Below are 1,088,837 nucleotides of genomic sequence, written 5' to 3'. Positions count from 1 at the left end.
ATAGACATCACGTCATGTGTGTTTGTACACTCCTTTGCCCGAGTCTATATATACTATGCGCAACTTTATTCAAAAAGAATCAAGAGCGCTATTTTCTTTTTAACGCACCAACACATAGCAGCTATATATGTTATCTGTCTACCAAGAAAGTTGCAAGAAGAAGATTAAGGTCAAGTTGTAGCTGAATAAGGAAAGAAAGGGAAAACTTCTGGTGGGGAAAATGTGGAAATTAAGGGCAGCATTGGGCGAGTTGCGCGGGAGATTCAACACGGAGATTGCTTCGGAGGATTAATGACTTGTGTCCCGCTCCCGTTCCCGCGGGAGAATACGCTTCAGACACGATGTCACATTAAATGTCACGGCCAACAACCCCAGAAAAATGTGTATAGAAATCCCATCAAGTTGGATGGGCTCCTCACTCATCTGAGGCTTTCCGGCATTATGTAATATCGCATATGCTGTGAGACGGTGGGCCGGATGTGCAAAATAATAGGGAGACAGTGCTGCGGTCTCTGATTGCGTTTATTATTTGTGCCTTGCATAATACTAATACATATGTCAACAAGTCCTTCAAAAACTTTTGAACAATTGGGGAAAATTCGGCGTTGGATAATCATGACTTGTTTGATTTTCTACCTTTTGTCGTACATCAAAAGGCTTCAAGAGAAAAGAAGCAACGAACTAAAAGTTGGGATAGTTTTTCCTTGTACACCTAAAGTTGCTGCCATGACATCAAATCATTATTAACCTCTTATTGTTATCATAAATACTACTGGAATTTGTTTTTCCCCTTTTTTTTTAAGTTACAACAACTTGTTATTTTCTATTGTTATGTCTGGCTACTCTGGCATGATAAACAGACAAAATTGTCGATCTTTGTCGGTTATTTTCAAACGAAAGCTGGCTAAATAATGCAGATAACACAGACAGTCGTTGATTTGCTGGAACAACTCCTTTTTGGGTGTGTATCTCCCTTATCATCATCTCTCTTTGTAGAGCACCTATATACAGCGCGGTGCTGCTGCGGTGATGCTTCAGCAGCTGGATTAACATATTCAACTATTTGGCAGCTACCAGCAACGGCTAATACAAATTCGTTTTGTCAATTCTGCAAGCGTCGTACTATATAATTTTGCTCCAGCGTCGTGCTGTTGGTCCCGAGACGTCGCCATATGCGAGTCACATATTCGTCGGGTACGTGACCTCAATGGAATACCAGAGACAAGCCGCGACAAAAACCCTGAAACATATGACAACTTATATAAGACCGCGCGCGCTATAGCTGCTGCATGTATTCGGTGTTCGTGAATTTATACAATAAAACTTTTGAAATTCATGGAACCAACCATAGTCCCAATTAGAGCAGTGCGATCAGGAGTTCAGGATGTTGGCATATCTAACGTCGAATGCTTAATTAGCAAGAATTTTATAGTGCGCAGCAGCCGGTTTCCTCAAACTTCTGTCTGCTGTTTGAATTCATTTTTTTTTTCTTCTTATTTCATTATTTGATATCGAGTCGTAACATTTATTCTGTGGGTATAGCAATTTCTCGGAGTACATGTTCTTACAAAATTGGGATCGTCTAGTCTCTCCTGCTGCGCACTCTTCAAAGTTGAATTTGGCGCTACTGAATATTGCATATTGAAATGAGGTGAGAAATGAGAGACGGCACAGAAGGATATGTATGCTGTGCGTATTACGTCGTTCGCGTTTGACGCACAGCAGCAGCAGGCTTCACAGAGATCTTGTTTTCTTCTAGTTGCTTGCTGCGTGCATGGATATATGATGAAGACATGAAAGATGAAACGACAAGGGAGATGAATCTTTGTTCTTTATAATGTTCTTCAAACTACTTTCGCGTCGTACCCAATAATCTCTCGTTGTCTATACGCAACAGCGTATAGACAAAAGGTTAACAACAACCCTTTTTTTTTTTTCTCTTTCTCCTTCAGCGCCGTTCCATTCATATCCTTTTTGGGCACTGCTGTAATTTGATTCGCTCAACAGCTGCATTGATATAGAAAGAGATATTATGTACGCGGCCGCGGGGAAAAAACGATATCGGAAAAATACTATAAAACATTGTCGTATAAGGACATACTGATACTGATGGATATATAGTGGACTAGGCCCTATATCAAATGAAAATGTATTTATAAGTTATATTATCTGTGCCAGCTAGGTGGCATTATTGATGGGTAATGTTCAAGAATGATGTCCGATATTACATTTTCAAAGAACGACGAATCAAAAAAGGACGCAGGCTGGCAACCTAATGGGGCACGGGGGAGCGAAGATTGATCATGGAAACGTCACGAACAGCAAACCAAGCAACAAATCTTTAGACCCGTTATTCGGCGCTATATTCACAGCAGTCGGCGTCGACTATATACACAGCAGCGTCGTAGAGATATGTATATGGGCTTCAGAAGTAAAGGTTACGCGGACGAGGAGCCCTAATGTATTTTTAAGCGTGATCAAACATTCCGTCTCTGTCGAGAGAGAGAGATCCGCTGTCGAGACCTTTGCGATTCCATTGTGTATTCACTAGTCTTAAATGGCACCTGTGCACCAATACAAGGGTCGCATTTATCATCACAGAAAAGTAGACCAGCGAAAGGGGGGGGGGATATAATTTTCATGAGAGCTCCTAGATAGTTAGAAAAAAAAGAAAAGAAACAAATTCGAAAGGATCAGAAGAGGTCGTCCGAGTCGCATATCTTTCAGACGAATGAAGACGAACCAAACAGACGCGTATAGTACATCAACGAGGATGTTATTATTTGAGCGTCAAAAGCTCTCATCGAAATTGGGCGAGTTTTTTTTTTTAATATTGCGTTTATGAATATTATAGCACGTAATACCTTCTGGTATTTCCCATCTTTGTCTAGTTATAATCATTTGGAAGCATATATGAAGTCAAAGCGCGCCAAATGATTTGAGAAATACCATTTCACGAAATATCTCACCTGCAATATTTGACCGAGATTTTGGCTTCTAATTTCCATTTACTGGAGAATCTTTCAGTGGTGATGGAAAAATGCCAATGAATTTTATGCGGAGATGGTTTGACGAATCCACTCGAATTTGTATAGCCTATAGAGGTGTGGTGGTAATACCAAACGCCAACATTAAAAATCAAAAGAATTTATACTCGTGGAAAAAGGATTGATGGTGTACCTTTCCTGTAAAACATTGCGGAGTAAGCAGATTTATATACCGACCCCGGTTTGATCTCAGATTAGACTAGAGCCTTTTTTTCTAAAAATTTAGATATCCCTTTGGCTTTTTTCTCTGGAAACGCAGGGCAATTACTTTGCGCCGGAAATCACTTGAATAAGCCATGGCTCAATCAGTTAAGAGAATTGATTGAGAATTGAAAGAGAACTGATTGGAGATTTGCTAGATTGAAAGGTGGAATTGGTCTTGGCGGTGAACAGTGATGTTTAGCCAATGCCGATGAGGCTCTTGGGAGATTGCACGGAACGATCACTACAAGACAAGATAAATGTTAATGTTATAAGACACGAAAATGGACAATATTATCACTTGGCTTCCCGCGCATTTTCAACATTTCATTCAGCTGTGTGAATTTGTAGCGATTATTTAAGTTATTGAACGGCATCCAGGATTTAAAATGTTATACATTTTATCAGTTACTTGTCCTTATGGCAGACTTTAATTACGCAATTGCATCATCAGAATGGTTTAATAGTTCACAATATAATAACATAAGGCTCAAGAATAAGTAGGTCAGGATATCCGAATAGAATTTTTTTCCTTTTTGGTCGGAAATGATCTTATAATGGGCGTTGCGATTATTAGATTTCTTTCTTCGTCATCTTTTTGTTCAAGTCTGTAAATGCCTGTATTATGTATAGATTTCCTTTATAGCACTTATGACGCAATATAGGGTATATAATGCATCCATAAATGTCAGATCAATATACGGACTCGACAAGACCATTTGCTATGGGACTCATTTCACGTGTTTTGTGGTTCGCCATTCATTGTCCACGCCTGTGCACAGCATTCCTGATGCTGGCTTTATTGTTTGCTTCCCTCCGTTCTAAAGCGTGTATAAAACAAAAATTGAATGGCGAATAAAACTCATCATCAGTTCCATGAATTCGCCCTGTTTATATGGTAGAATCAAGCGGAAGATGAGAGCGCCACTTGGAATCTCACATTTGTCTTCTATCCGTTGAGACTTGTCGGAAGCGCGTCCCATCTTGAGACTGAAAACCCATTGGATCGAGTTGGGAAGACAAAGTGATCGGCACTATAACTGGGAGGAAATGGGGTCTGTCACGCAAGATTGCTTCACTGTATAGGGCTGCACACGAACCCAAATCATTATTTATTTTATTTTGGAGAGCACTTTGGTTAGGTTGGGAATTTTTATAACATGTTGCCAGCACTGTATATACCTCATTCTGACGTTCAGTGACGGCGATGATATTGTCCTATTATGTAACCGAGTTATAATATTTGCTGGTCCGCTGTTTTCGTATGCAAAAGAACTATATTGGAACCCCAATTTGTTTACTAAAACAAATCGAATGAGAAATCGAATGAGAAATTCGATTTCGTTTGTAGAATTCTTGGAATGAGAAACTGTACAGGCCTATCTTGCAAGTCTAAAAAGGTTCTTTTTACTAAAGATGTATAGGCCGCGCTATATAGTCGCTTAATACGATTTGTAGTAAAACCGGCACAGGGAGAGGCCAAACAAAAAGTATATAAGGAACACGAAGTGAAGAGCAAACAATAGAAGTAGAGAGACTCCTTCGCTCGTAACTAATGGATCCCTGGTGGGTAAATTGACTTTTTTTCCGTACATAGTGCATACACATACAACGTCACAGCTATACATTTGAAATTGAATTTGCTTTTGATTTCGGTCGGCTACATGTCGCCTACATGTAAACTATCTAGGCTTGCATAGACGGCAGAATTTGAGATGCAGCAGAACCAAAAGGCTATGTAATGTGAAATGGGAGAGGACTCTATTACACGGTAATGCGTAGCCTGATATAACATTTACAGCTAGTGGTAAAATGCGTAAAATATTTGTTATCAGTGTTTTTGTTCTCGTAATATAAAACCCAATAATAGGAAATGAAATTGGGAAACGGAAGATATATAGCTGATGAATCAGAGCACAGCAAAGTAATAAAAGAAGATCCATTTTCGCCTTCTGTTGAGTGCTGAAGCCTAGTTCGAATGAATACAATTTTCTTAGAATTTGTAACTCTTAGTATCAATTCAAACTTAAATCATTTAGTGCATAATAGAACGATGCTCATAATGAAGTTGATAGCGGATAAATCGTAATCCATCAAATTGCATAGCGCTTCGCAGTGCAGAAGCAACCGAAAGCAACATAAGTAGTGCGTGTTTGCCATTGCAATCGTATAATGCCTTGATTGCTCGGCGACTTATCATATGTGCTATCGTCTCAGTGGTTTCAAATTTCTTAATTCCCAATAAAGTTTCAAGTTAATTTTCGACTGACTGAGAATAATTCTATTTCGGAGAATAATCTAAATTAAATTGTGAGTTAGAGATAATTTTAAATGCTGCTGGTGTAGGCTAGTTTGGTGTTGATGGATTTGGCCGGATTATCCCGAATAAAATGCAAGACAGACATGCTATGGTATTACAAAAACAGGGCAACAAATAAAGCCGACTTGACATGTTTGAATTGCACGTCAAGTTAAAAGATGTATCTTCGTCCATCACATGCCATTTATCCAATCGCATAAGGCATAAGGAAGCGAATCTAGCAGCGCTTTGGGATGTTGCATTTCTTTGTGACTCAGCAAAAACAACGCAACACACTGTATGTTCGATCGTATGTTCTCACTTATTAGTTCTGTATATAACAAAACATACAAACAAACAAACAAAAATAAAATGGAAATTTTACTCTGCAGCATTCAAGATTTAATCAAACAAAAACAGCACTCAAGCGAAACTTCTCTTCTCGCCAGCATCCAAACTTTAATTAGCCGCTAAAAAAATTAAATGATGATGCATGCAAGTGGAAAAGCATCCAAGCATTCTGATTCCATGCACATGATATATAATTATTTATACCGTTATTACGTTATATAGGCTAAAGCAGTTTGCGGCAATTCTATATAATAATGAGTCTGCGAAATATTGACCGGCTCTCTCATTTGCATAATTGCACTTGCACAACACACTGAGCACATCAAATATTCAACGCCTTGATTTACACTCCCTAAAAACAAACATCCCTGCTGATGTTGCCACAGTCGATTTCCATATAGTGCAGCTCGTCCAAACCAGTCTACACAACTTACCATGTGTACCCTACACTAAGGCAACGATGCTGCCCACGTAATTTATTTATATGACCAATGCATTAAAATTGCGTCTTTGAAAAGATAAATCACGGGTGAAATTTGATTCGATCTTTTTTACCTTTGAAGTTTTGGTTGCGCTGTAGAAAGGACTCGATTATATCGAACCGTTTGATCTCCTTCATTCTTGTCCACTTTCGTTCTATTTGCGCTCAATACGACTTGACATTATATTGACTGGTGTTGCCTGTAACGCGCATTTTTGGCCTAGTTTCATGTCTCACATTTTGAAATGGATGATACTTTCATTCGAATAGCTCGTCAAGGCACTCGAAAACATTGCGTTGGAATTTTCTAGTGTCCGAACTCTGATAAGAAAGAGATGTGGTGGGTTAAATAGCTTGTTTTTCTGACTGAAAGATAGGCTTCAGCAACATATTGGTCTGTCTATACGCAGCTGATGTTTATCGTTTAATAGGAGAGACGCGATTCATATAAATGATGAAGTAATATTCTATTCCTGCCGTTGTAAAAAAAATCAAGTGATTAATAATATCCAACACTTTGACAAGTGCCAAGCTTTCCCTTTCTGAAATCTGCCAGCCATTTTCTAAAGCCGTATGACGTCAGCAAGCCCGTCGAACGAAGAAAACGAATGGCACTTTTGGTGGAACTGAGTGAAACAGTCAGTGGTTATAGAGACCCTGAATCAATTTGTCGGTTTTCTCAATCCCTGAAGCTCCGCAAACGATTTTGACGTTTACAAAGGAGAGTTGTCATTACAATCGTGTGAATTGGCGGAAAAGAAATCGACTCTGCTGCGCCCTGGCTCAATCACACTTATTTCCATCTATCACGCCGACACGCTGAAAAACAGAAATAAAAAGGATGAAAGCGAGACAGGCGCGCGGCGGCATCATCAATCCAATCGAATAACAGACGAGAGTGATGAAACACGACGTTAATTTACTTTTCTCACTTTCTCCCGTTCTTTTTTTTCATCGGAGATCGTTTTGACGAATGTAATTAAATCAGCCAAAAAGAAGAGTTGAGGCTGAAAATAACATCTCAAGTAATGAAACGGTGTTTTTGGCACCTTATCTAACTTGAATGTCACACAGACCATTGAGGAAATAAATTGACTTGGATTCTGATGAATGAACAGTTTTTCAGAAACTGGTGGATAGGTCCAAAAATAGTAAACAGCAGATCTTATAAAAACCGGAAAAACATTTGGCAGTCGACGTCCAAATTGGTTTGCGCTCTCAGATCGGATAAATTCAGAAACTATTAATTGATTTTACCAACAGTGACAAAAAATGCCGTCAACGACGCGTGAATCTAGACGCTAATAATTACATCATAACTTGCCAGATCCAACATATTTGGTTTTTCCTCTAATTGAAGTTGCCAGTCACGATATAGGAACAATACATCCTATAAAGTATACATTTTGTCGTGCTTTATGTTGTCGGAATCTGTCTACAATTCAAATTGCGATGGCGCCGCCGTTTTCTCCTTATCTACACTCCAAACTCTATTTCTTGGAAGTCATCGATCTTTTCAATCAATGGAAAGAAACCGGGGACAATAAAACTGATGGAAAGATAGTGCCCTTATTCTGTTTTAGTACTAGGATCGTGAAGTACCGACGGCGGGAGCGGTTAAAAGTGCCTGACATGATGCGAATGATATAGGGACCTGAATTCCGTGAAATTATTCGGTCCTCCCAACGGAACGCGACCTTTTGCGCTGGATTGTTTTTATTCGTCTCTTCGTTTGGTTTTCAATTCGCCAAACGAAATGTCATGCGAGCATGTTCAAAGCAAACCGAACATCAAAATAACAGCGAACCATCTTCATTCTCATTCAATGTGTGTTCGCAACAGCTGCTCTTTAGTTACTGCCATCCCATCGCCACTGTTGGGTCCACATACGCGGAATAATTTTATTGATTTAGTTTACGACTGAGGAAGCCAACTGCTGCATTCGTGACTCTTTCTTTGGTCATGAATGTAATCGCTTCCGCATATGCTTCCGTTTGTTTTGAAAGGAATAAGCTGATTATTTTGCGATTATTTACCGAATGGCACAAACGAGTACTGAAGGAAGAAACAAATAAGGCAGAAAAGGAAAAACGCAGTTTCTTCATAGAAAACAAGCTGGTTGTTTTTCAGCTAGACTCACAGCCCTGACGTTGACGCAGAAAAATAAGATCAACTATTGACGAATGTAAGAATATGCGTAGATCATAGGTTGCCTATGGTGACGGGCGGTTTAATCAATTTGTCAACCTCTTTTCGTACGTTGCCCCGCACCTCGAAAACTTAAAACCTTCATTTCACAAGGATTTCTAATTCAAATACTACAGAATAACAATAAATACGACAGACTTTTTTAAAAGACCGAAAACGTACAAATGAAATGTCTCAAAGAAATACCAAATTTTGTATTTGTTGGTATCCGTTTCAGGGATCAGGAAGACAGGAAGAAAAATTTTGTTAATCCCTTTTTGGATTTCACTTGTTGCTGTCGTAATCGTGGAGTTGATTGATGCTACTAATTTACCACACAACAACATGGACAGCATGGTGTCGTGGACGAACGACACGGGAGACATGCCGGACTTGATCGTCAACGACTACGAAATTCCTCTGCTGGGCGCGTTTCTCTTTTATTTTGTTCAGGTAGTCTGATGGCGATAAATGTTTGGTTTTCCCTTAATTTAACTTGATTTCATTTTATTTTTATTCGACACCAAAGTGTTTGTATGGCACTGTCTTTGTCGTAGGTCTCATGGGCAACACTCTCGTCATCTACGTCGTCTTCCGCTACACCAAAATGCAGACAGTCACCAACTTGTACATTTTGAATTTGGCGGTGGCAGACGAATGTTTTCTCATCGGCATTCCATTTATTATGACGACAATGGGCCTGGGATATTGGCCATTTGGCAACGTCATGTGCAAGGTGAGATAACTCTAACGCCCACGATATTTTGTGACCGATTGAATTGCCTCGTCTATTTTGTCGTGATAGATTTACATGACGACGACCTCGGTCAATCAATTCACAAGTTCCTTGTTGTTGACGGTTATGAGCGCTGATCGTTACATAGCCGTCTGCCATCCGATCGATGCGGCAACAGTCCGGACACCTTTCTATGCCAAAGTAAGTCCACCCATTTTTGTTCGCGAATGCGGTTTAAGTTTTCTTTTTTGGTTAATTTGACTGATTTGATGTCGCTTGATGTAAAATTTTACTTATTGTATGGGCTTCGCATCGCTACTTTTTTTATTGATGACAAATTCGTCCCGCTTGATTTTCCCGAAATGCATTTATACCAGCCTAGAGAGAATCGTGCTCCACGGTAATATTGATACGGAACACGAACATCAGTCCCTATTATGGTTCATAATAGTCCTGGTCCTATTCGGAGACGGATCGCACGGCATTTAATCGAGAAAAGGAAAATCTCATTAGAACCTTTTTTCCCCTTTCTCTCAGTTGCGTTTTCTTCGATTATTCTGTCGCTGCTGATGGTCTTGTACTTTTTGTATATTGCTGGATCGATTCAACGTCCAACACGTCACAGATCGATTTCCAAAGTTTTCTCAAAGGGAAATCAAAACCTTTTTAGGCGTATCGTTTCTGTTGGTTGGTTCAATGCCATATCGCAACCCTTGCTGATTTGGGAAGCGATCCAGGGAAATCTTTGAGCTTATAGACCACCGTGATATTGGGAACAGTTTTGATTTGTGTTTCCCATTGTCAGACTTCTCCCCTTTCCTTCCGCTGTTCTTCTTTTTCCAATTCTTCCTTTCGATGCCTTAAATATTCCGTGGTCCGTGGCGACAGTATAGGGCCATAGGGGGAGATGTGATATGTGACATTTGTAGGGTCTAGCCAAAGGTCTAGCTATCGTTTGTGTTGAAAAATAAAAAGAAGAATAACGATCCGGCTGGGTAAAACGTGATCAGAATCCGGTCAATAAACTATTGCGCAGAAGACGATTAATCTTATTCAGGCTTGGCTTCACTCGGCTGCGCAAGAACTTCAATCACGTCAATAGAAAATTCTAAATAGCAGAAGCGTTGCATTCGGTTGCATAATCATTTCATTGCATTTTCCCTTCGTCTGAACTTACAACTTTTCCTAAAAAACTCGATTGAAAATTGAAACTGAACCAACTTTTAATGGCGCCAAATATTCAATTCCCGGTACTTACGTCATAGAATAAAATGTCAATAAATTTACAATCGACAGGTCGTGTCCATGACAACCTGGGGCATTTCTTTCCTCATGATTGTGCCAATTTTTTTGTACGCCCACACACAACAAGTCCATTCGGACTGGGCCATCGGCAGCATCAACGATTCCGGGGTGGTCGACACTTTGTATTGGTCAAACGGCTCGGCCACGACCATCGCTTCCTGGATCACCAACAACACGTTGGCCATGTCGTCTATCCTAACCGGAAGTAGCCTCGAGGATGGGACCGAGATTCATCCGGCCAGTCCCATCGTCAGCTGCAACATTTACTGGCCAGAAAACGAGTACATGAACGGACAGGCCGCCTTCACCCTCTACACTTTCACCTTGGCCTTTGCCATTCCACTCATCCTCATCTTGGTCTTTTACATCCTCGTCATCAGAAAACTGAAAGTATAAAAGATTCGTTGGTTTTTCATTCGCCAATTCAACTTTTGATAAAAATTGATTTCTTCGCTTTATTTATTGGCGAAATAAAAATAAAAATTACAGACGGTGGGACCGACCAACAAATCCAAGGAGAAGCGCCGCTCCCACCGCAAAGTGACTCGACTGGTCCTGACAGTCGTCACCGTTTACGTCCTCTGTTGGTTACCTTATTGGGTTTCCCAAGTGTCGTTAATATTCACTCCACCCAAAGCCTCGCAGTCTCCGTACATCGTGGCCATTTTCCTGCTGGCCGGTTGCCTGGGCTACTCCAATTCGGCCGTCAATCCAATCCTCTACGCTTTTCTATCCGACAACTTTAAGAAAAGTTTCATGAAGGTTGTCGCCATCGCTGTCGATTATCTGCCTCCATTTTCTGATTGGTTTTTGAGCTTCTTTTTTCTCCCTGTTGTGTAGGCGTGCACATGCGCCGAGCGGATGGAAGTCAACAAGGCGCTGGCCGGCGAGAACAGCGTCTTCACACGTCGCGGACGTAACTCGGAACGCACTTTTGGTCACAACGACTCACTGCGATCGCGAGTTCCACCAGTTCCTGGGCCTACCGGCCGGTCGTACGGCCCTCAGGGAACAATTGAGCTACCGAATCCAATTCTCGCAACAATCCAACAGGAAATGTGCGTGTCTTTCGTCAACCGATCTGATGACGAGTGTTGTAACGGCAGCAGCGCTGAAAGAGAAATTCCAGATATCGCAAACGGTTCGCTGAAAATGGACGAGCCTTTCACCAATGGCCGGAATTCAGCAAATGCGGACGGTAAACAAGAAACTGTAACACAGAATGGTTTCTATTGAAATTTCTTGAATTCTTCATTTATTGATTTTGATTTGATTCCACATTTTTTCCCGGTCTCTTTTCCCTTGTTGGCACTTACCATGCAGTTAACAATCATATTTATAAAATTAATACTTATATCTCATATGTATGAACTAAAGCCACTAGTGAATCTTTAAAGAGGAAAGCCTGTTTTTGTTTGTTTTTTTTCGTTTTTTTCTTCTTCTTCTTATGTTTAGTTTTCTTTAACACCGAAGTCATTTTTATTGGAACGTTCGCCGCTTCGTCAGGAACCCCGGAGCCAGCCTTTCCCCCCGCTGAACGCGTCGGCCATGCGAACGGATCTAGTCACGTTCTTCATAGCGACCTTTAAAATGAGAATACCACGACCAATACAACAATAAACGGATTGAACAAGGTTGGGTTTAGCATTTAAAAATAAATAAAATATTAAAATAATAATAATAATAATAATACTTTTGCATCAACGAGTCGGTGCTATCTATTTCTGCCGCTATCTGGAATTTTTATTGACTTAATTTTTCTGTGCTATTCTAATGCGGGTAAACGAATATCTCGCAAAATACTAGTGCAATAAAGGAAACGGGAAACACATTACAGGCGGAGAATTTTAGCGGAGGAACACCAAATATTTGAATCACAGAGTAAATTGCTGTTCACTTTAATTATACTTGAAGCAGGGAACTAAATAAAAATATTAATTTCTATACAGAACTACTACGTGTTTGGTGTATATCTTCACTTGGAAATGTCAAGTGATCATTCGCTGAACTTCAATTGATATCACATTACATTCCTTGAACAGGCACCCATTATATCAATCCTGATTCAACGTCCCTTATTTTCATCTTGCCACATCACCGACCAAGCTGAATCCGTTTCCCTCATCAAGTCAATATGTAAACGTTTGCCAGGCCAAATAAAAATAAAAATCATTTTCAAAATTATTGTTCCAACATGATATCATTTGTATAACGTGAATGCAAAAATGTGAGAAAAGATTGATTCAACTGTTATATTCATCTTTTAAAATAGTGTATAAATACTCTTCTGCATAGCGAAATCAGGTTAAAAAACTGAATCAACCGGCATTTAGAGCCCTCGAGGTTTAGTCACAGATGTGCAAAGTTCAATAGGGTTGCTCGCGTGATGGCGAGTTGATCATAAAACTCGTTGAACTTCATGCTCCGCGTCTATACTTTTCGCATGTAAACAGAAAACAGGGCGTGGTTGGCGGGAGGGGGGCGCTTTCAAACTTTTGGCGACGCCAACCCAAAAGTCAACTGGCATCCAATTCATTTCAAAAACATCACAACGCCCACAACCTGCACGCAATAAAAGCCTGAAGCGTGTGTGTGTGTGTGTGTGTGTGTGTATAAGGAGACGTCCACAGCATAAAACTGGTCGGCCGCCATCCGCCGAGCGAACAACAACCACTTGGAACGTGTTTGCAAATTGGGGCCATGCAGAAGCACAACAACAGGCCTTATATATATGATTATTATGGCCAACTTTTGAGCGTGCACTGTACACTCACGCGGTCGAGTTTGAGCCCGTTGTTCGTCCCCCCCCCCCCTCTCCTATGGCTTATTTCGACGTCTATAAAGTCAGACGAATAATACGCCCTTATTTCCGATAGGGAAAAAAAGGAGCCATCGAGAGCTTATTCGCAAAAGTTAAATTCCGCAACTTGCTGGCATTTATGTCAAACGCCCACAATTCAGGAGAAATTTAAACTGCTGCTCTGCCGTTATTAATAAGAAAAAGAAAAAGAAAGAAATGTCGGTAAATCAACAATCAACGATCGATCGCGGACGGACCGAAGAAGCAAAAGTTACGAATTATTACACGGACAAACTGGACTTTGAATTCTACATCTAATTGACCTCCACGTGACTAGGGGAGAAAGCTTTGAATTATTATTCAAGCCGTCTCATGGCTCTCCCACGCTGCTGATGCTGGCCAAGTTACTTCACTGTTGTACATCAAACACGGCAGTTGCCTTACTACTCTCCAAGGCACCAATTTCATTGCCATGATTCTGTCCTTATAAAAACAGAACTTTCGTTTCACCGACAAAGGAATTACTATACACAGCACATACGGGAAATATACTTAATGACTCTGCAAGTAGGGGAAGTGTTCTTCCTTTTATCTCCGCCATACATCATTCACGTTGCGTTAACCGAAGCAACTCAGCACAGCACGGCTAGGTGCGCGTTTGATAATATCCCTCTTCCGGAGCAGCACAGATATGAACCACTTCAATAGTCAGCGTCTAGCTTATTATATAGAAAAAAAGAGAAATGAAATTATCAGCAGGATTGCTGCTGCTGCCACAAGTTTCCTTTTCCATTATAAATAATTGAATTCATAAATGTACCGGCAAGTGTGTGCGGCTGAGTGAAACCTTCTTTATACAAATATGCCACTCCATCAACATTTGATAGATGTGCGAAAACTGCTGCAGATGAGGTCCTATATGTATATTATTTGTGTTTATTAAACAGCAGCCGAGTGGGCGTCATCATGCAGTTTAGAAAAAGGTAAGAAAGAAAGTCAAAGAGTCTGGAGGGGACAAAAGTCTAGACGTTATATGAGATGATGTTTGCTCAAACTTTAGACCGGTATACATACACTGTATACGGGCCCAATAACCGCATAGCAACGGCTCACGCCCGAGTTGGTTCACGTTTGTTTCTTGACAACTTTATACGCCAGCGATTTGCGATGAAATAAACTATTTGAACCCTTTTAATTCTAAATGTTTTTATTTTTTTTTGCAATATCGGAGTCTACTTTTTCCCGCCGTATTTGAGTTATAGATGCGAGACTTACGTCGTCGTCACGGTATAGAGCCGATGTGGCGAATTATCACCGCACACTCCATTTCGTTATTGGGCGCAGCAACGTTTGTTTCTCCCAATTTCTTATTTTGTTCGGTCCAGAAAGGCTATATATGCTCGGATACATTTTTTTGTTTTGTTTTTGTTTGCAGTATACTATTTTATGTGTGTGCATTGACATTTATTGAGGCTATCCACTTTCAGAATCATCGGAGACGCGGTAACATATAAAATTGGCTTCTCCGATACAACTCAGCCCCATTTCAACATGGATATTATATTGCAACGCACTTCTTTTTTACGATGCGGTCAATCCCATTCGACGTTTTCCTTGTCCAGTTTTTCAAGATTGAGAACAATCACGGTAGTTTTTGTTTTTGTTTGGGATACCCATTATTTTCCAACGCGCGTGCTGCAACGGCCAGTAAAAAATCCGACGGAAATGAATGAATGAACACGCAGGAGGCAATCAGGTTTCGGCAGATTTATACTTACGGCAATTGACTTTTGAAACTTGTTTGTATAGTTTTATGCTGATGGCGCCAAATAACTGCAACTTTCGGATCCAAATAGGAAAGTGTAGTAGTAGCCGTGTCGCCAGCATCGCTGATCGATTGGCTCATTATATTCGCTCGTGAATGATGAGCAAAGAAATGCCTTCCGTTTTCACGCACTTCCTCTGATGATTTTCCCTTTTTTTCCCTCCCGGCTCTATGCCGGGCGTCGCCAATTACTGGCGATGATCAATCAGCCCGTTGAAAGGTGACGAATTTTATCGACTCTTGAATGAAGCCGTATATCAGATTGATGATGGCCCAAAGTGTCAAGGCCAATATAGAAGAACGAAGGACTAGCTAACCTTTTTTCGTAGAAAAGATCGTTGCCGTTATTATAATTCACGCCCGGCGAGCCCTTAAAGATGTTTTAAATAGTTTTCGCATTTATAATTTAATATACGGGCGCGCGTGCCGTTAGAGATTGACGCGGGTCAGGCCTGAGAGAGTTGGGCGCGTATAATAAAAAAAATTAAAAAAAACGCGGGGAGTCTAAAATACGAAACGAACGGCACCGTTTTATTTGGCCTCTGCCCATTTCAAATTTTTTATTTCCTCACGTTCCACATTTTATTTTTTTATTTTTATTTTGTTAGTCAATTTTGCTGCTCCAGATGCAATAACACACAGCAGAGAGAGACAACCGTAAAAGTTCTGAAATGCGACGACGCATGTCGTTTTCAATTATCTGACGTGTGAATCGAAACAAACGAAAAAAAAAGTGAAATAAATAAAATGTTTAAAAAAGAAATACCCGGTAATCTTTTTCGGCGAAAAGCAAATCAAAGTCTCTGGACGAACAACACAGCACTCGTTTATTTCTCTGCCCTTTTTCAGGAAGTTTGGAATGTCATTCAGAAATGTCGTTAGTGTATCCCGTATGGAAATGAGTCAATGAAAATCACTGCAGATCAATGAAAAGCATAAACAAATCAATGGACAGTCTGAAATGTCATAGAATGTCAGTAAGAATGTCACGCAATTATCACTGGCGATGATTTTCTATGATAAATCAATTTACAAAGTCAGTAACAAATCGTTGGAAAATCAAAGATATTTCAAAAATTAGAACAGAGTCCAAAAAACTCATTGGTTTATCATTAGATCCAGAAAATGAAGTTTTTGGCAGTGATTAAACTTAACTTAGTCATTGAACTAATCAATGAACATAACGTAAAAATCCATGGAATATTTTCTTTTGAAAAATTACTGATTCTCTACTGATATTTACATTTTCAGTACTTTTCAGTAAACCTTTGAATTTCTTATCATTTTATTGCCATACTTCATTGACACCTATAAATCAATAATCAGCATCTATTTATCACTAAGAAATCATTCCAATGATTAATAAATGATTATTCAATGAGTCCCAAACGGCAGTTTTGATTTTATAATGATTTTTATACAGCTTGCTATTGATTTTTATAATTACTTCTCAGTTCATATCACTGAGCTTTCCTCAGATTTCAGTGATATTTCAGGGATTAGGCTACCACTGAGATTATCACTGAGAATGATTTTTTATCCAATGATTTCTATTGATTGATTGAATACTGCTCCGTTTAAATCACTAAGTTTTCCCAACATAAATTTTAATGATATTTCAGTGGCTAGCAGCCTAGCTAGTTGACAAATATCACGACAGGGATTTCCAGAATCATTGGATTTTCACTGATTATCAATGTAAATCATTAGTTATCCCGATTAATATTTTCCTGATAGTTCATTGACTTTATTGCCGATTATTACTAAATAGTGAACATAGTGAATGAATACCATTACAAATGATTTCTCAAATATCAATAAATTATCACTGAAAGGCCTTTGGAATGCTTTTCACGTTCTTCTTATGAAGAATCATTGACTTATATTATTTTGTTGCGTCGAAATCAATGATATTAAGGGTGAATTTCCATATGTAAGAAACATACGGCGTTGTCAACATGGTTAATATAGAATCGAATGTGCAACCATAGGCCAATGGTTATCGCACGCTCCTATGGATCGAAAGGTACCGTGTTCAATCCCAGATCGGGGCTTATAAATATGAATCAATGAAAATAACTCTGAATATGATTTCAGTTGGTATCTTCTTCATATGATGATGGTAAGACGGGTGGTAGTCTTGGTTTAACGCGAAAGCGACTCCTAGGCGAACAGCGCAATCATCGTAAATATGAAGGTAGATACCATAATTTTGAGACCTACTTTAATCGATAATATCCTAAATGACAAATGATGTTTCTAGTGATAAATGAATGATTTTTTTCGGGCTCGGTTATAATTTCTATCCGCTAATTGATTTTGCAATGACAAATATTTCGTTACTGGACTCTATCCTACTTCTAGCATTTTTCTTATATGTTATTTCATGATTTTGTGAAAGATTTTTAATGATTATAAAAATACCAAACACACCACCAACACGTTTTTCTTTTTCTTCGAAAAAAAAATTGTTTATCACAACGCCCTATATAGATACGTATGAATTAGATACTTGAACTGACTAAATTTATCGAATGTCCAACGTCATAGGTAGTTGGTTATAGAGTCTGGCTACCACTCAATGTTGCGATGGTTCAAGCCTCGATACGGAAAATTTCAACCAATGATACAATTAATTCTAACAGATAATAGGTAAGTAAGTAAAATAGAAAAGGAGAACAAGGGTAAGGAAAACCGACAACAGGAGTTCAAAACTGGTAGAGAAAGAAAACTAGTATAGTAAAATTTAGCTTTTGAATTTTATAAAAAAAGTCATTGGATACAAGCATTGAAAAATCAATCCATAAAAAAGCATTGAAAAACTAATCAATAAAAAAGCATTGAAAACTTCACTTTAAATCAGTCAAAAGTAAGTGAATATATGATTTGAAAATCAAAGAAAAACCATTCATTTCTCAGTGATAAATTTATGCTAAGTCAGTAATAATCATGTCCGAATTTTGATGGCGAAAATCATTGGAAAATTAATCAAGCTAATATCCTTCAATTATCAGTGATTAATCAAAGGGGCGTTTTCATACGGGTATCTACTTCAATAGCGTACAAGAACTCTGGACAAATAAAGTCGACAGACTTATCTGGATACATACAATAAAGGAAAAGAGAGAAAGTTTCCGCAAAACTTAAATCAAACTGAATTGAACGTCGAAAAAGAATAAAAGAAAAGAAAAAGAGTCCAACTGAAATTCAACTCCGCCAAATATAAGTAAGCACAGTCTCAGCGCAACAACATTTGAAAAATTGGTCGCTACTCGGAATTGCCGAATATAACGCGAGCCGGCCAACCCAGCGCACGATCATACATAGAAACGGACTCTGGGAAAAACTCTGATGCAACTGTGTATAGAATACTACATATCATGTAACACACGCAAAGGGGGTCGAGCACGAATGTGTAATGCTATCGACTTTATCATACTATAAGAGACGGTCCGACACCAGCCTATAGTCCGACAGTTCCTATGTGTACAGCTGAATAACCGTCTGAATGGAAATGGGACGATCTTTTCTGCTTAGGCCATGCATGTAAATTGCATCTAACCCTTATTTGCGTGTCGGTCGCTGGGAAAAAGAAAATTCGAGCCCGCTGGTCATGTAAATGCGTCTAAACCAACCCAAATCCGCCGGAGAGAAGCGCAAAAAGCACAGGGAGAATAGATGGCGTGAAAAAAAAGGGCGGGGTGGTGGTGGTTTGCTGGGCTCAACCCCGAGGAAGATGTATATCATCCATTCAGTTGATTGCATTAGATTCGCTTTGTTTTTTGAACCTTTTGTCTCATCGAGTAGTGACTGGGCCCTGTGCCGACCCTCATCCCCCCTCGGCCGCTCTTTAGCGTCCCTCGCCCGAGTTGAGACTTATGGATATGTGCGATAGACGCGGGCAGACCTCTCTCTCTCGTATATATATCGTTTCGTTACGTATATATCAAAACCGCCTATATGGTTGAAAGACGCTAGAAGACATGCGCAAGAAATATAGTCTCGTAGCCTGCTCGCCCAGCTCAGCTCAGCTATAGCACCCGCCGTCGCTCTAGCTCTTATTTCTTCTCTCCTTTAGAAGCTGGCAGTAGTTGCAGCAGGAGACTGGAAAAGTTTGGGGTTCTTCAAGTGCTGGCGCTTGTCGCTTGTCAGCCTTAGTGTTTCGCCAGCAGCAGCGTCGAGACAAGTTTCACGATTGACCGGAACCCACCCAGCAGCAGCAGCAGCATCAGAAATAAGAGCTCGTTGCTTCTTTTCTCTCTCTCAAGTTGGAAATATACTTTTGGTTAGACACGCGTCATTTGTAAACCCCTCGGTAAGTCTCTCTCTCTCCATTATCAACCAAAATTGCAATTTAGTAAGAAAAAGTTATTTAGTAATTTAATACTTTTATATATAAGGCCACGGCTGATGCTATTCAGCATTTGCCTTTGATTATAATATAATAGCCTATACCGATTCTGGGATTATCATTATAACTCTCATGAACATTTTCTCGTTTGGTTAAAGTTGGATGTCTTGTGTATAAGTCTTATTTGACGTCAGGCAAGTCAGATCAAGTCAGGCTCATGCATCACGGGTTTCATCTCGAATAATGTCAAATGAATGGAATTTGGAAGACTTAAGCCGGCCCGGCCCGCTTCTCTCTAAATTATATATATACTCCTCCGTCATAGTCAAAAGTCGTGCAAACCGAATTTCCTTTATATAACAGCAGCTCAGAAAGTTTTAGCGGATTTATTGCGTACCGGTAACGATTTCCCGTGTGCACAGTGCACAGCAGCAGTGCACAGCAGCAGCCTTTTTACTTTTATTCACGTTTGTTTTATTCTGTTGTTGACATCCCGAGGCTATATAGTCGATGATTGCGAGGTTATATTGGCGCATATAATACTATATGTTTGAACAACTTGAAATTGAGAGAATGGATTGAAACTCGCCTACGCCCATCAAATGAGACCCTCTTCCCGTTTCGGGCGGGTGCAACACTCGAAAATATGTTCATTCTTAGAATATAAGGAAACTTATTCAGGGCTTATATAGCCGTTGAGGCATATACATAGAACTCGACTCGGCTGTGTCGAAACAACTTTTTCCATCCCACACGAATTCGGATCGACTATATATACTATTAGGCAACTTGGATGCAGTCACCGAGGAATTTTTTATTATCAGATTTAATATACAGGGCTCTGCAAAGTTGAAATGTCAACTTGCAGTTGTTCACATTACTTCTTGGCATGTCTAATAATGCAAGATCTCACTTGAATTAATACACGCAAAATACCCTGTGACACAAAGTTCAACTCTACAGCATTTCTCTTATTGGCCCAGTTTCCAATTTCTGATCGAAATCTAGCCAGGAATTTTCTTCTTATTTTCATTCGTTAGGTCACAACCAATTTTTTAAGAAATAACAACTCTTCCATACAGTGTGTCTTATATGTACATGTTACATACCCTCTTGGGATGGCGACAAAATCCAGCAGCTGTGAAAGGCCGAATGATGAACGGTTGTTGAAAAACCGTGAGCGTGACAGCAGCAGCACAGCGGCAACGGTGAAAACCCCCTCAAAAAAAGATATTACGTCACATATGCCGATTACCGAGCTAGACAGAATGAATAACAGAAAAGCTCCATCAAGGCACAGATATAATGAGAAACCGTAGGAGGATAACGCGAATCTGAAGACAAACGGTCGACTGTCAAAAAATATAATTAAAAAAACGACCAACTTTTTTTTAAAATGATAAACCTATTTCCGACCGCGGTACTATTTAAACACACCCAGTCACACAAACAGGCAGCATATCGGGCTGAAAAAAAAAACAGCTCAACAGTTGTTGCGCAAGATTTGTATTGTCTCTTTTGTATATTTTGGTGTTCTATAGGTCTAATAGGGCTATACAAATCATTCGTGAAATTCACTGGAATTTTGTGGCGTTTCATTCTGTTTTAAATTTCCCCGAAAAGTCAATTTCTCGATTAAGCGCACGCCCCTTGATGAAGCCGTTTTGATTAGAGAATAGAGGTACAATACGGAATTGTCTCTGTATTGTTGCACTGTCTAGACGGCGGAGAACAATATCGAAATTCGTTTCGAGCAATTTGGGCTGTGTCTATAAGAGATACACGCTCAGGGACTGGCGCTGTCGAGCCTCGCCTCCTGTCAACACTCGAGAAAACGTGTAAACAGGAGTAAAACCGAAATAAAACAAAAGATAAAAAAAAGGGAAAAACAGGAGAGAGAGAGAGAAAAAGGGCCACCCATGGCCGTGTATATATACGTACACACAGTTCTTTCCGTTTCCTTCGCAAGCTTGTTGGACATTTCCCCTTTGTTTCTATGCCCGGCCTCTTTTTTTTTTTTTTTTTTCTCTGTGTACGACTCAACGTAATGCAGCAGCCGAAAGTGACATATTCGTTATATAATCTAGACCACGCTGTTTCTGATCCCGCCGGTGATTCCTACATATATCTGATCCCGAATTCCTGTTGGGAATTGGCGATTTTGATTAGAGTTCCATTCCTTGGCAAGCAGTCAGACACTCTTCGATCGGGTTATTCCAGATGATACAACTATACATCCTATAATATTATAGCTCATAGAGACGATTGGTTCATCCAGTTTTCAAAGCAATCGGGATTTCTCAGATATTTGGCGCGCGGATTTCCTCGTGATTGATTTATTTTTTTCCTGGGGAGGGATTCTCTCCCGTTATTCTTCGCCTGAAAAAAATAAAATAAAATACGGCGACACACACAAAAGCTCTGGACAAAAGCTTTTCTGTGTATCTTAGATGCCTATATAATATAGGCCTATATATCCAAAGCTATGCGGACCCGCTTTCCTTTGAAACCGAGTTTCCCTTTGTTGCGTAGACGATTGATATAAAACTTGCAAAGTCCGTATAAAAAGAGAAAAATAAAATAAAATAAAAATATATCCAGACACATAATCCGCACGGAAAAACGGCTGCAGCGGAAGGCCGGTTTTTATACACTACTATGGATGGATTGTGTGTTCATGTGTGAAGTATGGAAATATTCACTCACCAGGCCAGCAGCGCACATCCTCCGAGAGTCTTCCGAGTCTCCGCAAAACCGAACTGGGTGTTATATTATCGCGGAGAACTTTTTGTTGAAAAATAATGCGAAAAGAATAAGCTATAGATCTTATTTTAAGTGTTTTTGTATCGTACCGCATCTCGATGCTGGCAGCGCGGACAGTGCTGCTGTGTCTGTGTGCGGGCTCGCCACCACTTGACTATGTAGTATCTTGGACGCTGGCCAAAAAATGCGGACGTGTGTGGTGGTGGTGTCTAATGTATTAACGTAAATAAGGCGTGATTTCTTTCTTGTTGAAATGCACTGTTTATTCTCGCTTGGAAAATGCTGGCTCCCATAGCCGAATTCCGCATTCGATATCATTCGAAATTTTATCAAGATGGAATATAGTCATCTTGATTTGCAAATTGGCTGTCGTCTCTTGTTATTTATGCACTCTGCACTTTATGTGGTGTATATGCAGTCAGCATGTAACTTTACACAAAAATAATGATTCCCTATATTATATAAGGATAAAAATTGAGAGGAACTTTCTATGTTTTTGAACTCTAGAATTGTATAATCTGAAACCAACCAAAAAGTGCATACGAAAACTTACAAAAGTCTACGGATGCGGAAAAATTTGTAACTAGGTACTATTTAATTGGCTCCGTATAGTGTGAAAGTTGATTTAATTGGTCTCGTTTTCGGTACCTACACATCCGATAAGAATACTGCTAGATATTCTTTAATCTTTAGAAGAAGTCCACAGTTGAAAATAAAAGTCAAATCAGATATTTGCCCACGGCACCGGGTACCAGTAGCCATAGCCTAGAAACATCCAGACAGCAAAATTCAAGAATTTTCAATAATGATGTAGTCAATTTGAAGCCTGTCACGCCGAATTATCAACTGCAATTTTTCCTTTAATGAATGGGTACGTCGAGAAGCAATTGTTCGACGAATCATCGAGTTATGTGCATAGTTGGACTTTGCCTGTATAGCTGAACAAATGTATTAATACAAAAGAAAAAAGTTCACTCAACGTGCACGAGTTCTTCGCTAGTTGGATCTGGCATTATTGGCTACAAGTATAGCTAATTTAGCCTAGAAATTAACTCTGGCAAAGACGTTGTGTAGTCTCTCCTATTTCTCTTCAACTTACACAGAACGCGGTGTACGCACACTGTCTGTATTCCCAGGGCTCTACTTCTTCCCCAACAACCGAGTTACATTCATCGAAGAAATAAAACCTGCCGAGGAAAAACGAATCGGAAGATCACGATGGCGAGGGTAGCAATGCGGAAAAAGAAAAAAAAGGAGGAAAAATAATAATAATAATTAAATAAATAAATAAATAAACCCAGCAGCTCAATAAGTGTCTTTAGTCCTCTCCGTTTGTGTATAGAGGCGGAACTTTTCAAGTGATATGGTCGGCATCCGGCATCCGGGGAGAATGCGGTCGAGCTGCAGTTTATACATATGAGACGGACATACAGCGCAGCAGCATCTGTAGGGTAATACGTTGGCAGCATTATATTTACGCGGAAGAGAAAAAAGAAAAAAACTGGTCCGGTCCGTTTAATATTTCATGTCGACCACACCAAATTGTTTTTTTTTTTTTTTTTTTTTTTTTTTGTTGTTGTTGTGAAATTGGCGAGAAAAAGATGTGGTTCTTTCTCCGCTGTTGGCGAAATAATAAAAATGCTGACGCTCGGCCCCGCGATAAATTGGATTGGTCGGTAAACGTGGCAAACATTCGAAAGTCTCTCCCGCTAACAAGCAGCTCGCAGCAGCACAACAACACATGTTTATTTCGACCGCATCAGAAAGCCGCGCGTGTTGGTGGAACAATGCAGAAGGGGGCGCCCCGTACACATTCAGATGCGCGTGTATACATATAGCCAATAAAGGAAAAGTTGGCGAAAACATCAAGGAACTCGTGTTAACGAACCTGACGAGAGTGCGAGAGAAGTAGTATATATAGGAGCCCTATATATTATTGGGTGACTAATGCGCAAGCTGACAGCTCGGCCATCTATCCCGTGTTATAGTGTTCAACTGAATTGATTTATGTACGGAATATATGTAGACCTGCTGGATCTAGATTGATTGCGTAAGATATATAGGGCAATATTAGAGAGAGATCGAGGTCAACACAGGGCATTCATACATCAAAAGTTGGTTTTATCCCTATATAGCTGATGCGGTTATGCCCCCCACTCCCTGTGTAAATCAATACTCCGATTCCAGTCATTACTCACCATACGAAGACTTTGGCTGGGCTCTATAATGGAAAGAGAAAAGTTACCCAATATATTTAGAATGCTATATGTACACTGGAACTCCTCCCGCGCTAGAGCAATTTTGGCTGCTGGCGCCCTATTCTTATTAAGTAGCTTAACTTCACGGCTGCTGTACAGCCTGTTATGTTACTATTATATCAAAGAATAGATTATGCCAAAGTGTTTTTTTGTTTTTTCCCCCCGGCTGATGATGTTTATTATCTTCGGCCTAGAGACGTTAGGGATGGCCTTGATGCGTTAACTGAGCAAATGCAATGAAAGTATCATATAAAACGGCTTCTTCCTTTAAGTCAACGTATATATTCCCAAAATGTCACGATTCATTAAGCGCTTGATGTGGCGTAAATGAAAGGCAACAGCGGGATCTCGAGAGCAATTAGGCATTGCTGCCTAGACTATATTATACAGGCTTATCTCAAAGAAGTGGCATTATGTGTCTAAAGAGCGTATATATATTTCCTTAGAGTTGGTACTGTATACACTATACAGTATACATATAGTAGGGTGTATCATCTTCAAGCACCGAATTCAAGTGCTGAGCTGAATAAAAAAACGACAGCTCAACAGCGAGCTATAATATACTGTAGAGCAATTAATGATTTATCTACTAGATGACAGACTGCCATGCACTTGGCGGACGGGGTTATTACGAGACCGTCGTGTGGTGGACGTTCCAAGAGACATTTGCACGACTGCACAGAAAATAACATATCGATGCCGAATTCGCATTTCTAAACCGATGGGAGTCTTTTCAAATTGTAAAGGCCCTTACTCCAGTTTCTCGACTCGCTGGTTTGGGTTCGACTGAATCAGCAATGGAATTTTTTTTTCAACTTTGCGTCATCGATAATTGAATTTTCTTAAAAAATATACAGTATATATATATATATAATTTAGAAGCGCCAGCGAATTGGTAAAGTTGGAATAAGCCGACTCAAGCTAACAAGCGCTATTGTCGTCTAGGACGAGGGAGCTTTCGTTAACCTATAGGAAGAGACTCTGTTGCATTTCTTTTATCATAGCGTTATATAATATTGACATAAATATGCCAGTGATAAAACTGCTTTTTTGTTAGGCTCCTTCGTTGTTGCTGTACTCGCTTGATTAATACCGAATACAGGGCCACAGTTTTCTAAAGTTAACTCTCGTAAGAATATGGAACATCAAATAATACGACAGTGTTCATTAACGAAGACTAGAAGGGCCGGAATGAATATAAGAATACAAAAGAAGCTGAAGATCTTAGCGATACACTTTTGATTAAATGTGCTTTATGCTAATTTGGCATCACAAAAGAACAGAAGCGATTGCTCTTCACGAGATCAGGCCATTCGGATTCCGCGAAACAGACGAAAAAACGCAAGCGCACAACGATCTAAACATCTAGATTCATAAATACAGAAATCTAGCGCATCAAATTATTAACGACATATCATGAAATACTGAACAGTCTTTGACAGTGTATAATACCCGCCAGTTAAAGGGAATAGGCATCGATTAATCGACTTTATCCGAGGGAGCGATGATATATAGTTGATATCTCAACTCGCGGTCACATAACATTATAAAGAGTCTATCAAAAAAAGGCCCTTTGTTATATACAAGTTGGTTATGGCCTTATGGGTCGTGGTATTGAAGACAGCACAAGAGTCGAGTGTGTGGGAGTCCCAACTAATATATAGATATATCTAGCGCTTTTCACAGATTTGATGAAACTTTATGGCTTTGATGGAGTGCTGCGCCCCGCGTCGAGAAAAATCAGCAGACATACCCCAAAAGTGTCGACTCGGAGTGTGTGCGGCTTATCTGCTGGGCCAACGGAAGAATAGGCGCGGGGGCGAACATTGAGACGGCGGCATTGTCTCTTTTGGTCTCTCTACTTTCGATTTCCAGTCCTTGTCGGTGATCCTGTGTGATTGGAGGACCGGCCTTTTTTCTTTTTCTCGTAAACTTTGGGAAAGAAACGGCGGCGGGGAGAAAGAAGTTGACTTAGCCATAGGGAAAACAAACGATCGCGCTCTTTTTTCTTTTGAGTGTGTGGCAACGGCTTTTTTTTTACCAGACACAAGGCCTCTCCTGGGCAAATGTTTGAATTCACCCCCAATATCCCAATCCAAATCCCTGACCACTTCTTCTTCTTGCGATTTGTTGGGTCTCTCTTGTTGTTTATAAGATCGCCTGGTCTCCGAACGCGACTTTGCCATTACACCACCACCATTCCCTGGGTGTGCGTAGTGTGTGTGGACACAATGGCCATTCTGGGTATATCTCAAAGTGAAAATGAAGCTTTTTTTGCTTTTGATATTGACTCTGTCCCACAACTCCGAACTCAATCGCGGGAAAACTCAATTAAAGAATTCGGCTCTGCTAGCTCTGTATGTGTAGGTTCTACCCTAAATATCTTTTCGTCTTTTGACCCAGTTTTCTAAAAAATAAAACATGGTTACATCGCTGAATCTATAGTACACTACACATTGCCTTTTCATTATTGATAGTGTTGGTACCGGTGCTGGTGCGTACATATCGCTGAATCTATACTACTATACAGTTCCTATTCATTATTGATAAAGTGTTGGTGGCCGCGCCCAGTTGGAATTATTAACATCCGTAGGTTTTTCGGGATTCAAAGCTATTCACTTCAGTCTAGGGTTGTGGACGGTTGTGGAGACGAATAATAAATGTTGTTTCTAACTCTACAGGGTATACAGCATACCGAACCAGACGACTGGAAAATAACATGCTGTAATATTAGCCTTATAGTTATGTAACACTGCTGTGCGGTCGATATGGCAACTTGACGATTTCAGCGCCCAAAATAAAACTCGCCACGTTCGATCAAGAATGGAACGTCTGGTTGTTTTCCAAATTTTATTTCAAGTAACTTTTGCATCCTATAAAAATAAGTCAATTGATCGTGAAACAACCAACCAAATTATAATACCTAGGATACCAGGATACGAAATTTTCCCGCATTTATACCAAAGTTCGATTGTGGCTGCAGCTGTCGTGGAATTATAACGTTAAATCCAGAATTAATTACCATGAAAAATTTCGTAATGTTTCTGTTGAGACTATATATACAGCTCCCACGTATAATGAGGATTTCACAAGAAGCACGCACATATGTATAGGGACGACGAGCGAATGTCTTGGCTCATATTCACGCAGAGCGCCCTGCTCTATACAATTACACAATTACACCGAACTATAAGGGCGTGCAGCATGACCGTTCCTATAGTAGCATAGCAACTATGGCTTACTTTTCTCTTTTCTTGTGGTGTATACACATCACGTCATGCGAGTCTATACTATATGCAAGTTTATTCAAAAAGAATCAAGGGCGCAATCTTCTTTCCAACGCAACAACATAGCAGCTATATATGTTATCTGTATACCAAGAAAGTTGCAAGAAGAAGATTAAGGTCAAGTTGTAGCTGAATAAGGAAAGAAAGGGAAAACTTCTGTTGGGGAAAATGTGGAAATTAAGGGCGGCATTGGGCGAGTTGCGCGGGCGGAATGTTACGCAAAGAGATTCAACACGGAGATTGCTTCGGAGGATTAATGACTTGTGTCCCGCTCCCGTTCCCGCGGGAGAATGCGCTTCAGACACGATGTCACATTAAATGTCACGGCGAACAACCCCAGAAAAATGTGTATAGAAATCCCATCAAGTTGGATGGGCTCCTCACTCATCTGAGGCTTTCTTATATATTATGTAATATCGCATATGCTGTGAGACGGTGGGCCGGGTGTGCAAAATAATAGGGAGACTGTACTGCGGTCTCTGATTGCGTTTATTATTTGTGCCTTGCATGATACATGTCAACAGTCCTTCAAAAACTTTTGAACAATTGGGGAAAATTCGGTGTTGGATAATCATGACTCCTTTTGTTTGATTTTCTACCTTTTGTCGTACATCAAAAGGCTTCAAGAGAAAAGAAGCAACGAACAAAAAGTTGGGATAGTTTTTCCTTGTACGGCTAAAGTTGCTGCCATGACATCAAATCATTATTAACCTCTTATTGTTATTATAAATACTACCTTGGAAGAATTTGTTTTTCCCCATTTTTTTTAAAGTTACAAAACAACTTGTTATTATCTATTGTTACAGTATGTCTGGCACGATAAATTCCAAAATGAAACAGACAAATTATTCGATCTTTGTCGTTTTTTTTTTCAAACGAAATTTGATTTGCTGAATTACGCAAATATGGCTGGCAAACACGGACAATCGTTGATTTGCTGGAACAACTCCTTTTGGGTGTGTCTCTCCCTTATCATCTCTCTTTGTAGAGCACCTATAGCGGTGCTGCTGCGGTGATGCTCCAGCAGCTGGATTAACATATTCAACTATTTGGCAGCTACCAGCAACGGCTAATACCAATTCCTTTTGTCAATTCTGCAAGCGTCGTATATAATTTTACTCCGGCTTCGTGCTGTTGGTCCCCGAGACGTCGCTATATATGCGAGTCACTTATTCTTCGGGTACGTGACCTCAATGGAATACCAGAGACAAGCCGCAACAAAGACCCTGAAACATATGACAACTTATATAAAACCGCACGCGCTATAGCTGCTGCAATTCGGTGTTCGTGGATTTATACAAAAATTTTGAAATTCATGTCACCAACCATAGTCCCAATTAGAGCAGTGCGATCCGGAGTTCAGGATCTTGGCATATCTAACGTCGAATGCATAATTAGCGAGAATTTTATAGTGCGCCGCCGGTTTCCTCAAATTTCTGTCTGCTGTTTGAATTCATTTTTTTCTTTTCTTATTTCATTATTTGATATCGAGTCGCAACATTTATTCTGTGGGTAGCAATTTCACGAAGTACATGTACTTCAAAAATTGGGATCGTCTAGTCTGATAGTCTCTGATGCGTACTCTTCAAAGTTGAATTTGGCGCTATACTGAATATTGAAATGAGGTGAGAAATGAGAGACGCGGCTCAGAAGGATATGACGTCATGCGCGTTTGACGCACAACCTCTACCAGCAGCAGCAGCAGGCTTCACAGATGAGATCTTGTTTTCTTCTAGTTGCCTGCGTGTACATGGATATATGATGAAGACATGAAAGATGAAACGACAAGGGAGATGAATCTTTGTTCGGTCTGCTTTTTATAATGTTCTTCAGACTACTTTCGCGTCGTACCCAATAGTCTCTTGTTGTCTATAGGCAACAGCGTATAGACAAAAGGTTAACAATAGAATGAAGTCTGAAAGAGGCTGAATTCGAGAGCGATACAGGCGTGTATTCACTCTACCAACGAGACGAGACCAACTGACGCTGTGATCAGAGGGAGGGGAGGGGGGCGACGTTGCCGAGTCATAGCATGTCTTTTTCCCCGTACATGAACGGAACAGAATTTCTGAATTGTAATGTGGAACACCCACGGCGAGAAAACACTCCCAAGGAAAAAACACGGGGAGCAAAAAGATAGGGGGTAATTGCTGAATTAAGATAAGAGCGGGTCTCAAAGCTGACGAAAGAGGAGATGGACTCAAAGAAGAACGAACGAGAGAGACAGAGAAACAAAAAGACAACATAATAATTTAAGAAGCGATCTTGGCGGCAAGGCGACGCGAACGACGGAGAATTGATGAAGGCGCTGTCGGAGGGGCTGGACCAGGCCGCTGGCAAGGGGTAGACGTAGTTGAAGCGCTCGATGGAGGTTGCGGCTGCGGCGTTGGGGGGGAGATGACACGAAGAAAACGCCGATTGCGGCGGAACAGCCGACCAGCTGGCGTTTTGACGAGATAATCCCGGAATGGTCCCACCTCAACGATGACACCAGGAGTGGACCAACGTTTTGACTTGTGGTCTTGGATGAGCACGCTGTCGCCAATCACCAGGGGTGGGAGGGGGTGAGCGGTACGGTTGAAGTGCTGAATTTGAAGTTCCTTTGCACGTTGAGCACGCTTTTCCAATAACTCGGCGGCTTGCTGCCATTCCGGAGCGAATGAACGCCTGTGTGCGGGAAGGAGATCGCGCGTTGGGCGGCTGAAAACGATTTGCGATGGTGAAGCTCCGCCTGACATAGGCGCGTTGCGGAAGAGAAGCAAAGCCTTGCCAAACTTGTCCGGATCGAACGATCCTGACGACCAAGAGCCTGCGATGAGCTTCTTCATCGATTTGACGGCTGATTCCGCGTAGCCATTGGACTGGGGATGGTGGGGCGATGAACGGCCGTTACTAATATCCCAGTCGCGAAGGAAGGCGAGAAATTCGTCGGACTTGAACTGCGGGCCTCCATCCGACCACAGTTTCACCGGGGCTCCAGCTCCGCACGTGAAAAATGAACGGAGGGCGTCGATGACCCGTCGCGTTGACGTGTTGGTGTCCGGGAACGGGAAGACTTGAGGCCAACCGCTGAACTGATCGGCCACAATTAAAAAATCACGACCGCGGTAGGCGCCTAGATCAACGAACACAAACTCGAACGGTCTGGAAGCCGGAGCATGGGGAAGGAGAGGCTCCGCCGGATGAGACGGGAGAAGCTCTGTGCAAGATGGGCAGGACTTTGCGGCAACGACGATATCGTTGTCCATGGAGGGCCAGTAGATGGAGAGACGGGCGCGCTGACGGAGCTTAGTGGCTCCTTGGTGCATTTGAAGTAAGCGCCTGATGATCTCCTGGCGCAAGGAAGTCGGAATGACTACTCGAGGGCCGACAAGGATGAGACCCTCCGCGTCGTCGACGGACAGCTGGCTCCGCACCTGCCAGAATGGACGAAGCTCTAGGGGAAGATTACACTTCTCGTTCGGGAATCCCTCCAGGACTGTCTGTCGGAGGGACAGCATAACCGGATCGGCCGAGGTAGCCGCTGCAACGGAGGACAGCAACACGTCGGGATTGGCGTCGTTTGATCCCTCCATTGTATCCAACAAACTGATGCGGGCTGAGAACGATTGCGGGCCCTCCGCGATCTCGTCGGAAGCGGAAGGACGATCAACCGGGGAGCGCGACAGGGCATCAGCCATCACATTGTTCTTCCCCGGCACCCAAACAGCGACGAAGGAGTACCGCTGCATGGACAGGCGAAGACGTAAAATTCTGGGATTATCCAGCTTATCCAGGTGATAATCGTTGAGGATCGGAATTAAAGGGCGATGATCGGTAACGAGCTGGAAGGAGGGCAGGCCTTCGAGAAACTGGCGGCATTTGCGCATTGCCCAAGCCGCGGCCAGGCATTCCAGCTCGATCATCGCGTACCGGGACTCTGCATCCGATAGAAAACGGGAACCCGCCTGCACGACATTCCAGCTCCCATCGGCTTTTTGTTGTCGGAGGATAAAACCGAGGCCCCGGAGGCGGGACGCATCGACGTGAAGTGAGGTTGGGGCAGCCGAGTCGTAAAATGATAGTTCGGAAGACGAAGAAAGGGACTCACGGGCTGCTTTGAAGTCCTTCTCGTGTTGCATCGTCCACTCCCATACAAAATCCTTTCGAAGTAGAGGCGCCAGAGGGCGAAGAACGAGAGCCAAGTCGTCCGAAAAGTTCCCAACCTGCTGGCAGAGCCCGTGGAAGGCTCGCATCTCTGAAACACAAGTGGGAGCCGGGAATTCACGGATGGCCCTCAGTAAATCCGGGCTGGGTCGGAAGCCACTCTCGCCTACTACGTAGCCACCGAACAACACTGACGGTTGAGCAAAGACAACCTTGCGAACGTTAATGGCGATCTGGTGATCAGCGGCGAGGCGGAAAAGGCGACGGACGAGGTCGACATGTTCTTCCCAAGTGGCGGAGAAAACCAGGATATCCTCGACTACACGGCGACAGTTCGGGAGATCGTCGAAAATGTTTGCGAGACGTCTGCCGTAGTCATCGCCAGCCAACGAGACGCCAAATGGGAGACGGTTGTACTTGAAGCGGCCAAACGGAGTGGAAAACGTCGTCATGGCACTTGACTCCTCATCCAGCTCCACCTGGTGATAGCCCTTGAGGGCGTCAATAACTGTGAAGAACTTCATCCCCGTCGGGATGGTCCGGACCGCCTGGAACGGAGTCGGGGAATCAAAGGTGGGCCGGATGATGCAGCGGTTGAGTGACGTAAAGTCGCCGCATATGCGGATCCCACCATCGTCCTTTGGGACAATGACGATTGGGTGGACCCACAACGTCGGCTCAGGCACCTGGCTGATGATGCCTTGTTCTTCCAGCGAGTCCAGCTCCTGTTTGACCCTTGGCATGAGAGGCACTGCAATGGGACGGGATCCACGGATGGCCGAAGGGACTGCGCCCTCCTTTAGTTGAAAGTGGCATGGAGGACCACGCATGGGCCGGCACACTCCATCGAAAATCAAAGGGCACTCCGCCATAAGAACGTGCAACGTAGCCATGACGTCATCAATTTGGGTTGAAGCTGGCAAAGGCGGAGGCATAACCGCAGCTAACACGCATGAATGCGGATACTGAGCCGGTAGCATGCCGAATTGTTTTTGAGACGCCTTGGAGAGCACCGGCTGTTGAAGGTCACGTAGGACATGAATGGTTGTGGCCACGGGGAGGGATGATCCGCTGGACCATGACAACGAGGCCGGGAAGTGACCAAGTGACGAAATTGCCGCCCCGGTGGCCGTGACTGCGTTTGGTCCGCCATCAATTAGTTGAACGTGCTTGAAGTGACTCCAAAACATGGCGGCCGGGATTGCATCAATCGACGCCCCGGTGTCAGGGAGCACACGGATGAAAATAGTTGAGTTGCTGGAAGCCGGGACGACACCAAGCTCGACCATGTCATCAGGGATGATTGATTGGATCGTGATGCTGCCAGCCATCTCAGGTTTTGGGGTTGAACTGCCGCCTTGGGTGCAAACGGCCTGGAAGTGGCCCGTTTTGTGGCAACCTAGACATTCCTTGCCGAAGGCGGGGCAATCCTCCTTAGCGTGACGAGAGGCCGACCCGCAGTTCCAACACCCATACGGCTTAGTTCCGGGCGGATGCCAACGAGCTGCTGGACGTCCGCGCTGCTGATCCCGGTGTTGAATGGCCGGCTTGCCCATAGGTGGTTTTGCCGTAGGAGTCTTTAGCTGGTGGACGGGGGCCGCGCCACCCTGTTTGATAGTGGACGCCTGAAGCCGGGTGGCCTCAGCTGTACGGAGCGTTGTTAGCGCTATATCCAGGGTTAAAGTGGCGCCCTGTTCCAGTAGCTTACGGCGGACCTCGTCGTCGAACACGCCAAAGACAACTTGGCCCAAAATGCGCGTGTTCTGGCAGGCCGCACAGCAATCTTTTTCAAATTCACATTTGCGCGCGAGATCACGCAAGTCGCTGAGCCAAGAATCAGCCGATTCGGTGTCACGCTGGGCGCGGGATGAGAACTTCTGGCGCCACACATGACAATTGCGGCCAGCATTACACCTCTCCTGCAGCTTCCCAATAATGATGTCTGCATCTTTTAACTCAGCGGCCGCCAAACCCATGGTGAGCACAGCCTTCAGCGTCGATTTGGAGAGGCAGGACAGCAAGATGTTGGCAATATATTCCGGTCGGTCGCCTTGCGGAAGTGCAGTGTTGATGGTCGAAAGAGCGAGGAATATATTCCACTGCTGGTGCCAGATCTCGAAGGAGTCTTTGAATTCCTCGATGTCTAGTGGAGGAGGCGCGCCGTACGGCTTGAATGGCTTAGGAGGCATGGCGAGGCACGGATTAACCCAAGACCTGGGTGACACAAGGGGACCACTGAACACTGCACGAAGGGTGGCACCGGCGTAGGATGAACACGGCAGCGGAATGAAAATGAACGGAGGAATGAAACCACGGTGGGTGGGAGAATTGAATACACGGAGATGAACGTTAAAGAAACGAGGAGCAGAAAACACAAAAAAAATGAATTGAATGGGGAGAGCGTGTGAAGTTGAATTGGCAATATGAGTGGTCGAAACGAGGGTGTGAAACAAGAAAACAGCACACTAGAAAACAGAATGAACGGCAATGTGGAAATATATGACGATAGGGGGATGAATAGTGGGAGAAACTAAACCGCGGGATGAAATCCGCGTGGAACGGGTGGACGTGGGATAATTACGGCCAACAAACAAACAATAAACGCATATATGACGATAGGGGGCTGAATGGTGGGAGAGACTAAACCGCGGGATGAAATCCACGTGGAACGAGTGGACGCGGAGTAATTACGGCCAACAAAAAAAAAACGACAAACGGATTCTCAGCAAGAGAGACGGCCAAGAGAGAAACGAAGCCAGAGAGAAAAAAAAAATGGTGGGCACGCAACATGTGGGCCCCTCACTATAGACAGAAAATGCGTATGGGCCGAATAGAAAAGAGAAATAAAAAATGGCGGGCACGCAACATGTGGGCCCCTCAATATAGACACGACAATGAATCACCAAAAAAAATTTAAAAAAAAAACACATGAAATATGAAAAACAGTGGGTGAATGTGTGCCAAAAGTGCCAAATATGATCGGCGGATAGGATAACTCGCAGGACCACAAACGAACAGCATATGCACCACACGAGACAAAGGAAAACAAGATGGCGGCCCCCACAAACCACGCTGGTTGCTGGGAGGAGGGGGGTTAGCAGCAATGGGCGCACCCAAGGGCCGGGGAAATCAACACGAAACAAAATAAAACTGAACAAAAAAAACACTGAGGGATCGAGTGATGAGAGCAGGGGGAATGAATTGGATCGAAAACACAATCAACTGCGCCATAGAATGAAGTCTGAAAGAGGCTGAATTCGAGAGCGATACAGGCGTGTATTCACTCTACCAACGAGACGAGACCAACTGACGCTGTGATCAGAGGGAGGGGAGGGGGGCGACGTTGCCGAGTCATAGCAAACAACAACCCTTTTTTGTCTTTCTCTTTCTCCTCCAGAGCCGTTCCAATCATATCCTTTTTTGGGCACTGCTGTAATTTGATTCGCTCAACAGCTGCATCGATATAGAAAGAGATGTTATGGTACGCGGCCGCGGGGAAAAAAACGATATCGGAAAAACACTATAAAACATAGTCATATAAGGACATGCTGATGGATATATTATAGTGGACTAGGCCCTATATCAAATGAAAATGTATTTATAAGTTGTGTATTATCTGTGCCAGGTGGCATTATTGATGGGTTATGTTCAAGAATGATGTCCGATATTACATTTTCAAAGAACGACGAATCAAAAAAGGACGCACAGTTTTCACGCTTGGCAAACCTAATGGGGTACGGGGGAGCGAAGATTGATCATGGAAACGTCACGAACAGCAAACCAAGTAACAAATCTTTAGACCCGTTATTCGGCGTTATATTCACAGCAGTCGGCGTCGACTATATACACAGCAGCGTCGTATAGAGATATGTATATGGGCTTCAGAAGTAAAGGTTACGCGCGGACGAGGAGCCCTAATGTATTGTTAAGCGTGATCAAACATTCCGTCTCTGTCGAGAGAGAGAGATCCGCTGTCGAGACCTTTGCGATTCCATTGTGTATTCACTAGTCTCAAATGGCACCTGTGCACCAATACAAGGGTCGCATTTATCATCACAGAAAAGTAGACTAGCGAGAGGGGGGGGGGATATAATTTTCATGAGAGCTCCTAGTTCGAAAAAGAAAAGAAGAAGCAGAGGAGGTCGTCCGAGTTGCATATCTTTCAGACGAATGAAGACGAACCAAACAGACGCGTATAGTACATCAACGATGATGTTTATTATTTGAATGTCGGGAGCTCTCACCGAAATTGGGCGAGTTTTTTTTTTTTTAATATTACGTTTATGAATATTATAACACGTAATACCTTCTGGTATTTCCCATCTTTGTCTAGTTATAATCATTTGGAAGCATATATGAAGCCAAAGCGCGTCAAACGATTTAAGAAATTCCATTTCACGGAATATTTCACCCGTAATATTTGATCGAGATTTTGGCTTCTGCTTTCCATTTACTGGGGAATCTTTCAGAGACGATGGAAAAATGCCAATACATTTTATACGGAGATGGTTTGAACAGTTTGAATCCACACGAATTTGTATAGCCTATAGAGGGTGATGGTACCAAACGCCAACATTAAAAATCAAAAGAATTTATACTCGTGGAAAAAGGATTGATGGTGTACCTTTCCTGTAAAACATTGCGGAGTAAGCAGATTTATATACCGACCCCGGTTTGATCTCAGATTAGACTAGAGCCTTTTTTTTTCAATTTTTAGATATCCCTTTGGCTTTTTTCTCTTGAAACACAGGGCAATTACTTTGCGCCGGAAATCACTTGAATAAGCCATGGCTCAATCAGTTAAGAGAATTAGCTGATTGGAGATTTGCTAGATTGAAAGGTGAATTGGTCTTGGCGGTGAATAGTGATGTTTAGCCAATGCCGATGAGGCTCTTGGGAGATTGGATGAGCTACCACGAAATGATCACTACGTAATATAAGACAAGAAATGTTAATGTTATTAGATACGAAAATGGACACAATATTATCACTTGGCTTCCCGCGCATTTTCAACATTTTATTCAGCTGTGTGAATTTCTAGCGATTAAAGTTATTGAACGGCATCCAGGATTTAAAAATGTTATCATTTTCTCATTTTACTTATTCTTATGGCAGACTTTAATTACGCAATTGCATCATCAAAATATTTTAATAGTTCACAATATAATAACATATAAGGCTCAAGAATAAGGAGGTCAGGATATCCGAATAAAATTTTTTCCTTTTTGGTCGGAAATGATCTTATAATGGGCGTTGCGATTATTAGATTTCTTTCTTCGTCATCTTTTTGTTCAAGTCTGTAAATGCCTGTATTATGTATAGATTTTCTTTATAGCACTTATGACGCAATATAGGGTATATAATGCATCCATAAATGTCAGATCAATATACGGACTCGACAAGACCATTTGCTATGGGACTCATTTCACGTGTTTAGTGGTTCGCCATTCATTGTCCACGCCTGTGCACATTCCTGCTGGCTTTATTGTTTGCTTCCCTCCGTTCTAAAGCCTTATAAAACAAAAATTGAATGGCGAATAATAAAGCTCATCATCAGTTCCATGAATTCGCCCTGTTTATATGGTAGAATCAAGCGGACGATGAGAGTGCCACTTGGAATCTCACATTCGTCTTCTATCCGTTGAGACTTGTCGGAAGCGCGTCCCATCTTGAGACTGAAAACCCATTGGATCGAGTTGGGAAGACAAAGTGATCGGCACTATAACTGGGAGGAAATGGGGTCTGTCACGCAAGATTGCTTCACTGTATAGGGCTGCACACGAACCCGAATCATTATTTATTTTATTTTGGAGAGCACTTTGGTTAGGTTGGGAATTTTTATAACATGTTGCCAACACTGTATAGACCTTATTCTGACGTTCAGTGACGGCGATGATATGGTCCTATTATGTAACCAAGTAATAATATTTTCTGGTCCGCTGTTTTCGTACGCAAAAGAATTATATGCGCTGGAATTGGAACCTCAATTTGTTTACTAAAACAAATCGAATGAGAAATGAGAAATTCGATTTCGTTTGTAGAATTCTTGGAATGAGAAACTGTACAGGCCTATCTTGCAGCAGCGTTCAGTCTAAAAAGGTTCTTTTTACTAAAGATGTATAGGCCGCACTATATAGTCGTTTAATTCGATTTGTAGTAAAAAACCGGCAGGGGGAGAGACCAAACAAAAAGTATAAGGAACGAAGTGAAGAGCAAACAATAGAAGTAGAGAGACTCCTTCGCTCGTAACTAATGGATCCCTGGTGGGTAAATTGACTTTTTTCCCGTACATAGTGCATACACATACAACGTCACAGCTATACATTTGAAATTGAATTTCCTTTTGATTTCGGTCGGTTACATGTCGGCTACATGTAAACTATCTAGGATGGCATATAGACGGCAGAATTTGAGATGCCGAACCAAAATGCCATATAATATGAAATGGGAGAGGACTCTATTACACGGTAATACGTAGCCCTATATAACATTTACAGCTAATGGTAAAATATTTGTTATCAGCGTTTTTGTTGTCATAATGAAAGACCCAATAGGAAATGAAATTGGGAAACGGAAGATATATAGCTGATGAATCAGAGCACAGCAAAGTAAAAGAAGATCTCTTTTCGCCTTCTGTTGAACGCTGTAGCCTAGTTCGAATGAATACAATTTTCGTCGAATTTTTAATTCTTAGTATCAATTCAAACTTATCATTTAGTGCATTATAGTACAATGCTCATGATGAAGTTGATAGCGGATAAATCGTAATCCATCAAATAGCATAGCGCGCGCTTCGCAGCGCAGAAGCATAACCGAAAGAACATAAGTAGTGCGTGTTTGCGATTGCAATCGTATAATGCCTTGATTGCTCGGCGACTTATCATATGTGCTATCGTCTCAGTGGTTTCAAATTTCTTAATTCCCAATAAAGTTTCAAGTTAATTTTCGACTGATTGAGAATAATTCTATTTCGGAGAATATAATCTAAATTAAATTGTGAGTTAGAGATAATTTTAAATGCTGCTGGTGTAGGCTAGTTTGGTGTTGATGGATTTGACCGGATTATCCCGAATAAAATGCAAGACAGACATGCTACGAAAACAGGGCAACAAATAAAGCCGACTTGACATGTTTGAATTGCACGTCAAGTTAAAAGATGGATCGTCGTCCATCACAACTGTGCCATTTATACAATCGCATAATAAGGCATAAGGAAGCGGATCTAGCAGCGCTTTGGGATGTTGCATTTCTTTGTGACTCAGCAGCAACAACAACGCTATATACTGTATGGTCGATCGAATGTTATCACTTATTAGTAGGCCTACTGTATGTAACAAAACATACTAAACAAAAACAAAAATAAAATGGTAATTTTACTCTGCGGCATTCAAGATTTAATCAAACATAAAACAGCACTCAAGCGAAACTTCTCTTCTCGCCAGTATCCAAACTTCAATTAGCCGCTAAAAAAATTAAATGGTGATGCATGCAAGTGGAAAAGTATCCAAGCATTCTGATTCCATGCACATGATATATAATTATTTATACCGTTAGTACGTTATATAGGCTTAAGCAGTTTGCGGCAATTCTATATAATAATGAGTCTGCGAAATATTGACCGGCTCTCTAATTTGCATAATTGCACTTGCACAACACACTGAGCACATCAAATATTCAACGCCTTGATTTACACTCCCTAAAAACAAACATCCCTGCTGATGTTGCCACAGTCTATTTTCCATATAGTGCAGCTCGTCCTTGAGCTCGTCCGAACCAGTCTACACAACTTACCAAAGGCAACGATGCTGCCCACGTAATTTATTTATATGACCAATGCATTAAAATTGCGTCTTTGAAAAGATAAATCACGGGTGAAATTTGATTCGATCTTTTGACCTTTGAAGTTCTGGTTTCGCTGTAGAAGGACTCGATTATCGAACCGTTTGATCTCCTTCATTCTTGTCAACTTTAGTTCTATTTGCGCTCAATATGACTTGACATTATTGACTGGTGTTGCCTGTAACGCGCATTTTTGGCCTAGTTTCATGTCTCACTTTTTCAAATGGATGACTTTATTCATTCGAAAAGTTCGTCAAAGCACTCGAAAAACTTGTTGTTGAATTCTAGTGTCCGAATTCTGATGTGGTGGGTTAAATTGTTTGTTTTTCTGACTGAAAGAGGCTTCAGCAATAACATATAGGTCTGTCTATACGCAGCTGATGTTTTTTGGTTTTTCGTTTAATAGGAGAGAAGCGATTCATAAATGATGAAATAATATTCTATTCCTGCCGTTGTAAAAAAATCAAGTGATTAATAATATCCAACGCTTTGACAAGTGCCAAGCTTTCCCTTTCTGAAATCTGCCTACCATTTTCTATAAAGCCGTATGACGTCAGCAAGCCAGTCAAACGAAGAAACCGGGAAAAAAGAATGGCACTTTTGATGGAACTGAGTGAAACATTCAGTGGTTATTGAGAGGACCCTGAATCAATTTGTCGGTTTTCTCAATTCCTGAAGCTCCGCAAACCATTTTGACGTTTACAAAGGAGAGTTTTCATTACAATCGCGTGAATCGGCGGAAAAGAAATCGACTCTGCTGCGCCCTGGCTCAATCACACTTATTTCCATCTATCACGCCGACACGCTGAAAACAGAAATAAAGAGATGAAAGCGAGACAGGCGCGCAGCGGCATCATCAATCCAATCGAATAACAGACGAGAGTGATGAAACACGACGTTAATTTACTTTTCTCACTTTCTTTCGTTCTTTTTTTCATCGGAGATCGTTTTGACGAATGTAATTAAATCAACAAAAAAAGAAGAGTTGAGGCTAAAAATAACATCCCAAGTAATGGAACGGTGTTTTTGGCACCTTATCTAACTTGAATGTCACACAGTCTATTGAGGAAATAAATTGACTGGGATTCTGATGAATGAACAACTTTTCAGAAACTGGTGGATAGGTCCAAAAATAGTATAAACATCAGATCTTGTAAAAACCAGAAAAACGTTTGGCAGTCGACGTCCAAATTGGTTTGCGCTCTCAGATCGGATAAATTCAGAAACTATTAATTGGTTTTACCAACAGGGACAAAAAATCCCATCAACGACGCGTGAATCTAGACGCTAATAATTACATTAATAATTTGCCAGATGCAAGTCATCCAACATATTTGGTTTTTCCTCTAATTGATGTTGTCAGTCACGATGTAGGAACAATATACGTCCTATAAAGTTTACATTTTGTCGTAGTTTACGTTGTCGGAATCTGTCTAGTGTCTACAATTCAAATTGCGATGGCGCCGCCGTTTTCTCCTTATCTATACTCCAAACTATTTCTTGGAAGTCATCGATCTTTTCAATCAACGGAAAGAAACCGGGGACAATAAAACTGATGGAAAGATAGTGCCCTTATTTCTGTTTTACTACTAGGATCGTGAAGTACCGACGGCGGGAGCGGTTAAAAGTGCCTGACATGATGCGAATGATATAGAAACCGGAATTCCGTGAAATTATTCGGTCCTCCCAACGGGACGCGACCTTTTGCGCTGGATTGTTTTTATTCGTCTCTTCGCTTGGTTTTCAATTCGCCAAACGAAATGTCATGCGAGCATGTTCAAAGCAAACCAAACATGAAAATAACAGCGACCCAATGACTCATTCTCATTCAATGTGTGTTCGCAACAGCTGCTCTTTAGTTACTGCCATCCCATGGCCACTGTTGCATGGGTCCACATACGCGGAATAATTTTATTGATTTAGTTTTGTTTACGACTGAGGAAACCAACTGCTGCATTCGTGACTCTTTCTTTGGTCATGAATGTAATTGCTTCCGCATATGCTTCCGTCTGTTTTGAAAGGAATAAGCTGATTATTTTGTGATTATTTACTGAATGGCACAGAGTACTGAAGGAAGAAACAAATAAGGCAGAAAAGGAAAAACACAGTTTCGTATTAGAAAACAAACCGGTTGTTTTTCAGCTAGACTCACAGCCTGTGTGACGTTAACGCAGAAAAATAAGATCAACTATAAGCCTGAATGTAAGAATATACGTGGATCATAGGTTGCCTATGGTGACGGGCGGTTTAATCAATTTGTCAACCTCTTTTCGTACGTTGCCCCCGCACCTCGGAAACTTAAAACCTTCATTTCAGAAGGGTTTATAAATCAAATACTACAGAATAACAATAAATACGACAGACTTTTAAGACCGAAAACGTACAAGTGAAATGGATCAAAGAAACACAAAATTTTTACTTGTGGTTTCCTTTTCAGGGATCAGCAGAAAGGCTTTTTTGTTCATCCCTTTTTGGATTTCACTTGTTGCTGTGGAGTTGATTGCTTCTAATTGACCACACAACAACATGGACAGCATGGTGTCGTGGACGAACGACACGGGAGACATGCCGGACTTGATCGTCAACGACTACGAAATTCCTCTGCTGGGCGCGTTTCTCTTTTATTTTGTTCAGGTAGTCTGATGGCGATAAATGTTTGGTTTTCCCTTAATTTAACTTGATGTTATTTTATTTTTGTTTGGCACCAAAGTGTTTGTATGGCACTGTCTTTGTCGTAGGTCTCATGGGCAACACTCTCGTCATCTACGTCGTCCTCCGCTACACAAAAATGCAGACAGTCACCAATTTGTACATTTTGAATTTGGCGGTGGCAGACGAATGTTTTCTCATCGGCATTCCATTTATTATGACGACAATGGGCCTGGGATATTGGCCATTTGGCAACGTCATGTGCAAGGTGAGATAACTTCAACGCCCACGAAAATTTTGTGACCGATTGAATTGCCTCGTCTATTTTGTCGTGATAGATTTACATGACAACGACCTCGGTCAATCAATTCACAAGTTCCTTGTTGTTGACGGTTATGAGCGCTGATCGTTACATAGCCGTCTGCCATCCGATCGATGCGGCCACAGTCCGGACACCTTTCTATGCCAAAGTAAGTCTACGCATTTTTGTTCGCGACTGCGGTTTAAATTTTCTTTTTTGGTTAATTTGATTGATTTGATGTCGCTTGATGTAAAATTTTACTTATTGTATGGGCCTCGCGTCGCTACTGTTTTATTGGTGGCATATTCGTCCCGCTTGATTTTCCCGTAATGCATTTATACAGCCTAGAGAGAATCGTGCTCCACGGTAATATTGATACGGAACACGAACATCTGTCCCTATTATGGTCCATAATAGTCCTGGTCCTATTCGGAGACGGATCGCACGGCATTTAATCGAGAAAAGGAAAATCTCATTAGAACCTTTTCTCCCCTTTCTCTCAGTTGCGTCTTCTTCGATTATTCTGCCGCTGCTGGTCTTGTACTTTTTGTATATTGGATCGATTCAACGTCCAACACGTCACTGATCGATTTCCAACGTTTTCTCAAAGGGAAATCAAAACCTTTTTAGGCCTATATCGTTGCTGTTGGTTGGTTCAATGCCATATCTCAGCCCTTGCTGATTTGGGAAGCGATCAAGGGAAATCTTTGAGCCTATAGACCACCGCGATACTGGGAACAGTTTTGATTTGTGTTTCCCATTGTCAGACTTCTTCCCTTTCCTTCCGCTGTTCTCCTTTTTCCAATTCTCCCTTTCGATGCCTTAAATATTCCGTGGTCCGTGGCGACAGTATATAGGGCCATAGGGGGAGATGTGATATGTGACATTTGTAGGGTCTGGTATGCCCAAGGGTATGGCTATCGTTTGTGTTGAAAAATAAAAAGAAGAATAACGATCCGGCTGGGTAAAACGTGATCAGAATCCGGTCAATAAACTATTGCGCAGAAGACGATTAATCTTATTGAGGCTTGGCTTCACTCGGCTGCGCAATAAGAACTTCAATCACGTCAATAGAAAAGTCTAAATAATTCTACAAACAGTAGCGCTGCATCCGGTTGCATAATCATTTCATTGCATTTTCCCGTCGTCTGAACTTCAACTTTTCCTACAAACTCAATTGAAATTAGAAATTCAACCAACTTTTAATGGCGCCAAATATTCAAGTCACGACACTTACGTCATAGAATAAAATGTCAATAAATTTACAATCGACAGGTCGTGTCCATGACAACTTGGGGCATTTCTTTCCTCATGATTGTGCCAATTTTTTTGTACGCCCACACACAACAAGTTCATTCGGACTGGGCCATCGGCAGCATCAACGATTCCGGGGTGGTCGACACTTTGTATTGGTCAAACGGCTCGGCCACGACCATCGCTTCCTGGATCACCAACAACACGTTGGCCATGTCGTCTATCCTAACCGGAAGTAGCCTCGAGGATGGGACCGAGTTTCATCCGACAAGTCCCATCGTCAGCTGCAACATTTACTGGCCAGAAAACGAGTACATGAACGGACAGGCCGCCTTCACCCTCTACACTTTCACCTTGGCCTTTGCCATTCCACTCATCCTCATTTTAGTCTTTTACATCCTCGTCATCAGGAAACTGAAAGTAAAAAAGATTCGTTGGTTTTTCATTCGCCAATTCAACTGTTGATAAAAATTGATTTCTTCGCTTTCTTTATTGGCGAAATAAAAATAAAAATTACAGACGGTGGGACCGACCAACAAATCCAAGGAGAAGCGCCGCTCCCACCGCAAAGTGACCCGACTGGTCCTGACAGTCGTCACCGTTTACGTCCTCTGTTGGTTACCTTATTGGGTTTCCCAAGTGTCGTTAATATTCACTCCACCCAAAGCCTCACAGTCTCCGTACATCGTGGCCATTTTCCTGCTGGCCGGTTGCCTGGGCTACTCCAATTCGGCCGTCAATCCAATCCTCTACGCTTTTCTATCCGACAACTTTAAGAAAAGTTTCATGAAGGTTTTCGCCATCGCTGTCGATTATCTGCCTCCATTTTCCGATTGGTTTTTGAGCTCCTTTTCTCTCCTTGTTGTGTAGGCGTGCACGTGCGCTGAGCGGATGGAAGTCAACAAGGCGCTGGCCGGCGAGAACAGCGTCTTCACACGTCGCGGACGCAACTCGGAACGCACTTTTGGTCACAACGACTCACTGCGATCCCGAGTTCCACCAGTTCCTGGGCCAACAGGCCGGTCGTACGGCCCTCAGGGAACAATTGAGCTACCGAATCCTATTCTCGCAACAATCCAACAGGAAATGTGCGTGTCTTTCGTCAACCGATCTGACGACGAGTGTTGTAACGGCAGCAGCGCTGAAAGGGAAATTCCAGATGTCGCAAACGGTTCGCTGAAAATGGACGAGCCTTTCACCAATGGCCGGAATTCAGCAAAATCAGATGGTAAACAAGGTATATCTAAAGCTAAAACCATTTGGACTTTCATTAGTTAAGAAATCTGTTAATTGTATGAATAAGAGACTAGGCTAATCACTTGAGCAACTCAAATCGTCTTTTCGGTTCGTTTTGAAATTATAGAATTTTTTTTTACTTTTCCGTTTGTATCCGTAGTAACAATCGCTTCATCGGGAACCGTGGACTCGGTGATTTCCTGTCAGCACATCACCGTCCAAGTCAACGGGTCCAGCGATGTTCTTCATAGTGACCTCTAAACTGCGGATTGACCACAAAGAAGCCGGTCGCTGGATATTATAGCAAAAGCCTCAACACCACATAATCTCTTCATCATCAACTTCCCCCTTCTCTGGTGAACCGTTCGCAACTGAATCACCATATATTGATCCCGTTTTAGTGGTCCATCAACTTCCTGTTCTGCTATAATTGACCCATTTGTGTTTTGAGAACGAATAAGAACACGACCAATTTTTCAATTATATGTCACGTGAAAATGGCTTTTTTCGGAGATGATGATTATGCTGTCCTCCCTGAAACTACCCTCATCTATTACATGTCACATTTCTTGTCCTCTTTATATATACGTCTGTGTGTACATTCATCCAATTGATCACGCGATCGAAATGTAAATATTCAACGTTTATTTTCTATTATATCCCGCCGTGTACATATTTGCTGCTATTTTACTCATCTCCTCCTTTTGGGTATACGTATTGATCGCTTGTCTCATATCCCTGCTGGACCCGTTTGGTGGCGGCTTCTGCTGTCCTCTTCGTCGATTCCTTTTCATTTTCTTGTTGACCATTCGCACGGGTTTATCGACAACCACGACACATATTTTAAGTGAGTGAAGCAAAATCAATGTCGTGATTGCCGAAAAACCAATCATTGCCACTGTGTTACACGGAAATGAATCGAACCCCCACCTCCTCCCAGTTCCATATATTATCGCAGGAAGTCACTCTGTATAGCAAAAAGCACCAAAGTACTACTACTACCGGGCGTCCGATGGCCTACAAACAAGTTAAACGCGCAGCGTGTGTGCACGTCACAACTGAGCCCGTAATTGTGCACACATGCAGTGGATCTCACACGGCTGTCGGAGCCATTTCTTCTTTATTTTTTTGTTTTTCGTTCAAGACCCATACCCATACACATCAATTATACTTCCTCATCACGTTCCTCCCGCGTTCAAACAGTGTATAAACGTATATATACAAAAAATCCATCATCATTTCGTTGCACTTTTATGTGAAAAACTGTTCCACCGTACGTACTACGTTATATTCATGTCTTTATTGTTTCGTTTGGGCAACGAGGATATAACCGTCCCGTTGAAATTGGCAATCTAATACATCAGTACCTAATGCCCCCCGATGGCGGTGAATACAGCAGCCTATATATATCGTCTCTATCGTGACTAATATGAGCGGCAAACGATTCAACAAACATTCAAAACGGCTGAGCACCCGGTATAGTTTCTCGAGCCGCATATAATAAAACCATCAAATCCTGGCGAAATGAGAGCTCATACGTATATATTATGGTAGTAGCAGCTATAATAATTTGGAGGAACTTGCGCACCGTTCAACTTGCCAATTAGAGCTACGCGGGCGTACGCGGGCATCGGTAATAAGAAATGCAATTGAAGCTTCTCAACTCGGGAGAAACGAATAAGCATAATAGATCACACACGCACCCTTTGGCTGATTATTGGCTCATTTATACGTGTTTGCTCAATGGTCCAGACCGTTAATTTCGTGCCGATTGATCAAGCGCTCACGAATGAAAATTGGGGTCTTAGACGTGAAATATGTATAAGCGATATGAGAAAAACCAATCGAAAAACTCCTTTTGGCAACGATTATTATTAAAAAAGCCTAAAGTGGCCTGTTAATGCGCCAAAGCGGGTATACAACACAATAATAGTGTATACCCGCGGACTTTTGTATTATAACGGCATTTTGTGATGATTGCAAGTTGTGTCATGTATCTATGTCAGCACGAAGACAAACGCGCCCACTCGGGACGGGAGTTTCTTGTACGTCACTGGCGATTCTTCTTTTCGGGGATCATGTTCTTCTTTTGCATGTGGATGATGCAGCAGTAACGCTTGGCCATTTTTGTTTGTGTTCAAACAAACTTATCGCTAGAACACTCATTTTTTTTTGTTGGATATACACTGCGATTGTTTTGTTTTTCTCTGCTCCGTTTCTTATATGCCGGAACTAATCCTCAGTGGAGCTATGTGAGAGACAAGAATACAGTGGCGGAATCCGAGGGGGATATCGCCATTGTGGAAAGTGCTCGTCAATCCCGACGTGTCTTTGTATAGTTGGGACTCTTGCCATTTTGTTATTCTCTGTTTTCTTTTCTTCTTTCTCTCGTCTTATATTCGGCGCGTAGTACGTCGTCGACCTTTGATATGCCTGTAGAAATAAGATCCTTGTTTTTATTTCGATACGGAGCGGGGGAACCACTTCCTTTTTTTATTTCCGTGTTGCTCGACGGAGAAAAGACGACGATACATTTTCGTAGACCGCTGCTGCTTGTTATGTTTGGGCATCACGTACTGAATAGTCTTTCACTCTCGCTTTTATCGCCAACCGCTAATCATAAGCGCGTCCAAGATATACCAGCGTTGTTGCGAGTCATTCAATTTGATACGAATTGGCTATGGCACTTGTGTACAAGGACAGTTTTGTGGAAGTGAAATAGATCTGAGTTTACAGTCAGATATTACGGTTGCACCGTGCATAATATTGAATGCTGTCAGAAGGAGAAGGAAGCTTAGAATGTTGTGCTTTTTAATCTTATAAGCGGACTGTAATGAAATCAATAATAGAGTTGCAAGGAAGAAGCTAACGAAAGAAGAAACAACAATTAATCTGAACTACGTAAATTATTCAATCTTAATTCAAGAGTGCTGCTCACTCAGTGACTAAACTTGATTATTTTTCTTTTGTAGTTAGTAAAAAAGTTAGGAATCGTCGCTTACCAAGATAAACAGGAACTGCAGATAATTTAGTAGTTTCTTAAAAGAAAAAAAGGAAAGAGCGGCAGATTATATTTTTTTTTTGCGCAACTAACAAATTGAAATGGGATTCAAAGAAGTGGCTCACTTCCGGCCTAAATGTTATAACACGTGACTGTAAATCCTTGGGGGAAAAAATACCACGGAATAGGCGATATGGCGATTCCACAGCAACGGATGTTGTTGGGTTCACGAAATGTCTTGACATTGCTTACATTTTCGTCTCGACCTTTTATCTGATCAATACTTCCGAGTGCTCAACGAAAAGGACTTCAGGTTTGATCGATCCAGCAAATTACTGTGGTCACGGAAGAATTATTACAGCTTGGAACATTATGTAGGCTTCAACGCGGAGCATAGAGTACGTTCTCCCTAGGATGAGAACGAGGTGCAATTTCCAGCCTAATGGCTTCCCACGCTGAATTTCTAAAATGGTTTTACACAGCACAATTAGGACGAAAAAGAATAAAACACAAGACTTGCAGCAATAGTGAATAGCGCCAAGAAATTCCATTTGATCTGATCCGCTATTAGATAAATTAACTCCTTTGTATTGGAAGAATAATAACAAGGTATATGCTGTACCTCGTTGAGTAATTTGATCTTGATATGAATTACGGGAATCCCAATTCGGGCTAATGCACACATGTGACATGTCGAATTATTGCGCGTATGTGTTGTGCTTGCGAATGTCATAATATGATCAGACTGGAGATACGTTGTCTCGTGATCGATGGATAATATCCAAACAAAAGGCTCAATTCAATATGTAGCAATAAGCACCACCGTAATTACGTCATTTGTGCACGGGTAAACATTTGGTACTTGCAGCAAAAAGGAACCATCAACATTGATATATGTATCTAAAAAAAATCATCACGACAGTTACCAGGCAACGGCAGGCTTGCCATAACGGAACGCCTCAACGAGTTTCAATTTCAAAATTTCCATTCGATTTCTCCGGATGTATGGCTGGTTGGGAAAGTCTACGGCATAGGGTGGGGCTGTGTATAAACTCAATATTTTCCCTAATTAAAATCGTCAGAATAAATCAGGCAAAGTATTGATCTCTTTGGAAATATGAGCCATATATATTCACAAAAAACCACCACAACAAATGTCATCGAGTTACAATATTTTATTCATTTTCACTGTAGTTTTCCAATTTCATGTCGTTCAAACCGAGTTCTTCGTTGTCTTCGAAAGTTCGCTCATAATAGACGATCTCCATTTCTGGATCATCTTCTGGAGCGTATACATTCTGCAAGTAGCTGTTACCGGCTGGGTCGTCCAGAATAATACGACTTCCCAACGATTTGCCACTAATGATATCGTCCAATTTTAGGTTGAAATGTTTCATTTGTTCTGAAATGAAATAATTCATTTCACATTAAATGCAACACGCTACGATTTGGTTTAACAATGGTTCAACATACCCTTCAAGGTTGACGTGGCGCTGTCGCCGCACATCAGTGGGTTCTGTCCGCTTAGTTGGTCCTTCATGGCAACCAACAAACCTTCTAGTGTAGTGAACTTTCCGCCTAAAGTTCCCGCACCGACTTCAAAGTCTAGTTCGGGGATGGACAGGGAGCAAGTTTCCGATTTGAGCACGTCACGCGACAGATCAATCAGATCCGTGATGCGCAACGTAATTTTCACACCTTTCTCGTTGATGCCAGAACCTGATTTCACCTCATTGGTTCGGTGACCGCAAGCATCGCAGTTGGTCGCCATGATAATGACCTCCTTGAAATAAGGTATGCCTGGAAATAAACAGATAGGGGGTGATCTAATTTAACTGTAAAACCTTTGACTAGTTCAATTTTACTTGTGAGTTTCATATTTGTCTCGCATGGCGCGTTGCATGACGGGCAGTTGGTACCAAAATGTAACACTTCGTCTGCCAAAGTATCATGAGATGCATCATCTTCGGCTGTATAATTAAAATATGCAAGAAAATACAATGGCCTCTGATTTAATGAAACAATTTTGATTCCAAAATACCTTGGGTTTCTTCCTCTTCTTCTTCCTTGATTTCTTTTAATTCTTCTTCGTAGATGCCGACGAGGTGGTTTTGTTCCTTGTTTCGCTCGTAATGAGTTGTTGTCAGTGCAGGGTCAACAAGAGGGGCATTCAAATTTTCAACATAGCTATTTCCAGAAGGGTCATCTATAACCTAAATATATTTCCATTAATCAGTGTTATGTTGTAAAAAATAGGATGTGAAACCTACAATTGTGAAAGGTTTTTCACATCTTTTTGTATCTTTCAACACTTGTATAAAGGTGTCAATTTTTTCAGCTGAATCAGGATCTAGGGCTCTCCTTGCTGGTTGGTCTTGCTCTAAGCCTGCAATGCATTTGCTTAAGATACCTTCAATGGTAGTTATTTCTGTAATATAAGTCACAAGTTTAATAACACTTAGCTTTGAATGAAACAATCTACCATTTACCTCCTCTTTTGGATTGGGGTGGGATTTCAAACTCAATCTCGGGAATCTTAACAGTGGCATAATCAGATTTGATAACCTGCCTGTTGAGATCTTTTGTGGAGGTGACAGAAACCTGGATTAGTGCTCCTTTTTCTTGAATCTTGTCACCCGACTGCACTTCATTGTTTTTAAGCCCGCAATGACCACATTCAAATGACATCAATATGATCTCTTTATAGAAAGGAATTTTTGTCAGCAGCAACCTAGTCATGCCCTACAAAGAAAACAAATCAATTTTTTGCTGGCACACACATCAATTATGCCGAAATTTACATCTTCGCCGCAATTGAAGCACAGTGAACTTATTTCCGTGATTTCGGGATCAGCATCATCGGCCTGCAAATCCCTAAAAACTGGTTTATTGGTTGCCTCAGTACTCATTGGAAGAAAAGTTTTTTAAAAAAGCTAAAGAACTGTAAACTTCTAGAACCAATAACGCAATCACGTGTCATTGACAGATTTTGAATATCGTCTGCTTGTTGTCGAAATTCACAAGTTCACAACGCCACCACCAAACTACAGCTTAGATGCCATTGCAAATATGATTTAACTAATTAAATGTTAATACAAAATAAAACGAAAAAATAATAAAGAATCTTTCTTTAATAATTTTAGTGGCTGAAATTAATGATAACAATTAATTTCACAAATTTTATAGGTGGCGCTGTACATTGATAAGAATACACTCGGCAACATTTCATGTGAGCGCTAAAGGATCGGCCATTTTCTTCCGGCTTCTGGCTTTCGTTAAACGAAGTATTTGCTGTCAATCTAGCTGATCTTGTCATCAATATGGGTTTCCAAAACTTGTGGTATTCTCACCCCCGTAAATACGGAGCCGGATCTCGTACTTGGTAATTTTTTTTTTACTTGTCTAGTTTTATTTTTGTTCGTTGTAAAATTCGTCAAATGTTTGCTACAAAACGTGGTACTACCTCACCGTTGTAAACCATTCTTTTCCACGCAAACCCACGTTAAATTGTATAGTTTCATAGAGGCTTTAATTGTATTGGGTTTCCTGGACTTGAATAAATCAATAAAATTTTCAGAAATCTTCAATGTTGTAAAGACATAAAGAAAGCTTATGAATAATTCTGTTTCTTTTACATTAGCCGGGCATGTGCCAACAGACATGGTCTTGTCAGGAAGTATGGCCTCAACCTCTGCCGTCAGTGCTTCCGCGAGTACTCGGCTGATATTGGATTCAAGAAGGTAAAAAATTTTAAGATGGTCTCATTTTATGCATTTTCTGATTTTCTGTTTTATTTTGCAGCTCGACTAAGGACCCTGTGCTCTGAGAATATGTTAATGCAGTTGCCGTAACATCTAAGCCTGAATACATATTCTTGGTGTCTCACATTTTTTTGAATGGTTTTCTTATTTTTCTTAGTGGGAGATAATCCTCCAAAATACTGGAAACATTGGTAGTAACAGTTAGATTTTTGGTAAAAGATTTGTTTGGTATCATGTGCATCATCATATGCAGAACTTTTAGACGTAAAGATTGTGGAAGCAACAGAGATGCTATTTCCTATTAGAGTGCAGCAACAATTAGGACAAGTCATCTACTTTTCAAAAGTGGAACAGTTTGTGCCCAAATGTGTAGAAACGTTTCTGTTCGTAAATTTTTGTCATATCGAAGTCGGTATACCAGCTCTACTCAAGTTACATACGTTCGTTTTATTATTGTCATATTATTCGGCAATCACACTAGACGTCAAGCAAGTCATCTGTAAGAACTCCGCTTAGTGACCAGTGTTTTGCAGTAAGTGTGCAATCTTGATTCCGCTCATTAGTCATGTTGAAACATACCAACGCAATTCTTTGTTACCGAGCGTTCAGGCAAGTAATGCTAAGTGACTCGTGAGATGCCGTCACAGTATTTTATTGGTTAACATGCCGACGCATAAAAGATTTGTTGTAAATGTTGAGTACTGATGTTTTTATCAGATTGCAATCGAGGTGTTCAATGTTTAAAAATAGAAATGACCTCAAGCTTGAGCTGGATTTTCCTTTTGTTGTATTCCAACCTGTCAAACCACGACTTTTTTCTTAATTCTTTGTCCCCTTATCCCCTTAAAATAATAAGTAAGCAAGTGGTCAATATAAATTGATAAAAGAAAAAATGACTAAACATTTCCACAGATATCCTTCCTAAGAATGTCTTTAATTCTTGCAATGTTTTTAGAAGCAAGTTTATTGAATTAGCAGCGCACATTTTAAAATTGCTTGAATTTATCGCAAAATGTTTTACAGAAAATCATAAGAAATACATAAAGCAATAAATGGTTTACTCTTCTGCGTGCCCCATATAAATACTGTTAGTTATACTCGAGTAATTTAATCGTTATATTTATAGAAAGTGTATCAATTTCAAAAGAATTTCACACAACCGTAGCCATCCGAATGTATTTGCGAAGCATAATCATCTAGTGGTCAGGTATTTTTTTTTTCATTTATCCGTATTGCACTCAAAATAGACCACTAGACTAGAAATGGCAGATAACATAAGATAGGAGACAGGATTTTTTGAGAATTGAAGGTGAAGTCTTTGGATTTTGATGCCGAGTATATTGGCGCCCATCTCAAAGGATTATCTGATGCTTCAAATAGATATAACAACTATTGTTCCAATCAGCCTAATCCTTATTTAGGATAAAACCGCTTAACGGTCTTTATACGGAAAAAACGCGGATAAGTCCTTTGGGTGCCAAGGTCGTCTCAACGAAAGCGAAATTTAATCTCTCATTTCCCAAGTCGTCGTATTAGTTGACTTATATGTCTGTGTGTTTGCTATCTTAAGAAAGCTGCTAGATTTTTTGCTGTATCACTGTGCATCGCGTTATTCTGCATTGAGTTTAGCCCTCTGGTTGTCTTCATCAAGGCCGCACAGACACAAAATCAACAAATGTCGTTTCTGTTAAATACAAACCCTCAGAGCGAACCGCAAGAAACTTTGGAATTAGAACGGTAGAGAGAAATTTTCGGTCGCCCGGACTCTCTAAGCTGCACTATTGATGAAACGGAATAACCCCATTTTAGCATGCATGACGGATTGCCTGTTGAGCATCGGTTAGGTTTACAAACCAACTATAGTGACTTTCGTTGGCATAATTTTAATTCACAACATCACAGCTACATGTATTGAAACACGGGACCATGACTAGGCCCTTTTATCTAAATAAACTCATTTTGCTGAGTAATACTCAATAGTAATGGCTTTAAAAAGAATCAATGCATTTGTCGTGTGTATCAACAAATAGGATACGACGACCTCTGTTAAAAGTTAAAACAGGATGTAGAATTATTTTTATATCATTATTTTGTGCTTTTTTCCGATCGTGTTTTTAATCCCAAACCAACAGCTGAAATCTCAGACGTTAACGACAGTTTCCCTCTTGTCAAGGAAGATGACTGATAAGATTTAAAAAATATTTGGGTGATAATTTGATCACGAGAAGCAGCTGTAACCCCCTATCGGTCCATCACTTTCCATCCGAAGATCAGGAAGAAAGTGTTAAAGAATACACCTTTCTCTAACAACCTGCGCTAATGACGGACGTGGAGAGAGCAAGGTCAACCTGGTGATGGACATGGTGAAATCAGGCTTGACGTCATACATATATGCGCCTAATAAATTGACTGCCTAATCATTGAGAAATCGAAACGATGGAGAGCCACGGAATTTCTGCCAGTCCACAATTTCTTCTCTCTCATGATGGGTTTCATTATTATGCTTCATTTATCTTGCGGCAGAGGATTTTCTCTTTCATGGTGGAAAACCACACTGATGATGATCCATCGCATCGCCAACAAATTCAGCCTACAGCAGGAGTTATATAACTCTATTCGTTCAAGTCGACCATCATACGAGTCAATCCGACTGCAATAACAGCTGATGTTTGAGAGTACTTCTAATAAGGCAATAACTCGAAAATCAGGTTATTTACTCCACTATACGAATAGGTGTCCAAGGTTACCTAAAACAAACCAAGAGCGCCTGTAGTTGTCGCCGTAACCATTTCATTGGCATTAAAATTCAATTGATTCGACAAACCGGCTGAAAAGTCACGCTGTGTTAAGAGAATTGGTTCGGTGAAAGTGAGCTACTTAATGTGGTTGCAAATCCATCCAGCAGCAGTGGTACCTACAATAATAAGGTCGTCCGATATATCTTTAGAAAGTATGAGCAAAAAGAAACAATGGAAAAACAGCACATGTATGCTGGTCATTATAGTTTTAAAAACTAAAATCCCCTCGGTGTTTTTGTCAATAGTTGGACACGTGAGCGCCATAATAACGCGCATTCGTCAATAAGTGTTAACAAAAAAGAAATTTTGCAAAGCTCCGTTATATTCTAGTGAAAGTACTTTTTAAATGTTCACTTATAACTAAAAGAAGTAATCATAGACGGGGATTTCCCCTTTCATTTTCTTCCAAAGGTCAAATAACCCCTCGTAAAAGAATTAAACCCAAATGTTGACCGAGCATCTGCCCACTCAAAAGTGTGGGAAAAAGATCGTAGGTCGTGGTCCATCTCTTTCAATTTCCAAGTCAATCGACATGTATAGTAGATTGGGGTCAACAGAGAGACGTGAAAGGTTGTTGAATGTGAATATTGAAGTTGGCAATCTGCGTTTTCTAAGATAGGAATTTTTTTCAAAAAGAAAGTGTTGGTTGACCAACTTTGCGGTGCACTAGAGCGAAAATCGCGGAAGCATCTGCCAGGCTGAAATACCTGTTAAGGAAACCAGAATCGAATCCCATATCCCGAAATGGAAATACCGATAAATTGGAAAAGAAATCTCGGAAGAATGTGTGACGACGACGCGCATCGAATCTGGGAATAACGACGCTGTATATAGCAGAGAAGGACGTTTTGAAACGATCCTCATCTTTAAAAAAAGGATCCGGCTTCTCTTTTTCCTACGTCCACGTTTGAAAGTTTTCTTACGTCACGGACTAATGGATCATCACAACACATCATCATCCTGGTGAAAGTGGACACCGGAACGTGTGCTGCCCGCATCGAATGAAGAAGGAAAGTCAACACATTGGCCGTCCAAACATTGTTAGAATAGGTGAATTGGTATTTTGCAGCAGTCAAGCGAAGCTTCTGTGTATAATAGAGAAAGAGCTGCAGAGTTTTGATGGATGTCGTCTCCCTATATGTCTATTTACAATAAAAGAAACGGACAAACAATAAAAATTTACGACAATTTCACTTTCACTTGGAAACGTCATGAACCAAGCCCAGTTGTCACTCACTATGCATAAGCTATGCTTTCATTTGAGGCTACACTATCACGTGCATAAATAGTAGTAAAAGAGAGCGCGCGCGTTTGCATCATCATCTGTTTGCCAACGGTACCAAGGAACCTGCGTGCATGGTTTTTACCATTTACACCATCATGTGTATATTCTTCGACTCCATAGTGTCGCGCGCACAGCATCGAACGAAAAAATAAAAGCAGCAATGTGACGTTGAAGCGGCTTGGACTCGAGAGCACACGGGACATGTGGGTCAAGGTAACTTTGGTAAAGTTTTCCAATTTTCACCACCTGACCGATGGTGGTGGTGGTTGGGCTTAAGTTTTTTTTCGGGAGAGAGGGAAGGGGAGGGGGGAGAGTTCTTATCTCCAGCCCTCTCTCTCCTCCTCCTTTCCCCCCCACCTCTGGAATTGATAACCTCCCCAGCTCTATACACAACTCGCCTCTAAATACCCCTTAAGAAGGATTCATACGACCAGTAGATCCGCTAGTCTATCTCTCGACTTCAACCCAACCGGTAGCTCTCCGAAACACTCTCGTCCGGAATTCATTCATTGGTTTCTCTGCCATCAAGTAAGTCAATCACTTATTTTGTTTTATGATTACTTATTTTTATTGTGAGATACAGTTATAAGATTATGGTGTATTATTAGAAAAGTTATCACAACATTAGTGAAAGCGTGTTTTGGGAATGTAACTCACGTTATACATTCTGGTATCTTATTTTAATTGGGTCTTGTCTCTTGTGCGATTTCTGGACAGGATCTAGTTCACTTTGCCAAAAGAATTGTCTTTTGTTTTCGACGTGACATAATTAAAATCAGATCAGTGAAAGCTGCTGTGACGATTTTAGATTCTCTGTTGGAAACAACGACACACTTGTCTGTATACCGCGAGTTCATTGGAGAAAGGGGTTTTGTTTATCGCTTAACAGCCACACGCTTTCACCTGTTCTCAGCTCTAAATCTAAAAATAAAATTAGCGGCCACAAGAAAAGTGCCAATCTAACCAATCACGAAAAGTGTATTGTTATTTTTCACTCGTGCTTATTCTTTTATGTTTTTCTGTTATTTTTATAGAAAGCGGTACTCAAGCCACCACCAGCCGTTGAAGACTTTTTCCTATTTGGTGCGGTCGCTCCATTCCAGAAAAGAACATTTCACCTGCGAAATTTTACCAACTTTCTAGTTGAACAGAAAAAAATGGCTCGTTTACAACTGGTATGGCAACTAGCGTTGGTCTGCGTTGTTCTCTTCTTGGCTGGACAAGCACAGGCACAGTTACCCGCAAGCAATGCAGCCGTCGAAGCGGCCATTCGTAACCCGCGCTACATGCGCCGTCAGATTAATTGCCTTCTTAATGAGTCACCCTGTGACAACATTGGACGCACTATGAGGCGTAAGTACAATCACAACTAATTTAATTCATTATGCATGTAAACGAAAGTGGCGCAAATTTCTAAATTGTTTCATTTCTCTATGCAGAACTGGTACCAGCACTCATCAAGGGCCAGTGTCCTGGATGCTCTCCGCAACAACACCAACAGGCCATGAAAGTTATGAATGTGGTCTCTCAACAGTACCCACAGGAGTACTCGAGGATCTACTACACCTACAACCAGCAGCAGGGATAAATTAAATTAAATATTTTAATAATACAGTAAACTATCTATATAAACCCGATCCTGTTCATCCTTCCTACCAATTTCCGAAAAAAATACGAAACAAAAAGTGCATTAAAAAAACTCCGAAACCTTTAAAAATTCTCCCTTTATCAGTTATTAATAATCAAAATGCGTGACGGACTATTTGATTATTTTGGTGGCATGCGTGAGTTCGAAATTTCCATAATTCGATGGAAAATGTGTGTAACTTTGTATTTCATCATTTCATTTATATGAGAAAGTAAAATCGAACAAATACATGTAATTAAACGTCTAGATTATTACGCAAAGTGAGAGTCAACTAACAACCCGTTTGGAACAGCCTTTGCGAAAATAAGGGAACAAATATAGAAAGACATTTTAGGAACTATTTCGAGGTTGAAGGGGTCCGCCGCCGTTCTCCGCTCTGAAACGACCATCCGGTCCTTGTTTGTACCTAACAACCAATGACTCGATTACGTAAAAGAAAACTAATATAATTTATGCACTCTTTACTTGAATCGACAGTTGCCAGCGAGGGGAAAGATTTGGTGAGCGTTTCCCAAATGATTTTTGAGTGAGTTCGATGCCTGAAAACGAACTTGACAGACGTGACACTCGTACAATGGATCCACATTTCCTTCGTGTATTTTGCGCACATGTTTCTGAAGTGTCGCCGAATTACGAGCAGTGAACTCGCACCCACTCACCTGCAAGATAAACATGGTTTTAAATTTAACGTTGATTTCATCAGACAAACAAAATGCTACTTACTTCGCAACAGTACCACAGCGTATTTGCGTGAACTTCAAGATGTTTGCTCAAATCTGTTTGCGATTTCGCACTGTAATTGCAATCGTCTTCGGGACAAGAAAATGGTCGGGAATCACTGTGACAATATGATATATGCGTTGCTAAAGAGTGAGTGTTGGGGAAGCTCCGACCTTTTCCCTCTTCATCAATTGGGCAGTGAGAGCATGTGTAGACTAGACGGTGATATCGAACGTGCTCTCGCAACAAACGTTCGGTAGGTAATAGTTTGTTGCATTCGGAACAGCGGAATTCATTTGCTGTAAAAAGATTCAGTTAGTATGATCATTTAGTGTAAGTTTACAGATTTGAAATAAAATACCAACCATCTAAAGGAAGTTGCCTCAAACAATGGTCATGAAGTTTGGTACGAGAGGCAAACAGGCTGCCACAGGTTGGACAGGCTAAGGATCTTTCTTGTGAATGACTTTTTAGGTGATCCCTGAGCTTGAATTTGTTTGAAAAGTTGCTCTTACAATTTGTCCACAAGCATTTCTTCTCTTTTCTCTCGCCATCATCATTAGTTATGGAGTGTGTGTGGACATGCCAATAGAACTGTTGAACATTGAGGAATTCTAGTTTGCAGTCATCCCAGCAGCAGATGAGGGATCCTGATAACTCTGGCACCGAATTTCTGGTTTGAGGATCTAGTTGGCATCCTTGCAGTGCCAGTTTTTCAATAAGATTAGCACCCAAACATTTAATCTTCGTATGATAAGCATGATAGTATATGTGCCGAAGAATTTCCTTATCATCAGAAGTTTCAAATCCACAGTCTTCCCAAATACAAGTAATAGTTGATTCTTCACCTGTGGTGACAACAACCACTTGCCCAGCATGATCAGCTACATGAGACAAAAAAAGTTCCATATTTTGGTATAATTGCCTACAACTTCCCCAATCACAAATGAGGATAAGTTGCTCATCTTGAAGAAGAGAAGGATCATGCCTTGGACGTTTAGCTTTCCGATGCGCCATTTTAACAAGCAAGGGAAACAGTTATCAGACTTTCCCGCGCAGATAGAATCGCACTTTTCTAATCATTCATCTATTAAAAGAACGTACTTGAAAGTTTTCTATGTTTGGGTGCGCACAAAGCAAGAATAAAATGAAAAAAAACTGATAGCGATGTATGAAAAAAACTACATAATACTTCAATGTACGGTAAGTACAAGAGAGAAAGAGAGATCAACTTGACTTGAGCAGAACAAAAGTACAAGCACCATGTAAACAAGTTGAAGTTGTCATTCTCAATAATAGTTTTAAAAATTCGCGTAAAAAAGCCTGTAATAATTTATTATTAAGTTAAATTAAATTTTATAAAGAACGACTGAATTAATCACAAAATAACGCAATAAATTTTAAATCTTGAAACATTTTTAGTTCAAATTTTCTGTTATAACTACTTGGCAACGCCATGTCGCCAAATCTAAATGTCGGCTGTCGAAATCGTTTCCACGAAAATTTTTCAATCGCTTGTTGAAAAGTGAATGTACTCTTGGATTTAAAAACCGTGAATATTTTAAAATGTCACTATTTAAGAAACCAAAGAAAAATTTGCGTCAAAGAACAGCAACAAGTGATGAAGAAGATGGAGATAACCATGCACAATCAATTAATAAGGTCGATGGTGTCCCATCTTCGGCATCCGGCAACAACAAACCATCGGGGAAACCGCCAAAAGCAGCTTCGTTGGAAATAAAAAAGAAGACGAGTATTCTTAGCTTTCAGGAAGACTTGGAAGAAGATGAGGGGGTCGAGACATTCCAGATCAAGAAATCTTCCCAGAGTAGAAGAATTGCTAAACGAATGGAGAGGGACCGGAAATTGAAGGAGCAGGAGCAGAAAACCATTGTGAAGCCGGTGGAAATTGTTCAAGAAGAAAAACAGACACAGCCTGAAAATCATCCACCCAAACCTGAACAACCAAAGAACCTCATCCTGAGTGGACGTGAAGCAGAGATGGCTGGATATCGATCAGATTCAGAAGAAGAAAGTGCTGATGAGGGCGTCAAATTTAGACGACCTGACCCGTTCAGGAATGTCCTGGAAAGTAGGGCAAGAAAACTTTTTAAAAATAGTTTGGGCTGAATTTTCCTCTGATCTAATGAATCTCTCTTTTTCATCAATGATTTTTTTTTTGTTTGGTTCATTTTTATCGTTTTAACCATGGAGAGGTTATAATTTTTGAAATTGGAATTTTCTGCAGATGGTGCCATCCCAGATGCAGCGATGATTCATGCGGCTAGAAAGCATCGTCAACAAGCTAGAGAGCTTGGTGGTCTGGCTGATTACATTAAAGTGGATGAAATGCCGGACTACGAAAAAGATTCCCAGCAGACCTCATCAGTCACATCCGCGAGACTCGTGCGGGAAGACGAAAACGATAAGAGCGATGAAGACGAGGCTGAAGATGGAAGAATGGGTTTTGCTGTTGATCTGTTGACCAAAGACAAGCAAGAGAGAAGAGAAGCATTTTTAGCAGCCGAACGAGAAGGTAACGATTTATTTAGATTATTTCTTTGAAGTGTATTCAAGCGATATCCTCCCTTTAATACAGATGACGAAGAAGAAAGCGACGACGAAGACGATTGGGAAAAGCAGCAATTCCAGAAAGCCATTCGTCAGCGCCAGGTTGAGTCAGCTTACCAAGAAATGACTCTCCAACATAAATACATCGATGAAGGGCCTTCAACTTCTTCCAGGTCACTGGTCAAAGAAAAAATTACGAAAGGACCTTTGGCCCATGGTCTTCCAACCAAAACTACCTTATCAGCTCCAGATCTGAGTAAACTAGCCCCACTGCCCACACCTTTAGAGTTGAAAGAAAAGCTCCGTGAACGGTTAGTATAAACAATGCAATCATCATTTTTATTAACTATAAACGAATGAACTAACTCAACCGGAAATTTTAGTTTGTCTGGATTGGATGAAGTTCACAGACGGCATGTTAGTGATATGGAACGAATGGAATCGGATCTTTCTCAATGTCGATTGGAAGTGCAACGTCTCGAGACAGAACGGCCTCAATTATCCGAGAGATATCACTATTTCCAAGTCACTCGCGGTTACGTTCACGATCTAGCCGACTGCCTCACAACTAAGGTACATTTATTTTTTCGTCTATGTTAGTTGGTTCTCAACATTCATTTTTTGTATTTTACTTTTTATTTCCTCGCAGTACTATGAAGTGGAAACTTTGGAAAAGCGTTGGGTTGCACAGCTTGGTCGGCGGTATCGTTATTTGGCGGAACGACGGCGCGAAGATGTTCGTGACGAAGCCAGTGACTGTGCCATTCAGTCTGTGATCGTGCAATCTATTAATCCTGATAAACTTGCTCGAACGGCGGAGCGCGAAGCTCGTCGAAGGCGTCGACGCAACAGTCGCAAAGACTCGGCTAAGCACAAGGAAGGACTTTCGTCCGACGATGAAGTTGTTGAAAAAGAGGCAACGTTATTCAGCGTGGAGAAAGGTGAGTCAAGTAACTAATTTTCTTTTATCCACGATAACTCATTTATCGTTTTCGCTTTATAGACAAAATCCTAGAAGAATCCGGTCGATTGTTTGATGACACTTTGGATGAGTTTTGCTCAATCGAAACGATCACTCAGCGGTTTGACGAGTGGCGTACTCGTGAGAATGATTCTTACAACAACGCGTACGTTGACTTATTCCTGCCTCGCCTTGCTGGCTGCATCGTGCGTTGGCACCTGCTACAGGCCTTGTGGAATCCTCTCGAGCATGAAGTGACACTGATCAATAAAACCAAGTGGTTCCAGACGATAACCCAGTATGATATGCGGTCGGAAATCAAGGAAAAGAATCAGAATCCGTTGATCATTTCAAAAACGATTGAATTGTCCGTTGTTCCTTACGTCGTCGAGGTAAATTACCAATTTTATCTTAGCAATTTCGAGTTTTTTTACAGATATTTTAATGACAGGTTGTAAAAGCGGCATACGACCCCTGCTCCACAAGTCAAACAAATCGTTTAGTCAAACTGGTGAAGACTTTAACTGAAGAGCATCCCATTCTCGCTGGCCACAAAACTATTCAATCCTTATTGTCTGCCGCTGTTGAAAAATTCGAAGGTGCTGTGGATCAGGATGTGTTTATTCCTTTCCACTTTGCGGCTCAGAATCCTGGATTCGTTAACCGCCAATTCTGGTCAGCTGCTAAACTTTTACGAAACATTCTTCATTGGCAGGTATATATTCGTAAAGTTATCAAAACTAATTCATTTAATCAACAATTTTCTGTTTTTAGACTGTGATTGATGACTCGCAATTGCGAAGCGTTGCCATTGACAAGCTTTTCAAAAAGTACATGCTTCTACCTTTGACGAAAACGACCATTCGAGGCAACGCTAGCGATCCCGACACCTTGGACAAAATACGGTTTATCGCCGAGTCATTGCCGAAGAATTGGTTAGGACCTATGGCGCCGGGCGCATCTCAACTTCAACCACTAATCGACACAACCATGTCGTTGGCTTCAAATGCCGACAGTACGACTAGTGCCGGTCGGAAACATGTAAAAGACGTCGCTGCTGTACTTCAGAAACTTGGTGCTGCAGCCGAAGCCCAGGAGATTCTCGTAAAATACTTGTAATGTTTTTAATATGTTGCATTGTTGATTGTTTGTTTCCCCCAATCAGCCTTCACGTTGAAAAATAGAAAAAAAAAACGCCTTCGTCAATTTACAAATTATAGTTAGAAGACACGAATTTTTATTTCAAACGGAACCCATTTGACAAGTGGACAAACATGAGTGTTAATCGTCACTGCAAAAGGCACTGCTTCCACACAAAAAATACGATGTGGCAGACCAAAAAAAAATTGGGAATTATCCTATAAGAATTAGGCAGAATGAATCGTTAAAGAAACAAAGAAATAATCAAAAACATAAGGAGGGGCATGTGCAAATTAATAAATCCGTGAACTATATTCAATGTGTGATTAGGCCACTCGGGGAGATAGAAGGAGGTGCCCATGCTTTTCTGGTAAGAGGAGAGAAAGTTAAGAGATCATTTTACAGTCACGACGAATCATCTGTCTATGAAATATGAATTAAATTGACGTTGAAAGTGGTTGCGAGGGAGGGAAAGGGTGCGGGTTGAAAGAAAATGGAAGTTATGTCTAGTGGAAGGTGAGGTATAGGCGGCGGCAAGGAAATACACTTCATTAATTAAAACACGTCACACTACTCAATCCAGTGTGACACACGTCAACAAGGTATGTGTTATAGTCGAATTGAGATGCCTCGAGTGGTGTAGTAAATATATCCATTTGGTTTTTTTTTAAGAGAGAAGGTTGTTCATTCAGAATAGGAATCCTGGTGGGAATGATTGATGATTTTGCGAAGCCTTCCTCGACTGCTCATGGCGTAGGTGGGCATGGAAGGTACATCCTCATCTTCAGACGACGAAGCAAAATCCGTGCGTAACCTCTTAGTTGCTTCTTGAGCTGACTGTCGACTACATCTTTTGACACTTCCATTCTGTTGCTGCTTGACACTAGGATCCTCGTTTTCATGATCATCGTCGTCGTCGTCGTGATCATCGTCGCTATTGGTTTTTCTCGCCAATCGGCTACTACTACCTCCTTTGGTTTCAACTGATTGGCGACTGTTTCGCTTTTTGGCTTCGTCCTCAGAGTCTTCACGGTAGCGGACAGTTCGCTTGCCACCATTACGAGTGCGAACGGCTCCTCGAGGATTTTTTTTACCGTCAGCTAGTGCAGGGGCTCGATCTTCATTTTCACTGGGCTCTGAATCCAAAGGCCTTTTAGGTTTACGCCGGGCACGACCAGAACGCCGTAAAGAGCTGCCATCTTCGCATAGACTACCACTATTTGAACTATTGTTTTTGCTGATCGAGCTGTTGTTTGACGAACTACTCGACGGCCGTGCATCCTCTTCTTTAATCATCGTTACCGAAACCTTCGCCATTGGCATTCGTCTCCTTTGGCTGATACACACACACACAAAAATCAAATTAGAAAATCAAATAAAGCCAAAAATATTTTTACGTTTTGCTAACCTAATTGGTTTTTCATCCTCCGAGCTGCTTTCTTCTTCTTTAATAGCTTTCAGAACGGGTGGAGCAGCATCTCTCCTTTTTAGCGCTTTTCCTTTAGTCAGATCTTCTTGAGATTTGGTTAGATCCGGAGGTTCAAGACTTTCTTCGTCTACTCCGGGAACATTCAACGATACATCGTGACCATCTTCATCTTCATCTTCTTCGTATTCATCATCACTGACGATCCTACGTTTCAGACCACGTTTCCCTAAACCGTTTGTTGCCGGTAATGAAGTGGAAGCAGACAGACCACTGGGACCTGGTTTCGCTTCGATATCTTCACTGACGACAGAGTTCCCGTTGGGGATAGCCGAGGTACTGGAAGCGCTGGGTTCATCTTCTTCAAGGATACGTCTACGAGCTCCGCTAACTCCCGAGTCACCCGGTTGGGACGATGTACTTGGCTGGACGACGATCTAAAAAAATAAACGAATGATAATCCACAATTTCCAGAAGTCCAATCTGAATCCCTATTCTTACCTGTCCTTTATTTACACGACTAAGAACAATTTTGATGTTCTCTCTGGGTTGTTCAACCTCACTTGCTACTTTGATGCTCCTTGTCGATCGCGAGGGAGCTAAAGATTTGCCCTTCTTGGAGGACTTGGCGCTTTTCGAATGTGAATGTGGACTCTTGGATGATCCTAAAAACGAGAAACTCATTAGCTACTGGAAACAAGTAAATGTGATCAACATCGAGACTTACTATCCGAGCTTTTACGGTGTTTATAAGAAGCAAGGATGCCGCGAATGTGCTCTTCAAAAGAGGCCGATAGTCGAACAGTCATTGCAAAAATGCGCGACTTCTTGAGGGTGTTGTATTTTTTTGAATTTTCAAAGATGAGACGGACGTCCTTGGCAAAATCCATCGGTGTGGCGTAGTTGCTGACCTGCAGCTGTTCACGCACCGTCCCCAAATCCATCGGATGATCGATAACTTGAAGGTAATCCGGTACATCGAGGATACTGACAGGCTCGCGAAATGGTCCAGCATCTTCCGACTGACACAATGTTTCAATCAAGTCTTTACATTGCTGTTTCCAGCTAAGAGCAGCAGCTTTGGCAATACGAGTATTGATTCTCTTCTCCTAAAATTACAAAAAGAATTGTAGCCAGGGATTCGGTCATCGTTCAACAATCTGATTCTTACCTTTGATTTCCCATTTTCTGTTCCATTTCTGCTTTTAGTTTTGGAAGACGTGTCTTCAGACTCGGAGTTCGTGTGTTGCGAATTACGACGACTCCTGGAACGAGTATTGGGAGTATTGGGAGCCGAACCATTCCGCTTGGTACTACCACCACTCTTACTGGGACCTGCACCCGCAGCATTCTCATCCGCTCCTTCATCTCGAATCTTGTACTTTTCCACCAGTTGATGATACAATGCTGTAGCATCAACAGAATCGCGATTGCGGATTATCTCCAAACACAAGTCGGATATGATGGAAGCCGAACGAACAATATCCGATTTTGGCTCGTTGAATTTGCAGGCGTTGGTGTAGACGTAACGCACATCGTATTGGACGGCAGTCACACGTCGATAGAAACGATTTTCCAGCCTCGCTTTGATTGTTGAGAGATCCATAGGATATTCAACAACGTAAGCATAAGATGGATACAAGTTGAGGTCGACGGGTGCAACAAAAGGTTCAGCTATTGCCAGACCCATAACTTGGCTAAGTCCGGCAGAGATGCGATCGCATTCCGAATCCCGATCACCTCCTGGAGGCCAATCTTCAGCCCGTGGTTGGTACAACGTCATGGCAATCTCGGAGGGAATTACTGGAACACCCGTTCCTGGGCCCGTAGGTCTCCTCTCCAGATCAATTTTTTCCAAATCCCATGGACTTACGCGATCAACTTCATCGTTGTCCCATCTTTTAAAATAAAATAAAAAATAGGTTATAAACTTTTCTCAAATGAATAATCTGGAAACGGACCTGATGCGGTAGCAGAGAAACATGGAATCAGGACATTGAGCTTGGTAAGGTTCACGCGTCTCCAACTGGCCTTCCCACCACAAGTCATCAATGATACTACGGAAGCGATCCCCTGGCTGCCAGTTACGCTGGATAGCCAAATCGTAGTTCTGCTTAAGAACCAAGAAATCTAGAACGTCTGCGACGTCATGATATTTCAGAATAAACGATTCGCCAGTTAGAACCCCGGTAGCCGGATCCATTAATCCAAGCTGGAAATAAAAAATTGCAGCTTTAAAATGAGTTTTTCTGTGATTCAAATCATTTTGAAATTTAACACACCTTCAAACAACAAAGCCTTGGAGGTTTGATTTCGTACTTGATACCAATGATCTTAACCAACTCTTGTTCACGAATAGTCTGACTGGACCAGGGAAGTGAACGAGGATTGAGTTCAAAGAGTTTCTTCTGATTGATGGCATCCACGTACTGTTCGTGACCTAGATTACGAAAGTGGAGATTTTAGCGTCGAGTGTTGTATGATTATAATGTAGAAGAACAAACCTTGTCTAAAGTAAATAACTTCATCACCCATTTGGGGATAAAAAGGTTGTCTGCGAGGAACGACAGAAGATAACCACTCAGATGGGCGAAAGCTTTCGGGAATGCGATCTAAACCACCAGAACCGGCTTTAGGAATTGGACCACGTCTCTTCTTCGGTCCGGGTTGACTTCCTTCACCTTCTTCTGCTTCATTGGCCGGCTGAGCGGAAGTTGATGGAGCAGCCGTCTAGGAGTAATAATAATTCATTAATAGCCAATAGAAGAAAAATAAAATGATGTATTCTTACCTCTTCCTCACTCGACAGACAACGAGGTCTACGATAGACTTTCTTCCTGGTCCGCTTAGGTGGCTCCAAATTCACTCCTGCTTCGGCCGTCCAATCGGAATATTCGGAAGACGACGAAGATGATGATCCTCGAGTTTCTGAATCGGATTCGTCGGAATCTAGCAAATCACTTGCCAGATCACTTTCACTTTCGCTGTCATCCGAATCACTCGTGGACAATGCATCGCCGTCACGTGGTTGCTGACGTCGAGCATTGCTACGGGTCTGACGAGTTTCTTCCTCGTCCCCGGTGTCGTTATCCCTTGGTGAAGTGCGACGGCTGCTTCTTCTCTCTTCAACTTCGACGTCCACCTGTTCGTCTTCATCAGTCGACACAACTCTTCGTACGACGCGCCGGCTTCTTTCCCTAGTTCCGTCACTGGCACCTTCTCTGACGCGTTCTCTGGTTCCGTTGGTTGTTCGATTAGCTCTGGTCCTGTAGTTGTGCTGGTTGTTCGGTTGAGGCGGAGCCATAACAGCAGCAGAAGTCCGCCTTGCAGGTGAAACAGGTGGCATTCGTGAACGGGCAGGCGAGGAGACCACATTGCGTTCTCGTTGATAAGTTCGAGGTGGGCGCGAGGAATGAGCGCGTCGAGGGCGGGAAGGCGACCAGCCGTCATCACTGACACCTCGTGAACGAGCTGCCAACAAGGCGGTGATACCCGGAGAGACCGATGTGTTTAGGAAGATGGTGGGCGACTTGCGTTGGACTTCCTGGTAGAATAGAGTCACTTCCTCATCCGCACATCCTTGCCTTTCGTTTTTAATGCTGATCAGTTGTCCGATAGTAAGCGGTTTAACAATGACGCGTCGGCTGAAACCAGGCAAGGATTCCGATGCAGTAGCTTCAGTCGAGAGGTTGACAGAGTCATCATCTTCAGGAGCTTCGTCGGCGGCCTCACCCGGCTCTGGTTCAGGTGTAACGGAGGCTCTAGGAGAGTTGCCACTGCCGGATGCGACCAGTAATGGGCGGCTGTGGGCGGTATGAGGTGTACGAGATGTGTAAGAGTGATCACTGTTTGGCGGAGCGGTGGAAGTTGATGGGACGGCAGCTGCAGCCACTGCAGCCGTGGTGGATGAGCGAGGTCGGTTTCTTTGTCTCTCTTGTTGCTGGGCCAGCTCGGCAATCATTTGATCGATATTGGAACGAGTGCGCTGAGGAGTGGGCTGTGGCGGTGTAACGACAGCTGGCGGATTGTTGGGGACCTCATCACCAGGAGGTGGAAGAACTTCCACACCAGCTAAAATTTCTTGCTCCCCGTTAGCATTGACCACCACAGTAGGGACCAGCTGATCATCCTTGAGATTTTCACGGCCAGGCACCAACCTTTGCATGTTGGGAGGATAAGGATTGCCTTCGCTATCAACCAGGAAAGGAGGAGGCATCAGGTGGGGCGCCAATTGCGTTTGCTCATCCAGTACATGGTGATGGGCATCGCGAATCAATGGTCGGTAGTCCGTGTGGAAGAAAATGGCTTTGGGCAATTTTTTGAACGATTCACTGGGCCCTAAAAAATCAATAATAAAGACGTCAAATCAGGGTCTGTAGTTGTAACATCATTAGATCTTACCGATGCCGTAGATTGACAAATGACCATGCGAGTCTGTGGCTGCAATAGTTGAACCAGACGGATTCCATTTGGCGTCAAAAACTGCCCCATGTCCTTGCCCATCGATGAAGTTCAAGAATGATTTCATCACTTCGCCTTTAGCCATATCCCAAATCAATAAGCGACCATCATGCCCGGCACTTAATAGCACGTTGGGATCGAATGGATGAGGTTCCAAAACAAACGCCTCGCCTTCGTGTCCTCTCAGCTCTTTATGCAAAATTCCTGAGGACAACAAAAATTATTTACTCCAACTGTCAAATTAGATCGGTACAATCTTAGTATCTTACCAGTAGAGGAATCCCAAATTTTGATGGAAAAGTCACTGACGGCTGTAATGAGGTAACGATCATCGCGGCTCCACGTAACCATTGTCACTTTAAGTTTCTGGCTCAGTTCTTCGGCTGTTGCAGTGCTGGCTCCTTCAAGTCGGCAGCTCATCCGTAACCGGACGGTTCGCCACTCTTGTTTCTCGTAACGCCAGATCAAAGCTGAGCCGTCTTTGCTTCCTGAAATGAAGCGCAGACCTGTGTTGGCCCACTGGATGGAATCTACTCGATCCGAGTGAGCTTCCTGCTCAAGAATACGCTCCGGACCTTCTTGTCCAAACATTGCGTACACCCTAAGAAGTAAAACAATCCATTTATTGTCTTTCTCTATCCTCCATCTTAAATTAGTCGTTTTTTAAAGTTGTACCTGACGTGGTGATCTGCACAACCTGTAGCCATGAACGATCCACCAGGGCTAAAAGAAGCGCACAACATCTGAGCCTGACCTGGTCGAATCTTCTCATTGAACTTGTGTGGTCGTGGACTAAAAACGGAAATACTTGGATTAGAACAATTTCAATTCAATGCCACTCCAATATTAAACTTACAAGAATTTCGGTGTTTGTCCTGGTTCTGTGACATATTCCCAGAAGGAGACGGAGCCGTCGGAACTAGTCGAAGCCAGGTAACGGACGGAACCTCTATCGGCGGGACAAAAGTTGATGGAAGTGATTGTACCTCCATGACCAGTCAACACTGCAATCTGAAAAAACAATTGAACGATTACAATTGAAATGCGCTAAAAATGATCAATAAATTTATGCACTTACAGGTGCAGTAGTGCGAAGGCACCACACGCGGACAATTTTGTCACACGATCCGGCAGCCAGTAGCGTGTTGTCGCAACTGACAGCGAGATCGGCAATCTCAGCTGAGGCACCGCGTAAAGTAGCTAACAAGCGACCCGTAACAACACTCCATATTTTGATCAATAAATCATCAGCTCCCTGCAAGTAATTGATTTAATATTTAATAAAATTTATACTTCAATAATGAAGATATCCAACACACCGTAAAAATATATTGGCCGGTCCGATCAAAAAGGACGCAATAGACAGCTGAAAGGTGGCCGAGAGTGCGGCAAAACAGTTGAACACGGCTATAAAGTTTAGCGGGTGTTGCACTCTGTGTGTCAATAGCTCCCGTAAACTCACGACCCAACAACAAGGGCACTTTACGATACAATAAAATAAAATCAAGTCATTATCCTTTAAAATTATGACAATAATAATCTATTTTACCATTGTTAGGTGGGTGGACGATGTCGTGCGGAAACAACCGTGGTCTTTTGTTCTGACGAACAACATAATGCTCGCGATGGAGCTTCCTGATGATATCTGAATATAATAATTAAAAAAAAACGTTAATTATCTGAAATTGCTTGATAAAAACTATTTGTTCTTTACCCTCTTTGCGACGGAGGATTGACTGTCGTCCGGCGCCCAATAATGAGTGAACACCTTGGACATTGGTCGGCACTTCTTTGTCTACCAAGGGACCTAATCGCCTACACAATTCCAACAAGTGGTTGGGACCAACATGTGAGAAACTTTGGCACTAAATAAGTGAATCAGGAAAAAAAAACATTAAAAACCTATAATTTAAAATGATTAAAATTTCACCGATTTCCGGCTTACATCCGCATAGATGTACACTATGGATATATTTAGCGTGTCTCGGGTATAGCTTGGCTATGGCTTTTAGTCTCGACCAATGAGAGTCGAGCTTTGATCATGAGAATATAGCCCGAGGGGCGTGTGCTCTCTCCTGTGCTCGCGAGTCTTTTCTCGTGCGCAGGGTCCGCCATGTTTCCCCTTTCGGGGGACAACAGAGAGAACCGTAACGGCGCAAAAAAGTATCTTCGTTCCGAGCTGAGCATTTCAGAATTAATTTCTCGAGAATCCCTCCCCCCCCTCTCTTACTTTCTCATTCGCTTTCTAGTTTGATGTTTCCCATAGAATAACCGTAGACAAGCTTTGTTTTTCACGTCACCATGACTCAACTGAAACCACCACGTACTTGCGATTGACAATTCAACTTAAAAATGATGAATGAAAACTTACCACTTGGGCATAAGTTTGATCGTGTTCATTCCCGAGCCAATCGATCCTTTTCGGTAACAACTGAAAATGATAAAATGGAAAATGAATCTTAGGGTCGAAAAACGGGATGATTGATCGGTTCGGCGACAGATAATGGGACAAGAAACAAACCAATAAGATTTAAATAGAAACAAAACTAAAAATAGGCATCATTTCAGGTGTATGTAATGTTTTGGTGGATGGAAAAGCACGTGCAGTCCACGTTGCGACGCGGACTCGAACGGACGGACCCTTTACACTTGTCTGTATGTGAAAACATAGGCAAGGTCAAAGTATTGCTATGCACTCACCCCATGCATCTCCAACTCCCGTTGCAGCGCCTAGGTCCATCGGCGGATCACACGAACGAGACAAAAAGACGAGTCAGTTTAGCCAAACTCAATTCGATTCAAACAATCATAATGATGAAATATCACCTCAGAAGCATTTTGGCAAGGCCCATGGCTGAGTAATCGGGCGATCAAGAAGTAGAGTTCTGTGAGACGGCGACCAAACAAGGGTAGGGCAAACAGAGAGTTTCACTCGCCATTACAAATATGTTCTACACTCTACATGTTTTCCAATCTTACCTGCTGTCACAGAAGAAGGTCCATCACTTTGTCTACTTTGATTTGCGTAGGGTTTGATGTCCATTTTGCATAAACTTAAACGAAAACTGAGAGAACCACACACACTTATACACACACACACAAGTTCGACATGTCTCGTTCCCCTTAGAACAGAACAGCCATTGGGTTCTTGTCTGCTACTGCTATACTCTCTCCCCGTACCCAGAGGCGATTCAATATGACAAGGCAATATCGGATGAATAACGAATTCACCCTATCCTTCAAACTCGACTATTACAATTGAAATATTTAAACGTACGTGATTGAATACAGCTCATTCCGCTACATAGTTCTAATGAGTCTTTATAGGAATTTATATAATTTTTTTACAAAAAAAAAGAAAAGAAAAACGGTTACAACGGCGGAGGGATACAATGTAGTATTAAACTCTTGCTGAGGTGGTCCTAATTCTTGTTTTTATTTTTCTCATTGAATGAGCGGAGTGATGAAACCGATGAAACATGAAATGAAAGTTACAGAACTTTTCTTTGACGTTTGAGAATTTTTACGTTAAAAATAAACTGTTAGACATTGTCATTTAACAAATTTCCAATCATGAAACGATCGGCTTCTGATGATGATGGAGCCGGAACAACAAAGAAACAATTCTTTTCTGGTAACGCGAAGAATGGGTCTCTTGTTTTTCCAAAGTATTTTGTTTAATGTATTTTTTGGCTCTGTAGGGTCTTTTCCAGGTCAAACTTCAACTACTGTCTATCACGTGGGGGAATTGCATAATGAAAAAGAGGTGAAAAGAGCAGGACCTTTTGTCATAGGGCCTAGACTGGGAAACTCTCCTGTCCGCAGCATTACACAATGTTTGGCAAGGAGATCAAAAACCGATGAATTTTACACACTCAAAGTGGGTTAGCAATAGCAATAGCGATATTTTATGTCCACAATTTTAAATAATTATTTTTTAGATGCTTATAATGAAAACCCTTAATGAAGAAACTCAGGATGAAAAACAGGGGAAAATGTTGCTGTTAACAGAATATAGTCTCTTGTCCCTTCTGCATGATCAACCTGGAGTCATCCATCACCATGGGTTTTTTAAAGTATGATGTCATCAATCAATCTAGTCTCCTCAAGTGTTAACAAAACATTCAAATTACTTCAGGATTTGGCCTATGAGGAACAAGAGCTTCGAAATGGAACTGTAGTCATTACTGGGAAGAAAGTTAAGAGGCTAAATCTTGTTCTTGATTGCCTCTCACCCAATGACTTTTGTCCCCACTCCCACAACTATGTCAATCTCCAGCAGTATGTCATCAAGGAGAAAAAGTTGACTGAGCAAGAAAGCCTTTGGATATTTAGGGAAATTGTATCTGTTGTCAACAGCCTTCACCAGGTAGATATACTGTTTTTAATATTATTATCAAGAATTTCATTATTAAAATGAATCCGTTTGTATGTAATTTTAGAGGAACATTGTCCACAGAGATTTGAAACTGGGAAATTTAGTGTTGAATCGCCAAAACCGTCGTATAACGCTCATCAATTTCTGTCTGGGAAAGCACCTAGCCAACGAGGAAGATCTGTTACGAGATCAGCGAGGATCTCCAGCTTACATTTCTCCAGACGTTTTAAGCGGCAAACCGTATTTGGGTATGTAACTTTTTCTTTCTTCTTTATGAACGTTTATTAAATTTACTCTTGGATACAGGAAAGCCTTCTGATATGTGGGCTCTTGGTGTAGTTTTGTTTACTATGCTCTATGGTCAGTTTCCATTCTACGATTCGGTGCCTCAGGAACTCTTCCGAAAAATAAAAGCGGCCGACTTTACCATTCCAAGGTTTGATGGAATAAAATCTGAATTCTTAAAATAATTTTAAAAACCTAACTTGATGCAAATCTAGAGATGGCCGTGTTTCAGACAGTACAACTCGTCTGGTTCAAAAATTATTGAATCTGAATCCTCACCAAAGACTAAAGGCCCACCAAGTAGTCCATGCTCTAGATTCTACTATAGCCACAGGGAATCTTCCATCTTCATCACCTGATCGATCATTGTTACAGGTTTGTGTCAAACTCATAAAAATTTTCATTAAGTTAAGAATCGATTTGATTACTTTTTGGGCTGTAGGTTGTCCCCGATATTGATTCTGATCAACTAGGCGAAGAAATAGAGACCCCAGCAGCCAACCTTCCTCGAGGGGTATCGGAATTTGAAAGTGTTTTGCAACGTCTTCATGTAAAAACAAAATATTCAGTTATAATTAAATTCGGAAACAAATATATATTTGATTTTCTAGGCAATTGAGGAGTCAACAGGTAGTCTTCTGGCATACCATTCAGTCACTGTTCCTGGATTAAGTCCATTTCAAGTGGTCAAAAAACATGGAAACTCTAGTGCTCATCATGCTCATTTAAATCTCCTCTCGTCACTCGGTCGCCAACAAGGATCCATTCGAGCTTTAAGTACCGAACAGATGAATCGTTATCGGCACTTGTTACCTCCACGGATGATGACTCCCCATCAACAATTCCATGAAGGAACCAGCGCCACCGCTGTCCAAAGAATAGCTTCGTTTTCTTCTTATGTCGCCCAGAGCCCGCCGTCCTCTTCCTCTTTACCTCAATCCGCGCAATCATTACGTAAGGAATCTCATTATAATAAATTGCGAGTAATTGTTCTAATATTGAGTTTTGTATTTTAAGGAGTGGTGAACCCTGCATTTTTCCCACCCAATTTTCTTACTCAACGATTGCAGCAACTGCAACAACAACAACAACATGCGCAACAACAGCCTCCGGCTCCGGCTCCTTTAGCTTCAATCAATGGCACTCGTCGAATCGCTATCGACTCTCCGATCTCTTCGTCATCTCGACAGGAAGACCCATCTGAAGAGCCGGATTGAAAGCTTATACATCGCTGTGATTCTAATTGCTCTAAATAATCCCGCCAAGCTTCATAGTCTTTATACCAAGCCAAACGTACGCTTGTTTTCTGGAGTGACCATTCCAGCTGAAAGTATTTTATAATATCATTTATAAATTTGCAATAAAAACAAACTAGTGGGTAAACATTTTATTTCGGTACTTTTGTGCCACGACAGGCATTAGCGCATTACTAATAGCCGTAGAAATTCTTGAAAGGTTTGTTTAGGGACCAAGACTTGTAAAAGTTCATATAACCGTTGGGGTTGGATGGGATTGGATTGGATGGAATTGGATTGGATGGGACGCATAATCCAGTTTTGGTGTTGTATAGATAACCGTCAGGACAGTGTGGAATTGCTATTCCTCCGGGTTGCGCTTCGTTTCTGCCAGGTGGACCAGGAGGGCCAGGAGCGCCGTTTCTGCCAGGTGGACCCGGACGGCCAGGAGCGCCGTTTCTGCCAGGTGGACCAGGAGGACCTCGAGGACCAGGGACTCGACAACAAAGAGGTGGTGTAGTAGAGACTGGTCGCGCTGTAGTAGGCCTAGTAGTAGAGACTGGTCCCGCTGGAAGAGTAATTCGAATTTTTGAGCCACTAGGAGCTGCGATCAAATCAGGTGGCGCTGGGCCGTCGCAGGGGCAAACTTCAGGTAAAATCTCAGCTGGATTCTGCTCATCTTCTACTGATAGACTTGTAGGATTCTCAATGGATATTTCGACGCTCTCGGCCGTGGAGTAACCTGCCACTAAACCAATCAAAACGATAAATTTGAACATGTTTTAGGTGAGTGGTAGCAAGACAAATTTTTAGCCAACAGTCCAGCTTCACTGAGCCAACTGATAGATAACCTCGAAAACTACTGGTATTTATACGAGGATTTACTTGTCGTTAATAGCTCATTTTTCCAACGACGATGATCGTCGAGTTTTCTCTTCGTTCTTCGTCGAAATAGCGAAAGTAGGTGAAAAAATCGCCAGAAGTAAAAAAGATCAGTCGTTCTCACCTCCAATTTCAGACAATGAATCGGTTGCAAATTCCTTGAGATGCATCAATACCACAAAAAACGTTTCATCCATCCCGAATGGATGAAACGTCCATTCGTTTCGTATGATAAAATTTAATGAAGTTGAATTAGTAGATTTTTCAAAATTCTTAAACTATTAGATTTATTAAGTTCGCATTTCTTGCGATTCATTAGCAATCGAAAGGTAACAGAAATGTATCGACAATAGAGTTCTCTACAGACAGATTCGTAAATTTATTAACGAAGAAGTAGTACGTAGCCTACTACCTTTTCCGCTTAATTTACATCGTCGCATATCTTATTTACTGTTAGTGATATTATGGCACCTCGACGCAGGCCACCATTTCCCTTCAGCTTTCTTCGACTAATGCATTGGCTTCATAGATAAAAAGCACGTCTCCCAGAATTAAAGCTTAATATTTCAGTTTAAATTTAAAAAAAAAAAACTAGACTGTATTGTTTTTATATCGATTTTTCGTGGGTTTCATTTTCATTTTTATGGCGAATTGACACCGGAGAAAAGCAAGAAATTCGAGTCAAAAAATATTGTTTGAATGGCAATTTGCCCGTTTGTATTCCATTAACAAGTTTCAAAAACTATACATCAACTTCGCTAATCATGACATTCATTTACGCAAGCCAAAAAGATTCTTAAAAGGATTATTTGGAGTCAATGAACTTGGCGACTGGGACATGGACCAATAATAAGTTCCAAATCCAGTAGCGTAGTTGGAAGCGTAGTTCGGCTGGATGGTGCATTCGAGTGTGTAGATGTTGAACTGATAACCAATCGGACAACGTTTTCCAGAGGGCCGTTTCTTTCCTTCAGTTGGTCGGCGTGTCGTTTTCGCCGGACGGCTGGTAGTGGGCTCAGGGGTTTGTTCTTCCGTCGGTTTGATGCTCGATTTTTCATCTAAACAGGGTTGTTTCGGAATTTCAATATCGATGACAATCTCCTTTTGCTCAGGTTGTGATTGATCAGTTGAAAGAGTAATAATAATGGTGTTACCAGGAGGAAGCAATTTCGATCCTTCGGTCGAGGATTCTTTTTCTTTTATAGTTGTGGTCTCTGTTGCTGTAGTAGTTTCTGTTGTGAATTCTTCTCTAGGAACTTGTGCTGCAGTGGTTTCCGGCTGGACAGGAACTTCCGTTGTCATTTGAGGTTGTGTCGGGAGTTCAGCAGCGGCTTCTTTGGTAACTTCTGTGGTAGGAACTCTTGTAGGAACTTCTGTGGTAGGGACTTCTGTGCTAGGAGCTTCTGTGCTAGGGGCTTCTGTGGTAGAAACTTCTGTGCTAGGAGCTTCTGTGCTAGGGGCTTCTGTGGTAGAAACTTCTGTGCTAGGAGCTTCTGTGGTAATAGATTCTGTACTTGAGGCTTCTGTGCTAGGTGCTTGTCCCTCTGCAAGTCGAAGATCTTCAGGCTGAGGATTGAGGAATTCTTGGCCTTCACGTGGAATGACTTCAATATTAACATTTCCCTCCTCTTGATATTCGGCTGGAACGCTGATGATAATACTGGACCCACTAGGAGCTGTAATCAAATCGGATGCTTCCTCAGAAGATTCGCTGCTTTCGGATGAGGAAACGTTCATTTTCTTCTCCTCTTTGACAGGTGTTTCTTCAGATTCCTGTTCTCCTTTTTCTTCTCCGGATTCCATCTTTGGCAGCTTGTCATCTTCCGGCTGTTCTAATTTTTCTTTAATTTCTTCAATAACTTTCTCCAACGATTTCTGTGTGGTTGAACGTTCTTCTTCCAATTCTTTGACGCCCAATTCCGGATGTTCTTCAACTGGCGCTTTCTCTTCCGGCTTGGTCGATTCCGGAAGCCCCGGCACGCGAACTTCTATAATGACGTTTTCCGGTTCTTTAACTTGAATAGTAGTTTCTTTTGGCAAATTTTCCTTTTTCTCTGGCGTTTGTTGTTCTTCAGTTAACTTTGGTTCACCTTCTTGATTTAAATCTTCTTCGCTCTTCGGCATCTTGGAATCTTCTTCTTCTTCTGGCATCTTCCTTTCACCTTCTTTTTCTGCAGTGGGCTCTTTCTCGAAATGTTTCAATTCTTCTTCATGTCGAACTCTGATTTTCTGCAGCTTGCTGTCGATTTTCTGCATCTCTTCCGACAATTTTCGGAGGAATGTCTCTTGGATGTTTTCTACTTCGCGGATAACTTCGCTCAAATCGGGTACTTCCGGGTCCTCGACATCCTTCGGATCTACTTGGTCGTCGCTAGGCAGGTCGACGCTTTTGGCTATAGAATAACATGCTAGTAAACCAATCGACAAGACAATTTTGAACATCATTTTCAATGCAACTTGGACGAAAAAGTAAGAGATAGTTAGATATTTAACCAGAGGTCAACTGATTGAAAATTTTCAAGTACAAGCCTTTATATACCTGATGCAGCTTACCTGTGAGTAGAAGCGTTTTTCAAACGTATATTAGGCCTATAGAAATTTTGGGGTTTTCTTATTTCGTGGAACTAGCGAAAGTTGAACAATTTAACAACGTATATTTATCATATGTACCATACTGCGCGATACTGCTGTACTTAATTAAATACTGCTAAAAATAATTAAAATAACTAAGAGGAAATGATAAGTTAACGAGATAACGTCATAACGACATGCTGTTAAATTTACACTTTAATTACAAATGTACTTAATTCCGCTTAAAAAATTATTTCTGAAATTGTGATAACACATTTTCTGTACTTTTAACAAAAATTTTCCATTTTCTTCATCGACGATTATTTAACGTCACGACGACGACGATCTACTATCACTTTTTTTAGTAGTTGAAATAGATCAGTTAAGAAAGACTAATATCCTCCGGGAATCTTCAAGTCCCATTTGTACTTGCTTTTTTATTCTTGGACTTTGACGTACGCCGCTAAAAGAAACAAAAATGAGGTTACTTTCCAATAATTTGAATAGACGTATTCAAATGTGTTAAAAATTGGTTTGAATGCATATTAGAGTATTATTACTACGATGATTTAATTTGACAAAGAAAATGACCGAGTCATCGGATCGCGTAAAATCGACCCTTGAGGCATCATGTGCGGATGAAGCAAAATGAACGCAAATTTGAATAAATCGACCCGATTACGAATTTACCCTACATACACCCGGATTTACTAATTAAATTTGAAGAACAAAATTTCTGATCACTGCGGTTGACATGTCGGGACCCGGAAGAAACCTGATGTGCTTCTCGTGAACAAACAAAAAGCTTCCTCTGCTGATGTCACATGTAAACAGTTATACCACGGATAGAACGCGTGCAGAGATTAAAGAAAACGGACCGTGGAAAATCTGTTTTTTTTTCGAATAATAATGAAAGGAGGAGCGAACGTGAGAAGATTTGTCGATGCCCAGTCAACGCGTGAGAGTCCAGTATACAGGAAACTTGTCTCAATTGTGCACATAAACGAAGGGAATAGAAAAGATGAACGACCCGGTTCAGCTGCAGAAGCAGAATAGACTAGTCTACCAAATATTTTTACCAAACACAATCATCAAATAATTATAGTTCTAACTCATCATGTAAAGTCAATAAGAATCATAAAAGATCGTCTTTTATCACGCCTTCCCGAAAACAAACAAACTATTCTATTGGCACAATAAACACGCAATTTGTCCTTTGATACCTTTTGTAATGGGTTAATCACTTGGAAAAACGGGCACCGCCTCTTTCCGACCCACAAACGTTATAAGGTCCAGTCTACTGTCATCAGTCTTGTACGAGTAAATCAATCATGAAGACTTGTAAAATTGAATCTCGGACTTGCTCTTTTCCCGTCACTGTTGTAGTGGTACTTTGTTTATTGCTCGTTTTAGTGATGAGCGATCAAAGTTTTGATACAGTTAACACTACATCAAGTTGGTCCACAAACGAGATGTTGTTGTATTCACCGCGATCGGGCAAGAGTATCCCCGGTAAGAAATGGACGGACAAGTTACTGGCCCCGTTTCGTTCCTTAATGGGAGCCCGAGCTTACGATCCATGGCGCTATTTTATGTCAGTGAAACGACGTCAGGTGAACGAACGGAGATCGTTATCATCGCCATCGGGATTTTACTCATCGTCGATCCCGGCCGAGTTTGACGCCCGTCTTCGCTGGCCCAACTGCCCTACAATCGGGGAGATCTTCGAGCAAGGATCTTGCGCTTCCTGTTGGGTATTGCGCATCTCAATCACGCGTTCAGACTGCAGAATTAAACATTTTTGCATTTTCAAAAGGCTGTGGCGCCGACTGACGTTATGAGCGACCGAATTTGCATCCACTCTGGAAGTCGACATATTGTACGCCTTTCCGCTGGCAATTTATTGAGCTGCTGCAAATTGTGCGGAAAAGGATGTAAAGGCGGTTTTCCTGGAGGGGCGTGGATGCACTGGTCAGTTCATTTTTAATAAGGTTGGTTTATAGTGAATATGAAATATTATTTTTTTCTATCCTTTTTGATAGGAAGAAACATGGCATCGTAACAGGGGGATCATACTCTTCAGATTACGTAAATATCAACAAGTTTTTTTTTTAATTTTAAATTTAAAAATTCTGGGATTGATTGAATTTCATTTCTCGACAAAGGGTTGTCAAAAGTATCAATTCTTTCCTTGTTACCAACCTAGAACAAAAGGATCGATTAAAAATAAATGTCCAAAAACTGACAACACGCTACTCGAATGCCGGGAGACTTGTAGAACATCGTACAATAAAAGTTACAAACAAGACCTCTATTACGGTAACTCTAAATGTTTGCAATTCGTTTATGTGAGATCAAGGAATTTTAATTTAACCTGAATCAGGGGAGAGCGTTTACAGAATAGCTAACGACGTTCGGGCCATTCAACTAGAAATCATGGAGAATGGGCCTGTTCAAGCCAATTTAAGGATTTACGAAGATTTTCTACATTACAAATCCGGTTGGTATAATTATATTAAACTCTTCCGCAAATGGAATTGTTTGAGTAAATTTGTTTACCGGTAGGTGTTTACCGGCATGTACATGGGCAAGGATTGGAATACCACGCTGTCAAGATTTTCGGCTGGGGAATCGAAGGTGGAACTCCTTATTGGTTAGCGGCCAATCCATGGAGCAAGCGTTGGGGAAATGGAGGATTTTTCAAGATTCTTCGAGGATCCAATCACGCAGAAATCGAGGATCATGTTATGGCAGGAATCCCAAAATTGGATCCAGTTGACGAAGAAGAGCATTTTAACTTAATTTAAAGGTCGTAACTCTACAATTTTCCATGAACAAAATTTTATTACGAAAAATGTGCATCAAGACAACTGTTTTATGGATCGAGCGTGCGAGATCATTCGTTTTGAAGATATCCTACTGTATCAACTACTCGTGAGACGGAAAATAAGTTATTTAAATTAAAACTTAAGCTATTAAGTACCACTAGACTGTCAAGACATTCACAATACTGCTACAAAAAAACTGACTTAGTTCAAAGAGAATATTTGTTTTTTGGCTTCAAAATTGAGACTATTCACTCTTTGCCAGTTTGGCAGGGATGTTTGATGGTGTGGGTCCCGTACTAGGCGGTTTGAGTGCTGCTGCTGCTGCTTTTGCAGCTTCTGCTTTGTCCTGGCGCTGAATCTGCCACTCCACCACCAGGCGGCAAGTCAACATAAAGAAAAAGACTAATGCTGGAGCTGACCGTTCAAGCTTGTCATCAACAGCCCAGTGCAAAGAAATTGCTCCAATCATCAGAGAGAGCAAAATCCAATTGGCGACCTGCTTGGTACGCCCTGATGAGAAAAAATATAATTAAATCATATTGGCCTACTTGATGTAATAGAGAACTGACTTACTATGAGGAATGAAAGTAAGAGCAATGCCACAAACAATTTCAAGGCCACCTACAATGCGACGATACCATTTTGAAGGTATCTTGACGTTGAACCAACGGGCTAGTGGTATGATTTTAGCATATTTGACGTATTCTTGTCTCTGAAAGTAAGTCGTTTTGATTAAACAGCGGCAGTCGAGAAGAAGAAAGCCATATCTTTAACTCACCAGGTCCTTGTGAAGTTCTTTGCTAATGTTAGGAGTAATCTTCATAATCCCTACAAAAATAAAAAACAACCCCAGAAATATAGACAAACTTTTTAATACGATAGACGCCATCGAGAAATTTTTCACTTTTGTACAATCTATGAGTCTCAAGTGTCAAAAAAATTGCTTGTATTACTTATTACAGCGTTGCCGTAAACAATTGCTCCTCCCTTTTCGGAACCGTTAGCCGGGCTGGCCGGGTGTCGCGGCAGACCCATTTATACTTTTACCCGGAAGGGCGGAAATGTTTTATTCCGTTTATTATGTTTTATTGGGGATCTATTTTCAATGCGGGCTTAAAAAATAAGACTTTTAAAAAAGGGAACTCCAGGCAATCTAATCTTGACTAGAAGATACGTATTCAATCACAAAACTGTCATGAGTCATGAGATGACCAGGTGATGATTCATTTTGTGCGGTTGAAATATAATTTCTCCTTCATCTGATAAAGGTAATCAAACATTCCGGATTATACTTCTATCATTATCTCGACGTCTCCGGCTGCCATCGTTAATTCCTAGTTTTATTTTTAATGTTTTCATTTCGAGTTTTAATATGTTTCCATTTATTTATGTATAGCAATTAGACAAAATATACAAACTACTTCTCGAGGAGAAGGAATTGAGGATCAAGTTTCGTTGACCGCAATTCGTAATCTCTAATCTTGATGGCCTTACAAAACAAACCAATTTCTTTAAGTAAAAAATGCCTAGAGTGGCTTTTCATTGTATTAAGAACCTGAAAAATGGAACGACAGAGAGATTATACCTTTATCGTTATATTCGCCTTTTGAATAGAATTGCAAACAACCGAATTATCCCGGTCGTTTGAAGACACACATTCAACGATGAGAATTGAAATACGGATTTTGGGGTTTTTCACGGTTCATGAGGGAAATTTGCGGTTGAATTGTCTTGTATTTTTTTCCCGGAAATTACTTTGAGTGGTGATTAAAAAGATCCTGTACATTGTGAAAGTATGTAAATGTCAGTCATGTGGTTATGAATTTTGGCTGATATCCTACAAGTGAATCAATAGTATAGCATTACGGATGTGAGCAAAATGCGATAAGCAAATGTAGAATGTTGGTTATTTTCCCCCCAAATTTCCCAAATTGCACAAGAAAATAAAAAAACTACGTGACAAAATTAGTTGTTGCTTTTGCGGATAGGTGGCATGAGAGTCGCACGAAATTTTAATTCAGGAGAAAAGGAGTTCCTCGCCCTTCTGCTTGTGTGAGAATTTTTCGTTAGTTGTGGTCGGCTCGTGCAACGAACGTGAACGCCCTACGCGATCGTGAAACTTTTTTTTTTATTATTTGTGAGACGAAGATACACTTTTGGTCCGAAGTTCCTGTCCATTTGGTGTATGTGTGTGTTCACGACATCTTCTTTGTCCAAGACCTTCTGTGTGTTGTGTGTGGTGGTGCTGTCAGTGGACTAAAGGTAAAATTAACTCTGAAATTCCTCTGTAGATAAAGCCATGTTTGTGAGATTGGAAACATGATAGAAGACATCAAGTTTCATCAGTCATATCATCACAAAAAAACGTAAATGATGGTTCATCCCTTCGGCCTTTTTTAGTCGGAAACGTTAAATGTAGTGTTGCATTGGATGAGGAAGGGCGATCCGTCTTCTGCTAGTCTTTTTGTGTGTGTGTGTCGAGCCGTTAAAAAAGAACACAACACACACAAAATATACGAAGAATAAAAAGCCTGTGCATGCAAGTTGACATTTATCTCTTATCAAAAAAGAAAAGATTGAACCCAATCTTGGGAGCCACACTAGAAAATGTTTTTGAAACTTCTTGGCCAATGAGAGAGATTGTTGGGAAAAGATTAGTAACAGTCAGGTGTGTCGTTCGACATATATTCTGAACGCACCCATATAAGGTCAGAAATCTTCCCTCCGGGCATCGATGAAGCTTGAAAAACTTGGGAAAAAAAGAAACGATTATCCCGTTGTGTAACCCGCGCTCGCCCGCCTAGGCACATTTGTGACTAAGAGGCTGTCCGGGATCGTGAGTTGCTCATTATTATTCACGAATCTATTGGTTTTCTTCTTTTGCAGCCGAGAGAAGAAAGAGGATGAAGCCACATTCGGCGGAGGATAATTAACGCCGAAAAAGAAAAAAACAAGGCCGTTGCAAACAACAAAAATGTACGCCAGCAGCAGCGGTGGTGGTGGTGTCGCTAGAGTGACCTCTCCTGATTCGGCACTGGCCTCGGATGTCTTCGACAAGTTCTGCAACGCTGTCACGTTCAAATCGATTCTGAGCCTGTACCGGCAGCTGTGTGATTTGCTCCGGCTAAAACCCACTTACTTCCCTCTTTTCTATCCCAAACTCAAGGTCAGTTATCATAACATAGTTTCGGTGACGCTTTTTAAATTCCCATTTGGACAAGAAAGTCCATTTGCTTCTTTTGGTCGTCGTCGTCGTGTCACCGATGATGGAGTGTTGACTCTTTTTTAATAGCTTGTTGTTTATTATTTTTTCTTTGATTCATTTCCCCGACAGGCAAAGTTACGCTCGTGGAAAGCCCAGGCGCTATGGAGTAAATTCGACAAACGGGCAGCTCATCGGTGCTACAATCGAGGAAGGCCTTGTTCAAACACACGGGTAAACACGATTTGAAAAATAATAATAATATATAAAAGACGGTTTTTCTCCTTTTGTATAATATCGGGTTTTGGTGGCGTGCCATTTGGAGCGCTCCTTATCAGCTCAGCGACATGTCCTCCAAGGAGGTTCCCTATATGGAGCGAGTGTCTTTGGATATCTCGTCTTCCCAACAGACGTTCATTGTGCTCTCATAATTCCGTCACGTACCAAAAGAAAAAAACGACTTAAAAAAGTTAATCTTCAAGGGCGATTCTCTCGGATGAATAATTTCCCCCTTCGGGAGTAAAAAACAGATTCCCTTTTTTCTTTCAAGTCGAGCCAGGATTTTTATTTTATTTTACACGCGTGTGCGTATGCACCCCTCGATCTTAAAAAACAAGGATCTATTTTCGTTGTTTGGCCAGCAGCCTCTTTCCGTTCCACTTTGGTTTTTTTGTCGGGACTCCCCCGAGTGTCTTCAACAGTTGGGAGGCTTTTCGCTGCTTTGAAACGGCGTAACCCCAGCGCGAGATTTTCTGTTTTTACACACACACACACACACAGATGGAATTGCAGTTGTGTAGTTTGTAACCTTTGCCAGAATCAATCGCCTGAGCTATTTTTCGCAACCAGGCCAGTCTGATAAGAGGTGACTGGACGGCGGCGGCGGCGGCCTTGTTTACATCAAGATGTTGTTGCCTGCTGGCTCATGTCTTTCATCACGATTCGGGGGGATGAGTCACGCGGACGACGACTGATGTCATTTTTTTCTTCCTTGTGTAGGTGCTGATCATCGGTGGCGGACCGTGCGGTTTACGGACGGCTATAGAAGCCCAGCTGCTCGGCGCCAAAGTTGTTGTGGTGGAAAAAAGAGACCGGTTCTCTCGCAACAACGTCCTGCATCTCTGGCCGTTCGTTATTCACGATCTGAGGGCGCTCGGTGCTAAGAAGTTTTTTGGCAAGTTCTGCGCCGGATCTATCGATCACATCAGTAATTAAATTGGACTTGTTCCTAGTTTTTTTCCATTGCGTCATCACTAGTCCCCCCTTCTTTTTTTTTGTGTGATAAATCCATTATTTAGGTATCCGCCAGCTGCAGTGCATTCTACTTAAAGTCGCTCTACTTCTGGGAGTTGAAATTCACGAGAACGTGACGTTTGAAGGACTCGCTGAGCCGCCAGAAGATCAGTCGATCAGTAAGTAGCAGCAGCAGCAGCTTTTTGCGTCTCAGAAATGTTATGAGACGTCAGTCTGGATTTTTATGTTTGTGTGTGTTTTGTTTCGTCAACAGAAATAGGTTGGAAGGCTAAAATTAGCCCGGCGGATCATCCAGTCTCGCAATATGAATTTGACGTGCTCATTGGTGCTGATGGCAAGAGAAACACATTGGACGGTATTATTGGAAACACTTAGCCTTGTCCTAAATTTCATTTCTGACGAACGAATTTTTAAAAATTTCTTTCAGGGTTCAAACGCAAGGAATTCCGTGGACGACTGGCCATTGCCATTACGGCCAATTTGGTTAACAAGAAATCGGAAGCCGAGGCACGCGTCGAAGAAATTTCGGGCGTGGCTTTCATTTTCAATCAAAAGTTCTTCAAAGAACTCAACGCCGTCACTGGCATCGACCTGGAAAACATCGTCTACTACAAAGACGAAACCCATTACTTTGTCATGACGGCCAAAAAGCAGTCGCTGCTCAGCAAAGGGGTCATTATTCAGGTATATAACATTTGGCAGCTATTCCAATCTTGGAATTCCATCCTTGAAAATCATTGACGTCTATACTTGTTATCTATTAGGACTTCCCGGACACGGTGAAGCTATTGTCGATCGAGAATGTTAATAAAGAGGCCCTGATGGACTATGCTCGTCAAGCGGCCGATTTCTCCACCAATTATCAGCTGCCACACTTGGACTTTGCCGTCAATCATTACGGCCAGCCGGATGTGGCCATGTTTGACTTCACTTCCATGTTTGCGGCCGAGAACGCTTCAAGGGTGCTAGAAAGACACGGCCACAAAATGCTCATGTGCCTGGTGGGTGACAGTTTACTGGAGCCGTTCTGGCCGACAGGCTCGGGATGTGCGCGTGGCTGGCTGAGCTCTTTCGACGCCTGCTGGGCCATCCACTCTTGGTCGAGTGGTCGGATGACTCCGCTGGAGGTCCTCGCCGAGCGAGAGTCCATTTACCGCCTGCTGGCTCAAACAACGCCCGAGAACCTGAACAAAGATTACAGTGCCTACACCGTCGAGCCTCAAACACGCTACCCCAATCTCAACATACGAACCTGTCTCGATATCCAGGTCAAATCACTCTACGACACGGATAACTTGGCCGAGCTGGCCAGACCTGTCAAAGCTCCCGTCGAGGAGGGAACTCGGAAAAGAACTAAACGACGTAAGATTAAGAAAAGTGAATTAACGTTGTTGGGATTAGACATTGTTGTTCATTTTTGATTTGTTTCTTTTTGCAGCCGACTCTTTCATTCACCCAGATACGTTATTGGTGTGGCTCAAGAAGCAGATTGCACTCTACGATATCACCATCACGGATATGACGAATTCATTTCAAGACGGCCTTGCCCTCTGTGCTATTATCCATCGATATCGCCCCGATCTACTGGATTTCGCCTCACTTGATCCAGCGAATGTGGCCGTTAATAACCAACTGGCTTTCGACATCCTTGAAGAACTTGGCGTTCTTCCTGTAAATACCTTTAATCGAACTATTGACCGGGAATCGGCATTAACGCACTCGATTTCTCTTTTTCTTTTAGGTGACCACCGGTTACGAAATGGCTCAGTTGGCCGTCCCTGACAAATTGTCCATGCTGTCCTATCTGACACAAGTTCACGAATTGTTCCGTGGGGAAATTCCTTGCGTCAAACAACCTAAAAGGGTCAGTAGTTTTTGCTATGAATCACGCAACAACATCAACAACTTTTTCTTTTCGCAGGAACTGACCGAGTCTGAGGAGGACATTTTGGGAGCAACTTCTCTGAAACGGCCAACTGCCATTTGTTCTGCCGGCCAATACCAACGCGCCGCAGCTCAGAGCAAAGTCACAACGCGAACGTCGACGTCCAGCAAGCGGAAAACGTTGGAACGCGTAGCGACGGCAGAGGCGCCCAGCAGCACACTCAACCGGACCGGAGGTGACCGCAACAAGGCCGACATGTCTTTGCGCAAAGCCCGCAAGCGTCGCAGTACCGACCGTTCCTTACACAACACCGCGGTAAGTGCTGATACTCGCCCCCCCCCACTGGCGGGCTTTTGTTTCTTTCCCATTCTGGTTATATTATATACACAGTGAACCGAACAATGGTAGTACATCCAACAAACAAAATCCCAAACGGGCCTGCGAGCTCATATTTTTCCCGGTTTGGCTGCGTGCCCAAATTTGGTGCGAAAATTGTATCCTCCTCACATGTTGTTAAACGTGCGTTGGGGGTTCAGGAACGCGGTCAAGTCCAGCAAGAGATAGCCGCAAACCGGTTGGACCGAAAGCAACGGGCGGCAGCTTTCCTGCGCCTCCGATTCGATAGAAGTATGCAGATGTTGCAAGCCGGTGGCGATCCGGACGACGAGCCGGGCGGATCCAGCAAGGCCACGGAAAGACAGATGAAGGCTGATCGCGACCTCCAGGATATTTCCCTATTCATTTACCGACTCGAGTCAGATTTCGAGGATAAGAGGTGCCGACTGGAGAAGATGTTGTCCGGTTTCAACCCCACCGTAAGCCTCCAAGGCAATATCTGTGCCTTTGTGCATCCACAACATGCTATCCACATTTTCATTTTTTGAATAGAAAGCATGACGCACAAGTTGAAGCAAGCCAGCAGTCGACGCGTTTGCTGTACAATCCTTTTTCTCCCACTTTCGTAACACACAAACCCCCTCCGGCTCCACGTGATTGGCAGTTGTTGTATTGTTGTCGGGAACCAACTATAGCTAGCCCCGAATTTCTAGACATGCATCTAACTCATCCATATTCAATCTGCCGGATTGAAAATATCTAACTCCCTTACCTCCCATGGCGAGCATGCCCAGTTTGAATACTAACTCGAGAGAGTGGCGCACGGTGTTTTCTTTTTTGTGTCTTGTGTACGTTCATTTGTTTTGCGCTGGAAAATGTTCGCCAAAGTTTGACGTCGCCGTGTTTCCGTTTGATCGATTGTCTTGTTTCTTAATTTTTCACTGGTTTCTCTGTTTTACAGGACCGCAATGCCAAGCCCGGCCGTGGTAGCGGTGCAGAAGGTAGCGAATCGCTGAGTAATAAAGTCCGTGATTTGGAAGCCAAGCTGAGAGGCAATCGCCCAACTGACAAGAAACCCAAAGATCTAATCCGAGCCATAGGTAACACAAAAATGACTTGTTGTTTGTTTTTAGTTTTCTTATCTTGTTGTCCTCGAGCTCGAAGATGAATTGCCATTTTCTTAACTTATTTCATGATTTATTTCGTAGGAAAATTGGATAGGAGCGACTGGCAACTTTCTGCTTTGGAGAAGAAGATTGAAGAGAACCAGACACCTGGTGGGGTGAAAGATCCGCACATGCACGATAACAAAGTTCCCAAATGGAACAGGGACGCGTTCACTGATAAGGTATCCCGATTTTTAATTTTGTGACATCTGGTCCCGTGTCGTCATATTTGTCTTTTTTCCTTTTTTTAAATTTTAGTTCGAAGCGATCAATCGCCGGATTCACGGTTTACCCGCAGAAGCCATCAACGAAAAGTACGTCAACCTGGAACGCGGTATGAAGCAGCTGGAGAGGAAGCTCAAAGAAGGCAGTGTGCTGGATACGGGCCATCGAGGCAGCAATAAGGTTTCCGCCATGGCTCAGCAGCTGTCCAAAAAGGTGCCGGAAGTGTCCAGTGTGAATGATCAGGCGGAATCTTTCAGACCCAAGCCGGTGCTCAATCTTCCTCAGCAAGGAGGCTCGGAGACGTGCCATTTCTGCAGCAAACGCGTCTACCTGATGGAACGCATGAGCGCCGAAGGTCGATTCTTCCATCGCGGCTGCTTCCGTTGCGAGTACTGCGCTTCGACGTTGCGACTCGGAGGCTACGCTTTCGTCCGCGACGACCTCCTCGGTGGCGTCTTTTTCTGTATGCCGCACGTGTCCATGTTGTACTACATGCGCAACAAAATTTTGACGGGCCGTAACGGCGAAACTTGCGTTGACGGCCAAATTGAACGAAGAATTGCCCAGCCCGTTGCTGCCCAACCAAACAATCAACTTCTCAACATGTAACTAAATTTCCGTCTTATTTATTTGATAGAAACCGTAGTAATATTTAAAAAATTAAATTTTTTAGTAGTGCGGATAAGCCAATCGTGTTTGAGCCGATCAAGAGCCCTCTAGTCCAGGCTGCTGTCCAGGCTGCCGATCTCGACTTCCGGCGAGATGGCACTCCGGAAAGAGTGGAATTTGAAAATTCCATCGCCGACGAGACGGCCAAAGAAGATCAACTGAGCGAAATCGACGAAGACGAATGGACTGACCACAATTTCGGCAATTCCGTCCATTCTGGTACGGAAGATGAAGCCTCTTCTTTGGACGATTCAAGGTACATTCCATCTTGTACTCCATTAAATTTTGGTGTGGTTATAAATCTGAGTGATCCTGTTTCTAGTTCCGACGATGACGAAGACGACGAGGAAGGAGGAGAAGAAGTTTCCAACGAAAATCTGATGGAATTTGACAGGCCTTTGACTGCAGACGAAACTCGAAGACTTGCCGAATCGTGGAAGAAACGCTATTCGACCGAAGCGTCCGATCGCAATCCACAGGAATGTCAAGAACCGCTTCACGAAAGCATTCCTGAAAGTACGTTTTGATTTAGAAGTTATATGCATCGAAAAAATATTGACAATTGGTTGAGCTTAGACGAAGAAGAAAACAACGTCCGGATTGATGTCCCGGCCTTCCCACTTGCATCCGAACCCATCCACAAGAAATCCAGTGAAGAAGCAACCAGTTCCGATACAGAGGTATAAACCTTTGAGTTTGCATCATTATCAGTTATTATATAACTGATTTGTTTGGTTTTACAGATGGGTTCCGATGAGGAGTTGGAATTGGAAGACGAAGAGGAGGACGATGAAGGAGAGTATGAAGAGGAGAGCGAATATGAGAATGGCGAAGAGGAGGAAGACGAAGATGATGAAGACGAAGAAGATGAAGAGGATGAAGAAGACGGCCGAGATTCTGCTACGGAAATTGAAACTGATTCTGAATTTGATCAAAACAGCAATGCCGATGTACGTTTAGGACTTCAAGGAATCCCTACTATCGTTGTCAACGAATCAGAGGCTGAGCAGTTGAAAAAGAGCACTGACCAGCTGGCAAATGGTAATGGATTGGACAGTCATCCGGTAGCGGAAGTGGAAGCCGAACCATTGGAACAGATGCCACCCACCAGATCCACGAAGGGAGATCCCAAACCCATCTACGTTGATCAGTACATATCACTTGAAAATGCTCGGCCACTCCAGCGGACGCTATCCCATGAAGATAGCAGAAATGCTGATTCGGCGACCGCACCTGGCCGTTCGGGAGTCTTGGCCTATTTGCGTCGCCACGAACAGCTGGAAAGGTCGCCTTCTACCGATATGGTGGCCTCTAAGAACTCGCTGGAACTCAAGAAAAAGTACATGATGGATTATGGAGGCTCTACAGGCTCGCTGGCACAAAAATCTGCTTCGACCACCAATCTCGATAGTAAGCTGAGGAGCTTTGTGGACACCATTTCCGAGGCCCAGAAAAAACTTAATCCGGCCCCTCAGCCCAGCGTTCCCATGCAGGTTGGAATTCGAAAATATTTTATTAAAGTGGTGATTTGACTTTGATTAAACATTTCTTGTTGTTTTAACAGGTGTTCTTACAGAACACGGCCAACATTTTCCAACCAGGGCCACGTCAAGTGCCAAACGTTTTACCCGTCGAAAAAACTAACGAACCTGCTGAACCGGTTCTCAGTATTCCAAAAGAAATCCCGCCAGAGGATTTGGAGTGTTTTGAAAAGGAACCTCCAACTCCGACCAACAGTGAACCCCCAGCTGAAGCGATTGCTGCAATCGAATCCGCTGAAATTGTAGCGGTCACGCCGAGCGACAGCGGCTCCGCCCAAACAAATGGAAACATCGCCAGCGAAGTCACTAGCAGTGACACCGAATCAGAAGAATCCAAGGAGGAATCTAATCGGGACGCAACTTCAGATTTCGACACGGATTCTGAAGCGGATTCATCCGAACCACCTTACGAAGCGCTCAACCAGTATGTTGCTTTGCCCAGTGTCGTCGTGGAAGAAGACGAAGAACCGGCCGTTGTAATCCTTCAGGACGTGCAAGAATTACAGTCGCCCGAGTCCACCGACGAAGCGCCACCACGACCACCCCCTCATCACCCGAAATTGGCAATGCAAGAGGATTTCGACTTGAGTCCATCCAGCGAAAAAGTTGATCTTCCAGAAAAACTCACGACCTGGGCGCGGTCGCTTTCTAAAGAATCGGTCGATTCTTCCAAATTTGCAATGACCGAGACGGAATTCTCCGACTGGGCCGATAACAGTTTAGGTGGCGATTTGGATGCCGAGCTCAACATTGACCCAGAGCCTGTCAAACAAACGGCAGCCAAAGAACAAGCTCGTCCATCAGAGACTCCAGCTGCAAAGCCTGTCGTTTCTGGCAACAATGGCTCTACCAATTTAGACGACATCGAATATGCCGATGACAGCGAGGAACGAGTTGTGGATTTCAAAGGCTACACTAATTTGGTCGAGGAAACTCCCACGCCAGAAAAACCAGACACTCCCGTGGTAATGCTACTTTTTTATAGCCTTTAAAAAAAGAAAAAGTGTTGTTGTTCACGTGTCAATTACGTGCTCGTTTTGTAGGCCGCCGAATCACCGGAAGTTCCCAGTTTGATGTTCAGTCGCATTAGAGACTCGATCGCAATGTCGCGTGACCGACAGTCACCTCTATTTTCACCCATCAAAGACGACCGCGTTCACAAAGAGATTCAACGTCGTATGCTGGAGAAGAAATACGAATCGTCACCGAATTTGGTCCGGAAGAAGGAAGCTATTTCTCAGGTATTTTATCTGCCCTTTTATTTTGCATGAACCACTCGTGTCTTATCGTGTGTGAACTAATTAGGAGCGTGAACGACAGGGTGACTTGGTGCGCGATATGGTCCTCAGTCGCATTCAGCGCACTAGTCCGGAGAAGACGAGGGAGCGTCGAGGATCTTACGGATCCATGACGCCCCCTGGATCTTCACGAGCTTCTCGATCCGATTCGGAGCCGAGGAGCACCATCACTCCAGATCGTCGAGACATCTTCGCAACACCTCACTCGTCTCTTCGATCCGTGGCGGAAGTGCCGCCGGTGCTTCACAGCGAATTCGTCACGCCGATGAGCAGCATCAAGAAAGGTAAAAAGAAAACATTCTGAACATTTTAAGTTGGCTGGGAATTTCACGGTGTCTTTGTTTTAATTCCAGATTCCGATAAAAACAACGAAGGTGGTCTGATGGCTGTGAAACGTGAATTGTTCGTATCGACACCGTCGATTAGACCGACTGACATTGGTGAATTCAAGACGCCCAATTTCAAAGAATGGCAAGATGCAAACAGACAACTTGATCGCCAAAATTCGGCTCGCATTGAGGCTCGAGCCAAAGCTCATGCCAAAGCTGATCAAGATCTGGGGTTGAGTCCACCGGATTATATCGAAAATCTGAAAGACAAGCTGCGCCGCAAGCCCAGCGTCGACGAGGATAGCAACCAAATGCTACCGGCCCGGACGCGCAGTTTCTCAGAACCGAACGTTGATGCCGACAAATCGTGGAATCTCCCAGTTCATCCCAATAATGTTGCCGGGCAGATTTCATCTGAAGTTGTCGATGTACCACCTGCCAAACCTCCAAGAATGATGGTGCATGCTCCGACTGTTGCTCCAGCCAACAAGGTGGAGTCTTCGCGAATCTCGGACACTACCTCGGCCGTTCAACCGTTCAATTCCGTATTGAAAAACTCCAAATCAATGTCGCAAATTGTTTCTCCTGCCGCTCCGGTCTTGCAACCTCCCAGTCCGCGGACAGATGTTATCGGCAGCATGTTTGTACAACAACACAACCGCCCGTCCTCATCCAGCCCGACAAGTCCACCACAAAGCCCACGATCCGTCGGGTCATCTAAATCCACCAGTTACCTGTGGGCCGGCCTTTCACCTGCCGAATCTCAAGCCAAACTGGACGCCGATTCTGCTGCTTCGACGTCTTCTCCATCGACAACGAACAATGTAAGACAAGTCTCATTTTTCACATCAAATGTCCGTAACGTCATTTCAATAATAATTTTCTTTTGCAGCAGGGCGTCAAGGTGAAGAAATCGAAAGACCGTGAGCGTCGACGCAGTATTATCCAGACGATTACCGGACTGTTTAGCAGCTCCAAGAAAGAAGAAAAGAAAGACGAACCAAAGGAAGTTGATTCCTCTCCCAGTAAGAAATCCAGCCCACCCAAGTTCCAGTTGCCGAAATTTTCGGGAAAGAAGGACAAATCTAACAAGGTATTTTTAATCCTACGTGAAAATCTTTGAAGTCTGTTCATAAAATATAAATAAAACATTAGGATAAATTGGCGTTGGATGACTCCTACGAAGAAGGTCGACTGCGAGCTGCTAGTTCTCCTGTCACGCCCAACAACGGTAAGAAAATCAACTGAATTTTCTACAAAACTCAATAAACTTTACCTTTCTAACCAACAATGTTCAATTGTTCACTTCTTCAGATGTAAAAGATGGTGTCAAACCACGAGCATCGTCTCTTCTCGCTAGTCCAACCTCGGGAAGTGAAGCCAATACTCCCACAACCAGTTTCGGCCTGGAACAGTACGGCGATTCGGCAGGAACTCCTACCGGAGCGTGGTCAGCTTTCTCTTCGAGTAGCAGGCGACAATCGAAGCAAGCCCGCCAAGTAGCGCGTCAAACGGAGTTAAAGAGGTACGATTTCTTGGTGCATAGCGGAACGAAGGTGAAGGGATCTCATTTTAATCATGTTCGATTTGCAATCATTTCGCCAGACTGCGCATGGCTCAATCTATACAGCGACAGCTGGAAGAAATTGAAGTGAAGCAAAAGGAACTGGAGGACCAAGGCGTCAGACTTGAAAGAACTTTACGTGGTGAAGAAGGAGGTGATTATTTTGAGCCATTTAGTTTCTTTTGTGTGTGTTTGAATGAATTCATTTCTATTTTTTAAATATTTTTTTCAAGGAGTGTCCGGCCGTGACGAGTCTGCCCTGATGCAGGAGTGGTTCCAGCTAGTCCACGAGAAGAACGCATTGAGTCGGTACGAGCAGGAGCTGATGGTTCGTGCTCGTGAACTTGAGCTGGAAGATAGACATGCCCGGCTTCAGATGGAGCTAAAGGATCGCATGTCATTGGATGGTATAGCGTAGACCCCTTCACACACGTTTTCACTTAGAAATGACCTCACATTCAACTAATAATCAACAGCTCCAAAGTTTTTTATTATTTTTTTTTAACGAACTAACTTATTCAGTAATTTTATTCATGAACGACTAATCGAGGGTGATCCACTTAACACATGTGTGCTCACACCTGCTTCACGCCACTGCTCTTAATTCAATTGTTTAAACCCCCATCCTTGTTTTAGACTGGGAAGACGACGTCTTTATCGCTGATGGCTCATTGGGGCCAGGTAGGATTGAATTGAGTCAAACACTGGCATCCGGTGATGATTGCATGAAAGAGCATGGAGGCGTGGCTTTTTCAAAAAATCTTGATAACAAATTTCGTCCTTGTATACCTTCAAATGCTATTTCTTTTTTGTGGTGGTCATAATGGCGATTCTACGTTCTTATTTTCATTCTAAAGTTCTATTTGTCAAACCACCGAGTTCATAATTTAATGCCAAGATTTCCATCATTTTGCAGAGACGGTGAAATCGCCAGCCGACGTGGACAAGGAGGGAGCCATTCTTTCCGAGATGCTGGAGATCGTGGAGCAGAAAGACTCGCTGCGCAGCATGCTCGAAGAGGACCGGCAAAGGTGGGCAGTCTTTTTGAACCTGATTGATCTGGCTCAAAGTAGTCTAGAGGATGATGTTTTCGCGCCTGACTCTGCGGATGAACAGGAAATCACAGATGAATCCGATGGGGAATGTCAAGCGTACTCGGACCAGATTCCGGCGCCCAAAGCTTCGGATTCCGAAGTCTGGGATATTCGGGACGGCCAGCCGGAAGCAATAGACAGCGATCTTGAAATCGAGGAGGAATTTGAGCACCTGTTCATCAATGACCATTCAGACACTTCTTCTCCCTGTACCGGCTCGATAAGCGATTTTCTCGAATCGGATTTAGTTGTATTAGATCCTATTGAACCCCCTGCGGAATTGCACGAACAACCGGCGCATCCAGCAAAGATTGCTTGGAGTCCGTCTGTCGAATTTGAGGGGAAAACTGTTGAATTGAACGAATTGGTTAGCCAAGAAGAAATTGACCTTTGGTCTGCCGTTGCCGTTGCCACCACCATCGAGAATGAAAACGCAATTGACGAACAAGAAGTTTTAGAATTTGATCAACTTGTCCAAGACTTGTCTGACGATGACGTGGCCAGTTTAGGTAGTTCCATCGAAGAGAAGCGCCCGGATTCGATGGAATTTGAAAGCCAGACGATCGAGTTGACGGACCTTAATAGTCAAGGTGAAACCGAGTTCTGGTCCGGCAATGACGACGACTCGGCAGCCAACAGTGATTTTGAACGGCCTCTGAGCTCGGACGGAACTGATTACGAATACTTTTATGAGCAACGGCAAAGCATGGCTGCAGACGTGAAACAAAGGAAAACCTCTGAAATTCTTCGGGAGAAAGTCGAAGTCTTTGACGAGCTGGACAGAAAGGCGCGGAAGCGCGTCGAGGCCGTCGAAGAGGAGAACGATTGGGGCACGCTCGGAGTTAAATTTGAGAACCGCGGTGTGGTGCGCGATCTTGTTTGGATGTGGGAGTACAACCATTTGCAACAAAGTGGCCGCCGAGGGGTCTACCCTGATCTGGACGAGCGTCCAAAGACGAAGGGAAAGAAAGACGATCGGTCAAGTAGCCGGAACGACCTCGAATCAAACCCGCAGCAACAGACACAAGAGCCACCTCAAAAAACCAGGAAGAAAAGAAAGAAAATCGTTCCAGAAATGGAATTGGAGAGGAGAACAATTTGCTCATCCGATCCAGCCGGCGGATGGGCGTGGTGGCAGATTGGCATCCTTTTCTGGCTGACGGTCTTCTCGTTTTTCATCTTGTCGGCACTTCCGGCCGACAGTTGGCCCTCATTCTTTTGATAGCACATTTCTTTTTTTTTCCTCCTCCCGTTGTTTCACACATTCTTTTGTTTCTCCTCGCTCTCTGTTATTTTCCTTATTTAATTCTTTAATAGTGGTTGTGGTTTCGTTTCACTGCCGTTCTTCCCGCTCTTCGTTTTCCTTACCCAGTAGTAGTAGTAGCTTTACCTTCTCTGTTATTATGCTTATTCTTTCAAATCGACCTGCGCTCAAATTTCTTTTTTCTACGTTACCTGACAATGTTTTAAAGTCGGCCTCCGGGAGAATTTTTTTTTTTTTTGTTTTGTTTCTAATCTTAGTCAATCCTACCGGTAAATCTTATTATCTTATTCTTTATTTTGCGTCCCGTCTGAATCGTTTTCTATTTTGGGCTTTTCAACCACCAAATGTGTCTGACGAGCCAAGTGAAGTTAATATCCGAATTGCTTGATTGGGATGCCAAAATGACATGCAATCTAGTCTAACTAGAAACTATCTGCTGGATAAAAACAAGCGCAAAAAAGAAAAGAAAAATCCATCCCCAAAGAATCGAGTTGTAATCGTAACGCCGTGAAACAGTCCGATCAGCTTTTAAAAATCGCCGTTCAATATTGCCTTGAAATAATCTTCGTGTCCGTTAATTTTGTTTTCTTGTAATTTAAATTTAGAATAGTGAAGTGTGCTTTTATCATTTGCCTGTAAGCGCTTTTGAAGGAATAAGCAGTCGAAGATAATTTAGACTTGTCAGAGACACAATTAACCGGAAGCAACCTCTTTCTCTTGTGTTGTCTGGCTCTCCCCATTGCAGGTACCGTGAAGAGGACAAAGACCTGGAAACTCAAATGCTTGCCAAAGGCTTGCGGCTAGCTACGCTTCGCCAACGAAAGGAATCCCAAGTCTGATGATTATGAAACCGTCTAAAACACCACGTTTTAAAGAGGAGGATGTTTGTAAACATTTGAATTTTTTTTTCCCTTTTATTTCTATCCTCCTCTCTTATTATCGAGTCTCTTCTGTCCATGGGATTCCATCCGTTCTGCGTAAGAACACCTCGACTTAAAACAAAAGTAGTCAATTTTTTTTTGTCAAAATTTTTTTCATGAGAGGCCGCTTCCAAAACGTTGGTTAAATTGCTAGTCATTCATTGAAATGAATTGAGCCTTTGGACTGAAAAATGAGATTCACGCAGTCTGCGCTCCTTGGTGGCTGTCTTAAAAAAAAAAAAAAAAACACATAACCTTGTTTGATGGAATAATAACTTTGTTAACAACAATTTTTTGGGGGCTAGACGTACGTGAGGGGGGTGGTTATTAATGATTATCAGCCAACCGTGGATAACGCGTGCTGTAAGATGGGGTGGCGGCATTATCAGTGATAATAACTCATCAATTTGTGCATGTTGTTGAGCTTTTTTTCCTGTTTGTTGAATTAACGCCGACAAAAACTCGATAAATTGTTTCATTTCTCCCCTCCCTCGAAGAGAGTGTGCGTGTTGTGCAATGCTTTTGGCAGCTGGACCTCATTGTTTTTCATGTCATTCATGAACCGAAGTGAAGTTACCTTTTTTTTAACCTGCCTTTTTCTGTTTCTCGTTATATATCCTCTTTTATGGTTTTTCTGTATCCGTCGCTTTTCAACTTAACCAAACGATTTACTTCTTCGTATATACCTTCATGAAACAAACTGACTGATCAAATGTTTCCCTTTTTGTCTTTTGTTCCTGATCGATTCGGACTTACCATGAGATTGATACTCCTTAAATTTTTGTTTTTTCCCCCCTTATTTGTTTGTTTCATCCTTTTTTGAAAAACAAATTAAACATTGCCGAGTGCTAAAAAGATTGGCTTTGCCGTCATGCCTTGTATGACTTATGCAAGCAGACCCTCCCAAATATACATGACATCATTCGATCCTGAAACGAAATTATAATCATTTTAAAAAACATTTGTATATTCGTCTGAGCGATCGGATAAGACGACTTGTTAATACAGCAAAGATGTATCAATCACTTTCGTTTGTCTCGCTCCTGTCCTTGTATACCTAAAACTAGACAAATATTTTAAATTTCCAGGACGACGGGTGTCTCTGGTGCCTAAGACGACGAAATATCTCCACTTGTCACGTCAAGGTTAAAACGTCCAGACACATAAAAAATTATGCTAAGCAACTGTGATTGCTATGGTTTGATTATATCATTTTAAGGCAGTTATTCAATTTTGAATTTTATTTCTGGTTATCACTATCACGGAACGGGTTAGATAGTGCTTTCCATCCGCAGTTTTTCTTAATTTATTCATTCAAATGGTTTCGAATGAGAATTAGGAAAAGTGAAGGGAATCAACGAAAAATCAATAACAAATTTACTGGCAAAGATAACTAATTGCACTTTTTCTAAATTCATTGACCTGAAATTAGTCTCGATGTGCTTGACAAATGAGATTCTTTTTACTGCGACGACTTAGAGCCATGGAGACGTGACAGCAGCAATACATGACCATTACAATACACAGGAGCCTCAAGATTCCGCCTGTGAAAAAGCGTGGATAATAAATGCATTTCAATGCACCAATCAATTATGAATACCTTCGTAAACAGCTTTTTGGGCCAAGACGTAGCCAACTTTGGCATCCGTAAAGAAACAAAAATTGGAAAGTGCTGACACGAGGAGAAGTGGTGAAGCTACAGCTGCTTGGAAACGTAGCCAATTGGGCGTGGACCAGTTTGCCTGTCAGAATACCAACAAAAATTTATTCTATTACATAACATGAACATCAGCTCCGTTCAAGTCCGTACTTTCCAATTTGCAATAGGCCAGCAAGTAGAGGAATATTTGGCCATTGTTTCCAGACAAATGCCAAAGTAATTTGACACACACCAAATCACCTAAGTAACAATAACAATTTAAACCATTGGAAAATCTAGAGATAACTAGAAAAGGTTGTACCACTGCAGTTGAAGCTCCATGCCATATACAGACAAAACCAAAACATAAAGCCGTTCCCATCAACTTCGCCCAGACTTTGTCTGAAGTCCCTTTGAATGGAATGTAGATGTAACTAAGAAATAAAATGAAGTAAAATCAATTACAAAATGAAATTTATAATTAAGCTTATGGTTTTTTACTGCAGCATGAAATTGTACAGTCCTCGATCAAAATCGCGCCACATTTGGGAATAGAGATGAATTCGTCCTACACATTTGGGAGGAGGAGGTGAATCAATATGATCCAATTTCGCCAATGAGGATGGCAATCCGTACAAAACCAAATATTTGGTCATGAAAAACTGCCCAAGCGTGTAACCGAGTCCTGCAGCCGACCAAATATCCAAGTGCCGAACAATTCCTGGTAACGAAAGAATTGTGATGCTACTGCACTGCTGTATTATAGTAAAATCAAAATGATGAAAATACCAATGTGATACTGCAACGCGCTATGATAAAAATAATGTAAGGCAAACTGGTGAAAGAACCACCAAAAGAGGTAGCGCGCGATGAGTGCTATGCTCCTAGTTACGTGAATTAAACTACAATTCTGACTCACAGGATTTTCTAGCTTCAAAAAGGGAAAGAAATACAAAATTCTTCAGAATCATGAAACTGTTAAATACAGATGTTGTACTTACAGATGTTTTAAAATCCCGATAAAGCATTAACGGCCCCGTTGGCAATAAGGGAAGATAGAAGCAATAGTGGTAAAACTTCACAAATCTATTTTTGTAAGCATCGGAGCGACTATCAACCAAATAACTGATTGAACGAGCATGAGTCCATGCCAGAATTACCGTGAATAAATACTCTTGAGTAGAATTATCTTCAAATAGATCTGTCTTTCATTCAAAGTCTGTTTTTAACTTCAATGAATAACTTGTAATAATTTAATTCAAGATTATCTATACTTACTTTGAGCTCTGAGAATAAAGAAGAGTGCAATGTAAGTGTAAAGCTTATACAGACAAGCCAAACAAAAGCTAATGAAAAGAATTTTAAAATCCATAGGAATAGCACTGGTTGGATAAACATGAAGACTGTTAGTTGCAGTCCAAGCATGCTCCATAGCCAACAAAAAGACATGGCTGTACTGATTATAGATACTGATTGTGGATACTTTCTTTTGATTGTCAAACTAATGATTAGGTATGGGATGACAAATTTTAACCACTTAAAAAAAATGGGAGTCCACATTTTCCATTCGAAGTCAGCTGTATCTACCTGACGACCAATCCATTTCCAGCCAGAGACCAGATCTTCTGCAAGATATTGGGAAAATCCTAGTTTATAAAAAGGAAATCATTGAAATAGCAACTGGTTTTTAACTTAAATAAAATAATTTTATATTTTTTACTGTCACTGGCTAAATGAAACTGATACATGGAGTAGAGCACCGATCCTGTCCATGTAAGGACATAAATAGTTAACTCTATTGAACTTTGATCTGTCATTTCATATGATTTAAATACACAGAATTTTTGACGTCCTATTTATTTGAAAGCTCTCCGCGCCAACTCAAAGCAAATGTATTGTCATCCGTTGATCCGAATCGTTTGTTATTGTTTTATACATGGTTTGAGTTCGTCGTCTGCAACAACGTTGCCAAGCACACAGCCACACACAAAAAAAACTGAGCGAGAAGCGGGTAGGGTCTGAATTTGCTGGTCGTTTTCCAAATGTAAGGGAAGCGAAGCAATTAAAGTTGTGTTTACCTTCAAATTGAAATAGCATGAAAGCAGAAATAGGAAAAAACAATAAAATAAACATTCAAATTCAAATGCATTGTAATTCACAATGGTCGAGATCTGTTATTTACACGCACAAGACAAGCTCCGTTCTGCACAGGATTAGTTTTCCCCCCAAATATTACAATCATCATTCCATTCACAGAAACTCCATGGTATATTTCTACAATGGCTTTGTCTAGATCTTTCAATTTCGCTTTGCAGTCCAGCTCTCCTTTTTCCAAAGAAGTATGAACAAGGGTGAAGTTGTTGTTGAAACGTGAACGTGATGTTACTGTTACGGCTTCATTTAAATCACTAGCAACGAGCATTTGAACAGGCTCTGCCAATGATTCTTCATCTTTTTTTCTCTTGACAACAGCCGAATTGAGTTTAAGTAATCCTGGGCGATAAGACTTTTCTACAGAAGGGTGTGTGGTGATTAACGTTGCACTCTTGTTGTGACTTTGAATGAAAGTAAAGAGCTTCATATGAATGAGATTATCCTGGTTATTTCCCTGTAAATAGAACACGTGAATCAAATTATCCACGCAACTCACGCAAATGTGTACACTGTGTTATACGGTGTGAAATTAAACGAACCTCCGCTGACGAATGAGGAAAGGAATCCCTAATTAGAATAACATCTCCAAATTCTGTTCCCATTTTCATCTTCTTTTGTACTAGCTCCATTGCAGCAATTGCATCTTCTGTCGGGTCATGACCATCTGAAGAATCCTGAATGCGACGGCCACAGAATGAAGCCGCCAACACTTTGAGTTTGCTTTTGAAGGAACGCGTGCCGGTCATATTGAAAATCACGGAAGTGTCGATGATGTACGGATGAAACATCTGTCAATAACAAGAATTTAGTTCCATAACAATATTTCTCAAATTAACGAAGAAAAATAAGCTTTTTTTAGTTGAATAACAACACCATACTTTTAAGGCTTTTAAATCAGACTGTAGAGATTGGCCAACAAGAATGGCGTCAGAAGGTAACAAATTTCGTAAATCCTGCTGAACATCAGAAGGGGTCTTCTTAACATCCAGGAGTAACTCTTCGGTAATTCCCGAATATCTCGTAAGGTAATCCGCAATCGCCAAATCTGGTTTGACGTAAGTGTGATATAAAGTTTTCAAATTTTCATCAACAACAGCCACGCGAGCCAAACCATATGATCCTATAGTTAGAAACAAGAAAATTCTAATGATGTATGCGATACAAATGTAGGGAAGGAGGGCATGATCACTCTAATATTGAGCAAAAAATATTTACCATCAACACAAGTGCACCATTCGCAGTCTATCGAAAACATGGGCGACTGATCAGTGACAGGATCGTATTCATTCTGAGTGAAAACAAAATTGCAACACTCTTCGTTGCCAGGCAAAGGATACAGTTCGGAGATAAGTTGAGAGGCGTTTAACAACAACTCAAGTCGACTACATTTGCTTTTGTCTTCCTGGGTAATGATATCTAAACATGTACCGCCGTTTGAAGACGTTACTTCATTCAAATTAGCCTGCTCCTGTACTCTTGAGGCTACATCAGTTTTTATCAGATCTGATTCGTTGCACTGCCTTTTTTCCTCACTCATCACATCACCCGTCACTACATTTCCCTCTTCGGTGTTATTCGACAAGCAGTTCCTACTTGTTTTTTCTCCATCTCTTTCGGTTTTTGCCTGTGAAGAAAACAAATTTAGATTTATTATCACTTGGAAGTATAATTTCAACTCACCTCTGTTGTTTTTTCTTTCAATCCTGAAACAATTTGTTCTGAATTTATAGTTGGAATCTCTGATGAATGGCTTTCAGCAGATAATTTATCAGTATTTTCTTGAACTGGTGAGTCAGTAACTCCATATATGTACCCATCCTTACAGGCAGCTTGCAAGGAAGGATAGCCTGGAAATTCAATAGAGATTCTAGATCATTAGATGTTGGGCAAAAATTACCTACTTTAACTCACCTTCCATTACTCTTCTCTTCATTGCATAACTGAGTGGTACATAGGCTAAGGCAAGATCAAGACTAAAGCCATCACTTGCTGGATTACTCATTTCTACTACATCTTCAAAAATTTTCAGAGTCCCTGAGAAAACATCAGTATTATTTTCTAACTCATCCACTGATACATCTTCAACAATCAAAATCAGTGTTTGTGTCAGGTTATTCCATTTGTTAAGACTGCACCACCTGACAATTTTTCAAACAGATTTCACAGATTAATGTCATTACAGTTCAGATTCAATTACTTTACTTACTTATAGTGGTCATAGCGGGAATCCCCAATAATAGTATACAAGAAAAGGGTTTGCACATCAGTCACAAGAACAGGAATGCGAGAAGCCTTGGGGACATTCAAACTGGCAGTGAGGCCTAATTGAACAAGTCTAAATACAGGGGTATACTAAGAAAACTGAATTTGATAAAAGTTTTGACTCAAGAAACTAACTTTAAATAAAAAATAAATGATTACCTGTGTCAATCTGTTTCTTTCCCTGAGTTTCGTCCTAAGTGCTTTGTATTCTTCGTCACTCAACTGACTCAACTGCAACTGCTTCTCTGGTGGCTCATCTCCTTGTTCTTCTTTCTGTGCACTCGTTATTTCCTGGAAACAAACGACAATCACAATAAAGCATACCTGCAAGGCTGCAACACGATATCTGTATGCCTCACAATTACCTCTGGCTTTTCGTCGACTTTGAAAATTGCTGCAACTCGGGATTTACGTCGCTCAATCCGTGCAGCTCTTTTCCTTGACATCACTTCACCACTCATTTTCTTTTGAAACAAGACCAGCGAAAATGTGTAAATTACAATCTATTTGATTTATTTCACTGTCAGTTCTCAGTTGCACATGGCACTGCATGCTGTTTGTAAAGATATTTTCGTCTGCTATCCATATTCCATGGAGGCAGAAAGAAGGAGGAGCAACTCTTCGTTAACCCGCCCTAGTCGCACTAAAACTGCCTGCTACGTATTTGACTCAGACTATTTCAACGGATTCATGAATCGTCAAAAACGCAAACCGATGCTAATTAAAAAACTAATAATAACTAATTGTAATTGCTTCAATAACTGAACCAGTCTGATTTAGGCTCGTCTGAAAAACAGAAAAATTATAGGCGTGTCGTGTGCGGTTAAGCAAGTACTAGTAAACTTGCAATAAACGATTCGAAACGATTCAATTGGACGATGTTTAATGTAGTAAGTCGAAACCTTTTTTGGTGGGCCTATTTGAAGACACCAATCTGTGTGCCGTTTATGCTAGTCGTGTCTCACCATCATCATGCCCAAAAGGATATTCAGCTAGCACGTCGCATCCGAGGATAGAAATTCAAAAGCTTATAATTCCTTTTCTTCTTTCTCTTCCAAGCAATAATTCCTTTTCTTTTCTTCTATTCTCAAATATTCTCGCTTAGCTTCTTGCCCTGCTGCACTCATCATTGCATCGGCCCAGTCCGGTCCGTCCGGTCATCAATTTGAGAGATTGGGACTCGGATCATTACCACAAGTTTACTTCACTATTGAGGCTCGCACTCTGGAGGAATTTTGGCCGTCGAAGTGGACGGAATTATCCAACGAGCTGTCCGCCATCGACTTGCAAAATCAAATGCGAAGAATCCGTCAGTCGTTATACACTCCTCGAGTCGCGGGAAATTTACACAAGGTTTTGCACTGCTGGACTCACAGGAATGTGTTCGCACTATACGGTCGAAGAAGCACATCATCAGCATCTTGAAAGAGTTGTTCAGCTGCTGGGATAACTAGCCTACTGCAGCTCTTGAGTGACAACGAAGAACTGCTGCGACGGACGTATAGCAACACCAATTAACACACCAAAAGCTGGCTAATAAGCTCGCTAATAAGGTTTTCCAGCAGTGAAACCGTGTCGCTGGAATCAGCAGCATCGAAGGCCGTTTTGAATGATGAGTGGACATCAGCTTGTTGGTCCAGGCCTTGCGTCACAGTCCATTGGCTTCTGCTGCTAGTGGACAACGTCAACCTGTGCAGTTCTTCTGTTCTCGATTGACTCAACGAACTCCTGGACCCCGGCGGCCATCTGCTGGGCTTGTGCGAGCGGCGTGTCGTCATATCCCCACACAATATCCTAGTCGTCAAACCTTATCCGCAATTCTGGTTAGCCCTGCTGGAGTAGGCTACTCTGACACTGCATCAACATCAACAGATTCTTCTTCATTTCCATCAGTGGGGTTGTGTCACGGATCATGGCTTATCAGCAGACGGAACTCTTTCAGGCGGCTTCGGTGATGGTGACCACCCATCAGCGATTGAAAATGTTTACCCGTTACATCATGTTCTCGCTGCCGGTAGCTATAGCCCCGTACTGGCAGCTATGTTTCAGCATTATTTTAAACAAAAATAAGGCCTGCGAGAAATTAGGCCTACGGATATTGAGCGTTCTCACGCATTCTCATTGCGAAACTACTTTTTTTCATATGCAAAATTGGGCTTGTTATTGGTGATGAATTTAATTCCCCTGATGTTTTGAAAGGGCGTTTAACCCCGAAATAGTTGACAAGTTTTTAAAAAGTGTAGGTTTCAAATTTCCTATAGCTACAAACGCTATTATGCCCAAACAAATATTGCGTGATCCAAATAGAATATTAAATAGCCCTGGGGAAATTTTATTGGTTCCTCCTCCTTTATTTAATGAATAAAGACTGTAATATTTGTAATCAAACGTCTTACGTACGTTTGATTATTGTTAGGCGGTCCACCTCTCCCTGAATACCCTATTCAAGTGAGTGTACGCGGTTATATCGCCCGCATCCTATATTAGGCTACATGGCGTCATTTAAATACTCCTGGATCATGGTATTTACGCTTTCGTTTCGGAAAATATTCGATGCTGGCTGAGACTGCATCATCACGGCTTTGTATAGTATCAAGACAACCGCAGCATGCATGCATGCTGTCAAACACCCAGACAAACGAGTACTTCAGTACTTACAGTATCTCAGCACTTACAGCATCTTCAGTACTTAGTAGTATTTCAAATGGCATTTTTCAGATGCCATTGAAAACTCGAATCACCCAGGTGTGTTATTCCCTCACAGTCCAGTGTACAGCTAAGTAGAAGAGTCAAAACTGACAAACTCGAGAGGATCCAGCTTCTTCTCGACACTAAATAGCAAACACTTAATCTTGATTGAAAAAACATGACATAGCACTGACTCGCATGCCTGACTCTCTCGGTGACAGCAGCCAATTCAACTACTCTGCTTACTCTGCTGCATTTCTTCAATATAAGGCCAATTTTCAATTATTAGGTCGTAAGTCTCCTTATAACTCTTAAACATATCTTCTCTCTCCTGCCTGTCTGATTCGGCCAACTCCATATGTCGATCAGGATGATACTTTCTACACATTTTTTTAGAAGCCCTCTTTACATCTGCAAAAGAACAATTTTCGTCCAGTTCAACGATTGCAAGTACATTTTTAAATGCTATAAAGAATGCGGAAAATAATGCTTCGTCCGTTTTTTCAGTTTTGGGTTTAGGTGGAATAGCAGATAGTCTCTTTTTTTTGTCTTTTTTTTCTTTCATTTTTTTTTTAAATTTGTCAATAACTTGTTTAACTTCCTTTATTTTCATTAAAATTTTTGTCTGATTCTTTTACCATTCGTTAGTATTTTTTTCGGATTTTTTTTCAAATAAATTGAAAATATTGTTTGTTTTTTTTTCTTTTTATCGACTTGTTTCCCAGAATGTTCATTCTCCCTTGAAATCGACGGAGACGATTTTTCGTCCTCAACTTTGTCCGCTCCTTTGGAAATGGGAGGCGGAGCCAAACGTTCTTCGCATTCTTGCTGCATCAATCCTTGATCGTCGCATCCTGATTGTTTTTGTTGGGAAGAAGAAGACTTCAAAGTCGCCTCGTTTTTCATCTCAAATATTACAAAGGGATCTTGACGCTCGTCACCCGATTCCTCAGCACTATTATCCGTCTTTGGCTGGCAGATCGAGTCGACAACATGCGACAAATCGCCGCTGCGAATAACGTCTGATGTGACTATAGTGCTTTTTAACTCCGGTTCGTGTTGCACTTGATCTGGTAAATTTGGCTGTTGCCCCAGCAATTGGTTTGTTGCCCCAAAAACGTCGTTGCGGTTTTGTAACAGTTGCTCTTCTTTTTGGGAGTCCGGAGGAAGCTCCGGTTCGGTATTGTCAGGCAAAGACACACTATCGGGTAAAATGGCAGCGTCCGGTTTACTTTTCATTTCTCTTCTAGGCCTAATGTCAACATTTTGAACGTTGTCGTCACCGAAACTAAGTATATTCTTCACATTTATTTGATAAGGTTTGTCGCCACATTTTCCTTTTTTCTTTTCGCTAGTGATGCTGTCCGGTTTAGTTTCATTTCTCAAATCGTTTATAGTCGGGTATTTTTTTCTCCATTTTAGCCATGTTAACTGCGTTCGCTAAAGCTGATTTTTCTTCATCGAATTTGGATTTATTTTGGTCAAAATCCGTTTTTAAATTTTTAACCTCTGTGTTCGTTTCATCCAAAAGTTTGGAAATTCCCTCAATAGAATTCTCATGGCCTATATTGATGTCTGGTTTTATCATCATATCTTTTTGGGATAGAGAAAGTTGGTCTTTCTCCGGTTCGGTATTCTCACGCAAAGACTCAGAAAAATCGGAAGAAAAATCGGGTAAAATGGCAGAGACACGGTCAGGTTTCCACATAACGGGTTGAGGTGTTATGCGGATCTGCTGGTCGGTTTTCTCTTGCCTATCGGCATATCCGGAACTCGAGTTTGGTTTGGTTCCGGTTTGTTGGATTCTGGTTTGGTTTCTGTTTCGGTAACAGATCTGAAACACATCCGAATAATCCATATATAATAAAACAGCAAGCTTTTGGGGGAGGAGCCTGTGTCTGTCACGGATAATGTCACGGATAATGTCACGAACATTTTGGGGGAGGAGCTTATTCATGTCAAAACATGCCCAAACATGCCAATCACCACCAGATGTCTATAGCATCGCCGCGATGACGCAATCTTCAAGTGAGGTACTGACTGGGCAGTTTTCCCACGATAAAATCTATTACGGGCAGATGATTAAGCTAAAGAGAAGCGAATAGCAAAGGAAATCGAATTTACGCTAGACCAAAGTTCACCGGATTCTAACGGGTCTCAGTTTCTAGTAAAATTTATAAACATGTTACAATTGTTATTCCTCTTAAAAGTTTGTATAAACAAAAAGAATAACCAAATTTAGTAGAAAAATTTGTGTTGATTTATTTTTCTATACAGTACGTGCTTTTGTTTCTTTAGCAAATCTTTAAATAATATTTCTCCCGCAAAATAACCGAAATATTGTTTTCGAAACTAAATTTTGTCCTAATATTCGAAAAAAATCGATAAAATAGAGATTAAGAAATAAAGAAGATAAAATTATTGCCAGATTGGATCCAATTCCTTCCGTCAATGGTCTGATGAAATGTTCATGGTACAAGTTAGTATTACGTCTGTCTTGCCCCGATGCGTTATCCATTCGAACATTGAGGTTCAAATGACTTCCATTAAAAAAAACTAATCTTTCCTTCCAATCGAATAAAATTTTTAAACATGTTACAATTGTTGTTCCTCTTATAAGATTGAATACAACAAAAGGATAACCAAATTTAGTAGAAAAATTTGTGTTGATTTATTTTTCTATACAGTACGTGCTTTTGTTTCTTTAGCAAATCTTTAAATAATATTTCTCCCGCAAAATAACCGAAATATTGTTTTCGAAACTAAATTATGTCCTAATATTCGAAAAAAATCGATAAAATAAAGATTAAGATACAAAGAAGATAAAATTATTGCCAGATTTGATCCAATTCCTTCCGTCAATGGTCTGATGAAATGTTCATGGTACAAGTTAGTATTACGTCTGTCTTGCCCCGATGCGTTATCCATTCGACCATTGAGATTCAAATGACTTCCATTAAAAAAAACTAATCTTTCCTTCCAATCGAATAAAATTTTTAAACATGTTACAATTGTTGTTCCTCTTATAAGATTGAATACAACAAAAGGATAACCAAATTTAGTAGGAAAATTTGTGTTGATTTATTTTTCTATACAGTACGTGCTTTTGTTTCTTTAGCAAATCTTTAAATAATATTTCTCCCGCAAAATAACCGAAATATTGTTTTCGAAACTAAATTATGTCCTAATATTCGAAAAAAATCGATAAAATAGAGATTAACATATAAAGAAGATAAAATTATTGCCAGATTGGATCCAATTCCTTCCGTCAATGGTCTGATGAAATGTTCATGGTACAAGTTAGTATTACGTCTGTCTTGCCCCGATGCGTTATCCATTCGACCATTGAGGTTCAAATGACTTCCATTAAAAAAAACTAATCTTTCCTTCCAATCGAATACAATTTTTAAACATGTTACAATTGTTGTTCCTCCTATAAGATTGAATACAACAAAAGGATAACCAAATTTAGTAGGAAAATTTGTGTTGATTTATTTTTCTATACAGTACGTGCTTTTGTTTCTTTAGCAAATCTTTAAATAATATTTCTTCCGCAGAATAACCGAAATATTGTTTTCGAAACTAAATAATGTCATAATATTCGAAAAAAATCGATAAAATAGAGATTTACATATAAAGAAGATAAAATTATTGCCAGATTGGATCCAATTCCTTCCGTCAATGGTCTGATGAAATGTTCATGGTACAAGTTAGTATTACGTCTGTCTTGCCCCGATGCGTTATCCATTCGACCATTGAGGTTCAAATGACTTCCATTAAAAAAAACTAATCTTTCCTTCCAATCGAATACAATTTTTAAACATGTTACAATTGTTGTTCCTCCTATAAGATTGAATACAACAAAAGGATAACCAAATTTAGTAGGAAAATTTGTGTTGATTTATTTTTCTATACAGTACGTGCTTTTGTTTCTTTAGCAAATCTTTAAATAATATTTCTTCCGCAGAATAACCGAAATATTGTTTTCGAAACTAAATAATGTCATAATATTCGAAAAAAATCGATAAAATAGAGATTAACATATAAACAAGATAAAATTATTGCCAGATTGGATCCAATTCCTTCCGTCAATGGTCTGATGAAATGTTCATGGTACAAGTTAGTATTACGTCTGTCTTGCCCCGATGCGTTATCCATTCGACCATTGAGGTTCAAATGACTTCCATTAAAAAAAACTAATCTTTCCTTCCAATCGAATACAATTTTTAAACATGTTACAATTGTTGTTCCTCTTATAAGATTGAATACAACAAAAGGATAACCAAATTTAGTAGAACAATTTGTGTTGATTTATTTTTCTTTACAGTACGTGCTTTTGTTTCTTTAGCAAATCTTTAAATAATATTTCTCCCGCAAAATAACCGAAATATTGTTTTCGAAACCAAATTATGTCCTAATATTCGAAAAAAATCGATAAAATAGAGATTAAGAAATAAAGAAGATAAAATTATTGCCAGATTGGATCCAATTCCTTCCGTCAATTGTCTGATGAAATGTTCATGGTACAAGTTAGTATTACGTCTGTCTTGCCCCGATGCGTTATCCATTCGACCATTGAGGTTCAAATGACTTCCATTAAAAAAAACTAATCTTTCCTTCCAATCGAATAAAATTTTTAAACATGTTACAATTGTTGTTCCTCTTATAAGATTGAATACAACAAAAGGATAACCAAATTTAGTAGAAAAATTTGTGTTGATTTATTTTTCTTTACAGTACGTGCTTTTGTTTCTTTAGCAAATCTTTAAATAATATTTCTCCCGCAAAATAACCAAAATATTGTTTTCGAAACTAAATTATGTCCTAATATTCGAAAAAAATCGATAAAATAGAGATAGAGATATAAAGAAGATAAAATTATTGCCAGATTGGATCCAATTCCTTCCGTCAATGGTCTGATGAAATGTTCATGGTACAAGTTAGTATTACGTCTGTCTTGCCCCGATGCGTTATCCATTCGACCATTGAGGTTCAAATGATTTCCATTAAAAAAAACTAATCTTTCCTTCCAATCGAATAAAATTTTTAAACATGTTACAATTGTTGTTCCTCTTATAAGATTGAATACAACAAAAGGATAACCAAATTTAGTAGGAAAATTTGTGTTGATTCATTTTTCTATACAGTACGTGCTTTTGTTTCTTTAGCAAATCTTTAAATAATATTTCTCCCGCAAAATAACCGAAATATTGTTTTCGAAACTAGATAATGTCATAATATTAGAAAAAAATCGATAAAATAGAGATTAACATATAAAGAAGATAAAATTATTGCCAGATTGGATCCAATTCCTTCCGTCAATGGTCTGATGAAATGTTCATGGTACAAGTTAGTATTACGTCTGTCTTGCCCCGATGCGTTATCCATTCGACAATTGAGGTTCAAATGACTTCCATTAAAAAAAACTAATCTTTCCTTCCAATCGAATAAAATTTTTAAACATGTTAAAATTGTTGTTCCTCTTATAAGATTGAATACAACAAAAGGATAACCAAATTTAGTATAAAAATTTGTGTTGATTTATTTTTCTTTACAGTACGTGCTTTTGTTTCTTTAGCAAATCTTTAAATAATATTTCTCCCGCAAAATAACCGAAATATTGTTTTCGAAACTAAATTATGTCCTAATATTCGAAAAAAATCGATAAAATAGAGATAGAGATATAAAGAAGATAAAATTATTGCCAGATTGGATCCAATTCCTTCCGTCAATGGTCTGATGAAATGTTCATGGTACAAGTTAGTATTACGTCTGTCTTGCCCCGATGCGTTATCCATTCGACCATTGAGGTTCAAATGATTTCCATTAAAAAAAACTAATCTTTCCTTCCAATCGAATAAAATTTTTAAACATGTTACAATTGTTGTTCCTCTTATAAGATTGAATACAACAAAAGGATAACCAAATTTAGTAAGAAAATTTGTGTTGATTCATTTTTCTATACAGTACGTGCTTTTGTTTCTTTAGCAAATCTTTAAATAATATTTCTCCCGCAAAATAACCGAAATATTGTTTTTGAAACTAAATTATGTCCTAATACGAGTAACCTGAGCCCCGTTCAAATCCGGGGAACTTTGGTCTAGCGTAAAGTTGGACTCTTGCTATTCGCTTTCCTAGCTGTAGCACGATCTGCCCGTAATAGATTTTATCGTGGGAAATCTGCCCAGTACTTGAAGATTTCGTCATCACGGAGATGCTATAGACATCTGGTGATGATGCTAATTGTTGGGTCATCAAAGATTGCGTCATCACGGCGACGACATCTGGTGGTGATTTGTTTGGGCATGTTTGGGCATGTTCCATTTTGGGGGAGGAGCCTGTGTTGACACATTGTTGACACAGACACAGGCTCCTCCCCCAAAATGTCCGTGACATGAATAAGCCCCTCCCACAAAAGCTTGTTGTTTTATTATATATGGATTCGAAAAAAATCGATAAAATCCATAGGAAGGAAGGAAGATGAAGGGATAGGAAGGAAAGATTAGTTTTTTTTAATGGAAGTCATTTGAACCTCAATGGTCGAATGGATAACGCATCGGGGCAAGACAGACGTAATACTAACTTGTACCATGAACATTTCATCAGACCATTGACGGAAGGAATTGGATCCAATCTGGCAATAATTTTATCTTCTTTGTATCTTAATCTCTATTTTATCGATTTTTTTCGAATATTAGGACATAATTTAGTTTCGAAAACAATATTTCGGTTATTTTGCGGGAGAAATATTATTTAAAGATTTGCTAAAGAAACAAAAGCACGTACTGTAAAGAAAAATAAATCAACACAAATTTTTCTACTAAATTTGGTTATCCTTTTGTTGTATTCAATCTTATAAGAGGAACAACAATTGTAACATGTTTAAAAATTTTATTCGATTGGAAGGAAAGATTAGTTTTTTTTAATGGAAGTCATTTGAACCTCAATGGTCGAATGGATAACGCATCGGGGCAAGACAGACGTAATACTAACTTGTACCATGAACATTTCATCAGACCATTGACGGAAGGAATTGGATCCAATCTGGCAATAATTTTATCTTCTTTATATGTTAATCTCTATTTTATCGATTTTTTTCGAATATTATGACATAATTTAGTTTCGAAAACAATATTTCGGTTATTTTGCGGGAGAAATATTATTTAAAGATTTGCTAAAGAAACAAAAGCACGTACTGTAAAGAAAAATAAATCAACACAAATTTTTCTACTAAATTTGGTTATTCTTTTTGTTTATACAATCTTTTAAGAGGAATAACAATTGTAACATGTTTATAAATTTTACTAGAAACTGAGACCCGTTAGAATCCGGGGAACTTTGGTCTAGCGTAAATTCGATTTCCTTTGCTATTCGCTTCTCTTTAGCTTAATCATCTGCCCGTAATAGATTTTATCGTGGGAAAACTGCCCAGTCAGTACCTCACTTGAAGATTGCGTCATCGCGGCGATGCTATAGACATCTGGTGGTGATTGGCATGTTTGGGCATGTTTTGACATGAATAAGCTCCTCCCCCAAAATGTTCGTGACATTATCCGTGACATTATCCGTGACAGACACAGGCTCCTCCGCCAAAAGCTTGCTGTTTTATTATATATGGATTATTCGGATGTGTTTCAGATCTGTTACCGAAACAGAAACCAAACCAGAATCCAACAAACCGGAACCAAACCAAACTCGAGTTCCGGATATGCCGATAGGCAAGAGAAAACCGACCAGCAGATCCGCATAACACCTCAACCCGTTATGTGGAAACCTGACCGTGTCTCTGCCATTTTACCCGATTTTTCTTCCGATTTTTCTGAGTCTTTGCGTGAGAATACCGAACCGGAGAAAGACCAACTTTCTCTATCCCAAAAAGATATGATGATAAAACCAGACATCAATATAGGCCATGAGAATTCTATTGAGGGAATTTCCAAACTTTTGGATGAAACGAACACAGAGGTTAAAAATTTAAAAACGGATTTTGACCAAAATAAATCCCAATTCGATGAAGAAAAATCAGCTTTAGCGAACGCAGTTAACATGGCTAAAATGGAGAAAAAAATACCCGACTATAAACGATTTGAGAAATGAAACTAAACCGGACAGCATCACTAGCGAAAAGAAAAAAGGAAAATGTGGCGACAAACCTTATAAAATAAATGTGAAGAATATACTTAGTTTCGGTGACGACAACGTTCAAAATGTTGACATTAGGCCTAGAAGAGAAATGAAAAGTAAACCGGACGCTGCCATTTTACCCGATAGTGCGTCTTTGCCTGACAATACCGAACCGGAGCTTCCTCCGGACTCCCAAAAAGAAGAGCAACTGTTACAAAACCGCAACGACGTTTTTGGGGCAACAAACCAATTGCTGGGGCAACAGCCAAATTTACCAGATCAAGTGCAACACGAACCGGAGTTAAAAAGCACTATAGTCACATCAGACGTTATTCGCAGCGGCGATTTGTCGCATGTTGTCGACTCGATCTGCCAGCCAAAGACGGATAATAGTGCTGAGGAATCGGGTGACGAGCGTCAAGATCCCTTTGTAATATTTGAGATGAAAAACGAGGCGACTTTGAAGTCTTCTTCTTCCCAACAAAAACAATCAGGATGCGACGATCAAGGATTGATGCAGCAAGAATGCGAAGAACGTTTGGCTCCGCCTCCCATTTCCAAAGGAGCGGACAAAGTTGAGGACGAAAAATCGTCTCCGTCGATTTCAAGGGAGAATGAACATTCTGGGAAACAAGTCGATAAAAAGAAAAAAAAACAAACAATATTTTCAATTTATTTGAAAAAAAATCCGAAAAAAATACTAACGAATGGTAAAAGAATCAGACAAAAATTTTAATGAAAATAAAGGAAGTTAAACAAGTTATTGACAAATTTAAAAAAAAAATGAAAGAAAAAAAAGACAAAAAAAAGAGACTATCTGCTATTCCACCTAAACCCAAAACTGAAAAAACGGACGAAGCATTATTTTCCGCATTCTTTATAGCATTTAAAAATGTACTTGCAATCGTTGAACTGGACGAAAATTGTTCTTTTGCAGATGTAAAGAGGGCTTATAAAAAATGTGTAGAAAGTATCATCCTGATCGACATATGGAGTTGGCCGAATCAGACAGGCAGGAGAGAGAAGATATGTTTAAGAGTTATAAGGAGACTTACGACCTAATAATTGAAAATTGGCCTTATATTGAAGAAATGCAGCAGAGTAAGCAGAGTAGTTGAATTGGCTGCTGTCACCGAGAGAGTCAGGCATGCGAGTCAGTGCTATGTCATGTTTTTTCAATCAAGATTAAGTGTTTGCTATTTAGTGTCGAGAAGAAGCTGGATCCTCTCGAGTTTGTCAGTTTTGACTCTTCTACTTAGCTGTACACTGGACTGTGAGGGAATAACACACCTGGGTGATTCGAGTTTTCAATGGCATCTGAAAAATGCCATTTGAAATACTACTAAGTACTGAAGATGCTGTAAGTGCTGAGATACTGTAAGTACTGAAGTACTCGTTTGTCTGGGTGTTTGACATGCATGCATGCTGCGGTTGTCTTGATACTATACAAAGCCGTGATCATGTTTATCCAACCAGTGCTATTCCTATGGATTTTAAAATTCTTTTCATTAGCTTTTGTTTGGCTTGTCTGTATAAGCTTTACACTTACATTGCACTCTTCTTTATTCTCAGAGCTCAAAGTAAGTATAGATAATCTTGAATTAAATTATTACAAGTTATTCATTGAAGTTAAAAACAGACTTTGAATGAAAGACAGATCTATTTGAAGATAATTCTACTCAAGAGTATTTATTCACGGTAATTCTGGCATGGACTCATGCTCGTTCAATCAGTTATTTGGTTGATAGTCGCTCCGATGCTTACAAAAATAGATTTATGAAGTTTTACCACTATTGCTTCTATCTTCCCTTATTGCCAACGGGGCCGTTAATGCTTTATCGGGAATTTAAAGCATCTGTAAGTACAACATCTGTATTTACCAGTTTCATGATTCTGAAGAATTTTGTATTTCTTTCCCTTTTTGAAGCTAGAAAATCCTGTGAGTCAGAATTGTAGTTTAATTCACGTAACTAAGAGCATAGCACTCATCGCGCGCTACCTCTTTTGGTGGTTCTTTCACCAGTTTGCCTTACATTATTTTTATCATAGCGCGTTGCAGTATCACATTGGTATTTTCATTATTTTGATTTTACTCAGTGCAGTAGCATCACAATTCTTTCGTTACCAGGAATTGTTCGGCACTTGGATATTTGGTCGGCTGCAGGACTCGGTTACACGCTTGGGCAGTTTTTCATGACCAAATATTTGGTTTTGTACGGATTGCCATCCTCATTGGCGAAATTGGATCATATTGATTCACCTCCTCCTCCCAAATGTGTAGGACGAATTCATCTCTATTCCCAAATGTGGCGCGATTTTGATCGAGGACTGTACAATTTCATGCTGCAGTAAAAAACCATAAGCTTAATTATAAATTTCATTTTGTAATTGATTTTACTTCATTTTATTTCTTAGTTACATCTACATTCCATTCAAAGGGACTTCAGACAAAGTCTGGGCGAAGTTGATGGGAACGGCTTTATGTTTTGGTTTTGTCTGTATATGGCATGGAGCTTCAACTGCAGTGGTACAACCTTTTCTAGTTATCTCTAGATTTTCCAATGGTTTAAATTGTTATTGTTACTTAGGTGATTTGGTGTGTGTCAAATTACTTTGGCATTTGTCTGGAAACAATGGCCAAATATCCCTCTACTTGCTGGCCTATTGCAAATTGGAAAGTACGGACTTGAACGGAGCTGATGTTCATGTTATGTAATAGAATAAATTTTTGTTGGTATTCTGACAGGCAAACTGGTCCACGCCCAATTGGCTACGTTTCCAAGCAGCTGTAGCTTCACCACTTCTCCTCGTGTCAGCACTTTCCAATTTTTGTTTCTTTACGGATGCCAAAGTTGGCTACGTCTTGACCCAAAAAGCTGTTTACGAAGGTATTCATAATTGATTAGTGCATTGAAATGCATTTATTATCCACGCTTTTTCACAGGCGGAATCTTGAGGCTACTGTGTATTGTAATGGTCATGTATTGCTGCTGTCACGTCTCCATGGCTCTAAGTCGTCGCAGTAAAAAGAATCTCATTTGTCAAGCACATCGAGACTAATTTCAGGTCACTGAATTTAGAGAAAAAGTGCAATTAGTTATCTTTGCCAGTAAATTTGTTATTGATTTTTCGTTGATTCCCTTCACTTCTCCTAATTTTCATTCTCGTGCGGTAACCATTTGAATGAATAAATTAAGAAAAACTGCGGATGGAAAGCACTATCTAACCCGTTCCGTGATAGTGATAACCAGAAATAAAATTCAAAATTGAATAACTGCCTTAAAATGATATAATCAAACCATAGCAATCACAGTTGCTTAGCATAATTTTTTATGTGTCTGGACGTTTTAACCTTGACGTGACAAGTGGAGATATTTCGTCGTCTTAGGCACCAGAGACACCCGTCGTCCTGGAAATTTAAAATATTTGTCTAGTTTTAGGTATACAAGGACAGGAGCGAGACAAACGAAAGTGATTGATACATCATTGCTGTATTAACAAGTCGTCTTATCCGATCGCTCAGACGAATATACAAATGTTTTTTAAAATGATTATAATTTCGTTTCAGGATCGAATGATGTCATGTATATTTGGGAGGGTCTGCTTGCATAAGTCATACAAGGCATGACGGCAAAGCCAATCTTTTTAGCACTCGGCAATGTTTAATTTTTTTTTCAAAAAAGGATGAAACAAACAAATAAGGGGGGAAAAAACAAAAATTTAAGGAGTATCAATCTCATGGTAAGTCCGAATCGATCAGGAACAAAAGACAAAAAGGGAAACATTTGATCAGTCAGTTTGTTTCATGAAGGTATATACGAAGAAGTAAATCGTTTGGTTAAGTTGAAAAGCGACGGATACAGAAAAACCATAAAAGAGGATATATAACGAGAAACAGAAAAAGGCAGGTTAAAAAAAAGGTAACTTCACTTCGGTTCATGAATGACATGAAAAACAATGAGGTCCAGCTGCCAAAAGCATTGCACAACACGCACACTCTCTTCGAGGGAGGGGAGAAATGAAACAATTTATCGAGTTTTTGTCGGCGTTAATTCAACAAACAGGAAAAAAAGCTCAACAACATGCACAAATTGATGAGTTATTATCACTGATAATGCCGCCACCCCATCTTACAGCACGCGTTATCCACGGTTGGCTGATAATCATTAATAACCACCCCCCTCACGTACGTCTAGCCCCCAAAAAATTGTTGTTAACAAAGTTATTATTCCATCAAACAAGGTTATGTGTTTTTTTTTTTTTTTTTTAAGACAGCCACCAAGGAGCGCAGACTGCGTGAATCTCATTTTTCAGTCCAAAGGCTCAATTCATTTCAATGAATGACTAGCAATTTAACCAACGTTTTGGAAGCGGCCTCTCATGAAAAAAATTTTGACAAAAAAAAATTGACTACTTTTGTTTTAAGTCGAGGTGTTCTTACGCAGAACGGATGGAATCCCATGGACAGAAGAGACTCGATAATAAGAGAGGAGGATAGAAATAAAAGGGAAAAAAAAATTCAAATGTTTACAAACATCCTCCTCTTTAAAACGTGGTGTTTTAGACGGTTTCATAATCATCAGACTTGGGATTCCTTTCGTTGGCGAAGCGTAGCTAGCCGCAAGCCTTTGGCAAGCATTTGAGTTTCCAGGTCTTTGTCCTCTTCACGGTACCTGCAATGGGGAGAGCCAGACAACACAAGAGAAAGAGGTTGCTTCCGGTTAATTGTGTCTCTGACAAGTCTAAATTATCTTCGACTGCTTATTCCTTCAAAAGCGCTTACAGGCAAATGATAAAAGCACACTTCACTATTCTAAATTTAAATTACAAGAAAACAAAATTAACGGACACGAAGATTATTTCAAGGCAATATTGAACGGCGATTTTTAAAAGCTGATCGGACTGTTTCACGGCGTTACGATTACAACTCGATTCTTTGGGGATGGATTTTTCTTTTCTTTTTTGCGCTTGTTTTTATCCAGCAGATAGTTTCTAGTTAGACTAGATTGCATGTCATTTTGGCATCCCAATCAAGCAATTCGGATATTAACTTCACTTGGCTCGTCAGACACATTTGGTGGTTGAAAAGCCCAAAATAGAAAACGATTCAGACGGGACGCAAAATAAAGAATAAGATAATAAGATTTACCGGTAGGATTGACTAAGATTAGAAACAAAACAAAAAAAAAAAAAATTCTCCCGGAGGCCGACTTTAAAACATTGTCAGGTAACGTAGAAAAAAGAAATTTGAGCGCAGGTCGATTTGAAAGAATAAGCATAATAACAGAGAAGGTAAAGCTACTACTACTACTGGGTAAGGAAAACGAAGAGCGGGAAGAACGGCAGTGAAACGAAACCACAACCACTATTAAAGAATTAAATAAGGAAAATAACAGAGAGCGAGGAGAAACAAAAGAATGTGTGAAACAACGGGAGGAGGAAAAAAAAAGAAATGTGCTATCAAAAGAATGAGGGCCAACTGTCGGCCGGAAGTGCCGACAAGATGAAAAACGAGAAGACCGTCAGCCAGAAAAGGATGCCAATCTGCCACCACGCCCATCCGCCGGCTGGATCGGATGAGCAAATTGTTCTCCTCTCCAATTCCATTTCTGGAACGATTTTCTTTCTTTTCTTCCTGGTTTTTTGAGGTGGCTCTTGTGTCTGTTGCTGCGGGTTTGATTCGAGGTCGTTCCGGCTACTTGACCGATCGTCTTTCTTTCCCTTCGTCTTTGGACGCTCGTCCAGATCAGGGTAGACCCCTCGGCGGCCACTTTGTTGCAAATGGTTGTACTCCCACATCCAAACAAGATCGCGCACCACACCGCGGTTCTCAAATTTAACTCCGAGCGTGCCCCAATCGTTCTCCTCTTCGACGGCCTCGACGCGCTTCCGCGCCTTTCTGTCCAGCTCGTCAAAGACTTCGACTTTCTCCCGAAGAATTTCAGAGGTTTTCCTTTGTTTCACGTCTGCAGCCATGCTTTGCCGTTGCTCATAAAAGTATTCGTAATCAGTTCCGTCCGAGCTCAGAGGCCGTTCAAAATCACTGTTGGCTGCCGAGTCGTCGTCATTGCCGGACCAGAACTCGGTTTCACCTTGACTATTAAGGTCCGTCAACTCGATCGTCTGGCTTTCAAATTCCATCGAATCCGGGCGCTTCTCTTCGATGGAACTACCTAAACTGGCCACGTCATCGTCAGACAAGTCTTGGACAAGTTGATCAAATTCTAAAACTTCTTGTTCGTCAATTGCGTTTTCATTCTCGATGGTGGTGGCAACGGCAACGGCAGACCAAAGGTCAATTTCTTCTTGGCTAACCAATTCGTTCAATTCAACAGTTTTCCCCTCAAATTCGACAGACGGACTCCAAGCAATCTTTGCTGGATGCGCCGGTTGTTCGTGCAATTCCGCAGGGGGTTCAATGGGATCTAATACAACTAAATCCGATTCGAGAAAATCGCTTATCGAGCCGGTACAGGGAGAAGAAGTGTCTGAATGGTCATTGATGAACAGGTGCTCAAATTCCTCCTCGATTTCAAGATCGCTGTCTATTGCTTCCGGCTGGCCGTCCCGAATATCCCAGACTTCGGAATCCGAAGCTTTGGGCGCCGGAATCTGGTCCGAGTACGCTTGACATTCCCCATCGGATTCATCTGCGATTTCCTGTTCATCCGCAGAGTCAGGCGCGAAAACATCATCCTCTAGACTACTTTGAGCCAGATCAATCAGGTTCAAAAAGACTGCCCACCTTTGCCGGTCCTCTTCGAGCATGCTGCGCAGCGAGTCTTTCTGCTCCACGATCTCCAGCATCTCGGAAAGAATGGCTCCCTCCTTGTCCACGTCGGCTGGCGATTTCACCGTCTCTGCAAAATGATGGAAATCTTGGCATTAAATTATGAACTCGGTGGTTTGACAAATAGAACTTTAGAATGAAAATAAGAACGTAGAATCGCCATTATGACCACCACAAAAAAGAAATAGCATTTGAAGGTTTACAAGGACGAAATTTGTTATCAAGATTTTTTGAAAAAGCCACGCCTCCATGCTCTTTCATGCAATCATCACCGGATGCCAGTGTTTGACTCAATTCAATCCTACCTGGCCCCAATGAGCCATCAGCGATAAAGACGTCGTCTTCCCAGTCTAAAACAAGGATGGGGGCTTAAACAATTGAATTAAGAGCAGTGGCGTGAAGCAGGTGAGCACACATGTGTTAAGTGGATCACCCTCGATTAGTCGTTCATGAATAAATTACTGAATAAGTTAGTTCGTTAAAAAAAAAATAATAAAAAGCTTTGGAGCTGTTGATTATTAGTTGAATGTGAGGTCATTTCTAAGTGAAAACGTGTGTGAAGGGGTCTACGCTATACCATCCAATGACATGCGATCCTTTAGCTCCATCTGAAGCCGGGCATGTCTATCTTCCAGCTCAAGTTCACGAGCACGAACCATCAGCTCCTGCTCGTACCGACTCAATGCGTTCTTCTCGTGGACTAGCTGGAACCACTCCTGCATCAGGGCAGACTCGTCACGGCCGGACACTCCTTGAAAAAAATATTTAAAAAATAGAAATGAATTCATTCAAACACACACAAAAGAAACTAAATGGCTCAAAATAATTACCTCCTTCTTCACCACGTAAAGTTCTTTCAAGTCTGACGCCTTGGTCCTCCAGTTCCTTTTGCTTCACTTCAATTTCTTCCAGCTGTCGCTGTATAGATTGAGCCATGCGCAGTCTGGCGAAATGATTGCAAATCGAACATGATTAAAATGAGATCCCTTCACCTTCGTTCCGCTATGCACCAAGAAATCGTACCTCTTTAATTCCGTTTGACGCGCTACTTGGCGGGCTTGCTTCGATTGTCGCCTGCTACTCGAAGAGAAAGCTGACCACGCTCCGGTAGGAGTTCCTGCCGAATCGCCGTACTGTTCCAGACCAAAACTGGTCGTGGGAGTATTGGCTTCACTTCCCGAGGTTGGACTAGCGAGAAGAGACGATGCTCGTGGTTTGACACCATCTTTTACATCTGAAGAAGTGAAAAATTGAACATTGTTGGTTAGAAAGGTAAAGTTTATTGAATTTTGTAGACAATTCAGTTGATTTTCTTACCGTTGTTGGGCGTGACAGGAGAACTAGCAGCTCGCAGTCGACCTTCTTCGTAGGAGTCATCCAACGCGAATTTATCCTAATGTTTTATTTATATTTTATGAACAGACTTCAAAGATTTTCACGTAGGATTAAAAATACCTTGTTGGATTTGTCCTTCTTTCCCGAAAATTTCGGCAACTGGAACTTGGGTGGGCTGGATTTCTTACTGGGAGAGGAATCAACTTCCTTTGGTTCGTCTTTCTTTTCTTCTTTCTTGGAGCTGCTAAACAGACCGGTAATCGTCTGGATAATACTGCGTCGACGCTCACGGTCTTTCGATTTCTTCACCTTGACGCCCTGCTAAAAAAAGAAAATTATTATTGAAATGACGTTACGGACATTTGATGTGAAAAATGAGACTTGTCTTACATTGTTCGTTGTCGATGGAGAAGACGTCGAAGCAGCAGAATCGGCGTCCAGTTTGGCTTGAGATTCGGCAGGTGAAAGGCCGGCCCACAGGTAACTTGTGGATTTAGATGACCCGACGGATCGTGGGCTTTGTGGTGGACTTGTCGGGCTGGATGAGGACGGGCGGTTGTGTTGTTGTACAAACATGCTGCCGATAACATCTGTCCGCGGACTGGGGAGTTGCAAGACCGGAGCGGCAGGAGAAACAATTTGCGACATTGATTTGGAGTTTTTCAATACGGAATTGAACGGTTGAACGGCCGAGGTAGTGTCCGAGATTCGCGAAGACTCCACCTTGTTGGCTGGAGCAACAGTCGGAGCATGCACCATCATTCTTGGAGGTTTGGCAGGTGGTACATCGACAACTTCAGATGAAATCTGCCCGGCAACATTGGGATGAACTGGGAGATTCCACGATTTGTCGGCATCAACGTTCGGTTCTGAGAAACTGCGCGTCCGGGCCGGTAGCATTTGGTTGCTATCCTCGTCGACGCTGGGCTTGCGGCGCAGCTTGTCTTTCAGATTTTCGATATAATCCGGTGGACTCAACCCCAGATCTTGATCAGCTTTGGCATGAGCTTTGGCTCGAGCCTCAATGCGAGCCGAATTTTGGCGATCAAGTTGTCTGTTTGCATCTTGCCATTCTTTGAAATTGGGCGTCTTGAATTCACCAATGTCAGTCGGTCTAATCGACGGTGTCGATACGAACAATTCACGTTTCACAGCCATCAGACCACCTTCGTTGTTTTTATCGGAATCTGGAATTAAAACAAAGACACCGTGAAATTCCCAGCCAACTTAAAATGTTCCGACTGTTTTCTTTTTACCTTTCTTGAGGCTGCTCATCGGCGTGACGAATTCGCTGGGAAGCACCGACGGCACTTCCGCCACGGATCGAAGAGACGAGTGAGGTGTTGCGAAGATGTCTCGACGATCTGGAGTGATGGTGCTCCTCGGCTCCGAATCGGATCGAGAAGCTCGTGAAGATCCAGGCGGCGTCATGGATTCGTAAGATCTTCGACGCTCCCTCGTCTTCTCCGGACTAGTGCGCTGAATGCGACTGAGGACCATATCGCGCACCAAGTCACCCTGTCGTTCACGCTCCTAATTAGTTCACATACGATAAGACACGAGTGGTTCATGCAAAATAAAAGGGCAGATAATCAATTACCTGAGAAATAGCTTCCTTCTTCCGGACCAAATTCGGCGACGATTCGTATTTCTTCTCCAGCATACGACGTTGAATCTCTTTGTGAACGCGGTCGTCTTTGATGGGTGAAAATAGAGGCGACTGTCGGTCACGCGACATGGCGATCGAGTCTCTAATGCGACTGAACATCAAACTGGGAACTTCCGGTGATTCGGCGGCCTACAAAACGAGCGCGTACAATTACGCGTGAACAACAACACTTTTTCTTGTTTATAAAGGCTATAAAAAAGTAGCATTACCACGGGAGTGTCTGGTTTTTCTGGAGTGGGAGTTTCCTCGACCAAATTAGTGTAGCCTTTGAAATCCACCACTCGTTCCTCGCTGTCATCGGCATATTCGATGTCGTCTAAATTGGTAGAGCCATTGTTGACGGAAACGGCAGGCTTTGCAGCTGGAGTCTCTGATGGACGGGCTTGTTCTTTGGCTGCCGTTTGTTTGACAGGCTCTGGGTCAATGTTGAGCTCGGCATCCAAATCGCCACCCAAACTGTTATCGGCCCAGTCGGAGAATTCCGTCTCGGTCATGGCAAATTTGGAAGAATCGACCGATTCTTTAGAAAGCGACCGCGCCCAGGTCGTGAGTTTTTCTGGAAGATCAATTTTTTCGCTGGATGGACTATATCGAATATTATGACATTATTTAGTTTCGAAAACAATATTTCGGTTATTCTGCGGAAGAAATATTATTTAAAGATTTGCTAAAGAAACAAAAGCACGTACTGTATAGAAAAATAAATCAACACAAATTGTTCTACTAAATTTGGTTATCCTTTTGTTGTATTCAATCTTATAGGAGGAACAACAATTGTAACATGTTTAAAAATTGTATTCGATTGGAAGGAAAGATTAGTTTTTTTTAATGGAAGTCATTTGAACCTCAATGGTCGAATGGATAACGCATCGGGGCAAGACAGACGTAATACTAACTTGTACCATGAACATTTCATCAGACCATTGACGGAAGGAATTGGATCCAATCTGGCAATAATTTTATCTTCTTTATATGTTAATCTCTATTTTATCGATTTTTTTCGAATATTAGGACATAATTTAGTTTCGAAAACAATATTTCGGTTATTTTGCGGGAGAAATATTATTTAAAGATTTGCTAAAGAAACAAAAGCACGTACTGTATAGAAAAATAAATCAACACAAATTTTCCTACTAAATTTGGTTATCCTTTTGTTGTATTCAATCTTATAAGAGGAACAACAATTGTAACATGTTTAAAAATTTTATTCGATTGGAAGGAAAGATTAGTTTTTTTTAATGGAAGTCATTTGAATCTCAATGGTAGAATGGATAACGCATCGAGGCAAGACAGACGTAATACTAACTTGTACCATGAGCATTTCATCAGACCATTGACGGAAGGAATTGGATCAAATCTGGCAATAATTTTATCTTCTTTGTATCTTAATCTTTATTTTATCGATTTTTTTTCGAATATTAGGACATAATTTAGTTTCGAAAACAATATTTCGGTTATTTTGCGGGAGAAATATTATTTAAAGATTTGCTAAAGAAACAAAAGCACGTACTGTAAAGAAAAATAAATCAACACAAATTTTTCTACTAAATTTGGTTATCCTTTTGTTGTATTCAATCTTATAAGAGGAACAACAATTGTAACATGTTTAAAAATTGTATTCGATTGGAAGGAAAGATTAGTTTTTTTTAATGGAAGTCATTTGAACCTCAATGGTCGAATGGATAACGCATCGGGGCAAGACAGACGTAATACTAACTTGTACCATGAACATTTCATCAGACCATTGACGGAAGGAATTGGATCCAATCTGGCAATAATTTTATCTTGTTTATATGTTAATCTCTATTTTATCGATTTTTTTCGAATATTATGACATTATTTAGTTTCGAAAACAATATTTCGGTTATTCTGCGGAAGAAATATTATTTAAAGATTTGCTAAAGAAACAAAAGCACGTAGGTACTGTATAGAAAAATAAATCAACACAAATTTTCCTACTAAATTTGGTTATCCTTTTGTTGTATTCAATCTTATAGGAGGAACAACAATTGTAACATGTTTAAAAATTGTATTCGATTGGAAGGAAAGATTAGTTTTTTTTAATGGAAGTCATTTGAACCTCAATGGTCGAATGGATAACGCATCGGGGCAAGACAGACGTAATACTAACTTGTACCATGAACATTTCATCAGACCATTGACGGAAGGAATTGGATCCAATCTGGCAATAATTTTATCTTCTTTATATGTTAATCTCTATTTTATCGATTTTTTTCGAATATTAGGACATAATTTAGTTTCGAAAACAATATTTCGGTTATTTTGCGGGAGAAATATTATTTAAAGATTTGCTAAAGAAACAAAAGCACGTACTGTAAAGAAAAATAAATCAACACAAATTTTTCTACTAAATTTGGTTATCCTTTTGTTGTATTCAATCTTATAAGAGGAACAACAATTGTAACATGTTTAAAAATTTTATTCGATTGGAAGGAAAGATTAGTTTTTTTTAATGGAAGTCATTTGAACCTCAATGGTCGAATGGATAACGCATCGGGGCAAGACAGACGTAATACTAACTTGTACCATGAACATTTCATCAGACCATTGACGGAAGGAATTGGATCCAATCTGGCAATAATTTTATCTTCTTTATTTCTTAATCTCTATTTTATCGATTTTTTTCGAATATTAGGACAAAATTTAGTTTCGAAAACAATATTTCGGTTATTTTGCGGGAGAAATATTATTTAAAGATTTGCTAAAGAAACAAAAGCACGTACTGTATAGAAAAATAAATCAACACAAATTTTTCTACTAAATTTGGTTATTCTTTTTGTTTATACAAACTTTTAAGAGGAATAACAATTGTAACATGTTTATAAATTTTACTAGAAACTGAGACCCGTTAGAATCCGGTGAACTTTGGTCTAGCGTAAATTCGATTTCCTTTGCTATTCGCTTCTCTTTAGCTTAATCATCTGCCCGTAATAGATTTTATCGTGGGAAAACTGCCCAGTCAGTACCTCACTTGAAGATTGCGTCATCGCGGCGATGCTATAGACATCTGGTGGAGATTGGCATGTTTGGGCATGTTTTGACATGAATAAGCTCCTCCCCCAAAATGTTCGTGACATTATCCGTGACATTATCCGTGACAGACACAGGCTCCTCCCCCAAAAGCTTGCTGTTTTATTATATATGGATTATTCGGATGTGTTTCAGATCTGTTACCGAAACAGAAACCAAACCAGAATCCAACAAACCGGAACCAAACCAAACTCGAGTTCCGGATATGCCGATAGGCAAGAGAAAACCGACCAGCAGATCCGCATAACACCTCAACCCGTTATGTGGAAACCTGACCGTGTCTCTGCCATTTTACCCGATTTTTCTTCCGATTTTTCTGAGTCTTTGCGTGAGAATACCGAACCGGAGAAAGACCAACTTTCTCTATCCCAAAAAGATATGATGATAAAACCAGACATCAATATAGGCCATGAGAATTCTATTGAGGGAATTTCCAAACTTTTGGATGAAACGAACACAGAGGTTAAAAATTTAAAAACGGATTTTGACCAAAATAAATCCCAATTCGATGAAGAAAAATCAGCTTTAGCGAACGCAGTTAACATGGCTAAAATGGAGAAAAAAATACCCGACTATAAACGATTTGAGAAATGAAACTAAACCGGACAGCATCACTAGCGAAAAGAAAAAAGGAAAATGTGGCGACAAACCTTATAAAATAAATGTGAAGAATATACTTAGTTTCGGTGACGACAACGTTCAAAATGTTGACATTAGGCCTAGAAGAGAAATGAAAAGTAAACCGGACGCTGCCATTTTACCCGATAGTGCGTCTTTGCCTGACAATACCGAACCGGAGCTTCCTCCGGACTCCCAAAAAGAAGAGCAACTGTTACAAAACCGCAACGACGTTTTTGGGGCAACAAACCAATTGCTGGGGCAACAGCCAAATTTACCAGATCAAGTGCAACACGAACCGGAGTTAAAAAGCACTATAGTCACATCAGACGTTATTCGCAGCGGCGATTTGTCGCATGTTGTCGACTCGATCTGCCAGCCAAAGACGGATAATAGTGCTGAGGAATCGGGTGACGAGCGTCAAGATCCCTTTGTAATATTTGAGATGAAAAACGAGGCGACTTTGAAGTCTTCTTCTTCCCAACAAAAACAATCAGGATGCGACGATCAAGGATTGATGCAGCAAGAATGCGAAGAACGTTTGGCTCCGCCTCCCATTTCCAAAGGAGCGGACAAAGTTGAGGACGAAAAATCGTCTCCGTCGATTTCAAGGGAGAATGAACATTCTGGGAAACAAGTCGATAAAAAGAAAAAAAAACAAACAATATTTTCAATTTATTTGAAAAAAAATCCGAAAAAAATACTAACGAATGGTAAAAGAATCAGACAAAAATTTTAATGAAAATAAAGGAAGTTAAACAAGTTATTGACAAATTTAAAAAAAAAATGAAAGAAAAAAAAGACAAAAAAAAGAGACTATCTGCTATTCCACCTAAACCCAAAACTGAAAAAACGGACGAAGCATTATTTTCCGCATTCTTTATAGCATTTAAAAATGTACTTGCAATCGTTGAACTGGACGAAAATTGTTCTTTTGCAGATGTAAAGAGGGCTTATAAAAAATGTGTAGAAAGTATCATCCTGATCGACATATGGAGTTGGCCGAATCAGACAGGCAGGAGAGAGAAGATATGTTTAAGAGTTATAAGGAGACTTACGACCTAATAATTGAAAATTGGCCTTATATTGAAGAAATGCAGCAGAGTAAGCAGAGTAGTTGAATTGGCTGCTGTCACCGAGAGAGTCAGGCATGCGAGTCAGTGCTATGTCATGTTTTTTCAATCAAGATTAAGTGTTTGCTATTTAGTGTCGAGAAGAAGCTGGATCCTCTCGAGTTTGTCAGTTTTGACTCTTCTACTTAGCTGTACACTGGACTGTGAGGGAATAACACACCTGGGTGATTCGAGTTTTCAATGGCATCTGAAAAATGCCATTTGAAATACTACTAAGTACTGAAGATGCTGTAAGTGCTGAGATACTGTAAGTACTGAAGTACTCGTTTGTCTGGGTGTTTGACAGCATGCATGCATGCTGCGGTTGTCTTGATACTATACAAAGCCGTGATGATGCAGTCTCAGCCAGCATCGAATATTTTCCGAAACGAAAGCGTAAATACCATGATCCAGGAGTATTTAAATGACGCCATGTAGCCTAATATAGGATGCGGGCGATATAACCGCGTACACTCACTTGAATAGGGTATTCAGGGAGAGGTGGACCGCCTAACAATAATCAAACGTACGTAAGACGTTTGATTACAAATATTACAGTCTTTATTCATTAAATAAAGGAGGAGGAACCAATAAAATTTCCCCAGGGCTATTTAATATTCTATTTGGATCACGCAATATTTGTTTGGGCATAATAGCGTTTGTAGCTATAGGAAATTTGAAACCTACACTTTTTAAAAACTTGTCAACTATTTCGGGGTTAAACGCCCTTTCAAAACATCAGGGGAATTAAATTCATCACCAATAACAAGCCCAATTTTGCATATGAAAAAAAGTAGTTTCGCAATGAGAATGCGTGAGAACGCTCAATATCCGTAGGCCTAATTTCTCGCAGGCCTTATTTTTGTTTAAAATAATGCTGAAACATAGCTGCCAGTACGGGGCTATAGCTACCGGCAGCGAGAACATGATGTAACGGGTAAACATTTTCAATCGCTGATGGGTGGTCACCATCACCGAAGCCGCCTGAAAGAGTTCCGTCTGCTGATAAGCCATGATCCGTGACACAACCCCACTGATGGAAATGAAGAAGAATCTGTTGATGTTGATGCAGTGTCAGAGTAGCCTACTCCAGCAGGGCTAACCAGAATTGCGGATAAGGTTTGACGACTAGGATATTGTGTGGGGATATGACGACACGCCGCTCGCACAAGCCCAGCAGATGGCCGCCGGGGTCCAGGAGTTCGTTGAGTCAATCGAGAACAGAAGAACTGCACAGGTTGACGTTGTCCACTAGCAGCAGAAGCCAATGGACTGTGACGCAAGGCCTGGACCAACAAGCTGATGTCCACTCATCATTCAAAACGGCCTTCGATGCTGCTGATTCCAGCGACACGGTTTCACTGCTGGAAAACCTTATTAGCGAGCTTATTAGCCAGCTTTTGGTGTGTTAATTGGTGTTGCTATACGTCCGTCGCAGCAGTTCTTCGTTGTCACTCAAGAGCTGCAGTAGGCTAGTTATCCCAGCAGCTGAACAACTCTTTCAAGATGCTGATGATGTGCTTCTTCGACCGTATAGTGCGAACACATTCCTGTGAGTCCAGCAGTGCAAAACCTTGTGTAAATTTCCCGCGACTCGAGGAGTGTATAACGACTGACGGATTCTTCGCATTTGATTTTGCAAGTCGATGGCGGACAGCTCGTTGGATAATTCCGTCCACTTCGACGGCCAAAATTCCTCCAGAGTGCGAGCCTCAATAGTGAAGTAAACTTGTGGTAATGATCCGAGTCCCAATCTCTCAAATTGATGACCGGACGGACCGGACTGGGCCGATGCAATGATGAGTGCAGCAGGGCAAGAAGCTAAGCGAGAATATTTGAGAATAGAAGAAAAGAAAAGGAATTATTGCTTGGAAGAGAAAGAAGAAAAGGAATTATAAGCTTTTGAATTTCTATCCTCGGATGCGACGTGCTAGCTGAATATCCTTTTGGGCATGATGATGGTGAGACACGACTAGCATAAACGGCACACAGATTGGTGTCTTCAAATAGGCCCACCAAAAAAGGTTTCGACTTACTACATTAAACATCGTCCAATTGAATCGTTTCGAATCGTTTATTGCAAGTTTACTAGTACTTGCTTAACCGCACACGACACGCCTATAATTTTTCTGTTTTTCAGACGAGCCTAAATCAGACTGGTTCAGTTATTGAAGCAATTACAATTAGTTATTATTAGTTTTTTAATTAGCATCGGTTTGCGTTTTTGACGATTCATGAATCCGTTGAAATAGTCTGAGTCAAATACGTAGCAGGCAGTTTTAGTGCGACTAGGGCGGGTTAACGAAGAGTTGCTCCTCCTTCTTTCTGCCTCCATGGAATATGGATAGCAGACGAAAATATCTTTACAAACAGCATGCAGTGCCATGTGCAACTGAGAACTGACAGTGAAATAAATCAAATAGATTGTAATTTACACATTTTCGCTGGTCTTGTTTCAAAAGAAAATGAGTGGTGAAGTGATGTCAAGGAAAAGAGCTGCACGGATTGAGCGACGTAAATCCCGAGTTGCAGCAATTTTCAAAGTCGACGAAAAGCCAGAGGTAATTGTGAGGCATACAGATATCGTGTTGCAGCCTTGCAGGTATGCTTTATTGTGATTGTCGTTTGTTTCCAGGAAATAACGAGTGCACAGAAAGAAGAACAAGGAGATGAGCCACCAGAGAAGCAGTTGCAGTTGAGTCAGTTGAGTGACGAAGAATACAAAGCACTTAGGACGAAACTCAGGGAAAGAAACAGATTGACACAGGTAATCATTTATTTTTTATTTAAAGTTAGTTTCTTGAGTCAAAACTTTTATCAAATTCAGTTTTCTTAGTATACCCCTGTATTTAGACTTGTTCAATTAGGCCTCACTGCCAGTTTGAATGTCCCCAAGGCTTCTCGCATTCCTGTTCTTGTGACTGATGTGCAAACCCTTTTCTTGTATACTATTATTGGGGATTCCCGCTATGACCACTATAAGTAAGTAAAGTAATTGAATCTGAACTGTAATGACATTAATCTGTGAAATCTGTTTGAAAAATTGTCAGGTGGTGCAGTCTTAACAAATGGAATAACCTGACACAAACACTGATTTTGATTGTTGAAGATGTATCAGTGGATGAGTTAGAAAATAATACTGATGTTTTCTCAGGGACTCTGAAAATTTTTGAAGATGTAGTAGAAATGAGTAATCCAGCAAGTGATGGCTTTAGTCTTGATCTTGCCTTAGCCTATGTACCACTCAGTTATGCAATGAAGAGAAGAGTAATGGAAGGTGAGTTAAAGTAGGTAATTTTTGCCCAACATCTAATGATCTAGAATCTCTATTGAATTTCCAGGCTATCCTTCCTTGCAAGCTGCCTGTAAGGATGGGTACATATATGGAGTTACTGACTCACCAGTTCAAGAAAATACTGATAAATTATCTGCTGAAAGCCATTCATCAGAGATTCCAACTATAAATTCAGAACAAATTGTTTCAGGATTGAAAGAAAAAACAACAGAGGTGAGTTGAAATTATACTTCCAAGTGATAATAAATCTAAATTTGTTTTCTTCACAGGCAAAAACCGAAAGAGATGGAGAAAAAACAAGTAGGAACTGCTTGTCGAATAACACCGAAGAGGGAAATGTAGTGACGGGTGATGTGATGAGTGAGGAAAAAAGGCAGTGCAACGAATCAGATCTGATAAAAACTGATGTAGCCTCAAGAGTACAGGAGCAGGCTAATTTGAATGAAGTAACGTCTTCAAACGGCGGTACATGTTTAGATATCATTACCCAGGAAGACAAAAGCAAATGTAGTCGACTTGAGTTGTTGTTAAACGCCTCTCAACTTATCTCCGAACTGTATCCTTTGCCTGGCAACGAAGAGTGTTGCAATTTTGTTTTCACTCAGAATGAATACGATCCTGTCACTGATCAGTCGCCCATGTTTTCGATAGACTGCGAATGGTGCACTTGTGTTGATGGTAAATATTTTTTGCTCAATATTAGAGTGATCATGCCCTCCTTTCCTACATTTGTATCGCATACATCATTAGAATTTTCTTGTTTCTAACTATAGGATCATATGGTTTGGCTCGCGTGGCTGTTGTTGATGAAAATTTGAAAACTTTATATCACACTTACGTCAAACCAGATTTGGCGATTGCGGATTACCTTACGAGATATTCGGGAATTACCGAAGAGTTACTCCTGGATGTTAAGAAGACCCCTTCTGATGTTCAGCAGGATTTACGAAATTTGTTACCTTCTGACGCCATTCTTGTTGGCCAATCTCTACAGTCTGATTTAAAAGCCTTAAAAGTATGGTGTTGTTATTCAACTAAAAAAAGCTTATTTTTCTTCGTTAATTTGAGAAATATTGTTATGGAACTAAATTCTTGTTATTGACAGATGTTTCATCCGTACATCATCGACACTTCCGTGATTTTCAATATGACCGGCACGCGTTCCTTCAAAAGCAAACTCAAAGTGTTGGCGGCTTCATTCTGTGGCCGTCGCATTCAGGATTCTTCAGATGGTCATGACCCGACAGAAGATGCAATTGCTGCAATGGAGCTAGTACAAAAGAAGATGAAAATGGGAACAGAATTTGGAGATGTTATTCTAATTAGGGATTCCTTTCCTCATTCGTCAGCGGAGGTTCGTTTAATTTCACACCGTATAACACAGTGTACACATTTGCGTGAGTTGCGTGGATAATTTGATTCACGTGTTCTATTTACAGGGAAATAACCAGGATAATCTCATTCATATGAAGCTCTTTACTTTCATTCAAAGTCACAACAAGAGTGCAACGTTAATCACCACACACCCTTCTGTAGAAAAGTCTTATCGCCCAGGATTACTTAAACTCAATTCGGCTGTTGTCAAGAGAAAAAAAGATGAAGAATCATTGGCAGAGCCTGTTCAAATGCTCGTTGCTAGTGATTTAAATGAAGCCGTAACAGTAACATCACGTTCACGTTTCAACAACAACTTCACCCTTGTTCATACTTCTTTGGAAAAAGGAGAGCTGGACTGCAAAGCGAAATTGAAAGATCTAGACAAAGCCATTGTAGAAATATACCATGGAGTTTCTGTGAATGGAATGATGATTGTAATATTTGGGGGGAAAACTAATCCTGTGCAGAACGGAGCTTGTCTTGTGCGTGTAAATAACAGATCTCGACCATTGTGAATTACAATGCATTTGAATTTGAATGTTTATTTTATTGTTTTTTCCTATTTCTGCTTTCATGCTATTTCAATTTGAAGGTAAACACAACTTTAATTGCTTCGCTTCCCTTACATTTGGAAAACGACCAGCAAATTCAGACCCTACCCGCTTCTCGCTCAGTTTTTTTTGTGTGTGGCTGTGTGCTTGGCAACGTTGTTGCAGACGACGAACTCAAACCATGTATAAAACAATAACAAACGATTCGGATCAACGGATGACAATACATTTGCTTTGAGTTGGCGCGGAGAGCTTTCAAATAAATAGGACGTCAAAAATTCTGTGTATTTAAATCATATGAAATGACAGATCAAAGTTCAATAGAGTTAACTATTTATGTCCTTACATGGACAGGATCGGTGCTCTACTCCATGTATCAGTTTCATTTAGCCAGTGACAGTAAAAAATATAAAATTATTTTATTTAAGTTAAAAACCAGTTGCTATTTCAATGATTTCCTTTTTATAAACTAGGATTTTCCCAATATCTTGCAGAAGATCTGGTCTCTGGCTGGAAATGGATTGGTCGTCAGGTAGATACAGCTGACTTCGAATGGAAAATGTGGACTCCCATTTTTTTTAAGTGGTTAAAATTTGTCATCCCATACCTAATCATTAGTTTGACAATCAAAAGAAAGTATCCACAATCAGTATCTATAATCAGTACAGCCATGTCTTTTTGTTGGCTATGGAGCATGCTTGGACTGCAACTAACAGTCTTCATGTTTATCCAACCAGTGCTATTCCTATGGATTTTAAAATTCTTTTCATTAGCTTTTGTTTGGCTTGTCTGTATAAGCTTTACACTTACATTGCACTCTTCTTTATTCTCAGAGCTCAAAGTAAGTATAGATAATCTTGAATTAAATTATTACAAGTTATTCATTGAAGTTAAAAACAGACTTTGAATGAAAGACAGATCTATTTGAAGATAATTCTACTCAAGAGTATTTATTCACGGTAATTCTGGCATGGACTCATGCTCGTTCAATCAGTTATTTGGTTGATAGTCGCTCCGATGCTTACAAAAATAGATTTGTGAAGTTTTACCACTATTGCTTCTATCTTCCCTTATTGCCAACGGGGCCGTTAATGCTTTATCGGGATTTTAAAACATCTGTAAGTACAACATCTGTATTTAACAGTTTCATGATTCTGAAGAATTTTGTATTTCTTTCCCTTTTTGAAGCTAGAAAATCCTGTGAGTCAGAATTGTAGTTTAATTCACGTAACTAGGAGCATAGCACTCATCGCGCGCTACCTCTTTTGGTGGTTCTTTCACCAGTTTGCCTTACATTATTTTTATCATAGCGCGTTGCAGTATCACATTGGTATTTTCATCATTTTGATTTTACTATAATACAGCAGTGCAGTAGCATCACAATTCTTTCGTTACCAGGAATTGTTCGGCACTTGGATATTTGGTCGGCTGCAGGACTCGGTTACACGCTTGGGCAGTTTTTCATGACCAAATATTTGGTTTTGTACGGATTGCCATCCTCATTGGCGAAATTGGATCATATTGATTCACCTCCTCCTCCCAAATGTGTAGGACGAATTCATCTCTATTCCCAAATGTGGCGCGATTTCGATCGAGGACTGTACAATTTCATGCTGCAGTAAAAAACCATAAGCTTAATTATAAATTTCATTTTGTAATTGATTTTACTTCATTTTATTTCTTAGTTACATCTACATTCCATTCAAAGGGACTTCAGACAAAGTCTGGGCGAAGTTGATGGGAACGGCTTTATGTTTTGGTTTTGTCTGTATATGGCATGGAGCTTCAACTGCAGTGGTACAACCTTTGAAGATATCTCTAGATTTTCCAATGGTTTAAATTGTTATTGTTACTTAGGTGATTTGGTGTGTGTCAAATTACTTTGGCATTTGTCTGGAAACAATGGCCAAATATTCCTCTACTTGCTGGCCTATTGCAAATTGGAAAGTACGGACGTGAACGGAGCTGATGTTCATGTTATGTAATAGAATTAATTTTTTTTTTGTATTCTGACAGGCAAACTGGTCCACGCCCAATTGGCTACGTTTCCAAGCAGCTGTAGCTTCACCACTTCTCCTCGTGTCAGCACTTTCCAATTTTTGTTTCTTTACGGATGCCAAAGTTGGCTACGTCTTGGCCCAAAAAGCTGTTTACGAAGGTATTCATAATTGATTGGTGCATTGAAATGCATTTATTATCCACGCTTTTTCACAGGCGGAATCTTGAGGCTCCTGTGTATTGTAATGGTCATGTATTGCTGCTGTCACGTCTCCATGGCTCTAAGTCGTCGCAGTAAAAAGAATCTCATTTGTCAAGCACATCGAGACTAATTTCAGGTCAATGAATTTAGAAAAAGTGCAATTAGTTATCTTTGCCAGTAAATTTGTTATTGATTTTTCGTTGATTCCCTTCACCTTTCCTAATTCTCATTCGAAACCATTTGAATGAATAAATTAAGAAAAACTGCGGATGGAAAGCACTATCTAACCCGTTCCGTGATAGTGATAACCAGAAATAAAATTCAAAATTGAATAACTGCCTTAAAATGATATAATCAAACCATAGCAATCACAGTTGCTTAGCATAATTTTTTATGTGTCTGGACGTTTTAACCTTGACGTGACAAGTGGAGATATTTCGTCGTCTTAGGCACCAGAGACACCCGTCGTCCTGGAAATTTAAAATATTTGTCTAGTTTTAGGTATACAAGGACAGGAGCGAGACAAACGAAAGTGATTGATACATCTTTGCTGTATTAACAAGTCGTCTTATCCGATCGCTCAGACGAATATACAAATGTTTTTTTAAATGATTATAATTTCGTTTCAGGATCGAATGATGTCATGTATATTTGGGAGGGTCTGCTTGCATAAGTCATACAAGGCATGACGGCAAAGCCAATCTTTTTAGCACTCGGCAATGTTTAATTTGTTTTTCAAAAAAGGATGAAACAAACAAATAAGGGGGAAAAAAACAAAAATTTAAGGAGTATCAATCTCATGGTAAGTCCGAATCGATCAGGAACAAAAGACAAAAAGGGAAACATTTGATCAGTCAGTTTGTTTCATGAAGGTATATACGAAGAAGTAAATCGTTTGGTTAAGTTGAAAAGCGACGGATACAGAAAAACCATAAAAGAGGATATATAACGAGAAACAGAAAAAGGCAGGTTAAAAAAAAGGTAACTTCACTTCGGTTCATGAATGACATGAAAAACAATGAGGTCCAGCTGCCAAAAGCATTGCACAACACGCACACTCTCTTCGAGGGAGGGGAGAAATGAAACAATTTATCGAGTTTTTGTCGGCGTTAATTCAACAAACAGGAAAAAAAGCTCAACAACATGCACAAATTGATGAGTTATTATCACTGATAATGCCGCCACCCCATCTTACAGCACGCGTTATCCACGGTTGGCTGATAATCATTAATAACCACCCCCCTCACGTACGTCTAGCCCCCAAAAAATTGTTGTTAACAAAGTTATTATTCCATCAAACAAGGTTATGTGTTTTTTTTTTTTTTTAAGACAGCCACCAAGGAGCGCAGACTGCGTGAATCTCATTTTTCAGTCCAAAGGCTCAATTCATTTCAATGAATGACTAGCAATTTAACCAACGTTTTGGAAGCGGCCTCTCATGAAAAAAATTTTGACAAAAAAAAATTGACTACTTTTGTTTTAAGTCGAGGTGTTCTTACGCAGAACGGATGGAATCCCATGGACAGAAGAGACTCGATAATAAGAGAGGAGGATAGAAATAAAAGGGAAAAAAAAAATTCAAATGTTTACAAACATCCTCCTCTTTAACAAGCAATCCACCACTCAACCGCTCCAAATCCATGGACCCCACTTTTTTTTCCCATTCCGCTATAGGACCTAAAAATCTGAAATAATTCAGGCATATATAGTTTTCTACTCCGGATTCATCTGTTTTTGCAGACATTAAATTTTCCCTGCCGTTCGGGAGATATTTAATGTTAAAGTTTAGGTTTTTTCAAATTTTAACAATTTTGGGGGGTCTTTGGTATCGCTTTTTGGGAAAATGCTAACCTTAAAAAAAAATCGAATTCTCCCAAAAGTTTGCTCGGCCATCCCTCAATTCCAATCCAAAAGGAATTTACATTCTGGATTAGATTGGCCGAGTTATTCCTAATCTAGTAAAGTGTAATTTTGACCAGTTTCCCACCCAGCCTAGTCGCCATTTTTTATTAATCTCTCTCGCGTTCCTGGCGGATGACAGCCGAAGCTACGCTTTCCTGGCCTTCACTTTAGAACGGGGGACATACTGTAGGCCCTTTCCTATAGTCTAGTGGCCAGCAATATGAAGCCCGAGGTGCAGAGAACTCGTATGTTTCGGCTGTAAACTTTAACATTAAATATCTCCCGAACGGCAGGGAATATTTAATGTCTGCAAAAACAGATGAATCCGGAGTAGAAAACTATATATGCCTGAATTAATTCAGATTTTTAGGTCTTATAGCGGAATGGGAAAAAAAAGTGGGGTCCATGGATTTGGTGCGGTTGAGTGGTGGATTGCTTGTTAAAACGTGGTGTTTTAGACGGTTTCATAATCATCAGACTTGGGATTCCTTTCGTTGGCGAAGCGTAGCTAGCCGCAAGCCTTTGGCAAGCATTTGAGTTTCCAGGTCTTTGTCCTCTTCACGGTACCTGCAATGGGGAGAGCCAGACAACACAAGAGAAAGAGGTTGCTTCCGGTTAATTGTGTCTCTGACAAGTCTAAATTATCTTCGACTGCTTATTCCTTCAAAAGCGCTTACAGGCAAATGATAAAAGCACACTTCACTATTCTAAATTTAAATTACAAGAAAACAAAATTAACGGACACGAAGATTATTTCAAGGCAATATTGAACGGCGATTTTTAAAAGCTGATCGGACTGTTTCACGGCGTTACGATTACAACTCGATTCTTTGGGGATGGATTTTTCTTTTCTTTTTTGCGCTTGTTTTTATCCAGCAGATAGTTTCTAGTTAGACTAGATTGCATGTCATTTTGGCATCCCAATCAAGCAATTCGGATATTAACTTCACTTGGCTCGTCAGACACATTTTGTGGTTGAAAAGCCCAAAATAGAAAACGATTCAGACGGGACGCAAAATAAAGAATAAGAGAATAAGATTTACCGGTAGGATTGACTAAGATTAGAAACGAAAAAAAAAAAAAAAAATTCTCCCGGAGGCCGACTTTAAAACATTGTCAGGTAACGTAGAAAAAAGAAATTTGAGCGCAGGTCGATTTGAAAGAATAAGCATAATAATAGATAAGGTAAAGCTACTACTACTACTGGGTAAGGAAAACGAAGAGCGGGAAGAACGGCAGTGAAACGAAACCACAACCACTATTAAAGAATTAAATAAGGAAAATAACAGAGAGCGAGGAGAAACAAAAGAATGTGTGAAACAACGGGAGGAGGAGGGAAAAAAAAAGAAATGTGCTATCAAAAGAATGAGGGCCAACTGTCGGCCGGAAGTGCCGACAAGATGAAAAACGAGAAGACCGTCAGCCAGAAAAGGATGCCAATCTGCCACCACGCCCATCCGCCGGCTGGATCGGATGAGCAAATTGTTCTCCTCTCCAATTCCATTTCTGGAATGATTTTCTTTCTTTTCTTCCTGGATTTTTGAGGTGGCTCTTGTGTCTGTTGCTGTGGGTTTGATTCGAGGTCGTTCCGGCAACTTGAACGATCGTCTTTCTTTCCCTTCGTCTTTGGACGCTCGTCCAGATCAGGGTAGACCCCTCGGCGGCCACTTTGTTGCAAATGGTTGTACTCCCACATCCAAACAAGATCGCGCACCACACCGCGGTTCTCAAATTTAACTCCAAGCGTGCCCCAATCGTTCTCCTCTTCGACGGCCTCGACGCGCTTCCGCGCCTTTCTGTCCAGCTCGTCAAAGACTTCGACTTTCTCCCGAAGAATTTCAGAGGTTTTCCTTTGTTTCACGTCTGCAGCCATGCTTTGCCGTTGCTCATAAAAGTATTCGTAATCAGTGCCGTCGGAGCTCAGAAGCCGTTCAAAATCACTGTTGGCTGCCGAGTCGTCGTCATTGCCGGACCAGAACTCGGTTTCACCTTGACTATTAAGGTCCGTCAACTCGATCGTCTGGCTTTCAAATTCCATCGAATCCGGGCGCTTCTCTTCGATGGAACTACCTAAACTGGCCACGTCATCGTCAGACAAGTCTTGGACAAGTTGATCAAATTCTAAAACTTCTTGTTCGTCAATTGCGTTTTCATTCTCGATGGTGGTGGCAACGGCAACGGCAGACCAAAGGTCAATTTCTTCTTGGCTAACCAATTCGTTCAATTCAACAGTTTTCCCCTCAAATTCGACAGACGGACTCCAAGCAATCTTTGCTGGATGCGCCGGTTGTTCGTGCAATTCCGCAGGGGGTTCAATGGGATCTAATACAACTAAATCCGATTCGAGAAAATCGCTTATCGAGCCGGTACAGGGAGAAGAAGTGTCTGAATGGTCATTGATGAACAGGTGCTCAAATTCCTCCTCGATTTCAAGATCGCTGTCTATTGCTTCCGGCTGGCCGTCCCGAATATCCCAGACTTCGGAATCCGAAGCTTTGGGCGCCGGAATCTGGTCCGAGTACGCTTGACATTCCCCATCGGATTCATCTGCGATTTCCTGTTCATCCGCAGAGTCAGGCGCGAAAACATCATCCTCTAGACTACTTTGAGCCAGATCAATCAGGTTCAAAAAGACTGCCCACCTTTGCCGGTCCTCTTCGAGCATGCTGCGCAGCGAGTCTTTCTGCTCCACGATCTCCAGCATCTCGGAAAGAATGGCTCCCTCCTTGTCCACGTCGGCTGGCGATTTCACCGTCTCTGCAAAATGATGGAAATCTTGGCATTAAATTATGAACTCGGTGGTTTGACAAATAGAACTTTAGAATGAAAATAAGAACGTAGAATCGCCATTATGACCACCACAAAAAAGAAATAGCATTTGAAGGTTTACAAGGACGAAATTTGTTATCAAGATTTTTTGAAAAAGCCACGCCTCCATGCTCTTTCATGCAATCATCACCGGATGCCAGTGTTTGACTCAATTCAATCCTACCTTGCCCCAATGAGCCATCAGCGATAAAGACGTCGTCTTCCCAGTCTAAAACAAGGATGGGGGCTTAAACAATTGAATTAAGAGCAGTGGCGTGAAGCAGGTGAGCACACATGTGTTAAGTGGATCACCCTCGATTAGTCGTTCATGAATAAATTACTGAATAAGTTAGTTCGTTAAAAAAAAAATAATAAAAAGCTTTGGAGCTGTTGATTATTAGTTGAATGTGAGGTCATTTCTAAGTGAAAACGTGTGTGAAGGGGTCTACGCTATACCATCCAATGACATGCGATCCTTTAGCTCCATCTGAAGCCGGGCATGTCTATCTTCCAGCTCAAGTTCACGAGCACGAACCATCAGCTCCTGCTCGTACCGACTCAATGCGTTCTTCTCGTGGACTAGCTGGAACCACTCCTGAATCAGGGCAGACTCGTCACGGCCGGACACTCCTTAAAAAATATTTAAAAAATAGAAATGAATTCATTCAAACACACACAAAGGAAACTAAATGACTAAAAATAATCACCTCCTTCTTCACCACGTAAAGTTCTTTCAAGTCTGACGCCTTGGTCCTCCAGTTCCTTTTGCTTCACTTCAATTTCTTCCAGCTGTCGCTGTATAGATTGAGCCATGCGCAGTCTGGCGAAATGATTGCAAATCGAACATGATAAAAATGAGATCCCTTCACCTTCGTTCCGCTATGCACCAAGAAATCGTACCTCTTTAATTCCGTTTGACGCGCTACTTGGCGGGCTTGCTTCGATTGTCGCCTGCTACTCGAAGAGAAAGCTGACCACGCTCCGGTAGGAGTTCCTGCCGAATCGCCGTACTGTTCCAGGCCGAAACTGGTTGTGGGAGTATTGGCTTCACTTCCCGAGGTTGGACTAGCGAGAAGAGACGATGCTCGTGGTTTGACACCATCTTGAAGAAGTGAACAATTGAACATTGTTGGTTAGAAAGGTAAAGTTTATTGAGTTTTGTAGACAATTCAGTTGATTTTCTTACCGTTGTTGGGCGTGACAGGAGAACTAGCAGCTCGCAGTCGACCTTCTTCGTAGGAGTCATCCAACGCCAATTTATCCTAATGTTTTATTTATATTTAATGGGCATACTTCAAAGATTTTCACGTAGGATTAAAAATACCTTGTTGGATTTGTCCTTCTTTCCCGAAAATTTCGGCAACTGGAACTTTGGTGGGCTGGATTTCTTACTGGGAGAGGAATCAACTTCCTTTGGTTCGTCTTTCTTTTCTTCTTTCTTGGAGCTGCTGAACAGACCGGTAATCGTCTGGATAATACTGCGTCGACGCTCACGGTCTTTCGATTTCTTCACTTTGACGCCCTGCTGAAAAAAGAAAATTATTATTGAAATGACGTTACGGACATTTGATGTGAAAAATGAGACTTGTCTTACATTGTTCGTTGTCGATGGAGAAGACGTCGAAGCAGCAGAATCGGCGTCCAGTTTGGCTTGAGATTCGGCAGGTGAAAGGCCGGCCCACAGGTAACTTGTGGATTTAGATGACCCGACGGATCGTGGGCTTTGTGGTGGACTTGTCGGGCTGGATGAGGACGGGCGGTTGTGTTGTTGTACAAGCATGCTGCCGATAACATCTGTCCGCGGACTGGGGGGTTGCAAGACCGGAGCGGCAGGAGAAACAATTTGCGACATTGATTTGGAGTTTTTCAATACGGAATTGAACGGTTGAACGGCCGAGGTAGTGTCCGAGATTCGCGAAGACTCCACCTTGTTGGCTGGAGCAACAGTCGGAGCATGCACCATCATTCTTGGAGGTTTGGCAGGTGGTACATCGACAACTTCAGATGAAATCTGCCCAGCAACATTGGGATGAACTGGGAGATTCCACGATTTGTCGGCATCAACGTTCGGTTCTGAGAAACTGCGCGTCCGGGCCGGTAGCATTTCTTTGCTATCCTCGTTCACGCTGGGCTTGCGGCGCAGCTTGTCTTTCAGATTTTCGATATAATCCGGTGTGACTCAACCCCAGATCTTGATCAGCTTTGGCATGAGCTTTGGCTCGAGCCTCAATGCGAGCCGAATTTTGGCGATCAAGTTGTCTGTTTGCATCTTGCCATTCTTTGAAATTGGGCGTCTTGAATTCACCAATGTCAGTCGGTCTAATCGACGGTGTCGATACGAACAATTCACGTTTCACAGCCATCAGACCACCTTCGTTGTTTTTATCGGAATCTGGAATTAAAACAAAGACACCGTGAAATTCCCAGCCAACTTAAAATGTTCCGACTGTTTTCTTTTTACCTTTCTTGATGCTGCTCATCGGCGTGACGAATTCGCTGGGAAGCACCGACGGCACTTCCGCCACGGATCGAAGAGACGAGTGAGGTGTTGCGAAGATGTCTCGACGATCTGGAGTGATGGTGCTCCTCGGCTCCGAATCGGATCGAGAAGCTCGTGAAGATCCAGGCGGCGTCATGGATTCGTAAGATCTTCGACGCTCCCTCGTCTTCTCCGGACTAGTGCGCTGAATGCGACTGAGGACCATATCGCGCACCAAGTCACCCTGTCGTTCACGCTCCTAATTAGTTCACATACGATAAGACACGAGTGGTTCATGCAAAATAAAAGGGCAGATAATCAATTACCTGAGAAATAGCTTCCTTCTTCCGGACCAAATTCGGCGACGATTCGTATTTCTTCTCCAGCATACGACGTTGAATCTCTTTGTGAACGCGGTCGTCTTTGATGGGTGAAAATAGAGGCGACTGTCGGTCACGCGACATGGCGATCGAGTCTCTAATGCGACTGAACATCAAACTGGGAACTTCCGGTGATTCGGCGGCCTACAAAACGAGCGCGTACAATTACGCGTGAACAACAACACTTTTTCTTGTTTATAAAGGCTATAAAAAAGTAGCATTACCACGGGAGTGTCTGGTTTTTCTGGAGTGGGAGTTTCCTCGACCAAATTAGTGTAGCCTTTGAAATCCACCACTCGTTCCTCGCTGTCATCGGCATATTCGATGTCGTCTAAATTGGTAGAGCCATTGTTGACGGAAACGGCAGGCTTTGCAGCTGGAGTCTCTGATGGACGGGCTTGTTCTTTGGCTGCCGTTTGTTTGACAGGCTCTGGGTCAATGTTGAGCTCGGCATCCAAATCGCCACCCAAACTGTTATCGGCCCAGTCGGAGAATTCCGTCTCGGTCATGGCAAATTTGGAAGAATCGACCGATTCTTTAGAAAGCGACCGCGCCCAGGTCGTGAGTTTTTCTGGAAGATCAATTTTTTCGCTGGATGGACTCAAATCAAAATCCTCTTGCATTGCCAATTTCGGGTGATGAGGGGGTGGTCGTGGTGGCGCTTCGTCGGTGGACTCGGGCGACTGTAATTCTTGCACGTCCTGAAGGATTACAACGGCCGGTTCTTCGTCTTCTTCCACGACGACACTGGGCAAAGCAACATACTGGTTGAGCGCTTCGTACGGTGGTTCGGATGAATCCGCTTCAGAATCCGTGTCGACATCTGAAGTCGCGTCCCGATTAGATTCCTCCTTGGATTCTTCTGATTCGGTGTCACTGCTAGTGACTTCGCTGGCGATGTTTCCATTTGTTTGGGCGGAGCCGCTGTCGCTCGGCGTGACCGCTACAATTTCAGCGGATTCGATTGCAGCAATCGCTTCAGCTGGGGGTTCACTGTTGGTCGGAGTTGGAGGTTCCTTTTCAAAACACTCCAAATCCTCTGGCGGGATTTCTTTTGGAATACTGAGAACCGGTTCAGCAGGTTCGTTAGTTTTTTCGACGGGTAAAACGTTTGGCACTTGACGTGGCCCTGGTTGGAAAATGTTGGCCGTGTTCTGTAAGAACACCTGTTAAAACGACAAGAAATGTTTAATCAAAGTCAAATCACCACTTTAATAAAATATTTTCGAATTCCAACCTGCATGGGAACGCTGGGCTGAGGGGCCGGATTAAGTTTTTTCTGGGCCTCGGAAATGGTGTCCACAAAGCTCCTCAGCTTACTATCGAGATTGGTGGTCGAAGCAGATTTTTGTGCCAGCGAGCCTGTAGAGCCTCCATAATCCAACATGTACTTTTTCTTGAGTTCCAGCGAGTTCTTAGAGGCCACCATATTGGTAGAAGGCGACCTTTCCAGCTGTTCGTGGCGACGCAAATAGGCCAAGACTCCCGAACGGCCAGGTGCGGTCGCCGAATCAGCATTTCTGCTATCTTCATGGGATAGCGTCCGCTGGAGTGGTCGAGCATTTTCAAGTGATATGTACTGATCAACGTAGATGGGTTTGGGATCTCCCTTCGTGGATCTGGTGGGTGGCATCTGTTCCAATGGTTCGGCTTCCACTTCCGCTACCGGATGACTGTCCAATCCATTACCGTTGGCCAGCTGGTCAGTGCTCTTTTTCAACTGCTCAGCCTCTGATTCGTTGACAACGATAGTAGGGATTCCTTGAAGTCCTAAACGTACGTCGGCATTGCTGTTCTGATCAAATTCAGAATCAGTTTCAATTTCCGTAGCAGAATCTCGGTCGTCTTCTTCATCCTCTTCATCTTCTTCGTCTTCATCATCTTCGTCTTCCTCCTCTTCGCCATTCTCGTATTCGCTCTCCTCTTCATACTCTCCTTCATCGTCCTCCTCTTCATCTTCCAATTCCAACTCCTCATCGGAACCCATCTGTAAAACCAAACAAATCAGCTATATAATAACTGATTTAAACAGAGATGCAAGCTCGAAGGTTTATACCTCTGTATCGGAACTGGTTGCTTCTTCACTGGATTTCTTGTGGATGGGTTCGGATGCAAGCGGGAAGGCCGGGACATCAATCCGGACGTTGTTTTCTTCTTCATCTAAACTCAACCAATTGTCAATATTTATTCGATGCATATAACTTGTAAATCGAAACGTACTTTCAGGAATGCTTTCGTGAAGCGGTTCTTGACATTCCTGTGGATTGCGATCGGACGCTTCGGTCGAATAGCGTTTCTTCCACGATTCGGCAAGTCTTCGAGTTTCGTCTGCAGTCAAAGGCCTGTCAAGTTCCATCAGATTTTCGTTGGAAACTTCTTCTCCCCCTTCCTCGTCGTCTTCGTCATCGTCGGAACTAGAAACAAGATCACTCAGATTTATAACCACACCAAAATTTAATGGAGGACAAGATAGAATGTACCTTGAATCGTCCAAAGATGAGGCTTCATCTTCCGTGCCAGAATGGACGGAATTGCCGAAATTGTGGTCAGTCCATTCGTCTTCGTCGATTTCGCTCAGTTGATCTTCTTTGGCCGTCTCGTCGGCGATGGAATTTTCAAATTCCACTCTTTCCGGAGTGCCATCTCGCCGGAAGTCGAGATCGGCAGCCTGGACAGCAGCCTGGACTAGAGGGCTCTTGATCGGCTCAAACACGATTGGCTTATCCGCACTACTCAAAAATTGAATTTTAAACATTATTACTACGGTTCCTATCAAATAAATAAGACGGAAATTTAGTTACATGTTGAGAAGTTGATTGTTTGGTTGGGCAGCAACGGGCTGGGCAATTCTTCGTTCAATTTGGCCGTCAACGCAAGTTTCGCCGTTGCGGCCCGTCAGAATTTTGTTGCGCATGTAGTACAACATGGACACATGCGGCATACAGAAAAAGACGCCGCCGAGGAGGTCGTCGCGGACGAAAGCGTAGCCTCCGAGTCGCAACGTCGAAGCGCAGTACTCGCAACGGAAGCAGCCGCGATGGAAGAATCGACCTTCGGCGCTCATGCGTTCCATCAGGTAGACGCGTTTGCTGCAAAAATGGCACGTCTCCGAGCCTCCTTGCTGAGGAAGATTGAGCACCGGCTTGGGTCTGAAAGATTCCGCCTGATCATTCACACTGGACACTTCCGGCACCTTTTTGGACAGCTGCTGAGCCATGGCGGAAACCTTATTGCTGCCTCGATGGCCCGTATCCAGCACACTGCCTTCTTTGAGCTTCCTCTGCAGCTGCTTCATACCGCGTTCCAGGTTGACGTACTTTTCGTTGACGGCTTCTGCAGGTAAACCGTGAATCCGGCGATTGATCGCTTCGAACTAAAATTTAAAAAAAGGAAAAAAGACAAATATGACGACACGGGACCAGATGTCACAAAATTAAAAATCAGGACACCTTATCAGTGAACGCGTCCCTGTTCCATTTGGGCACTTTGTTATCATGCATGTGCGGATCTTTCACCCCACCAGGTGTCTGGTTCTCTTCAATCTTCTTCTCCAAAGCAGAAAGTTGCCAGTCGCTCCTATCCAATTTTCCTACGAAATAAATCATGAAACAAGTCAGAAAATGGCAATTCATCTTCGAGCTCGAGGACAACAAGATAAGAAAACTAAAAACAAACAACAAGTCATTTTTGTGTTACCTATGGCTCGGATTAGATCTTTGGGTTTCTTGTCAGTTGGGCGATTGCCTCTCAGCTTGGCTTCCAAATCACGGACTTTATTACTCAGCGATTCGCTACCTTCTGCACCGCTACCACGGCCGGGCTTGGCATTGCGGTCCTGTAAAACAGAGAAACCAGTGAAAAATGAGAGAGACAAGACAATCGATCAAACGGAAACACGGCGACGTCAAACTTTGGCGAACATTTTCCAGCGCAAAACAAATGAACGTACACAAGACACAAAAAAAGAAAACACCGTGCGCCACTCTCTCGAGTTAGTATTCAAACTGGGCATGCTCGCCATGGGAGGTAAGGGAGTTAGATATTTTCAATCCGGCAGATTGAATATGGATGAGTTAGATGCATGTCTAGAAATTCGGGGCTAGCTATAGTTGGTTCCCGACAACAATACAACAACTGCCAATCACGTGGAGCCGGAGGGGGTTTGTGTGTTACGAAAGTGGGAGAAAAAGGATTGTACAGCAAACGCGTCGACTGCTGGCTTGCTTCAACTTGTGCGTCATGCTTTCTATTCAAAAAATGAAAATGTGGATAGCATGTTGTGGATGCACAAAGGCACAGATATTGCCTTGGAGGCTTACGGTGGGGTTGAAACCGGACAACATCTTCTCCAGTCGGCACCTCTTATCCTCGAAATCTGACTCGAGTCGGTAAATGAATAGGGAAATATCCTGGAGGTCGCGATCAGCCTTCATCTGTCTTTCTGTGGCCTTGCTGAATCCGCCCGGCTCGTCGTCCGGATCGCCACCGGCTTGCAACATCTGCATACTTCTATCGAATCGGAGGCGCAGGAAAGCTGCCGCCCGTTGCTTTCGGTCCAACCGGTTTGCGGCTATCTCTTGCTGGACTTGACCGCGTTCCTGAACCCCCAACGCACGTTTAACAACATGTGAGGAGGATACAATTTTCGCACCAAATTTGGGCACGCAGCCAAACCGGGAAAAATATGAGCTCGCAGGCCCGTTTGGGATTTTGTTTGTTGGATGTACTACCATTGTTCGGTTCACTGTGTATATAATATAACCAGAATGGGAAAGAAACAAAAGCCCGCCAGTGGGGGGGCGAGTATCAGCACTTACCGCGGTGTTGTGTAAGGAACGGTCGGTACTGCGACGCTTGCGGGCTTTGCGCAAAGACATGTCGGCCTTGTTGCGGTCACCTCCGGTCCGGTTGAGTGTGCTGCTGGGCGCCTCTGCCGTCGCTACGCGTTCCAACGTTTTCCGCTTGCTGGACGTCGACGTTCGCGTTGTGGCTTTGCTCTGAGCTGCGGCGCGTTGGTATTGGCCGGCAGAACAAATGGCAGTTGGCCGTTTCAGAGAAGCTGCTCCCAAAATGTCCTCCTCAGACTCGGTCAGTTCCTGCGAAAAGAAAAAGTTGTTGATGTTGTTGCGTGATTCATAGCAAAAGCTGCTGACCCTTTTAGGTTGTTTGACGCAAGGAATTTCCCCACAGAACAATTCGTGAACTTGTGTCAGATAGGACAGCATGGACAGTTTGTCAGGGACGGCCAACTGAGCCATTTCGTAACCGGTGGTCACCTAAGAAAAGAGAAATCGAGTGCGTTAATGCCGATTCCCGGTCAATAGTTCGATTAAGGGTATTTACAGGAAGAACGCCAAGTTCTTCAAGGATGTCGAAAGCCAGTTGGTTATTAACGGCCACATTTGCTGGATCCAGTGAGGCGAAATCCAGCAGATCGGGGCGATATCGATGGATAATAGCACAGAGGGCAAGGCCGTCTTGAAATGAATTCGTCATATCTGTGATAGTGATATCGTAGAGTGCAATCTGCTTCTTGAGCCACACCAATAACGTATCTGGGTGAATGAAAGAGTCGGCTGCAAAAGAAACAAATCAAAAATGAACAACAATGTCTAACCCCAACAGCGTTAATTCACCCTTTTTAATCTTACGTCGTTTAGTTCTTTTCCGAGTTCCCTCCTCGACGGGAGCTTTGACAGGTCTGGCCAGCTCGGCCAAGTTATCCGTGTCGTAGAGTGATTTGACCTGGATATCGAGACAGGTTCGTATGTTGAGATTGGGGTAGCGTGTTTGAGGCTCGACGGTGTAGGCACTGTAATCTTTGTTCAGGTTCTCGGGCGTTGTTTGAGCCAGCAGGCGGTAAATGGACTCTCGCTCGGCGAGGACCTCCAGCGGAGTCATCCGACCACTAGACCAAGAGTGGATGGCCCAGCAGGCGTCGAAAGAGCTCAGCCAGCCACGCGCACATCCCGAGCCTGTCGGCCAGAACGGCTCCAGTAAACTGTCACCCACCAGGCACATGAGCATTTTGTGGCCGTGTCTTTCTAGCACCCTTGAAGCGTTCTCGGCCGCAAACATGGAAGTGAAGTCAAACATGGCCACATCCGGCTGGCCGTAATGATTGACGGCAACGTCCAAGTGTGGCAGCTGATAATTGGTGGAGAAATCGGCCGCTTGACGAGCATAGTCCATCAGGGCCTCTTTATTAACATTCTCGATCGACAATAGCTTCACCGTGTCCGGGAAGTCCTAATAGATAACAAGTATAGACGTCAATGATTTTTCAAGGATGGAATTCCAAGATTGGAATAGCTGCCAAATGTTATATATACCTGAATAATGACCCCTTTGCTGAGCAGCGACTGCTTTTTGGCCGTCATGACAAAGTAATGGGTTTCGTCTTTGTAGTAGACGATGTTTTCCAGGTCGATGCCAGTGACGGTGTTGAGTTCTTTGAAGAACTTTTGATTGAAAATGAAAGCCACGCCCGAAATTTCTTCGACGCGTGCCTCGGCTTCCGATTTCTTGTTAACCAAATTGGCCGTAATGGCAATGGCCAGTCGTCCACGGAATTCCTTGCGTTTGAACCCTGAAAGAAATTTTTAAAAATTCGTTCGTCAGACATATGAAATTTAGGACAAGGCTAAGTGTTTCCAATAATACCGTCCAATGTGTTTCTCTTGCCATCAGCACCAATGAGCACGTCAAATTCATATTGCGAGACTGGATGATCCGCCGGGCTAATTTTAGCCTTCCAACCTATTTCTGTTGACGAAACAAAACACACACAAACATAAAAATCCAGACTGACGTCTCATAACATTTCTGAGACGCAAAAAGCTGCTGCTGCTGCTAATTACTGATCGACTGATCTTCTGGCGGCTCAGCGAGTCCTTCAAACGTCACGTTCTCGTGAATTTCAACTCCCAGAAGTAGAGCGACTTTAAGTAGAATGCACTGCAGCTGGCGGATACCTAAATAATGGATTTATCACACACAAAAAAGAAGGGGGGACTAGTGATGACGCAATGGCGAAAAAACTAGGAACAAGTCCAATTTAATTACTGATGTGATCGATAGATCCGGCGCAGAACTTGCCAAAAAACTTCTTAGCACCGAGCGCCCTCAGATCGTGAATAACGAACTGATTATTTCGCCTTTTCTCTCCTTTTAAGCAACTAGACAATAAACAATTTGAACATTAATATTTTCTAATTGGCATATTAAGAAATAAGAAAAACAATAGAAATTGATAAAAAATTACAAGTAACAGATTATTGACTCGTGATTTCGATTTAGTGACAAATAGTGCACAGCAGTTGTTGCCGTGTCGGAGATGCTCACTCGACTGATTTCAACGCCTTTTCTCTCGCCTTTTATACGACTTTTTCTCACCCTGACCCACCTCTTAAGCCTTGCGGATATTGTACCTGCTTGATAATGATGCAACACGTGTCGTCCTCACCTAACCTCTACCCCGTCGCATGACACGTTTTACGTTATGATCTCCGTGACCTTCGAAAGTAAAGGAAATGCAAACTGGCCTTTCCTTCTGCAGGTTGACGTGGCTGGGGATGTGTCTACAAAAACCAATATCAAAATGAATACCAAATGGTTTTGTAACACAAACCGTTCTCACCCAACCTCTACACAACTGCATGACACGATTTACATAATGATCTCCGTGACCTTTGAAAGTGAAGATTATGCAAACCGATGCAAACTGGCCTTTTCTTCTGCAGATTGATGTTGCTGGGGATTGGAACGGGTCTAGAAACTACAACAACATTTCAAAATGAATGCCAAATGGTTATATGGCTTAAAACTCACTTGCTTTCTGGGCCCACCTACACAAATTGTCCAATTAAATCAGAGATAAAAAATTCATACAACTGCCTTTTTTGTTTCGTTTTAATTTTTTACTAGGCCAAAGTAAAAACAGCCATAACAACAAACATGATGTTGCAGGGCGCCACCAAAATTGTGAGATTCAGAAAAGATCCTATCAGCATGAATACCTATGTTAAATGAAAATCTGAATTGTAATGGTCTTGTAGCAATGATGGGGAAATACCTTATCTCGGCACATTTGTATTCCAATATAAATGTGCTTCAAACATGAGTTTTAGGCTTTCGACAGCATGATGGGACCAATGGATGGAAATTGACTGAGCGCTAAGTCAACTTGTTGGAATGACTGACAGCATATGCATTTAGAATTTGAACAAATAAGTTGGTACAGTATATAAATGAGGAAACTAGGTCAAGATAAACCTAGATATGATATGAAGTTCAATTTGGTATTTTAAATCACAGGAATATAAAATTAGCTACAATTTGTTTCGCTCATTTCGCCTCGTTTCACTGTAGTGCTGAACCACGTCACTCTGCGTCTCCGCCACCTGGTGGACACATGACTAACTTGACAGCTGAAAATGATCAAACGCTATGATAAAGCCATTAAAAAAAACGTGATTTGAAACCGTTTGAAACCCTTCGGGTAACATGATGAAGATAAATCAAGTGTTGCTTTTGACTCGTAAACCGCAATTAGGTATCACACCGGATCACTTTCCAACTTACGATCACACACGACTTGCTGATGCCTGACTTAAGGTGTATAACTAAAAAAAAAGGATAAAAATTTCAAAGTTTTCATCAAAATTTTTTCTGTAATCTTGGCTTAAAACACATACAAAAAACAAACGAAAAGTAAACATCGTACAACGACAGCACACAGCAACGTACGTAAAAAAATGTCTACTAATTAAAGTTTAACGCAAGCAAACTGACTCCATGCATCCAGATTATTAAGTTAAAACACTATACCATAGGGACGTGATATTCTGGAACGTCAAAAATAAGTGGTCTTGTTTTGAGTGGAACGGTGCTTTCTGTTTTGTATATAAGCTTAAAGGAACCCGTTCCAATTGACATTGGTGATCCCATGATGATGCATTCACTAACCCCAGTAATCTCATCTTCTTGGCCGTAATATGCTGCATCAAATAAATGTTCGGAGGTGCACTCAAACTAGCAAGAAATAAGAGTTATTGGTGGAATGTTGAAAAACAAAATCTGTTCCAATACTTACCGAGGCCAAGTTAAGAACCGACTCTTTCATCTTGGCCAATCCATGTCTCGTGACTCCCAGAATTTCACCACGATGACTCATGAAACTTGAAAGAAGGGCGACGTGACGACGATCGACACTCATGCCGTGGCTTTCCATGGTCGATTTAATTTCTTGGGCAATCGTTTCCCTGAGTTAATTATTTAACAATAACTTATTAATTATATTTATAAAGAAAAAAAAATAGATAACTTACTTGGCAGCTTCGATTCCCAAAGTATTGAAAACTTCAAAAATATTGCTTGATGTAGTCGAGGACCCTTTAACACCGTAAGTCGCCATCACTTCTCGCATGTTGTTACCTTCAACAACTAAGGAATACATCGGTGGGTTTCTCGTATCGTCAGTGTTTATTACCACTCGAGTGATACTATCGAAGCCATAAAAAAAAGAAAAAATAATTATGTATTAAAAATTCAAAAGAAATCTGAAGACCGCACCTTGATGACTTGCTTGGGCAACTCTCTCTTAAGATTTTGCATAACGTCATTCATCGACAATTTCGTGGATGCAGTGCATCTGATTATAATTTCCGTTTCATTGAGGACTGCAACGAAACTCGGTTTAATCTTTAGCTTTCCATCGCAGAGGCTGAAATGATTAAAAATAAACAAATAATAGCAATTTATACCTCAAAATTTGAACATTGATAATTAATTTTACCTAAGTCGAATGGAACTTGCGTTCACTTCCAATTTAAGCAATCGGATCCTATTCACGTCCAACTTAATCATTAAAAAGCAACCGTTGTGTTTATAGACTTCCTCGAAGTATTCCGTTACCTTGAAACATAAAATTTCTAGTTAACGAAGATAAAACGACTAAGATATTAGTTTATATACTTCTCCAAGCGTAGTCTTTTCTATCCGTCCTTTTACTCGTCGAGCATACTCCGGGTCATCATCTTTTAAAAGCTGAGTAGAAATGACTGGCGTACTGATTGATTTATAAGCATCGATGATTTCCTTAATTCTAAAATAATTCCATTAAATGAATCATCTATTGTCACTAAAGTAATTTTTTAAAAATGGCACAAAATTGAACATACCGAGGAACTCCCGGTATCTTGGAAGCAACACCAGCAAATGGATTACACGTCATTTTTGCTAAGGGTTCTCCAATACTTTGAGCGCAAAGAGCTCCAACGGCAGTACCTGCAAAACATGATTTTAAGCTATTTTTCTAAGGGGGGGGGGGATTTCAAATTTTTACCTGGCTCAATTTTAGCCCTTTCGTACTTTTCCTTCGCCAAGTCACAGAACTCAACCAATTGGCCAACGGTTATCCGCTCCAGGTGTTTTTCCACTGGATGTAGTGCTCGTCCCACCATTTTGTACATCTCTCGCACCGATTTAATCCGTTTGACTTGGTTCTCGACAAAAACTCTATATTCACGACGTTAGAAATACTACTAAAAAGGATTATTAAAAGTGAAAAGTAACCTGAGTTCATGTTTAAAATCAATCCCAAGCGTTTTAAACTCATCTATTTCCATAATCGAGTCAAAAGATCCTTTCAGTTCAATATCATCCAAAGGTTCTTCATCTGGATAAGGGGAAGCGGCTTTGGTATGATCAAGAGTTCGCTGGAAGTCGACCGGGCGATCTTTGGCTTCCATGTAAGTAGGATCTAGCCCATCACCTCCATAATCGAACTGAATGACCTCTCCGGAGGAGTTCCTCACAGTCGAATCGTATCGGCAACAAAAGTTTTCCAAGGATTTACTTAGTCGCCGTCGCGCATAACTTTGAAAAAATACAAAATTAATCACATCACTGCAGTCAATTAGTGCCAATATCGAATAACCTACCCAACATCACTTGTTTTTAAGGCTTTATCTACCAATCCTTCACGCCCACCCATTCCGTGGAAGAAAAATTCCGTGGGAGAAAGTCCGGAGTAAAAGCTGTTGGAGACAAAACCTTTTGCAGCTGGGATTTTCGAATGTAGATCAAAGTGAGGGAGACTACGGTCTTCAAAACCATTGGGCACTCGTTTGCCGTTTAAAGCTTGTTGTCCTACGCAGGCAATCATCTGAGAAATGTTGATTAGTGATCCTTTCGAACCACTTTTTGACATGACCAACGGGCTGTTACTCGGATGCAGCTCCTTTATGCACACTTCTCCGACCTGGTCACGAATCCCAGAAAGTTCTGTGTTCCACGAGTAATAAACCAAATGTTAACATATTATTTGAAGTATTAATTCAGTACTGACTACTATTTAACAAACCTTTCAAGATTTTCGATTCCAAAGATTCCTCTTCATTGCATCCCGGAAGGCAAGGTAACTGACCGATAGTGAGTAAACGAATGTATTCGTCGCACTTGGAATAACCAGAGTCCAAGAGATTTTGCTTTTCTTTCAGCAAAGTTTTACCTAAGTAAATTATCGAAGGAATGTTACGAAACAAAAAAAATGAATAAATAAAATAAATAATGATTACCAGGAGTTACATCACCAATGCCGATAGAGAATCCTCGGTTCATCATATAATAAGAAGCTACTCGGCAAAGTTTCCACATTGCCTGAATAGCGAAATCCTCTCCGTAGTCGCGAAGAAGTACGTAAAAAATGTTGATTTTTGAACAAGATCCAATGGTAGATTTGTCAACGCATCCTGCTAACACCTCAGAATTACGGACCAACAGAAACCCGTCATTGACGCAAAACTCTTCGTTCTTCTTTGAATACTCTTTTCCTTTGGTTCTCAGGTTAACTTTAATGCGATCTCCAGGATTAGGACGAAGAATCAAACTGAAAATCTGTTTTCCTGACCATAGGGCTGCGGGTTTTTGGATACACGGAGGTGGAAGTTTAATGACCATGTTTACCTCGTCACCTATTAAAAAGGCAAGTTGATTTCAGTAAAACAAACTGAAAGAAATGAGAGAAACGTACCTGCAAGCATGGATGCAACCATTTGGCAAGTCTTGGCTCGATCGAAGAAAGCATCCTTCAACGTCAGTAAATAAGCTCCAGTTATGAAATCCTATTTTCAATTTAAATTACACCAATCATTTATGCACCATTGATTGACTAAATTATTACTTGAATAGCTGCTATCAATAATTGGCCGTTTCGAGGAGTCACTAAGTTAGATTTTGTCCCTAATAGGATCAAGGCTTCTGCGCGGGCTTCTTCTGTTTGAGGAAGATGAAGATTCATCTCGTCACCGTCGAAATCTGCATCGTAGGGTGTACAGACGCACTCATTAAGGCGGAAAGTGAGGCCCGGCAAAATCTTGGCTCGGTGACACATAATCGAAAGTTTGTGCAACGAAGGCTGATGGTTGAGCAATACGATGTCTTCGTCCATCATATGCCTTTCAACCAAATCGCCGACCTGTAGGAAAATGTCGTTAACTCGTTAGTCATTCTGTTTAACATGTATTTTTTAAAACAATAATTTACCTTCAGGTTTCGAGCTAGGGTTTCGCGACGATTTCCGTACTTCAGGAATATTGGCAATTTTGAATTTTTTTCCTTTAGAAAAATGGCGCCAGGATGGATATCTGGTCCGTTTCTTATCAATTTTCTCATTATTTCGATATTGGCTTCATTAACAATAGTAGGGTAAGTCAAAAGTTTCGCAATCAATTCCGGGACACCAACTTCATCAATCCGCAGATTCGGGTCAGGCGAAATGACTGTTCTAGCGCAAAAGTCGACTGCCTTCCCCGAAAGATTTTTTCGAAAGCGTCCTTCTTTTCCCTTTAAGCGTTGAATTAAACCACGAGATGGTGTTTTTGGCTGCAGGTTCGGCGGGATTCCGGGGAGTTCTCCGTTGATGTACAGGGCGCATTGCAGTTGCAAATCGTCAAAAGTTTCCATAAGACTGGAGCAACTTTCACCGTTAATCAGTTTCATGGTCACTAACTCGTTTAAGTTGACAATTTCTCTAAGTTTTCTTGTTAAATCGTCCTCTATTGTTCCCGATTTAGAAGATATTGCAGGTCGAATGCAAACAGGAGGAACTGGAACACGGGTGAGAATCATGTCCTTTGGGTGCCCGTGTTCGGGGTTCATCAGTATGTACTGAACGTCTTCGTCTGGTATTCTCTTAAGAAGGCCAAATACTTCAAGAGGATTCAAAATGTTGATCAAAGCAGATGACAACATTGGTTCAATCTCTTTGTTGAACTGCACAGCAGTATCGTAGGCCACCAGTTGTTTTTGTATCGTAGAACTGTCTCTCTTGAAATTTTCAAATTTCTCGTGGGAGATCTTCAACATTCCACACTTTTTCACCGTGCCATTGATATCATTGCAATTGGGGCAGCGTGTTACTTTTTTGCATTTTTCTACAATTTGCTTCCTCAGTGCTTTCTTTTGAAGATAGGGCAAGTTGTGGGTTCTAAGCTTAGCTCGATAAATCTTTCTCATCTTCTTATCAAGCAAAACGTGAGAGCAAGTTTTGCAAATAGTTTGCAAGGCAGTTATCGTAGCTTTGAAAAATCCAACATGGAAAACGGGAAGCTGTAAATCAATGTAACCAAAATGACCTAAACAGTTTTGAAGCCCTTTTCCACATGTTGTACAAAGTGGACCTTCAACATTTATCCCCTGAAAAAAAAAAAAAAAATGTATTGAATGATTTCAGCGCTATGTCATTAATTTTAAAATAGTCAGTCACCATTCTCCTGTCCAGCATTCCAAATTGCACAGGTGTTCTAGAATCGTGATTATACAGCTCGTTTGCCACTATTGGAATATGGGCCTGTTGTTGTATTTGTTGTTGGCTTCCTATCCCAAAGTTCACTTTAACACTGTCAATGTGAATAGAAAAAAAAAGTGGTTAGTTCTTAACTTTAAAAGATTTTATGGAAACGAAACTTACACTTTACTGATCACATCAGTGTCGCGAAACTGCTGCTTGGGCATTTTTCACCGTGTACACTTTTACCTTCTTTGAGCGTGGTAGCACCCTTGGGCTGACAGTGCTCGAATGGGGTTTTGTGCTTCCAATTTGATTTTCTGGGATACCGGATACGCCGGGACGTTGCCAAAAAACCTAATCTAAAGTTTTTTTTTTAAGTGCCCAAAAAAACCCTGCTTTAAAAATGAAAAAACCCCGAAAAACAATAGAATTTTGTTAAAAAAACCCTATAACATTTTATATTTACATCCTTTGCATGAAACTATTTAAAAAATGTTTATATCAATTTCGCTAAAAAAATGGAAAATTGTGGAAAAAACTAAAGAGAAAGTATTTCTCTGCCTTGAACCGCTCTTCCAACTTAGCTACCACTTTCCGACTTAAGGATTATTTCTTTCGTACCTTAACGTAAACTTTAGAACCATTTAAGTCAATCAATTAATTTTTTCTTCCTAGGTTGTTGGACAATTGCAATTCAAGGAAATTAGCTGCCAAAGCTCTCCAAGAAACTCATTCTGAACTTCATCTGGCTAATTTGATCCGAAAAAGGAAAAAGTGGTTCGATCGAGGTCAATGGAATTGTGTTGGCAGTGCTTGACCATTCGGTTGACGTTGTCTTAATTTATCTGGAAATCATTCGCCACCTCTTCATAGAAGTAAGTTGAATTTTTACTGACAAAAAGGTTAGCATTTTCGTTTAATCGGCTTTTGGGTTTATCCGATTTTCGTTAAATCCGCTTTTTACTATTAAAAACTACCATTGAAGATGACACACGAGAAGTACAACGGTATTGGGAAGTTGACTTTAGTGTGGGATCCCGAGTCGCCTGGCTCCCAGCCAACTCATCAAATCATTTCTGTTTTCAGTCTTTTACAGATCCTTCTCGTCCCACACACTGAAAACGACAAACTTGATTTCACTCTGGTATTGCAGGACCAAATTACATGCAATAAATTTCTTTAAGTCGTTTCCAAGAACAATTGGTTTAAAGATCGGCTCCAATTTCTTTGTTTCCTTGTTTGTTTTTGTTATATCTCTTTTTTTTTCTTTTTCTTACTTTTTTATTTTTTTCTTCCTGTCGGCAACTAAAGAGGAGCGTTCGTTTCTTTTTCGCACAGAATTTCTACGTCACACTGAAATTTTGTCTCGTGGAAGCCAGTTGCATTGAATTTTGTTTTCTGTTTTTCACTTTTCTTGACCTCCTATTTTGATTTCCTTGTGACCTACTGTTTAGAAAGTGAATAATTTGGCACTTGCGGATTTTTGTGATTGACGCTTATTTTGGGTGTAACACGCACTGTGTTGTCTTCGATTTGTTCGCTAAGATTTTTCCAACCTTCTGAAATTTTGAACTTAACAATCTTGTTAACTGCTTAACCTTTCGTATTGAATCGTCCACAGGAAATGTTTCAAACTGTTGTAAGGAGATTCGTGGAATAATTCGGATGAAGCTAACTAATACACACTATTGTTGAAGGACCCTGTGTTTCAAAAGCGTTTATTTGAATTGGATCCAACATTTCACAACTTCTTTCCTGCACTGACTTAACGACTAATTGGTTTGTGACCTCAAACCTCGTAGGAGAGGCGTGGTTAGTCTCCTTTTCCAGCCTTCTCGATTCCTCCTTTTGGGCGTGTGTTTCCCATCGATCATTCTTTCTCTTGTTGGCAATGGGCCGACCATTTCGAGGTGGACAAGGGGAGAAATTTAATCAACGCTGGTCAACAAGAAAGCCGTTCGATTGCTCCCCATTCCATTTGCCCGTGCTCATTCTTTCAGATTTTGGTTGTTATTGTTCTGCGCATTGTACTTGACGGTCAGAAAGTGGACGCGGTTCATCACGAGACGGCGAAAAAGGGATTTGCTACTCCTGACTAATGAGTCTTCGCGAAGTCTGATGAGTGATACCGAGATCGTGTGTCATCATGCACAGTAGCTTTATTTTAAGCGGAAAAAGGGAAAAAGATGTCGGGACCGTTAAACCCTTCCCCCTCGTCTACGCATCGATTCGTAATGGGAATCGTCACCTTCAACGCTACATACCATTACCAGCATCTTGAACGTCAATTTTCCGTTCCGTCGGTTGATGAGATATTTAACGAGGTTGCCACCTTGGCTGCTGCTGTGCATCTGCCTGCGATATTCTTTTCACTTTCCACCCAAAATCTCCCCGGCCATCGATTCAATGTTATGCTTATTGCTCGCCGTGATTCGTCATTTTTTATCGAGAAAATCATCGAAATAGAAATCCCTAAAATTTTATCCAAAAAGATAGAAATTGAAATCGTGGAAATTCAATGCCAAATAAATGACTATATTTTCACCCAAAAGCTGACGACTCTCGTTCCCGCTAGAATTTGTGTACTTTCCCCTAGTGATATATACGCTTGAGAGTGTGAAACTAGAAAGTAAAAGGTGCAATGGCCCGATTGCCATCAATCGAATACGCAAGCGCGCACTTCAGAAACCGCCTTTTTCTTGATAACATCCGCTGGACGCGGAACATCTTGAGACTTTGTATCCAGAAGGTAAAAGAGAAGCTGACCGCGCCTGTATAGGTCTTTATTTCCTTGTTCGACGTCTAGTCCACTCGACCGTTGGTTATATCCGGAAATCTCATCTTTTTGTTTTATCAAAGTCTTTGCCTCTTTAGTGTGAAATTACGGCGATGAAAACAGCGCGTTTTCTAATTGTCATCGTCGTGTTGCTGATCACCTCATCAGGTAAAATGAAAATCAATAAAATTGGTTGAACTTTGCAAGATATTTTAAGTTTATTTAATTTCCTCTAAATTAAAGCATCTTAAGTAAAACTATTCATCATAACTGAGTACTGCATCAATAAAAATAGATTTTCTTTCTGGTTTTAATTCACTGTGCCGTTTCGTGTATTGGGTTGTAATCCAGATGAAAAAGCTACTGTAACCATATACTTGCGTGTTTCTGACACGTGTCATTACCGTTGCTACTATACAAGAGGACAAATCGAAAAAAAAATGCTGTCGCATAGGCTATGTGTACTTCCCATCTGTACACATAAAAAAAACCCTGTCAAATATTTATGCTATAAAAAGTGATTTGTTTTAAAAAGCCACGGTACAAACATACGTAGTCTGGAATCCCATACCGGCTTGACGCGCTAGCGTGCAGATTGTAAAAAAAAAAATCGACTCGATTATAAAAGAATAAACATTTAGATTAAAAAAAAAAAAAGAGAAAAAAACCTTTTCGTAATAATTTTGCTATACACAGGCGGCACTGACCATGTTGCAACACCCGAGTCGGCCGCGGGCTTCGCCAGCAACTCTACTATTACAGTCTCACCGCTCCCGAACGTATACTCGACACGTAGTCACGTACTTCAATATTCTTTACGGCGGCTTCTGTATGTCTTCGCCAACTTTCAATGGTCTTCTGATTGTTAATACTTGTCAAGCATCGGTATTGTCGATCAGGATTGTCGACAAGAGTTTTTTTTTTCATTTTAATATTTCTTCTAAAAAGGAACAAGAGTTTTTTTAACATTAGTTTCTGACATTTTGGCTGCCACAAAATGTATGATAGAAAAATATTATAAAATATTATAAATGGGGAGAAGAAAAAAAACTAGACAATAAAGAAATTGCGTAACAGAGAAGCTAGAGTGTGCTGTCTGTATTCCCACGCGTCTCGTTGCTTGCATGTTCCGTCATCCAATCTTTTATTTATCCAACCTAATTCACTGCGAGTGGCATCAATCCTTTGAGAGTAGGCGGCATTGTTCGCTTCCAGAGTTTCTAACCCAAGAAAAAAACCCACCCTCAACGTTAAAACAATATTGGCTAAGAAAACAAAATCGCCTTCTTATAATACAATAGACCCAAGACTCGATGGATCTGTTTTCAAATAGCCGGATGTTCCGCTATTTTGACAATGAGCTCCAGAACTTGTTCACTCGCCTTGGGATCGATTAATTCCTAGTTGGGAAAATATTATGGCGACAATGAAATATGATGGCGCTTTTAAAATATTCAACGTGAGAATAAAAACACTCCAGATACCATTGCGTCGAGTACAGCGCTTCTCCCGCCTTGCGAGTCTAGTGCTTCATGGTTTTTCTCTAGCGGTGCCTTTTGGGATACAAAAAAAAAAAAGAGTGAAGAAAGAGCCTTTATTGACGTTCGAGATTCATAGTCGAGATGACCCGGAGACAAGAGAAACGACGTACCCGATGACAAAATGACCATTCTTTCGAACGTAACTAGTGCCGACGTCGATATCTCACCTCTTCCTTCATTGGAGACGACTTTCCAGCGATGGAGGGACGTCCTGTTCGCCTCCACCGTTCCTAAAGAGCCTCGACTTTTTCACCCGCAACTGGAGGTTTCGGAGAATAATAAACAAACCGGGGAATCAAAGATGGAACAAAGTGTCCAAGGGCGATATGGGTCCTCATCAAATCTAATCAATCAGCCAGAGCAGCTCCGATCAGAAAAGAATTTTGAAGAACGACTCAACGAAATCGAAGAAGAGCTGAAAAAGTTGACGAAATTCAGCCGCATGATGCCGCTTAAATTGAAATACCTGGCCAACAGAGCAGGCCACCAGCAACAAGAAAAACGAACCAAAGCAAAGACGACCAAAATATTCTTGAAGAATTTGGCTTCTCAAAATCAAAGTGGCGCGCTGGATGATTCAACGCCAGTCACTAAAAGTCATCCCAAGTTCCTGTACCATAAAGTGCACAATACCACTAGTCAACCCGGGCCAAGTAGTCTGCTGGGGCCGAATTTCTGGAAGAAAATTGCTTCGCTAAAACACAATGGTAGCAATCCGACATCTAGACGCAATTCTTTCGTCGCTGTTTCAATATCACCCCCGACCAGTGACAAATCGAAGCGTGACGAACCGTTAATTGGAAATGGACAGCATGAGCAAAGGATACTAGCAACGGAGCAGGTAAAACTGGAATTTACGAAACCCTGTAAGAAAATTCACAACATCCGGAAGCAAAATAAACACAGCAGTCATCAAATCGTCTGCTATTAACAACGAATAATTGGCTAATGATAGACCGGGAAAAAGTTATTCAATCGTCATAACGACATATAATATTTTATCCTTAATGGGATTTATTCTTTCCATGATTGAAAATATTGGACAGTTATTGAACCATCATGCACAATTTTATTGTCCTGAAAACAATACAGGTCTGAATCGTCATTATTTAGTTTTTGCGCAGATATAAAACAGTTTCGCACTTTATCAAATTTTACTATTTGTCGTTCACTTACCGCGGTGTGCATCTCGTAGCTATAAACACGTGAAAGATACACGTAAATAAACTTGTTGTCCATTTCTAGCTGTATACAGTTTTTTTTATGTTAATGATTTATGTACCGCGATTGTTGCATTCAGAACGATTCAGAATATAGACTTTAAATGGATGCTTATTTGACTAATACCATTTTTAACCCTTTACCAATTTGCTGTTAGTATTTCAATTGACGATTATGTACTATTTGACTGAATATGGGTGGATACTTATCTTAATAATTGATCCTTTACACAACCAATCTGGGTGTTACCGGTAACGCGTAATTCCAGAAGAGTTAATTTAATTTAATTTAATTTTAATCATCATTTTCCAGGTAATAAATTTTATTAAAAATTCCTGTAGGGGTCTGTAAGTTTAAATCCACATAATAAGTTACTACGCCAGATCATTCGCATTATTGATGTTCGTCTCGTTGACAAGATGTGCATTAATGAATGAGCACATAAACTCCCCAACGATCAAGAAATTTTAATAATAATAATAACCCTATCTTTGAACTCTTTCTCTTGAGTCTTGAGCAGTTTTGATTGTCGACGACTTGACGTACGATTACGATTACGATTTACGAATTCAAACAAATTTGAATTTCCGATTTTTTATTTTTGAATCCTTTAACCTGGCAACGACGCATAACATAAAATGGTCGGCAACGTTGTTAACGTCAAAGTCAGATTTGAAAATCAACTTTAATTTTAAAAAATTACTATTTGTGCTACATTTTAACTTTTCCCTGTGTAATTTTGTTCGTGATTTCTTGATTATGTAATAAAAATGTCAAATAGATTGGCTTATTTATTTGTGCCTTAAAAAATTGTTTTTTTAGACACCCTTTCTCGCTTATTTTGTGACGATTTATAATGAATCGTGAAACGATGGATTCTTGTGTCGTTGAAGGAAAGGACAATTTAGGCGCCAAATGAATAGTCTATTAGTCCAGCGTTTCACGATTCACTATAAATCGTTTGTTTCTTACTTTGTTTGTTTTGTACTTTGTATTAAGTTTGTGTTAGCTCTTAGTTTCTCTTCTCGTTTTACTACAATTTATAATTAGTCTTAGTTTGTTAAGTTCCCGTTTTACTTTTAGTCTTTGTTTAAGTTGTAAGTTTTTGTAGTTATTGTTCTTTCTTTTTGTTTGTTTTTTACTTTGTATTAAGTTTGTGTCAGCTTTAAGTTTCTCTTCTTGTTCTTGTTTTACTACTTATAATTAGTCTTACTTTGTTAAGTTCCTGTTTTGACAATGTCTTTGTTTGACAGTTTAGTGGTTGGTAAGAATTTTGACAGTTACGATGATGTACTGGAATTTGCTGACGCTCTTGCAAAAGAGAATAATTTCCCTTTAAAAATTAATGACACTGTAAGTATTGAAGCTTACAACGCTAAAGTTAAGAATCAGTTAGACCCTAAGTGGAAGTTTAAGTTTGTGTTTATCACGTGTTCCCACTATATGGGCAACACAAAACAAGAGCAACTGGTTTGAGGCCAAAGGCAAGAAGCTGAATTCTGTCATAGAAGCGTTGCTGGACATTGCTACGACTAGATTGCTTGATCGCGATGTCAAGTCTCTTGAATCTGAAATTAGGTTCCTCATCTCTATTTTACCACCGAGATTGGCCGCGCTAAGAGAATATTTAACACCTTTTGGATGGAACCTAGTCCAGAAACAATCAGAAAAACCCACAACAACATACGCTATGATAGTGGTAACTATTGGTCAATATCTAAAGAAAAAAATCTGTTGCTAAATGTGAACTACTTTTTAGACGCAGGGCCCTACGTCATATGTAGTGTCTTCGAAGTCGGGAGAGCACAACATACCAGCAAACTTCGCAAGTTGTACATGTTGGTTTGCAACATCTTACCGACTTCCCTGTTCGCATCTGCTGTTCGTGGTTGAAAAGGTAGAAGGAGTGCTGCCTAACTATTCTAGATTCGTTAACTAGAAATTTTATGTTTCAATGCTTTGTATGCCGTGGGAGAAACGGGACGTGCAGTTTGGTCATGGACTCCGGTAGAGTACTGGTGCCGGTAGAGTTTAAGTTAAATTCTTTAAAGTCACTAGTTTTAGTACATAAATTCTCATAATCAGCCGAGGAACCGCAAATAACTAAGATGGGGTGTTGATTCAGTGCTTCGGTTGTGCTAAATAGAACACAAACTTATGTTATACTTTTAACTTTAAAGAAAAATTTGTTCTTGCAAATCCACTTGGAGCGTATGCAGCATGATAACGATGATAACATGTCTTATGTAAACATTTAGTACGCATTCAGACGAGATACTCTCCGTCGTAGGGTACTTCAAATCGGTTAGCTCAACTCAGTGGTAGAGTGGTTAGATTCTTTTTCTCATAAAAATTGTTTATTCTTAACGAATAACGAATAAGCGTTGCTGGACATTGCTACGACTAGATTGCTTGATCGCGATGTCAAGTCTCTTGAATCTGAAATTAGGTTCCTCATCTCTATTTTACCACCGAGATTGGCCGCGCTAAGAGAATATTTAACACCTTTTGGATGGAACCTAGTCCAGAAACAATCAGAAAAACCCACAACAACATACGCTATGATAGTGGTAACTATTGGTCAATATCTAAAGAAAAAAATCTGTTGCTAAATGTGAACTACTTTTTAGACGCAGGGCCCTACGTCATATGTAGTGTCTTCGAAGTCGGGAGAGCACAACATACCAGCAAACTTCGCAAGTTGTACATGTTGGTTTGCAACATCTTACCGACTTCCCTGTTCGCATCTGCTGTTCGTGGTTGAAAAGGTAGAAGGAGTGCTGCCTAACTATTCTAGATTCGTTAACTAGAAATTTTATGTTTCAATGCTTTGTATGCCGTGGGAGAAACGGGACGTGCAGTTTGGTCATGGACTCCGGTAGAGTACTGGTGCCGGTAGAGTTTAAGTTAAATTCTTTAAAGTCACTAGTTTTAGTACATAAATTCTCATAATCAGCCGAGGAACCGCAAATAACTAAGATGGGGTGTTGATTCAGTGCTTCGGTTGTGCTAAATAGAACACAAACTTATGTTATACTTTTAACTTTAAAGAAAAATTTGTTCTTGCAAATCCACTTGGAGCGTATGCAGCATGATAACGATGATAACATGTCTTATGTAAACATTTAGTACGCATTCAGACGAGATACTCTCCGTCGTAGGGTACTTCAAATCGGTTAGCTCAACTCAGTGGTAGAGTGGTTAGATTCTTTTTCTCATAAAAATTGTTTATTCTTAACGAATAACGAATAAGCGTTGCTGGACATTGCTACGACTAGATTGCTTGATCGCGATGTCAAGTCTCTTGAATCTGAAATTAGGTTCCTCATCTCTATTTTACCACCGAGATTGGCCGCGCTAAGAGAATATTTAACACCTTTTGGATGGAACCTAGTCCAGAAACAATCAGAAAAACCCACAACAACATACGCTATGATAGTGGTAACTATTGGTCAATATCTAAAGAAAAAAATCTGTTGCTAAATGTGAACTACTTTTTAGACGCAGGGCCCTACGTCATATGTAGTGTCTTCGAAGTCGGGAGAGCACAACATACCAGCAAACTTCGCAAGTTGTACATGTTGGTTTGCAACATCTTACCGACTTCCCTGTTCGCATCTGCTGTTCGTGGTTGAAAAGGTAGAAGGAGTGCTGCCTAACTATTCTAGATTCGTTAACTAGAAATTTTATGTTTCAATGCTTTGTATGCCGTGGGAGAAACGGGACGTGCAGTTTGGTCATGGACTCCGGTAGAGTACTGGTGCCGGTAGAGTTTAAGTTAAATTCTTTAAAGTCACTAGTTTTAGTACATAAATTCTCATAATCAGCCGAGGAACCGCAAATAACTAAGATGGGGTGTTGATTCAGTGCTTCGGTTGTGCTAAATAGAACACAAACTTATGTTATACTTTTAACTTTAAAGAAAAATTTGTTCTTGCAAATCCACTTGGAGCGTATGCAGCATGATAACGATGATAACATGTCTTATGTAAACATTTAGTACGCATTCAGACGAGATACTCTCCGTCGTAGGGTACTTCAAATCGGTTAGCTCAACTCAGTGGTAGAGTGGTTAGATTCTTTTTCTCATAAAAATTGTTTATTCTTAACGAATAACGAATACATTTTCAGATGGAAAATGGTTTTAACTTCCCCGAAATTTTTCAAATCCCGTAGCCTGTATGTATTTTTATTTATCGCCACCATCTTCTTTACAACAATCTATTTCACAAATCCTGTAAAAATCTCTGCGCCTGCTGTTGGACAACTGTACACGTCAGCTATCGCTGAAAAGAAACGCGCCGAAAAGAAGCCTGACGATACGGAATCACACAAGTCAATATTCGACAATTTCGATAATGTGACAGGTGCCGAGCACTTTATTGTACCCAACATTATACACTTCATCCGCTTCCAAACATTCGAGTTGAATTTTGTCAATTACATGGTGCTGCTAGCTGCCATGCGCAATCACAAACCGGATCAGTTTTTCTTTCACACCGATGTGGAGGATGTTCAATTCACAGGGAAGTACTGGGGCTTGGTTAAACAGGACGAGGATCTATAGTCACGGATTAAAGTGTTCTTTCTTGAAGCTCCCGCTGAAATCTTCGGTCAAAAATTGAATGAAGGATGGCGCTTTTACCACGGAAGTGATATTGGCCGAATACATGTTTTAATGAAATATGGAGGAATCTATCTTGACAACGATGCTTACGTAATTCGTTCCTTGGATAAGTATCGCAAATTTGAGTTTGTTATAAACTGGGATGAAAATCAATTCATGGGAACTCAAGTTATAACCGCACACAAGGACGCCCGTTTTCTTCCACTTTGGCTCGACTCTTATAGGGATTACCGATCGGACAAGTGGTATTGCTCGATGACGCAAAATATCGCTCTACTTGAATCCCGTTTACAAGATGTAGGTGGTGAAACAGCCCAAATGTCTCGTATCATCGATGACAAAACGGAGGAAATCGCGCGCTTAGAAGGAGAACTGGCTCGATTACACGAGCGGCAACGGGCGGCTTCATTCTGTGGCCGTCGCATTCAGGATTCTTCAGATGGTCATGACCCGACAGAAGATGCAATTGCTGCAATGGAGCTAGTACAAAAGAAGATGAAAATGGGAACAGAATTTGGAGATGTTATTCTAATTAGGGATTCCTTTCCTCATTCGTCAGCGGAGGTTCGTTTAATTTCACACCGTATAACACAGTGTACACATTTGCGTGAGTTGCGTGGATAATTTGATTCACGTGTTCTATTTACAGGGAAATAACCAGGATAATCTCATTCATATGAAGCTCTTTACTTTCATTCAAAGTCACAACAAGAGTGCAACGTTAATCACCACACACCCTTCTGTAGAAAAGTCTTATCGCCCAGGATTACTTAAACTCAATTCGGCTGTTGTCAAGAGAAAAAAAGATGAAGAATCATTGGCAGAGCCTGTTCAAATGCTCGTTGCTAGTGATTTAAATGAAGCCGTAACAGTAACATCACGTTCACGTTTCAACAACAACTTCACCCTTGTTCATACTTCTTTGGAAAAAGGAGAGCTGGACCGCAAAGCGAAATTGAAAGATCTAGACAAAGCCATTGTAGAAATATACCATGGAGTTTCTGTGAATGGAATGATGATTGTAATATTTGGGGGGAAAACTAATCCTGTGCAGAACGGAGCTTGTCTTGTGCGTGTAAATAACAGATCTCGACCATTGTGAATTACAATGCATTTGAATTTGAATGTTTATTTTATTGTTTTTTCCTATTTCTGCTTTCATGCTATTTCAATTTGAAGGTAAACACAACTTTAATTGCTTCCCTTACATTTGGAAAACGACCAGCAAATTCAGACATCAGACCCTACCCGCTTCTCGCTCAGTTTTTTTGTGTGTGGCTGTGTGCTTGGCAACGTTGTTGCAGACGACGAACTCAAACCATGTATAAAACAATAACAAACGATTCGGATCAACGGATGACAATACATTTGCTTTGAGTTGGCGCGGAGAGCTTTCAAATAAATAGGACGTCAAAAATTCTGTGTATTTAAATCATATGAAATGACAGATCAAAGTTCAATAGAGTTAACTATTTATGTCCTTACATGGACAGGATCGGTGCTCTACTCCATGTATCAGTTTCATTTAGCCAGTGACAGTAAAAAATATTAAATTATTTTATTTAAGTTAAAAACCAGTTGTTATTTCAATGATTTCCTTTTTATAAAATAGGATTTTCCCAATATCTTGCAGAAGATCTGGTCTCTGGCTGGAAATGGATTGGTCGTCAGGTAGATACAGCTGACTTCGAATGGAAAATGTGGACTCCCATTTTTTTTAAGTGGTTAAAATTTGTCATCCCATACCTAATCATTAGTTTGACAATCAAAAGAAAGTATCCACAATCAGTATCTATAATCAGTACAGCCATGTCTTTTTGTTGGCTATGGAGCATGCTTGGACTGCAACTAACAGTCTTCATGTTTATCCAACCAGTGCTATTCCTATGGATTTTAAAATTCTTTTCATTAGCTTTTGTTTGGCTTGTCTGTATAAGCTTTACACTTACATTGCACTCTTCTTTATTCTCAGAGCTCAAAGTAAGTATAGATAATCTTGAATTAAATTATTACAAGTTATTCATTGAAGTTAAAAACAGACTTTGAATGAAAGACAGATCTATTTGAAGATAATTCTACTCAAGAGTATTTATTCACGGTAATTCTGGCATGGACTCATGCTCGTTCAATCAGTTATTTGGTTGATAGTCGCTCCGATGCTTACAAAAATAGATTTATGAAGTTTTACCACTATTGCTTCTATCTTCCCTTATTGCCAACGGGGCCGTTAATGCTTTATCGGGAATTTAAAGCATCTGTAAGTACAACATCTGTATTTACCAGTTTCATGATTCTGAAGAATTTTGTATTTCTTTCCCTTTTTGAAGCTAGAAAATCCTGTGAGTCAGAATTGTAGTTTAATTCACGTAACTAAGAGCATAGCACTCATCGCGCGCTACCTCTTTTGGTGGTTCTTTCACCAGTTTGCCTTACATTATTTTTATCATACCGCGTTGCAATATCACATTGGTATTTTCATTATTTTGATTTTACTCAGTGCAGTAGCATCACAATTCTTTCGTTACCAGGAATTGTTCGGCACTTGGATATTTGGTCGGCTGCAGGACTCGGTTACACGCTTGGGCAGTTTTTCATGACCAAATATTTGGTTTTGTACGGATTGCCATCCTCATTGGCGAAATTGGATCATATTGATTCACCTCCTCCTCCCAAATGTGTAGGACGAATTCATCTCTATTCCCAAATGTGGCGCGATTTTGATCGAGGACTGTACAATTTCATGCTGCAGTAAAAAACCATAAGCTTAATTATAAATTTCATTTTGTAATTGATTTTACTTCATTTTATTTCTTAGTTACATCTACATTCCATTCAAAGGGACTTCAGACAAAGTCTGGGCGAAGTTGATGGGAACGGCTTTATGTTTTGGTTTTGTCTGTATATGGCATGGAGCTTCAACTGCAGTGGTACAACCTTTTCTAGTTATCTCTAGATTTTCCAATGGTTTAAATTGTTATTGTTACTTAGGTGATTTGGTGTGTGTCAAATTACTTTGGCATTTGTCTGGAAACAATGGCCAAATATCCCTCTACTTGCTGGCCTATTGCAAATTGGAAAGTACGGACTTGAACGGAGCTGATGTTCATGTTATGTAATAGAATAAATTTTTGTTGGTATTCTGACAGGCAAACTGGTCCACGCCCAATTGGCTACGTTTCCAAGCAGCTGTAGCTTCACCACTTCTCCTCGTGTCAGCACTTTCCAATTTTTGTTTCTTTACGGATGCCAAAGTTGGCTACGTCTTGACCCAAAAAGCTGTTTACGAAGGTATTCATAATTGATTAGTGCATTGAAATGCATTTATTATCCACGCTTTTTCACAGGCGGAATCTTGAGGCTACTGTGTATTGTAATGGTCATGTATTGCTGCTGTCACGTCTCCATGGCTCTAAGTCGTCGCAGTAAAAAGAATCTCATTTGTCAAGCACATCGAGACTAATTTCAGGTCACTGAATTTAGAGAAAAAGTGCAATTAGTTATCTTTGCCAGTAAATTTGTTATTGATTTTTCGTTGATTCCCTTCACTTCTCCTAATTTTCATTCTCGTGCGGTAACCATTTGAATGAATAAATTAAGAAAAACTGCGGATGGAAAGCACTATCTAACCCGTTCCGTGATAGTGATAACCAGAAATAAAATTCAAAATTGAATAACTGCCTTAAAATGATATAATCAAACCATAGCAATCACAGTTGCTTAGCATAATTTTTTATGTGTCTGGACGTTTTAACCTTGACGTGACAAGTGGAGATATTTCGTCGTCTTAGGCACCAGAGACACCCGTCGTCCTGGAAATTTAAAATATTTGTCTAGTTTTAGGTATACAAGGACAGGAGCGAGACAAACGAAAGTGATTGATACATCTTTGCTGTATTAACAAGTCGTCTTATCCGATCGCTCAGACGAATATACAAATGTTTTTTAAAATGATTATAATTTCGTTTCAGGATCGAATGATGTCATGTATATTTGGGAGGGTCTGCTTGCATAAGTCATACAAGGCATGACGGCAAAGCCAATCTTTTTAGCACTCGGCAATGTTTAATTTTTTTTTCAAAAAAGGATGAAACAAACAAATAAGGGGGGAAAAAACAAAAATTTAAGGAGTATCAATCTCATGGTAAGTCCGAATCGATCAGGAACAAAAGACAAAAAGGGAAACATTTGATCAGTCAGTTTGTTTCATGAAGGTATATACGAAGAAGTAAATCGTTTGGTTAAGTTGAAAAGCGACGGATACAGAAAAACCATAAAAGAGGATATATAACGAGAAACAGAAAAAGGCAGGTTAAAAAAAAGGTAACTTCACTTCGGTTCATGAATGACATGAAAAACAATGAGGTCCAGCTGCCAAAAGCATTGCACAACACGCACACTCTCTTCGAGGGAGGGGAGAAATGAAACAATTTATCGAGTTTTTGTCGGCGTTAATTCAACAAACAGGAAAAAAAGCTCAACAACATGCACAAATTGATGAGTTATTATCACTGATAATGCCGCCACCCCATCTTACAGCACGCGTTATCCACGGTTGGCTGATAATCATTAATAACCACCCCCCTCACGTACGTCTAGCCCCCAAAAAATTGTTGTTAACAAAGTTATTATTCCATCAAACAAGGTTATGTGTTTTTTTTTTTTTTTTTAAGACAGCCACCAAGGAGCGCAGACTGCGTGAATCTCATTTTTCAGTCCAAAGGCTCAATTCATTTCAATGAATGACTAGCAATTTAACCAACGTTTTGGAAGCGGCCTCTCATGAAAAAAATTTTGACAAAAAAAATTGACTACTTTTGTTTTAAGTCGAGGTGTTCTTACGCAGAACGGATGGAATCCCATGGACAGAAGAGACTCGATAATAAGAGAGGAGGATAGAAATAAAAGGGAAAAAAAAAATTCAAATGTTTACAAACATCCTCCTCTTTAAAACGTGGTGTTTTAGACGGTTTCATAATCATCAGACTTGGGATTCCTTTCGTTGGCGAAGCGTAGCTAGCCGCAAGCCTTTGGCAAGCATTTGAGTTTCCAGGTCTTTGTCCTCTTCACGGTACCTGCAATGGGGAGAGCCAGACAACACAAGAGAAAGAGGTTGCTTCCGGTTAATTGTGTCTCTGACAAGTCTAAATTATCTTCGACTGCTTATTCCTTCAAAAGCGCTTACAGGCAAATGATAAAAGCACACTTCACTATTCTAAATTTAAATTACAAGAAAACAAAATTAACGGACACGAAGATTATTTCAAGGCAATATTGAACGGCGATTTTTAAAAGCTGATCGGACTGTTTCACGGCGTTACGATTACAACTCGATTCTTTGGGGATGGATTTTTCTTTTCTTTTTTGCGCTTGTTTTTATCCAGCAGATAGTTTCTAGTTAGACTAGATTGCATGTCATTTTGGCATCCCAATCAAGCAATTCGGATATTAACTTCACTTGGCTCGTCAGACACATTTTGTGGTTGAAAAGCCCAAAATAGAAAACGATTCAGACGGGACGCAAAATAAAGAATAAGAGAATAAGATTTACCGGTAGGATTGACTAAGATTAGAAACGAAAAAAAAAAAAAAAAAATTCTCCCGGAGGCCGACTTTAAAACATTGTCAGGTAACGTAGAAAAAAGAAATTTGAGCGCAGGTCGATTTGAAAGAATAAGCATAATAATAGATAAGGTAAAGCTACTACTACTACTGGGTAAGGAAAACGAAGAGCGGGAAGAACGGCAGTGAAACGAAACCACAACCACTATTAAAGAATTAATAAGGAAAATAACAGGGAGCGAGGAGAAACAAAAGAATGTGTGAAACAACGGGAGGAGGAGGAAGGGCAAAGCAACATACTGGTTGAGCGCTTCGTACGGTGGTTCGGATGAATCCGCTTCAGAATCCGTGTCGAAATCTGAAGTCGCGTCCCGATTAGATTCCTCCTTGGATTCTTCTGATTCGGTGTCACTGCTAGTGACTTCGCTGGCGATGTTTCCATTTGTTTGGGCGGAGCCGCTGTCGCTCGGCGTGACCGCTACAATTTCAGCGGATTCGATTGCAGCAATCGCTTCAGCTGGGGGTTCACTGTTGGTCGGAGTTGGAGGTTCCTTTTCAAAACACTCCAAATCCTCTGGCGGCATTTCTTTTGGAATACTGAGAACCGGTTGAGCAGGTTCGTTAGTTTTTTCGACAGGTAAAACGTTTGGCACTTGACGTGGCCCTGGTTGGAAAATGTTGGCCGTGTTCTGTAAGAACACCTGTTAAAACGACAAGAAATGTTTAATCAAAGTCAAATCACCACTTTAATAAAATATTTTCGAATTCCAACCTGCATGGGAACGCTGGGCTGAGGGGCCGGATTAAGTTTTTTCTGGGCCTCGGAAATGGTGTCCACAAAGCTCCTCAGCTTACTATCGAGATTGGTGGTCGAAGCAGATTTTTGTGCCAGCGAGCCTGTAGAGCCTCCATAATCCATCATGTACTTTTTCTTGAGTTCCAGCGAGTTCTTAGAGGCCACCATATTGGTAGAAGGCGACCTTTCTAGCTGTTCGTGGCGACGCAAATAGGCCAAGACTCCCGAACGGCCAGGTGCGGTCGCCGAATCAGCATTTCTGCTATCTTCATGGGATAGCGTCCGCTGGAGTGGTCGAGCATTTTCAAGTGATATGTACTGATCAACGTAGATGGGTTTGGGATCTCCCTTCGTGGATCTGGTGGGTGGCATCTGTTCCAATGGTTCGGCTTCCACTTCCGCTACCGGATGACTGTCCAATCCATTACCGTTGGCCAGCTGGTCAGTGCTCTTTTTCAACTGCTCAGCCTCTGATTCGTTGACAACGATAGTAGGGATTCCTTGAAGTCCTAAACGTACGTCGGCATTGCTGTTCTGATCAAATTCAGAATCAGTTTCAATTTCCGTAGCAGAATCTCGGTCGTCTTCTTCATCCTCTTCATCTTCTTCGTCTTCATCATCTTCGTCTTCCTCCTCTTCGCCATTCTCGTATTCGCTCTCCTCTTCATACTCTCCTTCATCGTCCTCCTCTTCATCTTCCAATTCCAACTCCTCATCGGAACCCATCTGTAAAACCAAACAAATCAGCTATATAATAACTGATTTAAACAGAGATGCAAGCTCGAAGGTTTATACCTCTGTATCGGAACTGGTTGCTTCTTCACTGGATTTCTTGTGGATGGGTTCGGATGCAAGCGGGAAGGCCGGGACATCAATCCGGACGTTGTTTTCTTCTTCATCTAAACTCAACCAATTGTCAATATTTATTCGATGCATATAACTTCTAAATCGAAACGTACTTTCAGGAATGCTTTCGTGAAGCGGTTCTTGACATTCCTGTGGATTGCGATCGGACGCTTCGGTCGAATAGCGTTTCTTCCACGATTCGGCAAGTCTTCGAGTTTCGTCTGCAGTCAAAGGCCTGTCAAGTTCCATCAGATTTTCGTTGGAAACTTCTTCTCCCCCTTCCTCGTCGTCTTCGTCATCGTCGGAACTAGAAACAAGATCACTCAGATTTATAACCACACCAAAATTTAATGGAGGACAAGATAGAATGTACCTTGAATCGTCCAAAGATGAGGCTTCATCTTCCGTGCCAGAATGGACGGAATTGCCGAAATTGTGGTCAGTCCATTCGTCTTCGTCGATTTCGCTCAGTTGATCTTCTTTGGCCGTCTCGTCGGCGATGGAATTTTCAAATTCCACTCTTTCCGGAGTGCCATCTCGCCGGAAGTCGAGATCGGCAGCCTGGACAGCAGCCTGGACTAGAGGGCTCTTGATCGGCTCAAACACGATTGGCTTATCCGCACTACTCAAAAATTGAATTTTAAACATTATTACTACGGTTCCTATCAAATAAATAAGACGGAAATTTAGTTACATGTTGAGAAGTTGATTGTTTGGTTGGGCAGCAACGGGCTGGGCAATTCTTCGTTCAATTTGGCCGTCAACGCAAGTTTCGCCGTTGCGGCCCGTCAGAATTTTGTTGCGCATGTAGTACAACATGGACACATGCGGCATACAGAAAAAGACGCCGCCGAGGAGGTCGTCGCGGACGAAAGCGTAGCCTCCGAGTCGCAACGTCGAAGCGCAGTACTCGCAACGGAAGCAGCCGCGATGGAAGAATCGACCTTCGGCGCTCATGCGTTCCATCAGGTAGACGCGTTTGCTGCAAAAATGGCACGTCTCCGAGCCTCCTTGCTGAGGAAGATTGAGCACCGGCTTGGGTCTGAAAGATTCCGCCTGATCATTCACACTGGACACTTCCGGCACCTTTTTGGACAGCTGCTGAGCCATGGCGGAAACCTTATTGCTGCCTCGATGGCCCGTATCCAGCACACTGCCTTCTTTGAGCTTCCTCTGCAGCTGCTTCATACCGCGTTCCAGGTTGACGTACTTTTCGTTGACGGCTTCTGCAGGTAAACCGTGAATCCGGCGATTGATCGCTTCGAACTAAAATTTAAAAAAAGGAAAAAAGACAAATATGACGACACGGGACCAGATGTCACAAAATTAAAAATCAGGACACCTTATCAGTGAACGCGTCCCTGTTCCATTTGGGCACTTTGTTATCATGCATGTGCGGATCTTTCACCCCACCAGGTGTCTGGTTCTCTTCAATCTTCTTCTCCAAAGCAGAAAGTTGCCAGTCGCTCCTATCCAATTTTCCTACGAAATAAATCATGAAACAAGTCAGAAAATGGCAATTCATCTTCGAGCTCGAGGACAACAAGATAAGAAAACTAAAAACAAACAACAAGTCATTTTTGTGTTACCTATGGCTCGGATTAGATCTTTGGGTTTCTTGTCAGTTGGGCGATTGCCTCTCAGCTTGGCTTCCAAATCACGGACTTTATTACTCAGCGATTCGCTACCTTCTGCACCGCTACCACGGCCGGGCTTGGCATTGCGGTCCTGTAAAACAGAGAAACCAGTGAAAAATGAGAGAGACAAGACAATCGATCAAACGGAAACACGGCGACGTCAAACTTTGGCGAACATTTTCCAGCGCAAAACAAATGAACGTACACAAGACACAAAAAAAGAAAACACCGTGCGCCACTCTCTCGAGTTAGTATTCAAACTGGGCATGCTCGCCATGGGAGGTAAGGGAGTTAGATATTTTCAATCCGGCAGATTGAATATGGATGAGTTAGATGCATGTCTAGAAATTCGGGGCTAGCTATAGTTGGTTCCCGACAACAATACAACAACTGCCAATCACGTGGAGCCGGAGGGGGTTTGTGTGTTACGAAAGTGGGAGAAAAAGGATTGTACAGCAAACGCGTCGACTGCTGGCTTGCTTCAACTTGTGCGTCATGCTTTCTATTCAAAAAATGAAAATGTGGATAGCATGTTGTGGATGCACAAAGGCACAGATATTGCCTTGGAGGCTTACGGTGGGGTTGAAACCGGACAACATCTTCTCCAGTCGGCACCTCTTATCCTCGAAATCTGACTCGAGTCGGTAAATGAATAGGGAAATATCCTGGAGGTCGCGATCAGCCTTCATCTGTCTTTCTGTGGCCTTGCTGAATCCGCCCGGCTCGTCGTCCGGATCGCCACCGGCTTGCAACATCTGCATACTTCTATCGAATCGGAGGCGCAGGAAAGCTGCCGCCCGTTGCTTTCGGTCCAACCGGTTTGCGGCTATCTCTTGCTGGACTTGACCGCGTTCCTGAACCCCCAACGCACGTTTAACAACATGTGAGGAGGATACAATTTTCGCACCAAATTTGGGCACGCAGCCAAACCGGGAAAAATATGAGCTCGCAGGCCCGTTTGGGATTTTGTTTGTTGGATGTACTACCATTGTTCGGTTCACTGTGTATATAATATAACCAGAATGGGAAAGAAACAAAAGCCCGCCAGTGGGGGGGCGAGTATCAGCACTTACCGCGGTGTTGTGTAAGGAACGGTCGGTACTGCGACGCTTGCGGGCTTTGCGCAAAGACATGTCGGCCTTGTTGCGGTCACCTCCGGTCCGGTTGAGTGTGCTGCTGGGCGCCTCTGCCGTCGCTACGCGTTCCAACGTTTTCCGCTTGCTGGACGTCGACGTTCGCGTTGTGGCTTTGCTCTGAGCTGCGGCGCGTTGGTATTGGCCGGCAGAACAAATGGCAGTTGGCCGTTTCAGAGAAGCTGCTCCCAAAATGTCCTCCTCAGACTCGGTCAGTTCCTGCGAAAAGAAAAAGTTGTTGATGTTGTTGCGTGATTCATAGCAAAAGCTGCTGACCCTTTTAGGTTGTTTGACGCAAGGAATTTCCCCACAGAACAATTCGTGAACTTGTGTCAGATAGGACAGCATGGACAGTTTGTCAGGGACGGCCAACTGAGCCATTTCGTAACCGGTGGTCACCTAAGAAAAGAGAAATCGAGTGCGTTAATGCCGATTCCCGGTCAATAGTTCGATTAAGGGTATTTACAGGAAGAACGCCAAGTTCTTCAAGGATGTCGAAAGCCAGTTGGTTATTAACGGCCACATTTGCTGGATCCAGTGAGGCGAAATCCAGCAGATCGGGGCGATATCGATGGATAATAGCACAGAGGGCAAGGCCGTCTTGAAATGAATTCGTCATATCTGTGATAGTGATATCGTAGAGTGCAATCTGCTTCTTGAGCCACACCAATAACGTATCTGGGTGAATGAAAGAGTCGGCTGCAAAAGAAACAAATCAAAAATGAACAACAATGTCTAACCCCAACAGCGTTAATTCACCCTTTTTAATCTTACGTCGTTTAGTTCTTTTCCGAGTTCCCTCCTCGACGGGAGCTTTGACAGGTCTGGCCAGCTCGGCCAAGTTATCCGTGTCGTAGAGTGATTTGACCTGGATATCGAGACAGGTTCGTATGTTGAGATTGGGGTAGCGTGTTTGAGGCTCGACGGTGTAGGCACTGTAATCTTTGTTCAGGTTCTCGGGCGTTGTTTGAGCCAGCAGGCGGTAAATGGACTCTCGCTCGGCGAGGACCTCCAGCGGAGTCATCCGACCACTAGACCAAGAGTGGATGGCCCAGCAGGCGTCGAAAGAGCTCAGCCAGCCACGCGCACATCCCGAGCCTGTCGGCCAGAACGGCTCCAGTAAACTGTCACCCACCAGGCACATGAGCATTTTGTGGCCGTGTCTTTCTAGCACCCTTGAAGCGTTCTCGGCCGCAAACATGGAAGTGAAGTCAAACATGGCCACATCCGGCTGGCCGTAATGATTGACGGCAACGTCCAAGTGTGGCAGCTGATAATTGGTGGAGAAATCGGCCGCTTGACGAGCATAGTCCATCAGGGCCTCTTTATTAACATTCTCGATCGACAATAGCTTCACCGTGTCCGGGAAGTCCTAATAGATAACAAGTATAGACGTCAATGATTTTTCAAGGATGGAATTCCAAGATTGGAATAGCTGCCAAATGTTATATATACCTGAATAATGACCCCTTTGCTGAGCAGCGACTGCTTTTTGGCCGTCATGACAAAGTAATGGGTTTCGTCTTTGTAGTAGACGATGTTTTCCAGGTCGATGCCAGTGACGGTGTTGAGTTCTTTGAAGAACTTTTGATTGAAAATGAAAGCCACGCCCGAAATTTCTTCGACGCGTGCCTCGGCTTCCGATTTCTTGTTAACCAAATTGGCCGTAATGGCAATGGCCAGTCGTCCACGGAATTCCTTGCGTTTGAACCCTGAAAGAAATTTTTAAAAATTCGTTCGTCAGACATATGAAATTTAGGACAAGGCTAAGTGTTTCCAATAATACCGTCCAATGTGTTTCTCTTGCCATCAGCACCAATGAGCACGTCAAATTCATATTGCGAGACTGGATGATCCGCCGGGCTAATTTTAGCCTTCCAACCTATTTCTGTTGACGAAACAAAACACACACAAACATAAAAATCCAGACTGACGTCTCATAACATTTCTGAGACGCAAAAAGCTGCTGCTGCTGCTAATTACTGATCGACTGATCTTCTGGCGGCTCAGCGAGTCCTTCAAACGTCACGTTCTCGTGAATTTCAACTCCCAGAAGTAGAGCGACTTTAAGTAGAATGCACTGCAGCTGGCGGATACCTAAATAATGGATTTATCACACACAAAAAAGAAGGGGGGACTAGTGATGACGCAATGGCGAAAAAACTAGGAACAAGTCCAATTTAATTACTGATGTGATCGATAGATCCGGCGCAGAACTTGCCAAAAAACTTCTTAGCACCGAGCGCCCTCAGATCGTGAATAACGAACTGATTATTTCGCCTTTTCTCTCCTTTTAAGCAACTAGACAATAAACAATTTGAACATTAATATTTTCTAATTGGCATATTAAGAAATAAGAAAAACAATAGAAATTGATAAAAAATTACAAGTAACAGATTATTGACTCGTGATTTCGATTTAGTGACAAATAGTGCACAGCAGTTGTTGCCGTGTCGGAGATGCTCACTCGACTGATTTCAACGCCTTTTCTCTCGCCTTTTATACGACTTTTTCTCACCCTGACCCACCTCTTAAGCCTTGCGGATATTGTACCTGCTTGATAATGATGCAACACGTGTCGTCCTCACCTAACCTCTACCCCGTCGCATGACACGTTTTACGTTATGATCTCCGTGACCTTCGAAAGTAAAGGAAATGCAAACTGGCCTTTCCTTCTGCAGGTTGACGTGGCTGGGGATGTGTCTACAAAAACCAATATCAAAATGAATACCAAATGGTTTTGTAACACAAACCGTTCTCACCCAACCTCTACACAACTGCATGACACGATTTACATAATGATCTCCGTGACCTTTGAAAGTGAAGATTATGCAAACCGATGCAAACTGGCCTTTTCTTCTGCAGATTGATGTTGCTGGGGATTGGAACGGGTCTAGAAACTACAACAACATTTCAAAATGAATGCCAAATGGTTATATGGCTTAAAACTCACTTGCTTTCTGGGCCCACCTACACAAATTGTCCAATTAAATCAGAGATAAAAAATTCATACAACTGCCTTTTTTGTTTCGTTTTAATTTTTTACTAGGCCAAAGTAAAAACAGCCATAACAACAAACATGATGTTGCAGGGCGCCACCAAAATTGTGAGATTCAGAAAAGATCCTATCAGCATGAATACCTATGTTAAATGAAAATCTGAATTGTAATGGTCTTGTAGCAATGATGGGGAAATACCTTATCTCGGCACATTTGTATTCCAATATAAATGTGCTTCAAACATGAGTTTTAGGCTTTCGACAGCATGATGGGACCAATGGATGGAAATTGACTGAGCGCTAAGTCAACTTGTTGGAATGACTGACAGCATATGCATTTAGAATTTGAACAAATAAGTTGGTACAGTATATAAATGAGGAAACTAGGTCAAGATAAACCTAGATATGATATGAAGTTCAATTTGGTATTTTAAATCACAGGAATATAAAATTAGCTACAATTTGTTTCGCTCATTTCGCCTCGTTTCACTGTAGTGCTGAACCACGTCACTCTGCGTCTCCGCCACCTGGTGGACACATGACTAACTTGACAGCTGAAAATGATCAAACGCTATGATAAAGCCATTAAAAAAAACGTGATTTGAAACCGTTTGAAACCCTTCGGGTAACATGATGAAGATAAATCAAGTGTTGCTTTTGACTCGTAAACCGCAATTAGGTATCACACCGGATCACTTTCCAACTTACGATCACACACGACTTGCTGATGCCTGACTTAAGGTGTATAACTAAAAAAAAAGGATAAAAATTTCAAAGTTTTCATCAAAATTTTTTCTGTAATCTTGGCTTAAAACACATACAAAAAACAAACGAAAAGTAAACATCGTACAACGACAGCACACAGCAACGTACGTAAAAAAATGTCTACTAATTAAAGTTTAACGCAAGCAAACTGACTCCATGCATCCAGATTATTAAGTTAAAACACTATACCATAGGGACGTGATATTCTGGAACGTCAAAAATAAGTGGTCTTGTTTTGAGTGGAACGGTGCTTTCTGTTTTGTATATAAGCTTAAAGGAACCCGTTCCAATTGACATTGGTGATCCCATGATGATGCATTCACTAACCCCAGTAATCTCATCTTCTTGGCCGTAATATGCTGCATCAAATAAATGTTCGGAGGTGCACTCAAACTAGCAAGAAATAAGAGTTATTGGTGGAATGTTGAAAAACAAAATCTGTTCCAATACTTACCGAGGCCAAGTTAAGAACCGACTCTTTCATCTTGGCCAATCCATGTCTCGTGACTCCCAGAATTTCACCACGATGACTCATGAAACTTGAAAGAAGGGCGACGTGACGACGATCGACACTCATGCCGTGGCTTTCCATGGTCGATTTAATTTCTTGGGCAATCGTTTCCCTGAGTTAATTATTTAACAATAACTTATTAATTATATTTATAAAGAAAAAAAAATAGATAACTTACTTGGCAGCTTCGATTCCCAAAGTATTGAAAACTTCAAAAATATTGCTTGATGTAGTCGAGGACCCTTTAACACCGTAAGTCGCCATCACTTCTCGCATGTTGTTACCTTCAACAACTAAGGAATACATCGGTGGGTTTCTCGTATCGTCAGTGTTTATTACCACTCGAGTGATACTATCGAAGCCATAAAAAAAAGAAAAAATAATTATGTATTAAAAATTCAAAAGAAATCTGAAGACCGCACCTTGATGACTTGCTTGGGCAACTCTCTCTTAAGATTTTGCATAACGTCATTCATCGACAATTTCGTGGATGCAGTGCATCTGATTATAATTTCCGTTTCATTGAGGACTGCAACGAAACTCGGTTTAATCTTTAGCTTTCCATCGCAGAGGCTGAAATGATTAAAAATAAACAAATAATAGCAATTTATACCTCAAAATTTGAACATTGATAATTAATTTTACCTAAGTCGAATGGAACTTGCGTTCACTTCCAATTTAAGCAATCGGATCCTATTCACGTCCAACTTAATCATTAAAAAGCAACCGTTGTGTTTATAGACTTCCTCGAAGTATTCCGTTACCTTGAAACATAAAATTTCTAGTTAACGAAGATAAAACGACTAAGATATTAGTTTATATACTTCTCCAAGCGTAGTCTTTTCTATCCGTCCTTTTACTCGTCGAGCATACTCCGGGTCATCATCTTTTAAAAGCTGAGTAGAAATGACTGGCGTACTGATTGATTTATAAGCATCGATGATTTCCTTAATTCTAAAATAATTCCATTAAATGAATCATCTATTGTCACTAAAGTAATTTTTTAAAAATGGCACAAAATTGAACATACCGAGGAACTCCCGGTATCTTGGAAGCAACACCAGCAAATGGATTACACGTCATTTTTGCTAAGGGTTCTCCAATACTTTGAGCGCAAAGAGCTCCAACGGCAGTACCTGCAAAACATGATTTTAAGCTATTTTTCTAAGGGGGGGGGGGATTTCAAATTTTTACCTGGCTCAATTTTAGCCCTTTCGTACTTTTCCTTCGCCAAGTCACAGAACTCAACCAATTGGCCAACGGTTATCCGCTCCAGGTGTTTTTCCACTGGATGTAGTGCTCGTCCCACCATTTTGTACATCTCTCGCACCGATTTAATCCGTTTGACTTGGTTCTCGACAAAAACTCTATATTCACGACGTTAGAAATACTACTAAAAAGGATTATTAAAAGTGAAAAGTAACCTGAGTTCATGTTTAAAATCAATCCCAAGCGTTTTAAACTCATCTATTTCCATAATCGAGTCAAAAGATCCTTTCAGTTCAATATCATCCAAAGGTTCTTCATCTGGATAAGGGGAAGCGGCTTTGGTATGATCAAGAGTTCGCTGGAAGTCGACCGGGCGATCTTTGGCTTCCATGTAAGTAGGATCTAGCCCATCACCTCCATAATCGAACTGAATGACCTCTCCGGAGGAGTTCCTCACAGTCGAATCGTATCGGCAACAAAAGTTTTCCAAGGATTTACTTAGTCGCCGTCGCGCATAACTTTGAAAAAATACAAAATTAATCACATCACTGCAGTCAATTAGTGTCAATATCGAATAACCTACCCAACATCACTTGTTTTTAAGGCTTTATCTACCAATCCTTCACGCCCACCCATTCCGTGGAAGAAAAATTCCGTGGGAGAAAGTCCGGAGTAAAAGCTGTTGGAGACAAAACCTTTTGCAGCTGGGATTTTCGAATGTAGATCAAAGTGAGGGAGACTACGGTCTTCAAAACCATTGGGCACTCGTTTGCCGTTTAAAGCTTGTTGTCCTACGCAGGCAATCATCTGAGAAATGTTGATTAGTGATCCTTTCGAACCACTTTTTGACATGACCAACGGGCTGTTACTCGGATGCAGCTCCTTTATGCACACTTCTCCGACCTGGTCACGAATCCCAGAAAGTTCTGTGTTCCACGAGTAATAAACCAAATGTTAACATATTATTTGAAGTATTAATTCAGTACTGACTACTATTTAACAAACCTTTCAAGATTTTCGATTCCAAAGATTCCTCTTCATTGCATCCCGGAAGGCAAGGTAACTGACCGATAGTGAGTAAACGAATGTATTCGTCGCACTTGGAATAACCAGAGTCCAAGAGATTTTGCTTTTCTTTCAGCAAAGTTTTACCTAAGTAAATTATCGAAGGAATGTTACGAAACAAAAAAAATGAATAAATAAAATAAATAATGATTACCAGGAGTTACATCACCAATGCCGATAGAGAATCCTCGGTTCATCATATAATAAGAAGCTACTCGGCAAAGTTTCCACATTGCCTGAATAGCGAAATCCTCTCCGTAGTCGCGAAGAAGTACGTAAAAAATGTTGATTTTTGAACAAGATCCAATGGTAGATTTGTCAACGCATCCTGCTAACACCTCAGAATTACGGACCAACAGAAACCCGTCATTGACGCAAAACTCTTCGTTCTTCTTTGAATACTCTTTTCCTTTGGTTCTCAGGTTAACTTTAATGCGATCTCCAGGATTAGGACGAAGAATCAAACTGAAAATCTGTTTTCCTGACCATAGGGCTGCGGGTTTTTGGATACACGGAGGTGGAAGTTTAATGACCATGTTTACCTCGTCACCTATTAAAAAGGCAAGTTGATTTCAGTAAAACAAACTGAAAGAAATGAGAGAAACGTACCTGCAAGCATGGATGCAACCATTTGGCAAGTCTTGGCTCGATCGAAGAAAGCATCCTTCAACGTCAGTAAATAAGCTCCAGTTATGAAATCCTATTTTCAATTTAAATTACACCAATCATTTATGCACCATTGATTGACTAAATTATTACTTGAATAGCTGCTATCAATAATTGGCCGTTTCGAGGAGTCACTAAGTTAGATTTTGTCCCTAATAGGATCAAGGCTTCTGCGCGGGCTTCTTCTGTTTGAGGAAGATGAAGATTCATCTCGTCACCGTCGAAATCTGCATCGTAGGGTGTACAGACGCACTCATTAAGGCGGAAAGTGAGGCCCGGCAAAATCTTGGCTCGGTGACACATAATCGAAAGTTTGTGCAACGAAGGCTGATGGTTGAGCAATACGATGTCTTCGTCCATCATATGCCTTTCAACCAAATCGCCGACCTGTAGGAAAATGTCGTTAACTCGTTAGTCATTCTGTTTAACATGTATTTTTTAAAACAATAATTTACCTTCAGGTTTCGAGCTAGGGTTTCGCGACGATTTCCGTACTTCAGGAATATTGGCAATTTTGAATCTTTTTCCTTTAGAAAAATGGCGCCAGGATGGATATCTGGTCCGTTTCTTATCAATTTTCTCATTATTTCGATATTGGCTTCATTAACAATAGTAGGGTAAGTCAAAAGTTTCGCAATCAATTCCGGGACACCAACTTCATCAATCCGCAGATTCGGGTCAGGCGAAATGACTGTTCTAGCGCAAAAGTCGACTGCCTTCCCCGAAAGATTTTTTCGAAAGCGTCCTTCTTTTCCCTTTAAGCGTTGAACTAAACCACGAGATGGTGTTTTTGGCTGCAGGTTCGGCGGGATTCCGGGGAGTTCTCCGTTGATGTACAGGGCGCATTGCAGTTGCAAATCGTCAAAAGTTTCCATAAGACTGGAGCAACTTTCACCGTTAATCAGTTTCATGGTCACTAACTCGTTTAAGTTGACAATTTCTCTAAGTTTTCTTGTTAAATCGTCCTCTATTGTTCCCGATTTAGAAGATATTGCAGGTCGAATGCAAACAGGAGGAACTGGAACACGGGTGAGAATCATGTCCTTTGGGTGCCCGTGTTCGGGGTTCATCAGTATGTACTGAACGTCTTCGTCTGGTATTCTCTTAAGAAGGCCAAATACTTCAAGAGGATTCAAAATGTTGATCAAAGCAGATGACAACATTGGTTCAATCTCTTTGTTGAACTGCACAGCAGTATCGTAGGCCACCAGTTGTTTTTGTATCGTAGAACTGTCTCTCTTGAAATTTTCAAATTTCTCGTGGGAGATCTTCAACATTCCACACTTTTTCACCGTGCCATTGATATCATTGCAATTGGGGCAGCGTGTTACTTTTTTGCATTTTTCTACAATTTGCTTCCTCAGTGCTTTCTTTTGAAGATAGGGCAAGTTGTGGGTTCTAAGCTTAGCTCGATAAATCTTTCTCATCTTCTTATCAAGCAAAACGTGAGAGCAAGTTTTGCAAATAGTTTGCAAGGCAGTTATCGTAGCTTTGAAAAATCCAACATGGAAAACGGGAAGCTGTAAATCAATGTAACCAAAATGACCTAAACAGTTTTGAAGCCCTTTTCCACATGTTGTACAAAGTGGACCTTCAACATTTATCCCCTGAAAAAAAAAAAAAAAATGTATTGAATGATTTCAGCGCTATGTCATTAATTTTAAAATAGTCAGTCACCATTCTCCTGTCCAGCATTCCAAATTGCACAGGTGTTCTAGAATCGTGATTATACAGCTCGTTTGCCACTATTGGAATATGGGCCTGTTGTTGTATTTGTTGTTGGCTTCCTATCCCAAAGTTCACTTTAACACTGTCAATGTGAATAGAAAAAAAAAGTGGTTAGTTCTTAACTTTAAAAGATTTTATGGAAACGAAACTTACACTTTACTGATCACATCAGTGTCGCGAAACTGCTGCTTGGGCATTTTTCACCGTGTACACTTTTACCTTCTTTGAGCGTGGTAGCACCCTTGGGCTGACAGTGCTCGAATGGGGTTTTGTGCTTCCAATTTGATTTTCTGGGATACCGGATACGCCGGGACGTTGCCAAAAAACCTAATCTAAAGTTTTTTTTTTAAGTGCCCAAAAAAACCCTGCTTTAAAAATGAAAAAACCCCGAAAAACAATAGAATTTTGTTAAAAAAACCCTATAACATTTTATATTTACATCCTTTGCATGAAACTATTTAAAAAATGTTTATATCAATTTCGCTAAAAAAATGGAAAATTGTGGAAAAAACTAAAGAGAAAGTATTTCTCTGCCTTGAACCGCTCTTCCAACTTAGCTACCACTTTCCGACTTAAGGATTATTTCTTTCGTACCTTAACGTAAACTTTAGAACCATTTAAGTCAATCAATTAATTTTTTCTTCCTAGGTTGTTGGACAATTGCAATTCAAGGAAATTAGCTGCCAAAGCTCTCCAAGAAACTCATTCTGAACTTCATCTGGCTAATTTGATCCGAAAAAGGAAAAAGTGGTTCGATCGAGGTCAATGGAATTGTGTTGGCAGTGCTTGACCATTCGGTTGACGTTGTCTTAATTTATCTGGAAATCATTCGCCACCTCTTCATAGAAGTAAGTTGAATTTTTACTGACAAAAAGGTTAGCATTTTCGTTTAATCGGCTTTTGGGTTTATCCGATTTTCGTTAAATCCGCTTTTTACTATTAAAAACTACCATTGAAGATGACACACGAGAAGTACAACGGTATTGGGAAGTTGACTTTAGTGTGGGATCCCGAGTCGCCTGGCTCCCAGCCAACTCATCAAATCATTTCTGTTTTCAGTCTTTTACAGATCCTTCTCGTCCCACACACTGAAAACGACAAACTTGATTTCACTCTGGTATTGCAGGACCAAATTACATGCAATAAATTTCTTTAAGTCGTTTCCAAGAACAATTGGTTTAAAGATCGGCTCCAATTTCTTTGTTTCCTTGTTTGTTTTTGTTATATCTCTTTTTTTTTCTTTTTCTTACTTTTTTATTTTTTTCTTCCTGTCGGCAACTAAAGAGGAGCGTTCGTTTCTTTTTCGCACAGAATTTCTACGTCACACTGAAATTTTGTCTCGTGGAAGCCAGTTGCATTGAATTTTGTTTTCTGTTTTTCACTTTTCTTGACCTCCTATTTTGATTTCCTTGTGACCTACTGTTTAGAAAGTGAATAATTTGGCACTTGCGGATTTTTGTGATTGACGCTTATTTTGGGTGTAACACGCACTGTGTTGTCTTCGATTTGTTCGCTAAGATTTTTCCAACCTTCTGAAATTTTGAACTTAACAATCTTGTTAACTGCTTAACCTTTCGTATTGAATCGTCCACAGGAAATGTTTCAAACTGTTGTAAGGAGATTCGTGGAATAATTCGGATGAAGCTAACTAATACACACTATTGTTGAAGGACCCTGTGTTTCAAAAGCGTTTATTTGAATTGGATCCAACATTTCACAACTTCTTTCCTGCACTGACTTAACGACTAATTGGTTTGTGACCTCAAACCTTGTAGGAGAGGCGTGGTTAGTCTCCTTTTCCAGCCTTCTCGATTCCTCCTTTTGGGCGTGTGTTTCCCATCGATCATTCTTTCTCTTGTTGGCAATGGGCCGACCATTTCGAGGTGGACAAGGGGAGAAATTTAATCAACGCTGGTCAACAAGAAAGCCGTTCGATTGCTCCCCATTCCATTTGCCCGTGCTCATTCTTTCAGATTTTGGTTGTTATTGTTCTGCGCATTGTACTTGACGGTCAGAAAGTGGACGCGGTTCATCACGAGACGGCGAAAAAGGGATTTGCTACTCCTGACTAATGAGTCTTCGCGAAGTCTGATGAGTGATACCGAGATCGTGTGTCATCATGCACAGTAGCTTTATTTTAAGCGGAAAAAGGGAAAAAGATGTCGGGACCGTTAAACCCTTCCCCCTCGTCTACGCATCGATTCGTAATGGGAATCGTCACCTTCAACGCTACATACCATTACCAGCATCTTGAACGTCAATTTTCCGTTCCGTCGGTTGATGAGATATTTAACGAGGTTGCCACCTTGGCTGCTGCTGTGCATCTGCCTGCGATATTCTTTTCACTTTCCACCCAAAATCTCCCCGGCCATCGATTCAATGTTATGCTTATTGCTCGCCGTGATTCGTCATTTTTTATCGAGAAAATCATCGAAATAGAAATCCCTAAAATTTTATCCAAAAAGATAGAAATTGAAATCGTGGAAATTCAATGCCAAATAAATGACTATATTTTCACCCAAAAGCTGACGACTCTCGTTCCCGCTAGAATTTGTGTACTTTCCCCTAGTGATATATACGCTTGAGAGTGTGAAACTAGAAAGTAAAAGGTGCAATGGCCCGATTGCCATCAATCGAATACGCAAGCGCGCACTTCAGAAACCGCCTTTTTCTTGATAACATCCGCTGGACGCGGAACATCTTGAGACTTTGTATCCAGAAGGTAAAAGAGAAGCTGACCGCGCCTGTATAGGTCTTTATTTCCTTGTTCGACGTCTAGTCCACTCGACCGTTGGTTATATCCGGAAATCTCATCTTTTTGTTTTATCAAAGTCTTTGCCTCTTTAGTGTGAAATTACGGCGATGAAAACAGCGCGTTTTCTAATTGTCATCGTCGTGTTGCTGATCACCTCATCAGGTAAAATGAAAATCAATAAAATTGGTTGAACTTTGCAAGATATTTTAAGTTTATTTAATTTCCTCTAAATTAAAGCATCTTAAGTAAAACTATTCATCATAACTGAGTACTGCATCAATAAAAATAGATTTTCTTTCTGGTTTTAATTCACTGTGCCGTTTCGTGTATTGGGTTGTAATCCAGATGAAAAAGCTACTGTAACCATATACTTGCGTGTTTCTGACACGTGTCATTACCGTTGCTACTATACAAGAGGACAAATCGAAAAAAAAATACTGTCGCATAGGCTATGTGTACTTCCCATCTGTACACATAAAAAAAACCCTGTCAAATATTTATGCTATAAAAAGTGATTTGTTTTAAAAAGCCACGGTACAAACATACGTAGTCTGGAATCCCATACCGGCTTGACGCGCTAGCGTGCAGATTGTAAAAAAAAAATCGACTCGATTATAAAAGAATAAACGTTTAGATTAAAAAAAAAAAGAGAAAAAAACCTTTTCGTAATAATTTTGCTATATACAGGCGGCACTGAACATGTTGCAACACCCGAGTCGGCCGCGGGCTTCGCCAGCAACTCTACTATTACAGTCTCACCGCTCCCGAAGGTATACTCGACACGTAGTCACGTACTTCAATATTCTTTACGGCGGCTTCTGTATGTCTTCGCCAACTTTCAATGGTCTTCTGATTGTTAATACTTGTCAAGCATCGGTATTGTCGATCAGGATTGTCGACAAGAGTTTTTTTTTTCATTTTAATATTTCTTCTAAAAAGGAACAAGAGTTTTTTTAACATTAGTTTCTGACATTTTGGCTGCCACAAAATGTATGATAGAAAAATATTATAAAATATTATAAATGGGGAGAAGAAAAAAAACTAGACAATAAAGAAATTGCGTAACAGAGAAGCTAGAGTGTGCTGTCTGTATTCCCACGCGTCTCGTTGCTTGCATGTTCCGTCATCCAATCTTTTATTTATCCAACCTAATTCACTGCGAGTGGCATCAATCCTTTGAGAGTAGGCGGCATTGTTCGCTTCCAGAGTTTCTAACCCAAGAAAAAAACCCACCCTCAACGTTAAAACAATATTGGCTAAGAAAACAAAATCGCCTTCTTATAATACAATAGACCCAAGACTCGATGGATCTGTTTTCAAATAGCCGGATGTTCCGCTATTTTGACAATGAGCTCCAGAACTTGTTCACTCGCCTTGGGATCGATTAATTCCTAGTTGGGAAAATATTATGGCGACAATGAAATATGATGGCGCTTTTAAAATATTCAACGTGAGAATAAAAACACTCCAGATACCATTGCGTCGAGTACAGCGCTTCTCCCGCCTTGCGAGTCTAGTGCTTCATGGTTTTTCTCTAGCGGTGCCTTTTGGGATACAAAAAAAAAAGAGTGAAGAAAGAGCCTTTATTGACGTTCGAGATTCATAGTCGAGATGACCCGGAGACAAGAGAAACGACGTACCCGATGACAAAATGACCATTCTTTCGAACGTAACTAGTGCCGACGTCGATATCTCACCTCTTCCTTCATTGGAGACGACTTTCCAGCGATGGAGGGACGTCCTGTTCGCCTCCACCGTTCCTAAAGAGCCTCGACTTTTTCACCCGCAACTGGAGGTTTCGGAGAATAATAAACAAACCGGGGAATCAAAGATGGAACAAAGTGTCCAAGGGCGATATGGGTCCTCATCAAATCTAATCAATCAGCCAGAGCAGCTCCGATCAGAAAAGAATTTTGAAGAACGACTCAACGAAATCGAAGAAGAGCTGAAAAAGTTGACGAAATTCAGCCGCATGATGCCGCTTAAATTGAAATACCTGGCCAACAGAGCAGGCCACCAGCAACAAGAAAAACGAACCAAAGCAAAGACGACCAAAATATTCTTGAAGAATTTGGCTTCTCAAAATCAAAGTGGCGCGCTGGATGATTCAACGCCAGTCACTAAAAGTCATCCCAAGTTCCTGTACCATAAAGTGCACAATACCACTAGTCAACCCGGGCCAAGTAGTCTGCTGGGGCCGAATTTCTGGAAGAAAATTGCTTCGCTAAAACACAATGGTAGCAATCCGACATCTAGACGCAATTCTTTCGTCGCTGTTTCAATATCACCCCCGACCAGTGACAAATCGAAGCGTGACGAACCGTTAATTGGAAATGGACAGCATGAGCAAAGGATACTAGCAACGGAGCAGGTAAAACTGGAATTTACGAAACCCTGTAAGAAAATTCACAACATCCGGAAGCAAAATAAACACAGCAGTCATCAAATCGTCTGCTATTAACAACGAATAATTGGCTAATGATAGACCGGGAAAAAGTTATTCAATCGTCATAACGACATATAATATTTTATCCTTAATGGGATTTATTCTTTCCATGATTGAAAATATTGGACAGTTATTGAACCATCATGCACAATTTTATTGTCCTGAAAACAATACAGGTCTGAATCGTCATTATTTAGTTTTTGCGCAGATATAAAACAGTTTCGCACTTTATCAAATTTTACTATTTGTCGTTCACTTACCGCGGTGTGCATCTCGTAGCTATAAACACGTGAAAGATACACGTAAATAAACTTGTTGTCCATTTCTAGCTGTATACAGTTTTTTTTTATGTTAATGATTTATGTACCGCGATTGTTGCATTCAGAACGATTCAGAATATAGACTTTAAATGGATGCTTATTTGACTAATACCATTTTTAACCCTTTACCAATTTGCTGTTAGTATTTCAATTGACGATTATGTACTATTTGACTGAATATGGGTGGATACTTATCTTAATAATTGATCCTTTACACAACCAATCTGGGTGTTACCGGTAACGCGTAATTCCAGAAGAGTTAATTTAATTTAATTTAATTTTAATCATCATTTTCCAGGTAATAAATTTTATTAAAAATTCCTGTAGGGGTCTGTAAGTTTAAATCCACATAATAAGTTACTACGCCAGATCATTCGCATTATTGATGTTCGTCTCGTTGACAAGATGTGCATTAATGAATGAGCACATAAACTCCCCAACGATCAAGAAATTTTAATAATAATAATAACCCTATCTTTGAACTCTTTCTCTTGAGTCTTGAGCAGTTTTGATTGTCGACGACTTGACGTACGATTACGATTACGATTTACGAATTCAAACAAATTTGAATTTCCGATTTTTTATTTTTGAATCCTTTAACCTGGCAACGACGCATAACATAAAATGGTCGGCAACGTTGTTAACGTCAAAGTCAGATTTGAAAATCAACTTTAATTTTAAAAAATTACTATTTGTGCTACATTTTAACTTTTCCCTGTGTAATTTTGTTCGTGATTTCTTGATTATGTAATAAAAATGTCAAATAGATTGGCTTATTTATTTGTGCCTTAAAAAATTGTTTTTTTAGACACCCTTTCTCGCTTATTTTGTGACGATTTATAATGAATCGTGAAACGATGGATTCTTGTGTCGTTGAAGGAAAGGACAATTTAGGCGCCAAATGAATAGTCTATTAGTCCAGCGTTTCACGATTCACTATAAATCGTTTGTTTCTTACTTTGTTTGTTTTGTACTTTGTATTAAGTTTGTGTTAGCTCTTAGTTTCTCTTCTCGTTTTACTACAATTTATAATTAGTCTTAGTTTGTTAAGTTCCCGTTTTACTTTTAGTCTTTGTTTAAGTTGTAAGTTTTTGTAGTTATTGTTCTTTCTTTTTGTTTGTTTTTTACTTTGTATTAAGTTTGTGTCAGCTTTAAGTTTCTCTTCTTGTTCTTGTTTTACTACTTATAATTAGTCTTACTTTGTTAAGTTCCTGTTTTGACAATGTCTTTGTTCGACAGTTTAGTGGTTGGTAAGAATTTTGACAGTTACGATGATGTACTGGAATTTGCTGACGCTCTTGCAAAAGAGAATAATTTCCCTTTAAAAATTAATGACACTGTAAGTATTGAAGCTTACAACGCTAAAGTTAAGAATCAGTTAGACCCTAAGTGGAAGTTTAAGTTTGTGTTTATCACGTGTTCCCACTATATGGGCAACACAAAACAAGAGCAACTGGTTTGAGGCCAAAGGCAAGAAGCTGAATTCTGTCATAGAAGCGTTGCTGGACATTGCTACGACTAGATTGCTTGATCGCGATGTCAAGTCTCTTGAATCTGAAATTAGGTTCCTCATCTCTATTTTACCACCGAGATTGGCCGCGCTAAGAGAATATTTAACACCTTTTGGATGGAACCTAGTCCAGAAACAATCAGAAAAACCCACAACAACATACGCTATGATAGTGGTAACTATTGGTCAATATCTAAAGAAAAAAATCTGTTGCTAAATGTGAACTACTTTTTAGACGCAGGGCCCTACGTCATATGTAGTGTCTTCGAAGTCGGGAGAGCACAACATACCAGCAAACTTCGCAAGTTGTACATGTTGGTTTGCAACATCTTACCGACTTCCCTGTTCGCATCTGCTGTTCGTGGTTGAAAAGGTAGAAGGAGTGCTGCCTAACTATTCTAGATTCGTTAACTAGAAATTTTATGTTTCAATGCTTTGTATGCCGTGGGAGAAACGGGACGTGCAGTTTGGTCATGGACTCCGGTAGAGTACTGGTGCCGGTAGAGTTTAAGTTAAATTCTTTAAAGTCACTAGTTTTAGTACATAAATTCTCATAATCAGCCGAGGAACCGCAAATAACTAAGATGGGGTGTTGATTCAGTGCTTCGGTTGTGCTAAATAGAACACAAACTTATGTTATACTTTTAACTTTAAAGAAAAATTTGTTCTTGCAAATCCACTTGGAGCGTATGCAGCATGATAACGATGATAACATGTCTTATGTAAACATTTAGTACGCATTCAGACGAGATACTCTCCGTCGTAGGGTACTTCAAATCGGTTAGCTCAACTCAGTGGTAGAGTGGTTAGATTCTTTTTCTCATAAAAATTGTTTATTCTTAACGAATAACGAATAAGCGTTGCTGGACATTGCTACGACTAGATTGCTTGATCGCGATGTCAAGTCTCTTGAATCTGAAATTAGGTTCCTCATCTCTATTTTACCACCGAGATTGGCCGCGCTAAGAGAATATTTAACACCTTTTGGATGGAACCTAGTCCAGAAACAATCAGAAAAACCCACAACAACATACGCTATGATAGTGGTAACTATTGGTCAATATCTAAAGAAAAAAATCTGTTGCTAAATGTGAACTACTTTTTAGACGCAGGGCCCTACGTCATATGTAGTGTCTTCGAAGTCGGGAGAGCACAACATACCAGCAAACTTCGCAAGTTGTACATGTTGGTTTGCAACATCTTACCGACTTCCCTGTTCGCATCTGCTGTTCGTGGTTGAAAAGGTAGAAGGAGTGCTGCCTAACTATTCTAGATTCGTTAACTAGAAATTTTATGTTTCAATGCTTTGTATGCCGTGGGAGAAACGGGACGTGCAGTTTGGTCATGGACTCCGGTAGAGTACTGGTGCCGGTAGAGTTTAAGTTAAATTCTTTAAAGTCACTAGTTTTAGTACATAAATTCTCATAATCAGCCGAGGAACCGCAAATAACTAAGATGGGGTGTTGATTCAGTGCTTCGGTTGTGCTAAATAGAACACAAACTTATGTTATACTTTTAACTTTAAAGAAAAATTTGTTCTTGCAAATCCACTTGGAGCGTATGCAGCATGATAACGATGATAACATGTCTTATGTAAACATTTAGTACGCATTCAGACGAGATACTCTCCGTCGTAGGGTACTTCAAATCGGTTAGCTCAACTCAGTGGTAGAGTGGTTAGATTCTTTTTCTCATAAAAATTGTTTATTCTTAACGAATAACGAATAAGCGTTGCTGGACATTGCTACGACTAGATTGCTTGATCGCGATGTCAAGTCTCTTGAATCTGAAATTAGGTTCCTCATCTCTATTTTACCACCGAGATTGGCCGCGCTAAGAGAATATTTAACACCTTTTGGATGGAACCTAGTCCAGAAACAATCAGAAAAACCCACAACAACATACGCTATGATAGTGGTAACTATTGGTCAATATCTAAAGAAAAAAATCTGTTGCTAAATGTGAACTACTTTTTAGACGCAGGGCCCTACGTCATATGTAGTGTCTTCGAAGTCGGGAGAGCACAACATACCAGCAAACTTCGCAAGTTGTACATGTTGGTTTGCAACATCTTACCGACTTCCCTGTTCGCATCTGCTGTTCGTGGTTGAAAAGGTAGAAGGAGTGCTGCCTAACTATTCTAGATTCGTTAACTAGAAATTTTATGTTTCAATGCTTTGTATGCCGTGGGAGAAACGGGACGTGCAGTTTGGTCATGGACTCCGGTAGAGTACTGGTGCCGGTAGAGTTTAAGTTAAATTCTTTAAAGTCACTAGTTTTAGTACATAAATTCTCATAATCAGCCGAGGAACCGCAAATAACTAAGATGGGGTGTTGATTCAGTGCTTCGGTTGTGCTAAATAGAACACAAACTTATGTTATACTTTTAACTTTAAAGAAAAATTTGTTCTTGCAAATCCACTTGGAGCGTATGCAGCATGATAACGATGATAACATGTCTTATGTAAACATTTAGTACGCATTCAGACGAGATACTCTCCGTCGTAGGGTACTTCAAATCGGTTAGCTCAACTCAGTGGTAGAGTGGTTAGATTCTTTTTCTCATAAAAATTGTTTATTCTTAACGAATAACGAATACATTTTCAGATGGAAAATGGTTTTAACTTCCCCGAAATTTTTCAAATCCCGTAGCCTGTATGTATTTTTATTTATCGCCACCATCTTCTTTACAACAATCTATTTCACAAATCCTGTAAAAATCTCTGCGCCTGCTGTTGGACAACTGTACACGTCAGCTATCGCTGAAAAGAAACGCGCCGAAAAGAAGCCTGACGATACGGAATCACACAAGTCAATATTCGACAATTTCGATAATGTGACAGGTGCCGAGCACTTTATTGTACCCAACATTATACACTTCATCCGCTTCCAAACATTCGAGTTGAATTTTGTCAATTACATGGTGCTGCTAGCTGCCATGCGCAATCACAAACCGGATCAGTTTTTCTTTCACACCGATGTGGAGGATGTTCAATTCACAGGGAAGTACTGGGGCTTGGTTAAACAGGACGAGGATCTATAGTCACGGATTAAAGTGTTCTTTCTTGAAGCTCCCGCTGAAATCTTCGGTCAAAAATTGAATGAAGGATGGCGCTTTTACCACGGAAGTGATATTGGCCGAATACATGTTTTAATGAAATATGGAGGAATCTATCTTGACAACGATGCTTACGTAATTCGTTCCTTGGATAAGTATCGCAAATTTGAGTTTGTTATAAACTGGGATGAAAATCAATTCATGGGAACTCAAGTTATAACCGCACACAAGGACGCCCGTTTTCTTCCACTTTGGCTCGACTCTTATAGGGATTACCGATCGGACAAGTGGTATTGCTCGATGACGCAAAATATCGCTCTACTTGAATCCCGTTTACAAGATGTAGGTGGTGAAACAGCCCAAATGTCTCGTATCATCGATGACAAAACGGAGGAAATCGCGCGCTTAGAAGGAGAACTGGCTCGATTACACGAGCGGCAACGGGCGGCTTCATTCTGTGGCCGTCGCATTCAGGATTCTTCAGATGGTCATGACCCGACAGAAGATGCAATTGCTGCAATGGAGCTAGTACAAAAGAAGATGAAAATGGGAACAGAATTTGGAGATGTTATTCTAATTAGGGATTCCTTTCCTCATTCGTCAGCGGAGGTTCGTTTAATTTCACACCGTATAACACAGTGTACACATTTGCGTGAGTTGCGTGGATAATTTGATTCACGTGTTCTATTTACAGGGAAATAACCAGGATAATCTCATTCATATGAAGCTCTTTACTTTCATTCAAAGTCACAACAAGAGTGCAACGTTAATCACCACACACCCTTCTGTAGAAAAGTCTTATCGCCCAGGATTACTTAAACTCAATTCGGCTGTTGTCAAGAGAAAAAAAGATGAAGAATCATTGGCAGAGCCTGTTCAAATGCTCGTTGCTAGTGATTTAAATGAAGCCGTAACAGTAACATCACGTTCACGTTTCAACAACAACTTCACCCTTGTTCATACTTCTTTGGAAAAAGGAGAGCTGGACCGCAAAGCGAAATTGAAAGATCTAGACAAAGCCATTGTAGAAATATACCATGGAGTTTCTGTGAATGGAATGATGATTGTAATATTTGGGGGGAAAACTAATCCTGTGCAGAACGGAGCTTGTCTTGTGCGTGTAAATAACAGATCTCGACCATTGTGAATTACAATGCATTTGAATTTGAATGTTTATTTTATTGTTTTTTCCTATTTCTGCTTTCATGCTATTTCAATTTGAAGGTAAACACAACTTTAATTGCTTCCCTTACATTTGGAAAACGACCAGCAAATTCAGACATCAGACCCTACCCGCTTCTCGCTCAGTTTTTTTGTGTGTGGCTGTGTGCTTGGCAACGTTGTTGCAGACGACGAACTCAAACCATGTATAAAACAATAACAAACGATTCGGATCAACGGATGACAATACATTTGCTTTGAGTTGGCGCGGAGAGCTTTCAAATAAATAGGACGTCAAAAATTCTGTGTATTTAAATCATATGAAATGACAGATCAAAGTTCAATAGAGTTAACTATTTATGTCCTTACATGGACAGGATCGGTGCTCTACTCCATGTATCAGTTTCATTTAGCCAGTGACAGTAAAAAATATTAAATTATTTTATTTAAGTTAAAAACCAGTTGTTATTTCAATGATTTCCTTTTTATAAAATAGGATTTTCCCAATATCTTGCAGAAGATCTGGTCTCTGGCTGGAAATGGATTGGTCGTCAGGTAGATACAGCTGACTTCGAATGGAAAATGTGGACTCCCATTTTTTTTAAGTGGTTAAAATTTGTCATCCCATACCTAATCATTAGTTTGACAATCAAAAGAAAGTATCCACAATCAGTATCTATAATCAGTACAGCCATGTCTTTTTGTTGGCTATGGAGCATGCTTGGACTGCAACTAACAGTCTTCATGTTTATCCAACCAGTGCTATTCCTATGGATTTTAAAATTCTTTTCATTAGCTTTTGTTTGGCTTGTCTGTATAAGCTTTACACTTACATTGCACTCTTCTTTATTCTCAGAGCTCAAAGTAAGTATAGATAATCTTGAATTAAATTATTACAAGTTATTCATTGAAGTTAAAAACAGACTTTGAATGAAAGACAGATCTATTTGAAGATAATTCTACTCAAGAGTATTTATTCACGGTAATTCTGGCATGGACTCATGCTCGTTCAATCAGTTATTTGGTTGATAGTCGCTCCGATGCTTACAAAAATAGATTTATGAAGTTTTACCACTATTGCTTCTATCTTCCCTTATTGCCAACGGGGCCGTTAATGCTTTATCGGGAATTTAAAGCATCTGTAAGTACAACATCTGTATTTACCAGTTTCATGATTCTGAAGAATTTTGTATTTCTTTCCCTTTTTGAAGCTAGAAAATCCTGTGAGTCAGAATTGTAGTTTAATTCACGTAACTAAGAGCATAGCACTCATCGCGCGCTACCTCTTTTGGTGGTTCTTTCACCAGTTTGCCTTACATTATTTTTATCATACCGCGTTGCAATATCACATTGGTATTTTCATTATTTTGATTTTACTCAGTGCAGTAGCATCACAATTCTTTCGTTACCAGGAATTGTTCGGCACTTGGATATTTGGTCGGCTGCAGGACTCGGTTACACGCTTGGGCAGTTTTTCATGACCAAATATTTGGTTTTGTACGGATTGCCATCCTCATTGGCGAAATTGGATCATATTGATTCACCTCCTCCTCCCAAATGTGTAGGACGAATTCATCTCTATTCCCAAATGTGGCGCGATTTTGATCGAGGACTGTACAATTTCATGCTGCAGTAAAAAACCATAAGCTTAATTATAAATTTCATTTTGTAATTGATTTTACTTCATTTTATTTCTTAGTTACATCTACATTCCATTCAAAGGGACTTCAGACAAAGTCTGGGCGAAGTTGATGGGAACGGCTTTATGTTTTGGTTTTGTCTGTATATGGCATGGAGCTTCAACTGCAGTGGTACAACCTTTTCTAGTTATCTCTAGATTTTCCAATGGTTTAAATTGTTATTGTTACTTAGGTGATTTGGTGTGTGTCAAATTACTTTGGCATTTGTCTGGAAACAATGGCCAAATATTCCTCTACTTGCTGGCCTATTGCAAATTGGAAAGTACGGACTTGAACGGAGCTGATGTTCATGTTATGTAATAGAATAAATTTTTGTTGGTATTCTGACAGGCAAACTGGTCCACGCCCAATTGGCTACGTTTCCAAGCAGCTGTAGCTTCACCACTTCTCTCGTGTCAGCACTTTCCAATTTTTGTTTCTTTACGGATGCCAAAGTTGGCTACGTCTTGACCCAAAAAGCTGTTTACGAAGGTATTCATAATTGATTAGTGCATTGAAATGCATTTATTATCCACGCTTTTTCACAGGCGGAATCTTGAGGCTCCTGTGTATTGTAATGGTCATGTATTGCTGCTGTCACGTCTCCATGGCTCTAAGTCGTCGCAGTAAAAAGAATCTCATTTGTCAAGCACATCGAGACTAATTTCAGGTCAATGAATTTAGAAAAAGTGCAATTAGTTATCTTTGCCAGTAAATTTGTTATTGATTTTTCGTTGATTCCCTTCACTTTTCCTAATTCTCATTCGAAACCATTTGAATGAATAAATTAAGAAAAACTGCGGATGGAAAGCACTATCTAACCCGTTCCGTGATAGTGATAACCAGAAATAAAATTCAAAATTGAATAACTGCCTTAAAATGATATAATCAAACCATAGCAATCACAGTTGCTTAGCATAATTTTTTATGTGTCTGGACGTTTTAACCTTGACGTGACAAGTGGAGATATTTCGTCGTCTTAGGCACCAGAGACACCCGTCGTCCTGGAAATTTAAAATATTTGTCTAGTTTTAGGTATACAAGGACAGGAGCGAGACAAACGAAAGTGATTGATACATCTTTGCTGTATTAACAAGTCGTCTTATCCGATCGCTCAGACGAATATACAAATGTTTTTTAAAATGATTATAATTTCGTTTCAGGATCGAATGATGTCATGTATATTTGGGAGGGTCTGCTTGCATAAGTCATACAAGGCATGACGGCAAAGCCAATCTTTTTAGCACTCGGCAATGTTTAATTTGTTTTTCAAAAAAGGATGAAACAAACAAATAAGGGGGGAAAAAACAAAAATTTAAGGAGTATCAATCTCATGGTAAGTCCGAATCGATCAGGAACAAAAGACAAAAAGGGAAACATTTGATCAGTCAGTTTGTTTCATGAAGGTATATACGAAGAAGTAAATCGTTTGGTTAAGTTGAAAAGCGACGGATACAGAAAAACCATAAAAGAGGATATATAACGAGAAACAGAAAAAGGCAGGTTAAAAAAAAGGTAACTTCACTTCGGTTCATGAATGACATGAAAAACAATGAGGTCCAGCTGCCAAAAGCATTGCACAACACGCACACTCTCTTCGAGGGAGGGGAGAAATGAAACAATTTATCGAGTTTTTGTCGGCGTTAATTCAACAAACAGGAAAAAAAGCTCAACAACATGCACAAATTGATGAGTTATTATCACTGATAATGCCGCCACCCCATCTTACAGCACGCGTTATCCACGGTTGGCTGATAATCATTAATAACCACCCCCCTCACGTACGTCTAGCCCCCAAAAAATTGTTGTTAACAAAGTTATTATTCCATCAAACAAGGTTATGTGTTTTTTTTGTTTTTTTAAGACAGCCACCAAGGAGCGCAGACTGCGTGAATCTCATTTTTCAGTCCAAAGGCTCAATTCATTTCAATGAATGACTAGCAATTTAACCAACGTTTTGGAAGCGGCCTCTCATGAAAAAAATTTTGACAAAAAAAATTGACTACTTTTGTTTTAAGTCGAGGTGTTCTTACGCAGAACGGATGGAATCCCATGGACAGAAGAGACTCGATAATAAGAGAGGAGGATAGAAATAAAAGGGAAAAAAAAAATTCAAATGTTTACAAACATCCTCCTCTTTAAAACGTGGTGTTTTAGACGGTTTCATAATCATCAGACTTGGGATTCCTTTCGTTGGCGAAGCGTAGCTAGCCGCAAGCCTTTGGCAAGCATTTGAGTTTCCAGGTCTTTGTCCTCTTCACGGTACCTGCAATGGGGAGAGCCAGACAACACAAGAGAAAGAGGTTGCTTCCGGTTAATTGTGTCTCTGACAAGTCTAAATTATCTTCGACTGCTTATTCCTTCAAAAGCGCTTACAGGCAAATGATAAAAGCACACTTCACTATTCTAAATTTAAATTACAAGAAAACAAAATTAACGGACACGAAGATTATTTCAAGGCAATATTGAACGGCGATTTTTAAAAGCTGATCGGACTGTTTCACGGCGTTACGATTACAACTCGATTCTTTGGGGATGGATTTTTCTTTTCTTTTTTGCGCTTGTTTTTATCCAGCAGATAGTTTCTAGTTAGACTAGATTGCATGTCATTTTGGCATCCCAATCAAGCAATTCGGATATTAACTTCACTTGGCTCGTCAGACACATTTTGTGGTTGAAAAGCCCAAAATAGAAAACGATTCAGACGGGACGCAAAATAAAGAATAAGAGAATAAGATTTACCGGTAGGATTGACTAAGATTAGAAACGAAAAAAAAAAAAAAAAAATTCTCCCGGAGGCCGACTTTAAAACATTGTCAGGTAACGTAGAAAAAAGAAATTTGAGCGCAGGTCGATTTGAAAGAATAAGCATAATAATAGATAAGGTAAAGCTACTACTACTACTGGGTAAGGAAAACGAAGAGCGGGAAGAACGGCAGTGAAACGAAACCACAACCACTATTAAAGAATTAATAAGGAAAATAACAGGGAGCGAGGAGAAACAAAAGAATGTGTGAAACAACGGGAGGAGGAGGAAGGGCAAAGCAACATACTGGTTGAGCGCTTCGTACGGTGGTTCGGATGAATCCGCTTCAGAATCCGTGTCGAAATCTGAAGTCGCGTCCCGATTAGATTCCTCCTTGGATTCTTCTGATTCGGTGTCACTGCTAGTGACTTCGCTGGCGATGTTTCCATTTGTTTGGGCGGAGCCGCTGTCGCTCGGCGTGACCGCTACAATTTCAGCGGATTCGATTGCAGCAATCGCTTCAGCTGGGGGTTCACTGTTGGTCGGAGTTGGAGGTTCCTTTTCAAAACACTCCAAATCCTCTGGCGGCATTTCTTTTGGAATACTGAGAACCGGTTGAGCAGGTTCGTTAGTTTTTTCGACAGGTAAAACGTTTGGCACTTGACGTGGCCCTGGTTGGAAAATGTTGGCCGTGTTCTGTAAGAACACCTGTTAAAACGACAAGAAATGTTTAATCAAAGTCAAATCACCACTTTAATAAAATATTTTCGAATTCCAACCTGCATGGGAACGCTGGGCTGAGGGGCCGGATTAAGTTTTTTCTGGGCCTCGGAAATGGTGTCCACAAAGCTCCTCAGCTTACTATCGAGATTGGTGGTCGAAGCAGATTTTTGTGCCAGCGAGCCTGTAGAGCCTCCATAATCCATCATGTACTTTTTCTTGAGTTCCAGCGAGTTCTTAGAGGCCACCATATTGGTAGAAGGCGACCTTTCTAGCTGTTCGTGGCGACGCAAATAGGCCAAGACTCCCGAACGGCCAGGTGCGGTCGCCGAATCAGCATTTCTGCTATCTTCATGGGATAGCGTCCGCTGGAGTGGTCGAGCATTTTCAAGTGATATGTACTGATCAACGTAGATGGGTTTGGGATCTCCCTTCGTGGATCTGGTGGGTGGCATCTGTTCCAATGGTTCGGCTTCCACTTCCGCTACCGGATGACTGTCCAATCCATTACCGTTGGCCAGCTGGTCAGTGCTCTTTTTCAACTGCTCAACCTCTGATTCGTTGACAACGATAGTAGGGATTCCTTGAAGTCCTAAACGTACGTCGGCATTGCTGTTCTGATCAAATTCAGAATCAGTTTCAATTTCCGTAGCAGAATCTCGGTCGTCTTCTTCATCCTCTTCATCTTCTTCGTCTTCATCATCTTCGTCTTCCTCCTCTTCGCCATTCTCGTATTCGCTCTCCTCTTCATACTCTCCTTCATCGTCCTCCTCTTCATCTTCCAATTCCAACTCCTCATCGGAACCCATCTGTAAAACCAAACAAATCAGCTATATAATAACTGATTTAAACAGAGATGCAAGCTCGAAGGTTTATACCTCTGTATCGGAACTGGTTGCTTCTTCACTGGATTTCTTGTGGATGGGTTCGGATGCAAGCGGGAAGGCCGGGACATCAATCCGGACGTTGTTTTCTTCTTCATCTAAACTCAACCAATTGTCAATATTTATTCGATGCATATAACTTCTAAATCGAAACGTACTTTCAGGAATGCTTTCGTGAAGCGGTTCTTGACATTCCTGTGGATTGCGATCGGACGCTTCGGTCGAATAGCGTTTCTTCCACGATTCGGCAAGTCTTCGAGTTTCGTCTGCAGTCAAAGGCCTGTCAAGTTCCATCAGATTTTCGTTGGAAACTTCTTCTCCCCCTTCCTCGTCGTCTTCGTCATCGTCGGAACTAGAAACAAGATCACTCAGATTTATAACCACACCAAAATTTAATGGAGGACAAGATAGAATGTACCTTGAATCGTCCAAAGATGAGGCTTCATCTTCCGTGCCAGAATGGACGGAATTGCCGAAATTGTGGTCAGTCCATTCGTCTTCGTCGATTTCGCTCAGTTGATCTTCTTTGGCCGTCTCGTCGGCGATGGAATTTTCAAATTCCACTCTTTCCGGAGTGCCATCTCGCCGGAAGTCGAGATCGGCAGCCTGGACAGCAGCCTGGACTAGAGGGCTCTTGATCGGCTCAAACACGATTGGCTTATCCGCACTACTCAAAAATTGAATTTTAAACATTATTACTACGGTTCCTATCAAATAAATAAGACGGAAATTTAGTTACATGTTGAGAAGTTGATTGTTTGGTTGGGCAGCAACGGGCTGGGCAATTCTTCGTTCAATTTGGCCGTCAACGCAAGTTTCGCCGTTGCGGCCCGTCAGAATTTTGTTGCGCATGTAGTACAACATGGACACATGCGGCATACAGAAAAAGACGCCGCCGAGGAGGTCGTCGCGGACGAAAGCGTAGCCTCCGAGTCGCAACGTCGAAGCGCAGTACTCGCAACGGAAGCAGCCGCGATGGAAGAATCGACCTTCGGCGCTCATGCGTTCCATCAGGTAGACGCGTTTGCTGCAAAAATGGCACGTCTCCGAGCCTCCTTGCTGAGGAAGATTGAGCACCGGCTTGGGTCTGAAAGATTCCGCCTGATCATTCACACTGGACACTTCCGGCACCTTTTTGGACAGCTGCTGAGCCATGGCGGAAACCTTATTGCTGCCTCGATGGCCCGTATCCAGCACACTGCCTTCTTTGAGCTTCCTCTCCAGCTGCTTCATACCGCGTTCCAGGTTGACGTACTTTTCGTTGACGGCTTCTGCAGGTAAACCGTGAATCCGGCGATTGATCGCTTCGAACTAAAATTTAAAAAAAGGAAAAAAGACAAATATGACGACACGGGACCAGATGTCACAAAATTAAAAATCAGGATACCTTATCAGTGAACGCGTCCCTGTTCCATTTGGGCACTTTGTTATCATGCATGTGCGGATCTTTCACCCCACCAGGTGTCTGGTTCTCTTCAATCTTCTTCTCCAAAGCAGAAAGTTGCCAGTCGCTCCTATCCAATTTTCCTACGAAATAAATCATGAAACAAGTCAGAAAATGGCAATTCATCTTCGAGCTCGAGGACAACAAGATAAGAAAACTAAAAACAAACAACAAGTCATTTTTGTGTTACCTATGGCTCGGATTAGATCTTTGGGTTTCTTGTCAGTTGGGCGATTGCCTCTCAGCTTGGCTTCCAAATCACGGACTTTATTACTCAGCGATTCGCTACCTTCTGCACCGCTACCACGGCCGGGCTTGGCATTGCGGTCCTGTAAAACAGAGAAACCAGTGAAAAATGAGAGAGACAAGACAATCGATCAAACGGAAACACGGCGACGTCAAACTTTGGCGAACATTTTCCAGCGCAAAACAAATGAACGTACACAAGACACAAAAAAAGAAAACACCGTGCGCCACTCTCTCGAGTTAGTATTCAAACTGGGCATGCTCGCCATGGGAGGTAAGGGAGTTAGATATTTTCAATCCGGCAGATTGAATATGGATGAGTTAGATGCATGTCTAGAAATTCGGGGCTAGCTATAGTTGGTTCCCGACAACAATACAACAACTGCCAATCACGTGGAGCCGGAGGGGGTTTGTGTGTTACGAAAGTGGGAGAAAAAGGATTGTACAGCAAACGCGTCGACTGCTGGCTTGCTTCAACTTGTGCGTCATGCTTTCTATTCAAAAAAATGAAAATGTGGATAGCATGTTGTGGATGCACAAAGGCACAGATATTGCCTTGGAGGCTTACGGTGGGGTTGAAACCGGACAACATCTTCTCCAGTCGGCACCTCTTATCCTCGAAATCTGACTCGAGTCGGTAAATGAATAGGGAAATATCCTGGAGGTCGCGATCAGCCTTCATCTGTCTTTCTGTGGCCTTGCTGAATCCGCCCGGCTCGTCGTCCGGATCGCCACCGGCTTGCAACATCTGCATACTTCTATCGAATCGGAGGCGCAGGAAAGCTGCCGCCCGTTGCTTTCGGTCCAACCGGTTTGCGGCTATCTCTTGCTGGACTTGACCGCGTTCCTGAACCCCCAACGCACGTTTAACAACATGTGAGGAGGATACAATTTTCGCACCAAATTTGGGCACGCAGCCAAACCGGGAAAAATATGAGCTCGCAGGCCCGTTTGGGATTTTGTTTGTTGGATGTACTACCATTGTTCGGTTCACTGTGTATATAATATAACCAGAATGGGAAAGAAACAAAAGCCCGCCAGTGGGGGGGCGAGTATCAGCACTTACCGCGGTGTTGTGTAAGGAACGGTCGGTACTGCGACGCTTGCGGGCTTTGCGCAAAGACATGTCGGCCTTGTTGCGGTCACCTCCGGTCCGGTTGAGTGTGCTGCTGGGCGCCTCTGCCGTCGCTACGCGTTCCAACGTTTTCCGCTTGCTGGACGTCGACGTTCGCGTTGTGGCTTTGCTCTGAGCTGCGGCGCGTTGGTATTGGCCGGCAGAACAAATGGCAGTTGGCCGTTTCAGAGAAGCTGCTCCCAAAATGTCCTCCTCAGACTCGGTCAGTTCCTGCGAAAAGAAAAAGTTGTTGATGTTGTTGCGTGATTCATAGCAAAAGCTGCTGACCCTTTTAGGTTGTTTGACGCAAGGAATTTCCCCACAGAACAATTCGTGAACTTGTGTCAGATAGGACAGCATGGACAGTTTGTCAGGGACGGCCAACTGAGCCATTTCGTAACCGGTGGTCACCTAAGAAAAGAGAAATCGAGTGCGTTAATGCCGATTCCCGGTCAATAGTTCGATTAAGGGTATTTACAGGAAGAACGCCAAGTTCTTCAAGGATGTCGAAAGCCAGTTGGTTATTAACGGCCACATTTGCTGGATCCAGTGAGGCGAAATCCAGCAGATCGGGGCGATATCGATGGATAATAGCACAGAGGGCAAGGCCGTCTTGAAATGAATTCGTCATATCTGTGATAGTGATATCGTAGAGTGCAATCTGCTTCTTGAGCCACACCAATAACGTATCTGGGTGAATGAAAGAGTCGGCTGCAAAAGAAACAAATCAAAAATGAACAACAATGTCTAACCCCAACAGCGTTAATTCACCCTTTTTAATCTTACGTCGTTTAGTTCTTTTCCGAGTTCCCTCCTCGACGGGAGCTTTGACAGGTCTGGCCAGCTCGGCCAAGTTATCCGTGTCGTAGAGTGATTTGACCTGGATATCGAGACAGGTTCGTATGTTGAGATTGGGGTAGCGTGTTTGAGGCTCGACGGTGTAGGCACTGTAATCTTTGTTCAGGTTCTCGGGCGTTGTTTGAGCCAGCAGGCGGTAAATGGACTCTCGCTCGGCGAGGACCTCCAGCGGAGTCATCCGACCACTAGACCAAGAGTGGATGGCCCAGCAGGCGTCGAAAGAGCTCAGCCAGCCACGCGCACATCCCGAGCCTGTCGGCCAGAACGGCTCCAGTAAACTGTCACCCACCAGGCACATGAGCATTTTGTGGCCGTGTCTTTCTAGCACCCTTGAAGCGTTCTCGGCCGCAAACATGGAAGTGAAGTCAAACATGGCCACATCCGGCTGGCCGTAATGATTGACGGCAACGTCCAAGTGTGGCAGCTGATAATTGGTGGAGAAATCGGCCGCTTGACGAGCATAGTCCATCAGGGCCTCTTTATTAACATTCTCGATCGACAATAGCTTCACCGTGTCCGGGAAGTCCTAATAGATAACAAGTATAGACGTCAATGATTTTTCAAGGATGGAATTCCAAGATTGGAATAGCTGCCAAATGTTATATATACCTGAATAATGACCCCTTTGCTGAGCAGCGACTGCTTTTTGGCCGTCATGACAAAGTAATGGGTTTCGTCTTTGTAGTAGACGATGTTTTCCAGGTCGATGCCAGTGACGGTGTTGAGTTCTTTGAAGAACTTTTGATTGAAAATGAAAGCCACGCCCGAAATTTCTTCGACGCGTGCCTCGGCTTCCGATTTCTTGTTAACCAAATTGGCCGTAATGGCAATGGCCAGTCGTCCACGGAATTCCTTGCGTTTGAACCCTGAAAGAAATTTTTAAAAATTCGTTCGTCAGACATATGAAATTTAGGACAAGGCTAAGTGTTTCCAATAATACCGTCCAATGTGTTTCTCTTGCCATCAGCACCAATGAGCACGTCAAATTCATATTGCGAGACTGGATGATCCGCCGGGCTAATTTTAGCCTTCCAACCTATTTCTGTTGACGAAACAAAACACACACAAACATAAAAATCCAGACTGACGTCTCATAACATCTCTGAGACGCAAAAAGCTGCTGCTGCTGCTAATTACTGATCGACTGATCTTCTGGCGGCTCAGCGAGTCCTTCAAACGTCACGTTCTCGTGAATTTCAACTCCCAGAAGTAGAGCGACTTTAAGTAGAATGCACTGCAGCTGGCGGATACCTAAATAATGGATTTATCACACACAAAAAAGAAGGGGGGACTAGTGATGACGCAATGGCGAAAAAACTAGGAACAAGTCCAATTTAATTACTGATGTGATCGATAGATCCGGCGCAGAACTTGCCAAAAAACTTCTTAGCACCGAGCGCCCTCAGATCGTGAATAACGAACTGATTATTTCGCCTTTTCTCTCCTTTTAAGCAACTAGACAATAAACAATTTGAACATTAATATTTTCTAATTGGCATGTTAAGAAATAAGAAAAACAATAGAAATTGATAAAAAATTACAAGTAACAGATTATTGACTCGTGATTTCGATTTAGTGACAAATAGTGCACAGCAGTTGTTGCCGTGTCGGAGATGCTCACTCGACTGATTTCAACGCCTTTTCTCTCGCCTTTTATACGACTTTTTCTCACCCTGACCCACCTCTTAAGCCTTGCGGATATTGTACCTGCTTGATAATGATGCAACACGTGTCGTCCTCACCTAACCTCTACCCCGTCGCATGACACGTTTTACGTTATGATCTCCGTGACCTTCGAAAGTAAAGGAAATGCAAACTGGCCTTTCCTTCTGCAGGTTGACGTGGCTGGGGATGTGTCTACAAAAACCAATATCAAAATGAATACCAAATGGTTTTGTAACACAAACCGTTCTCACCCAACCTCTACACAACTGCATGACACGATTTACATAATGATCTCCGTGACCTTTGAAAGTGAAGATTATGCAAACCGATGCAAACTGGCCTTTTCTTCTGCAGATTGATGTTGCTGGGGATTGGAACGGGTCTAGAAACTACAACAACATTTCAAAATGAATGCCAAATGGTTATATGGCTTAAAACTCACTTGCTTTCTGGGCCCACCTACACAAATTGTCCAATTAAATCAGAGATAAAAAATTCATACAACTGCCTTTTTTGTTTCGTTTTAATTTTTTACTAGGCCAAAGTAAAAACAGCCATAACAACAAACATGATGTTGCAGGGCGCCACCAAAATTGTGAGATTCAGAAAAGATCCTATCAGCATGAATACCTATGTTAAATGAAAATCTGAATTGTAATGGTCTTGTAGCAATGATGGGGAAATACCTTATCTCGGCACATTTGTATTCCAATATAAATGTGCTTCAAACATGAGTTTTAGGCTTTCGACAGCATGATGGGACCAATGGATGGAAATTGACTGAGCGCTAAGTCAACTTGTTGGAATGACTGACAGCATATGCATTTAGAATTTGAACAAATAAGTTGGTACAGTATATAAATGAGGAAACTAGGTCAAGATAAACCTAGATATGATATGAAGTTCAATTTGGTATTTTAAATCACAGGAATATAAAATCAGCTACAATTTGTTTCGCTCATTTCGCCTCGTTTCACTGTAGTGCTGAACCACGTCACTCTGCGTCTCCGCCACCTGGTGGACACATGACTAACTTGACAGCTGAAAATGATCAAACGCTATGATAAAGCCATTAAAAAAAACGTGATTTGAAACCGTTTGAAACCCTTCGGGTAACATGATGAAGATAAATCAAGTGTTGCTTTTGACTCGTAAACCGCAATTAGGTATCACACCGGATCACTTTCCAACTTACGATCACACACGACTTGCTGATGCCTGACTTAAGGTGTATAACTAAAAAAAAAGGATAAAAATTTCAAAGTTTTCATCAAAATTTTTTCTGTAATCTTGGCTTAAAACACATACAAAAAACAAACGAAAAGTAAACATCGTACAACGACAGCACACAGCAACGTACGTAAAAAAATGTCTACTAATTAAAGTTTAACGCAAGCAAACTGACTCCATGCATCCAGATTATTAAGTTAAAACACTATACCATAGGGACGTGATATTCTGGAACGTCAAAAATAAGTGGTCTTGTTTTGAGTGGAACGGTGCTTTCTGTTTTGTATATAAGCTTAAAGGAACCCGTTCCAATTGACATTGGTGATCCCATGATGATGCATTCACTAACCCCAGTAATCTCATCTTCTTGGCCGTAGTATGCTGCATCAAATAAATGTTCGGAGGTGCACTCAAACTAGCAAGAAATAAGAGTTATTGGTGGAATGTTGAAAAACAAAATCTGTTCCAATACTTACCGAGGCCAAGTTAAGAACCGACTCTTTCATCTTGGCCAATCCATGTCTCGTGACTCCCAGAATTTCACCACGATGACTCATGAAACTTGAAAGAAGGGCGACGTGACGACGATCGACACTCATGCCGTGGCTTTCCATGGTCGATTTAATTTCTTGGGCAATCGTTTCCCTGAGTTAATTATTTAACAATAACTTATTAATTATATTTATAAAGAAAAAAAAATAGATAACTTACTTGGCAGCTTCGATTCCCAAAGTATTGAAAACTTCAAAAATATTGCTTGATGTAGTCGAGGACCCTTTAACACCGTAAGTCGCCATCACTTCTCGCATGTTGTTACCTTCAACAACTAAGGAATACATCGGTGGGTTTCTCGTATCGTCAGTGTTTATTACCACTCGAGTGATACTATCGAAGCCCTAAAAAAAAGAAAAAATAATTATGTATTAAAAATTCAAAAGAAATCTGAAGACCGCACCTTGATGACTTGCTTGGGCAACTCTCTCTTAAGATTTTGCATAACGTCATTCATCGACAATTTCGTGGATGCAGTGCATCTGATTATAATTTCCGTTTCATTGAGGACTGCAACGAAACTCGGTTTAATCTTTAGCTTTCCATCGCAGAGGCTGAAATGATTAAAAATAAACAAATAATAGCAATTTATACCTCAAAATTTGAACATTGATAATTAATTTTACCTAAGTCGAATGGAACTTGCGTTCACTTCCAATTTAAGCAATCGGATCCTATTCACGTCCAACTTAATCATTAAAAAGCAACCGTTGTGTTTATAGACTTCCTCGAAGTATTCCGTTACCTTGAAACATAAAATTTCTAGTTAACGAAGATAAAACGACTAAGATATTAGTTTATATACTTCTCCAAGCGTAGTCTTTTCTATCCGTCCTTTTACTCGTCGAGCATACTCCGGGTCATCATCTTTTAAAAGCTGAGTAGAAATGACTGGCGTACTGATTGATTTATAAGCATCGATGATTTCCTTAATTCTAAAATAATTCCATTAAATGAATCATCTATTGTCACTAAAGTAATTTTTTAAAAATGGCACAAAATTGAACATACCGAGGAACTCCCGGTATCTTGGAAGCAACACCAGCAAATGGATTACACGTCATTTTTGCTAAGGGTTCTCCAATACTTTGAGCGCAAAGAGCTCCAACGGCAGTACCTGCAAAACATGATTTTAAGCTATTTTTCTAAGGGGGGGGGGGGGATTTCAAATTTTTACCTGGCTCAATTTTAGCCCTTTCGTACTTTTCCTTCGCCAAGTCACAGAACTCAACCAATTGGCCAACGGTTATCCGCTCCAGGTGTTTTTCCACTGGATGTAGTGCTCGTCCCACCATTTTGTACATCTCTCGCACCGATTTAATCCGTTTGACTTGGTTCTCGACAAAAACTCTATATTCACGACGTTAGAAATACTACTAAAAAGGATTATTAAAAGTGAAAAGTAACCTGAGTTCATGTTTAAAATCAATCCCAAGCGTTTTAAACTCATCTATTTCCATAATCGAGTCAAAAGATCCTTTCAGTTCAATATCATCCAAAGGTTCTTCATCTGGATAAGGGGAAGCGGCTTTGGTATGATCAAGAGTTCGCTGGAAGTCGACCGGGCGATCTTTGGCTTCCATGTAAGTAGGATCTAGCCCATCACCTCCATAATCGAACTGAATGACCTCTCCGGAGGAGTTCCTCACAGTCGAATCGTATCGGCAACAAAAGTTTTCCAAGGATTTACTTAGTCGCCGTCGCGCATAACTTTGAAAAAATACAAAATTAATCACATCACTGCAGTCAATTAGTGCCAATATCGAATAACCTACCCAACATCACTTGTTTTTAAGGCTTTATCTACCAATCCTTCACGCCCACCCATTCCGTGGAAGAAAAATTCCGTGGGAGAAAGTCCGGAGTAAAAGCTGTTGGAGACAAAACCTTTTGCAGCTGGGATTTTCGAATGTAGATCAAAGTGAGGGAGACTACGGTCTTCAAAACCATTGGGCACTCGTTTGCCGTTTAAAGCTTGTTGTCCTACGCAGGCAATCATCTGAGAAATGTTGATTAGTGATCCTTTCGAACCACTTTTTGACATGACCAACGGGCTGTTACTCGGATGCAGCTCCTTTATGCACACTTCTCCGACCTGGTCACGAATCCCAGAAAGTTCTGTGTTCCACGAGTAATAAACCAAATGTTAACATATTATTTGAAGTATTAATTCAGTACTGACTACTATTTAACAAACCTTTCAAGATTTTCGATTCCAAAGATTCCTCTTCATTGCATCCCGGAAGGCAAGGTAACTGACCGATAGTGAGTAAACGAATGTATTCGTCGCACTTGGAATAACCAGAGTCCAAGAGATTTTGCTTTTCTTTCAGCAAAGTTTTACCTAAGTAAATTATCGAAGGAATGTTACGAAACAAAAAAAATGAATAAATAAAATAAATAATGATTACCAGGAGTTACATCACCAATGCCGATAGAGAATCCTCGGTTCATCATATAATAAGAAGCTACTCGGCAAAGTTTCCACATTGCCTGAATAGCGAAATCCTCTCCGTAGTCGCGAAGAAGTACGTAAAAAATGTTGATTTTTGAACAAGATCCAATGGTAGATTTGTCAACGCATCCTGCTAACACCTCAGAATTACGGACCAACAGAAACCCGTCATTGACGCAAAACTCTTCGTTCTTCTTTGAATACTCTTTTCCTTTGGTTCTCAGGTTAACTTTAATGCGATCTCCAGGATTAGGACGAAGAATCAAACTGAAAATCTGTTTTCCTGACCATAGGGCTGCGGGTTTTTGGATACACGGAGGTGGAAGTTTAATGACCATGTTTACCTCGTCACCTATTAAAAAGGCAAGTTGATTTCAGTAAAACAAACTGAAAGAAATGAGAGAAACGTACCTGCAAGCATGGATGCAACCATTTGGCAAGTCTTGGCTCGATCGAAGAAAGCATCCTTCAACGTCAGTAAATAAGCTCCAGTTATGAAATCCTATTTTCAATTTAAATTACACCAATCATTTACAAACCATTGATTGACTAAATTATTACTTGAATAGCTGCTATCAATAATTGGCCGTTTCGAGGAGTCACTAAGTTAGATTTTGTCCCTAATAGGATCAAGGCTTCTGCGCGGGCTTCTTCTGTTTGAGGAAGATGAAGATTCATCTCGTCACCGTCGAAATCTGCATCGTAGGGTGTACAGACGCACTCATTAAGGCGGAAAGTGAGGCCCGGCAAAATCTTGGCTCGGTGACACATAATCGAAAGTTTGTGCAACGAAGGCTGATGGTTGAGCAATACGATGTCTTCGTCCATCATATGCCTTTCAACCAAATCGCCGACCTGTAGGAAAATGTCGTTAACTCGTTAGTCATTCTGTTTAACATGTATTTTTTAAAACAATAATTTACCTTCAGGTTTCGAGCTAGGGTTTCGCGACGATTTCCGTACTTCAGGAATATTGGCAATTTTGAGTTTTTTTCCTTTAGAAAAATGGCGCCAGGATGGATATCTGGTCCGTTTCTTATCAATTTTCTCATTATTTCGATATTGGCTTCATTAACAATAGTAGGGTAAGTCAAAAGTTTCGCAATCAATTCCGGGACACCAACTTCATCAATCCGCAGATTCGGGTCAGGCGAAATGACTGTTCTAGCGCAAAAGTCGACTGCCTTCCCCGAAAGATTTTTTCGAAAGCGTCCTTCTTTTCCCTTTAAGCGTTGAACTAAACCACGAGATGGTGTTTTTGGCTGCAGGTTCGGCGGGATTCCGGGGAGTTCTCCGTTGATGTACAGGGCGCATTGCAGTTGCAAATCGTCAAAAGTTTCCATAAGACTGGAGCAACTTTCACCGTTAATCAGTTTCATGGTCACTAACTCGTTTAAGTTGACAATTTCTCTAAGTTTTCTTGTTAAATCGTCCTCTATTGTTCCCGATTTAGAAGATATTGCAGGTCGAATGCAAACAGGAGGAACTGGAACACGGGTGAGAATCATGTCCTTTGGGTGCCCGTGTTCGGGGTTCATCAGTATGTACTGAACGTCTTCGTCTGGTATTCTCTTAAGAAGGCCAAATACTTCAAGAGGATTCAAAATGTTGATCAAAGCAGATGACAACATTGGTTCAATCTCTTTGTTGAACTGCACAGCAGTATCGTAGGCCACCAGTTGTTTTTGTATCGTAGAACTGTCTCTCTTGAAATTTTCAAATTTCTCGTGGGAGATCTTCAACATTCCACACTTTTTCACCGTGCCATTGATATCATTGCAATTGGGGCAGCGTGTTACTTTTTTGCATTTTTCTACAATTTGCTTCCTCAGTGCTTTCTTTTGAAGATAGGGCAAGTTGTGGGTTCTAAGCTTAGCTCGATAAATCTTTCTCATCTTCTTATCAAGCAAAACGTGAGAGCAAGTTTTGCAAATAGTTTGCAAGGCAGTTATCGTAGCTTTGAAAAATCCAACATGGAAAACGGGAAGCTGTAAATCAATATAACCAAAATGACCTAAACAGTTTTGAAGCCCTTTTCCACATGTTGTACAAAGTGGACCTTCAACATTTATCCCCTGAAAAAAAAAAAAAAATTGTATTGAATGATTTCAGCGCTATGTCATTAATTTTAAAATAGTCAGTCACCATTCTCCTGTCCAGCATTCCAAATTGCACAGGTGTTCTAGAATCGTGATTATACAGCTCGTTTGCCACCATTGGAATATGGGCCTGTTGTTGTATTTGTTGTTGGCTTCCTATCCCAAAGTTCACTTTAACACTGTCAATGTGAATAGAAAAAAAAAGTGGTTAGTTCTTAACTTTAAAAGATTTTATGGAAACGAAACTTACACTTTACTGATCACATCAGTGTCGCGAAACTGCTGCTTGGGCATTTTTTACCGTGTACACTTTTACCTTCTTTGAGCGTGGTAGCACCCTTGGGCTGACAGTGCTCGAATGGGGTTTTGTGCTTCCAATTTGATTTTCTGGGATACCGGATACGCCGGGACGTTGCCAAAAAACCTAATCTAAAGTTTTTTTTTTAAGTGCCCAAAAAAACCCTGCTTTAAAAATGAAAAAACCCCGAAAAACAATAGAATTTTGTTAAAAAAACCCTATAACATTTTATATTTACATCCTTTGCATGAAACTATTTAAAAAATGTTTATATCAATTTCGCTAAAAAAATGGAAAATTGTGGAAAAAACTAAAGAGAAAGTATTTCTCTGCCTTGAACCGCTCTTCCAACTTAGCTACCACTTTCCGACTTAAGGATTATTTCTTTCGTACCTTAACGTAAACTTTAGAACCATTTAAGTCAATCAATTAATTTTTTCTTCCTAGGTTGTTGGACAATTGCAATTCAAGGAAATTAGCTGCCAAAGCTCTCCAAGAAACTCATTCTGAACTTCATCTGGCTAATTTGATCCGAAAAAGGAAAAAGTGGTTCGATCGAGGTCAATGGAATTGTGTTGGCAGTGCTTGACCATTCGGTTGACGTTGTCTTAATTTATCTGGAAATCATTCGCCACCTCTTCATAGAAGTAAGTTGAATTTTTACTGACAAAAAGGTTAGCATTTTCGTTTAATCGGCTTTTGGGTTTATCCGATTTTCGTTAAATCCGCTTTTTACTATTAAAAACTACCATTGAAGATGACACACGAGAAGTACAACGGTATTGGGAAGTTGACTTTAGTGTGGGATCCCGAGTCGCCTGGCTCCCAGCCAACTCATCAAGTCATTTCTGTTTTCAGTCTTTTACAGATCCTTCTCGTCCCACACACTGAAAACGACAAACTTGATTTCACTCTGGTATTGCAGGACCAAATTACATGCAATAAATTTCTTTAAGTCGTTTCCAAGAACAATTGGTTTAAAGATCGGCTCCAATTTCTTTGTTTCCTTGTTTGTTTTTGTTATATCTCTTTTTTTTTCTTTTTCTTACTTTTTTATTTTTTTCTTCCTGTCGGCAACTAAAGAGGAGCGTTCGTTTCTTTTTCGCACAGAATTTCTACGTCACACTGAAATTTTGTCTCGTGGAAGCCAGTTGCATTGAATTTTGTTTTCTGTTTTTCACTTTTCTTGACCTCCTATTTTGATTTCCTTGTGACCTACTGTTTAGAAAGTGAATAATTTGGCACTTGCGGATTTTTGTGATTGACGCTTATTTTGGGTGTAACACGCACTGTGTTGTCTTCGATTTGTTCGCTAAGATTTTTCCAACCTTCTGAAATTTTGAACTTAACAATCTTGTTAACTGCTTAACCTTTCGTATTGAATCGTCCACAGGAAATGTTTCAAACTGTTGTAAGGAGATTCGTGGAATAATTCGGATGAAGCTAACTAATACACACTATTGTTGAAGGACCCTGTGTTTCAAAAGCGTTTATTTGAATTGGATCCAACATTTCACAACTTCTTTCCTGCACTGACTTAACGACTAATTGGTTTGTGACCTCAAACCTTGTAGGAGAGGCGTGGTTAGTCTCCTTTTCCAGCCTTCTCGATTCCTCCTTTTGGGCGTGTGTTTCCCATCGATCATTCTTTCTCTTGTTGGCAATGGGCCGACCATTTCGAGGTGGACAAGGGGAGAAATTTAATCAACGCTGGTCAACAAGAAAGCCGTTCGATTGCTCCCCATTCCATTTGCCCGTGCTCATTCTTTCAGATTTTGGTTGTTATTGTTCTGCGCATTGTACTTGACGGTCAGAAAGTGGACGCGGTTCATCACGAGACGGCGAAAAAGGGATTTGCTACTCCTGACTAATGAGTCTTCGCGAAGTCTGATGAGTGATACCGAGATCGTGTGTCATCATGCACAGTAGCTTTATTTTAAGCGGAAAAAGGGAAAAAGATGTCGGGACCGTTAAACCCTTCCCCCTCGTCTACGCATCGATTCGTAATGGGAATCGTCACCTTCAACGCTACATACCATTACCAGCATCTTGAACGTCAATTTTCCGTTCCGTCGGTTGATGAGATATTTAACGAGGTTGCCACCTTGGCTGCTGCTGTGCATCTGCCTGCGATATTCTTTTCACTTTCCACCCAAAATCTCCCCGGCCATCGATTCAATGTTATGCTTATTGCTCGCCGTGATTCGTCATTTTTTATCGAGAAAATCATCGAAATAGAAATCCCTAAAATTTTATCCAAAAAGATAGAAATTGAAATCGTGGAAATTCAATGCCAAATAAATGACTATATTTTCACCCAAAAGCTGACGACTCTCGTTCCCGCTAGAATTTGTGTACTTTCCCCTAGTGATATATACGCTTGAGAGTGTGAAACTAGAAAGTAAAAGGTGCAATGGCCCGATTGCCATCAATCGAATACGCAAGCGCGCACTTCAGAAACCGCCTTTTTCTTGATAACATCCGCTGGACGCGGAACATCTTGAGACTTTGTATCCAGAAGGTAAAAGAGAAGCTGACCGCGCCTGTATAGGTCTTTATTTCCTGGTTCGACGTCTAGTCCACTCGACCGTTGGTTATATCCGGAAATCTCATCTTTTTGTTTTATCAAAGTCTTTGCCTCTTTAGTGTGAAATTACGGCGATGAAAACAGCGCGTTTTCTAATTGTCATCGTCGTGTTGCTGATCACCTCATCAGGTAAAATGAAAATCAATAAAATTGGTTGAACTTTGCAAGATATTTTAAGTTTATTTAATTTCCTCTAAATTAAAGCATCTTAAGTAAAACTATTCATCATAACTGAGTACTGCATCAATAAAAATAGATTTTCTTTCTGGTTTTAATTCACTGTGCCGTTTCGTGTATTGGGTTGTAATCCAGATGAAAAAGCTACTGTAACCATATACTTGCGTGTTTCTGACACGTGTCATTACCGTTGCTACTATACAAGAGGACAAATCGAAAAAAAAATACTGTCGCATAGGCTATGTGTACTTCCCATCTGTACACATAAAAAAAACCCTGTCAAATATTTATGCTATAAAAAGTGATTTGTTTTAAAAAGCCACGGTACAAACATACGTAGTCTGGAATCCCATACCGGCTTGACGCGCTAGCGTGCAGATTGTAAAAAAAAAATCGACTCGATTATAAAAGAATAAACGTTTAGATTAAAAAAAAAAAGAGAAAAAAACCTTTTCGTAATAATTTTGCTATATACAGGCGGCACTGACCATGTTGCAACACCCGAGTCGGCCGCGGGCTTCGCCAGCAACTCTACTATTACAGTCTCACCGCTCCCGAAGGTATACTCGACACGTAGTCACGTACTTCAATATTCTTTACGGCGGCTTCTGTATGTCTTCGCCAACTTTCAATGGTCTTCTGATTGTTAATACTTGTCAAGCATCGGTATTGTCGATCAGGATTGTCGACAAGAGTTTTTTTTTTCATTTTAATATTTCTTCTAAAAAGGAACAAGAGTTTTTTTAACATTAGTTTCTGACATTTTGGCTGCCACAAAATGTATGATAGAAAAATATTATAAAATATTATAAATGGGGAGAAGAAAAAAAACTAGACAATAAAGAAATTGCGTAACAGAGAAGCTAGAGTGTGCTGTCTGTATTCCCACGCGTCTCGTTGCTTGCATGTTCCGTCATCCAATCTTTTATTTATCCAACCTAATTCACTGCGAGTGGCATCAATCCTTTGAGAGTAGGCGGCATTGTTCGCTTCCAGAGTTTCTAACCCAAGAAAAAAACCCACCCTCAACGTTAAAACAATATTGGCTAAGAAAACAAAATCGCCTTCTTATAATACAATAGACCCAAGACTCGATGGATCTGTTTTCAAATAGCCGGATGTTCCGCTATTTTGACAATGAGCTCCAGAACTTGTTCACTCGCCTTGGGATCGATTAATTCCTAGTTGGGAAAATATTATGGCGACAATGAAATATGATGGCGCTTTTAAAATATTCAACGTGAGAATAAAAACACTCCAGATACCATTGCGTCGAGTACAGCGCTTCTCCCGCCTTGCGAGTCTAGTGCTTCATGGTTTTTCTCTAGCGGTGCCTTTTGGGATACAAAAAAAAAAAGAGTGAAGAAAGAGCCTTTATTGACGTTCGAGATTCATAGTCGAGATGACCCGGAGACAAGAGAAACGACGTACCCGATGACAAAATGACCATTCTTTCGAACGTAACTAGTGCCGACGTCGATATCTCACCTCTTCCTTCATTGGAGACGACTTTCCAGCGATGGAGGGACGTCCTGTTCGCCTCCACCGTTCCTAAAGAGCCTCGACTTTTTCACCCGCAACTGGAGGTTTCGGAGAATAATAAACAAACCGGGGAATCAAAGATGGAACAAAGTGTCCAAGGGCGATATGGGTCCTCATCAAATCTAATCAATCAGCCAGAGCAGCTCCGATCAGAAAAGAATTTTGAAGAACGACTCAACGAAATCGAAGAAGAGCTGAAAAAGTTGACGAAATTCAGCCGCATGATGCCGCTTAAATTGAAATACCTGGCCAACAGAGCAGGCCACCAGCAACAAGAAAAACGAACCAAAGCAAAGACGACCAAAATATTCTTGAAGAATTTGGCTTCTCAAAATCAAAGTGGCGCGCTGGATGATTCAACGCCAGTCACTAAAAGTCATCCCAAGTTCCTGTACCATAAAGTGCACAATACCACTAGTCAACCCGGGCCAAGTAGTCTGCTGGGGCCGAATTTCTGGAAGAAAATTGCTTCGCTAAAACACAATGGTAGCAATCCGACATCTAGACGCAATTCTTTCGTCGCTGTTTCAATATCACCCCCGACCAGTGACAAATCGAAGCGTGACGAACCGTTAATTGGAAATGGACAGCATGAGCAAAGGATACTAGCAACGGAGCAGGTAAAACTGGAATTTACGAAACCCTGTAAGAAAATTCACAACATCCGGAAGCAAAATAAACAGCGAACAGCAGTCATCAAATCGTCTGCTATTAACAACGAATAATTGGCTAATGATAGACCGGGAAAAAGTTATTCAATCGTCATAACGACATATAATATTTTATCCTTAATGGGATTTATTCTTTCCATGATTGAAAATATTGGACAGTTATTGAACCATCATGCACAATTTTATTGTCCTGAAAACAATACAGGTCTGAATCGTCATTATTTAGTTTTTGCGCAGATATAAAACAGTTTCGCACTTTATCAAATTTTACTATTTGTCGTTCACTTACCGCGGTGTGCATCTCGTAGCTATAAACACGTGAAAGATACACGTAAATAAACTTGTTGTCCATTTCTAGCTGTATACAGTTTTTTTTTTCATGTTAATGATTTATGTACCGCGATTGTTGCATTCAGAACGATTCAGAAATGCGAAATTTGACATAATTTGCATTTTTCCTGTTGCTGCTATTAACATGTCCCAGAGATGTATAAATAGAAAAATGAACAATGTATTCAACGAATCATTACATCAATTGATGTAATTCAGTTTTCATAATTCCGCAGGTGCATGCGATACCTACAGTGTGCAATCTAGATATGAAGCCACTGCACATCTCTTAGCATTACCCCTTAAGACATCATGTTTTTTTTAGTTTAAATAAGGTGCTTGTTCGGCGTGATTAATTCCTCATCTGATGGGAATTCTTTCGTTGGGAATCAACCGGCCGTTTCCTATCAGGGTAATTCATTTAACCGGAATGATCCGCGATAAGCACTAAAGCGTAAAATAATTGGATGAAATTCTTTATGTTTATAGCAATCCGGTAAGGGATTTGAATAAGCTAGATAATAATAGTGCAAGCGGCAACCATCAATACTTTCCTTCAAATAAGAAAACACAATCACATCAACTCATGTACTAGTGTTAAGTGCACATTGTTCATTTTTCTAAAGTCATCTATGGTATAAGTTAATAGCAGTAAAAGGAAAAAATGCAAATTATGTGCCAGTTGTCATATGCCAGTATGTTATTGGCTTTGTCACGGATAGGGGCTTTTAGGTTGAGATTTGGAGCTGACATAATTTGCCTTGTTACTGTTGCTGCTATCAACTTATTCTAGATATGTAAATATAGAAAAATGAACAATGTCTACAACGGAGTAGTCCATCGATTGGTGCAGTAAAGATTATAGTTTCACAGGTGCACATAAATAAACGTAATATGCCCTCTAGTTAACAAGTCAATGCACTTTTGACGGTAATAATATATAAGAAGGCACACGATAGAAAATTAAAATATGATTGAATATCGTCAATGTTCATCTTCCGGTAAATTGAATTTCTTTCCCTGTTTGATCCAAGGTGCACTTGCATGACAACTTGATTTTCACGTGTGGAAATACTATTCAATTTCCCTATTTGAGGGAGATCCATGTTAATCGTTATCTTACGTCTTACGTACAATTATTAAAATTAGATTTCATCTAAATATAGTCCACTGGAAAAGTATTTACATATTTACATAAGTATTACAAAGGTAACAATTGACACACGGAAACTATTAATGTGCATTTACGGAATTTCGAAAGTCCTATAACACCAAATCATGTACTAGTGCCTTGCGGACATTGTTCCTTTATCTAAAGTCAAATATCCGACATAATTAAGTATTGTATAGACTTTAAATGGATGCTTATTTACTAATACCATTTTTAACCCTTTACCAATCTGCTGTTAGTATTTAAATTGACGATTATGTACTATTTGACTGAATATGGGTGGATACTTATCTTAATAACGAGTAACCTGAGCCCCGTTCAAATCCGGGGAACTTTGGTCTAGAGTAAAGTCAGACCCTTTTGCTATTCGCTTTTCTGTAGCTTAATCATCTGCCCGTAATAGAATTTATCGTGGGAAATCTGCCCGGTACTTGAAGATTTCGTCATCACGGAGATGCTATAGACATCTGGTGGTGATGCTAATTGTTGCGTCATCAAAGATTGCGTCATCACGGCGACGACATCTGGTGGTGATTTGTTTGGGCATGTTTGGGCATGTTCCATAAAAGCTTTTGGGGGAGGAGCCTGTGTTGACACATTGTTGACACAGACACAGGCTCCTCCCCCAAAAATGTCCGTGACATGAATAAGCCCCTCCCCCAAAAGCTTGTTCTTTTATTATATATGGATTGATCCTTTACACAACCAATCTGGGTGTTACCGGTAACACGTAATTCCAGAAGAGTTAATTTAATTTAATTTAATTTTAATCATCATTTTCCAGGTAATAAATTTTATTAAAAATTCCTGTAGGGGTCTGTAAGTTTAAATCCACATAATAAGTTACTACGCCAGATCATTCGCAATATTGATGTTCGTCTCGTTGACAAGATGTGCATTAATGAGCACATAAACTCCCCAACGATTAAAAATTTTTAATAATAATAATAACCCTATCTTTGAACTCTTTCTCTTTAGTCTTGAGCAGTTTTGATTGTCGACGACTCGACGTACGATTACGATTACGAATTCAAACAAATTTGAATTTCCGATTTTTTATTTTTAAATCTTTTAACCTGGCAACGACGCATAACATAAAATGGTTGGCAACGTTGTTAACGTCAAAGTCAGATTTGAAAATCAACTTTCCTGAACGGCTTTAAATTTTTTAATGTCGAATTACGAAAAGTTAGTTTTAATTAAGAATAAAGGCCAGACCGCAAAAGTGAGAGTGAAATTCTTTTTGTAAGTGGTTTTTGATTTGTTATAATTATAAATGATCACCAATAGTTAAATGATAAATTTTTTTATTGACAGTTCCTAAAAAATGGCAGACAAAATCCAAGTGGCCGTTCGAGTTCGGCCAGTATTATTTCAAAAGAAAGATGTCGAAATTCATTGGTCTTGGTCAGAAGGTGTGGTATTTCAGTGTGAACCTGGTACCCCAAAGAGAATTGGAAACCCCTACTTATTTGACCAAGTTTTTGGAACAGAAACTCAAAATTATCAAATTTTTACTAAATTGGTTCAGCCCCTTATTGATTCTGCTATGAATGGGTTTAATGTAACAGTTTTGGCATATGGGCAAACAGCATCTGGTAAAACATATACTATGATGGGCAGCCAAAAAGAGCTTGGTATTGTTCAATTGGCTGTTAATAGAATCTTTACTCTCATCGAGCAGTATCCTGAACGAGCCTTCTTACTTAGATGCTCTTACATTGAAATCTACAACGAAACCATTTCTGATCTCCTCTCTTCAAACCCACAAAAGCTAAAAGTACAAGAACTGGCAGAAGGTCATGTGGTGGTCCACAATTTGATTGAGACTAATGTGAACACCCCTGATGCTGTTCTCAAGCTAATGCAACAGGGTAACAAACAGCGAAAAGTAGGAGGAACAAGTGTGAATGAAAGAAGCTCTAGATCTCATACTATCTTCAGAATAATTGTGGAAAGTTTACCTCGTGATGAAGCTGATCGCTCTGATGCTGCTGTCATAGTATCACATATCAACTTGGGTATGATATTTTCTAATATTTTTTTACATTCATTCAAAGTTAAAGAGTTTTTTTTCCCCATAGTTGATCTTGCTGGTTCTGAAAAAGCTTCCCAGACCAACGCCACTGGCGATCGCTTTCGAGAAGGCTGTGCTATTAATACAAGTCTATCTGCCTTGAGTTTGGTAATCAAGCAGCTAAGTGAAGGCGAAGGGTTTGTTAACTTTCGTGATAGCAAGCTAACCCATATTTTACGTGCATCACTGGGTGGGAATGCTCGTACTGCCATCATTTGTAATGTTACTCCCACAGTCCTGGAAGAGACATCCTCAACTCTAAAGTTTGCTTGTAGTGCAAAAGCTGTACAGAACCAGCCTCAAGTAAACGAAGTTCTCTCCGATCAGGTGTGTTAACAAAAAACAATTTTAAGTTTTAACAGTTCACCATAAGTAACTTTTTAACATAAATATTTTTTTAAAAATCAGGCCCTATTACGCAAGTACAACAACTACATCAAAGATTTAGAGAAGAAACTGAAGGAGAAGGAACTGGAAAAGAAGCCTGAAGCAATAGAAGAAATGCGACGACTTCTTCAGGAGAAAGATATGAAAATCAATGAGCTGAAAGAACAGCTTGTCGTTTCGAGTGACGTAGTATCCGGACGAGCAGAAAGTAGTCTTACGGTAAATAATATTATTTGATAGAACGACTCGTAACTAATTTTTCCTTTCATCAACTTCACAGAGTGCCCAGCGAAGTTTGCGGCGAATGACATGGGGAGGTAATCGTTTGAAGCAAGAATTAAATTTGCTCGGTCCAGCAGTTTTTGAAGTGAACACACCCCCGGTTCCATGTTCGGAAAAAGTTTCACGAACAGGTGATTTATTTATTTTTTCTTTACCTTACATGGAAGTATCTTTTATCTTCCCTGTTTTGGCTGTTAAATGAAGTGTGAATATTTTTATTTTCATTTAAAAATAATTTATTTCTTTTTTTCATTTTGTAGTTGCACAAGTATTTGCAAGTCGCCAGCGCACCAGCAACACCAGACGCTCTGAAACGCTTGATGAGGTAGCCCTAGAACTCGAGGACCTTGACTCGGAGATATTTTTGCCAGCTGAAATGGTCTTCAGTAAAGACTACAATCCTATTGCTAAAGTAGACGTAGCAACAATGACAGATGTCAGAGAATCGCCTTTCAAACAGCCTGCCGTGCCTTCTACCCCTGTTCCAGTTTTGCGTGAGCAATTACAGCGAATGCGCATGTCGTTATTTAATAAGGAACAAGAAAGTGAAACTCTGAGAGAAGAATTAGAAGACTTGAAGAATTTTACACGATTAGAGCAGGATATTGGCGTTCATGCACTAGCTACAGCTAAAAGCGTTGATTCCCCGGTATTTATTTCAATCTCGCATTATTTGTCAACCACCTTAATCAATCATATATTTTATTTCTCCTGTACAGGAATCGGCCGATAAGTTACATCGAGCTCTGCAGACGGCGAATGACATGGAAGTGTTGTACTTGGATACACACCGTAAGCTAAGCGAACTCAAAACGGAATTTCAAACCAAAGAAGCCGAACACGAAAGTGAAATCCACGCGATGCAATCTGACCATAAACTGCAAATCGAAACCAAGCTCACCGAAAAGAAGCGTCTCGCCAAAGAACTGGTGAGAATAGAATGTCTTCCTTACAGCCGATGCATCAGTAATTGAGTTTGATATGTTAATTTTTCTCAGGCTGATCTCAAGGATAAATTCGAGCGATTAGAAAAAGATCATTCCGAATCAGATACTCATCTTCTAGTAATTAGTGAACGACATGCTAAGCGAGAAGCTGATCTTCGCGAGACTCTTCAAGTATTAAAATCAAATGTCTATTATTGAATTTTTATTTTATCATTGTTATTCTTTCTTATTTGTAGGAAGCGTGGGGACAGTTGGAGCTTCTTGGTCAAGATCCAAACGCAATTAAAGAAAACTATAATTCCAAGCAGAAGCTAACGCAAGTGGAGCAAGAACTTCTCGAAATGTAATATTGAATTATTCGTTTAATCTCTTTTCAACTTGATGGTAAAGTGTTTTATTATTTACAGGCAAAAGTTCAATAGTGATGCTCAATCTCGAATTGCTTCGCTTACGGAAGAGTTGCGACAATTTAAAGAATCTGCTGTGCCAGTACCGCAAGCCTCAGTTAAAGGCGACGATGACAGGCATAATAGTTCTCTGATCGGAATGTGCATGGCAGATGAATTGCGCGATGTTTTTATGAACCAAGACTGTTCTTTCGCTCCTCGCTCTATCAACCGAACCCGCAAACGTCCTAGTTCAATTTTGTCTGTTGCGCTGGCAAAGATGGATCAGTCAGTATGCATGTTGGACTCTACCGAACACGAAATGGAACCCAGCAAAAAGACCCGACTATCGATACAGTCAGACGTGTCTGAAGAATTGGATATATCAGAAGTCAAGGAGATTCGCGAATATCTCGTTGAATTACAGGTATATAATTGTTTTCGTTTATTACATATTACTTTTGCTGATCCGTTTCGTATTCATTGTAGTCTGTGCTGGTACGTTACGAAGAAGATTACGAAATTCTCAGTCAAGAAAAAGAACAACTGAACAGCCAACTTCTCAACGCCCAAACCGAAATAGAAAGCCTTCGTGAAGAGAAAAACAAAGTCGAGCAAGTAGGGAGACTTCAAGATGAAGAAAACTTTGCTAAAAAATCAGACACTTCAGAAGAAATGTTGGATTCCAGTTGCTTCGTTGGCGAACCGTCGATTTCAACTTCCGTAATCGATATGGAACAGTCGTGCGAGTCAGACGATCAGTTCCTTAGTTTACGGGATCAGTTTACAGACACGCGTGGATCGTCCATTTCCACCGAAATTTCAGAAGCTGCAGCACAAAGAAAAGAAAAAGTAGAACATTCCAACAAAATCAAGCAGTTAGAAGAAGAATTGGTCCAACTGACTGCGAGACTTGAACTACTTCAACAAGATGTCGAAGAAAAGACTTCTGCGATAGAAGAGAAACAACGTTCCATTGAAGCTGCCCAATCGACTATAGAGGTTCTGGAGCAACGAGACGGAGAACGGCAGAATTTACTATCAATTCTCGACAAATTGAATGAAAAAATGCGTTTATTAAGTGAGGATTCTACTTTGGTGACCAAAGAGTTAGAAACAGCCCGCCAAACTCTTGAAGAAATCCGTGCTGAAGCTCGTGCATTATTCGTCGCAAAGGAACTCTTGGAATCTCGACTTGAAAAAGCAAACGAAGAGCTCGAAGCCGCCCGTACTGGATTCGATTCAGTGGATCGAGTAGCTCCTCCAAGCCAGGTGGATCAAGAAGCTAATGTGAGGTATGAAAAAACTCTTGAGGATCTCAACCTTGCTCACGATCGCGTCAAAGCACTGGAATCTGAGTTAGAACTCAAGACAACTGAACTCAACGCCGCTCTAAACGCTATCCAGCAAGCTCGCTCGAAAGAAGATGAACTGGAAGAGAGTTACGTGGAAAAAAATCAACTTGAAGAGCTTGTTGAAAAATTAACTAGTCAACTCGACGGTCTGCAAGATGATTTAGATTTGAAAATTCAAGAACTCAATGAAGTCCAAGGAGCTAAACAAGAGGTTCTTCTCCGAAATGAAGTGTTGGACGCAGATGTTGAACAAAAGAAGCTTGAGATCAATCAAGCACAAGCAGAATTGGTCGAGGTGCGCTTGAAACTTGAGGCTACTGGTGCTGAACTTGAAAGAGCCAAGCAGGATCTCCTAGAAAGCTGTGCAAGAACTGAAGAACTCGTTCGTATGAACGAACAGTTAGAAAGGGAGAAGAAAGACGCTGTTGCCTCGAAGGAGACGATTGAAGAGGAGCTTCGAATCAACGCTGATGCAGCCTTGGAGAAAGCTCGACTATCAATGGATGCAGTACACCGTAATGATTCTGAAGTGCATGCACTACAGGATTCACTGGACAAAACTCGAGCTCAAGCTCAACACCTCCAGTCGTCTAATGAAGAACTTTTGAGTGAATTGAATCTGGCCAAGACAAAAATTGACGATCTTTACAACGATTTACAGTCAGCGAATGCTGCTCTTTCTGCTCTCAACGAAGAAGCTGCTTCAAGAAATCAAGATTATTCAGCTGAATTGGACAGGAAGACGCAAGCTATCCAACAATTGGAAGTCACTCTTAAAGAAACTAACCTTCAATTAACTGAGCTCCAGTCTATACAAGAAGTCGTTCAAACTGAACTCAATGAATCGAAAAGACGAATTCTTGACCTGGAAGAAAATTTGGAATGGGAATGCGACGTTCGTGTAGCAGTTCAACGTGCTGCCGCAGAAACCGCTTCCGTTGCTGCTGTGGCGCTTCGCGCGAATGTTGAGGAAAAGGAGAAAATTTACCGAGAACTTCTTGAATATCGTGAAAGAGTCGCTAGGCTAACTCTGGAACTAAGTCATTCCACTTCCGCATTGGAATCCGCAAAAGCCGAAGTACTTCAGCTGGAGAATTCTAGCCGCACTGAGCGAGTGCCGCGCGAAGAGCTTCATGCGTTAACTTCAGAACTAAAGGAGGCACTTCAACGAGTGTTTCAGTTGGAAGAGTCACTAGAAGAAAAATCGACACAGTTAAACGTCTCCTACCAGAAACTGGAAGCGGCTCAAGCTAGGATTCGCGCTCTGGAACAAAGTGAAGTAGCTGTCTTAAATCAAGCAGAATCTTTCGAGTGCACTATTAAAGACCTATCAGCTAAAAATGTGAGCCTCAATGAAATAGTTGCCCAATTCCAGTCTGATCTTCAGTCAAAGGAAGCTGAGCTGATTAACCTTCGCTCGATGACGCAAAATATCGCTCTACTTGAATCCCGTTTACAAGATGTAGGTGGTGAAACAGCCCAAATGTCTCGTATCATCGATGAAAAAACGGAGGAAATCGCGCGCTTAGAAGGAGAACTGGCTCGACACGAGCGGCAACGGGAGCTGGACGAAATCCGGATTTCTCTCCAATCTATGCAAAGTGTCAACGATGACTTGGTCGCGAAGCTGAGCGACAAAGAAAACCTTAATGTCGATTTGCGTAAAAATCTGGAGAACAGCACCCAAAGATTTGACTTGTTGCATTCAAAACTGGAATCAGTTCAGTCGGAGAAATCGTCTCTAGCAGAGCGCGTTCGTTTGTTGGAATCACAATTGGAATGCCAAGAACAAGAAATTGGAGACCTCCGGCAGGGACTCAGTGAGGTACACAATGAGCGTGGATTATCAACTCAACTAAAACAACGTCTCAATTCATTGCAAGCTCAATACGACGACGCCGTCAGTCAGTGCCAGCAACTAGCAACCAGCAACCTCGTGAACGCCGATCAGGCGATCCGAAAGTTTATTTTCAACAATATTCGGCCTAAGCGGCCTTAGGTTCATGTTGATTTAAATTGTTATCGAAGGAAATTTTTCAAGCTTTAAATGGGTTCTGTCGAAATCCCTCTTCGGGATACCGACGAGGTAAATAATTTCATTGATTACTGCCTTATCAATTTTACAGCCAACATTCTATCACGTCATTTATACATGTTATTGATGATATGTTTACCTTGTTGAATAGGTCATTGAGCTGTTCTTTGATCAACTTCCTGATGGGGATGAAGTCATCCAGATTCTCAAGTCAAGAACATGCCCAAATTTATATTTGGGTTACTCTGGCGGTAATATAACTACTTGAATTTCATATGTTCTGTTGTAATCTAATTCTTGTACTTCTGATCGAAGGTGGAGTATAACAACCAAAACAAGATTGCAGATTTTGTTAAGGTGTTAGAGGCATCACGTACAGAGTCAAATATGAACTATAAAGATTCAGAAAAGGATCAAATGAAGGCTCTTGATACTTTAGCTGCTCACTATGTCCAACAAGAAAAATTGAGAAAAAAATAAGGACAAAAAGCGTGAACTTTTCACTAAAGCAACACACCTCTACACAACTGCTGACAAAATCATCATGTATGATCAGGTAAAATATACTTCTGTATTTGTAATTAATGTGCTTCTCATAATGTATTTCTTTAATATGCAGAACCATCTGCTAGGCCGTGCCTATCTCTGTTTGTTGGAGGGTGATAAAATGGATCAAGCTGATGCTCAGTTCAACTTTGTATTGAACCAGTCTCCAGATAACATTCCTTCTCTTCTGGGAAAAGCCTGCATCTGCTAATGCAACCTGTCCAGCTGGTATTTGAAATTGTGAAGTCTCTTTAAGTTCAATATTTAACCTGAATTTATTGTTTCAGGTGTGCGATTGGGTATGGGTCATTGTTTCCTCAAACTGGGCAATGCTGACAAAGCAAGGTTGGCGTTTGAAAGAGCTCTTGATTTGGACCCAAAATGTGTGGGAGCTTTGGTTGGAATGGCTATTCTGGAGTTGAACTTGCAAGAATCAGATTCAATTCGCAACGGCGTTCAGCTCTTATCTCGAGCTTACGCAGTAGACTCAAGTAATCCTATGGTTCTTAACCATCTTGCAAACCATTTCTTCTTCAAAAAGGTAAATTCTTCAACTTCAACAGACAATAAACTACTCATGTTATTTCAATTTAAATTCTGCAGGATTACTCTAAAGTTCAGCATTTGGCGCTCCATGCTTTTCACAACACTGAAAATGAGGCAATGCGAGCTGAATCGTGCTACCAAATGGCTAGAGCTTTCCATGTTCAAGGCGATTACGATCAAGCGTTTCAATATTATTATCAGGTACAAAAGCAGGTAGACCTTGTTAAGCATTATACTAACGACATGCTTTCCCTTAGGCTACTCAATTTGCATCCACAAATTTCATCTTGCCACACTTTGGTCTTGGCCAGATGTATATTTACCGTGGAGATACGGAAAACACCGCGCAATGTTTCGAGCGAGTGCTTAAAGCTCAGCCGGGTAATTACGAAACAATGAAAATTCTTGGCTCATTGTACGCAGCTTCTAGTAGTCAGTCGAAGAGGGATATTGCCAAGACTCATCTCAAGAAGGTTCCTCAGTATTTCAATTTTTGACCTGAACATTTCAAAAAAATTTAAATCGTGTTAAAGGTTACGGAGCAATTTCCCGATGACGTTGAAGCATGGATTGAGCTTGCACAGATTTTAGAGCAATCTGACTTGCAGGGCTCCCTGTCAGCTTATTCCACTGCAATGAAAATTCTTAAAGAAAAAGTCCAGGCAGATATTCCTCCTGAGATTCTTAACAATGTCGGAGCTTTATATTATAGGTAATTGAACAATTAAAAATTTGTGAGCTTACTTTTAACACATTCATTTCTGATTTTACCAAAGATTGGGAAACTTGGAGGAGTCAAGAAAATATTATGAGCAGTCAATCGAGCGTGCCAAATCGGATGCTGAGCAAGAGACCCCCGCGGAGAACTCTGAGCAGGAACCACAGGTGGAAAATGCTATTTGCGTTACGACAAACTATAACTTGGGTCGAATTTATGAGGGGCTGTTCTTGTGTGACAAAGCAGAGAAAAACTATAAGGATACCCTTAAAGGTAATGTTTCTATTTATCGTTATTTCTGCAGGATTGTTTAATAATACAGATTTTCTTGTTCAGAACATCCTAACTATGTGGACTGTTATCTGAGGCTTGGTTGCATGGCACGAGACCGCGGTCAAATTTATGAAGCGTCAGATTGGTTTAAGGAAGCCCTTCAGATCAATAACGAACATCCAGATGCCTGGTCTCTTATTGGCAACCTTCATCTTGCTAAAATGGAATGGGGACCTGGCCAAAAGAAATTCGAGCGCATCCTTAAAGTAAATATTTTGTGGTTTTTAGTATGTAACAAGTTACTTTTTTAAACCGAGAAAAACTTGTCTCATCACTCTAGCAACCTGCTACTGCCACCGATTCATACTCGTTGATTGCGCTTGGTAACGTCTGGCTCCAAACTCTGCACGTACCTACAAGAGACAAGGAAAAGGAAAAACGACATCAAGACCGCGCACTTACACTGTACAAGACAGTTCTGAAGAATGACCATCGTAATATTTGGGCTGCGAATGGTATCGGCTGTGTGCTAGCTCACAAAGGCTGTATTCCTGAAGCCCGTGATATCTTTGCATCAGTAAGTGAATTCTTGTGATTCCCCCTCGATTATTTCACGTAATCGGAACAATTTTTTTTTTTTTTTTTTTTTTTTTTAAGGTTCGTGAAGCTATTGCCGATTTTTCTGATGTATGGTTGAACATCGCTCATATCTATGTCGAGCAAAAGCAGTATGTTTCGGCCATTCAGATGTACGAAAACTGCATCCGCAAATTTTTCCGACATCCGCATGTTGAAATTCTTCAGTACTTGTCACGCGCACACTTTCGTGCCGGTAAACTCCACGAAGCAAAACTATCCCTACTTAAAGCCCAGCACGTCGCTCCACACGATACGGTTCTCCTGTTTAACACGGCTCTCGTGCTGCAACGACTGGCAACCCAAATTCTCAAGGATGAGAAGTCGGATCTGCAAACGGTGTTACAGGCTGTCAGTGAACTCCAGCTATCGCACAAATTCTTCCAGTGGCTTTCTGTCAATGGCGATCGCATGCGCTATGATTTGGCTTTTGCTGCTGCTGAAGCAAGACATTGTGGAGATCTTCTCTCTCAGGTAAATTGATCTTTTATCGTGTTAATTAAGCGTAGTTGTAAACTGAATTATTTTCCAAAGGCACTATATCATGTGGCGCGCGCTCGCAGTCTTGCAGAGGAAGAGAAGCGCATGAGGAAGAAACAGGAAGAAGAGAGAGAGGCGTTCCGTACGAAGCAGCGCGAGGAACAGCATAGACTTGAAGAAAGTCGTAGACAAGAGCAAGAGAAACTACTCAAGTTGCGCGAAGAGTTCATTGAAAAAACCAAGAAAAACGACTCAATTTAACGAGATGCCATCAGAAAAAGCCGAAAAGGGCAAGAAGGTACTGAGACTTGATTATTGTAAATAGAGAAAACGTTTATAAATCTTCCCTTTTGTAATATTTTAGAGTCGCAAGAAGAAGGATGACGAAGATGGATTCGTTACGGACGGTAGTGATCGCATTCAAAGTGGCGATGAGGGTGCTGGTCCGCCATCAAAGAAACGTAAGGCAGAACGGAAACCGCGCCAGACTGAGACTAAGTCACGGAAGAAAGGAAAAAGCGGCGAAGAACGGGGACGGACGAAAGAGAAGAAAGGTCGAAGTGAAGGCAGAGGAGCCAAGAAGGGAAGTGGGAAAAAGTCATCTAACGATGTCGACGATGGGCTTAGTTCAAAGCAGAAAAGCAAAGTTGTATCTAAAGCCATTGTTTCCTCCTCGGATGATGATTCGTCGGAAGAAGGTGGTAAACTGCGCATCGCTAGCGGGTGAGTAACATTTGAATTTATAATAAAATCGATAGCTCCTAATAAGCAGAAGAATTTATTTCACCGACCCCAATTACTTTTGTTTTCAGTGGAGAGGAAAGTGGTGGTGAAGGAGCTGGAACTAGCCGACGAAGGAGAATTGCTTCCGGATCAGAAAAGAGCTTCAGCGGTCGGTCTGTCTCTCGTTCTCCAGCAAAATCGCGATCTCCGTCCGGGTCTCGATCTGGCTCGGGTTCTCGTTCGGGATCAGGATCTCGTTCACGTTCACGTTCCTCTGGACGATCGAATTCAAGATCTAAATCGCGATCCGGATCCAAATCGCGTTCGCGTTCAAATTCCCGATCGAAATCTAGGTCCAAATCCCGTTCCAAATCACGATCCAAATCCCGCTCTAAATCCCGCTCTAAATCCCGCTCTGTCAGCCGATCATCCCGTTCTTCGCGTTCTTCTCGGTCGTCACGTTTCAGGTCAAAATCGAAATCCGGTTCACGTTCGCGGTCAACATCTCGCTCGAAATCTGGATCTCGTTCAAAAACACCAAAATCTGGCTCTGATGATTCGGATTAAAAACCTTTGTTCATGTAACACTAAAACCTTGAGAAATTCGACAAATAAACCTCTTCCTTTCTTTCGCAGTTTAATTACGAAACCGTTAACTTTTTTAAGAGTTTATTTAGATTTTTCAAATGCAAAATTCATCAACTGTCGTACGACACTGAATGAATGACAAATACAGTACAGAAAGAAAAATTAATAGTTAGTAAGTATAACGCGCCAAATATTCTGAAATTTAAAAATAAGTTATGCCGAACTTCCCGTATCATCATAAGGGAATGAATAATCAATATTGCACTCTGATACTCATTCAGCTTATCCAATATCCACCTTTCTTTTTTCATACACGAATAATTTAAATATTTTGATTTTTAGCCTATTAGCGTCTCAGCAATCAAATTAAAAATTATTAGATTGAAATCTACTTTAAAAAATAAAATAGCTTGTCCAAGGATTTGAACCACTGACGGGGACCCTCGATGGGCTATTTTCGTAAACTCCTCGAGGAAATTGAAATAATAGAAAATTAACAGGAAAACTAGGAAATACTTTAGATTAGAAATGATGAAAATTTTTCAATCATGCAATGATGAATTCGAAGACAAGCTCATGCTCTTTCAGAGCGTTGAGAGACTGGTTGTAGCACTTAAGCACTACGTCTGGGTCCTCCTGCAATTTTTTCGGGCCTAATAGGCTCCCGCTTCACTCTCAACGGGCGGTCCCCTTTATACAGCTAACTACAGGGTTATAACTTATTTATTATAGACCCAAGCAGCGCCGTTCATGGAAGGGGAACATAAGTGATCACATTTAGTCACTATACCATTCATCACATGTGTGATGAATGGTTAATTGTCTTGTATGCCGACGCCCTAACCACTAGACCATGGGCGTATTATTATTTTCTAGTTTTTCGATCTATACTTTTTTGCTTTTGCCCTTTCCATTTTCTCGAACTCTAGGAATTCAAAGAAACAGTCTAACGCTGTATAAATGAGAAACTGAGTCTAAATCAAATAAAAAATATTCTAGATTCAAAAATGAAAACATTTAAAAACTCGATACTCGATATTTTTTTCGAATCGATTCTTAAAACTAGCAGACGACACAATTGCTATGATACTCCAGCGTTGCCTTAGCTCTAAATAACTTAATCAATGCTGTTAATTTGTAATTCAGTCAAGTGTATTCGTATTCTTTGAGTTTGAGATTGTTAAATATGGTTTCATCATCAGTCAATAATTCCAGTAAATTTGTCGAGAACTTCGCGAGCCATGTCTCCAATGGGGTACTCGTATTCACGTATGTTGTTTTCGTCGAAGACGGGCGTCTTGTTAAAATGTAGATCCACTTCATATTCATAGTAATTTTTTTAATGCTTCATTACAATGTTTTAGTGCCAAATATGAAGTTAAGTTACGGTAATAGCGATGGCTCGTAAGCAAGTGAAGAGCATCGTAACTGCGCCAGTCAAACTTTGGGTTGTAATAAATTTGCATTGAAACATTTACTGCAGCTCCAAAATCGCCCTTTACTCGATGAATTAACTCTGGTTTTCGATGCAGGATTTCAGTAGTGGGTTGTTCTCCAGCGTTGTAGTACCTAATGTGAACACCATTAATTCGTCATTTCAACCGCAATAATGTAAACGATCGGTTTACCACTTGTCCGATCGGTAATCCCTATAAGAGTCGAGCCAAAGTGGAAGAAAACGGGCGTCCTTGTGTGCGGTTATAACTTGAGTTCCCATGAATTGATTTTCATCCCAGTTTATGACAAACTCAAATTTGCGATACTTATCCAAGGAACGAATTACGTAAGCATCGTTGTCAACATAGATTCCTCCATATTTCATTAAAACATGTATTCGGCCAATATCACTTCCGTGGTAAAAGCGCCATCCTTCATTCAATTTTTGACCGAAGATTTCAGCGGGAGCTTCAAGAAAGAACACTTTAATCCGTGACCATAGATCCTCGTCCTGTTTAACCAAGCCCCAGTACTTCCCTGTGAATTGAACATCCTCCACATCGGTGTGAAAGAAAAACTGATCCGGTTTGTGATTGCGCATGGCAGCTAGCAGCACCATGTAATTGACAAAATTCAACTCGAATGTTTGGAAGCGGATGAAGTGTATAATGTTGGGTACAATAAAATGCTCGGCACCTGTCACATTATCGAAATTGTCGAATATTGACTTGTGTGATTCCGTATCGACAGGCTTCTTTTCGGCGCGTTTCTTTTCAGCGATAGCTGACGTGTACAGTTGTCCAACAGCAGGCGCAGAGATTTTTACAGGATTTGTGAAATAGATTGTTGTAAAGAAGATGGTGGCGATAAATAAAAATACATACAGGCTACGGGATTTGAAAAATTTCGGGGAAGTTAAAACCATTTTCCATCTGAAAATGTATTCGTTATTCGTTAAGAATTGTTTTAAACAATTTTTATGAGAAAAAGAATCTAACCACTCTAACCACTGAGTTGAGCTAACCGATTTGAAGTACCCTACGACGGAGAGTATCTCGTCTGAATGCGTACTAAATGTTTACATAAGACATGTTATCATCGTTATCATGCTGCATACGCTCCAAGTGGATTTGCAAGAACAAATTTTTCTTTAAAGTTAAAAGTATAACATAAGTTTGTGTTCTATTTAGCACAACCGAAGCACTGAATCAACACCCCATCTTAGTTATTTGCGGTTCCTCGGCTGATTATGAGAATTTATGTACTAAAACTAGTGCCTTTAAAGAATTTAACTTAAACTCTACCGGTACCAGTACTCTACCGGAGTCCATGACCAAACTGCACGTCCCGTTTCTCCCACGGCATACAAAGCACGAATTTTATCTATATAAGTACGCCTGATAAGGATTGCTGTTCATCTGTTTTTGGTGACGTTTATTAACGTGCACTCTACTGGCATTTCAAGAGCACACTTTCTGTCTCACTAACTTTAAGAAAGTTCTACATTACTCAGAACCATTCAAGCTTTAATTCTAAAATCGATTACATTAAAATAACGAACTTTTTTTCGTGAAATATAATGAATTCCCTTTAAACTAGTGATCCAGAATGATATAGCTAGAATCATTCCGTAAAAAACTTGGGCCATTTGCGGCAACAATTGGAAAAACATTTGTATAATTTTTCTTTGCAATTGTTGAATAGCAGGAATAGTCAGTAGATAGACTGTACTCAAGCGTGTATAGTCTTAGGCAGTCTTTGTAACTCCTTTATGTAGACTCGGAAAAATGAAGAACACAGCGCAGGAGATCAATCGTCGTATTTTCGCGAATATTTAAATGTTCCACGTCATGATCTCAATTTTTTTTTTCGCAAATCAAATCAGCGGAATTTAATTATTAATGTTCAAAAGAATGTATCGCGATAAATTTAATTTTAATGTTTATATCGACGATTTGAAATCATGGATTGAAGGTAGTGAGGTACTCGAAGAGCAAAAAGTCGTTCGACTTTTTGTCGACTAGTGCGCACCGTAGTGGTGGTTACTTGGACTACTGCTGATACTGAGACCACAATCCACATCATATGAAACCCACCGGTTCCCCGTGCATCTATTCTGTTTGTTTATAGCGGAGGAAGAAGCGGAAACGCAATTTTTTCACATAGATTGTGGTTGGTCATAGAAGGACTGAATAAACGAGACCACAACTTCTGCGTGAGGGGGATGAGGTTTCATATATGTACATATATAAATATTTGATGCTTCCCCGCCGGATCAATGTCCACCAGCAGGCCAGCAGGTCCGGCTGAGCCGATGAAAATTTGGTTGCTTTTATACTTGATGCGTACACGCAGTTGAAAACAGAATTCAAAAAAGTCTCGCCCGATTAATCCACATATTAATCCATCATCCAATCCACCATCATCCAAGCGTTGTCAAAACAAACCCACGAGACCTAAGATGATCTCGCACAGATCATCATCGAAAAGCCTGCGAAGTGACTTATTTGGCGGCGGCCAGCGAAGAGCCATACTGGCCTCTCATGCCGGCCAGCTGGTGGTTGAGGCCGTCCAGCTGGGCGTTGATTTAAAAAAAAAATTTAAATTCAAAATTCAAGGGAATAATGGCAGAATTAACCGGCCGGAGGCAGATGGGCTTGTTCGACGTTTTATGTAGTAACGTTGTTCCCAATCATAAAGTCCACTATACAATGAGACAGCAACTCATTTGAAATAAGACTCTGAATTCAACCAAAAGTTATGGCGGTTCATTCAAAAATTCGAACCAGAAAACCAGTATGTCAAACTACAGGGAAGCTCTGTATAATTTCGGTTACATGTCAATCATTGCCATATAATATATTATTGGGAAAAAGAAGAGATTGGTTAGGACAATTTCCTTGGAATGCTGTTTGGAATGCCCCCGCGACAACATCATCAAGACAACAACAATTTGTGTGCGCTTCTCGTTAATTTTTATCTTCAAAATAGAAATTTTGCGTCAAAATAAAAAAAAGGCTTCATATAATAGCGAATAGGCGTTTTTTTTTTTGCAATTTTGCAATTTTGGAATTTCAATTCGATTTTCAGTTTTTTGTTCCGTCCATTTTATTGTTTTCCGTTTTTTTGACAGTGATGCTGGAATTTTTGTTTTGCTTTGCAATGCTTTCTTTATTCCCCCCCATGGCGTTTTCTTCTTCATCTTCTTCTTCGGGAAAATAATAAGTTGACACTGGGGTTATGTGCTTTACATGTGCCGAGTGTTGCCGAAGTTGAGGCCACTTTGATTGGCTCCCTTGTTGGATCCGTACTGGAGGGAGATGACAGTGTCGCCGGCCCTCAGCTGCTCCTCTGAGAATTGGCGTTCATTCTTCTCGGCTTCCTTGGGGCCGATTGAGGGTTGACCATATTTGGAAGCCTGCGTGACACGAGAATTATGATAGGTATATTTATTCCATCTCACTTGTGGGCATTGCTGGGTATACTACGTGTGTAGTATTGATTAGAATATAGCTAGTATACCTTGCGACCGAGAGCCTGGAGGCAGATGACGACAGAGTTCAGGTTCTGCCTCTCCCACAGATCGACGGTCTGGAAGAGCTCCTGCGATGGGACGCCGAAAGTTTTGGCGGCTTCCAAGAATGAATTAATGTTCTCCATGCACTTGAAGGCCATTTTGCTCTCCTGGACGCGCTTGATAATCCCCGGTTGCATCACGTTGGCCAATCTGTAGGTGTTATTTTTTTTTAAATATAGAGATGATTTCATGGACTAATCTATACACAACAACAATCTTATATTATACTTGCAAAGGAGCGTTCCGTCACGCAAGTGTTGGTAAATGTTATCGGGATCGCCGGAGGTGTTATCAGGCTCTCCGGTCAGTTCACGAATCCATTCCAGAACCTCTTGTGCGTGCTCTTCACTGTACTTGCTGTTGATCTGTCAGGAAAAGGTGAACAAAAATGAATTGTGATGTATTGACATTAGAGTTTGTAATTGACAGTTTTATCGTTTAACTCTAAAGGGCATTCACGTCAAACGGGTTTATATAGTTAATATCCAGGATATTTGTTGATCCTTGGAATCTCTATTTGTATTTGCGCTTACGTATTTTAAAGGAATGAAAATCTTTAAGTAGAATCGAGAATCGACTGCGCGTGAATAAATAAATTTCTAATGCAATCAGCCCTGCGAGTATATATAATTGAGCTTTTTCTTTGTTATACACTGCCGTTATTATAATCTCGGTTTGGCTGTTCTTGATTTGGCTGAGAATGAAAAATAAAAGTGAGAGACTGGAATGGGGGGGAAAAAAATTAGGTTACATTTCAATAGCCGACGCCGAGCCCCAGCACGTAACGATTTCCATTGACCGAAAAAGGGGCGTCGTGACCGTTATTGGCGTGACCAAATAAGGGTTAGATGACTGTCGAGAAATATGTGTGCGCTGTGTGTGTGTGTTTGTTAGCTTGTTCCATTTAATATGTTGAGAATATCCTATATAACGCTTACATTCGTTTGTCGCTGTCTGGCTGAAATACCCTTTTGGAATGTTATTAGACTAACGCCATTATTTCTAATAGTACTATACTTCTGTATGTATTTTTTACATGTTTGCCGGTAGGCAATAGCGTCTCTCTTTCTTTTGAAATTTCGTAATTGAATTTTATTCTTTTTTCTTTCAACATTATATTTCGAGCTGAAGGCTATATACATTTAAATTCCTTTGAATGTTGAGACGATAGACAAAACAAAAAACCGGCCGACGCGCCTGTTTTTTTTGTTCGTGAGAAATGCACAGCGGAGAAAAAACACTTGCCGGATATACATACGTGACGTATATATATGCATAGCTAAGTAGCATAGCAGCACTCAAAGAAAAATAAAAATAAATAAAAAAAGGCTCGGTATATCACGCTGAAAGCCAACCCCATAAACTCTAATAAAACACGATATCTTCTCTAGCGCCCAACATCCGGTGCAATTCTCTGCGGTGAACTGTGCAACAACCAGCAACAACAATGAGAAGTAAATTTATTACAAAAAAAAAAAATTGCGCAACCATATCTTGTGATATTCTTTTTTTTTTTAAATTTGTCCATATGTCTATACAAGGGGGGAACTAACCTACATGTTTGTTCCCTGCTGTGGTCGTTGACACGGGAGTTAGTCTATACACCACACCGCATACGTGTGCGCAACACTGATAATGGCGTTATCCGAAACCTTCCCAAATGCTCACAGACACACTCACGTCACATCCAATACATATAGCAGCAGGTAATAATACTACAGAAAGGGAACTTTATCATCTTGACAACTTACGGTGGAATTATTTCGCAGTTGAGATTAAATGGATCAGAGAATGAAATGCCGTCTTTTACAAAGTGACACTTTTAAGCCAAAGACGATAATTGTTGTGAAATGACTATAAAGATCATTTCACTATCATTTCTGCTCTAATCCAGTAAAATTTCACTTTCGAAATGCCAGCAGATTCAAATAAATAATTTAACCGCGCAAAAATAATTTGAAAAACAATTCAAGTGATTTAGTTTTTACCTTGGCTTGAGCTTCTGCGGCGAAACCGGATTTAGTGGCTCGGATGGACATGGTTGAGTCAGTGTATATGGCTGATGTGCTGAGGGATTTGAAGAATTGGTTATATATACTTCACCAAAGAGCGGGCAATATACAGTTCGATCGTGAGCGGCTGGCAGCTAGCGACTGAAGTCCCGACCCACAGTGCACTCTCCCTTTAGTATGGTAACTTTGGTTTCACTGGGTGGTGGTGGTGGTGGATGGGTGGGTGGTGGTGAGCAAGGGGGAGGCAACATTTTATGCCGCAATAGCGACGACAACCAAAATTTTTTTCTTCTTTTCAGAAAATCAGAAAAAATGGGCAAAGTTGCTGTGCTGTTGTGTCTCGGCGGTTTTTCGAGTTTTTCTTTCGGTGGATATCCGCCGGTTTCAACAACCGCACCGGTTGTTGCTGCTGCTGCTGCTGCCGTCGCGGGTGATATCATCAATAAGAATGTTGTCGCCGCTTATTGGTTAAAGTGTGACATCACTCTATCGCAATTTTGTCGAAACAAAACGCCTCTCCCCCGGCGACAATCGAAATGGAAAAATAAAAAAAAGATGAACTTTTTTTTAAAAATGAACGTTGTTCTTTCTTTCAGCCGCGATTAGTCAGCGTCATATTTAGTCCTCCCGTTTAGATATATGGTATTTCATCCGGACAGAGAGATGAGCAGAGAGTATCGTTAAAAACACCACACCTTCCTTCTTATTATGCTAATTTCCGTAATGTACCTTTACATAAGCCGGTCGAACGATTTGTCATTATTCTTTACTCCCCCCCTACACGTCAAACGATCATCTATTTTACCTGATTTGGGAAAAATAAACGACAGAGACAAATGAGGCAGTTGCTGCAACCCGCTGGGCCGGAGAGCATGCAGCAGTATACATTTCCTGTGTAAATAACAAAAGAAGCGCAAGTGTAATATAATAACCACAGCAAACCAGGGCGATAAATAGTCGAACAAATCGTCTTTTTCGCTCATCACATGCCAAATATTTATTCCATATCCAGCTCGGACGCTTTGTATTATAGTATTGATTCTGGCTTTCTTTATTCTTTTTTGGCTGTTGTGTGTCTCCCCCATCTTGTCTTATTCCTTTTTGGGGTGTGTCTTTTCCCAGTGGATGCTGGGTGATGAGATAATCGATAACGTCTACGTGCCAGACCAGCTATATTATAAGACATGGATAGAGAGAGAACAGAGAAAAAGTGATAGTCAAGCCAAAATGTTCTATCGTCCAGCAAGCTGCCCAGTTTCAAAAATGAACGGTCACTCTGGTTGCTGGAGCAGGTCTTTCAGATGGCAGCTCAGCCAAATAGAATATTTGGTGATTTTCTCGAATGAGTCACCACGCACAGCAGTTTTTGGAGGACAAGTCACCTTTGGACTAGTTGGAGGGCTTGATTTTTCTTTATTCTTTTTCTTTAAGGGTCCGCTATCTTCACGTCTTGGCCAGAATAAGGTGGGAGAGAGAGAGGACAAGGGCAGCAGCAGCATACACACGAAATGTATTCTAATAGGCAGCAGAGAGTCAAACATCTTTGAAAAAGAATAAGAGAGAAGAGGGCCAGCGACGAGCAAGCGCGAGGTTCTTCGTTTTATGGCTGGCGTCAGATGTGCATATGCATCTCTTCTCCTTCTCTCTGAAACTGCTGATGGCGACTAGAGTCAGATTGTGGCCTTATATGGTCAAGGAATATCCCCACCACCATGCACGACCATCACTTGGTTTATTCTCTACTGCTGGGCTCTGCTCTCACGGCTCGCAACGGAACCTCGTCCTATATAAATTCCCCCCACCACCACATCTCTGCTTTCCATCTTTCTCTTTCTATATACTGACATTTTTTCACTTCTTCTTCTTCGTCTTCTCATTCGTCCTTTCTCTCTTTCACTGCGCGCAGCGTTGCCACACGACTTTTTGGGGGCCACCGCCGGCTGCTGGCTGCGTGACTCGACCGTTCGACTGAATCACCTCAGATTATTCTCTGAACGTGCAACACGACATCTATACCCCAGCACCAACTCTTATATATGTTTGCTACACATCTTTCGAGCTATCGAGTCCTTTTGATGACGGTCTTTTGGCTGTTGGAGTTGATGTAACACCCACCATATTTTCTGTTGGGGAATTTCGGTTGATTCATTCATTCTTCCACACAGCTGACGGCATGTATAATAAGCAGAGCGACTACTCTATATACATTGCGGGAGTCGTTCCGAGAATTCCCGCACAATCACCTTGACGTGTTCTGGAAAATTAGTCATCGGCCAGTTATCACCTCTACCGATTTGGAGCTAACAGACGATTACCATCGCGCCCACTCGCGTGATTGGCCTGTCCGAATACAAGCAGGTGGTGGCCTCATCTTGTATCGTCTTGTATGTATACCTAATAGAAAATCGGTCGCCGTTTTTTTGTGCGTGTGTCTGGATGTTAAAGAGACATCCCAGCAGATGAAACATCGCAAACTTTCACTTCTCTGGAAAGTTCACGCTATATGTGTGATTATCTCCTTTTTGTGTCTATTTTTCTGATCGTACTGTGAATATAAGCTCCTTGTTATTGGCCGTGTTATGTAGCCTAATTGAATGTAACACGAAATCTCTTTTTTTTTTGTTGTTGCTCGGAGAAAGTGCGGAGGTTTAATCGTTTGGCATTTCTCAATCAACCGAACAAAAAATCAAGGGGGGAAATACCTATAAGGATACCAAGTAACTACACGTCGTGAGAGTCGCACGCGGATTTATTCGTTTCTTGTTTTTTCTTATCCAGCGTTCGCGCGGATGAGCGCTGAGTGGAAGGGGTTGGCTCTCTTGCTGATGCGGTGGTTGTGCATAAATCTTTACCTGAAGTGGCCAGGTAGGAATATAGAGGAGTCCTTTTTTTCCCTTACATGGGCCGGGTGTATTCATCTAGTAGAGCGTGAGTCTCTCTTGCGGGAGCCCTTGGGCGGTGCCCTGGCTGGCCGTGCGGTAAATACACGCATGACTCTCTCTCCTCTCTATCCGTTTCTTCCTATTCTTCTTAGCACCCAGATACTGCTATAGAGCTGCGAGTCATCATTTTCTTTTTTCTTATTCTCCCCATATCGCTTAAATCTTCTTTTTCTTCTTCCTACTATCCCGCGTTAACATCCAGCCTCCGTCCGTGTCTAACATAACTCGGGAAAAACATAAAAAATTCCGGCAGAGTTTAGTAAATATATATTGTGTATATAACTTCTATTATATCTCGCCCAGCTATCTGGGATGAGCTTTATACTCGGAATGCGATGCTGTAAAAGATTAAATATTATATAAATTTTTGGGGTTTTTTGTCCTCTATAATTGATTTTAATTATAGAGTTAATATGAACTGCAATTAATTTTGTCATTTATTGTTTGTTTGAATAAATGGTATCACATCGAATATAGAAACACTGAAGAGCGAATAGAGAGTCTCTGTCAATAGTCAATCGTCAGTTGGGCGAAATGGATAGACGCGCTGGATTTGAATAAAATAAGGAAAATGGCGTAGGATGTACACAAATGAGCTATGCTCTTTCCTCCGTTTGCTATGTAATGGAAGACGGGAAAACCAATGGGGGTAAAATAAAGGAGATGAATAAATCATAAACAAAAACACAAGAGAGAAAGAGAGAGAGAACTGATGAAAGAGAATTGAAAGCTAACAGGACTTTGATGTATATATACAAACAACACAGCCACTGTGCATAATAATAAACGAGTGCGGAGAACATTATACACATGTGGGAGTGCTGGATTTAATATAATGTATGTATAATATAATAAAGATTTATAGCAATATAATATTGATCCATAGCCTACCGATTGACTCTCAGGCTATACGTATGTATATATATGTCGGCTATTATTATACACATGGCTGGAATAACGCAAAGTATATAAATACAAAAATGTCTATACAAATTTTTCATTTTTTAAAAAATGACATTCATTTTAATAGCGAAAACTGAAACATGCAACAAATAGACGCCGGCGAAATAATATCGATTCGTCAATAAAAGAATAGACGTGTAAATAATACAGCAAATTACGTAATGTAAACGTGTTTTTTGAATTAGACTCGAGCGCAATTGCTGTTGTGCTACCTTATCGTTCGCCCGTTTTATAGTACATACCAAATATTATCAAATTCCCACACGTCATATATCGTCCTACATGTCATTTGAGCTTGGCAATCGACCAGCAGCGGAAAGAGACGCTTGAGCTATAGAAAGGTTTTTTCTTTTTTTTTTTTTAAATAAAACTTTTCTTGATTTTGCCATTTTTAAATATATTTTTTGACGATCCATTTCACCTTCTTTTTTTTTTATCAATTCAAAAAAATTATTTTCGTAAAAAAGAGAAATTTGATTCGACGTAACGGACAAGAAAGGAGAAAAGGGGAAAAAAATATATGCATAAAAATGGATTCAACAGCTGTCGCTCGAAACGAGTTTTCAGTTGGAAAACAACCCAAATCTGTCGAAATATTTTAATAAAGTAGGGCAGTTATATAGCAGCCGACGTTTGCGTCAAACGGAAACGAAAGAAGCAATTTTTTAGAAGAACGAGGCTCCTGATGGGCGACAATGGATGGATAAGTTCGCCGGACATATAGCAGTATATATGAGCTAATGATGACGACATCTGAAGGCTCAGATAGCCGAGGTGGCCTCTATTGATGAATGACCCACCGTGCTACTCCGGACGTACCTGCCAAAATTGGGAGAAATAAGACAAGATCATTGACATTTGCACATTCATCATTTTCCAGAATTTTATGCTATACGTAATATGCAAAATAGATAGATACGCCTGTTTAAATGCACGATTTCTAAGAATATGATTCTTTTCTTTTTTATTGTAAAAGCGCAAAATCTGTGCGCAGAGATGACCAAATATGGCCAGCCCGTTATTAGATACACACACACAAAGACCCCCATTGCAAACTGCGGGAAATTAATGTACCGGTTAAACATTTATGGCCTGTAATTACGCGCAATCATCGGCCGTTTAATTGATCACCCGCGCCGTTTTCAATTGAAAAAAACAGAAACATTTTAAACATTAAATTTTTTTAAATCCAACGCGATGAAATCTATGACATAACGAAACACACAATATTATTAATTCCGTTGGTAATAGGAACATTTGCCGCAGAAATTCCAGCGTGAATGGTTGCTGGAATTCCAGAATTTCTCAAAGGTCGAGCCATAATAAGTCACGATCGTGTGAGTTGTTCACAAATTATTCACAAAACAAATGACAACAAGGGAGCAGCAGAGGGGGCCTGATGTGATGATACTCCTCCTTTTTAGTCATACCTTTTTCTTATTCTATTGTTATGTTCTATTACTAGAGACATCCACCATTGGAAAAGAAGAAGAAGAAGAACTGTGGCTGTGCTGATGGCTGGAGTTGTAACCAGAAAATGAACTGAGAACTGGGGCTGTGCAATTCTCTGCTTTTTTATTCAAATGTTTGCGGTTACCGCAGGGGAAAAAGAAAATAACAATGTCGGTGATTTTTTAAAAAATACCCGAGGCGGTAGAATATGTATAGACAAGGACGTGCGCACTTGGAGCTCTCGCAAACCCAAAATAATAAACTTCTCCAAAAGAAGTAATAGATTATACACGAAAATCGACTTGACATACACACACGGCCTTCCATATATAAGATATTATAATATCTGTATATGCTGCGAGAGAGTCAAATGCCTGGCTCATTGTATATATACGCACTCGTCTCTTCCTCTAGTAGCAGACACAGCCTTGACACGGATATATTCTTTGTTGGATATAAGGATAAGGATTTTAAAAAATTCGAATATTATTTTTCTTCTACCCCCACGTATATAAAAAAGCTTATCCCTTTTTTCACGAATATTCACTGATCATATCTTTTTGAGTTTCTTTCACCCGCCCCGTTTAGGAAATATACACGTGATATGCTGGAAAAAGTCACCGAGTCACGGGTGATTGTATTCCGGTGGTCCAGCACACGCCTCTATGTGAGTGTGGTACAACAATAATGGCATATAGTTAGTTGTGCGTGAATAGTTTGCTCATATAGGGTTCGTTATTGTTGGAATAAGATGATGTATATGTGCCACAGCTCGATACTTGATTTTGCCAATGGTCATTTTCGCCTATTGTCGTTAATTTTCTAAAGACAAAGACGAATTTACCTGCTGCTCTTAGAGAGTTTGAATGGCGAGCATTTTGCAGCGTGATTTATTTCAGGCACGCGACACAGCACACCGTAAGGATGACGACGGCCATTTGAAAAAATTTCTCCCGATGACTAGACGCAAACGCGACGACTTTCTGTTGCCCGTCTATATAATAGTTCTACATTATGAATCAAAGTCGCGCTGTTGACGGAAACAAATTCTCCCGTTCGTTCGTTCACCATCACGTCGACACATTTCCAAGAAAATCAACAGAAAATAGAAAATGCAAAAACACATTGTAACTGCTGTTTGATTGTTATAATTCAATATTGAACCGGTCAGCTTACACAAAATAATTAACCTTCTTATTCACAGCTGTAGATACTATACGTGTCACGCTATTTTTTTTTTTTTTTTTAAATGAGGTGTGTATTCGCCGAAGGCGAATGTTACCAATTTATTGTCATAGGCATGGTAAAATACAAGAGTCACATTATTATGAAGAAGAGATAAAATAAGGATAAGAGAGGAGGATGGGAGAAGAGAGAGGGAACCGAGAAGAAAGATTAGGCAGAAGATCGAAAGTAGAATTGGGATTCTGGAAAGTGAAGCGGAGCGGCACGAATGAAAAACTGAGTAAAAAGAATAAGAAGACTAAAAAGAATAAAAAGACGCCGCTGCCGACCCCCCAGATAGTCCGGTGCGACGAGATGCTGATTTGGATGTCACCAGCACCGCGAAGCAACGGACGACTCTTACGGCCACGGCCCGGTTAAGGCGCCCGCTAGAGCCTGAGGATGAAAGCAGGGTTAAAAGCGCCAGAAATTAGGGCACGAGAGACTCATGGGAACCAAAAGAGCGGCCAAAATGCACGAGTAAAAAGAATAAGAAGACTAAAAAGAATAAAAAGACGCCGCTGCCGACCCCCCAGATAGTCCGGAGCGACGAGATGCTGATTTGGATGTCACCAGCACCGCGAAGCAACGGACGACTCTTACGGCCACGGTCCGGTTAAGGCGCCCGCTAGAGCCTGAGGATGAAAGCAGGGTTAAAAGCGCCAGAAATTAGGGCACGAGGGACCCATGCAAAAATGTTCAGAGTACCAAAACGCAACTAAGAGAAGAAATAAAATATAAAGAACTGGGAAAAGGTGGTGGTGGTTAAAGTCTTTTGATAGAACATAGGTATTTAACAAGCGCTGACCAAAGAGTTTTGGATTGGGAGAAAGCGTCTAATGGAACTGGCCACGACAGCTTTAACTCAGCCGCAGAATTAATAAGGCTGACTCTGTGTACGGCGTGGCTGGTACAGACAAACAAAATATGAGCCACATCTTCCACTTCCCCTGACAGGCAGGGACAGAGCGGTGACGGAGACTTTTTGATTTTAAAGAGAAAATTGTTTAGGCCGCAGTGGCCCGAGAGAAAGCTGCAGAGAAAGAACGGTAATTCCGAAGAAGACAAAATCAAGGCTGATTCCACTGAGGGAAAAAACAAGCGGGTCTGGGCACCCGTACTAGCGTTTTGCCAGGCTGAGTTCCAAAAGGAAAGCATTTCTGAGCGCAACAATCTTTTCCTGTGCAGACCAACAGGTATGCCTGCTGGGGTTTCAGACTTCAGAATTTTGGCCGAAGTTTCGCCGGCAATTTGTAATGACGAGGGAGGAAGAAGAGCAGCAAGGGCAGAGAAGGATCTCTTTAGAACCGTTTCAATTATTTTGAGGTGCAGAGGGAAGATGTTGGCGAGGATGAGAGCCGCATCAGTGGACGTGGACTTGAACAGTCGGCCAATTGATAACGCAAAGGGGCGTTGGGCGGATTTCAGGGCTGCAACAACACGTTTCCTGCGGATGGCCGAAGCCCAAACAGAACAGTTGTAAAGTATTGTTGGGATCACCGTTGTTTTGTAAAGAAGAGAGATTGCATTGCGCGAGAGTCCCCAAGACAGCCGACAACATTTTAGAATAAGGAATAAGAGTTTTTTTACCGCAGAGCATTTGTTTGCTATATGGATGTTCCAACTGAGCTTGTCGTCAATGGTAAGACCAAGGTATAGGCACGAGTGTGAGCGAGACACGCATACGTTGTCTACTTTCAAGTGCAAAGACGGCAAGTTTTTTTTTGAGGAGAAGACCCTGAAAACTGATTTTAGGCCGTTGAAAGTTAGCTTGACCGAACGACCCCATGCAACAGCAGAATCACACATTGATTGAAGGTTGGCCAGAGCAGTTTCAAAGTTTTTGTCCATAGCACAGAGAACAATATCGTCGGCGTACGCTAAAATAAAGAAGGGAAATGGGAAACTAAGACTTAACAGCTCCTCTATAAGAATGTTCCATAGAAAAGGCGATAGCACGCTGCCTTGTGGACAGCCAAGCTCAGTATTAGCAGTGAAGGAGGACGAAGCATTTGTCAGAGTACTAGAGCGAGAGCTGAGGAAGTCGCCCAAAATCTTTACTAAAAAACGGGGGCAGCCTTTTTTTATTAGGCTGTTTAGAATTGCCGGGTGCCAGGCTGCGTCAAAGGCTGATTTTATGTCTAAGAATGCGCAACAAGTGATCAGTTTTTTTTTTTTGTTATCTTCAATTAGTTTGACGAGAGAGAGAGATGCTGATTCAGTAGACAGGCCTGCCCTAAAGCCATGTTGACATGGGCTGAACCAGTTTTGCGCAGCGGCCAAACACTTTAATTTAGCGAGAATGACTTTTTCGAGGATCTTGGAGAGACTATTTAGAATACTGATGGGGCGGAAGCAGTTTGGATGAAGGTAGTTTGGTTTGTTGCTCTTTTTTAGGATGACGATAGAAGCCGTTTTCCAGCACGTTGGAAAATGGCTAAGCCTAAGGCAGGAGGAAAAAAGGGCCACCAGATGGTATTTAATAGTGTCGAAGCAGTGGCTAAGCCAGACGGATGAAATGCAGTCAGAACCTGCGGACTTAGAGAGACGTACGCTGTCGAAAGCCTGCTTCACATCGGATAATGTGACAAGGTTTTCTTCAGGGGAGAGAGGTGCAACGCAGAATGAAAGAGAGGAGTTCAATGCGGCTTTGTGAATTGCATCATCAGGAGGATTGGACGGGAAGAAATGCGAACTAAAGGCAGCAAGGATGTCCTTTTGGTCGGTGAGAGAAACTCCATCGATAATTAGTTCGGTGGGGTGTGCATTTGACGGAGCGGAGATGGTTAACTTCTTCAGTTCGCCAAAGATATCTCCGTTTAGATTTCTGGTGCAAAAGGATTTCCAACTCTCTTTTTTGGCAGATCTCAGCGACCGTTGGTATTCCGCTTTGAGACGAGTGTAAGAGTCCCTATTAGATTGAGAGGGGTTTTCGCGACTGAGCTTGTAGGAGTCTTTCAGTTTCTTACGAAGGGACCAAAGATTAACGGACCACCAAGGCATCTTAGAGGGAGCTCTGGAGGGATGAAAGGGGAGTTTGCTTTTTAACGCCGCCGACTTGATTGCCTCCGTTAAGGAGACAATGAAAGTGTCGATATCCGTAGGGGAGCTGAAAGCTTGAATAGTCTGTGGGCAGTCAATTATGTCAAGTGCGGCCTCAAGATTGGTAAGAAAGAGAGGCAGATCGCAGAGGAGGGGGGACGGTAGACGGACAGACGGGTGAGCAGGCGGAATAGTACCTCGACCATTGATCACAGAAAAAGAGATAAAGGGGTGGTCGGAGAGCGACGGATAGGCTGGGTACTGCCAGCCACCGAGAGAAACGGAGTCCCCAGACAGTGTGACGTCGACAAAGGACGTGTTGGATGGCTTGTGAGAAAGTAGGTTGAGGTTTACGTTTGAGATGGAGAGAGCGTTATTCAAGAAGCAGAACTCAAGATCGGTGCCGTTTTTGTCTGCTCTCAAACTATTCCAGGCCGGACTTTTGGCGTTGCAGTCAATGCCGAAGATGGCGTGTTTTTTTACGGCCGGTGGAATAGAGTTAAAAGTTGACTCAAGGTGTAAAGGGATGGATACCAGAGACGGTCTGCAATAAATAGAAAAGAGGAAGACATCGTTTGACAGCTTGACGCCACAACAATTGTTTGATGGGCAATAATTGCAGAGTGAGGCGTTTAGAGAGCTCCTAGCAATAATCACGGAGCCGAAAGCATGCTCGGAAGAGAGACTGTGGAAAGAAGAGTAGCCAGGGGGAACGAATTTAGGCTCAAACGAAGAAGACTGGGGGGACATAGCTGCATACGGCTCTTGAATTAAAATCACATCAATATCAAGATCCAGTATCAATTGCGAAAGATTAAGCGCAGCGCAACGAGAGTGCCTGAGGTTGATCTGAAGGCACTTGAGTGGGGCAGACGCTTTACTGGTGTTGTGATGGGCGACTGGCATATTCACTCGGTGGAAATGTAGGCGAGGTATTGAGCTACGGCTTTGGACAGAGCAGGACAAGCGATAGAGCCAACTTGGTGGTTTTGCTGACAGTTAGCACATTTGAAGTCTTTAGGGAATGATGTACAGGAATGAGTCGCATGGTTCTGCGAGCATTTCCCACAGACTAAGATAGGGGAATTACAAAAATGATGGATATGTCCATACTTTTGGCACTTTGAGCAGTGCCGAACCTCTTTTCTTGGGTCAGACTCGACAACCGCATGAGTAATGCCATCCAGGAGGATTCTGCCATTTTTTATCAGATGCTCACAGAAGGGCTTGGAGGAGAAAGCAATTCGGACAAGGAAAGAGTTGCTGTTTGGGCGTTGGTGGAGAACTCGCACTGACTGTAAGTGGCCCCTTAGGCCAGGATTTTGATCAACAAGCCTACATTTAAGAGCATTCTCTTGCGCAACTCGAGTAGCCTTATTTTCAGCGCCTTTTAGATGGGAAATTCCCTGTAGCTCTCGAAACCTTACCAGAGCAGGAAACAGTTTTTGAGGTACCGAAACAGAACGAAACACGTTTTGGGCTGAGTTATTATTGAAAAGATCTTCGGCTTTGTCGCGCGAGGCCACGTCTAAAAAAGACAAAATTACTCGTCCATCGATTTTCTTTATGTTTTGGACAACAGGACCGTCACCATCAAGATCAAATAACTTGTCGATTTTGTCGTTTGAAATCTCACTCATCGGCAGACGGTTGCTACCTCCTACATGAGCGATCAAAACTGGTTTTTTAGATACCTCCGCATACAGGCGGGTATTTTTCGGAGCCGAGGGATTGCTAGTTGGAGGGTTTGAAGCTGGATGGGGTGTGATCAAAGACGGAGTCCTAGCTGATTTGACAGATGATTGCAGCTCAAAAAGCCGGATGTCTTTGTCAGCTAGAGATAGTTTGGCAGTTAAAAGATCTTTTTTTGCTAGGTTAAGTTCGCTTTGGAGGGTGGCTCTATTTTCGATTGCTTTCTCCAGCTTCTCGATTTTTTTTGTCATTAGAGACTTTTCTGATTTGACACTGACTGCTTCTTCTTCCAATTTGGCAAACAAGGATTTCAATTTGAGCGTCTGCTCTGCTGGGTCGAGATCAAGGAATGAATCTACATCCATTCCGAACGCTTTATCAAATAGGAAAGGAAAATTATCATCCTTATCGTCTTTCTGCTGTTTGGACAAATTTGTCTCTTGGAGGGAAAACTGAGCTGCAGAGCTATCCCTCTTTGTCCCGGCCGCTTTCGGTCTTAACAACATTGCGGCTTTACAATCCACGCAATATTTGTATCTCGAATCAATCGGGGCAAACGGAAGAGCGCAAGATTTGCAAGAGATAGTTTGACTTTGAGACGGGGTGTTGATACTGAGAGCAAGGGAAGTATGGCCCCAGACGGAGGTATCTCCGCCTGGATCATCATCGTCATCTCCCATCAATCTTAGGGAAGTGGAGAAAGTTAGTGGCTAGCAATTAAGATCAGGGCCCTTGTAAAAAAAGGGAAACAAAAAAAAACGAGAAAGAAGAGAAAGAAAGAGATGGATGATCCTCTTCGACACTGGGAGGGACAGGCAAGACGAGTACGGCGTCTAAGAGATTACAACAATCCCCAGTTCCCTCACCCCTCAAACCAAGCGTGAGCAGAGTGACCAGTACTCAATCCCCCCAAGGTCTCCACCAGAAGGTTTCCGGCGCTCCACTCGGAAGCCCACGACACGAGAACGGATTGAGAAGCTGGCCTTGCCACTCGCTCAGGGAGGAGGAGCAAGATCACCGGAGATCTTAGCTCTTTAGAGCAATAAACTAGGGGACCAAGCCTTTTCCAGTTATGCTTAGAACCAGACCGGACGGGGTGGAATTTCACCACACACTTCCTGTTTAAAAAAATTTGAAACTAGAACTTCGCAACTTACGATTGATGAATGAATTCCTTTATAGCTGAAGAACGATCACGATCACGATCACAAGAGAGTCTACTAATTGGGAGCGAAACAAAAAAACACAAATTAAGCCAACTGATATAAGAAGAAGAATTAAGACGAAGTAGAAAAAATAAGAAGGCAGCAGAAGGGTGTGATACAAAGATAGAAGAAAAGAAATGAAGAGAAACACTGAAAAGACAAACTTATCCGTCAGGCCACTGACAGATCAGCTGGAAGGGGGGGGGGGGGCTTTTATACACAGACAGTAGATCGAAGGAAAAAACGGGAAAAGGGTAAATAAAGAAATTGAGAACTATAGAAAAAAGATACTCTGCAGAGTCCAGATTCTCTCGCAAACGAGATAAATCCAAGACTACTGATGAAAACAAACCAGAAAAAGCACAAAATCCAAAAATTCGGGAGCACAGAATCACAACACGTCGAGGCTGTAGCAGACGTCGTCGTAAAAAAATGTGTCACGCTATAAATATTATATTTGAGAGCCGTCAATATAAACCCAACAACCGCGATACAATCTGGTCAATAGACGAGAGTGTCTACAGGATTTGTCCGAGTTTGAAATGAGTTTTTGTATGTAGAGAAAACTATAATGGACAGGTTTTTGTTCTTTCCAATTTTGGCATCGCCGATATAGAATTTGTATGTTCGGTATGCGTGCGCTGCTGTTGCTGCCGTCTGTTATTGTGTCTAGCGGTTTCGCAAGTTTCCATATAAAGAGGAAACGACAGACACAAGAAAGAAAAAGTGCTGGGAATTACAAGAAATCCGCAGGAATAAAAAAGAAAAGAAATATATATTATACTATGTACGGCGCGCAATCTCTTTTTAATTATTTGGAGGACTGATCAATAATCCGCACGTCAGCAGGGCTCTTATTCTTCTTCTTCTTAGCTATTATATAACCTACATGCTATGCGGATATATATATATACGCGCTTAATCTCTTCTATATATATATTTATATCCGAAACGGTTATTATTATTAATCGGACGCGCCCCCCTGGCGGAGATTCCCGACATTCCTTTCAAATCGTTTACACGGAGCTGAGAGGCTATTCCCCTCTTTTGTTCACGTTTTTTTCTTCTTCTTCTCTTTCTTAAACGCGTTTCGTGACTATTGTCGTGAGGTGCCTGTTTTCTACATTTTTCCTTTTTTCTTTCTCTCGTCATTAAATTGGCTGGTTGTTGTTGTTCTCCCTGGAATTGCCAATGTAAACGAAAAATGGTTGTAAAAATCACCTTTTTAGCTATATTGATCGAAACATTCCTGACGTGTCGACCGGTGTGAGATTTGCATATGGCGATATCAAAAATGGACGTGTCGACAAATCTCACCGAAATTCTCCATTCGTCGTTCATTTTGCCTTTGGAAATGTGTTGGGAACTTTTGATTTCTTTTCTTTTGATATACTAACAAATGCTGGCCATTGTTAGTAGTAACTACAATTCGTGATGTCAACCGTTTCTCTCGGCTTCTTATAACATATAAAGCGCGTTTATATATCCACGGTATACTTTGTTGGATGTATATACTATCCGATGATGCCAAACAGCAGATGAAGAAAAGCCTTGACCCGGTGGAGGTTAGAGCAGCAGCAGAGAGATTTCTTATTTCTAGCCCTTATATATTTTCTAACCGGCAGCAGCAAACATCTTTTCACGACTTTCCGACCGCAATAACATCGTCGGAGCAAAGTGTGTGAGAGAGAGAGAAAGACACATTTTCTTTTGATATAATCTGCTAGTGGGGATGTAGTCTACCGCCTCTTCTTATACGTCAGAAATAATAAATCTGGTACTACTGGCGAATTAATATTACATCTTTCATATAGATATTTGATGTCGACTGCAGATGATTATTATTGGCTCGTGGCCCCGTTCTTGTTATTTTTTTAGTTTGACGCAACTCAAAATGGTGCTGCGCTTGACACAAGGCCGTCTGTGTATCAATTAACGACGTATACATGTCAAGCCGATTGCCGAGAGATTGAGAGAGAAATAACCTGGCGTGGCGTTTTCACACAGCAGCAGCAGCAAATAACTCCAAAAAACAATTTGAATATTATGACATCATTTATAAGAGTCTGTCTGAGCTTGTGAGAGCCTTTTTTGATAGTGTCCAGACAGTTTCCATTCGACCGTGTGTGTATACATGTATACACAACAGATTCGTGCCGACACTTGTGCATCCAGCATATACCCCCCACCTGTGACTGTGCCATATTGCGGCTATATATCCAACCTATAATACATTTTCTCTCTGTTTAATCTATTTTGATTGGCGAGAGAGAAATACATTGTGGTGGTGATAGCGATCGAGTCCGTTTCTTATACATTTCCCTTTCACCGTCGTAAAAAATAGAAAAAAAACAGAACGAGAAAAGCCAAGCACTCAATAAAAATTGTAAATCTATTCCATCGCCACCTATGTGTGTTTTTTTATTATAGAACCTCTCAGGGTTTTCTGGTCGAAAAAATATTCAAACCCGTGACATTCTAGATTCTCCTCTGCGTGTTTCTTTCAATGAATAATTCTACGAATTTATACAATCGATACTGCGTAATCATTCCGAAGAAGAAATGGTCGATTTCGTGAGTCTATTTATATAGTAGAGTTGAGTGATTCTACCGCTTCATAGATGTCGCTAGTTTACGGGATAAAAGAAAATGAAGGAAATTAAAAAGAAAACGGTTAAATCAACCAACGTCAAAGGAGCGCGGATCAAAGCACACAGCACTGTATAGTGAATGTATAGGCATAGAAAATCATCAAAAGGAGCAGTGGGTGGGAGGTGTGTCGCTCTCCTTTGGCACACAACGATATCTTTTCCTAATATACACTGGTATATAGCTGCTCTGCTGCGCCAAAGTTTTCTCCTTACACTTTTAATTTGGATCCAACGGGGTGGCTGAAATTCGAACCAAGTTTCGGTACCTGATGATATATACGACACGCATGTATAGGCCTATAAAGTTTGATAAATGATAGCGGGCAAACAGCCAAAAGAGACGTCAAAGGGAAATGACTCCCGTGAATTGTTAAATTATATTCCTTATTATAGTTCAAATGAGCTCTGTACACACATGTACGGGGAGTATGTACGAGGAGCGAACTAAATTACAAATACGCCAACGCGTCAACTCGTTTGTGAGATGTCTGCTGATCAATAATATACAACGCCAGAGGCTAATTGGATCCCCATGTCAATCATTGACTGCTGTATATAGATATAGAGCTATACAGCACAACTATCAAGCTATACATATAGGAATATAGCAGCTTGATATTTTCTAGCTGGCCCAGTTCTCTCTCCTTGTTCGTCACACTCGTACTATCTCGAATAGAGTCGCAGTAAATAAATCTAAAAATAAGAAAAGAAAAAAAAAGCCAAAAAGAAATTGATTGCGCCAAACTCAGAGTTATAACAAGGGTCGACCCTCGGGTTGTAAATGAAGTTGATCGACCTAACGCCAGACAGCCCAGACCAATAAGGGGAAAATGATGGCGAATCGCGGATCTTTCGATAATAATTGGATTCACAAACATGTCAATTATATTCGGATGTTTCTTCTTTCCGTCTGGAGTCTACAGTAGCGGATTATTATTATTTAAAAAAGAAAAAAAGGGAAAAATAATAAAAGTTACGTATATATGTTCGCAAAAGACGTGTAATTCGGCTCAAAAATTTGTTGCGTTATTTCATCTAGTTATATAATATAGCTGCAAATCATTCTTGCCGACAAGTTTCCCCCCGGCAACGGTTTACGTAATATACATGTACATCCAACCTAATAAGTTACAATGTATTTAATGATACATCCCCCACGTTGCACGTTCTTGTCTTATTGTATAATAGAGATTATTATATACGTTTCCCATCACGTATTCGAGACGATTGCATAAATCGACAAATTCAACCGACAATATAGTTTTGATCTTTTCGTTGTTTGACGATGACACCGAGGGTCTATATTGGCCATAGTATAATAGACGTATAATAACTTGTGCGCATTAGATAGTAAGCAGTTCACTCGGTCCACAATTCGAATACTCAATGACTTGTGCTCAACACAATGCCCTCTCAGGCTTTAATTATTTAAAGTTTGAACCACTTGTGAGGGGGAGGGGGCTGCTAGTTGTGGGTTCTGTCTAGAGTCTAGATCAACTCAAACAAAACAAGAAAAAAGGTAGTAAATACAGTAGTTTACAGTCGAAATGTTCGGCATTTGAAAATTAATTTAAAAAAAGAATTATGCGCATTTATCTCAATCACCTGAAAATCATTTGAACCTGAAAGACCCCTTCCCCCTAATCCCAAAACACGGGATTATAATTGGCCGAATTGCATAATGAAATAGCTTGGTGCCGAATTGAAGCGTGCGCCATTTCTCCAAAGAATTGCTGCTTCATCTGAATTCCTGAAAGCAGATCGAATAAGTAGCCCAGCAGCAGCACATATAGCTATATGAGAGCTTCCACGGAAAACACAGCACACGTGCTCCAGCATATAAATATACTGGAGAGCTAAACATCATATGATGACATGATATATATGACATGATGTATTATTATGGTCCGACTGATATTGCGATCAAATATTAATTAGCGAGAGACCCCTGATGGGCTCTCTCCCAGACTATTTGTAATCAACAGATGTTGGAGACATCGTCGGAAATGCTGTTTAATATTGCACGCATATCAGCCTTTATAGCTTCATTCCAAAAATCTTAATGATAAATGCTCGGCAGTCGTGTGATCCATTAGGAGGCTAAAGTCTAATAGGACGAATATAATCCAGAATGTATTAATAGCTTTATATAATAATTCCTATATCTAAAACAGCATATAAGATTTACTTATTCATTTCAACAAAAGAGCTGCTGCTTTTGGCTGTTAATCAACGCCCTTGGATGAAATGTCAAGCCTATTTCAATAGCTCTATTATACATAACATCGTCGTCTATAAGTCTAAATGAGATATGTATTAATCAAACTCACCCGGGATCTTGCAGTCGGATTTGGGTGGTGAGGCGTGAATTGTTGGAAACGTGTGAAAACTTGTAGACGGAGCGCTGCCTGACGTTCCTGATGCACACGCCCATCATCGTCAGCACAAATAAAACACCTGTCATTAATTTTAATGGGCCGCCTGATTCGGAAAAACAATACACGCGTCCACCCTTGCACCAACACCCCCCCCCCCCCACCCCACCACCCCCCAGCGCAAAAAGTTGGGCACAAGTCGTACGTCTGCCAAAAGCTTAGATAGAATATTCGTTCGTGCATCTACATACTATAAAATCCCCCACTAACCTCGGATTGCGATGACAGCAGCAGCAACTGGTGCAGCAGTAGCAAAAGTACGGGATGCAGCTTTTGGATCGCAGCCTCAGGGCCGCCTTGAATCCTCGCCGGAAATTCTTAGACATGAACCCGTAGACGAGTGGGTTGCAGCAGCTGTTGATGTACGACAGCAAGTGGCTGTTTGGCATTTAGCGATAATTGGTGCGGCGTGGGTTATGCATGAATAAGTAAAAATACACAATAGGAAAGAAAGAAAGTATATACGATAAATTTTGTTATCTAGAATGATTAAGCAGCTTAATAAAGGAATAACAGCAATATCGCTTGTTTAACCAATTTGAAATTCCCGCCAAACTCGAATTTTTAAACAGAGCTGCAAAACTTCCCCAAGTAATTACTATAATAAAGGAATAACAAAAATAAATAACTATTAACTAAAATAAAGGAATAACAACAATATGACTTATTTAACCAAAATTCGAAATTCCCGCCAAAGTTGAATTTTTTAAATTTACAGTCGCAAAACTTCCCCCGTAATTCTACAACTATTTTAGAATGGATCAATGGCGATTTACAATGCCATTTTCATGTGTTTCATCGGTCCGGTTCTGGTGGTGGGCAGGAAAGCGAAACTGGTGAGGACGTTGTCAATGAGGTACGGCGACCAGCAGACGGCGAACAAGATGACGACGGCCACCAGCATTTTGACAACCTTGTTTTATTTATTTTTCAAAAATAAAAAAGGATTCAGCTTCATGGAAAATGTGAATAAATAAATATTATAATCATCATAAAAAAGTTAACTCATACTTGACGGGCCGTCTTGTGATCGGCTTGAGCACGTTGCGAGGCCGGAGGGGATCGGCTACTATTAGCATGATTGCTACTGCTGCGTCGCTTATTTCTCCTGATGAGGATGGTGTTGCTTATTTTGACGGAATTGTTCTTACCGCCAGCTCCTGCTGCTGCTACGGCTGCTACGGCTGTTGCTGCCTCTTTATTCTGCTGCCCGCCGACTCCCGCCGTCCGCCGGGTCGTTGGCAATCCCCTGGCACTACTCGCTTCTCTCTTGTTAACGACTCTGAATAATAAAACAAACATCAAAAGCATCAAAAAGGATGTAAACATAAATATGAAAACCCTTTTCATTCGAGCGAGTTAAAAACACACACACATTTTCAACGGAAAATGATGTGTAGGTCGTCACGTCGAGGCCCTTAAATAACGTCGTTCAAATTTAGACTTTTATTTATTTATAGATTCCGGCCGGATTTTTAGATTTATGGAAAAATAAAATAAAAAGTTTGGAATTTCGCTTTAGACGTTGTTTACTTTTCTTTTTTTTCCTGGAGCAATTAATGGGTATACGAGTACGTGCTAGCTAGCTACTTCGGTGTTCATGACGCACTCTAGACATCTTTCTGTGTCTATATAACAATTGCAGCCTCAAAAGTTTGCGTGATCACAGCACCCTTTCAAAAAAGAATAGAAGTTTTCGGTTGGTTGATTCTTGTCGTGTTTGAACGTCCCGCGAGTGCTGCTGCTATACTGTGGATAGCTGGGAGAAAACGGAAGCGCGCCATTCAAACGATGATATATAATAATAACATACTTTTGCAATTCTCTTGAAAACGAAAAGTAAAAGAATAATGGCACCATTTTTTTTTCTTTTGAAATGAAAGTGTTGGCAAGTGCCATTTTCGCTATTCGTGTCGTCGCCTTTTTATATAAAGGAGCGCAAATAAAAATTCGCATAGCAACTGACGACGAGCAAATGTCTCGAAAAGAAATGATTTAACAACGACGTCGTAAATGAGTAAAGTATAGCGCGTCTTTTGTCAAACATTCTCACAATTCACTTGGTCGTAAAAAAGTCATCGTATTATAAAAACTAAAAGCTCGAAACCAAATGCAATTCAAACAAATGTCACACAGTTTCTTTTGCTTTGGGACTTTCGCCTGCTGTGAAAGATCTAGAAATTATAAGACGCATTATTTGGTATGCTATTACATTTTAGCAGTATAGGCTACACATAATTCGCAAATAACTATTTTGAGTGTCAAGTGCTCGCCGAAATCCCTCCTTGTTTCACATCTTGCAAGATATTATTGCGAGTCTATTTACGTACGTACAACAGCACCCAGTGTCGAAAAAGTCCTAGCTATCCTATATCTATATCTATCCCCATGGCGACTGGATTTCTCGCCATGTGAACACGAACACACCTTCTCCATTTTCTATTCACACCACCGCCACTCTCTTGCATGTTGCCTATATTATAATATACGTGTCGTCGAGCTGTAGGTATATGCTGAACAAGGGAAATTCAGCATCACAGTTGATATATGTATGCTGTTGCGAGGGCGTTGATGCTGATGGTATGTCGTCTAACAGGCAGTGACACAAATGGATGGGTTCACCTTTAAATATAACTGGGAAACTGCGCAAAGCGGCTTATAATACACATCGGCTGTTGCTGAAGTTATGTCTATATATACATGTATAGTTGATGTTACTGGTAGCGAAAGTGGCTGGTTTATCGACTGGTTGCCAAGTCGTTCGTTGATACCTAATATATAATACGCAATATAGACTGTGACACACGTAGATCAACAGGCTCCAACGGGATGACAACGTACAGACACCCTGGGTGATCAAGTCAAACCCTGAAATATATCGACTGGCAGTTTGATGTTCAGCGATGATAACAGCACGCGGGACAACAGGAGCGTAATACAACATCTGCTGTGGCTCAATTTTTATAAGTGCTGCTGGCCAGCAACCATCAAAAGCGTAAATAAAACATAATTCACGATATTAAATATTATAGACATTTGCCACTCACTCGTTTAACATTTGACAGGCTTCTGGGCCAACGACGTCGGGCAGATCGGCCGGAACTTCGCCGCTGCTGATGGCCGTCGTTGTCGTGCTGATGGCCGTGGCGGTGGCCACATTTCCCGTCAGCATCGCCGCTGGAACTACTTCGGTATTCGGGTCACTTAATGGCAATAATAGATTGATAAACGTATAGATATATACACCACGGGAGAAACGAAAGGAACATTTATTCATATAATCAAAAGTTAAATATAATGGTGTTATATAATGGCTAAACGCGTTTGCTGCTGGCGCTATAATGCGTCTCGCCGGACCTCGATTAACTATGCAGTGCACATAGTATAGCTACTAAATGGCGAATAGATATAATATAAATATATAAGGTATTTACACACTTGGTCATGGACGAACGGAGGTAAGTGACGCGCCAGACTTCGCGGCCGATGGCTCCGTAAGTGCCGGCCATGATGGACAAGGGCAGGACCAGAACGAGGACGAACATGTAAAGCTCGTAGATCTGCCAGCTGATTGGACTGTCCCAGTCACGGACGCACCAGAAAGCCGGCTTACGCACTCCCACCGGCAAATGGACCTACATTTAAAATATATAGGATAATGCCAACCGGAAGTCTATTTATATGTAATATTCAGATTCCTCGGGGGCGTCATATACCTTAATTATTATATTGCGAAATTGAAAAATGACCAAAGTCCTTTCAGTAGATATTATACAAAATTCTTACTTGAAAATTCATTTGAAAATAGTTGTTATTTATTTATTCTATACTTAATTCGACTAATTTACCGTCAAGAAATTGCCAAGTGCCAAGTGGAATTATTAGACACTCTATTCATTACTAGCGGTTATATAACACATTGGCGATTGAATTATACAAATGAAAAGATGAAATAGTATATACTATCTATCCTTTTTAATTCTTATCTGTCAGTCTCGATGATAGAAATTGAACGTGAGATGCGACTATTTACGGCGTCGAGTCGATTTGCAATGGAGATCCGTTTCGAGTCGATGATAATTGCGCAGAGTTTTGAGAAGCTGCTGCTTCTACTGCTGCTCAGTCGGGTTAAGCAACCATGGCGAGACGCTGACATTGTATAATAAAAAGAGCCCCGACCAATCGATGGGCTCTCATTTGATACAGGAGGGACGGAAAAGAACCCGTAAGGATATCCAGCGCATAATTCAACATCCATCTCGCGCTGAGGCCTCATCTGCTGACGTGTAAGACTAGACTACTGGTCGGATATCCAATATCCAACATCGTCTAGTGGTCTCCATCCATCCAAACATGTGACACTAGACGTATATTATATCACTAGGCCTTTGGCAGCTGACCATCATTAAATTCTACAGATACATTTAGACAGATATAAGGCCGACAGCAGCATCATTCTTTACTATATCCCAGCTCTCGTGGACCCAGCACGTGCTGCTATAGCTTTTCTATGAATTGGACGGTGAGTAAATATATTATTTAGCTGCTCCCGCCAGCAGTATACATGCTATAAATTAGAGATGTAGGACCCGGCAACATTAATTCCGTTTTATGTACGCCATTCACTATATCTAATAATTGTTTAAGGCCGCGGCTAACGAGCTGGCAACCAGAAATGAGCTGTTCTGCACCGCACATCATTATTCATATTATTATTCGCATGTTGGCTAGCCTATATATTTGAATTGATAGCTATAACATGTAAATCTATTTAGTGAACCAAAAAATTTGGTTTAAATTTCGCGGTCTATTTAATTGAATTATTACATGATGAACTTGTGATGCGGTATGATATTAACCGCATCATCACGAACATGTTCGTGCGCTGTGTCAAAACCCAATATTTAGATATATACAGTATATACTATAGCTAGGTTATGTAATATATAGATGGAGCTGTTGTTGATGTTTTGTATTATATATTACTTGAATCCAGAGCGTTGGCGTGGCCAGGGTGAAACTGGTGATCCACGTAGCCGTGATGACTTTCCGTGCCTGGCTCAGGGTACACAGGTACTGGGCACGCATGGGGTGAACGATGGCATAATACCTACACTTATTGATACCCCCGAACGAAAGAAAGAAGAAATGCAATATATAGAGGCCAGCAAGCGAATAAATTGAGTATATAGAAACTATAAGGAAAGAAGAAAGGCTGTGTATAGGCCTACTATATAAAAGGGTAATCTATTGATATACTTTTAGAAAATGTGATCATATAGACTATAATCCTGTTGAACAGGGCGGAATGAAAGCGATATTCGCGATGAAATATTATATTATATTCGTTCTATATAACTAAATCCAGTCAAGTAAAATTTGAAATTGGCGCCTTTTTTTTTTACCGTTCGATGCTCATGGCTGTGAGAGTCAGGACGGAGCAGATGGCCGACACGTTTTGCATGTAGTGAACGAACTTGCAGAGGAAAACGCCGAACGTCCAAGCGAAAGAAAAGAGTTTGGCTACCTGCGCAATTTCATTAGCCGATTAGGCCTATATAATGGCATTACGTAATAATATTTGTAATCAGCTATAGACACAAATCTCGGACCTTATTATTCCGGCCGAATTATTAATTATCCAGAAATCAATGAATTTTTTTAATCTCTATTAAGAACTGGACTATGTAGACGTTGGTGAAGATTCGATGCCCATTTATTAAACCAGATGCTGTTCGTTGTGATGTAATGGTTAGAATATATTAGTAGTACTCCTATAGTTTTAAGCTCTGACGTTATTCCTTTGTGCAATTTGTATAAGTCTTTAAAGTTCTTTCTATCTGCTGTGCTGCCGAGTGGTTTTTTCTTGCGTGAATTTCTGATCTAAAATTCTAAATTTACATAAATAAATATGCTCTGGTGGTAATGTTTGAGTTGAGGTAGATAGACGTTATTATGCAGCGCCGAACCTAATAAAATTATGATAGGAAGAGTGCTCGGCACTTTAAGCTTTTAGCGTATATTTTTAGTCTGATGCTCCACAGCTGTGCCGCCAACACAAATCGAAAGGAATGAGATCAAATATTTAAAAAATCGTTACATATAGACGGCGTCTTAGGCTCTACTCCAGGATTCTCTCTCTAGCTCTCTCTCTAGATTCAAATTCCTTAGCGGGAAAAAAAGAAAGTAATGAAAATTCTATTTCCACGCCTACATATATATTAGCTAATAACTACATTTTTGTTTTGTTGTTTTCCAAAATCAATAAAGATGTGTATATCTCTTTTTCTATAGACGGTTAAGATAAGCTCTGCTGCGCACATTTTATGTGCGCAGCACATAGCACTGCACATATATATATGTGAAAAGACTTTCAAGCATGTAGGCTATAATAATGGCAATGTCCCCCATACGTATTATGATAAATAGCTGGAAATCCTGGTCCGATTGTAACCACATTTTATGGACCGTCAAGGATCTCTCGTCTGTGTTTAGAAACGAGCACGTATTATGTTTTTATTATACTAGATAGGCTTGATCTATTATGCTACACATAATAAGAGTGCGGCAGCATCACAGTCCTTTTGTTCAATGGGTTGGTTTTCGATTTTCTGTGAAAAGTCTAGCATCAGTTGACTAGTTCATTTCACTATTTCAGCTGCTGCTGCTCGGATTGATTTCTTGTAAACAACTTTGGACAAAGGAAATGAAAGTGAATTGCATGGAGAACGAGGAAGAGATACTTCTTCTTCTGCCTTCTCATCCGACATCGGACATTAAAAAAAAATCGGATAAAAAAAAACCTTTTTTTTCATTTTATTTTTATAATGAAATGGAAGAAAAAAAAAGTAGGGAGAAGGAAATAGGTCGACGATTGTGGGTGAAGGTCTTTTATATATATTCTATTTCCAGTCACATCAAAAGAAAACCCAAGGATTGCCTAATTCAAACAGTGTATAATGGCTTTATATTTATTCTGCCATCAGATGAAATTTGTTTATTCGAGTCGTGTTATATACCCGCACCTCAAAACAATATGGGTCTATAAATATTGAAGTAGCTTTATCCCAGTTTGATAGACTCGTATATATACGAAATCATTATTATGAGAATATTCTACATAGATAGGTATCGATTGGGGTGACTTACATTAACAGGAACGCAGATAATGACGAGTAGCAGGTCGGCCGAGGCTAGGCTGGCCAAGAAGATGTTGGTGATGGTTTTGAGTCTTCGATATCGGGCGATGGTAAATATGATCAGCCCTGCATAGATAATTAATATGACAATGTAGTAGGGCCCAATGATTTATATAGACTGCTCCAACGAGCTGGGTCAATATATAGCTACATCCGTTTGATGATAGACATCATCTCAGCCCGTCTTTGATGCTGTGCCCGATATATTATATTATTATGTATACACGAGCTTTATAATATTACAAAGTGGAAATGTGGGTCCGTTCGTTACGACAAAGATTTTCTGGGTCATCGTTTTATTATTACATTTGATGTGCTCTTGAAGCGCAACACATTGCCGGGTTGGTTTTTAGTCGGGCGCGTAATAATATAACATCAACAAATGAAGAGCGAAGTTGCGTGCATATTATATTCATTATAGAGCGCGGTTGCTGATGGCCGCTATATAAATGGTTAATTTCACCTAGGCGAAATAGATTTATCAACTCTACATTTTATATACTTGCGCGCTTATAGCAAGTCGGAAAATTAGCCGCGGTTAGAGTATTACGTATAATATACGCCCTGGTTGCTGGCTATATAATACTACCGGGAATAGCTTTCCCGGGATGGATAATATAAGTGATGGCAACGTATACTATAGTTATTTAAAAAAACCAAGTATATATAATCATATATAATTATCGATAGATGGAATAGAGGGGAAAACGAAAGCCCGCCCATTTTGAAAGATTTAAAAGGCCAAAGTTTGATTGTGTCTGTCGTTATACTTGATGGAATAGAGAGGAATCGATTTAAAGTTGATGTGTGTGTGGACATGAAAAATAGATGATCTATATACCGTTTCCCGAGATGCCAAAGAGGAGGACGAATGAGTAGACGACGACGGCGGGAATCAATTCGGCCCAGTCGTAATTGTCGAACGACGAGTCGATGTCGTAGTCGTAATCTTCTTCCGTCGTGTTGTTGTTATTGCCTCCACCGCCGCTGCCGCTGTTGCTGAGACTGTCGTTGCGCGAATTGTTGTTGCCAAGCAACAACAGGAAAATCGGCTCATAATATTCGGTCAATCGTTCATCACCACCGACGGCACTCATCATCGTCGCCGTCACCAGGAAGTCCCTCTCTCCTGGCAATTGCCGCACCCCTTTTAAAACTCTTCCGGATAATATCAAAAAATCATAATGAAAGAAAGAAGGAAAATATTAAAAGAAAAAAAGTGGAATTTCATCACTTTGAAAGGTTCTTATAGTTTCTATTTTCAATCTTTGTGCTATATGGATGGCATTATATATATAATGTAAAATTAGATTGCTTTATTTATATAGGGGGTCTAGCAGCTCTACATTGATTGGCGAAAGAAAATGTTTTTATTGACTTTTGGCTGGCGGCCAATTTCGATTCGAGTTCCAAATGTTATTATAGATTGACTTGATAATAGGATTTATTGGGACGGCCGGCTATATATATACTGCTGCGCTGGCCCTGTGGTATAATCGTCCCTCTTTTTCTTTTGTCCGACTAAATCAACAGTCGCGGGACCAGCAGCGTATATATTTCCAGCGGAAATTGCTATATAGTCAATTTTCAATCAAATCCCCGCCAAAAAATCAAATAAAATAAGAAAAGATACTCATCGTGATTTATATATATATTGAATTGGAAACAAGAATATATATCTAACCGCCCAGTCAAAGAATGGGAGGAAAACCACACACTCCAGCCTAGCTCTCTATAGCTATTTCTTTTGGGCGACTATGTATAACTTTGAATTTCCGGAGAAGTAAATTTCCATTCGAAAAGACGGGCTCCAACTTTGTCTGCCGCGCAAAAAATTCAATATGTAAAACTTGAGATAGATAGATATACAGTAGGCCAGATGGGCGGGCAATGGCCTTGGCAATCAATGTATTTTGCATACGAAAGACTTAATATAAAAAGAAACTTGGATTTCTTCGTTGGAGATATATTAGCCAACTGTTTAGATTGTGTCTAGTGTATGGTGGTGAGGGCTCCTCCGCGTTCTTTGTCGGAGAAGAAAAGCTGCAAACGTCTATATTCAATGTGGAACATCAAACAGTCTAAATATATATATATATCCTATATAAATTCATGGTCGCATTTTCCTTCTTTCTGCACATTTTCTCCCAGCCTTATAGATAGATAGTGCCACTCTGCCAGCAGCCACCGTTTTTTCTCTTGCTCTTATATCACGCCCACTTGGCCATTCACGAAACTATTAAACTTTGATGGCTGCCCATTCGACCCCTGCTCCATTTCAAAATAGAATCGCAGGAAGAAAACTATATAAAGTTCCTTTGTTTGTTTTTCGTTTGTTTTTTAAAAGATTTTAAACCCAAATTTAAAAAAAAATTAGGAAATAACTCTTCAAAAATGATTCGGTTGACGACTAGCTTACCTTGAATTGATTCAAGTTGCTATAGAAGAAGAACTCAAAAAGATGAACCCATCAATGCACTGGATTGGAATATTATTTTCGATGATGTAACAATAATGGTATATTATAGGTATATATAGGCCGAATCAATCGGAGCGACGCTTGCACTCCGGGTAAGAGTTACGGGGCGACTGAGTGGCCAGGGAACTCACCTCACGTCTGCCACTCTTGCGCCTATAGATGGGCGATGCCCGCCCGCCCAAACTCTACACACATCTTCGCGTCGGTTGTGCGGCATTTGCGCAGCGGCGCAACGCGGAATAACCTGCTTTAGTCATATGTATAACTCAACATGGCCAGGCCAGCGCTGTATATCTGTCTTGTCCATATTTACCGTCAAAACCAGCTAGCCTAGCCTATAGCTGTATATTACACCGTCTAGATGTTGGTTTATTTGGCTTGTTTTGTTTGTTGTTGCGCGGGCGAATCAAAGCAAATAATTAAATTGAGAGCCATCGCCATAGCGACAGCATCAGCGAAACCTCATCGGCCGGATTTCCGTTGGTAGGACAGAATAAGCAATTTATATATAATCTTACATCCTGGCTAATATTATTAAACACCTTTTTGGAAATGAATTAAATTAAATGTTGGATGGAAAATCCATCGTCTGGATTTATTTGTGTTACATGTGTAGGAAATGTACGGCTTGTTTGCTCTCTCTATGCGCTTGAAAGACTATAAAGTCTCGCTAAATGTATTTGTGGTAGAGTTGCACTCAAGAGAGAGAGAGAAAGATGATGTAGCATTTGACCTATATCGTCTTGTATAAGAAGAGAAGCGCGTGAGAATCACACGCACGTCAACCGCTACGTGATTGTTTACACTTCCGCACACTCTCTCGACGCCCTTTGACAAAAGATCCAACATGCGCAGCACAACACGGCGGCTGATTTATAAATTATAATACGACCGTCTTACTGCAAATAATTCAAAAACCTGTGTAGATTATATCACTGCCCTCCATCATTGCGTGCACTCCGTCACGAGACGCGTGCCAACATCAGTATATAGCGTCATTCGGTACTATACGTCGAATGTAATCAATTCGTATAGTTTATTCGCCTTAATACAAAGGACATGAAATGGCGGGGAAATTTGAATTAATCGCAGAATCCATGTTCCGAATTTCAGACGAGAAGATTTAGTTTCAGAGAAATGATGACGATCGTGCGAAACTAAATTAACTTGCAAATGATGACGACTAAAAAAATACAATTTGGATCCCGTCTGTTCCAGCACACGTTTTTGCATTCTTGAAAAAAGAAATCAAATGTCCCGTCGAATGAATCTGGCGATGCGGAAAATCCCATTATCGGCGAAGCTTTTATTGGGCCAAAGATATTATGGCGGACAAAAATTCAGATGCGAAATATCTTTTATCTTTTCTTCTTCTTCTTTATTCTTTAGAGAGAGACGACGACGAAAAGATGGTCTTTAAGGTTCTTTATCGCTAGGTGTCTCGCCCAGCTGCAGGCAGCCCCTACTAAAAAAAAAAATCTAATTACATTGATTATATTTTTAAAATGCCATTCCCCGAAGCAGCCCGCCAAATCGATATTTTCACCAAACTTTTTAAAAATTAAGGAAAAAATATAAAAAAGATAATTCCCATTATAATTACCGAGCTGTTATATACTTCCTGTGTTCACCAAATTTGTCCATTATTTGCGCAGCAAGAAAGAGCACTTGACCAATTATCGTAAGTGGTTGACGATCGACCGAGTATAAGAGAGATGCGGTATCTAACTTGAACAAGTAAATCGATAACCTTTCCGATCGGCAAATCGGCCAAACTGCTGCAGTACGACTTGTAATGATAGTACATAACAACAGAGAACATGTAACATGTCATCAAGCTAATCAAATGAAAACCCAAGTCTATCGGGGGGTATTGCGTAGTGCCTTATATCGAACTTATCTTTGCTGGATGTGAAGGAAAAGCAACGAGAAATGACCGATGTGTACTACGTATATATAGACAAGTGCGTCATTCGGAGCTATAGTGAATAATACCAACCTGTTAACAATCAGTCATTATATTCTTGAGTTTGGGATATTGTCTAATCTACTATGATCGGAGCACACTAGAAAGTTGAAGATCTTAAGTGATGCCGTCGGGTGCTGAGTGTGTGTACGGCACGCTTGTGTGCCACATGACCTTATGGTTCGTTTTACCGTGTCAAAGTTTCTTACACACAGACCAATCGATATGGGAGATCCCCTTGGAGCGGCTTGAGTGTCTTATCGAGTCACTATCTAAAATTAACTCACTCGGCGTACAAGCAACTATATACTCTATAGGTGAACTATTCCCAGTTAGTCGGAACCGTACTGTATACTAGCTGAAATTAGAAAATCAAATTTCCAAGTTTGAAACAAAGAAATAAAATTAAAATCAATTGATTTTCGGTTTGATTATCATATCTCCGCCGAGTGTGATGCTATTATTTTTTTAGGGGGTTGATGTATATAGGTAATGAGACAGCGCGTACTAGTGACTGATTGCCTAACATTCCTCGTCGAGGTGTTATTGGAGTGAATGTCAGGCTAAGCGCGGTGAAGGATGGCGACAGGCCGACAGCCGACAGGCCGGCAGCAGCAGATTATGAAGAATTCACTTTGCCAAAACTCCGGCGTATAAAAAACGGCTCTGCCACATCAATCACCAGCTGTACATATACATAGCAGTGCGGTTATGGGTCGAAACATGAACGAGGGCAGTTTACCTATTCAAATTCCCAACACAGACTCCATTCAAATGATTGAAGAGAAATCAAATTTTAATTTTCTTTGCAAGTCGAATATTGTAAGTAATCTGGGGATTTGAAGAAAGCAACAAGTTTCACCGGCCTATCGCGATCGATGAATAGCGCCTAGATTGCATGGGCGTTCATTATGGCGAATAAAAAGAACGGGAAATGGAATCTGGGAATTGAAGCTCCCAACTCCTTTTTTTTTTCTTTTCTTTTAAGATCTTTAGCAATTCTGACGCACGACCAAGTTCAAAGGAACCCCCCAGTTCGTTCGTCCTGTTCTTTCTGACGGTGTGTTATATGTACTTGACATGTCTATGCACATTTAATTCACCATAAATATTGGACATGACTTGGTGGAGAATCTAGAGAGAGAAAAAAGGGGACAAATGTTTGCCATTTATCACTGCGGGGTGGCTCCTTTTTTGCAAATGGCACACGGCCGCTAGGAGCCGAGCAGTCTAAATATGTGTGTGTGTGTCGTGTGTGTGCCCTAGATTTTCTTATCTCGAGTCCAGCGCTATATTCTTTTATGTTAAGTGATTGAAAACAATAGGAATCCTTTTCTATATATTCCGGCGACATTTGTGTGAGTATATAGGACGTTTGTTTTTCGCGGCATCAGCCTCGGTGTTTTAGCTCCTGCTAATCAATATACCCTCTCTTATACACGCACGTAGTATATATAGACGCGTAGAATGGCGCTGGCTTTTATCCCTTTTATAACCAAGAGTCATGATTGTGAGCTCTGAGATGAAACTAAGCCAAAACCAGTGGGCGTTGCCAAGAAAGAAAGAAGTTGCCTGTTGTCTATTATGTGTGTGTCTAAGCGGAGAACCGCCACGGATATATAGATCTTATGTCTCTACATATAATGGCTTATTACTTTGTTCTCTGATCGAAAGTCGTCAGCTGCAGATTTTCTCTCTCTCTTATCAAGACCATTCTTACATGTATATATATAGCAGTGGGCTTTAGATTTTCGCTTCTGGGGTGATATCGCTATATTCTTATTTTAGCTTCTTTCTTATACACCACAGTGTTGCTGGTTCCCACCACAACTTTCATTTTCACACAAGGACGACCACACGTGTAATCGCACCCCCCAAAAAATCCTGCACGTTGAAAAATGATTCTTAAGGGACGAACACTTGATGTTTATTTGCCATTGGAAAAATCGCGCGAAGAATTATCACGCGTTATTGGAATTATTCGCGTAATAGTTTGGATTATCGAAAGGTTTCTTGGAACGCCGTTGCAGGTCGATCGCATCCGAACGATCCAATTTCTAATATTGACTGTGTAAAAGACGAAATGGTCGAGCTGTCACAACCAGCAGCAACCGCGGAGCTTTGGCACACTTGCGTGAGACGCCCGTCATAGACGTCGTCCCATGTATTTTATAAAAAGGGGAAAAGCGATTTATTCAGGAGAGCTTGAAATCGAATTCGGGTGAGAAATGTACACTTGCCCATTCGATTTATTTCTCAACCAACAAGAGCATTGTCCACTGGCTTTTTTCCAACATTTTATTTTTATTTTTTGTCAAATTGAGAACACGGTATAACCGTATAACCCTATTGATCCTTCTTTGATTCGGCGACTATACACAGGAGATTCGCACGGATTTAACAACAAAGCTGGAAAACATTTCCCGAAAATTGTACTTGTATACTTCAGCTCTCATTTCCCCCGTTGACTGAGACACTAATAATAAGTAGACGAGAGAAAGAAAAATAGATTTTTTGAATTAATTAGTTTCTGCGTTATTAATCACTATTATATACGGACGTCACAAAAGATAATGATTTTTTAAAAAAGAAAATGGTCACTATGCGATGGTGGAACGGTTCTTGTGTGTTCACGTCGGAAAGTGCAATCAAGAAATAGCCAGAAAGGACTTTTTTTTCTCATCACGTGTTGGGGTCTTCGTTATGACAGAATCCAATTTCTAGCTCTTTGACATGTTGCTTAGCGGAGGCTAGAATGTTGGCAAGGATTATATTCGTATAAAGGATGCTCCAGACGCTCCTGACAACAAGAGTCAACGTGAAAGAGCTACCAAGGCAACGGTGGACAAATAAAAAATTGGACAAGAATAATTAATTTAAGTCAACATCTCAATTGGCGTTGGGTGAAAAAGTTGCAATATTTTTAAAATCATTTTCTTATTCTTTTTTACAAAACCTAAAACGACAATGTCATCATCCGGAAACAAAATTTATTCGTATTCTTATACATGGTAATGAAGCGCTATCATCGACAAGAAAACCTCATAGCGCCGAAATAATTGTATACAACACCCACGAGTTATGAATTAGTTCAGACAGGTGAATGGTGGGCGGTAAACTCACTTTTAGTTTAAATTTCTCCAAGGTCTTTTTTCTTTTTTCGTCGTAGAGCGTTATGAGTGAATTTAAAGGAACTCCACATTTAGAGATGGATTGAATCATTAAAAAACAGAAACTTTTACATTTGACGTAGGCGGGCTAAGCGTTGCGTCAATTCATCCTGTTCGGTAGAGGCTTGTGTGGAAGATCCAACGGCGACGCTCGGGTTCAAAGTGCTCGTATTGCCTTGCGGGAGTTCCATATTGAGCTCAATACTGTGTGACGTAACAAAGTTTTGTTATCTATTGAATATTTCAAACATTCAAATAAATTATTACCCCGCTTCATCTGCAACTTGTTGCATAAGGAAGTCGACGTCATTTTGGGGAACGCTAGTGGTTGTCGTTTGAGACATGGCCGTATCCATGCACGAGCTCTGAACGTCCAGATCTTCAAACTGCTTTTCGAATTTGTCCATTAGAGCTGAAATCTTCTCCAAGTTCATGGATCGCATGGCACTGTCCATTGCTTTGACAACACCAGCCATCGATTGGGTGACCTTTGGGAAATAAACATTACAGGGAATCGCTGCCATAAAGGATATGTAGATCCAAAGTGCACCTTCTTAGTGGTCACGGCTGTTTGCACTCGGCTGGCTACTGCATCAATTCGTGCCGCCATTCGAAGAAAATTGAGAGACTGATTTTTTTGGCGAATAGCATTTTCGCCGTGAATGCGTGCAACCTCCATGTTCCCTTTTTGAATGGCTTTCTTCAATTTGGTCCTCTCCAGTTTCTCTTCTTTGTCACATTTCTTTGAATTCCTCTCAAATTCTTTGACCGTAAATTTCAAGCTAAAAAGGTGATCTAAATAAAACTTGGGTTAAGGAAAATTTGAACAATTTGAAGCTATCGTTAATGAAATCACTGAACAGAAAATGCACAGCCGTAATTGGCATTAAATATTTGGTTTTATAACTGTAAGAGATACAATAGTATCGTGGACAGAAAATACATCTTCTTAAAAATTAATAAAATGCTAGTGTTAAGTTAACAAAGCATCAACTATTGAAAAGATGAATTTGTGTTTTTGAAATGAATAAAACACGAAAGAAGACAATAAACGATATAATCATGCTAATACTATCCCACAAAAATTATTATACTATTTTGAAAAGGATACTCTCCATTTCGACAATACGAAATGACGCACAGTGAAACTTCTGAGGTATTCGATTCGAATACACTGTCACGACAATACAATTAAGCACTTCACCAGGATTGAGGATTATCAGATCAGGCAGTCAATTATGACACGGAAATGTTGTGACTCAGGTTTGTGATGAAATTTTCCAGCTGAGAGTGTCAGTAGTGAAAAAGAATACTTGCAGGATGCCATATTTATTTAAAGAGGAAAAAGCAAAAAATTCTGAAATTTTATTCGATAATAACTAATAGATTAATGAAGATTTTTTAAGCTATTAAAATATGAACATTAATTTCTGAATTTGCATGCACATTTTCACTATATTATTATTTCATTATTTACTGTAGTCACAACATTGCTTTGGTGTAAATATGAAAATACGAGTGACAGAAAACCATAGCAGAAAACGTGGTAAAACCAAACAAACGAATCCCAAAATAAAGTAGATACACTTTTCATGAGTTCATCTAATCATGGCGAAAAAAGGTAAATTTGTTTGTGTTTTGGAGGCAATATAAGAATTAAATTTTTGTTTCTTTAACTAGCAAGCCGCAAAGAGCTTGCTGAGTCCATATTTTACGAACCTTTACCTGTCGATGCTCGTATTACTCTGGAACAACAATCACATATATTGGGCTCAACTACTAAAAATTTAAACAAAGATGAAAATTTTCTGATTGAGTACATGAAGCCTAAAACTGTAGCAGACACAGAGGAATTGACCGTTCAGTTTAAAAAGGTAGCTATATAGGCTACAAATATTTTTGTCTCTCTCTAATCATTAACAATTTTTTGTTATTTAGAACTTTCCCTTGAAGAATAACAAGACTCTGAAGGATAATAAGAGTAAACGAACAAAAAAGAAGCTTCTCACTTCGATTGAGAAAAGAAAACTTGGCCTCCATAAGTTGCCAAAAACAGGCATAAAATATGCATCATTAGCCCCATTGCACCAATTGTGGGTAGAGTACATGGAAAATAATCTAAATTTGGAAATAAGGTATGTAATACTACCCTGAAATTAGCAGGAAAATACTTTCATGTATTATTTTTCAATTTTAGTGCTACTGGAGCCAATAAGGATGGGCTGTATCAAAAAATTGCAAAGGCTGACTATCATGGGTGTTTGCTCATGGTAACAAGGTCCAAGTGCCCATCTTATATTGGTGCAAAGGGCATTGTTGTACAAGAAACCAAAAACACCTTTCAAATCATTTGTGAGGAAGATAAGCTCAAAAGTAATTTAACTGAACCACAAACTTTATTATAAATACTAATTTTGTACTTTTTCAACACAGTTATTCCCAAGAGAGACAGTGTATTCACGTTCAACATTAGCAGGTGGACTTTTACATTGTTTGGTAATCATATGAACATCAGACCTAGTGAAAGGGCATCAAGGAAATTTAAAAGTCGGCCGACTATAGATCTGTGATTTTTTGTTAAGAATAAAATTGGGAATAACTTCTGGAATTTTCTTGTTAGTTTTGTTTAAAAAAAGTTTGTAGGTGTTTCAATAATATTTTTTTCTTCAAGATCAATGTACGCTAGTTTTCTTGGAACACGCAGGAATAACATACATTTCATTTTTCTACTTAACAGATTAACAGTGAATAGTTACGTCTCGCAGCGTAAACGGTAAAAAAGGAACTACACTTAACAGAACCACTCATTGGTACAAAATTGTCCTTCCGGTTAGAGTTGATTGCTAACATTAGACTTGCGAATCATTACCCAAACTCGCTTGCGCATAAATGGCAGTTAAAGCATCCACAAAACCTTAACGAACGGAATTGACCGATATCTATTTAGGAAACACTCACCGATGTTCTACGGGACTAGATCTCATTCACTAATTGCCAACAACTGAAACATTTTTCAATATCACAGAGACAAAACAATGAGTATATTACTGTGCTAAGAGTTTGAAAGCTGCAAGCCTCTCTTTCATCAGTTCTTCCATTATGGAAACATTGCGCTTTGCACCTCTTGTGAGAAACTTTGTTGCAAACACTTCAATGAGCCAGCTCATTCTTCCAAAGCCAATCATTTCTATTACACCTTCTTGTGTGAACAGAGTCCTGTAGACACAACAACAAAAACAGGTTAATTTGTCAAGTAATCTCAATATATTGGTTCTATTTAATATACCAATTTGGGTTCTCAGAAGCTTGTGAAAAAGTAGAGCTTTCAGTCAATACCGCATAATTCTGGAAGCCTACTGGTCTACTTTTGAGCTGTGCAAATCTTTTCTTAGTGTCAATCCAGCATTCTTCTTCATAAAGAATATTTGGGACATCAAGAACCTTAAGCTGTAAAGAAAATCCAATCCAGTTAACTGCACACACCCTTGAAACACAGGAAACTTTTTACATACCTTTCGAAAAACACTTGGGAGCACATTCAAACACGTTACTACAATTTTTAAGTAAATTTGATTTCCAGGCCCTTTTGATGTAACACAAACACATTGTAGTCATCTTAATATATAAAAAAAGAAATTCAATGAAATACAACCTTTTTTTGCATCGGTAATTTGGGTTCCAACAATATTTTTTTCTTTTTCAGTTGGATATTTTGTCAGATGTGTATGTGTGACTAGTTCCCAGGGGAATTCATAAATATGTTGAAAGGTAAATTTCCCCATGTTCACGAATATATAAACCTGAATCGGATCTGAAGAAAATAAATACCGTTCGCTTTGGCAGTTTGAGTGTGATTGCTTTGACAGTTGACACTCAACATAAAAGCCGCACGTCCGCCTCCGTGTGGTTGTTTTGGAATTTTTCGTCTGTTGCCAGCGGTTGCCAGTGTTGCTGCAATCATGTCACAAATGACGAAATGAGAATGAATACCGCAATTATGATCCGACATTTTCGATAATCGTTCAACGTGCAAAAAATTTTAATTGCAGAGTACTGTTTGAACGTCAAACATCCATTGAAAGTAAAAAAAAAAAAAAAAGCGGGTGAGATGTGAGCTGTGATCGTTCGGCTTATTTTTAGCTCCACCTATCTAGTGTAACTTGCGTGAACAAGCGGCCTAGGAAGAGATAACTGTTCTAGCCGTAGACACCAATCTTTGTTAAGAGATCGGATGCCCAGTCTCTTCGCCTACATTGATAAGGTATCTTGTCGCATGTGACTACAGACAACCTTATTCACCAGACCGACCACTGCAGACATCCCTTGGGTATGGAAACGATTATACTCACCAGGGGAATCGAACTCACGGTCTCAAAGTGCTTCGTTTACTATGTGACGCGTTATCCGACTCACCTACCCGACCCGCTCTCGATTTGTATTATTAAGAGACGTATTTGTAGGCCTACTTTATTTTATACCTTGATGTGGCGTGTTCATCTGACTATCAACTCCCAACGACTCTTGTATGGTCATTTTAGCATTTAATCCCAAAATAAATTGTAATTAGATTTCTGTTTTTAATTAGCATTTTTTCTCACTTTCTTTCTAAATAAGAACTAAATAAGAACTCCTTTCGAGTTTTAACTTTACAAGTTTTAACTTTTTCAATTTCAGCTCAAGAAATTACGAAATTACAAGAAAAAAAAAATTGAGTAAGGACTGGGGCAAGGACATTAACCAATTTTGGCAACATTGGTGCAACAATTAATCGTCGTCTGCCGTTTCAATTTAGAGTGTGGTGTTTGGACACCCGAGGAGGAGAGAACCTACAAGAAAACTAAACATCCAATATTCCAAGTCTTCCTTAAACATTACTGGTAAATATGTCAGTGAAAACTAAGAACGCCTGGTGGTGTTTAATCTAACAAACTTTTACATCGGAATACCTAAAAAAACTGCTCGTGATATTTGGGAGTACCACTTGCGTTTTCCTAATGGTGGTCAAACCATGCAGCAATCACATCTATAAGAACTATTAGTGCAGATGGGAAGGACTTTGTATCAATTGTATGTGGTATTCAGATGAAAATTGTAATTGTGTTATTCTGTTAAGAGGATCCCCTGAATTTCACTGGGGTTATTATTCTTATTATAATTAGCAACACAGGTGACAGGTACACAGCCCTTAAAAAAATATCTCTTTTTACTCAATCCACAATGCTAAAACATGATCTCCTTGCCTGTTCAGTGCATAGCTTAAACTGTATAAAGTTATGGGTGAAACAATCTCTTAATTATATGTTCAAACATCTATTGACTAAGTCCTCTTCGACAGAAGGTGACTTCAGTAAAGTACTTTGGATTTTTATTTTATTTTTAAATTAAGTTAATTCTAAACTTATTTTGGTTGAGAACCTTGGGTTTAATTACTTTGTTCCTTGTGTAAAACATAGCAATACTTTCTGATTGATGAAAACAATGTTTACAATGTTTCTTTTTCTTAGTAAGTCTTTTATCAGCTTTTATTATGGTTTAGCCAATTCAATGTAACATTCATTCATTTAAATTTTTTTGTTCTTTCTCCCAGTTAGTAATCATTCGTCCGGCCATCAAATCAAAGGTAAAACTCAATTCTTTGCGCTTTCTTTAATTTTAAATTAAATTTTAAATACATCTCCAGTATCATGCATCCGCATTTTCATGGCGGCCATTCGTAGCTCGTAGATTTCCCTCTTGTCCATATTTTGTTGCTTCTCCATCTGCCGGAATCAATTTTGCATTACCAGGTACATTTCGGGTCTTTGTGGCGGAGGAAATAGGTGGTGAAACTCGTTTCCGGGATACCTTTGAGGAGGAGGTGTTGGTTGGGTAGCCCATTGAATTGGGATGTGCTTTAGGTAGGAATAATACGGGTCTGCGCAATCTCCTGTAAACCGTCCAGCTGTTGCCGTTACTGGAATTGGGGGAGGAGGGAGTTGTGGCCTTTGCCCTGGATTTGTTGGGCCAGTTGGGTTCGCTACCTTTCTGGTTATCTTCTCCCAAAAGCCAAGAAGTAATCCAATTGAAAACAACAGTCAACACTCAACATTGTGGCTGGTGACATTTTGGGTGAGCTAAGTTTTCTCGGACGGTTTGTCAGAAATCCGAAATCAAGTCACGTGGGGCTTCCTCTTATGTGAAGTACTGATTGCATCACCGATAACGAAAGGCCGATAACGATCAACCTCATAACAAACAGGCATCGCAATATTTTTTCATTATTTTTATTCGTCTGATTTTTTTATCAAGAGAACAAAAAAAGATCAGATCGGATTGAATAGCTGTCTTTCTTGGGAACAGGTTAACTTTTGTTTAAATGTATTACTTCTCTTTTACTTACTTTTGTGCTTCATTTCACATGTTTCTGTTTTTTTTTTATGAATTAGAATTAGGGAAGGACATTTATTGCTTCAACCCATGTGCATGTGCTTCAGTTGTACCGTTTAATAAATTCAGATAAATACCTAACCTGGAATTTTCGAATGACATCCAAACATACGTTCTTTGGCGATTAGTAGGCCTGCAGCTTTATCTTTGTCATCGTCGTACTTCTGTGCCCAAGTAAGTTAGCGAATGTCACATCTCTCTTAATAACCCCATCTTCCCATCGGCGTTTTGTTTATATTATGGATTGTCATAGATGGCAAAAGACTAAAGCAGAGTATTTTTGAAACCGCCAGATCAATGTTAACTTCATCTTGAGTTCTGAGCCTACGCTTTTTAGGACTCAAAGAACCGCTGTATTCAGTTAACCATAGATTAAGAATTAACCGATCGGTGTGAAACAGCTATGTTCACCAGTAGAGTCGAACTCAGGTGTCAAAGTGCTCTTGCGATCACTAAGCCACGCCTTATCCGACTCACATACCCGACCTCCCATTGTTTGTATATTAGTTCAGTTAGCCTATTTAACTTTCTTTTCATTTTAGGCACATTTTATTATCTACTCGACTTTCAGATTCATTCTTTAAACGTCGTTATTTCTATCGTTAACATAAAAAAAAAATTATGTGCTTTGCTCTTCTTTTTACATCGAAAGAAAACAAAAAGTTCGGATGTGACTACTAGATGGCAACTGCAAATTTAGTATATTTAAATATGGCTGGTAGGTGGCGTCATGCGCTCTCAGGGGGTAGTTAGCACTAGCAGTCGACGAAAAATGGAGAATCGGCCGAAACCTGAAAGTAAGCTCAAGCTTGACTAATTCTTTCTATTAAACTATTACAGCGCAATGTTTATCTATTAATTGTGGCCAATGGTGAAGTTGATGTGTTAGGGGAAAATCATTATACAACTGGCATTCAGTGGTTATTTTGATTCTATAACTGTTCATTAGCACCAACGCTTAATCCAGTCCAGCATGGTAGGCCTTAGTATGGGAATCCATTATTACAGTGGCAGCAGTGTCATTTTAGAAATTATTTTGCAACCAGTGTCATGTCCTTTGAGCACGCTTTCAGAAAAAATAAGATTCTCAATTCGTTGTATGGGAGAGATCTATTTGTTTACACTCCATTACCTCCACACAGCCTATAATTAACACTTCTTTTTCTCGTTTGCAAGGAATACTGTTTTTGAAGGACTAAGAATATCAAAAGTACCATCCTTATTGACAGAAACATCATTCATAGTCTTATTAACTAGGTAAGCTTGATTGTTGTTTTATTGATTGCCTCTTCTTCTTCAATGATTATGATAAATGGTTGCACTGGACGTATTCAGATAACTAACATCACTCTTCCTCTTCCTGATATGGTTGTTTCAAAATGTTTTTTAATTATAGTTGTTTGCGAGGTCAAATCGAATTTCTTCTGTTTGTGATTTGTCATTTTGGTTAGCTGTTTAAAATAGAATTTTATTGTGATGGCATTTTAATCATTTTTTTTTTATTTCTTCATTGTTTCAGGTTGACCTTCCATTTGATTGGAGGATCCGGCGACTTCTTCATCACCCCTTCCTGGATTTTTCCCTTTCCTCGAGTCTTCGTGTACGTTCATGTGAATGTGAACGTATTCACGGGGACGTCCTTTTTTTTGCATTTCTCCTCATTGTTTCACGTTCGTACCCGTCGGAATTCCATTCCTCGAGTCTTCCAACCAAGGTAGGAAAGCAAACTTGATATTTTCCTTTGTCGCGTGTACCAATCTTTTTTAAGGGAGCATGAGAAAGCCGATTTTTTCGACCACATTTGAACATTTCTCACCAAAACTGCACTCACCTATAACAGACAATTAATCCATAGCGCTAACTAGCGCTAGTATGAAGTTTTTTTTCCATAACAACAACAGAAATCGTTAATGCCACTGATTTATGTTTCAAAATTGTTGTTGTGAAAATTGTACCACTTTTAAACAACTATTGCATTAGCGGAATGGTCCATTCTTTCATTGGTCAAACATTCACCAGAAATTCAGAAACGGTTTCTTTTTCTGGTTGAATGTCTACTTCATCTGAATATCACCACGTTACTTTCTTAATATTGTAAAGATCGTTTCGTTTTCGGGAAGATTAGGAAATGCTCATGGCAATCTTTCAGTGAGTGATCCGTTTGGCTTGATATTTTGTAAGCCTTTGTCGCCAGTCTCCTTGACAACAATTAGCCTTATCAAAGCCTTTTCAAGAATCGTGATGTCATCGTGATTTAGAAAGATTCGATTCATCCGTTTCCCCCTTCGGAATTTCATTGATATTTTGGGCAATCAAACAGTGCAGGCGAACAGCGTCTATTTGTTTCCATAACGATTGTGGACTATGAAACTTATTATTCGTTACTATTAGTGGTCTATTATTATCAGTGGTCTATTAAACCCTACTGCTAAGGTCAAATTTTTACGTTGAGGATATTGCTGTGAGTATGTTGTTGTTGTCAGCTTCTATGTTTGTTTTCTGATCTATTGCTTGGAATTTGCATTTGCTTGGCCTTCTGCCTTGAGTGGATATCAACTTTTTTTTTCCGGAGCCACGAATGCTTGGATCGATGTGATCACGGCATTTCCCACTTTGTTGCTTATTTGTCAAACGGAATGCCCATGCCGGCATTCTTGTAGTTCCCTGAGTGTTGATCTAAATAGAGATGAGGGGCTTTACGTTTAGCCTACGGAAACGATCGATTTTTTTAATTCTGCGGCTAGGCAAAAAAATGAATTTGGCTGAGATTTACTTTGTGTGGTGTATTTGTTCTTTTCGTGAGATTAAGTCAAAGAAATGTAAGCTATTGATACAAAGAACAGTAGAAGAAAGAATCAGTCTTGATGCATTTTTTTTTAAAGAAAATTTACGGAAACATCTTTTTCCTATTTCCGATGAGACACGGTAATAGAATATGTTTAGGTGGTTCTTAGCTAATTAAAGCGAATCAGATATTTCTTCGTGCAGAAGAAAACAAGTGAAATGTTGATGGTGATAGTTACTGTCCCACATTTTTATACCAGGTGAAATGGACCAAATCTGCATAGCGAGGATGTGTGACCAGTGGTCTTTACCTCACCTACCTCAACCGTACTGAGGAAATTGCCGTTGAAGTAAAAAAGTGATTTTCATCCTCATTAAAAAAAATTTCATTGGACGAAGCAGGTGTTTTGCTCTGAACGTCGAATTGTTGTTTAGTGTCTTGTCTTCTGTCAACGCAATTCGTTTGTCGTCAGTTTTGACGAAGCAGCAACTTGGACGAAATCTGCTCTTTCACGGCTTGTTTACTGCTACAAAAGGGCCACCTTCAAACGAAAGGTGGAAAAGGAAAAAAAGAGTAACTGTGTGTTATCAATTTGTGTATGGGCGAAAATTGGCCACTTGCTCAATGAGACTGGAAATTTCTTCGTGTGTAGCATTAGGGTGACAAATAATCGTTTGTAGAATCAGCCCTTTTTAGTTTCTAACGAAGAGAGATTTGGATCATGCGCATATCACGTACTCGGTGTGTGAATTGATTGAGATGTTAATTTGAAATTATCGGAAATTATTATTGATTGCAACCAGATTGCAACTAGCCGTTGTTTCCTGTGAGATTGACGGAGTATTCGGGAGTAAAGGGAAACCGGAAAATACGGCCCGGGAATGGAAGACGGATGAAAACACGACTTTCTTTTTTTCTTTAGATCCTGCCGTTGAATCGATTGTTTCTCCATGGGAATGCCTTTTTTTCAGTTTTCAATAGTTGGACGCCAATCCAAGTTGTTATTTAACCACTCAACAGCGGCTTCATCCGAACTTCTGCTTGATTGATGATTGCCGGGTGATTGCCGCGCATCAAATGTTGCTGATGTAATTGAATTAGACGAAAAATCAGTGAGCAGATTTAAATGAATAGTGAAGGGAGGAAAAAATTAATGAACCAAACGGGGCGGGATGTGAGCTTTGGGCGTTCGATTGATTGTTAGCTCCAACTATCTAGCTTGAACAAGCGGACATGGAAAAAACTTCGGCCTCAACTGTATTTGATGCATTTGTGATTCCAGTTTTTTCGCCTACGTTGATAATAAGGTTCTTAGTTTTGAACAGAATCAACTAATAGGGTATGTAATCACGGGTGACTGTAGAATACGCTTAAACACCAGACTGACCTACTTTAGGCATTCCTATCCCATTAGTGTGGTAAGGAGTTTGGATTTTCCATGAAGGATGGAAAGTTGAAAAAAAAAGTAGTACCAATCATTTTCACCGCCAAGGGAACCATTCGCTTTTCTTTTAAAACAAGTAAATTTTCATTCAAGCTAAAACGAGAAATGTAGTCACGATCATTTCTTATTTACAGTATATCTTGTTTGGGGAAAATGAAATTAAAATGATGAGATGAAAAGAAATTTTGACATATTTTATTGCAATTCAAAGCAAAGCGATGGGAAAAGAGACAATTTATAGTAAGTAAGGCTACACAGGAAAACCTGGTGGTCGTTGCATAGTGTTTAGTTGTGGGACGCTGCCGGGAGCTGAATTGAGGAAAAATTCAGATGCAAGTAAAAATTCCATCAGTTGTTAGCTCTAACCCGCTCTAACCTTACGTTTACTTTTGTACGGAGATCTCTAGTTTTTGCAGCATCGAGTTGTGGGAGGCAATTCGTCAATTTGGATCGTCTGGTTGATGGTCTTGCGTCGCTACGTTCCAAGTCGTAAACTATTTTGACTCTCTTAGCCTCTGAATCGGGTGGCGGAGATTCAGCCGGATATTTTCTTACCTTAACATGTTCCGGTTTCGACCGAGTGGTGATATGTTTGGCCGGCCGGCTGCCGCCGACGTCGTTTTTGCAATCGTACACTATTTTTGTCCATTTGGGTACTGCGTTACGTACGACTGGTTGATTGAGCGGCTTGATAAACTTGATACCTCGAAAAATCGAATTAAAGTTGAGCTTAAGTAAATCAAACCAGTTCGTACCCAGAATTGCCGGAATGATATTGCTGTCGGCAATTAGAAGTGGAAGTTGAGCATCTGTACCGTTGTAGTTTATCTTAAGGGAGCACTCACCTAGAATTGGGATGGGCTGGTCGCTGGTGCTTTTAACTGAACGTTTAACCGAGGTAATGTGAGGCTCACCCAACTCTTTCCATTTCGCTAGGCCAGCTATGGAGCAAGTAGCCCCCGTATCCAAGTTCATTAGGAAATGCTTGTCGTTTACTAAGACATTGACATGGAAAGGTAACGATTTCAACCTGAGTGCGTCATCCATCAATTCTTCCTTATTGATGTTATCAGGAGTCGAATCAGACACCATTGTCACCGATCCATCTGTAAAAAATGTGTCCCAGTCGAGATCGAGCAGAAATGGTAACGCTCGTCGGCCAATAAGGTTTCGTGTGCTGTCATCGTCTGACACTAGAACGTGACATTGAAATTCAATCCCAGAAAAGTTCATTTGGGCTAAGAACCCGCCCTTTAGCGGAATGGCTCCAGTCGCCGATCTCCTGGTCTCGCCATTACTCACCAAGTTTGGCTCTCCCATCTCGGACCACAGGGCTGTATTGATCAGTGGCTGATCACAGCCGGAGTCGAGTTTTAAACTTACCTCATGGTCGTTCATTTTAAGATCAAGAAAATACTTCTTCAATTCAGTCATTTTGGAGGTAACTATATAGAAAGACTTTGGAGGCAAAGTAAAGGACCCTCTGTAATGCTCATTTTCACGAAATTTGCGCTGCTTATGTAACCTCCCGTTCGTGAAAATCAACTCGCAACGACTCGAGTTCCCTTTCCCGTTCATTATCTCTAATTTTTCTTTTGTATAATTTCATCAAAGTGGAGATTTCAGCTGATTAGAGACTAAAACGGATATTATTCAATCATTTAAATGTAATATTGAATCGAATTGAGGGAGATATTAACTAATAAATATCCTCGCTGGACTCATCCCTGGTAGACCCGTGGCAGTGGAGTAAAGCGTTTACGTCATATGTGTGACTCTTCCATTTATTTGATTTCATGAAATTTTGCAAACAAATGACATTAAGCTACTCAAAAACATTTGCAAACTATTGATATCGTTTGATTGTGACCCGACGTCAACGTTCACGTTAAGACGCAATCGTTGACGTCATCTTATACCCGAGTTGTCCGGTTCCGCTGTTGGTGGCGCTTTTGTATCCATTATTCGATGGTATAATACCAGACCCACTCCGATTAACAGGCACTACTGCCATACTGGGTCTTGTTTAATCCATGTTATTTACTTGAAATTTTAGTTTCGGACTTTTGTTGTTTGAGTCATTCGTCCATTTGCGGCAAACATCAGCACTGAAATGTCGCCAAATCGATTGATGACTTCGGCTTTACAAATTGAAATCGCTTTTCTTTCTATAGTGTAATCTAGCCAATGTGTTGAAAATCGTTTTCAACGATTATTCTTTATCGTTTTGGTAGCGTGATTCTGGTTGTTTTAGATTTCAAATTAGTTATTCCAGTTGAACTTGACATGTGTCCTCGTCAAACTGCCGTAACTGGTCCAAGTCGATCAATTATTATTGTCCAGATAAAATTAGTTGTGGAGATGAGAGAACTCAATAGCTTTAGTCATTCCCGAGTCATTCCGTTGTCTTTCTTTCGAGATGGTCCTCCTACCTTGAAATGTCATAGAAAACCTTTTTCCGGTTTCACGCCATCCAATTGAATCGCGACCAGAAATTTTGTCGTCTTCGTTTTAGGCTCAACACGGTACCTAAATTGCATCTCACATATCTATTTGATCTATTAATTTGACCCTTCAAAGTGTTGACGGTCATTAAATGTTATCTTTAATACCTGATTGATTTATTTGTCGAAAATGACGAACGTTTCTATCTTTGCTCTTAATCTTCTCCTTCTAAGGATTTAAAGATTAATGATCGATGCCTTTCGATTGTGAACGCGACTGAGGCAAAGGTGTCTGCAATTCGGTCGTCCTGTGCCTCATACGGTAGTGGTTACATCTCATTGACTCGCCTTTCCAGCACATTCCTGTGGCCAGCTTATCAGAAGCCGTGTTGTTTTTCTATATTGTAGGGATGTCGATTGGCTGCATCCTTGTGGTTGGGATGACGCCAATTTTTTTTGTTTTTCTGCTATTTTTGTTTATTGGTTTTCATCCGACCCTTTGTTAGTGGACCGTTTTCCGCTCTTGAAGGGAACAGAACTCAAATCGTTTTCAAGTGAACCCGCTCTCAATCGTTGCTGTGAAAGATTACAGGTTGGAATTGCGTTAGACTTTGTTTTACTGATAACAAAAGTCGATGTATTTTCCATCTCACAGTGTTCACGTTTGACAAATTATTGCTTCTTCCAATTAATGTATCCCGTCAATTGAGTCTCGTGATATGTCATCTACCATAGAAACGGACGCCCGTAGACATTTCTTGCATTTCTTTTATCTTGACCCAAATTTCATCGCCTGTTCGCAAACTAAGCGTCGATTGGAAGGTCTACGGACTTTCTTGACCATTTACGGTATGGTTATTTTCGACAGGGCTCCCATCGATGTAATTCCCGTTACGATGAGACATCGACTCTTAACCTTGAAAAGATGGCGACGTGGGTAATTGGGCGTGTTAAGTAAACGAGAAGAAATACGTTCCTTGGACAGGTGCCATGAACTTCCCTTTCGTCAAATTCATGGCGTTCCCGATGTTCAGTTGGGAAATATGAAACGGAATAGAAACATTTGTCATGTTGAAGGTAGAATCGGGTAGAATTCCACTGGACGTAGCAGTAGACAGGGTCCGACTTGACATCGTCGTATCCGGTCCATTTCTGGAAACCTGTCATTAAATTGAATAAAACTGAATTAGAAATAAGTGCACTTTAGTATAAAAAAAAATAAGATGAATGTCGCCCAATTGCTTAACTTGGTGGTTTGGCGAAATCGTAGTCAAGACTTTCGACTATTTGAACTCCTTGAACGGAATAGATTCCGCTAAGGGTGTGGCCGTTCCTCTTTAAGTCTTCCAACGAAGTCGGCATTCCAGTGACGGCCACTTGTCTAGTGCTCATTCAAACCGGCCCAGTGTTCGGACATCGAAAGAAAGTTCTTGTCCTGTTCGGCCGAAATTCAAGCGGATCTCCTTATCATTAATGACTCCTGCAATTCGATTGATTGATTCGGTTTATCTATTTTTATCTATTCGTTTAAATTGAAATCATGTTACCGCCATCGGTTTGATTTTTAATTGCACCGGTGCATCGGAGTCAAGTTGGATTTGTTGAAAGATTCGATGCAACTTCCGTCGATGCCATGCACACTGGCAGGCGTGAACGTCCGTGTTGGCGCCGGCCCAGAAGAATTTGGCGTTTCCATCTCGTTCCACCAATAAAATGCGATTCCTTCAAACTCAGAGAGGAGCGTAGAGGCAATCGTACTTGAAACCGAAAATACGTTCATTTGATTGAATAATTAACATGATAAATTTTCGTTCAATTGATTTAATCGAACTTAAATCAGCTTAAATCAACTGGTGGCATTCGCTAGACAAATTCACTAACGCAATTTGCCATTTGTTGAGTCTTGCTTTATGAACGTCAAACATCCATGAAAAATAAATAAGGAAAATAAAATTGGGCGGAACGTGAGCTGTGGTCGTTCGGCTTATTGTTAGCTCCACCTATCTAGTGTGAACTTAATTTCTTTTAACCATTCTTTTATAAACCAAGCGGCTATTGGAAAAGACGGAACTCCTCCTCTCCAGACTCGGAGTCACTTTGGTATCGTCTTTTCGCCTACATTTGTAATAAGGTACTTAGTTGGGAACAGAATCAACCAGGGTCATGCAGTCGCGAGTGACTACAGAAAACCTTATACACCAGACCGACCTACTGCAGACATCCCTTATGTGTAATGACTAATGGTGCGTGCCCGAATGAGGAAGCAACTATGCTCACCAGGGGAGTCGAACTCACGTCTTTTCAAAGTGCCCCGATTACTAAGAGACGCCCAATCCGGCTCACCCACTCGAACCCCTTTAATATCTCAATAAAGAGAGATGTTTGTACTTAATTTTATACCTTGATGTAGCGTGTTCATCTGGCTATCGACCTCCAACGACTCTTGTATGGTCATTTTAGCATTTAATCCCCAAATTAATTGTAAATAGATTTTTGTTTTAAATTAGCGTTAATTTTACTTTCTTTCTAAGTAAAAACCTAAGGACAAAATTGTACGGTTGGATTTTATAGCAATTAACAATTTAAAATTCATGGATGGGATACATATAGGAGCATATTTATTTTAATACTAATTAAATTTTTAATAAATGTACTGATACCTTGTGTGTTAACAAACATTTGTTCAACATTTTAAATACATTTACTATTTTAAAATTAACTTAACAGTTAACAAAATCAGCGAAATTATCATTTGAAAAAAAAATTTAAAAACGTCAAATCATGGACGGCGCAGTTCTAGAAACTAATGAGGCTCGAGAACTGCCGCATCTATCTGGTCCGATATCCCCAAAACCCGGTGCCCGGTATATTGTGGTTTGTGGAGGGTGTAGACTGCTTAAACAACAACAAGTCTCTTCCAAGTAATGAATTTTGGATTGGCGCATTGGCATTCGTATAGAGCAACGTAAAGAAGGAATTGAAGAATTAGAAAAGTCAGAATCCAAAATGAGGAGAAATGTCCTACAATCTGAAAGAACCTGACCCTGATTTTGGGACCAGCAAGTCGAAATCAGAATATTCATTCTTCATTTGCGTATCGAAAACGGGTGAGATCAAAGTGGGACTTCAAGTCCCTGTGAGACCCGTTTGCAGACCTAAACATTTACTTAAAAAAGTTGAAAAAAATACCATCTTGAAGTTTTTTTGCGTTACTAACAATGATGACCGCCGTCATCTACTATTCCTAAAGTTGATTAATTACCTCACTTCTTTATCTACCCATATTCCTACTTTATAGGGCATACATTTTTCCTATTTTTTCCTGTCGTTACAATCGACAGCTGCCGTTCCACTACATTGTTTTGACATTTTTCGTCTGTTTCCAGTGTTGCCGAAATTATGTCACAAATGAGAATGATCTCGCAATTCTGCCCGATGATCCGATATTTAATTCGATAATCGTTCAACGTGCAAAAAATTGCAATTGGTAGAGGCAGAGTGCTGTTGGAATGTCAAACGTCAAACATCCATTGAAAGTTAAAAAATAAAATAAAAAAAGCGGGGGAGATGTGAGCTGTGGTCGTTCGGCTTATTTTTAGCTCCACCTATCTAGTGTAACTTGCGTGAACAAGCGGCCTAGGAAGAGATAACTGTTCTAGCCGTAGACACCAATCTTTGTTAAGAGATCGGATGCCCAGTCTCTTCGCCTACATTGATAAGGTATCTTGTCGCATGTGACTACAGACAACCTTATTCACCAGACCGACCACTGCAGACATCCCTTGGGTATGGAAACGATTATACTCACCAGGGGAATCGAACTCACGGTCTCAAAGTGCTTCGTTTACTATGTGACGCGTAATCCGACTCACCTACCCGACCCGCTCTCGATTTGTATTATTAAGAGACGTATTTGTAGGCCTACTTTATTTTATACCTTGATGTGGCGTGTTCATCTGACTATCAACTCCCAACGACTCTTGTATGGTCATTTTAGCATTTAATCCCAAAATAAATTGTAATTAGATTTCTGTTTTTAATTAGCATTTTTTCTCACTTTCTTTCTAAATAAGAACTAAATAAGAACTCCTTTCGAGTTTTAACTTTACAAGTTTTAACTTTTTCAATTTCAGCTCAAGAAATTACGAAATTACAAGAAAAAAAAATTGAGTAAGGACTGGGGCAAGGACATTAACCAATTTTGGCAACATTGGTGCAACAATTAATCGTCGTCTGCCGTTTCAATTTGGAGTGTGGTGTTTGGACACCCGAGGAGGAGAGAACCTACAAGAAAACTAAACATCCAAGATTCCAAGTCTTCCTTAAAAATTACTGGTAAATATGTCAGTGAAAACTAAGAACGCCTGGTGGTGTTTAATCTAACAAACTTTTACATCGGAATACCTAAAAAAACTGCTCGTGATATTTGGGAGTACCACTTGCGTTTTTCTTGTAATGTTAATTCACAGCATATGGCAAAGCCATTGACAAGTTCTCACACTTGTTGATGCGTTTACCATACGCACCGTCTTAATTACTTTAACAGGCATGGCTACCATCAGACAAGCCATCGCTCATCATCCCGTATATAAATCGGACATTCGATCTATTTGAGGTCTCGTTGAATACGGTCACTCGCTTATGCTTGTAATCGTGTTACAGTTGTCTTGGTTGTTTCTCAATACACCTTTAACCGCACCTCTCGCGTTTGACTCCTGTGACTCATCATCACAAATTGGTGAACGTGCCAGTTTGGACTTCAAGACCTGCCGTGAGTCAACGAGAAGGAACATCGCCCCCAGCTGCCACACCACCTTGGACCAGACGACAGGACGACCAGACGACCAGACAACCCACAACGAGATCATCTACATCGAGGAAGGAAACATCAATTTTCTCAAAACTGTAAGTGAATGACGAATCCTCAAACAACAATTAGCGACACTTCGTTTACAGCTATTAATGAGTCTTTAATTGATGAGATAGACCTAGAAGAAGACGCGTACGTAAATTCCTTAGCTGATAGTGTACTAAAAGTTAGAAACAATTTTGTTACCCATTGGTCAAATTTAATAAGTCTTTGTAAAAGTACTATAGATGAAACCTCAGATAAACGCTTAACACGAAGTAGTTATATTGCAAAAAGAAAGGAAGTCACAGGTCAAGTTTATCATTTTTTGAAACAGTATACATTTGAATTGCATAAAAAGGAGTTTGGAAGTTCAGTTTATCTTACCGGTGAGGCTAAAGAAAAAGTTTTAGAAAAATTAGGGACATATTTCGTAGAATTAAAAGCAGACCCCAATAAATTTAACCCTTTGTTACAAAATGTTAGAGAAGCTCATAGTCGAGAAGTAGATTTTCGGAATAAAGCATTTAAAATATTTAAGAGGGAACTTCTTTTCAAACAATTAGCATTAGATGAGTATGCAAAGAATCTTGAACAAGACGTAGCGAACGAAACGAAAAAGATTGAAAAAGAGGTAGATAAAGTAAGGAGAGAATTTTCAAAGAAAGTAGCTGATTCTTATCTAGAAAACACCCGTTTAACAGCAGAAGTAGAAACATTAACCCGAACAAATTTTAAACAAGCAACTTTAATAGCAGATTTTAATAATAGACCCAAAGAAAGTCAGGCAAGCGATGAGAGTAAAACATTTTTGACAGAATATGAGACAGTTAAAACCAATCTAGAAAAAGCTAAGAGCGAAATCATAGGACAGAACGACTGCATAAATGATTTAAGGGATTCTCTATCACAACTTAAGGAAGATACTGAAGATAAAATAAAACAACTAAACCATAGCTACAATCTATTAGACAACGCACACGAAGCTTTGAAGAACGCAAGTAAATTAACAGAAGACGACGTAACAACACTTACAAATAAAAACCAAGAACTATCTCAAAAGCTAGACACATTGCAAATTGAAGCCAACTCCAAAGAAGCAAGCATAAAACTTTTGAAAACAACCAAACGAGACTTGTCCAATAAAATCTCTGACCTCGAACAAGAACTTAAAGCTAAAGATTTATACATTCAAAAACATTTGAAATCAACTTTAGTAGCAGATACGCAAACCCATTCAAAGCCCACCCAAACAACTAATATTATAACCATGACATTAGGCAATAGTAATGAAGATGCACCAATAACTAAGAGCCATTTACGCGAATTATATTCACAGGACGAACGTAAATCTATCCCGATTTTCAAAGGCAAAAGAGGAGAGCAGTTAGTTAATAATTGGTTAAAAGATGCGGAAAGAGTCGCACAAAGCGCAGGGTGGGAGAAGAAAGATAAAATTAAATATTTTTCAGATAGACTAAGAGGAGATGCTGCGGATTGGCATAGTGATTATATGGAAAGAGCACAAGATGAGGAAGATTACGATGCATGGGAAAAAGCTTTAATAAATAGATTTCTTACAGAAACAGAGTTAGAAAATTTAAGAAAACAATTAAACGAGCTTCGGCAGACCCCCGATCAAAGCACACAGACTTTCGTTAGTAGAATTAATCAGTTATATGACATCATTCATGGAAAAGAAATTACATTAGGTGACAAAGCGACGAACGAAGCTAAGGCATTAGCAATATCTCTGAGTCAAATGAGAGGCGAAGCTAAACAAAAAATTCTTTTAAAGGGTCTCTTGCCAAAAATATTGAAAATAGTTTGGAGCCGCATGGATGTTGATAGTGCTTACGAAGACGTATGCGAAAACGCCTACGCCGCAGAAACTTTAGTTAATAGAATGGAACAGAATGAAGATAAGAGTTTAAAGGCCACTATAGCAGGTATCTCTGCACACGATAACGAGCAAGATATAGAGATCTTGCGGCAGAAAACAAAGATTGTTCATTTAGAGAAACAGTTAGCCGGTCTAACTATCGGAAAAAATGCTCCACAGGAAAACAACGAGATTGATTTTCCCTCAATAGCAGTTGCCGACGCCTTTAACAGACACAGATCACCTTCCGGCGATCGTAGACGGTCCAATTCGGAAAATCGGATCCGTTTTCAGCACCCCCCAAGCCGCCAACACAGCGCGGATAGAAATATTCCTCGATCTAGAGGTACGAATAATCAACACCATAGATCACGTAGTTCTAGTGGTAACAGATATAATGATACACTAGATAACCGTCCGAGAAGAGAGCCAACTCCACCACCACAAAATTATTCAAACAGATCACAAGGACAATTTCAGCGTCCCCAAAATTTTAATCCTATGTTTAATCCTCGTCGTAGATTTCAGAATTTAAGTGAATATCCCCAGCATTTTCGAAACCAAACGTTTCGTGCCCATCAGGTACCGCGCCAAAATAACTTCGTTACCTCAGGTCCCCCTGGAGCTAGGCCACAGCATAACGCTTGGTATAACCCAGCCCAAGGATTTAGAAATAAGAGACATATAGAGTGTTATGCTTGTGGAAAGCGAGGCCACTACGCGCGAGAATGTCGCAGCGTGCCCCCGCCCCCATCAACAGAACAGCAGTAGGTTTATCGAGTAACAGTGTTGTAAATATAAATATACCCGTAATATGTAGCGTTACGCAGTTAATGCGTATACCAGTGAGTTTTTCTGGTCTAAAGACACAAGCTTTAGTAGATACAGGTGCCTCAGCTAGTTTCCTTGCACATCGACTACTTATAAATGTACCCTATGGAGAAGTTAAAGAAATAAATACCGCCAACGATAGCACACAGCTTTTTAGAACAGTATCAGGAGAGTTAGTCAAACCACGAGGATGCTACGAGCTAAATATTAGACTAGCTCGTAGACACTCGTTTAAACATCCATTTTATGTAATGTCAGAGTTAGAAGAAGGATGTATTTTAGGTTACGATTTCTTGGCAACCAACGAAATAATAATAAATCCTAGCGAACGATCGATTAGCTATAAACAAGACAACGAGTTAAAGAAACTTATAATACCGCCATTACAGATTAACTCAATTAGCATAGTTGATCCACCCCAATTTAATTTAGAAGGCATACCAACAACACACAGAGAAAATTTAAAGAACCTTTTAATTTCAAATTTTTCGCTTTTTACTGAGAATTTAAATGAGCTAGGAAAAGCAAAATCAGTCAAGCACCTTATACGTACAACCAAGCTTCCGAACGTTATGCCTATGAGGAGAACGCCTGAAAGGCTACGACTTGTTGTAAAAAAACAAATAGAAGACATGTTAAAACATAATATAATTAGGCCCAGTACAAGCCCTTTTGCATCACCTATTCTTTTAGTAGCTAAAAAAGAAGAAGGACAGATGAGATTTTGCGTGGATTATCGTGAGTTAAACAGTGTAACCATAAAAGACAGGTACCCCATACCAAACATTCAGCTAATTATTGATAGTCTACACGGTGCCAGGTATTTCTCGACTCTAGATTTGCTCAGTGGATACTGGCAAATCGAGATCGAAGAAAAACATAAATATAAAACAGCTTTTATTTGTGAGTATGGCTTGTATGAATTTAACTGTATGCCATTTGGTTTGTGCAACGCACCAGGCACATTCCAAAGAGAAATGAACAATGTATTAAAGGACGTGCTGTACGAATTTACACTTGTTTACCTTGACGACATCATCGTTTTCAGTAAAACGCTTGATGACCACATAAAACATTTGGAAATTATTTTTAAGCTTCTGGCAAATGAAGGATTAAAATTAAAATTAAGTAAGTGCGATTTTTTCAAAACAAAAATTAAATACTTAGGTCACGTGATTACAGTAAATGGTTTTCATCCAGACAATAAGAAAATTACATCAATTCTAAACTACCCCGAACCACAAAACGTAAAGCAACTACTCTCGTTTTTAGGATTAGTTAATTATTATCGAAAATTCGTTCGAAGTTACGCAGAGATAGCGCATTATTTAACAGAACTGACAAAGAAGTCATCGACTTGGATTTGGGAAGAAAACGAAAGGGACGCCTTTCGACGTATCAAGAATTCGCTAACCAACAATCCACTCTTAAGGTATCCCGATTTCACCCGGGAATTCTTGGTATACACAGATGCCTCAGGATACGGGATTGGAGCTGTGTTAGCACAGATACAGAACATACCCCCCTCAGAATCAGATCCAACACAGGCCCACGGAGAACAGGAAGTAGTTATAGCTTATGCGTCAAGACATTTAAACGAAAGAGAACGAAATTGGAATGTATCAGAAAAAGAATGTTTAGCGATTGTTTATGCATTAGAGCAGTTTAGACCATACTTATACGGAAGAAGTTTTAAAGTATACACAGATCACAAACCATTGGAGACATTAATGAAGAAAAAAGATCCGCATGGCAGATTAGCTCGTTGGTCGTATGAAATGCAATCATACGATATGATAGTCCTACATCGTCCTGGCCAGGAAAATCAAAATGCCGATGCATTAAGTAGGACTCCATTACCATCAATAGGATCGATAATATTAGTAAAAGAAGAAAAGGTTCAAAATGATATAATATTAGCACAGAGAAATGATAATTATTGTAAAGAAATAATACAGAAACTAGAAGAAAGCAATAAGAAAGAATATAATGAATTCCGTTTCAATAATGAAGGCATTTTAATAACAAATGAAGGAAAAATAGTTGTGCCAAAAGAGAAAATAAATGAAATTTTAGAATTGAATCATGATCATATTTTAGCAGGGCATTTAGGGATAGCAAAGACGCTAGCGAGAGTAAAACGCCAATTCGTTTGGCCCGGACTAGGCAAAGACGTTACTGAATATGTAAACAATTGTATTGCATGTGCAAAACGTAAGGCCTATGGGTCGACTAAAGCCCCACTTAAGCCATTGCCTTTAGTAGCAAACATTTGGGAACAAGTCGCAATGGACATAGTAGGGCCGGTTACGGAAAGTAGTGAAGGAAACAAATATATTTTAGTTTTGTCTGATTACGCAAGTAGATATGTAATGACCATACCAATGAAAGACCAGAAAGCGCATACGATAGCAGAACATTTAGTGAAAAAAATCTATACAAAATTCGGTCCTCCAGCAAGAGTATTGACAGATAAAGGAACTAATTTCCTTTCAAAACTCATTTCAAAAATATGCATTCTTTTTAAAATTAAGCAAATTAAAACTACAAGTTACCACCCGCAGACGGATGGACTAGTGGAAAGATTCAACAGGACTCTGTGCGATATGCTCGCATGTTATGTGAACGATGAACCAGAGTCATGGGATAAATATCTCGACTTTGTAACTTTCGCATATAACACTGCAAAGCAAACTAGTACAGACTGTTGCCCTTTCTATCTATTTTTTAAACGCGAAGCAGTAGTGCCAAGCGATATTTCTGTCAATGATGATATAGACGTTTTTGAAGATGATGCAGATGAATACGATAAACAATGGAAAAGAGCTCTAAAACGTTCGAAAGAACGATTAGAGAAAGTTCAATCAAAGCAAAAACGACTATATGACAAAGGTAGTAAATTAGTTAAGTATAACGTAAACGATCACGTACTTTTAAAAGCCCATTCTACCCCAGGAAAATTTAATAATAGATGGTTAGGACCGTATAAAATAAACAGAAAAATATCGGATCTTAACTATGAAATTATCAAAATAACAGACGAAATAAATAACACTGAGGACGAAGGGAAATATATAGTACATGTAAATAGGTTAAAATTAGTAACCAGCACTCCCAATAACATAACAATAACTAACCCAATAATTATTAAGAAAAGACGTAAAACCATTAAGAAGATACAAACTAAAGTAGGAAAGAAAAGAGGTAGGCCTCCAAAAGTAAAAGAAGTCGTAACAGCGATAAAAAGAAGAGGTAGACCTCCGAAGATAACAGGGGTTGTAATTCCCCCACAACCAAAACGTGGAGGTAGACCCCCAAAACAACCAAAAGTTACAGATCAGGAATTACCTAATAACAACCTCGTAATTCCACCGACACAAATACGTGTGTCACATAGATATCCACTTAGAAATAGAAATTAAAGCTTAACAAACAGTAATCGTATTTTGTTTTTCCAAATTAGATGGGAAACAACGCTGTTCTTATCACAGCATGCTACTTGTCGATTGTCTTTACGCCTATTTTGACGCTTAATATACAAATTTGCGACTGCTCGAAACCAGTCACGAGAGGTCTGCTTGACCTTACAGACCCAGATTATTGTTTCAAAAATCAAACTGATAAAGAGGATGAACAGAAAGTTATGAGCAAATTAGTAACCTATTATGTGGCTACTAAAATACAAACAGACCTGCGAGTAGAAGGACTCGTATGCTCGCAATGGATAGAAACGAAAAAGATCACAGGATCATTTTGGGTAGGATCATATGACACGGAGCATTTTCACACGACGAAAGAAGTCAGTCCCCAAGAATGTTGGGAAATGAAATCGCTATTAAACTGCGCAGGAAATAAGAATATAGTTAACGGCAAAACATATAGTTATAGACAAAAACCAGTAGGTGAAGGAAAATGGATGTCAATAAAAGAATATTCAGTAGTGAATTGTTTAGCCCAAGACATTGAGATTAGACAAGAGTCCACCGATGGACCACTTCTATCACCATTTGGATCGCATAACGTATCGTTGAAAAACGAACACCTTATCGTTAACCACAATACTATTGTGTGGCGCATACCAAACGTTCCTACAACAGTCGAGGTAAAATGTCAAGAAAAGAAACAATTTAAGGGAACAGGTAAAATATCTCTCATTAAAATAGACAGAAACCCAAGATTAAAACAGATAAAGACAGGTAGAATATTAGATACCGAAAAACAAGTTGAAATTTTATTTGGTCCCGAAAAAGTCAACCTTTGCGCCGGTATGTCTAATTCTTACAAAATAATTGGCATACCGGATACCCACATAGTTTTTGAAGACGAGATCGAAAAATTCTTCTTAACAAACCCAACGTCAAAAACTCGACACACAAGACAGCTTCAACAAATTAACAACAAAAATAGCCACGTGTTTGCATGGGGACACCTTAATCCCCTTGCATCATTTCCACCCACCGAGTTCGACGAGAAATATGAAGACAAAAGTTACGTGGTAACAACTTCCGACATCGAAAATCATCTGTTCCTGATGCCTCGAGTTCCAATCAACAAAACTACATGGAGCGAGCTAGGAATCTGGCCGAAAACACAGCAGTTTTTCGAATTTTCCACGGACTATTCAATTCGTTTTACAACAAATGGAACCAGTTACTGTCTGACAGTAAACAACCCAAACCACCTGCTCTTCAAAGATTGTTCGATACCCCACTCGACTTGGATCTATGATGACTACCGAATGTACATCATGGAAACGCAATCGAAAGGATGTCTTACAGCAGTCAAGGACCAGGTGTCACTTGAACCTTGTGAAATGGAGCCCCATTCAATCAAGCAGATGTGGAGATTTGATCAACGTAATACGGACTACAACCTACGTCAAGCATATCCAAACATCACAATAGAAGAATGGGAATTCGTCCACGAAGAATTCAGAAGCAGCCCTGCAGAAAACCTATTAAATATAGACCATATATTTAATTGGGGACAACTTATGAACAAAAACAAAAATGGAAAAACGCCGATGTGTATGAACAATATACACGGAAAATTAAACATCTCTATGAAGCCATGTCAATCACCAGGAGACCCGATGCAGTTTCCAGATCAACTGTTTGAATACGACATCGACTATACCATCAGGAAGTTCGATACCAATCATTGTTTAAGAATAAACGAAAAAAACGCAGTTCTCGAGCAATGCAACCCAGATAGTATGAGATGGGGAGCCAACGAGATAACTGGACAATTAATGGATGTAAACTCAATCAAATGCATTGAATTTCACCAAGGAAAGTTAAGATTAGGATTATGCAACGATGACCAGAAACCCAGACATCAGAAATGGAAATTCGAAGCATACAACCCTAATCTAATAAATTCCGAAGAGCATCCCACCTTAATACCTTCCAGGATTCTCGAGTGGCATAAAAACTTTTCCATTCATGATATGCCATTCCCGACGATGCCGCCAATCTTCCAGAATCGAAATAACATGAGCCTCATTGAAGATGAAACGATACCAGAAACAACGCCAGTTCCAGATACAACAACGGAGACCAACAAAGAAGAAACAACGCCAGTTCCAGATACAAAAACAGAGACCAACAAAGAAGAGTACCCTGAAATATTGGAGATAAAAGCCGTAGAAACACCGATCATAAATGAAACTAAAGTTGCAGCAGCGTCACAAATCAAACAACAAAATCTAGGGAATAATCAACAGAAAAATCTAACAACAGTCTTCGCAGGCGAAATAGCGAGGCCAGATGCAGGAATCAATAATAATTCAAGCAACCCTCCAACAATGAACCCAACAAGACCTACAGATCCTCCAGTACCTGCACCGACAAAACCTGCATCAAAAGTGACATCAACAACAACAACCACAACAACAACCACAACAACAACAACGACAACGACATCGACAACAACTTCAAAACCCATACCTTTAACCGAACCAACAAAACCACCTGTACCACGCCCACGTAATTCTACACAAAGCAACACTCCACCCCAAACAAAAACAACAAGTCCCAACCAAAAAGTTACGAAACAACCCTTACCCTTACCTCATCCCACCAGAACCATCATACCTCACCAGAACGATTCCAAAACTATACCTATACCAACAAAAGCCACATTACCTTACCTGAACGACTCAACCGACAAAAGCAAAAACACCACACAAAATAAACCAACGACAGCAAACAAAGAAGAAATCAGCGAGATCATCAAACCCATCATCCAATCCTTCCACGAGCAATATAAGCAGAACATCGAGATTCAACACGAAAATGAGCTGGCAAGAGAGATACGACAAATATACTGCCAGGTGTCTGTGCTGAGAAGATTGCAAGCCATGACACTGTCTCAAACAAATGGAATTTTAGCCGCAGCAGCATTGGAATTACCAACTTGTTCACGACTTCAAGGACTCGGACAATCTCTACTACTACAGGAATGCGAGAAGAAACAAGTTACAGTCGGAGCAATAGAAACGAAATGTGGATTCCAGCCATACACGGTTTACAAAAATAACAACTATACAATTGGAACAGATGGATGGTCAATCCACCCGTTTTCCAATTGTTTTTGGAAAACAAACCTTGTCAATCTAAACGGAAAAACATTTCACTGGGAACACAATACAACCCACGCCGATTGGACGGAGCAAACGCCGAATATACACACACCAAATTTAAATCTTGTATCGCAGTTTGAAGAGCTCTCCCTTAACGATTTTAACTACGCTTTAAAAGGACACCCAGCTCATTCAGTAACAGACTTAGAACGACTCAATGTTTTAAACGAATTGATAGGTAGGATAGAGGAAACGCACGACAATTCGTTAGCTGGAATGATAATGTCAGAGAAACAGGATACGAAAATTGGAGACATGTACTCTTGGACAGATTATCTAAAAATTATCGTTTTTACTACGATAGGATTTATAATGTTTATCCTAGTCGCGTATATTTTTGCACGAGTCAACCCTATACCAGCCATGATAGATTCGTTTCAACAACGCCGAAATCGCCGTGCAGCAGTAGAAATACCAATAGAGCAGAGTCATCACATGGCCTATGCCACAAACCATCCAGTTATAATGCCAGGAAATATGTATCCATATGTTATGCCACCAAGTGCGCCTGTCGAATCAATAAGCCGAGCAAATAGTTTCCTTAATCAAATTCATCTGTAACTGCTGACAATTGACAACATACTTATCGCCGCATGGAGTAGAGTAGAAATGCTTTGAATAACTATATACAAAAATATGTTTAAAAAAAAAAACCCACCTTCTAATATCCAAAAAACCATATCATCATAGAAAAGAAAAGAAAAAAATGAACCAAGAGGATTTTGCAACGACCCCCTCGGAACGTCAACGGATTTGGACCTTTAGCACTACCCACATGAGTAGGAGAAATGCTTTTCCTCCCAACCGGAAACATGGAATTGAAAAAACCACCCCGAAAATTCACGAACTGGTTTTGATGGACAGTCACACCGAGCTGAAGTATTGGCTTACGCGACACCCAGAGGACATTGAGAACAGCTATCGACAAAAAACGCCTCTTCTGGTAGCTATCAAACATAATTCGTACAAATGTTTCAAGATTCTCCTAGAACACGATGCAGACGTCGAAAAAAGTAACTCAAAGAATGAAACGGCGTTAGTGACCGCGGTACGATTACACCGAATTAACATGATTGAAGACTTGATCTACAAGGGCGCCACAATCTACAGCGGAGATCGATTGGCTAGAACAATCACAGAAATACTCATCTCACGGGATGACGTAAATAGTATACGGTTCGTCCATATTTACAAGAAAAACCTTTTAGAGCACGATCTGGTTAATCAGGAATTTCCTTTGACTTTGGCAATAAGCCATCAGGCTAGGGATTGTATCGATTACATCCTCAGCCAAAACCCAAAAGTCGAGTCATTTCTAATCAACAGAAAATTCAGCTGCCCCATTTCAGTGGCTATAAGAAGAAACGACATCGAAACCATAAGGGCTCTAGTAAAGCTAGACAGATTCCAGCACATTGTCAACACAAAAGTGCATAAATCTCTTTCTTATATCCATCTAGCAGTGGAAAAAAACCGCCATGAAATTGCCGACATCCTACTATACCACGGAGCACACGTAAATCTACAGGACAATAACGGAAACACGCCCGCGCACTTCGTGAACGATATACCTACGTTAAGGGTATTGATTTCTCACGGAGCCCGCCTGGAACTTGGAAATCGTAACAACGAAACTCCAATCATGGCCGCAGAAAAAGATGGCAGGAATGCCGTCTATCAATATTTACGCCTCTACAACCATGAAAATAGGAAAAAGGTCTATAAAACACTCGACACTAGATTTTATTACAATAATTCTGACAGAATAGAGAAAGCGATAGCAGCCATGAACATAATGTCGGACGAGACCTTCCAAAAAGGAAACTACGAGGATATGCCAGACTTGGAAGAAATACCGGCAAATAAGCACATCCCTATTCCGCCACGAAAGGTCAACGAGAACATCTACCCTACAAGAACCGAAATGTCACGCCTAGACGACGGTGCACCAAGTCTCAAATTACGGAATTTTAAACGCCTAATAGACAAAGCCAAATCGAAACTACCCCCACCACCTGGATACCGACGGGACTATTCTTTGATAACAAGCGAATCAGATAGCGACATCGAGAAAAACATTATTGCCGACAACAAAATAACGCCTTCCGAGAATGAAGATGACGACGATCTAAACGAATTGGAATAAAGAAATTGAAAAAAAAAATTATAATAAAAAGAGACAATGGTAGCAGAGCGCTGTAGTAATCACCAGTAGCAGCTAATAGTTGTTTACAAACAAAAAAAAAAAAAGAAAAACCTAAAAAAAAAAGCCAGTAACATTTAATGCTTAAAAAAAAAATAATAATAATAATAAAAAAAATAAAGAAAGATGCTAATTAGCCAATAAATCGTAGTTACCAACTTTTTAGTCATTGCCTTGACATAGCATCACTAATGAATCGATTTTACCCAAGCAGCTTACATGGACGCCAACGCAAAAGTGCTAAAGAGAACGTTCGCGTTAGTAGCTGATAGAAAAGAAAAGACCGTGGTACTCCTGGACATAGAAGCAAGAGTAAGGAAAATACCAGCGGAAGTAATTAGCAGCAGCAGCGAAACTGTAGTGTTTCAAACAGAAAGGAGATTTATTAACAACAAAGAACAAATCGACCTTGAAGCAGATTCACTAATAACACTTCACGAAGCGGATCCGGAAGACGAAGATCCACTACACAGCGACGACTTTTACTACGATGACGTAAGTTCAATCGATAGCGGATCGACGGAGCCGAACCCTGATCTACCACTAAACTTCGCCTCGGACGAGAAAGCAGTTTCCCCCCTTCCACCAGGACTCCCCAACAACGAATGCAGCGGGGAAGCTGAGCAGATGTACGCTCCCCCAATTCTTCTCCGAAGCGAGGAGGAGTATCAGCAAAACAGGAAGGACCTCATTAACCAATACAACCACGACAGCCGTGAACTATATCGACGTTTTTACTCCCAGGCCCAGCAACTGAAGCAAGCACGAAAAAGAATTTATTCATCTTAGCTACTTTACTCTTCGACTTAGCTACTGTCTTTGACAGTGACTAATGACTTTGACGTCATTAAAAAAAAAAAATATATAGATTCATCTTGTCTGCACCTTCTTTAAGTTAGTTACCACCCCAACTTCTCTCTTGCGATCTTCTTCGACTATCTACTATAAATATCGCTGTAAAATCTTTTCTTTCTTCACTTCGCTACCGCATATTTTATCCTATTCATCATGGCCGGACGTGGTCGACTTCTTCTTGGACCTAACTTCATCCACGACGAAGTGGAACTCACTACGCCACCAGTAGTTGGCCGAGTAATTGAATGGCCTCTTCCTAGGACCGAATACCGGAGTTATCCGTCTGATGACTTACAAACTTCACCGTCTCCATCGAACGATCCGGAGCCGGAACCTGGGACATCGACTTCGTACACTTCTCCTGACGACCAGAAAACACGGGGCGTTAAGCGGCCGTCTACAGCACGTTCTTCTAAATTTAAATACAGCCGCGTTGTATTTTCGCCTCCCCCCTATTCATCAGACGACGACGATGAACCTTCCCCGGTTCCGATTTCGAAAAATAGGACTCGACAGGTCATAGCAGTGGTCCCCTCCATAAGACCGCAGGCTCCACGACCCGTTTCCACCACCGTCCAGACGCCGGAGCAACAGCCTGCCGCCCCTGCCGGCCCAGCAGCTTCCCAGACTAACACTCGTCCGACGCCCGAGAACAATCCGGCCCTTGCGCTGGAACAACTGAATTTAATCAAACAATTCATAATCGACCAGGAGGAACTGAAACAGCGGTATTTTTCCGCTCTCCGCAGCCTCAACCGTCGATATGGAGACGATCGTTGATTACAAACTTTAAAAAAAAAAAAAAAGGGGAGAAAAACATAACAATAATCACCAGTAGCATTGACCATTTACCTTTATGCAGATTTTTGCCACTCTTGCCTGTTTAGTGATTTTTACCATTCTTGCCTGTTTTAGTGACCTTATATGTAGCAATGTTGTGCTTTTAATCTTACATGTAGTGATGCTGTGCTTTGCCAATGTTAGAAGATCACGCCCCTTCCCAGTTTGGAACATCTCCAAGCAGGGGAGGAGTGTAATGTTAATTCACAGCATATGGCAAAGCCATTGACAAGTTCTCACACTTGTTGATGCGTTTACCATACGCACCGTCTTAATTACTTTAACAGGCATGGCTACCATCAGACAAGCCATCGCTCATCATCCCGTATATAAATCGGACATTCGATCTATTTGAGGTCTCGTTGAATACGGTCACTCGCTTATGCTTGTAATCGTGTTACAGTTGTCTTGGTTGTTTCTCAATACACCTTTAACCGCACCTCTCGCGTTTGACTCCTGTGACTCATCATCACATTCTAATGGTGGTCAAACCATGCAGCAATCACATCTATAAGAACTATTAGTGCAGATGGGAAGGACATTGTATCAATTGTATATGGTATTCAGATGAAAATTGTAATTGTGTTATTCTGTTAAGAGGATCCCCTGAATTTCACTGGGGTTATTATTCTTATTATAATTAGCAACACAGGTACACAGCCCTTAAAAAAATATCTCTTTTTACTCAATCCACAATGCTAAAACATGATCTCCTTGCCTGTTCAGTGCATAGCTTAAACTGTATAAAGTTATGGGTGAAACAATCTCTTAATTATATGTTCAAACATCTATTGACTAAGTCCTCTTCGACAGAAGGTGACTTCAGTAAAGTACTTTGGATTTTTATTTTCTTTTTGAATTAAGTTAATTCTAAACTTATTTTGGTTGAGAACCTTGGGTTTAATTACTTTGTTCCTGGTGTAAAACATAGCAATACTTTCTGATTGATGAAAAAACAATGTTTACAATGTTTCCGTTTCTTAGTAAGTCTTTTATTATGGTTTAGCCAATTCAATGTAACATTCATTCATTTAAATTTTTTTCTTTTTTTTCTTGTTTTTTTCTCCCAGTTAGTAATCATTCGTCCGGCCATCAAATCAAAGGTAAAACTCAATTCTTTGCGCTTTCTTTAATTTTAAATTAAATTTTAAATACATCTCCAGTATCATGCATCCGCATTTTCATGGCGGCCATTCGTAGCTCGTAGATTTCCCTCTTGTCCATATTTTGTTGCTTCTCCATCTGCCGGAATCAATTTTGCATTACCAGGTACATTTCGGGTCTTTGTGGCGGAGGAAATAGGTGGTGAAACTCGTTTCCGGGATACCTTTGAGGAGGAGGTGTTGGTTGGGTAGCCCATTGAATTGGGATGTGCTTTAGGTAGGAATAATACGGGTCTGCACAATCTCCTGTAAACCGTCCAGCTGTTGCCGTTACTGGAATTGGGGGAGGAGGGAGTTGTGGCCTTTGCCCTGGATTTGTTGGGCCAGTTGGGTTCGCTACCTTTCTGGTTATCTTCTCCCAAAAGCCAAGAAGTAATCCAATTGAAAACAACAGTCAACACTCAACATTGTGGCTGGTGACATTTTGGGTGAGCTAAGTTTTCTCGGACGGTTTGTCAGAAATCCGAAATCAAGTCACGTGGGGCTTCCTCTTATGTGAAGTACTGATTGCATCACCGATAACGAAAGGCCGATAACGATCAACCTCATAACAAACAGGCATCGCAATATTTTTTCATTATTTTTATTCGTCTGATTTTTTTATCAAGAGAACAAAAAAAGATCAGATCGGATTGAATAGCTGTCTTTCTTGGGAACAGGTTAACTTTTGTTTAAATGTATTACTTCTCTTTTACTTACTTTTGTGCTTCATTTCACATTTTTCTGTTTTTTTTTTTATGAATTAGAATTAAGGAAGGACATTTATTGCTTCAACCCATGTGCATGTGCTTCAGTTGTGCCGTTTAATAAATTCAGATAAAAACCTCCACCTGGAATTTTCGAATGACATCCAAACATACGTTCTTTGGCGATTAGTAGGCCTGCAGCTTTATCTTTGTCATCGTCGTACTTCTGTGCCCAAGTAAGTTAGCGAATGTCACATCTCTCTTAATAACCCCATCTTCCCATCGGCGTTTTGTTTATATTATGGATTGTCATAGATGGCAAAATATTAAAGCAGAGTATTTTTGAAACCTGGAGGTTGAATAATGATCAGAAATCTAAGTTTAAACAATTAAACAATAATTAAAAAAAAAAAAAAAAATGTATGGGGTTTTTCACTCTTTAGACCAATACTGGCATCGCCAGATCAATGTTAACTTCATCTAGAGTTCTGAGCCTACGCTTTTTAGGACTCAAAGAACCGCTGTATTCAGTTAACCATAGATTAAGAATTAACCGATCGGTGTGAAACAGCTATGTTCACCAGTAGAGTCGAACTCAGGTGTCAAAACATACCCGACCTCCCATTGTTCATATATTAGTTCAATTAGCCTATTTAACTTTCTTTTCATTTTAGGCACATTTTATTATCTACTCGACTCTCAGATTCATTCTTTAAACGTCGTTATTTCTATCGTTAACATAAAAAAAATTATGTGCTTTGCTCTTCTTTTTACATAGAAAGAAAACGAAAAGTTCGGATGTGACTACTAGATGGCAACTGCAAATTTAGTATATTTAAATATGGCTGGTAGGTGGCGTCATGCGCTCTCAGGGGGTAGTTAGCACTAGCAGTCGACGAAAAATGGAGAAATATGCCGAAACCTGAAAGTAAGCTCAAGCTTGACTAATTCTTTCTAGTAAACTATTACAGCGCAATGTTTATCTATTAATTGTGGCCAATGGTGAAGTTGTTGTGTTAGGGGAAAATCATTATACAACTGGCATTCAGTTGGTCAGTTTTATTCTATAACTGTTTATTGGCACCAATACTGAATCCAGTCAGCAGCATGGTAGGCTTATTGGAATCCTTTACCGTGGCAGCAGTGTCATTTTAGAAATATTTATGCAACCAGTGTCATGTCCTTTGAGCACGCTTTCATAGTAAATGAGATTCTCATTTCGTTGTATGGGAGAGTATTTGTTTACACTCCATGACCTCCACACAGCCTATAATAACACTTCTTTTTCTCCTGTGCAAGGAATGCAGTTTTTGAAGGACTAGAACATTAAAAGTACCATCCCTATTGACAGAAACATCATTCATAGTCTTATTAACTAGGTAAGCTTGATTGTTGTTTTATTGATTGCCTCTTTTTCTTAATGTTGTTATGGATTCAAATAGGATGAGACAGGGACACAAGCTTTGTATCAGCATTAGTTTTATACTCATTTCGAAAATTTAAGGTTGCCCTCGTACATCTGCTTGTGCTCTTGAGCTTCCATAAAACTAAGCATAAAATTCAACACATGTGTCAAAAAGTGAGTATCCAAAAATCCCACATCTTTCTTAAGATTAAGCTATTTAATCTTCCTTTAAACCTGACCTACCACAAACTGAAACCTTGATCAGTACGAGATGTGATTGTCCTAAACTGCATGGAGTAAAATACATTAAGCATTTAGTGTTAAGTAGCCTTAGCCCTATGGGTTAAGGCGTCGGATAGTTGAGGATCCCCGGTTCTGGATGAGGCCAACGGGGATTGAAGTATTGTATACGTGGAAACACGTTATACATGGAACCCGAACCGTAGGTACGAGTCCTTGGGTCAGATCCTCAAATTTTGTTGAACGTAAAGGGGGAAAATTAAACAAACATCCTTTAAAGTGTTTAAAATAAGTCCTTTGCTTATGGTTTCTTTTCTTTTGTTTAAGTAGACACGTGAACATTATAGGGGTACCTTTGTAACTGGGTCGAACCCCTTTCCGTGGAAAACTTTTATTTTTAAAATAAAACCTTGTTTTCATGGTTTGAATTGCGTCTCGGGGGCTTCCGCATTCTGAAAGAACATATCCAATCAATGTTTCGGCTTAAATATGAATTAAAATCGTGGAAGACCATGTAACGGACTGAGGAGAAGCGAGCCAAATTTAAGTAGCTCTAAATCGTATTGGCTACTAGCTAGGCGTTAGCTATCTTGCCTAAAATCGCATCATGTTTGATCATTTATAAATCGGTGTGAACGAATCAAGGGAAAGGTAATACCGAGATCGGGGCGAGATCTGTCCAACCTTCGAAAACTCTTGTGGAAATCAACGTCCGATTCTTCCATGATTTTCGGAGTTGCTGTCAGGCAAGTGAGCGAAATGTGAACTAAGAGAAAGTCGAAACTAATTTTATTTGACAAAATTATCACTAGATTATCGTTCAAAATTTTTTGTTTACCAGCATTTATTTTTTTAAATTTTTTTATTTTACGTATTTATTTTTATTTCATGTTGTTTCAATTTAGGAGCTTGACGAAATTACATAACCAATAGTAGCCATATTTGTTTTCGACACTGGAAAGACCGCCGAACGCCCGAACGTCATTTACGATGAATGACAATGCTTTCTTCACCAAGAAAAACAGTAAATATTTTGATCACTTTCAGTCTGTATTAATTACGTTACTGGAAAGTGTAGCATGTCGTGCGGTACGAGGTGGAGGTGATTATGATGGTTTGGTGTTTTATCGTCTTTGTGCTGACACTTTTGACATCCTTGCAGGGCCAATGGAATCCATTTGTGTTGTGTAGCGTGCACTTTGATTCTGTAGAAAACATTTTAATTTTTGAAATGGAATCCTAGTAGGACTTTTCTCTTACTGTAAGTACTAGTTGTATGAGTAGGCCTACTCCAGATTGTTTTTCGATTTTAAATCTTATCTTATATTTTGTAATACTATTTATGTGTGAAATTTAGGTTAGTATCGATCAGATTACTAGACTTCATGCACCTTGGACGTCAGAGTCTAACCAAGAGGTATCCTTTCATTTCTATCAGTAAAGCATTAAAAACAAATACATCCTTAGTCCTTTTGAACACTGAGGTTACGAGGCACGAAATAAGTCGGACTCTAATACTATGATTTGTTCTTCATTGCATCTTTTTGGACGTTCAGGTTTGCTTCCGGAGCAGAAGAGAAAGTCATTCCAGTTTTCGAAGCACATCACAATTTTCTACAGAAATTTGCCCGGATCTGTCGTATTCATCAGCCAATTTCAGAAAGTAATATTTTCTATCGACTTTCCCACATACCTATTCTAATTTTTATTGAAGCATGCTGGGTGTTCCTCAGGGTAATCCTGTTTTAGTCTTGGGTCTTTCCAATAAACCCGTTTACCATAGAGCCGAGTCAGAAGTTCCGAAAACTCCACATTAAAAAAATGTTTCTATTCTCCCTTCAGATTTATCCTTCGCAAATTTTTCGTGACTGAATCCATGGGTGGAAACTGAGCGAAAGATTTATAAAATTCAATGCCGATATTTATGATAGTGTTAAGTTCTTTAGGTTTTTTTTTTTTTCTTGTTTCTTATTTTATTACCCGAAGGGTTTCTGAGTGGATTTTCGTTTTGCTGGTATGGGTAGTTTTAGGTCTCAAGTGTAGCGCTAGGTGATTACTGTTTAATTAGAAAATCAAAAGAAAAAATGGGTTTTCACGTGAAGGCATTTCAAATTTTAATTCGAATTCTTGTCTAATTATAAACCTTAATAATTAATGCCGCCAAAGAAAGTTTCATTTTGCCTGCAAATCACGCAAAATGTATTGCAAGTTTTCTTGCTGGTAATCCGTAATGTTAATGGGAAATAAATAAATAGCTAGTAGAGTAGTAGTTGAGAAAATTGTCATTCAAAAATGCAAAGAATACAGTTAATAATTTATTATTGAATGATTATGATAAATGGTAGAATTGTACATATAAATAGTATAGATAACAAATGTTTTTGGTTTATGAAAATGCAGCGACTTGCTGAAAATTGAAATTTGAAGAGAAATACTGTTGATCTAGTTTTGGCTAGCAGCTTTGTCGCGGCATGAGCCCCACTCGGGCACTCACCGACGATGACTTATCTTAAAGCAACATAACGACGAATCGGACGTTTTCCATTGAAATGGAAATCATTTCCTGGGAGTGTCCAAGGGCTTCAGTTCTCTCAGACTACGAGTTAACAATTGAAGTTTAATTTGAAGGATGGGTGAACTGCTTGCTCCATTTAATTTAATGCTAAACAAAAGAACCTGACCCTGATTTTGGGACTAGATAGTAGTCGAAATCAGAAAATTCATTCTTCATTTGCACATCAAAAACTGTTGAGATTAAAGTGGGACGTCAAGTTTAGTTAGTGAATCTATTTTTCCTTTTTTTTCTTGTCGTTACAATCGACAGCTACCGTTTCACTACATGTCCGTGTGGTTTTTTTGGCATTTTTCGTCTGTTGCCAGCGGTTGCCAGTGTTGCTGCAATCCTGTCACAAAGTAGAATGACCCCGCAATTGTGCCCGATGACCTGACATTTAATTCGATAATCGTTATTCGTTCAACGTGCCAAAAATTGCAATGGCAGAGTGCTGTTTGAACGACAAACATAAATTGAAAGAAAAAAAAAAAAAAAAGCGGGTGAGATGTGAGCTGTGCTCGTTCGGCTTATTTTTAGCTCCACCTATCTAGTGTAACTTGCGTGAACAAGCGGCCTAGGAAGAGATAACTGTTCTAGCCGTAGACACCAATCTTTGTTAAGAGATCGGATGCCCAGTCTCTTCGCCTACATTGATAAGGTATCTTGTCGCATGTGACTCCAGACAACCTTATTCACCAGACCGACCACTGCAGACATCCCTTGGGTATGGAAACGATTATACTCACCAGGGGAATCGAACTCACGGTCTCAAAGTGCTTCGTTTACTATGTGACGCGTAATCCGACTCACCTACCCGACCCGCTCTCGATTTGTATTATTAAGAGAAGTATTTTTAGGTCTACTTTATTTTATACCTTGATGTGGGCATGTGGCATGTTTATCTGACTATCAGTATCAACTCCCAACGACTCTTGTCGTTCGACTCATTTAATCCCCAAAAAATTGTAATTTGATTTTTGTTTTTAATTGCAATTTTTTTTTTTACTTTCTTTCTAAATAAGAACTAAATAGAACTCCTTTCGAGTTTTATCTTTACGACGTGACGTTTCAATTTCAGCTCAAGAAATTACGAAAATTATAATAAACAAAAATTGAGTAAGGACTGCTGGACTGGCTGGACTGGGGCCTGGGGCATAAAGGACATTACTCAATTTTGGCAACATTGGTGGTGGTGCAACAATTAATCGTCGTCTGCCGTTTCAACTTTCAATTTGGACATTTGGAGTGTGGTGTGGTGTTTGCCTGTTTGGATACCCGAGGAGGAGAGAATCTATCATCCAAGATTCCAAGTCTTCCTTAAAAATTACTGGTAAATATGTCAGTGAAAACTAAGAATGCCTAGCGGTGTTTAATCTAACAAACTTTTACATCGGAATACCAAAAAAAAACTCCTTGTGAAATTTGGGAGTACCACTTACGTTTTCCTAATGGTGGTCTCGTTTGAAACCATGCAGCAATCACATCTATAAGAACTATCAGTGCAGATGGGAAGGTCTTTGCATCAAGTGTAAATTGTATTCAGATAAAAATTGTAAATGTGTTAATCCATTAAGAGGATCCCCTAAATTTCACTTGGGTTATTATTATTATTATGATTAGCAGCACAAGGCTATTGTTCCCTGATTAGTTCCGTAAAGGATTCAGGAAAATTTAGTCTGCTTTCGCCATTACCTTGCAAAAAACTGAGCATTTCGACTCGTGGTGAGCATTGCATTTGTGTAAAACCTTTTTCAAGTGTCTTTTTACCAAGCAGCTGTGCATAGACTTTTTCAAAGGAATGAGGGTTAGTGCTAAATAAAAAGAAGTATTAAAATTTTAGCAAGCTAATTAATATCTTGTGCAGACATCAGAGAACCCCATGTGAAGTTAACACTAGTAAGGGTGTAGCAGTTTCAGACAGCAACATTTGGACCTCCATCATGTGGTTACTGTTGTTAGGCTACTGTGTTTCTCCCCCACTCCTCTTCAGATGTTGGAATCTGGTTATTTATGATTGGTATTTTCATTCTGAATTTCCAATGAAACACTTGTTTAGAACTGTAAATGCATCAATCATTTAGAATACTATTATTGTTACACCTTAGAATTCTATTTCATAGAAACTAATCATGTATAAGATTTAAACCTAGCTTCCATATTATTTGCCTATTGTACCAACATAATTCAATTGTTGAATTGGATTCAGGAATGCCCTTGTTGCAACATTGGATTGGAGAATTTCATATTAGTGAAACAAAGAAAGATCAGATCAGATTGAATAGCTGTCTTTCTTGGGAACAGGTAGAATTTGTTTAAATGTATTACTTCTCTTTTACTGTGCTTCATTTCACATTTTTCTGTTTTATGAATTAGGGAGGGGCATTTATTGCTTCAACCCATGTGCATGTGCTTTAGTTAATCTTGATGTTGTGCGGCCTTGCTAAATTGATAGATACTTGGGGTCTGAAATGCTACATCTCTCCCAATTTGCAAGTGATTACTTATTTAACTTTTTAAACCATTTTCTAATTTGTCTGAAAAAAGAGAGTAATTTTCCTGCCTGTGGCTGTGTGAGGCAGCAGCAACAGTTATTTAATTACAGTTTTCACTAACTTTGACATCAGTTAACAATTAATCTAACATAATCTAACAGTTAACAAAGATCTCTTGGTTTGTGTGAGCATTTGGACATGCTCATTTGTAATGTGTATTATTACAGGTAATGTGTATGTGTATTTAGAATTTTTTTAGATTCAAAATTAACTGTTAACTGATGTAAAAAAAAAAAGTTAGTTAGAACTCTAATAATTTGATTTTTTCATAACCCCCTCTGTTAGTATTATGAATTTTTATGTTGAAAAAGTTAAGGAAAATCTAAAATAACTAACTAAATAATGTGTATGTTCTGTCATAGATAAGAGCTCTGCTGGAGTAATCTAGTCTCCATCGCACTTGACTCATTTCATTTTCTGGATAGTTTAGGAAACCTCATTGGTGTTATCAAGGTGACTTCAGGTGGCATGTAAGGGAATGTAATTCTGTTATTCATTTTTTTCTTCTTCATTTTGCCATCAAGTTAAAATGACCGAGAGAATACGGCCTACCGACTGTGAACATCAGAAGGGTGTCAGCATCTCTACGTCATAGACTTAGCGCTGACATCGAACATCGGAAATCTTGTTTACTGTAGACTTATTCTTTGTAAAATTTCTTGTATCAAAATAATTTTGAGGGACTACTTAATTCAACTTTACTTCTCCTGTCATGTGTTGCATTAGAAATCTAGCTGTTCCCTAATAGTAATTTCAGTTTGTAAGTTGTAAGTATTAGGTTTAACAGCCAGGTGAAATCTCTTCTTCGTTGGTGTCCAACACAACACATTTCTAAAAAGGCTCAACTGTGTGCACATCATCAATATTGATTGATCATTTGTTTGAAACTTAGACAAGGTTGTAGAGGAATATTTTCATAAAAGCCGACTGTCCTTCAAACAGTTCAAAATGGAAGATTTATTCATCCACCGAAGAAACGAGTCAAATGACTCAAAATGTCAATTGGTAAAAAGTGAGTAACGTTTTAACCTTAACCATTTGATATTCATTTTGATATCGGTTTTTGTAGACCCATTCCCAGCTCAGCAACGTCAACCTGTGGAAGGAAAGGCCAGTTTGAATGTCCTTCACGCTCGAAGGTCACGGAGATTATTACGTAAAACGTGTCGTGTGGTGTAGAGGTTGGGTGAGAACGGGAAGTGTTCCATATTCATTTGGTATTCATTTTGATATTGGTTTTTGTAGACCCATCCCCAGCAACGTCAACCTGCAGGAGGAAAGATTTGCATTTCCTTCACTTTCGAAGATCACGTAGATCATTAAGTAAAACGTGTCATGTGGTGTAGAGGTTGGGTGAGAATTGGACGTGTTTCATAATTATCAAGCAGGTACAATAGCCGCAAGGCTTAAGAAGTGAATAAGGATGAGAAAAAGTGGTATAAAGGGAGAGAGAAAAGGCGACAGAGATCAGTCGAGTGTGCATATCTCCGACCCGGCAACAACTGTGGTGTACTATTTGTCACCAACAGCATTCTTCCTATTCGTAATTGTTGGTAAATATTCGATTGCATTACATGGAGTGTTGAATCAATTCAACTTTTTTTTTGTATTTGTTAATATGCCACTTATAACTGAATGGTAATGTTCAAATTATTTTATGTCTAGTGAACTATGGCGTCGTTCTGCTGTTGGTAATCGTTGATGGATAGGTCGACCACTAGGGTACCGATGTCTTCTGGGGATGGATACCAGACCGCCACGCCGCCGTCTTAGTACAAGACAACATCAAACGCAACGACCAGTTACTACACCGACGCCCCAAGTACTACACTGAGAAGGCCGAATGTTACACAGCCACATATGCTGCCCCAGTTTACTACACCGATGGGCCCAAGTATTACTCTACTACAACTCTCCAAACTATTACTAGTCAGAGGCTTCTGCCGTTGGTTATCGTTTATTGCTGGGTTGACCACTGTTGTACCGGTGTCTCATGGGATGGCGGATACCAAACCGCAACGTCGCCGCCCAACTACACAACGTCATACGTAACAACCAGTTACTACACCGAGGCCCACAAGAACTCCGATCCCAGCTACTATACCGAGGCCCACAAGTACTACACCATCAAGGCATCGGAGTATTTCACCACAACCTACGCTGCCACAGCTTACTACACCGAGGCTCCCAAGTATTACTCTGCTCCAGCTTACTACACCGGGACCCCCAAATATTACTCTGCATCCAGCTACATACCCACAACTGAGGCAGTATTTATTACTACACAGCTTTTTTTTCATCGTTCTACGGTGATCCGAATTATTACTCCGAGGTTCGCAGTTTACTACACCAAAATCTACGCTGCCCCCAGCTACTACACTGAAGCTCCTGTTTACTACAATACTAAGGCACCCGAGTATTATACCATTACTTACCGAAGCTCCGAAGTATTACTCTGCCCCGAGTTACTGACAACACTAAGGCACCTGAATATTATATCACAACCTATGCCTCTCCAGCATTCTACAAGAAGATTTAATACCCTATCCGAAATGTTTATATGTAAATCAAATTTGATTTTAATGAGGATAATGTTTTTTATGCGAGTAATTATCTTGTAAATTCTTAACACCTCCAAGCCTTTTAACATTGCAACTTATTTGATTTTTTTTTTAGAAGAGCTACTGTTGCTTCAGTCGCTTCGAACGAGCTTTTGACGGTGCTTGGACGAATTTCATTTTCTGGGCAAGTTACGAAAGAAACATACTGTTAGGTGTTTGTTCTAAACTTACTCTTAAATTTTTAATCAACTGCGTAGCAAATGGACTTTCAGGCAAATATTGTATTCAGTTTTAGAGTCATTGATCTACAGACTCTTAAAATAAATTACCAAGTCCCTTTGAAACTAATGTATAAAATTTAAAACTTCAATCTTCTGTTACAAACTATTAAATACACAATGAACAAACATTTAAAAAAGAATTGCTTTATCTCCACCCACAATTCCACCACATTTTACAGTCACATACATACATACACATTACACATCATATACACACATACACTTAAGTTAACCCGTTGGCTGCCACGCCATACAACCCGTAAATTATACTCTCTATACTACTCTACGCGTCACGTCCAAGCGACTGTCCGACCCCGCGGCATGAAAACCACGAGACCGAACAGCGCGGCCCGTGCTAAGGAGCTAGGGGAGAACAAAGGCGTGGCAACCAACGGGTTAACTAACACTAACACAAACGAAATTATACCGACAATAAGATGATACACGTTGATGATGAGTCTAGGTGCCGGTCGCGATTGTCCCTTTCCACTGCCAGTGATTGTCCCTTTCCATTGCCAGTGATGGTACCTTTCCATTGCCAGAAGTATTTTGTTGGCGCATTCTAAATCAGATTTTAAAAAATTGGATAGGATTAAAATACAATACAAGGTTACAAAACAATAATCAGGTTTTTTAGCTCAAAGATTTAAAAATGCAATTTTTTAAACGTAAAATCAAGCTTGCAATATTGAGAACTGAACACATAAAAAAGCTCACTTGCTAGTCTTTTAAAAAATTCCGGAAGTATACCGGAAGTAACCACACCGCCTTAACCATTGAGCTGTCATCAAATTAAACTATATATTCGTGATCTCCATGAAATTTGGGGTCGATTAGGTGTGATTTAAACGAAATCCAAAATTTGGTCAAAATCGAGAATTTTCCTGAACTATAGTTCAGGAAAATTCTCAAAGCCGGAAGTACGAAAACGTACAAAAAAAACATGAACTTAACCACAAATTTGACGAGGATCACGAATATGTGGTTCTTTTGTACGTCAGATGAATATTAACTAAACTACTGACAGAAATGAGAAAACCGGAAGTAGAAAAAAAAACACATTATTAAAAATCCAACAAGTGAGCTTTGTTGGTGGAATAGTTATTGTCAGTTTTCACTAAAAAATTTTCACACATTAGCTGCCGATAAATGTTTAAGAGATTTGCAAAGTAACTGGGACAGTAACTCGACAGCTGAAAATTATCGAAAAGCCATCTAGTGTTAGATAAAAGAAACGTCTAAGTAACACTTCTTTGCGCTTGCGCGTAAGAAGGGCCCGATTTAGGAATTCTTAGTTTCTTACACAGACAAAGAGTTTAAAGCAAGTATAATACTGGTAGATGATCTACAAAAATAAATGAATTGTCGGGTACCTGGGCATAATCCCGTGGTGAGTGACTGCAGGTGTGTAACAGCGGACGGAAGCGATCACTGAAGTGGTCCAGAAACTCGCCAAGTCGCCAGTGAAGTAAAACAAATTGTGTTTAGAAGCAGGGAAGCTAGATGAGCGTGCGTCATTAAGATAATGATGGAGAAGAACGTTGGTGGAAGTCCCTCTTCCGTCATGGACAAAGGTCAGCATTGGCACAAGAATCTCCGTGCCTGCCAGAACCATACGATTCCATAAAGAAACTGCGTGTTCTGTAAAAAAAAAATGTTTTTCATTAATGAAAATATATAAATGAATAAAGCATATCAATCTTTACCTTTTTTAAGAAGCACACTGAAATGTTCATGATGAAAAAACCGCAAAAATGGAATTCACAGCAACCAACAGTATTTCTCCATATTGAGATAAATTTCCTGATGCTAAAGAAAGTGTCATGAAGTATTGCATTAGCGTGGTGATAGGTGGTATTGATGCTTACCTTTATCATATAGGTGATGAATTTAGTAAGGCATTTGACTTTCATCAAGCAGATCTGGTATATGAACATACTCATGGCAGGTTTCACTTCACACTCTTCATAATGTCTCTGAAACTCTAAGTGGAAATGGGACAAGGAAATTCTACATTATTTACAAATTTACACAAATTTACCTATGAGAAATAAAACAATACCTATCTCTTAGCTGGGTTGCCTTCTAAACCAAAGTAAAAACAACCATAACAACAAACATGCTGTTGCAGGGTACGCCACCAAAATTTCAAGATTCAGAAAAGATCCTATAGTTCATGAGCAAGAATAGTTAGAATACCTATGTATTATGAAAATCTGAAAATTTTGTAATGGTCTTGTAGCTCATCAGGTAGCAGTATTGGGGAAATATCTTATATGGTTGAGTCTATTGCCACGACTTTCCGTCTGCTTTTTCGTTACGCGACGGACCTCACAGTCTATTACCACGAAATAGTTTTCTTGTCAATAAACAACAGATTGTCTATTGCCACGAAAGCCTAGCGTCCCTCTCTTTTCTTGGTAATTGTCTCAGATTTGTCTTTTGCTACGACATGCTCCGACATCTTTCGTTACGGTTTATAAGCGTTTGTCTATTGCCACGAAATTTTTTTAAATTTATATTTTTTATTTTCTAATTAGGTGCTTACCTAGGTTATTATTGTCATTATTAATCCTTCATTTAAGCCTAGCATTATTGGTATATTATATTTACCTAGAATTTGACGTTAAACACAACACAGGATTCTTGATTGCTTTCAAGGATATGACGTTAAATATACTGTGGTGTGTTCAATCACATCTAAATTGGAAACTGAAGGCGCTTTGAGCATGTAATGGAAAGGCGCCATATAAATACGTACATTATTATTATTATTATTATTAAACTGATTTCACACCAAATTGAACACACGGCTTTTTTTATGGCAAACGTTCTACTCATTTCAATATGTGCGTGCGTGAAAGTGTACCTTATTAATGTTTTTATGTTTGCTAAACGAAAGATTTGCGAAAACGTTATTATATCTCGCTTTGAATAACGTTAGATCGCCATATTTGAAATAATTCGGAAATAATCAAAGAAATAATCAAATCTGAGCAGAGTTGATGGCTGAACAATTCGACAGAATTGAGGTGCTTTAAAGCAGGTGAGGTGGTAGTCATTAAAATAATTGGTTTTAGTTTAATTAAATGGCAATTTTATGCAGGCGGCAATCGAGTGAATGTAGCCTATCGCCGAACATTGCCGTCACGCAAACCGTGATTTTGCGTGAACATAATCGAATTGCGGCGGATCTGAACGATTTGAATCCGCACTGAAGCGACGAGCGTCTTTATCAGGGGACTCCTCATTGGTCAATAGCTCGGCCTGTTGCTCCTCAAAAATGTTTAATCTGGGTTTACGATAAAAATGTCAATAGTTCCATTTTGAAGGAATTTTATAGGGCGCGGCTTTCCGTTACGGCCACTACCTGGTTCCTGGAAAGCAAGAGCAAGTTTGTGCTTGAATCTACTTTTTCGATTTTCATTACCGATACATTTTTTTTTGCAGTCTCATTCAATCAGCAGAGATCAAAGAGAAAGATACGCCAACACTTTTTCAAGACGCAGCAAGAGGTTTTACTCTCCTGTTATGCTGTGTCCGGTGACCTTGCCCTTCTTAACATTGATAGCCTCTCCAGAGGTTACCTAATTACGTTACTTCCAAGAATTGATATGGAGGGATCAATCTCTGAGATTTATACAGTCTTCTACATCGCGCTGGGCTATGTCTGTGTCACCAATTTTGGCATACTGGGCTTGGTGTTATATTTTTTCCGTAATTTCATGTTTTTAAAGAATTCTTATTCTGATCACCCTACGTGCCTTTTTCTATAGTTGTAGTAGTAGCTTTGAATTCCAGATGGGAAAGTATCAAAAGGTATTTTTTTTTCTAAATAAGCCCATCTGCAATATTTTTTTGTCTAAGTTATTTTGTACCTCCGATTGACTTAATTATTTTAAAGAAAATGAGTCAGGTTATTACTTATTAGTCCAAACTGTTTAAACAGTGTTTAAGATAGCATAAAAAGTTTCGAAAAACTGCGTTTTGTTATCTAACGTTATCTAATCAATTAATCATTTATGTCTTTGAAAATAAAACTGATTTTATAAAATAACGAATTTAATTCTTTTTTCAAATGAGGTACTTATTTCTATTTCTATGAAACGATATTAATACAACTGCATATTTCGTGTTTTTTTTTAATTTTCGTGGCAATAGCCATTTTATTATACGGCTACAACGATTTTGTAAGAAGGGTCTTTTCAAAAGGATAGCGTGCTTGCAAGTTACATGCCTCAGGCACAATTAATTTGAATTTTGACACTTGTACGCCTATGGCAAGTTTTTAGTGCCACCCAGTTCACCCTCAACCCGGGGATTCAACCCTTCATCTCAACCCGGTTATTCAACCCGGTGACTCAACCCGGGGATTCAACCTAGCTGTTTTTTGGCGCCATCTAGCGGCCAATACAATAAATACACCTACAAACTATAGAGACCGGCATCTCCCTCGATTTTTCCCTCGACTTTGACACCAGTAGCGCCACATGCTGCGGGATTTTTAACGAGCCGTGCGCGGAACAGTTCTTCCTGTCAGCTGAGTTCATACAGTTCATAGTTAAAATGTCTGTTTTATTCGAAGAGTGCCTCATTTGTGGGGCATGGAAAGACGACATGGAATGTGGAACTTTCTGATGTAGCTTACCACCCTCTGGCTATGAAAAGTAGGGGATGGGAAGGGGTAGGCGCTGGGAACCATTCGGCAACAGGGATATAGCCAGCCGATGGGCCGTTCATTATAGTAGGCCATGGTAACGTGTTTTTCGCGGATGGAACTTCTATAAACTATAAGTGCCCCACAAATGAGGCACTCTTCGAATAAAACTGACATTTTTAACTATGAAGTATGAACTGAGCTGACAGGAATAACTGTTCCGCGCCCAGCTTGATAAAATTCACCAAGCATGTGGCGCTCGTGGTGTCAAAAACGAGGGAAAAATCGAGGGAGATGCGGGTCTCTATAGTTTGTAGGCGTATTTATTGTATTGGCCGCTAGATGGCGCCAAAAAACAGCTAGGTTGAATCCCCGGGTTGAGTCACCGGGTTGAATAACCGGGTTGAGATGAAGGGTTGAATCCCCGGGTTGAGGGTGAACTGGGTGGCACTAAAAACTTGCCATAGTACGCCATCTATCTGTTGTTATTTATTTTTTCGTGGCAATAGTCAACGGTTTGTTTATTGCAACGAAATGTCTTGGCAATAGCCATTTCAGACGAAAAATTGTCACGAAAACAGAGGACTAGTAGGCTTTCGTGGCAATAGACAAAGTGCTCTGATTTGACACGAAACAATATCGTCAGATTTCGTTGCAATAGTGAGTCGAACCTGTCGTGTCACGAAAACATTTTCGTGGCAATAGATTTAACCATCTTATATCGATACATTTCCTCGATCCTCTATTCCAGTATATCTCAATATGTGAGCTTCAAACATGAGTTTTAGGCATTTGACAGCATGGGGATCTAATGGATGGAAATTGACTGAGCGCTAAGTCAACTTGTTAGAATGACTGACAGTATACATCTAGAATTTCAAAGAAATAAGTTGTTACAGTATAAAAATAAGGAAACTAGGTAAAGATAAACCTACATAAGATACGAAGTTCAATTTGGTATTTGAAATCAAAAGAACATAAGTATAAATTAGCTACAATTTGTTTCGCACATTTCGCCTCATTTAACGATGTAAGCATGGATGTAAGAACAACATAGCCTGAAGAACAACATAACATGGGCGACACTGGCGACATCTAATAATGAGTTTTGAATCTTAAGTTAGTTGCACAGCAGTCACAAATTTCAAAACAAATTTAAAAAGTTTAACAACGGAGATCGGATAACAAGTGGGTCATGGACGTTCAGAATCAGGCCCCGGCGTTCAAGCCCTACTTTCTATGTGGGCCTGCCCTGAACGTCCAGCTGTTGGGCCTGAACATCGATTTGTAACAAACGATTTTGATAGGAAATAATTTTAATATTATGTTGGGTTTACAATTTGGGATTTCGATTGCAATATATCCCATCATTTAACATAGCTTCATGTTTCAATTAAACGAGCTGCGCATCAGAACTTTCTGTTTTACACTGTATCACTTATTTCCGTGTCCAAAATTTCTTAACGATCATTGAAATTGAACTGATTGAACTGAATTAAGGGCATTTAAACTACCAAACAAATTTACCTTATCTAACTTGCCTACCTTCCGCGCATTTTAGAGCGTATATGCGTGAATGTTAATCACAATAAAATCTACTCTATTCTATAAATTCTAAATAAATTATTATACATACAACACTGCGAATTAATTTGAATTAACACAAGCTATGCATTACACATTGCAAATCTTTTATTTGCTTTGAGCTGCAATTTATTGATGAATCTAAATGGCTTCAGTTGATTCAGATGTATTAGGTTGAGAATGACGGTGAGGGTTTACCTGTCTGATGATGCGGCCAGAACAGGCATTATACAAAGAAGTTTAAAATATCGGGTAATTAGAAAGTTTAAGTACGTTATTATTTAATGCGATACAACATTTTCCTCTGCATACGGTGTTGCAACTCTCCGCGGCGAATCATACAATGAATCACTTTAAAAATAGCTCTTTCAGGATATTTCTAAGATAATTAATGGAACATCAGTGAATGCTTAATAAAATGATTTGGACAATGTGAGCTACCTGACGAGTGAAATCCTGAACGATGCTATTTTCCGACACCTGCGAACCAATAGCAAAACGACGTTTCAGTTGTTTTTCAATACGTGAAATCACCTCTTGATCTTCTTCTGAAGTGAATCCTTCCGCACCTGGAATCAGACACCAATTGAAATTTCTGTGATATCAAGATTAATAATTTTGCACAAACCAGCTAAACTTCCGGACATGGCAGCGTCCAAAGTGGACACTTGGAAAAGCCTCAAGGCCTCGTCGACGTGGGTTTCGGAAGCGAACGACTGGAGTTGCATCTTTGCCAAGGATTCAGATAACCGAATCACAGCCTCCAGCTGCCTACAATCGAGAATGATAAAGTTAAATATTGGCAATACATGAATTGTGAAAATAAATCCTAATTTTCTTGTCAGTTGGCCCCTGTTATGCTTCAGAAATCAGATAACGCCTTAAGCTAATAGGAATCATCATAATCTAATTAAATTTATCAACCAAGGCTGAACAAATTACCTGACAGTGATGGGAATGTTTAAACGCTTTTCTGTTTCCATTTCGTGTTCTCGTACACCACTGCGCATGAGGACATATCGGTTCTTCAGCTTTTCGGCAGAAGCTTCGGAGAGCCGGGGTCCGCAACGACTGAAACGAAAAAAGATCAAGATGACAATTCATCCAATTGAATACAAGGGTAAAAAAGGTTGCCTCATACCTTCGACAAAACCCGATGTATTTCTTGAGCAAAGAGAGACTCAGTTCTCCTTCCTTTAAATCTTCACCAGTTTGAACAGCGTTCATGTGAATACCCATAACGTGTTTAGCTAAAGTCTGTTGAAGGAGCAAACTATTAAAATACAAAACATTATTACGTGTTTGAAATTTTTCTAACCATATCTCTGCGCTCGTTATGTTCATCTTTAACAATGAAGATAGTATCGAAACGCGACAAAATAGTCGGCATAAAATCGATATTTTCTTCACCCTTACTGTCGTCCCATCTCCCGAAAACAGAGTTTGCCGCAGCGAAAACTGCACAGCGTGAATTTAATGTGGTAGTAATACCAGCCTTAAAAAGAAAAGGGCACTCAGTTAACCTGCTTATCACATTTTCTAAAATAAATAGTAATACTTTGGCAATCGAAATGGTTTGCTGTTCCATAGCTTCGTGAATTGCTACACGATCATCTTCACGCATCTTATCGAACTCGTCGATGCACACTACTCCGCCATCAGCAAGAACCATAGCACCTCCTTCCATAACGAAATTGCGCTATAAATAATCTGTGGTTAAATTAAGAATCAAATACATTATTCAGAATAGTTATTTTACTGTTGAAGGATCGCGGATGACGGAAGCCGTAAGACCAGCAGCCGAAGAACCTTTTCCAGACGTGTACACTGCTACGGGGGCCACTTTTTCAACAAATTTTAGCAACTGCGATTTAGCGGTACCTGGATCTCCCAGAAGTAAAACGTTGATGTCTCCACGTCGAGTTAGACCATCAGGCATGCGTTTGCGAGAACCTGTTAACGCATCGAACGTTAGACGAAAATTGATCATTACTGATAAGTTCAATCGACATACCTCCAAAGAGAAGACAAGCAGCCGCTTTCTTAATATCTTCGAACCCGTAAATACTAGGAGCGATACTTCGGGCGATGCGTTCATAAATGTTGGACGAGGCAGCAAGACGACGAAATAGTTCTTCTTCGTCGGATGTAATGGGGACAGTACTGCTTCTACCAGCTCCCATATTATCTACTTGAATACCAACTACGCGTAGATAACCACTGCGAACACCTACGGCAATTTTCTCTCGAGCCGAAGTCTGTATAAAAAACGTATAAAACTTTAAGTATTCAACTTCATTTAATGTGAAAATTTATATATAAAGCCATACCCTGGTGCTTTTACCAGCTTTTTTGATAGCATAGATGCCTAGAATAGTTAGTCGATTTCCCGGCACTACCTTTTCGCAAAGATAACGGTCACAGAAGAGTTGCAAGTGTCGTGGCATTTCACCTTGTGGTACAGCATCAGGCAACTCTTGTAATTTCAGAGTTTGGAAATCTACACATTCACACTTATCTGGCATAATAAAATAAGGATCCAATAGACATTTGGCTCCTCCTGCTTGCTCTCTTTATAAAAAAAAATTTAATTTCAAGTTGATGCATGAAGGCAAAAAAGAAAATATATAACTTACGAGGCACATTTGCGAGGAAGAATGTATCCCTCGAGACCAGGTTTAATAGTCAAGTTTGGAACTACATTACGACACGATCGGCATTGGATAGAAATCTTTGTGGCTTTGGCTTTGATACCAGTTGCAGACACAATGATACCAGGGATTTTAACCAACTGTGACACGAGTTCTGACTAATGTAACAAAAGTAAAAATTAATAGCTGGTCTTTTAGAACAAAATGTTACTTTCTCCATACTTTTAAATCTCGAACAGAAATAGAATTGGCATCTGATTTCAGTAAAACTTGAATGTCTTGGACAACCGTTTCCCCTTCAGGCCTAGGAGCAGTTATTTCATCTGCAACTTCTTTAGCAGCTTCTTCTAACTGTAATACAGCATAAATGTTACAAAATAACACATTTTAATATAAATTTTAAGAGATATACCAAAGGCAAGTTATCTGATGGTTGCTTTTGAAGCTTATGAGCGAGCAACTCATCGAAGCTAGAAATATCTTCAATTGAAACTTCCAAGAAATATTGGCCAAGGTTATACTGTTGTTTAAGGGCATCCCTAAAATTTCACAAAAATAAATTAAAAGGTGTCAAGTGATACTGATAGTGCAAACTACCTGTATTTGTAATTAAAATTTCCCTCGTGAAATTGCCGAATGAAGTCCTTAAATTTTTTCTTGATAGCTTGGTTGTTGACAGCAGTTTCATTAGCCTGTTCTTCTGAACCAAAGTTATCTGAATAATAAATTCCCGGATCGTCAAACCCTTCCATTTTCAGCAAAATTTTAAGTCTATCGCCAAACTTGATAGGAGCCAAAGCCAAACAAGAGAATGAGGGACAACTGTTGCAGAAGGAGATTGGAGCACTTTTACTTTGTCTCGTTAGCGCCAAAATATAGGTAGTTGCCGCCTGAGTTATACTTTTGAATATCCATTGAGCTTAAATTGTCATTCCATTAAATCATTAATAATTATATTTTTAAAATTAATTTATATCCCAATAGTTTTTAATGCGTATGATTTTATTTATGACGAAATAATAGTTGTGTCAACTACAATGTTGCATCTGAAATTCTGATGCTATTGCAGACGAATTGACGTGGAAATTTTGAGAGTCACGTCAAATTGTAGATTCCCACCTTCTTCAAAATAAAAAATCAGTTTGATAAACCATGGAAACTGAACGGAAAGAATTAAGTGCTTTGAACGACCAGCTAAAAATTGAATACCAGAAAGGTTTCACGGATGTCAAGAAGTGTTCTGAGATACTTGAAAAACTAAAGGTAATTCAAATCACTATTCCCCTTAAAATCACTTACTGTAACAAGAGATGTTTTTGCATAGGTTGGCCTTACACATATCGCCTATTTACCGTCAGTAGGTGCTCCTCTGGTGAAAGCTGATCTCGAACTTGGTCGTAAGTATTTTAATTTTACTGACTATAACAACTTAAACTAAAATATAATGATGTAAGGTGGTGTCTTGGAATTGGGTGCCTTGTTCAGCATCTCTGCCAAAGATATTCCAGCATTTGAAAGATATGTGGCACAGCTGAAATCATACTATTTGGACTACAGGTTAAACCAAATTTCTTTACAGCAATTTGAAACCACAATTAATTTTCTTGTTAATTTTTAGCAATTTCCTCCAGGAATCTTCTTTGAAGTATGAGCTTCTTGGTTTGAATTTGCTTTGGCTACTTACCCAGAACCGTGTGGCAGAATTTCATACAGAACTTGAACTTCTTTCACCCAATGATATTCAAAAAAATGTCTTTATCCGGTATCCTGTTTCTTTAGAGCAATATTTGATGGAAGGATGCTACAATAAGGTATTTAGGTTTGCAAGCTATTATTATTGATTACTTTAAGCCTTGGTATGTCGGTTTGTGTTATCAGATATTCAAAGCAAAAAAAGATGTCCCTGCTCCAAGCTACAGTTACTTTCTCGACATTTTGGTGGACACTATCCGAGATGAAATAGCTGCATGCATGGAGAAATCGTTTGATAAGATCCATTTCAACGAAGCTGCAAAAATGTTGAGCATCACTAATATCAACACTATGAAAGAATATGGGAACACGGTACGTACACATTTTTAGGTCATTGACAGATTGTGAGGTAATAATTTGTTTTAAATTTCATCCACAGAGAGAATGGTCCATGAATTCTGGCGAATATTATCTATTCCAAATTGACGTCAAAAAGAGTGATGAGTCGTTGACTGCGCTTGATTTAGCTAAGCAGACAATAGAGTACGCTCGTGAACTAGAAATGATCGTGTAAGATTGTATTCTCGTTAAATAACTTGAATGTACTTGAAAATTTCATAAAATAAAAAGGCTGCGTTTCTCATTCAAACTTGAGATTTATTATCGTTAGAAGGGTATTTGAACATTTTTAAACTGGCTTGTAATCAAGTTTCGACTCAAGTTTCTTATTGTCTGCCACTTTACGAACTGCTTTCATGAAATCCTCTTCAATCACATAATCTCTTTCCGCGCGAATAGCAAACAGACCAGCTTCGGTACACACATTTCGCAAATCCGCTCCGTTAAAGCTGTCAGACAACTTCACCACAGCCTCATAGTCGATATCGCCATGCTTCGCGATAGGTCCGGCGTGAATTTTCAAAATCTCCAAACGTGCTTGTTCGTTGGGTAAGGGAATTTCAATCTTTCGATCAAGACGACCTGGACGAAGTAGAGCAGGATCTAGTGTATCTGGTCGATTCGTAGCCATGATCATTTTTACCTATAATGTTATCATTGATCCCGTCATTAGTTGCACATTCGATAAGGTAAAAAACAAAAGAAGCTAACCTGTCCCAACGAATCGAATCCGTCCATTTGATTCAAGAGTTCCATCAGCGTACGTTGAATCTCTCTGTCAGCCGAAGTACCTTCGCTGAAACGGCGTCCACCTGTTTAACCAACTATAATGAGTAATGGCATTTTAGGAAGACAAAAAAAAACTTGCCGATTGCATCAATTTCGTCCATGAAAATAATGCAAGGTTGATGATCCCTTGCATAATTGAACATTTCACGAATTAGACGGGCACTCTCGCCGATGTATTTGTCTACAATGGCGCTGGAAACGACCTTTAAGTGCCATTTAAAAGAATTGTGTAAAATCGAGTAGTTTTGGTTTGCAATGCTTTAACCTACCTTCAAAAAGTTGGCATCGAGTTGACTAGCAACGGCTCTCGCAAGGAGAGTTTTTCCAGTGCCTGGTGGTCCATACAACAAACATCCTTTGGGTGGAGTAATGCCAACACGTTGAAATAATTCAGGGTTCAACAGTGGTAGCTCAATCACTTCTCTTAACTCACGAATCTGCTCACTCAGACCACCTTTAAATTTGTGTTAAATTGTTATTATGTGGTTCAAATGTCATCCTCAATTTATATTTGTTTTTACCAATTTCAGAGTAGGTAACATCTCCCGGATCTTCATGAGACATGTTGTACACTAATGGATCAACTTCACGTGGAAGATATCTCATGATAGTCAGTGTTGTCATGTCCAGAGCTACACGAGTTCCTGACTTTAGTCTAGCCTTATCTAACTGACGTCTACATCCAACAACATAGCGAGGCCCATTGGTAGCTTTGACAATGACTAAATCAAATAATAAAATATTATTATTTACAACTCTAAATTCTGTATAAAAAGGTCAACAAAACTTTTGAGAGCTTACATTTTTCCTCCGTCAGCTGCTTTAGGACTTCCCCAACAATCTAAATTCATGAGAAAATAATATCAATTAAAATTTTCGCTGTAACTAAGACAAAATTAATTTCTGTTTTACTTGGCCAACACTTTGAAGTGCTTTCAAATCATTTTCCGATTTATCGTATTGCTTTGTAAGATCCTTCAACAGTTCTCGCACTAGAGGTGATACACAAAAAGTGTTTGAATTCAAGTCAACCCATGAACTAAGATTTTTAATTGAAAAACTTACTCTCTTTAAGTCTTCCTTCAACTTCAGCATGTTCCAAAAGTTTTTTGCGATAATCTTGAAGGCCTTTTTCTCGGACGGGGTCCATGTTGAGCGGTGAAAATGAAAATGACAGGGCGAAAATGTTACTGAATGCATACACAATTGCCAAACACAGACGTGGTTGCCCTAACGTTCTTCTAGCGTAGCGCAGTCGTAGTCGCCGAAATGGCGATTGGCCGCCCGCACGACCGGCACGGGCACATCAAGCAGCATCAAGTCGTAAAATAAAACATTTTAAAAATATCAATAGGCCTAACATTTATTTGGGAATTTTGAATAACTGTTTAAATTCCGAAAATTTAATTTTTTTTACCTAAGCAGCGCATTTTGCGAATTTATGAATAATTTAAAAAAAATAAAAATATTCAATGGCATGTGTTCTTGTGTTTTGTTTTCAAGTTTACAGTCGGTTAAAAGATTTAAAAAATCACATAATTTTGTAGTAATTTGCAAGGATACAAATCAATTTTAGTATTAGCGGGGGTATTATTAAACGAAAATGAAGCAATCTGTTGTAGGATTTCAAAAATTAAAATCCCGTTTCCGATATCATCTCGAATAATTTATTTGTCAAACATAATAACAAGACATTTTCATAAATTTTTTTCAAATTCACATTTAATCACGTTGTCGTCTAATTGCTAGCACCCACGACCGGATTCTGCGAGCAAACACAACCGAGGGAATGGCAAGAATAAGAAACACAACGCTCAGGTAAATGAATCTTATATTTCTCAGTTGGTCGCATATGAGTGGATAACATCCGCGCGTGTGTATCTTCTCCTCGATGCGGTTTTTCCTAGACGCGTCCACACCACACCGTTTGATCGGTAATAAACAGCAGGAATCTGGAACATCGGTCCTCATTTCGTTCGGTGTGACGAACCAGTCTTGGTAATCATCGTAACCGCAACATTTCAACTTGCGGTGCGTCACATCCCATTTTTTCGCATCATGTAAATTATTAGTGCGATCGTACTGCATTATGGATTCGATTAGCTCCACTTCCAGGTCGAATCTCTTATCAGATTGATCTTGCATAACTAACAAGACGATCCCGATAACTAACTGGAAAGTGTAAAATGCATTGACCAAGGTCCGAGGGGGTGATTTCATGCAGGCAATAAGACATCCTATCACACTGGTAGGGGCTAACGTGAAGAGAAGCGAAGAGTAAAAGGCGTAGGATGACAGCGATCCACCGGTTAAGGGAAATGTTAAAAACAAAATGTCTTTGACGAACGGTGTCGAACTGTTCAAAGTCTCTACGGAAAAGACTAGCGATAAAGTAAGGAGGATTGTCACCGCATAAACCAAGGCGAAAAGAATTGGCAACACCTTCCACTTCATTATATTACGCTCAGCACTTTTTTGTCATTGATACTCTCACTGGTATTCACTTGGAGATGATGAAAACCAAAATGCTGTTTTATTTTTCTCCAACAGATAGCAAACGGTTATACGAGATAAGAAAATGCCTCGCCCTCAACGCCCTGACGAGAGATAAGAATCTTGAGCTTAATGGCAAACATTATGTGATGTAGATTTCGTTTACAGATGTGTTGTACACGAAAAATCGTCCACCGCGGCTATATTTATAGTTGTTGATTTTTATTTTAACGAATATTAGCCTAAATGCATTATCAATTAATTCTGAGATTTTTTTTCAATAAAGTAGGCTATTGTATTGTAATATTGCTAAATGGGTAACTAAAAAGAGAAATGGGGAAAGGCAATAAGAACATTTATCTTAACGAAATGCAGTTAAAAGCTTAATAGTGAAATTAGAACAATTTGGGTGATTGCTGATAATAACATTGTGAAATCTTTCACGTACATCAAGTAAGATAATTGTGCATGATAAATAAGTGATCAAATAGATACTTGGAAAATATTTGCTCATCGCGGATTTTGAAAAACGTTATTTTAAAAACTTCTATAAGATTTAAGATGATTTCTTTTGAGTAAACATTCAAACCATTTTCGTGAGCTCTTAAAAAATCAATTCTAATTCCTCCGGAATCTCTTGTTGCTGACGGCATCTGCTGCCGTCCTTTCAGGTTGTCGTTTCCGGAAATACGACTGGATTGTTGAGAGAATCAATTGGGGAACGGCAGTTGCGTCAGCCAGACTCTTGAATCGTTCCCTGTTTTGTGACATCGTGTTAGTTTTCTCACACCATTTGTTACCAAGAAATAAATTCAGCTGTTCAGCTTCCACTTTGCACCCCAAAAAATATTACTCGCGTTAAACTTTGAATGTAAAAATGTGGCAATAAATTCGTGTAAATTTACCGCTAATTGGTGGCAGTTGATGAAGTTTTGTAAATACAGTTCGGCGCCATAATAGATAAGCTAAATGATTTCTGAGTAGTCCTTTAAGAAAAAGAAAAAATTAATAAAGAAAAAAAAAATTCTTGCTCAAAAGTTGCGTAATAACCTTCCATCTCTCTTGGACTGGAAACCCCCAAACGCAGCTGATGGCTTGTAAACTCGGCGAAAGAATCCAAAACCGCTTGGAAGTCTGTGTCTGTTTTAAAAATTGAAAAATCAAGGATAATATTACTATTATAAATGAATTATAGAAATGACTTTACCACTGAGAAAACCTAACGACCGGAGAGACTCCATAGACAAATCCAATTCAATCCAGTCGTCAAAAACTGAACATACGACTTGATCGGCTGGGTAACTGTTGTCTTCTTCACTATCGATCGGCGAATCGCCTTCGACTTCGCTGTAATAGTCACTATCTGTGGAACTCATTTCCACTGGTGGTTGCTGCTGCATTTCTACGTCATTATTCACTTGAACATCGTTGGCTGCCTCTTGTTCGAACATCCTGCAGCAGTTATTATTCTTCCACAATTCGAAATACACCACAGTCTGCAGTATCAGTAGATTTAAAATGATAAAAAACCCCAATTCCTGTAATCAAAGTTAAATCTCATCACTGGAAAAATGTCCGAACAAATCCAGGAAAACACAACTTCTCGAAAAACGTAATGACACAACTTCAATTGAATTGAATTACCTTGTCTGCCAAGCACAAACAACGTAGCTACAATGGTGGAGACTGAAGTGATACTGACTGGCTTGAGCGCGTAATTAAAAATGATCCTCTTTTGTTTCTTTGTCCTGCTAAATTGAATCGATACAATTTTTAATAATACTGATCAAATCCGCGGTTGCGAGGTTGTGACCTTTTATTTCTGTTATTCATTCATTTTGCCATTGATGAGATTCCCGCCAACAAAAGCGGATTCTGAGCTTAAGAAATACTGTTGCTGGAACCGCGGTTTTTTCAATTTAAACGAATTTAATTGCCGAAGGCTTTTCCATCCGCCAGCAACTTTGTACTATTTTCCTGATGAGCTATTCAGTAGTCGGCGGACGAATAATATTTTATTTAAATATGTATTTGTCTTTTTATTGAAACCCATATAGTCTAGATTGTGTAACATAACTTTCCTATTCATTTTGGTTATACTGACATTTGGTTATACTGACATGTGGTATATTTGTCCGTCCATCAGCACGTCCACTATACAATAGATTCTATAACCGTTTGTAGCCTAATACTTGTAACTTTATATAGCTCTGTGCGACAACTGCGTAACAACTGCGTCTGACAAATCGGTAACAAAGTCTCGCTTATTATGATAGCTACATCTATCTACCTACACATTCTACACTGCTTTAAACAGCTGCTGGCAGCTGTATCCTGTTTCTTTTGTGAACAATAAGACACTTGCACATTACTCTTAAAAAATGTTTCGTCCAGGGATTGATAGAAATTTCGTCGGTATAAATACGGGACCGTTCGATACTGCTCCGTCAGTTACCGCTTCATAGCGTATATTCCAGCTTTGTCTGATTTCAGTCTAGGCTCAATTCGCTGAAAAATGAAATCATTTGCTATTGCCAGCTTGATTGCTGTTTTCTTCTCGGTTGCAGTGGTAAGTGGAAATAATTATTTACTACCCGCAAATTACCAAATAATTAATTTAAGTCACGTCACGTATAAATTTTCTATGCTTAATAATAGGATGCACAGACATTTAAGCCATCTCGACCACCTTCACTAAAACCATCTCTATCACCTTCTCTTAAACCATCCCTAAAACCATCTCTACCCCCTACCGTAAAGCCATCTCTACCACCTTCACTAAAGCCATCTCTTCCACCGACCCTCAAACCATCTCTACCATCGAGTCTCAAGCCATCGCTGCCACCAACGCTAAAGCCATCTCTACCACCGTCACTAAAACCATCTCTACCACCTACCCTAAAGCCATCTCTACCACATTCACTGAAACCATCTCCACCTACGCTAAAGCCATCTCTTCCACCATCTCTCAAACCATCGCTACCACCAACTCTCAAGCCATCTCTACCACCTTCTCTAAAACCATCTCTGCCACCTTCATTGAAGCCATCTCCACCACCGACGTTTAGACCGACAACTGTCAAGATGTAATTGAAGACAAACTAACAACCCTCATGTCGTCTCATATTGGGGGGCACAGGTTCTTAAATGATCTAAATTTATAGTTTTTAACGTATTTTACTGTTTTTACATAATTATTATTTTTATGACGTAAGTATTGGATGACTACGACAATAGCAGCAGCCTTGGTGGATCATTTGGACATATGGCGATGACAATTAAATATCAATCAGATATTAATAGACTACGAATTTTCCACATAAAAAATACTAAAAACTATGTAGATGTTTCAATAAAGAAAAAAATTTGCATACCACTTTCACATTTATTTTTTTGCTAGTCAAATAAAAGTAGCCTATCAATTTAATCAAATTGGTTGCTAATCAAATAATAGTAATCAATGTAATCAAATTGGTTGCTAGTCAAATAATTTAGTAATCAAATAATAATGAAACCGTCCAAAAAGTTCTGTTGGTCATTTTTCTCGATTTTTCTGTCATCAATTTCAATCAGCTGTGTCTGCATCTGTCACGTAGGTGTATGAGAACGAAATTATTTGCACAGTCAAATTCAATTAGTAGCTATTAATATTTACCGTAGAACTAGATTAGACCAGACTGTGTAATTAGATCCGGATCTGCATATGATTGAACAGAACGTATGCAGCCCGCACATGACGCACATCCACATTTACCGGAACCACCTTTCGATTAATTAAGCTAACAGAAGGCCGAGCACCGAACCGATTGACACGTTCAAATCAATTACGTGGTGACGAGTATAAATGACAGCCCATTCGATAGTGGCGATCCACAGCATCATTTGACTCCTACCGACCGTGCGCTGAAAAAATGAAGCTCCTCGCAATTTGCGTCCTGATCGCCGTCTGCCTTGCCGTCGCCTCGGTAAAACCAAATTTGACTTCCGCTATTTTTGGTCCCATTGTTATCCATTTTATGTTGCTCAAATTTTTTTTAAAATTCACGTTTGACTCTTTTTCATTTGCGTAACAGGAGGCTAAGGTGACCAAAAGGCCCAAACCGACTTTAGCACCAAGGCCAACGGCAAAGCCCAAACCGTCAGTCAAGCCCAAACCATCGGCTGCGCCCAAGCCAACGAAAAAGCCGGCACCAACTCGTAAACCGAGGGATCTTTATGAAGATGAGCTTCGCCAAGATTCAACTCGTCGCCCTCGTCCATCCCGCCGCCCAAGGACTGAAAGGCCCCACCCATCCCGCAGGCCCAGAACCGGCAGGCCCCACCATCCTAGCCGCCGACCCCGCCCAGCATCTCGCAGACCGAGAGATCTCCAGGATGTCCAGCAGGAACTTCGCCAAAAGACCCGTGCGCCAAAAACTCCCAAGCCTTCCAAAGCGCCCCGTACCCAAAAGCCTAAACTGACTAAAGCGCCTAAAACCCGCAAGCCTAAAGCGACTAAAGTCCCTAAGACCCTTAAGCCTAAACCGACTAAAGTCCCTAAGACCGTTAAGCCCAAACCGACAACTACCACTACTCCGGCGCCTTAACTTGTGACGGCGTGGTAAATGAATCGCCGATATTCCTTTAATCACTCAATTTCAGTCACAAATGTATTGTGTCTAATTGAAGTGTTGATATTTCAGCGAAGATTATTGGATCGGACGGTTTTTTATGACATTGGATAAAATATATTGGCAATTTCTAAAATGATTTAGACGACGCTTAATAAAATTGGATAGTACTGAACACTTGGCATTTCTGGTTGTTTTCTACTGAACAGTTGAGGGTAGAAAATAATTACCCTAAAACCAAAAGTATATCATCTTTCCAAATAAGTCCTCAAATTGAAAACATAGTTTTTACAATAAGTTATTCTACTAATTTAGCTGTATATCAATTTGATGGACATATAATCCAACGAATTCCACCAATATCCGGTTATAGCTAATTAAAATATTTAAACAACTTTATTGTTGTTGTTATGTGGTTAGTGACATTGACTGATGAGAGGTAAAGACTCTAACTCCCATTGGCCTTCGACGTCCTCAAAGGTCCTCAAAAAATCCCCAACTTCATAACCCAATTCTTTTTTTTTCTTCTTTTAAAATTCGTTATTCAATTGGATAGAGGTGGCTATGGCCTTCTTGTATTGGATCATGGACTGGTGGTGGTCGATGGAGTCCACTATGTCCTTATATCCAAGTCCGCTAACTAATATAAAATCCCATCGTTTGTTGTATCACACGTACGTGCCCACTATACATTATACGGCCTCGATCGGCTGTGTACAATTAAAATGTCGGTGAGCTACAAAGCAGCGGTTTGATCGACCTTGGAAACCATTAGCGCGGTGGCGAAATTGCTTTATTCCAGCGTACGTACTTCATCATTCCGTGTAAATCGACTATAAATCGATTGTTTTAAAAAATCAATTTCTTTTTTAAAGTAATATAGTAGTGCGACAAACTAATTTCTGATCACCATCAATTAATTCGCTTGCCTTGTTCAGTATACCAGCCCAGCACGCACATGTTCTTAAATTTAATCGTATATAAAGCTCTATATTTACTTGGTATAAAACGCTGCTGTGTATACATCTACCTACGGTTTCCATTTGCCCTTGGTACACATGTGTCCGAATTCGCAGCTGCATGCTTGCATCCGTGTCTCACCAGCAGCTCCCAGCCCAAAAAAATAAAACCTTGTCGCGGTTTTCCCATAGCTTCGCTCGGAGCTGTGAACAAAATACACGCGACGGTATTGAAGCGGAAATGACCACGCTGACTTTATTTTTTGTTTTTATTTTTCTGATTGCTATATAGTACACCCGTAGCCTATCATTATAATTGTCACGGACGGACGGCGATTGATGATCTATGGCCAGTATAAAACGTAGGCGCTCATATTGGAGATTGTCACAATCGAAACTGCTTCCTTAGCGAATTGAAGCATCTTATCGCTTACGTAATAATAGTGCTGTGTGTTGTTCTACAGTTTGAACTCTCGCTGGAAAATGAAACAATTCCCCTGGATTATTGTCGCCTTGATCGCTATTTGCAGCGTTCACATAACCGTTAGTCATTTCTATTATTATGTTCCAGTTTAATTTATACAACCCAAATGAATTATGTCGCCCCCATTCAGATGGCGAACTTTCAACGGAAGAATTCGACAGATGTGTACATCCCAGCGCCGACCCTTTTCCGATCCGCTTTTGCCGGTCGCCCCATACAAGGTTATCCGAAAGATCGTGATACTCCTGTTCAGACTGCCAATAAGAAGGAGGATGAGGATGAGGAAGATAATCTTCTCGACGCAGCAGTCGAGAGAAACAAAGTCAACACCGAGGACGCCGGAAGCAAAGAAAGTGAAGAGGACGACGACAAGAGCAACGAGAGCCGGATCAAAAAGAGCGCCAGCGACAGCGACGAAAGTGGCAGCGACGAGAGCGACGAGAGTGACGAAAGTGACGAGTCTGACGAAGAAGACGACGGCGACGATGACAAACCCAAACGCAAACCGAGCCGTTGGCGTCAAACTCGATACGGCAGCTCGTTCCGCATCCAAGCCGTCGGACGACCCATCAACTACCGTCACGACAGTCGGAACCCGGAAACTTCGAGATATTGAAAGTTCTCCGACTGTCTGATACTATACACAAATTGATGTAGGGTGAAAAAAATGCTCAGTACTAAATTATTTCATGACCGAATTATAGAGTTTTTTAGAAATACCTGAAAATGATGAATACAATTTTTTAACAAAAACACGTACGCTATTGGCTCGAGTAACGTATGCTGATGTAAGACATATGCAAATTTCCTTCTTTTTCAGATGCAACTTTTTTCCAACGCAGATTTCAATTTAGGTGTCTTAGGCATCTTAACAAATGGTAATTTAAAATTGTTACCTTTTGCTCGTGTGGCCCAAAAAATGGCTCGTGATTCTCTACCTTAATAGTTTCCGTATTTTTCTCATGTGACATGAATTAAGAGACCATATAAACACAGCAATCCGTCCAAAAATAGTTTAACTTTGAGTTTTAACGCGGTAACAACATGCACTATCACTCCTGACTTTAAAATCTACCTTTGAGTTAACGACTGTGAGTCTGTAGGTAATAAAATAATGGCGTGATTATTAAACTCATACCGCAAGAGTCAAAGTGTATGTTCGTGTCAGGGATTAAAATGATTTACTGGATCACGGGACCCCGGGTATATAGACTGCAATAAATGGCCGCATATGTATACTGTTGGGGGAGTTTTATCATCAAACGGTGGCGCTATCCCCAAGTCGTAAATTAGTAAAAATGTATATTACTTATTTATCTCTTAAGCTCAAACACGACAGGGAGTTGGTAGGCTGCGCTAGGATGACTTTCAAATATTTTTCAAAACGTCTGGTGCTCTGTTGCTGACTCGGTACAAGACCGCATATTGGATAAATAGCAAGTGAGAATAAAAATGGTTTCATTATACAACAATCAGGAAAGCATAGTATACCTGTTAAATATGATTCATAATCAACCGAGAAATCTGGATTAAGGGACAAAGTAAATGTTTGGTGCGGAAAAGTCGGTGTTCGAGAGGAGATCACAGCTCAGAGTAAAGTTCAAAAAAGAAATCTTCCAGCAATTCGTGAAGGGCAATAAGAATCCAAATTCACATGTCTGATTACAGCAGTAAATATTATGGCAGGATAATAACGTTATCGGTGAGCAAACAACAGTATAATCACGAGGAAAACAAAGCGTGCACTATATAAATGACAAGAAACACATTTGCTAGCTCCAGGTCATTGGAGTTGTCTCCATCAGCATAACAAGGTGAGTAGAAGCACTTTCATCTGTTTACTGTTACTATAGAACAATATTTTGAAAATTAATTTACTAATTTTTTTTTAGTTATTTCAACAAATCTTCCCAAACGCGTCAACATGGCCAAGTATAAACTTGACATTTTTAAATTTTTAAATCTTATTTTGAACTGAATTTTGGAACACTCTGTTTCAGGTTTTCTGTGGTAGCACTTGCGGCAGTCTGTTTCATCGCCATGCTCGGCATGAACGACGCTTACGTCATCCAACCTCGCACCATGCAGAAAGGTAAATTTCTTAAGGAAAATTTAATTTCATATTCCAACTATTTTTAAGATAATTTGATGGGCGTTTATAAATCTAGTTCTTCTGGATAAAGCAAGGATCACTAAAAGTAATTCGGCACCCTTGATAACAGCTGAGGGAAAAGCACTTTGCACCACAACCGAGTGCGTCGTCGCAGGTAAATACTTTCCTCAATTTTGTTTCGAAACGTTGAAAAACCAACTAGGGAAAAAAAAAAACCAAACATTTTTCATTTTGAAATATTTCAGCGTCCAATTTGATTGAATCAATGGATCTGACTGCCGACCCATGCCAGGACTTTTTCCAGTACGCTTGCGGCGGATGGATCGCAAAACATCCGATTCCGGAATCGAAATCCAGATGGACTCAATTTGACGTTTTACGCGACGAACTGACCGAAACTTTGAAAGGTAATTTGATTTTTAATTGATACACAACCGCCATTTTATTCACGGGTAATAACATAATTTTTTAGTAATTCTACGCGAGCCCAACAACCCAGATGACGCCATTCCCGTCAACACTGCCCGAGACATGTTCACCGCTTGCACCGACACCGGTAAATTTTTTACAAAAACAAAAATTCTATAGTCTGTGTGTTGTTCAAATTTTACCAAATATGGCCATTATTCATTTATATTGCAGCCACGATCGAAACTGTTGGCCTGAAACCTCTGACTGATCTTCTGGGTCTCTTTGGCAACTGGCCAATGACCCAAAGCACCTGGGAAGAGGCTTCATTCGACTGGAAGGAAGCCACCGTTGCCGGCCGCCAGTTGTACGGCACTAATTACTTCCTCAGTGTCTTCAACTATCTCGACTCTGAAAATACTGATCAAAGCACCATCTACGTAAGTTTGCCGATTCCTTATGCTTCAATCAAATTTCTGACAGCTTAACAATCCTTTCAAATTTAGATTGATCAAAGCTCTCTGGCTCTGCCCCGTTCCACCCTGGTGAATCCTTCCGGTTCTCCGGAAATCATGACGGCTTACTCCGATTACATGACCAATGCCGCCAAAGCCATCCGTGACAACATGGCCACTGGTGCCACTGACGCCCAGATTGACGCTGACGTCTTGGCTACGTGGACTTTCGAATCCGAGTTGGCCAAGGTGAAATCTCTTTTCCAAATTTATTTTGACTATTAATTACAAAAGTTTGATTATTCATATGATGGATTGATTTATAGATTACAACTCCGGCTGAGGACCGTCGTAACATCACCCGCCTGTACAACCCCCTATTGGTTAGCGAGGTTCAAGGTTGGACCGACAGTGTTCCCACCACCACTAACAACGGAAAGGTCGGTTAAAATTGAATGAATAAAAAATACAGAAGGATTAAAGTTTATCGTCCTATTTTACGACAATGTGTAGATCGACTGGGAGAAATATCTGACCGATATCTACAGTTTGGCTGAGATTACAGTGCCGTCCACCGAGCGTGTCATCGTCACCGAGACCGACTACTTGAAGAAATTGGTCGCTCTTTTGGATGACACACCCACTCGCACCATCGGTACGTAAATCAATTTCAAATTAAATCATCCAAATAAGCGTTATTTTGACATTTCTCATTCCCATCTTCAGCCAATTACATTCACTGGCGTTTCGTCAAGGATCTGGGAGGCTACACAACTCAACAGATGATCGATCTCGCCTTCGCTTTCTCCAGTGTCTTGTACGGCACCAGCCAACCCGAAGCCAGGTACAATATCCTTAATTGAACTAAGCCGCAACTGTTTAGAATGAATTGACATTGAAAAATCAAGGTCGACGACATGCGCCAACCAGGCCAACAACTTGGTGGGTTACGCTACCGGTGCCAAGTACGTCGAGAGAGCTTTCGACGAGGCTGCCAAAACCGAGGTGAATAATTAATTAATTACACACAATTTAAAAAAAAAAAAAAAAATTATAATATAGATAACGGAGGAAGAGAGTGTGAACCGTGAATTTTTACACGATATTTTTTTTGTTTTTCTAATTTAAAACAATCAAGACCACGTTGATGATCGCCAACTTGAAAACAGCCTTTAAGACTTTGGTCGATGATGCTACCTGGATGGACGACGGAACGAAAGCCATCGCCCGAGAGAAGGCTGACTACATGAGTGAATTTGTTGGTTACCCGGATTGGATCAAGGATAAGACCGCCCTTGAAGCTTACTACGACGGGGTAATTATCAGTTATTTCGCAATAATAACACCAGTCGTTTATATCTTTTCTTCGATTCTCTATACTTTCACTGAATCGCAGAGATATACTAGTGTTGTATGCCTGGGAATTGTATTTAATCGCAGTTGCATTTATTTTTAATTCTCGAAAACAGTTGACCGCAACAACCGCGACACACTTCCAGAACGTGCAGAATGCCAACTCGTTCCTGAACAAGAAAGATTTCCTGACTCTGCGAGGGCCCACTGATCGCACTAGATGGAACACTTACCCTTCAATCGTCAACGCTTTCTACGAGCCCCAGCTCAACTCCATCAGTAAATATTTGAATAATTGTAAATGACTTTAATTGACTTTCAACCAAAATTATAATTACAGCTTTCCCCGCTGGCATTTTGCAACCTCCTTTCTACGGATTGGGTCGCTTGTCGTAAGTTTAATTTCAAATTCATTCAATCTCGCAACTGATATAATTTGGTTTCATTATTTGATACTTGCAGAAATATGAATTACGGAGGCATCGGTTCCGTCATTGGACACGAAATCACTCACGGCTTCGACGATCAAGGTCGCCAGAGTGACAAACTCGGCAACACGGCCAACTGGTGGACTCCCGAAACTTTGACAAACTACCTGGAACGTGCTCAGTGCTTCATCGATCAGTACAGCAACTTCACCGTCGCCAGCGGATCACACGTCAGTTCCTTTCCAAAGCCTTTCAACATCATTTTAAAAAATAATTTAAAAAGGCTGTAATTAATATCCGATTTCAACGATGAACAGGTGAACGGAGTGACAACTCAGGGCGAGAACATTGCCGACAACGGCGGTTTGCGTGAAGCTTACCGAGCCTACAACTTCTACGTGGCCGCCAACGGAGCTGAGCCGCAGTTGCCCGGTTTGGAGCAGTTCACGGCCGATCAGATCTTCTTCCTCTCTTACGCCAACTTGTGGTGCGGAGTCGAAACACCCGAGCGTCTCGAGGAGCAGATTCTGACCGATCCGCACAGCCCGAGCCGCTTCCGCGTCATCGGCCCGCTCTCCAACAACGAGGATTTCGCCCGCGAGTTCAGCTGCCCGGTCGGAAGCCCCATGAACCGCGAGACCGATTGCATTTTGTGGTAAATTGACTTTCGCTGTTTATTATTCACCTACAGTGGCGATTGTGTATCCCACGTATCGGTGAATGAATATGAACTGACATTATAATCCAAAGACTAAGCATTTGTTGTGCAATATGAGATACATTGAATAATACAGTATAATACAAGTGATTTTGCTATGCTGAAAAACAGAAGCGAGGGTTTCTTTATTGCTAATGGGGTATATTTTTAGGCTCAATCATTAAACGCTGGAACAAATTATGTCCTTCAAATATGACGCTTGGTTAGTAAAAATCGATCGAGCCGGACTTGTGCTGTAACGTAGTTATAGGGGATGGAAATGATTTTTAATGCGAGGAGGTTCCGGTGTGGTTGCAGGTCAAAAAAGTGTCTGCACTCTTGTTGCAATTTGCTTCAAGTGTTTAATGTTAAAATATTTTCAAATGTGATAACCCACAGAAAAAAATGTGAGGGTACAGAAAACAAAAACAAGCCTGATCTGCAGTCGTTCGACAAAGAGATTTTTTTAGTGAACCCTTACTGAGAAAAAAACCAAAACGGAGAAATAAAACAGTTGCAGCAGTCAACCGCCTAGCTCAGGAATAAACATACCCAACGTGACTACTTAACGACTTATAATCAACGCCAAAAAAAATTGACAAAAAGGAAGAATAGACATCAATTTTGTCCTACCTTTATGCCTGGGAAATACAGCCAGACATCCATCCATCCATCTGCTGAAAAGTTAAATTGCACCAGACAGGATAGGGTAAAAAGGATGTCCTCGTGAATACACCCACATTCACATGGGCGTACACGAGGACATTTAAAGAGAGGGGAAAAAGAGGGATCCGTAACTCGATGGACATCGTTAGTTTTCCAGTGTAATGGGATGCTTTTTATCTAAATGAAAATAGAAAATGGGTTACGAATAAATATTGACAGAAAGTCAGAAACAACAAGTCAGAAAAAGTCGAAATTATGAGACACTGGGTAAACCCATAAACCCTAATTTTTAATAAATAAGAGAATTAAAGGTTTACATGTTACATGTAATACCTGCATTGATGCAGGTAATGAAGCATTAAAATATCTAACTAGTAGGTCAATAAAAGTAAAGGAAATAATTACCCATAAGCGATGATCCCTAGATTGTTGCTGGTGACAGCTTCAACACCTCTGCACAAGAAAATCTTGCATCTTGTTGTTATGATGGATTATGATGCTGGATAGCTCTGGCCTCAAATCTGAAAAAAAAAAGAAAAAATGTTAGATAGTACAAACAAACTGCCATGCATTGATAGGGCAATTACATGATAAATGCTAGTCAAGAATTAACATTTCAAAAATTTAGAACAGATTTAACTTACTATTTGGTCTATTTAAGCTCCCATATAATCATTGCATTTAGATTTAGCTATTCTTAGTTTCATTTACCAACCAAAAAGCATCGAGTCGAGAGCATGGAGAACCGATGGAGAAACGCGACACAATACACTATACACATCACACACGAGACGATCACATTTTCGTAATTATTTGATTTGTTCTTGTTTGTTTTGTTTTTTCATTTCGTGCAGCCACGTACGTTTTCAAAAGAGTTATCGTTCGTTTTCTATTTAATCTAAAACTTTGTGGGCATACGCATGCTTCTCATTTCACTAAACCGAAAGCACTAAGCAGACGACACTTGTCAAATTTTAAATTTTCAGCATGATTACGATATTTTAACAATCTATCGATAGAAATGAAAAATGATAATAAATCAAACTGATCAAACTACCCCCTTAAAATCCAAACCGCTCAAAAACAATAAGGGCATAGGGAATATGTTTTAGTTGAAATCAAATACCATATCTGTTTGGTGTTTGGTATGTAATTTTCCGGTAATAATAAGACCCCACCAAAAAATCGACCCCTTCCCCTAAATCCAAACCGTAAAAACGATAAAAGCGGTTTAATCGCCAACGATCAACATCCGCTGAACGGATCGGGATTATTTTCAAGCCCACTCTTGACGGACAAGATTAAAATAAAAATAGTGATGAAACCCGCAGAATGGTGTGTATTTCTTTAAATTGTGAGTTACAAGACCAAAGCCTGAAACCATGTAAAACTATGATAAGTATAGACCTTATTAAGATCGAAAGGTATGGGTCAAGCCGACCCCTTTGCGTCGCGTTGCAGTGTGAAGGGGTGCCGTGAACAGAAGATTTTTATTTGGCTCGCCCATTGGTGTTCCCGGATAGACTTTACGGGTAAATCGTGCCCGAGGGAAGGAAAGGGTGGAAAGGAAAGGATGAAAAAAAGAGGGGACCAGACTTTCCTTTCCTCCCTATTCTTCCCTCGGGCACGATTTACCCGTAAAGTCTATCCGGGAACACCAATGGGCGAGCCAAATAAAAATCTTCTGTTCACGGCACCCCTTCACACTGCAACGCGACGCAAAGGGGTCGGCTTGACCCATACCTTTCGATCTTAATAAGGTCTATAGATTATAACTGTGATAAGACCTAAACAAAAATGTAGGTTCATGCAACTACAGGTTGACACCGTTGTCAAAGACGTCAAAGACACTACGAGCTGTAGAAATCCAATTTCTACTCATGTTCCACAGAGCATTTTGATTTGTTTTTAATTTTTACTGTTGATTGTTTTGGCGTGATTGGCGGAAAGCTGCAAATAAACCAAAAGCAGCTGCGCCAACAGCTAAAACAGCCGCAGTTCCAGCCACAACGCCCCCCAATCCAATTTCATCTGATTCTTGTTGCTGCTGTTGCTGTTGATGGGAAGTGCGAAATGAAGTGCTGCGTGAATCTCCTCCCGTTGGGTAACCGTAAGTGCTACGACCAGTGTTTTGATGACGCTCAGAAACAGCAGAATTCGGATACCAAGAATAATCACCATCAGAATCCGACTCTGATTCTTGCTGCTGTTGCTGGTAATAAGAGCGATATGAAATGCTGCGTGAATCTCCTCCCGTTCCGTAACTGTAAGTGCTACGAGCAGCGCTTTGTCGTTCAGAAACAGCCGGGTTCGCATTCCGAAAACAATGATTCTCATACACAAGATCAGAAAACGATCCAACATTTGCCTCTTTACCAAAATAATGAGTTATTTTTTAAATCACATAATAAAGTCAATAATTTGTCGTACCTGCACGTGTCACGACTGCCGCACAAGGAATATATTCTTCTTCGTCGCTGTTATCGGTATATCCAGAGTAGTAGGAAATGTCGCGCAGGTTAATTTCGCTGGGATTAAGCCATACATCTCGATCGCCTTTAGTTGGAATGAATCGCACAGTATCGAGGTCTTCTTTCTTAAACTTTAGATAACATTCTACAGTCTTATTGGCGTATTTTGGCTTTTCATGCACCCCATCTAGAATATTTTTCTTGATTGCTTCACGCCCCTTATCAGGTGTAAACGAAGTCAAGTAGACGCCAGTACCAAATCTGCCATTGGGGCCACTGGGTGACACACGCAGAATTTTTTCACGTAAAATTTTGTTTAAATCTTCTTGGTTGGTATAGTGATACAGAAACTGTAATGGTACCAAAATTATAATTGACGAATAAATATAATATTCATAGGCAATGGGTCTATATATTGTATTTGAGTGCGTAGAGAATAATGGTAAAGATTATCGTATAAACTTATACCATTTCGTTACTGCCAATGATGTCCAGTATATTTTGCAATTCAAATGTCAATCACTCGCGTAAACCTGAGTCAGTGTAGACGGAATCTGTGAAGGCGGGCAGCTTGAAAAAAAAAAAAACAGTTCAAAATTTAAATTTTGACATTCAGGAATATTGTTATTCGTTGCAAATTGACATACGCGACATTTCCTACTACTCTGGATATACCGATCTAACAGCGACGAAGTGATGGAATGTCCCTTTTTTTATGAATCGAATGAAATGAAATAGGATTTCTGAATATTAAGGTAATAATGGCATGAAAGAAAGATTGTCGTCTTCTAATGACAAGGCTTTTGCTTTAGGGAGTGATGACTGATAGAAGATGAGACGAAGAGAAATTTTATTCAATTTCTTTTTCAACGCACTTTTTCATAAAAGATTTGCTCAACTCCCAGACTCTATCCATATTCCATGCCTCAGATGTTTAAGACTTATTTGACAGTTATTGATTTATTTATGTAAACGAGATAATAACTTACTTAGGTTGCCGACTTTGATTTGAAACGAGTAATTAAAAAGTATGAAGAATCTGAACTACCTCACAAATTAAACTTGGACCGGACCACACTGTCATCTCTTATATAGTCCCATAGGCTACGCAGCGTATTAATAAAAGTCCTTGCGCGGGTTTTTATCAATTCTGGTGAAAAGGAAAGATGTTTTTATTTGGCTAGACTTGTTGAGCTTATAGATAAAGCTCCAGCATGACACGTACTGATGGAGCTGCACTTATTGAATCAACAATGATTCTACTCGCTCGGTATCATCGGTATGCGCCTTTTGTAGTTTGCACTTTCTGAAATACAGCGTTATCACTGGTTTTTTATTTCCCAATAACACCCAATTCTTCAAATGACAGACTAACTTTTTCTTACTCGTATATTTGGGTCTTATTCTGAACTTCACGTTATCTGTTAACACAACATATGACATGTACTTAAAAAAGCCAGCATAACGATTGTGTATTACTTTAAATTGTGAGTTACAATAAGACCAAAGTTGAAACCACCGACCATGTAATAAACTATAAATGCGATAAGAAATCAAAAGATGTTTGGGCTTATGCTACCACAGGTTGTCAATGACACTATAAGCTGTAGAAATCAAATTTCTACTAAAGTTCCATAGCATGTTTTCTATTTTTACTGTTGATTGTTTTGGCGTGATTGGCGGAAAGCAGCAAATAAACCAAAAGCAGCCGCACCAACCGCTACAACAGCCGCAGTTCCAGCCACAATGCCCCCCAATCCAATTTCCTCTGTTTGTTGCTGACCGGCAAATGCCACACACGGATGATATTCTTCTTCGTCGCTGTAATCGGTATATCCAGAGTAGTAGGAAATGTCGCGCAAGTTAATGTCGTTGGAATAAAGCCATACATCTCGACCGCCGTTAGTTGGAATGGATCGCACATCATCGAGGTCTTCTTTTTTAAACTTTAGGTAACATTCTTCAGTCTTATCGGCATATTGTCGAAAATGAGACCTCCCATCTAGATTATTTTTCTTGATTGTATTACGCCCCTTATCAGGTGTAAGTGAAGTCAAGTAGACGCCAGTACCATATCTGCCATTGGGGCCACTGGGTGATTTGCGCAGAATTTGTTCATCTAAAATTTTGTTGAAGTCTTTTTGGTTGGTATAGTGGTACAGAAACTGTAATGGTACCAAAATTATAACTGATGAGAATAAATATAATATTCTTACGTAATGGGTCTATATTTGTGCGCGTAGAGAATAATGATATGATTATCGTATAAATTTATACCATTCCGTGATAGTTAATATAGCTTATAGTGTCCAATATAGTATTGCAATTCGAATGTCAATCGCTCATCAGTATGTAGACGGAATGTATGAAAAAGGCGGGCACCTAGAAAGAACAAAAAGTTTAAAATTTAACTTGCGACATTCATAAATATTGAATTCGTTCCCAGGTAAAAAAGTACTGCCTTGCACTGTAATAAAATGATAGTTTATTTAAGTAAACTATCATTTTATTGTAGTGGACCCAGTAAAGTAGAAGTATCACCAAGTGGGAGTATTTTTTTTTTGTTTCAATGTCAATATTACTAAAGACACACTGCTATATCACTGGTAGCCTATAGTACTTATCCTATATATATATAGTACTTGTCCCAAAATCCTTCAGTATTACTTGAGTTTTCTCATATTATTATTTAAGTACATTCTAAGTACTTTTTCACCTGGGTTGCAAATCGACCTTCGCGACATTTCCTACTATACCCTGGATGGCCTGGATCCGATATATCCGATATATCTCTAATGACAAGGTCTTTGTTTTAGAGAGTGATGAGTGATAGAAGATGAGACGAAGAGAAATTTTAGTCAAATACTTTTTCGTACAAGATTTGCCCAACTCCCAGACTCTATATCCATATACCAGTTTGTTTTGTTGACGGATTTATCTAAATGAGGTAATAACTTACTTCGTTTGTCGACCTTAATTTGAAACAATTTACAAAAGAGTCTAAAGAATTTAAACTACCTTTTCACATAATTAATTTTTCATCGGACCACCACCTTCAGAGATCACTGTTAAAGACGAATAGGCTACTCAGCGTATAATCCTTGCACGGGGTTTTATTATCTTTTTGATGAAAAGGAAATATTTTTTGTTTGGTTAGACTTGTCGAGCATATAGATAAAAGCGTACTGATGGAGCTGCAAGTGTTGCGCAATGATTCTATTGCTAGCTAAGTACTATCGGTATTCGCCCTTTGTAGTTTACACGAATACATTGTTCAATCAAGTGACAATATCTTGTCATTGTCACACAGGTTTTGTAAAAATAAAATAAAACTTTTTCTTACTCTTATCGTTGGGTTTTATTCAGGACGTCACGTTACCTTTTAACGCAACTCAAAGACAAAGCACAAAGGCTACTACGCACTACCTATTGCTCCACCTGTTCCATACTATTTTCCACTATTGCAAAATTCTGCTTTCCCGCTATTCAATGCCGTCGCACTATGATTCTGCCTCGGGAAATCACCGTGGCGTTGCCAGAAAACCTAATCTACGTTTTCCTTTTATAAGTAACAGCACGCAGGAGGCAGCGACTCAGTGACGGTTTGGTATGAATAACGAAAATCCTCGTCGTTGAAAATTTTATTTTCAAAAAAAGTTCAATCAAATGCAAATTTGGAATGAAAGTATTGAACCTACACCAAAAATAGCGTGTCATAGAAAAAGATAATTAACAAGCTAAATAACAACAATGGTATTTCTGTGTATTAGCACAAACAAGTATGCCACGGACTAACGGTACACACATGTCCCAATCGCTCCAGGTATAGTTCTAACGAGCGCAACTTCTAGAAACCTAAAACCCGTTAAACTGTCAATGCGGAATATCTTGGAAATTGGTTGCATTTAGTCGCTGTCACTGACGTAACACACACCACGAGCCGACGACGCTTTGGAACGAGCCGAGCGAGTTGCAGTAGGAGCGGGAGTGGGTGTAGGAGCAGCAGGTACTACTCGCTGGGTGGCTTGCGTCGAAATCTGCGATTGCCGGGCAAAAGCCTGTGTGATTTGGCTGGAACCGGCTGTAGCATTTGATGCGACCGGAGCACGTCCTCCTGCGCGTGTCCCACGAGATGATTTGGCCGTTTGACGAGGTGTCGTTTGCTTGGGTGGTGGAATGAATTCTTCTTCGCTATCGCTGATCACGGTCACGTCCTCCTCAACTTTGGCTTCTTTGCTCGCTGCTTTAGCTTTGCCACGGCCGCGGGTACTGGTGGCAACTGCTCTGGCTCTACCACGGCCGCGTCCTCGACCGCGTGTTTGCACCGGAGATATGTCAGCTAGCGCATTACTGACGTCCATTTCACCATCATCGGATTGGCGTATTCCCTGTAAAAGCAAATACATAATATTACACATTTTTATCGTGTTCAGGGGGTAATACTACTTACAAAGTCGGCACCAGCAGTGGGTTCTCGTTTAACGGTTGGGACCTCACCACTTAACCAACTATGAGCCTAAAGACAAGGGCAAAAATGGTTAACGATCTAGTCGAGAAATCAAAATAAATCGAAAATTACCTCGTCGAGTATTTGTTGGACGTCAGCATTTCTCTGCTCGCGGATATCCGCAAAGGCATCACGAAAACTGGCCCGGTCCGTTCCCGCATTATTATTTTTGAGCAGTTCTTTAGTCTTGTTAGCTTGTAGACTGGATAAGAAACAGAAATAAAGAAAAGTCATTTCTTTCTGAAGCTGTAATGACATTAATTACTCAATCAAATCACGGAAGGCGTCGTCGTGAGTCTTTTCGACGTAATATCGAACGGCCTCGGCCAGCGTGCGCTCGTGCATCACCAGTAAAGGCTTTTTGCTCTCTTTGTAGTAATCCACCAACAAGTTTTCCAGGTGGCCTTCAACCATGTTGATCGACTATTATTTGCAAAAAAAGAAAATCGGGTCAATTAGAACAAATAATGATTCAGAAAAACATAAACACACCTCCATATTAAAGACTGCGTCCCAAGCTTCTTCATCCACATCAACTTTGATCTTGTCTTGAGCAGAGCGTTTGCGAAGGAGCTTCACTACATCCTCTGGATTGGCAACGAGCTTTTCGAGGCCCAACTCAACATGTAGGTCACGAGTATTGAGGAACTGTTGGTCGCTCTCGTGCTCAATTCTTAGTCGCAGAAGCGGAAGTGTAGGCTGGTCCGGATGTCCTGAAATACCAAGAAAATTATTTTTTAAATTTAACGATTTCGAAATATACGCCAGTGTTTGTTTTTACCAGAAAGTAGTGTTTTTGAAAAATCAAGCATGTCATTAATTTTACTTCGAATTTTCTCAACCACTTCGTCGTTAGCGAACTGATAGCCAATATCACAAAATTCGTCCAGGGAAAGTGTGTCAAACACGAACGGCCGAGTGGTTCTCAGTGGTAACTTTTCAATGCAGAAATCTTTCTTGTGGACTTTCAGCATACCGACATGTTTGGGAACAGCTTCGCCAGGCGAAAGGGATGTTGCTACGCTACTGCCAGGCTGCGTGATACGGAATTCATCCAGAGAGTCCTCTGGCTCGATCCGGCATTCATGTTCGTGACCCCATAAAACCAAGTGCATAAAGTGAGGCAAAAAGTGCTCGCCAGCATAACTTTTACAACCATGACGAGCACGGTTTTGATGGAGTACTAGAATGTTGAACCATTCATCCTCGAGTTCGGCGGGAACTTCGAAGAAAACCTAAAGAGTGTGCTTATATTTAAGGAATATGCAATGAAAAACAGACTTTTTGTAATATTTGACACACCTTTTCTTCTTGAAAAAGTCTGAAGAGGCGATCATCATTCATGGAACCAATACCATAAATTGAAACAAACGTGTCACCCTTCTTAAGCAAAATTGGTTGAAACTTTAACTCTTCTAAATTTGGGACTTTGCCAAAATAGTTTACAAATCCAGTTGCTGCTAGCATGTCCATTACACTGTAATTACCGTCACCTGAAGAAAGAAAACACTTTTTCAGCTCATTTTCAAACAGCAATGGTTATACTGATACATACCGCAAGGATCATCATGATTTCCATGAATGGAAAACACTGGTAAGGCTATTCGCAAATTAGGGTCTTCAAAGTTGACACCTGGAGTTGAGCAATCCTTAAAGTTTATATCTGGGTCACTTAAAAATTGCAAAGTGTGTTCATCTGGCCCCAAACAATATTTTCTCAGGAGATCCATGCACCTTTGCAAAGATTTTCGTGATGGCTTGTTTTCATGGAAGAGATCTCCACCGAGAAGTACAAAGTCTGCCTTCATAGTTTTCCCATAGTTCAATATTTCTTCAAAAGTTACAAAACTGTCATCTCCTAGTTATTTAATTCATTACTGTCAGTAAAAAGATTTGCAGTAATTTATGTTTTCATTTAATATGTTACCACGTAAGGGGTGTTTTTCCATAAACCCCAGGTGAATATCAGTAGCAATCAGAATATTGAATGTATTTTCTTCATCCACATCCCCATTTTCAAAACTAGTGTCATCCATGATGTCGCAAAATATTTATTCTGCTTATTAAATTCTAAGTTTCTAACTCACAAGAGTATAAGCTTAAGCTCCCACCATGAATTGCGTGAACGTGAAAATGAATGAAAATAATTGACGTCTGATTCTAAATTCGAAAAGAAAATAATAGCCACACAGCGTTGCCGATTTGCTTCGATTTCTATAGCTGTCAAAACAAAAATTCCCTCGTTCATTTCATTTTTATTCATTTTATTTCATTCCTTTGATTCAATTTGAAAAAATTATATAGATTATTTTTAAAAAATTAAATTTTCATATAAATCTTAACATCAGTTGTATTGCTGAAAAAGTAACAAAATGCAAATATTTGTTTCATGAACTTATTAAGAAACACAGTGAATTTATACAATTAACAATCAAATCAAATCACCATTCCTCGTTGGGGCAAGGCAATATAGATGGTCGAGGATTTTCGCGTGGATATGGATACTCCGGATGCCACCAATCCATTAGTATGCATCGCGTTATGGGTTCCAGATCAATTCGATTTTGAACCACACTCCCTCGACCAAGATTCTGCTTCATTTTTGCTACGCAATGTGTCGTTGTATAATCGCTGAAACCGAGCGATAATTTCTGGTGCCGCATATCTGATGTCAGCCCCAGATGAATGTTCGACAGATAACTGTATTGTGGATATGGGAAGCACACGAATTCGTTGCACGTAGCCTTTAGAACCCGACAGTCTGTCTCGAAGTTTTCAAAAAGTTCTCCTCTTCGATTATTCCTTTCGTGAGCATTTCGATTGATCCATTTGAAATAAAAATTCCAACTGCTTCCTTCTTTCTACAAATGTAAAACGCTAAAATTATTATCTAAAACTATAAAATGATGAACGGAGTTCTATATTGACAATTGGATTTACCTCGTGCCATGATAAGACCATGCGCATTCCTTGCAATGTGTAGGGTTCGTACCGTGCCGCCACAGGAGGTTTAATATATTTTATCAAAGAAGGACACCGCAAATATAACAATCGTATTCCACGAGCTCTCAGCCCGCGTCTGCTATCACAAATATTTTGTAAGTCTTTTGGAAGTGATGCCTCATCACCCTTGAATCTAATAGGAATGAAGACACTTGTCACATTAAAATTCAATTATCAGTTTAAAATGTCTAACCTATTGCAGAGCTGCTTCCAAAAATGGACTGAGAGTATCACACGATAGGCATCTTTGCATATAAGTGCAAATCTGGAGAGATCTTCAGGTGGAATATATTTTGCAATAAGGAACCAAATGTCTGAAGGGTAAACTGTTCCTCCAGTCAGTTTATCTTTTAGTTTGTTTTTTTTACTCTTTGGAGAGTGAGACATGGGTGCACTTTTTGAAACAGTCTCGTCAGATTCTGAATTGTCGTCAGAACAATAATCCTGTTCTGGTGACAAAGGTGTTACTGGAATATCAAACAGAAAATTTAGTTCAAATTTTTTAAAATGCTATCGCTTAGTTACCGATGCCTTTTAAATGAATTTTCACTTTTCTTCGTTCAATTTTCCGAGGGTTGTTGGCACAGTCATCGAGTGTCACGTCTAATAAACCCCAAAACATAAAAAGTTGTATCAAAATCTACGCGATTTGTATTTATCACTGTACCGGTTGATCAATTGAAGTACCTGTAAAGCTTTCGACGATTTTATTCTTCAAGTAACGTTTTGCATCACTTTTCCCCATTTCATTGCAATTTTCAACACCACCGGGTATTTTATTATTTAACGTATCGTAAGTTTAGCAGACGCCTAAGCAGACGACAAAACATAGCGGTGCCCGTGTGCAGTGTGTCAAAACAGTACACACAACACAACAAGGATTAGATTTTCCTTTGAATTACTGCTTTCATTATTGTTATCTTCTTCTCTATCATCAGTTTATAGTGTATAGTTTTATCAAGGGAAACTTGTAGTTGATAAGCATGATTGCATTCCACTCTTCGAAGTAAAGAACCAAAATGAATCGTCAGCACCAGTCTCGGAACAAGGAGAAGGATTTTGCCCCTAATCCAAGACATTTAAGAAATGAAAGAGAACGTGAATCAGATACAACATTGTCTGTACAACACCAAAATTTTAATGGTAACTTATTCTCAAAATTCTATTGTAATTTTTTCATACGTAAAATTTACATGTATTACAGGAAATTTCCCTACATTTGAGATGCCAAAAGCTGTAGGTACATTCTCTTTGGATATCCATAGAAAATATCATAGTGACTTCTCAGAGCTTCGATATCTTACCTTTGACATACCTGAATCTGGCAGCTGTAAGGTGAAATTTGATTTGAGAAAAGGCATATCTGATGCTATTGACAAGGATCAGGAATCAATAAAGCAGAAAATGCTTGATGATATGCTCATATGGATTCTCCAAGAAAGAAAAGTTGATAATGGATCAATTGTTGATCTTCAGCAACCATTAAGGCCTTTGCTTACAGAGTTTGTTTGCTTTCGTGGACTACTTACAGCACTTATTTTTACTCCATATGAAAATCAAGAAGGTTGGAAAATACTCGCTACAAAATTTCAAAATACTATCTATCTTTGGCAAATTAAAGAGCAAAGAGAAAATGGCAATAATTTTAGTAGAAATCCAAGAAATGCTAAGAGAATGCAAGAAATGACAATGTGGGGGTTTAAGTTTGAGCAATACCTATGTTCTGGTACTATAAAAAATTATTTTATGAATTTTTGGTGTGTGAGATTTAAACATTCTTGTCTCTTCTACACATACAGCTACTCCAGATTCAATTCCAGACCCCCGACAATCTCTCAACACCAACGCCGAATTTTGTTGCGTACTTAAAACAAAATTAGCTGGCAAATCTTTACTTTATGGCGCTGAAGTCGATGCATTACAAAAAGAATGTCAACCACCTTTTAGAAATCTCGAAAATTTTGTTGAACTCAAAACAAATCGACACATTGAAACTGAAAGGCAGAATGATAGTTTCCTAAAGTAATTCATTTGTCCTTTTATTCTCCATAGACTAACACAGCATTTCTGATTATTCATTCCTAATATTTTCCTTGCCCTTTCCTGGTTATAGGTTCAAATCAATGAAATGGTGGGCACAGTCTTTTATTGTTGGCATTCCAAAGATCGTCGTCGGCTATCGAGATGATGACGGAGTAGTGTCTCGCCTAAAAACCATCGAAGTCAAGCAACTACCAAAAGAATCCCAAGTAAACTATTTTTAATAGAATTTATTTTTATGATTATTAGATTTCGCACAGCTATAATGAATGTCTTCTCCGCCTAGGGTTTCTGGGAGGCAAAAGTTGGTATGAATTTTTGTCAAGGTTTCCTGGAATTTGCAAGGAATTGCATATCAAACGATTCCGATTCAAATATCCAATATTTATTTGAATTCAATCCGAGGAAAAGGACCGTCTCTTTTTGCAGGGAAGCTGGTGAAGCCTGTAGGAATTTACTACCTTCGTGGTACGTGGAGTCCATGCAGGAACCGGTTTAACATCGTGGTTGGTGTTTTTCCATTTTTTCTTTCTTGCTAATAATTACGTTTTCGGGATTATACCTGTTTCGAATAATCATATGAAAAGCGAGAAACTAAATTGATGATTTCTTGTTTCTGTTTTACGACTTATCGATTAAATACTATTAAGAACAGGGTTATTAGGAAAGTTGCGTTAAGGAACTTTTACGCTAAAACTCATATACATAACAATGACATATGGCAAATAATTTCAACGACTTTTACCGTAAATAAGAATTTTGGGTGTTGCTTACTAGTGTAAATATACTAGTGTGGGGCCAAAACCGGATATCTTCCACACTATTTCACGCTAGCAAGGTTTTTAAAATCTAGGTAAGCATGCTGCGCTGGGTGTTGCCAATATCGCTCCAAAATCGGATATCGCGCATATTATTTACATATTGCATTTGTGTCACAAATAGGACACATGTATGGCGCAACAAATTGTTTTGTTATTGGCACTTCCATGGGCGCCAATCCCTTTTAGAGCCTTAGCACCATTCCCTCGTAAGGTGACCCTAAAATTTAACTATTGATGGCCGTACCTTTTTCTGTAAAGAGCATTTTGGTTTCTGTGCGTATTTTGCAGCTCTTATTTTGGTATCAGGCATTATATTTACCGATTTCTTATTTTCCTTTGCCGAGTATTTGTGTCCAGATCCGTCCATTATTGGACTTCCATTTTACCCTTTTTGCCAATGCAAAATGCGCTGTCTCATCATTATAATTCCGAGTAGTCGTCCAGTTGGAAAAGAATGAAAGGAAGTCTCGCTTCCTTTTTATTTATGGACGGTTGTTTTTTGAAGGCCGCGGAGGAGAAATCTTAAAACTTCAGTCAAGAAATTATGCAACATCTATGCAAGCCCGATTTCGCCATTCAATTGACGGCGCCGAGTTGTTTACTCAAGACGCAATATAATCTTTTAGCGTCATGCGTTGACATTAATACCAAGAAAGAGATGTAGGTTACTGTATTTGTCGTTCAAATATAGAAATTGTATTATATAGTGCTCTGTACATAGTAAAAAAATGTGCTTAAGAATAATAGAGGAGAGCTTTTGGCTTGCAGTGGCGATCTACGTGAGGAAATCTACGGACGATATATCATTTGAGATAGAAGGTTGAGTGCAATTTTAAAAAAATATTGTCGGTCGTTTGAGATTGAAAACAAATTTTTTTTAGACAATTCTTGCTGGAATGGTGAAGCATGTGATTTTCTGTCTGTTGCTGTCGATCAGTTCCCACTGAACCGTGACGCTTGTCTAAGAAAAACAAACGTGAAATAGTTATTGTATGTCATAAAGTAATTCAGTTTGTGTCACTTACCACTGGATAAATCTGAAGAATAGGGAATGTGTTGGAGTAGGTGTAGACCTCTCCTGCCTTTGTGGTGCAGCCGACGGCCTGCCTGGATTGTTTAGCTACGATCCTGGGGCAAGCTGGCTGATTGTTTGTGCCGACGAACGGCAGCGGGATACCTCCAAGACGAGCGGTAGCTCCAGTGGTGATGCGGTTTGTTGCAGCAGCTAATCATTCGCGTGAAATAAAGAAGAAACGTGTCAAATTTGGAAGACATTATCATAAAGGTGCTAGGATTGAAATTACATGGAATGTAGTCGAATTCGACGGTGACTTGAGTTCCTTTTTGTAAGATGCAAGGGAAGTTGTTGTTGCAGTTGGAGACGCGCACCTCCAACAGTTTGCCTGTCATGGGAGCACCTGTTGAAAACCAATTCAATGACTCAATTAGAAAATGATAGGTACGACATTATTGCCCAAGAATTGTTCATAGTATTCAGCCGCCGGCTGAGGTGTGAACAGACGACTAATCCACGCGCTTACACTACGTATTAAAAGGAAAAAAGGAAAACCACTGAGACGGGTGCTTGTTTGCTTGCGAACGGTCACTCTTACTTTTTTCTCGTTTACGGGATATCGCGGGCAAGGACAAACCGACCAGTCGGCTGCTGCTGGTCAACGTGCCAAGCGCGATTTCCATTTCATCCCTTCCCCATTTCACAAAAGTCGACAGGTTTTTTAAATTTCGGCTGCCGTTTCTCCGGTCATTTTCACTTTTTATTTTTGTTTTTCGCTGTCAGTCGCTGGTGGGAGAGAGACGGAATTCAACCGAGGAAAATAATAAGGGCAATGGGTCAATCACATGATCAAAAAATGAACGGGTAAATCTCCACTGGGAATTGAACTGTAAATAACGGGAGAATTTCCAAGAGAATAGAGAGAGGCTAATAACCCTAACAACGTATGAACACGTTGTTCACCTTTCTCAAAATCGAACCAGCTAAGTTTGATTTTTTAAAGAAACGCCCTAAATTACGTATTCATCGTACGCGTTGGTTTGACAGGTGAAAACACAAATGAGGTGAATTTTTCCCATTCAAAAAAAAAATTAAATTAAAGTTTTATGTTGTTATTTACCACTGCAGGGAGCGATGGGAACGCGCGGATGCTGAGCCAGGACGCAGCCGGCGAAGATGACGAGGAGAATGACTAGTGAAAGGCTGCTGGATTGTTGCGGTGCCATCGTGTAGTGTTGATTTTTAAAATATCGTCAAAGCTTCTAACTTGAGTGACTTGATTTACTCTTTTCGTCCAAAAGTCTAGAACTCTTTTTATAACACTCGAAGGCTGTGGTGTCGGAGGATGCGGGAGCGATGGAGGCGCAGGTTGAGAGATGTCTGACCACTCCACGTCCGATGTCCAAGAGTTTTTAATGGAAAGCCACTCCTCTTGTCCACCTCCCTACTTGCCACCTGGATCACCTCCTCCCCCTCACTTTCTTGGGGTCCCTCAAGAAGTCGGTGGGCAACCCCCATCTGGCCGCCTTTAACTGGGCGGTCCGTACTGTGTCGCACGATCGCCCAGGTATATACCCAGACGCATTGAAGGGATATTAGAGAGAGAGGAGAAAAGAGAAAAAAGCTAGCTACCTCAAGGTCGTACCAGCCGGTCAGCCGGTCCACTGGGGTTTTGCTTTGAGAACCAAAAGGTTGGATATTCACACACAAACTAAATGACCAAGCAATAATTGAACAAGAAATATATGAGATGACCAGCTAAATAGGCGAGGAGACTCGTTTGAAAATCGGTCAGGCGCGAATCCAGTCTCACAGCAGGTGCTAAAAAAGTTAAAAGCGAAAAGAGTCGGAGGAAGGAAAACAAAATAGAAGAACGCCGAGAGGTCGAACTAGAGAGCGAAAATTTAGTCCAGTCGACTATACAACATTGTAATAAATTGGGTGTCCATCTTTCATTCGCCAACTCTCCTGCAAGCCCATTCGCCAAGTTGTGCCAGAGAGCGAACACAGTTGGACGGATCGCTAGCGTCCGTCAACTTTCTAATTTTCTTAAGCCATGCGCATTATCATACAAGAGTTTTGTATGTATATATACTAGTTTTGAAAATCGCATATTACGCAAGACAAACTTGTTGTTTTGGAAAGAAATAAAAACGCGTTTTTCAAGCGTACTTGACACTTGCCAATCCTTAATTTCAATTTGCGGAAAAGGTAGCTAATTAAGTTGCGGATTCCTTTGACAAAAAAACAGATTTGATTTTTTGCCAGCTCGCTAACAAATCAGACCAACATTATAGCCGCGATGTATACTACGTCAGCACACACGTGTGTGTTGACATAATTTTCTCACTAACCGGAATATTGGCAACTCGTTTCTGCTTTACTTTTACACACCTTTCCCCCCAACACACAAAATAAAAACAAAACATCGTTATAGCAGAGTGTGTACTCAGCAATTCCTTTTCAACATTTGGCATTATTAGACCAGTAAATGGATGGAAACGGAACGAAAGCGCGCGTTGTCGATTTGCTTTCGGGATTTTCCCTTGCAAAAAAAAACAACAACATTAACAAATGAGAATAAAGGCAGATTCAGGGCAGCCAGCAATTCTTTCACGCTCCGACGACTAGGCGAAATCGGGGTCTCATTTCAATTTTCATCGTTCTTATACTGTTTTGTTTGCCTTTCAGATTTGTCCCAAAAGTTTGGCTGTTTTTTTGTATTCTTCCAACAACAAAATGCTGACGCGCAGTTGACACGCTTGTAGCGTGACTAATGAAATAAAACAACAGCGCTAGAAAAAAGAGAAATCAAATTTAAAATGACGCGCTGGGACAACGCGGAGAAAGTGGAAATCTTCGTTTTTTAAAAGAAAACAGCTAGGGGATGAGATGATGACCGTGATGGTTATATATACGTGCACTTCACGATTAAAATCTTTTATTTTTATTAAATTTTTTATTTTTCAAGGCCTCGGTCTCTAGCTTAGATTTTCTCACTTCCAGCACCACCAGCGCCCGGATGGACTGAAATTCCAGGGAGACCATTGACATCGATGGGGTTCAAAGTCAACTTCTCGTGTGTGTTTGTATTATCGGATGATCGATAGATCGCTCCGGATTGTCTATGTTAAGATGCCAAGGGTAGAGAGGGCTGCTGAGGCCTTCGAATAGATGTTCTATAACAATCCATCAATCTCTCAAGCCATCAGAGAGAGGATGAAAAGGGAGAGTGATCACAGGAGAGAGAGAAAAGGGGGGTAGATATGTGTTTTTAACGAGTATCACGACCTTGACCAAGTCATGAAATAATCCTTATTCAACCTGCTGCTGCGAGGGATACATCTACTAGGTTTCACTGGCATTATATTTACGACACGTACCGTATCTAAGCAGAAAAGCAGGTTTTCTCCCGGAGTAACCGGACTCTCTTTCGCTATAGAGCTGTAGATTCCTTATACCTGGGCGCTGCCATTGAATTTCAATGCTGCAAACAACCAGCAGAGAGAGAGAGAAACATAATAGAGAGTCCGTTCTATAGTTATAGACTATACATATACATACATGACGACGTGTAACCCGTCTGTTTTTTTGTTTTGTTTCATTGACATTGGCGCGGTCGACTATGCGGAACGTATTTCATTTTCTTTCGCTTTAAAATATATCGTGTCAGCTCTGCTACCAGTGCGCTACTGTGCAGCCCTGCGGTTTCTCGACACTCTCTTTTGACATATGAATACAAATCTATAGACCTTATTTAGATTGGAGTGTGCTTTTTGCCCATTTCAGATGACCAGGCGCATTTGTTGATTTGATTCGAAATAAGGAGCGCGCGCGCAATAGTGAAAACTCGCGAGAGGATCCCATTTTTCGTTGGCGTAGCGTGACGATGCGAAACTTCTTTTTTGGCACTTTTACTCGGTTTGATGGTTTAGTCAAAGTCAACACGAATCTTCAATTATATGCCTGTTGGCTGCTGGTCTATCAATTTCGGGATTATCTTGAATGAAGTTTTATTGTGTTCAAGTCGCAATTAGCACAAATGTGGGATATAGAAGAGAAACCGAAATGCGCTATATCCCGATCCGTAAAGAAACTACAGTTCGTTTTGTTTTATTTTCTTTCCAGAATAGAATATACACAAACTAGTAGTATAATTCGTAGTACTACGCGATTTTTAGCCAAGGTTACCTTGTGAAAACAATGTCGTAACTTGCTGTTGTAAAACACAACCGGTTGTTATTTTTTTCTAACCACATTACGAGCACATGCACGGGTCCGTGAAACAAGTGAAAATCCCGAGTGAAGTTCCGAGTTGGAAAATAATAGTTTAGCCTACAATCATTTGACCGTTTCATAGTATATTTTCAAATAAGAATCACTTCATTCCACACCGGTAGATGTGCCCAGCAACATGTCGTCCCGCCGTGTAATTAATGAGATCGACTTTAATCCAGCGCTAACTATTTAACTTTCGTTCAACTTTAATATCGAAGCAAATTTTTGGGTTATTATACACCTGCTGTATCATTCGGTCATAAACTTAGACGTACTATGTAAACAGGAGCAGCGAGCAGACAAGATTACGACGCGGTTTCTCCCGTTGGTAGCTCAAGGTCTCGCTTCTTTTTTCTTTCTTCTTGACGCGAGGAGGAGCCGATGGCGGCCAGTTGATCTCGGGCTGGCCCTTGTAATATAGAAACGGACAAGAAGGTATAGAGCCGTCGCCGCTCCGATTTCAAAACGACGTACTTAACGCTGTCTAGCCCTTCGCCGTGGAGATGGCTGCTCTTGTGCTTTCGAATGATGTCGTCTCTGCAATGACGTAATCATATATCACTTGTGTGTATAAGGCCAGATGACTCGGCAGATATGATTAATTTGGGGTTGTATGCAAATTTATCTGCCGCTTACCGCAGAGGATTTGGCTGCTCTGGCGGATGATGGAGACTGTAGAAATAGCCGCCACGTGACAATTCGGGATACACTCGGTAGCTTTTGTTGCGGAGTCGGTTGCCGAAATCGTCGTCCTCGCCGCCCCAGCCCCAGAATTCGTTGCTGAAACCGTTGACATCCTCGAATTGGGATCGGCGGACGGCCAGGACTCCTCCAGCGTAGCCTTTGTAAGCTGAACTATTTTTATTTTTAGAAAAATAACAAAAAGAAAGAAAAGAGAAAGAGTACGATTCTAAGCGTGATTATCGAAATAATAACCGGTCCTAATTTGTAAATGACGACTTGTACAACATATTTCAACACAATTCCATAATTTTGCATTTTTTTTTTACAATTTGAAATCTATAAACACGAATTTCTTGGTAAAAAGACTGATAACAATTCTTTGGCAAATTAATAATTTCCATCGGCGTCCAAGATCCTAGCCGCTATTTAGTCCTATCGCCCCGCTCGGTTCTAATATGTAAGTATATAGGCCTACTCATAGCTAAAGATGATTAGTATTTTTTTTAAATCAACTGGTGTAGTGGACGGATACAACAGTCATATAAACTGGCTTGCAGTGTTCTTTAATCTTAATATGCTTATTTAAAAAAAAACTTACGACAGGGAATTTTGTTTTTCGAATTATTAAACTCTCGATTTTGAAAATGAAACGATAAACATTTTATAGCAGCAAAGTCGGTCGGGAAAAACTACGTTGATTGACGCAATTAGTCTAGTAATTGCTTCGTGTTATCGCGTTGGCGCTACGATGACAACTAGGTTCCAAAGTTCAAAATAACGATCACAGTAACACATAAATAACGTGCAGTATGTTTACTTTTTAAATCTCCTTCATACTAATGCCATCTCACGAGTTGTAAAGTGACTAGTATTATTCCAGCGGTAACTTTCGTTTTCAGTGGGATTTTAGAAGAAGAATGTAGCTGCGCTGTACTTATATACCAGCTTGTGGCTACTACTAATAATTACAGGTAATCCCTTTTGCTCTGATAGGTGGCCATTTGAAGGGCGAATTGGCGGTCTTCGTGGCATTTGTAAACGGCGTAATTGGTCTCGGGTAGCGTGTCGACGTCGTGCAAGATGAAGCAATCCAAATCGGGATGGATTCTTAAGGCTTCGATGACACCTGCGTTGAGTAATTTCCCGCGGTTGAAAAGATCCCCGTCTAAAACAGGAGTTTAGAAGAATTGGGATTTCTCATTAAATGTTTTATGCGACGTAATATCTTACCCGCTTGTTCGACGACGAAAATTGTGTAATGACGCCATTGGGAGACTAACACTTGGTGGAGATGCCTCAAGAAAATCGGCAGTTGATGCCAACGTCTTTTCATCGGGACAAAGATCCCGAGGCGTTGTCTTGGATGACAGTGTTCCGGATGCCAGTGCCCGCCCATTTGGATGTGCGGAAACAACTCGTTTAACTCTTCATCCGTCGGTAGGGTCGTGTTGATCACCAAACGGACTGTGAAAGGTATTTTCAAAATTGAATCGAATTTACTCTGATTCAAATCACCAAAAGAGAAAATAGAAATTTAATAAAAACAAACAATAGTTTAGAAAACCCACGAGAAAAATATTAACTATTCTACAAAAGAGTGGAAATTATTTAAAAAAATTCTGCCTCAATCAAATGAGTTATCGAGGTGTGTCGAATGCTGACTCGCGAAATGGGCCCGGATGTTGCCGACAACAAACGGAGCATTTATGAATAAAGTAGCCTATTAGTTATTCAATTCAAATTTCAATTGTGCAATTGAAAATGTAAAAAGGAAATTCAAAGAAAAGTTGACCTACTTGGACCAGCGGATAAATATTTGAAGCAAGGAGGTTGTCGCTGCTGGTGATCAATGATGGGGGTGCTGTTGACACCACTCGACGACTCACTGCGATTCACGTTGGACGGCCAGAGGATGTTTGTAAAAGCGTCCATCTTCGTCACATGAAAGAAAACCAAAAACAAACCGAGGGGAAGGAAGACTCGACGCAGGAGAACGCCCAATCTCGGCATTGTCATTTTCACAATTAATTTGAGCTGGAAATGCGGATCAACATGTAAGGCGCAAGAAATTCGTTGTGTAGCCGATTTCGACAGAACTGAACTAACTTCGGGTAGAACCAATAGAGCAATATAAAATTCCAGCAGGTACAATATGTGTCTACTGCGTACCGTCACAACTCAAAAGATACTACACCTTATAGTCATGGAATTTCGCTCATTCTCAAAACCGCTTTGGAGGAAGTGTAATTGAGGAAGCTCTTTTATTCCAACAACACAATACTGTTTCTTCTGACTTTTGTCTATCACTAAATGCAACGGTTCTTTCTCCCCTTTACAATGGACGCGAGTCATTCACGCTCGCGCCGCCAGCACACGTGTCGGGAAACTTATTCCATCCCAATGCCCTCGATAAAGCGTCGGTCCGTGTCGGTCATCAGAGACTTTTTTTTTATTTATTATTGTGTGAATCCACCAAACCTTCCTATAACCAAAAAACTAAAGGAATAAACTATACTGACAAATGATTTCGGTCTTGTGCTGCGGCCATCATTCCGGCAAAGGACGAGCGGTAATCGCCCAGGAGAACCAATGGATTGTCGAACTCGACCACGACGCCATCTCGGAGGACGAGGACTCGATCGCACTCGATGACCGTGTTGAGACGATGGGCAATCGTCAGAATGGTGCAATCTTCGAAAGCCTCGCGCAAAGTCTTCTGGACCAGAGTGTCCGTCTGCGTGTCGATGGCCGCCGTGGCTTCGTCCAACAGGAGTATCTATAGGCTCATCCGTTTTCCATATAACATGTTTTGTTCCAACACTTAATGAGCGATATAATACGCACCTTGCTGTGACGCAAAAGAGCTCTGGCCATACAGAGCAGCTGTCGCTCTCCAACAGAAAAGTTTTCGCCATTTTCAATGACTGCGCTGTCCAGTTGACCGGGCAGCGCTTTGATTTTCTCTTTCATGTTGGTGCGTTCGATGGCCTCCCAAATGACGTCGTCGTCGTATTTTTGAAATGGATCTAAATTGTACCTGTAATATCGTACGAGTTGATTTGTTCATTCAAAAAAGGCGATTGTTCTCATCAAATTGTCGACTCACCTAACGGTACCGATGAAAAGGACCGGATCTTGAGGAATGATGGACAGTTTTGAGCGCAGATCTTCCAAACCGATTTCTGAGATGTTGATTCCATCGATTTCAATCAAACCCGAAGCCAGATCGACCAACCTAAACAGGGCGACGCCCAGCGACGATTTCCCTGATCCTGTTCTCCCCACAATACCTGAATTAAGATGTTGAATTATTAGCATATGCGTAATTAGGATTTTGGACTCGAAAGATACCAATTTTTTCTTTGGGTCGAATGTGGAAGGAAACATTGTTAAGAACCAACGGCAAATTCGGGCGGTAACGCATTTTAACGTTTGAAAACAGGATCGAACCTCTTTGCGGCCAATCTTTTGGCGGGCGACGCTCTTGAATGACCGCAGGTCCTTCGCTTTCTAATGTCTAAAATGAGCAACCCAGTCAATTGTTTAAAAATTTCACTTGCTTTTTTTATTACAAATGAATAATGAACAATATGTGCATGTACCTGAAGAGAAGTTTGCATCCGTTGAACGGAGGTGAAGCGTGATTCCGTTTCGGAGGCCCATCTAACGGTGTTTTGCAGGATTCCGGTCAGTTGTCCCGCATAAGCCAATGCCAAACCAGCGAAAGCTGGCGGAATCATGCCCCGGAGACCCACGACAAGCCCACCCGTAATGCCCATGATGCAAACTGTGAGCAAAATAACAGCAAATAGGAGAATCACATTTCTATCCAATTGCAATGAACTAGTTTAAAGATATGAAGTTCTACCTGCTATGAAATCCAATCGCACAGCCAGCCAGCGCATACTGCACGTGAACAAGAAAAAAGTCGAAGAATTCTCGTCAAATAAATCCATAAATCTGAAAATATGACATAATAGATTCAATTGTTAATGGTTATTAAATAACTCTAGTTGAGCCAGTGATAATTATACTTGGAGACAAATTCTCTTTCTTTGCCGAAAGCGTGAATGGTGTTCAATCCACTGATACTAGCAGTGACGTGACTGTAAATGGGGGACCGTGACACGTTCTCCAGCCGCTTGAGATCGCGGAGAGCGCAGCGAAAGACGCGGCTGATGAGGACGAAGAAGATGGCCAGAAGGAGAAGAGCAATCAGGAACCAGGGAACGACCATAGCTATGAAAACCATCGACATTGTCACGACCAGCATATTCTGAGTCAGGGCCTCGTTGCACGAAGGTAAACGGCAATCGGCTGTTGATGAATTCAAGGTGTACGATACACGTTAGAATCAAACTAATAATCTAGAAGGGAATATCGTTTGAATACTTTCGTCCAGATCGCGTGAAAAGATGTTAAGGATCCGGCCGACTGGAGTGGAATCGAAAAAACTCATCGGGCTGTTGAAAACTTTGACGAGTAGACGATTATGAAGCAAATTTGATGCGCGTAAAGATGCCTTGAAAATAAATGTAAAAGTAAATGAGAAACAGTTAAATTACATACGATAAAAATACTTTGATAAAGAAGAAACTCCGCATCAAGCTGGATAAGACGATGACTAAGATAAACAGGCCATAAACTAATTCATAGTAATGAAGGTCCGGATGGCCTCGGACGCTCGGGTAGTATTCCGTCTGGTTGTCGACAATCCTACTAGCATTCTGTTTGAAATCAGTGGGACGAAATTGAAGTCTTGACATTTAAATTAATAATTTTCCCGTACTACTTACCACAACACCCACATCGAGCCAGTGAGCTAGCCACCACGAGCTCATAGCTTCAAGAAAAAAATTAATATCGGGTTTAATTGATTAAGAACTTTGAAGTTTCTATGTTTTAAATAATTTATACCAGTGCCAACCACATTGATGACGAACATGGAAAAAACAAAAATCGCAAGAAGGTATCCGCCAGCTGCTTTGATGTATGTGTTGTACGTTTCCATGGGGATGGAGCCGACTTCCACCTTTTCATCCTGAACCAGTCGGCCGCCAGTATCCACGGTAATATCCACACTGGGACAGAGTTCGTCGTCAATAGAGTGGTTGGCAAGGACTGATTCCTTTGACGTGGCGGAAGAATCCCGTTTCGTCGCGAATTGTTTCCTCTTCCGGGTGGCCGTTTCTGGGGAAATCTGAGACGGACTGCAAAAACCAAAATGTCTAAAAGTTATTTTGAAAATCTGCCGTCTGAGGTGATTTACTGATTTTCTGGTATGATATGGCCGTCGTCGACGTCGATTTCAATCAGGTTCTTTTCGTTCTCATCGTGCAGGAACGCGTGAATCAGCGATCCGTAGCGTTCGTTCTGCTTCATCAAGTCGACGTGCCGGCCCTGATCCAAAATCCGCCCACGGTCCATAAAGATGACTTCGTCGCACTGGCTCAAGTACTGCCATTTTCGATAATAAAAAATACGTAAAATGATGATAAAAAAGTAAAAATTAAAATAAAATTTCACCTGAAGTTGATGGGTTACGAAAATGACGGTCTTATCTTTAAGCGCACCGCGGATGCAGTAATTGAAAATGTGGTTACCGACGTGACTGTCGACGGAGCTCAAAGGGTCATCCAATAAATAAATATCTCTAATAAATAAATGTAGAAAAATAAGAATGATCAATTTTCTGACGTAAGCGTTAATCGCTGAAAAGAAATAATAAGTGAGATGGGAAACCGATTTGCGTAAATGGCCCGGGCCATGGCGACTCTCTGCCTTTGCCCGCCGGAAAGATTGATGCCTCGTTCGCCAATCTCCGTCTGATCGCCAGCAGGGAGGATACCAATGTCTTGATCAAGAGCGCATACCGTTAAAACGCGATTGTATCTTTGTGAATTAAAAAATAATTGGTTAGACTAAAAGATTTTGTAAATGAAATGAAGACGGTATGACTAACCTTTCAACGTCAAACGTTTCGCCAAAGAGAATGTTGTCTCTCAGGGTGCAATTGATGATCCAGGCTTGCTGCGAAACATAAGCGAAAGAGCCGTCAATCGTGACACGCCCTTGCGCTAAAATCATTTGACCGAGGATGGCCGAAATGAGCGATGATTTGCTGGATCCCACCGTTCCGCAAACGCCAACCAAACGGCCCTTACGTACAGATAACACAATTTCAGTAAAGTAAAATTAGTGAATTAAAACAATCGAGGAGGAATATACCTTAGGCACGATGAGATTAATGCTGATGAGAACAGGAATCGGTTTCGGCGGAATTGCCGTCGTGAGTACTTCCTTCTCAGGATCGTGGTGGCGACAACAGCAGCAGATGCGATCCCAACTGAATAGATAATAACGATAATAAATGAAACAATAATAATAAAATAGAAAAATTGCGGAATTCATACAAACTCATTTTGTTTGCTTTGGCCTTCTTGGCGGCAGTGTGCCAAACAAACGTTCCATTATAAATGGCCAGTGCGATGCTCCGATCTATTGGCTTTTCGGAAAAAGGCTGGATTTCTTCCATGGACAAAACGCTCTGTCAAATAATAATTTTTTAATTGAAAAGGAATCAACTAGAATTCAGAGACAAGATAATAATTAAAAAATTGAAATGAACACACCTTGATGCGCGGCCAGATGACTCTAGCCTCGTCCCAAGTTTTCAAAGCTTCGCGGGCACCGTTAAGCGACGGTCGAACTCTCGAGATCATCACCGCCACCACAGCAAATCCCTAGATGACGTTAAAATTATGTAATAAAATTTTAAAAATGTAAGACGACGTCATACTTCGGCAGGTGAAAGGTCATATCCAAATCCGATATGGGCCAGAAAAGTAACGATGACTGCGATGATGGGCACAACGGGCGTGAGAGCGACACTAGCGGACTGAACGTAGGCCGTGGCCTCCAGATATTTTTTCTCCTTCTCTCGGATGTCTAACGTTAGAAGATAAAGTCATTATAGTAAGATGGTATTTAAAGAAATAATTATCAAAATGAATTTACTTTTAATGCTCTTGGCAAATGGCTTTTCCCAGGCATACATCTTGATGAGCTTCATGCAGATCAGCAGTTCGTTCATGAGCTGGACGCGCTGATCTGTCGCTTTCAGAGTTTGACGACGGAAGTATCCAGTCAATCTGGAAACCAAGTACTGAACTGGATAAAAGAGGACGAAGACCAGCATACCCAATGCGGCGTGAGGCCCCAATAGCCAAATGGTGTAGCCGGTACCTTTTGATTTTATGACAAATAATAAACCGATAATTATTAAGTAACAGGAAATAAGTTTCTTGGTTGCTACTCTATACCTATGGCTGCCACAAATGGATCGCCGACGATGAACGGCCCAAAACTGGCCACTTCGTAAATCCTTTGCCCGTCGTTGGCAAATAAATTGATCATCTAAAGATTAATTTAAAACGAAATCAAAGTTGAGAGAAACTAAAAGGATCTATTTTTTGTTTGAGATAATTTACTTCACCGATGGATTTGTCGCCCAGGGTAGACAGTCGTATCACTTTCTTGTACAAAAGTGCCATGACGGCCGATCGGAGTCGTGAACCCGTTCTGTAGGCGATGGCCCACGACATGCCAAAGAGAAGGACGCGCATCAGTTCAGATCCGGCCATTCCGGCCGCCAAGATTGCGCCGTGCCACCACACTTTGTCGTTATCCTGGACAAATTGCACTAACCGGCGCATGAAGAAAATCTAATAAAATTAATGAAAACAGGCATTTAATAACTTTCTTACACGATTAAAAATTTAAAAGATCCTACCGGCCCTATGAATCCGAATACTATGGATGTCAAGTACAGGATGATGTTAACCAGAACGCGTGATCGAACGAATTTCCAGGTCACCCGTTTCAAAGACGCATCCTCAAGTCCGTGGCGTTTTACTTCCTCATTCCACATACGCCCAAGCCTATAAATTATTTGTCAATTCAGTGTTCCAAACTTACAAAATAAATCGTCAAAGAATAAAAGAATGTTTTGTACGACACCTTTGAGCTGCGTTTTCGCAACTGTCTTTTGTGGAGCAGAGAGGAATGTCATCTCTTTTGAGTCCCTGCTTGTAAGCTCGTTTCATGTACTTTGTCAGCCAACTGTACGTAATGAAGGAGAATAGGCCAGCACGATCCAACGGCATCGTTTCCTTGGTCCTAATTAACAACACTCAAAATTAAAAAAAGAGCTTTTGTGCTGTTATTTTCTTAATGTACCTTTCATCGTTGTCATTCTTTTCGGGAACAAGATTTTTAACCGACTGATTTTGAACCCAACCGCCAGAAGAAGCTGAACGTCGGCTTTCATTTTTCTCGTCCGATCGACTGAAAATGGTGTGTGATAAATCACCGAGGTCTACGTCGACATATCTTATTAAGCAGCCAATTCGATTTAAGAAATTTTGTTCAATAAAACAAGGAAATAAAATTAGTTGACATGTCTGAATATATACCCTTCGTCAACAGCGTCGTGAATTTCTCTCCCAGGGTCCATGAAGAGGTAATCGATGCGCTATCGTACAGAAATAAACGTCTATTCTTTTCATTCCATCAGTGGAATGAGAATGTCTATGGCTCCTCCGTCGATCAGACGTCCTTTTTTTGTTATCTCGTCGAACATACGTTTTCACTTTAATTGATATGTCAATGAAGAATTATTTTTTGTTGAAGTTGACGAAGTTGATGATTTTCTGAGATTTGAAATGGGCGGAAAAATTTGTTTTGCTCTTAACTGAAAGTTCGTCGATCTCTATTAAACTGACACACATTGGTACTAATAAGAGATAAAGAGATTGGCGGAAAAACCACAGTCAATTTGTTTTAGCTGTTAAGGAGTGTGTACACAATTAAAATCGTGTCCCATTGGGATCCAATCAAGGATCCACAACAGAGTTAGATATTCCCTGCTCCTTCGTCACACACAACGGACAGTAAATAATTGAATTACATCTGTTTGTTTAGCTTTAAAGAACGAATAATGAAACCAGATCTCGAAGGAATCCCGATTTCAATATTTCTAATTTCTATCGATATATAAATCGTCTAAATTCTTAAGCAGACTAATTAGAAAATTAGTGTCGTCTCACTCGTCTGCTTACGTTAATTCGTTGTTGTACAAGCAGGTCTCATGGTCTGTCTATTTGGTACAAGCAACGAAGTAATTTTCGAAAAAGAGACGAAGGTTATAGATTACAAAGGAAACGGAACGATAAATTTTTTGACAACGTACACATGGCTGAACGAAAAATAGGCCAGCAAATGAAATTACAAAAATGTGGTCATCGCGTGTCTAAACTCTGGTAGTTCTCTTTAACATAGAATCGCTTATTTAGTTAAGATTCCATGCTGTTCGGTAGGTAAATTAAACTAAGAATACCAGGAGAAGGATTATGGGAGCTAAAATAGAAGAGGAACCCTGTTCCAAATTTGTAAATGTTAGTTCCTGACTAGCATTTATCATGCTGTCAATGTATGGCAGTTTGTTTGCACCATATTAACCTTTTTCTTCATGTGCAGATTTGAGACCTGAGCCAGCCATCACAACAACAAGATATCAAGTTCTGTTTGACCTGACAGCAGCAACAATCTTAGTATCATCACTTATTGGGTAATGATTTTTGTTACTTATTTTATTCCTGTGACTGTGACCTACTAGATGTTTTATGATGCATGACTTGCATAAATGCAACTTGTTAACCTTATATTTTTAGGGTTTACCCATTGTCTCAGTTTTAACTTTTCCTTACTTGTTTTTTATACTGGAAATATTTTTTGTAACCCATTTTTTTTTTTATTTAGATAAACTGCATCCATCCATGCATCCATGATTGGAGAAACCACGATGTCATTTGAGTTACGGATCTCGCTTTTCCCCCATTTAAAATTCCCTCTGTCCTCGCGTACACCCATGTGAGTGCGGGTGTGGAGGTGTTAATGAGTCTGAGGCCCTTTTCCCATCTCGCCTGGTGGATTCTGCGGATGGAACACTTGGTGATGCCTGGCCGCATTTCCCGGGCTTAAAGGTAGGAAAAATATATCTATGTTCTACTTCTCCCTTTTTGACTATGGGGTGGCGTTGAGTGTATATCGTTACATAGTACGGAGTGCGATTATTCCTGAGCTATGCCCTGAGCCTTTTATAGATAACAACTTTTTGCGTGAGATGGCCATCGATCGTAGGGACCTTATATCCCATTAATATTTAGCGACATCCAGTTGTGGAGAGGGGGAAAAAATGCCCGTCTTTTTTCCTCTCTCATAAACTACTGCGCTTCTTCTTGTGCGTACAGCCCTGCCCCACTACTTTCAGTCTCATTCACTTTTACCGTTTATCACTCATTCTCATTTTACCTATTTAAAAAAAGTGAAATTCTTTTCTCTTGCCGTTTTTGTTTACCCCAGAAGGGTTCATGAAATAGTTCATTTATGGAACGACTATGCAGATCAGGCTTGTTTTATACCTCCCTAATTTGACTGTGGATAAACAATCGAATTCTGAAATATTTTAATTCTTCAAACACTTCAAGCAGAGTGCAACTAGAAAATATTGCCGTTACACCGGCACCTTCTCGTTACACTTTTAAAAAACAACAATCAATTTTTCATGTTTGTTTTATATGTGCGCAGTTAATAAAGGTTTAGGTAGTTTCGACAAAGTCATGACAAATAAAATTAAATGATATAATTATTAAGATTTTTGTTTCATTTAAAGGTTTTTTAAAAACATATTAAGGAATCAATTAAGTTCATTTTCTTAAAGCTCTAAGAGACAGTCGTCAGAGACTTCGGCAACGGACATCATTCCAGCAAAAATAGAATCTGTTTTGGCCATCAGTACCGACGGTTTGTCAAATTCAATCACCTGTTAACAAATTATTTAGTTTGTTATTAGCGTTCACAACTTATTCTGAAAAATTTGAATACTTTTCCGTCGTTAAGTACAAGAATTTTGTCACATTGAATGACCGTGTTGAGACGATGCGCAATCGTTAGAATTGTACAATTTTTGAAAGCCTCGCGCAATGTTTTCTGCACAAGAAAGTCCGTCTGCGTATCAATGGCCGCTGTGGCTTCATCTAAAAGTAGAATCTGCAACACACAATGTCGTTTAGCTCGTAACATCTTTGCGACCTTAAAATTCGTTTCAATTATTTCGCCAAAATTCTTGTTCGCACCTTACTGTGGCGCAAAAGAGCTCTGGCCATACACAGCAACTGCCGTTCGCCCACAGAGAAATTTTCGCCGTTTTCAGTGACTAGACTGTCCAGCTTTTGGGGCAGCGCTTTAATCTTATCTTTCATATTCGTTCGCTCCACAGCTTCCCAAATGGCCTCGTCAGTGTACTTTTGAAAGGGATCCAAATTATACCTGTGCAGACATAATAATACCGATTATCGATTGCGATTGATTCAATGCAAAAGTAGAATTTTAAACCCACCTAATTGTACCGATGAACAGAACCGGATCCTGAGGGATGATGGACAGTTTCGAGCGAAGATCTTCTAGTCCAATTTCCGAAATGTTAATTCCGTCAATTTTGATTAGACCTGACGTCAAATCCACCAGCCTAAACAGGGCGACCCCCAGCGACGATTTTCCCGAACCCGTTCTCCCGACGATACCTGAAATTAAAATAAGCTTGTGAGGTCTTCGTGATTGATAAATAATTAAGGATTGAAAAGGAGCCTACCAATTTTAGCTTGCGGTTCAATGTCGAACGAAACGCCATCCAAGACGAGCGGCAAATTATGTCTGTAGCGCATTTTGACGTTGGAAAACTTAATAGCTCCTTTAACCGGCCAATCCTCTGGCGGCCGTCGATCTTTCACAATAGCGGGATCTTCGCTTTCCAAAGTCTTTCCAAATAGAACAGCATTACGTATTTTTTTTTAAATTTCAAATTTCTGCCCTTTGATTATATTTGATTTTACCAAGAGATAAGTCTGCATTCGCTGGACGGAAGTGAAGCGCGATTCCGTTTCGCAAGCTAATCGGACGACGTACTGCATGATTCCTGACAGTTGGCTGGCGTAGGCCAAAGCCAATCCGGCTGAAGCTGCCGGAATCGTTCCTCGTAGTCCAACTATCAATCCTGCCGTTATTCCCATTCCGCAGACTATAATCCAAACCAAATTTTTATAGTCAAATAATTTCACGAAGTCTAAATTTCTGCTGTTATTTGTACCTGTAATAAAATCAAGTCGGACAGACAGCCAGCGGTGACTGCAACTTAAAAGGAAATAAGCCGAAGAGTTTTCGTCCTGCAGGATGACGTACCTTAAAGTACAATTTTTGTTTTTAGCTAGACATATGAACGCTTAATTCGCGGTGAATGTTAAACTTACTTGGAGACAAAATGGCGTTGTTTGCCGAACGCGTGAACCGTACTCAGTCCGTTAATACTGGCATCGACGTGACTGTAGATTGGGGATCGGGAAACGTGTTCCAGTCGCGTCAGATCGCGCAGTCCACGACGGAACACTCGGCTGTACATGGCGAAGATGAGAGTCAATGCGACCAGAGCGACTAGGAACCAAGGAACGGCCATCACGACGAAAACTATGGACATGATGACAATCAGAATGTTCTGAATCAGTGTGTCGGTGGATGATGGAATGCGGCTATCGACTACGCGGCAAACACAGAAACAAAAAAGGGATTTAATGAGTTTAGATGTTCATGCAGGTCAAATTAAATAGTATTATTAAATTACTTTCGTCTAAATCGCGCGAAAAGATGTTGATGATTCTTCCGACGGGCGTCGAGTCGAAGAAACGCATCGGGCAACAAAAGATTTTGACAAATAATTTGTCGTGAATTGCGCTCGATGCTCGAAGACATGTCTATTGAAAAACAGTTGAACGCTGTCGGTTTAATGAATAAATTATTCGTTTTATTACTTTCATGAAGGAAAAGCTTCTCAGTAAACTGGTGAGCAAGATGACCAAAATGAAGGCTCCGTAAATCGATTGGTAGAACTGAACATCCGGATGAGTCGTAACGCTCATGTAATATTCCGTTTCGTTCCCCACCATTCTTGTCGCATTCTGTAATTTTTTAAAGCCAAAATTTTTGTTAAATTAATGAATTAATTCAATTTGAATTTTGAATGTGACTAGTAAGTGGAGATATTACCGTTACACCGTTGTTGAGCCAGTGTGCAAGCCACCATGAGCTGAAGGCTGTATAAAAAGAAATATTTTTAGAGTTCGACTAAATTTTGATATTTAAACATTTGGGAGACGTACCGGTGCTGAAGATGTTGAGGATGAAAGTTAAAAGGACCAAACAGGAAATGATATAGCCGCCAGCAGACTTGATGTAGAGGTGGAATGTGCTCCACGGGATCGATCCCTTTTCCATTTTCTCGGCTTCCGTCAGACGGCCACTTACTGCGACGGGAACTTGTAAATCCGGAATTATGATCTCCTTGGCAGCTTTTTTGGACTGCGTGGATTCGTTAGTCCCAGTTGAAGGATTCGGCAGATTTAATCCCTTTGCAGGCAAAGTGGGCAGCGATTGAATAGGAGACACTCCGTTAGACCTATACACATTAAAGTTATAGTCAAGGATAAAATTCTCTATTCAAATTGTGAAACCAATTTGTGTCATTTTATACCCTCCGCTGATTGAACGAGAATTCTCAATTCCTTCTTCTTCAGTTTGCTGGTTCTCCTCTTGACTTAAAAATGTGTGAATGAGTGTCGAGTAAGGTCCACTGCGGCTCATCAAATCGACGTGCCGGCCTTGATCCAAGACACGGCCGTCGTCCATAAAGATGACTTCGTCACATTGACTTAAATACTGCAATTAACTTTGTTTTTAAAACGAGCGAGTCTCTTAAATTAAAAGCCAAATTACCTGAAGCTGGTGAGTCACAAATACTACCGTCTTTCCCTTTAGCGCTCCGCGGATGCATTGCTCGAATATGTGTTTACCGACATGCCCGTCCACTGCACTGAGCGGATCATCCAGAAGATAAATGTCCCTGTACATTTGATATCAAACCAAATGTCATTAATTTTATTTAGTATTTAATAAAAATATTTCGCTATACCTATCGGCATAGAGTGCTCTCGCCATGGAAACTCGTTGTCTTTGTCCGCCAGACAGATTGATTCCCCTCTCTCCGATTTCGGTATCATCGCCTGCAGGTAGCACGTCCAAATCTTGACTGAGAGCGCACGCTGAAATGACGTCGTAATACCTATTGATACCAATTGAATTTCGGCGATAAATGCTCGTATTAATTAAGGTTATTAAAATGATTGGCGCAGGGATATATACCTTTTAGGATCGAAAGCTTCTCCGAAAAGAATGTTATCTCGGAGGCTGCTGTTCATGATCCACGCCTGTTGCGAGACGTAAGCGAACGAGCCGTCGACCGACACCCGACCGCGGCTGGTTTTCATGTGGCCGAGAATGGCCGACAGCAGGGAAGATTTACCCGCTCCCACCGCTCCGCAAACAGCCACCAGATGTCCCTATAATTAAGTAACTAAAGATTAGCCATTTGCTGAATGCCATTTTGAATTTGTTTCGTTTACTTTGGAAATGATTAGATCGATGTCAATCAGAATGGGCGGTGGTGGAAACTGAAGCGGGAGAGGTAAGGTTTCAAGTCCGCCGGCTTTCTGGGTTTTCCTATAACAATTAAAACAGCGGTTGTACAAATCACTCGGGAGATCGGTAAAATAATTTTGAAAATCAATTCTACCGTTTTCGTTTCTGCTTTTTCGTCTCTTTGGACGGCGGTGCAAAGTGCCAAGCGAAAGTTGCCTCGGAGATGGCCACTGCCACACTCCGATCCAGCGGCTTTTGAAGACTTGATTTCATTTCCTCCAGCCCTAAAACCCTCTTAGGTCAATAAGAAATGATGGCGGTGTTGTTGAGTAAAATCAAAAAGTTGTAAAAGTAAACGAACCTCAAAGCGGGGCCAAACGACGCTGGCTTCGTCCCAGGTTTTTAAAGCTTCACGAGCTCCGTTCAAAGAAGGGCGAACTCGGGCAATCATAACGGCCACAACGGCGAAAGCCTTGGGATGGAAAAGGTAACGTGATCAATTCGATCATTTGTACCGTTTCATGTTGCATAATTAATTTACGCACCTCGGCTGGCGATAGCTCGTATCCTAGAGATATGTGAACCAGGAAAGTCACGATGACGGAAAGAACGGGAACGACGGGCGTGAGAGCAACGCTGATTGATTGGACGTAGGCCGTCATTTCCAGTAAGAAGCGTTCACTCTTCCGGATATCTGAATGAGATGATGATTCTCGGTTGGTTATATAACAAATCAGCTTTTGAATGATATTTACCTGTAATTGTTTTCGAAAAAGGTTTCTCCCAAGCGTACATTTTGATCAGCTTGACGCAGGTGAGAAGCTCTTTCATCAAGGTGACGCGCTTGTCGGTGATGACAATCGTTCGTCGCCGGCAGTATCCTAAATTTTAAATCATCCATTTTTAACATCAGGTAGAATGATTGACATTTGTTTTCCCTTACCAGTTAAGAAGGAAACGCCATATTGGACGGGGTAGTAAAGAAGGAACACGAGCATTCCGATCAGAGCGTGAGGGCCGAGCAAGTAAACGACGTAAAAAGTCGCAATGATAGCGACGAACGGACCGCCGAAAAGTAACGGGCCCAGACTGCAGACATCGTAAATTCGCTGACTGTCGTTTGCGAACAAGTTGATCACCTAAATCAATGCAATCAGTACATCTGTCAATTATAAGTAACTATGTATGAGCTTTTTTAAAATACTTCGCCGATGGATTTATCTCCCAGACTAGAAAGGCGCATCACTTTTTTGAAGAGCATCGTCGTGACGGCTGATCTCAACCGGATGCCCGTTCTGAATAGTTTCGACAAGAACTGCGATAAGTAAATGCGCAAACTAAAATTTGAACTAGGCATATGTACCTGTAAGACACGCCCCACGACGCTCCAAAAAGTAGAATGCGTATCATTTCAGAGACGGCCATTCCAACGGCCCAAAATGCGCCGTGCCACCAAGGCGCTTCTTCGTCTTGACAAAATCGTAGTAATTGCGTCATAAGATAAACCTATAGATATACCGAAATTTGTTAATATTTTCCTATCGGTTCAGACGGAGGAAATTTGACGACTAAGACTCACAGGCCCTAGAAATCCAAAGACTAGGGAGAGAAAATACAAGAAGATGCCCGTTAAAATTCTGGTTCGAGTAAACCTCCAAGCAACTCGTCTAAGTGAAGCCTTTTGAATGCCGTTGCGCAAGACTTCCTCGTTCCACATGAATTCCACCCTGTTGCAATCAGAAATTCCAGATGGAATTTAAAAACACGATCAAAGTTACAATCAAATCAAGTTATACCTTTGGGCGCAGTGATCGCACCCGTCTCTAGTTGAACATAAAGGGACATCTTCGGGTTGAAGGCCATATCTGTAAGCCTTTGTCATGTAGGGTCCAACCCAGCTGAATGTCAAATAGGAAAAGAATCCAGCCTGGTCCAATGGCATCTGATCCCGATTTCTGATGGCAAACAAATCAAATAACTGGCGTCAAATTGTAATAACTAGAAAGTAGAAAGGTGAAACTTACTTGTTACTCTTTCTAACGGGCATCCAATTTTTTAAAGATGCCTTGTACCTGCCCATGTCTCTGGAGGGCTTGTATTTGGAAGCGGGAGCTCGGCGTTCGTGCCTGTCCCACAATGCTTCCGGCAGAGTCTGATGCAACGTGCCCAGATCAAGGCCTCTGCACCTGCGAGCGAAAAGCTGTTAGAAATCTGGTAACAAACTTGAGAAGTTAAAAAACATAAATCAAACAGTCAAATACCCTTCTTCCAAATCGGGAGGGATTTCGCAAGCGAGGTCGACATCGTCAAATGAATCGTCAGAATCGGGCGAATCCGAGAAAACCATTTCGAAAGTGGCCCGGATTGAACTTGGAGTCGTAATGCGTCGCGTCAGCCCAGCGACAAAGACTTTCTCTCTCTTCTGTCTGCTGTGCAACACAACTGATGAAATGGAAATAACTAACAACGAATAAACGCCATGGCTTGGCAGACGGTCACTGGACTGGAAGATAAGATCGACAGACTGTGTGTGGGGTTCGTATATCCTATACATGTAGTGAACGTAATCTTTGAATGCAGTAATTGATAAGTTGCTGGTTATCTTGTACCGACTAGAGAAGAGTTGCACACACGAGTATAGTAGAACAGGCCTGTTTTAAAATGACGTCATGGGATCAGCATTTGCATTCCTGTCCTATTAGTGACTGTCACTTTCACACTACCGTGCACTGAATGCGCAAAAATTGAAACAGAAAATCACAAACATTTGTTTGACATTTTTAAAATCGAGTCAAAGAATAAAATCAAGTCCGCCAACGTACACTGCAACAGGAAGTTGACTGATTGAGAGCTTATACTATTTCATGAAAAATTGGTTGTGGTGTCAGCAAATTATTAGCACTGTCGACGCCAGCGCACGGCCCTTGATCCCGTGGTGGGCGATGACCTAACTGGCGCAGGCTGTTGGCTCAGTTACGTCGTTTTATTGCACAGTCAGTCTGTCATTTTGCTTTTTTGGCAACACGAAACGAAATAAACAAGCTGTTGCCGTGCGCAACGCTCTTTCACATGCATCGATGATCGCCAATCGATTTGATATCAACAGACACTTGGCCGCACTTGCTTTCATAAATATTTCAGATTTAAATCGCCGTAACTATAGTCACAAGGTGCAGCACAGAATCCGTCAACAAACTATCCTTGGCAGAAGCGCTACTGGACTGAAAACATCCAGTGAAAAAAATAAAGACCAGGAAAAAGAAGTTGACTGCACTTTTCCCTTTTGGGTTGAATTCAGCAGGGGGTACGGCCTTACGGTTATTTAGTGACGCAATGCACGCTTTGAGTTTTAACGGAATCTCGTAAAATAATACATGGGCGACAACATTTTCTTTTTTAAAATTTCCTTAACGGTAAGAATGATAACGGTCTGGACAAGGTCAGTGACTCAAATTACTTTTGGTTTTCTACACATGTTTTCTTCTTTTGGTCAATAATTTTCACCACGGGGCCACATTTGTTTTTGTTTAGTACATTTTTGTGAAGTTTAAATAAACTGGTACAATATATATGCAATTAACTGAGGTCATTTATTTAAACTATTCCAAGTATGTCATACAATATCTGTCTTTTGGCACTTACAGTCTGTTCGGGAGAGAGATCACAGTAAGAGTGGAGATAAGAACTTCTTGACATAAGTCACACAGAATAATAGAGTAGAGGGAGTTGATGCTAAACAGTCAAGATAGGAAGTTACCCTCTTGACTGATAGATGGCGTAGTTTGCTATTCTTACACTTTCCCTCAAACACGACATGCATATGAGACAAGAGGTAGTGTAAACGGGATAACGGGTTTGAAAAAACTTTCCCTCAAACATGACATCAGCATGGAGAGGATATGTTAGGAAAAATGAAGACAACCGATTATGACATGATTAACGAGTTTGCCATTGCCCTCTTGACTGCAAGATGGCGTAGTTTGCTATTCTTATACTTTCCCTCAAACACGACATACATATGAAACAAGAAGTAGTATAAACGGGATACCGGATTTGAAAAAAGAAAAAAAACTTTCCCTTGATATGTGGTCTGTGGGCTGCATGTTTGCTGGTAACGTTGCTGTCCTATTCAATTTTGTGATCAGTATTTCATCTGTTTAGAACTTGCCGGCGCGGGGCGACACCTTTTTCCTGGAGGCGATATTGACGACCAACTCAAAACGGATATTCAAGTTACTTGGTACGGAATTCTACAGTGGTTTACGGAGGGCAACCATATATCTATTAAATTAATCGATAGGAACTTCAAACGAAAAAGTTTGGCCTGGTATATCTCAACTGCCAGACTACAAGCCATTACCCATCTATCAACCAGCAAGTAGCTTCGCGCACGTTGTTCCAAAGATGAGTCCCAAAGGCAGAGATTTACTTCAGGAATTGACTACAATTATGATATTTCTCAAGATTTTTTTTTGACTTCCCTTTTGAATTCCATAGAAATTATTACTGTGCAATCCTGCTCTTCGGATTTCTGCAGATGACGCGATGGCGCATTACTATTTGCCGATTTACCTTCAAGTATAAAGCATCTATGTGAAGTTTAAATAAGCTACTAGTATGTTAAAAAATGTTACTTTTCAGCATTATTAATAGATCAAAGATAAAATAAAAAAAAATTAAGGAATTACTCAAATCCCCGATGACATAAACGGTAAAATTTAAATTTAATACCTCTGCTGATAGAGCGTGAATTTCGGGCGAAACACCAACAGTAGCGTAGTTGTCCGATACAGAAAAATTATTGACGGAAGAAACTTTGCCACTTTGATTTTCATGGAATGGAAAATTAAAATCTTGAGGTTGCAGGACGTGGCAGATGGTGAATCTTGAATTATCATGGATTTTAACACACTAAATATGACTGCAAACCATCCTCGTTGAAGCAGAGATTTTTGGGTTGAGACTTAGTATATGATGTAGACACTCGAGGCCTTTCTTCTGGTAATCAAACAGGAAATCCTTGTTCGAAGTGGCTTCGATCGTTGATAACTTTGACGGGTGGAAGGAGAACTTTCCTGGCTATTTCAGCTACTTCACCCATCGCTGATCGCTCACATTGATTTTGCAAAATGTAAAATTTAAAGTCCTTGAAGAAGAAAAAAAACGGCTTGAGGATGCCAATCGTCCAACACAATTCATAACCATTCGATTTAAAGGATTTTAAATTGAACTTTTGTAACTTTATTGATTTAGTAAGTGCAAAAGTAACGAAATTGGGAACAAGTTTGAACTGACCACTTGAAAAGAAAAAAGTGACAGCATGAGCAGACGCAATATTGCAGACGAAAATATTTCGCCATCTAGCGTTGGAAATTGCAAGTTTCAAACGGAAACTGTCAAGATTGATCCTGCCGGCGTCTGCCATAACAATAAAAAAAAAAGTTCGCTTTGTTGTGAGTGCGACTGCGAGAGTGTTTTAATTAATTTTGTTTTAAGTTCATTAAGAGTTTCCCGAGAATCAACAGGATTTCTTGTTCTATAATGCAGAAGTATGAAAAATTAGAAAGAATTGGCGAAGGTAATTTTCCGTACATGTTTGTTTTCCAACCGACACCAAGGATTAAAAGCATACAGACGTTTCACATGTGTGTAGTGAAATTAGCAATGATTTAATCTCCATCACTTTTCTTGCATTTCAATAGGCACATATGGAACTGTGTTTAAGGCCAAGAATAGAGAAAATCAGGGGATTGTGGCTCTGAAACGTGTCAGGCTTGTAAGTATATCACACATTTCTTTACATATGATATAAACTAACGGTTTTTATTGAAAAAAAGTTCAATAATAGGATGATGATGCTGAAATATTTGCATTTAGCAAACGACTTGGAGAAAATTTCAATGAAGCTACACTACGAACAGCATTAACACACAAGTCGTATGTTGAGAGGGAAAAATGCCAGATTGTCAGATATGGGAGTGGATTCCCATTTACAGATTCAAAACAATGAAGAACTTGCTGTAGCAGGTGGTGAAATGATAAGCAAATTTACCAATGGTTATTTCAGAGCAGTATTCACACGAGTCCCAGAAGAACTCATCATGTATGATTCTTATTCTATTCTCCCAAATGTGTGATTATGCTTAACTGTGAATTGGATGTTTTGTGTTTAGGGCAATGCATGACTTTCTGACTTTTACTTCAAATTTAGAAACAGTTGGCAAACATATTGGGCTTGGTGACTTGATGCTTTGCTCAGTAAGTTTCTCTTGAAATAGTCTTTACTTTTAAAATGTTTTCATAATCTAAATTCCTTGTTTAGGATTTTCCCTGTGAATCAGAAACCTATGTCAAGTCCCTCATGAAGCAGTTGTAGCTGCTTTGGCTGAAAGTTCAGGAGAAGAGAGGGCCAGGATTTTTGTTCAAGATCTGGTTGTTACACAATTGTATGGCTTAGATATAAATGAATTATGGAACCCTGCAGATCCTGTGGGAAATTTGACAGACATTCTTAAGTGTGAGTTTTTCTTTCATTAGCACAATTTTGTACACTTTTTATACTAAGCACATTTCTAAATAATCAACAGGTTCGATTGCGTGATGTCCTCCACAGTGATACAAAGTTTACCCTAGTATTTGAGCACTGTGACCAGGATTTGAAGAAATACTTTGATAGACAGTGAGCAAGTCCAATCACTGATGTAAGATACCCATTTTGTTTACAAGAATTTGCTGTAAATTAATTTTCTCAATTGTTTGAAGGTATCAACTTTTAAGAGGTCTTGCATTCTGCCACAGTAAAAGTGTTTTGCACAGAGATCTCAAACCTCAAAACTTGTTGATTAATAAGGTAATGTTAAAGTTTTGGGGGCATTTTTTTTGGCTTACTCATATGATATTATAACCCTTTTTTTTTTTTTTTTTTTTTTTTTTTTTTTTTTAACTACAGAGACACTTGTAAAGAACTGTGATTTGCATCACCAGATGAGCCTCTTGTTTTCTCAAAGTTTTCTAATTCAATCACTGGACCCTTTTGACTCAATAAAGAATCCTGACATTTCAAAGGTTGAACTGTACACAAATTTTCATGTCTGCACTCAGTCTTTCAAGAATTTTTAATAATTTAAGTGTTTCTATTTACTTTGACAGGAGGTATTTTGGGAAGCCGAACTGGCCGTTGTTTTGGGGAAAAAAGGAAAGAATATTGAATTTAGTTAAGCAAAAGATTACGTTTTCGGCTACACAGTTGCGAACGACTTGACTGCACTCGACTGGCACAAGGAAAAAAAAACGGTGGTCGGTGGCTACTCGGGAAAACAATGGATGGCTTCTGTCCCATAGGGCCAGACATCCTTACAGCTGACAAAGTTCCCGACCCACATAACTTGAAAATTTCATGTAGCGTCAATGGCCATATCAAACAAACAAGCAACACCAATCAGCTCATTCACGGAGTCTTTGACTGCATATCCTTTTTGTCAAATTATGTAACATTATTAACATGATGTCACCAATCTCATGTTAATATGTTGACAACCACCAGGTTTTGCACACTGCTTCCTGGTGATATAATTTTAACTGGAACACTCAGGATCTGGTGGATTTGCTAAAACCTTCACAATTCTTACAGGTGCATTTCGTATTTTTGTTACCCATTAAGAAGCATTCCTAAGACTTTCTTTCGACAACAAAAAATTTAAAGGAAGGAGACGTCGTGGAATGCGAAATTGAACAATTAGGAAAGATCCGAAACCAGATTGAATAGTTGTCATCCCGCATTGATTAGTATCCAATACAACAAGAAACTTCAAATTGTGTTTCGCTTACTTCTATCATTCAGCTTTCTTTCCTCTTCCGATAGTTTGGCTGTGAGATTAGCCATGGTCAGATCAGCCACTGGTAGACCGCTCCACATCGTCTCGAACACAGCATAACTTGGGGGTAGAGTTTGGATGATTTTGGACACGATTATATCAATAGACTGTGGCTGTCCCACACCTCTAAGCTCCTCTGCCATCTGCCTGAAGACATTGACATGGGTAGTGACCTTATGGTCTGGATTCATCCTGTAGCTGTTGAATTTACCGAGAGGTGATTGGACATTAGATGCTGCAACATCAGCAAACTCAGCCAGTAGCCTTTGCCAAATTTCCTGGGCAGTAACAGAGCCTTGATAGAGCTCTGGTAGGTCGGCTCGATGTTATAATAGATCAATTGTTTAGCTTGCAGATCTTTGGTCACCCAAGTTTCAATCACAAGTCACAGACAGAGGGAATTGTCTGTGCACAGTTAGATCAACGCGTGCTGTACGATCAGTTTTGCTCATTCACATAAGTGACCTGAGACTTGCATTCTGACTGCACAGATGAATTAACATGTGCCTTACAATCAGTTTTTGCTCATTCACATTAGTGACCTGAGACTTGCATTCTGACTGCACGGTTGAAATTAACACGTGCCTTACAATCAGTTTCGCTCATTCACATAAGTGACCTGAGACTTGCATTCTGACTGCACAGATGGATTAACATGTGCCTTACAATCAGTTTTGCTCATTCACATTAGTGACCTGAGACTTGTTTTCTGACTGCACGGTTGAAATTAACACGTGCCTTACAATCAGTTTTTAAATTCGGAGCTGCACAGACTTAGTTAGACTGCCCACATGAGCATGGTTCGACTGGCCACACTGGAAACACAAAGTTTGATATTTAACACGAGAGCACTTTTTGTTAAATGACGAGGCTTGGATTCAGTGCCTAAGACAATGTTCTCTAGTCTCAGCACCTTAAGCTTGAGCATGGTGGCATAGCGAAATTGTGGATTCGTTAGACATACTTTAAGTTACGTAACTCTGGGCCCATAACCTGTGAAGTTTAAATAAACTGGTACAATATATATGCAATTAACTGAGGTCATTTATTTAAACTATTCCAAGTATGTCATACAATATCTGTCTTTTGGCACTTACAGTCTGTTCGGGAGAGAGATCACAGTAAGAGTGGAGATAAGAACTTCTTGACATAAGTCACACAGAATAATTGCGAGCCCGAAGGGCGAAGCTAATAATCGCATACGCAGAAAAAAAAAGCCATGTCACTTTGTCTGTATGTATGTATGTATGTATGTATGTATGTAACGCTCCATAGCTCGGGCGTTTTACGACACATTTAGGACTTTTTGGTCTTAAAAATTAGACAAAAAATATGCGGTGTGACCAGAACAAAAATAATTTAATTTACTTAATTAGTTCTCCTGTAATTAATGAAAAACTGCTAAAATAACAGCTTAATGACTAGTGACATCTGGCGGTGGCGACTACAACTTTCTTACTTTAGGTCAAAATAAATCACCACCAGATGTCCATAGCATCGCCGTGTTGACGCAATCTGTGATGTCCCAACCATGACGCAATAACCAGATTTGCATTTATGTTTTGCAGTAATTAAACTAAAGGGTGGTTATTTTGAAATTTCAATCACTGAACTTTATGTGTAAAAATAGGAAAATATGAGTTGAGCAAACTAAACGTAATTAACTTGCAAGGATATTGAGCAGTGACGGAAAAATCCCGTTTTAAGACAAAAAGTCTGTGAAGAAAAGTGTGTATAACAGATTCACAACAGATTTCGGACTTTTTGGTCTTAAAAATTACACAAAAAATATGCGGTGCTGCCAGAACAAAAATAATTTTATTTACTTTGATAATGGATCGAATTAAATTTAAAAGACGAAAAATAGATTTTTGGTTATAGCGCTGCCGCTGTCTTGATAATGAAGAGGGTCATGGTTCAAGTCTCATTATAGATTTACTTTTTTTTTAAATAAAAATTTTGTTTTGACCCATGCCCTTTGTTAACCATGACTCAGACAAATCAAAATTTCACGATAGAATTTTTTTTCCAGAAAATTTCAGAGAAAAAACATTGAATTTATAGAAAAATTCTGAAAAATTTGGAAGGCATTTAGCAAAAAGTCCGACTTAACAATAGGCCCTGAATTTTTCATTTAAGACAGTTTTCAACTGGCTTACGACTATCCCTTCGCGGCGAGCTGATAAGCTTGCTTTTCTATCTTAGAGTAGAGGGAGTTGATGCTAAACAGTCAAGATAGGAAGTTACCCTCTTGACTGATAGATGGCGTAGTTTGCTATTCTTACAATTTTTTTTCGTCTGACTCTCCCCGGCTGTAAGCTGTGTGTCAGTAATTGCCGGTAATTGCATTCCGGAAAGCGGAAGAAAAAAAAACCGTAACGTGAGATAAACACAATGTCAATGCTTTTTGGTTTGAGGTTGCAACAAACTGGGATAACAAACATCCAAGATGGCAACCTCGAACCACTCTATAGCAAACCAGAATTATTAATGTATCGCTCAATACAAATCGCTATATTTTCTAAATCATGAAAAATTGCCAACCATTCCATTTATAGCGTGCTGACGAGATTGCCAATGCAGATGAAATCACCAATAGACTACTTTGTGATCATCCAGGCGGGGAAACTGTTATTTCCGGCATTTCCGGTTATTTCGTTGTTAGAACACAACATTTTCTCCGTGTAAATTAAACGGAAAATGCTGAACAACTGATTTTCCCAGGTTATTTATATGTTATTCGAATCAATTTTGGAATCAATCAAAGCGAAGGTTGGCAAGAGAGGATTAGGCCTATCATACATAGCCTTAAGGGAGATCTTTTTTTTTTTTTTTTATGTTGTTAAATTCAATTTCATCCCAAATAAATCTGATTGCTGCTTGTTATATTGTAAAATGATATTTCATATGATATAGGCTACGAGAGAAGGAAATGATGAAACTGTTAGTATACTATATATGTGTGAAAAGAAATCTGTGATGTATTATTCATTTGCGACATTTGAACATTTGATTGTGATCAGATTGTGATGCGCGGTAACATTTGTATTAATTGATTGATGCTGCATAATTGGAAATCCAACCTGTAATATCATCCCAGGCCAAACAGAAAACCACAGTTGAGCATAATCTCAGTCCGTAGGCCATGACGCTGTTGTGCATCTCAAGCAGTTGTCGTTCTAGTAGATCCTCGTCGACATTGAAATTAAACAATCGCGGAGCAGCAACTGGAATAAGGTCATCAGCACTTGGTGGCTGGTCGTATTTTACATACGTAACCGGGCTTCTGCACACGGGACACGTTGCTGATGATACGCTAATCCAGGTAACGATGCAACGGTAACAAAAGACGTGACCGCAAAAGGGCTTCGTCGCGTTATTATGAGGGCCCATGCAAATTGGGCATTCGCCGTCGTCCGGAATGTTGGCGAACCTGGCTAAAAATCTATTTTGTTCTTCCTCGTCTTCAAAATCATCTTCATTGTGGCTGACGTTTGCTGCGGGGTTTCTTCTTGTCGTGTAATAGTTTTTTATTGTCAGGTAGAGGTATATGATGGAGACCAGAGCAAGATAAAGATAGAATTCAGTCACCATGATGATGATTAAAGTCACCAACTGTAATATCTCTGCTCCATCGATGATCTGCAAAGCTTTTAGCGCTTGGAAAAGAGACGAAAGTCCGGCTACCAGGAAGGTTGTAGCCCAATAGCCGAGGTAGGCCCAACTAAAGGCGTTGAAAATCCATCGTATGTCTGGTCGACTAGCCGGAATGACGACGAAAATTAGGCAGATGGTGAGGGAAGACCATACGCAGGCAACGCAGGATATGACGCCGGTCCAGGAAAACTCCAGGTAAAACACTCCATGCCAAAAGAGAGCTGAGATAATCCACGTGAAAATCTTGGTCAGGAGCAGGGTGAAAGAGTTTTGTTCAATCATGTTGGTTTTCTAACATGAAAGCTCTATACGGAATATTGTTTTCGCAATATCTCGCTGTTGCCTTTATATATATGCTGTAGACTTTTGGTTGCACTGCAAACCTCCCGTCTTCTGATTTTTCGTCATTTACGATCAAAATCTCAAATGGAAATTAGCAGGAATTGACATGTTCAGTCAATCAGTAAATTTACGCATTTTATTCAAAATTAATTTCACACATAATTTGAAAAACAAATATGCAAAATCGAATTGAAAATAAATAGTAGCTTCAGTTATATCCCTATATGCGATGCGTGCATGGACCAATGTTGCGCCATCTTGTGTTGTTGCTTCATTGCCATTTCGACTGATGATGCAAGCGATCGTTGAAGGGCATGAAGGCATTTGGGGGCTTCGTAGGGGTGTCAAAATAATTAAATTAAATTAATAAATAATTGAATTCAAAAATAATTTCGTACCCCTCCATGATGAGACGTAGGTTAGTGAAAAATGCAACGACCCAGTATCAGCAGCAGCAGCATCGGTGTAATAAAGATCAAGTTTCTCTCTGCTCTTTTCTTTCTCTCTTTCTCCATCAGTCATCTTTGTTTTTGTTGCTTCTGAGAACTTATAAACGGTAAACTGAATAGTTACGATGACAATTTCACAAAATATGATGCAACTTCGGTAACACGAAGTCAGCACCAAGGAACGGCTAATTGAATTTGATGTAGAAAGATCTTTCACCAGCATAGGCTGCAACAACGTGCCACATCGGACAGCAATTACGCGAACATAAACGCGAAACCTATAACCATAATGAAATGAATTAATCTTCAGCATCCATGGAAATGCTGTAAATGAAAAGTCAAAATGTCACTTCATGTTATTTACAAGAGTTAACACAAATCATTAGCTTAATTACCATTAAGAAAATTGTGAATGAAAAATCCATGTGTGAATTAGACTTGAACGAAGAAGAAAGTGAAGCAAGACTTCAACTAGCTGTTAATCCTACTTGTAAAAATTAATTACTATCAAAGAATTAAGTGTGATGTGATTCTCACAAAAATGACAAGTAGGTCTATATAGCTTAACTACACATCCTCTCAGAACTATTCTTAGAACTGTTAAAAAAGTAACTTTAAATGAATCTACAGTCGACAAGCTTTACCAATGAGAAATACAATTAAATAATCAATTTAAATAATTACTTCAATAGTTCTTATAAGTGATTCTTCAAGGGACTGAGCACACGGCAGTCGATAGCTATGGTGGATTCGGCGGAGGATATGGTGGCGGCCATGGAGGATGTCCTGGCTGTTAATCATTGACTAAAACTGACTAACAAGATCTATTTTACCTTATTTTAACCTTGGGAAAATTTAATTTCCAATAACCATGTTGATTTTTTGATCTAAATTCAATCCACCCGAAGATTGTAGATCAATCTACCAATGATATTTTTTCCTTCATAAAAGCTTGTGTGATATAAGCTTCAAATACACCACTAAAAAGTGAATAATTCTATCTTGAATTTAAAAAAATAAATCCTACAATATATTGAATGAATCAAATGAAAAGAAAAAGAAAAGCAGTACAATAATAACTTGTGTTTAAAAGAAATGTATTGAAATCAACTGACGGAACAGTGCTGACCAAAACAGAAAGAAATTAGCTGAAATTTAATCTTGGAAATTCTTGACAATAACTCCAATCGGCGTCTTATTAAATTATTGACTGAAGAAAGTGGCGTAGAGCGGGCGAAACCTGGTCTTCGTCGAATAGAATTCCACTTTTGTGCAAGACTTGAGAAGCCAAGCACCTCAGAGACGGTGGCGGGACGTAGTTGATGATAAATTGAAGGTCAGGATCGGGATGGCCCTGACTGGCGAGTTGACTTTGCCATTGCTGGAAGAGCATCAAGGGTGTCCAGTTGCTTTGGTTCAATTGCTGCTGGTCAATGCGGGCCCCTTTTTCCAGCAGCAGCCGAGATTGGGCAATAACGCTGCCACGATTCATGGCCAGCAAGTGGAGGGGAGTCGCTCCGTGCAGGTTGGCGGCGTTGGGATCGGCTCCGAGTCCAAGGATCAACCGGGTCACAGACAGAAGCAGCTGCGAATCCTCGGCCCGAGTAATAGTCGGCTCTTCCTCGTCGCCATGGTTACTCATCACTTCCACAAATTCCGCGTCGTCACGTTCGTCCGACCACAGCTGAGAATCTCGGTGATGGGCACACGACGGACATCCGCTCACGTCAGTGCTGTAGTCGTAGTCGTATGGATCAATGACTTCATCCTCCGACAAATTAGAAGCGTCGTCGTCACGCACATTTTGGCTCTCATCACCATCAGCAGGAGCAGGGCTAATATCAGGGCTGTCAATCAAGTCGCCGCCAGCGTCAGCAGCATCACAGTCGCTGCTGCTGTCCAGGTCGCTCCCATCATTGGAGTTGCTCCAGTCAAATTCGCTGTTGTCGTCTAGCCCATCATCACTGTGGCCATAGCTGCCGGTGAGTGAGCCGGACACTTGGCTCCCGGAGTTGCTGCTGCTGCTGCTGTCGTCATTGTCATCCATGTCGTGAGGAATTTCAGCGACCAGCATGTTACCGAGACTCGTCAGATGGCAAATGGTGTGCAGGAGATTCTGATTGGCGTTTCCCCACTGGTAATCCTTGGCGATGAAGAGCGACAGACTGCGCTCAAACTGTTGGCGATCCTGGTGGCTCCATTGTGGCGTCATCTCGCTGGCCCAGAAAATCAGTTCGACGATGAAACCGGCCAGACTGACCAGAGTGTTGGGGTAGATGTTCTCGAGTCTGCGATTTGCCTGCAGATGAGACATGTAACTGCAAGCGAAATCGAAGGTGGCCATCAGACTGGCAAACGGGAATTCTTCCTGGCCAGCTGGCTTCTTCTGTCGCAGATGGGCGACACTTTTCGTCATGATGTCCAATGCCCAGTTGACTATACGACTCGTCTTCCATCCCTTCCACTCGAGTCCTTGCTCCGATTGCTGCAGAAAGAGCCTCAACGCGCGGATGCTGGCCTCGCCGCTCTGCTCTTGCTGGCCGAAGGAATAGACGGAAGCGCATCGGCACAAGTAGGTGAGATTGAAAATGTGCGGACCATCAGGATGCACCATGTCCAGCACTCGCTGGCTGACCAAAAGTCCTTGGGTGAAGAGCTCGAAGGTGTTGCTGGAGAGCTGCTCCAGTTGTTCCAATGTGGTAAACTCGGACGTCAAGCCAAAAGCCAGGCCAACTTCTGATGGAAGAATAGTTTTGGGTAGATCCTGCTCGTCGGCCGCTGTCGAGTGACGAAGATGCAGGGCTGCTCTCCAGTACTTGAGGCCGTTTTGCGGGGCTGGATGCGTCTCGTAAAAGTAAAAATTGACTGCGCCCATCAGTTCCAGAATGTTGATCTTCTCTTGTCGGCCGTTGGGACTGGAGACGATGGAATCGATCATTGGGTCGGTTTGATGTGATCTCACTTCCGCGGTAAGGAAGTAGGCGGCAATGTCCAGCTCTCCGCAAACGATAGCCGCGTACAGGGCTGGGACGTCCAGGTATTCGACGCCACCGCACACGAATCTTCCGATTTGCACGATGGGAACGTCCAGTTTGTCAACCAAGAATTGAACCATTTCCAAATTTCCCAGCTGGATGGCCACCAGCAGCGGCGTCTGCCCGTGTTCGTTATACGATGTCGACAATTCGGTGGTCACTGCCGGCCCGTAGGTTTGCAGAATGTCAGTCACATCTTGACTGGATCCTCCGGTTACAGCCTGGAAAAAGGCCTCGCAGTCCTCGTAAGTGATCAGCTGGGGATCCGTTGAAGGGAGCGGGTACGAGGCTGGTGGCGTATAATTTGCCGGGACACGCCTCAACACTTTTCGCCATTTCTTGATCATTCCCATCGAATAATCTTCGTCGGACCAAAATCTTCGCCAAATCTTTCGCCAAACCATTTTGACTTTCTCACGAGATTCCTCCATTTTGTTTGCACAGGTTACGTTATATCTCGAAGAACACAGTTAAGATAAACGATGGGATCCTTCAGATTTTCGATCCTTTTTATATCAACGGGAAGGGTCAGTTTTTGTTGGCAAGTCGACTTCCTCCTGCAATTACGATGATATCTCGAAAATGTGCCAACCGATTAACTTGAATGTTTTGGCGTTGAATACGTTTTAATTTTTCAAATATTAACCAACAGTTTTATTTCATGCAGAGTACTACAATTTAATTTGATAATCGTTTCAATTCAACGTTTTGACTCGCGCCGATTGGTGTAGTTTGCAATGTGGCCGCTTGGGGGTGAATTGCGCAACGGCAGCAATTAGGACATTGTGTCGCAATACATGTTGCACAACACATTGCGTCACATTGTGTCTCAATACATTTGGAATTTCGACCACCATCAGAATTGATCCCGTTTGCACCTCCATTGGTGTAGTTACAGGTATAGGTTGTTTTCCTGTTGCTGAAGATATCAAAATAACAAGTCACAAGTAACAATAATGAATGATAGATCAAAATACCCAGAAATACAGCTAGACTAATAACAATTTACAAGAACTTTCTTGTTAAATAATTGCACATAGTACGATTTTACTTGCTCACCTGTTGCTTTTTTCCACAACAACATGTACAGCACCATGAACATGCGATCACAAATGCCGCCATGCATGCAAAAATAAGTTCGTGATCCATAGTGCAAAGTTGAATAGGTCTCGCTGTCAAACTTACTATTGACTATACTGACTTGTTTTATTGACTTGAATCAGGCAAATAAGTCAAATTAGCTACGTTATTGGTCTAACTAGAAGTTTTTCACTCCTTTTTGGGGTGAGGCTTAGAGTTGAGACCGAAGCGGCTGTTGCGCTTCGGTACCATCGACATCGCCTAGGATGCCAACCGTGACGCACGGCTGATTCGTATAATATATCCCTAACCTCATCTTCTGACATAGTGAAAACCCATCCGAGACCCAATTCTGCCAACTGTCAATGCGTCAACCGTCAATCTGTCAACCGAAACCACATTGATTCAAACTGCTTCTTTTAGATTCTAACACAAATTAACTGGGCAATTTATTAAATCCATAAGCATTAAACACATACACGTTATAAGTTGCACAACGCAGGGGAATCTGTAGGTTCTAGTTTGAATTTGCGATCCATAATATGTGTCGGCTTGTTCTAATAACATTGTCCTTTTATGATGATGACCACCTCTGACTGGGGGATTGGATATTTTCTGATATTTCACGTGCGTTGCGATGACGTGTGTGATGCAATAATGCAATTACCAGAACTTTACCAATAAATTTATAATTTACAGATTATTACCTACTCCTACAGCAAGCAGAATTTCTTAGTTTCAGTGTGGCACGGAAATGTTGTCGAATCATTCGTTCATCAACCGAAAATAACCGAGTAGAGTCCATTTTCAATCCAAGTCCAAACGGGAGTCAACGCGCTACACTAACTAACATCAATAATTTGATCAGTCTAAATAACGGCTATTATTATTTCTCTCAAGCTTTCCACAGCCTCACACCATCTTAACAGAGACGCACACAGTAGGCCTACAGCCTTGGCAAACTGGCAAACGAATTGGCCCGCGAATTGGCGCACGCAGCATAATTTTACATGAAAGAACAAGTCTAGCTGGTAAATCAATTTTCTACTGTGTTCGGTAGCCTAGGTGAAATTATGGATTTTATTTGTCATCCCTTTTTGCATAGAACCCGACCAGCCGAGAGATTTGAGAGTCTGTTCCGGCCTGTTCCAATTCCATTTCTGAATGCCTTATAAAATGGAAACTGCCTCTTAATCCACTGGGATCGGTGTACGACACTTTACGCCGAATATACCATACAGATGATGGCTTGTCATGATCACGATCCCGTCAGGACCTTAGGTTGTAGGATAGGACCTTATGATTGACCAGGATAGGACCTTATGATTGACCAGGATAGGACCTTATGTTGGTACAACGGACGCTATGACATCCGCTCGTACCTAAAGAGTTTGCTTCCTCTCGGTAAATCCGGTACACAAAATGAAGTGTCGCTTATGAACACTAGATGGCGATTGATGTTGTTGATCTCTTCATGGCGAACGAATGTCAAAAGTTATGATTTGTCCTAGCTGTGTTCGAGTTTTCGTTGCTGTTGCAGGTATTCACGAAACATATTCAACTTCAATTTGATATGCAAGCAAGTCTTCTGTAGTGATTACCATAGTTTATTACACATGCCTGTAATTAAATTCTTAGATATTGAGTGTATGTTCTGCTGCTTCAGCAGGCCATATTTGTGGATTATACCAGTTTTCACAACAAGTTTCTACATGTCTGGTATTATTCACAACCTCAGTGTAGATTTGTATCTATATTTTTCTCAGTTACCAACACTTCTATAGTGTTTATTGTTGATAGTTTTAGTAATACGTTATTTCTTCCATTCACGGCATTTTCCACCTCCAAATGAAAAGCATGCAACCAACTTCCAGCAGCAGCGGCTGTTGAAATGGAGCTAGTGCAGACTTACAGTTCCACATTTGCCTATGTTGGTGTCCATGCAGTGTTGAACAGTTGGGCAAAATAGCAGATGTTGCATGATGACTGTCAGGCATATTTTATCGGCTGAATGTTGTCGTCTCTTGCTAGCTACATGTACCGGCGTTGAGGTAATGCTCGATGCACAGTCTCATTTAATTATTAACTTGTAATTAAATCTCCGTTCTCGTTTCAGTTCAATAGTTCACCGCCGTTTCATTGACGTGAAACTGAGGAGAGGTTGCTGAACTTCAAACATTGACATTCAAATCAATCATGCGCTTTTCAAGTTTTGTGAGTATATCTTAAGACCAGTCCTTCAAATACTGAGTTTTGAGACGGAGTGACAAATAGATTGCCTGTTGATTGTGTCACTTATTGTGTCAGTTATGGCTTATTGCGGTTTGCTGTCAAAAGTTAAGATATCTTTTCTTCGAAAATTACCAATGAATTCATAGGTGAACTCGAGTGATTTCGTCTGTAACTTGACGGTGATGTTCTATTCCGTGTATATGTTGAATAACCTTAATGTTTTTCATCAACTTAGAGTCGAGGAAACGTGAAAGTGGTGCAGCCCATACCATCAACTATTTTGTTCAAAATCACTGTATTCTGCTGAATGTTCCATCGGAATTATACAGGTAACAACCAACACTAGCTTTATATTTCTGAAACATATATTACACATCACATCACGACATATATTCTTCTCATCTTTTATTAGGATTCATCACAATTGTCTGCTGTTTGTATTGGACTTGCTCGTTCACCAACCCTGGCATGTACCAAGCTCTCATTCCATCTTCTAGAATAGTTTGGATAACTGATCATCACTGATCAGTGGTTTCATGTGTAAGTTCAGTTGTCTTTATTGCAGTCTAATATGTATTTAAAGTATTGATCTGCGCTTACACCTATCAAATGTTTAAGAGGCAATTTCGTTGTAATACTGACAACTATTTAATGAGAACAACAACAACTACTGACCGGAAGACGTCCATCCAGGAGTCCATCCGGTTTTGGCAATTGGAACGACGGACTGGCAAAGACCCACCCCGAGATGATCGTTGCCTTGAGCACTCCGCCCAACACCAACTTTATCCCTGCCATTGGGCGTCTTATTCCTCACGTCGGAGCGGCTCCGTTCCTCACGCCGTCTGCCCCCACGTCATCTTCTCTCTGCAGCCCATCGCTGCAGTTAACCGCAACAAGTTCCTTTCTGCTGTTCTCCGCCTGATCCTCAATGCCACTGAGACCACCGAGATCCGTATCGCCGCCGTCTCCACCATGTTCCACGTAAGTCCCAATCCAATCGAATCATAATAACATTAGTACATTGTTTTACTATCAACTACGCCGATTCCAAGCAATCCTTGCATGAAGCCTATTTGAACGTCGCTCGTGATGCTGTAAGAGCTCTGTTTTTACACCCGTTTCTCATTGTGTTCGCATTTAACGGATAAATGCATCAAAACCTGACTGGTATCTTTAAGTATTTAAGTCCTTTAAGTCATCCTGTTCTCACCACTCGAAATGGCTCTCCATCTCTGGTTTCCGATTTTGACTTTCGATTAGCAGAAGAGCTACTACGAAATGTAAATGGAACAAGAAGAAATATGTGGACATTTTTTTTTTCGCGGCTATGCGTCGCGAAGAAAGGAATTGTAGTATTTGCTTCTAAATCGGGTATTTTTAAAGCTAACCAGGCCTCACCAAGCATTTAGTTGTTGAGAAGTAGTTTTGATAGAGTGTTGGATTAAGTTCAAAAATAATTCACGTTTGTTGTCTTTTTCTGGTCCCTCCTCCGTTTTCCCTCAATTAAGACCCAAATTTAAGTAACTTGATCCATCCTTTGATTCACGGTGCTTATAGCTTTGAATGCAATCAGCAGTTTCCCAGAAAATGGAATGGGGGAAGGGTGTTTCATGTTGGAATTGACCCCTCCCACAAAAAAAAAGGTCCAGAGTGGCTCGGTTATATGTTATTCTGCGATATCGAAAACTAACAGATAAACTTTCTTTTAAAATTGTATTTTCATATTAGGTATCTGATTTAGGTAGTCAAGGAATATTCAATTATAAAATGTGTAAAAGAACTAAGTTGAAAGGAATTGTGTTTTAGTGTAAATGAGATCAAATTGATAAAAAGCACTAGCTTAAAAAATTAGGTACTTACAGACGCCGATGGGTTAGTGGATAAGGCATCGGCGTCGGCGTTTATCAGGATCTGGTCGCCAGGGTGGCTGATACTGGTTGGAACTCACGGTGACGGCTTCAGGGGGGGTTGGCGGTTAAAAGCGGGGTTGAACTGCTACTTGGCAACCTTCGGCATAAGAAACTCGATCCGTTGCATGCAGATTGTTCCTCAGACCCAATTCGATAACGTTTTGTTAGAATTTTCAATATTTCCTTTCGTTTTGAATAAAGACGGCAAATATGGGATGCGTCGTCACCTTAGAATCATGTCAGTGGTTCAAAACTTTGCACATGCAAAACTTTTTTCCAACACAGATTTCCATTTTGCTGTTCAAATCGATTACTTTTCCGCTTAGGATATGAAAAACATTATGTTGTAATTGTTTCAGAAAGTAGAAACTCATTTTGACGTGAGAAAAGATAGCTACTGAAAGCTACACCAAGCTACACAGTACACACGACACAAGCCCTTCCAATTAATTAATCAATCACGCTCATTATGGATTTTAAGTTTTTAACTTAATCAGCGCATTATTAAAATGCGTAAAATAATTTCGATTTTCAAATTAAGGCTTGGGGGAAAGTTGTATAATTGAGATAAAATTGAAAGAAAGAAAGACTAGCTTAAAAATATTAGTAGTAGTATAGACGCCGATGGGTTAGTGGATAAGGCATCGGCGTCGGCGTTCTTTGATTTGGTCGCCAGGGTGGCTGTTACTGGTTGGAACTCACGGTGCGAAGGCTTCAGGGGGGGTTGAAAGTTAAAAGTGGGTTGGAGCTGCTACTTGGCAACCTTCGGCATAAGAAACCCGATCCGTTGTATGCAGATTGTTCCATACTTAGACCAAATCCGACAACGTTTTGTTAAAATTTTCAATGTTTCCTTTTGTTTTGAATAAAAGACGACAAATGCGGGATACGTCGTCATATAACAATCAAAGTCAGCGGTTCAAAACTTAAAATATGAAAAAAAAATTTTAACTCAGATTTCTATTTTGCAATTTATTTTAGATTTCTTTCCTGTGTAAGAGTCGAAAAAACGTTGTTGTAATTGTTTCGTAACGTAGAAACTCATTATGGTGCGAGAGAAGATAGTTGCTGAAGCTACCCAATAGCCCTAATCGCGCAATAGCACAATTCCAATTAATTAATCAAGTTCGTCGTAATTTCAAGTTTAATTTATTTAGCGCATTTTTAAAATTCGTTGAATAATTTCGATTTTTTAAATGAAGGCTTAAGTAAAATAGTATGATTGAGATAAAGTTTTTAAAAATACTAGCTTCAAAAATAAGATAACTTTGGGCGCCGATAGCCTAATGGTTAAGGCGTCGGCGCCTACGTTGTCGGATCTGGTCGCCAGGGTGGCAGATACTGGTTCGGAACTCACGGTCACGGCTTTGGGAGAGGTCGGCTGCTGCTGTTAGTTTAGGATAGGGTGTTAGGTTAAGGTATAGGTTAGGGGTTATAGGTCCTCATCAAAGCCTGAACCGTTGCATGCAGACTATTCCTCAACAGACCCATCCGATAACGTTTTGTTAATATTTTCAATAATTTCTTTTGTTTTGAATAAAAGATGCGAGATACGTCTTCACCTTACAATCATGTCAGTGGTTCAAAACTTTGCACATGCAAAATATTTTTTCCAACGCAGATTTCTATTTTGCCGTATTTTTCTATTAAAATTTGATTTCTTTTCTGTTTAGGAGTTGAAATAAACATAGTTTTGATTGTTTGCTGACCTAGAAACTCATTTTGACGCGACAAAAGATAGCTGCTGAATAGAAGCTACATCAAGATTCAAGCTACACGCAAGCCCTTCCAATTGATCAACCACGTTTGGATTTTAAGTTTAATTTATTTAGCACATTTTTAAATTTCGTTAAATAATTTTTATTTTTTAAATTAAGACGATTAAGACTTAAAGAAAATAGTATAAAATTTGAGATAAAATTGATTGAAATATTTATTAGATCAAGATTCCAATTTTTCATGTTGTTACGGCTTACTTTATTCATCAGACTTGGTCAAATATTTGTTTTTATTTGTTTGTCTCACAATCAGTGTTGGTTCCACGTCGGGCACCCTTTCTACAACCAGCACGATGACAAGCAGCACTTCGAGAAGTCTTTTACAAAGTTGAAAACTACTTCGGCGCAAGTAATACCAACAACCACGTTGGTAAGCTGAGTAAAAATCAGGAAAGACGACTCGATAATATCCAGGCGTTCAATCATGACTATAATCATCAAGGGCTCAAGGCGTTGATGTCAGTAATTGAGGTAAACCAAGAAAAAAATCGAAATTATTCAACGAATTTTAAAAATGCGCTAAATAAATTAAACTTGAAATTACGACGAACTTGATTAATTAATTGGAATTGTGCTATTGCGCGATTAGGGCTATTGGGTAGCTTCAGCAACTATCTTCTCTCGCACCATAATGAGTTTCTACGTTACGAAACAATTACAACAACGTTTTTTCGACTCTTACACAGGAAAGAAATCTAAAATAAATTGCAAAATAGAAATCTGAGTTAAAATTTTTTTTTCATATTTTAAGTTTTGAACCGCTGACTTTGATTGTTATATGACGACGTATCCCGCATTTGTCGTCTTTTATTCAAAACAAAAGGAAACATTGAAAATTTTAACAAAACGTTGTCGGATTTGGTCTAAGTATGGAACAATCTGCATACAACGGATCGGGTTTCTTATGCCGAAGGTTGCCAAGTAGCAGCTCCAACCCACTTTTAACTTTCAACCCCCCCTGAAGCCTTCGCACCGTGAGTTCCAACCAGTAACAGCCACCCTGGCGACCAAATCAAAGAACGCCGACGCCGATGCCTTATCCACTAACCCATCGGCGTCTATACTACTACTAATATTTTTAAGCTAGTCTTTCTTTCTTTCAATTTTATCTCAATTATACAACTTTCCCCCAAGCCTTAATTTGAAAATCGAAATTATTTTACGCATTTTAATAATGCGCTGATTAAGTTAAAAACTTAAAATCCATAATGAGCGTGATTGATTAATTAATTGGAAGGGCTTGTGTCGTGTGTACTGTGTAGCTTGGTGTAGCTTTCAGTAGCTATCTTTTCTCACGTCAAAATGAGTTTCTACTTTCTGAAACAATTACAACATAATGTTTTTCATATCCTAAGCGGAAAAGTAATCGATTTGAACAGCAAAATGGAAATCTGTGTTGGAAAAAAGTTTTGCATGTGCAAAGTTTTGAACCACTGACATGATTCTAAGGTGACGACGCATCCCATATTTGCCGTCTTTATTCAAAACGAAAGGAAATATTGAAAATTCTAACAAAACGTTATCGAATTGGGTCTGAGGAACAATCTGCATGCAACGGATCGAGTTTCTTATGCCGAAGGTTGCCAAGTAGCAGTTCAACCCCGCTTTTAACCGCCAACCCCCCCTGAAGCCGTCACCGTGAGTTCCAACCAGTATCAGCCACCCTGGCGACCAGATCCTGATAAACGCCGACGCCGATGCCTTATCCACTAACCCATCGGCGTCTGTAAGTACCTAATTTTTTAAGCTAGTGCTTTTTATCAATTTGATCTCATTTACACTAAAACACAATTCCTTTCAACTTAGTTCTTTTACACATTTTATAATTGAATATTCCTTGACTACCTAAATCAGATACCTAATATGAAAATACAATTTTAAAAGAAAGTTTATCTGTTAGTTTTCGATATCGCAGAATAACATATAACCGAGCCACTCTGGACCTTTTTTTTTGTGGGAGGGGTCAATTCCAACATGAAACACCCTTCCCCCATTCCATTTTCTGGGAAACTGCTGATTGCATTCAAAGCTATAAGCACCGTGAATCAAAGGATGGATCAAGTTACTTAAATTTGGGTCTTAATTGAGGGAAAACGGAGGAGGGACCAGAAAAAGACAACAAACGTGAATTATTTTTGAACTTAATCCAACACTCTATCAAAACTACTTCTCAACAACTAAATGCTTGGTGAGGCCTGGTTAGCTTTAAAAATACCCGATTTAGAAGCAAATACTACAATTCCTTTCTTCGCGACGCATAGCCGCGAAAAAAAAAATGTCCACATATTTCTTCTTGTTCCATTTACATTTCGTAGTAGCTCTTCTGCTAATCGAAAGTCAAAATCGGAAACCAGAGATGGAGAGCCATTTCGAGTGGTGAGAACAGGATGACTTAAAGGACTTAAATACTTAAAGATACCAGTCAGGTTTTGATGCATTTATCCGTTAAATGCGAACACAATGAGAAACGGGTGTAAAAACAGAGCTCTTACAGCATCACGAGCGACGTTCAAATAGGCTTCATGCAAGGATTGCTTGGAATCGGCGTAGTTGATAGTAAAACAATGTACTAATGTTATTATGATTCGATTGGATTGGGACTTACGTGGAACATGGTGGAGACGGCGGCGATACGGATCTCGGTGGTCTCAGTGGCATTGAGGATCAGGCGGAGAACAGCAGAAAGGAACTTGTTGCGGTTAACTGCAGCGATGGGCTGCAGAGAGAAGATGACGTGGGGGCAGACGGCGTGAGGAACGGAGCCGCTCCGACGTGAGGAATAAGACGCCCAATGGCAGGGATAAAGTTGGTGTTGGGCGGAGTGCTCAAGGCAACGATCATCTCGGGGTGGGTCTTTGCCAGTCCGTCGTTCCAATTGCCAAAACCGGATGGACTCCTGGATGGACGTCTTCCGGTCAGTAGTTGTTGTTGTTCTCATTAAATAGTTGTCAGTATTACAACGAAATTGCCTCTTAAACATTTGATAGGTGTAAGCGCAGATCAATACTTTAAATACATATTAGACTGCAATAAAGACAACTGAACTTACACATGAAACCACTGATCAGTGATGATCAGTTATCCAAACTATTCTAGAAGATGGAATGAGAGCTTGGTACATGCCAGGGTTGGTGAACGAGCAAGTCCAATACAAACAGCAGACAATTGTGATGAATCCTAATAAAAGATGAGAAGAATATATGTCGTGATGTGATGTGTAATATATGTTTCAGAAATATAAAGCTAGTGTTGGTTGTTACCTGTATAATTCCGATGGAACATTCAGCAGAATACAGTGATTTTGAACAAAATAGTTGATGGTATGGGCTGCACCACTTTCACGTTTCCTCGACTCTAAGTTGATGAAAAACATTAAGGTTATCCTACACGGAAAAGAACACATCACCGACAAGCTACAGACGAAATCACTCGAATTTACCCATGAATTCCTTGGTAATTTTCGAAGAAAAGATAGCTTAAGTTTTGTTTTGACAGCAAACCGCCATAAGCGATAAGCCCATAACTGACACAATCAACACGCCATCTGTTTGACACGTTTCAAAACTCAGTTTTTGAAGGACTGGTCTTAAAATACAAAAAAAAACTTAATGTAGCATTTAAGATAGAATAAACATGAGATAAGCCAGATCGATTACGTACCGTTGGACGAGGAACAATCTTGTATACGCCGTTGTACTTGAGTGTTGATTACCGCTGTAATAGACCGATATGAGAGATGGCGAACCTGGAATGGAAAAATTTTGGCATTTTAATAAAAATAGGGAATAAATTTAAGCCATAAATAGTTCCAATGGAATTTTACCCGGTAGAATATCTGTTGTCCCCTCCGGCAAGAATACATAGCGTTCGAATTTCGGTTAATTGTGTCGGTTAAATGTGGTGATGTTGGAGTCCGATGCTTTGCAAGCGTTCAAACAAATAATGGCAAATTAGTGACACTAAACGGGCGAATTAAGTTCGTAATCCGTGTCTGACAATTTCGGCAGCTGTATTAAACTGGAGATCACTTTTAAAGATAGGGCAGCTGTTGCTGCTTCTTCTTCACTTACGTATATTGGTTCAAAGGGCATCAGATTGACGATTACTTGAATATGGGCGGCCAACCCAAGCGTTTGGCATCATCCATCTTTTATTTCTTTTTTGTGTAGTCTCTCAAGAATTGATTCCCCACCTGGTCTATGATTTGAAATCAAAATTAAGTTATCATGAAATTTTGAATGTGATGGCTGGTTATCTTCTTCTTGGTTTACCTCAATTACTGACATCAACGCCTTGAGCCCTTGATGATTATAGTCATGATTGAACGCCTGGATATTATCGAGTCGTCTTTCCTGATTTTTACTCAGCTTACCAACGTGGTTGTTGGTATTACTTGCGCCGAAGTAGTTTTCAACTTTGTAAAAGACTTCTCGAAGTGCTGCTTGTCATCGTGCTGGTTGTAGAAAGGGTGCCCGACGTGGAACCAACACTGATTGTGAGACAAACAAATAAAAACAAATATTTGACCAAGTCTGATGAATAAAGTAAGCCGTAACAACATGAAAAATTGGAATCTTGATCTAATAAATATTTCAATCAATTTTATCTCAAATTTTATACTATTTTCTTTAAGTCTTAATCGTCTTAATTTAAAAAATAAAAATTATTTAACGAAATTTAAAAATGTGCTAAATAAATTAAACTTAAAATCCAAACGTGATTGATCAATTGGAAGGGCTTGCGTGTAGCTTGAATCTTGATGTAGCTTCTATTCAGCAGCTATCTTTTGTCGCGTCAAAATGAGTTTCTAGGTCAGCAAACAATCAAAACTATGTTTATTTCAACTCCTAAACAGAAAAGAAATCAAATTTTAATAGAAAAATACGGCAAAATAGAAATCTGCGTTGGAAAAAATATTTTGCATGTGCAAAGTTTTGAACCACTGACATGATTGTAAGGTGAAGACGTATCTCGCATCTTTTATTCAAAACAAAAGAAATTATTGAAAATATTAACAAAACGTTATCGGATGGGTCTGTTGAGGAATAGTCTGCATGCAACGGTTCAGGCTTTGATGAGGACCTATAACCCCTAACCTATACCTTAACCTAACACCCTATCCTAAACTAACAGCAGCAGCCGACCTCTCCCAAAGCCGTGACCGTGAGTTCCGAACCAGTATCTGCCACCCTGGCGACCAGATCCGACAACGTAGGCGCCGACGCCTTAACCATTAGGCTATCGGCGCCCAAAGTTATCTTATTTTTGAAGCTAGTATTTTTAAAAACTTTATCTCAATCATACTATTTTACTTAAGCCTTCATTTAAAAAATCGAAATTATTCAACGAATTTTAAAAATGCGCTAAATAAATTAAACTTGAAATTACGACGAACTTGATTAATTAATTGGAATTGTGCTATTGCGCGATTAGGGCTATTGGGTAGCTTCAGCAACTATCTTCTCTCGCACCATAATGAGTTTCTACGTTACGAAACAATTACAACAACGTTTTTTCGACTCTTAAACAGGAAAGAAATCTAAAATAAATTGCAAAATAGAAATCTGAGTTAAAATTTTTTTTTCATATTTTAAGTTTTGAACCGCTGACTTTGATTGTTATATGACGACGTATCCCGCATTTGTCGTCTTTTATTCAAAACAAAAGGAAACATTGAAAATTTTAACAAAACGTTGTCGGATTTGGTCTAAGTATGGAACAATCTGCATACAACGGATCGGGTTTCTTATGCCGAAGGTTGCCAAGTAGCAGCTCCAACCCACTTTTAACTTTCAACCCCCCCCTGAAGCCTTCGCACCGTGAGTTCCAACCAGTAACAGCCACCCTGGCGACCAAATCAAAGAACGCCGACGCCGATGCCTTATCCACTAACCCATCGGCGTCTATACTACTACTAATATTTTTAAGCTAGTCTTTCTTTCTTTCAATTTTATCTCAATTATACAACTTTCCCCCAAGCCTTAATTTGAAAATCGAAATTATTTTACGCATTTTAATAATGCGCTGATTAAGTTAAAAACTTAAAATCCATAATGAGCGTGATTGATTAATTAATTGGAAGGGCTTGTGTCGTGTGTACTGTGTAGCTTGGTGTAGCTTTCAGTAGCTATCTTTTCTCACGTCAAAATGAGTTTCTACTTTCTGAAACAATTACAACATAATGTTTTTCATATCCTAAGCGGAAAAGTAATCGATTTGAACAGCAAAATGGAAATCTGTGTTGGAAAGAAGTTTTGCATGTGCAAAGTTTTGAACCACTGACATGATTCTAAGGTGACGACGCATCCCATATTTGCCGTCTTTATTCAAAACGAAAGGAAATATTGAAAATTCTAACAAAACGTTATCGAATTGGGTCTGAGGAACAATCTGCATGCAACGGATCGAGTTTCTTATGCCGAAGGTTGCCAAGTAGCAGTTCAACCCCGCTTTTAACCGCCAACCCCCCCTGAAGCCGTCACCGTGAGTTCCAACCAGTATCAGCCACCCTGGCGACCAGATCCTGATAAACGCCGACGCCGATGCCTTATCCACTAACCCATCGGCGTCTGTAAGTACCTAATTTTTTAAGCTAGTGCTTTTTATCAATTTGATCTCATTTACACTAAAACACAATTCCTTTCAACTTAGTTCTTTTACACATTTTATAATTGAATATTCCTTGACTACCTAAATCAGATACCTAATATGAAAATACAATTTTAAAAGAAAGTTTATCTGTTAGTTTTCGATATCGCAGAATAACATATAACCGAGCCACTCTGGACCTTTTTTTTTGTGGGAGGGGTCAATTCCAACATGAAACACCCTTCCCCCATTCCATTTTCTGGGAAACTGCTGATTGCATTCAAAGCTATAAGCACCGTGAATCAAAGGATGGATCAAGTTACTTAAATTTGGGTCTTAATTGAGGGAAAACGGAGGAGGGACCAGAAAAAGACAACAAACGTGAATTATTTTTGAACTTAATCCAACACTCTATCAAAACTACTTCTCAACAACTAAATGCTTGGTGAGGCCTGGTTAGCTTTAAAAATACCCGATTTAGAAGCAAATACTACAATTCCTTTCTTCGCGACGCATAGCCGCGAAAAAAAAAATGTCCACATATTTCTTCTTGTTCCATTTACATTTCGTAGTAGCTCTTCTGCTAATCGAAAGTCAAAATCGGAAACCAGAGATGGAGAGCCATTTCGAGTGGTGAGAACAGGATGACTTAAAGGACTTAAATACTTAAAGATACCAGTCAGGTTTTGATGCATTTATCCGTTAAATGCGAACACAATGAGAAACGGGTGTAAAAACAGAGCTCTTACAGCATCACGAGCGACGTTCAAATAGGCTTCATGCAAGGATTGCTTGGAATCGGCGTAGTTGATAGTAAAACAATGTACTAATGTTATTATGATTCGATTGGATTGGGACTTACGTGGAACATGGTGGAGACGGCGGCGATACGGATCTCGGTGGTCTCAGTGGCATTGAGGATCAGGCGGAGAACAGCAGAAAGGAACTTGTTGCGGTTAACTGCAGCGATGGGCTGCAGAGAGAAGATGACGTGGGGGCAGACGGCGTGAGGAACGGAGCCGCTCCGACGTGAGGAATAAGACGCCCAATGGCAGGGATAAAGTTGGTGTTGGGCGGAGTGCTCAAGGCAACGATCATCTCGGGGTGGGTCTTTGCCAGTCCGTCGTTCCAATTGCCAAAACCGGATGGACTCCTGGATGGACGTCTTCCGGTCAGTAGTTGTTGTTGTTCTCATTAAATAGTTGTCAGTATTACAACGAAATTGCCTCTTAAACATTTGATAGGTGTAAGCGCAGATCAATACTTTAAATACATATTAGACTGCAATAAAGACAACTGAACTTACACATGAAACCACTGATCAGTGATGATCAGTTATCCAAACTATTCTAGAAGATGGAATGAGAGCTTGGTACATGCCAGGGTTGGTGAACGAGCAAGTCCAATACAAACAGCAGACAATTGTGATGAATCCTAATAAAAGATGAGAAGAATATATGTCGTGATGTGATGTGTAATATATGTTTCAGAAATATAAAGCTAGTGTTGGTTGTTACCTGTATAATTCCGATGGAACATTCAGCAGAATACAGTGATTTTGAACAAAATAGTTGATGGTATGGGCTGCACCACTTTCACGTTTCCTCGACTCTAAGTTGATGAAAAACATTAAGGTTATCCTACACGGAAAAGAACACATCACCGACAAGCTACAGACGAAATCACTCGAATTTACCCATGAATTCCTTGGTAATTTTCGAAGAAAAGATAGCTTAAGTTTTGTTTTGACAGCAAACCGCCATAAGCGATAAGCCCATAACTGACACAATCAACACGCCATCTGTTTGACACGTTTCAAAACTCAGTTTTTGAAGGACTGGTCTTAAAATACAAAAAAAAACTTAATGTAGCATTTAAGATAGAATAAACATGAGATAAGCCAGATCGATTACGTACCGTTGGACGAGGAACAATCTTGTATACGCCGTTGTACTTGAGTGTTGATTACCGCTGTAATAGACCGATATGAGAGATGGCGAACCTGGAATGGAAAAATTTTGGCATTTTAATAAAAATAGGGAATAAATTTAAGCCATAAATAGTTCCAATGGAATTTTACCCGGTAGAATATCTGTTGTCCCCTCCGGCAAGAATACATAGCGTTCGAATTTCGGTTAATTGTGTCGGTTAAATGTGGTGATGTTGGAGTCCGATGCTTTGCAAGCGTTCAAACAAATAATGGCAAATTAGTGACACTAAACGGGCGAATTAAGTTCGTAATCCGTGTCTGACAATTTCGGCAGCTGTATTAAACTGGAGATCACTTTTAAAGATAGGGCAGCTGTTGCTGCTTCTTCTTCACTTACGTATATTGGTTCAAAGGGCATCAGATTGACGATTACTTGAATATGGGCGGCCAACCCAAGCGTTTGGCATCATCCATCTTTTATTTCTTTTTTGTGTAGTCTCTCAAGAATTGATTCCCCACCTGGTCTATGATTTGAAATCAAAATTAAGTTATCATGAAATTTTGAATGTGATGGCTGGTTATCTTCTTCTTGGTTTACCTCAATTACTGACATCAACGCCTTGAGCCCTTGATGATTATAGTCATGATTGAACGCCTGGATATTATCGAGTCGTCTTTCCTGATTTTTACTCAGCTTACCAACGTGGTTGTTGGTATTACTTGCGCCGAAGTAGTTTTCAACTTTGTAAAAGACTTCTCGAAGTGCTGCTTGTCATCGTGCTGGTTGTAGAAAGGGTGCCCGACGTGGAACCAACACTGATTGTGAGACAAACAAATAAAAACAAATATTTGACCAAGTCTGATGAATAAAGTAAGCCGTAACAACATGAAAAATTGGAATCTTGATCTAATAAATATTTCAATCAATTTTATCTCAAATTTTATACTATTTTCTTTAAGTCTTAATCGTCTTAATTTAAAAAATAAAAATTATTTAACGAAATTTAAAAATGTGCTAAATAAATTAAACTTAAAATCCAAACGTGATTGATCAATTGGAAGGGCTTGCGTGTAGCTTGAATCTTGATGTAGCTTCTATTCAGCAGCTATCTTTTGTCGCGTCAAAATGAGTTTCTAGGTCAGCAAACAATCAAAACTATGTTTATTTCAACTCCTAAACAGAAAAGAAATCAAATTTTAATAGAAAAATACGGCAAAATAGAAATCTGCGTTGGAAAAAATATTTTGCATGTGCAAAGTTTTGAACCACTGACATGATTGTAAGGTGAAGACGTATCTCGCATCTTTTATTCAAAACAAAAGAAATTATTGAAAATATTAACAAAACGTTATCGGATGGGTCTGTTGAGGAATAGTCTGCATGCAACGGTTCAGGCTTTGATGAGGACCTATAACCCCTAACCTATACCTTAACCTAACACCCTATCCTAAACTAACAGCAGCAGCCGACCTCTCCCAAAGCCGTGACCGTGAGTTCCGAACCAGTATCTGCCACCCTGGCGACCAGATCCGACAACGTAGGCGCCGACGCCTTAACCATTAGGCTATCGGCGCCCAAAGTTATCTTATTTTTGAAGCTAGTATTTTTAAAAACTTTATCTCAATCATACTATTTTACTTAAGCCTTCATTTAAAAAATCGAAATTATTCAACGAATTTTAAAAATGCGCTAAATAAATTAAACTTGAAATTACGACGAACTTGATTAATTAATTGGAATTGTGCTATTGCGCGATTAGGGCTATTGGGTAGCTTCAGCAACTATCTTCTCTCGCACCATAATGAGTTTCTACGTTACGAAACAATTACAACAACGTTTTTTCGACTCTTAAACAGGAAAGAAATCTAAAATAAATTGCAAAATAGAAATCTGAGTTAAAATTTTTTTTTCATATTTTAAGTTTTGAACCGCTGACTTTGATTGTTATATGACGACGTATCCCGCATTTGTCGTCTTTTATTCAAAACAAAAGGAAACATTGAAAATTTTAACAAAACGTTGTCGGATTTGGTCTAAGTATGGAACAATCTGCATACAACGGATCGGGTTTCTTATGCCGAAGGTTGCCAAGTAGCAGCTCCAACCCACTTTTAACTTTCAACCCCCCCTGAAGCCTTCGCACCGTGAGTTCCAACCAGTAACAGCCACCCTGGCGACCAAATCAAAGAACGCCGACGCCGATGCCTTATCCACTAACCCATCGGCGTCTATACTACTACTAATTGCGAGCCCGAAGGGCGAAGCTAATAATCGCATACGCAGAAAAAAAAAGCCATGTCACTTTGTCTGTATGTATGTATGTATGTATGTATGTATGTAACGCTCCATAGCTCGGGCGTTTTACGACACATTTAGGACTTTTTGGTCTTAAAAATTAGACAAAAAATATGCGGTGTGACCAGAACAAAAATAATTTAATTTACTTAATTAGTTCTCCTGTAATTAATGAAAAACTGCTAAAATAACAGCTTAATGACTAGTGACATCTGGCGGTGGCGACTACAACTTTCTTACTTTAGGTCAAAATAAATCACCACCAGATGTCCATAGCATCGCCGTGTTGACGCAATCTGTGATGTCCCAACCATGACGCAATAACCAGATTTGCATTTATGTTTTGCAGTAATTAAACTAAAGGGTGGTTATTTTGAAATTTCAATCACTGAACTTTATGTGTAAAAATAGGAAAATATGAGTTGAGCAAACTAAACGTAATTAACTTGCAAGGATATTGAGCAGTGACGGAAAAATCCCGTTTTAAGACAAAAAGTCTGTGAAGAAAAGTGTGTATAACAGATTCACAACAGATTTCGGACTTTTTGGTCTTAAAAATTACACAAAAAATATGCGGTGCTGCCAGAACAAAAATAATTTTATTTACTTTGATAATGGATCGAATTAAATTTAAAAGACGAAAAATAGATTTTTGGTTATAGCGCTGCCGCTGTCTTGATAATGAAGAGGGTCATGGTTCAAGTCTCATTATAGATTTACTTTTTTTTTAAATAAAAATTTTGTTTTGACCCATGCCCTTTGTTAACCATGACTCAGACAAATCAAAATTTCACGATAGAATTTTTTTTCCAGAAAATTTCAGAGAAAAAACATTGAATTTATAGAAAAATTCTGAAAAATTTGGAAGGCATTTAGCAAAAAGTCCGACTTAACAATAGGCCCTGAATTTTTCATTTAAGACAGTTTTCAACTGGCTTACGACTATCCCTTCGCGGCGAGCTGATAAGCTTGCTTTTCTATCTTATTTTTAAGCTAGTCTTTCTTTCTTTCAATTTTATCTCAATTATACAACTTTCCCCCAAGCCTTAATTTGAAAATCGAAATTATTTTACGCATTTTAATAATGCGCTGATTAAGTTAAAAACTTAAAATCCATAATGAGCGTGATTGATTAATTAATTGGAAGGGCTTGTGTCGTGTGTACTGTGTAGCTTGGTGTAGCTTTCAGTAGCTATCTTTTCTCACGTCAAAATGAGTTTCTACTTTCTGAAACAATTACAACATAATGTTTTTCATATCCTAAGCGGAAAAGTAATCGATTTGAACAGCAAAATGGAAATCTGTGTTGGAAAGAAGTTTTGCATGTGCAAAGTTTTGAACCACTGACATGATTCTAAGGTGACGACGCATCCCATATTTGCCGTCTTTATTCAAAACGAAAGGAAATATTGAAAATTCTAACAAAACGTTATCGAATTGGGTCTGAGGAACAATCTGCATGCAACGGATCGAGTTTCTTATGCCGAAGGTTGCCAAGTAGCAGTTCAACCCCGCTTTTAACCGCCAACCCCCCCTGAAGCCGTCACCGTGAGTTCCAACCAGTATCAGCCACCCTGGCGACCAGATCCTGATAAACGCCGACGCCGATGCCTTATCCACTAACCCATCGGCGTCTGTAAGTACCTAATTTTTTAAGCTAGTGCTTTTTATCAATTTGATCTCATTTACACTAAAACACAATTCCTTTCAACTTAGTTCTTTTACACATTTTATAATTGAATATTCCTTGACTACCTAAATCAGATACCTAATATGAAAATACAATTTTAAAAGAAAGTTTATCTGTTAGTTTTCGATATCGCAGAATAACATATAACCGAGCCACTCTGGACCTTTTTTTTTGTGGGAGGGGTCAATTCCAACATGAAACACCCTTCCCCCATTCCATTTTCTGGGAAACTGCTGATTGCATTCAAAGCTATAAGCACCGTGAATCAAAGGATGGATCAAGTTACTTAAATTTGGGTCTTAATTGAGGGAAAACGGAGGAGGGACCAGAAAAAGACAACAAACGTGAATTATTTTTGAACTTAATCCAACACTCTATCAAAACTACTTCTCAACAACTAAATGCTTGGTGAGGCCTGGTTAGCTTTAAAAATACCCGATTTAGAAGCAAATACTACAATTCCTTTCTTCGCGACGCATAGCCGCGAAAAAAAAAATGTCCACATATTTCTTCTTGTTCCATTTACATTTCGTAGTAGCTCTTCTGCTAATCGAAAGTCAAAATCGGAAACCAGAGATGGAGAGCCATTTCGAGTGGTGAGAACAGGATGACTTAAAGGACTTAAATACTTAAAGATACCAGTCAGGTTTTGATGCATTTATCCGTTAAATGCGAACACAATGAGAAACGGGTGTAAAAACAGAGCTCTTACAGCATCACGAGCGACGTTCAAATAGGCTTCATGCAAGGATTGCTTGGAATCGGCGTAGTTGATAGTAAAACAATGTACTAATGTTATTATGATTCGATTGGATTGGGACTTACGTGGAACATGGTGGAGACGGCGGCGATACGGATCTCGGTGGTCTCAGTGGCATTGAGGATCAGGCGGAGAACAGCAGAAAGGAACTTGTTGCGGTTAACTGCAGCGATGGGCTGCAGAGAGAAGATGACGTGGGGGCAGACGGCGTGAGGAACGGAGCCGCTCCGACGTGAGGAATAAGACGCCCAATGGCAGGGATAAAGTTGGTGTTGGGCGGAGTGCTCAAGGCAACGATCATCTCGGGGTGGGTCTTTGCCAGTCCGTCGTTCCAATTGCCAAAACCGGATGGACTCCTGGATGGACGTCTTCCGGTCAGTAGTTGTTGTTGTTCTCATTAAATAGTTGTCAGTATTACAACGAAATTGCCTCTTAAACATTTGATAGGTGTAAGCGCAGATCAATACTTTAAATACATATTAGACTGCAATAAAGACAACTGAACTTACACATGAAACCACTGATCAGTGATGATCAGTTATCCAAACTATTCTAGAAGATGGAATGAGAGCTTGGTACATGCCAGGGTTGGTGAACGAGCAAGTCCAATACAAACAGCAGACAATTGTGATGAATCCTAATAAAAGATGAGAAGAATATATGTCGTGATGTGATGTGTAATATATGTTTCAGAAATATAAAGCTAGTGTTGGTTGTTACCTGTATAATTCCGATGGAACATTCAGCAGAATACAGTGATTTTGAACAAAATAGTTGATGGTATGGGCTGCACCACTTTCACGTTTCCTCGACTCTAAGTTGATGAAAAACATTAAGGTTATCCTACACGGAAAAGAACACATCACCGACAAGCTACAGACGAAATCACTCGAATTTACCCATGAATTCCTTGGTAATTTTCGAAGAAAAGATAGCTTAAGTTTTGTTTTGACAGCAAACCGCCATAAGCGATAAGCCCATAACTGACACAATCAACACGCCATCTGTTTGACACGTTTCAAAACTCAGTTTTTGAAGGACTGGTCTTAAAATACAAAAAAAAACTTAATGTAGCATTTAAGATAGAATAAACATGAGATAAGCCAGATCGATTACGTACCGTTGGACGAGGAACAATCTTGTATACGCCGTTGTACTTGAGTGTTGATTACCGCTGTAATAGACCGATATGAGAGATGGCGAACCTGGAATGGAAAAATTTTGGCATTTTAATAAAAATAGGGAATAAATTTAAGCCATAAATAGTTCCAATGGAATTTTACCCGGTAGAATATCTGTTGTCCCCTCCGGCAAGAATACATAGCGTTCGAATTTCGGTTAATTGTGTCGGTTAAATGTGGTGATGTTGGAGTCCGATGCTTTGCAAGCGTTCAAACAAATAATGGCAAATTAGTGACACTAAACGGGCGAATTAAGTTCGTAATCCGTGTCTGACAATTTCGGCAGCTGTATTAAACTGGAGATCACTTTTAAAGATAGGGCAGCTGTTGCTGCTTCTTCTTCACTTACGTATATTGGTTCAAAGGGCATCAGATTGACGATTACTTGAATATGGGCGGCCAACCCAAGCGTTTGGCATCATCCATCTTTTATTTCTTTTTTGTGTAGTCTCTCAAGAATTGATTCCCCACCTGGTCTATGATTTGAAATCAAAATTAAGTTATCATGAAATTTTGAATGTGATGGCTGGTTATCTTCTTCTTGGTTTACCTCAATTACTGACATCAACGCCTTGAGCCCTTGATGATTATAGTCATGATTGAACGCCTGGATATTATCGAGTCGTCTTTCCTGATTTTTACTCAGCTTACCAACGTGGTTGTTGGTATTACTTGCGCCGAAGTAGTTTTCAACTTTGTAAAAGACTTCTCGAAGTGCTGCTTGTCATCGTGCTGGTTGTAGAAAGGGTGCCCGACGTGGAACCAACACTGATTGTGAGACAAACAAATAAAAACAAATATTTGACCAAGTCTGATGAATAAAGTAAGCCGTAACAACATGAAAAATTTGAATCTTGATCTAATAAATATTTCAATCAATTTTATCTCAAATTTTATACTATTTTCTTTAAGTCTTAATCGTCTTAATTTAAAAAATAAAAATTATTTAACGAAATTTAAAAATGTGCTAAATAAATTAAACTTAAAATCCAAACGTGGTTGATCAATTGGAAGGGCTTGCGTGTAGCTTGAATCTTGATGTAGCTTCTATTCAGCAGCTATCTTTTGTCGCGTCAAAATGAGTTTCTAGGTCAGCAAACAATCAAAACTATGTTTATTTCAACTCCTAAACAGAAAAGAAAATCAAATTTTAATAGAAAAATACGGCAAAATAGAAATCTGCGTTGGAAAAAATATTTTGCATGTGCAAAGTTTTGAACCACTGACATGATTGTAAGGTGAAGACGTATCTCGCATCTTTTATTCAAAACAAAAGAAATTATTGAAAATATTAACAAAACGTTATCGGATGGGTCTGTTGAGGAATAGTCTGCATGCAACGGTTCAGGCTTTGATGAGGACCTATAACCCCTAACCTATACCTTAACCTAACACCCTATCCTAAACTAACAGCAGCAGCCGACCTCTCCCAAAGCCGTGACCGTGAGTTCCGAACCAGTATCTGCCACCCTGGCGACCAGATCCGACAACGTAGGCGCCGACGCCTTAACCATTAGGCTATCGGCGCCCAAAGTTATCTTATTTTTGAAGCTAGTATTTTTAAAAACTTTATCTCAATCATACTATTTTACTTAAGCCTTCATTTAAAAAATCGAAATTATTCAACGAATTTTAAAAATGCGCTAAATAAATTAAACTTGAAATTACGACGAACTTGATTAATTAATTGGAATTGTGCTATTACGCGATTAGGGCTATTGGGTAGCTTCAGCAACTATCTTCTCTCGCACCATAATGAGTTTCTACGTTACGAAACAATTACAACAACGTTTTTTCGACTCTTAAACAGGAAAGAAATCTAAAATAAATTGCAAAATAGAAATCTGAGTTAAAATTTTTTTTTCATATTTTAAGTTTTGAACCGCTGACTTTGATTGTTATATGACGACGTATCCCGCATTTGTCGTCTTTTATTCAAAACAAAAGGAAACATTGAAAATTTTAACAAAACGTTGTCGGATTTGGTCTAAGTATGGAACAATCTGCATACAACGGATCGGGTTTCTTATGCCGAAGGTTGCCAAGTAGCAGCTCCAACCCACTTTTAACTTTCAACCCCCCCCTGAAGCCTTCGCACCGTGAGTTCCAACCAGTAACAGCCACCCTGGCGACCAAATCAAAGAACGCCGACGCCGATGCCTTATCCACTAACCCATCGGCGTCTATACTACTACTAATATTTTTAAGCTAGTCTTTCTTTCTTTCAATTTTATCTCAATTATACAACTTTCCCCCAAGCCTTAATTTGAAAATCGAAATTATTTTACGCATTTTAATAATGCGCTGATTAAGTTAAAAACTTAAAATCCATAATGAGCGTGATTGATTAATTAATTGGAAGGGCTTGTGTCGTGTGTACTGTGTAGCTTGGTGTAGCTTTCAGTAGCTATCTTTTCTCACGTCAAAATGAGTTTCTACTTTCTGAAACAATTACAACATAATGTTTTTCATATCCTAAGCGGAAAAGTAATCGATTTGAACAGCAAAATGGAAATCTGTGTTGGAAAAAAGTTTTGCATGTGCAAAGTTTTGAACCACTGACATGATTCTAAGGTGACGACGCATCCCATATTTGCCGTCTTTATTCAAAACGAAAGGAAATATTGAAAATTCTAACAAAACGTTATCGAATTGGGTCTGAGGAACAATCTGCATGCAACGGATCGAGTTTCTTATGCCGAAGGTTGCCAAGTAGCAGTTCAACCCCGCTTTTAACCGCCAACCCCCCCTGAAGCCGTCACCGTGAGTTCCAACCAGTATCAGCCACCCTGGCGACCAGATCCTGATAAACGCCGACGCCGATGCCTTATCCACTAACCCATCGGCGTCTGTAAGTACCTAATTTTTTAAGCTAGTGCTTTTTATCAATTTGATCTCATTTACACTAAAACACAATTCCTTTCAACTTAGTTCTTTTACACATTTTATAATTGAATATTCCTTGACTACCTAAATCAGATACCTAATATGAAAATACAATTTTAAAAGAAAGTTTATCTGTTAGTTTTCGATATCGCAGAATAACATATAACCGAGCCACTCTGGACCTTTTTTTTTGTGGGAGGGGTCAATTCCAACATGAAACACCCTTCCCCCATTCCATTTTCTGGGAAACTGCTGATTGCATTCAAAGCTATAAGCACCGTGAATCAAAGGATGGATCAAGTTACTTAAATTTGGGTCTTAATTGAGGGAAAACGGAGGAGGGACCAGAAAAAGACAACAAACGTGAATTATTTTTGAACTTAATCCAACACTCTATCAAAACTACTTCTCAACAACTAAATGCTTGGTGAGGCCTGGTTAGCTTTAAAAATACCCGATTTAGAAGCAAATACTACAATTCCTTTCTTCGCGACGCATAGCCGCGAAAAAAAAAATGTCCACATATTTCTTCTTGTTCCATTTACATTTCGTAGTAGCTCTTCTGCTAATCGAAAGTCAAAATCGGAAACCAGAGATGGAGAGCCATTTCGAGTGGTGAGAACAGGATGACTTAAAGGACTTAAATACTTAAAGATACCAGTCAGGTTTTGATGCATTTATCCGTTAAATGCGAACACAATGAGAAACGGGTGTAAAAACAGAGCTCTTACAGCATCACGAGCGACGTTCAAATAGGCTTCATGCAAGGATTGCTTGGAATCGGCGTAGTTGATAGTAAAACAATGTACTAATGTTATTATGATTCGATTGGATTGGGACTTACGTGGAACATGGTGGAGACGGCGGCGATACGGATCTCGGTGGTCTCAGTGGCATTGAGGATCAGGCGGAGAACAGCAGAAAGGAACTTGTTGCGGTTAACTGCAGCGATGGGCTGCAGAGAGAAGATGACGTGGGGGCAGACGACGTGAGGAACGGAGCCGCTCCGACGTGAGGAATAAGACGCCCAATGGCAGGGATAAAGTTGGTGTTGGGCGGAGTGCTCAAGGCAACGATCATCTCGGGGTGGGTCTTTGCCAGTCCGTCGTTCCAATTGCCAAAACCGGATGGACTCCTGGATGGACGTCTTCCGGTCAGTAGTTGTTGTTGTTCTCATTAAATAGTTGTCAGTATTACAACGAAATTGCCTCTTAAACATTTGATAGGTGTAAGCGCAGATCAATACTTTAAATACATATTAGACTGCAATAAAGACAACTGAACTTACACATGAAACCACTGATCAGTGATGATCAGTTATCCAAACTATTCTAGAAGATGGAATGAGAGCTTGGTACATGCCAGGGTTGGTGAACGAGCAAGTCCAATACAAACAGCAGACAATTGTGATGAATCCTAATAAAAGATGAGAAGAATATATGTCGTGATGTGATGTGTAATATATGTTTCAGAAATATAAAGCTAGTGTTGGTTGTTACCTGTATAATTCCGATGGAACATTCAGCAGAATACAGTGATTTTGAACAAAATAGTTGATGGTATGGGCTGCACCACTTTCACGTTTCCTCGACTCTAAGTTGATGAAAAACATTAAGGTTATCCTACACGGAAAAGAACACATCACCGACAAGCTACAGACGAAATCACTCGAATTTACCCATGAATTCCTTGGTAATTTTCGAAGAAAAGATAGCTTAAGTTTTGTTTTGACAGCAAACCGCCATAAGCGATAAGCCCATAACTGACACAATCAACACGCCATCTGTTTGACACGTTTCAAAACTCAGTTTTTGAAGGACTGGTCTTAAAATACAAAAAAAAACTTAATGTAGCATTTAAGATAGAATAAACATGAGATAAGCCAGATCGATTACGTACCGTTGGACGAGGAACAATCTTGTATACGCCGTTGTACTTGAGTGTTGATTACCGCTGTAATAGACCGATATGAGAGATGGCGAACCTGGAATGGAAAAATTTTGGCATTTTAATAAAAATAGGGAATAAATTTAAGCCATAAATAGTTCCAATGGAATTTTACCCGGTAGAATATCTGTTGTCCCCTCCGGCAAGAATACATAGCGTTCGAATTTCGGTTAATTGTGTCGGTTAAATGTGGTGATGTTGGAGTCCGATGCTTTGCAAGCGTTCAAACAAATAATGGCAAATTAGTGACACTAAACGGGCGAATTAAGTTCGTAATCCGTGTCTGACAATTTCGGCAGCTGTATTAAACTGGAGATCACTTTTAAAGATAGTGATCTTCTTCACTTACGTATATTGGTTCAAAGGGCATCAGATTGACGATTACTTGAATATGGGCGGCCAACCCAAGCGTTTGGCATCATCCATCTTTTATTTCTTTTTTGTGTAGTCTCTCAAGAATTGATTCCCCACCTGGTCTATGATTTGAAATCAAAATTAAGTTATCATGAAATTTTGAATGTGATGGCTGGTTATCTTCTTCTTGGTTTACCTCAATTACTGACATCAACGCCTTGAGCCCTTGATGATTATAGTCATGATTGAACGCCTGGATATTATCGAGTCGTCTTTCCTGATTTTTACTCAGCTTACCAACGTGGTTGTTGGTATTACTTGCGCCGAAGTAGTTTTCAACTTTGTAAAAGACTTCTCGAAGTGCTGCTTGTCATCGTGCTGGTTGTAGAAAGGGTGCCCGACGTGGAACCAACACTGATTGTGAGACAAACAAATAAAAACAAATATTTGACCAAGTCTGATGAATAAAGTAAGCCGTAACAACATGAAAAATTGGAATCTTGATCTAATAAATATTTCAATCAATTTTATCTCAAATTTTATACTATTTTCTTTAAGTCTTAATCGTCTTAATTTAAAAAATAAAAATTATTTAACGAAATTTAAAAATGTGCTAAATAAATTAAACTTAAAATCCAAACGTGGTTGATCAATTGGAAGGGCTTGCGTGTAGCTTGAATCTTGATGTAGCTTCTATTCAGCAGCTATCTTTTGTCGCGTCAAAATGAGTTTCTAGGTCAGCAAACAATCAAAACTATGTTTATTTCAACTCCTAAACAGAAAAGAAATCAAATTTTAATAGAAAAATACGGCAAAATAGAAATCTGCGTTGGAAAAAATATTTTGCATGTGCAAAGTTTTGAACCACTGACATGATTGTAAGGTGAAGACGTATCTCGCATCTTTTATTCAAAACAAAAGAAATTATTGAAAATATTAACAAAACGTTATCGGATGGGTCTGTTGAGGAATAGTCTGCATGCAACGGTTCAGGCTTTGATGAGGACCTATAACCCCTAACCTATACCTTAACCTAACACCCTATCCTAAACTAACAGCAGCAGCCGACCTCTCCCAAAGCCGTGACCGTGAGTTCCGAACCAGTATCTGCCACCCTGGCGACCAGATCCGACAACGTAGGCGCCGACGCCTTAACCATTAGGCTATCGGCGCCCAAAGTTATCTTATTTTTGAAGCTAGTATTTTTAAAAACTTTATCTCAATCATACTATTTTACTTAAGCCTTCATTTAAAAAATCGAAATTATTCAACGAATTTTAAAAATGCGCTAAATAAATTAAACTTGAAATTACGACGAACTTGATTAATTAATTGGAATTGTGCTATTGCGCGATTAGGGCTATTGGGTAGCTTCAGCAACTATCTTCTCTCGCACCATAATGAGTTTCTACGTTACGAAACAATTACAACAACGTTTTTTCGACTCTTAAACAGGAAAGAAATCTAAAATAAATTGCAAAATAGAAATCTGAGTTAAAATTTTTTTTTCATATTTTAAGTTTTGAACCGCTGACTTTGATTGTTATATGACGACGTATCCCGCATTTGTCGTCTTTTATTCAAAACAAAAGGAAACATTGAAAATTTTAACAAAACGTTGTCGGATTTGGTCTAAGTATGGAACAATCTGCATACAACGGATCGGGTTTCTTATGCCGAAGGTTGCCAAGTAGCAGCTCCAACCCACTTTTAACTTTCAACCCCCCCCCTGAAGCCTTCGCACCGTGAGTTCCAACCAGTAACAGCCACCCTGGCGACCAAATCAAAGAACGCCGACGCCGATGCCTTATCCACTAACCCATCGGCGTCTATACTACTACTAATATTTTTAAGCTAGTCTTTCTTTCTTTCAATTTTATCTCAATTATACAACTTTCCCCCAAGCCTTAATTTGAAAATCGAAATTATTTTACGCATTTTAATAATGCGCTGATTAAGTTAAAAACTTAAAATCCATAATGAGCGTGATTGATTAATTAATTGGAAGGGCTTGTGTCGTGTGTACTGTGTAGCTTGGTGTAGCTTTCAGTAGCTATCTTTTCTCACGTCAAAATGAGTTTCTACTTTCTGAAACAATTACAACATAATGTTTTTCATATCCTAAGCGGAAAAGTAATCGATTTGAACAGCAAAATGGAAATCTGTGTTGGAAAAAAGTTTTGCATGTGCAAAGTTTTGAACCACTGACATGATTCTAAGGTGACGACGCATCCCATATTTGCCGTCTTTATTCAAAACGAAAGGAAATATTGAAAATTCTAACAAAACGTTATCGAATTGGGTCTGAGGAACAATCTGCATGCAACGGATCGAGTTTCTTATGCCGAAGGTTGCCAAGTAGCAGTTCAACCCCGCTTTTAACCGCCAACCCCCCCTGAAGCCGTCACCGTGAGTTCCAACCAGTATCAGCCACCCTGGCGACCAGATCCTGATAAACGCCGACGCCGATGCCTTATCCACTAACCCATCGGCGTCTGTAAGTACCTAATTTTTTAAGCTAGTGCTTTTTATCAATTTGATCTCATTTACACTAAAACACAATTCCTTTCAACTTAGTTCTTTTACACATTTTATAATTGAATATTCCTTGACTACCTAAATCAGATACCTAATATGAAAATACAATTTTAAAAGAAAGTTTATCTGTTAGTTTTCGATATCGCAGAATAACATATAACCGAGCCACTCTGGACCTTTTTTTTTGTGGGAGGGGTCAATTCCAACATGAAACACCCTTCCCCCATTCCATTTTCTGGGAAACTGCTGATTGCATTCAAAGCTATAAGCACCGTGAATCAAAGGATGGATCAAGTTACTTAAATTTGGGTCTTAATTGAGGGAAAACGGAGGAGGGACCAGAAAAAGACAACAAACGTGAATTATTTTTGAACTTAATCCAACACTCTATCAAAACTACTTCTCAACAACTAAATGCTTGGTGAGGCCTGGTTAGCTTTAAAAATACCCGATTTAGAAGCAAATACTACAATTCCTTTCTTCGCGACGCATAGCCGCGAAAAAAAAAATGTCCACATATTTCTTCTTGTTCCATTTACATTTCGTAGTAGCTCTTCTGCTAATCGAAAGTCAAAATCGGAAACCAGAGATGGAGAGCCATTTCGAGTGGTGAGAACAGGATGACTTAAAGGACTTAAATACTTAAAGATACCAGTCAGGTTTTGATGCATTTATCCGTTAAATGCGAACACAATGAGAAACGGGTGTAAAAACAGAGCTCTTACAGCATCACGAGCGACGTTCAAATAGGCTTCATGCAAGGATTGCTTGGAATCGGCGTAGTTGATAGTAAAACAATGTACTAATGTTATTATGATTCGATTGGATTGGGACTTACGTGGAACATGGTGGAGACGGCGGCGATACGGATCTCGGTGGTCTCAGTGGCATTGAGGATCAGGCGGAGAACAGCAGAAAGGAACTTGTTGCGGTTAACTGCAGCGATGGGCTGCAGAGAGAAGATGACGTGGGGGCAGACGGCGTGAGGAACGGAGCCGCTCCGACGTGAGGAATAAGACGCCCAATGGCAGGGATAAAGTTGGTGTTGGGCGGAGTGCTCAAGGCAACGATCATCTCGGGGTGGGTCTTTGCCAGTCCGTCGTTCCAATTGCCAAAACCGGATGGACTCCTGGATGGACGTCTTCCGGTCAGTAGTTGTTGTTGTTCTCATTTAATAGTTGTCAGTATTACAACGAAATTGCCTCTTAAACATTTGATAGGTGTAAGCGCAGATCAATACTTTAAATACATATTAGACTGCAATAAAGACAACTGAACTTACACATGAAACCACTGATCAGTGATGATCAGTTATCCAAACTATTCTAGAAGATGGAATGAGAGCTTGGTACATGCCAGGGTTGGTGAACGAGCAAGTCCAATACAAACAGCAGACAATTGTGATGAATCCTAATAAAAGATGAGAAGAATATATGTCGTGATGTGATGTGTAATATATGTTTCAGAAATATAAAGCTAGTGTTGGTTGTTACCTGTATAATTCCGATGGAACATTCAGCAGAATACAGTGATTTTGAACAAAATAGTTGATGGTATGGGCTGCACCACTTTCACGTTTCCTCGACTCTAAGTTGATGAAAAACATTAAGGTTATTCAACATATACACGGAATAGAACATCACCGACAAGTTACAGACGAAATCACTCGAGTTCACCTATGAATTCATTGGTAATTTTCGAAGAAAAGATATCTTAACTTTTGACAGCAAACCGCAATAAGCCATAACTGACACAATAAGTGACACAATCAACAGGCAATCTATTTGTCACTCCGTCTCAAAACTCAGTATTTGAAGGACTGGTCTTAAGATATACTCACAAAACTTGAAAAGCGCATGATTGATTTGAATGTCAATGTTTGAAGTTCAGCAACCTCTCCTCAGTTTCACGTCAATGAAACGGCGGTGAACTATTGAACTGAAACGAGAACGGAGATTTAATTACAAGTTAATAATTAAATGAGACTGTGCATCGAGCATTACCTCAACGCCGGTACATGTAGCTAGCAAGAGACGACAACATTCAGCCGATAAAATATGCCTGACAGTCATCATGCAACATCTGCTATTTTGCCCAACTGTTCAACACTGCATGGACACCAACATAGGCAAATGTGGAACTGTAAGTCTGCACTAGCTCCATTTCAACAGCCGCTGCTGCTGGAAGTTGGTTGCATGCTTTTCATTTGGAGGTGGAAAATGCCGTGAATGGAAGAAATAACGTATTACTAAAACTATCAACAATAAACACTATAGAAGTGTTGGTAACTGAGAAAAATATAGATACAAATCTACACTGAGGTTGTGAATAATACCAGACATGTAGAAACTTGTTGTGAAAACTGGTATAATCCACAAATATGGCCTGCTGAAGCAGCAGAACATACACTCAATATCTAAGAATTTAATTACAGGCATGTGTAATAAACTATGGTAATCACTACAGAAGACTTGCTTGCATATCAAATTGAAGTTGAATATGTTTCGTGAATACCTGCAACAGCAACGAAAACTCGAACACAGCTAGGACAAATCATAACTTTTGACATTCGTTCGCCATGAAGAGATCAACAACATCAATCGCCATCTAGTGTTCATAAGCGACACTTCATTTTGTGTACCGGATTTACCGAGAGGAAGCAAACTCTTTAGGTACGAGCGGATGTCATAGCGTCCGTTGTACCAACATAAGGTCCTATCCTGGTCAATCATAAGGTCCTATCCTGGTCAATCATAAGGTCCTATCCTACAACCTAAGGTCCTGACGGGATCGTGATCATGACAAGCCATCATCTGTATGGTATATTCGGCGTAAAGTGTCGTACACCGATCCCAGTGGATTAAGAGGCAGTTTCCATTTTATAAGGCATTCAGAAATGGAATTGGAACAGGCCGGAACAGACTCTCAAATCTCTCGGCTGGTCGGGTTCTATGCAAAAAGGGATGACAAATAAAATCCATAATTTCACCTAGGCTACCGAACACAGTAGAAAATTGATTTACCAGCTAGACTTGTTCTTTCATGTAAAATTATGCTGCGTGCGCCAATTCGCGGGCCAATTCGTTTGCCAGTTTGCCAAGGCTGTAGGCCTACTGTGTGCGTCTCTGTTAAGATGGTGTGAGGCTGTGGAAAGCTTGAGAGAAATAATAATAGCCGTTATTTAGACTGATCAAATTGTTGATGTTAGTTAGTGTATCGTCTGTTACGCGACAGATGACAGTCTGATGTACAGACACACACTCGCAAGCGGTAACCATTGTTAGCTATCTGCGTGCTGTTTGCGATTTTTTTTTTATTTCAAAAATCAAAATAGCATAAAGACCTATAAAAGTTTGGAAAAATAAAAATAATTACATTATATTAAATCTACAAACGAAAATATCCTTTTCATTAAGGAGTTAGTAAGGACTTAAGGTTTAGTTCAAATTATGTACAATAGGCTTTGCACTGCATGGCTACATCATGTCGAGCATCGCGGGGCGCACTTACAAAAAAAAATAAAATCGTCGACACCCTTGAAACATTTTATAAATTCCGCATTCCGTAGAAGGAAGCATTCGTTCGCATATAACGTTTGAGTTCCTGGATGGAAGCGGCAAAGCGGCTTTGCGTTATTAGTATTAGCATTGTACGCACATTGGAGTCTGATTCATGTGAGCTGTTTGTCGTTAATTCCATGACGAAAAGCGGAAGGAAAACCGTAAAATGAGATAAAAGATATTGGAATTGTCGGCTAATTATTTTAAAACTGGTTAACCTCGGCCTTGTTATTTACTATCTGGCTTTTTTTTTTTTAATGTATGGTTCACAATTGCTTTGGTGCATGGGAAGTAGACAACTCAATTGGAAACCGTGTTATCGTTACGGTATATAGTGAATTTGAAAGCAATTAACTCTTTCATAATAATACGGTATTTATATATTTAATTCATCGTGTCCGCAGCTTGAAGTGAAAGTACATACGGATACAAAAACAACCCAACCGGAACTTGTATGTTGAAAGTCGTATGATTTAATAGGTACGTCAAAACAGATCTTATTTGTATTTCTTTATGTGAACTTTTTGCATAAATCCAGTCTAATTCAGAACAAGTTTTTTTAACGGTAAACTAAAATTGTTGAAATTGTTTTGATTCACTTTTATGCAAGAATAAAGATTATTCGGATGAAATTTCAACCAAGATTTCAACATTTGTCAAACAGTAACAGAAAATTAATTTTGTCTCGACATTATACTATTACAGCAACTCGGCATCGCACACTAATATGAATCAAGATCGCCTTTTGAAGGTAGTTGTCGTGGGTGATAATGAAGTGGGGAAAAATTGCATTTTCACCAAGTTCAAGGAGAGTTTCAGAAAAATACCTCTAGAACATGAGCCAACTTCGTGAGTTATATTTACTTCACAATATAATTCGATCTATTCTTGATGGCGATTTCTAAATCTAATGCTTGCCTTATTATTTTTCAGATTTGATAATTTTTCAAAATTAATTGAAGTGGATGGGATTATTTACCATTTATCTGTATCGTACACTACCAACTCCACAGGCTGCGACGAGTTGCGCATTCTCTCCTATCCCAATGTAATTTGGCTACGTAAGATTTGATGATTACTTCTATAATTATTTCTTTTATCAAAGACGGACGTGTTTCTGCTTTGTTACGCGATTGATAATCGACAGTCTTTTGAAAATATCTCATCAAAATGGATTCCCGAGTTGAAGCTTCATAGTCCTCACACGCCCATCGTTCTAGTCGGTATGCGAATAACATCAAAACGAGCCCTATGTGATTGAATAATTATTCACTCCAATATTTATAGCAACAAAGAAAGATAAGCGGAACAAAAAAGATGCCGATGCAAACTATGTATGAATATTCTATTTCTTTTTGTTGTGGTCACAGCACAGTCAACAGTATAATATCCCTTCCATTCAAGGTCTCCTACGCCGAAGGTCTAGCAATCAGCAAATACATGAGCGCTTTTGTCGAGTGCTCGGTCAAGACGGGAGAGAATTTAAGAGCGGTTTTCCGAGAGGCTGTTCGGGTGGCACTAGATAAACCCAAGGTTACATTAATTAAGTGTAGTCTTCTATAATAACAAAGAACAAATGACTACTGTCACACTGATAGACCCAGTTTTGTCTTAAAAGGTAATCAATGAGCTTGATTGCTCAATAGGTTTTCGTAAGTTTCAGACGATAATACCGGTTTAATAATAGAATCACCAAATTGCCTGTTTAATTGTTTCGATTTGAGTTATTTTACCGTATACGCTTGATATTGATTTCGTTAAAATAATATCGTACAAGCCCTGCTGTACAATTTAATAAAAGTTAGCAGTTTGCGCGTCTATAACTCTGTATTCTACAAACTGCGTGTTTCACAGTATTTCAGTACCTATACATTTAACGGCCCAAAATTTGAATAATTGATACAATGACAGTCCCAATATTTTCCCCTTCAAACGCTAGAATCAATTTGTAGCAGATGTTGCGGTTTGGTCGGTGCTCGACGGTTTAGTAAGTATGGCGTTGAGAGGGCGTACAAAACGGAAACCCAAACCTTCGAAGAACTTGGTGGAAGCCGTGTTGCCGACGACAATGTTGACGAACGGGAGAAAGCCGGACTGGGCCATTCGCTTGGACATGTAAAGTGTCACCAGCGTGGCATAACCTTTACGGCGGTGTCCGTCCATCGTGAAAAGACGACTCATGCCCATCGGAGCGTGGCCCATAATCCACGAAACAAGCTCGTCGTTATCCTTCAAGAAAAGACCAGCTGAAGGTAACAGATCAATTTCGTCGGCTATGTCGTCCACGGTCGTCGTGTGTTTGAACGCCGTCCAGTGCTCGTAAATCAGCGGAGCATGATGACGTTCCAAACTTTTCACGTATACCTCATCTGACAAGCTGAAATGGAACGACCGGCCATAATTATTTAAGCTACAAGAGGATCGCCATAATTTTTAAAATAATTTTTCTCGGTATAAAACCTCGTCGTCTGGAGTTTCATAGCTTCGGATATGTCGAGAACATAGCGGCCGGCAGAGTAGACGCGGTGCTCCGCAAGACGATCTAGATCCTCGAAAAACTTGAGAATTTTCTCGTGAGGATTGTGTTGCTTGTTGAAGGCGAATACTAAATCTCTTTTCCAGTCGATGTCGATTGCTTCGTAAACGCGAAGCAGAGCGTTTTCGTCAATGCTCCATTCGGTCAAGTTCCAGATTGTCTATAAGTAATTTTTGATTTAGATATTTAGCTAGCGTGGCAACTGTAATAACTTTATCCTTTTTAAATATTGAAAGTCCACCTGATTCTGTTGAGTTTGGCTAATCACATTTTCTTTCTTGATAGCTACAATTGCTGAATATGTGTCGTTCGAAGGGGATTCGTGGAGAAAGAAAACCTGATAGGAAGTGTTGGCAGCCAATAGCGCAGCCTTGACCACCATTTGAACCTGCGAATTCCATAAATTAAGATTTTTCATCGCATTAAAATGATTAATTACGTTAATACTTCGCAGTGTGCTGGCAGTTGAGAATCCAAGAAAGAGAGAAGACAGAACAGATCTGATCGGGAAGCTAGTGTCACCGACCCTGCCATGATTACACCGCGGTCCAGTCTGAAACAAATAGTTTATCGGCGGCGATTTTAGACCTTAGCTTTCTTGATAAGGGACGTAGAAAGCTGGTAAAGTACAGAGAGAAAGCTAATAAGATACCGGTATTAAATAACAAAATTCTATCTCTTCCGCGTTTCGAAAAGGAACATGGTTTGATCATTTACATTACAAAAGTTCGATGAAAGGCGGTGAAAGGCTGAAAGCAAGGTGAAAGCGAGTAAATGTTAACAATATTAATTTGCAACTTTTTGGGTTGACTCGTAGTACCTAGGAAAACGAAGGTGAGCAGAGAGCTACACTACCTTGCCCCGCAGCTGACACATTAACAGCTGCACAGCAGTACATTGAAACTAGTGCATACGTCAGTGGCTGGCCTTGTACTATACACACCAACAGGAAAAGGAGTGCTTTAAGCTAATGTTGGTGAACAAACTTTCTTTTCTTTTCACCTGTGCTGCTCGTAAAAAGAGAAAATTGCGTTCCCAGAATTCGCGAAATTCAGAAACAGCTCTGCGGAGCAAATTTGTTTACCTCTGGAGCACTAGAAAAACTGTAACTAAGTAGAATACCAACAGTCCAAATAACCACATAGCCGTGAGTAAGCATATAAAACAGAAGTAAACTGGGCATTAGTCAGACTTTTCAAATTTGCCGCGCTTCCGCTTGTGCCACCTTTTGTTAATATCTGAAACCTGTCAGACCCTTACATAGGTACGTGTAATATACAAAAACACATACGTGTACACTGTACACGTTGAAATGCTGTACATCGTACCGTATTGGATTTCATAATTATTTTAGAAATTTTTTAAAATTCTCGATTAAGAGATTTTCATTAATTCTTTCACATGCATCATTTGAGATTGATTCTAATGTTTGAACAAAGTGAAAAAATATGCCTCCTGAGAGGATTGAACTCTCGACCGCTGGTTTACAAGACCAGCGCTCTACCACTGAGCTAAAGAGGCTTATTTTCACCTGGCAGAAAAACATTCAAATCACAGAGAAATAGTAAATGACAGTCGGCTACTTCAAGTATCAATTCTCTCAAATCCTTTGATCAATTCCGTTGCACTTTCAAAGTTACATCGATGATAGAAAAATTTTTAAAAATATATATCAGTAGCAAACTTTGTACCGAACCAGGTAAATAATAATTTTTCACACTTATGAGATATTTAAGATGAAATTCAATGCACTGCAATATGTAACTCACACTCATCCATATTCCCCTTTATATTTAGTAGAGCGGTTGCGAAGCTAGTTCACATACCAAAACGAGTGGATTATATGCCGAGGTAAGTTATGCGTGTGGGCTTGTGAGAGACACGCGTTGTAAAAGCCTCCCAATAAGTGTGTTGGTGTTAATACTATCAGGCCCTCGTAATTTCTTTCAACGCCGTTTACAACAAGTCCTACAACATTTTCCTCGGCCAATCAGATAATTTAGGGAAACATATTCGGCAATCGTTGGCGTCAAAATGGAGCTGAAATAAGTTTTGCCAACTCGACAAAGCAAAGAAATTTTTCAGACTTTCATTTCCCTTTACTTTATTACTAGCGTTGTATACTGCAGCCCATAAGCGGTAATGGCTTGCCAAAAATCTGCATACCTTTCATACAAGCGACATAATCATGCCGTTAAAGATTTTTTTATTACAGCGAGATAGCTTTTAGGCGAACACATAAACATCATAAAGAAAACGTTAACTCAGTAGACTCAACTAGATTAAAGACCCTTTCGTAATATGAAAGAGACGTGATGACGTCATTTGTCCTTACGTCTTTAAAGTAGCCGCCCTTTCGAAAAAGCGGCTGTTTGGAACAATAAAAATCCTACAAAGGAATGCCAGAATACGGTATATACGTTCAAGTTAGACAAGATTGTGTCACTCGAAATTCGCATTAGGTATTTGGAAAAATTAAATGGAGGTCATTACGGGTTAAACGAGGAGGCGCCGGTGTGACGGCAGTTCTCTCTTGGTCATAAGAATTTGTGTTTAGAGTTAAAAATATTTTCTAATTCAATTGTTTGCCCACAGATAAGGTTGTGAGGTACAAAACCGGGCCCGATCTGCAGTCGGCCGTTGAGAAGTGAACCTTGAACCGTTGCCAGTTCAGTGAGGAACTGGGGGTAGTGTATCAATAAGCGGTAGACTGATAAGAGAGGAAAAAACTAAGTTACCCTGAAGTTACCGTATATAGTTAGGTATTATTTACATAAACATTGAACCGGTTTTTTTTCCCTTTAAATTCACATCTCGTACAATTACAGCAAACAGCGCCTCTTCTGTAAAGGCCTACCATTAATTTTATGCTGGCGCTTATTAATTGGAAGAACACAAGTTCAAAAATTTCAGTCGTCTATGCACATAAATTGAAATCTGGGCGATTAAGAAGGATAGTTAGATGTAACATAACAGTGACCATAGCAGAGCCTCCGGAATCCCATCGTCGAAGTAAAAAGCGTAAAAGAAGCAATATTTTCAAGATGAACATTTACAAACGGAACGAATCCACATTGCGCTACTCGTTTCGAAAGATATTGCGTCACCAATGCTGCGTATCCTCGCCGGCGGTATTCTTGTAACGTGTGAAGTCGACTCATTCCATTAGGCAGATGGTACATCATCCACGACACCAGTTTATCGTTGTCTTTCAAAAACACTCCAGCCGAAGGAAGCTCTTCAATTTCCTTGGCCACTTTCTCAACCGTGCTGCCCGCTCTGTACGGCCACTGATCGTAAACCAATTGGGCATGACAGCGTTCCAAGCTTTTAACGTAAACTCCGTCAATCTCACTGTTAAAGATAAGAAAATGATGGGCATTTGTTTTTTTCCAAGTTCATGTTTTTAAGAAAATCTCGAAGAAACTTACCCAATTTGAAGATTGAAGGCATCTTTCGTTGGTAAAACATATTGATCACACGGATAGCAATGGCCTTGCACTCTTTCTCTATCCAGAAAATTTTCAAGTCCTTGGTGAAGTGTGTGATGCTTATAGTGGATGACAATAACATCGTCCCTCCAGTCGATCTCATCAATGGCTTCGTATGCTCCGGCCAGATTTTCATCACTATCGGTCCATGCGGTCATAGTCCAGCATTTCTGTAATATTTAGTGATTCAAATAATATAATTACAAACAAATACAAATTTTAAACAATTTTACTAAAACAGTTGGTTTTGTACAATACGAAACCATGATTTTTACTTTCCTTAATTTCTTCATTGGATCCTAAATAGTTTTCTTTCGCAACTCCGACAATTACGGAGTAGTCTTCTTCGTCGTCCGAAGAAATGGACGTGGTATTAGTCGTATCTTGCCGTCTAAAATAGACGAGATAAGATGGATTGGCCGTTAATAGAGCTGCACCTATGAACGAATGAATCTGAATAAAAGTTTAAAATATTTCGTAATTAGACACACTGACACAGGCAAGTGATAGTTAAAATGCGATAAAATTACAGCACAAGCCTCCGGAAGTTTTCGGTCCAGAAAAGACAATAAACGGAACAAGCATTTTCTGGATGCTAATTGAACCTTCTTGTCATCGCGTGGATGTTCAAATTGCTTCTCCATGACTACAAGATAATCTCAAACGAAAGTCCACAAGAGAGTCAACGTTTACAGCTTTGGGGACCACTGGAGAATGAAGATCAAATTGTTTCATAACATTTATCTTAACATTTATCTTAAAGCTCACGAAAGAGCGGAAGTAAACTGTAAAATGAACTTTGGATCGTTATTGTAAATTATCAGTTGTCATGATGCAAGCGCTATACAGCTTATGCATCAAACAATGAAAACTGCAACGTGTAATCTTCCGAGGGTACTGAACTCCTGAGACTTAGAAAAAAATCACGCCTTTCGGCAGTGTCACACAAAATAGCCGTGGTAATTAAATTAAATCCACCTATTTTATTTTGGTAAAACTATTAAGTGCAGCTGGAAACAGGTGATTGACTTAAAAATTGCTATCAAGCTTTACTAGCAGTAATTAAACTTTTAACTTTAAGTTACAAGTTCTTTTTTAATTCTGAAACTTAACGACTGGAACGAAACCAAAGTGGACGACACTTTGACTACCCATCATTTAGGGGGTGGGGCCAGTGGACGGGATGAAAAAAACTCGTCGCAACAAGTTTCACTTAGCCTACCCATTCTCAAGAAAAAAGTAAAAATTGGCACGAAACCCGCAGGTAATTACTTTTAAACCAAAAACCCACCACAGTAACAAACCTCAGCGCCAATATCGTTAGGAATCGTGAGATGTCACCCTAAGGTGAATAGGGCCGAGCAGTTTGAATCCCACACTCTCGAAAAACTTGTGCGACGCTTGGTTTTCAATATGGATGTTGACAAATGGAACCAAACCGGACTGGGCAACTCGTTTTGAAAGATACTTGGTTACGAGAGCTGCATATCCTCGATGACGGTATTCTTCCAGCGTGAAAATTCGACTCATTCCGTTGGGTGGAGAGCACATCATCCACGACACCAGTTGGTCGCTTCCTTTAAAAAAGACGCCTGCCGAAGGAAGCTGCTCAATTTCTTCGGAAACATAGTCTAGAGTTGTATGCCCTTTGTAAGGCCAATGATCATAAACAGTTTGTGCATGACATCGTTCCAGGCTCTTGACGTAGACGCCGTCTATTTCCCTAAACGAATTGAAAAATTGAGATGACGGCAGCACTGCGGAAAATTTTCACGATATTGAATTTCAATTTTTAAAAATTACTTGATATTACTTAGGGCATCCTCCTTAGTCAAATAATATTGATTGCATGGGATATTGTGTTTGTTTTCTAATCCTGGTCTTTGTTTCTCGATAAGAAAATTCATTACGGCGGGGGACGGAGTATGATGCTTATAGCGCATTGTAAAAACATCCAAGTTCCAGTCGATCATATTAAGCTCCTCAAAAGCGCTAGCCATTTCCCTTTCGTGTTTTTCATTATCCAATGTCCATGCAGTTAAATTCCAAAATTTCTGAATAAATTATAAAGCCATCAGTAACTGTGCTTTCATACACTGAATTATGAGTGCATATTAAGATATAAACAAATTAAAACATGTTTACACACTTTACCTTCAATTGCTGATTGACATCCATACAATGTTCTAGTCTAATTCCGATTATAAGGGAATAGTCATCCTCTTCCAAATCGGTTGGCGAGGTAGTCGAAAATCGCTGCTGCCGAAAGTAAACTTGATAAGATGGATTGGCTGTAATTAGAGCCGCATGCACAAAGGAATGAACCTGAAAAACATTTTAATAACGATAAAAAGTCGGCAATTTTAAACGCTAACACGATAAAATAAGAAATTACCGCAGAAGAATCCGGCAGTCGACTGTCAAGAAACGACAACAAACGAAACAAGCAGTTCCTCGTGGCTAACGTCAACATGTGGTCCTTTTCATTTGGACGTCGTTGCTGCTCCATCGCCAAGTTCTGCAATATAAACTTAAAATAATTCGACACGTTATATCTTGTCTCGAAATCTTGCGTTACTCCTCTAGAAAATGAATGCATGCGCTAAAGCTGAATGTGGTGGTGAAAACTTGTTGTAAACAATGCTCCAAATGCAAACGTAAGTTACGTGAACTGTGGACCACTCATCTGCGAGATCCCGTAAAACCACGACGCCCATGAATCGACTGTTACCATGTCAGATCTTTTTATGCACAGACATGGATCCGAATTTCTTCCCGGGCTATATTGTTTTACCAATACAATGATTTAGGATTGGGAAGAAACGAGTTGATTCTATGAAAGAAAAATCTCATCCGATAAGGCCTTGATTTAACGAAATAACCAATAATCCATTTTCGGAAGAATCAAATAATTCAAATAAACTAAAGTTGTAACACATTGTGGCAGTGATGTAGAGTGAACATATCAAAATAATGAAGCCCTTGTTCTCCAGGAAGCCTATAGGCCATTAAAGAAAAAGAAGAATCGTCGAACAGCTTCAGAAAAGGATATAAAAAGTATAAGCGCTCATAAAAAAGTTATCTAAATAATTATAAAACCCCGGAGTTTACCCTAATAAAATCGCTTTACAAAATCGTCAGTATTCGAATCAACTCTCAAACTTAAAAATATTTGTATCGCAAAGTTCATTATGAAAGGGGGAAAAAAGTGCTCTTGAATCTTTTCTAAACTGTTACAGTTGCTAACATTTATTCCTATTGGCTATTTGTACCGTACAAATTGTACGTGATTATCTGTAAACAAAAAGCTGTCAATTTAAAGATTTCACATTTTTGCTCTGAAAAGAACTATACGTTGAGGGGGCATTTTTTGTGTGACGGGAATGGAGTATTTAAAAAAAATAGGAGATGAGAGATAACGTAATTTTTACTTAGTACTAAACTGTACGTGTGTTGGACGGAGATGTTTGAATTTCATGATCTCAAAAAATTTGTACGAGGCAGTGTTTTCGATAACGATGTTGACAAATGGAACCAAACCACACTGGGCCACCCGTCTTGAAAGATACTGGGTTACGAGACTTGCATATCCTCGATGACGGTGTTCCTCCAGCGTGTGAAGTCGACTCATTCCGTTGGGCGGATGGCACATCATCCACGACACCAACTGGTCGTTCCCTTTCAAAAAGACGCCAGCCGAAGGTAGTTGCTCAATTTCCCTGGTTATATTTTCGACCGTGGTACTTTCTCTGTAGGGCCAATAGTCGTAAACTATTTGTGCGTGGCATCGTTCCAAGCTCTTGACGTAGACACCATCTATTTCGCTAAAAAGAAAATTCATTCATTATTTTATTGAGTCGTAACATTTTAGCCATTCCCGCAAACTTTATTTTGAGAAATATTGTTCGAAATTTCGACCCAATATTACGTCATAAAGTGTCTCTGAAATACCTTATTTGGAGATTTAATGCGTCCTTCAGAGGCATAAAATACTGGTCACATGGGTAACAAATTTTGTTATCCTTGCCTTCTCCGTGTTTATTTTTGACTAAATTATCAATGGCTGGATGTGGCGCGTGGAATTTATAGTGCATGATAACAGCATCCGTATTCCAGTCTATTATATTAATGGTCTCGAAAGCACTGGCCAGCTTCTCGTCATCGTCAGTCCACGCAGTTACAGTCCAGAATTTCTTTAAAAAACAAACAAAAATTGCTTAAACATTTGTCGTTGAGTTTAAAAATTAGTTTTTCTTACTTTAGTTTGCTGATTGGGTTGGACGAAACATTCGACACCAAGTCCGATGATTAGCGAGTAGTTTTCCTCATCTCCAGACGCATTCGAGGCTTTTCTGAAATAAACATGGGAGGACGGATTTGCTGTTAAAAGTGCTGCACATACGAAGGAATGAATCTGAAACAAACAAAACTATATAAGTTCCAAGCACAACAATTAAATGGAAAAAGTAAATTACCGCAGAGCATTCCGGTAGTCGGCTGTCCAGAAAAGATAACAAACGAAACAAGCATTTTCTAGTTGCCAACGTTAAAAATCCGTCGTCGTTTGTCGCCTGACTTTGCTGCTCCATTTTTTAACAGCAGGAACGGAATGTATTTCCTTTCTTTCTCAGAATCAAGAGTCTAGTGACCGAAAAACTAAACACAACAAGTCTACACAAAATTCCCTACGGTAGGATTACTTTTATAAATAATTCACATGGAGATTAAAGAGCATTGCTCCCTGATAAGATTCTTGCCGTATCTTTCTTTAAAAAACAAGTTAAAACCAAACTTGAGAATCAACCTTTGGCTTGTTATTCTTATACACAATAACCGCCTATACACAATAACCGGAGTGATAAAAAACAGTGGGGCGAGACGGGAAGGACCTTGGACCGCCCATTCTGTTGCCAGTTCACGGAAATGTTGAGCACGCTTAATTTTTATTATGAAAATGTTAGTTTTTTTTTTACCAAGAAATTTATGTTTATACAGGTTAAATTCTATCTAATGTATGACCCTATCTTCTTAGAAAATTGTAAAAATTTCGTACGACATTTTATAAGACCTACGTGGCACAAACCATCATTGGCGCTCATCTCTAGAATAAAATTTAAAACAACATTTAGATTTTTGGAAGGATCATGGTAACCAAGAAGTCCAAGCTATCCAATAACCAGTTCCACAGAAAATCACAGGAAAAAAAAAATCTGAGCGCATAATAATTAAATAGCTAAAAATGGTAAGGTTAAAAAATTTGAGCAAGTTCAGAGTATTTGACTTGGTTCTGTAACTCCAACGTGAACAGGCCGAAACAATTTGAATCTCATATTTTCAAAAAAACGTTCGCGAAACTACGTTTTCTGTATCGACATTGACAAACGGAACAAATCCACACTGCGCTACTCGTTTAGAAAGGGACAGGGTTACCAGAGCTGCGTATCCTCGCCGGCGGTATTCTTGTAACGTGAAGTCGACTCATTCCATTAGGCAGATGGTACATCATCCACGACACCAGTTTATCGTTGTCTGTCAAAAACACTCCAGCCGAAGGAAGCTCTTCGATTTCCTTGGCAACATTCTCCACTGTGGTGCCTTCGTTGTAGGGCCAGTAATCATAAACAGTTTGGGCGTGACAGCGTTCCAAGCTTTAACGTAAACTCCGTCCATTTCCCTACAGAAAAACAAAGACACGCATAAAACAACAGTTTAAATCTGATGTGTTTCAGTTAAAATTTAAAACAATACCTGATGTGGAGATGTACGGCGTTCTTCCTAGATAAAACGTACTGATCACATGGATAACAATGACCCATTGTTTGTTTACTAGCAATAAAATGACTAATTGTAGGGTGTGGTGCATGGTTCTTATGGTGCATGACAACAATATCTAAGCTCCAGTCTATTACATCAATGGCCTCGTAAGCATCCGCTAGCATTCCGTCATCCTCGTTAGTCCACTCAGACAAAAACCAGCTTTTCTAAAATGAAACAATAAAGATTTCAGATTAGCCTGGAAATCAACCTAAACATTTAAACAACACACAATTATTTTATCACTATAGATTTACCTTGGTTTCTTGTCTGGAGTTGATAAAACGCTCCATCCCAATCGCGACAACTAAAGAAAATTCGTCCTCCAAACACGTCGAGGTGGTTGAAACATGTTGTCGTCTAAAATAGACGCGATACGCAGGATTTTCTGTTGAAACTGCCGCATTCACCAGCGAATGAACCTTACAAATGTATCATACTTTAAAATAAGAGAAAAACCAATTATTAAGCGCTTACTTACCGCACAAGACTCTGGCAGTTTGCTGTCAAGAAACGACAGCAATCGAAGCAAACATTTTCTGTTTGCCAACTGCAACTGATCGCCTTCCAGAGGATTTGATTTCTTCTCCATCGATTAAACTTTTAACTGAATTCCTCACTTTACGACCACTAAAGAAGTGACCGACTGACAGAAACGCATAAAACACTTTGCTCCAGATTTGAGATATTGATCCCTCCACCACTAGTCGAAAGCTGGCAGACAGCTGTGCCTAAACGTATAGCGGACATTGAGAAATGTGAACTTTAGAGCAGGGGTCGTTACCATTCTGAGAACTGAAGCTCGCATCGAATCTTCGGAAGACGGAACCCAGCTCAATGTAGCCTGCCTCCCATTCATACATAACTTGTTCATCCTTTTCTAATAGGATGACGACTAACCAATGTCCAAGTGGTAGAAATCAATCCAGCATTAGGTTTATTGACATGTGTGAAACAGCTATGGGATGTGGAGGGTTCCACCATTAAATTTCCTATACTTTTCCTCTGTCTGCATAAAATAGGCGTGCCAGTAGCCGCGATTATATTCACATGCACCCGAGTTTCTTTACAGTCGTCAGAACGTCGTCACCAAATGGACACAACGGCGGGGCCCAATCGCTTCTACTTTTAGCGGCAATATTCAGTCTCTCTTTTGCTTCGTCATTCGCCTTTCGCGCGTAGTCAGTTGCTCTTCATTCAGATGAACGCAAGTTTTTTTATAGCCTAAATTACGGATTAGGAATAAGAACCAATGTTTTAATTGTGCGAAATTATTACGCTGAAATATCTTTGTACAAGTTCTGTGTGCAGGCTGTGCTGGCCTCAGCATTATTCCGAACGTGCTAAATGTATACGTGGAATTTACTAGTTCAGGGATAGGCTTTTCTTCTTTTAGGATCGATGTAAACATGGAGAAAAGAAAATCAAGTTTCTTGATTGCAACATGCAAGGAAAAGTCCGCAAATGCAAGACAATTAACGTTCAACAAAACATTCCGACAAGTAACGTTTGATTGGATATTATTACAACTGTTGGGCGATTTGATAGCTGTTGATCCAAGTGCTGTAACCATGCTGGAAAAGCTAATCGTCATGTGTCTTATCAGCCGAGAATGGATTTTCGACTCCACACTGAAAGTGTATCTTCTGGCAAATACAAATTCATCAAGTACCTGAAGAATTTCCAAACGACTTTACTTCAAATTGGTCATCAAGGCTATTCGGCCTTGCTCAATGCTCACGTTAACATCGACAAGATCCGATTGTACAATTTAAAAGTATCCAGCCATATCAAGAATGCTGTCCGGTACCTAATGTCCCGAAACGATTATTACATCACCAACCTACTGCCTGTAACAATGGGACGCATCGAAGAAGCAGTCGACCAGAATAAACAGATTTTGCACGAAGTTAAATCCAAATTCAGAGCGTTAATAGAACTGATTCGAGAGATTATTTACTGGGTATCAATTACCAAACATAGCAACGAAAATGAGTTGGAGAGAGTCCAACCGGATTTGAAATCGCTCTCTGGGCGTCGAAAAACATGGCAAGATGTGGAAAGAACCAGCGCATTAAGCATCGTCAAAGGAAATTACCTGGAAGTTATAAAAGCCCTGTCCGAAGGAGGACAAGAGTTGGAAAATTTGAAAAGAGATTGGACTAAATTGATGGAGTTCTACTCTAAAATGGACGTTTTCATTAGCCTAGATACAGAAAACAGCATAGCTTTTATCGAGTTTGTAAGACGGATCGCAACAGTCCAAAACGATTTGGACGATGACGAAATATTCGGAAATCTCTTAGACAAGATCCAAAAGACAAACGAAGCTTCGTTCCTTGTCTACCGAGTGTGTGATATGTACGTCAATGTCTCAAAAGAGTACATCATGGATCGAATCGCCGCGAATCGCAAGTTCACGTGACATAACGACCATCGTCACCAGTAGTACAATAGACTCGGAAGGAATTTTAAAAGAGCTTAGGATGAGTGACGAGAGTGCCTCCAATCGTATTCGCGGCTACGTTCAATCGGACGAGACTTCACTTCGAGAGAAGCTTGTTGATCGACACAATCAAATTATGAACGTACGTATACCAATGGATGTCGGATTGTTCCAGCCCCGAGAATCGAGAATTTAAAGAGTAAATGCCTGTCGCGTCCATACAGACAAAAGTTCACAAAGACAATTTTATGTAGAGAAACCGTCCTGTTTACACGTAAAATAAATTTATTGGGTCTGCTTCGGGACTGGATTTAAGATCGATCTTTCGGTGTAGAAAGACACAATGAGTTTTGCAAAGAATAAAAGCACTAAACGTCGTAAAAAAAAAGTTGCGAGGAAGCGATCCAAGTCCTTATAGAAGTATTAAATAATTTGGATTGACGAGATGGACACTGGTTAAGATTTCACTTCTACTCCATTTACGCTACGTATGGAAGCAAAGAATACGTTTAAAGAGATTGTTAGACAAACGAATTTTTGGGTATGGTCGGAAAGACGATTGCATTTCATTTATTTTCTACAAATTGTCCGAAATGTAGGCCAATGTCTCGAAGTATATCGTGGATCCCATCGTAAGCTATGGCATGATTCACGTCGACGCAAATATAATATATAGCCAAGTTGAATGTAATTAGATAAAAATGGTTTAAACTTAGAGGTGCCAGTGTGGCGGGTCATAAAACTTTTTAGTTACACTTAACTTGAATTGTTAAAAGTTAAAAAAATTTTGAATTCATCGATGATCGTTTATCCAGACAAATGTAATAGAACGGCGTGTGCGTCATTTGGCCTACGGCTATGATGACGCATCACACCTGTACAGCTTCCGGTGCAACCCCTTCTCCCTTGCTGTCGACGCCGCGGTTCTTTACCCTTCTTAGATTGCATCTCCATGCATAAATTACGCGTCCTCCACGCATATTTCAAGCCCCTTTTACCCCATTTAAATACTCTTTAAACCTCAATTAAGTGAGTTGACAGAACTGTCAACTCACTCGGGGGTGGGTTTTCTATGGGATACCTTTTGCTATCGTTTTCCTTATACTATGTCGCAACCCCACTCTTCTCATATAAAAGGGTGCGATATTCTTCTCTCCACACGGCAGATCCTTTTCGTAGTTAGACCGACCGGGTGTTTCCGATCATCGGTCCAGTTAAACTCTCTTTTAACAAGTGTTGTGTTGTGCGACTTATTCAACTACATCCGAGTAAAGGTACTGTCGCCTCTCTCATTATTCTTCCTCTTCATTAGTTATCTTTCCTATCAATTGTATTTTCAGACTATACTAATAAACATTTACATTGTTGAGTCACGCCTCATATTTTATACATTCGTTCCCGTAAGAGACAAGATGCACGCGCTGTGTAGTCTCTTACATCTGGTGGCAGCGGCGTACGAATAGACTCACAATGTTTATGAATAAGAGTATCAGTCTGGAAACAGTTGATTTCTTTGCGCGTTTGCGTGAGCAACGCAATTCGGAATCAAGCATCATGACAGAGAGCTTGGTTCCCCCAGTTAAAAAACCAAAGTTATCTTTTTTACGAAAAATTGGAATCTTCAATCTGCCAGCGACATTGAAAAAGCCTTCTAGATGGGCACGCGCAAAGGCCGCTATTTGTAATAGCTCATCTCTTCTTGCAAAGACTCTTGTCTTTTTTCGAAAAGAAAAAAGTCTGATTTCGAACAGAATATTGATGAATCACCAAAGACGACGGTCAAGGAAAAATTATCTACTGAGCAACTGCAAGAAAACAGGATCACCCGGGCGAGAACATCCTCTCGAATTCAAGATATCTCTGACAGCAACGTTCCAGAAGACCTTATAGAAGTTAAGAATCAAGATATCGTTTTGCCAACGTACGGAAACGGAATCAAAGCGTCCGGAATGCAAAACTTTGGCAACGGAGACATTCCTGGCAATCGCAATACGTCAGAACTACGACAAAACGCAACCAACGCTACACGGCTTGTACATCAATGCTCCCCGGTCGCTTTTGCTACCCCCAATAGGAGTTCGACGCCAATAGCTCCAGTCGCAAGTTCAGTTCGTTTTTCCACCCCCACTTCTTCACCGCACACCGCAACTCATCTTTCCAGTAGCGTTCGTATACACCCTAACGTCGCTACTGCTGCAGACCACCTTTACGGCGAATCCGAAGTGCTCGTCATCAAACAACCGCGTTCTTCAGTAGTAAACGAAAATATTATTACTTTTGGGTTTCGATTGAAAAATATTCTTGGACGTGGCTACCCCAAGAACGCCCAACCTACAAAAGACGAAGAAACTACGCGTCCTCTGATATTCAGACAACAATTTCTTGCTGGACTTGACCTTCAGACAAAGTATAAAGTTCGTTATAAACACTTTAAAGTCTACGAAGGTCTCGTGCGAGAAACTGACAAATATGACCGACGGCTAGAAGCAGAACAAGAAGAAATCAGAAAAAGGAAATTGGTAAACGATATGACATCTACCTTATCACAGTCTGACTCCCATCTTCTCTGGCAGGCCATAGAGACACCAAATGAAAACATCACCGCCATCACGTCGCTGTCACGCTTCAACACAGACCCTCCAGATAAAGCCATCGAACTAATTCCGAACGAAGACTTGACCAATCGTATTATGGAAATTCTGCATCATCTGATTGCATACCAACAAATGCCTCTCAGTGCTCATCAACATCTCCATCCGTTCAACTCTCCAACTTTAAATGTGCAAACGAACGAAGCCAATCATTTTAGTTTAGCCAGAGATGCAAGGAAACTGTTCAACGCAAACGGAGAAAGAAAACTAATGCCATATTATAACTACGGAGCTCTCGACCATCAACCATCAAGCTGTTCCTACAAAGAGCCCATTACATGCGGCTTGGCGGAAGGACAAATGAGTATAACTGTGTAGACACCAATGGGAGACATGGGTCAGTTGATAGGGAATCCTTGGGTATCGTGAGGTCAGAGTAGATACATTAAAACTGAAAAACAACAAAAGTAACGTATTATTAAGCAAGTTGTATTTTTATTTAATTTCTGGAAACAGAGAATTCCTCATTACGACATGATAAACAAAAGATCTCCTAGAAAAAAAAAGGGAAGCCTGGTTTGAACGTTTTCGGATAGATTTTATTTTTAAGGTTATCCTGACATGAGGAAAGTGTCAGATGGATTTCCGGTTACAGTTTAGGGGTTAGATCGAAACAGACGTTGCGGATGAATTTTTATTATGTTAGCCTGGAACAAGAGATGTTGCCGGATGAAATCGATAAAAAAAAAATATGGAGATTAATAGGATTTGGTCATGTGCATGGGAGGAATACTAATAAAAGTTTAGTGACATTGAAACGGCGTTATATTAGGAAAAGTTGTTTTGAGTCGTCAATTATAGAATTGTTCAAATTTGGGAGCGACGGTTTTCTAGTGTTCAACGTTGTATAAGTAACAAATTTAAGTTTTTTTATGATTATTACATTATTCTAAGCGAATAACTTTCAAAAATAGCATCAAAAGAAAATGTATCAGTCAAACCTAAGACGAGGCCTTATCAGCTAACGACCCATCGACCTGCTAGGCAATGCAAGGAACTTGACGAGAGAGCAATAACGAAACGTATGGTAAAATTGAAAAAAAAAATGGTTAGTTCATCAACCATCGGACATCAGACCGAAGCAAAAAAAATAGCAAGTTCTTGTGCATCAGCTGTCTCATCACCAGTTCATATTGTTTTTGCCTTTCTCATCGCCTTCCTGCGTTATTTCTTGATTTTCACGCTCCTTTTCGACATTTTCTGCAAGCTTCACCGCGCGTCAATTCGTCCCGTGTTCCAGTTCATCGTCGACGCCGTGAAAAGAAATTTTGATTCTTCATCAGCGGCGACACTTCAAGATCTTCTACCATCAATCAACCAATTTAGTAGATTACGGGACGTAATCAAAGGGGCCCCGGAGCCATGTAATAGAACGGCGTGTGCGTCATTTGGCCTACGGCTATGATGACGCATCACACCTGTACAACTTCCGGTGCAACCCCTTCTCCCTTGCTGTCGACGCCGCGGTTCTTTACCCTTCTTAGATTGCATCTCCATGCATAAATTACGCGTCCTCCACGCATATTTCAAGCCCCTTTTACCCCATTTAAATACTCTTTAAACCTCAATTAAGTGAGTTGACAGAACTGTCAACTCACTCGGGGGTGGGTTTTCTATGGGATACCTTTTGCTATCGTTTTCCTTATACTATGTCGCAACCCCACTCTTCTCATATAAAAGGGTGCGATATTCTTCTCTCCACACGGCAGATCCTTTTCGTAGTTAGACCGACCGGGTGTTTCCGATCATCGGTCCAGTTAAACTCTCTTTTAACAAGTGTTGTGTTGTGCGACTTATTCAACTACATCCGAGTAAAGGTACTGTCGCCTCTCTCATTATTCTTCCTCTTCATTAGTTATCTTTCCTATCAATTGTATTTTCAGACTATACTAATAAACATTTACATTGTTGAGTCACGCCTCATATTTTATACATTCGTTCCCGTAAGAGACAAGATGCACGCGCTGTGTAGTCTCTTACACAAAAAATGTCAGGTACAAAACAAGCATGATCTGGAGTCGTTCTAAAAACGAGTTATTTCAAAATAAACCCTAACTGGGTCGACAAAAGTGGCAAGAGAAAAAAGTTCCTGTCAATCTAGCTCAAGAATAATCATATAGAATATGTCACGAATTAACCCAATCAAATAGTCAAAAAGGAAGAATATAGATAAATGTTTCCTACCTTTTATTGAAGCCCAGGAAATACGGCCAGGCATCCACAGGTGCTCCTTCCGCAGAATCGTCCACCAGTCGGGATAGGAAAAACTAAAAGGGGGTCCTCGTGAATACACCCACACCTCACATGGGTGTACATGAGGACATTTATTAGAGAAAAGGGAAATGCTGCTGTCAAACTTGATGCTGTAAATCTAAGTAAAAAATCAAAAAATGGTTATGAAAAATAATCTAACTGATAGTAATAAAAGTACTAACACAAATTACCCAAGCAATGATGATGAGATTGCTGCTGGTGTAGGTCCAGCAAAAGAAAAACTGGCCTACCTAGTGGTTGGCTCAAGCCTGAAATCTGTGAATTTTTGCACAAAGGAAAAAGTTACATAATGCATACAAACTGCCATGTGCCATGCATTGACAGGGGGTTTACTTGATAAATGCTAGTCTTAACATTTCACACACTTTGGAACAGATTTCTCTTCAATTTAAGCTCCGATTATCATTCTATATTCATTCTTAGTTTTAATTACCTGCTAAACAGCATGGAGGGTGTATTAAACGATTCCATAAAGAGAACGAGACCAGAGCTGACAGCTGAGACGACACATATTTTATTTCGAAACTGGTGAAACGAAATGAAGCAGACGACTGACGAAGTGACGACTAATAGTAATATTCTAATTAGCCAGCAGGCTAAGCTATCGATAGAAATAATCAAAAATCGACGAAACGGCCACAACAAATTTGAAAGCCATTTGCTTATTTTTTTTTTTTTAATGACATTGAGAAGAAAAAAAGAATAATAAAAAGTTTATTTTCTTGTTACGAGGATTCCATTTGGTACCGCAGTTTGTTTTCTTGGTGTTGGCATTTGACCTTTCAAGCAATGAACCATTGGTAAATCTATTTCCTGTTATTTCTCTACATCTTCACTCTAATTTAATTCAATTACATAATGTTATTAATTATATTTCTTAATGCTTATTCTGAAAAAAGGCTTAAACTGCTGAACCCAGTGGTAAGTATAGTGTCTTTTCCTGTCCGAACTATAGCGCAATCCTTTAATGCGACATTCATGAATTTCAGGATTCATTCAGGTCAGCTCTTCTTCAAAGGAGTATACAGATTTCACGTTGTTCTGCTTTTCTCTTTCCTCTGCAAGTGGTGGAGATGTTTGCCACCGTCATTCCGCCTGTTGAGAAATTCGGCCGACGAGACACCTTTTAGGCTACACTTTTCTGATGGGGGGTGTTTTGCTCAGGTGAATTGACGCATTGCCATTGGAATTGTGTGAAGGCTTCATTTCTAATTTGTTTGGGGCATTGGGCAAGGCAGCCTGCTGTGCCGTTGTTAAAGACGAGCCGGATCGCGAAAAGGAATTGAGTTATTTTTGGTCATGGAATGCCTGGTTGTCCTCTTGGTGGGCAACACAAACAACGCGGCAAGTTTCAGTTATCTATCCGGAATTCCAGATGAAATAAAATTGGAATTTTCTTTGGCAGACGGAAAAACCCTTCGCACCTTTCAGCGGATTTCACCTATCCCCTGAAATGACTCCTGCCGGAATTGAGCGATCTTAAAACGTGATCTCAATACTACGATAGTCTCTACACGCACGGACAAAGTGAGTCGCCAGTCATTTGTTTGGTTCCGTCGAATATCTCCGACCTAACCCTCTAAACCTATCCCCAAAAATCCGGGAGAGGGAGCGGCTAAATTGGAAGGTGGCTTCGTCCGTTTTTGGCTACATGCCTACATCGGCCACTACCAGTCGATTTTTACCGGATGGCGGCCGAGAGCTGAACAGATGGCCTGACGGATAACACCCATATTTACGCGAACCTGTTCGGCCGTTTGCTGCAGATTCTCCATCACGAAAATTGGAAAATAATCACTCGAGTGAAGGGGTCGTGACTGTATTCAGTGTATTGGACGCCAATGCTCGAGAAAATTTTCTGGAACCATCTCAGCTGGACAATCTCCTCCTCCCAGCTAAGCAGCATGCCACCAGCAACCTCGCCCAATCTTTGATTTTATTCGCATTTGTCGCTAGGTGGCATGCAGTTTGATCTTTGGTCGCTAGATGGCGTCAGTGATTGTTTTGTTTATTTGCATCAGTTTTTTGCCTTTTTGGCCACGACGATGCCCGTCAACGTCAAGGCGTCAACGTCAAAGATGACAAGAATATGAGCAGTGATGACGGGAAGAAGCTGGATGACAGTTTGCCGGCAGCTTTGGTGTAAACCTAATCAATATCGTTACAGGCAGTGATATTCAAACTGATTCCGCCCTGGCTGCTGGTGCCTGCCCGTGTATGCTGGCCAAGTTGCTTCTTCATTCCCAGATGAAAATCGTCAAGGAGACTGCCTGGACCGTTTCTAACAATGCCTGCAATGCCATCCAGATCCAAGCTCTCAGCACCAACAACATTATATTCATTTGTTGGCGGACGTGGTGGGCAAAGGCGACTTCAAATGCCAAAAGGAATTAGAGCTCTTGGGCCATCACCAACATCATTTTGGGTAATTTATTTTATTTTTGCTAGTGTCTTATTGATTCTTAACTAAATAACTATTTTTCTTATTAATTTCAGGTGTCAATGTCGAGCAGATTGCTTTGTTGTGCCAGTTTGGGTGCTATCACTCCAAACTGTGCACTTTGCTGGAGGCCAAGGAACACACTATCTCTAGACTGTCTTGGTCGTGTTGGACGGCTTGGCTATATTTTGGACGCAGCCGGGAAAATGGACGAATTGTAGAAAGTTTCTCTGCACATCGAAGAGTTTGGTGGTTTGGAACGCATTGAAGATTCCCAGAGTCACGAAAATTCTGAGATTTATCGCAAATCGCTGTCCATTCGGGAGCAGTACTCTTCCTGACGGAGAAGATTGTCATCGCTCGTGTGATGCAATGGCGGTGCTGCCGATCGGTCCGGATTAATTCATCCCGGCGACGAGGTCGTCGTAAGTTATCGATCGATCCCCATCACTTTTTGGCTCGTGCGTTTTCGATAACTTTTCAATTCCTTCCGATTGTCTTTTTGGCAGCAAAACGCCGAAGGAACCATCACATTGAAATTAATCCCGAGCGAAAGTCAAAGGCCGTCGAGGGAGAACCTCGAACGAGTTCGAGCGCTTTTTGATTTCACAGCTGCCCTCGATCGATACATTGTAAGTTTCGGCATCGAATAAATCAATTATATTATCTTTGTGGCTTTGAATTGCCGCCTCGTGGTTGTTGCACAATCATTTTTTTTTGTCTTTGTCTGTATTATACTTCCGTTAAGCCGTGCAAGGAAGCCGGACTGGATTTCCGAAGAGGAGATATTATTCATATCGTTAGTCAGGACGATCCTTAAACTGGTAAAAACTTTTACTTTGTTTTATTATAGACAATTAACGAAATAAATCATTGGTTTAATAGGTGGCAGGTGAGACATGAAGGCGATAAACAGATGCGTGCGGGATTAATTCCCAGTCGAATGTTGCAAGAGAAACGCATCGCTTACGAACGGGCCCACTCGGCTGATAACGCCGATCAGCGAGGTTAGTCTCTTTTCATCGCGATGGTTATCGATTTTTTTTTTAATTAAAAAGGACAAAAGTCTTATAAAAAAGATTTGGCCTGGTGCACGAAATAATTAAGAGGATTGTAACCGTTTGCCAAACTTTTTGTGTGCCATTTCGACCATTTGAATAGTTGTAGACCCACCCATAAAAGAAGGACCAGCCAGTTGTTTGATTATTGAATTCGACCGACCTCTTTTTCTCTTTTTACGTTTGCCATCATAACAGTTTTATTGATGTCGGCTCGCTCCCCCTTTGCTCTTCTCATCCAATAGAAATCAATACCTTTGATGTTTGGGATCCAAGAAAATCGATAAATCTCCTTGTTTAACCAGAGATTTAGACGTTATACAGACTCTGTTTGTTTGATTTCGGTTTGCAGGTTGGCTGATGTTGACGCTTGATTGATTCTATTTGATTCTCATTCCTTTTGCTTATGATCCGTCTATTCTTTTGTCCGTGTGTTTATTTCGGTTATTTGGCTGCTGCTTCCATACCCTGTTTTGACCTTTAACCAAAAATGAAATGAAAAAGAAAAGGGTTGCAGTCCGGCCCGCTCGATGTGCTCCTTGAAAAGTGAAAGGAGCAGTCCCACTCAAAAAGTCATGTACGCTCTGGCAGAGAACGAAGATTTCGACCGGCAAGAGATTGTCACTTACGAGGAAGTGGCCCGTCTGATGCCGTACCCGGCCGTTCCCCGGCCCATCGTCCTCATCGGTCCCCCAGTGTCGGCCACAACGAACTGAAACGGCGCCTCATCGCCCTCGACCCCGACAAATTCCGCACAACAATTCCATGTGAGAAGAAGACCAAAACATTTCGCTGTCGAAAAATAGTCGCGTCGACACTCTGGCTCAACTTTTGTTTGACATTTGTGACATACTGTAGATACTTCGCGGTTGCCGAAACCGGGCGAAGCGGACGGAGTCTATGATCATTTCCTCGACCAACAGCAGATGGAGCGCGACATTGACGACGGACTCTTTGTCGAATTCGGCGAGTACAAGGGCAATTTGTACGGGACGGCCAATCGGAGTATCAAGGAAATTATCGAATTGGGTTACACTTGCATCATCAATCCTCACCATCAGGTTCTTAAATTTTAAATTTTAGTTAATTGTCTTTTAATTCTATAACATTTGGCTCACAAACAGGCGCTGAAAACGTTGAGGACGGGCGAGTTTAAGCCGCACGTCGTCTACATCAAACCGCCGGGCTTTGCCGTTTGCGTGAAACGCATTCGGCCGCCTACGCCCGTTCGACAAGAATTCGTCGCGCGGATTCACCGACGACGAGCTGGCCGAAATGATCCGCAGCGGCCAGCGGATCGAACTCCACTACGGCCACCTTTTCGACGACGTCATCGTCATCGGCGACCTGTCGACGGCCTTTGAGCAGCTGCTGGTCGTCGCCCGCAAACTCGACACCCAATCCCAGTGGGTCCCCGTGTCCTGGGTCGTCTGACGACCGTCTCTTTTCTCTTCTCTTTTTAATTCATTTCGATTTGATTAGGCATTTCCCCCAATTAAGAACAGACGAGATAATTTTTAGACTTTTGACAGGAGGAGCTGGTGAGGAAAATGAGTGAGAAATACTGGGATAGATCTGTTAGCTAATTATTGATATATTGTACATAACAACTGTTGAATCTGCCATTCCCGTCCCTTTTTTATTGACAAAAACTGATTGATTTTATCATTTATATTTTTCGCCCGCCCCTCGTCCCAGTTGAGATGATTTCAGTTGCGTGCAGAGACTCAAAGTATAACAAACATTTCACGATTTCTAGTCGCCGTCGTCTATTCAAGAAATCTTCTTCTTCTCTTTCGATAGTTGCCCGACTATGCATTTTTCCCAATATTTCAATGTCTTATCCTTTTATCCCACCCACCCCAGAAATAGAAATCTCTTCTTTTATGAATCAATAATTTAATTACCATTATCGTTCGCCATCATCGCCATTATCGCCACATCTAGGGTCCCCACACGATTTTCACGGTTGTCAAAAAACCAAAGTTGGTTTTTCCTTTTGTTCTATTACGATATTTGTGTGTCGCCCCTCTCATGGTCAGTAAAATCCCAGTAAAAATATTAACGAGACAAAATTAACCCAAAAATTCCTCTGCATTTTGTTCCCCCTCGTCAATTTCGTTTGTATCATTTGCGCCAATTTCCATTCAATGTATAGGAAATTGTCAGTTGCCGGAGCGTTCGTGTTTCATTTCAAATACCATTTGGAATAGCCACACAAGATTTTATTTTGTCATTTAGAAATCAGTACCAGGTAAATCTATAAAATAATTAAAATAAAGATAATCAAACAAAGACGACATACTAAATATTTTTGGTGGTTGTCTGGTTGAATAGGTTGAACAAGTTAATATATAAATAGCCGTAACGAAAGAATGAAAAATTTACTTCTTCGAATCTTTGAAATGTTGCAAATACCCCCAATGTTGGGGTTATTTCACGAAAATGAATCTCCGCTGGATGGATTTTTGTTGTGTCGCAAATTGGCAATATGTTCATCACCAGTGTAATTTTATTTCAACAAAGTTGTTTTTTCTTTTCATAATTTCATGAAGAAACTGGCCCATTTGTCTCATTACATGAAATTACATGAAATTGGCTGACTTCACTCGACTTGTCACATATTCACTCAACAACATGTTACAGCGGGTGAATCTGGTTGTCCATCCGCCGCGAATGTTTCTTATTCCTTCGTCAATCCTCTTGGAGATCTTTAATCTTTGCTTGGCTTTTCATTCTGGCCGACGGCGTATTCTACGACATGAACCTAATAATATAAATATGTGGTTATGACATAAGAATGAAATGAAAGTACATTATAAAAATAGAAATATGCTACGGGGGGGGGGGGGAGGGCGGAGGGGCATGGTTGTTATAATGTGCCTCTAAGAAAACGAATATTGTTATCCGTTGATACCTTGTTGCCATCGTATGAGTCGAATTCCAATTTGTAGTCAGGGACATCCGTAGACGAAGACATCAACCACGAGAAACGATCGCACAATCTTATATTTCCTTCCTCGATTTAAACGGGTTCCCAATTCTGAAACAACGTTGAATATATTCAATATTGTATTACAACCCAATACCACACCATCTTAATCGGTTCCGTTTTCTTGTTTACCTCAGTTGACCAGATGATCAATTTCTCATCCTCGTCCATTGATGCGAGAAACCGCCCGTCGGGTGAAAACGGCAGCGAATCTGCATTTAAATGTTGAATGAGAATTCTTGTCTTTTCCTTTGCCAGCGGAGTCCAAATGACAATACTCCCCTCGGCCAATCCACTGTATAATAATGAAAATGAAATGAAAAATGCGAAATTGCTTCCCTTCCTCCTTGTCCATATTTCCTGCCGCGGGGAAAAGGAAATCCCTTCTTGATTCCTTCAATCCCAAGGGATCCGCATACGCAACTTAATTGAGCAAAGATTTAAAAAAAATAAACTAAAATAAACTCGCGCACGAAAGTGCTAGCTTGCTTGCTTCCATGCTCTTGTTCATGTTCATGTATGTTCATTTTTCTTGCGTGAGAAAAAGACATTCATTGAGAAAAATAACAAAATGTGGACGCAAATTTGTAAATCCAGAATCAATCCAGAAAATCCATTTTTTTACGATTCCAATCCGTTGCTTAACTCAAATAATAATATAATAATATGGAAAAGTGCGTGCAGACCTGCGGCAACCCGTCCGTTGATAAACTCACCAAGCCAAAATGAAATTGTCGGCCGATTCCCTGGCCGCGTCCACTCCCTCGTCGTCCGTTGGTTTCCCGTTTCGACGCCAAACCAAACTCATACAATTGTCATTGTCATCGACCTCTGTGTCGTGAATGGGTTGGTCGCTGTCCATTGACCAAATCTATTCGAAACACGACAAGTTCAACATGACACGCCCATTCAAAAGAACAACGACAATTTACCGTCATGCATTTGGTGGATGAACAAGCGGCCAAACATTTCGTCCTTTCGTCCCATGCCATGTCTAATATCGTATCCTTAATGAAATAACAGAGAATAGATTATCGAGAATGTGCAATGACATGTTAATGGGTAAACGAAACTCACGGTCTCGCTTTCATGCTGGAATCGTTTAACGAGTTGGGCGGAAGTCGTCGATTCGTCAATTTCCCAAATTTCAATTCCCCTGCCTCTACGTAAGCCGAGAGCGACTCGATTCGCAGAGATCCACTGGAAACTCCAGATCTCTTGCTCTCGTTCGATTGTGTAGAAATGAAATGACCGTTGGTCGATAGGGCAGGAATTGAACAAGAAAACTTTTCCAGGTCCGGACTAAAAAGAAGAAAAAGTTAAAATTGGGAAAAAGACGCGGCCATTTTAAGAGAACGGAAGATGAGGAGAGGGAGCGTTCACATTAATACGTCACGCTTCGGGGGGGGGGGGGGAAGGGTAACAAAAATGTGACATGGGAGGACGGAGGAGGCCTAAATATGACGTCACTCGGCCATCACCACGCCCTCTAGAGCAAAATTGGTTTTTTGTTACAAAAGCTTAGATTTATCTGACACGAAAAAGGGTGGGGGTGGGGGTTTAGCATTTTGTGACGTGCAATGACCAAGGGGGAGGGGGTATAAAAAATCGCCAAATTGCGTGATGTAGTACGTGAAGGCTCCCAGATTGCGCCAATCAAAAATGATTTCACTAAGAGGTGAAATCATGTACGAAGCCATAAGATAAAATTACAAATGTTATGATTCTAATAATAGCGTCAACTTAACAGGTTGGACTTGAAGTTATTGATCGAATATTTCGCAGAAAGAGGGGATTACATGTACGTGTCACTGACACGTAGAAAACAGTGGAAACAAATTAGAAATAAAGAAACAACTTACTCTCTCAAAAGCAGCGAATACGTTTGGCCTGAAGGGATTCCACTCGATTCGATTCAAATCTATATATTTGTCTAATTTCTTTTGAAAGAGAATTTCGCCACTTGGATAACTCCAGCACACGATAACGTCATCTTCGCGGGAAACTGCAGCCAATTGAGTTCCGTCCACCTAAACAAACAATTAAATAATTAATTATGAGAGGAATCAAACATTTATTGCAACTTAATGATTCAATCTCTTCACAATTAAATTATTACATTCCATTCAATCTTCCTAATTTCTTTGACATGTCCAATTTGAAACTTTTTTTCGTCCTCTTTCCAATTAGAAAAAGGAATGGACGAATTCTCGGCAGAAAAGAAAATAATTTCATCTTGAATGCCGCAGGCGAGAACTAATTTCTTCGGGTGGAAACGGGAGACGATATATTCGTATCTCTCACCCACTGCTGGCACTAATCGATCAACTCTTTTGAACTGACCTTTTATTATATGCAAAGTTAGAAAATAGAAGACTGATTTAAAATATCAGAGAAAAATTGGATTAATACGTGATGCAGTTAACTTTGTCGTCAATTGTTCGATAATCTCGGGCAAAGAGATTCTTTGTTCTTTCGGCTTTATCATTTTTCCAATCAATTCGTATATGACACGATCATCGCCTTGCAAATCTATGATCAGAAAAATGTTGAACAGCTCTTAGTAATACCATAATGCAAATACAAATGAAATACTCACTTTGATTGTGTTTATTGAGCTCTATTGGTTTGTTATTTAAGATGTTCATCATAATAATTGGATTAGAATTGCCGAACGGGTGTTTACCGCGGGTCAGGAAGTAGGAAAAGACGCAGCCGGCAGCGAATGTGTCGCTTTGGATTGTTCCGTGCGGATATTCAGTGATATTGTCGTCCATAAGCTCCAAAATTTCGGGCGCCATCCACTTTAGGGTTCCTTTCAATCCACTCTGAGTAAATGTCCCCTGAGGACTTATTTTCTTGACATATCCGAAATCGGACAATTTCATTTGGACGGGGGTCGTCAATGAGATGAGAATGTTGTCCGGTTTGACGTCGCGATGAACTAAATTTCGTGAGTGGATGTAGTGCAATCCATTGGCGATTTGATACAAGACTAGGCCATCTGGCGGTAATTCCGGTCCGTTGTATTTCTTCTCGCAATAATCTTTCAGTGTCCCGGCACATAATTCGAGCACAAGGCATCTGCAAAGAAAATTGAAAAGTCAATGAATGTTTCAAATAGAAATGAATTTAATTCCACTAAGTTACGTTTTATCCCGTGAGTCATCGATGTGCAAAAGTTTCAGGACATTTTCGTGGTTCAACCGGAGATGTTCCTCCATTTCCCGTTTCTGCTCTTCTTTTCCTTTATCATCTAAATGCACCTTTACTGTAACTTTAACTGCAACGGCATTTCCTTCGTATGTTCCTTTGTACACGATTCCAAACGCCCCCTTGCCGAGTTCGTTCTCCTTTTTTCTTCAAATCGCACTGCACAATACATTCACAATAACGCGATAAGTTAGGGTCAAATTTTAAAAAAAGTTCTTTCTGCAACAAACTTACGAGGAAGGGCCTTCATAAAACAGGTTTTGGCAATCAGTAACCAACTTTTACCGTCGGTCGGTGGATTTCCAATCATGTTTTTTATGGGCTCGTAGGCAAATTCCCATATGCCCTTTTCTTGTTGTTTGGCTGAGAAATGGACATTAACAGTAAAATCTATTTGTTTTTATTAAGATTAGACGAAAGAATTACTTTGTAATAAGTTGACAGGATTTCGCTTTTTAATGTTTTCCAAGATTGACGACGCGTCGTCACCAAAGGGATGCACACCCCGGTTGAGAAAATAAAAACAGAGGCAGCCTGCTGCAAATATATCTTGATTATAATCTATCGGTATAGGGGTCTGCTGGTTACTGTCGGTGGTTCCATCTAATATCCAATATTTCCTTTGGCAAATATCTTGTTCTTTCCCCAGTTCCTCGGTGTATTTCAATCTTTTTGCCGCTCTAGGAAATGAGTTTCCATCTTGGTCGTTTGACTCCGCTTGACTGTCATCAAAACGGTCGCCGAATTTACTCAACCCAAACTCGGATAATTTGATCATCATCCGCACCGGATGTGCGGAAGCGATTAGAATTGTTCGGGGCGTCAAATTTCCGTGTGTACACTGCTCTCCGTGAAGATACAAAAGCCCTTCGGCGATTTGGCAAAGAACTTGGGCATCAGATGGCATTGGCCCCTTGTAAAAGCCTTTGCAAAACTGCTCCAATGTAGCGTCGTAACGTTCCAGAGCAAAATATCTGCACGTATAAAATAAGCTGTAGGCCATAGAAAACGTGAAATCACTTAAAAAATAATCACCTCCATTCATCCATATCTTCGTAGCTAATAATTTTGAGGACATTTTCGTGTTTGATGGGATCCTCTCGAGTATGGTTGTTGAAGATATCTTTCCATTGTTCGCAACAATCTGTTACCTTAATCTTCCTCACCACAATTTCTTCTTTTGAATCCTCCGCCCTTTTGAAATACCCGCGGTACACCAAAGGATCCAAGAATGGATCGCCCCGCCCTTTGTTATAAAGTGGCTCATTTCTACAATGGATGTTCTTCCCTTTGAAGAGAAGATCCTCTTCCTTATGACGCAATGGGGGCTCCATAAAATCAGCGAAATCTGAGACTATTTATTATAGACGAATTGATTAGATTATTATAATAGACCTACGGTACCTCCGTTTTAGATGAAAAATCTAAAAAATACACGTCAGCAAAGAATTCCGTTAAGCAAAATTAAACCGTTTTCAACTGTTGCTACGTTAACAATTTCTGAAAAACCCGTTTGACAATGGGGACAAATAACAACTGGGAAGAAATAACGTGAAGACAAACAATTAAAGAGAAACCAAAGCTCGTGATGATGAAATTTCGGGACTGAGACCTACTTTTGACTGCAGCAAGAGACCCTCACACTGCCCTCACACGCTTACGCTTCGGGATTTTTATTGCTTTCCTCTTTTGGTTGGCCTGTTTCGTCATTTGGTGGACAGCGACAGGCAGCAGCGGTGCCACATCAGAACATTATAGGACACCCATACGTAACATTTATTCCATCAAATTTATTAGAATTTTGCGTCTGACGCCATTGGGCGACTCATACGAAAAACTTTTGGACATCAAAACGGGTTCAGCCGGAATTAATTCAGGCAAATCTTTCATGTTGTTGTTGTTGTTGTGATGATGGCCTCCAGCTGTTCCAACAGGATCGTTGAGTGGGTGGTGGTGGTGGTTGTTTTTCACTTGAAATGGGGGAGGTAACAGCATCATTACTTGGCTAGCCTTGAATCAATTACACATCAATCAAAACATTTGATAAATTTATTGAAGAATTGTTGTTGTGTTACCTGTTGTTGTTGTTGATAGAGTTGAGCACTTTTACTCTGATGGGTCCCACTAGGTAAGATGGACTCGAGTTGCTTTAAATACATCTGCACTTAATTTAGTGTTTTTAGTTGTCAAATGGTATCATCATGAATAAACGTCAAACAACATAAAAAAAAGTATTTAAGGAAAGAAAAAATTTGTTTAGAGAAAGAAAAATCTTTTTTTTTTCATGGGATTTTGATTTTCTAAACGGCTTGCTGCTTGCACACTGTTTGTTGTTCACAACACTGTTTTGCAACCTACAACACTATTACAGACATTTTTAGTTTTCTCTTTGCGAACGTTCACTATTCAAATGTTATGGCTGGCCCAGTGCTGGCCTGGGCCGCTGCCCGCTGCCCGCTGGGCTGCAGAGTGCAGACTAAGTATCGTAACGATGGCAACCAAACTCTGAAAAGACGTCTTCTCGCACCTAGTGACGGAGAAAGAAACTAATATATTGCCTTCGGCAATAATAGCATCTAGCCCTCTAGCCCGAGTATCTTGCACTTTTTAGCAGTAGCGCCTCTGTCCTCATAATCTTCTGTAGCAACTAGCAAGTTTAAATGAATTTTATCTTATTTTGTATGTGTTAAAATTCATCATTGGAAAGAGTTTTAGTTTCGTATAGTGATACTTGTCTCGTTCAACAGGTGGATGATTTTTTAAAAATAATGGCAAAGGAGATAGTGATAAATGAACTACGGTGTATAAGTGATGGGCAATTCAGCAAGGTTTTTCACGGCACCTACGATGGAATTCCAATTGCTGTCAAACGAATTTGTGTAGAAACAATACTCAGCCAGGATGAATTCCAAAGGTTCCATTACCTTGATTCACCAGAGCAGTCTCAAAGGCCACACCGACAAGTCAGTTTTGTGAGAGAAGAAAGTGCCTTAATACAACTTAGTCATCCAAATGTTGTCAAATTGTTTGCTGTTAAAGATGAACACCCTTTCAGGTATTAAAAGAGTTTTAATTATTGCTATCGGAGGAATGCTGAACAAGTGTTAAAATGTATAGACAAGTATTAATGTTTATTCAACAATGTAGGTGTTTTGCCATGGAATTGTGCACCACATCACTCCACCAGTATTGCCAGGATTTTAATCGAAAACTACCAGTAGGCCTACCACCCATGCCATCCGATGCCACTGTTCTGTTGGACATAATTCGTGGTCTCCGATACGTTCACTTCATGGGTCTAGCCCACCGGAACATCCATCCGAAAAACATTCTTATTTCCTCATCTTTGCCTGTTGTAATCAAATTGGCTGGTTTTAGGCTGAGCAAGCCAGTTAACGATAGAGGATCACATTCAATTAGCCGAAGTGACGGAAGTGTATGCTACAAGGCGCCGGAAATGTTGGTTGACAATCCGGATAAACGGGGCTCGATCGCTAGCGACACATTTTCCGCAGGCTTAGTCTTCTTCTTTTTCCTTTCGAAAGGTTTTCATTTATTTGGTTCTAATTCAATTCGTATTCGAGCAAATATTGTCAGCCTTGTTCAACCAAATGAAGATAATGATGGCCGTGAAGCTAATGGAGTCAACTGGGACAGTAAATTCACTTGTACATTTTAGTTGGAAATAGATTTGTAATTTTTTGTAATTTTATTTTATTCAGAATTACCTGACGTCCAAATGCATTTCGAAGCATTAATCAAGTCGATGATTAAACCCGTACCTGGCGACAGGGTCCGTCTTTGTGATGTCGAGTCGATTTTGAATGAAATAGTTGGAGTGCCCATGGATGAACCCAGACCTCAACACATTTTACAACAAGAGGAAGAAAGCGACTCATTTGATTACCGCATGTGATTTTGTGTTTTCACTCATAGATTTTTATACACCAATTTGAGTCAATCTACAATTGCTGCCAACATCTAGGTAGTTCACTCTTTTTTTTACGGCGATAGAATATGTTATTATGTATAATTCTTATTCTTAGTTCATTAATAGTAACAACACTAATCCGAGCAGTTTTATCTAGTACTACATTTGTTTGTTGCCGAAATCACTCGAATGCACACCCAGTTTCTAGCCGCGAATCCAGCAACCAACTTACGATTGTTTAAGTAGTTGTATTTTAAAAACAGAAAGAAAAAGAAAAGAACATCAGGATATGAAACGGGCGGAAAGTGTTTTCCCTGCCGTGTTATTGCTTGAATGCGGATCCGTAAACATGGGTCTTAATTTAATTCTTGGGGGCAATTCCGTAGACGCCCAAAGCGCCCTTCTAGGAATCCATGTCATCAGACAAGACACCGCTGGCAGCCAACGACTTCAGCAGAAGACGGCCAAAGTCCTGAAATAAGAAAGCAAGCAGAGTAAGCTTCGCTGGTAAATAAAAATCAAATAGACGTGTCTCACCTCCCGAGCACTACGGGGAATGCTACGAGCAGCGTGGGTGTAACGCATGTAGTCGATGTTGCCTAGAAGTTACAGTTTGTTGTCCATGGTCGAGATTATGGTGTCCAGACGGTCAGCGACCAGGGCGACTTTACCAAACTTGGCGAAGTATTTCTGGATGCGGGGAGTCTCCTCGAAGAACCTTTTATTAAAGGGGTTGAAAGCTTAGCATTACATTCAATTATAAAGGTTAATTAAATTAATTACTTGATCGTGATGGAAGAGACCATCGTATTACGGACACTTTTGATGTTCTCCCAGCTCCACTGGACGTCGAGAACTTGGTGGGCAGACAATTTGTTCTGGGGATCAGCCAAATCTTCGGGGTCCCTATCAAGTTGAACACAATCATATAAAATGAGTGTCAGTGATGTAATGTAACAGCCAATTTAGAATTACTTGAGGGTCTTGGAGATGCAGCAACCAAAGCGGTAAGTCCGTTCTTCAAGACACTCAGCGTTGAAGTCGCTGCCCAACTCTTCAGCGAGGACTTCCTCGAGGACGGCAATTGCTACAATTCGGCGAGTACAAGGGCAATTTGTACGGGACGGCCAATCGGAGTATCAAGGAAATTATCGAACTGGGTTACACTTGAATTCTCAATCCTCACCATCAGGTCCTTAATATTTTAAATTTTAGTTAATTGTCTTTTAATTCTATATATTATTTGGCTCATAAACAGGCGCTGAAAACGTCGAGGACGGACGAGTTTAAGCCGCACGTCGTCTACATCAAACCGCCGGGCTTTGCCGTTTTGCGTGAAACGCGTTCGGCCGCCTACGCCCGTTCGACATTAAACGAGAATTGGTCGCGCGGATTCACCGACGACGAGCTGGCCGAAATGATCCGCAGCGGCCAGCGGATCGAACTCCATTACGGCCACCTTTTCGACGACGTCATCGTCAACGGCGACCTGTCGACGGCCTTTGAGCAGCTGCTGGTCGTCGCCCGCAAACTTGTCACCCAATCCAGTGGGTCCCCGTGTCCTGGGTCGTCTGACGACCGTCTTTTCTCTTCTCTTATTAAATTCATTTCGATTTTATTAGGCATTTCCCCCAATTAAGAACAGACGAGACAATTTTTAGACTTTTGACAGGAGGAGCTGATGTGGAAAATGAGTGAGAAATACTCGGATAGATCTGTTAGCTAATTATTGATATATTATACATAATTAACTGTTGAACCTGCCATTCCCGTCCCTTTTTTATTGACAAAAACTGATTGATTTTATCATTTATATTTTTCGCCCGCCCCTCGTCCCAGTTGAGATTATTTCAGTTGCGTGCAGAGACTCAAAGTTTAACAAACATTTCACGATTTTTAGGTGCCGTCGTCCCTTCAAAAACTTCTTCTTCTCTTTCGATTGTTGCCCGACTATGCATTTTTCCAATATTTCAATGTCTCTCCCTTTTATCCCACCCCCCAGAAATAGAAATGTCTTCTTTTATGATTCAATAAGTTAATTACCATTATCGTTCGCCTCATTTAGTGTCCCCACACGATTTTTAACGGTTGTCAAAAAACCAAATTTCCCATTTGGTTTATCTTTTGTTCGATTACGATATTTCTGTGTCGCCCCTTCTCATGGTCAGTAAAATCATAGTAAAAATATTAACGAGACCAATTAACCATAATTACCCATTAACCATTAATTAATTTAAATTCCTTTGCATTTTGTTCCCCCCTCGTCATCTCGTTTGTATCGTTTGCGCCATTTTCCATTCAATGTATAGGAAATTGACAGTTGCTGGCGCGTTCGTGTTTCATTTCAAATTGCATTCGAAATAGCCACACAAGATTTTATTTCGTCGTTTAGAAATCAGCACCAGCTGAATCTAAAATAATTAAAATAGAGATAATAAAACAAAGACGAGATAAATACTAAATATTTTTAGTGGTTGTCTGGTTGAACGGGTTGAACAAGTTAATATATTTTAAATAGCCGTAACGAAAGAATGTAAAATTTACTTCTTTGAACCTTTGAAATGTTGCAAATACCCCAATGTTGGGGGTATTTCACGAAAATGAATCTCCGCTGGATGCATTTTTGTTGTGTCGCAAGTTGGCACTATGTTCATCTCCAGTGTATAATTTTATTTCAGCAAAGTTGTTTTTTTTTCATAATTTAATGAAGAAACTGGCCCGTTCGTCTCATTATATGAAATTGGCTGACTTCACTCGACTTGTTGCATTCACTCAATTACATGTTACAGCGGGTGAATCTGGTTGTCCATCCGCTGCGAATGTTTCTTATTCCTTCGTCAATCCCGTCAATCCTCTTGGAGATCTTTAATCTTTGCTTGGCTTTTCATTCTGGCCGACGGCGTATATTCTACGACATCAACCTAATAATATAAACATGTGGATATGAAAGAAGAATGAACTGAAAGTACATTATAAAAATAGAAATATGCTACGGGGAGGGGGAGGAGGGGCATGGTTGTTACGTGCCTTTAAGAAAACGAATTTTGTTATCCGTTGTTACCTTGTTGGGATGCCATGAGATGAATGCCAATTTGTAGTCAGGGACATCCGTAGACGAAGACATCAACCACGAGCAATAACGATCGCCCAATCTTATATTTCCTTCCTCGATTTAAACGGGTTCCCAATTCTGAAACAACGTTGAATATATTCAATATTGTATTACAACCCAATACCATCTTAATCGGTTCCGTTTTCTTGTTTACCTCAGTTGACCAAATGATCAATTTCCCATCCTCGTCCGCTGATGCGAGAAACCGCCCGTCGGGTGAAAACGACAGCGAATCTACATCACCTGAATGTTGACGGAGAATTCTTGTCTTTTCATTTTTCAGCGGAGTCCAAATGACAATCCTCCCCTCCCTCCCCTCCCTCCCCTCGTTGCCAAGTACACTGTATAATGAAAATGAAATGAAAAATTCGAAATTGCTTCCCTTCCTCCTTGTCCATATTTCCTGCCGTGGGAAAAAGGAAATCCCTTTTTGATTCCTTCAATCCAAGGGATCCGCTTACGCAACTTAATTGAGCAAAGATTTAAAAAAATAAACTAAAATAAACTCGCGCACGAAAGTGCTAGCTAGCTTATTGCTTTCATGCTCTCCTATGTTCATGTTATGTTCATTTTCTTGCGTTAGAAAAAGACATTCATTGAGAAAAATATCAAAATGTTGACGCAAATTTGTCAATCCAGAATCAATCCAGAAAATCCATTTTTTCACGATTCCAATCCGTTGCTTAACTCAAATAATAATATAATAATAATATGGAAAAGTGCGTGCAGACCTGCGGCAACCCGTCCGTTGATAAACTCACCAAGCCAAAATGAAATTATCGACCGATTTCCTGACCGCGTCCACTCCCTCGTCGTCCGTTGGTTTCCCGTTTGGACGCCAAGCCAAACTGAAACAATAGCCATCGACCTTTGTGCAGTGAATGGGTTGGTCGCTGTCCATTGACCAAATCTATTTGAAACACGACAAGTTCAACATGACACGCCCATTCAAAAGAACAACGACAATTTACCAAAATCCATCCGTCGCCAGAACAAGCGGCCAAACATTTCGTCCTTTCGTCCCATGCCATGTCTAATATCGTATCCTTAATGAAATAACAGAGAATAGATTATCGAGAATGTGCAATGACATGTTAATGGGTAAACGAAACTCACGGTCTCGCTTTCATGCTGGAATCGTTTAACGAGTTGGGCGGAAGTCGTCGATTCGTCAATTTCCCAAATTTCAATTCTCCCGCCTTCAAATAAGCGGAGAGCGACTCGATTCTCAGAGATCCAATGGACACTCACGATCTGTTTCTCTCCTTCGATTGTGCAGAAATGAAATGACCGTGGTTCGACAGGGTAGGAATTGAATAAGAAAACTTTTCCAGATTGAAACTAGAAAGAAGAAAAAGTTAAAATTGGGATAAGAGACGCGGCCATTTTAAGAGAACGGAAGATGAGAAGAGGGAGCCTTCAATACGTCACGCTTCGGGGGAGGAGGGGGGAAGGGTAACAAAAATGTGACATGGGAGGAGGCCTAAATATGACGTCACTCGGCCATCGCCACGCCCTCTAGAGCAAAATTGGTGTTTTGTTACAAAAGCTTAGATTTATCTGACACGAAAAAGGGTGGGGGTGGGGGTTTAGCATTTTGTGACGTGCAATGACCAAGGGGGAGGGGTAGAAAAAATTGCCAAATTGCGTGATGTAGTACGTGAAGGCTCCCAGATTGCGCCAATCGGCGCTAATCAAAAATGATTTCACCTCGGATTTCACTAAGAGGTGAAATCATGTACGAAGCCAGAAAATAAAATTACAAATGTTATGATTCTATTAGCGTCAACTTAACAGGTTGAACATGAAGTTATAGTCAAATATTTCGCAAAAAGAGGGGATCACATGACGTTTCCCTGACACGTAAAAAACCATGGAAACAAATTAGAAATAAAGAAACAACTTACGGTTCCCGTATGTAAAGCAGCGAATACGTTTGGCCTGAAGGGATTCCACTCGATTCGATCCATATTTTTGTCTAATTTCTTTTGAAAGAGAATTTCGCCACTTGGATAACCCCACACGATAACTTTATCTCCATTGGAAACTGCAGCCAATTGAGTTCCGTCCACCTAAACAAACAATTAAATAATAAATTATGAGAAAAATCAAACATTTATTGCAACTTAATGATTCAATCTCTTCACAATTAACTTATTACATTCCATTCTAGCATCCTAATTTCTTTTACATGTCCAATTTTAAACTTTTTTTCGTCCTCTTTCCAATTAGAAAAGGGAATGGACGAATTCTCGGCAGAAAATAAAATAATTTCATCTATAATGCAGCAGGCGAGAACTGGTTCTTTCGGGTGGAAACGGGAGACGAAAATTCCGTATCTCCTCCGCACTAATCGCACAACTCTCTCGAACTGACCTGTTATTAAATAAAACAACAAAAATAATATAACAAAATAGTACTGATTTAAAATATCAGAGATAATTTTGATTTACGGGATGAAGTAAAATTCGTCGTCAATTGTTTGATGACCTCAGACATTGAGATTCTTTCCTCTTTCGGCTTTATCATTGTTCCGATCAGTTCGTATAGAGCACGATCATCGCCTTGCAAATCTATGATCAGAAAAATGTTGAACAGCTCTCTAGTAAATACCATAATGCAAGTAAAATGCTTACTTTCATTGTGTTTATTGAGCTCTATTGGATTGTTATCTAAGATGTTCACTGGAATTTGATAAGAATTGCCAAACGGATGTTTACCGCGGGTCAGGAAGTAGAAAAAGACGCAGCCGGCAGCGAATGTGTCGCGTTGGATTTTTCCGTGCGGAAGTTCCTCAGAGTCAGACGAGCTGTCACGACTTGACTCTTCCATGTTTTCCATAAGCTCCAAAATTTCGGGCGCCATCCACTTTTCAGTTCCTTTCAATCCACTCTGCTCAAATGTCCCTCGAGGACTTGTTTTTTTGACAAATCCAAAATCGGACAATTTCATTTGGACGGGTGTCGTCATTGAGATGAGAATGTTGTCCGGTTTGACGTCGCGATGAACTAAATTTCGTGAGTGGATGTAGTGCAATCCATTGGCGATTTGATACAAGACTAGGCCATCTGGCGGTAATTCCGGTCCGTTGTATTTCTTCTCGCAATAATCTTTCAGTGTCCCGGCACATAATTCGAGCACAAGGCAGCTGCAAAGAAAATTGAAAAGTCAACGAATGTTTCAAATAGAAATGAATTAAATTCCATTACGTTACGTTTTATCCCGTGAGTCATCGACGTGCAAAAGTTTCAGGACATTTTCGTGGACCAACCGGAGATGTTCCTCCATTTCCCGTTTCTGCACTTCTTTTCCTTTATCATTTAAATGCACCTTTACTGTAACTTTAACTGCAACGGCATTTCCTTCGAACGTTCCTTTGTACACGACCCCAAACGCCCCCCTGCCGAGTTCGTTTTCCTTTTTTTCTTGAAATCGCACTGAACAATACATTTACAATAACGCGATAAATTAGGGTCAAATTTTAAAAAATTCTTTCTTCAACAAACTTACGAGGAAGGGCCTTCATAAAACAGGTTTTGGCAATCAGTAACCAACTTTTACCGTCGGTCGGTGGATTTCCAATCATGTTTTTTATGGGCTCGTAGGCGAATTCCGCCCATACGCCTTTTTCTTGTTGCAGAGCTGAGAAATGGACATTAATCTATTTGTTTTCATTAATATTATAAACGAAAGAATTACTTTTTAATAAGTTGACAGGATTTTGTTTTTTAATGTTTTCCAAGATTGACGACGGGTCTTCACCAAAGGGATGCACACCCCGTTTGAGAAAATAAAAACAGAGGCAGCCTGCTGAAAATATATCTTGATTAGGTGTAGGGGTCTGCTGGTTACTGTCGGTGGTTCCATCTAATCTCCAATATTTTCTTAGGCAAATATCTTGTTGTTCCCCCTGTTCCTCGGTGTATTTCAATCTTTTTGCCGCTCTATGAAATGAGTTTCCATCTTGGTCGTTTGACTCCACTTGACTGTCATCAAAACGGTCACCGAATTTGTTCAACCCAAACTCGGATAATTTGATCATCATCCGCAAAGGTTGTGAGGAAGCGATTAGAATTGTTCGAGGCGTCAAATTTCCGTGTGTACACTGCTCTCCGTGAAGATACAAAAGCCCTTCGGCGATTTGGCAAAGAACTTGGGCGTCAGATGGCAATGGTCCTTCATAATAACCTTTGCAAAACTGCTCCAGTGTAGCGTCGTAACGTTCCAGAGCAAAATATCTGCACGTATAAAATAAGCTGTAGGCCATAGAAAACGTGAAATCACTTAAAAAATAATCACCTCCATTCATCCATATCTTCGTAGCTAATAATTTTGAGGACATTATCGTGTTTGATGGGATCCTTCTCTCGAGTATGTTTGATGAAGATGTCTTCCCATTGATCGCAACAATCTGTTTTCTTCATCTTCCTCACTACGATTTCTTCTTTTAAATCCTTCGTCTTTTTAAAATACCCGCGGTACACCAATGAATCGCCCCGCCCTTTGTTATAAAGTGGCTCATTTCTACAATGGATGTTCTTTCCTTTGAAGAGAAGATCCTCTTCATTATGACGCAATGGGGGCTCCATAAAATCAGCGAAATCTGAGACTGTTTAAAGGGCTGCTATATAGACGAATTTATTAAGTTATTATAAAAGACCTACGGTACCTCCGTTTTAGATGAAAGATTTAAGAAATACACGTCAGCACAGAATTCCGTTTAGCCAAATGCCACCGTTTAAACTGTTGCTCCGATAGCAATTTCTGAAAGACCCGTTTGACAATGGGGACAAATAACAACTGGGAAGAAAAATAACGTGAAGACAAACAATTAAAGAGAAACCAAAGCTCGTGATGATGAAATTTCGGGACAGTGACCTACTTTTGACTGCAGTAAGAGACGCACCCACATTGAGGCTCGCACTTCTGGATTTTTATCGCTTATCTATTTCATCCTGTATCGTCCTGTTCGTCATTTGGTGGGCAGCGACAGTGCCACATCGGAATATTAGGACACGTACATAACATTTATTCACAAACATTCTTTTAGATTATTATTTTTAAAAAATTTTTTTGATTCTTTCAATTTTATTTTAAATAGCTCTCATTATTTTTTATATAACAATTATCATCTTTTTTTCTTTTCAGTTCTTTACCATTTACGTTACATTTTTAAAAAGATTCAAGATCGAATGGAACTTCTTGACCGTTGCCGACTGTGGCTCGGTCGCATTTCGGGCGGGATGACCTTTGGAGTGCCCGAAGGCGGTGGGGGGATGTTGCCACCCGCCGTGTTGCTCCAATAGGAAACTTGAATCCGCGGGACCGCGAAATTCGAATGCTGATGCGATGATGATCGACCCTGGTGATATTGCGATCGGTGGCGATCAAAAAGTTCGGCAACAATTCCAGAAGCTCCTCCTCCACCAGAACTGGTCGGTAAAACGGGCATCGAGGATCTCCTGGAAGGATCGCCGGGCAGTAAGACACTGGCGCTCATCACTCCGCTGCCAGTCAATTGAGATGCGACGCTGAAAGTCGATCCTTTATTGCTGGGCGGATCCGATCCTCCGCTGACGATGCGAATAGCTTTTTTCAAAGTATTCTTCACCTGGATTTGAATTTGAAATTCATTTAATTTAAACGAGTATAGATTTCATTAGAATAAATGTCTCTAACCCAAGAATCTTTGGTCTTGGAAGAGGGAAGGAGAACGAGGGAGGATCGTTTGGAGAATTGCTGGAGACTGGGCTCGGATGAGGCCACCACTCCGCCGCCGTGATGGAAGGATTTTAATCCCAGTCCCGGATTGAGTTGCATCTTGTCCATGTACTTGTCGATGATTTCGACGCATTTGCTGCGGCCCGTCAACCGGGCCCATTCGACCGAACACAATCCCCGGCCGAAATCTCTCAGGACGGGCGAAGCGCCGGCCAATAGCAGCAGCCGAGTACACCGGACACGCCCCTGAAGCGAAGCTTTCATCAAAGCCTGTTGGAATATAATTTCCCAGTTAATTTAATTTAATTGAAATTTAAAAAAAGAAATGATTTACGGTTAGGCCGGCGTTGTTGCGGATGTCGATGGTCAGATTGGGAGACAACGTGAGTAGACTGACGATATCGGCGTGACCTGCACGACATCTCGTGAATGTCTAACCAATTACAAATTGAAAGCGCTTGATTAGATTTCGTTATACCTGCTTGGGCGGCCAGGTGAAGAGCCGTGTTGCCTTCGTTGTCCGCCAAATTCACGTCCAGTCCGGGTAATTTGACGAGCAGACGGGCAATGGGAACATTTCCCGTCATGGCCGCGTGTAACAAACTCGACTGATTTGGTAAAATAAAATTAATTCTCAATTAGCCAGCACAATCTGTTACGTTGATTATTTTATAAATGTTTTATTTACTTTTCCAGTGGCATCGACGGCGTTGAGGCTCCTGGCTGGAACTTTTTCGTGATGGAGGGCGAGGTATCGTGACAGAGCCACGACGTCACCGTCCTGGCACAATTTCAAGAGGCTGTGATCGACCAGCGACACGACGAATTGATTGAAAATTGCTGCTGGATGGCTGAACTGGTAGTGGTGGATGACTGGCCCTGCTGTCCCTGCTGCTGGACTCATCACAGCCTCTGACGGACTTTGACTGGGCGAATTCAACTGGACCGGAATAGAGTCGATGGATTTGTTTGGCTGGCCAACCGAGTCGGACGGAAAAACCAGAGTTCCATGTCTAATATTTTCAATTCAATTCAATAAATCACTACGATAATTAATTATAAAATTTAATTGAAATAGATGAAAACCGATAGTGTAGAGTGTCGTGATGTTGGCTGGATTTTTTCGGGCCGGTGGAGAGGACGGGCGTGACGGGAATTTTGCGTCTGACGCCATTGGGCGACTCGAACGAAAAACTTTTGGACATCAAAACGGGTTCAGCCGGAATTGATTCCGGCAAATCTTTCGTGTTGTTGTTGTTGTTGTGGTGATGGCCTCCAGCTGCTGCAACAGGATCGTTGAGTGGGTGGTGGTGGTGGTGGTTGTTTTTCACTTGAATTGGGGGATGAGGTAACGGCGTCATTACTTGACTAGCCTTGAATGAATTACAATATCAATCAAAATTTCGCTGAATTCATTTTGATAAATTCATTTGAAGAATTGTTGTTAAGTTATTACCTGTTGTTGTTGGTAGAGTTGAGCACTTTTGCTCCTGATGAGTGAATTCCTGGGAACGGGTGGCGGTTTATTGTTGTTGTTGTTGTTGTTTGGTGAGGACATGGTGGCGGTCGGCAATTGAGAAGCGGAAATGCTCCGGATGTAGGACGGTGAACGACTTCGGCCGGGAACCACCGGTGGCACGTCATTATTACCCAGACTGGATCTCTGTGCTGCCATGATGTCAACCGGAGCACACACAATAATAACAGGCAGGAATTATTTCCAGGACACACTCTACACTTTCACACACACACACACACCAAAAGTTATTTCTTTTTTCTTCCAACACAGTATATCGTGGATCGAATCGCAAGTTCACGTGACATAACGACCATCGTCACCAGTAGTAGTACAATAGACTCGGAAGGAATCCTAAAAGAGCTTGGGAAGAATGACGAGAGTGCCTCCAACCGTATTCGCAGCGGCTTTCAAGAGTTCAATAGGACGAGACTTTACTCCGACAGAAGCTTGTTGATCGACACAATTAAATTATGAACGAATACCAATGGATGTCGGATTGTTCCAGCCCCAAGGATAGAGAATTTAAAGAGTAAATGCCTGTCGCGTCCATACAGACAAAAGTTCACAGACAATTTTGTAGAGAAATCGTCCTGTTTACACGGAAAATAAATTTGTGTCTGCTCCATCAGGACTGGATTTCAGATCGATCTCTGGGTGTAGAAAGACACAATGAGTTGTGAAAAGAATCAAAGCACTAAACGTCGTAAAAAAAGTCGTGAGGAAGCGATCCAAGCCCTGGGATAAATTGGATTGACGAGATGGACACTGATATTTCAAAATAAACCCTAACTAAGTCGACAAAAGTGGCAAGAGAAAGTTCCTGTCAATAGCCTAACTCAGGAATAATCATATAGAATATGTCACGAATTAACCCAGTCAAAAAGGAAGAATAGAGATAAATGTTTCCTACCTTATAGAAGCACGGGAAATACACCCACACCTCACATACACACGGTACGATACTCACATACACACGTACACGAGGACATTTAGAGAAAAGGGAAATACTGCTGTCAAACTTGATGCTGTAATTCTAAATAAACAATAATAAAAAGGGTTATGAAAAATAATCTAGCAAGTCAGAAGAATAAAAGTAACACAAATAATTACCTGACCAATGATATATGTTGAGATTGTTGAGTCGATTATCATTTCCTCGACCGACAGCAGATGGAGCGCGACATTGACGACGGATGAGCAGCTTTAGAAAAGGATAGAAAAGGAATAAGCGCCCATAAAAAAGTTATCTTAATAATTATAAAACCCCGGAGTTTAAGCTAATAAAAAAGCTTTGAAAATCGTCAGTAAACGAAACAACTCTCTAACTCAAAAATATTTTTATCGCAAAGTTCATTATGTAAGGGTGAAAAAAGGGCTCGTCTTGAATCTTTTCCAAATTACAACAGTTTCTGCTAACATTCAATCTTATTCTTACGTGATTATCTGTAAAAAATAGAGCTGTCAATTTAAAGATTTCAAATTTCTACTCTGAAGGGAACTCTACGTTGAGGGGGCATTTTTTGTGACGGGAATCGAATATAACAAAATTGGAGATGAGAGATAATGTAATTTTTACTTACTACTATACTGTACGTGTATTGGACGGATATGTTTGAATTTCATACTCTCAAAAAAATTGTACGAGACAGTGTTTTCGATAACATTGTTGGCAAACGGGACAAAACCACACTGGGCCACCCGTTTCGACAGATATTGCGTCATCAGTGCTGCATATCCTCGACGGCGGTGTTCTTCCAACGTGTGGAGTCTACTCATTCCATTGGGCGGATGGCACATCATCCACGATACAAGTTGGTCGTTCCCTTTCAAAAAGACGCCAGCCGAAGGTAGCAGCTCAATTTCCCTGGTTATATTTTCGACCGTGGTACTTTCTCTGTAGGGCCAATAGTCGTAAACTATTTGTGTGTGGCATCGTTTCAAGCTCTTGACGTAGACACCATCTATTTCGCAAAAAAGAAAATTCATTCATTATTTTATTGAGTCGTAACATTTTAGCTATTCCTGCGAACTTTATTTTGAGTAATATTGTTCGAAATGTCGACCCAATATTACGTCATAAAGTGTCTCTGAAATACCTTAGTTGGAGATTTAATGCGTCCTTCACAGGCATAAAATACTGGTCGCATGGGTAACAAATTTTGTTCTCCTTTCCTTCTCCGTGTTTATTTTTGACTAAATTATCAATGGCTGGATGCGGCGCGTGGAATTTATAGTGCATGATAACAGAATCCGTATTCCAGTCTATTATATTAATGGCCTCGTAGGCACTAACCAGTTTCTCGTCATCGTCAGTCCACGCTTGACTTGAAAAAAAGGCAATGAGGCTCTGGTTTCGAACCCCAGCTGAACCCGTCATAAAACTGTAAGTAGCGCCCTTGAGGCAGCATGCATAACACAGGATTCTTGATTGCTTTCAAGGATATGACGTTAAATATACTGTGGTGTGTTCAATCGCATCTAAATTGGAAACTGAAGGCGCTTTGAGCAGATAATGGAAAGGCGCCATATAAATACGTACATTACATTACATTACACGCAGTTACAGTCCAGCATTACTTAAAAATTAAAAAAAAAAAAATTGCTTAAACTTTTGTCGTTAAGATTTAAATTTGTTTTCTTACTTTAGTTTGCTGATTGGGTTGGAGGAAACATTCGACACCAAGTCCGATGATTAGCGAGTAGTTTTCCTCTTCTCCAGACACACTCGAAGCTCGTCTGAAATAAACATGGTTGGACGGATTTGCTGTTAAGAGCGCTGCACATATGAAGGAATGAGTCTAAAAACGAAACAAAAAAAAAAAAAAAAAACAAAAAAAAAATATCATTACAAACACAGCAATTGAGTGGGAAAAGAAATTATCGCAGAGCATTCCGGTAGTCGGCTGTCCAGAAAAGATAACAAACGAAACAAGCATTTTCTAGTTGCCAACGTCAAAAATCCGTCGTCGTTTGTCGCCTGACTTTGTTGCTTATTTTTTAACAGCAGGAACGGAATGTATTTCCTTTCTTTCTCAGAATCAAGAGTCTAGTGACCGAAAAACTAAACACAACAAGTCTACACAAAATTCCCTACGGTAGGATTACTTTTATAAATAATTCACATGGAAATTAAAGAGCATTGCTCCCTCATAAGATTCTTTCTGTATCTTTCTTTAAAAAACAAGTTAAAACCAAACTTGAGAATCGACCTTTGGCTTGTTATACTTATATACAATAACCGGAGTGATAAAAACCAGTGGGGCGAGACGGGAAGGACCTTGGACCGCCCATTCTGTTGCCAGTTCACGGAAATGTTGAGCACGCTTAAATTTTTATGATGAAAATGTTATCAGTTTTTTTCTACCAAGAAATTTATGTTTGTACAGGTTAAATTCTATCTAATCTATGACTCTATCTTCTTAGAAAATTGTAAAAATTTCGTACGACATTTTATAAGACCTACGTGGCACAAACCATCATTGGCGCTCATCTCTAGAATAATATTTAAAAACAACATTTACATTTTTGGAAGGATCATGGTAACCAAGCAGTCCAAGCTATCCAATGACCAGTTTCACAGAAATTATCAGAAAAAAAATCTGAGCGCATAATAATTAAACAGCTTAAAATTGTAAGGTTAAAATATTTTAGCAATTCATTTCATAGTATTTGACTTGGTTCTGTAACTCCAACGTGAACAGGCCGAAACAATTTGAATGTCATATTTTCAAAAAACGTTCGCGAAACTACGTTTTCTGTATCGACATTGACAAACGGAACGAATCCACACTGCGCTACTCGTTTAGAAAGGGACCGGGTTACCAGAGCTGCGTATCCTCGTCGGCGGTATCTTGTAACGTGTGAAGTCGACTCATTCCATTGGGCGGATGGCTCATCATCCAAGACACCAGTTTATCGTTGTCTGTCAAAAACACTCCAGCCGAAGGAAGCTCTTCGATTTCCTTGGCAACATTCTCCACTGTGGTGCCTTCGTTGTAGGGCCAGTAATCATAAACAGTTTGGGCGTGACAACGTTCCAAGCTTTTAACGTAAACTCCGTCTATTTCCCTACAGAAAAACAAAGACACTCATAAAACAACAGTTTAAATCTGATGTGTTTCAGTAAAAATTTAAAACAATACCTGATGTGGAGATATACGGCGTTCTTCCTAGATAAAACGTACTGATCACACGGATAACAATGACCCATTGTTTGTTTACTAGCAATAAAATGACTAATTGTAGGGTGTGGTGCATGGTTCTTATGGTGCATGACAACAATATCTAAGCTCCAGTCTATTATATCAATGGCCTTGTAAGCATCCGCTAGCATTCCGTCATCCTCGTTAGTCCACGCAGACAAAAACCAGGTTTTCTAAAATGAAACAATAAAGATTTAAGATTAGCCTGGAAATCTACCTAAACATTTAAACAACACAGAATTATTTTATCACTATAGATTTACCTTGGTTTCTTGTCTGGAGTTGATAAAACGCTCCATCCCAATCGCGACAACTAAAGAAAATTCGTCCTCCAAACACGTCGAGGTGGTTGAAACATGTTGTCGTCGAAAATAGACGCGATATGCAGGATTTTCTGTAGAAACTGCCGCATTCACCAGCGAATGAACCTTACAAATGTATCATACTTTAAAATAAGAGAAAAACAAATTATTAAGCGCTTACTTACCGCACAAGACTCTGGCAGTTTGCTGTCAAGAAACGACAGCAATCGAAGCAAACATTTTCTGTTTGCCAACTGCAACTGATCGCCTTCCAGAGGATTTGATTTCTTCTCCATCGATTAAACTTTTAACTGAATTCCTCACTTTACGACCACTAAAGAAGTGACCGACTGACAGAAACGCATAAAACACTTTGCTTCAGATTTGAGATATTGATCCCTCCACCACTAGTCGAAAACTGGCAGACAGCTGCGCCTAAACGTATAGCGGACATTGAGAAATGAACTTTAGAGCAGGGTCGTTACCATTCTGAGAACTGGAGCTCGCCGGAAGGAGAATTTGGCTAAAGAAAGGAAGTCTCTTTCCAGTTTCTCTAAACTTTTAGCATTAAAGGATTATAGCATTAAGACTAAGACTATATCTATTACCAATTGCCAAATAAAAATCTACCATTTTTATTTCGTAAAACTATGAAGTACAGCTGGAATAATGTCGTTAGGAATCGTGAGATGTTATCTTAATGTGGATAGGGCTGAGCAGTTTGAATCCCACACTCTCGAAAAACTTGTGCGACGCTTCGTTTTCAACAACGATGTTGACAAATGGAACCAAACCGGACTGGGCAACTCGCTTTGAAAGATATTTCGTTGCGAGACCTGCATATCCTCGATGACGGTGTTCCTCCAGCGTGTGAAGTCGACTCATTCCGTTGGGTGGATAGCAAGTTATCCACGACACCAGTTGGTCGTTCTCTTTCAAAAAGACGCCAGCCGAAGGTAGTTGCTCAATTTCGTCGGAAACATTGTCTAGAGTTGCATTTCCTCTGTAAGGCCAATGATCATAAACCGTCTGTGCATGACATCGTTCCAAGCTCTTGACGTAGACGCCATCTATTTCACTAAAAAAAATTTGAAAAGATGATTTGGAAAATATTTTCACGATATTGGCTTTTAAATTTAAAATTACTCGGTTTTAATACTCAAGGCATCCTCCTGGGGCAAATAATATTGATTGCATGGGTAATTGCGTTTGTTGTCTAATCCTGGTCCTTGTTTATCGATAAGAAAATTCGTTACAGCAGGGGGCGGAATATGATGCCTGTAGCGCATGGCAAAAACATCCGAGTTCCAGTCGATCATATCGAGTTCCTCAAAAGCGATGGCCATTTCCCTTTCGTGCTTCTCATCATCCAATGTCCATGGAGTCAAATTCCAAAATTTCTGAAATATCATAAACCCATCAGTAATTTCTTTAACGAGATAACTTATTGTGAGTATTAAGATAAGTAAAAATCAAAATATGTTTACACTTTACCTTCAATTGCTGATTGGCATCCATAAAATGTTCTAGTCTAATTCCGATTATAAGGGAATAGTCATCTTCTTCTAAGTCGGTCGACGATTTAGTCGAAAGTCTCTGCCGTCGAAAATAAACTCGGTATGATGGATTGGCTGTCACCAGGGCCACATACACAAACGAATAAATCTGAAGTAACATTTCAACAACGAGAATAAACCGGCAATTTTAAATGCTAACACGATAATGCCTTTAGTAAGAAATTACCGCAGAAAAATCCGGCAGTTGACTGTCAAGAAACGACAACAAACGAAACAAGCATTTTCTGGTTGCTAATGTCAACATTTGGTCTTTTTCATGTGGACGTCGTTGCTGCTCCATCGCCAAGTTCTGCATTGTGTAGATTAAAAGACAAAAATATTCAACACGTAATATCTTGTAACATCCTTGCGTTACTCCTTTAGAAAAGTGCTGAATGCATGGGCCAAAGCGATAGCTGAACACGGTGATGTAACAATGCTCCAAATGTCTGCCTCTATGGCGTGTAACGTGAACTGTGAACCGCTATCTTATCAGCGAGATCACATGAAATCGTCCCGCCCTATGAATCGACTGTTGCCATGTCTGATCTTATTATGCACAGACATGGATTCGATTTTCGTCCCGTGCTATGGTTTTACTTTTACCAACATAATGTTTTAGGGATGGGAAGATGCGAGTTGATTCGATGAAAGAAAAATTCTCATCCGATAAGGCCTTGATTCAACGAATTACAAAAATCCATATTTGGAAAAATCAAATAATTCAAATAAACTAAAGTTGTAACACATTGTGGCAGTGATGTAGTGTGAACATATCAAAATAATGAAGCCCTTGTTCTCCAGGAAGCCTACGGCCTTAAAAAAAGAAGAATCGTCGAGCAGCTTCAGAAAAAGATAGAAAAGGAATAAGCGCCCATAAAAAAGTTATCTAAATAATTATAAAACCCCGGAGCTTACCCTAATAAAATCGTTTTAAAAAATCGTCAGTATTCGAATCAACTCTCAAACTCAAAAATATTTGTATCGCAAAGTTCATTATGAAAAGGGATAAAAAAAAGGGCTCTGAAATCTTTTCCAAACTGTAAAACAATTGCAAGAAAAACACGCTCGTCATTGCGTAAACACGCGCCCTTTTCGGCACTCGGACGGGATCAAAAAGATGGCTTGTTTAGATTCAATGCGCGTCGGAATCGACTACTATACAACAGTACAGGTCTAAAAAGCTGCTGGACACTATATAGCTTTCACGTAAGAATGATGAATCCCATGGTCAAGGATGACAAATTATTATTTACCTTGCTCGATTCACAGATGTCTATGCCGTGCCCAAAATGAGTGAAAAATCTAGTAGCTATAAAAGTTGACATTCGGAATGTTCAGTTTGCGTCCACCCAGCAACGCTTTAGTTTTTTAGAAACCGCCTTTCGCTTTTCTCCAAAACATCCATGTACTCTCGACTGGCTCGTTGCCGACTGCACAAATCGTGCCAGGAATACTGTCCAAACGATTTTTGCTTCAGATAGCCAAAAAGAAGAAAATAAACAAAAGCATATCACTATAATTTTGTTTTTAAAAGTGTCTCGATGTTTACTTTCCTAGGATAATCTCCGATCGGATTGAGCACTCGACTGCAGTCCATCTCTTTGATACTGATCTGAAAGAAGTTTATTACACGAAAAATGGAATCCCGAGTGACACTGCTCCAACAAATACTGAATGGTGAACGAATGGAAATGTTAATTCAATAAAGAAATTATTCCAAATTTGGAGTGGAGTGATGCGCCTATTCGATCCTTATTCAAGGGCTATCGTCATCTAATGCAGATGCGCTTGGACAAATCAGTCTTCTTCCCAAAAGAATTCAAACAATCTCAAACAATAGGGTCTTTTCCCTGTCTTTCTTATCGCTTGGCCTCGATTCGCTCGAAGAAATCTCCACCCAATGGGCAATGGCCATCGTTCAACATGGGAGAAGACCGTAAAATAATATGTACATCTATCTCCAACACAGCGGACAATGATAATGGATTTCCCTCCTGATCCTCTGAGCTGGTGCGACGAAGTATAAAAGCGCCGTATTATTCTACTCTTTAGACTTTGGCTCGATTGTCCAATTCGACTCGTCTGGCACCCAATCAAAACGGCACTTTTGTCTTTTTTAGCTGATGTGTTTGGTTCAACCCATAACTATTTCTGATGCATATGAGAAAGCGCAGGGTCTTGTCACCTTTCCACTGTAGACGAAAAAATGGATGGGACGAGATGCATCCTTCCTATCCTGAAATGGAGATGATGCGCACTTGGGGGCACACAGCACCGGATTTCACGTCTAAATGGGCCAAGATAAATATCGTTACATAGAAGCTGTTATACGAACGCCATCGAATTTCTCCCGTAAAAATCGGCTCGTCAAAGTAATAATATCAAACGGGTTTGGGAAACGCCCCACGGGTATTCACGGCTGTTGATTGTTCCAGAATTCCTTCGACAGTGAATCTTCCGACAATCAAGATCTCAGTCTGTCGATCCACTTTCACTGAGTCACCGTCGCGACCTACATTTAATAAGTAGTAACCCAATAACAAGTATAACCGCAATCGAATAATTTGACCGTCATTACCCCAGAAATGAATTACAAAAAGGATATTTTCCTACACAATAAAGTCTGCCGTACAAAAACGAAGATGATGGCATAGCTACTAAACATATTATAGGGGAAATAAACTCGCCGTCCTCGTCCGAATAACCTTTTAAAGAAAGAATACCTCCTTTCACTCCACAGCACTCTGATGGTTTACATTCAGTCAAACATATAAAACCTGTAAACAAGCTTAGTAAAAACAATTCCATCACCATTTTGAGCTCCAACGAATTGGAAAAGGAAACTTAATATCCTTCCTTATCTACATCTTCACGCCAATGTGTAAAATTCAAATGAGCTCTCCCTTTTCCCTTTTTCTTTCTGGCTCGTTCGACCATGTAATAACCCGGACGGGTCGGTTCCCTTTTTTTCCACCAGTTCAACTGGATCATCAAAATGCTCAAAAAGAAAAAAAAAGAAAATAAAAGCCAAAAAGAAGATTTCTTTAAGTACAAACAGCTGACGTCTGGGAGGGGCATCTCTTCTTCTTTTCCCAAGATATACAATACGGACAGCGGCGCGTTCTCGGAAAAGAAAAAAAAAGAGAAAGTTGTTTCGGGACGTCTGGTATGTCTTTTTTCCCGTCTAACCCGCCCGGCCTTATTCACTTCGACAGGTCCTCCGCTAGCTCTTATTGCGTTATTTTACGCAGTTAATGGCTCTCGTGACCGTGACTCGGTCGGGTTTTGATGCTGAAGGCGTGAGAGGAACAGGTGATGATGAGAGATCATCCCTCCTTTGTTCCTTCATCGGACCTCCCTCCCTTGAACAGTCCTCCACCTGTCCTTTTCCCAAACGACGGACGGGTATAAATGCGGAGCCGGTCGGCTACGATGGTGGTCAGTCTTCTTGCATATCTCCTGCAATTTCCATTGAATTCCAACGAATCTCCCCGGGAAAAAAAAAATGATGAGCTTTTGGGTAAGTTCTTCTAACATTACGGATTTCTTGTACGTCTAGTGCGGATGGATTGAATTTTAAAAACGATTCGACAGTGTTTAGCGCTCGTGATTGCGTCCGCTTTGGCCGCACCGGCTACTTTGCCGGCAAGGGAGCCCAAGAAGATCGTGCCGATTTTGAAACAAATTAATCAGCTCAACGACGATGGATCTTACACGTTCGGTTACGAAGGTGGAGATGGATCCTTCCGTGTGGAAACCAAGGACACTACCGGTTTCACCAAAGGCTAGTTCGAATTCCTCCACGCACCCCAATTTGAATCTTATGATTTACTTTAATAAATCTTACCTTTACGTTTGTCACAGGACGTTACGGCTACATCGATCTGGAAGGCAAATCCCACGTCCTCGGTAAAGATCCTGATAATTAAAAGCAAATAGGTATTATAATCAAAAGGGTTGATTTTATATAGAGTACGTAGCTGGCAAAGAAGCTGGTAGTTCCGTGGGATTCGTTCCCAGTGGGGCTTTGGTTCCTATTCCAATCGTCCGTTCCATCTCCACACCTGAACAGAAAGCGCTGGACTTCCAGTACTCGAGTGTCGATGACGACGAAGACGGTATGCCCGACAAAGTTCAGGGACAGGCCGTTTCAATTCTCTCGCCGGCTTCGGTTCCAGTAGTGATCCCGCAGCAGCAGAAGATAGGTCAGTTCTTCCAGCAGCCCACTTTTATCCGGACGTCACCAGCCGTCATCGTTCGCCAGCAGCAGCAGCCCATCCGCAAGCAGTTCACCCAACAGGATCTTCAATTCCAGAGTGTTGACGCCAATGAAGACGGAATTCCGGACCAGGCGTTCCCATCTCTGTTTTCCGATTTTCGGCGGACGGATCATTTAAAAAGAAAATTCCGGTAAGCTGAAAATAAATTTAAAAAAAATATGCCTGGAAATTAAATAAAAGAGGACCTCCCAAGGATTTGCATCTCAATTACATTGCATTTAACAGATACCCTTATGTGTTATTTTTTTTAAATCGCATAAAAATTCACATGGTGTCGATTATTGTGAAAAACATTTGATTATTTTAAATGATCAATCGTTTTTGAATCTAAACTGCCTTTGTATTATGTACCATAAACTGCTTGCCTTTTCAAATAATGCGCGCTGCAGTGAAAAATATCAATAAAATTACTGTGGATTTTCATGGCCAACATTATTGCAAGTCTTTTGAAATAAAAAAAAAAATCAATTGCATCAGCTGTCCTCGACGATGGTCGAGCAAGTGGAAGGACACGAGTGATTCACGTGGTGATATCCAATGGGTACAACGGTTAACCATATGGCTGCGTGTACATATCATTTTCCCAGTTCACAACCCAGCACGCGCGTATTTATCAAGTGAAGTTTTCCACAAGAGAAACGACTGGAAATCAGGACAATTTTTAGAACTTTACTCCATTCGATATCTCTAAAGAACACACGAACCTTGAAAATTCTAGATGTTAACCAATAACAAAATCGTAGTAATCCGATACGTTTTGTAGGACGCACAAATACACGATATGGAGTTCACGATATTCGGTATAAGTCGCGGTTGCTATATCAAGTTGATGTTTGTCGTACTTGGCTATTGCAGCGCGTTGGAGCTCCTCAGTTTACAGGTCTTGACGTTTTAATTATTTTTTTTTCTTACTGTACATTACCATGGAAAATATTTGCGATCTGCAAATCGGCAAAGATTCTTTCGCTAGCGTACGATTGGCGGATCGTTCAGAGCTATTCCGCATTCTACCGTTCCTCGAAAATCGTTTGCCGTCCTCTTGTGAGGTAACTGAACGATGGCTGCCATCACGTTTTTTTACCATTCTTGTATTAACCCCTTCGACTTCAAAGTATCCTTCACATTCTTTTGTCAGACACACTTACTCGTGCTTTCAGCCTTGTTAACTTCTAAACCGGCCTACGGCATTTATTTCCTCCGGAATCCTACCAGTACGAAGAATGATGACTATTCGGCCATCGTTGGAATCAAGGAAGAACAAAGACTCGACAGTTACAACCGAATTCAGGTAGTTTACAGCCCTTTTCGAATTGAGTTTTTCTTTTTTTAAATCTCGCGTTTTTAAAAGGCTCATATAATCTGTTGTGCTATTTTCTATTCAAGAAAGTATGGATCTTAGGGAGTTGGAGCGTGAATGAGAGTACGTTGCTTCGAGTCTACAAGGCAATCGATACGATCGACTGGAAATGTGATATTGTTTTAGCTTATAATCGAGCCCATCAGCCTCACCCAGACCTGCTCAAATTCTTTAATGACCGCAATCGAATAAAGATGCCATTTCCCTTGTTAGATCGTTACGGAATAGATGTATCTCAAGCGCTCGAGATGGAAATCGAGTATGTGCGCAGTTGAATTAAAATTTTACGATAATTACGACAACTAACGAATTTTTGCTTTACATTATTACTAGCTTACCCGATGACGTATATGTCAAAAGTTTGGAAGTGTGTCACGCTCCACTCGTCTTCGAGACCTGGCCTTACAGACATTTGACCACTTTGCAGGACGTTCTCGACGAGATCATATATTTGCCTTCGGCCGGAATTTTCCTAAAAGAGAATGACAAACTTGTTACTTGGATGATGTGTCATCCACCAAACGGAATGAGCCGTCTCATGACACTGGAGCCATACCGGAGAAAAGGATACGCCAGTCTGGTGACAAAATACCTGACAAAGCGGATGGCTCAATCCGGACACTTTCCTTACGTCAATATAGTGGCAGGCAATTCTGTAACTGGCACATTTTTCAAAAGCCTGGGTTTTCGGTTTCTCGGTGCCGGCCATGCGTGGGTAACCTCTCCTCACGATCCTCTTCACGACAACGATATTGTCACGAATAATAACGCAGGATCACCATAATGCTTGAACAGGAACATTGACATTTCGTGAGCAGCCTAAAAAAAAAATCTAAAACAATAAGTTAAATAGGTTGACTACATTATTATGCTCATGTAAAAACAACTTCTAAAAGAAAAAGAAAATAAACATGTGAACATAAATTTAATTTCCTGAGCACATTTTCTTTTCATGCAAAACTTTTAACACGGAAAAACATAATTACTGTGAGAAATGGCATAACGCGTTTCTCAAATGTCGAGTAACAATAAACAAGTGCTTTGTGTGCAAGTGCTTGTGCGAAAATTTGTTCAGAACTTGACAGACGGCTTTTGAAAGCCGCGTAAACGAGCCACAAAAATTGCCATGCGAGTTTCAGTGGCTGCCGCCAAGAAGGTCTCGTTTCGAATGGAGTAGCCAGTAATAGACCTTACGCCGGGATATTTGAACGCTTGCTCCACCTGGAAACCTTGTCCTTGAATTAACCGGTAGATCCGCACCTTGCCTGTAAAAGTTGCCGCTGCCAAGAACGTGTCGCCTGAAAAGTGAAAGCTTTAGATGAAAAAAAATGTGACCCTTGATTTTTTAACTTGAAATACCATTGATGACTAGATTAGTTAAACTAATTATCCTGTCAACGTCCAATTGCTGAACTACTCCAAAGTTTCCAATCGAGGGAAAGTACATCAATACTTGGGCGGGAACTTTAAACTGCGACCAGTTATCCGAGTAAGCTTCAATACTCGACGGGTCCTTTTGAAATAAAGATGCAAAAGAATTTTTTTTTAAAGCTTCAGCATGCCGTATTATGCTTTGACCTACCTGAGAAAATGTTACGAAGACACCATCGTTTAATTTCGTAAATATAACATCCGTAGCACCTTGATAAATGACAAAAAACCAAAAATTATTAACAGCATTTGCGTGAATAAGTATAGCACATACCAAATGTGACGACTTCCGTCATATATTCGAATTTTCCCGAATCACTAGCATTCCAAATGGATGATATAGCCTCGAGACCGTACGATGCAACAGCTAAAAATGTCGTATTTTTATGGCTGGTCAAGTGAATGGAAGCCACTCTTTCCGTTTCAATTAACTGTAAAACAAAATGTTAACGGGCGAAATGGATTTACATGTTTTATCATATGATTCTCATTACTTGTTGGGACTGGAGCGTGTCGCCATCAAAAGTATAAATCCAAACGCCAGCGCTTTTCTGACCTATGGCTAGAACGATCACTCCACCGCTATTTCGTTCCTCCAAAGCTAAATCAACTACCGTATCGTCCAACTCGAAGGTTGTTTCTTTTAGCACTTTGAATGTCAACGGATTGACAACAGCTATGGTTACCTTTTCTGTTAAGCAACTGTGGAAATCAGAAAAAAAAATTAACAGTAAAAATATACAAATCACAAAAACTATCATTAGCTAAATACTTAGGAAGGCTCTCTATGGAAAAGACAAACAGGTAGTCTCGGCTGTGTAACAGTCGCACTCTATCACCGTAAACCATTTTTTCTTCCAAATAATCCTTCAGTCGTATCGGCATTCGAAGTGTGTTGACATAACCATTCGTGTCTGAAGGAAGTGTTAATGAGCGATGGCACCGGCAAAACTTTTTCAGCTTACAGCTGTTTCCATCTGCCATTAAAGGAATTCAAATTATGTTTCCAGATTTCTTTTAAATTTGTTCTCGGCACACACCTGTTGAGTGAGTAGCGACAAGGATGCCAGCTGCGGTGTCGCTAGTACTGCTTTGCTTCCTAGTAGGAATGGGGCAATGTTGGATCTGAATAGAGAAGTCTACGAGAAAATAATAATAATAAAAAAAACGATTGAAAATTGTTGTTGCTAGTTACTAATTAAATGAATAGCATTACTTGAGCCACGAGTGAAGCTGAAAGGAAACTGTTGGATCTGTTCAAAGAACTCGAAGCTAGATAACTTTCCCGCCGAATTTTGCAAGGAGAGTAGTAATGGAAGCGCTGGTGTTCTTTCAAAAATGGTTTTTGGTTCAATCTCTGGAACAACGATCTCGGTACTTGCATTAGCAAGTAGCTGATTCAGGTTCTGGTCGTTGTAATTTGTAACGTTGACGTCTTTCAAGACTGTCAATCCACCGATGAAAGCCTACACCCCCAAAACACAAATGAGCAAGACAAAAATTGAATGTTGATGCAAAATCAACTTACCACTCCTTGTTGGAACTCGGCATCTTGGTCTTTCAAGACTATGAAAGCTGCATTTTCTTCAGGATTCCGACCATTCAACAAATCAACGTTTATGTCACCCTGCAATTGAGGGTTGAATAAACTAAATATTTTTGGACTGATTGCAAACTAATAACCTCAATGTGCATAGATCCAATTAGATTCTTCTTTCCTGTGATGACTTGACCGGGTGCCATTGTTCTCAGCGCCACGTCACTCATATTGAGATCGTTGATTTTCTTCGCGCTAATGTTATCTGAAAGCGGATTTAAAGAAAAGTTTACTCCCAAATTGTTAAATAAAGTACGGAGATTTTAATACCAGCAGTGACCGCATTTGTGAAGACTATATTGCTCTTGATGGTACTATTGCCTCTGAGAGGAACTCTTTGTTGGAACATGGAAGTTATGTTGACTCCATCAATAATACCGCTAGCGACATTCAACTGCTCTTTTACAACCAAAGAATTGAATTTTGTTCCCGGGGGTAGTTGAGATTCATTAGTTTTCACCAAAGTATTCATCTGGACACCATCAATATACCCTGTATTATAAAAATCAATTGCAAATAAATAAATGCAAATAAAATCAAGGCAAATTGATTTAAACATTTGTATACCGCTTATTTGAAGGTTGCCTTGAATGTCCAAATCGCCAAGGAACGTCTTCTTTGCTCTAACAGTCAGATTTCCTGTTTTCAATACCACTTGATCTACCATTTCTTTGACGTCTTTGCCGTTCCAATTCTTCACTTTGAGATGGCCAACATGCTCAACATGATTTGTTTCAATGCCGTTTAGATATTTGATTGTGCCTGATACATTCTATAAGAAAGAAAATCAGTTTATGTTCTACGCTTCATGACATTTTCTCACTCGTACTTGTTCGGTGGACTTCAGCATAGATCCATGTAAAAATTCGTTCAAATCGACCGGACCCAGATGGTTGTCTGAGACGTTAAGTTTATCCATGATAATGTCAGACAGGAGTGAAACATTGCCGGTCACAACTTGCGGTCGATCCTTTCTCAAAGTCCTGAAAATAACGAGGGGTAGGAATTGTAGTAAACGAATTATTTGTTGGGTTAGGAAATTCAATTACTTACTTGAGCGAAATAGTAGCTAGATGAGGATTATTAGCAGCAGGTTGATCTAGTAGCAATGATCCGTTTTGTATCGACAAACTCTCGAAGCGAGTAAAATTGGTTACATCGAGGTAATCGGTCAAGTTGCAACCATTGAGAACGTGATTCTCAATTTTGAGGGAATTTTCGACAGTCACATGCTCGATATCCACAACTCCAGTTATTATTTGGACGTCTTTAGTACCAGATGTTTGGACGAAATCGCTGAGGTTTCTACCGTTGATGGCACGCAAGTCAATATTTTGGGCCATCAGATGCTCAAAAGTGTAGTCGCCAGTAATAGTTTGATCATCAGAGGCTGTCAACATCGTAGAAAAATCTAATGGAACACCATTGAACAAGTTAAAGGTGGCGTTCTGTAAGACAGTGGTCGGATGCAATGTTTTCTTCTTCCCAGTAATTTTTTTGGGATTTGTCATGTCTACCACTTGGCTTAAATATTCATCGACATCATAGCCGTTGATAGTATTTGTATCGATCGAGTCCTATGCAATGGGAAGATAATTTTAGTATGACGTAATATATATCCAAACTAGCGCATAATACCTTAAATGTTAAGTTGCCATGAACTGTAAGCCTAGGCCACTCCAGGCCATCCTTGTTGTCTTTCCTTAAACCATTTCGTACGATATCATTGACGTCGTGCCCGTTCAGTAAATGATTAATGACAAGGTCTTCGACGTCCAGATGTCGCGTGAAATTAATGTTGCCGTTGATCACAGCGTCTTCGTCAATCATGGCCGCGGACGCGACAAAGTCTTCCAACACAATGCCAGCCACCGTTCTAAGTGTGATGTTTCCGTTAGAACTGAGTACATCGCCATCAGCACTGACGTCAGAGCTGAAATGAATACCTGCACGAATAAACCATTAAATAAAATTATAAGCAAGACATTTTAAGGCTGAGATATACCTGTAAGCGTTTGGGGCTGATTAAGAAAAGCAATATCTTGAGGAATGATGAGATTGTTAAAAGTCTCTTCCACCTTTAAACTTCCGTGAATGGTCAGCTGTTCGAATGTCTATGACAACATGACAAAGTTAAGAAAATTAATCTACCAATGAATTATTCCGATCGAACCTTAGTGCCAAGAATTGTGAATTCTCCTTCCTTTTTGACAACATCTTCATCCAGAGCTGCAAGAAATACACCGTTGATATCCTTTAGGTCGTGAATGATCAAGTCACCATGCATAGTAACATCGTCTTTAAATGTCACGTCGACATTGAAAGTTTCGTTGGCTTTAATCTTGTAAAAATCCCGATCGAGGAAACGATCCATGAAGGTCCGAGTAGTGACATTTTCTTTAACAATAACTTCGAACGGCATTCTCACATTGACATCGATGGTCTGGTTTGTTGATTTCGTCCAGTAGAGATTGCGGAGTTTTGAAAGCTCAACATTATTGATCACCTGGACATGCGCAGCGTGGGCAGTTAGATCACCATTGGCCTGAATTTGCGAGTCGATTCGCAAACTTGGCGGATTCAACAATTTGATAACGTCCAGCCCATTGAGTGTTCCATTTGCTATTATCAAGTTCTTTACTACCGGGGCATCCGCAAACTGTACTCGACCCAACACTTCTTGCACGTTATCTTCATCAGTGTACACGAAATCATCCACGTTTCGTCCATTAATATCGGGAGTAACAAGATTTCCTTTCACGTCTAGGAAGTCCACGTCTATCGTTGCTTTGATGGTTTGTTGCCCTGATTTACTCAATAGATCTTTTATGGTGATGTTGTTCAGAGAATCCAATTCAGCATCGTCAACGAGGAGTGGACCGGTGAAACGGACTGGCCCTACGATAATTATTTTAAAAACGTCTTCAAAAGGCCAAAATTTCACGCAGTTTGATTTAATTACCTGTAACAATCTGGTGAACATTCTTGTTTACTAGTGTTTCGGGGAGCGTGGATACGTTAATCCCATTAATCCAATCACTGCGGAAGCGGTCAACAACCTTGACTGGCCCTTTCAAATGAACAAATCCGGTGAAATGCTGCTCTTCTTCGCTTTTCTGTAAAACCAACTTCTCCGCCCATGTCCTGAAATCTCGCTGTAATAAAACATAAATTAAAATTGAGACAGGAACAAGGAAATCTATGATCTATCAAACCTCGTTGACGCTGTCGGCGGAAATGTTGTTTTTGATTTTCATCGCCGCAAAGATTTTTAATCCTTGAACAACATGTGGTGCATTCTTCTTTAGGACGTCCGATAGGGAAACACCGTTAATTAAGTTGTTCCTGATGGTGATGTTACCACCGACATCCAAAGTAGCCAAATCAGCTCTTCCGGTAATTTCTCCGCCAGTTTTTAGAAGCCAACGTGAGGGTAGAGAGCCTCCTACAGTTGAGCCAACTGAAATGTTTTCAGCTTTAACTTCCCCGATGTGAATGTCTTGACGAATAGTATGTTGAGGTGAAGAGTAGCGCCACGCTTGACGGACAAAGTCATCCCACACTCGACCATTGAGGTTTCTGACAGAGGCTCGATTGATAAGGATCTCATCAGCCGTTACTTTTCCGTTTAGTTGCAAACGGCCCTAGAGATGCGCAAAAATGTGCTATATTGACTGAATAAATAAATAAATAAAAAGCCCTTACTGTATACGAAGAGTTGGTGGCATACAGCAAGCTAGGTAATTCCATCGAGATATTTTTTGCCGCCAACTCCAATTCCTTCATGGCATTTTCCAGTTCCTTCGGCTTTTTAAATTCTTCACTAAAGTTGTACAATACCTTAAAAGAAATTGGAAGTCATTATCAAAGGCAAAGTAAAAAGATCGAAATAAATAAATAAATACCTTGACTGTATCAATTACTGGAGTTTGAGAATAATCCATTTGACTTATAACGAGGGTGCCGTTAATGGTGATATTGTCTTGAAAGTGTACCATGTTGTTTTTAAAGTTTTCGACGTGGCCCACAGCGCTGGTATCACGTTTTGAAACAAGGAAATCCACGTCGGAAAGGCATTGCAGCAAAGGATCCATTGCAGGTTCGTCGTGAAATTGTTCAGACAACTGGATTGCAAATCCTTCTAAAAAGAATTTATTCGCGACGGTGGTGATCATGTAAAGATGTGCAGAGTTTGGCTCATCTAAGAGAGCCAGAGAAGCAACAGGAAGGCCATCAAGAGGGAATTTAGGTGAAACAAAAATGCGAGTAAAGTGACCGGATGTATCTGAGGCGTAGAACTCAAACTGGTTCTGAAAAACACAAAAATAACATTTATAATACTCATAATGTCAACGACATTTTTTAAACAACCTGAGAATCGAAAGCATTAAAGATGAGAATTACTGACTCGTAACCATCACGGATTCCATCTTGTTGAATACGCATCCACGAAACAGAGCTAAATGTTTGATTGTGCAGCAGTACTTGCCACTGTAACAACCTTTGATCTACATAAATAAATTTACTGAAATAAAGAAATGTCAAAAAGTGCGGAATAACGGAATCCATACCTTGCAAGCAGTAGACGAAGGAATTCGTGGAACCAGAAGAACCCGCCAAAAGAAGACACCATTGCGAATTCATTACAAAGGCATCCAACTGGTAAAGATGATCGAGATCAGTATCGATAATCTCCAGGAGCTCCGTTTCTTCGAGATCGGTAAATCGCCTCAGATGGATGGAGGAGTTTCCGTGAATCAACACTAAATGTACAGAATCGCTTGACTGGAGGGCGCTTATCTTCCTAAGTTGTGGAGCCGGAAACGAGTGTTTCATATCCATAGTTGTCCCCAACCACTCATAGATTCTGAAACAAAGGAAAAATTGAGTAAACCAATTAACACAATAACAGCAAATGAAGGGGAAATACTTACACGCACTGCATGCCGGCATTACTAGCGTATTGCATTGTACCGAGTTGGATGGCCAATGCCATGTACAGAGTTCCTTGATTTTCGAAAAATACACAGTCTTCTAGTACTTCAGCAGTAATGTGTTGGATACTAATGAGTGTCATCCAGCCAGGACTTTCAAGCAAATACAGACGCAACGAAGTCTTGTTGTAAATGGTCAGGAAAATAACATCATCGTAAACATGCGTCTAACGGACAACGAAAAGAAACACAAGTTTTATCACAAAGAAAGACTTCACAAAAATAAAATTATTGCTATAACAAAACAACTTACTTTGACGTGGTCGTTTGTGCCGATTGGTAAGCCACTCAAAAAAGGTTCCGCTTTGCCTTTTTTAAATACGAATATTGTACCGCCAAGAATGCAGAAACTTTCGCCATTCCAGACAAAACAGCTGATGGTACCCTGAATTTCGAGTTGGCTGGCAGTTGCGTTTAAGTTGGTCCTAGGTATACGATTCATTCCCGTTACACTGGGAGATCGTATGGTTGCTGCGTTGGGAAAAAATTGAAGTCACACAATATGCAGATTTTAAACAGTACGAATTCTTACTGCGTTCTGATCGACGAGATCTTGGAGAAAAATTGTATTCTTTAAGCTCGACTCTGAGTCGACTCACGTGCTCGTTCATCGCTTGCCTAAGCTTCACGAGGTCTTCTTGGGACCAATCCGCGTTGAGGAAGTTAGCTCGATCAAAAACATGAAAATCACCAGTTATTCCCGAATGTTCAGCAGTTACTTGCTTCAAATCAAAGTTCTCGGCAACAATTTGAAGGATTATCAAACTTGTAGTCCACAGCACCGCGCCCGACAGGATGTCCTGGGCTCGCGGCATCTTGGGATAAAAAAATTAAATTCTGAATTGCAAGAAACTGCGTTATAATGTACTACCTTCGTCTAATCGTCTACGTATCACTTCACTGACCCAAAGCCCACGATTAACTGAACGGTGTCACACGTGTTCGAGCCATTTATGAAAACTGATTTCTTTGTCTTCGCTCTTCGGCACACGATGCGACGTTGTGACGAGCCAATAATAAATCATGCAAAGCCAAGCTATTTTAGCACGGTTATTAGTTGATTATTGTATTAACATGCTATTAGAGTTTATTTACTGTGGCTATTTTGCGAACGTGTGCAGCTATTTCGTTCGCTATCGGTAAAATGATGATTTTGTATAACGACGTCTTTTTCATTTTCCCGGCAGATGGGTCTGTCATAAGTAAACTCACGTGGACTATCTGCGTCTTCTGCTAGAACTCAGAGTCTCAGACAGCTAGGAATTAGTTGAAGATACCGGCATTGTGAAATATTTGAATTGAAAATAAAGTGAACGAGTGAAATTAATCTAGATAATTGTGCTTATTAAAAGTTTTCATTGCTAGCTGAGGTTTCCACCATGAGACGGAATCTCCCTAATCTGCTGAACTTGTACTTAAGAGTTGGGCCAAAACCTAATTTTATCCGAATGAAATACAATGATAGTTATCAGCCTATGGAAACAAAAACTAAAGTAACTGCAGGTAATAGGTCTATATTATTCATTTGATTCTTCAAATTATGTTTTACTTGTCTGCAGTTAAATCTAGGCACCCTTCATCAGTTTATCATCTCCCAATAGTAGACTCTGTTGTTCCATCACCCTCACCACCAATAGTCCATGAACAACTGCCAGATCTTTTAGCAGAAGAAATAAAATCTGCACAATCCACTGAACAGCTTTTTGAAATAGTGATGAAAAAACAAAAAGTTCTTGAACAGAGTCACTTAACAATGATTTTTCGATCAATATCCATGTTTCGAAACCAAGACAGGTTAGTGAGACTGTATTTTCATGTTGTTTAACTAAGTAATATTTTTTTTATACACATTTACATCTTAGAACTGATTTTCATCCTGATGCCATAAAAAAAAATGTAGGATTCATTATGTTGTGTCGGCAACTCCAAAGAGTAGCTCCCAGTATGGCAGACACAGATGATTTAATTACCAGTCTCAAAGCACTGGTTTTTTGTGAAGTAACACCAGGCAGTTCCATCATTAAGACTGTTCTCCATCTACTTAAGTCAAAAGTTAATGAAATGCCGATCCAAAAATTCTTTTTCATTGGTAATCTGCTAAGTAAAGTAAAAAGCCCCCTCGCCGATGCAATCAACATAGCACTTCCAGTAGTATTTCAAACCCAGTTGGAAACGCAACTCAATTTAGATGACGTCAGAAGCATGTGTCAATGCTTGCGTTATGCAGTTGACCACAGAATGCCGCTTTCTCAAATTAAATTCATCGCCGACAGTTTATTGCTGACTGAATCTATGAAATGGGAAATCAGTGAAATTTCTAGTGTAGTTTTATCTTTGAGTAATCTTCGCAATTTATCTGAACATGGCATTTTACCTTTATTGGAAAGCACATTAAATCGATTGGCGAAAGCAGTGAATCGTATAGAGGTATACGACTTGACTAGATTGTGTTATAAAATGAGCAGTAATTATACTAAACTAAGTCGGTACTGGTACAACGAAGAATTTTGCAATGCAGTTGCTCGTCGAGTATTGCAAGAGCAGTGGGACTTTACTTCGACTAGTAACGTTGGCCGAGCGTTTGCCGACTTATTGTACGTGAATTTTGAATTCCTTGAATATTATTCAAGTTTGATGGACAGTATTTCAAATGTAAAGTTAAAAATGCATCCACGGTACATTCTAGCACCGTTCGCGGAAGCAAATTATCAATCGCCAACTTTAGGAAAAATGGTCGATTTCGTTGTAGCATCCAGTCAACCAATAGTAAGAACTGATATATAATTTATTGATCAATTGTAAAATAATTAATTATTGTATTTGTCATTCAGAAGTTGCCAATTCAATGGTTAAGATACGTCATGGGCTGCGCAATACTTGGCATCTATCCGCAATCCTTAATCAGTCAAATTTTCGAAGAATCTGTTCTCAATTTACATTTTTCAAACGATCCAAATTACCACGACTTCTTACAGCTTAATGTTCTGAATCGCTGCGTGCAAATCGAATGCCGTGAATACGAAGGACCATACCCTAGCCTTTCGTTGATAAAACAAGCCCACCAAAAGATGTATGATGGTTTCAAGAAAAAAGAAGATGCGTTCTTTTCAGTAAAGAAAGCATTACACACAGGGTTTGGAGGTGTTTCATATGTGGCATCTGGATTATTTACTAAATCTGGACAATTCGTTGGTAAGAAATTTCATTACGATCTAAAAAAGTTTACCCTAATGCATTTTAAATTTAAATTCGGATAGAACATGTTGTAGCTATGAGGCCTGGTGGGTACCCTGTGGCAATCAATTGTTCAACACCCGATTCCGATGCTGTGCGTTATGTTGAAGATTTAAACGGCACCAATGGATGTCAGATGTAAAAAAGAAATCAATATTTTTTCGGTTTAGTATAAATCATTAAATTTTCTTTATTGACAGTGTGTTGATCATAATATTCGATTCGGGTGACTATTCGGCAAATGGAAGTCGTTTGCGAGGAGTAAATCAACTGGAACTTCGTCTTCTTGAACGTGAAGGATATGTTGTTGTTCCAATTAACTTTAGTGAATGGGAATCCCTACAGGATTACGAAAAGATACCTTTTGTAATGCAACAAATTCGATTAAAAGAAAAATTGATTAGCTCATAAGCAATTTGTAAATGTAGCTGTTACGGGTTAATACAAATTTGTAACGTATCGTTGTTATTTTCAGGATTTATTCAGTTATCTACTTGTCTTTTATATTTAAGCTATCAACATTTAACTTTGTTAACTAGTGAAGTAATCCTGGACCCTTGATTTTTTGGAATTATTGCCATTAAATATTATTTCAATTTCAGAGTTGATTAGGTAATGAATAAATGTCATTGCTAAAGTGCTCATTTCAATTAGAGATGTTTAGCGCTTGATTTCTTTTTAATTGAAACAAATAAAAAAGATCTGTCAGAAGTGGGATTTGAACCCACGCCTTCTATCGAAGACCAGAATGCTAGTGTACCGGTGTGAACCAGCGAGCTTTCGCTTGAGTCTGGCGCCTTAGACCGCTCGGCCATCCTGACATATCTGAGATAGACTTTATTTATATCACTAACTTGTTAGAAATTTAATTAAGCTTCGGTAGTTTAATCCAACTCTATTTGCTCATGATGTATATTTGTTTACTATACTTTTGTGTTTTATGGTAGTAGTAACGCATCCCTGATTGCTTGCTCCTTCTAGAGAAACATTTAACAAATTTTATAAAGAAAAATATGACCTGTCCGTATGACATTGGTCGGGGCCTGCGTTGGTTATGTGGTTAAAAATAAAAAGCACTTGAGGGCTATGCGATCATTGACGATGAAGTACCCACAAGTTACGTATTCTGTAAAAGTAGCTATTCTTTATGGACCGAAGAAACTTTGTTCCATTACGCCTCCACTTCCCGAGCCCACACTAAAAGTAGTGTTAGGTGGAAAGTACACTGGTCATGTGTCTTAATTGAGCGCTCTTCTTTAAAGTTTAATTCATCAACTTAATCATGTTAATAACCGGAGCTGTTAAACCTATTCATTTTTCGTTTTATTTTTCTTCGTTTACTTTGGCAGTGAGTTTGACAGTGATATCGTGCCACTCTACCAAGTGTCGACAAAGTCCGTGTTATTTACCACCCGTCCATCCTTCCACCTTGGGGCTTAAAAAGTTTACACACCATGCATCCACTAGCAACGATCTAAATCCTTTGATAAATAATCAACTTACCCATGTTTATTCACCAGCGCAAAATGAGGAACACCAAATTTTAAATACCTCGATCAAGCACAAAAACATTCCTAATTACATGCTTGATATCTACAGTCAAAAGTCTCACAAATTAGCCACTGGAAATTCTTATGAAAATGTTCGAAATTACAGAGCTATTTCAGGTACTAATTAAAGAATTTATCGAGCAACATTTTTTTGTCAAAAAGTGACAATGTCTGCTTTAAAACAGAAACGGGAGCTGACTATTTTGAAAGTATTTACCAACGGAACAATCTTTCAATTGTTCACCACTTGCTTTTTAACGTGACTGCTTTGCCATCAGAGGAATATCTTCAAGAAGCGGAACTGAAAGTTTGGGCGTTAGTCCAATGCTCGAAAGAAAATCTATTAGGTTTGTTAACCGGAAAAAAAGACTATTGTTAATTTAATGTCACATTTTTCTGAATTTCTACGTTGCGTGTTATTAAGGAGCAAATAGACGACTTTTCCGGATCTATCTGATGAATGGCTATAACTATAACCCATGGGACTTGGAGATTTTAGACTTCAAGTTTGTAATTGAGTCTAAAGAAACCTGGCTAACTTTTAATGTGACTCACGCGGTACAATGGTGGATGGAGAACAAAATTAATATGCAAATGTTACAAGTCCGAATTGACCCTGTCCAGCCAGTCGAAGTAAAATTTGGATCAATTGACATTAGTCTTGATCAAAGCAATGGTGGAGGAACTGAGCCTCAGTTGGTCATCTATTCTTCAACGAAAGAGTTTATGGTAAATTTCCAGATTTAAAAAAAAAATACTGATGTGGACTCAAATAACGGGATTTGCAAATTTTCAGAATCCTGATCACATGTTAACTAAACGAGACATTGATGTTTATCCGCATAGTCGCTCTATGGGTAAAAACCAACGAAAAACAAAATCAACCCCAAATTGTCGGCGTCGCTCGTTGTACGTCAACTTTACTCAAATAAATTATGACCAATGGATCGTGGCACCCGAAGGTTTCGAGGTGAATATAGAATTTCTTCTTGTATCACTATTTCTAATTACTTGAAATATTGATTTGGATTACCTAGGCTTACGAATGTGTAGGTCGTTGCGATTTCCCGCTCAGCGATCATCTCACTCCTTCCAAGCACTCTATCCTGCAATCAATCGTGCACGCTATTCAACCCGACAAAGTTGGAAAGGTATGTTGTGTTCCGGTCCGCTTAGCACCCATCAGCTTGCTCTATTTTGATGAACAGGGCATTCTCACCTATAAATACCATTATGACGAAATGGTTGTGGCAGAATGTGGGTGTAGATAAATGATGAAAAATTATTAAAAAAAAAAATTAATTAAATCTAGAAAATTAGATTCATGGCAGGAAAATATTATTTAGGGGGAAAAAGTTCACCATTATTCAATTGTATTATTAAGATATTCATATATATCAAACTGGAGTGATTTACAGTTCATTGTGTTCTGGCTTAGAATTCTGTTTGGGATTAAAGCTACTAGTATGAATATACAATCCTTCAGCAGTTTTCCACTGGCATGAAGAGTCTAGCCTTGTTAAACCAACAATTTCTAGTTGACCATTGATTGGACGTCCATATGCATGGCCTGAAAAAAATAAATTTCATTACAGAGCATTAGATTGTTATCAATAAATAAAAACACATACCTGAAGATGCTAAATAGACATTAGTGTCAACATGTCTGAATACAACACTGTCATCACGTTCCCAAAAGTCACCATCACAAACAACCTTCCAAAAGTCACCCGTATCACCAACACCTGTATTTGAATTGGATGCTGACAAAGTTACTTGGGAAGACTTACATCAACTATTACCATTTTCACCAAATGCAGAAACTTCTTGACTTCCAGAGAGTGGTGATGAAAATAGATGAGAGTGAAGGAATTTTCTAGTAGTTAAATGATGAAACCGAATAGTAGATCCACATTCAATTGGCTCTCTAAAATGAAAATAAAGTTCTATTATTTTCACAGCAAATCACAGATAGTTGTTGAGAAACAGTTCACACCCTCTTTTGCATGTTTTATTTAGAGGGCCGAGTATTGCCCAATGTGAGTTAACATCATCGGTGGTATCTGTGCCGGTGACTGACTGCTGACCACTTCCAGACCCATATTTTACATCATGTGAGTGCAACCGAATTTTGTAAGCCAAATTTTGCAACTTAATTGCAGATCCACATGTAACATACTGCCCGGCACGTCCTGTGGAAGAAAATCAATCAAAAGTAAATTACAAGACTAGAATCTTTCACGAAAGTCATTTACAATGCCTACCTGCCGCAACATTAAGTGAAATTAAAATAAATAAAACAAGTTTGAGAAGTGTGCTGATCATTTTGACAGGAATTATACGTTACACGAAATGTTATGATGTTACACGATCATCTACTTAAAAATTGGAATCCACGACGAGCACTGTGATTGGTGACGCGTCATATAAATGGACAAGGCCATTTGGAACATGGTTATTCGGCAATTTGAGATTTCATTTCACTATTTCACACATTGGATGATCGAAAAATTGATCAAATTCAAATTAAACATTTTAAAACAATCTTTAATGACAAAAAATGTAGTTATTTTAAAATATTTATTGAAAATTGAAATACTTTTTATTAGAGGCCGTCGGTGTCGCTGCTTTACACGCCAGGCCTTGAAAAGTGTTTTTTGATCAGCCATCTACCTTTCTTCGACGTGTTGTTTCTGGAAGAAAGTCTGATAACAGGCCTTATCAAATAGAAAGCTATGCCATAACAGTGTCGCGTGTGAAGTAAGTTGTTCTTATGTAAAGAAAACAATTTCGAGTGTCTTACTACTCTTACAATCAAAGTATCAGAAACCCCATCAACCCAAAATTCTTCTTCTGTGTGACTTAGTTTCCATCAAGTTACATTCTTATCCCAATTTTCTCTCATTTCCTGAAACTTCTCGTACCAAATGGTGTTCGGAATCATGTCTAGTCAACAACAGCACGAAATGGTAATCTGTCCTTCCTCGGATCTCCATTGCTTTCCTAATTTCATTCACTACTATCTATTTGTTTCTTATCAAAACTGCTATTCTTTATAGGGTCTTATACTTTAAAATGTTGCTCCAAGTTTTTACCATTTTACATGTTTATAGTTTCTCCCTTCAATTTTATTTTCACAACATGGAGGATTCTCAGAAGAGAGACCTTGGTATTAGCAAGTAGAAACAAAATTTCAGAGAATTAGACTTTCAAAAAGAATTTGCAAATTACATTACATAGAATATTAAAACAAATTGGGGGGAAAACTATTTCAAGGTTATTTTAATTAAAAACTTGTAAACTGATTAAATCCTTTTTCCGTGTATCCATTTTCACTACTTGATGAAAAAGTTCGCGAGGAAGAAAAAGTAAGTGGAAACTGTAAAAGCGTATTGCAAATTTTGAATCCCGTTTTTATGTTTCCTAAAAGAAACCCTTTGCTGCTAGTTTCCCCAGCAATGGAATATTTGATACTCGGTTGTGTACGTGGTAACGCCGAATCGAACTGCGCAGTTATAGAAAAACCTTGAGAAAGTCTTCATAGCAGGGCGTTTACGGACTCGGGAGTTAGACTCAGACGTTACTCCTATTATTGACCCGAGTTCGTTCGGGTTTTCGACAGTGCGTAGTTGGGAGACTACCGAGCAGACACGACCGGCCGGTCATATCATCGAAGTTGGGGGGTTGAAATGATTCGAAACTGCGTAGCGCTGGGACAAGAAAGCTCGAATTCACAGCTCCGTCTTATGACCATTTCTTTAAGTATACAGGATCTCATTTCTTTTGTTTTGTTTAAAAAGAAAAAGAAAATTTTTTGCTGAGCTTTAAACAATCTTTAATAATTTTATTGATTTCTATTTTCTTGTTTTTATTAAGGACGAATCGGTGAATGCTAGTTCGGGTGTCAACGGCAAGCGTGGACGGAAACCTGGCCGCAATTCCAATAAAAACGGCGAACACAAAGGCGACATGAAGGCCAAATTAGGTAATTCGTAAACATCAAGGATTCTCCTTAACACATTTCCCGCCCAACACCGCCAATATGTGCGCACTGCCCGTTTAAAACAGCTCGTGTTCTTTTCGCCATTCCTAGAAGTAAGCATTTGCATTGGATTTTGTCTTTGATTTGGCTGTTGCCTACGCACAAACGACGTGCTTTTCGGTGCGGTAACCATTTCCTAACGGGTATAAAACTAGACCGATCAATCTCCTTTGTCCCTGTTGTTCCCTCGCCATTTTCCTCTTGCCGTTTGGGTGGATGTAAAAACATGTGTAATCCCGGCAGCTGAATTCAACTCCTCGCCGGATCAATGTGAATGTTTGGTAACTGTTTTATTTTTATTTTTGACATGCTGCTGCCGGATTGGACCAAAGAGAGGAGCCGACAGAGTGCCAGAGAATGCCGAGCTCGTAAGAAACTGCGCTACCAATATCTGGAGGAATTGGTTACGCATCGTGAGCGCTCCGTTTTGGTGTTGAGAAGAGAGTTGGATCAGGTTAGTTTTTCGTCGTTTTTGACAGATTTCAATTGAGCTGTGGCTTCAGGCTTTTAAATAAATTGCCTTCCTTGTGTAAACAAACTTCCAAGCCTTTAGAGCTTCATGCCGCTTGTATTATGTGGGTCCCTTCAAGTGTTTCGTGGCGCCATTTAGGTCAAAACAGGATTTTAAATAAATAAAACCTTTAATACTTTTCATTGTGGGAACAAAGACTGAGATCCTTCAAGGTCTGCTCATTCATTAAAATCATCTCCTGGCAAATTGTTTTACAGTATCGTCAATGGTGCAGCGACATGGACGAAGGGAAAATGCCAGAAGGAATTGAACGTCTCGTGGAAGAGGTTCGCCGAGAGCGTGATCTTCAGATACAAATGAATCAACTGAATGCCGCTTCAAACACTCCCAGACCACCTACTCGTTCCGATGAAGCCGACATGATTGAATCTCCATCATAAACGGAACATCTTCTTCCTTTAAAATTCAGACATGGCGACCATCAATTACATATTTGGACGATTGACTCACTTTTTCACTACGTTATCTTGTACAATACCCTTAAAAAAACGGTGCAATGGCATATTACACGGAGCTCCTTCACGACGCGACCTATTTTTCTAATCTTTTGAAAGAAATAATTTAAAGTCGAATGTTCTATCAATCTGATATTTTTTTTCTTTTTTGTAAGTTTGAACATACAGTATTATCAAGAGACTCAATACCGTGAATTGCAGGTAAATAGTTTCATTCAATCGTGTTCACTACAACTTGGTAAATGACTAAGGAGTGGGATGGCTTTGGATATAGGACTGTACAATTCTTAGCTAGAATTACTTAAATTTTTGTGAAAAAATAAAGAGCCCAGCTTCCCGGAATCTCCAAGGTTGAATTACTTCAACTTCTTTTCTTAAAATATTCTAAAATTAAATTCAATCATAACTAAACAATAATGCATTATTAAACACTAAAGATGTGGCTTCACCAACAAATTCCTGAGCATTTCGTAAGAGGCGTTGATGATCCCCCAACTGATGAGAGCTCGGGTGTAATTGATGTGAACGCCAAAAAACATCTTGCGCAAAGAGCGTTCTCGCTCCTCGTAGACAATCCGGCTCGCCTTCCATAAGCTGTTGAACGGACCTCCCACTGTGCATTGCATGTGCGATTTTACGACATTCACCGGATAAAATAAAGTGCTAATAAATGCTCCCACCTAAGAAATCAATGAAAAAAAACCAGGTCAGTATCGACACAAAGAAAACTAGGTTGGAAAAACAGAAAAAATACTACCATAGCGCCGCAGCAAAAATCTGATAACAATTTTCCTGTCCAATGATCTGGATGAGGCATTCGCTCGCTTATCTCTTCTCTGAGTGTAAAGAAAAGCGCGTTGCTGACACTGTTTCGCAGCAATATCGGAGTCAGACCTCGATAATATTCTCTGAACCCGTATTGGCGTAGGTCAGCAAAGGCATGTGCAGTGTTCCTAAACCTCGCGTTGAAGTGGTTATCTTGGAGGAGCATCTGAACCCTTTCAAATGGAGCAAGAACTGCCTCGGTTAGGCCAGCTGCAGCAGCTGCGGTAGAATTCTTAATGTGTGTATTCCACTGAGGAACCATTGAATTCAGCACTTGTTGATAGTGATTGTACATTCCAAACATGATAGATACTGATATTGTTTTTTGGCACAAGGGTGGAAGGATGCCCCTGTAAAGAAAGCGAAAGCCTTCAGATTTTAGCTGGATGTAAGCATTCTTCGTATGCATACCATAGAGCATCTAGATAAAAACGTTTTAACAGAGTTCAGAACAATCAAAGACAAAATTTGTTATCTATTCATTATACCTGGCGAAACATGACTTTGTTTATCGGAAAAGTCACGGTGATGTTTATGAAAGCTGCACCCCAGCCACACACAAATTCCCTCCATTCTGGATTTGGAATAGTGGGGGCACCTAGGAGTTGATTCTTATTATGCTGATTTCGGCTACTTGCCATTTTATCGCAAGATGCACGTTGAATTTGAACAGAAAGGAATCACAAGCAATCTCTAAACACCACATCTTCTTGCATTTTCAGGTATTCTAAATAGTTTAATGCATTGACACTTAAATTAAAATCAATGGCACAATCACTACAGAAATATAATGAGAACGGCCGGTTTGTTATTAGCATTAAATATATAATTGACGGCAGAAAAGTGGAACGATTGGATAGGAAAAAGCAGACAGCTGATTTTTATCAATGAAGTCAATTCTCACCAGGACGGAAAAACCCAAAAATGGGCATCAGCCCTCAGGGCTCTCTATACCCCTGCGCTTCAGGATGCTATTCACAAGTCTACTCAATGCTCAGAAGAGTGATTCTAATCCAGTTAAAACTTGACACATGAAGTAAAAAGATGAAAACTGAAAATAAGGAATCGTGTACTTCCAACGGTGCACAGCGATACACAGGGTGTTTCAACCACCACAATGATGATTGCATACATTTTCAAAACTACAGCAGGATTTTTAAAAACCACTCGACGACGAAAAAGGCTGGTCAACATCGCGGACAAGCGGTGCCTGCAAATTGGAATCGTATAGATACTCGGAGAAAAGCAAGCAAAACATGCCCCATCGCCGACGCTTGCGAAAGCTTAACACATGCTATTCTCTCCAAAGCCATACCTAAATCTTTAGTCTATAGTTCACGGCTAAGAATTATATAATTTTTTTTTTGTTTGTTTGGTTGCTCTCTCTCTTAGTGCTACACCGTGCCCCAAAATGTAAAAATTTGAATCAAAAGAGAAAAAAGTCCACTCTTCAAAACCTGCGTCGCGGAATTTTTACGGATGAAGACATTCTTCGTGTCATACAACAATACAAGCTATTTGAAATGGATGGGGATTTTGGACCGAAAACGAGGCGAATTAAGTGTAAAAGTGTGTGAGAAGGGAGGGTGAAAGATAAATTTTCCAAGGTCCAGCAGCGATCACAAAACAAACGACGTGGTTCTTTTTTAAAGTTGAGGGAGTTGCTCAATAGGTGTAGTAAATCTGAAATCTTCAGGAAAGAGCTCTGCGGCACGTGGGTACATCAGTTTATAAGATTGCCGGATGGTCACGTCAGCCACACCAGCTATATCGCCAATCTCTTTTTGGGTCTTTTTAGATTTTTCATCTGACGCCTGTGAAGCCATGTAAATAGCGGCGGCAGCTACTGAGATCGGTGAACGACCAGGAACGATATCAAGCTCGACTGCTTTACGAGCGATATGCGATGCCGCTCTCTGCACCATGGTCGGCAATCCTAAAATAAATATCCGATGTAATTAAGGTGTCATTTGTTGAACGAAAGTATAAGTTTTCTTACCAAGATTCGAACAGAAACGGGACATGAAATCTGCGGTAGTGATGATGTCGACTGAAGTTTCGAGGGCTTTCAGAATCAACTTGAAACATCTTCCAATTTCTTTCTTGCTGATCTTACTGACGGCGCAAATTTCTTTGAATGTTCGCGGGACGCCTTCTTGTCTGTTTTTTTTTAAATAAAGGTTACGAAACAGTTAATGTATGAATATTTTAGATATTTATTGCTTACCTGCAGGAAATGTATAGACACGCAGAGGCAATGGCATCATTGCTACGTCCTTTCAAGTTTTTGCCATCGTGGACCTGCTTGAACAAATTGTTTGCTCTGTCAACTATAGTCCTAGGTAAGTTGATCCTGTCAGCCATGTTACTGATTTCTTTGAAGGCATTCACAAGGGCACGATCAGAGCTGCTCATCTAATTTACAAGTAAACACTGAGCCACAATTCCAAGTAAAGGGTCACAAATCAACATACTGTCCGTCTGTTTTGGTATTTTGCCACACCATGCTCATCAAAAGAGGCACTGCCAGTACCGGGTCCAATCATGGTTGAGAGATCTGTTCCATTTAGTAAAGCATTTTCTGACCCACCAACACGAGAAGGATCTGCATTGGCTTTTTCGTTGCTGAATGTTCGCCATTCAGAACCAACATCAATTACCCTAAAAATGCCACAAAAATAATGAATCAAAACTTCAAAAGCTAGAATTTAATTCCTGTCACCAACCTGTCACCAACAACAAGTCCACACTCGGAGCAAATTTGATCACCCGCTCGATAATCCTCAATCAAAGCAGCGTCGGGATGCGCAGAGCAACAAATTCTTATACCGCCTCCATCACCCCTGAAAAAATGGATAAACAAAACAAATTACTTGATGTTTGTGTGGATAACACAACACAAGCGAAAAACACTACCGATTTGACGCCATTGTTCGAGATCTCTGCGGCAGAGAGGGTAGAAAGACACTAATATGCGAACGCGATACGAGCGATTGCAGCTACTGTTTTTCTTTGCAAGTGGCGCTAAAAATCAAAACAACTACTCGATTTTGAAGTTTGGTGTCAGCCACCTGGCGTCAAACATTGAAGACGGCCACATATTACAAACGGCCAACTTTTTCAAAAAAAGATGAAGGATGTGGTTGTAGAAAATCTGGATGAAATCCGTTTAAAGCAGTTTCTCGTAATTAGCTTCCAGCATCTAAAGAACCAAATTATTAAACCTCCTTCTACCTTGTTACTCTTCCATTACTCAATTACTGTCTACACACGCTTTTTAAGCAAGTTTCGTTGTTACCCCTACATTTCAGCCCGAGAAAGTTTTACAATGTTGGGCTAACCAGCACAAAAACATTCTAGGGTGAATAGTAATGTGGAATACTGAAAAGGTAACCAGTCTGGTGATCAAAATAACACCGCTAAGTAGAAGCAAATAAGATATGAATCGAGAAAAATATATTGTAGAATGTAGATTGAGCGCAACAGCACCAACAATACGGGCAATTAATTTTTTTTTATACAAACATGAACATAAAACAAAAAACGTGAATAGAAGGAATACAAAAAAAGTGCAAGAGACGGACAAATTAAAACAATGGAATCATCATGCATGCATCAATCACAACTCGCTGGCTAAAAGCTGATCTTGCATAGAATACGTGGCGGGTAAAAGCTGTTGTGGTTGATGATCTTCCGTTGTATGACTCTTACCCAAAGACTGCTGGATGGATGGAAGGTTGGTATAGGCAGAGTCCGCAGGAAATCGTCGAGTACCTCCTGGTGTTGCAGTGACTGTCGTTCGGTTATCGTTTTGATCAACCATCACCTGTGGTCCACATCCATGGTCATCTGGCTCATCCGATTTAATGAAAAGCCTCTTGCGATCACCATAGTCGACACTTTCTTCCCAAGCTGTACTTTCTTCAGTTAATCCCAAAGCATTGCGGAAGCGGAACTTGAGCGGTGAACCAATTGTGCGACGCCACCTGCGGTAGTAAACCCATCCCAAAATGGCCAAGATCGTTAAGACAGCCAAGCAGATAAGAATCGAGGCCACTGTTACACCAGGGCTGGAAGGGGTCTCAACAAAGTCTGGGTTAATTCCGAATTCGCTGCTTGGCGTGATCGTGACCACCTCGGGAGATTTGCCGGAACACTTGAACGGATTGGAGGTAACGACAGTAACACCAATAGGGCAATGACATGTAAAGCTAGAACTGTTTTTAAGCACGCAAATTCCATTGTTGCAAGGAGAAAACGCGCAGTGGTTGGGCAATTCCGGTTCCAAAAGGGAATGAACTGTGACGATGTGGGTGACTTTTTCGTGAAGCTTGTGCTGTGAGGTAGTGCTTCCGTTTATCACATGGCTGTAGAGAATGTCTTGATCGCGGAGACTCCAGGTGAGGCGATTTTCGAAAAAGGTGATTGACAAGGGCTGTCCATTTGTAATTCCAATTTCTTGTCTTTGTTTCAATCCATTGTAGTCACAGCTGGAAATGGATTGGAGTGTGATGTCGGTCCAGTAGATACGTGACTTGATGGAATCCACGGTGATGGCAGTCGGATACATGATCTTGTCAATCGAATACAACCACATGGTAGAACGTCCGTCCATGGTTGCACGAACAATTCGTCCAGTGTAAGGTTTGGTGTGTTCCGACCAAAACAGGATACCCTTTTGACTGTCCAAGGCGATATCTGTGATAATTGACTGGGTAGTGATGATATTAACTTCGGCTTCCAGGGATTTGGCGATGACTCTGATGACGGACTGATCTTGACCGGTGCGGGAAGCATTCTTCAGAGCACTGTAGTAGATATTACCCGTAGCTTTGTCCAAAGCCAGTCCACTAGGAATAAGATCGTTGATTTTGTAGATGAGCGACTGTCCTCCACTGTTACTCCGGCTGACACCTTCGGTGGTAATCCAATACAGCGTAGACATCTTGTCGTGGTAAGCAATGCCCTTGATAGCGGGAACAGACTGGACTAGAAAGCGACTAGAAGCTATATCACTGTTGAGCAGGATCTCAACGTGATGATTGGTGGCTACGATCAGCATGGGACGACCACTGGCAGCCTTGCAGGTAATTTGATCAGGCTCCAAACTATAACCGGAAGCGCACGAACAGCGATATCCTCCCTTGGTGTTGTTGCAAAATTGTGAACATTTATTCTCAAATGCGCATTCGTCGACGTCGGCACATTGTTTGCCATTGTTCAACGACTCGTATCCAGGTTCGCAGAGGCAAGTTGGCTCCATCGGTCCTGGAACGCAAATCTGTGGGCATTGGCCATTATTCTGGCACGATTTGGCTAAACAGGAATAGAAACAATTAATTAAGCTCAACAATGTAAATAAATGAATCGAACTTACCGCAACCAGATCCTTCATCAGTTCCGTCGAAGCAATCAAATTTACCATCACACACCGAGCTGGCCTGAACACATTCGCCACTAAGACACATGAAATCGGTTGCTGAGCAGGAAGGAGTGATTGTAGTTTTTGAGGTGGACGATGTGGATACATTAGCAGGGCAGAGTAGAAGTGCTTCATCAGCGCTGTTGGAGCAATCCGACAAACCATCGCAAACCCAAGAGATGTTGATGTAACGCATTTCATTGGGGCATCTAAAGAGATCCTTCTTGCAAGAGAATGGGAGATTATCACAGCCTTCTTCGTCCTCCCCAAAGGTGCAATCAAACCGACAATCGCATCTATTGAAAAGAAATCAAAATTAATTGAGCTCAAAATAATTATTCAAATAAAAATATTCACCTTGAAGCGATGGGAATGCATTCGTTTGAACCCAAGAAACAATTATACTGTGACGAGAGACAATCTGGTCTTTCGGTTTCCGTCTCGACAAACGAATCGTTCAATTTAGCGCAAAGCTCTGCATCAGTACCATGTTCGCATTCGGCAATGCTGTTGCAAAGAGCCATCCTTGGCATGCAGTCAGGACGTTGTGGGCATCGCAGATAGTTCAGTGGACAAGGCGGTTTGTTGACGACACTATCGCAGACGCTGCTGTCCTCGTCTTCTCCATGTTGACAATCTGAATCTCTGTCGCACACCCAAGTAAGAGGAATGCAAATGTGACTGTGGGAGCAATAGAACTGCGTCGATGAACACATGGAATGAGTGCTGGAACAATTAGCTTCGTCCGACTTGTCGATACAATCCGCTTGACCATCACAAACGGCCGAACGAGGAATGCAGTGATGTTGATTAGGACACGAGTATTCGCCCTCTCCCAGGCATACGTACGGAGGGCAGGAATCAGGCTCGTCGGATCGATCTTGACAGTCGGCGTCTCCATCACAGTAGAAATGGATCGAAACGCATCCTCCGTTTTTACATTGAAACTGTGAACTGGTACAACCTACTTCTGTCGTCGTGTTGCGGCACTGGAGCTCATCTTCACCTAGGGTACAATCGTTGACTCCATCGCATCGGAACTTGGCGGGAATACAACTGGTTTGACATGTAAACCATTCATCACCAACGCAGTCGGCTTTAGTACAGACGTGTTTATCTTCTCCCAATACTTTACCCAATGGACATAGGCAAGTGACTCCATCAGGTGTTGGTGCGCAAATGTCGCTGCAACCTCCAGTATGCCCCAGGCAATGATGATCGTGACTGTTGAAATCGAAAAGATCAATAACTGACATCAAACGATACTGAACGTTTATGTCGTCGGAAGCGTCGATTACGAAGCCGCGCATAGTTTTCGTCTCTTGCTTGTTCAACCAGCTGATCCGAGTAGAGGATTGAGTCAGCCAAAAAACGGAATCTGAGCTGGCGTCCATGGCAACCGGAGTGCCCAGATGAGAGCGAAGGATGGTTCGATTTTCACCGTTGACTTCGATCCGTTCAATTGTACCTCGCAGGGAGTCGCTGAAGTAGAGATGTTTGCCGTCGTAAGCCATCGCCGATACAGTTCCATAAACTTGAACCAACTCCTGTCGGTTAGTACCATCCATATGCCAGACGCTGATGACGTGACTGATGCGGCCCTCGACGATGAACATCCTGCCGGATTGGGATCCAATGGTGATACCTTGCGGGCTGTAAAGATCTCGGGCCAATACTAGTCGTTCGTAAACACCTTCGTGATTCTTTTGACCAACTACGACAGTTCCCCGAGTAACTTCCGTCCAGTAAATGTTCTCCGTGAAAGGATCCACGTCCAATCCCTCAACCATGTCGACGTTTTCGAATAGGACCGTCTGCCGATAAGTATCCAAGTGCATCGAGTAGATGGTCCTCTGGATCATGTCGCTGTAGACGATTGAGTGGCCCAAGGGGTTGTACGCCAATGCACCGATGTTTTCCACGTTACGCGTAGGCAGACGAAGGATGGAATCCTTGCCAATCTGGTGATGAGTCAAGCGATAAATGTCGCTGAAAGTTGCGATGACGATGGAAGACTCATGGGCAGAAATAGACTCGCAGGTACGGCCATCTTTGTTCAGACTCATTCCAACAGGGCAGGAGCACTTGTAGCCTTGTACGGTTGGTGAAAGAAGACAGAGATGGCTGCAAATCACGTTTCGGCAGGGGTCGGTGAGATGACTTTGCTTGGAAGGATGATGAACGTGAATGCCAGTCGGAGTTAATGAAGCTTCCTTGATCAGAATCTGGAAAAATTCAAAGAATACAATGAGTTAGATCGCCGTTATTGACCCTGCAATTTTAAACATGAGTAATACCTTGTAATCCTTGCCGGTAAACTTGTTGACGGAAAGAACTTCGTGCTCCAGAGGATCGCACCAAAAGATGTTGTTTTCAAAGATGTCGAGAGCGTACGGGTGGGTCACTTTAACGGGAAGGATTTTACGATCAGATCCATCAATCTTCGAACTTTCAATGCGATTAAGTTTAGCGTCTCCCCAATAAATGCGTTGAATGGTTTCATCCACAACCAATCCATTAGGCCAGATAATGTCTTTTGTGATGACGTTTGTCCGCTGCGATCCATCCATGCCGGCAGAACCAATGTGTGGACTAGAACCCCAGTCAGACCAGAAAAGCAAACCTTCTTCAGGATAGACGGCCACGGCACGAGGTTTCTCTAGTTGTCCACTAATGACAACACTGCAAATGGTAGCATGGAAGTCGCAAACGACGACGTGCTTCCGACCAGAGTCCACAAAATAAATGTGTCTTCCGACCCAGTCGATCGCCAAGTCTTCAACCATCTCCACACCGACCGAAACAACGTACTGGAAAGCTGATCCGTCCAACATGGATTTGTAAATACCAGCCTTGTCCTTGCTCTTCTCATTCCAGTAGACGAATCCATCTTCATAGTCAGCTGCGACGCCGTGCGCTTGGGAAATGCCTGATTGAACGAGCCCATACTCTTTGGAAGGTAGAGAGATGTAGCGAATATCTCGATCAGTTGTAATTAGTAGCATTGGTTCTGGCCCTATACAAGTTTAAAAATAAGGAATTAATACTTTGTTTACTATTCTTCAAACTATCCACTTACCATTAGCAATGCAACTTCTCTTGTCACGGGTGCCAACAGTATAACCGGAAGAACAAGAACATTCAAATCCTCCTTGGCTATTCGCACACTTTTGGCTGCACATGGGTGGATCCATAGAGCATTCGTCGATATCTGGAAATAATTCATGAGTATATTAACAAGTTTGAAGAAAAAATGTGCGCAAACGGCTTACCAACACAAGTCGTTCCATTGAGCTGATAGCCTGAGGGGCACGAGCAGATAGGACCACGAGGAGTTTTATGGCATTCGTTTGGGCAGCGTGTACTGTTTGAGCAGTTTAAAGTCGAATCTAAGACGCAAAAAATGATATTAATTCCAAGAAAGTGGGTTTAGGTTGCTTGAAAACTTACTACACTGGCCTCCTTCATCCGCCCGATCGTCACAATCTGCATAACCATCACAAGCACGGCTAATGGGCATACATTTTTGAGTTCCTTTGCTGAGACAACTGAACCAGCCATGTTCAGGTAAACAACTGTGGTTCATGAATGCTTCAGGACCTGATTTTTCACAATTCGAGTTATTAACAATCACCATTAGAAGAAATAAGTATTTTGCTTACCACATTCTTTTTCATCGGATCCATCAGCACAGTCTGTGACACCATCACAGACCCACTGGTTTAAGATGCACTCTTTACCACACTGGAATCCGTTCTTGCACTCCTATCAAAATAAATACTTGAACAAAGATCTAAAATACAAATAATCGAAGCCTTACTATTGTTTTGTTACAATGCAACTCGTCCCTCGCATCAGAGCAATCATCCATGCCATCACACACCCAATTTTGAGGGATGCACACTTGACCCTCACAGTGGAATGTGTTGGATGGGCAATTCAGTGTTAGGCCAGACGACTAACAATGCACAAATACACACAAATTAATAAGCAAAGCAGGTTTAAACACCATTACTCTTTAGTTACCGTCCCAGTGCAGTTGAGCTCATCTGACCAGTCTCCACAATCATTCTCCCTGTCACAGAAGAAAAACATGGCGATGCAATGTCCATCCTTGCATTGTTTCATGTGAGGACTTCGGCACGGGTAAGCTGAGACGAAAGCAGATAAGAAAATAAAATAAATAAACATTTCTGCATAACTAAAACACATAAATACACACAAGAATATAACTGAAAACTTTCTAAGAAAATCCATTTCAAATTAAGAGAATCAAAATTACTTACTGCATTCTAATTCGTCAGATCCATCGTTGCAGTCGATCACGTGGTCACAATGTTGCTTAGCAGCCACACATTCGTGTCCATTCTTGCACGAAAATTGATTTCCATCACAAACTGAGTAATACAATTTCACATTAAATTAAACTTCAATAAATTTCAAAAATTATTTTTTTTCATTTACCTGCTAATATGAAGCTCGGCAGTTGGACGAACACAGCCAAACCAAACCAAATTAAACGCATTTAATTAAAATGACTGAAGAATACTTTCTCCAGTGGAAATTTCCAAGAACTATTTTCTCGGTAAAGCTTTTCTATTTAAGTATGAACACTTTAACAAAAAAATATATATAATTTAAAGGGAAGCCCGTGTGCTTTGTGCTAAATGTGCTTTAAGGGAAGAAATAAGAAGGAACGTGCTCTCTTGGCTCGTATCCTGAGACCGATTAATTTGTCAGCGAAGAAATCCCAGCACTTATCACGTTCGTTCCAGTCGTAGATGGCGCCCTACAGTGACAGACAAGAAAGAAAATTTCGAAAGGAAGGGTTTCGAAGTACGCCTCAAGTATTTTTTGAGGTCAGTCATTTGTTTTTTTAGTTTCAAAAAAGAAATTTGTCTCGCCAATCTGTCGGGCAACGCATTATGACGTCTCACCCTCTCTTATCTCGAAGAAAAACCACCCCCTCTCATCCCTCTACTCATTTGCCTTTAGGATATCGACAACCTGTACGAGTATTATGCTACAGGTGTTGCAGGATGGGATTTCAGACGATCCTAGACAATCAATTTTTACGTTACCCTTTCTCTATCTCAGTAAAAGGCCACACGTGATGGCGTCAACTCCTCCATGTAATTAATGACGAAAATAAAGTTGAAGATTAATGCGCACAATTTCAGACAAGTTGCGCAGTTTTTGGCAATCACGTGGTTTCAATATGCGGTTTCCAAGGATCCAAAGGATTGCTTCACTCTGAAGGTTAACAAGTCCACACTGCTGCGCTAGCTGATTGGATTTCACACAACACAAAGATTGGCGACAAGTCCCCATTTGTATCGTTTTAATATAAAAGATAACAAACAGATTCTAATTAGCGCCTGGCGGATGCCATCCTCTGATAGAACTGCGCATCGGACGACTTATTATCGCCTTTGTTATGTTTTGAAAAACAGAAATGGGCCGAACTTTGTTGTGTTAAGAAGGTTATTGAGCCTATATGAGGAAAGAACTTTGACGTTGTAGACAAGTTGAAAATAGGCCGAGTTTTATATAAGATTCCCAGAAACCGAATACGTCGATAACTATGTTTGTTTATATTTACACTATTCCAAGATTTTTAAATAGAGACGCGGAGAGTTTTATTGCGTTATGTGATCTGTTGTGAAATTCAAACAGCGTCGCATCATCGCGAACTTCGCCACTAAAATGCGTATTTGAGGAACATGAGGAAATAAGATCCTGTTGTATTTTTTAAAGACATACTGTTACCATCACAAGAAACTTGATAATCACGCGTGCTGCCGACGCATGCGGGTTTATTTTGATTCCAACTTCTTCTGATCGAAGTCATAATAAGTTGTTGTTAATATTTTAACCCAGTTGCTATACATGGCATTGAAAAACTTGCGACATGGTAACATTCAAAAATATATAGCACGATTGCATCCTGGATTTACATAACGAAAGATGAATTTTCCTTTGCGTCTTTTATAACCTCCCGAGTTTGGGTAACCTAGTTTAAACAAAATAAATAGTATTAGCAACTCGTCACCTTGGCAAACAAGACATTAGGTTGCATAAGACGAATGCATCAGGATTTGGGATTTCCAAGGCAGGTTTTAGGGTTCAAGACAAGTGAGCATGAAGAGCCAGAAAAACAAGGTGGAATTTCCAGTAATAGTTTTGTTTAACTTACTCGTTATTTACCCTTTTATTACAAATATTGCGATGGTTTCTCCGGAAACCCGAATATGTTTGCAATGACTTGGGTTTATTGAGCTCGGTATAAAAAGGCCTCGACTGATCGGAATAATACCATAATTAATCATTCGACTCTTCCCGTCCAACATTCGAAAAAGGAAATACGCAAAGATTAGATAGGATGGTTCGTCTTGCAGTACTCATGGTAAGTTTCCTCTATTATAAAATTTAGTGCAATTTTCCCTTTAAAGCCCTTTTTGAAAACTGTTTTTATTATTTTATAATTGGCATTGTCCGTGTTTGTGTTACAGGTATTTTTGGCTTTGATTGTTTGTTCAGCTCTGGCTCAACACAACAATTATCATTACAATCCGCTAGGCCATCACCATCACCACAACGGTCATCATCATGGACATCATCATCATCATCATCATGGACATCACCACGACCATCACCACCACCACCACGGCTAAATCAGCTACCAAAACGGCCAAAGTACTCCATATGTTACATCTGCGCTAAGGACAATTGATAGTAAAGACTCAATTTTGTATATCAATGTGACACCAGACCATATGGTATTTCATTTGCGCTTTGACCAGTTGATAGTAAAGTCACTCAGTTGTGTTACACTGTGACACGTAGAACAAATAAAAAACTGAATATGGAGAAACGATGGCGATGAACCGTTTTTATTCATTCTAGCTTTATCGGCTAGGTTGAACCATCCTACACCTACTCACATACCTGTATGAAGCATTATTGCAGCTGAATTGATAAAAAAACCGGAGCAAGCGCAACTGTAAACAACACGTGAACAACGATAAAGTACCTGGTTGGTGACTTATTCGAATGTCGAACTCGATCCCATAAAAAAAAGTCAGAAAAAAAAATTATTTTCAATTTCCGAAATTTTTTAATATTTAAACTTTATTTTTTAGTTGCATTTTAGAAAATTCAGTTAAATTTAGCTATATAGAAATCGAAAGAAATCCCCGTCGCCCATAAATCTCACACCATAGTGAATCATTGGTGAGGCATTTATACTACTGCTCTAAAATCATTCAAATGCGTTGAATGAAAGGGAAAAAATGAAGAACGGGGGGTATTCCCCTGATGACGTACTCCCACGTTCAGCTGAGTCATTGCTCATCATTGTTTACTTACGTGATAAGCTTGTTTGCTGACGCTGTTGTAAAAACTCGGAAGAACTACTCGATCCATTCGCGAATTTATTATTATCTATTTTTACCTGGAAAGTATTGTAGTCTAAATCAGAAAAAGTGCAAAGTTTATAAGAGGCAGACTCTCATAAACATTTGTGGTTTCCTCATTTCATGATTAAATAACTTCACGCATTTTTGCAGAATACAGATTGTATAATCAATCCACTCTAATACTACAAATTAAGATTTCTGCACTTTAATTCCAAGGTCTTCCATCACCTCTGGGATGCATCGCACAAGGTCTTCATGGCTGATTTGGAAGTCACTATCTTTCCATTTGCTTCGTAATTTTTGGATAACCATGCTCATGGGTTTACCACCTGAAAAACAAGGTATTTACCACTAAGTAGGTTTTCAACTGAGAAATTTAAAGGGCTTTTTTACCCGGCACTCCTTTGTCCTTTAGGTCAGCACCGCCAACAGGAAACCTCGGAGGGACCCATTTTTCAAACTCATTGGCAAGTTCTTGTTTTCCTTGGTAGCGAAGTAACTCGGCACCTCTAAAAATGGCGTCTTTCATCTTTTGCTTTGTGTCGATCACTATCATTTGGTACGGCCTAAATAACAAGTGCCGTGAAAATCATCAAGTTGATATGCCCAAATGAATACGGTTACCGCAACGGCTTGAAAGGTTCAGGTAAAAGATTACGATGTTCAACGATGAAAAAAGAGAGATCCTTGTCAAAATTTGGATATTTCAATCTTGCATGAAGAGAAGCTGCCTGAAAAAATATTTCGATCAGTCAAAATGTGTAAAATAAATTTAGAAAATGCAATGCCAACTTACCGCTCCTTCTGAATCAAGTAAAGCGGATAATAAGGTAATGGGCAACAACTCCACGTTGTTGTTCTTAGCTCGTTCCCAAATAACTTTAAACTCTTTTATGTTAGGATCTTCTCCAAGGCCAATGTAGGGGGCTATTCCAAGACGAAGCATTGTTTCCAGAAGAGGCCCAGCGTGTCGGTTACTTAGAATCTGTTTCAGTTCTAGCCAAATTCTTTCGCCCGATATCCGGGATAAGCCTTCCATATTTTCACGAAGGGCAGCTTCCGTATCGGGTTCATGTAAATTAGGATCGGGTGATATCCTAGCACAAAATCGGAAGTAGCGTAGAATTCTCAAATAATCTTCTTGCATCCTTGTGCGCGCATCTCCCACAAACGCCACTCGCCGTTTCTGCAAATCCTCCCAACCACCACAATAATCGTAAACCGTTCCGTCAAAACCTAAATGTTTAGAAATTTCAGTTAATAAGATTCTAGACTTGTATGTAAGGAATAACAACAACGTACCAAGAAACATTGAATTCACTGTGAGATCCCTTCTATTTGCATCTAGCTCCCAGTCTTGGGTAAATTCCACTTCTGCATGTCTCCCATGATTAACTACATCAATTCTTAAGGTAGTAATTTCGAAATTTTCTTTTTCATTGATGCGTACTGTTATGGTGCCATGCTTTTCTCCTGTTAGATTGATCATACGAATGTTCTCAGAGTTAAACATATCCTTCATTTGCTGAGGAGTTGCAGTAGTTGCAAAATCCAAATCATGAGGCTTGATGTTCATCAGAAGATCCCTAAACACATAAAATAATTAGTTGGGTCAACATTTAGGCTAGCATGTCAACAAAACAATGTTTAGCAACATTTCCTTTACCTTACTGGACCTCCAGCAAAACGAATTTCATAATTATGCTTCTCAAAAATCTTCTGAAGTTGAACAAGCTCATCGGTGAAGATTGATTTAAAATCTTCTGACTCTACTTTCATGGTGAACAGACTGCGCTTCAACAGCTGAGGACAGGATACTAACAGATGGTGAGCTCTAACGCTACTTGTCTTTCTTGGATTTAAACTTGTTGCCTATTAAATTTTGAACAAAATCATGGAATTAAACATTATACTAAGCGTTTAAAGTAAAAGGCTTACTGTAAAAATCGTCTTGTGAGTTATTTGAATGAGTTCTGCATATCTCCCAATTCTCTTTAATCTAAATGACAATGCGGAAACTAGTTTGCCGGTAGACATAAAGAAAACCGTGAAGAATCGACGAAGAGCGACTGAGAAATCTCTCTAATTTCGGTATTGCACGAGGTAAAATGTGAACTTTTCTGTATTTCATAGAGAAATTTGCTGCAGAAAAGGAAAGAAAAAATGTGTTTTGATTTTTTGAAGCAGACGACTTTTTCAACATGTTGATAGACATCTGGCGAAATAATGATGAACCTTTTCCCCAGTTGTTGGTTTGTTGGTTTGAAACGCGATTTTGCATTTTGCCATTTTGGATTGGATTGCAATTAGACTGTAAATATTTAAAAAAAAAGACCGCAAGGCCGGCGTAAGAGAGTTCACAAAGGGACATTATAATATTTTAAAATATTATTTTGAAATTGAAATGAATTTTAGCAATTCAATTGTACACTGCTGCAACAATTGAAAAATGTAGTAACACCGCTCCGCTAAAGCCTTGGCTACACTAGACCTCTTTTAATCGTTATTTCGACAGAGATGAGAATGCAATTACTGCCCCATTGCCAAACACATGGTATGCATACGCAAGTATTCCGGGATGCGTACGTGTAGCACGTTAAGTGAAGCTCACGAAATCGGAAATCCAGCGCTGACGCAATCGGGCAGTTATCACTTCGAAGCAATAAACTTGCATGTATAGTAGATATTGTCTACGCGACGAGCCCTTTTATATTTTGTCAGTATTCAACAGTAAATCACACGGTTACGGTTTCTGTTTCTCTTTCTAATATGTTTGTAAATTTTGGAACTGTGGCCGTTATTATTACCATAATTTTGTCATCGTCGAGTCTGTGCTCTGCTACTTTTGATGATCAAAACGTCTTTAACTTGCAACCGCCATCACATCATTTCTCTGCGAAAGTAAAATTAGATAATGGTGAAAATAGCAGGATTGCGGACAGGATTGTTGGAGGTGAGGAGGCGATACCCAACGAATTCCCTTGGCAAGCGTACCTCGACGTGGAGGTAGTTACTAACAAATTTTATTCCTGTGGCGGAAGTTTGATCGCAGATCGATGGATTCTTACGGCCGCTCACTGCCTCGTGATTCCAAAGTAAGTAATAGCACGTTCTAAAAAAATTACGGTATAATTAAGATGTTTCCTGGCCGTAGTGAACCTGTTAAGTCGGTGACTGTCTACCTGGGGGCGCACAATATTGCTCAGTCATCTGAAACAAATAAAAAGATTTACATAGGATACAACTTCGCCCGTCATCCTTCTTGGAATGCCAACACCATGGACGGAGACATAGCTCTAATCAACCTCACAAGCGCCGTTACTTATACACGTAAAAATTAATTTTGTACATGGTGATTGTATAACTTAATTTCATTTTCTTTCAATATCAGAGTTTATCCGTCCAATCACCTTGGCCAATTCGAACGAACCAAATCATGTCAACGATAATGTTACTGTTGCCGGATGGGGATCAACATTTAACGGTATCTACGAAGGAATTAAATGATCCTCATTTAAATATAACATACTGTTTGATGATTTTCAGGTAGTTTGAGTGGAAGTTCAACACTTCGTAAGGTGACAGTGCCAGTCATCACCAATAACGAATGCAAGTTGACTTATGGCAACATCGTCTCAGATAAAATCATTTGCACTAGCGGAAACAATTATCGTGGAACATGCAACGTATAAAACGTCCATTGCCCCCAAATATGTTCTGTTTATGAATCATAACTTATGACTTATTCATGTTCAACAGGGTGACAGTGGCGGCCCAATGAACTACAAAGGGTCGGACGGCTCGTGGAAGCAAATTGGTATCATTTCGTTCGGCTCGACTGAAGGTTGCCAAAAGAATCATCCAAACGGTTACACCAGGATCAGCTCGTATTCGTCATGGATTCAAAGTATCATTTCACCTTCATCATCTTCCACAACATCCACGAAAATCCCCACAACCGCCTATAGCTCGACAACAAATAAGGTGCACACAACACAGCCGTCTTCCGGTGGTCATCAGACTTCCGCCTTCTTATCGTCGTCATTCATTTCAATTCTTCTCTTGATTATCTGTATTGGACCCATTTATGGAGTCTGAAATTGAAATAGCGGGCATGACTGCACATTTATACCGTAGTTGATCAAATAATCTATGGCTAGGCAAGTATACATTGCATTTCACGAATTATAAATTGCTTGCAATTTGGCAGAGTGATGCAGTTTATGCAATCAAAAATAATTAAATTGTTGAAATATTAATAGCTGTGCATTAATAAATAAATAGAAAATGAGTCTTACCTAGAATTTATTGTCCTCGTCTTGTCATTCAAATGAGCTGCAAATAGTCTAGAGGCGAGGGAAATTAATGGAAATTATTCCTTTAAGTTCTACGAAAAGGCGAACGCAGCACACTGTTTGAATCTTCTAGCGGTTGGGTGATAAATTGGATGACAAATTCCATTATATTGCGTAAGCTATCATACAATGCAATAAACCAAACTCCCTTTCATCAGCCGGCTTGATTAGATAGCCAACAAACCAAGACGTAACTTGTGCCATAAATCCTGGGAGCAGATGAGAAGGCGTTTTGCGACACACCCCACACCCTAAAAAGACCTAAAAAGAAAGAGGAAAAGAGAAAAAAGATATAGTGTCAAATCCCAATCCCAAAGAAACCTTTCAGGCTTTGAACGGACGGAAATTTTAACTTTGGCGCGCTAGATGTTATTTACATAGATGGCGTGGTAGCCATCTAGCGAATGAAGTCGGAACTATTTTTACTATTTTGAGTAATGGCCGTCAGCAGTCCCCAAAGTGGTCAGCTGTGTTGGTGTTGTTTTATGACAGTTTCAGTGCTTACAGTTTACATGAGTATTACAATTAATATTTAATATTGGTAGCGTTTAATCAAAATGCCCATACACGATAATGATCGCCATGCAGTTGTCCTAGATATCGGACGAGCTTACACCAAGTATGCTTTGTAAACAATTTGTCTGATGAAGTTCCAACTGGTACATTATTCACTTACTGGTTGACAGGTGTGGTTTTGTTGGTGAAAACGAGCCGAGAGTCATCATTCCATCCAAATTAGATGGCTCCAAAAAAGGTGAAGGAGTTTACCTTCATGAATATTCCAGTGAAAAAGAACTTCATTTCAATCTGGTCAAATTTCTCCACCACATTTTCTTTAAGTATTACTTTTGTAAAACTTGAATTCAACTGAAAAAAACTAAGGTTTGGTTTTACAGGTATTTATTAGTCAATCACCGTGAAAGAAGGATTGTGATTGTTGAATCTTTACTGTGTCCTACAGAATTTCGTGAAATTCTAGCCAATGTTCTTTTTGTTCATTTTGAGGTACTCTACTAAGCAATGTCCCAGAAACGATTGTGAGAAACATTTTATTTTAGGTACCATCTGTCTTGTTTGTGCCTTCTCATCTTGTCACACTTTATACCCTGGGGATCAACACTGCATTTGTGATTGATATTGGACATGAGGAAACTACGATGATACCAGTTTGTGAAGGAACTCCTTTGATTCATGCTTGGCAAGCTCAACCTCTTGGAGCAAAAGCCATTCAAGGGTAATCATTCACTTGAACACAACATTTTTAACTTGCAAGGAATATCTTTTAACATGTAGCTGTAAATATTTTCTGATTCAGCAATATGACATTGCTAATTGTTGAAATATTTGCAGGCGGTTGGAATCTCTTCTATTGCTACGCGCCAAGGTCCAGGGAAGTGATGGTCAAAAGGTTGACTTGGTTGATGTCATTCCTAAACTATCACGTGGAATCTTAGAAGACATTGTGGTGCGTACTTGTTTCGTGACTACACTGCCAAGATCCCGCCAACTTGTTGCTTCCCGGACAAATGAAGCAGGGCCATCTCCCCCTGTTCCCCCACCTACCATTCTCTATCCTTTGTCCGGCAATAATAATTTGACTCTTGATGGATCTGTTCGTGAAGAGTCAGCCGAGGTCCTCTTTGAAACGGACAATGAGATGGTTTCACTCGCTTCGATGATTTTGGATAGTATACTCGCTGTACGTACACATCGTTAAAAAAGTTTTCCTGATTGATTTTACCTTGATTTTTGTAATTTAGTCGCCAATTGATTTTCGAATTCCACTAGCGGAGAATTTGGTAATAATAGGCGGAGGATCAATGATGCCTGGACTAAAATCTCGTTTAGTGTCGGAAGTAAAGGATCTCCAGCAACACCCAAAGTACTCAAGTCGGATTGCTCTCAAGGCCCTAAAAGTTCATCGGCCACCAGCTAAATCAAACTATGCCGCTTGGCTTGGAGGTTTACTTTACTCATATTATACTACGTAAACTGAAATCAATTAAAATATATTTTTAATAGGGGCTATTTTAGGAGCAACGGAAGCGATCGCCACACGCAGCTACACTCGCGAAGTCTACTTGCAGACTAATCATGTTCCCGATTGGAATAATTTAGCGGATAACACCAAAGAAATTGATAGTAGAGCTGGTTAACTAAACAGTGCTAATAAATCAGTTTTTTCACAAAATAAAAGTATTTAAAACTATCGTCAAGACGTCAACTGCTTATTTAAACTATTTCGAAAATAAAAAATTTAATCCTTGGAGTTATTAACTTGATAGAGGCATGCATAAACTAAACTAGAATTCCTGAGCCTTGAAAATTCTTTCTTTCTAAATTCCACAATGAATAAAAAATCCGCAAACATTTGGTTTCGCGTTTTCCTTTATTTTAAATTAACAAATCGATTTTTAATCTTCATCGATATCTCGATACTGTCATTCCGAACAGTCGTCTGCTAAAAAACGTGTTGCTGTAAATTCTTTCAGAAAATTTTAGTTTAAACTGTCATTTGAATTCAATTCAGTTGATAAAGGAAACTGCGAAAGTTTTCTATTGGGAAGGTTCAGTTTATCACTTTGTTCTATTGCCTACTGCCGGTGATCTAAAATGGGTGAGGAAATTTCTGCAGTTCTAAATTTCATCAGTGAAAGGAGTGTGGAAGAGGCTATCGAAAAAGTTGTGGACGAGATCAAATTAAGTACCAATCTTGATCACAGTTGGAAGGTTCTTCATCATCTATTGAAAAGTGCAGAAAAGGATGTCAAGTTTAATGCCAAAGATATTGTAAATGTTTGTTTACAACACTTAAAAAAACAGGACACCTGTATCATGCAAGCACGATTCATCTGCAAGATTCTTATAGTTTTAGTTGAAAAGGCAGACAAAGCAGAATTTGAAGAAGAACTTGAAATTTTTTTGGAGGACTTGCAATTCAACATTATTCGTCAGTCCAATGCTCATCAGCTGCATGATGATTGTGTCATAGACTATCAGACTGCAACCACTATTTTATCCTTGACTTTTCCATCATTTGTAAAAATTGGTTTGCCAAAGAATCAAGCAAAGTTATTGGAAGTTATTCCAGCGATGATTCAATCCAAAAATGAAAATTCTATCGTTGAATCACTAGCCTTCATGCTGCCTGCTGTCATCCATCACGACTCACTATTCGAAACTGTGTGCAAGTCTATTCAAAAACTTTTTGAAGCAGAAGAAGATTTGGATAAAATTTCTAACCATCCTGGCCTTACTGCACTTTGTAGCATTGCAGATATCCTATTTTCTAAAACTTTTAAACACAACGTCTATCAAGAAACTTGGTTTCACCGTGGAATCCAGCGAGGATTGTCTGACCCAGCCGCTTTGAACCGCAAGCGTGCACAGTAAAAAAAATTTTTGTTTGATCCAATTTCTAATTATTAATCATAACAAATATTGTATGCGTAGATACCTGTTGAAGCGCTACGTGGACGCAACTGAAGCGAATGTTTCGCTCTTCAACGATTTCTTTTTGGTTATGGAGACTTTAGAAGAGAAACAGATGCATATTATTAACCCTGTTCTTCCGAGAATGAAATCCCTGGAAGAACGCATCCTAGAGAAGAAACAATCCGACTCCTCCTGGATACAGTGCATTTACAAGCGGCTCTTATCGCATGAAAATATTCAAGTAATCAAGTGGGGTTTGCATAATCTCTGCCAAGTAAAAGTTCAATTTTGGCCAGATATTGGCCACAGTGATTGGCTATATGATGTTCTACTGCTGGGCCTTAATAACATGGTATTTTACGTCCGAGAAAATGCCAATCAGCTTCCCCAACTAGGTACCGATCTCGGTCAACTATTGCAAAATTGTGCAACTTTGGAAACGGAACGCGAAGAATTTTTCGTCCGTCTATTGCGGGGCATTTCCCTGGTTCCCTGGAACGCGGTGGGTTTATTCCACTTGGTTCACGCGTTTGCCTCTTTACCTCCAAGCGAAATTCTTGATGGCGAAGCTCTTCAAATAGTTTTAGAGTTCCTACGTAGTGGGTTACACACGCATCATCCACTACTTCGCGGAGCCATTCAAGGACTGATGCTGGAATTTGTATTGAACATGACTGTCATATCGCAAGCAAATCTCTTGTGGATAGCGCTCATTTTATCAACACTAAATCCTCAAGAATGCTTCATCCGCACTACACCTCTCCACGCTACTCTCAGGGCATGGATACGCGATCGCTTTACACCCACTCAGCATGGAGAGTTGCTCAGTCAGCTTTTGACTACGCATTTTGAACCTTCGACTGATGTTCGCACGGCTTATTCTGTGGATGTCACTGCCGTGGCTAGATTCGCCGTATTGTTGCTGGATGCTGAAACAACCGACACTGAAGGTATGCGGCAACTGCAAATGTGTGTGCAACCTCTGGACAACTGCCACACTCGACTGTACGCTGATCCCCGTTTGCTGAATCAACGGATGAAATTGATGATGACATTGTTGGATGAGGTTCGCTCAACAAATTCCACTGCCGTTGTCCGCTTGGTATTTCCGCTCACCGAATCGGTTGTACATTATTGCCTGGATCAAATCGAATCGTTATCCAATTACACTAGCGTGTGTGAAAGTCTTGCCGTGTTGGAATCGATTGCGAAGACGGAAGATCTGCTCGGAGTGATAGCCGCATCAAGAAGGAAATTGGAACTATTGGCGCGCAAATTACTGAATGGATGTTCTGCCCTTGACAAATTTAAATGCATTTCTCTCTTATTTCTTATTGCCCGATTCGACCAACATATAGTGGACGAATTCATCCGTGAAATGATTTCTCTCAAACTGCATTGCAAAGCTCCTCTACGTGATGATTCTGCTTTGGAACATGTTACCTGGGGAGCTTTTATGTCTCACTACTTTTCTCAGTTATGGACATTACTTCATCAACGACTGCCTTACATAGAACCTAAATTAAATTCAGAAGACTTGGTAAATGAAGCTGTTTGTGCCATGGACATTGCCGGTGTTGAAGCCATCAAGTCGATATTTGGCTGTTTGGCTCATCTTCTACCAGATGTTTGTGACTCTAATCCTGCCCTGTGTCGCACAAGTCTCCAAGCAAGTTGGACATCGTGCTTCGAGTATCGTCGCTCGGACCATTTTTGGGACCTAATGAAAGGGTTTGCCATAGCGGCCTTTAATCATTCACTAATGGAGCAACCCGAAATCCGCCCGCAACTTTTTGGATTCTTGTCTGAATTGAAAAGCCAAGGTGAAAACATATTGCAGCTTTTCAATTTCGCGGCCGAACGCGTCATTGATATTTGGACCAATCAGGCCTTCCCTTCAAACGATTCCTACGCCATTCAATTTATCCTCGATCTGACTAATTTTGGACTGATTCATCGACGGGATGAAATGTAATTTTTATTCCCCCATAATTTCATTATTTTGGAAAAATTTTCATTAATCTTGTAATTTTGCAGGATATTTTTTGAAACTCTTGCGTTTGTCCGCTCGCTAGGAGAACGTTGCCCAGCCAACATTAATCTTCAGAGGTAAGAATTACCTTTAAATCCTTCTTTCTCACATAAAGTTAAATACATTTTCTGATTCTACAGTGAAGAAATGGCCGATGGAAAAGTTCGCTTACAAGGATTGCGTTTCTTGCTCTCGCTAAACAAATCAAACGAACAACACATAACCATGGTTGAAAGTCTAGTGGAAGCCTATCTAAAAGAAGATCGGGTCATGTCAGCGAGCAAGACTCGTTATTTCTCCAGCTCACATGGACATCGTGTGAAGCATCGCCTTTGGGTAGCAATGATCATGCTGCAGGACCTGCTTCCTCTTGGCCATAGACAGACGACTGAGATCATGGAAGCAGCTCTTTCAGGACTGATTGACGACAATCCTCAACCTAGCGTTCGCTTTTTACAAGAATGGAGTGTCACTCGTGCCATTTTCCTCTCGGCAGAACTGGAGGCGGTTTTCTGGAAAACGATGGATGATGCGGTGCAACAGAGAGCTGGTTCTATGGTTTCTTTCTTGTCCATAATTGGACATGTTACCCGATGCCTTGCTCGGTCCGAGCGATTGGAAAACTTTGCTTCTAATGGTCTTCCGCGCGTTATTCCTTGGGCTATGGCGCAACATTTTACCCCTCGCTTGTACGCCACCGTCATTTTGGACGTGATCTGGAGTATTTGCGAATCATCGAAAATTCAATCGTTGCTTGGAGAATATTCGACAACTCGACGCATTTTGCGCGATGCACCCGACATGCCAAATACCCAACGAAACTTGGAGAAATTGTGTCAGGATTTCTACTTTAGTGTTTTCCACCCAATGGACAATTTTACTCTGGAGACATTGTGTTATCACTTACCTCGACTTTCGCATTTAGTCGCAGAAGAATGGTTACCTGTTGAATGGTTCAACGATATTCCTTCTTGGATTCCTCGACGCGATATGGATGGACAACTTGCTGATTGCAATCCAGCTGAGTGGGTGGCTAGAGCAGCTGGAGGTGCGCCGGCGTTTACCCAAGACGATTCTGTTAGTCCAGCCATGGCTGTGAGGAACGTTCAGAAAAAGATCACGCCATGGAAGCAGATGTTGCCGGATGTCAACAGTTTGGTTGTGTCAGCCGGTCGAAAAAAGACGACCACAAATGATCTGATTGTGATTGCGTCACTGGTTGACCGAGTCCCGAATTTGGGTGGATTGTGTCGCACTTGCGAAGTACTCGGCGTCAGAGATTTTGTCCTGTCCTCACTGCGTGTCACGGAAGAAAAGGATTTCGTCAGTCTCAGTGTTTCGGCCGAAAAGTGGATCAACGTGCTCGAAGTATATCTCTTTAAATGAGCAAACAATAATGATAACATTTTCATGGCCCATAATTTTCAAAAATAGATAAAACCTTTCCAGCTAGTGGAGTACGTTAAGCAACTAAAGCTGGAGGGATATACTGTTGTCGGGGCGGAACAAACGGCGAGCAGTCAACCTCTAAACCATTTCACTTTTCCGAAAAAATCTGCACTTATTTTGGGGTATTCATTTTTATTGAGTTTCATATCAAATGGAACAAATTAAAAATGGAATCATAAATATTTTGCGTTTAGTCACGAGAAAGAAGGCATTCCAGTAGAACTGATTCAACATCTTGACGTCTGTGTTGAAGTACCGCAAGAGGGAATCATCAGATCAATGAACGTCCACGTCACTGGAGCCAGTAATATTAATTTTTGTCTTCATAAACTTTTTCTCGAGTTGTTACAAATATTTTTGTTGCCTTTGCCTTTGTAGTCTTTATCTGGGAATATGCCCGTCAACAAATGGGATTGTCCCACGTGCGCTGAATTCAGTAATAAGCTGGATTGCATTGGAATTCGTTCTGAAAAGGATTTCGTCGAGTCCTGACATGACGTCCCCCTACCAAATTTTCGAGTTTCCGCAAATATTTTCTATAATTATCAGTGGGAAAACATTACTTGTGTAAATACTCGCAATAATGCGGAATAAATATGAATGGACCTTGTATAAGTTGTATTTACGTAAAATGAGTTAGCTTGAAAATAGGATCAGTAAGTGTGAAATCAAAGCGGCTGTTGCGATTTGGTATGCACCGTGTGGGGTATGTAGAGTTAGTCGTCCTTGACGCACAAGGGAGTGCTTGACTGTCACAGTCACCAGATGTCTCATGTTAGTTGTTTTCGTGCAAATTACGAAGCAGAAGACGTTCTTCTCGAGTTCCTTTCCAGTTTTCAAGCTCATGTTTTCTTTTCGTTATAATGGGAGCACTATATTGCTGCGTGACTGGATGTATAAACAATAGTCGCAATGTGAAAAGGAAAGGCCTACAAATTTATGCTTTTCCTTCGTGGAAAGTTCTGAATAATGTTAACAGTAGTCGAATCCGGCAAAGAAATGGAATAAAACGACGAAATGCTTGGATTAATGCAATCGACAGAAAATCATTACGATTGACATGTTGCAGTGGAGTTTGTTCTATTCATTTTGTTCATGGTAAATTCTGTCATTAGATCTAAAGGACATTTTAAGTATATAATTAACACTTTCAAATTATTGAGTTAGGTAAGCCTGCATCTATAGTGGATGAATCTCATGTTGATTGGGTTCCAACAAAGTTCATGAATGGAGAAGGCCATAAACATGAAAAAAATGCTCCTCCAGAATTTGTTGTAGAATCAGTTGATACAAAACATGCCACTGGGAGGCATGAACTACGATCCAATAGTGACAACCGTGAAGGCTCTAATTCAGTAAATTCAGTAGATGCTGCACTTATTGGTGAAAACTATGAAGGTCTTAGAATGCAGTTCCCAAATATTGTGGAATGGTTACCATCACTACAGACTTCATTTAAAACACAGCCTTGCCAAGGTGATGATTATTTGCATACCAACAGTGCTGGTAAGGGAATTTCCCATTCTGTGAATTATCATTGAATATCTTACCTGTAGCTAATTAACATTTTAATACTCTTTAGGTTACTCTGACAGAGATAAGCCTACAGATGATATCAGTGTGACAAATGCAACTCCTATGCTATCACTGGCACTAAGAGATCACTCTTATTCCATAATGAGTTATTATGAAACTAATAATTCAAGTTGTTGTTGCTTTGATGAATTAAATGAACAAACAGCTGGGCTGAAGAAAGATTCACAACAGGCGAAAGAAAAGCTTGCAGAGACACAGGAGGAAATTTCGAGATTGAAAAAAACCATTACCCAACTTCAAAATGAAAACAAGAAGTACGTCGAGGATTCAAAATTAATTAATGTTATTCGTCATAACAACGAAAAGACAAAGTTTTATACTGGACTAAACACTTGGAGTATTTTCATGGCCGTCTTTAAACTGTGCAAGCCGGACGTTGAAACCACCGCCAGAATGAATTTGTTCAAATGCAAAATAACGCTGGAAGAGCAGTTTTTGATGACATTGATGCGACTCCGACTCAGTCTAACAATGCAAGATCTTGCGTATCGTTTTGATGTATCGACGCCAACAGTTAACCGCTGTTTCGGGAAATGGATTGATGCGATGTATGTGCGCTTCGCAAAAATTCTCATGTCGTGGCCTGCGCGTGACGAGCTCTTTCTGTCGATGCCAGCGCATTTAAGGAGACATTTTCGCAACTCGGTTCAAAATAAAATTCCTAATGCCCGCAATCATGTAGAGAAGGTTATCGAACAATTACAAAGGACGTTTACTGGTCCAGAGAATAATCTTACCATGGTCGAACGTGAATCCGACAGTTTAGTTTCAGTTGATAGAATCACTCTCGTAAGTTGTTTTTTATTCAACACAAGCCCTGCTATTGTAAAATTCTTACGCGATTTGAAATAAACATGTTCGTGCATTACGTGAAACTAAACGATGCAACGATTTAATTTTTTTTACCAAACATTTCTCTGATTTTTTTTTTGTGTGTGCTAATTCTGCTGTTGCTATTATTATATTAATTATAAAAACATTTAATTTATATTAAGAATTTACGCGAATTTTTGTTTTCAAGAGAACATTCAAGATTCAAGTTGACATTCAAGAGTCCAAGTCAAGAAATTTTAAAACAGGCAACACCCCACCATTTTGCATAACAAACCAAAACAAATACAAACCAGGAGACTAGGACTTGTGTAAAAAGCTGAAAATGACGTTTGTGAACGTAAATATTGTGGGGCAAAGCACGTTTTTATTACGACTAACATGGACAGAAAACAATGGAGAAATATCACTGTTTGATTATGGAAAGTGCAAGACTTGGAAAGGACAGGTATATGCGTGTAAAGTTTATGGTTCAATGTATGTAACGTTAAACGTCAGTTCCACATAGATTTGGCAATTTTCTTTAGATTGGTTTCAAAATTATACTGTCAATCTAACTAAATGTAATGTTCATTTCAATATTTCAAGGAAGATAGGAGAAGAGAAAAGCAAAAAAATAGCTTCACTTTTGAAACTGAACATGACCGACTACAAATCTCAACTTGAACAAGCTGTGAAATCTTCATCTACAACCCATTCCATCACTCTCATTGATAATAATCTTGCTATTAAGAAGCAAACTTCGAGTGGTGTTTTGTTCAATATTGCCGTCATTCCACTCCAAGAATTAGAGTTTACAACAACTCTTCCAGAATTCATGGCAGAGATTGACAAAAGTATGACTCAGATGTCTGATGAACTTGTTGCAAAAGATAACCTCATTGATAAGCTCAACAAAGGTAATCACTAAATATCACAGGAAAAATAATTCAATAGCTTTTTATTAATGAAGGAATAATCATTATTTGCTTCCTTGAAATTTCAGAAATAGAAAAGCTGATGACCAAATACCAAGAGCGGGTCAAAGATGTAGAAGAACTGACACCAAGATTGTACGCTCAGTTTAGCATCGCATTTAATCATTTAAAAGAGAGGCTTAGTGCAGGTATTATTGTAATCATAATCATTATCATTTTTTTTTAAATTTGTATTAATGACCCACAGAAAATCCTGGTAAAACAGAGGAGTCTTTACCAATCGATCATCGCATGCATGCTCCGGAAATCAACGAAAAATCAAGTAGGCCTTCTACGTCAAGAATAGACTCAGACTATGATGCAGATACTGATGTGGATACAGACTCTGAATAAAATCAACAAACCGTTTTTTCTGAGAATATTGCTCATCAACAGCAATACGAATTGCATTCTTAGGAAATCCACAAATTTCTAAATTCTTTTTAAGTCATCAGAATTCCATTTGAAAACTTCACACAATACTTTTATGTAACTCCCTACTAGGCAACATTCAAATGATACAAAAATGAGTCATTATAGCCTTTATCCTATCATGTGAAAAAAATGAAATGTAATGTACAAAAAGAAGAAAGAACGCGTGATTTCATTTAGTTGTTATTAGAACTTATTTATATTTTGTATTTATGTTTTTTTTATTTTAATTTTTGATTGAGGGTGGAGTTTAAATTTAGTACCTATAAGGCTTTAAACTAACTAGCCTGTATTGTATCCTGTAAGCCTGCAGGCTGTAACCACTTTTTGGGGATTTTTTAAGTTCGCGCACAATTCGCTTGTGCTGCCATCGTGCGGCACAAGCGCCTGTTGAAATCTGGAATGAATAGCAGACGAAAATATCCTAGTAAGTGTTTGTAAGACACGTGTTTGGTTTGTAATTGTGACTGTTGTAATATTTTCAATTAAATTCAGTAACATCCAATTTCAATTGTACATCTATAACATGGCCCCTCCTCCAGAACGTCTCAAAGCCAAGTACTGTGTTACTCTTAACTGTTAAAATAAAAAAATAAAATAATGTTTTTTTAGTTACAATGTGTCTGTCAAATTGGAGCCTTTTTTCACTGGTGGTAAAGTTCAGGTAATGTCATGTTCAGTAAAATGGTAATATAAGGTTTAATAAGACAATTAGAATTCTTTTAGGTCAGCAAAGATGGTGAGTTCTTGCTCTGCCAATGTGGTGACAGAATTCAAGTTATAGACACCAAGTATGGGAAAACCATAAGAAGCCTCATACAAGAAGAAGATGAAGTTATTACCTTTGTCATTGGCTCTGATGATGAAACTTTAATTTCCAGTCACAAATCTAGTTTGCTAAGGCACTGGAACTGGAAAGGTAGAATAATTTCCCCTGATTGAGTATTGTCACGAGTCTTCAACCTAAAGATGGGATAACTCCCAACTTTTATTTAGACGGCAGTGTTGTTAGGACATGGAAATCCTTACATCTTACTCCAGTTGTTGAACTTGCATTTGACACTACAACAACGTTAGTTGCTAGTGGAGGAACTGATGGCTCATTGAAAGTATGGGATATTAGAAGACAGTACTGCACTCACAACCTCAAAGGTGGTAGTGGAGTTTACAGGTATATTAGTCCAAAAAACATTGGGTATTTCTTTAAGTAATGATGTTTTTACTTAACACTCATTTAGCATTGTAAAATTTCATCCTGATCCTAAAGTGTCAATAATCTTTGGAGCTTCTATGGACTGCAAAATAAGATGTTGGGATTTGAACACTTCAAAACTAATCGGAATGTTAGAAGGCCATTTTAGTGTTGTCACAGGACTAACCATTTCCAACACCTTAAAACAAGCTGTTTCGTAAATTTCAAAACTTTTCTTTGACTTTGGTCAATAATGTAACGTTCTTTTTCATTTCTAGGTCTGGGCGTGATAAAGTTTTAATTTTTTGGGATTTATCTACCTTTTCTCAACTTCGGATCATTCCAACTTACGAATGTACCGAATCGTTAATCCCCATTGAATTTGGTAAACTTGTGCCACATTTGAATGTTACTGATGTAAAAAGTCCGCACGTCATTACTGCGGGGGAGAAAGGTAACAACAAATGTAATATTCCAGTTTTCATAGAACGAATGAGCTTATTGTCATTATTTAGGCTGTCTACGCGTGTGGAATGTGAAGAGTGGAATTGAAGTATTTACTCAGACCGATTCGCTGGTCACTCAGCCTATCGTGGAAGGGGCACCAACCATCACTCAGCTGGAGTATAACGAAACCAATGACCACCTTTACGTTATCACGTTTGATCATAACATCATAGTGCATCAAAGAAAGGACTTGGCGCTTGTGAAACAAGTAAACGTTATTACTAAACATGTTTTATTTAAACTAATGCATTCTAATACCAACAGTACGCAGGATACAACGATGATATTTTAGACATCGCCTGGTTTGGCGAAGGAGAAACTCATTTGGCAGTGGCTACAAACAGCATCCACGTTAAAGTAGGATTAGTTAGACGCATTTAAAATTATCCAATACTATATGTTCTGCTTTTCTAGGTCTACGACATTGAAACGATGAATTGCACGCTTTTAAAAGGTCATACCGATCTAGTACTAGCTCTTGCGACTTCGAAATCAGATTTTAGCATCCTGGTCACCAGTAGCAAGGTTTTCACAGCTCTTTATCCAGTTATCATGACACATGTTATAATTGTCTAAATATTTTAGGACAACTCCGTTCGAGTATGGAAAATGTCACAATCTCCTTTCGAGATAACCTGTATTGCCCAAGGCAACGCTCACACCGGCTCTGTTGGTTCAGTAGCGCTAAGTCGGACAAAACTTTCATTCTTAGTTAGTGGAAGTCAGGATACCTGCCTAAAAATGTGGAAGTTGAGCCCAACACAAAATGAAGACGATGATAACCTGTCGGTTTTGCACACAGTTGTGGCACACGACAAAGACATAAACGCTGTTTGCATATCTCCGAATGATAATTTGATAGCCTCTGGGTCACAGGATAAAGTTGCTAAAATTTGGAACAGTTCTGATTTGAAATTATTGGGTGTGCTGCGTGGACATCGGCGGGGGTTGTGGGCCGTCCAGTTTTCTCCAGCCGACCAGATCTTAGCTTCTGGGTCCACGGATGGAAATATCATGCTCTGGAGTCTAATCGATTATTCTTGCCTAAAGGTATTTTTCGACAAGTTGAATTAAAACTTTAAATTTTTTAAATAACGTTTATTTTTATTGTGTAGACTTTAGAAGGGCATGAAAGCTCAGTTTTGCGGATACATTTCGTTTCAAAAGGATACCAGTTGGTCAGTGCTGCATCAGATGGACTAATAAAATTATGGACTATCAAGACTAGTGAGTGCGTTGCCACTATGGATGCGCATCAAAGCAAAGTGTGGGCTTTAGCAGGTACTGATTTATGCGGCAACATTCTTTCGAAAGATTTAAATAAATCTTCGCGCATTATTTATTTTCACAGTTAAGTCTGATGACTCGTTGTTGGTAAGCGGAGCTGGAGACTCGACACTTATCTTATGGAAAGACGTGACGAAAGAAGAAAGAGAAGCCGCAGTTCAAGAAAAAGAAAAAAGAATTTTAGAAGAACAACAATTGGCTAACTTAATGCAAAAAGGTTTACTCTTAGAAGCGCTTGGATTGGCTATTCACTTGGATCAACCCTTCCGGACTCTAAACATTCTTAAAGGTATTTAGATTCTCCGTTGCACTATTTTGTCTACTGTTGATAACCGCCCTTCGTTTAAGATTTGATGGATCAAGGCGAAGTTGCATTAGCTGACTTGGAAAAGATGGTAGTAAAGTTATCGACCAATCAAAAAGACAGCCTTCTACGCTATTCGACAACGTGGAATACAAATAGCAGACATTGCCATCAAGCACAGGTAATTCTTTTATTAATAACAAATAAGTTAATGAGTATCAAATAAGTATTGTAGTAATAATTCGAAGGAAATTTATATTTAAATTGTCTGTTGATTTCTTTAGATGGTGATTAATATTCTATTAGCCAACCATACAGCAGATGAGCTTTTCAGTCTACCTTCAATGAGAGGCGCTATTGCGGGATTGCTTATGTACAACGAACGTCACATGCAAAGGTTTACATAATTAATTATCATTAAGATATTTTTTATTAACAAATAAAACATTGTTTTCCACAGGATCAACCGATTACGTCAAAACACGGCTATACTTCCATACACTGCGGCCAAAATTCAAGCCACACGTGGTGAAGAAGTCATGGAAACGAACTGAAAAGGTTTGTTGGTGGTTCTTGATCTATTATTAAACGGAATAGATGACACTTCTTAAACAATTGTAACTGTCTCTTTATTTGTCTTTTATACACTTCTCTGGCTGATAAATTGACACGCATACAAACACTAGAACTCTCACCGACTACGAGTGCACACTGTGTTTTATTGTATGATGAAAAGTATGCGGTTCCTTGTCTGACAATCTATACAAGCATATTACTCTTCGTTGTATTTTACCAATTTGCCTCAAAATGCGGCGGTTCCCATTGCCTTGCGAATTTTCTCGTAACTCAACCAGAAACATAAACTCCATGGCCTAGAAATCGTTATTTTAATTGATATTCACTAGGTTTAGTTCAGGATATTTTTGACTGGCACTTTGCCAATTACCCCATACGAATCCATGCGGGGAAGAAGCCTTTATACATCGCCAAGAAACCCTCCTGTTGAGCGGTTTTCAAGAAACAGTCAATAGATGACTTGTAGTAGAGGCCTCTGTAAGAATAACAAGATAAGTGGAAAAGATCCAAGAAAATAGCGATATTTCAATCACCGTCCACGTTCGTCAGTTGGCTGATTCATAACTCTTGTCTTTATTACGTCGGCTGGGGTTGCCATAATGGCGCCTACAAGCCCAGCACACATACTGTAAACAATATCGAAGTTTTTTTTTTCGAATTCGTTTTTTATAAATTAAAATATGTTTGTGAGGTGCCTTACCTCGACATAATATGTACGAGCGATGTGTCCTTTAATTGCGAATTTCTAAGAATATATCTTTTAGCTGTATCATACGTTGTTAAATCACCCAAATTGACTAAAGCAGCTCTTTGCACATTCGGGACCCATCCCTTCCATAATCCTCTGATACCACCTTGTTTCATGATTTGTTGAAAAGCATGGAATGCGTTTTTTACTCTTGGGGGCTTTCCTTCCAGTCTTCGTTTACCTTCCATTTGAATTTGCACTTTGACTAAGTCAGTTGGACTAGCCATAAATTGGCCTAAAGCTCCTGCACTCATACCCCCTATAGCTGCTTTCCTATATAAATAAATCATGATTACAAAGAAACAAATTGAAAACAATATGGTTGATTTACCATAAGGAATATGATCCATCTGGATTTTTCTTGAACACATTTTCTCTCATTTTTTCATATGCACCAAATCTAACTCCTGTATAGATTGCATGCCTATAAATTGCAGGTGTGATACCTTGCCACAATCTGATTAAGCCTTCTTCTTTCACTATTCCAACAGCAGTCTTAAGCATTCCTCTGTAACTACCCTGTAATACAAAATGTTATTTGAAGTGTTCACTGTTACGAAATAGCCAGTTTAAACTCAACATACAGCATCTCCTTTGGATGATGCTATTTCACCCTGGATTTGAAGCCTGGTTTTTATCAAATCCAAAGGATATGTTGCTATTGACAAAAATTAAGAAAATGTTGATAGTATGGAGTAAGAAGGACATAATAACTTTCTCTTACCTCCTTCAGCAATTGTCGCAGATATCACAGAGAGAATGTACTTGAACCACATATCATCCACAAACGTAGGTGATGATTCTAAGGAAGGACTTGACAAATGCATAAATTTTCCACCAACCATTTCCGATAATTAGATTTCCTGTGCAAGATGAAGAAAACACACAAGTCACATACAACCGCCGCAGCCGATGCTGTTTTTATTCCTTGGAAAACAAAACATCCGAGTCCATGAGTCCGATAAACCCCCTTATGATTGCAAACAACACGAATTTCGAAACAAATACCTCGTAAACAAACTTGATCTACTCATTAGAATGCTTTCAGACGAGTACGTGCGACCGAGATTCTTATCATGCACAGGCTGAATTCAACTACGTGAAAGCATGCTTAACCTTCGAGCTTTTCAGAACCATAAGTTGAAGCATGTAAACAAACCCATTAAGTGACGTTGAAAAGAGAAAGTAGGCTGCTCGGCACTGAGAGCGCTAGAGGACTCTGAGCTATTTGTGCAAACTTGCGCGCCATCTACTACCCAAAGAGTGAACAGAACGGTCACTTTGATTGTCGTTAGATGTCGCTAGCATCGCATTGTTTTCTAGTAACGTCACAAGTTCTTACTGCTTTGTGCTTTCTTCCATGTTTTTCGTAATTTTCTATGCGTTTTTGCTTTTGGAATAAATTCAACGCAATATAAAATGTAAGTTTCTTAAGGAGACCAAAGAATTTTCTAATTACATTGAAGACTATGTAAAATGTAGGTAAGTAGAAACGAATTTGGCAACGCTGCCGTGAAGTGCCAATAGCAAGTCTCGACATTGGAGTACTGCAATAGATTTAGATTTATTTTTAGATTTAGATCGAGTAGTGCAATAGATTTTACCCTAGAGGTCAGTTACAAAGAGACCCTACTCGAATACTTCGCTGCCAATAAGTATAACTTTTATTATCTAATGTTTAGTACTGGCTTTCCAAATATTTAAGAAATGTGTGGGTATTTTGATGTAGTAGTTCACGTTATAAATGGAGACCAAGCAGACCAAGAAACCGTTGAGGGACCGAAACGTGACTAAACCTATGACCACTGCTCCCTTAGCAAAACCGGATGTCCAGCTACCTAAGTATGCTTATTATTGTTCAGGCCATTAAGAAGTGGATCCTAACATTTGTACATTGGTGTATCCTCTAATCTTTGGTAAACACAGGTGGACACTGCAAAATTTTGAGATTGGCCGTCTATTGGGAGAGGGGAAATATGCAAATGTTTGTCTTGCTAGAGAGAAAAAATCTAAATTTGTGGTAGCCCTTAAAGTGCTAAAAAAGTTACAGCTCAAAAAGAATCACCTAGAACATCAGCTTCAAAGAGAAATTGAGATTCAATCACATTTGAGGTAAAACAATTCTACATTGCATTGCAGTTCTCATAACACATTGTTTCATTTGCAGGCATCTCAACATTTTAAGGATGTATGGTTTCTTTAATGATGAAATCAACATCTATTTGATTTTAGAATATGCATCAAAGGGAGAAATGTATAAATTTTTGAAGAAACAGCCTTTGAATCACTTTGAAGAACCAAGGTAAGCTCAACTTTTAATGGGTTGTTTTGCAGCATCATAAAGTGATTTTCAATATTTAGTGTGGCAAACTACATGGCTCAGTTGGCTGATGCTTTGATGTACTGCCATGGACGAAAAGTAATCCATCGCGATATTAAACCTGAGAACCTCCTGATAGGAGAAAACGGAGATGAAAAAATTGCAGACTTTGGTTGGTCTGTTCATGCTCCATCTTCAAGGTATTAGATTGTAGAAAATGGCTGTACTTTAGTTTCTAAAAATTTTTCTTTCGTATTTTTCTTTCGTATTTTTCTTTCGTAACAGACGAACTACTGTGTGCGGAACGCGTGAATACTTGACCCCGGAAATGGTTGAAGGCAGATCTCACAAATATCTCAGAAAAATTGAATTCTTTAAGGGCTACCACAAATTGAGATTTTTTCTCTCTAGCAAGATAAACATTTGCATATTTTCCCTCTCCCAATAGACGGCCAATCTCAAAATTTTCCAATGTCCACCTGTGTTTACCAAAGATTAGAGGATACACCAATGTACAAATGTTAGGATCCACTTCTTAATTGCCTGAACAATAATAAGCATACTTAGGGTTGTACCAGACGGTCTTTTTAATAAATAAATATTGACAAAATATTACGTGTCACCATTTAAAAATTTATTATTATTTAATTAAATGAACCTTTATATTTAAAATAACCAACAAATTTATATTAAATAGTTTATTAAACAAACCGTCCGGTACAAACTGCTGCCAGTCAAGCAGGGGGAGACGCTGCCCGACTGACTCGACCAGGGAGGTTACCCGGCCATGGTTAAGAGAAACCGGAAAAAGAGCGAAGAGAGCTGAGGAGCAGTTATTATGAGAGCACTGTGTCATAGTAGGCTTCCGGCTTAGACTCATGACCCTCCAACAGATTTCATCGAATCATGCGCCTTGCAAGTCCCCGTTCGACCAAACATCTCCCTTCCTCCTGGTTGTCGCAGCGAGTGAGTGACCACCGGCGGGCGTTGGTTAGTGGTTATTTAGGGAAACGGGGCCACTGAAGAAGGGAGCCCAGATTATGCACTTGTAATTTATCTACATAATTTATTGATCAATCTTGAATTCAGCAACGTCTTCTTAGTTTCACCGTTGGAGCAAGTCTAAGGATCAGTTGTCTTGCAATGCAGTAGAGACCCTCTCAAATACACATCTTCATGACACGTCAACGATCACGTGGAGAAAGGCAAGATCTTCCTCTGAAAAAAAAAAATATATATATAAGTAGATGAGAAAATGGACTATCTGAAATCATGTCAAAACTCTCAAGCAACAGTTTAAACAAATTATTGAAAACCTGAAATTCCACAGACTTTCAAACGAGAGACGACTGATTTAAGTTTAAGGCCCTAGCCCTACAGGCTTCACACTACGCATGCCAAAATCACAATCCCATTAAAAAAATAATTAAACGATAATCTAAGCATGATAGAACGAAATTTGTCGACACCAGCAAGTTGTTGAATAAAAATTTCTTTCAAATCAACGTAAACGTAATAAAGGCTTTTAACAAACACTAGTAGAAGAAAAAGAAAATAAAACATAGAAGAAGAAAATAAAACGAATTTACCAAAACGCGGTCATCTGTCAACTGTCACGTGAGTTTTTCACTCTGGAAGCAGCCATTTTGGGAATTGAAGCATTGCCAACGAGACGCAATTGCTTCATGTAAATTTGCAATTTTTTTTTATTTGGCGGTGTGGCAATGTGGTGTGGTGGAATTTGATAATGATTTCAAATGTTCACAGCATATAAAAATAGGAAAACGTCCGTCTCTGAAAAAAATGTTGCTGAAAGCAATTAAGTTTAAAGAATTGAAGTAAAATTAGTTAATTACATTAGGATAAGAAAGAATGCAAAGATTTGCAGGTATTATTCAAGGCCGGCGGTCCCAGAGTCATAGGCTACTTAACTCTTCCAAGTACGGAAACCCTGCAATTGTATCAAAAAATTGTCAAATAAAACAAAATAATTATCAATTTGGAATATTTACGGAAAATTGGAGACTTGAATATCCACGATGCAAACTTTGCGCTCCCTTAAGGAAATTCAATTCGCAACAAGGTTAAATTACCAAGTAGAAACTTGCACATAACATGTATTTCAGGTATCCAAATAACAGCGACAACGGCTCAATGTTAGTCGGTTTGGCAAGTAACATTGTGGCAGGATTCCCATGGAATTCTATGATTTGTTGTTATTTGTAGGCCTAATTCTTCAATTAGAAAGGAGAATTAACAGGATTAAAACAGCATCAAACTCGAACACATCTACCTGAGAAATTTTTTGCTGTAATAGTTATTTTCAGTTGGTACTGAAACCTTCTGTCTTGATAAAAAATGGGTAGTAAGAGGTGGGACAAATAAAATACAGTTCCCATTATACTTTACTGAATAGAATTTCCATTGAAAAAGTTTACCTAATAAGAAGAATCTGAAAACAGATGGTTACTTACATTAAGTTATTCTCGTTATTTCTTTTAGAAATGATCTTGTACAAACAGCATACACAAAGTCCAATGCTAACAGTTAGGAGGCAATGTTACATTGGTTATTCAATGGATGAAAATTGACATTCCCCAATTGAGTTAATAGCAAATAAAACACACTTTAACTAATCCCGATAATTTTGAGCACAAAAACCTACTTTTATCCAAGATGTTTTCGTATGTACAGCTGCAGTTCCAAAACAGAAAGAACACAGCACATTTTTCTTTGAACAACAGAAGAATTTTCAGTTCTCTCTACTTCCCACACTTCTATGTCATAAAAAAATTCAAGGAATTTTAGCTTGTAAAATGAACACAAATCGACACAACATGATCTTGCACAAACAGCGAACAGACAAATAGAAGTCAATAATACTTCATGGGTTATTCAATTGAAGGTAAATTGACATTCCCCAGTTGAGTTAGTAGCGAATGCTACGTTTCACAGGATTCCAACTTCGCACAAGGATTCAAAATCATTGACGATTCTACGGTTTCAAGAGAAATACGATGGAAATTCCGTAATACAAACTCTTCTGTATTTAATCTATTTACCTGCATTTTCCCAGTTTTCTCGGACATCCAGAACAGTAGGATGATCCTACTACCATGAAAATATCCCCAATAAGATCACAGTAATAAGATTCCCTGGGAAACTCAAAGAGGATTGTAACGGATTGTAAGTGACCATGTAAGTGACGACTTGCATGGTGACGTCCAAATCGGCCAGGAAGGAACAACAGATTTTGGGCTGGTTAAGTCTTAATTTAAAAAATCGAAATTATTCAAGGAATTTCTAAAAATGTGCTAAATAAATGAAACTTACAATACAAAAAGTGATCGATCAATTGGAAGGGCTTGTGTGTAGCTTCAATTCAGCAGCTATCTTTTACACCTATTTTTTTTTTTCAACTCCTAAACAGAAAAGAAATCTAATTTTAATAGCAAATTATGACAAAATAGAAATCTGCGTTGGAAAAAATATTTTGCATGTGCAAAGTTTTGAACCACTGACATGATTGTAAGGTGAAGACGTATCTCGCATCTTTTATTCAAAACAAAAGAAATTATTGAAAATATTAACAAAACGTTATCGGATGGGTCTGTTGAGGAATAGTCTGCATGCAACGGTTCAGGCTTTGATGAGGACCTATAACCCCTAACCTATACCTTAACCTAACACCCTATCCTAAACTAACAGCAGCAGCCGACCTCTCCCAAAGCCGTGACCGTGAGTTCCGAACCAGTATCTGCCACCCTGGCGACCAGATCCGACAACGTAGGCGCCGACGCCTTAACCATTAGGCTATCGGCGCCCAAAGTTATCTTATTTTTGAAGCTAGTATTTTTAAAAACTTTATCTCAATCATACTATTTTACTTAAGCCTTCATTTAAAAAATCGAAATTATTCAACGAATTTTAAAAATGCGCTAAATAAATTAAACTTGAAATTACGACGAACTTGATTAATTAATTGGAATTGTGCTATTGCGCGATTAGGGCTATTGGGTAGCTTCAGCAACTATCTTCTCTCGCACCATAATGAGTTTCTACGTTACGAAACAATTACAACAACGTTTTTTCGACTCTTAAACAGGAAAGAAATCTAAAATAAATTGCAAAATAGAAATCTGAGTTAAAATTTTTTTTTCATATTTTAAGTTTTGAACCGCTGACTTTGATTGTTATATGACGACGTATCCCGCATTTGTCGTCTTTTATTCAAAACAAAAGGAAACATTGAAAATTTTAACAAAACGTTGTCGGATTTGGTCTAAGTATGGAACAATCTGCATACAACGGATCGGGTTTCTTATGCCGAAGGTTGCCAAGTAGCAGCTCCAACCCACTTTTAACTTTCAACCCCCCCTGAAGCCTTCGCACCGTGAGTTCCAACCAGTAACAGCCACCCTGGCGACCAAATCAAAGAACGCCGACGCCGATGCCTTATCCACTAACCCATCGGCGTCTATACTACTACTAATATTTTTAAGCTAGTCTTTCTTTCTTTCAATTTTATCTCAATTATACAACTTTCCCCCAAGCCTTAATTTGAAAATCGAAATTATTTTACGCATTTTAATAATGCGCTGATTAAGTTAAAAACTTAAAATCCATAATGAGCGTGATTGATCAATTAATTGGAAGGGCTTGTGTCGTGTGTACTGTGTAGCTTGGTGTAGCTTTCAGTAGCTATCTTTTCTCACGTCAAAATGAGTTTCTACTTTCTGAAACAATTACAACATAATGTTTTTCATATCCTAAGCGGAAAAGTAATCGATTCGAACAGCAAAATGGAAATCTGTGTTGGAAAAAAGTTTTGCATGTGCAAAGTTTTGAACCACTGACATGATTCTAAGGTGACGACGCATCCCATATTTGCCGTCTTTATTCAAAACGAAAGGAAATATTGAAAATTCTAACAAAACGTTATCGAATTGGGTCTGAGGAACAATCTGCATGCAACGGATCGAGCTTCTTATGCCGAAGGTTGCCAAGTAGCAGTTCAACCCCGCTTTTAACCGCCAACCCCCCCTGAAGCCGTCACCGTGAGTTCCAACCAGTATCAGCCACCCTGGCGACCAGATCCTGATAAACGCCGACGCCGATGCCTTATCCACTAACCCATCGGCGTCTGTAAGTACCTAATTTTTTAAGCGAGTGCTTTTTATCAATTTGATCTCATTTACACTAAAACACAATTCCTTTCAACTTAGTTCTTTTACACATTTTATAATTGAAAATTCTTTGACTACCTAAATCAGATACCTAATATGAAAATACAATAAAAGAAAATCTACCTGTTTGTTTTCGACATCGCAGAATAACAGACATCTAACCGAGAGACTCTGAACTTTTTTATTTCTGAACTAAATCTAACACTCCATCCAAGCTACTTCTCAACAAGTAAATGCTTGGTTAGCTTTAAAATATACCCGATTTAGAAGCAAAAATGATACTACGATTCACTTCTTGGTGCAAAACACGCGACGCAAACCCTCGAAAAAAATTTCCGCACATTATTCACCATTCGTAGTAACTTTTTCTGCTAATCGAAAGTCAAAATCGGAAACCAGAGATGGAGAGCCATTTCGAGTGGTGAGAACAGGATGATGGACTTAAAGATACCAGTCAGGATTCGATGCATTTATCCGTTGAATGCAAACACAATGAGAAAAGGGTTTCAAAACAGAGCTCTTACAACGAGCGACGTTCAAATATGCTGCATGCAAGGATTCTTGGAATCGGCATAGTTAATAGTTAAACAATTTACTGGTGTTTTTATGATTTGATTTGATTGGGACTTACCCCGACCATCATGAAGTTAAGAACTTCTTGATTGCGTTCCCAAATGGCGCCGGCGATCAGCTGCTGCAGCTCGAGGAAAGTGGGTTGAACGCGGAACATGGTGGAGACGGCGGCGATAGGGATCTCAGTGGTCTCAGTGGCATTGAGGATCAGGAGAAGAAGAGCAGACAAGAACTTATTGCGGTTAACTGTGGCGATGGGCTGCAGAGAAAACACGACGTGAGAGCGGATGGCGTGAGGAATAAGACGCCCAATGGCAGGGATAAAGTTGATGTTGGGCGGAGTGCTCAAGGGAACGATCATCTCAGGGTGGGTCTTTGCCAGTTCGCAGTTTCTTGCCACCGCAACTGACGCCAACCAAATGACTGAAAGCCAAAAAATTTAGAGAAATATAAATGACAATACGTAAATTGTTAAAATCTTACTTGGTCTTGATGCTGAGGCTCTCCCTCAGGAGATCCTCCCAGGACAGTTTATCAGATGGCATGAGCAAGTAATAGGGGAGGAAAGAAACCATACGACGAGCTTGCGAGGTTGGTACCAGTAATGGGGATCCTATTTAAGGCAAAGAATTCAATAAATGATAATTAAAAATTAAAACCTTTAAGAAGTGATAAGAGTACACTAGCCATACACCGTCGCTTGACGAAACCATCGCACACATTATAGGTTGAGAATTTTGTTCTTGATTGAAATTTCGTAGATTTCCAATAGATTAATCACCCTCGGTTGAACGAACAGCAAAAGTTGGTCCTTTGGTGAATACTTGGCGAAATAAGGAGTGCAAACTTACCTAAAGATAAAAGTCGACCAATTACGAACTTGCTTACTTTAAACCATATTATATTAATTAAACTTCCTGACAGAGCAGAAACTCTGTTAAAGTCTCAAAAACTGAGGGGTCTTGACTCGAATCTTGGCACACTGCAAAATGCAAATGTAAACCTGGGCACAATGAAAAGCACCATGCACGATCAACACCCAAAATAAATCAAATTAATGAATAGACAGAAAATGTAAACGCGAAAATAAAATAAATTTGGCCGACCTATTGTACTGAGGAGATATTTAATGTCCTTATTAAGTGTCATATATTATGTTTATATTATTTATATTATTTATATTATTTGTCTGTCCTTATTAAGTGCATCACGCAGCAAATCAATTTTATCGGCGTATTTGGTAACATCGAGCTAATATTTAGAATTACCTTCGCCTTACAGCTGTTGACGTTGCTGCATGAGGGAAGCACCATTTCAAAGGTTATGCGACTTAATTAATCCACATCTGGATTCGGATTGACATTTTTGTCATCACATTGAACGATGGTTTCGCAAGATTCGGTGGAAGAGCTAGAAAACAAAACAAGAGATAATAGCATCAGAATATCACGGGTTGTTTTTTGTTGTAAATTCTAAGTTCTAAAACCTTTTTTAAAGCTAGTCTATTGATCAATTTTATCTCAATTATACTATTTTCTTTAAGTCTTAATCGTCTTAATTAAAGAAATAACAATTATTCAACGAATTTCAAAAATGTGCTCAATAAATAAAAATTAAAATAAAAAACGTGATAAATTAATTGGGCTTGTGTGTAGCTTGAATCTTGATGTAGCTTCAATTCAGCAGCTATCTTTTCTCGCGTCAAAATACGTTTCTAGGTCACGAAACAATCGCAACTATGTTTTTTTCAACTCCTAAACAGAAAAGAAATCTATTTTTAATAGAAAAATACGGCAAAATAGAAATCTGCGTTGGAAAAAATATTTTGCATGTGCAAAGTTTTGAACCAGTGACATGATTGTAAGGTGAAGACGTATCTCGCATCTTTTATTCAAAACAAAAGAAATTATTGGAAATATTAACAAAACGTTACCGGATGGGTCTGTTGAGGAATAGTCTGCATGCAACGGTTCAGGCTTTGATGAGGACCTATAACCCCTATCCTGTACCTTAACCTAACACCCTATCCTAAACTAACAGCAGCAGCCGACCTCTCCCAAAGCCGTGACCGTGAGTTCCGAACCAGTATCTGCCACCCTGGCGACCAGATCCGACAACGTAGGCGCCGACGCCTTAACCATTAGGCTATCGGCGCCCAAAGTTATCTTATTTTTGAAGCTAGTATTTTTAAATACTTTATCTCAATCATACTATTTTCCTCACGCCTTCATTTAAAAAATCGTAATTATTCAACGAATTTAAAAAATGCGCTAAATAAATTAAACTTGAAATTATGACGAACTTGATTAATTGGAAGGCCTAGTGTGTAACTTGGTGTAGCTTCAGCAACCATCTTCTATTGCGCCAAAATGAGTTTCTACGTTACGAAACAATCACAACAACGTTTTTTCGACTCTAGAAACAGGAAAAAATCGAATTTAAATAGCAAAATAGAAATCTGCGCTGGAAAAAAGTTTTGCACATGCGAAGTTTTGAACCGCTGACATTATTGTGAGATGAAGACGTATCCCGAAATAGGCGTCATTTTATTCAAAACGAAAGGAATTATTGAAAATTCTAACAAAACGTTATCGGATTGGGTCTGTTGAGGAACAATCTGCATACAACGGATCGGGTTTCTTATGCCGAAGGTTGCCAAGTAGCAGCTCCAACCCACTTTTAACTTTCAACCCCCCCTGAAGCCTTTGCACCGTGAGTTCCAACCAGTATCAGCCACCCTGGCGACCAGATCCTGATAAACGCCGACGCCGATGCCTTATCCACTAACCCATAGGCGTCTGTAAGTACCTAATTTTTTAAGCTAGTATTTTTTTATCAATTTGATCTCATTTACGATTAATACAATTCCTTTCAATTTAGTTCTTTTACACATTTTATAATTGAAAATTCTTTGACTACTTAAATCAGAAAACTAATATGAAAATACAATATAAGAAAATCTTCCTGTTAGTTTTCTACATCGCGGAATAACATAGATCTAACCAAGACACTCTGAACCTTTTTTTATTTTTGAGCTAAATCTAACACTCCATCCAAGCTACTTCTCAACAAGTAAATGCTTGGTTAGCTTTAAAATATACCCAATTTAGAAGCAAAAATTCTACTACGATTCACTTCTTGGTGCAAAACACACGACGCACACACACGAAAAAATTTCCGCATATTATTCACCATTCGTAGTAACTTTTTCTGCTAATCGAAAATCAAAAACTTAACGAGAGATGGAGAGCCATTTCGGGTGGTGATAACAGCCTGATGGACTTAACACACCAGTCAGGATCGGATGCATTTATCCGTTAAATGCGAACACAATGAGAAACGGGTGTAAAAACAGAGATCTTACAGCATCACGAGCGACGTTCAAATAGGCTTCATGCAAGGATTGCTTGGAATCGGCGTAGTTGATAGTAAAACAATGCACTAATGTTTTTATTATTCGATTTGATTGGGACTTACGTGGAACACGGTGGAGACGGCGGCGATACGGATCTCGGTGGTCTCAGTGGCATTGAGGATCAGGGGGAGAACAGCAGAAAGGAACTTGTTGCGGTTAACTGCGGCGATGGGCTGCAGAGAGAAAATGACGTGGGGGCGGACGGCGTGAGGAACGGCTCCGACGTTTGGAATTACTTGCGCCCAGGTAGTTTTTGACTTCGTTGACTCTTCCGAGTGACTTCGTTACTTTTCAAAGTGCTGCTGGTCATCGTGCTGGTTGTAGAAAGGGTATCTGACGTAAAACCAACACTGATTGTGAGACAAACAAATAAAACAAAATTTTTGACCAAGTCTGATGAATAAGGTAAGCTCTAAGCCTCTAAACAACTTGTAAAATTGGAATATTGATCTAATAAATATTTCAAGCTTTTTCGTAAATAGACTTCTAAAAATTCTTTTCTTCTTGAAATTCCTTTTTAAATTCTGTTTTGAAAGGAGAAAGAAAAGGTTACAAAAGTTCTATTTAACAAACTGAACTACCAACGATTGTGCACACCTTCTTTTACATAGAATACTTACATTGCTGTCTCACTGCTGTGTGCTTTCTTATTGCCTGTTGAAGTATTGGTCATCTTTTAGTAGGAGGATGTGTAAATTATAGAGATGACGTTCAGATCTACAAAAAAAGCTAAACTTTACAGTATAGCAATAAGAAAATAATATGACAATAAATGCAGTACGTAAAGTAGTGGGACTCACTACTTGCTCACTACTGAAATATGCATTATTTTGTTCGAGAGATGACCAAGTAATACCAAAGTTACATTTTCATGGAGCAGTGGAAGTGGATATGCATGGAAATCAACTAAATCTGCCACAGTTGTTGGGGAATAGAGGTAGTAGCTAACGCTGCAAGTTTCTCATTAATAAGATCCAACACAAAAACTTTTCTCAAAATTTGTTGATGCACTTTGAGACCCCCCCCCCGAACCACATATTTTGATTAACGTAGAAAACAAATTGAGTTTTTTTTTATCTTCCCTACTTTAAAGTTTACACAGTATAAATAAAAATATTCCATAGGACAGAATCTATATGAAGATTGAAGAGTAAAGTAAAGCAATCTCAATTACTCGTCTTTATTACTCGTCTTTCCGACGACTGAATCTGGACTGAAAGCCACGTGGGAAACAGATGAGTAGATGACAAGGAATGCAATCAAGATTGCAAGTTTCGAATGCATGATTCGATAAAATAAATTTCTTTACTAGCTTTCTCATAAAGAATAAGTAAAAATTAAACAAAAATGTTAACAAATAAAATAAAAATGATTAATAAATAAAATATAACCATTTGTGTAAACCTTGGCAACGTAGATGGCTGACATTCTCTTATCCACCGCTAGATGTAGTACGAGCTCGTAAGAAAGGACCACAATTTTCAAAAGAATTCATTTACCGATTCCTAGTAAATCGCTTAGTAGATGTTGTTGACAACATAAAAGAAAAGAGACAAATCCTTTTGAAAAGTGGGGAACAATAGGACAGTGACCAATAGCTGTTGCTGTTGGCAGCAAATTTCATTGGCCCTTGTCTCAACTTTCCCTTACAGTTATTCCCATCTAAATCCCTTTGACTCGAGCACCCCCAGCAGTTACAACCTATATACCATTTTACTCTCGTCTTCCCCAACTTTTTGTGGCGTCGTAAAACAATCCAGCCGACTAACTTAAATCAGCCGGTTATCACAAGCTACCGCCATTTCCCATCCAGCCCTATATAAACGTGCGCTAGCCCATTATCCAACCGATAACACATTGTCCCCCCCCCCCCTATCCGCCCCTATCCAACATTCAAAAGCTTCAAACAACAATTTTCAATCTCTTCCTCTAACCAAAAACCGGAACCCATTCTAATGTATATAATACACAAAAGCTTCAAAACTGTTGGTCCCCCTCGAGTCAATCTATATACCTATATACACAATCAACCCTGTCGTGTATTATATAGTTGACGCAATCGCAACACGATCGCGTCAACAAAACCTCCGAATTTTTCTATACACACGTGCAGAGTAATACCTTCTTTTTTCAAAAACTCTGTCCCCTTTACCCGCCAGTCCAAAAGAACTGTATCCAATTCGGCTCAGTTTACACATAGGACGTGCCGTATCGTCAAACAAACCCAAGCAGCGCGCAATCTTGACCAAAGCCCTATACGAGAGAAGTTGGCATGTTATATACCTTTTTTCTTCAAAGGTGAACTGCATGACTTTTGCGTGCGGAAGAAGAAGAAGAATATTACAGTCGATTCTCACGTCTGATTTGCGCAAACCCTTTCAACCGAATGATGTCAGACTTAAGACAATACTATAATATGTTCCGCGTCTTAAAAGTCCCCGAGACGGTGAAAAATAATTGCTTAGACATGTAGACACATTCTTTTTTTCCCCCGTCTAAAATATTATAATCTTGTATATACATGCAGTTGAGTGTATATAGATTAAAAGCGAGGGCTTCGGCCATTTCTCATTGTGTTTTCGCGTTCTTAGTTTTATAGGTTTCACGCCTTTGCATAGATCCTATATGATAATATTCAGTTGCACGCGATGGGTCCAACAACCCGAACGCATATCAGAACGTTGACAAACTTCAACGTCATTCCCTCGTCGTTATTGGCTCTCTTGAAGCCCATTAAAAGTTGCTGTCCAACTCGAAAAATGTTGATAGCTACATTTTCCGACGTTTTCTTATGTAGGTTAAAAACCTTTTTCTTTTCACTGTAGGTTTATATTATTAGCCTATAGGTGAAAATATAGGCCTACTACTATATTCCAGCGGAAGAGGTAGAGAGGAGATTATAATACTGATGCGGAATTATACATCTCTCAGATCTAATATAAATGGGATCAAGACCATCTGCCGTTCGGCTGCACATCTCCCGCGAAGTTGCAGCAGCGCAGCAGCAATCAGCTTAACAGCAGGGTGTACGTACATAAATATCTTTCCCTTACGGTCCGTCCAATCCATTTATACAAGCAGCGGATCATCACGAATGTACGTAGCCTATACCTGGGTGATATGCTGAACCCGGAGATGACAGTGATGAAGAAAGGGGGGGGGGGGGGGTATCAGGCGAATCTGTTTCTCCTGATTGTCTAGACGACGACGACGTCCGTGTGTGCTTGATGACGTCCAGCAGCAGCCCAGTAGGCTAAAAAAGAATAGCCTAAAGATGTGTGCTTCCAGCGGAGTATAGAGTTGCGCTGTGGGCCGCTCTCTCATCCGATAGATGGAGAGGCTTGTGAGTCTATATAGGTAATATATGGAAGGACTATATAAGTAGTCGAGAGAAAGAATTAGATTAGTTTCTTTTTTCTTGTAGGCCTATAGGCCTTATTCTCTCTATCCGTCTTGTTTTTTCTTCTTTTTCCTCTTATATTATATTGTAGACGATTCCTGGGAGAGATTCTGCATGCTGGTTATTACGGGCACGAGACTTAATCATGTGGCTCGCGGCGGCGGTATAGATCTTCACGCGGGATGTATGTATCCCGCGCGCTCTCTTTTGCTGCGTCTCCCCCCAAGAGATTGTTATAAAGGCGCTGGGAAATTGCGCGAGTTGTTATATAGTTATAGACAGAGATGATTCTATACACACACACACACGCACGTGTGGAGAAAGTATAGACATATATATAAAAACAACAAGCAGAAGCTTCGTCTTATATATCCTACGTGAAACAGCATCATTCGACCGCGTCTATTTTTCCTTATCCAGCGAGCGCGCGGATGAGAACTCGCGGTGGTGATCGATCCACCGCGTGGAAATTGAGTGCCCGAGCTGCCGTCTGGTGGCGGTCGTTGCCACTCTCCAAGATGTACATCTACACACGCCAGATATATCTGCACGATATATGCCCAGCATAAAGTGGCTGGCAAAAGATGCGCGGTCAAAAATAAGAAGAAGAATCTTATATATATACATGCCCGTATGTTGCACGTACTTCATCATATAGATCTCACGGCTGTACATCGCCATATTATCTAATATCTAATGCAGCTAGTTTTGACTTGGTGTGCTACCTATATATCCAGCCTCTTGGGCAAATTACATTAAAGAGCTTCTCTCTTCTGCTGCTGTATATACGGCTGGACTTTTATCCGCTCGATTTGCTCGTCACAGTTCCCTCGTGGACGGCCGTTATATAGAGCCGACACGATATAACGGCCAGCAGCAGCAGCACAGTCTCTTCTACAACACAAATAAAGTGATGAGACTGCTGCTGCTGTGCTGGCCAATAATAATATCAAAGGTCTATATACTATTACAACTAGCCTCTGCTGCTGATGCTTATTACATTTCTAAATGAAATTCATACACGGGTGGATGCCCATCAGTTTTTAGGGCGTGACCATCAGACCAAACGAATCCTATAACACAGCACACACACACACGCGGTTATTCAGCTTTTGCGAGCTATTATTATGTATAAACATGTTGGAGGAGGAGGAGGAGAGACCGGAGATTGTGTTTGATCGGATCGGATATGCTGTGCCAAAATGCTGTGGACGGCGCTCTCGCCCGGTCAGAGTGTGTGTACATAAGAAAGGGCCGGCCAGCAGCAGCCAATCTCTCTCAAATATAGTATCTATAAAAGGAATAAGGAGAAACTTACATGCTGTGTGCGGTCGGCATTTGTGCGATTGGCAACAGCAGCAGCAGCGTGACGATGACAAATTGAATTTCGAAATTCCCGCTTCTTTTTTTTTAACTTGTAAACTCTATACACGTATATTGATTGCAGCACAGCCTCTTGTGCCGCTGCCGAGATCCTCGAGTTCAAATCACGACGATGAAGTAATAAAATTCCCCTCCCCCTCTAATAAAAGTTAACTTGAATCGCCGATGGTTAAATATCCCGAAATATCCGCGCGCGCCTATAGGCCTATAACCGCATTTTTCAACGCTCCACTTGACTTTTGTTCTGATGCTGCTCGTTACGTGTGTCGGAAACATTTAGCTCTCGTCCCGCTCGTATATAGCGGAATATTTAAACGCAATGACTCCTCTTATATTCTGTGCTGCTGCCGAGAGAGCTGTTTCCGCCGTTTTACCCCGTTTGTTCTATATTCTCTTCTCCCGCGCAACCTTACATAATACATGCTGGCGGGAGAGAGAGAGAGAGAAAAAGAAAGGAAACAAAAATCTTTAATGACGCTGAAAAAATTCACCCATCTATAACAAAGCACGAAAGAAAGAAAAGGGGATGAAAAATGTGTTATAGAGAGAGGACTTTGTAGCCTAGACATGCTGATTTCTAAAAAGGAAACTATATATACAGCACATGCAGCTATATAGCAGCTAAAGGGGGTACATATCGATTTTTATATGTTCGGGAGATTTTTTTTTGTTCTTTTTCCCGATGTACTATAGTAGAGCAGCAGCAGCTATAGCAGGCCCCGTGCGTTTTATATCGCATTTCCATCTTTGTGAAGTATTCACGGCGTGGACGGGAGAGAAAAAAAAGTTCGATTTTGAGATTTTTCGTCTTTTTCCCGCTCGCGCCGCTCGGCCGAGCTTTTTATTTTCTTCTCATTCTTGCATATTGATTTAGATCCTCTCCCATCAGCATCGTCGTTGATTTCTTTCTTTTCTCCTATATATGGCGACGACAAGAGAAGGCACACGCCAATATAGACTGTGCTGCTGTCTAATAAAAGACAGCAACTGATGTAGGCTATAATAGGCGAAGAAAAAGTCGGACGACTTGGTGACAATGACGCGCCCTTGTTAGACGCCAATGCGCTATAAACTCTTTTAAGCCGATTGTGTTTAGCAGCCAGTCCCTCTTCGTTTCATTTTGTCTGCTGCAACTGTTTTATTTCCCATTGTATTATTAAGAGTTCTATATAGTAGAACTGCTCCTGATGTCGTCCGTTATTTCGTACAAATCGTATCTAAACAGCAGAGGGTTTCCCGCGTGCTTGTATTTGACATGTAACTAGTCGTTATATGATACAGACCATCAAAAGGACAGTGTTTTGTTTTTTATAACGTCCGCCAATCGCATTACTGGTCAAAGTCTCCCGCCCGCGCCATTGTTTTAACGCGCAGCACATACTGTATAAAAAAGTGAAGGAATTCGTGATTGAAAATCCCGCGTGTGCGCACCCGCACCAAACGGGAAATAACAACAAAAAAGAAGAAGAAAGAATGTATATAAAATATACAGCAGTCAACAAAGCAACAACACAAATATAAATATATGAGAGAGACCTTTTGCAAACAAGAAAGGTCGTGTTGAAAATGTATAGAAGGGTGGGAGTAGATAGGAGGAGGATATATAAGACATTTTGAAGAGAGGGGGCGAGGGCGGGGAGATGTAATATAACCGCGGTGACCTAAACGAAGCGTGAAACCAACGACAGCAGCACACAGTAGATATGTATAGCAGCAGCACTTGTGATTTAACATTTGGCTTGTGTACAACAAGCAAAGGCATATCAGCCACTCTGCATATCTATTTGCCAGTGCAACATATCCTATAGAATATCCCGCCCACTGCTTATACACACATTATCGATTGGAGAGGCTATATTATAATATTGCCCTCGTGCTGTGCGTGTATTAGACATGTCAAAAGTTTATACGGCAGCAGCGCTTGTTTTCAATCAACAGAAACGGGCGTAGGCCTATTTAATAGAGAAGTTGCATATAATCACATCGATGTGCAAACACTCGACTGATTGTCGCCGAAATGAATCACATCAAGATTTGACTGTACTATTAATATGCGTGTGTGTCATTATTATACAGGCTACATACAACATGCATCAGATGCAGGAGGAGGGGAGTTATAACAAAGGTCTAATTACTCGCGGGTTATTGTATATTAGACGAGAGCCAGCAGCTTCTGACAAAAGTTTTGAGGTTTCAATTATAAAATTGCGAGAATTCCAAAAGTCGCTTTGTGTGCTGCTGCTATGCTGTGTGCTGTAGATCTTTGTCACCTATATTGTCGAGGGGTTCTATTATATGTAGGCTATAGGCTATACGTATTACCATGCGTTAATTGAAGTCGACATTCGTTAACGATATTTAGATCTAAAAATAATAACGGAGTCATCATTATGATGATGGCCTGCAGTTTAAATGTATTTAAACGACAATTGATCTGCTGATGATATGAGGATTATTCAACTAGAATTAATTTCAACATTAATATTAGCCTATTATTGAGCGCATTTTTTTTTCTTTTTTCTATATGCTGGGCGGGAAATTCAATTATTAATTAAATATTCCTGGAATAAGGCCTAAATATACATATATTTGCTCTGCTGCTGCTGCTGGGTATAAGTTGCCATTGCGCGAGCTCATCATTTGCACAGCATGATGTTAAATTGTTAACAAAGTCGCGCAACAATGCCGACTGCATGCTGCTGCTGTGCATACGTGCGATGCTGGAAGTTGCCACAGCATCACGGTTGATGTATATGCTGATGTAATATTAGCCTATAACATTATTATTCGTCTCCCTAGCTTGGCATGATTCAATGATTCGCATTCAAAAAGTCATTTTTTACAGATTTATATTAGATTTCAAATAAGCGTTCAACCAACCCTGACATTATAGATGACTGAGATGACTCTCTCACTAGCTAAATTTACATGTCTTGTGTATAGACTAGCCTAACTTGCTGCCAGCCATATTTCACTTTTGAAAGTCTTATACTCGTCTGTATAGCTGATGCGCTGCTGCGGGTTTATTCATTTTTGATTGAAACAACATATCGCTAATGGTCTATGAGATGTAGACCACGAAGAGGAGTTTATTATTGGGACCGACAAACTCATTAATCATCTCTCTTGTATTACGTCTGCTGCGGATGCTGCTGTGTTCTATACCATCCAGCAGGAGCCAATTTCAGCAGACTATATCTATCGATACGATATAGTCTAGAGTCTAAAGGGATGTAGGCTTATATCGGCTTTGTCATCCTTATTGTTCTTCTCTCGACGATATGCTGCGTGTGTCTATACGCGCGGGGAGAGCAGTAATAGCATCTCGGCGGCCAACGCCCCAGCAAACAGGATAGGACGTCTATATTGTGTGCTGTCATTTTTATATAATATTTCTTACATTATATTTTCTGTTTCTTTCTTTTATAATTTTTCTTTTTTTTATCATCAGCTGGCCCTTGCGATTCGTTAGGAACGGAAACCGACATGATGGACGATTTCGCGGCCGATCTATCGCGAGACCTCTGATATGCTATAATAGCGATTGCTGCTGCTGCTGTGCTGCTGTGTGGTTTTATTCTCTTTTTGGCTAATAAATCCAGGGGGCTTCTTCTTCTTATTATTTTCACCGCACAGCTGAACAGTTGAAAGGGCGCGCGCGGACATGTGTGGGTTCCATCTATAAGTTAACCGGAAAATCCTTGGGGGAATATAATGCTGCTGCGGACGAAGCTGCTGCTGGACGGCGCGACGGTATATATATATATATAAACACTTTGCTATACTGCCCAGCAGAGTTAAGTCCCTTCTTGCATGTTAGCAACAACTTATATATAGTATATACTATCCTCCCTCCCACATACTGTAAAGCTGGAACGCGCTCGGTCCTGATCATCTTCATTTATTATAAATCTTATACACTTAATTTATAGATGTGCTGCTGGGGACCGCTGGTGCTGAGACTGCTGTACTCTTATTATATATCCGGCCGGGTTGTTCGTGCTGTGCTGGCCACGGTTAGAGATATATCTGGACAGTATATATATATATATCGGCGTGAGTGAGCGTGAGTTAAAGGCGCTGGCGCTGTGGCGCGGGTCGAACAAGAGTCAAGACTCGTCGACCATTTAATCAGTCAAAAAGCCACGAGTTGTACAGCACTATAGACTCTCGTTTTTCACTCTCTCCCAGCAGCAGGAGCTCTTATATATACTTATACATCTCCACTCTTACATGTGCTGCTGCTGCTGTGGTATATACCCCGCAGGGCTCTGGTGCTGCTGGGCCAGCTGGTCCAAATTCATTAGCCGCTCCTGCGGCGTTGGGTTGGCGACGACTATTACTGTATAACAGTATAACAGCAGCAGCATAGCAGCGTGAGAAAACGTGCAGCCTATATACACGTATAATAGTTTGCTCCTCCTGCTGTGCTGGTCCAGCAAAGCAGAAAGAAAAGAAGAATTTTTATAATATAAAATGAAATAATAAAAAAAAAGCTGCTGGGCAGCAGAGCCGAAGTTGCTAAAGAAAAAAGCCCAGCACATCACAAAAACGCGTGAGATTGGCGCTATTGATCGCCGAGCTTTAGTTTGCTGCCGGCCAGTGTGCTGCTATATATATATGGTATACACACACTGCTGCTGTTGTGTGCTGTGTGATCCTTTTGGGCTGCCCGGCCTGCTGGGTCTTTAGATATTTCTTTTCTTCTAATATTTCCTAGGCTCTTCCATCAAGTGCCACCGTTGGTGGACGCTCATCACCACTCAGAGACCGTCGTTGACATTGTGCAATGGCAATCTCCGCGACTGAAATATATAAGAAGAAGAAACGCTGCTGCTGCTGGCCCTGCTGCTGGCCCAGCTTTCTCTCCCTCTCTTCTATATTAGCCCCAATGAAATATTGCTGTCCAGCAGCATGCAGCAGCTATAGAGAGAAAGAGAGAGAGGCTTCTGATGAAGTAATAAGCCTCGCTTTGTATCTACATGTTAATATTAGAAATGGCTGTTTGACGGCCTTATTAGTGATGTGTGGCGGCCTACACGTCCGTCTCCTATAGAAGACCCTGGCCATGCAGCAGCAGCGTCCATCACTTTGATGGAACGTTTGTAATCAAGTTGAATCAATCTTAAATGATTCAGCCTCTATACATAATAATGATTCCCTCTTGTGCTAGCCTATATGTTTCCCCAGCACCAGCGCAATCAAAGCCGGATTGTCCCGTATATACTTATATAGATGTACACGCGTGATAATAATTTCTTTTTTGAGTGGGAAATCATTTGAAATAGGCCACTAATGATATAAGATAATTACGAGGAAATAAAAATTCGAAAATAAAAAATATGAAATCAAATCAAATAGGCTATTGTTATAGTAGGCCTATATATTTGACATGTATATTTCCCAGGATGACTGCCGTGTTTATACATCTATTATAAAAGATGGCGAGAGCCAATTAAGAGAGTTGGCACCACTTGACTGCTGCTCTGATGTACTTACGGCTGCCGCCCTTTCATCTATAATAACCATCATGTATTATATTAGACGTGCTGTGTGTTTTTGGCAGTGGAATGTGATCTCTCTCGCCTATTTTGTTTGTAGGCTAATAGACATTTTCAAAAACTTATATTACGGGGACTGTGCGTGTATTATAGCCATCAAGGTAGGTCTTTTACACACACAACGGCAGCGGCATCCATAAACTTAATGATGTTTCCTGTTTTAAAAAGAGCACATATTATGCTGATGGCCTCTCTATACACGTCTATTATGTTCCCCTTTAGTTATATATACACGTGTCTATGTAGTATAGTCGGTATATATGTTTAGATAGATTCACATTTTACAAGGCATGGGATTTTTCCTTATTTGGCCTCCCTTTGGCCCGGGTCTATATGTAATAGTTATATGCCTTCATTAGCGATGCGTCTGCTACTATGTACATTATATATATGGTGCGGGTTGTAAAGTCTAGATGTATACGTAGGCTCACGCTATTATGGATCTCTTCTTTTCTATTTCCTTTGGCAATCTAAACAAGATTTTATACGTGTTTATATACAGCACCAGCAACAATGGCAAGGGCTAGATCGATATAGCAGAGGTCCTCTTTCCTTATATACATGTGCGTGTGCTGTGGCTCCTAATAAGAACAAAACGATTTATATACTACCTGTGTGCTGGTCTATACTATATACTGTGTGTGTATAATCAAAGACTGCTGCTGCTGCCTTGTGTATGCTGCTATATGGCCATGTTTTTAATCATCATTTGCGGAAAAAGGGCCTGAGGGGATTTTACCGTTTCTTCTTATTTAAGATTCTTATATTTATTTTAATTTTATTTTTACACATTTTATTGATTATACAATTTATTTATATAGAGCGCGCCGGTTATATTGATCTATTTTATATTGTGTGCGTGGTATATAATAGATCCTATAGCGGACAGTGTCTAATATATAAGACTATCTCCTGCTGGAAAAATTCCCTTTCAAAAATTTAAGGCTCTTATTGTTCCCCTGTATAGGCCTACAGCGAGAGATAGATATCCTATCAAATACATTTTGGTCGATTCTTTTGTTATACAGTATACTATATCGTTGCCTTCGAGACTTGTGTGTGTGCATAAAAGAGAAGAAGAAGAAGAAGCGAAAAATATTTTTCTTGTTTCTTATATTGAATTTCCCGCCCTTAACAGCAGTCCGTCTCTTTTCGGACGCTTATAGAAGAAGAAAAAGAATAGAGAGAAGCGACGGAACGACACACACAAAAGTTTCCACAGCCTCTCTCTCTAATATTGGATCTATTCCAATTTTGCTGGCCTTTTTTTCTTATTTCTCTCTCTCTCCGTCATATATATATACGGACGGCCAAGTACTATACACTTTTGTGAGTGGGGAGGGGATGGTGCTGGACCGGGAGGACCGATTTCCCTCCACTCGGCCGCCTCTAGTCGTAGTCCCCCACTTTTACATCTATTTTTTTGTGTGTGCTTCTTCTTACAAAGTTTTTTCCAACCCGAAAACATCTTCCATGTTGTGCTGTGCTCTTGCACTTTGCGCTAAATCAAAATGATATGGGCGCGCGCCCGGGATTCCCCCCTTGCCATAATATGAAATATTGTGTATAGTCGTTTAAAGTATATAGACTATATAGTGGCCAGCGGGGCGATTTTCTTTACTTGTCCGTGGCTGGACGGAAAACGGGCGTTGGAGAGAGCTGCTAGGGGGGGGGGGGTATATGTATGCATGTATAAATGTATACCGGATCCGGAAGTCGTAGATTAGAGACGAGAAAAGGATCAAACGCTCAAACTCTTTTTTTTCCATTTCCCGCCTCCGTTTCAAAACGATCCATCACTTTGCTCTAGGACTACAAAATAATATTTAAAAAAAAACGAACAAATTCATTTCCAGCAAATGTATAAGGGTATAAAAACACAGCACTTGATCTACTGCTGCTGTGTTGACGTCCTATAGCCCAGCACGTGTCGCAAGAGATCAAAGAGTTTGATATACATTTTTTCCAGGTAATATAAATAATACATCCGCGTAGTTGAATAATATACGAACAGCAGGATCGAAATCTATTTTTTTTTCTTGTGATATTATGTCGACGTATATAATATATAACCTTTAAACTTACAATCGACCTTTTTATTTGTAGGCTATATATAGCTATAATAATAATATATTTTTCTTTCTTTTATAATTTGCCGATTTGCCTTTAGATATCGAACCTCGGTATACTCCGGTATACTCTCGCATATGTGAAGCGGTCGCCATCACACCAAAATTCCACGTATACATCATCTTAGATGAGAAATACAAATAAGAATAATTAGAATATCCGCTATAGAGTTTCCGCGTCAATTTGTTTTCTGTAAGTCTAGACAAGCCCAGACAAGTCAGTCAAGGGCTTGGCTTCCTACGTCCGAGACTCCGAGCCTACGTCATGGAGGGATACGAAATTATTTTTAAATTAAATTATTAATTATTTTAACACCCCTACGAAGCCCCAGCAAATGGCGCCAAATGCCTTTGCCCTTCAACGATCGCTTGCATCATCAGTCGAAATGGCAATGAAGCAACAACACAAGATGGCGCAACATTGGTCCATGCACGCATCGCATATAGGGATATAACTGAAGCTACTATTTTATTTTCAATTCGATTTTGCATATTTGTTTTTCAAATTATGTGTGAAATTAATTTTGAATAAAATGCGTAAAATTATTAATTTACTGAAAATGTCATCTCTTGCTAATTTCCATTTGAAATTTTGATCGTAAATGACGTAAAATCAGAAGACGGGAGGTTTGCAGTGCAACCAAAAGTCTACAGCATATATATAAAGGCAACAGCGAGATATGGCGAAAACAATATTCCGTATTCCTTTCATGTTAGAAAACCAACATGATTGAACAAAACTCTATCACCCTGCTATTGACTAACATATTCACGTGGATGATCTCAGCTGTCTTTTGGTATGGAGTGTGTTACCTGGAGTTTTCCTGGACCGGCGTCATTGCCGGCATTGCCTGCGTATTGTCTTCCCTCGCCATCTGCCTAACGTTCACGATTATTCCGGCTAGCCGACCAGACATACGATGGATTTCCAACGCCTTTAGTTGGGCCTACCTCGGGTATTGGGTTACAACTTCCTTCATGGCCGGACTTTCGTCTCACTTCCAAGCGCTAAAAGCTTGGCAGATCATCGGAATGAACCTAATAGGCCTACTGGAGATATTACAGCAGACATTACTTAGCATCTCTAATAATATCCATCTTTATTTTGGCTGTCTCGTCGTCTGCTGCTATGCATGTTTCTACTACCTTTCGATCGATGACACGACAACAAATAACCCCGCTGTTAACGTCAGCCACATTGAAGACGAGGAAGAAATAAATATATTTTTAGCCCAGTTCGCCAACATTCCGGACGACGGCGAATGCCCAATTTGCATGGGCCCTCACAACAACAAAACGAAACCCTTTTGCGGTCATGTCTTTTGCTGCCGTTGCATTGTTACCTGGTGCCACGTACGGTCAGCAACGTGTCCCGTGTGCAGAAGCCCGGTTACGAATTAAAAACCCGACCGGCCACTAAGTGCTGATGAACTTAGGCCTATTCCAGCTGTTGCTCCGGCCCTGTTTGAGATCGATTTCGACGAGGATCTACTAGAACGAGAATGCGACGAGATTTACTACAGCGTCATGGCCTACGGGCAAAGATTATGCTCAACTGTGGTTTTCTGTTTGGCGTTGGTTGACTGGTTGGCTTAGATTTCCAGCATCAGCATCAATTAATACAAATGTTACCGCGCATCACAATCAAATGTTCAAATGTCGAAAATGAATAATACATCACAGATTTCCTTTCACACATACTATACAGTTTCATCATTTCATTCTCTCGTATATATCATATGAAATATCATATTATTAGCTACAATATAACAAGCAACAATCAGATTTATTTTGGATGAAATTGAATTTAACAACATCCAAAAAAATCTCCCTTAAGGGAGTTAAGGCTATATAATAATCCTCTCTTGCCAATCTTCGCTTTGATTGATTGCAATAACATATAAATAACCTGGGAAAATCAGTTGTTCAGCATTTTCCGTTTATTAATTTGCATGGAGAAAACGTTTTTTTCTATAGAACGTCTTCGTTGTTATAATAACGAAATAACAGTTTGAGTTTCCCCGCCTAATCACAAAGTATAGTCTATTGGTGATTCCATCAGTGATTCGGCAATCTCGTCTGCACGCTATAAATGGAATGGTTGGCAATTTTTCATGATTTAGAAAATATAGCCATTTGTATTGAGCGATATATATTAATAATTCTGGTTTGCTATAGATATAACTTGGAAGTTTGTGGATGACAACCGGAAGTGTGTATATCCGCCCACATATACACTCGGTGCTGCTGTAGAGAGTCCTATACTACTTTACACATCAGCGGCGAAAAGGTTAAATAATAAATAAAACAATTTAAGTCTTCCCTGATGCACTGTTGTATAGCTACACTGATGGAGAAAAGAGAGAAAGAAAAGAGAAACTTGATCTTTATTATTCCACCGACGCTGCTGCTGATGCTGGGTCGTTGCATTTTTCACTAGGCCACATAGTTTATATATTCTTTCCGTCTCAACTTTTATTTATAACAGCGCAGCACACACAGATGTGCTGGCAGCACGGGGTTGCTGAGTGCATTTATACCATTATAAATCGCCCCACGCAGCACATCAGGAGAGGAGAGGACCTTTTACACCTTTTGCTGGGGCTGCTGCTGCTGCCGGATGTGCATTATAGGCTACCAACAGACAAACAGTCCAGCAGCAGCAGTTGGGAATGTCACCAACATTCAATCGCCATCGGTCAGCACAGCAGCAGCACTTGCGGTAACTTCTTCTATATTTACATTCACTTTGGGAATTTTCTCTGCTCCTGTTGTGCGTGTTTGTGTGTAAATAACCGGACAGAAGTGTCGTCGTGTCGGGCCAGCTGCTTCGACACCCGAAAAACTTGATTTCAATTCCACTTCAAGGAGCGAAATGCTGCTGCGCTCCTTTTTTCCCTCCTTTGATTCCGCGTTTGATTCCAACCAAAAATGAATTTTTGATTTAACAGATAAATATGACGATGCTGTGGGAAAGGAGCCGAGTGCGTCTGCTAATGGGCCCGAGGGGACGAGGCTCTCGCATATACATTTAAAAAATTAAGAAGAAGAAGAAAAAAAACGATATCAAAGGAGCAGAGCCACGCCTTTTCAATGCCGAAACGATCCTGCATCAGCACGAGCGGACAAAATGTCAAGCGAAAATGTAATTCAACCGGATGGATCATCACACACACAGAAAAAAAGGCCCACAGGAGCCAGTGACGTCATTTCTAGACTTCAACCGCTGCTGCTGCGGCTCCTTGATGCAATACTCAATATATGTAAGATGATGTGCTGCAGCCCGGCTCCTATATTTTTAATAGAAGCGCAGAATCTATGAGTAAAAGCTGAACTGATGCGCGCGCAGGTTATATTCATCGCCGCCTACGTCCCTGCTGCTCCTCAAAACCTTACGAATAAAGCTCCTTAAACTCCCCCTCCCTCCTCTGTGCTCCTAGCTGGTGCAACGGTGAGACCAGCAGTCTCAGTTGGACGTTCAAAGTCGTTCGTTCATCGAACTATCCCTCGTGTTGTTTGTTTTTTCCCATCTAAACGTCAGCAGTGGCGGAATATCCAAACTGTTTGTTGTTTTTCGCCCGGCAATTATATTTGTGAGGACAATATAAGAACGGCCATTTTATATGAGCTCGAGTGATATGTGCTGTGCCACGGACTATGTGTGACTCTTTTGCATTGCGAGCGTCGGGACAGCAGCAAGGAGCCAGCAGTAGCAGTGTCCAGTTGCTGGGTTCGTCTGCATCAATTGCCGGCCATTTAACGGCAGGGAATATAATAAGATCATCGCTCCCCCTCGTCAGTTTTATTTTTTCCCCCTTTTCGGCTCCTAGTTTTTGCGATATCTAACTGGCTCCTAGATATAAGGAGCTGTCCTTAGACTCCTAGCCAGGAGCTATCGATCCACAAGGAGCTCTCCAGCATCCCCCCCCCACGTCAGCATCGTCTATAAGCTGTGACCTATCCACGTTATATAAAACCAAGAGCGGGAATATTTAAAAAGAACTATTTAAAAAAAGAATAGAAATAATCAGAAAAATATAAATTTAAAAAAAGACGTTCGATCAAGTGTTGTTTGTGCATACTACATAATAGGAAAAGAATATAGAAGACCAGAAAGTGGTGGTGTTTTGTTTATATTCGTCGTCAGCTGATACCGGAAAGCCGAGAGTGAGAGAGAGCAAGAGTTTGTGTATGCCTTTCCCGTGCTGTGCTGCTGTGTGTCGTGTTTGTATTGGTGAATTGCCTGCGGATCTATTGAGAAAATAAATTGATCAAAAAAGAAAAGAAAAAGGTACGTTTTGATTTATTTATATATTCTACATATAGGATGTATCGATCGGTGGGGAGGGGAATAACTCTTTGAAATGATTTGCAACATCCCCGTTTATATATTATATATAGCTATATAGGCCTAGCTAGCTAATATATAGCTCTTCCTAAAATAGCATATTATTATTATTCGATAAATACAAAGCGACACGACCAGATGTGTGCGGCGTGTTACTGACAGCACAGCCGGGAGCCATCAGCTGTTTGACATTTTATCGCGACACGACGTGTATACAGTTGTCGGGATTTGTGTGCCGGTAGTCCATTTGATTGTCAATTTCCTATCCCCCTTCCCCTCCCCCTCACCCAAAGTGATTTAGATTATGTCTGAATTCACGCAGGACATCACAGCAAGGATGGAAAATCGAAGTTGAAATTGCTGGGGTATTATATAATAATAATAATAATAATAATAATATAGAAATGAACAATTAACGGGATAGATATTAAAGCCCCCTAGGCTAGGCCTATTATAGCCTATATACGTATATCCCTCTATAATAATAAAAAAGAGAGGAGGATCGCTTGTGTCTATTGTGTATGCCTTATGGTTTGGTAATGGGTTCTCTCTTTTGTTTTTTGTTGGGTGGATATAGGCCAATGGGCGTTCGGCTGATGGGAAAGAAGGAAGAAAAATTGGGTTGGATCTCTTCTGATTTGCCCCGTCTATATAGGGGTTGTATAGCTACTGTGCTCCTGATCTATACCAAGAAAAAAGAAAAGGAAAAATAACGAAATAAAAATACAGCACACATGAGAGAGAATAAGCCAAAATGGTGTGTGTGTAAGGAAGGAAGAAGATGTTTTCCAGGAGATATATACAGCAGCACACACCCTCGTCCTATACACGCAGCTCTTTTCTTTCGATATATCAGAGTGGGAGATCGCTATACGGGACTATAGAGAAACGATCGATCGATCAGCTTGTCCGTGTAATGCTGACTGCCGAGCTCCTGTTTGCTGCTGCTGGGCTGTGTGCAGCAGCACAAAACGTAGGGTATAGCTGCTCCAATCGAACGGAAAAGATATAGACTGTTAGATACACATCTCATACCCGATCGAATGTCAACGTCACTCAAACACCGCGGCCAGCAGCAGCACAACTCTCTCAAATAATATATATCTTTTTTGATAATATCTTGTTTTTTGTTTTACTTTTCTTTTGTTTTATATTTCACAGTCTCGGCCGGCCGATATGGATTATATGTAGACGTCAAGATATAAACTTTTCTTATTAAGCTGATGGCAAGGGTCGTCGCTATACATTATAGATTTGGTGTTTGAATTTCCCGCCCTTATTGGTTTTTTTTTACACCTGAACTTGACACCTGGGGTGGTGTGGGGGTGGGATATAGTGGCGCATTAGAAATAATAGTGATCCTATTTCTATTTTTCCTTGTGATGTCTATATCTATATATGTGTGTACGCTGTTTCCAGCAGCAGCCAGGTTATTATTACACACAATAAGAAGCTTATGATTATTAGACCAGTCAGCTATATTCAAGCGGTTGACAGGTATCTGGAATCAATAGATCTTATTTACTAGTTTGGCCAGCAGCACAGCAGCGAGGGAAACCATTTCTCTTTTGCTGTTGTTGTCCCTTTAATTTTTCTATATATCAATTGTTTCGTGTTATTATCCCCCCCAGCAGCGCCCAGCAAAACTGAAAGGGTATTATCTCCGCGAGGTCATATAACCATCATATGCCCAGTATAGCAGCACACGTGGCCTCAATGAAGAAGCCTTTTTCTTCTTCTTCTTTTTAAGGCCATTTGTAAGAAGAAGAGGAGTTATTACGTCACCAAAAGGGGCTGCTACATGGTGGGAGTGAAGTGATAGAAAGAGGACGCATAATGTTTCCAACTTTTATAATCCGGTTTTCTGCTGATGGTATACCAGAATAACAGAAAAATATGACCATAGGCTATATACGTAGTACATAATCTTATATTCTAGATATTACATTCCATCAAAATGGTTTTGTTGAGGATTCCAGCAGTTATATTTTGGTTGAAAAAAAAAGGAAAAAATGTGCTGTGGGAACATGTTTATATAATGATGTCTGTATAATATACAACGTGTGTGCTGCCAGGATAATTCGATCTGGGTTTCCCAGCAGTTTAATCCAGTAGGTATATAGAATATTTATTGAAAAAGAAAAAGAGGCTAGAATAAAATATGCTGCAGCATTTCTAGGTATTTTATTATTTAGATCTGTTGCTGCTGATTAGGTATATAGCCTACGCACAAGTCTCTTTATTTATTTACATGATATACGCAAGTTCCCCCACCCACCAACCCCTTGTGTATAGTAGGACTATATTGGTCTTTGACTTCAAAGTCCTTTGCTCGTTTCTGTACCTCGCCCAATAATTCAAGAGTAAAAAAGAAAAAAAAAGAAATTTTCTATTTTTTGTTGAGGGGGAAGGGGACGATATTTGCTGAACTTTGGATGGGGGTGGCCATTTTTCTGACCGGCGACCGCAGCCATTGGTGATTTGCGCTCCAGCGAGTTCCTCACCGAAAATTTAACATCAAATAAAAGAAAAGAATAAAGAAAATTCTATATATAAAATATATCCTTGTACATAGATGTATATAGATATAGAAGAGGCGCCAAAGCAGAATGATGAACAACGACCTTTTTATTCCAAGGGCGAGCGCGCCATCGGGCACTTTACACAACAACAAACAAACAAACAAATCTTTTATTTTCTTTTTTGTTTGTTGTTTTGTCTGTGCCTGTTGTGTGGAATATAAAAAAACGTATATAGAGAATAAAATACAATCAAAAGAAACAAAATATTTATATCTAAAGTGTCGTCGATCATCTATATCCAACACATCGTCGAGTGCTGAGGGGGTTTTCACTATCACTTGCTGCTGAACTGAGTCTATTATAATATTAGATATACATGCCTTTGACTATATAATAATAATACGATCCGCTCCAATGGCCTTATCACATCTAAAATATATACATGGGCCACTAGATTTTATTTTCAGTCCATTTTTCATTCGCGCAATAAATCACCGAGCGACGAGTCAAGTGCTGCCGCGGTGGCTGTGAAGAAATAAAACAAATTTTTCCAGCATATCCGACATTTTTCTTTTGAGTATATTTAAATCTGATGGTGCGGTGGATGGATGCAAATACATAACCAATAAAAATATTTAATAATGATTTCTATTAAAATTTGAATCTTGTCCAGCAGGAGGATGGCCGGCAATGAGCAGCGGAGGAATTGGCTGAGGATGTTGTTGGTGACGGCCCTGATGTCGTCCTACTTATTTCTGTGCTTGTGGTCGTTGTGTTGGTCGTCGTCGGCCGACGCCACGGCCTTGGCCTCCTCGTCCTCCTCCTTCCTGGCGCCGTCCGAGGTGAACACGTGCGACATCTCCGAGTTCCGCTGCCCAAGCAAAGACGGTCAGGGCACACTCTGCCTGCCCATGGATCGCTGGTGCAACGGCAAGGACGAATGCGACAATCGGGTCGATGAGCCTCGATCCTGCACCAGTCAGTATCATCTTTTCTTATATATAAAGATTTATAATTATTATTATTTCAGATTAGATATTATTTTTACATTTGAAATCATATAGGCCGCGTTTAGATCGATTTTTAAACGGCCTCCGGCTCTATACTTGTAAATGCCATTACAGATCATTGTAGTTATACAGTTCCCAATCCTTTTTATAGTATCTATTATATATAAATGTCGATATAACATGTATAGCATGCTCCGTATAGGGCCTATGCATTTATAAGAGAGCTTTTATCGGGATTAAAGTCGTTTGTTGCGCTCCGCCATGTAACAGCGGAAGGAGCTGACCCCCGCGGGCGACGGAAGAGTTATATATACTGTATTATATAGACCTGGTTATTTTTCAATTGCGGTATACATATACACACTTTCTTTTTTCCCTCCAGCAGCATCAGCAGAGAGCAGCACAAATTCGAACACGATCGAAACGTCAGTTTGCGGCTTTTGCGCAGATGCCGATGGATATATTATTTGTAGGCTATATCCTACATCCAGCAGCAGCCCATCGATCTTTTTATATATATAGGGAGGGTGTGCTATGTATGCTGGCCCTACATATAGAGCGCATATATTATTATTTTTTTTTAAAATAGGCCCTTTGTTTTTTTGTATTTTGTTTTGTTTAGATCCTGCGCGTTCTTCAGTATATTTCGAAAAGGTGTTTGATATTATGCAGCGAGGGGGGGAAAGGGGAACTTTTCGATCTATAAAATGCCCCTGAGGCATAGACAGAACTGTTGGCGTGAATAGGGGGGAGAGACGCTTTGCGTGGGTGATTGCAGTCTATACACATGAACGCGCGTTGAAAAGCTTCTTCTTCTTTCTTTTTTCGTCTCGCGAGCTAGAGACATGATCTCTTCGAGTATTATAGACACACATATAGTAGACTGCTATGTGTATGTCGTGTATAGCCACACCCTTCTCGTTAGTTGGTTATTATGTAGACGCGGCGCTCTTCTATCGTGTCACGTCCCGACAGTCTAAGAAATCCGATTTGCGAGTCAAACTGTTACGCATTTGATTTGATTTTCTCTCTTCTTTTTTCTTTTCTTTAGATTCTTTAGATTTTCACCCCCTTCTTGCGCTCCTCTTATTTGCATTGAGCTTATTCACAGCAGGGATAGAGAGAGAGAGACCTTTTATGCGTGCACAGAATTGATCGATATATAAGAAATGTTGAAATGTCAAAAGATATATTGCCAATTTCTAATATCAAACATACTGTAGATCATGTATCAATTCCGAACTGTAAAGTTTCAAAAGTCTTGAATTGAAAATATATATAATAAGTTGTACCGTGTAACACTGCGCACCATTTCTCAAAGATTTATGTGTTTTTTATAGATTTAGCCAGCGATATAGGGAAGATTTAAGTGGCCCAGTCATGTGCTATATTATATTGAAAAAGATATGTAATATAATACACAGAAAAATATAAAGAGGAGGTTCCCAGCACAGCAAATGAGAGACACTAAAGAAGAATCCTTAACGACGTCTTCTTTTTCCTTCTTTCTATATGTGTGTGCTGTGTGTAGGCCTATTAGAAGGATAGATATATAGACGGGCAAATATATATAATAGCCTACCAAGAGCGTGTATGTAGTGGCAGCATAAAAAGAGGACCCTTTTATATATTATACAACATTTTTGTTTTGTTTCCACCATCAACATTTGGTCTCTCTCACAGCCGTTTGACGCTGCTCACCACACAGCAGGAACAGTCCAGCAGCGTCCGCCGGAATATATCTCTAGCATCACACAGCAGACAAATCTATCTATTAGAATCTAAGAGAAAACGAGCTGCTATATCCTATAGTTATTGCTCTCCTTTGTTCTTCTTTTTTTTCCGCCGGCCATCTTGAAATAAACCGCGTTCATGTTAGACACCATATCCAGCATAGTATATAAGGGTAGAGGGCGGGTTTCTTCTTCTTTCTCTCCCACACATCGCAGTATACATGTATAGGATATAGCTGCGATGCCATGGAAACGCCTTTTATAACTGCCTGCAACTTGTATATGCATAGAGATCGAGAGAATAAGTCGTGAGGCATTATATATATAAAAAGATTTCCATACATTATACCCAAAGAACAGCCAAGGGTGTTGAATGGTGCGAGAGAAAGAAACTAAAGAAATTCGTCGAATGGCTGATGCTGGAATATCAGAGAGAAACAAAGTTTAGATATAGACGCAGCAGAGAAAAAGAGACTAAATCGTTTGTTGTCGATCTTCTATATTATATTATATCCTCCTCCCCCGGCAGCTAAAGAACAGCACACGTCGTTGATGCTATACTATAGGGCTACTACTGTCGAAGGAGGCTATATTATATATATAGGAGCGCATCTATATAAGTGCATGTGCTGTGTCACTTGGCGCATAACCAATTTTCGATCGTCTTTTTTCGACGTCAAAGCGCAGCAAGTGCTGAAAATTGTGCTGCTGCGATGCTCTGCCGATCTATATAGTTTTATACATCGCAGCTCTTTGCTGCTGGCATTTACACTGATGGTATATAGATAGTCGATAGAATATTATGAGAGCATGTATAGGGGGCGCGCTCATCTTTTTGATATCATTTGATTTTTATTTATTGTCTATAATGACACGTTATTATATATGTTAGAATCTTGTATATGATATGGGCATATCACGGGTGGGGCGCGCGGGAGGGTGGAAAAGATTCCGTGGCACGATATATATCCTTTCGCTTAGGAACGACCCAATTTGCCGAACAATTTGTGTTGCTGCTGCTGATGCACATCCATCTGATAGTCAGTGATCCGTCTGTATTTATTATTATTATTAGACGGCGGCGGCGGTGGAGCATCGCCCCGTTGCGTAAGATCCGGCGGATGCATGTGCTGTGTGCTGTGTATAGCTATGATGATGGGAAATTGTATAAATATGTAGTAGGGCTATGTATAAAATAGATCAGGTTATTGCTGGGAGTCGATGGAACGAACAACATTGGCCATTTCGTCACACAGGATCTATATAACTTCTTCTCATTCTTTTGCAAACCACATTTTTATATCAATATTCCCGGTTGTATAAATATTAGATGCGGATCTATAGATAATATTAATACAAAGAAAGAATAAATAAAAAAAGATAATAATATAACAAATCCAGCAAATAACAAAAAAAGGGGGAAACTGTCAAATATAGTACATAGTAGGTGCTGGCCGGGGCCGCGAACCCTTTCCACCCTCCGGGCTTATATTTCAATTTTCATGGGATTTCCACATCTCTTTTTGGAATAAAATAAGAAAATAAATAAAATTTGAATTTTTCGTTTTTTTGGGGGGGTTGGGGGACATTGTTGAACTGCTCAGGGGGAATCTGAAACTTTGTACTCAATCATTCCGCATACATAGATCCAGCATCAATCATTCCCATTGTAATATTATCAAAGGGATAATAAATATTATATGCATATCTAGGAATTGGTCTATACACATTGTGGCTATATTTAATATAAAAGATGTAATAATACAAATAATATCTATAATATAGTACGCCGTGTTTAGTGTTGTCTGACATAATCGGTGATATGAATAAATTAAACTTTGATTGAACTTGATGGATTTCATTTTCTTTTTGATTGTGTCTGACTCATCATTACAGTTTGCAACCGGACTTATTACGCCCGACTGGGATCGACGTACCGGCTGAGTCTCGTCCGCCCTCGAATGTCTGGGACGACTCAAATCCTACCGTGGCACTGCTGGTTCAATTTCACCGCTCTCGGCGGTCACCATGGCGACAGAGTTCTGGTAAGCATCACAACCCACAAATGAACTAATATCTACTATCTATATCGATAATTAGATAGTTGCACAAGTGTTGTTGTGATGTATACAACAACTACAACTATATACAAATCGACTTTTGAAAAGAGTATGTATATATTCAATTGTCTGTATAGTTATACTGTGCTGTGCTTGGATATATCAACTTCCGACAAGTTGTTTGCCCAACAGTTTGCCAATATAATAGTACAGCAGGAGAGTCTCGCTGGACATGTCCGGACGCGGCCAACTCATGCAAGTTGCCGTGCTGTGTGGTCCGTCTTTATATAAATAATCGCCGTAATAAATACAAGTTCCAAAGTTGTTGCTCTTGTTTCGTGTAGTAAAGATCTATATAAACATTAATGGAATTGAGATAAACATAAGCCACACGCATCTAGATACCTTATTGTCTACTGCCGGCCAGCATATCTAGGGGTATTATACAGTATAGTCCATCAGCATTCAGTTCCTTATATTCCTCGTGCTGTGTGTGGTGTTATATGATTAGAAAGTTTGGCGTCGTAATCCGTCATGGCCGTTGGGTGGTTGTGCGTGTGTGAGAAAGGCTCAACATTTCAGATGTAGGCTATAGTCTTTTTCCCTTCTAATATTCTTATTGCCTGGCAACATCACACATTTTGCATCGGCCATCCACTCTATATTATGTGCTATCTACCGAGCCTCGGGCGTATGTATATGTATACAAGTGGTACAAGTATATAACATCAGGGCCCAGCTATATTAGATCATTGGTCCTCACTCTCACAACCCAGCACAACTGCTGCGCCCCCTTTGTGAGTTTCTCCGTCCTATGTGAAATTTCCAATGGCGGCCTGCTGCTGATGGCGGCCGGAGAGAAAACAGGATACAAAGTTGGTTATAACCAACTTTATATCCGCTGTTAGATGATTTCCATTTTCTCTCTTTTCTTATATCTATACGTCTAACTTTTGGAGTGGTTCTGCTGCTGGACACGAGGACAACTTTACTTTTTTCTCATATATAGTTGCTGCCCATCAGCTGCTGCTGCTGTGCTGTGCAGCCCTTAATCTGATCTGTTTTAAATATTATGCCAATAGAATTTGAAAATAAAAGAAAGTCTGTGCGCGGACACTTGAGGATATTCTATTAATATCGATCGTGTTGCGTCTATTATAAAAGTTTCAATGTCATTGTTCCTTTTATGTATATATATTTTGGGATCGGACAGACATTTTCACGGGATTATGTGTGTGTAGTATAATGTGTGTGCCGCGAGCGCAGCAGCATCAATGGACTTTGATGCAATTATTCGCCTTATTCACGCGAATTTATATTATTAGCGCTCATCTCCCAGCGGCAGCAAACTTCTCTTATCATAGAAATCGAATAAGAATGGAATAATAAGAACAGCAGCAGCATCACACAACAAACAGCAGCAGCAGCGCCTGGTGCTGCTCTTGCTGTGCATGTATACATACTACTACTACTATACAAGGGCGCGTGATGGCGCACACAGCTTTCCGCCCAGAATGACGAGGTGATTGTCGGTTAGATTAGAGATTTCTCGAGTGCGTGTTCGTGGCATTTGCACAGCAGCAGCAGCATGGAGTATATAGATATATACGATGTGGGAATTCTCAACCGCACACAATTCACTCTCATCAAACATCTCCTCGGACCATTGTGATGTGTGCGGGACATGTGAATGACGTCCTTTCTTATTATATATTGAGCCCCCCCCCCCCCCCGCCATTTTTATTATAGATGTATATACATCTTCTTTATATACTTTTTTTTTTTAGCATTAGCAAATCTATATTATACGTATTAATCCGCGGTCCCTCCACAGCAACAGACAAAACCACTTGGTTGCTGATGTTCTTTTGTCTATTTCATCATTTCCCCCCAGGATAATCTATGTACAAAGAAATGATCGTCGCCATATTTGATCTATCCTATAGGCGAATAAAAAGCGTTTCAATTCCCAGTGATTTTTCCTTTTTTTTTGATTTTATATTGATGGGGAAAACGAATCAAACAAGGAAATCAACTTTGCTGGGACCCAGCACGCCGACGGGCGAATAATATAGTATAGCCTATATGTGATGGTTTTCTTGGGCTGCACACAGCAAGCGCGTTTGCTATCAAATGTGCTGGGTTTGATGTATACAAAAGAAACGATCCATCAACGGGCGATCTATATAACATCTATCAGCGACGAGAGGGCGGTGTGGCTGTGCTGGAGAACGTGCCATGCTAAGTGCATTCTCTCTCTCATTTCTCTCTATTCTCTGTCTATAATATCCAACGACAGACTCCTTCTTCTTCTTTTCTCTCTTTTTTTTGTTGCTGCTGCTGGGCTGGGGCCGTCCCGGATGTCTATAGAAGATGGAAAAGAGAATAGAAGAAATTTATGTACCCAATGGCAGCAGCAGCACACAATGTCCTATATGCTCTTGGGTCCCAGCACAAGCAAAACTTTTAGATATATAATGGCGTTTTCTATTTTTATTCTTTTTTTGCTATATGTTCTCTATGTCTCTCTCTTTCATGTGTACAGAGAGAGACAGCAGAGAGAGATGACGTATGGAATCAAAAAGATCGTTCGATATTTGATTACATTAGAAGAAATTGAGCTGTGGGGGGATATCTAATGTTTTTTTGGAGCTGGGACTTGTTAAGGTGCAGCATTTCCCTTTGTAGATTTCTTAACCATTTGTCATCATCTCCCCATTTAATGTGTGACAAATGGAGAGAAGATTGAAAAAGAGGGGGGATTTCATTCCACCATCAATTCGCATATAAGTATACAGCAGGCGCGTATAAATATTTTTATAGATCTTTTATTGCTAGTTGCAGCAGCAGAGGTTTTTCAGACGAGTTGATAACTCTGTTTTTCGTCGAATGGAAATGGATGGATCAAACGAATAACAACAAACATGCTGGGATTTCATCTTGATTGGAAATTTGGCTAATTCAGAATTGGATTCAAATCTAATTAGACCTATATAGGTATAATCAAATGTTATTGGGTCAATCATATTTTGTTTCAATGGGCGCAGAGAGTGGACGTCATCAATTATTTTCCTGGTTCATTTATAACGACGTTGCGCATGAATGAAATTGCATCAGCAATATAAATATATAAACGAATCTAATATGTAAATACAACATCACATAACCCAAGCGCAAGCGCCATTACGATATTAAAAAAGTATATGTAATATAACATCATTTTTCTTTTTGTCGCGATATGTTTTATACAGTATATTCTTTTGCATACGGACGACAGAAAAAAAAACAAAAAAAACAAACTATATAAGAGATTGGCGGAATAAATAATTCGCCGCTGTGCCGAATATATATATTATTCATTTGCGCGCTCATTTCCAATGAAAATATATTTACGACACACACCAACAAAAAAAGAATAGAAGAAGCCGAGATATTGTGACGGCATACACATCTCATTAGCATTTGGTGTGCTCTGTGTGTGTCGCTATATTATATACATATTATAGCATCTTTGATGTTGGACAACACAGTACGAAACTCTTGTCTCTCTTTTGTCTTAAGATTTTTTTCTCTCTCGTCCCTTTGTGGCTGCTGCTGCTGAGACATAAAAATTGGTTCTATTATATGTAAGATGGCCGGCAAACAATGGAAGGACTATATAGCTGGAACACAGCAGCACACACATAAATAGACCTATTACAAATATAAGAACAAGCGGACCGGGGAGGAGATTTTCCCTGATGGTTAGTTTTTCTTGTTAGATCAGCAGCACCAGTATACTATAAGAAGCCCCAGCAGCATTGATTGTATATATGTGTGTGTGTATATCTATATAATAAATGTGAGCTTGGGGCTCTTAGAGTCCTTGGGTATATCTATAGTTTCTGATCCGTTTATACGAGCGAAAGCCACGCGTATAATAATAATATCGATATGTGCCCTCTGCCCATAAAAAGATTAGTATTGCACTAATAATAATAATCATTATATGTAGACACAGCAGGACTTGTTCTAGATAATATAAACGATATATTCCCTTGGTTTTGGGGGGCTTTGTATAGATATGACGGCCAACGAGGCCAATGGGAGCCGCACATTCCGTTTTTAAAAGAGGTTATTCTATATTATAGCTTCTATATTATATTCCATATAATATATAAGAAGAAAATTCAAGACAAATATATATAACAGTGCACCAGGGCTTATATAATGTGGGAGGGGGATATAATATATATAAGAGCCAAGATCAATCGTGCCCAAGTCTCCGATGACCGTAGTGGACATTGTATATAGGCTATATACACACACAGCACACAGCAGAGCACTCGCTGAGTTAACAGGACAATGCTTTTTGATGGCGCTGTCGCGTGTGTTTCGGTTTTAGGTCTATATTATATATCTCTACTTTTCCTTCTCCTTGTATTTTATATATATTTCTAGGTTAAGAGGAGAAGTCGCAATAAGGGTGGCGAGAGAGAGGGAGAGAAATATATAAAGAACCAATCAATTTTCGTCGTGTGGTTTGTGTTTTCTGTGTTCTCTCTTTTTCTTTTTTTCTTTTATTTGGTTTTCTTCCAGCTCAGCACAGCTATATATAGAGCAGTGTGCTCTCTTTTATATATAAAGAAAGGTCTTCAAAAGTCCTTTTTTTCGATCTATAGTGCTAATGAAATGTATGGGCGACTTGATACTTTTTGCGCCGGTTTTATATGATTTTCCCATGGCTTTTGATGCTGCTGCGATATCCTTTTGGCTACCACCACACTTCAATAACCATCAGGAGAGAAACGAGTTAGAGACCCCCGCGTGGCCCTACTTCTCTCTCTCTCTCTCTCTCTTCTTATATTATATAGGCTAGAGCTGTCAAATGCGCTAAGTAACGAAACTCGTTCCTCTTACTTTTCCTCTCTTCGACCGCGCCCTTTTTTTAGCTTTTCTGCTGCTGGGCCTTGTCAACTGTCAGCGAATGAACGCGGAGCGGTCCGTGTCACGACCAGAGATACTCTCACCCCGATATTTATATCTATTATTATTATATATATTGACCACACACACGCAGCACCAAAAGCTTTCCTTTTATTATATTCGAGTCTTTTCTATCAAAAGCTTCAAACCGTTTTAACATTTATGTTAAGTTATATAAAGTACATAGTTGATTTATTGATTCGAATATTATGTAAGCTGTATAGTTCTAATCTAATGATAGACGCGTGATTGAAGTCAAGGTGCACGTGGGGCTGCCCTGTGTGTTTCACTTTGTGAAGAACATAAGTGAGCATGTTTTGACACACACACACTTAGATATAATACACACACATTACAGCATTCGTGACGAGAGATGCTGTTCCGTGTCTGTGCGTTTCAGCGACATGGTCTCGCCACAAATCCCAACTTCTTTTCCTCGTCCCGACATCTATATAAGAGTTTGATAAGAAATATATGTGCGTGTGGATGTCTAGCTCTTTTCTGTCCCTCTCGCTCTCCTCTCGTTCCCTTTTGTCCTGTGTTTGAAGATCTCCTTTTGAACGGCGACTTTCTTTTTAGTCGCGGGGATATATAAAAGAAGAAGAGTTCTCTCTCTAGCCGCTGCTGTTATATATATGTGTAGTGCCGTTGTATAGTCCGTGTGTATTGTACTGTGTGTGCCCCCTGCTGCTGCTGCCCGATTTCTCCCGCCCGCGCCCAACTACTCTCCTGCCCGGATTACACACAGAGCTGGATGTTGGACTTCTTTGAAGAAAACTCTTTGACATCATCAAAGAGTTGTATAGATTTTTTCTTTTTCTTTCATTTTTCTTCTTTTTCTTCTTTGCCATCAACCAACAGCAGAGGACACATATTCTCTTTTGCATATTGTATATTTATGACAGCAGCAGGCAGCAGTCCTATATAGGCTACATGCTGCTGCTGTTATTCATGTCTGTCGATGCTGATTTTGATTGAAAAGCCTTTTTTTGGCCGACTTTTTCTGATGACGTAAATAGGAATAATATAATAAAGGAAAGGAAAGTTATGTCATACATTTGGCACGAGTTGAGCCTCGGTAACATAATAGAATCTACTGTATATCCGTCCGAATCTCCTGAGAGCGCGGGAAACCGTTCAAATCCTGGATACGTATAAATATATTAAGGAAACGAGAGAGTAGTATTGCAACAGCCATGACCACACAACAGCACGCTCGGCCAGCCACCGCGCCCAAACTCCTATTATTCGCGGGGGTCCGAAAGGATCGTCGTTTTCTTGATTCCCCCAAAGTATATTATATATATATACGCGTATATATATATCACTAGACCAGTGTGCTGTTGTTGTTTGGTGTCTGTGTGGTGACTTTGATAACTTTTATGTACATACCCTGCAAATAAGTCCCTGCTTCCCTCGCTGCCGTGCAGGAGGAGAGGTCCCGACGGATCGATTTGGACTTGTTTCTTCTTCTTCTTCTTTCTTCCTTCCTTCCTTCCTCCCAAGAAGAGAGAAGAAAAAGACGAGGCGGATATCCAGAAAATACATTTGATGTGTTACGTCCTGTGCGTTTGGAAATGGCAGCAGCAGCAGAGACGACGAAGAGTTTAGAGTGCTATTTAAAATCTAGACTCTAATCTTTGTGTCCTTTTATATCCACCTCGCCAATAAAAAACTTTTTTTGTCGTTTCGAAAATTTAGAAAAAGAATCAAAATAATAAAAGGAGGAAATGAATTTCCAGATTGATTTATAGATATTTTGATCCGCAGCATTTCCGTTTTATCTTCGCCCTTTCAGAGCTGCAGCATCTATAATATAGAACTGCGTAAATGACATCAAATTACAGATGCATGATATGCTGTGTAGAAGAGAAACAGGGCGGATGAAAAAACGGATTGACTCTCGCCAAAACTTGTATTATATATATTCCCCAGCAAAATATTATATAAACATGTCTTATGTTTGTATACAGCATGTCTAAAATCTAAATCGTCCTCTGTATAGATTTAAATATATTCCGGAAAGGAAAAGGAGAGGAAAGGGGGGGGGGGGGAGAAAGGGAGGGAAGGAGGGGGGAATCTGCAGCTAACTTTGCTATCAAAGAAATCAAATCGAGGAGAGATCTGCTGGTTATAGAACGAAAACAAACACGACGACGACGACGACGAGAAAAAAGGGAAAAGATCAAAGTTTTCCTGCTTTTTCTTTTATATTTTTTCCTTGACAAAAAAGAATATATATAAGGAACTATATAGACAGGATAGATATTGCTGTATATATAAATATATAGCCATGGAAAAGATAGATATACACACACACATCTATATATAGGAAAGAGAGAGAGAGTCGAGGCCTTAATTGTAAGGTCTTTTGTTGTCTTTGGCTTTTTGCTGGGCGGAGAGAAGAGAAAGAAAACGACGACGAAAGATATTTTTATAGATCTTGTTGTTCTTTCGCTTCCTCCTCTTCTCCCAGCAGCAGCCATAGCGTCGTATACAAACGGGCGCATCTCCGTATCAAAACTATCATGTTTGTCATTGTGTGTGCTCGCCTGTCTGTGAGAGAGAGAGAGACTCTCCATCCAGCAGCACAAACAGCCGAGTGCGGAGGATTGTGTACGAACTGCTGTGGTGGAGAACGCGACGTCACGCTTCAACGGACTCCCAGCATCACAGCAAAGGCGGTCGCGAATGATTGTTATAGCGTCTATAGATATATATATATATACTAACACACCACACACACACACTCCCGATATATCCAGTTCGCATAGCAGCAGCATCAGCAACTGGGATATATATCTTTTTTGTTTCTAGTTGTGAATATAAAGAAGAAAAGATAAGAAGAAAAATCTATCGGCATCTATAGATGTGTGCTGCTGTATTATAAATACATATAGTAGTATATAGACCGCCACAGCTGCGTGTGCATCCGTTTTATATTAGAAAAGTTGGTGAGGAAATTTCTTTTTGCTGGGATAGAGATAAATCAAAAACCGCGCCTCTTATTTCTTGTCTGTAACATTTTTTGCGGTTCGAGATTTTAGTTTTCGGTAGAAACTTTGGGGATTTTTATATTTCTTTTATATTTTATTATATAGTACATTTTGATTGAAAAAACGTGTTTTTCATCCGGTGGGAGGAGGATGTGACGGTGATGCTGGAGGATGCGAGGGAGGGGGCTCACAAAAGTTGTGTTTTTCTTTCCTCCTCCACTCTTTCCATACACTCTTCTTCTTCTTCTTCTTCTTCTTTTTGCTTTATTGATTTCCGCGCAATCGATCGATTGGCGTCATCATCTTTTTTGCTTCGCCCCCCAAAAAGTTTCCCTTTTCCATCAACAGCTTATAACTTTTCCTATGTGCTGTGCTGATGTGCTGTATAGAGAGAGGCTTCGTTTTCTTCTTCTTCTTTTCTTTGAGAGATATTTCATAATATCATCAAGTACCGCGTAATCAAATGCGAACCCAAAAAGGAAAAAAGGCGGGGGGAAATGATATGAAAAAGATTCAAGTTTCCTGCCCTGCTCTCTGAGGCTGTTTGATATATCCCAAACAAAAATACCTATAACCGGCATAGGCTATAATATATAGGATATATACACATGTATGTATATTGTTTGTGATCTGATATTTCCTCCCATCCGTTTTTTCCTTCTACAAATGTTAGGCCGTTTTCCTGATGCTGGCTGTGGTTGTATATAGGCTATATAGATCTTATTATACATGTAGTCCCTATAACCTTTTCCTGTAGGCATATAGCATAAAATAAACTTTCCTCTTTGATAGGCCACCAGCCACAGCCTACCTTGAACTAATTAGTTTGAAATATTATACGTCTATTAAAAATTAGAGTCCATACAATTTTAATAGGTTATTCTTATATTAATAACATCATTATATAATAAAATTCTATATATTGTTGTCTATAGGTGGGAATGGAGGCCTTCTCTGTTGGGCAACTGCATCGATCGGAGAACGGCAGTTTGTGTCTGGGCGGCCAGGTCGTCCAGAGAGACGCAGCGTCCAGTCCAGGCGACGCCGACGTCGTTCACGGCGGCGACCAAATCATCACCGGCGCCTGGTGCGGTGAAGGATGGTAATATGACATTTCAACTTTTTCATTCTTGTCTCTGGGTTTTATCTAAACAATTACAAACGTATAAAACGTACATGCAAGGAGCAGCAGCATATATAGCCTACCCATTCAATAAAAGAAATAAGAAAAACATTTCTTTATATAAAAGACTCGCCGTACGCGTTTATATAAGAAACTATTTCCGTGACTTATTCAGTTTCCCGAGTGCTGTACATATCTACAACACGTCGTGTCCCGATGTTCCCTTTTGACTCTCAGCAGTCGCTCTTTATACACCGACAACGTCACGTGACCCTGCGGGCTTTCACGCATCGATCGATGGCCGATCGATCCCTGGTGCTGCACATCACGCGCGCGTTACATTCCTCCTTGTTTACAGCTGCTGTGATGCTGCTTGTCTTTTACACTGGCCCTCTTAGCTGTTAGGGTCCGTCCATTTGATTAGGAGCTGAGAGAGAAGAGCCATACACAGCAGCAGCAGCACAACATATTACATCAATAGCCAAACTGCTGCTGCTGGCCATCATGGCCAGCAGCATCCTTTTAATCTCTAAATTTGTTTGCTTGTGCTGCGATGCTGCTGCTGCTGCTGCTGATATGTTGATGTCGTTTATTTATTATTCCGTGTCGTCGCACGCTCTCACGCGTTCTTTCTTTCTTTCTTTCTTTCTTCTTATCTTTCTTATCTTTCTTTCGTTCGCATCTAATAAACATCAACAGGGGTCAGCCAATCACGACCAGCGCTGGCAAATGGCTGCAACTGATGTTGACCATCAGCGACGTGGTCGATTTGAGCCGATTCCGATTCGACCTGACGTACAGGGTCGTCCGGGCCGACACTGGCAACCTTTCACCTTCAACGTCAGCTGTCTCCGCTAATAATGGCAGTGGCGGAACTGCTTATGGAGCAGGAGGAAGTACTGCTGCTGGGGCTGGGGCTATCCTCTGGTACGGCGATCCCGTGCCCGGCACCCTCTGCTCACGCAACTTGCACAGCTGTGATCAACGGACATGCATCCTACAATCGCCAAACTTTCCCGGTCTTTATCCAAGGTAATAAACAAATATTTTCTGCTATTATATAATATCAAAATATTAGATTAGGCCTATACACATTTATCATCTTTTCTTTTTGGGGGGGATTATTATTAGTGCATTCTTATACATAAAATATGTATAGATGCTGGCCAGCAGCAGCTGGAAATTTATTATTTATCATCTCTTTCTCACTCTGCTGCTGCTGTTGGCTTTTAGTTTCTTATTGAAATTACCATTTGTCAACCATCCAGCCAGCCTCTCCTCCCGCCCGCTCCCGCCCGTCCAGCATATGCTGCCGGATCCCACAGCATTTATGAATGTATGCATACACAAGTGTGTATATAACTTATAGAGAAGAAGAAGAAGAAGAAGAAGAAGCTAGAAAGAGAAAATATGCAGCAGCAGGACGGCCTTTGCTATACTGTGTGATGGCTTTCAGGGTCTCCGCTTAATGATGGATCGAGTCTTGAGCATCACAGAGTGGAGAGAAGCTCTGCGCGAATTGTCAGGCCATCAGATTCTTGTTCCCTTCTTCTTCTGACTCCCTTTGGAGACCGGCACAGCACACACAGTCCGGCAAGAGCCCACAGCACACATATAGGAAAAGAGTATAGATGGCAAAGTGGCACGATCGATAATCTCTTCTCGACTTTGCTGCTCTTCGCTGCTCGTTCCTCTCACATCCGCAGAGAGAGAGAATTGACATAGACACATACAGCAAGCACTGGATGACATGCAAGCTGTGATGCTGGACTGTGCTGGTGGGCCCGTCAGGGATATATATAAAACGGGGGCGACATAGTTTCGACAGCATCTGTCTAAGGAACATCTCACAGGAGCAGAGCGTCTAATAGTCCCACATATTTCAAAGTGGATAATATTACGTAATATACATATCGATTGCCCGACGACCCTCTCCTGTTGTCCTGCTTTCCTGCAGCACAGCAGCCCACGTCTGTTTTATCAAGAAAAAAAGGTATATAATAACGTTATACAATCGACCTTTGGCATTTCATAAATAAATCATAAAGACTGCAGTCTATATAGTCGGCGCATATGCAGTCACAGAGTTACAGCATAAACTATTTAATAATATAAAACATCAAGATGTAATATGGGCTCCAGCTTTCTGGGAGATGTGTGTGTCACAGGGGGTCTATCACGGTTGCTGGCCTCTGCGCTTGAGAGATAAGATTTAATTTTCTTTTGACTTTTTTTTTGTCGCTCGTCCTATACAGACGAAAAATCTTGTGTCCGGGTTGAGTGCTGCTGCTGCTGCCGAATGCCCCGGAGCGTGACATCTAAACGTTATACGGCTCCTTATGACCTATAGCTAGCTCTCCAGCAGTAGGAGAGAGAGAGCCTACATTCTATATTATACAGACAGACACAAAAAGTATATAGATATAGTGCGCGGAACGTAGGCTATAGCTACATAAGAAAGAGAAAAGTTTGGGTTTAGAGTCTTCTTCTTCTTCGTCTACTTTTTTGGTATTTTATTTCATTCTATTTTGTTGCTGCATGTGACCAGCGGGGAAAAAGGAAAGTTTTGGGGGCCAAACTGATATCAACCGACGAACAGCAGCAGCACAGCACAGAAAATGTCTAAAACTCTTTGGCCTACAGCAGCAGCTAGGTCCTATATAGACGAGAGTATATAGGCTAGCTATATATTCCGTCGCCCACCCACACAGTTTCCCATAATGTAAATGTCGAGAGCCTGCAGAAGCAAAAGTCTGCGCGAGAGAAAATAAAAGAATCGATTGTTGGAGGGACTTTCTTTTGTTTCTTCTCTTATTTTCCTGCTGGACTTGCTGCTGCAGGACTCGAAATAAATGAGAAACATTGATGAAGATAATGGGTGTCGACACCCGTCGCCCCCCCCCCCCCCCACCAAACAGGAGCGCTGAATAATTACCCATTGCCATCCGATATTAAGGAGCGCTGGCACACACAGTCGCAATATATCCAGTCTACCAAAAAACTTGTCTCCCCATGAACAATCCACCACTCAAGCGAATAGACACACACACACACAGCAGCAGAGAGCATCGAGCGGCGGCCGTCATTATGCAGAAACAACGTCTCTCCCCCACTTCACGTGGGTGGAAGGAGCAGCTCCTTCTCTCTGTGTGTGTATCACGATTGCTTCTTTTCTTTTATTCTCTCTCTCTCTTTTATATAAGAAACTGAAAGAAGAGAGTGGAGACACAAGGCTCTTGGAATATAATAAGAGAAAGAGCGTCTTCTTCTTTTTTCTGGTCCTCGTGGGCGCCGGGTCAGACCCTTTTTTTTCGAAAGTAGGAGCCAGTCTAGGAGCCACACATATAGCGGCCTGGCCTACAAACGAAAACGAGTTTGGAAAGAGAATATAAAAGTCGAGTGTATACACATATAGGAGTGAGAGTCTGAGAGAGAGAGAGACTGCTGCTGGGAGAGCGCGAAAATCGATACGTGTAAAGACAGACGAAAAAGGAGCCTGTAAACCCGTAAGGAGCGCCCTCCTGCGGGGCCCTCATCTATGTATGAATGCGTGGCAAGATGGCGTCGCGCGTATAATAGATGTGGATATAATACAAGTCGCTCCCATTCACCAGCACCACTTTTTAAACCTGGACAATTTTATAGATATTTTTGTAAGATTTTATATTTCGTGTTGCGACAGGAGCCGCAAGGAGCCAACCGGCCTCCTATTGTGTGTGGGTCGTCTCTATACATACATCGTTCTGTGTGTATAGGATTTATTGGTTATATAGAATAGAAAAGCTTAGCTATGGCTCGAGTAGATGTCGATCGGTTTCGATCCGACCCTTCCATATTGAATAGGAGCCGTACATACGTAGATAAAAAAAGGAGGAGGGGAAGGAATTTCTTCCATTATATCCGGGGAAATGCCATCCGGCGTTAAATTCTTTGCTCGGATGTTATTATACATATCTAAATATTCAATTGTTTCTTTTGTCCTGTGTGTTGTGTATTGTGCATGCATGTAATAGGAATGTGACTTGCTACTACTACATCCGGCAGGCGTGGTCACCCAAGAACCAGACCATCTTGTTGACTCTGGTGCAAACGGAGCCGGGCCAATCCTTTTCGGTCCGCACGTCGGACGCTGGTGACAAGGAGCGCAAGATGATGAGCGGTCGCGAGTGCCGGACCCGAGTCGACGACACCGTTTCCATCTACAACGGCGCCACCATCGAGTCGCCGCTCCTGGCCAGACTCTGCGGGACGGGCAACATGCCGCACATCACAGGAGCCGGCGGCGAGCTCCTGGTCGTCTTCCGCAGCCAACCGCACGACGCCCCGTTCAATCCGGCCCCGTTAGGAGCCTCGCCCGGGTTCCGATTGACGACCCGCGTTCGATTCGTGGCCGCCAATCAGGTGCGCCAGTATCATCCCGAGTGCCGGATCTCCATCACCAGCTCGGGATCCAACAGCCGCAGGAGCCAGCGCCAAGGGATCATCCGCAGTCCGGAAGCCACGATGGCTCCTAACACGTCCTGTCTTTACGAATTCACCGGGCGGGAGGATCAACGGGTCTGGATGACTTTCCTGTCGTACCGGCTGGACGGCGGTGAGGACGGCGACTGTTTGACGCTGACGGACGGCCAGGAGCTGGTGTCCCGTCAGTGCGGAGCCACGGTGCAGCCGCGCATCTGCCCGCACGCCCTGGTCCACGCCAATTCGTCGACGGCCTACAAGCCGTGCCGCTGGCAGGACGGTGAGAGTTACCTGTCCCGCAGTCCGCGCTTTACCATCCGCCAGGAGCTGGCCACCGGAACGGCCATCCGACCGTGGAGTTTCGTCATCCGCTTCGAGTTCATTACCGTCGATCGTTTCAGTCCCAAGGAGCAGCTCATCAGCAGTGGCCAGCAGGAGCAGCAGGAGTCTCCGGCTCCTAACGGGTCGTCGGGGGTGGCGGACTCGCCGGAAGCGCCGTCCAGCACCGGAGATGAGGACGACCAGCAACTCGCCTGGCAGATGATGACTCCTGATTGCTTCCAGCTCCTGGAAAGCGCCAAAGGAAATGGCAGCGTCTCATCGCCTAGAAATCCTTTGCTCTACGGCCGCGGTGGTAGCCGCCACCTACGCTGCCTCTATCGCTTTCAGGTATATTACATTAGATTCCCAGGCCAGGCCGGGCTGGGCCGTGTATTGATTTTGAACCAATTAGTGTGCACTGGCAGCAGCAATGGATGGTGAAAAGGCGATGAACATCCATCAGATGGATGAATCATTTATCTACCGAGAAAGATAAGAAGAAAAAATAGAACTTGCTCTCAATGCGCCCTCGTCGGCCGGCTGCTGGCCGTCCCCCCCACCCTTTCCCCATTTATATACTACTATAGACGTGTTCAAGCTCCGGTGGGTTAGAGGGGGGGAAACTTTTGCAGCTCCATCCGGTTGCCATCGAATGCTGCGGATGTAAAAGCCCATTTCTCTCTCCGCTCCATTGGGGAAACGAGAGATGGAAGCGACAACTTCATCTCTATATTCTATACTATTCGTCAAATAAAAATGGGGGGTCGGTCTTGCGTTATTGTTGCGTATAACTCTTACCAATAAGCGGCTAAACTCTACACAATTTCCACGTCAAATGGGCCAGCCACTGTCGCTAATCCGATCATCCACATTATTAGTTCAAGTCCGCCATTTTCTCAACAATTTCAAACGATTTCAAATTTGGCGCGCTTTGTTTAAACCAGTTTATAGAACTCAAAAGCTTAAATTATAATTTGTCTAATAATAATAATAATAATTCCGGTTGATTGTGTGTTATATAACAAGGCCGGCAAAGGTGAGCACACGCATTTGACCATCAACCCGTTCCACTCGACGGGTTGCGCCCGGTTCAACCAGAGCGGCTGCCAGGCCTGTCTGAGCGTCGACGAGGTCTTCTGGGGCGGTCAGGTGCGCCGTCGCTCCTACCACACGTGCCGCTCGCTGTCCGGCAACAATCCGGTGGTGCTGCAGAGCGCCGCCTCGTCGCTGGAGCTCATCTTCGAGGTGCGCGACATGAACTGGGCCCAGGACGACGACCATTTTTACTTCGTGGCCGAGTACTCGTTCTCGCGCGGAATCGATCCGGCCTGCTGGGACAGCCACCAGCAGACGGGCAAGCGCGGCAGTCTGCGCATCGACCCGCGCGACCGATGCGTCCGCCACTCCATCCCCTGGCACATCCAGGCCCCCCGCGGTGGATACATTATCCTGGTCTTCCCGGCCGGCCAGGCCTCCGTCACCAAGACGGTCGAGGGCTGCCCGACCAACAACCGGCTCTTCGTCTACTCCATCACCGACGGCAAGACTCAACTCTACCGGGAAGTTTGTCTCATGGCCGGCGGACTCCAGCAGACGGGCGGCGACACTAAAGCCCAGCAGCAGCAGCAGCCGCTCAATCTCTACTCGGCCGGCTGGTCGGAACGCAATTGGATGGCCGACGGGCTCCTGGTCGTCGCTTCTCTGCAAGGAGTGCCCATTCCGGATGAGACTCCGCTGGTTGTGACTTGGTTGTCCGTCTTCAAAGACGTCAGCAGCAAATCGATGTCGTTCGCCGCCCGTCAGTCCGTTTATGGAGCCAATGCCAGCAGCAGTCAGATGGTCTGCCGGACGGGCTGTCCGGCACTGGGCGCCTGTCTCAGCTCCGATTTGTGGTGCGACGACCGGGACGACTGCCCGGACGGATCGGATGAACGTCAGTGCATCCGGCTGGTCTTCTGGCCGCTCTACGTCGGACTGGTCGTCATTTTACTGTCGCTGACGGCCGGACTGGTGACCGTCTACCTGGTCCACCGCTACTACCAGGCCCGTCGCTACACGGCCAACGGGCGGACGTACAAACCTCGGCCGAAAGAGACGAAAGCCAAATTCAGTTCCGTGACGGTCAGTCTGACCCGACACTACGAGAAGGGCGGCCCGGGTTCCTGACATCCGATCACCCAACCCGACACGCCGCACTGGGCCACCGAGACCCTCTGCGTCGACGATTGGGTTACCAGCGTCTAAATTGTCTTCTCTTTTTCTCGCGTTATTTATTTCTGATTTAATTCTCTTTTTGATTTGAAATGGACAAAATCTCTCAAAACAATTGGTGTCGCCGTGTATAATTCAATGTCTTATGTGTGTATAATGCCCCCCGATTGTTTCTCATTTGTGTCTCCAGTTCCAGTTATCCCTGGGATTTCCAAAAAAAAAGCGTTTCATCTTTCCTTTTCTCTCTTTTGATCAATTCTATCTTGATTGACATACATAAATCGATACCAGAAAAAAATTTAAAAAACTAAAAATTAAAAACAAAACAACTGCAAAGTGGTGAGAGCAGACGGGCGACCGATATTTGAACTCGTCTTCCATCACACTTGGTAGCTCACTTTGATGTTCTTCATTGTCTCTCTCATATCCAGAAGAAAAGTCTCTAATAACCTATGTAAGATAATAATACCTGCGAACGCTCGCCGTCATCTTTTGATTCTATATAGTCTCTCGTCCCCACTCCCTACTGCCTCCCAATCAACCCCCCCGAAAATGATCAAAGTATCACGAACGAAATTGGTTCAATTGCCAATTGAAAAAAAGAAAAAAAAGGAAAACATTTTGTTTGTTGTCATTATTGCCATTATTGATCTCTCCAAAAAATATTCGAAAAATTGAATTTGGTTGTTTATTTCTTTTCTTTAGATCATTTTGAATTGAGTTGAATGACAAATTGAGGCGCGGGTGATATATGTTTCTGAATTTTTATATTCATTGTTGTGTGTGTCGGAAAAACAAACAAACGGGAGGCTTCTGATTGCGGATGGTAAATTGGCCGTTGAAAATGTCGGGTGCGTTCAGAGCGCGCGCGGTCAAACCAGAAGCCCCGCCCAATAATAAAAAAAAAAGCGAAAAACATTTGATCCCATTGCAATTAGAGCCGTTTGTTGCTGGGTGGAGGGGGCTAATCACACACACACACACACACACACTCAGCCAATCTATATAAGTCGCTGCACACGGTTTTTCACATCACGCACCGGATTTTTATTCTATTTTCTTTTTTCATTTCTTCCGGCGTGTTATATATGCCATCCAGCAGGAGCTCAGCTTGGAAAACGAACTATATGGAAACAGATGATTATATATCTACCTAACTCTCTAGCTCTATAGACACCGCAGCCGTTTCTTATTCTTTTCTCTTTCTTCTTCTTCTTCTCCACCCAAAGGAATTGGGTTTGGACATGCAAGTGTGTGTGTGTGTGTGTACAGTTCTCTATAACTCTGCTATACATACTATATATGGTCCACGGGACACAATTCCAATTGTGGAGGGGTCTGAGCATCCCCAATGCATGCTTCATGCCTTCCTACATTCTTATGTTCTTGTTCGTTTTGTTCTTCCACCAAATAAAACATAAAATAACCCAAAGAGATAAAACTACGTCGCGAAAATTACCCTTGTTGTTGTTGTTTTTGATTTATTTAACTTGATTCCTCCACCACCAACACACACACACACACTCGGCTCTCCGCTCTTGCTCTCTCGTTCTTTGCTCATCCACTGGATACGATGTTGTTTCCTTGTTTGAGTTCTTTTTTATATTCAACGTAAAAAAAACTGTGTCGTTCCCCCTGTTTTTATTTTTTAGTTCCCTGTACATACATATGAAAAAAAAAAAAACTTTCGTACGTGATGATAAAATCAGATTCACTCCCGTGTTTTTTTTTTTTTTTTTTGGGGGGGTTGAAAAGTTAGGAGAATATAGAACGAATCGGGGAAAAAAATGTAAGTTTCGTTGAATGATCAGCAGTTCGAGGGAAAATAAAAGAGCTGTGACCGGGTTGGATATGCTGGCGGGAGATGGAAGCCAATATGAGAGTGACACGATGTATAAAAATATGTGGAATACCATCGGTTCTGTATTCATCAATTGATATATAAACCGTGTAAAAGGTGAAATACAATGAGAAAATGATCAACCGTTCATCAAAGTGTTTGATACTTTTTTTTCATTTTTCTGTGACAGACATTATCAATCTCACTCGACTCGACAAGAAGGGGATTTATAGTAATCAAATATATATTTCAAATTGTCATCCATTCATCTGACTATAGTGTGCAAACCCCACCTTTCAATATTTCAATTGAATTGCGGATTTTGATGGACTCAACTTGTACGCCTAGCAATACCGGTCGACAGGCTTTTTTTTTTTAAATAATCAAAAACAAATTAATATAGCTGCTTCAGAGTAGCTCAGTTACAACGTATTTCAATACTTGGGGATATCTTGAAAATCTTCTTGCTGATCAATGGTATTTGACTGATAGCCACACTAGATTGGTTTGGAAAAAGATTTTAGATAAAAGTTGCAATGTTTAAAAATGCAGCACATGATACCTATCATAATTAGCACAACTAGACCGCAGAGTGATCCCAGAATAAGACGAGTTCTCATCTCTTTCCACCACATTGTTTTACGGAGCCTGCGTGGTGAGTAAAGGTTTTTGTTAAATATTGTAGACTAGTTGTTAAAAATAAAAGATTACCTCGAGGAAGCAGTGTGAAATTCATCAGAAGCACTTCTTAAATTTTCTGATCTCTCATTCAGCTCATCCAGCTGGTCACCTCTTGCAAACAGCTTATGCACATTCTCCTTCATAACGTTAGTGACCTCTTCCACCTGGGATTTTACCCTGTCAAAAGAAAAACAATTAGATCAACATGTAATTTGAATTCTCAAGATGTAAGCTTACTCTTTCAGCTTGTTGTTTGAAAATTGCCCTCCATCTTTTTTACTGGAAAAATTCAAATTTGAAATGAAACAAACTAATTTGAAATAGTAGAAATAGCTTACTTGAGCACGAAATCTTCATCACTATCATCAGACACATTATCTAGTAGCTGCTCCTGTAAAGGACAAGGATTCTTAGTTTTAGTATTTAAGTTACTCCCAAGTAACAACATATAGTTGTAAAGAATAAAGCTGACAAGTGAGTTTTTGGTAAAAACACTTTACTCTTTCAAAATCTGCTCCTTCACTCCTGCTTGGTCTAGTTGGTCTTCCAGACATAGCAGATATTAAAATATTTATGAACTTTCTTGAAATGTGGAAATAGGATCAAACTAACTTTAACTTTACAATAACTAGAGAAAAACAAAGCTGTCAATTAATTTCATCAAATATCTTCTGCTAAACGCCATCTATTGTCGACGACTACAACTGTGTACACATTCGTCAGCTGGGCTACAAGTAAAAGTAGCAAAAGAATAGCTGTTTGTAATTACTGTTTCATTTTTTTAAAAGAACATAGCATAGGATCTTCAATAACTCGCTAATTGCCGTAAAAAGACCATTTTTATATAAACAATTCGATTTTTAGTATATTCATGTGCGACTAATAGATGGCAAAAGTCTAAATCAGAGTATTTATGAAACCTGAACTCCTGAAGGTTAAATAATGATCAGAAATCTAACTTTAAACAATAATAAATAATAATAAAAAAAAACAATGTATGGGGCTTTTCACTCTTTAGACCAATACTGGCGTCGCCAGATCAATGTTAGCTTCATCTAGAGTTCTGAGCCTACGCTTTTTAGGACTCAAAGAACCGCTGTATTCAGTTAACCATGGATTAAGAATTTAACCGATTGGCTTACAAGTGTAACGTTGTAAAGCCATTTGAATACCTAGATGTAGGTCTTAGGATTTGAATGCAATACTTCCATGCTAACTTTCTTGCACCTCGTTAGATTCAATTGAAACCAACGATAGTCCATTCCATTGACGAGTTATTACCTCATTAATTGCTATTTTACTTATTTATTTATCGATCGGTGTGAAACAGCTATGTTCACCGGTGGAGTCGAACTCAGGTGTCAAAGTGCCCTTGCGATCACTAAGCCACGCCTTATCCGACTCACACACCCGACCTCCCATATTATATATATTAGTTTAGTTAGCGTATTTAACTTTCTTTTCAGTTTAGGCACATTTTATTATCTACTTGATTTTAAGATTCATTCTTTAAACGTCGTTTTTCTTTCTATCGTTAACATAAAAAAAAAAAAAAAAATTATGTGCTTTGCTCTTCTTTTTACATCGAAAGAAAACAAAAAGTTCGGATGTGACTACTAGATGGCAACTGCAAATTTAGTATATTAAAATATGGCTGGTAGGTGGCGTCATGGGCTCTCAGCCTTTCAGGACTCAGGGGGTAGTTAACAGTCGAGGAAAAATGGAGAAACAAGGAGAAACATGCCGAAACCCGAAACCGAAAGCCGAAAGTAAGCTCAAGGCCTCAAGCTTGACTAATTGTTTCTATTTTTTTAACTATTACAGCGCATTGTCTATCTATAAATTGTGGCCAATGGTGAAGTTGTTGTGCTAGGGGAAAATCATAAAATAAATCACTGAATCCAGTCAGCAGCATGGTAGGCCTATTGGAATCCTTTATCGTGGCAGCAGTGTCATTTTAGAAATTATTATGCAACCAGTGTCACGTCCTTTGAGCACGCTTTCAGAGTAAATGAGATTCTCATTTCGTTGTATGGGAGAGATCTATTTGTTTACACTCCATAACCTCCACACAGCCTATAATAACACTTCTTTTTCTCTTGTGCAAGGAATACGGTTTTTGAAGGACTAAGGACATCAAAAGTACCATCCCTATTGACAGAAACATCATTCATAGTCTTAATAACTAGGTAAGCTTGATTGTTGTTTTATGGATTGCCTCTTTTTCTTAATGTTGTTAGGGATTCAAATAGGATGAGACAGGGACACAAGCTTTGCATCAGCACTAGTTATATACTCATTTTGAAAATTTAAGGTTGCCCTTGTACATCTGCTTGTGCTCTTGAGCTTCCATAAAACTAAGCATAAAATTCAGCACGTGTCAAAAAGTGAGTATCCAAAAATCCCACATCTTTCTTTAGATTAAGCTATTTAATTTGGCATACCTTTAATTTTCCTTTAAAACTGACCTACCACAAACTGAAACCTTGATCAGTACGAGATGTGATCGTCCTAAACTGCATGGAGTAAAATACATTAAGCATTTAGTGTTAAGTAGCCTTAGCCCTATGGGTTAAGGAGTCGGATAGTTGAGGATCACCGGTTCTGGATGAGGCCAACGGGGATTGAAGTATTGTATACGTGGAAACACGTTATACATGGAAGTATGGAACCTGAACCGTAGGTACGAGTCCTTGGGTCAGATTCTCAAATTTTGTTGAACGTAAAGGGGGAAAATTAAACAAACATCTTTTCAAGTGTTTAAAATAAGTCCTTTGCTTATGGTTTCTTTTCTTTTGTTTAAACTTTAAGTAGACACATGAACATTATAGGGGTACCTTTGTAACTGGGTCGAACCCCTTTCCATGGAAAACTTTATTTTTTAAATAAAAATTTTGTTTTTATGGTTTGAATTGCGTCTCGGGGGCTTCCGCATTCTGAAAGAACATATCCAATCAATGTTTCGGCTTAAATATGAATTAAAATCGTGGAAGACCATGTAACGGACTGAGGAGAAGCGAGCCAAATTTAAGTAGCTCTAAATCGTATTGGCTACTAGCTAGGCGTTAGCGCTCTTGCCTAAAATTGCATCATGTTTGATCATTTATAAATCGGTGTAAACGAATCAAGGGAAAGGTAATACCGAGAACGGGGCGAGATCTGTCCAACCTTCGAAAACTCTTGTGGAAATCAAAGTCCGATTCTGCCAGGATGATTTTCGGAGTTGCAGTCAGGCAAGTGAGCGAAATGTGAACTAAGAGAAAATCGAAACTCAAATTTTGCTTGAAAAAATTATCACTAGATTATCGTTAACAATTTTTTGTTTACCAGCATTCATTTATTTTTTATTATTATTTTACGTATTTATTTTTATTTCATGTAGTTTCAATAGGAGCTTGACGAAATTACATCACCAATAGCCCTATTCGTTTTCGACACTGGAAAGACCGCCAAACGCCCGAAAATAACCATTTACGATGAATGACAATGCTTTCTTCACCAAGAAAAACCGTAAATATTTTTATCACTTTCAGTCCGTATTAATTACGTTACTGGAAAGTGTGGCATGACGTGCGACACGAGGTGGAGGTGATTATTGATTGTTTGGTGTTTTATAGTCTTTGTGCTGACACTCTTTACATCCTTGCAGGGCCAATGGAATCCATTTGTCTTGTGTAGCCGGCACTTTGATTCTGTAGAAAACATTTCTATTTTTAAAATGGAATCCTAGTAGTGACTTTTCTCTTACTGTAAGTACTAGTCGTATGAGTAGGCCTACTCCAGATTGTTTTTCGATTTAAAATCTTATCTTATGTATTTTGTAATACTATTTACAGTATGTGTGAAATTTAGGTTATATCGATCAGATTACTAGACTTCATGCACCTTGGACGTCAGAGTCTAACCAAGAGGTATCCTTTCATTTCTATCAGTAAAGCATTAAAAACAAATACATCCTTAGTCCTTTTGAACACTAAGGTCACGAGGCACGAAATAAGTCGGACTCTAATACTATGATTTGTTCTTCATTGCATCTTTTTGGACGTTTCAGGTTTTGCTTCCGGAGCAGAAGAGAAAGTCATTCGAGTTTTCGAAGCACATCACAATTTTCTACAGAAATTTGCCCGGATCTGTCGTATTCATCAGCCAATCCCAGAAAGTAATATTTTCTATCGACTTTCCCACATACCTATTCTAATTTTTATTGAAGCATGCTGGGTGTTCCTCAGGGTGATCCTGTTCAAGTCTTGTGTCTTTCCAATAAACCCGTTTACCATAGAGCCGAGCCAGAAGTTCCGAAAACTCCACATTAAAAAAATGTTTCTATTCTCCCTTCAGATTTATCCTTCGCAAATTTTTCGTGACTTAATCCAAGGGTGGAAACTGAGCGAAAGATTTCTAAAATTCAATGCCGATATTTGTGTGAGTGTTAAGTTCTTTAGATTTTTTTGTTTTATTTTACTTGTTTGTTATTTTACCCGAAGGGTTTCTGAGTGGATATTCGTTTTGCTGGTATGGGTAGTTTTAGCTTTTAGGTCTCAAGTGTAGTGCTAGATTACTGGTTAATTAGAAAATCAAAAGAAAAATGGGTTTTCACGTGAAAGCATTTCAAATTTCAATTCGAATTCTTGTCTAATTAAACCTTAATAATTAATGCCGTCAAAGAAATTTTCATTTTGCCTGCAAATCACGCAAAATTTATTGCAAGTTTTCTTGCTGGGTATCCGTATAATGTTAATGGGAAATCAATAAATAGCTAGTAGAGTAGTAGTTGAGAAAATTTGTCATTCGAAAATGCGCAGGATACAGTTAATAATTTATTGTATGATTATGATTAATGGTTGAACTGGATGTATAATAATATAGATAGCAAATGTTTTTGGTTTATGAAAATGCAGCGACTTGCTGAAAATTGAAATTTGAAGAGAAATACTGTTGACGTAGTTTTGGCTCAGCTTTGTCGCGGCATGAGCCCCACTCTACGACGATGACTTATCTTAAAGCAACACAACGACGAATCGGACATTTACCATTGAAATGGATATCATTTCCTGGGAGTGTCCAAGGGCTTCAGTTCTCTCAGACTACGAGTTAGCAATTGAAGTTAAATTTGAAGGATGAGTGAACTGCTTGCTCCATTTAATGTAATGCTAAACAAAAGAAACTGACCTTGATTTTGGGACTAGCTAGTCGAAATCAGAATATTCATTCTTCATTTGCACATCGAAAACTGGTGAGATCAAAGTGGGACGTCAAGACTAGTTAGTGAATCTATTTTTCCTATTTTTTCTTGTCGTTACAATCGACAGCTGCCGTTCCACTACATTGTTTTGACATTTTTCGTCTGTTGCCAGTGTTGCCGAAATCATGTCACTAATCAGAATGATCTCGCAATTCTGCCCGATGATCCGATATTTAATTCGATAATCGTTCAACGTGCAAAAAATTGCATTTGGTAGAGGCAGAGTGCTGTTGGAATGTCAAACGTCAAACATCCATTGAAAGTAAAAAAAAAAAAAAAAAAAAGCGGATGAGATGTGAGCTGTGGTCGTTCGGCTTATTTTTAGCTCCACCTATCTAGTGTAACTTGCTTGAACAAGCGGCCTAGGAAGAGATAACTGTTCTAGCCGTAGACACCAATCTTTGTTAAGAGATCGGATGCCCAGTCTCTTCGCCTACATTGATAAGGTATCTGATCGCATGTGACTTCAGACAACCTTATTCACCAGACCGACCACTGCAGACATCCCTCGGGTGTGGAAACGATTATACTCACCAGGGGAATCGAACTCACGGTCTCAAAGTGCTTCGTTTACTATGTGACGCGTTGTCCGACTCACCCACCCGACCCGCTATCGTTTTACATTAATAGTTGTACTGTATTTTAAACATTGATGTGGCATGTTCATCTGGCTATCAACTCCCAACGACTCTTGTATGGTCATTTTTAGCATTTAATCCCAAAACAAAGTGTAATTAGATTTTTGTTTTTAATTCGCATTTTTTTTAAAACTTCCTTTCTAAATAAGAAGTCCTTTCGAGTTTTAACTTAATGACGTGACGGCTCAATTTGACAATTTCAGCTCAAGAAATTACGAAAATTATAAGAAAAAAAAATTTAGTAAGGACTGGGGCAAGGACATTACCCAATTTTGGCAACATTGGTGCAACAATTAATCGTCGTCTGCCGTTTCAATTTGGAGTTTGGTGTTTGGACACCCGAGGAGGAGAGAATCTACAAGAAAACCAAACATCCAAGATTCCAAGTCTTCCTTAAAAATTACTGGTAAATATGTCAGTGAAAACTAAGAAAGCCTGGTGGTGTTTAATCTAACAAACTTTTACATCGGAATACCAAAAAAAAAATTGCTCGTGATATTTGGGAGTACCACTTACGTTTTCCTAATGGTGGTCTCGCTTGAAACCATGCAGCAATCACATCTATAAGAACTATTAGTTCACATGGGAAGGACTTTTATCAATTGTAAATTGTATTCAGATGAAAATTGCAAATGTGTTATTCCGCTAAGAGGATCCCCTAAATTTCACTTGGGTTATTATTATTATTATAATTAGCAGCACAAGGCTATTGTTCCCTGATTAGTTCCGTAAAGGACTCAAGAAAATTTAGTCTGCTTTCGTCATTACCAAACATTGCAAAAAAACTGAGCATCGTGGACTCGTGGTGGGGCATTGCATTGTGTAAAACCCACAAGTTTTCAAGTGCCTTTGATCCTTTGATCAAGCAGCTGTGCATAGGCTTTTGCAAAGAAATGAGGGTTTTAGTGCTAAATAAAAAGAAGTATTAGAATTTTACCAAGCTAATATCTTGTGCAGACATCAGAGAACCCCATATGAAGTGAACACTAGTAAGGGTGTAGCAGTTTTGGACAGCAACATTTGGACTTCCGTCATGATTACTGTTGTTGGGCTATTGTGTTTCTCCCCCACTCCTTCCCAGATGTTGGAATATGGTTATTTATGATTAGTATTTCCATTCAGAATTTCCAATGAAACACTTGGTTAGCACTGTAAATGCATAAATCATTTAGAATATTATTATTGTTACACCTTAGCATTCTATTTCATAGAAACTAATCATGTATAAGATTTAAACCTAGCTTCCATATGATTTGCCTATTGTACCAACATGCAGAATTCAGTTGGTGAATTGAATTCAGGAATGCCCTTGTTGCACCATTGGATTGGATTGGATCGGAATGCATAGCTGTCTTTCTTTGGCACAGGTAGAATTTTTTGTAAATGTATTTTCTTTTACTGTGCTTCATTTCACATTTTTATATTTTATGAATTAGGGAAGGGCATTTATTGCTTCAACCCATGTGCATGTGCTTCAGTTAATCTTGATGTGGTTGTGCGGCCTTGCTATTGCTAGATACTTGGGGTCTGAAATGCTACATCTCTCCCAATTTGCAAGTGATTACTTATTTAACTTTTTAAACCATTTTCTAATTTGTCTGAAAAATGAGAGTAATTTTCCTGCCTGTGGCTGTCAGGCAGCAGCAGCATTTAATTCGAGTTTTCACTAACTTTGACATCAGTTAACAGTTAATCTAACATAATCTAACAGTTAACCAAGATCTCTCGGTTCGTGTGAGCATGTGGACATGCATTTGTAATGTGTATTATTACCAGGTAATGTGTATGTGTATTTAGATTCAATATTAACTGTTAACTGATGTCAACAATGTTGATTAGAAGTCTAATAATTTTATTTTTTCATAACCCCGTAACCCATAACCCCATCTGTTAGTATTATGAATTTTTATGTTGAAAAATTTAAGGAAAGTCTAAAATAACAAACTAAATAATATCTATGTTCTGTCATAGAGAAGAGCTCTGCTGGGTGCTGGAGTAATCTAGTCTCCATCGCACTTGACTCATTTCATTTTCTGGATTTCTTAGGGTGACTACACTTGGCATGTAAGTGAATGTAATTCTGTCATTCATTTTTTTCTTCTTCTTCAATTTGTTAGTAAGTTAATGACCGAGAGAATACGCCCTACCGACTGTGAACATCAGAAGGGTGTCAGCATCTCTACGACATAGACTTAGCGCTGACATCGAACATCGAAAATCTTGTTTACTGTAGATTTACTCTTTGTAAATTTTCTTGTATCAAAATAGTTTTGAGGGACTGCTTAATTCAACTTTACTCCTGTCAATGTGTTGCAACATTATTAATCTAGCTGTTCCCTAATAGTAATTTCAGTTTGTAAAATATTAGGTTCAACAGCCAGGTGAAATCTCTTCTTCGTTGGTGTCCAACACAACACATTTCTAACAAGGCTCAACTGTGTGCAAATCATGAATATGGATTGATCATGTGTTTAGAAACTTAGATAAGGTTGCAGAGGAATATTTTCATAAAAGCCGACTGTCCTTCAAACGGTTCGAAATGGAAGACTTACTGGATTTACTCAAACGAGTCCAATGACTCAAATTTAAAATTGGTATAAAGTAAGTAAAGTTTAAGCTTTTGATATTCATTTTGATATTGGTTTTTGTAGACCTATCCCCAGCAATGTCAACCTGCAGAAAGAAAAAGGCCAGTTTCTATGGCCTTCAGACTCGAAGGTCGCGGAGATAATTACCTAAAACTGGCATGGGGTGGTGTAGAGGTTGGGTGAGAATGACACGTGTTTCAACATAATCAAGCATGTGCAATAGCCGTAAGGGTAAGCTATTTGGTATTCATTTTGATATTGGCTATTGTAGACCCATCCCCATTCAACGTCACCTGCAGAAGGAAATGCCAGTTTGCATTTCAATCGAAGGTCATGGAGATCATAACGTAAAAGGTGTCATGTAGTGGTAAGAGGTTGGGTGAGAACGGGACGTTTTGCATCATTATCAAGAAGGTAAAATAGCCGCAAGGCTTAAGACGAGGGGTGATAAAAAGTCGTATAAAAGGCAAGAGAAAAATTGACAGGGATCAGTCGAGCGAGTATCTCCGACACGGTAACATCTGCATTCTGCGTCGTAATTATATCAGTTCGCAATCATGAGTAAATATTCATTTTTATTTTGAGTCGCAAATCTATTCTTTCTTGTGTTTAGTTGTTTATACGACTAGTTACATTCAAAAAATAATTTCCAATTGTTTATTGCATAGTTAATCATGGTGTTGTGTTGCTGTTGGGTGTTGTATCGTTGATGTCGACCACGAGAGAAAATCTTACGAAAGGAAAGAGAAAGGGCAACAGAAGTTAATCGAGTGAGCACCTCCGACACGACAACAACTGCATTCTTCGTCGTATTACCAGGTCGCAATCATGGGTAAATATTTGTATTTTAACGTGGAACTTTGTATCAAATAATTTTTTTCTGTTTGATAATATGTCCGTTATTGTTGAATATTGTCCATTCAACTTTGGCGTCGTGCAGCTATTGGTTGTTTCGTCGATGGCTGGGTGGACGGCTGGTGTACCGATGCCCCTGGATATGGTGGATATCAAACCGCAACGCCGCCGCCAAACTACACAACAACATACGCAACGGCCAGTTACTACACCGGGGTTGCGCAATATGGTTTACAGTTAAATCACCAAGGATGAAGATTATTACACCAAAACTTGTGCTGCTCTCCGATTTACACTACCAAAGTGCTAGAGAACTACACCGAGGCTCCTAAGTACTACACCACCAAGGCACCTGAGACTACGCAACTACGTATGCTGCCCCAACCTACGACACCGAGGCTTCAGCTTATTACATACACCACCAAAGCTGTCGAATACTACACAGGAGCGTCCAAGTACGATAGAAATCAGTCGAGTGAGCTTCTCCGACACCCAACACGGCAGCCCTGAAGTTTCGAATAAACTTCGCTTCAAACAGTGGAACGACAAACAGTGAAGGTGAGCTCTTTATTATTGTAACTTGTGGAACATGTACTAATGACTTGTTTTCCTTCCTTGTCTGTTTTTCGAACATGACGAATTCTACTGTAATCGCGTCGAATTGAAAAGCGAAGATAACACATTCGTACGTGTACACCGCGTCGTTAAACTTGACATTGTTGGTCGGAAAGCCGAACTTGACGATGGCCGTACCATCACCTACGACGAGTGCGTTATTGCCACAAGTAAACATATTATTCCAAACGAAATTTGTCTTTAAAAGTCTCAATGATTACACCTCTATGGAACGTTGAATAACTTTTATAATCTTCCTGCTCGATAGTATCTGAGAGTCTATTTAAACTGCTAGCAATTCAGTTCTGTGGTTACGAATCCCTCTAAAATGGCCTTCATTTTCTTGTTAGGTGATAAACGAAAATCTTTTCCAATCCCTGAGCGGTGATGTGAAGATGCCCACGAGCACGTAACGCTGTTCCGCAACATCGATGGCGGTAACATAGGCCGAGTTCTCCCTTAATATTTGAGCCAATGGACAACCGAGAAGGTGAAAGCGCAAGGTGTTAATGTGTTGCCCAAAGCCTAATGTTGAAGGTGCAATTTTGAAAGACTACAAGGTCGCATTGACCTTAAACGATGGTCAAAAGGTAAACAGTTATTTCAGTGCATGTTTTACCGATGTTAATTATAACCTAGAATTCATTTCAGCAGATTTAAACTGACCATTTCGTCGCTGTTATCGGTTGGGACGCAAACACGGATTTGGCTGTCGCTTCTGGTTTGGAAATATATTCCAATTTTGGTGGTTATCGAGTCAATGCTGAGCTTGAAGCACGACCAAACGTCTGGTTGGTAGGAATCCTTGAACAATTTATTTCATATTAATTGGAATACTTGTGATTAAAACTAAACCAACATTGACTGCTCTGATGTTGTTGTTAGATAGTATATGAAGTTCTTGTTGAATTCGATTCTAATTATTGGTTTTGTACTTTATTTTTTATTAGGCTGGAGATGCTGCGTTCTTTTGTGATATCAAATTGGTTCGTCGTCGTATGGATTATCATCACAATACTGTTGTATAAGGTCGGTTGGCTGGAGAGAACAAAACTGGCAACGAAACATCGATGAACAACTGCGTGCACCGTCACCAAGTGCATTCTTCGTCGTATTATCAGTACGTAATTGGGTAAATATTCTGTTTCATGGAGTTTGTATCAATTATTTGTTTTTTATCTGTTAATGTACCATATTGAATATTAATGTTCAAATCTTACCGCCTAGTTGATTATAGTTCTCGTTTTGTTGCCGTTTGTCGTGTCGTTGAAGGCTGGGTCGATCACTGGTGTACTGATGTCTCCTGGGTATGGCGGATAACAAAGCACCACGCCGCCGCCTTCACATAACGCCGCCTTTACTATACAACGACAACATTCGCACCAACCGGTTACTACATCACCAAGGCTGCAGAGTATTACACCGCAGCTAATGCTGCCCCGAGCTAAATCACCAAAGATCTTGAGTACTACACCACCAAGTCACCGGAGTACTACACCGCGGCTCCAACTTAGTACACCACCAAAGAGGATGAGTACTACACCGAGCCGCCCAAGTACTACACCACCATGGCTCCAGAGTATTACACCACAACTTGTGCTTCCCCGAGCCACTACACCGAGGCCCCGAAGTATTACTCTGCCCCAAGCTACACAACTACAACTGAGACGGCCAAGTATTACGCAGTCCCGACTAACTACACAGCGGCTGCTCCTTCATACTACGTTGAACCGGAATACTACACCGAGGCTCCAGTTTACTACACCACAACCTACGCTACACCTAGCTACTACACCGAGACCCCTAAGTACTACAATACCAAGGCACCTGAGTATTGTACCACTACTTACGCTGCTCCGACCAACTACACCGAAGTTCCGAAGTATTACTCTATCCCGTGTACTACAACACTAAGGCACCTGAACATTACACCACACCCTACGCTTCTCCAACTTACTACAGGGACGCTCCTAAATACTAGAGTCGAATTTTCAATTATAATAACTATGTTCAGATTTGTCGGTCACACCTTAATAATTACTAGTCACTGAGAAGTGTTGTTGATCTTTAATGAGAAAATATTTTTTTTTACCTGGGTAATCATTGTGTACGACTTGTCTTGCCACCTAAAAGCCTTTGACATTGCGACGTTTTCTGATTTTTGGTGGATCTTTCCTATTTCGCATGTGTTATGTACGCGTCTAAGAAATTAACAGCATGTTGTAGGTGATAATTGCTCTAGTCGCTCTGCATTCCGGCATGTTTTAGTGTTTGGACGAACTCCATTTACAGGGCAAGTTACGAAAGAGACGTATTGTGGTGTTTACTAAAAATTTTTGATGTTCATAGCTCTGTTTTTAACTGAAGTTGGCGTAACAAGAGTTGCAGATAGTGTTTGTTTTCATAGATGTTTATTTAAAGGGTTTGGAGTTGATCAGTCACTTGCCTATAACTTATGTAAAAGAGTTGTAAAAAATAAACAAGTCGTGAACTAAACATTTTTTTTATTACAAATTATGTAACACAGCAAACAAAAACATTGAAAAGAATTGCTTTATTGCCCCACCTCCACCCACAATTCCACCACATTTTACAATCACATACCTACACTTAAGTTAACCCGTTGGCTGCCACGCCATACAACCCGTAGGTTGTACTCTACTACTCTACGCGCCACGTCTGAAGGATCCGTGACCAAAGTGGGACTTGCCATTGCTGACAAGTCCGGGCTGACACGGTGACAGGAGAATCCATCACCGTATCGACAAGGGGGAAGTCCCTATGGTGCATTGCCTAACAGGCTTGCCTTGCGGCAAAGTTTGGGCTTGGCGACATTCCGACCTCGCGGCATGAAATCCACGAGGTCGACCAGCACCAGCGCGGCCCGTGCAAAGGAACTAGGGGAGAACGAAGGCGTGGCAGACAACGGGTTACCTAACACTAACACATATTACCAACAACAAATGATGATCCGCGCTGACACTTTGGAGATACCGGCGACGTTATGGTGTCCATCTTCTCGAAATTTCCTCTGAATTACCTGAATAAAGATAAAACAATTCTTTTTTACTGACATACCAATAAAAGTTACATAATACAGAAAGAAACAATAATCAGGTTTTTTAGATCAAAGATTTAAATATGCAATTTTTTAAAGTTTAAATCAAGCTTGCAATGTTGAGAACTACAAACAGAACAGAGCTCACTTGCTAGTCTTAAAAAAAAATTCCGGAAGTATACCGGAAGTAACCACAGCGCCTCAACCATTGGGCTGTCGTCAAATTAAACCACATATTCGTGATCCCCATGAAATTTGGGGTCGATTAGGTGTGATTTAACGAAATCCAAAATTTGGCCAAAATCGAGAATTTTCCTGAACTATATAGTTCAGGAAAATTTTCGAAACCGGAAGTACGAATACGTAAAAAACAAAACATGAACTTTACCACAAATTTGACGAGGATCACGAATTTGTGGTTCTTTCGTACGTCAGATGAATATTTACTAAACTACTGACAGAAATGAGTAAACCGGAAGTAGAAAAAAAATCAAATATCGAAAATCTAACAAGTGAGCTTTGTTGGGGGAATAGTTATCGTTCGTTATTACTAAATATTTCAACAAAATAACTGCCAATAAATGTTGAAAAAGATGTGCAAAGTAACTGAAACTGACTGTTTTGACAGCTACAAATTTGCAAAAAGCCATCTAGCGTTAGAAAAAAGAAACGTCGAAGTAAAACTTTGCTTACGCGCAAGAAGGGCCTGATTTTGGAATTATAACACAGACACAGACTTTAACGCAACTAGACTATTGGTAGAAAACCTAAGAATATAAGTCAATTGTTGGGTACCTAGGCATAATCCCGTGGTGAGTGACTGCAGGTGTGGAACAGCAAAGGGTAGCGACCACTGAAGTGTTCCAACTTTCGGTGAAGTAAGATAAGTTGTAGCAGCAAAAGCAGTGAAGCTAGATGAGCGTACGTCGGGAAGTTAAGGATGGAGCAGAAGGTTGCTGGATGTCCGTCCTCCTTCATGGGCGAAGGTCAGCATTGGCTTAAGGATCTATTACATGCTCTGTAAAAAAAAATGTATTGCATTAATGAATTGAAAATATAACAGTTAATAAAGCATTTCAATCTTTACCTATACTAACAAGCACACTGAAGTTTTCATCATATAAAACCGCAAAAATGGAAATCACAGCAACCAACAGCCTTACTCCTTAGGTTGAGGTAAATTTCCTGATGCTAAAGAAAGTGTCATGAAGTATTCCAGTAGCGTGGTGATAGGTTATGTTGATGCTTACCTTTACCATACGGGTGAATGGTGCTGAATTTAGTAAGGCATTTGACGTGGTGTGGTTGGTGTGGTAGCAGTAATGGGGAAATACCTTGTCTCCACACATTTGTATTCGACGATATGTGAGCTTCACACATGAGTTTTAGGCTTTTGACAACATGATGGGTCTATTGGAAGGAAGTGACTGAGCGCTAAGTCAACTTTTTGGAATGACTGACAGTATGCAATTATGCATCTAAAATTTGAAGAAAAAAGTTGGTACAGTATAAAAAATAAGGAAATTAGGTCAAGATAAACCTACATATGATACGAAGTTCAATTTGGTATATGAAATCACAGGAATATAATCACAGGAAGTATTCATCAGCTATAAGTTGTTTCGCCGTTTTCGCCTCGTTTCGCGATGTAAAAACAACAAGGGCGACACTAGCGACATCTGGTAATGAGTTTTGAAATTTGAATCCTAACTTGGTTAATATTATTAAAAATACCCGACCGACAATAGAACCCCACCGACAATAGAACCCCAATATTTTATTTAAAATACCTGACAATTGAACTCCAGTGCTCGACAGTAGAACTCCACACGCGACAATAGAACTCCGATAATTTGAGCTGCGACTGTGCAACCAACTTAGGATTCAAAACTCATTACCAGATGTCGCCAATGTCGCCTTTGTTGTTGTTACATCGTGAAACGAGGCGAAAAGGGCGAAACAAAATTGTAGCTAATATGTACATATATTCCTGTGATTTAAATTACCAAATTGAATTTCGTGCTATGTGTAGGTTTATCTTGACTTAGTTATCCTTATTCCTTATACTGTAACAACTTATTTCTTCAAATTCTAGATGCATAGGCCTACTGTCAGTCATTCCAACAAGTTGACTTAGCGCTCAGTCAATTTCCATCCATTAGGCCCATCATGCTGTCAAAGGCCCAAAACTCATGTTTGAAGATGAAGACCACATGTAGTGGAATACAAATCTGCCGAGATAAGGTATTTCCCCATGACTGCTACCAGACCATTACAATTCATATTTTCATAAAACATAGGTATTCTTGTTCATGAACCATAGGATCTTTTCTGAATCTTTCAATTTTGGTGGTGTACCCTGCCAGGCTGCCACAGCATGTTTGTTATGTATGTTTTTACTTCTGTTTTAGAAGACAACCCAGCTATTAAGAGATAGGTAGAGTTATATTTCTCTTAGGTAAATTTGTGTAAATTTGTAACTAATGTAGAGAATTTCCTTGTCCCATTCCCACTTACAGTTTCAGAGACATGAAGCGTGTGAAGTGAATAACCTGCCATGTGTATGAACATGTACCAGATCTGCTTGATGAAAGTCAAATGCCTACTAAATTCATCACCCATATGATAAGGTAAGCATCAGTACAACCTATCACCACGCTACTGCAATACTTCATGACACTTTCTTTAGCACCAGGAAATTTATCTCAACATGTGGAGTAATGCTGTTGATTGATGTGAATTTAATTTTTACGGTTTTTTCATCATGAGCATTTCAGTGTGCTTATTAGATCAGGTAAAGATTGATATGCTTTATTCATTGTTATATTTTCATTAATGTAAAACATTTATTTTTACAGAACACGCAGTTTCTTAATGGAATCGTGTGCTCCTGGCACGGAGATTCTTGTGCCAATGCTGACCTTTGTCCATGATGGAAGAGAGACTTCCAACAACATTCTTCTTCATCCTTATCTTCGCGACGCACGCTCATCTAGCTTCACTGCTTTTAAACACAATTTGTTTTACTTCACTGGTGACTTGGCGAGTTTCTGGACCACTTCGCTACCCTTTGCTGTTCCACACCTGCAGTCACTCACCACGGGATTATGCCTAGGTACCCAACAATTGACTTATATTCTTAGGTTTTCTACCAATAGTCTAGTTGCGTTAAAGTCTGTGTCTGTGTTATAATTCCAAAATCAGGCCCTTCTTGCGCGTAAGCAAAGTTTTACTTCGACGTTTCTTTTTTCTAACGCTAGATGGCTTTTTGCAAATTTGTAGCTGTCAAAACAGTCAGTTTCAGTTACTTTGCACATCTTTTTCAACATTTATTGACAGTTATTTTGTTGAAATATTTAGTAATAACGAACGATAACTATTCCCCCAACAAAGCTCACTTGTTAGATTTTTTATATTTGATTTTTTTTCTACTTCCGGTTTACTCATTTCTGTCAGTAGTTTAGTAAATATTCATCTGACGTACGAAAGAACCACAAATTCGTGATCCTCGTCAAATTTGTGGTAAAGTTCATGTTTTGTTTTTTACGTATTCGTACTTCCGGTTTCGAAAATTTTCCTGAACTATACAGTCGCGGCTGAAAGTTTCTATACGTGTAGCTCAAAAATACGCCTTTTTACTGTGTATTGGCGGATGGTGTTAGCCTATGGTAGAGGTTGAGCTACCTTATTTGCTCGTTTCTTTATTTTTTACCGCCCTTCTTTACTTAACTCTTCCTCTTAACATCGATTACTAATTTACCCGCGATAACGCAAACTTAACGCAATCCTATTGCCTTATGCTAAAATGACACCAATCGATGCAGAAATTGTCACAGCAACAACCTGATCAATCCCCTGTCATATCACCCTTTAATTTAAGAGCTATTGCTCGAATATTGGGCATTGATGCAACTGTCTGATTATCGGCCACGGTTACCCATAGTTTAGAAAGCCGCGCCAACAAATCATTGTCGGAGGTGTAAGGGGGTAGGGGGTAAAACTTGAGAAAATCGAGCAAATAAGGTAACTCAACCTCTACCATAGGCTGACACCATCCGCCAATACACAGTAAAAAGGCGTATTTTTGAGCTACACGTATAGAAACTTTCAGCCGCGACTGTATAGTTCAGGAAAATTCTCGATTTTGGCCAAATTTTGGATTTCGTTAAATTACACCTAATCGACCCCAAATTTCATGGGGATCACGAATATGTGGTTTAATTTGACGACAGCTCAATGGTTGAGGCACTGTGGTTACTTCCGGTTTACTTCCGGATTTTTTTAAAAAGACTAGCCAGTGAGCTTTGTTCTGTTAACAGTTCTCAGCATTGCAAGCTTGATTTAAACTTTAAAAAATTGCATATTTAAATCTTTGAGCTAAAAACCCTGATTATTTTTTCTTTCTGTATTATGTAACTTTCATTGGCATGTCAGTAAATAAGAATTGTTGTCTCTTTATTCAGGTAATGCAAAGGAAATTTCGAGAAGATGGACACCATAACGTCGCCGGTATCTCCAAAGTGTCAGCGCGGATCATCATTTGTTGTTGGTAATATGTGTTAGTGTTAGGTAACCCGTTGTCTGCCACGCCTTCGTTCTCCCCTAGTTCCTTTGCACGGGCCGCGCTGGTGCTGGTCGACCTCGTGGATTTCATGCCGCGAGGTCGGAATGTCGCCAAGCCCAAACTTTGCCGCAAGGCAAGCCTGTTAGGCAATGCACCATAGGGACTTCCCCCTTGTCGATACGGTGATGGATTCTCCTGTCACCGTGTCAGCCCGGACTTGTCAGCAATGGCAAGTCCCACTTTGGTCACGGATCCTTCAGACGTGGCGCGTAGAGTAGTAGAGTACAACCTACGGGTTGTATGGCGTGGCAGCCAACGGGTTAACTTAAGTGTAGGTATGTGATTGTAAAATGTGGTGGAATTGTGGGTGGAGGTGGGACAATAAAGCAATTCCTTTTAAAGTTTTTTGTTTGACATGTTTCGTAACTTGTAATAAAAAAATGTTTAGCATTTGACTTGTATATTTTTGTGACTGATGATCTTCAGATTTTTCAAATAAATTGCTGTGACAAACCAAACATTATCTACAACACCTTTTTTACCCCAACTTAAGTTAAAAACAGAACTATTAACATCGAAAATTTTTAGTTAACACCACAGTACATTTCTTTCGAATCTTGCCCTGTAAATAAAGTTCGTCCAAACACTAGAACATGTCGGAATGCAGAGCGACTAGAGAAATAGCCACCTTCAACATACGAAATGGGAAAGATCCAATCAAAATCAGAAAACGTCGCAATGTCAAGGCTTTTAGGTGGCAAGAGAAGTCGTACAAAATGATTACCCAGTTAAAAAAAATTCTATTTCTCTTTTAAAGATCAACAATTCCCAGTGACTAGTAATTATTAAGATATGACCGACAAAAATGAACATGATTATTTAAATTGAAAATTCGACTTGAGTATTAAGAAACGTCCATGTAGTAAGTTGGAGAAGCGTAGGGTGTGGTGTAATATTCAGTTGCCTTAGTGGTGTAGTAAATCGGGATAGAGTAATACTTCGGAGCTTCGGTGTAGTTGGTCGGAGCAGCGTAAGAAGTGGTATAATACTCAGGTGCCTTGGTAGTGTAGAACATAGGACCCTCGGTGTAGCAGCTATGTGTAGCGTAGGTTGTGGGGTAGTAAACTGGAGCCTCGGTGTAGTATTCCGGTTCAACGTAGTACGAAGGAGCAGCCGCTGTGTAGTAAGTCGGGGCTGCGTTTTACTTGGCCACCTAAGTTATAGTTGTCTAGCTTGAGGCAGAGTAATACTTCGGGGCTGCGGTGTTGTGGCTCGGGGAAGCATAAGTTGTGGTGTAATAATCTGGAGCCTTGTTGGTGTAGTAATTGGGCGACTCGGTGTAGTAACCGGTTGTTGCGAATGTTGTCGTTGTGTAGTAAGGCGGCGGTGTAGTGCCTTGGTATCCACCATACACGGGAGACATTGGTACACCAGTGATCGACCCAGACTTCAACGATACGACAAACGGCAACAGCACAACCCCGTCATCAACTATGCGGTAAAAAATTTAAACATCAATATTCAATATGGTACATCAACAGATAAAAAACAAATAATTGACAACTCCATAAAACAGAATATTTACCCGATTGCGTACTGATAATACGAAGAAGAATGCACTTGGGTAGAGTACACTGCAGTTGTTCATCCATGTTTCGTTGACGGTATTGTTCTCTCCAGCCAATCACCCTGATACAACAGCAAAGTGATGATATTCCATACGACGACGACCCAATTTTATATTACAAAAGAAGGTAGCATCTCCAAAATAAAAAAAAATAAAGTCCAAACCCAATAATTAAAATCTAATTTAACAAGAACTTTATATTATCTAACAACAAACATCAGAGCAGTCATTGTTGGTCAAGTTTTAAGCACTAACAGTTACAATAAGTTTTATGCAATAAAATCAATATGAAATAAAATGTTCAAGGATTCTTACCAGCCAGATGGTCGATCGTGCTTCGAGATCGGTATTGACTCGATAACCACCAAAATTCGAATCTATTTCCAAACCAGAAGCGACAGCCAAATTCGTGTTTCCGTCCCAACCGACAACAGAGACAACATGGTCAGTTTAAATCTGCAGAAATGAATTCTAGATTTTAATTAACATCGCTAAAACATGTACTGAAATAACTGTTTACCTTTTGACCATCGTATAAGGTCAATGCGACGTCGTCGTCTTCCAAAATTGCAGCCTCAACATAAGTTTTGGGCAACACATTAACACTTTCCGCTTTCACCTTCTCGGTTGTCCATTGGTTAAACATTTAGAGAACTCGGCATGTGTTAGCGCCATCGATGTTGCGGGACAGCGTGACGTGCTCGTGGACATCTTTAAGGGCACCGCTCAGGGATTGGAAAAGATTTGTTTACCACCTAACAAGAAAATAAAGGCTATTTTTAGAGGAATTCCTAGAACTAATTCTATTCGTAGAACTAATTCACAGAAATAAATTGCTAGCAGTTTAAATAGACTCATACTATCGAACAAGAAGACTATCAAACTTATTCAACATGTCGTTAAGGTGTAATCATTAAGGCTTTTAAAGACGAATTTCGTTTGGAATAAAAATGTTTACCTGTGGCAATAACGCACAAGGCGTAGGTGATGGTACGGCCATCGTCAAGTTCGGCTTTCCGACCAACAATGTCAAGTTTAACGACGTGGTGTACACGTGTTATCTTTGCTATTCAACTCGACGTAATTGCAGTAGAATTCGTCTTGTTCGAAAAACAGACAAGGAAGGAAAACAAGTCATTAGTACATGTTCCACAAAATTACAATAATAAAGAATACATCCTCACTCTTAGTCGTTCCACTGTTTGAAGCGAAGTTTATTCGACAGCTTTGGTGGTGTAATAAGCTGGAGCCTCGGTGTCGTAGGTTGGGGCAGCATACGTATTTGTGTAGTCTCAGATGCCATGGTGGTGTAGTACTTGGGAGCCTCGGTGTAGTACTCTAGCGCTTTGGTGGTGTAGCTTGGGGAGCAGCACAAGTTGTGGTGTAATAATCTGGATCCTTGGTGGTTTAACTGTAAACCCAACAGTGCAACCTCGGTGTAGTAACTGGCCGTTGCGTATGTTGTTGTGTAGTTTGGCGGCGGCGTTGCGGTTTGGTATCCGCCTTATCCAGGAGACATTGGTACAACAGTGGTCGACCCAGCCATCGACGATACAACAACCAATAGCAGCACGACAGCATAGTTAACCAGACTAAATTAAATATTCAACAATAACGGACAGATTATCAAATAGAAAAAAATTAAAATTGATACAAAATTCCACGTAGAAATACAGAATATTTACCCGCGATTGTGACCTGATAATACGACGAAGAATGCAGGTGTTGCCGGGTCGGAGATGATCACTCGATTGACTTCCGTTGCCCTTTTTCTTTCCTTTTAAAAGATTTTCTCTCGTGGTCGACATCAACGATACAACACCCAACAGCAACACAACGCCATAATTAACTATGCAATAAAATAAACAATTGGATATTATTTTTCGAAGATAACATATCAACGACTCAAAACAAGATAGAATAGATTTATGACTCGAAATTAAAAATGAATTATTTACCCATGATTGCGAACTGATATTACGACGAAGAATGCAGCAGTTGCCGTGTTGGAGTTACTCACCCAACTGATCCCAGTCAACTTTTCTCTCGCCTTTTATACGACTTTTTCTCACCCCTTCTCTCAAGCCTTGCGGCTATTGGACCTTTTTGATAATGATGAAAAACGTCCCGTTCTCACCCAACCTCTACACCACTTTACGACACCTTTTACGTAATGATCTCCATGACCTTCGATTGAAATGCAAACTGGCCTTTTCTTCTTTAGGTAGACGTTGCTGGGGATGGGTCTACAAAAACCAATATCAAAATGAATACCAAATAGCTTATCCTTGTGGCTATTCTACCTGCTTGATGATGAAGCAACACGTATCATTCTCACCCAACCTCTTCACCACCGCATGCCAGTTTTACGTAATGTTTCTCGTGACCTTCAAACGTGAACGACATGGAAATAGGCCTTTTTCTTTCTTCAGGTTGACATTGTTGGGGTTGGGTCTACAAAAACCAATCAAAATAAATATCAAATCATAAATGATAATGGCTTAAACTTTAGTCACTTCAAAAAATATAGCAATTGACATTTGAGTCATTTGACTCATTTCTTCGGTGAATGAATAAATCTTCCATTTCGAACCGTTTGAACAACAATCGGCTTTTTTTAAAATATTCTACTGCAAACTTATCTAAGTTTCAAACACATGATCCTTGCACCTGCGGCCGGAGCAGAAAATCTCAAAATAGAGATAAAAATAGGTAAATTATTAATTTAAAAAAATTTAAATCAAAGCTTCTCATAAAACGGATAAATAAAATTAATAAAATAAGAAATTTGACTTAATTGCTAAAGCTCGATAGACTGTCAGAGTTCGTCCGCTACGTTCACAACGCTTAACTCAAAAATGAACTTGAATGATCCTAAGTAACCATCCAGGAGAAGCGGGGGGGGGGGGGGGAAATCGTATATCCACAACTGATTTAGGAGCATCTAAAACGCAAATCGAATAATTGATTGGCAATACCTAAACTCTAGGCTTATGGATTTTGTAACCGCAAATCAACAATGAGATCCTACTAGCAGCTATTTTACATAAATGAATAACATTTACAGGAGCTAGTACCTTTAGCCTGTCTTTTACATTGACAGGTATACCATTTTGAATAGTTGATGACCGCCGGAACCTATCGCGTGTCGTTTGATGCTGCATGAACAAAAGGGGAAAAATAGATCCTGTTACATGACCAACGCGTTTCTGCTACAATTAAGTATGCGCAAGTAAAACGATGTTTTGACACTCGCTTTGTTTACGTTGCTAAGCAGTAAAATGTGTTGAAATTCGCGTTTTGCTCTTCACACCGAATGTAGACGGAAAGGACTCTGCCTGGTTGTGGCTCGGATATATAAAGGATCGTTGGCTGCAAACAAATACACATTATTCTCTGCCAAAGCAAAAGCTCATGTCGTATCTAGCATTACCTTTTTTAATATTTTTTTTCATTTGGTTTAGCGTTTCGTTCAGCGACTCCTTGTCACCAACACCCCTCAATGGGCAACACCTCCGCGTCATCTGGGTAATAAAAAAAATTGAATTTGTATCTTTAGCAATTTGACTAACGGGTTATTTCTTACCCTCGTTTAAGCCTCGATGGAGTGGTAACCCTAAAGGCTTGTCCGGGCCGCTCAAAGGAGGCGTAGTTCTAGATTATCTGTCAGCCCGCTTCAACTTTACGTAAGTAAAATAAAATCACTTAAAAAAAACGAACTGCAATTTCTCAAATTTACATTTAACAAAATTACCTTATGATTTTGTATTGCATCTTCAAGGTACGAGATGGTCCGAGTGACGGAAAATTGGTTGGAGCCAAGGGCAAATGGTCGAGGACTTTTCAGCTATCTGTGGGATCGAGTTGAGATTTTTTCATTTCCTATCGACACACATAAACTAATTCAAATCGAACACATTATAATAACATTTTAAGAAGAGAGAATAACCAATAACAAACAGTTTCTGACACAATCAAAAACACTAAAAATTAGTTCTTAAAAAGTGGGGACTTTTGTGGGAATTTTTCACTTAGACAAATGTGGATATCAAAAATAATTAATTCGTCTTCCAGGGTGAAGGCACTTAATTTTAACATGATTTTGTATCGTCCTTTTCATCACAGCAATGCGATTTGTTGCTCCAAGATGTTCTCCCGACATTTCGGCGCCATGAGATTGTGGACATGACATTACCTTGGAATTATGGGGATTTCGCTTTCCTCATTCCCGCCCCAGATGAAACGGTCAACATCGACTCCGTCGTCAAACCTTTCCAATGGCCGGTAACGTTAAAACAAGACGGGAGAAGGCAGCAGAATTCCAGTCGTTATTACAGACCTTACAATAATCAAATTTCAGGTCTGGTTGGGAATAGTCATTTCCATGGTTTGCGTCATCGCCGTTATGAATCTAACGCAGTGCTACTTGGAATTTCGATCCCAATTTAAAAGGGGATCACAAGAAAATTCAAAGCAGCGGCTAGGCAGTCAATACCTCTATGTGTTTGGCAACTTGATGTCGCAGGGTAAAATCTCTGTTAAAAAAATACAAGTATATCAAAAAGGAAAAGTTAATTCTTATAACAGGGGGCCCTTGCACATCGAAAAGGTTACCATATCTTCTAATTGCGACTTCGTGGACTCTAGCGGCTTTCATCTTTGTCCAGGCGTACAATTCGCTTCTCTTCTCCTACGTTATCGCGCCAGTCCATCAGCCATTAATCCATTCCGTCTACGACATAGCGGAAAGTAGCGACATCAATCTACTCACGAAGAAATCGGGGACCATAGACACTTTGTTATCGGTAAGTTTTCATGATTTGAAACTCGCCAGGTTTTTTATTGGCTTAAATTTTTGGGAATCAGAATGTGAATAATACAGGCCTGTACAAGAAGCTAGGCAAACGACTCGATGCTCTTCCCAACTCCCGATGTCCTCTTGTGTCAGAGTGCATTCAGCTGATTACACCGGGATCGAGGAACGTTTTCATTGATGTATGACTTAAACTATATCTTCTAAATAGATGCTTCATACAGATAAGAAGATAAGCACAGAACTAATCGCAAACATTTTTTTTTTTTCAAATCCTAGGCCGCTATTTATCATTTAGATTCGATAAAAGCAGATTTTGAAAAGACTGGCAAGTGCAATCTGCAGCTGGCAAAAAATTATTTCTATAGTGTTATTCCAACATTTGCCCTACGGAAAAATAGTCCCTACACTCAAAGCATTAGTCAAGGGTAAGCAAATCAAAGGTAATTATTTTAAAAGACTGGTTGTATTTAAAAAAAAAACTGTTTTCAACCAAAAAGGCTATTGGAGCTCCAGGAAATGGGTCTGATCAAACACTGGGACCTGTGGTTCCGCCCCATGCCTCGACAATGTATGGAAACTATTAAAAGCGGCTACACAACCCCGACAAACAAACATACCCCTCTTTCCCTCAAGAACTTGACTGGCGCATTTATCGTTCTACTAGTCGGGTTTACTCTCTCCCTTTTGGCTTTCCTTTGCGAACAAGTCGTTTCGATCCCTGAACGTCACCGCCGTCGACGTAATAAGTTACAACAAATGCCACAACAAGTCACTGAAGGATCACCTAATACTGCTGATGAAGAAGAAAACGAGGCAACGAGCCTATAAAGTAAACAGCAGTTGATGTTGACCAATCGAACTTTTGATTCTGTTTGCATTACTACAAAGGAAAAAGAGTAAATAACCAGAGTAAACTGTTTAAAGCGTTTTCATCAAAACTCAACAAAATGGCCTACTCCTTAGCGCTAAAAGAAGATAGGATAACAGATTTTAGTCCCTTTACAATATTTATCACTCCATACCTAAAACATTTGATGTTAAACTATTGCCTTCTGCACTCAAAGTTGTTATGTGTTGCTGCAATTTTTCAACTATCCAGCAAGCAGAATGAAAATGACATTTTTCTGGATGAGATTAAAACAAAGAGTTCGATTACCAAGTAACTATCACATCATTGTTCAACTGTAGCCACAGTAATAAATTGCTAGTACATCACAGTTGTCCCGATCTTAAATAAAAATATACCAGACAGTATAGAAAAGATTGAATTTACCTGCTATAGCTGTTAATATAATGGAACCAGCACAATTGGATGGGAGAAAGTCTTGTGTTCTCCAGGTTACCAGTCACAACACACTGCCCATGACTATTATGGAAATATGATAACAATTATAACAAAGCACACACTTAAAACAAATTAAGTCTGAAATCTCAGCAGAGTTGAAACTCGAAGGACAAAAGCTCATTTCTTTATCACACTAGTATCGTACACAGACAGTCGGCCATGATGGAACATTTGGTGCAAACCAAACAAACGCCACTAGCGACACCAACCTACATTTTCTTCAACTATCCTTGGTGCGGAGTGGCGCTTTTATTTTTCGTGCGACAAAAAAGTACACGTTAGGTTTAAGTACGAAAGAAAGAATCAATTAATCCTTATTTAAAGCACAGAGATACAGGTCGAACGAATTATATTAACTAAAAGCATCGAATCAGTTATTCGGAACTAAAACGACAGCTTTTCCCCTCAAGTATATCTAAACGTTGAATAAAAAACGACATGGTCGGGCAAGAAATTTCTCTACTAAAAAGATAAAAAAAGCCAATCCCGACCCGACGGTTAAAATAAGAAAAGCGCCTTGTAAATCTGACAATCGGAGGTATTTCGGTCCGGTATCAAATTGCCTGACGTCACCACATTTACTACCCGATGGAGGCCAATAAACTTTCTTCCAATAAATCCCAAGACCCGCTTCCATCATCTGAAGAACCCTGTTAAATTCGCAATTAAATGGATGAATTTTCACTTAATACAAAATAGGTTATTACTTTTTATCTAAAAGTAGTTTCAGAGGGGAATTATTAGGTAAGTCGAACGCTACGTTAACCTCAAAGAATCCTTGTTTGGCAATACCGATACGGCAAGTGCCCGATTGACGGATATCTTCATTAACTGCAGGCTTGAGACTCGATTTGTACTGCAAATAAAAATTCCACTATTACATAAAATTAAAGAAAACTAGCAGAAGTAAGTTGTAATTACTGCAATGTATGCACAATTCCCATTAACGACGTTGAGAATTCCGTCAAAATGCGTATCAATAAGAGCGCCACCTCGTTTACTCAATAACCCCTCTGTTTAGAACAGAAAGTTCATTAATTTTAGTAGTTTCAATTAATAAGATAAGCTTTTACCTCCGATAGTTTTGTAAATCCCATTTGTAGCTTCCTAATCAAAATAAATAAGAATGAAATATAATGGTTTCACATTCTACATTCACTTACAATAAAAAGAGGACCTAGAGCTGTTCCGCGTTGCACAACCCACTGAAGATGAGATCCGGGCAGATCTTCCAGTCGGTCGATGATGGACGATAGTTTAGGGAAACGCAGAAAGGAGATCAGGATCGCGACGTAAGCGCTGGCAAACACGACAGCACTTAAACACCAAACAATTCCAAGCAAACGAGGCGAAAATCCAATAGAGGGCAATTTTTGACCAGCTAAACAACAGGATTTTAGTTTTCAAAGTAAAGTGAAAAATGAAATGATTTTACATTGACCAATGAGAACTCCGAGAATGAAAAATTGGTTTTTCATTAAAACGGGGCATTTTGCCTTGTAACGGGGGCACAAAAATTTGAAATAAATCCAGAGTATTACTGGTAGAATAGTCACTAGCGCGATCAAAGCAATCCAAGTCTGTTTAGGAAATACGCCAATTATTAATATCGATCATTATCTTTAACGTGAAAATTATACCTCCAAATGAAAGGGTTTCGTGCAAGCTAATAATCGATTTTCTTCCGCCGGAGGTGGGATAAGTATAGCAGCGGAATCCGCGAAAAAAGCCGTGAAAAAGGCGACGACTTTTGACTTTGTCGTCAAATTAAACCACATATTCGTGATCCCCATGAAATTTGGGGTCGATTAGGTGTGATTTAAACGAAATCCAAAATTTGGCCAAAATCGAGAATTTTCCTGAGACATAGAGCTGTATTTCACGACGGCGTGACAAAGACATATCATTATAAAAGAGTAGTAGATGTACGATGGGGAATTTCAATTGACTAGGCGAAGGTAGACGAGAGATGGAACAATGGAAATAATATACAGAGCGATGAAAAACGAGATATAATACACTACGATGCAACGATACAGAACAAGTTCAAGCAATATACATATACATACATGCCATATAATTACATACAAATCCATTAAGGGGCCGGAGTAAAGGCTTCCTGGTCATCCCCATGTCCGCGGATGTGGCGATGGATAATGGAGACAGATCCCTGGATGGCCATCAGACGGCACTTCCTCCGGAGGCGGCGCCAAGGAGCCGGGGGGATGTTGAGGGCGACGGCCACTGCGTTGTTTGAGACAAATTTGACGAGGATCACGAATTTGTGGTTCTTTTGTGCGTCAGATCAATATTTACTAAACTACTGACAGAAATGAGTAAACCAGAAGTAGAAAAAAAAATCAAATATCGAAAATCTAACAAGTGACCTTTGTTGGGGGAATAGTTATCGTTAGTTATCACTAAATATTTCAACAAAATAACTGCCAATAAATGTTGAAAAAGATGTGCAAAGTAACTGAAACTGTTTTGACAGCTACAAATTTTCAAAAAGCCATCTAGCGTTAGAAAAAAGAAACGTCCAAGTTAAACTTTGTTTGCGCGCAAGAAGGGCCTGATTTTGGAATTATTACACATACACAGACTTTAACGCAACTAGACTATTGGTAGATAACCTAAGAATATAAGTCAATTGTTGGGTACCTGGGCATAATCCCGTGGTGAGTAACTGCAGGTGTGTAACAGCAAAGGGTAGCGTCCACTGAAGTGTTCTAACTCGTCGGTGAAGTAAGACAAGTTGTAGCAGCAAAAGCAGTGAAGTTAGATGAGCGTACGTCGGGAAAATAAGGATGGAGCAGAACGTTGCTGGATGTACCTCTTCCTTCAGGGACAAAGGTCAGCATTGGCTTAAGGATCTATTATGTGCTATGTAAAAAAAAATGTTTTGCATTAATGAATTGAAAATATTACAGTTAATAAAGCATTTCAATCTTTACCTATACTAACAAGCACACTGAAGTTTTCATGATAAAAAACCTAGAAAATGGAAATCACAGCAACCAACAGCCTTACTCCTCAGGTTGAGGTAAATTTCCTGATGCTAAAGAAAGTGTCATGTAAAGTATTGCAGTAGCGTGGTGATAGGTTATATTGATGCTTACCTTTATCATATGGGTGAATGGTGCTGAATTGAGTAAGGCATTTGACGTGGTGTGGTTGGTGTGGTAGCAGTAATGTGGAAATACCTTATCTCCGCACATTTGTATTCCACAATATGTGGGCTTCACACATGAGTTTTAGGCTTTTGACAATATGATGGGTCTATTGGATGGAAAGTGACTGAGCGCTAAGTCAACTTTTTGGAATGACTGACAGTATGCATCTAAAGTTTGAAGAAATAAGTTGGTACAGTATAAAAATTAGAAAATTTGGTCAAGATATACCTACATATGATACGAAGTTCAATTTGGTGTATGAAATCACAGGAATATAAATATTAATTAGCATCCAATTGTTTCGCCCATTTTGCCTCGTTTCACGATGAAACATCAACAAGGGCGACACTAGCGACATCTGGTAATGAGTTTTGAAGTTCAAAACCAACCAACCAACTTCAAAACTCATTACCAGATGTCGCTAGTGTCACAACACTCCGCACAGCTTAGGCTTTTTCTTGGGAAATTCCCCAAGAAAGCTGGGTATCAGGAAAAGGCCTCAGAACTCTAGATGAAGCTAACATTGATCTGGCGATGCCAGTATTGGTCTACAGAGTGAAAAACCCCATACATTGTTTTTTTTTTCTTATTGTTTAAAGTTAGATTTCTGATCATTATTTAACCTTCAGGTTTCAAAAATACTCTTGATTTATACTTTTGCCATCTATGACAATCCACCATATAAACAAAACGCCGATGGGAAGATGGGGTTATTAAGAGAGATGTGACGTTCGCTACCTTACTTGGGCACAGAAGTATGACAATGACAGATAAAGCTGCAGACCTACTATTAGTCGCCAAAGAACCTTATGATTGGATGTCATTAGAAAATTCCAGGTGTAGGTTTTTATCTGAATTTATTAAACGGCACAAGAGGCCATGAACTTCGGGAAGATACGTACATTAGTCCACATTCTGTATCCGAAAAGAGAACAACAAAGTGATATTTAACATGCAGAAAACGAGATATGTTCTTTAATAGTCAACTGTTCCTAGAGAGAAGGACCATTAGACGGGGAGGACGAAACCATGTCAACAGCTGAAATATAATGTAAAAGCCAAATGAGTTATAAAATATTACTATGTCGTAGGTTAGCTATTATTACTTTGCTTTGTCTTTGGCATTTCAGTACATCCTTCGGATTCGGTTTCATCTTCCGAGTCAGATTCCCATGATTCAGGTAATTGCTTTGATGCGTACAAAGTAGCCAATTCAGTCCAGCTCTGAGGCTTAAGTTTATAGTTCGGAATGTGGAATTGTTTCAAGAATTTTCCAAAAGTTCCAATTGCGCCAACTTCTGATTCATCCAAGTCTGAATCACCTGAAGAAAACTGAATGGATGCCGATTCTCCGTTCTTGTCGAAGACTTTACCCGTAGCCTTGCAAATATAAAGAGGTTCATCGCCGTCGTTCTTTCCAGGAATCATCACCCAATCCTTTGCCTTTGGGAATCAGAAGTTTATGTTAATTACAATTTCAATGAGAAAGTGGTTTTATCTGTCTACAAACTAATACATGTTGCATTGATTATAAAATTAAATGGCTATCGCTATATGGTTTGGGCTTAACCATCTAAGTCCAGACATAGCCATTGATCCAAAGGGTTACACAACTTTTCTAGTGCCCGACTGAATCTCTTTCCCAATAATAATGCAAAAAATTTTACTCACTACACCTGAACAAGATAACAATTTAACACACAAACATGATGGTTACACATGAGGTAATTTACTTAGAAGTATATACTTACTGCTTCACTCTGCATTACTTTATCCATGTTAGACATTTCTCTAAAATCTTTGTCACTTGAAACAAAAGAAATGGAAGCTGACCCTGTAACAACAAGTTGCAAATAAAATGTATGTAGTGAAGTCAATCAAGTTTCCAGATATAATAACGGTTCATACGCTTATGTGATACTGATTTCGTTGTTCAACACTTCGATCGACTTCGATCCTCGACTTTCTCGATTCTCGTTCTTCTCAAATTCTCTTCCTCTCAGTATGGCAAATTGGCAATGGCTGGCAATGGCTGCTAGCTTGCTAGGTTGCCTTTTCTTTATAATTAAAATTATTAAACTTTACATTAAAATTAAATGTAAATGCAGTAAATGTAATTTCATAAGGATTATTTCTGATTTTAAAAATTGCAAATATAATGGGATAAAGAAATGCGTTACAACTTACAATTAATTTTTTTTAATTTTCGTTAGCAAAATTCAAATCAAAAGAAAAAGAACGCTTAGATTTCGACTGCTTTTTGCATGATCAGTGTTAAATCAATAAAATTTAAAAAAATGAGTTTTAATTTGTAAATGAGTTAAGAAAAATAAGTGTAAGTTTGTTAAATTTGACTCTTTTCTGAAATAATTTTCCTCCTATTCTCTTTACATAATATTAAAATCCCAGTTTTATTGAAATGTCTTTAGGTTTCAAAATTCAAATATGTGTACTGTACGTTCAGTTAAAATACGAGATATTACTTCAATGGATTACACATTTAACAGAATTATTGGCGGTTGGAAAGGAAGTAAGGAACGATAATGTTATAATGAAGTTATTTCTTTTCTTCTAGGTCAGAACTCAGGAAGTAACTTCTGTTGTTTGCAAAATTAGGTTACTCGTGGACTGGCAGTCACAGGATACGCGGTACGCCAGTCAACCATGGATGAAGCAAACACTCGGCTGCTGTGGCCCGCTCTTTGGGATCAAACGCCAGCATGGAATGGAGAAATTCTGCAAAATCGTGAGCGTCCCGGGCACCCCATCGATACTTTTCGATCAGCACGTTGCAGAGACCCCATGGCTTAAATGATTCAATGTTCCACAAAGCTCCCGTTTCACTAAAGAATCGATACGAAACTTTCCCCGATGCCAAAACATCTTTTGGAATTTCACCCAACAGTTCAATAATGAGTGCCAAGTGATCGTCATCCTTTGAATATTCGACGCCAGCCTTCGGATAGAATAGGTAGTCACCGGTCGCCAATTCAAATGCCACGCAAGCCGTGCTCCAGATATCCGCTGGAGGTCCGAATTTGGCACAGATTAACGATTCCAGGCAGCGATATGGTCTCGTCTGAATTTTCTGGCTAAAGTTCGAATTCTTCACGCTACACGCACTCCCCAAATCTACAATTTTTACGAGGAGATCAGAATATGGCACTTCAAGAACTGGTTTAGTGTCATCCAACGAATCCGTCGACGAATGGCGGCTGTATTTTTCAATGTGTCGAAGTTGTGATAAAAGTAGCTGTGCCTTTTCTTTTTCCTTTCTCTCATCATTGTTCTTTCTGGAGGACTGCAGTTTCTGTGGAGCCGAACTCACCAAAGAACCCGTGAGTTTCTTTCCCGTCCGGTGGCATTCCCACACGTCAGCGGCCATCTTCCGAACGAATGGATCATCGACGCAAACCAATATATTTTCCGGCTTGATATCCGTGTGTATAACTCCGCACTTTGTGTGCAATTCATTCAAACCTTCCAACACCTAGAAAAATGAAATATGTAGAACGGTCGAATTTAAACAAAAACATCAATTTTATTAGTACAAACCTGACGGATGATGGTCTTAACAGTGGGCAAAGGAAGGCCTAGTTTTAGAGGGCTGATGAACTTTAGAGTGCTATGACCAAGGACTTCAAACACCATACAGATGTGTGTGCCATTAACTCCGTTGACCTTAAAATTATCAAGAAGTTGAACCACCTTTTGACTCTTGCCAACGCTACGGAGAATCTTGATCTCATTCAGTGCTGATTTCGTGTCTGTGGGATGGCTTTTGACTATTTTGAGGGCCACGAAACGTTTCCCAATCAGATCCCAGCAGAGCCAAACAGTGGAGAAAGTGCCCCATCCCAGTTTGCAGAGGACATAGTATCGGTCGTGAAGGAGATCACTGATTGCCACTGGATGGAAACCGCCTACAGAGTATTGGTTGGGATCTTCTTGCTGGTCTAGATCGCAGCACAGTATATCTTCTTCAAGGTTTTCAGGAATCGGACATTCGGAGTCTTTTCTCACATCTTTAGTTGTTTTCTTTTTGGGTGGTTCTTCGTGTTTTGGACCGCTGATTTTACTCTCGATTAATTTGGCAGAAGCATTTCCGACTTCGGACAGTTTTAGGCTGTTTATCTTCTTTCGATTCGGCGTGGCGTTCACTTGACTCATCTTTTCTTTTCCATTTACTGAAGACCTTGTTTGAGTAGAACACTTATTCCGGCCGGAATCTGTCTCGTTGATCAATTCTTTTCTCTGTCCGGAACAGATCGGCTTAGGAATCTGATTGGGGGCGTTTTTATCGATCGTGCATTCTGCTGCTTTTGCTTTACACACCTGAAGATTGAATATACACAAACAAATTCTAAGTTGAATATCGACTACTTTCCATAATGTGCGGTTTTTAAATAATTAACATAGACACTGTGATACGAGTGCCCTGTAGCCAATGAATACAAGTTATGGACATCATTTGTTGCCTAGAGCAGACACGTTGTGGAAACTAGCATTTACTTACCGACTTATTCGTCACTTTCTTACCCATATTTCTAGAATGGGTTATCGTTTATTTCTCCAAACTTGGACGCCGATATGGACCTCAAACTCCCTGAACTGTGAGTGCACGTTGGCTCACACACACTGGACTTGAAAGTTACTGACACCGAGAGTCCGAGACGAAAAGAATGTGTAGTGGGGAACCGACCGCTGATGCCCTTCTAAACGTTTTCCATGGCTTCCCCCCTTCTTTCAATATGGCGGCTTTGACCTTGACTTTTATTGTTCTTTTACACAACTCAAATCACATGGCTCACACAAATGTTTCGAATGATCTGACAAACCTACACACTTTCACTTTGACAAGGAACTTTTTGAATAAAGACTAAAACCCTTCCAATTAATCAGTCCCGATCATTATCGATTTCGAGTTTAAATTAATTTACGTCATTTTTTAATCCGTAAATAATTCTGGTTTTTCAAATAAAGACAAATAGGGAAATTATTGATGTAAAATTTAAAATTGTAATGAGAAGTGAAATTGGTAAAAATACTAGCTCCAATAATTGAATATATTTGGGCGCCGATGGCCTAATGGTTAAGGCGTCGGCGCCTACGTTGTCGGATCTGGTCGCCAGGGTGGCAGATACTGGTTCGGAACTCACGGTCACGGCTTTGGGAGAGGTCGGCTGCTGCTGTTAGTTTAAGATAGGGTGTTAGGTTAAGGTATAGGCTAGGGGTTATAGGTCCTCATCAAAGCCTGAACCGTTGCATGCAGACTATTCCTCAACAGACCCATCCGATAACGTTTTGTTAATATTTTCAATAATTTCTTTTGTTTTGAATAAAAGATGCGAGATGCGTCTTCACCTTACAATCATGTCAGTGGTTCAAAACTTTGCACATGCAAAATATTTTTTCCAACACAGATTTCTATTTTGCTATTTAAATGCGATTTCTTTGTTGTTTAGGATATGAAAAAACGTTGATGTGATTGTTTCGTAATGTAGAAACTCATTTTGATGCGAGAGAAGAAAAGTTGCTGTAGCTACACCAAGCTACAAACGAAACACGACACAAGCCCTTCCAATTAAATAATAACGCTCATTATGGATTTTAAGTTTAACTTAATTAGCGCATTATTAAAATGCGTTATATAATTTTCGAATTTTTCAAATTAAGGTTTGGGGGAAAGTTGTAAAATTGAGTTAAAATTGGAAAAAATACTAGCTTAAAAAATTAGTAACTGACAGACGCCGATGGGTGAGTGGATAAGGCGTCGGCGTTGTCGGATTTGGTCGCCAGGGTGGCAGTTACTGGTTCGGAACTCACGGTGACGGCTTCAGGGAGGTTGGCAGTTAAAAGCGGGATCGAACTGCTACTTGGTAACATCCCCAATATAAGATATTAAAAAAATTAAGAAACCCGATCCGTTGCATGCAGATTGTTCCTCAACAGACCCAATCCGATAACGTTTCGCTCATATTTTCAATAATTTATTTTGCCTAATAAAAGACGCCCAGTGCAGGGTATTATTTGAATTACAAACATGTCATTGGTTCAAATATGTTCACCTGCAAAACTTTTTTTCAAATACAAAAATCTTTCTAATAATTTATTTACAATTTATATTCTGTTTAAAGGTTACAACAAATATGCATATGAATTATTTCGTCACGAATATTAAATGAAAGGCTTGGAGAACATCTGAAGCATTGAGCACTTTCACGCTCACTTTTATGTATTCCAAATAATATCACTTTTTGAACACTTCCATGTGTGGTTAATATTTTTTATTCAGTGAATTGGTTAATACCAAAATGTGATTTCAATTTTTTGAATAACCCTTATTTAACAGTAAAACCTATATTACATTGACTCAACGCTTTTAGGAAAATACAGACACACTCATTTAAACACGTACAGGATCGCTTAGTTGAAAATGCGATCTTATTTCTTATTTTAATTTCTTAAATCTTTTGAATATCTTGAACCAATGTTTCACACTCCTGACAATTCCGATTTAGTGTTAGCCGAATCTTGCTTTTCGATTTTTTCTATTCGCATCAATTCTTCGTTTTCTGGGAGTATAGTAATCAAAATAAAAGTTTAGTAGATCAAATTTAAAAATTCGTAAATTAAACATTCTTGTTTTACCCTTCACAGCTTTTGCGACAGCGGCTTTGTCTTCGACGATGTACCTGAAATAGGACAACAACCAATTTTGAAACAGTATTTTAATAAATGATTGCGTGAAAATCTAATACCAAGCGTTCAGGAAGAAAAAATAGGCGCTCAGGGCTGCGATGATTGTCGTGATGAACAACGAGTATTGTAGAGCCCGAAAATCAATGTCGACCGTTTCCGGATCGATGAACGATGAACCGGAACAATTATTACTTGAAGAGGATTGATCCAAGACCATCGCTCCGTCGTAGTAATCATTCGATAAATAAGTTTTCGATTCAGCCGCAGCAGTCAACGACTTTTTAAAGCTGTCTGATACCTGGAAGGAAGAATATTTAGAAACATTTTTACAATTCTTTCATTTTTCATTCTAAATTATTTGTATTTTACCAGCCCGACTATATACGGAGATCCGGCATCACCTAATGCATGGGAAATGAGGATAGAAAAAGCTTCGGCTGTCGAACGTCTCGTAGGAATGACGACATACTACTCAGTAAAATAGGAAAAAGAAAATAATTCAATCAAGTCATTCGCTGATCAAATAGTATAATAACGATGATTCAAACTATACCAAGAGGATGTCACCAATGGGAGCCCTAAAATCAAATTTTAAATAATCTGAATAAAAGAGTCATTAGGAAATAATTCAAAAATATTATCGAACCAGCTAACGTTGAGGAACCACTGGCCGAAGAAGAGGACGATGTACAACGGCACTGGAGGGCCAGTCGCGATATAGCAGCCCCAAAAGAGTAGCGGGGCGCAAATGACCATACTCCAAGCGCAAACTTGGGCGTCGGCAGTCGGAAAGCGTTTTCTCAATTTCTGTCCGACCAAAGATCCGGAAGCAACGCCCACCACTCCGGCTAAAGCTGCTTCGAAGCCGACGACTAAAGATACCCTTTTATCAAATAGATTTGAAATGATAATAACAGGATAGATGATTTTTCTTAATTTAAAGGTATAAATTACCTGGTATAAGACACGTCTAATCCTTGTCCGGAGGCTTGTCCCAATGTAATGAATTTTGGACCCCACCAGGCCAGCGCTCCCGAGACATAGGTGGTGAGCGTGCAGCCCGCGGTTGACAGTACGAAACTTTTACTAATGACAAAATTCAAAATAATTATCTTATGATTAATTTGTTTGTTCTTTTGTTAAAAAATTTAAGTGATGATCTTACTTTTTGGCCAGATATTTAAGATCGTCCCAATAAGTTGTCGGGGATAAAGTAGATCCTTCGGCTTCACCTCTCGGTGGCTCTTGGACGATAAAGAAGATCAACAGGACGGCGATAAGGCCTAAGAAAGGTGTAACACGGAGGCCCCACTGCCAGGAACCGAAAGCGCTGGCCATCGCTGCACCAACAATAAATCCTAGACCGCTTTACAATTCATCGCTTTACTAGTATACGTTTATATGACAGCCATTACGTAACTGTCAAATAAAAAAATAAATACCAATAGACTTTACCTTCCAACCGGAATGGCGAAATAATAAAGGATGAGGAATTTCGACCGGGTGTCACCGACGCACACGTCGGAAATGATAGTCGGTGAAACGGTGGAAAACATGGACTCGCCGATGCCAACTAGAATCCTCGACGTCAGAAAGAGGCTGTAAGTTTCCGTAAACGAACCGGCTAAATCAAAATAGCGAATAAAAATGAATTAATAAATACAAATAAATCTAAATAACGAACCTACCTAAATTGGAAAGACCCCAGAAAATGATTCCACATCCCATGATGATCCTGCGTGAAGAAATGAAAAATAAATCTAAGATATATGTTGGAAAATTGTTGCATCAAACAATTTCGGTAATACCTGCGAGAGAACCTATCGCCCAGGTATCCGACTAGAGGTGAGAAGAGCATGTAGGACACCACGAAAGCCGTCGACAGTAATCCACCTTGCGCATCGCTGATTCCAAAAAAGCACTGGATCTCCGGCAGGATTCCTGATATCCACCATTGTTGGTTGATGATATGAAATAGTTAAAAAATCGATTGCAAATCGAGACGATGGGATTATGCGTCAGTAAATAACCGATGTGACTATAATAAGACGAGATAAATGTGGGGTGTCATTTACACACGCGTACCTGCGATAGTGAACCGATCCATGTACTTTAAAAGATTGACAAAACAAAGGATTAGGACGGTGGCGAGTTGGCGTCTAGACATTATTTGCTTGACTTCTTCCGCAGTTGCGATCGACGACGAAGTGATCGACGACGATGATGATGGCTCACAACTGATCTGGTCTTCCGGCTTGTCTTTGGTAGGAAGCGATACAGTCAAGTCTTCGGTCGAAACAGACAGTTTGTCTTTCTCTAGATCAACCTTTGGTTCATGGTCGACGGTTTCTTCATCGGTCGGCAAGGGATGAGTTTGGTCACATGCGACAGAAGAAGTTCTCGAGGATAGCGCTGGCTCGTTTGATGTTTTATCGGGAACAATTTCTGGCGCTATTATCGACTCGTTTGGATTTCCAGACGGTTGTAGTTGCTGCTGGACATTTTCGGCGACAACCTGTTCGATAGTCGACTGATGTTGGACGGTTTCGTTGCTGTCGATGTCTGGCGAATCCATCGTAGAAATGTACTCTTTTGTTTTTACTCTACTGATTCAATTCGGCGGAAGAAAAATGAAGAGAAAACTATACAATGGCGTTTCAGCTTGTCTACTTCCAGCTGACGGGAATCAACTAACCCCGAAACGTGTATACACTTGCATTTGTATCTGCAGTGACAGCATTGTACCTATACCTACAGAGGGTGGGGCCTAAAAATTTAGATTACATATTTTATCTTCAAATATAATACACGATACGTAAAGAAAACTAAATGTACCTAAAGAATTTCTGATATGTATCCATAAAATGACCATCACAATCCTTTTTGTGAGCAATCTTTGAACAAATGTCACAAGGGAAAAAATAATAAAGTATCATTTACGTCGTCGGACAGCGATGTCAATTTCCTCCATATAGTATTACCGCACCACATCTAGACTTAAGCCTGGATTTTCATGTTAACATTTTTATTGACGCTTGATCTATTTTTTTGTGATGCCAAATTCGTTGAATTCCATTAGAAATTCACCTAGTATGTTTTAGACAATTATTGTTGAGAACCAACTCACAAAAACAAACTTGTAATAATGGACACTATAGTATCCACTGTACACTGGGTCCTGTGGAGTTTAACAATGAACACGGAAACTTATCTTATGTCAACTGTGTTAAGAAAATGGACACATTTATTTCCCCAATTTTAATTGACGAAGGCTCTGTTAATAGACCAAACAGTGGTTCAATACGTTTAATGACATTTAATTAACACGATCAATAACTGGTCTAAAATATATTATTTGAATATTTCTCGGGCATCCATCAACTGATAACATTTAAGAGACATTAGTAGATATCGGTCCTGTCTGTTCACTAGTTGTGATGGTAGAAATCGATCCTGGCAATTTTTCGCTAGACGAATCGACGATCGAATCAAGCTGATCAGAGTTCCTGTCTTTTCGTTGGGATAGGGCAGCCACTCGGTCCACTTCCGCTTTGTCATCAATGATCGTCCAGGAAGTGGCAATAAAGGCAAATGCACCCAGTACCTATATAACGACAGAGTCTCTTGCTATTATACCGTGCATCTTATATTTTCTAGACATCAGCTGAATGTGATCTTTTATATATGTACTACCTGGATGAATAAGGCGATAAACAGAGCATACTGCAATGCCGTAAAATCTCGTTCTGCGGTAGTGACGTCGATGGGCGACAAATCGCAATCTTGTTCTCTTGCCACCGGGCTATCCCATAAAGATGACGAAATGGTGGTGGCATTATGAGTCTTCGTGCTGCTGTGGCCCGATTCCACGAGAGGTTTAAACGCGTCTGACAACTACGCAATTGATCAAAGTATTTTATTGATGTTTTTAATTACTATTTTGAGAGAGGAATTTAATAAGGCGTAATGACAAACCAATCCGATGATGTAAGGGCTTCCGGCATCGCCCAGAACGTGATTTAAGAGAATCTGGATAGCTTTAGCGGATGATCTTCTCGTAGGAACGATGGTGTACTTTAGAAAATGGCGTAATTATTGTTAAGATTAAATAATTACTCTTAATGAAATTTATTTTAATTGTAAATACCATCAACATGTCGGTGGCAAGGGCCCAATTTAAATTCAAAAACCACTGGCCGAAGAAGAAGGTGATGTAAGTGGGCGCTTCGGGACCGCGGGCCAGGACCGTCATTGCAAAAATGAGCGGCACGCTGGCCAATACTCCAAACCCACAAATTTCAGGATCGATTGTCTGAGAAACACAACAATAATTATTGTCAAATGTAGGTCAAAATGAATGTAATAAATAATAATAATTGCACACCGGGTATTTGCCGCGCAACTTTGTTCCCATCAATGAACCCACGACCACGCCCATCAAACCGGTTACTACCGTGATTAATCCGAAGATCAGCGATACTCTTTTTTAAACCAACAAATTACGTTAATTGAATTGCGCGTTAGACATATTTTGGCTGGTGGAATATTACCTGCCGAGGAGGTCACCAATGTCTTCCGTCTGCCCTTCCTGTTGCGTGACCAGTCCCAGCGTGATGTATTTGGGACCCCATGCGCCGAACGCTCCAGCAATAAAAGCTACGGCTGTCTATACGTAATACAATTGAAAAAATGATTGAATCTAAAAATTCAATTAAAATCAAAAATTGCATACCGAAGCAACGCCGATCCAGATGTAACTTCCACTGAATAAACAATAGCCAAACGATTAGTAACGATTGAAATATCTGGATAATTAAAAATCAAAGGTACTATTACTGTGTGGCGAAATATTTGATATCGTCCATCCAAGAAGTAGTTTTCATCCGGCTACCCTCACTTTCTCCGCGCGGCGGATCTTGCAGAAACAGCAGGATTAAAACGACGCAGATGAATCCGAAAATGGGCGTCACCCGAAGTCCCCATCTATGATAAAAACCTTAATTTGCCAGCAAACTCTCCAAATTAATTTACGGTGTTCATTATAATTTTACCTCCAGTCGTTGGTCGCGTTTCCGACCTCAGCAAAAACAATGTAACCCAATCCGCTGCATAAATTATAATAAAAATAAAACAATTAAATAACGAAAAGAAGTTAACTGGGGATTTCTGTGGTCGAGTAAATAAATAACTGGACAGATTATATTGACAGTTGAGGTTCAGTCAGGCTTGTTTGAACTGTGCATTGTTTGTTTACAAAACAAACAGAAAAAGGACAAAATAAAACGGCCAGACTCGTGTGATCTTGGGGTTATTTTAACCGACCAGACAGATAAGGAATTTGTTTCAGATCCCTTTCTAATCTAAATCTTAGTCAACACACTTTTGAGATAGCACATAAAAATATGTGGTTCCATTCAGGATACGGAATTTGAATCCACGCGTGCAACGAAAAATTGAAAACAGATAAATATTATTTAATAAATTCAGCCCACACGATTACCTTCCGACCGGAATAGCGAAGTAATAAATAGCTAGAAATTTGGAGCGAACGTTACTGGCGTAGAGATCGCTAATGATTGCCGGCGCCAAAGCTATCACAAATTAATGTTGAAAAACATTTAAAAAAATAGCCGAATTAAATAATAGTGTAACGAATAATTCAACGTACAACTGAAACAAGCTTCGCCGACTCCCGTGAGTGATCTAAGGACAATAAATGACCACAAATTGGGCATGAAACTGGCAGTCAGTGTGGCGCAGGACCAGAAAAATATCCCTGCCACTAAAATTAACCTGTGCAGAGGAAATCAGACGGATAAATGATGCCGTTTAAATCATTTCCAAGAGCACAACAATTACAAAATACAAACTTTCGAGAGTTTCGGTCGCCTAGGTAACCGACCACAGGCGAAAAAATTACGTAAGGTACAATAAAAGCGGTTTGAAGTAAACCACCCTGTTTGTCACTTGCTCCCAGGTCGCACTGGATTGACGGCAAAATGCCTGAATGACATTCAAGACACACCCGATGAAATCCCAATCAAAATTTTAATTAAGAATCTAATTACGCACTTACCAGCGATACCGAACCGATCCATATAGTAAGTGAGATTGAAAAAGCAGAGGATGCACACGGTAGCCACTTTCAAACGCGATTGTTTCTTACTTTCGATTTGTATTCGACCATTTTCAAACCCCTGGACATTTTCAACTTTCTCTGATCCGGCGGAAGATGTTTCCGCTAGCTGGTGGTCTGTTCCGGCATCCATCCTCAAGCACTACGGACACTGAAAATATCTGTCAAAGGACTAAGGGACCGAGTCAAAACAAAAGGATACGTGATAAAGGTGCAACGTTGACTGATAATCATAATAACCAAATAAATAAAAAAGAAAAGCTTAGCAAGTTCACACTATCAGTTGCGCAAACCAAGAAAAATCCACCGGCCGAGAGGGGAGAAACCAAAAATAAAAACCTCGTTTTCTTTTTATTCGATTTGGACAATAACATGTAAGGACAAGATCACTGGCTCAGACAGACAAACAAACGGACCATAACGTCCTCCTTTTTTTTTAGATCGGTTGATGGGATTAGAGAGGCGTGGTTGGATCACTGATAAACGTATCGCAAAGTGACACTAACACATTAAGGGTAAAATGTATATATAATGCTCTTTACGTCAGTCACAGTGATGAGCTTAAAAAACTGGCAAACAACAAACAAGTCGTTTGGGTGGAATTTTAATTTGAGGCATTTTCACGTGCAATTCCATCCGCAACTGCACGTTTGGCTTTGTCTCGGTCGCTGAGAAGGTAAAAGGATCCGGCCATAAAAAGGGCGGCGCTCAATATCTGGATGAACGGATTGATGAGCAAGGCGTACTGGAGTGACGTGTATTTGCGGTAGTCTTCCGAATCCGAATTGATGAGTGGCTCGAATGCGTCTGAAATCTACAATTTATAGCAAAGTAAGAATTAGTTATTAAATTAAAATGTAATGTGGTGAGATGAAAAACACACCAATCCAATGATGAACGGACTGCTGGCATCACCGAAAACGTGAACTGACATGATTTGAAACGTTTCCGCTGTGGCCCGTCTTGTGGGCACAACCACGTACTAAAAAGTGACATCAAATGATTTGGATTTTAAGCAAATACTAAATTATCGAAGTTGTTAATATTCATTACCAGAAGAATGTCTCCAACGAGCGCCCAATTCAAATTGATGAACCAAAGGGCGATAAATGAAAGGATGTAGATCCAGTAGAGAGGTTCGGTTCCGGCAACTAGGAATCCGTAGAAAAACGGAGCCGAGAGCAGCATACCGACGCCGCAGATGAGAGCGTCTAATAAAAAACAAAATTTAAAAATTATAACAAATTAAAACGTCAATCAAGTTTCTAATAAAAGAGAACTGACCAGCTGAAGGGTATTTAGAACGAAGTTTCATGCCCATAATTGCGCCGACTATAACAGCTGTTATTCCGGAAACGATGCTAATAACTCCGTACACTAAAGAAATTCTGACGAAAGTAAAAAAGTATTTGAAATTATGAGACGGACGATAAGGGATAATGGCGATCGAATTTTTACTCTTCAAAAGTGTGGGTCTCGTCCAAAACGACTTTGCGACTGAGAACGACGAATTGCGGGGCCCAAACGCCGACGGCCCCAATGACGAACACCAAGGCGACTGAGGCGGTGGTCGAAAACATAAAACTCCGGCTATAAGAATATGAATCATCTTCGTTACATTTTTCGCAATCTTAAATTGGATGTAAATGATGTCATACTTGTGTAAAAGATAAATGATGTCTTTCTTCCAGGAGGTGCTGACTAGACGAGAGCCTTCGCTCTCACCTCGGGCCGGTTCTTTCAAGAAGAAGATGATGAGAAAGACGGAAATCAACGAGAGAATCGGAGTGACCCGGAGCCCCCAGTTCCACGATCCAGTGGCGGCTGCTACTCCCGATCCGGTGATGTAACCTAATCCTCTAAAAACAATGGAATTTTGTGTTAGTGGGAAAATGTTTCAAGTGCAAATTCAAACAGAGTCATTTTTACCCGCCAACGAGCATCATAAAGTAAAACATGGCTAGCATGTTGGAGCGGGTGTCACCGACAAACATATCAGCGATCATTGCCGGCCCAATGGCCGAATAAGTCGCTTCGCCAATCCCTTAATTTTAAAAAATTGGAAAATGAAATTATTGATGCCGGTTGAAATAATTTTTGAATTGGCAGATTGTTATGTACCTCCCAGGCAGCGCAGAGCCAATAAAGATGAATAAGTGGTCATGTAAGAACCGGCTAGCGACACCAAACTCCAAACAGTGAGTCCCACGATCAGGATAATTCTTTTGAGGAGAAACGGGAGATTTAGAGTAGAGTGAACGCTAATTATTTTCGGGCTTTTAAAGTGTCAACTTACTTTCTAGAAAAACGATCGCCCAAGTAGCCGACAAGCGGAGCCACCACGACGTAGCTGACGATAAAGGCCGATTGAAGCAAACCGCCTTGTAAGTTGCTCAGATCCAATTCGTCGATAATGACGGGTAATATTCCTTAATAATCAAAAACCAAAGTTGAATTAAAATGAAACATTTGTTTGTTTTGGCGGAGTTTACCGGGTAAGGCATATCGATCCATAAAATTCAAAAGTTGGAGAAGACAGATGATGAGAGTGTTGATCATTTTCCCTCGAGTCATCTGACTGGCTGGTTCTTCGGCCGCCGCATCTTGCTTGATTGCACCTGAATCGGACTCGGCAGTGAAAGTTGATAGGATCGGAGGATTAGTTTTTTCGGCCACAGAAATTTTCAAATGATCGCTACTGTCGTAAGGTGGAGTCTGATCCGCTTCTTCCGTCTTCATCTTGAAAACTCGTTTCTTTGCCAGAGCCGATCGCTAACCAAAAAGCAGAACAGTGTGGAGAGCGACGGCCCGAAACTATGGCAGTAGCCCGGTCGAGCTCGATGTCCCAACAGAAAAACTGAATGTCCTCGGAGACTTGTTTGCGGTACGCCCTTCCGCTGATAGGCATAGATATCGATAGTTAACAAATTAAACCCAGCCGTCAATCAACGTACAACAGCCAATGCGCATTGAACGCACCACATTCTGTTTGTTTGTTGTCGTCAGAGATTAAATAAAAAGGGATAGTTTCGTCTTCTAACCCTGAGAGATATGATGCTCCGTCAGACATTAAGAAGATGGATTTTCCTATCTCAATGCGAATGAGATAATATCAACGTCGAATGCTTATTATTTAATGGTTGGTTTAAATGGCGAGGTCATCTGATGATCGAAACATCTAAAATTAGACAAAATAAAAATATCGCACGACATACCGACCATCAAGATTAAACTTTGCACAAAAAAATGAAAAAAAAAAATGTATATTCTAAAAGTTGAGCATTTTGGCCATCAAAATCAGCTACCAAAGTCTTTTCTCTAAAATGGAATAATAATTAAAAAAATATTTAAAAAAAAGGTTGTCAGATCTTCTAGAGATAAACAGAATAACAAAGAACTGGACGGAAATGTCCCCCCATCTTTTGTTATTTTTAGGCGTTTTCCAGGTTAACTTCATCCATCGGCTGGGAAGATCTCTTGATCATCATGGTGAGTCCGGAAGCGGACGCAGCGGGATCACTGGCAGGAACGAATACGTGAACTTGGCTGGGTTTGTTCTTGTCATCTGCATTTGATTTGTGATTCAGTCAAAATTAAACCAGTGTATATGTTATCCGTTAAATAAGACAATTATTAAAGAATAAAAGCTGTGAGATAGAAATGGCATCATATTCGAGTCACCGGAGGATACGTAATCAATATTATACTATCATGCAATAGGCCGGCAAAAAGATCCCATGGAGAGTAGTTAGTCCATGCAAGGCTATTGGATAGTAAGATTGGGATTAAATGCACTTTTTCAATTAAGAATTATTCAAATGAATTAAATAGAAAATTTTAAAATACGTATTTTCGATAGGGATAGAATACTGATGTGGAACGTTAATTTGACTAACACAGGATAGATTGATCTGGTATGCTGACGGCAACAGCTTTGGTGGCCTTGGCTCGATCCGACACCAGGAACCACGAACAGGCGAGAAAGAAGAATCCGCCGAGGACTTCAATAAAAAGTATGGCGAACAGTCCATATTCGAGCGACTTGAAGTTGCGGAAAGTCTCCGAATCAGAATCGATGGTAGGCTTCACGGCATCGGAAATCTAATAATAATTTTTTACCGAGATTAAAAACAGTTGGCAAGTTCTGAAGATCTGAATATGAATAGGTATTGTACCAGCCCAACGATGAAGGGACTGCTGGCGTCACCAAATATATGGCAGACTAGAATCTGGAATGCAGCTGCTGTGGCTCTTCTAGTTGGAATTATCACGTACTGTAAATAAATGAAGCACATCAGTCATAGAAACAAAGTTTTTGATAGGTGAAAATCAGTTGGTAATTACGAGTAAGATGTCACCAACGAGTGCCCAATTGAGGTTAATAAACCAGAGAGCCAGGAAGGCAAGGATGTAAATGACATAAATAGGTCCCAAAGAGAGGACCAAAAGTCCGTAGAAAAAAGGCGCGCTGCAAATCATTCCCACTCCGCAGATAATTGCATCTATAAAAAGGTTAAGGCAATAAGATGAATACGCTGTAAATGAAACGAATTGATAGTACCGGCAGAGGGGAACTGAACGCGCAGTTTTTGGCCCATCACTGATCCACAGACCACTCCCAAAAGGCCGGAAGCAATGGTGACAATGCCGAATACTAACGAAATGCTGCAAAAATCAAAATTTTTAGAAACGTTTTGAAACAACCAAACCGCATACTCGGAATTTAATAACTTACTCGTCGAAAGACAGTGAGGTGTCGTTAATGATTTGACGTCCAAGGAAGACATACTGAGGTCCCCAGGCTGCGATAGCCCCTACTGTAAAAGTGACAGCAATCGACGCGATTGTCGAAAGCATCAAACTCGGACTAGATGTCAAAATGCAGGAAACTTTGATTATGAGTAATAAGAAAAACGAAATTTTACGTTCATACTTTTTAACTAGGTAAACAATGTCTTTCTGCCACGAAGTGCTGACAAGGCGAGAGCCTTCGCTTAGTCCTCGAGGTGGATCTCTCATTGCAAAGGCGATCAAAAGGACGGAAACCATCGATAAAATAGGTGTCACACGTAATCCCCAATTCCAGGAACCCGTTGCGGCGGCCATGCCAGATCCAGTAATGAACCCTAGACCACTGATTAAGACATAGATATACATTTCAATTGGGGGTTACTATTACTGAAAATATTTTGGGAAAATTAGATTTACCCGCCGATTAAAGTAGTGAAGTAAAATAATGCCAGCATTTTTGAACGGGTGTTTCCGACGAAAAGATCGCCGATGACGGCTGGCCCAATGGCAGAATAACTAGCCTCTCCAATTCCTTGGTTGAGAACATTTGACATTATAATTCGTCATGTAATTAATAGACTTAATGTTTTGTGTTACCTCCTAGACAGCGGAAAATAAGAAGTGTTTCAAAAGTGGTCATAAAAGACCCAGCCATCGTCACAATACTCCACACTAATAAACCGCAACCCATAATGGCTCTAAAAACAGCAAACTGAATGAATAAATTGGACAAATGGAAATGATCATGGGTGTAACTAACCTGCGGGAATATCTGTCGCCCAAGTAGCCGACGAGCGGAGCGACAACCACATAACTAACAACGAAAGCCGATTGCAATATACCTCCTTGAAAATTGCTCAACTTCAATTCATCAATAACCATGGGTAAAATCCCTGTCAAAACAACAAATTAACAATTATTCGAGTCCCGACAACCACAATTGAATTATATTATACATACCTGGTAACGAATAGCGGTCCATAAAATTGATCAAATTACAGAAACAGATGATAAGAGTGGTGAGCATTTTCTCCCGGGTGACTTGACCACCGTCACCAGCATGGGTTCGACCCCCATTCGATACTTGATAGTCTTCATGTTCTTCACGATCTGTTTCCGGGGCGGTAATTGAACGTTTCTCGGGATCGTCGTCCATTGTGGAAGTGCTGTTGGGAGGAAATTGAACAGATTCGGCCATACTTTAATTCTCTTAATTTAAAATAACAAACAGAGTATAGCACCACTCGATTTTCCCAATTGATTTCAATCGATCCAACTTCAATCGACAGATCCTACTCTTTCAAAGACGAATCAACGACTGACTCATATGCTCTTGTCGCTACTGACCATATGGGAAAAAATCAAAGAATTTTCTTTGCAAGTTGTTTTCTAGGAGATACTCTCGATGGTGGTGGTTAACACAAACATATTCCCGTCGACTCTAAAAAGGGGCGTGTTTTTTTAACATTCTTTCAATCATAAAATTTGATAATTTTCAATTTGTCATAGCTTTCACAATATTTAGGACCAAAAATCAGCTGACTCTGGGGAATCATTTATTTCCTTGTACATATGACAAGTCGGCTGCACATATGATGCATAGTTTTAATCGAAAGAGAACCGAAAAACACTAGTAGATTAGCGGCTACAACTGAACCCCCAGGGGCAACAAACTTGTAAGTGAAACTGAGTCGTAAACAAGTGTTACATTTCATTCGACACTTTTCCCCTAAGATTAGACTGCAAGAATGACGACAAATAGTAAATGTTTAAAATATTACCTCGATGTTGTTATCTTGATATGTTAGGGTGTCATTCAAAGTGTTAACTGGAATAGACCGCTGGAACACAAAATACCTGAGTAACACCGATTTTACTGCTCTTTCTTTTCGACCCCCAGCAACAACAAGAATTAAACTTGTATGGGTTTTCAGGTTTCTGCAGTGCACGCCATCTAGCCTACATGGATGTATATTGCTTAAATTAAGAACAAATAAATGCATATTTCGATGGTTACTATTATACCGGGTTGATAAATTTTTTATTATCTGTGAATAAGCTAATTAACTGTTGAATCCGTTCTCCGTATTTCAAATTAACTTTTCTCATGACGTCATAACCGTAATCGCGTCATAACAGATGATTCTGACAGCTTATGTGTACCAAGCAGACGATGTTTCTTTAGTTGTTTTTTAGATTACACCACCTACGCTGCCCACCATCTGCCTCCATGTTACTCTCCGTCTAGTCAAATAAACAACTCAGCAAAATTATAATATATATTTAGGCAAAAATGGAACAGAGTGAGTGTTCGGATGATGTGATAGCGCGAGGTGAAAGATGGGATCCACTCGGAGCCGCTGAACCGGATGAAGATGCGAATAATTTTGATCTTGAAGATCAGGATTATTGGCAAAGGTCAGTAATTTAAAATTATTAATTGTTGTAGAAAATTAATGGTTTGAATTTGGTTTACTTACAACTAGCTTTGCTAGCTATGACAGTGAAAAGCTTCGTTTGTTAGAAGAAGAACAGGAACAACTGAATTCGTCACTTATGGCACTAACATCACACTTTGCCCAAGTATAAACTTAACTCTTAATTCCAAGCTTGTGTGAATTACTAATCCAAATATAAAAAATTGCCAATCCCTTTTTAAAATCTGTCTTATAACATCTAGGTTCAATTTAGACTCAAGCAAATAGTAGATGCAGAGCCTGAGACCAAAGAAACTCTCCTACGGGACCTAGAAGAGTTTGCCTTCCGTGGAATCCCAGATTTTCAAAAATCATTTAGCTGTGTGGAAGAGGGAAAAGATTCTGAAGAGGTGCAGATTTTCAGAGCTATTTTTTAAAGAATTATTTTAAAGTTTATCTAATGGCTGTCTATCTATCAGGACCACATAACTAAAATGGAATCCCATAAAGTTAAACAGCATGAGTTAATAGAGCAGTTGAAACAGCAGCTGGAGGATTTGGAGCGCTATGCTTATGAGACTGGAGAAGCTGGACTTCCACAAACATTGATTGTTGAACGCCAAAAAATTATTATTGGTGAATGCTCTTTATTATTGAAACTTTTACATGAATGTGCCCATAATCAGAGTCTGGGTTGTGTGGGTTATAATATTTGCTTATCCAAATATTAATGATGATTTATTTCACTGTGCTTCTCAGATCAAATGAAAAATAAGCTCCAATTCAATGTTGACGATCTAGACAAGTATACAGTTGAAGAACTAAGGCAGCAGGTGGATGAAGCTATTGGCCAGGTATGTGAAAATGAGATCCTAGTGACAACCACAGTAGTCTTATTATTATTATTAATTTATTATTTTTAGCTTGTAAATCCGTTGAAAATGAAAGAGCAGTTAGTAACGCAACTGAAAACGCAAGTCACTGATCTCGAACGATTCATCGAGTTCCTGCAAGGTCCAGCTGAAAAAAAATGTCCGTGTGAATGTTCTGGAAATCCTACGCCAGGAACAGCGAGTAAATTTTCACATATCAACCATGGTAAACGTTCGTCGTCACCTGAACCACTACAACTCAATGAGAAACGGGTAAGGAAAAAACAACAATATAACCCTAATCATTTTAGATTCACTCTTAATTCAACCGTTGAATAAAACAGGAAAAAGTTGTTAAAACCCTTCGTCGGATGGCCAACTTGATGCAGATTTACGTCATCTCTCAATTTGGATGTGGTATAGGCAATCGTTTCCCGCGTGAAATGCCAACTAAAGAGAAGAGTCGACAACTCCAGTATGTCTTATTTTTCTCATATTTTTAAAAAATATTTTAAACATAGGTTGTAAATTTTACTATTAGGGAAGGGCTAAGCCGACTTAACGAGGCTGTAGGACAGGTGATGCGAACGTCTTCAACGAAAACCAGAAAAGATAAAACACTTTCTTGGGAACCGGACAATCAAGTGAACATAGTCAAAGCAGTCCGAAAAGGGCTTTGTCCAGCGCTCCGTGATCTTTTGATTCACGGTTTTCTTCAACCGAATACCAGTAGCAGTTTGGTTCCTTTCTTGAGTTGCGCTGCACCTCGACCTAGTTCCTCCTCTGGTGTTTCCGCTGTCCCTCATCCTTGGCAACTCTTTGTCGCCTTTTATCGCACCAAAGATGGCCAATCAGTGATGAGTAATCCGCAGCGAAGTCTGGCACAGTCTTTCTCCTTGGAAATTCAAGGTGGAACTAGCAAGCAGGGACTTTTGATGGCCATCGGCAACATTATTGCAATGCATCGACCATACAAAAGAGGGCCAGAGGCCCATTTCAAAGCTTTCCTTTCCAGTGCTCTCAAGTAAGTATTTCCCTCTCATTTAAATAGAGATCATGTTACACAAATTCAACTAATGAAATAATTTGGCTTTTTTAGCGCCAAGAAAATTGTCCCGTGGCTACGTATTATCTTACGAAGTCCCGCCTTGCTAGACGAATTCTACGAGCCTTGGGCTCACGTTGTCCAACCAGGTAGGGAGCCTTTTACCACAAACATCGATGCACGTAATTTTTAACTTTACTCTTTTCTAATCAGAATTCGACGAAATTTGGAAGATTCTGGAACCGTTGCAAAGTGTTGAATTTCAATTGCCTGAAGATCTATCGATTCGCTCTTTGCGCAACATTTTCGATGCGTTTTAAGTTTTCACATTCCACAGTGTTTTCATTTCTAGTCACGTTATTCTATCAAGCATTCCTCTAAAGTAATCTCCACCACCGTTAATTTTTCTAGTCTTTAATTAAGACTCTTGGGTGTTCTCATTTTAACGTTTCATTTGTTTTAAGTTTCTTGGTGTCTATTTCGGTCTTACGGAGTTGAAGCTCCACTGTATTCAATCGATTAGGTTTTAATATACTATTTGCGTGAAGCCATAGGTATGAAACAGCGCGCAAGCCTACAAGGCATTTCTCGTGGTAGACACGTCGTCTATTGCAAACTTAAGCGTGTCTAATTCAATTGTGAAAGTAGTGTAGGATGGTGACGGTCGTCTCCTGCGTAACGCAACCATCGGTCACAGGTAGGCAAAATCGTTTATTTACAGAAAGTAATGAAGTGACGTGAAGTGTTTGTATACATGAGTTAGCGCCCACTGCAGTGAACAGTTCCGCCATGGATGGAAATTGCCAATCTATTGCCATCCCGATGTGCCAACAAATGCCGGTCAGACGATTAGTTCTGCTTAACCTTTTCTTTTGCGAGATTAATTTCTTCAAGGCTTTTCTGAACTGATTCCGACGTATTATTATAGTACAATGCGACCAGGATGCCTAATTTACTTGGAATGACACACCAGGAAGATGCTCTGATAGGTTTTAAACTATTTTATAAATTCATTTTGGAAATAATAACAAACAAACGTATGATATTCAGCATTAGAACAATTTCGTTACTTGCCTGATACCAACTGCTCTCCATATTTGGTAACCTATGCCCTTTGGAATCACTAATCCGTTTTGTGAATTTATAATGATATTTTTATAATGCGTCTAGGTTTTTTTTCTGTGTGTTATATACACACCAATTTGTACATCTGAACTCCCTTCATTTTTGGCTACTATTCCACCGTGTCGGCAGGTGTGTGAGCAAGTCAAATCACACTGCGAGCCACTCGTTAAAAAGTATTGCTACCTCCCACCAAATATGCTTTAATATTAACATGTTAAAGAGACTAACACAATTTTTCTGATTCAGAATGGGATTCGTTTGGCCACGTGCTTTAGATTGTTTTTCTTTTCCTGATGTAACAAAAGCCGAAAGTGTTTGTCTTACTCCCGAAGCCATTCTAAAACAACGTAAGCATTTTTTCTTTTAAGAAAAATGTCATCAAAATATTCAAATGATCAAATTTTAGATACACCTATAAAACATCCTGAAAATTGCCCTTGCTTCCGTCATCCGAAGCTAAAACAACGACTCTATCTCAAAAGGCGCTTCGATTTTGGTACGGCAATTGTTCTGTGATGGAATGAGTTTTCAACCAGTTATAAATAGTTCTAATTAATATTCCGCGGTTATCATGTACTGGACAGCTGTTCGCGGGAAAGTGGAGTGGTCGGAAACGTTTGGTTCTCTAACTCTAACCAACATAGAAGTGATTGAGGTTTTTAAACACGGAAAAGTCCGAATCGACCCCCTCTCCAGGGAAGTTCTTTGGACAAATACTTCATGCGGCACGTGCCCACGACTTGATCCAGGTAAAATGTAATCATTTTTCGATTATAAACTAATTTTAAAATGCTTAATTTTTTTTTTTTTTTTGTATCCAATATTAGGTAGAGAATATTTTCTTTTGGGCCACGAAGACGTCACTCGCCAACGGCTTTTGTACACTACTCTCAGCGTCGGACTGGAATGGCGTAAAAAATACGCCTTACTCATTGGGGTATGACTGATTAAACAGTCACACAAATTTTCGTTTTAACGTGTGTTTTTTTAACTTTATTTGTTCGGATGCACACTTTTTTGCGACAGAAATGGGAAAAGGCTAAGAAGCAGACATCCAACACAACAAAGGGCAACTAAAACCATTAATCTATACCATCTGGTCACATACCCAAATTATGCTCTGCCTCGTCTTTATTTTAAATTACAGTTACATGTAAGTTGATTTGTTGTTCTATACAAGGGATTAACGAGACAATAGAGCGCTAATTTTGCGGGATAAAAGGAGAAAGAAATTTGGATGACAACAGACACGACCAAATGGTATAAACATCTGACTAAAGAAACATTCATAGTAAAAAAAAATTACAATAAAAGGAATGAATGTTGTGGATATAATCTTCTTTATATGTCTCCCATTTTGATTCTTGAAGACTGTAAACCAAACAAACGAATAAACAGTTAATCTAGTCTACTGTGTGTACCGTAATGAGAAAAATTACCATCAGGATGCCTACAATGAGTCCGAAGAGACCAACTGCACTGCCGAAAATTTCTACAATCAAAATCTTCACGAAAAGGGAGGGATTAGCTGCGTCAGCCAAGGCGGCTCCGGATCCTGCAATACCAGTGAGATTGTAATAAAGAGACGAAGGGGATGCTGATTATTATTAGAGTCTTACCGACAATTCCGACTGAGATACCGCAAAACAAGTTAACCAAACCAACGGTTAGTCCAGCTCCAAACATGGCGAATCCAGAAAAGTAGTTTTGTGCAATTTTCTCAGGAGAAGCCTTTAATGGATCGTATTTCTAAGAACAAATTTATGTTAGTTCATTCTTGTTTAGTGGTCAAAGTTATCTTAAGGTATTTTACATCCAACATGCCGGCAAGAACAATGGCAATGATGAGTCCGTAAATAGCAACAGCTTCACAGAAAATAACACTAATCAAATTCTTGGTTTTGATCCTGGGAGCTTTCACACCTCCACCGATAATGCTTGAGCCAGTAGTGTAGATGCCACTGAAAAATGTAATGGTTTATCAGGCCATCATACCCATTGAATTTCTTAGATAAATAACACAAAATGCTTACAGAGCGGCACCAATGACTGACAGGGATACGGCAAATGCAATGCCAGTAGTTGCCCACATGTACGGAGTAATAGTTTCCAAAAACCTAGAGTTGTATAAAGTGATGAATAACAGCTTGAAAATGATTTTTTTCTTAATAATACCATCCGATATCAATACGCTCTCCTTGCCCGGTGAGAATGTAGTATACAGCTGTTTAGAATAAGAAATGAGATAAGGTACTTTTAGTCAATAATTAAAGGTTAAAGAATAGGAATCGCACGATTCTCAAGATTTACCAAATACGACTACTGTCGCCACCAATATTCCTCCGAAGGAATAAATATAAGTTTCTCTATATCGTGCCGCCATTCTATTTTATTTAATTTCACTCCTAAGACACAGGTTCAGTATACTTAACACAGATGAAACGACCACTGGCACCAAAGTGACAGAAGGGGTAGGGGGAAGGGATCTGTCATGTGATTTTGGTCTCACGCGCTTCCAACGCGTCATCTATCGGAATAAATTAAAACTTTATTTAATATTGAATGTCTGCTACTAGGTGGCGCATGTTGCTTTTTGTGACGTCATTCGTCACCAGCTTTTAACGACGGACACGCTAAAAAAGTGCGTGTTAAAGTTAAACAGTTTGATTTTTTTCCCCTGCGCAACAACGTCGGAAAACAAAACAATAAAACCATTAGCTTTATTACAAAGATCTTCATCCATCATGAAAAAATAAATAATAATAATATTTCTTTAAATCTTTAGTGAGAGTGTTTCTGTCAGAACAAGGTGCTTGGTTGGACCTTTGGAAATGTATATGAACTGCTGTACACATATTTGTCTGTTGCAATTCAATCAAGCGAGCAAGTGTCCTTCAAAAAAATTTTCGTTTCCTTTGACGCAATCTTTGTGGCATTAATAATGCCACCGTTCAGCGATACATTTACAATCAGATTGGCTAATGTACCTACACATTTTATCGGATAGGATACAAGAAAAACACAGATAGGATATTGGAAATCCGTTTCTATAGTGTCGAAATGTTTGGTGACCTTGCTAACCTCTCTTGTCGCGTTTGATAAAATTTTGTTTTTGATACTCCGGTTTATGCGGTCACTTACAGATTACAAAAACCTCAGAAGAAGCCATTTCATCCTGTTGAGAGAATCATGAGGTGGGTTCGCACTCCAAGGCTCTTCTACGCAAATCGTTTATCTATATCCTCAAAAAAAAATGCAATGCTGTGCGGTCAATGTATGAAGCAGCCGCAAGTTGTCCACATCCGCTCGTCTAAATAATATGTTAATACATTTCCGTATCACCTCACAAATTTATTCGGGTGGGATCGTCGCTGCACACATACACCCACGAACATAGTGAATTTTTTAAGTTATCGTCATCAATTCAGTCTAATTATTCTTCTGCTTCCGGGTTTCCGTCTTTCTCTTGACATAAACCTTATAGCGCCATAACATCGCCATTTAGTACCCAAGTCGTTATACGATCCGAAAACATATGGTACAAAAAGGAAAACCTTTGATGGATCAGGCAATTAATTCACATCGTATAAATATTAACTATTGATGGCGGGGGGAAGCGACGCAAGCGAGAAACGTTGGATAATATGCGCATCCGAACGTCGTAAACAGAAGGAGCGTTAATCAAATTTGGCATCGTCGTGAATATAGCCCTCCTTGACGAAGGTGACACGAAGGTGCTTTTATGCGAGATGAATTGAAAATGGAAGACGATTGAAGCAAATATAGAAATAAAAAGAGCGGATAAGATAATTCTTCGCTTTTCAATTAGGATGTAAAAATAACAAAAAACCGGAACCCGGAAATGAAAAAAACAGTCGCGCCTTCTTTTGCCGTTGAGTTTTATATTCTCTTGGAACGTCTGCTACTTACCTAACAAGCAGGAGGAAACATCAGTGAAGCAATTTCATTGGCTTTATTGGCCATCCCACGCACATAATTCAGTTACCGGTGCGCTCTCTTCACAGTCAATTCACGTTTCCTGACTTTCTGCTGGTATGCAATTTTCTTACATTTTTAATGTAATCAAAACAAAATTGAAATGAGATGTATTATTAGATTAAAAAGCGAAGCCGAATTTCAGTGTTCGCTTCGACTCTGGTCGAAATCACGTCGTCTTGGCACGGGAAATTGTTATAAATGTCTTCTAGAGTCTAGACATAGGCCAGTTTCTTTTAAAATTCCGAAGCCGTTCTGGGTGGCGACAACTCTTGTTCTCCTAATTTTGTTTTTAAACTATAGCACCCTGGTGATATACATTTATTTTAGGGAGCGACTGTTTGGAATTGATTCGGGTAAAATAAGCAAACAACCAATCAACGATTCAACCTCGACCCAGTTTTGCTACAATACGTGATTAATTGAAGCAACGACTCTTCAACACATCGCGTGCAACAGTCAACACAGCGTGTAAACACTAAACAGTCTAAGAGAACCCCCTTATACTGGGAATTGAAGATCGATATCTCAACACAGGGTTCCGGTTCCCTCATCTCAGTCTGTTGTTCTCGTCCACTGCATAAAAGGGCATCCATGGTACGCAAACAAACTGTTCCAACGGATGTTTTTGTTTTCCTTATTATTCTTTAATTTTTTTTATTCAGCACAAGGAAAATTGCTTGTGTACAGCATTCATTTAGTACATTTTAACGTAATGCTATAGCTACATTTTATCGATGTGTATCAACTGGAATATAGCGGAACAATAGGCTAGAGTGTGTTCATGAGATCAGCATGCAGTTTTTTATTCTTCGAAAAATGTTGGATAACAACATCACAGTTGACATACAAGACCAGAGAAAAAAGAAAAAAAAATATTTACGAAATGTAACAAACAAATTGATAATATTGCGTGGGGTCATTGGAATTTGAAATGCAGGCGACAACATAGAAGAGGACAAGCAAAAGATGCATAATAATTGCGAAGGTTTATAGTTATACTGTAATTGGATGTATAAGTTTAAATGACGAAGAGAGAAATAGGCTAATGTAGTGACAAGATAATGAGATCTATATTTCTGGATGCATGGAATCGAAACGCTAATAATATCGCTCGGGGTGGGCGAGTTCAAGAAACAATTCCGACTGGAGGAAACGCAGGTAAGAATCGCGTTCCATCATGTGCTGAGTTCGCCTTTGAGCGCGATCAAAAGCGAATTGGTCGGCAATGTCCGACTGGATGTTGGCCAGCGTGAGGATTCTCGTTTCAGCATCTAGGTTAACCTATTCAACACAACAGTCAGCAAATAAGAAATCAATTAAAATCAATCAAATTGAGTTAATCATATACGATTATTAATAACGCACTTGTTTCGTAGCTTTGACGGCAACGAAATCATTGTAGATCTGCTGGGCTTTAGCTGCCATCTTTTGCGGTTTGGAGTTCTTGTACTCTTCGACGGCCATCCAAAAATCCAGATTCTCATTGCTGAATTCTCGCAGTAAAAACGCCCGGTAGAGAGAGGATCCATCTTTATAGAGAAATGGATAAAATTATAGATATGATTAATGACATCGCTTATTTATGTGGGATCATGAATGTTTAAATCGCAGGTCAAAAGTGAAGGATTACATTTGGATGCCATGAGTTTGGTGAATGACTCGGCCCATTTCTGTGCCTCTTCCGGCTGTGGTCGGGCCGATGACGGCGATAAGCTTCTCCGGATATTGGATTTGAGATTTTGAAGTCTCATATCAGAACTGCTGCAACTAGAGGACCTATTACATACAGAAATGTAAAATAATTAACATCATTCTCATTTTTTTCGAAGCTCTCATCTATTACGAAAATTAATTCAATGTTAAACGGGAAAACTTACCGCTTGTTGGAGAGTTTGGTAACTATTCGTTCTTTAACGTTGTGAACGAGATTCCTTTTGGTGGTTGGAATTACAATTACAATCGTATTGAGGGAATGGGCTAGAACCAACTTGACTTTATTGCCGCTGTCGTGTTCTGGTGAGTTTGTCATTTTCGATTTGAACAGAATGATAAATTAAAAAATATAACGATTCGGGATCACAAATGAGTTCACTTGAAGACGATTGAACTTTGATAGATTGCGAAATGTTTAAGAGCGTGAAATAAGACGACGAGAGATGTGGCACTGGGTGATGTTGAAAGTCTGAATAAGAGTGAGACTAATCCAACCCATTTATATAGACTTGCAGACGAGGAAGAAACTAGACATGTGGGAATGTTGCAAACGTCGGAACAATAAACTGGGAGTTTTACTTTTCTGCTGGCTGCGCGCGCATCTTATCAAATTGGAAATCCCATTTTTGTTTGGGGAAACTTCGTTTGCGTCTATACGTCTTGGAGTGATATTGGTTGCGCTTGTTGTGGCAGCAAACACACGCCAACCGCAAAGTGAAACCGAACGTTTAAAAAAAAAAAAAAAGTATGTCAGAGCGACCGCGTCAGCCGGAATACGGGTTTGGCAGCGAGATGGCCAAAACGGAATTCAAATTTCCCATTCTTGTTATGTATGTTTCTCTCGAATTTCATTGAATGCAATAGCCAGTTGACCTAGTCTCTGTAGACGACCGGGCAGACTGCAGCTCTATCCCTATCCATTCATCAAATGGGACGATGTGTGAATGTGCTGTGGCCCAGTGAACAGCGTATGGTAAATAATTTGCTGGCGCGCTCAAAAAAGCTACAAGGTTATATGGGAATCACTCTCTATACTATATCTTCCTTGTATTCGTCTGCCCTGCTCAATCAAGTATCATATCATCTCTTTTACTAGAGCCAGCAGCGCTAGCTATTATTCACGATTGTTTTTTGGGGGGAGTAGTAGATGCTATAGACTAATTGAAACTGTTTAACTTAACTAACCAGCAACAGTGTCGAGCAGTGTAAGTTATTTCGGTCTGACGAGGGAGTCGACTGTTACACTATATAGACATAGATGATATAAGATGAAATTATGTTGAATTTTGGGATGTAAGAAGCGGTAAAAAGAAAAACAAAACAGACGGAGTTCTCCGCAGCAGGAGTCAATAAACAACAAGTCAAGATATATACGATATCGTCGTGTGTAGTCGTGAAGCGATCCATGATAAGGAACTTTCACGGTCACGGTCGTTTCCTTGCCGATCTTGACGAGATAGTATAAGCAAAGATCGATAAACCCTGGGATAAACCATTTTGAAGAAGAACTTAAAGTCGGTAGAAGTAAAGTTATATAAGGCAGCACTATATAGATATGATATATGGTAAAAATCTGAAGTGTATTTACCTACTCACCGGCGTTTCTATAGCTGGATGATGGAGGAAGTACTTGACTGACTCTTGACGCAACCTAACGACGGTTGGAAAATATTATGGTTGGTGATTAATATCAGAAATCGCCGGAAATCGCAGTTCAACAAAAACAAAATAATGTGTACATACAAAGTGAACCAGTAGAACGTCGTGAGATCGTCGCAATATAAAACCGTATCCAGGCCAAAGTCGCCAGGCGACCGTCGTCAGCGAACATCCTTCAAAGATCAAAATAGGCCAGCACACCGGCCTGAAAACAGGAAGTTGTAGGCGTGCCGTGTGTAATGCCCGTGGTAATTCACGAAAGAAGATGACGTCTTTTCTTATTATTATTATTAAAAAATATTGCATGTGTCAACGTGATTAGCAAACCTATTTTTATGTATAGAGGCATTAATATCAAGTGTATAATACGGTATAAGGTTTTGGGTACATTCAAATTAAAAAAGTCTGTTTCATCCAATTTTAATTATATTAAGCTTCGCCACTGCACGAATCGCCATTTACGGAGTACAATTGAAGGACGGTTTAAGGTTTTCTTTACGTAGGGGCATTCTTCTTCATTCACTTTGATCCAATGCCTCATTAAGTGTGTCAATATTGAGTCTTAATGCGCACTCTACATCGCTTCGTCATCAAGTGTAACTATGGGGTCGATTTAGGAAAGGTCGCTGAATATACATGCCCCAGCAACGTCACTACATTATGAGAGTCATTTAATCTGCACCAACGTGCGGAATTGGATGTTACATGAGTCAAAAGACGCACAAGGGAAAGCTTGGACTTACTTGACATTTCTTGCGTCACGTTCCGAATTCTCATCAAATCAAACCACGGTCACGGCCGTATGCTTCTTTCGCGTCAGTGCATTAAACCTAAAGGCATGTCGCAAGTGGATGAAAAGTGTCCGTCTTCCAAGTTCGTGTTGTTGCAGTATACACAGTAAAGTTTTCGGCTGTAAAGAAAGCTAGAAAAAAAGAAAATATCGACCAGAGCAAGCGCTAGCTGTGTATATGATAGTTAGTTGCATATGGTACTTATGGCATAATAGACCGATTTTCGGTTTGCCTTCGTTGTGTAATCGTCAAATGTAGTCCATTAGTTTCTATTTACTAAATAAACTTCCCAAGAAATAAAGAGACGACAAGCTGAACTTATTACCCCCCTCGGCTTTCCGGGGAATTACAATTAAAACTTATTCCCTCATCGTTATTGAGCGGTTTTGGATTTTAATAAGGGGGGAGTTTGATTTTTTTATTATTTCTAATTTCTATCGATTGATTATCGTAATTCGTAAGCATGCTGATTAGAATTTAGAAGAAAATTGGACAAGTGTCGTCTGCTATCTGCTTTCGTTTAGTTGAAAATTTCGAAAAAGTCAGAGACAAAGTTCAAGATTTATTTGTTCTTGATAACCGTCATACTCCATGCTGTTTAGCGGGTAAATAAAACTAAGATTACGAATAGAATAATTGTGGAAGCTATAGAAGAGTTAAACGACTTAAACCTGTTCCAAATTTGTGAAATGTTGGTTTCCTGTGGAATCCTGACTAGCATTTATCATGCAATTGCCCTGTCGATGCATGGCAGTTTGTTTGTACTATTTAACTTTTTTCTTCTTTGCAGATTTGAGGCTAGAGCCATCCATCACAACAACAAGATATGCAAGTTTTGCTTTTGCTGGTATGTTCTGATTCGGTATCACTTGTTGGGTAATGATTTCCGTTACTTTAATTAACCTGTGACCTGCTAGATATTGTATAATGATGCATGACTTGCACAAATGCATTGAATTGCACGGAAACCTTATATTATCCTGTTTATTAACAATTAGGGTTTACCCAATAAGGCTCACATTTTCAACCTTTCTGATGTGTTGTTTCTTTCAATATTTTTTCGTAACCCATTTTCCATTTATATTTAGATAAGAAGCACCCCATTACACTGGAAAACTACCGATGTCAATCGAGTTACTGAACTCTCCTTTTCCCCTTTCTTTAAATGTCCTCGTGTACGCCCATGTGAATGTGGGTGTATTCACGAGGACACCCTTTACCCCCATCCCGTCTGGTGCAATTTAACTTTTCAGCGGATGGATGGAGCATCTGTAGATGTCTGGCTGTATTTCCCAGGCATAAAGGTAGGAAAAAATTGATCCCTATTCTTCCTTTTTGACAATTTTGGGTAGCGTTGATTACAAATCGTTGCGTAGTCACAGAGCTTACGTTTATTCCTGAGCTTGCCGTTTGACTGCAACTGTTTTCTCTTTCCGTTTTGTTTTTCTCTGTAAGGGTTCACTGAAAATCTCATTTGTCGAACTACTGCAGATCAGGCTTGTTTTGTACCTCACAACTTTTTCTGTGGGTAAACCATCGCATTCGAAAATACTTAAACTTTAAACACTTGAAGCAAAAAGACAATATTTTTTACCAAGAGGGACCTGCCAAGACACTGGCACCTCCTCGTTGTTAAAAAGAAAAAAATGTTTTACTTATTTCGTGCCCATCAGTCTCGCGGAAGTCAAACTGTGTCGCTATTAACAAATAGGCCAGCGAAGTTCATTGCCCTGTATCAGCGGCGAATTGTTCTATTGGATGAGGGGAGAGGAGGGGAAATCTCACGAGACTCACGTTCAAATGCTTGAGCAAAAGTGTAGGAAATCGAAGCAACGGTATCGATGCCTGCGTCACGCTCCGATTGTACGAATGACTCTTACATTTTCTCACTTTTCTGGCGCGTCGGCTATTTTTACAGTCTAAGACGACTTGTGTGCCGTCAGGGTCGTTACACAAACCGAATGACGCGCAGCAGCAGCAGCCCTAAACAAACTTGTTGTTTTTCTTTCAAAGTATAACCATAACTATTTGAAATGCGAATCAGAAGGGGGGTTATTGTTCACTGCGAACCGATCCAGCAACAACTATTCGATTTTCTCTCTCTCTCGAAACTTTCCTGACGGCCAAAATCTTTCTAGAGATAGGACTTTCTTCTAAAGTTTGAGGGGGTTTACAGAGCTCACATAGCAATCTGTTTATCCCGATCACAATACGAACGTTCTCTGTGGCCGGGTATACGGTCCAGATTAACCTCCGTGAACCCGCACAAAAGTATACGTTGTATAACTATAGCAACGTCGTCTAGTCATGAAATAAAGAGAAATGGGACCCTCCTCTCATCATTTGTACACTCGATTTTCATTCCCCGTTGTGATCGTCCAACACTTAATGTGTGTGTACGGACATGGGTGACCTAGAAATGGCTGAATTTATATGGCAGGGAATGAAATAAATTCGACTCGATGGCTTTCCAATAGAAAGGGCTAACAACCTTGCCGACGAATGACGTCAAACTCCAAGAGCACTCGCTCCGTGTACAACTATTTGACACTACTCGCTAATCAGCGTTCTCTTTTTTTTTCCCTCAAGATACACCAAGATTGTCTTCACTAAGTGCCGTTTCCTTTCCATTTCTTTGTTTTTTCTAATGGCATCACGTAACTCTCGACCGTTCTCCGCGTTTCTATTCTTGGCGAATAAACAAAGCACATTACTCGACATTACTAACATGCATCAACATTACGTAACTATAACGCTTGCTACTCCAGAGTTGATTACTGTGTGTGTTTGGGTTTTCTTAATGTCACATGGGTGAAGTTGCATTATTCATTTGCGAAAGAATAGGTGTCCACATTTAATGGGTGGGCGTTTACAGCTAAGGTAAAACGATAAGCGAACATATGGCCGATCGAAACAACTTTTATAGTTTGCGGATTTTTATTTGCATGTAGGACCGATAGCGTGTAGGACCGCGGGCGAAATTCCGGATGTTGATGACGTGTAAGCTACGCCAATGTGGAGATGAGGCAATAGAACAGACAGCGAAAATTTCATTTCCTCATCCCAACGGAAAGAGCAATACGTACATTTCTAATTTGGTTATAGATTTTACACCTTGTTGCATCTGACTAGGTATACAACTATACACCTACACAGAAGCACTACCACCGTATACATCCCTGTCCTGTCATACATAAACAAGCTTCTCGTGATGATTTCTGAATCCCCCCAAACCATACTGTTATTTAATTAGCCAGAATTTTTCATTTTTTGCCGTGTCTGCCGCAGACTTTGAAGGGAATCGATGACAGGTGCAATGACAATGTAAAAAGAAAATATTTGCGTCACACATTTGCGTCATCAAAACCGACACCGCACCAAATTTAGACTCCCGTTATGAAAAACTTTCAAAGTGAAATGGAATAACCGCGAAGTGCGCGAAGTTCCATTTTCATGAATTCTGCAAAACCGCTAGTAAATTTTTAACAAGGGTTTTTTTTTCTGGGTAATCATTGATAAATTCTTGTATTCAATTTCTTGTGATATATTTTCAAATGTGAAAATACATTAAGGAAATAACACACAAAAAGTATACATGGAGATCTCGTGGGCCGGAACCCGCCGACCAAATAGTTGTTTTTTTTTTCTCCGTAATATCAAAGATGCACATGCAGAGTTATAGGCTACAGTATAGAAAAATAAATATGTGATTTTATCGGACTAGATAACGTGAAAGAAATTGGAATGGGTAAAGGAAAAATAGAAGACAGAATAGTACAAACTCGGTGGATGGTTCGATAAATAATAAGAAAAGAGATGAATTTTGTTATCTCTTCTCTTCATAAGTATAAAGACAAATGTGTTGGCAAGATAGTGTTGATGTCGGGCGAGGGAGAAACTAAACTGAATCTTAGTATATGCGATCGTTTTCAATTTGAAATTGCCGCTGTTTTTTTAAATAAAAAAGGTAATGCCGATTTCAGAACATGAGTGGAATAAATATCACAGTAGGCCTGCGCGAGAAGCTATAAGATCAATTTAAAAAAAAAAGTAATAAAAGGACGACGACGTGAAAGTATCGTCTCGAGTGATTTTTTGTTCCAGCCTGTATAGCCGGTAAAGTGTAGCCTTATAAAATGTTGCGATTGTATAATAAGGACAATTGTTTTGTGCTCTTGGTCATGTTCAATTGTCCGAAACGTAACCGGTTGAGGTTGGACAGCCGTCCGTCTGGACGAGTTCGAGAAAAAGTCTTGACTGGAGAAAACGCGGGTAGGAATCGCGTTCCATCATGTGCTGGATCCGCCTCTGGGCGCGGTCGAATGCGTGCTGATCCGGATTGTTGGACTGGACGTTGGTCAGCGTGATGAGTCTGCTTTCTGTGTCCAGATTGATCTGTTGAATAGGTAATAGATGACGAGAGCGAACATAAGTTATTGGGGCTAAATGACTTTCCAAGTTGGAAACTGGTTTTTTTGTAGAGCGGTTATTACAACAGAATGCGTAGTTATATATAACCAAATCGAGTTTTGATTGTATGCAAATAACGTACTTCTTTGGATGCTTGTACGGCTACGAAATCGTTGTAGATCTGCTGGGCTTTGGCTGCCATTTTTTGCGGTTTCGAGTTCTTGTACTCTTCGACGGCCAGCCAAAATTCCAAATTCTCGTTGCTGAATTCACGCAATAAAAACGCCCGATAAAGTGATGATCCATCTGGAAAGGTCCGAGGAGAAAATAATTTGCGATTAAATTTCAATTTTTGATTGCGTATGTTTTCGAATCGACAGTGTTGCGTCAATTTCATCAGGTTTATAACTTACATTTGGATGCCATAAGGACGGCGAAAGATTCCGTCCATTTTTGAGCTTCTTCCGGTTTCGGTCGAGTTGACAATGAGGCCTCTGTACTTCTCCGGCGTAGAAATCCAAGGTGGAGACGCATTTTTTAAAAATCTGCAACGAAAATATAAACTTTAAATAATGTCGGCGGGAAAATATCATCGCAATCAAATGAAAACTAACCGTTTGGGATCGGCTAACGGGACAGAACAAATTCGGTTGAAATTAGGAACTGATTGAATAGCGTTTAGCACTATGACAAGTCAATACGAGGATGTTAAAAAAGGAGAACAGCGAGTGTTGTTGTGCTGCCGCGACTCAAACAGGTAGAAGACTGTCTAAGCGCTGAAGGCATCCGAGCCCTTTTATATAGGGCCTCTAGAGTGGGAGGAGATGGGCGGGGAAAAAGAAATACTGTAGCATTGGGAGGGGAGAATATAAAACACGCCATCGGGACAAGTTCAGGTTTTTCGGTACTCTTGCGCGCGCACAACTTTCGGAAATCCCATTTTCTGCTGGCTATACATATTAGTGCGTATACTATACAGTGTGTGTGTTCCAACGCCGATGCTTTGCCACGCACGCAGATGACAAATATGCCATCCGGACTCATTAATAGATATAGGTTCGACTGAGACAAGACGAGTTCAATTGAATCTATTTAATTAACTGTTGAACCGCAACGTCAACGAGTACGTCGGTCCAGCATCAGCAGGAAACGCTGTGCTGTGGAGTGTTGTAGTTCTCCTTTCATGTTCCCATGGCTTTTGATTGGCCAAAGAACCAATTTGATTCACTGTCAGATCCAGCGCATTGAGGCAGGCAGGTCCTTTATTGTTGTGACATCATTTGAAATACCAAGAGAAAGGAAAAGTTCACTTGACGATGCGTGAGCTATGGATTATAGGCCGCCCATTGGATCCATAGTTTAGGTGGTTAGGAATAGTTTTAAAAATAGTTTTGACATAACAGCGTAAAGTCAACAATGATTGGCTTCCGAAGCGAATCAAGAAACAATTTCCTAGATAGGGTTAAAAATAGAGTCAAGACACACTATACAAGTGGGGATATACTGAAATCTTCCTAAATTTTCCCCTATCTACTCGAGCGAAATTGATTTAGCGACAAACATATTATAGCGGGTTTGCTTTCTATAATAAACTAACAGTCAGGCAATTTGAGATTTCTTTATCGTTATCAATACCAAGACAGACAACGAGTTACTTGACGTCAATAGTGTAACTTGCAGGTGATCATTAAGTGTACAGGTATTAAATGAGTTTATCATCAAATAAAATGATCTGTGATTGAGAACGGTATAGAGCAGAAGGTCGGAAACAAGTCGCTAGGCAACGATGACCTGCTTCCGCCATCTCAAACAAGGGCGAGGGCGTTTGTAGGCTAAAGTAGCCTAACTGGCCAAGGGAAACATTGAGACATAATTGAAAACCCATAGCAATACTACCTTTCTGGTGACAACACGTGAAACAGGAGCTCGTGTTTGGCATTTGACGCTTTGTTCCTTTTTTTGGGTCTGCACAATCATCATCTCCTATTCTTCCGCCCCGCCAACCGGCGGAATAAAAAGATAAATACTTTGATACAAGTTGAATCAAATCTCCTCCCGTTGAGAGCTTTCAATTTTGACCAACGGAAGTGATTTAATTCATACATGTGCTGTTGGGAGTGATCCTCCCACCGGAAATGTGTTGCCGCTCGTTAAAGTTCGTTTGTTCGTTTTATTTTTTTCTTCATCCCGTTTCTAAACGAGCGCGGACATAATGGCAGCTGGATTGAAGTCTTAGACACTGAGACTGGAATCAGACTTTGAGAACACGAGTAGGAGTCAGGAGGCTGTATACCAATTACACTTGATATCGCATATTATAACTTGCAGCACTCTTTCTGTGGGGGGTACTTCAACGTTTAAGATTTGAATCTAGATTATACTGGTTGCCATTTTTATTCTAGAAATGACATTTTTGCAGTTTCACGGGCTTGATTGACAAAATCAAACCAAATTAATTAGACAAGGATTACACCAGAATTCCCCCTCAAAAAAGACGTTTGACGGTGACTTTCCTTCTACTTTTTTTTCCGCTGAAAACAAATAGAACTTGGTGAATTTACTGAACAGCCACAAGGACAACGAACCAGACGAATGGACAACTAGGGCGAATTTAACATTACATTCGGCCATAGAATACAAGAGTGCGAGAGCGTTTACTTTCTCACTGTTTGTATGAAGACAAAAAAAAAACAGAAAATGTGTGTTCTAATTTCGTCTGCATTTCCCTGTCCTTGATGTCACGAACAGGATGAAGAAACTCTCTCTCTATTCTCTGAAAGACTCTATTGGCCGGCGGGTATATTCGAACCCAGATCCGCTCGAACGACGGGAGGGCGGATGATGGGCAACAGGCCGTATAAATACGTATACCAATCGCCCAGCCTGATTGCTCCTTTATGAACATCAATTATGTTCTCTCTATATATATACGGCGGAGTAGCAGAGGGTAGCAGAGTAGCAGGACGACCCAACGACTTTGGTGAACTTTGCGCTACGTTCGGTTTCGTACCCAATGGCAACGGCCGCGAGTGGCTCTCACGAATCATTATTGATACTATACGGACAATTTCCAAATGGTAGCATGCAGTAGACGTCTATATAGATTGGTGCACACGGAGACCTTCATATACTCATCGATTCTGACCTTTGCAACGTGAAATTCACGGTCTAATAATGGGTGGCCCCTAAACTCCGTCATTTGAGTTGTCTTTCGCCTTCCGAATGGTAAATTCCATTCGGCCAAGGTAAAAAAAAGGCTGAAAATAATTGGAAGAATCACGGACACTCTTTCAACCTTAGAGAGCTCAGAAGGAGCACCTGTGTTCAAGGGGCTTTCCCTTCTCAGCTGTTTGTCTTCATTACGAACCGGATCCTGATGACCGCAAAAGGGCGTTGATTGTTTTCTTTTTCTATTATAATCTTTCAAAAATACCTGTTTCAAACAATGACAAGACGATTTGGAGTTTTGTACTGCTGTCGCCGCACAGCACCTGACGGATTTTTTTTTTGTGTGATTCTTTTGACTATGGATGTTCAGTCCGCGTGACAAGTTCTTTTGATTACTAGCACACGTTGACCCCGCGGCAAATGCGTCAGCGCGTCAAAAACAGATGATTCGCCTTCATCAAAATGACAGCCTTCACGCACTAAAAAAACTCTTGTAGAACAGTCCTAGTTGAAAATCTTTTACTAATCGGCGCCGTTTTCGATTTTCGCCAATCGACAAGATGTGACTTTCGAAAGACACAGCCATAACACATAAAATGTTTACAAAAAATTAAAAAAAGTACAACGGGATTATATCGAGCTGCTGTAGTGCGTCATTGGCAAGATTACAAGAAAACTTCCCCGGTTAGACTTTTTTTTCTAAGAGTGAATATTATATATTATACGATCAGCGTAATATACGATCGCTCGTATTGTGTCTGTCGTAAAACGTTTTTCATGACGCGCTTGAAACAACAAGCCAAAAGACAATTCATCATCGTCATTTCCTTTATATGGTTCAAGTTATCACCAGCTAGCGATTTAACTACCGCCCGGACAATTCGCCCAATTTTCTATAGCTACTGTGGAACTGTGATGGTCAGTCACGGACAGTTTTTTTTTTCTTTTTAATATTTGGGATTTTCCCTCCTATTTAATCGTTTCTCCCAAATAACTCAATAAAATTCAGACTCATCTATACGATTGACGTCATACTAGGGTATTATTTTATATCCCAGCCTGAGATGATGTTGTTTTTTTTTTTTCAATTTTTATTTTGGTACACTGCACATAACAGCAGACGACTATCTTAGATTATAGACGATAGAAGTCGGTTCGTTGACGTAATCGGGAAACGAAGGAATCTGACTTGGGAGTCTTGAGTCCAAGGAACCGTTTGCTAATACATTTCCGGCTCCCGGATCTTATCTGGCGTTGTTGGCAAATACTCTCTAGTCACTATGTATCAGCCATTCTATTTACAATCTGGCGTTTGAAGAGAGGCATAGTTACCGAATCGTAGGCTGTATGCACACGTCACTTGGACCCGTTCATCCAAGAATACATGCCTGTATTAAACCGCGAAACTCGTTTGCTTCTACTGTATATGAGCAATCGCACGTGAACCACCGGAAATAGAACGTGTGACTGCCGAAACACGTGTTATATAGTTGTAGTCCACAATGTTTTGCTATATACGTCGTCTCAAGTTTAGACTTTGCCGATTTCTCATTTCGAATTGAATTGCGCCTTCGGCTGCTTTCGCCGGTCCTCTACTATACTGTTTTTGGTGAAGAGGGCGGAAAAGTTGATATTAGTATTGAAATTAGTGATCGTTTTTCTTTTCTCTTTCGCAATAATTACTGCCGCTTTCTCTTTCGCAATGTAATTATTACCGCAATGTCGTCGTCAATGTCGCGAATGGCGGATATGCACCGGGAGATATGCAGAGGAAAGTAATATTTTTCATCGCGCATTTTCAAACATCTTGCTTTGTTTTTTCCTCCTGGGTGCGGTTCGTTGGCATTTGGAACCTTTGAAATGGAAACCCACAATAACGGAAATGGGCCTTTAGCCTTTTCGCTCCGGTTCCGTTTGTCGCTTTAATAGCGCAGCATCGGTGCTCATTTTTCATTATCAGCGTCTCTAGCTCGTTCCATCAACAGTTGTCTTGCATCGGAAAAATGTCGTCCCTTGTGAGGAGTGTCACATAACTTTTTTAAAGTAACGATAGCCTTTCGAAAGAAATAAGAAGTCTGTAAGAATCCTCGTTCCAACTGGAAATGAAAAAAAGGAATTTGCGAATCTACACTTCCATTAATTCGTCCATCTTTATTAGTTTTGGCACCCGAATGTCACTCATCGCAATGTTGCCGACCCAAGGACTCGCTCACTTCCGCCTTTTCGCAAAAAAAAAAAATTCGATAAAATAAAACCGATGATTAACGATGGCAGTGCTGGAGATTGTTATGTATATACGACTCGCTCGAGAAGATCGATAGGTACGTAAAAGTGCAGATGTGCACTGCTGCGGCCCCACATTGTCGTCGAACGCGAAAATGCCAATTCAATTTGCAGATGAAGAACCCGGAAGAAAATAAAAAAAACGATTCAATCTTCCACATCAATTTCATCATTTTTTATTAGGATGAAGAAGGCCAACGCCCACCGGCGTGTCAAATGAAATGCGAACCAATAATCGAATTTTGTTTTTTCAACAGCAGCAACCCATATATGTCAAAATCCCGTTTCTCCTCGATCTGTATAATTTAAAAACGCAAGTTTCCTAGTTCACCTTGACGCTCAGCCGCCCATTTAAATATTATCGCACATGGAAATTCTTTCTCCGCCCCCACGTTCTGCGTTGAATGTCTCATCACAGATCCAATTCATAAAACTGTAAAACTTTTCTGCATTATTGGTTTTCTCCAAAAATCTAATAATCGCATAACGGCTTTTCGATAGATTCGTAGCGAAACATGTAAACGACAGAAGAGAGACCCTCTCCCACACTGCGCCATATTCTAATAATAAAAGACGTTGCCCTCGCGACGATTCCCAGGTTGTATGCTGTAATTTGCCTGCACTTGTTCAGTTGCCATGGACCCACAGTGCCAATAATCTTCGGAAACGTGTTTTCGGTTCTCGTGTACACGCCACTACTGATGCTACTACAGCTTGGCGTGATCACCACAACCCGAAACGGGCGGAAAAAAGCAAAGACAAATTCAGACATAGAAACAGGCAGCGCGAAAATGTGTAGAATTCTAGGTCGCCAACAAACCCTAAAATTCGTTATTTTTTTTTAAGTGTGCAAATATAGAGTTCTACGTAGGCGTGTCGTTCTCGGATGAAAACCAAACTTGTTCTGAGTTGTGACAGTCAGCCGAAAATTAAATAGTCAAGGCGAAACAGCCAGATGTCCCCAATGATTAACCGTAATATTACGTGTATCAATACTACTAGCGTGACAAGCTCATTTGAAGCGTCACAGCAACTGAAGGAATTTCCCTACTTTACGCCATGCAGGGTTGACTTAATTTGGTTGTAGTGTATTGCATAATTTATTGCATGGGTGTTTTACGTCGCTGGTAGATATGACAACCGGAAAATTTCAACTCTAAAAATATATCAAAGCTTTATTATAAATTTTTTTAAATGAAATTAAACGACATGAAAAAAAAAATAGAAAACTAATGAGATGTTAATATTTCAGGATATGATAAAACAACAAATACGATGTGAAAATAATTGAATTAATTTTACACGGTGTACGGCATGAAAAGAAAGTGTTATAAATGCATAACCTTCCATACGATCAGGTTATTAGGTCTCAAAGAATTTTCTTCCTGTGACGCGGGAACAACTTCCCTAAGTCCTTAAGAAAAGTCTGATGAATCATTCAAAATGCTTCAAGTCATTTGACGTCTTTTCATGGCAAGTATGTTTATTGCGTTTCCAGTTCTGTTGAGCATAGTTCTTCATCACGAAATCAAATAAGAAAAACGCTGGATAACACATGTACGCTTGGTCAATAAAATATTATCTCGTGAAAATGACGACGCAAACGAAATAAAGAAAGTAGAATTCAAGAGCAGGCTCGCAGGGAATTCTACGAAACTTTTCTATTAGAGAGATGCCCAACTTTTCAGTTTCGACGAAAAAATGTCCCCAACGACTCCCAACTTCTCCTATAAACCAAAGAAATTCACAAAACGAAGCATATATATGTACGTTCCTACTTCCTAGGATGCACCTGCATCATTTAGGTACTCATCTGTATTCGTTTGCGTTTGAAGACGATCATTCCGTCTCCATTTGAGAAAGAGAAAATGTCAATTATATCTTGGGGGGGGGGGGGGGCTCCATTAAGGCAGATGGCGTGTCGGCAATGGAATAAATACTGGCTCGTATGATTCAATTCGATTATTTATGACACTATTTGAAAAGGGAAAGTCATTTTTCTAAGTGCAACTCAGCCGCTGCTTTATTGTCGATTATTGCCAACGGTTGGAATAAAAAGGCAAATAAGGCTTTATATTGATCTCTGGCGAAAACAGATGGGACAAGGAAATAAACATTGAATTGAATTCCGGAGCCGGAATGACTTTCACTGGATCCCACGCGGAAGGCCAAAAGAAAACGGAATGGATTAAAGAAACGTTATATCGGGTGAAATCCCCCTGTGCAATAGAAAAGCTATCAACACGCGAGAAATATCATTGAGTATTCTTTCGGCTTTTTTCCTAGTACCGTCAAGATGGAAAGATCGCCATAAAAATTGTCAGCCATTTATTTCTCGCGCTTTTTTTTTAATTTTTCCCATTTTTCATATCAGTAAATGTTGCCCGACCCTTGAGCTTTTAACCTTTTCATTTCCATGCTTGAAGGTGTGGATAGCTGAAACCAACCGAATGGGAATGGCATCGACGCCCACCTTGAAAAAGGAATTGTTTTCTCAGACCTCTTGTTTCGATCCAGCAATTGTTGATGGTTCTCGTTGACGTTCAGTGTCAAACAAAACAAGGGAATCGCACACGATCAGCTGTTGTCTGTCTCCGTGAAAGATAACAGGAAAAATCGCAGTTCGTCGAACTAGAATAAAAGAACGAACGGAAGTATTAATTATTCTTTTGACTTTCTTTCAGAAGAGACGGGAGTGATTCATTCTTGGGGTAACACCACTGTGAATTCGTACCTTAGCGGAATAATTTTGGAACTCCCCAGTGACTTTTTTCAGTCTACACCAATATAGTGTTGCATAGGTAGCTATTTTTGGTACGCTATTTTCAATAGCGCAAGAGCGATCATTTTGTATGTGGGCGTATCTATTCTTTCTTTCATCGAACTGGTCAAAATTGATCCCGAGCGTTTGTCGCTGAATGTCTACTAGCTCTGGATGGGCAAGTTGGAAAGAAGTAAGGCGACTGGAAGAAACGTATTATTAGATCAGCGGAAGCTGCTAGATGGCGACAGAGAATTTTATAGATTTCTACGTTTCACCAATATAAAATCGGAACAACGGGCCTGGTTGACACGTGGATCACATCTTGATTTGACCCAGATAAAATTCTCATTTTTGCGCTTTGATTAACAATTTTTTTAAGGGGATTAGTGTTACAACGAACTTATTGATGGCGCGCCCCACTTGTCTTGAGTAGGATAGAACCTATTTCTTTTTAGATATTATTTTAACGCTCTGGTGAGTTGACGGGAGAACCACTCGGCTGGAAAGAGCACAGAGTCTCGACATCAATAATGAAACTTGGTTCATTTTTGTTCTTTGCAAAGCGCACCTGATTCAAAAATCCCATTGTGTATGTGCACACTGTGAAGTGTACACATTTGAACTTTTTATGACTATAACGTGAACCGGCTGAACCCCTTTCTCCAGAAAAGACACTGTCATTTTTCAAATGGTGGCGCCAGACACTTGTTAAACAAAATACACTACGACAGACTTGCTGAAATTGACAAACGGCGATAATAGAGAGAAGCTGACGTTCGATTTTTGACATCCACGTGAACGTTCGTGTCTCCCAGCCGTCCTTGTTTGAACGCACGAGTTTTGTTGGCCCAACGTCGACTTTTGTTACAATCCAATTTTGTTTGCTCCCGAGATTCTTGATAGAATCTTAGAAGTAACTTCTTTTCAACTGAATTTGCCAATTGTCAACTAGGACAAAAATCAGTGGAAAGCTCCGCTGAGACTTCAGCACCGACTGCTGCCATAATTGATTACCATAAAACTTCTATCGTCTGTCGTACTGTCCAGGACACGCGTGACCTTTACCTTTTCAACTCTTCGTCAATATACCGCGGTCGAGTCAACAACATTTGTGATAAGCACGTCCAATCGTTCTGTCAGATCAAGATTTAATATACTTTTGGGCTTGACGGATGGCGAAATACCTTAGAGTCAGGAGGTAAAAAGCGGAAAGAATGTCATCTGTCACTGTGCTAGAGAGTCGAAGTTGATCAAACGTCAAAATTTCTGGGTCGCAAGATCCCGATCGTAATAACATAAGAATTTCTGTTTTTCTAGATCGTTTCCTGTGAACCCTTCCGGATTCACTGGATTTAAGTCTTTTTATTCCCTCTTAGCTTTCAAGAGGGTTCTGAAGGGTCTTATTGAGGCGTTTTCAGTTTTAAAAAAGTAATTATCTGCGAGTTTAGTGCAAATTTTTATTTTTATCTTGACTGTGGTGGGAGGGGCGCAGTGTAACTTGATGAGACGAATTGTTAAATACTAAAATAATTCCGATTTGGTCAGCGGATGTAGGCGCGGGTGAGAAAACCGCTTTTATGGTGTTTGAGTGGTTTGAAATTTGGATTTAAGGGGATCGATTTTTAATTTCTATCGATATCTTAATTGCATGACTAATTAGAAGTGTCGTCTGCTATAAAATCACAAAAATGTGCTCGTCGTGTTATCTCTGGTCGGCTTATTACACACCCCATGCTGTTTAGTAGGTAAATAAAACTCAGAATGCAAATAGAATGATTATGGGAGCTTAATAGAAAAGTTCAAACACTTCCAAATTTGTGAAATGTTAGCAATGTTAGTTTGTGACTAGCATTTTTCATGTAAGCCCTAGGCCCCTAGCCTGGCCCTAGCTGTTGATGCATGGCAGTTTTTTTTGCACTATCTAACCTTTTCCTTTGTGCAGATTGGAGTCCTGAACCAGCCATCATAACAACAAGATATGCAAGTTTTGCTTTTGCTGGTATTTACTTGCCATCAGCAACAATCTCAGCATAATCGTTTGGGTAATGATTTTTTTACTTTTATTTCTGTAACCTGCAAGATATTTTATAATGCATGACTTGCATAGATGCAGTGTATTACATGTATTAAACCTTAAATTCTCCTATTTATTAACAATTAGGGTTTACCCCACTGTCACATTCTCAATTTTTCCTTAGGCCTTTCTTAGGTTGTTTCTGTCAACATTTTCGTAACCCATTTTTTTATTTAGATTAAACAGCATCCAGTTTCATCAGAGAAAACAACCGATATCGAGTCGAGTTAAGGATCCCTTCTTTCCTTATTCTTTAAATATCCTCTGTTCTCGTGTACGTCCATGTGTGTGTGGGTGTATTCACGAGTCTGAGGCCCTTTTTCCTATCTCACCTGGTGGATTCAACTATTCTGGACTGCGGATGGAGCACTTGAGGATGCCCGGCCGGATTTCCCAGGCTTAAAGGTAGGACATCCGTATCTTTATTCTTCTTTTTGATAATTTATTGGACGTTGATCGTAATCGTTAGATATAGTACGGAGTACGTACGATTATTCCTGAGCTAGGTCTATGCTGTTGATTCTATTTCGGTTTTTGTTGACTCATCTCAGTCATTTTTTTTTTAAATAACTCACTACTTGTAGAACGACCACAGATCAGGCTTGTTTTGTTTTGTACCTCTCAAATTTGACTGTGGGTTTACAATTAAATTCGAAAATACGTTAAATTCTTTAAAGTTTTCATTTCAAGCACAGTGCAACTTGGAAATGTTATGATCATAAGGATCATACCGCCACAGCGACACTTCCTCGTTTTAACAGACTTAACCTGCCAATTGATTTGTCCTCTTGAAAACTCCCGCGCCAAGGCACACAGCGTTTTTAAATGCTTCGTGTCTCCGCGCTCATCGTTGAGTTACGTGTCTAATTGTCTAGTCTCCGTCTCTCATAATCTGCACGATCTGCATACTACTAGAACCACTTGGGCTCTTTCCTTTGAAGACTCTGGCAAACAATGTCGAGCAAACGAATGTCATTATTCTCTTTTATATTGACTCACCGAACTGCGTCACCAAATTCGCTCCCAACTTTTTCCTCGTACGAGATGGATCCTCAGCATCCAAGAGCCCGCGTGATCACGCGTTTCCAACACGTGATATTAAACTGGGCCCTTCTACAGGAATTGCGACATTAATCTAGAAGAATATACGCCACATTATTATTAAACAAAGAAAAAATTCAGCTAAGATTCGGCCAACGGTAACCATCAAACTAAATCAACATGGTCTGAAAGCGCTTTAGCGAATAAACACACAACGTGAATGTACGTCTTCCTGTCTGTCTTTGTGCAGCTAAATATAGCTAGATCTCTCCATCTCCATAAATTACGTTGAGTGCCGAGTGGAGGACTCGACCATACAGAACACAGGCGAATAACTATTTGGTGTACTATTTATAGGAGTAGTTTAAGACGGGGGGAGGCTTTTGTAATAATGCGCACAGTGCACGGCGGTTTCATTTCCTGCTCCAATCTCGTCTGAATCGCCGCTTTGAATTCAAGAGTAGGACCTATCATAGAGAATTCGGCTGATTGTGAAGTCTACATCATCTATAGAACGCTTGTACAGGCGAAGGCTATTTTGAGTTCCCCATAGTGCAACAAACCTTGATCTTCAAAGGCGTTCCCCAGTGACTAATGATAATCATTTTCCGCGTCGTTCATTCGAATTATTATTTTTTTTTTTTTGTTTTTTTTTTCAATTCCGCCCGCCAGCAGTTCCTGAGGTTCACATCCCGAGGCATGGGAACGCAATTGTTCTCTCGGAAATTTCGTAGACTATTGAAATCCTCAATTCAAAATGATTATTCGCTCTAAGTCTGAATGAATAATAGCTGGGAATCTATTGCTGCGGGTCGATTTATGTCCGGGAGTCTTCTCTGCTGGCAGTGTGCAAACTGTGACGTCAGCGGGATCTTGGCGAATTGGACGTGGATGGGAATCATCGTAACCAGGAAGCGTGATGGAAACTCAAGATTGCGGTCCCGCGAGAGGGAAGATGGGCCGTATACGCCCCCCCATTGACTGATGAGTTGTCAACCTTTGTCTCGAGTAGTAAATATCGTTGCGTCAAGGATGACAGTCGGGAACGATGGAATCGTGCGCGGACAACTGGTCCAGCAGCTTTTGCGCGGAGGGAGAATTTGTTCCCCCCCCCCCCCTTCCAACCAGGGGAACTTTTTTCTTTTGGGTCATAACTCTACACTTTTATTACTGTGATTTCAAATTTACTCTCGTCGTTATCATGCAAAGGGTGGTTGATTTTTCTCTTGTGACGTCATCGAGACAGGTTGACGCGATGACGCAAAATATATATTACACTAATTATTTATTTTCTCTTTCCCAGTTAATAGTAGACACGATGATGAAAATTCTTGGTAGTAGTTATCAGCATTAAGCCTTCCCTTTTTTTTCAAAACAAAATGTTAGGCGAAAGATTCTGGGAAAATCGATCATCAGGGTTTAAAGATTTTTCTTTCCTTTTGTGAACGGTATATGGGTGATGGAAAATTTATATCCTCTACAAAGTTTTTCTTTTTTATCCTATCTCTTTTTGGTAACGCCCATTTTCTATGTCGTCCTGAACTTTTCTCCTTTACAAATAAAATAAAACTTGAATAGGACAACCCCTGCGTCTCTCTGAATTAGAGCGAAACTCAAATGAAAAAACGTGTCAACAAGTCTCGAGGCTTTTTGAATTCTCACAGAAGAGGCAAGCTCGGCTGTCGGAACACGAGATGTCCATGGTTAAAACTCTATAGCTGTAAGGGGGGGGGGGTATTGATCAAAGTTCGATTGATAAAAAAGTTCTTTTTTTCTCTCTCTCTCTCCCCCTCATCGCCCAGTCAAATACGGCAGGGATCGATAAAATCCGGTCTCGAGACGCTCCATCACCTCTTTTTGTCAGGAAACTGAAAAGAGATTTCTATAGTCTAAGGATTTTTATTATTTTTTTTAAAGGGAACTCTCAAAAGAAGAAGAAGAAAGAGAAAGGCTAGCGTGTTTCGGATATCTGGAGTCTATATCTCTGTTCCCTGATCTCTATTCAAATTTCAAAGAATGAAAATCGAAAATTCATTTCCGGAGCGAACTCTTGTTTCACACTTATGTTCTAGTTAAGTTTTAAAAAAAAACATAGAAAAGAATATCCAATAAATTTGAAAATACTTTTGCGAGTAGTATATAGACAAGGGCGCTCCGCCCTTGGCGATTCATCGACTTGTTATACCTTATTGCACTTTCTAGGGATAATATTGATAAGTTGACGGGTAAAGAATGAACTGACAAATTGATATCTGTGTGTAGCTGGAGTCAAACAAAAATGTGTGCAATTTTCATCAGAAAAATCGACGATTGCGGTTCATACATTTTCATACAATTTATTTTAATAATATAATCATTAACTAATTCAAATTAAATCCATATATTACGCGTGAAAGTCGTGCAACGATATTGAGATAATCGTGAGAAATCTCACGAGGAACGTGTCAATCTGCCGGTCAACTTGGATGCAAATTGCATCCATTATTCCTGCGTAATGGCCCTCATTAAAATGAACGACCGGAAGTTGTTATATTTAATTTCTCGAAGGTCTTAGATTGATCAAATTTTGATTTGTCGTCCTCCTACAAGAATGGAGACCCAATCTACTTATGTAAATGATTAATTACCTATATATTTCAGACTCGATACCATTGTGTTACATTTTTGTCGGGATAAAGATATACCCAAAGATCCAAACGGAATTCACGCACAGACTAGAGAGGCTACAGTACATACAGTTCGTCTAGTTCGGCTTTATATACATTGAAAACGAATTGTTCCCTACGACCACTAATTAAAAACGGCCCCAGTGAACTTCGGGTATGTTGTACTACGGGCCTTCGGTACGTTTGGTCGCAGCAAAGAAGGGAAAAGGGGCCGTCTGTTTTATAGGCAATTATAATTTGCCATCATCTTGTGCCGAGCAGCTTTTATGGCGCTGTGTAATGGCCGTTCGCTCGATGCGAGTTGGAGCTAGAATAAAAATCAAAACGCAATTGTTTTCTAAACCGAAGAGCCAACGGACCCGTTGGCGGATGACATCAAACTCGAGTGGACCTAACGACTTGGCGAAATGTTATTTGTTGGCAAATATCGGCCCAGTTCGTTTAGGTTCCCTCGAGCCTGTTTAATTATTGACCGTTCCGTCTTCATCGTGATGATGTCGCAGTTAGATTTCAATTCTTCTTCGCCACTGTGGGTCTATTTTCAGCGCACAACGAGTGTAAAATTAGAAATGCAACCCCGGCAATCAGTCAAACTCACCCACACACATCAACGTTGACGCTCGTATCAACTTTGTGTGAACAGATTTCTTGCAATTAACCAGCGGAATCAATTTCAAATTGGCAGCAGCAGCGAAGCATTCGATCAATACCCGCGGTGTATATACGGTATTCAACTCGGAAGACGAGGAATCTCATTTCGTCCCAACGTCAATGCAGTATCACAATGACGTCATCGTGCCATCTGTACGGGACTGGTCCATATAATCGAACCGGGAATTCTTTGTAGCCCTGTGATGTTATAGCGCGCTTTAAATCATTCAGGTTTATTACTATAAATGTCTATAGTATACGTTTGAATTCGTCATTTATTTACAAGTCATTATGTATCACATTCACAATGAAAATTGACAGGCCAAAAAAAATAATTTTTAAAAAATCCCGCGAGGCGAACGACCAGCCGTTTTTTTTCCATATCAAGGATCGCATATAGAGAGAGAGAGAGAGAAAACAAAAAATCACAGTTCTTCGCGCGGACTATAGAAAAAGAAAAAGTATAGACGAGATTGGGGACAATGTGGAAAAATTTGATTATGAAATGCAGTTGTTTCAATAAATATAGAGAAGGAGAGACGTTTTTTCTTTTTTGAAAGAGGTATCATAGCGTGCAAAATTGTGCCCTATATAATGTTCAAAGAGATTTTTGCAAAAACCCCCAAAGGCTTTGCCTTCCCTTTTCTTTCCGATTGTCAATTTTTGTTTGTTTGTTTCGGAAGGTTGACAATTCTTGTTTTAATTTCTATCATTCGAGTGGACTCTTGACTAGTCGGAAACGTCACTCGATGATGAATATCGTTCTGGGAAGGCGAGTTCGAGGAAGAGCTTCGACTGGAGGAAACGCAGGTAGGAATCTCTTTCCATCATGTGCTGGATGCGCCTTTGGGCTCGGTCGAAAACGTGCTGGTCAGGATTATTCGTCTGGACGTTGGTCAAAGTCAGGAGCCTTGTCTCAGAATCCAGGTTGACCTGGAAATCAGCAAAAAGTCAGGAAATGTTAGTTATCAGATGAGATAGAGTTGTGACTTGAAACACAATTACAAACGCACTTCTTTTGGCGATTGGGTTGCCACAAAGTCGTTGTAGATCTGCTGGGCTTTGGCTGCCATTTTTTGCGGTTTCGAGTTCTTGTACTCTTCGACGGCCATCCAAAATTCCAAATTCTCGTTGCTGAATTCGCGCAGTAAAAACGCCCGATAAAGTGATGATCCATCTGGAAAGATACAGGAAACATCAATTGCTGGTTAATGAATATGGCCTCATATGATATGCAAGGAAGAGTATTTATAATGATACCCTTATTCGTTTATAATTTCTACAACTTTTCTTTTAAAGACGGGGGCGCCCTTATCAGTATATTGAGCGCCATTCGTCACGTCGGAACCCAAATACTGTATCGGCTCGGCTGTGTGTATACGAAACGGTAATTAGATCCACTTACATTTGGATGCCATGAGGGCAGCGAAGGACTCTGACCATTTCTGGGCCTCTTCCGGCTGGGGTCGGGCCGACAACGGTGAGTCGGAGTTCCTCCGTCTCAGAAACAATCCGGATTTCAGGTTCAAAAGTCGCATTTCCGGTTTACAACTGTACAGAAAACCAATCATTTTAAAATTAAACGTTGATGTTCGTAACAAATTTATTTTATTTTTTAACTCGAAGGAATCAAAACTGACCTTTTCGTATTCAGTGAAATGAAGCTGTTGGACCGTTGAAGAAACCGATAGATATTCTTTAGCATGGAATGTCTGTTCCCCAGTGATGTTAGAGAAAACTCACTGGTTCTCAATCAATGTTTGTATTTGACGCAACAAATTGTGATGACGAACGTCGTTAGCGTGGATCATATCTCAATTTGACACACAGCGTAAATAATCCACTGTTCGAATTTTCACTAGGTGTGTAGTCTTTTGTCAGCAGATGAAATTCAGAGAAATAGATGAGAGGAGAGAGAGAGAGGAATTCACTTGCGCACCTGACACTGGTGGAAGAGAGTCTGCGGGATTGAAAGCAGACTACTTCGTTTATGTATTTGACAGGGGAAATGCTGAGGTCGGAAAGGGTGGTGACTGGTGGCTGTCTGTGATGGTGAGAAACGTAACGCAAGTCTCCAACTGAACCAACGCTATGGGGGGGTTGGGCTTTGCTTATTTTTAAATATTGCGCGCGCATCGCAGTGTTTTTCCAACATAGCTCGGACAAAGTTTTTTTTTTTTTTTTCTTTTTACGGCCGTTATTACATCTTTCTGCTGAAGAATAGTCCAATTTGTGTTTCATCTTTGGTCGCCTATGTGTTTATTTCTCTTCGATGCTTATATGGTTTTCACTTTGAATATTGAGCGTTTGAAGTTGATAAAAAGACAAGAAAAGAGACGCGTTTCGCTTCTTCTTTTTCTGTCGAGTTAAAAAGACGAATGGTACCGACGTCGAAAGCTCACGGATAATCGGACGGGATCGCCCAGCAACCCGCATCGGCTGTCCATCAAACGGACCTTGTCGCTATATAATTGGGCGATGCAGGAGAGGCATTTTCACGGTTCAGATAGACGATGCATATCATTGTTTTGTTCTTGAACAGGTAGAAATTGAATGACAGCATACGCGGTTCTATATGGCGACCCACATGTAGACATTACATCCGCACGGCCAGTTATCCGATGGCAACATTAGTATCTGGAGAATAGATTTCGTTAACTTTGATTCATTTTCAGACGCCGTCAGGCTCGCACAGTGACATAACAGAAAAACTCGTAACAAATCCCTTTTATCTGTACAAAGTTCAGTGATACTCTTTATTTTCAATAGCTTCACACGAATTTGCTTTCTTTACTATTGACATCTCGTGTAAAGCTGTACACACCATTCTCCCTTGTTTCCCCCCCCCCCCCTCAAACTCTCCATTAGTAAATAAGAAACGTCCAACAACAGTCTGTTGGCATATAAGTCACTGCCATTTCTACGAAAACATTTTGATAGAAAGGGAAGCAGGCTATCGTTTGCCCCACTCAAAGATATCGCACGTCACACAAATGTCGTACAGCAGCTATAGACGTGAAGGGGAGAGCTGACTGAGGATGATTGCTCAATCTTGGATCTATAAAAGTGCTTCTTCTTCGTCTATTGGATATATATGTTTCGTATGTATACTGTGTATAGCCAGCGCGGACAATATAAATGGCAGCCGGATCATATATTGTTGCCAGCTCCTATATATGACTTCCAGGCTCCTGCTGACGTGAGTGAAGATACACAGTACACAGTTTTGATGTCGAGATAAACGGGGTCGATCATATCATCTTGCTAGCAGGTTGGGTTGCAAATAATTCTTGCACATACTGGCAAGAGGCGGTCGCAAAAATGGCTTGAGCTGACACAGCAGTTCAGGAAAGATGGAGAAAATATCGGAGAACAAATAGAAACTCTTCAGCAGACTATCTGCTATTGTTCCTCACTCCTTTATCAATTTAACGTCATCTTTCATTCATATGCGTTTGTTATTTAGACTGCTCTCCGTCAAAGGATGTCAACTAGAATTCGGAGTAAGATACGGCGTATAACGAACAACCAAATAAGTGAAGTCGCTGGGGCATATCAAACAGTAACGTATGGAAAACACAGCAGCTATAAGTAATTGGAGAGTTTGAGTTCCTTTTTGGGCGGTTGGGTTGTTCGATTTGCATGTCTGAATTTTTCTCAGTCTCATTCTTCTAAAAGATGTCCAGCAGAAAAGGAAATTTCTTTTTACAGACACTAAAAGCAGAATTTTTGGCAGACGGGAACGCAATTGCCCTCATAGTCTTAATTCACTTGTGCAAGTTCCCGCTCGATTAATAAGCCCGAGTAAACTTTGTTTTTTACCATACGAGATATTTGTTTGCTTGCGTAAAACAATTTGATGTCACGTGTATTTTCCTGTCGATATTAGCCCTTTTTCTCTATGGGTAAAGCATGCATACGCTATAACATTATTAACTGTCACACGGATCTTCCCTCTTAAGCAATCTTGGCTTGCAATAAGCAAATGTCGTTGAACTTTCTCGTCTAATGGAATGCATCTCCAAAATGAAATTGAATTTTTCGACTGCCAGTCACGCGTTTTCCACACGTGATTTTGAAACTGTCGCAAAGATCAGTTTAATTTAGAAAAAAAAAAAATCCTGCAGGAAGGGGGAAAAACCATCCGTTTTACGGTAATAAAAAATCAGCCAAAAGGCTATAACGAGTTTAGATCGTCCATTTGAAAGGAAAACGTGTACATAGACTCATTTTTGTTTTCTCGTTTTATTTTAATGGTGGCGCTTCTTCCCTCGTGAATGCGCCTCACTTCCGTCTCACTTGATCCAAAGGACGGTCACCAAATCACGTGTGGCAAGCGCGTGACTGACTCCCATGTAGGGAAATTTAATTTACAGCTCTACTTCTTTTTGAATTTTTAAACTACGAACGTACCTGTCATTGAGAATACATCAAGGTTCAGGGTGCATATCTTATTGCGTTAGCGATCGCCTTTAATCTACCTTGTAACAATTCGTGAATGACGGTCATGGAGTATAATAGTTTTCTATCAAAGTTATACTCTGTGAATTGAAGCCTTTACACTCTTTGAGAGTGTAACAAGAGTTCAACTAAAAGTTACGTACGGTATAAGGAACACGATTTGAAATGGACTCGCTGCTAAAGCTCGTCACCTTTTGATAAATCTGGGCTGCCAATTCATTTTGCGCATCTGAATTTGACACGGCAGTTTCAAAGGGAACACATTTTCGTGATATTTCTGCAGATTTTTTCACCGTGCCATGTGTAATATGCGGTACTGTACGTTTATAATATTTTTCTCCGATTTAAGTTTGGTTAGTGTAAGTCTACTATTTTCCACACGTGAGATCACTCGAAGGTCTTGTAAGAACTTAACTCTGCGGTACGTCTGTGGGCAATAAAAGTGGCCCTTTGACAATACGATGACCATTCAAATTTTCACAAGTGCAAAGGTCTTGTGACTCAAAGATCGATCCATGACAAGTGACGCACGGTCAAGTCGCTAGGCGACCATCAGCATCCTTCCCAACGTCCGTTGAAACTTGATCTCAAATCACAGTAGACTACTACTACATCCTTTTAAAGTCTACAGAATTTAGGCTCATTGATTACATGTATCGAAATTAAGGCGAAAAAGAGGCTATACCCAACTAATATACAGTACTAATCAGGTGCCGATCTATAATTTCACGCACTGAGGTTGCACTTCTTGATCGCAAATTATCCGTCCGGAGTCGACTGATCGAAATATTCTCTGCTTCTCCGTCAACGAGATAAAAAAGAAAATTCCAATTGAAATCGATAAGTTGATGGTTTTATTGATGACTTCTCTGGAATCATCCGACGAAAAAGGATTCGATTCTCTTATGTTCGCGCTGCTTGTTCCGTGCGTGGAAGTGTGGAAGGCATTCGCGTATTTTGGCCATTATACAACTGAAATCTATACCCTTGTAAATGTTTCGCTTCGCCGATGCTCGACAACATCTTTCACCCTGTAAATGCGATGAATCGAACGAAATTGCATACTACCGTACCGGTGTATAAATCACGGTTTATTAGGCCTTCTACAAAAGGCAACAGAGATCGTACCACAACCCAGGCAAGCGCAAACTAATTGACGAAAGTGTATAATCGCTGTCTAGATCCCGGCAACCGGAGGTCGCACCCGTGGAGAGGCCAACCACCCTAAGAAAAATGACACATATATCCTAGCAACTAAAGCTAGGAAAGAACGAAGAAATTTAAGGATAAAACTCATTTTCTTTAAAATCGTAAAAGATATATTATAAAGCAATAGGGACGCCGAGCTATACACGTGGAATGACAATTGGTATCATACCAGACGATCAAGGTATCCATTTCTATACATTTTATTAATCACGTTCGAATAACCCCCTATTGTATCACAATGTGAAATGCGTTCCTGCTGGCACGCTTCCTCCTGTCGTCTGTCGAAATGATCAGATTGTTCTGACTTCTGAGATTCGTGCTCCTCGTCAAACATCCGGGGATTTATTGATTTCGATGCTATGCAATGCTGTGGGAAGGGATCGAGTGGCCGACGAAAATAGCAACCATTGTGTACCGTCTAGATTACAAAGGCTAAACTAGCTACTCTAACAGCGATCGATGCCAGCAGTTAGAGAATAAACAAGCTCGAAAGAGTTTTGATCGACTCGATTGACTATTAAAAAATTTCTTTTAAATCGATGATTGCTCCTTTTTTCTTTAAGCGTGCAAACCCGTTGCTACAGAACATGTGACTGGAGAAACTCACGTGGCATCTATTCCTAATTGTGTTACTATTATTCTATTAAATATTTTCTTTATTTGAAAGAGAAAAAAAAAATGTTTTATTGAATCTTTGGAATCCTCGTCCGTGCTTGGCCAATTTAGATTGGGCGTGTAGCTACTCTCTTTTGTACGATTGCTCCTTTATCGCTTTCCCTGTAACGAAATCAAAAGCCTTTTTTTCTTTCAGCTGCCTATTCCTGTTTACACATGTACCGGGAATCAAATATATTTAATAGTGTAATAGACGGATAGATAAATGATGCCAAGAAATGTTGTAGCAACAAGCTGATGCGGACAATGTTGGCACATTTATTTACCTGTCTCCGCCGGACACGTTGATTCGATAGCTCAGGGAAATCTCAAGCGAAAAATTGCGTTTCTAAGCAACCCACAGACGCCATCTAAAAGAAATTAAAAAAAAAGACGGAGATGTCGTAGAGTCCAGACGTCAAAGGAACTATTTTGTCAATACTTAATAAAGTGCGGGCAATAAGAAATGAAATGCTTGAGATTACATAAGAGCATTATTTCTCTCTGCTTCAAAAACCAACACTAATGTGTAATTATTTCACAAATTCCTTGCTCGGAACAAAGAGATTAAGAATTCAAACCATGAGAGGCATATAATTGAGCATTCTCCGGATTGACACATCTGTGGCACCGAGAACGAACGCGAAGGATGGAGTAAATTTAGTTCAAGTATGCCAGGAGGAATCACAAATTAATTAAATTGTCCCATGAGTGTAGTAACTTGTATGCGGCGATAGAACTGTACGACCTCACCCGTTTCGTCCCTGATGACTTGTCTACTTGTCTACGGTGTAGTTCGGTGTCAAACTTGACGTCACTCCGGCCACCACGGGAATCCAGGTGCAGGATAAAAATCTAAAACGAGAAAACGACGTCAATCATAGGCATAACAGCGTTATTCTGTCAAACTCGCTGTCAAGTTCCAAGTTCAACGGCTTTGAATGACCGGACACGACACGGAATGAAAAATGAGTCCATACTCTCAACGACTTTCAAAATGAAAGACTAACAACCTCTTATTATTTCGACCGTTAGGCGAATGACGTCAAACTTGAGAATATCGAATGTTCCAGCAACGCTTTTTCGCTTATTTTCTTTTCTTTTTTCCTCCCATCATATGTTGATCGTCTTGAAGGGCTGTTCACCTTCTTTTCCTCCTTTTCTTTCTTTCTTTTCCTCTCTCTCGTTTAATTTGCTAAAAATAAATTTCTCTTTTGCTATTTCTGTTCTTTTCATCTGTTTTTAGTAGGTCGATTGCGTTTACAAACAAGGAACAAAAAAGGTTTCAAAATGTTTTTCCGGGACCTATGAATACGACTAGTGAAAATTTGTTGGCAAAATCATTAATATCTACCATGTCTGCATGGAGTCTGGAGAGCCGGAGCAAACGTATTGGGATTCCTTAATGACTCACTATATAATTAGTCTATAGTGTAGAGCAAACTTCTTATGTAATTACTTCTCGTTTCTTGAAATTTTTTCCAGGAATATTCACAGCCAGCCAATAATGTATTCATTCCCTGAATTCCGGTGTTCCCGGAATGATTTTGACGGTTTGGATATAAGGGTCGATTTTTAATATTTCTAATTTTCTATCGATCTTTGGCTAATTAAAAAAATTACTGTCGTCTGCTACTCTGCTTTCGTTTTCTTTTCAAGTTTCGAAAACGAGACGTTCAAGATTACGAAGAATACGGAACGTGGAAGGAAACGATCACTTTTTTGGAAACGTACGTGACTGCACGAAAAATAGAGCAACAAAAAACAAATTAACAAAAATATGATCGCCGCGTGAACTGTGAACTCTGGTGCTGGTCATGCTCTCCACGTTCCATGCCGTTTGGCAGCCTGCAGGTAAATGAAACTAAGATTACAAGTACTGTATAATGATTATGGGACCTTAAATAGAAGAGTTAAACCTGTTCCAAATAATTTGTGTAATGTTACTTACTGTCTAGCATCTATCATGTAATTCCTTTGTCAATGTATGACATTTTATTTGCACGGTAACCTTCTCTTTTGTGCAGATTTGAGGCCTGGGCCAGCTATCATAACAACAAGTATGCAAAGTTTTTCGTGCTGGTATTCCCCTGTCATCAGCAACAATCTCAGCATCAATCTTGGCATCATTGCTTGGGTAATGCTTTTCATTACTTTTATTCCTGCAACCTGCTGGATATTTAATGATGCATGACTTGAAAAATAAATGCAAATGTACTACATGGAAACCTTAAATTCTCCATTAACAATTAAAATTTAAGGTTTACCCACTGTCTTATTTTCAACTTTTCCTTCGTTGTTGAGTTGTTGTTTGCATAAATATTTTTCGTAATCCATTTTTTATTTTGTATTTAGATAACACAGCATTCCACTCGATTGGATAAACTACCGATGACGGCTGAGTTAAGAATATCTTCTTCCCCTTTCTTTACATCCTCTGTGTCCTCGTGTACACCCATGTGAGTGTGGGTGTATTCACGAGTCTGATGAGGTCCTTTTTTCTATCCCGCCTGGTGAATTCAACTTTCCAGTGGATGGAGCACTTTTGGATGCCTGGCTGTGGATTTCCCAGGCTTAAAGGTAGGAAAAATATATCTCTACACTTCCCTTTTGACTATTTGGATGGCATTGCTTGAAATCGTGACACGGAGTACAATTATTTCTGAGTTAGGCCTTTTGACTGGAACTGGGTTTTCTCTTGCGATTTTGTTTACTCAGTTAGGGTTCATTAAACAATTCCCTTTGTGGAACGACTACAGATCAGGCCCGGTTTTGTACCTCGTCACAACTGTGGGTAACAAAACAATTAAATTCAAAATTATTCTAACTCTTTGAACACTTGAAGCAAAGTTCAACTAAAAATGTTTCACGCCGGCGTGTCGAACCCTTAGATCACGCCTTGCAAACTTTTAATTGACGTCCAGACATGAGAGTAGACTGACAGTTGACTGTTTTGCCACTATCGTTCTAGAATCGTATGGAATATGTTTTATTAGTTCCATCAGGTGTCCGTAAAAAATAAATCGCGTTGACTAATGAAGTGAGAGACAGCACTGCGAACGACGTTTCTCTTTTTCGGTAACTTAATTCGCGTATATTTATAGAACTCATTCCAGATAAAAGGCTCCGCCATGTAGACGACGAACTACGTCAATCGTCCAGCACGGCGTCGATAGTTATTGTGTCTGGTTGGATCCAGGCTTCATTTCCTCCACAGCGAAACATCAGGTGAAGTGCTGATTTGGCTATTTATACGCTAGCTAGAAATGCACGCTCGCTGATGAATGGTCACTCTCGGTACTCGATTAATGTCGACACTCACTCGACACGTGATATAGACTAGCCTATAGCGTACAACAGTCTTTTATTATAGGTAGAATGATCTCGAATAAAATACGTTTGCTACAAAAACAAACATACAATTTATGCTACTTCCATTGTCATACGTATACTTGTTGAGCAAGAAGTTTCGCACTTTGTTTTCCAGACTGCAGTCAAACTGAATGATAAATAGAGATTTTTCTTTAATTTGTCTGTGTCTAGTCCGTTGGTAAATTCTACGAAATGAATTGCATCCATTTTGTTGCTCACACTCCCATACTGATGTGGATAACATCATCTATATGGAATATCACCAATTTTGGGCACAGTATACTTAAAAGCGCTAACAATAGGTGCCGGGCCTGACTGAATGGACCGTTGGGGTTGTTCACGTCGCCATAAATTATGTGGCCACAATTAATGACTTCAGGTGCAAGATAAAATGGTCACGGACAAGAAATATCTGTCCAATTCTCAAGCTCAAGGGCAGCGCCAGCGCCAGGTGCACAGCTGTGATATATGTACTCCCTTTTTTTGAGTGCGAAAATCGCAATGCTGATTTGACACCTTGGAATTCGGCGTTGGATTTAAATGGCTTTAACTGTTCTTCTTAATGTTGCCATTAATAAGTAGTTGCCAAGCGGAACTGGGAGGCAACTATAATTGAGTTTAGTGGAATGAGGAAATATTTTCTTTTATTAAAATTTGAAGATCGACTTTGACGAGTTTTCAATGCATTAATTTACTTCCGGTCTAGAGATCCTTCCTGTTACTTGAACAAACCTTTTTATTTCGATTTAAAGATTCGCCAATGTTGTATATATGCACACCTGTTTTTTCATTATGGTCAATGTCTATTCCGTTATGAGTAGATCAGTTGACGCAGAATTCGCCGTATATCGTAAATGTTACGTTTATTTAAAAACATGTATCTCCATTCAAAATATAATAGATTAATACATCGGGGCGGGGTATATGGTCCATAGACTCACAGTGACCAGCACAAAAGTTTCCCTATAAAAACAACAATGATAGTACAAAATTGGGAAACATTTGCTTATTTTAAGACAGGAACGTCAAACTATATGAATTACACGTTCAGTGATTTCAAAGTCAAGAAACCATGTAGTTGTATAACGAGCAGGTTAGTAGTTTTGTGTGTGAGAGAGAGAAAGAGACTAGCCAACGGGATCATGAAACTCACATTTGCGGGTTTCGTATTGGAAATTGCTGGTAGATGTATAGGCGGAAGAGAAAGTCACAATTTTACTCGTGTTATTAGAGAAAGTAAACAAATCATAACCGGAACGTCGATTAGATAAATATCACAGTAGACGCGAGAGCTGTACGATTCCCTATCATTTAAAACGATTGCCTGCGAAAGAGAGTAATCGACGGGTTTTTTTCTTTTAATACATTTTAAGTTGCAATTTCATCTTATAGTTTTAGAAACGTTCTATAATTTGTTTTCAGGTGTCCCATCGCTTTGATCCAGTCCGTTTTTATTTTTCTCGTTCGTTTCCATTGCGGACTGATGACTGCCAACGCTATTGCTCGAAGCTTAACTTGTCGACGCCGAGCAGCGTTCATTGCGAACGAGTTCGAGAAAGAGTTCTGACTGGAGGAAACGCAAGTAGGAATCGCGTTCCATCATGTGCTGGATCCGCCTTTGGGCTCGGTCGAAAACATGTTGGTCCGGATTGTTGGACTGGACGTTTGTTAATGTGATCAGTCTCGTCTCAGAATCCAGGTTGACCTAAAACAAAGTCAAATTCAAGAGTTACTTTTTTTTTTGAAAAACCACTGGTTAAAAAATTATAAAAATTCGCTAAGCTCTATCAAGTTTAAAAAAACGCACCTCTTTCGATGCTTGAACGGCTACGAAATCATTGTAGATTTGCTGGGCTTTGGCTGCCATTTTTTGCGGTTTCGAGTTCTTGTACTCTTCGACGGCCAGCCAAAATTCCAAATTCTCGTTGCTGAATTCACGCAATAAAAACGCCCGATAAAGTGATGATCCATCTGGAAAAGTCCGAGGAGAAAATAATTTACGATTAAATTTCAATTTTTGATTGCGTATGTTTTCGAATCGACAGTGTTGCGTCAATTTCATCAGGTTTATAACTTACATTTGGATGCCATAAGGACGGCGAAAGATTCCGTCCATTTTTGAGCTTCTTCCGGTTGCGGTCGAGTTGACAGAGGTGACTCTGAGATCCTCCGTCTCAGAAATCCGGATTTGATATTTAAAATTCTCATTTCAGATCTGAAATTGTCAACGAAAGCAAAATAGCTTAGCTTAATTGTAATGACAATAATAATTTGTCGCAACCGAAAAAAGAAACTCACCGTTTAAAATTTTGAAATAAGATAGTGTTGTTAATAGCTGTCACTGTTGCTGCTATCAGCTGACGTCTGTTGGGTTTTAGGAATGTTACTGATCAGCATGGGAATTTACTGACTCAAATCTCTTGTCTGATTGCGATTTGGGTGTCATGTAACGAGTTGTGGTATTTGTTGCAGTCGTTACGGATCAGGATCATCACTTGTATTCCGGTAAAACTCTGCCGGGAGTGAATTTCAAGCTGCAAAATGTTTTACTAAAGTTATTTTCACTATAAATTGGCACAAGTGGATGATTGGTGTTGGCAAGGGTTCGATTGTTTGACTAGAAGGTGAAAAGCACTAGCGCACCTGACGAAAGTAGAAGAGAGTCTGGAGGCTGAACGCAGCCCCGTTCCATTTATATAAATGCTTTGCACCGGAGACGGGCGGCGAGAGATGCTGTAGCAAAAAACGTTCTGAAACGCCACGGGAAATGGGTAAGGAAAAAAAAAAGATTTTCTGCGATTTCTGCGCGCGCATTTCAAACTCTGAAATCCCGCTGCGGCCGCACAATGTATTCAAGTGAGCATAAAACCAAACAAGTAAAATTTTACAATTCCCAAGACAAGAATGGCCCAAGAAAAGACAATACGTGGTGCGAGTTCATTCCCCCCTCCCTTTTTGCTTCATAATGGTTTTAATTAAATTCACTAATGACCTGAGAGTCAGCTAGAGCTTCACTCGGACGACGGGACGACATTTCCAAGTCTCTAAAGGCGATACGCCATGCGCCATGCGCCAGACCGAAAACCCGACAAACAGGCGTGGCCCAGCTTCTATATGGCGAGACTTGGGGATTACACGTGATGTAGTGTCCCCGTGTCCGTGCTGTCGGGTGTCTTTAGTTTTTCTCGTATTTCTCTCGCAGTACTTTGTATATCCTATTCCAGTTGCAAACAGAACTCTCTATACTATATACACTTACAGCATGTTGGGGTTTTTCATCTCCGGTCCAAAACAATGATCCTTTTCATCTCCATGGAACCGACTCGGCTACTTGGCTTTTCTATCAATCATTTGATCTGTGCAGATAAGCAGAATCGACTTTCTATCCGTTGAAAAACTTTTCCATTATTTGAATCCCGCGGGGTTGGGGGGAGAAGTAGATGATTCGCTCCGCCAAACTTAAATCAATGATTTTCCTTTCTCCACATGTTGTAAAACGGTTAATGATGGCCCTTCTTTAGAGTGGATTTCTAGAAAGTACAAGTCAAGATTAAGTAATTAATGTCGATGTCAGGTCCCCAAAGAAATCCAATCCAATCCCGGCAGTTTGGCAATAGGAAATGTCAACATCTATTCGAACATTATCGATCGAGGCTCGGATTGAAAAACCATCATCTTCTCTCTTTCTCTCTTCCTCTATGGCTCCCACGGCTGACGAGTTGACAGGCACAAATCAAACAAGTCGAAACATTCTATGGAATCGACAAATCTCGTGTCTGCTGAGGGGAAAATGTCAGTATCCGAAGTTTCGTTGTTGCTAAGCATCCGCACCCGGCAGGGTAAAACCCCGGGTAACGCGGATCAATCGACCGTTGCTTTATAACACGCGTGGCGCCGACTTGAAGAAAAGTTGAGAGCCAGAGAGACTGATGTGAATATTGACTCCAGCGACTTGTTTATTGGGCACCCACTGCATCATAGAGATGCAGCAATGCGATGAATTTTTTCTCCGGCGCGTTTTGTAGAGTTGAACGTCGTCCTGTTCATTTCTTACTTCCGTGTCTTTCGTCGAACTATATAGGACAGCAATATTGAAATTGCAATAAGGTCTTGATATTTCATTCAGTCGCTGAAGTCATTTTTAAGTAATATAATATGCATGTATCTTTATACCGACGGAGTGAATCCATTAACCTACTACGTGAACATTTGAAATAGAACAGAAAATTCAGAGTTGCAGAACGACGGTACTACCGCCTGCTCGTGACTTTGTGATGAACAGATTGACGAATTCATGCAGGATATGACGAACAAGACAAGCTAACACGAAGCTAATTCTCTGAAAATGCATTAAACCAGGTACCGGTATAGCTATGTATAGAACGAAGTTCAGGAAATGAAATATTTATCAAAAAATCATCTCGTGTGTCACGTGTCGTGTTGTAAGTCTCGTGTCTCCCGTTCCTTCGCTCTTTGCACGCATAAGATGTCGGAAGCTGAAGTTATTTATTTTTTCCCGAATCGTCCAACCGTTTATTTTGCAACTGAATGCTTTTAAATCTACCATGAAGTTGAATTGATTTCACCCTTTTTCTCTTTTTTTAAATTTACATCTGTAAATAAGACTCTTTTCTTTGTCAAAAAATCAATAGCATCCTGACAGTGCTCCTGTACAAAGCCGAGCTGATCCGCAAAATTTCCGCGGTTATATTCGTTCGTTGAATTCCGTTGAATTCCCATTGCTGTTTCTTTTTGAGCAACATTCCACGAACGCATCTTATTATTTTATACATTTTAAAAGGCTGCTCCTGGTGTTTCCAAATTTGGCAAATGTCAAATGGTATAAAGATAATGGCTATTTATATATATACTGGTACTCGCGTATGCTTTATACTGCGGGCTTTTGCGGTACGTGAGGAAATAGGATTTTTTGTTTCGGGAGAGTCAAGAGCCTCGAGGATTTTAAATTCTCAGCTGTCCTATATAAACGAGTTATTGCGTCATAGAGAGAAGAGGCAACAGTACGTCGCAGAACATGTAGGCATTGATCAACCTCCAAAAAATAAAATAAAATCACACACACCGCGGGTTAAGTCACAAGGAGAAGCTAGCTAGGAGCTCTCTGAAAATCACGTTTCAATAAAACGACAGCCAACCGACCGACGCGCAGTTTCTTGCAGCAACCTTTGCTCTTTAAGTTACGTTGGCGTACATAACTGTCTGTTGAAAAAGAAAAAGAAAAGTTAAACTTATAATAAGGGCTACTTTTTTTCACGCGTGAGTGCCCTTTTAGATCAGCCATCCATTGCTCTCGCGCTCCGTTCAACATTCCTAGAAGTGCAGGATAACAAGTGTGGAACAGTAGGCCTACTTTTTATGTGAATCATCGATTTGCAAGTCGTTATGAGTTTTCAAACTCCAAAGTTATGGCCTAATTGGCCATAGCTCTCGGCACCGCTACTACCAAAAGGGGATAGAGTCTAATAATCAAATCTTACAGAGTTTTCTTGACATTTGAGCCAGACTGTCGGTATATAACTTTCAGCAGCTGGTAAATAATCAAGCAACTTTTATCCTTACACAGATTATCCTTCTTGTAGTCTAGTTATATAAAAGGGGAAAAGCGAAAATAACAAAAAATAATGTAATCGTTAACGGACAGTTTGGCACGTCTACAGACCACATCATTTTTTAATAACGGAGCACTTGGAAATTGCCTGATGTGATTGACGTCACAAGCTAGCGGTCACACGGTTTTGTGGTTCGACTGGATTCACTTTTTATGTGCTGTGTGGAATTTCCCCGAAAGCGGAATAACTTTTGACAAATAATCCGTCCAGACCTTGAGGCAAGGACAACAAGGACAAACAAGGACACAAGTTCTGTTGTTTGCGTATCCGCCATCGGTCGAAATTTGGTCGCTTCCTAGAAGGAAACCAGATTTTTTTGTTCAAAAAGGAAATGCCGAAACATGCATGTTTTAAATATACCGCGTGATATGAACTTTTCTTTTGTGAATCTAGTAGTAAAGTATATGAATAATCTAAACTTGCACTTTCCTGCATTATTCATAGCCGTGACGAAAACACTAAGAAAGATATAAAGAATCAAACTATAGCCACATTGGCTTCACTTATCTTCTATTTTTAAATTTTTATGGCCACACGGGGTCTTTCACATTGCAAGTGCCACTAGAAATTGTTGAATTATTATTCATTGAATATTTTTTTTTTACCAACCCCGACAATTTAAAAATGAATCAATCGTGATGGAAAGTATCCCTGTCGGGTTATGTACGGCTTCGACGCCCAGCATGCGATTTAGTATACGCTATTATACCCCTTTACCTTTCTAAATACCCCCATATACTCTTAATAAATATTAAAACAGTTTCCTTTCACTCGGAATTCATAATCGTTTCGGCCTCTTCTCCGATGGAAAAGTGTTGCCTATGTGTCAAAAAAGCAACCAGCGATTGGTACACGCTCAATTGGATGAAACGACTAGAGCGTTTGAGAAGCGGAAGCCGGATGAGTATCAGCCAATAAGAGGTTCTGGCTGAGACGTCCTTCAAATGAGTTCCCAATTCTTCCATAGAAAATATTTTTAAAAAAAAAGGGAAAAAGAAAATGCGATTCACTGAAGCGCACCAACCGGGATGATTGGATTGGATTAACGTTTCCAAAGGACCGGAGCTGAGCAGTAGAGGGAGTTGAGGATAGCGTTTAAGATATTCATATTAATACCGGTGCATCATCTTACAACTTCCATGCAAGATTACACTTGGAAATGCATGGGACCAGGTCTTTTGGGTTCAGTCATTCAAATCAAATATTGCGGGATCGAAATAAAAATATGAGGATGATTGACAGAAAGATGATTGCACTCAAAGTCGCAATCGTGTATACAACAACAAAGCATGTGACCCAGACTCACATGGCTACATCGCTTACATCGTTATTTATTGCATCACATTTTTTTTTACAACCCTGGCCCGAAATGTTTGCCGGTAGATTGAAAACGGGAGAATACTGGTCCGTGCTCCGCGGTCCAATTTAATTTGGAAGCGCGTTCACCGGTCGCATAGGATTGGCTCAGGGGAAACGCAGCGACAAACGAGATCAAAGTCTTCCTGATTTCTTTCCATGTTTTTCCTTTGTGTGTATCCGTTCCCTTTGACTGTATTTGTATCGACGACTCTGCAATGTCAAAGCAATGCCGCGGGCGGGAAATATGTACTAAACGCTGTTGATGGGGTGGGTGTATAAAATGTCGAAAGCGCATTCCAGTTACATCTAGCTGCCGCTTTATTTCGCTTTCAGCAGACGATACGCTTGATGACAAGAAACATTCGGAAAAGGTCAAACTAATTAATTTTGCGAATTTAATTGTCGATCTCGTGTTCACCGGACGTCCGAGATGGAAATATCGATCTAAACTCGGTCGTACTATTTGGCTAATGACGGAGGGCAAAGGACCCACTTGATAATTGAATAACGGAAGGACGTTGAACCCATTGCTGCCATTAACTAGAGATATCAATTCCTTGGAATCGATTACATGTTTCGTCAATATATTCGAAACGAGATGGCATTGGTCACATGTCCAATGGTATATTATAGACCAATAGACTCGAAACGAGACTGTGCCACATCCAGAGCGGATAACAAAGAAGTCTTTGTCGTTCACGTTTTCAGTTTGACTATTCTACTGTGTCTCATCATTTCAGAGTAAACATTGATCGGGACTAAATATCCTTTCGTATTTGCGCTGTAGTCCCCGCAGATAATAATTCCCCCCATGGTTCCTGGAACGCCTGACGAGACGAATCGAGATGAAAGGGTTTTTAAACTGCTGGTCTATACCGCACATTTGCAACAGAATATTGCTTGGTTGTCACGCTCGTCAAGTATTGTTGGAAACGTGCCATTATAAGCGTAGGCAGAGCCATCACTCATTCTTCAATACAGTCGGTTGCGAGATTTCCAACAGCACACCGACGGATGGAAATTGGTTTATCAGCAGGAAGGCACATGCATGTGTCCCCATCCCACGTGAAGGGAAGTCGTGAAGGGATGCCAGCTGCTGCGCATTGCGCCATTAGGACGGAAGTCAACAGTTGAACGTGTTTCGTCGCTGTTTATTTATTTCAACTTTCTTATAAAAGATTTCACGTGTCGCTGCAGGAGTCCTCGGGACTAAGTCAAAAAGAAATCTCCAGAGGAATTGAAAGTTTTGATTATTCCTGCGTGCGTAAAACTCTCACGTTACGCTATCTGGGTTAACTTGACACACAGCGAAACGCACATATGCGGTCGTGATTGCTACTGATATAAATCAAGCGTCGTAATCGCAGCATCTGTGTGACATCAATCACTTTGGCTTTTTTGGAAGTCAATGTCTGATAATGGCAAATTCGTGCCGACGCTATCATGCACGAGCGCTTTTTGCGATCCGATCGTTTCATCGGAAGTCTCGGAAGCGTAATAAGTGGAAATATTGCGTCGTACATTTGAATAGACGCTAATTAGGCAGCGGTGGATTCGCCACAGATACAGACAGACGACAGTATAGGCTACTCTGTTCGAGTATTTTGGAATTATAATAATGCACGGTGCTAATCATGTAACATTTTTTTTTTTTTTTTGTTTTTGTATTGCTAAAGAATCGTGCATTTGAGCTCGTGACATTTATTTTCTTTATGTGCTTTTTTATTTTGTGAATTTTTTGAAATTTTTCAAGCTCAACGCAGTCGCATCCTTGTTACCAAAACTACATTCACAGTGTTGACTGCGCAGAGTTCTGTGGCGTTGTCAGAGGCGACCCAACCAGGTGTGTCTCACTCAATGAACAGGTAAAGAGCAAAGCATCATTACAATATAAATGAAGGCCAAATCATTCGATCGTGTATAAACTAAATGTCTGCGATATCAGTGGAAATCAGTCGCTTTATTTGGGCTTTAATTAAAACAGCAGTAATGAGCTGCTACATTTACAAATTGGGATCGAGGAAAGCTAAAGAAAAAAGACTAAAAGTGGAAATAAGGTAAATAAAGATAGAGGGGTACGACAAAATTTACGTCATCAGTAGTTTAAATTTTTACGATATCAAATTACATAAACAACTTTGATTGGGATTCTGACGCCCTTGTAAGTCTTTTTACTACTCTAACCGTCGTCCATTTCATTTCATTCGAACTGACTGTTCTTGTTTTGTCCACCTTTTCTCAACGTACAGAATATTGCGGTCTAAATAATAACACGTTGAATACGCCCCCATTGTACGCTTCTTGAAAGGACCGCAATCACTATGCGACTGCTATTCTACTCTTGAAGTTAGTTTGATTCAAAAACAAAACGATTCGTTTTGAGTGCCATCTCCACGGATATTAATTTATCCCTCCCTGCCAACCATTTGATTCTCCGGTGAGAAAAGAAAGTTGAAATTGAAATATGTCATGTTAAGATAACCTTATCTAATTCTTGGGTTAACATCACCTCATCTAGAATCCTGCGTTCAAATACGTTGTTGCAGCATGACGTCATCACGAGCGCAATTGAATGTCCGAGAAAATCCAATGGGCGCGATGTGTGTTAATAATTGAATTCTCCTTTTCTTCGCCATTGTCTTGAGCAGGTAGTATTTCCAATCATCCTTGCGTCAAGAAGGACATTTACGAAGAATAACGGAACTTTGTGAGACAGAGACAAAGACAATCTTTCAATCAACGCTCGCTCGCTAACAGCCACCGATGGCTAGGCTCTCATTTTTATTTCAGTCTCGCGAAACAGATCTCCACTGCACCGACAGAAAAGGATTCACAGCATTGACGTCATCAGTCCACTTTTCGTTCCCAAATGCACGAATTCTTGATTGCACTTTGTGTGGCCTGGCCAAACGGTACATGTACGTCTACCGTTTTGCAACCAAAGGTAATGCAATAGTGGAGCTTAAAACATTTGGTGGGTTAGAAAAACATATACTACGTATATAAGCACCACTTTTGCGTCACTAAAGTACAAGCTTTAGAAATGGCTGTTGATCCTTTTATGAAGTTCTTGCTGTGCGGAAAGTTTGTCTAGGAATTCCAATGCGAATATACTCAAGAAATCTAACGCTTACGCTCCTTATCCAATTGGATTCTTTTCTACTCCAACCAATTTCAAATCAAAGTCCTTTTACCTCAAAGTAAATATCTATTTTGATTTGATTAGTTTGTTTGTAGGGTGATTTTTTTTAAATAAAGAAGCAAAGTTTGAGTTTTGTTAGAATCTCAAAATTTAAAACTCGATGCAAGTTCCAGAGATGGCGTGCGACGTTTTGTTTTCAATCAGAAGGAAAATTGCATTAATGGAATAATTCGTTTGATTCGTCTCGTTCGTGTGTCAATTCCTTCAACAAGCGGCGGATTGCGCATTTGGTATCTTAAAACAGATTTGGTGTGAAGTTGTCAAAGGCTCACAAGCATCTCCCACAGCAATTCCGGCATTTCAAACAGTTCACGCTACAAAAGTCTGATGCCAAGGGGGTCTATTCCTGTAAAAGGAAATTTCTTTTCAAAGGAAAAATAATCTTCACCAGGATTGTGAACGTGAATCTTCGACTTTCTGCATAATATACCGCGGGCTTGTCAGAGAAGCATAGCAAGTCAAAGACTTTCCTCGTATCTCCAATTTCTCTCCTCATGGCTCGGAGGAGGTGAGTCGAAAAAATAAGTTAATCTTTTGGAAGTTCGCTGGAAAGTCAAATCTCAATTCCGGACAGGGCTTCCAGCTTTCCTTATACAATTCCAAACGGTTGAGTCCAATCACGCAGAACACATTCTGGACCGCCCGGAATTGAGACTGCTGTTCTGTGCTACCATCTATCGTCGTCTAGTAGAGAGTCGAAATCTTTTGACGTTTTAAAAAAAGTAAAAAAATCAAAATAATCTTTAAACAAACGATAAATAATAATAAAAAATTTAATAACTATTCAAGAATCTATTAGGAATCTTAAAATAAACTTGTTATTTGTCGGTTAAATATCAAAAATTTATCAAGTTATCATTGATTCATCAAATAAACTTTTTCTTTGTTTTTTGTTTTTCTTTTTTTGAGCTGTAAAATATATATTTTTTTAAATTACAGGCTACTGGGTTAAAGATTAATGTTTGTTTACATGAAACATGGGATATCATTTTAAATTTGTGATGACTGTCATTGGACGACAGCCGAATGCAGCCGACTCTGGACTCTTGAATTGATGTAATGGACTGAAATTGACTGCTGAAAATGTACCATTTCTTTGGTAAAAAGTGAGAGCGAACCTCATAACATATTGAAAATGTGAAGAAGAATTTCGAAGTCACCTAACTGGCTAAGACTTGCATGCTGACCTCGGGCTAAAAGTTTCGACTATTCTGAATTCTGATCGCCAAGGGCAAGTTACCTGTGCACACAACTCCGAGCCGAATGAAAGAGCCAACTCACCGGCGTTGTGTATTTTTCAGTACGTGTTTGACGTTCTTACAGGTGGGTTGAGCTAAGTCACTCTTAGGCCCCCTTATTTTATTCCACTTCTCCATAGACTCATCACTTGGAGAAAAAATGGTTGACACAGAAGTTAAAAACAGAAAAGTGAATCGCAACAAAGGCAAAAATGAAAAGAACAAGGAAATTCCCAATCCAGCCGTAGATCCAAGGGATGAGGTAAGGTGTCATTCAGTTCTCTTCAACACTTTCAATTTTAACGAAATGCAATTACTGTAATGTTGGTGTATGCATTTCTCTTACACTATTATTAAGCCTCATATTTATCTTTTAAATTTTGACAGCTGTCGTTTAAAAAACTGCATCCAAATCCTACTTTAAGGCCATCTGATTTTTAAACTGTTCATGCGTATCAATGTGAGGTAGACTGTTAAATTCAGAATTCCCGGTGTGGAACTAGGATGTACATAAAACCAATTCTTTACACACAGGGGGTAAATTTCGTTCATTCCATACTTCCTGTGTGTCGTTCATGCGGGTAGTATTATTGAGTTATACTGCTTAAAGAAAAAAAAAAGGGAAACTTCTTTTCTGCTCCATCTATTTTCACGTGCATTTGTCGACGTGTACGTATGCGCGGTTTTGCCATAGACGGCTTTGCCGTAAGGGTGGCTGAACTCTCGTCCTTGGCTTGTTGTTCTTTCCATCCAGGTAGCAAGCACTCCCCTCCCTCCTCCTCCCATTTTCTATCGTCGTAATAAAAAAAGAGCCAGTCCCTGCACACACACGTCTTTGAAAGGGAAACGAATATATTGGCCTTGAAATGGCTAAAGCTTGTTTAATTTGACACATCTTTTTTTTCTTTCTAAAAACGTGACGTATATCAGCTAATGTAAATCTGTTTTTATTTCATGCTCGTCACAGATGTCACACATGTGTTGCTTGAATTAAACATTTGTTCTTGTTCTGCGTGTCGCTGTAATTAATTTAATTTTGTTATTTTTTTTTTTTATATTTTAGGGCGACGGTGAATCGACACCCGAAGCTTTGCCGGAAGAATTGGCCGAGGAGACTGTCACCAAGAAAGCCTCGCCAAGCAAATCTGAGAAGAAGAAGCGAAGTGGCGGCAAAGCGGGGGCTGCAACAGCCGGCACAGCCCTGTCTGACCTCCCCACGTTGGCCGTCACTTGTCACTTTAATTTACTACCCATGCTGCTGTTCGGTGTCGCATTGGCTACACGGTTCTACGCTTTGGATCAGCCCAACAGCATTGTCTTTGACGAGCTGCATTACGGCCGCTATGCCGGACTCTACCAGAAGCAGACTTTCTTTTTCGACTCGCATCCGCCTTTGGGCAAACAGTTGTTAGCCCTCGCCGGTTACCTGGGTGGATTTCAAGGTTCGAATCTAACCCTGTTATTTCACTAGATCTCTTTTGATCCGAAATTCTCATTAAAGCTCGCGAGAGGCTGAATAACTGACCCGTCTTATTTATTATTTTCGATTAAATCAAATAGACACGATGGATGTAGCGATGTAAATAGTGAAGAGGAATGAAACGCACTACTGTAGTAGTTCAACTACCTAACAAAGTGAAATGAAATGAAATATTCAAGGTTTTTCCTAGTAATTGTGAGAAGCCCTCGAGAAAGATGACTGACGTGGATGTTATTGTGTTATTAGTTTTTCTACTCGAGGCTTCTAGACGAGGGCCATGAATTTTATTCTTTAATGTGGTCTCACTCTTGTTTATCGTACCCGTTGGCCATAGAACACGGGGCTCTTGTAAGGAACCTGTGCCTCATTTCAGAATAACCTGAAATAACGTCGTAGAATGATTGATCGTATCTTGATGAAAGAGAAAAGGATTGCGACGCAAATATTGATATTTCCTTATTCTATCTGATTTAATCAAAAAAATATTTGTGTTTGTCTTTTAGGTGATTTTAAATTCGATAAGATTGGCTCGTCGTACAATGCCAGCGTACCGGTTTTTGCGATGCGATCTGTTCCTGCCCTGACTGGCAGTTTGCTTATCCCACTGGTCTACATGATTATGCTGCAGCTGAATTATTCGCAATGGACCGCTGCCCTTGCCGGATTCCTGTTTCTTTTCGGTAAGAAACATCCCCTATCCATTAATCAAACCGATAACCCCAGAATCATAGCCAAATCCTTACCTGTCGTGTGAATAAATTTCAGATAATGCCCTCCTGACACAATCGCACTACATGCTCATGGAGCCGATCCTGCTTTTCTTCGCCATGAGTGGCGTTCTCTGCGTTCTCAAGTTCCGTGCTCTCGAACGCAGTGGCAACGCCCAAGCTCACTCTTACTCTCTACGTTGGTGGGGCTGGCTCCTCTCCGGTGCTATCTTTTTGACTTGCGCCCTGTGGTAAGATCAATTTGAAAGAAATACCTGCATTTGTATTTTGACGTGTCCATCATGTTCTATTTTTGTTTTTATTAATTTTTTCCATTCACCTCAACAGTGTCAAGTATGTCGGTGTCTACTCTTATCTGCTGGGGTTGGCCCTGGTTGGTCATGACTTCTGGGAAAAAGTGTTAGGCAACTTGTCGCTAAGCAAGAAGCAAGTCTTTGGCCATGCTTGTGCACGCTTTTTCGCCTTTTTCATGGTCCCGCTGATGGTTTACGTCGGTGTTTTTTACATCCACCTGAGTACGCTGGTCAATGCCGGCCCACACGACTCTGCCATGTCATCTGCTTTCCAGGCCAGCTTGGAAGTATGCAAAGATTTTCTTTCTTTTTTTCAAATTTTGATTGGACTAGTTTCTTATTTCTTTATATTGCTGTTGTTTCTAGGGTGGATTGAGCTCGATCGTCCGTGGCCAACCCCTGGAAGTCGTTCATGGTTCTCAGGTGACTTTGAGACACGCCCACGGCTCTCCTTGCTGGCTGCACAGCCACGCAGCCAATTACCCTGTCAAATACGCTGACAAGCGCGGATCTTCTCATCAGCAGCAAGTGACGTGCTATGTCGCCAAAGATATCAACAACTGGTGGATTATCAAGAGACCAAACAGGTTCGACACGAATTTCTATTTGCTTTATGGCAAAACGTGTTTTTGAATGATTGTGTCTAATCTCTTTTTTGGTTGTTAGGACTGATCTTGCGGTCGCTGCACCACTGGACAGGATTTCACACGGCGAGGAAGTTCAACTTGTTCACGGTATCACCGGTCGCAATTTGAATTCGCACAATGTGGCGGCTCCGGCTTCTCCAACCAAACAGGTACGCCCTTGAATATTCAATTGATATCCGAAAATGGTGCGCTGAAGTTTTTCGAACGACCTGAGGCGAACGACTTTAACCTCGGGAATATAACGTTTTTATTGTTTGTTCTTGCAGGAAGTGAGTTGTTATGTTGATCACAACGTCTCTATGCCGGCCCAGGATGTCTGGCGAGTCGAAATTACCAACCGCGAAGAAATTGGCGATGTCTGGCACGCTTTAGAGTCAATGGTAAATATATATTATTGATTTTAAAAATTCGGGAATGAGATAAACATTTTTATTCTTAACAGGTTCGACTGATCCATGTCAATACGAGTGTAGCCCTGGCGTTCTCTGGAAGACTGCTGCCAGAATGGGGGCATAACCAGCACGAAATCGTCGGCGACGTCATGGTCAATCAACCCAATACCATTTTCAACGTCGAGGAGCATCGCTACACGCGCAGTAAGCTATTTGTTTATTTTATTTTCATGATCCTTCATTCATAAATTTTCTGTAGATGAGGACGAGAAAGATCGACAGTTGGAACTGATGACTACAGATTTTATCCCACTCGAGCCCGTCGTGATGGGTTTCTGGGAAAAGTTTTTCGAGCTTCAAATCCGGATGCTTTTCATTTCCAACGAGAACGTTCAAAATCACATGTACACTTCCAGCCCGTGGGAGTGGCTTGTCTTGACCAGAGGCATCGCCTACTGGGTGTCTCCAGAGTCGAATGTAATTTACTATTTGACTTTTTGGATATCTTGAGTCGCTTTGATAACAGATTCTCTTCTTTTTTTATTGGATTGATTCCTCAGGCCCAAATTCACTTGTTGGGTAACATCTTCGTCTGGTATTCCGCAACGGTTGCCCTTGGAGTCTATTGCAGTCTTCTGATTTTCTATCTCTTGAGACAACGTAGGCAATGTTACGACATTCACGAAGGTAAACCGTCTGTCTTTCACATCAATCAAGCGTTTTTTTTTCTCCAAATTTTCTAATAAAACTTGTTGGCGCAACAGAAGCCTGGAACCAATTCCGCACAACCGGTGAGGTTCTTCTAGTTGGTTACGTATTCCACTTCCTGCCTTACTTTTTCGTCGACCACACGCTCTTCCTGCATCATTATTTACCGGCACTCGCATTTAAATTACTTTTGAATGCCGCTCTGGTTGAGCATCTTTACTATCTTACAAGGTTGGTTAGAGGACTAATGAATCATTTCGTTACCATTTTCTAACTTTCTATTTATTTTTTTCTTGGTTCTTGTTTAGGCTGGTATTTGCCAAGCAGTTCTTCAACTGGATGTGTATTCTGATAGTCCTCACATGGATGAGTGGTATTCTGATGGTCTTCAACAAATTTCTTCCTCTGTCCTACGGCCTCGGACCGATGAACGCGTCTCAAATTCTAGATCTGAAACTGAGAGAAACTTGGGATTTTATTGTGCACAAGCCTTAAAAAATGTTAAAATTGCAAATTTTTTTAATGAGTTTTCCCTAAAAAGGATTTACGTTCTTTTATTGAAAACCATGTGCAATCCCGGATGTTGTAGGGTGTTTTTTTTTACCGTATAAAAGGTGTCCGTTTTAATTATTAGTGCCATGGCCTTTTGACCGAGGTTCCATAAAGCACTTTCGGCAATTGAATACATCTCTTTCCTAAAATTAAATTCGTCTGAGCGTAAATTCATGATTTAAAATGCCTTGTCAACGGTAAACCGGTTTGAAGTTTGAACCCAGTGTAAATGGTCCGTATCACAATGATGTGACAGGTGATTGCTCTGAGTGAGTGATCACTTTTTCTTGTCGGAGGTACAGTGGAAACGAATTAGCCATGCAAAAGACAATTCATTCACCCATCGCTCTACAGTTACCCATTTGTATAATACACGCAAAAATAGAGACTGGAGAGCTCCTTGCATTTTGTGGTAATGGCAATTGGCAAGCCCTTTTACTATTCTATTAGTTTGAATATTTTGTAGTCGATGTTACCCGAAGGGTTTTTTTCTGTTTCCCGAAGGAATCTAGGGTGAGGGCATTTTGGAACGGGGGAAAATGGGGGGGGGGAGGGTAGTTTTTTTTTCCCGAAAGGATTTAGGGCGAGGCCTTTTTTTATTAGGGGTGGAGGAAAATGAAATTCGCCTGCTTAGCTCAATTAGATGGATTTTTTTGCCTGTTAAGCTCAGTAGATGGATTTTGAGTACACTGACCCACTAACGGTTCAAACAAACTACAAAGATATCATTCTGGAAAGAATGTTAGAGAGAGATTAAATTAATTAGTAATAACTAAATTAACTAAATATAGGTAAAAATGTTTTGAATACGTCTTAATATTATTAGCATGACATAGTTTATAAGAAAAGTTAAATATTAAAATTATAAAAAATGAAAAGGCAGCTTACAATTTCTTTTTCACTATTTCAACGTTGTAAAACAAGATACTGCAGACGACAAAATACAAAATAAGCGTAATGGCGTAACCTCGAGTCGACCAAGTTGGTAGGTTTCAGATTAAAAATTTCTTTTACAATATTGGCTTGAATTCATTCCCTGTTTGCAGCTAAGAAATTGTTCGATTTGTAATAACAGGAAACCCAGGAACTGAAGGATCAAAGCCCACGATTTTCCCTCTGCTATGCTGACTCATGGAGCCATTGTTGCTCATCACAAACAAGTGACTCATACTCTTGGTAAGCCTATTTACCTTTAAATTTGCAGTGATGGTTTACACTGTTACATTCTCTTGTTATTTATTTCTCAGCCAACGTCAGGCTGACTTTTCAGCAAAGAGTGGCAGAGAAGAAACTAGAATCCATTATGAACTGTGATGTGTAAGTTGAACAGCATTTCAAGCAATTATTAATCTATTTTATTTACTGTATGCAATTTTTTTATCTAATCTAGACTAGACTTATCTGATGCTGTGATTTGGCAAGGTAAAACTTGTTGAGTGAGGGTTGTAGTTTGGAGGATAGTGAGTTTGGTCGCTTGGTTAATGAGGTTGATGCTCTTAGAACCTCGTCTTTTGGTTTCAATCCAAATCAAACTGGAAAAGTTACCTTATTGTTATACTTACACAAATTCTTCATTTGTGTGTAGATAAATGTTTTATTATGAAGCCCCACTTTGTGAGATTTCGTTAGTAGTTGTGTTAGTTTACATAATATTGTAGCCTACAAACAGACATGGGGAGAGAGGAAGACAACATGGAGGGACAATCAGACATTTGGAGGAAGTAAGAATCGAACCCTGGGTCTTTGTAAGAAACACATTAGTTACCATAACCATTATACCATTTTCGCTCATCGTTTTGAGTGATCTGCGGAAATTGTTCATATTCTTACGAAGAAACCTGTCTGAGAGAGTAATGGAATGGTTACTTTGATTATAAGTGGTAGTAGGCTAGTAGCCTAAATTTCTTACGCTTGAGTCCCGACTCGCGAGTTCAATTTCTGGCGCAGGCTATTGTAGACTACATCAGGTATTGGTGTATTGTGACATGTAGTAAGTAGGGAAACATATTACAAATTTTGAGCTTATGTTTGGATGTATGTATGGGTATTCAAACGCTATATCTCACTAGAGGGTGTCAGTACAAGGTGAGTACAAGGATTGTTCCAGTGTTAACATTTTTGCAGCTTTTGATAACTTATTGACCGAGAAGAGAGGTTACTAACAAGGCTCAGCTGTGTGCCCATCATGAAAAGAATATGGACTGATCATGTGTTTGAAACCTAGATAAGATTGCAGAGGAATATTTTCAAAAAAGCCAACTGTTTTTCAAACGGTTCGAAATGGAAGATTTATTCTTTCACCGAAGAAACGAGTCAAATGACTCAAATTTCAATTGGTGTAAAGTGAGTAAAGTTTAAGTCTTAACTATTTGTATTTGGTATTCATTTGATATTGGTTGTTGTAGACCCATTCCAATCCCATGCAGAAGGAAAGGCCAGTTTGTATGTCCTTCACTTTCGAAGGTCGTTACGTAAAACGTGTCATGTGGTGCAGAGGCTGGGTGAGAACTTGGGTTTCATTTTGATATTGGTTTTTGTAGACCCATCCCCAGCAACGTCAACCTGCAGGAGGAAAGGCCGGTTTGCATTTCCTTCACTTTCGAAGGTCACGTAGATCATTACATAAAAAGTGCCATAAATTGTGTAGAGGTTGGGTGAGAAAGGAACGTGTTTCATTATTATCAAGCAGGTACAATAGCCGCAAGGCTTAAGAGGTGAATCAGGATGAGAAAAAATCGTATAAAAGGTGAGAGAAAAGGCCAGAAATCAGTCGAATGATGATCTCAGACACCGCAACAACTGCTGCAGCGCACTATTTGTCACAAACTGCCTTCTTCATCGTGTTACTTGTTCGTAATCATGGGTAAATATTCTTTTTTTTTGTTTGTTTTTTTACTCTTGTATTAATGCTACTTTCGACTTTTGTTAATGTCATTAATTACTGAATATTTTTGTTTAAATTTATTGATTGTCTAGTTAACTAAGGCGTCGTGCTGCTGTTGGGTATTGTATTGTTGATGGCTGGTTACTGTTCCCCTAGATATGTGGTATAAAGCAACAACGAAGAAATCAGTCGAGTGATCATCTCTTCGACACGTCAACAGCAACTGCAGTGCACTATTTGTCACCAACTGCCTTCTTCGTAGTACCACCAATTCGCAATCATGGGTAAACATTCATTTTTATTTCGAGAAGTGATTCAATTTCACCTTGATTTCAGTTGATGTGACTAGTAAATTCAATAATTAATGTTTAAATCGTTTATAGGAAAGTTAACTACGGCGCCGTGCTGCTGTTTGGTGTTGTATCGTTAGTTTATGGGTCGACCACGGGTGTACCAATGTTTCCTGCACATGGTGGATGCCATGAAACAGCAGAGAAATAATACTACACCACGCCACCGCCGCCTTACTACACAACAGAGTCAACATACGCAACATTTACTTACTACGCCAAGGCCTTTAAGTGCTACACAACCAAGTATACTGTCCCAGACTACTACACCGAAGTCCCCAAGTACCACACGACTACGAATGCTGCCCCAGCCTACTACACCGAGGCTCCAGCATATTTCAATACCAAAGCGGTCAAGTACTACACCGAACCGCACAAGTACTACTCTGCCCCGAACTACACAACCACAACTGAAGCGACCAAGTACCACGTAGCCCAGATATAACACAGCAGCTGCTCCTTCGTACTACGTTAAACTGAAATACCTACACCGAGGCACCAGCTTGCTACACCACAACCTACGCTACACCTAGATGCTATGACGAATTTTCCAACTACTACACCGAGGAGGCCACATATTATACAACCATGTACGTGTGCTTCAGTTTACTACACTGAGGAACCGAAGTATTACTCCGCTCCAAGCTACTACAAAACTGAGGCTTCTGTTTACTTCACCAAGCCACCGAGTATTACAACCAAATGGTAAATATTTTGTTTTTACATGAAATTTTGTATCAGCATTTTTTTTTTCTGTTCAATGTTAATATGCCTGTTATTGAAAATTTTCAAAATTGTTCAAATTTTTTATCGTCTAGTTAACTATGGCGTCGTCCTGCTGTGTCTGTGGCGTCTCGTGGGTATGGTGGATACCAAACCACATCGCCGCTGGCTTACTTGCACGACAAAAACATACGCAACAACCGGAGTACTACACCACGAAGGCAGTGGAGTACTACACCACGAAGGCAGCGGAGTACTACACCACGAAGGCAGCGGAGTACTACACCACGAAGGCAGCGGAGTACTACACCACGAAGGCAGCGGAGTACTACACCACGAAGGCAGCGGAGTACTACACCACGAAGGCAGCGGAGTACTACACTACCACGTATCCAGCCCCAGACTTTTATACTGTTCCTAAGTACTACACCGGAGAGGTCGCATATTACACTACAACCAACACTGCCATCATCTGCTACAACGAGGCTCCCAAGTACTACATAACCAAGGCATCCGAGTATCACACTACAACCTACGTTGCTCTTAGCTACTACACTGAAACTTCCAAGTACTACTTTAGCAAGGCATCTTAGTATTATACCACTACTTACGCTGGTTCCACCTACTACACCGGAATTTCGAAGTTTTCCACTGCCCCGAGTTACTACACCATTAAGGCACCTGGATATTACATCACAAACTTCGCTTCTCCAGTTTACTAAAGGGAGGCTCCTAAATACCAGAACTGAAATTTCGTTTTGTGTAATTGTGTTCAAAGTTGTCGGTCATTTCAAAATGGTTACTAGGGAGTTTTTGTTGATATGAATTGATCAAAATACATTTTTTAATGGTAACTATCTTCTACGAATGTTTAAAACCCTCAAGCCTTTTGACATTGTGACTTTTCATATGTTAAGTGAACAAATAGTTGAACAATAGTTGAACAAATTCTGACATCATTTTCAGGGTAAGTAACGAAAGAGATCTACTGATTGGTGTTTACTCTAAATTTTAAAAGTTCAGCTCCACTTTTAACTGAATTTGGCTTAACAAACAAATTGCAAATAATGTTTGGTTGCATAGTCTGAAAATGTTAGTCACTTTAAATTTTAAAAGGAATTGCTTTATTGTCCCACCTCCACCCTCAATTCCACCACATTAAAAAGTCACATAAATTATACAATACATACATACATACATACAATACACACATACACTTTAAGTTAACCCGTTGGCTGCCACGCCATACAACCCGTAGGTTGTACTCTCTACTACTCTGCGCGCCACGTCTGAAGGATCTATGACCAAGGTGGGACTTGCCATTGCTGACAAGTCCGGGCTGACACGGTGACAGGAGAAGATGGAATGCACAACCTCTAGAATCCATCACCGCATCGACAAGGGGGAAGTCCCTATGGTGCATTGCCTAACAGGGCCTTACGGCGAATCTGGGGCTGGTGCGACTGTCCGACCCCGCGGCATGAAAACCACGAGACCCAACAGCGCGGCCCGTGCTAAAGGAGCTAGGGGAGAACAAAGGCGTGGCAGCCAACGGGTTAACTAACACAAACATATTACCAACAACAAATGATGATCCGCGCTGACATTTTGGAGATACCAACGACGTTTCGATGTCCATCTTCTCGACGTTTCCTCTGCATTACCTGAATAAAGAGAAAACAATTCTTGTTTAGTGACATACCAATAAAAGTCACGTAAGTTATGTGGCATAACACACACAGGTTCTTTGTTCTGTTTTTTTTTTGCTCAAAACTTTAAAGGCCCGCTTTAAATTGCTTAAAATCTACCTAACAATATTGAGAACTGTACACATAACAAAGCTCACTTGCTAGCCATTTTAAAAAAATTCCGGAAGTAAAACGGAAGTAACCACAGCGCCTCAACCATTGAGCTGTCGACAAATGAAACCACATATTTGTGATCTCCATGAAATTTGGGGTCAAATAGACGTGATTTAAAGGAAATCCAAAATTTGGCCAAAATCGAGAATTTTCCTGAACTATAGTTCAGGAAAATTCTGAAAACCGGAAGTACGCGTACGTAAAAATAAAAACATGAACTTTACCACAAATTTGACGAGGATCACGAATATGTGTTTTTTTTGTACGTCGAATTAATATTTACTGAACTACTGACTGAAATGAGAAAACCGGAAGTAGAAAAAAAGAGAAAAAATCGAAAATTTGACAAGTGAGCTTTGTTGGTGGAATAGTTATCAGCACTAAAAAAATTTCACAAAAAATTGCCGATAAATGTCTAAAGAGATGTGCAAAGTAACTGAAACTGACTGTTTCGACAGCTGAAAATTATCGTAAAGCCATCTAGCGTAAAAAAAAACAACGTCTAAGTAACACTTCGTTTGCGCGCAAGATAGCTAAAAAGGTCTGATTTTGGAATTATTACACTGACACAGAGTTTAACGCAAGTAGATTATTAATACTACTAATTACTAGCAGATAATCTAAAAAAATAAGTCAATTGTCGGGTACCTGGGCATAATTCCGTGGATAGTGACAGTAGGTGTGTCGCTGAGGAGACGGAAGCAACTGGTCTAACTCGTCAGTGAAGTACGACAAATTGTTAAGCAGCAAAATTAGCAGAGAAGCTAGATGAGTGTGGATAGTGAAGATAAGGATAGAGCAGAGAGTTGGTAGAAGTCACTCTTCTGTAATGGACAAAGGTCAGCCCCAAGGATCTCTGTGCCAGGACCACACAATTCCAATAAAGAAACTGCGTTGTAGATTGACATAGGCGGCTGACTCGCGAAATCCAATGGATCCAATGGCATACCACACAACCTATGAATTCCTAAAGCAAAGAACAGAAAAAGGTTTTAACATTGCAGTGAGGCCCATAAATACCCACGACCAAGGTGGAATCCGAAGTTAATTACATGATAAATCAAGAACATAGAAGCACACCTTTACCTCAATGTGTTGAAGGCTCGTTTCTTGCAGCTATGAAGTGGGAGATGCAGGCAATGGCAGCAATACAATTTCATGACGCAACAACCCCACCAAAAGTGTTCAAAGGTGTAAACATCTTTCAGGCCAGAAGGAACCTGTTAAACAAATGGGTGTGAATTTTGAGATTATTTTATTACATTGATGGATGATGAGGTAGTAAATTCGGAAGGTTATGCTTACCTGTAACCATATATGCAATGCCACAACTTTTTGGTATAATAGCTTGCAGTTTTTCTAAGATGTGAGAGAATGATGCAGATGAAGCTGAGGGTGTGAGTTACAGAAGAGTTGAGCAATTGGTTGTTAAAATGGGGTCCAAATTTAATCTGATGACTAGACGGCAGGTACATTTTCTAGAATTCCAAGTACAGTTCACAATTAGTCAATTGGTCAAGTACACAGTGAGTGATAGAAATTGTCTACTATGTAGTTGGAATAATCACAATAAGCTTACATGTAATTAATTGGTTGATTTTGGGCAGTAAAACATGAAAATTCGAAAAACAGAAGATGGCAGAACTCTTCACACATTTCGCCATTTTAAAAATAATATCAACACCATCTAGCGGCACACTGGACAATCGTCTGAATTGTAAAACAACCGCTAGATGATGCCAGTGCTTCATGCATCATGCAGACGAGACGATTGTCCAAGCTCCCAAGAAAGTAGCTGACAGCTGAAATGTGGAAAATTGAAAGAATTCGAAAAGTGAAATCAATATCAGCATAAGTTTTAATTAAATGTTTTCATCCATATTTACAAGTCCATTATTCATCATTTTCCACGTAATGACGACCATATGTTGAAGCTGGCCAGGAATTCTAAGCTGTCATCAATCCTGCAGCTAAAATTTTGCAACCAAAAATTCTAATATCTCAGCAATCTTACAAGTTTTCTGTTCTTGTCTTTCAGATGTATGTTTTGTAAATGGTGAATCTCAAATGAATCCAAGAACTTTGAGCTGTCATTTCACTTAATTGACTGTCTTTTCCGGTTTTAATAATGGTGAGCTGCAGCCTGCAGTTTGAGCACATAAACTAAATAAAATTTTTTTTACTACAATCAATTGTATTTGTCCTGAGGTTTTTGTTTGATTTTTCTAGGTGATAGTGCAGACATACCATATTGCAAGTACTTAGCTGAGCAGCTGAGCTCTTCTTTTATGTGGTTCCTTTCAATTGGTTCATTTGAGGTATTGCTTGCTGTCACTGCAATCTTGTTTAAAATTTACATCTTAATAATCTTTTATGTTTAATCCCTCACCGTTGTTCCAGACCTTATCCACTAGTGGAATGCCGAGAGATGTTGAACTTATTCTAGGTATTTTGTCATAATTTTTTTTACTGCATACTTAATTAGTTATTTTATTTTATTTCAGATTAACCCTTCGACATTGTGCTACAATTCGAAGAAGTTGATGGTTACAGAAGAGCTTACTTTCAATCAATATCAATAAGTTGTGTAGATGTTTTCTGTGACATTGTTCACCTAACTAACCAGTCCAATGTTTGTCAGTGGTTTCTCACCCACTGTAAAACTAGGAGGATAAGATAAGCTGTGTTAGTAAGGGGAACTTTGTAAAGCACATGACCTAATGAAAACTTTTGGTAAGTTATGAATTTAACCAAGAAACTTATTTTGATTTATCATTTTATGTTTTAGTTATTGTTTTTACACATTTTATGAAAATTTTAATTTTAGTTTAATTATGAAAATTACAATTACATAATCACAATCTATACATTTACCAACTGTTTAAGTTTCAATGCGTATGTCTGTTTTTCATTGTTTCACTTTTTTCCGCGTCGAGAATTTTTTAAGTCGATGAACAAATAAGCGAATTTAAACTTACTACTTAAACCAACTTACCTACCTTTCGCTAATTTTAGAGCGTTTACTCGCAAAATCAAGAAAAATTTAACACACTTTCTAGTAACATACAATTAAATGCTTCATACAAGCTTGTGTGTTATCTCAAATCAACATGTCACAATCATCTCTCATTCTAAATAGACTTAAGACATAATAAATTCTGCCGAAGAGACGCGAAAACACAAAACAGCAAACAGAAGAAAAAAAAAACTTTTGCTTAAATCACTTGCAAAGCGACACATAGAGAACACACTTAATGAGTACACCAAACAAAAACGGAAAAATAACCACGATCGTAAATCCGTTTTGATTAGTACTCCTTAAATCAGAAAACAGGCAGGCATCAGCACATTGGACTGCAACAGCACAGGCAATTTCAGTCAAACCTCAAACATCAACAGACAGTAGGAAAAGATATAGCATGCTGAAATAAATACGCAAAACAGGCAGCTTCCCAATTAATACAGTTATTAAGGTGACAAGTAAAAATGTTCTTCTACAGAAGACGGCAACAGCAAACTGCTTCACTTAACCTGACTGACAAATACTATCAAAGAAAAAATATATACATATATTGTCGGGCATGCATATTTGTCATAGAAAACTAACAAAGAAAATTCAGATACTTTTGGCAAAATTTTGTTAAAATTCTGTGGAACTATAATTTTATTGAATAAAAAAGCTAGTGAATTAGTGATGTGACGTTATTGGAGTGCTGTTAGTCAAGTTCAAATCGAAGCAACTAGTGTTTACGTCAAAAAAGCGCCAATTGTGGCTATAAATTAACAATTTAATTAATTATTTAATTATTAAACATTTTTTTAAAACTGTGACACAGATTTAGGCTTCACATTCGTCACGCTAGGCTAGCTCGTGGAAATAATTTTTTTAGCCACCTAGCGACAGCCGAATTATTTCATTTAGCGTCGACAGACCCATGAAGTACAGACTGTCTGTCTGTACCTGTCTGTACCTGTCTGTTCTTCATGACAGAAGACTGGACGGAACAATTTTACAGCCATCTAGTGTCAAAATTCACAACTATTTTTTGTGCTGGAATTAAACCGGAAGCAAATGGACATTAAATTCGCAGAAATCGGAAATAGAAAACAAAAATTAAGTAATTTCGTGAATTTCTTGTTTGAAATATAAGTGAAAAATTTTTCTGAATTGAAATATGCAAATAATTTCGAAATTGGAAATCTATAAATATAAATATACGCAAAAACGCGGTAGACTTCATACATGCTAATCAAAGATGACAGAGCAGAATCTATAAAGAACCCACGAAAACACTACATAGGGTACTGTTGAGCATTAACAACTAAAAAACCAAAAAATTAAGCAACAAAATGTTTACTTCATTCGCTGTGTTCACTGTTGGAATATTCTTACTTTACGGATGGGCGTTGATTATCGATTTATTACAAAGTGCGTTTTTATCAGACAAAACTACCAAACATGTCACACCAAAAGAAACCAAAATCGAAAACGCTAAATCAAAAAACGAGGAAAAAAGTCAACTTTTGGAACAGGCAAACACCGAAATGACTGAACTGAAAGCGAACTTTGATCTACAAAAATCAATCCTCGAAAAAGACAAATCCGATTTAGTGGATGCGATTAAACTCGCTAAAACAGAAAACGAGGAAAAAATTCGACTTTTAGTTTTAGAGCAGACTAAAACAAAACTGACGGAACTGAAAGCGAACTTTGATCTACAAAAATCAATCCTCGATGAAGAAAAATCCGCTTTAGTGGATGCGATTAAAATCGCTGATATGAAAAATGAAGTAAAAAGCAAACTTTTGGATAAAACGCAAACCGAGTTCACGAGCTTAAAAGCGCACTTCAATAATCAAAAATCCACTCTCGAACTCGAAAAATCTGCATTGACGGATGCAGTTAAAGCTGCTCAAACGGAAACGGAAGACAAGAATCGACTTTTGGAACAGGCAAACACCGAATTGATGAACCAGAAAGTGCAATATGATCAGCTAAAATCCGCTTTAGTGGATGCGACTAACCTCGCTGAAACGGAAAAAGAAAAAAATAGCAAACTTTTGGATAAAACACAAACCGAGTTCACGAGCTTAAAAGCGCACTTCAATAATCAAAAATCCACTCTCGAACTCGAAAAATCTGCATTGACGGATGCAGTTAAAGCTGCTCAAACGGAAACGGAAGACAAGAATCGACTTTTGGAACAGGCAAACACCGAATTGATGAACCAGAAAGCGCAATATGATCAGCTAAAATCCAACTTCGATGAAGAAAAATCCGCTTTAGTGGATGCGACTAACCTCGCTGAAACGGAAAAAGAAAAAAATAGCAAACTTTTGGATAAAACGCAAACAGAGTTCACGAGTTTAAAAGCGCACTTCCATAATCAAAAATCCACTCTCGAACTCGAAAAATCTGCATTGACGGATGCAGTTAAAGCTGCTCAAACGGAAACGGAAGACAAGAATCGACTTTTGGAACAGGCAAACACCGAATTGATGAACCAGAAAGTGCAATATGATCAGCTAAAATCCGCTTTAGTGGATGCGACTAACCTCGCTGAAACGGAAAAAGAAAAAAATAGCAAACTTTTGGATAAAACGCAAACCGAGTTCACGAGCTTAAAAGCGCACTTCAATAATCAAAAATCCACTCTCGAACTCGAAAAATCTGCATTGACGGATGCAGTTAAAGCTGCTCAAACGGAAACGGAAGACAAGAATCGACTTTTGGAACAGGCAATCACCGAATTAATGAACCAGAAAGCGCAATATGATCAGCTAAAATCCAACTTCGATGAAGAAAAATCCGCTTTAGTGGATGCGATTAACCTTGCTGAAACGGAAAAAGAAAAAAATAGCAAACTTTTGGATAAAACGCAAACCGAGTTCACGAGTTTAAAAGCGCACTTCAATAATCAAAAATCCACTCTCGAACTCGAAAAATCTGCATTGACGGATGCAGTTAAAGCTGCTCAAACGGAAACGGAAGACAAGAATCGACTTTTGGAACAGGCAAACACCGAATTGATGAACCAGAAAGTGCAATATGATCAGCTAAAATCCGCTTTAGTGGATGCGACTAACCTCGCTGAAACGGAAAAAGAAAAAAATAGCAAACTTTTGGATAAAACGCAAACCGAGTTCACGAGCTTAAAAGCGCACTTCAATAATCAAAAATCCACTCTCGAACTCGAAAAATCTGCATTGACGGATGCAGTTAAAGCTGCTCAAACGGAAACGGAAGACAAGAATCGACTTTTGGAACAGGCAAACACCGAATTGATGAACCAGAAAGCGAAATATGATCAGCTAAAATCCAACTTCGATGAAGAAAAATCCGCTTTAGTGGATGCGATTAACCTTGCTGAAACGGAAAAAGAAAAAAATAGCAAACTTTTGGATAAAACGCAAACCGAGTTCACGAGCTTAAAAGCGCACTTCAATAATCAAAAATTCACTCTCGAACTCGAAAAATCTGCATTGACGGATGCAGTTAAAGCTGCTCAAACGGAAACGGAAGACAAGAATCGACTTTTGGAACAGGCAAACACCGAATTGATGAACCAGAAAGTGCAATATGATCAGCTAAAATCCGCTTTAGTGGATGCGACTAACCTCGCTGAAACGGAAAAAGAAAAAAATAGCAAACTTTTGGATAAAACGCAAACCGAGTTCACGAGCTTAAAAGCGCACTTCAATAATCAAAAATCCACTCTCGAACTCGAAAAATCTGCATTGACGGATGCAGTTAAAGCTGCTCAAACGGAAACGGAAGACAAGAATCGACTTTTGGAACAGGCAAAAACTGAATTGATGAACCAGAAAGCGCAATATGATCAGCTAAAATCCAACTTCGATGAAGAAAAATCCGCTTTAGTCTCGTGCAAAGAAGATATCAAAACTTTGACGGAAGACTATCACAATCAAAAGGAACTGCTATTGAAATTGACCGATGAGAAAAATGAAGTGGTACATTCTGCAGCCAATGCCCGACTACAAGCTGAAGCGCTTGCCACTGAACAAGCTGCAGCACTGACAGAAGCTCTGAAGACATTACAACAAGCTGTAAGACATGCGAAAGAGGAAGCTTCATCTGATTTGTCAAAACCGGAAGAAAAAGAAGATCCGGTTGGAATTAATGAAACTCTAGAGGAATGGTTTGTCAAACATGGACTGTTAACTAGAGTACCTCCAAAGACTTGGATCCAATTACTGGAGCACTCTGGGTTTTTGATAAAAGAAAAGGCTTCGCATCTCCGAGAAAAAGCTGACAGTCTCTTCCATGATGATCCTAAAGCAGACGACAACACAAACAACCAAAATTAAAACACATTTCTAAACAATCGTAACATGAAGAGGCTCATTTAAAATGTTTTTGGTCTGCTTACTTTCCTCTTCAATCGTTTAAGCATTTACTGTATTCTTTGCATGTTTGAATAAAATTTTTCGTAACTACTCGATTAACTTACTCGATTAACTTACTCGATTTATTTCCATCCGTATTCCCGGCAAGAAAACTCATGAAACTTTCTTTGACCATATCGTTTTCTTTCTTGGCGTCAAACCACTTTACCTGTTGCCAAAATTAGTTTTGTATAATGAAACATCAGAATACACTTGCTGTAATGGTCTAAACGAAAATCATTTACCAAATAAGGATAATTCTCCGGTTGAACTTCTCGTGGCTCAAGATAGACAATGAAGGCAATCTCTCCATTCAAGGCCATATCATGTAATCTATGATTCTGGCCAAGATTCCGAACTTAGACTGCACATCAGACACCAACTTAGACTGCAGCTCAGACACCAACCAACCTTGGAAAAACCTACGAAACAAGGTGAAATGTAATTAAAGGAAAATAAAATATTGTAGACTATACACATGAGCACTTGACTTAAAAATTGACACTTTCCAATAATGGTTTCTACAGTCAAAATTTTCTCAGAATTCCTGTTAATAAGACTTGACAGACTCTCACAGGGAAACACTGAAATTCAATACCACAATGAATTCCAGAAAAAAAAAACTACTTTTCATTCCCACTTTTCCCAGAATTCCAGAACAAACTACTCCCAAAAAATTTCCAAAAATAAGAACCTACTTTCACCCAAGATGTCTCGATACATTAGAGCTACTGTTCCAACAGAAAAGGGTTGGGGCACTTTCTTCTTCACCACTCCAACTAAAAAATAACAATTTGATGCAGTCAGGAACCTGGAAAGAATAAAAAGGAAATTATTATTAGCACTTTCATATTAATTAACCCCATGACATACCATTTAATTGTTTATGATAACTACATTAATATTAATTTTAAAGGAAAAGTACTTCATTTTATATACATTAAACATATTTAAAATTTAACCCAACTTTACATAAAATTACTAACTGGAAAATACGTTGAAGCAGTTAAGGAAATAATTTGAATGGGGAAAGCTAAAATTCTGTCACCACGCCCACGACCACAAAATTAACGTTATTGAAAACTTAATTCCACAAGTGGGAATTTCAAAATGTTTTATAAACACTAAGCCAATTGGAACTTCAATGTAAAATTTAAAATTTTTAATTTCAATTCTTATCTTAAGAGACAAATACTCTTTGTACACCAGTCACCAATCAGGCATCAACAGAAAAAAAACGGGAGAATAAATTATAAACCAGACAACAGAATAAATTCGTTAAGCAGTACGCAAATTCTCTACTAGGTATCATAAAATGGCAGCCGATTCGACAAAAACCATTTCGGAAAATCCTACAAACCCAGTCGATTCGACAAAATTGCATGTTTATGACGTAATGAATGCGACACTTGCGACAGTATTAACGTCAGCGTCAGCAATCGACCCCCGTTGATGGGTGAATTCTAAAGGGACTCTATACCGTATAATAAATTTTAAAAATAAATACAATTACCTTTTAAAAACACCATGTTATTTGAAATGTGAAATCTTGATGGGGTGCGACAATTTGGGAGTTTCCACTGTCTTGCGAATACGCAATAGGGGAAAACATGTGGCGACCTCCCTGCCCGTTTTGCAAATGCTGCCGGCTTTGGTCACCATTTCTTCTCAGCTGGCCATGCACAGAGGGTTCGAATTTACAAAGCGAATATTCCCTCAACGATTAGAAGTGAAATTTACAGAAAAACGAGACATTCTTCTTCATCTTGAATGGTTCAAAAGGTAGATTAAAGCCGGCAAATTATTCTTAGGCCATGATGGAAATCTTGAACCACATCGGGCATCTATTGTGTTTCATCGCCTGTGTGTTTCGAGATCTATCGGAAGAATAAAAAGCTCATTAAGATGGATTCAAAAAGAAATTTTAAACAATTTTCTATTACCTGATGCTTTTGTCCTTTGATATAATAGAGGCAGAGAGAATGGAGGTTAAAACGGGCTTGGTAGTGGCATGCTCCAAATAATTAGAAACAGGAGAAGATTAATGCAATACCTGTTATTATTTTCGCCATCATTCTTTAAACTAAAACAACAAAATGTAGGTCTGGATTCTAGAACCTAAAAGGAATAGAAGAATGATCAGGAACGATTATTCTGAGCAGCTTGCCAGTTTCATAATTAACATTAATTAAAGACATTTTGATTACATTTACATTTAGACGTTTGATTAAATTTTTATGAGAAATATTCTATATAATTTATAAGCAGTGTTTCACTTGATATAACCAATAACATAATTAATGAACACTGCATCAGCTGAAACAAACTTCAAATATTATCATGAATACACATACAGTTTTTAAGGTTTTATCCGACACTCACAGTCTCACACTCGCAACGTGGTCGCTAAATTATTTACATGTTAAGATATTCTGAATAAATCAAAGATGCCATGATATGATGCCAAAGACAAATCGTTCACCATTTTAAAAAGGTTGAGTCTATTGCTACGAAATTCGTCTGCTATAACCTAACCTAACCTAACCTAACCTAACCTAACCTAACCTAACTTCGTCTGCTGTCACCTAACCTAATGTAACAGTTTTCGTGACAATAGATTTAACCTTTTAAAAAAGCAAATTAGCAAAGCGAGTCTACTCGTCGACGAAACGTAACCGAAAAGAAAGCTGCGAGCCAACAGGCAACAGATAGTCTTATACCACTTACGACTTTTATACAGTTTTAGGTTTTACCCGACACTCACACTCGCAACGTGGTCACCATATTATAATTTTTTAACGATCACTATGATCCACAAAAAATTTTCCATCGGCTCGATTGCTCGATTGTGAAAGTCGACGGGACATGCGATGTTGCCATGTTGCTACCCCTTCGGCATTTATGATTGTCTCTGATGCCTGATGCGTGATGCCTAACCAGACTTTCAAAAACGTTAAACAATTTACAAAAAATGCAAAAATATGTATACTAATGTAATGTTTAGTGTGTAACACTACATGGGTAATTTTTTCCTATTGACGTGTTGACGTTTTATCAGGACTGTCCGCCATTAAGAGACACCATGTTAACTCGTGACTCATGAAAGAAAGTTATAGAAATTGAACGAGTTTTATTGCTGGATTGGAAATAAACCGAATGTAAACCAAAACATAATTGGACCCATTGTTTCTCATCTTATACGAAAAGAAATATGGGATACGGAGAACGAAAAAATAAAACTGAACACAGAACCAAATAGGGGTGTGGCAGATTGACACTTCTGTTGCACAAAAATTGATATGGAATTATCAGAACAAAAAAAGCTTGTCACTTCTGTTGGAATAGATGATTTCTCTATTTGACAATAGATTAAGCCAGCGGTTGTGGGAAATCTAATCTCTCTTGGATTGGGCACAGTTGCAATAAACAATTGGCCAGCGCGCAGATGCTTCTTCTTGGTACCAGAGCTTCTCGTCCGGATGATTTTCTTTGATGTGGTTTTCAATAAGATCGGCCCAGCAAGGTGGAATTTGCAAACGAACCTGTTTCCAACTCGCCGTCTGTCGACGATCATCCAGTTGCAAAGGAGGAGTTGCTTCCGCAATTGGCTGTATCGGTAGGTCAACAGATTCAGCCCGCAGTTTCTTCTTAGACGAGGATAGAACTTCGTTATCTTTTGAAGAAGTGAGCTGCTGAAGTGGTGTCCTTTTAGAAGTGATCGACCTTCGACAGTCTGGCAGTGGTTCAGTTGAGTATATTAGAGGTAAAGGTATACCAGCTAATCGTGAGCTTCTTCTACGTTCTTCCTGTGATGATCGACTTAGTGTTTTCTTGTTGGCAGAATGATTAGATGATTTCGATGATTCATCAAGTTTGGCATCCTGATAAATTACAGGAAATGATTCCGGGATAATAAATTCAATTTCCGCATGATCGTCTGTTGTATATGTCGATTCGACAAAAATGACATCATTGTCCATATTAATGCTCGACTCAATCTCATCCATTAGCTCAACATCTGACAGACTTGCCTCGCATCCCATTAGGTTGCCTTTGATCGACTTTTTCAATTCAGTGTAACTTTCTCCATTATTTTCATTGACGGGCGATTTAGTTTTTTTATTTTCTGACGTGGAACTTTTCCCAGAAGATTTTCTAGATGAGGCAGGTGATGGGCCATCGGGCGAAGAAAATTTGGGAGTATCTTTTTCAGTATCAGGAGAAAGGTACAGGGCCAATGGACTCGATGAAAAATTTGCAGAGTTAGAAAGTGAATCAGTATCGACAAACAACTGTTTCCGTAAGTTACAGGAGCGAGTGGGGGATCTGGTCTCAACGACATTCCAAGATGAAAGCTGAGGTCGACGATGAGATCGTAGGGTTCGTATGACATCTCGACGCGCCTTTTTCTCGGTTGGAGTGATAAAGGGCGTAGGAAAGCGCTCTCGAAGAACTTTTTGAAATTCAATTAGCGGAGGAGTGCGTGACGGAGTTGGAAAATTGGCTGGATTTTCCACCTGATGCTTAACAGATAAGCAAACGTCAGTAGTTTCGGTTATAGGAGGAGTCAATGAAAAAAAGGATCCGGAAGAAAAAGGAATGATCCCGCGTATGGCTGCCACTCCAACGCATGTCGGCTCTGATGACTTCATAGGGGTTTCTGGTATAACCGAGGGTTCATCATGAATTTCATCAGCTTCTTTTAGGTCCCCATCCTTCTTTGTAACATTTTCACTGCTGCATTCAACTTCTTTGATTTCATTTTGTTCTGGTGGATTCACATTTGTCACCAATTTCTCATTATTGGAGCCTTCAGGTGTTTGGATGGCTAGTTCTTCTAATATATTTTGTTTTCGACAGAGAAATTAGGTCAAGATACTTTTGTTTGAATTTAACGAAGAGATTACCTGAAATTTCATCAGAAAGCAGACTGGTCAAGAATGCTGCTGTGCGATGGCATGGAGTGATGTGAAGAGTTGGGTGTATTGGCAAACTATTTAGAAATCTAACTAGTTTCAACTCATATTCCTTCTGACAGTCACCGAGTCTGCATTAAAATAACTTTGCTAAAAACTAGCTAATTATTTGTGATTATCAATCTATATTACCTCGATTGAACTACTACTAATTCAGCAAATTTATAAATCAATGGTGTTATTTTAACATCAAAATCAGGTAATGCCTATTAACAATTAGTGAAGTAAAACCTTGTAATATGTTTTATAACAAATATAATATAAATACCTTATCTGAAGATGCATGTATTTCATTCAAGTTAAAAACAAACTCTTCGAGTAATTTCACAAATGTGTTGATATTTGGCACAGATTCAATATTAGCAATTTCTTTTCTTATCAACCTGGTATAATACTTTTAGTCAAATCGTACAAGTAATCAGATTCGCAAAAGATAAGAGTACCTGACTGAAAGTGTAATCAATGATTCGAGTTGGTTGAGGAAATCTTTTTTTTCCAAAGTAGCCTTAATTAAATCGTTCAATGGCAAAAAGACTTGTTTAGACCAAGTTATTCCTTCACACAGAAATCTAAAACTCATGTCGGAACTATAATCTACGAAAATTAACGAAACGAAATTGATTCAGTTACTGAGTCGACTCGGCACGTTCACTTGTTCACTCGGCAGATCTTTTTTTAACTAACTTAAACTGGCAGGGGAAGGGTTAACAATTCGCTTTGTTGCCAGTTTTCCTATGAGAGGCAGAGCTTTCTCGAAGATGGTCTTCTTGATCTTGGCTCCTCCTCTTTAGCCCTCAAGGGAATTTTTGCCAAAAGCCTTTTCAAAATTGAAAAGTGACGCCTCCGGCCTCTGGCGGTGTTAAAATTGGCTTGGCACGATCAAATTTACTAGAATGCAGTTTTCCCAAGTACGTTAATGTTTAATAATATGACGCAAGATAGAAAAAAAACAATTTTTTTTATATGAACAAAGTTCATGAAATAATTATAACTTGGCCTTGGGCATTTTTGCGGCAGTTGGAAACATAATAATTTTTTTAATCTGGCATCACGCATCACAACTGTCATTCGTCGTTCTTCGTGCGATTTTTTTCAGAGAATTTTCAATATTTGCTTTTTTTTTTACAATTAACAACTGAAAATGGCTTTAGAAAGAGCAAGCAGTTTATGGATTGGTGGGGTAAGTTTTTCTGGTCCTTTTTGGCCAAAATGTGTATCAAATGTAAACGTGTTCGGTGATCTGTATTCACTTTTTTGCCGGCTCAATGCAAGTCTCGTGTCGAATGGAATCGTCTAATGTGTTTACTGTTTATATTTTAGTTAGAACCTTACATGACAGAGGAATTTCTTATGCGATCTTTTGAATTAATGGGAGAAAAACCTGAAGCCATCAAAGTTATGAGAAATAAGCACACTGGATTACCTGCTGGTTTTGGATTTTGTCAGTTTCGAGATGAAAAGCAAGCAATGGAAGTTCTACACAAATTGAATGGCAAAATCATTCCATACAGTCAGCCGGTAGTGTATTAACTTTTAATTTACCATAATTTATATTAGTTATATTATCTGTTTTCCCACTTTTAGCCAAGCCGTTTCAAGTTAAATCACAGCACAAACACTAAAGGTTCTACAGCCGATCATGCACTGTGGGTGGGAGATTTGAGTGCTGATGTAGATGACTATGGCCTTTACAAATGTTTTTCTGCCAAATATAACTCAGTTCAATTGGCCAAGGGTAATTTGTAAAATTTCTGTAATGATTTTATTGGCAATTAGCTGAATTTCTCATATTTTATGTTTAGTGGTCAGAGGCAGCAATGGAGAAAGTCGCGGCTATGCGTTTGTTAATTTTTCTAATGAAAGTGATTACAAAGATGCGCTGACACATATGCAAGGTCACAGAGGACTCGGCAGCAACCCACTTAGAGTTTCATTGGCTATTCCTCGTAATTACAACATGATACCTGGTAAATGCAAGCTTAAACTTTTCTTTGGAGTACATTTCTTTTCATACTCTTTCAACTTTTAGGATCCTCATCCAGTACATCTTCTACTTCTACGTTAACTGCATCGATTGCTTCGTCGATTGTCCAGGCCGCAGCCAGCGGCCAGCCAGTTCAACCTCAAGCTGCTGCTGCAGCAGCTGGCTACGGACAGTACGTCGATCCAGCCTATTGGCAACAGTACGGTGGCTGGCAAGGATATGGTTACCAAGGCGGATACGGCTATGATGGTCAACAAGCTTATGCCGGATATGGCGTTGCTGGGCAAATGCCTGCTCAACCTGAAGAAGATGAGTTTGAGCTCATAGAACACAATACACCCGTCGATATTGAGAAACTGAACAGAGAACTTTTTGAGCGCAATCAGGATTTGTGGGATGCACTGGATGAAGCTCGCTGGACAACATTCAATCCAGAGAAAGCCGTTCCGGCAGTTAAAGCTGAGGAAAACGGAAGCAGTACTCCTACAGTAGTGGCCGCCTAATTTCTTTTTATAAAACACTAACGACCATCTCATACGATAAAAAAACAAAGATTCATTTCTGCTTGTCATCTGATTTTGTTTTACAGAATGAATACATTGATTTCAAATAAATACATATTTCCAATTCTTTCATTTTCAGTTTTCTGTATTATCTAGTATATTTAATTATTGACATGATTCTACACCCATAAAACATTACCTCCACCCACATTTTTAAAAAAAGAAACATGCACTCTTACGCAATCGTCAATCACGACATACTTTCTTTTTTCCGCTAGGTGTCACTTTACTAACCAATAGCAGTCGAAAAAAGTTGAGCGTCATTAGTTCACAGCCGGGCAAACATCAGCAATTGTTTTCATTGACTTCACGAGAAACATTTCTAGATAGCTCGAAATTATCTGTTTTCGGCATTTTCTTGACCGTAATTGAACTTTGGTTCAGCAGTATTCTAGCACAAAATGGCTTCAGGAGGCAGAGTACCAAATAATTCAACTTCCTTATCCTTACATGAAAGGTATAAATCATTAGGCAATTTGGGTTTGTTATGTCGTATATGCGATTGAAATAGTTGTTTGCCGCAATGTTTCCCTTGTTAAAACATTGAATCTCCTTGCTTTTATAAAGTATGTGTTGATTTTCTTCTCATTTGCTGAATTTAACACATGACAATTTTTCGTTACAGATTCTCCAAATTACGAAGCTCAGCAGGGGGTCAGAAATTGGCTGGAAAACTGCAAGGGGCTAGAAATAATGCAGCTAATCTTCAAAAGGCATCAAGCAAGAATAGCAGACTAGCTCAACAGATGGAAAGACGAAATGCATCAGTCAGTGCTGCTTTGAAACTGAAAAAGGTGCAATTCCTCGTTTTTAATTCATAACCAGATATACTTACATCATTTATACTGTTATTCAGAAAAGCATCAAACAACGCCTTGGAGCCACAGTAAACACCAGTACTCGATTTCGCGGAACGGCCACCCAAACTCAAAGGAGACTCACAACCAATCGTGGAGCTGGTCGTGGGAGTCAGCGAGGATCTCTGCGAGGAAGTCGAACGCAAGGGCAAACGGTCACCCCAACAAAGATAATTCGAGGCCGGGGCGGACTGAAGCCCATTGTCAGCCAAACTATCGTTCGTGGCGGTGGACAAGGAAACAAGAGAAGCACTCGCGGAAGAATCATTTCTCCATCGAAAAAGCCAGCCCCTGTTGCTGCCACAACCAATCGTTCGCCGACCAAACCTTCGCGTGCTAGAGGCAGCGTGAGAGGAAGACGAGGTGGTCGAGGGCAGATGACATCTTCATTGATTACCGGGCAAGCTGAAAGTCGTATCCAGCGTGGAAGAGGAAGAGGAAGAGGACGAGGCCAACGTGGTGGTAAGGGACCCAGTCGTGGAGGAAGCAGCTTGCCGACATCTCCGCGCGGTCAGACATCCGGACGTGGTCGAGGGCGTGGTCGAGGTGGCTCCACCAAGGTCAGCAAAGAAGATTTGGACAAGCAATTGGATCAGTACATGCAAAAGACTCGTAGCGCTCTAGACAATGATCTTGAATCCTACATGTCTAAAATTGGGGACGTTGAAATGAATTAAATCTGCAATAATCTTTCTCCAGTCGTTACCTCACCTGTGCTGCTCCCCAACTTAAAACGAAAGAACCTTCTTACTAATAACCCCCCTCGCCAAGTCTTGATTGACTATTAACAATGTTTTAGTCCTTAAAGTTAAAAGTGAATCGAATTCAGAATTTGTCTTTGAGAAAATGGTTGGACTGATGTGAAAAGTCTAGACAGAAAGAGATTTTGGACTTGTAACCTTATCTTGATTTCATTCTAGCACTTGATTAAATGGTTCTTGTGCTTTCCCCCAGTTTTGGAGTCCCTTTTTTGCGTGTGTTTCTTGCTTTTCCCTCCTGTTACGGCGCACTTAGCACATGTATCTTTTATAATTCATTCATATTTCATCCGAGGACTTGAATGTGAAAAGGTGTGCCTGTGAAACGAGAAAGAGAAACTCATCCCAAAAAATACAAATGATTAACCTCAACACAAATTTTGATTTTCGTTCCTTCATTCAATCGTCGCTGATCATAGACAAAATTACAACAAATTACTCTAATGATTGGCTGGCAGTAATCAAGCGGGACCGATCGAAGCTAAATTAAATGGATAAGCTACAATTTTCCTACACAACTCAAGTCGAAATCAACTTGCTGATGGGTAACGGAACCCAACGAAAGAGCCACATTGTACAGAGTGTCTGGTGACCATTCGAGTGGGATCCTTGGATAGGTGCCAGCGTGAGGAAGCGAAGGGAAAAGACCCAGTTGACGCAGAAAAAAGCGGAAGGGTTTCGAACTCAATGCGGAGGCTTCCGCTTCCGTCCAAGGGACTATAGGGCATGGCGTATTCAATTTCAAGCTCAAACAGATAATTGGATGACGGAATTCGTGGTCGGAGTAAATGCCCAAACGTGCTGCACAGGCCGTCAATAAAGACGACTGAATCCAATCGAGTTGTTTCTGAAATCCTATATTTGTCGGTACATTAGATATAGCTTAATCAAGATGGGGTGTTATAAAAAAATAATAAAACTTACCATCGCCTTTGAGTAGAATTAGTAACGACTCAAAATCGGTTCGGAGATTTTCGAACTCGTCATCGTCGTTGTTAAAAGTTTGGCTAGTGCGACTTTCACATTCCATCGAACGCCAATCGTCTTGATTGGAAAATTCACTAGTCTCTCGGTCAGGTGATGTGTTGCCAATTTTGCCACGGCTCAGATTAAATATGTGTACAGCATACGCAATTAGATCGTGCCAATCGTCAGAAATCTAAATAGCAGCAGCGACCAAACGTTATCCATTAAATGAGTGAAACACGGAATTGTTGATTGAACCTACTTGGAAAGCCTCCTGCCAGATTGAGGCAAAATGACGCATAATATTTGGCTGGCAAACGAGAGCGATTTCACTTAGATCGCAACCCACATGATGTAACATGGTGAAAATGCAATCGTTCACAAATGACCCGTTCGTCCTGAAGCCTTCGAGAGCCGTTCCGTATCGGGCCATTATTGTTTTTGTGCAGAATTGATTCAAATGCTGATGCAAATTAAAATCCCTCGCTCCCCCTGGCTCCTGGTGAGGGACCCGCTCGAGTATCAGCATCAACAGATGGTTGGCTGTGATGACGTCGCAAAGATAGCACCGACTCTGAATGTCCGGATTGAATTGTAAGAGTTGGAGCAGAAATAATTGTCGAATGTCCCGGGCCGCCGGAAGATTACGACACAGCTGCTTGCAAACTCGTTCCTGCAACTCTCGCCGAAGTGCATGTTTTTCAAAATTGTTAGAAGGACGAGTGTGTTCCTCCAAAATTCGTAAATACTCAAGGATGGCCTTCACGCTTCGATGCAATCGCCTCTTATTCGATTCCAGATCGGCTGAGGGCACCAGTCGCAACGAGTTCATTTCGAATTCTTCCGTTTGGCGCACACTCTCCCACGTTAGGTAACAGAGAATGTCAATCATGAAAATGTCTTTGAAAAGATTCAAATTCATTTTCAACTGGGAAACGAAGGGCAAAAAGTAGGAAATGAACCAAACGAAATCCGAATTGTCATTCTGATTGACATTATTCTCCTTCTGGAGAAGCAATTGCTCGTGGAGCTGAGACACCAGAATGTTGTAACCTATAAACGAAAACGATTGAGGTTAAACCGAAAAAAAAGAAAGTCTTTTGACGCGACACTATTTGACTATTAAGTTGTATGTCTAGTGTTACCTCGCAGTAGGAAATTGAGAGTGAATTGTGTTAATAGTTTTGACATTTCTTTTTCGGTTGGCTCAGGCTGGAAAAATTCTGTGACGTCATGCGACATTCGACGTCGATTAGCTGGTTTCTGATTAAAACAAATTTTAAATGACAATAATGGAGAAATATCGAAAAGCTGAACCGGTTTTTACCAGATGAGCATTTGCAGAATTCTCAAGTGATCGCGACAAAATAGGGCGGTCACTATCACCTGACGCCGTCACGCTCACGCCTATACCAAAAAAGTTCGGCACTCCATTTTGGTCATTCCGCTCTTTGTAGAATAGCGCAATGAGCTCAGCTATCGTTGTTATCCATTTTGCCTGTGTATAATTCGTGAAAAGAGTTAAACTGTAGTTATATTGCGGGTTGAATCTTAATTGCGCATTATTAAGAACGTACTTTTTCCGCGTGAGCCAGCAAATTGATCAGGAGACGATCGATTCCCAGTGTAAACAAATTCCACAAAATGCAATTTTTCGACAAATGAGAGCCGATATCGCTGCGATGATACGTGAAATTCCCAACGAAACTATTGGGACGAACAATGTTGGATACTGTCACAATAGACTCACCGGATATTTCGTTGGCAAAATCTTCGGAAATGCACAAGTTGTTGCGAAAGTGTACGAGGGAATCGCTGATATACCTGCACTCTTCTTTCGACAATGACTCCTGCGGGAAAATAAAAAATAAAAAATTTTAAAATAATAGAATTTCGAGTTTGTTTTGGTTTTGTTTTTTTAGAAAACAAAGCGAAGGTTATACTTTCTCTAAAAGACGTTGAAGGTCGTTGAAAACAGGTTGAAGTGTTATTCGGTCCATTGCAAAGTAGAGGTAGATAAAAGCCGAAATGTCAAATGTCCTGCTCGTGTGTCCAGTTTAAAATATTTGGATCGGATCTGGCTGGCGACTATCGAAACGGCTGGCTTGATACGCATTACGTTGAGAACTGTTTAGAGTGTTGGGGAGGGTCTTGCATACGGCCGGGTTCTTGCTGAACTGAAGTCCAGTTTGAAAAAACCACAGGAGTACATCTAAATTGCATCGGCTTTTATACGAAGGTTTTTTGTTTGTTTGTCTTATTCAGATTCCATTTTGTTCCAGGAAAGGGAGGGAGCTAGCAGTTTACAATATTTTGAAGACGGAAAAGCAGATTCCATTTTGTTCCAGGAAAAGGGAGGGAGCAGTTCACAAAATTTTGAAGACGGAAAAGGCGGTGCTTGAGCACAAACAAATTGAAAAATAAAACGTTTGTGCAGATTTGGCTTATTTTTTAGTACCAATATTCCTTTGGGCTTTGCCGAACATTTCGTTTTGAAATTTTTATATTCAATAAAAATGTTATGCTTATCGCAAGTTGAGTTGAGGTTATACGTAAGTTAGAAACGCATATTTCATTGCTAGCCTAATACTTGTGGCCTGTATAAAAAAGGGTAAAAAGATATTATTGCTTAAATGGTTTGCATTTGATGCGCGAACTGCGTACCGCGGTATTTATAGGAAAACAAAAGTTACAGGGAAAATTCGAACCAAAATATATTTTTTTAAATGTGATCTTTTTATCGTCAAGGTGAAAAGGAATTGGCAATGAGATTTTGCAAATTTATCAGTCATTTCAATTCTCAAAAGTAGTAGAAATGTTTTAAACATTTTCTTCCTAACCCCCCCTCATTTACATTTGGCTCGCCATTTCTGGACGATTCGTTTCCTGAGAACAGACTGCACGAATCTCTAAAGTACTTCCACGTGCTAATTCAATGTCCTTGAGATTTTTGTTTCGCCGTTCCGGGTAAGAGTGACGGGTTGATTCGAAGAACGCAAATTTGAGCATATTTCATAGAAACTTTTTTTTATTGTGGCGACATCATTATTTCAACAACGTATTTCAATTTTTAAAAAATGTGGCCACTAAATTGTGTGCCATGTTGAGATTTTTTTTCTTTATTCACTCCTATTTCACGACGCAATTAAACTTTTTCATTTTTCACGCAAGAGCGCTATACCGATATTATTTTTGGTTCATCCCGCTCTTGCTGCTTTCTAATAGGAAAAGACCGTGAATGGAGATGGACGTGAAGTGCGCAAATCGCTGTCATCGTGAGTTGCAAAACACACCGGACTTCAGAGCTTATAAATATGACAAGGAATCATTACGAGGATTTAGTCCTGTAATGTAGACTAAATTTAATATACTGACTGACAGTTGCCAGTCAGCATCAAGCCAGAATCTGAAACTCAACTTTCCTTATACACTGTTGGAGCTTTCGCTGGCGTGAAATTCTCACGTTTTATATTTGTGCGAAAATGGACGAGTTTCGGACATTTCTCCGCCCTGGCGGAAAACGAACGCTATTTATTGCATCATTCCTCTTATTTGTATTGGCGTGTTGCAATTATCTCAGCCTAAGGTAGGATATGTGCCAACTGCGTATTTATTTATAGTTAACAAGAAGCGAAGGCCAGAAGTAGTTTGAGTTCGTCAGTCGACTTATCGACGATCTCTCCCGCGTCTATACCTAAACAACTGGCCCATAGCACTAGCTATGTCATAATAACCACAAGCTTGTACCTGTTTTCAAAAATGAATGATATTTGGCAATGGCCACAGCACGTATATAATATGCGCCAACTTGCAACAAGCTATTGGCAGAAAATATATCAGAAAATTTAATTAACAACGCTCACTGCGCTCAGAGTAAATTCCAGCTGTTTAAAAAAAAGGGGGTGGGGTCGGGCCCATACACAAAAGAAGAGAAAGCCAAATGAAGAAAAATGAAGATGACTGATTGGCGTGACGGCTCCGTGATCAAGCGAAATTCAATAGCTGCAATCAGTTATCACCACATTCCTTCATTCCTTATCGAGGTCACATTTTTCGAAATGACAATCCAGCTTATTATTGTCCCCCGTTATATATCCATCTAGCATGGGACGTATAGTCGAATGGTTGAAGGTGAACTACATGAAATGGCACAATTAGACACGTGTTGTTCGTTACGTCGCCCCGATTCTGCGTGATTATTCCCAAAACTTTCAACTTTTCTTTGGAATCAGACCAGTTATTCTCAAATAGATATTTTTTGTTTAATACGCAAAGAGAGAAATATATATCATATTCACGCTCGGTGCTTATAGACAGTCTGAGATGAATTGCGGCAAAGAAAGTCAGAAATATAATCTAACGAAAAAGCATCAACCCTTGCGCAAATGCCGCGCGCGCGCGCATCAAAGAAATCAGTTGTGCGTGAAGCCCGAAGGAAACAGTGAAACACAGCGCGCGGACATGCCTATATACATAGAACTAGTATATCGGGGCCGTATATAGAATAATAGACAACGTGCATTTGATTTTTTATATACCGGGTTGAACAATTTGTTCGTGGTTCATAAATGGATTAAATGTTTTCTTCTTTTCCAAACCGCTGAGGTGAATAATGGATAATACAAAATGTATTTTGGGAAACACCAAATACAGGAATCAATCACAAGCTTAGATCGGGATCAGTTAGTGTGTTTACTATACGTTTAACTTGTTTTCAATTTAGTTAATAGGAAAGATTTAAAAAGGAAAACATTGCATTCAGTGTTAGATCATAATTTTCCATAATTAAAAGGACTTCCGCATTCTATAGCTATATAAGTTTTTATAATTGCATAATAATTATAATGGGTGATAATGAGATAATCTCTTTCGTTTTGGCTGGCTGGTGTCGTTTTGAATCTGGAATTTGATTTCCAGCGAATAGCATCACAACTCCTGTCAACAATGACATGAAATAAAATTACGTTGCGATTTTATTTTCGATTTCGTAATCAAATTGCCGTGCTTATTTAGGCTTTCTCTTCTTAATTCACGCATCTTAATTCACGCATTGATAAGAAGAAAAAATTGTGGCTTTCACTCATCGCCTCATACCGCCGAGTCTGAAAGTCCTATCAATCAGGTATATAATCACAGCAGCAGCATCACTTTTGGACTTTGGCGCCAGCATCAGATACCAAAAAAAAAAAAAGTGCTCCACTTTTCATCAATTATAGAATTCACTTTTACCGCTTTTACTATTTTTATCCGCATCATTCGACTTGAACTTTTTATCGGGCGTTTTCTCTTATAACTGAAATCAAATGGAGAAATCAACATCGTCCGCTGCTGCTGGCTAGAAATTGCTTTCGCCTATTGCCGCATACAGCATACCGTTTCTCCACGCAGCTGGAGGCTGACGGATGATGATGGAACTTGAATCACTCGCCCTAGTTTTCCCTTAATTCTTTGGATGTGCCTCGTATTATACGATGATCTTTAGTCATCATGGCACCGCCGTCAGCTATTATGGCTACATACACATCTCGGAGATGCTTTTTAGGAGAGGTGCTGCGCTTCCAGAAGCTATTATGTATGGACAGACTAGCGGATAAATAAGAAAAGAACCTGTTTCAATACACAATCTGCAGCGGCCGGACGCGGTATATAAGCGGGCTGGCAGCTCATCCGTTAGTCACATTCAAAGTTACACAACATCATCTCCCAGTGCATACTCTTATTTTCACCATGGGTTATCCTAATGTGAGTAAAAACAGTTTTATACCGGTTATTAAACAAATCATGGGAATAATTCTGTTCATTAATTTTTTTTAATTGAAATTTGATTGAATTTTGGTTTCATATTATAATGCAGCAGATGAGCAACTGTATTGCGTTGTCAGTTTTGGTTTTGGTATTGCTTCAAATGAGCGTCGCCATCAGCGCTGGATCCATCCGCACCCGCATCACGGCCGAAATCGGCGCTGGTAGAGGAGTGATGCCGAAGCTCAGCCGGAACTTCCAGCGGATCTCCCGGAACACGGTGGCGGCCCAGAAACCGGAATCGCAGCCGGAGAGTCGGGCGGAGCATCAGCAATCGGATGTCGCGGTGGTGACTATCACGGCCTCGACCATGTCGACCAATGAGGAAATGCCCGAAATGAAACCCGCGGAGATGGTCGTCATCGACGCCGAGTCACCAGCAGCAGCATCGACCACCGTTTCTTCTTCCGGCAATGGGATGACCGCCGAAATGACGACCGATGCGGCCCTGATGCCCATGTGGGATTCCACCAAGATCGAAACTCCGAAAATGACGAAGGCGGACGACTCGTCGGCATCCGACGAAGATGAGCCGGCCCGTCAACCGGAACTGATCCCTTCGTTCGTCGACCGCAAGAAGGAAGCCGAGCGTTTGCGCAAAGTCGTTTCCGCCTTCCATTTGAACCGCGTTCTGGGCACGACGGCGCCCACTCCCGTCGGCCTCTTCGGCGGGTTCCCCATCACGGCCGCACCGTCGACCAGGCAGAGGGCCCTGGGATTCCCGCTGCTCATCACCAACACCCTCGACAATTTCCACCATCAACTCGACTGGTCCCGATTCGGTTCCTTCTCGGCCGAGCTGGAATAATACAGCCTAATTGCACAACACATCAATCGAAATTGAAATTTCTTTTGATTTGATGTTGTTCGTTCAATAATGTGATTCGACTTTGATGGCACTAATATCATAATTTCTTCGTTTTCCCTTTAATTTTCCCTTTTGTGTTTTTTTTTTCGATATTAGACGAGTTATTATTTAGGTACTCCACATCCCCCTCCCCCTCGATAGTCGATAAACAGGTGGCATTAATTTGCGTTGCGAGGGTGTGGTCTTCCGTTCCTAGATGGACTCGGCGAACTGGTTCGTTCGTTTCGTTTTGATTTTCGGTTCAGATCTCTCCAAGGGCGTTGGTAATATAGACTTTTTTGCGTATGGAAACAACAACTACGCAATCGCCAATTCGATGTAATACTTGTAACCCAAATGAATCTATGTTACCGTAAATGGGAGAAAAAAAAACTCCTCTTCGCCATGAAATCCCGAATTTATCACGAATTTTGTTGTTTGTTTTTTCTCTGTTTTTTCGTATTTCTTCCTATTATTTTTGTTTCATTTTTAAGAACGAGGACTTGCTGGTGAGCCTGACGTGAAATGAGAAAGAGAAATGTAATCAATATAAATCTGTAAAGAAAATAATAATAAAACGGGATCAACTGCTTAAATGTATAAATTCAATTTAATCGATTCTTTTTCTGGTGAATCGCATTTTAACTGGTTGCGCTTGGCGTCGAAAGTTGCGAGACTATGTATTTTAGAAATGAGTTGCCATCAACATCACAGACTTCTTTTTTTTATAAAAACAAAAATAAACAAACGAGAGATGGAAGGGAAAAAAAAAGAAACGATCATCTAACGTCAACATCAATTGTGCGAAATGTTTCTCTTTTTCTTCTATATATTTCTTTTTGTGGCCTTTTATTTTGGAGCTGCTGCTGAGCGTCGGTTTTATTTTTCCAAGGCGATTGCTGTTGTTGACTTTTATACGTCGCGCCCGTTATTATTCGCTCGCCAGCAGCAGCAGCAGCAGCATCAGCGACTTCATTTCCGTTTGACGATGGTAGATGGCATCCGGTCGATCGCGGGAAATGTTTTGATGGTCTCTCTTTCTATGCTGCTGACGGCGTGAATGTTTGTATATGTAATATACTCGAAACGTTCAGTGGGCTGGGGGGATGGCTTTAGTGTGTAGATATTTTCCTGTTGTTGTTGTTGCCGTTTCGTCTTATTTTTTTTTTCCTTTCCCGGAACGATCGAACCCATACAACTGGATGATTGCGTCGGTTTGCTGATGTATTATTATAAGAGAGCTCAACAGTTTATCGACGTCATCATCAACATGATGATGAGGAGATCGGGTGATGCGGGAGAGAGGAACACCAGCACCACCCGCATGTGCACGTCGTGAATCATCAAAGAGAAAAGAGGGAGTGGGCAGGCCCGGCTCTCAGCAGCAGCGTGCAGCATATAATAAAAGTTAACGGCCCGAAATGAATGAGAGTGCCGACGGGAGCAGCACAACACACAGGCAGTATAATAATAAGAAAGGAGGGAGGATAAATAGAGAGTGGTGGGGGTGGTTTGAAAAATATAAAAACCAAAAAGAGCAAAGCACAGGAGCAGCTCCTATAAAGATATCGTGAAATATTCAAAATGGCGAACGCCGAACGCTTGGCGTCGATGAAGAGGAAAAACAACCCAAATAATCTCTCTCTCTATACTATATTAAAGCTACTGCTGCCGTGGAGATGAGAGAAGGTTTTTCTTTTGTTTGACGCCAAATCTAATACTGGCGATGCACTCGGAGATCCCAGGAGCAGCACAGCATCTGATGCTCCTGCTGATGGCCCGCTCCGTGCTGGGGTTCATCGATGCACAGCTCGTCATGCGTGGGCGTTCGATGGTGGTGTGTGTGTACATCCACAGACGGGCAGCAACTGATGTGCTGAATCTTCTTATATATGCCTGATTTCGCTGATTGACAAACTGAGCCGATTATATCAATAAATGAATAGGCTTTTAAGCATACACACACTTGGTGTTTCCTTGTATGCTGTGTATAGTATAGCCTATATAGGGCTAAGCTTTTGCTCACACATATACACATCATGTGTGTGTACAGGCATCGCCACGGAAACGGGCTCCTTATTTATTTCCGTTTCTATATAACAAGGAGCTTCGTGTTTTTTGCGAATAAAAAATAAGAGAGAAAAGGGTTTTCAATCGCTCCAATTTCCGCGTTTTTCTTACTGTATATACGTACGTCAGTTCAAAGGAGAGTTGCCACTATAAATAGCCCTGCGCGCACATACAAATGCGAGTCGTTTTCGACCCTGCCACGACCATCAGGAGGAGCCCAGCATGCAAGATCCGCGACATGTCCACAAAACATTTCGCCTGGACTTTTGTGCTGTGTGAGTATATCCTATATATCCTACATGCTGGTCTCTCTTTCGTTTGATGCGGTTTGATGATTATTCACAATGCGCGGTCACGTCGGTGAGCTGTGCAAATCTTTTATTCTTTGTGCCGAGCCTTTGTGTAGATCTATACCACTTATAAAGTGGCCATTGCAAATTGACGATATAGCCTACATTCCAAACCAACAGCCGCGCACGTTAATTTATGTTTCAGACCTATACACATCATTTTCAAGACGAAAAAGAGATCCAGGGACACGTTGCGGCTTATTGCTGCTTCCGTGCTCTGCGGTTCTCACTGAAACTGCTGGAGAAGATGCTGGGCTGCTCTGATTTAATGGCGGAATAAAATGAAATGCATCAGAGAACGGAACAAAAAGGAAGGACCAGTTACATATAATATTAGCAGAGCCGAGCCCAGCAGCACAAACGACCAACAATCAAAATGAAAAGCAGCTCGAGACGCAGGTTAATGAGATGGCGTCATCCGTTCTATACGACCGGAATAAAAACACAAACAAAAAAGGGTCCATACTCTTTATATTCCGCACTGCAAGTGATGTATGGGGCCTATATGTGCTATTGTTTTAGAAATAATTCTAACCGAAAACCTCTTAAAAAGCTAAACAAGCAGCAAACATAGCACGACGAGGACTATATATATATATAATATTATACGGGCCGTTGCGTTGAGTTGTATAGGCCTAAATCTATAAAGCGGAATGCATCCGCATTTATTATAGCGATGGTGATATTGTGATGATTTCAGTACAAGGCTACTAGCTATTATTATAATATAGCTCATGTCATTCTTCGAATTGCGGCTTCTCAGTATTCAGGAGCCCATTCTCTGTTGAGTAGGTCGTTATACAAGAGCAAAGGGCAGCAGTCTCAATTGGATTTATGCTGTGTCTAACGTTATAACAAAGTTCTTATCCAAACCCAACACAACTTATAATAGGCCTACATAACCGAGCATATAAGAGCGGCTAGCTTCAATACAGAGAGAGATCTACTTGACTGCGTTATATCTATCTATCTAGCATAGGTACACTCATCATAGATAGGCCCTATATAGATTTATAGTTCGTTGTTTCCCATGACTCCTGGGCCGCCACTCTGGATTATCCAAGCGGATGTTGGCCGAAAGCTGCTGCAAGAGAGACGGAAAATAAATATTATACACTATACTAGACATCTATAGGCTGCATATAGATGTATATAGACGAGAGAGCCCGAGTTCTATACTGTGTGATGTATATATATGATTGGTCTGGACAGCAGCAGCAGCCGAAGTAGCACACAATGATGTCTATAAGTTGAAGGAGAGCCTCTGCTGTTGTGTATATATATATGCTATACACACGTATATGTGTGTGTGTGTATATTCGCCCTTTAACAACAACAACTGCTGCTTGGAGAGCCATAGAGAGAAGAGCTAGAGCGGGAGACTTATATATATGCCCGTTAAGATTATTGATTTCCGCTCGGAAGAGTCGCAGAGCAGCACACAGCACATACATATACAGTGCCTGACCATCCACAGCAGCGCGCCGAGACGACATCACAACACACACACACAGCAAGGGCGTGAGAGCAGCACAGCAGCATATCTCGTGTCACAAAACATCTATCTAGGAGACAGCCAGCAAGGAGAGGGGGGGGGGGGCGCTTGTACTCTCTCTATGTATTATGTGATGCTTTTCTCTCACATCGGCAAATGAACAAGAAAGAGATTGGGGGCGCTATCGAGCGCACAGCACAAACCGCGATCGACACCGGCACAAGCATAATACAGCGCAGCATCAGCAGTGTCTTTTATACATATACAACCAACACAAGAGAAAGTTCAAAGGTTATATAATAAGCGGTGACGCTATATGTGCTGTGTAAGAAAGACTATAAAGCGTGGAATCTGGAGATGAGCTTGTTGCGGCCAATCCGCACGAGATATTATGTACAGTATATAATATAGACTCAAAGAGCGTCGCCCGTCTTCTATAATTTATATATATGCATGCCAATCGTTTCAAAGAGCACTCTGAATGGTTAATGAGATGACGCGCGGGAGGTCCTTAAGTGCGGTGAAGAGATCCGGGCGTCTGATGCTGCTGCTGGTGGTTTTGGGGGGGATTTTTGTAGCATCCGAAAACCCCCGGAAATCAGCTAACCAGCAACCGGCAGAAATTATATCAGCAACACAGCATCACAGCTAAAGAAAGATGAAGAGTATCAAAGAGCGAATTTTGCACACATATATTCGCGTACAATATTCACATAGTGATGAGAGAGAGAGATAAGAGGCTGTGTGTCTCTTGTCTCGTTTCCTAAAATATTATATCGATTCAAACGCGCCGGGCGAGGAATGCTATATGTGCTGCCGCTTCTTCCCCTGCTGAATATAATATCAAATATATATGTTTTATCCATATATATGTAGCACATCCTATATCTATAGACTCCTTTTGCTTGATGCCTTTATATATATATATATTACATATATCTACCTCTCTCTCGGTTGCTGTTGTCTAAACCACGAGCGCCGGCCTCCGGCAGCTCGGAGACGCCGGTGGAGCGCCGACGTCGCGGGGAGGAGCACCATGGCAAAAACAAAAAACCCTTTTTTCTTTTTTTTTTTACTTTTTGCTTTGGCTGATGTGTGGCCTTTATCAAAACGCGACGCGCGCGGACATGCGCACAGAAAAACCTCCAGGGTTCGTCTCTCAGCACCAGCACCAACAGATCTACTTGTGCACGAGAGAGACAAGTCTCCCTCACGCTCAAACTCCGCGGTCCCGGCCGCCCGCGCGTTGTTCCCGGTGCTGCGCCGCGATCCCCATTCTGCTGCTCCGGCTGTGAACTCCTTTCATAGACGCCCTGCCCTTCACGCAGGAGAGACCCGCTCCGTTTTTCGGCTCTCTTCGTGATTCTCTCTGCTGTGTCTGTCTGTCTGTGTGTACGTGTGTGTGACTGGCCCCAATCAAAAAAGAAGAAACACATAAACGCTTAAATTTTGAAATCCCGTGTCACCTTTTGATATTCTTCGTTAAATCAATTAAGAAATTCGTCGCGACATTTGATTCGTGCACAGCTAAAGAAAAGAGTCTGACAATCCTGCTGCACACACACTTGAGAAAAACAAAAAGTGTTGGAGTTTGTTTGCTGGTTTGTTTGGGGAGGGTTTCGAGTGCTGTTGGCGACCCATCGCAGCAGCACACAGAGTGTACATCCAATGTTTGCGGACTTATATAGTACGTACGCGGCTGCCTTTTTTCGTGTCGCTTTTTCCTTCCTTCCATCCATCGCTCCGATAGTTCAATTTAAACTGCTGCTGGGCGTCCGTTTAAGTGCACACAAACGCCCGTAAAGTGAGCCACCCAAAAGAAAGAAGAGGAGGGGAGGGAGAACAACTCACGCCCGAGTGTTGTTTGAGTTTCGTGGCCGCGTGAAAATAATAAAATCCCGAAGGAGCGCCAACAGCACACGCGCCACCGGATACTACGACAAACCGAAAAATTCCCTGCAACTCCCATCCAAGCCAAAAAAGAAAGAAAGGAAAATCTCTCCGACGACGATGGACGTGTAAAACATCCCCAAAGACAAAACGGGTCATGGATGGGGTCGAACGACCGCTGCTGACGTTTTGGTCGAGAGCGGCCGAAAGAATCGCAGCAGCAATAATAATAACCCGGCGTCATTTAGTCATACCGCCACAGCAGCAACTGCTGTAACCATTTCTGTGCGGCGGACCCGCTGCTCCCGTTTGTCCATAACCGGATTCGCTCCCCCCACCTCCCCTTCGAACGTTTAATCATGTTCTGAACGGAAATAACATAGCAGCAGCAGTATAGCGCGTATACGGCGCCATCCCGTTTCTCTCCGGTTGCAAAACATTTCGATTATTATCAATTTGTTTTCCTTTTTTTTCGATTTCCGGGCGGGAAAGATCTCTGCTCGTCGGCGTACCTCACCGGGTCAACTCGCACTGTAGGCCCTACACCTCACCGCGGCTTTTTCTTTCTTTCTTTTCTTTGGCGGCGGTTGGGGTCGCCGTGCGGTGATGAGTTCTACTAGACGTCAAACTACGTAAATATCGAACAAACAATCTCTCTCCCCCCTCCCTCCCAACCACCTCCATCCAACCCCCGTCACTTTCGCGTGACTGCGTGCAAAAAAAGAAAAAAACAAAAACAAAAGTACTATACGAGACTGTATATCCTGAACTGCCGTGCGTGTTGCAGTGTCAGTGTGTTTGTGTGTGTGTGTCTCTAGCTCTCTGCTGTGTGTGTGCTGTGTGCTGTGTATACTTCTAGTGTGTGTACGTGTTTTCGACGTTGAAATAGACGACACAGCACAAGAGGAGGAAAAAATCCTCCTACCCACCCGCGGTTGGCATCACAGGCAAGTACCTTTTCTATATTATATACTTGTATATATATCGACCTTCGGTTAGATATTCGTTCACCCGCTGTTACGATATATACTATGTCTAGGTGTGTGTATAGTAAAGATATATATATCCTTGTAAAAACAGAAGAACGGGAGCGTTCGTGTCAAAGGAGCACAACCAGCTAGACAGCAGCTCCCAGGCTCTTGTGCTCTTGTTATTCTGTGATGTGCTGCTGTGTTCTGATGTTATAATATAGATTCGTCCGCGCGCGCGTCTGTGTGTGCTGCTGCTGTGCTGGATGGTTTAGCTGCTGCTGCACAGATCAATGCGACAATGGTGCTGGAGCTTTTGACTTTTAGAAGCTCCGGCCTGATGTGCGGGACCGATCCGTCACTTTCACGAAAACGAGCAAGGACTCATGGCCTCATACGACCCAATATATATATAGGAGATGTATCTCCATCGAGAGAAGAAGAAGAAGAAGAAAGTTAGACGGGGAATAAAAAGAATAAGGCAACCGACGGCAGCAGCAGTATATAGGCTTTCCCCCCTCTAGCTCGCGCCTCTTCTCTCGTCTCTAAGACTTTTTTGAGAGACGAGAAAATCCATTTGGCTGTATCAATGGATCCCATGCTGCTGCATTTTGGGACGGCGGCGGTGGCAAACTGTGCTGCTGGATGCTGGATGCTGCTGCCGGATAGAATCTATATAAGACGCAGGGGCCCAGCAATACAGTAATATTATATAAGAAAAGAGCGAGAGAAACGGGCCAACGCGATTTTTGGCACAAGAGATTCTCTCCTATATATTGAAAAGCCCCTCAGCAAACAGTCGGCACGTCATTTATTGATAAAATGCACACCACGCCAACGCCGCCGTCCCGGTGCTGCTGGCCTGTGTGCTGTGAGGAACGCACGCGAGCACAATCACATCGCACAATATACCGACGAAGCCGCGCTATATACGGTGAGACAAGCGGGAATAAACCTAAACTATATTACACACACGCAAGGAATAATAATAATAAATAAAGAAATAATCAAAAAGGGAAAAAAAAATCGGCTTAAAAAGCCTCAGCATATAATAAGCACCCGGCGCTCACACCGACCGCGACCAAACAACAACAACATCCCGAGCGGTCACATTTCATTTCAACTTTTTCCTCATCTCTTTGCTGCTTCTGCTGCTGCTGTGTGCTCTCCTTTCAACTTTTTTTTTAAAGGGGGGTATTACTCTCGCGTAGCACAAATAAATCACGAAAGATTACATCAAAAAGAAGAAGCGCCACTTTTGGCGGCCATTTTGAGGGACGTCAAAGAGCTAAGAAAAACGTAAGAAATCGGTCTATTCTATAGAACCAATCAGGGTGATTGTGGAAACAACTATACATAACCAACAGGAGCATATTTAGTTCTATTCGCGGTTGTTATGTAGAACTTCAGCAATAAAATATGTCTGGAAAATGTTTTTGACGGAGGAGGTGACAGAATTATATTGCAAGACAATTATCTGGAATAGTATTAGTACACCACCGTCGACCACCGTACACCACGTTTTCATTTTATATGGTGATGTGGGTACAGGCCGGAAAAGATTTCAGCCATTAGAGTTGATCGGCCCAGTTGGAGTGACGCCTAGAAACTGATTTGCACACCTGCAGGTATTAGTGAAATATTAGTTTAATTTTTGATTTTCAGTTATTTGATTGATCCATTAAAAAGTTTTTTAAGATAATAATAAATGAACTGGATATATGAGAAGTTTGAGTGTCTCTGCTTGTCGCCCAATCACACTTCAAAACAGAAATGCGCGAACTGCAGCGTAATTTCTTTTGACGTAATTACTAATACATTTTAGACAAATGGAATGCTTATGACAACGCATTTTAACTTTCTTTTCTATCGTAGGATGAATATCGGTCGATGGTAAACAGCCTAAAAGATAACTCGGTCGAAACGAGTGTTACTTGCAGGGCGTTTTCCTGACCTTTATTCTAGCTATGCTTAAATTAACTGGTGAAATCTCCCAGAATATAAATTGCACCACGTCTCAAAGTGCGTTGATATCAGATCATGACCGGAAACTGTGAAAAGTCGTATCCTACTACATTGACCATGAATATATTTAGAAGGTCCGCCATCTCCTAATAGTCTTTTATCTTGCTCATTGATTGGAAATGACATCATTGTTTATTCAAGGACAACATTTGTATTTCGGTCTCTCCAATTGACCAATCTCTCTCAGATGAATTGTTTTCTATTGACGAAAATCTCGTGTGCGTCGTCTCGCCCGAGGGCTGGCGGGTAACGCGAAACTGAAAAAGGTGTGTGTAATACGTCTACACTGTACCTGTATTGACGTTGCCATGACGCAATGGCGATTGATAAGGAGGGTATGTCTTGAATACCGAGCGCAGCGCCAACTACTTAAATTTCGGGACACAAAGGGCCCGGTGCAATTGACAGACTGCTACGTAGTCCTCCAGTGTTTTCTATCAAACATTTAAAGCGAATCCCGTTTCTTTTATTTTTTTCCCGTCCGTTTTAGCAAACAGTCAAAGAGTTCCCTAACGGATGAGTATAAAGAGAGTCAGTCTACCACACCTTGGAAAAAAAATGGTGGGGAATACTATAAACAGCCGACAGAATTATTAAAGACAATTTGGTATATAACAACAAGTTATTTATATGTTGATGTAGGCCGAAAAAGATTTGATTACGTGAATCGGAGGAGATAAGCGTGTTGTTATTGTATATAACAGCACGCGTCTTTTCTTGTTTGATTTTCGGGGTTGCTGCTGTTGAAAGAGAAATTGACTTTGCGGCTCGGCGAGCATCATCAGAGGTGTCGAAATCGGGAGAACCTAAGAAGCCGTGACGGCACAGCACACACGGCACGGACGCCAGCAGCCACGCCCTTTCGCTCACTTTGAAACGTCTTTTCTCTTTCTCTCTCTCGGCGTCCGCGCGCGCGTTCGCCCGGCTTCTTAAATAAGAAAAAAATGGGCAGCCAAAGTGACAGCAGCGGCTGCTGATGCTGATGTGATGGCCAATCCATCAGCAGCCGCGTTGCTGCGGTGTTGCCTCTCTCTCTCTCTCATCGGCGGGATTTAAAATTAAAAAAAAAAGCCGCGGCTAATGTTTATATTGTTTGTAACTTGTTTACACATTAACGTCGAAAAAAAGAAAAGAAAAAAGCCAAAAGAAATTGAATATTCCAGGTGTGTAAATGAAAAGGAATAAGTTCCGCCCGCTCGATCCCGCTGCTGCTGTATTCCGGTGCGGGAGCGTTCATCAGTCAGCGGCCGAGCCAACCGTGAATACTGTTTCAAAAGAATATATATAAGAAAGAAAAATAGTCCAACAACTATATGGAACAAGAAAAATAAAAGACACAAAAGGTTTTCTATACACTCAATCTCGTCGGCTCCTGTGCTGTGCTGTGTGTGTGTGGACTTTTGGCTTTTATTTATCTACCGTGGAGTGTTCTCTCTTTTGCTTCAAAAGAGTAATGGCGACTGTATAAAATGACCGCCAAGTTGGCCGCATTTATACAAGTCAGGGACGCAAACTGTATAACAAATGGCTTGTTTTGTTTCGTTTGCCTACGAGAATGGATGGCCCTTCCTCTTGTTCGAGTCGTTCCGCTTACAGCCCACAGACTAGAATATACACATCTAAATAACGATCTTCATTATGTTAAGTTGGCAAGTCAAAGTGGCGTTGACATTTCCAACTTATTCCGTCGACAACTTTCTTATACACCACACAGCTGATGACTGTGTGTTGAATTGATGTTGAGAATTTGCACACACAACACACACTCGCAGCACTTGTTTGGAAATCTATGACGTAAGAAAAACGATAGTCGATTTTTATTTCCGGCCGTTTTCCTTTCCGATTAGCAACCTTTTCGGTATTTACCATCGATCGAATCAAATATTTGGATCGAGTTTGGATTTTCAATTTTTTTAGTTTTTTGTATTGTGATCGAGTGTCACAGGAGTAGCGGAGAGATAATGAATTGTACACCTCAGGTGATACATGAATTATTATGGTATATTCTTGATTGTCAGTTATTTGTTTCAAACACTATCGACTCATTTGAAAGTTGTAAGATGTAATAAATGAACTGATTTAATGAGGAACTTGGGCGTCGATGTTTTTCGCCTATTTCAAAATCAGTGGCGTAATGAGCGAATTACATCGTGATATCACATTGTGTAATTGTGATTCCACTATTCTTTATTGTAATCTATATAACACATTTAAATTACTCGATTTTCAACAGTTGACGTAGTAAAGGCTCATATGAAAATTCGTACATGTAGATGAGTTGGTGATATTATGGTTTCCCAATTCCAGTGATATCACCTACGTACTACACAGTAGATTCAATGCCGTCATACTATTATGCTCTGTCTAATTATACAATGGAAAACTCCCAGAATATGAACTGTATTGCCTCTAAATGTCCGTTGACGTGGATGCACGATCGGCAATCTTCGTACGATGAAATCCAATTAAATACCCGTGAACATTATCACAATTTTCGTCATCTCCGAATGGCGTTCCATCCTGTTCATTGTTAGGAAATGACATCATTGTTTATTCAAGCAGAACATTTGGGTGATCGGGTCTCTCCATTAACCAAACTCTCTCAGATGAATTGTTTTCGATTGACGAAAATCTCGTGTGTGTGTCGTACCGCCCGAGGGCTGGCGGGGAACGTGAAACTGCAGAAGGTGTCATAAGTAGCGAGTGTGGGAGACTGGGAGAGAAGACCTGCAAATGTTAGTGAATTATGTTATTTAATAATTCTTGATTTATAGCTATTCGTTTCAGCAACTATCAGACCATTTAAAAGTTTAAAATAATATTTAATGAACTGGAATTATGAGAAGTTTAGGCGTCGATGCTCGTCGTCCTTTCTTTAATCAGTCCAGGAATGAGCGAACTGAAGCGCAATTTCTCTTTTCATGACTGCAAGTTCTTTTGTGAAAATAGGAATAGTCATAAACACATACTTGAATTGTTATTATTGATTCGTCCAACAATTAAGGTACAGCGCAATATTTTTTTCTACTCAATATCACTGATGTATTGAGCGAACAGAAAAAATTTTTGCAGAAATAGAGATCGTTGGACTGATTTCCTTATACATAACTGGACATTACACCCAGAAAATAAACTGAGTCGCTTCTTAAAGTCCGTTGACAAGATATTACGACCCGCAACCTTTGAACGATTGCTACCGCTTAATCGGCCGGGAGTTTTTCCACAATATTCGGCTTCTCCAAATGGTGTTCGGTCCTGTTCATAATTAGGAAATGACTTTTCTCTTGATGGAAACCTTTGATCTTGTTTATGACCGTTTTTTCTATCCGCTTAGCCGCTTTTCGGTATTTACCGTCGATCGAGTCAAATATTGGAGTTTGGATTTTCAATTTTGTTTCAACGGTTGAAATACGCAGCAGCCTTTTAGAGTTCATTGCCACCGATTAGCACACGAGTGGCAGAGAAAAACCTGCAGGCGTTAGTGAATTATGATTTTTAATTCAGTTTGGTAATTTTTTTCGATAACCAATTTAAATGTTTTAAGAAAATAATAAATGAACTGGATTAATGAAAAGCTTGGGCGTCGATGCTTGTCGCCTATTCAAAAATTAACGAAGATTTGAGCGAGTCACAGCGTAACTTCGCTTTACGAGTATACTATTTCATTATTGATTATGGAAAGGAATAAAACGACATTAATTTTTCCAATATTTAACACTGGTCGAAAGTATGATTTAATGTTGAACCTCTTTGTTGGGTTTTGGATAATTTTGATTCCAAATCCAGACAATCAGTTAAACTTCAACATATCGATCGTACATTTCGCACAATATCTCACAGAATATAAACGTCAATGCCTCTAAAGCCCGTTGTCTTTGAAGCACGATTAGCAATCTATGAGTGATGCAAATTGATTAATTATTCGTAAATATTTCCTCAAGTTTCACTATCTCCAAAAAGCCTACTATCTTGTTCATTATTTGAATCTGTCATCATTGCTTATCCAAGGAGAACATTTGGTCTCCATTGACCAATCTCTCTCTCTCGGCTGAATTGTTTTCTGTTGACGACGATCTCGTGTGTGTCGTATCGCCCGAGGGCTGGCTCTGTAACGTGAAACTGCAAAAGGTGTGTGTAAGTTACATGTATACGTGAACGTATACTACCTGTATCGACGTTGCCATGGCGCAACGGCGAATGATAAGGAGGGGCAACGGACGTCCAAGTTAATACCGAGCGCAGCATCACTACTTAAATGTTGTAACAAAGGGATCGGTGCAAGTGACAAGCTGCATCCTTGTAGGCACGTAGTCCTCCAGTGCTGTTTTATATCAAACATTTAAAAGCAAATCTTCTTCTTTCTTTCTTTTATTTTTTCCTCGTCCGTTTTTAGCAAAGGCCAGGAGACGCCATCGAGTGTCTTTTTCCCGAAAAGAAATAGAGAAAAAGAAAATAAATAAATCCCGATGTTCACATGGACACTTGTCTCCCCCAACATGGACGCTACATTCTAGGTTACGTTTCCCTCGAGAGCGGTTGTTTCTGTCATCGATGAAAGCTTTTCAAGCTAGGAAACTTAAATAAAAGAATAGTTTATGTATCGGATGACACATTGCTGAGGTCTGCTCAGACGTTATATAGCTGCGATATTATGGAAGACGAAATCCAACAAAACATAATTTTTTTGATTAGATGAAAGTATTCCGTTGTTCCGAATTAAAAATTTCATGACGAAAAAAGCTTCTTTCGAGATTATTCCATTTAAATGGTTTCAATATTTAAAATTTCTCCTAAATCTCGAGAAAATCAATTAAAAAAAAATAATTAATGAACCTAAATCAAAATGACCGATCTGGCAATACGATTCAAATTTCGAGTTGGTGTTCAATCGCCAGTCGCCATTGGCTTTATTTCTACCTGGTGTCGTCTGCTGCATCGAGAACTTTCAGTCGAGCAAAGCAATGGCGTAGTCGCGTGGTCTGTGCCTCTGTGGTCGCGTGAAAAATTGTGCCGTTTTTTCCCTGAACAAGTTGCCACACAATCAAGATAAAAAGATGTGCATTTTCAAACTGGCCATGGCTGAGAGATTTGATGAGAGATTGAACTGATTTCATCAAACGTGGCACGGCAGTCCCCCAACATGTGACCGAAAACTCATGGCGCCCAAAAAATGGAGGATCCATCATTTTTCTCGAGCTAATATGGTAAGTGGCTATTTCTCATTGTTGACCCAACTATTTGCCTGGCCGGCAGCCATCCGTCTCGGTCCAAGTTGTGAGCTGCTCGTTAGTTAGAGCGAATTTCCTACTCTGTGCATGCACGTGAAAACTAAGTTGGTTCAATCAGCATCGACACGACAAACCGTTGGCGGCCACACAGCAGAGAACCTAACAACAAAATTCAAAGTTTCTTTTTTTTTTTCGTAAAACAAATCTAATTGATCTGATGATGTTCACACGTGGGAATGTCGTCGTACCTTTGATTATTGAACCCAAGTTTCGATCGGGTTTTTTCTTTGTTGTTTTTTCTTTCGCCGGAATCAAATCAAAATCTCGAAATGTGCTCAGATCCGGCGTGGGTGGAGCCTAACGTTCGATAGGTTGACTGCGTTGTCCATCACAAACTTGTGTGTGTGTGTATGTTCTCTTTGTTAACAAAGTTTGGCTGTAATTGAACCCGACAACTGCGCTTATAGTCTGTACAACTGTCGACTGTTTGACGGAAAATTAACTTTCGGCCAAAAGTTTTCGGCCATTGCTCTCGTCCTGTTTTTCGTGCATTGAATCATCTCGGCCATTATTTATATCCCGTTTAGATATATGTTTGATCGCCTACACACATTTCCTTGTCTTTTTTCGGCTTGTTTCTACGTCGTCGTCGTCGACGACATCGTCCCTTTTTCGTGATTGGCACGCGACAATCTCGTCCGACTTTTCTCTTGTCTCCCGGCTAGGAGATCTGCTGCTGCCTTCGCTTTGTGTAATAATACATCACGGAAAACGACAATAACTTTTGGCCATTGGCGTTCTCTCCCTCTCTCTCGCATATGAGACTTTGGCTGTGTGTGTGTGTAAAACAAGACCGGAGCGGGCTGACGTGACTAGATTTTCATCCTAGCCCCAATGTCAAGGTAGTAGATCTATGTGCTAGCCTAGTATAGACATCAGTTAGGAGCCCAGGAACTTGGCTAAGGAACATGGAGGAGCCTAAAACATGCATGGCAGGGAGGCAGAGAGTATTGTATACTACTGGGCTTTTGGGCTGGGGCTCATCCATCTTCCATTCTCCCTCCACTTCTATTCTATGTTTCTGGCTCCGGTAATTGGCATCTTCTTGAGGTGCAGAGAGAGAGAGAGAGAGGATAGATATATCTGTCTAGAATTGTACAGTATAAGAAACCGGTCTAGAGTCTTTTGTGTGAGTTTGTCTGTTTCTTTTTTCGCTTGTTTTATTCCGTGCATTGAGAGAATGAGCTCTTATTACGTGTGGAACTGGCATTCCGTGGAATAGGAGCAGCGGCAAAAAGGACTTTTTTTCTCTCCTCCTTTTCCGGTGGGTGGTGGGTGGAGACGGCCCGGAATTACACGGGAAGATTCGCCTCTTTTGTTCTCTCATTTCTGGCGTCGCTCCGCTGGGAGATTTCTAATAAATTGGATGAGATGCTCCTGGCTCCTGAAACTCCTCTTCTCTCTTATCCAAAGACTTTTTTTCTTTTAGACGTGCGTTTTGTTTGTGTACACACACACGTACACACACACGTCGAGTTGGAGGGGTGGGCGCGTATGTCTATAATACACGAGACGACACACACACACTTTGCCGGCTGCTAATAACTCTTTTTCTATAGTTGTGTGTGTAGTATTTTCCCCGGCTGAGCGTCGTCAACGTCGCACATATATCCGGCAATACGAGACACACACACGCACACACACACGGGGCTTTCGGGAGCCAGAAGGAAGGGTGAGGGAAATACGTGAGTCGAGTGTGTGCTGGGGGTGGATGTATCTATAACATTAAGGATTTTTCTTTCTTTCTTTATTTCCTCCCCCCTCCGTGATGATGATGATGATGATGGGATTCTTATTCTTTTGTTTTTCTCTCTCTAATCCTCACAAACTCGGTTTCTTTTTTTGGGCGGGGGGAGTTGGTTTTTTCAATGATTTCGTTGATGTCACGTAATAAAAGAATACTCCCGTTGTGTGTCGATTCTTGGTCGGGATAGCTCCTCCTTGCCCGCCCGGATGAATAAGGACATTTTCCGCTTGGCCAGTAAGAGTCACTTTTCTTTTTAACTCTTTTAAAGTTCTCAAATTCGATCCGATTTATTCGCTCTGGTATTTCTAATTATTTGATTCGGTTTTTTTTTTCAACTCGTGATCTTTTGGGTTGGGCATATGCTCGACCGAGCGAAATCTCGCCCAGCTGTCTTTTCCATCATCCGCTCCTGTTTGTTTCTTGGAATGAGATGAAATAGAAAAACAAAAAATCTGATGGCCGCCATGCGTCTAGAGCCCACCCAGTTCGTGAATAGTTGAAGCGGGAGAGCTAGAGGAGGACCGCGAAGCGCTGCTATTTCTCACACACAAAGTAGTCGGGAGCTATAGGGAGGGCTGCTGGGGCTTTTGCCCGGCTTGGTTGACTGTGCTGGATGTGATGGTTGCGGGGGGGAATCAATTTGGGGGGTAGCCCAAAGAGTAGGAGTAGGAGCGTGATGGAAACCGTGCTAGAGAGGATCGAATGGAATCAAAACAAGATGCGATTAGCGCTCTCTGGCCGCCGCCGCCACCGCCTTTCCCTTATTTATTTTTTCCCTCCCACCGACGCCCGACGACGCTCGGTGAAATGAGACAACATGTCACGAATTTCGGGTGGGACGTAAAGACGCCGCCGCCGCCGCTCGTCTACTACAATATCGTCGTCGTAATCCGGCAGAGCCGCCGGAGCCGCGTTTATTTTGGCCCGGGATCTATTGTCAAAGTGCTGCTGGTTGGCTGGCTGGCCAGACCGCCACTCGTTTTCAATGTCCCCCCCCCTCCTCCTTTGCTTGGCGGATGACAGTGACGGCTGGATGCAATCGATGGTTGATCTTCTTCGTCTCCTTGTGCTGATGGATCCATCCGGCCACACGAGAAAGTATCAAAAGTCCCTTGACGACAGCAGACGACATCAGAGAGAAACGTCTGTCCAGCTCCAGCCATTCCCACCCACCCAATCTATATAGGCCGGGGCGCTTGATTCTTTTCTGGTCTCTTCTTATTATATTATGTCATCCGCCTTTTCCTTCTTACTCTTTTTTTTTTTGGTTGGGGGGGGCGTGACCAAAGACAAATGTTGTCGCAAGCTGGAATTTATGGTGATTTACTTTCGGCAGTGGCGAAACAGAAAATCCACTCGCGGGAAATCTCATTTTTCTTTTCTTTTTTCTATTCCGCCGTTATGGCCGTCTCGCCGATTTTATACGCACGACTTCCCGGGCGAAGGAAGAACAAAAAAGCAACTCCATACATCCGCTGATCACGCTACCGCGCCCCTGAAGAAGTCTATTTTGCCTTTCCTGCTGTTATCAGCACAAGATGGGGGGAAAAGAAATCACAATGTAAACCACGCCCCGTATGTATACATACGAATCTTTTGTCTTTGGGATATTTTTTCTCGCTGATGGGCAAAGCTGCGGGAAAAAAAATAGTGACCGGGCGCCCGCACGCTTACATGAGCAAAGCTGAGCTAGCCGAGTTGAAGTGTGTGTGTGTACTGCAGTGAGGGTTTTTTTTTTTTTTTTTTTGGGTTGTTTTTTGGCGTGTTGGCGTGTATTAGACGTCTAAACATGGAGGAGGGAGGATGTTGAAAAGAGCCCCAAAGAAGGAAGATTGAGATGTGCGCAGTAGTTGCGTAACGGGGCGCGGTCGACGACAATGATCCAATCTGGCCAGGCGCGCTATAGGAGCAAAACTCGTTGCGTTGATCCTTTTTGACCGCGTCAAGAAAGCGGAAACAAATCGAATCAAGACCCACGAAAATTTGACCCCCAAAAAACTAAAAATCCCGCGAGATTCAATTCAGCCAAAATAAATGGGGGCCGCAGAATAATCACAGGCAGCACACGGACACAAAAGAAGAAGCAGAGCTCTCGTGCGTTTATATGTATATAACTTCCTGTTTGTTATTGCTTCGCAATTCCGTGCTGTCCCATAGCATTTCCGGCCGTATTGTTAAGAGAATCTTGCGGCCTATACATGTACGCATTTATGTGAAGGCTATCGAAAAACCTCGATGCGGCTTCTTCACAAGCTGGGCTGCATCACCAACTATTTTCCGAAATTGTACGGTGGGCCTCTTCGAAATAAATGTGTACACATTTGTTTGCCCCCCATCAACATGGGAAGGACTATATCAAATCGTATTTGGATGGGGATTCTTTTTTTTTCCGGCTTGGAATCTGCGCTCGACATTTTGTCCGATTGCTCTCGCTACATTACGTCGTGCCCAGCAGCTCCCCTCGAACGTCTCTCAAAGCCGCATGTCTTCTCTCCGGTTGTCCGGTAATAGATGTTGTTGTTGTCCTCCTCCTCTATACTAGTTTTTAATAACCTTTTGCCAGAAATGGGGGGTTTTTCTTATACAGCCGAATTATATTGTCATTATTTTGTCATGGCGATTTTTCTGACAGCTGTTCCTACTTATTTTTCTTACCAACAACAATTCCAATAGCATCTTTTTTTTTTAATCAAATAAAAATCGATAAGACCCGTGGCCTGTATCTGAAAAAAGAGTTGATATGATTTTGGGCGAGGGTGATTTACTTGCTGCATCCGTGTCTCTCTCTCTCTCTCTCTGTAGTTGCTGTGTAAGAAAGCGTGGCGGCCATATCATCGGTTCCTTCTTCTTTTTTTAAATGCTGGAAATCCCATCTGGAGTGTATATCTCCGTCGAGGATCATAAATAACGACCGGGAGAGAGAGAGAGAGAGACTATATACAACAACAACGAAGAGGGAAAATATAGAAGAATCCTTTTCTCGTACATGAAGAGAGAGATAGGCCGGCCACAACCGGAGCAGCTGCTTTTCTTTTTGTTCCGTCTTGTGTACATCACGAGAGATATGGCTCGAGAGAAAAAAAGATGAAGAAAGATATCTTTAAATAAAAAGGAGGATAGAGAGCCATAGATAGGAAATGCAATGGTGCTGTACAGTATACAGCTTTGGGAGGGGAATGTCCAGCTAGTGGCCATCCATCATCGACACACACACACACACACACTAGGAGCGATGGGGGAAAATAAACTTAACGAGTATACAGAGGCGCTTTCGGTCTGTCCAGCAACAAGTACCATAGACAGACAACTTTTGCTCTTTTTCCACCCAGTCTGGTCAACGAAAAACTCTTCTATCGACTATTGGCGTTTTCCTCTTTTGAATGTGTTTTTCCTATTTAGGATCGCCCCCCTTTGGCTCTAACCCGGTTGGCTCTGTGACACACACACAGACAATCGGATCGATAAAATAGGCTTGCCGGAGCCAGTCGTTTTCTCTATACGTAATACTGGACATGTTTTCTAGTTTGCCATGATCCGCACAAAAGAAAAATAAAGATTGGGGAGGGATGAAGAGTTTGTACGAGTTTCTATGTGTGATATGAGTATATATCTAGAGCCCATACAATATTGAGAGAAGAAACTGGTGTGTGTGTGTCAGCAAGATTCAATGTATTATGTACTAGCAATGGGGGGGTCCCAGCAGCAGGAGCAGCTAAACATCAAATAAACCCCTCTCCGTTTTGTGTGTCCCGACTGCTGCTGCTGCTGCTGCCAGAAATAAAAGAAATGAGAGTCTATATATCTATACTAGGCCTGTTGTGTATTTTATTCGCAATAGATGTACAGTCTTTTTCATTGGTTTCCATCATGGCATATCCGAGTAGCTCTCTTTTCCATTTTTCTGATTTTCTCCCTTTTGTTTTGGTTTCGTTTGTTTATTATTTCCTCCATCTTCTTCTTGTATTTTTTTACGCGGTCTCCTTCACATCCAGCACAGCAAGTTTCATGTTTTCCGGCACGATGAATCCAAACAGACGAGGGGCGCCCGAATGAAGGGATTTTTTTACACATTCTTATTTGATATTTGTCGTTGCGTTTTTCCCTTCTCTCTTTACCCTTTCGAAAAAGGATATAAAAGGCCGTCCCAGTTTTTATAGACCCGCCACCCCCACCCAAACTATGGGCGCCCGTCGTGTGTTATACTGCTGTTCTGTCGGCAGAGCGTCTTTCGTGACGATCCGGCATATTCCCTTCCGCTTCCGCACCACTCGCTCCACAAATAATAATAATAAAAACGAGAGAGCGCTGGATATATATATGGACAAAATGGCCTTCCTCCCATGCATATATGTTGCCTCTTGCTGCTGCTGCTGCTACTACAGTCCCGGCTTGTCTTTTCTCTCTCTCTCACCAGTTGGGTCGGACACGGTCAAAAATCGATGCCGGGCGGTGTATGTAGGAATAGCACCGACTCTCTCTCTCTTTGGCTGAGCAGCGGCGGCTCAAGTACAAAACGAACATTCAAGACGATTCAAGGAGGACTTAAAGCAACTTGCTTTTCTCTCTCACACACTCTCTGTGTCGTCAATAAATGTACAAGGGGGGCCGGCCCAGAGCTGTAGGGTACCGACTGCTGTTATCATTTTGGCGAGATGATTCGACTTTGGTGTGTCGTCCTCTGGCCGTCCGTCTCTTAACGATAACATCCCACACACACACACACTTTCTCTCTCTCTCTCTCATTTGAAGGCAGCGACTTTTGCCATCGCAGTTTCTCTCTCCTCGTTCACCTCGGGTCTATCGATTCCTTATCTGCTGGTCTCTTTTATAGTCCGCGGGAAAAAAAAATTATTACGAATCTTCTACCGCGTCTTTTTTTTCAATTTCTGATTGGATGATTTTTTCTTTTCTATTTTTGTGGCCCGTCTGCTCGTGGAATGAGATCAATATGCCACGTCCAGTCGATCAAGAAAATGTTTGTTGAATCAATACCGTTGATGGGGGGGATCGATCCACCCCGGGAGTCCCGACAAGAGAGAAAAAAAGGACCCGGGCGGGAGGGAAAAAAGAGAGAAGAAGAAAAAAAAACCAACTGATATTTTTATATATATAGGAAGAGAGGGGGGGGGGACGCGAGTTAAGAGCTTCATCAATCTGTGTGCTGCTGCTCTCTGTGCAAATAAAGGAACGCCGTTAGGTTGTCTATACGAGTTCGCCTAGATCCGAGTCGGCTCGGGAGACATGACGAAGGGTGATTATGTTTGAATGACAGGAGCCGTTAAGCAGTTGCTAAGTGGGCGAACGGAGCACCCACCCCAGCAGCGCGACAGCCAGGAGAGGTTCACGCCCGAGTGGGTGGGTCGAGTCCCGCGTTCCTATGCGCTCCTGCAGCAGCAGCAGCAGCAGCTACTCCGCTGCTGTGTGTGTGTAATCAATGAAAAAGCTCGCCATTTTCATGCGACGAGCTTCTTTATTCAACTTGGGCACGCTCTCACATTTTTATTTTGTTTTTTCTCACGCAATGTTGTCGAGTTTCGTTTCTTGTTGTTCTTTCTTCGCGAGCTGGATCGTGCCGGACAGCCGGCCCGAGTAGGTGGAGCTTATAAAAATTTTTTATTGTGTCTGGATTTACCGAGAAATCAAGCCAACTCGTTAACACACTCACACACATAGTTTATAACCGTTTTCTCCTTCTTCTTTTTTTTTGGTTTGAAAGAATCCTGTTGAACTTTCATTCCGGCCGTGTATATACGTAATCAAAAGCCAAAGTTGCTGCTGCTGCTGCTATTGATAGAGTCTTGGGGTAAATAAATTTGAAACGGCAAACACACACGGCTCGCGCGGGCCGAGTGAAAAACACGGGAGAAAAAAAAAAAAAAACGATCTTGGGCGTTCTAAATATAAGCGCCCCCTCTCTCCCGCCACTTAATATAACAAGTGACGGTGCCGTCATCCGTGAGCGCACAGGAGCATCACCGGGTGAGCGGAACTTGCCGGGGATAGCGGAAATAAGAAAATGATAACGAACGGGCGTGCGACGAAAAGGAGAGCCCAGATTTGAAACTTGCCAAGTGGCAAGTGACATTTAAACTTTCAAACGTCCGCGCGCCCGCCCGCCCCATCGTCAACTTTGCTGTTAATAACATCAAGCCCCTCCCACAGACCCCGCACACGTTCGGAGTAGCTGCAGAACACGAGCCCAACTTTTTTCTCCTCAATTTGGTTGCTCTCGAACATTGTTTTTTTTTTTTTTTTTTTTTTGGTTTGACTTGTCACTTGAACTGCTGTAAACGATCAGACAAGCCAACCAACACTTTGGGGAAAAAGTAGAAGAGTTTTTGATTGCGTTTTCTTTAAGTTTTTTGGGAGCTGATGGGCTAATGATGATGAAGGAGAAATCCACGTCATCCGGGGGCATCGAGTCTCCAACTTTCTTTTTTTGGATGGGGGGGTTGGAATCTGATCAATACGAACCGGTTTCTATTGAGCTGGAGATTTTTAATTATTTCGTCTGGAATTAATAGAGTTTTAATCTCTTCAAGTCATGGAGCTCGAAGACCCCACGACGGAAAAGCCGCAATATCATAAATACGAATGTGAAATGTGTGACAGTAAACGGGGAGAATCGATAGGGATTGGCATTGCGCTCGCGCTATGAAATCCCCAACATGCTTTGATCCAGTTCCAATAGAAACTCAAATAATTGATTAATCCGTCGTGTCAAATCGAAAGTTTTTCTTTTTTCCCTTGAAATTTTGAAGAATCGTCCATTTAGGAATGTCTTCATTATTCTTGACAAAAGAGATTCCATTGGACAATCGAATGCGAATGCCGAATTTCAATCGTGAAAAACGTCTGTCATATTCTACCGCGAAACTCTTTTCATTTGAACTTAAACGAATCGACTGATTTGAAATTTGACGAGTGACGAATGACGAATGGAACGTTTTCAAACCTTCCCCAACTCAAATCACCAACGTTAATTTAAACAAAATGTTGTTGTTACACGGGCCCACACGTTTTTATCCTTCGATCCCGAATCGGGTCCCTTTTTTATTTAAATGTTGGTGTTTTTTTTCCCCGCGAGTAATTGTTTTATAAAATCGATCAAGCCAACTAAGGCAGCCTTAAAGGAAAATATCAGGTCCCGGAGATATTTGCTAAGGTCAAGACGATGAAGCAACCGACTAACGATCAAGACTAATGATTCACGCAGGTGGTACGGAGAACAAACGAGGGAACCTACGTCATGCCTAGCGGGGGTCAGTGACTCCTTGTATTCCATTTTTCTTTCTTTTCTTTTTTCACTAATTCAATATGATTAATTCATTTTACTTTGAAAATCAATTTTTCATCTTGTCCGGAGTGATTGCAATCAAGTTTCTGTTTTTTTAAAATAACATTTTCTATAATCGCTTTGAAAATGTTGTTCCTTGTGATTCGAGTAACAGGCGCAGGCATTTGTTCTGGATTTTTGTCTCCAGAAAGTTCGACTTACTTGTTGAACGTGGAGCTCGGCCAGTGTGAGGGAAAAGTATTGATCTCGTTGTGGCACTCTGACGCGCGCCAATGAATTCAAATTCGACTACAACATCAAAGAAGAGCTTTAACGAATTAATTAAGCGATTGCTTACCAACGCCTAATATATATTTAATTGCTTTGCCATCTCAATTAATCGTTTAATATGGGGGAAACGCAATTATTTTATTTGCGCATTGTTGCTGTGCTCGCCATTTTTGCGGTGCCCTATCGATATCAATGCAAACCACGCCAATTTATCAAACAGGGCTGGTTTACAATGAAATCTAACCTTTAATTAGAAAAGAGGTCGACTGGATGGAATGAACATTACGTCGACCAGGGTGAGTACCGGGAGGTACAGGCCGTCGCCTAAGGGTTAGGTAAAAATGGTTCATTTTGCGTCGACGAAAAATCTTTCTTTAGTGGTTTTCAGTTGATAACTTTTGAACCAACTGAAACTGCGCACATTTAAAAAATGAGCCATGGTAATTAAAGTATTACGCGTGAATTCTTGCAAGATTGATGTCGATGGAAATAATGGAAGAAATGGTGAACTCGATTGGCGAATCACATGTTAACACATCCATTCTCACTCATGCGAAACAATATAATATTTCATTTTTCTTTCCAATTTTAATGCTACTTGTTCAGTTGTTCAAAGCGTACGATTACGTTTTCGTGGTGTAATAGAATGAATTGTCAAAGTTCTTCTAGTGAAATTTCGTTGCGAGCAAAATATCACTTCCATCGAGCACTGTACAAGTAACCTTCTAAATCGAAAGAATTATAAATAATCATGTAGACAATGAATGTTTCCAAAGTGTTACGCGTGTCAGTGTGCAGGCCGCCCTTGTTTCTAGCAGGAATTTCCTAAAGAGTTGACACGACCGTAATTAACATCACACTTTCGATTCTACGCGATGCTAATGACAAAGTTCATTCTTGGAAATCGGTCATTTTCCATTGAAAAACGAAATATTAGTGAAAGTAGATAGTTCAGGGAAAATTGGCTGCTAGGAAAACGGTCTATGTTGCTGGTAGCAGTCTGAATACAAGGCAGGCCCGATGCGTTACGTAACATACTTTGAACAAACGCCGTCAAACAAAACAAGAAAAAAAGAAGGAGAAAGAAAGTACAAACAAAGGGAAAACTTGATGAGATTTTCTTAGAAATTGAGTATTTTTCTTTCAATGTCGTAACCAACAAAGAAATTTAAGTGAAGTAACTCGAAATTGGCAGCACGAAATGGCATTAGCAGTCTGTACCCCCTCACATCTCATCATCTTTGACATGTATCCATTCAGTCAGCTCTATTCTATCAATTTCCATTTCGTCTTTTTTTTCCAATCTGAATAACCTGAGAATGGGCGTATTATCAACAGTTCAGCAATCGGCCGCATTAGTAGCACGTATTATGCTCACTGTGAAAATGTCATTGGATCGATTGTGGTCCTTTGATTAACAGAGTAGCGGGGGGTATTGATTTCCTATTGATTCATCCCTATATAATTAGTTTGCCCGTGTGGAACATCTGCTTTTCCAACAGTGAACATTGTTAACCTTCTGCTAGCAAGGCGAGCCTTAAAAAGAAATGTTGGATTTCGATATATCTAGACACTGATTGTGCTCAGTTTACTCGTCCGATTTCACCAATTACTCGGCAGAGTATGCAGTGTTTATAAGGAGTTACAATTTAAGTTTCAAGTATTCGGGAATCGATGGTTGATATGCGCGCGGACTTCGGTGAATTCTAAATGAACATTTTGTCATTGTCAGAATGAGTTCCCCAACCGAAGCGTAATCAACTCAACGAATTCCACCTGTAGGCGATACAATAGGAAATAAAATCAAGAATTAAAACATTCTCTATGTGTAAACTAAGAAGATGTATTCATACGGCTAAAAGTAGCTGCATCAACTCTCGTAATCGATTGATCCGAATTATTTCCTTTCAAATCGACGCTTTTTAAAGAGTTAATGAAAGTTCATTGTTCTAACGTTTGCTTTTAGCCTTGGTAATAAGGCACGGGCTTCATTTTTTCTGGTCTGCAACAAAAATCGATCAAAGTTTCTTCCTTTTTATCTTTTCAACTTTTGGAGAAAGTAACTGGGGGAAGAAAAAAAGTCTGGTAGCTAAACTTGAATTATTTCTTCTCTGCATATTAACTATTGCAACTGTTACACGGCTGCCCCGGTAGGTCTTTTTAACATTATCGGAAGCCCCCCTAAAAATGGATCGATAAAACGACGACGGTGGCACATGAATAACGAAAACGACAAGTGGAGTGTGTACAAGCTTCATTTTGAGAGCTCACAGTCCGAATATGTTGAATCCGCCACGGCCTTTCCCACAACCATTTTTTCGCCTTTTTTTTGTGTGTCCACAGTATTTTCTGTTTAGCGACAGTTATTCGTTCTTGTTTGAAATGTGGCGAGCGTCGCGACGTCGTGTACTTTTTTTCTTTCCCTTTCGGTGGGTCTGTCCCAGTCTGTCCGCGGGATGTAAGTCATCAAGGATGCCGATCTCGTCGCCGGGATTCTCGCCAAGAGTGGATGAGCGATGCCTAACAGCACGGACACTCCCACTCTGCCGCCGCCACTCTCCAATCCGAAAATAGGCGACAGGAAATTGTTCCGAGTTCCATGAATCAAAAAAAAAAAAGAAGACAACAACCCAAAAAGAAACGAAAATGTTTGACATGTCGTAAGCTGGCTACTTGATAAAAGGAACACAGCATCTTATAGCACCTCCCCCAGGCCCCTCAACCCCCTTTGACGCCAATAAATCTCAATTCTTACGTCAATTGGCCGATTGCTCAATCGTCGTTCGATAGCCTTTTTTTGTTTTTTGAAAATCGCGCCAAAAACGTTTAATTTTAGAATTTTGATTTCCACGTTTGTAATGTTTCTATTTCTCTTTTTTGTTATAGATTGGGAATCGTCGGAGCGGAAGCCAAGGGAGAAGAAGAAAGAAAGGACAATGGAGTCGACTCGTAATGACGTCGCCGTCGTTTGACATTATCGTCGACCCAACCAACGGGAGCCCCCTCCCCGGACTTTCTCTTGTTCGATCATCAGGAGTCGGTGAGCGGAGAATCATCGGATAACAACGCAACAAACCTCGTCGCCCGCTAGACTGGCCATCGAAGCTCTCCTCCTATCCCTCTCCGTGGTTTTCTATGGACGACGGATACTACGTTGGTAGGGTGGTGGATGTCGGTGGTTACAAATCACTTTCCATTCAAAGGGAAGAATCGTCCAAAGACCGTGGAATGGGTCTTTGATTGTTGTGAATCCAAAAGGAAGGAAACAAAAGAAAGAAGAAGAAGAAAAAGCCAAGACGGGGCGAACCAAAAAAATACGATCGATTGGGAAAAAGAAGAGATGAAGATGATGGAGACTCGTGTCCTCTCTTGGTCGTGACGATGTTCTCCAAGTGAGTCGCTTTGTCAAAACAAAGTAGCAACTGTCCACCCCCATCAAGAACCAATCAAATCTCCTCTCTAAATTCGATCTGGCCATCCAGTTAACCGGAGTAAAAAAAAAAACAAAGATTGATTCTTTGAGTGATTTTGTGTTTGTCCAAGTGTTCCAAATTATCAACCAGAAACATCTGCAAACTCACCCTCATCCTCCCACAGAAAGAAAGCAAAAATTCAGCGACGAATCAGTTGGGCGGGTTACGGAACTGTCTAAAAGCTGATGCCCGTCAAGAGCCGGCCGAGTGATCTGCAGGTGGTGACGTCGCCGTATTCCGTATTCAGCACGATGGACGCGGAAAATCGGGTGGTGCTCAACTGCGGCGGCATCCGCCACGAAACGTACAAGGCTACGCTGAAGAAGATTCCGGCTACGAGGCTCTCTAGGCTGACGGAGGCCCTGGCCAACTACGACCCCATTCTCAACGAGTACTTCTTCGACCGGCATCCAGGCGTCTTTGCACAAGTCCTCAACTATTACAGGTCCATTTACTTTCATATCCTTAATGTGTATGCTTCCGCCCAGGGCCGGGCCCCCCACCCACTTAAAAGTCTACTGCACGTAATAACTTGATCATCAAATAACTCTGGCCGGCTGGCTGGGATGGGCTGGGCTGGCCCGTCGCTTTGACGTAGATAAATGTCGTTTTGTAATTCCCTCAAAGTTAATCCCAGACATTATCAATTCACTCGGGCATACGAGCCAAGGTATATATAAAGAATCGTTTTCCAACTGATTGTCAACGGGGGGCGTGTCCGTCGTCTTCCATTAGGATTACGTCAACGACGGTCCTCGCCCAAAAAACCGAAAAAAAAAAGTTTTTTTTTAAAAGGACCATTTTTCTTTTTCCGAGAAAAAATTAAGTAGAAGATAAAAAAATAAGTGTGTAAGGATAGAGTATCTGTAGATAGAAGAGCTTCTCCTGTTATCTAGACGCCATTTTTGTGGCGGTGATGTTACATCATCGGGAATCGTTAGACACTGGGCGGCCATTACTGTAACATCTCGCTCCCTACTATTTGATGGCCTCTCTCACTATAGAATACGGTGGAAGCCTTTTCGCCGCATCTAATCTATGTAGCAGCTGAACTAATTAGGAGCCAGACGATAGGACTCGTCAAATAATAATAAAAAAGAAAAACACAGAGAGACGAGCTGGGACCGCCCCACCCCTTTCCTGGAGAAAAGGGATCCTTATCCATCATCAACGTGTATTATGTACTATAGTATTACGTCTTTCTCTCTCTCACTATAACAGTAATACGAGTAGTGGTGGTGGTAGTAGTCGTAGTACCGTAGTATAGTCTAGAGATATCTATTATACATGTAAGTACATCATCTAAATTTTATGCGATAGCGAGGAGCGGACGATGCTTGATGTATGCGGCGAATGTCTAAAGAGGAAGAAGATGTTAGACGTGGGAGGAAGAACCAAAATAAAAAAAAAGATCTTAATGGTCATACATATAAAACAAAAAGGGTGGGAGCACAGGGAGCAGCCTGGGCACTGGGGAGCAACGAGCGGCCAAAAGGAAACGGACCGACTTGAATTCCCTCTCTCTCTCCCCCAAGCACCGGACTACCCTGTGTACACATTTATGGAAGTGTATAGCCGGCCATCGATATTGATTAACCATCAAGTCCAATCGTGGAAAGAAGAAGAAGAGGAGGCCCCGGCGTGGATGACAATCTAATACCAGCAGCAACTTGCCACGAAGAAAGTTTCCGTCTTTAATATACAGCCGAACAAGAAAAGAATGAAATAGCTAGCCGGGAGACCCTCGCCGGTCATCATCATCATCATCACGATGGTCCCTCAAGTCCCTTTATTCTTTCTCCATTTGACGAGAAGGGCCGGCAATGTCCAAGTTTCTTTTTCTTTTCTTTTTTTTGTTACGTTAGTAGAAATCACAATAACGACTTGAAATGGTTGTTTTGGTTCAGGCGGCTGCTCCTGGACAGATAAAAGGGCTCGAGGTGGGCTCGGCTCCTGGCCAAGAGAGAGAGAAAAAGGAGAAAGGCAGTTTATTTTTCTCAATGGTTAGGATTGTCGAGACAGTTGAAGATCTATAGTCTCAGTCACGGAGAAGAAGAAACAAATAAATCAAATGGTGGATGGCCGTCGTCCTCGTCGTCGTCGCTCCACAGCCGATTTTTCATTACAATGGGGGCGAGAGAGAGAGAGAAGAAATAAATGAACCGCGAGAACTCGTTCGATCTTCCATGGGCGCACAACCTTTCGCCTGCTGGAAGCGTTGAAATTAATTAATTGCGTTGCAAGATGTTTGATTGCGGTGGTTGAATATTGAATCACAGTCTGCGCCATTTAGATACAAACGCAATATTAATAATAATAATAATAATAATAATAATAATAATAATGTGATGCATTTTGGCGTGTTGCAGAACGGGGAAACTTCACTACCCAACCGACGTCTGCGGACCCCTTTTCGAAGAGGAACTGGAATTCTGGGGATTGGACTCCAATCAAGTGGAGCCCTGCTGCTGGATGACCTACACTTCGGTACGCATACACACCCACCTACTACTACTACCCCAAAACTAATTAAACATTCACAGATATATTCCCCCTTTTTATTTGTTTAATTATGATTTTTTTGGGGGGGTAAAGACATTCCGAGTTATTTGATCGATTCGTCTATTGTCTGAGAGTGACACGTCGATTGCCGCGTCATCATGTCAAGAACGCTCGATTGAGAACGAGAACAAGGGGGGTTGACGTGAAACTGGAGGAATCTAGCCGCAATATATATCCTTTTGATTGGATTACAGCATTTTGTTTCGGGACGGGAGGGGAGAGAAACGCGGGGATCGATCGTCGAGTCCCGGCCCCGCCCACCTCCTCTTTCACCGGGAAAGTAGAAGGAAATTTTTGGCAGCAGAGAAATTTATGCGACGGGACATTGTGTCGATTGCCATTCAGTCCGACGTGGGTCTCTCCCATCCATCTGACGATTGCGATTCCCCAACACTTCCCAGAAGAGAAGAACCTCAAATGGAGGAAGAAGTGGCTAATAACCTTGCTCGCTCGGATGGAAAAAGGAAAAAGAAAATTCATTAGTGGAACCTTGCCTCTCTCTCTTCTCCCATTGGCTGGTGAGAAGAATCCGCCGCCAAAAAGAACTAAACTAAACTCCAGGACAAACTGGTGAATCTCTCATCTTCTTCTACCGTTTCCAACCACCGTGGTTATATATATATACTCTCCGGCTGGTTGCAATCAATGGAAATTAGCGCCAGGGTGAACTGGCAAAAAAAAAGGAAAAGGAATTGGTGAATTTGGGTTTTTTTTCTTTTGGTCAGATCCGCTCCGGAAGAACGTCAGGGCTTTCATTATCTATCCGAGCTTGGGCATCGAGCCGTGGTTATGTATATAAGATCCAGAAGGCGAATAAGTAACTATTAGACTCGTTACTTACTACTACTACCCGAGTTTCGATTCGGTTTGCTGGCGCGGTGATTGAATTTGTAATGGAAAACAACCAACAATGGATCTTGCAGGCTTCTCTCCGCAAACCTATACCATATATATATATATCTTCCTTCTGGCTTTAATTCGGCTTCTTTGTTTGATCTTCTTCCCCTCCTGAAAAGAAAAAAAAAGTAAGCCGCTTTCCCGGGGTATTAAAACTGACCTTTTGAGAATTTTCTTTTCTTTAAATTGCCAAGCTCATTTTTTATTTTTTATATTTTTTTCTTCTGTTGAAGGAGGGAAATTATTTTAAGAGATGGCCAGAGATGAAAAGCAATCAGGACTTGTTGAAGCCCCCAGTATACTACTAGACTAGACTCTTCTTCTTCTTCAGACTTTTTTTTTATTTTTATTCTTTTGCTGGGGAACTACTCTGCACCGAAAAAGCGTCTTCGTTTCATCTGTTGGCTTCCTGCGGGCTTCTCATCCAATCTGTAAGTGTGTGACGTCATCCAGCCCAACTTACATATACTACACATAAATGTATCCGCCAGTGGGAAGAGAGAGAGCGCTAATACAAACGGGATGAAGGCCTCTTCCGCCCATAAGAAGAAGAAGAAGAACAAGTTTCGATGCAATCAAACGCGTTCTCCCAACACACACAGACGCCGAAAAAATAAAAAAAAAATAAGAAAAAGGGGGCCTGGTAATATTCTCTGCCCTCGTCTCTTTGTGTGTGTGTTGGTTATGCCGAACGATGGTCTTTAGCCGTGCGTTATATAAGCTCGCAGTCCTCTGCTGCCGAGGAGCCCGGCCATCAGGAGCAGGAGGAGGGATAGGAGGGGCCAACGGGGAATCCTTTTGATGTATTCAAGAGTCTCTCTGCTCTCATTATTATTATGTTTTCTCTCTCCTGCTCCCGCTCCCGCCATCTTCCTCATTTTGCCCTTCATCTTTCGACTTGTGTGTGTCTATGCTATTCTACACATCTTGCAGCTCTTAATTTCATCCTCCCGTCTTGGGGGAGATGGGACCGGTGTCTTTGAGTCTGTTTCTAGTTTATTCTTCTTTGTTTGGCCAGCGTGGGATAATTGCACGTTTTCGAGTTGGGGGGATCATCAAATGACTTTTGAATTTGAATTGTGTTGCTTTTCTTCTCTCTCTCTTTGTTTGATTCGACAGCATCGAGACACGCAAGAAACGCTGGCCGTACTGGACCGGCTCGACTTGGACACGGACAAGCCCAGCGACGAGGAGCTGGCCCGCAAGTTCGGCTTCGAAGAGGCTTACTACAATGGCGAACTCTCGTGGTGGCAGAAAACCAAACCGAAAATCTGGTCACTTTTCGACGAGCCTTACTCGTCCAATTCGGCCAAGGTATGACGATTCAGCCCAGCCCAGCCCTGCCCAAATCTCTCTATAATCCCAGTTTGCTATTTTCATATCGAATTATTTATTTATTTATTGATCACAACCTTTCCCTGAAATTGGCACTTTGCTCCCAAAGTGTCTGGCCGGGGGGGTTTGCAAAATGGCCAGGCGCATCGTCAGCAAGAAATGAACAGCCAGGAGAGATGGAAACTGCTTTGAAAGCAAAGTTGCTCCTTTGCTGCTGGACTCGATGGCAAGACGAGAGTATATTAGAACTCTCTGCCCGTCGAGTTGAATGCCAAAGAGTCGCTTCCCTCCCCACTTCCTCCATCACTGGGCATAAGAGATAGGGCGAGACATGTATAAAGGGAGGGCGTTGGCCGAGATGTTTACGTCCATCAGATAGATATAGATAGATATCTGTATAATAAAAAATGGAGCCGGAAATCTATACACGGAGTTTGATATTCAATTACATTTGTGGCTTGGCCCAGGGTCTAGTTGCCTTTGGGCCAAGGCCCCCCTCCGGGAGGGCGTAGTATCTCCTTTCTATATAGAAGGTGTTGTGTGTGTGTGTGAGACTCTCCCAAAATGATAGCGTGATTGCATATCTACCGGGAAGTACAGTAGCGAGCAAATATCATATCGACTATAATATACGCAGGAGCCAAAGTGTATTGCATTCTGCACACATCAGCCGAGTCCTCTGAGTTTGATTTCATTTCGAATATGATAATGCCCCACCCTATAACTTAAGAAGAAAACTTCTTTTTATTATTATGGGGCGGGGGTAGATGAAGAAAAAAAAAACACGTTGAAGCAAAAGCGAACGAAAAGGGTTGTACATACAATAAGGGAGAAAAAAAAATAGATAAGCTGACGCCATTTTTTCTTGTGTGTATGTGCTGTGCTGTGAGCCTCTATTTGGGTTTTGTTTGGGTGTCAGCATAATATAGGCGATGGGGGTGCTCTGTAGGAAATGGCCCTCCTCCTTCTGGTCGCCCCGGATATATATATATGTGTAATATTCGCCATATGCTGGGATTCGTTGAACTATATAGACTTTCTCTTTTGCTGCTGTCTGATATTGCGGCACAACAGGAACGTTGCCCCCCGCTCGATACAACAGTTCCTCTGAGCTGTGTGTGTGTGTGTCTACGACGTTGTCGAGTCCTTGGGTTGTGCTCCTCCCGCCGACTGCATATTCACGATAACACAAGCCCCTCACCCACCCCGTCGTTTTATTATAGCCTCTCTTAGCTCCTACAGCTCCTCTCATATGGTTCTCATGCAATAAACTGATAATGACGTTGGAGCGCGACTTGTGGCAGTCGCCATACTACTCTTCAATCCCCCTCCCCCCAGTTGTATTTTTAAAAATCTCAAAGTTGTGGCTGACATGTTTTTTAAAATTCAAATGTGACGTGTAATAATCTAAGAAATGATTTAACCAATTTGTTGTTGTTGTTGTGACAGATTGTGGGTTTGATCTCTGTGTTCTTCATCTGCATTTCGATCCTGTCGTTTTGCCTGAAAACGCACCCGGACATGCGGGTGCCGGTGATCCGCAACCTGACGGTGCACACGTCGTTCAACTCTACGGCCTGGACGCTGGACAAGACGCAGACCAACGCCCACGAGGCCTTCTTCTACATCGAAGCCGTCTGCAACACGTGGTTCACGATCGAGATCCTGATGCGCTTCATCGCCTGCCCCAACAAGTTCCTCTTTGTCCGGGCCTCGGTCAACATCATCGACTACGTGGCCACCCTGTCGTTCTTCATCGACTTGGCCCTGCAGAAGTTCGCCTCGCACCTGGAGAACGCCGACATCCTCGAGTTCTTCTCCATCATCCGCATCATGAGGCTGTTCAAATTGACGCGCCACTCGTCGGGTCTCAAGATCCTCATCCAGACGTTCAGGGCCTCGGCTAAAGAATTGACGCTGCTCGTCTTCTTCCTCGTCCTGGGCATCGTCATCTTCGCCAGCCTCGTCTACTACGCCGAGAGGATCCAGGCCAATCCGCACAACGACTTCAACAGCATCCCGCTCGGACTGTGGTGGGCCCTGGTCACCATGACCACCGTCGGCTACGGAGACATGGCTCCCAAAACCTACGTCGGCATGTTCGTCGGGGCTCTCTGCGCCCTGGCCGGCGTGTTGACCATTGCCTTGCCCGTACCTGTCATCGTCTCCAACTTTGCCATGTATTACAGCCACACCCAGGTACGAACCCCTTCGCCATTCTTCTTCTAGATTTTGAAATAATGCGCCAAGATCGATTGGCGGGAAATTTGAAAACACAAAACGACAAAACAAAAAGTCGATTTCGCCTTGTCTAGAAAAAATTGTATATGGCCTGGTGGATGTATAACGTTGCATTCGCTTCTAAATCGGGACTCTGTATCGATTGGGTTGGCCGGTAGCAGCTGCAGGATACAGCAGCAGTTGAAGGATACATCTGAGCAAACGCTTTGTGCGATTAGACTCTTCTTCTTATTTTAAAATTAGAAAAATAGAATGTGGCCCTTTTTTTTATTTTATTTTCTTTTAAGAAGAAGAAGATTTAACCCTTATTGTACCGGATGCTAAGCCACCAGTGTACGTAGAGGGGAGTTTTCTAATTGGTCGTGGGGGGGGGTAGGAGAAGCAACAGAAGACGAAGTAAAAAGATCAAGTGATTTTTCATCGAACGTTTCGGCTGGTTGCTGGCCTCATTAAGGTAACAAGTACTGCGCTTAAAGACTCTTATTTCGGCTTTTCACGTCACAGCTTAAAGGGCGTCTTTCTTCTTCTGCTATAAAGTAGTGGGGTCTTTTTTTTTTCTTTTTTTTAAATGCATTCATCAAACGATCGATAGAGAATAATAAATATTTATATCTCTTCTTCTTTCTTTTTCCCCCACCCATCGATTCGAAGCAATCTTGTCCGAGCCTCAACTTTTTTTTCTTCGCCGCTTTAACATCAAATAATAATATAAAGAAAAGGAAATCAAAGTCTCTTTTTTTGACCAGTCCCATAGAACTTTTTTTTTTTACCCCTCCCCCCTCTCCACCGAAATGGCAGTTCCAGTTCTTCTTGTGGGAATCCCAAAAGTAGACTATTATTATTATTACACTGTTGTAGTTGGAGGGGGGGAGAAGAATCGATTCTTTTCTTTTGCGGGTGTCGTTCTTTGTATTTATGATCGTCCTTATTAGACGTGATGGGCCACGCCCTATTGAACGCCACTCTCTCTCTCTCCACTGTCCTTTTGCCTGCTCCATCTATTGTTGTGCAGGCAGCCTGCTGAAAAGGGATGGGGATATTGACCTAGGCTATTTGGCTCTCTCAAAACGTCTACACTTTCATGATTAAAAAAGCTCTGCAAATATCAACTGGGCGAGAGCTACTTACCCTCCCAAACAAAATCACCAAGCGGCAGCAGCAGCGCAAGAAGCGGCCCCGTGATATTTTACGTATGCATTTGATAAGGATATTGACCCGTCCGATATTGAGCCCTTTAGCTTTAGCTACTCTACTCTACTCTACTCCAAGTCTCTTGAAAGGCCATTTTATTTTTATTTTTTAAACTCGATAATAATATTCGTCTCGAAAACAAACTGGTCGGAGGAGGATGGCTAAAGACGCCTGCGCGGCCTACATAATATCCCCCCTTGTTTTTATTTGACATTACAAATAGGTTGAGACTGTATAGACCCGTGATGCAGTCCGTAATTCCTCGCTAAACTAGCCCAAACTTTTCCGTGATAGCACCGCACACACCGCTTGGCCTATATGGAAAGTTTTCACCGTGAGAGCGGGTGGAGGAGGACTGTACATGTACAGAACTCGACCTAAATAATATTCTTCCTTACTTTCTTCGTGTTAGACCACGGCTCTAATATGTATAACGATGAGCGATGGCGGTGGAGAGAGAGAGAGAGAGTAGATGTGTGTACAATAGCCCCGTTTGTTTACCACACCACTGGCCTCCCCTTTTCTCTCCATATACACACGCTCTAGCTGCTTCCTCCAATGGCGGCGGCGGGCGGCGGCCCAGCCCAGCTTTATCCGGAAAACAGGAAATTACGTATTGACCGGCGCCTCGACCCCCTTATTTTTTTTTCCCCACAGCATTTACAGTCGTCACCGCCGCCGTTTCCCAAAGAAGAAAAAACAAAATTTCCAACTTTGTTTTTTAAATATTTTATTTTGTTAAGTTTCGTGCGCTAAAAAAAATCACTTTATTCCTGCCCGCACGTCCATTATTTATTTGTTTTTATGTATCGGCAAAGTACTGTAAGTAGCTGAGCTTTTTCAATTGAATTTGATTCGATGTTTACGCCGAGAGGAGAAGAAGAAGAAGCGCTGGGCACGGCCCATTTATTTTGAACCAATCGAAAAGAAACGATTACTTGCAGCTGCTCATTTCTTTCCATTAATGGACATTTTATCCTTCTTTTTTATTTCTTTTTATTTTGAAAAAAAAAAAAATTGAAGATGGATGGTCATCCGTTTTTTTGTTGCCCAGTCATGCGAAAAGGTTGAGCGAATTTCGCCTCCTTGTTGATGATTAGACCCTTATGGATTTCGACATGAGATTCAGGATCGTTTGTGGCAGGATTTTTGGGACTGAAAACTCTGGTAGATTTTCCCGCTACTGGCTCCGGGGTAGTAGAGATATGGACAATGTAATATAGATGGGTGGGAGGGGGGACTACGGCCGGCAGCGGTTGGTGCTGTCGTCCGCTATGCACATTCGATCCATCATTTGTTGGCGTGGTGAGGTCTATATAGCCCCTGAGCCTCTCTCTAGCTGGGTATAATCGATAGATCAATATATTTGATAGAAGCGCATACACACACACACACACACACACACATGCACACTATGTAAACTAGCTCACTACAACAGCAGCGGCACATAAATTATGTGTGTGTGTACCGTCAACAACACGCCAAGCTATTAGCTATAGGCAATAATATGGATTGATATCATGTACACACACACAGACCCTGTACAACCGTCGGATTTTCATCAGTCTCTGCCCCGGCAGTAATTTTTGTTGTGTTAACTTTGAAATGATTTATGGTTGTTTGTGAAAAGTGAAAAATTGGATTCAATTTGATTTTGATATTTTTTTTTAATTTATTTAAAGGCGAGAGCGAAATTACCGAAGAAACGACGGCGAGTGCTGCCGGTGGAGCACGCCAGCGGACCTAGAGGACCCCAGCTGGCCATCAGACCGGGAGGCGGGACCGGTCCGGGCAGCGCCGGAGGTCCGCGCTGTGCAGCCAGCGGAGGTGCCGGAAATATCCGAGACAGCGACGGAATGCCGTCGAGGATGAAGGCCATCAAACCACCGCCCAACAACGCCAAGGACTTCACCGGCGGTCCTAAAAATATGGGTAAGAGTCCCAGCACTGACAAATGAAAAGAAATTCATCCAAACGACCCTCCTACTCCTCTTCCCACCACCACCCCCTGTCCACCTTACGGTGAAAAATGAATTTGATTGTCATTAGCATTAACCATCGGAATATATGCTAACTGGTTTTTGTTTGACACGATCGACCGCCGGCCGTGATGACATGGTGCGACGACGTAATATAGTAGTTGGGTGGGGGTGGGGGGATGTTAGTTTTCCATTAGAGAGAGCCGGCGGGCAAATTGGGGCACAGGGGTGTGGCTTATTGCACATTTATTTTTCTTTGATTAGTTCTCGTCTGCCGTACGCCAACTACTACGGTACGTAGACGTAAGAGAATAGCGCTGTCAAGTTTGAACGGTAACAAGGTCACCGGATCTCGTCTCCTACGCCGCCGCCCATCACGTTGATGAGTTTGGCTGGATGTTGCTCATCTCGACGGGCAAAATCTAAAAGCGGGCGTTTCCCCTCTTACTCTTCTGTGTATTTAACGCGGAGAAAATGAGGCGGGGTGATTGCTTTCCTCTCCGTTTTATCTTACGCCCATCTCCGTCAACAAATATTGATTTTGAATTGAAACTTTTAATTACAAATTTCCCGCTCTTTTTTCAAAATTTTTTTTTTTTGGCGGGGTATTCTAGTGGATACTACTCGTGCAGTTATGCAGATTAGACACGAAAGGAGCGAAATGGAATGAAATCAATTAGCTCTTTAGATTTTTCCAAAAGAAAAGTGTAGGCCAGTCACCGCACTTGCACTTTTTAAACCTTGATAGTTTTGCAAATGAGTTTTTTCTCCCTTTATATCTTTAGACTCTAGTCGCCCCTTTCGGTCGATTGATTTCCCATCCAGTAGACTCTACTATAACGCACCGCTCTCCACCACTTTTTACCTTTTCGCCACGCGGGCAAACTTCGTTTACCGCTCCAATCGGTCGATTTTTGTCTTTTTTTTTTTACTTTTTTTTCCGCCTCGATGGATGGAAGGCGTCCGTCAGATTTTCACCGGGAGACTTTCCTTCTATCTCTCTGCCCGTCTTTATGACCAGCCTTTGGCCCGATTTCAAGATTTCCTCCCGTCAAAACGGAATGAAGAGACGGACTCCTGGTCCTATAAAACGCGGTCCCTTTTTTCCTTCGGCAGACAGTCATCGGCCATCAATTTCGTCTTTGAAGGGAAAAGGTTGTTGTGTGTGAGCGTCCGTCCGTCCCTCTCTTGTGTGTGTGTGTGTTTTTCCCAGCCATTGGCCGTTTCCGAAGAGAGAGAGAGAAATGGTTGACTGTCCGCTCCTGGCAACTCTCGGCTCACGACGATAACCCCTTGGATTTCTCTTGCTCTTTGTTCCTCCTAACCGCTCCTAACCCGTTATTTCTCTTTTTCTCTCCGCTTTTTCATCTTCTTGGGCCAGCCAAATTCGGGAGGGAGCTAAACGGGCAGGAGATATTGCGATGGAAGAAAAATGTCAAAAGGTGGCGCCAATTCCATTTCGCTTGGAATCGAATCAACGCCGCCAAACGACGACCCAAAACCCATTTATTTGAACTTTTTTCTCAATTGATTTTCTTGGCAAAAGTGCAAAGAAATTTTTTGTTTATTTTATTTTTGTTTTTCCATCCCTTGAAATTGAAACAAATCGATCGCGAATCTTCTACCGCGTTCAACGTTCAACTGCATCGCTGCGGCTCATTTTCTCCGCATGATCGCGTGATTGACTGGCGTGGGCTAGTAGTGGGATGGTGGGCTTGCGTGACTGGCGGCGTCAATCCAATTGCCCGACTGCTGCTGCTGGGGGAAAAAAAATATGACGTCCCGGCAACACAAATCAGCGGAATCTTGTTTATCGCTTACCCCCCTCGTCGCTGGCTGTTTTCCTTTGCCCGTCGCACACAATTTTGTTTGGGGGGTTTCTCTTCTTCTTACCAACTGTCGATCAAAAAGTGCCCAGTCATCATCGACCACTTGTCGATAAGTCGATTGGACCCGGTCGACGTTGAGCGACGCCACCGCCGCCGCCGATTATATACAGACGAAGAGGAACAGGTTTATATAGACGCAAATAGGGCGGCCCACCTCGAAACTATAAACTGGAAGAGAGGCAACTTGAGCTTCCACTCGAGCCACCGGCTTTTGGTTGCCACACTTAACATCTCTCGTCTTTTTTTTTTTTGTGAACCGTTTTTATACTTAACTTATAGCCCACCACCACCAACGACAACTGGGCCAACCAAAGAGGAGGGCAAAAGTTTTGCGACGGAAACTTTCCGGCTTTTGATATGCCGGCAGCTGCTGCTGTCTAAAATCAATTTTTTGGGGGCCTGGAATTTTGGAAACTATGGCCGGAGATTTGAAAAAAAGACTAGCGGACTATATAGAATCCAGGAGGACAATGATTGGGTGGGACGAAGAAGAACTAGTACTACTAGACACAGTCGATTCATTAGGAGCCAGAGACGTCGTAATAATGGACAGATAAATCCGCGTGTGTTTCACGGCTGACAATGAAAAGGGGGGGTGAGCTCGACGGACTCTTTTTTTGCTGCTGCCGTCTGTAGACTCTATACGTAACGTCGGACCAATATAAATCCGACAGTTTCGCCTCGGAGTTTCTTTTTTTCTTTCTTGCCAAAGATCGCCGCTTCTCCGGTTTCCTCTTTTTATTTCGGGAGAAGAGGCTGATTGGGCCGGCCACGTCCTTATTGGTCGTCAAAGTAAAAGAAGAACTTGACTCGCCAGCAGCGTGTACACAATATAAGCCGCTAGCAGTTGGGACACACAAAAGGGCCGGCCAGAAAGATACATTCGACTGCTGCTGCTGCTAGTCCCGAACGCGGGCGGGCGACATCATTTATAAAATAAAGAAAAGGTGGCAGCAGCAGGGGGACGACACGTTCTTTCTTGATCCGCCTCTACACTAATTATCCGGGCCAGCAGCATATCCCCTTTCCCACCCAGACAAAAAGTTTTTCTCTTCTTTTTTCTTTTTAGATTCTGGTCGTTTTACTTTTTGGGAACTGGTGTGTGTGTGTGTGTGGTTAGATCTAGACGTGATGGAATCGCACTCAACTCGACATTTAGTCCGACTAACTTGGCATCAAAGTTTCACAACCGTCCAGGTCCTGGGGAGTGTCTGTTAGGCCTATTTAAACACACAGACAACACAATGTGTGTTGCTGGAAAATGGAGGCCGGATCCAATGTATACGCAGTGTAGTAGGTGAGGAGCTAATCCGGGGTAGGGACGATATCCGACGGATGACGTCTGTATACCGGTTTGCCCTCCTCCTTCATCATCTCCAACCAATCGGATCTAATCATATAAGAAAGAAGAAAAGACTCTACTCACGTAGAGTGTGTGGATTCAGTTTGAAAAATGGGCAGGTTCAGCCGTATCTAATATTCAATTCGGTCGAGCCAGAAGAAGAAAGTGTCGCGGGAGTAGTGTGTACAATGAATCAAAAAAAGAGAGAGAGGTACGAGCACGAGCATTAGTCTTTTCAGGACGGAGAGGAGGCCTAGGATATTCGTTGTGGGGCTTATAATGGACGCATTTCGGGAACTTGCTACCCCACTAGCCGTAGAGACACATCTATCTATTTCAAAATGGCTGGTGGTTGATTCTTCTGCTACTCCTGATCGTCTACATTTCCAACAGCCGCAATGAAAGTGAAAAGGAGAGAAAATGGCACGTGAAAAAAAATGGGAGAAAGAAAATATATTGACGTTTGTGTGCGCGCTGAGGTGCAAGTCTGGCACCGTTTAACGTCGATATAGAGACGGGAAAGGAAAAAAATGGAATCGGAAGAAAGCTCTTTTTTAGGTGGGGGGAGAAAGAATGTACAATATATATTAAATATCGAAAAAAAGAAGAGAAGGATATGATAGTTCCCTGCCGAGGAGAATCTTGGATGTATGTTAGTTGTGCTGTACACTAGCTCTCCGGCTAGCTCTTGCACGGCAGAGAGAGAGAGATCCAAATCCGGGCGTATTGATCCAACGCGCCGCCAGACGCCCACAACATCCAGCGTCGGGCGGAAGCTTTTTATATTATGAAGGAGGGCAAAAAAAGGAAAAGAAAGAAAGGAAAGAGAGCTATAGTCAAAAGGGGAAAAAATGGCCGTTAAACACACACACACACAGAGAAAGAAGAGAAAGAACGAGTGCGATCATCCCCAGCAGTGTCGTTATTCTAGATATCTTTTTCCTTTCTTTCTTTCTGCCCTTTTTCTCCGCCAGTTTTTTGGCCCGTCTCTTTTGTCTTTTTTGAGGTTGGCCGTCCATTCATCTCTGCCTCTTTCACTCCATCATCGAGACTTGATCGTCTGCTGGAAGAGAGAGAGAGAGAGCACGTCGTGACTTGCTTCCATCGCCGCCCAGCTTTTCTTGCAATTAGCCCATTGAACGATGAAGGTTTCACGCACACAAAGGGCGGATACACACGGAGAACACAGACAGATAGACGTGAAATGTAGATACATACATACATGTCCGCCATGAATGCTGTTCGCCAATTCTATATGAAGAGTGGCACATTGTGGACTCGCCTCTTCACTCAGTGGCCGCATGCAAGAAGCTCTGGGCCATTACGACATTTTATTTTTATTTTGGGACTTGCAAAAAGTTGGACCGGCCCCTTTGGGGTTTCCATTGGCCGTGACGTCCATTTTGCAAAAAGTGTAGGAAAATCAAACGGCCGGGACTCTTCCCTCCACCCTCCCCCAGAATCAATGTATACATAAAGCGTGTTTGCCAAGTCTCATTTTGCTTTCCCCGTAGTTGCGTTGACTTAAAAAACGTCCGTCTCTTAGTCACAAACAAGATCTCATTGCAGAGTTGATTCCTCAGATCGACTTGGGCGGGCGCGCTCATCATAAATTTGAATCTCGTCTATACCGAACTTCCCTGCTGTCTAATGTGTATACAGGGGCCGGGCTTGGGTTCCTTTGAGGCCGATATTGAATCCTGTTTGAAGGAAAAGAAAAGAAAAAGAAAGAAGAAGCTCTTGTTTATCATAGAAAGCCCCTTTTCGCTCTCTCTATATATATTTATTCCGGGGTGCTTATAGATTTCTGGCCGAAACGGTGGGCCGCCATACGTGCGTCGCTCATATACTTGTATAGGCCGCACAGCAGTGTCATTGTTTAGCGCTCGTGTGTGTGTGTGTGCCCCTGCTGCCAAGCAGAAAAGCCAACAGCAACCCGGGAAAAGTTTTGGGTTTTGGGTTGGGTTGTACGACGAAATTGAAGAATGAATGAGGAGATGTGTGTGCATAGAAAAGAAGAGAAAACGAATGAGAAAAACGCCAAACTTTTCCAGCTGTGATCCGCTCGTTTGTCACGCTACGCCTTCCAAAGCTGAAGGAGGGGATAATGTCGGGACTGACTTTTTTTTTTCTATTAAAATCTATTGAGAGAGAGAGAGGGACTGTAAGATATATAAGCTGAATAATGAAAAGAAAAGAGGGCAAACTTTTTCTTTTTTAGTTTATTTTATTCATTTCACTTTTTTCTTTTTCTTCTTCTCTTTCTCTTGAATAAATTCCAGACGCTTTTTTTTTCCAAACATAAATAGACATACATGCTGTACAAAATGTACATAACTGTACTACTAGCTCGTCGTGTTTTTCAGTGTGTATAAATTTGTAGACTTTTCTACTTGATTTTTTCGTTTCAAGAAAAGTGGCAAAACAAAATTCCCTTTTTTATTCTTTTTGCCAAACATTTTTTTCTTTTGAGTTACTGTAAATATTATTGTTATTATTATTAATTCATTTGCAGACCTCGACAGAACTTTGAACCCAAATCCGGCCAGCAATGGCACATCCAAAGGTAGCGAATAAAAAAAAAATAAATAAAAAAAAAATGCAAAAATCGAAAAATCGCAAAAATCCGCGCCACACGCAATTCACATTCAAACACCACACACTTCCCGCGCCTTTTTTTTTTCTCTTCACTTTTATTTTTTTTCTTTCGAAATTTCACCTTCACAAACCAAATTTTTTTCCGAAAAAAGAAAAGAAACGCACAACCAAAAAAATTTCCAATCGAAAAAATATTTCAACCGGAATTTCCCCTTGACCGTTTCGCATGATGTGTCATTTTGCATTGATTGAGTTTTCTAGCCCCTCTCCCCACCCGAACCGAACCGAGTTTTATTTGTCTCTACTCTATTACGATTCTTCCTCGCTGAATTTCTCTCTTTAGACGAGAGTCAATTTCAGTTGGGAGGAATTTCGGTTCGTTTAATTTGTTTTTGTATAGGAAAAGAAGTATGTAGGACAAGAGGAGAGAAAGGTTGAAACGTCATCGATTTTTCGAATAAATTTTTTATTTTCATACATGTCGATTGGAAATTGAACCCGAAAATCAAATTGACTTTTTCGGGGCTCAGAAAAAAATAATTCAAAAATTCTTCCGTTTTCCGCTTGACTCCTTTTTCAACCGTCTGCTTCGCTTTTCTATATGATCTATATAGAATCTAGTTCTTCTCCCGTTTCATATATGACTATGTAATCACCCAATTTCTCAGTCCCTTTTTGAACCTTTTTCCCTTAATTAATTTTCTTCACTTTTTCTGGCTCGTCTTTCTGGTCTATCGTATAGGAAACTAATAGACTAGATGGTAGATGCTGTGTAATAGACGGATAGCTACATATACGGATGATGTAGAACTCCATAGCAACCGAAACCATCCGGAACGCCATATTTCTTTCCTTTTTTTTCTTTTCTTTTCCTCCTTCTTATTTATTTCCATCTATCCCTCCCCGACATTTCGGTTCTTTTTCTTCTTTTGACAATTGAATCTTCAAAAAAATAAAAAAATAGATTTTGGTAAAGGCAAAACAAAACAAAACAAATTACCAAAAGAAGAAAAGCTTCTCGCATATTATATAAATCTATGACATGTGCACTGTTTCACATCCTCCTGGCACACAGCAACACAAGCACTATATATACCCACCCACCCAATAACCCCTATAGCCCCCAACCAACAGAGAATATATGTGTGTATGTATATATAATAAAAATTTATCGGCCTATGAAAACAAAAGAAAGAAAAAGAAAAAAACACAGTACGACAAACAATCCCTTATGGAAAGTTTAGAGTATTTATTTCGGCAACGATATAATACTTGGAATATTCTCATTTTAACCAAATTATTATTATTATTATTATTACATGTCGTCTGATATGAGAACGGCAGAATTTATTCCATCCCGCCAAATAATTTTTTTTTTAAGAAAAAGATTTTTCAACAAAATTGCAAAAAAAAAATTAAAATTCGAAGTCAAAAATGAAAGAAAAAAAAATTATTTCGTGCGAGTTGGTGATGTGCTGCGAGCGCGTGTGTCTGTCGTGTGTGTGTACGTCTGTGATGAAAACAATTTTTTTAATTATTTTTTTTTCCTTGTTCGTCTTATATTTTTGTTGTTGGATTGCTGGGAATCATTCATTGTCTGGATTGTTCGTATAACCCATTTGGTTTTTCATTTTTATTCTTTTTGTATTCTTTTCTTTTTTTATTTTTATGGCTCCTCCTGCTCCCCCAACCACCTATACACACCACACCGGTATATTAACCATTACCAATCAAACCAAACATAACCCTCCAACTACTTCCCGCGCGGTTCCGGATTTCATCGAATTTCTACGCAAACTAAACCAAAACCAAAACACCCAAAACCCCCAAACACAACAACAACAACAAAACGAACCCAATTCTATCGGGGGGGTCAAAAACAAAATTGTGTGGAATTGGATTGATCGTCGTGCAGTTGGGCTGAGCACCATGGGCGCCATGAGCGTCACAGTCAGCCTCAACACCAACGGCGTCGGACTGGACTCGACCCTTTCGACGATTGCGGCACCTGCCACTGGACCACCACCACCCGGATCAGCGCCCATCACCAACGGATCATCACCGACCAATAACCAAACGACCATCGGGGCCGTGACGTCGTCACCGGCCACTGTCGCCACCGCCCCGGCAGCTGCAGCGGCCGCCGCCGCCATCACCAGCGCCGCAGCCAACAACAACACGGGCGGAGTCCTCAGTCCCGTCAGAGTCGATTTGTAACAAAAGAAAACAACCAATCGATTTTTTCCTTTTTCTTTTGTTGTTTGACAAATTCCCGAAATCTTCAAAATCAGAAATGATGAACAAAACGAAACCAATCAGACGAGACAAAGAAAAGTTTCAAGCCGAACTTTTCCTTCCGTCAAATGTGTGTTGCGATGGAACATTGTGTGTGTGTATGATAAGCAAAGCAAATTGTATTTTAATTCATTCTTCATTCATTTCAATTCTAGCTATTTTTGCTTATTTCCTTATCATTCGTTTCTTCTCTAATTTCCACGAGAGAAAGAAGATGAAAAATCTCCGCAAAAAAACGAACTGTTTCGTCGGAGGATGACATTTCATTTCGCCCTGTTTTCATCAATTCACTTTGAAAGAAGTTAACGAAGAAGAAGAAGACTCTTTCAGTCCATATCCTTGTCATAAAAATTTCGCGTCGTTGCAACTTTGATTTCCATTTCCATTTACTCTCGGTATGTACCACACCACCCAATGATGACAATTGTCGAACCCCCACCCAGAAAATGCTGATGATTATGTCCGCGTAACATGTACACACACACATTTCTTCGATTCATTGACAGCCTTTCATTTCAAGAGGCACATCTTTCACATCAATGAAAGATTCATCATCTTTAATAATATTAATAACAAAGCTGTCTACCGAAATATTGTGTACGGCATTCGCTTCAACGCAGCTCTCTGTACTTTCTTTTGTCCGTCTTTCATCGCAGCCCCACACCCTTGAACTCACACAACCACTTTTGCTGCTGCTGCTGCTGTTGCCACGTTCGACGATCTTTATTACATAGTACGATATGCTCCTGTATACATAAACAACAAATTATATATACTTACCATCAATGATTTCTAGCATGTTACTCCTTTCATGACAACAATTGCTCCTCCTCCCCTCCCCGTTCGTCTCTAATCCATTGACAAGATTTCACTTTGCAACTTTTGAATTCCGTTTTTTTCTTCTTTCTAATAAAATGCAAATTCTATGATCATGCCAAGCCACGCCTCATTCAGTCTAGATGTCCACCGACGCCCTTTTTTCTCTCTCTCTCCTATGACCACATCCACACCCGTTTTGTCTGACCTAAAAAATTTAACGACTCAACGCTAAACAAAACAAAAAAGAGAAAAATAACGCAGAATGTTTCGATAAATAAATGCAATTCAGAAGAAAAAAAGATGAAAAAAAAAAGCAGAAATTCAAATTTTTCCTTTTTCTAGTTTGTTGAGAAAGAAGCCTTGACAAAACAACAACAGGCCAATGCGCAATTGGCCCATTTTAAAAAGAAAAAGTCAACTTTTCCTTTCTTTTGTATTATCTTTGGAACGATCCTCATCCAGACCATTAGGCAGATGTAGACGAGAAAGCCTCCCGGTTTCGAAAGAATTATGTAAATTGTACACACGAGAAGGAAATCCATTAAAGCAGCAGCGAGGGTGCTGCCATTCGCATCGGTCGGGCAAAAGCAGAGATGGACAGCAGCAACAGCAGCAGCACGGTTGGTCGAAAGAAAAATAGGAAATGAAATAAACATTCATTGCTGCTCCGAAACGATCGCTTTGACCTTTTCGGATATGATGGGCTTTTGCCGTTTCGTGTGAGTACGGACGTTGAATTCCCTAAAATAAATAGAAAGAAGGTTTTCATTTAAAAATTTGAATTGAAAAACAAATCAAAAAGTAAATTCGCATATACTTTCGTCTGGCTGCAATCCGGCCACTTCGTAATTCGTTCCGGGCGTTGTATACGTGTTTGGGCACATGTCGGTGGCGCTGAATCTTCTTGATGTGTGGATGGTGTTCGAATTTTTCAATCAATTTGGCGTTGACTCGCAGGGCTGTCTTCTCTCGAGGTTTGACCTGAAATGAACCAAGGGAGAATAATTCCATATTAAATAAACACCCGCGTTGAAACCACCATAAAGTGTGTAACACTCACCACTCCAAGTTTCTCAGCGGCACGAGCTTTCCAGATGCGGATGTTCATTTCATCCGAGCCGGAGAAGATGAAACGGTCGTCTAGAGACCAGGCAGCGCAGGTTAGTCGCTGCATGCGCTTTGTGTGGTAAATATCTCTCGAATGAGCCTGGCGAAAATGCGATAAACAGTTGCCCATAAATATCTTTTCGTTCAAAACACGAATCCTCCAAAGTGTCTGCAACGTACCTGACGGGCATCGTAGATGCGGACCGTCTTGTCGTAACTGGCGCTGACAAACTCTTTGCCAGTCGGGGAATAGTCGACATCGATGACGGCTGAGACGTGATCACTGTGGACGTTGAGCGGTGAATTGAGATTCCGCATGTCAAATGTGTACAAACTGCAGAGGGGAATCGATAAAGTAACGTCAGAAATGGTAAGGTTGTTTCTCACGGAAATGGAATGGGATTTACTTGTAATCTTCGTTGGCAACCGTGAAGATGAAGGCTTCCATGGGATTCCAACAAATAGAATTGCTGCGCATCTTCAGAACGACTTTCCTCAGAGGAACCGACTCCCTCATGTCATATAAGATGATACTGCGATCACTGCCGCAGGCAGCTATTTGAGAAACCAAAATCAAAATTTCAATTTCAAAAGAGATAAAGATGATTTGATCGAATTTTCACCTAAAATATTTTCTTCAACTTGATTGAATTTGATGCTCTGTAAGCTGTCAACACCCCACTGGAAAGTCTTGATAGGTTGGGCGCGAGTATGCTCCCACAAATTACAAGCTTCACCACATGTGGCCAGAATTGGTTTTGACCGATGAGGACTGATGCCTGTCAGCATGCCACCAGTCAAAATTGTGTTTACTGGGGCCTTTAAATCACTGCCATCTTCTGCTTCAGATTTCCACTGCTTGATAAGTTTGTCGTCTCCAACTGTGTATAAAGATGAAGATTCTTGGCTGTATGCAATGGCTCTCACAAATCCATCGTGAGCTTGGACTGTGCACAATACTCTCCGTTTGGCAACATCCCACAATTTCAGCTGCACACCAAGAAAAGAGCTCAAAGTTAATAACAAATATATATTTTTTTAATGTCATTAATTTACCTCTCCATCACAGGCTCCACTGTACAACCATGATAAGTGATCTGGAGTTTTGCCTAGGCAAGACAATCCATCACGATGACCGTCGAGGCAGCCAATAAAAGGCAAGGCGAAAACTCTCTCCAATTTGACTGCATTCAGTGCACGAGTATATTCTCTAGGAGCTTCCAATGGATGTAATGCTGGATCATAATTCCTGGGTACTATAATGAAAATAGTGATTAGATTTGCATGGATCGTCTAGTGTTATTCAATGGCTTTTACATTTATGGATGTCTCGTTTTGTTTCACGCAAGTAGTCGTCAGGATTTCGCACCAAAACTTTCACCTTCATTTTCGAGTCGTCGCTGAATATGTCCATGGTTAGTGAAATAAAATGACGAATGTAAATTCAAAGATTAACAATGTGAACACATGTTCAACTCAAGCAACTTCAAGACTTCAACTTCGTAGTAGCAGACGAAATTTGATAACAAAGCTGTAGGTTGCCAAATTTTCCTAAAGAATTGACCGACAAAGAGAAATTTCGAATTATGGAATTTCCCCTTTTTTCTTATCTTTGTTTTAAAATATAAATGTGGTAACGGGGATTTTATTTCTTATGTAAAAAGATAAAAATTTGCCAAGAATAATTTGTAAATAATAACCAACAAGCAGCGTGGTTTTCATAATTTTTGTTTATTTTTAAAAGAAAAAAAAGGAACCAAATGTCAGAATAGTAAAGGCTAGTCATTTTGTTGTTGTTGAGATTCGTATCGTAACATCGGCATTGTTATATGTTTTTTTTCACCGAAAATTCATACAAGGACGCACATCAATGACAGCACTTCTATTTCAGTCAAAATTCAAGAATCAAACACAGGAAACGAGACGAAAACAATAAGCAAAAACATCGGCAGTTATTTCATAATATTTCCTCAACTGCTGACGTTTTTTTTTCTTTCTTTCAGGCTATTTGCATTCAATAATAATGCGAGTCGCCGAAAGGTAAATATAATTGGAGGGTGAGGAGGGGAGATGCGTTGGACATAATTTTTTTTTTTTAATTGATGTGATTGGTGTGATGAAGAATTTATCCCCTCGTCATCTGTATATTTTTTTTTTGGGGGGGGGGGGGGGAGGAATAAGGTGATGACTTGATTGGATTGAATCCGCAAAGAATTGAAGACGAAAAAAAAAGATGTTCAACAGATTCTAATAAAATTGAGTCCCGTTGCCGTGTTACATGATGATACATTTGCCCTTCTCTGCCCATGGATTGCTCTTCTTATCCGGGGCGTGGATCAATGGGTCTGTCTTTTCATGCTCTTCGATGTACTCCCGCATCCTGTCGAATTAAAATTAAAAAGAGAAAAATTAATAACGAAATGTTAAGCCAAGTCGTAAACAGATTACACATTTGGTTAAGTGGAATGCGATAAAAAAAAGAAAGAAAAATCCGTATGGTCAATATTGATTGTGTCGGAATAGGATTACACACACACACATATGCGGGAGTATATACCAAGCGCTGTGTGTGTGTGTGTATATTTATAAGTCGTCTGGCTTTGAGCGGCGTGGCTTATTGCGTGTCGTCGCCGTGTACATGGCGCATGCGCACTAACCGGAGGGTTTGGACAGACGATAACGCTCCCCCCCCCCTCCCTCCTCAAGTTCTTCTCCTGATCGATCGGGAGTTTTACACACAGACTACACGATCAATACTTTGGATACTAAGGCAACTAAACACTTTGGAATTCAGTTTTAATCGAATCTTTAACCGATTGGGAAACGCAGTTAACACACAGAGAGCAGTGAACACTTTTGGTTGTTGCTGGTTACACACACACACACGAAGGTTTGTTTCACGTTTCAAAAGGGGGAAACACCAAAGGATGTTGTTGGGCCTTTGTCTCTGTCAAGGTCCCACATCGATTTTTCAGTGGTGGTGGGGGAATGTGGTAATTGCTACGACCGAAAATAGAAAAGAGAAACGGGAAAATTTGAGTTGTTTAAAACAAAAAAAGTGACTTACGCGGCGATGCTTTTGGAGAGTGGCCATCGTTCCATGGTGGCCTGGAACTTCATGTTCTCAATCTGCTTCTTGAGCATATCCTTATCCATCTGTGCTAGAATGGAGAGATCCAGGTTTGAAGCGAAATGGGAGCCGGAGCGCCCGCTTTATACCAGAGCAAAAAATCGATCGACCGAACAGCAGGAAACGAGAGAGAAGGGGGAGAGAGAGAGGACACGCCCTGGCAAAGTCAGAAGCACGTGACCTCCGTTTCAACCAATCGGGTGAGAGTCGAGAGCCGAGTCTATGTGATGAAACACACAACGAAAAAAATCCTGGGCGGGAGAGAAGAGCAGCTGCTGCCGTGAGTGAGCGCTAGAGCATCGAATGGAGAAGTGCGAGAACTGGCCGGAAACGGAGCCGATCTTTATATACGTCCAGTTTATCTCCGCTTTTTACACGATGCCATACGACTGCCGAATGAGACACCCATTGTCCATCTTATTTCAAGGCTTATATGTGTACATACACGGAGAGAAATTCCGCCAGTAATCCAATTTAGAAAAGGACATGCAAAGATAATGGTTAGCGACAAAAAAGAAATAAAGGTCACGTGACTATCCAAATTCAATTTGCTGGTGGGACGGATGACTATATCGTAATACTACACTTCCTCGGAATAAAATACAGTGCAGACCTATTTATTCCGGATTGCGCACATTTACCCGGACATTGAAAAATCGATTTCTTTGATTAGGAATTCCTCTGATCGTGTCAGAGTCCAAATAAAAAATTTCCTCATTTTCCAGGAATTAAGAAATATAATCAAATGTTTTTAAAAAACGTCCATCTCCATCCCGTTTAATAGAATGAATTACTCAGGTCACGTTCTCATCCACTAGTCGTATTACGTAAATAAATGAATAGCGGGCCCTGCATCTCTCTCCCTCATCTTAATATAGGCGCTTGTGTGTTGTTGACGACGACGCGGCCGCAACCATGGCTACGCACATTTGACTGTGTAGTAGTTGCATTGCATGGCCGTTGACTGTTGGGAAAGAAAGTGGAGCGCGGCGGCGCAGCTAGCGCCGCTGGTGTAGAGTTTTATAGAAGGCCATCAGTCAGTGTTCCAGCTGGCAGCGTTGGCAGTCATATCGTGTGTGGTGGCGGTCTATACTGTAGTACTACTGCACATGACTTGTTTTCGCGTGCCCTTTTGTATTCGTCTCTCCTCTCGTCTTCGTGTTTTCGGGATGGACGGATGTGCCTGGATTCACGACCAGCTCTGACAAACCCGCGGGTTATCTCTTTTCTCGTGCCACTAACAATCGATTGACGTCAGGATATCGTGACAAGCGTTTTCGATTAGTTTTGATTGCTAGTGATTGTTTTCCTGTTCTTATTTTCAAATTAAACGGGCATTAAGCAGAAATGGCGCAACAACAATGCCACAATGACGCAATTGAACGAGTCCGTTCTATCGATAGTTACCACCACCATGTGACTGGTGAAAGTAGTCGGACGGGTAGCCGTCGCAGCAGTTTCAGCTCTTCGAACCGCGGTTCAGTCAGCTGTTTGCAGGAGGCTCTCTCTTCTGTGGTCGACGCTTTACAGCTGTCAGGCAGTAGGGAGAGTCTCGACGACGACGAATTATTCAAACCGGATCATAGTACCGCGACCGAAACCACATCTAATTCAGTTTGCAATTCGTGTAAAGAGGAAAATCACGAAGCCCTTTCCGTCCAACTAGCGAGACAGAGGTTTGTACTACACCAAACGATAGATTGACACATCGAGATGTCAGTCGATGTTTTGTTGTTTCATTGATCCTTGACTGTGATTTATTGGTCGGGATTTTTAAGGAGCTACTTGCACGGGAGCGTGGGACCTTTCCAATCACTTCTGGGCAACTCTGAACTGAAGCGAACTTTGCCGGATGGCAAGCTCAAAGTCTTCATCGGAACATGGAACATGAACGGAAAGGTTTGTCAATATTTTTTAAATGGACAATATATTAACTTAAAAGTCTTTTGTGCGTAGCTCTAGCTATAGCTGTTTGAACGTCAATATTTGACATTTTGTGGGGGACGTGCTCTTGAATATGATTTGGCTCGATTGAGTATTTAAAAAACCGTTTTTGTTTTTGCATAATGCCATCAAGCGCAGTCATCGTAAAACACGGACGAATATGCGCATAGGTCAACATTATTCATTATATTGAGCAGTCAAGTGGGAACAAAGCGCATTCCACTTGAATCTCCTCAAAATGTTTGTCGATGAATTAATTCACCGCGTATGCTGACGGAGCTTTTTTCATTGATTTTTCTATATATTGATTGACTGCACCATATGGCCCGTATTTTAGCGCATCAGAGCTCTATGAATAGTTTATAAAAGAAGCCCATTTTTTCCTGGACCATGTCTAGACACCACCGTCCACGTTGGAGGACCTTTTGCTTCCAACTCCACTTCAAAGTCTGCCCGACGTCGTTGTCATCGGTACGCAAGAAACTAATGGCGAAAGAGACGAATGGGAAGTCGGACTTCAGGAGACACTCGGACCGGGTCACGTTCTCTTCCATTCCGTCGAGCTGGGCACCATCCATCTGGCCGTGTTTCTGCGCAGAGATCTAATTTGGGTTTGCTCAGGTTGGTTACATAATGTCAAAATTCGTATTGATTTTTCTTGTCTAAACTAATGTAACGTTTCTCTTCTTTTAAAAATGATGAAACACCAAGTTCCGGAATCGGATTCGCACAGCACGCGAGCGGGCAGCGCATTCCGGACGAAAGGAGGCGTGGCTGTTGGTTTTAGTATCTTTGGCACATCGCTGCTCTTTGTGAATTGCCACTTACCGGCTCACGCCGAGAAGTTTGCCGAACGTGAGCGTGATCTCAAAAAGATATTATTTTCCTTGGATTTGCCAAAAGAGTTACCAATCCGGAAGAAGCAACGAGGCAAGAGAGAACCTCACGTTTTATTATTGATCCATCAATTTGCTTCCCGTTATATAATAATAACGCTGGATGCTGCATTTCTTTATTTTATTTTTTTTCCCCATCAGACGTGACCAGCAATTATGATTACGTATTTCTCTGCGGAGATTTGAACTTCCGCATCAATAAATCTCGGGAAGAAGTCCTCGACTTCGTCTCGAAAACTTGGGGAGAAATTTCACCGGTCGACTTTCGGCCGGAACTATCAAAGCTCTTAGAGGCCGATCAACTAAAGCTCAGTCTTGCCAACAGTAGGGGAACAATTATTCATCATTTTATGTGCACAAATTTTTATAGCAAAGAAAATGTTTTGTTTTCATTTAGATCGGATACTAAGGACTTTCAGCGAAGCCGAAATCACTTTCGCTCCAACTTACAAATACATTCCTGGAACCGAAAATTTCGACGAAGCCAAGCAACGAGTTCCATCTTAGTAATTTTAATTTTTGATTTGATTGAAATGATTTTAACGTATACCATTTTGCTTCATTATCTATATTTAGTACCGATCGAATCCTCTGGAAAGAGCGCAAAGGCATCAGTGTGCGCTGCGATCATTACGATGTGGCAAAGCAATTGAAATGCTCCGATCACTTCCCCGTTTGGGCTGCCTTTCAAGTGCCTATCAAACCTGGAAGAGAAACGTATACAACCCTTTAAAAAAACTGGATAAACTATACAAGCTCGTTAAATTTCATTTCCCTTTAATTAACAGGATTCCTCTATCAGCCGGAACGTTTAATCGGCCTGTTTACTTGGAGGGGATGAAACGTCGTCTACAAGCCTGGGATCCTAACAAGCTTTCACTAAGCAATTCCGCATCTTGTAGTTTACAGTGAACGGTATATTTCAGAGAAATTCAACTCCCATAGAATTTAATATTTATAAAATGCACTTATATTATTTCGTATTAATTCAACGCCATTTCCAAAGAGGCTTGGTATTTAAAAATCCCCATTTCCTATTTTAAAACCAATTTTCGTAATTTCATCGTAAACATATGATATCAATTAGATATTGGAAGACTGCATGATGGCAAAGACGTATACTAGGCCGCAAAGCACAGAAACTCTCACCCAGTTACTGCCTTGTTATTTGCTGTCATCACAATATTACTAAATGATATTATATAAGTTCACTGGCCACGGGTCAAAATCGAAAGCCATATAAAAATGCCCGAATTCCATTTCTTTTCGACGATTCGACTCATTCCATTCAGAAATGGATTGATGCGGTCCGATATTGCCTGTCTTAATGTGCCCCATTTCATCCATATCGTAGTCTAAGATAAACTGATCAAGTTATCCATGCCACAAAAAAAGCCAAATTTTGAATCCCAGGTCCAATGTTGATTGATTAAGAATGACTTACCTAATGCACAGATAAAATAATTCGCGCACGGTATTGTATCAGTAACAAAGAGTTCAGTCTAAACTTGTGTATACGAAACTTACAACCTTATGAATCGATACTTAATAATTAGCAAAATCGTTCAGTCGCACCGTAGATTGCACTTGTATTGTCTGCGTTTTATGTTTATGTTGAGTCTCATTAAACGCATATTGTTAAGCAAGTGTGGACAGTTCAATTTGCCAAATGTAATTTCTCATCGGCTACATGTCAATTAGAAATTCGAACGGAAATACACACAGAACATGGAAATACACGAATAGCCTGTTACATATGGCTGTTACGTATATCTAGGTCTCTTCAAGTAAATTAGATTCTTTACTGTATTTAACATAGTTAAGTACTTAAGTTTAAATCAAATCAACGGATTTCAAAGGGCATTCCATTAATTGTTTTAGTAAACTGTAAGGATATATACACGTATAACAGCACTGAAAACGGACAGAAAAAGATTCCCGTGATCCGGGAATTAGGTTGGAAGTGCAAAGGATTGCGAACTATTTCTGTCCATGGAACTATTTAATGCGTCATTCATTTTCACACCGAAACGGATGATAGGATTATTCTTGGCCAAAATACATTGGAATTCATTCTCTTTCTACTGACTGTTTTTTTATTTCCTATTTCCAACGTGAATTTCGTTCGCTAGATGGCAGCGTTAGATAACGTTCATAATTCATTTCAATAGTCAAATTGGCAACACCGCTTTCCATTCTCACGGAAGTTCGTCTGCAGCATAAAATTGCAAAAAATCAAAACTCACGTTGTTCGCGTCCGGCGTTCTCGACTTGCCTTCACGTTCGTACTCTCGCTGCTTCATCACAGACTGTTAACTGTGAAGCTGCCAACTCAGCATAGTGTTGCTAAACGTTTTAGTCATTCAATTATTTATCACAGTGAGCATTTGGCAATATAATAACCGTACTCTCACTTTTGTTTTGTTTCTCGATTGCCCAATCGACAATCGTTGTAGTGTTACCAACAGCTGCTCCTTCCCCCTAGATGTTGTTCTAACAAAGCAAACAAGTGAAGGTCCCAGAATTCCTGGATCACATCATTACAAGACATAAGGTGTGCTTTGTTTCATTTGCTTTGGATGTGCAATCTCTTCATGCTGAAAAACGAGTGAGTGCTACAAAAAGATTTGTTTTGTGTCTTCTTCTGGCTTAAGTTACCACCACTAATTCAAATGTGGCAGTAACCAGTCAAAACCATTCAAGTACATTGTGACCACTAAAGTCATTGTGACGTTGAAGTCATCTCTGGTTATGAAGAATCCAGCGAGGCAGATACAACACAGGCAAAAAAAGATTATTAAGTAAGACTTTGACAATTCCTAATAGTGTGTATATTTTATGTAGTAACAACAACATTTGAAGTTTTGGGTCATGACGAATTTGAAAACACCCTTTTGTTAACAGCATAATCCAATCTGAGCTAAGAAATGTTGAGGCAGGTGGACCCCACAATTCAGTTGATGAAGGTCTAATACAATTAAACTACCTAGTAATTGTCATAAAAGACGCCAATAACTCGTTAAAATTAAAGTAATTATAAATCCTATCTAGAATTTGCCAGCGATTCCTTTCAAACGGTCGTCAACGTTCAGAACGAAGAAGAAGAATCTGAACCCAAGGTAGAGCCAGAAAAATCTCCAACTACCTGTATACCAACAGCTAACGGAACTTATCCCATAGGCTCTAATAAGACTGGCGTTATTGTGGTCTTGTTGATTGACTAATAATGGTTCTGGTGGAGTCATATAGAAAGCAGTGGTACCCCCCACCAAATCAAAATCATGGAAGGCCGGCACCAGACGTATGTCAACCATCACAATAACATTCTACTTGATCTCAATAAGAACCAGACGTCGGAAAAGGTTACTTACCACACAGGTTCTCCACTACCAAGCCCGTTTTAATCTCCATTCTCCCTGCCTCTATTATATTAAAGGACTAAAGCATCAGGTAATAGAAAATTGTTTAAAATTTCTTTTTGAATCCATATTAATGAGCATTTTATTCTTCTGATAGATCTGGAAACACAAAGGTGATGAAACACAATTGATGCCCGATGTGGTTCAAGATTTCCACCATGGCCCAGGAATAATTTGCCAGCTTGGATCTACCTTTTGAACCTTTCAAGATGAAGAAGAATGTCTCGTTTTTCCGGACATTTCACTTCTAATCGTTGAGGGAATTCGCTTTGTAAATTCGAACCCTCTGCGCATGGCCCTCTGAGAAGAAATGGCGACCAAAGCAGGAAGGTCGCCATATGTTTTCCCCGATTGCGTATTCGCAAGACAGTGGAAACTCCCAAATTGTCGCACCCCATCAAGATTTCACATTTCAAATAACATGGTGCTTTTAAAAGGTAATTGTATTTATTTTTAAAATTTATTATGCGGCATAGAGTTCCTTTAGAAGTCACCCAACAAGGGGGGTAGATTGCTGACGTTAATACTGTCGAATTCATTAATACATAATAAACATGCAATTTTGCCGAATCGACTGGGTTTGTAGGATTTGCCGAAATGGTTTTTGTCGAACCGGCTGCCATTCATGATATCTAGTAGAGAATTGTCATACTGCTTAACGAATTTATTCTGTTGTCTGGTTTATTCTCCCTTTTCTTCTGTTTATGCCTGATAGTGGCTGGTGTACAAAGAGTATTTGTCTCTTAAGATAAGAATTGAAATTTTAAATTAAATTGAAAATTTTACATTGAAGTTCCAATTGGCTTAGTGTTTATAAAAAATTTTGAAATTCCCACTTGTGGAATTAAGTTTTCAATAACGTTAATTTTGTGGTCGTGGGCGTGGTGACAGAATTTTAGCTTTCCCCATTCAAATTATTTCCTTAACTGCTTCAACGTATTTTCCAGTAATTTTATGTAAAGTTGGGTTAAATATGTTTAATGTGTATAAAATGAAGTACTTTTCCTTTAAAATTAATATTAATGTTAAATGTAGTTATCATAAATAATTAAATGGTTTGTCATGGGGTTAATTAATATGAAAGTGCTAATAATAATTTCCTTTTTATTCTTTCCAGGTTCCTGACTGCATCAAATTGTTATTTTTTAGTTGGAGTGGTGAAGAAGAAAGTGCCCCAACCCTTTTCTGTTGGAACAGTAGCTCTAATGTATCGAGACATCTTGGGTGAAAGTAGGTTCTTATTTTTGGAAATTTTTTGGGAGTAGTTTGTTCTGGAATTCTGGGAAAAGTGGGAATGAAAAGTAGTTTTTTTTTCTGGAATTCATTGTGGTATTGAATTTCAGTGTTTCCCTGTGAGAGTCTGTCAAGTCTTATTAACAGGAATTCTGAGAAAATTTTGACTGTAGAAACCATTATTGGAAAGTGTCAATTTTTAAGTCAAGTGCTCATGTGTATAGTCTACAATATTTTATTTTCCTTTAATTACATTTCACCTTGTTTCGTAGGTTTTTCCAAGGTTGGTTGGTGTCTGAGCTGCAGTCTAAGTTGGTGTCTGATGTGCAGTCTAAGTTCGGAATCTTGGCCAGAATCATAGATTACATGATATGGCCTTGAATGGAGAGATTGCCTTCATTGTCTATCTTGAGCCACGAGAAGTTCAACCGGAGAATTATCCTTATTTGGTAAATGATTTTCGTTTAGACCATTACAGCAAGTGTATTCTGATGTTTCATTATACAAAACTAATTTTGGCAACAGGTAAAGTGGTTTGACGCCAAGAAAGAAAACGATATGGTCAAAGAAAGTTTCATGAGTTTTCTTGCCTGGAATACGGATGGAAATAAATCGAGTAAGTTAATCGAGTAGTTACGAAAAATTTTATTCAAACATGCAAAGAATACAGTAAATGCTTAAACGATTGAAGAGGAAAGTATGCAGACCAAAAACATTTTAAATTAGCCTCTTCATGTTACGATTGTTTAGAAATGTGTTTTAATTTTGGTTGTTTGTGTTGTCGTCTGCTTTAGGATCATCATGGAAGAGACTGTCAGCTTTTTCTCGGAGATGCGAAGCCTTTTCTTCTATCAAAAACCCAGAGTGCTCCAGTAATTGGATCCAAGTCTTTGGAGGTACTCTAGTTAACACTCCATGTTTGACAAGCCATTCCTCTAGAGTTTCATTAATTCCAACCGGATCTTCTTTTTCTTCCGGTTTTGACAAATCAGATGGAGCTTCCTCTTTCGCATGTCTTACAGCTTGTTGTAATGTCTTCAGAGCTTCTGTCAGTGCTGCAGCTTGTTCAGTGGCAAGCGCTTCAGCTTGTAGTCGGGCATTGGCTGCAGAATGTACCACTTCATTTTTCTCATCGGTCAATTTCAATAGCAGTTCCTTTTGATTGTGATGCTCTTGCGTCAAAGTTTTGATATCTTCTTTGCACGAGACTAAAGCGGATTTTTCTTCATCGAAGTTGGATTTTAGCTGATCATATTGCGCTTTCTGGTTCATCAATTCAGTTTTTGCCTGTTCCAAAAGTCGATTCTTGTCTTCCGTTTCCGTTTGAGCAGCTTTAACTGCATCCATCAATGCAGATTTTTCGAGTTCGAGAGTGGATTTTTGATTATTGAAGTGCGCTTTTAAGCTCATCAACTGAGTTTGCGTTTCATCCAAAAGTTTGCTATTTTTTTCTTTTTCCGTTTTAGCGAGGTTAATCTCATCCACTAAAGCTGATTTTTCTTCATCGAAGTTGGATTTTAGCTGATCATATTGCACTTTCTGGTTCATCAATTCAGTTTTTGCCTGTTCCAAAAGTCGATTCTTCTCTTCCGTTTCCGTTTGAGCAGCTTTAACTGCATCCGTCAATGCAGATTTTTCGAGTTCGAGAGTGGATTTTTGATTATTGAAGTGCGCTTTTAAGCTCGTGAACTCGGTTTGCGTTTTATCCAAAAGTTTGCTATTTTTTTCTTTTTCCGTTTCAGCAAGGTTAATCGCATCCACTAAAGCTGATTTTTCTTCATCGAAGTTGGATTTTAGCTGATCATATTGCGCTTTCTGGTTCATCAATTCGGTGTTTGCCTGTTCCAAAAGTCGATTCTTCTCTTCCGTTTCCGTTTGAGCAGCTTTAACTGCATCCGTCAATGCAGATTTTTCGAGTTCGATAGTGGATTTTTGATTATCGAAGTGCGCTTTTAAGCTCGTCAACTCGGTTTGCGTTGCATCCAAAAGTTTGCTTTTAACTTCTTTTTCCGTTTTAGCGAGGTTAATCTCATCCACTAAAGCTGATTTTTCTTCATCGAAGTTGGATTTGAGCTGATCATATTGCGCTTTCTGGTTCATCAATTCGGTGTTTGCCTGTTCCAAAAGTCGATTCTTGTCTTCCGTTTCCGTTTGAGCAGCTTTAACTGCATCCGTCAATGCAGATTTTTCGAGTTCGATAGTGGATTTTTGATTATTGAAGTGCGCTTTTAAGCTCATCAACTGAGTTTGCGTTTCATCCAAAAGTTTGCTATTTTTTTCTTTTTCCGTTTTAGCGAGGTTAATCTCATCCACTAAAGCTGATTTTTCTTCATCGAAGTTGGATTTTAGCTGATCATATTGCACTTTCTGGTTCATCAATTCAGTTTTTGCCTGTTCCAAAAGTCGATTCTTGTCTTCTAAGCTCATCAACTGAGTTTGCGTTGCATCCAAAAGTTTGCTATTTTTTTCTTTTTCCGTTTTAGCGAGGTTAATCTCATCCACTAAAGCTGATTTTTCTTCATCGAAGTTGGATTTTAACTGATCATATTGCGCTTTCTGGTTCATCAATTCGGTGTTTGCCTGTTCCCAAAGTCGATTCTTGTCTTCCGTTTCCGTTTGAGCAGCTTTAACTGCATCCGTCAAAGCAGATTTTTCGAGTTCGATACTGGATTTTTGATTGTTCAAGTGCGCTTTCAAGCTCGTCAACTCGGTTTGCGTTGCATCCAAAAGTTTGCTCTTAACTTCTTTTTCCGTTTTAGCGAGGTTAGTCGCATCCACTAAAGCGGATTTGTTTTTGTCGAGGATAGAGTTTTGTAGATCTGTGTTCGCTTTTAGTTCCGTCAGTTTTGTGTTAGCTTGCTGTAAAACTAAAAGTCGAATATTTTCCTCGTTTTCTGTTTTAGCGTTTTCGATTTTGGTTTCTTTTGGTGTGACATGTTTGGTAGTTTTGTCAGTTAAAAACACACTTTGAAATAAATCGATAATCAACGCCCATCCGTAAAGTAAAAATATGCCAACAGTGAACACAGCGAGTGAAGTGTAATGCGCTGCCCAGCGCTGACCAAGAGTGCATACTGTTTAATATGTATCGTCTGTAACCCCGCCCCCTTCTCGCTCTCCCCCTTTTGACAGCCACGATCATGTTGTCCCCTTTTGACAGCCACGATCATGTTGTCCCCGCGTAAATGACTTCTTCCAATACAGGATCGTTTTGTCCCGCGATTGGAACTACGTTAATTATCGATACCCGCAACCCTTCCCAAATTGCCGCGCGGGAGTCTGTATATAAACTCCCGTCGCACCCTTCATAAGTAGACTAGTCATCTCACTCGTCCTCAACAGTTGTAAGTTAAACTCTCTCTCTCTCTCTCTCTCTCTCTCAGTTTGTATTCTGTGCTATGTAGCAAATAAACTAGTTCGGCCTAAATGTTTGAACCGCTCTTCGAAGTAAGCGCGCCTTTTCAAGTCCCCAAAAAAGCGCCTTACAGAAGTAAACATTTTGTTGCTGAAGTTTGGGTTTTAGTTGATTTGTTCAACAGTACCTTATGTGGTGTTTTCGTGGGTTCTTTATAGATTCTGCTCTGTCATCTTTGATTAGCATGTATGCAGTTTACCGCGTTTTTGCGTATATTTATATTTACAGATTTCCAATTTCGAAATTATTTGCATATTTCAATTCAGAAAAATTTTTCACTCATTATTCAAACAAGAAATTCACGAAATTACTTAATTTTTGTTGTATATTTCCGATTTCTGCGAATTTAATGTTCATTTGCTTCCGGTGTAATTCTAGCACAAAAAATAGTTGTGAATTTTGACACTAGATGGCTGTCAAATTTCCAGTCTTCTGTCATGAAACTCCTTGCATGAAGTACAGACAAGTACAGACAAGTACAGACAGACACAGACAGACACAGACACACATTGTGAATCTGAATCATTTGTTTGTTAATTTACTTGTTACATAGTTAATATCGTATTTTTACTTGGCATTTCCCATCCTCTTATGTAGCATGAAACTGCTTTACATTTTGCTTAAATGACTCTTGCTATCTGAATACCTGCTGCACGTTTCGTCAGAAACACTTCACAGAATTACTTATGTGAATATGTTGATCTAGTCATTAATAAGAGGTACAAGAGAAATTTATTCGGGTCAACTGATACCACGAACTAAATCATTAATGGGTTTCAGGGGGAAAAAATACCCATGAGAATATGGGGTCACACCGTCACAGAAATAGATGTCAACTGGTGGAAATAAATAAGAAGGTGATATGGTATTTATCTTTTCTTTTTAAAAAATACGGTCTGATTTAAAAGATTTGGTGAGAAACATCCAATCTGTCAATCGCGGTCGCTAACCAATTGGAAGAAAACAGCATCAATAATGGTAAGAAGGTGTGCTGTGAAGTGGCGTGATAATTTTAATCATGGACATTCAGGTTTCATTTCGTGATTTGTCAGGTCGAACTCGGAGCTACGCATTTGCTTTATTCGAGATTTTAACACAAATTGCATTTTATTCATAAAAAATTTATCATTAAGCTAATATGTTACAGCATTACCCGTACTATGACTCGTACCGGTTTGTATTGCTTTGTATAATCTTTAGTTGAACGCTAAATATATTAGAGGCTCGCTAAGAGAATTTGACTAGATCTTAACAAGATTAGTGAATGTGATTTTTTAAAGAAATTGCGCCTGTTGCACATCGATTTTATTGGCCTTGATTTAAAGGTAGCTTGGCTAAACTTTCAACGGTTAAACTCTATTTAATAAATAGATAATATAACATTTAGCTAATGATCTATTGATCTTGCATTCTTGACTAAATATTTTCAGGCAACTTTTGAAGTTTTCGTGGGCACTGATTAGCAGAGTGCTTGTGACCAGATAAAATGGCCCAATCCATATTGCAAATTTGAAAGCTGTCTTCCACTTCCAACACCATCCAAAACCAAGGAATTTCTATTTGCAAGGTAATTATTTCAACCAATGTTTCTTTTTATTACTGTGGTAATAATTCAAGATGTAGTCTAATTAGGTAGAAAACCTTTCTGAAAATTTTAGGAGCCATTGTTAATTTCAATTGGTAATAAGTGAGTTTTAAGCCATAATCATTCGGTATTAATTTTTATATTTGTTGTTGTAGACCCATTCCAATCCCCAGCAACGTAAACATGCGGAAGGAAAGGCACGTAAAACTTGTCATGCAGCGGTGTAGAGGTTGGGTGAGAACGAGATGTGTTACATAACCATTTGGTATTCATTTTGATATTGGTTGTTGCAGACCCATCCCAGCAACGTCAACCTGCAAAAGGAAAGGGCAGTCCGCCTGTCCTTCACATTCGAAGGTCACGGAGATCATTACGTAAAACGTGTCATGCAGTGGTGTAGAGGTTGGGTGAGGACGAAACGTGTTTCATCATTTTCAAGCAGGTACAATAGCCGCAAGGGTTAAGAGGTGAGGGTGATAAAAAAATCGTATAAAAGGAGAGAGAAAAGGCCAAGGAAAATCAGTCGAGGGAGCATCTCCGACACGGCAACAACTGCTGCGCACTGTCTGTCAACATCTGCCATCTTCACCGTATTGCCAGTTCGCATCCATGGGTAAATATTCTGTCTTTTACATAGAGATTGGTATCAATCCTACTTTGCCTTTATGTATGCCTGTTATCATGTAATATTTATGTTTAAATTTATTAATTGTCTAGTAAACTATGGCGTCGTGCTGCTGTTGTGTGTTGTATCGTTGATGGCTGGGTCGACCACTGGTGTACCGATGTCTTCTTGGTATGGCGGATACCAAACCGCAACGCAGCCGCCTTACTACCCAAAAGCAACTTACGAAACGACCAGTTACTGCACCGAGGTCTCCAAGTACTACACCACTAAAGCACCGGAGTTTTATACCACAACTTATGCTGCCCCGAGCCACTACCCTGACGCCCTGAAGTATTACTGCCCTGAGTTACTACACCACCAAGGTGACGGAGCATGACTATGCATGCTGCCTCATCCTACTACACCGAGGCTCCTAAGTATTACTCTGTTCTCAGCTACTTATTGCACCGATTTTCCTAAATACTACTCTGTTCCCAGCTGCTACACCGAGGCTCCCGCTGATTATTCCACCAAGACGATTGAGTACTACACCGAAGCAGCAAAGTATTTCTCTGCCCCGATCTACACAACCACAACTGAGGCGGCCAAGTATTACGCAGTCCCGACTTGCAACACAAAAGCTGCTCTTTCGTGCTACGTTGAACAGCAATACTACACTGATGCTCCAGCTTACTACACCACCGACCTACGCTACACCTAGCTACAACACCGCAACTCCCAAGTACTACACCGAAGAAGCCGCCTATTACACAACTACGTGCGCTGCCTAGTTTGCTGCATCGACGAATTTAAGTATTACCCTGCTCCAAACTACTACCAAATTGAGGTTCATATTTATTGCAATTTTCACGACTTATGTCACCACTGCTTACGCTGCTCCGACCTGTACACCGAAGTTCTGAAGATTTTCTATGGATATGTTGAAAGATTGCTGAAATACAAGTTTGATTGCTAAATCACAAGTGCATGTTTCTATTTCCTCCTTCAGTACCTTTCCTCCTGCTGATAATTGTATGATGTGAGAAAATATTTCTGAGTGCTATGTAAACTTACAAATAATTGATCTTGCAAAGTACATAAATAAAAATTCAAACTCATGTTTTAAATTTCAATAATTTTTAAACTCTTTCCTTTTTATAAATTGTTTTCTATCATTAAAATTCAAAATGCAACAAACAATATTTCTCTAAAAATTCAATTAAAAGTCCACACACCTATTATTTCTGCTAAGTCCAGGCTTTTGTTTTTGAAAAAAAAAATTTCGGCTTTCACTAGCTGGCACGAAATGAATAAAATGAGCTTGAACACCAGATTACTCCAGCAGCTTTCCCTATGACACAAATACACAGTTTTTTTGTTAGCTTTGCAGACTTTGTAACTCTTTCAACATAAAAATCTATTTTAACCTGGGCAGAATCCAGTGGTGAGTGAGGTGTGGGTGCGCAGGTGTGTCGCAGCGGAAGTACATGTATAGTCGCATCAGAGCCCTCCTCATCCTCCTAATTATCCCAGTGTGCCCACCGGTGAGCGTTGGTTAATGCTGTCAGTTTCCGAACAACTATAACGGTGGTGAGAATCTCGCCCTGAAAGGCGAGAATATTGAGACATAAATTTCAAACGATATAAAGCAACAGCAAGCAATACCTCAAATCTATCAATGTTAATTTGTCCTAAATTAGAACTAAGTGGTGGTCACCACAATCTCTTGAGTGGCAGCATTATTTTGATCTTATCTGCAAAAGAGAAGAGAAAGCAGCAAAGAATTGGATCTGGGGAAGGCATCAATATCTTGAAGATTTACAACAATTTGAAAGGGTAGTGAACCCGAAATATTATCATAAACATTAAATGACAGTAGAAACTATTTTGCTTTGGATGACACAGCTTGCATTATTGGATTGGATACCTTTGTTTTCTATTTCACAACTCACAAGCACCTAGGTCGCACAAAAACTTTAGCTGAAATTTAAGTTGAAACATTAAGTCAGAAAGCAACAAGAACCATTAGCTATATGTTTTGTTATCTATTAATTAAAAACGGTCCAATAACTTACCTAAAAATCCTAATCTTAATTTGTTTAGATTTTAGTAAGTAACTTTTGATGTGTTTTATTTGGTGTAACTTAGGACCAGAGGAAGCCAGACAAGCTGTTGCATTCCAATGCTGCTCTCCAATTATAAATGGCCATCAAAACCTACAGAAAAAAAGAAAGATTTATTGCAATTAAGGTAAAGTGCAGAATTACATAAAGTACAGGGTGAATATGATTACAGATTAAAGGTTGATACAGGTGAAATTTTTCATCTTCACCATCATTTGTGATTGACTTAATGTTTGCTGTTGTGTTGTAGTACGTAGCCTAGTAGTGTCCACAATGAATAGAAACACATTCTGAATAACTGGCAGCCTGGAAGGTTTACCTTACCAACTGGGTGTTTTCCCTTTCAGCAATCCACTGTCCAGCACTGTTGCCCATGCTGAAACGTCTGGAATCACTTGCAGACAACATGAACATATTAAGTGCCTTCTCCTCAGTGTAGACTGTAGAAGTTGAAGTGGCGTTCAATATCACCTTGGGGATTTCGTCTTTTGTGATGTGTGATGCTACGTAGTGACTTTTTGATGAAATTTTGCATGGAGAATATTACGTGAGTAGCCTATCAAAGTTATTTGTTACCTTTGTTTGCCAGTTCTTTGGCGAATGTCAACGAGCTAGATCGGACATTGTTTTCATGTTACTGTTGAACGTTTCTTCTTTCTGACGCTAGACAGCATAGCTTTTGATAATTTTCCATTCAGTTTAAATACGCTTACTTTGCACATCTCTGAAGAACTTTCTCATTGCTACTTCAAAAAATTTTGGGTGATTACTGTCAGTTTCTGTTTCAGCAACAAAGCTCACTTGTTAGATTTTTATTAATGTGTTTTTTTTTCTACTTCTGGTTTTCTCATTTCAGTTAGTAGTTCAGTAAATATTCATTCGACGCAAAAAATAACCAAATATTCGTGATCCTCGTCAAATTTGTGGTAAAGTTCATGTTTTTTTTTGTACGTTTTCGTACTTCCGGCTTTGAGAATTTTCCTGAACTATAGTTCAGGAAAATTCTCGATTTTGACTAAATTCTGGATTTCGTTTAAAATACATCTAATCGACCCCAAATTTCACGTTGATCACGAATATTTGGTTTATTTGGTCGGCAGCTCAATGGTTGAGGCGCTATCGCTTACTTCCGGTATACTTCCGGAAAATTTGCATAAAACTAGCAAGTGAGCTTTTTTCTCTGTACAATTCTAAAGACTTCATGCCAACTTATGCAAACAGAAATGGTCTTTTTGATTATTTTTGTGACTTTTTTTACTATCTAAGGTCGGTCCTTTAGATAGTGAGTTTTGGACGTGTCAAATAGATGGCGTGAAAGAATTTTGTATTGATATTGCTTATGGTGACGGCTCGTTGTCAACACTCAACAGTTCAGCTACAGCTATTTTCTTCGACAATTACAAAGGAATTCTTATGTAAATTGGATAGATTTCGTGTGCAATTTGTTGGAAATGTGTTCTTTTCCGTTTATGTGTTTAATAACTTAAATATTTCTCATTAATTTCCAGGAAAAAATGTGTAAGGGACATGCAGCTTAGTGTCAACTATTGTGTTATAAATCCTAGTATTCTACTGAATATTTCATCCAAATGACAGAGGTAACAACCAACACTAGCTTTAGTACAGTATTGCTGAGACATATATTGTTCTCATCTTTTATTAAGATTCATCATAATTATCAGCTGATTTTATTGCACTTGCAAGATCACCTAGAATGGACCAATCTCTCATTCCATCTTCTAGAGAACCTTGAATAACTGATTGGTGGTTTTGTGTGTAAGTTTATTTTTCATGTCACTGAACTTTCTTTGTTGCAGTCTAGTTAATTTAAAATGTTGTTGGCCAACATAGGGCTCTTTGTCCCTGGAAAAAACTCTACCAACATGACTACTACAAAAAAAAAAATATATCAATTAAATATAATTCAATTCCATTGCATGCAAGTCTGTACAAGCACCTTTTTGACACATCTCTCCTGGAGAATCACTGCACACCAAACAGCCATAACAAAACTGTTCAAACATCAAGCTGACCATGGAAACCTAAATTTTCAAAGTAGAACAAAAAATGAAGGTTTCTTACAATTGTAATATAAATGGTTCAAATACTCGACAGTAAAGGCTTCTAAACTCGAGATTTCCATTATTTAACTAGAGAAATATAAAGATGGCCTAAGATCACATCATGGCAATTTCATTTAAGCTAATCAAGAATGGAATGAATTTCAATTTCTGTTTTACCAAAAAAAGGGACAAATCTCGACCATCGGATTAAGATCTATTCATAAAAGCCGTCTTACTCATAAGCAGGATGTAGTTGCCATGTCATTTGAATCAAAAACTTAATGTTTAAAGTCATTTAAACCAAACACAAGCATAGGTAGCACACACAAGTGGAAAAAATTAGAGCAAAATGCTAACACTTGATTACTTACATTATTGCTATTTCTGATTTCCTATTTCCATTACAATGTTGTTCAAGTCTTCAGATTTCAAAGTTAATCAACATTATTGCTTTTACTATTCTGAAGTACTTCTGTGATGAAACGTGCAACATGAACCAAGAGACGACATTTTGGGGGAAGTGTACAGCAGACCTCATGACTGTAGAAATTAAACAATTAGATTAAAGAAGAATAACCATTAAAGAATGATTAGAAATTTAACCATTAGATTAAGAACTATTAGAAATTATAACCATGCGGGTACAAGTTAATAGCCATGCGATCCCCATATACACAGATATTTAAATTTATTAACCTTAAGAAAAAAAGGCAGTAGACCTAATTACCATTTTCAGACTTAAAATGTGAAGAGAGAAGGTTACCTTTAATGGCCAAGGTAAACCTTTTCGGACAGCGTCTCCATAGAGATGATGATGTGAGGGATTCTCAGCAGTTGATCATCCATCTCAGGGCATCTCGACTGAATGACTGCAAAACCACTGCACACCAAACACTATTAACAGTTCAAACTGAACAAGAAACCCTACAAAACAAAAAGAAAATTGATAAAACAATGATAATTTCAAATATTAAAAGAAAAACAAAGGAATGTTCTACTTGATAAAAAAATTTTCATCTCTTCACAAGCTGACTTTTGTATCACAACAGAACATATTTGTCATATCTATATTAAGAGTTAAATGTACAACCCAAGTTAATTCTTAACAAAAAGCAAGAAATGTAGCACACATATGTAGACTTGAATTTAAGCAAAATTCTAACCCTGTCTGTTGTGATTCATTACATAACAAAAAGCTTTTCACAAAGCTGTCTTAAATGGAAGCCTGAAATAACATGTCACTTGTCTTCAAAATCAAGAACAAAATTCTAATAATGCTACTTGATTGCCTTCTCAATTTAGCTTGGTAGTAATTAATTACCTTTTCAAATTTCCTCTTTTCATCTCGATTTTCTTGCAAAATAGTGGAGACCCTCTTCTGCTCTTCATGACAAGTCAGCAATCACGTGCACGTAATGCAATGAAGAAGCTCAGACTTCACCCAGGCTGTTAATAGAAAAATAAAAACTCAGTTAAGAAACAAAGTCCTTAAACATGTAACCGGTTAATTAACGGCACACACAGAATTTAAATTCAACAACCTTCAAGAATAAGACAGGAATTACCATTGACGATAAAAATCAGACAAAAAATTGTCCCGCCATGAGCCAATCGCTGAGATAACTTTCTCGGACAACGTCTCGATGGAATAGAGATGTCACATTCACATGGAATACGTCTGCTGATCTCGACAATTTGATGACCTACCCCCTACTTGGCTACTTCCCTCTCAAATTACCAACGCACTAGGGCTGAATAGTTAAATCCCTAAACAGAGTAACAGACTGAAATATTTAGCCACCTAGTGACAGCTCATAGCATCCACGGACGAGTAGGATGAAAAATAAAATAATATTCGTCATCTCCGTGAAATAGATTTAGTAGATAAAATAGATAAAAAAGGAATTATTGAAAAATTAAAAAGTGAGCTTTGTTGGTGGAAAAGTTATCATCAGTCATAACCAAAAAGTTACCACACAACAACTGCCGATACATTTTTACAAGGATGTGCCAGGAAGCTGAAACTGACTAATTTGACAGCTGAAAAATGATCAAAGGAGAATTAGTTTAAATTAACAGAATTATATTACAGCATTGCAGTATTGGTAAAACATATATCGTTCTCATCTAAACTTACTAAAACTTAACTTTAGTCTATAAAAGAGTCTAACACCTCGTCACCTCCACTCGACAAGCACGCCAACAGTGCAAATACCCAAACAATAAACAATAGAGGTGGTTCCCAATGACAGTGTTAAATTTCCCGGTCGTCCGTTCATTTTACTAAAAGGTTGTAGTGGTAGTGGACTGTCCGCCTAGATGGCGCTGACTCACAACAACCTCCCTATTCAGCTACATACAAACGGCTAGTAAAAAAGTAGCTTCCCGTCGAATCCCCTTATTGGAAATTTAACACTGTCATTGGGAACCACCTCTCCATACCCCTGCATTAACTCTTTGTTACGAGTACCATCGATCTAATTAAGCTTGAAAGTTGAAACCTCTTTTCTCTCTTCTCTTTTCCCATTGCGCTTCCTGACGTCGCGCTATTTTTACTAGAAACAAAACCTGATATCGATAAAATTAATGATACATTTTTCTGACTCATTTTACACATTTTTTTCTTCCAATGATTTTATTTTAATTCGTCCGAACTCCGAACGGTAAATTAACATTTTTTATTCCATCACTTTGCAAGTATCAAGCTCATAAATTATTATTAGTTTTTCATCACTCAAGTGATGATTTAATAAAAAGAAGTCGACTACAAGCAGTCTTCATAAATAAAATGTAGCAATTAATCAATTACTGCTGGAGAGCTCGACTGATTTTGTGCAAAATTGTCCGTTGACTATATGTCCGTTTCCATAGACGACCTGCTGTAGCTTGGGCTTACACTACTGCTGTTGGCCAGAACTTTGCGCCTGTGAGTATTAGCAGCATTTTTCTTAGAACTATTGCTGGTGCTCCGCACGGTTACCGGACTGATCTCTGATTCTGTATACACGAACACTTTAGGGTCTCCTAAAGGTAAGTTAGACTGACCTAGAAATCCATTGAATTTTTTAATGAATGGCAACTTATTGCTTTTTTATTTTTAAAATGAATCTGAGTTATACTTTTAATTGATTCAGGTCGATTTGTCGACGGTTCTCCTTGACAAAATATGCAAGTGTTTCTCGTCTTTTCTCGTTCCCCGATGAAGTTAGGATACGTTTGTGTTCCATGGTCTACATATTGCAACCCATTATCCATGAATGACATGGAGTGAGATGAATGGAGACCATTATTACAATTTAACTGTAAGCTGGATCCATTGATTGATTGATCATAAAGCTCTAATTGTCTTTCATTCAGCACTTTAGCCATAGTCTCGACAGGCACAGTAGTATTTGTGTTAATATCCCCACCATCATCGTCGTTATCATCTTACAAAAAATTACTTATTAGATCAATTTACTTTATTTAGCTTACTTTGACATACCAGGTATTGAGTATATCACAGTTGTTGAAGGGAAAGCAGAAATTGGGACCCGAATAACTTTTCCTTTCTTCTCTGGTTTATATCTTGGGAGAAACTCTTGTTGCATATGAAACTTTGCTTTATCTTGAAACTCTTGTGGAAGCTATAATAGGATAGATTAGTGGATAGATTAGTGATTTTTGTAACTTTAAGATTTAAAGTTGCAAATGAAAAGAATCTGACTCTTTTCTTTTCACATACATTTTCAAGTTTGCATTCAGAAAAGCTTGATGGCTTGCAATGGAGCAATTGGATGGCAACAGAGATGTCTAGTTTAAACCTTTCCTATATAATTAAATAATGGTAAGATTTGTAAAATAATGAAAAAGTTACTAATCAAACTTACATTTTCAGTTACCAATTTTTTATTAATTCTCTGGAATTCTTCTAATTGGTGGTTGAGTGATGAAATAGTATGGACCATTGAGAACTTTTCTGTTTCATATTTATTGATATTTTGAAGAAGCTTCAAATTGAATATAAATAAAAAAGCAAATTAGTGTTTTGCTGCTACAGTTGTTTGATAAATGAAATTTGTATAAACAAGTTTAAATACCTTTTCTTCTAAATTTTGGTTAACAATCAGTAATTTCCGGTGGCCTTCTTTCAATCGTTCATACTTGTTCTTAAGGTCATAGAGCTCACGACTAATATCAATGATATCGATGACAGTTTCCGTTTCCTCCATGTATATTAACAACTATGTCAATCAGGTAAAGTAAATTTATAAGAGATTAGCAATGAAGAGATTCTACCGCAATGAATTAAATTGTACAAAACAAAAAAGCTGGACCACACACAAAGCAGTAGAAAACGTCAGCACACCGAATATCCACGTCAAAACAAACTGTCAATAATAGAATTGGTCAGCGACAGCGCTGCCAGCTTTTCGATAAAAGGATTTTGTGATCCGTCCTTTTCGGTTTTTCCAGAGTTTTCCGATTTTCCGCAGAGAGTGGTGAAGCTAATTTCTAAGCAAGTGAATCTGTGACTCATCGGAAACTTTCAAGATTCACTATCTATCTTATACAGCTCATTTTGCCGTAAAAGGAATCAATGTAGCAGTTATATCAATGGGAATATTAAATATAACAAGAACGTCTGTAAAGTTAACCTCCGTAAAGAAGGCTCTAAAAAATTAAATGCGATGGACAATTAAATAGTAACTTTGCTAATGGTTTTGTTGGCAAAAGATAGTGTTTGACATTTCCACATTTCCAGATTTTATTGCAAATAATTTTTGGCAGAAAAATAACCATACCATATTTCAAACTCATAAACAGAACAAAACACAATTAGAAAAAAGGTCAGAAACCTGATCACTAAGTTACGACTACGACTGAATCATCGCAAAAAAAAAAAAAAAAAAAAAAGAAAATGATAGTGGCCATGGTCAATCCATGTTCAATGGTAGAATTTAGATTACGAATGGTTGGAAATGATTAAGAGATTTTCGAACCAATGACACAGAAGTTCCGAACGGAACTGAATTCCAGATCACTGCAAAGTGTGAAATACACAGTGCTAATTATCTATAAATAAGAGTTTTTGAGCATATCAAAGGCAGTTAAGTTTAGTAACTGCAAGGATTCTCAACGTCTGGTCGAAGCTGGTACTAGCAGCCAATCCGAGTTTATCGGCGTTCCAGTTGAAGGACGTTATTGGTTGCTCAGCTACTCCAATTTCATGAATCATTTTCAAGTTACCAGCAACACCCTCAAGAGTCCCGTCGGTTGCTTTAGCGCTTCTTTTAGCTGGATATTCACTGATCATGAAAGAATTATTAGTGAGTACTCATGCGCTATTTACATTATTTCAATCTATTACTATTGCCATAAGCACAATGATCCATTCCCACCAGTAGTCATTAAAACATCTCGATTCTGAGTCAAGTGGTTACCGCTCCAAACTGTTGACTTGTGTGCCTAAACAAAATTCTTAATACTACAAACATTATTTTTAAATGTGTTTCTAAAAAAATTACTTTTTGTCGGACAAAGGCATAACCTTTAGTGGGATGTTTTGTGGTTAAATCAAACACAAAAATACGCGAATCTAAAGTGCAGACAGTCAGCTTATTCTGCTCGATGTCCTTGCGGTCAAATTCGATACTGCATATCTGTTTAAAATAAAAGCTAAACTTTAATATAGGGGGAAAACAAGTAATATGTAAGGAGTCAAATTTTATTACGCCATTTCCAACATTAGTTTCCCATTGAACTTTCATTGTCTTCAAGTCAAAGATTTTGAGGTCACCATTGTCGAATCCAGCTGCTAAAAGTCTCTCTGAACTACTGTAAGCACCTCCTATTAAATTTTATTAGTATTCATGTCAAATTTTGGGCATTATTATACAACTGGTCCTTACCAAAGGCTACGGTCCAACAGTCGTGTCGCGTTTGACCTTCTTCTGGTTCAAGAATAGCGACTGGACGGTCTTTTTGACGTGCATCCCAAATCTTAACACAACCATCTCTACTGCAAGTAGCCAATTCAGCTGCTCCTTTTCCAACATTTATCCCCCCAACCCCATCAATATCATTGATTATTGAAGTATGTGCAATGGCTGAATATACTGCTGAGTTTGGTTTCTCCAAGTCCCTAGAATGAAGGAAACTTTAAGTAGAGGAAAATATTAAAACCACTGATCTTTAAACTCACCACAAATTCAAATTCCCACTAAAGTCTCCAGTGGCCAAGTGTCTGTTTTCAAAAGATGATGCTGCAAATGTCCCACATTTGATAGCAAGTGGTTTCTCAACCTAAAAAGAAATATCCAACTGTTAAATAGACTTAAATTCTTTCAAAATTTAGAAGAGACAAAAGGCATAATACTTCGGTAATAAGCTCAAGTTCTCCTTTAGACAGACTATATATTTGCCAGACTCCCGTTCCTTTTGGGTGGGAGCCTAAAACGACTAGTCGAGCACTGCATGGCACCCATTTGACACAAAACAGGGTAAAATTCACCGATTTCTCGTTCAAAATAAGGATTCGGGAATTTGTCATTTTTATAAGTTATAAATTCTACAAAGCACTGCTATTCAACAATAACAAACCAAAAAGCCGACTACAGTTTGATTGACTGTCAACATTTTCGTAACCATGACAATAAAGGTTGTCAAATTATATTTTTGAATGACAAAACTTTAAATGAAACCACAAAAATATTCAAATATAAAAAATATAATTGTACAAAAAATTATATTTTTTAGTTTCAATTTGTTTCCAATTGAATTTTTTTATATTTAATAAAGTTATTTTCCATTGTGCCATCTAGGCACTTGAGTTGAGCAGCTGTACACCTTCTGCTGTGTGGAAGAGTTTGGTCGTGTATTCATGTCCCGAAGTCTGAATAATTTTTAATTATTATCAATACTTTTCTAGTTTATCTTTATCTTTCGATGATTTGGATTTGGAAGTATTGTGGTTAAGGAACAGAAAGCCAAAAAGGAATACTAAGTACAGCATTGAGAAGGGTCTAAACATTTGTGAAGTTATGGTTATGGTTTCTAGTTATAGTGATCTGATCTAAGTCACACCGCAGGCCCGAACTGATGAAGAAGAAATGGCACCTAAAAAGAAACCTAACCGAACGAGTAATAACCACCAGCCTTCGGAACCAGGCCTTGTGTCTCAAACAAATTTAGACAATGAAAACCCTGATTCATGCAAGAACCATAAGTTAAATGGTCATTTTTCTACTGGGAAGCAGATTGTTGAAGAAAATGGTGTTCATATTAATGGATGCAACGGAACTCATTTGTCAGATTCTAGTGAGAGTTCAAGTTCCAATATTCACACATCTAGTCCAGAAGAATGTACTAATTTGGATCCCAGTTCGACTGAAGTGATTGGTGCCTCCTTGAAGCGATTGACAGTTGGGAGTGGTCCCAGTGATCCCCCAAGTGAGGACAGTGGTGAGAATGTTACTAAGAACTCATCAACCAGTACACTGGTTAAGAAAGTGACTTATGTACAATATCAGTCTGAGCTTCAAATGCCTGACATTATGAGGCTTATACAGAAGGATTTGTCAGAGCCTTATTCTATATACACTTACCGCTATTTCATACACAACTGGCCCATGTTATGTTTCCTAGTAAGCAATATCATAGTTATTCCTTAACTTCTAGAGATAACTTTTTATATTTTATAATAGGCAATGTATGGAGAAAAATGTGTTGGAGCAATTGTCTGCAAACTGGACGTCCATAAGAAAGTTGTCCGGCGAGGTTATATCGCTATGTTGGCCGTGGATGAAAAGTACCGACAAGAAAAGATAGGTTTGTTCAAAATATTATTAACAACTTAAAATGAAATTTCTATAAAAAATACTATTGAAACTTGTGAACAGGATCCAATTTAGTTATGAAAGCTATTGCTGCCATGGTTGCTGACGGAGCTGATGAAGTTGTTTTGGAAACAGAAATTACAAACGAACCTGCACTACGTCTGTACGAAAATTTAGGCTTCGTTCGCGATAAGAGACTTTTTCGGTACTATTTAAATGGTGTGGACGCTTTACGTTTAAAATTATGGCTTAGGTAAAGAGTAACACATCATACTGTCCTCACATTGAAAGCCTTGCCCGTATTGACGTGTTCTCATTAAAGGGTTTAGTTTATTCTATCTATCCCGGTTCAGTCTTTCCCTACCCTTTTCTGTCAATCATTTCTTGTTTGTTTTTTAATAGAATTGTCCTACGAACTTCTTTCCCTTAGCTGGGAAACTTTCACGGCTAGTCTTGGTTGTTTACCTTACCCCATTCTTTATCCCTCTCGGAACTTGTTTCTTCGGAAGCTTCTGTCCGCGCCAGTACTTTTTCAGTTGTCTCACTTCACCAATTTCGGTTTTAAAGCACCGGAGATCGTCTCTTTGGAAACCAATACAGCACAGATGCTGAACGACCTTCACACAATTGTTTCGCGAGTTTGTACATAAATGACGGGTTTCTTTTATAGCCCCGTGTGGTCTTGCAGCCTTGTATTATCGTGCAGCCATATTTCTTCTCAATGAAAGTAATTGGCTAATACTTGAATTTTCTAAGCCGCGTCCATGCTTTTCTCTGAAAAAAACAAAACACAAAAGCTGACTGGTTCCTTCAATAGTGTGCTTTCCTCCCCCCCTTTTTTTGTTTTCCCCATCTTCAGGAGTAAAAAGCCCACTACCCAATTGGAATAATCATCCTTCAAACTGGCAGTTTGTTTATACCGCGTTTGATGTGCAAGTGAAATACACCATTCGTACGAAGAGAACATTAGTTAATTTTTGTTTGTGTTGTTTATTGTATTCTCACCATTGCATTTAGTTCCGGGATGATTTAAATTTTTTCTGATTCTGTTGCATCGATGTCTTGACTTTGACTGAGCGCACCAACCGCGATAATTCAGAGTCAACCCGGGATTTTTTAACTTCCATTTGCTCTTGCTCCTGTAGTGGAAACGTGAAAAATAATCAATTTTCAAGCCAATGAGAACAGAAAAGGGTAATGTACCGATTGATTCGTCACTTCAGCGTTGGGGTCGTTCTTCCTTCGTTTCTGTTTTTCTTGCAGAATTGTTTCCATGGCTTCTGTTTTCTTGAAATTAGGATCAGATGGGTCCAAATTAAAGTGATGAGAAGTAAACAACGAAGCAAATCTAGGGTCGTGGACTTGAATCTAATTGGATCAAAAAGAAAATGTCCAAGTTAAATTAGGAATTTTAGATAACTTCATCACGTTAGATGTACCTTAAAGTCATCATCTTTAGATTTAGAAGCGACGGCTTCACAGGCTTTCTTTGTATTCTTTTTACCGGATTGTTTTTCTTCCTTCATGATAGATTTGAGATTAAAATGTCTTTTGCCATCGTTATCGTCCATTAAAAGTAACTCGAGTTCAGCGGTTTTGTCTGCCTCGTCAGCAGAATGCGACTTCTCTTCAACCTGTTTGACCTTTGAGTTAGGTTTCTTCTTCCGGAATTCTTCTTTTTCAAATTCTTCCTTGAAATAAGGATCGTTCATGTCGATGTCCGAGGGGACGTCATCAGATTCTTCGTCATCCGACGGTGGTGCAACTTCCATTTGTTTCTTTTCTTGTCGTTGTGCCTTTCGCTTTTCCCTACGTTTTGCTAACTGCTGTTCCCAAGGTGTTTCAAGAGCTTTCTCAGCCATCTTCTTTTTGACCATCTCTTCAGCTTTAGCTTGGAGGCCAACACCCCAACTAATTTCCATTTCAACATCTCCTTTGCTTTTCTTCGCTGCTTCTTCTGACTGAGTAATCGATGCCAATAAGCTCCGATATTTAGAAATGCGTTCGTTTTCACCCATGCAAGACTCGGTGTCATCCGCATCTTCTTCACCAAGGAGATTTTTCCTGTTGATCGGATTCTCTTCTTCGTCTTCTTCTTCAGATGAAGTAGCTAAAAAGCTTTTTATCCTCTCGTCATCAACATCTAATGCTGCTTTACCGTTTTTGCCCTACAAAGGAAGATGAAAAATCGAATTTTTATTATTTTTAAGTTTAAAGAAAAACGTTTCGATACCTTAAATAGCTTCTGCATTGTTTGCATTCTGGATGGGTCGGTTTCGTCCCATGTGAGGTGAACCTCAGCTTGTTGCAACGCGGATGTTAAAAACATCCGCGGTTCGTACTGTGACACATCTGGCATAACATTGCATACATCATGGGGTTTCTCATCAAAAGTCATGTCATCAGGAATGAAACGTAAATCTAGCCTAGATGGAAAATATTTTATAATCTTGGAAGACTAGAAAAAAAAAACATATTAATGCATGCAATAAACTAACCTTGCTGCACTGGATTCGAATTCTTGTCCGTCACACTCTTCGTATATTTTGTTAGCGGTTTCAGCAGAATCACACTCTGCTACGGCATAATAGTATTTAAGTCTGTTGATTTGATACTGCCTCAGCTTTTCTCGATGGTAATCATCTACGTCATCAGTTTCATTTGTATCTGCAGTGCTAGGTCCCTCTTCTTTCTTCATTTCAACCAACTCCTTTGGCCCAAGGACTTCTTCTTCTTTCATGCGTTCCAATCCATACTCGGATGGGTAAATAGTTACCGTTCGAACACTGCCTCCTACAAAATGAAGATCCAAGATTCTTAATTTAATTTAACGTCACTACCCCAAGAATAACATAAATACCATATTTAAATTGTACCTTGAGGTGCAAAAGATTGCAAAACAACCATGAGATCAACTGCTCTAATTCGATCCCAGTCCATATTGCAAACTGCTAAACGATAGGTGGCTGTGTCAGTTTCTCCTGCATCTTTGTCAAGCTCTCCCCAGTCATGGAAAACTTCTTGGTCATCTTCTTCTTCTTCTGAATCTTCTTCTGATGAGGAACTATCAGAGAAAAGAAGACCTTCCCCTCTTGCGTAATCTACATTCATGTCTTGCAATTTGGCTTTGACAGCATCATCCAACTCTAGAGTGGGTTCATCTTCTAGGATTTCAGACACTTGGAATCCATTCAAGACATTTTTCTTCGTTGTCAATTTAGGTGTGGTGGGTTTTAGGTTTTTTAAGTTTTTGTCGTCTTCCTTTTCTTCTTCACTTTCCACGTCTGCATTGTCAGCATCTTCTTCAATATCTCTGTCATCTTCTTCTTCCTTCTCGCTTTCATCTGATTCGATTTCATAGAAATCTTTCAACTGTTCAGTGCTGGTAAGATTTGTAGGTTTGCCACGCTTGTCGACAGTGTATTTTAACTTAAACTTTTGATCGTTGAACATGGCATTAAATCGTTTGTCAACAACGACTTTTTTTGCCGAGGCAGGCACTCGGCGAAATCGAGGATCCTTGCCAATGTTAGCGAAACGCTTATCATTTAAAGCGGAATCCATTTTTGTATTTGATTTAACTGTGTCTTTTAAAAATCAAAAGTTCATAGAACACCACACGTGACAAACTGACAATGAATTTTCACTACAGCAGACGACGTTTGGATCCTTCAAAAATAATGTACGATAAATTGATTAAAACATGAATCGATACTTAAGTAGTTTTTTAATTTTTGGCTTTTTGCACGAAAATATTTCTTTTGCCAGAGTATTTCTGCAGATTTCCCTTTTAAAATTAAATTTCGTTCTTTTCGAATTTTTAAAGAGGTTCAAAAATACTCGACTTCAAATCCCCGATCCTCGGTTGTTGACTTGTTACCACGGAAACCTATAATTGTGTGTATACTTGTTCATGGTAAAAGAGCTGTCTTAAAATGAAAAGTGCAAGAAAAAAAACGAAAGCAATACCAAAATTTATCGGTCGTTTCAATCCAGCAGAAGCACAGGCCCTTGGTCGTATTTTCCTCAAAATAACTGGTATGATCATTTTTATTCCGTAACATGATTAAGTATAACAAACAAATGGACGGCATTTTGAAAGTGGTTGATTTTTATTTATTATTTATTTCTTATTTCGTCTTATTTTAATTTTGATAACAGATTCCGGGCGATTGGATAGAACTCAATTTCGCGACATATTGTAAGGCATTACTTCAAACCCCTATTAATACTCATTTACTGCAAAATGTTTGAGGCCCTTTATTTTTTATCCGAAAAGGCATTCGACGTTTGACATGAATGACGATTCATTGATGGACCGAATGTTCCGCACTTTTGATCATGACTCGGACGGATATCTCACTTGTAATGAATGGCTTACTGGACTATGGATCTTTTTGAAGGGAAATGTTACAGAACAAACAACTTACTGTTTTCAAGTACATTAAATTAAAAAAAATATATATAACTAGGCATATCCATGTAATTAACTGTATCTGTTTAAGGTGTACGACATTGACGGTGATGGATATTTGTCAAAGAGCGATTTATTTCAGTTACTAAAATCTAGCTTACGGCCAGCTATTGCCAAAGCCATGCCTTTCGGTCAGAGAGGTGGTAATGAGCAAACTCCAGCTGATTCGCCGCGAACGGCTCGAAGCCACAGGCAAATCACGCGGGGACATACGGAAGAGGCGGACAAAGAAATCGATTTGGATTTAGTTGATGAAGACAAACCATCAGGCAAGGATTCGTTTTTAGAAAGAAAAAAGACGCGCACGGATTTTTAGTTATATCAAATATTTTGTATAATCGATTCAGGTGGACCGACCGCAGCCGTTATGGGAAACAACGAGGACGACCCAGACGAAGGTCCAAGAGATCTGAGTGAAATGGCGCTTAGTCTTCTAGACCGAGATCTGGACGGCCGAGTGTCGTTAGAAGATTTTCTTCAGTCAGTCCAAAATGACTATCTTTTGATGGAAATATTGGGATCTTGTTTGCCGTCAGGGGCCCGAGCTGCGGCTGTTCTGGCTGCATTAAGTGGCAATGGAACACTTCCTATTTCCGTCCCTCCTCCTACTGCGTGAAGTCATTATTCGTTTGCATGATAAAATGCCATGTTAATTTTTTTCCACGGTCCATTTACCCATTGTACCAGTTGAAATTTTAGCAAGTATTGGCACGTTGTTTTCGTAGACTTTATGGAATTGTTTCTTAATTAAATTAAATAAATAATGGTTTTAAAACGAATAACCTTCTCTAACCCAATCAAAAGTAAGTGCAGCCAGGGTTGAACAGCAACGGTACGAACAAACAACTAGCTTATCAGTTCGTGAAAAGCACTTTTTGTATCACCATGAACTCTGGACGTGCACAAAAGAATTAACTAATGTGTTCCTTATTGTAATCTACACACAGGGAAAAACTAGACGAGTTTACTTAAACACAGCCTATCTCATGACGTTCTATCTCAACATTAGCTTGCGGCACTTCATGATATAGTATCAAGTACTAAATAAGGGAACTATCAGTTCTCTTTGGTACTTCGATCTATAGCCTGTCACACAAGTTGATCGTTAAACATATAAGCAGTAAAATATGTCTACTGTACAGGATCACATTACCTTTTGGAACGGGGAAAAAATGCCCATTGTTGGGCTTGGAACTTGGCTGGTAAGTGGTAACCAACTATTTATCTGAATATTCTTTACACACATTTTTAAATAAATTAAGAGAATGCTCCCTTATAGTCTTCAAAAGAAGAGATTCAGACAGCAATCAATTCTGCGTTAGAAGCTGGTTATCGTCACATAGATACCGCTTACGTCTACTTGAATGAAGGTGCTATTGGAGAAGTTCTTCAAGAATGGATTCAATCTGGAAAGATCAAAAGGGAGGAGCTCTTCATCGTTACCAAAGTTCATAATCAGCTATTTCAACTAAGACGACACACGCTACTAAAATATTTCATTTTTTTTTTTAAATATGCGATAGCTACCTATGACCGGAAATCGTTCAGAGAATGTGGAAAAATTTCTCAGGAAATCTTTAGAAAATCTTCGATTAGATTATGTCGATCTGTATTTGATTCACGCACCGGTCGGTCTAATTGGCAAGGACGACAACGATATCTTTCCTCTCAACGCCGATGGATCTGTTGTGTTGGACATGACTACAGATTTGGTTGATATTTGGAAGGTAATGCATGTGAATTTAGAAAATTAATTTTGATGTTACTTTTAATTTACCTTTACATTTGAAAGTCAATGGAAAATCAAGTAGACTCTGGCTTGACCAAATCGATCGGTGTGTCGAACTTCAACGGAGATCAACTTGGACGAATTATCAACAATGCTCGCATCAAGCCAGCAAACGTACAAGTAGAATTGCATACTCAATTTCAGCAAAAATCCCTGAGAGATTTTTGTGAGAAACACGGAATAACAATTTGCGCGTATGCTCCTTTGGGTTCACCGGGTCGGAATGCTTTTTACACTGGACTCGGTATTGAGTAAGTCGCACCCCGAGTGTTTTCAAACTGTACAAAGAATATAATGAAAAATTTATCAAAAGAAAGTTGCAGTGTGGATGCACTTGTGTGTTGAACAGAACAATTTTTAACTACATTTTAATCGCCCTTATGTACCAATTTAGTTCGCCGATATCCATTCCTGATTTAATGCAACACCCTGTGGTAGCCAGAATAGCTAAAAAACACAATAAAACAAATGCCCAAATTCTTCTCAAATACCTGATGGAACTCGGAATAGCCGTTATTCCAAAGAGTGTTAATCCGGAGCGTATCCTCGCAAATTTTCAGGTACAATCTTTTCCAAGTTTTCTCCTTTGGCACAATCAACAAAATGTTGGACAGCTATAAAAGGTCATGAGAAAGAGAACTAAATAGACATTCTATTTTTAATTAAATAGGTATTTGACTTTAACCTGTCACCTATTGATATGGCAAAGTTAAGAGAACTGGACTTAGGAGAGGCAGGACGCACGTTTGAATTCACGAAGTCATTCAAAGGGTAAATTATTATTTATAAATAAATCTGGTAATTAGGATTGACACATATTTAAAATCAGAACTGCCAGACACCCAGAAAATCCTTTTCCGCGCTCATAAGTGAAAGTTTGATTGACCATTTACATTCCGTAGTAACCATAGGCAGAAAAAATCGCAACTTCACCAACGTAAAACCACGTTCTGCGCTTGAATGAAATAAAAGATTCAAATTAACAAACAGTCTTCTGACCATTCGAATTTTCTAACACAGGAATTCTTACAATGTTGTAAAACGCAAATATTACAGAAAACAAATACTGAATAGCTTTCATGCACAGCATGAACTAGAAAACACAAGTTCTCAATACACCCGCGAAGTCGAAGTCGTGAAAAAACAAAACAAAAACACTGGCATAAAATTATCTTCACTATACAGCGGTAGAAAACTACCGGTAATCCAATTGTCTGATAAAGCTTAACAAAATTGAGTCAGAAGTATTAGAATATCCACACCATGTACTGTTCAACACTCTTGTAATAGTAAGCATTAATTTTAATGGAATGCGAAGGCAATGTCAATTGTTGGAATTGAAACTGACCGGCAGACGAGATAAATCTATTTCATTAGCCATTAAAACATACCACTGAGTGCAACAAAGGATTCCATGTGCAAACACCTACCTCCAAGTACTTGCTGATGTACCAATTTTACCAATATCAGGCTTCAAAAATCCCCATTGAACTCATCTGCAACTCTTTCTACAACCAGTACTAAGAAAAAAAAATCATCGAATATAAATAGATGTTACCAATAACTCGTTGCTCAGTACACTTTGCTAGGCTCTCAAAACTATACCTATTTTCTATATTATCAAAACAACTTATCTGAATATGCTTATAATAGAAGTGAAACAGCAAAATCCATTTTTTTTTCACGGAGCAGTTTATTACAGCGCCATGCGAACAATGACCCACACTTAGATGCTAGACGGGTACATCATCTGAAAAGTAAAAATAATCAACAGTCAAGCTTTGTTGCAGAAATACAAAACGAACTTAGGCTACTCACAATGCGAACACGGTGGCCCATGGCGACAGCGGGGAGGTTGGACTTGAATATCGCTCTGACAGCTCCTGCACCTCCATGAGGTCGGGTAACCTTACCCCAGATAGCGCGGATCTTGGATTTCTTGGATTTGTCACCAAGGGATGCCCGGAAGCGCTTGGCCTATAAAACAAGTCCATTCAATTAATTAGCCTGTTGCACTCGATGAATGAATAATGAATAAGGATCCACTTTCATACCTTGTAGACATAGGCACACTTCTTGCCGACGTAGTACCAGGCATCTTCCTTCTTTTTGCATCCCTCAATGTCGAGGAGGGCTGTGTTTTCATGCTGGTTCCTCAAACCACGTTTGTAGCCAGTGAAGATGGCCTTAGCATAGAGCCTGTTCAAGATAGAAATAAAGTTAATCAGTGTAGCCCGTATAACATGTTGACAACTGTAAAGAACTGAGACAACATTATCTTAGGCAATTCATTTGGCATGGATTTGCGGCCACAGGAACATAGTTGGTTACACTGCAGCTATTAGACCGTGCACTAGTGTATACATAAGGTAAACATAAAGCACACGTACCTGGAGAAGGGTCGTTTGGTAACCTTAACCTTTCGCTTCTTCACTACTTTAGCGGCATCAACCTTCTCGGTAGCCTTCTCTGCGGGTTTCTTCTCCGCTTTCTTCACGGTCTTCTTCTCTGGCTTGTCACCAGCCACCTTGGCAACTTTGGTCACCTTTTTCTCGGTCTTTTTCTCCACCATTTTCTAAAATGTACAAAGAAAACATCCATTACTAAACAGTTCATCAATAAGTAGAACATCTAGAATCTAGTAAAGCTCTATGTGAACAAATAAATGTAGAAAAACAAGGTGTCAAACATGTGTGTCTCAACTAGATGAAAATTGTATCCATCAAAAGCGTCAACATCCAACATTCAGTACACAAACTGATCGTTCATTTAGATTGAAGATTAAATGAAATAAGTGGGGAACAGTTTAAAATAACAATAAATATTCGACTCACAAGAGAGATGGCCAAACGACAGAAAACAAATGAAAGAATTTCCTTACCCGCTTTATCAGAGGAGAACTGTCGATGTAGGAAGGACTGCAAACCTAGTACCGCAAACAACCGGTAGGTGCTAGAAAGAAACTTGTCAGGGTTGCCAGATGAGCAAGAAGACTGCGCAAAACGGGTAAACAGCAACTCCTGATTCCTGCGACTCGAAAATGAAAAGCTCTCAAAAGAAGTTGAATTTTAATCAAATAAATATTTGAATTTACAACAACACAAATAACAACTACATCGTCCATATTTTGACGATGAAATTTTGTTTGTTTATTGAGTAACTCGTAAATCGTAGGGGTTCGGCAACAGTCAATGAAACAATTGTGCGCTATTTTTTAAAACAATATTTTACGAAATAAATCTAGGCCTATTTAATCTAAGGAGTAGTTAATTAATAAAGTATAACTAAGATTGAATAAACTATCGGGGAAATAAAAAAACTTTCTCCAGGGTGATCCATACATACATCTTTGGAATTTATCAATTTCAACATAACTGCAAGTGTAATACACTAGCCAGTAGCCGGACTGCCGTAGTGTAACCACTATTCCGGTTAGCTACGAAGAATTATTTATATTCAAAAATAATATTATGAATCTGTTTGACAATCTAATTATGTAAAGCTCTTATCAAAAAAATAAAAAATGAAAAAGTCTAATTATTTCGGATAGAAATGGCATTAGTCTATCCAACATGGAGTTAAGTTTTAATTGCCAAAAAATGAACGCTAGACCAACTTCGTGTGGCATGTAGATGTTCAAAAGTGTATTATTTTAAACTACGCCATACGCCAAAAAAACACGAAAATATTTATCAATAGAAAAAAAAACAAAAAAAAAGAAAGAAACAAAGGAAAGAGCGAGATGAGGGAAGAAAGAAAAAAAAATGAAAATTATTTAAAAAAAAAATATTCAGAATTAGGGGAAAGCAAAGTCTTTGGATAGAGAGGATCAGGAAAAAAAGATCTGCAATCAAGGAGTAGAGGGCACATATTGGGGAAACAGGTTAGATGATGACGGTAAGCAAATCAGCAAGTAAAATCATCGACAGAGACGTGAAATGCCAGCTTGTTTTTGCTATCAGTATTACGGGGGAGGGGGGAAAGAACAAAAAAAAGAAATAAACCCACTAAACTTCCGACACGAATTACAAAACTATTGGTTCCATTTCCGGATTTCACAGCAGGCACAAGGCTATTCAAAGTTTTCCTCCAATTTCCAAAACTTTCTCTGTTTTTGATGTTTCCGGCACTATCCGTACGAAATAAAGATAGCCCATTCTCTGTGTGGAGGGACGAGGGAGGAAAAGGCCTTGTTTATTACGAAAGGAATCAAGAGCATTCCTCTTTCTTAGTCATCTTCATTTCGGTTCTGACACACACGGTGGGCGAGAGCGGCTCTCCGCGTGCTAACTTATCAGCATGACATTTTAACTGTTTGCAATCTGTGTGTGCCACCTTGACTGACGAAAGAGAGTGGGGAGATAAAATGAAGGAAGGAAGAAGGAAAAAAAAAGAGATGGGACGAATCAACAAACAAATAGAAGCATTTTTTTCGCAAAAGAGGAATTAGCAAAGTTTGCGGGGAGGGGGGGGGGACATCAGACACTGAGTCTTACATCTAGTGTTACACGTGGACGCACTTAACTAACATTCGCATATTAGGCGCTTTCACTCGACACAAACACGTAACAGACATTCTTCACACATTGCTTATTGGTTTCATTCATTTCTTTCAATCTAATATAGATGGTGCTAGGTGAAAGGGAAGGGGTGAGAAAGGGAGGAGCCTGGAGAGCAGAGAAGAGCAGTCCAGCAGGAACCATTTCTTTTTTTTTTTCTTTTCTTTTTTCTTTCACGGCAATTAAAGAGAGAAAAGCGCAAACAGATGAACACAGATACAAAAATGTTCGTTCGTTTCACGTCGCGCTTTTGTTAAGGAAACAAATGGAAAAATTAAGGAAACCAATAACTAAATGAAAATAAAGGAGGGAAGGAGGGGAAATTTTGGCCGTCTCCTCTGTCTGTTTCGAAAGGATATTGATGCTGTTTTTGTTTTTAAGAAAGATGAAACGAGTGCTGGCCCTCGCGGACGGCAACCGACAGCTTTTGACGCATAATCTCCAGACTGCTGTACTCGGGTAGCTTCAGATAGTTGACGCACGTCATCACAGACGGAAGGAAATCATCTGGACTCTGATTTGGCTCTAACGTTTTCCGTACCACCGTCAAGGGAGGAGACAAACTCTTGAAACCTTGAAAATTAAAGAAAAGAACCATGTGAACACGATGAGCGATGCGATTGTGGTGAAATGTTATCAATTACCTCCGACCGGGAGACGAGGGGATCCTGAGACAAATTGCAAGAAAAGGCGTTGCTCTTCCTTGGTGTAGGACGAGAGAATCTCGGCCAGATTTCGAATAGCTTTCGACTCCAATGTGAAACCGTGATCAGGCTTCCAGGCATCCAATAAATTTTGTACCTCCCAAGCACCTTCATTAGTACTCTGTGGAAAAGAGAAACAATTAATGAAATCACATACGATAAAATAAGTATTTATTAATTAAAATGACAAAAATAATTACTTGAGAAGCCCCGCAGAGGAGGAGATCCATTTCTTCCGGGTAGAAAAGGGAGAGATGATGAAGCGGAAACACAGATTCAAAGCCTTCGCGCAAGGATTCCATTTGCCGAGATACACCCTCCACAAGGATCCAGTGAGACAGTAACTAATGAAAAGTTGCAAAAACTCATTAATAAACGTTTGCAACGGCAATAAAGGAAACAATTAAGGAGAATAAAATCATATTTATTTTTACCTTGAGGTATTGTTCCAAATTATTGATGGTGACAGGTTGATCTTTGCCGCCTTTACGCAGTTCGACAGTCGACGAACCAGGCAGGGTAAAGTCCAGACCGAGATCGACGACGGGACAGCCGTCGAGATTGAGCGCCTGGATTGCTGCCTGTCGTTGGGCCGGCGTAAGGGACGGGTCCTGGTCGATGAGCTTTTTCTCGTCGACGATGCGCATCAGTGATTTATACGTCCGTGCCAAAACGGGATCCAATTGCACCATGTCCGAACCTGTCAGGAACCTCTCCTGGCCAAGTAACCAGCGGAAAAACACCGGATTGAATGGCAAATCCAACTAAAAAACATGAAAGAAACACGTCAAGTATGAAATCGTTCTCTATAGAGTTATCGAATAAAAATTTACCATTCTTGAATCCATAATAGCTTTGGCGATAAACTTTCCGACGAAGCGAAATTTGGAGCGAATCTTTGCCAGTGGTCCGGCCTTAAGACTGCGCGAGCACGGTGAAGGAAAGAGGCCATACTGATTGTGGACGTAGTCGGCGGTAGTGGATCCGGCGACCGAAGCAGGACTTGTCCGCGCTTTGGACGGTTCTTCCGCCGAGGAAGAAGGAGATGGCAACGAAGAGCCATGCGATCCGGCGCCGAGGGCTGCCGAAACAGCTTCCCCGCGCCACAGTTCCAGATCAAAGCGCTGCAACTCGCGCGACACCAGTGCATAAAACTCGAGCGTCGGACCGAGTCCAGTTCCGACCTGAGTAAAATCAAAATTGAAAATGAGTACTAACGTGAAGGATTGGGTGCAAAAAGAAAAATGAAGACAAACCTCATTTTCGTATTGAATTTCGAGAAGGGCTCTAGACGAAGCCATGTCCTGCATGACTTGCTCTGCCTGTTTTAGGATGTCTTCACGCGACACTGTGCGTTTCCGCCTGTCGAGCCGGGGCGTGACGCGCTCGCTGCTGTCGCCGCCGCTCATTAATTCAGGAGCAGAGTCCATCAGCCGCTGAAGAGCCCGGTCACGGTCAAATGCCGTAGCGTAAAAGAGCAGGTGCCGAGTTTCAAAAGGAAACAGAAACGGGCATGCCGTAGCGATTTGTGCCAGCCACGGTGGCAAGTTGCCCGTCATTATCACTAGTGGGTCCTACAAACGACAAAGGCAAGAGGGGTGAAACAGTGAATCAGTGGTAGACACAAAAACAAAAACAAAAAATTTATTTCGAATTTTACCTGCAATTGACGATTTGCTTTGGCAGTGAGTTTCATGTTGATTAGGTCAGGATTCGACAAAATGGGCTTGTAGTCGACCAGGTTGTAGAGGAATCCCCAATGACGGTTGAGGGAGTGGACAATGCGCAACAGGTTGAGAACCTCCAACGATGGGTCGTCCACCGTCACATACTCTGGCATCCGCATGGTCAAAAATGGCACTATGGGGGAATTCACTTCTGGAGCAACTCCGTCTGACGGGAGAAACAAAATCAAATTAAACATTAATACGCCTCTCTCTAATTGGACAAAATGGATTTAACTGATTACCTATCCACAGATCGTCGCCTTTCTTTTTGTTCGAACTTTTGCCGTTTGCTCCCTTGCCTTTACGCGTTCCGGAAGCGGATCCACACGGCAACAGGACATTTGGTGCACCGGTATTTTTGGCCGCATTGGGACTGGCGTAATTGCAAGGATCGTTATCGGGCACGGGACGGTAAAAGATGGTGTGCGTCTGAACCCAGATGGACGCATGACCCATTGGAGTTTCAGAATCCGTGTCCGTCTCTGACTGATCCATGCCTTTTGAAAGAGAAAAAGAAAACATGTTGTATAATTACGGAACTCAGACCATCGTTAACAAAACACTTACTGAACTGCCGGATGGCTTGATAGACTGTCATGTTGTAGGGGATCACGTGATCATTGACCAGAAATTGGAGCTTGTGACGAACGCTATTTCCCTGATTCATCAAAACGGTGGCCTGCAACAACAAAAGAAATAAGATGAAATAACATACGCTGATGACGCATTAACGAGAATTGAGGCGAGGCCGGACTTACAAGACTGTCGTCCACGTCATCTTCGCTGTTATCGTCGTCGCTATCGGCCAGGTCCTTGTCCCGGATGCGGCCATAGCCGCGGATCACCAAATACTTTTCGATGGCCTGTACCAGAGCGAGTGGATCGATTTTGACGGTGCCTCCTTTCCACTGCTTGACATTGTTGCAGGACGGATGCCGCTGTAAGTTGCACTTGAGCTGGTGCGTATTAAAGAAGCGCAAAGCCGACGTTCCGGATCGGAAATAGCCGCCGGAAGCGCCAGAGGTGCCGGCCGGAGCAGGCAAATCGTGGACTCGTACGGGAAACTGCTCGAGTTGATTAACACAGCCGCTCAGTTTGTGCGTCAACGCCAGCAAATGGGTCGCCGCCTCTGACGTGGGAAATTCGCTGGTGGGCGAAACACGGAGAAATTCCTAGGACAATAAAGGTCTTTGTTAAAGGAAAACCAGGAAAAAAGAAAAAAAAATGAAAGAATAAAAAAAGAAAAACTTTCTTACCTGGAGGAAGAGCCGCAATCGATCCGTGCGGTCGATTCCGTCCGCAGTAAGGTACTTGAGAAGAGACTGGACCAGTCCGCTGTGGAGAATTTCAAACGAAGAGACATCGGAATCAGCCACAATGGCACGAATCTGCTCCAATGTTTCTTTGGCCAGCAGCGGTTCGGCTTCGAGACGTTGAACAAGACGCGTCAATTCCGACAAGACACTGAGACCAGAAGTGGGTCCACCCGACCCTTCACCGGATTGGCCATTGCCTGCATCGCCAGCCTCCGATGCAGCCGGACTGAAATAAGTGGATAGGAAAAGAGTGGCTTGATCGCGAATCCAAGTCTTGATCTTTTCACGGTTGCCGGCCAGTTGCGGGTTGCTCATCGATTTGGGCACATTAGGCAAAAGGCTGGGAGACGACGAGGAACAGGCGGCGTTGGGGCTGCCGGAACTCGACGCCTGGTTGTGATGATGAGAGCGTCCCCAGCGAGCAGGATTGAGGTTGGCGAGGAAGCTCGTGGCTTTGGCTGCACTTCCGCTGATGGCTGACGTCGGCGTCCCGTTGTTACTTGCCCCACCACCACTGTGGCCGGCCATGGCGAAACCAAACTTGGATCGGGCTCCACCAGTGCTTCCGGCACTGCTGCTACTACTGGCGCTAGCACCGCTCTTCAAATAATCGTGACCATCCATGCTGCAACCAGCCGGTCCAGCTGACGACGGCGTCTCTTCCGCATAGGTCCTCGATTTGCGGGCACCGACAGCACCACGTTTCGCCCCGCGTTTACGTTTCAAAACGTCGCTCAGTTTCATGGGACTAGACGCCACTGTGGAAACAGCCGCAATTGAATTCGCTAGGGTCACCGCAGATTCTCCTGTCTCATTGCCGGTAGTAGAAGTCGCACTTGCGCCCACTGAAGCAATCCGTTCCGGGCTGCTAGCCACTAGAGTGGTCCCACTGGAGCCACTAGCGCCGTTTCCTAATGAACACTGGTCCGTTACCGGAGTTGAGGACGCCACCGTTCCGTTTGAAATATCACCCTGTGAACAACGATGAAATAATGGGATTCATTTGAATTAATTATTCACGACATGTGCATTACGCTGAAAATAAAATGCGCATACGCTAAAAAACTAAGAAGAATTGTAAAATAAATCACCTGAAACGGAGTGATGGGGATGGCTGCTGGCGTTGTTGCGGTGGACGAAGGCGATTCCGCCGGTTCGGCCACTAATCGCTGGACTTGGTGCATGACTCCCTCGCGTCTAAAGTGAACGCCAAAGACGTCCGGTAGCTTCTGCATGAGAATGTGGGCCATTTGAGTGGCGCCGACGACGATCTTGAGATCCTGCGACGAGAGCATGCCGGCCAAGTGACTTGCCACGCTCTGACTCTTTAAAACATCGCGCAGCAGTTCGGGCGAAGCGTAATATAGCATCCGCAATAGGGCGCGCAGGCACTTGTGACGAACGGCCGGTCCAGCTGAGCTGCTGTACACTTCGTAGAGAAGAGAAAAGAGCGAGCGGATAAACTGCGTGGCCAGTTCCGTTTCTTCCTGGAGACACTCGATCCTGGAATCACTCTGTTTGACTCCTAGACCAACCGAGCCTCCGCCCAAACCACTGGAGCCGCTGGCATTGTTCATTTTACGCTGAACGGGCCGCGTCGTGCCCGTCTCTTCGTTTATCTGCTGCATAGAATGAAAGTCCAGGGTGTAGGTGCGACCCATGGTGGACAGGCTGATCTCATCCTCGCCCGATTGGTGGGCGGCTTCCACCATCCGCGAATCGATGGCCGAGTAAGCGTGCCACGACCCACGGTCATCGCGCCACTGCCACTGCACCGCGTCGTAATGGACCGTGCTGGGCTTGGTCAGCCAGACGTCGACGGCGAAGAAGCCGTCCGTCGGCAGACGCGGCATCAATTCGCCAATGAGCGAGGTGATCTCGTACAATTCCTGCGGACTGCGGGCCACCAATTCCACTTCATGATCCTGTTGATGGTGGTGCTCTTTGGCCGGCGATGGAGTCGTCGAGGAAGCTTTCTCGCCGGCGTTGGAGGCCGACGTGTTGGCGTTGGCAACTGCCCCCGAAGGCCCCGTCAGCAGCAAGCACAGCGTGTGGGCGATGTTCTGTTTCAGGAGCTTGACGGCCAGTTCCGGACAGTGGGCGCACATGATGGAGAGCATCCTCACGACCATGATAAACGTTGCACTAGAGAGGACTGGCGGCATGATGACCAGCAACTGTTGCAAGTTGGCCAGCAATTCCGTACTGGCAATCTCCTGCAGTCGCTCCGATTCGTTGTGGAAACTGTCCACCAATCGGCTGAAGGCGATGCAGATGCTTTCGACGCTCTTCTTGTCGTGCTGGGTCAACCTCGAAGCCAGAGCGGGCAGCGATCCCGAGACGAAGTGCAGCTCGTCGGTGTGAAGGTTCTGGCAGCAGTTGGCCGTGATGGAGAGTGCGGCTCGCTGGGCGTTAATGCCAAAAAAGTCCAGGTACATGAGGCAAGCCGAAACTCCGCGGGCCTGCAGGATGGACTTGGCATGCCGGCGCGACAGCATCTCCAGGGCCGTCAAGCTCTGCTCGGCCACGTCCATGCACTGAATAACCTGCAGTTTCTCGAGGAAGGCCGGCACGGCGTCGACGACGACGGCCGACGAGCGAGGAAGCGCCTCCATCATATAAGTCAATGCCCGGCAGGCGTGATTCATCATGTCGAAATTGTGTTCCATGTGGAGCAAATGGATAAGGGCGGGTACGGCTTGGCGGACGGGAAATCCGGCCAACGTGTCTTCATTGCCCATCACCAACAGCTGGCACATCTCGATAGCCGCCTGCAGCTGTTGACTTTCGTCGGCATTGTTTTGCACGGCTGGATGGAAGGGAAAACCAAGAGGTTAAGATCGCAAGGCGTTCAGTCGTGACGACTACACGAAAAACAACAGAAAAATCAACGGCCACACTGAATTACCGGCAATCAGCTGTTGAGCTTTCGAGATGGTCGAGTTGGATCCCATGGAGCGGTGAAGAATGTGCTGCATCCGCGGGGCCAGGGCGCCGAAGAGATGCGGCGGAAGCCCGCGTGCTTCCAGCAGCGCCTGGAGTCGACCCATTTCACTATCGTCACTCTCGGAATCACCTGTTCCAGCTCCAGCACCAACGGCTCCGCCAGCTCCCAAAAGGAGATTGGCAGCGTGACCTGGTGGCAGGTTCAGCAAGCCGGAAGCTCCGTCGGGAGGGACAACATTCGCTCCACCTACAAACACACACATCACGTGAAATGACCGGAGGCAGGAAATGACATAAAAGGGACGACAGAGTGGATGGTAGGCGGACGCCGTGAATGGTATCAACAAATTGCTCAATAAACTTCCCAGTCCAAACTTACCGACTGGCGCAGGAGCAGACGACGAAGACGAGGAAGTAGCCGAGGCGTGCGATCCGCTAGCCGATGACGGTCCTCCAGGAGTTCCGCCATCCATCACAGCACCCGCCCCTGCTACTAATAATCCGGCTGTACCCGAAACCGATCCGGTGGTGTTGGCAGCCGACGCAGGTGCGCCGACGCCGCCGACACCCGCGATTCCGCTACTGGTACCGCCGCCGCCGCCACCGCCGCCTACCACTCCGCTGGCTCCACTGCCGCTGGTACTGAGTGGCACTTTGCCGGACCTCGAGGCTCGCCGGCTGCTTTGGGGAAACGAGTGGAGAAAAGGAAAAGAGAGAAAACAAAATTATAATTCATCTTCCGTTTTTGATCTATTTCAATTGAACGTCAATAATAAAAGAGAAAGGAGGGCATAAATTCACATGATCATAATTCAACTAGCCCTTCATTATCGTTCGTCCATCTAATGAGGTTGCCGTCGTTGCACACGAGGTGGAAGGCCTTGAGGGTTAAGCCCCACCCTCGGTTTTTCACTCACCACGCCTCTTTCACTTCCTGATCCAATCACGCTAGTAAATTGCCTCTATTTGGCCGGGGCTAGTTCCGTATGTGCAACGATTACGTTTGCCGACAGTAGCTATAGCGATAGAGCATTAACTTTTGATGCAGTGAACCCGCTGTGACAACAAAGAGGATTAATTTCGACCTCGTACACGTACGAGCTAAAATGGAACCGCCGTGCCTTTCCAGGAAGGAAATCTAAAAAGAGAGAAACCCTTCGTTCTGACAACGTCGGCGAACTTTCACGTGCTTGTCCCGACTCAAAACCCAACGTGGGCGCATCGTCTATTTGGAAATTGACTCTTCTCTTGTTCCGTCAAATTTGGATAATTCGTTGAAGATCACGACACGAATCTTCTTCCATCATCATCTTCTCTCCGGTCGTGCAATGGATCGAAAACGAGCGCGCGCGCGCGCGCGCGGAAGAGAGCGAGCCCAGTCACCTTGAATAATTCAAACTCTCTCTCTCCCCGTCTTTCTATTTTTCCTTGGCAACTGACTGGTGTTGACACACGCTGGTGAATATAACAGAGCGAATGTCCCAACAACAACCAGCAAATAAATAAAAATGGAGAAAACACCGAAACGACTGCAACCGTGAGCTTCAGTCCAGGGCCAGTCGGTGGTTACCCATCAAGAATCATCGAACTAAGTGCAGTCTGCGTGTGATGCAGCAGCTGATTAACGCACACACACACAGAAAAGTGAGAGAGAGAGAGAGAGGAAGAACAGACAAGACACACCAGTTGCTCAAATGGCCGCCCTTGAACCGCTTCGCCGCGAGGAGTACGAAAAATAAAATGAAATAAAAAGGAAAACCCGGGGAGGAAGCAGCTAACACACCTGTAAACCCGCACCTCTTCCTCATCTGCCGACACATCAGATCTATAATACAACCTTTACTAACTAAAACATGGGGCGTCGGGCCCAGGGAAAAACCCAAAAGTATTGCCGGAATAAGAAGATGAGAGACGGTAGGAGGACATTGGGTTCGTGTACGTGCTGGTCGATAATATCAAACGTCATCTTTTTTTGTTGGCCCATTGTAAAAAGGAAAAAGACAAAAAGAACTCACCTCCATGTCTGGTAGCGCAACGACAAGTCGTGCAGAAACATTCCGCTAGGGAGAGCAAATGCAGCAATGGGACATGGGGCAGAAACGCCAAGATCACACACAAAACACACTCAACTCTCTCACACACACACAGCCACACACACACACGTAAACACAAGCCGCAAAAGAAAATAGACCCTCCTACTCGGCTTCCCCTGACTGGACTGATCGCGACACAACGTCAACCGATGGATATATATTCCAAGGAGCTACCAAAGTCAACGAAACCTCCAAGCGCAATACGCCTGCGGACAACACCTGTGTCTGCGCGCAGCACACACAAAACACAACAAAACAACACAAGCACACAGACTGTGCAATCTCTCTTTTTTGTTTGGCCGAGCGTGACTTCTTTTTGTCTCGCTCGATGACGCCCAAATGACCGATTCGATCAAAATCCCGAGGACGAAAAAGAAGCAATAGAGAGAGACTGACGTGAAGAAAAGCTGTCGTCCTGCAACCTCGACTACCGACCACCGACTAATAAAGTCTGTGAAATATAAGACCCCTTCGGATATATAACCGGGAAGAACGAGCCACTTTGGACACGAGAAGAGGAGGTACGAGTGGAGGAGGAGGAGGAAAAAAAGGGAGGCGGTGGGAGAAATAAGACGCAAGGCAAAAGTCGTCATGCCGTCCCCATGGCAACCGACCCTCCAAAGTCCCTTCTAGCCACGGCCATTTCTGCACGATCCAATATGGGCGGCTGATCAGACGTCACAAATCATCATCCTACCTTCAACCCCCCTCCCCCCTTACTGCTTTATCATCATCACGATCCATCTTCGGGGTCGTGAGCCGACGTAGTTGAATTACGCAGGAGGGAATTTGCCTACACGTTATCGTCATTCGAAAACCGCATAATCCGAGTTGGGCAAATTACATGAATGATAAGGAACCCGCATAATCGATAGTTAAGAAAAAAAGAAAATCGACGATGGACTGGTGGGGGGTGTTATTTTCGAGACAACGGAAGAGGATGACGTGGTGCAAATGTGTTTACCTGTTGCTGGCGCAGGACCCCGTGTTGGCCGGTTGTCGCGGGTGACGTAATTGAGACAAGCGCTGTTGTTGCTGTTCTCCTTCTCCAGCTGTGACCTCAGCGCCTCCTCCTGCTACACCGGCCGACGTCGACCCTCCCAAACAATGACTGTGTCCTGTAACAAGGCGAGCAGAGAACAAAACAAAAGAAATTTTATACACAGGCGCAGCACAGGCAAGCAAAACTCTCCGAGTGCGGAATTTTCCAGCGGTCAGACACAATAAACAACAAGATCCGCAAAGTGGAGACACAAACTCACAGCTCAGTCTCGCATTGACGTACAACCAGTGGGCAAGGATAACATGGCATCGAGAGATAAGATAACTAAGACAAAAAAGGAGAGCTTGCAACACAATGTACTCTGAGCTTACTAACTAGTGGGAGACCATTCTGCGAACTTTAATTCGATTCTCGATATGAGAAACCCCTAAAATCTTAGCATCAAGCAGTGTTCGATGAATGATTCAGAGAGCGATGGTCTGACGAAACCGTTACGAAACCGGTCTGGTGACAATACGGGGAGGGGAAAACGCTATCTCATAAGATGTTGGTACCTCCCACTTTTTTTTTTTTTTAAGTTCCCTGAATTAATGAGTTTCGGCTCAATAACCTTGCAATTTTGTACAATAAACGTATGGGGAAAAAACGAGAAGAGTAACATACCAGCCCCTATGTTTGCTCGTGAATGAAGCTGCTGGGCTTGTGGTGATACGGCTTGATGTGAAGCTTCTTTGCCCGTTTGCAGTCTCGCCTTTTTGGTCGGACTGCAGTGCAGGCTACTTTTGCTAACGTTGCTGGCCGGTTGGCCGGAACGGGTTCGACTGGTTGACGGAGTTGTTGATCCTCCTGTGGAGGAAGAAGGCCCAGCTTCCGCCGATTCGTTATTTCTCCGTTTACGCTGCCTGACGGGCGGCGTGACACCACTAGTTCCAGCCGAGGAACTAGCTACTGTTGAGGTTGGAGTGAGAACTGCTGGTGAGCCTGGTGTGGCTGCTGGCGTAGGAGGATGATGAGAGGTCGATCTAAGGGTGGGAACACTAGGACTTCTCCGCTCATAAGGTGTTTTGGCGTGATTCTTTTCCACACCAGTACTAGTCTGAGCTAGAGGTAGACTGTGTCTCAGATGCTTTTGAGGACCACTCGAGTGCCTTCTGGAAAAGGGAAGATAAATGAATGACGTCCATTGATGTAAGAATGTAAAAAAATATGTTGCAAACCTGGGGTTCAGAGGACTAGGTGGTGTGGCAACTGGTAACTGAGAAGTTGAGAGGTATCTTCCTGGCAAGTGTCTCAATCTGGAAGACACTGGGCCCTCAGTGCCGTCACTACGCCTTACAGCACCACTGAAACTGGTTCCAATAAAACATTAACACTGAAAATTTTCTAACAAAGGAAACAAAATGAACTCATCAAATACCTGTGCCGAGAAAATGGAGGAGTTTCACTGAGTGGAGGTGACACTGGGGAGTCAGAGCTGCTAGGTAAGTGGTTTGATTCCTGATCACCACCACCAGAATTAGCCGGACCTGCAGGTGGTGCTGGGGAGGCCATAGGAGCCTTCCTTACCAACCATGCCCCAAATCAAACTAAACCTAGAAGAATAAAAATCCACAAAATTATTATCAAAGCAATTAAATAACACAAATCACAATAAAGTACAACTTGTGTCAGCAGACTACAAAGATAGAGGAAGTGAACACCTCTAAAATTGCCCGAAGGTATATCTTTGTTCATCTTCAGTTACATAAAGAAACAAAAAGACCTGATCAATCTGAGTTCGATACCTAATAATCGTCGTCGACTAACAATCGTTTTCACTGATTTAGTAAACACCAGAAACTCTGAAATTATTTATAATGAAAAAAATCACAACTTCTAGAGAGAAAAAAAGAAGTCTTAAAGACACAGTAAATATGTTAAGGACTATTGCTGGTTTTTAACATAATTTAAAAGGGACAGAAAAGCACTGGTGAATTTTAAAGATCACAAGCTCTATAAGGATAACCAAATCTGTTTTTTTCATGAACTTCACACACAGCCTTGGCTTTGTGCTGCCAGAGACAACTTTGACCCACGAGAGAGAACAGCAGAAAAAGGCTACCGCAACCCCCACCCCTAGTTTCCAATTTAGATGTTTTAAACACGAGAAATCGCTTACATTCAACTGCTCTGGTTAGGAGAAGAACAGAAATGAGCCAGAAATCTAAATAAATAAATCCAGTAAATCCTTCGTCTCTGTAGGAATGGGCAAGAGATGCAAATCGTATCAAGACGAGACTTGACTGAAACGTCTTTATTCTACGGAATCATGGAATATTTTGTTGCCGTGCCCCACCGCTTTACAAATAATAAAATATCTTGAAACATTACATATTTCAGCTCATTTAAAAAGAAGATTTAATTTCTTCTTAATGAAAATTCAATTGTAGAAATCTTAAAGGTATATAACTAATTAGAAATGAATTTTGACATTTGGCAGTCAAACGAAGCAAATGTCGGATATAATGCAACGTCGGGCAAGTATTGTAAACACATTAGTGAAAAGTAGTCTTGGAAAAAGAAAGGGAAATCTAATAAAGAGTCCTTTTTTAATTGAGAAAAGTCAAAAACTTATAACCTTAGACCCATGATTTGACGCGGGATCGTGCATGTTTTTATCTCGGGTATCGTACGGAAGTCAGTTTTGTGTAGTAATAAGCGACTGTCCTAACCCCCCAGTCCCGATACCCTTGTAACCGTTCATTTTAACCAAGTTCAGGTTCGATTACCTTGACTTTTTATTTCGTTAACATAAGTTTGATACACAATGCTGCCAACAACAGCTGCCATGTCATCCCTGAATTTAAAAGAATGTGTAGCTTAATCATTTTTTGCTATGGAGAGAAGTGTTGCTGGCAACTTGGGGGTCTTTCGATAGATGCACTGTTCTGTTACTCTTGAGAACATGAAGCGCTGGGTAAAGATGATTCGTTTCATTGGTGGCCTTTGTCTTGTGACACTTCTGGGTATAGCTTATATAAGCTATCTCTGTCACAACTCCCTGTGTTTGGCTCCAGAGCGTTTCAGCCTCTCCACCAGATACAGTGCCAGCGCTAGTAGTAGCAGCAGCAGCAGTAGCAGGTCTGAAGTCCCTTCATCACCTACCTCCACAACTAAATTAGTTGTGGGTCATGCATCTACAGTCAACATTGAATCAGTGGCATTTGAAGAGGCTTATGAGATGGGCTTTGACATCACTGATAGAGATGTTATAGTGTTTCTGCATATTCAAAAAACGGGTGGTACAACGTTCGGTAGACATCTTGTCAGAGATCTGAATTTAGAGAATCCTTGTAATTGCCCAAGAAAGCGAAAACGCTGTGATTGCTTCCGTCCCAACACTATCAATGAGCAGTGGCTATTCAGTCGGTATTCTACGGGCTGGAAATGTGGACTTCATGCAGACTGGACTGAGCTGACAGATTGCGTCGAAGGCGCCCTAGACGAGTACGAAGGATTAGCCAAAAAGAGAAGGTAAATTACTTCATAATAGTTTATGTGTTTTCAGCTATTAATAACGATCAAATCTGGTATTCATTCTAGATATTTCTTCATCACTGTTCTTCGTGATCCAATTCATCGGTATCTGTCGGAATTCCGTCACGTCCAGAGAGGTGCCACCTGGAAAAGTGCCCGACATTGGTGTGGAGGACAGGAATTTACAAGTCTACCACACTGCTACAAGGTAGTATTTAGACTGGCTCAAAAAGAAAACTGTAATAAAATATTAACATATAAAATATAATTAATCATAGGGATCAAACTGGACGGGGGTCGAACTGGATGAGTTTATGAATTGTTCTTACAATTTGGCCCATAACCGACAAACGCGGATGTTGGCCGATCTCACATTGGCAGGCTGTTACACCGGTTACAATACGACGGCAGACCAACTAGAACGTGATCGAATCTTGCTGCAAAGCGCTAAACAGAACCTAGCCAGCATGGCTTACTTTGGCTTGACAGAACAACAGGCCGTGAGTCAATACATATTCGAACGAACGTTTCATCTGGACTTTGAAAACAATTTTGACCAAGCAAATGCAACTCTGTCAGCTCAGGCAATAGCCGAACTAACACCTGCTCAGGTTTGGAAGAAGAAAAACTTATTGTTCTTTAAGTTCCACCATTTCAATTCCATTTGTTTAAAACAACATTGCAGATAGAACGGGTTCGCCAGCTCAACAGCCTTGACGAGGAGCTATTAGAGTTTGCCCGGCAGCTATTACAAGAAAGATTTCAACTACTAAAGCGACGGGACCCTCATTTTAGGCAGAATTGGCTGCGCATGGTTCACCCTCTTAAGTCTGAGAGAATCGACGGAAACTCATTAGTCTAACCAAACAAAAAAAAATCATAAACACAGGAAATGTTGCCATCCTGCTACTTTTTAAAAAACCAATTTTTTCCCCCAAGAAATTGTCACTGGTCCACGCCTGTTGCACTGAATCATTTCACTTTTTGAATGCTTTTCTCCCACCGGGTCGATTATTTTTTTAACCACTTCAATCACCGCCTAATGATTAACAAACAACGTTAAGTTCTATTTTTTAACCAAGATGGAAAAGCTCACCGAATTTTTTTAAGGAAACGACCTGATACCGTGACATTGAAATCAACCTTTGTATCCTGTGCCGATTTAATAATTTTTTTTTATTGAGTTCCTGCCGTCCTACATGGCTTCAATGTTACGCAAGAGTTGTTTTTACCGTCACTCTTGGCTGTGTACTCTCTATTCGATTTTTATACCGTTTCCAGCCACCGGAAATGTTTTTTATCTTGTGTAAAAGATCACCCTCTCTTCCATCCATGATGAAATTTTAATCTCTCGACCATGTAGTCTCTCCACATTGAATCTTCTTGCAATGATCGTTAATAATCCCAAATCTCATGTCGATCGTCTTCACATTTCCCGCGATGATTTCTTATCACACTAAAGTGCACCGTGTGTTGCGTAGCGCTTTAACTAGCACGTCCCTTTATGATGCCTATTTCATTGCAAGATTACTTGTGCAATCCTTGTTTGCACAGAACGAGATGAAGAAAAAAAAACGCTTTCTATTATTATGGTTATAAAGATATTAACGCTGTCCCATAGAAACTAAAGCAAATAAACGCCTACAGTATGATCTGAATCATTTTTGTTTAGACATCCTTTCTTTTTATTCGTGTCAATTGCTCATTCTTTAGGCTGGTACATCGTGAAACGAAGCTAACATGTCATCCAAAGTGTCATCCAGTTCATCCACCCCGTTTTCGGTCTCTTCAATCTCCATCTAAAAATAAAAATGAATAGAATTAAACAATGAAACCATTGAATTAAATAATAAAAATGCCAAACCTTTTCTTGTAGGGGTTCCGCCGTTGGTTTGGAATCGTCAAGAGGCCTCTTCCGAGCGGGCGACGCTTTATTTTTCGTTTGCTTCGTCTTGGGAGGATTTGGTGATTGCTCCTTGGCTGATTGCGGTGGCATAGCCGCGGCCAGCACTTTGAGCGCTTCCTTGCGCGTCATCACTCTCGGTGATTTGACTGGGGACTCGCTGGATATCGTCGTTACACCCATAGGAGGTGTTAAAAAATCATCGTCGTGTTTGCCATTCGTTTTGGTGAGAGAAAGTCGCTTGGACGGTGGCGGCGATGTCTCGGGTTGGCGAATTTCGACCGTCGACTCGACCGAATTCGGGGGAATCTGTCGGCGCGGTGGTGTCGACAGCTGATCGATCGCGACAACTGGTGGCTTCTCAATGGACATGGCGGCTGGCGCTGGTTGCGATGGAGCGGATGTCGGCAGTGAGGGTTCCACCATCTTGGCGGCCCAGCCATTCAATAAAGGAGCTTCCTGCTGGATGGAGCGCAATTGTTTCATTTCCATCGCAAAGTTAAACGTCGGCCCTCTGGGTCGCAATATCGACTGGATCGACGCCAAGGCTTCGATGCATCTCGTCGATACCTGCAAATTGAAAACAGATATGCAATTTTGTATTACATGAAAAAGCATAAATCTCGTATTACCTCAAGATTGGGATCGTTGAGTCCATTGTTGAGAACGGCTGAAGCATAGTTGAGTGGAGCCGGCCACTGAGGACTGGGGCAGAGCACCAATTTCTCCAATAATTGATAGAGGCCAGCTCGGCAACGGGGGTCGTTGTACGGCAGAATCGTGTTTAATTCAGCACCATTCATAATTTCGACAAGAATCGATAAGACGATTTCTTGGACTTCCTAAGAAACAGAAACGCATGTCATCAGCAAAAGCAAAGAAGGGCCAGCAACTCTTGTTTCACTTCAAAATGTTTACCTTATGTATTGTGGGCTTGATCCTGGGTCCGCAGCAGAGAAGGATTGTAGATAGACACTGAAGGGCCATCTGACAAACGTCAGCATTAGCTTTTAAATCATCTTTCTGGAGAATCACTCCGGGAGTATCCATCTTCTTCTTTCCTTTTTTGGTCGTCTTCCCGTTGCTGGGCGGATTTACTGCGAGAGAAATTCAAAGTTTACATATCAAAATGAAAACAACACAAAAATGTTTGCATCTTATCTCTACCTGTCAGCAGCTGGACAGTGTCGCGATGAACGAGGATATCTGACAGCAGTTGGCTAAACAGTACATCGACACACTTGCCCAATCCGCAAGCCGAGCGACTAGCGGCCACCCATAAGCACAAGTTCCTATAGACTTGGCTGCGTAATTTCCTGCATGTATTCAAGTGGGCAGCAGCCACATTCAGTATATCAATTTCAGAATTCTATTTGTCCAATTTGAAGTGATCTTTACCCGTAGGGTCTCTCAACTCCGACTCGACGTCGATCAAGTGGAGTGAAAGTCCACTGGAGCACTTGAACGAAAAGGTTCATAACGGTTGTCGCTCTCGTCAATAGCTGACTCCTGCAGACGGCCACCAGCGATTTCAGCACATCCAAGACGGATGACTGAAGGTCGGGGATGATGGACGCCAAGGTCAATTGTTCTGTTCATAAAGGACGACATTTCAAGATTTCTGGGGCGAACAATACAAGAAGCTTTTGAAAATCAAGTACCAAAATTAGCTCTCGCCGTCTTCGACAGACTTTTGCTGTTGAGCGCTAAAAGTCGAGAGATCATTGCCAAAAGTCGATCAATCGGCACATTCTTCGCAACGGGGAACGGCTCCCTGTTTCGAAATAGAAAAACAAAAAAAATTGATTGCAGTTGGAACTGTGTTGGCCAATTCCCAGGAAATGGAAAGTGAAATCAAAGTTAAAAGGAAAGTCACTTTACGTTAGCAACAAGACTAATGCTGCGCAGAGGTTTATAAATCGGCGTTGTTGATCGTGTAGTAAAACCATCGGGTTTTTATGTTGCAAGGCTGGCAGCTTCAATGGGTTCGAGGAAGCTTCTTGTGTCTGCGTTTGATGATGAGCAAAGTGGATATTATTGGATTCGTTAGTTTATCTCTTAACCGCTTCGCCCTTGACGGGTTTGGGTGAGTTTTTGTTTATACCTTCAGCTCCTCAATGTTTCTAAACATCCCGTTGATGGTGCCATGGATCGAATCGATGAGTTGCACGCAAAACTCGATCCAATTGCTTCTGTGCTGGGCTCCTTGCGATCCGCTGCCGCCGACGCTGGGCAACTGCGCCATGCAGGCCGCCCAGGTAGCGCGTAAGCTGGGATCGGTGGCCATTTCGTCCCAATCAATCAGTGACAAAAGGCTTCGCTCAATAGTACCCTGGAGTGTTGGAAAGAATGGCTGGCATGATGTTTCTTGCATATCAAATCAACAGTTATCCTTCACTGACCTTCACTGTGCCACACGGGTTACCATAATATTTCATACAGGTCTTGAGGCACTCAAGGACATGCACTGTAATGGAAGCCTAGTATTCAATGTCATGTACAGGAGTTTAGCTCGGAATCTGTTATTGCATGTAAAACAATGCTTACCTTTTGTAACAATTCCGGCTCACAGAGCAAGGCTACCAGTTGTGAAATCACTGTGGTACTGAGTTGCCGGGAGAGTTCTGGAAACTGGGAGGAAAATGCCAACAATTTTCCTGCAATTCAGTCAAATAAAAAAATATATACCCAAGAGGGGTTAACAGGTGCCGGGATAACAAATGACACAGATCAATGCTCACCCAAAACTTTACAGGCTGTGGGTCCGACATTCATTTTGGATGGACCGTGCAGTAATCTCATCACCTGTTGGGTCCACAAAACGCAATTGGAGGTGAAGGTGTCTGTGCCACACTGAGTTATGACTACGTCAAGCAGGAGAGCTCCCTCGGTCCTGGGAAATGAAATTTAAAAAGCAAACCAGGCAAAGATTAGGGCCACACCTCAACAGTCTGTTAACAGCAACTACTACTTACCTGGAATCGGGATTGTTGAGCTTGGAATTGATAACGCCAACGGCATGATTCAAGTCGATTTCATTTGCGACAAGTTCACCGAAACTCTGATGGGCCCTGCACGTCTCGAGAAACTGTCCGAGATTGTGTTCACCTTCGACGCTCTCCGTGTACAACGGCAGTAAATTTAAAAGGCCATCCATATCGGCGACTTGCTCTCGTGCTTATTCACAATGCAAGCGGTGGGGAAAAAAACAATTTTTATCTGACACACGCAAGTACTAACTCTTCTTTTTATTTTGTTAACAAACAGATTCAGAATTTAATAACACGTGGAGAAGCAGCGAAATCGAGTGTCGTCTGTTGAGAGATTTTCGACTGCCATTGGCTGAAAGCTTTGCGCGTTGCCATATCGAGTCAAATGTCACGAACGTGTCCGGATTTCTTAAAATCCGAATAAATAAATGAAAAAAATAAATAAATAAAAGGAAAAACACTAAAAAAGACTCGAAAGAATCTCTTTTTTTTTTCCTATCCAGCTGTCGATACATATGAATATGAATGTCCGAACCTTCCTCTTATTCTAAAAGCTTCTGTGATGCTAATCGCTTCTCTCGGGGGTCTTTCGATCGATCCCCGAGAGCTAACGTGCTGTAATCAGGACATTTTTATGCGCAACGGCAGAGATCGTGCGAGAATACAAGTCGGGAGAGAAGACAAGCCAGACGGCAGCTCTTTTTTATTGTTCTTATATTTTCTGGAGAAACAAATTCCGCCATCTGTACGGAAGAGAGTTGGCGTCAAGACGAGGTCAACTTTGTGCATAATAATCGGCGGAAAAAAAACAAAAATTTTAAATTTTTGTTTTTTCATAGAAACTTATTGATCTGGCGGGAAATTTATTTTAATTCTTTTTTCTATTTCGGCTATCGACGTTTTTGATCAATCGATGGAGTGCGACGTTGTACACCTTATTCCAAAATTGATGGACTGCAAAATGCATTACGTTAGAAAACGGACTATGGGCCGACCCAAAAAAAAAAGAAAGAAAAAGAAAATGATGTCGGCTAAATATAAAGGCCCGTCTAAGAAATTTATATATACTAAATCTTCCTTTTTTTGAAGAATAGAAATATTTTGCGATCAAATTGAATTTGCCCATTCGGACATTGATCTCGATTTCGCGTCCTATTCTCTGTCTGTAATTCCGTCCGAAATTTTATTACTCGGCGAAGCTTTATAGCTGAAAAAGAAGAAAGAAAGAAAAGAAATAAGGTATTTTATATAAATACGTGCTCGAATCGATGGCGGCTGGCTTTTCCATTTTGACATTTTCTCTCTCTCGATGTTATACAGTAAAAGTTGGCGTGGCGAATAAGAATCAATCGGCCGGGATATGGTAAATCGTAAAAACTAAAAAAAAAAAAGGCATTTTCGAACAAGGAAGTACATATAATATATTCTCTGTGTCATTCGACATTGTCAATTCTTCTCTATAGACTCCATACATATGTCACACGAAGGCAAATGCACACAGAGAGAGATGGAGAGCAGCGGGCGGACGGATATATTGGAGAAGAAATTTGGCGGGACACTCAAACACACTTGGGCGCGCGCTCGGCTCAAAGTCATTTCAGCCGAGCTCTTGGGCTATGGGCTAGAGGGGGGTGTTGATCAATACGTCTATAAACATTTTGCGCCAAAATCAAAAAAGATCTCGAGGTCGTCGAGGGTCTAACTTTTATTTTTTTTCTATAAGATTGGCTTGCGGGAGAACTAACACACCAAGCTAAAGTTATAAGATGGAGAAATCCCGCAGACACAATATCACCGACTGCTGTTGTACTACAGACCTTGACAAAATAATGGCGTCGGTTCGCAGCAGCAGCAGCAAACACACACAAAAAATAGAGAGAGAAACATTCTTCTTTTTCTTTTTGTATATTCCATGTCGTTCGTTCGTCGAGTTTTTTTTCTTTTCTTCACGCGACTCGGTAGAAAAATTCCACCCGAGACGGGCCCAGGCCAGAAAAAAAACTCCCCAAAAACTAAACATAGCCTAGCTCTTTCTATCTATCTATTTCTCTGCTACATCTAGTTTTTGTTTTAATTCTAAATAAATGACGCGCCGTATAGATGTGTAATCAATTACATTTGACGGTGCTGGAAGAGAGGCCAACGGTATAATAGTTGGGGGAGGCCAGCAGATATTGCCAGGCTCTCTCTCACACAAGAGACCGAGTGATCAATCGGATCACGAACGCCGTGACATTGTCTAGAGAAGAAACAAAAAATTTCTAAAATAAACACACGCACCATCTTTTTTCCCTTCTCCAACGCACCGGCCCGTGTGTCCCTATCTCGTGAATCAAAAACGCACTGCTGCAGTGTGTCGCCCGTCCCCACTGACCGCGCAATTAGGTCACGGTCACGGCCGTGATACCCCCGGATAGGCCTATCCTATCCACCCTGTCTGTCGCGGAGACAATTCGGCTGATCGATTCTCTCAACAACGGGTTATTTTCGTGACGATTTCAAACGAGTCCAAGACGTAAAAGGCGGATCAAGACGCAACCGGACGTCCTTCAATTTTGTTATAGAAACGCCGCGCTCGAAATAATAGACACGCTCCTATAAATAAACCCAACGTGAAAAAACAACCCAACCAAATCACATTCATCCAATCCTATATAAGTATACATCGCTGGATTTATCAATCCGGGTTAACGATCGTCTAGCGTGAAATGAGAGACGTTTTATTCGCCATCCTGTTCGTTATAATCATTTATATATATATAGCTACATACCCGACACCACTAGATTACACACGAACGTGTGTAGTAGTATAGGCCGTGAGAGAGAGAAAAAAAAGAGTCAAGGTCGAGCTATATGGTTGGTCGATATGTGCGAGCAGATTTTCCCGTTAGAACAGCGTCCACGACGACGTTATGTTCTTTATTTTTTCGGGTTGAATGGAAGTGTGGGTGGAAAAGTCTGTTGGGTTTTCTTTTGATAAAGCCTACACACACATACAGCTGTATAGCGGCCGACGTCATATATTTGAGACCCAGAAGGGCGACGCCATTTTTTTTGTCGTGCACGGCACAGTGAACACAAACACACCCAATCCATTCAACTTAGATATTTACGATATCTACACTATGGTATATATAACTTTATCCGTGTGTGTTTCGGTGCGGAGGAATACACATAAGACATATACTACACCGGGTGGCGGCAGCTCCTGCAAGTGTAAAGAATAGAGTGTGCGTTACATCCTCTCCAGGGCATATTTACACACACACACACACCGTATGTATATGTAAGAGAAGAACAAAAAGTGAGTGGGCATACACACATAGCACACAGTTGTGTAAGAGAGTTTTGATTCACGACCAGAGTTTGTCTTTGCCAATGGCGCGCACTAACTTTGATTTCAACGTGTAGAGAGGCGAGAGACCTTCCTCCGGCCGGAAGAGTCTCGTCTGTTCCCATTTGATTGGGTAAAAGAAGAAAAAGAAAAAAACATTTTATTTTTATTATTATAATTATTTTTATTTTAAAGAATAATTTTTATTGAAATTGAAATTTTTTTTTTTTTTATTTTTGTTATGTGTCAAAATAAAGTTTTTTCATTGTATTTTATTCCCGGCAATGAAAACGGCAAATCAAATTCGTTCGGGGGTTTTTTCGGTATCGACAATGAAAGTTGTCGGATGCAACAACAGGTCCAGCGGCCGTGATCCGCCGCATCCTAGTGAGCGTGTGACGGCGCATTTCTTCTCCGATTCAATTCAAATTGGAGAGGTGAATTTTAACGAACGGAAAAATTGCTGATGCGTCAATAATAATAACGCGGGAAACGTCAATCCCCTTTTTTTTAGCGAAATTGTTTTTTTCTTTCGGGTGTTTTTGGGTTGGCGTAATAATTCAATCACCACACAGCACCGCCCGCACACGAATACTAATTTATCCTTCCGGGGTTTTGTATGATAAATCCCCCTCCGAAAAACAAAAACCAAAAATGTTTCAATCCATTTTCATTTTTGATATAATAACGCAATACCTGTTTTTTGATTTGATCTTTGAAGCGCAATCTTATCTGCTCGGCTGCATAAATCACCGCTGGTGGTGGTGTAAGTGTGGGCGGAGACGACCATCACCTCGTCCATCCGTGTAACGAATCAATTTAATATGATAACCAAAAAAAAATCGACCGTGACAAAATTGATAGTATGGCGCTCTAAAAAAAATAAAATAAAATCCCAAGGAGTTGACATTGTTTTCTCTATTCTCGTCCCAATAATAAAAAAAAAAACCCAAAAAATCTACGAAACGATCGGATCTCCCGCTGATGACCTTGCGGGACAACCGAGAAACGATACAATCTTATATACCGCAATAAAAAAAAAATCTAAAAAAATCTATCCCGCCAAAATAAGAAGAAAGAAAAATAGTTTGCACATGTGTGGTGACGAGTCCCCCAAAAACACATTTCGCGTGATGATTGTGCAGAAAATGAAAAAGAAAAACAACTCTGTTTTGGGGGGGGTTTGATGTTGTGGCTCATTTGCTCTTGTAAGTGTAACGTTTGTTTTGATATCGACCCTGGTGAATTGGGTGGTGCGTCCATCTTCAAACTCTTTTTCTGGGCAGACGCGACACTCACTGTTAGCTGCTGGCCCAGTGATGAATAGGCTTCATGGGAAATCACAACCGAGTCACAAAAGCAGCGGGACAGACACACACAATCAAGTGCGTCTTGTTGTTTTGTTTTTTTCCTTTTTTTTCTTGCTGTTGTTGTTGTTGTTGTTGGCGAATGGATAAAAGGTCGCCGTGTCGTGACCAACTTTGGCTATAGCGACAGCGAGTTTACGCGACGGGACTTTTGCGGGAAAAATACAATCGAAAGAAAATAAGAAAAAGGAGAGTTTCATCTTTTATTTTTGTTGTTGGCCAGAAAATGGCCGTGTGCTGTTGTTGCTGGTGGAATGCGAGAGCCGTGTGTTATATATGGCGGATAAAATAAAGGGAGAATCCTTTTTAAGGAGAATTTGAAATTATTTTAGTCGCAGTTAGAATAAAACAATTTGAGCGACACTCGCTGATCAACTCCCGTTTTCTAGATTCTAATGGCCGGCCGGGAATTCATCTCGTGAGAGTTAAGGAAACGCCCAGCTAGCAGGCCAGGCCAGGCCAGGCCTGTTTATTTGTTTGTTTGTGACCTGCACTGTAATGTGCAGCTGCTCATCTCCAACTTGTTTTGGCGTTTCTCTCTTTTAAATACAAGATAAATGTCGGAGAAAAAAGATTAGACGACAAACAACACCCAGCCCAATTAAATGTAAATATTTATGCGAATTTTCTTTTTTGTGCCCGTCTAAAATAATAATTTTCTCATCAGGGCTTCCGGTCTCTGTTGCTCTGTTGCTCTATCGTCCCCTTATTTGGTTTAAACATTCCAGTTTTTCTTCTTTTTTTTTGAATTTTTGGAAGAAAAAATAAAAATTTCTGTGTGTGTTATCTTCTTCCTGCTTTGGAAATATCACGGTCATAACGTTTTGAAAGTCAAGCCAGACGGAGAAAAACGATATGACCGGATTTGGCCACAAGCAGTAGTACTTTTTTTTTCTTTTCTTTTTACAAATGAATTTTAAAATTCTGATTAATTCGCAGTCTTTTATATTTTGATTTTTTTAAGGAAACGAAATATACACCTATAAATATTATTTTGATTGATCAATTAATTTAAAAAAAATAGAAACTGGTTTGCTAACGTCATTGGTAATTAATCTAATTTCGATGGCGATTGAATTATATCGTACAGAGAGGTGAGAGAAATAATGAAAAATGAATGGAATATTCAATCACATTTGAAAATCACATCGAACGGAATGCAGCAGCAGTACGAGTACATTTAGATTTCCGCGTTATCCCGGGCGCAATCAGACGATCACGAAAAAATGTACCCACCAAGGTCACACACGAGGTTTACAAGTTAGAGACGCTTACGTATTTTACTCGGGGAGACATAAAAGGGCCTTATGTGTGCACACCACCATATAATTCGCAGAAACAATTGAGCATTATTCTGAATATATGTAAACTTTCACCGAATTGTATTTATACAACATCAGTTGGATCGAATTTAAATTTTAAAATCAGATGGAATTTGAAAAAAAAGCCCGCCAAAAAAGATAAGATTTGAAATTTCCATTTTGAAAATGGGAATTTTGCACTTTCATCATCCACTCTCTCTCTCTACTCTCTAGCTCTACCTTGACAAGACAAGTTAAAAGCTCGGCAAGTTGCGACGGAAATGGCTGTGCCGTGCAATAATACAGAAGGTGCCTTATATACAGAAGATAAAATAGGAGAGAGACTACCGGCCACCATCGCAAGAGATTATTTCCTGCTTTTCGGGATATTACACAAACGCCAAGCCGAAAAAAGGAAGAAGAAGGAAGAAGGAAGAAAAGAAAGTAACTAGAAAACCTTGTTCCGTTTTTCTCTCTCCCACGCCCAAAAAAAGAAAAAGAAATCACCGGGAGTGTTTGTATGTACACACGTTAGATCTCTGCACTTTCGTTTAGATGTGATTTTGCTCGCCCACCACCTGCCCATTTCTACACGGCAGAAAAATAAGATATTTATATAGAGAACTGGGCCGGTCAAAGGCCCAAACCGTTGGGGGTTGTTATATATATTTCACAGATATCGAATTTGAACGCTTGACCGCTGCTGGGGTCATCGGGAGTCTTATATAGTTATACATTGCGATATTGCCGAATGTAAAAAAGGTAGTAGACACAACCGGCGTGTGTCTACTACTATTGCCCCCCACAATTTCGCGTGCCGACTCGAATGGACTTTTTCGGCCAGCGCGCGGATATTTCGCTCTTATATAATGTTATATACTATACAAGTGCAGACATCTATATTAGATCAATTGTGCGCATTGCAGAAGTCATAGGAGCAAAAAAAAAAAGGACGTCTGTTATTGTATAGGCACCGGCGGCTATAGCAACAGCAGTGTATAGAGTATCAAATAAAATATATCAGCACTTGAGAAAATGTTGGCCATCAAAAATAAAATAAAATAAAACGCATAAGCATTGTTATTACCATACGGCCAACAACAACAACAACAGCTGTTGTTGCTCTGATGGTTTTGCACGGTTCAATCGATATGCTAGTGCCTGTTTTTTTGGTCGTCTCCCGCGGGATAAGCAAATCGCCAATTTTATTGTAGAACCCCCGGGAAAAAAAAACGATTGTTTTAAATATTATCTCATGTATAATTTCATTGAATATTATCAGGTACATTATTCGTCCATTACGGACAATGGTCCGTCTCTGTATGTTACAATATACGTCGGGTGAATATTGTTGCGCATCGATATCGAATAAATTGGAAAATTTTATTTTTGATTCTAGCTACGGAATTTCGAAATTTAAATTCCCGCGCCATTTATTTTCCCAACGACAGTTTGTCTTTTTCATCCTGGACATTTTTGGCTCGTGCCACAGCAGTCGTCGTCGTGGCGCAGGTGCGCTCATCCATCTTGTATCGGGTCCGGCGACATGGGCCAGCCGCGTGTCGGTCGGTCGGCACATCTTTTGCGATTCCTTCAACAATTTCCAAAATGCCGTTCGATCGTTTCATTTTTAAAAAAGAGATAAAATTTTGTTTTGATTCGCCCGCCAGCTACCAATACCAGAAAATTGTCCGGGCAGAAAAACTTGCTTTTTATTTCATTTTACTCCCAAATTATTTTGGACATAAAAGGTATTAAATAACATCGGACTGAACGAACTGGGGAAATTTTTTTATTCCCACCGCAAACGTCAAGGCCCGGCTCTCTAAGTGCATCCAATTCAAATGCGGATTACTACCACGGCATTTGAATTGTTTATATTCCGACTACATAAATAAGAAGGACGGATAAGAAGGACGGCCAGGATTTTTAGACAACATTACACGTGTGTGTGTACCTAAAACGTCTCGTCTCACAGCCAAACACACACAAAATCCAGCAAGTCGCTCTGTGACAGAATAAGAAGGAGGGAAACGGGATATTGCCGCGGGTACCCTTGGAGATCCCATAGTGTACACACAGCTCGGTTGCTGTTGTTGTTGTCTGTCCGTTTCCTCTCTCTCTGTGTGTGTGCAAAAGGGCTGGGCTGCTTTGGCATTGATTGGCGGGAGTCCCGGACGGCCATTTCCTACTCCCCCGGCCCTATTGTGTGTGTAGAAAAATCACGACGGATTTCTCCTTTAATTATCAGACGGCCGACGACGACGACGAGAGAGAGTGCTGGATTACAGTGATTAGGCCTATATAGTATCTAAACGGCCAGTGTATAAAAATAAATCGAAAATGTTATTTCTTATATGCCCGGGGATTATTGTAGTCCAGTTCGGTCCAGCAACAAATCAAAACGAATCGATTTTTATTTGGGGGTTCGACCTAGATTTGTCTTAGAATAAAACAATTGCCCAGCGTTTATCAGAGTATTACACACACACACACCCGGAGGATTATATAGCGCAGCTCGGTTGATATTAATTACTTTTTTTCAATCGCTATTAGATTTAATCCCATTTCTTGACTGGGCACCTTTTTCTTTTCTCGCCGCCCGCCAGTTGCCCGTCTACAGTCGTCGCAATAGTTAATAGCCATCAGACCCAGCCATTTCTAGATTTGTCCTCGAAAATGAAAAAGTAAACTTCAACAATTTACAACCTGTGTACCCTGTGCTTGTATAGGTACTACACAGTTGTTGTTGTTGTTGTTCAACTGCTGTTTTAGTAATTCGACGACATCTTTTCCGCGATTTTTCTATTTGATTTGGGCACAGTGTAGAGTTTAAAAATAAAGTTTTAGCTCTAGTCTGACATTGCTGAGCTGCTCTTTATATGGCCTTTAATTCCCAATGTCTTTAAGACGCTCAATGGCTTTTTATTACAACAGCGGAGAGACGGACGGACGGACGACGTAGTAGAGTGTATATATAATATAAACACGCGGGTCGGGTTTCTGCGACTCCTTTTTGCCATATCGCCGTATTTATATATTCCCTATCGCTATAGCAGCAGCAGTTGAGATCTTCCCTTATCGGTGTGTGGACACCAGATATTTTCTCTTTTGTTTTTGTTTTTCTGCCCAGTCATGCCATTTGATATGTCCAGCTATAGCTATACACGTGTATAACTTGGGAAAACAATTGGTTAGACAAATGATTCGAGTTGATTTCCATTTGACAACTGGAAATCAAATCAATTTGACATGAAAATATTTAATTCATGTCCAGTGATGGCTGGCCTGGATGGCTAGCCATCAATCGCCATCGTCATTGAGCATGTTCACCCAAAAGAAAAATATCTAAGACAAACAAACAAAAAAAAGTTTGCGGGCATATCAAATCATTATGGGCGACCGCCTTTATTTGGTCGTGATTCTGACCATTCTTCTTTCTCTTGTTCTCTGCTGACGCTAATCGTATGCGCGCAGCATTGGGAAGAGATATTTATTTAGATGAATCGCGTTGGATCAGTTGAATTCGTCCAGCAGCAATGCAGGAGCAAAACGAATTCCGAATATTACAAAGCAGTAGGACATAACGATTCTCGTGTTGGACTCGAAAATGTTGTCCAATCTTTTTGACCATTTTCGGTTGAACGGCCCCCCAGTGTCGAAACACACGGACGGAGATTGCGCCACTGCATACATCAAAGCCACTTGTGTGTATACATTCCTTTTTTCTTTTATACAATCAATAGCAATTTATAGGGGAATAAACAGACGTCATCGAACCGAGTAGTTGATGATGTGTGGCGCTATAGACTAGAGAGACGCACAATCAACAGCCGGAAATGGAATGGTGATGAGGTTGCCGGAAGCAGCCGATAATGATGTCATCGTACGAGTTGGGGTGGACTAGTACTTTTATTTTGAATTTGGCGCCATACGACAATTTCCTCTTTATTTAAAAAAAAAAATCAAACAACCTGCGCTTTTTAAAATATTTTCAGAAAACTATAAGGAAAACAGTTATGATGGCATTGAAAGGGGGCTGGATGTTATTCAATCGAGCCTCCATTGACATCGCGGTCGCTATGGCAACCGTTGCAAATATAGACTCTGGCCCTCCCAGGTAAAAAGAAAAAGTCCAAAACTAAATTACATCAATACCTAAACCACCTATATGATTACGACATCTAAACTCTAATGTCGAGCCCAAGGAAACGTTGATTAGAGTCTATTTTCAGTCTGATCTCGCCCATAATTAATCTAATGAGTTTTAAAAGATCGAATTAGATCTTTTTTTCATTTTCAAAAGAAATGGGTGGGTCCTTGATAATATTTCGCTACAAATAAAAATAATAATCCTATACATACATATCTACCCACACACACACACCCAGCCGAGAGAGAGAAGGGGGGGGGGGGGAGTTGTATACGTTAAGTAGAGAGAGAGAGAAAGAGGCGGTGCCGGGACTTTTGGCTGGGCAACTGCGTGAGCGTGAGTGAGGGGCATATATAGGAAGCTGGTCGTCACGGAAATAAGTCCAGTCGGTGCACGGTCTCGCCTCCAAACACAACTCCGCCGCGTTAGAAGACCCAGTGAGAAGAATAATAATCAGACAAAAATCAGACACCCAGACAATTTCTTTTCACAACTTATTCGATTCGTTTGACAATTCAACACATTTCAGCACACAAAAGTGTTGGGTAGAATTGACAACATCATGCAGGGTCGATCGCCCGGTAGTAGTAGTGCTCCTAATTGCGGATGGTTTCGAATTGATGGCCAGCAGCAGCAGCAGCAGCCCGGCCGACAATGGCCCAAACAACAGTTGTGCGTGTGATTGTAATTGACTAACCTAAAGTGATATGCTCAAATTTCTTCTTCTTCTTCTTTTGGAACCCCTTGGAATCTGAATATTTTTTCAAAAATCATTTGACAAGGACCGATGAAACGACTTTCCAACACCTGTGTCGTGTATATGCGGTGATGGCTACTGGGTGACCCTGATTTATTCCTCTCTCTCTCTGATTTCTTTTCTTTCTATTTTTCTATTTTTAAATTTTTATTTTTTCAACATCTCCTATTTCTTTTGGGTTCTCGTATTGTCTTTCACGACCGTTCACGACGAAAAAAGAAAATTCCATTTGGGATATAAATATTCGACAAATCAAATATCCCCCCCCCCCCTCCCGTTTCGATTGTTTTAATTTTAATTCGGGAGAAGAAATTCGAGCTGGGGGGGAATCGGCCGTGATTTGGCATTCACGGCACAGGATCACGTCTCGAGAAAAGGAAAAAATAGCGTGCGAGTGTCGTCGTGTCGGGACAACAAGGTTGGTGTCGTCTAATTAATGACACGGGAGATAATGGCGTTCAACTCGACAGCGGGGACGGAAGCCCAGGAGCCTCAGGATCAGCAGCATCACTGGACGGGAGTAGGAGACGGTGCTGGCGGGCAGCTGGTAATTGGAGGAGAGACGACGTCGTCGACGCTGGCCGACGTCGTCGAATCGTCGGTGGAGAGCCTCTTCCAATGGGCCACCGTGGCCGAGTCGTCCACCTTCGGTCTCATCTGGCTGACGGCCGTCATCGGCAACGGACTCATCACGTGCACCCTCCTACGGCGAGGGCTCCTCACTCATCCGTCCAACAGGTTCGTTATCACATTTCGTCGTTGCCTATCGCTCCTGTCCGCTCCTGTCGTTCTTCCAACAGGATTGGACGCCATCCCCGCAGAAAAATTACCCCCAAAGTGCGTCTACTTATAGTAATCTACTTATCAGCTACGTCGATCTCCCCCCTACTTTTATAACTGGAATTGTTGGCTATGGCGACTAGACATCATCTTTGATATATAAATACGAATTAGATAATAGATATAGAAAAGGAAAAAAAAAACCGGACTGGATTGTATTAGATGACGATCCTGCGCCGATTTTTTGTTTTGTTTTTTCTTATTATTATCGCCCAAAATGGATTACACAAGAAAATGAGCTTATAGATCGCTCACGGGGGTGGTGGTGGGAGATTACACTTTCTTTTTGGTAGAGATCTAGACTTTGATGTTCATTTTCTCGGATATAATTACAGTTATATATAACAAGTCCCACAGGGGAAATCAATTATGTTTAGTTTGATTGATGAGAGTTTCTTTTGTTTTAAAAAACGAATGATAATGAAATAACGGGGGAAATATCTTGGGGATGTTGACATATTCCAGCGTTAACAGTTTCACATCATTTGTGGCCGCTGGGAAATTAACTCAAATGAGTTGATCAAACCAGGAAGTGCCGGTGTGGCGGCAAGATCCTCTTGGTAGGAAAAAATTTTCTTCTTCAAGTGTCTCAAGTTCAAATATTTTCGAATTTGATTGATCACCCACAGACAAAGTTGCGAGGTACAAAAACAGGCCTGATCTGTAGTCGTTCTACATCTCTCGTTCTATTGCCGAGTTCCAGTCAACCGCCTAGCTTATCAGGAGTAATCGTACTCCGTTCTATGTCAAGATTTACAATTTGACGCCCACTAATAGTCTAAAAAGAAGAATAGAGATGCATTTGTCCTACCTTTAAGCCTGGGAAATCCACAGCCAGACATCTTCGTTAGTTGAACTCCATCCATCCGTTGAAATGTTGAATCCACCAGACGAAATAAGACAAAGGGTGTCCTCGAGAATACCCCCACATTCACGTGAGCGTACACGAGGACATTTAAAAAAGGGAAAATTGAAGAGATCATCAACTCGGTCGACACTGGAAGTTTCTCCAATCAAACGGGATGCTGTTTATCTAAATACAAAATTTCAACAATGAGTTACGACAAATATTTACAGAAACAACAATCAAGGAAGAGTGTAAAATATGACAGTTTTAAGGTATACCCTAACTGCTAATAAGCAGGAGAATTGAAGGTCTCCATTAAATACGCTGCATTTATGCATGTCATGCATCTTAATTAATATCCAGCAGGTTAAAGGTTAATAAAAGTAACGAAAATTATAACCTGAGTGATGATGTTGTGATTGCTGCTGATGGCAGAAGGTCATCAGTCAAATCATATGACTGGAGGTCCAGCACAAGCAAAACTTTGCTGTTACGATGGCTTGCTCAGGCCTCAAACCTGCACAAAGGAAAAGGTTAACAAACTGCCATGTATATTGAATTGGGGATAAATAATGCTAGTCAGGTAGTAACAATTGACAAACTTGGAACAAGTTTAACTGTTCTATTTAAGCTCCCTTAGTCATCCCATTTTTATTCTGTAGTATTTACCTGCCATGAACAGCTGCATGGAGAGCAATTGAAATCTCAAACACCAAAGTTGACGTGACCACATTTCTGTAATTTTATTTTCCTGCATCCACGTCCCAAAAAGTAATCGTTCTCGTTTATTCTTTGAAATCTTTAGCTTCCTTTTCGAAACTCGTAAACGAAAGTGAAAGCCAGCAGACGATATTAATATTCAAATTAGCAATACTTAAGATATCGATTAGAATTTATTAAAAATCGATCCCCTTAAATCCAAACCGCCAAAACGATATTAAAGCGGTCAGTGCTCAACATCCGTTGCAAATAAACTTTAAGTGTAATAAATATTATCAGATGCTATAAAGGACTGTATACGTATTATATACCTTCATCAGTACTACACATGTCTCTATAATATTCCGTGATGGCATTGGTTACATATCCATATTCCATAGTTAATACATTCGTGTATGCATTACATGTACATGTACAGAGAGCTAGATCAACCCGGAAGAAGAGAAACATGATTACATCTCTGTACTACATATATATATATTTCCTCCCTCTCGCCATCATATTTATAGGAGAGACCCGAGTTCATTGATCTTTCAATATCTCTTTAGATTATTACGCCAGAGCACATACAGTATAGCTGTATAGTAGACCCGTGAGCACTATAATACAAGAGAATATAGATTTTTATTCTTTGATACACGGCCCGTGTCTATACAGCCCCCCACAGTGGCGAAAATATCTTTTTTCTTTTCTTTTTCTGTATATATGATAGAAATTGCAATTTTCTTTGGCGTCAAAAGTTAACTCTCCGCAGAGTAATCATAGCAATACAAGTTGTTAGGGGGGGGATAAATAGAGTTGTATATACCTATACATAGCGGAGCCTGCGGAGGTTATAGGGTATATTATATATACACACAAGAACAGGCACCTTTGATTATTTACACGTTGGAATATCCTGGATGCGTAGTAAAAGACTATAAGCCCAACTTTGAAAATAAAAAAAGAAATCAAAATTTTATCTTTTTTATTTTTTCGTGGAAAGAAAAAAAAAGGAATTTGTCTTTTGTCGACGGACGCCAAATAAGCAATTTTCCGGTGCGCTGGGCAATTGCGAAACAGTCCACGACGACGTGAAACGGCCGCGCGACACACACACACAAAAAATACCTAGAGTGGTGCTGGAGATGTAATAATAATATATATAATGATGACGTTATTCTTGATAAATTCATCTCTTTTCTTTTTGATAAAACATTTGAGTTGAATGATATAACTGGGTGGTCTCTCTCTCTCTTTTATAATACATAACCAGCGGCAAAGTGTCTAATTGTCTTGTTAGAGAGACGACAGCCAAGCAGGTTGGCCCGAGCGCTATATAATATCTCATCATCCATATGTGGAAAGATATTAAAAATAAATATGTGGTAGAGAGAAATAAAAGAAGAAGAAGAAATCAAAAAACAAAAATTCCTTTTATTTTATTTTTATTTTTTATGTTACGACATTGCGAAAAAAGATGACGAGCCGAAAACTTGGCAACATTTTTGGCGGCGAGCAGAAAATGTCGATGCCAAAATTCAAATCAGTTTCGAACCCAAACCAAAAAATTATTCAAAAAATGACACACCGGTTATTATGATTATTGTTATATAATGTCTACAACATTGCAGATCAATTTTCCGGGTATAATAACGTCACGGTCGCCACACCTGTGCAATCTCTTCCAAGGGGTTGGAAAATGTACTATAACTTTCAGAATCAAATTAATTTATTCGGAGAATTGAAAAATCTCTTTTTGAAAAAATTTTGTTTTAAATCGTGCTCATGAAAATGTATCTTCCCAGTCTACGCATATAGAAGAGACTGATGGCGCCGATAGAAAGGCCCCCGTGAAAGTGATGGATGCGCTTTGAAAACGAAAAAAAAGTTTAAACTTTTATTTTCTATTTCGCTAGATCACTGTAAAAGATTTGGTCGTGAATGATATTACAAAATGTTGAAGGAGTTTTGGGGAGATCGATGTGTACTACTGCTCCACATTTTGCATGGGCTGAATAAATAGAGTCTAGCTATAGCCTAGATATGTTGCTGGATATTTAAGACGTGTGTTTACTCTGGAAGACATATTACATCAAATATATATAGGGCCACGCCGGGGATGAAAATGTGTATATTTATTTATTGATTTAAATCGTACCCCACAGCATGCACAGCATCTATAAGCTTCTCTTATTATTTGTGTGCGGGGACATTTTCATTTGGGTCGTCTAGTTGGACTTTTATCGATTGGCAACCACCTGGCAGTTCAGCAGACGAGACTCACAAGCCTCATTGGCCAAATGTCTATGTATAAATAGCGTCCAATTATAAAATGAAATCTGATCAAAAAAAAAAACTTTTTCTTTCTTTCTTTCATCCTCGCGCATTTTTCGCAGATTTTATATTTTCTTCTTTTCATTATATTCCGCGTGTATCAAATGGGGAAAGTTGCAATTACGGCCGGGCGGGATCTGTCGTGATTGTAGGGCGCCAATCACCTCTGACGTCTTTGGCTGGAGTTGATTAGAAACATATATAAATAGAATAAGGCCGACGACGTCCTCCTCGACTGATTGTGATTGTTGCTGATTAAAAAACGGCGTCTCAATTCGCCATCAGCATAGAGGATGGCTTCTGTCGGCCAAAGAATATACTGTGAAGCACTCCAGCAGTAGCATCCAATCTCTTTCAACGTGTATACGCTACTGTACTACATCTATTTTTGCGTGAAAAAATAAAAATAAAATTTTCCTTTTTTGTATTTCTTCATTTCCCGCTAAACGAAAATGATTAGAGAAAAATTTGCTTCTTTTGCTTCTTCCCCTTAGAGATGAATATTTTCGTGTGTGTGTGACGACTAGATAGTCTAACGGAGCCGAAATCATGTTGACGATGATGAATTAGAAGGCAAACGGGCCACACCGGCTTTGGCTGGACATTTATGGACGTCAAGGTATGCGCATAATATCAAACCCCCCCATCAGACTCGTCTACGGGATGAACAAGGGCACACGTATACATATCAGCGCCAGTCGGGAAATAATCAGAAAAGCTGGCGACAAAAAAAGATGGAAAAACGGTTGACAGTCCAATTACGCATATACGGCAATGTTGTAGATTTATTTATATATATGTATATATATATATATCTATTCTGCTGCTGGGCCAGCCCGGCACACACGGCGGAATTTTTTCTCTTGTACTGTAATCCCAAAAACGGTCGAGACGCCACAGTCGGACAAGAATTTAAAAAAATATATATTTTTTCAGCGCCAAATTTAAAATTTTTAAAAAATTTAAAAATTTCTAAAAAGTTGACGGATTGCGGAAGCGAAAAAATAATAATCAGACCGGACATGATTTTGTTTTCGTTCTCTGGTTTAGTTTACTTTAGTTTTGAAAAAAAAAAAATTGCGCGTATTTATATATTTTTGTTAACGGCACATTTTGTGGCACACACTTGCTGGACTGCTGGGCTGCTGGCGGCTGGCCTTGTGGGTTGTTGTTTAGGAGTTGAGCGGTTTTCCTTCTTTTGGGGTTCCTCGTCGTTTTCTTTTGTGTGTTGGACATTGGACATGGGACAAAACAAGATTATCCGTTTATCTTTTTTAAACACGAGTCTTATATATATGCTATAGCTACACTGACACACACACACACACACACACACCCACCCAAGTTTCCCGTCGAGCGCGGTTCCGGGCTTTGATTTATTTATCTGGCGTGAGTTTTCAATTGTTTCTTTTTTGACTTTTTTTGTTTCTGCTCATCTAGTGTGTTGCAGAAAGACGGCCAACTATTATATAACATGTACGCAAGTCTCTCTACAATATACGCGTGAGTGAGTGAGTGAGAGGAAAAAGCTTTTTGAAAGTGTGTAGAAAACCCCTCCAAAAAAGAAATGGGCAATTTACACAGACACACAGAGAGAAGTGGCTGGTGTGCTGGGCCGGCCTTGAGAAAAGAAAGAAAGAGAGAGAGAGAGGTTATATTATAGTTCTAACCTTCCCAACACTTGACATTAAGTGAGGAAGTAGCATCAATCCTGTGGGCGGCAAGTTCAAATTTATAAAACAACTGGGAAAATGGCATTTGGATGTCGACCAGGAAATTCCCGGCGCTACCTTTGATAATTGATGATTGTTTGGCATATTTTGACCGGTTTTTGCGGCCCAGACTTAGACGTGAAGGTCCAATTGATTTCCGAGTGTGGACAGCTGATGGGCGGGGCGGAAGAGAATCAAAAACTTGATAGAAATGTACAGCCAGACAGATATCGAATATAACTGGATGCGGTGCTGCTGATGGCGGTGCATTATTGTCTTGATCTAGACGCGTTCTTGACGTATCAGAGAGTGGCCCAGCACACAGTCAGGAAATCAATCTTTTTTCGCCATTTTTTATTTCTAATATATAGACCCGGCGGCTCTCAAGGTTAGCTAATTGACTGGGCGGCGAAATAATTTAGTCGGACGTACAGGAAATCTAACGTGCGCAATTTGTTTTTTTCATTCTGTCGGCTTTTATATCAAATGTTGAAAATAAAAAATCGACACATGGCGGAGAAGAGAAAAAAGAAAAAATCCTACACACACACACTCACGACGATATAATCATTTCTCGTTATAGACTCCCGCAGCAGTAGACACACAAGTCGTCTTTCTCTTTTTTTTTTTCTCTTTCGTGAAAAATTTGTCGGTACGCCCGGCCTTGAAATCTACAAGAGTTTCGTGCACATGATTGAATTCCTTTTCTTTAAAAAAATAAAGTGTAAGGTGAAAAAACTAAAAAAAAAAAAGATTTTTATTTTTATTTTATTTTTATTTTAACCGCTGTCTCCCGCCGACCGTATTTCTTTAATCACTCAACTCCGCCCAAAAAAACTGTCTTGCGTAATGGCCCAAAAGTACCAGGTATTTGTGTTTTTTGTTCCCCTATAGACTCTAATCCGGAAGTGAGGGATCTTAGCGAGTTTATTCTTATTTTTTAAAATGATGTAATAGCCTTGAGTCTCTTTTTTTCAAACGCCTGTGGAGATGCACTTTTTCGTACGATCAAACGGTCAATCGACTTTCTTGTCTCCCTGTAACAACATATAAAATGGAGAGAAAAAAGAAAAAGCAACGGACCTGCTATAGACTAGGACTCATCTCATCTGCATATTACACGCTGCGATAGCCCCGGTGCGCTGTGTCCAGCTGACTGAACTCTTCGACACTCTGGCGTCCGTTTGAGCGTGAAACAAAGTCTGACAAGGCAAAATCAACAGAGATTCCACAGCACCAGCAGCACCACAGCACATTTCCATATATTTATTTTTTGTGTGTCTATACATCACCTCATGTATACCTGTTTTTATTTTTTAATATTTTTTCAGATCGAAAAAGATGGCGCACCAGTTAGAAATTAGAATATTTTCACGCGGGATAACATCCTGTTTTATTTTTTCTCGATAGGTGTATGTGTGTGTGTTGGACAATATATATACACACACGATGCTGGGTCACCTTCACACGTCACATTTCATTACACACACATTTTGGTTGTGTGGCTTTTTTTATTGATTAAAAAATATTCCCTTTTTGTTTGAACTTGAACGCCAACAAACGCCACAACAAAACGACAACGCCCCCGATATATAATCAAATATTTCTTTGGGGGGATACTATACTATGTATAAACTTGTTATAATAATATCCCGACGGGCTTTTTTTTTTTTCTTCTTTTATAAACTGCGTCTTCTTTTCCCATTTATAATTACAAAACGCAGATTCTTTATTATTTTTGACCAGCAGACATTGTTTTTTGTGTTGTTCGAGCGTGGAAGGGGTTTGTTTTTGTCAGTTTTCATTTTTCGTGATGGATTTATAAAGAGCGCCATCACGCCGGGGTAAATGGATAGAGCCCGCAGCTATTTGCTTTGAGCGCGGGATAGACGAGTATCAAATGGTTGGACATTGATCAATGACGGTCATATCCCAGCACACCAGCATCTCTTTCTCTGCTGTTCTTATTTTTTCGTCTTTTATATATCGATAGCAAAGTATTGATAATGTACATATCAGAGCTGGATCAACATCACCACCATAGCGCAGGGTCCTTCTCTGTTATCAATTTCCATTTTGGCTATCCTATTATAGGAGATATCGCGTGAAGGTTGTTTTCGGTTCCGCGTGTGGATGAATCAATTGTCTGATATTAGACCGCGACCAGCCAGCATAATATTATTATTATTATCGCCCAAAAAGAGTCTACAAAAACAAAATAAAAGACTCGCACATTTTTATATATTGTCCAGTCGTAAAAAACAAACCAAAAATGATGAGCGACTGTTTTTGGCACATTTTTTTAATTTATTCTATCTGAAATTTTGATTTTATTTACGTCGGATATTATATAGACAGCAGACAGCACGGTAGCGCGAATAAAAATAATATCGACATTTGCGTATTGCGTAACCGGCGCGACCTCCTCTCTCTCTCTCTCATTCCGGCAATCGATCCGATCTTTTTATATAACATTTGACCTTATAAGGAAATCCGACTCCTACTACTATCCCATGTTTCAGCTCGATTTCCCTATACTCTGCTGCTGCCGTTATTTATGCAAGGAATAATATCCCTAATCACGGTGGGGGGATTAGAGATGCAGAGAGTAGTAGGATCAAATGTTCCATAAAAGAGCGAGCGGAATGGTTTCCTTTTGGCTATGGCTGGCGCTGGCCCTGGCCGTGTGTGTGCCGTGAGTCTATATATCTTCAGTACTATATTTATCATTTGTGCCGAGAGTCTTTTTGAAAGAAAACAAAACAAAAAAACACAAAAAACATATAAATATACCTATAGTACACACATAGACGCCGGCCAGCTGAGATGCTGCTGGTTGTTTCCTGGCTCACGACATATCCCGGACTCTTCTCTCTCGTCTATAGCGCTATAGCTGGATGATGGCCCCCTGGAGGTTGCCCCGTTGTGCTGCTGCTGCTCCTCCTGCTGCTGCTGTGTGTTTTCTTATATTATATATACGTGCAGCAGCAAGAGCGAATGACGGATGGCGGGTCTAATAAGACGTCTGAGCCGTGATTTATACACAGCGTTCGTCCCTTTTTTCTTGGACTCTCTTATTAGAGCCTCTTTTGTTTTTTCAAAACTACATTTTCCTTTTTTCTGTTTCTTTTTTTAATGAAAAATATGGTGGAGAGGAAAAATACGACCGTGACTGAACGACATTTATTCCTAGAAAATCTGATATTTGTAGATATACGTAGAACCAGAGCGCGCGGAAATATTTTTAAAAAATTCCTGTCTATCTACTGCTGCTCCAGTGCAGACGCACTTTCAATCATATGAATATATAAATCGCACGCCGGCTTATGGATATATAAAATAGACGCAATAAAATCACGCCGGCTTATATAATATATACGCAATTATATTTGTGTCATTAACTATCGGTTTTCTTTTTTTTCTTTTTTTAAATTTCCCGCTCAAATCAGATTGGTGTTTAGCGTGACGCTGAGCAATTTGATCTTCTCCTTTTGCGTCTTTCCCTGCATCCTCGTCTCGTCCATCAAGCAGCAGTGGATCTTCGGCTCCATTTGGTGCTACATCAACGCCTTCTTCACCATCCTGGTCAGCCACCATGGACAATTTTCCAAAATAAATTACCATATTCATCCCCTATTACACAATAATGATAATAAGAAATCCAGAAATAATTATTATAGACGAAACACTGAACTTTTTGGCTTTTACGCCTCAACGTTCGTGTTGTTGTTGTTGTTGTTGTCTGGCTATTATTACGGCACCCAGCGCTGCCAAGTTGTGTGTAAATTGACAGTTGAACATTTTCCCCCTTTGTTTGATTGATTGATTATTTAGGTAACGGTAGCCAGTTCGGCGACTCTTGCGGCCATCGCGCTCGATAGGTGAGTGTTTCTTTTGTTTTTTTAATTATTATTCAATTTTATTTTGATTTTTGAAAAACGTACCATTCCGTGCGTAAAGAAAATGTTGGATCGATCATTCCGCAATTGGAATGGCGCGCGAATCTTTGACCATATCTGGCTGCGCATATCAAAAAACGAGAATTTTGATTTTGATTTTTTTCTTCTCTATTCGAACGGCATTTTCTTCGTGATACATTCGGTAGATGGGGATGATTCATTCGGAAAGGGGGGGGGGAAATGGCGCGATCGAATAGTTTTGTCGTTTCGTGAATAAAAGAATTTGATAAATGAGGGCGCGAGCGAGCGGGGAGATTTGCATATTAAAAGGGGGACACGGCTGCTGGCCGATCACTACTAGACATTTTTCTCCAACTGTCAATTCGACTGTCCTATAAGTAGTATACGCACGTGAATAGGGCGATGCGCTTATTTATTCGATGCGTTGCCATCGATCGACAGCAGCTAGAGAAAATAGCGAAAATAGAAAATCAAATCAAAGAAATAAAAGGAAACCGGTTCATTTGTAAATTTCAGCATTTGGGAGGCCACCTTGAATGGTCTGTGTGCTATTCATGACAAGCCGTGTGTGTGTTAGTTGATAGCGTATTGGCCATCAGTCAGGTTGTCGGCCGATCGATCTCGATCTGATTATACACGCATCACAAATTCTTTTTCATCGATTGATATTATATGGCCAGCAACATCAGCAGCAGCAGTCGCCATTTTTCTTTGATGGTCATCTTACAAGACCTTCCTCTCGCCTTGTTGCATACATTGAGCCGCCGCTCTCCAGTCTCAGCAGATAAATAGACACACACTCAATCGGCGCATAGAGTCATTCGTCGACTGTTGCCCTTATTTAGTGCTCCATGACAAAAGACACACACACACACACAACAGGTCAAAGTCCTAAAGTTTATTTTATTTCTTTTTGTATTTTTCGTCTTGTTTAAATTTCCCGCGTCCAATCAGTATGTTTTTATGACATTTTAAATAGCCCGCGCTGCTGGGGTTCATTAAATGCGGTCACACGATCAATTCTATTGTGATGCTAAACACAGTTCACCCTTGAACTCGTTATCAAAGTCGAATCGATTTCACACTCACGTCGTCGCTTATATAGCTGAGCAATGACGACGCCGTTGGGAGAGACAATTAAATCGAAAACATATTTTCCCATTTTGGGCGAATTTGTTTAAAATTTGAAATGAATCAAACCAAATTTGATAAAAGACCAAAAAAAAAATAAAAATAAATTCCCAGTTGTATTATAAGACTCTCTTATCTCATTCATATTCAACAGTTTTTCCCATCAAAACCATTAGAGCTGGGCAACAGTATACGGGCCGCCCGTCACCGTATTTTTGACTAGACTGGGCGCGCATAGTCTAATATCTAAGAAAAAGAGTAACCGTAGTACTGCTGCTGCTACTCTCATGAATAAATCAGGAAAAAACCAATATGGTTTTTTTTTCTTCTTCTTCTGCTGGCCAGATTTCAAAATGGACGGCGGCAGCGGTAGAGGGGATGGGGATTGTGTGTCGCATACAACGCCGCTATACCCAGTCGAAATGGCCGAAAAAGAACAAACAGAAGAACTCGACACGTAAACGAGAAATTCAAAACGCCATCACATACACAGCACACACCAATAAAGGAGAGAGAGAGATATATAAAAATGTGAGACACACACGGATGTGTGTGTGTGTGTGTGTTTGTAGAGAGAGAGAGACGGCCATTAAAATGTAGTTTTCCGTGTTGGGCTGCAATAGTACGTATATCTCCCCAAAGGGAGGGAAACGCCCTTCTGTTTATTTTTTTTTCAAAAATAATAAGAAATGATATTAACGATGTTATAACTCATCTATACATTTCAACTGGTTGCGCGCGCGCGCTGATTATTATACGAGCGGTCGAGATTGTGCTGTGCTGGACGTCGTCCAGCAATAGATGTAAAAAAAAAAACCGCGTTGATTTCAATCAAGATGGAGAGATTTTAAATTGTTTAGATTTGAGATTAAATTCCTTTTTTCGTTTTGATTATTCGTTTTCGGCTTTCACTTTTTGATAATAACTAAACTCTGACTGGTTGAACCTGCGCATTTGATTTTATTATTTGTTAAAAAAAGGACTGTTGGTTATTTGAGATTTTTTAAACACCCAGTTTTCTTTTATTTCAAAAATGGCGCGCTAGTTGTGTGTGTGTGTGTATGGCGCCGACGCTTTAAGTTATTGGCCATTTCTGCACGTCGCTCGTTTGTTGTTTGTTTTTTGTTTTTGTCCCAACGCAAAAAATCTTTTCTTATTTTTTAAATTGAAAACGACGTGTCAACATCCGATACTCTCGACGTGAAGGAACTCGGTGCCAAGAAAGTTTTGTATTTTCTCCTTATTTCTTTTCTTTTGAAATATTAAAAAGCTAATGAGGAAATGGGGATGAATCGACCAGCACGTTCACAACGTGGCGTGGCGCAGGTTATCATTTGAGACGACGTGACTCACGACGAGCAAAGGCTCCCAGCACGCCCACGATTTAATCCCATAGAAAATTTAAAAAATTGAGATTTATGTTGTTTCATATCTCCTCTATATATAAAAGAATAAGAGCCTCTTCTCCGCTTTTGTTGATCAAAGAATTTTGTTTGTGTAGATGTGCGCGCTCGTCTTATTATAAAAATAAGCAGGTCCCCCACCACTCTCCCCATCAACTAAGAATAGGCCCCCCACACACAGACTGAGGTACTTGCGGGAGCACTGCCAGGAGAGTTACATGGCCTATAGCGCTTTATAAGACGTAAGACGGCGCACATCACGCAATATCTCGGCAAGGCCGTGTGTGCTCTTATAGCTGCTGTCGTTGGTCGACCAATTCTCTGAGCTGGCAGGGCTCGACCTTCGCATCGACACTCTGTGTAGCACACACACACACACGGTAGCTCCTGCGTGTACCTCACTTGACGTAACCGCCCCAACCGTGTCTCTCCATTTTCTTCCGACTCTCTTATTGTGTGTGTTGCGTTCACACACAAATCTATATAAACCCCCCACCAAAAAATAGAAATCAGAAAATACAAAAAAAGATAAAGATCGATCGGTTCGATAGTCTCCTTACACGGTCATGGAACTCTCTCTGGCTGGCTATTCCAGCCCCAAAATGGTCATCATCCGCGGTCTGTTGTTGCTGCTGCTGCTGCTGCGTAAGTGAAGAGGTGGTCAAAAAATCGTTTGCGCCAGCGCAGAGATGGAATTGAAAAATGGTTTGACAGCCATTTATTCAAAAATGGCGCCGAAATATGAGTGGCTGAATATGTGTGTCTATAGATTATTATTAATGGCTGGTAATATTTTATTATTATGATGACTACTGCGCATCTAGATATTTCGCCATCGTGCGGCCGATGCAGTACTCCCGCAAGATGACACGCAACCGGGCCAACGGCCTCCTCATCTTCGCCTGGTGTTTGGGACTCGTCTGCGCCCTACCGCCACTCTTCGGATGGTCGGCGTACGTATACATCAATCTTTCATCTCTCTTCATTGTTTCTCTGTTCGCATCTTTTGTTCTCGTTGGCTATGAAAAATGAGCGACACACCCGTGTCGCCCGTATTTTGGCATTCAACTGGTGCGCCCAGAATTTATTCCCAGCAAGACACAAATCAATCGATTTCGCTTGTCGATAATGCCAAAAGGTTCTTTTTCCTCCTTATTTTGGTGATGGGGTATTATAGATGGGCAGCCCTTCAATGTGACGGAACAAGTATTAACATTCTTTGGAGCCAAAAGACCTCGCCGATTCGACCTTGTAACTATCTATCCGATAGATAAATAGATATTCGATTAAAGAATCTGCGGCGCATCACAAGAGCCATTTCACTGTATCTCCGCCCTTTTGATTCACTTCTACTAGATTCCTCTTTGCAACCGTAAACAGACAGCACCTGCTTCTATCTGTTGGGGGGGGGGGGGGGGGGGGGAAAACGTCTAAAAATAGCGAGAGCAGTTCACAGCCAGCCTCTTTTTTTTTCATCGATAAAACATTGTCGGTTGGGATTCTTTTGCTACTGGCGGGCGCCATTACTATTACGGGCCGGGCGAAAATCGTTAGACGACAGTCAATGACACAGTCGATTTCTTATTTAATAACGATGCCATGAAATTTTAAAAATTCTTTTTGGTACTATATAGCCTATAAATACTACGCACTTTGGAATTAGAACAATCATAATCGAAAGTCGTTGCATGTGTGTTATGACCCAGAAAGTTGCACAGCACTCTCTCTCTCGAAGCTATACTGCGCAGTGGACACGGTGGCGCCTTCTGATTGCAGGTGTCCAAACGGGCCCCAAAAAATATCTCCATAGACGGACTCACTACAGCACAATCTTCTTTTATATAATAATAATAATAAATGTAGTCTCAAAAAGGAATTTTTTCATTATCATCTACGGGTATGTACACGTTGCTGCAACAACACGCATCACACTCTGCAACAGCAGCAGCTAGAAACATAAAAAGTTTTTTTCTCAAAAAAAGTTTACAACTTAACAAACGCAACAAGGTTGTAAGGGAAAAACGGACAGCAAGTCTGAAAATCGCTAAATGAATGCCCCCCGTGTGGCTATTTTCGTTGCTGGAATATACTCAGAGAGAAAGATATTTTCGCCTAATTATCCAGCACGACCCTCTCTCGTCTCACCAGCAGACGACCGCGTGAATAACGCTTTAAAAAGAAAGACTCTCGTTAAATTATAAAAGTCGAGTTCACATCTTATTGTTGTCTATAACGCTCTCGTTAAAACGTGTATTATAGTGCTGAGCGCGCGGGGCTTTTTTTCCCTTTATTTTTACAACAGTAGTTTCATCCTGTGTTAAAGCTTCGCAAAGTCGATTCCAGCAACGCTCAAAGTTAACTTTTTGTTTTCGGTCCGGCAGTACAAAAACAAAAGTTATAATATTCTCTAGCTCGTCGTCTGGCATATCAAACCAAATAACACGGGCGTGTCTATAGTCTCAAAGTTTTGCGGTTCTATATATTTTTCCGACCGGACAACTATGCCAGAAAAATAGATATATTTTTGGCTGTGTGTGTGTACATTTTCTATAGAATAATCATCAATTTGAATCCGAGAGTTGATGTAATAATCGGACCTGACACGTCAAGTTATTTTGGCAGACGACTCATGTAGGTCTAGGCTCTATCCTTAATTTTTGTTTTCAAATTTCCCGCGGTCGTTGCGTCACTTAATAATTGGCCATGGCCCATAAATTCAATTCTAATTTTTTGTTATCTCCCCCAAATCAGGTACGATTACGAAGAGTCTCACCGGGCTTGTTTCCTGGGCTGGACTTCGTCGCTGTCCTACTCGGCCGTCCTGTTGGTCATCACCTTTTGTTTCCCGCTCGTCTCTATGCTCGTCTTCTACTACGCCATTCTCCAGGTGGCCCGCACCAAATGCAAACGCATCAATTTCGGTATGACATCAATCGATTGATTCCATTTGCGGGCGATAATATATAAAATCCATTCCCCTATTCGTTATGAGCGATGCCCATTTTTAGTTGTTTGTTTTCGATCCTTTTACGTTAAATAATAAAATAAAAAAATGATTGGCTGATTTACCGCAGCGCCCGTCCAATAAAAATAGAAATCGCAAATGATGGATCGACGGTTATATTCGATTGATTGATTGGCGTGGGGGAATCGATGATCAATTGTTTTTGAATTTTTGTTGTGGCGCAGGAACCATGTCGGAGCCACCAATGACTCCGCTGGAACGGATCCAGACGCTGGCGGCTGCCGGTAATCCGCCGCCGACTCCACCGTGTGGCGGCGGGGCCGGAGAACTGGCCAACATCCTTGGCGAGCTGGGCCGAGTGGCCATGTCCGACTCTCAGACCAGCATCGGCGGCACTCACAACAACAACAACGTCAACCGCTCCCTGCGACGCAATCGCTTCAGCTTCAACGGCCGCAAGCCGTCCTTCTCATGGCTCTCCAGCACCTCCTCCATCAATTCCACCGCTCCCGTCAAAGGTGCTGATTCATTTACATTATATAGTAGATTTGATAAATCTAAATGATCAAGTCCCCCCCCCCCCATCCACTATGACAAATCTCTATTTTAGTTGAAAGGAAATGATAACAAGAAACGGGAAATTCAATTTAAAAATAAGAAAAGAAAACCCGGGAGCTAGACGCAATAGCCTGCGGGTGCGTGATTCATCGAACGGGACGTTCAACTTGTTGTCGCTTTGAAATTTCTTTTTCCTTTGGTCTGCGCGGGACACACAAAGTCGTGAAAGAAGAAGAAGAAAAAGAAAAGAGAAAATGTTCGGTTGGGAGGGCGAAAATATCTTTTTTATAATAAGAATAAGCTACTGCTGCTGCTGTTCCCACACACACACACGTGTTCACGCCGAGGGCCAGACGCCCTTTTTGTAGTGTGTCGTGAGTGGTGCGAGCGCGGACGTCGTGAGTGTGTCCTTGTGATTTATATCGACTATACTCAACTGCTGGGCTTCTCGTCGTCCACATGCATCAGCAAAAAACATATTATATTAGACGTGTTATGTATTAGCTCCAGTTCAGTTCCCCCCTCTGCTGGATCTTTTTCGGGGTCTGAGCCCCTCTCCTCACCCGACAATCCCGCGGGATTATCTCTTTTGAATCGACGCACATCTCCGCTTAGGAAAAGAAATGAAAAAAGGGAAAAAGGAAAGAGTGAAATGAGGCCAATGACACCAAAGAGCGTGAGAACATCATCATCATCACCCCTCCCAAAAAAAGATTCAATCAATTTTTTTGGAAGAGAAAAAAAAACAATTTCCGCGGGAGATTTGAACGACAAAAATCAAATAAAGAAAAAAAGAGACGCGCGAATATAAATCACGTAGAAACGGGCGGTCTGGCGGATGATTTTTTTGCTCGTATGTGTGTCTTGGCACACTGTTTGCACATGCACGCGTCAATTGGCACACAGCAGTCACGGTGGGTTTTTTTTTGTGGGTAACTTACCGATCGGTTTATGTGTGTCACCCGCTTGCGCAATCATTCGCCCATTTTTATTTTCCTATACTGGTTATATATTATATAGTTTGGCCATACATATAAAAACGTGATGGCGGTTATTGTATGCTGCTGCTGGCGCTTCTAGTGTTACTGACTGTGTGCTGCTGCTGAGGTCGTCCCGGCGTGTAATCAGATCGAGTCTGTTACCCAGACAACGTCTGATGTTAGCCGATCCGGGGGGATCAATAATCCGCCACCAGGGGTGGTTGGGGTGGGCAGAGAAAAAAAACTAACTTTTTCCTGATTTTATTATTCTATTCGCGAAATCAAAAATGGATGGAAAAGCTTCGACTTTATATACCAGCAAGCGCCGGTGTGGCGGTGGACCCACTGGGTATAGACAAAATTGGGTTGCAAAGTTGCAATTTGCTTCCAGTGTTTCAAGTTCAAATATTTAGGCAATTTGATTGTTTAGACAAAGTTGCGAGGTACAAAAATAGGCCTGATCTTCAGTCGTTCTACAAATGAGTTGTTTAATGAACTCTGACTGAGAAAAAACAAAAACAGTAAGAGAAATCAAGTTCCAGACTTCCAGTCAATCGACTAGCTCAGGAGTAATCGTACTCCGTACTGCGCAACGATTTACAATTGAACGCCACTAATAGTCTAAAAGGAAGAATAGAGATGCATTTGTCCTACCTTTAAGCCTGGGAAATCCACAGCCAGACATCTTCGTCAGTTTCTCCATCCATCCGTTGAAATGTCGAATCCACCAGACGGAATAAGACAAAGGGTGTCCTCGTGAATACACCCACATTCACGTGAGCGTACACGAGGACATTTAAAGAAGGGGGAATTGAAGAGATCATCAACTCGGTCGACACTGGAAGTTTCTCCAATCAAACGGGATGCTGTTTATCTAAATACAAAATTTCAACAATGAGTTACGACAAATATTTACAGAAACAAAAGCAAGCAAGGGAAAGTTGCAACTGAGACAGTGGGTAAACCAGGGGTATATCCTCATTTGTAATGAACAGGAGAATTGAAGGTCTCCATGAAATACGCTGCATTTATGCATGTCATGCATCTTCATTAATATCCAGCAGGTTAAAGGTTAATAAAAGTAACGAAAAATTATAACCTGAGTGATGATGTTGTGATTGCTGCTGATGGCAGGAGGTCATTGGTCAAATCATATGACTGGAGGTCCAGCACAAGCAAAACTTTTCTGTTTCGATGACTGGCTCAGGCCTGCACAGAGGAAAAGCTAACATGTAGTGCAAACAAAACTGACATGAATCGACAAGGGGATAAATAATGCTATAGTCAAGAAGTAACAACTCACAAACTTGGGACAAGTTAAACTTTCCTTTTTAAGCTCTTTTTTTTTACCCGCCAAGAAATTGAGAGCATGGAAAGCTGCGACACCAGACATGACGATGACCACATCTTTGTAATTTATTTTCGTCCATTCACGTGTAATCAATCAATCGAAATCAAATCAAAAGTGATCGTTCCGTTTTTCTTTGAAATCTTTCGTCAATCTCATTTTCCATGGCGGTTGGCCATTGGCATTTGCGAAACTTGTAATTGAAACGAAAACGAAAAGCAGACGACATTAATCTTCCAATTAGCAATACTTAAGATATCGATTAGAATTTTTTAAAATCGACCCCTCCCCCCAAAATCTAAACCGCAAAAACCGATAAAAGCCGTTTGATCGATTACATTTCCGGAAAATCTTGAACTAATAACACCCCCAGGACCCTCTCAGTGGAGTACCGTGTATTATTACGGTACAGTCCCGAACGCTCTGCTGTACTCGACAGGCTTAATATTGATTGACGTGAAATCAAACCTATACATAAGCCCTCCACTTTCTCATATAGAAAAAGGATCGATATTTACACAGAGAAGATCCTTCCGCCGAACGCCCCCGCCACACTTGAAATTAAAAATAGCTCTCCCGTCGTGTGTTTACCTAGACCCAATGACGCCAGTGATCCCTCTCGGCATCAAAAGCCCAGGGGGGAAATCAATTTAACTTTGCTATAGGAAAGGAGGTTGTCTGTAGGCGCTGTCTGCATTTACAAGCGCGGCGCTCATTTTACACATCAAAAGGACGCCGACCTGCGAAATAAAAACAAAAGCCAAACAGGAGAAAAGAATAAAAGATCAGCCAACCCGAATTTAGAACTCTTGTATTCTATCCTATTCCCGACTATGCTGTGTGCTAGCTGTGTGTGTGTTTGGCGAAAATCATGATACAAGCTTTTTATAGATAAAAAAAGCTACGTATAAAACTCTGCTCCGCCGTGCTGTGCTGTGCGTGTTGTTTAAGTTGTTGTTCCGGCTGTAATAGAACGAAAAGAAAGAAAGAAGAGGTTTCCGTTTGTGTTGTGTTGTCGCCCTTTTTGGCGGTCGCCATGACAACCGTATACAAGGTGCAATATATAAGAGAGAGTGTGTCTAGATCGAGATTGGAAATAAATAATAGATGTACGTATAGACGTGGCGTGCTGGGCCATCTAATCTAATAACCTTGACGACTGGAACACGTCAACAAACATTTCAGACATAAGCGCGTTACATCAATATCAACAGCAGCAACACAATTTTGCACACAAACATGTTACGTAATAAACCCGGAATTTTATTTTAAAATTTTATTAAAAGGAATGCGGACGATTTTCCTGGTGCTGGCCGCCTTCTTGCTGACGTGGATCCCCATGTTGGTGCTGGCCCTGCTGGAAATGATCCGCCATCTGGGCGGATTGGGGAGCTGGACGCCTCCGCATTGGCTCTACGTTTTCGCCATGTGGTCCATGTGCGCCGGAAGTGTCACCTACCCAATCCTCTACGGCATTTACAACCGGGCCATTCGCAAGGAGCTCCGGCTCTGTCTCAGCTGCAGTGGCGGATTGAACGCCAAAAAGTGGCGCAACGTCAATCATTTCTACCATCACGGAGGCAGCGGACATGGCGGAGGAGGCCAAAGAAGAGGATCTAAATGGTCCAATTACTCAGGTCCGTTTCAACATCAAAGCTTTTATTTCTTTTCATGGCCGGCCATCAAATATAAAAGTTGGAACAACCAACTTTTGTTGTTGTCCATCAAACTTTTCACGCTGGATCGTTTTATTTTCGTGTAGAATACGCAGCCCTGCGGCCGAGAGAGACTTCGGCGGCGGCAACAGCGGCCGTTTCGGCGGCCGTGGCGGCGGCAGCAGCGGCCAGCACGGCCCAGCAAGGGCTGACGGAATCGCTGACGGCCTTGCAGGCTGGAATGAGCGACATCAACGGGGGCAAGTCGATTATGCGTCTCCGGAAATCTAGTCAAGATTCCGGGGCCGTCATACCCAGCGACGATGAAGACGGAACGGGTGGCGGCCTTCACCTGAGAAGTTCCAGTCACGTCTCGGGTCATTCCAGCACTCACTGCCAGAGGGTCGAACACAAATTGCTGGGCATGGATCAGTCGGCCGTGCCGTCGCCGGCCGCAGCGGCGGCGGCCACTTGGAGGGCCTTCAATCGACCCCGGATGGCCCTGGCCGTCCTGGCCGTCTCACTCCAGCACATAGCGGCTCACTCGGATCACCTCCAATATCATCAGCACCGCCGGCCTCATCAGCCGGAAACGACGGCGGCCGGCAAAACCAACGGTGTCGAATTGACCAGCAATCGCCAAATGGACGGAAACGATCAGCAACAGCCGCCAAACAAGTCGCTCAAACAACCGGACGACGACAACCAGGTCCAGCTGGCGGAGCCGCAACTGGATGAAACAGTTCCGCCACTTCCGGCGGCCCTTGTTCTACCCATTGCGGCCAATCACATTCTGACGTCGAGTCTAGACGAAGGAATCGAACCGGATCGTTGAAAATAAGAAAATGTTCAAATTTCTGTTTTTTTTCTTTTTCTGATTATGATTTGCATTGATGTGATGTGTCTATAATGATGATGATGGTGCCCTTATTGTGTCAAACAATCACGACATTGCGCACGATCCCGACTCGACTTGCCATGCCATTCCCCCTTTTTTGATTGCCCAGAGTTGTTGTTTTTGTTTTTCTGATTGTCGATTCCGTTTTTGTTATTTTTTCTTTTACACACGATCGAGCCGATTATTCTTTTGTCGGGTATATTGTCACTTTTTTTTCCCATTACGTGAATCAATGGACATGAAAAATTCGTGTGTGCAAAAAATTTCGGATAATCAGCACGTCGCAATTTGCCAATTTCTCCGGAAATTATCGACGCCCACCCCCCCCCCCCCCCCCACAAAAGTTATTGCTGGCGAATAAATTTCTTTTTCTTTTCTTTTTTTTATTTCTCTCCTCCGTGAATTGAGAAAACTAGTCAAGCTCGAAGCTTTTGACTTTCTTGCACGTGAAAAATAAACATCTGCTCTGCAAATAATATTCCCACGTACATATATTCTACACATAATTATCAAGGATCAAAACACACACACAGCTCTCCCTTATGTTTGTATCCCAGCAGGTAGACACACACACAGCCATGCATATTACGATTAGTTTTAGACTATAATATCTTATTATATCGTCACGTATTGCACACAAGAACAAGCTGTATATGAAGGTATATGTCGAAAGAAAAAAACAAAAACCCAAATAGCGCCGAGCTGCTGTACGACGTGTAACATGATCGAAAGAAAAAACAAATTTGGGTTGAGCTCACCTTTCCTCTTTATTTTTTCTCGTGTGAGTGTGAGGTGTTTTTCTAAAAAAAAAAAAATCATGATAATTTTCATTGGAAATATATTATATCAGTATATACATACTATTTTTTCGTGGGTACTTTATCACATTTGCTATTTTTAACCCGGAGTGAAATTGGAATAGATCGTTTAGATTTTCAGAGATGGTGCCATGTAAATACACGGGGAATAACAAAATGAATCGAGTTTATTAATGGTTTATGTGTGTATAGATATTGTTGTGTGTGTAGAATGTCTAGATATAAAGTAATGAGAGAAGAAGAGACTCGATTTTCAGACGTTCCTTTATTCATATTTATCAGCTCTTGATCTATTATCAAAACTCGTTTCATGACTTATTTCTTCAGTTATTAATTCATTTCATTTTTCATTAGTTCACTATAACGATGTCTTTATTTCTCTTCTGTTGTTAATTTCTCAAATGAAAAAAAAAAATCAGAATAATTATTTAAAAAAAAATGAATGAAATTAATGGAAGATCGGACAATCCTTAACAGGATTGGCAGAGAAATGCGACACGGATTTTTGTCAAATTCAAACTTGATTTTCATTCTCCACGAGAGAATTGCTTCTACATCGTTCCAAGTTGTTAAGCAAGTAAGATGGAGGGTGTGTGTGTATGTCTGTGTCATTTTAGGTAATATAATAATAAGTTTTAAATTGAGAGAGAGAGTTAAAGATTCGGCTGTTTGATTGCTATTTTTTCTTATTTTCAAATTCTACAACGCACTAGGCCTCTAAATTTCTATCTGCCCTCCAAAAGGGACGATTTCATACGATTTAAACCGAAAAAAAAGTTTTAGTAACAACTTCAAAAGACCAGCGTTTTGGGCAGAGCTGCAAACAAACCCTTTCTTTTTTCTTATCTTTTTTTTTAAATCGTACAATCTCAAAATTTCCAACGGAATTTTTGTGTGCGCAAAAGACAAACAATCCTAAACAGAAATGTTAGCTCTCTCAAGCATGGTGGATCCTCCAAAAACTTCTCAGATTTTTAATTCTTTGATCTTTTCTTCTTCTTCTTCGTTTTTTTCCAGATGAAGGGGAAAAAATAATAAAAGAAGAAGAAGCGAAAACACTTACTTTTTGTTGTGGTTTGTGTTTTTTTGGGTAGTTGTTGAATTAAAGGAAGTTAACTCTCTGCTCATCGATTAATACACAGCACGACCGTGGATAATTTTTCTTTTTTTCTCCAAACAAACAAAGTCAAGCATGTGAAGGGGGAAGAATGAGGGCGGGGTGCGGATCAAGAAGGAGGCTAGGAGGTGGTGGTTGGGGGATTGGAGAGAAAAAAAAAAGGTTTGGGAGTAAAGAAGAAGGATTTTGGTAGAAGATAGACTTGGCGACGGATGCGGCTAATTCTCGGGAGGTCGGAGCTCTTTGATTTGTTTTATAAGGTAAGCCTTTTCGTCGTTGAACTGCTCGTCCTCGGATCGATCCGTGTGGAACTTGGTCAGGAATTCGACCAATTTCTCCTGATTGCGTAGCAAAATGTCCAGAATAGGCTTGGGTTTGTTGGGGTTGGCCACAAACACTTTGAAGACGTGGAAAGCCTCGAATTGGATGTTGCGCGACTTCTCCTTCAGCATGTTCATCATCAGCTTCAAATTGTCCGGATTGGAAATATACCGAGTCATCACCTGGTGGGGGTACAAGGAAAACGATTAGAAATTCTCAGACTATTGATGGAAGACAATCAAATAGATGACAGACCGTGAAGTTGTGACGATCGAGAAGTAGTTCACCGAGTAGTTTTAAGCTTTGTCTGCGGGTCACGTAATTCTCGGAATTAAGCAGCCCTTGGTAATGGGCGAAAACTTTGTCGTAGTTGGCTTCCAGGAACTCGGCGCACAGAATCTTGTGCTTGGTTAACAGCTCCTGTTAAAACACATATTTCGTGCAAGGACATTATTATATTAATAACGAATATGATTAGAGTCATTCAATAATTCATGTGGACGTGCCTTGAAAGTCGAAAAGGCGTCTGAGGCGATGTCAAACGTAGATACTTCCACAAATTTAAAAAAATTATAAAACTCCTCAGAGTAGAGGAGAATTTTGGCTAGAGCCTCGTATCGGGCGCATTCACGCAACATCGTACCGCAATTTAACGCGATATCCTGGTGCTCATACCTGAGGGTGTGGGTCAAGAAAGCGATTTGTGTTAGCGAGTGATTTTAAGATATCATCGGAATTTGTAGAATCTTACCCTTGCACTAGCGTGAAAAGAATTTCTGGCTTGGTGCAAATGTATTCCACAGTTGGAGAACGCGTACCAATTTGTCGTCTAAGAATGTTGTTGAATATTTGCGCCACATCCTTCTTGCCCTGGTGAACAGAAAAGGCCACATTGATCTTAATCGAAAGTTCAAAATGCAACACCACCACTCACAGACCTCAAAATCCACTCGAGACAAGTTCTGAGTGAGCAGCACTAACAGCCCAGAGTTGTAGAGTTCCTGAGACAGTTGGGCGACTACAATGTCAGTCTGGGGCTCGCTGTCTGATGTACCGTACAGCATATTCTTGATCAAAAGTAAGTTTTTGCTCACATCTTCTTGTGCCTAAAAAATAATTGATACTGATTGAATGAGGAAAAACAACAAACAGAATCAAGTCTACTGACCTTTTCGAGCTTCTTATCGCCCTTCTCCAAAGAAGTCACTGCCTCTTTTAATGCTTTCACAACCTCGGCTGGTGACTTTTGTGATTTTCCAAATAAAGGCATCTTGATCATATTGATTGTTTTTGTGTGGCTTGATGGAACTAAAACGGGGATCCTGCAACAATCAGAAAGAGTTGGCTTTGACGTTAAACTGTCACTCTGTCGTTGAACCAAGTGAAAACAGTTAAACAAATACAAGAGAAGCAGGTTCAATAAATAAAATTTCTTGTACAGACAAGAAAATCGGGTTTGACCGAATCATGAGTTAAGTTTACCTTGACGTGCACCTTACAGAAAAAGCTCGTGTGTGTGTGTTGATTCAATCAAAATATAATTTGCATCACTGTTTAATCGAATAAACGTTCGGCTGAACAGAAGGTTCCCCCGTTTTCTAACGATCTTGAGAACTCCCCAGAATAAACGTGATATGTTCTCTGGAATGAAAAACAGAAATTTTTTTTTCACCAACAATCACCGTCGTTAAAACCAACCTGTCAGGTAAAACCCGGCACTCGCGCCATCTGTGAGTGTCTTCCCAACTTCACGTTAGGCTCACGCTGCTCTGTTGGCTCTTATACGAATGACTCATCACGCAAGTTCATCACGCATAAATGCGCTTCTAAATAAAATTTGCTGAAAGCAAAAAACTAAAAAATACTGACGTAATCTTATCGCATTTTTATCAACTACTTCCTTGATGACTTTATGTTGCTAGGGGATCACCATAGAAGGAAATAAACGCATCGATCAATCGAAGGTGAAACCAGACGACCTTGGATTTACGAAAGAAAGAGAAAAAAAATTGCCGAGTACAAGATTGGCTTATGATATAACCGTCAAAAGATTGTTGCCGGGAGATCCTTATTTCGCATGCTCAAATTATATTTCACAATAACTAGCGAGGCAGCATTACGTGTACGGGCTACGAACTATGGGCAGCACTACTATATTTCATATGGATTCCATTGAAATCAGCGCAATCAACCGGGGTAGCCTTACGCATTCGATTATAATTAAAAGAAACCATTGAAATGAATAACAAAGTAAAGTCTCCAATCTCCACAAAAGAGGTCAACAACCCTGTATGAAGCGATATATGGCGATGTATGGAGCAATAAAGTATGGCCAGTTTTTTTTTAAAGCTAACTACGTCAGCAAAATGGTTTAGATCCGGGTACGCTTTTATTCGGAAAAGGACTTACACTCGGCTATTTTTAAAAAAATATAACAACAACAAACATATGGTTTTTTTAATGGAAACGCAGCTGCGCTGGATATCTGTTGAATAAAAACGTACGTCATCATCATATACTACGCATGTGAATATACATATAAAAACACACATTTATACCAAAGGTAACAGACAATTAATTGCAATCGACCAAGAATGTTGTCATTATCCAGTTTCATTATCGTCCTTTTCGCCCGTCTTGTTTCAGGTATTTATCCTATACTATAATACAAGTCGTCGCTTGGGCGGGGCTAAATAAGTTGTGCTCACGCGCTGATTGGCTCCCAGAGTTTCTACCTGTTTTGGGTTCTTTACCCTCAAGGGAAAATCCTCGAGTTGCAAGAGGGGAGGCTGAGTCGCTGAAGGGGGGATCTAGCTAGGGTAGAAAATGTGGCGAAAGGAACACGTCAACACGGAAATTCGTTCGTTTTTTTTTTACCTACGATAGCTGTTAAGCGAAAATGACGTTTATAAAAAATGAACTTCATATTTAACACTAAGGGAAATATGTTCACCAAAAAATAAAGACTAAAATCGGCTTACTAACTTATAAATAACGAGACGGCAGTATGTGAATTTCACTCACCACGGTTTGAGCTACGGCAAAGTATATACAGGGTGACAGAATCTCACCATTAAGAAATGCTCATTCTCACAAGGACAAATGAGTGGAACAAATCAGTATTTAATTCAAAGTTCCTTATGGAACTTATAAATAAAAGGGAAATTAGGTCTGTTTTCAAGGAGAAATAAAATCACTTATTTATTTCTAAAAATTAGGGTCTTCTTTTCGTCGGGTCTCTCCCTCTCCTGTGTGTATTTACTATGTACACTCAGCAGAGTCTCGCGTCATAAACGCCGTGCTCTGCGTGCACGAACGGACGGAAAAAAGACGGCTAATGAGTTGATTGGACAGTTTTTATTTCCGAAAGACGATGGCAAAGGAGAGGCCGGCCGAGATTCGTGGGCTATTTAATATTCCGGTAATATCGCGAAAAATTTTGTTACCTAAAATTATTAATAAAAACCCGAGAATTAACTTAAAAGAAAAAAAAGACAGAAGGAAACGAATTTGATTCACGGCCAAACACATTGCAATTGACTGAATTGCTACTCGGAAAAACGTGAGTGACGGTTAAGTTATGAAAAGACAACAAATCCAGTCTTAAATTAAACTGTTTGATTACGCATCCACGACTAAAACAGACCAAGTTTTTGGGAAAAAGACGAATAGCCTTAACACCCAAAGCGAGGGGCAGACAGAATATCAGGCGACGAACCGACGGGCAGGCAACGAATATTAGGTAATAAATAAACTACGGACAAGAATTGAACAGGCTAATCAAGATATCACGAAATTAAAATAAATTGCAAATAAAAAAGTCTTTACAACTTAAAACGAATAAAAGAAAAAAAGGGATCAAAAAACGAAAATGGTCTAGCAAAAAGAAAATTAACTGGCAACAAGGCGACAATTAGTTTGACAGGCAAGATGTCAATGGCGGGAAAAAATTTAAATCACTCTGAATCAAAATAAAACATCAATCAAATCAATTGCAAATAAAAAATCTCCGCAACTTAAAATGAATAAATGAAAAAAGTGACCAAAAAACGAAAAAGGTATGGCAAGAAGAAAATTAATAAGGCAACAAATGAGATTAACGAGCAAGATGTCAACAGGGGAGAAAAATATATAAAAATGGCGAAGCAAACACGGAAATTTGTTAATTTTTAAAATGTACGAGAGCTGCGAAGTGAAAACGACATCTGTAAAAAATGAACTTCATGGTTAAAACCAAGAGGAATATGTTAATGAAATAATAAATACGAGAATCGGCCAATTAACTTATAATTAACCAAACGGCAATGTGTGAATTTCACTCATGTTGATTTGAGCTAGGCAAATTATATAGAAGGTCACGATGGTTTTTTATTGTAACAGTCTCCCTTTGACGGAGAAAAAATGCCGCTTGGATTCTTTATAAAAAGTAGTCCATTTTCTTAGGGTCCCATCTGCCTATCCCCCGTTTGCCGTCTAAAGCAAAAATAAATTTAACTGGCAATAGGAGAATGACAAGGAGACGATAAGATTAACAGGCAAGATGTAAATGGGTGGGGAAATAATTCAATCACTCTGATTCAAAATGAAAAAAAATTCAGCAACTCAAAAATTGCACAGTTATGGGTTTATTAAGTTATGGGTTTATTTTCGAAGTAATCTCGAACGACTCGAAAAGTAAAATTCAAAATCGCTTACGAAAAACACGAATCCACGTTTCCTTGGAAAATCATTAACCCACCAAATTCTTATGTTTCTGTTACGTTAGCTTTTAACTGGCACAAGATTACTAGTAATATTATAATTTTAATAGAAAAGACGAGTAATTTTTGTTAATTCTTATCAAAAGGAGGGCCATGTGACAATATCGTCACCGTCACTTCATCCTGGTCAGGGGGTTATACCACTGCTCTTCTGATCCCAATTAAGACACCAATAACCAACTGGAAGATGATTATATCATTTTCATCCGCTCTTACAAGTTTGCAGGTGGGTTGCTATCACGCCTTAATTTTAACCTTATAAATCAATTTGTTTATTGTTTGAGTTGTAGGTTTGGTCTGCTGCATCGACGTCAACTAATAATATTCAATTTCAACTGACTAATCTCAGCTTGAATGGAGTTCAGAGCGCTGGTGCTATACTGAGCGGTGTCGGGTTTAATGCCTACTTTAATTCAAATGCCAATCCAGTACCTACTGTTTCAAGTATTCTTTTTAACGGCGTCAACATTTGTTCGGCTGGTAAAACGGAAAATATGAATGAATTATTGTTGGATAAGTAGAAAATTGACTGATTTGATTATTTTTACAAGTTTCATCGTCAACTACGACTAAACCAGTTACAAAAACCACAGCTAAAACTGGGACAACAACGACCAAAAAATTAGTTACAACAGTTAAACCGGTGAGTACGACGACAGCTAAACCGTTGATATAAGAATAAAGACATAATTTATATAAATTATAAATAACAACTAAAACTAAGACATGGTTCACTAAAACAACTAAAACACTAAACACAACGACTGTTAAGTGTTAAACCAGTGACTACAACTACTAAGGTGAATGCGGATGCAACATGCGGAAGCCAACCTTAAGACGATCCAATATTCATATCACTTTTGAATTGATCTTATTATTACGCTAAGAGTTCCTAAGTGAAGATGAATAACTAATAGTTATCAATGAGTAGGCAACCACAACTTCAAGTACTGGCTTGCCGACTAAATACAATTACCGCGAAGTAATCACCAAATCTTTGCTCTTCTACTACGCCCAGCGCTCTGGGCGCTTGCCAGTAAACGATAACCCCATCGCGTATCGTTCAGATTCGGCACTCAAGGATGTCGGACAAAACGCAGAAGATCTCACTGGAGGATATTACGATGGTTAATTAGACTTTTCTATGTCTATGTATTAAAAATGTCAATAATTCTCTGTCTTACATAACAGCTGGAGATCACTTGAAACTTGGCTTTCCTTTGGCCAGCGCTATGACGATAGCGGCCTGGTCGATAATTGATTATCCAATCGAATATTCTTCTGCAGGTTCGTAATTATTGAAATTAAATATTCATTCTCCTACTGCTAAAATTGCCATGAACTTGTCTAAAATCTAGGGCAATTGACAAAAGCCCAAAATATGGTCAAATGGGCTAGTGATTACTTTATCAAAGCCCATGTGCAACCCAACAAGTTTTATGGGCAAGTGGGCGATGGTACTCTTGACCACAATTATTGGGGACGTCCTGAAGATATGACTATGAGTCGACCGGTACTGATGCGTTAAATTTGACATATAATTTCTAGACTGAATTTAACAATTTATTAATTTACTTTCATTCACGCTAAAATTGATTCAGGCTTATTTCATTTCTACAACAAACCCAGGTGAATTTATTTGGTCAATAAATTAATAGTCATTCGTTAAAGCACTCTAAAACAACATCAATTTCAAATGCAGGGTCGGACTTGGCCGGTGAAACAGCTGCCGCACTTGCCGCAACTTCAATGGTGTTTAAAACAGTCAACAGCACTTACTCAGCTCTCTGCTTGACACATGCAAAGCAACTGTACGATTTTGCCAAACAATATAAAGGGAAATATAGTCAGTCTATGCCTCAAGCGGCAGCTTATTACAAGTAAGACATTTTTAAAAAACATTGAAACCATTTTGTGTTTTAACAACTCCAGTAATTTGCCTATATAAAGCTCAAGTGATTTCGGAGATGAATTGGCTTGGAGCGCAGCATGGCTCTATCGTGCTACCAATAATGTAACTTACCTTAACGATGCTAAGGCTTTTTACACCCAGTATGGACTCGCTAACAATCCACCGGGGTTCTCGTGGGATTCGAAAACGGCCGGAGTGCAGGTTATACATAGTTCAGTAGGTTGGGTCGCTAATGTTGAGGATTTGATATGCAGGTTTTGATGGCCAAGTTGACTAACGACCCTCTGTACAAAACCGCAACCAAAACTTTCTGTGATTCCAAAGTTAACCAACCGAAGACACCCAAAGGACTCTTGTTCATCTACACATGGGGATCGTTGCGCCATGCAGCAAATATTGCCTTCGTCTGTCTGCAGGTATTTAAAAAAAAATCATATGAGTTTGAGTCTTAAATATCTTACATCGATTCAAAAGGCTGCTGACCTTAACATCAATCCATTGGCGTATCGCAAACTGGCGCAACAACAAATTCACTATGCACTTGGAGATACAGGCCGTAGCTATGTCGTGGGTTTCGGAGTTAATCCTCCGGTGAAACCTCATCATAGATCAAGGTTTAAATAACAAATTTTACTCATTTCAAAGTTAAATATGATAGATAGCATATCATTTGATTATTTTTTTATTTTTAATGTAGTTCATGTCCGAATAGACCAGCTGTTTGTGATTGGAGCACTTATTCCTCAACTGCACCCAATTCCCAGATCCTCTATGGTGCTCTTGTCGGAGGTCCGGATATCAACGACAAATACACGGATGATCGGAGCAAACCCGAAACCAACGAAGTAGCTTGCGACTACAATGCCGGCTTTCAAGGATCTGTAGCTGCCTTGCAATCATTGGCTGTCCAAGGCGTCTTCAACTAGAATACAAATTTACAAGATAAGACAGGAATTTGTTACACAACTACCTATATTTTGAAAAGTATATTTTACTCTTAATGCTGGTTTTCTGCTACATGACTGAATTTGTTGGTATTCTTGGAAATGGGATATATTACTAAAGGTTTAAAAAAACGGTTGCATTTTTGTGTTCTTGAAAAATTTAATAAAATTCATAACACAGAGCATACGGGTGGCATATTTCTCAAACTATTGGTAACATTTCATTCAACTAATGCGCATGTCACGAAGAATCGTCTATTAATCTAAGGAAAGTCTGGAATACATTTGAGTTCGATTTTTTTTCAATGTAAATGTGGTAGATAGCGTGTTGTTTCATTCAGTCTGATACGCGAATAATTATGCAACTGCTGATAACAAGGATAGGAGGATAGGATATATGAGGATAAATTGATTTCCACTCCTAATTGATTTCCAAGTTCCCAAACATCACAATAGGTTAGCCATTAATCTAGCGTTAAAGTTGACTAGTTTAAAACAAGAACATCTAAAATCCACAGGCCATAGATAGACAAGCAACAATCACAACTATGTTTTCCACGAAGAAACCCGTAAAGAGATTTCGCTGAAACGCGCTGAATTCGTTCAATTGAACAACCGCGCGAACGAAGTGATAATATATATCATGGCCAGATTTCTAAAACTAATTAGGTCAGCAAAATCATTTAGATCCGGGTGCGCATTTATTCAGAAAATGAATTACACTCGGGGACCCGGCTAAATAATTAGAAATGTAACGACAAACATATGGTTTTTGTCATTGGGTGCTCAGCTGCCAGCTTCACACATCTGTTGGATAAAAATCCACATTCCACATCATCATATACTAGCCTATACGATTGTGAATATATATAACAGTACAGATTTATACCAAAGCTACCAGACAATAAACTGTAAACGACCGAGAATGTTGGCATTATTCGGTTTCATTATCGTCCTTTACACCAGTCTTGTTTTAGGTATGGAACAATAATTTAATTTTTTTTAATTTGTTAAAACTAGACCAGTAATTTTTGTTAATTCTTATCAAAAGGAGGGCCATGTGACAATGTCGTCACCGTCACTTCATCCTGGCCAGGAGGTTCTACCACTGCTCTTCTGATCCCAATTCAGACACCAGTCACCAACTGGGCGATTATTATTAGAGGGTGTGTTACTCGTCTTAAGGCGAGTGTTACCCGTATATTACAGTCAAAAATATAAAAATAACGAATACAACACTGGACTAGATATGGGAAAGGGAATATGAAATAAACGCACGAAATTGACGGGTGGTAATGTATGGCGATTTATGAAGATAAAGGAAGAGAGAGAAGATAGAATGCTATGAAAGGGGGTATAAAGATGTAGAAAGGCCTCGAGCGACTAAAAAACATCTGACTGGTACCTCTCGTCCTGAGGCTGAGTACTGTAACGTACGTCTAGCCCCGGTCGAGGCACCAGAGATTATGTGGAGTAGACACGGCCGAAAAAAAGAAAAAGAATTAGCAAAAAGTGGAAAAAAAAATAAAGGCCTCAAACGACTAAGAACTGTAACATCTTACTGGTACCTCTCGTCCTGAGGCTGGGTACTGCAAAGTAGCAAGCCCCGGTCGAGGTACCAGAGATTGTGACGAGTAGACACGGCCGAAAAGAATTTGCAAATGGGATAAAAGAACTGAGTTTTTTATCTGGATGGCTTGACCAATCTTTTAGTTTGGGTGATAAAGGTCACGAAGGCCTTCCAAAGTATGGTGTTGCATACAAATTCCTTTAGATTGGGTGGCCAGTGTAAGGAAGTTATGTTGACGGCCTTGATCAGAGCAGCGCGCTGCTGTGAGAATTTAATGCATGAGAAAAGGAAATGTTGAGTTGTTTCATCGTCCTGGTTACAAGAGCAGAGTGGAGAAGATTGAACTTTGATCTGGTGTAGAAATTTATAAAGAAAGGAGTGTCCAGATAGCACTTGCATAACTTCAAAAGAGGGGTTGAGTTTGTTCAATGTAAGAGCGGATTGGATAGATGGGAAGAATTCTCTAGTGAGACAGCCGGAAGTACAGATGGACCATTCTTCGTTCCATTGATTTAAGATTAATCTTCTTGTGGTGGCTTTTATTGTTGAAAGGGAGGGAGGATCTGGACGACTAGCGATGACCATTGCCGATCTCGCTTTTTCCACTAGGATTGCGATCACCGACGATGAAGAGACTGGAATTGGAGCACCCGCCAAGAACCTATTACAAGTGATTTCAATAAGTTTAAGGTCTAATGGAGTTGTCGAAGCCAGAACGAAGCCCGCCTGACCAGACGTGCTTTTGAAGGCTCGACAGATGCTCGTAGCAATTGGTCGCTGAAAACTGCGCAACTTCTTCCTGCACCAGGAGAATTTGGTTGCGGAAACCCAACACGGACAGCAATACGAGATTTTTGGAATGATTACCGCATTGTAGAGGAGGAGAAGTTTGGAGCGTGAGAGGCCCCAGGATAGCCGGAAGCATCTTTTGATAGTATTGAAGGTTTTGGTTGCCTCCGTACAAATTTTAGCAATGTGGGCCCGCCAGTTCAGTTTCTCATCTATTATGAGACCTAGATAGCGACATTCTCTAGAGTGAGGGATGCTAACGTTGTTTATGACAAGGCAGAAAGCAGATCGATCAAATTGTTTACGAGAGAAAACCATAAACACAGTTTTGAGTGCATTAAAGGAGAGTTTAGAGTTTAGACCCCAATCAACCACAGAGTTGCACATTAATTGGAGGTTGCTGACTGCTAGGTGAGCTAAGACACTGGTGGCACATAGCAAAATGTCGTCGGCATATGCAATGATTATGAAGTCAAAATTGAAGGAGAGTAGGAATAGAGATTCGAGAAGGATGTTCCAAAGGAATGGTGACAAAATGCTCCCTTGGGGGCAACCTACTTCGAGAGTGGTACAAAGTTCTTCATCACCGGACGAGATAGTGGCGGTGCGATCAAGAAGGAAAGCCTCAATTAGCTTTACAAGGTACATTGGACAATCTTTGCAGATGAGTCCACGTAAAATCATTGGGTGCCATGCAGCGTCGAATGCACTCTTGATATCTAAAAAAGCACACGCTACCGTTTTCTTTGCTTTCCAACTACATTCTATATGATTGACTAGATCTGAAACCGCAGTTTCTGTGGACTTGCCCTCACGAAAGCCATGCTGATTGTGGCTAAACCATTGATTGTCAATTGCTAATTTCTTCAGTCTCGTATGGAGGATTCTTTCGAATAGTTTAGATAGACTGTTTAGGATGCTGATTGGACGGAAACTGCTGACAGTCTCGTAACAGTCTTTGTTTGGTTTCTTCAGAACAATTACTTTGGCTGATCGCCAGGAAGGTGGGAAGTAATTGAGAGAGACGCAGGCATTGAAAATAGATTCGATAAGAGGCATAACGTGCTCGATACTAAGCTTTAGCCAGATCATCGAGAGACCATCTGATCCTGGAGTGGAGGTATTTTTTAGTTGTTTCAGGTTCTCACGGATTTCAACCAAAGTTATAGGTGGAGAATAGTCTAATGGGAGGCCGCTGTTCAGTTGTCTATAAACTTCGGATTCTAACGAGGAGTGTTGAGGTAATGTGATAGGTTGTTTTGGGAAGAAGTTGTCGGCGAGACACTGCATAATTTGATTCTGAGAGCTGAAAACAGATCCAAGAGAGCTCAGTTTTTGGGGAAGGCCATTGGAAGGGGGTGGTTGGGTTATTTTTTTTAACGCTCCGAAAATATCGCCATTGAAATTAGCAGAACAGAAATCTTTCCATGAGGCCCTCTTATGAGACCTCAGAGCTTGTTGGTATTTGGATTTGATTAATCTGTATTCGAGTTCTGCTTCGGGTGATTTAAGAAGAGACCTATTCTTGTACGCAATCCTGAGATCGTGGCGAAGAGACCAGAGTTCCCTATTCCACCAAGGCATTTTTTTTGGCTGGGTTAAAGATTGAGACGCTGTATTTTTGCTTTTGATGGCACACGATCTGATGCAATCGGTAAGAAGAGTGATAGATGTGTTGATGTCGTTAGTACTATGAAGACTGTTAGTAGATGATTTGGCAAGGAGATTATGCGACTGAAGGCGAAGTAAAGTAGTGAAACGTTCAAGGTTGCACGATTCGGGGCGAGGGAGCGAGTTGCCTACACCTCGATGAGTGGTGCTGGACGAATCTAGAGATTGAATGGACACCGAGAAAGCAATAAACGGATGATCTGACAGCGAAGGGAAGTCGGGATATCTCCAGTTGTGTAGGTTAAGCGAGTCGCCAAAGGCTGAGACGTCAATAAACGACGTGTTACTGGGCTTGTGAGATAGGCTGTCCAAGCTGGCATTGGCAATGTTTAACTGAAAAGATTGAAACAGCGATTCTAGGTCCAGACCTTTGGAGTCTGTACCTGAGCTATTCCAGAGTTTGTTTTTGGCGTTGGTGTCCAAACCGAAGACTGAGTGTCTAGTATTAGCGCACAGTTCTGATAGCAGACTATTGAATGAAGAAAGGATGATGGGAAGACTAGGACGGAGATAGACGGAGAAGAAGAAAATCTCTTTGTGTTTGATCTTGACTCTTATACCGCTAATGGAGTTTGTGGCGCCCCAGGGACAAGGCGAGGCCTTGAGGGATGCTTTTGCGAAAACGGCAGCTCCATATGCATGATCTTTAGTTAGATTGTGGAAACAGACGTATCCAGGAGGGATATATTTTACTTCGATGCCGTTATTGAAGGTGGCATACGGTTCTTGGATAAGAATTATATCGAAACCAGAGTCCAAAATAAATTGAGAGAGGGAGAGAGCGGCTGCTCTACAGTGCCTAAGATTGATTTGAAGGCAGGATAGTGACGAAACCCTATCAGTCATTGGAAGAGAATAGAGCGGTGTATCTCGAAACTGCGGCTATCTGAGCACTGCAGCTCGTGTGCCCTGCCTCGTGGTTTCCTTGACAATTCGGGCATTTAAAACTTGATTTAGGGACCGTGCAAGTGGAGGTTTCGTGATCCAGAGAACAGCATCCACATACTGTCGAAGACGATTTGCAGAAGTGCTTGATATGACCGTATCTTTGGCACTTGAGACATCGCCTAACTTCTTTGTCGACATCAACATCAATCGCACGATGGGCCTTATTTTCGAGGAAGATACGACCACCAGCTAAGATAGACTTTTTAAGTGCCGAGGAGTTAACACATAGACGGACTAGATAAGAATGAGAATTAGGGCTGCTTCTAAGAACCCTGGCGGAGACAACACAGCCCATCAGAGATGGGTTGCTAGACTCGACTTGGGAAATGAGAGATTTTTCCTTAGCTATTTTCATCTCGAGGTCATCAGACCGTTCTGCCAAGGTACGTTGAGAAAGGTTATTGAAATGGACAAGCAGAGGGAAGGGGGTGGTGGGAACGTAAACTCTGTCAAAGAGTTTATATCCCTTCGATTGGTGGGCATTTATACGATTGTTGGCTTCATCTCTATCCGCAGCCGTGTTGAAACGCATCACTAAGTTGCCATTTTTTATTTTGATGTCCTGTGCAATAGGGCCATCTGTTTGGAGTCCGAGGATGGATTCTACGGCTGACTCAGAGTAACTAGATGGGTTAGTTAGGGGGCCTATCTTTGCCATAAGTACAGGTCTAACGTCTCTGGACCTCATTTTTGCCGCTGTAGCGTAACTGTCTGAAGAATGGGAATGGTTTGCGCCGTGCGAGTTGGAAAGATTAGAACCTGAAACGGAAGGAGGTACCAAAGACTGTTTACGAGCGGAGGGATTGCTAGTTGGAGGGTTTGAAGCTGAATGGGGTGTGATCAAAGACGGTGTCATAGCTGAATTGACAGACGATTGCAGATCAAAGAGCCGGATGTCTTTGTCAGCAAGAGATAATTTGGCAGTTAAAAGATCTTTTTTGGCTAGATTTAATTCGCTTTGGAGAGTGGCTCTATTTTCGATTACTTTTTCAAGTTTTTCGATTTTCCTTGACATTAAAGTCTTTTCAGATTTGACAGAGACTGCCTCTTCTTCCAATTTGGCAAAAAAGGATTTCAGTTTGAGCGTTTGCTCTGCTGAGGTTAGATCAAGGAATGAATCGACATCCATTCCGAAAGCTTTGTCGAATTGGAAGGGGAAGTTATCATCATTATCATCTTTCTGCTGTTTGGACAAATTTGACTCTTGGAGGGAAAACTGAGCTGCAGAGCTATCTCTCTTAGTGCCGGACGTTTTCATTTTGGACACCATTGTGGCTCTACAATTCACGCAATATTTGTATCTAGAGTCTATCGGAACGAACGGAAGGGTGCAAGCTTTGCAGAAGGTGGGTTGACTAAGAGAAGGTGTGTTGATACTGAGAGCCAGGGAAGTATGACCCCAGACGGAGGGATCTCCGCCTGGATCATCATCATCATCTCCCATCAATCTTAAGGAAGTGGAGAAAGTTAGTGGCTAGCAATTAAGATCAGGGCCCTTATAAAAAGGGAATCAAGTAGCGAGAAGGAAGAGAAAGAAAGAGATGGACGATCCTCTTCGACACTGGGAGGGACAGGCAAGACGAGTACGGCGTCGAAGAGATTACACTATCCCCCGTTCCCTCACCCCTCAAACCAGGCGTGAGCAGAGTGACCAGTACTCAATCCCCCCAAGGTCTCCACCAGAAGGTTTCCGGCGCTCCACTCGGAAGCCCACGACACGAGAACGGATTGAGAAGCTGGCCTTGCCACTCGCCCAGGGAGGAGGAGCAAGATCACCGGAGATCTTAGCTCTTTAGAGCAATAAACTAGGGGACCAAGCCTTTTCCAGTTATGCTTAGAACCAGACCGGACGGGGTGGAATTTCACCACACACTTCCTGTTTAAAAAAATTTGAAACTAGAACTTCGCAACTTACGATTGATGAATGAATTCCTTTATAGCTGAAGAACGATCACGATCACAAGAGAGTCTACTAATTGGGAGATAAACAAAAAAAACACAATTAAGCCAACTGATATAAGAAGAAGAAATTAAGACGAAGTAGAAAAAATAAGAAGGCAGCAGAAGGGTGTGATACAAAGATAGAAGAAAAGAAATGAAAAGAAACACTGAAAAGAAAAACTTATCCGTCAGGCCACTGACAGATCAGCTGGAAGGGGGGGGGGCTTTTATACACAGACAGTAGATCGAAGGAAACAAACGAGAAAAGGGTAAGAAAGAAATTGAGAACTATAGAAAAAAAGATACTCTGCAGAGTCCAGATTCTCTCGCAAACGAGATAAATCCAAGACTACTGATGAAAACAAACCAGAAAAAGCACAAAATCCAAAAATTCGGGAGCACAGAATCACAACACGTCGAGGCTGTAGCAGACGACGATCATGGACCAACTGGGCGATGATTATATCATTTTCATCCGCTCTTACAAGTTTGCAGGTGGGTTGCTATCACGCCTTAATTTTAACCTTATAAATTAATTCGATTATTGGCTGAGTTATAGGTTTGGAATGCTGCATCGACGACAACTAATAATATTCAATTTCAACTGACTAATCTCAGCTATAATGGAGTTTATAGCGCTGGGGCTATACTGAGCGGAGTCGGGTTTAATGCCTATGTTAATTCAAATGCCAATCCCGTACCTACTGTTTCAAGTATTCTTTTTAACGGCGTCAACATTTGTTCGGCTGGTATAACGGAGAATATGAATTATTAGTTAAATTAGTAAATTTACTGATTTGATTATTCTTACGTTAAGTTTCCACGTCAACTACGTCTAAACCAGTGACAACAACGACAGCTACAACGTTGATAACAACTACGACTAAAAAAGCGTCCACCACAACAACTAAACCATTAACAACAACAACTATAAGACCGCTAAGCACAACAACTGCTAAACCAGCGACAACCACTACTCAGGTGAATGCGGATGAAAGCGTGAAGCCAACATCAATTACTTTTGAATTTACCGTATTATTAACACAAAGAGTTATTGCTAAATGAAAATTAATTATAACTAATTATTCTCAATGCGTATAGGCAACCACCACTTCAAGTACTGGCTTGCCGACTAAATACAATTACCGCGAAGTAATCACCAAATCTTTGCTCTTCTACTACGCCCAGCGCTCTGGGCGCTTGCCAGTAAACGATAACCCCATCGCGTATCGTTCAGATTCGGCACTCAAGGATGTCGGACAAAACGCAGAAGATCTCACTGGAGGATATTACGATGGTTAGTTAGACTTTTCTATGTCTATGTATTAAAAATGTCAATAATTTTCTGTGATACATAACAGCTGGAGATCACTTGAAACTCGGCTTTCCTTTAGCCAGCGCTATGACGATAGCGGCCTGGTCGATAATTGATTATCCAATCGGATATTCTTCTGCAGGTTCGTAATTATTGAAATTAAATATTCATTCTCCTACTGCTAAAATTGCCATGAACTTGTCTAAAATCTAGGGCAATTGACAAAAGCCCAAAATATGGTCAAATGGGCTAGTGATTACTTTATCAAAGCCCATGTGCAACCCAACAAGTTTTATGGGCAAGTGGGAGATGGTACTCTCAACCACAACTACTGGGGACGTCCTGAAGATATGACTATGAGTCGACCGGTACTGATGCGATAAAACTGACATAATTTCTAGACTGAATTTAACAATTTATTAATTTACTTTCATTCACGCTAAAATTGATTCAGGCTTATTTCATTTCTGCAACAAACCCAGGTGAATTTATTTGGTCAATAATTTAATAGTCATTCGGTAAAGCACTCTAAAACAACATCAATTTAAAATGCAGGGTCGGACTTGGCCGGTGAAACAGCTGCCGCACTGGCCGCAACTTCAATGGTGTTTAAAACAGTCAACAGCACTTACTCAGCTCTCTGCTTGACACATGCAAAGCAACTGTACGATTTTGCCAAACAATATAAAGGGAAATATAGTCAGTCTATGCCTCAAGTGGCAGATTTTTACCCGTAAGATATTTTTTAAAACGTTTGAAACAATTTTGTGTTTTAACAACTCCGGTTATACTTGCCTATATAGATCAAGTGATTTCGGAGATGAATTGGCTTGGAGCGCAGCATGGCTCTATCGTGCCACCAACGACATAAGTTACCTTAACGATGCTAAGGCTTTTTACACCCAGTATGGACTCTCTAACAATCCATCGGAGTTCTCGTGGGATTCGAAAACGGCCGGAGTTCAGGTCACATACAAAACTAAATCATAAACGCAGTGTTCAGTAGGTTGGGTCGCTAATGTTGAGGATTTGATATGCAGGTTTTGATGGCCAAGTTGACTAACGACCCTCTGTACAAAACCGCAACGAAAACTTTCTGTGATTCCAAAGTTAACCAACCGAAGACACCCAAAGGACTCTTGTTCATCTACACATGGGGATCGTTGCGTCATGCAGCTAATATTGCTTTCGTCTGTCTGCAGGTATAGAAAAATAATCAAATGATTTACCTTTTTAGTCTTAAATATCTTACACCGATTCAAAAGGCGGCTGACCTTAACATCAATCCATTGGCGTATCGCAAACTGGCGCAATAGCAAATTCACTATGCACTTGGAGATACAGGCCGTAGCTATGTCGTGGGTTACGGAGTTAATCCGCCGTTGAAACCTCATCATGCGTCCAGGTTTGAATGACAAATTTTAGTTATTAAGATAATTTTGATAATAGCATATAACCAGCTACTTGATTATAATTTTGTTATTTTTTATGTAGTTCATGTCCGAATAGACCAGCTGTTTGTGATTGGAGTACTTATTCCTCAACTGCACCCAATTCCCAGATCCTCTATGGAGCTCTAGTTGGTGGTCCAGATAGCAACGACAATTACACGGATGATCGGAACAATTACGTTACCAATGAAGTAACTTGCGATTATAACGCCGGCTTCCAAGGATCTGTAGCTGCTTTGCAATCATTGGCTGTCCAAGGTGTTTTCAACTAGAATACAAATTTACAAGATAAGACAGGAATTTGTTAGACAACTACCTACATTTTGGAAAGTATATTTTACTCTTATAATGCTGGTTTTCTGCTGAATGACTGATCTTGTTGGTATTCTTGGAAATGAGAAATATTACTAAAGGTTTAAAAACGCCTGCATTTGCGTGTTCTTGAAAAGTTAAATAAAATTTATAACACAGCATACGAGTATAAGGAAAGTCTGGAATACTTTTGAGTTCGATGTCCTTTTCAAGGTAAAGGTGGTAGCTCGCGTGTTGTTTCATTCAGTCTGAAACCTGAATTATGCAATTGCTGATTTCAATAGGATATGAGGATAAATTGATTTCCACACCTAATTGATTTCCAAGTTCCCAAACATCACAATAGGCTAGTCATTAATCTAGCGTCAAAGTTGATTGGTTTCAAACAAAAACATCTGAAATCCGCACAGGGGGTGATAAACTTATGTATAGAAATCGAAAAATGCAACAAGCATAACTACATTTTCCGCGAAGAAACCCGTAAAGAGATTTCGCTGAAATTCCTCGTGCAAAAGAAGTCGTAGTTATCAAGGCTATAGTTCCATCGGGAAAAAAATCAGACAATTTTTTTAAATGTCTAAACAAAAGAATTTTGTGCGTCATCCATATTATAAAATCTACTTGAAGCTGGTGTGAGTATGCATTCCATCGAATGGGTCCTGTATTTCCTAATACCAGTGCGTTGCTCAAGTAATTCTTTTCCTCTAAAATGGTTTTAATATGGTGATGGACTGATAGTATTCTTGTTACGCAACTGTATTTTCGTTATTTTTTAATTATTGTGAAGTAATATGCAATAACGTAAAAGACTTGAGTCTGTGCCGTAGGCTTTTACCGAAAGTAAGTATAAAAAGGCGAGCGTGACAAACGATGCTGACAGAGAATCCAGCAAACTTACTACCGAGAATGTTGTCTTTATCCGGCTTCAACGTCATTCTTCTTTTCATGCACCTAGCTTCCGGTAAATATTCTTCCGTGTGGTTCCTCATATTTAGCATAACTATATAGAGTTGAAAAATACACCAATCAAAATAATAAATAGGAGGACCGTGCGATAATGTCGTCACAATTAGCTCATCTTGGCCGGGAGGCTTGACTGCCTCGCTTAACATTTCAATTACGACTCCAATCACTTCATGGGAAATTGATCTGAAATTTTCATCGGCCATTCCATGGTTAAAGGTATGACACGCTCCTGTTACATCATAGATAGCAATTTGAATATTTTTTTTGAAAGGCTTGGGACGCTACAGAGTCTAAGATTAATGAAGTGGAATATCAGCTGAGAAACCTCAATTCTAACGGAGTTCACAGCGCTGGGACTACACTAACGAGTGTCGGTTTCAATGCTTTCTTTAGTTCCAGCACCACACCCATTATTACAAGCGTAGTTTTTAACGGAGACAACGTCTGTTTAACTGGTAAATAACTAAATTTTTAATCGCAATAATATAGAATTTTCGGTTAAATTTGTTTTTATTATGTCCTTTCAAGACACTAAAACAGAGGCTAGACAACCGATAATAGAAGAAGTAATAAATTTTAATTCTTTGGCATAAAATGGGAAAAGTTTTACTAAATGAAGCAATTTCTAGGAGTACAACATTTTCGTGGATGCCTGGCCGACTAAATACAATTACATTGAAGTCATCACTAAATCCTTGCTCTTCTACTATGCTCAGCGTTCTGGCCGTTTACCTAAAAACGATAACCCCATTCCGTATCGTTCAGACTCGGCGCTCAACGATCGCGGACAAGACGGAGAAGATCTCACTGGAGGCTATTACGATGGTAATTTATACTATTATTTGTATTCTATTTTATTCTATCAAAGTATTTGAAATTCTTTACCATATTTCTTTAGCTGGAGATCACTTGAAACTCGGTTTTCCTTTAGCCAGTTCTATAACGATAGTGGCTTGGTCAATAATTGATTATCCGCTTGGATATTCTTCCGCAGGTTTTTAAAATTTAAACCAATTACTCGTTGAATCCGATCACTAGACTTACTGGATTAAATTAAATAATACAGGGAAATTAACAACAGCTCGAAATATGGTCAAGTGGGCGACAGATTACTTTATCAAGGCCCATGTGCAACCCAACAAGTTTAATGGGCAAGTGGGCGATGGCGATCTCGATCACGATTACTGGGGGCGTCCCGAAGAAATGACTATGAGTCGACCGGTAAAGCCCTGACCCATTATTGAACTTATTTATTTCATCGACTGAAAACTACATTTCTATCGCTTTAGGCTTTTTTTATATCTACCTCAAAACCTGGTAATTTGTTTGAAATTATGTTGTCGTTCAAAGAAATAACACGACATTGCGCACGATAGGGTCTGACTTGGCCGGAGAAACAGCTGCCGCACTTGCCGCAGCTTCAATAGTTTTTAAAACAATCGACAGCACTTACTCAGCTCTCTGCTTGACACATGCAAAGCAATTGTACGATTTTGCTAAACGATATCGAGGAATATACAGCGAGTCCATCCCACAAGTAGCAGATTTTTATTCGTAAAAGCTTTAAACTTAATAAAAAAGTTGCGTTTGATGTATTCCGGTATAATATCACCAGTGTTTGCTGAATCACGATTTTTTTTTATTTATGAATCAAAATCATAAATCATTTTTTAGAAATTTTAGATGAATCAAAAATTAAATCAATAATCAAATAAATTTTTGATTTAATTTATAAATTAAAATCAAAATCAAAATCAAATTTCATATAGTTTTTTGCATTATACTTGGCAAAAAAATCAAATATATATGTTATGCACACCTAAAATCTTCAGCAAAAAAATACGTTTTGTTTCTCTGCTGCTTTGTTTTAGGAAAGGAACTAGAATAGTCATATTATTTTAAAAACTGATTGGAAATCGAGAAAATTTTCATGAAAATCTGTAGGTTTTCTCGTCTTTTTTCAATTTTTTTGATTTACCCGTGATTCACTGTGTTTCAAACGATTAAAATCACGAATTAAATCAAATTTCTCTGTATGATTTAATTCTTGTAATTAAATCAATTTTGATTTAATTTTTGATTTAATTTAACGAAACGATTTAAAATCAAATTTGATTCAGCAAACACTGAATATCACAATTGCCTGTAGGTCAAGTGGTTTCGGTGACGAACTGGCTTGGGGCGCTAGTTGGTTATACCGAGCTACTAACGATAACGCTTACCTCGAAGATGCTAAGGCATTTTACACCGAGTTCAACCTCTCTGATAATCCATCGGAATTTTCATGGGATACGAAAACTGCCGGAGTACAGGTAAATCAATTGTATTCTGTTTCATTTGATTGTTCCGTTAATGCCATTTGATTGACATAGGTTCTGTTGGCCAAACTGACAAATGAGAACCTCTACAGAAACGCAGCGCAAACTTTCTGTGATTCCAAAGTTGAACAACCGAAGACGCCAAAGGGGCTCCTATTTGTCACCAAGTGGGGATCGTTAGGCGCCGCATCAAATATCGCTTTCATTTGTCTTCAAGTATTTTAAAAATGATATTCACAATTTTACGCCTGGTAATTAAAAAGACGTTATAAACTAATATATTATACACTTATTCCGTAGGCTGCCGATCTGAACATCAATCCATTGGCGTATCGCCAACTGGCGCAACAGCAGATTCATTACGCACTTGGAGATACAGGCCGTAGTTTTGTCGTGGGTTTCGGGCACAATCCACCACTGAAGCCACATCATGCGTCCAGGTTCGTGTTTTTAGCTTCTTGTTCATACAATAGATATCCAAAAATATTATACACATTTCTAATTTTTCGTCTTTGTGTAGTTCATGTCCGAATAGGCCCGCCGTTTGCGATTGGGATGCCTTTGATTCACCCAATCCTAATCCCCAGATCCTCTATGGAGCTCTTGTTGGTGGCCCAAATAACCAAAATGACCATTACGTAGATGACAGACACAATTTCGTTACCAACGAAGTAGCTTGCGATTATAACGCGGGCTTCCAGGCGTCTGTAGCTGCTCTGCAATCACTGGCTGTTAACGGAATCTTCAACTAGAAGCAGTGCAGGAACATGGAAGATGAGATGAAGAAGATATTTAATATTTTCATCCGCCTTTCGTTTTAGTAATAAATCTTCTCGGTGTTTTTGGTTGTTCGGAATGTGTCAAATAACAATGGGGAAAAAATAATTATGAGCATTACGAAATTTGGCAACACCGTGTCGCACTTCAGACGCACATGCAAAAGTCGAAAACAGACTGCCAACAAATACAAAAGAGCAATACTTTATTTTATCGTTTTCGTTTGATTTGAGTTGGCAATTTGAAATTTGCAACAAAACGCTGTCATGGCCTCAAAGCTTCCGCCGCCGCCAATCGTGAATCCAAAAAGAAAAAATTTTCTTGGTCAACCAGCTCCCCAAGGTTATGTTGCCGGTGTTGGCAGAGGGTAAATATCTAATAATAATAATACAAAAAGATTGAAAGATTAAATTTGTTGTCTCCTCCAGTGCTACAGGTTTCACCACTCGATCAGATATTGGTCCAGCTAGAGATGCAAATGATGTACCAGATGACCGTCATCCAGCACCAGCTAAACGAAAGAAGGATGATGATGAAGATCTTGAAGAAGATCTCAATGATGCCAACTACGATGAGTTTGCTGGTTATGGTGGTTCTCTGTTCAACAAAGATCCTTATGATAAAGATGATGAAGAAGCTGATGCAGTTTATGAAGCTATTGATGAGCGTATGGATGAAAAAAGACGAGAGTACAGGGAAAAAAGAAGGAAGGAAGAAATTGAAAAGTATCGTCAGGAAAGACCAAAAATTCAACAGCAATTCAGTGATCTTAAAAGAGAACTGTGTGCAGTATGTCTATCTTGTTATTTGAATGTCCCTCAAATGTAGTTAAATTTTCCTAAATTATTTTGTGGCTTGTCTTAGGTTTCAGAAGAAGAATGGAAGAACATTCCAGAAGTGGGAGACGCTAGAAATAGGAAGCAACGTTTACATGGAAGACGAGAGAAATTCACCCCACTTCCTGATTCAGTACTGACTCGAAACTTAGGAGGAGAATCTAGCACTTCGATCGATCCCAAGAGTGGACTGGCTTCGGCGTTTCCTGGCATGCTAACTCCGGTGGGTTTTTTATAATTTTCATTTTCTTTTCAAATTTCTTACAAAAAATTACCGCAATAGTTGGCTTGCCCAAATAATACTAAACAGCCAAATAATAATAAAATTTTATTTAATATCTGACTGCAGACGGGCGATTTGGATTTGCGAAAAATTGGCCAGGCCCGTAACACTCTCATGGACATTAAGCTTAACCAAGTCTCGGATTCTGTTTCCGGTCAAACAGTGGTCGATCCCAAAGGTTATCTAACGGATTTGCAGTCGATGATTCCTACTTATGGAGGAGATATCAATGATATTAAAAAAGCTAGACTACTACTGAAGTCCGTTCGAGAAACAAACCCTAACCATCCTCCCGCATGGATTGCTTCAGCACGTCTTGAAGAAGTGACAGGTAGAGTTGGATTGATATGCTTCAAGTAAACTAGGTGTTAATGAATCTTTTATGCAGGAAAATTACAAGCGGCCCGTAATTTGATTTTGCGAGGGTGTGAGACTTGTCCCAACTCGGAGGATCTGTGGCTGGAAGCTGCCCGTCTTGTACCAGTAGACACTGCAAAGAACGTAATTGCACAGGCTGTAAATCATTTGGTCAATTCCGTAAAACTATGGATCAAAGCATCAGAACTAGAACAGGACATGAAAGCTAAGAAACGAGTATTCAGGTACTGTAGATTTACCAGTCTCGTACGACAGTTCAAATAATTCATATTTTATGTACAGGAAAGCGTTAGAGCACATTCCAAATTCGGTTCGTTTGTGGAAAGCTGCCGTTGAGTTAGAAGAACCGGAAGACGCAAAAATTCTGTTATCTCGTGCAGTCGAATGTTGTCCAACCAGTGTTGAGCTTTGGCTTGCCCTTGCTCGACTAGAGACGTACGAAAACGCCCGTAAAGTATTGAACAAAGCCCGCGAAAATATTCCGACAGATCGTCAAATCTGGATCACCGCTGCTAAACTCGAGGAAGCCCACGGAAATACAACGATGGTGGAGAAAATTATTGACAGATCCATCAATTCTCTTGCGGCCAACGGAGTGGAGATCAATCGAGAACACTGGTTAAAGGAAGCCGTCGATGCCGAGAAATCCGGAGCTGTGCTTACTTGTCAGGCTATCATCAAATTCGTCATTGGTCATGGAGTGGAAGACGAAGATCGCAAACACAGTTGGTTGGAAGACGCCGATAATTTCACATCTCAGGTAAAAACAATGTTACTGCAATTAAGTGCAATACCGAGACCAAGGATGATTTGTTTAATTCTTCTTTTCTTATTCATTAATAGGGTGCTTTCGAATGTTCGCGTGCGGTTTACTCGCATTCCCTGGAAACTTTCCCTGCTAAGAAATCTATCTGGCTGCGTGCTGCCCATTTTGAACGACAGCATGGAACACGTGATTCTCTAGAATCACTTCTTCAACGTGCAGTCGCCCACTGTCCCCAAGCTGAAGTACTGTGGCTCATGGGTGCTAAATCAAAGTGGTTGGCAGGTAAATTAGAACTCGCCTTAATAGCATAAAATCGCCAAGAGTTTATTCTTACATTTATTCATTTGGTTTTAATCATTTTAGGTGACGTTCCGGCAGCACGTTCAATCTTGTCGTTGGCTTTCCAAGCGAATCCAAATTCTGAAGAAATTTGGTTGGCTGCCGTCAAACTTGAGTCTGAAAACTGGGAATATGAGCGAGCGCGCAAGTTGTTGGCCAAAGCTCGAAATTCTGCACCCACTCCTCGCGTGCTCATGAAATCAGCTAAACTGGAGTGGCATCTTGGGGACTTGGCAGAGGCCCTGAAACAATTGCAGACCGCTATCGAACAGTTTCCTGATTACCCTAAATTCTACATGATGCAAGGTCAGATTCATGTATTGCAGCAGCGTATGACTCAGGCACGCGAGAGTTACAATCTTGGGACGAGGAAGTGTCCCACCAGCGTTCCTCTTTGGCTGTTGCTGGCTCGACTAGACGAAAGCCAGGGCAACATGACCAGAGCACGTTCTGTTTTAGAGAAGGCACGTCAAAAGAACCCGCAGAACTCGCAACTTTGGTTGGAAGCCATCCGCCTGGAATGGAAGACTGGTCTAAAGGATATCGCTTCGGCCATGATGGCCAAAGCACTGCAAGACTGCCCCATCTCTGGTCTGCTGTGGGCCGAAACCATCTTCATCGTTGATCGCCCCCAACGCAAAACGAAAAGTGTTGATGCCCTTAAAAAGTGCGAACATGATCCACATGTTCTACTGGCAGTCTCCAAGCTCTTTTGGACAGAAAGAAAAACACAGAAATGTCGCGAATGGTTCAATCGTGCAGTCAAAATCGATCCAGATTTCGGAGATGCCTGGGGGTATTTCTACAAGTTTGAATTGCTTCATGGAACAGTCGAAGAGCAGAATGATGTCAAAAAGCGTTGCGTTCAAGCTGAACCACGACACGGTGAAATCTGGACAAGTATTTCAAAAGGCCCTCAAAACTGGAGAGCACGAACGGAAGACATTCTCTTGTTGGTAGCCGAAGCTTTGCCCGTTCCTGTCTGATCGGTATTCTTCATTGATTGTGCTTTTGTAATACATCTTTTTACATTTCATCGTTCAAAGCAGTCTTCGGTGTTCTATGTTTTATTACGAAAACAGAAAGGCTTCCTTCGTACTTCCACGCAGTGACTAATTCAACTAAAACAATATCAGGTGAAAACGAAAACCCGTTCAGAAACCAGGTTCGGGTAACTTATCACGTTCAGAAATTAAGACATTGCGCATTACACATTATGCCGAGTTGCACGATCCTTAAACAGCTAGTGGCAACATTGAATTCCCAGTGATCTCTTAAAATTTTTTACTGTTATAAGCAATGTAACATTTTATATTATTAATTCTGCCTGTAAAAGTTAGTTCTCGTAAAATCATTTATTGATACCGTCACGCAAATTACTACGGTACATCATCAATGAATTTAAACGTCGTATTACTTAGTTTTAATCATAGAATGCATTATCAAAAACAACACCAAAGACTTGACAAATGTTCCATCTTTTTCTTTTCTAAAGAAATTTAAGTGGGAAAATGTTAACACAAATAAACGTGTTTCGTGTGTTTACCCCGTTACAATTACAACTAATTGTTTTTAAACTGTTCTTCATCACAGTTTACCTTGTGCCTACTTCCCTTGAAATGCTGAAACATTTGTTCTTGGCTATTTAAGTACAAGTCACACGCATCACATTTAAACTCCTTCCTTTTCGGGAAATAATACTTGGGCGGGTCTTTGAAGTTACTCTGTGAATTAAATAGACGACTTTAGCATATTGACTAGCTAAGCTGTTGTTTCAATATAATGTTGAAATCGAAAGAATTGTCTTAAAAATTCATCGTTACTGCGATATAAAACTTGCCTTAGCTTCCTCTGGAATAATTCTTTTGAACGGCGACGATAGCTTTTTATGCGGAGATGTTTTCTTTGGAACGTAATCAGCTTCGACAGATCTTCGCGGTGGTTTTACAGCTTCTGGTATATCGATTTAAACATAATGTAATAATAAAAGATAAAACATCTCCCGTAACCGTACAAAGCCGAAATAAGCTGATTTATCACCTGTGGAACAATACGGGAAGTCCTTTCGCGTGCAAGGAATCAATTCATCCTCTGAATTAGCCACATCATATTTTTTCAAAGGGGACTTTATGCCCGGAGACATTTCATCCGAAACAGGGGATAGTACGCTGGATGCTTGCGATTGTGCGGCGTCTTCGTTTAAATCAACAAGCATACCTAATTGAAACATAATATCAATACACAGCTGAAGCAGGCTCCCTCCTGAAAACCTTGATTGCAAGACCAAATAAATACCTGTTGGACAATGCGAAACGTCGTTTAGCGGGCTCCGTCTTATTTCGTTCAGTTGTTTCATCGCATTAACGCTGTTAACCGGTGACAAGCTTTTGCGCTGAGACATTTCAGCCGAAATAGTCACGGACGGAAATTCGCTAAATGATTGAGGTTGATTTACGTGCTGATGACGTAAATCAACAAGCTCTACTAATAATAAAAGATTTAAAGACAGCTTGAGTATGTTTCCCGTCTTCTTAAAAGTAAAACGGAGATAAATACCTATTGGGCGCTGTGACGAACTTTTTGGCGGCGATGATATTTCATCCGGAAAATTTTGTTCGATGGATTCTTCTAATTCTAAGCCGTGTAGTTCTGGCATCTCATCTGATTGCAACAAAAAGCAATTGATGTTTGTGGCGTACAAGAAAATAAAAACCGTCCGCTATGGTCCGTTACCTGTTCCATAACGCACCGTGCTTTCGCGGTTGGAGTATAGTTCCCTGAGAGCAAGTTTCATAAGGCCACTACATTCTTGCCAATGTTTCAAGTCCTTGCGTAGAACAGCAACCTCATCTAAATATATGTGTAAGAGGGTGGATAAATACTAATCTAATTGAACAATTTACATTAACAGCCTATGATTTAAAACCTTTAAGACTGTAGTAGTCCTGTTCCAGCATCATGTAAGATAAAGTTTTTTTTATGTTCTCAGCTTGAAGTTCTCTATTCAGCTTCTGTAGTTGTTGCACATCCTCAAGACAAAGCTCCTCTGGTGCCAACTAGTTAAAAATTAAGATGTATTTTCAGTAGTTTGTGTTTCAGTATTTTCAGTCAGTTTGTAGTTTCAACCTTGAACATTACTTGACTTATTAATATTCCCTGGGCACTAGTTTTTTGGGAATAATCCTTGGTGGATATAAGTTCATTCATGCAAGTTTCATCTGCAAGAGTCATCCATGCAGGCAATGGTTCCAGATTGTACTGTTTAAAACAAAAAACCTTTATCTATGAATAGCCTACAGGAAATATAACTTTGACTAACTACTTCTGCCTTTTCCTGGTGATATTCTTTCTTGTCATCAATGCAATTATCTTCATTGATTTGAACATCTTCACTAACAATCTTAGGCATTTTTGTTGACAGCGATAACTGGTGATGATCCATTTCTTCTGTGATTCCTAAACAAAGGAATACTGTTCAATTTTGTGTAGACTACGATTCACACAAGTCAAATAGTCACACACACACTCAAGACTCCAAATTACAATATGATTTCTAATGAACATGAACCTATTTCACCTATTTCTACCTATTTCTACTAACATCACGAATATATTATTGGATAACAACGCATTGAATGCCTACTGGCAAGACAGAAAACACTTTCCACGTGTTAAGCCCCCAAAAGCAACAACGTTTAGAGAATTTTATATTTGTCTACCTTGAATGGAATGGTTCCAAAAAAATGCACCTTTATTATTTTTATCAGGATTAATTAGTTTTAGTCAACTAATATGATAAAAAAGAAACTGTCACGGCAACCACAAATCGCTGTAATAAGACCTAAGACTAAGGTTTACGAAATCAAATCAGGCGCATACAATGATCAGTGATCACCACTCAAGTCAACAAAGAGTTTTAGAGACGGAAGATAGCGCCGCGAACGGTGCGAAATATAAAATAAAAAGTCGCGTTTTTTTATTTACTTCATTTTTTTCCCAGAAAAATTCAAGGAATTTAAGGTTAATTAATATGATTTTGCAATGTAAAGCGGAAATGGAGTAAAAGTGAAAAAAAAGGAGTGTAGGGTATTGTTCCTAATTCGGGACACTTTTTGGCTATTGCCGTTTCGCATGCTTTAGTATAGGCCGAACACCTTCCTAAGTCGGGACACCGATAAAAAGTATGGGACAAAGAAACCAAATGCGGGACAGTCGCCAGCGCCATCTACCGTTGGTTGTGTAGCAACAACCACTTTTTGACAGTAATGAAAACAGAAATCAAAACACACGATTGGTCTTACGGATAGCGTGTTGACCTATCAATCTCACGTACAACAGGTTAGGGTTCGACTCCCTTCACATCTAAAAGTGTCTTTATATGAATAAACGTTAATCAACATATTTGACTGTCAGCATCCCTCTTATTCCGAATTGCACGACTATTGTCAACGGTATTACACAAGAGATCATTTTCGACAGTGTTTCATGGCACGTTGGATTGAGTGACAGATAACGAAACCGTTACCGTTTTTTGTTCATGTTTCAAATCCCAGGAAAGGCATTTTTTAAAATATTTCGAATATCGCCTCAGGGCTGTCCCGAATTTATAGCACAGTAAGGATACCCGTAAAATTAATTCTGCGTGTTCTATCCTACGATTTGCATCATACATTGAAGAGATCGCCCTATTTTTGTATGTTCCCATGACTCAGTGGATAAGTGGCTGCCTGAGAATTGGATTATCTTTCTTGGTCGTTGGTTCGAATCTCGGGTAAGGCATTTTTTAAAATATTTCGAATATCGCCTCAGGGCTGTCCCGAATTTATAGCACAGTAAGGATACCCGTAAAATAAATTTGACGGTCATTTCCCTTTGGTTTTCATCACCTGTTGAAGAGTTCATCACATATTGTCGTATTCCGATGGCACAGTGGGTTCAGTCGTTGGCTGGGAACCACGTTATACTTTTGATTATTGGTTCAAATCCCAGGAAAGGTATTTTTAAAATTATTTCGAAAAACGCCTTAGGGCTGTCCCGAATTTATAGCACAGTAAGGATACCCGTAAAATAAATTTGACGGTCATTTCCCTTTGGTTTTCATCATCTGTTGAAGAGTTCATCACACATTGTCGTATTCCGATGGCACAGTGGGTTCAGTCGTTGGATGGGAACCACGTTATACTTTTAATTATTGGTTCAAATCCCAGGAAAGGTATTTTTAAAATTATTTCGAAAAACGCCTTAGGGCTGTCCCGAATTTATAGCACAGTAAGGATACCCGTAAAATTAATTCGACGGCCACTTCTTATTGGTTTTTATCTTACATAAAAGAGTTCGAACAATATCGATATGTTGTATTGACACAGTGGTTTAGTGCCTGTCTCTTACGAAATTTTTGGTTTGGTTCTGTGTTCGAATCTTACTTTGGTTATTTTTAAAAAATATTTCAATCTGAAGTCTATCGAAATTATCTTCTGAATTTGAACACGGGGCTGAAAACGACATTCAATGAAAATGTCATCTATGTCAGCAATTAACCCGTTGAGCCATGAGAACAACGAAAGTCTTCTACATCGGGGAGATTATGTTGCCTGTCGAATTATTTTTACATACGGGTACACTACTGGCTATGGCTATGGCTTTTAGCTAACCCCTGTGTTATAAATTCGGGACAGCCCTTGGGCGATATCCGAAATAATTCAAAAAATGCTGGTAACAGGATTCGAACCCATAATCGATTACTAAAGCTTGCGTTAGAACCAGCCACTAAACCATTGTGCCAATACAACTTATCGATATTGTTCGAACTCTTTTATGTAAAATAAAAACCAATGAGAAGTGGCCGTCGAATTAATTTTACGGGTATCCTTACTGTGCTATAAATTCGGGACAGCCCTAAGGCGTTTTTCGAAATAATTTTAAAAATACCTTTCCTGGGATTTGAACCAATAATCAAAAGTATAACGTGGTTCCCAGCCAGCGACTGAACCCACTGTGCCATCGACATACGTCAATATGTGATGAACTCTTCGACAGATGATGAAAACCAAAGGGAAATGACCGTCAAATTTATTTTACGGGTATCCTTACTGTGCTATAAATTCGGGACAGCCCTGAGGCGATATTCGAAATATCTCAAAAAATGCCTTACCCGAGATTCGAACCAACGACCAAGAAAGATAATCCGATTCCCAGGCAGCCACTTTATCCACTGAGCCATGGGAACATACAAGAATAGGGCGATCTCTTCAATGTATGATGCAAATCGTAGGATAGAACACGCAGAATTAATTTTACGGGTATCCTTACTGTGCTGTAAATTCGGGACAGCCCTGAGGCGATTTCCGAAATAATATCAAAAATGCCTTGGATTTGAACCCACGACTGAGAGTTTATAAATGCGATTCTTAGTAGAGTCACTCAACCCACTGTGCCACAAGAATTTTTTGGAAAGTGTCTTAACAAAATTATATAGAATTAACAATTAGGGGCAAGACTCTTATACAAAATCATAAAAGACGTAATGAAAAAAACTTTCATCATCAATATTCGACCTCACAATAAGTGTCGTCCAGGACGGAACTTAGAAGTTAGATAGTAAAACCCTGATTTTGACAGTTCAACTAGTGCCATCTTGCGTACATTATACTGTCCCGATTTTGTGTACTTGGGTGTCCCGATTTTGTGTTATGGGATTTATCGCCAGCAAGCTTCAAGTTCGATTTGATGGAAATTTCTTTATTTTTCTTGCATTTCTATGCATTGAATCTAAAGATTCTGTCGAGCTCTTTATTTTAAGACTAAATTCAGCTCAAAATAACCCCTAAATATCTTAATATTGCAAGATTGCAAACGTCCCAAATCTAGCTTTTTTCTAAGTCCTTTTTCCCAATATATTTTTTGTCATATCTTTAAAATTTGTACAGCTACATTGACATAGTTGTATATAAACGTAGATCCGTTCATTTTCTTTAATTTCAGCAACTTTTCTTATCGAAACTCGGGTTAGTTTTTGTTTTAAACTGAAAAATGTTATTTCGTCCCAAATAAGAAATTTTCGGGCCTGTCCCGAATTAGGTACTTTACCCTAAATGTTGAAATGACATTCTCTCTCTACAGTTCTAGGCCAAATTGTCCAAGTGAAGTGACCAAGTTGTCACATGTGGTCACCACGTAGGGACGATTTGAAAATCAAATTCTCAAAATCATTCCTTATCTTTAAACTCTCTGGGATCTTCTCAATATACGCCCTTGAAAATCTAATGAGCTGGAAATAATTACTGACGGAACGAAAAATTTGCGATGCAATCGTTCTGAATTAATCACACATCTTTGAATACGTTGTTGTAAATTCATAAAACAAATTTATTCAAATTCCTTTTGAGCGCTAAAAAATTGTTGTGCAAGCTTTTGAAAAGGAAAAAATTGAAAGCTCTTATTCTTACAACCTTGCAAAGGTTTCTCTTATTTCAGACATTAATGAAGAAATTTTTTCTAGTCATTCAAGCCCGGATTTCCCGGTTTTAATTTTCCGCTTCATTTAAGAAGAACGCAATCGATTGGAAGAGCTCAAAAAGGTTTTTCCCCGTAAAGGCGTAAACAATATAAATGCCGAGTTCCAACGTCACACATGAAGCGCAAGATGGAAATGAGTATACGTGGCAACCCAGAGGGCTCTCAGCTGATTTTGATGTGGCAAACAGTTCTTGACTTGATAGCGGTGTATTTTTTATTTAGGGCAAGTAAATTTTTTTTTTCGACAGGAATTGAAAGTTGTTCCTATTGAATCAAATAATATATATTCCGGCTTCATGTGAAACTATGAACTACTCTCTGCTACTCCTTGTCTTCTTCGTGTTCGTGCCTTATATTCATGGCACAATATCGGACTGGAGATTGTGTGGTGATCCAGAATGTCGGGGTAAGTGTCGTTTCCAAGTATTTTTGACATATGCGAAGTTGACTGTTTATGACGTCACTTCTCGTCATCACGTCTGACGTCGGAAATGTTTCAAAGATAATAAAACATTTCTTTGTGTTTTTTTCCTCTTTCGTAGGAGCTTTGTCTTCTGGGGTTGCATCTGTGGATTACAATAGTATTGAACCTTTGGTATTATCCTTCAAAGCAGGAGATGAAGTTATCATTTACAGCAAAGAAGCAGGTCAAAATAAAGAGTTATGGGGTGCTGAGGTACAAAAAAAAATTTCAATTTTGAACTGGATTAGCTTAAGTTAGTAGTGTTAATTGATAAAATATTTATTATTAATAGGTGCGAGGTAAAAGAGGATATATCCCTAAAAGGCTGATAAGAGAAATGAGGATGTTTCAACGAAATCCCAGCCACACTGTACCAACAGAATTAGTCCACCCATCTGCAATGCAGCCACCCAATAGCCAATCCACTTTCATTCCCCAGCAACTTCAACAACAACCTCAACAGCATCCTCAACAGCATCCTCAACTGCAGCCTCAACTGCAGCAAGGTGGACCACAGGGAAATTACAATCCTTATCAGCAGCCTCCTCCTCCACACATGAATCCTCAATTCCACAATAATAACATACTGCCAAATCAGCCTGTTCCAATCCAGCACACTCCTCAGTTGTCTGTGCCCCAACAGCCTATGCCCCAGCAGCCTGTTCAACAGCAACCAAAACCATTGCCACAACCACCAATGCAGGCTGTTCCTCTTACTGCAACCACAGCAGCCAGTACTACTACTACTACTCTCCCTGCTGAAGCTCAAGTACCGAGTGAGATTAATCAAGTTGTTGGCATCCAAGATCCAGCTCCAGCAGATGTCATGTCATCCGAAGAACCACCTGTTTCTATTCAGTCGCCAAAATCGTCTGTTACTGTAGAAGATGTAAAAAGCGGAAAAGAAAATGAAGACGACGTTGGCGAAGATGAAGAAGGCGAAGAAACCGAAGAAATTGACCCGAACGAACAGACAGAAGATGAAGTTGATGACGATGATTTCATTTTGGAGAAGACGCCAACTGACCAACTCTCATTGGATATTAAAGAAATCGATCCGGAGATCCAAGAAAACCTTGATCCTGTGACTGAATCCGTTAAGACACCTACCATCGATCCTGTGATTGAAATCGTTGACTTGCATGGTGTGAATAGCTCACCGATTCATGCCCCTCACATCCGTTCACTAGAAGAAAGCATCGATAATCCACTTGTGATGAATAATGAGCAATCGACTGTCGTTGAAACGCCAATCTCCAACAAGTCAGAGTTTATCGAAGAAAGCCAAGGTCCTGGTATTGTTGTAGAGACGATTCCGGAGGAGGAAAACGTGACCTACGATAGTGTCCGTGATGCTTTTGACGAACCACGGGCAAGTAACACTATCACTGAAGAAGATGGGAATGCATCACAGCCTCTGAATTGGTTACAAGATGGTCAATCCGAGGCCGTGATCGAAACCCTATTGACCGACAATGAAGTGAACAATGTCGTTGTTAGTTCTCCGATCAGTGATGATTTGGAGCAGTTTAATGAAACTATTGGGGCTGATATCGTTCCTGCTTCTGAAACTGTGGCTGAATCCATAACGCCCGGCTCAGAAACTTTGTTGAATTCTGAAATTGTTGTCAGCACGGAGATTCCACAAACCCCATTAGAACCTGTGAAACCGGACAATCTTCTTTCTGAGCCAGAACTTGTTCAAGCTGATGTCAATTTAAACCAACAACCAACTGAATTACCTGCAGATAAAGAAAAAGTAGAAACTGTACCAGAGCTATTGCCGAATAAAGAAGATCTTTTGTCTGAAGAGATTAAACCAGCCGAGGAGCTACAGCAGAAGACGGAAGAAATTTCTCAAGAACCTGCTACACCATCCACTGATTTGAATCCCGAAAGTTTGCTCGTCGATTTGAAAACAATTTCCGAAGATAATAAGTCACCTAGTCCTGAGGGCTCTGGTGGTGGTTTCATTGATTCAGCATTGAATTGGTTAGGATTAAGCGATACCGACGAGCCTCTCAAGACAGACCAAGTTTCCGTCGAGACAACAGATCCAGCTCCTTTACTTCAGCAGATCGCTTCAATGGATCCAACTAGCAATCAAGAAGTTGAACCCGCGCCAAAAGAGGTAGCCCCCAAAGTTGAAGAAGTCAACGGTTTTTGCGATACTCAAGATTGCGCCAAACTGGTGGATGGACCAGATGTCACGCCGAAAGTCGATACCCACATTCACGACGAACATGCTGGGGATGCCGGTCACGTCCATCTACAAAATCAAGAAGAGCATCATCATAATCACGACGACCATCATCATGATCACACTCATGGTAGTCACGATAGCCATGATCATCATCATCACGAAAATGACGGTCACGATCATCATGGACACGGACACGGACATTCACACATTCCTGGATACATTCCGGGTTTTGGCCATCACTACAAGCCTCCAGTTGCAAAACCACAGGTCGTGCCTCCGCCGATTGAAATTCCGACACCACCACCACCACTTCCGACGATAGTAGAGATTGTCCCGGAGAAATTTCCGGAACTGCAGCCAGCCCCGGAACTACCTACTCCGCCCCCTGTTGTAGAAGAGTTCAATCCTTTGCCTCCGGTCGCAGTCGACGAGCACTTGAACCAGCCGGCTTCCGTTTTGGAACAAACCCCCCCGCCAGCTGTGGGATCTGTGCCAGAAGAAGTTCCTGCGAAGGAGTCGACTGTGCCAGAATACATTCCAGTTGAAGAGATCTTTCGCCAGGAAATGGAGAAAAATCGACTGCTGCAGGAGAAACAACAACAGCAGGAACAAAATGGCGAAGGCATGTTTGATTGGTTAACGGTTTCTTTTACGAGTTTGTTAACGTCTTTGAACGACGCGGAATCCTTTGATGGAGTGTCGAAAACAAGTCTCTATCCAGCACTTGTGGTGTCGGTGACAACCGTGGTGTTTCTGATGCTCTACTACTCGGTGCAAAACAAATCGGTCGAAAAGTTGCTCAAAGCCCGAATCAGTTTGCTGGACTCTCAGCTGTACGAGAGCCAATCGGCGAACGAAGACAGTAGCAGCGCTCAAACGAAATTGTCCGAGTACGAAATGAATGCGGCTGAGTTGCGGAGCCAAAAAGAACAGGCGGAAGCTGACAAGGTTGCCTTGAGTCGTCGGTTGGCCAGCTTGGAGAAGGAGCGTGATTCACTAGAAAAGGAAGTGGAATGCGCCACTGAATCGGCCACCGAGGCCAACCGAATGTTGGAAGAGCTGTTGGCGTCGCAGTCGGAAAATGACCAGTGGCAACGATCGGTCGAGGTACTCCAGCAGCAGCTCAACAGACAGCAGCAGACGATGGAGAGCCTGAATTCCAGCCTGTGCGTCAAGTCGGCGGAGAACGAGACCCTGGTCGAGGAAGTCGAAGAGCTCCGCACCGAGTCGGATCGCTACAAGGTGCGCATCAAGACACTGCAGGGCGATCTTGAAAATCTCAAGACGTCTAATCGAAACTACCAGCAGAAGATGGCGCAGGAGGGCGGCGAATTGATGAAACTGAAGCAAGACAAGGAAGCCTGGGTCAGCGAGCGTCGTTCGCTGAGCAGCCAGATCAATCGGCACGCCAAAGAAGTCGAAGAATGGCGAGACAAGGCCGAGCAACTCAAGAAATCCATCAAAGCAAAGGAGAACGATCTTGCCAAGTCGATTGAGTTGCTCAAACAGTCTGGCAACGATAGCCCGACTGTCCTGCAATTGACGTCGCTCGTTCAGCTGGAATCGGAGCTAAACGAAGCGAATCAAACTGTCGAGAGACTTACACAGGAGGTCAACGCTCATTCGGAAGAGAGTCGGCGGTTCGAGACGGAAAAGGCCGACATCCAGCAACGGCTGTCAGAGTTACAATCCACCTGTGAGGCTGCAGTCAAAGATAAACGCGAAGCCGAAACTCGATTGGAGGTTTGGTCCATTGGAAATTGTTGAGTCATCCCGTAATATCCTTAAATAACGTTTTGCTGTATCCTCTTTTACCCAGGTATTGACGAACTATTTCAAAGAGAAGGAGACTCAGTTGCACAAGGAATTGGGTACCCACGAAGCGAAACGAGCCATCACCGAGGGGAACGTCAGCGAGTCAGTCAAAAAGATACTCGAAACGGAGGAGAGCCTAACGCTGTACAAGTCACAGGTTCGAAATATATCTCTTTTTTACGTTGTGTTGATTATCGGAACGTTTCCCCCACTTGACAAATTCAATTACAATTGACGTAGGTGGAGACGTTGACAAAAGAGATTGAAGAACAGGAGAGGAGCTACAAGTCTCGACTAGCTACTCAAGAAAAAAGAGCTCACGAGAACTGGGTGGCAGCCCGACAGCTTGAGCGTCGACTAGATGAGTCGAAGCAGGAGGCCGCCCAGCTGCGTCACCGGCTCACTCAAGTGGAGAAGGATAAGGAAGCGCTCCTGGTTGCTAAGGAGAACGGTACGGCCAATGGAGTCGTCGACGTGGACTTAATCAAGCCCGTCATCAAGCGTGAGTCGTGCTAGATTTGCTGCCTTCCTTTTTTACCCCCGACTTGTCGTCGTGGCTGGCCCGTGAAATTCAATCTAGGAATGAAATGGGGAGGTTGCCTTAGTGACTGAATTTTCCCCAATTTTCGACAGTTTAAGGGGTTTACACAGAGACACTCAATGGGCTTTGATTTCTTCTCTCCCACTTTTGAGAGTCTTGTTTTATTAACCTGTACTAGAGCTGTTCTGTGTCGATGGCGTGTGTGTCCTCAAGTAAGAAAACGAGTCGAGTAGTCGTCCAAGGTTAGGATCTTAATAGTCGTTGGATGAATAGTTAGTAATGGACCAATGCACTCGTTTTCTTCCAATCCATTACAGTGGATCGATAGAGGCGGATCGAGAAAGAAAATTTTCTCTCTCGTACTCAGACACATGTTGAAGTTAATTTGATTGCCATTAAAGGCTGGTCCATCATATATTTCCACGTCGTTATATCATCGTGATAGAGGGGGTTGTTATAAACGGCGGACAAAGGAAACATAACGATTACTATGTCTTGGGTTGATCGATCAGATCCAGCTGCTGTTGAGTCCTTTTGTGTATTCTAAGATATTTATCGTGCAAAGAATTTAATCTTCTTTTATTTCATCAAGGTCCGGGTTTGGGGCTGGCCAACAATGAAGAGCTGACGATGATGGAGCATCCGCCACTCTTGTCGCCACCCATTCCGCCACCCGGAATGGAGCTCGGTGGCCTAGGTGTACCCCCGCCACCACCGGGAATGCCGTTTGATTCACTATTCCCTCCGCCGCACTTTATCCCTCCGGCTCCATTCATGCCACCCGAAGCCGGCATGTTAGCGCCCCTTCACCTGCATATGCCTTCCATTCCTCCACCCCCTTCGAGTATGTTGGCCGATCATCACCGCCCGCCGCCGCTGGGCATGATCGCCACGGGCAGTTTCGACGTCGATTACCGACGCGACATGTCAGATCCTCCGCCGCCTCGGCGCTATCCGTCGCCACCGCGGCGCTATCCTTCGCCTTTGGGCTCTGAGAGGAGCGTCCGGTCAGATCGCTCAGATCGAATGGATCGTTACGACGATCACTTCAGGTACGTGCCAAACTCAATTTAAGAAAATGTTGAACGACAACTGTAATTTGACCGAATTATAGGCCCGTCTCACCGTACGGCAGACACGGGGGTCACAGGCCACGGTCAGTTGGCCGGAGTCGTGATGTCTCGCCTGAGCGGCCGCGGAGCTATTCACCTCTGCCGTCTCCACTCTATCCTCCCCACACCAATGGTAAGACAGTAGATAAGGATTACTTTTTGGATTAACCTTAAACTTCGTTCTTTGTTCTCCAAATAGTACACTCGCCCCAGGACTGGGATGACGGACGGGATTATAACAGACCACCAATGATGCGACCGGGTAATCCTCGGCATCCACAAGCAGGTAAGAGATATTTGAATTCTCAAACATTTGAACTTTCCATTTTATTGACGTTTTTTTTCCTTTCGTGCAGGTCCGAAAACATCGTCGCCTCTCATACAACCCATGGATAATGGTGACCGTCATCATAGGCCTCAACCTCATTGAAAAAAAACGACATGTCCTGAAAACTGCTAGTTGTTTCTTCTTGTTTTTCTTATTCATTCTGTTTCTAAAAAAGAGAAACGAGGCTTCTTTAAACAAAAAACAAAAGATGGAACGTTTTATTTGCGTGTCGCTGATTGAACAACGAAGCTGCTGTTCAATCCAGTGTAAGAAAAGAAAAACAAGACGAAACAAAAAGCGAATCGATGTTATACGAGTGAATAAAAAAGAATGAAATACGGAGAAGAGAAGAATCGAACCCCAAAAAATTGTTCTGCTTTTTTTTTCTTTTTCCTTCCATTATGTGTGTGTCTGTGTCGAGAAAGTTTCAGCAGGTCAACTAGTTACTCAACCATTTTGGGTTGTGCAGACTCTAGTTGGCTACTGCATCACCGTCCAGTTGAGGAGAGAAAATCCGAGACTGCGTAGAGAACGGACGAAAGAGGACACTGGATGAGGTGAAAACAGGAGATGAAGAACGATGTGTTGTATGTTGTTTTTGTTTTGTCCCTTTTCTTTTTTGTTTTGATTTTTTTTTCACCTTGATACTATTGGTCGTCCACCCTATCCATCCCACCGAATTCATCGCCCGCCTGGTTTCTCCCCTATCTCCCTGAGCAGTCGTAAAAGATAAATGAAAAGGGGAAGGAGCAACTTGGGTTTAGGAAGAAAAAAGAGCTCCTTTTCAACATGTCTCATTGCGCGTTGTTTTGGAAAGGAAAAAAGGCCAAGAATGTGTTTGCGTTCCATGCAGTTTGATTCCCCCGTGATTGTGTTTCTTGGTCCTCAAAAAATGGCCTCAATTGGTTCAATTACTTTGTAAAACTAATGATGTTTCTGTTTAGAAAGTCTCTTTTTTCTCCTGTCACTCTTCTTATATTTCTATTTCACATTATTTTGTGTCCAAAATGTTTTTGCAAGTTGATTTTCAATCGTAAACGTCATCAAACTTTTCAATTTAACCATTTGGTGAATATTTTGCGAAGAAAGCAAACCGGAAACAAAACAAAACAAAAAAAGAACTAAATAGAATGATAATATAGTCTTCCACTCGAGACATTTTTTCCTAGGTTAAACCGTCTTTTCTATCATCGCTAGTTGTTTCATTTATACATTCATTTTTCTAGTCCTGCTGGTTTTTCTTTTAAAAGAAATGGGAAAAAAGAAAACAAATTCCTCGACAGATTGACGATCGATCGAAAGGGAGAAAAAAGAAAGAAACGAAAGACTGAAATGAGAAGAGGTGTGTTTTTCCGCGAAAGAAAAAGAAGAAAATGATAGTCAGGAGATGAAGCAGTATAGTGTGTGTGTAGTCCTATATAGGATAGCACACAAACAATCTCCTTAATCTCTGTTCTGGCGCCTTCGTGCGTGAACGAGTGGATTCAAACGAGCTGCTGCTGCTGGTGTAGTAGTAGTCTAGATGAGTCCCCGTCTGCATCGGCGACCTGCCCCCCGCTTCGTTTCAAAGGATTCTCCTGATTCGTTGCCCGCGTTCGATAGACTCTGTAGGAGGCTCCACCACGAAAAAAAAAAGAATTTCCAATCATCTAGATCCAGCAGTAGAAGCGGATGCCAAGAATCCGGAAATCGAAGAAACCGCTGGAAACGACTTTAATTGGAAAAAAAAACCCACAAAACTGAATGAAATAGTTTTGACAAAATAAAAATAAGTCGGTAAAGGTCAGGAAAACGTTCCGGGAGTCGGGCGGATCGATCGAGTCCAGTTTTTCGTCCATCTTTTTTGGATATTTTCTTTTTTCCCGGTTGCGTTCAAGTGGTTGAGGGGGGCGTATAGTCGTTTGTATGTCTCCCGGCCGACTACCAAACATGAACTCTTGTCATATCTAGAAAAAGAAAAAAGGCATATAGTTTCAAGGGATAGACTATACGTACCGGTATATATTAGATCCATCTGGAAAACTCTGTATGCAAGTCACAAGCCCCGCGTGTGCTCACGTTTTCGGCCTCCCTGCTGCCCAGCAAGGAGGGTGGGTATATGTGCGTAACCAATAGCCAAGAGCTTTTCTATCCCTCTGATCCTTTGGTGGACTGTTCGAACCTTTTTTCTTTCCCCCAAGACAAGATGTGTAACTTATTTTCCTTTCTATTTAGTACGAGGCCATTGTAAATTACTAAAGGCTTTTGAAAATGGAACACATATTGGGCCAGCAACTTTGTCAAGATGACAAAACAAGAAGAGCGTGGGATATGACAAATGCCCGTAACCTTTGAACAGTCCCCGGTAAATATATTCTTGACACATATTAGCGACGACTAGACGCGCTAAAGATCCCCGACCAAACTCGGCCGTAATTTGACACCCGCCAGAATTCAAGCCCCTCCAACTACTACTACACCGTGACACCAAAAGCAACAACGAGTGTAGTACAGGGTTATATATCTGGTGAAAAACGAATGGCTATTATTACCGAGAAGAGACACAAGGATGTGGGTCACACCCGGTCACTGGGTCCTTTAGCTTGAAGAAACTTTAACAAGAAAATATAAAATCATGGGAAAATTAAAAGAAGTAGGCGGAGAATTGGAATCAAGTCATTCACTTTTAGACTTGTGTGAACCCTTTCCTTCTTACCTATATACATGTCTAGTTGGCGTTATATAGTACATATAGTGAGTGATGAGAGTCAAAAGGGTTGCCACTCGTCCGTCCCAGTTCCGGCTGGCTGGAACTTTCCTTTTTTCTCCCAAAGTATTAGTTCTTTGTGTGCGTCTATAACTACAAACGTCTATACTTGAACGTAGATGTTCTAACATTGCGTACATATTAAAATGAAGGTGGGGGCAGCGGGTCCTGCCGGGCACTCGACGGAACAGTTGGCGATCTCTCGTTTGTTGCAAAACGAACAAGCTTGTTTCCTATATAATTATACGAAAATGCAACTGCTGCTCTGTCTCTCAACTCCGCCCCTTCATTCGTTTTCTGAGATACATAGAAAGAGAAAACGACCATCTGTGCTGGGCTTCTCTCGACCGGCTTTTCTCATCCGGAAGAAATAACAACGCCATTACAATCTCGCACCAACAAACCATGGACTCTCATCTCTCTCTCTCTCTTTTCTATTCGCGTCGTCTTTTGTCTTTTCCATCTCCATTTTCGTTTGCTCCCAGACACCAACCAACCAACAGCCCGGCAGCAGTTAGGAGCCGGGGCTAAGAAATAGAACATCTCGGTTGCGTTTCTGTTTGTTTGTTTTTTTAACGGATCATTTCTCTCTCTTGTGTGTACATATATACATACAGTGGAGGGCGTGGATGTATCTTATATCTTTCCGATCTTATCCATCTTCTCGGGAGTCGATGGGAGCCGCTATATTACCCACAGAGTATACACACACACAGCACCCCCCAACCGTATAGAGTGGTAGTATAAGAGCTCGCAGAGTGTAAGGTTTTTTTAATATACCCTGTAAGTGTAAGCTATATAGGAAGATAATGCAGCATATATCGCTGCCGGCCCAAATATAATAATCCTTTATTATCTCTGGCCCACATTTCTACCGTAGAGAGAGGGTCTGCTCCGGACTCGAGTAATGAGCTTCTCTCGCAAGTCTCTAAAGGGGGTGGGCTATCTGTTATATAACTACATCGATAACACTATATCTAACGCAGCAGCAGCCACAAAAATAGCGGCCGAAGAATATATAAGGGAAACGGCAATACGTTACGAAATAAAAACGAATCAACAAGAGAGGAATAAAAAGAAACTGCAAGCCAAGAGGGTCCTGGGGGATTGTTATTAGGTCGGGTTTTCGGTCTATTTGCAATTGTTTCGTGCAAATTTTTACTCGGATCTTGTCCGTTCAGGGTGAGCTTGGTGAAACTTGTCGAGAGGCTCGAGACAAACAATTTAATATGAAAATAATCTCGATATGTCCAGCGGTTTGCGATTCGGATGATTTTCTTTGATTTTGGCGGGTGATGGGAGGCGGGAGGGCGGAATATCGATATCTTAATTCTTAAGCGTGATTGTTAATTATAATAATTTTTGTCGTCTGCTTCGTTTTGTTTCACAGTTTCGAAAAAACAAAAGAGACGAAGTTTCAGATTGAAACCTGTGTACATGGTGGCAAGAGAAATAGCAGAACAAAATAAAATATGGTCGTCGTGTGACCTTATTGTTGTCCTGTTGACTCAACTCAGCAGCTCAGGTAAATAAAACTAAGAATACGAATGGAATGATTTTGAGAGCTTATACATAAGAGTTACATGTTCTAAATGAGTGAAATGTTGGTGCCCAACTACAGTGACTTAGCATTTATCATGTAGTTGGTTTGCTCTATATGTATAACCTATACCTTTGTGCTGTTTTCAGGCCTAAACCAGCCATTGTAAGCACAAGATGTGCAAGTTTTGATATTGACCTGGATTATCACCTAACAATCTCAGCATCATCAATTGGGTAAAGATTTTTGAAACTTTTATTAATTTGTGACCTGCCATGTATTTGAATGTATAAAAAGGTATTACACGTATAAACCTTTAAGCAATCCTGTTTATTAACAATAAGGGTTTACCCACTGTCTTCTTTCTAACTTTTTCTTACTTGTTGTCTCTGCAATATTAACCCATTTTTCATTCTTTGTTTTTTAGATAAACAGCTCCTAGTTTAACTGGAAAAAATCTGTCCTCATGTACACCCAGACTGTGAAGTTGTGTGTACATTCAGTCATTCACACTTTTCCTATCCTACCTGGCGTCAACTTGACTGAGGATGGAGCACTGAGGGTGGATGCCTGGCTGTGGATTTCCCGGGCTTAAATGTAGGACAAAATTGATCTCTATTCCTCCTTTTTTTCGATTATTTGGATGGCATTGCTTGTAAATCGTGACACGGAGTAGGATTATTCCAGAGTTAGGCCTTTTGATTGAAACTGTAATTCTCTTGCCGTTTCTGTTATCTCATCAATCAGGGTTAATTAAATAACTAGAGCGACTGCACATAAGGCTTGTTTTATACCTTACAATTTTTTCTTCGGGTAAACAATAAAAAAAAAATGGTTAATTTTAAATACTTTTAACGATGTGCCGAAAAGTATAAAATTGTATGTCCAAGAGGGACCTGCTGGCACACCTTATGTGTTCTATTTTTAGGAGGGTAAGGGAAGAAGTTTTAGGAAGAAACGGCGGTGCCGATTGTGGTAACATTAAACCACCCAAAAGTCAACGGAGCACATCACTCGGCATCAGCACAGCGACGACACACAAAGAAAGAGGAGTGAATTTTAAATATCTGGGCTAATATTACGTGGGTTAACGGCTCGTTGATTGCGTGTACAGCCAAAGAATTCCGAGGTCGGAATCCATCACTCACGGGGGTTTTTTGTGTAACGATATGGTCCCCTGAATAAAGTCTGTAGGCCGGGTGGAGAGCAACCCGCTCATCCGACTCTCACGGAAGAAAAGAAAGAACGTACACAATACCTCAAGAGTTCACCCGAGGCTACACCCGATATGACGACATGATCCCGAACGAACGAGCGAGAGAGAGAGAAAAAAAAAAGGAAAGTCGATCCTTTTCCTTTCTTGCGGTTGTTGCTTTAAGGAGGAAACAAAACAAAAAAAGAGGAGCGTGAAATGCCAACGGACAATAAAGGCGAGCACACAGGATGGAGGTGATGAGAAGGTACTCGACACTGGAGGCCTTTATGGCGCTCACAAAAGGCAAATTCCGTCCTCCGTGTCACACGAATAAAAAGATAAGGGAATAAGAGAAAGGATCGAATGTTGCACATATCGGCGTGAGAGGGATTGAGCGACGAGTTGCGATTGATCACGGCTCGGGTTTTCTTCTTCTTTACCCCATCGAAAACACGTGGCTTGTCTGTTGTTCACTGCTGTGGGCTCTCGATTCAATTTGTTTGATTTCGTCCCGATCGAGTGTGTGTGTGGGCGAGTGCCCAAAACTCCACAGGGGGGTCCGTCCGTCCGTTCGTCCGTCGGTCCGTTGTCAAAAGCGAATCATTGGTCACGTCCATATCTTTCGGACGCGACGCCGGGACCGTTCCACCCATGCGAGCAGGGCGATTTCACGACCGAGAAAACATATATACACAATAAACGAAAGAAGAAGAAGAAAAAAAGGGCGCATGGCCAGCAGACGCACACGGTGGAATTGCGAGAGGAGCGCATAACCACGAAAAAAAAAATGGACCGATTTTGGTGATGTTTCTATAACCGTGTGAAAAAAAAAAAGTTTCAATTTGATCAAATGACCTAAAAAGTAAAAGGGGGGGAAATAGACTTTTGGGGGGCCTTATATCATCTGACCTTTAGTCGTCGATATATCACCGAATTTAAATTTTTTGAAACTTTTTTCTCTTTTTCTCGCAACATTTTGATTTCATTTCCCGTTTTCTTTTTCGTGTAAATATCCCCCCCCCAAAAAAAAAAGAATTCCTCAGTAGATTCACGGATTCACGCTGGCGGGTCCGTCTAGTAGTGGTGGCTCCCTTTGTACATTCGTTTCCGCACAGGCGCAAAGTAAGAAATGATGTTGCCTATTTCCCGCGCGTTCACGTTGGGAGGGAGAAAAGTATTGATCGGTCGCTGGGGTTTCTGTATCGTGCTTGCTGCTGCTGCTGCTGCTGCGCGGAATATTATCGGCTTGGAAGCCAAGCCACCCACCCACCACCCTCTGAAAGCAACTCCTCCCTTGAGTTGCTGGCCATCCCAGCAGCAGCAGCGCCATGGCGCCCCCCACCCAGCACAGCTACAAGGATCGACTTGGGTTTCTCAACTTTGGACGGGTGAAAAGATGGACGAGGAGTCGGGTGGAAATATAACTAGGGTAGGAGGAGGAGGAGGCTCCGTAGTAGAATTGTATAGTGCATCTCCTTTCTCGTCTATAGCGAGTCTTAACATCCGCGATAGAGAGAGCAGAGTCGACGCGACTACGACATCCTCGAGTCGCAACCGATCCGAGCTGCTCTTCTCTCCTTGATTTTCAACGACTTTTTTGTGTTTGTGTGAAATTTCGGGACTCCCGCTTTTCGTTTTGGTTTGACCCAACTCTTGAATCATCGCCTTCATTGTGTGTTTCCGCTGTGCGAAAAAGTGCGTAACGAAATCAGTCCCTCACGAAGATATAAGAGCGAAACAACTTCGTCGTGTTCGTATAGGCCACTCTATTGTTCAATTGCCGTCGCGGATATATTTTTGGTGTCCTACCAAGTCCGTCTGGATTGCCGAAACATTTTCGTGAGTGTGTGCAGTGCGACTAGATAATCAGACCATCACACACGCCGTCCGTGATGGACTTGCCTTGTTGGTCTCGGTCGATCAATCGAAGTGGAACCTAACCGACGCACCCTACCCCATATACACCACCCTACCCCCCTACGACGCTCTCTACAACCCCACCACCACCTACCGACGACTGCAACTTGACGAAGACATCCATAAGATTCTTTCAAGTTGATTAAACTCTTGTTTGTTCCTCGGAGAACACAACTCTCCTTTTGGTTGTTCACAAGAGTTGTTGGCCGCGTGTGGGTGTCGCGTGTCGTGTGAGTTGTTGGCTGGAACAGTCGTTGTGTGTGTGTGGAACAGTGTGGAACATGGAGACAATAGCGACGACCAGAGGGGTGGTGCTGGGCAAGCGACGGCATCGCTGCTGCTGCTGGCGTCCGTCGTCTCCTTTGCAATGGTGGCCCGTGTTGATCGCTTCGTTGGCGCTGTTCGGTTGGCCGGCCAGCAGCAGCCGGTGGCAAGTGGCCGGATCGTCGCCATTCACGCTGGAAGGCTCGCTAAATTCGTACGCCCAGCTGCGCAAGTGGAACGCCGGATTGAACGGAACGCTGCAGCTGGAATTCCGCTCGGCCCAGCCCAGCGGACTCCTCGTCTACACCGACGACGGCGGCAAATTCGATTTCTTCGAGTTGAAACTGGTCGAAGGAGCCCTGAGACTGCGCTACAATCTAGGAGCCGGCGCCCAGATCCTGACGGTCGGTCGCAATCTCAGCGACGCCCAGTGGCACAACGTCACCGTTAAAAGGACCGGAGACCAGACGGCCCTGACCGTCGACCACGTCACGGTCACGCGGGCCTCGCGCGGAAAGGAATTCAACTTTGGCACTTTGGCCACCAATTCGGCCGTCTACGTTGGCGGATTGCCCGCCTGGTACGGCGCCGAATTGACCCGGCTGGCCCTGCCCAGCGTCCTGTTTGAGCCCCGCTACCGCGGCGACTTGCGCAACGTCATTTACTCGGATGCGGTCGGCCAGTCTCCGCGCCAGCAAGAAATCCTCGAGTCGCAAGTATATATAAAACGATGTGGAAGCCTTCAAAATATCCGTGTGTGTGCTGTGACACTTAGATTAATATTTCCATAGCATCCGGGATTTCACTAAAGCTGACAGTTCACGATCGACTAGACACCATCCCTTCTTACCCCCTCCCAACAACAACAATAACAACCATGAGCTCCTCTTGTTTTTATTTTTCTTATATATTCCTGTCGTCGCTTGTTGTTTGTTGGTTCAAGCTCCCGACCGCGACGACTACCCCGCGTCGTTAGAGCTCAGAATGTTCGTCTCAGACATAGCCGGGTAGAAAAGTTTTGAGGCTTTTAACCGAGCTGTCAGCAGCTAAACCAAACCCTCCGCCGTTTGGCATTTAAATATGAATCGAGAGAGTAGTATTGATTGAATCAATAACTCTCTGTGACAGGAAAAAAAAGAGAATTTCTTTTACTTCTCTCTTCAGTTCAAGTTGGTCGCTGTGTTTGTTGTATACCTGCCTCCGTGGTTTTTCCGTGGAAAACGGACTTGACCTATCCATTTTTCCAGTTTTGATCTATTTGGAAAAATGGTGGCAAATGCTTGTACATATCATATGGGAGCCGTTGGATATAGTAGCGCGTTGGTGACTCACGCACAGGCGTGAATGATATCGATTCCAAGACTCTCTTTTTCTCCTCTTTTTTAAGATATTTTTCTTTCTCTTTCTGCGTCGTGTGTGTGTGTGGTAGTGCGGTGTCGAATGAGTCTCTCTCATACATGTATAGGAAAGAAACCCGGGGTCTCGGCTTTTTCCAATCGATCCATCTTTTTCATCCTATTTTTCCTTTTTTTGGGCTAGTGGTTGGTGGTGCTGCTCCTAGACACATTTGCACTTCAACCGAGTTGCCCAGTTGGGTCATGGTCCTCCCCCCCAGTTACGAAGAACAAACCTCTAGACACTGGGACAACATAGTCAATCCCATGAAACTCTAAACAAGGAAAACAAAATATGAAAAAATCATATTGAAGCGCTAGACTAGTTTCTCATGAAAAGAATATGGCAACTAGACTTTGATTGTTATTTCATTGTCGTCTGGAGAAATGGCCAAATTTGTTTTTGTTGTTTTTAATATTCTATAGAGGCCAAAAAACCAAAAAAAGCAAAACAAACAAGAGCAATGAAAAGACAGGAGACTATGCACAGCAACATCCGGAGCTGTTAGCAAAGGATTCCTTGACACTACTATGTGTCTAGCTGACGGAATGCGGAGCCAGCAGAGATGCCATTGTCCCACGTCCATTTAGATATATCTCTCCGCTCTCTCTGTGTGTGTTTGTTTGTTTCGTCCTTTTTCCCTCGTTATTTGCTCTGACGTCCTTTGCTGGTAAACAAAACAAGAAAATTCGCTACTCGTATTAGACAGTCCGTGCCAAAAAAAGGGGGTGGGGGGGGGAGCTCCACACATAATGCGATTTTCATTTCATCTGACTTGTAATCAAATCTCCCTTCAAATGTAATGCACTCAGTATGTACAGCCCATCTCGTTTTTTTGGTGGGGTTAGAAAATCCGCTCCTGGCTACTACTACTACTACATTACATAATCTACTCTCTCTGTCTCTCTACTAACAAGAGTTTGCGTGTGTCGAGCGCGGACCAGGTGTGTAGTCATGCAGAAGTTTCTCTCTTCTTTTTTCTTTTTCTTTTCGTTCGTTCATTCCCCAGCAGCTCACGCTGTCACGCCCTCTTCTGTACACGTACGTGATACCTGACTGAACGATGTAGTAGCATTAGTAGTAGTATAGACGTCCGGACGGTCTATATAAGCATCGTGGAATGAGATTCGGATTTGAAAGATTATATAGAGAGCAGCCAGCAGCCAGCAGCCAGCAACCACGATCAAAGACCTCTTGAAATCCATCTAATTATCTCTGCCTTTTCTCTTGATTATCATCGCTCTCACTGGCCCTGTGTTGCTACTGCTGCTGTGTATATGCACACACCATAGTAACAACCAGTCCATGAGAGATGAAAAGCTTTGGAGAATAAACTTGAAGCCGGGCAGATTTTTTGTTTGGTTTTTCGGACCCACCAGGAGACGAAAGAGAGTCAAGTCCCCTTTTTATCTATACCAGAAGATATACAAGAGAGTAGAGAGAGAGAGAGAGAGAGTGGGATTGTGTGTGACTATTGACGAGCGGGGGCAAATATAAAAGAAACATGGTCGTATGTAACGAAATAGAAGAATAACTAAAGGGCATGAAAAAAAACTGGGGGTTTTTGTGTGTGTTGTTAGTCTTTTTATCTGTCGTCACCCTCAGAGTCTTCTATTCATTCGTTATGTATGTGACTCTGTGCTGCTGCTGCTGCTGCTGCTGGATTCGACCCGCCAGTTATTCTATCGCACTTCCTGGCTGGCCTGGACTATACAGGGTCAGCCCCGGCAAAGTGATGGGAGGAAATCAAAGGCAATGCACTTGCGAGCGGAACAGCGGTCATCATCTTGTGCACAGTATAGAGAATAGTATAGTCCCTTTGTTCCCGAATCAATAACTCCTATACATACTACTACATGTATACATACTGTGACGCCTAGGAGATTGGGGCCAATGCCACGGACGCTGTGTGTCTCTTGTGTGTGTTAACCTCTTCACATTTAGCCCGAATTGAATAGTTGACTTTATAGATTCCCGCTAGCTGGTGACTATATCCGCACCAGTATGTAGGTACTATGATTATATAAGACCGTATTGAAATGTCATTGGCCTCTACCCCCTCCAGCAAAGCGTCTAAAGCCAATCAAAGGAGATTATCAGTATTAACATTACTGGTGAATGACCCGAGGGGAATCTTGAGACCCTTAGTAGACAATCATTAATTTTTTGTTTGGCTCCGTCCAATTCGCATTAGTGCAGTTTGGACTTACGGTGCATACATAGTAAAGACAGATATATACAGAAGGGACGTTAATTATCCGAACAGCGAACCTCGTAATAGGCTCTCTCGCGTCCTGGTTATAAATTCGACTTGTTATTATAGACGCCAGCATAGCAAACGCCCGAGCTGGCGATTAGACTTTTCGGCACTGTCTGCGCCAAGCGAAACAGGCGTATAGGCTATAACTGATGTGAAGAAACGCTCTGTTCTATTATTTGTTCTATTATTTGAAAGAAATGTTTGTTTTTTAAAGAATTTTCGCAAGTGTTTCACTTTCTCTCTCTCTGGTCGATTTCTCTTATTCCGTGTGTGCTGATTGCCGACCTTTCAAGGGTTTCCTGTCGGCACGGAATCGTTGCGCATTAAACTCACAGGAGAATTCTTTCTTCGTGGAAAAAAATTTACCCAGGCTCCGCTAAAGGAGGTGAAGGTAACAGGTTATACAACAGTGCGTGATCTGGGATGACGCAAAAAGAATTGCAATAAGTTATCTACACACACCATCGCAGAAGAGACTAGACCGAAAAAGGAATAAAAATATAGCCCAAGAGTGTATAGATATCTGGACTGTGCATCACGGGTGTAATAGCCCCCTCACGTATATATTTTCCACTCTCTGTTCATTATTGAACGCCAAGCTAGCGCATCAATCGACTCGACAAAGGGGTCAGGGTGAGACGTGAGTGGTTTCTTCTTATTTTTCTTCTTTCTCTCCCACCCACTTTTGATTTTCACTTGTATTAGGCTGCAATCTAGAGACGCTACTTGCTGGATTCGCGCACAGGGTCGGTCCGTTCGGCGGTTAGTCGTCCCTGCAGGATGAACTATGGTCCGTCATCATCTACAAGGAGGGATAAAAAACGAGTAAACGGTTGGTCGACCAACGAAACATGATTAATGCGACATGGTGTACACTAGCGAGTATTTTTCGGGGAATGACATCACGGGCTGCTTGATCTATGTATATACATAGACATTGTGTGTAGTATACACACTCAACTATACTAGACCGAGAGACTCGTTGGCAGACGGGGGAGGGGGAGAGAGACGAAGTTATATATATATTCCGTGAATTACCGATGACGTCAATCCTCCGGATTGCCAGTGAAGCGCGCCGAATTGTCGAGAGCATAAAGTTGCGCGGAAGAGCTCCGCAGCAATATTGCTCGGCTGTGTCCCTCCACATTTATAGAGAGTAGAGCTATAGAGCCCCTAAAACATCAATTGATACTTTACTCGTCGGCCGCTGTCCGGGGTGTCTATCAAGGTAAATGGGTCGACTATTAAGGCGCAAGGGATATAGTATACTATACACTCTACTTACGGCGCTCAAGTTTAGCCTAGATATCCAAGAAAAGCTTCAAGGGCTGCTGCGGTGGCCGGCCCATATTACTGGCTAAAATACTACACGGTGACCCTATTAGACTCTCGAATATTGTCGGATTCCATTTTACGAAAGTTTTATTTTTTTTCCCCCTACCGGATCCATCGCCCACAAAGTGCTGAGATCTATTGAAAACCTGGGCATCATCCCAGCACAACACGCGTTCTCGGGTTCTTTCCCCTTGAATTTAGTAGTATTTCAACCGCCACTTGTTCTATAGATTTTGCAAGCCACCACCCACGCCAGCAGCGCCCATTCAGAAAGAGGATGAAACCAATCCGGGCTCATCCCTTTTTTGTTTGGAAAAAGGCGTAGGTGGAATATTTCGACACATTTTCCAGGGGGGGGGGGGGGGCTGTTGGAAAATGGCAACAGTCATGCCACACAGAGACTGGGAGCTGCTTTGCGAGTAGTATTGACTCGAATGTTTGATAGAGGGGACTCGAGAGGCATGAAGGCCAAACGACCCTGCAGGGAAATGCAAAGTGGCGTGGGTTGACTTTTTTTTTTCATTCCTCCAGGACGAGCTGCGTGCAAAAAGGGAAAACAAAAAAGAGATGAAATAGGCAAAGGCGCAAAAATTGTGCGCCACCAAGAGATTATTCCGTCGCCCATGCCAAATAGATTTTGACGGTAAGTAGATGGGCGACATATCATCTTACGACTTTTCATCCGTCCATCCACTTCATTGTCTTGCGCAAAAGGAGATGAGACACACAGAGTGTATAATGCCACCAGAGGCACATCAAACGTGGTTAATAAATAAAAAATAGATGGGGAGTGTGTACAAGATTCCCGATGATCTCTTTTTTTGTTCAAGTTTCAATCTTCAAGTTGAACTTCCGTTCTCTTTGTGAATTTGCATATTTCATTCAACTTGCGCGTGTGGATCGCATTGCAGTCTACATATACTAGGCAAGAGTTCGTTATAAATATGGAGGGGCTTATTTATGTGTGCTGGTGTAATCCGGACTCGGCAACACGAAAAAACAATTAACGGCGTAGACATTCTTTTACTTGATCTCTCTGTTTGTTTTTTTCTAATTAGTACCCGTGTTACATTCCAAAGTAGCTATTACTCTTAACATGAAATGCTATCAAATTGATTGAGCGTTACATGGAGAATAATAATAATTAAACAAGATCGGAATGGAGAACTTACTCATAATTGGTCGAATCAAAGCAGTCTGGAATAAAAAAAGGCGTGAAAAAGAAATTTGAAAGAAAAAGCAACAATCAAGAACAATACTGACAAATGAAAATAGAACTGAAGTGGGTTTCCCGCGATTTAAGCACTGCGTAGCAATTTTCAAAATTGATTAAATATAAAATTATCACGTGAAGAGATAGACCCAAAGAAAATTATGGTAATTAAGGAATACAAATTTATCGTGGTTATCTTAAATAAAAGTAAAATAAAACAAAATAAAATTTGATATTTCATCAATATTGAAAATGGCAGCTAAGCTTTGGTCGAATCTGTGTCCTCTCATTGTTAGTTTTGATCATCGATGAAGAAGGTTCTTTTTCTTTCGAGGCTCCATTTCGCGCCTTTTTTTATTCCCGACCACGTTGATAAACCAGTGAATCTTGTTGCCTAATTATGAGTAAGTCCTCCATTTCTATCTTGTTTATTTGTAAGTTTTTTTTCTTACTATTCTGTTACATTTCACATCATTCTAAGACTAAATACTTCACTTTTGGTATAAACAATTAAAAGATTGATACGAATACAGTGAAATGTAACTGGGTAGCCAACACTTTAACCAAATTCGCTCATTCGTAACGGTTGGAAATGAATGAATCAACTTCACGTGATTCTGCTGTACGATAAAATAGTGCTGACTGTGTCACTGTGTCACGGTCACGACTGTTGGATATCTGGAATCTCTCTCTGCCATTGAATGGAATCAGCCCAGCCAGTGGATCAAATGAACCAGAGACAACAACAAATCGAGCACTTTCACCGATTGATGTTCATTCTGTGTGTGCGTGCTGCTGCTGCCTGGCTCGTGGCCTCAAAGTTGACACATGAACCATTCCAGAATGTGTGTGTCACAGCGTGGTTGTTCCCTTTTTACTCATATATTGTGCTGGCACTCGCTGGCACTTGACATTGTTTCATTCTGTCCTTATCGTTTTCTAATCTTTTTGTTTATTGTCTTTTCTATTGCAGGGAGTGCGCGTCAGCCAGTTCGACATGTGCGTTCAACAGGATCCTTGCCAGCACGGAGGCATCTGCATCAACACCGACACGGGCCCGGTCTGCGAGTGCAGAAATCTTGACTACGACGGACCTTTTTGTGAGAAAGGTGAGTGCTGCTCAATTATTCATACACCTATCGATCCCAAATGAATTATGTTGATGCCGTGAACATGCAAATGATTATCAGACCTGGGCCTTTCAATTCGATGGTTGATGTGCGATGACATTAACGACTAGGGAGCAAACGGTCAACGCGATCAGAGGGTCTCTTATAAAAACAAGATATCCTAAAGGTGCAGCTTGACGTATAGGTGTGGGCGGCTGTTGCTATAGAACATTGCAGGTCTCTTTTTTTTTTCTTATTGAACACGGAAAGGTGCGATCACTAATCCGAATTTCCTGGGTCAAACACTCGCCCAGTAACGATCCAGCAAGTTAGAAAAACAAAAGAAAAAAGCAATTTGGAGAAAGCCTTACTCTCATGCGCTGGACAGCCGGACCGAGCAAACGTTGTTTTTGCAACCAACTGGGTGATGATATCGCTGCCTGTGGCTCTTATTGTTCCCGCCTACTCTTTGCACGCGCCGAGACACTCCCACACGTATGGGCTAGATACCAAACAAGAGTCGAAACAAATCTGTGCTGAATCGTATCTATTTTCTGCTACTACTTGTAGCTAAAAACGTAGCGACGCTAATGCAATTAATAGTTGAAATCAATCGATAGGCGTTTCAATTTCACGAGCAGTCGAATTCAAAAGTTTATTTGGTGTAATGTGAAATTTAGGGAAACCGCAAACGTCACAGGGGTCGCTGGTCTGAATAAAAGTCGATCAAAGTGTAGGTGCATACATATTTTATTAGACATGCACTGGACACCACTTGACATTAAAAAGACTGTATATAGTCTAGATTCCTCCGCTGCGCCATCAAATAGCGTTAGTATTGATTTCCGATTGAAACTATTTTCTTCTTTTTCAATCGGCTGAAATATATATTTCTGTCGTATGTACATGGTGATCAAGTGAAATGTTTGTCCACGGAGAAAAACTTTAGACTTTTATTGGTGCGGATCAAAAACACAAAGCGAAAAGAAAGGTCCTTTTGTCAGAAAAGAGAAAGATCAATAATTACTCAGCGCCATCAACAAACGAAATGGATTTCACCGTCATCTTTTCTTCTTTTTCTCTTCGACGTTCTTTATAGACATTCCCCCTATTGTTATATTGTCTCATTGTCATGTCGTGTGTTATCGTAATGGGACACAGAGTGTGTGTGTGTGTACGCCAGAAAAGGTATGGCACTCTATAGCGCGCCCATGTGAGAACTAGCGACTGCTTTACATGGGAGTGTGTAGTAGAGAGACTCGTTATTCTCCTCTGAGCATGTATGCGACTACTGGTACACGTCTCAGTTGTTTATATATACAATGACATGAATTGGTGGTTAACGACGCTATTAAGATTTATTAGATCAAATTGCTCAAGGGTTTCAAAACATCGTCGGTGTACCCATCGATGACCTTTGAAGCGCCCAGACTTTTTCTCGGCTTGGTCTCTAAACTCAGACAGACGAGTCAACTTTTGCGATTGTGAACTATATAGGTTTTGGTGATTACTTTTCATTACAACGTCATCCGTCTCGTTGGTTCCTTATAACTTTGCCAAGCCCTTTTCTTCGCCATCTTTTGTGTCCGACTCAAAAACTCCCGGTCCCTTCATCATCATTGTTTCCCTTTTTTATTTTCTTCTTCTTCTTCTTCTCCCCACACCGTCTATATACTCTTTTCGCCAGATATTGTGAGAATGTATATCTTCAGTCAGTTCTCCCCCCATCGAACCGCAAAAGTTGCACTCAGACAAAATAAAAAGGAGCCTCTAGTGAAACGTCGAGGTTTTTTCAAATAAAAGACGCGACCGGTGAAATGGGAAATATGCAGCCACAGCGAAATAATAGAATCAGCAGACAGGAGAATATATAGATGGAGCGCGTTATTGATTCAAAAGGGAAGGTTATATTTATTAGGGTTGGAGGGTAGTAGTAGTATATGTGTGTGTACATTGTCAAGCGATCTAAACAGCCAGCTAGACGTTTGATCTATCTACAAAAAATGGGACTGACCAGACTGCGATGGTTGCGTCAGACGGGATCAGATCGTGAATTGATGCGGTGACCATGTATGAACGGTTTGATGCCTTGTCGTGTTCTACGACGCTGCTGCTGTGTGTCTACATGGTTGAACAAGGATGGCCCTTGTTGTGATTAGAGAGCTGACAGATCAAAAGGGGGGGTTAAGGAGTTTGCACCCCCGTTCATACTATACAGACAGGCCCAAAAGTTGTTCAATTCACGTACTCGACCTCTCTGCTGCATGCGGCTCCTGATTGAAGTGGAGAGGGGGATCAACATGCAAAGAGGAAATTCCATCAGGATTCTTTTTATGTCTAAGCCTATTCGTAAACCTTTCAAAAAGGACGAGTCTCTTTCCTCTCCTATGTATACCTTTAATGCATTCAATATTCAGCCGAATAAGGAGAAAGTATACATGTGCTGTGCACAGCACAGAGCCCCCGCCCGAATGTTTCGTTTCACAGGAAGGCGACTTGCCTGGACGGTGGCTGCTGCCTGGAAGGTTTTTTTTTTTTCTTTTTCCCTTTTGATATACGTGCGTGCACAAGGAGTGTGTGCTGTGTTTCTTTGCGGATCGATTCATTCGCCATGGTGATGTGAGGTAAACAAAAGTGTGGCATGCCGAGTTGGGAGAAGGCGACTTCCATATACCTGAGAGAGACAGACTCTGGGCGTGGTTCTTTGTGCGCCTTGTCCAGATTATAGTATGAATTCGCTCAATCAAAATCTACAAAATAGTTGGCGATAATGAGACGGGCGTTAAGAAAATTTCCCCTTCTTCTCTGGATTTAGTATATTCTGTATAGGAAAAGTTTAAACACAAACAAACAGCTGAGATACGCATACAGATGCGGGAGCCAGTTATATTATACCGGCAGTTACGTCATCGAGAGGGGGGGGGAAGAAAAAGTCTTTCGTGAATATAGTATAGTCATCATATGCGGCGGATGTTATCCGCGCATTATTCATACGAAGCCATCATGTGAAATAAGCAGACTGCTGTGTGTACAACATTGACTAAATTGAGTATTAACTTTAGTGATCCTGTTCTTCAAAAAACTAAAAAACTAAAAGAGGAAACACAAAATTCGAAAATAATGTTGTATGCATAATAAATAGTCGTTGCTAAAAGAAACAAAGCTCTACCAGCCAGCGCTGATATTCTTATTTTCCCATTTGATGTAGGACGGATATATCCTTCTGCGATGTTATATAAGAAAGGAGCTTATAATATCTGCATATCTGATATGATATATAGGGATTCGTCCAAGAATCCTCCCGAAGGAGACGTCGTTTCCTATTATTGGCTTTAATGTTGAAGCATAAACTCAAAAGACTTTTTATTTTTTGCTGGAGGGGGGTATTGCTTAACGTGGGCGAGCCGATATCACCTTTTGAGCCTGTCCTTTTCCTTTTGATGGGCGCCCCAGTTAGATAAAGATAGCGATCGAACGATCATCGCCCCCCTTCTTCTCCTGTCAGGGTCTCTGATGGACGCCGACACTGGGCTCAATGGTGGGTGGTCGCTTTACAGCGCTCCTGTAATGACGTCGTTGATCACATAATGGTCGGAACACGGTAGGGAGGGGGTTGACGGGTGCACATACTACGTGAAGAGAGCCGACGACCGGAAACATCCTCCTCCTCCTTCCCAACAGCTCTGGTGGTGGTGGTGGCTGTGTCCTGTTTGTCCATCTCGCATCTTTACTGTCTAACACAAGAACCCTTTGGCGATGCATGTATGAGTGTATATCATGACGACGCCATCATTTTGGGTCCTGACGTTGGCCATAAACTTGAGGGGTCGGGAGAGTTTTGGGTGGGTGGGAGGCCACCCCGCTAAGAGAGTAATAGTGAAGGAAGTAATACTACTACTACTACTATCACTACGCTATTTACTACGACGACTCCACTTTCTTCTCGGTTTCTCTACCCACTCGGATGTCGACAGTATAATATAAACGGCGATGGCTAAACAGCTGGTGCTCCCCCCCTCTCTCTGTACAGGCTACTATTTATATGCACACGCGCTTTCTAATGTGAATGGACGCTGTAAGGTTTAGTCGTATAGCTGATGTAGACTTTTGACAACCGCAGTTTGTCTGGGAGGGGGACTGTACAAAGGCGGAAACATTGCACTCTAATTTCAGCGCTGTATAGCTCAGGCAGAATGTACGGTCACTGACACGGGAGGCAAAACAAGGGGGAAAACCTTCATACGAGTTCTACAGTTTCGGTCGTTAACAGAAGGACGTCATTCGCCCAATTTCTGGCGCAAATCACCAGAAATAAGAAACCAAAAGTCACGAGATGAATTCTTTTTTTTTTCTGTCTTTTGAGTGCTGTTCATTAACCTGAGGCTCTGTTTCTTGTTTTGTCAGACGATCGATAACTAAGATAAATAAGAGAAAGCCTCGTGACAGACGAGAGTTATCACGGGCTGCAAAACCCTCCCCCCCCCCTCCATTTCACTGTGTAGACAAATAAAAATACAAAACTTGCCAGTTTCAAAAACTCCCGAACAGATAAACATTTTACCAAAAACTTGTCCTAAGGGTCTTTTTCCTCTCTCTCTTATTTTCCCTTTTTATTGTTTGTTACAGCAGAGCGTATATATAGATACATAAATATATACACACGGTACACTCATTTCTTTTTGTCTTGTCAAAACGTCGAGAAAAAGTTATAAGCCCGATGGGGCCAATAGAATGTTCTTCGTTTGCATTGCAATAGCCTGGAAAAAATAGAAGAAGGAAAAACACACAATTTCGCTGCGTACATGTATAATAGACACAATAAGTATCGCATAATAAAAAACGGTGACTTGATATTCTATATATTTTCACATGTCTAGAAACTCTCACTCAATATTTGTGTTCTTTTTATTTTTATTTTGTATCTTTTTTTCCATGTGTGTGTACAAACTCGTTCGTTTGTCGTCAACAAACAGCCAAGCAGCCACCAGAAGCGACGCTAAGGGGTCACGACTACTTCTTCTACGACATGGCGCAGAGCGGCGGCGAGCCGATCGTCAGCAGCAGCGATGAGGTCTCACTCTACTTCAAAACGCGCCAGGCCACCGGCATGCTCTTCTACACGGGTATACAGATATTTATGGCTATCAATCTAGTCCAGCATTAATGTTGTATGTAGATGACAAACAACTTGATGGCGTCATTTCATCGCGAGCAAATAATAAGGAGGTGCACAACTTATTTTCTCTTTTGATTTTGGGGGGAAATGTGTGTGGCACTTGAAGGCGATGGCGAGGATTATCTGGCGTTGACTCTGCGTGACGGGGCCGTGACTCTCAACATCAACTTGGGAAGCGGCAAACTGGACGTACAGATTCGACCCCCTCGGGTCCGTTTTGACGACAACCAATGGCATCGAGTCAACATCCACCGCAAAGCGCAAGAGGTAGACTTTCTTCTTCTTCTTCTACTTAGACTTGTGTGCTGTACCCGATGAAAAGCCGTATGCGCCTTAATACCATCTTAAGACCTCGGTCTCTTGAAAGATGTTTGCAATCCGCTTTTTTCTCTTCTTCTCCTCTTGTTGCCGAGCTGTATCGGCGCAAACGATCGCCAAGCTGATGGTGGGCGTTCAATATTTCCGTGCCGTGTGTTTTCCACAGTTTCTTTTGTTCATTGTTTATCCCTTTTGATCCGCGATATTTTTCTCTTTTTCTTCCGCTTTTCTCTCTCTCCTAATCCGGGCGTTATTTTTCTTTTTTCGGCAGATTTCGGGACCGGAAAGCCTATGTCACGTAAGCCTCGGCTCTTGTTGCTTTTGCTGTCTCCACTTTCTCGTTTTGGGGCGGTCGACTTCCGCTGAGCGCCCGGAATCGGGGAAATGAACTTTTTGTTTCTTTTGATGTTCATGATTGTCTTTTTTTGCTTTGGTCTGCTTTTATGATCCACTTTGGCGTGGATTTAGTTGGTCATGACGGTCGACGGGATCCACTCTGAGCGCTGGACAACGGCTGGGACGTTTTCGATGCTTTCGTCCAGCCGACTCTTCGTAGGCGGCGCCGATCCATCCAGCTCGTTACCAGGATTGCGAACGCGCAATGACTTTATCGGCTGCCTACGCAAGGTAAAAATATCAATAAGAGCTCACACAGTGGGTCTTATATACCAGGGAACGTGATGAAAAAAGGCGAAAAAGTTGATGTATAGTAAAAGCAAATTTTCTGAAATTGAATCATTTCTCATCGTCAAATGTTTGTCCTTGTACGGGTTTTAATTCTTTCCGAGAGTTGGTTATTTCGACGTCGTCGGTTGTTTCGGTTTGCTTGTCGCCGTCCCGAGAATTTCACAATGGGATTAGTTGCCTGTGTCAAACAAATCCCGATATATATACTGTATAGGTGTGTGCTGCTGTGTATACCTGTCAAGAAACGGTTCCGCCCCGGCTTCCAAAATGATCCTGTTAACCAAAAAATATTTTTTTGATCTATCATTGAACCGTGATGATGCCTTACAAAACATCCCTTTTTTCTCTCCCCCCACCTACGCCAACCATTTTCTCTGCGTTTCTGATGGTCTTGTTCTCATTATCAGATAAGTTCATATATAAGTCAGTGGCTTGGAAATTGCTCGGGGTGGAAAAAAAATGGGAAATGAACGCGTGCCAAACCGGAAAGGAAATACTACACAAAAAAAGTTTTCACTTTTTCTATTTCCCGGCGTTGCCGCGCGCTCGACCTTTAACGACTTTTAATCAGTTTAACAGAAATATATACCAGGAGCTGCTTGGGGGAGAGCGTTTGCGTAAGCTTTCTCGCTTCATTAGCGATGAAAGGTTTGTGAGGCGAATAGCTAATCGTTTTAGGAAAATGTTTTGAAGCTTTTGACAGTCTACAGGTCTTGCCTAAATGTACTTAATAGAAAATAACGCAGATTTTTAATGCGATTGATTTTTTTATAAAAATAGGTGGAATTCACGGCCGATTCTCTGCGACTAGACATTTTGGAACTGGCACGGACTGGCAACAAGTTGCTGTCGGTGGCCGGCCGACCTGATTGGATGTGCCAGGCCGTCGAAGTTGCCGATCCCATCACTTTCACGACTCCCGACACGGTTTTGGTGAGTCATGCTTTTTTTTTCTTTTTGATCTCGGCGACCTATTTTTATGTGTACCTTTTTTTGTTTTCCTCCTACCAAGTCCCTTGAACGCCCACGCCACTGCACAAAACTTGTTCCAGCACAGAGATCCTTTATATAACGAGGCCACTCCCTACGAGTAGTCGTGGCTCTCTCTCTCACAGCACATGAAATGGAATATGAAGGATCGATGACTCTACTGCTGTGCTTGGATGCCCAAACTTGATGCTCGCGCTGGGCTAGTTCCATTTTCGTGATGATCGAGTTAATTGCGAAACTATCCGCACAGCTAGAAAGTGGAACCAACCCACATACACACACATAATTATATAGAGAGCCAATCAGTTTGGCTTGTCATCTTTCTCTCATCTTAACTATGATCTCCGTACGCGCAGGATGACCATCGCTGAGAGAGATAGCTTCATCTTGTATTATTCAAATGATTTGTCATTTCATAGCGCGCGCCCAAAGCGGACGTGAAAATGACCAACTGGCGAGCTGGGGAAACGGGTCGTGCCGTTGGGAAGGATTCAAGTGTCCAGTCATTAAGAAAACAAGCCATCATCAAGTAATGATGCAAGAAGAGGACGGATCTTTCTTTGTTTTTTGTTTGTCCGTCTCCTAGATAACCCAATGATATGATAAAATAGAAATGACCAAATCGAATATCACGCACACAGGGCGCATATATACAGCCAATCGATCGGCTATGTATTTCCATCGGTTATTCCATTGGCGGAAGCCGGCAGCGGCGGTTGTCCTCGTACTACTCGTATTCCCAGCAAAGAAACGAACGAAAAAAGAAAGAATAAAAAAGTCCATAAATCAAACGGATCTGCTACCTTGGTCACGTTATGGCGCAGTGTGCTGCCATGGTGCCCCTATATAGCTGCTGGCATAATAGACAGATGATATTCTAAAGCCCACGCACACGCACCGTTATGTACTGTATACTTAACGCTCGTCGTCAGCCACGGTCGCCTCCGCATTCCTTTACACATTCAGTGGCGCCTGTAAGATGGCCAAATGTAATAGTATCCTACTACATTTATATATATGATGATATAGCTAGCCTCTGTATAATAGATGAGACGGGGACTAGCCCGGAAACTTTGTACTTGTTGGCATCTTTCTTCGTTTGTTTCGCATGTATTCAGTAGACGCGGCTGACGTATGTCAAAACTATTAGTTTGGCTGGCGTCGCTTTTGGCGCCCCGCCCGTTCGTCATCCTTTTAATGTCTTATTATTAATCTAGGGCAGTTTCTCTCTCTCTCCTTATCATCTTGATGCGCGTCTAGTCATCCATTTCACATCAGCGTAATAGTCGCATTATTATTGTGTTTTATTCTTTTATGTCGCCAACCCACCGGAATGATAGTACGTGTGGCGTAATGCACGTCTTGAATTGAAAGCCAATCATGCGCAATTTCTTTCTGGCGCTCTATTTTTGGAACTGTCGGCGTGTGGGCGTCTAGACATGGTGGGCTGGATGACGTATCTATAGCGACGGAGAAAAGAAAAATACGTAGTTATATTATCCGGAAATTATAGAATCGTCAAGAAAAAAGGGAAAATGTTCTTCTATCTAGTTATTTTATTCCTTCCGTCGTGAGGAGTCGATTTCTTGGCGGCTTTCAGCCGATCCTTTTTTTGACTTCGTTTTGTAACTTTGTTTCGCCTGGATTCCGATCCGTGCAAGCTCGTAGACTATACACACCAATAAGACTGAACGCCAGGGTGTTGCCCTCCATTTTTGTTTCCGCGTCGTAGTTCGTGTGTGTTACACGATAGCGATACGCTCTATTTTGTTTATATACCCCTTTTTCCTCCTCCTCCTACCCCCAGTCATTTTTTTCGGTTGATCCTATTTTGTTATTTGGGCTTCTCCTTTTTATTTTATTTATCCCCTTTCCTTTTGGCATTTTCACGTCTTCCAATACGGATCAATGTCTGAAACATTGAGGTTCTCTTTTGTTTTGTTCTCCTTTTTGACTTTTTCTCTCGCATTTGATATCGTCGTCAATTGAAGATGCTGCCCTCTTGGGAAGCCTCCAAAACGGGATCCATGTCGTTCAAGATCAGGACCAACGAGCCCAACGGACTATTGCTCTACAACAACGGAGCCCCGCACGCACAGGTTTGTGTTGTTTTGTCGCTTTTTTGATTGTGGGTGCGGTGATGAGCGAGGTTCAATTCATCCCATCAAAGATTCATTGTTCCTATTCTCTTTTTGATTGTCTTGTTATATAATACAGGGTGATTACTTCGCCGTGGAATTGGTCAACGGTCACGTCTACCTCCACCTGGATTTGGGATCGGGTAGCGTTAAGGTGAAGGCTACATCGAGGCGGATTGATGACGGCACTTGGCACGAGATCACCATCTCACGGAACGGCAAAAGCGGTCGGGCCACGGTGGACGGGGCCAGCACTGATTTCGTCACGCCAGGTCTGTCCTTTTATTTTAACTTAACAATTTTTTTGTCCTTTTCTCCTACTTGACATTTTCCTTGGTCGGTTAGGAGATTCATATCAACTTGACCTGGATGGGTCCCTCATGGTTGGCGGTATCGGCATGGTGGTTGATAACGCTGCCATCCCGTCCGGCTTGTGGTCGGCCACTCTTCGGCACGGATACGTCGGCTGCATGCGTGATCTGGTCATCAACGGCAATGCCGTCGACTTGGCCGCTTTCGCTCGTCAACAAGATTCCGGTAAGAGATATATACTTTATACTATACCCCATGATTACCCATTGTTCCGGCTTCTTAGTTCCACCCTTTTCTTCCCGTCACATGTAACGCGCACTCGACGTTAAATCGATGTCCTGTAGACGACAGAACGGGTGGTGGGGCATTAAATCTCCACTTTTGTAGAATAAGGAGGGAAATTGTGAAGATCAAACAACACCAGCTATATTGTGAACGAAATGACGGCCAACATGCGAGAGCTGCTGCTCTCGCATGATTGAAAAGAACCTCATTAAAAAGAGAGAGAGAGAGGAGATGCGCTAAATATCGAATCGAGACTTCAAGGCTCAGCGACAGCGTGATTTTTGAGAGGATTTTCTTCTGCCAATAGCTCAATTAGTAGTTGTTTTGTTCTTTTTTTTATTTTCTTTTTATTTCTTCTTCTTCCCTCAACATCAGAGGACGTGTGTCGAATCGATCGGCGGGACACTGGAGTCGATCTGCTTCTAGATTGGTAATCGAGAAGACTCTTGTTAGTTTCAGTTTCTTCCATGATTGATACGGCACGACTGTATACGCTGCCGTGTTTAGTGGTCGAAAAATTCAGGAATGGAATTTCTTATTCTTCTTGTTTCCAAGTTTGACCGGATCGATAACCTCAACCGTGTGGTCAAAAATAAGAAAATAGGCCAAGTGAAAAAGAAGAGAGAGTGGTGGTCTAATTGGAATTGACGACCTCTGTTTGGAAGGAAGAGCTAAAGTTTTGGTGCCCATTTGCATTCGTCTATTTTAGGAGCCATCCGTCCGGCATGCCACGTCCTGCCGCCGCAGTGCGAATCGCAGCCTTGCATGAACGGAGGCACTTGCACCGAAGGTTGGAATCGATTTCTCTGTGACTGCTCGTCCACCAGTTTCAACGGACCGACGTGCGGCAAAGGTACAACAACAACCCAAAAAATCGAATGTCCACTTCGTTTGATTGTTTATTTATTTATTTTTTAAATTTCATTTTCAAATAACTTGGAATAAAAAACAAATTTTTGGTAATGTCGTGCAGACGCGGCGACTTTGAGTTTCGATGGCAACCAGCACTTCCGCGTCGCTTTCGATTCGCCGTCGCGAAGTGAGGCGGAGGATTGGCGACTTCGATTCCGCACGCCCAAACCTTCCGGTTTACTTTTGACCACCATCGGCGACAGCCAATCTCACGGCCGGGTAGAGCTCGACCTCGAAGGTGGCCGACTTCGATTCACGCAGTTCGCGGTCGATCGCCCAAAGGTGATTTGATTTGATCCTGATCAAGATGACAGACTGTGTCGTGTGTTGTATTATTATGCTCCCATCAACCCTGTCGTAACTGAATCTTATTTCCGGTCAGACTTGGTTCGTTGGCCAAGGACTCAACGATAACCAATGGCATCAAGTCAGCATCTCTCGACGCGGAGGATCCATCCGGTTGACTATCGACGACGAACCTCCAGTTCAGGGTAACATCTCTCACAAGTCCAGCCAAATATCTCAAACAGAAATTGATCTTATTAATTTTATGAAAAATTGATCAGGCGAACTTACTGGAAGGTCGGCCACTTTGGAGACGAGGGCGTTGTTGGTCGGCAGCAATTTGAAACGCGAAGAAACTTCGGGAACGACCACCGTCTCCATGCTGGGGCCCAACGCTCAGCCGAATTTCGTCGGCCAGATCCAGCAGCTCTACTTCAACGGTGTTTATCTGATCGATATGGCACGTTCCGGCCAGCTGGGCACTTCGGCCAACGTCACGGCAAAGTTTGGTGCGAGAGAGCAGAGCATTCACCATCCGGTGAATTTCAAATCCAAGCACACGTACGTCGGTCTGCCCCAGTTGAAGGCCTACTCGTCGACCAACATTTACTTCCAGTTCAAGACGCTGGAACCCAAAGGAGTCATTCTTTACAACGCTGGAAAAGGACAGGACTTTATTGGCATCGAGCTGGTCAACGGCCACATCCACTACGCCGTCAACTTGGGCGACGGGCCCATCCGCATCCGGGACAATCTTCGCAACAGCCTGAACGACAACCGTTGGCATTCGGTGACTATCGGACGGCCTGGCCCTCGACAGCACACGCTGATGGTCGACGACTCCATTTCAACTGTCATTAGTCAGGGACATAACGAGAATCTGGATCTCAATGGCATACTGTACCTGGGTAAATTTCACGAAAAACAAAACTCAACTGGACGAATTATAAAAATTGATTTCATCGTTGCTTGAAATATAGGTGGCGTTCGCAAAGACATGTACAACTTCCTCCCGCGTCAAATGCAATCCCGTCACGGCTTTGAAGGTTGCCTAGCCAGCTTGGACCTCAACGGAGAGTCACCCGACACGACGCTAGATGCTCTGGTGCCCAGTCCGTTGGTCGTACCCGGCTGCGAAGGTGAAATCTTGGATCCTTTTTCCGATTATTCTTAAGGATCGATTTTTTTGTTATTCACCGGCCCAACTGCGATCTGTTTCAATGTCAAGTCCCGTGTCTAAGATTAGGATAAACAAACAAAACAAAACAAAAAAGAGCTATGCCCCAACAGTCAATTACTAGGTCGTGAAGAGCATCGCTGCAGTTTGGATAGCTGCTCCAACCGAGGCGTCTGTGTCCAGCAGTGGAACACTTTTTTCTGCTACTGCCAATTAACTTCGTACAGCGGTCCAACCTGTTCCGACGGTATTTCTATCTTTCGCGCACACACACACAGACAGCACACGACTTTTTCCGGTTCTCCAGAGAGAAGCCCTTGCTCTTATATAACTGCAACTCGGCTTTTGCTCTCTCTCTCCTTCTTTATAGTCTGTAGTTTGACGGTGACGGGCATATTATTCATGGAAACTGCTTCCTGTTTTTTCTCATTCAATTTACACGACTGTCTCGGGAATAACAAATTGATAATTCTGTTTCTCGTCACGAGCAGACTCGGTGGCCTTCGAATTCGGTCCCAAGCACGGCGTCTTGATCTACAACTTCCCGGAAGATCGTCGTCCTGATTCCAAGAGCGACATCTTGGCTTTCGGGTTCATTACCGTCCAGGAGAATGCGCAGTTGATTCGCATAACCAGCGCCTCGTCCAACGATTTCCTCGAACTCACTCTGGTAAACGACTTCCTCCCCTTACACCTTGGGAACTGTCGAACACTTTTTTTTTAAACGACTTTGATCCGCTTTCTTTGTTCTAATAGGTGGATGGTCATTTGTACTCGTCGTACAACGTTGGGACGGACGATCACAGTTTGGGTGAAGTGGCCGTCAAAGTTAACGACGGAGAACATCATGTCGTGCGGCTGACACGTTCCAGCGCCAATGCAACGCTCCAGGTTGACGACTACAATGTCCAAACGAAGAATCCAGGTGGCCGCCAACGAGTCATCTTCAACAGCCAGTCTCAGATTCACGTTGGAGGAAGCTGGAACGAAGTGAAGGTAAATATTTAAATTCGTGAATATGAAATTTCAAATGTTTTAAAACTGATGTATACTTTTACCACACAGTCAAAAGTGGATCGACCATTTGTGGGCATTATTGCCGGATTGGTTTTCAATGGCATCCGCGTACTTGATTTGGCGGCTGAACGCGATCCCAAGATTCAAATTCGTGGCGACATTGAACTGCTCACGTCGATTCCTGCCGACTACCGTCAGCGTTTTAAAGATAACAACCAATCGATGCAGAGAGCGCCGGAATCTGCTTACCCGAACGTCGTCGATGATTTAGTCTTTTCCGGCGCCGGATCCGGATGCGTCTCTAGCACCGTCGACGACGAGTGCGTCCCATCTTACAACACGGGAAGAGGAGGTAACATTTTTATAAGACGATCGAAACGGAATTTAATTTTACATTTCCGATTTAAAACGATTCGTTTTTTTTAGACGATTTGATCACGCCCATCTTCAGTCCACCTACCCGCCCGCCCAAGCCCAAGCCGACGATGGTTGTAGCGGTGGAACGACCCTGTGACGACGAGGACAATTGCTACGAAGGATCGGGATCTGATCCTTTGGTGACAGACGAACCCATCCACCAGTTGGAAGATGAAATTACAACCGAGTCGACGGCGGCCACCACGTCTTCTACGCTTCTTTGGCAAACGAACAGAGCGAGCACGACCAGCAGTGCAACGAATTCGAATCCAACGACGACAGCAATCGTAAATACGTCCCCGGCGTGGATGGTGACCCGACCGATGGTCAGAACGACGACACCAACCACTACGAGCAGATACCCGGCGAAAATGTATCCGACTCCAGCGTATCCGGCCTTGCCTTCGCCAGCCACTCCTCGCAATCGGGTGCGCACCACGATCGATAACTTTGACCTCATTTGGCAGAAAGCCAACCGAGAAGAGATGGAGAAAAAACGGGACCTCGACGGTAATAATCAAAAATAAATAAATCACATTCTTAAATTAATGATGTTTTGATCTTTTTGTTTTGTTTTTGTATAGAAAAAAGCAAGCGAACAAGAGATCGGATCAGCTCGGAGACGGCCGAGAACACGGCGTTGATTATTGGCATTGTAGCTGCCGCCTTGATCGCTGTCATCCTCGTCGTCTTGCTCGTGTTGAAGTTGAAGAATCGAGGCAACGCCGCCTACAAGATTGACGAGCGCAAAAACTTTAGCAAGACGCCGAGCCACAGCAATTCCAACGCCGCCTTGCTCAACACGGGCAGCGTGGCAGGAAGTGGTGGGCCCGGCGGACTGGCTGGAACCGGACTGGCTGGCGGTCAAATGAAAGCCGGCCCTTTGAATCTCAATCCGGCCCTGGTCAATTTGGAGAAGAAGTCGCCCCCGTCCAAAAAATGCGGGAAAGATATCAAAGAGTGGTACGTCTAGGACGACTTCAAATCAATCGAACCAGCCCGGCAACCACTTGCGAGAGAAAATCAAGAATGAAAGGAAACCTCGACATCATTTGGACATTGAGTGAAAAGAATGTTTTAAAAACAAAAGAATATAATAAAAAAGAGATACAAACGCAAAAGTAAATGAAGGCCTGTACAAAACGGATGGAGAGCGCCTGACGCGTGTGTTCTGATTTGAATATCATTTGACATGTCCCGCTGTGCGTGGACGTGAGTCATGGTCATCGTCGGCGCCGTCAAAAGATTCCTTCGATCGAATCATCCCCCTACCAAAAAAAAAATCTTTCTTTTGATTGTCAATCAACTCGTCGTCCGCTTCTTTCGTTTTCATTTTCACTATCTTCTCGCCTCCGACTTTATCCATGTTTACGCTGTTTGCCCTCTCCCGATCCCTCCTTTTGAAAGGCGATAGAGTGTGTTGTACCTTCCCTTTTTCTATGATTCCATGGGACCGAAAATTTCCCCAACGGTTCATCAGGATGCGTGAAATTAGGACATTCCACATTTTAATAAAAAAGAAGGAGAAGAAGAAGAAGAAGAAACAATTGAGTGCGAGAATGGGTGGAATGTGCATGGCTGTGGCTATAATTCTAAAGGGAAACATGTTTCTATTTGTACCATATAGTCAAAAACAAATCGAAAGAAAACCTTAAAAAAAAAGAAAATCATATGTGCAATAAAATGTACTACGTTTTAGCAGGAGGAGCCAACCACACACACACAAGAGTTGGATCGATGTGCGGGCGTGAAAACATAATTTAATCAAATGAAGATGAAGTGCGTTTGTATTTGTATTCGATACTGTCAAATTCTATTTGGATTCGTGTGTGTTTTTATTTTCCGTCAATTGTTTAAAAAACAACCTAAATTCTTGGTGACGCCACGCCCCCGGTGGACTTGACTTTGAAACGGCTATACGAGTGCACATTTTCTGACGATGATGATGATGATGTTTCACCTATAATTATCTATATCTCTTTTTCTCCCACTCTCGTTTCTATCTCGGTGTGATACTAAAGTCTGCGAGCGTTCAATAACCTCTGTTGAGATACGGATCTTGATGATCTGCCGATCGCCGACGTTCGGGTTATTGTGGATCAGTTATCATCCGTCAAGAATATTCCTTGTCCTTAAACAATGAAAGCGATCGGTCCCCCCTTATTTTGTTTGGAACTTTTTTTTTTTCAAATCTGTTTTGTGTTATTGTTATTTAATTAACCAACCTCCGACCCAAAACCATCTTATAATCATGATTACAAATTCTTGTCCTGTATCCATTTGTCATTCCAATTCGTTATATACACTTCTTCAACGTAAATTAATGGCGTTGCGCCTCGTTCGCTCCGAGAGAGATGCGCTGGAAGCCGTCAACGATGTCAGTTGTTTTTAGATTAACGGTTTTCATGGTTTTATTTTTACAGCCGACTGGAGGGGAACGAAAACAAGGACGTGCATACTCATTAAAATGTTATCAACAACCACCGTTAAAGTTGTGACAACGATAAAAGAGGGCAGGGGTTGTTAAAAGTTTTCACTCATTTGGATGTATTAGCATCGTTTTGTCAAGATGGATAACAGCCTGCCCTGGATAGTCTACGGGGGAAGAAAAGGATGAAACCTAAAATTTGGGGAGGAAATTTAGACGGCTCAGTGACTTGATTGATGAGACGTTTTCCGCTTGTGCGCTCTCTTTCATCCGGATTTTCTTCCTTTTTTTTTTTACTTGATTCCTCGCATCGACTTTATAATTATTTAAAAAACAAGGTTAATAATTTTACGTTGCTGGGTCAGTCTATATTTATATATGTTCGAAATATAGTATACCTTGGAAACATCTACTCCGGTGAGTGATTTGACCAATTCCGGCATCTTTGTCATAATCTCCAAGACTTCGCCAGTCAATTTAGCCGCACCCGTTTCGCCGTTGGATGTCACCATGGTGATTTTCCTCGTCTTGGACATTGGAGTGGCTATTTCGTGGGCCATCTGTGTAATGCGTTCAGTATAAAAAGAGGACAATCAAGAAAAATTGAATTCTCGATTAAGATACCTTTGGAAGCGATTGCATCAACATGTCCATCATAGCAGCCTCGTTATACTGTTGATAAGCTGCCGCTTTCAACTTCATTTGCTCGGCTTCTGCTTTAGCCTTGACTTCAATTGAAAAAGACTCGGCTTCACCCTGCATCAATTGAAATTTACTTTTTTTTATGACATTTTGCTCTAAAAATTCAATGCGGGATATCACCTGTAAGCGGAGAGCTTCAGCTTGGGCTTGGGCTTCCAACACCGTTCGCTGTCGATGGGCTTCGGCTATTTTTTCCAATCTTTGAGAGGGAAAAAAAAAAGAGTTCGTGTGAATAAGAAAATTTACAGATGATAAAATATATAGAGAGCTGACATAATGATTCCCTCTTGGCTACGTTGGCTTCCAGGAAGCAGGAAGGTAGTCGAGGAATCGATTTTATTTTTTGGGGGGATCAGATTTCAACTAAAACTTATTCCCTTATCGTTTTTGAGCGGTTTGGATTTTAAGGGGGAATTAGATTTTTTATAATTTCTAATTTCTATCGATATCGTATTATCGTAACTCGTAAGCATGCTGATTAGAAGAAAATTAGACAAGTGTCGTCTGCTTTTGTTTAGTTTAAAATTTCGAAAAAGTCAGAGTCAAGCTGTCAAAGTTTTTTTGTTTTTGATAACCGTCGTCGTACTCTATGCTGTTTAGCGGGTAAATAAAACTAAAAATACAAATAGAATTATTGTGCGATTGTGGGAGCTATAGAAGAGTTAAACCAGTAAACAAGCCAGTAAACCTGTTTCAAATTTGTGCAATGTTAGTACCTGAACCTAGCATTTATCATGTGATTTCCCTGTCGATGCATGGCAGTTTGTTTGTACTATGTAACGTTTTTCTTTTTTGCAGATTTGAGGCCAGAGCGAGCCATCATAACCACACAATATGCAAGTTTTTCTTGTAAACTCTCATCATCAACAATCTCAGGATCATCGCTTGGGTATAATGATTTCCTTTACTTTTATTAACCTGTGAGACCAACTAGATATTTTGATAATGCTGCATTGCCTACAACAATGCAGTGTAGCCTATTACATGTAAACCTTTCATTCTCCCATTTATTAAAAATTAGGGTTTACCCAGTGTCTCGTTTTCAACTTTCCCTGAATAGTTGTTTCTGTAAATTTTTTTTTCGTAACCCATTTTCTATTTTTTCAGATAAAAAGCATCCCATTGCATTGGTAAAACTACCGGTGTCCATCGAGTTACGGATCTCTCCTGGTTTCTTTAAATGCCCTCGTGTACGCCCATGTGAATGTGGGTGTATTCACGAGGACACCCTTTACCCCCATCCCGTCTGGTGCAATTTAACTTTTCAGCGGATGGATGGAGCATCTGTAGATGTCTGGCTGTATTTCCCAGGCATAAAGGTAGGACAAAATTGATCCCTTTTCTTCCTTTTTGACAATTTTTGGCGTAGTCGCGGAGTACGATTATTCCTGAGCTAGACGGTTGACTGCAACTGTTTTCTCTCTCCGTTTTTGTTTTTTCTCACTAAGGGTTCACTAAAAATCTCATTTGTCGAACGACTGCAGATCAGGCTTGGTTTGTACCTCACAACTTTTTCTGTGGGTAAACATCACATTCAAAATTCTTGAACTGTTAACTTTTCAAGCAAAGTGCACCAATACTAAGAGGGAGTTTTTTTTACTGGGACCTGCCGCCACACCGGCACCTTACCTATATTTCTCCGCCTCCGCCGGACGACGAACAGTGGCATCCAATTCTTTTTCCTTGCGGATGATTTCCTGCTCTTGGACCAGAATCTGTTGAGTGCGTTCCACCACTTGAATCTGCATCTCTTCTTCACGCAACTGTTGTTTAATTATGGCTGCTTGAAGTTCGTAAGCGAGTTCGGCTTCCGCTTTCTTTATTTAGAAACTTCCCCATTGAATGTATATATTATTGAAGGGTTAAGCTATTCGCCATTTTACCTTAGCGTTGACTTCCTTGTCATAGGCCGCTTTCTTGACTTCGAAATCTCGTTGAGCTTTGGCAATTTGAATGTCGTTTTCCAAACGTGAGGCCATGCGCTGCTCTTCGGCGATGGCCTCTTTAATTTGGGCATCAGATTTCGCTTGGGCTTCTCCAATTCTCGCGTCTCTTTTGACTTCTGCCGTCCTCCCCATACCTAGTGCCATCAAATAGCCCTGACAGCACAAAACAAGAATTATAATTTGAAATATAGGATCTATGGTGAAGTGATAAGAGTTTATGGATTTCCTTACGTTGGCATCGGAAATATCTTTTATGGTGTAAGAGACGACGGTGATTCCCATGTTAACCAAATCGGACGAAGCCACTTTGAAAACTTGTTCACTAAATTTCTTGCGATCTCGATAGATTTCCTGCGTGATACAATAATGCCGATCAATAATAGTTGGAGCTAAATTCAAGTGGTTAGAAAACCCTATTTACTTCAACACTCATGGTCCCCATTATTGCGCGTTGATGACCTTCCATAGTTTCATGAGCAATGTGTCGAATTTCTTCTTCGCTCTTGCCGAGGAACTGTTCGCAAGCAACTAAAAGCATTTCCTTATTTTGACCCTGTACTTTTACCTATTGGATGTAAAGATGAATTTAAAAATCAACAAAACACTTTTACGCTCATCTTTTAGTACTCAATAGTGAAACTAACTAAAGTAGTCTGCATGTAAAACAATGTCATTAAATTATACCTGAGCAATGCCAGTTACTGAAATGGGAACCCCTTCGACGGTATATACAGACGGACTCTCAACTTTAAGAGTCATCGTATTCAACGTTATCCTGTATTAAAGAATTAACGTCAAATTATCCCGCATCAATTCATTTCAAAATAATATGTCCACGCGTATATACTACATTACCTCTGAAGTTGCTGAAGGCAGGGCCATACAAAGACACGGCCACCAGCGACGAGGAGCGGTTTGCGATTGTAGCAGCATCCTGTCGTATACGCATAGACATTATTGTTACTATACAAGAATTTGAAAAACTTTGAATTTTGAACTTGAAAAGAATTTGAATCCAATTCAATAAAGCATTTTGATACATAGTAACTAAGTTATTGAGCTTTTCTGCCATAATAGAATTTGGGAGAAAATGAAGACAATAATTTGAAAATCAATCAGAATGCCAACAAATTAATGAAGATTTGAAAAATCAATTTCACTTTTTGGTTAGCAACTAAATGCAGCGATCAAGTGTTACAATTACAAGTCGCACGTTCAAAAACAAATATTGACAGATGCCATATGGTCTTTAACATCCGTAGATAATAAACAATGAGCGCTGATAAGAAGTTAAGTCGCGTTTGTTCAATGAAAATACTATTTTAAATGAAATAAAATCTCCAAAGTTTACATTTCTTGAAACTGGCACGAATAAAAGTCCTGGAGTGACTCTTATTTGGATCAATAACAGTTTCACAGGATCATTGAGTACAGGCCTAGTCTTGATGTATACGGACACAACGCACGATCTAATATAGCGATATCAATTCAAAGTTAAGGCGAGAATATAGCTCAGTACCTGAAACTACTAGCGCTTCGTTGGGCCCACACGTCACGAAACCCATTCTCAGTCACTTGAAAACCAGCACTAATAGTTTTTTCTCGCTCCCGCGTGACTTTTCAACTCTAACTTGAGTTGCACCACTGCTGTAAGCGAAGACTTTCCCAAACTGAGATAATAACTTCACCGATCCAAGTTCCACTGATAAGGTGATGAGAATAAGCGATTGCATTACGGGCTATATATGTGTGATACTATTACAGAGCTCGTATACGGACTTTAGTTGTAAAATGTGTCACTCTGACATAGTCTGCGTTTCATGAATATGACGAGAAAGATCGCAATCATAAGTGGCGTAACTTAATGCGCATCATTGTGTTGCTTAGCTACACGGGAAACGCGCAACATAATTTACGCATTGATGCGTGCGGTCTCCAGAGTGCTCGATAAATGACTTTCTTGCATACATAGTAACTTGCCGGGAAAAATCGATTCATTTATACCCCCGCCCTTGGTGCATATAACTCACGATCAGCTGTGTTATATTGAAATTTTAATAATCATCCATTGTCATTATTACGCGTGTGTATTCTTAGCTATGAGCATTGCCGTTTTAGATTGATGGATGATTGTCAAACGATGAGTTTCCCCGCATTTAATTAAATTGGTATCGAATGAAAAGTGAAGCACTCATCAGTTTGATTAAATATACCACTAGACTGTGCACTGTGCATAAGCGCAGCTGCTGTGCACAGGTCTATTCATAAATAATATCACTACAAAACTACTAAAAGGGCAGAAGAACGTGTCCAATCCATCATCCAAGCTTTTCAAGTTGAACGATACTGATCTTATTTCGCCCTCATCTCTATACACACCCGCCAGCTAGGCCTCTGCCCACGTCAACAGTCAACACACAGCACGTTAACAACTTCAATGTCCTACAACGAAGGAGCGGCTGAAAAGGAACATAAAAGAACGGGAACGAAAAACTTTATCCGGTCATTGCCAAGTTCCTTCACAATGGCGAGTGCTGGTGAACTTTTCCGATCGCTTTCGCCGCTTTTCTGGGTGTTACGTGTGACGGGTGGAACGCCATTCTTTCACAGCGACTCGTTCGCCGGAATGTTGGGCTTTCAATGGTGTCATCCGCAGACATTCTGGTTCGCTTTCGTCACCCTCGTCCACGTGAGCTTCATTTCGGCTCAAGTCTTTGGAGGTCTATTTTCTTTGGGCAATAATAATTCAGACAACAAAATTGATGAACCTGGCGCTCATTTCGTCACCAATCCAACGGCCCAATTAACCAACTCGATCTCCCAGGCGCGATTTCTCGTCGACACGTTTGTCCTTTCAAAATTTATGCACTTCCAATTGGCCAGTTTTCAGATTTTCTTTGAGCAAATGGACAGTGTTGATCGCGCTGTGCCAGTGCTCTCCGTTGTTACACTTCGAACACGAAAAATGATCGTCTTTGCCATTTCCATTTATTTATTTTGGGTAAACAAAAGTCCATAATTTTCATGGCGAATCTTTTACGAAGTCTTATACTTATGAAGTAAACTTTGTTCGACGTTATTATAGCACATGACTTTCTTAATATACGGATTTGATAGTATATTTCGAGAGCATGGAAACGATTCTGCCTGGATGTTGGCCGCCCTGATAACAGACAATATAATGCATGGTATTGGCCAGTTGCACTCTAACATGGCAAGTTAATTTTGCAATCTATAAAAACAAATGCAGGTTCAAAATTGTTAAATAACCTTTACTTCCCATTTAGTTGGTAATTTTATTTGCCAGTTTGTGCTATATTATCGGTCTTCGTTTCGCTGGTGTCAAGGAGATATTGCAACAGACAGTCGTTATTGACGAAGGGATATTCCGCCATTTATGGAATGATAATTTTAACTCCCAAAACGCAAGTCCGTCAATCACCCAGCCGCAAAACCGAGTCCTTCCCGACAACGAATCTCTGCCCGATGTCGGCTCGTCAATTTCGATATTAGATGGGTTACGTTTGCGGTACAAAACAATTGAATTTGAAAATCCCTGAAAGCAATTTAAATCATCTACTAAAGCAATATTTTTCGTATTGATATAGACCTTTATCTTCACGTTTAGTTTTCCTCAAAACGGTTTATCTAACTTTGAGTGAAGCTGTGTTGGTTCACTTCAACAAAGTTTTCGGATTGTCTCTATTATTCTACTTGATTTCCAAATTGATTAGCGTTTCCATCGGTTGCCATAGCTTTATTCATCACATCATGAAATATTCAAATATCGCCTTATTTTGGTATTTTACCAACATCCCGGATATAACGGCAATGTTCATCATATTCCAGTCTGCCGACTACGTTCGCAATCAGGTAGACACAAATTTCTGAAAAATCAAAATTATGGATTTTTAAAAATGTTGTTGGTGTTAGGTGAAGAGTTTCTTCAGTTCAGTGGCCAGGATTTCGACCCAAGATGTCACGAATGCAGAACGCAGTGAAGTATTAACTTAATCATCGAATTATTGCTGAAATATTATTTTTACGCGATCCGCATATTGTTGCGCATATATAGATACAGACTTTTATTTTACAACTAAGAGGAGAGTCTATTGAATTATCCGTTTGCGGACTTTTCAAACTGGGGAAGCAATTACTGCCAGCGGTATAAACGTTTACCGATCACAAAGTGGTTTTATATGCTTTTTAAATTACTTTCTTGTTTATAGGTTGCCGGGACGATAGCTACTTATATTTTGGTTCTGTTTCAGTTCAATGCATCCGAAGATGTAATCAATGCTGACGTCAAAGGCTCGGTTATTTGAATAAATATTGGGTGGCTGATGGCAAACTTTCTTTTTCTTTAATATTTACAATATTTGCGATAGAGTCGTTTTCTCTTTCGCTATAAAAAATGTTGCAAAGCTTAGTGTGCGAAAACTAACGCAAATTAAGGCTTTGCCGAGCTTTTCGCCACATGATAAATGGACGGAGACCCTCTGTGGTCATTATTGCAATAAAGAAATGTATTTGTCTGGCTCCTTTTTTCTGATTATCCTACTGATGCTGGTCACTGAACTCTTACGATCTCCGCTTTTTTGTTATTTCCTATTCGCTGCTTGTTGATGCGATGTATGTCGTGTTTTCATAGACGCTAAGCCCTTTTTGATTTCCTATTGGTATTTATCTGCACAGTGACGTCATTCCCATCCGAAGGGACATAAACAAGAACAAACGCCAACCCAGCCAACAGCTAGACTGAGTTATATAATTTTATATCCTCTTATTATTATTAATGGCTAGCGGCCGCTGATTCTAGTAGTTGGCCACAAATGTTGATTCATAAGACAATTTTATTAAACCTAGTTCTCCTTGCTTTCTCGCCCCCAGTTAGTCTGATACTATATTACTGCCCACGCATTCATTTACTGATGGCGTATGTGATGGAAAATGTATTTTTACGTACGTTAAACTGAACCAAGTCTGCACGTCCTTCTTAAAGGACAGTCACCATACGTTGCAGCTGGATCTCACAGTAATGGATGGCAAACGAGCATCAAATTTGATCATCGATTTCTGACTTAATAATGGGCAACAGAATTCCTGGAACTTGCCAAGTCGACATACAAATGACGGTTTGAACCATTAAAGCTCCCGGGAAAACACCAGCCGCGACAAAAAAAAATGTCTTCCATTTTAAGTCGTATCACGCATTTTGAACGATGCGCATCTTTCACGCATCCGAAGCAGCGTCCGTCTCTTGCGTTTGTTTTAATGACCAAGATTTCAATGGGAGATGTAAGTAGCTTATGTTTAGGGCAACCAAGAAATACGTAAGAGCTGCACCCAAGTATGACGAAAGCTCTGAAACCTTTAAGTTCCTCGGCATTTACAATGGTGGAAAGTGCCGATTTCTTTCGATCGCTTTCGCCGCTTTTCTGGTTCTTACGTTTGACGGACGGTATTACGCCGTTTCACCACAGCGACTCAGCCGCCGGAATCTTGGCTTTCCGATGGCGTCATCCGCAGACGTTTGGGTTCACATTTGTCACGCTCCTCCATTTAAACTTCATCTCTCGGCTTATATTTTTTTGAGGAAACTGAAAAGGCGTATCTCAAATCAATACTGCGACTCGTTTTACGAACATTATGTCACAAACGCGCTTACGTTTCTCTTGTCCAAATTAGTTTACTTTAACTTGTCCAGCTTCCAGGCTCTTTTTCAGCTGCTCTATCGATCGTTACGGCGCAATACCACCCACTGCTTATGTCTATTGAGCACGAAAGAGGATGGTCTTAGGTATTCTCAAAAATTTATTTTGGGTTAACACCGCTGATTTCTGCTATTAAGGATATACGGTCATTAATGTGAAAGGTGTTTATGTTTATCCAGCACCTCTTGCCTTTTGAACGTTTTCACTCGAGCTGTCATTCTGGAGCATTCCAGTTGGATGGTGGTCGATCGTATAAGTGACACTTTAATACACAACCTTGGACATTTTCTCTCAACGAAATGAGTTAAACTTCATTCGTGTTACGATTAAGTAGGTGATTTAGTTCGCCAGTTCAAGCTCTATGATTGGACTTGGTGGCCTCACGGTTTTGTTGCATCAAACCGCTGTCGTAGATAAATGTTGGCCAGCAAACCCCAAGCTCTTAATGGCTAGTGCGTGTGGCATCAATGGCACTCACGGTCGGGTTTTTCCTGGCGATGGCGTGTCAAAATCGGAATCCTCAGTCGCAATGCTGGATCGATTACGTTGCTGGTGTGTAGGCCTATAAAATAAGAGAGGCATTTGTGTTGCCATAAGAAAAAGAAATTAGAAAATCCATTTTGTTTTTAATAGACCTTTGACGTCACGCTTACCATTCGTTCAATCAATTTATTTGAAACTGAGTGAGGCCGTGATTAATCCCCTAAATCGAGTCTTTGGATTGCCTATGTTGCTTTACCTGTTCTCTAAACTAATTAACGCTTCGATTGGTTGCCATGGTTTCATTGTTGACTTAATGAAACACAGATCTATTCCTGTCTGTTTACTGGTTCTTCACCAACGGGGATTTCCTAGGTATCTTCGTCCTATTTCAATCCGCTGATTGCGTCCAAGGAAAGGTAAACAAACTCATTTATCTCATTATCTATGGGTTTCGTGTATCGATATCTTATAATCTTAAGCATAACCAATTAACAAATGTGTGTCGTCTGCTGCTTTCGTTTTGAGGTTGGGTAATTGGGTTTCGAAAATTTTGGAAAACGAGACGAAGTTTAAAGACTACAACTAAAACGGAATCATAATTTGTTGTTGGAATGTATACGTGGCTGCACGAAAAATAGCACAAAAGAAATAGAATTACAATATTGTGGTCGTTGTGTCCTTTACAGAATTGCTTTGTGCACACTCCATGCTGTTTAGCAGGTAAATATAAAACTAAGAATACAAATAGAGTGATTATGGGTGCTTAATTAGAAGATAAACCCAGTTAAAAATTTGTGAAATGTTAATTCATAGCTGACAGCATTTATCATGTAAGCCATGTAAGTCAACACATGTCAGTTTGTTTTCACTACATAACCTTTTCCTTTGTGCAGATTTGAGGCCTGAGCCAGCCACCAGGATAACAACAAGATATTCAAGTGCTGGCATTGACCTGTTGTCAGCAACCAATCTCAGCATCTTCACTTGGGTAATGATTTTCCATTTTCGTTACTTTATTCCTGTGAGTCTGTGACCTGGTAATGCATGACTTCACAAAATGCAACTGTATTACATGGAATTTCTTTAATTCTCCTGTTTCCTAACAATTAAGTTTTATCTGATGTCTCATTTTAAACTTTTCCTTACTTGTTGGGTTGTTGTTTCTAAAAAATTTTTTGTAACCAATTTTTTTATTTTCCTTTTAGTTACACAGCATTTCTTTCAATTGGAGAAACTTTCGATGTCGGACGAGTTGCAGGTCTCTTCTGCCCCTTTCTTTAATCCCCTCTGTCCTCGTGTACACCCATGTGAATGTGGATGTATTCACGAGTCTGAGGCCTTTTTCCTATCCCACCTGGTAGATTCAACTTTTCAGCGGATGGATGCCTGGCTGTGGATTTCCCAGGTTTAAAGGTAGGACAAATACATCTCTATTCTTCCTTTGTGAATATTAGTGGCATTGATTGTAAGTCGTTAGATAGTACGGAGTACGATTATATTCCTGAGCTAGGCGGTTGACTGGAACTGGGTTTTCTCTTGGCATTTTTGTTGACTCAGTTAGGGTTCAATAAACAACTCATTTGTGTAACGACCTTAGATCAGGCTTGTTTTGTACCACACACTAACACAGCTTTGTGTGTTGGTAAACAATCAAATTTGAAAAATATTTGAACTTTACTCAAACACTTCAAGCAGAGTGCAACTGATGGAACATTTTATGATGAAGAAGGACGTGCTTCCACACCGCCTCCTCCTTTCAATTGTCGTCACTATCCTGTCCTTAACGAAAAAGTTTGTTCGACGTACAGGTCAAAAACTTTTGAAGTTAAACCAACAGAATTTCAACCCAGGGTCTTTCAATTGTGGAGCGCAGTGAAGAAATCGTTTCACATTTTTCACGCAAGGATTGATGCAATTAGCGATGATTGAATTTATTTTTATGCGTCGCAAAAGGTCCCAAAACTTTCATCTCGCAAGTAAGAGGCGAGTCGGTCGAGTTGTCCGTCTACGGTCTCTTCAACCTGGGCAAGTATCTAGTCCCAGCGGTATGGTATACACACGAGCACGTCCGAGAAACTTATTTTGAACTTTTTAATAACGGATTTATATCTCTTTTGCTTTTCTCTAAGGCTACCGCAACGATAGTTACATACATTTGGGTTCTTCTTGAGCATAGTAGTAAAACGGCGTCGAAACTAGAAAACTGTCGATCCAACGACGCGAACGACAGTGACCTTCCTTTCAGTAGTATAAGTTTGCGTCTAAACTACGAACCTATTTTAACCGTTTCCTTCCGTGGTGGCTGGCGGTCTCGTTCGATTGATCAATACGTCGTGGCCTGTACATGCCGTTGCGGATGTTTTTGGCTGGTGTGTCGATTATTCTTGGGAATGGCATTTTATTTTCTTGTTCTCTGTCTTTTTGGGGGTGGTAAAATGAAGAAACTGAGTTGCTGACTGGGCTATTTCAGACGGCTAGAATAACTCGTATCGGTTATACTTTTACGACGGTCTTATTTGCTATTTCCCCCCAATGTTTTACTGGTCAATTCACTTGGGCGGCTCTCTCTCTCTCTCTCTTGTCGTCCGCTCCCGCCAGCAGCTAACGATTTATTGGTAGGTCGCAAAAGCCCTTTTGTTTTCGTGTTACGGCCGTTTGTTTCGCTCTGTTTGTGTGTGTAATGACTGACGCCATTGCCCTTCCCTTCGGAAGATAAACGAGAACCGCGCACCACCAACCGACGCTATAATAGCTTTGATATCGTCCTCCTTCTTCTTCTTCTTCTTCCGCTAATGGGTAGCCTTGTTCCGCACGGTTCCGGACTCCGGGTGGTCGTTCGCCGAGAACGTCAGTCTACGTCACTTGACTGCGTCTTGAATGACAAGGAGTAATCAACAGCGCACCTTTTTTGATACAACAGTATAGCTATAAAAGTTGCTCCCCCCCCCCCCCCCCCCCCCAAAAGTTATCACTCGCTTGTCGTTCGCCGGTGAAAAGCGAGTAATAACGGACGAGTTGTCGCCACTAGTAGAGCTCTGCCAGGATGCAGAAATGCCGGGTCGACAGCCAATTATTTCCAAGGGCATCAACTACAGTATATAACGTGTGTTGAAGGACGCCTAGAAAAACACCATTGAGGTGTGTTTGGGACGAATTCACCGTTCGTTAATTGTGTCAGATCAATCGTCCTTATACAAGCAGCAAGTTGGTTACCATGCAGGAGAAGTACTACAGGTATAAAGGTTGGATAATAACTTGAAATGATTTTTCACTGGAAAACCTGCACGGGGTTTTTGATGTTGGCAGTTTCCCAAAAAGGCTTGTGACATTCTTTGCTTTCAATCGAGTCGACATATTCCTTATAAAGCACAGCGCAATCAAGTATAAACCCCGTACAAATGACGCAGTGACGGAATTTATATTCTACAAGGAAATATAAATTGCGGGATGGCTTCTCTTATTCAACACAGTTTTAGACGGAGGTAGCTAGCGCACGTGCACGAAAAAAAATACGTTAAATTTCCCGAGGAATATAACAATAATAAATGTCCATAAATAACCAAATAAGAAAATTCTCGAGTCGTAACGCGTGCACTTACGCTTGATGTCGTTTTGACTATTAGCGCTTCTTTTTTCTGGCCTTTTGCCAATGATAACTTTATTTATTTTACTGCGAGACATTGCAAATTTACTATATCCCTGTCTTCTGGGGTTACCGGGTGCGTCGGCCAATATTGAATGTGGCTCTTCTGGCAATTTCCGTCTCTATACTTTTCTACCGATCTTGGGTTTTCTTTATTTTGATTTCTTAACGTCAGTAAAGCCAAGAAAAATCTAAAAAAAAGTTGTACCATTTGTCACGCAATCGCGTTGGCATCGCACACTATTGATGCGCGATTGATTTCGATGCCTGGCAGGAGAAGGAAATGATTTCACGTCTCTCGAGAAAATCTTGATCTGAAACATTATCGGATCAGATTATCCTGAATAATTGAAACATTTCTCAAATTTCCAATACATGTAAGTTATGACCTTATTGGCTGAAACGTAAACTATGACCAGCAAAGCTTTGTTCATGACGGAATTCGCGCGCGTTTATCGATTCTAAAATGTTAATAATTCACAAAATTGATGTCAAAGATATTGGACATTTGACAATTCTAAATGTCATTGTAACTTATGGCGGATTTAGTCTCTGAATTTTTGCACACCGCCGACTGCTGCTAACGCTATACATCGGCCTTGAGATGTTGCGTTTTTTTGTTCCAGTTTTCCTGGTCTGCACTCTGCTATCCCGAAAATGTTCATTCGGCTATTTTTACCTATATAGTCGGTTATTTCATGAATATTTATAAATACATGTGGGGTGGATAGAAAAAGACACACAGGGAAATAGGAACCTTGACGACTTTCTCTCTCCAACTCCGTGCGGGAGTCTGAAAAGCTCTGCAGATTCTCAAGTTTTTCCTCCCCTTTAAAATCCATCGTCACGATGCCATTTTTCAACGCATTCACGCAGCAGCAGCAGCATCTAGAGAGAGAGGCTTTGGTTCTCTATCCCTTATGAGTTTATTTTCTTAACGGCCCTATTGTTTCTCTCGTGTTTTCGCTCCCCTCTGCTTTCAGATCTGATTACAGAAGAAATAATGGCGTTCGTTGATATCAACACGAACTTAAATAACATCCCGAACGAAAACAAAAAGGGGAAATATTTGTTCAGCAGGTTGCGGCCCTTTTTTCTTTCCCTTGCGAGATTGTTGCCGCATCAGAAAAATGTACGCCCGGAATAGCTATAAGAAAGTATAGAAGGGATATATACACAAGCGACCGCAGTCTATTCGCTGTGACGTTGGGCTTTAAATTTAGCATGGGCGCATATAACCTAGCACCAGTCGACTTATAGAATTTGACTCGATTCCCATTTTAAGCTAGTGCACATCCGCCTCAGTTTGTGGCCGCTCCAATTTCCCTTGAAATTCCGGAACTGTATACAACGTTGCTTATACAGTGGCCGTAACTTTGAATATGTTATTAACACTCTCGGCTCCACAAGTTATTATATACTGGTTGGGGGTTTCTTTCTTATTATACCGCCGGAACTGGCAAAACACTAACCAGTGGAAATGGAATGATGGAGCTCAAAATCCGCGACTCCCCCCCAAAATGGTGAAATATTTTTTTTCCCTTCTATTCTATGCACATCCAGTTGTATATTGTTGAGTCGGTGGCTGTATAGTTGGCAACTTTATGACGTGAGCTCTGGCGTGGCCTTTAGAAATTCAATGACGACTGGGGGGAAATGGATCCTGTCCAGTATCCTGTGTGCATGCCCTGCCGTATATCCGCTCCCGTCTGGGGTTTTATAGACATTGCGACCGCGGGGTTCGTATTTTGGCAACTCTCGGCTCTCCTGATGAGAGAGAGAGAGAACACGATAAAGCCACCAGCCGTGAAACAACGAAATATTCACGCGGGAATCCGGACGGCGGGCGCGATTCATGGCGCATAATTAAACGTCCGATGACAACCTTTAGCTTTTACAAAAGGTCAAAACGGTGGCTGCTGCTGCTGCTTTCGACTCGCCGTGTGTGTGTTTTTAATGCGCATTATATCTAGGGATCTCTGTTGGCACGGTCCCTAAAGGGCCAACATTTCACCGCTCAAATTCAAACAAAACTAAAACTAGTCACGTAATGCAGATTTCTTTTTCAGAAATCTCGGCTCATTTCCAAAATAAATATTATACTGTATTATACTCTTTTGTATGTATTCTTTTGAGTGTTATTATTATTATTACAGTGTGTCGCCTTTTTTTCTGAACGGTGGTGCCGTTGGCGTGTAGGGGAGTGCGCTGGCGCGTCGGCGGGAGAAAAGAGGAAAAGAAAAAAGAAAATAAAAGTGACGACAGTACAGCAGCAGCAGCGAGGGCGTATCTTAGACATATTCGTGAATGCTGCACGGCGCCCTACCCGCTGGGCTGCCACTCCAACAGCCCAGCGTGCAGCACAGACACACTCTACACGGGTCTAACGTACAAAAAGGAGTGTGTGTGTGTGTATTGGTTGGGCGCGTCGTGAATTTGCTCGTCCGACGACAGACTGAACGCGCGCTTCAAAATCCCGCTCTACCCTTTTTTTTTTAACAACACTTCACACTTCGCGTGCAAAGGAACAGTGCAGCAAGTGTTTCTCGTCAACTGTTGGTTTTAGGTTTCCAGTCAGCATCTGTCCTTCGTGAAGGGCAAGATCAAATAAACCGTGACTCCTCCGTGCTGCTGCTGCTGCTGCTACTGCTGGGTAGTGCGTCTCGACTAGAAGATTTTTTGGGGCTTTTGTTATTGACTTGTCGTGTTGTTGTCTGCTGCCGTCGTCTCTCATGTCCACCCTCTTTTGGGGGGGATCTTTTCGACTTGATCCAGCCAGTCCAGCTTTTTTCTTTTCTTTTCTTTTCTACTTCGTCATCGTCGTTCTCAAGACAAATTGTTTGGTTTCGCTTGTCGAGTTGATCGGAAACAACTGGCCGCGCTGTCACGTGCTCTGCTTCAATTCTCTCACTCTGTCTTCGTCTCTCCTCGACAGCGCATCGCATCCTCCCGCAGCGGCGGCCACCCCACCCCTCTCTCTCGGCTGTGCCGCTCTGCGGAGACTGGCATCGTTCATTCCGCATCGGCCGTCGACACGGTGCGGACAGAGTGACCGGCTCCCCTCTCGCCCAATCGCCGCCGTCATGAACTTGGACGACCGTTGACTTACTTGGTGGCCCAGTGTGTTTGTGATTTTTATTTGATCTGATTAAAACGACAGAAATCATCCGAACAACGACACAAGACATTTTTTCACGATGGATATGAACGTTTACGACACGGCGCTTTTCTCGTTCACTTTGGTAGAAGCGGCCGCCATCGTCCTGGGCAACGGATTACTCGTCGTGACGTTTGTCCGGCACCGAGCTTTGCTCAACGCTATGAACTGTTACATCTGTTCCATGTGCTTCTCCGGACTCATCACCGGAATTATCGTTCCACTCGGTTTCGGCAGCTACGTCGGGTAAGCGGGAAAAAAAAACAAAACCCAATAACGATTGATCGAATTCATTTCACTTAGTATAGATGTGCGGGCGATCGAACACTAATAATACTCTTGACTTAAGTTTCCGTTGTATCGGCCGCGTATAAATAACGAATAGCGGAAGCTGTCGTGTCCGAACTTGGGAAAAAAAGGGTCGTCCAAGTGCTGGGCACAGAGTGCTGACAGTGCCCTTGTATTCGACGATAATGGATTGATCTTATTTTGCTTTGCTTTTGCTTATTTTTCTTTCTTTTTATTCCAAATCTTTTTGTTTCGGCTGACGACCGAGTCCCCCCCTCATAGCAATTCCTCCAGTATCACTCAAGAGAGATCCACAATCTGATCTGTGTGGGCCCATTTTCTTTTTCTGCGAGATATATACTGCACATATAGGCAGCAGTGGACGAGCGAAATGCCAACAGTAGACTTGTCGTGATCGATAGTTCCGGTCCTTTCGCATGATATATGATAGATAGATATAAATACAATGAAAGATAGGCAGACAAATAGACCCTACTTTTTTTTCTTTTGGGGGATGTAGCCATTAAGATGATTAATGTACTATATTCTATAATAGATAACCATCTAACCACCGGATTGGTAGCGTCTTAATCCGTTCCATCGCTCGACAATGAATCGAAAAGTCTATTCTGGTCGGAATATTGTTCTCTCTATAAAGATGGAAAGATATTTTCGGCTTTAATTTGAGATTCTTTTGGAAAGGAGTTCCTTTTAAAATCTAACAGGGTGCCGCATTGTAAGTTACGCGATTGGCTTCCATTATTCTGAGTCATTTGTCTTGAGCGACTGGCTAGACGAACCAAACTGACAGCTCTCCTTCACATACAACAACGCCGCAAATAATACTGATTGATTGTTTCGGCTTTTTTTTTGTGGCTTATTAAAACTATTGCGCCATTTCATCTGAATAGCCAAAATGAAAAAAAAAAAAATGAATAACTTGATTTTATTTTTATTTTTGTTCGAAGGCCTTACACAGTGTCGGGATTGAGTCTCCCGATATGTTCCGTTCAAAACGTGAAGACGTCCATATTCTTCGCTACGGCGTGTAACAGTAAGAACAACCCCTATAGATATTTTCTCACCTTTTCTTATACGTGTGTGTGATATGACAACGAGTGTGACGGCATTTAGTTATATGTATTGGCTCGTTCGTCAATTCCAAAGGTATTTCCTGCATGCTGGCCATGGCAGTGGAAAGGTGGCGGACCTTGTTGTCGACCAACGCCCGCCAGCGACGTGGTCCGGCCAACATGACTTGCAAGCTGGTCATTCTAGCCGGCTGGGCCGTGTCGTTGACCTACGCTTGCATTCTCATCTCCATCCACGAAGTGGACGACGTGCCCATCCAGTACGAAGGATCGGGAACCAATTCGTGTGTCAGTGCCAATCAGACGCAGTGCTCCGACTTTGATTTCTGCTTCACCGTCGACCCGGAGAACCTGGCCCTGGTCAGAAAAGTCAACCTCGTCTCCTTGGTGGCCATCTTCATAATTCCGCTCTGCATCATCAGCGTCATCTACACGGTGCTGGTCACGCGACTATTGCGCAACGCCCAGCAGAGCGAAAAGGCCAACCGCGGCTCGTGCAGCATTCACCGGGCCAAACTGCGGGCCATGCACGCCATGATTCTGGTGGTTGTCATTTTCGCTCTGTGCTGGCTGCCCGGTCACGTCTTCTTCGTCTGGGCCCTGTCCACCAATCCGCACAAAGTCGAGAAGGGCGCCGCCTTCCACACGGTGCCACTGCGACTCCGGCTCATCGGCGATTTTGTGTTCCACCTGGTCGTCACCCACCACTGGATTCAGGTCTTCATCTACCCGCGCTACAGCCGCCAGCTGGCCAACGCCGTCAAGGAGACGACCAATTTCATACTCTCATTGTTCATCATGGACGTCTGCAGGAGCCGATGCCTGTCCGGCCAGGAGCCGACCTCGGTCAAATCGACCAAGACGTCCAATAATCCGCAGCCGACCGCTTGCATTTCTGCATCTATTGTCTGAAAAACGTTGTTGCGCTGTGCGTGTTTAGAGAACATCATGTTTAACACACAGACAGATTTACAAAGAGGGTACACAATCTAATGGCTATAAATCTTAGATCGAGTTTGTTATCTCGTGTGTTTTTCCTATACACTTTTCTTTCTTTCTTTCTACTCTGCCATTTGTTTTGTCGAGCTCCACTCTCTATAGATACTCGACGTTCCGTTATTGTGTATAAATATAGGAGGAACTCTTGCGAGCACACGTACAATGAAGCAGCCAGTCTGACGTCTATCGGCCAGCCTCCCCACTCTCAACATAAACAAATTACATCCCAGTCCCTCCTTTTGCTGATGGTCCTTCCTCAAAACTTTCTTATCTTTTTTCCAACCTACTGTAGTGTAACACAATCATTGGCTAAATATAGTAGAGGTGGAGGACGTGCTGGTGGAGGAGACAGTGAGTGAAAGAGAGATGGATTGTTTGGGATTTTGAGAACAGACAAAAGAGCCCACCAAAGGTGTACGTGTAAACATATCTTGTACAGAATTTGTGTTGTAATATTCAGAGCAAATGGCACGCGGTTGCTACGTCCAGCAGCGCCCACCCGTCGTTATAATAACTATATTAAAGTTCTCCTCTATATATCCACATGTCCTATTATGCGTCTGTGTTCCACTCACGTCATGCGTCTAGTTTCCGTTTCGTTGTTCGCGTTGTTATTCCCGAAATTTTTCTCATTCGAGTATGTCCCTCGCTCTTTAATTATGATGTCAAATTATGCCGTTTCTTTCTCGGATTCTTTCACTGTTATTATTGGTGTGTATTTACGAATAAACATACATATACGATACACACCGATACGGATGAAATCATTCCAGTATTACTTTTTAGGTTCCAATTGCTGCCGTCTGTTTGAAATTTTCGGTTGCCATGGTCCTTCTTTTTTTCTTTTTCGCTGGCAAAGAATGCGCAACACTTGGCACGAATTTCTCTTGAGTTAAAAGCAAATTTATGACTGCACACACACAGTTTGTCACGCGGAGGTGTCATGCCATTCAGTCATTCTCTTTTGCATATAATCATTCGACCCACTTAGGCTATAGAGCGATTATCCAATGCAGGGCGTCGGTATACACAACAAAGAGTTTCTGGAAGTCTAGCACAAATTTCTGTGCATTGATCCTTTTTTTCTTCCATCCCCGTGAATGAATCAACCCATAAGGCAAACACGATTGCCATTAAATTTTAATTTTGCAATAAACCGGTGTTATTATAAGGCAATAATGTACCATTTCATTAATTTGATAGTTGTTCTAGATCAGAAGTGCAGAATTGGATGATGGGCGTGTATTTTTGTGTGAAGACAGACTGATGAGGATCAATTGAAAAGAAGTATGTATCGTGCCTGACAGCTTCGTTTCATGCTCTGTTGGCGAGGATTCAACAACCGGAGAAGAGGACAGCAGTTGGATACATACGTAACCTTCCCACGATTTATGCGTTGAGAGTTTGCGCTCATTCTTTCTTTTTCAAGGTTTCATCTTTCTGGCGTGCTGTTGGCCGGCCTCACGCAACATCCAACTATTCCCGGAATGCTCGTGGCCCATAAGGGCCATTGTGAAAAAAAGGGTGTGTTACATCTGTGTAAAAGCGAGTAGTCGACAGTTAGTTGCTGTGTTTACTCTTGAAACGCTCTAGTGATTATTTAGATTTCTTGAGAACGAGAAGTGCCGATTGAGATGGACGGGACAGAATGTCCTTGTCTTTCTTGAGAGTTTTACAAGAGTTGTTCGAGAAATGGGTGAGCGTATGTTCTATTGTTCTACTATTAAATTAATGCCAATTAACTGGTGTTATATTATGAGCATAATTGCGTGCTATATTACAATATTTTTAATAATTAAACGTTTCTTTTTTCTGACGCTAGACGGCATAGCTTTTGATCATTTTCCACTCAGTTTTATTACGTTTACTTTGCACATGTCTGAAGAAATTTCTCTCTGCTACTATTAGGTAATTTTGGGTGATGACTGTCAGTTTCTGTTACAAAAACAAAGCTCACTTGTTAGATTTTTAATAATGTGGGTTTTTTTTATACTTCCGGTTTTCTCATTTCTGTCAGTAGTTTAGTAAATATTCATCTGACGCACAAAAGAACCACATATTCGTGATCCTCGTTAATTTTTTAGTAAAGTAAAAGTTTTTTTCTACGTACGTGTACTTCCGGTTTCGAGAATTATCCTGAATTTCAGGAAAAATCGCGATCAAATTTTGGATTTCGTTTAAATTACACTTAATCGAACCCAAATTTCACGGAGATCACGAATTTTTGGTTTATTTTGTCGGCAGCTCAATGGTTAAGACGCTATCGCCTACTTCCGGTATACTTCCGGAAAATTTGCATAAAACTAGCAAGTGAGTTTTGTTCTCTGTACTATTCTCAAGATTTCAAGCAAGGTTTAGGCAAAATAAAAGTGCACCATTCAAATTATATCGGTATCTATAGAACTGAATTGCTTAAGTTACATGACAGATCACACGGGTTGCTGATAGTAGGACTCCAAAGACAGTAGAACTCCACCGACAATAGAACCCCACATTTAAAATATTTTAAATTCAATGGAGTTCTATAGTCGAACATGAAAATAATTAAAGAATTTATTGGAGTTCTATTGTCGCGTAGTGGAGTTCTACTGTCGGGCGATGGAGTTCTATTGTCGGGTATTTTTAATAATATTTAAAAAAGGAGATCTTATGTCTTTGGAGTTCTACTGTCGTTGGGGTTCTATTGTCGCATATAGAGAAATTTTTAAAAATCATTTAAAATATTGGGGTTCTATTGTCGTTGGAGGTCTCCCTGTCGTCATACCGATCACACTAGTGGCGGTGAAAACATTTTTGGTACCCTATATAATATGTAATATTTTTAATGCAAAGCAGTAATGTGTTATTTTTACAATATCACTAGAATTGAAAAACTCCATGGTGTGTCTCACAAAAACTAAATTGCGTTTTGGGACTTGAAGTGTCGGAGGTGTCCAATAGATGACATAGGTGTTCTTGACTTCTTGTTTATCATGTGATGGTGGATTGTTGAATGGTTGTCAAAAGTTTTCCTATATTTTCCTATTTTTACCGATGAATTCATAAGTTAATTCAAGTTTATTTCTGTGCAACTTATTTGTAATGTGATTTATTCCGTGTGTGTGTTGGATCACCTTACATATTTCTATTAGTATTGCAGCATGCGTGTAGGAAGGAAGGGTCCCGGACATTCAGGCCAGTGACATTTGCTTTGCTTGCATGCTTTATCCTGTTGATGCAGGTAAAAACCTATAATAGCTTAGTCAAAATTCTTTGAATACCTCTTTACATTTTTAGTTCATATTCTATTGGTAATCTGGAGTTTCTAATAATGTTGGTAGATCACTAACCCCAGCGTGGACAACACATGTTGTTTTTTCATGTTTTCTACAAATAATGCATTGACAGACAAGTATTATTCTTTCTTGAGAAATTTGTTACTTTTATTTCATGCTATCTATTATTTGACATAATACAGGCCATGGGTAATCTTCAGGTTAATTGCAGCAACTTGGGACTTGGGAGAAGTCCTGTGAAAAGACACAGGGCACATGACCAGATTTGTATTTTTTTGAATGTTTTATTCAAGTAGTAGGTAACAACTAACTTTACCTTATTGCATGAATGTGAATATTAATTGAAATATTTCCTTTGCCAAAGTTAGTTGGAACCCTAACTCAAACTGTCAAACACAGACAACACATTGCTGCTGCCTTACGGCCACAGGCAGGAAAATGATTCTTTTCTTCAGAAAATTGTAAGTTGTATTTGTAGTCTTAAACCCCCCATACTTTTTGTTACTATTATAGATTTTTATGTTGAAAAAGTTACGGAAAATGATCGGAAATAGCCGAGTTAATAATTTGTGTGTTGTCTCATAGGGAAAACAGCTTTGATTGATTTTCTTTGATTTCCGAAAGCTATTTGCCTATTTGAGTAATCTGGTATTCATCCTCACTTGATTCATTTCGTGCCAGTAGTGAAAGGCGTGAAGAATTCAAGTTTAGCTGCTGCGTGCTGTTAGCAAGCAAGCAATCCAATTGATGTCCACCAGGTGGCGCGAATGTCTTCAAGGCCCAAATTCGGCCATTTTGTTCCTTGACGCAGCAGAAGTGAGATGCCGGTCGTGACGTTTACCAAAATGAAAAGGTATTTCTTGTCAATAAATTAGGTTAATGTAATGTAAAATTTCGATGTGTCAATTTTCAGGTGATTGATCTTACCATTTTGCCGTCTGAATTGAAAATGCCTGTACATTTACCGAATTGTCGTGCCTCGTGTAGTCGTGTGTCTCGCTGCCTGTAGTCGTACGTCTCATCCCATGCAACAGCATAAGTAATTATTTTGTTCAGATTTCCTACAACTATTTCCTACTACTACTAGAGATCAATTTGCTTTGCTACTGTAGAAATTTGAATACCTGTCCAACTATTACTTCTCTCGTAAAAATTGCAGAAATCAAAGCTATTCTGTTTGGTCTTACTCCTTATCTTTTGTCGTAAGAGTCCAGTTAACTTGTGTTTCCTGATGGTAATTTTTTCATTTTCTTCAATAGGTCTAACAACCACATTGCACGCTGCAGCCAGATGGTGAAAGGTGTGATGAAGAAAAGTTCAACCGTTGTATGCAGGATGTGGTGCCCGTGTTATCCAGAAGTAGCTGTGCTGGAGTTATTCCGAAGCAGCTGAGCCAGAATTTGTGCAAATTGCTGACTTCAAAATTTTAACTTCTTTCATTTGTGTTTTTTGCTTTGCAAGTGGTATCCGTGGTGCTGATTTGAAATATTTTTATCCCCTTTTATTTGTGGTTTTGCTCTGCCAGTGAGTTTCTGACTTGAATTTGTTTCATCTGTCGTCTTTTGCGTTTTTACTTGGGCAGTATACGATTATGGCAAACTGATTCTATGTCAGTTTTGATACAGTCGACAACTGCTAGATTAAATTCCGGCTTTCCGCACCAACTAAATAATAACGGCACATGTTATTATCGCGGTTGGGAAAGTCACAGGCCTCCCCCTCCCTGGGGGCCATAAAATATATATGTGGGTGTGTTAAAATAAATAAAAAAAGTAAATAATAAAAAATTGTTTTAATTTTATAAACGAAAATAACATGGGATAAATGGACATCGCCAATTTTTTGCGAAAAGGACTTAGAAAAATAATAAATAGATGGTGGTTTTTAGCAAAATTTAAAATTAATAAAACTTTGGGCTGGATATAATTTTTGGACAATAAAAATTGTATTATGATTTTTATTCATAATGGTTTTATGATTTAAAAAAATGCAGCGTCAGTAGTTTTGGTTTCAATAATTTATTATTTTATAACAAAGTAGTATTATTTCAGGTTTGTTATGGTAGATGTAAGTACAACATTTTTATGGTTTTAACTGAGCTTTCTCACAGCAAATGTAAAATCTCATTGCAATTCCCCATTCACACAACTACCCAAGAGATAATTTTGTTTACTTGGGGAAGGGAGAACAGATATGAATTTGCAAAATCTCTAAGTCTTAATAATTTATCAATCTCTTAAGTTCAGCAACCTGTTAGCTTCACCAACGGATCCAGTCCGGAACGGCGCCGTACGATAGAACTGAAACGAGAATTAGTTATTAATTGAATAAAACTTTTCATCCAGCATTACCTCAACATGGATACAGGTAGCAGAAGAAGACACCAACAAATTGCCAGAAAGCCATCAGGCAAAGCCTATTTTTTTGCACAACAGCTCAACTCTGCATGGACACTAACATGGTAAATTGTATGATGTTGAGCTGCAAGTCTGTAGAAGATCCATTTCAGTGCACCTCTCAATCTGAAAATGACTGCCACACCAGACATCACAACCATGAACAGCTCAAACTTTCTCTAACCAATGAAACCTGCAAAGCAAAAGCAAAAAGTACATTAATAAACCAATAAAATTTTCAAATTTATAAAATAGATAATTTTAGTTCTGTTTATAAAAATTCTCAAATAAAATAAATTGCAACTCTTCCCAAGGTGATCAAAATCCTTTCGCAAATGCTTATTTGAAACATTTAGTAGTTGTCAAATTGCTTCTAAATCATGAATTTTAGGCCCAAATCGAGTAAATTCTTAACAAAGAACACATATGGACTAAAATTTAACAAGACGCTAACTCACTGAAGTTGTCTTATTACAAGTAGATGTTACCATTTCAGCTTGCCTAGTGTGCACATTTTCATCTCACAACATGGTAGAGGCCTCATTATAAAGGCTTTGGCATCTCACCTCATCTTGTTGGTTTGGCATTCCACATTGAGAACAATCTCCACCAACCTGTCACAAATGAATTAAATAAGTTATAGACACTTTTCAAATCATTATTAACAAGCGATCCACGAATCATAGTCTGGGAGCTGGGTGACCAAAAAATGATTTTTGTTTAGCAAAAGGTTTGAGGCTAAAATGTGGTTAGGGGGGGTATGACACACACGAAAAGCCACGTCTGTCGACTGGCGGCCGGGGCGTTCAAGCGGGACGCGATCCCGAAATCGGCGTGAACGGTAAAAAAATCAACTTTGTTTAGCAAGCCCAAATTATATCTTAAAAAATAGAGGGATATCAACTTTATTTAATTTCCGACAGACAGACGTCATAATCTGGGGCCTTGGGGCCATCAGACGTCGGTGTGTAAGAAATTTTACGAAATTTCAGTAAATTGTGAAAATGGCAACGCTGCATCCTAAGCGCCTAATTTCAAATAGAGAGAGTTGGGGAGGATCTGTGAGTTTTTAACTAAGTAAATGTGAACAGAAAATGCATTTTTCGGTTTTTTTAATAAGATTATGCATTTATTTTGTTTAACTGATAATTTTTTTATTATTTGGTTAGTGTAATTTGGTTGCTAAATTTTTGGCGGTTCAAATTTCTTCCCTATGTAACCCGCTTTTTTTCTGCTCCTCTTTCGTAAAAGCATACCGAACGTCACGGGAAACCCTTGACTAACATACGTTATGGTTTTCCCCTATATTAGCATGGGTTGTTCCCCGCTTATGTGTATGCGCTTTGATGATATCGGAAACAAACGCCAATCGGAGCTATCGACCAATACTCGTTCTTCTTCTTCTTTCTTTTTGACGATATCTTTTAAGTATATTACTTATTTATACTATAGGCTACATATAGGCCTACTTGTGTATAATTTCCCCTTGCTGTTGAAGAGAGACGGGACTCTCTCTGGTTGTCCCGCGGCCAACCACTTGCCCATCCGCATCGAATAAATCGGGCGCTTCACGCTATTGCAGCTGGAGTTGGCGTCGACCAATTTGATCCGATCGACGACGACGGCCAACGATGTCAACCGTTTGGTTTCTTATTCTCGCTATATTGACGCAACAGAGAGAGTCTTATATATATTATATAGCACCGTAGGACTATAATAGACAACTTCCAAATAATATACCTAAACTTCTTACGTCTTAATGACTCACTCCCTCCATTTCGAAAGACATTCGTCTTTCCGCCCGGAGTTTTTCAATTCTTTTTTCTTTGCTGTTAGAAAATATAAGACGGCATCAGGCCTAAATACCCATTAACCTATATTTTGAATCGAAAATGTCCAAGAGATTCTTTTTTCTTTTGATTTTTTTATTTGGATGCATCAATCCAATCACCAAACGTTTTCTCTTTTTTTATTCTTTCGAAATTTTGGTCTCTTGTGTGGCTTCTCATATCTTTTCCCGCGGCTGATTGCGTCCATCACTACTCTACGTATAGCAGCAGTCGTCTGTGCGTGAAAGAAGGGCCTGCCACAAGGCCGTGATTGCAATCACGACCGTATGCATGCATACGGAGCTAACCCCCTATGGCTTTTCGGAGTCAGGGTTGTGGTCCTGGAAGGTTGCGCTGTGTACCACCAATCGCCACCCAAAATATAAAAATAAATAAATTTCTATAGTCGGGCAAAAATGCTCCGAGGGCTCGTGACCAACCCAAAACACACAGGACCGGGCCAGCAATAGCGTGTGAGCCCTTAAAAAATAAAGGCTGGTCACACAACCAGCACATCTCTATATAATAGTTGTAAATATGCCCAGCTCAATATCTCTCGGACGTGACAGACTCGAGTTTTCTCCGGAATAGAAAATTGGGCCGGACCCTCGATGGATCGCGTTATCAAATTTCTTATTTTTCTTATATACGACGTCAAACTGCCCTATTTTACTTATTTTATTCATGAATCTTTCTCGCCAGCTTATTTTTTACTGAACCAAATGATAACAGAAAATACTGATGTGCTCGTGACGGTGTGACCAGCGCATCAACAGGTTGTTGCGATATAGTGGCACATCCATCTCTTTCCGCTCATTTATCATGTCTATTATAGTCCTACGGTGCTATATAATATATATAAGACTCTCTCTGTTGCGTCAATATAGCGAGAATAAGAAACCAAACGGTTGACATCGTTGGCCGTCGTCGTCGATCGGATCAAATTGGTCGACGCCAACTCCAGCTGCAATAGCGTGAAGCGCCCGATTTATTCGATGCGGATGGGCAAGTGGTTGGCCGCGGGACAACCAGAGAGAGTCCCGTCTCTCTTCAACAGCAAGGGGAAATTATACACAAGTAGGCCTATATGTAGCCTATAGTATAAATAAGTAATATACTTAAAAGATATCGTCAAAAAGAAAGAAGAAGAAGAACGAGTATTGGTCGATAGCTCCGATTGGCGTTTGTTTCCGATATCATCAAAGCGCATACACATAAGCGGGGAACAACCCATGCTAATATAGGGGAAAACCATAACGTATGTTAGTCAAGGGTTTCCCGTGACGTTCGGTATGCTTTTACGAAAGAGGAGCAGAAAAAAAGCGGGTTACATAGGGAAGAAATTTGAACCGCCAAAAATTTAGCAACCAAATTACACTAACCAAATAATAAAAAAATTATCAGTTAAACAAAATAAATGCATAATCTTATTAAAAAAACCGAAAAATGCATTTTCTGTTCACATTTACTTAGTTAAAAACTCACAGATCCTCCCCAACTCTCTCTATTTGAAATTAGGCGCTTAGGATGCAGCGTTGCCATTTTCACAATTTACTGAAATTTCGTAAAATTTCTTACACACCGACGTCTGATGGCCCCAAGGCCCCAGATTATGACGTCTGTCTGTCGGAAATTAAATAAAGTTGATATCCCTCTATTTTTTAAGATATAATTTGGGCTTGCTAAACAAAGTTGATTTTTTTACCGTTCACGCCGATTTCGGGATCGCGTCCCGCTTGAACGCCCCGGCCGCCAGTCGACAGACGTGGCTTTTCGTGTGTGTCATACCCCCCCTAACCACATTTTAGCCTCAAACCTTTTGCTAAACAAAAATCATTTTTTGGTCACCCAGCTCCCAGACTATCAAGTAGACCAAAATCCCGGAGCGGCTTTCCTGATCTAAATCCGGAAAAGGCATTAAAAATCTAAAAAAAATATAGCCATGTTCGTCTTCGCACGCCGGATTTACCTGCGTTTGCAGAATGACGATTTTCCCCCCCGTTTAGGAGTTATTTAGCTCTAAAGTTTGGTTTTTTTGAATTTTGTCAGAAAGTGGGGGGGGCTTTGACATCCATTTTCGAAAAAGTGGGGGAGCTAGGGAAAAAACTAATTTTTTGAAAAGGTTTATTGCAATCTCAACCACCAAAATCCAAAAGGAATTTCCTTTCCGGATTTTATTGGTTGAGATATTACCAATTTAGTGAAAGGATTATTTAGCTAGTTTCCCTCCCTGGCTTGCAGCCATTTTTTCGTACGGTCCGCTGCGCTCCTGGCGGAAGCCAACAGAAGGTATTATACATCGGCCAATAAGAAATCTGGGTTCACTATATATGAAGGCCTGTATAAATGCAATGGGTCTAATGTGAAGGCCGATATATAAGACCTTAATACCAATAAAATCCGGAAAGGAAATTCATTTTGGATTTTGGTGGTTGAGATTGCAATAAACCTTTTCAAAAAATTAGTTTTTTCCCTAGCTCCCCCACTTTTTCGAAAATGGATGTCAAAGCCCCCCCACTTTCTGACAAAATTCAAAAAAACCAAACTTTAGAGCTAAATAACTCCTAAACGGGGGGGAAAATCGTCATTCTGCAAACGCAGGTAAATCCGGCGTGCGAAGACGAACATGGCTATATTTTTTTTTAGATTTTTAATGCCTTTTCCGGATTTAGATCAGGAAAGCCGCTCCGGGATTTTGGTCTACTTGATTCGTGGATCGCTTGTTAATGAAAGTTCATGTCTCCGCAAGCTCAATTCAAGGGCATCTCTCAGTTGAAATAATTCGCATAACAAATCACAGAAAATATTCGCAAATGACATGTAACTTTAGTTTACTAATGTTTGATAATTGGTAATAAAACAGCTCAATTTTCTATCAGAAACCTCACAGAATTTTAATGTGGAAACAAAGTCATAGAATCATGAAGTTACTCTACATTATTACTTGTACTGTTCTAAAGTACTTTGACATGACGAAGCGTGCAACACTCAGCAAGAGACGACATTTTAAACAAGTGTACAACAAGCATGGCCACATTGAACTGGCTAGTATAAATTTAAGGCCATGTTACCCGTAAATTGACCGTAGAAAACATTAAGAATTAGAGTAGGAATTACCTTTTTTTTTATGAAGAACAATTTCAGGAATGAAAGTACCCAGCAATAATGACTAGAGTAACCTTATCGGCCAGCGTCTCGGAAGTAAAAGAACGACTAATGGTTTCTCGTCTCAAAACTGTGTACTGACCCCCCCTCCAGTACATCCCTCTACCAACACAGACTGAATAGTTGAATCCCTAAACACACTGAAATTTTTAGCCACCTAGTGACAGCACTTAGCATCCACGGACGAGGAAAACTAGAGTCGGACGGAAAAAAATAAACCAAATTGTCAGCTACCTGCGTTAGCAAGGTACCCGAAAACCTTTGTTATTATACCAAAGGGCAATTTTGTATCGAGAATCGAAAATATGTCTCTGGACATCGTCATGTTGAAGTTGACACTTCACTTGATTCGATTGATCTGATAGGAAATTTTAAAAAAAAAGCATGCTGGAAGCATGAAAGGGGAAAGCTTGCAACCCGACCGCTAATAATATAAAATTACGGCAATGTAAACCATTTCAAATTTAGAAAAACAAATACTAATTTGAAAGATGGGAGTATGTATTAAGAAAAAGAGGAAACGAGAAAAAAATAAGGTGTTCGATAAAGATTAGGACACGACACACGAGGACACATACTCTATTTCTTCCCAAAAAAGGAGGCTATACTCTTCGATCCTTTCGCCGCACTGGCTAATGCTTTCGATTTCGCTGAAACTTGAATTTTTTCCTATCAGGAAGGAATATAATTTATTTAATCCAATTATTATACATGCTGTATATCTTGATTGACTTACTTTTACAAATGGTTTTTGGTCTTTGCTGTAATCCTCTGTTGGCTCGGATTTGATAACAGAACCGAACTTTTGTCGTTTTGCGGGTGGCTCTTTAACGTCATCGTTATTAGCAAATTTGGGCACAGCAGGCAGGTCTAAATGTTTTTCCAACGCTGCGCTCAATTCGTCGGATAGGTATTCAGATATTAGTCCGAATGCGTATCGCGTAAATAAACCTTGATAATTAAGGAAATCATTAAAGGTCTAAGTGAAAAATATAACCTTTCAAGACAATTACTTTCTGGAACAGTTGCACTATCAGTTTTTACATAGTTTGATGATACAGCTGATTGGGTTACATTGAAATTTTTGTCTTTTAGATGTTGAGTAAGTCGTGACACTTTTTTCCCTAGCCAATCAAAGGTTTTTCCTTCATTATATTTCCATGCTTGAAAAGTTCCAGATTGTTTACAATCAGCAATTTTTTCAAGATCTTCTTTTTTGGAACACAAAGATAACTTTCCTGTATCTGTATACTCTTCATCAACAAGTAGTTGATCTATAGGGCTTGTATGTTTGGCCTGAAGTCAATTTTAAACAATGTTATTAATGGTATGAATGGTATAAAGTTTTTCCAAATTAAAATTGTTATTGTACTTTTTGTAAATATGGTATGATGACGAACAATGGATCTATAGTGGTTGTTAGAAAAAAAGAACCATCAGATTGAACAGAGTTATCAATGAACCATGATCTTCATTAAAACAAAATAAGGAAAATTTTAGTGTGCACAATAATGTATTTTAAAAACTCATTACCTTTTATTTTCATCAAATTGATTCATTTCGTAAAGTTTTGTGTTGTTGTGGGAAAATGCATACAGAGTTCCTGTGCCTGTTTTTGGATTACGTAGTTTTCCAACCACTATACCCCTTTGGTTATCATTCAACATGCCATCTTTTAAACAAGAGAAAAGTTAGCTAAATAAATATTTAAATAGAAAATGTTCGGTTACCTGGGACAATCATCACACATTGTGATTCAGGATGGGTGGTCTTGACAGCAGAAATTGTTGCATTTCTAGCATTGCTTTTAGTATCCTTTTCTGGCGATGAACTAACATCTACGACACTTTCTTTAATTGAATTATTTCTAGTTATTCTTGGCATTTTTAAAACACACGAAATCAATATTAAGGTTTTATATTTTAAATGTAATAGCTTATTGAAATGGCACTGTAAAATGATGAAGATTCGCTTTTGTTTGATTTCGCGGCCAAAACGAGACGAAAGTTAGCAGACGAAGTTTCGATCGTCTTTTATGTGATGTTGCTCTACAAAATTAAATAAGCGCCGAGCCGCTCCCCGCTGGGCCGAAAAGGCGAGAAAAACGGAAAAGCCGCTATGGCTATGGCCCGCTGCAGATTTAGAAATCCTGTTACGAGATTTAGAATTAATTTATTAGCTCTGCCCGCTGTCACGCGCCATCTACAGCTCACAAGTCACAAGTCACAATTCACTAGAACTCTGCAGTCTGCATTATAGGATAATTAACTGTACACGTAACACGTTGCTCGTTGCGTTATTAAATCGACATGCTACTGAAAGAAAAATTCATTGTATCCACTGATTAACAAATTGAAAAGAATTTACAGATACAGAAATGGACCACTGCATTTGTTAAGAACAATGAATTCATGTATAAGTATTAAGTAAGTATTAAATCTTAAATGGAAAGACGGGTAGGCCACCCGTCATTTATCCTGGCTTCTTTTTCTAATCTCTCAATATTCTCGTCTTCAATGTTCATTTCTTCAGGTGATAAAGACTGCATTTGCTTCAATTTGCCTGTAACTTCTGACATGAGCTCGAGATTAAACTGATGATCATCTCCCTGTCTAAGAGGAGGAAGGATGTCATCACAAGGTTCCCATTCCAAACCTTCAGCTTCTGTCATAAGTTGAAGCAGCTCAGAGGTGTTGAATTCCAGACTAACACTGTCCACTTCTTGGTGCCACAATCTCCAAAGATCTAACAGTTTTGAATGATTTTTGGATACTTTTTTCTGTGCAGACTGAATGTCATTTTGCCTTAAGAGAAGAGGTATTTCAGGCATTCCCTCTTTTCTCCACTGCAGCAATTTTGCTTCTAAGGCCAATCTCACGTAGTCCAATACATCTTCCTCTGCAGAATGAACCCGCTGTTTGACACATACACATTTCAATGCATCAGTATGTTACTTTATTTAAAGAGATTTCTTGTTTACTTACTGCACATAAATGTTTAAGTTTTTTAATGTAGTGATTTTTCATCAAAGTTGGCCTGCATTTACAGTGCAATATAACATGTCGTTCTAAGTTTGATATGCTGGAGCCTTGGTACATTTGACATTGAGGACACTTTAACTGTGGTATCAAATCTTGCCATCTAAACAGGGAAATTATAGGAATTAATTTATAGCGCGTTGTTTAGTCGTTTGAAGTAATAATCTATACCTTGCGTCTTTTGGTAGTAGAGCTGTTACATTTCTATCCCATTCCATTTTTATATAATAAGAATATTAGCTCACTTATCTTAATCTAAAACATGACAAAATTAACAACAATGATAAACAAACTGCTTTCACTTTTTTCTATTTCTGTCACTATACAATGTTGTCAAGTTGTCGTCCGGCCGGAGTACCGGCCGATCGCCGATGGGGTCGCCATAATTCGTCATCGTCATCGTCATCGTCATCGTTTGCCCATAGGGGGCTAAAATGCGGGATCCGCTGTGGATGCCACCAGGGGGCACCACTAGATTACAAATCGTCATAGGCTAAAGTTGTGCAAGTTTATCTAGATTTTAATGCTTGTTTTATTTTAAAAATAGGGAATAATAAATTAAATAGAAATTGTAATGCAAAAAATTAACAAATTTTCCTGTATTCTCTAAAACATTCACGCATAGAAAACATAAAACTAATGTAAAAAATAGACGTTATTTCCGAAAAAATTAATCGGCGTAATGTCGTAGATAACTAGACATCCTATAACAACTTAACAAGTTATAAAACAACGCTTCAATCAGAACCTCTGAAATTCTAATTCTAATTAGAATTTCGCAAATAAAATATGGTCAACACATAAGACGAAATCATGTCCGTCAGAACATGTTATATTACATAGCTAAATGAGTGTATATATAGTATATACTATATACACTTATATATAATGTATACAATTATATGAGAAGGTACACCGTACACATGAATGACAGTAAGGGCAAAAATTAAATATAAAAATATATATAATTATATGCGATTATATAATATCGGATGTATAACAATATATATAATTATATGCGGTTATATAATATCGCATATAATTATATATATTTTTGTATATAATTTTATACATAAATATATAAAGTCGTTCAAGGTATTTTCCTATCAAATTAAAGGCAGATAATTTTCCAGAGGTGACGTGAAAATATTTTAACAAAGTACCACGTAACTTGAACGGATCACATCATTACACTGATAATATCATGGAACTTATCGATTCATGTATACGTGATAGAAATATTTTGCTGCGGCAGGTGGCAGTGGAAAAGCCACCAATAAGTTTGGTTTTCCCGTCATGAGAAAACGCCGAGAAAACGAATCATGATTGTGCATGGTGAATTTCAACCCACCATCAATAAGCATTTCCCCGTGTTTTCTTTAATGTTGTGTTCATTTTCTAAATTAATTTTGCATTCGCACCTCGTTTTAGTTTTAAGTATTTAATGCATTACACCAATTGCATTAGCATTACGCTAGAGCTAGACATTAAAAGATATTTGTACTACCATGTTCGAACCACAAAAAACTGTAGTGGTTGTTCGAAATGCCAAGTAGAAGTCAAGCGGCTCCCTCTGGTGGCCGATTCATGATTTCCACAACACATTCCGCAGTTTAGTCCCTAAAAGACGATGACGATGACGATGACGATGACGAATTATGGCGACCCTCGCCGATGTTCCTGCCGGACTTGTGAGTTGTGACGGGTTACGGAACCTACAATTTAATCAATTTAACTATGCTTTTTAGGGTTGTTCAAATTAACATCTTTCAATATTTATTTCCACTATCAATTATATGAATTCTGCATTACTTTTTATCAAGTTCTGTGAAAACCGTCGATTAAAAGCGGCCCTTAAATTTTTTCAGTCATCAATCATCGGTCATCATGATCACAAATAGCTAATTCGCATGACAGTACGATTTAGATTAAATAGATGGTGTACGCTAGTAACTGGCTAGTAACAAGGGCAGATCAGATTCAGCAAAAAAAGAGCGCTCTCAATGCTTAGGCCTCCTTGTCATCCATTCTAGTAAATGTACAGTAGGATATCAAATTTCAACTAAAGCTAGCTGCTGAAAACAGAATTAGGAGTAACTTGATGAGATTTTTATCAGTATTTTAACGTTTGATTTTCATGAACTCTCTCTTTAACATCACAATATCTGCCTATCATACTTGGTAATAAATCTATATAATTAAATAAAACTATATTTCAACGAAAACTAGCTTAATGGTTTTAATAACAAATATTAATATCTTTAACTAAATTGTTAGAAAAAGCTGGTTGAATAAGAAAGTTTGGAAAGAAATTGCATTTGTTTCTCTATACATCATTTAAAATTCTTACTGACCAGAAAACTCAATGGCATTTATATCAAAGTCTTTCATGTACCAATTAATATTCCACCATTGGCCTAGAAAGCCAACATCAATAATCCTCTTGTGGAAATTAACTATTCCTGGTTTCAAGTATTTGCATTGAGAGGGATAAATACCACAATCCTGATGATAGTTCCCCAACCAAATCAAGGAAAATACACCCAAATTTAAGCAGTGAACTGTTCCTTCATTGTAACTTTGCCGGATTAAACAAAGACGTTTGTCAGTGACTGGATTGAGATTGGCATCAGAAACCAGAATTGTGTCATCAGCTGCCTTTACCATTGTTTCATAGTAAGTCCGTGCTTCAGGATTTGTTTCCATTGCATACAACACACAGCCAATTCCTGTATATTCATGAGATTAATTAATGACAGGTTAAAAAATTTCAGAGTAATGAAGGAAAAATACCTGTAAAATATGCTGCAGCTTTCCTAGGTTTTTCCTTCATGCCTGTGATAGTGTCAACTGCAACATCTTTATAGTCAGAGTAGAGAATTGTCCAGAATTTTTCTGTGAAAAAGAGTGAGATTATTGTTTGGGTACATGTTAATTGAGCATAATGCCGAAGTCATGTTTCTCAAATCTTACTCCACTGATCCATCTTGGATACTTTTTCTTCGACGGGTGTCGGTGGAACTGGCACTGGATTTGCCGTTGTTGATGTTGTGGACGAAAATTTTGTTTTTCCTCCATGTTTTCGACCAAAAATTCTTCGTGAAAATCGAAACATTTTTTTTCTGGAAGAGTAAATCGTACGAGTCTCGACCAAGTGGGATTTTGAAGCAGACGAATTTCACGTGTTTATAAATTTCTGGGTTTCAACAACATTATTGGAATGGTGTTGCACTGTTGCCTAAACCTAGACTATTTCCTGCTATCGCAATTTCCGAGCTTTTGAAATTAAGAGCGAAGAAGATTGTTGGCTTGAAAGTTTAAAATTGGCCTTCAAAGCCACAAGGAAAGGAATTCTTTGATTTCCCTTATTCCCCCCTCCATTTTCCAATTCACAGGGAAAGTGAGTTATTTGGTGAAAATGAGGAACATTACATTCAGTTAAAGATCAACTACCACATCTGAAGGTTGTAGAAGTAACTACTGATAAGATTCAATAAGTGAAAGTCCCGAGTTAAAATGACGAGAAAAGGAGAAAAGAAAATTAAGAAGAGTACTTCTGGAGAAAGGCCAGTCGTTCGGTCAAACTTTTGGAAAATTCCAGTCATCCTGTTAATTTTAACTTTCATGGCAGTTATCGTTTGTCTTGCTCAGTATTACACATCATCATCCGCTCCAATGGAGTGTTATCATTGCAGCTGGATCTCGCGGGCAGACGGACCGTCTCTTGTTGATGATCCTTGTGGACAGGATCAGCGATTCAGGCCAAATAACGCACACGTCAAGACCTGCTCACCAGGCCAGGGCTATTGCGGAACGCTTCACATCATCTTTTCTTACATCAATTCCGGCCGCATCAAACAATTCGAATTCGCCTTCATTCGTGATTGTTTCTCCGATTATCCATTGCCTTACGTGATGCAGCTCGACCATCGAAATCACACATACTACGGGAGCAGAGAAGGCAACACCTATCCTAATGTAGCCGGTATGTCGCTGAACATGACGGTCGTAGGCCGGCAGTGCGGATTTTGGAACAAATGTAACTCCAATGTTCCCCGGACTGGATTAGGATGGGCATTTCTTGATTCCATCAACGTTTTACACCAGGCGAAACAAAAGGGCTTAAGCGCTTGGCATGCTTTGGTCGATTTTGTTCAATCTGGAAATGGCGCTGCAAATTCCAGTTTACCCTTTCTTGGATAATTTGTATGGCATCATTTTATTGCTGCAAAGTCCACAATAAAATTTAATTTGAAATTAGTAGTCGGAAATTGTTTTGTTTACTTTTGTGTGTCAATATTTTGGACTTTTTTACGTTGCCATGGTTACGCAACAATAAAAACAAACAGGACACGTCAAACACGTCGTTGCAAATCACACGTACATTTCTTCTTCTCAGTGATTTCAATCAAAAAGGCTTTGTAGAATGACGCAGCAGCTAGTCAAATTCATTGTGAACGAACTAAACCAACCACCTTTCAATTTAAATCTAACTAACATCACTTTCAACGCCCTTCACCCTCCTCAGCTATTACAGGTAAAATTCGTAACTTCAGACCACTCAAGTAAAATTGAAAATATAATCTAAATCTCTTTAAAAAAAACAAAATTCGTGCGGAAATTCAACAGCTATTAAGCGATGTCTTGTGCGAAATTGAATCGAAAACTCGGGTCGATATCAATGACGAGCCAGTCGATGCGTTGGCTTTGCGTTTACTGACCTCGTTACAAATTTTCAAATTTAAACCTGAAACGGAAGATCCGTAAGTTTATTTTGGGAGTCTACAAACGGGAATCACTTCGTCATAATACACATTTTTTTTTTTTTTCTGTATTCAAAGAAATGAATTCCGTGAAGGTTTGATCGCTGGTAGACCGGAAACCATCAATCCGATACTTAACTGGCTACTTCAGCGTAGGGAGGACCTGAAGAAAAGAGCTTACTTGTCACGCTACTTGGTCAAGATTGATATCGCGCCTGAAATGCGGTCAGACAGTGATGTTATTGATCTTTATGAACAGGTAAGTCTGAGTAATTATTGGAAATTCTATTGGAAAATAAAACAAAATTTAAAATAATCTATACTACACTGGTTGATTACAGTACGAATTCCTGATTGAAGAGTTTAAACAGCGACACAAACAATTCGACACAAGCCAAGCTGTAAATGACACTGTATCCGATCTAAGAAAAGATCTCCAATCGATGGAAGATGACAGAGAAGTTTTGATCCGTCGAATTGAACGCACACAACGCAAAGTGAGCATGTTTTTCCAGTAACGGGTTTACGTTATTATTCCTTATCTTAACTTATTTCACGTACTACAAGGTGGAGGGTGTGGCGAATTATAACCAACTGCTTTCCATGGCGAAAAAGCTGCGAGCCGAGAAAGAGAAGAGCCGCGAGTTTCAAACGCAGAAAGACGATCAAAAGAGTTACCTCAGCCATTTGGAAGCTCGTCGTCAACGTCTAACTCACCAACTGATGGACATGCGTCAAAGTAAAGTCAACGCAAGTGGGCAGAGTTTGATACAGCGTGCTGAAGACGCCATTCGAGTCAATCAATACATGATCAACGAAAAGCTAACTAAGGAAACCCAGCAAATAACAGCTAGTATAGCTTTGATGGAAAAAGTCTTAGCGGCGCCCAATCCAACTCCAGCGGATCTTCAAATTGTCGTCCAGAAGGTGAAAACAGTTAAAAAGTGAATGCCTTTGCGGCTAGTTTTATTTGAATATTTTCTTGTCGTTATCTAGAGCGATGAACTTAGGAGTCAAATTGCTCAGCTAACGGAGAAAAGAGCCTTGCAGAACGATCCGATAGAAGACGGTATGGCACTTTACAGACAACAGTCACTTATCATGTCCCGGAAAAAAGAAGCCTGCGCTGAGAGATTAAATCACGTCATTCAGGAAATGACGGCACTGGAGGCCCAACTTCAGGTTTAAATTGAAAAACACGATTTTAAAAAATCCAAGATAATCAATGACACTATCATTTAGGCCAAAAAACAACAATTGGGTGAAAATTCCGACGCATTACTAACTGGTGAACAATTCAAGGCTTATGTTAGCGATTTGCGTGTTAAAAGTAACGTGTACAAACAGCGACGAGCCGAGTTGAACGACCTGAAAGCCGAATACGGCATTCTGAGCCGGACGCTGGAAATTCTCAGGGCTCAGGAAGGAGCACTGAGCGACAGTCTCGACCGTATCGAAACGCAACAAGGTGTCAGAGGATTCCGCGAAACGAGGGATCTTCTCGAGCGAATTTCGGATGAGAAGGCCAACACAGACGAAGAGAAAGGCCGTACTCTAGAAGAAATGTCTAACCTCGTCCGCCTTCTGAATTCTAAGATCAACGACAAGAAGGTCGCTCTCGCCCCGCTTCTCCGAGGTCTATCCTTTGCGTTCAAAATCAATTCAAATGGTACTAATCAAAACTCAATATTTTTTCAAAAACAGAATTACGACCTCTAAGACAAACTTACCAAGAAACATTGCCCGAATACGAAGCTAAGAAAAAAGAATATGACGCACAGGTTCAGCTAATAGAGGATACCATCTCGTCGATAGTAAACGTAAACCGTTTGATTTTGGTCCGGTTGGCATGTCATGTTAGACTCGGTAAGTCAATGAAATATTTGTAACGACAGGTGAAAAGCGGATTGGAGAATGAGATCGTCACGCTAGAAGAACGATGCCGTCAGCTGGAAGCTAACCTAACGAAAAATGAAAAATACCTACAGAGGGCCACCGACGAGATGAAACTGTACGTTAGCGGCGTTCAACAGCAACAGACTGAACGCGGGAAATCCGTTCGGGATCAACTTCAGCATAAAATTGCGGAACAGGAGAAGCTCAACGCTCAACTGCGTCAAGATCAGAAACAGCTTAGAGATAACCTTCCGCACATGGAGCAGCAGATCAAATACTGGGAGAAAATAGAAAAGTATAAATTAAGTTTGTTTTCCTTTCTTATATTTTAGTTAAAGTCATAATTAAAATGGTTGACTTTGACTTCTAGGGTATTCCGAGTCAAAATGCTTTGCATGGAGAAAAATAAATTACAGGAAGGAACAGTCCGGCGTGAACGGGGAAGAGAAACGTTGGTTCTACAATGATGAACACAAAGTTGAAGCAATAGCACTTAAATTACATGAATGTCTTGTAACAAATATCTTACATATAATTAGACCGTTATCTCAAATAGCAGCATTTCCATGTGCTTTGTTGTTTATCTTACTATCTGAGTCAATAAACTTTGAGTCTCAGAATAATTTACAAAGTCAAGCATCGTTCTTACTGATATTCAATAATTAATTCTTTGCTTACATGGGTTATGTTATACTTACTGGATATGTACTATACGCGCTAGTGGTAGGATGAGCTTTTTAAGAAAGACGAATACGGGAAGATCAACTAGGCACTTTATTTCACACGCGAGTTGAATTTACATAAATCACACAAACCGGCTCGTAGTAAAGTTGTTCACACCGAGAGATTTTTCTTCTGTCACGAACGGTCGTCTGCTACTGCTACAGCCTGATGTCTGTGCTGCCCCCTTTTGCGGGCGAGTTTGCAACAGGATATTTAAATTTCTATTACTTCATGCCTGCTAAAAGGCATTGGATTTGTAATTCAAAAATTGCGGATTTGAAGTCAGCCATGAATTTGGGATATTGTGTTTCTTTATTGAATATCTATAAAACTAAAAATGGTCAATAACGATACATCAACAAAAACATGCTAGGTAGATCATTTCATGATATGACTGGTTAATTATATCTTACACAAATGTGGGTGATTTTTTCACACCAGCCAGATGCACATTCCAATAAAATAACGGATTTCAAAAGTTTATGCACTACAGTATAATAATAAATAAATGGTAAAAGCAGTTGTTTATCAAATTTGAGCAGAACATTCATATAAATGTTCTTTTTACGTAACTATCGATAATAGTTCGAATGCGATTTCCTTTCGCGACACAATGAAAAGGGAAAGGGCGACGGAGTGCACCGTTGAACGAAGACGGTATTGACAACAGTTGATGTCTGGGTAACGGTGATGGTTCGTTGAAAAATTATTGTGTTGATTGGTAGCGGTACCTTAGTTTCGACAAACTGCGAGAGAAGAGAAAAAAACCAGCGACTGATACCACGAAAGAAGAAGATTGGTAATCCATTCAGTCGCTGATTTTCTTCGCTATCACGAACAGATGAAGCGACTGCGGTTGATGGGTCATTCAATCGGGATTCGTCAAACGTCGTACTCTCCGGAGCTGCGGTTGTCTCAACTCTGCCAAAATGTCAAATTACAGTGAATCAGTCTGGAGCATCTAATCTGGACAATTCATACATTTTTAAGGGTCAAAAATTTCCTTACCTAAGAACTGGTGAATACTTAAGGTCGAAGGCATCGTCAAAGTCTCCGTGGAAGCTCAGGACGATGGGTTCTTCAACCCAGGCTCCTCTTCGTCGTAGACAAGGCCCGGTGACGTTGACCAGCTTAGCGCATACAACGCTCGTCGTTTCGATTTTGGTAACAACTGTTGAACTTGACTTTTTTACGGTTGGGAAGAGCTTAAGTGGACCTTTGGTATAAATGCTCGATGGGAGTAGGAAATGTTTGTTGTTCTGACGTGAGGCTACAGAACTTGGAGATTCGGACGTGTTAGTTTCTGGGGTAACAAACGTTAAAAACAGCGATAGCAATAACAAACCACTAAAAAGCATCTGAGTTCGATTATAAGCTAGCCTTTTCATCTTTGCTTTGTACGAGCGAAATAAAGTGTTGCCTTGAAAGGGTGGCAAAAGACTGCTATACCTTTAGTGTCTTTCATCGTCGATGAAACCATTTCCATCGAATATCTCTTTTTCATGCGTTTAAGGTATTCAAAGATTGACACGACCAATCGGACATCTCGTGCTTCTTAAGAATTTCCAGGCAAAACAGCTGGTGGGACTTGACTTTTATTGGGTTGTGCTGCTGCTCTACGGGGTTCGATTATCCTTACTGCATTTCCGTGTTGACGTAAGATATAGCCGTACGAATTTTGCGAAATAACATGTAGTGGGCGTGGCGTATGATTTTTTACTTAATATTCGGTGTTGAATCAATAAATGTTTAGAAAGATGCGATTGTTTTGCTCGTTTTGTACCCAAGAACTTACGTGATACATGCAATATTACGTTGTCATCCAAATTACAAAATAAAAATTTTGATTGCCTAATTTTTAAAGAAAATTCTTAAAGAAAATATTTAACATTTAAGTAAAATTCTAACAAATTTGGAAAAAGGGTAAAATAACTATGATGCAATTACGGCCAGCAGGGAACACACCTTGCCATTCTGATAGTGAGCGTTACTAAAATTAACACAAAGTGCTCATGAAATTATTTAAATTTAAATTTTCTTTTTGAAATATGTGTGAAAAAAATTCTGAATTTAACTAAATAAATAATTATGAAATTGAAGATTTCAAAATATTAAATATTCATAAAAACATTGCGCACTGAATACTTGCTCGTCAAGTCGACAGCCTAGAACCTTTAAAGAGGCAACGTGAAACCTCAATAGGGCATATTGTTGAGCACAATCAACTAAAAACTTCAGAAACCAAAATGTTTACTTCAGTCGTTGAATTCACTGTCGGAACAATCTTTCTATGTGGCAGTGCTTGGCTATTGGAACTCCTTAGTTCTACTCGCAAACGTCTCAGACAGGAAGACAAAGGAAAAGTCAACATTCCTGAAACCGGAGAACAGTGTGGACAGGGAGACGTAAATTTCGAATTAACCTGCTCAAAAGCGCATTTTGACCAACAAATATCTGCTTTGGAGGATGCGGTAAACGTCGCTAAAACGGAAACCGACGAAAAGTCCAGACTTTTGAATGAAGCACAAAACGAGTTAACCATTTTGAAAGCTCAATGTAATGAAGAAAAATCCGCGGTGATGGAAGCAGACAAAAAGATTCTGGAATTGGAACGAGAATTGAACTCATGCAAAGAAAATATCAACACTTTGACGGAAGAGTCTCGCAATCAAAAGGAACTGCTATTGAAATTAACCGATGAGAAAAATGAAGTGACACAGTCTGCAGCCACTGCCCGACAACAAGCTGAAGCTCTTGCCACTGAACAATCTGCAGCACTGACTGAAGCTCTGGGAACATTGAAACAAGCTGTCAGACATGCGAAAGAGGAAGCACCATCTGATTCGTCAAAAACGGAAGAAAAAGAAGATCCAGTTGGAATTAATGAAACTTTAGAGGAATGGTTTGTCAAACATGGAGTGTTAACTAGAGTACCTCCAAAGACTTGGATCCAATTACTGGAGCACTCTGGGTTTTTGATAGAAGAAAAGGCTTCGCATCTCCGAGAAAAAGCTGACAATCTCTTCCATGATGATCCTGAAGCAGACTACCACGCAAACAACCATAATTAAGATACATTTTGGAACAACCGTAAAAGAGAATGTTTTGATCAGAATTCCCACATAATGTCATTGATAATTTTCAAGTAATCTCCAAACTTTCAGTTCAATCTCAACTGTATTCTTTGAATTTTTGAATACAAATTTTCTAAAATAAGTTCATTATTTACCTCTGTCTTACTCCGGATTTTCAGCAAGGATATTGTAAGGAATAAAAAAATTGATGCTATATATACACACACACAGAGTGACAGCAAACCGCTATAAGCTCAAATTGTTCCTGTGTATGCAAACACCATTTGTAAGAATATAAACTTTCTAACTTATGAAATAGTACCAGAGCAGTAGTATTTTCCGGATGTGATGAAACTCAGGACGAATGGCTGGGGACGATCACACAGGTGATCTCTGTCCTTTTCAAAGGTCGGTCTGCCGAAAGTATACGGGACCGATTGGACCCGCCGTAAACGATAAAAATTACCTATAAATCATTTGAGAAAGAAGACAAGTTCAGCAGGTTCGTGCCTGACAACATAACTGTTAAATACAACTTAAAAAGTTAGAAAGCTAATTGCAACTATTTTAAAAAATATAGATCGACGTACCTATTGAGGAACTTGGCTTCTTAAACTTCGTCGGAATCGTCAACATCAAAGAATTGTTAAGCTGCTGTGTAGTTGAACATAATCTGTTCTTAAAACTTGACTAGCCAACCTCGAAGATCTTGTATTAAAATTAATTAAAAATGAGCCGTAAAATTTTACAATACAAAAAGGAAAGGCGTTTCGAGTGGTGTCCGATCTTGTTACACGCTCTTATTTTTTGCTACGAACCTGGGCTTAATTAGACCACTTTGAATTATCAAGCGAATGGTTATAGACAAATGGTATGCAATCACACGACTCTGAAAAGTCAACGTGAGACATCACATCTCAGATAAGTTATAAGGGTTATGCAGACTAGACATAGAATTCATACAGGTTATACACAAATGCTCAAGTAATTGAAGACGGTACGGAAACATTAACTTTATTATAATATTTTTAGAATAATTCTACCTGTGGCGACTCAATACGAATTTGCCCCTCGACTGGTGAATCTTGTTAGTCGAGTCGAGTATGAGGATCCCATCAATGAAACAAATTAAAGAAGCTACAAAGTTAGGAATAAAATATACACAAAAAAAGACTACTTAATCAGACTAAAGTAGTGCGCCGACTTGCGACAAGCAACCGGAACGCTTCGCTCCGCTTCGCTCCGCTTCGCTCCGCTTGCTGCGTTCATTTCCTCTCTAGACTTTAATTTCATCTTCAACGTGCAATTGAATTTCACTTCATCCGTCAGACTACTAGCCTACGAATTGAATTGCAAGGGCCGTAACTTTTAAAACATTTCAAATCTAGCTATACGCAAAGTCTATAAACCTGGCTGACGTGCAGATGAAAAACATCGATATTTTTAAATTTAAATCCATCAAAGATTGGCACAATTAAAAAGACTAAACAACCAATAAACATGTTTTTATAAATGGTGGAGCTAGCAACATCGGCGGACCGAAATACCGCTTCTTTGTGAAAAATTAAAACAACAAAACAATAAAAAAAAAACAAGCGTTTTAGCTAGAAACCAGTTTTTTCCGACAGGAAAACACCTCGCAGCGGGTGTACCCTTGATTGGATAAGAGGGGGAGGGAGGAATAACCCGGAATAACCATGAGAAATGGCTACATAGAACAACACTAGGCACTAGCGGTCGATTCGGAGAGTGAGTGATTGAAAACGTTGTGGAATGTAAAGAAAAAAACAAACAGAAAAACATGATGATGATGATGGGCCAGAAAGCGGACCAACAAAAATCCAACCTCAATGCTAAGGAAAAATCACCCTTGGTGGATGAGGTTAACGTTTAAAACGGAAAGTGAAGAAAAGTGCAGACTATTGGAAGAAGCGAAAACAGAGATGACGAACCTGAAAGCACACTTTAGTACAAAAATCTATCCTCGATCGGCTCGATATCCTCAATAAACACAAATCTGCTATGGTTGATGCGATTAATCTCACTAAAAAGGAAAACGAAGAAAAGTGCAGAGGATGAAGCACGAACGCTCCGCTTGCTGCGTTCATTTCCTCTCTAGACTTTAATTTCATCTCCAACATGCAATTGAATTTCACTTCATCCGTCAAACTACTACGAATTGAATTGCAAGGGCCGTAATTTTAAAACATTTCAAACCTAGCTGTACGCAAAGTCTATAAACCTGGCTGACATGCAGATGGAAAACACCGATAAATTTTTATTTAACCCCATAAAAAAATGGCACAAGTAAACATTTAATTATATATAAACACTAAGAAACGTGTTACTTAGAAATGGAGGAGCTAGGAACCGCTAGTCCGCTAGGAACTTCGGCAGACCTAAATACCGATTGCCCTAAGCCAGGCCTTGACGAAAAATTTGGATGAAGCACAGAACTGACTTCACCACAATAATGTCATTTATAATGTTCGAGTAATCTCCAAACTTTCTCTTCAATCTCAACTGTATAAGCTCTAATATTTGTTGTATGCAAACATCTTTTGAGAGTATAGTTATGAAATAGTATAACAGATTTGTTTTTTGGTCTTTTCTAAGATTAACGAGGAGGTGAATTAAAATTGTGAAACATAGTTTGTTTGTCTACAAATCATTCCATTTCTGTTACTTTACTTTACTGTTACTATTTCTGTTTAAATTAAAAGCAAGGAAATGTTTTCACATTGCTGAAACTACAATGGTATATACAATGATAATAATTAAGCATGAAATAGCTAAAACGAAAGTTTAAGTTTACCATGTTTTCTATCAACAGCATAACTGTTTTTAACATAAACTTTTAAGTTTTCCTGCAGGAACAACACTGGATTGATTTGGCCACAAACAACCTTGTTTAACAATTGAGATTACTGAAAAGAACATTCTGTAGCTATTTACCATTATTTTGTTTTGGCATACAACATAATTGCTTATGCTTTCCAGAGATTGTAAACATGAAACTACTTGAGCAATATACATTTAATAATTTCAAATTGTATTTTTACCTTCAGCTGAATTGCGAATGTGTTTGTACTTTGTAGTCTTATGACTTATTATACCAAAAAAATGAAACAAAAAATAAAACTTCTAACTCTTTTCTCAATTTTGAAATTATGCAAAGGCAAAGCAGACGACACTTTTCTTAGAAATCGATAGAAAAAATTAGTATCGACCTCTAAAATTCCAAACCGCTTAAAAACAAAAAAAAAAGTGTTCTCGCCCGCGCTGAACGGATCGGGATTGATTTATTAGTATGAAATTGCAGTAAAATTGTTCGTCTGAACAAGTTACACTGACTAAGCCCCCTACCGCAGTCAACACAATAGAAACAAAATTTGTCCGAAACCTCCAGATAATTACTTAATTAGACCGAAACCATGATAACCACCCCAATAAGATCATCCAGGATCAGGACCCTCTTAGAAGCCAAGAGGGAATTTACAAAAAGTGTAAGGAGACCGAAAGTGGCAAGAGGTGGGTTCCGATAGAGGCCAAGGAAGCTTTAGTAGAAATAGAAATAACGCGCTGACAATGTTTTTAATTTTTATGCGGATGGAAAATTTTATTATAGGAAATTGCTGGGACTGAATTCAACAAGAGACATATCACTGAACAGGAACCGCAATCTTCTTATGTCATTCCATGGCGGATTCTTCGTCTTCCCTCGAAGAGAACTTGTCATAAAGTCCCAACTCATTCACACCATTGGCCACATCACTAATAGCAGCGTCTTCAATGTCCGGTGTCCAGATTTCTCCAAGTTCCGCTGATTTTTCCATCCACTCCCAAACATTCAAGGGAACCTCTGGCAAAGACGCTAGTATTTCATCTTGTTTTTGATACTCCTCCGCACTTATTTGACATATCTGTTGATGGGAACCTGAAATTTATTAAATTTAAATCTGTTACAAAAAACGTTACAGCTGTATTAAACTTACCATCTGTTGAAATATCAAAGAGAGAACCAGCAACACGATTGTTAAGTTCAGACTTGCAGACGCAAGCGAGGTCGAAATCGACATTTTGTTGATCAACATTTTCGAAAACGAGAGCGACATTATAGACGGTGTCAGGCGACCACTCATGAGGGATGCAAGGATAGACGGAATCGCAAGAAGTAGGTGGAATAAGACCAATTAGAAACATAAGGGAGTAAAATAGGTCCGAATTTAGGGCAGAAGATTCTTCTTCCGTCCACGGAATTATTGGACACGGCATATTAGTTCTGAGACTAAGACTGGCAATAGGGTTGCGAAATTCTTGGCCGACATAAGTACCTAAACGTGCTGAGCAGGCAGCCAATAAAGACGATTGAATCCAAATAAGCTGTTTCTGGAATCCTGTGGAAAAATGTAAGATATTAAATAAAAGTTTTAAAAAATATCTAAGAAAAAAAACCTGAAATTTTTAGCTGATTAACAACAACCTGCGTATCGGTATGAAGTACGTTAAATGAAGGGTTATTATTGCCAGCAGGTTGTTTGGCTTTCGTCAGAGTCAAGTTCTCTTCATCAGCCAATCCATCAGTCGTTGTATTCCAGGGATAAGAGTCAATACTGTAATTGCCACTTTGATGGTTTTTCCAAAATCCCTACTAACACGGCCCATCCTCTTTATGTAAGATGTAGATAAATATGGGATGGATAGATCCAGGTCGCAATTGTGGGGCGGTAGTATAGCGTAGGTATAAATTTATTCGGATCTAGGATGGGATCAAATAAAGAATATTCATCGTAGATCCATAAGCGTATATTCATTAACATACTGATTGTACATCAAAGTAATATACTCGGGGGTATGATTTTGTTGTGATACCATTTGGTACATACACAGAATGTGCATCACAGTATAACCATATTAGGTACACAGTGGACGAAAAAGGTAAAAAATATCTCAATTTCCATTACTCCCAAACGTTTGTTCCTAAATTGTACGAACAGTTGGTCAAATGGTTAGAGAGGTGAGCTACGGAATTGAAGGTCAGTAGTTCAAGTCTCGGGGTAGACTTTTATCTTTTAATCTCTGACAGAAATCATATCCAAAGATGGATGTTATTAAAGGATACTGTGTATACACAAACCGGTATATTGCTATATTCAAGGGACATACAAATGGTACGTGCGGGGAAGGGGAAATAAGGATAAACATGAAGCATCCCATGGATATGCTGTTTGTATCTCCCTTATCCTTGGGAGTACGCTTCAGTCATATCCATGGTACATCGCTGTGTTAGTAGGGATGTCTGCAAAACACATTCTATCAGAGTGTGCCAACTGTCGCAAATCTAAAAATCAATCAATCAGGCCAGAGCTTTAACTTGAGCTTTTCTTAAGCTCAACTTCAATTATAAAAAATGTCTGTAGGTGAAAAACTTACGTCGAAACTCTCCTCCCAGATTTTGACAAATGGACGCAAAATAACAGGATGTAATAAAAGATCAATTTTTCCTAGATCATTTTTAACATGAAGCAAAATTGTAAAGATAGAGTCATTAATGAAAGGCCGATTCGTCCTAAAATCTGTTAGTGCGCTTCCATATCGAGCCAAAATTGTTTTTGTGCAAAATTGACTCAGATGCTCAGTCAAATCAAAACGTGGGCCGCAAGCGGGGAACTCATCGGCTTGCTTAAGTGTAGTCATCAGAAGGTGATTTCCTGTGATGATGTCACACAGAAGACGTCTACAATGAAACTTCGAATTGAACTGACGCAGCAGGAGCACAAACAGTTGACGGAGGTCTCTCATTGCGGGAAGATAACCACATAGTAGATAAGACCACCGTTGATATTCGTGAGTTGACCCAGGTCCACTTATGTTTACCCGTGTGCAGTCGAGACGAGAGTACACCTGAAATGCTTGTAAATATTCGTGGATGGCTCTGACACACCGATGTATCCGACGTGGATTCGCATCCATTGAACGTTGCAATGTGTTTTTGTCCAATCTTCCTATTTCACACACAGCCTCCCATGTTAGATAACACAAAATATCAATATGTAGCACGTTCTTTATGCTTTGAAAGTCGAGCTTGAGGATTGAAGCAAAACCTAAAAAATAGGCGATGAGCCAAAAAAATTGGGGCTTGTCTAATGGAAGATTTTTGTCCCTAAGTAACTGCTGATGAAGAATGCCTACAACTACGTTGTATCCTGCAGGTTATAAAAATATAGAAAATGAATATCTTTTATTTTTTAAATGATAATTGATAATTTCTTATTATTACCGTAACCTAACATAAAATCAACCACAAATTGATCCAAAAATTTGGATACGTCGTTTGGCGTACTATTTTGGCCAACCTACAAAAACATGACACTCATAAATGGATTTCGCTGAATTGTTATTAGTTATTCCTTACCTCATCAGACGAGTTGTTGCTTTCATCATAATTCTCCGAGCCTGAGGTCTCCATTCGTATTCTAAATCTGTTCCGTATGTTCTCTACCGGTCGGTCTTTAAAAATAACGGAAATAATCTGCGTGATCACTGCTGCCCAGTCTCCCTAAAATGAATTTAATAAATTGTACGTTAATTATACTGAAATTTAAGAGAGTAAATATATTTCCAGAGACAATATAAGAAACCCCACTGACGAGTGTCGGTATTCTAGATTTTTCTTCAGAGGTGAATAAATTTTTATATGAAGTGAAGTGGGTATTCAAACTATTACTCACCCTTTGTGGACAAGCCAGTAATTTTAATAGGAATCCGTCAAATTTCTGCGAAAAGAGGTTGCACACCAGTTGATCTTGTTGTGCCGCAGGTGGGCGCTCGGGAGCGTGTAATACATTTCGAAACAGTACCAATGCAAAGGTAATAAATATTGTTTCTTCGGATGATAACGCTTGCTGGAATAAAAAATAAATCAGTTATACACGATAAACCGCATTAAATCCTACAATAAGATAGAGTCGCAAATACCTTCTCCAAAAGATGCTCGAGATTATGCACAATCGCTTGAATTACACTCAAATCGAGAAAGGCTTCTTTACACTTGTACAATAACTGAGTCAATTCGTAAATGACGTTTGGCGATTTTCCGTTTGCATGGTTGATTGTCTCTTCGAAAACAAGACACTCGATGGGTGTCGATATTTCAGCAAGTAGCCTTAAAAAGGAGGAAAACAAGATATACAAATCAAAATAAAAAGGATAATTAGATATTTAACTACGCAAATTATTACGATTATTACGTAATAACAGAAAGGGCCACATATGTTTTCACCGATCTAGGCTACTTCTCGTAGAATCACAAATTACTGTCATGCGCGGTCATGCGTATATTACTGTAAAACAATGTCGGCATTAGTCACTCCCTTTTAGAATCAGTCTTGGTAATTTCTAATTTGAACCCTTACACACCAAAACATAATTTAAAGCAGTAGCTGGTAACAGCTTAAATTATATTACCTGACTGCTGACCGAAAGATCTCAGGTTCATCATTTTTAGAACTCAAAATCAAAATCGGCTTTAGATCCTGCAATAATCAATAGCCTTTATACGAAATTCTATATTGCAGTTTCAAGGTTGGTTCATACCGTATTGATAACATCCACGTAGCCAAGACCACGTCGTCGTGAATGAGTTTTTTTGTCGTCACTTTTTAACTGGACAACAAGGTCATCTAGGTAAGCTAAAAAAAATTTAAAGAAGGATTACTGTATGGTATTATAATCTAAATATTTTTCGTGAAATTAATTGTCAGATTAACTTTTAACATAAAAAATAGCAATACATTTCATCATTTCGGATTTAATTTAATTTCGGTTTTACCTTCCGCTCAATTTCAAATATCATAATTTCGATTTGCTTAATTTTCACTTGTCTCATTTTTTTAAATATTCAAAACAGAAGCAGACGGGGTCACGGGACGTTTACTCTAACTAGCTATCTTAATTTAAATAAATCTAGTCTAGATATAAAAATTTAAAACCATTAAAAAAAATCGAACCCTCCCATAAATCCAAACCGCAAAAATATGAACGCGGTTTTCTCGCCCGCGCTTGACATCCGTTCAACGGACTGGATTATTTGAGTCGAAACCACCAGTCCAACACAATAAGTCTCTTCAAATTTTTTTTGCTTAAAAATGCTTTACTCAATTACTCACATAAACAAGGGATACTGATGTAATATTGACTGTTGTAACGTATTCCCAACGGAAGGAGAACCATAGATGGGGCGCCTCCACTTGATAACATCCAATCCATCTTCAAACAGATGGAAACAACCTTCAAAGAAATGGAAACAACCTTATGAATTTTAAACTGTAGCTACTAGATATAATTATCTTACAATTGTCGACTTGCAAGCAAATGAGATGAGGAACAAGTTCTTCTCCAAGACAGATTCCTTACCGACTGATCGAGACGAGCGACTTTAAAACACTGTCAATTCTCTGACACGTATGTACGGTAAATATAGGGAATACAGGCACGCATCAAACAGTAAGTCGCACATGACGAATTTGTGAGTGAATTGCGTTACTCAAAATTAGATTTTAAAAATCACAAACTGGTATTTATAGAGCTCTAGCTCTAAAGGGAACCTGTAACACTATTTGAGATTTCATCAAATTTTGCTAATAAGCAATTGCCGGAGTTTTGCATTACGGAGCAACTCTATCCACCAGTTGTTGATTAAATTTGTTGATAATTTAAGTTCTACATGAAATTACATAAAATGTTGCACCTTTGCAATGTGAGGATTATACTTCTAGGTGTGCATAATTGAATTCTAATCAATCCGGAAAATAAATTATTGCAAGTTGATTTCGCAGACTTTGAAGCACCATTTACTATTTTTCCGGTATTTATATTTCGACTATTTGGCAACTGACGTAAGTGATCAAACAACAAATGGATAGGTAGTGGCATCACTATACATAAAACATTTATAGGTAATTTATAGTCATTCCTGCCATATGGAAGCGCAATAACAGCCATAACACAGTTACAGATACAAGATAAGATTTTAACGCGCATTAAGTTATACGATGAACTTATTAGTATTCTTAGTACTCTGTTCCCAGCTATGTAATCTGACGGAAATAAGACTACTATGTCTACAACCATATAATCGCCACTAAGTTTTGCTTCTTTCGCAAATATATCGTCTATCGGTATATTATTACATGTAATCAATAATAACTTTCGCCTTAACGCGAAATTTTTACTTCAATTGGGAACGTATTGTAGATAACATCAAGTTGGGCAGGGATTGCTTTGCTCAGTTGTGTTGATGACGAGGGAAAGATCAAAATCCACCATATTTTGCTCAATGGGACTGAAAATGAGAGCTTTTCTAAACACAGTGATTGGAGACCAATTGTAAGGAATGCAAGGATAAAACCTCGGGTCACGAAAGACAGACGGCAGAAGACCTAGTTGCTGTAAAAGACAAACGAAAATTTCAGAGCGGAGAGCGGATACCTTATCTTCGGTCCACGGAACTATTGGGCAAGACATTTTCTTTTTGATACTGAGACAAGCAATTGGATTACAGAAATTCCGGCCATCATATGTACCCAGTTGAGCTGAGCAAGTCGTTAATAAGGAATATTGAATCCAGTCCAGCTGCCTCTGGAATCCTTGATAAATAATAAAAGTAATTGTTTATTAAAACATTAGTTGAGGTGCAGTTAAAAAATAAACCTGAATTTCTCAGTTGAACGAGGAGTGTTTCAATATTTGTTCGTGGTAGACGAAAGACGGGATAGGGATTACTAGCGACATGATGAGACTCCGCTGATGATGATGGGTTCACTTGGTCTGACTCTGACAATCTACTCATTGCGGCCGACCTCTGATGACGGCGAATCAATTGATCACGTATAAACGTCTGCACCACACGTTGAATCATGCCATGCCAAGTTTCGCAAACCTAAAAAAGTTAGAATGAAATGAAGGGAAACTAAAAAGCAAGGGTTTTTAAAAACTTACTTTAAATTGTTCCTCACATATTTGGACGAATGGACGCACAATAACTGGGTCTAACAAATGGTCAATTCTACCGAGATCACCATTGACATGATGCAAAAACTGAAAAATGGAATGATTAACGACAATGTCATTGGTTCTAAAATCACTAAGAGCAATTCCGTATTTAGCCACGATCGTGGGAGTGCAGAATTGTTTCAGATGTTCTTTTAAATCAACAGTACTCCCACCGTATGCCGGAACCCCAGCGGCTCGCTCAAGGGTAACCAATAGAAAGTGATTTGTTGCGATTACATCGCGAAGGTACTGTCCATCCTGAACTGTAGGATTATATTGCCGCAAGAGTACTAAAAAAGCTTGGTGAAGATCCTTAATTACTGGCAAGAAACTGTGAAGCTGACGAATGTACGTTTCAGAACCTTGCGAATCATCGCTTTCAGCCTGCTGACATGTCCAACAGACAGCTTTGGAATACATCTCCATGACCTGCAAAAATTGTCGGATGGCCGTGACACCTCGATGCAATCGCCGGACAGAGGATTCGAGGTTCACTTCACGGAAATGATTTTTGTCCAAAATTTCTGTTTCACGAATGACTCCCCATGTCAAGTAAGAAAGGATTTCAATATTCAACACATCTTTGACGTGATTTATGTCCAATTTCAGAAGTGGTGCGAAACCACCAAAATAGGTGATAAGCCAGAAAAATTGGGCTTCATCAATAGGCAAGTCGTGTGTAAGCAACTGGTCATGTAAGGTGCCTACAAGTGTGTTGTAACCTACAGAAAGGGGTGTTAAATGGCAACATATATTTTTTTTAAATTACATCTCTTACCTATTGGCATAAAATCCATGACAAATATTTCTAGACGCTTGGAAACAGCGTCGTCGTCGTCTTCCTCGAATAATACAGAGATAACGTTATCCATCACAGTGCGGCCGGTGCATAATCGGGTACGTATAGTTTCGGCAGATCGACATTTAAAAAGGACAGCGATCACCTGTGTGATTGTCCCCACCCATTCTTCCTAAGTTTCACACATATTTCAATAAGAGTTTCTGAAAACAAACTGGGCGACGTTAATAAACTAAACGGTTACCCTCTGTGGGCAGTCCAATAATTTCAGGAGAAGCGGACCCAATCCTTGTGAAAGGAGGTTACACATGATTTGATTTTGCTGCGAGTTGTCCGACGTGTGATCAATGACACTCCGAGGAGATGACAGCAACATGTGCGGAGGGCGTACCGAGGGTCGCTCCGGAATGTGCAGAATGTTACGAAGCAATGCCAAGCATAAATTTACAGACTCGGTTTCTTCCGGCGTTAACGGTGGCTGTGGAATACCGAAAATGCATTAGAAAAGTATGACAACGAGTGAAATTCAATCATGTGTTGAAATACATGCTCCAACAGACTCTCGACATGAGCGATAACAGCTCCAGTGCTCCTGGCGTCGAGGAAAGATTCTTTAGCCCTGTAAAGAAGTTGTCTCAATTGGCAGATAATATCCGATGCGTGGATTCTTTGACCGGATGTTTCTATGAAAGTGAGGCACCGAATGGGCGTAGTTATGCCAACCAGCAACCTTAAACGAAGGGAAAAAAATGATTAATAGGTGAAAAAATCTTATTTCCCACTTAATAAGCGAGACGGGAACCGGAACCGTATGTATAAAGTCACTGTATAATAATCTTACTTGACTGCTAAACGAAAAATTGCGGGCTCTTCCTTACAGCAACCAATCAGCATAGGCTTCAGGTCCTACAGCATTCAATAATTTAAAAAATTAACTCAAGGCTAATTTGTGTTTAATTCACTGGAAATATTGACCATTACCTTGTTGATAATGTCGACGAAGCCAAGACCAAGTCGACGTGAATGATTTTTCGGATCATCAGATTGCAATTGCGTTACGAGAACTTCGAGGTTGGCTAGTCCAGTTTTAAGAACAAATTACATGCGTTCCGTGAAAAATTACAGTGGCTTAAACCGTCAGATTGAACAGTAAAATTTAAAAGTTTGAGATATTTACTCAAAGAATTCACTTGATGACTTTACTATTACTTTATGTAATAAACTAATGTTGACAAAATCATTTTTATTTTGTGACTGAAGGACAAATGTACTACATTAAAAGTGACTCACTCGAGCATTGGTCGTTAGTGTAATAATGGCGTTTGTAATATGTCCCCAACGGAATGAGGACGGAAGATGGAGCGCCTCCATTTGAAGACATCCAATCCATGTTGAAAAAAAAGGATGAGAAACAAATATAAAATTTTCGGAACTTACGACTCTTCAGTTTTCACAACTGAGCGTTGGGAAACTTTGAAGCTGAATTCAGCGCTGTCTCAAAGAGAAGAGTGATGCTGTGATACTGGATGTGTTGCATTTTATTCGCTGACCATACGTCACGCGAAAAAAAGTTATACAGTGAAAATGACTACACATGTTTTGATGAAATTATCAAATTCTTTCCAAGCTTGCAGCGGATACTTACTACTTTAATCGCATTTGAACGCTAGCAAATATAGTTAAAAGCAACCGATAGCACTGTCGTGACTAGATTATACGAAGCGAGCGCTATTCGTTCATCATTTCCCTTTTCCGTTTTAATTTCTCGATCAAAATTGAATTTTTTGGCTGAGAACCTAAGGTGGGCCTGGGCCTCCACCAGTGAAGGGATGAAAGTTCCTACATCCTCTTTTACAACTTTATAGTTCAATACTTAATGCGATTTTGTTAACGGATTCTGTCAAGTGATTAACAGAATTCTTAAAATTATACAATAAAAGAAAAGGTGTTTACAGTGGGGTCTCGGACACCAGATTCGTGACCGTCCGTCCTGGGTACACGCACGCACTGGGCCTTGATTAGACTGACTGATTAAACCGGCTATGGCCAACAAGTGGAATTCCTTTTTAGCTGTATAACACCCGCCGTTTACAGTTTACGTAAAAGTCGAAATGCACGCACATAATTGTAAATAAGAATTAAGAAGTTAATTAATGGAACTTCTAAATCGCGTTCTCAGCACAGTGTCCGCAAGTTCAACTTTAAGTCCGCAAAGAATTATTACATATAAATAATAACGATAATAGCTTCAGCGCTTAATGCAGATTCGTGTTGTTGTTGCGAGAATCAGTTAAATATTATGTTAAACTATCCCATAAGGTAAGAACGGAAGAACTATAATACAGAAGATTTGTGAAGAAGTCAAAAGTAAAGACTTGCTGCTTTGATTTTCATCTAACTCGATGGATCCGGCATCCGATTTTGTAGGGGGGGGGGGGGGGGAGAGCGTCTTCTTTCGGTAAATCAAATTACACAACTCAATCGTACGTCAAGAAGGACACAAACATTTGCACTTCTTACCGTGGTATAAATTTTAAATAAGAAATAACCCAATTAGTAAACAAAAATTTACTTTTCTTCTTGACTAAGAGGATGCTATCAATAAAAATTAAAAGAAGCTACAAATAAATATATACAAAAAGTCAGAATACGAAAGTAAATTATAAATGTAGTGCGCTAAGCAACCGGAACGCTTCGCTCCGCTTGCTGCGTTCGTTTCCTCTCTAGACTAGACTTTAATTTCATCTCCAACATGCAATTGAATTTCACTTCATCCGTCAAACTACTACGAATTGAATTGCAAGGGCCGTGACTTTTAAAACACTTCCTTCCTATAGCTACGCAAACTCTATAAACCTGGCTGACATGCAGATGGAAAACACCGCGATAAATTTTTATTTGACTCCATCAAAAATTGGCACAAGTAAAGATTAAACACCAATAAACGTGTTTTTAGAAATGGAGGAGATAGGAACATCGGCAGACCGAAATACCGTTACGCCTTGGCGATAAATAATCAAGCTCCAAGAATGTGTTTGTGGGTACGCAAATATAGAATAATTCAACAACAAAAAGCGTCTTAGCAAGAAACCAGTTATTCCGGATAGGAAAACACCTCCCAGTGGGTGTACTGTTGATTGGATAAGGGAGGAAGGGGGAGAACTAACCATAAGAAATGGATATTGAGGTTAGAATAACACTAGAAAGTGTGTTTTTTCTTCTTCAAACTTTCTACAAGGAAGAGTCCGCTAACTGAAACGAAGATGAAATTGAGACTTGACGAGTCTCTTCTCATTCACTGGCGAGTTGTCACGATGGATAACAGTCATCATCTTCACCTGAACCTCTTCAACGGCCAACTAATCCCAAGGATTGGATTGGGAACTTGGCAGGTAAAATTCACACGAAATTGGTTTTCATTTGATTCGTGTTATTGTTTTGAAAAACAGGTGTTCAACAACAACTACCAGATACGTATCTTTTTGGTTAACAGTGTACCCCAGACGAAGTCAAGGAAGCCGTTAACGATGCTCTGGAGGCTGGATATCGGCACATCGATACGGCTTACTTGTATCAAAACGAGGCGGCAATCGGCGAAGTTATTCAAGAATGGATCAACAGCGGAAAGCTTAAGCGCGAAGAGTTGTTCATAACAACAAAAGTAAGTCGAAGAATGTTTTCTCAAATGAATGAAAGTGCTCTTAAGTAACTAAGTTTCTGCGTCTGACGATGCTAGTTGCCATTTACTGGCAACAAACCGGAAAAAGTGGAGCATTTTCTGAAACTTTCCCTGGAAAACCTGAAGCTAGACTACGTGGATCTCTACTTAATTCATTTCCCCATCGGGTTCCGAGGAGAAGACGACCACGATCTCTTCCCGAGGGATGAAAACGGCCGATTAATTCTGGACTTTGATTCCAACATGATTACTCTTTGGAAAGTAAATTCAGATTAATTGACCAAATACAGCCGTTGGCGCGATAATTTGAACACTTTCCACAGGCGATGGAAACGCAAGTGGAAGCTGGGCGAGCCAAAGCCATCGGCCTGTCCAACTTTAACAGTCATCAAATCGAAAGGATCGTCCAAACTTCGCGGATTAAACCGGCCAATCTACAAGTCGAGATGCACGCTTATTTCCAGCAGAAGCGATTGAGGGCTTACTGTAAAAAACACGACATAGTCGTTTGCGCTTACGGGCCACTTGGATCGAAAGGCAGGGTTGATTTTAGCGCTCGATTTGGAGTACCGTAAGTGATGAAACCGGTTGAAAACGTTGACGGAATGTAAAATTGAAACAAACACCCTTTTATCTAATTGAAAAGAAAGCCTCAAGTCCCAGATGTTCTCGACGATCCGGTGGTGGCGGAAATTGCCAACGCCCACATGAAAACATCTGCCCAAGTTCTTTTGCGTCACTTGATCCAACTGAATGTTGTCGTCATTCCCAAAAGCGTCTCCCAGTCGAGGATTCGTGAAAATTACGAGGTACGCTAGTCGATGCAGATGCCAATTTTCAACGTGTCAACACCTGCTACGTTTTCTTTATCGGCGGGTCTGAAACCAATTAGGTGTTTGACTTTGTCCTGACGGCCAACGAAATGGAAAAACTCAGCCAGTTGGACAAAAACAACCGAACTTTTATTTTTGACGAGTACGACGGGTAAGTTGAGATTAATTTTAATTGAAACAAAATTAAAATTAATGATTTTGTTATGAACGGTGGGGGGAAAAAAAGAGTGCCAGATCATCCGGAATACCCGTTCATCATTCCATATTAGTCACCTGTTCGTCCCACCTATTACGGAGAACTTAATTGATGGATAGATGAAAAGTCAATACTAACCCGGTGAGACGTGAAATTGATTATATTGAATCGCAGTTGATACGAATGGTACATTTTCAAATCATTTTAAAGAATACATTCTCGATCTTTAAAATAAAAGTTTGTCTTTTAAATTTGACTTGAATCGTGTCAATCGTCTTTGCAAATCCTTAAGCAATGAAAAAAGGTCTAAAGTTGCATTTGAGCAATGATCTGTGATAATGACAGTTCATTTATCAACGCTAATGACAGACGCATATTTACAAATCCTAATTCAGGCCTAACTTGCAAATTACAATGACTGATGGACAGTTATTAAAACTAATGAATCGAAGTATAGCGTGAACTGAGTCGATGGTCAAAAGCAGGAGAATCGCTTTTATTTTTCTTTAAAGTTAATCGTAAACCTCATAACATGACGTAAGGTTCAGAGCTTTTTTGATCGATGTACAAAGCTCATGCCAACTGGCGATGTTTTGTCGGCAACCACATAACACGGAATTGACAAGAAATTTAACTACTTGGGGGTTTTCCATTCAGGTTTTTCACAACTGAGGACGCAACCGACTGAAGGACTTTACGCGACAACCGCATCCTGCCGCTAACTGGATCCCGGCCGAAATATTTAATAGAGATTTCATCTCCTACCTGAAGTCCCAGGGCAGATGGGTGGGCTACTTTCCGTACGTCCAGTTGTGAATTGTGAAGGAGTGTAGGAACCATTTTGGGGTAGAAGGTCACCAACACACCAGTTTCCTTCATCTCGACGATACGCGCTTTGTAGATGGCGCCAAATTCCAGTTCCGGCTCTTTTTCTTCCTTCAGAAATTGTTCGATCATTTCCTTGGCTTCGTCCATCGCTGATTGATTGGGTGCGAAGATGGAAAACGTCAAGTCATCGATAGAGGTAATCTGTCAGACAAAGAGAACAGTTGAATTATTGGAAAATTAGGTAAAAGGGAATGTGATAAAACGGGGTTTCTACCTGAACTCCTGTTTCAGCAGTTAATTTCTTAAGGTTCGAACCACCGATACCGACAAATTTGGGTCGTTTGTGAGCTTCAATTTCCAGTTTTTCGGAGAGTGGCCAGATATCTTTCTTGTCATTACGCGGCTGTTTGATTGTCTGAGCCATTATGTCGAGTATGTGCGACTTGGCATCGCTAGCTTGAACCACCGACTCCATGATTATCTTTAAAGGTACACCAGGTAGTTTGAAATCTGCTTGGAGAGCGGTTATGCCTTTTTTGGTTCCGGCTAATTTGAAATCCATGTCTCCCAAATAGTCTTCAATGCCCTGTTGAAAATAAAAATTTAGATGATCAAGTTGAATTCAAAAAAGTTAATTCAAATAAAAATTTACCAGAAGATCGGTGAGAATGCGATAGTCGTCAATCTGTTTAGTTTCCGGGTTTACTCGGCTGACCAAACCAACCGCCACTCCCGCTGCCGGCTGCAAAATTGGAACTCCAGCGTCCATCAGAGCCAGAGAACCTCCACAAACCGAGGCCATTGACGAAGAACCTGAAAAATCGACAGGTTAATATTCCGAAAACGGTTTCGAAAATGTTTTATCTCCTCCAAGAAATTTTCAAAACTGACCATTGGACTCTAAGACTTCAGAAGTCAAACGGATGGTAAACGGATAGTCGCTGGGCACCACAGGTCTGAGACCTTTCTCAGCTAAAGCGCCGTGGCCAAGCTCACGACGACCGGCGCTACCACCTGACCCTACCCTCCCCGTTTCGTTGGTTGCATAAGGCGGGAATTCGTAATGGAGGAAGAAATTCTTGGCTTTCAATCCACTGAAAACAAAAGAAAATTATGAATGCGATCAAGTCATGAAATGTTGAAGAGTACAAGAAAATGCCTACCCCATAAGAATGGAAACTGGATCGGATTTCAAGGCTGATTCCGGTGAATCGAAGGCTACAGTGCAAACAACTTGAGTTTGACCACGTTGGAAGATGGCGGATCCGTGCAGCGGTCGATACAAGTCAACACCACAAGAAATGTTCCGAATGTCCGTCAACTTCCTCCCGTCACACCTTGAAAAAAAGAAAAGAATTTTAAAATTGAATCTTAATTTTATTGTTTTTAACAATATAAAACCGACCTGATTTCTTCATCTAGAATAAGCTGTCGAAAGAATTCCTTGAAAAATTTATTAAATGATTCGCTGATAATCATTGGATCCGTATCGGGAAAGCTGGTTCTTAGTTTTTCCATGACATCGTTTCGTACGGTGGCAACTGCAACGTCACGCGAAATCTTGTCGTGATTAAAATCGCGCAGAATGACCCGCAATCGATTTTCGCTCAATAGTTTAACGGCAGATAGCAACTCTTCCGAGCCAGACGGCAAGACGATAAACTCCCTTTTGGGTTTCCCGGCATCTTTCCGCAATTTTTCGATTGCCTTGGCGATAGTTTGACATTCTTTCACTCCCGTTCTGATGGCTTTCAAAAAGTCTTGCTGGTACACATTTTCGGCTGAAGCTTCCAGCATGACGACCAAATTTGGGAAAGTGGAACTGACGACCAAGTTTAACTGACTGTGGGCCAACTCTCTTCTTGTGGGATTGATAACCACTTCATTGTCAATGAGACCCACACGAACTGCTGCCACAGGACCGTTCCAAGGAATGTCTGAAATGGCAAGTGCAGCAGAGGCAGCATTGATACTCAGCACTTCCGGATCGTTGACTCCATCGACAGATAGCAAGTTGCATACAATCTGAGTTTCATAGAAGTAACCTAAACAGAAATATTTACTTTAGTCTCATCTAAAGGTGCACATCTAAATACATGATTACTACAAACCATCTGGGAAGAGTGGTCTAAGGGACCGGTCAATCATGCGACTAGTCAGAATCTCTCTTTCGGATGTCCCAAGTTCTCTCCTCAAGAAATTGGTGGGTATTCTGCCTGCTGCAGCGGCTTTCTGTCTGTAGTCAACGGTAAGAGGCAGGAATGAAGCTGGTGAGCTTTTGGCTTTACTCACAGCCGTAACCAATACGGCAGTATCTCCAAAGGATGCCACGGCGCTTCCATCGGCGAATCGAGCATATTTCCCCGATTGAAATACCAGTTTTTTCCTGTCAAAATCAATAGATATGAATGTAATAGTGGCTGGAACTTTCCTCTTGCAGCACTGAATGCTGTCCACATTTAAACATACCCTGAAGATAAAGGTACACTGACAGTGGATTCACATCTTTTGATGTAATTGGCACATATTCTACCGAAACGAACGCCGGAATATTGATTTACAAAAAGATTTTGTGAATAGAGCCGGCTCCTACTCACGTGGACAGCCATTTTCAACAGACGAAAACATTTTTCAAAACGAATACGGGCCCATAACAAAGACCTTTCTCACCCGACTTTTGATTTTTCAAAAAAAATGGATTTAAATCCTATTCATTTCCACATTAAATCATCATCGTGCAATACGCAGATATAAATAACGGTTATACTTTTTTTTTTCTTTCTTTTTTAACTGCTGTGTCATAAATCTTAAAAAGTTGGAACGATTATATATAGCGTCGAAAGGATCAAGCCCCGAATGGTTCTCTCTCTCCCGAAATATAATCGCGTAACGACTTGGCCTAGCTGCTGATCGTTTCTTTCTCGACTGCTCCTTCCCTGTAATATCATTAATCTAGCCTTCGGTACAAGGAGTTGCCTGCCAACAGCAGCAGATCCTTCCAAAGTTGGATTTCTTCTTCTTCTTCTTGTTCCCGAAGTTTCTTTTGTTTTAATTCAAAACTTGAGCGGATATAATCGCCAGGCACACACAAGCACACACCCCTCAGAAATTAAAGTGTAGTACTCTCCAGAAAACTGAAGAGAATGACCTTTTAAAAAAAAAAAAAAGAAAAACAAATAAAAAGATTCCCATGAAAACACTCGGGGACATGCTTATTATATAGTGAAAAGGCTATTTTATACGTATACATCTCCGTATATATAATTTATGGAAACCGACGTCTGAGATGCTGTCCCTAATCTAAATATAATCCCGACTACAGGCAAAATAAAAATACGAATAATAATAATGAAAATATAAAAGCAAAAAGAGAAAAATAATATTCTTTTTTTTTTGTTTTTGTTTTAAGAAAATAATGATTTTTGTCTGTAAGAAGGAGGAAACCCATTAACTGTCTGTTTGGCTTATGAAACAAGTCGTCACCCCCTTGACGTGTCAAAGATGGCGCTGGGCCACGAGAAACTTGAAAACAAAACCTGTACTCTCTCTATAATCTTTTTTTAAAATTATTCTTTACTGGGGGGTTTTAGTTGTTTTAAAAAAAATAAAATTAAAATGGTTTTCTTATCAGGACTAGTAGTATGCACTTACGACATTGGCTCTCGGCCTTTGGCTATCCATCAGGAGTGACCTCGCCCTCGTCCGGCCTTTTTTCTTTCTATCAATCTTTTCTTTTATTCTTTTATTCTTTTATTTTAATTCATCTGAATCTCTTGGCCGAATGCAAATGCGCCTCAGTGTGTGTACCAGCCAGTCACGTCCACCACCAGTACAATATTTGTTCGAATCATCCGATAGAGCCTTTTTTTTTTTATTTAGACAGTGCGCGACATGGCCAGCACAGCAGCAAACATGGCTTTTATATGGCGTCGCGTGCTGCTCCTTTCCGTCCTTGTGGGCTCCCAGTCGTCCCTCGTTTCTCTCTCGTCGGTTCTAAATATAATACACGTCCGAGTCGTCGTCGTCGTTCGGGATTGAACAAACTTGGGCCAGGCCTGGCCGTCTCTCTCTCTCTCTCCTCTCTCCGCCCCTATTGTTTGCGACATGATGAAGCGGAAGATATGACGACGTGAACAAAAGACCTGCTGGCCCTGGCTGGCTGGCCACTGACTCTCCTCTACTAGAGCGTTGAGTTTTTTGCTGTCCAGCAGGCGCGGTTAGCCGTATACATACACACAAGACTTTGTCGCCATCAGCAAGGGACAACTTGGTTCTCACAAAAGAACTCCCGAAACCGCACAAGTCCAGCACGGCCCGGCCACAAGTCTCCGTATACGTGCGGAATGCTCCAATTGGGAGCGATAGATGAGTTGTGTAGGGACCCACGGGTTATTTTTTTCCAAAGCAGGAGCTATATGTAGGAAGAGGATGACCCTTTAGTTTTGTCTGCGAGGGTTGTGTGTGATATATTGTTGCAGTTGGCAGAATAAACGGACGGCCCAAAAGAACATCAATTATATCGTGTGAGGGCAGCACAAAAAGAAAAATGGGCGGAGACGACCATATCCACCGGCCCAAGGATTTTCTCCAGTTATAATACTAGGCTCTTTACTTTTTTCCAACTCACTGGACACATTTATCGTGCCGACAACTTTCTGGCGATCCCATAGTTATTCAGCAACTTCCTGCGGCCCGGCAAACTGCCGATCCCGTGAAAAATCAATCAATAACCGAGCTGAAACCCAATACTATACTTTCAAACTTGATCATCTTTTCATGCCCAATGTATATTAGCTAATAATCATCATTTAAAAAAATGACAAATGCGAAAGCATCCTTTATCGTGTAGAAATATATACGCCCGTCTGTCGTTCCTTTCGTTTCGGCATTGTTGTAAATTTTACTAAAAGTCACTTTTAATTCTCTGTGATTAAATTTTGAAAAATTAAAAAATGTTTTCGAAAGAATTACCGTATTGTAGTTAGCCTATACTGAGACTCTGGTGCCAAAAGAATCATAACGAACCGTGTATATTTTTATCAACTGATTTCTTAGACTCTCTCGACTGCGCTGGCCTATCCCCCGATCCTGGCCCCCTTCAAAAACCGGCAGTCGGAGAATTCCGACCCTTCCGAGAATGTCGCCCTTTTTCCTTTCCCATCTCAAATAAAAAAGGAAAAAGGTGGAAAAAAAAAGGATATCACATGGGCATCAGGCACGGGCATTCTATTTTATATTCTATCCGGTTTTGTTGTCGCGTGATCCTTGCGGTCGGCTTCAATTTCTTGTTTGTTTTTCTCCCCCAATTCTTTTCTCTTTTCTCGAAACCAAAAAATCAAAAACAAGTCAAAGACGCCTCTAACTCTATTTCTGTAACGGCGGCGGCGGTGTAGAGAGCTGTGCTCGTGCTGCACACACACACAAACGGAAAAGAATGAAAAAGGAGGAGAATCTCTATAAGAAAAGCTGCGGCCACGTCGGAATGTCCAAGTGTTCAGCCAGAAACGAGCGGCCGCCCGCTAGAGCAGCACACAGAAGAAGAAGAAAAAGTAATGTGTTTGCGACATCCGTTCTCTCGTCTCGCGGCAACTCGATGCCATGACAACAACAACATCCTTCTTTTTCAGCTCCCTTTTTTTTGTTGTTGTATTATTTCGCAATTTCCGGTGAGCTATAACAATGTAATGCAATTGACTAAATATAGATTCTAACGCTTTCGAATCTTCAATCATTGAAATCAAATGGGTTGAATCGAAAAGTGGTCAGACAATGTGCGCGTAATATGATCTAAGGATCGAATTGTTTGTCGAAATGAAACCAAAGCGGACAGTACAGGATCGATGGCAAAATCCTGTTCAATTGAGAAGGATTCTTTTTCTTTCAGATCTCTTACGTCAGCACCCCCACACACAAGAAAAATGAAAGAGATTATATTCATTCCTTCCATCTGATTTCTCGTAGCTACACTATGGTGACATTTCAATTAGTGAACAATTGTGTTTTTGGCAGGGCTTTTTTTTCCAACTGGAATTTTATTTATTTGTTTTCTTTTCTTTTTCAAAAATTTGATTCGTCAATCCGACGGGGGCTAATATCGACCGCGGGAGAGAAAAAAAAACGTTACGTTCGTTCGGCAAACAAATGTCTTTCAACAGCGCTGCCGGCAGCAATTTTATTTTTATTTTTCCATCGCCCCAGAGTGAAAGAGCACTCGTCTTCTTCTCCCATTTTTTTTACAACCGAAAAAAACTATTGTGGTGTTTCTCTCTCTTGGCGTGTCAGACACTCGCCAACAGAATAAGCAAGAAAAAAGTGAATATTTTCCCCCTTTTTTCTTGTACATGTACAAAATAAGAGAAGTGGCACTCGATAAAAAATGCGTAGACTCGCGTCAGACTGAAGCCTCGAGCTGCTCTTAGGGGGGGAACCCCAAAAAAGTACTACGTGAGTGACTTTTCGTCCATATCGCAATGGCGTTTCGGATGTATAATGAAGAATAGATGGGCGAGCATTTAGATTTATTGAATAATTTTTTTTTTAGCTACGGTGGCCATTGGCGTGCATAACGAAAGTCACTGTCATTGGGTCCGCTACTTATTTCGTTTATATTTCGGTTTTTGTCAGACCGCAAATTCAATTCCAGGGGAATGAATTCTGTTGAATAAAATGTCTCAAAATCTACACACATCCGCATAGAATTGGATATTGTGCGACGGAGTGTGTACTACAATTCCGGCGGCGGCAAGCGAAAGCACAAGACATTGATTTGAATATAGATGACCTATTTCTCTCTTTCTCTCTCTTTAGCTCGGCTGCTTTTGTGATTTGCGACGTTCGCCAGACAGGAATGTAATCCCGACATTTGAGAGATCTCATGTTATCCTATATACTTGTGAGAGACCTATCTAGGATAAATGTGTCTACAGTCGACAACTCGACATAGACTAATTATGCATGTAAGAGTCTTAAACATTAGACTAATAGAACAAACGCAATCTGACTTGTGTGTAGGACACATTGTAATCCGTTTGGCAGTCTAATACGCTCAGCATAGCACTGCACACACACACATGTATAGTAAGTTCTTATTGTAATAATCTCTCCTCCTCAATCCGCGTTATTTGCCCATACATCTTTAGGGGGGGAAATGCTCATCAGATCTGAGCAGCAAACGTTGATTAAATAACTCTACGCGTTCATCTTTCTTTCATTTGTTTCTCCATCATCTGATTATTACAATGGCCGCCGAGGCGGCTACAGAGAGCATCAAACGCACAGCACACACATTTTGAGTGATGTAGCTGTCGGTCCAGCCAAAGAGGGAGGGGCAGAACAATGCGTAATGTAGGCCTCTGTGCTGCGTATATATATAATAATACTCCCGCACACGCGTTTCCCATCCGGAGAAACAAACAGAAAAATAAAAGGCAGCTGCAGCAGCGCACTCATTCCGCATCAAAGGAAGAGACCAACAGCTGACGATCTAATCTTATTAAAGAGAGAAAGAGAGTTATAGACGCTTTCTCCCTCTCGATATAGATTGCGTGGAAATAGTAAAAAAAAGAAAAGAAGAAGAATAGATGTCTATCAAAGTGTGTAGGATACATCCAAGTCAAAGCTAGCTATATAGTACAGCCTTTTTTCTTTTTCTTCGCTTTGGGCCGTCGTCATGAGAGCCGCTTGAAGAGATTCTCTCAGCTGGATACAACTCAAAAGTTCGACATCATCTTGTATACATTTCCATTCGTGTTTTCCAGCTTGATTCACGGGCGGTGCTGGAAAAGAGACAAATATATGAAATGAAGAGATGGGGTTTGACAGTAGCCAAGGTGACGCAATCTAGGCAAAGTTGAGTACATTTGAGATTGTGCCGGCGGGATCTATAGAGAATCTCGAGACGGGAAACTATAGTAGAGGGGGAGCAATAAACAACACACACGATCCAGCGGAGTTGTCTTGGTGAAATCGTCAAACCAAAACGAGATCTAGTCTCGACAAGAGTCGAGATGATGATCAGGGGGGCGAGGCCGAATCGAATCTACACAGCCTCCGCCTCACAAAAACATCTTTAATAAAAAAATATCCAAAAGAGAGAGAAGGAAATCTACAAGAACAATTGCCGTCCGCGCCCAGCTCAAAAGAAAAATAAAACAAAAAAACAAGCGATGGATATCTACAACAGAGGGCGTGGGTGTTTTTATCTCATAAGAGCCTGCTGCTGGAAAGCTCAAGCGAAAAAGTCAAGGGGGCAACCGAGAGCCATCAACTGATTTATAGCGACGACGCTACAAGGAAAAAAAGAAAATGAAGAAGAAAAAGGGGAAAAAAAGGGACACGCTTTTTGGGCTGCGTGACTGCGTGTGGTCGGGGGTGCTGCTGCTGTGACCGATCAATACTTTCGGGTCCGACACACACACGTACATATCACGCAGCACCACCCGGCACACACACACACCAAGTCGTGTGTAGGAGTATAGAGCTGTACTCTCGGTCGAGCAGCTCGTGAATCGCTCACGTTATTACACACTCGACACCTCCCGCACATCAAACTCTTCTCCGCGGCCTTCACGTATTTTACTTCTCCCGCATTCCTTTATGTCCGGTTATTCTTGGACCAAAGTTGAGGGGAAAATGGTACATATAACTTAGTCCTAGACTATGTGTGTAAGACGGAATGTTGTTCACACGCCTACTTGATGTGTGTGTATATCCCTGACGTGTCGCCAATAATCTTTTTTAGAAAAAATGATTTTTCGGAGTATTAGATAATAATAATAAGATTCCGGGGTTTTTTGAATTTGTTCGGAGAAAAGAAGCATTTCCCTAGAGACGGTTGGGTGTGATTAAAGCACTGATTGGCCCCCGTATCGCGGTGTACTACTGGCGATCCTAAGGAGAGAGAGAAAATAAAAGAATCTGAGCTGAAAAGAACCTTGGTCCATTAAGAATTATCAGACTGAATCGGAGTGTAATAATAGCCGACGCTAATCAATGCGGAAATGCGCCAAAGCAACAAGGTCAGTCGTTTCCATTACAAATTTCTCTGACTGTGGCAGATAGAAAAGAAGAAGAAGATATCATGCAATCGTCGAAAAGTCAGCAGGGTCCGGATTAATTAGAAAGAAATTCAGCTGCTGTAGTGCAAATATAACTACAACTATGCGGTGCTATACTCCTTGACAGGAGGTTGGAACGGTCGCCCGTCGGTGCAGGAGGAGATGGACAGCAACCAAAGTCAAAGAGTCGCACGACGTCTATTCCATCAACTTATTTTTATACAACAAATCAGAAAATTATTTCACTTCCATTCGCAAAAATGATTAACGAGTTTGGGATGATTATCGCGTCGGGACTGTGCTGGAAGCTGGAGAGAGTTTGTGAACTGCGTTCCAAAAAATTCTGAATTTCAAAAGTGAAATATATAGTATGCTATGCCATAGATAAGGCGTTCTCCGTGTCCCGTTGTTCTGTTGTTCTGCGCCGTGACGCGAGCTGCTTCAAGATGAATATGTCAATAAAGTTGGCGTTCGTTCATCCGAACTTTTTCACGGACAAAAGATTGGCACGAGTTAACTTTCCAAAACGGAAACAGGTTTCAAAAAGAGAAAGATAATAAGAGAAAGATGCGCAAAGTTGTTTTAATTGGCCGTTTTCAATAACGAGGAGGTGCCGGTGTGGCGACAGGCCCCTCTTGGTCATGAAATAAAATGTTCCAGTTGTTTTAAGTTGAAATATTTTTCGAATTCGATTGTTTGCCCACAGATAAAGTTGTGAGATACAAAACAAAACAAGCCTGATCTGCAGTTCGTTCTACAAATGAGTTGTTCAATGAACCCTAACTGAGTCAACATAAACGCTAAGAGAAAACCCAGTTCCAGTCAACCGCCTAGCTCAGGAATATAATCGTACTCCGTACTATCTAAAGACTTACAATCAATGCCACTAATATTCACAAAGGAAGAATAGAGATGTATTTGTCCTACCTTTAAACCTGGGAAATCCACAGCCAGGCATCCATCCACAAGTGTCCAGCATCCGCTGAAAAGTTGAATCCACCAGGCAGGATAGGCAAAAGGGCCTCAGACTCGTGATTACGCCCACACTCACATTGGTGTACATGAGGACAGAAAATTGAATGCCACTAATCAAACTGGACGCTGTTTATCTAAACAAAAAATTTAAAAAATGGGTTACAAAAATGTTTACAGATACGACAAATCAGGAAAAGTTAAAAATGAGGAAGTGGGAAAACCCTAATTGTTAATAAACAGGAGAAACTAAAGGTTGACATGCTGCATTTATGCAAGTCATGCATCTCTCAACTAGCAGGTCACAGGAATAAAAGTAACGAAAATCATTACCCAGGTGATGATGCAACAGCACAAGCAACACTCGAATATGGCATTGTTATGGGGGCTGGATCTGGTCTGAAATCTGCATAATGTAAAGGAAAAGTACAGTGCAAACAAACTGCCATGCATCGACAGGGGGCTTATACATCATAAATGCTAGTCACAACTAACATTTCACAAATTGGGAACAGTATTTCTCTTCTAATTCTTAGTTTTATCTTCTTAGTCTTATTACCTGCTGAACAGCATGGAGTGTGCACTAAGCGATTCTGCAAAGAGACACGACCAGAGTGGACACGACGATTATTCTTGTGCTGTTTTTCGTGCTAGCCACGTGTAGACGTCTCCAAACAAGTACTCAAGGTTTCCTTTGATAATCTTTAAACGTGGTCTCGTTTTCGAAACTTTAAAACAAAACCAGAGCAGACGACACTAATATTCTAATTTCCATAAGATATCGATAGTAATTATTATTAATTATTGAAATTATTAACTATCGACAGTATCGAGTTTCCATAGACAAAGAAAAAATTGGAAAAAAGTTAAAATTTGCACGAAATAATACTTTTTAAAACTGAAACCGCCCAAAAAGTGCCTTCAGAATGTTGAGACAAGAACAAGAAATCTCGATCAATACAGCTCACAATTTAATTGTATCTTGTTATTAAGTTTTTACCATGTAATAATAACAAGCTAAAAGGAGAAAAAATAACGAACTGACGACACACAAGTTGTTGTACAATGGCAGTTGATGGTTATACAGCTCGGGGCTCTTCTTGGCTGTCAGAATTGTCAAATTGGAGAGCGAGTCCCGCGGATGATGTTGATGAATGAATCATCTAAAATACACTCAGCAGCAAGCTGCAAAGCCAGCCCAGCCAAGAGCAGCAGCAGAACCTTTCAAGAAATCTGAAGTTGGATCAAGTCTAAATTTAAAGAAAATAAAGACCCACGGCAGCACTAATTAAGGAAAATAATAAAAACTAAATATTTGGCTGCTGCTGCTGAAGAAGAGTGTATGTATAAATACTACTCTACTGCTGCTCATTATCAAATTCAAATTTTAATGGGCGCGGTGCTCGCCGACAGCAGCAGTAGTATAAGAGTTGGCCCGATTTAAATTTATTTCGAGGAATGTCATCCCGGAGAACTTTTGCCGATGGTGCGGGCCACTTCTTGCGCAAAAGTTTTCTTCGTGCGAAGACGGAAGACGGAAGTCACTAGACGACGACGACGACTGAATAAGGCGCGGGAAAATAAATTCGATTACAAATTCTCCAAAACTTTCTCGTCAAGTTCTGTCGTCAAGAAAATAAAGTTACCCGGTGTAGTAATGAGGATGCAATGGTTCCGCTCGATCGCAAATGATTTCAATTAATTCAGTGCGCACTTGTGGGTATATTCAATTTAAATACGAGTGTCCAATTTGATTAGACATAAAAACGTTTCCCATCGAGCCCATCATTTTAAAAATTGCCGATGGGTCCAACTGAGTTTAGAACCGGATGAAAACTTCCGGATAATAAACTAATAACATGGGTCAGACATTTTTGTCAAATGGAACAAGCAAAATTCGGTTAAATACTATGCGCAATTAAATATGCGTGAATGTGTTTTTCCAAAACCTACCGCCATCATAACCGTTGGCTATAAAAACGTGGAGATTAAACGCTCACGAACATTCAGATTCCCCCAAAAAACAGAATTTCACACTTGAGCTCCTCCAAAGTAATAAAATAAAATGTCGAATTAAGTAAATCTCTGCGCATTTATTGCTGTACAAATCACCTGGTTTCAACTGCGGTAAGTCGTGTTTAACCGTGTTTAACACTAGGCTAACATATAATACGGTCAACTGTCGTTAAACAATTTGAATAATTTGTCAGACAACTCGAGGACAAAGTTGTCCGCCAGCCGCACGACATATATTACGTATATACAGTCGCGGCTGAAAGTTTCTATACGTGTAGCTCCAAAACCCGCCTTTTTAATGTGTATTGGCGGATGGTGTCAACCTATGATAGAGGTTGAGCTACCTTATTTGCTCGATTTTCTTAAGTTTTACCCCCTACCCCCTTACACCTCCGACAATGATTTGTTGGCGGGGCTTTCTCAACTATGGGTAACCATGGCCGATAATCAGACAATTGAGTCTATGCCCAATAAACTAGCAATAGCTCTAAAATGAAACGTTAAAATGGCAGAGGATTGATCAGTTTGTAACTGTGGCAATTTCTGCATCGATTAGTTTCATTTTAGCATTAGGCAATAGGAATGAGTATAACGTTTGGGGTATCGCGGGTAAATTAGTAATCGATGTTAAGAGGAAGAGTTAAGTAAAGAAGGGCGGTAAAAAATAAAGAAACTAGCAAATAAGGTAGCTCAACCTCTACCATAGGCTAACACCATCCGCCAATACACAGTAAAAAGGCGTATTTTTGAGCTACACGTATAGAAACTTTCAGCCGCGACTGTAGGTATGGCTTATTCGTCTAACGACCCGGCTGCTACCGACGCAGCCAGTTGGTTGGTTAAACTGGAGGAATCGTGTTCGTCCCTGAATTCTGCTGAATGTCAACCGGATGATATTCCGCTCTCCAAACATCAAATGGATGCAGAGGATCGTCTTACCGAGCATTGGCTGGAAGCGATTGACGAATACGATCCGTTTGGCGTAGGAATTCAAAGCGACATTCCGTTGCAAATTCAGATTCTGGTCGAAGCTGGTCGGTATTTTATTTGAAATTTGAATTTGAATTTTACCCGCGAAATTTGAAAATGAAATTTATGAAAATTGTCAATCCAAGGATTTCAAAAGCAGGTGGAATGGATTCAATCTCGCTTGTTATCCGCCTGCTCCGCACGTGTGGCCAGCATCACCTGCCAAAGCGTTGCCCAAACCAGCAAGTCCATTTACTACGTCACTCTGAGATGTAATTCGGCGTGCCCGATTTTACCACGCGACGTGGAGGACTCGTCGGCCCTGCGTTCGGGATTGTTCCGCTTTGCAATGACCGAATTAAATCTGTATCCGTCGACGCCGCACACTCTGCTCTACCCGCGCATTCCGCTCGAGTGGTCGGCCGACACGCTCTACTCCGTCGCCCGGCTCCTGGGTCCCGTCCGCCAGAGCCAAGTTGATTTCAATTTGTCGTCGGTGAAGCCGGTCCCGTTACCGTTTATCGATTGGCCAGCAGCAGCAGCGCAACTTTGACTTGCTGGGCGTGATTGCTGCGCTGATGCCGGCCGGCCGTACGTCTGTTCATGTTCAATCACTTTTCGTCATTGCCGGAATTTTATAGATTTCTGCACCTGTCAATTGCATCATTGCACTGCGGCCGACTATACTATTTGGCTATCCATTTTTATAAAACTGCGCTAGCTGACTTAAATATACATTTAACTTTAAGTGGAGTGGATGTGGATGTCCGATGTATAGACATCAGCCATTGTTATATGTTGGCGTGACGTTTGACAGCAGCAGCGGTCGTGCGGGAGTTTATATGTACTGTCCAATCAGAGACTGCAATCTGAGGAAAAAGGTGGTCGGCAGTGATGAGATGTTTCACGGATACGGACGAGAGGAAAATAGCGCAGAAAGGGAGAAAATAATAGAAGAATACAAGTCCGGAAATGAATAATGGAATGGAAGAGCTAGAAAATAACAAGAGCGTCATCTCTCCAGCGCAGCCGAGAGACATAACACATTATAGATATAGGCGATAGATACAATGTGTGATCTTTTTGGTATTTCTGCTTATTTAGTTGCTGACATTATTGTTGCTGTTGGACAACAACATTGTCATCTAGCCAAATGGATCGATCAAAAAGGGACCAGCGCGATCGATATACATTGCAGCGCAATATAGACCAACACATCTATTATTACGTGGGATTGAATCCCAATCAAATAATCCTACACCAGCCAAATCGACATTTTATTCGTGGTGGCAATTTATTGGCTAGAATAGTGTTCGGTATAATATATATAAAATACAGGATTGATAAAGGACAGCCATCTGTATAGGTATACTTTTTCTTTTTCTTGTATAAGAAATAGAGCGGTCGATTCTCTTTTGGAAGCTATATAGCTTTCTTGGCTGGTCTAGATATCAATAATAAATATAACGACCGTTTATATCGATTTTGTTATTTTTTAAAAGGCTTTTGTATAGATCGTCTTTCTACTCTCTTGTAAGCACAACCAGACGAACCATAAGGTTGTTGGGCTATGGATGCACCCAAGGGCTGCAATATGACGATCGCGCGGTATATAGTATACAGCTCAAATAGCCCCCGCTGATGGGCACCATCTGTCGCCCAGCAGCTTAATATCAACACACACAAATTAATAGATTTGTTGACAATGCCTGGGCAGACAAAATAGATATGAGACAACCATCTGATGCAGCAGCAGCAGCAGAATATTATTGGCGATATCTTCTGATGCTCTTATTATTAAATGCAATTTGTTTTTTCATGTTTCATTGACATTTCTTGTATAATAGAAGAGCTATAGCTGTGCGCTGTATGTAATAAAGAAAAGATGATCTCGGCCATGACACTTATATACATAGGCTATATCGAAATCTCAGAGATGAGAGCAACAGCGCCGGATGCTCAGCACATCATTTTTTTTCCATCGTTCCATAGTACATGTCATCTGGCTGGTATTATATAGAAGAAAAAGCCAGGGGCGATCATATCCATAGCAAAAACCGCATACGCCGGATGCGCTAGATTCTTTTGCTCATCCGCAGCATATAGTGCTGCTGGCTTCGGCCGGCGGATGGCACTCAACGGATATCCTCCATCCATCAATGTGTGCTGGAGCAAAGTGTACTATATAGAGCTCCTATACATGTACACAGCAGCAGCACATATGTGTATATACTATATAGGATCCCTGCTGCTCCTGTTTTGGATGGATGGTTTATTCATGTTAATAGATTCTAATAACAATATAAGGGAAAGAGTTTTTTTTTTCCTCCCTATAATAATGAAAAGAGGAAGAAGAATATGGGAAATATGTTACATGCAGAAGTGAGCGATCGCATATATGATTAGAAATGTCTATTTTAGATGGATGAAAAAGTCTCGTTTGTATATTGGTCTTATGTTGTAATACTTTGGCCCTGATCTGCATGTAAAGTGCACATAGATTACGCTGCACAATATAATAGCAAAAAGGAGGCTATTACGTGTTTACGTTGGCAACGCAATAATAGAGGCCCTACATATTATAAGAGAACATTTGATCTCAAAAAGGGTTTTTCTTTCATAATATCGAGTAGACGTAGATTTCTAGGGATGCGCGGAGTACAGAATTACACCTTATTAGTTTCTATACATCTATAGAAATATTAATCTTTTCGTAAAGTTTCTTTCAATATAATTGCCATCAAATACTACAACACAAATCGAAAGGTAAAATAATCAATTATATACCAAACACGTTCACGATCTAATAGTATCTACATAATATTACATGTCCTATAATATATACTAAATAAAAAGCACTCTGTTTGAAATGTGAATGTTTCATGACGCCATCCATCAAAGGGTTGGCCGATATACTGTAGGCCTATATGATAAAAGGCGAATGTTGACACTTATTTCTTTTTATTTTTGATCTTTTTTTATTTTATTTTTTGTCGGTGCAAATATCCTTTAACAGCCATGGCCATGTATCAAAAATGAGCTCCGACTGGCTGACGTGCTCGAGTGCTCCTTGCAACCTTTACGCCCCGGCTCCTAATAGAGTAGTGTCATCACGTGCTTCGACTAATAGCCCAGCAGCAGCAGCACTGCTGTATACATCACATCTATATACTTCTAATATAAGCGACCATCTCCTTCCTGATATATGGCACGCGTGTTTTCCACCAGCCAATATATAATTCTACCAGCTCCTCATCTTCGTGATATAGGAGCATATGTTGTATATAGCTTATAGTAAGGCTTTTATTGGTTTTCCCTTTTTCTGCGGTGAGCTCTTCTGATGTGTGTAGATGTAGGCTGTTGGATAAATATACAAGATAGATGTTGACTTGTATAACGACACGCCCTATAAATATGATAAAAAGCCTCGTGAAATGATTTCAAAACCAGATGTTGCCTCCTCCTGGATGTAGATATTTGTAGATATATGTCCCTCAACCGCCGCTAGTCTTTCAAATCATCGCCCGTTTATCCAACCGTACTGAATGATCTCCTATTTGAATGTTTTATAGAACCTGCAGGGCCTATACGTTCTCTATAGGCCTACAGCTGGTTGGAATTTATTTCATTCTCTGTTGTATACATCGTGTTGCAGCCTATAGGTTAGAAGATTATAAATACAGCAGACTACTTATTAGTAGATAATTCGCTACTTTGGAGAAGAGGTGGGTGGCAGGTTTCTCATCGACAGAATAAAGTGGATGAATTTTGATTCATTGCTGCGCTGCTCAATCAGAGGACGACACGTGACGCTATATGTGTAATATTGCAATGACGTTTAACGCTGCGTGATTTAGTAGAGTTAATTACAAGTCCATGTGGGTGGAATCAATGCTATAAATATATAATAAAAGAGCCGGTCACCCAAATATATACGTATACAAAGCAGGATAAGGACTCAAAGTAGGATAAGGACATCGGATAAGTAGATGGAGATATTATAGTCAGGCATGCAGTTTGCTATGCTCATTCAGCTATTACAGCTTGAATCTTTCAAGGTCTACAGCAGAAAGCAAGGAACAAGATTTGTGTTTATATCTTCATTCAGCATGGTAGGCAAAATTTAAGCCTAATGAAAGGATCGCTTTCGTATTGTAAATTTGCTGGTCTTCGTTTGTTCTCTCTATACATTTTTTTTTTTTTTTTTATAAATGAGGTGTGTATTCGCCGAAGGCGAATGTTACCAATTTATTGTCATAGGCATGGTAAAATACAAGAGTCACATTATTATGAAGTAGAGATAAAATAAGGATAAGAGAGGGGGATGGGAGAAGAGAGAGGGAACCGAGAGGAAAGATTAGGCAGAAGATCGAAAGTAGAACTGGAATTCTGGAAAGTGAAGCGGAGCGGCACGCGATTGAAAAACTGAGTAAAAAAGAATAAGAAGACTAAAACGAATAAAAAGACGCCGCTGCCGACCCCCCAGATAGACCGGTGCGACGAGATGCTGATTTGGATGTCACCAGCACCGCGAAGCAACGGACGACTCTTACGGCCACGGTCCGGTTAAGGCGCCCGCTAGAGCCTGAGGATGAGAGCAGGGTTAAAAGCGCCAGAAATTAGGGCACGAGGGACTCATGCGAAACAAAAGAGCGGCCAAAATGCATCAACTAAGAGCACGAGTAAAGAGAATAGGAAGACTAAAAAGAATAAAAAGACGCCGCTGCCGACCCCCCAGATAGTCCGGAGCGACGAGATGCTGATTTGGATGTCACCAGCACCGCGAAGCACCGGACGACTCTTACGGCCACGGTCCGGTTAAGGCGCCCGCTAGAGCCTGAGGATGAAAGCAGGGTTAAAGCGCCAGAAATTAGGGCACGATGGACCCATGCAAAAATGTACAGAGTACCAAGACGCAACTAAGAGAAGAAGTAAAATATAAAGAACTGGGAAAAGGTGGTGGTGGTTAAAGTCTTTTGATAGAACATAGGAATTTAACAAGCGAAGACCAAAGAATTTTGGATTGGGAGAAAGCGTCTAATGGGACTGGCCACGACAGCTTTAACTCAACCGCAGAATTAATAAGGCTGACTCTGTGTACGGCGTGGCTGGTACAGACAAACAAAATATGAGCCACATCTTCCACTTCCCCTGAAAGGCAGGGACAGAGCGGTGACGGAGACTTTTTTATTTTAAAGAGAAAGTTGTTTAAGCCGCAGTGGCCCGAGAGAAAGCTGCAGAGAAAGAAGGGTAATTTAGAGGAGGACAAAATCGAGGCGGATTCCACTGAGGGAAAGAACAAGCGGGTCTGGGCACCAGTATTTGCATTTTGCCAGGCTTCATTCCAAAGGGAAAGCATTTCTGACCGCAACAGTCTTTTCCTGTGCAGACCAAGGGGTATGCCTGCTGGAGCTTCAGACGCCAGAATTTTGGCAGAGATAACGCCAGCAACTTGTAACGACGAGGGTGGCAGAAGCGCAGCTAGGGTAGAGATGGATCTCTTTAGCACCGTTTCGATTATTTTGAGGTGCAGAGGGAGGGTGTTGGCGAGAATGAGGGCCGCGTCAGTAGACGTGGATTTGAACAGACGGCCAATTGTCAGCGCAAAAGGGCGTTGGGCGGATTTCAGGGCTGCAATTACACGCTTCCTGCGGATGGCCGAGGCCCAAACAGAGCAGTTGTATAGTATAGTGGGAATCACGGTTGTTTTATAAAGAAGAGAAATTGCATTACGCGAGAGGCCCCACGAAAGCCGACAGCATTTTAGAATAAGAAACAAAAGTTTTTTTACCGCAGCGCATTTGTTAGATATGTGGGTGTTCCAGCTGAGTTTGTCATCGATGGTTAGACCAAGGTACAGGCATGAGTGGGAACGAGCAACACATACGTTGTCAACCTTCAAGGGCAGAGACGGCAGGGTTCGTTTCGAGGAGAAGACCATGAAGACGGATTTTAAACCGTTGAAAGTAAGTTTGACCGAACGACCCCATGCTACAGAGGAATCGCACATTGCTTGAAGGTTGGCAAAAGCAGTATCATAGTTTTTGTCCATTGCACAGAGAACAATGTCATCTGCATACGCCAAAATAAGGAAGGGGAAGGGGAAACTAAGGCTTAGCAGTTCCTCTATAAGAATGTTCCAAAGAAACGGCGAGAGGGCACTGCCTTGAGGACAACCGAGCTCAGTGTTGGCAGTGAAGGTGTCCGAAGCGTTTTTCAAAATGCTTGAGCGAGAGCTGAGGAAGTCACCCAGAATTTTTACTAAAAACTGGGGGCAGCCTTTTTTGATCAGGCTGTTCAGAATGGCTGGGTGCCAGGTCGCGTCAAAAGCTGACTTAATGTCTAAAAAAGCACAACAAGTGACCATCTTCTTTTTTTTGTTGCCTTCGATTAACTTAATAAGAGAGAGGGAGGCCGTTTCTGTGGATAAACCTGCCCTGAAACCATGCTGACTGGGGCTGAACCAAGAGTGCGTAGCAGCCAAAGCTTTGAGTTTAGCAAGAATGATTTTCTCAAACAGTTTAGAGAGGCTGTTGATAATACTGATTGGTCTGAAACAGTTTGGGTGAAGGTAATTCGGCTTATTGTTTTTTTTAAGGATGACGATAGAGGCGGTTTTCCAGCAATTAGGAAAGTAGCCGAGGTTAAAGCAAACCGAGAAGAGGGCCGCTAAATGGGATTTTATTAAATCGAAGGAATGGCTTAGCCAGATGGACGAGATTCCGTCCGAGCCGGCGGACTTAGAGAGGCGTACACTATCGAAGGCCTGCTTAACTTCGGAAGGGAGGACAAGAAATTCCGTAGAGGAGAGAGGTGCTTCGCAGAAGGTAGTTGAGGAGAGCAGAGCGGATTTGTGAAATGAGTCATCTGGAGGGTTAGTCGGGAAGAAGTGCGAGCTGAAGGCAGAAAGGATGTCCTTTGGGTCGGTAATGGAAACTCCATCAATTAGTAGTTCTGAAGGATGATTGTTTACTGGGGTGGATAACGTCAACTTTTTTAACTCTCCAAAAATATCTCCGTTTAGGTTATTGGAGCAGAAGGATTTCCAGCTTTCTTTTTTACCTGCTCTTAGGGTCCTTTGGTATTCGGCTTTGAGGTGACTGTACGCGTCTCTATTCCCTTGAGAGGGAGACTCACGGCTGAGTTTGTAGGCGACTTTCAGCTTTTTACGCAGAGACCACATCATATCGGACCACCAGGGCATCCTAGCAGGAGCTCGGGAGGGATGAAATGGGAGTTTACTTTTCAGAGCAGCCGACTTGATAGAGTCAGTCAAATTTGCAATGAATGCTTCGATATCCTGAGGAGAAGTAAACGTCTGTACAGTACTGGGGCTGGCCATGGAACCGAGGGAGGCTTCAAGGTTTGAGAGAAAAAGAGGCATGTTGCAGTTGGGAGGAGACGGAAGTCGGAACTCAGTACGTGCAGGCAGGGCAACACGACAACCAAAGGGCACACGGAAAGAGATAAAAGGGTGGTCCGAAAGAGACGGATAGGCCGGGTACTGCCAACCATTGAGGGAGACGGAGTCCCCAGCCAGGGTGACGTCAACAAAGGACGTGTTGGACGGCTTGTGTGAGAGTAGTTTGAGATTCACATTTGAAACAGAGAGAGCGTTATTTAGGAAGCAGAGCTCTAGGTCAACGCCGATGTGGTCAGTGCGAACGCTGTTCCAGGCCTGACTTTTGGCGTTGCAATCAATGCCGAAAAAGGCGTGTTTTTTTACGGCCGGCGGAATAGAATTAAAAATTGACTCGAGGTGTAGAGGAATCGATACCAGAGATGGTCTGCAGTAAATAGAAAAGCAGAACAGATCGTTGGACAGCTTGATGCCACAACAATTATTTGATAGACCAAAAATGCAGAGCGAAGCGTTCAAAGAACTTTTGGCAATAATCAGGGCGCCGAAAGCATGCTCGGAAGATAGATTGTGGAAAGAAGAGTAGCCAAGAGGAACGAATTTAGGCTCAAACGAAGAAGACAGGGGGGACATAGCTGCATACGGCTCTTGAATTAAAATTACATCAATGTCAAGATCGAGTATCAATTGAGAGAGATTAAGCGCAGCGCAGCGCGAGTGCCTTAGATTGATCTGAAAGCACTTGAGTGGGGCAGACGCTTTACTGATGTTGTGATGGGCGACTGGCATATTCACTCGGTGGAAATGTAGTCGAGGTATTGAGCTACGGCTTTGGCCAGAGCAGGACAAGCGATAGATCCAACTTGGTGGTTTTGCTGACAATTCGCACATTTGAAGTCTTTAGGGAATGATGTACAGGAATGAGTCGCGTGGTTCTGTGAGCATTTCCCACAGACTAAGATAGGGGAATTACAAAAATGATGGATATGTCCATACTTTTGGCACTTTGAGCAGTGCCGCACCTCTTTTCTTGGGTCAGACTCGACAACCGCATGAGTAACGCCATCCAGGAGGATTCTACCACTTTTGATCAGATGCTCACAGAAGGGCTTGGAGGAGAAAGCAATTCGGACAAGGAAAGAGTTACATCTCTCTATACATAAATCCCTATTATACACGTCCGGCGAATTAATCCTTTCTTTATTAGCTAGTGAGATTTAATTCCCTCTAATATAGAAATCATAGCCTATTTCATACTGGTTATATAGACTCTATAATCGTACTATAATGGGGAAATAGTATATAAATTAGGTCTATACAAAGAACCTATTTTCCCAATTGAATTTAGCTATACTATAATACAAAACGTATTGCAGCACAGCAGATTAAATGCTGCTGAAAATATTTGAATGAATCGCCAGTCTCCCTTTTGATTATAAACACACTTGCATGAGAGTCAACAACAGTTTATTATATGTTAAATGCTGCTCGTATATAATTTATTAGGCTACGATTGATATAATAGGTTATTATGAGATACATGTATAAGCCTCTTTTTGTATTTATAGTGCCTATTGCTATGCACAATGTTGTGTGTCTACAAGCGAAGAGAATGTACATAACTGGGGAGGGGGGGCAGACATCATCAGGAGCCATAAAACCCTTTCGTGCCATCAAAGCTTACATCATATTATGCACTTCTGCTCTTTCTCCCAATTATAAACATATATATATAGAAACAGCGTCCATCAGTAGGCCTATTATAATAATCATAATGCGCCAATTCTTCCAGCAGCAGCACGAAATGCATTTGTATGTAGCATTTGCTGTTTCGGACAGGGTTATTCTTATACCTATAGGCCTAATATTTGGAAGACCCATTTTTTTATAATTATAATATATAGACAGCACAAAGGAGGAAAATTTAAAATGAGAGTTAAATCAGGATCTATTGGACGACGTGTATTCAACAATAAGGCTTCACTTTGCCCATCATCACGCCATCTATTTCCTGCAGTGCTACAGCAGTATTTTGCGGAGATCCTTGAATGCATTTCAAGGTTCCCGCTGCACGACATGTCTTCTGTACTTATATAATATGCAAATGTGAAGCTCAGCACGTATAATCTATAAATGCCGATAAAAGCGAAATACTATAAACGAAATAATAAAAAAGCAATTGAATTCTTGTACGCATACATACATGACATTGATGTAATAAATATAAAATAGACAACATTTTGGCTCGGGAAATTTCGTTCAACTGCGCAGCACAATTGAAATCGAAAGGGAAATTTCAATTTGATTGACAACAGGATGTAATTGAAGGAGACGTACTTTGTGATCAAAATATCGTCCTACGTAGTACAAGTTTCCTTGTTGTTCAATCATGTCGCTATAGATAAAATCAAAGGATTGCCAAGCAGCAGTAGAGTTTGATGTATATTTTTGTATCTATAAGTTGAGATTTGGTTTCCTTCCATTCTGGATGCTGCTGGGACATGACTGATGCAGTGTGTCTATTGACTGGCCTCGATCCCACATCATAAACGAGAGGAACACGACATACACATATACTACTACATGGAGAAGAAAGAGATCCTCCTTCTTTATTTATTACAGCACAGGCCATTCTTCTGCTGGCTCCTGCTGAGCTGCTGGACTCTTGTTTGCTTGGCTCGGAAACAAACAACAAAAAAGAAGATGGGTCAGCAGCAGCACAGCGACCAACAACGTTTGATTCTTTATTTATATTCCTTGTACTGCTGATGCTGTTTGTTTCCTTTTTCTATTAGATGTGAGGGCTATATAGTACTATAAAGTTTCTTTTTTGTTTGATTGTTCCAGCAGCAGCCAGCGCTTTCGCGTCCATATTTCTATATACTGTACTGTGCTGCTGCTCTTGGCCGTTGTAGATATAGAGTGTATATAGGCTATATACAACACACATTGTTTGCAGTGTGTTTTATTATTATGACGAGCACAGGGAGATTGTGTAAGATATATAAAGTCTCGGGGTGAGTAATAGAAGTAGATTGACGATGGCAAAGAAGAATGCATGTGTTGGATATATCTGTGCTCGCGCGTCCTCTTTCTATTTGAATCGTGGTGCAGATGCTGTTATATATCGTTTTGTATAGATGCTGCTGCCCTATAAAATCGATAAAATAAGTAGAAACGAAAAGAATTTTTCTAGGAATCCCAGAAATCAGCAGGCTGTTTTGTTTTGTTAGGCATTTAGAGAATGCAAAGAACCTATAGGCTGTATATATCCACATGTATTATAGCACCTTAATATATAAATTCTTATATAGAAACATTTTTGTTGCAACGCGGGAATTCAAAAATCTAATCAGACTATGCTACGATGTAGGCCTATACTTATTAATTACTGATGGCCAACTTTTATACTTTAGGCCTATTCGTCGTAGATATAGATATAGAACCACATCTATATACTATTATTTCCATTTAGTACAATCAAATGTATTATTAAATATAAAGGAGGATCTTTCTTCTATCTAATATTTGTTGCATCATCACATCAAATGGAGAAGAGATTGGTGCTGCTGCGCATTGCCCTCATATAGGCTATACGTATATATGATATATTATATACTTGCACCACTTGTCTGTGCGTCACGGCCGACTTGACTGACAGCAGATACGTTGGAGAACATATAATCGAATGAATCTGCTCCTTCCCAACAGACGTCAAGGGAAGTGAGGAGGGCTGGGTGTGGGTGAGATGGCAGCAGCAAAGAGAAAATATCCAAGACGCGCGACCGCAACGGAAATAAGAGACTGGCATTAGCCTCGATTCGGCCAGCAGCACACAAGGGTTATAATCATTATTCGGATCAGAGTTCAATTTGGCGTGCTGCACCGCCGAGCTAGAGAAGCGTAGAGAAGCCGAGATTGAATAGGAAACAATGCTGGCTATATAGCATGCTGTATAATATTAATATACTATTCCTTCTCTTGCTTTTATGAATGACGTCTGTACATAATTAAACGCAATGACGAAATAATAGATTTAAAAAACTAATCGAAAAAGAACCGATTTGATGATGTTTAAAAATTTGAATTGAAATTATTCCATTTGTTTTGGCTATTGGTTGCAACCGCGTATGACGCAAATGTCCAAAGTGATGGTTTTGTTCAAACAAAAGAGCATCAGCAAACAATAATCTAAATGCGGTTTTTGCCTATACACGCCCGTCGAGTCAACATTTGAACAATTGGAATACATCAAAAAATGAGCATCACAGCAGCAACACGATTCGATTGAAACAACAACAGCAGCCGGCGCCGTGTCAAAAATATATGTATCTCACCGCTTTATATATATGCTGCTGATGTACGAATAAATTATAAAATACAAACTGTGAGTTGCAAGCTTGTATAGGCCATATATATAAGTAGCCTATGTATCCGCACGAGAGCACTTGCGTCACACGCAAGATCCCAATTATAATGCCTAGGCATCAGCAGCTTAGATCACATGTAGTAGCTATGGATCAATGCAGCAGAAAAAAACTCGATCTTATAAAGACGATGAAGGGGTCCCCCAATTATAAAATTTATATCCTATCTTATATAACCTATCAAATAGGCCAATCGATTATAATTAGGTATACACAGAACTAGACGCAATTATAATTTGAATACTCGTTTGAATATTATATCTATATATAAATGTACACATATAGCTATCAATCGATCTCATGTATATAATAGGAGGTGCGTTGTATATTTTTTTTCTGGGTGGGGTTTCTGGGTTTGGTCTGGTGAATGACACTCGGGGGGTGAGATGTGCGCGGTTGGTCTAGCTGCCCTTTTCTATATAAGAGAGTGGCTGTTTGATTGCTACGAGACTCTCCAAGGTGATCGATGATGCCTATATATACTATGCGATTGTACACAGCAGCAGCACATGTATATGATACTACACACATCTCAGCAGGAGAGCTGCTGCGTGTTATAATATATATATTGTCCAGCGGTCCAGCCTAACAGCACAGGGCTATAGTAGACATGGGATGTACAGTTCTATATAGATAAGATGGCCACTAAGGACGCTCTCGATGCCGGCCAATATATATAGGAGCTGTATAGCACATCACAGCCAAGAAAGAGAGAATCCCATATCAAGAATAAAAGCAAGTCACACACAGATATATAGAGGGAAGAGTTAATCAACTTCTGTGGGTCCATACAGCAGCAGCAGCATCGAATAAGACGCGTGGAAACAGAAATAAGAGAGGCATCCAGTAGCAGCCAGCAGCAATCGAATTTTCTTTTATTCTTTTTTTCTTCATCTTCAGTTCTTCAGCTGTGCTGATGCACGCTGCTGCTGGTGTTGTGAACGCGGCCAGATGGATCGGCAAGAGAGTCTATAGACAGATATTAAGCCAAAGATATATTTGATAGATATATAAGAGCAGAGCGGAGCAGAGCAGAGTCGTGTGTTCTATATAAACTCAACTGCTATATAGCTGCTGTGCGAATTGGGCGCTGTCTCCCAGCAGCTGAGAAAGCCGAACACACGTTGAACTAAATGTGCTGGGAGAGAGAGAGAGAGAGAAAAGGAATATATAGATATAGAGAAAAAACAAAGCTGTACAACGCAGAGAGAGAGTAGCCTACAGCAGAAGAGAACAAAAAAATAGGACTTGTAATATGTCAAGGGATAGATTTATATTCTTCTTTTCTTTTCTGCCCAGCAGCATATAGATGTCGTCTATATAATATTTGCTGCAGCAAAAGTCTGTTCTATTATGACACGTCCCCATTGACGCTGAAAAACTCTTCCCAGTTATTGTTATTAGCCCTTTTTTTAGATTTAAGTATTAGATATGTGTAATATTCATCCAATCAAATGTATTGATAGAATCCGTATATTAACCGTTATATATGCTTTTATATTAGCCCAGCCGAAGCCTCGCGTGATCGATAAATTAATACAAGTCAACCCGCGGTTTTATTTATATATTATTATACTCTTGACTTTGATCCAGTGTGGATTAAATTCAAACTTTATATTATTTGTTGGTGGGGATCGAATTGAATGTGATGATAAGTTCAAATGCTTTTCGTGGTTGATAGATATACGACGCGAATTGCGCATGTTTTTTTATTATGAATGGATGCTGCTGAATACAGATGTATAAAGGAGAGGGTTATATGTCGTGTGCCTGCTGGATGTTGTGTCATTCATCGGCCGAGCCACATACATACAAAGTCCCTTTTGTGCTGGAGACATCATTTCAAACGGATATCCAAAACGAAACACCCCTGTGGACTTGAATTGACGTATGGATAAACTGGACCGATTTGCATATATAAACAAGATGAATATACATATAGCAACCGATCAGATACTATATACACAGAGAAGACCCCGTTTAATCTTCTATATAATACCAGCCATATAATACATGTCCCGTTTAAAAGGGTCTTTCTATATACAGCTGAACGGGGAAAATAAAAAGTGTTCCTCTTATCTTATGTATGAAAAAGGCCACCAGTTCTCAATTAAACCATCCGTCAAAATAGAAAGAAAAAAAAAAACAGTTTTTGATCCATATGTACGTTATATATATCTAGGATACGGGAGGTCGGACATGTATAATCTAAAGGCGTGTTGACGGGCAGAGCGCATATAAAGCCGCCGCGCCCGTCATCCCCTATTATCTCTTAGAGATCTTTTCTTGTCCTTCATATTTATTCCCACAGCAGCAGCAGTCGAATAAGCTAAAGGGACAGCAGCTCAGCCGGTATATAATATGATGCGCTTGATTTAACATCGTTCAGACGGTCTATATAGCTGGGCTGAACTGCATGGGCTGGCCGCGCTTTGAGCTTCTCGTCTCTGATGCTGGACATATATCAAAGCATTTCCCCTCGTTATAAAATACACAGTATTAAATATACTCCCCCCTTTTCTCCTGCGCATTTTTATTTTTAGATCAAATTGATATAATCGCGGTGACACCACGTCTCCCCCTTCCTCTCCAGATAATTCCCTTACGGCGAATTTCGTTTGAAAAAAAACGCGTTCGGATTTAGCCGGAAATCTTATTTTTCTTATTTTTCTTATTCATGGAATTGCAAAATGAAATGAAGGAGGGATAGTATATGTGCACAATTCCCGCTAAACCGTTTGGGTTATATTCTCTCTTCTTTTTCTGTATCAAATCCCGCAGTCTTTTACACGACTCCTCCTCCTCCTCCCTATCTTCTTCCTTAGATTTTCTCATTTTCTCTCATTCTCTCTCCTTTCGTTTTTCACGCACACACACAGCGCTCGATCCCGTTTTTTTCTTCGCTCGGCGCTGCTGGACGAAAAATATGTCGAAGAAGTGCGTGCGTGCGTCGCCCGTGCTGCTGCTGAGGAGACCCGTCACGTCGCCGCCCCCACACACACTCACACACACTCACGGGAGGGCGCGGCAGACGCGCTCCCGCCGATATTTTAGAGAGTTACGCACAGAATACTGTGCGATCCCGGTTGTGTCCGCGCGTCGTATAGTCCCCCCCCCCCCACCCGAAAAAAAAGCCCAGCACGACTAAACAGTCGACACCCCAGCAGACCAGTCGCTGTGTGGCCTCCGTTGCGTGCAGCTGTCGACGCTATACGCTCCGTGCCGGACTCTCTCTCTCTCCCTCCCATCTCTTTTATTCCTTTTGATTCAATCATTCAAAACGTGAAATTCTTGTCAATGATTCAAATTTCATCGATTTCGTGAATATGTGGTGACACATCGACGAAATCAAAAGGAAAGGAAATAACTTGTTTGGCCAGGAGTGTGCACCGTGGACACTGGACATTCATTTTTTTTAAATCCGCGCAAGCTATTATGGCCACAGGCTGAAAAGAAATCCAATTTCAAATTCAAAGTGCTGTTTTTTTTAAATTTTTTTGAAAATCCCGCTCATTTTTTTAAAGCGCGAAATTTAAATTTTTTTAAATTTTTTTTTCGTTTTTTTGTTTGTGTGTGATTTCAAATGGACTACTGGACGGATATTTCAACTTCCTCCTGGATTTGACGTCTCCAGCTGGGAAAAATAAAACTCTTCCGGACCGTCCGCCCCTTTTTTTAGCTTCCCCCCCGCCCGCCCTCCTCCAAGTGATTTGTGTTGTCGTGCGTTTCTGGTTGGTTACGTATGGTGCGTCTGTTTGTAGTGCAAGTGAGTGAGAGTGAGCAGTGTGCGACTAAATACAGTGAGCTATAATACCTGGAAATTTCCAAAAAATTCAAACAAAACCCAAAATTAACTGGAATCCAGTGACAAGGTAAAATTTAAAAAAAAATGGATACGACTGGGCAGGAGAAAATGGGCCAGCGGATGAGACGGATCCGTCCATCCACCACCACCAGCTCATCGTCAATGATAGTTGCCGGTTTGTTATTGACGCTGTGCTGTCTCCTGGGCAACGCCTCTGCCACTTCATCATCTTCCAGTCATCAGCAGAATCACGAAATGACGTGGGCCAACAGCAGCAAGCCGGCCGCACTGGAAGACGGCCAGTGCCAGGATGGTCTCATCATCCCCATGTGGCGACCGTACACCAACCTGAGCCTGGGCGACCGCGTCGCCCGCGGTCTCGTCTACTTCATCGCCATGTGTTACCTGTTTGTGGGCGTGTCCATCGTGGCCGACCGGTTCATGGGCGCCATCGAGACCATCACCTCCCAGGAGAAAGAAATCCGCGTCAAGAAACCCAACGGCGACGTCCAGATCGTCGTCGTCCGCGTCTGGAACGAAACGGTGGCCAACCTGAGTCTCATGGCCCTGGGCTCATCAGCTCCGGAGATCCTCCTGTCTATCATCGAAGTCTACGCCAAGAATTTCGAGGCCGGCGACCTGGGACCGGGCACGATCGTGGGTTCGGCGGCCTTCAACCTCTTCATGATCATCGGCCTGTGCGTCTACGTCATCCCCGACGGTCAGGTGCGCAAGATCAAGCACCTGCGCGTCTTCTTCGTGACGGCCACCTGGTCCATCTTCGCCTACGTTTGGCTCTACATTATTTTGGCCGTCATCTCGGTCGGCGTCGTCGAAGTCTGGGAGGGCATCCTGACCTTCCTCTTCTTCCCCATGACCATCCTGACGGCCTACATCGCCGACCGACGCCTCCTCTTCTACAAGTACATCTCCAAGCAGTACCGCATCAACCGGCGTGGAGTTATTGTCGAGACCGAAGGGTTCAGCAACCAGAACGACATCGAAATGGCCAACAAACGAGCGGACGGACAGCTGGGCTCGCCCGGCGGCGTCGATAATTTGGGGATGAAGACGTTTGATGAGGAGGAGATGAACGACGACGTCAGGGAATTTGAGGAGCACCGACGCGAGTACATTCAATTGCTGAGGGACTTGCGCAAGAAACATCCCGACCTGGACATGAGAGCGATTGAAGCCCTGGCCAGGGAAGAGCTGGCCAACAGCGGGCCGAAAAGCCGGGCCTTTTACAGGATCCAGGCGACTAGGAAATTGACAGGCGGGTCGAATTTGGCCAAAAAGGCCATGGATCGGGCCACTAGCGACTTGTCGCAGGTGGTGGCCTCGCCCAGCGTGCCGGACTCGAGACTGGGCGTGTCGGAAGGCAAGATCCGCATCTACTTCGACCCTGGACACTACACGGTGATGGAGAACGTGGGCGAGTTCGCCGCTTCGGTCCGACGGGACGGCGGAGATGTGACCCAATCGGTCCAGGTCGATTACAAGACCGAGGACGGGTCGGCCAACGCCGGGACGGACTACATCGCCGTCCAGGGGACCCTGACCTTCCTGCCGGGCGAAACGCTCAAGACCTTCAACGTTTGCGTCATCGACGACGACGTCTTTGAGGAGGATGAGCATTTCTACATCCGGTTGAGTAACGCCCGTCCCGCCGGCAGTCTCGGGTCGGGACGGGTCAGCCGCAGCGGAAGTTCCGTCTCCAACAGCGCTGGAAAGTACCGGCGCGAGCTGGCCCAGAGCGGTGGCGTCACTTCGCCCGTCAACGGTGAAGTGCCGGCCAACAATTCGTCGTCGTTGAGCGTCCAGCAGCAGCAGCCGGCCAACGGGTCGTCCTCTTCGGCCGCCACTCGGAGCTTGAGCGCTCCGGCCATCCAGCAGCAGGCCGTTTCGACGCTGTCGGAGGTGGACGTTGAGCTGGTGGCCCCGTTCCTGGCCACGGTGATGATCCTGGACGACGATCATTGCGGCATCTTCAACTTGGCCGACAAGGACGTGGAATTGGTCGAGTCGGTCGGCACCTACGACGTCAAGGTGCTCAGATGGAGCGGGGCCCGCGGCCGAGTGGCCGTCCCCTACCGGACCCTGGAAGGGACGGCCAAGGAAGGCAAGGACTACAACACCAACGTCGGCGAGGTCATCTTCGAGAACAACGAGATCGAGTGAGTTACATTGAAATTGAATTTTGAATTTTAATTTTGATGCTGGCAGAGAAAAAACAAAATCAAAATTGCCCAGCAGCAACCACCCGGAAGGAAAGAAGTTTGATGACATGACGTCATCTCTCTACTTGTGTATTTCTAGAAGGAAAGCGAAATGAAACAATTGGCTTTTGATTTTATAAAAATGAATGAGGGGGCGAGTGAGGTACGTCAACGAGTTTGATGATTTGGGGTCGTTCGTTTTCTTGTTCATCCATTGATGGAATAAGTCCGGGACACGTGGGTCCATCAGGTTGATCCTGATTGAGGGAGAGAGAGACCCAGCAGGCGAATTAATAATGGAACGACCCATCTAAACTATGTGAACCCCTGCTGGACGACGCGAGAGTCTGTGATGTCATCGCTGATGGCGTGAGATCAAAGTTGCTGGCGGGCCCGTACGGCCCTGCGCCGTTGGGCCAACAACAGTTGTATATAATAACCGGCGTCATAATAAATAGACATTTGATGATGGCCAAGTTGATGAAATCAAAAAGAAATCATCTATACTAATTCGATGTCAGCCACTTTGATTGGCTGCTCATTTTCATACATCATCTGATGTCAATATTGAAATACCCACATCTTCTTGTCCGGCTTATTTTGACAAATATGAACATAACAGTCGACAAACTGCTGGTTTATTGCTTGGTCCGTTTGGAAATCAAAGATAATCATAATAGGCTATACATATAATACGGTCGGCATCCACCAGCACCAGTCACGGCCGGCTGGCTGAGCTGGGCAATCAAAAGCGCAAAAGTAATCGAGAACGAAAAGGAAAAAGAGAACTATTTAACAAACAAATAGCCTACAACACACAGCGCACACACACACACACATGCGGTGTGTGTGTGTACAAATATACATCGGGAAAATCCGCAAAGGCCGCGCGTGTCCAGCAGCAGACAGACAAACCAGCAGCAACCATCTCAACAACAGCAAAAAGAAAACTTCGTCCCAGCACAGCTGGTGTATAAATATATCTCTCTCTTTCTTTCTATTATACACACACACAGCACAGCGCACAGCAATAACTTGCGTGTGTTATGGAAAAACTTAATTTTGATTGTATTAATGCATATAGACTTACTTGTGGCCGTCTTATATAAAATGGCAATGGCGTAAATTTTGAATTTCAACGGAATTGGACGAGTCTTTGAAAATGAATTCAAAATGAAAGAATGTTATGAGATTTTTTGGCAGAGAATTTGGTTATGCCTGCAGGTGCTGTATAAAGGGGGGGGGGAGAGAAGCCAGCGAATGGCACAAACTGAAAATTCCATCAGCCAAAAGAGATTCAATCATTTTCGCTTTCAGAATATAAAAGACTGGCACTAATTTGAATTGCCGGGATTCTTCCATCGATATAATTGCATGAAATTAATTTATTCAGAAGGAAAAAAAAAGTAATAATAATTGAATCAAGAAAACGTTTGTCATTCCAATTCAATAAAGAAAAGGGGTCCTCCACACTCTTACGTCATTGGCAGTCGAATTCTAATGCCGCCGAGTCCATTATTCATTTAGATTTCTTTTGAAAAACATATCGAAAAAACACAAAAATAAAAATAAGAATATGCGACATGTTTAATCAATCAAAAGAACGTACATACATACAAGTACACCAACAAGACGTTGCTGTCTATTTATCTGATTATATATATAACCGGCAGCTCCCACACTTTTAATGTCTCGCCCTTTTCTTATTTTCCCACCCAAAATTCATTACAGCGCTGCTGTGTGTATACACGTCGACTATATAATGGAACGGTTCAACACAGTACACACAGCCATATGTATATAAGAATCTATAAGAGAAAAAAGTCTCAGACTAGAATAAATATATCGAACGCATCACAGCGCACCATGCCCAGAGCCGAGCCGCAGCGAGAGAATATATTATTGGATTAGAAAGAGTTTCGTTTATGACATCATCGGCACGCCGACAACGCCGGACAGCGTGAAAGAGAAAAAGAAAAAGAAAAAAAAGTGTCAGAAATAAATAAATAAAATTTAAAAAAAGATAAGAAAGAAAAGAATGTGTACATAGACAGAACTCTGCTGTTCATATATCTATTTGTCATATATGTTGTATATAAGGCTTCCTTTTTTTCGCTATGTACAGACTTATATGTACATGTACTCTGGATGGTTTGTGCTATAGCTTTCTTGGTCTTCTTCTTCTTCTTTTTTCTTGTGACCCTTTTATTTGATTTCAAATAAGTTCTGGTGGTGATCCCACAGCTGGTGCCCAGTTGTGTAAACACACCCTTTATATAGATGTACTATATGAGGGTATACACACAGGGTCCGAATCGAACCCTTCCAACAAGAATGTCGAAAGAAATTCCGTTTTTTTTCTTTCTTGATTGGAAATTTTAAAAATAAATGAATGAAATGGGAGAAAAATATTTTCTTTTTTAAATTTCCCGCTTTTAAATATTTTTTAAAATTCCCCGTGTGGTTGGCGAGAGGCTAAAAAAAGGCTAAAAACTATCGTTGTTGGCCGCGACCAGCAGCAACCCCACCACCACCACCAGCAGCAGTGAGTTTATTTTGGTTGAGGTACACAGAAGAGTCGGTGGAATCTACACATGTTCGTCTCTTTTTCTCTCTCTCTCTCCGCGGTGTTGTGTGTGCTGTGTGCTGTGTGCTGTGTGTTGCCGTCGTCATGGTAACGACGCCGGTGTCGAATATCAAATGCCCGGAAAAGAAAGGGGGGGGGGGGAGGGAGTGGGCAACTAGAAGAGGAGGAGTAGAAAATAACCGTTTTCTCTTCGTGTGTGTAGTAGTATAATTGGTCTCGTCAGTTATCAAGGCGAAAGAAGCCGCTCAATTTCCAACAGCACCCAATCAGTTGACAACTATTTATAAGATTTAATTTTTCTATTTGCGCAGTCCCTTCTTTTCTCCCCCGTGATGATTTTGAATTCTTAGATTTTGATTTCCATCATCCGGTTGTAGGATAGAATCCAAGTTCCGGTCCAGTGATGTTTTCTCTATAGTACATACGCCAAACCGATGCTGGTGGGAGCCACACAGCGATGAGCTGAGTCAGAAAATAGAATAACAAACTCACCCTATATACATGTGTGTGTGTACACATAGACAGAGCGAGTCCGTTTCTCTTATTTCGTTCCTATAATTATCCAGGGCCAACAATTTGACATAGTTTTTTTTCTCTCCCGCCCGCCGTTCATTGAAACGAAACGGCCAGCAGCGTCGTCATCATCCGTTATATAGCCCAGAAGGCGACAGATAGACATTTTTCCTATTATACACAGGAGAATGTCATCAATTTCTATCATAAGAATATATATAAATAAAATACCAAATGTCTATCAAATATAATAATCAACTTTTTTCGCTGCTGCTGTTGAACTCGGTTGGCGTTATTATTTGATGATGTACGCACAGGAGCAGAGCCGAAAGAATTGACTTGTGCATTTTGGGTGCTGGTGTGCTGCTGCTGTGTATTATATGGCTTCTGCTGCAATGTATGCTGGCAGCACACACAAGAGGTGGGGGGGTTAGATATCTCTCGAGCCTATTAGACTGCTGTATAGAACCTTGTGTGCTGTGTGTACCCGATAGACTTTGGCTCGCGCCAACCCGTCTAAATGGGATTGGCCATATCTTTTTTCCCTTTTTTTTCTTCTTCTATGTGTGTGCTGTGTGCTGTGTACTTATATTCTTCTTCTTCACGGCAGCACAACTGGCCCATCATATCCTACTTTCTAGCTCGTCGCTAGAGTAGGTATATATTGATTTATCGGCGAAAATGCCAACAAAACAAAAAGGGAATATGTGGAGAAAAGGTATATATCTAAAAGTATAAGAAGGAGCGAGGGACTCAAAGAGGTTTTCAACATACAGAGAAGAATATGAGCACAGCTATAGACCATCTACCAAGGCTCATTACTCGCAACTATATATACCCGAAAAGGGCAGCAGATTGTAGGGCTGCACAATGTCTGGGACTTGCTCATTTTTGTTCATCGATATTATACCGGTTCTTATAGATGCATTATTTCTTTTTTTCTTTGAAAAGGAACCGTATAGACACACGAAATGATTTCCCAATATTTTTCGAACCGTTTACACATACACACTCTGCTGGGCAGCAGCACAGCAGCTTGTGCTGTGCTGCTGCTGCTGCGCTGAGCTGAAAAACTAAAAATAAAAATGGCTCATCCGAGTCCCTCTCACTGCTGATCTATTTCCAATGGCCTTACCGTCCAACCACACATCAGTGTGCGTGTGCTATAGGTCTTGGGAAGAAAACTTTCGTCCCGCTATTTTCTCTTGCTGCTGTTGTAGAATAGAAATGATTGATATGGCGATGACGATTTGATCAATTCTCTCTCTCTTTTTGATTTGTCTCGACAGAAAGTACATTTCACTGCAGATCCTCGAGGAGGACAGCTACGAGAAGGACGTGCTCTTCTACCTGGAAATTGATGAACCCCGACAGTTGGGAGGTAAATCATTCTTTTATACATTCATTAATTCTATCCATATTTCTCTTCTAATTAAGGAAAAACAATCGAATGATTTTTATTATTTGCCGAGTGTTCACACAGCAGACATGAATATCTTACAAGTGTATACTAGTGTACATTTGGCGCTGCTGCTGCTGCTGTTCCTCCGCTTTGCACTTTTTGCCGTGAGCACCGCGTGAGCCCATCATCGCCGGTCGTTTTTGGGGCTTTATTCCGCGCATTTCTATTTTGTCTTTCTCGGTTCTCTCTCTCTCTCTCCTTTTCGGTTTCGTTCGGTTTCGAGGGCTTCTCAGCTATTTATTTCTTCGTGTACACACACACACACACGTCGGCGGAGGCGGCGGAGGCGGTGGCAGCCAGGGCCCAGCAGTATAGCATAATAACTTTGGCATTCTCCAAAGAACCGTATACATACACAACAGTATAGCTATTACTTACTCGGCAAACATACGGTGCATAGTTCAGTATAGACAATTAGACATACCCTAGAAATTCCCAATGAGTTATATAATTCTAATTGGATATTAGCCGAATATTCTGCCTAATGAAAATAATAATCGAAATTCCCAAATATTGCACATTAATATATTAGGTATGGCGACAATAGAACTCCAAAGATAGAAGAACTCCACCGACAATAGAATCCCAATATTTTAAATTATTTTTAAAAATACCCGACAATAGGACTCCAGTGCCCGACGGCAGTAGAACTCCAATAAAATTCTTTAATTATTTTCAAGTTCGACAATATTTTAAAGATTTTAAATGCCCGACAATAGAACTCCAACAACAAAAAAATTATTCGCATGCCCGACAGTCGAACTAAGAAATTTTTAAAAATTATTTCAAATATTGGGGTCTCTATTGTTGGTGGAGTTGTTCTGTCTTTGGAGTTCTACTGTCGGAGACCCATATTCAGTTGAGACATAATATTTATTCGAATGGGTTTGGTTGCGCAATAGAAATCAATGTAGGGCGTGGCTATATGATTCAATCAAGAGACCCCATAGAAATCGTGCAATCATATATATCAATTTGATTGAACGACGAAAAAGTATTATAGAGAATGATTGTGCTATGCTCTATAAATATCTATCTAATATACAGTTGCCAAAATGTTTCTGTACGTCACGTCACTATTTTATATAGTCTCCCGTCTGGGAGGGTGCTGTATAACTCTATAGAGAGGACACGGCGTGGGGTGGTGGGTGGTGGTGGGCGAAGAATAGAGAGAGAGGTATACAGCGCACATATTAGAAGTCTCTAGTGCACAAGTGAAAAATGATGTTTTTGCAGCACAACTCTCTCGTACATGTATAAGGCTTCCAATTTTTTGGGTTGTTTTTCTATACATGCCCACGACTACATGTATATTGTACACAGCAGCACGGCGGCGGCGGGTATTATCTAACACGTCACACGTCGCCTGACTAATCAACTTCGATTTTTCTGGCGTTTTCTTTTACTTTTTTTAAATAAATCTATTTAACACACAGCGGGGAGGAGACAGGAGAGGGCGCTGCGTACATGTGGTCAAGTCTAATTGCATTGACAAAACGGCACACAGCAGCAGCAGCTAACGCCTAATATAATACATAAATAAATATTGATTTTCGTCTATGCAAATGATGCTGTGTAATAGGCCTATTATAATAGGCTCTGATGTAATTATTTGCATATAAATGATGGGGATAGACTTTGTGAATTTCGTTTCGTGTCAACTTGATTTCCTCGACAAAAAGAGAAATGTTGGAGAGAAACTCCGCGCGAGGTCCCGAAGGATCAGCGGCGGCGGTGGCGTCGCCGTCGTTTCTATTTTCGGGATTCCCGGGGATATATAAGACTGATGTGTGTGTACAGTTCACACAGCACACACACACACTGTGCGTGTATACATGTTGGATTATAACCGTTTTGCAATGTCTTGTTTTTTAAAATTTGATACGCTAAAAAAAGTTGATTTTCAAATTCAAATAAATTTGGCGGGAATCGAATGACATCATTTTTACAATCGGGAGCGGCTATACACGCGGGATGTATAGGGATGCTCTTGTATAGATATTAGATTTGTCGTCATTTCTTGTCGGGAGAGCAGCAGAGATGTTGCTCTTTGGCCACTTAGCTTTCGGCGGCACTAACGAGGATTAACGCGGGACAACAAACTCGACCGCACGCGGGACATAACCAAAAAAATCACGAAAAGAAAACCCAAAAAAAAACTATACTATAGCCTATATGTACATAGCATCTATACATAGTCATATACGGCCGAAAAAGACTATATACATGTCAACTAATCAAATTAACGGATTTCTTTTCCTTTTTTCTTTCTCCTTTCCATTGGGTGTACGTCCGGTGCTGCTGCTGGTGGCGATAATTGGCAATTGCCCAACTCGGCTCGACCACTGGACAAACTCACGTTTCTATACCAACGCAGATACTCCAACGAGTCCCGATGGCCTGACCAATCGTCCGGCCGAGGTGCTCAGCTACGACCAGAAGGTGTCCCTGCTCGGCCGGCCCAAGCTGGGCGAAAACACCCGTCTGCAAATCCGTGTCAAAGAAAGCAAAGAATTCAAGGTACGACACATCGACTTATAGCCGCTTATAGCGTGTATAATACCTTCTCCCGCGTCTGTAGTCTATGTACTCTTTTTGGGGCCAAATGTCTATATTTCTTTCGTCTATCTACTTGCGCGTTTGAGACAATAAGCAAAGAACTAATAAGGAAAAAACAGAAGAAGAAGAATTTCTACAAGTTACAAGAAAAGAAGACCTTCGAGGGCTGATGCCGCCACTGCTGTGTGCTATGTGCTATGTGCTATGTGCAGTGTGGGCTTTGGCCTTTTGAGAAATATATATCTATAGATGTGTTTCACATATATATAGTAGTGTTTCACGCTTGGCCAAGTCTTTGACACTCTGCCAATGTTTGCAACGACGGCCGGCCCAGCGTCAAGTCTCTCTGCTGTCCTATACTGCAGGGACTGTCTATCTGTCTCTATAGGATATAGAGAGAAGCATAGCAAAGAGTGTCTATATCTAAGAGGGAGATAGCAGAGACAACATGGACATGTTAAATAAGTTAAAACCCCCACCAGCACCAGCACCAGCGCACCGGTTCAACAAAGCCAAACAAAGTCCGGCTGTCTGGAGTTTTTTCGTCCGTGCTATACAGTATAGCTATAGCTGTGCTGTGTGTCTTTATACAACAAGCTGCTGAAAGTCTATTTGCTCTCGTGATGTGTGCTGTGCTATGCAGCACCTTCTATATATTAGATATACATGTGCACAATACATAATAGACGTACATAAGCTAATATATAGATGGGGAGAGAGTCTATACAAGAACGCAGCAAGACACGCGGAACAAACGAATCATGTGTGCAGCTCTCTCTCTTCTATAATTCCCCGCTCAAAAACAGAAAAAAAGGATTCAACTTTTGTTCAAGAGATATTAGGTATATACAGGGGACTCACTTGACGTGTGACGCATTCGTGTCAAAATTATATAAGGAAAAAGATATAGACCGTGGTATTATATAGCCGACAGTCGGGGTATATGAACTCTTTTTCTCTTTCAAATTTATTTCGATCGAAAATATATAGCTAGCTAGCTAATGCTGTAATATACGGGTATTTTCCCGCGGGCTCGTTCACAGTTCAGTCGCACAGTCTGACTGGGCGATAATAAGCATCAGCTTATTGTCAAGCTTCCAAGTCATTCAATCGAAACGAGCCGCCAGCAGCGGCCCCAGCTGAGAGCTATGCTCTATCCAACAAGGGGATATACGCATAGCAGTGAAACGTATAGATTCAAGGCGACCCGCGCTATACTGCTGCTGTATATATATTTATATACACATTTCTCTGTGTGTGTCTGTGTGGACTTTTGTCCAATAAAAAAAGAAAAGAAAAGACCTATACACACTATAGTAGTAGTATATATACTGGGAATGAAAACAACAGCACACACATATAAGAATATATAAGAAAAGGAAGTTTATAAAGCTCCCCCTCAACACAGCAGCAGCAGCACTGCGGAGCGCATCTTATAGACCGACGAGCTGCAGACGGCTGGTCTAAATCCGACAAGCACAGCAGCAGCAGTAGCAGCAGCGTCGCTAGTTCCTTTTTCTTTGAGTCGCTTTAGATATATATATATATTCTTTCTTTTCTCATGTGTATATATAAAATAGAGTTTGGGCGGGCTGGCTGGGAGCCCAGCACATCGCAGCAGCAGCTCTAGCATATCTATGACTATATGCTATAGAGCTGCGATGTGCTCTGCGAAAATCAAATTCCTTCACGGTTTTTCTCTCTAGCCTGTATATATCGTCATCAGTCCGCCTTTATTATATTCTTCTTTGATCTTTTGGGTGATGTGCTTTTTGGTATCTGCCCAGCACAGAGTCAGGGTCGTGTTCTGCTGCTGTGGCTCTGATGGACGCATGGAATTTTGATTTATTACACGTAGGCCAACAGTGCCTAATGCTAGTCATATAGACATGGTTTAAAATCTTATTCTTATGTAGATCAAAAATCGGATAGTATATTGAGATGACGTGCCAAGAGTTTCTTCAATCAACTGCTGACTTTCCTCTCAATTAGAGTCTAGATTTATATATAGCAGCGACGATGCACAGCAGCATCACCAACGAATTCACAAAATGTCTGATGCTGTGCTGTGTGTCCACAAAAGTGTTCGCATCAACTATTGCTATACACGGACGATCAATCACACGGGTCTATGTGCAAGGATTTTTGGTGTATTATTATATAGACGATCTAACTCGTGTGCTAGCTGTCCATCCGTCTTATTCTTTGTCATGTTCTAGGTTGTTTTGTTTGTTTTATCTATTCATTTCTTTTATTCTAATTCAATTGTTGTTTTGTTTTTGGGTATAGAACACGGTCGACAAATTGGTGCAACGAGCCAACGCCTCGTTGGTGGTCGGATCTTCGTCGTGGAAAGAGCAGTTCATCGAGGCCATCACCGTTAATCCATCAGGTATATATTTATAGTTACATGTAGGATAATATAAATATACAGAAGGAGGTCTATAAATAGAGTCTAATTATAATTCTGTTATCTAATGTCTAGCGTTCTATTTTTGGATATCTATATCGTTTTATTGTTCTTGGCTTAAACAAAGAATATCTATTTAGCTGGTGGATAGAAAACGCTGCCATCGTCAACGCCTCGTTACGTAAACGCCGAAATGTATTATAGGGTGCTGTGGTTTATTCTGAGACCCATCATGCTGCTCTCTATATGGGTTGACGTATGTATAGGGAAGAACTGCGTTTGGTTGAACAGAAACTCTCTATACAACGATGTATCAATCAAGATATAAAAAAAGAAAAAAGGAAATAGAAGATGACAAAGAAACGGAGTCTATGTAAAATAAACAAGCGCCAATATAAATAGAAAGCGCAATATTTACCTATCTACATAAAAAGACGGGTGGATAAAAAAAGGAAAAGGAAATTGATTGAGTTTGAGGAATAAAAGGATCAATTTAATAGTCCTGATCAAATTCGTGAATCAAAAAAGAAAAAGCTTCCTGCCTTTTTCATCTTTTTTTCTAACATTTCATTCTCTCGTCTCTCCATATTATTTATCCAATAGGAACAGCCTTTATATTATAGACGTCCTGCTTATAAAGGGCTGCGCCAAATGGAGTTATAATATTGTTAGATCTATATAGAGAAGAAGCCGCCCCCGGCAGAAAGACGTGTGTGATGAAAAGCGGCAGTTCAGATACTACTCGTCTATCCGAATCGACTCAATCATATAGGCCTATCTTCCATCGACATCACAGCTGCCGAGAGATTGACGCTATGCTTTACATCTATAAACAGTTTGGCTGACATTTGACGTGAATTGATTGACAATTGAGTTGAATTGACACGTCCAAAGTTGAATAGATTCAATGCTAATACATAAGATTTCAAACGAATTCATTCATCTAGCGACAAAATCTTTGCAGAGGTGTCACAGGGCGCATAATTACAGAGTTGATATGGTGTATTAGGTACACATCACAGCAGCAGGATAAGAGAGCGATTTCATTATGAATTCGCTGCTGCTGACGAAGGAGAACTTTTGAATTGAGCAGGAGTCCATGTCTATAGATTATGAGCCCCTTTCGAAGAAATCGCGAATGTGGATATTGTCTATGCTGCTGGCGCTTGAATAGGCTCTTTAATTAAAGGATTCGCCCATCAGTCGTGCATGTGTGTCTACACACGACTATTAGTATATAGCTACACATGATGAGGTTGATCTCTCGTCTATAACCCAGCGACCCGAACGTACATATATACATTTATAAATATGTAAGGCCTTCGCTCTACTTCTGTATTATAGAAATCTTATATGAATGCCAATTCATATATAGCCTATGATTGAATCGGTGCATAAATACAGCCTATGTGAATGGTTCGTCTATCTCTTGCATGAAACTCGATTCACCCGAGAAATGAAAAAAAAGGATTAAGGAAAAAGAGAACAAATTGATGCGCGGGTGCTGGGGGGTTTCTGTCTGCTCCTTGCAGACGTCTTTTTGGTTGTTGTCCTTATTGCACAGAGGCACTTGTACAGATTCGGTCTGGCGACGACGTGGAGGAAATACGGCGGAATGAATAATTTGGTCGCACAGTATACGCATAAGAGAATCCTATGCGTAATATAGAAAAGCGCATTCCGCATTTGGTCTTTTTTTCATTTCCCTGCGGAGTCTTTTATATTACATGTCTTTTACTGTACAGGCGTTCTATTAGGTGGAATGCGGAACAGCCCAGCTATTCTATTCAGATAAAAATGGTTTTTCTCTCTCTATTTAATTTGATTGAATAGAAGATGAAGATGAAGACGGCGAAGCGAAAATGCCTTCCTGCGGCGATTACGTCCTCCACTTCTTGACGCTCTTCTGGAAGATCCTCTTCGCGTTCGTGCCTCCGACAGGTCAGTTGGTTCCGCTTTCCCATTCTTATACATAATATTACATAATAGATCGATTGATTTGCATGCTGATTGATATTATGTATTGATGACGTGACTAATGCGCAATCGATTGATGATTAGATAAAAGGCCAACAGGTGCTGCTGCTGGTGATATAACCGCGAGGGATTGAAACATATGTTATCTAATCGATTTTTCTTCTATATAATAATTGAAATAATCTGTTGAAAAAAAAACCACTTGCGATGAATTCTGTGTGTATATAATAGACATGTCGGACGGTTACGTGGCCTTCGTCGTGTCCATATTGTTGATCGGGGCTCTGACGGCCGTCATTGGCGACTTGTCGTCCCAAATGGGCTGCACCGTCGGTCTCAAAGACTCGGTCACGGCCATCGCCTTCGTGGCTTTGGGTACCAGCATCCCAGGTAGGCCTATACACACACGAAACCAATACATGTGCATCTACATGTGCATCAACCCAAAACCAGCAAGAAAAATCGGAATGCTCATCGGGAGATTAATAGCCGGAGTCCCCACATAAAACAAATTAGAACTGCTGTGCTGATGCCTGCTATGCCCGTGCTGACTCTCAACCGATATCTCAAATCGAAACATATATAGTCACAGCATCTACATAGAACGGAATTCTAAAGATTCATAAAATGAATGTGAACTAATGTCTCAAATATTTCATTAACCATCCAGTGTTGCCATGCGACCAGCATCAGCCAGCCTTTTTTCAAACCAAACAAATCTATAGAAAATATCATATTAGCCAACCACGTCAGCACCAAAACATACATGTTCTTTAACCTATATATAAACCTGCATTTTCATGTTATAGCCTATAGCATATTATATATAAGTTCCTATATAGACGTCAACGAGATCGAGAGACAAAAGAAACATATCATCGGAATGCCAAATGTTTCATATCAAATCAATGTTTTAAAATAAATTTGTCCAATTATTAAACCTCCATTCACCTGACTAATATCTTTGGGTGTTATATTGTCCTTGTGCTGGTCCTTTTTTTTATCCCGAATCTCCCTCTGATGATGCGCCCGCAACACCACCACCACCGTGTATAATCACCTGTAGATCGTATGAATGGGTGGCTTTGCTTCGTCATATCCATTATATTGATCGGCGTCCTGACTGCCATCATTGGCGACGTCTCCTCTGCCTTTGGCTGCTCGGTGGGACTCAAGGATTCCGTCACAGCCATCGCCTTCGTGGCGCTGGGCACGAGCGTTCCAGGTAGAATGTGAAATTTTATAAAAGAAAAAAACAAAACATAAACCAAAGCGGGCGCGTCTTCCAACAGCACATCATCGAAACGACTTTTATATTCTTTTATTTATGTTTTCAATTGGTTTCATTCACGAATCGATTAAGCACTTGGCTCGTTTTTTTCTTATATATTCTCATTTTCAAACTGGTTTTAAAAATAATCTATTACATTTTGAATTAGATTATTTGTTATACTTATAGAGCCGGGCCCTTTACTATTCATATGTTATAGACTCTCTCTCTCTCTCTATGTATACTCACTAACCATCAATCACATGCATGGTGAATGCTGTCCGCGCGCTATATAGTATGCGGCCAAATGGTTTTCCAGTTAGACACACACAACACAGTAGAGAAACTGTTTTTATACATTTTTGTTTTCTTTTATACAGAAAACTTTTGTTTTTGTCCGTCTTGTGCTGCTCTTTATCATGTATTTTTCTATACATATCCCCTTGTATAGTATATAGCACTACTTATATAGAGTCTATAGTACGTTTGCCCAGCACGCACATGAGCATGATGAAATGGTTTCGCCCGTATAGTAGTAGGACTTTCCCCATTTTAAATGTTATCAAAGGGATTGGAGATAGTAGATCTAAATGCACTTGCGGCTAGGATTGCGTGTCGTTGGTCTCTTTCTCTTTTCTATCCCCAGCAGACACAAGAAGGGATTGTGCACAGTAATGTCTAGACACACACAGCACACGAGTGCCAAATAGGACATTTGATAGATACGTATAGAGAAACGTCTATAATTGATGTGTTATTTAGCCGCATTCGCTTTATTTCTCAACGAGAACTTGATATTAGAACGAGGGCCGCAAACGAGCAGCCATTATATCATCACATGGAACGTCCTTTTGGCTCTCCGCTGAATAATGGCGGGTCGTTAGCGGCAGCAGCTAGCTATAGCTATATAGCTATCAGGACTTTGAATTTTCCAAGGGAAAAATCTCGGCTGTGCACTGCAGCACGCGTCGTGCCATCGTGAATAATTCTCTCAAACATGATTAATAATGATGAATTATTCAGGGTGTTTTATGTATTATATTGTCAAAGGGACGCAGAACATTTTATACTATATATAGCAATCGTCGCGAGAAACTTCTTTTCATACAAATTGGACAACTTTGTGCGAATGTATAGGACAAGCTGACACATCAGCACAAAGCCTTTTTGATTTCTTGGATTTCCTCTGAAAGAAAATTTGAATCAAACTGGTTTCGAAATACCTTTTGTGCTGCTGCTGCTTTGAAAAAAGAAACGACTCAGGGTCCAATCTAGATATACTTTGGGGAATAGAGAGAATATAAAGCATCAGCTCCCGAAAGGGTTCAATTCAATGGGGAGGGCCTATATATTTTTCTTCTATTTATCCGAATGTCCTTTTTTTTTAGATTTTTCAAGTTCACCTTTTTATTTGTCATGATGGAAAAGTTTCCTTTTTCGATAGTTTGGGACAGTCTATATAAAGCTCACAGTATAAAAGATATATAGGGCCTATTGTATATGTTATATTGTAGGCTATGTATACAAGTAGTTTATACACATGCTGCTGGACGTGAACTAACATGATTGTGCACTTGTTTCTCCCATTTTTTTTTTCTCTCTCTCTGCTGCTGTGATCTTTCCACTTTCCGTCGCTGGTCGCGCAACATTTTCTTTTGCTGCCGCTGCTGTTGACTTGGCCGTTTCCTGCTGCTGGGTCGGCCATCAGACATGTTCGCCAGCAAAGTGGCGGCCGCTCAGGATCAGTACGCCGACGCGTCGGTCGGCAACGTGACGGGAAGTAATGCCGTCAACGTCTTCCTGGGCATCGGCATCGCCTGGTCCATCGCCGCCATCTACAGAGCCTATCACGGCGAAGCCTTCGTCGTGCCAGTCGGAAAGTAAGATCATTATATACCTGCTTCATACATCATTATTATATAAATGATCTTAGTTCATATTATCGCGGCTTATAAGCCATTCAATCACAACCATTCAATTTATAAATGTTTTCATTATACAACCGCCATTGAACTATAATCGATCCTTTTAAATGGTGGTCACTGAAAGAGGAAGTATAGAGGCCTAGCTACACATTATATAAAATCGTTATTTACCCTATATATATTAGTCTATAGATTTATACATAAAAGAGTCTGTCGGGATATAATATTCACGCTTCGATTAACTTATATAAATATTCCCGAGCCATATAGCTCTCTCTTTCTCTCTCTTGTGCTGCTGCTGCGCTGTCCAGATTCCTTTTTTGACACTCTATATACTTACTCGTTCGTAGAGAGATATATACTTGTGTATGGAGAGGGGGGAGTGTCACATCCATTCGACTTGGTTGCACCCCAGCAGCAGCAGCAGCAGCACTCGACGAAGAAGAAGACGAACCTTATTAGATGCTGCTGGATGCAAAGGTTCTCTAGCTCTCTAGCTCTCTCGTTTTTCTTTCAATTCAGCAGCGACGTTGTGGACCACACACAGCACGAGAGCTATATAGGTTGCGCTGACAGCCTGTCATACAATTCCAACGCCTTGAAATGATGTTGAGGGGGGAGAAAAGGACGCGTGTAAATATATAGACGTCGTTCGCCAGTGCGATCAATATGTATAAACATTGATGGAAGTTAAAAAAAAAAGGAATAGACATTTATAAATATAATAGAATGTATATGGTGATTGCTGGGGCCAGCATATTTACATACCCTGAGAGTTTATATTGTATGTGGCATGAGGTTTTCATCTCTAACCATCTAATTTATTATTTGATGTTCAAACCACAGCAGCATCTGCATATTATGTATTAAGCTATATAGGCTAAATGATGCACGTAGAAAATAAGAATATATCCCCCAATGACCAGCAACCGTGGCAATCTCATTCGTTTATTCCTTTTTTGGAATGGGCCGGAGACGCTTGTGAGTATCACGCTTGACAGAATCAGCACGCGGGAGCGCAGCAGCAGGAGCCTATAAAGGCAAGCGCACTATTATATAGCAGGCAGATCATTTCGTCGAGTCTGCTGCGTCATATGTTGTGTTGTACCCGGTGACACACTATATCTACACTATAGCACACAGCACAGCCCAGACTTAAAACTTTTTTTAAAATATAAAAGATAGATATAATCGTCTGTGATGTTCTGCTGTCTAGTACATTCATCAGCGCCTTGATAATAATGAGGCCGAAACTTTATAAAGACGTCCCAGGAAACGACATAGGAGTAGAGAGAGAGAGAGAGTTTTGGCATTATATTATTGAGGGGACATGCTGGGAGAGCTAAAAGACAAAGTTTCGTCATCATTATACCTTATAAGTCACACAGAAAAAAGAAAGAAAGAATTATAAGGAATTTGTTCTGGTTTTCACTCCAGTTGCTGCTGATGGGAACGTAATATAGCCTAGAATATAATTATTCATATTTATTCTGGCGTGGAGAATTTTTAAATAGAAAAGAGTTACATATTCAATATACTTTCCACATCACCGCTGATGTCTATAATATATAGTCGGCATTTCCTTCCATCGTGATTAGCATGTATTATATAGACGAAAAAAGGAGCTGTAGAGCTACCGCGGGAATGTATAAAAGGGGTATATTTAATATATAGCCTGCTGGGTCTTATATTATTATATCGTGGTTGAAGGCAGCAGCAAGCCAGCAATAGAGCCCCACTGTGGCTGCTGCTATAGCTGCTGCTGTGTGTTAGGCCTACAGGGACCAATATATAAAGACGCTGGTGAAATATACAGAAAGGAGCCGCCAGTAGAGGCACATTGCGCGGGAATTGTGTTAGCTACTCCATGCTGGAATTTATATAAGCAAAATAATAAACGTCTCGCCTCTCCTTATACAACTATATACTCTCTTATGAAAATCTAACGCAAAACGAAAATTGAATAATATGTAAGAATAAGGGTATATATATTTAATATGTAATATTAAGACATATTGAACGCATTATTTCCGCTTGGATGTTGGATCTAAACGGCGAAAATGTATTTGAGCCACATCATTCACAATAACCCAACCGAATAATAATATGCGTGATGCGCGCTAGCTGAATATGTGGCGCGTCAAGTGCTGCTAAATGGTTCATTATGCATTGACGATATTCCGCTCAGATAGTCCGCATACACGCAACGCTGATTGGCAACTCTCCCCCCACCCCCCGATTCCTCTTATATTCGTGAGATGTGCATCAGCACAGCAAAAGTCGCCCGCGCTTTCGCGGTCGTTGCATAATTTATATCATTTGCTGCCGCTTCTGCTGGCTTCTGCTGGCTGCTGCTGGCTTCCATCATCATTATATATTTCCCCTGCTGCTGTACATCTATAGAGGGACATGTGATGTTGTATAGAGCATCCCAAATCTTTCAACTAATGAGGAATAATGCCCTGAGCTGCTGCATGCCAGGCATTGCATAATAGAAAAATATGGCAGCAGCATCATGTTCTATAATACATATGCTTCATAGTTGATCTGTCAAAATGGATGACAACAGCATAGATGCATATAGGCTATGCTGAAGGTTTCCACAATACACAGAACATCAGTCTGTGTGATGATGAATAAATGAAAGTGTATAGAGGCTTCTGTGTGTATTATGTAGTCTGTTCAGAAACGATAGGGCCTATATGACTCATTTGCTATACACACAACAGCAACAGACTTTAATCCTCCATTGGAAATGTCTTGTATATAGGCTATACAGAATATTTTCACTGATGCTGGTCTCGTGTTTGAACGATTTATATTAACCGCCTGCTGCTGCTGCTGGCATCAGTAATTTTCCAATAGTCTTTTAAAGCCTACATTTCATGCAGAAAATTCATCTGCTTGAAAGGGTATAGCCGATAGCTAGGCACCAGCAAACAAAAGGAGAGGCAAATGATGTGGCCACAAAACGAGAAAAATAAAGCGCTTTATTTCTTGCATTGTAGCCTGCACTATAGCCTTTATATATAGAAAAAGGAGAGCCTGAAGCTTATACAGCAATATTATATATACTTCTAAAAGATAGATAGATAGATATATTGCCTAGGCTATATAAGTGCGTGTGCAATTTTCGTTTGAAATATTCAAACGAGGCGCTCCTGTACATAATAAATGAGATATTACTCAGCTGATGCCGCTGTGCTGCTGAATTACATATTTAAGCTGATATATCCACGTATTAATTACTTGGTTCCATTACAATCTTCTTCGCCGCAGCTGAGACCGCATATTAGGCCCTACACACATAACTATTGGGTGGTATTACAGCACATTTATAGTTAAACAGTTTGCAACTGCCTTTATAGATTAAATATATAGACTATATAATACTATACGCGTGTCACAGTTAATATAATATATCAGCAGGCAGTGCTTATGTGACTCTTTAATCGATACATGCGGGCACCCACGCAGCTGTATAGACATCAACGTGTTATTATACATATTATACCTCCTCGACTATATTACTATATAACAAACGGCTTGTCAGCAGCAACACAGCAACAGCCATATAGAACATGGAAACGAGATATATATACGTATATACGTAGATGCGCCTTTTTTAAGGGTTTCTGGTGATGATGGCGTTGCCTCGGTTCTGATGATGTGCTTTTCAATTCCTATTGGCAACCAAAAGGAGAGAGCAGTAGCACCCAAAACCCGAAATATATACTTAGATATTATATATACGCTGCATGTGCTGCTGTGTGGTTGTATACATGTTTCTCAACAAACTCGAAAATACATATAGATATATGGCCTTTAACGATCTGAATTGCTGCTGCTGGGCGTGTATATACTTATATAGATATATTAGACTCTCTCTCTGATGCTAGTCGTCGCTTAGCAGAAACACTTAATAGACGTTTGCCTTTTCATCGGAGAGGGGAAACAGCCCACGACGTGATCGATTGCTGGCGTTCTTCTTATTACATAGTATACATATATATAGCCCATAGAAATATATAGAGGCGAATATACCCTTTTGATGTGCACACTGCTGATGTGTGTTTATAGTTCTATACATCTGCAGAGCTAGTTTTTTTCTTCTTCGTCCAAATGACTTTTATATCTGCGCCATGTCGATTGATGTTCTCTTTTTCTCCATATTTGCTGGCCCATATATAAAAGATCTACAGACACTTTGTCTCCTTTGAGCCAAGTGGAACGAATATCTTACACATATAAGAGAATCATATCAACTGGCACTCTCGACTGCGATCTTTTCAGAGTCGCCTTTTGAAATAGATATAGGAAGCTGTTTTCATTCTATAGGCCTATACTAGAAAAGAAATCTATATAAAGTTATCAAGTTTATAATATATATATAATCTATATGGGTTCTCTCGTCTAGCTTGAGACTTTTTTTCCCCCGGCTCCTTGAATCATGCCACGCCAAGGATCCCGTCCAAGTTCCGTTCTTCATCTATACAACGCTGGATGGTCTGTCACATATCTTCAACGAGAAGAAAAGAGAACGAGATAGGATAATATATAGGATAGGCCCTATATACATCTTATAAGAAGCGAAAACCTATATGCGTTGAAAAGAAATGAAAAGGAGAATATCATTATCTCTACAGCGTTCCAGGAGAGTGCCCTCTCATTCTTTTCTATCTAGCTCTCCATTTGTCTTATTCAAAATAAGGAGCCCAGCTATAGCTCTCCCTTTTGTTCTCGACTTGAAGTTGACTTATGCACTTCGTGGAACTGGAGCTGTGCATATAGTCGAGCCGTGATGTCTATTTATGATGATCAAACTTTAAAGAATATCCAAACTGTTGACTCTCTCCGCGCGCGGTTCTTTGAGAAAGTCAAGAGAGAACTTTGCGGAATTATCTCTATAGATAATGTATATAGATCATACCGTCAAAGTTTCGGTGGACATGTTGGCTGTGTGGGCTTTGTCAATCAACCAAACAACAAGCCAAAGAAACTGGAAACCAGATTATATAGAAACATATCAGCAAGGGTTTAAGCAGTGTATAACAACCAGCAGAAAAATAAGAAAAGAAGAAACACAATCTTTATTATTGCTCTATATAATACATATTAGATTACGTGTTATATATATATCCATATCCCCACATGCTGCAGTATACAAAAATATATATAGAACATCACCAGCAGTATCTATATACTTCCTTCATACATTATAAGATGCTTCGTTATCCAGCTCCTGTCCAGGAGCTGCTATATGTAGGCTTCTTGGGTGTGTCTGCTGCTGCGTAGTGTATGATGTGTACACAGCAGGAGAGATGGAGGCGCGTCTCAAGTTCGTTGATTAACTCCCGCGAGAGTGTGTGTGGAGACGGCGGCGAAAATCCGTCACCGTGCTCCTGGATTGGCTCCTTATATATATATTCCCTCTCTCTACACAGCACACACAGCACTATATAACCGAGAATGTGGAACGACGAGGACAAAGGAAAACATTTGTCAATGCTCAGCTGCTCCTTCGTTTCTATCTACTATTTCGTTCACTATAAGCTCGATCCTTTCCCCATATAGCCAGCTCCTTGTTTCCTGTTCACAACAGGAGCCGCGTATATAGGAGCACTCAAAGGATCCACGCGCGCTCGAGTTCAATAACTCGGAGCACGTCTTCCTCAAGTATTATATCGTATATATGTATATGTATATCCATCCACAGACTATAAAATAAAAAAAAGGAGAACCGGAAAAAAGTATATAAATGCTATATGGGTGTCGTATAGCACGTGTGCTGCTGCTAGGCCAGCACTATATCGCGGGCGTTTAAAAAAAAAGGGGGCGACGTGCATGTGTGGGGGAGAAAATCGATAGCTCCGCAAAAGCGCGGAATATAAAGTATAGATATATAAAGCTGGTGGTGCTGCTGGCCACAGCAGCAGCATGTGTTATCTATACAACGGCCCGTTGGGGGCTTTGATGCTTAGGCCTCTGCCGATATGTGTGATTCTATGTAGCGTATAGTCTCTGCTTATATGTGGAATGCTGCTGCAATGAAGATATCTTATATACTTATTCTCTTATTTCTCTTTTCTATGTTTGTATCGGAAAATCTTGATGGAAACACATAGTCTGGGCTTCTCGGTGGTGCTCTTCTGCAGTTTGGCCATGATCGCCTTGCTGGTGATGATGCTGAGGCGTTCCAAAGCTATTGGCGGCGAGCTGGGCGGTCCCAGAGGTTACAAGATAGCCACCAGCTGTTTATTCGTCTTCCTCTGGCTCTTCTACGTTCTCATGTCCTCGCTCGAAGCCTACGGTTACATCAACGGTATGTATTGTAATAGACACAGAAATCGAATCGCTTTTTTATTTATAGGCCTACACAGCTGATTTATTATAGACATTATAAAACTTATTTCATTATCGGATAATAACTGTCGCATTTTCATACATTTTAGTATGACAACCTCTGCTGTTTATCACAGGTTTCTAGATATCTCTGTATAGCAGATGTATAGGAAAAGATGTGCGGACCGCCAGAACAAAAGAAAAGAAGAAGAAGATTATATACATTAAGAAGACGACCGAGATGCTTCCCCCGGCACATTTATAACAAAACGAAAAAGAAATCCTTATATAAACATTAAAAAAACCGCCATCATCTCTTTTTTATGGAAAACATTGTTTCAAATCTTCCCCCCATTTTTAATTTTAGTCGATTACGACTGATGATGTTTCCTCTCTTTATATACTATTATCTCTTCCTTGCATTTAAAAAAAAATCCTCATGTCTTCTTGGTCGACAAGAGATATCCTTGTCCCATATATTAACTTAGACTTTATATTCTTTTCGGTTATATATCAATTAATCGTAGCTCTATATACAGCAAGCAGCATCTCGTGTGAAAAGTTATACATCACATATAGAAGAAGAAGAAGAAAAAGAGATCGTCACAGAACTCGTCATTCGGCCTAGATATACAATGGCACAATCATCGGCTATTTGGCGGGATTTACTTTAAATAATACGCTCGTTGGAATTTGATTTTACAATATCAGGATGATGAACAAGGATATAATAGGCCTACATACCAAAAAAAAACGATTTGCATTCAACAACACTCTCACATTTATTAGATTTAATCCCGGACATAATATACAAGAAAGACGCGCTGTATACATGAATTTAATTCAAAGAAATTCAAACCCAAAAGAAGAATGAGAATTTGTTTTTTGCTGTTGATTGCCACGCGATTATCAATTGAAAAGGAAAATGGGAAAAAATCTCTCCTGGAGAAATTTGAATTATGCTGCCATTTTTTGTAGATTTTTCCCCCCCAGGGTTTTATATAAATAGAAATTGGTGGGATATCAATTCGGTCGGTTCAATAATAATTTGACCACTTGTTGCTGTGTAAAATGAAGGAAAAATATTTCTCAAAATTCGTCGTCATGTATGTCAAAGGACATAAGCATTAGACATAATTGACTTTTCCCCCCTTCCTCCTCCCTCAGAAATTGGTCTCCATTTAGTCCTCCCTTTTTTCAATTTATTACCTCTAAATATAATTATGTTATTAGTCGAAAAAAAAATTATCTGAATGAAAAATCGAGATTATTGTTACGATGACTTTTTATTTGTTATTTTTTTCGATCATTTCTGTTGTTTGTTTGTCTCTACATATACAACTGCCTTTAACAACAACAACAACAACACACACAATTTAGGAAAAAAAATAATTTCTTCGATTATAATTATTATACTTTATTATATTACATGTTGAAATTTCCCTTGGTCGATTCTCCTTTTATATAGATATCGCGCCAGCCATCAGTTGAGTCTTTTTATTATTATTATCCCACATTTTGGTTGTTGTTGTTTTTTCTGTTTTGATTTGTTTTCAAGTTGATTGATGTTTTTACGCCATCATAGCAATTCCTCCTCCATGGGTACACGCGCGCATACACGCGTAAATTACGTCATAGATATCTTATACGTGTATATGCGAGAAGTCAAGATCAAACGAATCTAGGAGCTATTGTGTAGAAAGTAACGCGCTCTGCTCCTCACCACGTCAGCAAAGAAAATGTAAGAAGCGCTTGCTATTTCACACATACACACACATTTCAGACAGAATTCTTATAGCTACACACACATGTACATGTTCAAACGCGGAAAGGCGAACCTAATAACCTATAGCAACACCAGCAGCAAAGAAGAGAAGCCGTTAGAATATTTGTTGAATCATTTTGATTATTTTTTTCACTTTTATTTTAATTTCTAATTTTTGTTTTATTGACGTAAAAAAATAAATAGGAAGTACTAAATTATATTCCCCTCCTCGTTGGCGTACGCCTGTTGTTGGACACGAATCTGTTTTTATTTCGAATTTTTTTTAAAAATTAAATATCATCTACCAAAAGAAAAATTAAGATAAAATCAATAAGGGCCAAAACAAAATCTCTGTGTGTTTCAGCAAATTTTTAATTAGAATTTTTGATTCTCATCAAATCTCCCGAAAATGTTTGCATACATTTTTTTTAAATAGGCATGCAACATTGATTGTTATTACATCAAATACATGAAACAGAAAACCTCAAACAGATTATAGATCTTTCCCTCAGACTATACATGTCTGTTTTGAAAAATATAATTTTAGCTTTTAAAACAAATGAATTAATTTCAACAGGCGACACCAGCTATGGAAGCCCAAAACCGCCACTTTTTCAATATAATAATGATTTTCAAAATATCATTATATAAAACAGAAAAGAATATATAAAAAACAAATTCAATATAAAACTGAAAAAAGTATTATATAAAAACCAAAAAGAGTGTAATATAAAAAACAAAAAGTTGATATAAAAAGCAAAAAAAGTCAATATAAAACCCAAAAAAAAGTCAATATATATAAAAAATATTCAATATATATAAAAAAAAATTCAATATAAAAACTGAAAATGTATTATATTAAAACCAAAAAGAGTGTAATATAAAAAACAAAAAGTTGATATAAAAAGCAAAAAAAGTCAATATAAAACCCAAAAAAAGTTCAATATATAATCCAAAAAAGGTCTATATAAAAACAGCAGCCACCTAGCGGTCAAAAGAATCACTTCATGCCACATCTCCACCCCCTTTATAACCAGTTTGAATCCAGTAGTACAAACGGGGATTCTTGCGTGATAAGCGCGTATTTGAGCATTTATTAAATCACATAATTAAAAACGAGCAATCGCTTAAATAACGCTACTTAATGCGCGTCGCTCTAAATTATTATTTTTTAAAATGTAATTCGAAGTAAAACGACTGTGGCTGACTGCGGCGACTGGTCAGACGAGTAACGCGAGCCCGTCCGTTTTTTCCAGCGGTTATCGCTGGTCCGTTTGCTATTTTAGCGCTGCCGCCCGTCCGCTGTTTTCGGCGGCTCATTATAAGCGAAAAATAATCCATTCAAATGTTTTGCGCTAAGCGCGCGTTGCGCTAGCGATTGGTTTGCAATAAACTTGCGCGCGATGCGCTATATTTAGCGCAATTCATTGCATCTCATTTTTTACGAAACGCGCAAGCGCTTCGTTAATTAAATTAAATGGTTCCGGAAAAGAAAACCATTGCGCGACTGGACGAGTAGCGCGTGCCCGTCCATTATTTCAGCGCTTATCACGAGTCAGTTTACTTGTCGTAGCGCTTATCGTCGCCCGTCCGCTGTTTAATAAGGCGACTCGCTGTGCACGGGTTATGCGCGTTTTGTAAATAATATGCATCTTGCGCGCGACACGCTAAATTTTGAGCATTTTATTTAATCTTTAATTAAAAAACGCACAAGCGCTTAAATAATTTGAGCGCTTATTTCTGGTTCTTCAAGCTGTGTTAGCGCTATCGCCCGTCCGCTGTTTTCAGCGGCTAATTATGCGAAAAATAATTAAAACACATTTTCATTCTAGATCTAGCGCTAAATAAACGCGCATGGCGCTAGTGATCTATTTGCGATTTACTTGCGCGCGATGCGCTAAATTATTTAGCGCAATTCATTCAATCGTAGCATTTTATGAAACGCGTAAGTGTTTCGTTAATTTAACTAAATGGTTCAGGAAAAGAAAACCATTGCGTGACTGGCTCCATTATTTCAGCGCTTATCACGAGTAAGTTCGCTTGTCGTAGCGCTTATCGTCGTCCGTCCGCTGTTTAAGGCGGCTCGCTGCGCAAAACAATGTGCAATACGCAAAACAATGCGCTGCGAAATCGTAAACTCGCTTATGATAAACTTAAGATTAACTTGCGCTCAATGCGCTAAATAGTCGGATTAAGTTCATCACATAAATTACGAAGCGCGCATATAATTTGCTAAAATAAATATTTAGCGCTAGATCTAGCGCAAAATATATTGACTTCATTATTTTTCGCGCTAAATATTTATTTTTGCTAGTTATTTGCGTTTGTAAATTATTTAATGAATTTAAATTCGCTAAATTTGACGCATTGCCTGCAAGTAAATCTTTAGTTAATTATTAGCGCAATGGGCGCTTAAGAAAGAAAGCGCTACATCTAGCGCGAACTATTTAAAATGTTTGGCCCAGCGAGCCGTATAAAACTTTGGACGGGCGACGATTTGCGCTAATAAGGTAGCGAACGGACTCGCGACAAACGCTAATATGATGTACGGGCGCGCGCTTCTCGTCCCGTCTCGTCCATTTGCGGTAATCGTTTACCCTTTCGCAACATTTTATTAAAATTAACGAAACGCTTGCGCGTTTCCTGAATAATGCAATGAAATAAATTGCCCTAAATATAGCGAATCACGCGCAAGTTTATCGCAAACACATAGCTAGTCCCACGATCGCTTCGATAGCGCTAGATCTAGCGCGAAACATTTCAATTAATTATTTTTCACGCAATGATCCGCCGAAAACAGCGGAAGGACCAGCGGAAATAGCGGACGGGCTCGCATTACTCGTCTAACCAGTCAGCGCAGTGGTTTCCCTTTGCATTCAATACAAACAAATAATTTAGAGCCATTCGCATTAAGTAGCGTTATTTAAGCGCTTTCGATTTTTTAAATATAGGATTAAATAATACGCTCAAATTGAGCGCATATCGCGCAAGAAGCATTAAACATTTATTTTAACGCTTGCGTGTTTCGTAAGTTATAAACGGACTCGTGACAAGCGCCAAAATTATCAACGGGTGTGCGCAACTTGTCCAGTCGCCGCAATCGTTTTCCCTGTCGCATTTATTACTTTTATTAACGAAGCGCTTGGGCGTTTCGTAAATAATACAATGAAATAAATTGCGCTAAATATATATTTAGCGCATCGCGCGCAAGTTTATCGCAAATCAATTGCTAGCGCAACGCGCGCTTAGTGCAAATCATTTGAATGGCTTATTTTTCGCAAGCTTATAATGAGCCGCCGAAAACAGCGAACGGGCGACAGCGCTAAAATAGTGGACGGACCAGCGATAAGCGCTTTAAAAAATCCGACGGGCTCACGTTACTTGTCTGACCAGTCGCCGCAGTCAGCCGCAGTCGTTTTACTTCGCTTGACATTTAAAAAAATAATAATTTAGAGCGACGCGCATTAGGTAGCGTTATTTAAGCGCTTGCTCGTTTTTTTATTTTGTGATTAAATGCCCGTTTGTACTACTGGATTCAAACTGGCTATAAAGGGGGTGGAGATGTGGCATGAAGTAATTATTTTGACCGCTAGGTGGCTGCCGTTTTTATATTGAACTTTTTTGGGATTATATATTGAACTTTTTGGGGGTTTTATATTGACTTTTTTTTGCTTTTTATATCAACTTTTTGTTTTTTATATTATACTCTTTTTGGTTATTATATAATACTTTTTTCAGTTATATATTGAATTTGTTTTTTATATATTCTTTTCTGTTTTATATAATGATATTTTGAAAATCATTATTATATTGAAAAAGTGGCGGTTTTGGGCTTCCATAACCAGCAGGCCTGGCAAAACATCAGCAGGGCGTACACTATACAACAATATGATCGAATTATGTATAAAGCGGGAATTATACGAGTGAATATAAGACGCGCACACACGATCAGTTAATATTATTTACAATTCAGCAGTCTACATATACTAAAAACAACATCCTATTATTCTTTTATCTTTCTTCATTTGATTTGATTCTTACATTTTTGTTATTCGGTTGTCTGATTGTTTTTTTTTTTCTTATTTTCCACCTGATTGCATTGGCCCAATATATATACATCTGTTGTTATGTTTTCCCTTCTTTTCTTTTCTTTTATTATATCTATGTTTTTGTTTTCCTTTATTTCATCTCCCATCTTTATCCTAGCGCTTCTTTTGCGATGCGATCCACCCGTGCTCAGCCATCCGCAACGTCTGCTGCTGTGTGTTCCTCCGCCGCCCAAATCTTATAAATATCTTCGGGGATAGATGTTTTCCTTTTATCAACTCGACAATAATGACGATGAACCGTTTTTCTTTTATCAACTCAATTTCCTTTCATCAAGAAGAAAGGCTCAGCATAGGAATTTTCCCAATATATAGCTAGACCAAAAGGTTTTTCATTAGCTATACATCTCATATATGTGGGAAATTCGACGAATGTTATTTTTGATTGAGTCTTGATGGTGTCGTCATTCGTATCGAGCCCATATCGCTATAGGCCTAATAATAGAAATTAAATTGACAAACTGAAAATGTTCTGATTCAAAATTCGATCGCTAAATTCTTGTTGAAGCCCCCACAGCAAGAGAACTATATAGTTATGCAGCAGCTATTAGCGTGAAGGGTAGGCCTATAATATCACGGATCAGCGCCGTGCTGCACATTTGACAGTCAAATTCAAATCTAGAAAAAGGAGAACGAATCCAGCCAAAGACGCAGGGCTCACAGCCAAAAACCGTCCCGACAACAATAAATCCCAGCAGCGTCGTCCCCATTTTGCAGCGCTCGTCTTTCGCCCATCAGTCGCCCATCTCAGAGGACGAGAGAGATAGCTAGTATAAAAACAACGCAAGCGCCAGTGAGAAACATACATATAAAACCGGGAGGGAGAAAAGAAGATTGCGCAAGGGAGAACAAAACAAAACAAAAAGAGAGATATATAATAATGCATTTTGCGCTGTGCGGGTGAGCGTCGTCAAGAGCTATTACCGCTGAATAACATCAGCTGATATGCTTGTAGGATATTCTTCTATTATTCTCTGTTTCCCATTTCTCCTGATTCACCAAGTAGAATTTTCTTAGACTTTACCATATAATTATCGATTTTATTTCATTCTGGATTGCAGGGGAAAAATTTTGTTTAAATTTAATTATACTTAGATGTAGACCTTATAGGTTGGGCGAGAGTGTGTGTGTGTGTTTGTTCGCGTACGGTATGGTATACACACATAGTTGGCTGCTGATGAGCGTGAGGCGTATGTGTTTGGGCTGTGTTTGTCAGGGGGGGGGGGGCGGCGGCTATTATAGACAGAAGAAGGGAGAACTAGGAAGAAGAAGCTTTTTAACTTTGAAAAAGTCAGCAGACTATAAAATATAGTAGGCTAATACCATCACCCCAATAGGTTTGTCTTGTCTTTTCTTTCAAGTCAGTGCGTTGCTGGCTGCTCCTCTCTGTGCATCTCGCATCCCTTTGATTTGATGATGCTGTTGTGCAACCGCAGATGATGAGCGTCTCGGGTAGAAGAGCAGCAGCTAGCAGTCAGTTTCTTCTCTCAGCGCCAAGTTTCTATTTTTAACGAACCGCTTTTTCCACATCGAGACCTATATAATAGAGTATAGACTTGTTCTTTTCTCTCATCTTTTCTTCGGGGGGTCTTCAACTAAAAGATAATATATATATACCCAACGTTTGTTTTTCAAGAAACAAAGCGACGACCTCTAAAGATAATAGACAACAGCAGAGCATATATGTAGACACCCACGACGTCAATCCGAGCCGCAGCCAGGCGAAAAAAAGTTATCATCAACATTTCGTTTGCTGGAAATGCTGATTGAAAGAGAATTTGTTTTAGTAGGGATGACGATGTTTTGTATAAGATATAGGTTAATTTCAATTTTTAATTTCAATTTTTTCCTTGGGTGCCACATCACAACGATACTCTCTCCCTTGTTATTACAGCAGAGAGAGCTATATAGGTCTTTATTTCATCTCGAAATATAGTCTTGTCTGATATGTAAATATTGTTTTAGATTAATTATAAATTACATGAATTGAGATGCATTCTAGAGACTAAAACAGCTCCCTTCTCCCTATATAATTACACCAGCCCTCATCTTTTGAATCTCAGAAAAGAAAGGCGCGAAATTCAAACGACTTTTTCTTTTCCCGCCCGTTTTATTCACTTGATTCTCCTCACAACAAGATTTCAATTTGTAATCATCCCGTTTGATTGATTATCCCGCCGTTTCCTTTCAATTGACGATCCGTATGTTGTCGTTTGTGTAATATAATAAATAGGAAAAACAAAAGTAAAAACGAGTCTGATGAAAGATTTGAAACCCAACCAAAAAATTTATCTTTCCCTTTTATGTATACCTATACCATCGTCCTCCTCTATTATTGACACACACACAAACAAAGCAAATATTATTACGACATCAAACCCATGCAGCATCACCCGAGATATGATTCCTTTTTTGACTCGTATGTATACACAATGTAGGGATTTGTTTGCGTTCCGTGTTTGTTGGGTCTCTCTCTCCCCCCCCCCCCCCTTGTTGTTGATGTTTGGATATTATTCTCTCCTGTCTATACTGCCATATGTTTTTTTCTGAGTGATGATGAAAGTGTGGGACAGACTTTTTTTTGAAATTCTACCGAGGTTATACTATACATCACTCGACACAGTGTACACTGCACGTTGGGTTGACATTTGTTGGATCGCGAAAACAACTAAAACTTTTATTTTAGTTTTCGGTTGTTTTTGAATTTGGGCGGGAAATTTGAAAAAGCGAGTTAGCGAATTATTCTGATTCAAAGTATAAAAACTGCGAGGAACAAAATGTCTTGATATACAGTTGATATCTTCGGTTAACTCTTTTTTTTCTTCGGTTCTCTGTCTCTCCTATACAGCTCCCTTTTCTCTCTTCCTGTTACTTTGAAAATGAAAACGGTCGTTTATCAATTATTATCATGACGTCATTTCACTATATGCTGTTGATTTTCCTCGTGGAATTTAGAACTCTTTCGGTGAAACTATATACTGTCGTGTGTGTGTTTGCCGAGGTGTGTGTGCTGTGAGGAAATGAGAAATAAACAAAATTGTTGTCCGTTATAAAATGAAAAAAACGTCTTCCTATAGTTGTGTCATTTCAATTCCATCAATTTTACAGCTAGGCATTATTCTATTTAACAAAATAATTCACAGGAAGCAAAGCAATTGCTTCCAGAAGATTAAAAATGGTTTACGATAACGTTTGATTCGATGCCAAATGATCGATTCAATGTCAATCGAATCAAATGCCAATTGATTCGATCCACTCTGTAAAAGCGCACCAATACAACTGAAACCTCAATAATCCGCAAAGGGAATCACCAACCAAAAGATTCCACGTAGACAGCACAGATATTTATTAGCACGAAATGCGGAAAAAGTATCGTTATTATCGGTCATGGGAATTCTATCGAGCCTTATTGTGCTGCTATACACTTTTATTGTCTATCCGTTTGGCCGCCGCTCTTTCCGCGTGTGGGCGGCCAACGAAATTACTTTTCAATTTGCTAAGTGGTCAAAAAGATCACACCGATTTATTGGAGCTGTGGGCGACCCTGATAATACTGGAGTCATCAATCCCAACCCGCTTTACGCAGACTGTCAGCCTTATCGCTATAGTCAATGTTGAAAATCGAATTTGCTGTACTATTTAGGACATTGTTCGAGTGGGCGGGAAGACTTAACCCCTGGAACTTGAATTTAAAAATCACCAGATTTCACATCATTGGACTCAAAAGTGAGATGTGACGTGATTGGACTCTCCACCAAGTTCTTTTCGTGAGAAGAACATTCAAATGTTGGCGTTTGACTATTATTTTTCAAACGTCTCAGTTGCAGATGCGCTTGGCTGAACATGTCGAAACTGTTCGAATGTAATGTAGTACGTTTCCGGGAACCAGCCGATAAAATGTGCGGGTCCGATCGAACCTCGACGTTTGTTCATGTGCCATTCCAATCCCGACGTATGCGCCCGAATAATAACCGGAACAATCGCCCTAACTTTTTCTTCTTCTTTTTCTTCTCCGGGGTTGATTTGGCGAAAAACCTTTTGGGTGGAAGAGAATGATCCAATGGATATCATCCGGATGACTATCTCGTATATCCATCGAGAAGCACTCGTGTGATGATCGATCCATCTATGACAGCACTGAAGGCCTTTGAAGGTCACATCGTTGTGATACATACCGGCTTGTCAATCGCTGGGAGACTGCAACCGGTGTGAATCACTATTTTGAAGCAAGTCAGAATATTCAACATCCCCACCATCTTATGGCTTGTTTTAATTGTGTCTTATTAAGTTTTGTACTTTTAAAAATCCGTAAGTGTAGTACTTGATTAGATTATTGTCAAATTGACGGTGACAAGTGCTTTCAGCAGTCGAATGCTTACGCGGCTTATGATTTAACGCGTAATATGGATTTTATCGAAATGGACATTTAAACGTCATCTACCGACAAGACGGGTAATTTAATTATCTTCGAAAAAGAATCACCAGAGGGCATCCCACGTTTTACAGAAATTCGTCTGCTCTCTGCTACTCTGCAGCACGAGCCAATTCGGCGCCGAAGTCCAGAAGACCACGCGACCACGCTTAATAAAGTTGTTACGCGCAGTACAGATCGTGAGGCTGCCTTTTACCACAGACTAAGAGGGTAAAGACTACGATCGGGGATAGGGCTAAGAGGAATGCTTGAAGCGATGCTCGTCCTATGCAGTATGGTGGCGCGTCGAGCACACTCTACCAAAGCCATTATTTTTCCTTTTTCCCTACTGATATGAGTCTTCACACACCGTAAATTTGTAAGTGAACCATTAACATTTCAATAGTGAATTTTTGTGTAAATATAGCTTAGATATCCCCCATGTTGTGTGAATTTTTTCAAATTTATATGTGATCTCTAGACACAATCTATAAATTCCTTTATTAAACCCCCTTTTTGCCCATTTTCAGGCAACTTGGTCTCAACACGCCGCGGCGGTACTTACCGCCGCCTGACGGGACAACCACCGCGGCGGTACGTACTGCCGCGGCAAATAATTTCCCCAAGATCACAGCGCCACTCGGTGGCGGCAGGCCGGTAGCTTTTCTTAAAGGTAAACAATAAGTATTGTCTGCTAATTGCTAAAGCTTTGACAATTTAAGCAATATTTCGTTCGGTCTTATTGAAACTTAAGTAAGTGCTCTGAAAATGGATCAACCTCCTGAAGACCCAGGTATTTTTCTTACATTTTTTCGAAACGTTATCTGTAAGATGTTTTCAAATTCTTTTATTCAAACAGATTTAAATGAGTCGAAAAAGAAAGATGAAAAGAACGCCAAAAAGATATTGCAGCGGTTGGGTGAGCCTAATAGAGGTTCAAACCTCAGACAACAATCAAATCTTTCATTTTTCAAGCCCAAAGCTTCTCCCTGTTCTAAAACCCACAAGCCAAACTCTAGTTCATGTAGGTAGATGGCATCAAATCAAATAACAACGTACCTAACAAGATGATTTTCCACCTGCGGATGTAGAAGCTGGTGGTCATCCAGCAGCTGCACCGCTGGAAGGCTTGGACTTGTTTCAGAATGTTACGAATCCAACTGAAACTACTGTTGATGTTGATGAGATGAGTAAGTGTTTCCCAAACTTACTCCTTCCTTATTTAATGCATGTTATTTTCTATTACTATTTGTTTCAGGGTAAAAAATAATGGAAAATGTGATGATTGACATTCAAAAAGCAGCAGACATACAAAATGATGCTTTTACTAAAGTGGTAGAAAAGGAAAGGGAACTCAGGAAAGAAAGACTGAAAGGCAAAGAATGGCAGTCAAGAAATGAAGCTCTTCATGGAGCTTGGACAACAGAAATACGGACTATTTTCGTTAATGCCCAACTCAAGAGGAGAAGTCAGTTTCATAGTGTGTGCACTGTGTGCAAGAAAAGTGGCCGAATCCTCGTATGCTGTTATGATTGTAAGCAACATTTATGCTGGGAATGTGATTATGCATTCCATTTTTTCAATCCACTTCATGCCAGAGTTTATAAAACAAGTAAAAACTACTCAACTGAGCAACTATTACCAACCGAGTTTATGAACGAGTTTGGTCAAAAAATTGAGAAAGGTACTGATATTGTTTGGCCATTTTTGAATTCAGCATTTGTTGTGACTACACTATTTCTTATTTATAGACGTTCCTGTAACTTGCTTCCCTCCTTCCAGGTGTTGGAGTTGTAGCTGGACACTTGTGTATTAAATACCGGAACCAACGATGTTATACTGTTATCACAGTTAAAAAGGTATATACGGACCCATTAAGAAATCATGATTTCTGCGTGCACATGTTGTGCACATACATTTATTGTCAATCGAAAGTCTTTACAAATATCTGTATTTTCTTAGGAAGGTTCGATTTAAAGTCTGCCAGTTTCAGCTGCACTTCTTGCGTGTAGGGAGGCCCTCGATGAAGAGTACGTTTATTCAGAATGGCTACCAGGTAAACCAGGAAAGGATAAGGAAGAACCTGCTAATCTCTTTTTTGATGAACATATTTTGGATACCTGTACGAAATTCAAAACAATACTCCTGGAACATCACAAGAAATGTTTCTGAGAAGTCTTTCTCAAATGTCTACTCAAAATGGCCAGGTAATCTTAAATTTAACTGAACTGATTTAGCAAACAATAACCTTAATATATGATTTTTTTTATCCTTGTCAGCCAAGTTACATCAATCCAATTCTGTTTTTTAAAGCCTATGATGAGAATAATCTAATGAAGTGCATTCATCTCGTTCAGTTCTTACAATAATAAATCAGTGAACAATTCTTATGGTTTAAATTTTGTCTATTTTTTAACAAGTAATCACACCTTGGTTGTCTCTTAACATGAAAACTGCTTTCATTAAGTGAAAAAGTTATATATTTTGATTTATCAAGTCAGCAATGTTTTAGGAAAGGGTAAAAATATGTAAGACTATCATACTACTTCAGAACTGTGCCTTTGAGGAAGGAATTCTGCTTGTATAAGATGCATATCTTGTAACTTACAAAAGTTGTTTAGAAAGATAAGAACCATTCTTCAAGCGTATAATCTAGCTTGAACTGCCATGCAACAGGAGAAAAGTGTCTGTCGAATGACCATGAGGTGTGCTGACTTGAGCGAAGATGGATGAGGATGGAATAGTCTGGTCTCTTAGCTGTAGGATTATAACTTTCCAATGCCTAATAATTATAAGAAAATACATATATATTACATCTGCTTCTGTTATGTTAATATTTTCAATGTTGACTGGCTTTATCTTTATTGACCTGACTATAAAAGCAGGTTTCAATATATCAGTCTCAGCAGATTGAAAATTAGCAAAATTTAAAAGTTATCTAATACATTAGAGAATTAAATATTCCTGACCTTGTATAATTACCTGTTACTTTGTATTCTTCCTAATAGTTAACGTTGAACTTACGGTATGCTACAAATCATACTCAAAATGAAAATGAAAACAGAAAAAAATCACATAATAACACTCCAAAAAAATATGTCTTCATTGTTATGGTACGTCAAGTAGGATTTCCCATCTAGCCATAAACAAAAAAAATGAAAATGAAAGTATCCCTAAACACACCGGAGAGGAGGGAAAATCATCGGCTTAACACGAGCCGAAGTCCGGCTGAGTGTCGACTACCATCCGTAAGGGGAGTACGAGTGTTTTACTTCACAGGAAAGGCGAAAAAACTTTATCGCAGTTTTCTGCCCGAGGCACATTTTTTACGCGCATAATTTCATTTTTATATTTTTTGAGAGATAATTACACGCCAATTCATTTTCTGAACACAGAATTTCTCTATCTTTAATCGATCACATGCAATTAATTTCGCAAGATTTTACCACCTGGTACGAACTCATGCGCTAAACAGCCCCGACTGTGGGCCCACGGCCGCCGCCATCGTTGAATGAAAGCCGTTGGAGACGGAATTTTTTTTCAGTTTTTTCTTAATAATTATAACTTTAAACAAGTTTAGATACAAAAAAACGAAGACCAAAACTCGCTAAGAAGAACGGTTTTCAAGATATGACGTAAATTTGGGATTTTTTTTTGTACGGCACTTGCCATTAAAGACCGGCGGGGGGAATGGGGCTTCGTCCCGACTACCTGAGTCCCGACGACCGTACTAGCTTATACACTAATTTATCAGTGTTTATAATATCTTAACGGAAAATTATGTAGATTTATATAAAAATAGACGAGTCAGGATATAGCGTGTAAAAACAATGCAATCAAAGAGAAATATTGGACAAATCTTTTTTATTGTATTCAAATAAACACGTACGTGACCAGCGAGAATTTCAATTTCAAAACAATACAATTGTGACGCTACACAAAAGTGTGAGGCATGGCCAAGATCGTCTTGACTTAATTGAGCACCAAAATATTTGAAACGCAAGAGTACAGCTTAGTGCAACCCATCAACGAGTGCCATTTTACCCTCCAAAAAATGTGTTTTATTATAAATTTTAAATGGGAAGTTTAATCAATTCAGAACCGACAGAACATGAGCTTTTTTTTCATGACATGAGACTTGGTGCTCTGGCTTCTGTGTGGGCAGGACACATCTACTCTTATGGCCACTGAAGGAATAATTATGCTCATTGGAGTACATCACGATACCATCTGATGTAAATAGAAATGATACAAATACATTAGTACTTTGAAGTCTGAATGATGAGTCACAATTCAAAACCTATTTAGTTGCACCATTCCCAAGATTCCAGTTATTTTCCTGACAAGGACGTTGTAAAAATGAAATGCTATTCACAACACACCCTTCAGCTGCAGGATCAGTATACTGAAACAATTTTACCTGAGAAGTAAAAAGAAACAAAGAGAAATTAAATTCTTAAGTTGATCACAAAATAAAACTGCTGTTATATTAATCCCAAATAAGTGAGGGCAGTAAAGGGGCACACCATAAAATGTCTTTGCTATTTCCAATGCCTACTTTGTCTCGTGTTCTGGTTTAGCAGCTGGAAGGGAATAGACTTTGGGTCTACAGCTTGGTCAAAGCAAACTTCATATTCATTGATCCCTTTGCCACAAAAAATGTAAACTCTGACTTAATTTGCAGTCATGTCAATTCTAAACATAAGAAAGAGATCAGCAAAATCAGCACGAAAGGATTTCTGAAAAGTTTACTTGCCTGCTTCTCCCATGTTCACAACTGGTGGTATACTTCTTGTGCATCAATACAAGAGCAATCAATAATGTTTAACTATTTGAGCCTTCCCTATTTGAATTGAATGAGGCTGAGCCATGTCTTGGCATGCACCTTTCTCTTTGCTGGGACAATCTGTTAAATTTATTAAATACTAAATTTACTATGTTAAACATGACTAGATCCGTGGTGTCATCCATGATTGATAGAGGAAATAAAAATAAAAATTGTGAAGTGATTCACAGTGGAATTTTTGAGATGAGTCAGTGGATGCAGTGGATGGAATCAAGAGCCATGACATCACGGCCAATCGCCCAATCGGCCATGCTTTCATCCATTTCAACATAAACACAAGCGAAAGTGCTACCATCTACATTAATATCAGTAAACTGAATACCGCCAATGTTATTATATTACAGAATTATTAATTGCGAGCCCGAAGGGCGAAGCTAATAATCGCATACGCAGAAAAAAAAAAGCCATGTCACTTTGTCTGTATGTATGTATGTATGTATGTATGTATGTAACGCTCCATAGCTCGGGCTTTTTACGACACATTTCAGACTTTTTGGTCTTAAAAATTAGACAAAAAATATGCGGTGCGACCAGAACAAAAATAATTTCATTTACTTAATTAGTTCTTCTGTAATTAATGAAAAACTGTTAAAATAATTGCTTAACGACTAGTGACATCTGGCGGTGGCGACTACAACTTTTCACCTTAGGTTTAAATTTCACTTTCCACTACATATGTAAGTGTCATTTATTTAAAGTGTTAAGTTAAAAATTCATCCTTCTCGTCGAATAATTTTTATTGAAATATATTCGTAATGGATGGTTAAACATGAGTAAAATAATTTTACGAATATATTCCGCCCAAACAAATCACCACCAGATGTCCGTAGTATCGCCGTGATGACGCAATCTTTGATGTCCCATCCATGACGCAACAACCAGATTTGCATTTATGTTTTGCAGTTATTTGACTAAAAAATGGTTATTTTTAAATTCAATTATTGAACTTTATTTGTAAAAATAGGAACATTTGAGTTGAGCAAACTAAACGAAAATAACTTGCAAGGATATTGAACTGTGACAGAAAAATCCCACAGGATTGCAATTGCGAAAGAAAGTGTTGATACGAGGTTATTGCGAGCCCGAAGGGCGAAGCTAATAATCGCATACGCAGAAAAAAAAAAGCCATGTCACTTTGTCTGTATGTATGTATGTATGTATGTATGTATGTAACGCTCCATAGCTCGGGCTTTTTACGACACATTTCAGACTTTTTGGTCTTAAAAATTAGACAAAAAATATGCGGTGCGACCAGAACAAAAATAATTTCATTTACTTAATTAGTTCTCCTGTAATTAATGAAAAACTGTTAAAATAATTGCTTAACGACTAAAGACATCTGGCGGTGGCGACTACAACTTTTTCACCTTAGGTTTAAATTTCACTTTCCACTACATATGTAAGTGTCATTTATTTAACGTGTTAAGTTTAAAATTCATCCTTCTCGTCGGATAATTTTTATTGAAATATATTCGTAATGGATGGTTAAACATGAGTAAAATAATTTTACGAATATATTCCGCCCAATCAAATCACCACCAGATGTCCGTAGTATCGCCGTGATGACGCAATCTTTGATGTCCCATCCATGACGCAACAACCAGATTTGCATTTATGTTTTGCAGTTATTTGACTAAAAAATGGTTATTTTTAAATTCAATTATTGAACTTTATTTGTAAAAATTGGAAAATAAGAGTTAAGCAAACTAAACGTTAATAACTTGCAAGGATATTGAACTTTGACAGAAAAATACCGTTTTAAGACCAAAAAGTCTGTGAAGAAAAGTGTGAACTGTGAATAAGTCCGAGTTAACAATAGGCCCTGAATTTTTCATTTAAGACAGTTTTCAACTGGCTTACGATTATCCCTTCGCGGCGAGCTGATAAGCTTGCTTTTCTATCTTAAATCTTGTTAAAATGGTTGGTTCGAAAGGAATTTTTTCATGATAGAACATTACTTAATTTAGAAATTCTCTTCTGCGTGTTTTTTTGTCCTATACCTAATTCATAATAATTCAAATTACTTTGTTCTGGGGGCTGGTTGCTGGAAGTTTGTGGCCCGTGATGTTTTGCACTGCAAGCCCTATTAACACCTTATTTCGTCCAAATTTAAAAGATAAAATGATTTCTTAATTGTGTACAAATGCTTCTCAACAACGTAAAAGGTGTTAGTTATGCGGTATCTTCTGTTCGTCGTGTGTATTGCCCTTGCCCCACATCGCCACCGAGTGGCGCTGTGATCTCGGGGAAATTATTTGCCGCGGCAGTACGTACCGCCGCGGTGGTTGTCCCGTCAGGCGGCGGTAAGTACCGCCGCGGCGTGTTGAGACCAAGTTGTTTTCAGGGCCAGGAAACAGCGTTTCACGATTTTCAGGCCCATTTCAGAAAATCTTGAAACGCTGTTTCCTGGGCTTGAAAATGGGCAAAAGGGGGTTTAATAAATGAATTTTTAGATTGTGTCTAGAGATCACATATAAATTTAAAAAAATTCACACAACATGGTGGATATCTAAGCTATATTTACACAAAAATTCACTATTGAAATATTAATGGTTCACTTACAAATTTACGGTGTGTGAAGACTCATATCAGTAGGGAAAAAGGAAAAATAATGGCTTTGGTAGAGTGTGCTCGACGCGCCACCATACGGCATAGGACGCGCATCGCTTCAAGGGTTTTATAGCCGTTCGTAGTCTTTACCCTCTTAGTCTGTGCTTTTACTTTTTATTGTAGCAAAGTTAAAATCATAAAGTTGTTTGATTGTAATTAGCATTTGGTGAATGTGTCCGTTCATGCAGAAGTTTGCTTTTGTTTCTCGCCTAACCTGTGTCACCCAAAATGTGTTCCATTACCCCTTGACGTGGTTGAAACATGAAACAAAGCCTTCAAATCGAGGGAATGTTTGAAACAGCCCATGTGCCCAGAGCACATTGGTGCAACAAGTGAGGCGTAGGTTGTTTCACCTGCATGGATTTTTCTCCCTTGCTAACAAAGAGGGTTAAAATAAAATCTTGTTCTTATTTAGGTCGAAATCACAGCATCAGCAGCAAGTCTTAGACTTTTCAAGTACAGTGTTGGAAGTTACCTCAGCTGGTGAAGAATCCAGTGATTGCGAACAAGTAGTACCTACTAAATGAAGTGAACTCAAATCCGACTCAAATATTCAGTGACAACCTACGTATGTGAACTGCTAGACCCAGTAATTTCCTACAATAAGAAGAATTCCAAAATCCAGTTTACATGGGGATTTGTGTGGATTACAGTTCCACATCAGGCAACAAAATATCAAAGTCAGAGAGGAGAACATCAACGTTGGAGTGAAAAAGTGCTGAATAGACAAATGGCAACCCGTTTTTGCTCCATTTTCAAGGTTCAATGGAGAAATAAGGTGGGATTGATAACTTTAAATTTTTTCATTCAACATCTTCTACAGTGATTCTCTTACAATGTGAGCAACAAGACTATTGTTTAAGACTTTTGCAACTCGTGATTATGTGTTTAAGTAAAAATAACTTTTCTGGGTAGATTAACAAAGTTTCTTATTTCTCTTTTCAGATTTAGAATCTTTGGGTCATGACCAATATGGGAACAAATGCTAGTTCATTGCAAAACTAAATGAACGTTGGTGCAGTTTGGACCTAGACGGTATTTGAAAAGCCCCTTTATCATGAGCTATATACTATCTGAGGCAGGTGATTCCCACGATACACTTGACTAACGAGCGAAAGGTGCATTGAATTCAACTGCCTTTTTATCCAAAAGAAAATTTCCTGGTTAGTAAAAATGCTTCTCTAGTTAGTGCGAGTGCTACGCCAGGTGTATAATGCAAGGCTGTCACTGCGTCGAACTGGATTGTTGGGACGGTTTGGACGGAATACCTGTAATTACCTCCTCCTTATTACCTTGATTACTCTACTAATACGACTACGTTGAATATCAGGTTTCTAGTCGTTGTGAAGACGATCAAACAAAAAATTTCTCCTTTCCCGGTCATTTTGAAGATCGAGAACTACTGTTCACTCCCGCAGCAATTCAAAATTTGTTTCCACAAGTCCGTTACTTATCTTCATTCTCACGTGGGGAAAACGAGTTCCCTCATGTTGAACAGGCAGAAGCTGTCGCGTTACTTCTTAAGGTTCTAAAATCCGGTTTCGCGATCATCGGGACCCATTTACTATCCATTTCAGGTTGGAAGTCGTTTTAAGATATTTCATAAGGAAATGCTATAAAGAAAATTATTTTACAATTTTATTTCATTAGGAGTAATAATTTTACTTTCTGGTTACTATCAAGATTATCCGATATCTTCGTCCACTGCCAGGTAATTTCAATGAAGAAAGTATCCTGCGCAACGATTGAAATTCTGTTGAAATGTCCTTTTTCTACGAAACCACAACCAGAAAGTTGATGATCCTCCTGTTGAAGATTCCCACTTCTTTATGTGGTATTACTAGGTATTTTCAGCTTCAATCAACGTTTTTCATTCATTACTTTCTTATTCTTTGCTGTTTGCTGGTGAAGTTAATTCGCATCTAGCTGGTGGTCTATAAACTTGGGCCTTTCCTAATTTCACGAGCATCACAGATCTCTCCATAGTCAGATTTGATGTCAGCACGTAGTTGAAGACGCTCCACCTTTCGTTTGCTTTCGGTGCACATCCGGCACAAAATAAAAATTGTTCAAATTTTGACACTAGATGAAGATGTCAAGTGTGGCGAACATGTCAAAAGTTGTCATTTTATTTGCTTTTTTTGGTAAGTTAGCAAGTCCGTTATTGTAGAGTATTGTAGACTGAACACCATAGTCTATTGTTAGACACATCTATTTATTCTACTATTGACAGAAGTATGTTTTATCCCATCAGGTTATACTCATGGATCATTGGTATTCCCAGTTACTTACAAGTTCCTGGACGGGTTTTCGTTTTGCTGGTATGGGTGTTTTTAGATCTCGATTGTTACGCTAGATAGCTACTGGTGGATTAGTTACTAATCGGTTCATTTCTTTGTCACTTGTTAGTTGAGCGTGGATTTTGAGAGGAAGGTACGCCGTGTCCTTAGTTCAGGGTTTTTACGCTAGCTGCATTATACATTAATAGATCAATTGGATCATGGGCATTCCAAGTTGTTACATAAAGTTTAATACTTTTTAAAAAATTTTGTTATCTATCATTTTTTATTTTACCATTTTATCATTTTCGCTTAGATTTTATCATTTATATTTTTCTTAAAGTTTGAATTGTATAAAATAGGGAATTGAGAGATGTCATCACTTTGGCTTTCAGTTATGTGGTTGGCGTCACGTGCGGTTGCAATAAACTGCGTCCCTGCAAGGTCGACACCATCATCAACTACACCCGCATACCCTATGAAACCTTCAAGTTGGCAATGGCCCACCCGAGATGATCGTTGTATTGAACACTGCTGAACACCAACTTGATCCCTGCCATTGTGCGTTTTATTCCTCACGTCAAGAGCGGCTCCATTCCTCATGCCGTCCACGTCATCTTCCTCTGCAGCCCATCGCCGCAGTTAACCGCAACAAGTTCTTTTAAAAATGAACATTCATTTGAAAACTCGACAGCTCGAATGAATGACACTGAACACACAAGATCTTCCGACACTTGAAAGGTAACACCACCTCTGATTTTGAAATTTTTAAACGGGATCTGATGGGCCATTTTGTGTGAAAGAAAAAGTGTTGGTAACTCATCAGACTACCAAACATCGTATGAGAGATCAATCGTGAAACTAACAAATACTGCATCTATTTAGTGGTGCACATATATCTCTTGGTTATCTGTTAACTGTGCGTGCATGTATCACGCTCTGCTTCATTGTTTGTTCTTCATTGAAATTGACCACTTCTCACAATAAGATGTGACGCCAAACTTTTTACATCAGTGCACAACTGCCAGAAAGATAAGCAAAATCTTTCAAGCGCACAGTTGCAAAAAGACGAGAAAGTCCAATTTTAAAACTAAGTAGCTGATAGTGCAAAACACAATGACGTGTGTGTTTTAAGGGAATCACAAAGTTTCTTGTCAGTTACACTGTCAGAACCTGTCAATATCCGCCAATACCTTTCTCCCTTTTTCTATCCTTTTTCACAGCTGACGAGCTGTCAGCACGAAATTCCACGCGCAAAAGTCTTTTCTTCTCTCTATATAACTTGAGATTCATAATCATTTATGTCACAGAATAATTTGAAGCTAATATGTACATGTTGTTTCTCCAGCCTTCCATAATCATAGATAGTTATCTTATCATGCTTTTCCGCGTAAGTTGGCGTAAGCCAGGAGCTTAAAACAAGTGGTGTTCTTCATTTTTATCTGAAACTTGGACTCGATCTGGATCAACAAGACTCGACTGGATCAAAGAGCTCATGAGACTGTTTCAATCTAAATTTGTTTATATCTTCTACAGTTTAAAGTAAGTATGTATACTTAGTTCGAGATCATCTTTAAGCGTCTCGAAGTTTGCCTCATTTTCAATGCCTTATTGATGGGCTTAATTCTGGCTTCCAATATTTGTCAAGGTAAAATCCATTTGCACATTTTGTCTGTCAACGTTCAGTATTGTTTATTACTGTTGTTCGGTGTGGATGTGGCTCATAGAAATTTATTTAGTTTTTTTTATCTCCGCAGGCGGTTTGAATGTTTGTATTTTCTCAGGAATGAATAAGGCAAGTATAATAATTTGATACAGTAGTTAAACATGGTTTCATATTTGCTGCAAGTTAAGTAACGTTAAACTATTTTTAAAAATTCAACAATAATTCCGAGTTTTATAACGATTTCATTGTTTTTATTTATTAACTATAATGTAGGCGAGCGGGTGAATTGACTGGAGCGAATCCTCGAATACCCTAGCGGGTGTAGGAGACACGTTGGGTGTTTTGGCTTAGCCCCAGCCCGGGCCACAGTTGCGCAAGCTATAAAAACAAGTTCTTTTCTGCTCTTCTTCTCCTGATCCTCAATGCCACTGAGACCACCGAGATCCCTATCGCCGCCGTCTCCACCATGTTCCGCGTTCAACCCACTTTCCTCGAGCTGCAGCAGCTGATCGCCGGCGCCATTTGGGAACGCAATCAAGAAGTTCTTAACTTCATGATGACCACCTTCGGGGTAAGTCCCAATCAAATCGAATCATAAAAACACCAGTAAATTGTTTAACTATTAACTATGCCGATTCCAAGAATCCTTGCATGCAGCATATTTGAACGTCGCTCGTTGTAAGAGCTCTGTTTTGAAACCCTTTTCTCATTGTGTTTGCATTCAACGGATAAATGCATCGAATCCTGACTGGTATCTTTAAGTCCATCATCCTGTTCTCACCACTCCAAATGGCTCTCCATCTCTGGTTTCCGATTTTGACTTTCGATTAGCAGAAAAAGTTACTACGAATGGTGAATAATGTGCGGAAATTTTTTTCGCGGGTTTGCGTCGCGTGTTTTGCACCAAGAAGTGAATCGTAGTATCATTTTCGCTTCTAAATTGGGTATATTTTAAAGCTAACAAAGCATTTACTTGTTGAGAAGTAGCTTGGATGGAGTGTTAGATTTAGTTCAGAAATAAAAAAAGTTCAGAGTCTCTCGGTTAGATGTCTGTTATTCTGCGATGTCGAAAACAAACAGGTAGATTTTCTTATATTGTATTTTCATCTTAGGGATCTGATTTAGGTAGTCAAAGTATTTTCAATTAGAAGGTGTGTGTTAAAGAACTAAGTTGAAAGGCATTGTATTTAGACTTAGAGAAAATAGTATAATGGAGATAAAGTTGATAAAAAACACTAGCTTTAAAAATTAGATTCATACAGACGCCAATGGCTGAATGGATAAGGCGTCGGCGTTGTGGGATTTGGTCACCAGGGTGGCTGATACTGGTTGGAACTCACGGTGACGGCTTTAGGGGGGGTTGGCAGTTAAAAGCGGGATTGAACTGCTACTTGGCAACCTTCGGCATAAGAAACTCGATCCGTTGCATGCAGATTGTTCCTCAATATACCCAATCCGATAACGTTTTGTTAATATTTTCAATAATTCATTTAGTTTTGAATAAAAAGACTTATTCGGGATACGTCTTCATCTCACAATCATGTTAGCGGTTCAAAACTTTGCACATGCAAAATTTTTTTCCAACACAGATTTCTATTTTTTTTATTTAAATTTGATTTCTTTCCTTTTGTAAGAGACGAAAAAACTTTGTGATCTTTCTAACGTTTCGTAACGTAGAAACTCATTTTGGCGCGAGAAAAGATAGTTGCTGAAGCTACACCAAGCTACACCAAGCTACACTAAGCTACACTAGCCTTTCCAATTAATCACGCTCGTCATAATTTCAAGTTTAATTTATTTAGAGCATTGTTTTAATTCGTTGAATAATTTAGATTTTTTAAATGAAGACTTTGGGAAAATAGTATAATTAAGATAACATTTGTTAGAAGTCAAGCTTCAAAAATAAGATAACTTTGGTCGCCGATGGCCTAATGGTTAAGGCGTCGGCGCTATGTTGTCGGATCTGGTCGCCAGGGTGGCAGATACTGGTTCGGAACTCACGGTCACGGCTTTGGGAGAGGTTGGCTGCTGCTGTTAGTTTAGGATAGGGTGTTAGGTTAAGGTACAGGTTAGGGGTTATAGGTCCTCATCAAAGCCTGAACCGTTGCATGCAGACTATTCCTCAACAGACCCATCCGATAACGTTTTGTTAATATTTTCAATGATTTCTTTTGTTTTGAATAAAAGACGCCAAATGCGAGATACGTCTTCACCTCACAATCATGTCAGTGGTTCAAAACTTTGAACATGCAAAATATTTTTTCCAACGCAGATTTCTATTTTGTCGTAATTTTCTATTAAAATTAGATTTCTTTTCTGTTTAGGAGTTGAAAAAAAAAAAATAGGTGTAAAAGATAGCTGCTGAATTGAAGCTACACACAAGCCCTTCCAATTGATCGATCACTTTTTGGATTGTAAGTTTAATTTATTTAGCACATTTTTAGAAATTCCTTGAATAATTTCGATTTTTTAAATTAAGACTTTGAGAAATGAGGAAACATTAACCAGCCCAAAATCTGTTGTTCCTTCCTGGCCGATTTGGACGTCACCATGCAAGTCGTCACTTACATGGTCACTTACAATCCGTTACAATCCTCTTGGAGTTTCCCAGGGAATCTTATTACTGTGATCTTATTGGGGATATTTTCATGGATCCTACTGTTCTGGAAGTCCGAGAAAAGTGGAAAATTCAGGTAAATAGATTAAATACAGAAGAGTTTGTATTACGGAATTTCCATCGTATTTCTCTTGAAACCCTAGAATCGTCAATGATTTTGAATCCTTGTGCGAAGTTGGAATCCTGTGAAACGTAGCATTCGCTACTAACTCAACTAGGGAATGTCAATTTACCTTCAATTGAATAACCCATGAAGTATTATTGACTTCTATTTGTCTGTTCGCTGTTTGTGCAAGATCGATGTGTCGATTTGTGTTCATTTTACAAGCTAAAATTCCTTGAATTTTTTTATGACATAGAAGTGTGGGAAGTAGAGAGAACTGAAAATTCTTCTGTTATTCAAAGAAAAATGTGTTGTGTTCTTTCTGTTTTGGAACTGCAGCTGTACATACGAAAACATCTTGGATAAAAGTAAGTTTTTGTGCTCAAAATTATCGGGATTAGTTAAAGTGTGTTTTATGGGCTATCAAGTATTCAAGTATCAACTCAATTGGGGAATGTCAATTTTCATCCATTAAATAACCAATGAAACATTGCCTCCTAACTGTTAGCATTGGACTGTGTGTATGCTGTTTGTACAAGATCATTTCTAAAAGAAATAACGAGAATAACTTAATGTAAGTAACCATCTGTTTTCAGATCTTTCTTATTAGGTAAACTTTTTAAATGGAAATTCTATTCAGTAAAGTATAATGGGAATTGTATTTTATTTGTCCCACCTCTTACTACCCAATTTTTTATCAAGGCAGAAGGTTTCAGTACCAACTGAAAATAACTATTACAGCAAAAAATTTCTCAGGTAGATGTGTTCGAGTTTGATGCTGTTTTAATCCTGTTAATTCTCCTTTCTAATTGAAGAATTAGGCCTACAAATAACAACAAATCATAGAATTCCATGTGAATCCTGCCACAATGTTACTTTGTTACTTGCCAAACCGATTATCATTGAGCCGTTGTAGCTATTATTTGGATACCTTAAATACATGTTATGTGCAAGTTTCTACTTGGTAATTTAACCTTGTTGCAAATTGAATTTCCTTAAGGGAGCGCAAAGTTTGCATCGTGGATATTCAAGTCTCCAATTTTCCGTAAATATTCCAAAATCATTATTTTGTTTTATTTGACAATTTTTTGATACAATTGCAGTGGATGGGTTTCCGTAGGAGTTAAGTAGCCTATGACTCTGGGACTGCCGGCCTTGAAGAATACCTGCAAATCTTTGCATTCTTTCTTATCCTAATGTAATTAACTAATTTTACTTCAATTCTTTAAACTTAATTGCTTTCAGCAACATTCTTTTCAGAGACGGACGTTTTCCTATTTTTATATGCTGTGAACATTCGAAATCATTATCAAATTCCGCCACACCACATTGCCACACCGCCAAATAAAAAAAAAATGCAAATTTACATGAAGCAATTGCGTCTCGTTGGCATTTGGCAATGCTGCAACTCCCAAAATGGCTGCTTCCAGAGTGAAAAACTCACGTGACAGAAGACCGCGTTTTGGTAAATTCGTTTTATTTTCTTCTGCTATGTTTTATTTTCTTTCTCTTCTACTAGTGTTTGTTAAAAGCCTTTATTACGTTTATGTTGATTTGAAAGAAATTGTTATTCAACAACTTGCTGGTGTAGACAAATTTCGTTTAAATTATGCTTAGATTATCGTTTAATTATTTTTTTAATGGGATTGTGATTTTGGCATGCTTAGTGTGTAAGCCTGTAGGGCTAGGGCCTTAAAATTAAATAAGTCGTCTCTTGTTTGAAACTCTGTGGAATATCAGGTTTTCAATAATTTGATTAAACTGTTGCTTCTGAAAACACAATCTATTGTAGGTTTGTTGACAAGCAGCGCCATAACATAGCCTACAATTTATACTTGTCAGCCAATTTTATTTGACCATGTGGCCTGAAACTGCTGTAATTTTCCCAAAATGCTGTCTATCTGCATGCTTCATCTGATGAAGAAACTTCAGAACAATACGGTAAAAGTAATTATGTTGGTCAACTGTTTAACCCTAAGGTTACACATTTAGTTTTATTGAATCTTAATTTCTATAAACAGCCTGGTGAAATCTGAGCTTATTTATTGCAATCCAAAGTATCCATGGATTTCTTGCAGCCAGCTGGCGAAAGGTGTTTCTCTTACAGGCTTGCTACCTGTACCGGTTGTGGCTTTTGTCACATGCTGAAACACTTCAGAACAATATGAAGTAATCAAGGTAATAACCTTTACTAAAGTAAGGCTATACATTTACTTTGTTGATGACAAGCTGTTTGCTTTATATCTTTTGAGTTTTGACTTTTCAGTTTAGACTGTTTTAAAGCTTGCCTAATGTGACTCCTGTGTAATTTTTGTAAAAGTAATTAGAGATTGCTTAGTTTTAATATGCTTCTGTCATTTTGTCAAGTCGGGCAGTGTCTCCCCCTGCTCGACTGGCAGCAGTTTGTACCGAACGGTCTGTTTAATAAACCAATTTATATAATATTGTTGGTTTTTATTTTGATAATGTCCATTTATATAAATAATAATAAACTTTTAAATGGTAATATGTATTATTATATCAATATTTATTTATGAAAAGGACCATCCGGAACAAACTGCTTCTAGTCGAGCAGGGGGAGACACTGCCCGACTGACACGACCAGGGAGATTACCCGGCCATGGTTAAGAGAAACCGGAAAAAGAGCGAAGAGAGCTGAGGAGCAGTTATTATGGGAGCAGTGTGTCATAGTAGGCTTCCGGCTTAGACTCATGACCCTCCAACTGTCCAACAGATTTCATCGAATCATGCGCCTTACAAGTCCCCGTTCGACCAAACATCTCCCTTCCTCCTGGTTGTCGCAGCGAGTGAGTGACCACCGGCGGGCGTTGGTTAGTGGTTATTTAGGGAAACGGGGCCACTGAAGAAGGGAGCCCAGATTATGCACTTGTAATTTATATACATAATTTATTGATCAATCTTGAATTCAGCAACGTCTTCTTGATTTCACCGGTGGAGCAAGTCTAAGGAACGGCGGCAAACAAACTGAAATGAAAACGGAGATATTAACTAAAAGTCAGTAATTAAAGCAGACTGTACATCAAGCATTACCTCAACGGCGATACAGGTAGCAAGAGACGACATAACGGCTGCCGATAAAATAAGCCCGACAGCCATCAGGCAACATCGACTATTTTTCACAACACTGCATATACTGCATGGACACCAACATAGGCAAATGACCCATTAGAGTATGATGTTCAACTGCAAGTCTGCACAAGCTACATTTCAGCGCATCTCTCAACTGGAAAAGGACCGCAAAACCACTGCACCCCATACAGAAACACCGCAAACAGCTCAAACATAAAACTGGCCATGAAATCTGCAAAGCAATACCACAATAAAAATTTGAATTGTAAAAAATTACCAATAATGATTTACTTGAAATGTACACTGAACTAGAGAAAAAGAAATCAAGAAGATGATCAAAGATCGTAAAGATTTCACTTCACCTTTTCAAAAAGCAAGGGAATTTCTGTTATGTTTCATCAACAAAAGTTAACTATTTAGAAGCAGAAAATAAGATGTCACTTGTCTTCAATGTCAAGAACTAAATGCTAACCTACTTTGCCACCTAGTCGACAAAATTTTACACACTTACGACAAGTGACAGATTTCTTACGATAAACTAACGACTGAACGGTCCATAGTTCGAACGACACCAACACCACAGTCTGCATGCAACAGCTCACTAAGCAATCTATAAGAATTACTTTTTAAAAGGAATCAACAGTGGGCAAGCTTTATAAACAGTCTTAACTGTAGAAGAGCTAGTAATCAACAAATTTAATGTAAAAAAGTAGCTTTGTAGCTTTGTAGTAAAAGTAAGTAGCTTTACTGTAAAAAAGTTGATCAATTTAATTACTTTAAATTGTTTGGAAGTGCTTCTGCATGTGACGAACGCTACAAACAGAACAGGTAGCAAGCCTGCAAGAAGAACACCTTTCGCCAGCTGGCTGCAACAAATCGCAATGCACAGCACATTGGACTGCAATGAAGAAGCTCAGACTTCACCATGCTGTTAATAGAAAAGTAAAAACTATTATTATCAGAAACAAGGTCATCAAATAAATAAATGTGAAACCTTAGCGTTACACATGATCACTTTTACTGTTGTGAAGTATTTCTACATGGGACGAAACGCACAGCCAAGGGGTCCGCAACTCAAATTTACTTTTTATTTTTTTTCCTTTTTCCTTGCTTTATTTTTCCTTTTTTACTTTTGAGATAGGCTTTCCTTCAAGCGAAAATAAAAGGGTAGGGAGGGGATGGGGAGGAGGGGGGGTTCGTTCGCGCGCGCCCTTCTTTTAGCACGTAAAGTAAATTTCCTTTTTTTTTCCTTTTTTCACTTTTTTTTGCTTTTTTACCTTTTTTATTGTAGTAAATTTGAGTTGCGGACCCCTTGCGCACAGCCGGTACGTGCAGCAATAGACGACATTTTGGGAGTTTCAGGCCACTTGATCAGATGGAATCGTCAAGCATAAATTGTAGGCTATGTTATCTGCAAATGTACCACTCAAAATATGTACATTTAATAGTCTCAAATGAATACAAACAGGAGTTACCAATTTTTTTGACGAATATTGTAATGTCAGGGAAAATAAGTTGAGTAGGTTGAGTTGACTTGGGTCGCCGAGGCTGTCAGACTGTCAGCAGCCATCTTGAAACTAACGCGCAAGGCGCAACATTGCCATTTTCAGTTTTGCAATTAAAAATGTTAAATTCTTAAATAAAGCTATGCATAAAGTGTGCTTCAAGACCTTTTATAATGCGTTCTCTAAAACCGAATCATTCCTTTTCTTCTTTACTTCTTTGATCTTTTACATTATGCCCTTTTATTATGTTGGCTTGAATAGCCCTCTATTGAGAACAATATGAACCAGCCTCGCCTCGCCATCTGTTGGGAAAAATACCAACACACTAATAATATCTCTACACATCCTTTGGGTATGTAACTATATAAAAAAAGAATAACCAAATGATTTTTCAGTTAGACAAATTGGTGTCACCATAGAAAAATAGAAAAACGAAAATTTCAACCGTTCTACCATATCCGCTCTCATGGCAACAGAAAAACAATCGACGATGGGGAAAAAAAACGGGAAAGACCAAAGGTCGCGAGATTCGTGTCACGACAAGTTGACAGTCAAAACGAAGCTTGTATTACAGTCATCGGGACAAATAATAAACAGCAACTCATTTTTAATCAACATGGTACAGGCAAGCCAAAAAAAACACATAAAAGTTGATCGTACAATCGCATGTATTTACAAGTGTGATATTATATCATTCAGCTAGCGCTAGACTTGACGAAACCAATTTTTTTAAATGTCATGATTATTTATACATTTAGACGATTTCAACTATATTCATAACGAAATCTATCAAATACAGACTATATGACACAAACACTGAAGATGCCAATAGCAACACAAATATCAAACGTCTTTTTTTTAATTAACTTTTCTTTTTCATGTTCAAATCCGTCCAACACCACTTGCGTATATTAAGGTGGGCGGACCAACGTCAATATGTATAGTACTGAAGAAGACATTACATTGACTTATATTGTGTTAAAAGAAAAAAGGGAAAAACTAACCCAATTATCTTAGGTCGTGAGATTAAATTTCGTTTTGTATTTCTGACAGAATTTGGCCTCGTCTCGGCGGATGCGCAGCACTCGCTCCGCATTGGCCTGGTTGTAGACGCGCACGTAACTGTCCGAGTCGAGGAGGAGCCGGATCTCGTTACGTCGGAATTTTCTGTCCGTCTTGCCCATGATGATGTAGTCGGTGCCAGTCCGGAGATAAGGGGCTGGACAAGGGCAATCGGCCACCGGTTCAGCCCAGATGTATTCACGGTTCAAAATGGGGATCATGTTCTTGTAGGATTGAACCACCTGGATCTCGTAGCGCGTTTCTCCGTTAATCACCTCGTAGTTGAGCACTTTGCACCGCAAAACTGGAACGATCACGTCAAATCGCGAGAGAAAAATTCAAGAAACGGAATAAGAAAACTAAAAAAATTCAAATTTTAAAATTAAATTAAATTACCGAATTCACTGAGACAGAAATGCTTCTTGCCGTTGACCGTTTTCCAGCAGGATCCGTCGACGGAACACGGCGTCTGGTGGCTGGGTCCGTTGTTCGCTCCGCTCCTGACGGCTGACGAGGTTTTCGGATGCTTTTTGTGGATCAGTCCGAGATGGTGGCGCACCTCGTCGATGTTGTGAACTCCGTTGGCCGCTTTGCTCTTCTTGGAGCCCCTGGAACGGCCTTTTTTAGTCGGGGCGCTGGTAGTAGTCGTCCTGGGCGTAGTGGTGGTGGTGGTGGTTGTTGTTGCGAAGGAGCCGAAGAAAGGAATCATGAAACTGCCGTACGTCATTCGGGGTGGACTCCTGACTAAACTGGCGGCCGTCGGCTGCGGCTCGTACTGATCCCAATCGCTCAAATCCGTTTCGCCCGTCTCGTTGTGATGCCGGAAAGCCACGGGCGCCGCCGGAGTCGTTGTGGTAATTGGCCTGGCCGTCGTTGTTGTTGTCACCCTCGATGTAGATATCCGTCGGGTGGTCGTGCTGGGTCGGCTGGTGGTCGGGGCCACGGTGGGTCGGGCCGAGACCACCCGCTGGGCATCCGAAGCGAAAGCGTCCACCGTCATCCGATAAAGTTGAGCTTGACGTGGCATCCAGTATTCGTAATAAATGGCCGGATCTTTCTCCCTCACCAGAACCTGTTGAATAAAAATTTCGTAACGAATACGACACACATGATCCAGTAAGATTCTTTTTAGACGATTAGCATAATCATTCGATTCCCAGAAAAAAGTAGCCCGATCATTTTATACGATCGTCTCCCTAGGAAATCAGAAGCTAGCTACACATTATTATGGTCGGCCGCGTTCCACTTGATCGTTGTCAACGCCAGGGCAATCTAAGCTCTAATCTATTCGTGATCACGTCCTTGTCGTTGGCTCACGACTTGATGAAGGCAGCCAGCATCAGCCAATAGAGCGGAAATAAGCAGCCAGTCAGTCGGAGAAATAAATAAAAAGAAAAAAAATATTTGACGACTGATATAATAACGACTCATCCGGCTCTTGATCGATGAATCACGCGTCCCTCATGATCAAAAGAAAAGTCAAATAGAAAAAAAAAAAAAATGGGTCCCCATGTCCCCTATGTGATCATTGATCGGCTTCAATGACTTGCTGAGATCTGTGAAGGCCTTTTTCTATTGAAGCCGGGCCACATTGCTGTGTGCCCGGCAGCAGCTGTCATTATACGGGCGATGAGCAAGTCGGGATCGGTAATGCTCACTACGCCAGAAGAGTCACGCGTCATTGAATACGCGATCCGGCAGCAGCTTATTATACACTCGGCCGTCTACTATTTATCTGATAGAGGAAGAGAGGGCTACGGCTATTTAGAGGGATAAATAGGAGAAGCTAGATAACCGGAGGGCATCCAGCTCAGAGAGCCTGTCGAGCGAAAGAGAGAAGGAGAGATTTCGAGTCGGGCCGGCCATGGAACACGGGCATACCATGACGATGAGATCTTGTTGCAATGGCCCACGACTGTGCACAACTTCCGAGTCTTTGACGCGTTCGTAATGGAAAGCCACTCCCGACGTTTCGTAACGGCCCGGCCAGTCGACGATCCAGTTGCCGTTCAGGAAATATCTTTCACGTTCGTCCATCAATGCTGTAACGGAATTTAAAGAAACACATCATTTTGTAAATTAGACGCCGTCATTTCAATAAATTATCGTAATTAAATGTTACCGAGGTAATTGCTGCTGTTGTCCGTCAAGCGGACGTGAGTGGCACCTCGAGGTATGCGGACCACCGGACTGTATCCATAAGTTTCCGTCACTACGAAAAGGAAAAATGAAAAATATTTTAAAAATATAATTAACTCGTCGTTTGTTGTTGAAACATTTCCGGAAGAAAATATCTTCCGCATCTGTAAGGTGTTTTTTTTTTCTTTACGGATGTATCCAGATAGCCCAAATAATAATAATAACGTATATACTTCGTTGAGGGCTGCGTGTCTTGAGGGGCATGTCGGCATTCTGAGGGAAGGCGACGGCGGCTACTCTCTGGCACGTGCCGTTGTTCCCGCCGCAGACGTGGCACATGTCTCGCTTGGCCGGAGACCCCACCCGTCCGTCACAGCCTACCGCCTATATTTATACACAAGGGAGAGAGAAAAAGAGAAAGAGAGAGAAAAGATGTACAAGATAATCATCAGTAGAGCGAGACAGTTTTATCGCCACCCCGAGGACGGCTCTATTTTTCTCCCTCTCACACACACAAAACACGACACACACACACACGCTCGACAACTTATAGACACCTATAGTTTTATATATATACGTGTCCGTTTGTGTGTAATAATAATATATGGCATGGTCATTTAATTGCATAATATTATGGACAGCTGGACATCAAGACAGAGAGGTGTGGTCTCTCCTTTTCTTTCTATCTTTTTAGTTTAAGGATTCGAACTGCATAAAAGCTCTTTACACGAGCTTTCGGGGGGATATTTTATTGTCGTTTTATTGCTCAGATGGTTATTTAAGATTAGCCGCTTTTTCTTTTTTAGTTTTTTTTTTTTTTTCCTCCCCATCACGCCCAATCTGATTTAGACTTACGAGACACCGGCCGTTGATGCAGAACTCTTTGTATGGATTTTCGGGATCGATGGTGCAGCGCGTGCCGTCCAAAACTTTGCCAAACGAGTAGACCAATCCGTTGGGCTTGTTGCCCGCCCGACAGCTTAACTCGCACTGATTCGCTCCTGCAATCCAAATGGAAATGGTTATTCGATCAAATTCATCATGGCGTGGTGTTTATATAAAATAAGGGGAACTGCCGGTTCTGTGGCGGCCTGTCTCTCTTGATCACATAATTTACAGTTACACTTTGCTTTGCTTTTAGTGTTTAAAAGTTGAAACGTTTTTTGAATTAGGTTTGTTGTCAAATCATTCCATGCTGTTCCCCCTAAGAGATCAGAATGTTTACAATTACAAGCAAGAATGTGTTTTCTAGTTTGCAAAGTAAACTGAATGAACAAGGTTTAATATAAGCTTGCAAGAAAAGATGAGAAGTTTTAATATCAACATGATTGTTTTTCACATAAACTTGTGATTTTCCTGCAGGAACATTGCAGGGATTGATTTTCACACAAACAACCAATGTTTGTTTCACAATTACATTGAATGATTTACAGATTCAAAAATGTTTAAACTCCAATCTCTAACAGCAAAGAACAAATAGCAAATTTTGTGTTTACCAAGTTCTCACATTTCAACACAATCACTTTCCAGATAGATAGTAAACATAGATGTGCTTCAACAATACATTTCAAATCATTTCTAATGATAATATAATTTCGAATAGTATCATTCCCTTTTTTGTTTGTAACCTTAAACTTCGTCTCATTTTTGAAATACTAAACAAAAGCAGACGACACTTTTCTTAGAAATCGATAGAAACCATTTTTGTAAACTATTGACCCACTCCCATCCAACCCGTTCAAAACCGATAAAAAAGCATCAGGGGGGAGATTATTTGAAGGGAATAAAATTTGACCCGGCCTATATTAAGTAGTAGACGTACCCATTTGATATGGAGTCCAAGTAGCGACGTAATGGCCGCGAATGGTCCGGTTATTGTAGAGCGAGCATTGAAAGAGCCGGAAATCTTCCGGATGTCCGGCCGCTGCCGTCGAGCACGACTGCGGATTGCACGATGAATATTCCGACGATTCGCCGATGCATTGCTGGTAACTCGACCGGATTCCCGATCCTTCCGAAACCCTTTTTGTCGCCAAAATAATAATAATAAAATTTGTATTATTCCCCTCCCCAGTGTGGTGATGATGATGATGATGACATTTTGCATATCCTGTTGTATTGTACGAGATGACGTCAGATAATAAATAATTAAATACCTGGCGTATTCGACGCGACAGGTGCGGTGTCTGGCGGTGATTCCTCCGCCGCAAGTGCGACTGCACGGCGACCAGGCGGACCAGGGGCTCCAGACGTGCACCAAGCGACGCCGGGTCGTGCCGGCCATGGCCGCCGCGTAGTCGTTGGAATGCAGCAGAGTCACGTGACCACCCGAGGAGCGGTAAATACTTTTGAAAGGAGTCGAGGCCCTGCTGCTGCTGCTGCTGCTGCTAGTCCCTGGGCTATGACTACTGCTGCTGCTGCTGCTGGCAGAAGAAGAAGATGATGAAGCACCACCAGCACTGCTGCCAACAGCAGCAGACACAACGGCGGAATCGTGATGTTGTTGTGGCTGTTGTTGTTGTTGTTGCTGGGAGCGTCGCTGCATCAGCGGAGCCGAGGCTTCGGTAGCGGCCATGTAACGCGCATACGCCGCCGCATCGTCCGTGTCGTCTTCCAGGGCGTCGTGACCCTTTTTAAAAAGAAAAGAAATATTAATAAATTATAGATTAGTTGGAAACAAACAATTCTATATCGACTTGTGACTCCCCAGTAGTCTGCAGTGTCAGCCACTGCATAATAGAAAGAAAATACGGCTGCTGTCGTGGAATTATAAATTATTTTTTTAATATTAGACTGCAGACACACACACACACACAAAAAAGGAGTTAATAATAAACATACAGCGCCCAGCCGCCCACCACCCGCCCGCTATAAACCGGTTCGTTTTTTTTTCCTTTTTTTAAATATTATTATTACAAGGCGCGGTAAATTAAATGCATAGCGCTGGCGAGGCCCCTACTAGACACACAAATATTCGATGCGATCACGATGTGTATAAGATTTATAATCGAAGGGGCTGAATGAAGAAGAAGAAAAAAAAGGTGAATCGTCACGCCTTCAGTCACGAGAAACATCAGGCCCCCCGAAAGCCAAATGACCCGCCCTTTTTCACGATGGCATGGAGTACCGAGGACCGCACAAAAATGCAGCACGCGTGAATAAGCCCCGCGAGAGAAGATGGCGGTGAAGGGCTTATCTGGCGATGAGATCCGACAACATGGAAGACAAAAAAAAGGAAAAAAAGAATCAACCAAACTCAAACAAAACGAAAAAGAAGAAGAAAAACAGGTTCAATGAGCTGTTAACAATTTCCCTATCTATCTCTCTCTCTCTCTCTTTCTGTTCTACACGGGGAGAGAAGAGAACAACAACACGATTGGATACGCACACATGTCGTGCAGAAAAAGCGTGTCACGCAAAGTTGTTCCACAACAAACTTTTTCGGTTATAAGCCCCCGCAGCATCGCCAAAAAAAATACAACAAGGGAATTGATATCAAAACAAGAGAAAAGATTTGATAACATTGTCGTTATTTTAATAAAAAAAGAACCCGCCGATGTTTATCAAAAGAATAAACATCTAATAATCTTTACCGGGTGGAGTCGTGTATATTTAGACAAGGATAGAATATTATGTCCACCACGAAAATGTCTGTCGTGTCGTGAGAATGGCGTTACATTCGCTTGTCTGTCCCCTCCCCCCTTTAGCTCAGTGTCGTCACGTCACAATAAAAACGGAATGTCTATTGCTAAACGAGAGATGGCTAGATGCCCCCCGGGCGGACATTCTTTTCTTTTTGGCCGGATAAATTACATTCGGGAATTTAACTCGGTTGTTGTTGTTGTTGTTGTTGCGAAAGGAATGTTAATGTTATTTTTTCCTCTCCAAGGAGAAATATCAAAAAAATGTTTAAATACTAAACCGAGCGAGTGTTGTGTACACTATACACACCAGAGCAGTTATATAGTGTGGCAGGACGCTAGTATAAACAGGGAGCAGACACACACACACACAGAGAGAAACGCGGGGTCTCGATTTCTATTCCCGTCATATCGACTAGTGTATACCGCCGCGACCGGCGTCCAAGTTGTCAGCGACGCCTTCATATTTGGGTTGGCCAGTCGCCGAGACCAACGAGGCGCATCGGCTAAAAAGAATTCGATGGGCAGGACCCATATGTATACCTTAGACACACACACGTAACGGATATATATGCGCACACATTAGGGCATCATCTCCGAAAAGGGTTGAACCACCCAAGGAGCGCTGGATGGATATTTATTTTTTTAAAGATTTTTTCCTCCCTCCAGCCATTTGTGGCAGCTGGAGAAGCTGGAAGAGCTTTTCGTGATTGATTCCGCCCCATTAGGTTTATTGATTCGTGAAAAATGTGAGAGAGAGGCAGCAGATATATTTGTTTTCTTTTGGCCGTTAATTCAACTGGTGAAATGCATCCGAAGCGCAGGTGTTGTGTGAGTTTCATATTTTTCATCTTCTCCTGAATATTTAAAAAGAAAATTGTGTGTGTACCTTGGCTTTGAGAGCGGAGTTGCTGCCAGAGGCGTCGATCCTTGGCACCAATAGAAGGAGGAGGGCGGTGAGGACGGCCGACGTCCAGACGGGCGGCCCCATCATCATTTCTTCTTTCAAATGTTGTTCTTGGATCCTCCGCACACTAGACAACTGACGATCGCCAAACAAATCAAATTGTCCAGTAGGGAAGAAGAAAAGCACCGAGCGCACAACAACACGCGGGGGGGAAAAGTCCGAAAAACTGCCAAGTTGTTGTATCCTGGGATGTATGTATGTACACAGCAGCAGACGAAAGATGATCTCTATCGGCGCTCCAAAAGTCTAAATGAGAAAATATGTTGAAGACATTAGTGGGGAAAAATATCAGTTACCACTTTTGAAAATTCTAAACAGATGGTCTTACGGAATATAGTAAAAGGGGGGAAATACTAAGACCATCCGGTAACGTTTAAATAAACTAGTGGGGGGTTGAAACTGGCCCGTTGAAACAACATAACCAAATAGCTGGCGCGGAATAAATCAATTGGCTTTTGTGGAAAGAAGAGTTCAACGAAGCGAATCCAATTTCATCCTTTCACCTATTTGATGTTTGTAATAATAATACGGCGCGCGGGAGATTTGAAAATGTCTATCGGCACTCGTTTTGATTTTCTCCATCGAGGATGTTATTACATAAGCAAATGTAATACTAACAAGAATTTCCGTATAGACGTCTGATCTCTCTCGAGTTATTTCGAGAGTTATTTCACATTTTCCCCTGCTGGCTGATATTCTATTGAATTCTCTCGACGGAAATTCGATATTAAATATATACTACACACACGAGTCGGGAAGAGTTGATTTCTTATACGTTTTGTTCCTCCAAGACCTTAGGGCGGGTTTTTTAAAATAAAATAAAAAGAAGAAAAAGAAAAAAAAAAACAATTCAGTCGTAAATCATTTTGGCCCCAGCGCGTTTCGCTATAAATATGACGTTCGCCTGAACTGTAGTATATAGGAGTAGAAGCGAGCGGAGCGGTGTGAACGACACGTCAACAGGCGCATTTTTTCCCCCCTTTATTTTTATATTCTACTACACATACCCTGTTATTTTGTGTAGAGTTGGGAGGAAATATGCGCGCCGATTATTTACGAGCAGAGTCATCACCGAGAGAGAGAGAGAGAGAAACCGAGCGGCGCTGCACAGTCGTTACATAACAACACGTCGTTACACGGTGCCCCGTTTAAGTCCCATGAAGGAAAGAAAAGAAAAAAAAGGAGGAAAAAAAAGTTCAATAAAAATGGCTGGACATAAAAGAGAGTAGTCTGGGATATTTCCTTTTTTTCTCTTTCTTTTGTGTGTGTGGATCTATTTCTGGTTGTCGGGGGGTTATATATCCTTTTGCAGGCTGTCTTCCAAAGTAATGTTACACATCTATACTCTAGTAAAAAAAAAAAGGACGGGGGCAAAAGAAAAAAGAAGAAAATGTATAAGAAGAAAAGAGCTCTGACATGATTGAGAGTTGGATTTGATGACACATCCCAACAGGCAATCAACTCTACTTCTCTTAGGAATTCTCTCGCTCTTCTCTCTCTCCGGCAGCTTCCTTCTTTTCTTTCCAACTCGTATAGACTCTTTTTGATATTTATACACAGACACATATTCCTCTGGTTCACTTTTGATGGCTTTATCTTTTTGACTTGTTCTCCCTCTTCTTCTTCTTTTTGCCCCATTCTCGGGAAAAATGCTTTTGCTGGGCTCTGTTTGAACGCCAAGATAGCGAGAGCTACAGAGAGAGAGTGTGTATTTTTGGGCGGTTTTTACTTCTCTTCATTTCCGAATGGAGATATAACCTTTCTTAGATATTTTCTTCTTTTTCGGATTTCCTTTGAGAAATAATAGAGAGAGAGAGAGGCCTACGCTCGTAAAAGAAACTTGCGTGTGTACGTGGAAAGGTTGACAACTAAATTTTTTTTTTGTTAGGGGAGGAAACTTTTGCGTTGAGATGTTTCCAGCAGACGAAGAAATAAGTTAAAAGTCTATAGAGGGGGGTATAATAATGATAATAATTTGGGTATTTATGTGTCGGTAGAATATTCTTCTTTTTCTTCCCCCCCCCCCCCGGTCGCCTATAAATAAAGTTTGGGCACTCACCGCCGCAGTCAAGAAAAGTCAACCCCCCTTTGCTGCAATCACATTCGAAAATTTGAATAAAAGCGCGCGCTCGTCATTTGAATAATGAATCGATTCCAATGTGTGGCGCGTCTAGAGGCCCCAAGTAACACAACAGTCCACAGGCCACAGCAATATGGAGTCAAGGGGGTTGGAAAAAATTTATGGAAAATCCAATCATTCAAATAAATAACCCTTTCGATTTAAAATATAAAATAAAAATCTCTCTCGGTATTTATCTGGGAAAACTCTTCAAATCTTTACAAATAACCAAACAATGTCATCGATTTTTGTTGTTTTTAAAAACTTCACTCCCACACTAATAAACAACCCGATTTTTATTTTAAAAAGGGGAAACGAGAAAATAACAAAAAGGGCTTTTTTTGATTGTCTAGACTTCTGGGCAACATCATTCAAGAATAAAAGAGAAAAAAAGAACCAAATTATAATGAACGGAGAGAGACCGCGCGGATAGAGAAGAGAAAAAAGCCGGGACCCATAGGGACGTAGGGACGGGCATCCATACCCAAAAGGACCGTATAATAAAGCTGATAATGAAGGCCCGTAATGATGGTCATAATCGTCTTAGACTCGGGAGATGGAAGGAAGGATCTCTCCTACATCTACACAGCGAGAGAGAGATAGGAAGAAAAGAAGAGTCTCTTGTTCCAACTTTCCCAAAAATCGTTTTTGTCGTTTTTGAACAAAATGGAAAAAATAAGAAAGAAAGAAAACGGGGGAGAAAGAATTTTGTTAAAAAAATCTCATGAATAATAGACGGAGAAATATTTTTACTCCAGGGGAGAGAGAGAGATGAATATCATCCGGCCAGATAGAACCATCCGATATTAAGTTGTACCAAGAAAAAATGAAAATAAAATCTTCTACGTGTTGAATCGGAAATATAACCATGTCAATACTTCGTTATTATATTTAAAAAAAGAGTTGTGTGTGTATACACCCTGAAACATTTTCTAGCTTTCACGCAGTGTGATGTTATAGAAAAAATGTTGTGACGGTGCGTCTTTGGCAAGACAAACTTTTTTTTTTACAATGAATGGAGAGAGATCTCGACGACCTTTTTCTTTTCCCAGTCGGTTGTTGTTGTATATGGCGGGACTCGGGGTTTTTATGATATTGTTCTCTCTCTCTCTCTCTCTCTCTCTGGCGATGTGTCTCGAGTGTTTGGACCCAAACTCTTGTCCAAACATTGGGCCGGGTTTTTTTCTTTAGTTGAGGGTCCTCATCTTGTATAGCCTGGGCTATATGGGGCGCAATGAAAAGAGTCGAATGCAAGATGCCACACCAACAACACACACACAGAGAGAGAGAGACGCCCAGGCTCATAACACACGGGAGATTTTTCTTTTTTCTTCTTTCTTATTTTCATTTGGAGTGAAAACAGCCGGTCAGGGGGAGGACCAGAAAAAACAATCTTTACCGCCACCAGAAAATAAAAACTTTTTTCTTCGTGGAGAATACACACACACACACATATATAAAGTCGAAAGAACAACAACAACAACAGCAGGGGAAGGAGCAGGATAACGTAAATTGTTTTGTATATAGAATATCTAGAACTGACAGTGTGCTGCTGCTGCTGCTGCTCCTGGAAGTTCCTCTTCTCTTTTTTCCAGGGGTATATAGGCAGCGGCGGGGGGTTTGGAGATGAGAAACAAATGCCGTCCGAAATGAGGGCCGACCCCCAGCACTACACAATGTGTATTATATCGCCACCGACTTTCTGTGTTATTCTTGACGTATATAACGTGTAACCAGCCACAAGAGAAAAATGGAAACAATAGCTCCAACCCCCGTCAACCCTATCCATCTACTTCTATTCAGTTTGAGCAGCAGCAGCAGCAGCCACACACAAATAAAACAACAAATCCCCTTTGGTATGTGTGTGCTCTCAACTCCGTTTAAGATTTGTGTCTTCTTCTTCTTGTTCTTCTTATTCCTTTCAAATCGTCTACCACGACCGCCATCATCACACGAACAAAAAAAAAAGCCCAAACGAACAAAAGGGGGTGCGCCGCTTTCCGTGAACCGTGAAGTCACGCAACACCTGGAATGTGTTTCCCCTCAACTCTCTCTCTCCAGCAGCAGTTCATGTTATATAGTCAACTACACACACATAATACAGTGCTGAAATTGCTGTTAAACTGGCCTACATAAAAAAATAAAAATCTACTGCGTTTAATGTCTGCCATTTGGTCAGCTGTGTGATATTAATACACCGCGCGCATATTTTTGTTTTAATGGCCATCCAATGTGGAAAATAAAATTTCGAAGAAGAAGAAGAAAAAAAGAAATAACATTTCCTAATCGTTGGCGGAGTCGGATGTCATCATCGTATTTATTAGAGGACCGCACAAGAAGTGGAAAAATAACTTTTTTATTTTTATTTTATTTTAAAAGGAAAAAAAAAGGGGGCTATACGCTTACACGTAGTATCGCGTGACATCATCGTCGGATAGGCTCCTTGTTCGCCCATGCAAACATGCATAGGAGGAGAACGTGTGTAATAAACACAGAATCTATACTATACAGTATGCTGGCTGGCCCGTCTACATACTACTATAATATCCTGACGGGATAGTTATTGGACTCTGGCGCTTGTGGTACAGCGATCGCCTATCTCGGATTATTCTTCGAGCGAACCTGATTTGAAATGTGAATCCACATAGCGTCGAAGAAGAAGAAAAAAATTTATTTTTTTCCCGCGCGTTTGAATTTATTATTAGACGTCAAAAAATGAAAAAGAACCAAAAGGGAGTTCGGTGCTGCTGGGGATGATAGCGTGACTGTAGTTAAACGTTCTAACGAACTCGTTCCTCACTGCTCACCGGTTCGAGTTAACTCTTTTCTTCGATAAACAAATGCAACTGATTGCCAATCAAGTTGTATAGCCATTTGATTAAATATTCAAATCTCCCAATTTCTGGCTGCCCACAATTTCATCCGTTCTCCTTTGATTTTTTTACGACTGGAAAAAAAGAAATAAAAAGTGGCCTAAGAAGAAAAATAGGGAATCAAAAATATGGGCCACACGACCGGGTTTGAGACTATTAAAAACCTGATCGGTCTCACGCCGAGCGTTTTTCTCGCTCGACCAGCTCAGCACCAGCAGCAGCAGCAGCAGCGATTCGATCCGATTTCCATCCATTCCGGAACAGATGAGGCCCGCTGGCTCGTGTTGTATAACAGCCAACGCCAGCAGTTTCCCCCCTTACGATTAGCTTTCCTTCTATATTATTCAGATATAAATCTATCACGTAGAGAGATTTGCGTCATTCTCTCATATAAAAGATGACGATGCAGCAGCAGCACAAGTAATGACTCACACGAATCTTGCCAGAGAGAGAGAGAGAGTTGCGGAGCTGATTATTAATTCTATGGATTCGATGGCTCGGGATAAATAGAAAATGGAGATCCAATCAAAATCGGGCGCCATTTTGAATTGGAGAAAAAAAAAAGGCGAATGAATATTTAAAAAAATAAAAAAATAATTTTCCAGCCTGTTTAATCAATCTCGTCTCGACGTCGTCTTTCTATACACACACGCACGCCTCCTGTTTGACTAAAAATGGTGACGCTGTCCGCTGGAAATAAATGTGCATCGCTTTATAGATTGTCTACAGCCTACATCTATCGCCATACACAAGAAAAGAAGAGAGCCATTTATTCCTTGTTGCTTATATATATATAGATTTGTGGGAATAAAAGGATCTCTAGACCGTACAAGGTTTTAGATCTACATAGGTAGTAGAATCACGTCCGAAATTTGGTTTTTTTTTTCAAAGCCGGACCGCATTATTCTCCTGTGCTGTTTTCGGGGGTCTCTCTCTCTCTTTTATTTGATTTCAAAAGAATAAAAAGGGGGAAATAATACTGACAGATTCTCTTGGCGCAGTGACAATCCTTTCTCTTACATATACACACCAGTCGCCTATTGTATAACAGACATAGCCATAGGAGACACACACAGACACTCGACGCTGTTGATAAATCACCAAAGCCCGACTGCCTTGTTTGGTATTGTGTATAGGTGGCCAGCGGGAATTCTTCAACAGGAAAAAACATCACATCACAGCTCTCACAGTTATATAGTGCCGTTCTATCCGAGCGCAGATAGTGCCTATTTATTTGGCCTATTGGAAAAGGTTAGACATCACCAAAAGGCGAAAAGAAAAGAAAAAAAATGTCGAGATATTATTCTCAAATAAGGAAAAAGAAGAAACAGTTTCTGATGGCATAGATCAAACAGTAGGGCTAGAGTTAATATCTATTGACTCAAAAATGATTCTACTCCTAATAAAGGAGAAGCGAATGACACAGCTCTTCTACACATTTGTGGGTTTCTCTTTCCTGTCCTGGGCGAAAAATAAAAAATACAAAAAAAAATTACAAAAAGGGAAAGAAATACACAACTCACGAGCTCCTTGATTACGTGAGATTCTCGGAAACAAAGGAGAATAAAAACGGGCTGATTCATCGCACGCCAGGAAAAAAAGAAAAAGAGAAATGTGGCATATGGCGAGAGAGAGACGACCGTGTACACACAGACAGGAAAAAAAAGCCCACGCAATTGTTTCCCCGGGGTGTAAATTCTTGCATCATTGAATTAAAAAAAAAAACAAAAAAAAACAACGACAAACGTAGTATGTGTTGCTGCTGTTTGATTGGCAGCTTTATAGCATGTGTGCTGTACACACGTAAGTATATATTTAAAAAAAAAAAGGGACTCACACATTCGGAATGATATATTATACACACGGGCGACGGGGGCACCGGCACTTGTTTGATTATCCTTATTTTCTTTCTCTCTGATGTTGCTATACGTTAACACACACAAACTAACACAGGGTTTTTCTTTATGAATAATTAAGTACAGCAGCAAAAGAAAAAGTCGACAGTGTCAATAAAAATACGAGTTTTTTCTTCTTTTGTTCCCGGTTAATTTTATTTGCTTATTGGAGCGAGCAGCGGGAACCCAAAAGTAAACTAATAAAGGAATATATTAAAAACAAAAAACAAGCTTTTCCATTAAAAGCTTTTGTGTTACTCACAAAGTCAAGTCGTCAACCCAATTTAGTTGATCTAAACTTTTTTTGGGTTTTTGTTATTCTTTTATTTCCTTGTTATATCATAGCCTTTGGATAGATTTTATAGACAGTTTTTTTCGTTTCTTTTCTTTTGCCTTTGTGTTGCGCATTGTATCCGATTAGATGGTTTGTCTGCTGGCGAAAAAATGAGAATAAGAAATAGGTCGTCGAAGGGCATCGCGGCAGACACACACAGGGGGGAACGAAGAAGAAGAAGGAGGCCCCCCTCCGGCACACACGGTTCGAAATGACCGCCAAAAAAAGAAATATAAGAAAATGGCTTCTATGTAGTATATACCCATTGTATGCAACTGCCTTGTTGTCATGAAAGTTCCTTTTCATCTACGCCAAAAAGAAGAAGAAAAAATTCCCTCGACTGTTGTTGTTGTTATTCTTCTTCTTCTTTCCTATAAGGTTCGAACGGGTACAAAGGAGAAAGGGAAATCTTTGATTCCAATCTGGCAAAGAAAGAAGAAGAATATCCATCAAGATGGGCTCCGGCTTATTACACAAGAGAATATATATAAGGGCCTATCGCTACTTTTTTCTTTTTTCTAATAATAATCAGACGGTATAATAGTTACATGTTATGTATATACTTTTAGAATATTTGCCCTGCAACGCCCAATTCAATCTCCGATGGATGAAAATCAAATCGATTTCTTATTTAACAAAAATCCCGTACCTTTTATGTTTCTTTTGTGTATCCGGACGAGAATCGATCGATTTTTCTCCTTTTGGTGTTGTTGTTGTTTTTCTCACGCACTCGGTTACGCCATCACAACATTTTGTCAAACTACAAAAACCGACAAATCACCGCCACACTTCCTATACTCCGGATGGATGGGAACAACAACAACAACAACAACAACAACAACAACTAGACGGACAAAAAAAAAGGAACAGTGTTGGTTGGGTCTTTTCTTATTTTATTTCGCTGCACATTGGAGATGGCGCGGATGATGGATGTCGCGGTGGCTGCGGTTGTGTGTGTGGAACAGGGCCGGCGGAGCAGCAGCAGCAGCAGCAGCGGCGGCGGCGCTGCTCCGCTGGATGCGCGCGGTCAAAAACGATCCATCATTTCCCTCCTCTACTCCCGCCCACCACCACCACCACCACCGTCTCTCCCATCCAACAAACTTTTTTCCTTATTTAAGAGCCCCGGAGCCCCCGTCTGTGCACATTGTGAGTATACAGCTCTCCAGGAAGAAGGAGAAGAAGAAGATGGTAAAACATATAAATAGCGAAAATATGATAAAAAGCGCACGGCGGGTCGCGATGGCAACATCGAGATTGCGCGCATTTCTTGATATCCGTTTGGGTTTGAAAAAAATATTTAAAAAAAAAAGAAAATGATAAAAACATTTCGCTTCAGAGAATTTAATGGAAAAAAAAGAAGAGAGCCTGCCTTGGTTGCTATCCGGACGGAGAAGGGGAAACCCTTCCGGCAATTTCCGAGAAATTTGAGACTTTTTTTTTTTCTCTCCATCGATCAAAGGTATGCACACAGACAAACATTTGGGAGCGAGAGAGAGAGAGAGGAATCTCTTTTGCGCGCGATGGATGTTTCGATTCCAATCGACAATTGAATTTCCTTCCAATCTCTACACTCTACACACGGGCGAGAGAAAAAAGAAAATCGTTCTCAACTTTGATTCCATTTCCCCCCTTCAGTTTTTGAAAAGAAAAAAGAAATAGAAAATATCTTGAAACCGGTCCTGACTGGCACGCACTGGCCGTTTCTCCCGTGTGTAATAATTCCGGATGGGAGTTTGTTTTTTTTTATCGCCGTTTCGCATCGCTCCGAGGGGTTGCATTAAGAGGATAGGAAAATACTACCGACGGGTTGAACCCCCCCTTTTCTTTAATATTCTTTAAAAAAAAATAGTTGTAGGGGTTGTTGGAAAAAAGAAATAAATTCTACAGGGGCCGTTTTGTTATCACGAATGAAACATCTCCATCTTGTGTTCACGCCAGGACCGGTTGGTTATTTTTCATTCTTCTCATGTCCAAACCACAAAATGAATAAATATGATAAAAGAAAGAAAGAAAAAATTAATATATAACGAAGAATCTTTGTGTGCTGCTCTCGCTCGTGCTTCGCCTTCATGTTTGTCCAGATTTAGAAAAAAAAAATGGGGAAGACAAACAAAACCAAAGTCAAATATTATACCCCCATAGAGCAGAGCAGTGGCTATGTGGCACGCCATTCTCTACACACACACACACAACTTATATTTATACATATATATATTCCTATATTGACATTCTTACACGGTGATAAGAGAGAAAGACAAGTGCTGAGCGTTCTTCCGAGTTTGTCTTTTTTTTTCGCCTGGCTCCATAAGTTACTATCTGGTGACGGATTCCGACAAGTTACTGACCCATCTTTTTCCTTTTTTCTTATTTCTTTTGAACTTATTTTCTTCCCTACCCTGGGCTCCCCTGGCATAGCACAATCCATTCAATCACGACGGATATGTGTAATAATAACAATAAGTGATGTGCCTATTATTATAGAACCTACGTATATATCCCAGTCTGTCTATTTATAAACCATCTCTCTCTCTCTCCCTTTGGAATGCTTTCAATCTAGACATCCCTCTGCGAGAGCTAGACAACAACCGGGCACACACCGGGTGAAATTGATCAAGTCGGACAGAATTGTCATTTGCATTACTCGAATGGGTGGAGAGAGAGACTTTTGATCCCGAAACTATGTCCCGCCCGCTTCTATATATCTCGACATTTTGTTCTCTCCGGCCAAACAATTCTACATGGCCTCAATCACAACAGACAAGTCACCAAAACGGAGCTCAGCTCGGGCCACCTGCTGTGCGTCCGTTCATCCAATACACCGTGAAAAAAAAGGAAAAAACGAAAGAAGAAGAGGCTCCAAGGTGACTTTCACGGAGCATTTGTCCGTCTCATAAAATAATAAAAAAAATAGTCTCAACCACCGTCCATCACATGATCCTTTCATAATGAGACGAGCTGCTACTGTGTGTGTGTACATGTAATAATAATGTAAAGAAAGGAGAGAGCCCAGCCCAGCCCAGCACAAAGTTCTAATAATGAGGTACTACACATAACAATAAATCGACGGTTCATTTACCGTCAACGAATTCCTTCCGGATTAGTTGCTGCTGCTGCTGCTGTCGCCGGACGGCGGAGCGTGATCGACGATGACGGAGGCAGCCCCAGCACCACGAATAATAACCGCTGGCCCAACAATAATGAATACAATCCCGTCGTTCATGGCGACCGCACCGCAATGGAGCTTATAGCTAGCTAGCTAGCCAGCCAGCCGGATCTCTCTCTCTAGTTCCTGCTGCTGCTGCTGGCCAAACTTAAATCAAAATGTTATTCTTCAGACTCTTCTTCTTCTTCTTTTTGGGTTAATACTCCGCTCGGCGCACTATTACGCCACACACACGCGGCCACTTTGAATGCGCACTAATAACACAGACACAGACACAGACACACACACAGCAGAGAGAGACACTCACACACACACACAGAATATAGAAGGACGGAAAAGAGCCACTCTGGCCGTTTTTTGTTTCTTATCTCTTTCTTGTCTTGAGTTGGAAACTTCTTCTTCTTCTTCTTTTTACCGAAAAAAGAAGAAAAAGTTAAAAGTGTCGGTGCGATAGAATAGCCGTCACGTGCTAGACGCTGTCCGTTTGGTTCCCGCCGATGTTGCCCAGCGACTGAAAGCCGACCGTCCGAAAGGTCCGCATGTCTTTGGGGGTCGAAAGGAAAGAAAAAGAAGAAGAAAATATAAAAAAGAAAAAGGGAATATAATCAACTCTCTGCTCTCTCTCTCTCTCTATGTGTGTGTGTGTCTATAGGGTGGTGCTGGTGGGATGGGATGGGTTGGTAGGTGGTGGAACAAGAGGTTCCTCCTTTCGACCTCCGAAAAATGAGAGGCCGCGGGAGTCCGTTTATGTAAAGCCATCTAGCGTTCGCAGGTAGAAACTTGTTTACCGCCAAAATTGAAAAATGAACGAAAGAATTACCCAAATGCAAAAAAATAACGAGGAGGTGTCGATATAGCAGCAGATGACTCTTGAATTGAACATACAATTTTTTAGAATTTTCTCACAGACAAAGTTGTGAGGTAGTACACAAAACAAGCCTGATCTCTGCAGTGACAAAACCCTGACTGAGATCAAACAAAAACGTCAAGAGAAAACCAAGTTCCAGTCAACGGCCTACCACCTAGCTCAGGAATAATCGTACTCCGTATCCATTTTTAATAAACGCCACCAAATAGAGAAAAACAAAAGGCACAGAGGAAATTTGTCCTACCTTTTAGCCAGGGAAGAACAGCCAGAGCCAGGCATCCATCTGCAAGTATACGTTCCATCCATCCGCTGAAAGGTTGAAAACACCAGCCGGGATTTAGGGAAACGGAAAAGGGTGTCCTCGTGAATACACCCTCATTCACATGGGCGTACACGAGGACACAGTTTTTTTCCAATCAAACTGGATGCTGTTTATCTAAATGACAAAAATACAAAATGGGTTACGAAAAAAAATATTTACAAAAACAACAAGTAAGGAAAAGTTTAAAATGAGACACTGGTTAAACCCTAGTTGTTAATCAACAGGATAATCTAAGGTTTACATAATACATTGCATTTATGCAAATCGTGAAAATCATGCATCAATAAAGCATCTGGCAGGTCAAAGGAACACAAATCATTGTCCTCGCAATGATGCTGAGATTGTTGCTTATGCCTATTTAATATCTTGTGATTACGATGGCTGGCTCAGGCATCAAATCTGCACAAAGGAAAAGGTTACAGTGCAAACATTCTGCCATACATCGTCAAAGGAGTTACCTTAATCAATGCTAATCAGGAACATTCCACAATTTGAGAACATGTTTAACTGTTCTAATTAAGCTCAAATAATCATTCCATTTGTATTCTTAATTATATTTACCTGCCAAACAGCATGGAGTCTTGTAGTGGAGAGCAAAAGAGCTTGGAGAGCCACGCCACGACGAGAAATCACACGTCCACATTTTTGTCATTTTATTTGATGTGCTATTTCTTCGTGCAGCCACGTACGTTTTCGTAAAAGTGAGAGTTCAGTCAGGTTGGTTAAGTTTTCTATATCTTTAAAAATATCTAGAGCATCTTCTCTTTTTCGTTTATCGAAACTTTAGCTTGCCTTTTGCAAATTGCATGCAGACGACACAATATTCTAATTAGCCATTCTTAGGTATCGATAGAAAATTAAAAATCGACCCTCGCTCCCCCTAATTAAATTCAAACCGTTCAAAAACGATAGCCAAGAGAGGGAATAATTTTAGATTTGATTATATATTTTCTGATCAAATTATACGACTGGATTCCAGCAGTGTATAGCCATCGCAATTGATTGAAGACGTGAGATGCCATCAAAGCGATTGTTAGTGGAATATTCAGCAGAACTTCTATGCATTGTTTAGCAGTGTGTGTAAAATGTAAATATACACACACACAGCGAGGTTCAACTGCGAGCTGGCCACTCCTCTCTACCCCACCCCCGGGTTGCTTTCGTTCGTTCTCATTAGTGTTATTTGCTGTCGAGAAGATAAAAGGTGATGGCGGGGGGGGGGGGGGGGAAATGAGAGGGTCGTCCCCTTATTCGTAAATGGAATTGTCCGTCCGTTCGCCCGGATTCTTATCGATCTTCCCCCTCTCCCGCCATCTAACCGAACGAACGGTGTGTACACGCTCGGACGCCCCACCCTTTCAGGCCTTTTACGTGATCCGGAGAGACTGCTGCAGTGTGTGTGTGTGTGTACATTCTCATATCCTATACAGATATATATTAGACGTGTTTTTTGTTTGAACCCGACAGAAGAACCCGATTGTTCATATCTCATCCGTATCGATCGAGGGATTTTTGTTTCCCCTTTTTATTTTATTTTGTTTTTTCGTTCTTCTTCTTTCCTGGATAGAACTCCGCCAATGTGTCGTGGAAATCGTTGATGGATGATGGTATTATCAATATTAGTTCTAGCTACATATAGAGGTCCGGCAGCTGTTCCAGCGGACAGATTCCGACGCGAGACATTATGATGAAAAATAACCG

At 40.5% G+C, this 1,088,837-nt stretch overlaps 144 protein-coding genes, 57 long non-coding RNA genes, 2 other non-coding genes and 4 pseudogenes across 323 annotated transcripts in view; 97 read left to right on the top strand and 110 right to left on the bottom strand.

The window, feature by feature from the left end:
- Window positions 1-46,719, top strand: part of LOC124341660 (somatostatin receptor type 5-like) — a 76,095-nt gene extending 29,376 nt beyond the window's left edge. For 2 of the 4 annotated variants that reach the window (XM_046794590.1, XM_046794592.1), the window contains exons 2-8: window positions 42,314-42,510; window positions 42,587-42,793; window positions 42,864-42,995; window positions 44,102-44,500; window positions 44,600-44,872; window positions 44,951-45,317; window positions 45,477-46,719. In XM_046794590.1, coding sequence (XP_046650546.1) covers window positions 42,403-42,510; window positions 42,587-42,793; window positions 42,864-42,995; window positions 44,102-44,500; window positions 44,600-44,872; window positions 44,951-45,317; window positions 45,477-45,577 — 1,587 coding nt within the window. In that variant the 5' untranslated portion in view covers window positions 42,314-42,402 and the 3' untranslated portion in view covers window positions 45,578-46,719. Of the gene's footprint in view, window positions 1-19,318; window positions 19,548-42,313; window positions 42,511-42,586; window positions 42,794-42,863; window positions 42,996-44,101; window positions 44,501-44,599; window positions 44,873-44,950; window positions 45,318-45,476 lie in introns of those variants that run through there. The other 2 variants (XM_046794591.1, XM_046794593.1) reach the window with 2 other exon arrangements.
- Window positions 8,899-12,776, top strand: LOC124341658 (somatostatin receptor type 5-like). The gene is made up of 9 exons (XM_046794589.1): window positions 8,899-9,019; window positions 9,096-9,302; window positions 9,372-9,503; window positions 10,599-10,997; window positions 11,097-11,369; window positions 11,448-11,805; window positions 12,063-12,241; window positions 12,414-12,488; window positions 12,557-12,776. Exons 1-7 carry the CDS (start codon window positions 8,912-8,914, stop codon window positions 12,194-12,196), a joined length of 1,611 nt encoding a protein of 536 aa, XP_046650545.1. The 5' UTR covers window positions 8,899-8,911; the 3' UTR covers window positions 12,197-12,241; window positions 12,414-12,488; window positions 12,557-12,776.
- Window positions 46,720-49,421: 2,702 nt separating the features above from the next.
- LOC124343498 (zinc finger protein ZPR1-like) lies at window positions 49,422-51,335 on the bottom strand. Its single transcript, XM_046796825.1, has 7 exons — window positions 51,119-51,335; window positions 50,807-51,059; window positions 50,588-50,745; window positions 50,359-50,530; window positions 50,183-50,287; window positions 49,791-50,117; window positions 49,422-49,719 (listed from the first exon to the last, which is right to left on the bottom strand). Exons 1-7 carry the CDS (start codon window positions 51,224-51,226, stop codon window positions 49,493-49,495), a joined length of 1,350 nt encoding a protein of 449 aa, XP_046652781.1. The 5' UTR covers window positions 51,227-51,335; the 3' UTR covers window positions 49,422-49,492.
- A 5,215-nt stretch (window positions 51,336-56,550) lies between these two features.
- Window positions 56,551-58,053, top strand: LOC124344633. Its single transcript, XM_046798236.1, has 3 exons — window positions 56,551-56,689; window positions 57,196-57,514; window positions 57,601-58,053. The coding sequence occupies exons 2-3, from the start codon at window positions 57,319-57,321 to the stop codon at window positions 57,747-57,749; spliced, it is 345 nt and encodes a 114-aa protein (XP_046654192.1). The 5' UTR covers window positions 56,551-56,689; window positions 57,196-57,318; the 3' UTR covers window positions 57,750-58,053.
- LOC124344632 (histone H4 transcription factor-like) lies at window positions 57,979-59,802 on the bottom strand. The gene is made up of 4 exons (XM_046798235.1): window positions 58,895-59,802; window positions 58,533-58,828; window positions 58,275-58,468; window positions 57,979-58,215 (listed from the first exon to the last, which is right to left on the bottom strand). Exons 1-4 carry the CDS (start codon window positions 59,544-59,546, stop codon window positions 58,140-58,142), a joined length of 1,218 nt encoding a protein of 405 aa, XP_046654191.1. The 5' UTR covers window positions 59,547-59,802; the 3' UTR covers window positions 57,979-58,139.
- A 177-nt stretch (window positions 59,803-59,979) lies between these two features.
- LOC124341994 (PAX3- and PAX7-binding protein 1-like) lies at window positions 59,980-63,275 on the top strand. The gene is made up of 8 exons (XM_046794949.1): window positions 59,980-60,621; window positions 60,778-61,065; window positions 61,129-61,411; window positions 61,484-61,673; window positions 61,750-62,041; window positions 62,104-62,453; window positions 62,513-62,776; window positions 62,836-63,275. The coding sequence occupies exons 1-8, from the start codon at window positions 60,096-60,098 to the stop codon at window positions 63,178-63,180; spliced, it is 2,538 nt and encodes an 845-aa protein (XP_046650905.1). The 5' UTR covers window positions 59,980-60,095; the 3' UTR covers window positions 63,181-63,275.
- LOC124341993 (PH-interacting protein-like) lies at window positions 63,276-72,398 on the bottom strand. The gene is made up of 21 exons (XM_046794948.1): window positions 72,068-72,398; window positions 71,915-71,973; window positions 71,789-71,818; window positions 71,460-71,519; window positions 70,803-70,953; window positions 70,638-70,733; window positions 70,408-70,568; window positions 70,167-70,343; window positions 69,945-70,099; window positions 69,764-69,880; window positions 69,358-69,689; window positions 69,029-69,292; window positions 67,419-68,965; window positions 67,132-67,357; window positions 66,910-67,067; window positions 66,589-66,839; window positions 65,799-66,525; window positions 65,355-65,736; window positions 65,129-65,292; window positions 64,610-65,064; window positions 63,276-64,537 (listed from the first exon to the last, which is right to left on the bottom strand). The coding sequence occupies exons 1-21, from the start codon at window positions 72,129-72,131 to the stop codon at window positions 63,886-63,888; spliced, it is 6,228 nt and encodes a 2,075-aa protein (XP_046650904.1). The 5' UTR covers window positions 72,132-72,398; the 3' UTR covers window positions 63,276-63,885.
- A 136-nt stretch (window positions 72,399-72,534) lies between these two features.
- Window positions 72,535-75,134, top strand: LOC124341996 (serine/threonine-protein kinase 40-like). Its single transcript, XM_046794950.1, has 10 exons — window positions 72,535-72,722; window positions 72,790-72,968; window positions 73,030-73,164; window positions 73,227-73,457; window positions 73,531-73,714; window positions 73,773-73,902; window positions 73,967-74,126; window positions 74,194-74,301; window positions 74,363-74,705; window positions 74,769-75,134. The coding sequence occupies exons 1-10, from the start codon at window positions 72,662-72,664 to the stop codon at window positions 74,966-74,968; spliced, it is 1,731 nt and encodes a 576-aa protein (XP_046650906.1). The 5' UTR covers window positions 72,535-72,661; the 3' UTR covers window positions 74,969-75,134.
- Window positions 75,135-75,180: 46 nt separating this feature from the next.
- Window positions 75,181-75,765, bottom strand: LOC124344500 (cuticle collagen 1-like). The gene has a single exon (XM_046798054.1). The coding sequence runs from the start codon at window positions 75,763-75,765 to the stop codon at window positions 75,181-75,183; it is 585 nt and encodes a 194-aa protein (XP_046654010.1).
- A 797-nt stretch (window positions 75,766-76,562) lies between these two features.
- Window positions 76,563-78,738, bottom strand: LOC124341997 (sterile alpha motif domain-containing protein 15-like). The gene is made up of 2 exons (XM_046794951.1): window positions 77,023-78,738; window positions 76,563-76,926 (listed from the first exon to the last, which is right to left on the bottom strand). The coding sequence occupies exons 1-2, from the start codon at window positions 78,311-78,313 to the stop codon at window positions 76,640-76,642; spliced, it is 1,578 nt and encodes a 525-aa protein (XP_046650907.1). The 5' UTR covers window positions 78,314-78,738; the 3' UTR covers window positions 76,563-76,639.
- Window positions 78,739-79,668: 930 nt separating this feature from the next.
- Window positions 79,669-81,321, top strand: LOC124341998 (cathepsin B-like). The gene is made up of 6 exons (XM_046794952.1): window positions 79,669-80,193; window positions 80,256-80,410; window positions 80,482-80,527; window positions 80,605-80,758; window positions 80,823-80,939; window positions 81,005-81,321. Exons 1-6 carry the CDS (start codon window positions 79,771-79,773, stop codon window positions 81,244-81,246), a joined length of 1,137 nt encoding a protein of 378 aa, XP_046650908.1. The 5' UTR covers window positions 79,669-79,770; the 3' UTR covers window positions 81,247-81,321.
- On the bottom strand, window positions 81,264-82,231 carry LOC124341999 (novel acetylcholine receptor chaperone-like). The gene is made up of 3 exons (XM_046794954.1): window positions 82,046-82,231; window positions 81,841-81,979; window positions 81,264-81,777 (listed from the first exon to the last, which is right to left on the bottom strand). The coding sequence occupies exons 1-3, from the start codon at window positions 82,154-82,156 to the stop codon at window positions 81,512-81,514; spliced, it is 516 nt and encodes a 171-aa protein (XP_046650910.1). The 5' UTR covers window positions 82,157-82,231; the 3' UTR covers window positions 81,264-81,511.
- A 1,086-nt stretch (window positions 82,232-83,317) lies between these two features.
- LOC124342234 (protein-methionine sulfoxide oxidase mical3a-like) lies at window positions 83,318-98,841 on the top strand. 8 transcript variants are annotated; one of them, XM_046795203.1, is made up of 31 exons: window positions 83,318-83,529; window positions 84,154-84,433; window positions 84,602-84,703; window positions 85,469-85,676; window positions 85,768-85,881; window positions 85,977-86,078; window positions 86,151-86,407; window positions 86,488-87,085; window positions 87,162-87,394; window positions 87,465-87,587; window positions 87,645-87,923; window positions 88,145-88,423; window positions 88,906-89,044; window positions 89,153-89,292; window positions 89,369-89,940; window positions 90,012-90,260; window positions 90,327-90,520; window positions 90,581-90,684; window positions 90,748-91,497; window positions 91,569-92,510; window positions 92,589-92,786; window positions 92,851-93,127; window positions 93,197-93,996; window positions 94,065-94,265; window positions 94,328-94,403; window positions 94,487-94,697; window positions 94,778-94,890; window positions 94,970-95,143; window positions 95,373-95,417; window positions 95,653-95,767; window positions 97,840-98,841. In XM_046795203.1, exons 2-31 carry the CDS (start codon window positions 84,242-84,244, stop codon window positions 97,931-97,933), a joined length of 7,881 nt encoding a protein of 2,626 aa, XP_046651159.1. In that variant the 5' UTR covers window positions 83,318-83,529; window positions 84,154-84,241; the 3' UTR covers window positions 97,934-98,841. The 8 variants fall into 8 exon arrangements, with proteins under 8 accessions (XP_046651159.1, XP_046651160.1, XP_046651158.1 ...); XM_046795204.1 differs by having other exon boundaries at window positions 90,009-90,260; window positions 92,866-93,127; XM_046795202.1 differs by having other exon boundaries at window positions 90,009-90,260; window positions 94,068-94,265.
- A 399-nt stretch (window positions 98,842-99,240) lies between these two features.
- LOC124342237 (protein-cysteine N-palmitoyltransferase HHAT-like) lies at window positions 99,241-101,698 on the bottom strand. Of its 2 annotated transcripts, XM_046795211.1 has the most exons (10): window positions 101,489-101,698; window positions 101,374-101,418; window positions 100,932-101,299; window positions 100,655-100,858; window positions 100,443-100,584; window positions 100,155-100,374; window positions 99,976-100,087; window positions 99,825-99,914; window positions 99,615-99,756; window positions 99,241-99,558 (listed from the first exon to the last, which is right to left on the bottom strand). In XM_046795211.1, exons 2-10 carry the CDS (start codon window positions 101,399-101,401, stop codon window positions 99,443-99,445), a joined length of 1,422 nt encoding a protein of 473 aa, XP_046651167.1. In that variant the 5' UTR covers window positions 101,402-101,418; window positions 101,489-101,698; the 3' UTR covers window positions 99,241-99,442. The 2 variants fall into 2 exon arrangements, with proteins under 2 accessions (XP_046651167.1, XP_046651166.1); XM_046795210.1 differs by having other exon boundaries at window positions 101,374-101,697.
- Window positions 101,699-101,785: 87 nt separating this feature from the next.
- LOC124342236 lies at window positions 101,786-104,661 on the bottom strand. Of its 2 annotated transcripts, none has more exons than XM_046795208.1 (9): window positions 104,435-104,661; window positions 104,229-104,366; window positions 104,014-104,159; window positions 103,719-103,945; window positions 103,488-103,654; window positions 103,023-103,431; window positions 102,686-102,927; window positions 102,347-102,595; window positions 101,786-102,261 (listed from the first exon to the last, which is right to left on the bottom strand). In XM_046795208.1, the coding sequence occupies exons 1-9, from the start codon at window positions 104,528-104,530 to the stop codon at window positions 101,809-101,811; spliced, it is 2,127 nt and encodes a 708-aa protein (XP_046651164.1). In that variant the 5' UTR covers window positions 104,531-104,661; the 3' UTR covers window positions 101,786-101,808. The 2 variants fall into 2 exon arrangements, with proteins under 2 accessions (XP_046651164.1, XP_046651165.1); XM_046795209.1 differs by having other exon boundaries at window positions 104,229-104,360; window positions 104,435-104,660.
- An 11,638-nt stretch (window positions 104,662-116,299) lies between these two features.
- On the top strand, window positions 116,300-118,152 carry LOC124344498 (protein-cysteine N-palmitoyltransferase Rasp-like). The gene is made up of 8 exons (XM_046798053.1): window positions 116,300-116,461; window positions 116,535-116,738; window positions 116,809-116,950; window positions 117,010-117,229; window positions 117,297-117,408; window positions 117,470-117,559; window positions 117,628-117,769; window positions 117,826-118,152. Exons 1-8 carry the CDS (start codon window positions 116,300-116,302, stop codon window positions 117,939-117,941), a joined length of 1,188 nt encoding a protein of 395 aa, XP_046654009.1. The 3' UTR covers window positions 117,942-118,152.
- A 299-nt stretch (window positions 118,153-118,451) lies between these two features.
- Window positions 118,452-152,537, bottom strand: LOC124344495 (F-actin-monooxygenase MICAL3-like). Its single transcript, XM_046798049.1, has 33 exons — window positions 152,523-152,537; window positions 152,405-152,466; window positions 152,279-152,295; window positions 152,173-152,225; window positions 151,879-151,913; window positions 151,514-151,626; window positions 151,309-151,422; window positions 151,112-151,213; window positions 150,781-151,037; window positions 150,100-150,697; window positions 149,792-150,024; window positions 149,602-149,724; window positions 149,266-149,544; window positions 148,768-149,046; window positions 148,145-148,283; window positions 147,898-148,037; window positions 147,250-147,821; window positions 146,929-147,180; window positions 146,669-146,862; window positions 146,505-146,608; window positions 145,686-146,435; window positions 145,033-145,614; window positions 124,885-125,244; window positions 124,607-124,804; window positions 124,263-124,539; window positions 123,397-124,193; window positions 123,127-123,327; window positions 122,989-123,064; window positions 122,695-122,905; window positions 122,502-122,614; window positions 122,249-122,422; window positions 121,977-122,021; window positions 118,452-121,741 (listed from the first exon to the last, which is right to left on the bottom strand). Exons 1-33 carry the CDS (start codon window positions 152,535-152,537, stop codon window positions 120,342-120,344), a joined length of 8,865 nt encoding a protein of 2,954 aa, XP_046654005.1. The 3' UTR covers window positions 118,452-120,341.
- LOC124344371 lies at window positions 131,794-134,666 on the top strand. 2 transcript variants are annotated; one of them, XM_046797914.1, is made up of 9 exons: window positions 131,794-132,017; window positions 132,086-132,223; window positions 132,293-132,438; window positions 132,507-132,733; window positions 132,798-132,964; window positions 133,021-133,429; window positions 133,525-133,766; window positions 133,857-134,105; window positions 134,191-134,666. In XM_046797914.1, the coding sequence occupies exons 1-9, from the start codon at window positions 131,922-131,924 to the stop codon at window positions 134,641-134,643; spliced, it is 2,127 nt and encodes a 708-aa protein (XP_046653870.1). In that variant the 5' UTR covers window positions 131,794-131,921; the 3' UTR covers window positions 134,644-134,666. The 2 variants fall into 2 exon arrangements, with proteins under 2 accessions (XP_046653870.1, XP_046653871.1); XM_046797915.1 differs by having other exon boundaries at window positions 131,795-132,017; window positions 132,092-132,223.
- Window positions 134,738-137,211, top strand: LOC124344372 (protein-cysteine N-palmitoyltransferase HHAT-like). Of its 2 annotated transcripts, XM_046797917.1 has the most exons (10): window positions 134,738-134,963; window positions 135,034-135,078; window positions 135,153-135,520; window positions 135,594-135,797; window positions 135,868-136,009; window positions 136,078-136,297; window positions 136,365-136,476; window positions 136,537-136,626; window positions 136,696-136,837; window positions 136,894-137,211. In XM_046797917.1, the coding sequence occupies exons 2-10, from the start codon at window positions 135,051-135,053 to the stop codon at window positions 137,007-137,009; spliced, it is 1,422 nt and encodes a 473-aa protein (XP_046653873.1). In that variant the 5' UTR covers window positions 134,738-134,963; window positions 135,034-135,050; the 3' UTR covers window positions 137,010-137,211. The 2 variants fall into 2 exon arrangements, with proteins under 2 accessions (XP_046653873.1, XP_046653872.1); XM_046797916.1 differs by having other exon boundaries at window positions 134,739-135,078.
- Window positions 139,611-143,777, bottom strand: LOC124344370. 3 transcript variants are annotated; one of them, XM_046797913.1, is made up of 8 exons: window positions 143,184-143,777; window positions 142,914-143,114; window positions 142,776-142,851; window positions 142,490-142,691; window positions 142,297-142,409; window positions 142,144-142,219; window positions 141,424-141,538; window positions 139,611-141,338 (listed from the first exon to the last, which is right to left on the bottom strand). In XM_046797913.1, exons 1-8 carry the CDS (start codon window positions 143,691-143,693, stop codon window positions 140,139-140,141), a joined length of 2,493 nt encoding a protein of 830 aa, XP_046653869.1. In that variant the 5' UTR covers window positions 143,694-143,777; the 3' UTR covers window positions 139,611-140,138. The 3 variants fall into 3 exon arrangements, with proteins under 3 accessions (XP_046653869.1, XP_046653867.1, XP_046653868.1); XM_046797911.1 differs by having other exon boundaries at window positions 139,611-141,538; window positions 142,046-142,219; XM_046797912.1 differs by having other exon boundaries at window positions 139,611-141,538; window positions 142,046-142,219; window positions 142,914-143,111.
- Window positions 152,538-153,133: 596 nt separating the features above from the next.
- LOC124344494 (DNA-directed RNA polymerase III subunit RPC1-like) lies at window positions 153,134-158,464 on the bottom strand. The gene is made up of 17 exons (XM_046798048.1): window positions 158,421-158,464; window positions 158,217-158,349; window positions 156,995-158,146; window positions 156,633-156,926; window positions 156,483-156,573; window positions 156,028-156,423; window positions 155,814-155,960; window positions 155,392-155,734; window positions 155,024-155,326; window positions 154,794-154,966; window positions 154,630-154,735; window positions 154,424-154,553; window positions 154,245-154,363; window positions 154,022-154,172; window positions 153,778-153,962; window positions 153,543-153,711; window positions 153,134-153,481 (listed from the first exon to the last, which is right to left on the bottom strand). Exons 1-17 carry the CDS (start codon window positions 158,462-158,464, stop codon window positions 153,272-153,274), a joined length of 4,146 nt encoding a protein of 1,381 aa, XP_046654004.1. The 3' UTR covers window positions 153,134-153,271.
- Window positions 158,465-162,150: 3,686 nt separating this feature from the next.
- Window positions 162,151-162,572, bottom strand: LOC124344374. The gene is made up of 3 exons (XR_006919713.1): window positions 162,501-162,572; window positions 162,320-162,416; window positions 162,151-162,236 (listed from the first exon to the last, which is right to left on the bottom strand). It is a non-coding gene; the product is annotated as an uncharacterized LOC124344374 (long non-coding RNA).
- Window positions 162,573-168,662: 6,090 nt separating this feature from the next.
- LOC124344373 (protein-cysteine N-palmitoyltransferase HHAT-like) lies at window positions 168,663-172,011 on the top strand. The gene is made up of 10 exons (XM_046797918.1): window positions 168,663-168,969; window positions 169,055-169,943; window positions 170,018-170,385; window positions 170,459-170,662; window positions 170,733-170,874; window positions 170,934-171,153; window positions 171,221-171,332; window positions 171,394-171,483; window positions 171,552-171,693; window positions 171,750-172,011. The coding sequence occupies exons 2-10, from the start codon at window positions 169,847-169,849 to the stop codon at window positions 171,863-171,865; spliced, it is 1,491 nt and encodes a 496-aa protein (XP_046653874.1). The 5' UTR covers window positions 168,663-168,969; window positions 169,055-169,846; the 3' UTR covers window positions 171,866-172,011.
- Window positions 172,012-172,277: 266 nt separating this feature from the next.
- Window positions 172,278-181,588, bottom strand: LOC124344491 (F-actin-monooxygenase mical2-like). Its single transcript, XM_046798044.1, has 22 exons — window positions 181,574-181,588; window positions 181,456-181,517; window positions 181,330-181,346; window positions 181,224-181,276; window positions 180,930-180,964; window positions 180,565-180,677; window positions 180,360-180,473; window positions 180,163-180,264; window positions 179,832-180,088; window positions 179,151-179,748; window positions 178,843-179,075; window positions 178,653-178,775; window positions 178,317-178,595; window positions 177,819-178,097; window positions 177,196-177,334; window positions 176,949-177,088; window positions 176,301-176,872; window positions 175,980-176,231; window positions 175,720-175,913; window positions 175,556-175,659; window positions 174,737-175,486; window positions 172,278-174,665 (listed from the first exon to the last, which is right to left on the bottom strand). Exons 1-22 carry the CDS (start codon window positions 181,586-181,588, stop codon window positions 173,835-173,837), a joined length of 5,262 nt encoding a protein of 1,753 aa, XP_046654000.1. The 3' UTR covers window positions 172,278-173,834.
- A 596-nt stretch (window positions 181,589-182,184) lies between these two features.
- Window positions 182,185-187,515, bottom strand: LOC124344490 (DNA-directed RNA polymerase III subunit RPC1-like). The gene is made up of 17 exons (XM_046798043.1): window positions 187,472-187,515; window positions 187,268-187,400; window positions 186,046-187,197; window positions 185,684-185,977; window positions 185,534-185,624; window positions 185,079-185,474; window positions 184,865-185,011; window positions 184,443-184,785; window positions 184,075-184,377; window positions 183,845-184,017; window positions 183,681-183,786; window positions 183,475-183,604; window positions 183,296-183,414; window positions 183,073-183,223; window positions 182,829-183,013; window positions 182,594-182,762; window positions 182,185-182,532 (listed from the first exon to the last, which is right to left on the bottom strand). The coding sequence occupies exons 1-17, from the start codon at window positions 187,513-187,515 to the stop codon at window positions 182,323-182,325; spliced, it is 4,146 nt and encodes a 1,381-aa protein (XP_046653999.1). The 3' UTR covers window positions 182,185-182,322.
- A 3,683-nt stretch (window positions 187,516-191,198) lies between these two features.
- LOC124343030 lies at window positions 191,199-191,620 on the bottom strand. The gene is made up of 3 exons (XR_006919112.1): window positions 191,549-191,620; window positions 191,368-191,464; window positions 191,199-191,284 (listed from the first exon to the last, which is right to left on the bottom strand). It is a non-coding gene; the product is annotated as an uncharacterized LOC124343030 (long non-coding RNA).
- Window positions 191,621-197,709: 6,089 nt separating this feature from the next.
- On the top strand, window positions 197,710-201,046 carry LOC124343451 (annotated as a pseudogene).
- A 268-nt stretch (window positions 201,047-201,314) lies between these two features.
- On the bottom strand, window positions 201,315-210,625 carry LOC124344482 (F-actin-monooxygenase mical2-like). The gene is made up of 22 exons (XM_046798030.1): window positions 210,611-210,625; window positions 210,493-210,554; window positions 210,367-210,383; window positions 210,261-210,313; window positions 209,967-210,001; window positions 209,602-209,714; window positions 209,397-209,510; window positions 209,200-209,301; window positions 208,869-209,125; window positions 208,188-208,785; window positions 207,880-208,112; window positions 207,690-207,812; window positions 207,354-207,632; window positions 206,856-207,134; window positions 206,232-206,370; window positions 205,985-206,124; window positions 205,337-205,908; window positions 205,016-205,267; window positions 204,756-204,949; window positions 204,592-204,695; window positions 203,773-204,522; window positions 201,315-203,701 (listed from the first exon to the last, which is right to left on the bottom strand). The coding sequence occupies exons 1-22, from the start codon at window positions 210,623-210,625 to the stop codon at window positions 202,871-202,873; spliced, it is 5,262 nt and encodes a 1,753-aa protein (XP_046653986.1). The 3' UTR covers window positions 201,315-202,870.
- Window positions 210,626-211,221: 596 nt separating this feature from the next.
- Window positions 211,222-216,609, bottom strand: LOC124343450 (DNA-directed RNA polymerase III subunit RPC1-like). The gene is made up of 17 exons (XM_046796762.1): window positions 216,511-216,609; window positions 216,307-216,439; window positions 215,085-216,236; window positions 214,723-215,016; window positions 214,573-214,663; window positions 214,118-214,513; window positions 213,904-214,050; window positions 213,482-213,824; window positions 213,114-213,416; window positions 212,884-213,056; window positions 212,718-212,823; window positions 212,512-212,641; window positions 212,333-212,451; window positions 212,110-212,260; window positions 211,866-212,050; window positions 211,631-211,799; window positions 211,222-211,569 (listed from the first exon to the last, which is right to left on the bottom strand). Exons 1-17 carry the CDS (start codon window positions 216,552-216,554, stop codon window positions 211,360-211,362), a joined length of 4,146 nt encoding a protein of 1,381 aa, XP_046652718.1. The 5' UTR covers window positions 216,555-216,609; the 3' UTR covers window positions 211,222-211,359.
- Window positions 216,610-220,237: 3,628 nt separating this feature from the next.
- LOC124343948 lies at window positions 220,238-220,659 on the bottom strand. Its single transcript, XR_006919470.1, has 3 exons — window positions 220,588-220,659; window positions 220,407-220,503; window positions 220,238-220,323 (listed from the first exon to the last, which is right to left on the bottom strand). It is a non-coding gene; the product is annotated as an uncharacterized LOC124343948 (long non-coding RNA).
- A 75-nt stretch (window positions 220,660-220,734) lies between these two features.
- LOC124343947 lies at window positions 220,735-222,060 on the top strand. Its single transcript, XM_046797325.1, has one exon. The coding sequence runs from the start codon at window positions 220,765-220,767 to the stop codon at window positions 221,587-221,589; it is 825 nt and encodes a 274-aa protein (XP_046653281.1). The 5' UTR covers window positions 220,735-220,764; the 3' UTR covers window positions 221,590-222,060.
- A 2,128-nt stretch (window positions 222,061-224,188) lies between these two features.
- On the top strand, window positions 224,189-230,469 carry LOC124344481 (centromere-associated protein E-like). The gene is made up of 11 exons (XM_046798029.1): window positions 224,189-224,281; window positions 224,354-225,057; window positions 225,121-225,440; window positions 225,522-225,719; window positions 225,781-225,913; window positions 226,043-226,431; window positions 226,502-226,711; window positions 226,781-226,900; window positions 226,966-227,072; window positions 227,137-227,542; window positions 227,605-230,469. The coding sequence occupies exons 2-11, from the start codon at window positions 224,364-224,366 to the stop codon at window positions 230,467-230,469; spliced, it is 5,442 nt and encodes a 1,813-aa protein (XP_046653985.1). The 5' UTR covers window positions 224,189-224,281; window positions 224,354-224,363.
- On the top strand, window positions 230,430-235,068 carry LOC124343827 (annotated as a pseudogene).
- A 1,081-nt stretch (window positions 235,069-236,149) lies between these two features.
- On the bottom strand, window positions 236,150-237,583 carry LOC124343708. The gene is made up of 4 exons (XM_046797150.1): window positions 237,477-237,583; window positions 236,644-237,384; window positions 236,403-236,584; window positions 236,150-236,332 (listed from the first exon to the last, which is right to left on the bottom strand). Exons 2-4 carry the CDS (start codon window positions 237,375-237,377, stop codon window positions 236,214-236,216), a joined length of 1,035 nt encoding a protein of 344 aa, XP_046653106.1. The 5' UTR covers window positions 237,378-237,384; window positions 237,477-237,583; the 3' UTR covers window positions 236,150-236,213.
- Window positions 237,584-239,259: 1,676 nt separating this feature from the next.
- On the bottom strand, window positions 239,260-242,189 carry LOC124343789 (myophilin-like). The gene is made up of 4 exons (XM_046797272.1): window positions 242,018-242,189; window positions 240,258-240,394; window positions 239,975-240,179; window positions 239,260-239,870 (listed from the first exon to the last, which is right to left on the bottom strand). Exons 1-4 carry the CDS (start codon window positions 242,066-242,068, stop codon window positions 239,700-239,702), a joined length of 564 nt encoding a protein of 187 aa, XP_046653228.1. The 5' UTR covers window positions 242,069-242,189; the 3' UTR covers window positions 239,260-239,699.
- Window positions 242,190-243,287: 1,098 nt separating this feature from the next.
- LOC124343938 lies at window positions 243,288-244,653 on the top strand. The gene is made up of 2 exons (XR_006919461.1): window positions 243,288-244,145; window positions 244,207-244,653. It is a non-coding gene; the product is annotated as an uncharacterized LOC124343938 (long non-coding RNA).
- A 1,749-nt stretch (window positions 244,654-246,402) lies between these two features.
- Window positions 246,403-269,441, bottom strand: LOC124343639 (cholecystokinin receptor type A-like). 2 transcript variants are annotated; one of them, XM_046797046.1, is made up of 12 exons: window positions 269,266-269,441; window positions 267,688-268,002; window positions 266,797-266,912; window positions 265,053-265,174; window positions 264,634-264,757; window positions 263,086-263,282; window positions 262,695-262,850; window positions 260,659-260,929; window positions 260,424-260,560; window positions 259,858-260,025; window positions 259,543-259,669; window positions 246,403-246,765 (listed from the first exon to the last, which is right to left on the bottom strand). In XM_046797046.1, exons 2-12 carry the CDS (start codon window positions 267,944-267,946, stop codon window positions 246,751-246,753), a joined length of 1,692 nt encoding a protein of 563 aa, XP_046653002.1. In that variant the 5' UTR covers window positions 267,947-268,002; window positions 269,266-269,441; the 3' UTR covers window positions 246,403-246,750. The 2 variants fall into 2 exon arrangements, with proteins under 2 accessions (XP_046653002.1, XP_046653001.1); XM_046797045.1 differs by having other exon boundaries at window positions 259,543-259,629.
- Window positions 269,442-274,263: 4,822 nt separating this feature from the next.
- Window positions 274,264-275,765, bottom strand: LOC124343783 (charged multivesicular body protein 1b-2-like). Its single transcript, XM_046797266.1, has 4 exons — window positions 275,573-275,765; window positions 275,012-275,256; window positions 274,729-274,949; window positions 274,264-274,665 (listed from the first exon to the last, which is right to left on the bottom strand). The coding sequence occupies exons 1-4, from the start codon at window positions 275,577-275,579 to the stop codon at window positions 274,530-274,532; spliced, it is 609 nt and encodes a 202-aa protein (XP_046653222.1). The 5' UTR covers window positions 275,580-275,765; the 3' UTR covers window positions 274,264-274,529.
- Window positions 275,766-275,949: 184 nt separating this feature from the next.
- On the top strand, window positions 275,950-277,069 carry LOC124343767 (ribonuclease P protein subunit p29-like). Its single transcript, XM_046797243.1, has 5 exons — window positions 275,950-276,082; window positions 276,142-276,335; window positions 276,400-276,596; window positions 276,659-276,834; window positions 276,895-277,069. Exons 1-5 carry the CDS (start codon window positions 276,070-276,072, stop codon window positions 277,029-277,031), a joined length of 717 nt encoding a protein of 238 aa, XP_046653199.1. The 5' UTR covers window positions 275,950-276,069; the 3' UTR covers window positions 277,032-277,069.
- Window positions 276,898-278,422, bottom strand: LOC124343796 (PRELI domain-containing protein 2-like). Its single transcript, XM_046797280.1, has 4 exons — window positions 278,114-278,422; window positions 277,974-278,044; window positions 277,748-277,908; window positions 276,898-277,677 (listed from the first exon to the last, which is right to left on the bottom strand). Exons 1-4 carry the CDS (start codon window positions 278,241-278,243, stop codon window positions 277,506-277,508), a joined length of 534 nt encoding a protein of 177 aa, XP_046653236.1. The 5' UTR covers window positions 278,244-278,422; the 3' UTR covers window positions 276,898-277,505.
- A 23-nt stretch (window positions 278,423-278,445) lies between these two features.
- LOC124343849 lies at window positions 278,446-310,993 on the top strand. The gene is made up of 17 exons (XR_006919346.1): window positions 278,446-279,020; window positions 279,136-279,173; window positions 279,254-279,338; window positions 280,049-281,684; window positions 282,064-282,144; window positions 282,407-282,601; window positions 291,694-291,895; window positions 306,734-306,766; window positions 306,933-307,485; window positions 307,573-308,440; window positions 308,812-308,891; window positions 308,955-309,091; window positions 310,063-310,259; window positions 310,320-310,418; window positions 310,515-310,574; window positions 310,714-310,820; window positions 310,872-310,993. It is a non-coding gene; the product is annotated as an uncharacterized LOC124343849 (long non-coding RNA).
- Window positions 310,994-312,961: 1,968 nt separating this feature from the next.
- LOC124343897 lies at window positions 312,962-315,035 on the top strand. Its single transcript, XR_006919421.1, has 5 exons — window positions 312,962-313,041; window positions 313,918-314,012; window positions 314,085-314,204; window positions 314,626-314,716; window positions 314,788-315,035. It is a non-coding gene; the product is annotated as an uncharacterized LOC124343897 (long non-coding RNA).
- Window positions 315,036-315,413: 378 nt separating this feature from the next.
- On the top strand, window positions 315,414-317,168 carry LOC124343717. Its single transcript, XM_046797169.1, has 6 exons — window positions 315,414-315,449; window positions 315,509-315,816; window positions 315,929-315,949; window positions 316,208-316,690; window positions 316,765-316,825; window positions 316,940-317,168. Exons 2-5 carry the CDS (start codon window positions 315,687-315,689, stop codon window positions 316,800-316,802), a joined length of 672 nt encoding a protein of 223 aa, XP_046653125.1. The 5' UTR covers window positions 315,414-315,449; window positions 315,509-315,686; the 3' UTR covers window positions 316,803-316,825; window positions 316,940-317,168.
- Window positions 316,874-318,855, bottom strand: LOC124343919. The gene is made up of 3 exons (XR_006919444.1): window positions 318,812-318,855; window positions 318,479-318,746; window positions 316,874-317,667 (listed from the first exon to the last, which is right to left on the bottom strand). It is a non-coding gene; the product is annotated as an uncharacterized LOC124343919 (long non-coding RNA).
- LOC124343874 lies at window positions 318,856-322,999 on the bottom strand. Its single transcript, XR_006919389.1, has 5 exons — window positions 322,698-322,999; window positions 322,491-322,631; window positions 319,168-319,272; window positions 318,974-319,089; window positions 318,856-318,914 (listed from the first exon to the last, which is right to left on the bottom strand). It is a non-coding gene; the product is annotated as an uncharacterized LOC124343874 (long non-coding RNA).
- Window positions 323,000-323,436: 437 nt separating this feature from the next.
- On the bottom strand, window positions 323,437-326,844 carry LOC124343616 (DNA replication licensing factor mcm5-like). The gene is made up of 14 exons (XM_046797008.1): window positions 326,595-326,844; window positions 326,410-326,536; window positions 326,220-326,348; window positions 325,983-326,155; window positions 325,677-325,917; window positions 325,361-325,604; window positions 325,106-325,299; window positions 324,905-325,045; window positions 324,665-324,841; window positions 324,488-324,603; window positions 324,289-324,417; window positions 323,975-324,117; window positions 323,788-323,915; window positions 323,437-323,725 (listed from the first exon to the last, which is right to left on the bottom strand). The coding sequence occupies exons 1-14, from the start codon at window positions 326,747-326,749 to the stop codon at window positions 323,624-323,626; spliced, it is 2,199 nt and encodes a 732-aa protein (XP_046652964.1). The 5' UTR covers window positions 326,750-326,844; the 3' UTR covers window positions 323,437-323,623.
- Window positions 326,845-327,057: 213 nt separating this feature from the next.
- Window positions 327,058-328,338, top strand: LOC124343761 (26S proteasome non-ATPase regulatory subunit 8-like). Its single transcript, XM_046797232.1, has 6 exons — window positions 327,058-327,260; window positions 327,322-327,394; window positions 327,452-327,554; window positions 327,616-327,808; window positions 327,876-328,061; window positions 328,129-328,338. Exons 1-6 carry the CDS (start codon window positions 327,150-327,152, stop codon window positions 328,261-328,263), a joined length of 801 nt encoding a protein of 266 aa, XP_046653188.1. The 5' UTR covers window positions 327,058-327,149; the 3' UTR covers window positions 328,264-328,338.
- On the bottom strand, window positions 328,326-330,095 carry LOC124343693 (26S proteasome regulatory subunit 10B). The gene is made up of 8 exons (XM_046797126.1): window positions 329,943-330,095; window positions 329,790-329,869; window positions 329,679-329,718; window positions 329,399-329,599; window positions 329,147-329,331; window positions 328,957-329,080; window positions 328,800-328,900; window positions 328,326-328,731 (listed from the first exon to the last, which is right to left on the bottom strand). Exons 1-8 carry the CDS (start codon window positions 330,025-330,027, stop codon window positions 328,378-328,380), a joined length of 1,170 nt encoding a protein of 389 aa, XP_046653082.1. The 5' UTR covers window positions 330,028-330,095; the 3' UTR covers window positions 328,326-328,377.
- A 1,609-nt stretch (window positions 330,096-331,704) lies between these two features.
- On the bottom strand, window positions 331,705-333,123 carry LOC124343782. Of its 3 annotated transcripts, none has more exons than XM_046797265.1 (5): window positions 333,015-333,123; window positions 332,578-332,908; window positions 332,421-332,510; window positions 332,276-332,356; window positions 331,705-332,127 (listed from the first exon to the last, which is right to left on the bottom strand). In XM_046797265.1, the coding sequence occupies exons 2-5, from the start codon at window positions 332,819-332,821 to the stop codon at window positions 332,081-332,083; spliced, it is 462 nt and encodes a 153-aa protein (XP_046653221.1). In that variant the 5' UTR covers window positions 332,822-332,908; window positions 333,015-333,123; the 3' UTR covers window positions 331,705-332,080. The 3 variants fall into 3 exon arrangements, with proteins under 3 accessions (XP_046653221.1, XP_046653219.1, XP_046653220.1); XM_046797263.1 differs by having other exon boundaries at window positions 331,705-332,200; window positions 333,015-333,122; XM_046797264.1 differs by having other exon boundaries at window positions 331,705-332,200; window positions 332,578-333,096.
- Window positions 333,124-333,794: 671 nt separating this feature from the next.
- On the top strand, window positions 333,795-334,746 carry LOC124343803 (adhesive plaque matrix protein-like). 6 transcript variants are annotated; one of them, XM_046797289.1, is made up of 4 exons: window positions 333,795-333,939; window positions 334,029-334,172; window positions 334,221-334,456; window positions 334,586-334,746. In XM_046797289.1, exons 1-4 carry the CDS (start codon window positions 333,886-333,888, stop codon window positions 334,593-334,595), a joined length of 444 nt encoding a protein of 147 aa, XP_046653245.1. In that variant the 5' UTR covers window positions 333,795-333,885; the 3' UTR covers window positions 334,596-334,746. The 6 variants fall into 6 exon arrangements, with proteins under 6 accessions (XP_046653245.1, XP_046653247.1, XP_046653246.1 ...); XM_046797291.1 differs by having other exon boundaries at window positions 333,798-333,939; window positions 334,029-334,065; window positions 334,126-334,456; XM_046797290.1 differs by having other exon boundaries at window positions 333,798-333,939; window positions 334,029-334,094; window positions 334,155-334,456.
- A 476-nt stretch (window positions 334,747-335,222) lies between these two features.
- LOC124343788 (extensin-like) lies at window positions 335,223-336,155 on the top strand. 2 transcript variants are annotated; one of them, XM_046797271.1, is made up of 3 exons: window positions 335,223-335,335; window positions 335,444-335,670; window positions 335,728-336,155. In XM_046797271.1, the coding sequence occupies exons 1-3, from the start codon at window positions 335,282-335,284 to the stop codon at window positions 335,954-335,956; spliced, it is 510 nt and encodes a 169-aa protein (XP_046653227.1). In that variant the 5' UTR covers window positions 335,223-335,281; the 3' UTR covers window positions 335,957-336,155. The 2 variants fall into 2 exon arrangements, with proteins under 2 accessions (XP_046653227.1, XP_046653226.1); XM_046797270.1 differs by having other exon boundaries at window positions 335,444-336,155.
- Window positions 336,156-337,055: 900 nt separating this feature from the next.
- LOC124343795 (DNA topoisomerase 1-like) lies at window positions 337,056-338,235 on the top strand. Its single transcript, XM_046797279.1, has 2 exons — window positions 337,056-337,482; window positions 337,554-338,235. The coding sequence occupies exons 1-2, from the start codon at window positions 337,423-337,425 to the stop codon at window positions 338,037-338,039; spliced, it is 546 nt and encodes a 181-aa protein (XP_046653235.1). The 5' UTR covers window positions 337,056-337,422; the 3' UTR covers window positions 338,040-338,235.
- A 947-nt stretch (window positions 338,236-339,182) lies between these two features.
- On the top strand, window positions 339,183-342,988 carry LOC124343612 (neprilysin-4-like). Its single transcript, XM_046797005.1, has 17 exons — window positions 339,183-339,237; window positions 339,316-339,355; window positions 339,424-339,515; window positions 339,592-339,690; window positions 339,782-339,943; window positions 340,009-340,092; window positions 340,179-340,384; window positions 340,451-340,648; window positions 340,726-340,839; window positions 340,913-341,054; window positions 341,126-341,243; window positions 341,308-341,404; window positions 341,538-341,714; window positions 341,869-342,031; window positions 342,093-342,144; window positions 342,215-342,410; window positions 342,498-342,988. The coding sequence occupies exons 2-17, from the start codon at window positions 339,348-339,350 to the stop codon at window positions 342,837-342,839; spliced, it is 2,250 nt and encodes a 749-aa protein (XP_046652961.1). The 5' UTR covers window positions 339,183-339,237; window positions 339,316-339,347; the 3' UTR covers window positions 342,840-342,988.
- A 341-nt stretch (window positions 342,989-343,329) lies between these two features.
- Window positions 343,330-344,468, bottom strand: LOC124343929. The gene is made up of 3 exons (XR_006919454.1): window positions 344,188-344,468; window positions 343,949-344,064; window positions 343,330-343,720 (listed from the first exon to the last, which is right to left on the bottom strand). It is a non-coding gene; the product is annotated as an uncharacterized LOC124343929 (long non-coding RNA).
- A 986-nt stretch (window positions 344,469-345,454) lies between these two features.
- Window positions 345,455-349,471, bottom strand: LOC124343752. 5 transcript variants are annotated; one of them, XM_046797221.1, is made up of 5 exons: window positions 347,004-347,113; window positions 346,662-346,721; window positions 346,482-346,584; window positions 345,974-346,366; window positions 345,455-345,913 (listed from the first exon to the last, which is right to left on the bottom strand). In XM_046797221.1, exons 3-5 carry the CDS (start codon window positions 346,483-346,485, stop codon window positions 345,459-345,461), a joined length of 852 nt encoding a protein of 283 aa, XP_046653177.1. In that variant the 5' UTR covers window positions 346,486-346,584; window positions 346,662-346,721; window positions 347,004-347,113; the 3' UTR covers window positions 345,455-345,458. The 5 variants fall into 5 exon arrangements, with proteins under 5 accessions (XP_046653177.1, XP_046653179.1, XP_046653176.1 ...); XM_046797223.1 differs by lacking the exons at window positions 346,482-346,584; window positions 346,662-346,721; window positions 347,004-347,113 and adding exons at window positions 348,292-348,396; window positions 349,358-349,471 and having other exon boundaries at window positions 345,974-346,364; XM_046797220.1 differs by lacking the exons at window positions 346,662-346,721; window positions 347,004-347,113 and adding an exon at window positions 349,358-349,467.
- Window positions 349,472-349,756: 285 nt separating this feature from the next.
- Window positions 349,757-352,690, bottom strand: LOC124343619 (double-strand break repair protein MRE11-like). Its single transcript, XM_046797012.1, has 9 exons — window positions 352,449-352,690; window positions 352,077-352,379; window positions 351,824-352,014; window positions 351,303-351,756; window positions 351,014-351,234; window positions 350,787-350,944; window positions 350,594-350,723; window positions 350,465-350,530; window positions 349,757-350,402 (listed from the first exon to the last, which is right to left on the bottom strand). Exons 1-9 carry the CDS (start codon window positions 352,555-352,557, stop codon window positions 349,920-349,922), a joined length of 2,115 nt encoding a protein of 704 aa, XP_046652968.1. The 5' UTR covers window positions 352,558-352,690; the 3' UTR covers window positions 349,757-349,919.
- A 161-nt stretch (window positions 352,691-352,851) lies between these two features.
- LOC124343709 (transmembrane protein 183A-like) lies at window positions 352,852-354,335 on the bottom strand. The gene is made up of 5 exons (XM_046797151.1): window positions 354,212-354,335; window positions 354,050-354,127; window positions 353,718-353,991; window positions 353,462-353,657; window positions 352,852-353,382 (listed from the first exon to the last, which is right to left on the bottom strand). The coding sequence occupies exons 1-5, from the start codon at window positions 354,267-354,269 to the stop codon at window positions 352,963-352,965; spliced, it is 1,026 nt and encodes a 341-aa protein (XP_046653107.1). The 5' UTR covers window positions 354,270-354,335; the 3' UTR covers window positions 352,852-352,962.
- A 191-nt stretch (window positions 354,336-354,526) lies between these two features.
- On the top strand, window positions 354,527-357,218 carry LOC124343684 (decapping and exoribonuclease protein-like). The gene is made up of 5 exons (XM_046797112.1): window positions 354,527-354,667; window positions 354,729-355,250; window positions 355,324-355,546; window positions 355,638-355,773; window positions 355,851-357,218. Exons 1-5 carry the CDS (start codon window positions 354,544-354,546, stop codon window positions 356,061-356,063), a joined length of 1,218 nt encoding a protein of 405 aa, XP_046653068.1. The 5' UTR covers window positions 354,527-354,543; the 3' UTR covers window positions 356,064-357,218.
- Window positions 357,041-358,805, bottom strand: LOC124343800 (NPC intracellular cholesterol transporter 2 homolog a-like). Its single transcript, XM_046797284.1, has 4 exons — window positions 358,521-358,805; window positions 357,690-357,803; window positions 357,411-357,610; window positions 357,041-357,346 (listed from the first exon to the last, which is right to left on the bottom strand). Exons 1-4 carry the CDS (start codon window positions 358,624-358,626, stop codon window positions 357,263-357,265), a joined length of 504 nt encoding a protein of 167 aa, XP_046653240.1. The 5' UTR covers window positions 358,627-358,805; the 3' UTR covers window positions 357,041-357,262.
- Window positions 358,031-358,359, top strand: LOC124343940. The gene is made up of 2 exons (XR_006919464.1): window positions 358,031-358,116; window positions 358,184-358,359. It is a non-coding gene; the product is annotated as an uncharacterized LOC124343940 (long non-coding RNA).
- A 2,702-nt stretch (window positions 358,806-361,507) lies between the features above and the next one.
- On the bottom strand, window positions 361,508-364,673 carry LOC124343699 (beta-1,4-galactosyltransferase 2-like). 2 transcript variants are annotated; one of them, XM_046797139.1, is made up of 6 exons: window positions 364,159-364,673; window positions 363,593-363,826; window positions 363,332-363,527; window positions 362,315-362,533; window positions 362,153-362,215; window positions 361,508-362,087 (listed from the first exon to the last, which is right to left on the bottom strand). In XM_046797139.1, the coding sequence occupies exons 1-6, from the start codon at window positions 364,376-364,378 to the stop codon at window positions 362,012-362,014; spliced, it is 1,008 nt and encodes a 335-aa protein (XP_046653095.1). In that variant the 5' UTR covers window positions 364,379-364,673; the 3' UTR covers window positions 361,508-362,011. The 2 variants fall into 2 exon arrangements, with proteins under 2 accessions (XP_046653095.1, XP_046653094.1); XM_046797138.1 differs by having other exon boundaries at window positions 361,508-362,215.
- Window positions 364,674-364,814: 141 nt separating this feature from the next.
- On the bottom strand, window positions 364,815-371,316 carry LOC124343579 (ATP-binding cassette sub-family C member 5-like). Its single transcript, XM_046796947.1, has 26 exons — window positions 370,837-371,316; window positions 370,601-370,753; window positions 370,382-370,540; window positions 370,155-370,302; window positions 369,853-370,086; window positions 369,685-369,778; window positions 369,380-369,607; window positions 369,162-369,310; window positions 368,995-369,105; window positions 368,776-368,909; window positions 368,591-368,708; window positions 368,325-368,521; window positions 368,105-368,254; window positions 367,889-368,015; window positions 367,632-367,819; window positions 367,280-367,572; window positions 367,159-367,205; window positions 366,943-367,089; window positions 366,755-366,884; window positions 366,397-366,679; window positions 366,231-366,322; window positions 365,965-366,149; window positions 365,714-365,879; window positions 365,469-365,652; window positions 365,207-365,399; window positions 364,815-365,138 (listed from the first exon to the last, which is right to left on the bottom strand). The coding sequence occupies exons 1-26, from the start codon at window positions 370,875-370,877 to the stop codon at window positions 364,872-364,874; spliced, it is 4,218 nt and encodes a 1,405-aa protein (XP_046652903.1). The 5' UTR covers window positions 370,878-371,316; the 3' UTR covers window positions 364,815-364,871.
- A 184-nt stretch (window positions 371,317-371,500) lies between these two features.
- On the top strand, window positions 371,501-373,095 carry LOC124343926. The gene is made up of 3 exons (XR_006919450.1): window positions 371,501-371,817; window positions 371,900-371,990; window positions 372,182-373,095. It is a non-coding gene; the product is annotated as an uncharacterized LOC124343926 (long non-coding RNA).
- Window positions 373,096-373,104: 9 nt separating this feature from the next.
- On the bottom strand, window positions 373,105-379,713 carry LOC124343575 (ATP-binding cassette sub-family C member 5-like). 3 transcript variants are annotated; one of them, XM_046796945.1, is made up of 29 exons: window positions 379,555-379,713; window positions 379,207-379,491; window positions 378,970-379,131; window positions 378,742-378,900; window positions 378,525-378,672; window positions 378,309-378,451; window positions 378,150-378,240; window positions 377,889-378,084; window positions 377,701-377,826; window positions 377,491-377,639; window positions 377,307-377,417; window positions 377,100-377,239; window positions 376,930-377,026; window positions 376,670-376,866; window positions 376,440-376,589; window positions 376,244-376,370; window positions 376,002-376,186; window positions 375,631-375,926; window positions 375,518-375,564; window positions 375,283-375,429; window positions 375,096-375,225; window positions 374,728-375,010; window positions 374,568-374,659; window positions 374,314-374,498; window positions 374,073-374,238; window positions 373,821-374,004; window positions 373,558-373,750; window positions 373,307-373,471; window positions 373,105-373,244 (listed from the first exon to the last, which is right to left on the bottom strand). In XM_046796945.1, exons 2-29 carry the CDS (start codon window positions 379,290-379,292, stop codon window positions 373,137-373,139), a joined length of 4,263 nt encoding a protein of 1,420 aa, XP_046652901.1. In that variant the 5' UTR covers window positions 379,293-379,491; window positions 379,555-379,713; the 3' UTR covers window positions 373,105-373,136. The 3 variants fall into 3 exon arrangements, with proteins under 3 accessions (XP_046652901.1, XP_046652899.1, XP_046652900.1); XM_046796943.1 differs by lacking the exon at window positions 379,555-379,713 and having other exon boundaries at window positions 379,207-379,514; XM_046796944.1 differs by lacking the exon at window positions 379,555-379,713 and having other exon boundaries at window positions 375,631-375,914; window positions 379,207-379,514.
- Window positions 379,714-382,486: 2,773 nt separating this feature from the next.
- Window positions 382,487-383,506, top strand: LOC124344480 (CTD kinase subunit alpha-like). The gene is given in 7 exon segments (XM_046798028.1): window positions 382,487-382,523; window positions 382,648-382,721; window positions 382,794-382,901; window positions 382,903-383,048; window positions 383,119-383,203; window positions 383,268-383,306; window positions 383,309-383,506. Coding segments are annotated over 7 exon segments (663 nt in total). The 3' UTR covers window positions 383,483-383,506.
- Window positions 383,507-383,524: 18 nt separating this feature from the next.
- Window positions 383,525-384,361, top strand: LOC124343903. Its single transcript, XR_006919427.1, has 3 exons — window positions 383,525-383,646; window positions 383,708-383,795; window positions 383,895-384,361. It is a non-coding gene; the product is annotated as an uncharacterized LOC124343903 (long non-coding RNA).
- Window positions 384,362-384,454: 93 nt separating this feature from the next.
- Window positions 384,455-384,757, top strand: LOC124343905. Its single transcript, XR_006919429.1, has 2 exons — window positions 384,455-384,575; window positions 384,648-384,757. It is a non-coding gene; the product is annotated as an uncharacterized LOC124343905 (long non-coding RNA).
- Window positions 384,758-394,267: 9,510 nt separating this feature from the next.
- On the top strand, window positions 394,268-399,548 carry LOC124343854. 4 transcript variants are annotated; one of them, XR_006919359.1, is made up of 9 exons: window positions 394,268-394,413; window positions 394,488-394,922; window positions 395,021-395,129; window positions 395,239-395,433; window positions 395,499-395,596; window positions 395,850-395,943; window positions 396,027-396,154; window positions 396,308-396,598; window positions 399,201-399,548. It is a non-coding gene; the product is annotated as an uncharacterized LOC124343854 (long non-coding RNA). The 4 variants fall into 4 exon arrangements; XR_006919358.1 differs by having other exon boundaries at window positions 394,269-394,413; window positions 395,049-395,129; window positions 396,233-396,598; XR_006919357.1 differs by having other exon boundaries at window positions 394,269-394,413; window positions 395,021-395,101; window positions 396,233-396,598.
- Window positions 399,549-401,201: 1,653 nt separating this feature from the next.
- Window positions 401,202-424,782, bottom strand: LOC124343836. The gene is made up of 38 exons (XR_006919312.1): window positions 424,499-424,782; window positions 423,990-424,424; window positions 423,783-423,891; window positions 423,479-423,673; window positions 423,316-423,413; window positions 422,969-423,062; window positions 422,758-422,885; window positions 422,314-422,616; window positions 419,134-419,351; window positions 418,933-419,059; window positions 418,699-418,866; window positions 418,536-418,620; window positions 418,315-418,460; window positions 418,136-418,229; window positions 417,925-418,052; window positions 417,481-417,846; window positions 414,301-414,518; window positions 414,100-414,226; window positions 413,853-414,020; window positions 413,690-413,774; window positions 413,469-413,614; window positions 413,290-413,383; window positions 413,079-413,206; window positions 412,635-413,000; window positions 408,422-408,997; window positions 407,974-408,347; window positions 407,811-407,895; window positions 407,590-407,735; window positions 407,411-407,504; window positions 407,200-407,327; window positions 406,756-407,121; window positions 403,577-403,794; window positions 403,129-403,502; window positions 402,966-403,050; window positions 402,745-402,890; window positions 402,566-402,659; window positions 402,355-402,482; window positions 401,202-402,276 (listed from the first exon to the last, which is right to left on the bottom strand). It is a non-coding gene; the product is annotated as an uncharacterized LOC124343836 (long non-coding RNA).
- Window positions 424,783-425,308: 526 nt separating this feature from the next.
- Window positions 425,309-426,753, top strand: LOC124343790 (ras-related C3 botulinum toxin substrate 1-like). Its single transcript, XM_046797274.1, has 6 exons — window positions 425,309-425,515; window positions 425,741-425,884; window positions 425,969-426,083; window positions 426,141-426,258; window positions 426,323-426,369; window positions 426,440-426,753. Exons 2-6 carry the CDS (start codon window positions 425,763-425,765, stop codon window positions 426,596-426,598), a joined length of 561 nt encoding a protein of 186 aa, XP_046653230.1. The 5' UTR covers window positions 425,309-425,515; window positions 425,741-425,762; the 3' UTR covers window positions 426,599-426,753.
- A 90-nt stretch (window positions 426,754-426,843) lies between these two features.
- On the bottom strand, window positions 426,844-428,712 carry LOC124343740. Of its 6 annotated transcripts, none has more exons than XM_046797204.1 (6): window positions 428,574-428,712; window positions 428,392-428,504; window positions 428,019-428,124; window positions 427,813-427,959; window positions 427,496-427,731; window positions 426,844-427,412 (listed from the first exon to the last, which is right to left on the bottom strand). In XM_046797204.1, exons 3-6 carry the CDS (start codon window positions 428,103-428,105, stop codon window positions 426,977-426,979), a joined length of 906 nt encoding a protein of 301 aa, XP_046653160.1. In that variant the 5' UTR covers window positions 428,106-428,124; window positions 428,392-428,504; window positions 428,574-428,712; the 3' UTR covers window positions 426,844-426,976. The 6 variants fall into 6 exon arrangements, with proteins under 6 accessions (XP_046653160.1, XP_046653156.1, XP_046653161.1 ...); XM_046797200.1 differs by having other exon boundaries at window positions 428,019-428,189; window positions 428,427-428,504; XM_046797205.1 differs by having other exon boundaries at window positions 428,427-428,504.
- Window positions 428,713-429,020: 308 nt separating this feature from the next.
- On the bottom strand, window positions 429,021-429,092 carry Trnat-ugu. Its single transcript has one exon. It is a non-coding gene; the product is annotated as a tRNA-Thr (tRNA).
- A 668-nt stretch (window positions 429,093-429,760) lies between these two features.
- On the bottom strand, window positions 429,761-431,814 carry LOC124343732. Of its 2 annotated transcripts, none has more exons than XM_046797189.1 (4): window positions 431,593-431,814; window positions 431,342-431,499; window positions 431,003-431,232; window positions 429,761-430,925 (listed from the first exon to the last, which is right to left on the bottom strand). In XM_046797189.1, exons 1-4 carry the CDS (start codon window positions 431,645-431,647, stop codon window positions 430,517-430,519), a joined length of 852 nt encoding a protein of 283 aa, XP_046653145.1. In that variant the 5' UTR covers window positions 431,648-431,814; the 3' UTR covers window positions 429,761-430,516. The 2 variants fall into 2 exon arrangements, with proteins under 2 accessions (XP_046653145.1, XP_046653144.1); XM_046797188.1 differs by having other exon boundaries at window positions 431,342-431,515; window positions 431,593-431,810.
- A 216-nt stretch (window positions 431,815-432,030) lies between these two features.
- On the bottom strand, window positions 432,031-478,268 carry LOC124343710. 9 transcript variants are annotated; one of them, XM_046797155.1, is made up of 11 exons: window positions 475,550-475,867; window positions 474,481-474,603; window positions 474,232-474,402; window positions 473,884-474,137; window positions 473,368-473,815; window positions 472,923-473,290; window positions 472,699-472,863; window positions 472,376-472,608; window positions 472,056-472,301; window positions 470,876-471,031; window positions 470,785-470,809 (listed from the first exon to the last, which is right to left on the bottom strand). In XM_046797155.1, the coding sequence occupies exons 1-5, from the start codon at window positions 475,619-475,621 to the stop codon at window positions 473,413-473,415; spliced, it is 1,023 nt and encodes a 340-aa protein (XP_046653111.1). In that variant the 5' UTR covers window positions 475,622-475,867; the 3' UTR covers window positions 470,785-470,809; window positions 470,876-471,031; window positions 472,056-472,301; window positions 472,376-472,608; window positions 472,699-472,863; window positions 472,923-473,290; window positions 473,368-473,412. The 9 variants fall into 9 exon arrangements, with proteins under 9 accessions (XP_046653113.1, XP_046653115.1, XP_046653114.1 ...); XM_046797156.1 differs by lacking the exons at window positions 470,785-470,809; window positions 470,876-471,031 and having other exon boundaries at window positions 471,859-472,301; window positions 472,376-472,402; window positions 472,455-472,608; XM_046797160.1 differs by lacking the exons at window positions 470,785-470,809; window positions 470,876-471,031; window positions 475,550-475,867 and adding an exon at window positions 478,144-478,268 and having other exon boundaries at window positions 471,859-472,301.
- Window positions 433,931-435,870, bottom strand: LOC124343739. 3 transcript variants are annotated; one of them, XM_046797197.1, is made up of 5 exons: window positions 435,538-435,869; window positions 435,321-435,476; window positions 435,014-435,255; window positions 434,501-434,886; window positions 433,931-434,392 (listed from the first exon to the last, which is right to left on the bottom strand). In XM_046797197.1, the coding sequence occupies exons 1-5, from the start codon at window positions 435,649-435,651 to the stop codon at window positions 434,388-434,390; spliced, it is 903 nt and encodes a 300-aa protein (XP_046653153.1). In that variant the 5' UTR covers window positions 435,652-435,869; the 3' UTR covers window positions 433,931-434,387. The 3 variants fall into 3 exon arrangements, with proteins under 3 accessions (XP_046653153.1, XP_046653154.1, XP_046653152.1); XM_046797198.1 differs by having other exon boundaries at window positions 433,931-434,395; window positions 434,504-434,886; XM_046797196.1 differs by lacking the exon at window positions 433,931-434,392 and having other exon boundaries at window positions 434,475-434,886; window positions 435,538-435,870.
- LOC124343746 lies at window positions 446,193-449,917 on the top strand (annotated as a pseudogene).
- Window positions 450,436-465,960, bottom strand: LOC124343595. 2 transcript variants are annotated; one of them, XM_046796976.1, is made up of 14 exons: window positions 465,293-465,960; window positions 464,693-465,231; window positions 464,504-464,635; window positions 464,208-464,430; window positions 453,337-453,821; window positions 453,150-453,269; window positions 452,857-453,080; window positions 452,600-452,767; window positions 451,815-452,039; window positions 451,670-451,744; window positions 451,454-451,608; window positions 450,870-451,032; window positions 450,663-450,788; window positions 450,436-450,512 (listed from the first exon to the last, which is right to left on the bottom strand). In XM_046796976.1, the coding sequence occupies exons 1-13, from the start codon at window positions 465,580-465,582 to the stop codon at window positions 450,771-450,773; spliced, it is 2,817 nt and encodes a 938-aa protein (XP_046652932.1). In that variant the 5' UTR covers window positions 465,583-465,960; the 3' UTR covers window positions 450,436-450,512; window positions 450,663-450,770. The 2 variants fall into 2 exon arrangements, with proteins under 2 accessions (XP_046652932.1, XP_046652933.1); XM_046796977.1 differs by lacking the exons at window positions 450,436-450,512; window positions 450,663-450,788; window positions 450,870-451,032; ... (5 more) ...; window positions 453,150-453,269; window positions 453,337-453,821 and adding exons at window positions 460,549-460,802; window positions 460,943-461,071; window positions 461,148-461,903; ... (4 more) ...; window positions 463,447-463,566; window positions 463,630-464,141 and having other exon boundaries at window positions 465,293-465,957.
- On the bottom strand, window positions 453,986-456,425 carry LOC124343701 (serine/threonine-protein kinase/endoribonuclease IRE1-like). Of its 3 annotated transcripts, none has more exons than XM_046797143.1 (6): window positions 456,026-456,425; window positions 455,355-455,960; window positions 454,986-455,298; window positions 454,377-454,924; window positions 454,185-454,313; window positions 453,986-454,109 (listed from the first exon to the last, which is right to left on the bottom strand). In XM_046797143.1, exons 3-6 carry the CDS (start codon window positions 455,282-455,284, stop codon window positions 454,006-454,008), a joined length of 1,080 nt encoding a protein of 359 aa, XP_046653099.1. In that variant the 5' UTR covers window positions 455,285-455,298; window positions 455,355-455,960; window positions 456,026-456,425; the 3' UTR covers window positions 453,986-454,005. The 3 variants fall into 3 exon arrangements, with proteins under 3 accessions (XP_046653099.1, XP_046653100.1, XP_046653098.1); XM_046797144.1 differs by having other exon boundaries at window positions 454,986-455,304; window positions 455,567-455,960; XM_046797142.1 differs by having other exon boundaries at window positions 454,986-455,960.
- On the top strand, window positions 456,568-457,983 carry LOC124343718 (serine/threonine-protein kinase/endoribonuclease IRE1-like). 2 transcript variants are annotated; one of them, XM_046797171.1, is made up of 4 exons: window positions 456,568-456,629; window positions 456,698-457,005; window positions 457,098-457,606; window positions 457,673-457,983. In XM_046797171.1, the coding sequence occupies exons 2-4, from the start codon at window positions 456,719-456,721 to the stop codon at window positions 457,864-457,866; spliced, it is 990 nt and encodes a 329-aa protein (XP_046653127.1). In that variant the 5' UTR covers window positions 456,568-456,629; window positions 456,698-456,718; the 3' UTR covers window positions 457,867-457,983. The 2 variants fall into 2 exon arrangements, with proteins under 2 accessions (XP_046653127.1, XP_046653126.1); XM_046797170.1 differs by having other exon boundaries at window positions 456,572-457,005.
- LOC124343896 lies at window positions 458,114-459,129 on the bottom strand. Its single transcript, XR_006919420.1, has 4 exons — window positions 458,857-459,129; window positions 458,665-458,787; window positions 458,419-458,599; window positions 458,114-458,329 (listed from the first exon to the last, which is right to left on the bottom strand). It is a non-coding gene; the product is annotated as an uncharacterized LOC124343896 (long non-coding RNA).
- Window positions 466,169-468,485, bottom strand: LOC124343635. Its single transcript, XM_046797040.1, has 7 exons — window positions 468,171-468,485; window positions 467,801-468,087; window positions 467,403-467,727; window positions 467,193-467,322; window positions 467,049-467,125; window positions 466,673-466,984; window positions 466,169-466,604 (listed from the first exon to the last, which is right to left on the bottom strand). The coding sequence occupies exons 1-7, from the start codon at window positions 468,387-468,389 to the stop codon at window positions 466,176-466,178; spliced, it is 1,779 nt and encodes a 592-aa protein (XP_046652996.1). The 5' UTR covers window positions 468,390-468,485; the 3' UTR covers window positions 466,169-466,175.
- LOC124343925 lies at window positions 471,698-472,151 on the top strand. Its single transcript, XR_006919449.1, has 2 exons — window positions 471,698-471,864; window positions 471,935-472,151. It is a non-coding gene; the product is annotated as an uncharacterized LOC124343925 (long non-coding RNA).
- LOC124343770 lies at window positions 477,707-479,006 on the top strand. The gene is made up of 4 exons (XM_046797247.1): window positions 477,707-477,816; window positions 477,891-478,080; window positions 478,161-478,205; window positions 478,268-479,006. Exons 1-4 carry the CDS (start codon window positions 477,802-477,804, stop codon window positions 478,708-478,710), a joined length of 693 nt encoding a protein of 230 aa, XP_046653203.1. The 5' UTR covers window positions 477,707-477,801; the 3' UTR covers window positions 478,711-479,006.
- Window positions 479,007-479,403: 397 nt separating this feature from the next.
- LOC124343726 lies at window positions 479,404-480,862 on the top strand. Its single transcript, XM_046797182.1, has 4 exons — window positions 479,404-479,622; window positions 479,712-479,864; window positions 479,960-480,192; window positions 480,267-480,862. The coding sequence occupies exons 1-4, from the start codon at window positions 479,500-479,502 to the stop codon at window positions 480,715-480,717; spliced, it is 960 nt and encodes a 319-aa protein (XP_046653138.1). The 5' UTR covers window positions 479,404-479,499; the 3' UTR covers window positions 480,718-480,862.
- On the bottom strand, window positions 480,842-488,935 carry LOC124343567. The gene is made up of 27 exons (XM_046796923.1): window positions 488,827-488,935; window positions 488,488-488,770; window positions 488,209-488,426; window positions 487,896-488,122; window positions 487,533-487,828; window positions 487,333-487,469; window positions 486,867-487,271; window positions 486,667-486,801; window positions 486,177-486,605; window positions 485,924-486,116; window positions 485,135-485,859; window positions 484,967-485,075; window positions 484,600-484,907; window positions 484,015-484,538; window positions 483,791-483,944; window positions 483,529-483,733; window positions 483,232-483,453; window positions 483,048-483,166; window positions 482,893-482,991; window positions 482,581-482,830; window positions 482,405-482,503; window positions 482,137-482,341; window positions 481,859-482,066; window positions 481,639-481,795; window positions 481,516-481,574; window positions 481,293-481,446; window positions 480,842-481,231 (listed from the first exon to the last, which is right to left on the bottom strand). The coding sequence occupies exons 2-27, from the start codon at window positions 488,768-488,770 to the stop codon at window positions 481,005-481,007; spliced, it is 6,147 nt and encodes a 2,048-aa protein (XP_046652879.1). The 5' UTR covers window positions 488,827-488,935; the 3' UTR covers window positions 480,842-481,004.
- A 242-nt stretch (window positions 488,936-489,177) lies between these two features.
- On the top strand, window positions 489,178-491,648 carry LOC124343627. Its single transcript, XM_046797028.1, has 6 exons — window positions 489,178-489,458; window positions 489,515-489,749; window positions 489,818-490,721; window positions 490,787-491,147; window positions 491,213-491,327; window positions 491,390-491,648. Exons 1-6 carry the CDS (start codon window positions 489,335-489,337, stop codon window positions 491,598-491,600), a joined length of 1,950 nt encoding a protein of 649 aa, XP_046652984.1. The 5' UTR covers window positions 489,178-489,334; the 3' UTR covers window positions 491,601-491,648.
- Window positions 491,649-491,892: 244 nt separating this feature from the next.
- On the bottom strand, window positions 491,893-492,010 carry Trnal-caa. The gene is made up of 2 exons: window positions 491,973-492,010; window positions 491,893-491,938 (listed from the first exon to the last, which is right to left on the bottom strand). It is a non-coding gene; the product is annotated as a tRNA-Leu (tRNA).
- Window positions 492,011-492,305: 295 nt separating this feature from the next.
- Window positions 492,306-494,015, top strand: LOC124343675 (bone morphogenetic protein 10-like). Its single transcript, XM_046797099.1, has 5 exons — window positions 492,306-492,856; window positions 492,925-493,086; window positions 493,164-493,468; window positions 493,536-493,709; window positions 493,777-494,015. Exons 1-5 carry the CDS (start codon window positions 492,472-492,474, stop codon window positions 494,008-494,010), a joined length of 1,260 nt encoding a protein of 419 aa, XP_046653055.1. The 5' UTR covers window positions 492,306-492,471; the 3' UTR covers window positions 494,011-494,015.
- Window positions 494,016-494,095: 80 nt separating this feature from the next.
- Window positions 494,096-495,204, bottom strand: LOC124343776 (stromal cell-derived factor 2-like). Of its 2 annotated transcripts, none has more exons than XM_046797255.1 (5): window positions 495,004-495,204; window positions 494,736-494,931; window positions 494,542-494,666; window positions 494,371-494,484; window positions 494,096-494,309 (listed from the first exon to the last, which is right to left on the bottom strand). In XM_046797255.1, the coding sequence occupies exons 1-5, from the start codon at window positions 495,062-495,064 to the stop codon at window positions 494,152-494,154; spliced, it is 654 nt and encodes a 217-aa protein (XP_046653211.1). In that variant the 5' UTR covers window positions 495,065-495,204; the 3' UTR covers window positions 494,096-494,151. The 2 variants fall into 2 exon arrangements, with proteins under 2 accessions (XP_046653211.1, XP_046653212.1); XM_046797256.1 differs by having other exon boundaries at window positions 494,551-494,666; window positions 495,004-495,198.
- Window positions 495,205-495,485: 281 nt separating this feature from the next.
- Window positions 495,486-497,838, top strand: LOC124343809 (cAMP-responsive element-binding protein-like 2). The gene is made up of 4 exons (XM_046797299.1): window positions 495,486-495,708; window positions 496,616-496,724; window positions 497,114-497,235; window positions 497,511-497,838. The coding sequence occupies exons 1-4, from the start codon at window positions 495,667-495,669 to the stop codon at window positions 497,691-497,693; spliced, it is 456 nt and encodes a 151-aa protein (XP_046653255.1). The 5' UTR covers window positions 495,486-495,666; the 3' UTR covers window positions 497,694-497,838.
- A 49-nt stretch (window positions 497,839-497,887) lies between these two features.
- LOC124343742 (mitochondrial nicotinamide adenine dinucleotide transporter SLC25A51-like) lies at window positions 497,888-499,544 on the bottom strand. The gene is made up of 3 exons (XM_046797207.1): window positions 499,082-499,544; window positions 498,526-499,014; window positions 497,888-498,448 (listed from the first exon to the last, which is right to left on the bottom strand). The coding sequence occupies exons 1-3, from the start codon at window positions 499,232-499,234 to the stop codon at window positions 498,200-498,202; spliced, it is 891 nt and encodes a 296-aa protein (XP_046653163.1). The 5' UTR covers window positions 499,235-499,544; the 3' UTR covers window positions 497,888-498,199.
- Window positions 499,545-499,645: 101 nt separating this feature from the next.
- On the bottom strand, window positions 499,646-501,620 carry LOC124343728 (transcription initiation factor IIB-like). Its single transcript, XM_046797183.1, has 6 exons — window positions 501,510-501,620; window positions 501,320-501,436; window positions 501,068-501,254; window positions 500,821-501,008; window positions 500,593-500,753; window positions 499,646-500,529 (listed from the first exon to the last, which is right to left on the bottom strand). The coding sequence occupies exons 1-6, from the start codon at window positions 501,521-501,523 to the stop codon at window positions 500,240-500,242; spliced, it is 957 nt and encodes a 318-aa protein (XP_046653139.1). The 5' UTR covers window positions 501,524-501,620; the 3' UTR covers window positions 499,646-500,239.
- A 412-nt stretch (window positions 501,621-502,032) lies between these two features.
- LOC124343568 (low-density lipoprotein receptor-related protein 2-like) lies at window positions 502,033-508,762 on the bottom strand. Its single transcript, XM_046796924.1, has 12 exons — window positions 508,480-508,762; window positions 508,302-508,412; window positions 508,042-508,166; window positions 507,836-507,973; window positions 507,678-507,780; window positions 507,466-507,615; window positions 507,288-507,404; window positions 507,095-507,226; window positions 506,313-507,031; window positions 504,373-506,240; window positions 503,971-504,311; window positions 502,033-503,909 (listed from the first exon to the last, which is right to left on the bottom strand). The coding sequence occupies exons 1-12, from the start codon at window positions 508,538-508,540 to the stop codon at window positions 502,213-502,215; spliced, it is 5,562 nt and encodes a 1,853-aa protein (XP_046652880.1). The 5' UTR covers window positions 508,541-508,762; the 3' UTR covers window positions 502,033-502,212.
- Window positions 508,675-510,892, top strand: LOC124343838. 2 transcript variants are annotated; one of them, XR_006919315.1, is made up of 3 exons: window positions 508,675-510,177; window positions 510,309-510,421; window positions 510,528-510,892. It is a non-coding gene; the product is annotated as an uncharacterized LOC124343838 (long non-coding RNA). The 2 variants fall into 2 exon arrangements; XR_006919314.1 differs by having other exon boundaries at window positions 508,675-510,421.
- Window positions 510,893-511,438: 546 nt separating this feature from the next.
- On the bottom strand, window positions 511,439-513,602 carry LOC124343660 (CCA tRNA nucleotidyltransferase 1, mitochondrial-like). Its single transcript, XM_046797075.1, has 7 exons — window positions 513,372-513,602; window positions 513,100-513,305; window positions 512,736-513,019; window positions 512,230-512,669; window positions 512,058-512,164; window positions 511,827-511,999; window positions 511,439-511,762 (listed from the first exon to the last, which is right to left on the bottom strand). Exons 1-7 carry the CDS (start codon window positions 513,468-513,470, stop codon window positions 511,623-511,625), a joined length of 1,449 nt encoding a protein of 482 aa, XP_046653031.1. The 5' UTR covers window positions 513,471-513,602; the 3' UTR covers window positions 511,439-511,622.
- Window positions 513,603-514,183: 581 nt separating this feature from the next.
- LOC124343703 (brachyurin-like) lies at window positions 514,184-515,758 on the top strand. The gene is made up of 5 exons (XM_046797146.1): window positions 514,184-514,528; window positions 514,588-514,763; window positions 514,825-514,917; window positions 514,980-515,119; window positions 515,193-515,758. Exons 1-5 carry the CDS (start codon window positions 514,203-514,205, stop codon window positions 515,529-515,531), a joined length of 1,074 nt encoding a protein of 357 aa, XP_046653102.1. The 5' UTR covers window positions 514,184-514,202; the 3' UTR covers window positions 515,532-515,758.
- A 459-nt stretch (window positions 515,759-516,217) lies between these two features.
- On the top strand, window positions 516,218-517,997 carry LOC124343688 (actin-related protein 10-like). Its single transcript, XM_046797118.1, has 7 exons — window positions 516,218-516,407; window positions 516,475-516,627; window positions 516,685-516,793; window positions 516,847-517,022; window positions 517,139-517,487; window positions 517,549-517,750; window positions 517,811-517,997. Exons 1-7 carry the CDS (start codon window positions 516,346-516,348, stop codon window positions 517,942-517,944), a joined length of 1,185 nt encoding a protein of 394 aa, XP_046653074.1. The 5' UTR covers window positions 516,218-516,345; the 3' UTR covers window positions 517,945-517,997.
- A 198-nt stretch (window positions 517,998-518,195) lies between these two features.
- Window positions 518,196-523,319, top strand: LOC124343578 (probable methyltransferase TARBP1). Its single transcript, XM_046796946.1, has 7 exons — window positions 518,196-519,177; window positions 519,242-521,194; window positions 521,261-521,332; window positions 521,396-522,623; window positions 522,690-522,826; window positions 522,899-523,008; window positions 523,083-523,319. The coding sequence occupies exons 1-7, from the start codon at window positions 518,402-518,404 to the stop codon at window positions 523,133-523,135; spliced, it is 4,329 nt and encodes a 1,442-aa protein (XP_046652902.1). The 5' UTR covers window positions 518,196-518,401; the 3' UTR covers window positions 523,136-523,319.
- A 154-nt stretch (window positions 523,320-523,473) lies between these two features.
- On the top strand, window positions 523,474-525,196 carry LOC124343662. Its single transcript, XM_046797077.1, has 3 exons — window positions 523,474-523,802; window positions 523,872-524,210; window positions 524,287-525,196. The coding sequence occupies exons 1-3, from the start codon at window positions 523,568-523,570 to the stop codon at window positions 525,150-525,152; spliced, it is 1,440 nt and encodes a 479-aa protein (XP_046653033.1). The 5' UTR covers window positions 523,474-523,567; the 3' UTR covers window positions 525,153-525,196.
- Window positions 525,197-525,381: 185 nt separating this feature from the next.
- On the top strand, window positions 525,382-526,698 carry LOC124343768. 3 transcript variants are annotated; one of them, XM_046797245.1, is made up of 5 exons: window positions 525,383-525,579; window positions 525,724-526,030; window positions 526,117-526,236; window positions 526,296-526,482; window positions 526,543-526,698. In XM_046797245.1, the coding sequence occupies exons 1-4, from the start codon at window positions 525,457-525,459 to the stop codon at window positions 526,439-526,441; spliced, it is 696 nt and encodes a 231-aa protein (XP_046653201.1). In that variant the 5' UTR covers window positions 525,383-525,456; the 3' UTR covers window positions 526,442-526,482; window positions 526,543-526,698. The 3 variants fall into 3 exon arrangements, with proteins under 3 accessions (XP_046653202.1, XP_046653201.1, XP_046653200.1); XM_046797246.1 differs by having other exon boundaries at window positions 525,382-525,579; window positions 526,314-526,698; XM_046797244.1 differs by having other exon boundaries at window positions 526,296-526,698.
- Window positions 526,699-526,930: 232 nt separating this feature from the next.
- On the top strand, window positions 526,931-530,425 carry LOC124343602 (transducin beta-like protein 3). 2 transcript variants are annotated; one of them, XM_046796990.1, is made up of 15 exons: window positions 526,931-527,077; window positions 527,132-527,183; window positions 527,246-527,438; window positions 527,516-527,690; window positions 527,758-527,928; window positions 527,990-528,165; window positions 528,227-528,426; window positions 528,483-528,575; window positions 528,633-528,743; window positions 528,804-529,268; window positions 529,334-529,499; window positions 529,570-529,794; window positions 529,854-529,990; window positions 530,094-530,206; window positions 530,270-530,425. In XM_046796990.1, the coding sequence occupies exons 1-15, from the start codon at window positions 527,046-527,048 to the stop codon at window positions 530,361-530,363; spliced, it is 2,403 nt and encodes an 800-aa protein (XP_046652946.1). In that variant the 5' UTR covers window positions 526,931-527,045; the 3' UTR covers window positions 530,364-530,425. The 2 variants fall into 2 exon arrangements, with proteins under 2 accessions (XP_046652946.1, XP_046652947.1); XM_046796991.1 differs by lacking the exon at window positions 530,270-530,425 and having other exon boundaries at window positions 529,854-530,016; window positions 530,058-530,115.
- On the bottom strand, window positions 530,417-532,286 carry LOC124343725 (mitochondrial uncoupling protein 4-like). 3 transcript variants are annotated; one of them, XM_046797179.1, is made up of 8 exons: window positions 532,142-532,286; window positions 531,858-532,060; window positions 531,718-531,791; window positions 531,465-531,652; window positions 531,086-531,406; window positions 530,919-531,011; window positions 530,756-530,860; window positions 530,417-530,681 (listed from the first exon to the last, which is right to left on the bottom strand). In XM_046797179.1, the coding sequence occupies exons 2-8, from the start codon at window positions 531,976-531,978 to the stop codon at window positions 530,612-530,614; spliced, it is 972 nt and encodes a 323-aa protein (XP_046653135.1). In that variant the 5' UTR covers window positions 531,979-532,060; window positions 532,142-532,286; the 3' UTR covers window positions 530,417-530,611. The 3 variants fall into 3 exon arrangements, with proteins under 3 accessions (XP_046653135.1, XP_046653136.1, XP_046653137.1); XM_046797180.1 differs by having other exon boundaries at window positions 531,858-531,996; XM_046797181.1 differs by having other exon boundaries at window positions 531,858-531,996; window positions 532,250-532,270.
- Window positions 532,287-532,721: 435 nt separating this feature from the next.
- LOC124343765 (aurora kinase-like) lies at window positions 532,722-534,043 on the top strand. Its single transcript, XM_046797241.1, has 6 exons — window positions 532,722-532,788; window positions 532,866-532,975; window positions 533,060-533,245; window positions 533,301-533,435; window positions 533,495-533,653; window positions 533,739-534,043. Exons 2-6 carry the CDS (start codon window positions 532,878-532,880, stop codon window positions 533,899-533,901), a joined length of 741 nt encoding a protein of 246 aa, XP_046653197.1. The 5' UTR covers window positions 532,722-532,788; window positions 532,866-532,877; the 3' UTR covers window positions 533,902-534,043.
- Window positions 534,044-534,150: 107 nt separating this feature from the next.
- Window positions 534,151-535,399, bottom strand: LOC124343935. Its single transcript, XR_006919458.1, has 3 exons — window positions 535,310-535,399; window positions 535,043-535,247; window positions 534,151-534,671 (listed from the first exon to the last, which is right to left on the bottom strand). It is a non-coding gene; the product is annotated as an uncharacterized LOC124343935 (long non-coding RNA).
- A 1,387-nt stretch (window positions 535,400-536,786) lies between these two features.
- LOC124343820 lies at window positions 536,787-539,825 on the bottom strand. The gene is made up of 3 exons (XM_046797314.1): window positions 539,696-539,825; window positions 539,271-539,635; window positions 536,787-536,875 (listed from the first exon to the last, which is right to left on the bottom strand). Exons 2-3 carry the CDS (start codon window positions 539,571-539,573, stop codon window positions 536,843-536,845), a joined length of 336 nt encoding a protein of 111 aa, XP_046653270.1. The 5' UTR covers window positions 539,574-539,635; window positions 539,696-539,825; the 3' UTR covers window positions 536,787-536,842.
- Window positions 539,826-542,683: 2,858 nt separating this feature from the next.
- On the bottom strand, window positions 542,684-543,694 carry LOC124343892. 2 transcript variants are annotated; one of them, XR_006919415.1, is made up of 3 exons: window positions 543,484-543,694; window positions 543,235-543,344; window positions 542,684-542,977 (listed from the first exon to the last, which is right to left on the bottom strand). It is a non-coding gene; the product is annotated as an uncharacterized LOC124343892 (long non-coding RNA). The 2 variants fall into 2 exon arrangements; XR_006919414.1 differs by having other exon boundaries at window positions 543,493-543,694.
- A 14,866-nt stretch (window positions 543,695-558,560) lies between these two features.
- LOC124343590 lies at window positions 558,561-582,879 on the top strand. Of its 2 annotated transcripts, none has more exons than XM_046796969.1 (7): window positions 558,561-559,391; window positions 562,647-562,948; window positions 566,610-566,758; window positions 575,670-575,836; window positions 576,557-576,889; window positions 579,871-580,987; window positions 581,666-582,879. In XM_046796969.1, the coding sequence occupies exons 2-7, from the start codon at window positions 562,651-562,653 to the stop codon at window positions 582,803-582,805; spliced, it is 3,204 nt and encodes a 1,067-aa protein (XP_046652925.1). In that variant the 5' UTR covers window positions 558,561-559,391; window positions 562,647-562,650; the 3' UTR covers window positions 582,806-582,879. The 2 variants fall into 2 exon arrangements, with proteins under 2 accessions (XP_046652925.1, XP_046652924.1); XM_046796968.1 differs by having other exon boundaries at window positions 562,644-562,948.
- A 1,716-nt stretch (window positions 582,880-584,595) lies between these two features.
- On the bottom strand, window positions 584,596-586,062 carry LOC124343814 (vesicle-associated membrane protein 2-like). The gene is made up of 7 exons (XM_046797304.1): window positions 585,872-586,062; window positions 585,710-585,762; window positions 585,609-585,650; window positions 585,402-585,548; window positions 585,253-585,338; window positions 585,132-585,187; window positions 584,596-585,055 (listed from the first exon to the last, which is right to left on the bottom strand). Exons 1-6 carry the CDS (start codon window positions 585,923-585,925, stop codon window positions 585,162-585,164), a joined length of 408 nt encoding a protein of 135 aa, XP_046653260.1. The 5' UTR covers window positions 585,926-586,062; the 3' UTR covers window positions 584,596-585,055; window positions 585,132-585,161.
- A 1,002-nt stretch (window positions 586,063-587,064) lies between these two features.
- On the top strand, window positions 587,065-589,649 carry LOC124343846. 8 transcript variants are annotated; one of them, XR_006919341.1, is made up of 8 exons: window positions 587,069-587,140; window positions 587,480-587,560; window positions 587,624-587,758; window positions 588,501-588,608; window positions 588,754-588,959; window positions 589,021-589,120; window positions 589,224-589,282; window positions 589,423-589,649. It is a non-coding gene; the product is annotated as an uncharacterized LOC124343846 (long non-coding RNA). The 8 variants fall into 8 exon arrangements; XR_006919344.1 differs by lacking the exon at window positions 588,501-588,608 and having other exon boundaries at window positions 587,070-587,140; XR_006919339.1 differs by lacking the exons at window positions 587,069-587,140; window positions 587,624-587,758 and adding an exon at window positions 587,173-587,287.
- Window positions 589,650-589,832: 183 nt separating this feature from the next.
- On the bottom strand, window positions 589,833-590,760 carry LOC124343912. The gene is made up of 2 exons (XR_006919436.1): window positions 590,541-590,760; window positions 589,833-590,455 (listed from the first exon to the last, which is right to left on the bottom strand). It is a non-coding gene; the product is annotated as an uncharacterized LOC124343912 (long non-coding RNA).
- Window positions 590,761-590,894: 134 nt separating this feature from the next.
- Window positions 590,895-593,309, top strand: LOC124343886. The gene is made up of 6 exons (XR_006919406.1): window positions 590,895-591,343; window positions 591,455-591,657; window positions 592,528-592,618; window positions 592,688-592,776; window positions 592,862-593,027; window positions 593,223-593,309. It is a non-coding gene; the product is annotated as an uncharacterized LOC124343886 (long non-coding RNA).
- A 2,328-nt stretch (window positions 593,310-595,637) lies between these two features.
- On the top strand, window positions 595,638-597,396 carry LOC124344475 (annotated as a pseudogene).
- Window positions 597,397-600,221: 2,825 nt separating this feature from the next.
- On the top strand, window positions 600,222-603,176 carry LOC124343844. Of its 3 annotated transcripts, none has more exons than XR_006919334.1 (7): window positions 600,222-600,395; window positions 600,463-600,611; window positions 600,691-600,804; window positions 600,887-600,997; window positions 601,057-601,161; window positions 601,235-601,482; window positions 602,831-603,176. It is a non-coding gene; the product is annotated as an uncharacterized LOC124343844 (long non-coding RNA). The 3 variants fall into 3 exon arrangements; XR_006919333.1 differs by having other exon boundaries at window positions 600,224-600,395; window positions 600,668-600,804; window positions 601,226-601,482; XR_006919332.1 differs by having other exon boundaries at window positions 600,226-600,395; window positions 601,226-601,482.
- Window positions 600,823-601,105, bottom strand: LOC124343942. Its single transcript, XR_006919466.1, has 2 exons — window positions 601,015-601,105; window positions 600,823-600,919 (listed from the first exon to the last, which is right to left on the bottom strand). It is a non-coding gene; the product is annotated as an uncharacterized LOC124343942 (long non-coding RNA).
- Window positions 603,177-603,372: 196 nt separating the features above from the next.
- LOC124343823 lies at window positions 603,373-604,700 on the bottom strand. The gene is made up of 2 exons (XM_046797315.1): window positions 604,517-604,700; window positions 603,373-604,422 (listed from the first exon to the last, which is right to left on the bottom strand). The coding sequence occupies exons 1-2, from the start codon at window positions 604,581-604,583 to the stop codon at window positions 604,160-604,162; spliced, it is 330 nt and encodes a 109-aa protein (XP_046653271.1). The 5' UTR covers window positions 604,584-604,700; the 3' UTR covers window positions 603,373-604,159.
- Window positions 604,701-604,760: 60 nt separating this feature from the next.
- On the bottom strand, window positions 604,761-605,738 carry LOC124343880. 2 transcript variants are annotated; one of them, XR_006919397.1, is made up of 4 exons: window positions 605,517-605,738; window positions 605,079-605,313; window positions 604,874-605,029; window positions 604,761-604,808 (listed from the first exon to the last, which is right to left on the bottom strand). It is a non-coding gene; the product is annotated as an uncharacterized LOC124343880 (long non-coding RNA). The 2 variants fall into 2 exon arrangements; XR_006919396.1 differs by having other exon boundaries at window positions 604,762-604,808; window positions 604,874-605,014.
- A 144-nt stretch (window positions 605,739-605,882) lies between these two features.
- Window positions 605,883-606,701, bottom strand: LOC124343865. 2 transcript variants are annotated; one of them, XR_006919376.1, is made up of 3 exons: window positions 606,661-606,701; window positions 606,244-606,407; window positions 605,883-606,150 (listed from the first exon to the last, which is right to left on the bottom strand). It is a non-coding gene; the product is annotated as an uncharacterized LOC124343865 (long non-coding RNA). The 2 variants fall into 2 exon arrangements; XR_006919377.1 differs by lacking the exon at window positions 606,661-606,701 and adding an exon at window positions 606,517-606,534.
- Window positions 606,702-606,826: 125 nt separating this feature from the next.
- On the bottom strand, window positions 606,827-609,010 carry LOC124343883. Of its 2 annotated transcripts, XR_006919401.1 has the most exons (6): window positions 608,313-608,404; window positions 608,145-608,238; window positions 607,992-608,082; window positions 607,824-607,930; window positions 607,636-607,716; window positions 606,827-607,012 (listed from the first exon to the last, which is right to left on the bottom strand). It is a non-coding gene; the product is annotated as an uncharacterized LOC124343883 (long non-coding RNA). The 2 variants fall into 2 exon arrangements; XR_006919402.1 differs by lacking the exon at window positions 606,827-607,012 and adding an exon at window positions 608,754-609,010 and having other exon boundaries at window positions 607,677-607,930; window positions 608,313-608,409.
- Window positions 609,011-609,174: 164 nt separating this feature from the next.
- On the top strand, window positions 609,175-610,312 carry LOC124343932. The gene is made up of 2 exons (XR_006919457.1): window positions 609,175-609,363; window positions 609,425-610,312. It is a non-coding gene; the product is annotated as an uncharacterized LOC124343932 (long non-coding RNA).
- An 872-nt stretch (window positions 610,313-611,184) lies between these two features.
- On the bottom strand, window positions 611,185-612,497 carry LOC124344474. Its single transcript, XM_046798025.1, has 7 exons — window positions 612,360-612,497; window positions 612,155-612,299; window positions 611,883-612,100; window positions 611,793-611,826; window positions 611,641-611,732; window positions 611,486-611,575; window positions 611,185-611,369 (listed from the first exon to the last, which is right to left on the bottom strand). Exons 1-7 carry the CDS (start codon window positions 612,495-612,497, stop codon window positions 611,301-611,303), a joined length of 786 nt encoding a protein of 261 aa, XP_046653981.1. The 3' UTR covers window positions 611,185-611,300.
- Window positions 612,498-613,285: 788 nt separating this feature from the next.
- LOC124343860 lies at window positions 613,286-613,997 on the bottom strand. Its single transcript, XR_006919369.1, has 3 exons — window positions 613,839-613,997; window positions 613,674-613,777; window positions 613,286-613,602 (listed from the first exon to the last, which is right to left on the bottom strand). It is a non-coding gene; the product is annotated as an uncharacterized LOC124343860 (long non-coding RNA).
- Window positions 613,998-614,732: 735 nt separating this feature from the next.
- On the bottom strand, window positions 614,733-615,911 carry LOC124343811. Its single transcript, XM_046797302.1, has 4 exons — window positions 615,801-615,911; window positions 615,644-615,726; window positions 614,999-615,335; window positions 614,733-614,931 (listed from the first exon to the last, which is right to left on the bottom strand). Exons 2-4 carry the CDS (start codon window positions 615,677-615,679, stop codon window positions 614,885-614,887), a joined length of 420 nt encoding a protein of 139 aa, XP_046653258.1. The 5' UTR covers window positions 615,680-615,726; window positions 615,801-615,911; the 3' UTR covers window positions 614,733-614,884.
- A 391-nt stretch (window positions 615,912-616,302) lies between these two features.
- Window positions 616,303-618,672, bottom strand: LOC124343643 (SRSF protein kinase 1-like). Of its 2 annotated transcripts, none has more exons than XM_046797051.1 (3): window positions 618,409-618,672; window positions 617,448-618,227; window positions 616,303-617,382 (listed from the first exon to the last, which is right to left on the bottom strand). In XM_046797051.1, the coding sequence occupies exons 1-3, from the start codon at window positions 618,433-618,435 to the stop codon at window positions 616,528-616,530; spliced, it is 1,662 nt and encodes a 553-aa protein (XP_046653007.1). In that variant the 5' UTR covers window positions 618,436-618,672; the 3' UTR covers window positions 616,303-616,527. The 2 variants fall into 2 exon arrangements, with proteins under 2 accessions (XP_046653007.1, XP_046653008.1); XM_046797052.1 differs by having other exon boundaries at window positions 618,432-618,672.
- A 1,443-nt stretch (window positions 618,673-620,115) lies between these two features.
- Window positions 620,116-623,533, bottom strand: LOC124343620 (protein spinster homolog 1-like). 2 transcript variants are annotated; one of them, XM_046797014.1, is made up of 13 exons: window positions 623,430-623,533; window positions 622,680-623,361; window positions 622,403-622,535; window positions 622,283-622,329; window positions 622,050-622,218; window positions 621,760-621,960; window positions 621,549-621,680; window positions 621,241-621,477; window positions 621,148-621,172; window positions 620,964-621,062; window positions 620,654-620,892; window positions 620,544-620,587; window positions 620,116-620,467 (listed from the first exon to the last, which is right to left on the bottom strand). In XM_046797014.1, the coding sequence occupies exons 2-13, from the start codon at window positions 623,167-623,169 to the stop codon at window positions 620,388-620,390; spliced, it is 1,896 nt and encodes a 631-aa protein (XP_046652970.1). In that variant the 5' UTR covers window positions 623,170-623,361; window positions 623,430-623,533; the 3' UTR covers window positions 620,116-620,387. The 2 variants fall into 2 exon arrangements, with proteins under 2 accessions (XP_046652970.1, XP_046652969.1); XM_046797013.1 differs by having other exon boundaries at window positions 622,680-623,197; window positions 623,430-623,530.
- A 340-nt stretch (window positions 623,534-623,873) lies between these two features.
- Window positions 623,874-633,296, top strand: LOC124343930. Its single transcript, XR_006919455.1, has 3 exons — window positions 623,874-623,889; window positions 624,259-624,264; window positions 632,755-633,296. It is a non-coding gene; the product is annotated as an uncharacterized LOC124343930 (long non-coding RNA).
- Window positions 623,886-626,975, bottom strand: LOC124343642 (protein spinster-like). The gene is made up of 13 exons (XM_046797050.1): window positions 626,671-626,975; window positions 626,465-626,597; window positions 626,263-626,387; window positions 626,095-626,185; window positions 625,646-625,699; window positions 625,431-625,577; window positions 625,327-625,357; window positions 625,145-625,260; window positions 624,979-625,075; window positions 624,742-624,906; window positions 624,570-624,668; window positions 624,288-624,488; window positions 623,886-624,198 (listed from the first exon to the last, which is right to left on the bottom strand). The coding sequence occupies exons 1-13, from the start codon at window positions 626,861-626,863 to the stop codon at window positions 623,986-623,988; spliced, it is 1,665 nt and encodes a 554-aa protein (XP_046653006.1). The 5' UTR covers window positions 626,864-626,975; the 3' UTR covers window positions 623,886-623,985.
- On the bottom strand, window positions 627,063-629,885 carry LOC124343652 (protein spinster-like). The gene is made up of 10 exons (XM_046797067.1): window positions 629,223-629,885; window positions 629,027-629,159; window positions 628,852-628,952; window positions 628,660-628,774; window positions 628,389-628,589; window positions 628,189-628,320; window positions 628,015-628,118; window positions 627,784-627,941; window positions 627,614-627,712; window positions 627,063-627,544 (listed from the first exon to the last, which is right to left on the bottom strand). The coding sequence occupies exons 1-10, from the start codon at window positions 629,467-629,469 to the stop codon at window positions 627,335-627,337; spliced, it is 1,500 nt and encodes a 499-aa protein (XP_046653023.1). The 5' UTR covers window positions 629,470-629,885; the 3' UTR covers window positions 627,063-627,334.
- Window positions 629,981-633,458, bottom strand: LOC124343648 (protein spinster-like). Its single transcript, XM_046797062.1, has 12 exons — window positions 633,303-633,458; window positions 632,482-632,687; window positions 632,282-632,414; window positions 632,119-632,219; window positions 631,939-632,053; window positions 631,664-631,864; window positions 631,466-631,597; window positions 631,292-631,395; window positions 631,075-631,232; window positions 630,906-631,004; window positions 630,627-630,831; window positions 629,981-630,295 (listed from the first exon to the last, which is right to left on the bottom strand). The coding sequence occupies exons 2-12, from the start codon at window positions 632,675-632,677 to the stop codon at window positions 630,162-630,164; spliced, it is 1,578 nt and encodes a 525-aa protein (XP_046653018.1). The 5' UTR covers window positions 632,678-632,687; window positions 633,303-633,458; the 3' UTR covers window positions 629,981-630,161.
- A 107-nt stretch (window positions 633,459-633,565) lies between these two features.
- Window positions 633,566-636,402, top strand: LOC124343644 (RUN domain-containing protein 1-like). Its single transcript, XM_046797053.1, has 10 exons — window positions 633,566-633,939; window positions 634,008-634,104; window positions 634,202-634,348; window positions 634,418-634,574; window positions 634,698-634,792; window positions 634,862-635,083; window positions 635,155-635,285; window positions 635,352-635,834; window positions 635,910-636,004; window positions 636,069-636,402. Exons 1-10 carry the CDS (start codon window positions 633,815-633,817, stop codon window positions 636,173-636,175), a joined length of 1,659 nt encoding a protein of 552 aa, XP_046653009.1. The 5' UTR covers window positions 633,566-633,814; the 3' UTR covers window positions 636,176-636,402.
- A 62-nt stretch (window positions 636,403-636,464) lies between these two features.
- LOC124343745 (secreted frizzled-related protein 3-like) lies at window positions 636,465-638,265 on the top strand. Its single transcript, XM_046797209.1, has 10 exons — window positions 636,465-636,552; window positions 636,619-636,695; window positions 636,784-636,844; window positions 636,906-636,955; window positions 637,026-637,153; window positions 637,227-637,327; window positions 637,387-637,476; window positions 637,565-637,729; window positions 637,808-637,917; window positions 638,007-638,265. Exons 1-10 carry the CDS (start codon window positions 636,510-636,512, stop codon window positions 638,055-638,057), a joined length of 876 nt encoding a protein of 291 aa, XP_046653165.1. The 5' UTR covers window positions 636,465-636,509; the 3' UTR covers window positions 638,058-638,265.
- On the bottom strand, window positions 638,094-639,453 carry LOC124343780 (V-type proton ATPase 21 kDa proteolipid subunit-like). The gene is made up of 7 exons (XM_046797260.1): window positions 639,291-639,453; window positions 639,156-639,204; window positions 639,014-639,097; window positions 638,794-638,941; window positions 638,600-638,729; window positions 638,420-638,535; window positions 638,094-638,351 (listed from the first exon to the last, which is right to left on the bottom strand). The coding sequence occupies exons 1-7, from the start codon at window positions 639,361-639,363 to the stop codon at window positions 638,322-638,324; spliced, it is 630 nt and encodes a 209-aa protein (XP_046653216.1). The 5' UTR covers window positions 639,364-639,453; the 3' UTR covers window positions 638,094-638,321.
- Window positions 639,454-641,757: 2,304 nt separating this feature from the next.
- Window positions 641,758-643,771, bottom strand: LOC124343779 (regulator of G-protein signaling 8-like). The gene is made up of 4 exons (XM_046797259.1): window positions 642,857-643,771; window positions 642,610-642,755; window positions 642,345-642,508; window positions 641,758-642,260 (listed from the first exon to the last, which is right to left on the bottom strand). The coding sequence occupies exons 1-4, from the start codon at window positions 643,006-643,008 to the stop codon at window positions 642,078-642,080; spliced, it is 645 nt and encodes a 214-aa protein (XP_046653215.1). The 5' UTR covers window positions 643,009-643,771; the 3' UTR covers window positions 641,758-642,077.
- Window positions 643,772-645,187: 1,416 nt separating this feature from the next.
- Window positions 645,188-672,584, top strand: LOC124343906. The gene is made up of 7 exons (XR_006919431.1): window positions 645,188-645,747; window positions 645,933-646,018; window positions 646,231-646,446; window positions 659,710-659,809; window positions 660,019-660,246; window positions 671,770-672,377; window positions 672,551-672,584. It is a non-coding gene; the product is annotated as an uncharacterized LOC124343906 (long non-coding RNA).
- Window positions 649,102-650,339, bottom strand: LOC124343802 (regulator of G-protein signaling 8-like). Its single transcript, XM_046797286.1, has 4 exons — window positions 650,167-650,339; window positions 649,966-650,097; window positions 649,695-649,858; window positions 649,102-649,537 (listed from the first exon to the last, which is right to left on the bottom strand). The coding sequence occupies exons 2-4, from the start codon at window positions 650,084-650,086 to the stop codon at window positions 649,328-649,330; spliced, it is 495 nt and encodes a 164-aa protein (XP_046653242.1). The 5' UTR covers window positions 650,087-650,097; window positions 650,167-650,339; the 3' UTR covers window positions 649,102-649,327.
- Window positions 664,157-666,247, bottom strand: LOC124343787 (regulator of G-protein signaling 8-like). The gene is made up of 4 exons (XM_046797269.1): window positions 665,840-666,247; window positions 665,605-665,750; window positions 665,213-665,376; window positions 664,157-665,132 (listed from the first exon to the last, which is right to left on the bottom strand). The coding sequence occupies exons 1-4, from the start codon at window positions 665,902-665,904 to the stop codon at window positions 664,929-664,931; spliced, it is 579 nt and encodes a 192-aa protein (XP_046653225.1). The 5' UTR covers window positions 665,905-666,247; the 3' UTR covers window positions 664,157-664,928.
- Window positions 672,585-674,684: 2,100 nt separating the features above from the next.
- LOC124344472 (regulator of G-protein signaling 8-like) lies at window positions 674,685-676,587 on the bottom strand. The gene is made up of 5 exons (XM_046798024.1): window positions 676,539-676,587; window positions 676,194-676,281; window positions 675,974-676,110; window positions 675,703-675,866; window positions 674,685-675,600 (listed from the first exon to the last, which is right to left on the bottom strand). The coding sequence occupies exons 1-5, from the start codon at window positions 676,585-676,587 to the stop codon at window positions 675,406-675,408; spliced, it is 633 nt and encodes a 210-aa protein (XP_046653980.1). The 3' UTR covers window positions 674,685-675,405.
- An 8,671-nt stretch (window positions 676,588-685,258) lies between these two features.
- Window positions 685,259-690,278, top strand: LOC124343600 (protein O-mannosyltransferase 1-like). The gene is made up of 13 exons (XM_046796986.1): window positions 685,259-685,586; window positions 686,388-686,766; window positions 687,308-687,484; window positions 687,570-687,762; window positions 687,860-688,112; window positions 688,192-688,412; window positions 688,492-688,621; window positions 688,739-688,852; window positions 688,915-689,068; window positions 689,124-689,341; window positions 689,425-689,551; window positions 689,629-689,803; window positions 689,881-690,278. The coding sequence occupies exons 1-13, from the start codon at window positions 685,485-685,487 to the stop codon at window positions 690,065-690,067; spliced, it is 2,430 nt and encodes an 809-aa protein (XP_046652942.1). The 5' UTR covers window positions 685,259-685,484; the 3' UTR covers window positions 690,068-690,278.
- Window positions 690,279-690,929: 651 nt separating this feature from the next.
- Window positions 690,930-691,728, top strand: LOC124343864. 2 transcript variants are annotated; one of them, XR_006919375.1, is made up of 4 exons: window positions 690,930-691,105; window positions 691,200-691,300; window positions 691,372-691,441; window positions 691,515-691,728. It is a non-coding gene; the product is annotated as an uncharacterized LOC124343864 (long non-coding RNA). The 2 variants fall into 2 exon arrangements; XR_006919374.1 differs by having other exon boundaries at window positions 690,932-691,109.
- A 291-nt stretch (window positions 691,729-692,019) lies between these two features.
- LOC124344460 lies at window positions 692,020-698,897 on the top strand. Its single transcript, XM_046798010.1, has 4 exons — window positions 692,020-692,209; window positions 692,349-692,467; window positions 692,665-692,753; window positions 698,830-698,897. The coding sequence occupies exons 1-4, from the start codon at window positions 692,165-692,167 to the stop codon at window positions 698,895-698,897; spliced, it is 321 nt and encodes a 106-aa protein (XP_046653966.1). The 5' UTR covers window positions 692,020-692,164.
- Window positions 692,788-694,370, top strand: LOC124343871. Its single transcript, XR_006919385.1, has 4 exons — window positions 692,788-692,987; window positions 693,101-693,292; window positions 693,392-694,063; window positions 694,177-694,370. It is a non-coding gene; the product is annotated as an uncharacterized LOC124343871 (long non-coding RNA).
- Window positions 695,689-697,631, bottom strand: LOC124343876. Its single transcript, XR_006919391.1, has 5 exons — window positions 697,523-697,631; window positions 697,249-697,421; window positions 697,030-697,163; window positions 696,592-696,910; window positions 695,689-695,745 (listed from the first exon to the last, which is right to left on the bottom strand). It is a non-coding gene; the product is annotated as an uncharacterized LOC124343876 (long non-coding RNA).
- Window positions 697,755-698,740, top strand: LOC124343873. The gene is made up of 5 exons (XR_006919388.1): window positions 697,755-697,854; window positions 697,982-698,074; window positions 698,173-698,261; window positions 698,358-698,389; window positions 698,448-698,740. It is a non-coding gene; the product is annotated as an uncharacterized LOC124343873 (long non-coding RNA).
- Window positions 698,898-700,030: 1,133 nt separating the features above from the next.
- LOC124344459 (myosin heavy chain, clone 203-like) lies at window positions 700,031-702,798 on the top strand (the record flags this gene model as incomplete). The annotated part of the gene is made up of 5 exons (XM_046798009.1): window positions 700,031-700,923; window positions 701,179-701,219; window positions 701,517-701,682; window positions 701,959-702,234; window positions 702,511-702,798. Coding segments are annotated over exons 1-5 (1,401 nt in total), but the record flags the coding sequence as incomplete, so codon positions are not given.
- A 5-nt stretch (window positions 702,799-702,803) lies between these two features.
- Window positions 702,804-703,639, bottom strand: LOC124343859. 2 transcript variants are annotated; one of them, XR_006919368.1, is made up of 4 exons: window positions 703,596-703,639; window positions 703,429-703,519; window positions 703,136-703,237; window positions 702,804-703,039 (listed from the first exon to the last, which is right to left on the bottom strand). It is a non-coding gene; the product is annotated as an uncharacterized LOC124343859 (long non-coding RNA). The 2 variants fall into 2 exon arrangements; XR_006919367.1 differs by having other exon boundaries at window positions 702,804-703,237.
- Window positions 703,640-703,744: 105 nt separating this feature from the next.
- LOC124343840 lies at window positions 703,745-706,233 on the bottom strand. 8 transcript variants are annotated; one of them, XR_006919322.1, is made up of 6 exons: window positions 705,975-706,233; window positions 705,294-705,468; window positions 705,091-705,227; window positions 704,864-705,022; window positions 704,049-704,161; window positions 703,745-703,772 (listed from the first exon to the last, which is right to left on the bottom strand). It is a non-coding gene; the product is annotated as an uncharacterized LOC124343840 (long non-coding RNA). The 8 variants fall into 8 exon arrangements; XR_006919319.1 differs by having other exon boundaries at window positions 704,864-705,227; XR_006919325.1 differs by having other exon boundaries at window positions 704,864-705,227; window positions 706,104-706,233.
- A 233-nt stretch (window positions 706,234-706,466) lies between these two features.
- On the bottom strand, window positions 706,467-709,052 carry LOC124343630. Of its 3 annotated transcripts, none has more exons than XM_046797033.1 (5): window positions 708,770-709,052; window positions 708,595-708,709; window positions 708,459-708,532; window positions 708,258-708,397; window positions 706,467-708,184 (listed from the first exon to the last, which is right to left on the bottom strand). In XM_046797033.1, the coding sequence occupies exons 1-5, from the start codon at window positions 708,904-708,906 to the stop codon at window positions 706,743-706,745; spliced, it is 1,908 nt and encodes a 635-aa protein (XP_046652989.1). In that variant the 5' UTR covers window positions 708,907-709,052; the 3' UTR covers window positions 706,467-706,742. The 3 variants fall into 3 exon arrangements, with proteins under 3 accessions (XP_046652989.1, XP_046652990.1, XP_046652988.1); XM_046797034.1 differs by having other exon boundaries at window positions 706,467-707,860; window positions 708,770-709,049; XM_046797032.1 differs by having other exon boundaries at window positions 706,467-708,187; window positions 708,770-709,047.
- A 206-nt stretch (window positions 709,053-709,258) lies between these two features.
- On the top strand, window positions 709,259-710,924 carry LOC124343714 (tRNA selenocysteine 1-associated protein 1-like). Its single transcript, XM_046797166.1, has 5 exons — window positions 709,259-709,506; window positions 709,647-709,844; window positions 709,911-710,061; window positions 710,129-710,293; window positions 710,356-710,924. The coding sequence occupies exons 1-5, from the start codon at window positions 709,468-709,470 to the stop codon at window positions 710,811-710,813; spliced, it is 1,011 nt and encodes a 336-aa protein (XP_046653122.1). The 5' UTR covers window positions 709,259-709,467; the 3' UTR covers window positions 710,814-710,924.
- Window positions 710,925-711,116: 192 nt separating this feature from the next.
- Window positions 711,117-712,860, top strand: LOC124343741 (chromatin target of PRMT1 protein-like). Its single transcript, XM_046797206.1, has 3 exons — window positions 711,117-711,330; window positions 711,499-711,667; window positions 711,730-712,860. The coding sequence occupies exons 1-3, from the start codon at window positions 711,275-711,277 to the stop codon at window positions 712,405-712,407; spliced, it is 903 nt and encodes a 300-aa protein (XP_046653162.1). The 5' UTR covers window positions 711,117-711,274; the 3' UTR covers window positions 712,408-712,860.
- Window positions 712,861-712,877: 17 nt separating this feature from the next.
- Window positions 712,878-715,644, bottom strand: LOC124343621 (protein timeless-like). The gene is made up of 7 exons (XM_046797015.1): window positions 715,398-715,644; window positions 715,032-715,304; window positions 714,782-714,952; window positions 714,600-714,717; window positions 713,717-714,507; window positions 713,413-713,647; window positions 712,878-713,343 (listed from the first exon to the last, which is right to left on the bottom strand). The coding sequence occupies exons 1-7, from the start codon at window positions 715,452-715,454 to the stop codon at window positions 712,988-712,990; spliced, it is 2,001 nt and encodes a 666-aa protein (XP_046652971.1). The 5' UTR covers window positions 715,455-715,644; the 3' UTR covers window positions 712,878-712,987.
- Window positions 715,645-719,073: 3,429 nt separating this feature from the next.
- LOC124343763 lies at window positions 719,074-720,699 on the top strand. 2 transcript variants are annotated; one of them, XM_046797237.1, is made up of 2 exons: window positions 719,074-719,196; window positions 719,309-720,699. In XM_046797237.1, the coding sequence occupies exons 1-2, from the start codon at window positions 719,182-719,184 to the stop codon at window positions 720,062-720,064; spliced, it is 771 nt and encodes a 256-aa protein (XP_046653193.1). In that variant the 5' UTR covers window positions 719,074-719,181; the 3' UTR covers window positions 720,065-720,699. The 2 variants fall into 2 exon arrangements, with proteins under 2 accessions (XP_046653193.1, XP_046653194.1); XM_046797238.1 differs by having other exon boundaries at window positions 719,089-719,196; window positions 719,312-720,699.
- Window positions 720,700-733,843: 13,144 nt separating this feature from the next.
- LOC124343629 (potassium voltage-gated channel protein Shaw-like) lies at window positions 733,844-766,237 on the top strand. Of its 2 annotated transcripts, XM_046797030.1 has the most exons (8): window positions 733,844-734,105; window positions 746,390-747,421; window positions 749,346-749,463; window positions 751,555-751,749; window positions 753,220-753,969; window positions 756,885-757,134; window positions 762,928-762,978; window positions 764,926-766,237. In XM_046797030.1, exons 2-8 carry the CDS (start codon window positions 747,162-747,164, stop codon window positions 765,225-765,227), a joined length of 1,926 nt encoding a protein of 641 aa, XP_046652986.1. In that variant the 5' UTR covers window positions 733,844-734,105; window positions 746,390-747,161; the 3' UTR covers window positions 765,228-766,237. The 2 variants fall into 2 exon arrangements, with proteins under 2 accessions (XP_046652986.1, XP_046652987.1); XM_046797031.1 differs by lacking the exon at window positions 762,928-762,978.
- Window positions 766,238-766,543: 306 nt separating this feature from the next.
- On the bottom strand, window positions 766,544-768,756 carry LOC124343668 (DDB1- and CUL4-associated factor 13-like). The gene is made up of 8 exons (XM_046797089.1): window positions 768,549-768,756; window positions 768,288-768,487; window positions 767,855-768,221; window positions 767,639-767,786; window positions 767,412-767,565; window positions 767,185-767,331; window positions 766,942-767,105; window positions 766,544-766,865 (listed from the first exon to the last, which is right to left on the bottom strand). The coding sequence occupies exons 1-8, from the start codon at window positions 768,643-768,645 to the stop codon at window positions 766,781-766,783; spliced, it is 1,362 nt and encodes a 453-aa protein (XP_046653045.1). The 5' UTR covers window positions 768,646-768,756; the 3' UTR covers window positions 766,544-766,780.
- Window positions 768,757-771,329: 2,573 nt separating this feature from the next.
- Window positions 771,330-774,940, top strand: LOC124343659 (inositol polyphosphate 5-phosphatase E-like). Its single transcript, XM_046797074.1, has 8 exons — window positions 771,330-772,037; window positions 772,140-772,260; window positions 772,704-772,926; window positions 773,017-773,235; window positions 773,343-773,525; window positions 773,599-773,707; window positions 773,778-773,918; window positions 773,990-774,940. Exons 1-8 carry the CDS (start codon window positions 771,709-771,711, stop codon window positions 774,111-774,113), a joined length of 1,449 nt encoding a protein of 482 aa, XP_046653030.1. The 5' UTR covers window positions 771,330-771,708; the 3' UTR covers window positions 774,114-774,940.
- Window positions 774,941-778,257: 3,317 nt separating this feature from the next.
- LOC124343866 lies at window positions 778,258-779,021 on the top strand. Its single transcript, XR_006919378.1, has 4 exons — window positions 778,258-778,302; window positions 778,379-778,469; window positions 778,648-778,749; window positions 778,846-779,021. It is a non-coding gene; the product is annotated as an uncharacterized LOC124343866 (long non-coding RNA).
- Window positions 779,022-779,061: 40 nt separating this feature from the next.
- On the bottom strand, window positions 779,062-780,995 carry LOC124344457 (myosin-9-like). The gene is made up of 4 exons (XM_046798008.1): window positions 780,984-780,995; window positions 779,625-780,910; window positions 779,141-779,582; window positions 779,062-779,076 (listed from the first exon to the last, which is right to left on the bottom strand). The coding sequence occupies exons 1-4, from the start codon at window positions 780,993-780,995 to the stop codon at window positions 779,062-779,064; spliced, it is 1,755 nt and encodes a 584-aa protein (XP_046653964.1).
- A 1,919-nt stretch (window positions 780,996-782,914) lies between these two features.
- LOC124343801 lies at window positions 782,915-783,793 on the top strand. The gene is made up of 5 exons (XM_046797285.1): window positions 782,915-782,948; window positions 783,009-783,087; window positions 783,147-783,295; window positions 783,350-783,466; window positions 783,571-783,793. The coding sequence occupies exons 2-5, from the start codon at window positions 783,037-783,039 to the stop codon at window positions 783,749-783,751; spliced, it is 498 nt and encodes a 165-aa protein (XP_046653241.1). The 5' UTR covers window positions 782,915-782,948; window positions 783,009-783,036; the 3' UTR covers window positions 783,752-783,793.
- Window positions 783,794-784,731: 938 nt separating this feature from the next.
- Window positions 784,732-785,463, bottom strand: LOC124343868. The gene is made up of 3 exons (XR_006919381.1): window positions 785,126-785,463; window positions 784,888-785,064; window positions 784,732-784,811 (listed from the first exon to the last, which is right to left on the bottom strand). It is a non-coding gene; the product is annotated as an uncharacterized LOC124343868 (long non-coding RNA).
- A 107-nt stretch (window positions 785,464-785,570) lies between these two features.
- On the bottom strand, window positions 785,571-786,336 carry LOC124343856. 3 transcript variants are annotated; one of them, XR_006919362.1, is made up of 3 exons: window positions 786,160-786,336; window positions 785,903-786,097; window positions 785,571-785,676 (listed from the first exon to the last, which is right to left on the bottom strand). It is a non-coding gene; the product is annotated as an uncharacterized LOC124343856 (long non-coding RNA). The 3 variants fall into 3 exon arrangements; XR_006919361.1 differs by having other exon boundaries at window positions 785,903-786,086; XR_006919360.1 differs by lacking the exon at window positions 786,160-786,336 and having other exon boundaries at window positions 785,903-786,153.
- A 406-nt stretch (window positions 786,337-786,742) lies between these two features.
- On the top strand, window positions 786,743-787,360 carry LOC124343878. The gene is made up of 3 exons (XR_006919394.1): window positions 786,743-786,998; window positions 787,092-787,181; window positions 787,248-787,360. It is a non-coding gene; the product is annotated as an uncharacterized LOC124343878 (long non-coding RNA).
- On the bottom strand, window positions 787,335-789,363 carry LOC124343834. Of its 3 annotated transcripts, XR_006919310.1 has the most exons (7): window positions 789,212-789,363; window positions 788,968-789,092; window positions 788,410-788,570; window positions 788,018-788,186; window positions 787,692-787,733; window positions 787,541-787,625; window positions 787,335-787,473 (listed from the first exon to the last, which is right to left on the bottom strand). It is a non-coding gene; the product is annotated as an uncharacterized LOC124343834 (long non-coding RNA). The 3 variants fall into 3 exon arrangements; XR_006919308.1 differs by lacking the exon at window positions 787,692-787,733 and having other exon boundaries at window positions 787,337-787,473; XR_006919309.1 differs by lacking the exons at window positions 787,692-787,733; window positions 788,018-788,186 and having other exon boundaries at window positions 787,337-787,473.
- A 946-nt stretch (window positions 789,364-790,309) lies between these two features.
- LOC124343720 lies at window positions 790,310-792,080 on the bottom strand. Of its 2 annotated transcripts, XM_046797172.1 has the most exons (7): window positions 791,970-792,080; window positions 791,726-791,869; window positions 791,516-791,635; window positions 791,371-791,454; window positions 791,131-791,272; window positions 790,766-791,074; window positions 790,310-790,691 (listed from the first exon to the last, which is right to left on the bottom strand). In XM_046797172.1, exons 2-7 carry the CDS (start codon window positions 791,855-791,857, stop codon window positions 790,498-790,500), a joined length of 981 nt encoding a protein of 326 aa, XP_046653128.1. In that variant the 5' UTR covers window positions 791,858-791,869; window positions 791,970-792,080; the 3' UTR covers window positions 790,310-790,497. The 2 variants fall into 2 exon arrangements, with proteins under 2 accessions (XP_046653128.1, XP_046653129.1); XM_046797173.1 differs by having other exon boundaries at window positions 791,528-791,635; window positions 791,726-792,023.
- Window positions 792,081-792,375: 295 nt separating this feature from the next.
- LOC124343705 (dynein axonemal assembly factor 10-like) lies at window positions 792,376-794,272 on the bottom strand. The gene is made up of 7 exons (XM_046797148.1): window positions 794,005-794,272; window positions 793,831-793,931; window positions 793,538-793,770; window positions 793,361-793,476; window positions 793,154-793,288; window positions 792,997-793,094; window positions 792,376-792,934 (listed from the first exon to the last, which is right to left on the bottom strand). Exons 1-7 carry the CDS (start codon window positions 794,176-794,178, stop codon window positions 792,727-792,729), a joined length of 1,065 nt encoding a protein of 354 aa, XP_046653104.1. The 5' UTR covers window positions 794,179-794,272; the 3' UTR covers window positions 792,376-792,726.
- Window positions 794,273-794,454: 182 nt separating this feature from the next.
- On the top strand, window positions 794,455-796,432 carry LOC124343751 (N-alpha-acetyltransferase 30-like). The gene is made up of 3 exons (XM_046797218.1): window positions 794,455-795,271; window positions 795,332-795,455; window positions 795,527-796,432. Exons 1-3 carry the CDS (start codon window positions 794,738-794,740, stop codon window positions 795,718-795,720), a joined length of 852 nt encoding a protein of 283 aa, XP_046653174.1. The 5' UTR covers window positions 794,455-794,737; the 3' UTR covers window positions 795,721-796,432.
- Window positions 796,433-796,468: 36 nt separating this feature from the next.
- Window positions 796,469-799,129, bottom strand: LOC124343617 (ESF1 homolog). Its single transcript, XM_046797009.1, has 6 exons — window positions 798,340-799,129; window positions 797,962-798,256; window positions 797,697-797,889; window positions 796,903-797,631; window positions 796,667-796,831; window positions 796,469-796,602 (listed from the first exon to the last, which is right to left on the bottom strand). Exons 1-6 carry the CDS (start codon window positions 799,025-799,027, stop codon window positions 796,477-796,479), a joined length of 2,196 nt encoding a protein of 731 aa, XP_046652965.1. The 5' UTR covers window positions 799,028-799,129; the 3' UTR covers window positions 796,469-796,476.
- A 51-nt stretch (window positions 799,130-799,180) lies between these two features.
- Window positions 799,181-800,708, top strand: LOC124343758 (EF-hand calcium-binding domain-containing protein 1-like). The gene is made up of 5 exons (XM_046797229.1): window positions 799,181-799,501; window positions 799,625-799,664; window positions 799,743-799,902; window positions 799,969-800,206; window positions 800,285-800,708. Exons 1-5 carry the CDS (start codon window positions 799,399-799,401, stop codon window positions 800,551-800,553), a joined length of 810 nt encoding a protein of 269 aa, XP_046653185.1. The 5' UTR covers window positions 799,181-799,398; the 3' UTR covers window positions 800,554-800,708.
- A 264-nt stretch (window positions 800,709-800,972) lies between these two features.
- On the top strand, window positions 800,973-803,241 carry LOC124343715 (aldo-keto reductase family 1 member B1-like). Its single transcript, XM_046797167.1, has 7 exons — window positions 800,973-801,139; window positions 801,217-801,384; window positions 801,461-801,664; window positions 801,730-801,977; window positions 802,121-802,286; window positions 802,397-802,497; window positions 802,556-803,241. The coding sequence occupies exons 1-7, from the start codon at window positions 801,065-801,067 to the stop codon at window positions 802,593-802,595; spliced, it is 1,002 nt and encodes a 333-aa protein (XP_046653123.1). The 5' UTR covers window positions 800,973-801,064; the 3' UTR covers window positions 802,596-803,241.
- Window positions 803,242-803,399: 158 nt separating this feature from the next.
- LOC124343799 (60S ribosomal protein L35a-like) lies at window positions 803,400-804,750 on the bottom strand. Of its 2 annotated transcripts, none has more exons than XM_046797282.1 (5): window positions 804,608-804,750; window positions 804,117-804,301; window positions 803,781-803,925; window positions 803,545-803,703; window positions 803,400-803,476 (listed from the first exon to the last, which is right to left on the bottom strand). In XM_046797282.1, exons 2-5 carry the CDS (start codon window positions 804,296-804,298, stop codon window positions 803,453-803,455), a joined length of 510 nt encoding a protein of 169 aa, XP_046653238.1. In that variant the 5' UTR covers window positions 804,299-804,301; window positions 804,608-804,750; the 3' UTR covers window positions 803,400-803,452. The 2 variants fall into 2 exon arrangements, with proteins under 2 accessions (XP_046653238.1, XP_046653239.1); XM_046797283.1 differs by having other exon boundaries at window positions 804,561-804,661.
- Window positions 804,751-805,348: 598 nt separating this feature from the next.
- On the bottom strand, window positions 805,349-818,388 carry LOC124343566 (E3 ubiquitin-protein ligase TRIP12-like). 5 transcript variants are annotated; one of them, XM_046796917.1, is made up of 19 exons: window positions 818,233-818,388; window positions 817,492-817,666; window positions 817,292-817,423; window positions 816,738-817,225; window positions 816,036-816,189; window positions 813,358-813,659; window positions 812,941-813,225; window positions 811,124-812,841; window positions 809,973-811,004; window positions 809,475-809,888; window positions 809,284-809,395; window positions 808,959-809,213; window positions 808,650-808,882; window positions 808,246-808,563; window positions 807,823-808,173; window positions 807,424-807,753; window positions 807,190-807,333; window positions 806,930-807,110; window positions 805,349-806,858 (listed from the first exon to the last, which is right to left on the bottom strand). In XM_046796917.1, the coding sequence occupies exons 2-19, from the start codon at window positions 817,623-817,625 to the stop codon at window positions 806,662-806,664; spliced, it is 6,780 nt and encodes a 2,259-aa protein (XP_046652873.1). In that variant the 5' UTR covers window positions 817,626-817,666; window positions 818,233-818,388; the 3' UTR covers window positions 805,349-806,661. The 5 variants fall into 5 exon arrangements, with proteins under 5 accessions (XP_046652873.1, XP_046652876.1, XP_046652875.1 ...); XM_046796920.1 differs by having other exon boundaries at window positions 813,358-813,656; XM_046796919.1 differs by lacking the exon at window positions 818,233-818,388 and adding an exon at window positions 817,859-817,921.
- Window positions 818,389-818,583: 195 nt separating this feature from the next.
- On the top strand, window positions 818,584-821,248 carry LOC124343681 (heparan-sulfate 6-O-sulfotransferase 1-B-like). Its single transcript, XM_046797106.1, has 4 exons — window positions 818,584-819,587; window positions 819,657-819,798; window positions 819,869-820,201; window positions 820,276-821,248. Exons 1-4 carry the CDS (start codon window positions 818,992-818,994, stop codon window positions 820,450-820,452), a joined length of 1,248 nt encoding a protein of 415 aa, XP_046653062.1. The 5' UTR covers window positions 818,584-818,991; the 3' UTR covers window positions 820,453-821,248.
- A 3-nt stretch (window positions 821,249-821,251) lies between these two features.
- Window positions 821,252-824,847, bottom strand: LOC124343601 (proline-, glutamic acid- and leucine-rich protein 1-like). Its single transcript, XM_046796989.1, has 13 exons — window positions 824,469-824,847; window positions 824,235-824,386; window positions 824,041-824,150; window positions 823,896-823,973; window positions 823,598-823,825; window positions 823,375-823,499; window positions 823,155-823,267; window positions 822,892-823,084; window positions 822,661-822,809; window positions 822,412-822,590; window positions 822,126-822,335; window positions 821,455-822,063; window positions 821,252-821,389 (listed from the first exon to the last, which is right to left on the bottom strand). The coding sequence occupies exons 1-13, from the start codon at window positions 824,648-824,650 to the stop codon at window positions 821,300-821,302; spliced, it is 2,418 nt and encodes an 805-aa protein (XP_046652945.1). The 5' UTR covers window positions 824,651-824,847; the 3' UTR covers window positions 821,252-821,299.
- A 10,162-nt stretch (window positions 824,848-835,009) lies between these two features.
- On the top strand, window positions 835,010-857,663 carry LOC124343618 (putative tyramine receptor 2). The gene is made up of 8 exons (XM_046797010.1): window positions 835,010-836,133; window positions 845,280-845,415; window positions 845,665-845,711; window positions 849,109-849,237; window positions 851,036-851,205; window positions 851,474-851,767; window positions 855,422-855,772; window positions 855,898-857,663. The coding sequence occupies exons 1-8, from the start codon at window positions 835,832-835,834 to the stop codon at window positions 856,623-856,625; spliced, it is 2,157 nt and encodes a 718-aa protein (XP_046652966.1). The 5' UTR covers window positions 835,010-835,831; the 3' UTR covers window positions 856,626-857,663.
- Window positions 837,199-837,700, bottom strand: LOC124343920. The gene is made up of 3 exons (XR_006919445.1): window positions 837,685-837,700; window positions 837,483-837,599; window positions 837,199-837,268 (listed from the first exon to the last, which is right to left on the bottom strand). It is a non-coding gene; the product is annotated as an uncharacterized LOC124343920 (long non-coding RNA).
- A 276-nt stretch (window positions 857,664-857,939) lies between the features above and the next one.
- On the bottom strand, window positions 857,940-860,675 carry LOC124343711 (protein Mo25-like). The gene is made up of 7 exons (XM_046797162.1): window positions 860,427-860,675; window positions 860,113-860,266; window positions 859,883-860,050; window positions 859,696-859,814; window positions 859,451-859,619; window positions 859,200-859,364; window positions 857,940-859,126 (listed from the first exon to the last, which is right to left on the bottom strand). Exons 2-7 carry the CDS (start codon window positions 860,221-860,223, stop codon window positions 858,842-858,844), a joined length of 1,017 nt encoding a protein of 338 aa, XP_046653118.1. The 5' UTR covers window positions 860,224-860,266; window positions 860,427-860,675; the 3' UTR covers window positions 857,940-858,841.
- A 768-nt stretch (window positions 860,676-861,443) lies between these two features.
- LOC124343633 (endoglucanase 12-like) lies at window positions 861,444-866,741 on the top strand. Its single transcript, XM_046797036.1, has 13 exons — window positions 861,444-861,590; window positions 863,791-863,930; window positions 863,995-864,184; window positions 864,256-864,347; window positions 864,636-864,831; window positions 864,896-864,991; window positions 865,063-865,217; window positions 865,306-865,333; window positions 865,407-865,584; window positions 865,655-865,817; window positions 865,871-866,032; window positions 866,091-866,230; window positions 866,314-866,741. Exons 1-13 carry the CDS (start codon window positions 861,539-861,541, stop codon window positions 866,540-866,542), a joined length of 1,821 nt encoding a protein of 606 aa, XP_046652992.1. The 5' UTR covers window positions 861,444-861,538; the 3' UTR covers window positions 866,543-866,741.
- A 10,700-nt stretch (window positions 866,742-877,441) lies between these two features.
- LOC124343826 (pre-mRNA-processing factor 6-like) lies at window positions 877,442-884,256 on the top strand. Its single transcript, XM_046797319.1, has 21 exons — window positions 877,442-877,518; window positions 877,600-877,739; window positions 877,795-877,978; window positions 878,052-878,089; window positions 878,153-878,348; window positions 878,422-878,517; window positions 878,590-878,744; window positions 878,813-878,840; window positions 878,900-879,077; window positions 879,673-879,835; window positions 879,896-880,057; window positions 880,142-880,281; window positions 880,362-880,512; window positions 880,897-880,985; window positions 881,047-881,407; window positions 881,483-881,677; window positions 881,804-882,068; window positions 882,126-882,339; window positions 882,398-882,875; window positions 882,959-883,163; window positions 883,245-884,256. Exons 1-21 carry the CDS (start codon window positions 877,464-877,466, stop codon window positions 884,204-884,206), a joined length of 4,455 nt encoding a protein of 1,484 aa, XP_046653275.1. The 5' UTR covers window positions 877,442-877,463; the 3' UTR covers window positions 884,207-884,256.
- Window positions 884,257-884,560: 304 nt separating this feature from the next.
- On the bottom strand, window positions 884,561-887,155 carry LOC124343682. Of its 4 annotated transcripts, none has more exons than XM_046797109.1 (10): window positions 886,940-887,155; window positions 886,540-886,676; window positions 886,347-886,478; window positions 886,147-886,276; window positions 885,954-886,070; window positions 885,777-885,881; window positions 885,516-885,701; window positions 885,261-885,437; window positions 885,061-885,173; window positions 884,561-884,944 (listed from the first exon to the last, which is right to left on the bottom strand). In XM_046797109.1, exons 2-10 carry the CDS (start codon window positions 886,660-886,662, stop codon window positions 884,783-884,785), a joined length of 1,245 nt encoding a protein of 414 aa, XP_046653065.1. In that variant the 5' UTR covers window positions 886,663-886,676; window positions 886,940-887,155; the 3' UTR covers window positions 884,561-884,782. The 4 variants fall into 4 exon arrangements, with proteins under 4 accessions (XP_046653065.1, XP_046653063.1, XP_046653064.1 ...); XM_046797107.1 differs by having other exon boundaries at window positions 885,516-885,704; window positions 886,940-887,154; XM_046797108.1 differs by having other exon boundaries at window positions 885,516-885,704; window positions 886,543-886,676; window positions 886,940-887,153.
- Window positions 887,156-890,893: 3,738 nt separating this feature from the next.
- Window positions 890,894-898,346, top strand: LOC124343570 (transport and Golgi organization protein 1 homolog). The gene is made up of 9 exons (XM_046796926.1): window positions 890,894-891,141; window positions 891,278-891,411; window positions 891,491-895,144; window positions 895,221-895,373; window positions 895,457-895,718; window positions 896,350-896,809; window positions 896,872-897,002; window positions 897,069-897,155; window positions 897,226-898,346. The coding sequence occupies exons 1-9, from the start codon at window positions 891,042-891,044 to the stop codon at window positions 897,297-897,299; spliced, it is 5,055 nt and encodes a 1,684-aa protein (XP_046652882.1). The 5' UTR covers window positions 890,894-891,041; the 3' UTR covers window positions 897,300-898,346.
- A 5,865-nt stretch (window positions 898,347-904,211) lies between these two features.
- On the top strand, window positions 904,212-928,205 carry LOC124343571 (neurexin-1-like). Of its 3 annotated transcripts, none has more exons than XM_046796928.1 (21): window positions 904,212-905,575; window positions 912,036-912,171; window positions 917,145-917,294; window positions 917,454-917,614; window positions 917,937-917,963; window positions 918,134-918,292; window positions 919,133-919,285; window positions 921,334-921,441; window positions 921,560-921,752; window positions 921,826-922,017; window positions 922,787-922,930; window positions 923,051-923,271; window positions 923,372-923,480; window positions 923,556-924,182; window positions 924,255-924,413; window positions 924,576-924,698; window positions 924,943-925,121; window positions 925,208-925,447; window positions 925,517-925,820; window positions 925,895-926,395; window positions 926,470-928,205. In XM_046796928.1, exons 1-21 carry the CDS (start codon window positions 904,877-904,879, stop codon window positions 926,856-926,858), a joined length of 4,974 nt encoding a protein of 1,657 aa, XP_046652884.1. In that variant the 5' UTR covers window positions 904,212-904,876; the 3' UTR covers window positions 926,859-928,205. The 3 variants fall into 3 exon arrangements, with proteins under 3 accessions (XP_046652884.1, XP_046652885.1, XP_046652886.1); XM_046796930.1 differs by lacking the exon at window positions 904,212-905,575 and adding an exon at window positions 911,375-911,466; XM_046796929.1 differs by lacking the exon at window positions 924,576-924,698.
- A 335-nt stretch (window positions 928,206-928,540) lies between these two features.
- Window positions 928,541-932,616, bottom strand: LOC124343672 (flotillin-1-like). The gene is made up of 11 exons (XM_046797096.1): window positions 932,481-932,616; window positions 931,817-931,895; window positions 931,646-931,736; window positions 931,383-931,526; window positions 931,193-931,312; window positions 930,899-931,114; window positions 930,645-930,832; window positions 929,136-929,214; window positions 928,938-929,069; window positions 928,712-928,873; window positions 928,541-928,627 (listed from the first exon to the last, which is right to left on the bottom strand). Exons 1-11 carry the CDS (start codon window positions 932,524-932,526, stop codon window positions 928,607-928,609), a joined length of 1,278 nt encoding a protein of 425 aa, XP_046653052.1. The 5' UTR covers window positions 932,527-932,616; the 3' UTR covers window positions 928,541-928,606.
- Window positions 932,617-932,692: 76 nt separating this feature from the next.
- On the top strand, window positions 932,693-934,521 carry LOC124344456. Its single transcript, XM_046798006.1, has 3 exons — window positions 932,693-933,962; window positions 934,047-934,175; window positions 934,249-934,521. The coding sequence occupies exons 1-3, from the start codon at window positions 933,399-933,401 to the stop codon at window positions 934,519-934,521; spliced, it is 966 nt and encodes a 321-aa protein (XP_046653962.1). The 5' UTR covers window positions 932,693-933,398.
- On the top strand, window positions 934,245-935,329 carry LOC124343817. The gene is made up of 5 exons (XM_046797308.1): window positions 934,245-934,490; window positions 934,570-934,834; window positions 934,895-934,963; window positions 935,037-935,126; window positions 935,191-935,329. The coding sequence occupies exons 2-5, from the start codon at window positions 934,733-934,735 to the stop codon at window positions 935,284-935,286; spliced, it is 357 nt and encodes a 118-aa protein (XP_046653264.1). The 5' UTR covers window positions 934,245-934,490; window positions 934,570-934,732; the 3' UTR covers window positions 935,287-935,329.
- Window positions 935,330-942,933: 7,604 nt separating this feature from the next.
- Window positions 942,934-947,076, top strand: LOC124343697 (neuropeptide CCHamide-1 receptor-like). Its single transcript, XM_046797137.1, has 3 exons — window positions 942,934-944,204; window positions 945,215-945,300; window positions 945,414-947,076. The coding sequence occupies exons 1-3, from the start codon at window positions 943,999-944,001 to the stop codon at window positions 946,247-946,249; spliced, it is 1,128 nt and encodes a 375-aa protein (XP_046653093.1). The 5' UTR covers window positions 942,934-943,998; the 3' UTR covers window positions 946,250-947,076.
- A 480-nt stretch (window positions 947,077-947,556) lies between these two features.
- Window positions 947,557-949,495, top strand: LOC124343939. The gene is made up of 3 exons (XR_006919462.1): window positions 947,557-947,709; window positions 947,766-948,032; window positions 949,476-949,495. It is a non-coding gene; the product is annotated as an uncharacterized LOC124343939 (long non-coding RNA).
- A 34-nt stretch (window positions 949,496-949,529) lies between these two features.
- On the top strand, window positions 949,530-950,596 carry LOC124343843. Of its 4 annotated transcripts, none has more exons than XR_006919328.1 (5): window positions 949,530-949,556; window positions 949,613-949,727; window positions 949,794-949,910; window positions 949,976-950,464; window positions 950,525-950,596. It is a non-coding gene; the product is annotated as an uncharacterized LOC124343843 (long non-coding RNA). The 4 variants fall into 4 exon arrangements; XR_006919331.1 differs by having other exon boundaries at window positions 949,537-949,556; window positions 949,638-949,727; XR_006919330.1 differs by lacking the exon at window positions 950,525-950,596 and having other exon boundaries at window positions 949,794-949,906; window positions 949,976-949,998.
- Window positions 950,597-950,598: 2 nt separating this feature from the next.
- Window positions 950,599-951,388, top strand: LOC124343850. The gene is made up of 2 exons (XR_006919347.1): window positions 950,599-950,650; window positions 950,871-951,388. It is a non-coding gene; the product is annotated as an uncharacterized LOC124343850 (long non-coding RNA).
- Window positions 951,389-951,652: 264 nt separating this feature from the next.
- LOC124343832 lies at window positions 951,653-957,108 on the bottom strand. Its single transcript, XR_006919306.1, has 4 exons — window positions 956,954-957,108; window positions 952,496-952,621; window positions 951,963-952,200; window positions 951,653-951,911 (listed from the first exon to the last, which is right to left on the bottom strand). It is a non-coding gene; the product is annotated as an uncharacterized LOC124343832 (long non-coding RNA).
- A 370-nt stretch (window positions 957,109-957,478) lies between these two features.
- On the bottom strand, window positions 957,479-959,035 carry LOC124343722 (ribonuclease H2 subunit B-like). Its single transcript, XM_046797176.1, has 6 exons — window positions 958,732-959,035; window positions 958,535-958,673; window positions 958,374-958,470; window positions 958,015-958,297; window positions 957,738-957,952; window positions 957,479-957,670 (listed from the first exon to the last, which is right to left on the bottom strand). The coding sequence occupies exons 1-6, from the start codon at window positions 958,883-958,885 to the stop codon at window positions 957,581-957,583; spliced, it is 978 nt and encodes a 325-aa protein (XP_046653132.1). The 5' UTR covers window positions 958,886-959,035; the 3' UTR covers window positions 957,479-957,580.
- Window positions 959,036-959,317: 282 nt separating this feature from the next.
- On the bottom strand, window positions 959,318-960,399 carry LOC124343773. Its single transcript, XM_046797251.1, has 3 exons — window positions 960,211-960,399; window positions 959,986-960,142; window positions 959,318-959,915 (listed from the first exon to the last, which is right to left on the bottom strand). Exons 1-3 carry the CDS (start codon window positions 960,255-960,257, stop codon window positions 959,442-959,444), a joined length of 678 nt encoding a protein of 225 aa, XP_046653207.1. The 5' UTR covers window positions 960,258-960,399; the 3' UTR covers window positions 959,318-959,441.
- A 1,936-nt stretch (window positions 960,400-962,335) lies between these two features.
- Window positions 962,336-963,511, bottom strand: LOC124343781 (mitochondrial import inner membrane translocase subunit Tim29-like). Its single transcript, XM_046797262.1, has 3 exons — window positions 963,013-963,511; window positions 962,833-962,934; window positions 962,336-962,768 (listed from the first exon to the last, which is right to left on the bottom strand). The coding sequence occupies exons 1-3, from the start codon at window positions 963,152-963,154 to the stop codon at window positions 962,386-962,388; spliced, it is 627 nt and encodes a 208-aa protein (XP_046653218.1). The 5' UTR covers window positions 963,155-963,511; the 3' UTR covers window positions 962,336-962,385.
- Window positions 963,512-964,390: 879 nt separating this feature from the next.
- Window positions 964,391-967,384, top strand: LOC124344451 (intraflagellar transport protein 81 homolog). The gene is made up of 10 exons (XM_046797995.1): window positions 964,391-964,576; window positions 964,669-964,802; window positions 964,881-965,061; window positions 965,144-965,299; window positions 965,370-965,729; window positions 965,799-965,984; window positions 966,045-966,438; window positions 966,507-966,622; window positions 966,698-966,993; window positions 967,069-967,384. The coding sequence occupies exons 1-10, from the start codon at window positions 964,466-964,468 to the stop codon at window positions 967,163-967,165; spliced, it is 2,031 nt and encodes a 676-aa protein (XP_046653951.1). The 5' UTR covers window positions 964,391-964,465; the 3' UTR covers window positions 967,166-967,384.
- A 420-nt stretch (window positions 967,385-967,804) lies between these two features.
- Window positions 967,805-968,809, bottom strand: LOC124343766. The gene is made up of 2 exons (XM_046797242.1): window positions 968,430-968,809; window positions 967,805-968,342 (listed from the first exon to the last, which is right to left on the bottom strand). The coding sequence occupies exons 1-2, from the start codon at window positions 968,807-968,809 to the stop codon at window positions 967,994-967,996; spliced, it is 729 nt and encodes a 242-aa protein (XP_046653198.1). The 3' UTR covers window positions 967,805-967,993.
- Window positions 968,810-974,092: 5,283 nt separating this feature from the next.
- Window positions 974,093-978,790, bottom strand: LOC124343828 (protein timeless-like). The gene is made up of 12 exons (XM_046797320.1): window positions 978,664-978,790; window positions 978,092-978,186; window positions 977,963-978,030; window positions 977,474-977,660; window positions 977,227-977,400; window positions 976,911-977,054; window positions 976,776-976,851; window positions 975,929-976,701; window positions 975,793-975,836; window positions 974,951-975,141; window positions 974,491-974,892; window positions 974,093-974,432 (listed from the first exon to the last, which is right to left on the bottom strand). Exons 1-12 carry the CDS (start codon window positions 978,761-978,763, stop codon window positions 974,188-974,190), a joined length of 2,499 nt encoding a protein of 832 aa, XP_046653276.1. The 5' UTR covers window positions 978,764-978,790; the 3' UTR covers window positions 974,093-974,187.
- Window positions 978,791-979,338: 548 nt separating this feature from the next.
- On the bottom strand, window positions 979,339-983,907 carry LOC124343609 (protein timeless-like). The gene is made up of 9 exons (XM_046797001.1): window positions 982,638-983,907; window positions 982,329-982,423; window positions 982,189-982,253; window positions 981,894-982,077; window positions 981,592-981,825; window positions 981,327-981,519; window positions 980,495-981,270; window positions 980,207-980,435; window positions 979,339-980,142 (listed from the first exon to the last, which is right to left on the bottom strand). The coding sequence occupies exons 1-9, from the start codon at window positions 982,735-982,737 to the stop codon at window positions 979,757-979,759; spliced, it is 2,262 nt and encodes a 753-aa protein (XP_046652957.1). The 5' UTR covers window positions 982,738-983,907; the 3' UTR covers window positions 979,339-979,756.
- A 716-nt stretch (window positions 983,908-984,623) lies between these two features.
- Window positions 984,624-986,306, top strand: LOC124343716 (aldo-keto reductase family 1 member A1-like). Its single transcript, XM_046797168.1, has 7 exons — window positions 984,624-984,739; window positions 984,841-985,008; window positions 985,084-985,287; window positions 985,350-985,597; window positions 985,673-985,835; window positions 985,919-986,010; window positions 986,086-986,306. The coding sequence occupies exons 1-7, from the start codon at window positions 984,662-984,664 to the stop codon at window positions 986,126-986,128; spliced, it is 996 nt and encodes a 331-aa protein (XP_046653124.1). The 5' UTR covers window positions 984,624-984,661; the 3' UTR covers window positions 986,129-986,306.
- A 224-nt stretch (window positions 986,307-986,530) lies between these two features.
- LOC124343606 (polyribonucleotide nucleotidyltransferase 1, mitochondrial-like) lies at window positions 986,531-989,518 on the bottom strand. The gene is made up of 8 exons (XM_046796997.1): window positions 989,353-989,518; window positions 988,995-989,269; window positions 988,289-988,928; window positions 988,047-988,220; window positions 987,775-987,977; window positions 987,536-987,696; window positions 987,158-987,469; window positions 986,531-987,084 (listed from the first exon to the last, which is right to left on the bottom strand). The coding sequence occupies exons 1-8, from the start codon at window positions 989,490-989,492 to the stop codon at window positions 986,686-986,688; spliced, it is 2,304 nt and encodes a 767-aa protein (XP_046652953.1). The 5' UTR covers window positions 989,493-989,518; the 3' UTR covers window positions 986,531-986,685.
- Window positions 989,519-996,831: 7,313 nt separating this feature from the next.
- LOC124343887 lies at window positions 996,832-997,656 on the bottom strand. Its single transcript, XR_006919407.1, has 3 exons — window positions 997,471-997,656; window positions 997,245-997,317; window positions 996,832-997,048 (listed from the first exon to the last, which is right to left on the bottom strand). It is a non-coding gene; the product is annotated as an uncharacterized LOC124343887 (long non-coding RNA).
- Window positions 997,657-999,714: 2,058 nt separating this feature from the next.
- Window positions 999,715-1,000,556, top strand: LOC124343798 (protein timeless-like). Its single transcript, XM_046797281.1, has 2 exons — window positions 999,715-999,961; window positions 1,000,043-1,000,556. Exons 1-2 carry the CDS (start codon window positions 999,715-999,717, stop codon window positions 1,000,447-1,000,449), a joined length of 654 nt encoding a protein of 217 aa, XP_046653237.1. The 3' UTR covers window positions 1,000,450-1,000,556.
- A 14,272-nt stretch (window positions 1,000,557-1,014,828) lies between these two features.
- On the top strand, window positions 1,014,829-1,038,946 carry LOC124343593 (sodium/calcium exchanger 1-like). 3 transcript variants are annotated; one of them, XM_046796971.1, is made up of 9 exons: window positions 1,014,829-1,017,665; window positions 1,022,097-1,022,188; window positions 1,024,647-1,024,789; window positions 1,027,118-1,027,220; window positions 1,029,072-1,029,179; window positions 1,030,282-1,030,440; window positions 1,032,194-1,032,365; window positions 1,038,536-1,038,732; window positions 1,038,890-1,038,946. In XM_046796971.1, the coding sequence occupies exons 1-9, from the start codon at window positions 1,015,573-1,015,575 to the stop codon at window positions 1,038,895-1,038,897; spliced, it is 3,075 nt and encodes a 1,024-aa protein (XP_046652927.1). In that variant the 5' UTR covers window positions 1,014,829-1,015,572; the 3' UTR covers window positions 1,038,898-1,038,946. The 3 variants fall into 3 exon arrangements, with proteins under 3 accessions (XP_046652927.1, XP_046652929.1, XP_046652928.1); XM_046796973.1 differs by having other exon boundaries at window positions 1,038,863-1,038,946; XM_046796972.1 differs by lacking the exon at window positions 1,030,282-1,030,440 and adding an exon at window positions 1,029,447-1,029,605.
- Window positions 1,038,947-1,049,187: 10,241 nt separating this feature from the next.
- On the top strand, window positions 1,049,188-1,058,336 carry LOC124343890. Of its 3 annotated transcripts, none has more exons than XR_006919413.1 (7): window positions 1,049,188-1,049,234; window positions 1,056,906-1,057,268; window positions 1,057,436-1,057,572; window positions 1,057,643-1,057,760; window positions 1,057,821-1,058,067; window positions 1,058,141-1,058,201; window positions 1,058,281-1,058,336. It is a non-coding gene; the product is annotated as an uncharacterized LOC124343890 (long non-coding RNA). The 3 variants fall into 3 exon arrangements; XR_006919411.1 differs by having other exon boundaries at window positions 1,057,436-1,057,608; window positions 1,057,676-1,057,760; XR_006919412.1 differs by lacking the exon at window positions 1,049,188-1,049,234 and adding an exon at window positions 1,056,599-1,056,833 and having other exon boundaries at window positions 1,057,436-1,057,608; window positions 1,057,676-1,057,760.
- LOC124343839 lies at window positions 1,049,566-1,051,420 on the top strand. Of its 3 annotated transcripts, none has more exons than XR_006919318.1 (8): window positions 1,049,566-1,049,707; window positions 1,049,789-1,049,827; window positions 1,049,894-1,050,058; window positions 1,050,129-1,050,224; window positions 1,050,293-1,050,718; window positions 1,050,786-1,050,893; window positions 1,050,997-1,051,241; window positions 1,051,314-1,051,420. It is a non-coding gene; the product is annotated as an uncharacterized LOC124343839 (long non-coding RNA). The 3 variants fall into 3 exon arrangements; XR_006919316.1 differs by having other exon boundaries at window positions 1,050,126-1,050,224; XR_006919317.1 differs by having other exon boundaries at window positions 1,049,696-1,049,827; window positions 1,050,126-1,050,224.
- LOC124343851 lies at window positions 1,051,497-1,052,257 on the bottom strand. Its single transcript, XR_006919348.1, has 2 exons — window positions 1,052,017-1,052,257; window positions 1,051,497-1,051,816 (listed from the first exon to the last, which is right to left on the bottom strand). It is a non-coding gene; the product is annotated as an uncharacterized LOC124343851 (long non-coding RNA).
- On the bottom strand, window positions 1,052,889-1,053,728 carry LOC124343853. 2 transcript variants are annotated; one of them, XR_006919355.1, is made up of 3 exons: window positions 1,053,561-1,053,728; window positions 1,053,335-1,053,454; window positions 1,052,889-1,053,264 (listed from the first exon to the last, which is right to left on the bottom strand). It is a non-coding gene; the product is annotated as an uncharacterized LOC124343853 (long non-coding RNA). The 2 variants fall into 2 exon arrangements; XR_006919354.1 differs by having other exon boundaries at window positions 1,053,593-1,053,728.
- A 62-nt stretch (window positions 1,058,337-1,058,398) lies between the features above and the next one.
- LOC124343923 lies at window positions 1,058,399-1,058,972 on the top strand. The gene is made up of 3 exons (XR_006919447.1): window positions 1,058,399-1,058,634; window positions 1,058,745-1,058,811; window positions 1,058,900-1,058,972. It is a non-coding gene; the product is annotated as an uncharacterized LOC124343923 (long non-coding RNA).
- Window positions 1,058,973-1,062,806: 3,834 nt separating this feature from the next.
- LOC124343900 lies at window positions 1,062,807-1,064,204 on the top strand. Its single transcript, XR_006919424.1, has 3 exons — window positions 1,062,807-1,063,128; window positions 1,063,196-1,063,911; window positions 1,063,971-1,064,204. It is a non-coding gene; the product is annotated as an uncharacterized LOC124343900 (long non-coding RNA).
- Window positions 1,064,205-1,064,275: 71 nt separating this feature from the next.
- LOC124343902 lies at window positions 1,064,276-1,065,517 on the top strand. Of its 2 annotated transcripts, XR_006919426.1 has the most exons (4): window positions 1,064,276-1,064,353; window positions 1,064,416-1,064,620; window positions 1,064,948-1,065,096; window positions 1,065,177-1,065,517. It is a non-coding gene; the product is annotated as an uncharacterized LOC124343902 (long non-coding RNA). The 2 variants fall into 2 exon arrangements; XR_006919425.1 differs by having other exon boundaries at window positions 1,064,948-1,065,517.
- A 445-nt stretch (window positions 1,065,518-1,065,962) lies between these two features.
- On the bottom strand, window positions 1,065,963-1,067,305 carry LOC124343872. The gene is made up of 3 exons (XR_006919387.1): window positions 1,067,253-1,067,305; window positions 1,067,021-1,067,173; window positions 1,065,963-1,066,477 (listed from the first exon to the last, which is right to left on the bottom strand). It is a non-coding gene; the product is annotated as an uncharacterized LOC124343872 (long non-coding RNA).
- Window positions 1,067,306-1,068,294: 989 nt separating this feature from the next.
- On the bottom strand, window positions 1,068,295-1,087,937 carry LOC124343603 (ADAMTS-like protein 5). Of its 4 annotated transcripts, none has more exons than XM_046796992.1 (12): window positions 1,087,698-1,087,937; window positions 1,087,059-1,087,250; window positions 1,085,860-1,086,489; window positions 1,075,482-1,075,805; window positions 1,073,108-1,073,580; window positions 1,072,774-1,072,973; window positions 1,071,807-1,071,952; window positions 1,071,182-1,071,335; window positions 1,070,935-1,071,024; window positions 1,070,694-1,070,854; window positions 1,069,209-1,069,884; window positions 1,068,295-1,069,116 (listed from the first exon to the last, which is right to left on the bottom strand). In XM_046796992.1, exons 4-12 carry the CDS (start codon window positions 1,075,587-1,075,589, stop codon window positions 1,068,764-1,068,766), a joined length of 2,361 nt encoding a protein of 786 aa, XP_046652948.1. In that variant the 5' UTR covers window positions 1,075,590-1,075,805; window positions 1,085,860-1,086,489; window positions 1,087,059-1,087,250; window positions 1,087,698-1,087,937; the 3' UTR covers window positions 1,068,295-1,068,763. The 4 variants fall into 4 exon arrangements, with proteins under 4 accessions (XP_046652948.1, XP_046652951.1, XP_046652950.1 ...); XM_046796995.1 differs by having other exon boundaries at window positions 1,071,185-1,071,335; XM_046796994.1 differs by lacking the exon at window positions 1,085,860-1,086,489.
- Window positions 1,087,938-1,088,837: the final 900 nt, after the last annotated feature.

This window comes from Daphnia pulicaria, chromosome 6, assembly GCF_021234035.1.
Source record: "Daphnia pulicaria isolate SC F1-1A chromosome 6, SC_F0-13Bv2, whole genome shotgun sequence".
NCBI classification, from domain to species: domain Eukaryota; kingdom Metazoa; phylum Arthropoda; class Branchiopoda; order Diplostraca; family Daphniidae; genus Daphnia; species Daphnia pulicaria.
Note: the sequence above shows the minus strand (reverse complement) of the source record. Positions and strands in the feature narration are given on the sequence as shown.

Coding starts and splice junctions, on each gene's coding strand:
- LOC124341658 (XM_046794589.1), top strand. CDS start 8,912: ATGGACAGCATGGTGTCGTGGACGAACGACACGGGAGACATGCCGGAC. Junction 11,370..11,447: donor TTAAGAAAAGTTTCATGAAG/GTTGTCGCCATC, acceptor CCTGTTGTGTAG/GCGTGCACATGCGCCGAGCG. Junction 11,806..12,062: donor GAATTCAGCAAATGCGGACG/GTAAACAAGAAA, acceptor TCTTATGTTTAG/TTTTCTTTAACACCGAAGTC.
- LOC124343498 (XM_046796825.1), bottom strand. CDS start 51,226: ATGAGTACTGAGGCAACCAATAAACCAGTTTTTAGGGATTTGCAGGCC. Junction 51,060..51,118: donor GCTTCAATTGCGGCGAAGAT/GTAAATTTCGGC, acceptor TTTTCTTTGTAG/GGCATGACTAGGTTGCTGCT. Junction 50,118..50,182: donor GACAAATATGAAACTCACAA/GTAAAATTGAAC, acceptor GTTTATTTCCAG/GCATACCTTATTTCAAGGAG.
- LOC124344633 (XM_046798236.1), top strand. CDS start 57,319: ATGGCTCGTTTACAACTGGTATGGCAACTAGCGTTGGTCTGCGTTGTT. Junction 57,515..57,600: donor CATTGGACGCACTATGAGGC/GTAAGTACAATC, acceptor TTCTCTATGCAG/AACTGGTACCAGCACTCATC.
- LOC124344632 (XM_046798235.1), bottom strand. CDS start 59,546: ATGGCGCATCGGAAAGCTAAACGTCCAAGGCATGATCCTTCTCTTCTT. Junction 58,829..58,894: donor GAGGCAACTTCCTTTAGATG/GTTGGTATTTTA, acceptor ATCTTTTTACAG/CAAATGAATTCCGCTGTTCC. Junction 58,469..58,532: donor CGCTGTGGTACTGTTGCGAA/GTAAGTAGCATT, acceptor TTTATCTTGCAG/GTGAGTGGGTGCGAGTTCAC.
- LOC124341994 (XM_046794949.1), top strand. CDS start 60,096: ATGTCACTATTTAAGAAACCAAAGAAAAATTTGCGTCAAAGAACAGCA. Junction 61,066..61,128: donor TTTAGCAGCCGAACGAGAAG/GTAACGATTTAT, acceptor CCTTTAATACAG/ATGACGAAGAAGAAAGCGAC. Junction 62,777..62,835: donor GAAACATTCTTCATTGGCAG/GTATATATTCGT, acceptor TTCTGTTTTTAG/ACTGTGATTGATGACTCGCA.
- LOC124341993 (XM_046794948.1), bottom strand. CDS start 72,131: ATGGACATCAAACCCTACGCAAATCAAAGTAGACAAAGTGATGGACCT. Junction 65,065..65,128: donor GTCGTGTAAATAAAGGACAG/GTAAGAATAGGG, acceptor TTATTTTTTTAG/ATCGTCGTCCAGCCAAGTAC. Junction 64,538..64,609: donor GAGGATGAAAAACCAATTAG/GTTAGCAAAACG, acceptor TGTGTGTATCAG/CCAAAGGAGACGAATGCCAA.
- LOC124341996 (XM_046794950.1), top strand. CDS start 72,662: ATGAAACGATCGGCTTCTGATGATGATGGAGCCGGAACAACAAAGAAA. Junction 73,165..73,226: donor ATCACCATGGGTTTTTTAAA/GTATGATGTCAT, acceptor AAATTACTTCAG/GATTTGGCCTATGAGGAACA. Junction 74,302..74,362: donor GTGTTTTGCAACGTCTTCAT/GTAAAAACAAAA, acceptor TTGATTTTCTAG/GCAATTGAGGAGTCAACAGG.
- LOC124344500 (XM_046798054.1), bottom strand. CDS start 75,765: ATGTTCAAATTTATCGTTTTGATTGGTTTAGTGGCAGGTTACTCCACG.
- LOC124341997 (XM_046794951.1), bottom strand. CDS start 78,313: ATGATGTTCAAAATTGTCTTGTCGATTGGTTTACTAGCATGTTATTCT. Junction 76,927..77,022: donor ATCGAAATTGCTTCCTCCTG/GTAACACCATTA, acceptor AACCCTGTTTAG/ATGAAAAATCGAGCATCAAA.
- LOC124341998 (XM_046794952.1), top strand. CDS start 79,771: ATGAAGACTTGTAAAATTGAATCTCGGACTTGCTCTTTTCCCGTCACT. Junction 80,759..80,822: donor CAAACAAGACCTCTATTACG/GTAACTCTAAAT, acceptor AACCTGAATCAG/GGGAGAGCGTTTACAGAATA. Junction 80,940..81,004: donor TTTTCTACATTACAAATCCG/GTTGGTATAATT, acceptor GTTTACCGGTAG/GTGTTTACCGGCATGTACAT.
- LOC124341999 (XM_046794954.1), bottom strand. CDS start 82,156: ATGGCGTCTATCGTATTAAAAAGTTTGTCTATATTTCTGGGGTTGTTT. Junction 81,980..82,045: donor AAGAACTTCACAAGGACCTG/GTGAGTTAAAGA, acceptor ACTTACTTTCAG/AGACAAGAATACGTCAAATA. Junction 81,778..81,840: donor TCTTACTTTCATTCCTCATA/GTAAGTCAGTTC, acceptor TTTTCTCATCAG/GGCGTACCAAGCAGGTCGCC.
- LOC124342234 (XM_046795200.1), top strand. CDS start 84,242: ATGTACGCCAGCAGCAGCGGTGGTGGTGGTGTCGCTAGAGTGACCTCT. Junction 84,704..85,468: donor GGCCTTGTTCAAACACACGG/GTAAACACGATT, acceptor TTCCTTGTGTAG/GTGCTGATCATCGGTGGCGG. Junction 90,685..90,747: donor CAACCAGTTCCGATACAGAG/GTATAAACCTTT, acceptor TTGGTTTTACAG/ATGGGTTCCGATGAGGAGTT.
- LOC124342237 (XM_046795210.1), bottom strand. CDS start 101,470: ATGACAGATCAAAGTTCAATAGAGTTAACTATTTATGTCCTTACATGG. Junction 99,757..99,824: donor GGCCTATTGCAAATTGGAAA/GTACGGACTTGA, acceptor GTATTCTGACAG/GCAAACTGGTCCACGCCCAA. Junction 99,559..99,614: donor CCAAAAAGCTGTTTACGAAG/GTATTCATAATT, acceptor GCTTTTTCACAG/GCGGAATCTTGAGGCTCCTG.
- LOC124342236 (XM_046795208.1), bottom strand. CDS start 104,530: ATGAGTGGTGAAGTGATGTCAAGGAAAAGAGCTGCACGGATTGAGCGA. Junction 103,655..103,718: donor GAAGAGAAGAGTAATGGAAG/GTGAGTTAAAGT, acceptor TTGAATTTCCAG/GCTATCCTTCCTTGCAAGCT. Junction 102,596..102,685: donor CTGATTTAAAAGCCTTAAAA/GTATGGTGTTGT, acceptor TGTTATTGACAG/ATGTTTCATCCGTACATCAT.
- LOC124344498 (XM_046798053.1), top strand. CDS start 116,300: ATGCATGCTGCGGTTGTCTTGATACTATACAAAGCCGTGATCATGTTT. Junction 116,462..116,534: donor CTTTATTCTCAGAGCTCAAA/GTAAGTATAGAT, acceptor TTTGAATGAAAG/ACAGATCTATTTGAAGATAA. Junction 117,230..117,296: donor CTGTACAATTTCATGCTGCA/GTAAAAAACCAT, acceptor TTTATTTCTTAG/TTACATCTACATTCCATTCA.
- LOC124344371 (XM_046797914.1), top strand. CDS start 131,922: ATGAGTGGTGAAGTGATGTCAAGGAAAAGAGCTGCACGGATTGAGCGA. Junction 133,430..133,524: donor ATGGTGCACTTGTGTTGATG/GTAAATATTTTT, acceptor TTCTAACTATAG/GATCATATGGTTTGGCTCGC. Junction 133,767..133,856: donor CTGATTTAAAAGCCTTAAAA/GTATGGTGTTGT, acceptor TGTTATTGACAG/ATGTTTCATCCGTACATCAT.
- LOC124344372 (XM_046797916.1), top strand. CDS start 134,982: ATGACAGATCAAAGTTCAATAGAGTTAACTATTTATGTCCTTACATGG. Junction 135,079..135,152: donor GTTTCATTTAGCCAGTGACA/GTAAAAAATATA, acceptor TTTATAAACTAG/GATTTTCCCAATATCTTGCA. Junction 135,798..135,867: donor ATCGGGATTTTAAAACATCT/GTAAGTACAACA, acceptor CCCTTTTTGAAG/CTAGAAAATCCTGTGAGTCA.
- LOC124344370 (XM_046797911.1), bottom strand. CDS start 143,693: ATGCTACCGGCCCGGACGCGCAGTTTCTCAGAACCGAACGTTGATGCC. Junction 143,115..143,183: donor CTCCATCGACAACGAACAAT/GTAAGACAAGTC, acceptor TTCTTTTTTCAG/CAGGGCGTCAAAGTGAAGAA. Junction 142,410..142,489: donor CGTCAAACGGAATTAAAGAG/GTACGATTTCTT, acceptor TCATTTCGCCAG/ACTGCGCATGGCTCAATCTA.
- LOC124344495 (XM_046798049.1), bottom strand. Junction 149,545..149,601: donor GCGTCAAACAACCTAAAAGG/GTCAGCAGCTTT, acceptor TTCTTTTCGCAG/GAACTGACCGAGTCTGAGGA. Junction 147,822..147,897: donor GGGACGCGTTCACTGATAAG/GTGTCCTGATTT, acceptor TTTAAATTTTAG/TTCGAAGCGATCAATCGCCG.
- LOC124344494 (XM_046798048.1), bottom strand. CDS start 158,464: ATGCCCAAGCAGCAGTTTCGCGACACTGATGTGATCAGTAAAGT. Junction 154,554..154,629: donor AAGATACCGGGAGTTCCTCG/GTATGTTCAATT, acceptor GAATTATTTTAG/AATTAAGGAAATCATCGATG. Junction 153,712..153,777: donor TTGGGAATCGAAGCTGCCAA/GTAAGTTATCTA, acceptor TAATTAACTCAG/GGAAACGATTGCCCAAGAAA.
- LOC124344373 (XM_046797918.1), top strand. CDS start 169,847: ATGACAGATCAAAGTTCAATAGAGTTAACTATTTATGTCCTTACATGG. Junction 170,663..170,732: donor ATCGGGAATTTAAAGCATCT/GTAAGTACAACA, acceptor CCCTTTTTGAAG/CTAGAAAATCCTGTGAGTCA. Junction 171,333..171,393: donor ATGGAGCTTCAACTGCAGTG/GTACAACCTTTT, acceptor ATTGTTACTTAG/GTGATTTGGTGTGTGTCAAA.
- LOC124344491 (XM_046798044.1), bottom strand. Junction 176,873..176,948: donor GGGACGCGTTCACTGATAAG/GTGTCCTGATTT, acceptor TTTAAATTTTAG/TTCGAAGCGATCAATCGCCG. Junction 176,232..176,300: donor AACAATCAACTTCTCAACAT/GTAACTAAATTT, acceptor TCAATTTTTGAG/TAGTGCGGATAAGCCAATCG.
- LOC124344490 (XM_046798043.1), bottom strand. CDS start 187,515: ATGCCCAAGCAGCAGTTTCGCGACACTGATGTGATCAGTAAAGT. Junction 184,786..184,864: donor GGAATCGAAAATCTTGAAAG/GTTTGTTAAATA, acceptor CGTGGAACACAG/AACTTTCTGGGATTCGTGAC. Junction 183,014..183,072: donor TGCCCAAGCAAGTCATCAAG/GTGCGGTCTTCA, acceptor TCTTTTTTTTAT/GGCTTCGATAGTATCACTCG.
- LOC124344482 (XM_046798030.1), bottom strand. Junction 209,715..209,966: donor GTTGCATCATTATCAAGCAG/GTACAATATCCG, acceptor TTTATTGTCTAG/TTGCTTAAAAGGAGAGAAAA. Junction 206,371..206,855: donor TGTCCGGTTTCAACCCCACC/GTAAGCCTCCAA, acceptor TCTGTTTTACAG/GACCGCAATGCCAAGCCCGG.
- LOC124343450 (XM_046796762.1), bottom strand. CDS start 216,554: ATGCCCAAGCAGCAGTTTCGCGACACTGATGTGATCAGTAAAGT. Junction 213,057..213,113: donor GATTTTAAACATGAACTCAG/GTTACTTTTCAC, acceptor TCGTGAATATAG/AGTTTTTGTCGAGAACCAAG. Junction 211,800..211,865: donor TTGGGAATCGAAGCTGCCAA/GTAAGTTATCTA, acceptor TAATTAACTCAG/GGAAACGATTGCCCAAGAAA.
- LOC124343947 (XM_046797325.1), top strand. CDS start 220,765: ATGACCATTCTTTCGAACGTAACTAGTGCCGACGTCGATATCTCACCT.
- LOC124344481 (XM_046798029.1), top strand. CDS start 224,364: ATGGCAGACAAAATCCAAGTGGCCGTTCGAGTTCGGCCAGTATTATTT. Junction 225,914..226,042: donor GGAAAAAGTTTCACGAACAG/GTGATTTATTTA, acceptor TTCATTTTGTAG/TTGCACAAGTATTTGCAAGT. Junction 227,073..227,136: donor GAGCAAGAACTTCTCGAAAT/GTAATATTGAAT, acceptor TATTATTTACAG/GCAAAAGTTCAATAGTGATG.
- LOC124343708 (XM_046797150.1), bottom strand. CDS start 237,377: ATGGTTTTAACTTCCCCGAAATTTTTCAAATCCCGTAGCCTGTATGTA. Junction 236,585..236,643: donor GATTACCGATCGGACAAGTG/GTAAACCGATCG, acceptor TGTTCACATTAG/GTACTACAACGCTGGAGAAC. Junction 236,333..236,402: donor TACGAGCCATCGCTATTACC/GTAACTTAACTT, acceptor ATGAATATGAAG/TGGATCTACATTTTAACAAG.
- LOC124343789 (XM_046797272.1), bottom strand. CDS start 242,068: ATGTCCATCCGAGCCACTAAATCCGGTTTCGCCGCAGAAGCTCAAGCC. Junction 240,180..240,257: donor GACGGAACGCTCCTTTGCAA/GTATAATATAAG, acceptor TAACACCTACAG/ATTGGCCAACGTGATGCAAC. Junction 239,871..239,974: donor TCCAGGCTCTCGGTCGCAAG/GTATACTAGCTA, acceptor CGTGTCACGCAG/GCTTCCAAATATGGTCAACC.
- LOC124343639 (XM_046797045.1), bottom strand. CDS start 267,946: ATGATGAGTGCCGTCGGTGGTGATGAACGATTGACCGAATATTATGAG. Junction 266,913..267,687: donor CTTTGGCATCTCGGGAAACG/GTATATAGATCA, acceptor TTATCTATGCAG/GGCTGATCATATTTACCATC. Junction 260,930..262,694: donor GCCTGTCAAATGTTAAACGA/GTGAGTGGCAAA, acceptor TTTATTATTCAG/AGTCGTTAACAAGAGAGAAG.
- LOC124343783 (XM_046797266.1), bottom strand. Junction 274,950..275,011: donor CAGCCGTGACCACTAAGAAG/GTGCACTTTGGA, acceptor TATTTCCCAAAG/GTCACCCAATCGATGGCTGG. Junction 274,666..274,728: donor CAAGTTGCAGATGAAGCGGG/GTAATAATTTAT, acceptor TACGTCACACAG/TATTGAGCTCAATATGGAAC.
- LOC124343767 (XM_046797243.1), top strand. Junction 276,336..276,399: donor TGACCGTTCAGTTTAAAAAG/GTAGCTATATAG, acceptor TTTGTTATTTAG/AACTTTCCCTTGAAGAATAA. Junction 276,597..276,658: donor AATCTAAATTTGGAAATAAG/GTATGTAATACT, acceptor TTTCAATTTTAG/TGCTACTGGAGCCAATAAGG.
- LOC124343796 (XM_046797280.1), bottom strand. CDS start 278,243: ATGGGGAAATTTACCTTTCAACATATTTATGAATTCCCCTGGGAACTA. Junction 278,045..278,113: donor AATTACCGATGCAAAAAAAG/GTTGTATTTCAT, acceptor TTACATCAAAAG/GGCCTGGAAATCAAATTTAC. Junction 277,678..277,747: donor GCTTCTGAGAACCCAAATTG/GTATATTAAATA, acceptor TTGTGTCTACAG/GACTCTGTTCACACAAGAAG.
- LOC124343717 (XM_046797169.1), top strand. CDS start 315,687: ATGAGAAAAAGTGGTATAAAGGGAGAGAGAAAAGGCGACAGAGATCAG. Junction 315,817..315,928: donor CTTCCTATTCGTAATTGTTG/GTAAATATTCGA, acceptor TTTTATGTCTAG/TGAACTATGGCGTCGTTCTG. Junction 316,691..316,764: donor GGCACCCGAGTATTATACCA/TTACTTACCGAA, acceptor AATATTATATCA/CAACCTATGCCTCTCCAGCA.
- LOC124343616 (XM_046797008.1), bottom strand. CDS start 326,749: ATGGAAGGGTTTGACGATCCGGGAATTTATTATTCAGATAACTTTGGT. Junction 326,156..326,219: donor TTTCTGTTCGAGATTTAAAA/GTATGGAGAAAG, acceptor TTGTTACATTAG/TCAGAACTCGTGTCACAGTT. Junction 324,604..324,664: donor ATAACGAGCGCAGAGATATG/GTTAGAAAAATT, acceptor CTCCTTCAACAG/ACTTTAGCTAAACACGTTAT.
- LOC124343761 (XM_046797232.1), top strand. CDS start 327,150: ATGGAAACTGAACGGAAAGAATTAAGTGCTTTGAACGACCAGCTAAAA. Junction 327,395..327,451: donor AGCTGATCTCGAACTTGGTC/GTAAGTATTTTA, acceptor TAATGATGTAAG/GTGGTGTCTTGGAATTGGGT. Junction 327,809..327,875: donor TGGAAGGATGCTACAATAAG/GTATTTAGGTTT, acceptor TTGTGTTATCAG/ATATTCAAAGCAAAAAAAGA.
- LOC124343693 (XM_046797126.1), bottom strand. CDS start 330,027: ATGGACCCCGTCCGAGAAAAAGGCCTTCAAGATTATCGCAAAAAACTT. Junction 329,719..329,789: donor CACTTCAAAGTGTTGGCCAA/GTAAAACAGAAA, acceptor TCATGAATTTAG/ATTGTTGGGGAAGTCCTAAA. Junction 328,732..328,799: donor GATTCGATTCGTTGGGACAG/GTTAGCTTCTTT, acceptor ATAACATTATAG/GTAAAAATGATCATGGCTAC.
- LOC124343782 (XM_046797263.1), bottom strand. CDS start 332,821: ATGTTCGAACAAGAGGCAGCCAACGATGTTCAAGTGAATAATGACGTA. Junction 332,357..332,420: donor CAGTCCAAGAGAGATGGAAG/GTTATTACGCAA, acceptor TTTTTCTTAAAG/GACTACTCAGAAATCATTTA. Junction 332,201..332,275: donor TCAACTGCCACCAATTAGCG/GTAAATTTACAC, acceptor TGGGGTGCAAAG/TGGAAGCTGAACAGCTGAAT.
- LOC124343803 (XM_046797287.1), top strand. CDS start 333,886: ATGAAATCATTTGCTATTGCCAGCTTGATTGCTGTTTTCTTCTCGGTT. Junction 333,940..334,028: donor TTTTCTTCTCGGTTGCAGTG/GTAAGTGGAAAT, acceptor GCTTAATAATAG/GATGCACAGACATTTAAGCC.
- LOC124343788 (XM_046797270.1), top strand. CDS start 335,282: ATGAAGCTCCTCGCAATTTGCGTCCTGATCGCCGTCTGCCTTGCCGTC. Junction 335,336..335,443: donor TCTGCCTTGCCGTCGCCTCG/GTAAAACCAAAT, acceptor TTTGCGTAACAG/GAGGCTAAGGTGACCAAAAG.
- LOC124343795 (XM_046797279.1), top strand. CDS start 337,423: ATGAAACAATTCCCCTGGATTATTGTCGCCTTGATCGCTATTTGCAGC. Junction 337,483..337,553: donor TTTGCAGCGTTCACATAACC/GTTAGTCATTTC, acceptor GCCCCCATTCAG/ATGGCGAACTTTCAACGGAA.
- LOC124343612 (XM_046797005.1), top strand. Junction 339,944..340,008: donor ACTGACCGAAACTTTGAAAG/GTAATTTGATTT, acceptor ATAATTTTTTAG/TAATTCTACGCGAGCCCAAC. Junction 341,055..341,125: donor CACACCCACTCGCACCATCG/GTACGTAAATCA, acceptor TCCCATCTTCAG/CCAATTACATTCACTGGCGT.
- LOC124343752 (XM_046797220.1), bottom strand. Junction 345,914..345,973: donor GGCAGTCGTGACACGTGCAG/GTACGACAAATT, acceptor ATTTTGGTAAAG/AGGCAAATGTTGGATCGTTT.
- LOC124343619 (XM_046797012.1), bottom strand. CDS start 352,557: ATGGATGACACTAGTTTTGAAAATGGGGATGTGGATGAAGAAAATACA. Junction 351,757..351,823: donor GACTTTTTCAAGAAGAAAAG/GTGTGTCAAATA, acceptor CACACTCTTTAG/GTTTTCTTCGAAGTTCCCGC. Junction 350,403..350,464: donor CCACTGCTGGTGCCGACTTT/GTAAGTAGTATT, acceptor TTGCTTTTACAG/GGAATACGCCAATCCGATGA.
- LOC124343709 (XM_046797151.1), bottom strand. CDS start 354,269: ATGGGGAAAAGTGATGCAAAACGTTACTTGAAGAATAAAATCGTCGAA. Junction 353,992..354,049: donor AATTCATTTAAAAGGCATCG/GTAACTAAGCGA, acceptor TTGATATTCCAG/TAACACCTTTGTCACCAGAA. Junction 353,383..353,461: donor TGGTCTTATCATGGCACGAG/GTAAATCCAATT, acceptor TTACATTTGTAG/AAAGAAGGAAGCAGTTGGAA.
- LOC124343684 (XM_046797112.1), top strand. CDS start 354,544: ATGAATCGTCAGCACCAGTCTCGGAACAAGGAGAAGGATTTTGCCCCT. Junction 355,251..355,323: donor TGAGCAATACCTATGTTCTG/GTACTATAAAAA, acceptor CTACACATACAG/CTACTCCAGATTCAATTCCA. Junction 355,547..355,637: donor CAGAATGATAGTTTCCTAAA/GTAATTCATTTG, acceptor TCCTGGTTATAG/GTTCAAATCAATGAAATGGT.
- LOC124343800 (XM_046797284.1), bottom strand. CDS start 358,626: ATGGCACCGCAACAATCCAGCAGCCTTTCACTAGTCATTCTCCTCGTC. Junction 357,804..358,520: donor TCCCATCGCTCCCTGCAGTG/GTAAATAACAAC, acceptor GGTTTTCAACAG/GTGCTCCCATGACAGGCAAA. Junction 357,347..357,410: donor TTCTTCAGATTTATCCAGTG/GTAAGTGACACA, acceptor TGTTTTTCTTAG/ACAAGCGTCACGGTTCAGTG.
- LOC124343699 (XM_046797138.1), bottom strand. CDS start 364,378: ATGACAATGCCGAGATTGGGCGTTCTCCTGCGTCGAGTCTTCCTTCCC. Junction 363,827..364,158: donor ATATTTATCCGCTGGTCCAA/GTAGGTCAACTT, acceptor TACCTTTCACAG/TCCGTTTGGTGATCAACACG. Junction 362,216..362,314: donor GAGCAGCCAAATCCTCTGCG/GTAAGCGGCAGA, acceptor ACGTCATTGCAG/AGACGACATCATTCGAAAGC.
- LOC124343579 (XM_046796947.1), bottom strand. CDS start 370,877: ATGGACCCTGGGAGAGAAATTCACGACGCTGTTGACGAAGG. Junction 370,303..370,381: donor TGCGAAAACGCAGCTCAAAG/GTGTCGTACAAA, acceptor AATAATTTATAG/GCTTGGGCGTATGTGGAATG. Junction 368,016..368,104: donor CGGGCCATTTACGCAAATCG/GTTTCCCATCTC, acceptor TTTATTTATTAG/AGATATTTATTTATTGGATG.
- LOC124343575 (XM_046796943.1), bottom strand. CDS start 379,499: ATGTATAGGATATACGAACCCCACACACAGTCTGTCGATCTTATCTTC. Junction 376,867..376,929: donor TCGATCTAATCATTTCCAAA/GTAAACGAAACA, acceptor ACTTAATTATAG/GGACATCTGGTGGCTGTTTG. Junction 375,430..375,517: donor GGCTCAACAACGGTGTAACG/GTAATATCTCCA, acceptor AAAAAATTACAG/AATGCGACAAGAATGGTGGG.
- LOC124343790 (XM_046797274.1), top strand. CDS start 425,763: ATGAATCAAGATCGCCTTTTGAAGGTAGTTGTCGTGGGTGATAATGAA. Junction 425,885..425,968: donor CTAGAACATGAGCCAACTTC/GTGAGTTATATT, acceptor ATTATTTTTCAG/ATTTGATAATTTTTCAAAAT. Junction 426,259..426,322: donor CACGCCCATCGTTCTAGTCG/GTATGCGAATAA, acceptor CAATATTTATAG/CAACAAAGAAAGATAAGCGG.
- LOC124343740 (XM_046797204.1), bottom strand. CDS start 428,105: ATGGCAGGGTCGGTGACACTAGCTTCCCGATCAGATCTGTTCTGTCTT. Junction 427,732..427,812: donor GCCAAACTCAACAGAATCAG/GTGGACTTTCAA, acceptor AATTACTTATAG/ACAATCTGGAACTTGACCGA. Junction 427,413..427,495: donor ATGAAACTCCAGACGACGAG/GTTTTATACCGA, acceptor GTTCCATTTCAG/CTTGTCAGATGAGGTATACG.
- LOC124343732 (XM_046797188.1), bottom strand. CDS start 431,706: ATGGAGAAGCAATTTGAACATCCACGCGATGACAAGAAGGTTCAATTA. Junction 431,516..431,592: donor AACTTCCGGAGGCTTGTGCT/GTAATTTTATCG, acceptor ACTTTTATTCAG/ATTCATTCGTTCATAGGTGC. Junction 431,233..431,341: donor GATCCAATGAAGAAATTAAG/GAAAGTAAAAAT, acceptor TAAATATTACAG/AAATGCTGGACTATGACCGC.
- LOC124343739 (XM_046797196.1), bottom strand. CDS start 435,651: ATGGAGCAGCAAAGTCAGGCGACAAACGACGACGGATTTTTAACGTTG. Junction 435,477..435,537: donor GACTACCGGAATGCTCTGCG/GTAATTTACTTT, acceptor TGTTTGTTTCAG/ATTCATTCCTTCGTATGTGC. Junction 435,256..435,320: donor AACCCAATCAGCAAACTAAA/GTAAGAAAAACT, acceptor TGTTTTTTAAAG/AAATTCTGGACTGTAACTGC.
- LOC124343701 (XM_046797142.1), bottom strand. CDS start 455,284: ATGGAGCCCCCATTGCGTCATAAGGAAGAGGATCTTCTCTTCAAAGGG. Junction 454,314..454,376: donor TCCTGTCAACTTATTACAAA/GTAATTCTTTCG, acceptor TCCATTTCTCAG/CCAAACAACAAGAAAAGGGC. Junction 454,110..454,184: donor TTTTATGAAGGCCCTTCCTC/GTAAGTTTGTTG, acceptor TGTATTGTGCAG/TGCGATTTGAAGAAAAAAGG.
- LOC124343718 (XM_046797171.1), top strand. CDS start 456,719: ATGGCAAAGGAGATAGTGATAAATGAACTACGGTGTATAAGTGATGGG. Junction 457,006..457,097: donor AAAGATGAACACCCTTTCAG/GTATTAAAAGAG, acceptor TCAACAATGTAG/GTGTTTTGCCATGGAATTGT. Junction 457,607..457,672: donor TAATGGAGTCAACTGGGACA/GTAAATTCACTT, acceptor TATTTTATTCAG/AATTACCTGACGTCCAAATG.
- LOC124343595 (XM_046796976.1), bottom strand. CDS start 465,582: ATGGAGCCCCCATTGCGTCATAATGAAGAGGATCTTCTCTTCAAAGGA. Junction 453,822..464,207: donor GATGACTCACGGGATAAAAC/GTAACGTAATGG, acceptor TTTTCTTTGCAG/ATGCCTTGTGCTCGAATTAT. Junction 451,609..451,669: donor CATCCACCAAATGCATGACG/GTAAATTGTCGT, acceptor TGTTTCGAATAG/ATTTGGTCAATGGACAGCGA.
- LOC124343635 (XM_046797040.1), bottom strand. CDS start 468,389: ATGGCAGCACAGAGATCCAGTCTGGGTAATAATGACGTGCCACCGGTG. Junction 466,985..467,048: donor GCAACAACGCCGGCCTAACC/GTAAATCATTTC, acceptor ATATTCCAACAG/GCTTTGATGAAAGCTTCGCT. Junction 466,605..466,672: donor CCAAGACCAAAGATTCTTGG/GTTAGAGACATT, acceptor ATTCAAATCCAG/GTGAAGAATACTTTGAAAAA.
- LOC124343710 (XM_046797155.1), bottom strand. CDS start 475,621: ATGTCAACTTTTATAGCTACTAGATTTTTCACTCATTTTGGGCACGGC. Junction 474,604..475,549: donor ACATCTGTGAATCGAGCAAG/GTAAATAATAAT, acceptor TACACAATGCAG/AACTTGGCGATGGAGCAGCA. Junction 474,138..474,231: donor ATGCCAATCAGCAATTGAAG/GTAAAGTGTAAA, acceptor ATGATATTTCAG/AAATTTTGGAATTTGACTCC.
- LOC124343770 (XM_046797247.1), top strand. Junction 478,081..478,160: donor CACTACCGGTTTCACCAAAG/GCTAGTTCGAAT, acceptor CGTTTGTCACAG/GACGTTACGGCTACATCGAT. Junction 478,206..478,267: donor AGGCAAATCCCACGTCCTCG/GTAAAGATCCTG, acceptor GATTTTATATAG/AGTACGTAGCTGGCAAAGAA.
- LOC124343726 (XM_046797182.1), top strand. CDS start 479,500: ATGGAAAATATTTGCGATCTGCAAATCGGCAAAGATTCTTTCGCTAGC. Junction 479,865..479,959: donor ACAGTTACAACCGAATTCAG/GTAGTTTACAGC, acceptor TTTCTATTCAAG/AAAGTATGGATCTTAGGGAG. Junction 480,193..480,266: donor GCGCTCGAGATGGAAATCGA/GTATGTGCGCAG, acceptor CATTATTACTAG/CTTACCCGATGACGTATATG.
- LOC124343567 (XM_046796923.1), bottom strand. CDS start 488,770: ATGCCGCGAGCCCAGGACATCCTGTCGGGCGCGGTGCTGTGGACTACA. Junction 485,076..485,134: donor TCACAATTCTTGGCACTAAG/GTTCGATCGGAA, acceptor ATGTTGTCATAG/ACATTCGAACAGCTGACCAT. Junction 484,908..484,966: donor TCAGCCCCAAACGCTTACAG/GTATATCTCAGC, acceptor TTATTCGTGCAG/GTATTCATTTCAGCTCTGAC.
- LOC124343627 (XM_046797028.1), top strand. CDS start 489,335: ATGAGACGGAATCTCCCTAATCTGCTGAACTTGTACTTAAGAGTTGGG. Junction 489,459..489,514: donor AAAAACTAAAGTAACTGCAG/GTAATAGGTCTA, acceptor ACTTGTCTGCAG/TTAAATCTAGGCACCCTTCA. Junction 491,148..491,212: donor TAAATCTGGACAATTCGTTG/GTAAGAAATTTC, acceptor AAATTCGGATAG/AACATGTTGTAGCTATGAGG.
- LOC124343675 (XM_046797099.1), top strand. CDS start 492,472: ATGTTAATAACCGGAGCTGTTAAACCTATTCATTTTTCGTTTTATTTT. Junction 493,087..493,163: donor CTCGAAAGAAAATCTATTAG/GTTTGTTAACCG, acceptor CGTGTTATTAAG/GAGCAAATAGACGACTTTTC. Junction 493,469..493,535: donor CTTCAACGAAAGAGTTTATG/GTAAATTTCCAG, acceptor GCAAATTTTCAG/AATCCTGATCACATGTTAAC.
- LOC124343776 (XM_046797255.1), bottom strand. CDS start 495,064: ATGATCAGCACACTTCTCAAACTTGTTTTATTTATTTTAATTTCACTT. Junction 494,932..495,003: donor TTCACTTAATGTTGCGGCAG/GTAGGCATTGTA, acceptor TTTCTTCCACAG/GACGTGCCGGGCAGTATGTT. Junction 494,310..494,370: donor TGTCTATTTAGCATCTTCAG/GTATGTGTTTTT, acceptor TATTTTTTTCAG/GCCATGCATATGGACGTCCA.
- LOC124343809 (XM_046797299.1), top strand. CDS start 495,667: ATGGTGTTCGGAATCATGTCTAGTCAACAACAGCACGAAATG. Junction 496,725..497,113: donor CGACATGAAGGCCAAATTAG/GTAATTCGTAAA, acceptor ATTGGACCAAAG/AGAGGAGCCGACAGAGTGCC. Junction 497,236..497,510: donor TGAGAAGAGAGTTGGATCAG/GTTAGTTTTTCG, acceptor ATTGTTTTACAG/TATCGTCAATGGTGCAGCGA.
- LOC124343742 (XM_046797207.1), bottom strand. CDS start 499,234: ATGGCAAGTAGCCGAAATCAGCATAATAAGAATCAACTCCTAGGTGCC. Junction 499,015..499,081: donor ACAAAGTCATGTTTCGCCAG/GTATAATGAATA, acceptor GTTTTTATCTAG/ATGCTCTATGGTATGCATAC. Junction 498,449..498,525: donor ATTTTTGCTGCGGCGCTATG/GTAGTATTTTTT, acceptor TTGATTTCTTAG/GTGGGAGCATTTATTAGCAC.
- LOC124343728 (XM_046797183.1), bottom strand. Junction 501,255..501,319: donor GGACTTGTTGTTGGTGACAG/GTTGGTGACAGG, acceptor TGGCATTTTTAG/GGTAATTGATGTTGGTTCTG. Junction 501,009..501,067: donor AATACCAAAACAGACGGACA/GTATGTTGATTT, acceptor CTTGTAAATTAG/ATGAGCAGCTCTGATCGTGC.
- LOC124343568 (XM_046796924.1), bottom strand. CDS start 508,540: ATGCGTTTAATTTGGTTTGGTTTGGCTGTGTTCGTCCAACTGCCGAGC. Junction 507,227..507,287: donor CAATGGAACGACTTGTGTTG/GTAAGCCGTTTG, acceptor AATTATTTCCAG/ATATCGACGAATGCTCTATG. Junction 507,032..507,094: donor GAGAAGTTGCATTGCTAATG/GTAAGTGGATAG, acceptor AAACTTGTATAG/GGCCAGAACCAATGCTACTA.
- LOC124343660 (XM_046797075.1), bottom strand. CDS start 513,470: ATGTCTACCGGCAAACTAGTTTCCGCATTGTCATTTAGATTAAAGAGA. Junction 513,306..513,371: donor CTCACAAGACGATTTTTACA/GTAAGCCTTTTA, acceptor AAAATTTAATAG/GCAACAAGTTTAAATCCAAG. Junction 512,000..512,057: donor GAACCTTTCAAGCCGTTGCG/GTAACCGTATTC, acceptor CTTGTTATTTAG/GCCGTACCAAATGATAGTGA.
- LOC124343703 (XM_046797146.1), top strand. CDS start 514,203: ATGTTTGTAAATTTTGGAACTGTGGCCGTTATTATTACCATAATTTTG. Junction 514,918..514,979: donor ATGGGGATCAACATTTAACG/GTATCTACGAAG, acceptor GATGATTTTCAG/GTAGTTTGAGTGGAAGTTCA. Junction 515,120..515,192: donor ATTATCGTGGAACATGCAAC/GTATAAAACGTC, acceptor CATGTTCAACAG/GGTGACAGTGGCGGCCCAAT.
- LOC124343688 (XM_046797118.1), top strand. CDS start 516,346: ATGCCCATACACGATAATGATCGCCATGCAGTTGTCCTAGATATCGGA. Junction 516,794..516,846: donor TTCTTTTTGTTCATTTTGAG/GTACTCTACTAA, acceptor ATTTTATTTTAG/GTACCATCTGTCTTGTTTGT. Junction 517,023..517,138: donor GGAGCAAAAGCCATTCAAGG/GTAATCATTCAC, acceptor AAATATTTGCAG/GCGGTTGGAATCTCTTCTAT.
- LOC124343578 (XM_046796946.1), top strand. CDS start 518,402: ATGGGTGAGGAAATTTCTGCAGTTCTAAATTTCATCAGTGAAAGGAGT. Junction 519,178..519,241: donor TTGAACCGCAAGCGTGCACA/GTAAAAAAAATT, acceptor TTGTATGCGTAG/ATACCTGTTGAAGCGCTACG. Junction 522,827..522,898: donor AAATCTGCACTTATTTTGGG/GTATTCATTTTT, acceptor TTTTGCGTTTAG/TCACGAGAAAGAAGGCATTC.
- LOC124343662 (XM_046797077.1), top strand. CDS start 523,568: ATGGGAGCACTATATTGCTGCGTGACTGGATGTATAAACAATAGTCGC. Junction 523,803..523,871: donor TTCTATTCATTTTGTTCATG/GTAAATTCTGTC, acceptor TTATTGAGTTAG/GTAAGCCTGCATCTATAGTG. Junction 524,211..524,286: donor TTTGCATACCAACAGTGCTG/GTAAGGGAATTT, acceptor AATACTCTTTAG/GTTACTCTGACAGAGATAAG.
- LOC124343768 (XM_046797245.1), top strand. CDS start 525,457: ATGACGTTTGTGAACGTAAATATTGTGGGGCAAAGCACGTTTTTATTA. Junction 525,580..525,723: donor GCAAGACTTGGAAAGGACAG/GTATATGCGTGT, acceptor ATTTCAAGGAAG/ATAGGAGAAGAGAAAAGCAA. Junction 526,031..526,116: donor CATTGATAAGCTCAACAAAG/GTAATCACTAAA, acceptor TTGAAATTTCAG/AAATAGAAAAGCTGATGACC.
- LOC124343602 (XM_046796990.1), top strand. CDS start 527,046: ATGGCCCCTCCTCCAGAACGTCTCAAAGCCAA. Junction 527,184..527,245: donor TCACTGGTGGTAAAGTTCAG/GTAATGTCATGT, acceptor GAATTCTTTTAG/GTCAGCAAAGATGGTGAGTT. Junction 527,691..527,757: donor GGTGGTAGTGGAGTTTACAG/GTATATTAGTCC, acceptor ACACTCATTTAG/CATTGTAAAATTTCATCCTG.
- LOC124343725 (XM_046797179.1), bottom strand. CDS start 531,978: ATGGTTGGTGGAAAATTTATGCATTTGTCAAGTCCTTCCTTAGAATCA. Junction 531,792..531,857: donor TGCGACAATTGCTGAAGGAG/GTAAGAGAAAGT, acceptor TTTTGTCAATAG/CAACATATCCTTTGGATTTG. Junction 531,653..531,717: donor CATCATCCAAAGGAGATGCT/GTATGTTGAGTT, acceptor TTTGTATTACAG/GGTAGTTACAGAGGAATGCT.
- LOC124343765 (XM_046797241.1), top strand. CDS start 532,878: ATGGAGACCAAGCAGACCAAGAAACCGTTGAGGGACCGAAACGTGACT. Junction 533,246..533,300: donor GAGATTCAATCACATTTGAG/GTAAAACAATTC, acceptor TTTCATTTGCAG/GCATCTCAACATTTTAAGGA. Junction 533,436..533,494: donor AATCACTTTGAAGAACCAAG/GTAAGCTCAACT, acceptor TTCAATATTTAG/TGTGGCAAACTACATGGCTC.
- LOC124343820 (XM_046797314.1), bottom strand. CDS start 539,573: ATGATCGTTCCCTTGAGCACTCCGCCCAACATCAACTTTATCCCTGCC. Junction 536,876..539,270: donor TTAACTTCATGATGGTCGGG/GTAAGTCCCAAT, acceptor TTTTCTGTTTAG/GAGTTGAAAAAAAAAAATAG.
- LOC124343590 (XM_046796969.1), top strand. CDS start 562,651: ATGGCCGGCAATGAGCAGCGGAGGAATTGGCTGAGGATGTTGTTGGTG. Junction 566,759..575,669: donor ACCATGGCGACAGAGTTCTG/GTAAGCATCACA, acceptor TGTTGTCTATAG/GTGGGAATGGAGGCCTTCTC. Junction 576,890..579,870: donor TTTCCCGGTCTTTATCCAAG/GTAATAAACAAA, acceptor TGCATGTAATAG/GAATGTGACTTGCTACTACT.
- LOC124343814 (XM_046797304.1), bottom strand. CDS start 585,925: ATGTCTGGAAGACCAACTAGACCAAGCAGGAGTGAAGGAGCAGATTTT. Junction 585,651..585,709: donor GATGAAGATTTCGTGCTCAA/GTAAGCTATTTC, acceptor GAATTTTTCCAG/TAAAAAAGATGGAGGGCAAT. Junction 585,188..585,252: donor AGTTGTGCTAATTATGATAG/GTATCATGTGCT, acceptor AAACCAATCTAG/TGTGGCTATCAGTCAAATAC.
- LOC124343823 (XM_046797315.1), bottom strand. CDS start 604,583: ATGGATGAACAACTGCAGTGTACTCTACCCAAGTGCATTCTTCTTCGT. Junction 604,423..604,516: donor TATTATCAGTACGCAATCGG/GTAAATATTCTG, acceptor TTTACCGCATAG/TTGATGACGGGGTTGTGCTG.
- LOC124344474 (XM_046798025.1), bottom strand. CDS start 612,497: ATGTGGTTTAATTTGACGACAAAGTCAAAAGTCGTCGCCTTTTTCACG. Junction 611,827..611,882: donor CTCTAGGTCCTCTTTTTATT/GTAAGTGAATGT, acceptor TATTTTGATTAG/GAAGCTACAAATGGGATTTA. Junction 611,733..611,792: donor GATTTACAAAACTATCGGAG/GTAAAAGCTTAT, acceptor TGTTCTAAACAG/AGGGGTTATTGAGTAAACGA.
- LOC124343811 (XM_046797302.1), bottom strand. CDS start 615,679: ATGTCTAACATGGATAAAGTAATGCAGAGTGAAGCA. Junction 615,336..615,643: donor AAGTAATGCAGAGTGAAGCA/GTAAGTATATAC, acceptor TGATTCCCAAAG/GCAAAGGATTGGGTGATGAT. Junction 614,932..614,998: donor AATGCCAAAGACAAAGCAAA/GTAATAATAGCT, acceptor ATTATATTTCAG/CTGTTGACATGGTTTCGTCC.
- LOC124343643 (XM_046797051.1), bottom strand. CDS start 618,435: ATGGGTAAGAAAGTGACGAATAAGTCG. Junction 618,228..618,408: donor AGAAAGTGACGAATAAGTCG/GTAAGTAAATGC, acceptor TTCAATCTTCAG/GTGTGTAAAGCAAAAGCAGC. Junction 617,383..617,447: donor TTAAGACCATCATCCGTCAG/GTTTGTACTAAT, acceptor TCATTTTTCTAG/GTGTTGGAAGGTTTGAATGA.
- LOC124343620 (XM_046797013.1), bottom strand. CDS start 623,530: ATGATACTTTATTATTTTTTCCCTTGTGACATTTGTTCAAAGATTGCT. Junction 622,536..622,679: donor GGATCGGTTCACTATCGCAG/GTACGCGTGTGT, acceptor GGTGGATATCAG/GAATCCTGCCGGAGATCCAG. Junction 620,468..620,543: donor TGTCGCAAAAGCTGTGAAGG/GTAAAACAAGAA, acceptor CTATACTCCCAG/AAAACGAAGAATTGATGCGA.
- LOC124343642 (XM_046797050.1), bottom strand. CDS start 626,863: ATGGATGCCGGAACAGACCACCAGCTAGCGGAAACATCTTCCGCCGGA. Junction 626,388..626,464: donor GGCGACCGAAACTCTCGAAA/GTTTGTATTTTG, acceptor TCCTCTGCACAG/GTTAATTTTAGTGGCAGGGA. Junction 625,358..625,430: donor ATCAAATATTTCGCCACACA/GTAATAGTACCT, acceptor TTGTTTATTCAG/TGGAAGTTACATCTGGATCG.
- LOC124343652 (XM_046797067.1), bottom strand. CDS start 629,469: ATGAAGACGGAAGAAGCGGATCAGACTCCACCTTACGACAGTAGCGAT. Junction 629,160..629,222: donor GGATCGATATGCCTTACCCG/GTAAACTCCGCC, acceptor TTGATTATTAAG/GAATATTACCCGTCATTATC. Junction 628,953..629,026: donor GGCGATCGTTTTTCTAGAAA/GTAAGTTGACAC, acceptor TCTCCTCAAAAG/AATTATCCTGATCGTGGGAC.
- LOC124343648 (XM_046797062.1), bottom strand. CDS start 632,677: ATGGACGACGATCCCGAGAAACGTTCAATTACCGCCCCGGAAACAGAT. Junction 632,220..632,281: donor GGCGACAGATATTCCCGCAG/GTTAGTTACACC, acceptor TGCTGTTTTTAG/AGCCATTATGGGTTGCGGTT. Junction 631,396..631,465: donor ACCTCACTGTCTTTCGACGA/GTAAGTTATTAA, acceptor TGATTTTTGCAG/CATTTCGTTAGTATTCGGCA.
- LOC124343644 (XM_046797053.1), top strand. CDS start 633,815: ATGGAACAGAGTGAGTGTTCGGATGATGTGATAGCGCGAGGTGAAAGA. Junction 634,575..634,697: donor ACGCCAAAAAATTATTATTG/GTGAATGCTCTT, acceptor TGTGCTTCTCAG/ATCAAATGAAAAATAAGCTC. Junction 636,005..636,068: donor GGCTCACGTTGTCCAACCAG/GTAGGGAGCCTT, acceptor TTTTCTAATCAG/AATTCGACGAAATTTGGAAG.
- LOC124343745 (XM_046797209.1), top strand. CDS start 636,510: ATGGTGACGGTCGTCTCCTGCGTAACGCAACCATCGGTCACAG. Junction 636,956..637,025: donor CCAACTGCTCTCCATATTTG/GTAACCTATGCC, acceptor TAATGCGTCTAG/GTTTTTTTTCTGTGTGTTAT. Junction 637,918..638,006: donor AATACGCCTTACTCATTGGG/GTATGACTGATT, acceptor TTTTTGCGACAG/AAATGGGAAAAGGCTAAGAA.
- LOC124343780 (XM_046797260.1), bottom strand. CDS start 639,363: ATGGCGGCACGATATAGAGAAACTTATATTTATTCCTTCGGAGGAATA. Junction 639,205..639,290: donor GGCGACAGTAGTCGTATTTG/GTAAATCTTGAG, acceptor TATTCTAAACAG/CTGTATACTACATTCTCACC. Junction 638,536..638,599: donor TATCTCAGTCGGAATTGTCG/GTAAGACTCTAA, acceptor CTGGTATTGCAG/GATCCGGAGCCGCCTTGGCT.
- LOC124343779 (XM_046797259.1), bottom strand. CDS start 643,008: ATGACAAACTCACCAGAACACGACAGCGGCAATAAAGTCAAGTTGGTT. Junction 642,756..642,856: donor ACCAAACTCTCCAACAAGCG/GTAAGTTTTCCC, acceptor TGTATGTAATAG/GTCCTCTAGTTGCAGCAGTT. Junction 642,261..642,344: donor CCGTCAAAGCTACGAAACAA/GTGCGTTATTAA, acceptor TGTGTTGAATAG/GTTAACCTAGATGCTGAAAC.
- LOC124343802 (XM_046797286.1), bottom strand. CDS start 650,086: ATGCGTCTCCACCTTGGATTTCTACGCCGGAGAAGTACAGAGGCCTCA. Junction 649,859..649,965: donor CGTCCTTATGGCATCCAAAT/GTAAGTTATAAA, acceptor GGACCTTTCCAG/ATGGATCATCACTTTATCGG. Junction 649,538..649,694: donor CCGTACAAGCATCCAAAGAA/GTACGTTATTTG, acceptor CCTATTCAACAG/ATCAATCTGGACACAGAAAG.
- LOC124343787 (XM_046797269.1), bottom strand. CDS start 665,904: ATGCTAAAGAATATCTATCGGTTTCTTCAACGGTCCAACAGCTTCATT. Junction 665,751..665,839: donor ATTTCACTGAATACGAAAAG/GTCAGTTTTGAT, acceptor TTTTCTGTACAG/TTGTAAACCGGAAATGCGAC. Junction 665,377..665,604: donor TGCCCTCATGGCATCCAAAT/GTAAGTGGATCT, acceptor GTATCTTTCCAG/ATGGATCATCACTTTATCGG.
- LOC124344472 (XM_046798024.1), bottom strand. CDS start 676,587: ATGGAACGGGGCTGCGTTCAGCCTCCAGACTCTCTTCTACTTTCGTCA. Junction 676,282..676,538: donor CTCTCTTCTACTTTCGTCAG/GTGCGCTAGTGC, acceptor CATGCTGATCAG/TAACATTCCTAAAACCCAAC. Junction 676,111..676,193: donor TTATTTCAAAATTTTAAACG/GTGAGTTTCTTT, acceptor TGACAATTTCAG/ATCTGAAATGAGAATTTTAA.
- LOC124343600 (XM_046796986.1), top strand. CDS start 685,485: ATGGTTGACACAGAAGTTAAAAACAGAAAAGTGAATCGCAACAAAGGC. Junction 686,767..687,307: donor TTACCTGGGTGGATTTCAAG/GTTCGAATCTAA, acceptor TTTGTCTTTTAG/GTGATTTTAAATTCGATAAG. Junction 689,069..689,123: donor GGAGCATCGCTACACGCGCA/GTAAGCTATTTG, acceptor AATTTTCTGTAG/ATGAGGACGAGAAAGATCGA.
- LOC124344460 (XM_046798010.1), top strand. CDS start 692,165: ATGGGTATTCAAACGCTATATCTCACTAGAGGGTGTCAGTACAAG. Junction 692,468..692,664: donor CAAATTTCAATTGGTGTAAA/GTGAGTAAAGTT, acceptor TGGTTTTTGTAG/ACCCATCCCCAGCAACGTCA. Junction 692,754..698,829: donor CGTAGATCATTACATAAAAA/GTGCCATAAATT, acceptor CAACTGTTTAAG/TTTCAATGCGTATGTCTGTT.
- LOC124343630 (XM_046797032.1), bottom strand. CDS start 708,906: ATGAGTTTTAGATTTCTGTGTGAAGGAATAACTTGGTCTAAACAAGTC. Junction 708,533..708,594: donor TACATGCATCTTCAGATAAG/GTATTTATATTA, acceptor AATTGTTAATAG/GCATTACCTGATTTTGATGT. Junction 708,398..708,458: donor TTAGTAGTAGTTCAATCGAG/GTAATATAGATT, acceptor ATTTTAATGCAG/ACTCGGTGACTGTCAGAAGG.
- LOC124343714 (XM_046797166.1), top strand. CDS start 709,468: ATGGCTTTAGAAAGAGCAAGCAGTTTATGGATTGGTGGG. Junction 710,062..710,128: donor CTCAGTTCAATTGGCCAAGG/GTAATTTGTAAA, acceptor TTTTATGTTTAG/TGGTCAGAGGCAGCAATGGA. Junction 710,294..710,355: donor TAATTACAACATGATACCTG/GTAAATGCAAGC, acceptor TTCAACTTTTAG/GATCCTCATCCAGTACATCT.
- LOC124343741 (XM_046797206.1), top strand. CDS start 711,275: ATGGCTTCAGGAGGCAGAGTACCAAATAATTCAACTTCCTTATCCTTA. Junction 711,331..711,498: donor TCCTTATCCTTACATGAAAG/GTATAAATCATT, acceptor TTTTCGTTACAG/ATTCTCCAAATTACGAAGCT. Junction 711,668..711,729: donor CTGCTTTGAAACTGAAAAAG/GTGCAATTCCTC, acceptor ACTGTTATTCAG/AAAAGCATCAAACAACGCCT.
- LOC124343621 (XM_046797015.1), bottom strand. CDS start 715,454: ATGGACCGAATAACACTTCAACCTGTTTTCAACGACCTTCAACGTCTT. Junction 714,953..715,031: donor TGCTGGCTCACGCGGAAAAA/GTACGTTCTTAA, acceptor AATTATACACAG/GCAAAATGGATAACAACGAT. Junction 714,508..714,599: donor TCTCAATTTCCTACTGCGAG/GTAACACTAGAC, acceptor TTTCGTTTATAG/GTTACAACATTCTGGTGTCT.
- LOC124343629 (XM_046797030.1), top strand. CDS start 747,162: ATGCCCGTCAAGAGCCGGCCGAGTGATCTGCAGGTGGTGACGTCGCCG. Junction 753,970..756,884: donor TGTATTACAGCCACACCCAG/GTACGAACCCCT, acceptor ATTTATTTAAAG/GCGAGAGCGAAATTACCGAA. Junction 762,979..764,925: donor CAGCAATGGCACATCCAAAG/GTAGCGAATAAA, acceptor ATCGTCGTGCAG/TTGGGCTGAGCACCATGGGC.
- LOC124343668 (XM_046797089.1), bottom strand. CDS start 768,645: ATGGACATATTCAGCGACGACTCGAAAATGAAGGTGAAAGTTTTGGTG. Junction 768,222..768,287: donor GTGGAGCCTGTGATGGAGAG/GTAAATTAATGA, acceptor CTTGGTGTGCAG/CTGAAATTGTGGGATGTTGC. Junction 767,332..767,411: donor GCATCTACGATGCCCGTCAG/GTACGTTGCAGA, acceptor CATTTTCGCCAG/GCTCATTCGAGAGATATTTA.
- LOC124343659 (XM_046797074.1), top strand. CDS start 771,709: ATGGCGCAACAACAATGCCACAATGACGCAATTGAACGAGTCCGTTCT. Junction 773,236..773,342: donor AATCCGGAAGAAGCAACGAG/GCAAGAGAGAAC, acceptor TTTCCCCATCAG/ACGTGACCAGCAATTATGAT. Junction 773,919..773,989: donor ATCAAACCTGGAAGAGAAAC/GTATACAACCCT, acceptor TTTAATTAACAG/GATTCCTCTATCAGCCGGAA.
- LOC124344457 (XM_046798008.1), bottom strand. Junction 779,583..779,624: donor TCCAACTTCGATGAAGAAAA/ATCAGCTTTAGT, acceptor TGAAACGGAAAA/AGAAAAAAATAGCAAACTTT.
- LOC124343801 (XM_046797285.1), top strand. CDS start 783,037: ATGCGGAAGGAAAGGCACGTAAAACTTGTCATGCAGCGGTGTAGAGGT. Junction 783,088..783,146: donor TGCAGCGGTGTAGAGGTTGG/GTGAGAACGAGA, acceptor TGGTTGTTGCAG/ACCCATCCCAGCAACGTCAA. Junction 783,467..783,570: donor TTGCCAGTTCGCATCCATGG/GTAAATATTCTG, acceptor TTAATTGTCTAG/TAAACTATGGCGTCGTGCTG.
- LOC124343720 (XM_046797172.1), bottom strand. CDS start 791,857: ATGGAGGAAACGGAAACTGTCATCGATATCATTGATATTAGTCGTGAG. Junction 791,455..791,515: donor AAAAATTGGTAACTGAAAAT/GTAAGTTTGATT, acceptor TTAATTATATAG/GAAAGGTTTAAACTAGACAT. Junction 790,692..790,765: donor TCGACCTGAATCAATTAAAA/GTATAACTCAGA, acceptor ATGGATTTCTAG/GTCAGTCTAACTTACCTTTA.
- LOC124343705 (XM_046797148.1), bottom strand. CDS start 794,178: ATGACAAATTCCCGAATCCTTATTTTGAACGAGAAATCGGTGAATTTT. Junction 793,771..793,830: donor AGTGGGAATTTGAATTTGTG/GTGAGTTTAAAG, acceptor CCTTCATTCTAG/GGACTTGGAGAAACCAAACT. Junction 793,289..793,360: donor AAACTAATGTTGGAAATGGC/GTAATAAAATTT, acceptor TATTTTAAACAG/ATATGCAGTATCGAATTTGA.
- LOC124343751 (XM_046797218.1), top strand. CDS start 794,738: ATGGCACCTAAAAAGAAACCTAACCGAACGAGTAATAACCACCAGCCT. Junction 795,272..795,331: donor GGCCCATGTTATGTTTCCTA/GTAAGCAATATC, acceptor ATTTTATAATAG/GCAATGTATGGAGAAAAATG. Junction 795,456..795,526: donor GTACCGACAAGAAAAGATAG/GTTTGTTCAAAA, acceptor ACTTGTGAACAG/GATCCAATTTAGTTATGAAA.
- LOC124343617 (XM_046797009.1), bottom strand. CDS start 799,027: ATGGATTCCGCTTTAAATGATAAGCGTTTCGCTAACATTGGCAAGGAT. Junction 798,257..798,339: donor GCAATCTTTTGCACCTCAAG/GTACAATTTAAA, acceptor TTCATTTTGTAG/GAGGCAGTGTTCGAACGGTA. Junction 797,632..797,696: donor CAATGCAGAAGCTATTTAAG/GTATCGAAACGT, acceptor CTTCCTTTGTAG/GGCAAAAACGGTAAAGCAGC.
- LOC124343758 (XM_046797229.1), top strand. CDS start 799,399: ATGAAAAGTGCAAGAAAAAAAACGAAAGCAATACCAAAATTTATCGGT. Junction 799,502..799,624: donor TATTTTCCTCAAAATAACTG/GTATGATCATTT, acceptor TTTTGATAACAG/ATTCCGGGCGATTGGATAGA. Junction 799,665..799,742: donor ACTCAATTTCGCGACATATT/GTAAGGCATTAC, acceptor TTATCCGAAAAG/GCATTCGACGTTTGACATGA.
- LOC124343715 (XM_046797167.1), top strand. CDS start 801,065: ATGTCTACTGTACAGGATCACATTACCTTTTGGAACGGGGAAAAAATG. Junction 801,385..801,460: donor AGCTCTTCATCGTTACCAAA/GTTCATAATCAG, acceptor AATATGCGATAG/CTACCTATGACCGGAAATCG. Junction 801,665..801,729: donor ATTTGGTTGATATTTGGAAG/GTAATGCATGTG, acceptor TACATTTGAAAG/TCAATGGAAAATCAAGTAGA.
- LOC124343799 (XM_046797282.1), bottom strand. CDS start 804,298: ATGGTGGAGAAAAAGACCGAGAAAAAGGTGACCAAAGTTGCCAAGGTG. Junction 803,704..803,780: donor AGTGTGCCTATGTCTACAAG/GTATGAAAGTGG, acceptor CTTGTTTTATAG/GCCAAGCGCTTCCGGGCATC. Junction 803,477..803,544: donor TGGGCCACCGTGTTCGCATT/GTGAGTAGCCTA, acceptor TTTACTTTTCAG/ATGATGTACCCGTCTAGCAT.
- LOC124343566 (XM_046796917.1), bottom strand. CDS start 817,625: ATGGCCTCCCCAGCACCACCTGCAGGTCCGGCTAATTCTGGTGGTGGT. Junction 808,883..808,958: donor AGGCGACGATCTGTGGATAG/GTAATCAGTTAA, acceptor TTCTCCCGTCAG/ACGGAGTTGCTCCAGAAGTG. Junction 808,174..808,245: donor AAATTCAATACGAAAATGAG/GTTTGTCTTCAT, acceptor GATTTTACTCAG/GTCGGAACTGGACTCGGTCC.
- LOC124343681 (XM_046797106.1), top strand. CDS start 818,992: ATGCACTGTTCTGTTACTCTTGAGAACATGAAGCGCTGGGTAAAGATG. Junction 819,799..819,868: donor GTCTACCACACTGCTACAAG/GTAGTATTTAGA, acceptor AATTAATCATAG/GGATCAAACTGGACGGGGGT. Junction 820,202..820,275: donor CCGAACTAACACCTGCTCAG/GTTTGGAAGAAG, acceptor ACAACATTGCAG/ATAGAACGGGTTCGCCAGCT.
- LOC124343601 (XM_046796989.1), bottom strand. CDS start 824,650: ATGGATGGCCTTTTAAATTTACTGCCGTTGTACACGGAGAGCGTCGAA. Junction 823,974..824,040: donor AGCCGGAATTGTTACAAAAG/GTAAGCATTGTT, acceptor ATTGAATACTAG/GCTTCCATTACAGTGCATGT. Junction 821,390..821,454: donor CGGAACCCCTACAAGAAAAG/GTTTGGCATTTT, acceptor TTTTATTTTTAG/ATGGAGATTGAAGAGACCGA.
- LOC124343618 (XM_046797010.1), top strand. CDS start 835,832: ATGACACGGGAGATAATGGCGTTCAACTCGACAGCGGGGACGGAAGCC. Junction 849,238..851,035: donor CCACTCTTCGGATGGTCGGC/GTACGTATACAT, acceptor CCCCCAAATCAG/GTACGATTACGAAGAGTCTC. Junction 851,768..855,421: donor TTCCACCGCTCCCGTCAAAG/GTGCTGATTCAT, acceptor TTTTATTAAAAG/GAATGCGGACGATTTTCCTG.
- LOC124343711 (XM_046797162.1), bottom strand. CDS start 860,223: ATGATCAAGATGCCTTTATTTGGAAAATCACAAAAGTCACCAGCCGAG. Junction 860,051..860,112: donor GCGATAAGAAGCTCGAAAAG/GTCAGTAGACTT, acceptor ATTATTTTTTAG/GCACAAGAAGATGTGAGCAA. Junction 859,127..859,199: donor TCGATCGTCACAACTTCACG/GTCTGTCATCTA, acceptor TACCCCCACCAG/GTGATGACTCGGTATATTTC.
- LOC124343633 (XM_046797036.1), top strand. CDS start 861,539: ATGTTGTCATTATCCAGTTTCATTATCGTCCTTTTCGCCCGTCTTGTT. Junction 865,585..865,654: donor CAAGCGGCAGCTTATTACAA/GTAAGACATTTT, acceptor GCCTATATAAAG/CTCAAGTGATTTCGGAGATG. Junction 866,033..866,090: donor TTGCCTTCGTCTGTCTGCAG/GTATTTAAAAAA, acceptor TCGATTCAAAAG/GCTGCTGACCTTAACATCAA.
- LOC124343826 (XM_046797319.1), top strand. CDS start 877,464: ATGTTGTCTTTATCCGGCTTCAACGTCATTCTTCTTTTCATGCACCTA. Junction 877,519..877,599: donor TTTCATGCACCTAGCTTCCG/GTAAATATTCTT, acceptor AATAATAAATAG/GAGGACCGTGCGATAATGTC. Junction 878,090..878,152: donor GACAACCGATAATAGAAGAA/GTAATAAATTTT, acceptor AGCAATTTCTAG/GAGTACAACATTTTCGTGGA.
- LOC124343682 (XM_046797107.1), bottom strand. CDS start 886,662: ATGGATCATCACCAGTTATCGCTGTCAACAAAAATGCCTAAGATTGTT. Junction 886,071..886,146: donor GGACTACTACAGTCTTAAAG/GTTTTAAATCAT, acceptor ACATATATTTAG/ATGAGGTTGCTGTTCTACGC. Junction 885,705..885,776: donor TTCGTCACAGCGCCCAATAG/GTATTTATCTCC, acceptor TTTTATTATTAG/TAGAGCTTGTTGATTTACGT.
- LOC124343570 (XM_046796926.1), top strand. CDS start 891,042: ATGAACTACTCTCTGCTACTCCTTGTCTTCTTCGTGTTCGTGCCTTAT. Junction 895,719..896,349: donor AATCAAGCCCGTCATCAAGC/GTGAGTCGTGCT, acceptor TATTTCATCAAG/GTCCGGGTTTGGGGCTGGCC. Junction 897,156..897,225: donor TCCTCGGCATCCACAAGCAG/GTAAGAGATATT, acceptor CCTTTCGTGCAG/GTCCGAAAACATCGTCGCCT.
- LOC124343571 (XM_046796928.1), top strand. CDS start 904,877: ATGGAGACAATAGCGACGACCAGAGGGGTGGTGCTGGGCAAGCGACGG. Junction 925,448..925,516: donor GAAGCTGGAACGAAGTGAAG/GTAAATATTTAA, acceptor TTTACCACACAG/TCAAAAGTGGATCGACCATT. Junction 925,821..925,894: donor TTACAACACGGGAAGAGGAG/GTAACATTTTTA, acceptor CGTTTTTTTTAG/ACGATTTGATCACGCCCATC.
- LOC124343672 (XM_046797096.1), bottom strand. CDS start 932,526: ATGGGTTTCGTGACGTGTGGGCCCAACGAAGCGCTAGTAGTTTCAG. Junction 931,527..931,645: donor CAGTAACTGGCATTGCTCAG/GTATAATTTAAT, acceptor TACATCCAATAG/GTAAAAGTACAGGGTCAAAA. Junction 928,874..928,937: donor TGATGCAATCGCTTCCAAAG/GTATCTTAATCG, acceptor CGCATTACACAG/ATGGCCCACGAAATAGCCAC.
- LOC124344456 (XM_046798006.1), top strand. CDS start 933,399: ATGTCCTACAACGAAGGAGCGGCTGAAAAGGAACATAAAAGAACGGGA. Junction 933,963..934,046: donor TTTCCATTTATTTATTTTGG/GTAAACAAAAGT, acceptor ACGTTATTATAG/CACATGACTTTCTTAATATA. Junction 934,176..934,248: donor GCCAGTTGCACTCTAACATG/GCAAGTTAATTT, acceptor CTTCCCATTTAG/TTGGTAATTTTATTTGCCAG.
- LOC124343817 (XM_046797308.1), top strand. CDS start 934,733: ATGAAATATTCAAATATCGCCTTATTTTGGTATTTTACCAACATCCCG. Junction 934,964..935,036: donor CGAATGCAGAACGCAGTGAA/GTATTAACTTAA, acceptor GCGCATATATAG/ATACAGACTTTTATTTTACA. Junction 935,127..935,190: donor GGAAGCAATTACTGCCAGCG/GTATAAACGTTT, acceptor TCTTGTTTATAG/GTTGCCGGGACGATAGCTAC.
- LOC124343697 (XM_046797137.1), top strand. CDS start 943,999: ATGGATATGAACGTTTACGACACGGCGCTTTTCTCGTTCACTTTGGTA. Junction 944,205..945,214: donor GGTTTCGGCAGCTACGTCGG/GTAAGCGGGAAA, acceptor TTTTGTTCGAAG/GCCTTACACAGTGTCGGGAT. Junction 945,301..945,413: donor CTTCGCTACGGCGTGTAACA/GTAAGAACAACC, acceptor TCAATTCCAAAG/GTATTTCCTGCATGCTGGCC.
- LOC124343722 (XM_046797176.1), bottom strand. CDS start 958,885: ATGCCAAGAATAACTAGAAATAATTCAATTAAAGAAAGTGTCGTAGAT. Junction 958,674..958,731: donor ATGTGTGATGATTGTCCCAG/GTAACCGAACAT, acceptor CTTGTTTAAAAG/ATGGCATGTTGAATGATAAC. Junction 957,953..958,014: donor TAGTGCAACTGTTCCAGAAA/GTAATTGTCTTG, acceptor TTAATTATCAAG/GTTTATTTACGCGATACGCA.
- LOC124343773 (XM_046797251.1), bottom strand. CDS start 960,257: ATGGAATGGGATAGAAATGTAACAGCTCTACTACCAAAAGACGCAAG. Junction 960,143..960,210: donor CTACTACCAAAAGACGCAAG/GTATAGATTATT, acceptor TTCCCTGTTTAG/ATGGCAAGATTTGATACCAC. Junction 959,916..959,985: donor AACTTAAACATTTATGTGCA/GTAAGTAAACAA, acceptor TGTGTCAAACAG/CGGGTTCATTCTGCAGAGGA.
- LOC124343781 (XM_046797262.1), bottom strand. CDS start 963,154: ATGTTTCGATTTTCACGAAGAATTTTTGGTCGAAAACATGGAGGAAAA. Junction 962,935..963,012: donor ATCCAAGATGGATCAGTGGA/GTAAGATTTGAG, acceptor TCTTTTTCACAG/AAAAATTCTGGACAATTCTC. Junction 962,769..962,832: donor AGCTGCAGCATATTTTACAG/GTATTTTTCCTT, acceptor ATGAATATACAG/GAATTGGCTGTGTGTTGTAT.
- LOC124344451 (XM_046797995.1), top strand. CDS start 964,466: ATGACGCAGCAGCTAGTCAAATTCATTGTGAACGAACTAAACCAACCA. Junction 964,577..964,668: donor ACCCTCCTCAGCTATTACAG/GTAAAATTCGTA, acceptor GAAATTCAACAG/CTATTAAGCGATGTCTTGTG. Junction 966,994..967,068: donor TACTGGGAGAAAATAGAAAA/GTATAAATTAAG, acceptor TTTGACTTCTAG/GGTATTCCGAGTCAAAATGC.
- LOC124343766 (XM_046797242.1), bottom strand. CDS start 968,809: ATGAAAAGGCTAGCTTATAATCGAACTCAGATGCTTTTTAGTGGTTTG. Junction 968,343..968,429: donor AAGTATTCACCAGTTCTTAG/GTAAGGAAATTT, acceptor ACATTTTGGCAG/AGTTGAGACAACCGCAGCTC.
- LOC124343828 (XM_046797320.1), bottom strand. CDS start 978,763: ATGGATTGGATGTTATCAAGTGGAGGCGCCCCATCTATGGTTCTCCTT. Junction 976,852..976,910: donor GCAACAACTCGTCTGATGAG/GTAAGGAATAAC, acceptor ATGTTTTTGTAG/GTTGGCCAAAATAGTACGCC. Junction 975,142..975,792: donor ATAGAATGTGTTTTGCAGAC/ATCCCTACTAAC, acceptor GTGTTAGTAGGG/ATTTTGGAAAAACCATCAAA.
- LOC124343609 (XM_046797001.1), bottom strand. CDS start 982,737: ATGGATTGGATGTCTTCAAATGGAGGCGCTCCATCTTCCGTCCTCATT. Junction 982,078..982,188: donor ATTTTTCGTTTAGCAGTCAA/GTAAGATTATTA, acceptor CCTTCGTTTAAG/GTTGCTGGTTGGCATAACTA. Junction 981,520..981,591: donor TATTGGACTGCCCACAGAGG/GTAACCGTTTAG, acceptor TGTGAAACTTAG/GAAGAATGGGTGGGGACAAT.
- LOC124343716 (XM_046797168.1), top strand. CDS start 984,662: ATGGATAACAGTCATCATCTTCACCTGAACCTCTTCAACGGCCAACTA. Junction 984,740..984,840: donor TTGGATTGGGAACTTGGCAG/GTAAAATTCACA, acceptor TTTGGTTAACAG/TGTACCCCAGACGAAGTCAA. Junction 986,011..986,085: donor ATTTTTGACGAGTACGACGG/GTAAGTTGAGAT, acceptor GGGGAAAAAAAG/AGTGCCAGATCATCCGGAAT.
- LOC124343606 (XM_046796997.1), bottom strand. CDS start 989,492: ATGGCTGTCCACGTGAGTAGGAGCCGGCTCTATTCACAAAATCTTTTT. Junction 988,929..988,994: donor TAGACCACTCTTCCCAGATG/GTTTGTAGTAAT, acceptor ATTTCTGTTTAG/GTTACTTCTATGAAACTCAG. Junction 987,978..988,046: donor CCAGTTTCCATTCTTATGGG/GTAGGCATTTTC, acceptor TTTTGTTTTCAG/TGGATTGAAAGCCAAGAATT.
- LOC124343798 (XM_046797281.1), top strand. CDS start 999,715: ATGGCTTATTCGTCTAACGACCCGGCTGCTACCGACGCAGCCAGTTGG. Junction 999,962..1,000,042: donor TCAGATTCTGGTCGAAGCTG/GTCGGTATTTTA, acceptor TGTCAATCCAAG/GATTTCAAAAGCAGGTGGAA.
- LOC124343593 (XM_046796971.1), top strand. CDS start 1,015,573: ATGGATACGACTGGGCAGGAGAAAATGGGCCAGCGGATGAGACGGATC. Junction 1,022,189..1,024,646: donor TGAACCCCGACAGTTGGGAG/GTAAATCATTCT, acceptor ATACCAACGCAG/ATACTCCAACGAGTCCCGAT. Junction 1,032,366..1,038,535: donor TTCGTCGTGCCAGTCGGAAA/GTAAGATCATTA, acceptor GGAAACACATAG/TCTGGGCTTCTCGGTGGTGC.
- LOC124343603 (XM_046796992.1), bottom strand. CDS start 1,075,589: ATGATGATGGGGCCGCCCGTCTGGACGTCGGCCGTCCTCACCGCCCTC. Junction 1,072,974..1,073,107: donor TGTCGCGTCGAATACGCCAG/GTATTTAATTAT, acceptor GGCGACAAAAAG/GGTTTCGGAAGGATCGGGAA. Junction 1,070,855..1,070,934: donor CAACAGCAGCAATTACCTCG/GTAACATTTAAT, acceptor ATTCCGTTACAG/CATTGATGGACGAACGTGAA.